Raw genomic sequence first — 1153433 nt, forward strand, 5'->3', positions numbered from 1 at the left:
TAGGGAAAATGCCCATAGTTTGGGGAAATATTTGAAAAATGACAGTTAAAAAAGGTATGTGCTGGACATGGTTGGACCTGTAAGGTAATGGCTTCTATGAATATTGAGAAAAGCAGTGCCCCGCTACATTCCCCTGACTTTTCCAGTTAGGAATTTGCATGTACCATAAGCCAAAAACGGAGCCATAGTACACAGGAATTTTATGCTGACGGCCTAAACAGACATACTTAGCATGTGTAAATAAGGAAAATAAATGTGAGGAATGGCAAGCATACCATTTTTGAAAGAGCACAGGCAGCCCTTTTGAAGGGTAGGTGACATGAGCAGGTTACAAAAGCATACAGTGCTTAAATCGGCAACTACATGTAGTTCACATTTGGGTAATTAAAGGGTTGTGTAACAAAGTGCAATAGTAAATGTATGAAAATGTTAAACCAAGAGAAAACAACAAATGTCCTACCATCCTACATACACACACATGTCCTGACGAAAACTGTACCTCATGTGTCAGTGCAACTACCTGGGTGCAAATGGAAAAGGCTAAACCACTGGTAACCCAAGTGTTTCAGGAGAGCAGACTCCCGTAGGAACCCACAGAGGTCTGACTTGTGCCAATTGCCCTAGAACTTATTACCCAAAAGCCCGGCAAAGTCTGAACTTTAGGGAAAATAAACACAATTTTCAGACATTTCCAACCTGGAAACTACTGAAACATACCGCCAACACATGGCCTACCTTCCCAAAGGTGTCTGGATGAAAACAGTACCTCGTGTGGGTGTACCTACCTGGGTGAAAAAGTGTTCACCATCCCCCAAGTCCAACGGCAGTCCCAAGGAGCACCAGCAGGGTCTCCATCCGTTCCCTGAGGGGAAATTCAGTAATGCTGCCTAGCCAGAGCTCCAGGATGGTCTGGGGTGATGTCCCCGACCTTGGATGACTACCATGTGGGTCCACCATCCCCAAGTGCAGCAGGACTCCCAGGGAACCCGGCAGGTTCCCCGACCTTTCCCAGAGGGAGAAGCTGTAAATCAGGCCAGCCAGAACTCCAGGATAGTTTGTTCCTGGCCTTGGGCAGCTGTCTCCCATATGGAGTGACCATGTCCAAGTGCAGCGGCTGTCCCAGGGAGCCCTGAAAGGGTCCCCTACCCTGAGGGAGTGGCACCCTTCTGGGGCTTCCTGGAACCGCTGCTGGGCTGCGGGATGGTCAACCCACATGGGAGACAGCCGCCCAAGGCCGGGCACTTTACCTGCAACCATCTTGGAGCTCTGGCTGGCCTATGTTAGAGCTTTCCCCCACCAGGGAGCCCCGGCAGTGTGCCTAAACCTCCACGAAGGGAAAAGCTGTAATGTAGCCCAGCCAAAACTCAAGGACGGCTGGAGATGATGTCCCTGGCCTTCGGCATCTGTCTCCCATGTGAGTCCACCATCCCCAAGTGCAGTGGCAGCGACCTACCCCAAAATCTGACATTTAAAAAAATTGGTACAAAACATTTGGAAAAAATGCAACTACTTCAGGTTCAATTTCAACACATAGATCTATAATTATGCCAACGGCTAAGATATTTCACACTTTGGTCCAATTAAATGGTTATAATAAATCTTGAACATGATAAATATGTAAGAACCATGAACTGATAACTCAAGTAATAAAATAAATGAAAATAAGGCCTACTTTAACAATATAAATACTTTCATGGAATATAAATGACTTAAAATATGAAACTGTCAATGAAAAGAGTTACATATTGAGTACAACAATGAACTGAGTGACAGCATAAAAAAGGAGAGAACTGTGACCATGTTTCTAGGTGGACATATGGGAATGGAGCTACGAGACCCTGGAGGGGCCTGTACTTTCAGAAAGATAATAGCCAGTATATAAGGTATTCCCAAGGTGTCTACCCTATCCACTTTATCCTTTGCCAGGTATCAGTCTGTAATTCAAGACCTGGTAGAGTTTTGAAGAATGAACAACTCTGCATTAGAAGGTCAAAAGATTTGTGGGTATCATCTTTGATCCCACTAAAAGTACATTTGAATACACAGTCTGCAGGATGGACTGTGGAAAAGACCTACTTGAGCTTGGGTATGCAATGAAGTTGGCATATGAGGAGGTTCAAGGTTGGCAGAGTTATTGTGCAGCTGCCTGCAGGAGATACCATGATGGGGTCAGGCAGCTACCATGACAGCGCTGCTTGACTTCAAGTTGGCAGCTGACAATTTATAACTGATACGAATCCCTAGATCTGAAGATGGCGAGTTACTCAGAAGAGCCAATCACTTTGTCACATACACACAAGGAGTTGGGCACATTAATTAACACCTTTCCTTTTCCAGTATAAAAAGGGGCAGGACTATACAGGGAGGCTTTGGTAGAAGGCCTGGTATGGGAGTTTGGAAACAAGCGTTGCAGTAAAGAGCGGAGTAAAAGAGGAAGAAGGAAGACGAAGGGAGTTGAAGGAGAGTAAGACTTGAGGTGGATGGGAGAGGAAGGTGAAGATGCGTCAAAGGAAGGGAAAGGGGAGAGCAGCGTGAAAAGGGGAAAACTAGCAAGGGGGAAAAGCAGAGATGGAAGGTGAGACACAAGAGAAAGGAAGAAATTACTTGGAGAACAGTTTAAAAGGTACAGACAAAATCGGTGTAGGAAGAGGGCCACCGATGGAGGAACATTTTTGGAAAGGTACTGAGAAAGAAAAGGAAGGTGGAGGAAGGAAGAAGTGCAGAAGGTGGACCCTGAAAATAAGGTAAATGGTGTGGACGAAAGCCTGTGTCCATTAAGTATTATGCTAGCTTGTGCCTTGTTGTACATCTTAACCTAATACCTAGCCCATCAAAAGTAGAGAGGGGTATTGGAAAGATGAGGAGGGGTGCAGTACCCTGGGTAAACACACTTGACCGTGGTTTACTCTCAACACCAAGCTGAGTGGGCCTCTCTTCGGTTTCTGGCCCTGCCGATGCATCACATCATCAGTTTCTGGCCCCTGGAAGGGCCTATCTTTGTCTTCAAGCCCAGGAGTGCCAGCGCATCTTCAAGCCCGGGACAGACAAATGGTCTTTCTGGCCAGGAGAGCAAACAAATATTCATGCCCAATAGGGCCAATGCGTCGTCAATCCGAGGAGGATCAACCTATGCTCATATAGAGCACTAGAGGGGGACTAACTGAACCATTCCCACTTGGCAATACAACTCTAGTTGAGTAATATTAGAATACGGAAAGTGGCCATGGGATTAAAGTCCTCTAGAAGAAAGGGGGACTCCTTACAGTGTTAGGAATGTCAGCAGAGGGAATCTTATGGGTGTGGAATGTGAACAGAGAACACTAGAAGAGAATGCAAGGCAAGTCGTATGGTGGTTGGTGTAAGGGTGAGGACAGAGAGAGTTGTTACAGCATAAAGATGAACTTAAAAGAAATGAAGTCACACATACTGGCTGTGTTCTGGTTCAATTCCTTAACTGGTGATGAGTTGCGGCAATGACAAAGAGCCTGCACTTGCCATTGAGTGTGGTTGCACTGGCTGAACAGGTACAGGGTTAGTTGCACAGTCAAAAAGGTGGCTCAGTGGGACTCTCCAGGCATGTATTGGGGATTATCTGGGCTGTGCGTGAGCCTATGAGGACACACGAAGCACCCTAGCAGCATAGCCGTGCATGCAGACGACAGAACACGTGATCCAAGGACGCATCGTCCGGTGTTGCAAGTTGTTACCTGCCAATTTTAGACATGATAAGGAGTTGACATGTCTGTTGCTTAGCTATGTAACAAGCTGAAGGCCTTCACTGCGGGCACTGCGCTCCGTGCTGTGCCTGTCCCACGTGCACTGTAGCGACCGAAAGAAACACTTGCACACATAAAGAAGGGAGCATGCCGTAGCACAATTGGCTGGTACTCTGAGAGGTGTTTTTTCATTGCACCTTAAAAGGGAGATTACAGACATTTGTCCCTGTGAACAAGGTGACAAATACCAAGAGCACAACAATAGGGAAGCAACAGAAACGAATTCAAAGATTATGGGAAATAAACCAGGCACTGGGTTATTCCTAGGTTATTAAATAGAAAGAAAGATTCCAGAAGTATATGTTAGCAGTATATGGTCCTAATTATTTGAGTAAAAAGAAAGAGGCGCTGTTTCTTTGTCGAGGTCGGGCTGGACAACAATTTTTTAAAACAAGCTGAATGCATCAAGATGGGCAACCAGCTTGATGTATGCATAGCCAAGATGGACAAGCATTACGAGGGAAGGGGAATAACATTTTGGCTTGTTATCAATTTTCCATCAGACAACAGAAATGTTGTGAGACCATTGAGGAGTTTGTTACAGCACTGTGAGGGTTGGCTATAAAGTGTTGTTTTGAACATTATCAGAAAGAGGACATTCGGGACAAGTTGATGATCAACAGGAGATCAATTGGTCCCCTTGTCTAATGGGAACTAGCCCACTCACACTGAAGCAGCTATTTCCCATTAGAGAAACGGCCCTCTGGCCTGGAGAGGCAGAAAAGTCGGAGGGCCGTTTCTCTAATGGGAAATAGCTGCTTCAGTGTGAGTGGGCTAGTTCCCATTAGACAAGAGGACCTTTCTGCCTTTCCAGGTCGGAGGGCCGTTTCTGTAATGGGAAATAGCTGCTTCAGTGTGAGTGGGCTAGTTCCCATTAGCCGAGAGGACCTTTCTGCCTTTCCAGGTCGGAGCGCCGTTTCTCTAATGGGAAATAGCTGCTTCAGTGTGAGTGGGCTAGTTCCCATTAGCCGAGAGGACCTTTCTGCCTTTCCAGGTCGGAGGGCCCTTTCTCTAATGGGAAATAGCTGCTTCAGTGTGAGTGGGCTAGTTCCCATTAGCCGAGAGGACCTTTCTGCCTTTCCAGGTCGGAGGGTCGTTTCTCTAATGGGAAATAGCTGCTTCAGTGTGAGTGGGCTAGTTCCCATTAGCCGAGAGGACCTTTCTGCCTTTCCAGGTCGGAGGGCCGTTTCTCTAATGGGAAATAGCTGCTTCAGTGTGAGTGGGCTAGTTCCCATTAGCCGAGAGGACCTTTCTGCCTTTCCAGGTCGGAGGGCCCTTTCTCTAATGGGAAATAGCTGCTTCAGTGTGAGTGGGCTAGTTCCCATTAGCCGAGAGGACCTTTCTGCCTTTCCAGGTCGGAGGGCCCTTTCTCTAATGGGAAATAGCTGCTTCAGTGTGAATGGGCTAGTTCCCATTAGCCGAGAGGACCTTTCTGCCTTTCCAGGTCGGAGGGCCCTTTCTCTAATGGCAAATAGCTGCTTCAGTGTGAGTGGGCTAGTTCCCATTAGCCTAGAGCAGAGGTCGCCAAACAGTCGATCGCGGGCGACTAGTAGCTCGCCTGAGCCTTTTCAGTCGCCTGCGCTGAAGATACCGAAAAATAAACATTTATCCTAAATTATATTATTTAATGGTGATTTTTGGAGCCATGTTCCGTGTTCAGGATCAGAACCCTAGTTGGCCCAATTGCAGGCAGAGAGCTTGGCTACTGTGCCACTTGGAACTGCTTGTAAATCACTGACAAATGTCAGTATCACGTTATGCTTCTGCCGGCCGCCTGTAGTACCACAGTTGGCCTGTCCACGACAGTCTTTCTTAAGCAAGCTGCTCTTGTTTGCCAGAGATGTTGGAGGGGCTGGGGCAGGATCAGGATCATTGTGACCACGCAATGAAAATATCACAGTAGCACTGCTGCTCGCCTGGAAATGTTCAAAATAATATTTTAAAAAATGGTGCAATTTCTTTCCAAATTCCACACCGTACATTTCCACTTTAAATCACTTCCATGACACAAGTACACCCACTTTTAGTACATTAAGCAATCCATAGACACGCTGTACAGTAGAAGCCTACCAGGGTAGTTCAGCAGGTTGACAGACCGATGCTGAGATGTTATATATTCAAAACTACAGGTTGTTAATCGTATGACTTTTTGCAATGCATTATAAACAAAGTGCTATACAATGTGTTTGGCCAGGGTATGGGTGGGCTGGTTGCTTGCTTATATTCAGGGCTGAGGTGAGGGATATTTCTGCCCCTGTGAAAATCAAAAGTTGGCACCCATGAACCCACAGTTTAATTTCCTAAAAACTGCTGTCAGCATAACAGAAGCATTTGTGATTAACCAGTTTGACAAGCATATAACATCTTTAATATAACTTGTGCTAAAACACAGAGGGGCACACAAATAATAATGATGTGTTATTTATATAGCGCCTTAATCCAAAGCGCTTTACAGAGCACATATTTACATGCAAAATCACCCAACTGAAATTGGTACGTGTATCGACCTCAGAAGGATGAAAGGCTGAGTTGGCCTTGCTGGGATTTTAACCTACGACCTGCAGATCACGTTCAGATAGCAGCAGCGAGCGCTCAACCCGCTAAGCTATCTTACCGGCAAATAACAGAGTATGTGTGGTGTCTGACAAAAAAAAACATTTCAAAGAAAACTTTTGAACGCAAGCAACATTTTTCAATTTGGAAATTACTTTTTTTTTATTTGGAAAATAATAGTGTGCCTAGCATGTAGAAAGCCTGCATAAAACGCAAAGGAAGGGGCACAAAAATTACAGGATATTTGTATGGTAGTCCAACAAATATCTGTCTTTTTGAGACAGCTACTAATAAATAATAATGCAACAAAGAGGTTTTTGAAGTTCTTAATATATTCGTGAAGGCATAGGTTATTCCATCTGTTTATAGAGGGGAAATAATCAAGCCCAAAAAATATTGGTAAAAATTCAGAGGCTTATAAATATCCCCACCCCGATATCGTCCGCTAGTAGCTCTCCACTGTTGGCATCCACTACAAGTAGCTCTAGCTAACGTAAAGGTTGGAGACCCCTGGCCTAGAGGACCTTTCTGCCTTTCCCGGTCGGAAGACCCTTTCTCTAATGGGAAATAGCTGCTTCAGTGTGAGTGGGTAAGTTCCCATTAGCCTAGAGGACCTTTCTGCCTTTCCAGGTCGGAGGGCCCTTTCTCTAATGGGAAATAGCTGCTTCAGTGTGAGTGGGCTAGTTCCCATTAGCCGAGAGGACCTTTCTGCCTTTCCTTTCTGCCTTTCCAGGTCGGAGGGCCCTTTCTCTAATGGGAAATAGCTGCTTCAGTGTGAGTGGGCTAGTTCCCATTAGCCGAGAGGACCTTTCTGCCTTTCCAGGTCGGAGGGCCCTTTCTCTAATGGGAAATACCTGCTTCAGTGTGAGCGGGCTAGTTCCCATTAGACGAGAGGACCTTTCTGCCTTTCCAGGTCAGAGGGCACTTTCTCTAATGGCAAATAGCTGCTTCAGTGTGAGTGGGCTAGTTTCCACTATTATGCAGGACTTGGCCACTAGGGGCAAAAAGGGCCATTTTTCTAATGGGAACTAGCCTTCTCAGTGTGAGTAGGCTAGTTCCCATTATTATGCAGGACTTGGCCACTAGGGCCACTTCTCTAATGGGAAATAGCAGGACTTGGCCACTAGGGGCAAAAAGGGCCATTTCTCTAATGGGAACTAGCCTTCTCTGTGTGAGTGGGCTAGTTCCCATTATTTTGCAGGACTTGGCCACTAGGGGAGCAAAAAGGGCCATTTTGTCTAATGGGAACTAGCTTTCTCAGTGTGAGTAGGCTAGTTCGCATTATTATGCAGGACTTGGCCACTAGGGGAGCAAAAAGGGCCATTTCTCTAATGGGAACTAGCCTTCTCAGTTTGAGTAGGCTAGTTCCCATTATTATGCAGGACTTGGCCACTAGGGGCAAAAGGGCCATTTCTCTAATGGGAACTAGCCTTCTCTGTGTGAGTGGGCTAGTTCCCATTATTATGCAGGACTTGGCCACTAGGGGCAAAAGGGCCATTTCTCTAATGGGAACTAGCTCACTCACACTGAAGCAGCTATTTCCCATCTGAGAAATGGCCCTAACAACCGATGGTCCGTTTCTCGGATGGGAACTAGTATCAACCCTTTGCAAAGGAGGAATCGCTCCCACAACGCCCTGCCTTTCAGCTCGTCGTGCAAAAATGATGATGACGTGAACGTTGAAACCCACGTGAGTCGGACAGCACACGTGATGAAGCGGACGTTGAAACCCACGGTGCTACAGAGCGGCCCACGTGATGAAGTGGGGACGGGGCCGTGTATGGTCCGTTTCTCGAATGGGAACTAGACATTACCCTTCAGGAAAGGCGCATGTCTAGTTTCGAGGCAGCATCAGGTGAGTGTATGCGATCCAGCCCTTGTATTGAATTTTATATGCATTTCTTTTAGCATCCATCAACTTAGAGGTTCTCACCCCTTTGTTATTATTAAGAGGAGCCCTTTTGCAACCTCTAGGAATGCACGTTGAAGCTGTAATTACTTGTATTGTACTCATCACATTTTGAAATTAAATATTGTAAGTACGTGATTTTATAAACATCTGGTTTTGAAATTACATGGGGCACCCTGTTGTTGGCATAAACACAGTAGCTGCTCCGAAGCTCATTTACGGTACGGTTCAGGCTCTGCAATGCCTGCAGAGGCAGTAACTGCTTTGCAGCTACTACACAGACCACGCTCTGGTGTAAGTGACTACATATCTAATAATACCTGCACAGGCCAATGCTCGCAGACACAGTAACTGATGTGCAGCCGCTGCACAGACCCTGCTCTCGTGTAAGTGACTGCATATCTAATAACCTGGGCATTTGTCCATTAGCTATGCCATTTGTATCAACCATTTCTCATTTTGCAAGCCCCTTTCCTTTCCCCTCCAGTAAGGTGCTTCATGAGACATTTCTCTTGTTTTGGCATAACAAGGCCGCAGATTTATTTTTACATATACATAACCACTGCAAACAGGTATTAAAAATTAGTTCCAAAAGGTGTGGCGACTGCTCCTCGTCCTGCTTCCCCCTTTACCTCCATATTGCTTGCAGGCACAACTCCCCCAAGGCCTTCGAGTCTGAGAAACCGCCTGCCCCTGCAGGTCTTTGCGGACTGGGGGAGCGCCGTTTGTTGGGGGGAAGTTTGAGCCCCAATTGCTACCGCCAGACACCCCCGCCGTTTAGGCTCCCAGGAGGCGCTGTCTAGAATGGGCGAAGCCCCTTCCGGTTTAGCAATGGCTCATTCGGAGTCTTTGTCTTATCATAGGTTGCCACAACCCGCCTGGTCATCCTGCGACAACGACGTCCAGGTTTCCTCATAACTGTAGGGTGGGAGGGTGGGAAAACGAAATCCTCCGATTTTGGCGGGCGCCCGGCTGCTGGACGAGCTGCAAGTGTTCCTGTGCCGGGCGCCCGCCGCTTATGTAGCCCCAGCTCCTCCTTCTTCCTTTGTTGCCCTTCGCGGGCTTTTGTGGGCTTTTGGCGCCCTCTCCTCTGCTCACCTTGCCGCCCTCTCCCCTGCCCCTGTGGGGGGAGGGGCGAGAGAGCGGAAGGAGGAAGGCCCCTGCCCCGGTTATCGGGGTGCCTCCTCCATTCTCTTTGTTCACCCGTTCGTCACCTTCATAACCTGGGCATTTGTCCATTAGCTATGCCATTTGTATCAACCATTTCTCATTTTGCAAGCCCCTTTCCTTTCCCCTCCAGTAAGGTGCTTCATGAGACATTTCTCTTGTTTTGGCATAACAAGGCCGCAGATTTATTTTTACATATACATAACCACTGCAAACAGGTATTAAAAATTAGTTCCAAAAGGTGTGGCGACTGCTCCTCGTCCTGCTTCCCCCTTTACCTCCATATTGCTTGCAGGCACAACTCCCCCAAGGCCTTCGAGTCTGAGAAACCGCCTGCCCCTGCAGGTCTTTGCGGACTGGGGGAGCGCCGTTTGTTGGGGGGAAGTTTGAGCCCCAATTGCTACCGCCAGACACCCCCGCCGTTTAGGCTCCCAGGAGGCGCTGTCTAGAATGGGCGAAGCCCCTTCCGGTTTAGCAATGGCTCATTCGGAGTCTTTGTCTTATCATAGGTTGCCACAACCCGCCACGCCAAAGGTGGGTTACCGCCCACCGTGGCTCCCCCTTTTCCTAGTTTGTAGCTCTAGAAGTTCCGTGTACACCTTGCTGCCCGGTGCCCGTCCTTCTATCCTTCTTTGACCAGGGATGTCACCTTAGCCAGTTGTGCCTGATCCTGGGGTACCTCAGTCCCACCCCACATTTCCATCCTCCTTGACCTGCTCTCGCACCACCGGCTCCTGGTTCTACCACTGCTTTGAAGCCAACTGCCTCCTTCTCTTCCAACCATCTCCTTACTAGGCCCAACTCTCCCAACCTCCGTGCCTGGTAACACCCTGCCCCTGCAGGTGTTTTAGGGGTGTGAGAGCGCCATTTGTTCGAGGAGGCTGAGCCCTCGTTGCCGACACCAGACGCCCCTGCCGTTTTTAGGCTCCCAAGAGGCGCTGGTCCGCTTCCGTTCCTTGCATTATCCAACCATCCCCTTCGTGGACACAACTCTCTCCACCCTCCGTGCCTGATACCTCCCTGCCCTTACAGCTGTTTTCGGGCTGAGAGAAAGCCATTTGTTCGAGGAAGCGGAGCCCTCGTTGCCACCACCAGACGCCCCTGCCGTGTTAGGCTCCCAAGAGGCGCTGGTCCAACTCCCGAGTAGTGGAGTCTATACACAAAGCTACTGTACGTACTGACTTGTCTTTTGGCTCAAAACTTATCCCCCTTTTGCTACATACTAGTAATGTTATATTGATTCCATTGAACTGACCCCTGTGCGTCAGCCCAATAAATTGCGATGTGTATTAGTAACTTTCCTGGCCACTTTCTGCAGCCCAATGGATAGCCTGAGCCCTCTCCCCCGCATCGCTGCCCTTGCAACTACCAGGCCCTGCAGTGATGAGGTACCCCACCATGACCCAACCTGGACAACCTGTTTTGTAGGGTATGCCCTCTTGTGCATCAGCCACTGACCTGCGTGCCCCAGCAACCTTCACCCCTGGCCAATTCATACTGGTGTTATCTTTGTTCCAACCTAACTGACCCGTGCACACAATCCCCAATAAATTGCGATGTGTCTCCATCGTGGCCACCTCAGCAGCCCAATGGATAGCCTGAGCCATCTCCCACGCTTTGGTGCCCTTGCAACTACCAGGTCATGCCGTGATAAGGTACCCCACCCTGCCCCCAACCTGGACCTCCTGCCTTGCAGGGTATGCCATCTTGTGCATCCACCTCGGTGTCCCCCTGGTCAACTAAAATATACCCTATACCGAGACCACCAGTTTCTGCCCAAGTATGACCGCCTACAAAGGTATCCATCTACCTCCGTGCCCTTATCGTGCTATCCCGCGGGAGGGACCAGTGACTCACTACGCGCAGCAGTGCCCCCCCCACGCAACAGTACCCGGGGCTGTCCCCCCAATCGCCTGGCCATATGCCCCCCTGCCGTAAAGCCAAGGCGATCAACCCAGGAGATATCCCCGCACCCATCTCTCAAACCCAACAGTTGTGGGCTGTGTATACGCCTAAGGGGTACGCCAGGCACCCTCCCCTGGCCATGCACCCTTCTTGCACCTGCTACCATCGATGGCTAGTAAATACCCCAATATTCCATGGCCTTGTGCATACACCTGTTACCATCAATGTACAGTAATACCACGGGAAACCATATCCCATGGCCATGCACTTACACCATGTTTGCACCTACTAACCTCAATGGTCAGAAAATCCCTATTCGTAGCAAGTATTCCCCATTATTCGTGTGGACATTACTGGAAAACAACTGATTACTTTTGTTTTTTGAAAAACCAATCCCATGCCTGTGTAATGAAAGAAAATGTCTTCACTGTAAAGCCGCCATTTTTCCATTTCCAAACAATAGAGAGCACCTTGACCAATGCGTAGCAGCTGCATGGAATCCGCCTTACTTAGAAATGCGCATGGCAAATGCCTAAACGCATTCTGGGACTTAGTCTAGTAGGTATACAAGGCACTAAACCCCGGCCAGGGGCATGACTGCGTCTGGCATACATTACTTTACCGAATAAAAGCCAATCTGATACCAATCCTGTGCCCAACTACCATTCCCATAATGCACCCAAATGGGCTCAAAACATTAGACGCAAACTCCTAAACACGGCCACTGGCCCCATTTCATTTCAGCCCGCACGCATTGCAGCAGTTCTTTAAAGCTGTGCCCATACCTGGACCTCACTTGTAAAGGCACCGCATTGCCACACCAACCTTAGGGGTTATCCGTTCCTTATGCAATCATGGCCTCCAACCATACCAGCGAACACTGCGCCTATACCATACTGTGCCTTGCCCCTTGACCCTAGGCGAACCCTCTTAAGTGAAAAGCTGGCCCTGTTTCGTCCCAAATGCACATCACACCTGCTTATACAGCTGTAAGTAGTGAACTGACCAGTTATATTACAACCACAATATCTTCGTTCCTCCCCTGAGCTACGCCGTTGCATGCGTCAGATCTTTCCTTTCCGTACCGACAGTTTAAATAGTTCCCAAGGAGGCGTTTGACAGTAACATGTGTCGTAAGTTGTGCAATTTAACGACTACCGTACAGTAACTGGTCAACACTCCACGGCGCACAGTGAAGTAACACACCATAGTAGCTTCTACGCCTTGTCACTTTCTTGACGCCCTCCCGTGCCTGCAATACTAAACCAGTTGACCTCAACTACTACTGCCCGCACAACCGTAATGGAAGAAGTCATGCCCGCCTTTCTAGAGCCTCTTAATAATTGTGTATGAACTATGTTAGGTTACTCCTACCGTGCTCAATACCCAGAGGCTTCTATGCGCGGACGAACCTGGAGTGCTTTGTACCGTCCTGCTCCCAAGGTGAGCACGTTACCCCTTGAGCTATCCTCCTCCTTATAAAGTAAGAATGCTGCCTTAAAAACCCGATTGCCCCGAACCACCGCCGGATTAGGCGAACAGTTTCTTATCCATTAGGCCACCGGGACCACTCGTGTGTGCCAACCCACCCAGTGCTGTGCTAACAGAAACCACCTGCCTGATCTGCATGTTGCGGACAACCTCAGCTCCCAACTTCAACTTTCCCCAAAATGTGCCACCTGGGTGGGCATTAGACCGGTACCCACGTCCGACCCCTAAGGTGCCATATGTAATTTACTCCGCAAGTTCTGCTGCAGCGCTTATTAATGTGCGAATCGGACCACTACTCCCACAATTCTTCCTTAGTTGTATACTCCTACTTAGTTCCACAACGATTGCCCTAACGCAGCTTAGCCCGACTGAGCTGTTGGACTGGACACCCTGCATCAAAAGCACCTAAAACCTTAACCCCTGCCGCAATTCCCATAAGATCGACCGCCGACCAGCTCCCTTATTGTCGTTTAATACGAGCGCGTACCCCGGAGGGACATACCCCGGGAGTGACGTAGACCCAGCGCGGAGATGTCGTGACCCAAAACCAAGCCCGAGTGCAAGAATGACACCCCCCTCCCTTCCCTCCGGACACAATTCCAAACACAATACATGAAACTGGTGACCACTAGCACCATGACAGGCTATTCACAATGCGCCCAATACCCAGATGTCTCCAAGGGCGACCCAGGGACCGAACCCGTGTTGCTCCGTGTCTTCTTGTCTCCAAGTCGAGCACGCCGCCGCTGAGCCATCCTCCCGGCAAAAATTTGTAACCCCTTCTCAGAACGCTCTCAGAATTTTGAAGCCGGAGCAGTGGCGCGAACCCCCAACCCATCAGGTACAAGGCACGACACTCACTGACTGTGCCACAGAGACCGATCTAACATTTAGGTTTGCCTGTGTTGCAGCACAAAAAATCAATCGGGCTCGCCGCCACACGACCCCACCAGGACCCACACCATGAAGAGGCCATCCAAACCGCCGACGCTGCACCTGGAAACACAACAACGGGTAACTCGAGTAATGAGGACAGCCCGCTTCTGCTCCATGTGCCCGCGCAGAAAACACACTTTGGCACCCATCCCGCGCTACGAACCCCCCGGTATCCGAGCGCCTCCCATCACTATCCACGGTGTGTGGCGCTCATTTATCGACCTCGGGAGGATGAACGGCCGAGTTTGGCCCCGCCGGGATTCGAACCTGCGCTAGCAGACTCTGCACCGGTGTCAAAGCGAGCGTTCTACTCGCTGCGCCACTTTAAACAGATACTTTAAACCGCGTTTCTTCCCGAGTGGAAGTTCACATTGCCAAACTCATCAGCCCAGGGGCTATGTACCGAGGAGACCGCCCGTCACGGAGCCAACCCCATATGCGCCCGCCGCCGCACCAAAAGCGCTAAAACTTAAACCCCATTCTCCCATTAATCCGGAAGCGCACCCAGCTACCTCCGAAGCGACAACGGCGCGCATATGGCGCTATATCCACCCCGATCCTTACCCGAAGCACACTCCCCGCCGAAACACCATCCACTCCTTCGCTGGAAATCTCCCCGCTGGAACACCTCACTGGCCATCGCCCCAACATCGTCACTCCTCGTCCCTCTGTGTCGAAAAAAGCACTCTTGCAGCCACAGCATCGCGGGATCACAGACTCCCAAACAGCAACAACGAAGTCCTCCACTGGAAAACGAAATCCTCCGATTTTGGCGGGCGCCCGGCTGCTGGACGAGCTGCAAGTGTTCCTGTGCCGGGCGCCCGCCGCTTATGTAGCCCCAGCTCCTCCTTCTTCCTTTGTTGCCCTTCGCGGGCTTTTGTGGGCTTTTGGCGCCCTCTCCTCTGCTCACCTTGCCGCCCTCTCCCCTGCCCCTGTGGGGGAGAGCGCAAGGAGGAAGGCCCCTGCCCCGGTTATCGGGGTGCCTCCTCCATTCTCTTTGTTCACCCGTTCGTCACCTTCATAATACCTGCACAGGCCAATGCTTGCAGACGCAGTAACTGCTGTGCAGCTGCTACAAAGACCCTGTACATATATACTAGTACCTGCACAGGCCAATGCTCGCAGACGCAGTAACTGCTGTGCAGCTGCTACACAGACCCTGCTCTGGTGTAAGTGACTATATATATAATACCTGCGCCAGCTACTGCTTGCAGACGCAGTAACTGCTGTGCAGCTACTACACAGACCCTGCTCGGGTGCAAATGACTACATATATAATTATAGCTGCGCAGGATAATGCCCACAGAGGCAGTAACTGCTGTGCAGCTACTACACACATCCTGCTCTGTTGTAAATGACTACATATATAATACTTGCACAGGCTAATGCTCGCAGAGGCAGTAACTGCTGTGCGGCTACTGCACAGACCCTGTACATATATTATAGTACCAGTGCAGGCTAATGCTCACAGACGCAGTAACTGCTCTGCAGCTACTACACAGACCGTGCTCTGGTGTAAGTGAAGACATATATAATACCTGCACAGGCTAATGCTCGCAGAGGCAGTAACTGCTGTGCGGCTACTGCACAGACTCTGTACATATATTATAGTACCAGCGCAGGCTAATGCTCACAGACGCAGTAACTGCTGTGCTGCTTCTACACAGACCGTGCTCTGGTGTAACTGACTACATATATAATAATACCTGCGCAGGCTAATGCCTGATAAAAGGCAGTAACTGCTGTGCAGCTACTACACAGACCCTGCTCTGGTGTAAGTGATTTTCACAAAGTGTTTGTGTAGGGGTGATGGAGTTCTTTCTATGAATTGTTTGCCGATTCTTGTGGCGTAGTAGTTCTTTTGTTGTTGCTTTGAGGACTGCTGCTTTGTACAATTTGAGTTGTCTTTGGTATTTTATTTAGTCTTGTCTGGTGTATTGTTCTCTCCATTTTGTTTCCATTTTGCGTTTTTTTTTTTGTTTTTTTTTTCACTTCTGTGAACCATTTTGCTGCCAGTTTTTTTTTGGTTGTGTTGCTTTGAATGTTTTAGCTGGTGCTAATTGGTCAATGGCTTTGGTGATCCAATTATTGAGTGTGTCTTCTGTTGTATCTATGTTTGTATCGGTGGGATCTCTTTCACCTAGGTTTACGTGGTGGGTTGATAGCATGGCGGCCTCGTCCGCTAGTTTTGTTGCAAAGTTGGGGTTGGAAGAAGATGGTCTGTAGATCAGTAGGAATACTATGTTGGATTGGTCGTTGCGTTCTATCTTGATTAGGAGGGATTCATAGTCTTCTGCGTTTGGTTGTGATGATTCGAGATGCCCGGGTGTGTTTTTTGTGTATAATTCCGATTCCACCTCCTCTTCGGTTTTCTCTGTTGGCGTGTGTTAATTTAGAATTGTCGGGTATTGCTTCGTTCGCGATGGTGTTATATTTGTCTGATAGCCAGGTTTCTGTAAGGAAGAGCACGTCTGTGCCTCCTTCGCTTAGGAGGTCATTGGTTTCTGTTGAGTGTTTTGCCATGGATCTAATGTTGAGGAGGCTGCCGTGTAGTTTGCTGGATTTCCCTTTTGGGTTATTGTTAGTATTGCTTGTTCTGACCAGTCTGTTGTTGGTTGGGTTTCCGTTCCAGGTGGGTTTTTCCCGGTTGAGTCTTTTGGGTGGGGTGGTTCTTTGTTGGTCAGTCTCTTTGTTGAGTAGACCGATAAGGTTTATGGCGGGGTTGGTTCGTTTCCAGGTGGTAAATAGGGTTGCTACCCCTCTGTTGTTCCAGTCTTGGTGATATAGGGGGTGCAGAGTGAGTGTGATTGTTTCCAATGTGTTCCTTGTTCTGGTTGGGGTATTGTCCATGGTGGAGACCGGGTTGGGATGGTTTATTAGTTGTCATCCGTTTGGTGTCCTGGTTGGGTCTGTATTTGTGAAGCTTGTTGGCTGTTGGTTCATTGTTGCTGTGCTGTTTTTGTTTACCACCTTGTCGTATGTGGACAGGTAGCGAGCATTGTAGTCTGTCTTTGCTCTGTTATTTGTATGTCTCCTTGGGCCATCTCAGATGTTTGTCGAGTTTTTTGGGGTTGTGGGATCATGCTGGTCCGTGCCTTCCCGAGTGGTTTGGGATTTCTTATTATTTCTGTTGTCTTTTCTGGCTTCTTTGTCTTTCTTGTGGTGAGGCTTGATGCGTGGGTTGTGTTCCTTAGTGGGCGTCCTCTTTCGATTGGTGTTTTTCATGGTCTTTTGGGTTTAGTATTTGCTGTTTGTGTTTTGTTGTTGCTTGTATATGGTGGGTAGTTGATGGGATTTTGTGGTTCCGTTTGTTTATTGCTTCTTTCTTTTGTGGATCCTTTTCTTTTGATTTCTTTTATCCTGGAGGTACTTTTCGTTATGGTTGTTGAATATTTGATTTTGCGCAAAGCAAACATGAATATTGTGTGAAGGAGTGCATGTGAATACTGGCATATATTCGTGCAGTCATGTTAAGGAGAATTCTCATTTCTGTGATAATTCCCTTCAACCTTAGAGACCCCCAGCTCTTTTGCTGGACTGTAGGACTTTTTCATTTTAACCCTGGGGTGAGTGAGACCCTTTTCCCACTGCATCATGTGTTTTGACCTTTGGATTATGTCTTTTCACTGTTTTGGGAGTCTGACAAACTCCATATGCATCTACTTTTTGTATGGTGACACACATCAACTTCAGTGCAGTGTCACTGAGAAATCCTTTAGATTTCTCATAAGGTTTAAAATGCCTTTTCTTATGTGAACTACTGTTCCCAAGCATAGTAAAGTGAAAAGGACTTTACTTACCTTTTCTCTTTGTGGGTCCAGCACACACCATCTTATGTGGAGTGCTGGGGAGTTACCTAGTAGCCCCTTAGCCTACATTCTGTTGTAACATTTGTATGTTGCCCTCCCTACTTTTAAATGACTAGTGGTAGTGGTTTAATTTTTCCTACCATTGTGTTTTTCTACCGCAGGCTGAACCCTCAGCTGCAGTATAGTACCCAGGGGTAACCATTTTATCAAAACGCCCCCTGTCTTCTTTTTTTGCTATTTTCTGTTTGTGAGGTCTTTCTTGGGTTTTACTCTGTGCGTCAAACAGATTGAAGTCCTTTGTTTGTCTTGCCGTTGGCACACTTCAGCCTTGAGTCACGCCTCTGGCTCCAGTTTGTCTGGATGTGAGGGAGGGTCCTGAAACTCCCCTGTCCTTTGTCTCTAGGAATGCCTGAATGCAACCAGTCCTGAATGGCTGGCTGGCTGTCCTTTTAAGACAGCGACCCTGATGTGTGATTGACAGCCTAGGCTGTGCATGATTGGGAGAAACCTGCTTAAAAGTCGAGGATTTTGGGACTAGAGGCAGAGTCGACCACTGGGAGAAACACCCGACGAAGAAACCGTGAACGAAGCTTGCTGCATCCTTCTGGACCTTTGAATTTCCCGGTGAAGCCCTGCTGCTGTGCTGAAACTCCCTTTTCAGACAGAGAAGCTCCGGAATGGACTTCTCCCATTGGGTTAATGGGACCAACTAACCCATAGACAAACTCCACTGGACCATCTTCCCTGTCTGGCTGTACTTCTTCATTGCTGCAAGAACCAAGTGCTAGGGGTCGAGTTATCCGTAGTCGAGTGAAACGTCTGAAATCCCGCTAGAAGCTCCAGGAGTCTCCTATGGATCCTCCAGAAGCAGGACGACCAGAGCTAGAGTCCCCTCATCAGACCCAAGGAGTGAAGGAAGCCCAACCGGTACCAGAGATCCGCAACAAAGCTGTTTACTAAGCGCTGAAACCCGTGAAGTGCCGCAGAACCGAAAAGAGCCCGTAGCCGCCAACGACCTCCGAAGTACCACCGCCGGAGCCCTATAGATGTCCTCCCTCTTGTCCTCACAAGGCTCAGGAATACGGGGTCTGCAACGCTGTAGTTGGACAGAAGCCAGCTGGACCACTCTTCTTCAAAGCAGAGATACTGTTTAGACTTAGGGTACTTACCTCACTGTCTTGTAGCCTTGCTTTTCTCAGTTGGGAATTGCAGTGGCTTACTTTTAGAGTTGATTCCAACTGTGTTTTCACAGCTTGCGACCCTACAAGTGATTTTCTAACAAACGCTCTAACATTGTGCAAGACATTTGATTCTAAGAAGTGCCTCAGCTCCATAGACTGTTTCAAATTGACCTTGGCTGTCCTGGGTCTCCCTGCAGACTCTTCTAGCCCACTGACTTTGATATGGTTTGTCCCTCATAGGTGGTAACTTGTTTTAGACTGTTACTGCTGGGAAAGGCATGTCTAGATTTCATTGGAAGATTTATTTGTCCTCACATATACTTAGAACCTGTTTAACCTTTTTCATTCCTTAAACCTTTCCTTTCTGCAACCTCAGAATCTGCAAAGTATAACTAGTGTGATCTATAAATGCCATTATTGTCCTTGTGATTGAAGTCAACCCACGGTGTAGCAATTGTGTATGAAGCATATCCAAAGATTATCCACTAACTTGCTTTAATTCTGAAAAGTAATTTTAAAGTATATTTATATTGTTACATGAATTGCCTTTCTAAAGAACACTTGTTTAAAAAATGATGTTAATTAAATAAATAACTATTTATTACTGAAACCGTGAGTGTAAGTGTTACTTGGCTACTTGTATTTACAGATTTCATTTGTACAGCTCTACAGCTCACAGTAATCCCTCTTCAGATAGGCCTGGCTGCTCAGTCACACTGCCATCATGTGTAGTTCAGACCTATACCAAAAGTTGGGCTTACCTAATACCAAGCAGATTAGTGTTGTGTAGTCTCACACAGTGGGACAACACCAATTCTTACCTAACAAGTCAGCATGGAAATGTATTGATTGTGAGGGTGCTGGGTTCCGGCTTTTGACTGGGATGGAAAAGGATTCTCACCCAGGGGGTGCATGCTATGTTTAGGCCTCTTTCTTCCACTTTGGCCCAACATAGTCTCTCAGGCTTTATCCATGCCACATTGGGGATTGTGAGGGTGATGGGTGCCTGCTTTTGACTGGGATGGCAAAGGATTCTCATGGGTGCATGCTATGTTTAGGCCTCTGGCTTCTACCTTGGCCCAACATAGTCTCAAGCTTTACACTTGCCACAGTCGGGGATCATTCAGCATAAGTGCAACTAAGCAAAAGCAGAATGACAATCTGTATTGGTCCGTATATCATCCTACAAACTCTGATGTTCTGAAGTAATCAGTATGTCATCCTCAAATCATCAAGAACAAACATGTTTCATGGCAATGCTCTTGAAGTAATCATCACGTTATCCCAGAATCATCCCCAAATCATCAGGGACAAACGTGCAATCTCTTGAAGTGATCAGTAGGTCATCCTAAAAGCATCAGGAACAAAGAGTTTTCTAAAATGGGGATAATGTTAGCATATTCATTAAGTCATCCTAAGCTCATCCCCAAATCATCATCCACCATTCAGAGATATTTGCTGATGACTTTAACTGCGTGATGACGTCTGATGATGTGGGAATGACTTCTAGTGTAGTTCGATGATCATCAGATGACCCCAGGATGGTCTCTAAAGTCATCCTTTCAGACCAGGGCTGATAGGTGAAAATGCTCTGCTTTCGTGGGACGCAGAGAGCCCTGTTCTAGTAGTGGGATTGGGAGGCAGAGATGGCCTTGTCTCTTCTGAAAGTGGAAGAGCACTCAAAATGTAGACCTCTTTTATAGGCTGGTATGGCCGAGGGAGAATCGGCAGAGCGGAATTTGGCTGACTTTGAACCCCTAATGGCAATGTAGGGAAAGCCACTGATTGCGAAATCTACAACTTCTCTGTGGACCCGTTTGACACATGGGAAAGTGGGTGGGGCAAAATGATCAGCTCCTTGGGTTGTCGCCTTTGGAATATGTTACCAATCCTTAGTCACAACTCTCCCACTGTGAACAGGCACAGCGTCAAGACAAAAAGACATCTGCTCTTCTTCTTTAAAAAAAAAAAATATTTCTTGAATCTCTAAGACCGATAAAACACTGCTGTATCCTGCGGAGGCCTGAACTGTTTAATATGTTTTATGTTGAATATGTTTTAAATCTAATGTACGTGATTGTATTTCTCTAGTGCCTTGAAACTGGTTTTGCTGGTAAAAAGTTTGCACTTATTTATTTCTATCGCTGAGCTTCATTAGACATGAACTCTGTGAGCTGATACCACTTTTCCCAGATACTGAGTTCAGTTAATTCGCTGTAGCTTCTTTGCTTCTACCATTTGTTATTTGCAATTCTCTCAAAGGTGCATTTTAGAGGTTGTCTCCCCTAACATTCCAACACTTTGCCCTCTACCCCTCCCATGCATTGATACTGCTCTGAATGTAACAAGATCTGTGAATTACCTTTTTACTGCAGCCATCTTTTCCATCCCATACCCCTCTCCTCTTCGGGTGCCACACTGTAATCTTGATGTATATAAAAAACAATTTGAATACTTGTCAGTATTTAGAATTTGGCGTTCTGTAGACCCCTACTAAAAACCCATATGCCAGCCACTAGATCAGTAAGAACCGACTAAATGTCACTCTCCTCTAGTTCTGCAAACAAAACAAATGGGGCGCTGATTTATATGAGTCAGCAGTGCCTATGCTAATGGTATGTGAATTTACTCCTTGTGTACCCCAGGCATGTGCCATGAAAGCACCTATGGATGCTACAAGGACTCTTGAATGCCGCCTGGATGTTGGCTGAGGGGTGGCAGCGTTTTTCCAGTTGCGGGTGATTGGCTCCTTTCTGGTTTTCTTTCTTTGAGCATTCTGGTGAGGCATTTCAAGCGGCCTGCAGTGCACACGTTGTTATTGGGAGAGTCCTATGTGTAACTTGCCTGTTGCATGGGTAATGTCAACCGTTTTTATTTTAGCGCTTGCATACTACTGCACAATTTCGGGTAATGGATAAAATGTTTCCGTTCTTTTTCACGCGCAAACATATACGCTTGTTTTCTTTTTAGCAACTGTTTTACCAATGGCGTGATTAAATCAGTCTAGTATAGAGTGGAGTGGTCCCTAAAGTCTTTAATTGTGGCAAAACCAGTTGATTGTTGTGGTCGTAGACCAATGAAAATTGATTTCAACAGCTTTGAGTTGTTGCCGGTAGCGTGCCCTTCATTTAAAGTGACATTTAAATAATTTCCACATATATAAATCCGTTAAAAACTTCTTTGCGGGGGGGGGGGGGGGGGGAAGTGTTTGGATTTTTTTCCCTGAATCGTTAATTATTTTATGATGAGAGATGATTGATATTTTTGTTGATCGGGCATGATGGATACTAGCCTTCAGTAACCAAGTTGGCCACAGAGCCCGGCTTGACGTGGAAAGTTGGCGCCATTCCCCGACTGATGAATGGACAAATTGTCTCTCTGCTAAGTATATGACCGGCACCGCCTCGAATTTGTAGGAAAAAAAACACCTTTAATAGAAATTAGAGGTGTGTCGGCAGGCCATGCTTTCACCTGGGAAGATTACATACTTCCACTGGCCGTGCAGGGATATAATCTATCGAGCTGGATAAACAGGTTTTGCAGTCTAATATGCGATCTGCTGTGGGAGCCATAGGGATGATGATGCTACATATTCAAATCCCAGGGCACCTTCAAATCGATTGCCGTCCGCTCTGGCTACGAAAGACATGAGGAATGTTAATCAGTATTGACCAAAAGGAAGGGTGCGAGCTGTTGTCACATTATTTATTTTTCTCTTTATTTATTACATGCAGAACACAATGTAAAAAAAGAGAGGAAAAGATATACCATATAAATGAAACGTAGCCCTTTCTCAAATTACCTACATTGTACAATTAAGAAAAAAGAATTGCAAAGCAAAAATCGAGTGGAATAAAATATAAATCAACACATATATTTTAACTTTGTAGAGGTATATAGCGTCAGTGTATTTATGTTCCTAAAACTACTACAAAATGTATATATAGAACAAACCTAGGATTACCATTGCTAGATTAAGGTGGAGGTTCCGGTGGAATAGATATGATGGCTAATAGGTGCCACACTACATCTGTTGACAAAGTATTGCTATGAGCGGCCGTGCGCGTTATAAATAACATTAACATAACAGAGTGTAGCTGAGGGAGGAGGGACACACAGCATGCAGGTGCTCCCCCACTCCACCGACATGCCATGAGTTATCTGCTGAGACAAAGTGCCTCCCAACCACACCGAAAAACTTCATATAACCCCTTAAATACGCATGGAGGGATATGTATGCTTATCCTAACAGGACTCAAAATTGCTGGGAGTTATTTAGCTCCTGTGTGAGTAGTATACGAGAGCCTGGTTGACTTGACACAAACAGCTACCAGAAGTTAACTTTGGCTCCCCAAGCCAACTGGTGCTATGAAGATTCCCCAAATATGTAAGTTTGGGAATGTGTGTACATGAGTATTAGGACACATCCAGGAAACATTTAAAGCATAATTGGTCATGTATAATTGACGAAGTTATAGTTTGCACCTTTTTGTGGTGGTTCCATTAGTGGAGCACTATATAACAACTCGTGGTTCCTGCTTACTGAGTGATGCCAAATACTCGGGTGCTGCTTTTAGCTCCCGCTAGTCAAATCCTTATTTGGATCCCTGATACTAGTTTTGGTGGGCACTGAAAAAAGAGCCAGTTGACCTGGATAAGCCAGGGCAACCGACTCACCTGTGAAGTGGCATCTCCAGAACAATGATTCCATATGGTGGCCACCCTAATTGGATCATTTGATCAGAAGTCCACGACTAAGGATGCCAGGGTTTGTGCATTCACTGAAAAGACACTATTAAACCAATGGGACCATTGAGAAAAGGTCCTGGGAATCCCCACCAATGAGATGAAAACTTGAGAGGAATGAGACGGGGAAGTGACGCAAGTGAAAAGCAAAACTTGTTGTGACTTGAAAGAGTCTGTTTCTGCCCAGATAATGTTGTGAGGTGAAGGCTCTCATCTTGCTTAGGCATGACCAGGGTGGAGGAAGGCCCAAGCTATCCCATGCTGATTGTGGGGGTCTGAGGCCTAAAACCAGCAGATGGGAAGCTTTAGTACAGAAGAGCCTCACTAGGAATATACCCTTACTATTGTAAACCCCAATTCATCAGTTCTCCTCTACTCCCACAAAATTCACAGAAGAGGAAAAGCACCTCTAAGGGTGAGACATGGTATTCCCCCGTCTCTGACACTAAATTACCCTCCCTTACCTCAGCCTTCATGGGCTACTTGCATTCAGGCCCGACTTTTCACTGCAAGTCCCCACCAAGTACTGAGAAGAGTGTTCATGAGGGGCGGAATTCACTGACGGGCCCATAGGTCAGCGCTCACCCTCTAGAACTTGCAAGACAAGATAGCTGCACCATGTGAGGAATGGGGGTGCAGGATTCACTTACTCCAACACGACTCAATAAGGAGGACTCAGTAAGTTGGCAAAGGGAAGTCCGTTTAATGGTAAGTACATCAAACAGAGAAACAAATGGAAATCAGCAGCATTGCGATCACCTATCTCGCTCCGACTTCCTCGAACTTCAGTTGAACAGCAATTTTTATAAGCAATATTCGTCATCATTGACATCTAACGCTACAAAAACTCGACATGCAATATAATTGGTTAGGAAAGGTAACTTAAGTATAGGTGCACTATCTCTATATGATAATAGGGCATGCAGATTGGATAACTCTTATCGAGTGGGCGTCTACGCCCATCCCACTACATCACACGTGATTGACGTCATCTCAAGTACGACGTTTCATTGGTTCTACTATCTATAGGACTCCAGATAACTTGGTCCATTGTGATTGAGCAGGTTACACCCCTAGATATAAATTCCCATTTTAATTAGCAGAATGGACACCTAAGGGCCTGGTGTACCAAGTTTCACCCTGCCTACCTTCCATCAATCAGTATCTTAGGGCTATGTGTCAATTTGTTGGCTGGGTTTGGCCTCGGGACTGTAGCCTCTTATCGGGCAAAGTTATGGCATCCTGGGTTCTGGGTGACATCAGGTGATGGTACCTCTTCACGCCTGGCTGGTCACGTGTCTGTTCACCCTGAATTTGCTTCAGTTTCCAGCTTTTATTGTATTTAATTCTGCTTCGGCCCTGCCACCTGCCTGGGCCTCTCTTATCTTGACCTTCACGGGCGAGCTGGTATGCTCTGAAGTTTGGTTCTTGCGAGCTGACGCTCTCCTCCCTTTCCCTGGGTGACCTTGATTTCCCCGGCATGAGCAGCTTTCTGTTGAGTTTCGATTCCGCTCTTCCTCTCGGTTCTGGCTGGGTTGTGAAACTTGGCCTGTCAGGCCTCTGACAGACTGGGTACATTTCTGCTTTTACAAAATGGAGTTGCACTTGTATAATGTGCCTTCTTGTAGATATATGGTTGGCGCATGCCGCTCTATCTTCTACTAAGCATTGCAAGCAGTATCGTTTTCTTAGCATCTTGCGTTCCAAGCCTATTTACACACGTTTAGCAGGTCAGTTGCTTCCATCTTGTCTCGTGGCACCGTTTTCTTGCGTTTTAACATTCTCTTCTCTGTGGCATTACATTTAATTTCGCAATTACTTGTACTGCTGTGTTATCTTCGATAGTGGCTTTTGTTCATTCACGAGTCTGTTCAGGCCCTTGTCATTTCCACTGGCCTTCCATTAGGGCTCTTGGGGTCTCTTTGTGGACCGTATGTAGGCACTCCTCATTTCGTGTTGGCGGCAGGTATGGCTGTCTGATAGGGTACTGTGCTGCCCAGGGTTGTCTGGTTATAGGCGCTTCAACAGATACGGATCTTCTAACGTACACTGGGCAGAGTCCCAGTGCAACTCTCTGTTGGTTAATTTGCTTTTCATACGTCACGTGCCTTGGCGAGTACCATCGTGGTAGCTCTAAATGAGGGGCAGGGGTGCAGGTCATGTCTGGGACCTCCTTTACAAGAGGAAGAAGCAACTAGGAGTAATGCACACTTCTTATCGCAAACACCACTCTACTACTGAGATGAAAAAGAGTTGCATGAAAGCATCCCGTACTGAAGGTCAGGCATGTCCCATTGATTGGGTTCAATATGGTGAGGCAAGACAAATCAACAGCTTACACCTGAAGCCCCGTAATAGGACTCTGGTGTGCAAAGGCAGGAATCACCAGCCACTGAGAAGAGGCAAACTGCAGTGTTGGGAAGAGACTCGGAAGTCTGAATACTGGCATCGATCCGGGAGGACCTCCAGCTGGTGGGTGCAGGATCGGGAGCCTTCGAACTGGAAGGTGGGACGCTGGAGCGGCCAAACTGATGAGAGAGACGCCGTCTGTGACAAGACCTAGAGGAAGCTGGAGTTGCAAAGCCAGTTGGGAACTGTATAGGCGGTACGCTTTTATTGTGAAGCAAGAAGCCACGAAGAGAGATCGGGACGTGCCCGGTGAACGTGGCGGTCTGACTTCCCGCTACGGAGAGGTGACCCGGAGCAGCAGGAACCGCTACCGTGGAGACGTGAGTAGCGGATGAGTGTCGGAGAACACAGGACGACCAGAGCGCTCCCAGGGGACTGCAGGCAAGTAATGGTCCAAGTGAATGTGAATTCTGTTGAATACCGAACTGAATGGAAATTATTATTTGAGCAAGACCACATTATATTGAATATCGAACGGACTCGAAACTGCTATTTGAGTATATTGAACACTGAACTGCTGAATGGAAAGTGCTATTTGTAATAAGATTGTGAAATATTGAATACCGAACAAACATTTGACGTTAAACAGACATATTGAATGTCAAGCTTTATGTGAGTAGCACTGTGAGCAAAAGGAAAGCATATGGAAAATTGAACAGTCACTTGAGTATTCTAACTACCAATGTGAGAAATACTCATAAATCTGTGGGAAGATAAAAACTGATGCAGCAAAGTGTTACATTAACTAAAGAGAATACAAGGGTGAGAAGTCAAATGCCTGAGACGGAAGAGCCTGTGAAGGGACCAAACAAGGCTAAGGGAACTTATGGTTGTCCGACTTGTAGTGGGTGGACCATGTGTTGTCCGACAACTATGCAGAGGCCAAAGAGTTCCCTAATGTGATGATCGCAAACATTATGATTCAAGCCAAGGCGAAGCCTAGGGTTCCTGGTTGCGTGACCTGTATTGGGCGTACTGTGTGGCCTGACAACTGCACTTAGACCAGAGAGCCCCAAATGATGACAAACAAAGGATATTGAAAATGAGCCACAAAGAACTGTGAATCAGTTGGTAAAGCAAGCCAAGAGGTGGGTCAAGTTGGCCTGTTGTATCTCGTATGGAACATTGAACAGATGTAATCAGTGTAAGTGCTGCAGTGAAGTCTTGGAGAAGGGGAACCCTGAGAGTGAAAAAACTGTGGAAGGGGAACCTCAGGATCTCCTTTTTGTGTGATCGGTACTGCATTGAACTTGGGGAAGGGAACCTCAAGATCTGGTGGCACATTGTTGTGGCAATCAGCTATTGTAAAGGTGTTGATCTTGAGATAGGGTACCCAAGAAGAACCTTTAAGCTAAGATCAGCTGATACTTTTCTTTTGAACACTATTTTGTTGGTTAAGAAAAACCCCAATACTGTTATTTCTAGATTTGAGGGCAAGCATAGGTTTTTGACACATACAGACTTTTGATTTGAACTTACAGACACATACTTCCCTTCATTTTCTTTAGGCAGGAGAAATCCCTACCTTAGCTATATGGCAAGGTAGGCCTTACACCATCCTTACTTTAAAATAAAAACATTCTTTGAAACTTGAAATCTGCTGTCTGTGTCATCTCTTGATACCATGCTTGTCTCACAAGGCTGAGGGCGGCCATCAAAAAGGTGTCTGTTTGAGAATGGACAGTTGTTTCTGCTTGACCTCAGAGACATAGATATATATATATGAGAGATTTGGAAACATTGTGTGCATTTTTAAGAGACAAGGTTGAAAATTGTTAGGACCTGCAACGTATTTAGCTAAGGGTGGCCTGGTTGGCTTTAAGCCAAGCACTACCAGGAGCTACTTGTGACTCCCCAGGCAAATGGTGATATACAAACATAGCTATTTAATGTTAACTGGGTAGGTTTGGGATGGGAATGTGTATAAAAGTGAATAAAGGACACACCTAAGAGACATTTTAAAGCATATTGGATAAAATATAATGGAGAAAGAGTTTGCATCTTACGCATACGTTGGATTTGCTGTGCGCTGTGTACTAGCTCCTGGTTCCCCAGACCTAGCTCCTTCCTAACTGGTGATGCTGATAGCCAAGAGCTACTTTTTGGCCCTGGTCAACAAAGCCTAATTTCGACCACTGTCTGTGAGTGACCGAGTTTGTGTGTGTGTTTGTATATATGTGTGTGCGCGCGCACACGCAAAAAATAGCTTGAATTTGATTGAGTGACTTTTGGCTGCTGAATGTGAATACAAAAGGCCATGTGGGGTGTTTGCCAGTTTATATACATATTTGTGTGCATGAAAGTGACGACTAAGAAATATATTGAGCACATGTCCTAGAACTAATTTTCAATTTAATTGTCTAATTTTATATAAGCTTATTTGAAGTTTTAAACGTTTTAATGACAAGGACTGTATATTTGTATATATGTTTTTTTAAGTTTGAAAATATGCACTTTAATACAATTTTAAAACAAGTAATTTTGTAGTGACAAGGAAGACAGTTATTTGGGTACCAGTGTCGGAGAAGTGAATTAAAGCGAAAAAAATGACATATGTTTGGGGGCGACAGCATCATGAAAGTAGGGTTACACATTCTAAGCTACTAGCCAGTCATAAAAAGTAACTTGCCAACCCAATTTTACTGCTAGACACAGTACACCATGCTTACACGCTAAGAGTCAATTGCCACTAGCCAATGGCGAGTGCCAATTTTGCACCTTGATTAAAGGGTCAAGGATAACCTATTTTAGGGATATCACCATCAGAAAAACCTTTTTAAAGGAGAAATTGTGACAGATACCTGGGCACTAGCATCATGAATGATATTGTTGGTGGCAATTGTAAGGAAGGCATGGTATCAAAGAGTAAGAGATACACAAGTGATCACAGTTCAAGGGTGTTTATTGAACTTCAGTTGGGTTTGAAAAACGCCTATCTAATCCTAAATCTAAAGATGGGAACAAGCTACGACCATTGAATAATTATAACAACAGTCCTAGTCGAGTCTGTCAAAATAAAAGGGCCTATACTAATAAACATATTGCCAGTCCTTACTTCTAAATACAAATAGTGTAGGGAAACGAGGTTGTGCAAAAGAAAAGTGTTCAAGAGATATGTCGGGATAGTCCCACGTTTTCAGCACGGGACAAGGCGGCACACTCGAGCTTATCAGACTCTCTGGCTTCTCTAGCACAAGGATGCAGTTCAAAACCTCAACATCAGGGCCTTTTGTGCCAGCGTCTCTTTGCCATTCAGTCTCTTATTTCAGAGGGCCTAATGCAACACGACAAACATCAAAGTTCCTTTCTTCTTAGGATTTCACATATACAACTTCTCGGGTGATTTACTGTTCATCCTGGGTCCCCTTCCGCCTGGCTCAGACCCACTTTAACACAAAACCTTCAATTGCCTCTCTCAGCTGGGCTCTGATCAAATTTATCTACTTTTCCAAACTTTCTCTACTTCATCAAAATCGAAGACCTCCAAATGTGCGCATGATTTTGCTTGATCCGGCGAGGACCACTTTGATTCACAATTACTCATTCTCTTCTTGATATAACCTTTTTCTCACTTTCACTTTTGCCACTTCTCAGCTGGATACCTTACAGAGACCCTTCGATTGGGTACCCATGCGGTGCCAGACCACTATGTCGAGGGCATTGTATCTTGCTTTTAACTCTTAATCACTCATCAGCAGTTCAACTTTACTTGCGTCTCTTATCACACGTGTTTTAACCATGTTCGTTCCAGTGCTCGCCATACAGTGTTGCTGCTTGCAACCTTGGCTTCAACACAGACTGGTCTTGTATCGGTCTCTTCAACTCACCGGCTGTGTTGATTTCACGGATGCTGCTTTGTTCTTGGAGCTAAGGACGGTACCACGGCGGCTGGTGCTGTTTCCCGCTTTGATTATTGATGCGGGAGGGCCCCGGATATCTCCCACACACAATGCAGCCTTGCTTTCGATTCTCAGCGTTTCTGAAAAGTAACGATTCCTTGTCTCAAAGGTGAAGGGAACTTCCCTCTTTGCAATCCCCTTCTGTTTTGCCATCTTTCTTCTCTCGTTCGGCTGCCGTCTCAAAACTGCTGTTTCCTCTTGTGCTTTGCCTCGCTCAGTGTGTGCTCTCGTGCACGCCTTTATCCTTGTGGATAAGCTTAATGGAAGTCAGGTGTGTGTGATGGTCAGTAATTGCCTAACCTCGCCTGACCATTGTATTGGGATTTGTCAGGTATACTGCTCGGGTGTTGTCTGTTTTCTCTCATAGTGGGCCATCCGTGTGAAAGTGTTCATGTTGTAAAAGGGAGGGGGGGTTAGAGTTCCTAAATATCCTACCTGGTAGGATGGGGTAAAGTTGTTGTAGGGAAGGGGATACTGCGTCTCATCATCCGGTGTCCCACTCCCCGAAGACCCCCACACTCAGGTGATCCTCCCGCACTGGTCCTCCCCGAGGAACTGGAACCAAAAGTGATGGCCGCGTCCTGGCCAACTGGATGATAGATCCCCAGGGACTAGTGGGTGAGACACCTTCTGGTTTCTCCCACAATGCAGACTTCTATTGTAGACGGAGGCATCATGTACTGTATGGTGGTATGCTGGCATATGTTTGAGACTGGGGCAACGTGAGCATATATTTGGCCATAGCCACTATGAGCAAGTGTTTTTGAAAGCCCTGCAAACGTATATTTGGGCAGAACCAGAATGAGGAAATGCTTTACAGGACCATATTGGCATGCATTTGGCCAAAGCTAGTGTTAGGAAAAAAAGCATTACAGCACCATGATTGCATATATTGTGGGCAGAAGTATCATGAAGCAAGCCAACATGACTCTGGAAAAGAGAAGTGGTGGGTGCAGGGTAGGAAAATGTCCTGAAACTATACTATTAGTTTTATTCATTATTTATTTTCATGTAATCTGGAGGGGAATAAGCATGAGGTGGCTGCAGATGTCTGCACACACTTCAAGTTCATCATGCAGGCAAGTAGGGTTGAATATAAAGAAATCAACTCACCTTATAGGTGTTGAATATATGGATAACTCCAAGCTCTGCCACTAAATGGTGGCTTTCTGGAAGTCTCATGGTATACTTTCTAGAAATCCATTTAGTTCCTAAGCCTATGTTGAAAAATTAAGAGGGTATGACATGTTTTGCCTGAACCAAATTAACAAGGGGGGTCCTGGGAGTCCCTCTGCCAGACATTAGTCCTGGTTACGAGAGACTTACCCAGAGTCTTTAGCTCACTATCTTTCACAGAGAAGAAATATCCCAAACATATCAGTCTTTGTCCTGCCCTGGGGCAGTCCAGCACCGAAATGCTAGGCAACTCTCCTCTGAACAAGAGTACCAACAGAAACCCCAGACACGTGTTTCGGTCTGGTTGGACCTCATCAGTAGGGTGGATCTGTGCCTCTCTAAGAATAGTGAGCAAGGGGTCCACGTCTGGATTCCCCTAGTAACTTAGGGTGAGACCCAAAGCTACTTAAATATGCAAATTAACAAGGGGGGTCCTGGGAGTCCCTCTGCCAGACATTAGTCCTGGTTACGAGAGACTTACCCAGAGTCTTTAGCTCACTATCTTTCACAGAGAAGAAATATCCCAAACATATCAGTCTTTGTCCTGCCCTGGGGCAGTCCAGCACCGAAATGCTAGGCAACTCTCCTCTGAACAAGAGTACCAACAGAAACCCCAGACACGTGTTTCGGTCTGGTTGGACCTCATCAGTAGGGTGGATCTGTGCCTCTCTAAGAATAGTGAGCAAGGGGTCCACGTCTGGATTCCCCTAGTAACTTAGGGTGAGACCCAAAGCTACTTAAATATGCAAATTAACAAGGGGGGTCCTGGGAGTCCCTCTGCCAGACATTAGTCCTGGTTACGAGAGACTTACCCAGAGTCTTTAGCTCACTATCTTTCACAGAGAAGAAATATCCCAAACATATCAGTCTTTGTCCTGCCCTGGGGCAGTCCAGCACCGAAATGCTAGGCAACTCTCCTCTGAACAAGAGTACCAACAGAAACCCCAGACACGTGTTTCGGTCTGGTTGGACCTCATCAGTAGGGTGGATCTGTGCCTCTCTAAGAATAGTGAGCAAGGGGTCCACGTCTGGATTCCCCTAGTAACTTAGGGTGAGACCCAAAGCTACTTAAATATGCAAATTAACAAGGGGGGTCCTGGGAGTCCCTCTGCCAGACATTAGTCCTGGTTACGAGAGACTTACCCAGAGTCTTTAGCTCACTATCTTTCACAGAGAAGAAATATCCCAAACATATCAGTCTTTGTCCTGCCCTGGGGCAGTCCAGCACCGAAATGCTAGGCAACTCTCCTCTGAACAAGAGTACCAACAGAAACCCCAGACACGTGTTTCGGTCTGGTTGGACCTCATCAGTAGGGTGGATCTGTGCCTCTCTAAGAATAGTGAGCAAGGGGTCCACGTCTGGATTCCCCTAGTAACTTAGGGTGAGACCCAAAGCTACTTAAATATGCAAATTAACAAGGGGGGTCCTGGGAGTCCCTCTGCCAGACATTAGTCCTGGTTACGAGAGACTTACCCAGAGTCTTTAGCTCACTATCTTTCACAGAGAAGAAATATCCCAAACATATCAGTCTTTGTCCTGCCCTGGGGCAGTCCAGCACCGAAATGCTAGGCAACTCTCCTCTGAACAAGAGTACCAACAGAAACCCCAGACACGTGTTTCGGTCTGGTTGGACCTCATCAGTAGGGTGGATCTGTGCCTCTCTAAGAATAGTGAGCAAGGGGTCCACGTCTGGATTCCCCTAGTAACTTAGGGTGAGACCCAAAGCTACTTAAATATGCAAATTAACAAGGGGGGTCCTGGGAGTCCCTCTGCCAGACATTAGTCCTGGTTACGAGAGACTTACCCAGAGTCTTTAGCTCACTATCTTTCACAGAGAAGAAATATCCCAAACATATCAGTCTTTGTCCTGCCCTGGGGCAGTCCAGCACCGAAATGCTAGGCAACTCTCCTCTGAACAAGAGTACCAACAGAAACCCCAGACACGTGTTTCGGTCTGGTTGGACCTCATCAGTAGGGTGGATCTGTGCCTCTCTAAGAATAGTGAGCAAGGGGTCCACGTCTGGATTCCCCTAGTAACTTAGGGTGAGACCCAAAGCTACTTAAATATGCAAATTAACAAGGGGGGTCCTGGGAGTCCCTCTGCCAGACATTAGTCCTGGTTACGAGAGACTTACCCAGAGTCTTTAGCTCACTATCTTTCACAGTGAAGAAATATCCCAAACATATCAGTCTTTGTCCTGCCCTGGGGCAGTCCAGCACCGAAATGCTAGGCAACTCTCCTCTGAACAAGAGTACCAACAGAAACCCCAGACACGTGTTTCGGTCTGGTTGGACCTCATCAGTAGGGTGGATCTGTGCCTCTCTAAGAATAGTGAGCAAGGGGTCCACGTCTGGATTCCCCTAGTAACTTAGGGTGAGACCCAAAGCTACTTAAATATGCAAATTAACAAGGGGGGTCCTGGGAGTCCCTCTGCCAGACATTAGTCCTGGTTACGAGAGACTTACCCAGAGTCTTTAGCTCACTATCTTTCACAGAGAAGAAATATCCCAAACATATCAGTCTTTGTCCTGCCCTGGGGCAGTCCAGCACCGAAATGCTAGGCAACCAAACCGAACCAAACCCACTCATCGGAGTACTTGGCGGTGTCAATAGTTCTGCTTGCACCCCCTCTGTGGCTGGACTATGGTACACTCACTGTACATATTTCTTTTGCAGGTGGATGGAATTGATCTTGTCCATTAAAAAATGTGTTAGCCCTGGGACTACTACTCTACGACTGTGCAGTTTGTCTCTACCCAATCTGCCCATGCGAGAGCATAGCGGTAGCAAAAGCTCCTCGCAGCACTCAATTGTGTGGCTGGTTTATGGCAAACCCTTCATAGTTATTTATCTCTGAGGTTGATCTGGATGTCCAGAAAACCTCAGAAATGTGGTCCTTCAGGTAAGATAAATGCGTAAAATTCGAAAGATCCTGTTTAGTAGTTTGAGTACAGTGATGCTCTGGTAAAAGTACTAACTGATTAAATCGAATAACTACAACTGCAGAAGTAGCAATGATGGGAGATCCAGTAAAGCAAAGGCCTTGAAAGTTAGTGAAAAAACTTATTTAAGTGACAGTTAAATTGACTCTGCTAAACCCAGCAAAAACTGTTAAATTCTGGTGCAAACAGTAACTTTAGTTGAAGTGCTCTTGGTTTGCAGGATTATCACAACGCAACCCCAGATATTATACACTTGGAAGCTATGTACCTTAATTCGGAGTCTACCGTTGTGCAGTACATGAGCACACTGATGACATTGCTTACAACCAACTGGAGCCCACTGATGTCATAGATGGCATCACTGGTAGTGCAGATTACATCTGGAAAAAGAGATGCAACGTTTAAATAAACCACTGTTGCATTCAATAAATAAATGAATGAATGTCATAAGAATGTGTCATAGGAGCACGTGTTGTGGAGTGTGGCAAGATGTTATTTTTAGGAGTGCGTGTTGTAGGAGCACATGTCGCAGAAGCACTTGCCTTAGGTGCCCATTTCCTAGGTGCATTTGTCAAAGAAGGATGTCATGTAGGAGCGTATGGTAAGAGGGTATGTTGTAGCATTGCGTGGTGTACATGTTCTGAGCACATTTCGTATGAAAAATGCACATTTACTGTGGGCATGCATCAAATATATAGCCTGTGTCGTTGGAGTGCATGTTGTAGTAGCGCCCGTTGAGGAAGCATGTGCCAGTTCCATAGCAGCGCATGCCCTAGAAGCTCATGTGGTAGGAATGTGGTAAGAAGGTGTGGTAGGAGCACGATGTAGCATATGTCCTAGGAGCTTGGGTTGTAGAATCTTGTGCAATAAGAGCTTGTCCACATGAGCAGTTGTCGTAGGAGTGTGTCTCGAAAGAGTGTGTGTCATAGGATCGCTTGTTGTGGGACCACGTGTCATACGAGCGGGTGTAGCAGGGCGTGTCGTAGGAGCACATGTGGCAGGAGCATGTCTTGTGAGTGTCGTAGGCACGTGCATTGTAACAGTGTTGTAGGACCATGTGTCGTAGGCACGCAAGTCATAGGAGTATGGTAAGGTGTCATAGGAGCATATGTTGTAGGAGCAAGTGTTGTAGGCGTGCTTGTCATAGGACCATGTCTCGTGAGATTGTACCAAAGGAGTGCGTGCTGTTGGAGCACGTCATGTAAGAGTACGTCATGTGAGAGAGAGTCATAGGAGCATGTGTCTTTGGTGCATGCGTAGCAAGAGTGTGTGATGTAGGCTCATGTGTTGTAGAAGCGCATGTTGTAGCATATGTTGCAGGGTAGTGGGTCATAGGAGCTTGTCGTAAGCATGTGTGTGGTAAGAGGGCGTGTCATAGGAGCGCATGTCGGAGGAGCATGTCTCGGAAGATTGTGTCATAGGAGTGCTTGTAGGACCATGTGTCGTAGGAGTCCATGTTGTAGCATGCGTGGCAGGAGTGTGTATGTCATAGTAATGTGTTTCGTAGGCGCTTGTGGCATTTCAGGTTGAATTCCCTCTGAACTGGAAGGTGCCTGTAGAAAAAGGTGACTGCAAGAAGACAACCCCCCGCACCACCAAGCAATCTCACCGTTATGGTGAAAACCAAGGGGAGTAGTTGCCCCACATGAACGCTTGGCCCTTCCATTTGCCAGCATTTTCAGGAACAGCAGAGACCATGCTAGTATCAAAGAACACAGGTAGGTACTTGGGAATCTGCTTCAGACTGGGCAGGCAAACAGGAAGCAGACAGACCAGGGAAGGTAGGCATGAGCAAGACAAAGAGAAGTACAGAACCAGCATGCAGCTCCAGGCTGGCGAGACACAAGATGAACAAGGGAAAAACTAGGAGACAAGCAGGTCAGGACTGGTGAGGCACAAGATGTACTAGGAAAGAACAGGAGATGGTATGGGCACAGGAACAAGCCCGCGGAAAGCAAACGCATCCCTAAAAGCTACAAGATGCTCTGAGCTTTTGTGCTGTGGGTTTAAATACCCTGCCAGCCCCGGAACGAGACAGGAGCTTCTCTGTGTCAGTTGCTAAGGCTACAGAGAACACTCTTCCTTCTGCGCATGCACGGATCCAGTCCTCTGTGCATGCGCAGTGCTGACGTGATTGCTGCACCCACTGCAGCCCCCAAGTGCCTATAGACCACCGCTACTCCCATTGTGGACTGCCCGGTCTGGCCTTCCGGAACATCCCTGCCTGTGAACCGCTGGGCTCCGCTGCCAGGAGCCACCAACCCAGTTCTCTGCATCATACATCCTCCATGCTGTTAAGTATTGTGCGGGCCGGCACATGGCATGTAGGAGTGTGTCATAGGAGCGTGCATAGTAAAAGTGTGTTATTTGTGTGTATATATACAGCATTTTTATCTCACACATGTACGTAGAACCTTTCATGTGACAGTTCATACATATAGGAGGCATACAATTCATGAGCAGAATAAAGTAACATTTTATATTTAAGTAAAATCTAACTTGGATGTACGTCTTCAATGCATACAAGAGGCATATATGTCTTTCACAGTACTACTTGATTTAATGTGTATGAACTGTAAACAGAGGCGTATGAGTTTTACAGTTCATACATTCCACAATTGAAATCTCCTCAAAACTGACATCTAGGTTATCCCTGACGTTTGAGTTTTCAGACGATGCAATGTTATGAACTGTGACACTCATGCGTTCTTAGCACAGATTGTATGAAAGATTCAGTTTGTACTTAAATGTGCATGAAATGTAGATAGAGGCCTATGAGTTTTACACTTCATTCATTATGCAATAACATCTTAACTGGCATGAAAGTCCGCTCTGGCTTTCATAATGTGCTTTGACTCCCTGTTCAATCCCAAAAAATAAAAACCCTTCTTCTGTTTTCCCTGAGTTGGTGGAATTATTCGAGCCATCAGTGGCCTTTTACCTCCTGATCAGAGGAAGACGCAGTTCTCACACAACAGCTGGCTGCAGGCACAACCGCAGACACTGCAAGAACGACATCCTGAATATCCAGAGGGTGCCAATGCTATCCGACTCCTTTCAAGCCTCACCATGCAACATGTTATGAGGCTAAAGACAAATTGGCAAATATCAGATACCAGAGAGAGAATATTAATGGCATAGTGAGTGCATTAATAAGTTCTTTAGAAATTGTCCAGCCGAAGGCATGAGACAAATTGGAGAAGAGACCATTCCCATAATAGTTCCCTCAGCCTCATGGTTATCAAAGGGGCTGGTAAAAAATCAAACGGATGGGACTTGCCCAGAGGAAGCAGAGGTGCTGAACTCTGCTTGCTGGTTGGAAAGGGAACCAGTTGCCTTTAAGGGGGCAGGTGGAGAGGCAGAAGCATTGCCAAATTTCCGGTAGGCACAGTGCAACAGGGAAGTGTCTCCCATTGAAAACAGAAACAACCGTTTGTTTATATTGGAGAGTCTCAAGTCTGGGCTTTTCACTAGCAACCTGGAGGAAACAGAGTGAGAGGGAAAGAGATCTCTAGCAGCAGGGTGACATTTACCACCTACAGAGAACCCCATTGCTTCTGGGGAGGAAAGACTTGTCTGGGTTAAGAGTATCTACCTTACCTTGCCAACAGGGGAGGAGTAGGACCCTGATTGAAGGGCACCAGACCAGTTGAGGTGTGAACAGGAATATATCCTTTAATGAATCTCAAATGAGACCGACAAGAGGAGATCAAGTTCATATGGACTCTGTGAAAGCAAGATTCTGAATTTTGGAGAAACTTTGGTACAGCAAGTACTCATTTAATCCATTACTGCAGAGAAGCCTCTTTTAGAATGGGGCTATCCATTCTTAGAGTAGGACTTTGAGATGCTTTTGTTGGCCTGGATTACTGACATTTTTGTTGTAGAATCGGGTTAGACAGGAGTCTTAAAGCACTCATTGAGACTAAGTTTTACTCTTCTTTTGGTCACATTTCTCAGACTCCTCCTTTGGATTGACTAAAGTGTTCCTGGAGGGACAAGGACTTATTGAGAGTAGGTTTGGGATTTTCGTTGGGTGGAAATGCATTCCCAGATGGAGAGCACCTAGTGTATCCCACATTTTGTGATGTCTCTTTCACCACCCCTTTTTTATTTATTTATTTTTTGTGGAAAAAGCCCTTTTGGATTGTAGATTATCCCCTAACTCCAGCAGGTGTAGGCCTTCCCCATTCTAATACTGAATTCTACACAAAATTGCTGTTGGAAGAGATATTTTGTGCTGCACTGTATCATTACTCTGGGTGTGTACGAATATTAAGACATTGTTTTAGAGATTTAGTTTGGAGAGCTATGGTAGGAAAGATGGGCAACAGCTGATCATTCTCAAAAGTTCTAAGAATTTCGTCCTCTAGCTCTCACTCCAACTGCGTCTGGTTCAGGAAAAACCCATTAAACGTATGGGACTGTGTGAGACTTACACCCCAGTGGAACTTGCATCCGAATTCGTTTCTGCATATGGCCGTGTGATTGTTGAAAGACCTATAATCGCACAGATGGGTGCAAATTTGAGCGACGCATGCCATCTCAAACAGTGCCGGTCCGCTGCTGTCAGTGTGGCCAGCATCACTTGTCCATCAGAATCCTACGGTGCGTTTTCTTACACTCTGGTGTGCAAACGGGAACATTTGTTATGCTTTGGTCTCTGCTTACAGCAACAGTGAGATTAGTAGCTCATGTAGCCCATCACATGCCCACACAATGAATGAGTACCAGATCCCAGCAGACAGTGACAAAACGTCACTGAGTGCACAAGGACTGCAAAGTAACCTCAGATCTTGGTTTCAGAGAATTACCTGCTTTCTGTTGGAAGTCAATTCTTTTTTCTGCTTGCTTATGCAATGTTTGCTAACAATAAGTACAGTTTTCATTGAATATGGACTCTAATCGAGGGAGGAGGTACTCTATGCCCCCACTCTAAAGTCGGAGCTTGGTACCTTCACTGGTTTGAGTTGTAGACAAGCACCATTACCACATCTCAACGAGGCATACTGCATGCGCTCTTGCCATAGGATTGTCATAGGCACAACAGCCATTTTTCTGTCACCAAAGATTGTCTTTTTTGATGTGTAACGCTATCGATGTGCTTGTGTAACACGGTCAATGTGCCAGCTTTCTTAGACCATAATACTGGGATCGTCCTCCCCTGGTTTGTGTTGGCGGATGGGCAGAGTAAAGGTGTTCGTGTCTGTCACTGAACGTTGCAGGTGCTGCAGAAGAGGCTAGTAGATGCACGACATTCCAGTCTGCTCTTCCTGATGGATCCGCATTTCCTTCTTAAAGCTTTTGCTGCTGGAAGCCTCCATTAGACATGTTGAAATGAGCCAATGCCCACGAGGATGATGCATTGGAGTACTTAAAAATCATTTGCCTCTCTGTTCGAGCAAGGCAAGTGTACTAGAGGGTCCAGCATACACAGTTCATGTCAGATAGTTATCCCCTCTTCACCGACATATGGCAGGGTCTGCATTGGGTCATAGTGCCCTTTGCTAATGTAGTGTACACCCAAGCCCGATGGGAATGGTGAAGCCTTTCATGAAGTGTGATGCCTGTGCGTGGCAGAGTCATGTTAGTAGACTGATGGGTGGAACTGGCTGGAAGCTGCACCTCTGAGGGAGAGTTACACCGTTGGAAGGATGGGACAACTGCTTTTTCTGGAGAGCCATACCTTTACCTAGCTTTGCCCAATGGGGAAGGGGCTTCTGAGTTGAAATGAGTTAAGTTTCTTAGTTAACTGCCAACCTAACTAAGGAGATGGCAACCTGAAGGGGATTGAAACAGGGGTGTCCTCTGGTACCTATTCTATATAACTTTTTCATTAATGACATGAAAGAGGTGTTCCCCATGGATTAATGGCTGCTCTGTGGGCCACCTCCTATATGCAGACGATCTGGAGCTGTTGGACAGGACTCCACCGGGCCTCCAAAGAAAGCTGGACGGCCTACAGGCTTGCGTGGACAGGACTTGGCAAAAAATGTACATCGGGAAATCTGAGATTCTGGAGATCAAAAATCCACAAGCAAAGACAGCAAAAACCTTTGCATGGTCCCTGGGGAAACAACAGAATAAGACCAATAAAATCAACAAAGTACCTAGGTTAAGAATTCGCTCGGATGTCGTGAGAAGCCCTGGATCGCTAGTCTGCATACAAAAACGAATGAATTAACAGCCCAAGGATTGGTAATTGGGAGAAAGTTCGGCAAATTTTCGCTTCAACCCATAATTAACTTTTATAATGAGAAGGTGGTCCCTACCTTGACGTACGCTGGCGAAGCTGGCCTGAGACTTCCCCGGGATGGGAAACATAGGAAAAACTTGAAAGTATATTTTGGAAGTGGGTATAAAGCCATCCCGATGGCCGCAATCTGACACAAACTGGGCCTGCACTCACTACATGCGCGAATTACATGGAGATCCTTGGCCACCTTCCATAAACTAATGGCTACTTGTCCCCCGCAGTACCAAATCATCAAAATCAAAGATGAGGGGATGACTTTCTGGCCATTGATCCAATGGAGGGATAAATGCGTGGAAATCTTGGAAAATCTAAATACCTCTGTAGAAACTCTATGTACCAACCCGAAGAGGGTAAAGATAGTCCTTATGTCGGCCGACTGGTCAGAAACTGAAGCTAAACACTGTGTCTGTCAGATTCCAAGGTAGAACTCAACTTGTACCCGTAGTGTAGCCGTTGAGTTCTTTTTACCAATGTAACCCTCTGAACGCACAAGGTAGATTACAGAGGGATCAATTAGTCAAAAGATGGGGAACACCACACGAAGACCAAGCACTGCAGGGGGAAAAAAGGAATGATTACTTGATGAAGCCAGGCAATAAGTCAAGACAATAACAATGGAACAAGAACGTAACACTAACCAGGGATATGTCTCTTTATACCAGATAGATCTTCTCTAACTTGATAACTGGACCGAGATGTGATCTATAATACATAGGAAACCAAATGAGCCAAGAATAAATTGAGAAGCCAAAAGAATGGAATAACTAGGAACAATACTTAACACTTCTTGGGTTGGGGGTATCTTTAGCTTCACAAGACACCCAGTGTATCCTAACCCGATGGCACAAGGACACCTGGACGGAGGATGGCAGTCAGTAATCCAAAACTATCCCGCCGGCATGAGTACGCCTAACGACCTTAGAGCTGTTTGTGGACAGTCTCAAGTTCAGCGCTCTTAGATAATACACTGGGTGTAACAAACTCCCCAACAGACAATTCAGTAGTGTTCCCAATCCAATCGCCGAAGAATAACGGCAAGATGGCACAATGTTCCAGGAGGAAATCTGGTTCAGTACACTGGTAAGCAATCCGAGTTGAATCGGCAGGCAAGAGGAGTCCGGAGAGCAAGCTGGTTCGGTGCACGGGTAGGCAAGCGGAGTTGAAATGGCAGGCAAGAGGAGTCAGGAGAGCAAGCTGGTTCGGTAAACGGGTAAGTAAGCAGATTGGAATCAGCAGACAAAAGAATAACCAAAGGACAGTCCGAGTCAACAGGCAATTAGAAGGTGAGGGTACAAGATCAAAAGGTTTCAAAGAAAGTAGGACGAGACAACGGAGAGCTGTGATTCATTCAAAATCAGAAGCGGCGAGATGAAGAACCCGGAAGTCTATATAGGTTGCCATGGAACCCACATCCCCTCTCTCAAGATTACGCTATGTATGGAGAGCGTAATGGCCGCCACATTCACCACGGCAACTGATGTCCGCTGTTCCTAAGGAAACGCTTATGGCGGGGACTTAAAGGTACAGCAGGCAAATGCCGATTTAATGTATCTTTGTTCTTTATACCGTGTCTACCTGGTTTCACTAATGATGGACCAGTTAACACAGAAGGGATTCTGACCGTGTCAAGGTTGCATACCCTATCCAAAACACTTTCCGGGCTCCCGAACATCACCCCAGAGTATTTGAAGCAATCGCCTAACCCAAGAACTAGAGACCTTGTTCTGAGATTTCGTCTGAATGTGTTGAGTACGAAGGATGTTCTGTTTTATGTATGGCTTAGTAAAGGATAACAAGTGCCTGGTTTTGCAGTCTACAAGAAGAGTCTCTGCAACATTTGACATTCTTTTACCAGGAACTGAGGTCGGAAAGAACAATCCTCTGTGACAAATTGAAGAAGAGCCAGGGCCTCAATGCTGAATTTGTGGTGGGAAACTCTTTATGGGGGTCTAGCACATGGGCATCGAGGGCTCTGGGGGTGTTTTTGGTGGTGAAGTTCCTTTTTTTTAGGTTATAAATGTGAGGTTATAACATTAGATTAATTTTATTTTGAGAAGGGCATTGAGGAAACTGTGGAAAAGCCAGGAGATGTTTTCCATACGGGACAATGGTTCAAAGGAGGGCCGAAAAGAAGTGGAAAGATGTTAGGCCCTCTTGGGGTTGTGTGACCTGAACGGGTGAACGGGGAGTTTTAAACTATGGTTAATAATGGACAAGATGTGTTGTGTCTCATCTCTTGGCTAAGGTAATGGTAATGAAATGGAAAGCAAACATTTTTATTTTATGCTTAATAAAAAATAAAATATAGTTGCATTTTAAATTTAGACAATTTTTTGAATCATCACTGAGCAAATAGTTAATTAAGCAAAGATGAACATCTCTTGTCTTTTTTCAATGTTTTATTTTGTTTGACGTTCATAGTGCAATTTTTTATAAAAGCTCCATACCTAAAGAAAATGAACTATTGATGGGTACTCATAGCACTACAGCAACACTTATTTCACAATTATTCTGTTAATTTTATTGTTTTTAATTTCCAAATTACACAGAAGGTAGCATTACAATTCCAACGTGTAATGTTCCTTATGCTCTACTGGCAGTCACTGTGTAGTAGCTAGAAATCCCATCTGAGTGGGTAACATTTGGTCAAATCCTCTGGGTAGAAATGACACAGTGTTGCGGCACAAACGGTTAGATCAATGGTCCCCATTCTTATTGCACACAGATGGGCTGATGTAGATCTTGGGAAGCTCATCTCACTGAGTCGCACTTCTATGTCCCCAACCTTCTTGACAGTCACAGCAGTTTGCATACCGTCCCCTCCTACCAGGGGGACTCCTGATCTCACTCATTTGCCTTCCCACTCATGTGGAGTAGTGAACATTCGGGGGTGTTGTGTAGTGACCAGCAGAAGGAGGGTCATGGCAAGCTGAGAGTAAGCAGTGCCTTTATGGCTTCAACAGGCAGGATCAGCTCTTCCCCAGACTGTTAGCCCCCTTCCCCTTTCAGGGTTCCTGAGAGCATGAATGATGAAAGTACAGTCTGAGGTGGCTACCTAACTCCTGGGGGCTGGCACCACCACCACCACCACCACCACCACCATGGGAGACAGCAGGAGCACTGGGGCACTAAAGGGATGACTTGGTGTTGGCCTTTAGCCCACAGTCCAAACTTGGTGGCCACCAAGAAGCAGTAGCGGAGGCAGCTTTTGGTGCCAGTGGGAGGATGGGGGGGGGGGCTCACTGGGCACCGGGAGGGAGGACGAGGGGGTGGCTGCTTCTCCCGCTCCACCACTGCCGAGAAGTTGGAGAACTCGGCCCAACCCTTTAGTGATCATCCACTGCACCCCAGAAAGTCCTTATGGGGTTAGTGCATATGGGAGGGTGTGTGCCACACACTAGTGAAGCAGCTGCAGGGAAAGACAGCAACCCCAACAAACAGACACCAAAGGCAGGGGCATCACCCACTTGCGTCCCCCTCCATCTCAAGCTTGCAGCCTGTCTGCTTACAATTAGTTGTTGGATGTGCACCAATAACCTTTTAAAATGAGACCCTCCAAAACAGAGGTCCTGCTAATGGGGGACACTCGTGAACATGTGGCTTTTAGACGTCTTGCCCTCCCATGTTACATTGTTATCTTGCATTTGTATGGCGCCTCTTGCCGTAGGTTTTGGCATTGAAGCGCTTTGACTTAATGAGAGGTAAAGGAGGAGTCTGATGGAACATTCACTTGTGTTCGGGAAGAGCAAAGTCGGGTAGATGGTTGGGATGAGAGTGAGGGATAGATAAGATGCTTAGAAAGTCATGAGAAAGAAAAGGTGGAGGGAATTTGTGCACAATTGGACCGAATTTACGGTGGAGGTATGTCTGGAATGTACTCACTGCTTGGTGAACCTGGGCATGCGTTGTGCGTAAAGGAGCTAAAAGAACATGGCGCCTGTGCGCGGCCATTTTGGACATTTACTTCAATTACCGCTATGAAAGGCTACGATTTCATGGGCTCAGTAAGCAAACGTGAATTTTGCAACGGTTGCAAGGTCACATAATGTCCGATGAGCTAACTGTTGAGGATAGCTGTGTATTGTCCACTGGGGAGTCGGAGGTCTGCAGATGCAGTGATAAGAGTTGTTGGGAATGAAGGCGAGGGAGAGAAGCTGGAATTTACCACTCTTTGCTCCCCATGCTTGCCGTCTGCCCTTTGGCCGAGGGCAGTCTGATAACCATGAAGAGGCGGGGAACACCCCATAAAGAGGACAGGTATGCCTCATGGAAAACTGGGAGTTGGACCCTGGGTGGTGCAGTCTCGCTGAGAGGGTGGACCTCCGCTGCAGACCCCTTTAGCACGAGTTAGCTCTCTGCCTACATGCTCTTGGACTAAGCAGTGTTGTGGTGGCCGAGGTGAAGGTATCTTTTGCAATCATACTAATGGTGATGCTTTTTTTATGTTTATGTATAATCGACTATATGTTATGTTTTAGTTGTGTGTGCACGTATATTGTGTGTGAACGGGCCTTTAAATGAGCCATTTTTCTTATTATTGGTCTGTGTGATTCATTGCCTCCCTGAGTCCAAGAACGTTTTTGGGTCTCTTTACGTGGCCGAAAAATCAAAACATTTGGCACTGTGAGCAGGGTATTTGTGTTGACATTGATGCCAAAGAACCCTGTCAATTTAATACATTTGAAGTGTTGGACTCAGAGAGGCAATATTTTGTGGATATTTGAAGAGGAAAGTTGGTGTGTTTTGAGGTATTGACGATGGGGATGTGAAACATTCATTGATACCATGAGTTCCCTATTTAGGAAAAAATTAAGCTCTGCAGGTGGAGACTTTCCTGAAGTGACCATCCCAGGGTGGACCAAAGGTCTATATGTCAGTCAGTCAGTCAAACAAGTTCATTCGGTTGTATAAAGCAACCATTAAACGACAGGTAAACACAATTATTACACTGATTCAAATTACAAAATCTTAAAATTACACTTCCATAAAAATAGAATCATAGAACATTGCTAAAAGCAGCATACAAATACAGTTAGCGATTGGACGGTTGCCTCGTCATGAACTACATTAAAAGATATTTTAGTGATGATTCATACAAAAAAAACAGTACAGAATACTTTAACCCATTACGAGTGCTATAAAAATGTTTTCCTTACAGACCCTCACCACCTTGCAGTTTCAGAATACGATTTCTAAAATACATCGCTCTTTTCAGGAACGTCAAAAGAGCCCATGCGGTGTAAACTGTTTCGGCGCTCAAGAGGAACACAAGAGCAGCCCTGTGTGTGCGGATCATCGATTTCTTAAGGGCAGGAATAAGGGACACTTTACGTATACCTGCATACCCTATACAGAAGAATAACAAATGAGAGAGATCCTCTCTACCGTGTCCACAAACCGGGCAACCCGCTGAGTCGGGAAAACCCTTCCATTTATGAGTGTTGCCTTGCAGCCGAAGGCAATCAAACCGTGCCCTCGTAATCAATCACCTGTCATTTTTAAACGTGCTCCAAAGCAAGTAAGGTTGGATTCCAGTTAGGCAGCTAATGCTTGAGTGAAATTCACCATTACTATGGCCACGTTCTAGCAAAATTCTTTTACTTACTATGAGTTCACCCAGCATGGTTTTGTAGACAAACCCCTCACTTTTGGACAAAATAGTATCAGGCGGAAAAAGGGCGCCTAAATTGGCTTCACCCAGAGTTGAAAAGACATATGCTAGCCAGGGAATTTTTTTCCAGCCACATTTACCTAGCACAGTACGAATAATAGTATGGCACAAGGAAGCATGCTCATTAGCCCACAGCCTGACCCAAAATAAAAGAGGGGCCAACGCCCACTTGTCTTCCCAAAGCTCCACACCCAACTCCCTATGGACGGCTATTCCAGATACACTGGACGGGAGCCCAAGCAGGTTTTTAAAGAATTTGCTCTCCTTACTCTGGATTTCCGCTGCATTCTGGAAACCCCAGATAGCTGCACCGTACAAAGTGGAAGCCGCAGTTTGGGTACCATAGATCTTAAGGATCACATCCAAAGACCGGCCCCTACACTTCAACATAAATCTAAAGATTCCGCCAATCTGTTGACTCATCTTAACAGATTGTTTGGCCACGTGGTCTTTACCATTTAAGGCCTCCGAAAAACATATTCCAAGGTAATCAAAAGTCCTAACTCGGGGGATGATTTCATCTACACATAGCATGGGTTTCATGGGCACAGGACGTTTTCTACCAACGCACGCCATTACTGCAGCTTTCTTAGAGTTAATTTTTAAGCCCAAATTATCCATGAACCTTGAGTAAGCATTAATCAATATCTGTAGGGCCCTAGGTGTTCTTGCGAGAAGGACAGTATCATCAGCATAGGCCAATACTGGGAACCTCCTTCCTCCCAAAACTAGAAAATCAGCCAATACTCCAATCAGGTCCTGTGAAAGGCCATTAATGTAGAGGCAGAAGCAAATGGGGGCCGGTACACAACCCTGCCTCACACCACACCCCACCTGAAAGCAAGCCGTGCAGTGCCCCCAAGAGCCACTGCGAACACAGGCCTCATTATTCGTATGGAGGTCAACCAAAGCCTGTAAGATTTCCCCTGGGCACCCTAAGGACCCAAGCACTTCCCAGAGCTTAGCTCTATCCACTTTATCAAAGGCGGTGCTTAGGCCCATAAAAGCTAGATAGACAGCCTCGCCCCGACAAAACACAGAATTAGCCACCAGCAAATACAAATTGAGACTCTGTTCTGTGGTGCCCACTCCAGGGCGAAACCCATATTGGATGTCAGAAAGAACTGACTGTTCCCCAAGCCAGGATTCTATTCGGGCCAGCAGAATTCTCCCAAAAATTTTAAACGATGAGTCTAGTAGGGAAATTGGCCTGTATGCACCGGGGCTAAACATGTCTCCCTTTTTAAAAATAGGGAATATTATTGCCCTCTTCCACGGGGAAGGATATTTCCTCGATTGTAGACAAGCATTAAATGCCACAGTCAGAAGCGGGGCCCACAAATCAACTGGGTCCTGGAACAGATCTGAGGGTATCATACCCGGGCCAGGGGCGCGGTTATGTGCTTGAAGCCTGATTGCCTTAGCAATCTCCTCCACCTCAAACGTCAGGCAGGGGCCACTAAAGTCTGACTCGACCTCTGAATGTTCAGATCCAAATAGGCTACCAAAATGCGCCATCCATGCCCCTTCTTCCACATGGGTGCCACTCCCCACGTTGGACCAACATCCCTCCGGGCCACTTTTTATAAATGCTCAAAAAGCCTTCTGGTCCCTCTTCATGGCGGCATTCAAAAAACCTTCCCAGGCTGCCTGTTCTATCTCCATTTTCCTTCTCTTTAACTCCTGTTGGTAGATTTTCCTGTCTTGTGCAATCTTCAATCTACAACTAGTTGGGTCCTTAAGAGTTCTCAACAGCGATTTCTTTGCATTTTTGCAGGCCTCATCAAACCATCCTCTCTTAGATACATTACCATTGGACTTAATAGTTTTAGAGAATTTTGATGTTAGTGCAGCCAATAGTTCTACAAATTTCTCTACAATTACATGTGCAGATTGATGATTGCCCAATATGTCCAGCACAAGCAAATTATTCTCCTTTAAGGAAAAATAGTGTAGCCCCTCCTCTAAGATGGTACCCCATTTTAATTCTTCTGGAACCCGAGGGTACTCCCTGCCGAGGGCTAGGGGCTATGGCCAGAGATTCCCGTTCCCCCAACAAACCCTTAAGAGTAAGACAGATGGGCAAATGGTCGCTATGGGTATCCGCCTGCAACTCAAAGCTCACCCCACGTTCCCAGAGGTTTACTGAGATGCAAAAGTAATCAATAGTTGAACAGCCTTGGTGATTCTTAAACGTTCCCTCCCCTGGGATGTCTGGAGCCTTTCGGCCATTAACAATACGGAACCCCCATTCCAGCAACCAGGAGTTAAACTGAAGACCCTTCGGGCAAACTCTCGCATCTCTTATACATCTAGGCGGGATGTTCTCTGCCTGATCCTCAAGGGGGTCAAGAGCGCCCAGGTCCCCCCCCCCCCCCCATTTTTAGATTGAAATCCCCACCCCAGATACAGGAGGTGAACCTCCTACCTTCCTTGGACAACAGGTTCTCAATGAACCTTTTGACCTTGGACAGTCTCTCCAAATCAGAAAAGTGAGGGCTATTATAGAAGTTGATGATGCAGATTACCTTCCCCATCCTAGTTGTTAGAGACGCAACCTGCAAAAAGTCCAGCCCTGTTGGGATCAGCTCAATCCCACATTCCAGAGCACCCTTAATCAAAATACACAAACCACCAAAGAGTCTTCCTCTCGGTTTTTTGTTGGCAGGAATATCAAACGAAATAAAACCATCTAAGTGTGGGGGTTCTAGAGCCCAAGTTTCTTGAAGTAGGACTATAGAGTTAGCTTGAAGAAGTTCCCTCACTGGACCCAGCTTTAATTTCCTCGTTGCGCCTGCTATATTCCAAGAAAGCAGGCGCAATTGCAGATTGTCTATGGCCAAACTCCTGTGGAATACTAGAGGGGTCGACACCATTGCCCCGGCCTCGGTTACAGCCTCTTGTCAGTCCACATCCTCACAGGACGTCAAAATCTCGAAATGGTTTTCCAGAGGCAAGGGTACTGGAACGTTGTTTACCGGGGCATTACGCTGACCCTTACTGGAAACGGTTGTACTCCAACCGGCCAGGGGGCTATTGATCGGTAACATTCTAACCAGATTAATATTAGGATTTCCAAAACCTCCATCTTGCCTACTTCCTGACATTAGGGTCGGCAACTTCCTTCCCCCGCCAGGGATATAGAAATAATCCAGAGGGAGTAATTTACTGGGCAATTTGGTACCATTGGGCTTAAGGCCCCGGGCTAGGTTGGCATTCAGAAGATAATCCGTGATCTGAGCATCAGAAAAGGTGATTACCACACAGTCTCCCCTCAGATTCTTAGGTCTGTTTCCCACCCATCCCACACGCCTAGCCATACGAATCATTTTGGGATCGATCTTAGGTCCCATCAGATTCGAGTTGGCCCAGTGCGAGGCCTTGTTAATCAGGGAAGGAGTGGATTCAAAACTTCCCGTTGGCAACCCGGGCAGACCAGTAATGATCCCCACAAAGGGGACCGCTTCCGGGGGTAGGTTCAGGATTGTATTAGTTCCTAACCCACTCCCCAGCCCCTTTTTCACTTAATGTTTTTTCATGTTCGTCACTCTCCCTGTCCCTCACAGGCCCATTTGGCCTCTTTTTGGCCCCTGGTATATCGTCCTGATCTTCAATGATCACCACCTCCTGATAGCACCCTTGAGGAGGTATGTCCTTCTTACCCTTAAAAGCGGTTTCCCTATATAAGGTGGTGGTTGGTGGACACTTACACCGCCAGTCCTCTAAGCCCCTTTCCTCAACAATAACGGCCAGGTCAGACAGTTTAAGAGATATAGCCCTAATGGAGTCATCCATAATAGCCAAGGTGGTTAAAACCCCCTTTAAAGAGTTTAACATCAACTGTAATGGCTTAAGCTTCTCCTCCAATAAGGCCTCCAACCATTCTTTATCGCTCTCACTGGCGGCGGAACAGTCTAGTAACCCAGATTCCCTTTCTGCCAAAATCCTGCCATTAATACTGGGTGCCCCCTCCACGGGGTGCGTAGGTTGCGACAGTAAATGAGGAAGCGTCACCATACCAGGGACAGTCGCATCTCCCCTAGACATATCACCCCTATCAACAACCCCCTGTCCCTGCATATCCGCCAAACCCAGTCCCTCACCCCGGGGGACAACCTCTCTGGAGGCAGGTTCAACCGCATTCATACAGTTAACTATTTTGTTTGCCATGGCATCCATATAAAAATCCAACGATCTTTGGGATGGGGTTACACCAATTTTCGGTAGGGTTTTAGCTTTAATTGCTGCTTTAGGGGGTTTAGTGATTTAGGTAGAAGTGACATTTTTAGGTTTTTTCGCCCTTTTACTAACAACTCCAACCCCAACCCCAACCCCTCCCTCTCCAGCTTTTCTCTTCCCCATAAAATTAAATACTTGAATGGGTAAAATTAAGCGGGAAACAAAAAACCGGACAAGCCAGTATAAGCCAAAAGTAAGGCAACGGTTGGAGATGAGGGGGAGAGAAAAAAGGAAACTTGCAGCCCCCTCATACTCTCTTCAGAATTAAGCACTAAATACTATACAATATAAAATAATATTACACTCTTATAAAAAAACCCATATAAGATATGTAAATATAAGAATGGATTAAATACAGCAAATATTATACAATAATAAAACCATGAGATAAAAAATGAGATCGTACTAGCTAGAGCACGGGGCTTCACAATCCCCTAACCATAAATAAATAATTAATAAGTATGAGGGAGGTGGGTGGTAAGAGAACCATAAACGGGTAGGGGCATGTAAGGACCACCCTTACGAGAGTCAATGGCAGTCAATGGCAGGCGGTTATAACCCAACTTTTACTTCCTCCTCCGAGTCAAAGTCAGAGATAAAAGAGGTTTCCAGAACTATAAGTAAACCGATCCAAGGCCCAGGGGCTCAAAGGTGCACTGAACAAAAGTCACAGGGGCTGGAGGGCGGGGAACGCCCGACAGCTCGAGGAGCTGCAGTAGTCCGTCTCTCCCCCCGCCCCTCCAGCAAACCTTAAATAAAGGACGAGTAGAGTCACAGAATTGGCGGCAGATACCAATAGCAAACACCATACTTTGCGTGCGTGCAGGTTTGATGAAGTAAAACCGTGGGCAGAGGGCTGAAGTCAGCAAGACAGTCCAGGGCAGCGCAGGCAGCAAAAGTAGACTGCTCCCCCATAAAATTCCACAAAGGACACCAAGGACTCTGCGGACTCCGCGCTTCCGGGGGTTTTTGTGCCTGTAAGCCCGCCTCCTCCTCGCCGGGCAGAAAAGTTAACCCCTTGCAGGGACGCTCACAGGGGAACTCGCAAGCAGAGCTTCCCAAACACCAAGGACTCTGCGGACTCCGCGCGCTCCGCGCTTCCGGGGGTTTTTGTGCCTGTAAGCCCGCCTCCTCCTCGCCGGGCAGAAAAGTTAACCCCTTGCAGGGACGCTCACAGGGGAACTCGCAAGCAGAGCTTCCCAAACACCAAGGACTCTGCGGACTCTATATGACAAAGTGGCACAAACCTGGGCATGTGGTGCAGGTCTGAGTGAGACCTGGGGACACAAGTATAGGAGAGGCGAGTCCGGCCGAATTGATGGGCTGCCTACAACAGGTGCCTGTGGAAAAAGTGAAAGAATGTTTGGCTTTAGGTAGAAGAGGTTGGATTCTGTTAGATTCATTCCGAAAGGTGCATCAACAGAACGTGGAATTGCAGGCGAGTTTTTTGAGATTGGGAGCGGAGAAACAGATTGCATTAATGCAGCAGCTCCAAATTAAGTTGTATCATAAGGTGGATAAATATCAAGCGGTAGCCGAGCGAGCTGCTGTAAGGGTTGCGGGATAGAAATATCGAAAGAGAAGTGGGAGGGTGAATTCCTTCAAAGTAGCAACCATGGTTGCTTCTGCAGGGGTTGATTGGGACCCCGACCAATGGGATGGAGATGTATTTGACAGTACTAGTACAGAGAGTGGTTCAGAGCAGGAGCTATCGTCCAGAGTCTGGTCGAAAGGCGGTAACAGCTAAACCAGTGAGGAGGGCTGGTGGACTTGCAACGCTAGAGGATTATTCCCAGCAAGAGGTTGGGGCAATCATTAGCCGATTGAAACAAAGGGCTGGTGAGTCAACCCCTCAATCCTCCCTCCCTTTGGGGGGAAGGTTGAGGGGGGAGGAGGAGGTATGCGAGGGGAGCAGAAGGGAGCAAAAAATGAAGGGGAATATGTTCTGATCTGTTTGCCTCTCAGCCATCAGATGTGGGATTTAGGTTAATTGTATCATTGCTGCTCCTCTGTACTGGTGGCAGTCTGGTTTAATTTGTGTGATTAAACTAGGTCACAGAAATAGGTTACCTCACCAGCACGCATATTGCCATGTGCCAGGTAGTTCTGGGTAGGAGGAGGAAGAAAGTGAAGTCCAGTGGTGCTGGCTGTTCTGATTCCTAGACATCAAGCAGCTGTGGGTTTCCAGCTGCTTTTGATTCTTTAGTATAAGCCCTGAAAACTCAAGCAAAGTGTGTGAAGACGAGAAAGAGTTGTTGGTACCCTTTATCAGGAGACGTTCTAATTATAGGTCGCGGCTTCCAGAAATGTTGATTGTGGGCTGAGAATCCCGGCCAAATGATACTGCTAACTGACGTTTAATTGTCTCCCTCTCAGAGCTGTTCTGGCAATGGGATCCAGCCAATCCGTCTTGCCCATTAAGTAATGCCCCTCTGGAGGATTTGACACACTTTTTGTTGTTTTGTAGAGCTAAGGTCTACGATTCTGAAGCCAGTATTGTGGGAATGGGCTTCACACAGTTTAGACCTGCTTTATTTTTTGTGCTGTTGCCTGACTCTACTCAAGTGGGTTGGGCCCTTTTTATTTTTTGTTAGGGGGGGGTGCGTTATACAAAATGACACTTTCAATAACCTGAAAGCGTGTTTTTCTCTTGAGACAGGCATTTTATGAATGCCATGAATTGTGTTTTTATGTGCTGGTGTTTTTATGGAATTTCTTTTGTATTTCCGAAATAAACCTATAATGGAATGATTCTTCGCCATTGACTTCACTGGTTGGGGCTGATGGGAGCCCAAAACGTCTAAAGAGCCAAAGTTTGCAGACTTCTGACATAGTTATCTGTGGGTAGGTAGTGGTCAGACGCCTGTGGAGACGTGGAAGAAAAAAATAATGGGGCTCACTTTATTTCATCTATCCTATGGAGAAAACATCAAATCAATTTTTTGATGGCCGTCACTATTCATTACAAAATCATTATTATTTTGGTATGCCTACATACACCATGTTGTATATGGTTGCTGGCATGATATTTTCTAACTATTTTCTAACTATGAACCTCTGAATATACATCATTCCCTTAAGGAAAAAGAGCATCAGACAAAAAAAACACTTGATACACAATTCAAGGTTTGATGATTTATTGCCCGTGCTGAGCGAAATAGTGAGCGGTTTCCTATTATTACAGGGCCAGACTCTCCTTGCCTTATTAATTACCCTTTCCCTCCTCCCAGATATAAGTGCACCGATACCCGAGGGAAAAACGGTGGAATTTTTGCATACAGTATTTTTACCCTTGCAGTAAATTAGTGATACCGAGGATCCCAACGGCAACGGGATGTCCTTTCTCTTGCCCCCTTTAAACATCTATAGGAGCTTCTGGGTGTGCCCTGCAGCTTAAATATAGCAACTGTACTCCTCAACCCCATAACATTGCACGCTCGCCTCGGAAGTAAGTCCATGCTGAGCAACAAAGGTTCAATCCGCGGATCTGCGATTAGAAACCTCTGGGTATTGAGCGCTTTATAAATAACCAATTACAATTCATTCCAACCCAGAGTCCCACCAAAAACCCCAGCAGCCGCATCTTTTGCAGCCAAAGGTCAATTCTGTGCATTTCACATCCAATCCAACAGGTTGAATAAACCAGTCTCCCCATTCGGATTGTAAGTAGGAGGCAAAAATGTGCACATTCACATCTACGAAGATCACTGCACTTGCTGGTGGACACCACCAATTACTCCCGCTGCCATGTCATTTCTCAAGCCAAAGGACGAACACAAAACCAAACTGCACAAATGAAGGAAAGAAAACTGGTTCAAATGAAAGCTGACCCTGGAAATAAACATAACCATTAATAAAAATAAGATTAAAACTTAGTGGTGCGAAAAAATAAATCCCCAACCAGGAAAAAAAACTGTTTTCTCAAATCAAGCCCATTAAGTAAAAAACAAAACAACCGAGTAGGTTTTCCCGTACATCTATTAGCAATAGTATAAAAGGAAGGTTTCCTCAACATAAAAACTAGCCTAACTAAAATAAACACTAGAAAGATTTCCCTAGACGGAAATGAAAGAAATCAAAAATAAATGTAACGTTGCTCAGGCCCACTCTGCCTCCCTACTGCCCAACTAATCGCACAAAGGAAACTGAAGTTAGTTGGCTGTTTTTATAAATGGTGGAATTGTTCACACCTAAAACTCGAATCAGTCTAAATGCTCAAAACGTTCTGCCACCCAATTTAGCAGTGGGCCATGTAAATTCAGCCGAATTAACCATTCCATCTCACAGATCTGGTAGCCCCATTCCAGACACACCCTTATGTTTTGTCAGTTACCTTTTCAATCAATAATGCAGCTGTCTTGGCACACATTCTAATCACTTTGTGTTTGCACAGAATCTCCATATGAGCACATATAATAGATGTGAAAATCCATTTGAGCCAAGTAACGCATTTCAGAATGCCACCGAGTAGCCATCACTGTAAGTTCACCTCCAGTTCTGAGCCACAACAGCAAGGCATTGTGGGTATGCAAATTAGCTCAAATGCAAACCCTTTTCTCTAGGAAAAGACTGCAGTGTTACTTTATACATAGCTTAATCAATAAACCCACCATAATGATCTTGGTGTTGTGAAAACATGGCCAAATGCTCCAACCACAAGGCTGCCAGGACTATACTGCACCGATAATCCCTAATAAGGGTGAAACCAGTTATGTAGTAATACTGGCAGCCTTGCAAATGTCTGTCTTGGGTTGATAAAGATATGTATAAAGTAGCACTGACCTACAGGATCATTAATTTTCAACAATTGATGTGTGTTATCATGTCTGTCTACAGAACCCCTGCCGCCTGCGGGTACATGTATCTCCAAATATTTAAGCATGCAGTGCTCCAGCACCACACAAAAACCCCCACCGCCGATTTCTCTCTCCCCCTTCCAATGTAGAAAAAATACTGCAAATCTCTTAGTTGGTACACAAGGTACTTTATTATATTCCCTGATGACAGAGTGAAAAGAAAAGCAGCAAAGGTAATATGCTTTTCGCTACCCAAACGTAGCTTATTCACATAAACATTTCACAGCAAGTTGTCAGCCTCTTTATCTCTTTGGTTGCCTCAGTCCTTTGTGTTGGTACCAAAGTATGTTGAGCACCCTACATGGGGAAAACATGTCGTCCATTTTAATCAATGTTAATTTCCCCAGTGCTCTGTATTATTAAACAGAAACGGTATCATTTGGATATACTTCAAATTGTATAAAGGATAAATCCTGGATCTTATTTCACCACTCCGAACAACCTATTCATTAGAGAACAGATATTTAGATGTTCCTGTCACCAGTATAGACCCAAAACATCACAATGCAGCAATGCACATTTGCAACAATAGATGTCAAAACCATGATACGTTCTTAATATCGAGATAAAAGAAATTCATGATTGTCTATAAAAAAACATGTCTTTAAAGTGCACAGCGCTGTAAACCTGAAATGGACAATAAAATAATCGTCCATGTGCAAAACTTGCAAAGTTGATTTAAAAAATGCACGTGACTCTGGTTACTGCAACTTAAGAAATAAAGCGCAAGATGCTGAACAATAAAAGATCTCTTCATGAACAGTACATGCCATTTAAATAATTCTTACTTTCCATAAAGACAAGCGCACTGGTAATCCCAACATTTAGCACACAGGTTAAACAAATCCTTTTACACTTGTATATACACCATTGTTCGATTAAAAGTCATTTCCATAACAGACCTCATACACAGCATCCTCTAAATTGTGTCCCAATTGCTTCAGGTGAATGTCGAAATATTTAAGTGGAATCTCCATACATCTCTTTCTCCCTTTAATTGTCTGGACATGAAAGTACAGCAAGTTCACACCCACAAGGGCGTGTGTTGAGGCAGAACACTGAAGTCGTAGAAATACATGATGTAATACCACAAATAATTCCAGAATTGGAGAAAAACATTTCCTTTGTTCCAGCCCATTTAACATGTTATGTTAAGAGGCATTTATTCTGAGCCCATCAACATCTTAGTGGTTTTACAGAGCTGATGCTTAGTCTTTCAAAAGTAATAATGGAGAAAATACATTTCATTTTCTACAAATGGCCAAAAATGACAAATCTGTTGTGGGTCACTGCTCAAACAAAAAAGGCAGGAGGCATTCCCTTGCTCCTAGTAGATCTATTCATTTATGTGTATATAAATTGTAACAGTAGAAATTGGTCTTTTACTTTGAAACATTACCCTTCGTTTAATGATAGTCGCACCCATTTAGACCATGATCAAGATGCCTTTCTATCTTCCAAATAAGCTTCATTCATTCTACAGGACGCATTATGCTTGGTATGGCCCTCAGACTGAGTTAAAGGCTCGATTGCAGCAACAGTGTTTAGAGGTTTACAGGCTCATAACGCTTGATAAGAGTATGCTGCCTATAAACCAGTTTTAATTTCCCAAGCTCTTTTTTGAGAGAGCAAATCAAATCTAAATTAATAAATGGTAGATGAAAATCATGTCTTTTTGTGATTTTATTATAGGCAGGGTAGCATGCTCTAATTCCTGGGGTTAATTCCCACTCCACATTTTGGTATTTGCATTAACATGAGTATGCACAGGCCTGTTATTACATTAACCTGACTGGGCAGTCCGGGGGATTTGCCTGCAAGTATGTTCTGGCTTGCCATTAACCTTGTAATTTGGCATTCTGAACAATGTGCAGGCTAAACTGCTTTGTACAGTCCACGGATTGTCCATTAAGAAGATTTTGTTAACATTCCAATGGTTAGGATTAAGCTTCAAAGTTGCATCTATAATCACAAATTATAGTCCCTGTAGACCGAGTTAAAAGCCTGAGCACAGCAAGTAGATTTAATATGGTTTATGGGCCCTTAACCCGTTGTGTGGCCTGATGCTGGGGTCTATAATGCTATTTTAATCCGTGTCAAAAGGCATAATATAGTGGTTTGGAATCTGCTTGGGCAGTTGCGTAGAACTGGCTGTGCATTATCCTTCCTTTTACATGACTTTGTGGGTGGTTGCATTGAATTGGCTACAGCTTGCTCTTATGTTACCAATGTCAGACGTTTGTATTCTCGTAAGCGACCACACATGGGACCTTGATGACGAGGTGAGCGTTGTGGGCTCTGGCACTGAAGGGTTAGCAGGCCTGGAGCATAGTGTTTGTAATTAACAGGGAGCGCAAGGTGGGTGACATTCATTGTGGACACCAGACATTTTGGGCAATACCAACTCGCATAGCCTGCAGATTGTCCAATGGGCGAACTTCCTCCAACCTTCCAAAGGTTGCCATAAAAAAGTAAATACTCCCAGGGAAATCAGCCCTATCTTTAAAAGATTTTTACTAAGCTGGGGTCCCATTGCAGTTCGAAGAATGTAAATCGAAATGTTCGATAACGGAGCAAGAGTGATTTCGTTACGTCCAGATTAGACACTGGCTCACGAACGGATCGGTCAGGGAGGCAGCTGGCAGGGGGTCCACATGCCTAGAAATCTTGATGCGGGAGGGGTTACCGAGACACAGGGTGGCAAGGTTGAATCTGTTGTTGGATGGGGCCAAACTCAGGGACAACTTGCCATATGTCCAGATAGGAACAAGATCTGGGGATGGCCATCACGGAGGAAGATTGGGGTCAAATCTGGCGCCCAGCGCTTAAGAGTTTTAAGTGCAGAGCCATTAATGAATCGGCATATAAGATATGTTTCAGGTGGTATATGACTCCACACAGGTTACATTCAATGAAACCCGAGATTTCTCCCTTGTGCTGGTACGATTGTGGACAGGTGGGGAGCCTGGGTCACATATGGTGGACCTGCCCAAAGGCGCAAACTTACTGGAAGGAAATGCTGAGCCATATCAAAGATATCCTGGGGATTCAGCTACCACTCAACCCGGCTGTGGTCCTTTTGGGAGCTGTGGCGAAGGACTTATGCACTGCAAGCGGGGCTCAAGCCACCCTCATCACACATATGCTAGCTGCAGTTAGGATCACTTTTGGCCCATGGCTGTAAACAGAGCAGGGCCCAATTGGATCCATGTTGTGGGTAAGAATGTGGGGTATTATGGCAGTGGAAAAGGTTTGTGCTTTGGCGCATGGCACTTATCAAATGTTTGTGGCAGTGTGGCTTCCATTTCATGAAAACGTATCATCCAGAGAGTAGAACTACTTCAGACCTGTATTGTTGAGGAATGTCTCGGTTCTTTGACGGGGGGGGGGGTGGGGGATATGGAGTTGCAGGGTCTTGGATCAGAATGAAAGCCCATGATGGATAATTCATGTTAGACGGGACTCTAGGTTGGACCACCAACAATATTTTTGGTTAGTTGATTGTTACGGGGGAGGAAGGGAGAGGGGGAGAGGGGAGGTTGGGAAGTTTATTTTATGGAAAAGGTGTGATCTAAGACAACTGTTATGTCAGTCATGATCCGATGAATCTTGACTGTAAGCCATATTGCTTGTCTGGTGAACGCCTAAAAAAATAAATATTCCCGGAAAGAGACATTCCTTAACTTCATGTCTTCAGTTAGTGGCCCACTGTTAAGCTTTCACTTGTGAATGATGGCACGCTACACAAATAGACCCACAGTATCCATAGTTGCTATTCTTTGTTTCCTTCAGAATAAATCTATATAACCTCACAAGGAGAGCCTTTACAACTCATTCTAGTGTTTACCTTAAATTCAAATCTTTACATGAAGGATGTCGGCCTGCAGACATTCTTTTCTTGACTTGACCTCGTTTCACTTCAATGTTTCCCAAACAGTTTTCAATAAACTGCAAGAATCCGCTCCTCTCTGTGAAAAACCTGAAGGTGTCTCACCCGCTAGTCCCCGGGGATCTGTCATCCAGGTAGTCTGGACACAGCCATCGCTTTTGGATCCAATTGCTGAGGGTGGACCAGTGCGGGTGGATCGCCTGAGGGAGGGGTATTAGGGGAGTGGAATTGGGGCACCGGATGGCGAGAGGTCATATCCCCTTCCCTGGAACACCTTTGCCCCACCCTACCAGGTATGATACTTAGGAACTCAACCCATGCCCCCTTTCCCAACACAAACACTTTCTGACAGACTGCTCACTGTGAAAGAAAACGGACTAACACCCGAGCCGTATACCTGACATGTCCCAACACAATGGTCAGGCAGGGTCAGGCAATCACTGACCATTACACACACCTGACTTCATCACACTTCCCCACACGGATAAAACGCAGAGCATGAAAGCACACTCTGAACAAAACAAAGTACATGAGGAAGCAACGGTTCCTAGATGGCAGTTTAATACAATGCGAAAGACGGCAAAACCGAAGAGGGTTGCAAGGAGGGAAGTGCCCTTGACCTTTTCACCGAAAGATAGTTACTGTCAGGAACCTTGGAAGATAGGAAACGTGAGACCAGGAATCAAAGCTGAAGAACGCTGCATTGTGTGTCAGAGGTACCCACAGCTCTCCGGCGTCGATAGTCAAGGCGGGTAGAATAACTTTCCTGCTGTGGTACTGGCCTTGGCTCTTACAACAGAGCAACATTGTATAATAAAAACTGAAGAGAACAGTGTAAGAAGGGTATGTGGCAAGCGATGCAAATGCAATTAATACGCGGATGAGTGATTGAACTTTAAAGCCGAGAGACAATGCGGTAGACAGTGGTCCAGCACCACATGGGTGCTCATTGGAAACTCTCGGTTAGGTATCTGAAGTGATAAAGATTTGTGAAAACGAAGTTGTCCTGCAACGAGTCAAGCAAAACCTTGTGCACATTTGAAAGTCTTCGATAGTTGATGAAATCTTATAGGAAGTTGATCCGAGCCCAGCAGAGGGAGGTCAGCTAAAGCTTTTGGTTCAAGCAAGTTTGTGTGAAGTTATGAACTCAGTGTTTTAACAGAATCTGAGCCCGACCGAGGTGGATCCAAGATCTCAGCCCGACTGAGGGGGATGCGGGGTGAACCGTGAGTCACCTGAAAATGAATACCCTACACAGAAGTAGATGCATGAACAATGAACGAACATTGTGGTGAAAGGATCTAAGTCCGGCCGAGGGGGATCCAAGGTGAATAGCAAATCACCTAAGAACTTAAATATTTGTGATAATTCTGAAAGAGGAAAAGAACTTCTTGTTTGTCGCATCAGGCCCTCTGAATGAAAATACTTTGAAAGGTAAAGAGATTGGGGCACGGAATGCCCTGATGCTAATGATTGAACTGTATCCTCGTGCTAGAGAAGCCAAAGACTGTGCTAGGATTCAGTGTACCACCATGTCCCGTGCTGAAAACATGGGACAGGGAGGCCAACGGCCTGAGTATCCTGACATATAATTTTGTGAACACTTCTTTTTCCCCCCGTAACATTTTTTCCCCCACTATTTGTATTTAGAGGTAAGGATTTTCAATAGGTTTATTAGTATAGGCCCTTTTATTTTGACAAGACACTACAAGGACTATGTTGTTATTATTTGATGGTCGTAGCTTGCTCCCATCTGTAGATTTAGGATTAGATGGGCGTTTTTCAAACCCTTTTTTGAAGTTCAATAAAAACCTTGAACTGTGGTCACTTGTGTCTGTCTTAATGTTGATAACATGCCTCCCTTACATCTCACAAAGCATATTGTTGTTTAAACCACATTCGAACTTTATCATCAAACAAGGTGCAAAAGAAAACGCTATCGGGTTTTTCCAGGCCACGTAGTACTCTCCCAACAGCATCCATAGGGTACATATCGGTAAACATGTAAGAAAAAGTGATCCATTTTACAGGGGCATGTTTTCATTGACCTAATAGCCTTGTCCATTTCGTCATGTTCTCGTGGACTCTAGCGAGTAATTTGATTCAGCCTGACGTCGGCTGTCTTCACAGCCCAAAAGCTTTATGGCACATGTGGTTAATGTGTAACAAAGTTCACAGCCCCGGGTTAAACACTACTTCATGCTTTCAAATGATTGCAGTTTTTGTTTCCGATCTTGAAACCTCTCCTAATAGCATTGGTCAACTTTATCCAATATTTCTCCCTTGTTATTAACTTTGCCATAGTTTCACCCTTCCTTCTCGATACATTGACCCTTTTAATTGCTGTCCATTTAAAGCCATTTCCTTTGTGCATGTATTTCCCAAAATGTCTTGTCAGTCACTTTAAGGGACGTTATCCATACGTATTCTAGATTTATGCCCACTCCTTCTGCTAGCAACGTGCCTGGTTGTGCAACCCAGATAAATTGGGTTGCCTGGGCATATATTATGCAATAAATCAAATTGGTTGTCTGGCAGTTCAACATGGACCGTCGTTTTCATTCAATCCTTTTATACTAAAAGTCCTTTTCTTCTTCTGTAGCAGCACTTGCCAGACAATGTCTGCATAGGCAATGGCACCATTTTGGAGGAAACGCCCAAGAATGAGTGAGTGTTTCAGAACCGGAAATTCGGTTTTAAGAAGGGCCCCAGTTTCCAAAAGAAAGATGGTAAATGCTGAAATTACTATTGAGTTTTTCTGTGTTCTAGAGAATTGTGGTATACATTGAGGCTGCAAAAAATAGTAATTTTGATTTGTCTGTTGCATTGTCACAGCTACAGAGTTAGCCTTCATGAAGATGATGGTATTATCTGCAGATAAGCATGTGCGTCTTGAACGCCTGTGATTCAGGCGTGACCATGAGTGCCTTATCTCCACCCCTTGCAAGGCTTTGACAATTGACCACTGGTCATCAGTCATTCATGTCTGAAACACCCTAAGCCGACTCCCACCGCTAGGAAAATTCAGGCCTAGACAATGGTGCGGTCAGCATGATTAAACACATAGTCAGCGAATGAAGACTCTTGACACACTCGGATAACACTCTTGACTCGTTGCACTAAACATACACTGACAAAGAGTTATCATTTTATGGTGTTTAATATCCCTTATTATTGGAGCGTTTTTATCTTTATTAAACAAGCAAGTGCAAAAGCAGCTATAACATCATCAAGCCTATGAACAAGATTATCATGTAAGCGAAGAGCATGTTGAGTATTCAAATAATACAACAAGTGATGTTTAGTTAAAAAAAACACATGAAACACATTTCTCTACACATCTATATTCTCTATGCAACAGGGAATCTAAATGGCTCCTTCTGAGGTTGACAGACATCTGCTTCTGTGGATCTGGCTGGGTCTCTCTCTCTCTCTCTTCCCCCTCCCCCCTCCAGCGCCTCTGGCTTCTAAGTGCATGGAAGTCTGCTGGACTCTCGCGTGTAACTAATTGTCTTCATGCTGGGGCCACATATGTTTTTGTATCGGTACAAATGGCTGACCTGCACATGTGGATTTGTAATATCTGCTTCTTCAACAGTAAATGGTAGCGTGTCCCTTTTCTTTATCAGAAGTACATTATTTTCAACATTATAGAATCACGTTCTTCTACAAGCTATATCAAAAAGCGTTCTGTGTCCGAGGTGAAATCATCTTAACTTATACCAAGCGCATCTCACTGTAAACGGTGACACAGGTTTGTACATGTGAAAAGTGACCATTGCAAATGTTTCGTTAAATGGCTACTTCCTGTGTTCTGTGTATCCACTAACAATCAGCCATGTAAAGCAAAAAACGTACTGAACCCCTCTGGTTTGAGAGCCGACTGGTTGAGATAGGAAACACACCATTTCCCTGTTCTTAGCTAAGCTGGCGAACGTACAAATGGTTGCTTACTGAGACCCTGTCCCTCACATGTTTGGTTACAGAGCTGAGGTAATGCAATTTAACAGTGCACACGTTGTATGTGATGTGAAAGTTTTTCATAACGTGTTTGCCCCATTTTAACAGTGTAAAGGTTGTATGGGCTATTAAAGCTGTCCTAAATAATAGTTTCTGATGCATGTTATGTGCTTGACCGCCTTTTACGTTCACGTCCCTCTTCCCCATCCCATTACTTACTTGTGAGGTGTATCCCACCTCGATTCTCAGAAACCCCTGTTCAATTTCTACTTCCTTTCCACATGCTCTGCCCCTCCCACAGGGAGTTCAATACCCCCATTGTCCCAGCATGCTGCAGTTTGAAATCTTGCTTCTGCAGGGATTGACCCTGGAAGGCGGCAAGGCCGCTTTCTGCTCTATATTCTTCTCCCCAGTGTTTGGAGGGGTGCCAAAAGTTATTCCCCCAGTGAGTACCTCCTAGCGGTACCCTGCCATACAGCGGAAATCTCCTGGTGGCGCTGTAGGGCGAGTAGCCAGTGGTTGAGCATGAGACACATGAGTTCGGGTGCATGTCTTAGCCTGGGGGGGTGCTATGCAAATTCAACCTCCTCTATGGATGAGGATCATTAGGGGAAATATTTGGATGAAGAGGCATTGGCTTCTGTCCCGATAAAGTATTAAGCTACATGGGATTCTGGCCCCCCCCATACCCCCCTCTCATCTTGTAGACCAACAGGAGTATAACCAAGCATACCCTTGAACTGGGGTTAGCCCGGAATTTTTTTTCTTTTTTTTTTTAACCTTTCATTTATGAAACACTTGGTGAACTGACAGCAGGACAGCAACAATCGGAACAATAGAAGAGCATACTGTTACAGCAAAGGAGCATTGCAGCAGCACACCGCACTCAGTAATACATGTCATTACATACAACATATCTTCCCAGGACTCCTAGACATTATTTCGGATGCAGAATTCCTCATAAGAAAATATCAAAAGTCCTGCCATACATTCTTTGGACGACACTTAGCTGGCAACAAAGACAAATACATTTCTTCCGTATCATTCTCCCACATGTCATCATGTAGTCAGTCTACATGAGTAGGTGGCCAACTTCAGGATCAACATAGCTAAATGGTTCTTAGCGAGCAGCAGCCCCAAATTCAGAAACCAACGCTTAATTACATCTTACCCATACCCCTGCTTCCCGAAGTGAAAGATGAGATTTTAAAGGAGTGGCTGTTACCAGAGAAGGTGGTTGTGCTAAGATTTTTAACCAAATTATATCCCTTGAAAAAGAAAAGAAATGGATACTATTCTTCCCAGCCTGATGGTCAGGTCTTCTATGACCCTTGAGGAAGCCATCGGAGACGCCACAGGAAAAGAAAGTGTATGGTGTTTTAAAGGGAGTCTTATGGGGGTGCACTTTTGGTGCTGAGGGCGGCTTCTCATTCTTTCAGATCTGGGTCGTCTGCCCACAAACGGTTTGTTCGTGGGTGGTGTTAGAATATAATAATATTTATCTTTCTTAGCCCTAAACTAAACCCTTTTTCATGATCAAAATCCCATTCTTTTAGTAATATTTAAAATGGGGTCGCATTTGCCAGTCATTGAGTAGAAACAAAATAGAAATGTGTTCATGGCTTCCTCTGTCAGTCATTGCAAGAAAAGGCTGGGTCCGTGAAGAGGTTAACTGGCCTTCACCAATACGCCTAGGTTAAATAACATTTAAGGACAGGTCCTCCTATTATGCGATGTAGGTTAGGCTGTTCAACTATGTCCCTATTCTCTTCTCTAAATACTATGTAAAAACTGACTGCACCAAGCAGAGGTTAGTTACACGTTTCCGCCCTTCCACTTTGTTAAACGCACAAAAGTTATCTTTTTAAGGTTGTGCAAATAGGGTGGCCATTGTTGGAATGGAGGGCAAGCGGATTCTGTATTTAAGGCCTCAAACATAAGTCACCATCCGTGAACTGGCAGAAAGAGTTTGTCATTAAAGTCCTAAGTAAAGTGGAAACTCGCAATATAACAACATCTGTTGAATATGCAATTTGTTCTGTCTTCTGGGGATTAGGTACATTATTATGTATGTAGTCTGAACATATTTGTGTTATCGCTTGCAAATGAATAACAAAAGACCTATGCTGATGCAGTCTCCGTTTTCTTTCCGTGTACTATTCAGGCACTTCACTTCTCCACTCTCCATGAAATACTGGTCGTGGATGAACCTGAAGTCCGCTCAGTTGTATGATATGCGCAAAATAAATCTTACCTGCAATTTTGAAACTCTGTCTCGGATACTCTACTTTGTTTCAATTATAGCGCTTAGAAGTCTCAGCGGACTGCCTGCCGTCTAACTGCTCAGGGTACCCGTTTTGACCGTTCATTAAAAACGGGGGCCCAAGCAATTTGTCCCCCACCGCCAATGTCAAGGATGCGGGGGACACCCCCACAACTCCCGCTCTTCATGTTTGGTATTTTCAGATTCAAATTGATTGCACAAATTCGAAATAATGGTAGTGACCGAATTCGGTCAAATCTACCATTCGTTCACGTTTCTTCGATCAATTTGGGCATTACCATTCTTTGTAGACGGCCAAGACTACCCTAGGAGGTCTATAAGGTTCTTTCTCTAGCCATTCATGACAGTACCAGACCATAGCCGGTTGTAACAGGATGTCGGGCATGCTATATGGTGTTACCCTGGAGGAAAAGGTGCACAGGATCTTCAAGGCGGATAAGCACAACTATTAATTAAGGAAGAAGTCACATCCAGGACATTCTTTTCATATAGAAGGAATGGAAAGCAGCTTTCACCGTCGTCCTCACAGCGAAGTCCTGGTGTAGAGAAGTAGAAATTGTCTCAAAAAAAGAACAGGAAAGCTATTTTATCTCAAAGAACTTTGAAGTCCTGAGGCCAGGAAAGTCAGGCCGGCTGCTCGGTTTTTCAAGAACTGCGCAAGATATCTACGGATATCTGGGTCAACAGGTTGGTCCTATGGCAATTTCGGATCGAGTTCAGTTCCATGCCAACCCACTTGGGTCTCATCAGTCTTCCACTTCGCAGTGGTGTAAACAAGAAGAGGGCCATGTTAAAGGCAGTTCAGGAACTATTCAAGAAGAAATCCACCAGTAAAATCTCCAAGCATGGAAAAGTACCAGAGTTCTATGCAATTGTGTTCTTGCTGCCAATGCCTATGGGGAAGTTGAGATTTATTCTGACTTGAAAGATCTGAAACACTTTGTATTGAATAAAGGTTTCAAGACTGCGTGCCTACAGAGGGTGTTTCCTTTGATCCAGAACAGTGAGTGTAGTGTCCTTGCATGTCATGTGTGGGACACTTATTTTCACATCTTGAATTGGAAGGACCATCAGCAGGCCTATGGTTTGTTGTGGCAAGAATAATTTTCAGTTTAGGGCACTTCTGTTTGGAATCAATTTGGGACGCAGATTTTTAGTAAGGTGCTGGGGCTGGTGGGCTCCACTAAAAAGGGATCCAAGTTTTGCCCTTTTTGGACGACTAGCTGCTCAAAGCAACATCTCAGGAGCAGTTATTGTAATATGTATAGGTGATTTGAAGGATTCTAGAATAATCTGTTTGCTTTCTGATAAACAGAAGTCACATCTTCTGTCCTCTCAAGATCTCCAGTTAATCGGATCAAGGGTTTGGACAGCAATACAGAACATTTTCATACCAGAAAAGCTGCCAACCAGCAGGCAGTCCTCTGGGCTCTGCTATCCAAGCAACAACCATGAATTCCTTCAGGCATAGGGGCACATGGCAACATGCGTCTACCTTGTCCCATTGGTATGTCTGCACTGCACTTGAGACCATTTTTGTCCCATCTCCAAAGTAAAAGGAGGGAAGATTCACAAGATTTCTAGAAACTCATTCCAGAATCATCTGGGCTGACATCCAGTCTACACTGGTGGCACTAGAAGGACAATCTGTTAAGGGGAATTCTTCTGAGACCGCTATATCATTCTTGCTACCAACGCCAGTAAAATGGGGATGGGGAGTGGTGGTGGAAGGTCCGAGGCATCAGGAAAGATTGGTGGATTGCGAAGCAGCCCATCCTAACAACTGGAGTGATTTTGGCAGCAGCTCTAAGGGCCCTGAAATTATTCTCTCCTGTGTTGCAAGATGAATACAGTGACTCTTTAGACGGACAGTGTTGGCAAATATGAACTGACAAGGAGGAACATGCACTGTACTCTTGGAACAGTTGGCCCTCGAATTAAGGGACTGAGCAAAGTCGTATCTGTTATCCATCACGGCGGTGCATATAAAAGGCAAGAACAATCGGTAATTGGACAAACTAAAAAAAGTGTTTTCCCATCTGCAGTGTGGGAGTTACATCAGGAGAACTTCCTCACCATATCCAGAAAGTTTGGGACACCAGCATTGCATCTCTGCCTCCCAGCTGAATGCGAAAAACTCCCAGATCCTGCTCGAGATTCCCATGCCAGGAGCTTGGGCAGTGGATGCCATTTATTTTATTAAAAATTGTCTTGGAGTGCCCTACAAGGTTGAAAAGTTAAAAAGGTATGAGGTGAAACAAAAGTTACAAGTTTTCAGGATAGGCTAGGAAGATTAGGAAAGACCAGTGCGGCAGGGGAGTTGAGGCGGTTGGATTACGCGTGGGGAAAATAGTATGTTTGGAGGCTGTTTTGGAAAGTGGTGATGAAGGGTGCAGTACAGATATGAAGTTGTAGGTTGTTCAATGCTCTGGCTGTCCACTGGATGAGTGTTTGTTGTTGCTTGCGAGTTAGTTTGCGGAGTGAAGAATGCTGGGTAGCGTGCCTGGTGTTTGTATGGGTGATAGGTTTCAGTTTGTCGTGAAGGTAAGATGGGGTTTTGAGGTGAGCACTTTGAATACAATGCAAAGTCCTTTGAAGACCATTCTCTAGAGTATGGAGAGCCAGTGGAGCTGGGGCTGAGATGACACTGTTTGGTTGGGTTGGTGGAAGATGAGTACCACCACTGCATTTTGTATGGCTTGAAGGGGGCAAGGGTGCTGTTGGGGAGTCCATTGAAGAGAGCATTACCATACTCAAGCTTTGGCTAAATCATTGCCTGGACTGCGGTTCAAAGTCGTCGGGTGGAAGAATGTGTCTTATTTTGCGCAAGAGATGTAGTTGTAGATTACATGTTTTGGTGACAACAGCTATGTGGTGTGGGAAGGAAAGATGGGGGCTGATAATGAAGCCAAGGGATTTGACAGGTGTGGAGAGGCATGTGTGTGGGTTGTCTTTGGCAAGTTCTTTGATCCAAAGGGTTAAGTAGGGTTTGTGTAAATGGAATGGGGGGGGGTATTCTGTTTTGAAAGGGTTGAAATTGAGTAAGTGGGTGCCAATTTAGGGGCGATGGTGGAGAGACTGCTTTTGGGAGTGTGGAGTTGTGAAGGGGGTGATATTTGAAAGTCGCGTATTATCTGTGTACTGGTGGAAATTGATTTTGTGTTTGTGAAGGGTCTGTCTGAGGGGTTCTACCTATATATTAGAAAGGAGTGGAAACTAGGAGGAACCCTGCTTGACTGGGGTGGGATTGTATCGATAAGGGTGCGTGGAATTAAAGTGCGTTCTGTTAGTAAGGAAGGAGGTGAACCATTTGAGGATGGTGCCTTAGAGATTCATTCGGTGGGATAGGATATTGAGGAAAATGGTGTGGTCGAAGGCTGCAAAGGGGATGAAGTATGAGTAGGGGTGTGTCCTTTGTCTGTGATGATGTGGCGGTCTTCGAAGATGTGAAATATAGTGGTCTTGGTGCTGTGTCCTGCTCGAAAGCCAGATCTGAAGGAGTTGAGGAGGTGGTTTGTGGTGATGTGTTGTTGCAGTTGGGTTGTGATGAAGTGTTCAATTGTTCTGGCAAGGTTTGGCAGGATAGTGTTGGCCTGTTGGATTTCGGTGAGCATGGGGGGGATGGATGGTTTTTTGAAGACTGGATATTTGTCCAGTTTTGTGTGCGCAAAGAATATTACCATGTGCGAGACGACTGATGTTGAGCCAGTGCGGAGCAACATTGGTGATGCAATTGGATGCGGCTTGAGGTGGGTATGGGTCATCCAGTTAGTGGGAAGGTTTTGTTTCGGCAGTGAGGATGTCTGTCAATAGGGTGGAAGGTATGCCAGGTGTATGGAGTGTTTGTGAGAGGGGGCGGGAGTGGGACAGCAGACAGACTGGCTAGTCTGAGGTTGCATATTTTAGAGTTGAAGTAGTCCATGAAGGGGGTTGCATGCTGAAGTGGACGGTGGTTTGAAACGTGTCTGTGTAAAATTGGTGATGGATTGGAGTTCCTGGAGGCACTGGGTGGCTTTGGCCTTGTGTATGCCTGTTTAATATTTTTTGCAGCAGTGTTTGAGGGATTCCATGGTGGCGGGCACTGATTCTTTAGCCAGGCTCTTACTAGGTGTCTAGCTTTCCGCTTGATGGAGAGGAGGAAACTGTTGAACCATGGTGTATGGTGGTGGTTTCAGACTTTTGGATTTATGGGCAGTATTATGTTGAGTGTCTGTGTGATGATTGTTTTGTAATTGTTATGGAGAATGTAGGGATGTGTGTTGGGGGGAGGATGCTGGTATGAGTGGTGCTAAGGCTGTCTGTGTGATTTGTTTGGTTTGTCTGGCTGGGAGTGAGGGGTGATAGTTGGGGGATTTAGAGGGATTCAAATGAAGTTATGATGAGCAGGTGCCAAAACCAGTTCCTGTGTGTCGGGCATCGCCCAGTAGGCATGAGCTTCTGCTGAGGAACCAGGAGTGAGTACACAGCACACCGCATAGATATCTTGCCCAGGAGAGGCAAAAATTGTGCCCGTTATGTATGATCCATCATATGTAAAAGTATCCTAGATGTGCCCTAATTCTTCATGTCAAATGTGCATGTTTGTAAGGTACCAGTTTGCCTGGGGAGTCAAAAGTAGGCCCTGGTACCTGTTGTTTTTAAGCTAACCAGGCTCTCTCAGGGTACAAGCAGGAGCTAAATAACTCCCAGCAATTTCTAAACCTGGCATCTCGTGTGGTAGTGTCAGCGGGAAGGGGGATTGCAAAGTGGTCAGACCACAACACCCAGATACTCTTTTTCTACAGAGACATGATTTTTGCTTGAAATCAAAAGGTCCAGTGTTTTGCCAGCTATACGATGAGTTGTGTGAGGTCACAGGGGTGAGTGGAGTGAGGAAACTGGTTACCATATGATTGCTGTCTGAATGGGAACAGCCAAGTTTGAAATCTCCAAGCAAAGCTTTGGTTGTTAATTTTGAATCAGTCCAGTCAGTGTGGAAGTAATGTTTGTGTTCTGAGGGGCGGTAAATTGGGTGGATGCATGTGAGGGGCGGGGGGTGTGATGGAGGGTAGCAAGTTAGATGGAGAGCTTCAAAGAAAGTGTATGGGGGTGTAAGGTAGCCAAGTGTGAGTGTCTGTAAATGGTTCCAATGTTTGTCTGGGCGGTCTCTGTGGTGGATGCAATAGTGTGTGGGAAGCATGCCACTGATAGTTGGTGTGTGGTGCGGTTTGAACCATGTTGCTGTTAGAAAGAGAATGTGTGCTAATTAGCTCATTGATTTAATGTTCGTGCAGGTGCAAAGTGGTATTTGAGCAGAATTCAGGTGTATGTGATTACTTTTCTCATTGGAATGCTGTGTTGAAGTTCAATTTGAGTGTTTGTGAGCTTTTGTATGTTTGCGGCATTCCATGGCAAACTGGGACAAAGAATGAAACTGAGAAAAAAATTGGCATCAATTCTTAGCTCTGAACACCCGGGTGAATGGCTACACTTGGGAAGCGTGTATATTTTCAAAGTAACCCGGAGATAATTCAACAGAAGACAGAGATGAACATGAAATGAAGAGGCAGTGCTCTTTTCAGTCTCCGAAGCAGCAGCAGAATCACAGCATATAGGTTGGTAAGGAGCGGTTGATAAGTTGTGGAGGGAGCTTCAAAACTGCAAAATTGTGATGGCTTTTAAGGAGGGGGTAGGGGGTTAAATCGAACACTACCTGTAAATGAGAGAATGCTTACCATCCAGTGACTGAAGCGTCTATTTTATGCCTTTCCTCTGCTTTCGCTGCTTTTGGAAGTTGTGATTGATATTTGGGACTCCGCAGTGGAAGTCATCCTGATAGCCACGTTTAGAGCTGCAGTACTTGGTGTGCTCTGATTCTAGAGATGGCTACCTCCGTGGGGTATCTCCTCCAGAACCATCAGTATCCTGTCAAAAGGTACCAAGAAGGGAATGGTGGGGGATTTTCGAAAGCCAGTTTTGGGGGCCTGGAAATGTAGAGGCAGGGGCTTCAGCTCCAGGGATTGCCTGTAGAATTACCACAAGCATTCAAGAATTATGAAAGTCATTCCACACTCGGAAATCATGATGCAGGGTTTGAAATTGAGGTGAGCTGGGATACATTTAGCTCCTGCTTGTAGCCTAGGAGAGCCTGGTTAGCTTGAAAACAACTATTAGGCACTACATGTGGCTCTCCAGGCCAATTGGTTCCTTTACAAACATGCATATGTAACATTAACAGTGAATATTTTAGAATGCTTATAAACAATAATTAGGACACATCTACTACACATTTAAACATAATGAATCATGCATAAGAGACAAAAAGTGAAAGCATGCCTCTTATGTGGAAGTTAGATTTGCGGTGCGCTGGGTACTCGCTCCTGGTTCCATAGCGATAGCTCCTCCCTACTGGGTGATGCCTGCCACCCAGGAGAAGGTTTTAGCTCTGTTCATTTAATCTTATTTTGGAACCCTGTGATTGGAATTTGAGTTATTTTCAGACACACATTTCGAGGGGATTTGTTCCTCCGACGTATTCCACATCTATGACAGGTAATCGGCACAGCAGTGCTGCTTCGGAATATTTTTCTGCGTCCTGCGTCAATGACATCGATATGCTGTCCTCGAGGGCCTCCGTCGAGCCGACGTCACCGGATGTTATAAGTAGGACGCACGACACCAGTAGCCTCAGTTCTGTTTTTTCCACGAACGTGTTTGCTTCGGAGATCTCGGCGCGTCTTGGTTCTTCTGATAATTCTATCGGTTCTTCAAACTTGGTTATTTGTGAAGATATCATGTCTTCATCGTCTTCTACTGCGCGGTCGGGATTCAAGAAGTGTCAGGACTGCGGTTCCAAGATGTCACTTACAGACCCGCACAACGTCTGCCTCTGGTGCCTCGGCGAGGACCACGCCACCGATGACTGTGACGATTGCCAGTCTTTGACGTCGAAGGCCTTGCGGGAGCGGAAGAAGCTATCTGTAGGTAGGGTTTCCAAACCACGAAAGTCGAAATCAGATGGACTTTCGACCGACGATTCGAGAGGCGACTCTGCGTGTCAGCGTAAATCCAGGGGGTCTCAGTCCTGGAGTGGTTCCCGCCATTCCTCTGCCTCCTCCAGGCACTCGCAGAAGCGCCGTCACCGGTCGCCTTCCTCGTCCGAGGACTCCGCCAGACGGCGGGTTGCTTGTCCCAACAAGCATTCCTCTCCTGCGGAATGGGACGCGTTTCGTAAGGAGATGATGGCGATTTTCGAATCGCAGGGCTCTGTTCCGTCCGCGCCTTCGCGAGAAGCCGGCAGGGCACGCGCTAGCATCACCGCTCGCACGCCTTCAGGCTCGGGCGGTCGGCGCGATCATCCAGAGCCGTCGAGGTCCCGATCGGACAAGGTGGATCGCTCTAGCCATGCCCACTCCAGGTCCCGGTCCTCGATGCCCTCGAGACTGTCGATGCCATCGGCGCCATGTCCGTCGAGGGACTCTCTCGAGGCTCCGCCACCGAGGAAGTCATCAGCGCCGAGGCCGTCGAAGGACGCGCTTGGGGCACCGCCCTCGAGGCCTGTGTCGAAGCCATTGGTGCCACACTCAACGCCGATTCCCTCAATGCTTTTTGTGGAGGCTTTACCGGAGGTACCCAGTGCATCGGTGGAAACTGAGGAGGCCCTGAAGAAGTCAGTGAGGCCTGTATTTGATCCTTTTTCTGTGCCCTCATCCAGGGATTTATTCCAGCCTCTGGATCACATCTCTGAGGTGGATGAAGGGTCTGATGAAGGGTCTGATTAAGGTTTGGTTCCTGATGAGGTTACTGACGAACTCTTGTCTGGTCATAGCCAGTTGGAAGACCTGTGTCAGTCTTTGCACAACGCCAGTGGTCTGGACACCTTTCCGGAAGTTGAGTTCGGTAGGCCTGAGCCTGGCACGCACGCCGAGTCTTCATACCGGCGTCTCATGTCGAGCGTGGCGGGGTACCTGGGGTGGTCTGCGCCACCAGTGGATTTTCTGCAGGATGACCTGATGGATATCCTTGACCAGGGTCCACCCACCGACGCGGTGCTGCCATTTCATATGGCTTTACAGAGAAGGGTGGCAGCGGCTTGGACTGCTCCGGAGAGTCTCCCTGCAGTGAGCAAGTCGTTGCCGAAAAAATACCGTCCAGCCAGTAGCGACCCCTGCTACTTGACTACGGAACCCACTCCGGAGAGTTTGGTGGTGCAGGCGGCCACGGCCCCCGCAAAGCAGGCGTCGTACCCTACCATCCCTCCGGATAGGGATGACAAACGTTTTGATGGCTGGGCGAAGAAAGTGTTTTCTTCAGAGGGTACGGCTTTACAGGCAGCCAACTCCGTGTGTGCCTTAGCACGTTTCACTCACACTCTGTGGAATTGTGTGTCCTTGGCGGCTGAACATATTCCCGAAGGGGAGGAACGGGATGGTTTTCTTGCCCTCGTTCAGGATGGCAAGGATGCCATATGTGAATCCGTTCAGTCGGGTCTGGACATGGCAGACTGTGTCAGCCGGTCCATGGCGGCGAGCACCGTGATGCGCAGATTTGCGTGGTTGCGGAAGTCGGGGTTTGCTCCTGACGTACAAGCCCGGCTTCTCAACATGCCCTTTGATGGTGTACATCTTTTTGGCAGCAAGGCTGACGAGAGCCTTGAGAGGTTGCAGACCTCCAAAGCTGCAGCAAAGTCACTGAGCGCTACAGTCCATCAACCTCCGCCTTTTCGTCCTAGGGGACAGCAATGGAGGGGAGGTTCCTTTTGATACTACTCTTAATTTGGTAGATCGAGGGGAGCTGCAAGTCAAAGGGGCCACGTAGGAGTACCAGAGTTGGAAAACAAGGTACTCGAGTTGCCAAGGCTGCTCGGGCAGTTGCCTCTTTGCCCTCAGGCACTGCCGCAGCCGCTTCAGCTCAGTCATGAGGCCATGTCCCATGGTTTGCCGGTTGGGGGAAGGCTGGCGCAGCATCTTGTAGAATGGCGTGCCATTACTTCAGATGTGTGGGTTCTGGAGATCATAGCCCATGGCTACTGTCTTCCTTTCCGGCAGAGGCCTCACGACAATGCACCAGGTAATCTCTCTTTGAAGAGTCCGGATCCGCTCCTTGCGCACCTGCTGGAGAAAGGCGCCATAGAACTGGTGCCTGTAGCGGAGAGGAACAAGGGTTGCTATTTCCCCATATTTTTTGATTCCGAAAAAAGACTGGGGATTGAGACCCATCATGGACTCGCGTGGTTTGAACAAGCTCCTCAGGAAGGACAAGTTCAAGATGGTTACTCTTTCTGAAGTCCTCCAGGCCCTTCAACTTCAGGACTGGTTGGTGTCTCTCGACCTCAAGGACGCTTACTTTCATGTGCCAATTCATCCCAAGCACAAGAAGTACCTGAGGTTCCCGGTTTTTCGACTCGCATTTTCAGTTTCGGGTCCTGCCGTTCGGATTGACCTCCGCCCCGAGGATCTTCACCAAGCTCATGGTGGTGGCAGCGTATCTCAGGAAAGGGGGATTCACGTCTACCCCTACCTGGACAATTGGTTGATCAGGGCACATTCTCCCGAGCAAGTCCTGGATCATCTGTCAGTCACCTGCCACTCCCTTCACAAGCCGGGCTTCTCCCTAAACTTAAAGAAGTCCCACTTGACACCTACCCAGCGGCTCCAGTACATCGGAGCAATGCTCGACACATCCCGGGGGCAGTGTTCGCCTCCCCAGGTGAGGGCTCATCACATTCTGCAGATGGTGCACAAGTTTCAACATGCCCAGAGTCTCCCGGCGTTCGAGTTCTTGAGGTTGCTCGGCCTCATGGCATCCTGCATTCTTCTGGTGCCAGAGGCCAGGTTGTGGATGAGATCTCTGCAATGGGCTCTCAAGCTGCAGTGGTCGCAGTCCTCCGGCAGGATGTCGGACCCTGTTCAGGTGCCGCCCTCAGTCGCCCAGGATCTTCTGTGGTGGGCCGTCGAAGGCAATCTGATGAAGGGGGCTCCATTTTGGCTACCCTGGCCGGAGGTAATGATTGTGACCGACGCGTCCCTCACGGGATGGGGAGCTCATGCCAATGAGTTGACAGTCAGTGGTCGTTGGTCTCCGTTGGAGTCCAGACCCCATATCAATCTGTTGGAGCTGAGGGCCATCAGGCTAGCCCTGAAGGCTTTTCCGACGTCTATGCGGGGGAAGAGTGTCCTGATTCTGACGGACAATACAGTGGCCATGCACTACCTCAACAAAAAGGGGGGGCAGGGTCTCCCCCTCTGTGCAGAGAGGTGATGCAGCTCTGATTCTGGGCCATCCAGCAGGAAATTTCGATCTCGGCAGTTAATCTGGCCGGAGACGGAAACGTGGCGGCGGACGCTCTGAGCAGGCAGAGCATGGCCTCTCACGAGTGGGAGCTGGCTCAGGAGATTCTCCTGGAGATCTTCGCCTTTTGGGGACCCCACAAGTGGATCTCTTCGCCACCAGTGTCAACCGGAAGTGCAAAAGATTCTGCTTGCGGGTATTTCCTCCAAGAGGAGCCTTAGGGGATGCGTTCATAGTGGAGTGGTCCTTCCCACTGCTGTACGGGTTTCCTCCAGTCCCCGTCATTCCGCAAGTGTTGCAGAGGTTACGGAGGTTCGGTTCCTGAATGATCCTCATTGCTCCGGCATGGGCCAGGAGAACGTGGTACCCGGACCTTCTCTACATGTCCATCTGCCCTCCATGCCGTCTTCCCTACCGAGACAATCTGCTCATCACGGGAGGGGGGTCAGGTTCTCCATCCAGAGGTCAAGTCCCTTAACCTTCATGCTTGGCTTCTGAAAGGTTGAGGTATAAGGATTGGGACCTCCCTGAAGACGTGATGGAGGTGTTGCTTTCATCCAGAAGGCCCGCAACAAAGTCCCTGTGCCGTTGGAGAAAGTTCTGCGACTGTTGCAGGGTTAAGAATGTGGATCCTTTGTCATATGCCATTCCTGTGGTTCTGTCTTTTTTGCTTTCGTTCGCCCACAAGGGCCTGCAAGCGGGTACCATTAAAGGTTAACTGGTGGCGCTGTCCATATTTAAGCACTCGTCTGAGGAGTGTTCTTATTTTAAGATTCCTTTGATTTCTCAGTTTCTGAAAGGGCTCACTAATGTGTTCCCACCGTCGCCTTTCCAGGTGCCCGGTTGGGATTTGAACCTGGTCCTAAAATTCCTAATGGGAGCTCCGTTTGAGCCTTTACATTCTTGTCCTTTGAGACTGTTGCCCTTTAAAACTGTTTTTTTAGTTGTGGTTACTTCCACTCGCAGAGTGAGTGAGTTGCAGGCACTATCCACCAAGCCACCCTTCACGGTGTTCCACAAGGACAGGGTTGTCATTAGGGTTCGTCCTTCTTTTCTTCCGAAGGTTGTGTCGGAATTTCATTTAAGCCAGAAGGTTATTCTTCCGGCGTTCTATTTTCCTCCGCATCCTGGTAAGGAAGAGGAGAGGCTCCATAGGTTGGATCCTAGGAGAGCGTTAAGCTTCTACATCTTACGCATGTCCCGGGTCAGAGTGGACGATCAGCTCTTTGTTGGGTACGCTGGAAGGCGTTTGGGTCAAGCTGTTACTAAGCAGACCTTGTCCAAATGTATTATCTTTACCATCTCGGAATTCTACCGTCTGGCGGGTAAGGACCCTCCAGTAGGCTTGAGGGCCCATTCTACTAGGGGTGTGGCTGCCTCCACTGCTCTGCAGAGGGGTGTTCCCATTCGTAACATTTGTGAAGCAGCCACATGGGCCTCTATCCATACTTTTGTAAAACATTACTCCCTGGACTCTAACCCTGGGCAAGACTTAGCCTTTGGTAAGGCGGTCCTCTATTCTGCAATTTGATTGGGCATTCTAAATTTTTAATTCTTTTCCCACCTCCATACGTTGGTACTGCTTTGGGAGTCTGTCATAGATGTGGAATACCTTGCAGGAACAAATCCCCTCAAAGAACAAGTTACTTTCTTACCTGGTAACGTTCTTTTGATGGGATGTTCAGACGGCGTATTCCACATCGTACCCTCCCAGCCTGCCCCTCTACAGAATTTCTTATGCGATTTTCCGCAAGGCTTTCTGTAGTCATTCTGGCAAAAGATTGGTGCCACACGTTCTGGGAAAAAACTACAAATGAGGCTACGGGTGTCGTGCGTCCTACTTACAACATCCGATGACATCGGCTTGACGGACGCCCTCGAGGACAGCGTATCGACGCAGGACACAGACGCCAAAACATTTTCCGAAACAGCACAGCTGTGGTGCTTACCTGTCATAGATGTGGAATACGTTGTTGAAATCATCCCATCGAAAGAACGTTACCATGTAAGAAAGTAACTTGTTCTTCTAGCCCTAGTAGGTGGGATTCCAAAATGTAATACACTTCCTTCAACATGGGTTGACATGGGGCTAGCTGTGTTTACCTTATTGGCTCAATGGGCAGCTCTTAGTGCATTAAGGGAATGCTGGGAAAAGTCTCTGAATGTTAACTTTGTGATCTGAGTTTTTTCTTTAGGCCCATCCAGCTCTGGATTTAGTATATCTCACAAGTGAGTACTGAGACAAGGACGAGGGACTGGTGCTACTGCCTGGATGATGTACAAGTAATCTTCGTTCCTAGTCTTGCTCTTCCCTGTCACAATATTTAAATTCCACCTCTTCTGCCCTGCCTGGGTGGAGTGAGCCCAAGGATTGGCCATTAACTGCAACATGCTGGGCCACTGGGGGTCGCCCATCCCTCCCACCTGGAGTAGAGCAAGGCAAAAGGAAGTAGAAATTGAAGTATTCCTTAGGATCGAGGTAGGTTACCTCTCAAGTAAGTAATGGGATGTGGAAAAGGGACTGGGTGTAATAAAGATTATGGTCCAGTCATACAGGCAGGTTCGAGTCCTCGCGTATCAGTTGTGGAGCAGTTAGCAGAATATTTATTGTTGTGGAAGGTCACACCAGGTGCACCTCCTGCACATGCTGTAATTGGCCAGCGGATTGGATGATATGATCCAATAAGGGGAGAGGGATGGCCTATGTCTGAAAGGCACAAGGAGGGAGGACCTTGCCCAGGCAGATGATATTGCAAAGAAGAGGATTATCCCCAGGCCAGCTGTTTCTCTTTTGCTAGACTGGAAGTTAACACGTGGAGACAACGGTATCTGGTCATTGCATCCAATCCAAAGCATTGACAGACCATACCATTGAAAAAAATGCATAAAAAAAAACATCGAATGCATTTTTTTAAATGGTAAAGGGTTTATTTTAGTAAAAATGTGTTTCAAAAAGGGGGTTGGGGGGGAACACCCCATTTAAAAAAAAAAAAATGCATTCAATGTTTTTTTTTTTTTCCCCCATGCCTTTTTTGTCAATGGTATGGTTGTCGATGGTTTGGCTGTTGATGGAATCACTAGGAACCGGAGACAACAGCAGATCACTCCCAATCAGCAATGTATTTGTTTACATGAAGTTCAAGTTACTATTCTACACAGGATATATATATTTTCCCTTTGTTTTCTGAAGGTGTTGTGCTGAAGCAGGACAATTGCCTTGAAAATTATTACCGATTCTTTGAAAAAGGAACACAACAGGAAAACTATCTCTAGGTAAATAGAAACACCTTTTCCATTAATTGCTTTGCGTGGACCTGCATAACCACATCTACTTGTTTTCCCCTGAGCAGACTTGGAAATACTTCAACTATGCAGCTTTTTGTGTAAAGCGCGAGATCTCCCAGCAAACGTTTAGTGCCTTGGATACACATTCAGGCCATCTTTGAACACAAGGAAGTAACTGCAGCACACACAGGAGTTTGGGAAGGGATGGTGTTTGCAGCTGATTTCCAAAAGAAGCTTAGCACTGGCTTAGGAAGGGGCCCGTTTTTACAACGCTAGTGGAATTCCCAAAGGGTTGCTGGCATTGTGAGGAGGGCAGGGGAGTTAGTAGAGAAATTGCGAAATTTGAATCCCAACCACATTTCAAAGTGTTATCAGAGCCATGCAGGCTCCCACATGTAGACTAGGGCATTTCGTTCAATAAGCTTTCTCTCAGTTAATTAGGGAGGTGGCTGATTAAACTCATTCCCACTGTAGAGCTGGAATTGTAGGAACATTGAAGTAAAGTGGAATATTAACAGCATGATATGATGGTGCTCGGGACTGATCATTCTTGCCGGTTGCATGCACATGGCAATTATGAGGGCAAAAACTGCTGAAACATGAAGGGCACTACAGTCTTATAACTAGCGACTAGGGTTGACATTGCGTTCTGGAACAAACTCCTTTTGGTATGCGTGACAGCCAGCAGTCTTCTTCATGCCAGTGAAATGCCATAGTCGGTAGCATCAGATGGTGACGTTTAAGGACCTAGTCGAATGTAGCCATTTTATATAGCCTGTTGGTATATGAAAACCTGTGGATGTTAATTTCTGCCTGACGGTAAAAAAGAAATATTCTTAATAAAACACAAACAATAAACCTCTTGCGATATAGTTTAATAGTCAGTACTGCTACTATAAGCGCTACTCCCAAATTTCAACGATTCACTCACAAGTTAATCAGAAATCTGTGAATGCAAACCAGTACCTAATCCCAACATTAAGTTTAGAAGAATAGATAAGATGCAGAATGAGAGAAAGAAAAAGAAAGGGGGGTGATATAAGGACCCTTTTAAATATCTCACCAAACCGAACTAATCCTGTTTAAAGTTTGTTAAGCTCACAACAAATATTCTCAGAATCATCAAGTTTTCCTTGCCGAGAGAAGAACCATATCTTGCAGCCAATCCTCAGAATATCAGCCTCCTATTGCTCTTCCAATATTTTAATATTTGTTTCTTGGCCACTAGGAGTGTCCTACACAACTGCTTCACTTTAGCCGCACAAATATGCATTTGCAAAGGCAACAGACTTAATTATTTTGTGAAGAACCCGATTTCCAATAACCCACTTTTTCCAGTGCACAGTACGTTTTGAAGCTGCGTTCCTCCTTGATGAAGCCTCCCCAGATAAGAGGTATTTCTCACCCATTTCAATATTCCCCTTTTTCCACTCCCGGAACATTTGCTTAACAGTTAGTGGAGTGGTTGTAATAGGCACGTTTTGTTTCATAGCAGGCGTTCTAGTGGGATGGGGTTACGCCTTTCAGTTTTTAAAAAGTTCTTTCTCTTTTATTTTACCGCTCTTCATTGTTATGTTTAGCTGCACTTGGATTCTTTGTAATTTATATAGGGGTACATGAACATGCAGTCTTGTTTAAGTGGTTTCTTTGTATTAGACACTAATACAACTTGGCTTGATGTGTAATTTTCATGATATCCTTTAGGGATCCTATTTCACTCGTGCTGCCTAAAAAGCCCTGTGTTGAATTGGTTTTGGTAAAGTGCATGCTTGCAGTGATTTTATTTGGCGATTGTCCACCAACCTAAATTGTTATGTTTGAAGCTGCATTTGTTGATATTTTGGCACAACTGCAAATTGCATTGAACATCTGCCCCAAATATAAATATCACTGGGCATGTGAAATTGTGGTTTGACATGCTGTGAAATGTCATGACCCTGAAGGTACTGGCCAATATGACTTTTCTTGCCCTCTTATCTTTTTCTGACTACCTATTCCCTTGATTTTCTTCTCTGCTCTCCACACCTGCCCCATATATATATATATATAAATATATATATATATATTTGTTTGCCTCGTCCTCGCAGATGATTAAATAATTGAAAGCTTTTATTATTTCTCGGTAAGGTTTTAAAGCACAATCCTGAGAATCAGCATCTCTGGAATTATTCGCTCTAACTTCCATGCGTTAATAACACCCCCGCAACCTCTGTATTATTCTAAAAGGAGCGGGGGCACCCCTGCAACCCCCGGACCCATAAAACTCTAATATTATCCCCACTAAAAATATCACCTACGGCTGTTCCCGACGACCATATATATATATATATATATACGGCAATATTTTTGATGGGGATAATATTACCTGATACCCTCTGGTGGCAGTCACTTGACCTGGAATAGCAACTTTTCTTTAGATATGGCTAAGTATTGGACTATGCTGCAAAACTTTTGGAAAAGTTCTTTTGGTAGCGATGGGTAATTAGGAACGGAGTCATTCACCTTAGTAGCCACTTGTGTGTTTGTTATCTTCTGAAAATGAGACTCTGGATTCATCCCTTTAGCAGATGAGCTGGTTTCTCGACTCGTATCATTAAACAGTGCTTTCCAGTAGGCAACCGTACTTATCCGTCATTATGATAATGTGCTTTGGTGGCGGTTTTGTAACTAGTGTTTTGTAGTAGCGGATGGTAGTTTGTGAACACTCATTTTATTAGTTTGTATCTTCAGCTTTTGACATTGTCAATCGTCAGCTGTTATTCAACTGCCTTCCCCAGATGGATGTCCATGGGCTGGCTTTAAAGAGTATGGCTTTGTTTCTTAAAGATCGTTCTTAAAATATCCCTTCTGCCATAGCAATCACTTATGCACACATTCACTTTTGGAACACCAGAAGAATGGGTTATTTTGCCGTTATTGTTTAGTGTACATGTTAATGCTCTTACCCAGTTTAGTCTTTGGATCTCAGATTATTTACACATTCTTATGGTATGAAAATCATCCTTTAATTACATCATGGTCTGAATTTATTTCATGATTGCAAACCTCCGATCTTGTCTTTCTGCTCTTAACAGCAGGATGTTTCAAAGCTGACTCGAGATCCACCGCAGCAATACAGAGATTCAGGCCCCTCATCCCAGGTCTGATGAGGGATGTCCTGACTTCTGGCCATATGGTGTAGGCCTTTGCTCAAGTCTGATCACACAGCAACAGAACACTGTTGACTGCAAACTAATCTTGTGATGCACATCTGCATCGCCTCATAACTGCAAATGCAATGTGGGAAACCCTTGAAGCCATGGCTCAGAGTGCTTATGACGTGCTGACTTTATCGAAGACTTATGTGGCCATTTCTAATGAGCCGTCAGATTCTCCTGATTGTCGTTGTCAATCTACAGGGAAGCTGCATTTTACTCCCTAAAGGCCGGCAAATGCTCAACAAAAGTAAGGAATACAAATCCCCCCAACAGAAAATCAGAAACAATGGACACATGAGGGTGCCCATGCTTCACCCATACATCTCCATGTATATGTTCGAATCACTAGCCAGCAGAACAAAGGCACAGGAAGGTAATTCAAACAGAAATGGGGTTCTTCTATTGCGCTACATGCAGGAAGCCAAGCCTCTAAGCATGGGACCGGGATTCAAACCTGTGCTGCTCAGCATTGTCATTCTTCCAAGACCAGCAAGTTGCCTCTGAGCTATCATCCTGGTACTTTATTATTATTACTGTTAGTTCGAAGAGGATCTTTTAGATAAAACTGCATCTTTTAATATGACTGAATAACAAGGTTCAAAGAAGTACGTTTGAGAAAACAATATCAAAAGTAGAGATAAAATCTACTTTTGACTTTCCTAAAAAAGATACCATGTGGGAATAGGAATCATGATGTTTTTTTTTTTTAACTCCCTAAAATCATTTTACTGAATTGCACTAAACATAGAGTAACATTCTCAGACTTCCAAATCTGAAGGCTTGGCCCCACTAGTGGACCGAGAGAGTGAGGATGGCAAGAAAATGTACTAATTTCTTTACAAAACATCTAGCAGTTTATTTTCATAGATCACAATTATTTTGTGGTCCAACACAAAAATAGGCTTTTTGTTAAAAAACGTTGTTTGTGTATATATACATAACAATTCATATTCCCCTAACTCGACTCCATCAGACATACTCACTAATACTACTCCACAGTACATTCACAAACGGTCTTGTGAACATATATGACCATACAGCAACAAAATTGTTTAAAAAATGATCTACACCCCTTGATGAAAGTTGGTGCCTCACTTCTATATGTATGGAGTTCACAAACATCATCTAAGAAGTACACATTTAAAACCTAATTACCACCCATGGTCTTGCCATCCTCATTTCTTTCAAATCAAAGCACAAACACTTGTTTATGTAACACATCAGTTGTTACATGCATTTTACTCACCTCCAACTCAATTCTTGGAGGAGGTTCAAGACTATGGACCAAATCCGAAATGCTTGCGCAACCTGATCACTTTTCGCCGGAGCCTATCAAGCAGAGGCAGAAGGAAAGGAGAATTGCAATCCTAACCTACCTCTACACATCTTGCATCAATTCCCACAGTATTCAGTAACCAGTTGCCACAAGAAGGAAGTAACAATACTCACTCTCTTTTGGCGTGCACTCCACCAAGGAAACAAGGGGGAAGGGGGGCTCTTTTCCTGTAATTGAACGCCCTAGAAACAACTATCCACAGTTATACATTTCCCACACAGCTAAACATTTCATATGGGTCACATTTTTTGTGCTCACTCTCCCATGCCTTACCCACTGGTATTGTCACTCCTCAGTGGCGGGGGGGTTCAGAGTAATTATAGGATCCTATGTCGTGATCCTCTCACTCATATTTCACAAGAAATGTTCAATCTCTGTGGTGCAGTCTCTCACCTGCAAGAACACATAGGGGAGGTCTGGTGAATGTTTAGCCATTCTAAATCTTTTGAAGTTATACAAATTTTGTGCCCCAATACTTAGCGGCACCCCCCATGTATTGTCTGATTTGCATGAGTCACCTTAGTCGTGGACCCTACGGTTCTGTGTGGGCTAGAATTCAATTACTCGTCCATTACTACATGCCAGTAAACACGGGGGCCGTAACTACATTGCATTCTGCAGTTCCCCTCTCTGGTATACACGCTGTAACCACCATTCAGAACCAAAATATTAGTTATGGGCGCCCCTTTATGAGAACGAACATGGCAAGAATGTCCTGTTGTATGGGATGGTACCCACTCTAGAGTCCGCAGCCACATTTTAGCTCTCTGTACATTTCACAGATGGAAAATACCCATTTGCATATCAGCCTTTGTCCCGCCCACATGATATGCAAATGGATATTTCCCATCTGTGAAAGGAATTGCCATAGCATTTTGGTGCTGGACTGCCCATGTGGGTGGGACAAAGACTTATATGCAAATGGATATTTCCCATCTGTGAAAGGTACTGGGAGCTAAAGTGCGGCTGCAGACTCCCAAGTGGGTGCCTTTCCATAGAACAGGTCAATGGGCCAGGTTCGTTCTTGAAGAGGGGCGCCTATGGACTATTTTTTTTTTTTTACCATTCAGCTCCGTATTTAATGAATGGGATGCCCTCGTTTAGGAGCTGTAATCCAATTCAATCTTCACCCTTCACCTATCCCTTTTTGGTGTATACAAAGACTGTAACCGCAGTGTATCCTGTGCGTCCCGTATTTACTATGTATACCGGGGTCATAACATCCTGAGTTTTAGCCGCATAACTTTACAATGTTTTGTTAGTCCCTGACTTGTCTTGTGCTCTCTGCTCGGCGTGCGTTCTCACTTTGGGCGATTCCATTGCCGCCCGGGAGGAAACAGTGTTTCATCCATCCTTCATAGACACAGAAACAGAACCGCCGAACGCAGCGCAGCATAGCTTTGGTGTCACCGTTTTTATAATTCACAGTCTACTAATCATATTCTCAGAAGTTTATAGTACCTGGATGAGAGCTTTCAAATAAAATTGTGGATTACATCCCTTTGACTGCTCCGCACACAAGGCAGGAATTTTTCATTGTTTAAGGGATTTAGGTTTAGTCATCCTAAGTTTCCTAGGGTCATCCAGATGTGGACCCCTTGCTCACTGTGCTCAGAGAGGCACAGCTCCACCTCACTGATGAGGCCCAACAAGGCTGAAACGCGTGTATGGGGTTGCTGTTGGTACTCTTGTTCAGAAGGGAATTGCCATAGCATTTTGGTGCTGGACTGCCCATGTGGGTGGGACAAAGACTTATATGCAAATGGATATTTCCCATCTGTGAAAGGTACTGGGAGCTAAAGTGCGGCTGCAGACTCCCAAGTGGGTGCCTTTCCATAGAACAGGTCAATGGGCCAGGTTCGTTCTTGAAGAGGGGCGCCTATGGACTATTTTTTTTTTTTTACCATTCAGCTCCGTATTTAATGAATGGGATGCCCTCGTTTAGGAGCTGTAATCCAATTCAATCTTCACCCTTCACCTATCCCTTTTTGGTGTATACAAAGACTGTAACCGCAGTGTATCCTGTGCGTCCCGTATTTTTTCTATGTATACCGGGGTCATAACATCCTGAGTTTTAGCCGCATAACTTTACAATGTTTTGTTAGTCCCTGACTTGTCTTGTGCTCTCTGCTCGGCGTGCGTTCTCACTTTGGGCGATTCCATTGCCGCCCGGGAGGAAACAGTGTTTCATCCATCCTTCATAGACACAGAAACAGAACCGCCGAACGCAGCGCAGCATAGCTTTGGTGTCACCGTTTTTATAATTCACAGTCTACTAATCATATTCTCAGAAGTTTATAGTACCTGGATGAGAGCTTTCAAATAAAATTGTGGATTACATCCCTTTGACTGCTCCGCACACAAGGCAGGAATTTCTGGAAATTGTGCTCCCAACGTATCAACCCATCATATAGAAGTGAATCCCTTGCGGAATAGTCGTGGGGACAGACCGCCTGTTATGGTAATCTGTTCTCTTGGAACAGTTGGGGACCTCTTGTCTGCTATGCGAAAATAGAATATTCTAGCAAATGGTACACAAGCTTATGGGACATGTAGTCCCACGCCCACAAGTTTCAAATCATGCCTATTATGGTAGTGGCATATTAAGGGACATGGTCCTATTGTTGACCATAGTCTCACATATGTAATGGGGGTCCCAGAAAGGGTTGCCCCTCCATGTACTTCGAGATATCCATGATAAATGAGGGATTCTGCATCTAATCGTCCCATGATGGTGGAGGATCTTATCACCGAGAAGTTCTGCACAATATTTCACGCAAAGGGATTTATTGACCTATATCTGTTTTCACCCTGCGTATATCAAATTGTTCCACTCTATGGTGATGTTTAACCCATGTTTCACCGTATCAAGAGTAAATCCACTTTTGCTCCATTTTGTGGAGCAATGCAGCCGAATTGCTTCTGCGCGCTTATGAATACAGCAGAATATTCATTGCTGGGGGGGGATTTTGGAGACTGGATCTTTCCCAGCATCGTTGAGGGAAGCAGTGATCACCTTTCTTTTGAAGACTGGCAGACTCCCTTTGGATCATGCTGTATTTGTAGTGTAACGCGCCCTTTTCTCTCGCATACCTCAGAAGCATGTCACAATCTCTATAATTTAAGATCTTGGCTATGATTGTTCTGGGTGGAGCTATGGGTCTTGGTCTAGGCGCGAGTTAGCTATGCACCCGTTATGCAGTGAGAGATCGGGGGAGCCCAGCACGGTCTTAAAAAGATCCTCCACAAACGCTCCATATTTCCTTGTCACTCTGTCTCAGGGACCCCCACTATGTGCATGTTCTTTTGCCTGGAGCACGATTCCAAGTCATCACATTTTGCTTGAACTGCCACAAGGTCTTTACCCAGTGCAAGGATTGTCATCTTCATTTTCAAGACATCATCTTCAGCATGCCCTATTCTCACCTGTGCCTCAGTGACACGGGTGCTTTCTTCCTCCAGATTGGTTTTAGGGGAATGTACACTAGCATTAATCAGCCAACCTGGTATGATAGACGCAATGGGCTCTTTCATGCTGTGGCATATTAGCTGTAGGTTAGGAGTGGGGCCGCAGCAGCCTACAAGCCCTCATTCACATCCACGTGTGACAGCTGACCCAGAGGGTGGTGCCCAGCAGAGGTGTCCATACTGCCATGTTTCTTGCATCCACTCCTCGCCATGCTGTAATGCTGCTCCAATATCCAGGCTTGGCACTACTGCCCCTCCCCAGTCAAATGATGAGGGCTACCTCCTAGTGCCATGCACACCCCCTCTAAATGGGCAAGATGCTTCTTTACCCCATAGGGCAAAGGCTGACCATTCATTGTGATTAGCTTTATATCCTTTAGAGTCCTGTAGGACCCGGACAGAATTTAGTACCCCCTGATCAAAAGATACTGATTGTGGAAATTATTTCATCCCTTTTGCCAGTGGTATTTTCCTGCCACTTAACAAATGTAACTGAATCTGGGCCGTAGGCGTGTTTCATCTTAGCTGCAGACGTGTCAGCTGAGTACTGTACACAGCGTTCATGTAATTGGGAATTACCCATTCTTCTCTTCAAGGGAAGAAACCAGTGAACACCACTCCAGAGACAACAAAGGAAAGGGTTTCTAGAGTGACCCAGAGACGACAAAGGGAGTTGTGAGAAACCTGAGGGTATTCTCCCAGGTCGACCTCAAGAATCCCTTTTTCAGGTGGCCAGGGAAGGGCTGGCGCTCTCGTATAGCAACCCTGGGGGTGGACGAGTGAGGGAGAATCACCTGGGTAGGGGAGCCCAGGGTTGTGCTCTGGGAAATGCCTAGGTGAGACACGATACTATACTGGAGAAAGGGTCGAGAAAGGCGAGGTCCCTGAGGCTTTTATGGGCTGTAGTAAATCGACCTCCCTTCCCCCCGATAAACTTCCCTTTTGAGAATCCACCATCCCCTCCGCCTCTGCTGAATCCATTACACATGTTGTTGTAGTCAGAAACCATCTTTCTCAGAATCCTTGTTTTCCTGCTCCCTATCAAATACTCCCAATCATTCTTCTTCCCCTCCCTCTGATTATTATTTCCTACACTCCCAACCTTCTCAAATAAAATACTACAGTTCCCACAATCCCCCTTGTTTATTTCAAGATAGTAATCCTGGTCATTCCCATCTGTTTCATAAATACTATCAATCTCACCCTTCTAAGTTTATCAACCCCCCCTGGTATAAAAGCTATCATTCCTAACACCTTTTCCCATCCTACCACGCAGTACATTTAGAAACTCTACCTCTCCCCTTTTCCGACACCAACACTTTCTCCTGATGTAGAAAACCACAGACTAGACTAACCCTAAACCGGTTTACCTGACATGCCCCAACCCAAGGGTCAAGCAAAGTCAGGCAATTGACCTGAATCACACACACACACACCAGACGGCTCTTTCCTTTCCCCACAGGGATAAAAGGTGGAGCAAGAGAGCACAGTTTGAGCAAGGCACACCGTACAACGAGACAGCTATCCAGGCCCAGCAGGTCAGGAGGAGGAGAAAGGCGGCGAATATCGAGAGGCTGACCAGGAGGGGTACGACCTTGCCCTTTTCGACGCAGACCAGCAAAATCTCCACAGAGGGAATCGGAAGACCGAGGACAATAGCTCAAGTGTGCTGCAACAGATGTCAATGGTACATTGAAGCCATAGTGAACCTCTATAGTGGAGCGAGGCTGAAAATAAAGAGGGGGCAGCGCCTGGAACAGGGGGACCCAAGGGTGAAGAATCCTCACCACAACTAAAACCAGAAACGAACTTTCAGTTGAATCTGAAAGGAACTTTTATATGTAGTTTTGTTTGTGGAACTATCAGCCCTCGGAAGTAGGAAACTCAACCATTGAAGGCCCTGATATCGGTAAGGACTGTATTGGGTGCTTGCCAGGAAGAATGGGATCCAGGGATGAGCCATTATTCACCTAATAGAGAGTCCTATTGAACCCGGTAGAGGGAGGCTGAGATTCGAGAAGGTTCTGCGCCCAGAAGAGGGGGACCCAGGGTTTGAGACAGACTCCCAACGAACTTTCATGTGGTTAAACAAACTTGTTTTACTATCTGAAATACGTTAGGCCCTCGAAGGCAAGTGACTTTCAAGAGAAAAGAGACTTGGCCGTTGGCGGTCCCGAGAGCTGAAAGTGGAACTGTAGTCTCATGCTGGGGAAGCTCAAGCGTGTGCTGTGCTCCAAGATCTCACTTAACCCTGTGCTCAAAATGTGGGGAAGGGAGACCCAAGCCACCGCATCCTTGCATATTATTTGAGAACACTTCTTTCTTTTCTTGAAAACCATCCCACACTCCTTTGTGGTGCTAGTGTAAGGTTTGGCAATAGGTTTCTCTTTCAGGCCCCTTTTATTTGACACAACCCTACTAGGACTGCCTTATTTTCATTTGATGGTCGACGCTTGCTCCTATCTTAGATCTAGGTTTAGATTAGGCATTTTTCCAACCTGCATACAGTTTAATAAACACCCTTGAACTGTGATCACTTGTGTCTGTCTTTACTGTTGCCACCATGGGTTCCTTACAGAGGATTTGTGTTGATGACCCAGAGAGAAATAAACAACAAACCTATTAAACCTTTAAACCAAAAAGAAAAAAACACTTTGCAAAACTTCTCCTATTAAACCTGGGTATCCTGTTTGAAAGCGAGACTCTGTATTGTGTGCTTTTTAGAGCAAATGGCAGGGTGATATAACGCTTGCGGTGGAAGCAGCCACGGATACTTACCCCGTTGTCGAAGCGGGTTCCTGCTCCTCCTCAGCAGCTTGAAAATATCCAAGGTCAATAAGGCACCAGCTGTCGGGTGAATTACAAACATCATGGTTTTTTGCTTTCGAAGGGGTTGGTGGAAGAAGGGTGCCACTGAAGTAAATGAACACGAACACCCGTCTGATCCTCAGAAATATGCACGCAGATTTTCATCTGTCTTATATTCCTCAAAACTGAATGTCATTTATGGCAAACATCCAGTAACGAGCAAATAATCTGTACATATTCTTCTGTTATCTTTGCTTTTGGTCCTTAGCACCGTCTAGATGCAGCCTCAAGGTTTGCAGTAAATCAGTTGCTGCATGCGTTTTACTACATAGTTGTAGGTTTACGTAGGATTGCTCTCAGTAAACAAATGACCTCAACTTGTTGATGGAGACAATCCTTTCTGCGTTCTCTTCCTTGTCAAACACAGCCGGCCATTTGTCAAACAATGCTGGCCTTTCATGCTTACTTCACCCCAAGGTTTGTTATCTGTGAAACTCCAGTCAGTCGCAGCGCAAATATTTCCTAACTTGAGTGTATTTCACCAGTTGTAACAGTGAGCTAAAAATGGCTCACTTCTGCTCTAAGGGTGAAGGCATAAAGGCTCCTGACAACTGTATTGAGTTTCCCTACAGGAATTAATTTCTTCTCAGTGCTGTAGAATTTTACTCCAATTCAATTAATTTCCTTTAATAATCCATAATGGTCTCCAAACTTTCCACGATAAATTGGGCAAATATTTTGCTCATAATATTCAAAAGGGCAATGTGCCTATATTTGCAGGATAGGGGTTCTATTACCCTTTTTAAAAATAGGTATAATATAAGGAGACTTCCAGGATGTGGGCATCTTTCTCTGACTCACCACTTGTAGGAATAGTCGATGTATAACATCCATCTTCATAGATGTTATGGTTAGATTCAACAAACCATCCAGACCAGCGGCTCTGACCATATTTAGCTTCACGATAAGTTCTGTGATGGTACTGTGAAGGCATCATGAAGCACGACACAGACAAGAGACTTATATTTCAAACTAAAGAACTTAATTCAATCAAATGTCAGGATGGTTGACAGCCTATCTTGCCCTCTGCTCAGGAGGATAGCTCAGGGGCAATGTGCTCGCCTTGGAAGCAAGACGATACGGAGCAACACAGGTTCGATCGCCGGGTACGCTTAGAAACCTCTGGGTATTAAGCGCCTTATAAATAACCTATCATATCATATCATATATCACGCTAAGGTGGGATTTCCCTTTTGTTAAATAGTTCCATTGGTAAGTCTGTCTGTGTCCACAACCTATACTTTCCCTTACCATTTAGACTAACAATGTGTAGGAATGTTAATAACCAAAGAAGCAAAGTTCAATACAGCGCTCAGTTTTATTTCCCCAAGTTTAATATAGTCCCGCAAACATCTCAAGATCACATCTCTCTCTCGAGCTCCAAGCAACATAGTAACAGATAATCCTCGGCGTTCCCTGACACATACTCCTGTGGACCAAGGTGGTTCTTGGCACTTGCTCTTGTGCACCAAGGTATTTCTACTTAATGTCTTTAGGTGGGCCTCCTGTCCTCGTATAGAACGTCTCACTCTTTTTGGCTTCCTCTTTGTCACCCTCTGGGGTTGTACTTCAATATTCTTATTGGGTTTCACATGTAAATTGCTTAAAGGTTTTAAAGTGTTTTGCAGATGAATTGCTCTCAATTCAAATGTTCCTTGTGTTACACAAGGTTTAGTTTCATTCTGAAAAGGCCACCCTTGTGTATTCGAAAATTCATTCTTGTTTTTGAAGTACAAATATAAGTTTGGAATGCACTCTTGTAAATTAAATATGTTTGCTTCAGTTCGGTATTCAAAAATGCACTTTTGTTGTTAAATGTAGGCTTACTTTCAGTTCAGTATTTAAAATGCACTTTGGTGTTCAACTGTAAGTTGACTTGCAGTTATAATTCAAAATACATGGACCAGCAATTGCCTGTGGTCCGTTTCGGAGCTCCCTGGTGTCTGCGTGTCCCTCCGACACTCACCAGCAGTCTGATTCATCTCCCAGCGGTTCCTGCTGTCTCCGCTCTGCTTCTGGAGCCGGGAACTCTGCCGTTGTGAGCTCTGCTCTCCTGCTGGATACTTCTTGCTCCCGTTCTCCTTGTGCTTTCCAGTGGACGTGGACATCGTCCTCTCTAATCCTGGTCGGCTGGCGACCTGGTTTGGCGTCCAGTCCCACCACGGCCGCTCCCTCTAAGAGCGGGTCCCTGATGGTCTCTACTACGCCGGCCTCCCTCCTTCTCCCGCTTCTGGAGATTCTGGACCTTCTCCCGGTTCTCCCGCTCCTCTGTTGGGTGTTCCCTGTCCCTCAATTTATGTACCTGCAGCCTTCTAATAGGCTGCAGATGTGCATGGTCAATTAGATTTGCCTGACCCTACTTAGGAAGAGATGCCTGACTTTCTCAATGCTCTGGATGCAGCTTCCTCGTTCTAGTACCAAGTGGTGAAAATGTGCGGTGTTCATACCTTTTTTAGTTTCCTCTTCCTTGTCCCAGTACTGTCATATGTTACACTAGCTGTCCCCGGCCACGCGTTGCTGTGGCTCAGTCTGGTTAAATGGAAAAGAAAGAAAAGAGAATGTGCACGTTTCTAAGATGTTTGTTTGTTTGTTTGTTTGTTTATTATTTATAGCGCGCGCCAGACACGAGGGTAACCGGGCGCGTTGTTCAAGGATACTTTAAACTTTACAGGTTACGCATGTTTACAAGTAGTGGTTATACGTCGTAGAAGTTACATAATGCAGGACAGTAAGGAGAATATACATTGTGCATAATATATACATATAACATAATATATACAGGAAATATGCAGTAGGAAGATAGAGAGTATATAACTATGTACATAGTACGTTTGTAGAACAGTGGTTATATTGGTGTAGGGCAGGACTATTGGTCATTTTCTTTGATCCAATTGATACAGTTAGATCTGAAGAGAGCGTAGGATTGGGTAGATCTCAGGCCAGGCGGGAGGGAGTTCCAAAGCTGGGCAGCTTTGACCGGGAAGCTGTTTCCTCCGGCCGTACTTAGTTTAAATGGGGGTATCACTAACTGGTTAGAGTATGCTTCTCTGGTGGGTCTAGTGGAGATTTTTCTGTTGAATCTAGCAACTAGGTATTTGGGTGCTAGATGGTTGATACTTTTGAAAGTTAGAGAAGCTGTCTTGAGTTTGATTTTGTCCGCTGTGGAGAGCCAGTTGGATTGTCTTCTAGCCTCTGAAATATGCTCCCTTCTTGGAATTCCTAAGGCAGCTCTAAGAGCATTGTTCTGTAGTGTTTGAATCTTATGCAGCGTATGTTTATTGGCCCCTATATATAGTGCGTTGCAATAGTCCAATTTCGACAGCACTAATGCTCGAGCAAGGGTTAGGCAGTTGGCAGTGGATAGGTATGGTTTTGCGGCTCTAATCAACTTGCAGGTATATGCGGTGCTGGATGCCATTGCGCTCACCTGTTTGGTTAGGGAGGGGTGGGAATCAAGGTAAAACCCTAATGTTTTTACCTCTTTTGCCACCTTGATAGTGTTACCGTCTATGACGAAGGAGGAGTATTCTTCTTTTAATCTATTGATGTTTTGTGTGTTCCCCAGTATGATGAGTTCCGTTTTGTCATCATTCAGGCATAGTCCGTGTGTGGCCATCCATGCCTGAATGATGAGATAAATCTTGTTCACCAAGGCCAAATCTTGTTCATAATCCCCTGAAAGTGGTAAGAGAATCTGAGTGTCATCCGCATAGTTAGTGTAGGTGACACCCAGATTATCCAGATCATCAAACAAGGGCTTTGTGAAGATGTTGTACATAGTGGGGGAGACACAAGAACCTTGTGGGACTCCACATGTGATGGATACAGGGTCAGCAGCAGCAGAAGTAGAGAAGACTCTCATAGTTCTACCGGTTAGGAATGATTTGATCCATGCGATGGCATGTGTGGAGAAATGGGCAGCTGTTTCTAGGTGGGTGCAGAGCACATCATGATCCACCAGGTCGAAGGCTGCAGAGAGGTCCAGTAAGAGGAGTAGGGCCATCTTTCCGGAGTCTCTCAGCTCATCGACCTGAATTTTAAGATCGATGAGCGCGGTTTCAGTTCCGTGCTGAGGTCTGAAGCCTGATTGTCTTGTGCCTAAAAGGTGGTGCAGCTCCAGGTGTTTTTGGATCTGCAGGTAGGCTACCCTGTCTAGGATTTTTAACAAGAAGGGTACCGTTGTGATGGGCCTGTAGTTAGTCGGGATGGATGGGTCCAATGTTTGTTTTTTTAGGAGGGGGAGGACCCAAGATTGCTTGAGGTTATCTGGTACAGTGCCTGATGCAAAGGAGGCATTAATAAGTTTAGAAATGAATGGGGAGAGGTCTCTGGCCGCGTCTTTTATTAGTTGGGCTGGGCATAGGTCGCCTCGGCAATTGGATGGCTTGAGTGAAAGTATTATCTTTTCGGTTTCAAGTGTAGTTACTTTCGAGAAGTTAAATTTATGGTCTAGTTTAGTGCTGATTGGTGGTTTGCCTCTTAGGTTAGTTGAGGGTGGAATATTCTGTTTCTTTATCTCAATTTTTGTTTGGAGTGTGGCAATTTTGTCGTTTAGTGCTTTTTGGATGTTCGAGCACCATATTTTGTTTTTGTCACAGTTATCATGGACAGGAATAGGGTTTTCTAGTTCCTTTAGTATAAGGAATAGTTCTTTCGTTCCAGATTTGGCCTGCAGTATTCTGTTGTTGAAATTCTCTCTTTTTGCTTTCTTTATTTCATTTTTGTAAATCTTGGAGGCATTGATGAGTGTAATTTTATTTGTCTCTGTTTGGGTTAGTCGCCAAGCAGATTCGCATTTACGTTTTTCAAGTCTTAGAAATTTGAGGTGAGGAGTGAACCAGGTATTTAGGTGGGCTCTGGGCTTACTCTTTCTCAGTTTCAGTGGGGCAATAGTATCTAAAGCTGTAGCCATGGAAGAGTTGAATTCGTTTACTAGTGAAGAGGTGTCCAATAAGTCAGGTAGAGAGTTTAGTCTGGGGAGGATGAGTGGTAGCAGTTTTTCTGTAGTTATAAGTTTTTTGTTTCTGGTTGGCAAGGGGGGAGCCAGAGCAGTTTCAATGGGTAGGGCCAAGTTAACATTTAGGAGGAAAGTTATCAGTGCATGATCAGTCCAGATTTGTGGAGTGATATCGACAATCGTTGTATTGCAGTTATAGTCAGCAACCCAGTCAAGTATACGGCCTTTTTCGTGTGTTGGTTGTAGGATTTTTTGGGAGAAGCCTAGTTCTGAGATGACATTAGTGACATTAGTTGTTTGCAGGTCTTTAGGGTCATTGTAGCCTAGGTTTAGGTCTCCCAGAAGGATGGCTTGGGATGAAGTTTTTAGGTTGTTTGAGAGGATCGTGGAAATGTCCTCCTCGAACGTGCCAATAGGGCCTGGTGGTCTATAGATAAGGTGAATAGTAATAGTTTGAGAGGGAGATGCGAGGAGTTTAGCCGTTAATGATTCGCAGGAATTAGTCGTTGAACTTGATTCAGTTTTTAGGGTGAGATTATTTTTAGCAATGATAGTTTATTTTCACAATGCTTGTGGGTATACAATGTTTTGTTGTTGTTGCATTGTCTGTGCAGATATAGAGATTGTCTGGTTTGCTGACTGTAGAACACGCAACATATAATTGTCCGTGTGAGAAGCAATCCGTATCTAGATCTAAACCGCACAATTCTAACGATTGGCCTTGAGGTTTGTTGATGGTGATAGCAAACACAAGTTGGCATGAATTGAGCTGTTACGATTTCTGCGCCGAACAACGTCATTTGGAAGCATGAGTTGTATTTCCTGATGTTAGGTAGGAAATGCTTTGATTCAGCGGTATATCCGGCAAGCAAAGTTTTTAATGGCTCTGGTGTTTCTCCAAGTTGAGGCAGTTTAATTTTCCCGTCGGCACAACACATCCCTTTTGTTTCTCCATAAAATTTCAGAGCCTTGCAATAAGGACACACTTCAGTCATGGTGCCGATGAGAACATGCCGGCTCAAACTATAATTATCAGCTGGGTTGTACCGGAATGCAAGGCGATTGTAATCGCGTGATTGCTGAGCACAGACTCGTGTTTGACGCTGAGCTGCTGTTTCTCGTTGATGTCTTTCAGCCACTCTTTTATTTATATAGATTAGGGAAAATGAGGAAAACGGGCTTACAGAAGCCCATAAAGGTCGGGTTAGGGTCAGGTGGTCTGTTGGTAGGAAAGAGGGGAGATACCTTGTCTCTCCCAAGGACATCCCACTTTTTCTTACTCTCTTTCTAGGCTTTTGATATTTGTCTTTTCTCCTAATTTTATTTTGATCAATGGTAATAGGATAACAGTAAGTCACAACAGTCTCTGGGACTATGGTTTCCTCATGGAGTGGAAAGGGAAAATACTGTGTCTTAACTGAGGACATTTCCTTCCCTTTTCCCAAGATCCCTCCACCCTGGTGATCCTCCCTTACTTGTCCACCCCCAGGGTCAGGATCCAAAAGCAATCGCCTTTCCCGGGCCACCTGTGCAGAGGATCCAAGGGGGTAAGATGTGAGGACTCGCTCATGTTTCCCTCAGTACCTATGGATATATTCAACAACCAATCTTCTGAATATGTTCTCTCAGGTTTTTTAACCTGGATATTGGCTGTGATTGTACATGTTAGCAAAAAAAGATTCATGTTTCCTCTGGCATACCAGTTAACTGTAGTAAGGCTTGACTATGACCAACGGTCCCGAGAAGACTTCCTTTAAGCCAATATTTTTAACATCACCTCACTATTGCTTCCTGTTTGTAACTCTCTGGGTTTTTAACCCGTACCAATATTGCTGAAGTATTCTTTTTCATACCCATAAAGTCAATAGAATTACCCCTGGGAATGAATGGAGTGATCACCTTAGCGCCCCTTTTTTGGTCTGCACCTGTCTGTCCAAAACATGAAGTATGTTCTGTTGTTTTCGAGAAAGCAAGTTTTGCAATACATTTATATCGCCGCCCAGTATGACAGAACCGTGACCTGTCTCACAATACTACTTTTGAAGTATATAATTTAGCATATCCAAAAAGCTATCTGAGTTGCAAGCTACTAGCCAGCCATAAGAAGTCACTTGCCACCTCAATTCTATACATGCAAACACCACACTATTTCTTACTATCCATGAGCCAATTGTCACTAGCCAATGGCTAGTGTGAGTGCTAATTTTGTGCCTTGAATTATAACCATCACATAAAGCGTTTTTTCGAAGCCTCATTTACGCAATTATCCAGCACTAACATTCCATATGTGCTCCTTAAGAAATCAAGAATCCTCTAGTGTTCCATGAAACAATTGTTATTCCACTGTTTTTAAATGGGCCCCTTAATGTTTTTTAGAGTCTGATAATTGACTCTCTCGACCCCTTGCACGCTCCTCAAAGTTGCAGATAGCAACAACCAGTCCTCTACCTGCTTTTCTTTTTAGACAGGACCTTGATGAGTTTGCCTGCAACCTGTTTTCGTGATAACAATAATGATCCATCCCTTTGTTTTCAATCTCTTAATAGGCTAAGAGGCACTTCCCAATATATGTTCCCTTATCTCATGTTCCCTATAGTATACATACATCGTCACTATGTGGAGTCCGTTGATATCTCATAGTACAGAAAAAGAAATGCATCTGCCTCCAACAATATGAGGTTATATGTGTTAGGGAGAATTCTCATAAATGTGCTAATTCCCTACACCTTAGAGACCCCCAGCAATTTTTGAGGACTTGATTTTTTACCTGAAAAGAGTGTGAGCCTTTTTTCCCACTCTTTCATGCATTTTGATGTGTGTTTTACACTTGTGTTCTTTGATTATGGAGTTTTAAATAACTCCTTAGGCATCATCTTTTCATGTGTGTTACACAGCACCCTCAGTGCAGTGACATAGGGATGTCTTTTAGACTTCCCCAAGGTTTAAATTCCTTCTCTGAGATAAACTACTGTTTCCCAGAGAATGTGAAGTGATTGACTTTACTAGTCTTTCCAAATTCCTAGACCCAGCACACACCATCTTACAATGGAGTGCTAGAGGGGTTACATAGTATCCCCTGTGTCCAAATACTCATGTAGCACTCAAATGCTACCCTTTCCTATTGAAAAGGCTGGTGGCAGTGGTTTTACAACAAACTACCATGATTTTTCCCGACCGCGTACACCAGTAGCCATGTTTTTCAAGATGACGCCTTAAGCCCCTTTGTTTAAACGGGTCATGGTCTTCTTTTTTCGCTGTTTCATTTTGGGAAGGTCCTTCTAGAGTTTGTCTCTGCGACAAACCAGGTTTGGTCCCTTTTTTCGAGTTCCTTTTGCTGGCTTCAGGACTGAAGACCGCCTCTGGTGCCGGAGTGTCTGGGTTGGGCAGGAAGTGAGGGAGGTGCCTGAAACTCCCTATGCTTAGGAGACCCAAATGCGCTCTGGTGTGATTGGCTAGGTGAGTGACAGCTAGGCTGGAATGAAAGGGAGAGAACTGTTTAAAAGGCGAGTCTCTTGGACTGGAAAGCAGAGTCGACCACTGGAACGAAAGAACCGAAGAAGAGCTGGAAGAGGACGGCTGCTGCAACTCCTGGACCGTTGGTTTGCCCGGTGAAGCCCTGCTGCATGTCCGAATTGCCAAGTTCATCTCGACAGAGAAGCCCCTTCAAGGACGACTTCTCTCTGTGAGTTGGTGGGACCAATCGACTCCTAAGCCACCTGGATACCATTCGCAAAGCTGGTTAGGATTAACCAGGGAGAGGGACACTAGATTGTGTGCTTGAATCTACAGCTACTGGAACTGAAGTGACTGTGAACCACTGTGATTGAAAGTTCTCTGTGTAATGGTTTGTACTGCTCACATACACTCTTGAGATCAGCCTGGCTGCTCAGACTTATACCAAAGGTTGGTTTGGCTTACACCTGTAGTCCTTATTGTGTGTGGTGGTCCCAGAGGGTACTGCATGCAATTCTGCCTGATCAATATGTGATCGTTGAGTGGAGATGTAAGAGGGCCAAGCCATTTCTCTGCTCATCCAGGAGTTTGACTAAGTCAATCAGCCTCATCACGAGTTGGGTGTTAATCGAATTAGTGTTACCGCCTTGAGCCATGGCGCAAATAGCACCGCAACACAAGTATGCGGGCACGCGCACATGGCCCGGCAGTAACGCTAATTGCGCTCGACGCAAACAGCGCCGGGATGTGGCCTACCGCCCAAAAAAAAAGCAGAAATTGCGCTACTGCGATCAGTGCATGGTATTCGCGTGCACTATTAGCGGGCGGTAATATCGCTGGGCAGGAAACGCATCACCGCCGGAACACGTAAGACTGCGGCAGCCATCTTGGAAATCACAATCCCTTTAAAACACGAGCTCCTGGCAGCCATCCACACTTCCTGAACATCAAAAATGTCACAGGAGAGGACAAGGGGCTAGGCAGCCCAAATTCGGCTCAGGAAACCTAAGTTTACAGAGGCTGAATTTAATGCACTGGTGGATGATGTTGTGGCCCACCATGCAGCGCTGTACGGGGCAAGGCAAAAAATGACCTCTTCCCAGCGGTGTGCCCAGATCTGGCTGGCTGTGAGCCAGAAGGTGTTGCCAGTTGGGCGCGCCCCCCCGGGACGTGGGAGATTGTCATAAAAGATGGAGTGACGCGTGTGTCTGGGGAATGCTAGCGCAGCATTGCCCGGACAGCAGGCCACAGGGGGAGGCTCACCACCACAGCTTGACCCGACGCCCTGGGTGGAACGCTGCAGCACCGTAATCGACTTATAGAGGGAGTTGGAGGAGCCAAGTCTGGCACTGGTACCCCGGAGGGAGGTGAGCTTAACGACCCGCCCACCTTCAAAATGCAATGACAAAAGCCCACCACAGCATCCCCCAGTGGGAAATACCCATGAGCCAGGCATTGACTGGGGGCAGTGCGTGGGAGCCACCACAGGCACCTACAGCAGCACCCATGTGCCAGTTCACCTAGGCCACCCCTGTGAGGCAGAGCAGTGGGGAGGGCAGCCAAGGGACACATCCAAGCGCCATGCACCACACACCCATGGCGGGTATACAGCAATGCCCCATTGGCTGGCAGTGACAAGTAAACCCCCCCCAACCCCCAAACTGATCACCATGTGCAACATTCCAGCTGGTCATGGGGATCAGGAGGATGTGAGACAAGCAACGGCTATGTCAGCAATGTACCTCTGCCATGCCACCAAAGCAAATTCACATCCCCCAAATCACCCCTCCCCCAGCATGTGTCCCTATCTCTGCAATCCACTACCAGATGCAAGCAGCCTAGGCCTGTGCATGAGTCCAACAGCCCCATGCCACACCCCTCAACCTCTAATGACTGCCATGCATGCCAAAATATATGACAGAATGTGTCCTAACGCCATTCCCTACAGGCACACAGGCATCACCTGAGGCATTGGGAGAGGAGGATGCAGCGGGGCTGTCTACACGTGGGCCCTCCCGTGCCACCACCCTGCAAAGGGGCCGTCAGGCAATGCCCAGGCACAAGATGCACCCCACCAGTCACTGCCGCAGCAGGAGCACACCCACTGCCCAAGGCCAGCCCACCAGGGGCACACCAGTGGCTAGCGTGGAAAGCACCTTGCCTGACAGTGAGGACAAGAACCCCAATAACTGGCACCCAGGAAGGAGGGGCGAGCAGCCCCCACAGAGATAGCCAGCATTTGGTCGCAGCCCTGACACAAGGCCGCAGACCGTGCCAGCCATCACACACCCCACCCGAGAGCCCAGTTTGGTAGACTGATTGCAGCCTAAGCCCACAGAGCTAGACACAGCACTGATGCACACACACCCCCCAGAGCCAGATACCAACACTAGTTCTGTGGGTCCCCAGCCAGAAGGCCCACCATGCAACGTTCCAGCTGCCCACCTCAGCCGACTGCCACCTTGGGTGCTGTAATGGAGCGCCTCAATTCCACACGGAGGGCCTTTCCACTGCCCACAACGATCATGTGCAGGCCATCAGAGCGGCCACGAAGAGGATGACATGGGACAATGGGTGACCAGGGCTGTAGTGGAAGCGTGCACAGCCTCCATGACTGGGTTTGGCCAGAGTGGGCAGGAGCTTTTTGAGGGGCTCTCTGCCTTCGCGGAGTAGATGAGGCAAAGTAATGCCCTTCACCACCAGCAGCTGCATATGGCAACCTCAGTTGCCTCATCCTCCACCACCCCAATGGAGGAATCCCAACAGGGAACACCTAGTCGGAGGTCCCAGCGCCAGCTAGGCTAACGCTCCCTGTAGGCTAGGGCTCAGGGGGAAAGAGGGCATGGCCTTCATGATCGCCATGCACTCTGTTGGCCTGAGTGTGCTCCATATGGACATGCCGTTTGGTGGGGGGAGCAAGGTAGTGTGTTGGGGTGTTGGTGATGGGTGGGGTTAGGGGCATGGGGTTAGAAAAAGACACATTACAGCCTGTTGAGCTCAAATAAATGCAAGGACAATCATGATTGTGTACCTGTGCTCTTTATGCAATATGTGCTGGTTGTGTTCTGGGTCAGGTCCCCGTGCTAAAAGTGATTATCTATCGGTGCCTGTCGGGTCAGGCCGCCTTACCTCACTTCATCCCTGTGTGTGCCTGCTCTGGTTCCGGCCACATGGTCGTCATCTTCATCTTCCCCTGGGTTTTGCTTGTGTAAGGAAGGCAAGGTAAGACGGACGCAAGTGACCACAGGGTGTTTATTAAACTTTATTAAGGGTGTGATAAACGCCTATCTAAACCTAAATCTACAGATGGGAGCAAGCTACAACCATCAAATAATAATAATGCAGTCCTAGTTGAATCTCGTCAAAATAAAAAGGGCCTATACAAAAAAACCTATTGCCAATCCTTACCGCTAAATACAAATAGCGTGGGATAGTGTTCATGAAAAATAAAGAAGTGTTCACTCGAGCATAACACACTCTGACTTCTTCGCAGGAGGGCACAGTTCCATTACCAACATCAGGGCCTTCTGTGCCCAAGTCTCTTACGTTATCAAAGTCTCTTGATTCAGAGGGCCTGATGTACCAAAACAAACACAAAGTTCCTTTACAAATACTCTAGTGGGGTGAGTCACTCTTCACCCTGAATCCCCCTTAGCCGGGCTCAGATCTTCTTTTTTTTTTTTTTTTTTTTAACTTTGTTTATTTTAAATCAAGGCAGAATGATAAATACAGACATTATATGCAAGGGTTATCTCAGCAAGGTGACCCCCAGTCTCTAGACCCCCCCTGTGTCTTCTCTCTCTATCCTCCTCCCTGGGTTATCAGTCCCACAGGCTCTGCGAGCGGGCTCCTCCCGCCCGGGCGGTCCGGCTGGAGGCTCAGCGGTCAGGAGTCTTCCTCCGGGCTCGCCTGGTTCGTCAAGATCCAGAGGGCTCTGGCGGGCCTATAGGTCAGGGCGGGGAAGCGCTGGTCGAATTCCAGGACTGGGGCCCAGATGTTCTGAAAGCGGTGTAGCATCCCCGCTCGTGCTGCCGTTACCTTCTCCGCTATCGGAATGTCCCATACTTTGGTCCACCATTGGGCAATGTGGGGGCCTTCCGGGGATTTCCAGGTTCGGGCCACCACCGTTTTCCCTGCCAGTAGGCAGTGAGTCAATAGTTTCGCTCTGGGTCCGGAGCACGGGTAGATCCCGGGAATTGGAGCTCCTAACAGGATCGGTTCCGGTTTCGAGGGAATCATTGTTCCGGTAATCAGCGAAATAGACTCTAGACAAGCTTTCCAGAATGGTCGGATCTTCGGGCAGTCCCACCACATATGGAAGAAAGAGCCTGGGAGGCCGCATCCTCTCCAGCAAGCGTGGTCTATCTGGGGGTTCATATGGTGGAGTCTGAGGGGCGAATAGTACCATCGCAGCATGATTTTGTATGCGCATTCTCTGTTGGTGATGCAGGTGGATGCGGTATGTGTTCGGGTCCATATGTCCACCCAGGTTTGATCCTCTATCGGGTGTCCCAGGTCCGCTTCCCATTGGCCCATACATCGGGTTCTTGTGGTTAGGAAGTCGCTTAAGAAGCGTCTGTAGAGGGTGGATACGCTGCCGCGAGTCGGAAGGTCTCCTAGGGTGAGTTCCAGGGCAGTGGGAGGACGGGTCGCTGCTTGCAAGGTTTGGGGGTGTGAGCACCAGTGGCGTAGTTGGATGTAAGTAAATCTGTCACATTCCCGAAGTTGGAACTTCTCCTTACATTGGGCAAAAGTGAGCGGTTTCTCCCCTGTATACAGCTGGTCTATGGTTTCTAGCCCACCTTTGGTCCAATTTTGGAAATTGCGGGGATGCATGCCCGGTGCGAACATTGGGTTGAGAAAGACCGGGGAGTATGGGCTCAGTCCTCTTGGCACTCCCTTTCGTTTCAGCGCCCAGTCCCAAGTGCTAAGGGTGTGTTTGGTCGACAGCAGGAGCTCTCCCCCATGGGACATGAGGGGGGGCGGGATGTGTGGCAGAAATCGCAGAGGCAGGGGGGTCCGCGACTGTTCCAGCTCCACCCATCTCGGGCGGTCTGTCGTATTTTGCCAGGCCTGGACCCGGGCCAGTTGGGCTGCCACTCTGTAGGCCTGAAGGTCTGGAACCCCCAGTACCCCCAGTTTGGGACTCCCCAACATAGTTCTGAGAGGGATTCTCGCTTTCTTACCTCTCCAGATAAAGTTCAGCATTTTCCTCTGGATCCCTCGGAGAATCGGAGTGGGGATTGCCACTGGCAGTGAGGCGCATATGTACAAAAATCTCGGGAGAAGGTTCATCTTGCATGCCGTGATGCGTCCAAGCAGCGAAATCTCCTGGGTCCCCCATCGCTTCAAGTCGCCCTCCAGTTCCTTGAGAAATCGGGGAAAATTGGATTTGTACGTCTCTTTTGGATCAGCCGGAATGTAAACCCCCAAATAGGGGATGGCGTTCCTTTCCCATACTATCGGGCACATCCTAGTCAGCGGTTCTCGCTCTGCTGGGGTGAGGCCAATGCCCAAGGCGGAAGATTTATCGAAGTTTATGGTGAGGCCCGAGACTTCGCCATAGCTGGTGATTTCGCGAATCGCATGTTCAAGCGATGAGGGGGCCTCCGAGATCGTAAGTAAAATGTCATCCGCATATAGGGCAAGTTTATGATGTGAAGGGCCGCTTGTTATGCCCTTGATTTGGTCATTCCGCCTAATTTTTTGTGCGAAGGGCTCCATGGTGAGTGCAAAAAGTAAGGGCGACAGCGGACAGCCCTGTCGAGTCCCGCATGACAAGGGGATTGGAGCCGAGAAGTGGCCGTTGATCCTCAGGCTTGTTGTAGGTCGATCATAGTTGGCCAGCACCATCGTTCGGAACGCCGGTCCGAAGCCGAAGGCCCCTAAAGTGTGTCCCATAAACGTCCAATCCACCCTATCAAACGCCTTAGCTGCATCGAGGGCCACCAGGATTAGTTTTTGGGAGTTCCGGGAGGCGAGGTCCACCAGGTTCAGGGTTCTCCGGATATTATCGCCTGCGGTCCGGTGCCGGATAAACCCAGCCTGGTCTGGATGAATGATGTTCGGCAGGATGCGATTCAAGCGGGTCGCAAAAATTTTCGAGTAAATGTTCGCATCTATGTTCAAGAGTGCGATGGGTCTATAAGAAGTTATGCTTCTTGGGTCTTTTCCAGGTTTGGGCAGAAGGATGGTGGTCGATTCCTGCATCGATGGGGTCACCGTCCCCGTTTCCCTGAAGGAGTTGAATAGGGTGGTGAGATGGGGGGTCAGTTGCGACCTGAATAGCTTGTAGAACCTGGTTGAGAAGCCATCCGGGCCAGGGGCCCGTGTTTTGAGAGATTTGATGGCGTCCTCAATTTCCTCCCCCGTGATGGGCTCCTCCAGTTCATCTCTCATTGCGTCGGAGAGCTGGGGCACCTCTGCCTGCCGAAGGTATTCCTTCTGTTGTGCTGGGTTTCGTGGGGTTGCCTTCACGGTTTGGGCCAAGTGCTCAATCGCGAGGCGTTGCTTCTCGGGTTCTGAGTATAGTATGACCCCGTTGGTGTCTCGCAGGCCCATGATCGCGATGCTGCGTCTCTGCTTGGCTAATTTGGCCACCAGGAACCTGTTCGCTTTGTTGCCCTTCGCATAATACGACTGTTTGACCTTCGCCATTAGTTGGGCGGTTTGTTCCGCGTAATGGGCTTCCAGTCTTTTCCGTGCCGTGCGAATGGCCCGTTGTGTTCTGGGGGACCAGCCTTTCTCCTTGTGGAGTGCCTCGACCTCTCTCAATTCAAGCTCCAGGGCCGTCCGGGTTCGTCGTCTATCTCGATGGTAGGCCGCACCCTGGGCTATCAGGGAGCCCCTGATTACTGCCTTCATGGCGTCCCAGTTGTTTGCTAATGAGGTGTCTGAGGCCGGGTTTTCCATAAAGAAGTTCTTTATTTCCGTTGCGATCTTGTCTCTGGTGGCCATGTCGTTGAGGATTGGGTCGTATAGCATCCATTTGCGCGGGGTGGTGGGGTCAGGGTTCTGAACCCGAAGCTCCAGGAGCACTGGGGCGTGGTCGGAGATCGCTCTTGTGCCGATAGTGACCTTCTTAACTGAAGGGAACGTGTGAGGAGAAATCAGGAATAGGTCAATCCTTGAGAAGGTGCGGTGGACATACGAGTAAAAGGAGAAGTCCTTATCATCAGGGTGAAACACCCGCCATGAGTCTATTATCTCCAGGGTCCTAAAGAGACGAAGGAGGCTGAGTGCTTGGGCGAAGTCGCCTGGGGTCGGGGGGTGTGATCGGTCTTTAGTGGGGTCAGGGACCCCGTTGAAGTCCCCACCGACGATCGTTTGGCCCTCCACGAAGTTGGCGAGCGATGTGCCCAAGGCGTCATAAAAATGTGATTGTCCAGAGTTGGGGGCGTATACTGAAACGGGGGTGTACAAGTCTCCCAACAGGAGACATTTGATCGCTATAAATCGGCCTTCTGGGCATGTCTTTGTTTCCAGAATCTGTGGGTTCAAGTCTTTCCTGAAGAGAATCGCCGTGCCTCCTTTTTTGCTTGTGCCGGAGGCAAAGAATTGAAGCGGAAATAGCCGAGACCGAAGGCGGGATACATCAGCGGGCAACAGATGGGTCTCTTGAAGCATGGCAATCGCGGCCTCCTCGTCGCGGAGTTTTAATAGAATTGCCTTTCGCTTGTTGGGAGAATTCAAGCCATTAACATTCAGGGAGAGGATCCGAAGCGACTGAAAGTCCTCCGAAGGCTCACTCTCCGTTCCCTGCGTTAGGGGGGGGGTGGGGTGGAGGTTCAACTGCCATGACTGATGGAAGCACTCACAAAATCATTCTGCACTTGAGGTTTTAACGCGAAATCCCAACGGGGGATCGCAACTTTAACAGGGCGGTAGACCGACTTTGTCAGTACGGTCGTACCTAAGGCCAACAGGGCCAATTGTCCCATACTGTGGGTTCCCAAGGAACAGAAGATGGAAAGTATCCTTGGGGTGGGTATGAGCCATGGGAATGCCCCGCCGTCGTCGTGTACTTAAAAGAGGTTGGCAAGTAGGTAGCGGGTTCTAATTCAGACGAGCATATCTGTGTCCCGGCTAGCTCGTTGACGGAGCCTGGGACCGTGGAGGCGTCCACGTTCATCACTTCTTGTTGTTTCGTTGTATCGACGACCAAGGCGTGCGTTTAGGGGAGCGGTCCAGGGTTCTCAGTCCCCTCTAAGAGTGGCGTGGGAGGGTCCCGGGGAGCGGTCGAATTTCTCCGCGTCTTCCAGGTGGCTGATTCGGCGTAGGGTGCCATTATATGTGAATTGAAGAGCTGTCGGGAACAGCCATCTGTAACGGATCTGTTGCTCCTGGAGGAATAATGTCAGAGGCCGAAGTGCTCTTCTTTTCTGGAGCGTGAGTGCCGAAAGGTCCTGGTAAATTTGAAGAGGGGTGCCCTGGAAAGTGATCTCTTCATCTTGGCGGCCGATCGCTGATATCGCTTCTTTCGTTGTAAAGAAGTGGACCCTAGTGATCACGTCTGGAAGGGGGTCCGAATCTGTCCCGCGGCGCTGGCGAAGCCTGTGGGTGCGGTCCAATATGAGCCGAGATTTGTCCAGATCTGGAAGTAGAGCCTCGAAGAAATTTGCCACGTAGTCCGCTAGCTTGTTATCGGGGACGGAGGATGGATGCCCCGGATGCGGAGATTATTGCGCCGGGTCCTATTTTCGAGATCTTCCTGTTTAAATTCCATGATCTCGCATTTGTGATGCATTTGTGATGCATTTGTGATGCAGGGAATCGATCGATTTTTGCATTTCCCCCAGAGCGGTGGTGTGCTCCTGGGCATGATCTTCGATCTCTCCAAACCTCTGCTCGAGTTCTGTGACTCTCTGATCTGTTTGGTCAACTTTGGTGGCGAGTTCCGAGAGGCAAGCGCGGAACTCAGATTTGATGTCCGCCATGAAGGCTATTAGGTCTCCTTTAGTGGCAAGCTCGGCCCTGTCCTCTTGCTGCTTCTGTGGGGTCAGTTTGGGAGGTTCCTGTTTCTTGGGTTTCTCTGTAGCCGTAAACATAGCGGAGATATCCGTGCCTTTGCTCACTTTTGTTTGTCTCGACATGTTGCTCACGCCAAACAGTTCCAGTCGGGAGACTAGCGGCAAGGCCCAGGACGGTGGGAGATGGCAGCTGGAGAACTCCGTCACCCTGGCCTCCGCTCCGGGTCAGGTGTAGGTGGGTGGGCAGGGGCGCCCCAGGAAGGGTGGAACGGGGAGAAGGACTTTGGTAGGGCTGATCCAAGATGGCCGCAGTGGTCCCGACTTGATCTGCAAAGTAGGGAGAGGAGTGGGGACCTGCTCTCGGTAGCAACCCAGGAGGAATCAAGGCTGCCCAACCGAAATCAGGGGATTCTATATTAGGTACCGCTCCCCCTCTCCGGTTCTTCTGCCTCCCAAGGTCCCGCTACCGACAGATGCGGAGTGTGCTGCTGAGCCCCGGTATGGCGGCCATCTTAGTTTCGTCCGTCGGGTACGGGAGAGAAGTTCAGCTTCAAATTTCTAGTAGAACGCCGCCACGGTCGAAGACGGTGTTTAGCCAGGTTATGCCATGTCGGTTCCGGTTGCTGTAGATGGCATTAGCGACACGAAACCCCGCCTAGAACCGCCAGATTTCGGCGGCGGCGGTGGCGGACATCCCACGGGCAGCCTCAGAGGAGCGACCACATCGATGGCGCTCCAAGCCACGCCCCGCTCAGATCTTTTTTTATACCACAATCTTTAGCTTGGATCCCCCTCTTCTGTGCTCGGATTCTCTTCTCCACTGGTTATAGAATATCTTTTCTCTGGTGTCTCATCTCGGATCCCCATCAGCTGGGCTCAGATCCCTTTTTCACAATTAGTCTCCCTCAGCTGGGCTCGGATCAATTGCAGTTCGTATGAGCTATCAAAGACTTTCGAATGTGCACAGGATTTAGCTTGACCCATTGCAGGACCACTTTGATTTCACAGTTCACAATTTTACACTCTCATTTGGATATCTAACAGAGACCTTTGAATGAGCACCCACGTGGTGCCGGACCATTCTGTGTATGGTATCGATCAGTCACTCCTTGGATATTCTAATATATTCGCGTTGCTCTTCACATACGCCTCACACTGAGTTCTTTGCAGATTTCTTCATACAGTGTTGCTCCTTGCAACCTTGGTTCTAGCACAGACCCGTCTGCTATCCTCCTTGACTCACTGGCTGTGCTGACTTTACTGCTGCAGCTTTAGTGTAGTAGCCACGTATAGCACCACAGCAGCAATCGCTCCTCACCGCCTCGGCTATCGATGCGGCTGAGCCCTGCGTTTCTTCGACACACATGCACCTGTAACGCTCACCTGGTTCCCACGGGGGCGCTGGTCTAATCTGGATTGCTGTGGCCTCTTCTAGCGTGATGCGCAGGACCCGGAACACCGATTGGACAGGACCTCCAAATCGTGCTTGCCTGGCCCGTAGGAATATCCTTCTGCAGATGAGAAAGGGGATTAACAGTCTGCAGAATGGTGTGCTAGCTCTCCCCTTTCCCCCTTCCCCCTGTGTTCCTCTCTAACTTCCTCCAAACCCCGGTTTAAGCTCACCTTATGGTTTGGAAGGATGAACTCTCCATCCTGCTTCTGGTGCAGGGGCGCGTGTTCGTCCAGTTACTTCACTGGTTTTCAGAATGGCGTTGGCAAAATCCACTTGACTTTCCTGAGCGATGCGCCGTAAGTATGAAAGTTCAAAGTTCAAGTGAGGCCCCCTTTATGTTGTCTTTCTAACCTGTGATCTGTCCTTTATTTCAGGTGCAGAATGAAGGCGATGCGTCGAGGGGTTAAACTGCCGAGGTGAGTAGTGATGAGGGCGATCCCTCTAAATGTCCTTATCATTCCCCAGAAATGTCTCTTGTCCTTTCCCCATAGGGGCCGGGGTACCGTACCTGCCAACGGGGCGGTGCCGACCCGAAATGTGGAAGAAAAGCCGGTAAGCATTATGGCTGTTAATCAGGCTTTCCTTCTGTGTTCCTTCTGCTCACCTTTTGTTTCTTCCTCTCTCCCCTAGGTGCAGAGATGTGGCGTCTGATGCTGACAGCCGCGATGGAGCCGGGAGATGTCTCGAGGACAGGTGAGTGAAGCGTGGCGCTGCAGCGAGCAACGCAATTCTTTTAAATGGAAGTCTTTCTTCAGGGATGCTGGCGAGAAGATTCCGGATGCAGGTAAGAAGTTTGAAATAGTCCTTGGTTTTCACCTTTCTCTTCTCTTCCTTCCTTGCAGGTCTTCCAGGTTTGAGGCGGGTGTGGCTGGAGTCCAGGAGCAGACACGGTGAGCGTTAAGCTGCAGGAAGCAGAACAACGCGAAGCATGAGCTGCTGCCTGGGCGTGGCTTAAATAGCCCCAAAGAAGTCCCAGGTATGTATCCTTCCCCAACTAGGTATGTATCCTTCCCTGGCCACGCCCGAGTGAAAAAATAGTCCCTATGAAAAAATAGTCCCTTTCAGGTCTCAGGGAGGCCTGAAGCGTGCAGCATGGTCTGCATTAGCTAAGTGCACAAAACACCTCCCTTTATGAGCCTGGTGCCTATGGCGCCAGGACTGATGTCCAACATGAGCCTGGCGCCAAAGGCGCCAGGACTGAGTCCAAAGAGCCCCTATAAGGGGCCGTTGGGCTTTTACCCGAGGGCATGATGCCTGCTTCCGGGGGTGCTGGGCCTGGCCTGGTGCTCCGGGGGTAGGCATCATGACAGCACCTTTCTTCAGCTTCAATTCCCGGTCTTTTGTTTCCAATTCTCGTGGACTTGTGAAAGTAGTGGTTTTCCACCGAAAAGGCCAAGGGCAATTCCCTCCCTGCCACCCTTTCTGGTCTTGCCGTATTTCTCCTCGTATTAAAATGCAGTACACATTCCTCCTGAGTAAAATGTTGTGGAGCATTGCACACACCAGTACGATTTTCCCTACTTTGTCTGGTGCATAAATCAGTGTCCCTTCAGTGCGATCTAGACACCAGAGTCGTGCCTTTAGTAGTCCGAAGGTGTGTTCTATGCATATGATTGTCCGGCTGTGGGCATGGTTGTAGGAGTGGTCATTGGGTGTTCGTGGGTCATGCGCAGGGGTCATCAGCCACGGTTATCTGGAGTCACCTGCATGGGGTGGAATACCGACATCAGTCATTTGTCTCATGCATGGCTCTGCAGTCTCAATGCATTTGGCCATTGTAAGCCGTAGGCATTCTTGTGTGCATCCGGACCATGCAGTGTGTATGTGTGATGGGTTTGCATCCTTTGCATATCATGTCATGCATTACATGTCCTGTACAAGCAGCCTGTGTTGTTGTGGGGGCTGTTGTGTGACGATTGACTGCACATGGGAAGACTGCTGTGGCACGGGTGGACATGCTGTTGGGTGCTGCTGTGTGGATCTGCGCTGCAGCACATTCAAGGTGTATTGTGGTTGATGTGGTCTGATGTGCCATTGTGTTGGCAGTGGTGTGTGTGTCTAGGTGTGGTAGACCTGTGTATTCACCCTTGGATGCACCCAGTTGATGGTGCAGGTGCTGCACGGGTGCTGCCAGTGCCTCCTCTTGACATGCAATGCTTCCTGTGCCCCCTCCCTTTTTTTTACTTGTGCTTCGACATGCATTTGCCGCTGGGTTTGTACTCACCCCCACTTTCACGTCACTATCGGGTCTGTTGTCCTCTGTAACTCTCCATGGATCCCTGCAATGTGCTGTTGCGTAGTACCATGGAGTCGTGGGTGGGTCCAGAGTAACGAGCACAGCACTCTGTAATGATAAGGTCGGGGCCACAGGTCACCTGCACATTCATGGAGTGTTTGCAGTTTCTGTATACTGCCTCATGGGCCTTGGGTGCCACCAATGCAACATGGGCGCAGTCGATGGCTGCTATCACTTTGGGCAGTTGTGCTGTGGCATAACAGTGGGCCTGGGTGGTGGGCAGTGCGATGTGATGGTTAACATGGCGTAGAAGGGCATCCAGCACCTGGCCAAGGACTGCGCTGAATATTGACTCTGCCATGCAATGCATCATGGCCACGGAGTGCTGGAAAGTGCCCGCCCCAAAGAACTGCGGGATTGCCACCAGCTTCACCAGTGGGGGCACGGCTGTGCAGATGTTAATCCGGCTCCCAATTTCGTCATGTGTTGTGGCCAGCAGCTCGGTGATGGCCTCCCTGTCCAGGCGGTACTCCGTTACCAACTGGGTGTCACTGAGGGCCCAGGGTGATGGCCTGACCCTGGGGATGCGTGCTCGCCTTGGTGGGGCTGCTTTCCTCCTCCTCACTCCACCTCCGCCTCGCCCCGTTCTCCCTGTGCCTTGGCCTGGTTGTCCTGCATCAGAAAGGCCAGGTGAGTCTGAGCAGCTGCCTGTCCCAGCCTGAATCAAATAATGGCAGCATGGTGTTGCAAACAGTGTTTGGGGTATGGGTGGGGCTTATGTAGCCCTCTGGTGTGCATTGTGTTCACCTGTGGCTTGATTCCTGGCACCTGGGTTAATTTACATCAAGGTGAAGGCTGGAGGTAATTCTCTGCTGTATTAGCGCCGGCTTTCTCTGCTAATAGCACAGAGAATGCACTTGTGATACTGTTTGTAACTGCGCTTTGTGTTGGCACTATTAGCGCCGGCTATAATAGCGCCCGCTGTAATAGCACCGGTACGTTTTGGGTCCGGCGGTATTTGCGCCTACTCTTGATCCAGTGGAGTGGTGTTGGCAACGCTAATACAGTTACCGCCGGATTTAAGGGCTACCGCCCAGCTTGTGATGAGTCCCAATATCTTTTGATTGCACAAATCGTAGGGCAGGTATATTATAGAAAAGATTTAGTAATCTGGCACGATTTAAAATAACTTTAAAGCCAAATTTGCCAAAAAAGAAACTCCAGAACTAAACATTTTGAAGGATTTGTGTTCAAACTTGGTGCATTTTCTGACCTGGCACAAACTCCACCATTTGCAACATTTTGCTGATTCCCGATACCATGTCAGCCAACAGGGAACTTTCCTCTCAAGATTCGACTATCAATTTTTGGTCTTCATAATTCAACTCTTCAAGAAAGGTTGAGTCCTCCTTGGACCGCTCTTCTGTCTGTGGCGCTTCGACAATTGTCATTTCCTCATTACGGTTTTGCACCCACCTCGAGGATTTTTTGATTTGGATAACGTTTCCTGTGACAATTTAGTGTCCCCCTCACCCCCCAAAACATTTTGCAGTTTTTCCATTTTTAGGTTTGTTAAGATGGATACATCAAAACAATATTGCTCTTTCAGACCCACATTTTGTAGTTCTTTTAAAAGTACAAAGCAAAAACGGTTACTGGTTGCATCTAAAGAGAAATTGTTTTCAGCAACTTTTAAAAAAATTAAATAGGTGTGTGATAGTCGACTGGTAATCTGAGACTTCTATAAACATCAAGACAAAATGTCTGTGCAAGTATGTTGAGTTATGGTTTTAAATATCAATGGGAAAGGACCCATCCATGTCGGTATGCAAGTCATTATCTAGTTGATGTGTGGAAATGCCTTTACTGACAACATTGGTAGCTGCATAAGCAAAAACCATCCTCCTGTGTCTTTGCGTTTTTTCTCGCCCAGTTTTTTATCAATATACAAATGGCTGAACTACGTTATCCAGATTTGTTCAGAGATCACATTAGTTTGTAACTTTCTCTGGGTCGCTCAGATTTTGTCATGACACATATTTGAAAGCAGACCTCTGAATTTTGTTACTTAAAAAAAAAAAAAAAGCCAGTTTTTATATTTCTGTAAAAGCTTACACTTGGAATAGTTATAAAAAGGCCCAATAAAGACAACTGGATATCACTAATGCTCGAGGCAGAGCCATTTCCTATTAGGCCAGGGAGGTGAGGCCGCTACACGATAGTCTCCCTGGGGGTGGTATAATGGGGGAGGCACTCCCGCTCCAGGGATAAGGACAACCATCTAGTGTACCGCCCTTATGAGAACATCACAACATCTCATACTTTAGCCTCCCCTCCCTTTACTCGCCTCTTTGTAGACAGTAGGCCTATGCCTTAGGGTTCTGGAAAAAACTGAGACGAAGAACAATAAGAATGTCGGTGTAATCAAAGTACTGGGACGAGTTGGCCCCGCGGAGCAATGAAGATGAAACACCTGAATGAGATGAAGGACTTATGCAATGGGCCCAGACACTGCTGTCAACATTGTATAAAAATCATCAATGGACTACACACTGTGACTCTGGCCGCTGCGGAAGACTGAAGGTGCGCTGTGCATCGAACGTGGGACATACAAACCTGCGTCACCGATCCAGAGGGAGAGTGCTCCAAGTCAGCTGCGTCTGATGATCGGAGGGTCTGCAGGATTAGACCGGTGCCCAGCAGTATCAAGAGGAGGTCGGAGCACCAATGGCAGTCTGGAATGCCGTCACATAGCCGCAGGGAAATGCCTGCTGTCCCAGGAAGCTCTGGTGATGAGCCGAACACCCCACAAAGGTAAACGGTGGCACGGGAGACTCGCAGGGACTCGCACCGGCTTACCAAGAGGGCGCATTTAGTTGTCCATAGGACCCTTTGCAACCATAACGCTGGGTGGCACGGCAGGGGCAGGAAGCCTACGCACCCTCTCTTCCTCATTGTGGTGTTGTGGACTGAAGTTCGTTGGCTATCAGGGAAGGGTCGAGGTTCCTACATAAAGAGCACTTGAGAGGGAGAGTCGATTACAATAGTGGTGGTGGGGATAAACCCACTGACTGAGAAAGCAAGTTCAGGGACCCAAAGCGAGACAGTAGTATAAGTCATCTACCTTGTGGCAGTACTAGGCAGGGAAATGAACCAAGTGGACAATTGCAAAGCAGAGGAGAAGCCAGGTGTGAGCAGCCAGATGTAAGGTAACCAAGACCGTTCCTCATCAGTTATACGACATTTGGTTTGTGTACTGCTCACCACGTAGAGACCGTCAAGAAAATTCATTAGATTTTATTTTGCATTCAATAACCAAGGGAGGAAACTCCTTTGTTAAAACTCGAGTTTACCCCTGCTGACTGAAAAACATATGCCACTTTGTTTCCAGGGGATACATCTTTTAAAGTCCCATTTCTGTCATGAAATAGGTCAAAACCCATTACTCCCAAACTAACTACCTGTGAAAGCAGAAGGTGTACAATTGAGTTTGAGTTAAACTGCATTAGAACAGATTAAATATTTACCACGTTATAAAAATGTTCTAAATCATAAGTATTAACCAGCCTTAATGATGGCATCTGATAAGCAATAGACGCAACCTGTTGACCTCAATGCTGGCATGTATTGTTGATGAGGCCCACATTGCTTTTTTCCGGACACAACCAGCATGTAAAAAATTACCTTTGGTACTGTTGATTACTCTTCGTCCAAATAGTGTTCCCAAAGTGGTGAATTGTCTTCATCGTTCTAAGCAATTCTATACAGCACACACATTATTCAGTGGCAAGAATCATCAATGTTAAATGAAGGTCCTTTTATAAAAACGATCATTTCTTTTTAGTGAATAAAAAGTGATCAAGATGTCGGGGGGGAGGGGTGGGAGCTAGGGGAGGGAGGTGAGTGGGGACGGAAGGGGGGGACGGTTTTTGCTCTTCTGTTTTACTTGTTGCAAAACTCAATAAATAAAGTTTTCAAAAAAAAGTGATCAAGATATATTTTCAGAGACAATCCAATCCGTATCGTAATTGCATAACATCATATATGTACACATTAGTGCACAAAATACACATTGAAATGCTTTTTCGATGAAGTAAATAAGTTATTTCACTCAATGTCATACAAATGTCATATGATTTGATTTGAGTTTTCTTTCAATTCATCTAAAACCGAAATTGGAATGTGTGTGTGATCATTGTGGCTTTATGCAGAAACACCTTTATTTTGACAAAAATGCCAACCGAATGAGGCTTTTCGGTAATAATGTTTAGGCAGTCATCTTCAAGGCATAATAATTTTGGCATGTCTGGATTGGTTTGGAGCACACGTATTCTGACATATATTGAGTATCCATTCCATATTCGAAACTGACAGTTTGGATGTAACTCTGCAACCACATTTTCTCACTTGATATTAAACTGTGCTGTAAACGGAAACACTCCAGTGAAATTGTTTCCTGCACCTGTTGGTGACCTGGCATCTATTCGAGTTCTTCATGGGCTCCTCTATAGAACCAATTGTAAGTTGTACGGCTTTTTACCCATTTTTATTTAAATATGTTAAATTGTGTCCTCTAGAATATGCCTTTGCAATCCATTATTTAAATGTTCTTGGGGTGGCGGGCACTGGCCGTTCCTTTGCACAGCCTTCCAAAGTGTTAGTCTGCCTCTGGTGCCATCATAGAAGGGGAGTATCCTATGCAAGTCCAATTTGGGCCCACCTTTTTGAGTTATAGGGCCTAAACTTTTCCAATGAAGCAATCCCCTTAACCTTTTGCTTTTCCTTGACTGGTTCACCAAACATTTCCCATAGTGAATCCTAATCCAAATCCTCACTATGGTCGCATCTGTTTGTGCTCCTGTGGGAATTTAAGCTTCTAATGCTCCAGTTAGTAGCGTGGGCTCTGGACAGTGGTGTCGGTGATAATTGGCTGCCATTTGCCTTTTACTTATGGAGGGAGCAGTAGCTTGTTCCCTGGCACAGACCCGTAGATGGTGCTCTTGCATTGGGGTTATCCTGCTCACAACGTAGACCATTATCATAGGGGCATTATGCAGAACCACTTACGTAGAAGGAGTTCCCCAGCTAAACTTGATTTCCGTGAATGAAATAAATGGCACGGACACGTTGTCAATCACAGGGACTAGTCCAGGAAAAAGAGAAGCCAATCCAAAACGGATGATGACCATGAAGAGAAACTCTCATACAGTAGTCTGCCCAAGATCACACTCTTACAGTGAAGCACTGATATGATCTGTAGATTGCAGCCTTCTCAAGACTAGAGGGGAACCATGTCCAGCAGGCACAGATGGGCTAGAAGCTTCTTCGACCCCCTATGTTAACAGACTATGCCTTGCTGCTTGCCTTGCATAGTTTGACACCGACATCACAGGCCCAGCATCACATGCAGTGGCACCAAAGTCGACCTTCATGCATGGGAGTTGTCTTTGTAGCCACGACAATTGTTACTGCCAGACCAGAAATGGTTTCTGCCTCATGGGACCTTTTTACACTATTCAGAAAGTTTTTAGAACTTCTGGTTGCTTTTCCGTAACCGCAAGAGCAGACATTATTAGCTTTTAGCCATTATTATTGAAAATCTTTATTCGCCTTAGAATAAACTTTGCTTGGGAACGTTCTAACCCAAACATATCATCCTTGCTGCTTGGAGGCATTAGTGGGCTTTGAACTCACCCAGTGACTGTAATTTGTAGGACCGTAATTGACTAAAGACATTGAACTAAACATTTTCAGTTATTTAGCTGTAAACGTCGTCAGCATTTTTGCTGTACAGTAAGATAAATATATATGGACCAATATATTGTGTGGCCATTACCGGATTGATAAGAAGTGGCATGCTGTAGTTTTAACCACTCTCCTTCCCTTCTGTCCTGAGGGATTAGCCTTGTCTGCTCTACCACCTTTACCACTAGGAGAGTCAGCTGTATTTGAGAGCAACACTGAAGCCAAGCTGTAATTTGGTCTTTTCCACACCCTGATCCAAGGGCTGATGCAAACTCTCCACACCCCAAACGTGTACATCTAGTTCGACTGTAATAAGATCACAAACAACCTCCGCCTTGCTTTGGCCCCATTGTGTAGCATCAGTTGGGTGTTGGCATACAACAAACTCGTGACTCACCCACATCGGGTATGAAAGGTTGCCAAGATGCAATGGTTAAGGTTCTGTTTAAAACCTTTCATTCCGCACGTCTGATTTTGGAAAATGTGAAACATTGTCGACGGAAAACATTGTAATTAGCTAAAAACTTTTTTTGTCAAAACTACAAATATGGGAACATTGGTTTATGCTCCATTAATTCCAGTTTTTTTTATTGTTTTCCCAAATGGTGGCTTTTAAAATACAAGCGTTTATCAAATTCAGTAGGAAAAGTTTGTCAGTGCGTCATCTGTTAAATTACGGTGTGCATAAGTGGTTGTTTGAGGATTTACAGCATAAAAGCAAAAATCTTAATTCACCTGATGACATTTTTGCAAGATTAAATACACCGCCACTGGGCCTGTTAATTTGGTAATGGTGGTGAGTCAGAGCTATGGGTGTGTGTGTGTGTGTGTGTGTGTAGAGGAAAGGAAGGGAGTAGGGCTTCAGCCCATACTTTGGTGACCCTGATTCTAAAGTGCCAGCATATTGCATCAAAAGTCAGATTCTTCTAGATAGATGTGAATATTGTGAATTGGCTTTATTTACATTGAATTGCCTTGTTCCTTATTGTTCTGTAGTGCCTTTTTTCATATCGAGCTTTTCCTAGCAGGCATCTGAGATCTGGCTGCTTCTAGTTTCAGACGTTTGCTAATAATGTAAGACCAGTACATAAAGGCACAGGATGAAAAAATGACATCAGTGACTTCTCTCAAATCAAATGGAGTATAGGACATGTGCACAGCAGAATGTTCATTATGCTCTTGAGAACAGTTATACATATATAAGGAGAAACTGTAAAGGCTGAAAAGGAACCCAAGGTGACCTAAACAACTGTAACGCACAACCATAAAAGTCAGGAGAAATATAATTCCATTACCTTTTTTTACATTTTATAATTTATTTATTCACTTGAACAATGCTACGTACATTTCGTGTTGGAGTAAGAAAGAACATAAACACGTGGAACAAGACCAGGAAGCGCACATGGATGTATGCACTGGTGTACTGGTCAGCTCTACACATAGACATATGCCACAGTCACCCATCCCCCCCAGAAAGCATGTAGCTCGGGACACACCCAGGCCAGATGTGAATGCAATCTGTGTGTAGTCCTTTGAATTGTAATATGCAGAATCTGCAGTTGATGGCTACACTAACCGTTTGTTTACACATATCTTGCCAGTCATTGTCAGAAACCATCAATCCCAATTCATCCTTCTATTTTCGAATGGATTGTGTCCTCCAACGTATTCCTCATCTATGACATGTAATTTCCACAGCTGTGCTGCTTCGGAAATTTATTCGGCAGAGGGCACCCTGCGTCGCTGGCGTCGGGTCGATGTCCCTCGAAGTCTGTCGGGTGACGTCATCAGATGTTATAAGTAGCACGCACGGCGCCGTAGCTTCAGTTCCGTTTTTTCCACAAACGTGTTAGCTTGTAAAATTTGGCGCGACTCGTGGTTACTGTATCATGTCTTCTTTTTCTACGCTGACGACCCTGCGGTCTGGCTCCAAGAAATGTCAGCACTGCAGCTCCAAGAGGTCGATTACAGATCCGCATAGAATTTGTCTGTGGAGCCTGGGCAAGGACCACGCGACGTATGACTGCTTGATGTGCCAGTTGTTGACTGCCAAGGCCTTGCGGGAACATAAGGGGATATTGAAGGTAGGAAGGGTGTCCCAGCCCCGTAAATCTAAGTCGGCTGGTATTTCGACCGACTTGTCGAGAGGAGACTCTCCTCGTTGGAAGAAGTCCAAGCGCTCCAGGTCCTGCAGTGGTTTGCGCCACTTGTCCTCTTTGTTGAGACAGTCCAGGAAGCAACGTCAGTGTTCGCCTTCCTCGTCCTCTTCGGCCAACGCCTCTTCGAAAAAGGTGACTTGCCCCACCAAATCCTCGACCCTGGAGGAGTCAGATGCTTTCCGGGGGCAGATGTTAAAGATATTTTCAATCCCAAGGCACAGTTCCGTCCATGCCTTCGGACAAAGCCGGCAGGGAATGGTCTCGGCCGGATGCTCACATGCCTTCGGGCCCGGGTGCTTGGCGTGATAAACACCGGGAGCCTTCGAGGCCCGCTCGGACAAGGTATCTGGTGTTCACCAGAGACGTGCCAGGTGCAGGTTGCGGTCTTGGTCTCCGGCAAAACCGTCGAAACCTGTGAAGTCCTTGATGCCCTTGAAGGTGTCAACGCCATCGGCACCATGCCCATTGGGTGCGCATGTCGGGTCTTTGCCCCCGCTCAGGTCCTTGAAGCCGTCGGCGCCATTGTCAACGCTGATGCCATCGACGCCATGTGGGCTGAATTTACCGGTGGAGGTACCTGTGACTGTGGACCCACCAAGGAAGGCTACTTCTAAGTCTGTGAAGACTGTTACTGATAAGTGGTGTACTCCTCTCCCAAGGAAGGACTTCTTTAAGTCTCTCCAGGACATTTATGAGGACGAAGAAAGGTCCGAGGAGGATGTTGTGCCTTTTGATCTTCCATATGGGACTCCTGGTGTTCTGGAGTGCCTCATTTCTGAAGAGTTGGATGGAGTATCTGTGTCAGTTCTTGCATGATGCCAGTGGCCTTGACACTTCTCCTTCGATTGAATTTGGAAGCCCGGATCCGGAGGATCATGCCGACTATCTTACAGATATTCTGGATCAGGGTCCGTCCACTGACCCGGTGTTGCCATTTCATATGGCATTGCAAAAGAGGGTGGCTGCTACTTGGAACACCCCGGAGAGTTTTCCGGCAGTGAACAAGTTGTTGACAAAGAAATGCCACCCATCCTGTAGAGACCCCAGCTACCTGTCCACACACCCCACTCCGGAGAGTTTGGTGGTTCAGGCGGCTATGGCCACCTCGAAGCAGGCAGCGTACCTTACCATCCCTCCTGATGGGGATGATAAGAGCATGGATTGATGGGCACAAAAGGTATTTTCTGCTGGGAGTATGGCGTTGAAGTCGGCCAACTGCACCTGTGCCTTAGCGAAGTATTTGTGCACCCTGTGGAATTGCATCTCTTTAGCAGCTGAGCATATTCCCGAAGGGGAAGAAAAGGATGGCTTTCTAGCTATTGAGAAGGATGGCAAGGATGCTATGTGTGAATCCCTTCTGTCTGGGTTGGACACTGCGGATAGTGTCAGCAGGTCCAAGGCCACGAGCACCGTCGTGATACGCAGATTTGCGTGGTTGCGGTAGTCTGGGTTTGCACCCGACGTGCAGGCTCGTCTTCTCAACATGCCCTTTGACGGGCCGCATCTGTTTGGCAGCAAGGCGGACGAGAGCCTTGAGAGGTTGCAGACCTCCAAAGCAGCTGCCAAATCTTGGAAGGGCGAGAGGGATGGCCAGTCAGAGGGGCCAACGTAAGTTTCCTCGTGGTGGACGAGGTAGAGGTTCCAAGGCCGCTCAAGCAGCAGCCTCTTTACCATCAGGCGCAGCCGCTTCAAAAACCGCTCTGAGGCCTTTTCTCATTGTGCACCGGTAGGGGGCAGGCTGTCTCAACATAGAGTGGCGAGTCATCACTTCAAATGCGTGGGCCCTGGAAACAATAGCCCACGGCTACTGCCTTCCTTTTCTTAGACAGCCTCACAACAATCCACCGGGGAAGCATTCTTTGAGGGTTCCGGATTCGCTCCTTGTGCAGGAGATTTTGACCCTGCTAGAGAAAGGTCCTATAGAACCAGTGCCTCTGGCGGAGAGGAACAAGGGTTGATATTCCCTGTATTTTTTGATTCCCAAGAAGGACGGAGGACTGAGACCCATCTTGGACTTGAGATACTTGAACAAGTTCCTCAGGAAGGACAAGTTCAAGATGGTCACTCTTTCTCAGATCCTTGAAGCCCTCCAACTTCAGGATTGGTTGGTGTCATTGGACCTGCAGGATGCTTATTTTCATGTGCCGATCCATCTCAAGCACAGAAAATACCTGAGGTTCACAGTTGGCGGCTCGCAGTATCAGTTTCGAGTCCTGCCATTCCTGTTGCCCTCTGCCCTGAGGGTCCTCACCAAGCTCATGGTGGGGGTGGCAGCGTATCTCAGGAGAGGGGGGATTCACGTCTACCCCTACCTGGACGATAGGCTGATCAGGGCGCGTTCTCCCGAACAAGCCTTGGATCATCTCAGCGTCACCTGCCACTCCCTTAACAAACTGGGCTTCTCCCTCAATTTCAAGAAGTCGCATATGACACCTTCCCAACAGCTCCAGTACATCAGGGCTGTGTTAGACACGTCCTTGGGGATGTGCTCGCCACCCAAGGTGAGGGCTCAACACATTCTCCAGATGGTCTCCAAGTTTCAACAAGCCCAGACTCTTCCGCATTCTTAAGGTTGCTCTGCCTCATGGCATCCTGCATTTTTCTGGTGCCAGAGTCCCGGCTGAGAATGCGATCCCTTCAATGGGCTCTCCGGACTCCATTGTCCCAGTTCTCAGGCAAGATGTTGGATCTCCTTCATGTTCCTGTTAGGGTCTCCCAGGATCTTCTGTGATGGGCTAGCGAGAGAAATCTCATGAAGGGGGAGCCTTTTTGGCAACCGTGGCCGGAGGTAACGGTAGTTACAGACACTTCCCTCATGGTGTGGAGGGGGGGGGGGCTCATGCCAACGATCTGACCATCAGCGGTCGTTGGTCTCCATCGGTGTCCAAACTACACATCAATCTTTTGGAGCTGAGAGTAATCGGGCTAGCACTGAAGGCTTTCCTGCCGTCTGTACAGGGAAAGAATGTCCTGATAATGATGGACAACGCTGTGGCCATGCATTACCTCAACAAGAGAGGTAGTGTATTCCTCTGCGCAGGGAGGCAATGCAGGTCTGGTTCTGGGCAATTCAAGAAGGAAACTCCCTAACGCGGGTACATCTGGCCGGAGAGGAGAACATGGCGGCGGAAGCTCTGAGCAGGCAGAGTGCAGTCTCCGAGTGGGAACTAGCTCAGGAAGTCCTTCAAGAGATCTTTGCCCTTTGGGGAACCCTGCAGGTAGACCTGTTCGCGACCGGTGCCAACCGGAAGTGCAAAAGGCACTGCTTAAGGGAATTTTCTCAGAGAGGAGCTCTAGGAGACGCGTTTGTTGTGGATTGTTTGTTCCCGCTTCTGTATGCGTTTCCTCCGATCCCCGTCATTCCTCAAGTTCTCAGGAGGTATGACGGTTCGGGACCCACATGATCGACATTGCTCTGGTTTGGGCCAGGAGAGCATGGTAGCCGGATCTTCTAGACCTGTTCATCTGTCCTCCAATAATTCTTCCCCAAAGAGAGGATCTTCTCTTGCGAGAGGAAGGTCGGGTTCTCCATCCAGAGGTCAAGACTCTCAACCTTCCTGCATGGTTTCTGAACGGTTCAGATATAAGAATTGGGACCTCTCTGATAACCTGCTGGAGGTGTTGCTTTCGGCCAGACGGCCAGGAACAAAGTCCCTGTACCGTTGCCGTTGGTGTACATTTTACGACTGGTGCAGAGGAAAGCGTGTTGATCCTTTTCAGTGCTCAGTTCCGGAGGTTCTCTCCTTCTTACTTTCTTTGGCCCACAGGAGTCTTCAGGTGGGAACCATTAAAGATTACCGGGCAGCGCTTTCTGTCTTTTAGCGCTCGTCCGTGGAATGGTCCTATTTTAAGATTCCACTGATCACTCAGTTCCTAAAAGGGCTCACATATGTGTTCCCACCGTCCCCTTTTCAGGTGCCGGTATAGGACCTTAATTTGGTCTTAAAATTTCTGATGGGCACTCCGTTTGAACCTTTACATTCTTGTCCGTTGAGATTGGTGACATTTAAAACTGTTTTCTTGGTTGCAGTTACCTCTTCTCGTAGAGTGAGCAAGTTGCAGGTACTTTCTTCTAAGACACCCTTTACTTTGTTCCACAAAGACGGTGTAGAGGAGGTCCCAAATACAGCCCGCACTCCAACAGTCCATTTTGAAGTACCGGGAATGTTCACACCAAAATATGTGACTTATGATGAGCAAATAAACCAGCAGAGAGCCGCAGTAGGGCTCTGTCCAGTACCCATCAGAAGAATGATGCCGATTGAAGTACCAATACCAGGGAAACCATGGACAGGAAGGTATTTATTGATCCAACCTATGGAGTCTCTCCTCATCCGGGGAGCACCACCTTCTGACTTAAATTAAATTCTGACAAGACCTTAGATAGGAAGGACGGTCTGGCTTGTTGAAAAGGTTCCCCTGTTTCACTAAACTAGGGTGGCCTCCTAAACCTCTTCCCACCAGGTCAGAGTTTAGAAATCCATCTTAACAATGGCAGAGAGCGTCTCCTAGCCAGCATTGGAAGGTTCTAGTTTGCTAGGTTGCCCCTAGGCTTAGATTGCTTAACCTATACCAATGCTTCCAACATTCTTGCTGTAGGCGGGTCACCTCCTGTGCTTCTAGGGACCTTCCTCCTGTCTGTGTTATGGCTTCCAACCTGCCCTCCACTTCCTGTATGTCCCGTAAAATCACATTTTGAATGCCCTTTGATTTCGATATGGCTACTCCTCTTACCACCACCTTAAAGGCCTCCCACAGCGTACCTGCTGATTTCACACTGCCTCTGTAATACTGAAAAAATTCTTTCACCTCCTCCCTTAGATGTTCCCGGAACCCTGTAATCTGAGTGCTTCCACCCTAAGTCTCCAAGTTGGAATCCTAGCTTGGGGTGGGAGGGCCTGCCACGTGACCACCAGAGGCGTGTGTTCTGAGAGGACTCTCGCTTTGTATTCAGGACGTTATTAACTCCCCTGATAGTTCTTCCCCCGCAACCATATAATCTAACCTTGTGTAGAGATTTGTGGAAGCAGTATAATGAGAATATACTCGATCTTGCTGGTGCATTGTCCTCCATGCGTCATCCAACTTGAATGCATGCAGCAATGTGTTTAGGGCTTTCGCTGCAGGGGCCAGATGAGCAAACTTACTCTCCGACCTGTCTATTGCTGGGTCTAGCGTACAATTAAAATCTATTCCCCATATTAGCGCTCCATCCTTATACGGACCTATTTTAGCATACAAGGATCGGGAATATGCAGCTGTGTTGTGGTTTGGAGCATAAGTGTTCATGGCATATATTACTCTATTTTCCACCTTTCCCCGTAGTATAATCATCCTTCCATCTGCATCCAAGTAGGTCTGGTGGACCTTGAACGGAACTGTCGGTGCTACCCATATCAGCACCCCTCCCGGCATATGCTGAGTATGTAGACCCTAAGGTCACCCCTCTCCATTTCTGTGCCAAAGTCTCCTGTCTGTCTTTGGTCAGGTGTGTTTCTTGCAGGAGAGCTATATTCATTCAATTTTTTGGCGTCTCATATATGCCATTATTCTGTTTAGCTTAATGTAACTATTCAAACCACTAACATTCCAGGTTGCTATCTTCAGTTCACCCATCTACTTCAAGCCATTCCGCCTCCACCCTCCCTTTGTCACTTCTTCCCCCTGTCTGCTGTGTGTCTCTTGCTCCTATTCCGGCCCTAGTGCCGGTATTCGGAGTGCAGCAGCAGGATACTGAACTACTAGTATCCTACTTAATCTAATCAGGGTGATAGTGTAATCCCTGGCGCCGTCTAAAGCAAAGCAGCGCTGGTGCTTCCTGCATTTAGCTAATTGTGAATTAGTGTTCAATATTCTGGCTCGGATGTTTATGTCTGATCATTACTCAATGGCCACAGAACGGTTCAAATGTACATTATGTAAGCAATGCCGGTTCACTTATCACTTCCGTTTCTCGACTGGTCGTCTTTCTCCGATGGAAAGTTCAGCGTGTCCATCCATTTGTGCACATCATCCGCAGTCTCGAGAAAAGCTTGGTTTTTATGTACGACCGTCATATTTGCCGGGTATTTCAACATGTATTTCAGATCAGCTGCACGTAACCTCCTCTTGACTGCCCCATAGTTCATCCTCTGCTTTTGCACCAAGAAAGTATAATACGGGTATGCGTAATGGTTGCTGACGCTCTGCTTATCGTTCCACCTTTCTGAAACTTTCCCTGTCCTTATAGTTCAATATCTTGGCAATGATCGGTCGAGACGGGGCACCAGCTGGCGCTTTTCTTGTTAGGGCCCTGTGCGCCCTTTCAACAGTGAACCCCTGGGTGAGTGACTCAGCTCTTATCTCTTGCAACAACATGTTTTCGATGAAATTTGTCGGGTTTGAGCCTTCTTCTCCTTCCGGCAGTCTGACAATACGCACATTATTTCTACGTGCCCGACCTTCCGCTTCTTCAGCTTTATTCTCCAGATTCTGCACCTGTTGTTGCAGTATGGCGACCTACTTAGAGTTTTCGTTGCAGCTGCTTGTGTTAGCCTTCACCTCCTTCTCCAGTATCCCTGTGCTTACTGTCAATGCTCTGACTTCCTGTCTCAAGAGATTCACATCATTACTGATAGCATCAATTTTAAAGTCCAGTGATGACTTCAACTCTGCTATGGCCTCTAGGATCTGCTGGTCACTGCGCCTGTGGGCCTCCTCTCTGCGTGCTTCCTGCCCTGTTGTTTTTTCGTCGTCCGTTGTTTGCGCTGATTTGGCAAATGCACCCATTGATGACTGTTTCACTTTGGTTTTGCTTGGCTTAGATGCCATTGTAGTGTCCACTTGCTTCACGCCCCCCCTCTCACGCTACCACTGGTGCCTTACACTGTCTGTTCTGCTTTGGTGGAGTGTTGGGCAGCGTATCTGTTTGCCGTATTTGGTCAGCTCCCTGTGTTTGTGAGATCCTCCTGTATCTAATGCGAGCATACCGGTCTGTTTAGTCCTCCGCTGTGCACTCTTACTGGCACCGCTCTTGGAACTGCCCCAATTCTTATCTCAGTGCTGTTTGTGAGTTACCGGCTGCCCCGCAGTCACCACCATGTCCTACTTTGCGTTTTATCCTTTGAGTACCCCTTACCTTGGCTCCAATCAATGTGTGCTCCTTCTGAGTCTAGGATATTTTATATTGGGGGAGAGCCCGTATTCTGCAGTCTGTACTTGGTCTCTTTTCTTTCTCCCAGGGGCAGTCAATCACTCTATGGGTCCCTTGCAGTCGGGCACCGCCAGCGGGCGGTGTCTTTCCCATGTTCCAGCTCTTCTGAATGACCTATTGCAATAGTTCCTTGTGAAGGGCCAGGAGCGCTCTGAGTACTGATATATCTCTTGCTGCTTCGTTGTCCAAGGACTGTGTACCATTCATAGCCTGTTGCAGGGTCCTGTAGCTATGATTGATCTAGCCTCCGCCCCTAGCCGCTCTAAGCACCCCGTCTCACTCTTTTGCTGTTCCGAACCCTCTGAAATCACCTGCGCTTATCCTTTGCCGGCTCACTCTTATGTTTTTTTAATTTCCCAGTCTTAATGTTTTTACACCAGGCCGTGTAAACCTGGCTCAGAGCACTCTGCTCTTCTGTTTGTGTTGTCTTGGCTTTGTTTGCTGTTTGGGACGGGCTGCTCTCCTTTCGCTAGATCCCTGCTGTGGCATCCATCCATGTAATTGGCCCTCCCTCTGTGTGTGAGGATTACCGTGGTCACAAGGCTGATACTCAGAGTGTACACCTAGTGTATTTCACCCTTGCATGGCCTTATCCTTCTTGAGGCTGTCTGACGCAGTGTTACATTTTCCTTTTGCCACACAGCGCGTGCAAATCCAACACACTCACTGCAGTAGTCCATTTCATAGGCTTGTCGCGCTCAGCTTGTGCCTTTATTTCATTTGCTACTGTAGCTCCACACGAACCTTATGTAACTATTGTGGCCTTCCTCAGTGGGTTTCCCACTGCAGCTGTATCCCGTCTCCGCTTACGGGTGCCTTTCGGAGAAATGCCTTTCAGCTGTATAGTTCCTCATTGCCGTCACCATTCACAACCTGCTGCAGTGGGGCGACTGCTTTGTGTATATTTCTTCAGTTGTGCCCTTTATTCGGGTAGTCTGCCCTGGCTTCCGGGCCACTTTCAGTGTACTTGTTTAATGTCCTTTGTATATCCCTCTGTGCAGGCTCTCCGGTATACGTGTCGTGTCTCCTTGGTCTCCCTGCTTGCCCCTGATAATTCTGCTCCGATGCCCAGCTTCTTTTTTGTCTCTTGCTGGGCCTCGTGTACACCAGCGCTGTGTTGAACCATAAGTCTGCCTTCTACTCCTTTTCGGTACTACAGTACTAGCCATCTGGAGTCTCCTCCTGTTTCATCAGTGTTGCAGCCGCTCATCATTCTCTACTGTGGACTGTGTTCCGGCGGTCAATTCCTTTGTTCTCCCACATCACCATTTTGTTTCGCTCGCTGGCGGGATGCCTTGCCACTGCTCCAACTCGCAATACACAGATCCTGCAGTGATTCACTTTGAAATACTGATCACGTTGTTCCTTGCATGTTCATGCATCCGCAGTTACAAATCCTTGTTTTACAGCCCTTTCAGTCCATAACCTTTTCTCAGAATCAGTAAGGATCAGCAGGAGCTCCACAGGATTGTAACCTATCTCATGGCTGTAGCCACGCCACCCTGCCCCCATGTGTTTAATTTACAGAATACATTCCATTCAAGGGAAGCTGATGCTGAGTGCCTTGGCGGTTTGGGAGTGAATACGAGGAAGTAGACTGGTTCCTGGCTGCAAGTTGCTGAACAACAGGCACTTGCTTGGGGGATGGTCCGGGCAGTTTGCTGTCAGGTGGTTGGCTTTGCGGTGCCAGCGACAGTGGACTGGGTACGCCGTTGTACATTTTATCATCACATGATAGAAATTGATTCTCCTCTGCTGCTTTCTCATCCTGCTTATGTTTTGCCAATTGAGAATAAAGTGGAGTTTAAAAAAAAAGAAATAAGAAAACGTTATTCTCAGAATCTTATTTGGGTTTTTTAGTTTCTTGTTTGAATCCTGACATTCCCCTTATTTTAGAGGCATTGTGCCTGCTCAATTCCTCTTTGCACCAATCAAAATAAGTACCCCATTGTTTTGGACAGATTTGACCCTTTTTAGTTTCAAGCTTGCACTTCATATTTAATATTCTGTCAACATTAAAAGTACCCTCCAGCGGGAATTAGTTATGGCGATTCTCCCGCGTTAAGACCTGCCATTCCTGTGGATACCTTGGATGTTCTGTAGTGTACATGTATGCTCGGTGTCCTGTGGCAGTATTAAGAACTCTTTGGACTGACCTATCCCTTTTGGTCTGACTATTCTTGCTAGCTGTGCCTCTGCTCACCTTAATATTAAGCTGTTTAGATCGTTTTTGTCTTCCGCCACTCTATCCACATAAATACACACAAAAGGATAACACCACTTTCACGCTGCCCAGAGTGTGAAAAATGTGAGATAAGAAAATGGAAAACCTTTTCTAAGTGGGCAGAGGAAAGTTCCTCATATGTATTTGAAGTCTCTACAGCATTCTTTTCATCCCTTCTGCATCTGCAAAGTCATGGTGTTTCTTTTGGGTCAGCCCTGCTTCCTATTCACTCTGCCATGGTGTGTCCTCTGTGGAGCTGGAAGTCAAGGTAGTTGCAGACCATGATCACTTTATACGCACTGATTCACACAACCATGTTGTCTGGCCCTGGTCGGCTCATCCTTACTGCCTGCTGGGAGCCAACCCATTTTGACTTAATGTCTGACATAAATCACACTATTCGGCTATCTGCATTTAACTCACTGTGAACCTTCCTAGAAGTCATGTAATATGTTCCAATACTGAGCACATGTGCGTTTCTTCTTAAAAATAGGACCAGACAGGACCCTTACAAGTTAGGTTATAGATTTAGAAGAAAACTGACCAAATGCCGCCTTCAGTGTCTGTTCTTTCCAATTCATTAAATTGGTCTGCGATGTGACCCAAAAGAAAATACCACTTAGGGTATATCTACCCCGACAACCCCCATTGGAGTTTTGAGGCCAAGTCCTTACCTGTCAGATATGGAGCTCTAGGGTTTCGGAGGGAGACTGTCAACAAGCTAGTCATGTTCAAGGCAGCAATGGTCTGGGTTGTGGCACAAACTGTGGAAGAATAAACGGGCTCACAAGATATATTTTTTTAATAGTAGCAAGGAACAAAGTCAGTTTATTGCAGTGCAATAAGAAAACCAGTAGCATGTCCCTCCCTAAACGTTCAGCAGCACCCTAACCTTCACCACCCAAATCACGTTATTTTATTTTAAAAAATATGCTGACAAGAGGGTAACCTTCTAAAAATAGGACTTTGTGTGGCTTTGAATGGTCCTGGGAATGCACCAGTCTCGCTTAAGGAGTAGCTCTAACTAGTCCTTTGTTTCTTTATTAGTTTGTCATGTTTCCATGCACCTTCTACACCCAATCACAAACCTTTTTGAAGTGTTTAGACTCGGCGGTAGACTTTGGGTATACCTGCCGCCGTTCTCCTATCCTGGGCAGTCAGTAACTGTCCATTGTTCCATGTGCTGGAGAGATCTATGACACATATCTGGGGAACCCTCGGTCAACACGGTCACGGTGATTGTAGTTAAGCGTTGGAACCATCATCATTTCTGAATATTTTGGGGTTACACAATTGTTTTTAGAACACTGTGCCTCATCCTGTGAATGTGGCTAAAAATAAAACACTTGAGTGGGACAGTGTCCGTATTTGAGGTGAACGGGCTGAGTCCTACCGTAAGTTACTGAGAATTGGGGACAAATGGTGACTTACACCTTTCCCCCTCACCCAGAGCTGTGAGTGCTCATTTAACCTCACTCCCTCATTCACTCACTCCAAACTGCTTCGATTTATGCAGTAGTATTGAGGCCATCCATCAAGGGTAATTTGCGTTGCTCCTGCATGTCGTGCTTTGCTTGTTTACAATGGACTGTGCAGTCAAGACTGACATTTTCACCTGCTAAGAAATATTTTGCACCTTTTAACGGAAGCAGTCTTTTCTTCTGTCTCTACACACAGATTAATTTGTAGTGTGAACACCCCCCCCCCCCATTTCACCCCCGCCTTCCTCCTCCATCTTTTGCTCCCCTTCCGTTAAGAGGTCTACTATTTGGTTTCCCTAATAGCATTCATACATCTAATATGCATTTACTGGCCGTAAGACGAGGCATTATAAAGAATTAATTGGCACAAATGTATGATTTGTGGGCTATAACGCCAAGACAAGTCTTCAACCCCATTCGCAGAGAAGATGGTAATGGGGGAGAGGGGTTTGAAGGTAACTTGTACAGAATATTTGCGGGTCACAGGGATCGAAATTAAGCTTGGATTAGCCAGGAGCTAAAAGCAGTTCCTTTGTATCCAGCATTAACCAGGGACCAGGGTCTACCACTGGGGAACCAGGAGCTAGCACATGGAATTCTGCAAATCTAACTTCTACATAAAATGCAAAGCTGTCGTGTCCATTATTTATGACCTCTTGTGCTTTAAATGGTTGCATAGTTTTGTATAGACTATGAATTTCACACTGTGCATTTGGGCTAGAGATGTACTTGTTAGGCATCAGTTGTCTTGGGGTGCCAAAACTAGCTCATGGTGTCAAGCTAACCAGGCCCTTCTTGGCTACAAGCTCCTGCTTGTAGCTCCTGCTAAATAGCTCCTAGCTCCCCTCAATTTCCTACCCTGGGGTTAGTATATTTACAATAAAGCAAAAGGTAGAACTCTGTATTTTTCTACAGCACTTACCTTTCTTTCTGCTTGCCCTAGATTACTGACAGCCTGAAAGTTAAAGTGGCTTACCACACAAGGGGGTATTTAACTCTCAAGGAATTGAATTTACAGAAAAATAGCCATGTGGCTACATTCTTACTTGCTGTCAACACATGCAACACTCAGCATGTTAAATCACAGAAAAGTGACATTCCAAAATGTAGGATTTTAAGTCGCCTGAGTGCAAAAAGTATAGATTTTACAAATAAAAGTTACCATTTTAGGAGTTACTCATCTAATATAGTGACGGCTCCTGGCCTTTGGCCTGTGCTCAGGGAATTACAGGGACCCCTTGGGGAAGAATGCATTTCCACCTACCAGTTTACCATACAAATCCGAAATGCACTTGCTGGGTATTAGACCCAATACTCAGAAGGGTCAATTGGCATCAATAGGATTTGGGGGCTGCAATGCCAATGACCAGGATTCAGTTTCAGAGAAAATGGTGGAGGGTAATTTGGAGGAAACAGTGTTAGCATTTCCCGTCTTTTATCCAATATGGGCCCTGCATGAGTTTGATATGGGGGTACATTTCTGTTTTAAAATATCCCAAGATTAATAACCTGGACTGAAAAATTAAGCCGTGGAGATAAAGATAACTCATTTTAAATTGAAAGTAGCAAAGTAGCGTAAGCAGTAAAAAAAAATGCAATTTCCAGTAAAATGGCGAAATGTCCTATTTTACCTTTTCTTTTCTCTAAAGGAATAATTGGTGCAAACATACATATTTGCCCCAATTATTTCAGTAGTAGGAGGAGGAGCCCCACCATTCCACCGCTAGCTAACTTCATCACCTCCTTATACTCCTACATATGTCCCCTTTCCTCCATCCTGAATTGCATCCCTCGCTAGGGACGTTAACAGGCCCTTTTTCACCAGAAAGATAACACTTTCCCTTTAAATTTGTAGATGTCGGGGTGCGGCCCTGCAAGCATGTGCTCCCCTAGCCACGTCCACCGGCGCCACACCTCAGTCCTCTTTTTCCCTCGACGGGAGCGGGCCACTTTCACCAGCACTCCTGGCTGAGGCCTCAAGCCTCTTAATTCCATGCACTTTCCCTAATTTTTTGCTTCTTCTCATTTTCGGGTTTTGGGAACACCGTCCACCTGTGCCTGGCTGTGGCTGGCTTCAGCAGGTGCCCGTCGTGCAATGTTTACTTTCCCATCTCGGATACGCATGCGCTCTACTTCTGGTGCCTTGGGGAAGACCATGGATGGGAAAGCTGCTCAGCATGCAATGCTCTCACGCCCCGGTCCCTCAGAAACCGGCTTGCGCAGTGGAATTAGTTGTTCTCTAGGACTCTGCTGGAGAGCAATTAATGAATACGTACGCAGGAAGACCAAGAAGGTAAGCATACTCTCCTTAAAAGCACCCAGCACGGGCGACTCCTTCCTGGGGAAGCCTGCTGACGGGAGGGGTCAGTCTGTCCCTTGCACCGGCAGCAAGGACACTGAGGCTCTTGTAGCTACCTGCTTTAATGGGCGAGAGTTCTAAGAGCCCTACCGGTCCTGCCATCGAGGAACCTACTAGCTCTGGTACCGGGACATATCCCGAGGGACTCGGCTCTGTTACCGGGCACAATGCCAGAGGGGGCGCCTACACGCATCGCAGACAGCACTACTGTCTCGATGGCTGGGGGCCAACGGACTACCAGCCCCACGTCTGAGGTGCAGGGTGAGGCAGAGCTGATGCGTTCAGGCATGCAGGCCGAGCCCAGGCCTGTGTTGTCCACGGTTCCACATGCAGAAGGCATGGACAAAATGCACTCTTGTTCAGAAGAGAATTGCCAGGCATTTCGGTGCTGGACTGCCCTTAAGCAGGACAAAGACTGATATGAGGTGGAAATTTCTCTTCTGTGAAAGGATGGTGAGCTAAAGACTCTGGTTGAGACTCTAACCCGGGATATAGGCTGGTAGTGGAGAAACTCCCAGAAAACCCCTGTTTTTGCATATTAAGTAGCTTTGGGTTTTCACCCTTAGTTATTAGGGTAATCCAGACGTGGAACCCTCATAAACTGTTCTTAGAGAGGCAAAGCTCCACCTTACTGACGAGGCTCAACAAAGCCGAAACACTTGTTCTCCAGCATGGGGTCTGGCATGGATTCACATGCTCATGAATATTCCCCGTCGTCAGGCTGGGAATCCTCGGTAAAGAAAAAACCAGTATCAGTTTCGTTTCTGATCTGTCTTTCGTAGTAATAACCAATCACTGATCTCTGCGTCATACTGACCACAGCCAATGACTGCCCTCTACCTAAGCCCCGCCTCTGGCAGCCATCTTCAGATTTTTACCGCACGTTCATGTGTTGGGATCCTCGTGCTATTGCTCTCGAGCGTTAGTGCTATTTTTTTTCACGTTTTTTCTCAAAAACTTTGTTTTTTCGGTCAAAAGAGCCTCAAGCTCCACCGACTCTCCATCCGATCAACGGGGACCCGTGTCGGATTCGTCTGCGCCCCTCAAGGGTGAAGATTTCGTTGAGCTACGCTTTTGGAGGACTCCAGAAGTTTCTCAGGCCCGGTCATGGCCCAGGAGAAGGGAAGCTCGACGCCCGGAAAGCTGTTCAGGGTCTGCCCTGGATGCCAGCTGCAGAACGTCTTCAAGGAGGACGAACACTCTTTTTGTCTTTACTGCCTACATGAGGACAAGACGCACGTGGAGAAGGACTGTGCGTTTTGCGGCAACATGTCGGAGCGGACCATGAAGGACCGCCATCAACGTCTCGCCAACTGGCTAGAAGGGAAGAGCCCGTCCGGCGAGAAGAAGAGGAAGAAATCGGAGCGGTCTACTAAGACCTTTGAGGACGCCCTGGCGACGGGGGTCCAACATAAGGCCAAGCACCGCGAGTCCGCTGGCACCGGGAGCGCCGAACGGTCGGGCTCTACGGGCGCCAGGCAGGGCGCACCCTCCCCGGCACCATCAACCACGAGCCAACGCTCTGGGTCGGGTAAGAGGAAGGCCGAGCACCCGGCGAAGCTCCTGGAGAGGCCCCGGTCGAGCTCGGAGGGGGAGCGAGGCAGTGTCCCCCCCCTCAAGGATAAGGCGGTGAGCGCACCTAAGGTGGTGAAGGCCTTAATCCATCCGGCCAAGCCCTCTATCGATACTATCGCGGCGGCCCTGGCTCAGCCTGTGGAGGCTACACCAGTGGTGGCGACCTCGGGGCTCAGAGTCTCCCTGCCACCTCGGAGGGAGTCCTCTTTTGTGCCCATCGATAGGACCCCCGTGAAATCCCCCGTGGGGAAGAAAAAGGGGGGGCAGGGCGTCGTCGTAGATTCGGCCTCAACCTCGGAGGAGGAGCTGGTCGAGGTCTTAAGCCACGGCCTCGGCGTGGAAGAAGACCGGCCCGTCGGGATGGATCCCGACGCAGGTGACGACATCGTCGAGGGTACCGACGGGGCCCCTGATCGCCCGTCGGATTCCCCTCTGCCAGCGCCGCGAGACAACTCGGCGGCCATTTTGTTGGTTATACAGTCCTTATGCTCAGAGATAAGGACGAGACTACCGTTGCCGACGGAACCTCTCCCGTCGGGGGACCCAGAACCGGGACCTTCTGGTGTTCCCCCTACCAAGAAAAGAAGGATCCACCCTCCACCTCCTTTTCAGCCGTCGCGCCCCTTCCAGCCCTCCTCCCCGTCCACCCGAGGGGATGATACGGGGACTGACACGGCAGCGACGGGTACGGACGACGAGGTATACGACGAGGATGTACCGTCGTCACCTCCTACCAGGGCTTCTCCGCCCGACGAGATTGGATCGTTCCACTCCATGATCACCAGGGCATCCGAGCTTTTCCAACTCTGCCCTGAGGAGAAGAAGGAAGGTTTCCTTTATCAGCGGCGCGAGGCCAAGAGGAAGACGGTCCTCTTAGTGCCTCTATTGGACGACATTTGGGATGAGGGCCACACCCTCCTCAAGAACCCTTCCACGACGCCAGCTAGAAGAGACCGGTACGAGAAGAAGTACCGGGTCCCGGACACGGCCCCCCTGTGCCTCCGGGCGCAGCCTACCCCGGACTCCGTCGTCTCCGCGGCGGCCAGGAAGAAAGCGGGGGGGGTGCGGCCTCCACATCGACTTCCCCACCGGACGGCGAGGGAAAGAAATTGGACGCTATGGGACGCAGAGTCATCTCGTCTGGAGCGACGACGATTAAAGCGGCCAACGCCTTGGCTATCGTGGCCCGCTACGACAGGGAGCTCTGGTACAAACTGGCTCCCCTGCTGGACTTCTTGCCGGACGACAAGAGGGCAGAGGCCCTGGAGATCCTGCAGGAAGGTGAGGTGGCTTCGGACCACGCCATTACCGTTGCGACGGACATCGCCGACACTGGGTTCCGCCAGTTGGGCAACGGCGTTTGCCTTAGGCGGCGTGGATGGCTCAAGGCTACGGACTTCCGTCAAGACGTTCAGACCAGAGTCCTGGACATGCCCTTCGATGGGAACAACCTGTTTGGGAAAACAGTGGACGATTCCCTTCAGGCCATTAAAGTGGACACCGAGACGGCCCGGGCCCTTGGAGTTCTGCAACAACGACGGACGCCCTTTCGGAGCAGCGGAGGCAAGGGCGCCTCCAAAGGTTCCGGCGGCGGTTTCTCCACCTACCGTCAAGCGACCCGCTCGTCGTCTCAGGAGGCCTACAGAGGACGAGGCAAGTCTGGCGGACCCCGCCGTCGTCGCCAAGGAGGTCAAGGCGGCAAAGCCTCGTCGAAGCAGGATTGAACCGGCCGTGGGGTCGGGGCCCCCACCGAGGCACCCCGGTGGGAGGCTGGCTGGCGAGCTTCGTCAGCGTGTGGGAGTCCATCTCCACTGACCGTTGGGTGCTGGACGCCTTGGCCCGGGGCCACGCGCTCGAGTTTCAAAGAAGGTGTCCGCGCGCCCCCCCCGTGGCCAGGAAAGAACTTCACGTCCCTCACCTTCTCCTGGAGGTAAAGGCGATGCTCAGGAAGGGCGCCATCGAACTCGTCCCAAAGAGGCTTCGGGGCTCCGGAGTTTACTCGAGATACTTCCTCGTGAAGAAGAAGACGGGGGGATGGCGCCCCATCCGGGACCTGCGACGTCTGAACAAGTTCATCAAGGCGCAGAAGTTCCGGATGGTCACCCTCCTGATCGTCCTGGGTCAGCTGGAGGAAGGAGACTTCCTGTCGTCGTTGGATTTGGAGGATGCCTACTTCCATATTCCCATCCTAAAGGGGCTCCGAAATTTCCTCAGGTTTGTGGTCCAAGGGCGTCATTACCAGTTCAAAGCCCTCCCCTTCGGACTACGGTCGGCACCCAGGGTGTTAACCAAGTGCCTCGCACCGGTGGCGGCGCAGCTGCGCCGCGAGGGGATCCACGTCTACCCCTACCTGGACGACTGGCTCATCCGAGCCAAGACGAGGGAGCTCGCCGTGGTTCACACGGCAAGGACCGTCCAACTTCTCACGGACCTGGGATTCTCCGTGAACTACGCCAAATCCCACCTGGTACCCGCGCAAGACGCTCTGTTTCTGGGAGCGAGGCTCAACACAGTGTCCCTTCTGGCCTCCCCGTCGGAGGAGAGGACCAGGACCATCCTGGGCAAGGTGCAGCGGATGTTGGTGGCCGACGCGGCCAAGGTGAGGTCCATCAAGTCCCTCCTCGGAATGATGTCTTCCTGCATCTACCTCATTCCCATGTGCAGGCTCCGGATGCGCCCGTTGCAGGAGTTCCTGGACGCGCGCTGGATCCAAACGACGGGCAGCTTCGAGGAAAGGATCACACTCGACGAGAGTTTCCGACGAGCGATCCGGTGGTGGGGCACCCGCGCGCATCTGACGGCGGGCATGGACTTCCAGACCCCAGCCCACCAGGAGACAGTGACCACGGATGCCTCCCTGGAAGGGTGGGGAGCGCACACCGAAAATCTGCACGCAAGAGGCCTTTGGCTCCCGACGGAGAAATCCCTACATATCAACGTCCTGGAGCACCGTGCAGTGTTTTGGGCCCTCAGGTCCTTCCTTCCGTCCCTCAAGGGCAAGGTGGTGAGGATCTTCACCGACAACACCACCACCATGTTTTACATCAGGAAACAGGGCGGAACCAGGTCCCCAGCACTGTCCAAGGAGGCGCAGGACCTGTGGCATTGGGCCATCGCCCAAAGGATGTTTCTGGTGCCGTTTCATCTGGCAGGGATAAAAAACACCATTGCCGACTCACTCAGCAGGGAGCTGCGCTCGTGCCACGAGTGGGAGCTATGGCAGGATCTAGTGGATCGCCTCTTCCGACGGTGGGGCACACCCCAGATCGACCTGTTCGCGACGGCGACGAACTCCAAGTGCCTGAGGTTCGCCAGCAGGTTTCCCCAGGCGAGGAGCATGGGCGATGCTTTCTCGTTCCCCTGGGAGGGCCTGTTCCTCTACGCGTTCCCTCCTTTGCCACTGCTAATCCGGCTCATCAACCAGCTCAAGAGGTCACGGTGCAGGATGATCCTCGTCGCACCTGCGTGGCCGAGGCAGATATGGTTCCCGGACCTTCTGGACTTGTCAGCGTCCCCGCCAATCAAGCTGCCGGTGGACGCGGATCTACTCTCCAGGGAAGGAGGCACCATCCTCCACCACGACCCGAAATTGCTGAACTTGCAGGCCTGGCTCCTGCAGCGGTAGAGTTTGGAGGATATGACATACCGGCCGACTGCAGAGAGGTTCTTGCAAAGGCCAGGGCGTCCTCGACTCTTAAATGCTACGGACACAAATGGAAGAGGTTCTCTGTCTGGTGCCACGCACAGAAGATAAACCCTCTACGGATTACGGCTCCCCAAGTACTGCCGTACCTGCTGACGCTGGCCAAAGCTGGACTGGCACACGCGTCCATCAAGATTCATCTTGCTGCGATCTCCCGATACACCAGAACCACGGGGCGGACGTCCTTGTGGTCTCATCGTCTGGTGAAAGAGTTCATGAAGGGACTGTTCAGATCGTTCCCGCCGGTGAAGGCTCCGGCCCCGGCGTGGGAACTCAACGTGGTGCTGACCAAGCTCATGGGACCTCCGTTCGAGCCTCTGCACTCGGCTCCGTTGAAATTTCTGTCGTGGAAAACAGCATTTCTTGTGGCCATCACCTCCGCACGACGAGTGGGAGAGATCCAGGCCCTTTCCTGCAAGGCCCCGTACTTGACTTTTCACGACACAAGGGTAGTGCTCAGGACGCACCCCTCCTTCATGCCCAAGGTACCGTCGGACTTCCATCTCAACGAACCCTTGGTGTTGCCTGTGTTCTTCCCGTCGCCTTCGTCGCCGGCTGAGAGGACTTTGCACTCGCTGGATGTGGCTAGAGCGCTGAAGTTCTACGTAGACCGCACGAAGTGTTTTCGGAAGACGTCACAACTCTTTGTGAACTTTGGACCTGTCAATCAGGGGAAGGCTCTCTCGAAGGCTTCCATTTCCAGATGGCTCTCCGGCTGTATCATGTACGGTCACCGTTTGGCAAACCGACCGCTGCCTGGCCGTCCGAGAGCCCATTCCACCAGAGCGATCGCAGCTACCACGGCGTTCCTATCTGGTGTGCCCCTGCTGGACATATGCAGGGCTGCTACGTGGAGGTCGACGCACACCTTCACGAAATTCTACTGCGTCGATCGGGATTCCAGGGAGGAGTCCAGGGTCGGCCAAGCAGTGCTGCGCAACCTGTTCGCCTGAGGTGAGCCTGGTGAGGAGGTAAGATGCTTAATGTTGAGTTTGATGTAATGCTTAATGTTGAGCCTTTGCCACCTCCCGTGGTTGTGCATGTGTGTACTGCTATGTATTCTTTATTCATGAGCATGTGAATCCATGCCAGACCCCATGCTGGAGAAGGAACAAGTTACTTACCTGTAACTGTTGTTCTCCAGCATGGGTCTGGCATGGATTCACATGCAAACCCTCCCGCCTACCCCTCTGCGGCTCTTCACTTGGTCATACTGCCACTTCACGTGCTTCCAAATCTGAAGATGGCTGCCAGAGGCGGGGCTTAGGTAGAGGGCAGTCATTGGCTGTGGTCAGTATGACGCAGAGATCAGTGATTGGTTATTACTACGAAAGACAGATCAGAAACGAAACTGATACTGTTTTTTTCTTTACCGAGGATTCCCAGCCTGACGACGGGGAATATTCATGAGCATGTGAATCCATGCCAGACCCATGCTGGAGAACAACAGTTACAGGTAAGTAACTTGTTCCTTTCATGTTGCTGTTCATACTCTTGTTCAGAAGAGAATTGCCAGGCATTTCGGTGCTGGACTGCCCTTGGGCAGGACAAAGACTGATAGGTGGTGGAAATTTCTCTTCTGTGAAAAGATGGTGAGCTAAAGACTCTGGTTGAGACTCTAACCCAGTATATAGGCCGGTAGTGGAGAATGCCCTTGTTTTTGCGCGTGCAGACAAGATGGCACCCAGGACAGAAGCCTGCCAACAGGGTGAACTGCATAGGCGCAAGCCTATGGCCAGGGCGGATTGGGGTCCTAGGACTCGGTCACGTAGATGACTTCATACCCGACATTCACGGGTCAAGCACAGTACCATGAGGGCATGTACTTGCAAGGTGGGGGGCAGACAACATGCCTTTACTCCACTGGCACCGGTGCAGGATCGCACCCAGCCCGCTTGCGAGGATCGTTTGTTCGACAAGTTTTTGACCCTTATGCGTTCTCCAGAGATGGGGAACATCCATAACGGCATGATTCAGGAGATGCTGCCGCCCACACTGCCACCTCAACCTGTGCCTGCGCAGTGTATACCTCCACCACCACTGTTACCTATGCCTCTGGTAGTCCCAGTTGCAGCACCTACACCTCCAGTACCAGCGCCTGGACCTTCTCCAGCACCAGAACTAATGCCTGCAGACTCACGGACCCCTTCTAACACAGGTGACCAACAAGACACCGACGACGAGGAGCAGGACATGGCTTCTTTGGCTAGGGCATTCCATGATAGGATCGCTGGCCTAGCTGATTACCTGGGCATACCTCAGCCCCAGAAGGAGCTGCTGGAGTCGGGGGTACTCGCCATCAAAGCGGAATCCAGATCTGGCATCCCTTTGCAGAAGGACGTGGGGGCTCTGGCGAAGAAGGGATGGCTCAAGCCCCACTCAGCTAACAAATAAGAGGCTGGATGCAAAATTCAGGCAGGTGGAGGTCGACACTCTGCTGTTGTTAGTTCACCCCCAGCCACTGTCGTCAGTCATTGCAGCGGCGTCTATGAATGCCAAGCTTCAGCCCTCTACCACAAGCTCCTCAACTTCAGCACTACTGGGCGAGGAAGAACCAATGCTCGAGGCCTACGGGAATAAGGTGTACTCAAACGCAGGCTTCACCTCAGGCAGGTCAAAGCTAAAGCTAATGCCATCCTGGCAGCGACTAACCAACGGCTGTGGAGGGAAATTGCAGACTTCCTCCTGGATATTCCAGCTGACAAACAAGCCTCTTTCAAGGCAGGACTTGCAGAAGCGAAACCTCCGGCACAAGTCATCATGGAAGCGACCATGGCGTAAATAGATACATCTAGCAGGGCAATCTGTGTGGTGACTGACGTGAGAAGGACGGCATAGCTCAAGGCGATCAGATTCAACCCTGAGGTTTTGGATGGAATCCTAGACCTACCTTTCGAGGGCGGCGACTTGTTTCACTCTACCACTGATGAGGAACTCGATAAAAAGAAGAGCAGCTTGCAGACTGCCAAATCCCTTGCCATTCTCACCAAGCCAGCAGCAAAAACCTTCACAAAGGGCCACTCTTGATCAGACAGAGGGCGATCCTTTGGCGGTATCTGGTGTTTCCCAGACCGCCGGGCCAGGCAACCGGATATGTCGCCCAGCCAACATAGGCCAAACACCAGAAGTCTTTGCACAAGGGCTTTTTTCAGTCCTCCTCCCGGTCATCGGCCTCCGACCCAAAAAAGCAATGACGGTTCTTCTCAGATCCACAGCACCCCAGTCAGGGGCAGGCTGGCCAAGCAAAGTGAAGCTTGACGCCTGCGTTTTACAGACTTATGGGTGATTTCGGTAGGCTACTGGCTTCCCCTACACCCCCCCAACCCGCATAGTTCGGGACTCCTTCGCTCTTAGCGGAGATATGTTCCCTCGTGGGGAGCGAGGCGGTGGAGGAGGTTCCTCTCCCTCAGACAGGCAGGGATTTTACTCCAGCATCTTTGCTATTCCAAAGAAGAACCAGGCGGATCTGCGTGTGGTCCTAGATCTTTCCTTCCTGAATCTATACCTACCTCTGCAGTAGTTGAAAATGGTGATGCTATGGGTGGGGAGCGGACTAGATGTGCTCCCTGGATCTGAAAGACACACATTTACACGTCCCCATAGTGCAGCCTCATTGGTCCTTCCTCAGGTTCCGGGTGATGGGTTTGCATTTTCTCAATACAAGGTGTTTCCATTCAGCCTGAACTCAAGACTGAAGACTGATGAACGCGGTGGCGACCCTGCTCAGGTTGGAGGGCCTCCATGTATATCCCTATCTCGGCGACTGGTTAGTCCGGGGCGGGGGGGGGTCCCCGGAGCAGGACAAGTACTCAGCGGGCAGACTCATAACTACACTACAAAAACTGGGGTTCTCTAACTTTCAGAAGTCTCAGCTCTACCCTACACAAACACTGGTGTTGGAGCTGCTATGGCATACTCAGAAGCCGAAGGTGTTCCCATGAAGGAGAAAATGGCAGCAATCTAATCCTCTGTGGCTCACTTCCTCAACAGAACAGTAACTATGGCCTGGTGGTATCTGCACCTGCTGGTAGTACTGGCGTCATGCCTCCTAGCCACCCGGTACACCAGGCTGTGAATGAGTAGGCTGCGGCATCCTGCGAACAAGAGTCGGGTCATCAAGGAGCCCCGGTCACCATGCCCGCTCACCTACAGCAGGACCTCACTTTGTGGGGGCAGGATGTGAACCTCATGTTGGGCAGACCATTCAGGCCCCCTCCAGTGGATCATATCATATCATAACTATGGATTCTTCACTCCACACGTCGGGTGCTACCCTGGGGACACATTTTGTGCACGGCCTGTGGTCTCAGACCTACCCACAAAATCACATGAACTGACTGGAAATTATGTCCATTTGGCTCGCGCTCAAGGCATTCCTCCCACTCATCAGGAGCAGTGCGGTTTGCATTCGGACGGACAACTCTACCTGCATGTACTACCTCAACAATCGGGGTGGGGGGCACCAGATCCCTGCTTCTATGCCGGCTGGCCCTCAGCATCTTGGAGTGGGCGATTGCGCAGGATATCTTGATCTCAGCGGTGCACCTGCTGGGGGAGTTGAACCAGGAGGCGGACAGACTCAGTCGGTTGGGCACCGACGACTGAGTGGCAACTGAACGAGAGTCATCGAGACATTTTCAGCAGGTGGGGGGTAACCCGGTCACAGACCTGTTTGCGACAGTGAGCAACCAGACTTGTCACCAGTTTGCGTCCAGGGGGAGAGGGTGCTGCTCCCTCAAGGATGTGCTTCAGATCCCCTGTGAGGGGATGCGAGCGTATGCATTTCCTTCTACCCTGCTCATCCGCAAGGCTGTTTGCAAGATCAGGCAGTCCCAGCAGCTGCGTCTCAACCTCATAGCACCTCCGTGGCTGGCCAGACCATGGTTCTCAGACCTTTTGACAGCTGTCAGTACAGCCAGAGGTCCCTTTCCCGTTCGGGATGGGCCCGCAGAGTTAGCGAGATTCAGGCTTTAGTGGCTTCCGAGCCGTACACTGTTTCATCGGGACACGGTCGTGCTCTGCACTCATCCCAGGTTCCTACCAAAGGTGGTATCCTCCTTCCAGGATAACGAATAAATTGTGCTCCCCACTTTCTGTCCAAACCCCAAGGAAGACTTTAGACGACAGAAGAACATTACAATTCTATCTTGGCAGGACCAAGGACTTTCGCAAGACGGACGCCTTATTTGTCACGTTTGGCAGCTCAAGGTCTGAACAGCAAGCTTCCAAAGCTTCAATAGCCAGATGGATGACTGCAGCTATCCAGGAGGCATGCAAGGCTCATGTGAGAAATCTGAAGGTGTCTTGCACGCTAGTCCCCAGAGATCTGTTGTCCAGGTGTCCAGCACTCGGCCATTGCTATTGGATCCAGTTCTTGGGGGTGGACCAGTGGGGGGAGGGTCACCTGGGCGAGGGGTCTTCGGGGAGTGCCAGTGGGACACTGAGGGCTGAAACATGGTATCCCCTTCCCTGTAACACCTCTTCCCCATCCTACCCTGTAGGATATTTAGAAGCTCTGCCAACCCCCCCCCACCTCTTTCCTGCACCAACACTTCCTTACATCATAACAGACAACCGACTAAGACCAGAGCCGTTTACCTGACATGTCTCAACACACGGGTCAGGCAGAGTCAGGCAATTGACAGTAATCACGCACACCGGACTGCCCTTTACCTTCCCCGCATGGATAAAAGTCAGAGCACGAAAGCACACTTCGAGCAAGGCGAACAAACGAGGAGACAGCTACACCAAGCTGGCAGTACAAAGGAAGGAGAAAAGGGGTGACACTAGGAAGGACGGCGAAGGGGGACTGCACTTTTCAATTCAGATCGCAAAGCTTCCAGAGGGGAAAACGGAAGACCGGGAGTTACAGTTGGCGTGCGGAGCAACCGAGGTCAATGGTACACAGGGACCCGCCTGCTTTGATAACGCAGGCAGAGAGGCAAGCTGGCTGCCGTGGTAATATCCTTGACTCCAGATAACAAAACTGGTTCAGCTCAGCCGTTGAGTCAGAGGAAACTGATACCGAACTGTGTTAAGCCCAGGGTTGCGAGTAGCAACTTTTTGAACACAAGAAGAAAGGACTTGTGTGTAGGCTTGAACTTTAAAGAAAGCCCAGTCGAGGTCCAGGTGCAGAGAGGTCAGGCGCCATGTGGGCACTCATTTCAAAGGCTCGGACCGGTTTGTGTAACTACAACAACCAGAACGCCCTAGGAAAGGTTGGCATGAGTCATCGGAGTGGTCCTAGAAGGGGCACATCAAATCCCTTATACAATCAAAAGTTTCTGACCCGTTTCCAGAGCCAAGCTAGGGGAATGAAACTCTGCTTTCTGAGAAAACTGTGCAATACATGAACTGTGTTAAACAACTATGTTAAAGAAAGGCCATAGTGAACGAGATGGAGGGAGGCCCATTTTTGCAAGAAAAGAGGGCAGATGAAGATCCCAAGGGCGAAGAACAATCACCCAAAGAACTTTCGCATGTTTGTCGTTTCTGCAAGGAGGATCCAAGCCCGGCCGAGGGAGATTCCAGAGGCGAAGAGCAATTGGCCAGAGAACTTTTGTTTGTTACGTTGAATCAGCAAATCTTCTAAGGCAAGAGTTGTTTGCAGGAGAGAGACTTAGCCTCTGAAAGGGAATTGATGTTGTAGAACTGAACTGTGAACCTCATGCTGTCGAGGCCCAGGAATGAGCTGTGCTTGAGTTGTGCCTTGTCCCGTGCCTCAAACGAGGGGAAGGGAGAGCCAGCCATACCCTCCTGACTTATCATTTAATGATCACTTCTTTCTTTTCTGGTGAACATTATACCACACTATTTTGTAATTTGGTAGTAACGATTTCGCAGTATTTGAAAGCATTTTTTGGCATAGGCCCTTTTTATTTGACACAACGCCACTAGGGCAGCCTTATATTTGATGGTCGTAGCTTGCTCCCATCTTAGATTTAGGTTTAGATGAGGCGTTTATCTCACCCATTATAAAGTTCAATTAACACCCTCTTGTCTGTCTTACTGTTGCCACCATGCGTTCCTTACATTCAGTACAAAAAATGAACAAGGTGGCATGCACGCTCACACCATCAGGGCCAAGGCAGCGGCTTTTGCCTTCCAACGTCCCGTGGCAAGTGATTAGCAGGGCAGCGACATGGGCCACTCCATCGGCCTTCTGCAAGCACTACTGTCTGGGTACCAGTGCCAGGGCTGAAACAGCATTTGGCCAAGCTGTCCTCTGTAATCTGTTTGCCCAGAGTGGCAAGCTATCCTCGCCAGGGCGGTTGTATCCGTTGTAGTCGCCCATACAGGATGGAGGAAAGGGAACGGGACGTAGGAGTAATTAAAGGCATGTTCTAGTAAAAAATGTTATTGTCCCTACGGGTCGGCCATGTTTTTTTAAGCCTAAGTGGCTCGATTTTAGAAAACTTTCCTGTGGACCTTACCCGAGTTTTCGTCCATTAAACGTACGCGAAAACAAGCACCAGGGAGCCGCCATATTCTGATAATCCTAGCCTGACATTATCAAAACATTCATATTCCCTGCCTCTCTCCGTGACGTTACTGTGCTGCGTAGGCAAACGCGCCCAGTCGTCTTCTGCGCGACTCCACACAGAACCCGGAAACCAACACAGATCAACTCGCAACACAGCGCGCCACAATTCGGAATATGAAACTGTACTTTAAAATGAAACAGCAACACGGTACATTTATTTGACATTCAATGTTTAGAGAATATTCAGCAATTGCCATATGAACTCCGAAAGCCATTTATTTTCTTTTATCTGTATCTGCAATAACTGTTCCGTTTCATCTTGAGTCACGCGCTGTTCCTTTATGGTACACAGGGTGTTCATTTTCGTAAAAAGAATCACTTTGGAAGCACGGTGAACCACAAGGCTGTTCCATCAACTAGGCACTAGTCCAGCCTAAAGGTTGATATGTTGCTTCTAGCCACTAGTACAGCGTAAGGGCATGTGGGCCCTTGGCGATCGTCCCATAATATGGTGATCGTGCTCCAGTTGTTGACACGAAGCTGCAGGTGTCTGCTGAAGAATCCATCCGCCGGTGCTCAAACAGATGGCAGTGGCAGAATGGGATCAAATACCTGTTATGAAAACAAAAAAATTATAATTAGTCTCGCTAGCCGAACTTCATTAATATTACTCATTTTATTTATTACGGCCGATCAGAAACTATTTGCTTGCAAGGATAGTTCAATGGAGTATGTTCGTCTCTAAAATCAATGCGAAAAGTAACGGGATAAATCGAGGCAAACACACAATGATAAACGACAGTTAGCCTACATGCGTGAGGAATGATATATATAATATGGCATTTGTAACGCGCCTGTACTCGAGTGTTTCTAGCCGTGACGAGGCAGGTGGGGAACAAGGGCAGACAGACAACGATCCTACTAGGCCCGGTGTCTTTCTGATCGCGCATGGGGAAGGGCTGTACATGGTTAGTTGAATACAAATTAAATTAGGCCAGCTGGTGGCAAGTGCAAGGTAAATGCCGGGAGAAGGGGCTGAAGGATACAGAGACAGTCCCGTAGTGCAGGTAGGCAGTGCAGGGAAAAGTGGCTGGGTCAAGGACCGAGATCGGGAGACCAGTGGACCTGCATGCCCATGTGCCCACTACGAACACGTTTTACTTGCTTTTCCTAGCTCTTCATTCATTCATTTATTCATGCATCCATTCATTAAATCTTCATTCCACTATAAAAGCGTGTAAAGATTTACTTACATTATATTTCAAATTTCTATTGTGCCTCTTCGTAATGCAGTCTGTAAAACGGACCGTGCTCTTGACAACGATTTTTCGTATACTGAACTAAAATGAAACTAGTTTCTGAATTTTCTGCCTTATCGTCTCTTACGTTATTGCGCACTCCCTTCAAATGTAGTTCTTTCGGCATGGTCCCTGTCTCAAGGTCAAAAAACAATAGACCCTTATACTTCCAGTGCGACTTGTGGGCCTCATCTTGGCGCTGTCCTTAGCATTCTTTATTTGCAACATCACGTAGTATAGGCATCTGTGAGAACTTGAAGTTTAGAATCCGTCTATGTAGTGCGCCTCAATGTGCAAATGCGAACTGGCTTCTCTCCCAAATGCCACGGCCCGCTTGGCTGGCGCGTTCTAAGTGCCCCAATTTTGTCTGCGAGCTTTGCAGCCCAAATTGAGACATTTAATTTTTTGCGGAAGGTCAGGGAAAGTATAAAGCACCACAGGCGTTGAGTTAAAAGTGAGATTTATTGTTTGTTTGTTTATTTGCAATACGCAAGCCTCCCCTCCGTTAACAGTGCGCGGCATTTACATTTACATGAGATGAGATGAGACATGAGAAAAATATATACATACACATATGTGAGGTGAATAGAGAGAATTCAAAGATGACACCCAGCTTGTTTGCCACCCATGATGGTGAAGGTAGGGGTTAGGTTTACAGGTACACTGTACAGTAACATTTATTTACAAAAAGACAATCGTATTGCAATTATTTAAACCGGGATTTGTACTTCACAACCAGCTGTGCTTCGGGTGGGCATGGCACAGTCGCAATGTTCGGTGGCAATGAATCACTGCTCTGCACAGAAACGTCCAAAATTCCATATCTGTGCTTCTCTAACACAGCAACAATAAGGCCTTTCACAAAGTCAAACTGAATTTCATCATAGACTGGTTTGATCACCCATTGCTTACTTCGTTTTGAAAACACCTTAGTGTAGCGAGGCATCCTTACTTTACCCCTAGTCCTAGATTGTTCACGTCCGACATTGCTGTTATGGGCCAAGACCGCTAGTAGAGTGCGATGTTTCATGCCCAGAAAGCTAAAATGCAAGCGCTTTGGCCTGTACTTTAGGCACATATTGTGGAACACCTCCAAATCTCCTGTGTGACAGAATTCTGTCAGTCCTCTCAAATCTCTTGATAGAGTTTTGTCGAAAACAATCTTCTCAATGGCTTTGTGTGTCGGTGAAGATGGAATCAACCACTTCTTCTTCCGTGCCTCCTCTGGGGACAAAGGGCCATGTTCACATTGGTGGAAATGTTCATTTGCTGTCCAGCGGTGAACGTTGGTACAGTGGTGCATCAGTGACCGCCATTTTTCAAGTAGTATTTCCACTGACCCCTCACAAGTTTTTGAGCTCCACCAAAGATGGTTGGTGATAGAATGTGACCACTGCAAAATACTTTCAAAACCTTTTTTTTTCCCTGCAGCCGAGATTTTCTTATTGATTGATTTAGCAAGATGCCATACGTCAAATTGATGATTAATATGTGGGAACTGCTCTCTCATTGTCTTGGCAATTGAAACGTGTCTATACGTGGCTATGAGGTCAATGTGCATTCCCCTTGATTGTAGATATTACACTGATTTTATAAATCCTAGTTAATCCATGGCCACTGACGATGTACATTGTGTTACCTGCACGATCACCAAACTCACAATTTTCTTACTATCCATGTCCTGAAAGTGGTAGGTGCAGTACTTGGCAGAAAATCAAGGGCTGTCGCACTGTCCATCGCCGGCTAGCCTGAATCGTTTGACTTCGAATGTACTTGCTAGAGACAATTGTTCAATTTTCCAAGCATCACTAATGGCCGGAAACAGATAATCACGTTGGTATATGTAGTACAGCGCTTTAGAAATGAAATGGAGTCCCACAAACTAAAAGAAAGCCTCTAACTTTCTAAAACTGAAGCCACTAAAAAGTGATGCAGCTGCACACAGTAGATTGCCTGCTGGCAGTTTCCCCAGCATCGGTTGTGCAGACCATGAGAACCTATGATTTAATCTAGAGGCGGCATTTATTTTGACGTTACTGCCTTTTATTTGACGAGTCACATTAATCAATGGCTTCCCACATACTTTCCCTCTAATGGAATGCACATATTTCAGCATACTTATAATTTCCATCAAACAACTGTCGAATACAATGTATTTGCTCTTTTTCATTAGACTGTCATCCTGCGTCAACGTTGTTTCGGCCTGTGACATTGTGGAGATTTCAACACATTGGAAAGTAATATCGCTGATATCAAGTTCTGATGCGTCTATGGATGCTGCGGCTCGTTCATTCTCGACATCTATTACTTCAACATTGATGGGAGAACACAACAATGTCGACAGGTTTTTTGGTGGCAAAGTTTTGGCGGGTGTAGATTGTGTAAATTGATCTGCAACTACTTCAGAGCTATCTTCAATACATTCAATAACATCTTCTTGTGGTGGTGCAGTCGCACTGTAGCTATGGTCCAATGCAACTTTGCTGTAGTCTCCAAACACAGTTAATTCATGTTCTGGCCATTGGACATGAGCATCTCGAGCCTGAACACGCCTCGCTTCAATTAATAGTTCCTCCATAGTGTACACGGTCTGGCAAGCCACATCTCTCATTCGCTTCACTGTCTGTGTGTGTATAGTTCTGACACCCACGGGTAACTGGAGGAGAGATTGGAAAAGGGATGTTCAGTTTAAACACAAGATGGAGTGTAGTAGAATTGACTGGAAAATAACATAAAATAGTCCCCAGCACAAACATTTTTTTAAAGTTATGAACTGTTTGCAACTAACATTTTTTTGTTTTCTTTTCTTTGAAACTTTTTTGACTAGACCTTCAACATCTGCACGCTGTAGCTCCGATTTGTTTCTGCATGTCCTCCTTTCCTCTTGCGCTGCAACGACTATATTTTCTGTATCCGCATAGACAGCACGGAATGAGGCTCCATCGTCTCCCTGAAACATAGTACTTTCATTACTATGTATCAAAATATTGTTAGCATAAAACACATGCGAGGACGAACACACAGGTACATCTCAATAGCCAAACACGATTTAAACATTGTGTGCAACAATCAAACGACAAGTATTCGACCAGTGATGATCTATTTCGATGGAACTGTCAGTATCCATACCTCTGGCTCTGCATGGACTGCCATGAATGGTTGTATTGGAGTGGAGGCATCCGCATCTCCCTGAAACACAGTACTTGCATTAGTATGCTTTTCAATATTGGAAACATAACACACACTTGGGGTCGAACGCACAGGTACATATAAAGAGATAACCGGAAATGATGCATTGTCCAAAAGAATCAAGGAAAATCTAAATATGATCACATTTCATCGACTTATTTCTCCGATTTATTTACATCTGCATCATCTAAATTGGATGTTGTGATTGTAGTGGAAGCTTCGTCGTCTCCCTGAAACACAGCACTTGCGTTAATAGGGAAGAAAGTATAGCAAATGGAATCACGTTATATGATCACGCATGACGGAGCTGTCATTATCCATACCTCGTGCTGCTGAAGAATATCTATGGATGTTGCAAATGTAGTGCGCACTTCCGAAAGCTGTTGCGCTAATTCGTATACGCATGGTCCTGCTTCCACTTCCCCTGGAATTAATAGAATGTCAGGCTCTGCATCAAGTGCAGGGGTTGACGCTCCATCAACTGCCTGAAACATAGTACTTGCATTAGTGAGGATTACAATAGTGAAAACATAACACACACCTGGGGTCGACAGCACAGGTACATATCAACGGCTAACCACGAATGAAACATTGTGTAGAACAATCAAACGACAAGAATTCCAGCTCTGATGATGACGCTCGATGGAGCGGTCAGTATCCATACCTCCTGCTGTTGAAGATCATCTAGAAATGTTGTAGATGTGGCAGACGCTTCAGCATCTCCCTGAAAGACAGTACTTGCATTAGTATGGATAACACTAATTATAACTGAAAACAAACACCAGTGGACGATAACTAAGGTGTATATCAATTGGAAAGCACTAACCAAACATTCGGTAAAATGATTACACGATAAAATAAAAATATTACTTGACATGCATAAAACAGGTCTGTAGCGGATTAGCCTAGTAAGATTACCTGATACGCGCTAGAAGTGGTTGATAACTGCGACCACGTCAAGGATGTAGAATGTTCTTGCTTCAGATTCAAGGGATAGTCAAGGATAGAACACCTTCAATATCAATTAATCAGTTCGGATACCTACACACTACCGCAAGGCCTAAAGCTAAATCCGGACACTTGACTCACCGGTGGCGGAATATGGACGAATAGAGTGGGAATAGCGTTTTTGAGCAATTTCTGTGTCGTTTACCGTTTATTCTTCTTTGTTACCTAAGATGTTGTGTACATGTCCAAGGAAAAGTGCCGGCTGCAGATGCGGTATCGATCACCCCTCTTGTCCTGTGAGATTTGTTGGACTCTACTTTCCAGCTCATCCAGTGGATATCCGCAATGTCTGACCCATTCTCTTATTCGATCAACAGTTTTCGGGAATACATGCATTGTAGTGCCTTCAGATTTCGCATGGGTCTTCGAAGGGCAACCGCTAATCGAACAGGCAGGCATTGTTGATAAATCTGAAAAGTAAATATCGACATTATTATACAATCTTCAAGAATAAAGATTTGATACAAAAGTAAATGTGAATTATACAATGATCAATGCAAGGTTTGTTTTGGTCGCAGGAACTATACCAGTTCATTATGTGCGGCTTAGTATTTGCATAAGTTGCAGAAATGTATAAATGATGTGTCTAAAATCTGAACATGTGACTCGCCCCTTGGATGTTCTGTCATTCACGAGAAGGAAACATGCTTACAATATAGACTGGGCCCCCGAAGGATGCAATTCGATGACAATAGACACAGATGAAAATAAATAGATCTATTGATAGCATAGCAATGGAAACTCAAGTCAATAGCAATGAGACCAATGAACATAGCACTATTGTGTACTCTACTCGCAAACAGATAGAAATTTAAAAATCTGTGAAATATGACTAGGATACATGGCCTTACCTTGACCAACAAACAGTTGGATTCAGCAAGCAGAGCAGTATGTTGCAGGAGAATAGGTGGGTGGCCACAGGTAGCACACTGATGGGTTTGCTCTAAGCGGTCACAGAAGTTCACGGATAGCACGACGACAAGCAGATTAGCGTAGATCTCAGTGGTTGCCAGGTAACACGTTCAGGAGTTGACTTGCAAAGCACAAAGATGTTCTCATGAGACATATCAAGTGGTTTATAAAGTATTAGAAACAGGGGTGTGTTTGTGAATGAATGACATATGTATGGCGTGGTTTTAGGGGGGCGGCCTGCTTCAAAGGGAGGCCTGGCTGGAGACACGGGGTCTGAGGAGGCCATGTGACCGATGGCCCCTTGGAGTGGGACACCTTTTGAAGTGTACATGGAGTTTGGCACCTTGGCCTTTCGCGCCCCTGACAGCCCCCCATGCCAGCGCGCATCCACCAGCGCGAACCGCCTTTATATCAATATATAGTATATCGTCTTTAAATCAATGATAGTATATCGTTGCTTATCAATAACAAATGCCACATACCGGAGATTCTTGTGAGCACAGACCCACACTTCAACCGGTGCATTATAGTGGTCAAGACCCAAGGCCTGTATAATCCAATGGTAATTGTTAGTTTAGATATATGTGTGACTTTTATAGAGACATAACCCACTGAAAGACTTTGAACAAGTGTTATTTAGTTCATGCATTATCGAGAATGTTATGTTAGCTTAGATAGATAGTGACCACCCTGCTTCACAGCGACCAGACCTTCTCCCATTCAGAGCACAGATGTCTGACGTCCATCCTTGAATGGAGACACACTTGATTCATTTAAAAAATCGAAACAACCGTTGTTAAAATATATGTGGTGTTTTATTTTGTATCTTATTTTGATGACACAAAAATACAAGACTTTAAACATTGTACAGTTCAGGTTGCAGCACAGCGAGAGAAAATCCCCTGTAATGACTGCTGTCACTCGGGAACATTTCTCTAATGGCACGAACAGCACAGGCGGGTATCGCTCTTCGAACGCGGTGCCCAAGCCCCCCGTGGAGCCACCATGTAAAGGAACGATAGGCCACCAGCCTGTACCACCTGTGAAAAGGAATGAAACAAACTGTTTTTAAATGACCAAGATAAGTTTAATAAACGTTTGTTGTCAATGACAATTCTTGTAACTAATGGCATTCTGCACGGACAAATGCTATCTAGACAATGCACACTATTGAACGACTTACATGCATTACAATGATATGTAGATGTCATTTTGGATATAGTAGAAGAACATGAAATAGTAGTGGCATGACAAGCAGAGTATACTTACTTGTTACTCGGATTACGAGGACGAACAGTTGCGCGAAGTTCATGCATAAGCACCATCATTATTCTCAACACGGCCCGTGTGAGGCAGGCTGCCCTGAAGTCTGGCAGCTCGGTGATGCATTGCGGTCGTGGCTCGCCTTCCGAAATGTAGGCCAGGCATCCCGAGTTTTCTCGGCAGCAGCAGTTCTCCTCCTCGGTCGGCATTAGCTCGCACCAATTGCATGTGCACCAGGTGGAGACGCCGTCCATTCGACTAGGCCCAGGCTCTTCATCTTTTGATTCGTCCTGCCAACTGCCGTCCGAATCCCCATCGTTTTCGCGTGCTTCCCTTTCCAGTAGTTCTTCCTCAGTATACTCGGGCTCATACATGTAGGGCATTATTGTAGCCATTGTGTGTTAAACAAACTAAAATAATTTATAGCGGTGGTACTGGTATCTGTTCACACGGGCTACAAGCGGCGAAGGTAGCTGACCAGAGCACTGAAACGAGTCACAGAATACTCAAGTAACACAGAGAAAGGAATGGAATCGAAAATCTGCTGCTGTGTGTTGTGAAACGGTCTGTTTATACTTATTGAGGAAAGAGGCGTCCTGCCATTTCCATGGCGACACGTCATTAGCTGAAGCGCAGCGAATGTTGACACGAGACGTGCTTTGGCGTTGGGAAATGGGCGGTACGAGTCTGCTGATGACAGGCTCAGGGCGGGGGAATTGATTTAGTGCCGCAAAAGCAGGTCAGCAGGGCGATGGGGGGAAAAGATAGGATTATCAGGAAATGGCGGCTCCCTGGTGCTTGTTTTCGCGTGCGTTTAATGGACGAAAACTCGGGTAAGGTCCATAGGAAAGTTTTCCAAAATCGAGCCACTTAGGCTTAAAAAACATGGCCGACCCGTAGGGACAATACAAATTTTTACTAGACCATGCCTTTAAGTGTTACTCACCAAAGTGACCAACCTACTCCTAGTCCATAGTCCACTTTCCTCCATACGTCCCACCATCCTTCCCCCTCTGCACCCTAAAAAAGAGTAGCAAGGTTGAACAGTTCAATACAGCCGACTCATCAAGGGGTGTGAGGTGTGGCACAGGTTGGAGCGGTTTGGGGAGGGCATGATCTCAGGGCCGCCCCCCCTGCCCCCTCTGTGCATCAGGGTACCACACTGTGTTTTGTGTTCTTGTGACTTCGCATTTGTATGGGTCCATGACATTAACCTGCTGTATGTTTGTTTGCTCAATTGTGAAGTCCTCAGCCACAAGGACGTGTTGGTGACCGCTTAAGAGGCTGTCATTAGCAGGCTGCCCCCACTCCCTATGCGCCAGGTTAATTTCCAGTGGGCTATGCAACCCTAAGCATCATCTGAAGAAACGGTGCACACCTTTTAACTGGGATAATCTGCTTTTCCACAAACTGAACTCCTACAACTTTTGTGGCTATTCATGATGGTTGAGGAAGACTTTCCATGTGCAAAGGCGCCACCTTGCCCCTGTACCATCTCCATGCACCATCCCCTTCACCCCAAAATCAATCAAACGTAAACATGACATACAGTATGCTGATAGGGGGTGAGGTTTATTTAATTTCATCAACAATAACTCTGCCAGCCCAAACAAATAATCTAATTTGTACAACATGCATTCAAATACATGCAAAATACACACATGACCTATTTATCGCTCCTTTGTTCGTTGAGACGACCACTGATAGGACCTTATTTACACAGGCAATTGTCCTGCAGCAAATGTCTTGTGAAAGTACTTCAAACCAAAACTTCTTGACGCAATACAACAACTCAACGCTATTCATGAGTTTTTAAACCCACTTCAAATAACCCTTAAGGTATGCCTACGCCAATTTATCAGATTTAGGCTTGGAGACTCAGGTGGAGTCCAGACACATGAAATGAAGGTCCTGCCTCTCAAAAAATCCTGCTGCTGAGGAATGTTTTGGATTGTTTTGTATTTTATTTGTTTTTAAAAACCCCTTGTACTTGCCCTTGCACAGATCCTACCATTTCTCATTTGCCAACAGTTGATTATCACTCTCTCCAGTGGTTCATGGCGGGTGAATATTTTGAGGTATTTCAGGTAAAGATTCTTCAGAGACTCTTGTTCTAAGTCTGACCCGTGAGACACGAAACACATTAGGGTTCTGGTACAACTGAATAATGTTATTGACTAACCTTTCAGGAAAAGGGCTCAACCAAATGTCTATAGGATCTAGTTCAGGGGCCTGCTACATTTGGCTCTCCAGATGTTTTGGAATAATGTAATCAGCCCTAGCCAGCATATTCAATGATGAAGGATCCTGGGAGAAAAAGTTCAACACATCTGAAGAGCAACTGGTTGCAGACCCCCGAGATAGGAAATAAACTACAAATGATAAGTATCTAGCATAAAGCGTATCCGGATATTGCAGTTAAACATGGAGCTTTCTTCAGGTGTCCACTTTTGGAGATGAATGTTTACATCATAAAGTTCCTAAACCTGCTCTTATATATGTTCTTGATCCTCCTTGGGACACACTTCTCTTCAAAGTAATATTCAAACTGTGTAGCCAACAGAAAGTTCCAAAACCTAGTCGTTACAAGTCTTTTAGGCCTGGCTACCCCAACTTCAAACACAAAATGTCCATGGTTCAGCCAACCAAATTGTTAGCCCATCCTAATCTTAAAATGTCCAGCAAAGCAACTTCTTCTGGGGAAGGCTATTCCAGGGTGTGCTCATTCTTGACTTGTCCAGTCATCCTGCTTTCACTAACAATCTGAAAACTTCTCTCAGCGGCCAGGTTCTGTGCTTTTTTTGGATTAAGCTCCTTCCCTTGAAATCTCCTAACTCCTCTGGTTTCCTGAGTGAGAGCACACTTCAACATTCCATGTGGCCTTCAGGTCTTTCCCTGAATTTTGATTTCATTAGCATTCATAATGGGTCATTCCCAGAATCCTGGGTTTCAGCATTTGCAAAAGGTCTTTCCCAGAAACCTTGAGTTTCAACATTCACTTCAGTGGGTATTTCATCTCGCCTCATCCAGGGTCCTTTTTCAGGCAGCCGATTATTCTGTCACCCACATACCATGGGCGGTTCTTAATGCTCCCTTCGTCTTGGCCCAGGACCATTCACTAGGTCCACCTTTCTTAATGCATTGCGTCCTCTTGTGGGTAGATGCCTGAGTTGGCCATCTCCAGCATAGCTGTTGCAGATTGGCAAAGGCTTAGGCTACCTCTGACCACCTAGCCTGGTTCCTGAGTGTTCCGGTGACTGTTTGGAAGTGCATCTGCTTACTTCCAAAATCCTCCTTTTTCTAATCCCCCTCCCTCCTTTCATAGTGCTTCGGTGAATTGACACTTGTTTAGGCTCTTCGGATTGGCTACGGCCATTTTGGTTTTGTGGCAGAGTTTTAGATTTGTTTACTACTGGTACTTCCCTTAACAGATATCTAAATCTCCTTGATGGATTCACTTTACGTTAATGAATCCAGAGTGTCTTGGGGAGTTTCAGCCATATTAGAATTTCTCTGATTTTTGTACGTTTTTGTTTTGCGTGCAATGGATGGGGAGGCGTGGCTCTCAGTAGGTGTCATACCGCACCTTGGTGGGGGTGGTGAGCCTGTGGGAACCCAATCCTTCCACCCTCTAGAATGTACATTAGGTAGCACAGTTCCTAATTGAGAGTCCTCCTCACATAACCAGATGAGCATTCTTCTGATTTCATAACCACTCTCAACTTGCCTCTTGGTTTTGGTAGGCAAGCAGGTTCAAAGAGATATCCTAAGTGATATTTGAGGATTTCCAGAGACGGCAATGGTTGGATTCCTTTCCTTCAGTCGGAGGTCCCAGTGCTGCTTCTCTGCCTCATGCGAGTTGTTCATTGCCTCTGAGGCATGGGCAATGGTGGACGGCTGTCACTGTCAAGTTGCAGCCTGGCCTCTTTAGAAACTCTAGGGCGTTCTCCCCCTCGCATGGATGTAGCACCAATGGTCATATCACGGCCAGCAGTAATCTTGATTTCCAAATGGCAGTCAAAGCAGTGAGCAGCATGCATTGTGCTCTGAAAGAAATTACTAGCTTTGTCTCCCATTTGTTAAAGTGATACCTCACAGTGAACGCCCCCTCAACTTGGCCGACCTGGTTATCACTGAATATCCAAAATGCTTTGTGTACCAGTTTGTAATTGTCCAACATTGCTGTCCCCACTCCTTACCAGAGCGCATTGCTTGTGTCTTGCTAATGTTCGAGGAAATACATTTCTTAATTGCATAGCATTTAAACACATTTTAGTTTGAAAAAAATGTAACTGCTTCAGCTTTGTTGTACTTTCATTGAGCCAGCCATAGAATCAATTATCAGTTTTTTGAGCACCCGCCAAACGTGCTAATAATAACTTTGATATTGTAGATAAAATCTCCTGGGCTTTGTGTAAACCGTTTTTAGTTTCAGATATGAGCAGCAGAAGAGAAGTCTTGAGCATGACACTTGTTACTGTCTGATCTGTATCCGTGCCAGAATAGGATTCTTATACAAGTCTTTACAGCCCTCAGTGGTTAAGACATTATTTCGAGGGGATTGGGTCCTCCCACGTATTCCATATCTCTGACAGGTAACCGCCATAGCTATGCTGCTTCGAAAAATTTTCGGCGTCTGCATCCTGCGTCGATGACGTTGATACGCTGTCCTTGAGGGCCTCCGTCGAGCCGATGTCACCGGATATTATAAGTAGGACGCACAACGCCCGTAGCCTCAGTTCCGTTTTTTCCACGAATGTGTTTGCTTCGGAGATCTCGGCGCGCCTCGGTTCTTCTGAGTTCTGTTCTTTCGGTTCCTCAAACCTGTTCGTTGGTGAAGATCCATGATGTCTTCGTCTTCTTCTACCCCGCGACCGGGTTTTAAGAAGTGTCGGGACTGCGGGTCCAAGATGTCGATGACTGACTCGCACAACGCCTGCATCTGGTGCCTCGGTGAGGACCACGACACAGATGACTGTGTAGACTGCCAGTGGTTTACGTCGAAGGCCTTGCGGGAGCGTAAGAAGAAGCTTTCTGTTGGTAAGGTGGCCAAGCCCCGGAACTCGAGATTCCCTGGGCTTTCGACTGACGATTTGAGGGGCGACTCTCTGCATCGTCTGCATAAGTCCGGGGGGGTCTCGGTCCAGGAGTAGGTCCCGCCATTCCTCTGCCTCTTCGAGGCACTCGTGGAAGCGCCGTCACCGGTCGCCTTCCCCGTCCTCGTCCGAGGACTCCGCCCGTCGGCGGGTTGGTTGTCCCAACAAGCATTCCACTCCTGCGGAATGGGATTCATTTCGGCAGGAGATGGCGATTTTTCAGTCGCAGGGCTCCGTTCCGTCCGCATCGTCGAAAGACGCCGGCCGGGACCGTGCTAGAGACACCGCTCAGACGGTCGTCGCGATCATCGGGAACCTTCGAGGTCCTGGTCGGACACGAATGGTTGCTCTAGCCATGCCCGCTCCAGGTCCTGTTCCTCGACTGCCTCGAGACTGTCGGAGCCTGTGAGGTCTTCGAAGAAGACATCGGCGCTGAGAATGTCAAAGGACTCTCTCGAGGCTCCGCTTTCGAGGAAGCCATCGACGCCTAGGTTGTCGAAGGACACTCTCGGGGCACCGCCCTCGAGGCCTGTGTTGAAGCCATCGGCGCCACGCTCGACGTCGATGCCGATTCCGTCGACGCCTTTCAAGGCGGCTTTATCGGAGGTGCCCCGGAGGCCGGTGGACACCCCGAGGAAGGCCCTGTAGAAGTCGGCCAGGCCTGTTTTTGAGCCTTTTTCTGTGCCCTCATCTAGGGAGTTATTCCAGCCTCTGGATTATATTTCTGAGGTGGATGAAGGGTCTGAGGAAGGTGAGGTTCCTGCAGAGGTTCCTGATGACCTCCTTTCTGGTCATAGCCAGCTTGAAGACTTGCGTCAGTCTTTACACGACAGCAGTGGTCTGGACACCTCTCCGGAGGTGGAGTTCGGTAGGCCTGAGCCTGGTATCTATGCCGAGTCCTCGTACCGGCGCTTTATGTCGAGGGTGACGGACTACTTGGGATGTCCGTCAGCGCCACCTGGGGATTTTCTGCAGGATGACGGATATCCTCGACCAAAGTCCACCAACTGATCCGGTACTGCTATTCCATACGGCCTTGCAGAGAAGGGTGGCAGCGGCTTGCACTGCTCCGGAGAGTCTCCCGGCAGTGAGCAAGTATTTGCCGAAGAAATACCGCCCAGCCAGTGGTGACCCCTGCTACTTGACCACGCACCCCACTCCGGAGAGTTTGGTAGTGCAGGCGGCTACGGCCCCAGCAAAGCAGGCGTCGTACCCTACCATCCCTCCTGATAGGGACGACAAGCATTTTTATGGCTGGGCGAAGAAAGTGTTTTCTTCAGGGGGTATGGCTCTATAGGCGGCCAACTCCGTGAGTTCCTTGTCACCTTTCACGCACACTCTGTGGAACTGTATTTCATTAGCGGCTGAACATATTCCCGAAGGGGAGGAACGGGATGGTTTTCTTGCTATCATGAAGGATGGCAAGGATGCAATGTGTGAGTCCATTCAGTCGGGTCTGGACATGGTAGATTGTGTCAGCCGGTCCATGGCGGCGAGCATCGTAATCCGCAGGTTTACGTGGTTGAGGAAGTCGGGGTTTGCTCCTGATGTGCAGGCCCGGCTTCTCAACATGCCCTTTGATGGTGAACATCTTTTTGGCAGCAAGGCTGACGAGAGCCTTGCGAGGTTGCAGACCTCCAAAGCTGCAGCGAAGTCGTTGAGCACTGCAGTTCGTCAACCTCTGCCTTTTCGTCCTAGGGGACAGCAATGGAGGGGAGGTTCCTTTCGATACTACTCTTCGTTTGGTAGATCGAGGGGAGCTGGAAGTTAAAGGGGGCGCCGTAGGAGTACCAGAGGTGGAAAACAAGGTACTCGAGGTGCCAAGGCCGCTCGGGCAGTTGCCTCTTTGCCCTCAGGCACTGCCGCAGCCGCTTCAGCTCAGTCATGAAGCCATGTCCCATGGTTCGCCGGTTGGGGGAAGGCTGGCGCAGCATCTTGTAGAGTGGCGTGCCATTACTTCAGATGTGTGGGTTCTGGAGATCATAGCCCATGGCTACTGTCTTCCTTTCCGGCAGCTGCCTCACGACAATCCACCGGGGAATCTCTCTTTGAAGAGTCCGGATCCGCTCCTTGCACAGGAAATTCAATCCCTGCTGGAGAAAGGCGCCATAGAACTGGTACCTGTAGCGGAGAGGAACAAGGGATGGTATTCCCCTTATTTTTTGATTTCAAAGAAGGACGGAGGATTGAGACCCATCATGGACTTCACGGTTTGAACACGCTCCTCAAGAAGGACAAGTTCAAGATGGTTACTCTTTCTCAAGTCCTCCAGGCCCGTCAACTTCAGGACTGGTTGGTGTCTCTCGACCTCAAGGACGCTTATTTTCATGTGCTGATCCATCCAAAGCACAAGAAGTACTTGAGGTTTGCGGTTGGCGACTCGCATTTTCAGTTTCGGGTCCTGCCATTCGGATTGACCTCCGCCCGAGGGTTTTCACCAAGCTCATGGTGGTGGTGGCAGCGTATCTCAGGAAAGGGGGGATTCACGTCTACCCCTACCTGGACGATTGGTTGATCAGGGCGTGCTCTCCCGAGCAAGTCCTGGATAATCTGTCCGTCACCTGCCACTCCCTTCACAAGCTGGGCTTCTCTTAAAGAAGTCCCACTTGACACCAACTCAGCGGCTCCAGTATTTCGGAGCAGTGCTCGATACGTCCCTGGGGCAGTGTTTTCCTCCCCAGGTGAGGGCTCATCACATTCTGCATATGGTGCACAAGTTTCAACATGCCCAGACTCTCTCGGCGTTCAAGTTCTTGAGGTTGCTCGGCTTCATGGCATCCTGCATTCTTCTGGTGCCAGAGGCCAGGTTGCGGATGAGATCTCTGCAATGGGCCCTCAAGATACAGTGGTCGGTGTCCTCCGGCAGGATGTCGGACCCGGTTCAGGTGCCGCCCTCGGTCGCCCAGGACCTTCAGTGGTGGGCCATCGAAGGCAATCTGATGAAGGGGGCTCTGTTTTAGCTACCCTGGCCGGAGGTGACGATCGTGACGGACGCATCCCTCACAGGATGGAGAGCTCATGCCAACAATTTGACAGTCAGCGGTCGTTGGTCTCCGTCGGAGTCCAGACTCCATATCAATCTGTTGGAGCGAAGGGCCGTCAGGCTTGCCCTGAAGGCTTTTCTACTGACTGTGTGAGGGAAGAATGTCCTGATTCTGACAGATAACACAGTGGCCATTCATTACCTCAACAAAAAGGGGGGAGGGCAGCGTCACTTCCTCAGTGCAGGGAGGCGATGCAGCTCTGGTTCTGGGCCATCCAGCAGGAAATTTGTAACGCTCACCTGATTCCCGTAGAGGCACCGGTCTTGACTGGGCGTATACCGTATCTTCAAAGGTGATGTGTAACACACGGCTGGCTCTTTGGGCTGGACCTCTGTGCACTGTATGTCTGACTCGAAGGGTAAGATGTCTGCAGATAGAAAATATGGGATTAAGGAACTGGGTTATTGAATGTCTCTCTCTTCTTCCCTTTCTCTTCTCCTGTAGAACCCCAAAGGTTAACGCTCTCACCTTAGGTAAGTGAACGCCGTGCTCTCCATCTGCCTCGGGGCAGGGTGCTGTAACCAGTTTCTTCACTGGATAAGGGGAGCAGGCCTCTTGACTTCAGAGGACTGCTGTCTGTCGTTTACTGCACGAACGGTAAGTTTCGAGTAATTCTAATGTCTTTAAAGTCTTTAGTAATGATGTTTCTTGTTTTGCAGGGTTCCGGCGATGGCGGATGACGGGCTGAAGTGAGTTGAAGATGGAGCCCGTGTGATGAATAGAAGCGCCTGGAAGCACGTAAGTAAGCGCTTGTTGCCTGCTTCACGATGCGCTCTAACTGTCTTTTTATTTTGCAGGTACAAGTTCGGAGCGGCTGCAGGGTGCTGGAATACCCACTGGGTTAGATGTGGAAAGGAGTAATGGCACGTGAGTATTAAAGTTCCCCAATGTCTTTAAACGCACCTTGTTTTGTCTTTCAGATGCGGGATGCAGCGCCGAAGGCCTCCGGAGCGTGCGAAGAGTTGGTAAGCTTTTGTCTTTCAGATGCCGGAATGCAGCACGAGGCGTTGGTGACAGCCGATGGACCAGGTAAGTGAAGAGCTGTCACTGAAGACCGTAATGCTAACCTGTTCTTTCTTGTCTTTATAGGTGTTGCTGAAGACTGGATTCAGGATGGTAAGCCTTTTTCCTTAGGCCCAGGATCAGATGCAGAAGACACGATGAGCGTTCTGCTGCAGAGGATGCAGAATAACGCAAAGCAAGATTCATCCATCGGGTGTGGTTTAAATAGCCTCCTGTAGTGCTTAGGTGTCTCCTTCCACAGCCACGCCTAGGTAAGAAAAGAGTTCCTGCTTTCCAGAAGAGTTCCAGTGTTCTGAATCTAGGGAGTGGCTCCTGCCCCACCCAACAGGAAAAGTAGTTCCAAACAGAAGAGGATCAGAGGCTCAACTGGCAGGCAAGTAAGCAGCATGGTCTGCTGCAGGTAAGTCCACCCAAGCATTATGAGCCCGGCGCTTCCAGCGCTGGGACTGGGCATATTTATGAGCCTGGTGCCACTGGCGCCAGGACTGGGTCCAAAAGGTCCCAATTGGGACTGGTTGGCACTTGGAACCGAAGTTATGGATCTGCTTCCAAGGGAGTTGGGAAAACCCTGACCTTTTGGAAGCGGAGATCATGACAAAATTTTGATCTCGGCAGTTCATCTGGCCGGAGATGAAAACAAGGCGGGGGATGCTCTGAGCAGGCAGAGCGTGATCTCTCACGAGTGGAGCTGGCTTAGGAGATTCTCCTGGAGATCTTCGCCCTTTGGGGGACCCCACAGGTGGATTTCTTTGCCTCCAGTGTCAACCGGAAGTGCAAAACATTCTGCTCGCTGGAATTTCTTCCAAGAGGAGCCTTATGGGACGTGTTCGTAGTGGAGTGGTCCTTCCCACTGCTGTACGTGTTTCCTCCAGTCCCCGTCTTCCTGCAAGTGCTGTGGAGGTTATGGAGGTTCGGTTCCCGAATGATCCTCATTGCTCCGTCTTCGGCCCGGAGGACGTGGTACCCGGACCTTCTCGACATGTCCATCTGCCCTCCACGTCGTCTTCCCTACCGAGACGATCTGCTCTCATGGGAGGGGGGGGTCAGGTTCTCCATCCAGAGGTCAGATCCCTCAACCTTCACGCTTGGCTTCTGAAAGGTTGAGGTATAAGGATTGGGACCTCCCTGAAGACGTGATGGAGGTATTGCTTTCAGCCAGACCGCCTGCAACGAAGTCCTTGTACCGTTGCCGTTGGAGAAAGCTCTGCGACTGGTGTAGGGTTAAGAATGTGGATCCTTTTTCATGTGACATTCCTGTGGTTCTGCCTTTTTTGTTTTCTTTAACCCATAAGGACCTGCAAGCGGGTACCATTAAAGGTTACCTGGCGGCGCTGTCCATATTTAAGCGCTCGTCTGAGGAGTGTTCTTATTTCAAAATTCCTTTAATTTCACAGTTTCTGAAAGGGCTCACTAATGTGTTTCCACCGTCACCTTTCCAGGTGCCTGGTTGGGATTTGAACCTTGTTCTTAAATTCCTCATGGGTGCTCCATTTGAGCCTTTGCACTCTTGTCCTTTGAGACTGTTAACTCTTAAAACTGTTTTTTTAGTTGCACTTTGTGTTAAGCCACCCTTCACGGTGTTTCATAAGGACAGGTTTGTCCTTAGAGTTCGTCCTTCCTTTCTTCCGAAAGTGGTGTCGGAATTTCATTTGAGCCAGAACATCATTCTTACGGCATTTTATCCTCCTCCGCATCCTGGTAAGGAAGAGGAGAAGCTCCATAGGTTGGATCCTAGGAGAGCTTTAAGTTTCTACATTTCCCGCATGTCCCGGGTCAGAGTGGACGATCAGCTCTTTATTGGTTACGCTGGAAAGCGCTTGGGACACGTTACTAAGCCGACTTTGTCTAGATGGATTATCTTGGCAATTTTTGAATGTTACCGGTTGGTGGGTAAGGACCCTCCGGTAGGCTTACAGGCCCATTCTACTAGGGCTATGGCTGCCTCTACTGCCCTGCAAAGGGGTGTTCCTATTCATAACATCTGTGAAGTAGCCACATGGGCTTCGGTCCATACTGTTGTACGACACTACTCCCTTGTTTCTATCCATTTGCAGGATTTTGCTTTTGGCAAGGCAGTCCTTTACTCTGCAATTTAATTGTGCATTCTAAATTTCTAGATTCTAAATTCTTTTCCCTCCTCCATACCTTGGTACTGCTTTGGGAGTCTGTCATAGATATGGAATACGTCACAGGACCCAATGCCCTCGAAGAACAAGTTACTTTCTTACCTGGTAACTTTGTTTCGATGGGATGATCCGACGACGTATTCCATATCGCTCCCTCCCTTCCTGCCCTGCTACAGAATTTCTTATGCAATTGCAGCTTACGTTTCCGCAAGGCTTTCTGCGGTCATACTGGCAGAAGATTAGTGCCACACGTTCTGGGAAATCACTAAAACTGAGGCTACGGGCGTCGTGCGTCCTACTTATATCATCCGGTGACATCGGCTCGACGGAGGCCCTCGAGGACAGTGTATCGACGTCATCGATGCAGGACGCAGATGCTGATAATATTCCAAAGCAGCACAGCTGTGGTGATTACCTGTCATAGATATGGAATACGTCGTTGGACCAACCCATCGAAAGAACGTTACCAGGTAAGAAAGTAACTTGTTCTTCTTGATAGGGTGGGCCCATACCATATTCACGTTAGCATAAGGCAGGCACCACTGCCAACTGCCAGTACCTTAGGTTCCGGATGATCTTCTATGGCAGAGGCAGCTCAGCTTTGGAACTCCCTGCCACCCCAGCTTAGAGCTGACCAAACATTCACCAACGTCAGACAGAATCTCATTAATTGGTTCAAAGATAACAATTAATACACTAGCCCCCATTTCTCACGCCTAGTAAATAGTACTAATCTGCCTTGTAAATTTGTTCCTGCTTGTACTGTGCGAATCACTATTATATGCTTTCTATGTATCTACCGTAACCTGTATACTGTGCCTGTATATCATGATTTGTATATTGTCGCCTTGTAACTAAGCTGAAAGCCATCTGCACCCTGATACCCTCGGGTCTGGCGCGCATTATAAATAATAAACACGAGTGCAATTGCAACAGACCTGACCAGAGACAGGAGTCCGAGACTCTTTAGGAGTACGTTTCCGAAGCACCATCACCCATCCACCCCACCACTGATGGGACCATCGATGTTTATGGTCTATGGACTTGGTTGGCAGCTGTTTGTCAGGACCTAAGAAAGACAAATCTAGAATAAGTAGGGTTTAAGCAAGTGTTCCCTCCTCCCTCTGTGTGTTTCCCCCAGGTATGGTACTTGCATGAAGTGAGGTGAGCCTAGCAAGAAAAATGATATTGCAGAAATTCGGGAAGTCTAGTGCAGGAATACTCTAGAGACCTTACGTCAGGCCTACCTAAACTGTCCCTAACTCTATGATTCTGGTTCCTTAGATCAGTCGATCCAACTCTTTGAAACAGCCCCGAGTTCCTATTATACAACACCCGGATGCGTTGTGGCTTGCTTCCGGGTGTGCATGGATGCCAGTTTGAGTACACGTGATCCCGGGCCTGACTCTGTCCCCCAACCGCCATCTTGGGTACAGGCACCAGGCTCTCGGTACCTCCTGCGTTGCTGAAGTGGGGAAATCTTTGAATATGTCTTAATACAGGGATGAGTGTGGCAGGGCTTTCCCTGTAAGCGACTTAAAGATACTGCAGCAGGCCTTGCTGAAATATGTTTGAGCCCAGCGCCTGGTAAGAGTCTAACACCAACTAAAGGAGGAACACTTATTTTATTACAGCTTTTTCTTTAGCTTCTTCTCAAAGACCAAGCCAAAGTGTGACAATATTCAACAAAATGACCACTTACCATGTACTCAAATTCAAAGCAATGCGACACGCCAAAAAAAGTCCTGTGTGTTGAAGACACACAACAAAAAATCCAAACTATGAGGGTACTTGCTTGTAGTTATTGACTGAGGCATGCATCCTGTTGTGTTGTTATGAAAAAAGAAAGTGCTGCAAATAATGTAAACTATTCTTAAATGTCTAGCAGACATTATGCAAATAAAGTAGTTTAAAAAGAAATTGAACCTACTTTTTTTTTTAAACTTTCTTTATTGATTTTCAACAGATTGATAGACCACGAACATATCAGGTACTGCATATACATTACACGTCCATAACTTCCCCCATACCACCCTCCACCCCCACCCCACCCCCCAAGACTCCGATCAACTCCACTGTTCAATATCGAGCCAGTTCAGAGGTCAGGGCTGGCTGATCAACTGAGGGGTCATCCACCGCTCCAAGGTGGAGTAATGGCACGGTCAGCGACACCCAGCGATGTAATTCCTCACTGGAGTCCAGCCTCTGTTCGTGGATAGCGGTTTCCCACGCTCCGGTCTCGGCTGCCAACCACTTAGTGAGGTCGTTCCACCATTGTGCTTCAATCGGGCCTTTGGGGCTCTTCCAACACATGGCTATGCGTCTTTTAGCCGTGATATAAATTAAGTCTTTGAGTCTATTTAGGGGTTTGTTTTTGCGATCACGGCTGCACCTGCCCAGGATGCAGGCCACAGGGCTATGTACGTCCAGTTCAATGTCTGCTTTTGCCACCCTTCCCCGCACCTGCATCCAAAAGGAGCGTATCGCTGGGCAACCCCAGAACATGTGAGTCATTCCCGCCTTCGGCTCATTGCATTTAGGGCATAGCTGGATGGCTGCGCCCTTGAAAGACGATATAGTTTCCGGAGTTAGGTAAGCCCTGTTGGTAATGTATAGTTGGATAAGTTGCAGACGGGCGTTTCTGGAGATTTTCTTGTGATAAAGGGTTACTCCTTCCCATTCCTTGTCGTCAAATTCCCGGCCCAGTTCGTGCTCCCACTTCCCTCTGCTCCTGAGCTCATTCCTGGTCGTGCCTAACATTAAGGCTTCGTAGAGCCGTGAGGTCTCGTGGCCCCCCTCGGCGGTGTTCAACATAGTCTCAATAATCTCGTCCTCCGCTGCAAGAATGGTCGCCACCGGCCATCTGTCTTTCATGGCCTGGATCACTGCTCTGTGGAGCAGAAATTGTCCTGTAGGTAGCTCCGAGGACTCGCTCAGGTCGGAGAATGTTAGGATTACCCGATCCTGAACCAGGTCTCCGAGGGTGGCCACCCCGCAGGGCTCCCACTGTGCTCGCGTTTCCAGTTGCCCCCACGGGCGATGGGTCATGACTGCTGCTATGGGGATCTGTGGGGAGTACGGATCAGGGGACCCCAACGTTCTGCAAGCCCTTCTCCAGAGCCGAGTTCCGAGCTGTACCAGATAAGGGTGCTGCCTTAGGGCGTCCTCCTTGACCCAGAGTAGGTCCCTGAGTAGGAAGCCTGTCAGAGCTGGTTGGAGAAGTCTGGTATCTGTGGTGATCTCATCGGCCATCCATCGCATCACATGTCTTAGCTGGCTTGCAAGGTAGTATAGTTCGAAATTGGGGACTTTCAGACCCCCTCTTTCGTAGGGTCTTTGAAGTGTTTCCAGTGCTACCCTGTGCCTGCCCCCCTGCCAGAGGAACTGCCTGCATAGTTTATTGATGTCTCTAAAGAAGGAAGGGGGGATGTTGAAGGGCACGTTGGTGAAGTTGTGTAATAGGCGTGGAAGTGCTACCATTTTGAGGAGACCTGCTCTCCCGGCCACGGAAAGCGGAAGCTTCCCCCAAAAGTCCATGGAGTTTGCTAGGGCATCTTTAGCTCTGACTGTGTTGAGGATGTGTTCTGTGTGGGGGTTACGGTGTATAGTGATTCCAAGGTATTTGAAGGAGGTCGACTGCCATTGCAGATCTAAGGAGGGCAGGGATCTGAAGTTTTCTCTGTATAGTGCAGCAAGCGGGTAGAGGCAGGACTTGCTTTTGTTAATACGGATTCCTGTGTGAATTTGGAAGCATTCTAGGGTTTCAAGAATGTAGGGCAAGAGGTGTTCGGGGTTGTGTAAGTATAGCAGGGTATCGTCAGCATACATGGAGACCAGATGAGTTATCCCGTCGATCTCAATGCCCCCATCGCCATACTCCTGTCTGAGGTATGCGGCCACGGGTTCACTGGCGATGATATAAAGCATCGGGGAGAGAGGACATCCCTGGCGAGTGCCCCTGTGGAGAGACCACGAGTCAGAGTATGTCTTGTTGGTCCGCACCCTGGCAGATGGGTTGGTGTAAATCAATTTAGTCCAATTTAAGAAAACAGGTCCTATTCCCATTTTTATCATGGTGGCATATAGCCACTCCCAGCGCACAGAATCGAAAGCTTTGGTGGCGTCTAATGACGCGACCGCGTATTTCTGGGGCCTCAGTTCCGTGCTGTATATAACGTGGTGCAATCTCCGCAGGTTCTCGGTTATGGAGCGCCCGGGCACATAGCCCGTTTGGTCCTGGTGGATTAAGTGTGGTATTACCCTACGCAATCTGTTCGCTAGGAGAGAGGTGAGGATTTTACCGTCAACGTTTAACATGGAGAGGGGCCTATAGGAGCCGCAGTCCGTACCTTCCTTGCCAGGCTTGAGAAGGGGGATGATAACGGCTTCCCTCATGGTGTCGGGGAGGGTGCCGCGCTCATAAGCCTCGTTATACACTTGGGTCAGCAGAGGAGCCAGAGTTTCCTCGTAAGTGAAATTGAACCTACTTATTATTCAGTTTGTTGTCTTAGAGCAGATTTTGAGCTGGCTTTGTGTGGGATTTGATTCCAGATGCGATCCCAAAAGAAGGGTGTGCAGTTTGAATCATTTAAACATTCATACTTACTTGTGCAATTGTCACACCAGCAGTCACTTCTCCAATCATTCTATCTTCTCGGGATGCTGTGGCTCCCATAAATGCATGCTGTCACAGGGGAGCATTTAGAATTGCAGGTGTGGGGGGGTTGAACCCTGTAAAATGGCCTTCTTTTAATGGGAATCTAGACCACCCACTGTCTAACCAGCCATCTGCTTCGATTCTTAAGCTCTTTTCCTGAAGAAAAAAAACAGTTCAGTCAAAAGGCAACCTGGCACAAGCAGTACCACAATTAGTACCAGTAGTTTCACACCATTTTAAAATAACAAATGTTAACATTTTCCATCTAAGCAGTATTCATGTTATTGACTGCCTAAAGATCTATGAAAGAGGTGGTGGGCCTGCCAGAATTCTAATCTGTATACACACAGGATGCATAAAGCTCTTCACATAGCTACATGTATTTGAATCTATTCAATTGGCAGAAGTAAATGTTTTCTCTTCTGCCACACAACAGTAACCTGCATGAAAGGTAATAGTTAAACAGTCTAAAGCCTGCTAAAACTACTGTGAAAAAATCACGGTGTACTTTTTACAGTTAATATCACTACTTCATGTGCGCTCTTGTTTCCAAAACTATGCTGAAACTGAGCCCTTAAATGAAGGTCAATATGTCCTGGTGTTTGTAGCGAGTGACATTTTGCATTTCTGTACACATTATAAATGCAAGACTAGATGTATCAGAATGCAATAGGAAAAGAGTCTAAGCCAAGACTGCTTTATTGTTTATTATTTATTTTAACTTGAGATCTCTGCAAACTCCCCATAGGTATACTACTTTGACTTGAATCCCCCTCAATTGGTGATAGTCATCTGCTTGTAGGCATTGTTTGGCACATGCAAGTTCCTTGGTATTATGTTTGATGTGCATAACATTTGCAAATATTCAAATAAGTGTTCAGTCCTTGGAACAGATTCTCAGTTACAGCTTCCTGCATGGGTCTGAGTTGGCAATATTCAGCTCTCCCAGGGCTTTTTTGTTTGCTTTTAGTAGCAGGATCTTTCAGCAGTTACCCATTGTTTTTCTTTATAACCAAATGCTTTCATTGTAAAAGAACATGCAACATGGATGTGCTGCTCCACTCTGCACTTCTATGTTGTAGAATAACAATCTAACATCCTGAAGTCCTAAAATGGTGCAACTGCCAAAAAGGATGTGTTTAATCCTGTGACCGGACTCCATTTATATCCACAGAAGGTGCAGGAATATGCAAGACCATTTTTATTGGAGGAAACCAAGCTACGCTACGGACAGAGCTTTCGGTCTGTTCGGGTTTCGCGGGTTCGGAGGAGGGGGTTATTTCAAGCATGTACTTTGTGCTCTTCTCAGTGACATTGTTTCTGTTCCTTTGCAGTGAGCTTTATTAGCACACTGTGCTCAATAAAACTCATGAACAGCAGCAACTCCTTCCTCTGCACCCATTCCCTCCCCTGGATGTTGGTGAAGATTGGTAATTGGGGGGGGAGCAGTCAGCTTTACCATAGTCTGTCTACGTCACTGATGGCCGGGGAGGAGCAATATACCTTTTTTTATTCATCCCACAATAAAATGTCAGTCTCAAAGGCTCAAGGGAAAGAGACCACAAAGCTGGAGAGAAAATAGCAGCCCAGAAGCACAGAGTCTCCTTCAGAGAAGAGTGGATAGGCAGTAGGTACAGACAAGACATTATTTAGCAGTCCTTGCTTGTTCCATGCTTCATGAAACTAACTACCATACAGAAAGGAAGTTGATTACCTTATTTATACTTTTGATTTAATCCGTTTTAAATATGCAGTTTAGCCTTATACACCTTTAGGGCCCTGATACAGGTATAGTGCAATGGTAAACATTTTCATTGTTTTTTACTTCTTCCTATTTTTAAAATTAACTTAATTTTGAGTTGGGATCACAAGGGATATGTATGGTCTGGGTGGACATAGAAAGTACTGTTTAGGCTAAATATGGGTTATCTACTACCTACAATACTTCCTCTACCCTATGGTTAAATATCCTATACAATCTTAACTCGTAATGGGGCTCTCGTTTTCAAATTAGGGGGTATTTAAATAGCACATGCTTTTACAGATACCAGCATGCTTATAACAAAGTGCTTTATGGTGTAGCCAGATGCAAGGGCGTGAGGTGAATGTGAAGGGTGTCTAATCTGATCAAGTTACAATTGATGGTGATTTGCTTTTGTTCCTGATGGGATCATGAGATACACTGTAAATATACAGTTTTGTCAATAAGATGGAAAGCCTGAACCTGTTCAGGGGATGTAGGTATTTTCGAGGCACTCAAATGCTGTCCAAATGTAGTCCTATGCATTAAGCATCTTCAGGTTCGAAAATGTTACCATAGAAAACTGAATTTGTGGGGCCATGTCAATCTTCTAGGCTCTACTGAACGAGGATGAACTGCACTTCCTTTAGTTTACCTTGATTGATGATTCTTTTTTGTCCAGAAGCAGGAACTGAAGAAAGAAGATTCAAACTCTGTAATGGCAGGTCTTAACTGGCAACCATTTTTGTATGGCGGTCTGGCTTCCATCGTTGCCGAATTTGGTAAGACTGTGCCACCCATAGCAAGTGCCTTGTTTTTATGAATTGTGTTTAAAAATGCTACTCAAGTTTTGGCATGCAAAACTGAAATATTGGCCAATGTTCTTCCTTCCAGTTGTCTGTCCTTTTGGTAACGAGCATGAATTTCTTTTCAGGAAATGAAAGGATATATTTGCCTTTATTTTAGTTTACCGAAATATAGTTTAAGGGTTAGAAGATAAGGAGCATTTTTATTTTTTAAACTGTCTTTATTGAAGCACTTCGCAGCACACAACACAGTTGGGTAACTGTCAGGGTGACGGGGTGTAGGAGTAAGTGTTACAAGGTACAGAAGGATGAAACATCAATACACAGGGTATTGGGTTCACATGATTTTTGTACAAAAGGTTAGTTATCAGGGGGCTAGTTCAAGCCGATTGTGGAGACTGTGTCTTGTCTGCTAGTGTTGTTGTGTGCAGAAGGTACATTGAGTGAGTTCCAAATATCTCTTGGGCATTATTCAGGTGGTTGCATGTGTGCCCATTGTTCTTCCATATTGCTAGCCCACGTTACATCCCTCAGCCAATGGTCTTTATTGGGAGCATTAGCACTAGTCCAGCACAGAATAATGCAGCTTTTAGCCAGGAGACGACCTAGGCGTACAAATTTGCACACATTGCCCAATGCAAGTCAGAAATATGAAACAGCAATGGTAGGGAGGAGGGGGGGGGGAAACATATTAGTTATTTTGGACAGCGTCGCACACACATCCCCCCCCCAGAAGCACACAAATTGTGGGCAGTCCCACAACATATGAAAGTATTTGGCATGGGTGAAGTTGCAAAGTGTGCATGCTGCAGTACCTTCACTAGAGAACATGGAGTGTAGTGGTACGGGTGTAGCACTTTGAGTTGTATCAGCTGAAAATGGGAATTATATGATACTTTGTGAGTTTGTGCGCACATGTCGGACCAGAGATCATCGGTTGCATCGAGTTGAGAATCCTCTGCCCATTTAGCTCGTACTTTGTGATGTACTACGCCTGAGTGAGTTTGAATTAAGTGTTATAGGGACGACACTCGGCTATGACTGTCGCATGCTGTCAGTATGAACCCCAGCGGCGCGTCGTTCCCAGGCTTGACCGGGGAAACAATTAAATAGTTTCTTGCATGCCCTACGCAGGCTCGCGTTTTGCAGCTACTGCAAGGATGTACTGCAAATAAGTCCTGGAATATCTGAGGTTTGGATAAAGTTATCTTCTTGGTATAGTGACCCCAATGTGTGGCACCCATGTTGCGCGTGAGCTGGAATCGGCCCGAGGCAGGGATGAAACACAATTCAATAGGGGAAGTCTTCATGGAATGGGGCATGTGCAACTATCTCCTTCTATATTTTGCACCAGGCCAGGGCCGTGACGCTTGTGGGGTCGAAGCTGCAATCGTCAACAAATACGTTGCGGAAAACCAATGATCGCAGGTCCTTGTCCCCCGCTGAGTGTCTTTCTAGTAGTATGTGAGGGGGGATGAGTTATCACCGAAACAGAGGGCCACAAATTGTGCTTGTGTGGCCATCCAGTACAGCTTGAAGTTGGGGGCTTCAAAACCTCCCGTTATATGGTTGTGTTAGCGTGTCCCATTTCAATCCTACTGCTCTGGAGTGCCATACAAATTTACAAATGTCACCTTCTAGCTCCTGGAAGAAAGATCGTCCAGGCCCCCTCGGAGATTATGAAGAAGAGTAATTTTAAGGAGCGCAATCGTACTGGTTATTGTGATGGGGAGATGGGCTCAGCTCATAAGTTTAACCTGCAATTGAACCATATATGCATTCTAGTTGCAGTCATGCAGCATAGGGCAATGCCTAGCTACTGTCACACCCAGGTAGCTTATAGTTACTGGAGCCCACTTGAACGTCTGTAGGCCTTAAGAGGAAAGAGCTTGGATTTGCTGCAATTCACTCAGAGAACTGATATCTCTCCAAAGTTTAGGACGTCTTTCATAATAGGCCTTAAGTGCTCCTTGGGGCTCCGAATATACACCAATGCATCGTCTGCATAAAGGGAGATCTGTGGTTTGCCCACCATCCTGACCCCATGATGTCTGTTTGTGTCTTATTAAATCCGCCAGAGGTTCAATTATAATAACAAATATCGGGGGTGATGGGACAGCCCCGACATGTCACAAATTGTGAGGAGAGTAACCCGGTCTTGTTGATCCTAGCTACTGGCATTGTCTAAAGGAGGCGTAGGGCTTCAAGGAACCTCTGGACAAACCCACATTTTGCCAATATAGCGTACATGAACCGCCATGATACGGGGTCAAATGCCTTTTGCATATCTAGTGTGGCTGCTACCACCTGGGTCTTAGGATCTATCTGCGCTATTATATTAAAGAGGTGGCGCAGGTACAGTGCTGTGGACCTACCCGGGATGACTACAGACTGGTCCTGGTGAATAATGTACAGTATGACCGGCATCAGTTGAGTGGCCAGTATCTTCGCGAATACTTTTACATCTGTGTTGTTTAAGGATCAGCGGCGATATGAGCCTCATTGATCCACAGGTTTACCCTGTTTCAGCAATACCGTGTTAACCTCCTCACGCATGGTGCCAGGAAGCGACTGGGACACGAGGGACTCGAGCCAGACCTGAAGAGGTTTCGGGCGAGGGTTTCCTTGTAGCAATTTATGAAATTCGGCAGTTAGGCCATCCATCCCGGGGGCCTTTCCAGTTGGCAGGTGGTCGATTGCCAGAATGTCGGCTACCGAGATTGGGAGATCTAGAAGGGCCTTGGTGTCTTGTGATATCTGGCTGAGTGGGAGGTTGTCAAGAAACTCATCATTCGAAGGGATTGTGTCCTCCGATGTATTCCTTATCTTAGATATCTCTTTCCAGCTTTGCTGGCCTCGGAAATTTGTTCTCTCTAGAGGGCGCTGCGCGTCGACGTCCGCCGAGTCGATGTCCCTCGACAGCGGCCGTATCGACGTCGACGCCATCCTGCCAATAAAGGCTGCGCGCAGCGTCCGTTGCTCAGTTCTGTTTTTCCGCGCTTACTCAGTGCCTCGGAATATCGTTGCTCAGTTTCGTAGATATATTATTCCATTTTCCTCGAGATATTCGATCCATACTCGATGGCTTCCTCGTCTGAACCGACGACCCCTCGGTCCGGTTTTAAAAAATGCCAAGACTGTGGAAAAAAGATGTCGATAACGGACCCTCACAGGGTCTGTCTGTGGTGTTTGGGAGCTGACCACCATTGTTCGGAGTGTGAGGACTGTATGTCCATGACAGCTAAAGCCCTGAAGGAGCGTAGGGGGAAGCTGGAAAAAGGTAAGACTTCTAAAGCTTCTTCTTCCTCGACGAAGTCGAGACATTCGTCTCCTCGTCACCATTCGCGCTCCAGGTCTCGAAGCGGGTCCCATCGCTCTTCGAGATCGGTCCCATCGCTCTTCGAGATCCCCTTCTTCGTCCTCCTCTTCCTCTGTTTCACCTAAGAGAATCCCTTGCCCCAAGAAGCATAGTTCCCGGGCTGAATGGGAGGAATTCCGAAAAAATATGATGAGCGTCTTCGAGAAAGAGGCCTCGACCCCCTCGAAGACTGCCGAGAGCGATGCTCTGGTTGAAAGACCCGAAGGTCCAAAACGCCACGAGTCGCAGCAGCCGGGGAAGGAAGCTTTTAGAGCGCGTCACAAACCCTCGAGTAATGCAAAGACCTCGAATCCTTCTTCGAAGGTTCCGTCGATGCCGAGGTCGGTGTCTTCGACGCCGTTGTCGAAGGGACCTTCGACACACGGGTCTGTCGACTCGACACCGGTGTCGACGCCAAGAAAAGTCACGGTTGCGGCGCACCCAGTGGCTAGTCCCAGGTCTTCGATGTCGATGAGATTGTCGATATCCTCAAGCAGAATTCCGATTCTATCAAAGACCTCGAGGCATCCACCTTTGTTTTCGACGCCACTTTCGAAGCCTTCGGCGACATCGACGTTTTTGAGGCCGATTACGACAAGTTTGGCACCCTCTGCCTTGGAGATGGGTTTCGCACCCTTTGTGAGCTCAGACCAATTGAGAACAATGTCTTCAATTATGGAAGAGGGAGAACTGTCTGATCAAGAAGAGACATTTGAGTTGCAGGGATCTGCAACCCCAGTTCAAGAGGAGTTATCCTCAGAGGAACGCAGATTAAAGGAACTCCATGATTCCTTACATGAGGCAAGTGGTTTAGACACTTCCCCAGAGGTGGAGTTCGCTAGGCCAGACCCGGGGGAGCATGCTGAATCCCCTTATAGAGCCTTAATGGCCAGGATTACAGAATTTATGGGGTGGTCAACACCTTCACCGGCTTTCCAACAGGATGACCTCACGGATATTCTTGATAAAGGTCCACAGGAGGATCCTGTAGTACCTTTTCATAAAGCTCTTCAAAGAAAAATAATGACGAACTGGGAAACCCCAGATGTCGTCCCGGCAGTAAATAAAAAACTGTCTGCTAAATACAGGGTATCTTCTGCAGACCCGGAGTTTTTGTCCAAACACCCATCCCCAGAAGGTCTGGTGGTACAGGCAGCATCTTCTACTGACATCAAGACTGCTTACCCTACCGTCCCACAGGACAGGGGCGATAAGAAATACGATGCTATGGCTAAAAGTCTTTTCGGCATGTAGCATGGCGTTAAAATCTATCAATGCTACTTGCACCCTTGCTAGATTTAGCCATACACTTTGGAAGTGTGCTTCTACAGCGGCTGACTGCATCCCGGAGTGAGAAGAAAGGGAGGCGTTCCTAAATATCATAAGGGACGGTAAAGACGCTATGTGCGAAGCTCTCCAGACGGGCATTGACTCGGCTGACAGTATCAGCAGAGCAATGGCGGCAAGTACAACAACCAGGAGATTTGCTTGGTTGAGCAAGTCTGGTTTTGCCCCAGATGTGCAAGCCAGGCTCTTGAATATGCCATTTGATGGCTCTTCTTTGTTTGGGAAAAAGGCGGATGACAGTTTAGAAAAACTGCAAACATCAAAGGCAGCAGCAAAATCCCTAGGTGCTGCAATCCGTCAGACACCTTTTCGTCCCACAGGAACCTCTGCGAGAGGCAAGTCTTTTCGCTTCTACTCCGCATTCGGAAGAGGTAGAGGACGACCGGCTCAAAGGGGACAAAGAAGAACTACCCGAGGTGGACGGGGTAGTTATTCAAAAGCCACAGCAACAGCAGGTGCCTCTTTACCATCGGCATCTGCATCAGCCACCCCTAAACCACTCTGAGGACTTCCCTCACAAGACACCTGTAGGAGGCAGGTTAACTCAACATCTGGCGGAATGGCAGGCTATCACGTCAGATGCTTGGGCATTGGAGACAGTTGCACAAGGTTACTGCCTGCCTCTCCTACGCATACCTCAGAGTCATCCACCGGGGATCAGCTCTCAAAAAGCTCCAGATCCGCTCCTCTTGCAGGAAATTTTAGACCTGCTAGAGAAAGGTGCCATAGAACCGGTACCTGTAGCGGAGAGGAACAAGGGCGGGTACTCCCCTTACTTTCTCATACCAAAGAAAGACGGAGGACTGAGACCCATCTTGGACTTGCGGGAATTGAACAAATTCCTCAGGAAAGACAAATTCAAGATGGTAACTCTCTCTCAGATCCTTCAGGCCCTTCAGTTCAAGGACTGGTTGGTATCTCTGGACCTTCAGGACGCTTATTTCCATGTGCCAATCCATCTCAAACACAGGAAATACCTGAGGTTCGCAATTGGCAACTCTCATTATCAATTTCGAGTTCTGCCATTTGGGCTGACCTCCGCCCCGAGGGTCTTCACCAAGTTAATGTCGGTAGTGGCTGCAAGTCTAAGGAGGGAAGGGATTCACGTCTACCCCTACCTGGACGATAGGTTGATCAGAGCTGTATCTTCGGAACAAGCTCAGATCCAGCTAGACTATGTTTGCCACTCCCTTCACAGACTGGGCTTCTCCCTCAATTTAAAGAAGTCACAAATGATACCATCGCAGAAACTCCAGTTCATCGGAGCGATCCTAGACACTTCCCTGGGAAAAGCCTTGCCACCAGAGGCGAGGGCTCAAGATATTCTACAGATGCTCACCAAGTTTCAAAATGCCCAACGTCTCCCAGCCTTCGACTTTTTGAGGTTGCTAGGCCTCATGGCATCCTGCATTTTCCTTGTGCCGGAGGCTCGCCTGAGAATGAGATCTCTCCAGTGGGCACTGAGAACTCAGTGGTCACAATTCTCAGGGAGAATGACAGATCTTCTTCAGGTTCCCGACAGGGTGGCTCGAGACCTTCAGTGGTGGGCCTGTCAGGAGAACATTCTGAAAGGAGAGCAGTTTTGGCAACCTTGGCCGGAGATAACAGTAGTCACGGATGCCTCACTTACGGGGTGGGGAGCCCACGCCAACGACTTGATGATCAGCGGTCATTGGTCTCCATCGGAGTCCAGACTACATATCAACCTGTTAGAGCTGAGGGCCATCAGACTTGCGCTGAAGGCTTTTCTGCCATCTGTACAAGGAAAGAATGTCCTGATAATGACGGACAAGACAGTGGCCATGCATTACCTCAACAAAAGAGGAGGCGTAGGATCACTACCACTGTGCAGAGAGGCGATGAAGCTCTGGTTTTGGGCAATCCAAGAAGGAATCTCTCTATCGGCAGTTCACCTAGCCGGAGAGAACAACTTGATAGCGGACGCTCTGAGCAGGCAGAGCACAGTCTCCCACGAGCGGGAACTAGCTCAGGAAGTCCTTCAAGAGATCTTCGCCCTTTGGGGAACCCCTCAGGTGGATCTGTTCGCCACCAGTGTCAACAGGAAGTGCGATCTGTTCTGTTCAAGGGAATTTCCCCCGAGAGGAGCTCTGGGAGACACGTTCATAGTGGACTGGGAGTTTCCACTCCTGTACGCGGTTCCACCAGTCCCTGTCATTCCTCAAATGATCAGGAGGTTGAGAAGATTCTGGAAAACCATGATCCTAATTGCCCCGGATTGGGCCAGGAGAACGTCGTACCCGGACCTTCTAGACTTGTCCATCTGCCCTCCAATTCGACTTCCACTCAGAGAGAATCTGCTCTCACAGAAGAGAGGTCAGGTTCTCCATCCAGGCATCAAAACCCTCAACCTTCACGCTTGGCTTCTGAAAGGCTGAGGTACAAGGATTGGGACCTCCCTGATGACGTTATGGAGGTGTTGCTTTCGGCAAGAAGGCCAGCAACAAAATCTTTATACCGGTGCCGTTGGAACAGATTTTGCAGCTGGTGTAGAGAAAAGAATATCGACCCCTTTTCATGTGGTACACCAACGGTGTTATCCTTTCTACTCTACTTGGCAAATTCAGGCCTTCAAGTTGGCACTATCAAGGGCTATCTCTCAGCGCTGTCCATCTTAAAGCGCACTGCGGAAGAACCATCCTATATCAAGTTACCCTTGGTAATAAAGTTTCTAAAGGGGTTAACTAACGTTTATCCCCCAAGACCATTCCAGGTTCCCTATGGGATTTAAATTTAGTCCTAACTTTCCTGATGGGCACACCTTTCGAACCACTCCACTCTTGTTCGTTAAGGTTTCTTACCCTTAAGACTGTTTTATTAGTAGCACTTACATCTGCTAGAAGGGTGAGCGAGTTACAAGCTCTTTCTTGTAAACCCTCTCATACAATCTTTCACAAAAAAAAAGTTGTTCTGCAAGTGAAGCCTAATTTCCTCCCAAAGGTGGTTTCTGAATTTCATATCACACAGAAGATTACCCTTCCATCTTTCTATCCTCCTCCCGATCCGGGGAAAGAGGAAGAGAGGTTACACAGGCTGGACCCAAGAAGGGCTTTAAGTTTTTACATTAGTAGACTGGCTAGGATAAGACAAGCAGACCAGCTGTTTGTAGGCTACGCAGGTCACAAGCTGGGGCTACCGATAACTAAGCAGACCATTTCCAGATGGATTATTTTAGCCATTTTAGAATGTTATAAACATGGAAAAGAGCCCCCTCAAAATTTTAGGGCTCATTCGACCAGAGGTATCGCAGCTTCATCAGCCCTCAAAAGAGGAGTGCCGGTTCGAGACATATGTGCGGCTGCCACATGGTCGTCCGTCCATACCTTTACACGGTTTTACAACTTGGATTCCTCCTCCAGTCAGGAAACTAGGTTTGGAAGGGCAGTATTAAACTCTATTCATCAATAAGAGGAAGCAAGAAGTCAGTACTCCCACCTCCAATAATAGAATACTGCTATGGGAGCCTATCTAAGATAAGGAATACGTCAGAGGACACAATCCCTTCGAAAAACAAGTTACTTCTTACCTTGTAACGTTCTTTCGATGGGATGTTCCTCCGACGTATTCCTTATCGACCCTCCCATCCATCCCCGCAGTACTACTTCCCTTGTTGCAGCTTACGCTCCTTCAGGGTGATTAGTCTAGTCCAGAAAGAATTATTGTGGGCTACAAAACGGAACTGAGCAACGGACGCTGCGCGCGGCCTTTATAGGCAGGATGACGTCGATACGGCAGCTGTCGAGGGACATCGACTCGGCGGACGCCTACGCGCAGCGCCCTCTAGAGAGAAAAAATTTCCGAGGCCAGCAAAGCTGGAAAGAGATATCTAAGATAAGGAATACGTCGGAGGAACATCCCATCGAAAGAACGTTACAAGTTAAGAAGTAACTTGTTCATCTCTTCTCGCATGCATGTGTTGTTACTGGTGTGGCGGTCCCTGTAAAACCCTGCAAATACCCCATTGATGGCCGTGTGATTGTGGACCAGGCCACCCAATATATCTCGTATGAGCGGGATGCGCCTATTGCCCTTCTCCCGATGTATAATACAACATGGACCAGTGTTCAGAAGGATTTCTGAACTCTGACCAGGAGGGGCAGAGGTTCAGAAACCCAACCTAGTTTATTGGAACAGGGTAACCTCTGGACAAGCCAGACCAATCAGGGTAGCTATGGCAGGCGTCAAGACTAGGTCTCAAGAGGGGGGTGAGGGTGACTGAAAGACCTCAATGAGCACACAAAGCAAGGACACTTACAAATTACTCCCGACAGGTGTTATATTAAAAATATAGACACATTTATTACAAGGCCTTTGTAACATAGACCATAGCAAAGAATCACAGTAATACTAAAGTAAACCAATACATCACAATCAACACAATATATATACAAGACCAAGTCTAAGGGATTCTAAGCACGAAATAGATGGGGTGGAAAACAGGCAGTGCAAGTAATCTTTAGACCCAGTTCGACATCAGAAATACACCTAACTAAGAGGCAGTCCAAGCCTTATGAAGGGAGGATCCTTATGCTCAATAGTACATGCACGCGCTTGTGCCAATGGACAAAATAGGGTCTCTTCAAGGGTCTGTAGCAGCTCAGGAAGGTGGATGAGGCAATGAACAAATTCCCACTATTCAAATAGGGCCTCCATTTGAGGGCAGAGGCAGCTTTATAGTGCGGGATGGAGTCGCTATTTCACAATAGCCATGGAAAGGGAAGGGGCCCTCGGGGGCCACTTTGTGTGTAAAAATGAGCTCCTGCGCTAGGGGCCACCGGTTAGGGTAAGGATTACTCACTGGTCCCCGACGCAGGCAGACCCAAACTTCGCCAGTACAGTCCACTTCGCTGACAGGTTCGAATGCGACAATCAGGACGTCTCGACACCGTGTAGGCTCAGATACAGCGATGATTCCCAAACGGGACAGTGGGCATTTCTCCGCTCCGGGAGGAGGAATCGGCCCAGTTTCACTGCAGCAGGCTTCAGGGGCAAGCGGGTCACAGATGCAGCAAACTTGCACAGGTTGTTGCCACAGCAGGGCAACACGGTAACCGCGTTTACTCCGGTCCGGGCGCACTCGTCTCACTTCAGACCTGGGAATGCCAAGTGTACGAAATTCGGTGTGAGGGTGCCGTGGACACAGAGCAAGCAGTATGCCAAGTTTCGAGGGCCACCTCCAAACGGCGGCAATATTAGAGCAAATGTCCTGTGTAAGCTGGACAGCCCACTGGTTGGCCCAGGGACACTTCCGAAGAGGCTTACTGACAGGGTTTGGTGAAGGTGCCGGGAATAGTTGATCCCACTATTCCAATGGGTCGAAGCATCTTTGCAGACTTTCTAGGATGATCAGTTGCAGAGGGGTCCCACGGGACGACAGCGGGCTCAGGGTTCCAAACCTTCCAGCGGGTCACCAGCGGTTCCTCGACTCACCTTCTTGTTGCAGGATACTTGGCGTGTGAACTCAGGAGATCGACATGGTAGTGGTGTTTCCAGCCTCCTCTTATCCAAAGTTCCCTTTGTGCCAAAACTGAGGGGACCCAATGTGAGATCTGCTCACAAACACGCACACCATACGTGGACCAATCACGGACCACGGTGGTCCCATGCATTCAGGACACTCCAGACTTTCTGGCACCCAGGATGTGTATTGGGACCAGACATCCCAGCCCACATCCTGGAGGCACACACACCAGGCATGCAGAAGCCCGTGAAAGCATTGGGTTTTGCGGTAAACTACATGACCAAATAAGGACTTAGCCGGGTCGGCTGGTCCTGGGGAAGGTGAAGGGGCAAGATGGCCAAAGGACAGGACAAAGAACCTCGTGGCATGGCCATTTTGGAGTCAGGCCACCTATTTGTGCCGATCGCGGTAAGCGCGGTTAAGATGGCATGAAAAGGGTTAAAAATACATGAAAAAGATAGCTGCCACCAGTCCTGCCCATGACACATCTGCTCAGTTCGTAAAAAGTCCAGCAAGAATTTCTAGGGCCTTTGAAAAGACTAGAGACCCAAGGGTGCTGTAAAGTAAGTTACATTGCACTCTTGTTACATGTTGCACAAAAGTTGCAACATGAGGAAAGGACTAAGGGAAACAAAGTCTCCCAGTATTGACTGTCTTAAGGGCATGTCAGTTACCCCATAGAAAGTGAGCGAAAGCCCAGAGGAGTGCAGCTGAAGGCTGTGCTTCTCTGGCAAAGTCTAGATCAGGGTGTAAAACAGCAGCAAAAAGTTTGGGGGTTGACACATGGAGGGAAAATTTTATAGAATATGAAATCTTTCCTAACGACCAGTGGATTTCAGGATGCCAAAATTAGCTTATTCTCTTATTTGTTCTAAAAAAACAATTTTTATTACAAAAATATGAAACTACACTGTTTACTCTAAATGCATACATACACTGATTATACAAAGAATTTCCTGGCTCACAACCATTTTTCCCATCACACATTCATACTCACCCTCTCATGTACGAAACCTATCTTAGCTTTTTCTCAAGGTGACACCTCGTAGTCAATTGGCAAATTATTTCAACCCTTTCTTCAATACAGGTGTAATTGTCTGTCTATTAAAATCACAAACGGTGTTCTAGGTCGACATGTATGTCGGTTGTCTACAATGGGCACTAACAATCTTGCCTCTTTGTTGCTTCAACCTTCATCAAGACGCAAATCGAAGTTCTCATTGTGTCTTCCTTCAAATATACTGGGGTGAGCCACACCATCTAAAAAACACATAATAAAATCTCTTGTCATTTCTCTTCTTGTCATCCTCATTCTTTTATTCACTGTTATTGGCCCTCATTAGGACTCCGGCGGAAAACCATGGTGCTATTAGCACCATGGTCAATGCCGGAGTTCGCCATGGCGGTATGGGGAATTACCACCCCATTCCAAGGTTGGCGGGGCGGTAATTCCCCATGCCACCATGGCCCTTCCCCATTCCCATTTTTGCCCCATAGGGCATAATGGGAATGGGGAAGGCGGTAAGTACGGTACCGCCAATTGCGGTACCGTACTTACCTCGAGAGTCCCTTTGCGGGCCCCTACTTTAACGGCTGGTCTAGACCAGCCGTTAAGGTCGGGTCCCGCAAAGGGACCTCGTAGTAAGGCGTTAAGGGTTTAACGGCGCCGACACCTTTTACAGCGCCGTTAAACCCTTAACGCCAGGGTCCTAATGCGGGCCCTTGTGTCAAAATAACTCTCCTAGTAGTTACACTCATCACACTCACCTCTACATTTAGTTGTTGGAGGGCGTGCAGATGTTGTGGAATAGATCCTTCACAGGCTCTCCTATTTAGATATAGTCTTGTATACTGGCCTGCAAAATCAGAGAAACCCGGGTATCATATGCCAGTTGGTTCCAACTTCAACCTCAACAAAATATTATGATTGATTATAGGTGCATAGGTTATATACTTACTCTCAGTTCGACCATGGGTAGCAAGGTCCCAGATCCTGCTGTGTTTCTTCTATGGGCAGGTAGAGTTGTTGTCACACTAGGGCGTATCCGTTCAGTTCACATCCCCTACAAAAAGACCGTTTTCTAAATTTATGTAAACCTATTCTGATGTCTTTTTCTTACATCCATCTAGGTGTATGCAGTAAGTATATTCATGAACTTACCACTTTCATGAGAGACATCTCCTCATTGGTCTTGGGTTTCGTTATTTTATTTTAATTGGACATCGTCCTTCCTGCAGCTCCTCTTTATCTCTGATTGATTCTCAGTGTTTCACACATCAATTGTGTTTGTAGGCTGCAAATCAAAGCAGCTATCATCAGTGTTAAATTTCCCAGTGCTCCAACTTTCACTATTTTCTCTCTCATTTGTCTTTTGCCTACTCTGTAATTTCATTGTGTACTTGGTACCCTGGAGCCTGAACAGTATGTTGTATATCAGGGCATCCCCAACTTGTTTCACTTTCCATTACTTTCGCCGCGTCTGGATATTCACATCTCAGTTACTTTATCTATATTGCGCATTCACTTTTCAAACCTTGGATACGGTCATATATAATAAACAATGTTTTAGCATTTATTGTTTCCGGCTCGTGTTATGCTGCAATGTTCGCGGTTCAAAGGATTTTCTCGTTTCCAGCCCTTGTCTAGACCCCATTGTCGTCTGTACTGCCCTGCTATTTATAAACACATCATCTTAATCTTAGCACAGGAATACTTTTTTCTTCTTTACCTACACTCGTTTTCTCGCTATTTAAGGCGTTCTAAAACAAAACACAGGCACATCCGTCTTCGCCCTTCTCGTTAGCCACCTCCCTATCGAAGTTCAATGAACATAGAAAGGGGACAGGAGAGACAGCTATGAACAAATTATTTCAATTCGTATTTTGTTGTTTATTTATCCCCTATAGCTAGTCTCCTGACGTGCCATTGCGAGCAAACAATCTGCCAGGTCTATCTCCCTCGCCGTATTTCCTAGCAGACATCGGAGTATCAAAGAATGTAAATTCATGTTCGGCATGGGCCCTAAATCTGTAATCTGTTCCAATGTGGCCATGGGGTGGGTCACTGGCTAGCTCCTTCTCTAGTTTATGCAACCTGTAACATTGTATTATACTATATCGGATTGCTTTGAGGACACTGAACTCTGCCGACATCGCAATTCCCCCAAATGTAAACCTTGATGGCTTCCCAGAGTATACCAGCCGGACACACAGCCTACATTCTTTACAAAAAGAACAAATGCATGTGGTTATCGATAGTAGATGCAAATGCAACATCCTGCAAAGCCAGTGGTTTAAAGCACCAGTTGTTGCAGGGACTGGAAACTGTTGGCAGTGTCAGGGAGATACGAACTGGGGAATGGTCAGAGTAGGTGTGAGGGTGCATGGTGACGTCCCTAACCCTTCCGAGTAATGTGTCAGAAATGATCCACATGTCTATACAGGAGAGGGAATCCTGGACAGTTGAATGAAAAGTGTAGGAGCGATAGTCAGTATGTAATGTCCTCCAAGCATCCATGAGTCCGAGGGAACGCATACCCTCAATGATAGTAGAGGCAGCCCGAGTGGGGGCTCTCTGGGTGTTGGTGGATTTATCCAATTCCAGATCCAGGATAGGATGGTGTTAAAATCTCCCTCCCACAATATAGGGACAAGCGCATATCGGGCAACCTCATACAAGATGTCTGGATAAAATGGAGAGTCATCAATATTAGGACCTTAAACAGTCAGCAACAGTATTTCTCTGCCCGCAAGAGTCCCATACAAGACATATCTACCAAGTGGGCCAGTTCTTGCATGGTTACACTGGAATGGGAGAGACGTATGCACCAGTATCATGACTCCCCTAGAATGCGAGGAGTAGGATGTGTAAAAGCGGTTTCCGCCCCAGTTCTTGGCAAATCCCTTGCAGACTACTGTCTACAATAGGATGTGGACCTCGTGCCTTTCAACATATAGGTGTATTGCCCATTGTTTATTTGGGCTACTTAGGCCACAGACATTCTAACTAAGGCAGGCTATGTCTCCCATTTGAATGCAGGGTGACTAACATTTACCTTCGTAGTGTTTAGGCCCGACCATCCCCTCACCTTCAATCCCCCTCTCGGACCCGTTTCTCCATTATCTGTAAGCGCTGTGCGTAAGTGCAGTTTTAACCCCAACAGTCCCTCGCCACCCTCCGCACACCTCCCGCTTGAAACCTGGGAGATGATACCCCACAAATACAACCCCAGCCGATTAACGCAACATTGCTTGGCGAAGCTGGTGCTCGGACCCACCCGGGCCAACTCGGGACTTGGACACAGATATGAGGATATGTGTTCACATACTTCTTATGGATATGTCACCCCTAGCGGGGTCAGTTTCATGTTTGCTTTCAGCATCCCCAGGGATAGCAAAGTAATGGTATAAGTATGTAGACCTTTGTCACATAGAGCGATCTGCAGGGCATGCAAGCATGAAGGAAAGCAGGTTGCTCCCACATGGATTACTGCTGGGCTTTACGCCCAGTGTTCAGGGTGCCAGTAGGGCTTCATCCAGGAACTTCATGGCCACACCGAGTAATGTGAAGACGAAAGTTTTGTTGTTCCACTCTATACACAGTTTTGCCGGGTATAATATTGCATATTTCAAATTGCCGTTTCTTGACCGCTAAGAAGGATTTCCTATCCTGCTGGACGGCCACCGAGCAGTCGGGGTAGATGTGTATTCTGTTCGAGCCCAACATCAAGTCACCACGCTCGCAAGCCTCACGAGGAGCGTGTTACACTCCCGGAAGTTGAGTATGCGAGCAGTGATGAGTCGCGGAGGTGCTCCAGGTCTGGGTTTAGGTGCCAGGGATCTGTGGGCTCGCTCAATTGCAAATTGTGGTGATAATGTTGGACTCCCCAGAAGTGGGAGCAGGGTGGTCTCCATCCACTGCTCCACAGATGTTTCCATATTACACTCAGGAACGCCTATATTGCGAATATTATTGCGGCGGGAGCGCGATTCCAGGTCATCATTCTTCTTCTCCGCCTTCTTTAATTAGTACTATGCCTGGATAGTGTAGTAAGTTTGTTTCTTATGGCGGACATCATGTCTTCCACAGTGTCCACTCTTGTTTCCGCCTCTGTTCGCCACTGGGCGCTCTTGTCGATGCATGTTTTTATGGAGTCTATGGTGCTGGTCATGTCATTAAGTTTGCTGTTCCATCGGTATTGCTGCTACCTCCATATCTGTAGACATCCCACCGGTGGTTGATGGTTTGGTGAGTAGATTTGGTGTACTGGTTCATAGAGCGTTGATTTTTTTGTGCTCCCTTTAGTCATATTGTAGAAGATCTAGGATTAGTCTGCGGATTGGAAGCCTTCCAGAGGTGTTTGGTATACCAATCCGGTGCCCGCCACAGATCAATGATGTCAGGCTGGTGGTTTTTCACCTGTTTCGTGTGCTGCATCTATGAGGCCCTGCACATCACTTTAAATGGTGATTCAGGGAGGCGGGAGCACCTTAGGGCTAGGTTAAGCTCCCACGCAGGGCAGTATGGGCTGGGTGTGATGAAATGTACCAAAAAACATGTGCGGTTTCGTCAAGCAGTTGATGAGGTGGTGACCCTCACCACTGAACTGATAGCCAGAAGTAAGTGTGACCCAGAGTCAGGATTACACCCCCATCACAGGCTCAAACGGTATAGTGGGTTGCCGATCCGGTGACTTTGTGGTGGCTGCTAAATCGTCAGATCACCAAGTTGTTAGTTGGTGTATTGCGTGGCATTGGATCTGCGGTTTTGGCCCAGAAGGATCTGGGATTTTCTGGGATTACATTAGGAGCGTTTTAGGGGTGTCGATTATCCCAGTCCGGCACACACTGTTTTCCAATTAAGTCAGGCCGGTGGTTTGGAGGACATGCACAGCATTTCGGTTAGTGGTTTGGGGTGGCGCAACTGTCTTGATGCCTACCCCTGGGGAACCAGACCAGGTCCGGCAGCCCCGGGAGCAGGCATCACGTTCCCGGGAGAAGGCCCAGCAACCCCTGTTAGGGGCCATCTGGACACAGTCCTGGCACCTTTGGCGCCAGGCTCATATAAAACATCAGTCCTGGCGCCATAGGCGCCAGGCTCATAAGGGGATTACCTGAACTTACCTGAGGCAGATCATGCTGCAAGGTATCCAAGCCCTCATGAGGCCTAGAAGGGACTACTTTACCTTAGGGACTATTTGCCCCTCGGATGTGGCGGTGGAGGAATACTTACCTGGAACTACTTTGGAAGCTATTTAAACCTCCAACCTCTAAGCATCCAGCAGCATAACGCTCACTGTGCCTGCAGCAGCATCCAGTCTTCAGCCACGGCCACCTCGAACCCGAAGCACCTAGAAAGAAGAGAAAGAAGGAAAAAGGTTACAATAAGAACATTACCAGCTTCTTACCTGATTCCGGAGCCACCGCATCGTCGAACCAAAGGAAAGACTTTATTTTTAAACGCGTCACTTCGCCAGCAGCAGCGCCGCGCTACACTCACCGTTCCTCGCAGCATCTTCACGCTTCACTGCAGCCTCCTGCATGTTCCCGCCGCACTCCGGCACCTGGGGGGAAGATAAAGACAACAAGGTGAGCCAAGGGAACATATAGAGGAATACTGGTTACCACCCAAAGACTTACCTGATTTACCACCGGGGGAACCATTCCTCTTCTCGGGTCGGTGCAGCTCCCGGCTCCTAAGGGGAAACAAAAGCACAACAGGGTGAATCAAAAGGACAATCCAGGGGAGCCACCTCCAGCCATAGACTTACCTGATTTTACCGCCGGAGGTATAACTCCTCGACTCTTGCCATCTCTTAGCACCTGAATAAGGGAGAAGACCGCAGATTACGGAATCGGATAGGAGTGAAGGTCAGGAATTTAAACTCTTACGAACTGCTTACTTGCGACGTCTTGCCGGGAGAGTCAAAATAGCCCTGGAACTCACCAAATCTGTCAACCAGTGAAGCAACTGGTCCTTCACGCGCCCCTGCGCTCGAAGCAGGATGGAGAGCTCATCTTTTCAAACCATAAGGTGAGACTTTAGAGGGGACATCGGAGGTGGTCAGTGGAGAGAACAACGGGGGGTGAGGGGATTAACGCTATACTCCACGGGTGGTTAATTCCCCTTTCTCCATTTGCAGAAGAATACTCCTATGGGCGAGACAAACGAAACTAGGAGGGCCAGTCCAGTCTGTCATCTCAGTCCTACGCATTACACTGGAGGAGGCCGCAGCAGTCCAGACCAGTTCGGCGCCTCTGTGGGAGTCAGGTGAGCGTAACAGCAACTGCCTTAGGACTCAGTTCGCAGGGTAATTCAGTCTGCGTGTTAAATGGTGGCAAAAATGAATATGGTTTTGTCAATCAATAAGATGGTGACTCCCGCATCTGGACAGATAGATCGAGTAATGCCACACCTACCTCCACAGGTTCCAACGGTCCGGCTGCTGACTTTGAAATGGCTTCTGAATTTGCATATCCCTGTTTGAGTTGCTTGTCGAAACAGTATGTAGTGTTGAGTTGCAGAGATCGGACAGGTGTGGGAGAGCTCCAGGCTCAATCCCCAGCAGTGGCAGTAAGAAGCGGCCCACAGAGGGTCTCGAGCTGCAGGTCTGCAAAGGGCACATTCCACGACCTGGTGGGATCCCCACCGCAGTGATTTTGCTTCAGCAACCCAGTGTCAGGAATCCCGCGTCGTCCACAAGAATTTGTCCCGAGTGTCTGGACACAATAGTCAGTGTCCCCTGGTGGTGGGGGCAGGATCCGGTGGTCGAAAAAGGATTTTCCCGGCTGTGATGGGCAAGACGGCTGGCCCCCGTGGTGTAATGGGAGCCACTGGGTGCGTTGTACCTGCCGTCCGTCACCACCGCCGGAACGCAAATAGTTTGCTCTCCACGCCTCGGTCTGTGATAGAGACTGAAGTAGGGTTGGTGTTTTGCCGGGGCTGCCAGTAGTTTGTCGCTCGCTCTTGAGTGTTATATTTTTAATTAAAGAAGGCAGGTTTTAGTCCGAGTTGGCCTCCGGGGCTCTAAGTAAGAGCCGCCATCTTGGTCGCCGTGCAACAGAGCCCCCGCCAGGAGCCTTTTTCAGAACCTAATCTGGTAAGGGGTTCTCAGAGCCCAATGTCTACCCACATTTTCATTGGTAGATTGGCAGAGCAGTGCGTTGTAATCTCTGTGGGAGGTAGGTCTCATGTACAGTTAACTAGAGAGACTGCCAATTAACAGATGTCCACACAGGTAAGTACAAACGTATTCTATTAACACTATATCTCTCTGAGGTGTGTGACTGTTTATACTGGCATACTTTGCATTGGCCTTATAGTGGTTGTTCTGGAGCATTACAAGTTGTTTATTTTCAAAGTAAAATGATGTCTACAGGGGTGTGTTTGTCCACTATCCTGTGAGAAACCTGACTGTCTCACTCGCTAGTCCCCGTGGATTTGTCATCCAGGGGGCCAGGATATGGCCATTGCTTTTGGATACAGTTCCTGGGAGTGGACCTGTGCGGGAGGATCATCTGGATGGGGGCGGTAGGGGGTTTTCGGGGAGTGGAAGTGGGACACTGGATGGCGAGATGCGGTTGCCCCTTCTGGAACACCTTTACCCCATCCTACCAGGTAGGATACGTAGGGAATCAACCCTCGGCCCGCTCTGCCCTTTTTTCGACAAACACTTTCTCACAGAGAATTCGCTGTGAGGGAAACGGACTAACAACCGAGCCGCATACCTGACGTGTCCCACTACATTGGTCAGGCAGGGTCAGGCAATTGCTGATCATTACACACACAGGACTTCCATCACACATCCCCATACGGATAGACAGTTTGTTACACATGCACATAGACCTCCCCTCCCCCCAGACAAGTGCAAGCCCTCTAAGCATGGCACTGAGCTGCTGACCCACAAATTCCGGGCTGAAGCCTTAATATTGAAACATGGTGCAGACTGGTTGAAAACTGCATTGGAACATGGTGCTGATACTCGAAAAACACTGTAGGATGCTTAGTGTACATTTCGCTTCTGAAGAGGGCACTAGTAGAAAAAAGCCACCTACTAAATGTTAGGCCTCAAACTTTATTTTCACTAAAGCACAGTAGTCCTTTAATAGTACTTATCGGGTGGAAAAAATGTACTTTTCGAAGGAGAAGCCACATAAGGCGGAGACTGAAGAGGAGATGCAGAAAATAGGGGAAGTTACTGGGTCCCCTTCTAATCTGCATGAATCCGCTTGGAAAACCTGTGGGTTTTGTGAACACTGTCCAAGATTGCAACCTTTCTGCAGGAGAAGCAATAACAGGTACCTCATCAGGTACCTCAAATAGACTATACACTCACAGAGGGTGAGATTGTGATTGGATGAGTCTGAGCTAAAAGCAGCTCCTGCATATGAAGCATCACCCGTTAGGCAGAAGCTACCTCTGAGAAACCAAGAGCTAGGAATACGGTGTGCAGCAAACCTAACATGTGGACAAAAGGCAAACTGTCATGCACTCACCTGCTGTGTGGCGGTCGCGACGGATCTCTTTTAGGTTGCCGGAGGACCTGCGCCGGCTGCAACCGTGCCCGCCCTCCTTCCTTCCCCGGTGGCGCTGTTGGAGGATGCCATGGCGCCTCAGGGACACACGGCATTGTGAGCATCAACGACGGCACAGAAATGAAGCAGTCACGTGGCAACATCATGTCACGTGATTATTCAGTGTCACTCTGGCTCTATTTAAATGCTTGGCTTCTGGACTGCTGTTTTTTCCCTGCTGGATTTGGTGAACTTGTTTATCTTCTGGATCTTGGATTAATTAGATTGTGACCCTGAATTTGTTGCTTTGGAACTCTTGTGGAATTTCCTTGGCTTTGGTACTTTGGATATTGGACCTTATGGAATTTCTACCTGAAACTCTGGTGAGACCTTTTAATTGTATTGCGTCATCCTCCTAGCTTGCACCCTCATGCCATTCGGGTTATGCTTGCCTTAGTTGGACAACATCCAGCGGAATCTCATCTCATCAAAGTTTGCCATTTCCTGGACCAGGTATGTTATGTATACTGGGGGTTTACATGAGTCTGTAACCCCCTTGTGACTGTCTTTTTTTAATATAATGGTTTTGTAGCTTGTTGTGTAACTAACTCCCTGTTTTCTTCCAGCTGCCGCATGCTTGGCAGTACCGTATCCCGTCTCACTTTTTGTCAAAATTTCTGGGCAGGGATTCTCTTCCTTTTTTCCCTGGCTGGTAGTTGGGGAAGAAGGTATAGTTCATCTGGGACCTCAGTTCACGACACAAACTCTTTGTACCTTTTATATATTATCTATTATGCTTTAAATATCCCCTAGGTTTGTCCTTTATTCTCCTTAGTACACATTCCTACACCTATCCAGTTAATAATAACACATTGCTATGTTTGTTTGACACCACTTGCCATGGGGAGTTCAAATTAGCTCCTTGTTGCTATTGGTTACAAGCTAACCACACCCTTCTAGGCTACATGCAGGAGCTAAATAGCTCCTGCAATTTTTAACCCTGCACTCAGATGACCTCTGTGAGGAAGAGGAGGTCTTTGAAAGTGAAAAACAACCCACAAAAGGCTTGGACTACTCGCGCGTGTTAGAAAAAATTCTTTTTGCAGCTTTCCCTCCATAGTTTCCTATGGAACTCCATTTGTTTTCCTGTTTTTGGACCTGACCTGACTTTTTGAAAGGAAGTGAAGCCTTTCACCTCACTTGCCTTTTGTTAATTTATTATGGGGAAACTGATCAGTCCTTCTATCAGCATTGGGAAACTTTGCTTCTCTTTTGCGTTCTTATATTTTTATTGCACACAGCACCTTACAGTATCACCCCAGTTTTTTATGCATACGATTTTTGGTTACTTTTATATGCGCCTAAAGACAAGTTGGTGGCAGTAGTTACATTTTTTTAGAATGTTTGCATTATTTTGGATGTGCATAGTCGCTACTAAATGTGGCTAGTGCCCTAAAATGGCCATGCCACAAGATTTTCTATTGTTCTTTGGCCATATAGTAGTTTAACATTTTACACAGTTCATACTGCAGAAAGCAACTGTGTTGTCAATGTCTGCATGGACTGTTGACGTGTCGGTCGGTGCAGACAAAACACTGGCTCCCCCAATCTCCTGCAGCGGGCAAGATATTGAATAGTCAAACTAATAGACTCCGTTATTCCATGGGGAAACAGAATGATACATTGCACTAGACCTAAACACCAAACAGATGCTACAAATACTAGTGAATGTTTGCTCCTATTTTTAAAACAAGACCATATTCACTCTGTTTGACAATACAGCCACATCTGCCATACCTGCATGAAATGGGCAAATAGTAAAAGGCACAGTTCTCCAGCATTGGATCTTTCATAGATCCACATGCTGTTTGAATAGTCCCGGTCATCAGGCTGGGAATCCTCAGTAACATTAAAGCAGTTTTCATTTGAATTTGAAAAAGAACAGCAGTCACTGGTTGTTTTGGGTCATCTTACCGATCAGCGGATAAGCCTTGTCTCTCTTAGATCCAACCCTGGAGGACATCTTCAGATTTTATTTACACCGCGCATTCAAGTTTTGGGAGTCCTCTTATAGTTCTCTACTTCATTGAAAGGTTTTCCTCAACAAAATCGACTATTTTCAAATTCTTTGACATTACTGGAAGCATGTACTTTGAGATTTGTTTACTGGTGTTTGGGAGATCCTTTGTCTTTGGTGCTTTCCTGCAGGTCTGATCTGCCCTCTCCCTTCCAGCGTTAAAGCCTGTGAAGGATGATTCCCTACCCCACCATGGCTGATTCAAAGGCTAAGAAAAGCCTTTTCAAGGCATGTTCAACCTGCCATTTGAAGAAACGTTTTGTGGAAGACAAGCATGAAGGATGCCTGTATCAAGACCACAATGTTAATTTGTGTTCCTTCTGCCACTCGTTTTCAAACAAAGCGCTCAAAGACTGACAAAGAAGGTTAGTAGCTTGACTGGATGAGGGAATGGTGGCCTCGGATCTGGCTTCTGTTACAAATCATGCTTCACTCTACCAATATAGACCCCAAGAGCGTGCGCCCTCTACTAAGAGGTCAGGATTCCACGAGGAGGCTTCCTGTGGTAAAAGGGTGAAGAAGGGACATGCCAGCCATGCTCAGCCTTGCCTGGAAAAGGCAGCCTTGCCACACAAATCTTCACATAAGTTGCCTTGTTCAATGAGGGCTGCGGCGACTGTTAGGGAGAATTCTCTGTTTAGGCTGAATTTCCCTACCTAGTGAGTCCCCCAGCAGCTTTGCTGGATTTCTGGGGTTTCTTTTTTTCTCCTGCCAAGAGTGAGACTCTTTTACCCTCACTCTTGGACATGTTGAAGTGTGTTTTCTTGGTTAAACCTTGTGTTGAATGGGCTATGGGGTCTTTTACTCCATAGGGCCTCATGTATTTTTGTGATGTGGGTTACACAGCACCCTCTGTGCCGTGACCCAGGGGTGTCCTAGGGACTCCCCAACATAGACTCCATACCCTGGGACTGACTACTGTCTCCCAGGGCATGTAAAGTCACCAAAGACTTTGCTAGTCTTGAATCCTGAACAGAACCAGTACAAACCATCATATTGTGGACGTACTGGCTGGGGCAATTCGATTGCCCCAGGGTCTGTTAGTCGAGGGGGCACGTCTCCGTCCCCCCTGATCGAGTTTTGGCTGGTGGCAGTGGAAACTACGTTTTATATTCAACCGCGAATATTTTCCTATGGGATTTCCCATTGTTTTAGGCTAACACATTTAATTATTTATTTACGGTAGCCTTAAACATACCGCCGGTTTTATATATTTATTTTTACAACTCCGGTTGGGACTTTTTGCCAAAACTTGATTCTAAAATGGCGTTGGTGTTCGCCTCTGTAACTCTGACCCAAAGTGGAGCCCTTTGTTCCACTTTTGGCGGGCTTCTCCACAGAAGCCCTCCAAAGTGGTGCCACTCTGTCTGGGGTACTTAGGAGGGGTGGAGGGGGATTTAGGCACCCTGGACTGAGTTACCTTGGTAACTCAAGTCGCACTCCGTCCTGATTGGCCCAAGTGGTGAGCCGGCCGGCTCACCACTTAGCATGTTTGAGTGACAGCTAGGCTGGGTGAATGGGGGTTTGCTGCATAAAAGCAGGGCTTTGGGGACTGGAACTTCAGAAGTCGCCACAGGACCAAGAATCCGACGAGGGAAGAGCTGAGCCGACCTGCTTCGACGACACCACCCGGTGGAGCCCTGCTGAACCGTCTCACCACTTTTCCCGACGACCGAGGAGAACTCTTAGCGGAGTGGCTCCTTCCCTTGACTGGTGGGGACAACCAGTTTTCGCCTTCTTTTCGCTTCTCGAGGTATCTCGTGGCCGCCTTGCCAGTGCCAAGCACCCCGGCAACCGGAACCCCACCACTTTTACCCCAACCACGAAAGTCGGTACAACCCTTTAACCGGAGGACTCCGCGGCTGGTTTCTTCCCGGGCAGTGCAACGACCCTCTTCTTCTGCTCTACAGCGAGAACTTCTTCTCCCCTGACCGACGTCGAGCCCTGCTGCCACTGCCTGGAACAACTGCCACCGCTGGAGGATCCTGTCCGCTTAAGGTACCGTGTTCCGCCTGGCTTCCCTTGCTACCGACTGTACGGGGTAGATTTAGCCCCCGGCTTTCGAACCTGGGAGTGCCTGGAGCACCTTGGCTAAACTTTCTAAGCCACACTAAACTCTTTCTAACTCTGTGCAAGACTTTGAATCCCTAATAACAGTGTGATCTTGGGCACATTTTTGCTCCGGCTACTCTAAGAGTGGACCCTGCCTAGTGACTTTTGCTCACCTGTGACTTTGTGCTTCTTTGAGCCTATTGCAAGTGTTCTGGATCTTAGAGTGGTGTGTTTAACCCATTTCTGTTTCTCTTTACCCCTTTCCCTAACCTACTAGAGTGTCATCTAACGTTAAGCGCTCACCTCTGTTTTAATTATGTGGTATTAACTTAGAGTTGTCTAGATAGGAGTAAGGGTTGAAACTGCTTTCATCATAACTGTGTTTGAAGTGTTTTTACTATATTTTGCTAGAGCGATTTCCACTTATGTGTATTTAATAAATCAATAACTATATACTTTTGAAACCAAGCTCTGGTCAGTGTTTGCTTGTGCTATTGTGTCCGGGTACATATTGTGTATACTTTGCATACTGCCTAACTCTTCTTGAGGGAAGTCTGACTGCTCAGCCACAGCTACCAGGTAAATCTGGGTGGTACAGACTGCTACCAAGTGGGTTTACTGCTATACCTGTAGTCTTAAATCTTTTGCAGTGTTCCCCAAGGGGACTGCACAGGTTTCTGCCTAACAGCGACTGTTTAGTTGACTGCTTCTTGATGTCCACGAGTCACTTTCTTCCACAAAGCATTGGACCCCAAAGATCCAGCCACAAGCTCAGTCAACGCCTTCTTTGTCGATGGCCCATAAGCAAGGCAGGTTTTTGTCCACCACTTTGTCGACAGCCTCGTCCACCACTCAGTTCTCATCTGCCATTCTGTCAATGACAGCCCCGTCATGAACAAGACCACGTCGCTAGAGACGATGACCTTGTTGACAACCAAAACTCCCATCGAAGACAGACGGTCTCATAAGCGATCATATCTTCGGCTGGTTCCATGCCGTGTACAGGTACTGTAGCTCATCCAAAAGCTGTCTACTGTTCCTAGCTGTCGAACACTACGAAAACAATCAGTATTCACATTGATGCCTTACGTCCCAACTGCTGTTCTTGGTTCTTCTCAGTGCAGAGAAGGAGTTTTTCCAGACGATGCAGAGAAACTCCTCACATCGCTGCCTCCTGCTCAGCCACTTCCTACAATGCAGCCACCTCGTGTCCCTGCTATGCCTTAACTGATGCCTGCTCCAAGCCACCCTCTGCCTGTTATCTCTCGATGGATATTTTGTCCACATTGCAGATGTTGGTTTCGGAATTGCCGTCCAGGGTGCTAGTCAGCCCGGCCATTCCTACTCCACAGGACCTATCCCCTGATCTGCCTCTGTTCTGCCTTCACGCCGCAACTGTGATTCTCCAATGGCTGTCCTCATCCAACAGATCTCTGAGATAAAATCTGAGGACGACGCTTCTCAGAATGGGGGCATTCACTTGCACCGCCACAATAGAGGAGTTTGACGACCTGCTTCCCACGGATGGTATATTGGCCGACCCTTCTATTGGCGATTCCCCTCATGATCAGATTGTGGCATTTCATACCATCATGCCCAGAACCACCAAGATGTTTTTCTACTGAACAAAGGGAAGATTTCCTATGTCAGCGCAGGGAACAGGCTTGGAAATACATTCTATCCATTCCAATACTGGATGACATCTGGGAAGATGGTCTCTTGACCTTGAAGGACTTGTTTTACAGCTCCTCCTAAGAATCGGTTAAAACAAAAAAAAAATGAATGCAGGGCACCTGGCAATGACACTAAATGCCTGCATAGCCAACCAAGCCCAGATTCCTGTGTGCTGTACCGCCGGACAATGAAGGGAGCCAACTAGACTCTTTCGGGAAGTGTCTACAGCAATTGCCCCCATCAAGGCCACTAACTAACTGGCTATCCTGTCCTGGTTTGACCCAGAGTTGTGCGATAAGATGGTTCTCATCCTAGACTTCTTGTCAGGCGAAAAGAAAGATGAAGTCTTAAAGCTCATTCATGAGGGACAGGCTTCATCAGATCACGTCGTATCCTTGGTGGTTGACATTTCTTGCAACGGTTTCCGCCAATGGGAATGGTATAGGTTCTGTGCCCCCAGGGATGGCTTAAGGTAACTAAATTTCATCCTGATGTTCAAGCAAAGATATTTGACATACCTTTCGTCAGAGGGGAAAAGTGATGATACCCCCCAGGCCATCAAGACTGACGCAGCACTGCTCGGTCTTTGGATACCTTGCAGCAATGACAACAGTCATTTCGTTCTAAAAAAATCCTGTTTTTGCAGTACACCTCGTGATTGCAGGCCAACCAATCGATCACAATAGTTTTGTTCCAGCACCTATGCCTCTGGAGATAATTGCTCCTCCTCTCCTCCCCTGCCTGTGTACATGTACTGGATCCTATCATCCCAAAATACAAATACCGAAAATCAACCTAAACGAAAATTACAAACAATTGGAATTGTGAACTGTTGCATAATGTTCTACAACAATGCCCAACATGTTTCAATCCCCAGGTGGCTAGTGGGATTTTCTTTAGGAGCTCTGATGAGTTGCTATTGCAAGGTGCCTGTACAAGAATAAACAAGGTGGGGTCCTGGGAGTGTGTCTCTACCGGCCTATTTCCTGGGTTAGAGACTCAGAGTCTTTAACTCGCCATCCTTTCACAGAAGAGAAATGTCCACAACATATCAGTCTTTGTCCTGCCCAAGGGCAGTCCAGTACCGGAATGCCAGGCAATTCTCTTCTGAACAAGTGTACCAAAAGCAACCCCAGACACGTGTTTCGGCCTGGTTGGGCCTCATCAGTGAGGTGGAGCTGTGCCTGTCTAAGAACAGTGAGCAAGGGTTCCACGTCTTACGTACGTACATTTTGCCCCTCCTGTGTTAGGCAAAGTTTGTATGCAGTACCCTCTGGGACCACTACACACAGCTATGGCTACAGGTGTAAGCAAACCAACCTTTGGTATAAGTCTGTACTACACAGTTTTGGTAGCGTGTTGAGCAGCCAGGCTTAACTCAAGAGGGGAATGTGAGCCGTAATCATGTTACACAGAGGTCTACAATCACAGGTGTTCAAATAAACTCTTCTACTCAAGGTTTCTTTGATAATATTTTTCATAAGGAGGCAATTATATAACACACAAATATACTTCAATACTTTTTCAGAATACGTTTCAAGAGGAGTAAAAGGCAAAGGTTATTAGAACATGAAAGGTTCCAATTATTCTTAGACAGTGTAAATACTTTGAGTTCACCAGAAGAGTCAATTCAATAGGCTAGGCCAAAGTCAATGGGCTGAAGTCTTGGATAGGATAAAGCAGTTCTGGTAGTTAAATGGAAAAGTCTTTACACAAGTTCTTGGAAGTAGTTTCTAAAAAGAAAAATCATACGTTGGGTCACAAGCTGATTAGGCCTGCGAGTTGCAAAAGTTTCAAGCACTTTAACCGCGAGAGGTAAGTGCTCTGTCTTGTTTTACAGTACGTTACAATGAAGAAAAAGATGCAGCTGATGTCTTCTGTTCCTGGCAGTTCCTGCAGATCTCCCTGTTCCTAGGCCTCAGTTGTTTGTTTGTTTGTTTATTTATTTATTGTGCGCACCGGACCCTGGGGTAGCAGGGCGCAAGAGAACAAGGAAGTTTACAGCTTGGTTACATACATTACAAGTTACAGGTTACAGAGCATGTAGAGTGGCCATTACTTGACTTTGCAAGGTAAAACAAGTGCAGACAATCAATCAAATCCATGGCGAGCGAGCAATATAGCAGGTCGGTGGTGAACGAGCAATATAGCAGGTCATTGCGTGTCAGGTGAAGTACATGTGGAAGTGCAAGGGTAGAGAGTCATTTAAATCTCATTCTCAGTAAGCCATTTTATGGAGTTCTTTCTGAAGTTGTTGAACGATTGGTTAGCTCTGAGTGCATGAGGTAGGGCGTTCCATAATTGCGCTGCCTTGACTGGGAAGCTGGATCCTCCAATAGTGGCTAGTTTAAATCTGGGCACTAGTAGGCAGTTAGGGCTGACTGTCCTTGTAAGTCTAGTGGGATTTTTTCTGTTGAAGCGTTCTGAGAGGTAGCGGGGGGCTTTGTTGTTTAAGCATTTGTGGATAAGGGAGGCAGATTTGAGGTTGATTTTTTCTTGGGTGGATAACCATTTGTGTTTACGTCTTATTTCTGAGATATGTACTCTTCTAGGGATACTTAGTGCCGCTCTAAGTGCATTGTTTTGGAGCACTTGGATTCTATTGATGATTTGTTTGGTTGTCCCTATGTAAAGGGCGTTGCAATAGTCTAATTTTGATAAGATGAGGGCTCTAGCTAGGATAAGACAGCTGTCATCTGATAGGAATTGTTTCCCGGCTCGTATTAGTTTGCATGTATAAGCTGTGGATGAGGCCAATGCGTTCACCTGTTTGGTAAAAGATAGTGTCGCATCAAGGTAAAAACCTAGGGTTTTTACTTCTCTAGCGACTTTGATGGTGTTACCATCGATGATGAAGGCTGAGTAATTTTGGTTGAGTTTGGAAATGCGGGCTGCCGTACCCAGGATGATGAGCTCTGTTTTGTCATCGTTCAAGTTGTGGGGACAAGAGGGAGGACGTCCTGCACTGGGACTGGTCAAAGCTCGCAACTGGCAAACATCCATTTCAGTGGCTGTTTCGCGTTTCAGCTACTGCACTGGTAACGCCGCTGGTTCTGGCTGTCAAGGTGGACTGTCCTTGCTTCTGATGTCCCAAACTCAGCTGAGGTGGGGTGGGTCATGCTCGGTCTGACGTCGTGGCAGTCCGGAGGATCTTCCAAACGCTTTTGGCCTGCTTACAAGTAACGCACATAATCTGGTGTCCCTCTCCCTGGCTCTACGGTTTCCGCAGCACTTTGAGGAAATGCAACCAGCTCCGAGAGAGGTGTCCAGGTGGCTTACTTGGGAGTTGATTGGTCCTACCAACTCAAAGGGAGAAGTCCTTGCCGGGCTTCTCTGTCGGTGTGAACTTGGCGATTCAGACCTGCAGCAGGCCTTCAATGGGCAAACCAACGGTCCAGGAGTTGCAGCAGACGTCCTCTTCAAGCTCTTCTTCGGTTCCTTCGTTCCAGTGGTCGACTCTGCCTTCCAAGCCAAGAGACTCTCCTTTTATTCAGTTCTCTCCCATTAATTCCAGCCTAACTGCCACTCACCCAGCAGGGTGGCAGTCCTTGCCGGACAGTCAGCTAGCCAATTATCACAGAGGGCATTCGGGTCTCCTAGGAGACTAAGCACAGGGAGCCCCGGGCACCTCCCTCACTTCCTGCCAACCCAGACACTCTAGAGCCAGAGGCGGTCTTCACTCCTGAAGCCCGCCAAAGGCGAATGAACAAAGAGACCAAACCTGGTTTGGCGTGCAGAGAAAAACTCTAGAAGGACCTTTCCACAAAGAAATGGCAAAAAAAGAAGACTGGGACCTGTTTTTAACAAAGGGGGCTCAGACGCCATCTTGAAAAACATGGCTCCCGTGATTTGTTACCGGAGCTACGAATAATTTGCGGTCGGAAAAAATCATGGTAGTTTGTTGTAAAGCCACTGCCACCAGCCATTCTGAGAGGAAAGGGTAACCTTTGACTGCTACATGAGTATCTAGACACAGGGGATACTAAGTAACCCCTACAGCACTCCATTGTAAGATAGGGTGTGCTGGGTCTAGGAATTTAAAAGACTAGTAAAGTCAGTTTCACTTTACTTTCTCTAAAAAACAGTAGTTTATCCCAGAGAAGGTAGGTAAACCTTGGGAAAGCCTGGAAGGCTTCCCTGTGTCACTGCACTAAGGGTGCTGTGTGACACCATTAAAAATATGATGCCTATGGAGTTGGTTAGACTCCATAACCAAAGAAAACACTGAGGTAAAACACATATCAAAATACATGAGGGAGTGGGAAAAAGGGTCACAATCTCTCCAGGAAAAAAAACCAAGTCCTCAAAATCCAGCAAAGTTGCTGGGCGTCTCTAAGGTGAAGGGAATTGGCACATTTTTGAGAATTATCCCTAACATCCTGTAATAGAAAATTCCCCTGGAAAGACTGTGCAATTTCTGTCTCCTCATGGGTCACGCCCAAGGACAGTGCAAGTCATGCAAACTGTTCAGGCTCAAAACACTCAAGGACTGAGAAACAAAACGCTGGACCCTCCACGCCATGGTGGCCGAGGCCACCATGGACGTCGAGGGAGCCTCAAGCATCAAGGGCGATCGGGATCCGTTGGGGATCTGTGTGCAAGTCCCCGACCCCAACAGCAGGCAGGCGCTTCTGCAACGGCGACGGCACTAGTAGGACCAATTTGCACCACACAAAACACACCTCTCATGGGCGAAAAGTCGACCACGACTGAAAAGCCAAACACAGCGTCATGGGGGAGGTCTGAAATGTCCCTGTCCTCTGTGCCATCACGTTTGCCACACGACAGGCCCCAGAAACAGACCAGTCCGTTTCTGACACTGTGTCTAAAGCCTCAAAATCCTCACATGCCCAAGACCGGGGGTGGAAAGATGTGCTGACGGCCCCCTGGCATGCAGACCGTCGAAAGACGCATCAAAGGCCACTCGAAAATTAGCAAGCTGATTAATAAACGTGTCCCAGATACTGTTAAAAAGCCGACGTCAAGATACCTTAAGTCTTCTAAGACCCAGGGAGAGGGCACAATTTGAGGGACTATGACCTAATGAGAAGGCACTATTTCAGGGGATATGCACCATATAAGAGCCCCGGCACCAGAACCAACACCCACCCCGCCTCTGTTCCCCCGGTAGTCACAAGTTCATTACAGTGGACAGCAGAACAAATTGATAGTCATGAGGCGTATGTCCTCTCTAGCTAATTTCTTTGATGACCACCCCATGGTCTTGCAAAACTTCCAGGGTGCACCACACATCAGGCCAGTAACTACTCAAAGCTCAAAGTGGGGCAGCAGTTACACAGTCCTCCGCAAAAAGAGCCTGCACAGCTTTCACACAAGCTTCCACCTCGCAGCAGGATTTTGGGCAATATGCTTATTTTTACACCATGCAAAACTCCCAGGACTCTGGAACTTACCCAGACGATCAAGGGAACTTGGGTGATGTCGACCAATATTATGATGACAACGGGGATGTCTATGTTGTCCAGTCACCAGATCATTCAGACCCACCGGTGGCAGACTCACCAGTGCATAACCAAATACAGTATAATGACCTGCTCCTAAAGGCGGCAGAGCATTTCAAAATTGACACACAAGAGACACAAGTTGATAAGGACTTTGTTGAAGACATAGTAGCGGAATAAGAAGTCAGCAACCCAATTTATTCCCCTACTATATCTGTACAGAGATGCATCCAACCCTCTCTGCTTACTCCTAATTTAACATGGGCTGTCAACCCGCACATTGACAAAGTATTCAGACCTGTCCCCTCAAACCTCATATACATCAGGGGACTGTTAAAACCATACTCTTCGGTCCTAACAACTACTACAGAGGGAGCAGGAACTCCTCTGCCCTCTTCCCAAGCCCCTCCTGATAAGGAGAGTAAAAAGATGTACACTTGTTAGGTAGAATTCTCTGTAAAGGCTAATTTCCCAAACCTAGTGAGTCCCCCAATAGCTTTGCTGGATTTTTGGGGTTTATTTTTTTCTCCTGCTAAGAGGGAGACTCTTCTCCTCCCACTCTTAGACATGATTTGAGGTGTTCTTTTGACTTTGTATGTGTTCTCTGGACTATGGGGTGTTTTACTCCATAGGGCCTCATGTGTTTTTTGGATATGTGTTACACAGCACCCTCAGTGCAGTAACACAGGGGTGTCATAGTGACCCCAAAAATAGACTCTATACCCTGGGACTGACTACGGTCTCCCGGGCATGTAAAGTCACCGTTGGCTTTACTAGTCCTAAATTGTGAACAGAACCAGTACAAACCATCATATTGTGGACATACTGGTAGGGGAAATTTGATTGCCCCTGGATCTGTTGTTCGAGGGGGCACTGTCCAGTCCCCCCTGATCGAGTTTTGGCTGGTGGCAGTGGATACTACTTTTTATATTCAACCACAAATATATTCCTATGGGATTTTCCCATTGTTCGAGGTTACCACTTTTTAACATAGCCTCAAACATACCGCCGGTTTATTAAATTAATATTAATTCACCGGTTGGGATTTTTTGCCAGAACTTGTGCCAAAATGGCGTCTGTGTTCGCTTCTGTAACTCCAAACCAGGTTGAGCCCTTTGTTCCACTTTTTTGGCGGGCTTCTCCACAGAAGCCCTCCAAGTGGTGCCACTCTGTCTCGGTTTCTTAGGAGGGATGGAGGGGGGTTTAGGCACCCTGGACTGCGTTGCCTCGGCAACCCAAGTCGCACTCCACTCTGATTGGCCCAGTGGTGAGCCGCCCGGCTCACCACTTAGCATGTGTGATTGACAGCTAGGCTGGTGAATGGGGGTTTTTCTGCATAAAAGCAGGGCCTTTGGGACTGGAACTTCAGAAGTCGCCACAGGACCTAAAGAATCCGAAGTGGGAGAAGCTGAGCCATTCTGCAACGACGACACCACCGGTGGAGCCCTGCTAAATCGACTCACCACTTCCCCACGACAGAGAAGATCTTCCTCCAGGAGCGTCTTCTTCCTTTGAGCCGGTGGGGTTAACCAGTTCGCCCTCTTTTCGCCTCCTGGATCGTCTCGTGGTCGAATCGCCTGTGCCAAGCACCCCGGTGGCCGGATAACCACGCTTCACCACTACCGCGAATAAAAGGGTAGTACCTTTTAACCGGAGAACTCCACGGCTGGTTTCTTCCCTGGCAGTGCAACGACCTTCAGCTTTCCTCCTCGTCGAGATCATCTCTTCCTCTGGACAAAGCCGTGACTTGCACCCGCTGCCAGGAACAACTGCCCCCGCTGGAACGTCCTCTCCATTTAAGGTACTGTGTCCGCTTGGCCGCCCTTTCAATGGTCTGTGTAAGGTGTCCCTTAAATCCATGCCTTTCCAACTGGGTTGACCCTGGGCTGGCTAACCTAACTTTTCTGAACTGATCTAACTCCTTTTTGAACTATCTGCAAAGACTTTTAAAGTGTACTTCAACTGTGTGATCTTGGGCACACTCCGCCTTGCTGTCTCCCAGAGTGGGCCTGGCATATGAACATTTTGCTCTACAGTAGACCCTGCCTTTCCTGACTTGTTGTGGTTCTTTTAAAAAGTGTTGGTATTGTGTGCTTTCCTAATTCTTCCTTTTCCCTCCCTTTTGAACTAACTTATTTGAGTGCCATCTTAGGTTAAGCGCTCACCTCTGTCTGCAAATAAGTGGTGTTTTCAATCTAAGACTTGTCTAATGAGTAACTAGGGAGGTGTATACATTGATAGTGTCTGTGTTTTGAACTTGCTTGCCATATTATTGCTAGTGTATTTTTTACAAGTGTGTTTTTAAATAAATAATTATATCCTTTTATACCAAAGCTCTGGTCAGTGTTTGCTCGTGCTACTGTATCTTTGTACCTAATGTGTATGCTCTATATACTGCCTAACTCATCTTGAGAGAAGTCTGACTGCTCAGCCACAGCTACCAAGTAAATCTGTGTGGTACAGACTGCTACCAATTGGGTTTACTGTCAACACCTGTAGTCTTAATCTTTTTGCAGTGTTCCCTAAGGGAACTGCACAGGATTCTGCCTAACAACACTTTTGGAAGAAAGGTAGCCTCTCTGGCAGCCTACCAGACCAGAATTGCTAATAACCCAACTCTATTAGCTAGTTAGTTACAACTGTCACAAGTGAGATGACATTACAGAATAAATAGCATCGGTTCCAGAGCCCCTTAAAACACAGCTGCCGCTCTCCATTGCAAAGGGTAAGCAAATAACAAACTGCATCCTCAAGAACAACCTGGAAGCAGCAGACAATGCAGAAAGAATCTTAGCAGAGGGCACGCTAATCAAACTCCACGGGTGGTTCAATCAGGCTTCAAGCTTTAAACCCAGGCAACCCTCCTTAATGTGCCCATCAAACCCAAAGTTTTGTTTGGCAAAGCGGTGGAAGATGTTCTAAAGAAAGCGAAAGATGAATATGACACGCTTAAATCATTCAGGCAGCTTACCAACAAACGCTCCGGACAAAGAGGGGGCTATCATTTCCACCGTTTTAGAGGACAAAACTCTCAACGAGCATCAAGTTACAATCAAGGTCAAAGCTCGTCCTGGGGTTCTTCACAGGGACACTCCTTTCAACAGGGTTTTCAAAGGGGCTAAAGAAGGTCTCGAAGTAGGGGTAGATCCTCTTCTTCCAGAGGCGGCTCAATACCCCCCAAGCAATGACCACCCGCTACAGGTTCCCACCCATGCCACTCCAGTAGGAGGCTGCATTTCATACTTTATCCACATATGGGAGGGAATCACCTCGGACAAGTGGGTACTTTCAAACATGGTAGACAGTTATTGCAAAGAAATGATACAAAAAACCAGCCAGCCACCCACGCGACAAAGGAACACCTCCCAGGGAGAACAACGTATCCTGTTAGAAGAGGTGAAGGCGCTGCTCTTAAAGGATGCCTTAGAAATCGTCCAAGCGAATCAGGTAAACAAGGGTATTTAATCAATGTACTTCCATGTGCCAAGAACAGACATTACGATGCGCCCTGTCTTAGACCTGCGCCCTGCAAACACCTATGTCAAGCCACAGAAATTCCACATGACAACGCTACAGAAAGTAATCCCACTGCTAAAGCTTGGGGACTACATTGTAACCTTGGATATGAAAGATGCATGCGTTTATATTTCAATGCTCCCAGCGCACAGAAGATTCTTGCGTTTCAACATAGCAATCCAGCCCTACCAATTCAAGGTGCTACCCTTCGGCATAGCCGCCACTCCAAGGGTATTCACCAAGGGACTGAATGTAGTGGCAGCGCATCTACGCAGGGAGTCGATCCCAGTGTACCCTTACCTGGATGACTCGCTGATCACAGGGGAGAACCCCCACATTTCCACGCAATATACCCAAAGAACAATCAATCTACTTGTTCAATTGGGTTTCTCAATCAACGAGAAAAAGTCAAGCCTTGTACCAAACAAGACCAAACAGTTCCTAGGTGCTGTCATAAAAATAGAAGACGGTCTAGTATTTCCTACAAATGAAAGAGTACAAAACATACTGCCGCAAATACCTCAGTACCTAACCGGTCGTCAGATAACCGTACGCAAAGCAATCTGCTTGCTCAGGATGATGGCATCATGCATTTACCTGGTCCCACACGCACGATTGCGCATGCGCCCAATGCAAGAGTGGGTGGTGAAACAGTGGTCTCATGCAAGTAGTGGTCAGTGGGACGATCTGGTGGTCATTTCGTCAACCCTAGTACAAGCTCTACACTGGTGGACAAAGGAGAACCTGTAAAAGGGGAAACCTTTTCACAACCCCACAATCAAGCAGTTGTTGCAACAGACTCATCACTCATCGGGTGGGGAGCCGATTACATACATCACACAGCACATGGTCTGTGGACTCTCGCAGCCCAGAATCACATCAACCTTCGGGAACTTCTAGCAGTGCTCAAGGCACTATAAGCCTTCCAAGTACACCTGTCTCATCAGACAGTACAAATACTCAGACACACCACTGCAATGTTTTACATAAACAAGCAGGGGGCAAACAGTCTGTCCAGGCTAGCACAAAAAAATCTGGAAGTGGGCACTCGAGCGGGGCATGTTCCTAACATTGCAACATGTTCCAGGGGAACTCAATTCTCTAGCAGACTGAATAAGCAGAGATCCTTTACCAGAAGAGAAAAAGTGGCAACTCTACAATGATATTGTAGACTGGATCTTCACACAATGGGGTTACCCCCCTCTAGAATTGTTTGCAATAAGACAAAACAAACATTGCCCAGACATTTAAATTTCCCGAACACATCTTGAAATTTGACTATGCTCCCCCCACCCTACTCCTCTGATGAGCAAAGTGTTGAACAAGATGCACAGTGACATTAATCCTAGTTGCTCCTTTGTGGGCGAGACAACCTTGGTATCCACATTTACGCACACTGGCGATGTGCGACCCAATCAAGCTCCCGTGCCCCTTCAACATGCTTTCACAGCACAGGGGACAACATTACTCCCTCAACCTCAGTCTATGAACTTGGCATCTTGGCTCCTGAAGTCATAGTTTGGCCATTTAAATCTTCCTCAAAGGTGTATGGAAATCCTCAGGGAGGCACTTAAACCAAACACTAGACACTGTTACTTTAACAAGTGGAAGAGATTTGTATTGTGGTGCCAGTCAAAACAAACTCAATAGAATGTACTCCATCACACATTGTTCATGACCTGCTTCACTTACTAGACTCAGGGCTAGTATTGAACTCAATCAAAGTTCACCTAGCAGCTCTATCCGTGTACACCACTTCTCAAAGTAAGGTGTCCTGGTGGAAAATCCCAGTCATTAAGGCGTTCATCGAGGGAGTAAAAATACTCCACCCTCCTATTTCAAACCCGCCGCCAGGGTGGGACCTAAATGTTGTACTTGCAAAGCTCATAGGACCCCCCCTTTGAGCCTATGCAGAAATCCAGCTTTAAACACCTCACATATAAGACAGCCTTTCTGGTGGCAATCGCCTCCATAAGGAGAGTCGGTACACTGCAAGCTTTGTCAGTGCAAAACCCTTTCTTTGTTAGCCACAAAGACAAATTGGTATTAAGAACGCACCCTAGGTTTTCACATAAGTTCATTTCAAAGTTCCATGTCAATCAGGCCATCTAACTACCAGCTTTTTTCAAAAATCTATCAAGCTCGCCTGAGAAAAAAGCTCCATACACTAGATGTAAGCAAGGTGGTCCTTTACTATGTAAACAAGACCAGACAGCTAAGGAAAACAGACTGACTATTTGTCTCTATAGAACCAGGCAGGGAAGGATTACCGCATTTCCAAAAACGCCATCTCCAGATGGATAGTCAGATGCATATAGCTGTATTATTCTCTATCAAATAAAACACTGCCTTTCATATCAAGAGCTCACTCCACCAGGGATAGAGGAGCTAACTTGGCCTTTGTTGCAAACGTCCCGCTGGACACCGTTCGCAAAGCAGCTACGTGGAGCTCTATCCACACTTTCACTCAGCACTGCTGCATTAGCAGATTCAACCCACCACCTTCTCCAAACACTGCTTGCTAATCTATGCATAGCGTGTGATCTAAGCAGATTCCACAAGCCTCAGAAGCCTCAGAAGGGATACATTAGTCACTGTAATCGTATTTTTGATGCTTGTATCTGCTTAGATTCACATGCGCTCCTTCCTCCCTTTGAGTAGAAGGTGCCCAGGTGTTTTCTGGGCTTTAGCTGATACATAATCTGCTTTACTACAGCTGCTCTCGCGCTACACTTCATGCAATCTCATGTCAGAAACAAAACAATCCTGAGGGACCTCGACGCCTGGAGCACCATGGGTACAGTTGACGTCACACTAGGGATAGTATTACTGGCATGCCCTGTCAACGCCCCTTTTCGAGTTTCAAAAACAACTGTAATACTCTGCAGCTTGCACTAGATGTCGGCCTATGCATAGCATGTGAATCGAAGCAGATACAAGCATCAGAAATACGATTACGGTCAGTAATGTATCCCATATAGTACAGGATGGAAGGCGCACACTCTGGTTCCCTGCACAATTCACCTACTCCACCAGACACTGGTGTTCTCCTCCTAGCGGTTTAAGTGCTCATCACATCATCAGAGAGGCAGTCTTTACTTGCAGCTCACAGCCAGTGCATGTTTTGTCAATCGGTGTTGATTCTTTTGCAAGGACGTCTGGCATCTGTAGCCTTCAGAGTCCAATAGGGTGCTGCACCAGGGTGATGCATGCACTGCTTTCGAGTGCCACCCTGTGGGCTACTTCGACCGCCCCTACCCTTCCCCACTGTGGGTCTGGGTGTGAGCGGGTTCTATGTAAACCTGATGACTACAGCTACCAGAAGTCCTTGCAGCAGAATAAACATTGATTGACAACACCTGCACTGGCTGTGAGCTGCAAGTGAAGACTACCTCCCTGTTGATGTGATGAGCACTGAAACAGGTAGGAGGAGAAAAAGAGAAGTATAGAGATTCTCCTAGAATTTTTGAAATGTTTTACTCTCCTCTCCCCACTCCCTTCCCTGGGTATCTATTGTCTTGTGGATAAACGACTGACTCTCCTGTTGCTTCAGTAAGTGTGCCCTGCTCATAATTTAATTTAAGCCTAATTAGGGTACGTTCTAACCTTCTGGGTCCTCAACAGCCGCAACTGGCGCTTTTTGTCGTGTTAAGCTGCCTTGCACATTATTAGCACCATATTATGATCCAAAGAGGTGATTTGTTCTATGTCCGATGTTGGCACTTGATGCATAAACCCTGATGGAACAAAAATGTAGTCGATCCGCGAGGCAGAACTGTGTGCATGTGAGGTGTAGATGTGGGGTGCTCAGCATGCCAAAAATCAACTAGGTTAAGATCAGACAAGTTCTTCAGGTTGCATGCAGCGGATCCTGTTACTGAATGTGTCCTGTGCTGATCTATTTCTCTCCCCCGTCCATCACTAAATTCCTGTCCCTCAGAATAAAAATATCCCCATCTACAACTGAACAAAGAACGCCCAGCATGTATAGCATGAATATTTCCTGTGCGGTATTAGGTATGTAAAATTTGACTTTTATTTTTTTAATTATTTTATTGTTTTCCAAATAACACAAAATAAACCTTGGCACCACATATACAAATGCCATATCAACAAAAATCAACTTAAAACGTATGCCAAACACAAAGCCAGCCAACCCTCCCAATTCTCCACCCGCCCCCCCCCCCCCCCCGTATCCTGCTTCTCATTCACCTCATAAGCACCTCACATTCCGAACAGTCCCGTCTTGGCAAACAAGGTGTGTAATAAACCCTCCCAATCTTTAATTCCTCCCGTGACATCCGACTGGTCTTGTTGCAATGTCTTTTTCCAGACGGCCCTCTCTGCTACACCCCACCTAAACCGATCCCTCCACCATTCTTCTATCCCCGGTCCACTAAACAATTTCCATGCCATGGCTATCCTGCGTTTAGCCAAAATGCACAGCAAATCCTTCAGTTTAGTAACGTTGTCCTAACCTGGCGGCGCGTGAAGCAGCCCAGCAGGCCTGCACTGGGATAGAGCACATCCAATTCCACACTTGCCTTCTGTAGTCTGCATGCTACCCCCTGCCAGAACAATCCCGCCACTGGGCATGCCCAGAACATGTGAAACATTCCCGCATCCATTGCATTACACCTGGGGCAATCCTTTGCCGCTGTCCCCCGGGAAATTTAGAGATCCGCAGAGGTGTCAAATAAGCTCCATGCGTCACCAGCAACTGTATGTGCTGTAGTCTCGCATTACGTGACACCTTCCTGTGGTATCCCAGTATCCTCACCCATTGTGCCTCAGCAAAAGTCACCTCTAAATCCTCTTCCCATTTCCTTTTGATCTCCAGAGGGGAGTCAAACCCATTGGTTAGTAGAAGGTCAGATATTCGCGATATGGTATGCACACCTTCAGCAATATCATATAAAATGTCTACTATAGAATGCTTCTGGGGAGAATAGCTCAGGGTAAACGTGCTCGCCTTGGAAGCAAGACGACACAGAGCACCACAGGTTCGATCCCCGGGTCCGCGCTTAGAAACCTCTGGGTATTAAGTGTGTTATAAATAACCTATCATATGATATATCATATCTCCATCAACTCACCATATGTAGGCCACCTACTTGTAATCTCCCTTCAAAGAGTGCTATGTAACATATGTTGTCCACCGTGCACGCCTGTCTGTTATGCCAATTCTGTGAAGGGTATGAAAGCAGTATCCTGCAGCAAATCCCCTATGGTGGCCACCCGCTGGCCTCCCAGTACTTACGGATTTTCATTCTCACCTGGGGCGAGGGTACCAGTACCGATACCAGAGGAATCTGTTCTGACACCAGGTCTGTAAACCCCGTCACGGCTCTATCCCACCTTTTCAACCCTAAGGACACCAATTGCGACCCTCGGCCAACCCGAGGTTTCCTGAACCACAATTACTCATTCAAATAATAGCGCCCATCAATGGCTTGTAACATTGTGTCCGGAGTAGGATCTTCAGCGAGCCAATCTACCACAAATTGCAGCTGTCCTGCAACATAGTACAATTTCAAAGTTTGGGACCTCTGCATGATTTCTGTACAGCGTTGATAGTGCAATCCTAATCCTTCTATTGTGCCACAGGAAACTACTGCAGATGCTTTATAAGATCTTAAAGTTCCTTGTGACGTAGAACCGGACATTCACAAAAAAGTGTAATAGTCTGGGCATCCCCACCATCTTCAGCAAAGCCGCCCTCCCCATCATAAAGTGGGCTAATTTTAGTCCAGAACCCCTAATGCCCTCTAGGGCCTGCAATGTGTTGCGTCGCTGTTCGACCAATGAGTCGTGATACACATTGAGTCCCAAATATCTAAACTCCCGCTCCTTCCACTGCAGGGGTAGCACAGGCAGTGCTCCTCGCTCTGCCCTGCACAGGCCTGCTATTGGGAATAATGCTGATGTATCGGTGCTAATGGTGATCCCTGACAGCCTTGCAAAAAGCGCTAAGGCCTCCAGTAGCAACTCCAAATTATCCTCCGGCGTCTGGATGTATAACAGTGGGTCATCCACATATAAGGATATCAAGTGTCTGGCCCCATCTATTTCGATACCCGCCTCCCGATATTCAGCCCTGAGGTATTGGGCAATAAGTTCCATGGCCAGCACATACAGTAACGGTGACAATGGACAGCCCTGCCTCGTGCCTTTTTCTAGTTCCCATGCTTCTGATATGCATCTGCCCGTCTTAACCCGAGCCATCGGCCTAGTTTACACCAGTTGCACCCACTTAATAAATGCCAGCCCAAAGCCAAACCTGCGCAGCGTAGCATACAGCCAGTCCCACTTCACTGAGTAGTCAAATGCTTTTACTGCATCCAATGTAGCTATTGTCGCACAGCGCGTCCCAGGATGATGTCCTATCTATCATATGATGCAGCCTCCTCAAGTTCCAGGACATGCTGCGGCCTGGGATTTACCCAGTCTGATCTGGCTGCACTAACTTGCAAATCACTTTTTTCATCCTTGCTGCTAATATGGACGTCAACTTTTTATTATCCTGATTCAGCATTGAAAGAGGCCTATAGGAGCTACACTCCGTCAGAGTTTATGGGGCTTGAGAAGGGGTGTGATTATGGACTCTCTCAGGCTGAGGGGAGAACCCCCGCTGCATAGGAGTCGTAAGTGCTAAGGAAGTGGGGAGTCAATGTCTGTGCATATTCCTTATAGAATTCACTAGGCAGCCTGTCTGAACCTGGTGTCTTCCCCGTCGCCAAGCCCACAATTTTGTACGTCCTCCACCGTAATGGGTGCCTCTAGACAATCTTTTGTTTTTTAAGATAACTTGATTAATATTTAAACAAACAATACAAACCAAACTTGCAGTGTATACAATAACATTCCAATTATACATTCTTCAATTGCGTCCACTGCTCCTTTGATCCCACCCCCCATTACGAGCCTATTTCTGTTGGTTCCCAATCCTTGTAGCTTGTGGTAGAGTATCACTTTCCGAGGGTTCTGATGGGTCTTGCATTGTCCCAAATAGTTCTGCTATTAGCAGTTTCCAAGACATCAAGGTCTCAGCCTCCTCCCCCCCAGCACTGCTAGCTTCTTGCCATACCACGGTCTCAGCCTCCGCCCATTTCTGTAGGTCTTTCCACCATACCTTCAATCGAGGTTTGTGGCATGTCTTCCATCCCATAGCTATTCGCTTTTTCGCAAGCGCATATGCCAGATCTTTCAGTTTGCTTACGTGCCCAAGTTTGTGCGGTCTAGGGAACCCCCCTAACAGGCAGGCCCACACTGTGTCCACCACAATTTCAATACCCTTCTCAGCAAGTTTATGTGCGACCTCCCCCCAGAAGCATTGAACAATCGGGCATGACCAAAACATATGCACCATACCCGCGTTCTCCTCATCACATTTAGGGCATGCCTGCCGTCCTGCATTTTTGAACTTGGCTATCCTCTGGGGCGTCCGATACGCCCTATGCGTAATATACAGTTGCATCTGTTTAAGTCTTGCATTACTCAACACCTTTTTGTGATATCCCTGGGCACGTTCCCACATCCCGTCCTCCATCGGGGCTCCTACTTCCCTTTCCCATTCTAATCTCAGCTGCACAACCTCCTTCCCCACTTTGGCCATCAGCATCTTGTATATTCTAGACGTCTTGTGCCCTCCCACCGCTATATCGTATATTATGTCTATAGTGGCGTCTGGTTTTTCTACCAGTACCGTTTCTGGCCACGTTTGCTTAATCTTCCGCACCTGGCCAGGGTGTAACCCAGTTTCCGCCCTTAGTCCCACAAAGTCTGCTATGGTCCCGTCCTGCCAAATATCCCCCATTGTCACTATCCCAACCGGCTCCCAGTGGTTCCTGATCTAGCTTCCTCAACTGTTCCTCTCCACCCGCCAGTGCGACCAGTGGCACCTGTGGGGAGCACGGGTATGGGTTCTCCATCAATTGACAGGCTCTACGCCACATCTTCCATCCAAGTACCATCATCTTCGGGCACCTGTCCATTGCTAATGTGGGCAACCGCATAACCTCCTTCAGATAAAACGGGGCACAATCCTGCATGAATAACCTGGTCTCAGATGTTACCTCCTCCAAGAGCCATTTAGCCACATATTGCAGCTGACTTGCAACATAATAAACTTCATAATTAGGCAATTTTATACCCCCCTTCTCGTGAAAATTCTGCAGCTTCCAGGGGGCTACTCTGCTTCGCGTACCGTGCCACAGGAAGTCCCCACACATGCTGTCCAGTCTACTGAAAAACTTCCTTGGTATCAAATGCGGGATATTCCCAAAATAATGTAGGAGCCTGGGCAAAACCACCATCTTTAACATCGCACTACATCCCATCATTGCTAAGGGCAGCCTTTCCCAGAATCGCATGCAGTTCTCAGTTTTCTTAAGGGCTTCTTCTGTGTTGCACTCGTGCTCTTCTTCGACCGTGTGGTATACATCTATCCCAAGATCGCGAAATGTACTAGCTGCCCATGGTACCTGCAACACCGGTAGTTGTATCGGGAGGATCCCTTTATATACACCTAGTGGGAACATGCTAGACTTCTGAGGGTCCACTGCTATACCAGACATTTCCGCATACCTCCTCATCACCTCCAGAATATATTGGAGGTTTTCCTCTGGGTGTCGCAAATACAATAGTATGTCATCTGCGTATAGGGATATCAAGTGTCGTTCACCTCCCCCCGGGATCCCTATTGTGTCATATTGCGGTCTTAAATAGATCGCTAGGGGTTCCAGGGCCAATATATAAAGCATGGGGGACCATAGACAACCTTGTCTGGTTCCCCTTCAGAGTTTCCACCTTTCCGATATCACCGACCCTGTTTTAACTCTGGCCAACCGTTCACTGTATAACATGTTAGCCCATTGTAGGTATCCTGGACCCATCCCATAGCCAGCACGGCACGCCAACAACCATGGCCATTTGACTGAGTTGAAGGCCTTTATTGCATCCAGCGTCACAATTGACAGTTCGTCCTCGCTTGCATTCCCATATTCAATGACTCTATGGAGCCTTCTAAGATTATTGGATATGTTCCTATTGGGGACGTAGCCCGTCTGGTCTGGGTGTATCAGTTTGCCTATGACTCTTCTTAGCCTCTTTGCCAAAACGGCAGTCAGAATTTTGCTATCTTGATTTAACATTGACAGGGGTCTATAAGAACTGCAACTATTCTCTGGCTTATTAGGCTTGGGAAGTGGTATTATAATCGCTTCTCTGAGTAACTCTGGCAATCTGCCTAACTCATACGCCTCGTTGAGCATATCTAGCAGCGGGGGTAGCACCTCATCCCGGTGTCTTACTAGTTGCCAGCTGTCTCACCACCTCTGCTAGCTCCTCTAGGGTAATCGGTGCGTCCAGCTCCTCTCTTTCCTCAAGACTAATCTGTGGCACTCCTATGTCCTCCAGTGTTTCTGGTATCATTGCACGCTTGTCCTCTCCATCGTCCCCAAATAGCAGCCCATAATAGTTTGCAAATTCCTGGTTAACTCCCTCTTGGGTATCCACCACCCTTCCGTGTTCCCTGGTTATTGATCTGATCGGGGGTCTAGGGGTTTCGTTCTTATATAGCCATTCCAAGATCCTTCCTGGTTTGTCTCCTCCCGCGTGTTGCCTCTCTATGTTCTTTCTATAGTTAAGGTTGCACAACCTCTCCCAGTGCCCTGCGCACTTTTGTTGCAGTCTTAGTATCAGATCAGCGTCCCGGTTGGTACCGTCTTCTCCCTCAAGTGCCCTTTCCAGTTCCTTTTTAGTATCCTGTATGTCCGCCAGAATCCCACCCTGAAGCCCCTAGATTTTGCTATAGCCACTCCTCTCATCACAACCTTGAAAGCCTCCCACAATGTGCCCGCCGAGTCCACACGGCCCGTATTTGTCTCAAAGTAGCTGACAATCTCTTCCCTAAAAAGGGGGTCTCTGAGCGCCTCTTCCCTGAGGCGCCACATCGGATTCTTGCTCTCGGGGGACAACATTGCCACCTAAGGATCAGGGGCGAGTGATCCGAAAGGACCCTGGCTTTATATTCAACCTGTGTGATCTCTGTCAGTATCTCTGGAGTGACAAAGACATATCCAGCCTCGTGTGCAGTTGCTGCGGGGCGGAATAATGAGTATTGCCTCTCGTGTGGATTGCGTGCCCTCCATACATCCTCCAACCCAAAGTCTTGCAGCAGCGTCTGTAGCGCCTTAGCCGACGGGGCAGGCCTATCCATTTTTCCATCCGATCTGTCTAATTTGGGGTCTAATACATAGTTAAAGTCCCCTCCCCAGATCACCGCACTCCCTACTCACATGCTCAGATTGTTACACAGGGTTCTAAAATATGCCGCTGTATTCTGGTTCGGGGCATACGTATTTACAACACTTATTTCCCTATTTTCCACCAATCCCCTCACCACCCACCATCCTCCCGTCTGTCTCCACTAACGACTGTAGCAGCTGAAACGGTACGTGCGGTGCCACCCAGACGATCACACCCCTGGTGTATGCCGAATATGGTGACCCCCACCACAAGTCCCTTCCATTTCCTCCCAATCATCTCCATCTTATCTCACGTTAGATGCGTTTCTTGTAACAAGGCAATATCTATCTTCTGTCTCCGTAGGTATAGCATAACCTTGTTTCTCTTCAGGTAACTATTAAGTCCCCTGACATTCCAAGTGATTATTTTAAGATCTCCCATGCCCCATCAGAGTCCCCCTTCCCCCTCCGGCTATGCAATCCAACCCCAGACGCTTAACTCGTCTATGTAGGCTCGTACCCAAACTTCTCCTAACTACAACCACAACAAACCCTCCCCGCACCCTCCCCCCACCCTACCTTCCCCCAACAACACCCTCCCCAACTGTTGGCCAGCTCCATCCCTGGATCTCAGGCACCCCCGCATCTAGCCCTTTCTGGCAAAGCCTGTACTTGCGGCCCAGCAGGCTAAAGTCGCCCTAATGGCCGACTTACTACTAATACTTAGGGGTAGGTTGCCTTCGTCCTGTCGCTCCTGTTTATTCGAAGTTCACTACGCCTAGTGCTACCCAATTCACCTGCGCATTATATTCACTATATTCCAGTCCAACAGGGTTATAGAGTCCATAATCTACACAGTACAGTTCAAATGTTCCGAAGCCTCATATCTTGACTTTCCTCCCGCTTATCACCTCACTGTTCCCAATACCTTCTCCTCACTTATCGTGTTTCTGGCCATCCTGTTCCTCGTCTTGCTCTGGGCAGCCCTGCAAGTCCAGCCACTTCACCACTTCCTCTGGGTTGTCAAAAAAGAGCGCTCTACCTTTGTGCAAAACTTTCAGCTTCGCAGGGTACAAGAGCATGTACCTGATTCCAGCCGTGCGCAGTCTCCTCTTGACCGCCACGTAGCTATACCTCTGTCTCTGCGCCAGCATGGTGTAGTCCGGATATGCTGTGATGTTTGTAGATGCTCTCTCTATCGTTCCCCCTTTACGAAAGTACTCCAGGATCTTCTCCCTATCTTTATAGTTCAGGATTTTTGCAATTATTGCTCGCGGTGGGGCCCCAGGCCGTGGCTTCCTCATTAGCACCCGATGTCCGCATTCAACCGCGAACCCTTGTGAGAGCTTGTCTGCTTCTATCTCTTGCAGAATCATATTGTCCACATATTCCGTGGGGTCTTGTCCTTCTTCTCCCTCCGGTAGGCCGACCACTCGGAGGTTATTCTGTCTGGCCCTTCCTTCTGCCTCTTCCACTCTGTTTTCGAGGTTTGCAACCTGTTGCTTCAATATGTGGACCTCCTCTGCATTGTTTGTACTGACTTCTGTGTTGATCTTGACTGCGCTGTCCAGGCCACTTGTCCTTTCTGCCAGTGCCCTGACATCCTGTCGCAGCAGGATGACTTCGACTAGAACCGTGTCTATTTTGTTCTCCAAGGCCGGCCGCATATCTGCCATGGCCGTCCCCCACTTAGCACTCCGTTCTGTTATGGCGGCCAGGACCTGATGATTTTATCCTGCTGGGGTGCCCTCCTCAACGGCCGCCTCTATACTTTGCGCCGGGGTCGAGGGGGTCTGCTGTGCTTTTGCAAAGGTCTCCATAGTAGATTGTTTGCTCTTGGCCTTCACTCCTTTCCCTGCCATTGTGCAGCCTTCCCTGCATGTTTGGTTTCGGCTCCGCAGTGTTATTGTGCCTTCGACTGTATTATCAGGCGCTAGGGCGTCTACTTCACAGGGTTGCGATATGTGGTGCCCCCAGAGGTTGAGTTTCGAGTGGGTTGTGTCCTCCCACGTCCTCCCCTGGTTTCTACAGGCAAAATCCCCGTAGCCTACTCCTGCCGGCCAGTGGGACCACCTTCCCTGCCACCTCCACTGTGCCTCGGACCTCCGCAGAGTTCGGTGCTGTATGCCCACCTCAAGGGGAACCACTGCAAAGCTCCCATCCAGCAGGGCACATATCTGTATTTCCGGTCGGCGCTACCTGATGTTTTTGTCAGCTCCACTCTGCCCACCACTCCTGTGGAGCTGTCCACCACAACGTTCCAGCCACTGCCCCTACACCTGCTGGTGTATCCGGGGTGGGGCCACTGTAGCAATGGCTTCAGTCCTTAGAAAGCGCCTTTTACACGCTCTGCTGTGTCGCGGGCGTGCCGTGGCCCTACTCCGAAATCCTCCGCATGTCACATCAGGCGCCACTCTGCAGTACCATTTCACACTGCATCCATTCTTCTGTTTACTTACCCCAACTGGGTGTGTGCCTCGTGTTACAGCTCGTTGCGCTGCCTTATTGTCTGTTTTGCGTGCCGCTTACCAAACTGCAGAGCCTGCCCCAGGCGCACCACTGGATCACTGCCGCTATTCACAGGACTGCCACTTCCCTTTTGCAGGCTTATCGTGTCAAGGGAGCCATTCCAACAACATCCGTCTCTGTATTTACGGCCTCGTGGTCTCAGAATGTTTGTGTGGCTTATGTTGCGCACGGTCCGCCCGCTCGGCGTCGTAGCGCTGCGCGCGTGCATTCACCTCGTAGTGTGCAGCTCCTCTGCCAAGTCCGTGCAACCTCGCCTCCTCAGTATGCCTGACTAATTCGCCTTACCGGGGGGCGGGCGCACAGTGTCCAAGTTTCGTAGCAGGCTTTCAACCGCTTCCCGATCCGTCATGGGAGACCGTTGGGCTTCCCCGCCAGCTTCGCCTGGTCTGCCGTCCTCCGCGTCTCCGCCACACTTTGTTGCATGCGGAGGGCTCTGCGTCCCTCCTCACGGCGCCGTGGGGCTACTCCCTGATCCAACAGTCTTGCAACGCCCAATGCAGGCAAATTTGTCCCGCTGCTCGTGGGTGTCCCGCCGGGTGTGATTCCTTCTGTCCGGCAGTGCCAGCTGAACTCTACAAGCGAGCCTCTAGTTAGGGGTTGGTCCTCCCGATCAGTGGCTTCTTTGTCTTGAAGTCACAGGCATTTTGTTTCCGACCCCGCAGCGCTTGTCAAAGTCGTTCAAGGCCTCCTATCTTCTTACGTGGCCATTCGTTCAGGCTGCAGCTGCATTCGTTCGGGTCCCTGTGCGTTCCGTTTGCCTTAGACTTGTTTTGTTTTGCTGAAATGAAGGTCAAACCGCTTGCGTTCGTCCGGATCAATAGTCTGATCCAGGAGCTCGTCAGAAGAGCAGCCTAGTCCATGGCTGCCAAGCCACGCCCCCCTCCTCTAGACAATCTTTCTTTCTTCCTGGGACAATCCCGGGCGATCAAACTCATCTAACACTTCCGTCAATGAGGTATCTGGTGCTGGGGGTCTCTCCTTATATAGTTGTTCGTAAAATTCGCAAAACACCTCATTGACCCCTTTTTGAGTGTGACCTATTTCCCCCTGTCCATTATTAATATATAACCAGCGGCTGGGCTTGTCCCCTTTTATGTGCTGTCTCTCTGTATATTTGGCAAAGCTATGCTTGCCTAACCTCTCATCTGTATCCTGTGATTGCTCTTGCGACTGCTGCAAGATCCGCAATCGCTCCTCTGCTGAGGTCAGTTCCCTATTGATATTTATTTATGGACCCCGCTATGGCAGCCCCTCTGACAAGCACCTTCAGTGCTTCCCAGAATGTTCCAGCGCTAGGTAGACTACCCAGATTGTGCAATACATATTCAGAGATGCATTCCTCAATGCAGTCACGGAACAGAGGGTTTCTAAGCGCTTCGCCTCTAAGTCTCCACGTGGGTATCTGGGCCCTGGAAGGCACATATTGCCACTGCAGGTTAATCAGGGCATGAACTGACAAGACCCTTCTGACATATTGAGCATGTGTAACATTGTGCACCAGCTCCTTACCCACAAAAAAGTAGTCTAACCTCGTATGTACTGCATGTGGTGCCGAAAGATTCAAGTAGTGTCTGTCCAGATGAAGCATTCTCCAGACATCTTCTAGTGCAAAGCATTCTAGGCGCATCTGTAACGTCCTGGCGGGTGGGGCTGGTTTAGTATATTTAGCATCTGACCTGCCTAGACTTGGGTTCAACATACAATTGAAATCACCCCCCCACCCAGATAACATATTTATATCCCTATAAGGGGCCAACCGTGGATATGAAGTTTGGAAAACTTAGCAGCACCATGATTGGGGCATACGTATTTACCAGACATGTGCCCACTTGCTCAAGGAGGACCTGGACTAGCATCATTCTGCCCTAATTATCTGGTTTCACATGAGTAACCATAAAGGGAACAGAGGGTGCAATGCATATATAGACCCACCGAGCATAAGCAGAATACGGAGAACCAAAGAGCATCCATTCTACTACTCTTTAGGTATGAAAATACATGTTAAGTTTTACAAACGTGTTCAACCCTCTCACATTCCAGATAAGTACTGTTAAAGTTCCCACCATTTTTGTGTGTCTACCCGCACCCGACCATCCGCCCCCAATCTCACCCCCGCTTCCTCCACTCCCTTGTAATATTACAATCCAGAATGCAGTACCGCTTATCCCATTTGACATGCTTGCAGGCAATCCCTCCCCTTTCTGAACCCCCCCAACTTTCCCCAACTAGAAACAACTGCCCTGCATTGTTACCCTTGCTCAGACCTGCCCCCTTCCCGCATTCGCCCCATGCAGTCCTGCATAAGGCTGGTGCACAGTGGGTGGGCACAAAAACAAGTGCCCCCCAAAAAACAAAACAAAACAAAAGGGAAGTGGTGGATGCAGCCATGGGCCTGGTCTGCTCCTCCTCACCATGAACCATTAGCCAATAATGACCAATAAGGTTTCCTGCCATTTATACAGTAAGACAGTTGCGTCAACTAGAGCCTGTTCCAAAATCAGAAGCCCATTGGCTCCGGGCTATTTGTATGCTTGCTTTTCCTTTGGCGCATGCAGCCAAACGTTACTTGCGGCCCAAATTGTTGCAATCGCGCAAGGCCTCTGACTGAATAGGACTTCCTTTGTGGGTCCTTCGACTATCTTCTCCTTCTCCTTCTCGCTCGAGCCAATCTTTTCCCTGTCCATCCATGCCTGTGCATTCTCCGGGAGATCAAAGAACCAGGTCTTGTTTTTGCATATAATCTTGAGACGTGCATGGGAGAGATCAACATATATTTCAGGCTAAACCACACGGAGCCTCGCATTTGCTGCTGAGAATTGTTCTATGCTCTTCTGCATCTGAAATGTATAATCTGGAAAGACCGCCAGATTCGCCGAGGCCCTCTTCAGATCTCCCCCTTGCCTTAAATATGCCAGGATCTTTTCCCAATCCTTATAGTACAGGACTTTAGCGATGATTGGTCTTGGGGGTGCCCCTGCAGGGGGCCGCCTAGCCAGTGCCCTGTGTGCTCTTTCAATTGTGAAACCCTGTGTGAGGTTCCCCGGGCCAATTTCTTGTAGCAGCATTTCTGATGCTTGTGAATCGGCTTAGAATCACATGCTGTGCATATAGTCCAACATCTAGTGGTAATCATATTGCATCTTGTCTTTTGAGGATCGAAAAGGGGGATGTCTCGCGCGTCAAGGTCCCTCGGATTGTTTCTTTTCCGCCCAGCTAGCTGGTCGCCCTATGCGGAGCTCGTACATTGCTAAATAATAACTTCTTTGTCCACCACCGTTGGTCGTTTAGTCTTCAACACTTCATCATCGACTACTTCTGCAACCCTACGCCGAATACGCCTGTGGATTTCGGCAGCTGGTGCTTCGGTCAACGCTGTCAACCGCGTGGCCTCTGCCTTCTGGCCAGGCCAATACAGTCGGGAGAGTGGGGCCCCGGGGTTTTGATTCATTGTAGAATACATTTCCTTCTCCCCCATCCCCCTCTAACCCCTCTTTTCACTTCTGGTCTTGCTGTCGCATTTCCCCTCAGCTATGGAGAGGACTCATTTTAGGTTTTGCCAGTCCTGCAACGGCAAATAATCATGGAAGTACACGCAACGGCAAATACCTGTGGAAGGACACTCACCAAAGGTGTAACAAGTGTCTGCCTCGTGATCATGACGAGCAATCCTGCAAGTCTTGCCAACTTTTACATCCAAAGACGATAAAAGATTGGCAGACGAAGCGGTGCCTCAAGTGATGAGGATACAAACGACAGCCATGGCTCCGATATGGAGACCATTGACCCTCCCTGCGGAACCATCAGGTTCCGAAGTGCCTGTCCCCGGCAGGCAGGCCACCTGGTGCTGCTATGGGGAGACAACATCCCGGTGACAGGGGCACACCCGCACCACAAAAACAAAAGCACAGAACCCCACAAGCTTCCTCGACGGAAACGTCACCAATAGGCCGGTCGAAAGTTTTCGACAAAGCCCTCCGACCCTCATGATCGACTGCCCGCCATGCAACCGTTGTCACGAAATGCGTCCAGGCATATCCATAAGAGCGTCTCATCCAAAAAAACAAGAGCGCCAACGCCCCTCCTAAAAGTGGGTCAGCCCCATAGGTTTTGGCAGCACCGTAAACCTTCGACAAAGCCTACAGTCACGTCAAACACTCCCTGATACGCCAGAGCTGCGCAAGAGTCTCACGGCCATAGTTTTAAACCTAGAGACACGTCCAAATATCGAGACGAGTATTCAGAAGGGTCACTGTCTCTTTCTAAGGCTGACTGAAAAATCTCGACCCTCTAAGGACTCCTGTCCTCCAGAAGTGCCCCCCCCTCCATACCCCTCTGGTTCATCTCTATGGACCAGCGTTGGTTTTGAAGGTTATATGGTCAAACTTTCAAAGTTTGTGGATTATTCTGAGAAATGTATCACCCCAAAAAGACGTAGGGAGGAGGATGCCTGCCCTACTCAACCAAAGTACCTAAACGTTTTAGTACATTCCCCCAGGCAGAGGGTTTAGCATTCTCAGAACCCAAAGAACTCTGAGGACCTCTATAGTCAGGAAGAAAATCCTTTTGAGGAGACTCCTGACCAGTGCCCAGACTGGGGTCAGGAACAGCCTGCAGGAAAACCATGGATTTCTCCCACTACAACTCCAGACACCCTGTCTCTAGACTCACCTTCCTCGCCTACTCGGAGGCAAGCCTCACCCATTGATGACCAGATGGTCTTCAACGCAATCCTCAAGAGGGCTGTGGACCATTTTCAAATTGTCACTCAAGAGGCAGTACAGGACACAGACTTTGTGGAAGACATCTTAAAGGAGAACCCCCCCACAAGTCGGGCAATACCATTGTTTAACTGTATTAAGAAGCGCCTCGCACCCTCATTGATGTGGTAGAAAAGCTTTTTCGCCCTTGACCTTCAGACCCGCTGTACATATGGGTCCATGCCAATCCAGATTCCATGGTAGTCACTACAACTAGAAAAAGGGCCGGAGCCCACTGCAGAGGCACCACCAGACAAGAACTGTAAAAAGTTTTACGTCCCCGGAATGTGCACTACTACATCAGCTGCATTATCCACTAGAATTGCCAATAACACTACACTGTTGGCAAGTTATAGTAACATACAATGGAATTTACTTCAGGAGGGCTTACAAGAAGTCCCAGACCCGGTATGATCACGCCTGCTGGTGGTTGTTTCGGAAGGGAGACAGGCCAACCAAAATATCCTGAAGAACGCCGTAGATGCATCAGAAACAGCGGGACGAGCCCTAGCCCAGGGTACCCTTCTTAAAAGGCACGCGTGGCTGAAAAATGTGGGCTTTAAGCCTGAAACACAGGCATCTCTTATAAACAAATCAGTGGAGGAGATAAATTTGCTTGGGAAGGCAGTATACGATGCCTTGGAAACAGTCTCTAAATCAAATTTCAGCAGGACCCTATGAGCAGCAAGGAGGCCACTCTCACTGTTCCTTTCTAGGGCAATCTGTCGTAATGGCACGCTCGCGCCATCTATGTGATGTCATCGTAGGCTCTGGTGGAATGTTAGTGCCGGGTTGAAGTTTGGCAGTTGGTGATTGAGGTGACTGGAAGGGGTGTGGGGAGCGCGGTGTCCGTCGTCCCTGCCGTGTCATATTGTCTTCCCCTGAAGTGCTGAACTAGTGACAATAAAGTCACTTACATGATTACGGCGTCCCATCGGTAACTATAACACTGGGAACGAGGACTTGAAACGGACGGTACAGTTACCATCGCTGCTGTTGGGGGGTGCAGCTTGCCGGACACCGTCCCCCCTGGTGTTGTCCCCACACTCCGGAGTCGAAGAGTTTACAGTTCGGCTCTGCTCACCCGCACTGCCAGGAAGTCCTGCGCTTAATTTTCAAGACAGTGTACGGCTCTGCCTGGTGCCGAAGAGGAGCTGCGGTTCACCAAACAGGGCAGTGTACCGCCCATGTTGTTAAGGGGCGGGGAGGAAATTGTGGATACCAGTTGGTCCTGATTGGCGGAGGAAAAAAAAAAGGCTGTTACGGGGCGTCACCCTTCAGGAGTGTCGAGGTCCGTAGGGGGGGCCGTGTTTTCGGGAGCGGCTTCACTTGTTTCCGGAAGTGGTTTGCTCCGGTGACTTCTGGGCCTTGCAGTGCCAAGGACAGTCCCAGTCAGGGGTGCGCTCGACTGCTGGTACTGTAAAGGTGTCTACAGTGCGCAGTGCATGATGATGATCTTGCCGGCCATGGAGGGCACTGTCACTCGGAATGGAGCCCGCCATGGAGGGCACTGTCACTCGGAATGGAGCCCTTAGTCGGTGTGGTGCGTATGGGAACTGGGCAGTGCACTTTGAGGACACCAAAACGGCGAAGGGGTGTTGCAGCAAAGGAAGTGCTATGCAATGGTCTGTGCACAGTTCGGTGAACAAGTCTGTGAGAAGGCGCTGCTGCTTTGGAGGCGTTGTCCATGGTTGTTTGGATTGTGAGTTGTCGGTCCAATGGTGCCCAGAAGGTGGTGAAGATCCTCGTTTCTGGAACAGTTTTGGGGACATACAAGGGAGGCGTGAGGATCCTGGTGGAGGCATCATCGGATTATGATTGCTCAAGTGACTTCGGGGAGGTAGGTGTTGTTCGGGCCTTAGTTATGTTGGTATGCTTGGGCTGTATTACTGTGTGCGCGTTTATGTCCGTGTGTGGCCCGTTGTTTAGGGGTTAGGCATTTCGGTCCCGAGGTTCGGGAGTGTTAGCTGTGGCGGCTGTTCTGTGTCGTGTGTGCATGTTGTATATATGTAGTAGCCACGGGTGTTAGGTCCTTTATAACAAAAAATATAAAAAACAAATAAAATGGCATACTTTATTTTATGTGCTAATTTCTTTTCAGGTGCGGGGTCGAGTAAGGTCTATCCCTGAACATTCATTGGGACAAATTTAGTTTTACTATGTTTTAGGGTGTTGCCGAGGGTCCAGCCGGTGCTTGTTGTCAAATAGGGGTAAGGTCGTTGGGACTTTGAAGATGGGACTTGGTTTCTGCAACAAACTTTCGTGAGATGTGTGCCATTGTGCGGGGCAACACTGGAAAGGAGATGAATATATCTCTTATATGATAATATATATCTGTTCTATTGAGGCTGCATGCTGCATGCAGGTCTGGGTGGTGTGGAGCAGAGTGTGTGGCAATGTAAGATGTATGTATTTTACTTAACATTGCGGGATTGCTGAATTGGCGGTTTGACTGGCGTGGTGGTGTGATATGATTTTGCATTGTGGAGAGGTGGCTCAGGTGTTGCTCATCCAAGTTATTTTTGTTGGCTGGTGCAGGGATGTGCCGTGTCACAATAGGGGGGTGGCTCAGGTGGTGGCTACCCAAGGGCGTTTTTGGTACTTTGGCATCTGTTGCCAGTTTAGTAATGGTTCCAATTGTGTTGCCACTAAGGTTGTTTTTTTTGTTTTTTTTTTTGTATTTCTGCAACTACTATTATGGGAGTCTTGCCATATGTTTAGTGGAGTTGCAGTGGCTGAGAGATTGCCACAACGGTTTTTATGGATTGGGGTGATTTGTGGCATCATTTTTGATTGTTGCTTAAAGGTGTTTATTGTAGCTCGTCATCAGCCTTAAGTGGTAAGGGAGGTTTATCATCGATATTATTCGTTTTTGGATTGATTTGGGCATATTGAGGATTAATGGGGTTTTATGGTAGAGTGTGATGGGTTCTGGAGTGTGTGCTTATGGTTATTAGGTTGCTATTTTGAATTGGCTGTGGTGGTGATGGTGTGCAGCAGGGTTCCCGGTTTTTACATGGTTGGAAGTGCTTGGTGTGCTCGTGGCGAGCTGGTTAGTGCTTAGGCGTGGCAGGCCTAAGGCCCTGAGGGGCAGACCAGGGCGGAAGGAGTAAGTGCTTGCCGGTTTAGGTTGGTTAGTTAAGTGCCCTCTTATTGGGTTGTGGAGTGTCCAGGTGTGGCAGGCCTGGGGTCTTAAGGTGGAGCTTAGGACTGGTGGTTGTGCTTTGTTTTTTCTTTTTGGTTCTTGAAGGTCCATGTAGACCAGATTGGACAGATTGGGGGATACTTGGGTCCTTTCGCCATTTCGGTGGATCTTATCCTTATTTATTTTGTGGTTGGATTGGGCTAGGGGTTGTGAGAGGTATTAGTTGAGATAGGCATGGTGTGCTCGGTTAGCTGTTTGGTGTTAGGTAGTTTTTGGTGATTCTTATCGTGGTTCAGTGGTGTTGGGAACGGTGTTGCAGTTATTATATTGTGATGCCGTTGCTCTGGTCGGTTGGGTGAGGTCTGTGGTTAGTTCAGTGAAGGTTGTCTGTTCTTCCTCTGTGCTTCAGGTCTATTGCTTAGTTGGCCACTTAGTGATAGTGCTGGAGTGTTAATGTTTTTATGGTGTGTGGTTCATTGCAGGTCAATGTTTCATGAATTTGTTGTGTTGCTGTGTGTAAGGGAGGAGGATGTGTCATAATGGCGCGCTCGCGCCATCTATGTGATGTCATCGTAGGCTCTGGTGGAATGTTAGTGCCGGGTTGAAGTTTGGAAGTTGGTGATTGAGGTGACTGGAAGGGGTGTGGGGAGCGCGGTGTCAGTCGTCCTATCGTGTCATATTGTCTTCCCCTGTAAGTGCTGAACTAAGGGATTACGGCGTCCCATCGGTAACAAAACACAATCCTTCTCACGGTCCCCCTACAACCAGGATGGGAAAGGGAGTGCACCAGGGTCCACCGGACAGGGTGCAACTGCCACAACTCAATTCCAACAAAGGGGTCTTTTTAGAGGCAAAGGCAGGTATAGGAACTCCACCCCAAGAGGCTCCCTGACGTCCGCTCAAAAATGACTTGCCAGTCTGGGTCCCCTCCCATGCCTCCACGGTCGGGGGACGACTAACATCTTTCCTTCATGCATAGGAGGGCGGTCACTTCAGACCAGTGGCTTCTGAAGCCCGTCGCCCACGATTATTGGATCGAGTTCAGCAGTCCACCTCGATAGCGTCCACCAACGAACAGGCGCCTATCGCCAGAACACCTGAAAATTTGACTGAGAGGTAGAGATCCATCAAGAAAAGGGTGCCATAGAAGTCGTCCCCTTTCTACAGGTAAACAAGGGTATTTATTCAGTGTACTTCCTTGTACCCAAAAAGGATCTCAACATGCACCCTGTGTTAGACTTGCATCCAGCGAACAAGTTTGTCAAGCCACAAATGTTCAGAATGACAAGATTACAGGAAGTAATCCCACTGCTAGTACAGGGGGATTACATGGCAAGATTGGACATGAAAGATGCATACTTTCATATTTCTATGTTGCCAGCGCACAGAAAGTACCGAAGGTTCATGATGGAGGACAAGCACTAGGTTCAAGGTCCTTCCCTTCGGCATTGCCTCAGCCCAAGAGTATTTACCAAGGTACTGGCGGTAGTAGCGGCTCAAATGCACAGGCACTCCATTTCAGTCTATCCTTACCTCGACGACTGGCTAATAACAGTGGAATTCGTACGGAACATGCCCATCAAACACCCAGAAAACGGTAGATCTCCTATTCAGTCTGGGATTCTCGATCAACGAGTAAAAGTCCAGCCTAGACCCCAACCAAGTCGAGCAATTTCTGGGGGCTCTAATCCGGACCAAAGACAGCCTCGTTTTTCTTTCCAGCGAGAGGGTTTAAAACATTCTGTTCCAGATCCCTCATTATGTAGCCAATCACGAGTTGACCGTACGCAAAGCCATGCGACCGTTAGGGAGGATGGCCTCCTGCTTTTATCTAGTCCCACACGCACGTTTGCACATGCACCCCATGCAAGAGTGGCTCTCAAGCCAATGGTGTCAGGCCAGCGGACAATGGGACAATCTAGTGGTTGTCTTGGCAGCCCTCCTTCTCTCCCTGCAGTGGTGGTCAAGGGAAAACCTCTTGCAAGGGAAGACCTTCACCCCTGCAGTAGAAGCCACTCTCACCACAGACGCATCTCTGAAGGGTGGGAGGCTCACCTCCTTCATCAGACAGCACGCAGCGTTTGGTCCCCAGCGGTAGCATCCAACCACATAAACCTGTTTTGAAAGGCTTTCAAGTTTTTGAATACTGCTAGCAAATCCAACACACCTCCAGGGAAAGACAGTCCTAGTCCTCACGGATAGCACCAGAACCATGCATTACCTGAACAAGCAAGGGGGCACTCACTCTCCACCGGTATCCAAACTGTCCCAGAACATATGGAAATGGGCTCTCAAACACAAGATGTTCCTCCTGTCGCAACACCTTCCACAGGAACTCAATCTTCTGGCGGACGTGCTCAGCAGAGACTTCCCACTACCCGTAGAGTACGAGTGGCGATTACACAAATGCATTGTTGTCAATGTCTTCACAGACTGGGGCTTCCCAGAGATCGACTTGTTCACAACTCTGTAGAACACACAGTGCCCAGATTATGCCTCCAGGTACCCTCAGAAATGGTGGCCTCTATGTGGGCCCGCCAGCCCCGGTTGTCTCATCTAATGGCAATGTCAGTCTCCCCCCTCCAACCCCCCGGGAAAGCTTCCATGCCCATACAACATTCTGTCACAGGGGGGAAACACACCATCCATGCCTGCAAACTCTCAACTTAACGGCCTGGCTCCCGAAGTCATAGAGTTTTGACACCTCCAGCTTCCTCAAAGATGCATGGAAATACTTAGAGAAGCAAGAAAGCCTAACACCAGACATTGCTACGCCAACAAATGGAAGCGCTTTGTCATCTGGTGCAATTCCAAGCGCATCAATCCCATAGATTGCTCACCGACACATATTGTCCTGTACCTGGCTCACCTACTAGATTCAGGTCTGGTCTTTAATTTCCTTAAGGTCCACTTAGCTGCACTCTCAGCTTACACTACATCCCAGAAAAAGGTTTTGTGGTGGAAAATCCCAGTAATCAAGGCCTTTATGGAAGGGGTTAAAAGACTTCATCCCCCAATTTCCACCCAGCTCCCGGATGGGACCTGAATGTGGTACTAACAAGACTAATGGGACCTCCTTTTGAACCGATGCATAAGGCCAGCCTTAAAGGACTCACTTACAAAAACTGCCTTCCTGGTGGCAGTCACATCAATAAGGAGAGTTGGTGAACTACAGGCTGTCAGTTCAAGACCCATTTGTCACAATTCACAAGGATAAGGTGGTTCTGCGCACTCACCCACGGTTTGCGCCTAAATTAATTTCAAAGTTCCATGTAAACCAATCAATGGAACTACCCACCTTGTTCCAGAACCCACTTACGTGGGAGAAACAACCCTCCACACACTCGATGTGAGGAGAGCAGTCCAATATTATCTGGAAAAATAACTAAACCACTAAGGGAAAACAAGCCAGTTTTTCATTTCAGTGGCAGCTGGTAGAGAAGGCGATCCCTGTCTCTAAATCAGCCATCTCAAAGTGGATTGAAAACTGCATCACACTATGCTACACTCTTGCCAAGCAAGAGCTGCCCTTCAAGCCTACAGCACACTCTACTCAGGGCACTGGGGCTTCCATAGCATTCAGTGCAAATGTTCCTCTTGAGTCCATTTGTAAAGCAGCAACCTGGAGTTCTGTACACACCTTTACAAAACACTACTGCCTGGACACTCAATCTAGGTCTGATTCTCAGGTGGGACAAGCGATACTAAGACATCTCTTTGCTACTGTTCCTTCACACATCCCACCACCATCTCTGGGTACTGCTTGCTAGTCTATGCACAGCATGTGATTCTAAGCAGATTCACAAGTATCAGAAGACATGCATTACTTAACGTAATAGCATTTCTGATGATTGTATCTACTTAGATTCACATGCGCCCACCCTTCCTCCCCTCTTGGAGTAGAAGGAACATAGACATCATACTCCTTTCTTTCTCTGTACTCACTCACAATAGTCATAGGCTCTGTCACGGCAGAAAAAACACAACCAGATGGGCCTTGATGCGTGATGGATTTTGGGTACCTTACACGTCATGTTGGGGATAGTGTTACAAGCACGCCCATGTCGACGACCCCCTTTCAATCCTCGAAATAAGAGATGCAATACTCTGCGATTACCACTAGATGTCAGACTATATGCCCAGCATGTGAATCTAAGCGGATACAATCGTCAGAAATGCTATTACGGTAAGTAATGCATGTCATTCTCTAGATATGTTGTCGGGTCTGCCCCTTCCTCCCCTTCTGGCAGGCCAACAATGCGTATATTATTTCTCTGGGCCCGTCCTTCTGCTTCTTAGGCTGACCTTCTGCTGCAGGACGTGGACATCAACTTGCGTTTCCCGGAGTGCACCTGAGTTCTCTTTCACTTGTGTCTCTAGAGTTGTGGTTTGTTCTGCCAAGCTCCTCACATCATGAAGTAGGAGTCCCACGTCTACTTTCACTGCTTTGATTTGTGTTCCCAATGATGGCTTCAAGTCTGCTATTGCTAGCGTCATCTGGTTGTGCAGTTCAATGGCCCCATCCCCCTTCTCCAGCTCTGGCTCCATATCCTTCTCAAGTGCTTGCTTCTTTGATTTAGCGAAGCCGTCCAACGTTGGTTGTTTAGCTTTAGGTTTGGCAGACTTGAGAGGCATTCAGCCAGCTGCGTTTCACACCCGTGGTCCACAAGTTCTCTGCAGCCTGCCACTCACCCCTACAGGAGATATGAACTTGATTGTTGCAGTATGTGACGCACTGGTGAGCCCAAGCAATGTATAGCGGGACCCAACCTCCACTGCCCTTCTGAGTGGGCGCTGCACTGGATGATGTCTTGGAGTGTTGGTCCTCCTTTATATACTTCTAGCCCCTGTGGCGGCTTTCTATACTGTGCTTTGCGCTCCTGGGCTGTAACCTCCTCGCACCAGAATCACTGCGCGGCCCTGGGTTCTATATGCACTTAGCCAATCGCCTCACTCTTTCAAGCCTCTTGGTCCTCTTGTTCCTCCACTTCAGCCCCTGCTTTCCCTGGGCCGTCTGACTATTTTCACTCCTGAACCCAAGTTATTTTTCGTACCTTTCATGCCTCTTTCCCTCTTACCTACAGTCCAAGTCCTTACACCAAGGGGCAGCACTTCTCCAAGCGCTCGTAGCTGTTTGTCAAGGCTCCTTCCTCATTATGCTGCATCCGGCAAGTCTGGGCTATAGCTCTCCACACTGCTATCTGCTCCAGCTGCTGGCCAAACCTATGAGCCGGGGGGTTCAGCACAGACCCATCATCTGGCGCGCAGGTCCCTTTATCCGCCGTCACCACAGACCGCATCAGAGCCTGGAAATACGCTTGTCCCCAGGCTGCCAGTCGCGTCAGCCCCTTTATGTTCACACATGGCGATTTTGTACATCGCCTCTCGCAGGAGCCACGGATCGTTGAGATCCCACGAGTATAAAAAGGGTGAACACAGTCGTTGCGGCAGCAGCTTCAGTTCTTGCGGTGCTTGTTGATGATAGGTCGAAACGTCCTGCAAGCTGAGGTGTGCAGTGCACCTCGACGACGAGTGTTCGTTGCCGCAAAGAGTTAATGAAGAACTTTGGCCCTGCAAGGGCGTCAAGTCGTCCGGTGTCTCTGCGGTCTTCAGGTGGCAGGAAACCCACCAGCAGATTATCCTCGGTCGTCGACGGCCTTGACTTTCTCTGGCAGGACGAATGATGAACGAGGGAGTCCTTGGATCAAATGTTCTTAGGAAAAGGGAGCACGACGACGGCGGTCGTCTATGGTGGATGGCTGTCCGGTGCTTCTCTTCTCCGGTCGGCCCTTCGTAGGTCTGCCTACCAGGCAGCAATTCACCTTCTTCTTCCGGCTTGGCTTTGAGAGTAAGCATCAAGTATCGACTTCAGCTTCTGAATGATTTCTAGCAATGAGATGCCCCCAGATATACTCTTGATCGCCCATTCACTCTGCTGGGTCACACTCAGGCAACCAATCACTCAGAAGGGCAGTCAGGCAGCCAATCAGGCGCACGGTGCATTCAGGCCATTCTTCTCCGTCCAGACACTCCCAACACAGAATGTGGATTCGGACAAGCACTCTGCCATTCAGCACTACACACTGCATTCATACCAGTTTCTTGTAGGGCTGTCTCAGTCATTGTGTCAAACACCAGATACTAGACACCCTTAACACAGACTGCGTATTCGTCACACACGCCATTCACCCAGGTCCCACTCCACAGACATACCCACAACATACAGTCATTGGGAAGTCTCCAGCCAGTCTGGCCTGGACTTCCCCCAAAACACCATATATGGAACTTCCACCCAACAGCCAGTCAGGGGAAATGGACAGAGTCAGGGCTTCCCGGGACTTCGGGAAAAGTAAGGTAACAGGCGATAGAAAGCAAGGGGCCATCTTGTTTCCTATCATGAATCCACTGATTCCAATGACCGGGCCTGGGCATCCCAAAATGGAGGATGCTCAGGGCACCTGTCAATTCAGCACAGAGCTGCCACCAGCCCGTACCCTGCTCTGTGGGCCACACACAGGTGCCCAAAAACATACACTAGGAGTCCAGGGTCGCATTTCCGGCATCACAATTAGCTTGTGTCACTTCTAGATAGAATTATGAATATTAGCCAGTGCCACAGTTAGATATAATTGTGAATATTAGCTTGTGCCACATCTAGACAGGACTGTGAGTGTTGGCTTGTGCCATGTCTGGACAGGATTGTGAATGTTGGCCAGTGCCACATTTGGATATATTTGTGAATATTAGCTTGCGTCACATCTAGATAGAATTGTGAATATTAGCTTGCGCCACATTTAGACAGGATTGTGAATATTAGCCAGTGCTACATCGCTATAGAAATGTAGAGATATTCACGCGCCACATCTAGAAAGAATTTGTAACTTAGCATGTATCCCACATAGATAGCGAGGCCACTAACCGACCCACTAACAATCTCACCCTTCTTCATAAACCTCTCAAACTCTATCCAAACACACCACACCCTTAGAGCGCAGCAAACCGCATCAAACTTCACTGCACCAACAAAACAACTGACACGTGGCTTCACACAACAGAACACGATGGCTACCAACCGAAAATTACACCTAAGCTCAGTGAATGTTGCTTACCGAACTGAAGCTACCAACAGCAAATCACTGCTCTCTTACACTTTTCCCGCTCGGTCCCACTAACTCACCCCACCCCCTTCACTTTTCAGATCCGCCAGAGCGACAGGGGACCACTCCAGTGGTGATAGTGTGCGGTACAAATATCCTTTAACATTAACATAGGTCCCTTGTGCCCACGGGCAATATCTTAACTTCCCCGTCTTTTACCTTTCACCATTGTGTCTAGAAGCAGGTCCAAACAAGTCGTTCAGTTTCCCGCTCTGTTGTTCCTGTAAAGCTTGCCCTTTGTGCTTGGTATCTAACCGTTTTGTGAATCCTGTGTTATGCTGATTGTAACTTCCATCTGGTATTGTACCTACTCCTGGAAGATTTCCCCGCTCCTCTCATCTGGCCTTATATGTAATTTATAACACCCAATAAAAATTGCAATTGCCACAACAACAGCCCAACTACTGACAAGCATATTTAAACAGTCAACCCTCTTGGAGAGCTATCCAGTTCTGCAACGTGTCCCTGATGATCTTGGTGCCAGGAATCATCTCCTGTTAGTTTTCAGCTTTGACCATCTTTTTTCCCCCTCATTGATTAGCCTGCTTTCTTCCCGGAGGGCACTTTGTGCCATGAATCGCTGCGTGGCTCCCCCGGCTGGGCGATGCTCCTCGGGGTGACTCAGGGCTGTGAACTGTGATGCCCAGTAGTTTGGCCCCCCGTTTTAAGGGTGAAGAGGGTGTGCAACTTCCCCTCCTGCCTGAACTGGTGGCCAAAGGGGTATGTCATTTATATTTAACATCTCTTCTCATTAACTCCTTGTGTCACCAGTTTCATCATTCGCCTCTTCATTAGTGTAGACTGGGAGATGTCCTGGTACACGTACACCTGAACCATAGAGTTGGGAAGGGTTATGAGATTGACTTTCCTAACCTCACCCAGTACCAGCTCTTTGATTTTGTAATCGTGAAATGTCATTACTATGTCCAAGGTAAGTGGACCTTACACACACAAGACCAGCGCTTCATCTGCCCAGCTGTATCCCCACTATCCAGGTTGACTTCCATTGCTGGTTGTTTAGAGGTGGGCACCAGATATGCTTAAGTGATTGGATCTTTGGCCTTGTGAGTGGGTTTGGGCATGTCGCTCACTCTCTGATGTCCTGAAGAAGGCCCAAGGGCCCTGCTACCTCACAGCCGGCCCACTGTCTTCTCCAGCACTTTCAGTGACCAGGTTTCACTGTTGGGCTGGGTTGTGTGCGCTTTGTCTCTTCAGGGTTGACAGGATCACCTGTTGGCCCTTCTTTGATCACCTTTCACAGCCCCACAGCCCGTCTGCTCTCTTCTTTCAGGATTCTACGGATCCCTATCTACTTCCTGTTATATTGTTATAGTTCTCCTTGCCACCATGAGACAACGATCTTTGCTACTTCCCAACAGTCCTGATTGTGTTCCTGGATAGTTGTCTTCAGCCTGCCGCCTGCTGCTGTGCTCGAGAGGTATCCCACGCCTACCTCCTCTCCCAAGCCCCACAGCGCAGGAAGGCAGGCACTGTCTGGCGGCTGGTCATCCACTGCTCTAGCGGGGAAGGTGGACCCCTCTCTCCTTCACCCTTCCTCCCCAACACCGGTTTTCTAACGTAGGGGACCCTCACTCATTGAGCTCTGCGGTGGTGGCAGGATAGGAGAGCCCAGGGGAGGAGCTGGGTAACGCTGATCTCCGTCATTGCCGAGAGCAGGTATGATCCCTCACCCCCCACTACTCCCCGTCGACTCGTCTGCTGATGTTGCTACTTTCCTAGTGGGCCTCCGTGGCTGATGCTGGCCCCTGATGGAACCTCTCTGCCTACCGCCTAGCTGCCGCCTCCGCTCTCTTTGTGGTCACCATCTTGGCAAGCCACACCGCTCCTCTGTCACCGCTCCAACCCAGCACACGGAGAGGGCCTCACCAGGCCACCGGCACCTCACCCTCCATTTCAAGGGCTCAGGCAAGGCATGTATATGGGTGAAAATCTGCGGGTGCTGCTTTCTGCTGCTATTTTAGGGCAGGCGGTCAGAGCTGGTGCAGGACGAACGTCCATCTACTCCACCATCTTGGCCTTGCCCCCAAATGTTAATCTTTTAATGGGAATTGGGATAGTGCCATGCAGTTGCTCAATGGGATTCAGCTTGTTTTCACTCATGCCCCCTTTCACATCCTCTTTTCTACTCTGCCAATTTTTCTCCTCTGTACTCCTCCCACCAATCTTCCATTCTTCTGACATTTCACTCCTCCTGTCTCTTGTCTCCACCCTTTGATGTTCACTCAACTCCTACTTCTATTCCTCCATGCACCACTCCTTCTACCCCTCCTCTGCTGCTGTTCCACCTCCTACCCACTACTACTCCAACTCCTACTCACTACTATAACTCCTCCTCACCCTACTACTCTTCCTCCCACACTGCCTTACTCCCACACTATTACTTCTCCTCCCACACTACAACTCCTGCTCCCACAACACTACTACTCTTCCTCCCACACACTGCTAATCTTTTTCACACACTACTGCTACTCTTCTTCCTTCCAAACTACTACTCAAACACCCATCTTTCACACTAAACCAATCAATTCATACCCACTCCTTACTCTAACTTCTCTACAGACTCACCACACAGACATGCACACTGAAACTGCAGCATTTACATATTGATTATGTTGACATGCTGCAAGTATGTAATGGATAGAGGTATCTGATAATGGTGCTGTGTCCCTTCTCTAGGTGGATCGAGGCAGGTCTGTGTACACACCCTGACGCCACTTGCACCACCACGTTTTTAGTACGTGAACATGGGTTGTGTGTGAAATGCTGAGATCCGATAATGGGCCACATTTTGTAACTTAAGTGTTCGGACAGGTAATACTCTTATTGAGTATTAAACACAAGTTTTCTTCTGCTTATCACCCGCAAGCAAACGGGATATATGAGGGACTCGGCAGTCTCCTTAAAGAAAGGATTGCCAAAATCAAGCTAACTTTGAAGAAGGTATGGCTATATTGCCTGCCATTCGCTTTATATGCCCTAAGGAATCAGCCTGATTTGGATCACCACCTCCCCACCCATGAACTAGTGCCTGGGAGGTGAATGAGCATGCCTCTTACCCCTCCATCGAGAAGTGGAAGTGATGCCCAGAGTTCAGCGATACTGTTGGGTGATGAACTGCACAATTATTTGGCATGTATGACCTCTTGCATCTCTCTCATTTTAGATGAACTCGAGCATCAGAGAGTCAGTCTCAGAACACAGATGAATAAAAATCCAGCAACCGAATCTCCTGAACTTTTATCTGCACCTAAATTGTTTGTTGGTGACACCGGTCTGATTTAAAGTTTTTACCAAAAAGTGGCATGAGCCACGTTTCAATGGCCCCTTTATCGTTGAAAATATAACCCCCCTCATCAATAAAAGTGTAAGGCAGGCGAGCTTGGCTTCATTTGAATGACATGAAATTGTACAATGGCGAGACCGCCACTCCTCCGCCTCCTACTGTTGCCGATCCAGAAGCGAGACAAGAAAAGAATTTCATCCTGTGCAGACTCGATCGATGACGAAGGAGGAATATAAACCAACCAGCTGTTAATGCAGATTTTGCATTTGGACTGTGACACATTCGGATACTCCTTATAGATATTATAGCGGGATTGCAAACCATTGCTCAGAATCACAGGAAACTTGAAAAAATGACCTTTAGAAATGACATGCCAATGTCATAATAATGCCTAAACAACAGTTCCTAGTTGAGAACTGGAAGCATGAGCAATACCCTGATTCCTTTCTCACTGACTATTTGATTAGCCCCATGGTCCTGACTGATGGGGATGTACACAGGCTTATATTTGCTGTTTTTCCATTTATCCTTCAAGCTATCCTGCTCTTATCAGAAGAAACGTTGATGTTCGCAACTTTTTACATGATCCTAAAAATGGGCCAGTGATTAGGAGGTTGTTAATTCTAATCATTGAGCATATACTGCAACACCAGGAGATATTGCAATTGCAGGGGGACAAAAGTGTTTCTTTTCCCTTAAATGATCACAGTAGAAATGAGGAATGATGAGGCAAACACGATTTTAGGGAATGAACAAGCACAACCAGTACCAGGATGGCGAGAGAGGTGGATGTCAATAGGCTTATGCATGTACAATTTCTATTTCTGTCTTTCTGTTTCTCCTGGTTCACCCAAATAAGACAGATATCCCTTTTGGTCCTCCCCACTACGGGAACTACTTCTGATTTGGTTATTTCCACGGAGCCAGAGGCCCCTATGACCTCCTCCACTAGGCAAACTGTGTTTGACTATCTTCATGAGTATTACACAACCTTTACATTTGGGAGACACAAGAGAAAAGCAGTGGAAGATAATGAAGGGATAAATACTTATCTAGATAATACAGCACACCTGGGTAATAACATGTGGTATCAACACATGAAAAAGGTGGGAGAGGGAACATCGAAGGAGGGTTGCTATGTATGTTCCCTAATACCTTATGCTTCGGGAACTTCCAAAATATTCATAGCCACAAAAGTATCAGTGAAAAAAGCCAATTGCCTGACACATCTCGCACTTTGCCTGACAAGAGGACAGCTCCAAGGCAGAACAGCATCCATGGTGTGGATGAATAAAGCGACATCTCAAAGAGAAGACAATTATTTGCAAGATTTAAAGACAAGAGAGAAGCCAGAAACAAAGCATCAAATAATAAATTATGAACAGCCTGGAATGAATGGTGCTGGAATCAAGATTGAAGAAAACAAGATTCTGCAATGCAAAGATAAGAATGGGAAGTAAATACGAGAATGTTGGGAAAGAGGTCAACTCAAATCAAAGGAACAGTGCTTACTCATGAAGGATGAGCAGATGGGCTGGTTGTGGGTAAAGCAGCAGAATTAACCGGACAGTGGGAAGCAGTTGTGGCAAATGCAGAAAAAGAATGCAAAGATCAATGGCTGAAGATTGCAAGATTGTTGACATGGGTCGATAATGAAAGGACGAGTACATATACTACCCCTGAAGGATGCATCTTATGTTTCAGAAATAATGGTACAAGGAAAGTTGGAGAGAATCGCCAGTGTGGCCGAATTTTTGATGTACCATGCATGAAGGAAGGAACAGCCGTCCTGATGGATCATTATTGGGCTTGTGGGTCCAGAGTCTACATGAAACTGCCCAGACTGGGGAGGGACATGTTCCTTAGTGCTCATCCATGTTCCAGCATTAGTGATTCCTTAGAGTGATCTGAACATTGGTGAATTTCCGAAAGTAGATGCCCATTTAAGAAGGAGAAGATCACTTGAGTTCTCAATGGAACAAGGAGGGAGAATTATTTGTCAACAAAATCAATAGAAGCCTTTGATGCAATCCCATATGAGCATAGGTTGTTAAGCAAGACTGCTTCAATATTCACGGTTATCTCAGAACAGATGTCTTTGACATGATCACATCGATGGATGGAGGAGTTTGCGCCAAAGTTGGTCATCATGGTGCACGTTAATACCTTCTCACGATTCCGAGAATGGGACTTTGACAGAGGCCGTAACATTGCGGACAAACCTGCACAACAAGATTGAAGACGAGACAGAAGACATCACAGATGAATGGCTCGCATCCATTTTCTCATGGGTTCCACAGTGGATGGCGAACATCTTCAAGTTTCTTGGCGCAGTATTGGTGATGTTTGGATTCTGTGTGATCAAGATAATAATTATAGTGTAACAAGACAGCGAAGAAGGCAGTAGGAATGAAGATCATGATCGATGTTGAATCAGAGTTTAAACCAAAGGAGTTGACAGATAAAGATATCAGAAAATACATAGAGGCCAGCATCGTAGCACCTGAGGCAATGAAGTTCCTCTATCCGGAGAATCACAAGAAGTATGTGGGACAATGGGTCTATAGTAATCCAAATGGACAGTGCAGCTACATGACTGGGATTGTTGAGGAACATGTAAAATCAGCAGGATCCCTGAAAGGAGTTATGAAGATTTTTACCCCGAAGAAGCACTTCTTAAAGAGAAGAAATCAAAATGTGGAGATTAATGAAGGTGTGGTCGATGAATCAATCAGCGGCGGAGTGTAGAGGAGCAGCTAACTGCCCCTGCAGGAAGTCCCACCCCCCTACCACCTGTATGCTGGCAGCCTGAAATTGTTCCATTCTTGACACCAGCAGTTGTGACTATTCCACATCGAATCTTCCAGAAAAGGTATCCACTAAGAAAACCCTATCAGATGTATTCCTGAAGAGATTACAATCTCTTGGAGGAGATCCCTGAAGGAATTTGAAAATGAGAGGTGACGTTGCAAGAAACGAGTGTGATGCACAGGGAAGACTGGCTGAAGAAGAGAATGTGTGGACCATGTAGAACCTGATGACGAAGTAAAGAATCGAGCAAACTTTCATGTACGAAATGAAGATTGCACGCATGAAAAGCACTTTAGAAAATCCAAATTGTTTGAGAACTGTCCATATGAAGCAACGCAAGTAGATAAAGTTATCTTAGAAACTGGCTATACATAGTGAATAGACTGCAGGCGAAGCCGCCATTATATAGAAGCTGGATATCGGTGTCACGATTTTAGTACGTTGAAACCCATGAAGAGAAGGGCTGAAAGCTGTGTCGCAGCAGGGAATTTGCTGGCTGCATGGAAGAAATGAGAAGGGCTGTCTGGCATGGTGTCAAGGTTGAAGGCAGCCAAGACTGGTTATCTATTCTTGAAGGCAGAGAACGTGAGAAGCTTATTCATCCTTTGTTAAGGCATCTAATAAAGACAGTCTTTGGCTGATTCCGGCGCTCCTCAATATGTCCATATGAAATAGATGCAGGTCAGCGAAACTAAAGTCTATTACCCCTAGACTGTAAGGGGAAGTGAATAAACGTATTTGAATGTTTAGAACTTAAAGAGTTTTTCACGCTCTGCAGAAAACAAGACTATGTTTCGTTAACAAGAAAAAATGTATTTATTTCAAATGATAGTTTCAAAATCTTTTGCAGAAATAAAGATAAGCCAAATGTTAGTTCTGTAGTCTTAGCCTTCATTTTATTCCAAACACGAAATGGTTTAAATTATAAATTGCAAGCAAAGCAAACACTGTTGCATCACAGGATTTAACTATGCAAAAAAAGTGCAAATTCATTTACTATATAGGTACCGTTGCTTCACAGATTTGGTTTTAGTTCCATCCATTAGTTCAATCCAAGTTCAATATAGTTGTTAAACCCTGTTGTATCACAGAATTCAGTTGGTCTCAAAAAATGCAAATTAAAATACCCAACACATGTTTCACCGTCTGGTGTATGGCGGATCTTCAGGGTATTTTTTTTTTTTTTTTACATATTGAATTGAAAATGGTTCAAGGAAAGAAAATCAGTTGAACTGATGGTATTTGTTTTTGTTCTACAAGGGTGCCTAGTGAAGATCAAAGAAAAAAGAAAAGAAAAATTGCTCTAATTAAAAAGGTGGATTCCCAATTTTACATATATCCTGTTTGTGACACTTTTTATTCAAAAATATTTAAACAAATGGGTGGCTGTGTAGGGGTTATTTATTTTTAAAAAACTGATCTCTAGTATATACAAAAAAGCACTTACTTGAGCAGCCCGTTTCACTTGACTAGTGTAAGTAGATCTGGTTATCAAATATTGAAGTTAAGAGTAGCTGATGCTCGGCAATTGAACCGGAGATCATATTCGAACTGCTACCATTGGAAACTCTCATGCTTTATACCAAGGTAAGAAGCCTCACCCCATAGTTTTTGCTAAGCGGCACTAACTGTACCGTGTACCTCACAGTGCTCGCATTTCAGAGCTTAATTATGTCTGTTATACACGTTATCACTACTGACACCTCAATCGTATATTGTTTCTATTTAGGGTCTTTCTTACAAACAGCTACTCTTAACTTCAATATTTGATAACCAGATCTACTTACACTAGTCAAGTGAAACGGGCTGCTCAAGTAAGTGCTTTTTTGTATATATCTAGAGATCGGTTTTAAAAAAAAAATAATAACCCCTACACAGCCACCCATTTGTTTAAATATTTTTAAATAAAAAGTGTCACAAACAGGATATATGTAAAATTGGGAATCCACTTCTTCTTTTTAATTAGAGTAATTTTTCTTTGATCTTCGCTAGGCACCCTTGTAGAACAAAAAAATCAGTTCAACTGATTTTCTTTCCTTGAACCATTTTCAATTCAATATATTAAAAAAAAAAAAAAACCCTGAAGATCCGCCATACACCAGACGGTGAAACACGTATTGGGTATTTGAATTTGCATTTTTTGAGACCAACTGAATTCTGTGATACAACAGTGTTTAACAACTATATTGAACTTGGATGGAACTAATGGATGGAACTAAAACCAAATCTGTGAAGCAACAGTACCTATATAGTAAACGAATTTGTACTTTTTTTGCATAGTTAAATCCTGTGATGCAGCAGTGTTTGCTTTGCTTGCAATTAATAATTTAAACCATTTCCTGTTTGGAATAAAATCAAGGCTAAGACTACAGAACTAACATTTGGCTTATCTTTATTTCTACAAAAGATTTTGAAACTATCATTTGAAATGCATACATTTTTTCTTGTTAACTGGAAACATAGTCTTGTTTTCTGCAGAGCGCGAAAAACTCTTTAAGGTGTAAACATTCAAATACGTTTATCCTTTAAGGCGCAGCGAAAGAACACCACCAGTGTCAAGTTTTATTGATTCAAGCCAATTACATGCTATAAAATGGCCCGAATTGCGGTCTCATATCACGTGAGCCCAGGATGGAAATAGAGTTGACCACGCGGTCCTAGAACTATGATAAGCGTGTGCTTATATTCCCAGAGACAAGAATACATTGCAAGGCCAAGTTCAAAGACAATCTTCATGACAGAAGGCATTGGTGATGAGAGATGATGGACTAATTGGGTGGGGTGGTACAGTCTAGTCTATCCCCTGGCACCTGGGTCTGAACTTGCATGCTGCTAAGTGAACCGAATTTTCCGGAAGGACACAAGCTTGCCAACCAATTGTAGAGGGCCATGTAACGAAGGGCCTTATAGTTTGAGAGCCAATAAGAGTACTGTGTTTCTAATAACTGATGAAGATGACTTGCAATAGGGGTGGACATGAGTGTTCCACCTGACTGTAGAGACCCAATCGCAACCCGACCCCTTATAGAAAGTATACTTAGATATTCCTTGAGCCAACCACAATCCCCTCTGTTTTTATTATTTTGCCTCTTTGTATGGTGTCACGTATGACAAGTTTTTGGTATAAAAGTGTTGTTTTTTATGAAATGCTTTGAGAGAACGCTGTGCGACGTCTGTTGATGTCCATCGTAACTCCCTGTTTTAGATAATTGATAACAAAACAGTAAACAAACTTTGCCATCTTCCTGAGTTTCTGATTATTGAGTTATTCTATTGCCCATCCACCTGCATGACACGCTACCTAACAAGGGCCCTAAACTCAACATGTTGTCCAACTTCTATCTCTTCCACATCTCCTTCTTTCTCCACACCTCCCACCCCAGCCCCCCCGTTATGTCACTTCTCTGTAATATTTGCTGGTATAATTAGTAGTATGACCAGGATGATAACAGTAAGTAGATTTATTAATAGAAGACATTGCACCCTTGCCACTGCAACTAGAGCTTCCTTTCTTGCAGCCTCTCTCAACCGTCGTCTTGTGGAATTTTCTAGACCAGCATCGTTCCACCATTCCATAATTACACCCTTACTATTCTGCTCCCTTCATTGACTATCCATCCCTGTTCCCTTTGGTTTCATCACCCTGCTGACTAGGTGTCCTCCTTTATCACCGACCACTCCTTTTCTGTCTCACAGAACTGTAACTTCTCCTCCCAAAAAACCCTCCAAGTGGGCATTCCACAAAAATGAGTTTGTGTTCTTCCGACCCACCACAGTACTCACTGTCCTTGCCTTGAACAAGGGGACTGTGTGTAATCCCACCCCCTAGCAGAGGGGTAGGTAAAGAACCAATCAGAACTGAGTATGCAGTAAAGGTAAACGCGTGCAGATGGAGAATTCTGGAGACCTTCTGGGAGGTGTGGCAGGGAAAAGGAAGCGTATGGCAGGTGTGACCAACCCAACCCAGCTGAGCTTGCGGAATGCTCACAGTTCCGGCTGGGCAAACAGGTAAAGACCGGGAAAAAGAGTATCGAGGAGCGAAGCCTGCCTTAGAAGCGGACAATTGGCATGCCGAGAAGTCAGCACCGAAGTCCCACCGAGCGGGAAGAGAGCGCAAGCTCCGCCCAATGCAGAACACTGTGGGGAAGCCGAAGATGTGGTGCTGCATGGGTCAAACTCGGACACTCTCCAGAGGCGCAGCGACTTGGGGACCAGATGTACGTGGTGGCCCCGGGTTCCTAAGTAGCATGGCCTGATGAGACCCCCAGGCGAGGTGGGAGAAACCTAACCCCCCCCCCCCGGGCGAGATGGGAGAAACCAGACCTCCCAGGTGAGTTGGGAGAAACCAGACCCCCAACCAGACCTCCAGTTGGGGGTGAGGGAAACTGGACACCCAGGGCGGGGGTGAGGGGAAACTGGACACCCAGGGTGGGGGTGAGGGGAAACTGGACACCCAGGGCGGGGGTGAGGGGAAACTGGACACCCCGGGCGGGGGTGAGGGGAAACTGGACACCCCGGGCGGGGGTGAGGGGAAACTGGACACCCCGGGCGGAGGTGAGGGGAAACTGGACACCCCGGGCGGGGGTGAGGAAAACCGGACCCAGCAGCGGGGGTGAGCTAAACCGAATCCCAAGGTGGGTTAAGAGGAGCAAGATCCCAAGTTGGGGTGAGAGGAACAAAACCCCAAGATGGGGTAAAAGCCAGGAACTTCACAGGTGGAGAGGGGTTGCCCGTACTTCAACATAGCACTCTGGTGTAAACTATATTATTCATAAACTGGATTTGTCCTAGTTGGATTTTCCTATTTCTTAATATGTGATTTATATTTATTTACTAACCAGTAAGTGTCTTAGTTCAGCAACAATCAGAAAAATGTGGCCTGTTCAAGCAATTTATTTGAAGACTTGATTAAGAAATATATCATCTTTTAGTTTCATTGTTAAATTTTGAAGAACTGAAAAAATTACATTTTCAGACATTTGAATCAAGACAAGGTACAAATCAATTAATTATTTTAAATTCAATGGTAAGATAAACAATATTTTAATATATTGTAACTTATTTAACATATAGTTCCTACCCGCTCCCTTCGTTCACCAGATCACTTCCTTCTCACCGTCCCTCGTCCCCCATGTGCCTCCTCCCGCTTCCGCTCCTTTCAGCTCCTAGCCTCCCTCCACTGGAACTCCTTACCTCTCTCAATCCGCTCTATACTTACCTTTTCCTCCTTCCGCACTTTCCTGAAATCTCTCCTTCTCCATTCCCCACCATGAATCCTACCCCACCTCTTTCTCTCCCCTTCCCTTGAATCTTTTCCGATGATCCTCACTGCCCTCCCCCTTTCCCTTATCCTCCCTTATTTTCGCCCGTATACCCCTTCCCCTTCCCTTCCCCTTCCCTCCTCCTTCTCTTCCTCACCCCTTCCCTATTCCCCCACAGATTAATTGCTCTACCTACTGTTTTTATTGTTTCGATTCATGATTGTTTATTGCTTCTACTGTTATAATGCAAAGCGCTTTGGAGGAAAGTGCTATATAAACAAACAAATACAAAAAAATACAATATTGGTCAAAGAACAGAGCAGATATATGCCAGTAAGATAGCTCAGTGGGTTGAGCACTCGCTGCTGTGATCTGAGCGTGATCTGCAGGCTGCGGGTTCGAATCCCGGCAAGGCCAACTAAGCCTTTCATCCTTCCGAGGTCAATAAATGAGTACCAATTTTGGTTGGGTGTTATTGTATGTAAATTTGTGCTCTGTAAAGCGCTTTGCATTAAGGCGCTATATAAATAACACATCATTATCACATCATATATCAGATCAAATCTCTAGATCAAGGGACTGAGCCTATACAAAGAGATTCAAATCAATACTGTTTTTGGAACTCATTAACAAAAACTCAATCTCACAAAATAATTGCACATATGAATTATGGGTATTCATACAAAATGCATGGACTATGTATAACTGTTTCTTTCCCTCTAACACATTAGAGATAATACACGCTCACTGAGCCCTGTGTGCGCTTATTTTTGTAGTCCATGTTTTTTGTTTACTAATCAAATGTGTATTTCTCCAAATATGTTTAATTAAATATTTTCCTTGTTTTAAAATCATTCTTTGATTTGCACCTTGTCGTTTTGATTTGAAGGTCTGTGAAAATCACACTTTTTTCCAGTTCTTCAATGTTTAAAAATGTAATTAAAAGATTACCCTAGCTTGGCTGCATCTTTATTACTTTAACCTTTGAGGCACATAGTAGCGTATGTTGTACTAAAGAACTGCCCTGCTAATATCTGCTAGCAAAGAAGATCCAATAAGGAATCTAGATTAACGTTTGAGCTTGAATATGTGTGCTACCATAATAGTACAAGTCTGCTCTGGGTTATCTGAAGATACACAACCTAAAATATGCTCAGGATCCTCTTAAATTTCCACATACTGAAATGAAAGGTCATCTTCCTTGTTAAGACGGATTTCTAAACTCTGTCCTGGTGGCGCAGAAGTTCAGAAGGCCAACCTAATTACTTGGAACAGGGTAACCTCTGGACGAGCCAGACCAATCAAGATAGCGATCGCGGCGGTCAAGACTAGGTCTCAAGAGGGGTGAGGGTGACTGAAAGCCCGCAATGAGCACACAAAGCAAGATCACTTTCAAACTACTCCAAACAGTTGTTATACTAAAAATATATACACATTTATTTCAAGGCCTTTAAAACAATGACCGTAGCGAGAAAATCACAATATAACGATAGTAAACCAACACATACCATATCAACACAATATATATACAAATACGACAGTCGCAAGCGTTATATGCACGAAATGTGTAGTCCACCTAAAAGGGAGGGAAAACAGGCAGTGCGAAATAATGCTTAGACCCAGTTCACCTTCAGAGGCACCTAACTAGATGGAAGTCCGAGCCCTGCGAAGAGTGGAGCGTTGTGCTCAAAAGTACCTGCACGCGCTGGTGCCAACGGGCAAAAGGAGAAGCTCTTCGAGGGAAATCAGGCAGTTCAGTTTAGTGCACAAAAGAAGAAGAACAAGTTCCGCGACTCAAGCGCAGCCTCCACAGTGGGCAGAAGCAGAGCGCGAGTACGGAAAAGGGTGCTGTTTTACACAGCGGGGAAAAGCAATGGGCTCCTGCAGGAGGGCGACCAGATCCTAGCTATGCTACTCACCGGTCCCCGATGCAAGCAGACCCAGGCTTCTCCGCGTCAGTTTCAGCAGCTGGCAGGTTCAGAAGAGCAGGGAACGCCTCGTCGTCGTGTTGAGTAAAAAGACGTCCCAATCGAAGAAACCCGCACAGTTTGTTACCACAGCAGGGCAACGGAGCGGCCGTATGTATCTGAGCCAAATGTACACTACTCACTTCAGACTTGGGAACGCCAAGTGTACGAAGCGTGTGAGAGTGACAAGGACTCGAAATACTACACAACCTGGTGGCGGTTACAGAGCAAGACTCCCGTGTAAGCTGGTCAGTCTATTGGATGGCCCAGAGACGCTTCCGAAGGCTTACTGGCAGGAGATGGTGAAGAGGCCGAGAATAGCTGTTCCCGCTATTCCAAGGGTCGAAGTACCAGTACAGGCCTTCTGGTTCGATCAAAGGTGAAAAGGGTTTCACAAGGCGACAGCAGTGCAGAGGAGAAGTCCTTCAGCGGGTCACCAGCGATTCCTCGGTCCAGCCTCGTGGTTGCAGGATACTTGGCTCCTGTATTCCTTCGTTCGTGAGAACTCAGGAGATCGACATGGTAGTGGTGTTTCTAGCCCCCTCTTATCCACGGTTCCCTTCGCGCCAAAACGGAGGGGACCCAATGGGAGATCCGCTCATCAACACTCACCATTCGTGGACCAATCACGGACCACGGTGGTCCCAGGCATTCACACCACCCTAGACTCTCTGGCACCCAGGATGTGTATTGGGACCAGACATCCCAGCCTACATCCTGGAGGCACACACAAGGCATGTAGAAGCCCGCGAAAGCATCTGTGTTTCGCGGGAAAGTACATGCCCAAATAAGGAAGGCCCCGGGTCGGCTCGACCTGGGGAAGGTGAAGGGAGCAAGACGGTCAGCGGACAGGACAAAGGAGCCTCGTGGTCTGGCCATTTTGGGAGCCAGGCCACCATTTTGGGTTAAGCGCGAGAAACGCGCTTAGAACGCCAAAAGGAGCTCAAAACACAAGAAACGATCGCTGCCACCATTCCCGTCCCTGAATCACTTGCACCGATGAGATACAATCCTAAACGAGTATCTAGGGCCTGTAGAAGGCTAGAGACCCAAGAGAGCTGTAACTTAGCTTACAGTGCCCTCTTGTGTCATGTTGCACAAAAGCCGCAACATGATAAAAGAAACTACAGGAAACAGCGTTCCCCGGTACTGACTGTCTTAAGGGCATGTCAGTTTCCCCGTAAGAAAGGAGCGAAAGCCCAGAGGAGTGCGGCAGAAGGCTGCACTTCTCTGGTAAAGTCAAGAACAAGGTGAAAAACAACAGCAAAAAGTTTAGGGGTTGCCACATGGAAGGAAAATTACCTACAATTACGAAATCTTTCCTAACACTCGCCCCTCCCAGACTATGGACAGGGGGAACTAATCCACCCCTGGATGAGTCTCTTGTTCAGGTCGGTTAAACATTCTGGACAACCCATCAGCATTGCTATGTTGGACACCTGGCCTATGCTCAATAGTGAAGTCGAAGCCTTGTAGACTTATGGACCACCTAAGCAACTTTGGATTCTCCCCCTTCATGTTCATTAGCCACTTTAAGGGCTTATGGTCAGTTTGCACAGTGAAGTGGGTCCCATAGAGGTAGGGCCTCAGCTTCCTTAGGGCCCACACAACAGAGAAACATTCTTTCTCTACCATGGACCATCTGAGCTCTCTGTCCTTAAGCTGGCGGCTAATAAAACCAATAGGGTGTTCCTTACCCTTCTCATCTACTTGTGATAGTACAGCTCCTATCCCAGTGTCAGAGGCTTCCGTCTGCACGATAAAAGGTCTTTGATAATCAGGGGGCCTGGCACAAGGAGTCTTTTAAGCCATTGAAGGCCTTCTCACACTCGTCGGTCCAAGTTACCTTCTTGGGTTTCTTCGGAGTTGTGAGGGCAGTCAGAGGGGCAGCTATGGTGCCATAGTCTGCCACAAAATTGCGGTAATACCCCGTGAGTCCTAAGAAGGCTCTCACTTGGGTTTGCGTAGTGGGGGTAGGCCAGTCTTGTACTGCTTGTACTTTACTGGGAAGAGGCTGTATCCTCCCTCCACCTACTTCATGTCCAAGGTAAACCACTGAGCCTTGTCCATTTTGGTGAGGGGCCCCTCGGACACCCTCAAAAGAGCTATCTGAAGGACTGCCTTGGAACAGGTCGGGGAGAGGTTCAGACTCCTCTTCCTCAACATCTGAAGCCAGAAGCAGTGCTGCGATTTCGACGCTTGGGACGAAAGCCTTCAGCCTATTCACGTGAAACACTTGTGGAGCCTGTCCAGGCCTTCCAAGGTCCACTAAATAGTTAACCTCACCCAGGGGCTCCACCACTGGGTAAGGGCCTGACCATTTGTCCTGTAAAGCTCGAGGCCCTATGGGATTCATGATCAGGACTTGCTGACCAGGTGTAAAGTTGATGAGGGAACCTTTCTGGTTGTACCAATGTTTCACCAGCGCTTGTCCTGCCTTCAATTTACCACTAGCCAAGCCCATCAGAAGTACCATCCGTTTTCTGCGCCCTAGCACATAATCAACTATGTTGGTAGTAACAGGGGGAGTGGGCATCTCCCATCCCTCCTTGACGATGGCTAAGGGTCCCCGTACGGGATGACCGAACAGAAGTTCGAAGGGGCTGAAGCCAACACCCTCCTGTGGTACCTCTCGGTAGGCAAACAGTAAGCATGAAACAAGAAGATCCCATTTTCTTCTCTGAGGCTCCTCCAGAGCCCCAATCACGCTCTTTAACGTCCTGTTAAAACGTTCCACCAGACCATTGGTCTGGGGGTGGTATGCAGAAGAGAACTTGTAGGTGACCCCACATTCTTTCCACATAGCCTGCATATACTTCGACATAAAGTTGCTGCCACGATCCGACACAACTTCTTTAGGGAAGCCAACTCTAGTAAATATGCCAAGTAAAGCTTTTGCAACTGACTTGGCAGTTAGTTTTCAATGGGATGGCCTCAGGATATATGGTTGCATGGTCGACCAGCACCAGGATAAACCTATTGCCTGAGGATGTTTGCGGGTCAAGGGGACCAACGATGTCGATCCCTACCCTTTCAAATGGTACCCCCACAACTGGGAGCGGTACCAACGGAGCTTGGATTGTCGCGCCAACCTTACCAGACAACTGGCAGGAGGCACAACTCCTGCAGTGACTTTCTACTTGCTCCCCCATCTTGGGCCAGTAGAAGTGCATGGATAACCTTTGCTTGGTCCTCTTCATACCAAGGTGACCAGCAAGGGGAACTTCATGCGCCAACTGCAGGAGGAAGGGCCTAACAGCAAGGGGAACCACCAACCTCCTATGGTCTCCTTCTGTAGACTCTGTGGGCTCACTATACAGGAGTCCACCTTCCCAATAAATCCTATGCGTCCCAGGAGGTTCACCCTCAAGCTGGGAGCAGGCCTGTCTCCTTAGGCCTTCCAGAGATGGGCACTCACGTTGGCCTTTACTGAATTCGTCCCTATCAGGACCTCCTTCAACTAACAAGTCTTTCAGTTCAGGATGATCGTTGGGGTCAAATACTTCAGGCATCGCCACCTCCTCGTCAGGCCCGGGCGATTGACCAACTTCCTCCACCGCAGTGGTAGGCGAGCTCGGGGGAATATTCTCTTTCCCTCGTCTTGACTTGTCGACTCCTTTCGCCTTGGGTTTCCCTTTCGGCTGGGGCGGCGTATTGATCTTGGCCAATGCTGCCCGTGCTTGAGACCGTGTGTAGGGTCTTTCGGCAGTGTCTCCTACGAGCCCTAAAGCTCTGAGATCATTACCTAACAAGACCTTTCCCGGGACGTTTCTCTGAATGCTCACTGGAATCCTGACTGCTGTACCATTTAAAGTAAGATTTACAGGTATTACTGGGAACATACGGAGTGGGCCGTCAGCCAACTTAGTGGGCATCAGAGTAGCTCTGGCAACTTCCTCTGAGTCTACCAAGGTAGAATCCACTACAGTGCGACTGCACCCACTATCCCAAAGAGCTGGAGTATCTACTCCATTGATCAGCACACTGTCTTTAAAGTAGTGCTTGGTATTATCCGGAATCCTAGCATAAGCCTCTGCGACTTTAGGCTCCCAGGAACCCAGGGAAACTAAAACTACCTCAGCCTCTATCCCGCTGGGAAATGAGTCTGAGGAGAAGGATGCTCCTGTAATCTCTTCTTCCTCGTAGGAGGAGAAGGCCAGATTAGCGGAGTGGACCCCCAAAGGTCTAACCTTACACCGGGGATCCCCCTTTACGTGGTCAGTTGCTCCACAAGCAAAACAAGATCCATTGGGTCTGTTTACATAGGGAGGCTTATTGTAACCAAAGTTCTGTTTCGGAGGCGGACCTCCACTACCCTGTGAGTTCTCTTGTGTCTTACCCTTATTTCTCTTTTTGTGGCCCTTATGAGAAGAAGATTTATCAGATTCTCCACCCTACTTATCTTTGGACTTTTTGCCTTCCTCCTGCTTACCAGGATGAGTTTTGTCCTTATGGGACACTCAATGTGACACCCATAAGTCTGCTGCAATGGCCAGCTTCTTAGGATCTATCTCCTTTGAATCGGCCAAATGCTGCTTAAGCTCCGGGGAAGAAGATGCAAAAATGTGTTCCAGCATGACAAGATTTATCATGTCTTCGAAGGTAGAAACCTTATAACCTTCGACCCAGCCAGTTAAGTTTTTCAAGGATTCAGTGACATAAGATACCCAAGTTCCACCTTCCTTTTTCTTATACTCTCTGAAACGTTTCAAATATTGGGCCGGAGTCTTCCCAAACTTTAAAATGAGAGTTTGCTTTAACATTGCGAAATCAGCTCGCTCAGCCTTCGACATTTCCATAATGGCACTACAGCCAGAATGGGGCAGTCTGCTGAGTAACCAGGCAATCTTATCAGCATTGTCAACTTGTTGAACTTCGCATGCATACTCAAACGCATTCAGCCAGTCCATAATGTCATTCCTTTCTTCATACACACTGAGCAGATCTTTCGGAAACCGTGGATGAGAGGAAGCCCCAGACCCATGTCCAGGACCCTTGGACCCATTTGCAAACTGAAGCTTGGCCAGTTCCAACTGGTGATCCCTTTCTTTTTGTTTTTCTGCCTGTTTGATTTTTAGTTTGGCTATGCTGAATTCAAGCTCCTGCTGCCTAAACCGTAGCTCTTGCTTCTTGAATTCAAGCATAGCCTCCCCATCAGCACTGGCAGAGGAAACATTAGACATCTCATCCTCCCTGTCCTCGTGGTCGCGATGGATCAGTGCAGCGGCAGAACTGTCGGTTCTACCAGTGAGAGCAGCCCCACCACCTTCCGCACTGTCCTCAGAAGTTATAGCGTCAAGCTGCGCTTCTTGCCACGCCACGATTCTTTGGATCATTTCCAATTTCGTGCCTTGAGAGGAAACACCTCTCTCCGCACACATCTTTTTCAATGTTTCTGATTTGGAAGCATTTAAAGTTAACAAGGTATTTGTTTCCATACTGTTAGATAGGACTATGGCCTTTTTAAAGTTATACTACAACAATTCACTACGTGTCCTGGTTGGAATTACCTGAAATGCCTTAGTTCGTGCGCAACACTGGATACCTTCAGTCGTATCCCACCGCTGTACACCAATTTGTTAAGACAGATTTCTGAACTCTGTCCTGGTGGCGCAGAAGTTCAGAAGGCCAACCTAATTACTTGGAACAGGGTAACCTCTGGACGAGCCAGACCAATCAAGGTAGCGATCGCGGCGGTCAAGACTAGGTCTCAAGAGGGGTGAGGGTGACTGAAAGCCCGCAATGAGCACACAAAGCAAGATCACTTACAAACTACTCCAAACAGTTGTTATACTAAAAATATATACACATTTATTTCAAGGCCTTTAAAACAATGACCGTAGCGAGAAAATCACAATATAACGATAGTAAACCAACACATACCATATCAACACAATATATATACAAATACGACAGTCGCAAGCGTTATATGCACGAAATGTGTAGTCCACCTAAAAGGGAGGGAAAACAGGCAGTGCGAAATAATGCTTAGACCCAGTTCACCTTCAGAGGCACCTAACTAGATGGAAGTCCGAGCCCTGCGAAGAGTGGAGCGTTGTGCTCAAAAGTACCTGCACGCGCTGGTGCCAACGGGCAAAAGGAGAAGCTCTTCGAGGGAAATCAGGCAGTTCAGTTTAGTGCACAAAAGAAGAAGAACAAGTTCCGCGACTCAAGCGCAGCCTCCACAGTGGGCAGAAGCAGAGCGCGAGTACGGAAAAGGGTGCTGTTTTACACAGCGGGGAAAAGCAATGGGCTCCTGCAGGAGGGCGACCAGATCCTAGCTATGCTACTCACCGGTCCCCGATGCAAACAGACCCAGGCTTCTCCGCGTCAGTTTCAGCAGCTGGCAGGTTCAGAAGAGCAGGGAACGCCTCGTCGTCGTGTTGAGTAAAAAGACGTCCCAATCGAAGAAACCCGCACAGTTTGTTACCACAGCAGGGCAACGGAGCGGCCGTGTGTATCTGAGCCAAATGTACACTACTCACTTCAGACTTGGGAACGCCAAGTGTACGAAGCGTGTGAGAGTGACAAGGACTCGAAATACTACACAACCTGGCGGCGGTTACAGAGCAAGACTCCTGTGTAAGCTGGTCAGTCTACTGGATGGCCCAGAGACGCTTCCGAAGGCTTACTGGCAGGAGATGGTGAAGATGCCGAGAATAGCTGTTCCCGCTATTCCAAGGGTCGAAGTACCAGTACAGGCCTTCTGGTTCGATCAAAGGTGAAAAGGGTTTCACAAGGCGACAGCAGTGCAGAGGAGAAGTCCTTCAGCGGGTCACCAGCGATTCCTCGGTCCAGCCTCGTGGTTGCAGGATACTTGGCTCCTGTATTCCTTCGTTCGTTAGAACTCAGGAGATCGACATGGTAGTGGTGTTTCCAGCCCCCTCTTATCCACGGTTCCCTTCGCGCCAAAACGGAGGGGACCCAATGGGAGATCCGCTCATCAACACTCACACCATTCGTGGACCAATCACGGACCACGGTGGTCCCAGGCATTCACACCACCCTAGACTCTCTGGCACCCAGGATGTGTATTGGGACCAGACATCCCAGCCCACATCCTGGAGGGGCACACAAGGTATGTAGAAGCCCGCGAAAGCATCCGTGTTTCGCGGGAAAGTACATGCCCAAATAAGGAAGGCCCCGGGTCGGCTCGACCTGGGGAAGGTGAAGGGAGCAAGACGGTCAGCGGACAGGACATAGGAGCCTCGTGGTCTGGCCATTTTGGGAGCCAGGCCACCATTTTGGGTACGCCAAAAGGAGCTCAAAACACAAGAAACGATCGCTGCCACCATTCCCGTCCCTGAATCACTTGCACCGATCAGATACAATCCTAAACGAGTATCTAGGGCCTGTAGAAGGCTAGAGACCCAAGAGAGCTGTAACTTAGCTTACAGTGCCCTCTTGTGTCATGTTGCACAAAAGCTGCAACATGATAAAAGAAACTACAGGAAACAGCGTTCCCCGGTACTGACTGTCTTAAGGGCATGTCAGTTTCCCCGTAAGAAAGGAGCGAAAGCCCAGAGGAGTGCGGCAGAAGGCTGCACTTCTCTGGCAAAGTAAAGAACAAGGTGAAAAACAACAGCAAAAAGTTTAGGGGTTGCCACATGGAAGGAAAATTACCTACAATTACGAAATCTTTCCTAACATTCCTTCCCCTCCAAGGCCTGTCTGCCATCTTCATGTGGCAAGATGGTGTTTGTTGCACCATTTTATATTTTATGTTTTGTTAGAATTATTTAAATCAACTGATTACTAGCCTTTGTTTAATATGTTTTAACAAAATGTAATTTTAAATTTCACGATTACAGTTGTGGGGGAAAAAAGCAGTCCACTTAATTCTTTAATCAAGTTCGACACTTACAATAATTGATTGAGAGCGTAACTGTTCTATATATTGACTGTCTGTATCACAACAGATTGTATTTGATGGTGTAAAAAGACTATTTCTACAGACCTAAATGTATAACATGTATGGCTTACAGCGTTCACTCCCCCCTGTCAACCTCGCTGTCATACTCTTCACTCTCTCAGGACATCTGTGTGGTTGACATGGAAGACCAGTGTTGTATATCTCTCTTGGCTCTACTCAGGTGTTCTGCAGCACATGGATTGACCTTGCTGCCACTACTAGGATCTAGTATTCCTTTCTTGCTCTTTGTTGCCTCTGTTGGGTTAGAGTACAGTAAAGCCACAAATCCCAGTGTTCCTTTTCCTCCTTGCCCCTGTGCAGTTTCCCAGCACCACTGTACTTGGGTACAGAAGTATTAAAACTAAAATTACTATTTGTCGTTTATTTTTGATCGCTCTCACTTTGTTAGCGGTACTATGCTACTGCTATAGTGCTACCACTACAGTTACCAGCATTCAATTAATCTGGTTCTCTTTCAGTCTGTCAGCACTTGGTCTCGGGAGGATAGCTCAAGGGCAACATGCTCGTCTTGGAAGCAAGACGACACGAAGCAACACAGGTTCGATCCGCGCTTAGAAACCTCTGGGTATTAAGCATGTTATAAATAACCCATCATATCACTTCTGCACCATTGATTCAGAGTATTGCAACCATAATTCTCACCATTCAGCTATTGGTTCTCTTTCAATTTAGTAACGCTTCTCTGCTATTCTCAGATGGTCAGAACCACAACACCAAGTATTCGTCTCACTTGGTTTCGCTTCTAGGATGACTGCTCTTCTTTGCTTTTCTAGATGTGTCAGAACCACAACTCTTTAACATTCAGTTCTCCTGGTACTCTTATTGTCATTGCTATCTAAATTATGGCTGCAGAGTGTTAAAACCACAACACTCCGCTTACAGTTCTCCTAGTTCTCTATATATGTCTGTGCTCTAGTACTGAGCTGAAGGAATATTACCACAAAACCAGAAGTGCAATTCTTTTGATTCTCTTGAGGCCTATCGGTGCTCTTGTGACATGGCCATTGTGTGCGAGAACAACAAAACCCAACATGCAATTTCCTTGTCAGCACTTCAGCACCATTTCAGCGGAATATTAAAACTAAAAAGCCCAGCATTTAGTTCTCTCAGATCCATGTCAGTGTCTTCCTGGTTTCTGCCTTTGGGTGCTTTCTACCTCAGTCTTCATCCACCACGTTGCATCCAACTCAGTACCCGCCAGCTCCCCAGCCTTAGGTTGTCAGTTTCTGTATGCATTTCTCCTGGCATTCTCCTCCCCAGATTACTCTTACGTTTTTAAGGTACTGTGTCACAGCTTCTGCCCCTTATCCCCTGTGGTCAGTTGCACCTTTCCTCACCCTGGTCTTGGTCAGTAGCTCTCATCCTCTTATGCTGGGTTCCACCTCTTAGCAGTTTCTCTGTACGTATTGCCACACAGTATTAGTTTATGAGAGGAAGGGCCTGCAAGCCTAGCAACAGCCTGCATTCTTTTCATCAGTGTCTGTCATGTAGCAGTCTGTGCGCGGAACTTCAAGCTTCTCTTTCTTTCAGGGTCCCCGCTCATTCTGGCCTTGTTTTCATGACCCCCATGGTTGTGCTCTGAAGCTCACATGGTGATATCCATGGAGGAAATACTTACTTTTTCCTGATCTTTTGTGAAGTAGATGGTGACACCGCTAAACACTGCAGGAATATATTTATGTATCTTGAGATGTGATCTGTGAAATCAGTTTCACGCTTTCTTATTTTCTCTGGTTTGGAAAACCGAGCATGATTGGTAAGCTTTGATCTGATTGCTAAACCGTGTTCACCATGGTCTAAGTGTCAGCTGTGACGAAGTGACCTCCGAGCTGCGACACAGAGATTAGGAAGTGATTTCACCAAGTACTTGAAGTCAGCAGTACCAGAAAGGATTCTTAAGACTATGTCCCAAAGATGAATAATCCAGGATAAAATAATCTTTGCACCCAAAGGAATGAAGGCTACGGGGCAACCCATATAACCTCCAAGGAGCATCTTCTGTACCCTGAAGAAAGCCCCTCACCTCTGTGCAGCACCTAGGGTCTCGGGGACAACCAGACACAAAGAGGACTCTGATTCAGGTAGAGATGAGGAAAGGGAAACTAATCTGTAATGGATGTGACCCTGTTAGAAAGAGTCTCCTGTAGCCAACACTCCCCATTGCAATTAATGGCAGAACCAGCCACACACAACAAAATACAGGTGAAGCCTTTTTTTTACCAAAAACCAAGTGCAATAAACGGTCTCCATAGGAATCAAACCTGCTCAGTACAGGGCTCACCCAGACTGCACTCCAGGAATGGGAAGTCTTGCAGCAATAAAGGGAGATTCACTACCACAGCACCATCCCAACACCTTGCAGGTCGACATGGAAAAGTAATCCAAAATGGCAGCTCCCCCTATTTCAAGACATCTATTCCAGACTCAGGACTACAAAGAATCCCTGCCACTGAGCATGCTCAGGTAAAGCACCTGACCTTCTCAACCACTTAAAAAATAAGTTATTCAGTCCAATCTCTATTAGGCCTGACCTCAGGGCAGCTTTGAAAGGGAATTTTCTGTGCAGCATTGGAAAGTTGTGATATGAAAAAGGTGCACCAGTAGTCGGACATGAATGGGAGAGTTCTCCATTAGAGGAGTGAGGCCGACTCTAAAACCTGGAGTGTAGAGGAAAGGGCAGAGAAAACACAGAGTGAGGGAAGGCAGAGAGAAAGGGAAAACCCAGAGTGGAGAAAGGTGGAGTGAAAGAGAAAACCTGGAAAGTGGTGGAAAAAGAACACCAAAAAGGAGGGGAAGAGGGGGCGAGCAGGGCATGCCATCCTCAGAGAAGAAAGACAGAGGCTGTGGCTCATGAAGTTGATGAATGTGAGTCTGGCCCCTATCCTCAGAGAAGGAAGAATGGCAGTGGCTTGTAAAAAGTAATGGCAGACAATGTTGCCAAAGATAATGGGGAGAGGAAAGTCTGAAGCTCTGACCAAGGAAAAGGTGGAGAAAGAAAAATAAAAAACAGAAACCCTGCCCAGGGAAAATGAGGGAGTGATCTGGTCGCTAATAGTCCAAGACAAGCCAGAAGGTTGACTTGGGAGTTAATAAAGGCAGAATACAAGCTAGAAGAGTGACTGAGGTACTAACCCCAGAAAGACTATTTCATAATGTAGGTGACACTCTAAATCCCAGCGAAATTAAAATGCATCATAACAAAAAAAAATACATCTTGTTAAAATAGAATCCTTTGCATGTGCCATTTTTAGTGGCTTGTCAGTCACACCGCTCAATCCTAACCTCACTCTTGAAACGGGTAAGAAATCTGCTCAGCCTATACTACAGATCCAAGGAGGGGAATGGGTTAGGTAGGACCCCAATATGATTAGACTGTGTCAATCAGTCAAAATTAGCCTCATTTGCACAATATCTCTCTGCCATGTTCCCTCCTGACGCTTCGTTTGTGGAGATGGAAAACGTATTCCTGATTACTCTTCGTATCTAGCCAACCTTCCAGTTTTTCTTAAATTCCTCTAAAACAACAATGATGTTAGAATCACAGGGATTTGACAATTAAAATATGTATCCAGTCATATTCACAAACATTTACTAGTTGGATTGACTTTTTTTATTTGATAGTTTGCGTTTTCAAATTGGGAAATCAAATGAAAGTCTTTTCTGTAAGCAAGTGCTAGACCTTTTAGTCTGTTTTCCTAATGATTTGTTCAGAAAGTTCCCCTTGTGGACCTGTCCTTTTTAATTTGTGAAGCGCTCAGTAATTCTCTTGCAAAAAACGCATGTTATGATTGCACTCTGATGCAAGTATCATGTTGGAGCCAGGCTACACAGATGTATGAAACTGTAGGTGTTTACGTCTCTGGCACTCCCTAGATTGATAGTTCAGTGTTCAAAGGGAACCCCGTGGTGATGTAATTGTTACAGACAACTGATGTTCTTTTACATTAATCCAAGCAAACTCTTTTTTTACTGTACAGACTTAAAGAAGGGACACCAGACTTTCCAGATAGCAGGTATCAGTGTGAATTGGTGTCTGTGGCTCTACTCAAGCCACACACCTTCTTTCAACTCAGGACTGATTAGCTCAAGCTGCTTAAATAAACCACATCCCATGCTGTCCACCATAAACGTACCCAGGCAGTCATCAGGAATTCAGTTACTTTGAAATTCTAGCAAAGTAATAGTCAAATAGTTAATTCCAAGAGTGATTACCCAGAGTGGAAAGCTTCCTGCATGCTTTAAAAATAATTATTTGTCCTTTTATAATGTTGCAGACCTGCAGAAAGGGTTTACTTCAGGGATCCAATAAAATGTTGCAGTTTCTCCTTTTGGCACAGTAAAATGAACTGTGTTCTAAGTATTTCCACAAATCACATTGTTCACAAAATTCAAAAAGGAATTACTGCCCCTTGTCCTAAAGGTTTCCTCACACCACTGATAGGAGCTTCCAGAAATTGAGGGGAGCTGTGTGTTTGGATACAAGACACTATTCTTAGGCAATATTGATTCCATTTAGTTGTGATGTTTTTGGCTTATAAGGCTTTTGAGAGTCAACCACTTGTTTTCTTTGACTGGCTGGTGAATTGGTCCTCTCTTCTCTACAGCGTACATCAAAGATAATGTGGTGCTTCTGACTTAATCTGTTTTGTGTGAGGTACTATCTGATTTCAACATTAATCAGAAGATTTGTCTTACATGCTTTTTGTTGGCAGGTAATTCTGAAGTTCTCCAATGAAGGGTTCAGAAAGAGCAGTCTTAAAAAGGTAGACTGGTTTTCCATTAAATTTGTCCAAACTCTCACAATGATAAACATGATGGAGCAGTATGACTTTAGCTGCCCCTTGCCCCGTAAGAGTAATCATGCACAAGAACTTACAGGGGAAATCCACATAGTATATTTACTGACAGATCTACTTGCTGTCTTGGGTCATCTGTTTTACAAATATCCACAGTATTTAAAATGAGTAAACAGTATGTATTAAAAAAAGTAAAGGGTGTAAAAGAAACCCAACACCTTTAAAACCCATAGCACATGTTTACAGTAGTGAAAAACGCATTGCCTGTTTTAAGTAGTTGGAAAGCTGGTCTTAAAGGTGATCAATGCTTTTGCAAATTAACAGTCTTAAATATCCAATGCCTTAAACATCTCAAAACTTTAAATAAACATATATCAAGTACAAGGTACCAAGTATGTAATTTTGATACGTAAAAAGAGTTTAGACCTTATTATAGTTTGCCCATTCACGTCAAAGAGAGAGTCTGTAGATCCTCCTCGGTTATGGTGAAAATGTAGCCAAGTATTAATTGAAGGTCATAGGAGCTGAAGAGGTGTGAACCTTCAGTCCGTTGAGACTTGGTTGGCCCTAGCAGAAGAGACCCAGGATCAGGTTTGACAAAATGTCCATAGACTGATGGTTGTAGAGCAAGACCACAACCTCAATGAAGAAATGGTTGTGATTGGGGGAGAGTGGAGTGGAGGGGAGAATCTTGAAGGACATCCCACAGAGTATAGATCCTGAAGAAGAGGTCCAGTCATGTGTTGGGGCCAGAAGGCCCCGGGATGGTGAAGAAGGCTGATGGGTGCTGTTGAGACATCTCAGATGTCACAAGTGCAGAGGTCACTTTTGATACTGGGATTAAGTTGTGGTCCTAGTTCTGGTTCCAAATAGAGGCTCTGCAAGCAGAGCCGTGGGAGATCGCAGGATGTAGGAAATGTTATCAGTGACATTAGAGGACACCTTTAGACAACCAAAGAAGAGGAAAACATGCTAGCATTTGACCCATTAAGGCAGGAAAAATTCTGCTTTGGTGAGGATGAATGACTCTAGTTAGGCAGCAGAACAGTGCCCAAGAGAATGAGCAGCTTCAGTGGTTCGAGTCGGGATGTTCACGATGGAGCATGCACTTTGATTCCAGTCAGAAAGCATGAACTCCCATGATGAGTATTGCAGGTCCAGGTAGCTTCAGGGGAGCAGAGCACTAGAGGATTGCAATCAGATGTCCAAGTAAGGGACGATTAAATGAAGCCAAGGAAGAGAGTGAGCCAAGAATTTGCAGCATGAATGGAGAGGAAGGAATTGGCTTTGCCCACCAATCCACAGCCATGCACCATTCAAACTTTTTATGGCCACCCAAACTCACCCTTTGGGGCCACAGACATGCACAGTTGTGGATTGACTTGTCTAGGAGACCATCATCTAGTTTAAAACCCAATTCATTCAAGGGGCCTTAATGCGCTCTGCAAAGAAACTACCTAGGCAAAACTGACATTTTCAACATTATTTGTGGTCCAAAATAATGAAAGGCCATAAACAAAATGGTCGGGGTGTTTTTATATTTCATTGATAGTCATTTTTGCTCTATATAGGGGCAAGTGGCTACCAATGCGGTAAAAAGGTTTGTTTTGCGCCCAAAGTAAATTATATAATTGCTGCTATACTACTCTCAACACGTTTTCATGGTTTCCTGCTTTGGAATACCCTTGCTCTGGTAACCACATGGGCTATTAAGCGTGGCACATCCCAAATGAATTGAAGCTGCAGGGAAACTTCAGTATATGTCTCTCTGACTGCAAAAAGAAAGGCTATAAACCAAAAAGCCATCAAATGTTTCCATGGCTACCAAAGTAGCAAAATGAACCCCAGCCAAGGGAACTCTGGCCTATCACCTTATTACTAAACCTACCTCTAATAACGGGGTGTTATCTTCACTGTTGTTGATGTTCGAAGGTTCTTTCAAATGTATCTCAACAGTGTAAGGGTTGTTTGTTCTGCAAATAGGTTATTCTTTTTCCCACCTTTGGGCTCTGTTCTCCAGGTCAACCAGTGGCTTAGGCTTTTTGATCACTCCTATTCTATATTTCAACAGGGGGCTTGAGCTCTCTTCCCTAGAAGAAATTCATGCCCATGCAGTAAGTTCCAAAGTTGGTTAACTTTCTGTTAGACTCCTTTCCCATTCCATCTGCTAAACTGCCACGCAGGCTATTCCTCATGCATGCTTTCTGCAAAGACTATGCTATGGAGTGGCAGCGCTGTTGTTCATTTTAACGAGGCTCTTTTGAGAATTGCTTTTGGGTAGGTTTCTTATTGACCAGAATGGGTTTTTGTCCAATCTTTGGGATGTGGGGGCACACACATTACCCCTTACCCCCCCAAGTTATGACGTATACATCTACATCCGAAGGACTGTTTTAAAGGTTGCGTGTCTGCCTTCCCATTATCATAATTCCTGCTTTTCAATCTTCTACTCTGGAGGAAGGGTACAGAATTTACCATACGTACAGGTTTACTAATCATAGCAACTCCTGTGCTGGTATTTGTTCAGCCTTCTTCCAGATGGAAAACGGCCTCCGCCCCTGCTTATATCTTCTAGTTTTGGAGAGGGAGAAGAAAAGCTGAAGTGCTAAGAGACAGTAGGCACATAAAATGCACATTCGCACGAGGCCCACAGGCATCTTTGCTGTGCAAGAAGTTTTCCATACCCTTAGCCTCCACTCAGGACATCACATAAGTATGCAAGTATTGAGATTAAGAACTGCCAGTATAAATCGGTACAATGAGAAAAGATTTTTATTTTTTTACAAAGAGGTTATTTTCTAATTGTATACTTGAAAACAATTAATAGGACCAAGTCTAACTGTAATACTAACACATCGGTTAAGAGTAAACACATTAGAATGAGATGTTTGGACTAATGTGTCCATTTCATACTTGTGTGGAAAACATTTTGACATTGCAATATGTACAGAATTAAGGCTTGTGTCGATTGAGAATGATTGCAATGTACAGAGCTGTGGTGAGTATATTCTGTTTTTGACAATCACTTTCTACACTATTATTACATGGGGTTGAAAAAGGACTAATTTTCTGAAATCTTATAGTTTTAAAAAATAACATGTATTTGTATATTTGGAGCCAATGCATGTTGATTAATGTTCACGAGGCAATGAATATACTTGCTGGCCTGTATGTCTGCTGTATGTTTGTGCTAGAATTCCCACCATTATAGATGATTAGGCTGTATGAACACCCACTTCATCTTGTTTTCTCTTCCAACCTCTATTATCTTTGCTCTTTCCATGTGTTCAAAGGCACTCATATTTCCATAATCTGAATTTGTTTTTCTATTTTTTTAGGGACCTTTCCAATCGATCTAACGAAAACACGTCTTCAGGTGCAAGGCCAGAGTACCGATGTTCGTTACAAAGAGATACGATATAGAGGCATGTTTCATGCTTTGTTCAGGATATCAAGTGAAGAAGGGCTTCGCTCTCTTTACTCTGGGTATGTATTTCCAACTTAGGATACGATATGCGGTGAATGAAATGGGCATTTTCTCACATGGCTAGTTTACTAACTTTTAATTAAAATATATATTTTTTTAAATTGTTCCAATCCAGTGGAGTGTTTTTTAGTTTTTTTTAAATGTAATTTTACTGTCATTTTTATAACACATAAAGTCACCATTAGCCCATTACACTTCCCACAAGGAAAATATTTGGTTCATCTGAGTGTTCAAGATGTCCCCTTCCCACTCCCTCCCCCCCTCCCCTAAGCATAGTCCATGATCTAAGCAAAAGAAGGAAAAAAGAAGCATAGCCACCCTCACAATCACATCCGCCTTACACCTCTGTTAATACCCATTGGTTTTCCAACAGCTCACTGTCCTTACCTAGTGAAAAAAGGGAGTCATTCGCCTTCTATGTCCTTGTGGGTTTCCTCCAGCTGGTGTCTGAGGTCAGCGTTGGCCAGGGTTCCATCACTAGTTCGTGTAACGGTGGCAAGAGGGGACAGCCCTGTCTAGTGCCCCAGCTAAGGTGAATTGCCCTTGATATCCCTCCAGTGACCAACACTCTTGCCCGCGGAGCAGAGTATAGGGCTGCGACCCACCCCATCCACTTGGTCCCCATACTGATCTTCCCAAGCACCCCCATCATAAATGACCGATTCACCCAGTCAAAGGCCTTTTTGGCATCTAGGGAGAGGATCACAGCCCCCTCTCTCCTCATCTTTGGGGCGTGTGTTACGCAGGTTGTCCGAGCCCTGCCTGTTCCGGATAAACCCTGACTGGTCGGCGTGCACCAGCTGAGGCATGAGCACCTCCAGCTGCGAGGCCGATATCCTAGCGAGTATCAATAAGGAGATGAGGCGGTACGAACTACAGTACGTAGGGTCCTTACCCTGTTTAGGTATGACTTCAATGAGTGCTTCTAGAAAGGAGGGGGGATATCGACTGCAGCCTGAATAGTGTTAAAGAGGTTAACCATGGGACCCGCTAGCAGTTCCTGGAACTGTTTGTAAAAGTCTCAGGGGTAGCCATCCTCCCCGGTGCCTTCCCCGGCTTAAGGTGGGCTATGGCTCCCAGTACTTCTTTCCTTGTGGCCCTTTCCCCATCTGTCAATCTCAGTATTTGAAGCCCCCCAGGTTTTCCTGTATAGCCTGCCCCCTGTCTCCCAGTGGCTGCTCATACAAGCCCTCATAAAATTGAACAAAGCATTCAGGAATGTCGCCCTGGCCTCCCGAAAGATCCCCCTCTGCTTCACATATGTGTGTCACTCTATTCTCCACCCTTCCTTCCTTTATTCTGTTGGCTAACGGGGTACTCCCTTGGTCTCCCTTTTCATAATATCGCTGTTTGGCATGCAGCCATTTTTTTTACACCTCCCCTATCAGGAGTAGGTGTAACTGTTGGCAGTTGTCTCACGTCTCAGCCAGCAACCCCCTCCCCTCTCCACCCCAGCTTGCCTGAGCTGCGCCCTCATCTCTCTAAGAATCCTGCCTCGGCTTTCCCTCAAGCAGCCCTCTCTCCCTCTTCTTCAAGGCACCTTTTTGTATAATGAAGCCCCTAAACGTGGCCTTGGCCGCCTCGCATAACACTTTCCACTGCACTTCCTCCTTGAACAGACCGTCATTACACCTCCATCTTGGGGTTCACCTCCACCACCCCCCAGTCCTCCACTACCATCTTGTGATCTGACCATGTCACTGATTCCACTCTCTGGGATTCTACCATTGCCCCCTGCTCCTTGGGGACCAGCAGGAAGTCAATTCTCGTGTATGTTTGGTGTGGGGGCGAGAAGAAAGTGTAACCACCCGCATGGAGGTTCCTAGATCTCCACACATCTTCCCAAAAAAGGTCCTCGAGGAGCTGCGCCAAAGTCCTGTGTTCCCTCCCCTGTGGCTTGACCCAGTCCACCCGTGCCGACCACCAGTCTACAGCGGGGTCCACTGTTGCGTGCATTGAAATCGCCTCCCACCATCGGCGGTCCTTCCCCACTCCCCCAAGACTAACAAGATCTTCCCAAGAAAAGCTAGTTGGTGTACATTGGGGGCATACAGAGACACCAGGGTGATTGTCCCCTTCAGGCGACCCTTTACCTCAACAGATCTTCCTCCAAAACCCCTCAGTACCTGTATCTCCATCAAGTGCATAGAGCGCGGTAAGACTATACCCACTCCCTCCTTCTTGCTGGCTCTGTGAGGGGCCCAGTACATCTGTCCAATGTCTGCCCCCTTCAGTGTCTGCTCTGCCCCTTGTTTGTAGTGGGTTTCCTGCGAGAAATGTACCTGCAGCTTTGTCTTAGAACAGACTGGCTCTTAATGAGTGCTTGTTTGGGGAGTTCAGTCCGTTTACATTAAGCGTGGCCACCCTCCAGTTAACCATTGTCAGGATGTGGTGAGGCCCTCCTGTTCACCCGTAGGGTAGCACCTCCTCTCTCCGACCACCTCAACTGTGCTATACATATATCCGTTCCCTCATATACCCACCCCTTGAACCTGTAAACGCCCACTAACATGTTTGGGTAACAGTGCCCAGCCGGGTCTTCATCCCTTAGTTTCCAAAACAACTGGGAATCCCCAGGTCACCAGGGTGACAACGAACCCGCCACCCCCCCCCAGCTTCAACGTTGTGAACCACACTTACACCACCCTGCCCCCCAACCTCCTTACCTCCATTCACTAATTTCGTTGCAGGACCCCCTCCTCAAATAGGTGCTTTGGGCTGGTTCGCCTAAGCTTTCTTGGATTTCCTGGAAGCCGATTATTTTCTATGGCTTTTGGTTGTGCAAAGGCACTGTTGGACCGCTCTCGCAACCTGCGTTGGCGATCCTTCTCCTGAAAAGTCCCCTCCTTCCGTAGCTCTGGCAGCAGCCTGGCGGCCTCCTCTCTTGCTTGAGCTCATATTGATCCCCCACATGTTCAGAGCAGAGGGTGAAGGGGAAACACCAGCGACCCCCCCTTTATGTAGCCATTGTGTCAGGGGCCTGCATTTCCTTCTCTGCTCCAGCGTGTAGTTTGACAGGTCCTGGTAGATCCTTACTATGGCCCCCTCCCATTAGAGATCGCCCGGCCCTAAAGATGTCCTCCTTGTCTCTGTAGTTATGGGACTTTGCCATGACTGAGCGGGGCCCCTTCACTCCTCCAACCCCACGTGAACCCGATCAAATCGTACCTCCTTGCTGAAGGCCTCACCCATGAGTTTTCTCAATACCCCAGACAGTTTGGCTTCCAGGTACCCAGTAGACTCACCCTTCCCCTCCCTTGCCCTCCCGGGAGGCCCCAAATCTGCATATTGTTCCTATTCTCCCTGTTTTCCACATCGTCCAATTTACTTTGCATCTCACTTTCCTTGCTCTCCATCTCCTTGATCCTCCAAACCCACATCTGCTATATCTGTGGCCCTTTGGGTGTGTTCCAGGGCCTCCACTCTCTTGGTGACCCTCTCTGTAATGGCACCCATAGAGGTCCTCACCTCCGCTCTGAACGCCTGTAGCTCAGTCAGGATCGCCAGCACATCGTGCTGCCTGTTTCCTAACCCCCATGCTGCCCTGGTGCCCCCACCTCAACGCCCTCCGTCTGGGTCCCACTGTCCTCTCCCTTCACTGTTCCGGCTCACCACAGCGCAGTTCCGTTGCTGTATGCTCCTTCAGCCCCCTCAAGGTGCAGCTCCCGCACTGGTGGTGTGGCCTCCTCCCTCACTCCCTGCTGTGGTCGGTTGGGGGAGAGGGGCTAGATGGCCTGCCTGGGGTCTCAACCTATGCCACCGGGGCTGTCCGAGTCTGTGTTTCCTAGTCTCGGGTCTCCGCTGCACTCGCCACGGGCAGTATCAATATTGCTGGTGTGGTGCGGAGCTTCGGTCCTATGCGGCCATCTTGCTCCGCTCCCTCCTAGCGGTCTCTCAGTGGAGTGTATTTTGAGCTAGTCAATAAACTATGCAAACAGTTTTTAGCATAATGCTCTAATAGTCAATAGCACATTCAACATTAGTTTATCTAGACCATACTTCATGCTCTATTTAAATATTTCAGTTTGTGCAAAGGCTATTGTTCTAATGCAAAATTAAACTTGACCCAACATAACTTCCATTAGTGGGCAAAATGGATTAACCCTCAATGTTGTAATTTCCTAAGAATAAATGTAACTTCCCATAAAATTCCAATACTGCTGTTTTTGGGACCACGTTCCCCTTTTCCACTTTTTCACTCTTGCTCGTCTGTTTTCCTTGCCTGTACCTCCCTGAAAGCTGTATTGTCTTGCCTTTAGGCCTCATCCCCTTATATTCCCTGGAATGTTTGCCAATCTTCCACCTACTTCCCCAAAACTCACAGAATTACTAATACAGTTCCTTCCCCAATATTTCCCCAGATCATCCCAGTATTCTTGCTTCTCCAACTTCCTCAAAGGTGTCTGGTGTTATCACTCCGATCAGAGATCCTGAATATTTTCATGCCTCTACCCTTCCCCTCAAATCTCTGTATCAGTACTCTATTTCCATCCTTCCCTGATATTCCACACTATTGTCGCATTGCACGGTCTCATTCCTGATGGTAACTGGTATTACAGCTTCTTCCTCCCTGACGGTTCTCGTTATTGCTACTCCCCTTCACAGCACTTTTCATAGTTGTCACTTCTGGCTTCTTCAAAGTAAATTGTTGCTAGATGGTTACAAGGAAGCAGCACTGTCTTCTAAAGTGCAAAGTGCAGAGGCATGCTACTGTGGACTTAAACAGGCGTTCCCTTACAGCTTACATGCCCATTCGTCATTCTGGGGGTTCAGTGAGATTTTTGGATGAATAAGGAATTTGCTCCCTCTCTTTATGTAGTGTCTGGTCTCTAGTGTGGTTGATTGTGCATGATTCTTATATCTGATTGATTTTTCACCCAAATCCATGAAAACCTGTCATCCAGCATACATGCATCGATACAAACGGTAGAATTCGATCTAAATCACAAGGCTGGATAATCAGTGATGCCCAACAATCCTTCACCTAGAATAACATTCTGAACATAGAAAAGCATAGAAGAGATAAACATTTGTAAAGCAAGTGCTCTTGTGCGGACCCCTGACTTTCTTCACAGTGGTAAGTGGTATGCACTTCAGACAGACACAAAATCAACATTTTGGGCACAAGCATCAAGTGCCCCGAAATGGAAGCCAGGAAATTGCAAGAGATGTTCTCTGCAGCCAAATAAGGTTCTGTACTATATGAACTTTTTAAGGCTTCTATATCCCTCCTCGGCCTGAAGGTCACTACTTTCATAAACTAACTGAAAGATTTGCCCCACAGCCGCATTTCCTTTATTCGCCAAAGTTGGTATTATGTTCCCACATTTTCAGGCAGAGGAATATTCTGCCATACATGTTTTAATAAACTCCAGGACTAGACGATTAAGTGATTCTGCCTCAGAGGTTAACTGACTTGTGGTTGCTAGGACCAGGAATTATCTCCAAGCCCAACCCTCAGATTTGACCAACTACTGGTAGGATTTCCAAACAAAACAACCATATAGCCGAATTAGTGCTACTTTGTTCTTGTAGGCTCCGGGCAGTGGTTCAATAGAGAGAAAGCCAAATTGTTTAAAACGAAGGAGGCATAGACTACAGCTCTGGCTCTCCACTATGTTTGCCCGACAGAGCAAGTAAATCTAATGCACAGGCGCTTGAATTTGCAGACCACTTCAATTGCCGTGTTTCTGTACTGACAAAATATATAATTTTTTTCCCCCAAATAAGAGTATTTTGGTTTGCACGTATTCACTAAAAGATGGATTTTGGCATACAAACCTCCCAGGGCTTTAAGCTTGTGTTGGCGGCCTAACTGTGTTAAGTGTAAGAAAATAAGATCTTTAACATGTAGTAGAACTGCAGAACATTAATGTATAGCCCTCGGAAGAAAGTAGTTGGTATCTTTTAAAGAGGAGAGATATGACAATGTACCCTTGGTGCCTCCTATCTATGGTGAAGTAGCTGTAGTACAGAAACCTGTCCTACCAAGGCAAATGTAAGAGTTTTCAGTCATACACCACAGAGCTGCTTCGCAGTGCTTCATTGATTTCTTAGATTTATTGAAGAAAGGTAGTTTGCATAAGTGCCTTACTGTTATGTAGTTTGGTTTATACTTTGAGTGTGCTCACTTGAAATAAAACACATTTGTATCCCTTAACCGAAGCTCCATGCAGTACAGAACTGTCATGATCTCTGCTTCCAAAAGATCAGGACTTGCCCGACTCCCTTGGAAGCAGACCCATAACCCCGGTTCCGAGTGCCAGCCAGTCCCAATTGGGACCTTTTGGACCCTGTCCTAGCGCCAGTGGCACCAGGCTCATAAAGATGCCCAGTCCCAGCGCTGGAAGCGCCGGGCTCATAATGCTTGGGTGGATTTACCTGCAGCAGACCATGCTGCTTACTTACCTGCCAGTTGAACCCCTGATCCTCTTCTGTTTGGGACTACTTTTCCTGTTGGGTGGGGCAGGGGCCACTCCCTAGGTTCAGAACACTGGAACTCTTCTGGAAAGCAGGAACTCTTTTCTTACCTAGGCGTGGCTGTGGAAGGAGACATCTAAGCACTACAGGAGGCTATTTAAACCACACCCGATGGATGAATCTTGCTTTGTGTTATTCTGCATTCTCTGCAGCAGAACGCTCATCGTGTCTTCTGCTTCTGATCCTGGGCCTAAGGGAACAAAGGCTTACCATCCTGGAATCCAGTCTTCAGCAGCACCTGTAAAGACAAAGAAAGAACAGGTTAGCACTACGGTCTTCAGTGGCAGCGCATCTCTTACCTGGTCCATCGGCTGTCACCAACGCCTCGCGCTGCATTCCGGCATCTGAAAGACAAAGGCTTACCTACTCTTCGCACGCTCCGGAGGCCTTCGGCGCTGCATCCCGCATCTGAAAGACAAAAGAAGGTGCGTTTAAAGACATTGGGCAACTTTATTACTCACGTGCCATTACTCCCTCCCACGCCGAATCCAGTGGGTATTCCAGCACCCTTCAGCTTCTCTAAAGCTCCGAACTTGTACCTGCAAGATAAAAGGGACAGTTAGTGCGCATCGTGAAGCAGGCTACAAGCGCTTACTTACGTGCTTCCAGGCGCTTCTATTCCTCACGCGGGTTTGATCCTCAACTCTCATCAGCCCGCCATCCGCCATCGCCGGAACCCTGCAAAACAAGAGATATCATTACAAAAGACTTAAGACATTTGAAGTGCCCATAACTTACCGTTCGTGCAGTTAACGACGGACAGCAGTCCTCTGAGGTCAAGAGGCATGCACCCTTATCCAGTGAAGAAACTGGTTACGGCACCCTGCCCCGAGGCAGATGGTGAGCTCGGCGTTTACTTACCTAAGACATCTTACTCTTCAAGTCAGACATACAGTGCACAGAGGTCCAGCCCAAAGAGCCAACCGTGTGTTACACATCACCTTTGAAGATACGGCATTCACCCAGTCAAGACCGGCGCCTCTGCACAAATCAGGTGAGCGTTACAGAACACAAAGCCTACCGCAAAACTCCCACCCAGGCGCTATGCAAACCTCGGATACCGACCAGCTAGCCCAGTTACTTGGGGAACTAAGAGCAGAAGTGCATGCAGCCCGTCAGGAAACGAATGCTCTACGAAGGGAACTGATTATTTCCAAGGAGCGAACAGACGATCTCGCTAGACAATTGCTACAGTCACAAGCCGGACAAACTCCGTTACCCGCATCAGGGGCAAATCTTCCTTCAACATCCTCTACGAACCCAGTGCAGATCAACCTACCTGGGAATGTATCTCTGGCTCCGCCCGAACGATTTTCTGGTGACCCAAAGAGGTTTGCAGTATTTATTAATCAGTGCCGGTTGCACTTCTTATGCCGGCCAGCAGCCTTTCCAACTGATCAAGCTAAGGTAGCTTTCGTGCTTTCGTACCTTAGTGGCAATGCGGCAGACTGGTCGATCCCTCTAGTTAATCAAGATGATCCGGTTCTCCATGATTTTCAAGCTTTTCAGCTCAGTATGGAAAAACTGTTTGCAAGACATTCACAGGGGCAGGCCTTGGACAATGAGCTCCTTTCATTGCGACAGGGTAATCAAGACCTTTTGGCTTATATTGCGTCTTTCAACAGACTGATAGTGGAAACTCGATGGCCTGAGGACAAAAGGATTACGCTGTTTTATAGAGGTCTACGTGGAGAGCACAAAGATGTGTTAGCCCAAGTAGTGAATCCCCTGCAAGACTGTTCGGACTATATTGACTTAGTCGTTCAAATTGACCACAGACTGCAGAACAGGAAGGCCAATCGTTCCAAGTTTGATGCTCGAGTATTTTCCAAACCACCAACTCCTACCAAAGGAGTAGACTCCGGGGAACCCATGCAAATAGGGGGCCTGAAAGGACCACTAACACAAAAGGAGCGGGAAAGGAGAGAACAGCTGCAATTATGCCTCTATTGCGGGAACTCGGGGCTTTTTCTTCGAGACTGTCCGGTGAAACCAGCCAAGAAGGCAGTAGGAGCTGCAGTTACCAGGGTCACAAACTCTGAGCAGGGAAACGACCTCGCCCGACAAGAATAGAGGTCCTCTTGCCGAGCGTTAAAACCAGTTCAGTGACCTCGCATTTCGTGATACCTATGGTCCTCATTAGCCCTGAACATCCGGATCGATTACATGCGATTGAAGCTTACGTCGACAGCGGTGCCATCGGCAATTATGTGGATCATGAAATGGTTTTGAGGATGAATCTGACTCTTTGTCCAAAGGCTGTAAAGGACGTCATTACTACGGTGGATGGTAAGGAGATAGCCTCCGGACCAGTAACGCATACCACCCAAGAAGTGACGCTAGTAAGTCAAGATGGACACCATGAGAAGATCGTGTTCGATGTGATCAAGGCCCCTCAGTTCCAGATTATTCTAGAAATTCCTTGGTTAGAGAAGCACAATCCTCAGATCGATTGGCGAGCAAGAACGGTTCAGTTTCCAGAATGTGTCTCTACTTGTCACCCTCGACCTGGTGTTGCACTGGCAGCAATTTCCTCGAGGCTCCCCAGTTACCTCCTGAATACCTAGAATTCCAAGATGTTTTCCGGAAGGATCAGGCTAACTCTCTACCTCCTCATAGGTCTTATGACTGCCAGATAGACCTGATACCTGGATCTACTCCTCCTTGTAGTAGAATTTATGCCCTCACCGAGCCTGAGAATCTTCACCTCCGACAATACCTGGATCAATACCTAGCGAATGGGTTTATTCGTCCTTCCAAGTCCCCTGCTTCCTCAGCTTTGTTATTCGTTCCAAAAAAAGAAGGGGACCTTAGAACTTGTATAGATTATCGCTCCCTGAACCAGATCACCGTTAAGAATAGATATCCGTTACCTTTGATCCCTGAACTCCTGGACCAAGTCAGAAAAGCATGCATATATACAAAGCTGGATCTTAGAGGAGCCTACCACTTGGTACGAGTAAAAGAGGGCGATGAATGGAAGACGGCCTTCCGCACCAAGCATGGGCTATTTGAATATCAGGTCATGCCCTTCGGACTTTGCAATGCCCCGGCCGCCTTTCAATATTTTATGAACGATGTCCTCAGAGAGCTCATAGATGTGTGTGTTGTTGTTTACATTGACGACATCCTCGTTTATTCTTCATTGGAAACTGAACATCGGAAACACGTGAAAATCGTCCTCGAGAGATTGCGTCAACACAAACTTTTCGCTAAATTGGAAAAATGTGTTTTCAACGTGACTGAAGTTGAATTCTTGGGATTCATATTATCACCTAGCGGAGTGCATATGGATTCAAAGAAGGTCGATGCAATTCTCAAATGGCCATCGCCATCCTCCGTAAAAGGTGTTCAAAGCATGTTAGGCTTTGCTAACTTTTACCGCAGGTTTATCCCCGAATTCTCTCGAATAGTCCAGCCCATCACCGCCTTGTTAAAGAAAAACAAACGTTTTGAATGGTCTACCGAGGCGGAACAAGCTTTCCGGAATTTGAAGACTAGATTTATCTCTGCACCGATCTTAAAACATCCTCGCCCAGAACTCCCCTACATCGTTGAAACTGATGCTTCGAGCCTTGCCATGGGGGTAGTTCTATCACAAAAGGACCCAGTAACCAATCAGTTGCATCCCGTGGCATTTTGGTCCCGCAAATTCTCGCCTCCTGAAATCAATTACACTATTACTGATAAGGAACTTCTAGCTATCAAGTCTGCCTTTAAGGCTTGGCGGCATTATCTTCTGGGGGCCCGACACACCGTTACTGTGATTACAGATCACCGAAACCTGCAATATTTGAAAACCGCAAAAGCTCAATCCTCTAGGCAACTCTGTTGGGCACTATTCTTTGCCGAGTTTGACTTCATAATTACCTATCGACCTGGTACAAAAAACGGTAAAGCTGATGCCCTTTCTCGGATGGGAGTGGAAGAAAATTTGATCAAGCCTAAACCTGTACCTATCATTCCCGAACAAAGAATTCTAGGTGTAATCGCCACACAATCCATAGAGGAAGTTAAGGATAAAGCCAGGCTACTGGTAACTCCAGCAGACATACAGAATTGGCATCTGCAGGGAAAGGACTTTACGGTGAAGGACAACCTATTACATTTCCAAGAACGGTTATACCTGCCCAGCACAGATATACAGAAAAAGGTAATCTCTTGTTATCACGATTCTTTAATGGAAGGACATCCCGGTATGACCAAGACCTCGGAAAAGATCAAGCGCTACTTCTGGTGGCCGTCTTGGAAAAAAGATATCAGAGACTTTATAATGTCCTGTGGAGTATGCGCCCAAAACAAGAGTCAAAAGGAAAAACCAGCCGGCCTCTTACGCCCTATTGACATCCCGCCTAGCCCTTGGCATACGCTTTCTATGGACTTCATCACCGATCTACCTCCATGCTCCGGATACAATACGATCCTAGTAATCGTGGACCTATTCTCCAAGATGGCGCATTTCATTCCACTCAAAGGCTTACCAACAGCAGCAACTCTGGCCCTAGAATTTCTCGAAAACATCGTCCGACTGCACGGTTTTCCTTCAGTTCTAATTTCGGATCGAGGTAGTCAATTTATTTCTCATTTTTGGCGAAGTTGCTGTCGGTCGGCTCAAATTGATGTGAGACTTTCGACCAGCCACCACCCTCAAACCGACGGACAAACCGAGAGGACCAATCAAACTCTGGAACAGTATTTGCGCTGCATGCTACAACAAACTGAAAAAATTTGGAAAGATATCCTTTGGATAGCCGAATATGCCTACAATAACTCTGTCCACTCGGGAACTGGGAAGACCCCGTTTTTTCTTTTATACGGTAGTCACCCTCGAACCTCGGAGTTGGATCCACTCCAAGATCTTGGAACACCAGCAGTAGACCACCTGCATTCTACAATCACCCAAGCCTTTAAGGAAGCCGTTTCTCACCTTCAAAGGGCTAAAGAACAATACAAGAAAGGAGCAGACCAACATCGGAAGGAAGCCGCCCAATATCAAGTAGATCATCAAGTCTGGTTATCCACCAAATATCTACCTCTAAAAGGACCACGCACATTCAACCCAAGATACCTTGGTCCCTATTCCATCACTACCATAGTAAATCCAGTAGCGGTGAAGTTGGACTTGCCCCCTCACATGAAGATACATCCGGTCTTCCACGTCTCTCTATTAAAAACCGTGCAACCTCAAACCGGACTAACTACATCTCCAAAACCTATTCTAGTTGATGGAGAACTCGAGTTTGAAGTCAAAAGCATCCTTGATTCCAAGATCTCCAAATCTAAACTATTTTACCTGATTGACTGGAAAGGCTACGGTCCCCAAGAAAGATCCTGGGAACCTGCAGAATATGTCCACGCGCCTCGTCTAATCAAAAGATTTCATCGAACATTTCCTAACAAGCCCAAACCCCCGGAGAAGCCCGGTTTGGGAGGGGCCTTGAGGGGGGGTGCTGTCATGATCTCTGCTTCCAAAAGATCAGGACTTGCCCGACTCCCTTGGAAGCAGACCCATAACCCCGGTTCCGAGTGCCAGCCAGTCCCAATTGGGACCTTTTTGGACCCTGTCCTGGCGCCAGTGGCACCAGGCTCATAAAGATGCCCAGTCCCAGCGCTGGAAGCGCCGGGCTCATAATGCTTGGGTGGACTTACCTGCAGCAGACCATGCTGTTTACTTACCTGCCAGTTGAACCCCTGATCCTCTTCTGTTTGGGACTACTTTTCCTGTTGGGTGGGGCAGGAGCCACTCCCTAGGTTCAGAACACTGGAACTCTTCTGGAAAGCAGGAACTCTTTTCTTACCTAGGCGTGGCTGTGGAAGGAGACACCTAAGCACTACAGGAGGCTATTTAAACCACACCCGATGGATGAATCTTGCTTTGTGTTATTCTGCATTCTCTGCAACAGAACGCTCATCGTGTCTTCTGCTTCTGATCCTGGGCCTAAGGGAACAAAGGCTTACCATCCTGGAATCCAGTCTTCAGCAGCACCTGTAAAGACAAAGAAAGAACAGGTTAGCACTACGGTCTTGAGTGGCAGCGCATCTCTTACCTGGTCCATCGGCTGTCACCAACGCCTCGCGCTGCATTCCGGCATCTGAAAGACAAAGGCTTACCTACTCTTCGCATGCTCCAGAGGCCTTCGGCGCTGCATCCCGCATCTGAAAGACAAAACAAGGTGCGTTTAAAGACATTGGGCAACTTTATTACTCACGTGCCATTACTCCCTCCCACGCCGAATCCAGTGGGTATTCCAGCACCCTTCAGCTTCTCTAAAGCTCCGAACTTGTACCTGCAAGATAAAAGGGACAGTTAGTGCGCATCGTGAAGCAGGCTACAAGCGCTTACTTACGTGCTTCCAGGCGCTTCTATTCCTCACGCGGGTTCGATCCTCAACTCTCATCAGCCCGCCATCCGCCATCGCCGGAACCCTGCAAAACAAGAGATATCATTACAAAAGACTTTTAAGACATTTGAAGTGCCCATAACTTACCGTTCGTGCAGTTAACGACGGACAGCAGTCCTCTGAGGTCAAGAGGCCTGCACCCTTATCCAGTGAAGAAACTGGTTACGGCACCCTGCCCCGAGGCAGATGGAGCGCTCGGTGTTCACTTACCTAAGACATCTTACTCTTCAAGTCAGACATACAGTGCACAGAGGTCCAGCCCAAAGAGCCAACCGTGTGTTACACATCACCTTTGAAGATACGGCATTCACCCAGTCAAGACCGGCGCCTCTGCGGGAATCAGTTGAGCGTTACAAGAACAGGCTTCAAGAATTGAGTCCGCTTTAACAGACCTTACTCTGTTGCAGCCTGAAACCAAGCATGCATGATATGCCACAGGAACTTCCGGCCAGTGAGTTCTTGCGTCTTCTGTGATTGGCACAGAGGCTGCTGATGGTACACCTTCAATTGATGGAGAACTGGTGACCAGTTCCGTAGACTACAGCCAACTTCTTATAATGTTGCCAACTGACAGACATAGGTAAAGGCAGAGTGTTACCAGGTTATGTACCACAACCTGCAGTGTTTGTGTGAAGGTTGCCATCCTTGTTCTGTGCCTCCAGCTGCCAAATTTATCAGAACAGCATCATGGAGGTCCAGCGAAGCCAGTACCTACTGGTGGATGTGCTCCCTGCCCATGAATGAAAGCCCTGAGATACCAATGGACCTATTCAAACTTGACAAGGTCATGGAACGACTGAAGAGGGACACCCAAACATCACTCCAGTGCTGTTCAGGTAATAAGGCTTCTTATGTGTTGAAAAGAAAAGGGTTTTCTGAGTTTCTAGTCCTTTTACCAAGTACGCTTCTTAGTAAAAACAGGTGGCGTTTTAGTGATTCACCCCCACAACTCCCCTTCTGCACTTATCTCCTTGGGCTCTCCATCTTTTCAAGATAGGTCCGAATAAGGCCCTAATATTCCACCTTAACTTCCTATTCCAACATGTTCACAATATTCAGGTTACGAGGCCAGTTGTGTATAATGTGTGCCGTACTCAAAAGCGAACCCATCATTAAAACAGCCTTGATTGGTGGATAATGCATTCTGTTCTAGGCAATGATTGAATGAACCTCCTGTGAGCGTGCGTTTGTTCAATATTCCTAAGTTGATGGTGATGAATACAGCTTTGCAGAGCATGCCATGAGTCTCAACACTTTTGTGGCCTAGGTTAAAGACTTTTTAAATCCTGTGAATCTGCAGGTGCAGACTCCAAATCTTTTATCTATCCAAGCACCCATTTGTGCCATGGTACTGGTACCTTCTGTAGGTAGGCTCTATTAAAACTACAGACTGGTCTTGTGCACAGACATCTCTTTACTTTAACAGTGTTTGCTCTTGAGGGATGGGCCTCTGATCACCTTAACCCAAAGCAGGCCCACCACTTAGGAAGCGAGTGCACGTTTGTACGTAAAGCAAGTTTATTGTACAGTTGTCCCGGGAGGGGCTAGATAACGCTGTCAAACTAACCTATGCTTCTCTGAACCACACAAGTTGACACATTATATACATTTTTGCAACAGGTAAAATATTCCCATATATTTTTTATCACAAACCACCCCCACATGTGATTGGACAACACCCATACAAAAGAAATCCAATCTTTCTCCAATTTTCCCATTCTAATTGATTGCAGTTATCTTTACCATCCTCAGCTCATGTTTCCAACACACGCCTTTTTAGGATATGTCCATTGGCAGGTTATGACTTTATCATACAGTTGCACATCCACATACAATCATAATTCAGTGCAAGTCCCAGCTGGTCTGAGACCACCTAACCCTGGAAGTAATTGCACATGGATTGCATGAATACGTCAAACAACATGAGGAGGGTCAGAATAAACAGGTTCCCTTGAACTGTCAATATCCATCTCACACACCCCAACTTGCTGGCGCGATTGGAACATTCTAATCTATGTGACTACCAATTCAATGCTCATGGCCCCTGGCCACATCCTGAAAAAAACAATCAAAACACAGAGTATCGGTCAACTCTGGCTTTGGACGTCCTTCACTCCACGTTTATTGTTGGTCAAAAACAAATGGCGGGATCCATCAGCAAGCTACCATGCACTTTAAAAAGATTACATCTGCCTTTGCGATACTGGCAAGCCATAAAAACCATGGGCCGACCTGTTGGCTTACCATCTGCTAAGGTCAGAGTTTATCGCTCCTTTGGCCTCTGAAACACTGCAAATCCAGTTGTTCCCAGATGCTCAGATTTCACCTCGCGAACCCCTGACTGAAGAGTAACACATTTATAAAGAGAGCACACTACATGTAGATTTATACATTCCCTTTGTGTCTATATATTGGTGTGCATGCAGGTTTAGTAACTATCATCTCTTCTTTACAGTGGGTTCTTCATGACCAGTCCCCTTCCTCGCATGCGCATTATGAAACTCATCGCCCAGCTTCTAGGAACTTTATGGCACACCATATCTGGATCATGTTTATATTTCATTTGGCGATTTTGGCATTTACCTTACTACGCGCGTGCAAATCTATTAGGTATCAACTTGAACGCAAAGTAACACTAGAAGTAGCACTTCACATTTAACAACACTGGATGGATATAAAATTGCAACATCTCGGCAACGTTGCCATACCCCAGTTACAAATATGGTGCGCACAACGTGAACCCTTCTTCATCATTGGGACCTTTCCTGACCGTCGCAACAGCTCCAAGGCAAAAACACGTTCTCGGGCACTCGTTTGAAAGTTGTTGGACCCTACTTCTGAGGTTTCCAACCATTCATTATAAAGGAACATCTTTTGTCATACTCTGGAGTGGTGACAACAAAAAAGGCCCATAGCTCAGCCTTACACAAACCTTGGTAAAGAGACAGTCATATGAAAACCAAGGAAAGACATGACAGAAAAGTCACTTTTAATTTAAGTCAATGCAATAAGGATAACCTTGATGAAATTAACAGCTAGTTGCATATGACATTTGCTTTCTGGGTGCATGAGGGGGAGGGAAGCAGCCTTGCAACACTACAAATTAATAATTACTTATAGTCCACTTCAAGAAGCATTCATTTGGCAGTGGAAATTAGAATGCTTGTGTGGACACACATTTTAGTACGCTCAAAACAAAAAGCTTGTTCAACCTTCCCATAGGAAGAAGCTTTTTGGCCAAACTACGGACAAGGTCTTTGAGAAATGCACGGCAGTGGTAGACACTGGTAATTCCCTCGATTCATATTTGCTGAATCTGCGAAGGCCCCTGATCAGTCTTTTTAGGTCGTTAAAGCATAATGCTTGGCAAAATCACAACCGCTGTGATGAAAAACAGAACCTTTTCCATGGGAAAATAAAACCTGCAAGCCCTGCTGTTTATTCCAGAACCAAGAAGATAGTTTGACTTTCAGATATGCAGTGCTACAGATTTTTTTGATATTGTTACATAGTAATCCCCATTTTAAACTTTGAGTAGTAAAAATGTTTTTTCTCCTTCGCAAGAGTAAAACTTATGCGACATCCAGCTGATGTGTACAAAAATGTAGAACTGTATGGAAATCCTATCATGCGGTAGCTGTCCACCGTGACTGAAAATCAGGTTTCTCTCAATTAATAGATGAAGCACAGGGTACAGTAGCACGAACGCCTTTCACAAATGGAACAGAGATTACTCACACTCTGAGCTTCTCTTTCGTGTACAGAAAAGGTACAATAGCAGTATAAGCTTTTTAACACTTTGCTCACACAGAACATGTCAGCTTGAGTAGGAGCCAAAGCCATTCAGGATTCCCCCATTCACACCAACGGCGAATCAGGGAAACGACAATGCAAGCATTCATCATGTAGAACAGTCTGAGTGATCAGTGCAAGCTAAAGCAAGGGTAAAAGATTCCCAAATGGAGAGCAGATTAGGAATGCATCTCCACAGTAGAAGTTCCCCTCACATGAAACGGGTCTAGCATAAGTTTCAGGAGTGCACACTTCACTCCTAATGTAGAAGAGGTATGCCTTGGACATCGGATCAAGCTTTCTTCACATAGAACAGAAGCATTGTTGGTCTCAACAATGCAAGATTAGCACACATAATTTGTGGATCACAGCAGTAGAAGTTTCATTTGCAAAGAGAAGGAATTGCATGAGATGGAGCAGTTAAAGCACACCCACGCTGGAAGCTGTAAATTAAGAGCCTCTGCAATTAAAGCTACACTCACCATAAAACTCGAACATCATAGGCCATTGTAGTCCAAATTTCTGGAGCACCACCCACATAGAACAGGAATAGTTAATAACATCAACAGGGAAAGCTCCTCACATATAGAACTAATGTAACATTGATAGAGACTAGTCCACGAATGCAGGCTAACTGGAAACAGAAAAGCTCTGTGTAGTAGAAATTCAGTTAACTATAATTAGAAGGAATCCAACCTTGGAAACACAAATGATTTCTGTGCCAATTCCCAGCCACCCTACAGCTGGTTCACAACCTAAAGCATGTTGCAGAAGGGGATGTTCATATGGTACAGGCGGATAAATTACTCCATACGCCTTTCATTATTCCTTTAGAGGTCTGGGCATTTGCTCTCTTCTTTATATTTTTACGTATTTAAGATACAAAAACTGTCCCAATTACACATGTGATGAATCCCTAGGTGTCGTCACTTCTACCCGAGGAAGAGCCCCTTCCCATTAGGCCAGAGATGAGAGCCTTTTACCCGATAGTGTCCTTGGGGGTGGTGTAATGCGGGAGGATCTCAGGGGGAGGTACTCCCCCTTGAGCGATGAGTACGACCATCCAGGGTGCAGCCCTTGTAACAGCAACATACCCCCACATTCTGTAACTTTTCCTTCCTTGAACAACCTCTTTGTAGCGAGTAAACCTAGGTACTGATATCAGGTAGAGAACCATAGGGAACCTGAAAGTACTGTGACGAAGATGAGGCATTCAGAACTAACGTTCACTCTCCGGAACAGAGGGCAACAGTCTAATCTCTTGTCAGAAAATTAACGTTTGAACATTTGAACTCTTTAAAACCGAAAGAGAGCCCGGCTGGTAAGCCATACATAGCAGAGACGCTGCAAGATGCAGGAATTTGAATTCCTGAGACTGGAGGACGCTAGTGGAAAAGGAAGAAAAGTCACGTCCGATCCTGGAGGAGAAAGACCGCGCACAGCTCTGGCTGCTGAGAGGAACGGCAACATTGCCCCGAGATGTTTGACCGGCGAGTCCTTGGCAAGTGTAACAACGTAGTTGGTGGGAAGATGCTGACCCGCCAGAAGCATGGGAGAGAATGGGAAAGAGCAGTGAAGCCACGAGACACTGCTTCCTCCCAGCGAGGTTGAGACGTGCCGCAAATCCCTACAAGGTAATGGGAGGCACAGGTCTGCCAGCGGGGACACAAAGGAAATGAGAGGGTCTCTGTGTGGTTCCTGCTGTAATTCCTACGACATGAACATCGGGGAAAAGGGTCACTTACCCCAAGAGTCAAGAGGACTATTTTTGCATCAGAGGAAATCTTCCTTGTGTCAGTGGAAGGACAGTCAGAGAAACTCGGATCAGAATCCAAGCCCAAACAGAGACATGAGTCCTCTTCCTAATGGCAGTACTTGGCAGGTTAGTGAACCACATCTGCCAACTCAAAGAACAACAACTTTGGGTCTGGGACCCAAGCACAATTGGATCTCTGTGATATTAAACATCGGAGACACTCTGATAAGTTCTCTTATTTATGTCCAGTCACGTGCCCTTTGCACTGCCCTCTGCTCTCACTGTACGCACCAATGATACCTTTACAATCTTACTCTGTTTCTAAATTTAGAAACATTCCATGTTATAACATTGACTAGATTTTGTAGACATTGCAATTTGACATGCCGAGTGTATCTTCAAGAATTGGAATATGGAAATACAAATCTTGAAGAGCACAAACGTGTATCTATGCTTTGCAGTAGATGTTCATTTCTAATTCAGCTGGCTACTTTTCAGACCTAATGCGACTCTGAGGGTCTGTACAGATGGCTTCACTTGGCCTGCCCCCCTGCTAGGAGCCTGCTTATCTTTACCCCCATTTATGTAACTAGCTATTTTGTGCCTTGCCATTTAATCAGGCCTTCCCCATACCATTATTTCAGGGTTCTATTTTGCTGCTCTTAATTTCTCCAGAGAAAACATGCATGTGTGTGCACACATGAGCTTACACCTACATGTGCATGTACAGCCATATACTATATATATATTTCTGAGGCTTGTGGAATCTGCTTAGATCACATGCTGTGCATAGGCCGACATCTAGTGGAAGCTGCGGAGTATTACAGTTTATTTTTCGAAATTCGAAAAGGGGCATCGAACTAGGGCGTGCCAGTAATACTATCCCTAGAGTGACGTCCACTGTACCCATGATCCCTCATGCATGTAAGACCCTTAGATTGTTTTTTTCCGCCATACTTGTCGGAAGCATAGTTGCAGAGTTCCCTGGCTTTTAGCCATTAATCATAAATTTAACAAAAAATCCCTGTTCCTCAAATCCCATGTCGAGATTCCGAAGATCGACGCCGGTACTGGAGAACGAACAGCCGTCGAGACTGCAGAACAGACTTTGGGCCTCGGAAGGCCTCTGGCCTCGGCCCGGGTCTCGGAAGGGCCTCTGGCCTCTGCCCTGCAAGTAGGGAGAGTGGTGGGTGGACATACTCACACTCGTTTCTTTTCCTACATACACTTGCCCGCTGCCAGATATTAACATATGGAGAGTACTCCATTTAAATTTTGCCCCAAGTGCAACCGTAAGTTCCCTTGGGTAGATAAGCATAACACCTGTAATCTGTGTCTTCCTAGGGACCACCCTGAAGCTAATTGCAGAGCTTGTAAACTCTTCAAAGCAAAGACACTTAAGGACTGCTCCACCAAACGTTGGGCCCACTACGCCAGGCAGCTCAAGGCCATGGCCGCTGTGGGTTCCTTCAGTGATGGCAGCAACACCGCCGTATTGGGCGGCGAGGGCACAAGGTTGTCGTTAGGCACCCAAGCGCAAAGCCCCCAACCTCAGAGGACTGTCCAGCGGGGCAGTTATGGGGACAACACCCAGCGGCAAGAGCGCTACTCACACACCTTCATCTAAAAACACTAACCCCGCCCGAGATTCGACACGTATGTCGAGTGATCGGCAGACAAAGGCACAGAGAGAGCGGTCCGCAGAATCGGTGTCCTCTGAGTGTTCCAGGTCACGGTCATCTCATGACACACAGCAACTGTCTACGATTGCTAAGAGTGCCACATTACCTAAACTCACAGTGGTATGGTCGTCGGAAGACGAATCTGTCCTCTACCCCCAAGCAGCACGTTCAAAGTAGACTCCGACAGTTCGTTCGACATCTGCCTCCGAGTCTCGACGGCCCTCCTCTAAGACTCTAGAACCTCGTGACCCCAGCTCCGAATCTCAACGCCAGGCGTTGAAAGATACGGGGAAAGCCAAAGAGTCAAGGAAACATGCCTTTACACATGGAAAAGGGGAGAAACAACAGAAAAAAGCCTCTGAACACCAGGTTCAGAAGGAGAAACACCCAAAATCTTTAGAGAAGTCCAATACCCCTGACCCTGTCACTAGGCCTAAAGTTGTCCCTCCCACTCTCCAGGATATGGGGATAGAAGAGGAACCACAGCCGGAAAGGGTCATTCCCAGTTCCAGAGAATGAAGCTCGGAAGACATCGACAGAGTGATGAGAAGAATGTCTTTTATGGCACATTTTTACAAAAATAAAACCTGATTACTTCCACAGCTATCAGAATACCCCTGCTACCTCTGCCCCTTCGGGATCCAAAGACCCTCAACCTCCTACTAAGGGACTCCGTACTGAGACTCCAGTTCAGGGGCTGATTTTAGACCCATTCACTATTGAACCTTACCAGAAGTATGGTGAGGGTCCAGAGATACAAACACTGGACGACCAGGCAGGGGTCGACTATTATGGAGACGATGAGGACCAGGATGAGGAGGAGGAAGACGAGGCAGAGGCCTATAGTCTCGACTCTCCTATTCCCAAGGACCCACCGGTGAATGGCTCACCTGTGGATAATCAGCCATTGCTGAACGAGGTCTTAGCTAGGGTTGCAGCCCACTTCCAGATAGACCCTCGGGGGGCTCAAGAAGAGAGGGACTTTACAGAGCAAATTATGGGGGATAAAAAAATCCATTGCCCAAGCCATACCAATTCTGAAGTCTATTCAACGCAGAATTGACCCTTCTCTGCTCACTCCTAATCTTACCCGGGCAGTTAACCCAAGAATAGAGCAATTATTCAGGGCCGCCCCCTCCGACCCACTTTACATAAGGGGTCAGCTTAAACCCGACTCATTAGTGGTTACCACCACTAGGAAGAGGGCGGGACACCTCTAGCATCTTCTGAAACTCCCCCAGACAAAGAGAGCAAAAAGATATATGGGCTAGGAAGAAAAGTGGCTTCCACTTCCGCTTACCAGGCAAGGATTGCTAATACCACCACTCTGCTGGCAAGTTACAACTGTCACCAATGGGAACAGGTAGCTGCCCTCATTGCCTCTGCACCTGAACCTCTAAAGAGCCAGTTGGCCCAGATTAAGTCGGAGGGAAGATCGGTGTCCGGATGCATTCTCAAGGTTACCTTTGACGCAGCAGACAAAGCAGGCCGGCTTATCGCGGAGAACACAGTCATCAAGAGACACGCTTGGCTGAGGCAGTCAGGGTTTAAACCCGAGACCCAAGCCACCCTCATTGACCTGCCGGTGGAACCAAATGTCTTGTTTGGTAAGGCGGTGGAGGAGGCGCTCAAAACAGCCAAGGACGAATATGACACCCTAAAGTCCCTTGGACAACTAACTAATAAACCCCCAAACCAATGAGGGAATAATAATTTCTGATGTTTGTTAATCTGCTTAGAATCACATGCTGTGCATAGGTCCGACATCCAGTGGTCACTGCGGAGTATTGCATTTTGTTTTTCGTAGTCGAAAAGGGGACGTCGACAAGGCGTGTCTGTAACACTATCCCTATAGTGACGTGTTTTGTACCCACAATCCCTCACGCGTCGAGGTCCCTCAGATTGTTTTTTTCCGCCCAGCTACTGGTCGCCTTTACGCGGAGCTCCTCGAGAGACATTGCAGATTTCATCTCCTCGACCTTTGGTCGTTTTCCTATATTAATATACAACATATCGATCCCCCCCTCGACGCTGTTGTGAAGCTGTCTCCGCCGAGCAAGATCTTCGACAGAGGTGACGAGAGGAGGAGATTCTTCGGCGTTGCCGAACACGTGGCCTGGCCTCGCAGGCCAAATACAGTAGGGAGAGTGGGGGTCGTGGGACATCTCTAGTTCTTTTCTGAGAATGCCTTTCCTTTTCCCCTTCCTTTCCCTTGGGGTGGTTATCATGTTTTATTGCCTCGGCTATGGAGAGGACACCCTTTAGGTTTTGCCCGCTTTGCAAGGGAAAGTTTACTTGGAAGGACAAGCATTCACGGTGTAACCGCTGCTTGCCCCTCGATCACAAAGAGGAAGGTTGCACGGCTTGTCGGCTTCTTAAGCCGAAGACTCTAAAAGACCGTAGGGTCAAGAGGTGGGCGGCCTACGCTATGTCGAAGGCCGACGCTCCACCCACCGTCGCTACCTCCGACAGTGACGAGGAACGTGATACCACGACCTCCGCTACGGAAGTCGAAAACCCCCCTAGAGAGCGCACACGCGCTTTGTCGTCTGTCCCCGGCCCCGACGGGCTCGGCTCACGCCCTGCTTATGGGGATGAACACCCCGGCGACATTGACGCACACAAGACCACACATAAGCACACAACCCATGGCTCTTCTTTGCCGAAGGCGAAGAGAGCATCGGCGCCCAAGGAGACGCAGGTTTTACCGGCGGCCTCCTCGGACCGTTCGGGTTCGAAGCCCCTCTCGCAACCGCAGCCGCGACCAGCGACTGGGCTTTCGGCAAATAAGGGCACCACCCCCAAATCATCGGCCGGCGCGCATCAGCAGAAAGCGCATGCCGCCGTAGAGCGATCGACACCCATAACGTCGAAACCACAGCCCTCCGCTGATGGAGATGTCTCTATCTCCCCCAGTGAAACTCCCCTGCCCGTACAACATGCTGTCACAAGACAAGGGCAGTACTCTGCATCCATGCCCCCAGAACATGAATTTAGCAGCCTGGCTCCTGAGATCATAGAATTTGGACATCTACAGCTCCCACAGAGATGCATGGACATCCTCAGGGAAGCCAGAAAACCTAACACTCGCCACTGCTATTCTAGCAAATCGAAGAGATTTGTCATTTGGTGCAGAGGAAAGAGCATCAACCCAATTGACTGCTCTCCCACACATATTATTCTATACCTGACCCATTTATTGGATTCAGGTCTAGTGTTCAATTCCATTAAAGTCCACCTAGCGGCACTTTCTGCATACACCACTTCTCAACTCAAAGTGTCGTGGTGGAAGATCCCTGTTATAAAGGCCTTCATGGAGGGAGTAAAGAGAATACACCCCCCGATAGCTGACCCAGCTCCCGGATGGGACCTTAACGTGGTACTTACCAAACTCATGGGCTCACCATTTGAACCCATGCACAAAGCATCTCTTAAAGACCTCACTCTTAAGACTGCTTTTCTAATAGCTATCACCTCCATCAGGAGAGTAAGTGAACTACAGGCTCTTTCTGTTCTAGACCCCTTCGTTACAGTTCACAAAGATAAAGTGGTTCTACGCACTCACCCAAGGTTTGCTCCAAAATTCATCTCAAAATTCCACGTAAACCAGTCTATAGAACTACCAGCGTTCTTTCAAAATCCTTCCAACTTGGGAGAAAGGACTCTGCACACACTAGATGTCCGCAGAGCCGTCATGTTCTAGATGGAAAGAACCAGACCACTGAGGAAGACTAATCAGTTCTTCGTCTCGGTGGCAGCAGGAAGAGAAGGGGATGCAGTTTCAAAGTCCACTATTTCTAGATGGATTGTTCAATGCATCACTCTCTGCTATACTCTTGCTAAGAGAGAACTGCCCTTTAAGCCTAGAGCACATTCTACTCGAGGCACGGGGGCGTCCATAACATTCATTGCAAATGTTCCCCTTGAGTCCATCTGCAAAGCGGCTACCTGGATTTCTGTGCACACCTTTACAAAACACTACTGTCTAGATACACACTCTAGATCTGACTCCCAGGTGGGACAGGCAGTATTAAGACATCTTTTCTCTACTGTTCCTTCTCATAACCCACCGCCAACTCCGGGTACTGCTCGCTAGTCTATGCACAGCATGTGATTCTAAGCAGATTAACAAACATCAGAAGACAATGCATTACTTACCGTGAAAGCATTTCTGATGGTTGTATCTGCTTAGATTCACATGCGCCCACCCTTCCTCCCCGCTAGGATGGAAGGAACATAGACATCCTTTTCTATATTTCTCTCTTTTCTGTACTCACTCACGTCTAGAAGGCTCCCTCAGGGCAGAAAAATACAAACGGAGGGACCTCGACGCGTGATGGATTGTGGGTACAACACACGTCACTATAGGGATAGTGTTACAGACACGCCTTGTCGACGTCCCCTTTTCGACTACGAAAAACAAAATGCAATACTCCGCAGTGACCACTGGATGTCGGACCTATGCACAGCATGTGAATCTAAGCAGATACAACCATCAGAAATGCTTTTACGGTAAGTAATGCATTGTCTTTCGTCGCTCTTGCGGCCAAAATTCCCAGAGAGGGTCAAATTACTTTCAAAGCCAAGGAACATCGTGGGGAGGCAACCAACTGGCTGCCCAAGGTTTTGCCAGAGGTCAAAAGAGGGGCCGTGGTAGGGGGAGAGGCAGCCCACGTAGAGGCGCTACGCCTCCCAACAAACAGAGACATTCCGCTCCGGGTTCCTTCCTATGCATCCCCAGTAGGGGGGCGCATTTCCACCTTCAACCACGCATGGTAATGGATCCCTTCGGACAGATGGGTGCTGTCCACAGAGTCCACGGGATACTGTATCGAACTGTTGGAACGCCCCCGTGACCATCCTCCAAGACAAAGGATACACTCCTTGGAGCACCAAAGAATCCTCCTCGAGGAGATCGTCATTCTTCTTGCAAAGGACGCGATAGAACTCGTCCCGGGCAACCAGGTAAACAAGGATATTTATTCAACTTACTTCCTTGTGCCAAAAAAAGATCTAACAATGCGATAAGTATTAGACTAACGCCCTGCAAACAAGTATGTCAAGCCTCAGAAATTTCGCATGACTAAACTCCAATAGGTAATCCCCCTACTAAAGAGAGATTACAAGGTAACATTGGACATGAAAGATGCCTATTTTCATATTTCCATGTTCCCAGCGCACAGAAGTTTCTTGCGTTTCAAGGTAGACAGCCAGCACTACCAGTTCAAGGTGCTGCCCTTCGGGATAGCCTCGGCTCCAAGGGTTTTCACCAAGGTACTGACGGTGGCGGCCGCACACCTACGCAGAGAGGCTATCCCAGTGTACGCTTACCTGGACGACTGGCTCATCACAGTGGAAACCCCCGTAATTTGCAGATCCAACATTCAAAGAACAATCAACCTCCTCTTTCAATTGGGCTTCTCGATAAACGAGAAAAAATCAAGCCTGGTGCCAAGCACCTCCAAACAGTTCCTAGGAGCTGTCCTAGACACCAAAGAGGGGTTGGCCTTTCCATCAGAGGAAAGAATTATTCGGAATCTGTCACTGCAAATTCCTCAATATCAGCCCGGTCACCAGATAAGAGTGCGCTAAGCAATGTGTTTGCTAGGCATGATGGCTTCATGCATTTACCTGGTTCCCCACGCGCGCCTGTGCACGCGTCCCATGCAGGAATGCTTGGCGAAAGAGTGGTCTCGGGCAAGTGGTCAGTGGGACGATCTAGGGGTCGTTTCGCCAACACTAGTACAGAGTCTTCGCTGGTGGACAAGAGAGAATCTTTCAAAGGGGAAACTGTATTATGATCCGGAAATACAGGCCGTAGTCAGAATAGACGCGTCCCTGTCAGGGTGGGGAGCACACCTCCTTCACCACACAGCGCAGGGTCTCTGGTCTCACAAAGTGGCTCAGAATCACATCAATCTGCTAGAACTTCTGGCAGTCTTCAGAGCGCTTCAGGCGTTCGAACCCCACCTATCCAACCTGTCAGTGCAAATCCTAACAGACAGCACGACGGCTATGTTTTACATAAACAAACAGGGGGGGGCGCTCGTTCGCCAAATCTGTCCAGGCTTGCCCAGAAAATTTGGATATGGGCACTCAGACGGAACTTTTACCTGTCGTCTCGACATGTTCCAGTGGATCTCAATTCACTAGCGGACGCTTTGAGCAGAGATCCCCTCCCAGAAGAACACGAATGGTGTCTACACGAAGAAGTCGTAGGAGACCTCTTCTCACAGTGGGGTTTCCCCACCATAGACCTATTCGCCACAAGCGGAAACAGTCAATGCCCAGGAATCGCATCCAGGTTCCCCCAGCCAGGCTCCAAGGGGTACGCTCTATGGATGAACTGGTCAGGGATGTTTGCCTACGCTTTTCCACCAACCCCTCTGATGAGGAAGGTGGTCAACAAGATACACAGGGAATCGATGATGCTCGTCCTAGTTGCTCCTATGTGGGCGAGACAACCGTGGTTCCCACACCTGCGCAAACTGGCGGTGTGCGAACCCATCAGACTCCCGTGCTGGTACAACCTACTCTCCCAGCACGGAGGACAAACCGTGCATCCTCAACCCAACTCGATGAACTTGGCAGCATGGCTCCTGAAGTCATAGAGTTTGGCCATCTCAATTTACCACAGAGATGTATGGATATCTTAAAAGAATCAAGGAAACTTAACACAAGGCACTGTTACTTTGATAAGTGGAAAGGATTTGTTATTTGGTGCCAGAATAAACAAATCAACCCAGTTGATTGCACTCCTTCCATTATTGTCACATACATGCTCCACTTACTGGACGCAGGGTTGGTATTTAATTCACTCAAAGTACACCTGGCGGCGCTGTCAGCCTACACCACCTCCCATAACAAGGTGTCATGGTGAAAGGTGCCAGTTGTCAAAGCCTTTATGGAAGGGGTGAAGACACTCCACCCTCCAATTTCGAACCCACCACCAGGGTGGGACCTTAATGTGGTGCTTGCTAAACTCATGGGACCTCCCCTTTGACCCATGCATAAAGCTAGTCTCAAACACCTGACTTATAAAACTGCCTTCTTAGTAGCCATTGCATCCATAAGAAGGGTCAGTGAAATCCAGACTCTGTCAGTGCAGGACCCTTTTTTTACTATACATAAGGATAAACTGGTTTTACGAACTCACCCTAGGTTCTCTCCTAAGTTTATTTCCAAATTCCATGTTAACCAGTGCATTGAGCTACCAGCCTTTTTCTAAGAACCCAAAAGCTCTGCTGAGGTGAAATTACACACACTTGATGTGAGAAGAACAGTCCTCTAGTATGTAGACAAGACCAGTCCGCTAAGGAAAACAGATCAACTGTTCGCCTCCGTAGCTACAGGCGGAGAAGGAGATCGCGTCTCTAAAGGTTTCATCTCTAAATGGATAGTTAAATGTATCCAGCTGTGCTACTCCCTTTCAGGAAAAACTCTGCCTTTTACGACAAGGGCCTACTCCACTAGAGGTACTGGGGCCACTTTGGCTTTCATTGCAAATGTACCTCTTGACACCATTTGCAAAGCAGCTACATGGAGCTCTATTCACACTTTTACTCAGCACTTCTGCATTGACACTCACTCCAAGACAGATACCCAAGTGGGACAAGCGTTTCTAAGACATTTGTTTGCTCATGACCCTTCTCACATCCCACCTACTTCTTTTAACACTGCTCGCTAATCTATGCACAGCATGTGATCTAAGCAGATTCCACAAGCCTCAGAAGGGATACATTACTCACCGTAATGGTATTTCTGATGCTTGTATCTGCTTAGATTCACATGCGCCCGCCCTTCCTCCCCTCTGAGAGAAGGCGCATGGATGCTTGCAGTCTTATCTATCTATCTGCTTGGATACTCTGTACTCAAGCTACTCCTCATGCTACCTCATGTCAGAAAAAATACAATCTGAGGGTTCTACACGCGTAAGGGATCATGAGTACAGTGGACATCACACTAGGGATAGTATTACTGGTACGCCCTAGTTCGACACCCCTTTTTGAGTTTCGAGAAACAAACTGTAATACTCTGCAGCTTCCACTAGATGTCAGCCTATGCATAGCATGTGAATCTAAGCAGATACAAGCATCAGAAATACGATTACGGTGAGCCATGGGGGCTGGAGACCTGTTTTGTCCGGATCCGAAAACACATGGAGATTCATTTTATATTATGACTCCTGAGACGAATCCTTGGATGTCGTCACTTCTCCCCGGGGGAAGCCCCTTTCCATGAGGTCAGGAAGGTGATGCCACTACCCGATAGTCCCCCTGGGGGTGGTATAATGTGGGAGGATCTATTGACGAGGTACTCCCACTTCAGGGATGAGTACGACCATCCAGGGTTCAGCCCTTGTAACATCAACATACTCAGCTGGAGGATCTCCTGGGGCTTGACCCTCCCTTGCCCTCCCCTCCATGGGACTAGGGACGACAATCCAAGGAGAACATGGTATACTTCACCTCAATCCCCCTCACCTAACCCTCCCTTATCTTGCCCTCCCATGTACATGTATCATGTCCATTGTTGCAACAGTACTGGGACGATGAAGAACATAGTTGAGCCAAGAGAAATCTATGGTAAAAGTACTGGGACTAAGACGAGTCAGGTCTACCTTAGAGAGAGCTCTCAGGGAAGTCCAAAATAAATCGAAGACTGACAACCAATTTTGTCAATCAGGCCCTGGAGGAGCCAGGAGCAGGGGAGCGAAGCAGTGCGAGACAGACGCTGCAGCCCGGGATCCACAAGAAGTGGGCACGACATCCCGCACAGGTCATTCAGAAGACCTACCTAAAGGCTGGCGAAGTACAAGTCTGAGTACTCAAAGCAGGCGTACCGTGTCGTCTTGGAGAGACCCGATGAAAGCGAGGAACCAGAGGCAGCTGAGCCGTCGCAGTGTCCCAGAGAGCCACAGAAACCCAGGAAGCCTGGAGTGAATAGGTGATGCTGAGCCAGAGCAGAACTTTCACGTGCCAGATCGAAAGGTACACGGGTTCCTGGGAGGACGTTAAGAATCCCAGAGGGTTGTGGCCAACACGAATTTGAGACGGGAGTCGAAGCTTCCATGTGGGGGCTGGCAAGAGAACCTGTGGGACTGTGAGAACTGTGGGGATAACCGTGAGAAGGGAATTCTTGAGGAGGGCTCAGCAGGGGGACCCCAACCTGAAACCGTAAATTAAGGAGGAAGGCAGAGGGCATCTTTCTCATTCAAGTTGGCAGGAGGACACCTGAAAGCAACAACGAAGGGGCAGAGACCCATACAAACAAGAATACATAAAACACCTGTGAAGCGATCATAATTAGCAGGTAAGTGAAGCAAGTTGGTCCAAGCCAGAGGAAGGGGAGATACCCCCTGGTACTGTGAGCTGTATGATCAAGCCTGAGAAGGGCCTAGGGAAGAGTCATTCCCCTAGCCTTCATGAACAGTGTTAAAAAGCCAGGGAAGGGCCTGGGGAAGGAAGACATTCCCCCTAATGCGGTGAAACTACAAGCCAACAGAGATCAGGGGAAGGAAGCCATATCCCTGATGTTGTGTACCGTGAAGCAAATCCATAGAACTTTGTTTTCCGAATGGAACTAAGACCTTCGGGAAGGGAGTCATTCTCTCCGGCGAAGTTTCCACCTGCCAATTGAAACAATTATCCGTTGTCCAGAGGAAGGGAGCCATTCTTCTGGACCAAGAAGAACCACTTTAGTTTAGTTACAAGTATAAGGAATAGAATTAGATATTTTGACGACGGTGAGCTCTTTTAATTTTTTTTGGCATTCTGACTTAATCCTCAGTTGGGGCAGGGACACCCCTTTTAAAATAAGGGAGAGATAGGTTTACTCTTTATTTTATCAATAACGGTATATGCCAAGCAGCATGCAACCGGTGTGTCAATCTCCTTTTCCTGCACCCTTACACCCCATAATTCGCCGGCAGGGACTCGTTCTGTGTAGGCAATATTGGTCGTTTGCAGGGCGGAGTGCAAAAGTGCAGGGCAAATGGCGGCGTACAAGCGTGTTTGCTTCTTTGCCCTTAGGGATCCACAGCATTTGCGCTGGCATGAACATCCATTCCAGCATAAATGCTTTGAGTATTTATATGGCAGAGGTGAAGGTAGCAGCAGAAATGCAAGTTGTTTTATGTCCCTCCTTTCCACCATATAAATACAATAAAATGGGCCACGACATAAGAAAAATGCAGAAAAACCATACACAAGGCTTTTACGCATGATTCTTGCGTCACGCCTCATCGAAAATTAGCCTTGTGGTCTTTGGGAGTCCCAGGATAAGCTCAAACACATACTCCTGCTAATGTTAAGGTATTACACTCCATCCTTTACCAGCTACAAGTAAAGGTTGTCACAGTTTTTTAAAGGAAACACAACTACAATGTTCGATCTGAACACGAAAGGTGGGTACTTTGCAGCATTCTCTGAACATCTTAGTAATTGAGATTTGGCACCGGGTTTCCCGGCATCACTTGATGCTTTTGGCAGTGCATTTGGAAAGGATGAGCAATATCACTGCAGATGCATTAAACGGACTCCGTCATGCTGCAAATTAGTGAACCCTCACTCAAGGCTACTGTGACCCAGATCTTCAAACGCTGTTGAGATGGGGGAAGATTTTAGGAAGCCAACCTAGTTATGGTGAATAGGGAGTCTTAGTTTAGCCAAAACCCATTTGAGGTACATTGTTGAACAGTCTAGGCTTAGTCTCAGTAATGAGTGAGTGAAGGTGGTCTACAGCCTCAGAGTGCTTAAGACATTCAATGTTTAAAATTATACTTATTCATTAGGCCTTAAGAGCACACTAGGAAATTAAACTAGAAGGTAGTATTATCACACAAAACCATATACCACAAAAAGGTATATATTCACCAGTAGGTTCACTTACAATGTACCAATCAATAATTAACCAAGTAAGCAATTGGCTACAGATAAAATCAATAGAACCAATACAATCCCAGTTCCCTTTTACTCAACAGGTCCACCCCTAAGATGTATGGGAACTTGTAGCCAAAAGCCACTAGTTCCAGTACAGGTTTCTCTAGGGAAGGTATTCTCAAAAAGAATGCAATGGGCTTGTGGTGGTGATTTAAAACTGTTCCAAACAACTTCAAAGTTAAATAAGTATTTGTCCAAAGACTGGTAAGTATTTCTCTCATTCCCAGTCCCAGGGCTGGTCGAGTGGTAGAATACTGAACCCAGATTCGATGACCAAAGTTAAGCACAGAGTGATTTAGATGACAATGGGGTTTTGCACCTAATGGTGCCATATAGACAGCAGGAGGGGGCAGAAAGCGGTAAGTTTACTTACCCACTTGACTCCCAGGTCACACTGTGGATCATCCAGGAATCGCTGGTGCCACTATTTTCCATCCTCTGTTCAGGTGAGGGGCCCTTGGGTGTTGCAGGTTCGAGTGCGTCTTCCGGTCAGGTCCAACTGAAAGATACAATACCAGAATGTTGAAGAATGCAGACTGTCGCAGTGCAGACCCCTTTATAATACAGGATGGATGAAGATGAGTTCCAGTGATGTTCACCACTAGCAGGTGGTGACAGGTGATATTACGGGTGCGGGCACAGAAGCAGCTCCAGCTGAGCCTCCTTTGATGCTAGGACACCGACATTTCGGGAGAAGTTGATTTATGGCAAGAGCTGGCAAGCACCAATGTTCCGAGACTTAACGCGGAACAGTGACATCTGCAGCGAGGTAGCCCACAAGGGAGCTGGTCAGTCCACCGGGCGGTCCAGGGACATGTCCGAAGTCTCTTGGGGCATGCAACCTGGAGAAGGTGTTGAGACTAGTTGGTCCCACTTGTCCAAGGGATGAAGCAATGGTAAGGGTATTCAGAGATCAGGCAGAGGAGCAGATCTTCACCAGGACAATGACTGCAGAGGATGCTGGTCCACTGCAGAAGTTGTCCTCTGGTCATCAGCAGGCTGCTGCTCTTCGCCTGAAATCTTGGCTCCAGTGTAGGTCTGAAGACTGGATGAAGAAGTGCTTTACTGACGAGAATTGCAGTATGGAAGCAAGTCCAAGGCACCAAGGGAAAGGATATGCCACATTCAAACAGCCAGTAGTTGTTCAATCAGGTACAACTACTGGTTTCACATCCGCCCAGCAGCAGACTCTATGGCACCAAGGCAATGTGAACCGGGAACACATACACTCTTACACACACTTTCCTGGGCAAGTACATGCCCTTATGTGGGATTTCCTGACCAGAGAAGGCAGGAAGAAAACCAAACTCCAATAAGGCTAAAGAAAAAGTGAAAAACCTTGTGGTATGGCCTTCTTTGGGTGCTAACTTCATTCAGTAGCCATTCCTGGTAAACACATAGTGCCGGAGTAAAATAAAAATGGTAAAAAAAGGTTACTGCTGCCACCAGATTGTCTTGGGCACATATAAAAAGTAACCAAAAACCCATAATAACAGAATTTAAGGTGATACAAAGTATCCCCATTGTACTGCACTGTGAGGTGCTGTTTGCAAATATACAACAACATACAGGAATTCAAAAGAGAAACATAGTTTCTCAGTACTGACCGTTTTAGGGACTAGTCCGTTACCCCAAAACAATGAGCAAGTGGGAAGTAAAGCTGAAGGCTTTACTTGCTTTCAGAAAGTCGTGGGCAGGTTAAAAAATAAGCAAAGAGAAGGGTGTCCCATTGAAATCAAAGGAGGGAAAGGTGCAAAAGAGAACTTCTTTCCTAACACTTGCAGCAACTGCAAGTAAATCTACAGTTTTTGCCACACCAGTATACTGCATGTCCTCCGTTCCCCATATATCTCGGTCTCTGCCTCAGTTCTCTAGAAGACATTTTTCTCCTGAGATGGTCTATCAAGACTATGTCTATGCAGAGGTTCGTCTGATTTTGAAGGTTCTCCGGAAGTTCAAGTCATTGGTGAACTTCTTGTTAGGGGAGTTTTCCATACGTCCTCTGTAAGATAGGACTTCACGAAACTATCCAAATGGTTTGTAGATCCCCAACTCTTCGTATCAGTCTGTACTACTTATGGAATCTTGCTATAGTGGCAGAGCAGTCAGGCTTATCATAAGAAGAAGATGTGAGCTGTATGTAAGTACAATAAACCTAGTTAGTAATGCACATCAAAGAAACACTCAAATGTATATTAAAATATATTTATTATATTTACACAAGAATCACCTTTAAATACATACCACATAGAACCAAAACACTTACTTCTAAATACTTTTCAAAGACCACTGCTTTTGTTACAGCTTTTGACAGTAATGACCGTTCTATTGTATTATCGGTAATAACACACACATGCAAATCTTGGCAGAAATACAGTAAAGACATTTACCCGTGACTTTTGGGAAGGAAAATAGTTGGTTAGTGTTATAGTAGCAAGGCATAAGCTTCTAGAGGCAGTTTCTTCGCGCAGCAAGTCTTTTAAGTTCCAAAATGCAACTGTAGCTAAAGGCAGTTCAGAGAGGCTTAAAGTCTTGACAAGCAGCAAAATGTGAAACGTTCCTGTGGATGATATGATATGGAATTTATAACGCGCCTATACAGAAGTGTTTCAAGGCGCGGCGAGGCAAGGGAGGGTGTACAGGGAGGACAGCCAACGATCCTACTAGGCCGAGTGACATTGAGATCGCGCAAGTGCATGGGAGGGAGTAAGGGGAAAAGTGCAAGGGGAAAGGGGAGGGGCAGTGCAGAACATAATATAACCGTGAAATAAATAAAGACCATAAATAAACGTGCAGCGAGCTGGTGGCGAGTGCAAGGTTAAGTTCAGACATCAGGGGTCAAGTACTAGTAGGGGCTGTATGGATACAGAAACAGTCCCTGATTGCAATGGTTGCCAGGGGGCAGTGCAGGTGTGCAACTGGCGGGGAGGGGACCTGGGCCTGAGATCTGAGGGTAGCCAGGTAATAGTGCAGTTTCAGATTCCGCCAGGGGCTCAGCAGTGGAGAGGAGGAGAAAAAGCAGAAGCAAAGAGGAAGGTCTTGAGGTGCTTCCGGAACCGGAGATGGTTCTCCTCAAGTTTCAGAGAGGCAGGGAGGCTGTTCCAGAGGGAGGCCCCAGCAGAAGAAAGGGATCTACCACCAACTCGCTGCTTGGAGAAGCGACTGACCCTGAGGGAGTTGGAGGCGGAAAAGCGAAGAGCTCAAGAAGGAAGATATTTAGGAAGAGAGAGTTGAAGGTATTGAGGTCTCAGGCCCCAGAAGGCCTTGTGGACAATGCAGAGGGTTTTGAACTTAATCCTCGCCGCCACTGGAAGCCAGTGCAGAGATTTCAGTCTTGGAGGGATACGATCTCTGGGCTTGAGGCCAAGGACAAGTCTTTCAGTCCTGTTTTAAATGAGTTGCAGAGGGCAGACAGTAGAGGAAGTCAGATTTAGAAAGAGGGTGTTTCAGTAGTCCAGCCTAGAGAGAACCAGAGCTCTGGAGATAGTGAGCTTCTGGAGGAAGGTGAGGAAAGGAAGAATGACTCTGAAGAGGTGCAGCTGGTAGTGTGACTTTTTAGAGATGTCAGAGATGTGAGGAGAGAAGGAAAGTGTGGAGTTGAAGATGACCCTGAGGTTTTGAGCCTCACGGGGGGGAGCAGGAAGAGGGCCAAGAGAGGCAGCCAAGTGAGTGACGGGGAAGGAGGGAGCAGGTGTGCCGATGAGGAGAATCTATGTCTTACTGGCATTAAGGCAGAGGTCATTGGCGGCACACCACTCCTGGATGGCGGACAGACAGTCCAAGATTAGAGAAGGAGATGAGGTGGCAGAAGGGAGCCAGAAAATTAGTTGTCATCCACATAGCACTGAAAGTTGGGGCAGAGAGCGGCAATGTGGTGGGCAAGAAGTGCCAGGTATTGGTTGAACAGCCAGGGAGAGAGGTTAGACCTCTGGGGAACACCACAGGTGGAGATAGAGATAGAGGAGAGGAAGGACCCAAGTTGTACCTTGGAGGGTCGATCAGAGAGGAAGGAGGTCAGCCAAGCCAGGGCCTGACCGGTGATACCAAGGTTATCACGGAGATGGTTGAGCAGGATGGCATGGTTGATCGTGTCAAAGGCAGAATAGAGATCAAGTAAGATGAGGACACAGGGGTTGTTGGAATCAAGATTGGAGAGCAGGTCTTCACAGATGTTCAGGAGAGCAGTTTCCGTGCTTCTTGCAGCTCTGAAGCCAAACCGATGGTCCTGGAGACAACCAACAGACTCAGTGTGAAGATTAAGCTGGGAGATGGCCAGCTTTTCCAGGAGTTTGCCAAGGCAAGGAGTGATGGAGATTGGACGATAGTTAGCCGGGCAGGAGGGGATCAGCAGTGGGTTTCTTAAAGAGGGTGCATAAGGGAGTGCTTCAGGGGGGGATGGGAAGAATCCAGTGGCGAAGGAGTGGTTGCAGAAGTCAGACAAAGCAGGAGCCAGGGTGTCAATGTGGTCCTTGATTGTTTTGGAGGAACAGGGGTGAACCGGTTTTGACGAGACTGTCATAGATCGGACTTGTCTAGAAACCTTGTCAGAGGAGAACAGGGGAAAGGCACAGAGGAGGGAGGAGAGGTGGCCGAAGAAGGGCCAGAGGAGGAGCAGGGACTAGAGGGAGGAGGGGGAGAGGAAGATGGAGAATACAGGATGTCCTGAGTTTTAGAGATGAAATGAGAAGCCAGGGCCGTGCAAAGGGCCTTGGATGGGACAGGAGAGGTAGATAACTGCAGCACGATTGGCCAGCTCCATGCAGATTTTAAAGAGGACGGCCGAGTTGTTAGATGACACGGGCTTGGATGTGGGCTCTCTTCTTGTACTGATACTTTAGAGTCTCTGGTCTTTAAGATGTAGCAAGATTAAATCAATGTTGGATACCATGTTAAGGACTCACTAAAGGGACACAAGTTGCAGCTTGAGTCAGAGGTAAGAGCGGGTAGCCCAGGACACCTCTGTGTGCACTTTTCAGATCCAGGTAAGCAATACCTTTTTCCTCACAGTACCTTAGGTTAGAAGAAAAAGATTGTGGCTAGATTCTCCTCAATTGTGGCAGCGATGGACCCGACCTCCGGATTCCTTGGTCTGATGACGAAAGGTAGGACAATGGACAAGAGTTCTCAGCAGCAGTTTGAGGGAGGACCTCTGGCACGACTTTCAGCAACTTCTCTGGTCACTCTGTGGTTTTGGCACCTTTCTGCAGCACAAACATAAAATGTGGTTGTTACGGACAATCTTCATCAGTTTCCAAGTGCTGCACTCTGTTGGGGGGGGGACTTAGATGGGTTGGATTGTGTCTCTGGAGGTTCACCTGGAGCTCAACTAAGACTTGGAGGAATTCGGCCTTTCCACGATGATGTACTTCAACTGTGCCGGAGGTCGCCTGTTATTGGGGTTCTGCATCTCTGGAGAGGCACAGCACCTTGGGAAATGGCTCTGATTTAAAGTTTGTCTTGGGACTGGTTGTTCCCACCAATCAAAGGGAAGGAGACGTCCCCTTCAGAGTTCTTCTGTCGCACAGAACACAGGGTCAGGACAGCAGTCGCTGCTTCAGTGTTGCAAAGGGTCTGCAGGTGTCTCTTGTAGTCTTCTTTGGTTACTTCAATTTCCAGTTTTCGACTTTCCTTTCACTGCAGGAACCTCACCTTTTTATAATGTTTCAGCACACACTCCTCTCCAATCTCTCTCAGCAATTTACAGAAAGGGCCGAGTGGCTGTCCAATCGGGACAGCCAGAACCCCCCACCGGGAGCTGGTTCCATTCAGGCAGACAAGGGGCAGGGGAGTGAAAAACTCCTCCCCCACTTCCTGGCTACACAGACACACTGGAGCCTAGGCGGGGACACCAAAGGGTTCCTGCCAAAGGCAACACACTCACAGAGGCCTCCCCCTCCCAGGATGGTAGACGAAGGACTGAAAAAGAACAACCATGCTCGTAATGGTGAAGAAAGGAAGGAGCCACCAAGTTAAGTCTTGGGTGACCCTATTGTGTATACCAGGGCAATGGACATAGCCTGCAGTCAAAAATGCACACAATAGTGGTAGGACACGCCTACTCCCACCAGCCATAATTAGAAGGTCATCTAAGTGATTAAAAAGCCACAATAGCAGAGAGAAGGGGGATACGAAGTATCCTCTTGGTACTCTACGTAAGGTGGGATGTGCCAATCTCTCAGACTATAAAGATTTAGGTGAGATACTAAGTATCTCTTTCTTTAAGAACTGTAGTTACTCTAGGATATAGAAAGGAATCTCAAAGGAGAACCCAAAGGGATCCCAGCCACACTGCCCATAAGGTGCTGCAAAAGACAGCACCCAAAAGAATGGATCAGTGGAAAAAAGCTCCACTCAGTCAGGATTAAAGAAAAAGGTCCAGAGTTCAAGCAAAAAGTGCAGGCGGTCCCACTAGGAGAGAGGATGAAGCATGAGAATGATACATCTCCCTAACACTCATGTATGGTAAAAGTTATTCGAGGGGATTTGTTCCTCCGACGTATTCCACATCTATAACAGGTAATCACCACAGCTGTGCTGCTTCGGAAGATTTTTCTGCGTCCTGTGTCGATGACGTCGATACGCTGTCCTCGAGGGCCTCCGTCAAGCCGACGTCACCGGATGTTATAAGTAGGACGTACGACGCCTGTAGCCTCAGTTCTGTTTTTTCTGCGAACGTGTTCGCTTCAGAGATCTCGGCGTGCCTCGGTTCTTCTGATTTCTATCGGTTCTTCGAACCTGATTGTTTGTGAAGATATCATGTCTTCGTCTTCTTCTACCTTGTGGTCGGGTTTCAAGAAGTGTCGGGACTGCAGTTCCATGATGTCGCTTACGGACCGGCACAATGTCTGCCTCTGGTGCCTCGGCGAGGACCACGCCACTGATTACTGTGACGATTGCCAGTCTTTGACGTCTAAGGCCTTGCGGGAGCAGAAGAAGAAGCTATCTGTTGGTAGAGTTTCCAGACCCCGAAAGTCGAAATCCGCTGGGCTTTCGACCAATGATTTGAGGGGTGACTCTCCGTGTCGGCATAAGTCCAGGGGGTCTCGGTCCCAGAGTGGTTCCCGCCATTCCTCTGCCTCTTCTAGGCACTCACAGAAGCGCCGGCACCAGTCGCCTTCCTAGTCCGAGGACTCCACCAGACGGCGGGTAGCTTGTCCTACCAAGCATTCCTCTCCTGCGGAATGCTACGCATTTCGTAAGGAAATGATGGCGATTTTTGAATCGCAAGCCTCCGTTCCGTCCGCGCCTTTGAGAGGAGCCGGCAAGGAACGCGCTAGGGCCACCACTTCGGGCTCGGGCAGTCAGCGCGATCATCGGGAGCCATCGAGGTCCCGATCGGACAAGGTAGATCGCTCTAGCCATGCCCGCTCCAGCTCCCAGTCCTCGATGCCCTCAAGACCGTCGGAGCTTGTGAGGTCTTCTAAGAAGAAGTCGATGCCATCGGCGCCATGTCAATCGAGGGACTCTCTCGAGGCTCCACCTCCGAGAAAGTCATCGATGCCATCAGCACCAAGGCTGTCAGACACACTCGGGGCTCCGGCCTAGAGGCCTGTGTCAAAGCTGTCGGCGCCTTGTTCGCCGCCGATTCCGTCGACACCTTTTGCGGAGGCTTTACCAGAGGTACCCCGTGCATCAGTGGAAACTCCGAGGAAAGCCCTGAGGAAGCCAGTGAGGCCTGTATTTGATCCTCTTTCTGTGCCATCATCCAGGGATTTATTCCAGCCTCTGGATTACATCTCTGAGGTGGATGAAGGGTCTGATGAAGGGTTGGTTCCTGATGAGGTTCCTGACAAACTCTTGTCTGGTCATAGCCAGTTGGAAGACCTGCGTCAGTCTTTGCACGATGCCAGTGGTCTGGACACCTCTCCAGAGGTTGAGTTCGGTAGGCCTGAGCCTGGCACGCATGCCGAGTCTTCATATCGGCGTCTCATGTCGAGGGTGACGGAGTACTTGGGTGGTCTGCGCCACCAGTGGATTTTCTGCAGGATGACCTGACAGATATCCTTGACCAAGGTCCACACACTGACCCGGTGCTGCCATTTCATATGGCTTTACATAGAAGGGTGGCGGCGGCTTGGACTGCTCCGGAAAGTCTCCAGCCAGTGAGCAAGTCGTTGCCAAAAAAATACCGTCCAGCCAGTAGCGACCCCTGCTACTTGACTACGCACATCACTCCGGAGAGTTTGGTGGTGCAGGCGGCTACGGCCCCAGCAAAGCAGGTGTTGTACCCTACCATCCCTCCTGATAGGGACGACAAACTTTTTGATGGCTGGGTGAAGAAAGTGTTTTCTTCAGGGGGTATGGCTTTACAGGCAGCCAACTCTTAGTGTGGCTTAGCACGTTTCACTCATACTCTATGGAGTTGTGTCTCTTTGGCGGCTGACCATATTCCCGAAGGGGAGGAACGGGATGGTTTTCTTGCCCTTGTTCAGGATGGCAAGGATGCCATGTGTGAATCCGTTCAGTCGGGTCTGGACATGGCAGACTGTGTCAGCCGTTCCATGGTGGCGAGCACCGTGATGGGCAGATTTGCGCGGTTGCGGAAGTCGGGGTTTGCTCCTGACGTACAAGCCCGGCTTTTCAACATGCCCTTTGATGTGTACATCTTTTTGGTAGCAAGGCTGACGAGAGCCTTGAGAACTTGCAGACCTCCAAAGCTGCAGCAAAGTAGTTGAGCGCTGCAGTTCGCCAACCTCCGCCTTTTTGTCCTGGGGACAGCAATGGAGGGGAGGTTCCTTTCGATACTACTCTTCCCTGGGTAGATCGAGGGGAGCTGCAAGCCAAAGGGGCCACCGTAGGAGTACCGGATGTCGAAAACAAGGTACTCGAGGTGCCAAGGCTGCTGGGGCAGTTCCCTCTTTGCCCTAAGGCACTGCCGCAGCCCCTTCAGCTCAGTCATGAGGCCATGTCCCATGGTTCACCGGTTGGGGGAAGGCTGTCGCAGCATCTTGTAGAATGGCGTGCCATTACTTCAGATGTGTGGGTTCTGGAGATCATATCCCACGGCTACTGTCTTCCTTTCCGGGAGGAGCCTCATGACAATCCACCAGGGAATCTCTCTTTGAAGAGTCCGGATCCGCTCCTTGCGCAGGAAATCAAATCCCTGCTGGAGAAAGGCGCCATAGAACTGGTGCCTGTAGTGGAGAGGAACAAGGGTTGGTATTCCCTATATTTTTTGATTCCGAAAAAGACTGGGGATTGAGACCCATCATGGACTTGCGTGGTTTGAACAAGCTCCTCAGGAAGGACAAGTTCAAGATGGTTACTCTTTCTCAAGTCCTCCAGGCCCTTCCACTTCAGGACTTCAGGACTGGTTGGTATCTCTCGACCTCAAGGACGCTTACTTTCATGTGCCGATTCAAGAAGTACCTGAGGTTCGCGGTTGGCGACTCGCATTTTCAGTTTCAGGTCCTGCCGTTTGGATTGACCTCCGCCCCGAGGGTCTTCTCCAAGATCATGATGGTGGTGGCAGCATATCTCAGGAAAGGGGGATTCACGTCTAACCCTACCTGGACGATTGGTTGATCAGGGCGCGCTCTCCCGAGCAAGTTCTGGATCATCTGTCAGTCACCTGCCACTCCCTTCACAAGCTGGGCTTCTTCCTCAACTTAAAGAAGTCCCACTTGACACCTACCCAGCAGCTCCAGTACATCGGAGCAGTGCTCGACACATCTCTGGGGCAGTGTTCGCCTCCCCAGGTGAGGGCTCATCACGTTCTGCAGATGGTGGACAAAATGTGCCCAGAGTCTCCCGGCGTTCGAGTTCTTGAGGTTGCTCGGCCTCATGGCATCCTGCATTCTTCTGGTGCCAGAGGCCACGCTGCGGATGAGATCTTTGCAGTGGGCTCTAAAGATGCAGTGGTCTCAGGCCTCCGGCAGGATGTCGGATCCAGTTCAGGTGCCGCCCTCGGTCACCCAGGATCTTCTGTGGTGGGCCGTCGAAGGCAATCTGATGAAGGGGACTCCATTTTGGCTACCCTGGCCGGAGGTGACGATCGTGATGGACGCATCCCTCACGGGATGGGGAGCTCATGCCAACGAGTTGACAGTCAGCGGTCGTTGTTCCCCGTCAGAGTCCAGACTCCATATCAATCTGTTGGAGCTGAGGGCCGCCAGGCTAGCCCTGACGGCTTTCCTGCCGACTGTGTGGCGAAAGAATGTCCTGATTCTGACGGACAATACAGTGGCCATGCACAACCTCAACAAAAGGGGGGGGGCAGGGTCTCTCCCTCCTGCAGAGAGCCGATGCAGCTTTGGTTCTGGGCCATCCAGCAGGAAATTTCGATCTCAGCAGTTCATCTGGCCGGAGATGAAAATGTGGTGGCGGACGCTCTGAGTAGGCAGAGCACGGTCTCTCACGAGTGGGAGCTGGCTCAGGAGATTCTCCTGGAGATCTTCGCCCTTTGGGGGACCCCACAAGTGGATCTCTTCGCCACCAGTGTCAACCGGAAGTGCGAAAGATTCTGCTCGCGGGAATTTTCTCCAAGAGGAGCCTTAGGGGACGCGTTTGGAGTGGTCCTTTCCACTGCTGTACGCGTTTCCTCCAGTCTCCGTCATTCCGCAAGTGCTGCAGAGGTTAGAGCTTCGGTTCCCGAATGATCCTCATTGCTCCGGCATGGGCCAGGAGAACGTGGTACCCGGACCTTCTCGACATGTCCATCTGCCCTCTACGCCGTCTTCCCTACCGAGATGATCTGCTCTCATGGGAGGGGGGTCAGGTTCTCCATCCAGTGGTCAGGTCCCTCAACCTTCATACTTGGCTTCCGAAAGGTTGAGGTATAAGGATTGGGACATTCCTGAAGACGTGATGGAGGTGTTGCTTTCGGCCAGAAGGCCCGCAACAAAGTCTCTGTACCGTTGCCGTTGGAGAAAACTCTCCGACTAGTGCAGGGTTAAGAATGTGGATCCTTTTTCATGTGCCATTCCTGTGGTTCTGTCTTTTTTGCTTTCGTTAGCCCACAAGGGCCTGCAAGTGGGTACCATTAAAGGTTACCTGGCGGTGCTGGCCATATTTAAGCGCTCGTCTGAGGAGTGTTCTTATTTTAAGATTCCTTTGATTTCTCAGTTTCTGAAAGGGCTCACTAATGTGTTCCCACCGTCACCTTTCCAGGTGCCTGGTTGGGATTTGAACCTGGTTCTAAAATTCCTAATGGGAGCTCCGTTTGAGCCTTTACATTCTTGCCCTTTGAGACTGTTGACCTTTAAAACTGTATTTTTAGTTGCGGTTACTTCCGCTCGGAGAGTGAGTGAGTGAGTTGCAGGCACTATCCGCAAAGCCACCCTTCACGGTGATCCATAAGGACAGGGTTGTCCTTAGGGTTCGTCCTTCTTTTCTTCCGAAGATTGTGTCGGAATTTCATTTAAGCCAGAAGGTTATTCTTCCGGCGTTCTATCCTCCTCTGCATCCTGGTAAGGAATAGGAGAGGCTCCATAGGTTGGATCCTAGGAGAGCATTAAGCTTCTACATCTCACGCATGTCCCGGGTCAGAGTGGACGATCAGCTCTTTGTTGGATACGCTGGAAGGCGTTTGGTCAAGCTGTTACTAAGCAGACGTTGTCCAGATGGATTATCTTGACCATCTCGGAATGCTACCGTCTGGCGGGTAAGGACCCTCCGGTCGGCTTGAAGGCCCATTCTACTAGGGGTGTGGCTGCCTCCACTGCTCTGCAGAGGGGTGTTCCCATTCGTAACATTTGTGAAGCAGCCACATGGGCCTCTGTCCATACTTTTGTAAAACATTACTCCCTGGACTCTATCCATGGGCAAGACATAGCCTTTGGTAAGGCGGTCCTCTATTCTGCAGTTTGATTGGGCATTCTAAAATTTAAATTCTTTTCCCACCTTCATACGTTGGTACTGCTTTGGGAGTCTGTCATAGATGTGGAATACGTCGGAGGAACAAATCCTCTCGAAGAACAAGTTACTTTCTTACCTGGTAACGTTATTTTGATGGGCTGTTCCGACGACATATTCCCCTCTACAGAATTTCTTATGCGATTGCAGTTTACGTTTCCACAAGGCTTTCTGTAGTCATTCTGACAGAAGATTGGTGCCGCACGTTCTGGGAAAAAAAACTACAACTGAGGCTATGGGTGTCGTGCGTCCTACTTATAACATCCAGTGATGTCAGCTTGATGGAGGACCTCGAGGACAGCGTATCGACGCCGACGCCGTAAATGTTTCCGAAGCAGCACAGCTGTGGTGATTACCTGTCATAGATGTGGAATACGTCGTCGGAACATCCCATCAAAAGAACGTTACCAGGTAGGAAAGTAACTTGTTCATCTAGCCTGCTTGGCAGGTGTGGTTTTCAGACCTGCTCCCGTTATTCACTTAGGGGCCAGATGTCATTACTCAGCAGAAGGACATTTTCCATTCAATACCTTTGCTGAATGTCAGAGCTTAGTTTGTGAAACTTAGCTTATGGTCTCTTATGGATTACAACGAGAATCTGCTTATGATGGGTGCAGCAAGAAAGGACATCCCTTGTAAACTGTACAAGACAAAATAGCTCTGATTCTATTACTCGTCTCTGGACACGTGCATTAAACCTCCCTTTGAATCACTAGGCAATGCTATGCCCTTCATGGCACACGTGTCCAGTACAGGGATCCTTCTTAATTCTTGCAAACCTGATCTTTCGACCGCTACTGCATACCTCTGCTCTTCAGAGGACATTTGTTAATAAAATGATTGAGCATTTTGATGGTCTTCATCTACCTTACCCTCCTAATAGAGAGCCTGCTCTTCAATGGGAACCCAGTTTGGTACTTGTTAATGCAGAAACCTTTCAAGTCCGTAGCTTGCTGTGATCTGGCCTTAATTTCCAGGGAGGCTGTAATTCCTTTAGCTATAATATCAGCCAGAAGTGAATTAAATGCTTTATCTGTCCATATAACCCTATGTTATTTGTAATGGATACAATGTTCAACTTACAACAGTGTCATGCTTCATTTCAAAGGCCCTTTTAGATTTTTCCTATCAATCAGCAAATAACTGTCTTCCAGCTAGATCTTCTGATTGCTTGGCTCACCTTGATGGACATTTTTTTTTTTTTTTTCTTTCATTAATCTTGGTCCTCTGGGCTCTCTATTGATATCACAGTTACAATCAGTAGTGCTATGTGACGCTCCATGCCAATATTTAGGAAAGAGGGTGAGGTTTGCAGGGTATGTTGGGTAAAAACACCAGAAATATGTGCAGGGTTTGGGTGGGATGCTGCTTTGTTCTATCCCTGATGAAACACACCATATTGCTTTACATTTCGGATTTGTGGGAGATCTTACCAACATGGCTGCTTTTTCTCCTGCTTTCCAATGATCTCTGCTATTGCTGCTCTGTTCCATAACCATTCTGTACTCAAAGTTCCAGAATATCCCCATCTCTGTGTTTTCCTCTTTTGTGCTAGAAAGTGCCAAGTATTGGAACTCCTCCCCTCTGCCAGAAGCACGAGATATAGTCCCATTCTTTCTGAAAAGAATTGGGAGTACAAGGTGCACCATGAAAATTTATTCCAGGGCGGTGACATGGCGGTGCCTGGGAAGTGCTGCTACACTTTAGCTCCCCTAATCCCATGTTAATGGTGCATCTGCTACTGCAACTCCCTTTCCCTCAGTCTCTTCCCGGTAGCTTCTGGTGTCTTTGAAAGGATTTAAGGTGAAATACTTTGTGCACTGAAGTTTTCTAATTTGCCCTTTCCTCTGTGGATTTATGCCGAGCTAAAGGGATAATTTTAAGTTTATCCTTAAATATCAGCTGTCCTTACCATCAAAAGTGACCTCATCGACTGAGGTGTGTTACACAGATGCTCAGGTACACTCAGTAGGTTTATTTAATCTCTAAAGCACTTTTATCCTAAGTGCTCTCTGAAATTACATACACTCTACAAAAATGGTCAGGATATATAAGCAATTAACACATTACTTATTGGAAAATGCAAGAATTACCTCAAGTAAAATGGTCCTTGAGGCATGCTTCAAAAGAAGATCGGCAGACATAAACGGGGATCGATATTCCAAAGCTTGTCTGCATAAAGAGAAAAATAAAGAAAGCGAGATGGAGCGCATAGTTGATAGGAGGGATGCAAGTGAGCCAGAACCAAGAGTGAAAAGTGTGGTAAGAAGCAATATGTTTACAGGGGCATATGGGGGCATGAGCATGAAAGCAATGCATATAAAATATAATTAAATTGAGAACAAGATTATATGGGAAATGTGACGATTTGCAAGGTGTTGTTACTTCTCCTTGAGGGTGAGCCCCTTCTCATGATGCTAGGGAGGTGCGGCTGCTACCCAATATTCCCCCTATAAGTGGTTTAATGCAGGAGGACCTCATGGGGAGGGACTCCCCTACTGGGGATGAGGATGACCACCTTGGTGATAGGTGGCACAACACCTGAACACAAACCTGCCCGAACCTCTATTACCCTTTCACACTTTCATTTATAACGCACCTGTACAAAAGTGTTTCTAAGCGGAATGATACAGCCATGTGCTATTGAAATGTTATGTCGGTTTCACCAACTGAGTCTAAGATAACCCGCGACATAAAGATTACTCCCAATGCAAGTACTGGGAAGAGGTGGCCCTTAGGAGTCATGAAGGGTGGCCCAGGGAATTGGAAGAACTTTTATAATGCTCAGCAGGGGAGCGTTCACTTGACTAACATAAAAACAGAAGGGGAAAAGCAAAGGAGACATGGAGAATGCTCTGGAGAAGCTGAAAGCTGTCATCTTATGGAGACTGGAAGCAAGCGGCAGGAATACTTCACGCGGCGGTGTGTAACTGGTCGAGTACGTGGATGGAGGCAGGGAAGCGGTGACGCAACCTCTAAAAGGTGGACATGCGGTTCTGCAATAGTGCCTACACCACCAGCCCATAGAACGGGAACGGAACAAGCAGAGCAAAAGTGGCAGCGACAGAGAATGCCCCCGCAATACTCCCAAACAAAGCACGACCACAGGAAGAACCAGCAGAGCATCCCAGAACCAGTGAAGGTAACTGGTGTAATGGAGGAACTGTTAGGGGTATAAAACTGGTGAACAAATGCAAGCTAACTGAACGATATGAGTTATCTCCTTCGTGGCAGTACTTGGCAGGAGAGTGAACCAAGTGGGCCTAGCACAAGAGGGAGAGACAAGGGTTTGGAACCCAAGCAAGATAAGGGTCCGGTACCCGAACAAGCACCAAGCAAATACCGTAGGGAGTCACCCTCCAGACAGTGGCAGCAATAAGCCCAATGGCCACCAGGGAGGTGTCTGGGACCCTGTCAACCATACCGTGGAAAAGAGGAGACCACTGGCCATACAAGAAGGGTCTGGGACCGCAACAGAAGTAAACCAAAGCATAGAGGAAGTCTTCCTCACATAGTGTTGGAGGTAAGTCCATTACTTACAAGAGAAGGGTCTGGGACCCCAATGTGAATGAGTGAAACTCACAGTCCTTCCTTGTTAGTGGTCAAAGGTAGACCACTAGAATCTAGACAAGGGTCTTGGATCCTAACAAGAATTGGGACATTAAGGAACAGTATTGGACCAAACCAGGAGAAGGGAGTCATTCTCTTGGTACCAAACCAGAGGTTTGGATAGAGACAGCAGGGGAAGGAAGTCATTCCCCCTGGCTTTGGGCTAAACTGTGCCAAAGCAGACCAAGAGAAGGTAAGCATTCCTCGGTCCGGAACCAAGTTGGGCTGGAGATGCCAGGGGAAGGAAGTCATTCTCCAGGAGAGAACATTATGTAAAGACTGTCTGAAACCTGCATGCCTGGGGAAGGGAGTCATTCCCCCCAGGTATATTTGTTTTGAAGGAACATTTTGTTGAACCCCATCCAAGAAGTAGGAGAAGGGAGCCATTCTCCTTAAAGAGGGAACTTTATGTTCGTTATCTTATTAGTTGTAGTTTGAGGGACAGAAGTAGGGTTTTGACACAGGACAGTAGAATTTACTTGGACAGACTTTCTGACAGACCCTTTTAGAATTAGTTTTGAGGCAGGGATACCTCTCTTAGAAGTTAGGGATAGTAAGGATCCTTTCCATTTCAAGATAAAAATATATAACAAAATCCATTCCACCTTTGTGTCAGCATCCTTCTTCTACACCCTTACAGAAACCAGAAAAGGCAAGTCAGCCAAATTGAACGTGAAGTAGAGGTCCATAGAGAATACATACAGATGCATGGAGGATGGATTGAATAGATTGAGTAAGATGGGTAGGAAGAGCAATATATAACTAATAGTAATGATTTGAGTGAGACGCGCCGAGGCTAGCATGGGACCCCCCCTGCTGTAATCGGATTAGGAATCGGCAGTGGAGCGCTCTGCCTGGCCACCTGGAGCCGAGCTTGTGTCCATTTCCTTAAAACCAGAATCCAGAAATAAATTCAGTTTAGAGGCAACACCCAGCAATTGTTTCAGGATCTATCCCAACTGACTATTCAGAAACTGCGAGCGATGCAACCTCTCACCTTATGGCTCTCGGACAAGAAGATTCAATATCGCTGGGGTTACCCGTTCCTCATTCTATTCGACGGACATCAATATACGTTGCTTTGTGCTGCAGTGGAGAATATGTAGATCCAGCCAGAAGAAATACAGATTCTCGAAGGAAGGAGAAACTGGGACACCCCTGGAGGGATGGACTAAAACGCGCTCTCGGAAGAATAGACGGAAACACTGCAGGTGTCCCTCTATGGAGAGAAGAGAGACTATTGGAGTTCCAGATGACCAGACCTGAACGCCCTCCTGAAACGTCCAAGGAGATGGGGCATTCCAACCGAGCCCAGAGATTTTTTCTGTTGGGAGCTCCTGGCCATTGCACATACTTTTATAGCCATATCTTGAGTTATAGAAGTTGTTCATAGGGGCATTGGGAGCACAATCCCTCCCCTCGTTCGGGTATTTCGAGCCCGTGGATCACCCCAAAGAGGGCGATCTGGAACTTTTTTGTTTTATTGTTACAATTGGTTTTGTACATTTTTGTATTTTTGTGGTAACATGGGTGGCAGAATGGTGGAATCAGAAGGGTAATGTGAAGGGTGGTCCTCAAATTATACTACTACATTTAAGAGTATTAAGTCTAGGAATGGTCCCATGGACTGTTGGGGTCACATAGCTTGGTTAAGATTTTAGGAATGGCAGGTATGAAGGTTGTGTCCTTGAATGCTCAAGGGCATAACACACCAAGGAAAATGAAGAGTGTGCAGGCCAGATTGGTTGAAGTGAAGGCCGATATCGTACTATTGAAAGAGACTCAACTGTTGAGGGTGGACTGGCCAATTTTGAGATCTAAATGGTTCCCACACCAATTTCCTTGCCTCGGCCACGCAGAAGAGGGCAGGGGTGGCAATCCTGATGTCTAACACTATATGTTTTGAGAAAATGATTGTCCTATGAGATCCCCAAGTTCATTATGCGGGGTTGCATGTAAGGGTTGGAGGAAAAGACCTGACCCTGGTCTCGATTTATGATGCAAATCAGCAACAGAATGCCTTCTATAGTTGGGTGTTTCCATAAATAGCACAGCATCAGAGAGGAGATCTGATGGTTGGAAGGGACTTCAATGCGGTTTTACACCTGGCGCTGGACAGATCAGGCCTAGCGTCAGGGCTAGATGACACAAAGGTGGTTTCACTCAAGTAAGCAATGATTGATTTGCAACTGCAAGACATATGGTGCTGTTTACACCCACATTCCCGAGATTACACCTATTTTTCACATGTACACCAGAGCCATTCTAGAATTGATTACCTGCTAGTCTCCCGACCCCTGCTGGCTAGCTCGGCCAGCATAGAGTTAGCGCTGGTCTCGGATCATTCCTCAACTACTCTACAATTAGATTCTCTGACCAGGTGGTTAGCAAAACTACCCTATGGAAACTTAACAACTCATTGTTAACAGACCAGGTGGTTTGCGAGACCATTTCCGAAAAGGATCACACAATATTTTCTTGAAAATCTGAATGCGGGTGTGCCTATAGCGACTGTATGGGATGCATTTAAACCTACGTTGCGGGGGGGAAATTATTAGTTTTGCTTCTGCGCATAAATGCACTATGATGGCCCAGAGGCTGAGAGGAAAGTACAGGAATGGGAAATCAATTATAAAATGGAGGGTACTCGAAAGGTGTACAATTACAAGTAGCAAGAGCAGAGGTATAGGCTTTATGGGCGGCCAACATCTCTCAGAAGATGCTTAAGACAAAACACTTTTACTTTAATACCTCAGACAAGGCCTCCCGCGTTTTGGCATACAAGTTTAAAGCTCAGGAGAACAGAAATATGATGTAACCGGCAAATTAATGTAGGAGGGACCTGTGAAATTGAGTATATCAAAATGTGATGAAACATTGTTCAGTGTTGAAACAATAGATTGGGCCTCCCAAGATAATTTTATCAGGAATGCTCGCCTCCCAAAGATTGCAGAGGTAGAGGTGGAAGGGCTGAAGAATCCCATTACAACTGAGGCAATCACCCAGGCAATCTGCGGCCTCCCCACTAATAGAGCCCCAGGACACGATGGCTTAACTGCTCCCTTCTATAAAAGGTTTGTTGATATACTCGCTCCTCAATTGGCCCCCCCGATCAACTCCTCTGTGGACACGGGAACCATCACTTCAACCATGGGAGAATCGGTCCTAACATGAATTGACAAACCAGACAACGACCCTACACAATGCTCCTCTTATCGACCAATTGCTGTCCTTAATTACGATGTGCGCATTTATTCCAAGATCTTGGACACCTGTGTGGCTTGTGTGCTCCCTGTAGTGGTTGGAGCGGAGCAAATCAAACAGGGGTTGTCCCGATCGGCATACACATGATAACATCCGGAGAACAATAGATGTAATAACTTTAGCTAGATGGAATAGGAAAGTGTTGGCGGTATTATAGATCAACGTGGAGAAGGTGTTTGATCGGGTGGACTGGGGCTATCTGTCCAGGGAGTTAACAGGGTTTGGTTTTGGGCCTAGGTTTCTCACGAGGGTGCTCGCAAATTTCCCACTTCCAACTACCTGCATTAAATTAAATGGCGTATTATCTTACCCAATAAAGCTGGGAAGAGGCAAGTGGCAGGGTTGCCTGTTGTCCTCCTTCCACTTTGCCTTATCCATGGAACGTCTAGCAAGGGTGGTTCACTCCACAGAGAATATACAGGGGCTAGAGGTGGCTGGGTATCAACGCAAAATTGCATTATGACCTTAGTTTTTATATGGTGGATGCAGCAAAAACCCTTCCCCATTTAGTCCTCTTACTGGCGAAATTTCAGGAGGTATCCAGATTTAAGATTAATTATAAAAAATCAACCATACTTAACATCTCGTAAACACATACTACTATTCAGTAGTTAAAGGGTACATTTGATTTTTTCATGGGCAACAAACTCCCCGAAGTATTTAAGTGTCTCGCTGACTGCCCAATATGGCCAATTGTATGTGGCTAATATCCTGACACTCTTAGCGTCAGCCTAACAAGACTTGGCAAGATGGGGAAGATGGAAATTTCTTGGTTGGGTAGAATGGCTGCGGTCAAGATGACGTTATTGCCAAGGCTATTTTATATTTTCCAAGCATTACCCATCTGGATCCCCAGAGTGGTTCTTAAGGAGCTTCAGTCATATGTTTAACTTTGTCTGGGGACATAGGCCTCCAAGGGTGGCTAGAAGAACGCTGATGGCAGCAAAGGAAAGGGGAGGATTTGCAGTCCCAGATGCAGAGTTGTCTGTATGCAGAACAAATTGCCCCAGTACTGGAAAGCCAAAATTCACAACATAACACCAATGACTGGGCATCCATGGAACAATCTACCGTAGGAGGTCCCATACACGAATGGTGCTAGCGTTCCCCGAGAACTAGGAAAAACCATGGGAATGGGCACCCAACCACCATGTCAACCTGGGATAAGGCAGCTCGCAGATATGGAACGACCACCTTTCCATCCCCCTCATGGGAATCTGGAACAACTGGGAATTCCCTCCCGGACAGAGTATAGAGAGATTTACTTGATGTATAGAGTGGGGACTGTCCAGAAAAGGCCAACTATTTGATAAGGAGCAATCCCTATCGTTTGAGCAATGCAAACAAGCCTTCTTAGTATTAGACACAGACAGATATGGGTATATTCAACTCCGTCATTGGCTCACTAATGCAAAGCTGGCGACTCGCGTTAAATGGGGTATTACCCAGTTTGAGGACCTATTTATTGGGGACCCCCTGAAAGGCCTAGTAGCATCCATCTACAACATCCTTAACTCCAAAAGGTTCGACTCGCCCCACGCATAGAGGGCTAAATGGGAGGAAGACATTGGGAGACGCATAGATGAATTGGCCTGGTACAATATATGGACTAGGACATGGAAATACTGTCAGTTCAACTCAAGGAAAATGGGGTTAAGCTACTACTAAGATGGTATTTGATCCCAGAACAGTTAAATAAAATTAACCCTGCATACCCCCACCAACCCCCACATACTGGAGATATTCCATTGCTACAGGCACCTTTTTTCAATTGTAGTGGACATGCTCAGTCACACAGGTGTTCTGGCAGGAAGTATTAGCTCAGATCAAAACAATAATCTGAGTAGAACTGGTAGCGAACACAGTAGCGATATTAGGTGATGAGGATCCGCAAGGGTGTTACAAGTTGGAGTCAAAGCAGTCCAAATTAATAACATTTCGTATTGGCAGCACAGATGGACATAGCGAAGAATTGGAAGTCCCCTGTGCCACCAGACATTAAAGAATGGTGGTCTATGATCTGGTATGTAGCGGCAATGCACAGAATAGATGCTGCAGTTAAGGGGGATTTTGGCGAGATATCTCCAGGAATGGGCCGCTCTTATTACTTATGTGAGCCAGCATAGGTCTATTTACCCAGCAAGGGAGATTCCATAGCCCCAACCATTTCATGGCTATGTTCCTTTTCAGCACTATCATAGTGTTCGATATCAAACTTTTCTTATTGCGTGAGGAGGATGTTTTGCCCCAAATCCCCAGCAATGGTAATTTCGTATCCTACGGGATAGGTTGCAATATCAGTGCAGATGCACACCTCAAGCTAAATGGACTGGATCTTCGGGCATTGTCACAAAGTGTGGTGGAGTGTACCTGGTGCCGTATGGCAGCTTAAGTAGATGGGATGTACAGCGCAACTACATTTCTGTAGCAACTCTTTGGTACAGTACGATCTGCAGGAATTTCAGTTGGATCAGTCAGAAACTGCTTCCCATTTCTGCTGGAACTTTGTAAGGGTTTGTGCAGTAAAGTTGCTGATGAGATAGCCCTTCTAGTGAGTAGCTTTGCAATTATATTGGCTTGCACTGGGGTCCGTTCTAGCATTTGTACTCTCAACGGAACTGTGCCCACATGGCATGTTTAAACTGGATGTACTGGTAACAATTTAAGGGTCATAGCTGCAAACGTTGTTGCAGCTCTTGAAAGGAGTACAGATGACCCCCTGAAACCAAGACCTCTACCGGTCTGATATCTTAAAACTGCCAGAGCCTTGCAAAACCCATCTTCTGGAGTTAGGATATGTTTCAATTGTTCTATAGTGGGGCTTTTAGAGTTGCAACCCCTTCCCGGCCAATCTCCCCGGTAGTCACCTGATTAATACGTACTATTCGTCACAAGGTTTCTGGTAGCCCTGCCGTGCCTATATCGCTTTGTAGTGTCTGGAGCAGATAATCGAGCACCAAATAGGCCTGCTCAGGTCTAATATAAGGTCGGGCCTGATTGCCCTGCAGCCATTTTTTGAGATCGGGGAGTCTGATCCCACCCTCTGGGACAAGCTGTACAGGGTCTTCAGTGCTATCCTGGGCTGGGGGTCTTACCATAGAAGCTCACCAGGGACTTCTCTATCGTTTGAAACTCCTGTTTATATATATCCCATCTGGAATGCAGGCGAGAGACCTTTTCTTGTGTCCCCTGTCCCCCAACTCCTCCCATTCTTCCTTCTTGGGCTTTTCTTTCCTACTTTTTCTGCACCCCTGTGCTTGATCTCCTCGTCCCCTGCACGCTTCCTTGTGGGTCCGTTTTCCTCTCCATAGACCGCCCGTCCCCCATTGGCCGCCCGCCTCGCTACTGCAAGAGTACTCTATCCTGCAGGCCTGCCCTGCCCTCCATTTCCATCTAGAATGCAGGTGTGCGAGAGCCTGTTCTTTGTGTCCCCTGTCCCCCCTTTTCCTCCAATTTTGCCTTCTTGGGCTTTTCTTTACTGCTTTATCTGCGTCACTGCACTCGATCTCTCCCTCCCCTGCCCATTTCCTTGTGGGTCCGTTGTCCTCCCTATAGCCCTAGCCTCACAATGGCTGCCCACCTCGCTACTGTGTGAGTACTCCATCCTGCAGGCCCTCCCTGCCCGCCCTTTCCTTGTGTCCCCTGTCCCCCTCTTTCATCCCATTTTGCCTTCTTGGGCTTTTCTTTCCTACTTTTTCTGCGCTCCTGCTCTCAATCTCCCCCTCTCCTGCCCGCTTCCTTGTGGGTCCGTTTTCCTCCCCATAGCACCGCCCTCCTCCTCATTAGTGCAGCCCCTCCAGCGAAGGGCCCCAAGGCAAAGGGCAGTTCCTACAGTTGCACCTCCAGAGTGTGTCTGCCGATGTCCGCCTGGGAACCAGGAAGCCTGGTGCCGTCAACCAGCAGCGACTGACAAGCTTAGTGTAGTACAGACAGGGGGTGTAGCCATCACCACACCCCCTAAATGGCCTCCCCTCTCTAATATGTATAGTGTGATGCATGTACCCACTGTGATATGGCAACAGTACCTCTCATGTACACCACTATGTCAGCTTCCTATGCGCCAAAGTCAGCATTTACCTCATTTATACAAGGTAGCCATCTTGAAATCAGCCTCATTGTATAAGGTGACCACATTGTGCATTGTGACAATTGTGTTGTCAGCCACAGTTTCCATTTGCGCGAGAAGTAATGGGCTAGAATTGTGGAGACAAACATGCATCACATCTAGACAAAATTGCGAAGATTAGCATGCGTCGCATTTAGACAAAATTGTGAAGATTAGCTTGCATCATATCTAGATAGAATTGTGAAGTTTAGCATGCGTCACGTCTAGATAGAATTGTGAAGTTAAGCATGTAACACATCTAGATAGTGCTGCCATCAAACAACCTTACAAAACAATCTCATCCTCTGCATACACATCTCAAACTCTAACAACTAAACACAACCATACCTCTAATGCACAACAAACCTCACACACTTCACTACACTGCAACAACAAAACATACCACACATAGCCTCGCACAACAGCACATGTCGGCTCCCATCTGAAAAGCACATCTAAGCTCAGCGAACGGTGTAAACCGAAATGAGGCTGCCAACAGAACATCACAGCTTTCTTGCCTTTCCCCCTGCTCAGTCCTACTAACCTTCCTACCCTCTTCCCTATTCCGGTGGTGATAGTGCGTGGTATAAATACTCTTTAACATTAACTTTGTCTACCTTTTTGTGAAACGTTGGCCTTTTCTCCCACTATCTAGGAATCCCAAATCTATGTGTGTTTCTATCATTGTCTACGATTTTGTGAAACCTATGCCTTTTCTACCACTATCTAGGAATCTTGAATCTAGGTGCATTTTTCTCATTGCCTAACGTTTTGACAACCAGAAGAAAATGACTAGGAGCATAGACCTAGCGGTAAACAAGAATCCCAGGGAGGAACCCATGACCCCTAACTTAATCTTACCTAACAAGAGGGCGGGGGGAGGGAAGGGGATGCCCGGACCACCCATGTCCACATACCCCTAGCCCACAGAGGAAACTTAAGTAGGCAAGGACCCCACACAGAATGGGCAGGGAGGGACAAGAATTCTCTAGCCTAAACATTGCCAATCCCAGGGCAGGGGAACACGCCTCCATCAACCAGGTACACATACCACTAAACTGACACAGGGGAAAATTGCCACGCCTCAACATGCCTGCAAAACTAGGCAACCAAACAACAATTCCAGTCACACAGAATAATTATAGATGTTGAGCGCAGGAACACAAAGACAAAAAGGTAAGGAAAACCTGCTAACCCAATTCTAAAACCTCAACTTTCTGCATACACTTCTCATACAGAAACTCACACAACCACTTCTCTGCACAGCAATCTGCACATACTTTACCACATTGCAACAACAGACTAACAACACATAACGGCACATGGGAATTCTCACTGACCCGAAAACGGCACTTAAGCTCAGCGAACAGTGCAAACCGAACTGAAGCTGCCAACAGGACATGGCAACTCTCACTTTCCTAGTTCCACTACACCCTACTAACCCCTCCCTCCACTGCCACCTTTTTTCACCCACTCTTAAGATCCGCCAGAGCGCCTGGGGACCACTCCAGTGGTGACGGTGCACTGTACAAATACCTTTAACATACTTGCCAACCCTACCGATTTAGGCGGTAGGATACCGCTTTTTAAGCAGTCCTACCGCCTACCGATTTTTTGACATGAAATACCGATTTTTTTTTGTAAAAAAAAAAAAAAAAAAAAAAAAATTTTTTTTTTACATTTTTTTTTTTTTGACCACGCCAGCTCGGGGAGTCTTTCAAGGGCTCCCCCGAGCTGGCGCACCGGGAGAATGCCCGGCATGCAGGCTTTTAATGTCAAAGGCACCCACGGCGGTGGGCTAAAAGCGCCCTTCCGCCGCGGGTGCCTTTGACAAAAGGCGCCATTAGCCCCCCACCACGCCAACTCGGGGAGTCTTTCAAGGACTTCCCCGAGCTGGCGTAGCGGGAGAAGGCGCAGCATGCAGGCTTTTAATGTCAAAGGCACCCACGGCGGTGGGCTAAAAGCGCCCTTCCGCCGCGGGTGCCTTTGGCAAAAGGCGCCATTAGCCCCCCACCACGCCAACTCGGGGAGTCTTTCAAGGACTTCCCCGAGCTGGTGTAGCGGGAGAAGGCGCGGCATGCAGGCTGTTAACGTCAAAGGCACCCACGGCGGTGGGCTAAAAGCACCCTTCCGCCGCGGGTGCCTTTGGCAAAAGGCGCCATTAGCCCCCCACCACGCCAACTCGGGGAGTTTTTCAAGGACTTCCCCGAGCTGGCGTAGCGGGAGAAGGCGCAGCATGCAGGCTTTTAATGTCAAAGGCACCCACGGCGGTGGGCTAAAAGCGCCCCTCCACCGCGGGTGCCTTTTGGTCAAAGGCGCCATTAGCCCCCCACCACGCCAGCTCGGGGGAGTCTTTCAAGGACTTCCCCGAGCTGGCGTAGCGGGAGAAGGCGCAGCATGCAGGCCTTTGATGTAAAAGGCGTCCACGGCGGTGGGCTAAAGGCGCCCCTCCGCCGCGAGTGCCTTTCACAAAAGGCGCCATTAGCCCCCCCACCACGTCAACTCTGGTGAGTCTTTCAAGGGCTCCCCCGAGCTGGCGTGATGGCAGAAGGCGTGGCAGGCGCCTCATTGTCATTGAATGCACCCGCGGCGGCGGGCTCATTCAATGACAATGGGCTGCTGACGCGCCCTATTCCTATCATTACCTCCTCGACTGACTATTTTTGAAACTTTAAGATTCCTACAGATTTTTGGTCACAGAATGTTGGCATGTATGCTTTAATATTAACATGTCTACCGGAGTGTTCTGAAGGATATAGAGTTATGTGGGGAGCATAATCATCTTGAGAACTGCTGGTCTACCCGGCAAGGAAATGGGCAAAGCCAACCAGCATTTAGCTTCTGCAATGAACCTTGTGGTAACCTTGGTCAAATTACGGTCAAGGAAGGGTCTGCGGATCGCTGTATATATGAATTCGGAGATATTTAAATGAGCCAATGGTCACGCTTAAGTTTGCAATCAGCTGGGATTGCTTTGGGTCCTCTGTGGTTTGGGAACAGCATTGACTTGTTCCAGTTAACCCAGAGCCTTCTCTATTGCCCATATGTTCTCAGGATTTCCATGATCCTAGGGTTAGATCTCTGGGCTCCCCACATACAGTAGTAGGTTGTCTGCATACAAAGACACCTGTTCTTCCTGTCCCTTCGGCCAAACAAACCCCTTCCTCTAAGGGTCTCCTTTGAGATAGATCAGCAGGGGTTCGATGGCGAGTATCAAAAGCAAAGGGGAAAAGGGGACAGCCCTAACACATACCCTGATTTCTCAAAATTAATCTCCACGACAGCCAGCGGGTCCCGGGTACAATTGGCTTTGTCCATAGCAACATCGAGTCTCATTATTCATTTGCGCCGCCCTGTGGCAGGAATCTGTAATGATCCTGTTGGATCAGAAAGGATAGGACCTTCTACAACCTCGTGGCCAGGATCCTATCTAGAACTTTGGATTCTATATTGAGAAGTGAAATTGGCCGATAGGAGGCAAAGTCTTCTTCTGGTGGCTTGGCTTTTTTATGTATGACTACAGTGTTTGCTTTACACAGGTCGGGGGACTGCTTTCTTTCGCTCATGCTGTCCGGAAACATCGAAAGCGTGGTTTCAGATACGCTATCGCTCAATCTTTTCCACAGTTCAGCGGGAAACCCATTGGGTCCTGGGGACTTGCCCATTTGGAGCGACATTAGTGCCACCTAAGCTTTCTTTTTTGTAATTTCAGATTCATGGTCATCTCTCTGTTGGTCTGTAATGACTGCTATGGAGGGTTTCTTCCAATATACCAAGAAATACGTGCACACCAGTTCCTTTCGATCCTAGGGGACCTTGTACAGTAGCACATAATAATCTGCCAGGGGCTCACAGATTTTACTGTCCTTAGTGACCATGTCCCCCTTTCTAGTAGTGATTGCTTGCTCGTATCTAGGAGAGGAGTCCTGTTTCTCAAGCCAGAATAACAGTCTCCCAGCTTCTTTTTCCCGCTTCATATAGTCTGGCATGGGATGCTAGCGAAGACTGTCTTGCAGTGTCTGTTGCATCAGTGCAGTACAAGTCTTGCGTCCCCAGCAGAAGATGTTGTCTTTGGGGAGCGGTCCGCTATAAATGTCCCTTCCAGCCTTTCTAGTTCTGTCTCTATTTCAGCTAATTTTGCAAGCCTGTCTCGATTCCCTAGCCAGGAGCGAGAGAGTTTCCCCTTGCAGCACTGTTTTAAAGACACCCCAGAGTCCCACAGAGCTATCCACTAATGAGGTGTTATTTTTCCAAGTATTACTCCTTTTTGTTGGCAATTTTGTTAGTCTCTGGGATCCCCAAAAAATGAGTTCACCCACTAAAAGGGTTGGCTGGATTTCAGTGTCCTGCCCAACTAAATCAATAGTGGGGAGTGGTCGGATATGCCTCTTGGGAGGTATTGCGCATCCGAGATCCAAGATGGTTAGGTGTTCGGCATGAAAAAATAATCAATCCAGGATAGGGAGAGGTTTGTACCAGAGTGGAAAGAGTACCCCTCTTTTTGCAAGTGCAATGTTTGCCATACATCCCCCAGATCATTCTCGCTTGCAAAGGAACTAAGCCTTGCATGGATCTGGGCCCTCCCGTGCGCCCCGAGGAACCTGTCCAGACCCCTCAAGTTAATATGTTCCTCTGCCCTTAGAATTCACAACTCTACGGCACATTTCATAAGCAATTCCTGCAGCTCTACATACTCTATGGTGGGGGGCATGCCCATTCAGGAGCTCTGTCAGGTCCCACTTAAACAGGCCCATTAACAGGATCACGCATTACCATTTTTGTTACTAATGTCATGCGTCTTCGAATCATAGTCGATGCGTCCCTCGAGCCTCTTGCAAAACCGGCATGCACCATTACCTCATAGTTGGTTTTCTTAAAAAAACATTCATTGCTCCACAATCAAGTGCGTCTCTTGAAGAAACACAAATGTTACCACTCCCTGTTAGTTTTATCACATAGTCTGTTAACATTCTAGGATAAATAACTTTCTTCACAACGTCAGTAGTCATATGACCAACTTGTGTGATTTAGCAGGAGACTGAACATACTTATCCAACCGCAGTACGCAATCTTGTCTGTAGCTGTGAGTGTACCAACCATAAAAGATATTTTCTTTTCCTAATCTTCATACAACTACCGGCGAATGCACATATCCCTGAAACTAGGCGTATCTGCGACCCAACCTTGAACTGCTAACTTTATATGTCTGTATCTGGCGGTATAGATCGTAGAAGCCCCTCCACGCATTTGGTATACAGTGTCAAACTCTTGCATTCTTGGCGTTCTCGTATCTGATGCCCACTCGCTGCTGCCCACTCATTTTATCTGAGTGTGCATAGACCCCGCCATCATCTCACATTGTTAGAGGCCCCATGGATGGACCTTCTCACGGCCAATTCGTATTTTTTTAAGCAAATAAAAAATATTTAACTCTAAAACAGAAATGTTTTTGTTATAACTATTTATTTGCACCTAGTTAATTAAGAACATGTGAGCTCAGCATGTTTTCACTATTAGTCTATATATTGGGTTATGGAATTACTTTTTATTTGGTGACATGCAAAACAGTTAGGCTTCATATTTATCTCAAACACATATATTCCCTCTAGGAAGAACTATGGCATTTCTTCCGGAAAACACTTGATTTTATCATTCAGACGCCTAACAAAAACCGATAACAATGGTGGTATTTCACCAGCGGCTTGAGGGCTTCCCGCTTAACGTACACCTCTCCTTAACTTTTCAGGTCAGGCAGTAGTAATAGTACAGCTTTTTTTCTGTAGCACTACGTGGACTACTGATGCCACCTTATCTGATCTGTGGAGCTGTGTGCATGCAGGCTGAGGGACAAGCTCCTACGAGTGTTTCCTATTTTTTTGTTGGGAGAATTTGTACTTCTTATTTTTCCTTCTTTGATCATTTGCCTATTTTTAGTGTATAAAAGTGGATGGATTGAGTTTGAGAAAGAATAGAGTGCAAATAAATGTCATTGTAGCGGGGGGAGGTCAGGGAGATATTTCACACACGTGAAACTATGAGTAAAAGGGGAATAATGTAAAGTGAATGACCCTGTGGTTGGCCTCAGGAAAGTCCAGAAGGCCCCAAACACTCTTCTTCCAAGATACGGGGTGGAGTAACAGTTGGTTATTTAGGATGCTGCATGTTAAGATTGTTTTTCTCTTCACAGAATCGCTCCAGCTTTGCTTAGGCAGGCCTCGTATGGTACTATAAAGATTGGCATTTATCAGAGTTTGAAGCGGCTGTTTGTGGACCGGTTAGAAGGTAGGCATGTTTGTGCAGCAGCTTTTGTCATGATTAGTAATGTTGCAGTGTTTGTTCTGCATGGATTTCCATGTAAAATATTATTCTATGTAAACCTTATGTTGTTGGCTTGGTTCATCGTACTACTCCTCTTGTTCTTCTGACCTCCACCCTGGATTTTTATGACAGAAGATTAATTTCCATCAAAGGAGTATTGTGTTCTAAATATAATAATTGGATGATTTGTAAAGGGAATTTTGCAACATTGCCTAAGTAGGTGTCAATCGGGCTAGAGGCAGTGTATGGACATCTATCAATGGCAAAACCTGTTCAGAGGCTACTGTGTGCCGTTGCCCTTCATCTTCAGACAGTGTTATTAACAGATCTCTTAGTTTCACCTATAAATGCAAAGAGGCTGCCTTTACTTAAAGCCTAACTGACAAGGATCCCTGCTTCAAGCTAATATGATGAACAAAACCAAATATTTGTTAACTTCACTTGTACAAGGGGGCCATGCCTTCTACCCGAAAACATGTCTCTTCCCAGTTTATTTTCAAAGCCTCTAGCGTGCACTCCTGACAGTGCCATTTGGTCATTGTAAGTAATCGGTGCAGAAAAGGCTTCTAAAATGCGAATTGTCTCCCCAGGAATAATATCTGTTTCTTTTCAGTGTTCCATTAAAATGTTTATTTTATAAGATACAGAAGGATCCTGAGTTCTCAAGATCCTCTTTTAACACCCCAGCTTTTAAAACTATGCACACAGGTTTTGCTTTTACTTTCTGCAGTTAGCATTGTGAGAAACCTGACGGTGTCTCCCTGGCTAGTCCCCGGGGGATCTGTCATCCAGGTGGCCAGGACACGGCCATCACTATTGGATTCAGTTCCTGGGGGTTGACCAGTGAGGGAGGATCACCTGGATGGGGGGGGGGTCCTTGGAGCCTGGAAGTGGGACACTGACGGGTGAGACGTGGTATCCCCCTTCTTTCAACATCTTTTCCCCATCCTACCACGTAGGATATTCCAAAACACTGCTGTGCCCCATTTTCCTACACAAACTCTTTCACACAACAGGAAAGACAAGGGACTAACACCAGAGCCATTTACCTGATATGTCTCGATACAATGGTCAGGCAAAGTCCGGCAATAGACCAGAATCATACACACCCGACGGCCCATTCCCTTACTCACACGGATAAAAGGTGGAGCACAAGAGCACAGGACGATATATGATATTTTATCTATAGTGCGCCCATACACAAGTGTTTCAAGGCGCGATGAGGCAGGGGAGGGGTTACGGGGTAGGACAAGACAACGATATTACTAGGCTCAGTGACATTGAGTTTGCGCAAGTGCAAGGGAGAGGGAAAAGGGGAAGTCCAAGTGGCAGGGGAGGAGTGGAAAGTGATGGACACAGGATCAAAACAACAAGTAGTGCAGCCAGCTGGTGGCAAGTGCAAGAGCCAAGCGCAGACAAAGGGTGCCTAATAAGTGCAGGTAAGGGGACTGTAGGGTAACTGGTACTGCACCAAGTGCACGGGTCGCCAGGAAACAGTGCGGGTATGCAGCTGGGTGGGCAGTGACCAGGGCCCGACTTCAAAGGGTAGCCAGGTGCCCAGTGCAGTCAAACAGATTAGCAGGGGAGCGGAAGCGAGAAGGCAGAAGCAAAGAGGAAGGTCTTAAGGTGCTTCCGGAACCGAAGATGGTTCTCCTCAAGTTTCATAGAGGCAGGGAAGGCTGTTCCAGAGGGAAGCCCCAGTTGAAGAAAGGGATATACACCAACTCCCCAACTCATTGCTTGGAGAAGTGACTGACACTGAGGGAGTTGGTGGTGGAGGAGCGAAGAGCTCTAGTAGAGAGGTATTTCCGAAGGGAGAGTTAAAGGTATTTTGGACCTAGGCCCCAGAAGGCCTTGTGGACAATGCAGAGGGTCTTGAACTTAATCCTTGCAGCCACTGGGAGCCAATGAAGAGATTTCAGGGCTAGAGAGATATGATCCCTGGGCTTGAGGCCAAGGACAACTCTCGCAGTCCTGTTCTGAGTGAGTTGGAGAGGGCGGAGAGTAGAAGCAGGCAGATTTATAAAGAGGCTGTTGCAATAGTCCAGCCTACAGAGAACCAGAGCTCTGGAGACAGTGAGCTTCTGGGGGAAGGTGAGGAAAGAAGAATATTTTTAAGGAGGTGCAGCTGGTAGTTTGACTTCTTAGAGACGTCAGAGATGTGAGGGAAGAAGGAAAGTGTGGAGTTGAAGATAACCCCAAGGTTCTTAGCCTCACATGTGGGCGCAGGAAGAGGGCCAAGGGAGGCCGGCCAGAGGGTGAGGGGAAAGAAAGGAGCAGGTGTGCCGATGAGGATCTCTGTCTTACTGGCATTAAGGCAGAGGTTGTTGGCGGCACACCATTCCTAGGTAGCAGACAGTCGGAGATGAGAGAGGGAGAAGAGGTGGCAGAGGGGAGCCTGTAAACAAGCTGAGTTTTATCCGCATAGCACTGAAAGTTGGAGCAGAGAGCAGCAATGCAGTGAGCGAGAAGTGCCAGGTGTTGGTTGAACAGCCAGGGAGAGAGGTTAGACCCCAGGGGAACACCACAGGTGGAGAATGAGATAGTGGAAAGGAAGGACGCTGGACCTGGGAGGGTCGGTTGGAGAGGAAAATGGTCAGCCAGGAAAAGGCCTGATCGTTGATACCCAGGTTATCACGGAGGCGATTGAGCAGGATGGCATGGTTGACTGTGTCAAAGGCAGTAGGATGAGGACATAGGGGAGATTAGAACCAAGGTTGGAGAGCAGGTCTTTACGGATGTTCATGAGAGCAGTTTCCGTGCTTCTGGCTGCTCTGAAGCCAGATTGATGGTCATTGAGACAACCAGCAGAATCCGTGTGGAGGGTAAGCTGGGAGATGGGCAGCTTTTCCAGGAGTTTGCCCGGGAAAGGAGTGATGGAGATCGGGCGATAGTTAGCCGGACGACAGGGGTCCTTGATCACTGGCGTCTGTCTTTACTGTTGCCACCATGAGTTCCTTACAGCATATATCTTTAACTCCGCAATTTTAGTCACACCCTATTCTTTTTCCACTGCCGACAGTTTTTGCATGCTAATTTTGATAAGCTGGTGCAGTAGGCATCCTTGCCCTCCCATTTTGGGGAATTGCATCTATATTCACCCAATAGATAAAAAATGTTATGTGACAATTGGAAGCAATAAGCCGATTGTGAAAAAGCTATTACATTTTACATTATCAAACCTCAAGGTCAGTGACATAAATCAAGAAATTCTGAATACAAATATTTGTCTAGCTTGTCTATTAACTAGCTAAATTAATTATTGGTCACAAGTATTCTTGAAGAGTGAAGTGAACAACAAGTGTTTGTGAGCATCAATTTTTGGCTATATACTTAAATTATATTAATCATACATAGTATTTGCAATTATTGAATCTAGTATGCGAGTTGTGAATAATAAGCTATCAAAATGATGGAGAAGGTACATTTGAGAGGCCCATGCCCCCGGGTCCATTTATGGAACCCTAGTGACTAAGAAACCCATTGAAACCTTTTCCAAAGACATACCCTTTTTAAAGTGACATTGTTGCACTTTCTTGCCTTTCGCCCCTGATACAGTACCTTTACTGCTTTCTATATCTACATTCTGCAATTTCTATGTGCTTTCCATAGGGGTGGGTTTGTGCTTGTGTTTTCATAGTCCGTTATCTTGCATATTGGTGTGTTCATTACAGTATGTTTATTTTTATAGAACCTTGATTGGACTGTCCTTTAATTTGGAGTCCTGTACTATTGATGTTTGGATTGCTACTGTCAACACATAAACACTCCTCTTAACAATATAGCTGTTAGGCAGAAACCTGTGCAGTTCCCTTGGGGAACACTGCAAAAGATTTAAGACTACAGGTATAGCAGTAAACCCACTTGGTAGCAGTCTGCACCACCCAGATTTACCTGGTAGCTGTGGCTGAGCAGTCAGACTTCCCTCAAGAAGAGTTAGGCAGTATGCAAAGTATACACAATATGTACTCAGACACAATAGCACAAGCAAACACTGACCAGAGCTTGGTTTCAAAAGTATATAGTTATTTATTTATAAAACACACATAAGTTGAAATCACTCTAGCAAAAATATAGTAAAAACACTTCAAACACAGTTATAATGAAAGCAGTTCCAACCCTTACTCCTATCTAGACAATTCTAAGTTAACACCACATAATTAAAACAGAGGTGAGCGCTTAACGTTAGATGACACTCTAGTAGGTTCAAGAAAGGGGTAAAAAGAAACAGGAATGGGTTAAACACACCACTCTAAGGCCCAGAACACTTGCAATAGACTCAAAGAAGCACAAAGTCTCAGGTGAGAAAAAGTCACTAGGCAGGGCCCACTCTTAGAGTAGCCGGAGCGAAAATGTGCCCAAGATCACACTGTTGTTAAGGATTCAAAGTCTTGCAAAGAGTTAGAAAGAGTTTAGAGTGGCTTAAAAAGTTTAGCCAGGGTGTCCCAGGCACTCCCAGGTTCGAAAGCCGGGGGCTAAATCTACCCCGTACAGTCGGTAGCAAGGGAAGCCAGGCGGAACACGGTACCTTAAGCGGAAAGGATCCTCCAGCGGTGGCAGTTGTTCCAGGCAGTGGCAGCAAGGCTCGACGTCGGTCAGGGGAGAAGGAGTTCTCGCTGAAGAGCAGAAGAAGAAGGTCGTTGCACTGCCCGGGAAGAAACCAGCCGCGGAGTCCTCCGGATAAAGGGTTGTGCCGACTTTCGTGGTTGGGGTAAAAAGTGGTGGGGTTCCGGTTGCCGGGGTGCTTGGCACTGGCAAGGCGGCCACGAGATACCTCGAGAAGCGAAAAGAAGGTGAAAACTGGTTGTCCCCACCAGTCAAGGGAAGGAGCCACTCCGTTAAGAGTTCTCCTCGGTCGTCGGGAAAAGTGGTGAGACGGTTCAGCAGGGCTCCACCGGGTGGTGTCGTCGAAGCAGGTCGGCTCAGCTCTTCCCTCGTCGGATTCTTGGTCCTGTGGCGACTTCTGAAGTTCCAGTCCCCAAAGCCCTGCTTTTATGCAGCAAACCCCCATTCACCCAGCCTAGCTGTCACTCAAACATGCTAAGTGGTGAGCCGGCCGGCTCACCACTTGGGCCAATCAGGACGGAGTGCGACTTGAGTTACCAAGGTAACTCAGTCCAGGGTGCCTAAATCCCCCTCCACCCCTCCTAAGTACCCCAGACAGAGTGGCACCACTTTGGAGGGCTTCTGTGGAGAAGCCCGCCAAAAGTGGAACAAAGGGCTCCACTTTGGGTCAGAGTTACAGAGGCGAACACCAACGCCATTTTAGAATCAAGTTTTGGCAAAAAATCCCAACCGGAGTTATAAAAATAAATATATAAACCGGCGGTATGTTTAAGGCTACCGTAAATAAATAATTAAATGTGTTAGCCTAAAACAATGGGAAATCCCATAGGGAAATATTCGCGGTCGAATATAAAAAGTAGTTTCCACTGCCACCAGCCAAAACTCGATCAGGGGGGACGGAGACGTGCCCCCTCGACTAACAGACCCTGGGGCAATCGAATTGCCCCAGCCAGTACGTCCACAATATGATGGTTTGTACTGGTTCTGTTCAGGATTCAAGACTAGCAAAGTCTTTGGTGACTTTACATGCCCTGGGAGACAGTAGTCAGTCCCAGGGTATGGAGTCTATGTTGGGGGGTCCCTAGGACACCCCTGGGTCACGGCACAGAGGGTGCTGTGTAACCCACATCACAAAAATACATGAGGCCCTATGGAGTAAAAGACCCCATAGCCCATTCAACACAAGGTTTAACCAAGAAAACACACTTCAACATGTCCAAGAGTGAGGGTGAAAGAGTCCCACTCTTGGCAGGAGAAAAAAAAGAAACCCCAGAAATCCAGCAAAGCTGCTGGGGGACTCACTAGGTAGGGAAATTCAGCCTAATCAGAGAATTCTCCCTAACAATAGCCTGCCCTTGTCCCACATTACCACAAAAGGCAAAGCAGGTATCTCTTGACTGTGCCAGTTTCACCGTTCGGATTGGGCTTAGTATTTGTTTGTCGTAGTCTGAGGGCTGTGTATGCGGTTTAGCCACTACTCATCCATGTACTCCTGCATCGCAGGAGTCATTTTGACACAGGTGGACACCCCAATTGTCATTTGGCGAATCTATCTTATATAGCATTTCTGAAGCACCATATGCTGGGCTGGCATTGCAGCAGTGGACAACATGCAATGTGTGGTCCTCAAACATAGTGGCGAAAGACAGGGGAAGACATCATGACCAGCTAGCAGTGGGTACCAAGTCACAGTGAAGTGAGTTAGTAGTGGGTAATATCTCAACGTAGCCAGCAGTGGAAACAGTTGCTCTGGAAGCAGATCACAGACTGAGGGATTAATTGAAGATTTGAGACAGACAGGTTGCATGCAAGCTATTTATTGGTATCAAACACATAGTTGGTAGAAAAGTCTAGATGGTCTAACCGGGAGCTATTCGAACAAAACTATGACAGTACTCAAGATAACATGTAGAGACACAATAAAACACAATATAGTAAGTGAGCTTTTCAAAAACGAGTCTACGGTAGGGCTGCAGTCCTGAGTCCAAGTTCCTTAGTCTAAGGCAGTTTGTAATTAAGGTTGTGTAGCCCTAAATGCTTCATATGCACGTGTTATCATTTATGCTGTAGAACAAGGATGACAAGAGGCATCTTCCTTTAGATATCTGACTTTATTACCAACTACATCAGTAGGACATCCTGAAAGCCGAAGCATGGGACGAGCAGAGAGAGAGCCGATACACAGGACATACTGCACCCAAAGATGGCAGCTGGAGCTGTTCCAACTGACACAGGAGAACATGTGCAGCTTCCCATGAATGTTCTGTCCCTATGTTCTCTCACTCTGGGAACCATGCAAGACAAGCAAGAGGACCGGATAGAAAGTATCTTTCTAACTTAAAATCGAAAAGAAAGGAAGATGGCTCAGAACGGCAAATGGAGAACAGAGTGGTGTGCTGACATGCAAATGATGCATACACAACATGTGGCATGCCACGAGTGCAGGCAAGTCGGACAATACCTTCCTCTCTTGTGTAGCAAAGGGGTAGGGGGAGAAAAAGCAAAACAAGGAAGGTGCTCTCAAGAGTTGCAAAGAAAAGTGAGTCACTTCATTACCTCGCCAGGGGAAGAAAGGCAACCCATAGGAGAGTGTCACACATGGATGTGGGGAGTGGAGCACAAAAGTAAAATGTGGCATGACCGAGAAAGTGGATCAAGGAGAAACCCTGGTCCCCTTTATGAAGAAAAATAAAGAATCAAATTATGGTGTCGATAAATACAATTATGGAGCACACCTAAGTGCATACATGAGTTTTTCATATAGTTGATTAGTGAGTCCGCTAACACTGTCCCTAGTCAGAAGCACACCCTATTAATGTAGGGGACAATGGCATGAATTAGCAGTGATGAAATGCCACTGCCCTGGCACCTGCTCCATAGCCAGGGATCAGACAACTTGGGATGTACACCATCCTAGGTGAGCCCCGCACTACTAGACACAGACAACATCACACCCTGTGAAGTGACATATAGTATGTTCTATTGACATGGAGTATCACGTGCCTGACCATCATTGCGTGGATGGCTGGCTGTGGAGGTCACCCTACCTCTAGCAGCAACCTGTTAACGACACAGCAGACAAAATTAATGATGCATTCATTGAACATCTAAGAACGGCCAGTATGTCTGGGAGCTTTGCGGACCCTTATTTACCTCTTTACCCATCCTACAAGTGACTAAGTAACATCCACAAAAAAAAGTTGTTTTTTCCGTTATGCCCTTACGATTTAGTGCATAAAAGATCAGCATGAAGAATTACGCTTTTTGATTCAGGACCACATGCCCGCTTGGTGAATAATTACATGCTCATTCAAAGCTTGACACTTTGACATATGGCTTTGACGGAACACTGCAGCATGGAGCGCTGCAGTGTTTCATTCAGTTTAGAAATGGCCATTTACTAATGGCCGCCAAACAAAAAAATGAGTGTACGAACATGGCCCAGGACACGCCCCATCCAGTACATGTTATTACAATCTTGTGTACGCCGTTGCATAGCAACCTTCCTGTCCCACAGGCCGCGCTAAACAAACACTACAGGTGAGAGAGCGTCAGGAGTGAGGAAGCCATCCTCTGGAGGAAAGGACCCACCGTGGACATGTGCCGACGCCCCCAGTGTGCACTTGTGCTGCATGTACTTGCACCACAGCGACCCCATTCACTGGATCCACCATTGGGTGACATGCGGTGCACTCTCCTGCGCTCCAAAGGCACAGAGTCCCACATATGGGGGAGTGGCAGACCGATGGGTTTACCTTGCACAAAAGAAGTGAGCAGCGCGCACGCACCGAGATGGCTCACATCCTCACATGAATGCAGGTGATACACGGCAAAAATAGAGGGCTGTGGCTTTCTTCCTTTCCAAACCCCCCTTCCTTTCCCTTCTTCCCCCTCCCCCTGTTTCGTAGTAAACGTCCACGATTTGACAAAGACAAGATCAACAGCATGAAGATATTGGCACAGGCACATTCAAGGTCTCCCGATCGGGGCTGAACTCTGGTTGGGAACTCACGCGTTGATAGCTGCGATAGCTTGATAATCATTAAACACATGCGTAATGTGGGGAGTGAGACGGCAATTACGCCACTCATATCTAAAACCCCTCCTTTTATTCATGTCCATTGTATGTGTTCCTTGTCCAGAAACAGGGAGACGGACCACTAAGAAAAGGATTGCTCATATCCTGAACTATCCATCTCTACCTGTGCCCTTCGGCCCTGGAGCTGGGCTTCAAGGTAATTTATACACGTCTTCCTGTGGACAGCAAAAATGGGTCACAAGATCTAAAAAAATGATTGATACACAGGACTGACTCCCACAAGTCTACTAGGAGGTAATCATGTGGGGCTAGGCCCCGAGGGGTAGATCTTCTCCGGCACACTGGTCTATGTCACCAATCATGACGTGTTTGTGAACACCCGCTCATGGCATTCATTGCCATATAAAAAAGTAATGTCCGCTTCACATCACCTATGTGAACAACTGTCCATCTTTCTTCTAGGTCTGGGCTGGATGCTCGAGTCTACCTGATGGACAACAGTGACTGATCGCACTACTCAAACTACTGTTCCTGAAGATGATGACCCCAGTAATGGTGTCATTGAAACCGGTCGACCTTTTTCTTTTGTTGATATGCTTATAAGATTTGGGATACTACTTGTTTGAATTGACAACCCATAGCGGCTTAATGGACGACGCATTATTGATGATACTAGTTTTTTTAGATTTAAAAAACTTTACACAAGTGTCACATTCTAGTTGAAACTGTGAACAGCTACTTCTCATTTTATTTGAGCTTTTGCCATTAGTTCCGTACTATGTACACACTTCTTTGTGGGTGAATAAGGAACGGCTTGTTGCTAAGCAACGAATTCCCCTCTGAAATTTCCACCAGAATGTTAGAAGTTTGAGCAATGACTGAATTGATTTTAGACGTTTTGTCATATGCACACTTAGTAGACAGAGATAGTTCTATTAGATAGGCGGCACACCACCGTTGACTGAGGGACAGCACTTCCCTACAGGGATAGGGTGTGCTTATGACTAGGGACAGTGTTGGCAGACTCACTAATCGACTATATGAAAAACTCATGTATGCATTTAGGTGTGCTCCATACTTGTTCTTGTATGATATAATATATCGATAATCTAACGATGGAGCCTCTACCCGTTGAGGGTTTTATATATTGTTTTAGTCCCTGACTGTTTTTGTGTTGATGCATACAAAACAGGTGCTCAATGAGAGTAGTACTCGGAATACAACACATTTTATGACTAAGCAATGTGCATCTTTCACGCCTCTTAAAGAAACCAAGGGCTATATCATACGAAATGCATTCAGGTTAGCAATCGGAACCCTTTAGACCACCATGGAGCAAGTGGTTAAAGATAGTAGGATTTGAGTTGGAGTGTACTGGGTACCCAGATGCAGGATAGAACTCTTGTTGGCAAAGGTCGCCCAGGGTGTGTGAAAGCCACTGAGCTGGACCAACCCAAAGTGAGGTATGTGTTGAATGTCTACAATAAGATACCAAGGATCCAGCACGCCATGGGAGCATAGAATGCCAGCAGCATAGTAAACGTACATAGCATCTCTCTCCACCACCTACATCTACGCCTCCTTTTGCCTCTCTCGCTCCATCCCTCCTACTCTCCTCCTTCTCTCCCATAGCACCGTATGAGGTCACCAAGACGTTTTGCACCATGAAAGTCTCCTCCACAGATGACGCCCTGCTCCTCTAGAACTATCGAGGACAATATTGCCACCCTTGCTCCCCCTGTGGCTGAGTTCTGTAATTACTCATTTGCCACCGGCTCCTTCCCACCATCTCTTAGGCACTCCCTTGTGTATCCCCTCCTAAAGAAAACATCTGCAGACCCTTCCTGCACAGGGAACTACCACCCTATCTCCACTACCCCATTCTTGGGCAAACCTCTGGAGAAGTTGGTGATCTCACAACTAATCTGTCACACTGAATCGGTTGGCTGTCTTCACGACCACCAGTCTGGCTTCAGAGCAGCCAGAGGCACAGAAACTGCTCTTCTCATTGGTACACCCCTGACCCCCTCCTTCCCCACTACTCTCCAGCCCCCCCTCCTTGCGCCCCCTCCCCCTCTTGTGAGGCAAAACTCTTCTCGACTCCTCTCTCTCTCCTTCGCACCTCATATTGCTGTACTTGCCAAGAATGCTCCCTTTCAGCTTTACCTCCTCATCAGCATTCTCCCTTTCCTCACCTTCCCCCAGAAACTCTGTCTCTAGAGCTCTGGTTCTCTCCAGGCTGGACTAATGTAAAAGTCTCTTCCTTAATCTGACTCTTTCCTCCCTTCGCTCTCTTCAACTTATCCAGAATAGGACAGCAAGACTTATCCTCGGCCTCAAGACCAGGGACCACATCTATCCAGTCCAAAAAACTCTCCACTGGCTCCCATTGATCACAAGGATCAAAGTCAAGGCCCTCTGCCTCATCCACTAGACTTTCTGGGGCCTGGGACCACGCTACATTCAACTTTCTCTCACTAAATACCGCCCTGCTAGAGTCCTTTGGTCCTCCAGCTCTAACTCTCTGCAGGTCAGATGTTTCTCCAAGCAGAGAGTGGGGGGTTGATCTTTCTTCGGCAGGACCCTCCCTCTGGAATGGCTTCCCTTCCCCTCTGAGTCCTGAGCCGGATCTTGTTAAGTTCCGGAAGCTTCTGAAGACCTTCCTCTTCTCCTCCTTCCCTCTCCCCCCCCCCTGCTGATATGACTAGCTGCTTGGACCCTTATGAGTCATACAGGGGCCATGCCCCCCCACCCTCTTTGACCAGTCTGCCTCAGCACCCTGCCCTTGCCTTTGGGCACCCTTCCCTGATCAGACTATCTGTAGTCCCTCTCCTTGCACTATCTGACCCTCACCCCATTCCCCATAAAACGTGTCCTACAGACCTCACCTAACACTTGCCCCCTCACACTCCTCTTAGGATTTACCCAGCCCCTGCCTCCTTCCCTCCTGCAACCCTGTGCCCCTCCCTTACCTTCCCCTCACACAGCATCTCAACCACTCCCTGCTCTTCCTGTTGCTGCACTTGCACGATCCGAATGTCACAAGGCCTAGTAGGACTGTTTATTGTTGTTTTTATCCTTTCTTTTTCCCTTCCCCCTTAGTCTTGTGGTGCCAGGAGACACTTTCTGATGTATAGGCGCCATACAAATGCTCAATAAATAAAATAAACTCTGATGGACTGCCTGGGAAAGTCCATTTAACACATGTGAAATGGAGCACGAGAGAAAGATCTATACAAGTAAACAACATAGTATGATCTACCCAAGCAGCGAGGAATGTGTGCATGCCATTATGTGAGAACTGCATAAACAATTGAATGAAGGTCATTTCTGTGCGTGTCAGCATTGTGTCCAAAGAAGTGAATAGTGAGAAGTACATATGCAGAAATTGTGTGTGTCACAGTGAAGCTGCAATGAAGTAGTGATGTTGGTGTCAACAGTTATTTCGAGGAACACATCATATAATGGCAATGACATGCGATATGAACCGCAAAAATGCAAGATGTTGGCTATAATAATAAAGGGCAAGTGTTGTGGGTCGATAGGCAGTGTGTAATCAATTGCACTTTAATGTTATAAGCTTAAGAGTTTGCAAGGGGCAAAGACAAAAAGCATGTCTGGACAAAAAGCTGAAAATTGTAGGCCAGGAGGGCAAAGCTAATCCCAGAAATGAAGAAAACACTGTTGAATAGCATCCAAGTTAATTACACCGTATGCAGAACCATGTTGATAACCAATAGCCAGCAATAAAGAGCCTGAGACAAAACATAGACAAGCAGTGATGCAGAATATGCCAATACAAGGTTAAAGGAAGCAGTTTATAACAGCAATGGTAGCAGTGTCTTCTGTCTGATTGCACAAGCCGACCACATGAAACATGTGTTAAAAGTGCTTCCATTAACCAAGTAGCTATGAGGCAGTAAGGATGTGTACGGAGACAGACAGTATGCAAGGAGGCCGGCAGCACTTGATTCGATGACTTGGGAGAAATGCTGTGAGGAAACTAAGATTGATCATATTTCACAATCCCGAAGGTGAGGGATTTGGCTAAGGGTCATTGTTGGAGAAAGCATAAGCCCCAGAGGTCCTTCTGTGTGTAGTAGAAAGGAACTGGCTTGTCTTCAAGACAGTGCGTGTGTTGTGATTTATAACTGTAAATTAGTGTAAGATTGAATTCAGCAAGCGAATGTATTAGCCCTTCGACGTCCAGCAATGGTATAATAAAACAAAGAATATTTCATATTTAGGTTTGTGTGTCATTAGTAAAGCATGTGGAACATCTCTGCATAGCATTCTTTTAGCGTGCTGCCCAGGCTTTGAATGCCCATGCACGAGTGCCAGTGCTCCTTTTGATCCTGCATCAGTAGGGTCTTGGTGTTTGGGCGTATGTGAACTAGACTGCTGCGCATCGACTTTCCAAAAAGGTTAAAACATTCCAAAGTAGTCCTACTTTAAGGAGGGCATAAGGTGGGTAGTTATTTTCGGTATCTGGTTATTGCATCGAATGCAATACCATCGAATGCCATAACATAGAAAGAAATGCATCGAAAAAAAAGCATTAAATGCATTTTATTTCAAAGGTAAAAGTTTTAGTTTAATTACAATGGATCTTAATTAAAAAAGGGGGCTAGGAGGGGAGCCCCCATTTTAAAAGGAAGTGAAAAATAAAATGCATTCAATGCTTTTTTCGATGCGTTTTTTTCTATGGTATGGCATTTGATGGTATTGCATTCGATGCAATGACTATCCACCTTATTTTCTCTTGAGTCACCCTTACCGGAGCATCGTACTTGGAGTTGGTTTCCTTATCCTTCTGAATAAGATTTATCATCACCATGTCACCTACCTTAATTATGTTTAATTGTTTGGTGTTGTCGTACATCATTTTCATCTTGTGTTGCACTTTCTTAGCTTTGTATAGAATGTCCTATACACTGACACAATCATCATCTTGAATTTGGGACAGCTGTTGGGGAGTTTGACTAAAGTCCACCTTTGGTAGGACTGTAGAAGACTCCCTCTTAGGTGTACAGGGCTCCCAATTCTTACCCACAAGGTTTGGTAGCTATTGTCGAACAGCCAGGCTTAGTCTAGAAGGGAGAAGGGCTATAGTTGAGTACAAAGGCCTTTGAGCACACTTATAGTCAAGAAAACACACACTGTTGTTCTATAAAAAATATGGTTATTTATTATATATACTATGGCACTGTTAATATCACTACAGTTCAGATACGTAAACATTTTTCTCACAGATATATACATTGATGATTCCTGTAGCAGTACTCGGTTCAATGGTAGATATTTAGATGATAAACGGGTAAGTATAGAATAGCTTCAGGTTAGCAACTCGTGCATCAAACAACGTTTACTGAAATAGCAATACTAGTACATGGGCAACTTTTAGGAAAGCCTTAATTTAGAAGTCCAACCCTATCTGTGGAATGAGTGTTTCAAAAAGTCAGACAGGGACACTGGGGAACGAGTGACCCTTTGGCAACAGAACAAAGGAAGGCAGATGATGTCAAAGTTGACAAACATCAGAAGAAGCAATTTTGTAACCAGTCATGGAATTGGATTCAATGGGGGCTAGATAGGCCATCTGAAGTATTTCAGCCTCTAGGACAGATGTCCTTAGGCCCGGGAGAATACAGTTGGGTCATCCACCTCAAATTGACTCGGGAAGCTCAGGAGGAGCGAACAGCAACACAGCAAAACCAAATCAACACCTAAAAATCTTAACTAGCCTCTGCTGCCCATATCCAGGACATCCAACCGACGCTGCCCATTCTCATGCCGAGATTCGAATTCCCCCTGTAACCATTACAGAAACCTCAAAAAATCATCAATGTTCCTGAAACCGCCCAGTTGTCCAGGAGACATCTGCCCAGCCTCTCATCAAAGATAGCGCTGAAGAGCTTGTTCCCTTCATCACAGCCTTAATCAACAATTAATTCTTCTCTAGCGATGTACTAGAAAATCTCAAAGAAGCATGGGTACTTCCACTTCTCAAAAAACTTACACTTGACCCTAACACCCCGACCAACTATTGCCCTATTACCACAGTACCCTTCCTTCTGAAAATCCTGCATAGTGTAGCATATGTACAAATACAAAAATACTTGCAAACCCACAACCTCCTTGGCCTCCGCTAGTCAGGCTTTTGACCTGGTCACGGAACGGAAATTGCCCTCTAGGATCTTCAAATTCAAATGGGTGAGATTAAAGGCAATGGCAATATGGCCATACTACTCTTACCTGACCTCTCAGCAGCCTTTGACCTGGTAAACCATAATATAATCTGCCAACACCTAGCTACAGCTGCCCACTTCTCGGCCACCGCCATCAAGTGGTCGAATCCTTCTTATCCAACCGCACCATGAGAGTATTGTCAACCACTGTGGTGTGTCCCCCACCCCCACCCCCAGTTAGCTGTGGAGTCCCCCAAGGCACCTGTGTCTTGCCAACACTGTACAACGTCTTCACCAAGCCACTGTTCGACCTCTTAGACAAACTGGGAGTCACTTACACTAACTATGCGGATCATATCCAATTACTCCTTCCCATCACCGGCAAACACAACACAGACTTCAACGTCCTGAACAAAACCTACCTAACCATCCAAGCCTCGATGGCGCAAAATGAGGTTTGCCTTAATGACGAGAAAACTGAACTACTCCTCATTGGCAGTCAATCCTGTCTAAATAACCTCTCTGACTCCTATAAAACATTCACCATTGACGGCAATATTATCACCACAGCGAAAGAGGTAAAAACTGTAGGAGTTTATCTCGACTCGTCACTGTCCCTGACAAAGCAAGTCCATGCTATTGCGTCGGCAGCGACCTAAGCTGCCAAACTGATCACTGCCAGCAGACCCTTCCTGACCACAGTACCACCTTGGGTAGAGCACTTATACTGTCAAGGATTGACTATTGTAACTCCCTCTTTACAGGATCCAACTCCCGGAGCATTAACAAACTACAAATCATCCAGTACACGCTGTAAGAGCAACTCTCCATACCAAAAAAACATATCTCTACAGCTAGATGCAGGATCCACTGGCTCCTGGTCCGGTAATGTATGACATTCAAAACGCTATCTCTAACACACAAATGTCTGTCAAACAGTGCCCCTATCTATCTAGCTAATCAAATCTCCAAAGTACAGTCCAATAGACCTACCTGATCTGCGTATTTGTTCCGCCTTTGACGTTCCTCGCTACAGATGCCAAAAAGAGGGAGGCTGCAGCTTCTCAGTGATTACAGCCAAACAATGGAATGCCATGCCCTTAGAACAGAGATCAGATCCCTCCCTCTGGTCCCTTCTGCAAAGGCCTCAAAGCTTGGCTCTTCTGCCAAAGTAACTAAGAAGCACAAGTACTAAATACATTCTCTCTTCTGCCACTACATCCCAATGCTCATGCTATCCCGTATCCAAGCTACTACACAGCCCTGTCTTTTTATATAGCTCATTGTAACCTGCGAAGACTGTAACCCTTACCCGTCATATGATGTAACCTAATGTAACACGTAACGACTGCAACCGTAGGCAATACGGAACTACTATCATCGCCAATCTTATGTAACTATCACCTAGATGCCTCCGGGTTGGGTGCGCTTAACAAATGTCAAAATAAATAAACTGCCTAGGTAAGTACCTTTTAATAATGAAGAACGTCAATGTCACCAGCAGGTCCCCACGGTAAGATGACAGCAGCTAGATTCAGGTCTCTGGCCTTGGCAGCTGGAGGAGTAACTTTCGGCAGGAGCATATGATCGGACTCGGTCACAGGGATGCCCAGCACATGATCTACATGGCACTTGGTTGTGGAGGCTCGACACCAACTTTGTAGCAGCAACGGTTGTCACCCGGCAGACTTTCTTCCTTCTCTCGGTCCTCGACTCTTCTGAGGGGACTGCTACGATCGGGATGGAGTTTCTGTAGGCCCACAAGTTTGCAGCCAGCACTGCGCTTGACGAGACGATCCACCGCAGCAGTGCTAGAAGTCCCACAGTATTCAGGTTTTGCAGGCCTGGAAGGTCACAGCACTTTGTGGGATGGATCAAACTGTAGATCGTTTCAAGACTGGTTAGGCCCACCAATCCGAGGGAGGAAGTGGTCCAGTCTGGATCTTCCCTGTCGCACAGATGTTAGGGCTGGCGCAGCAGCGGTCACTCAAACGGCTTTGGCTGCAGATGTCCTCTTCTTTCTTATTCGAAATGGATCGTCCAGTGGTTGGCTGTGGCTCCAGCATCAAGACCCTCGTCTTTTATGCAGGAACCCAGCCAATCGGCATGCATGCAACATTCAAACTTTGGCTGTGGCGGCTGTCTCAAATGTATGCAACATTCAAACGTTGGGCATTGTGGCTGTCTCAAAGAGGCAGCCAAGCACCCAGTCATAACTGATTGAAAGCAGACATACTGTAGGACAAAGACCTGAGGAGTTTCAGTGTCCTCCCGGCTTCCTGTCCTCCCAGACAACTTGGCTCCTCTGGGAAGGCTTCCCAGTGGGAGCCCGTCGAATACAAGGAAATGAGCAGGACTCTACCCCTCTCCCCCTCACCCATGTTAGCAGAGGAAGGCTCAAGCAAGGGCAAGCCAACGTGAGTTGGCAAAACAAGAAGACTGGCAATTGGTGACCCATGTGTACTTTAACGCAGCTGTGACAGCAGCCTGCATGTAAAAATTACAAAAGTCAGTAAAAAATAACTACCACCACCAGCCACTCATAATGACTTTACACTGTAACTACAAAGATATTAGAAGTGAGAAAAGGTATACAAAGTATCCCCTCAGCACTCCACATAAGGTGGGGTATGCTGATCTCACAAAAGAAAAGCATGGGTAGGATAAATAATATCCCCCTGTCCTGGTAACAGTGTGTTATCACAGGAATATAAACGAAAACCAAAGAGGGAAGCTCAAGGAGCTCCCATCAGCACTGCACAGGAGATTGTGTGCTGCAATTGTAAAATACATATGCCTCAAAAAGATGGAGGAAAGCAGCCTCCATCAAAGGTAACCAAAAAGGGTTCCCAAAGTCACAGAAAAAGAATAAGATGAGGAAAAAGGTTCCCACCCACTCAGGAGAGTCAGATAAAAACCTAAGTGGGGAGAATGACACACAAGATGGAAATTCTACCTAACCATGGCCAAGAAGGATTCAGTGACAAGTGAACTTTGCAATTTTTTTTATAAGTCTAAAAGGCTGTATACCGGTCACTGAATTATGGGTTAGGACAGTGTGCTGTAACAGGCGATCACACTACTTTACGTCCATCATCTCTGGAAACTGCTGCAAACTGGAGTAGTGCCCTTTTTTTAAAAGAATTGACATTTTTAGTTTGAAACAGTAACATCAACTGTCCCCTTCCCAACCGCCCCCTCCTCCCTCCCGGGTCTCCGCATCCCCAACCCTGGATAGCTCTATTGTATATCTTCTGAGGGTATTGTTTTGGGTAACGTGCTACGCAGCTTAAAATATGTCCAACAACCTTAATCTCTGTGGGCACCATTGTTCGCGATAGTCTTAGTGTAGGTAATTTAGGATCCAAGTCCCAGTCTGCTTTAAATTTTGCATAGTCTTGAATGGAACATGTAACCCATTCCAATGCAGTATAGTGCCAAATTTTTGCTAACCATTCCTGTTCGGTGGGGATTGTGGGCTGCTTCCATTTTTGCGCTATTGGAGAGAGAGCTGCCACGCTCAGAACCATAAACGCATTCTTTTGTGGCTTTGTCAGTAATGTGTCCAGTAATTCGCTCAGGCCCAATATAGCTTCTCCATAGTCTCTCTGTATTTGGGGACCAAAGATGACTTTCATCTCTTTATTGTTTACTTCCCAGAATGGCTTCAGAACTGGACATGACAACCAAATGTGGGACCATGTGCCCATGTCTTTGCATCCCCGCCACCAGGTTCGATCTACTGAGAGGTACATTGTGTGTAGCTTCTCGGGGGTTAAGTGCTACTGTACGAGGATCCTGGTCCACATTTCCCTGGTCTGCATCCCTCTCATTAATTTGTGGGGTTTTTACCACACTTCCCACCATTGTTCCTCTGTAATCCGGAGTGATAATGTCTGCCCATTGCCTCATATACGGCCATTGGGGTTGGGTCGCTGGAGTGGTGCATAACCTGTAGAGTTTGCTAATGACTTGCCTGTCCCCGGTGTTCACTAGTAGGTACTTTTCTACCGGGGTAAAGTCTCTGGCACTTGATTCCCTCATATGATGGGAGGAGGGCCAATGCCTCAGCGGGGAGTAATGGTACCTTTCTTCCTCCCTCAGCCCCATGGTTTGCTTACATAGTTGGAATGGTTTGACCTCTTGCCCCTCCATCAAGTCCCTTGCGCGGGTACACCCTGCTTCTTCTCATCTAACAAATGCTCCTTTCTCCAACCCCAGGGTGAACTGTGGCTTCCGGAATAAGGGGGTGAATGGTGACGGATAGGACGTGATCTCTGCTTCTTTAACCATAGCTTCCCATGATATGATATGGCATTTATAAAGCGCCTATACACAAGTCTTTCAAGGCGTGACGAGGCACGGGAGGGGGAACAGAGGGAAGACAGACAGCGATCCTACTAGGCCAAGTGACATTCAAATCGCGCAAGTGCATGGGAGGGGGGCAAAGTGTAGGGGAGAGGAGGAGGGAAAAGTGCAGCGCCGGGATAATAGAATAACAATAACGAGGTACGGCCTGCTGGTGGCAATTGTTTGGGCAAGTGCAGACAGCCGATGTCAAGTGCTGGTAGCAGGACTGTTGGGATACAGAGACAGTCCCAAGTGCGGGGGTTGCCAGGAAGGCAGTGCAGGTGTGCGGCTGGCAGTGGAGGGGACCTGGACCCGAGATCAGAGGGTGGCCAGGTAACCAGTGCAGTTAAGCCAGGTATTCAGCAGGGGAGAGGCGGAGAAAAAGCAGAAGCAAAGAGAAAGGTTTTGTGGTGCTTCAGGAACTGGAGATGGTTCTCCTCAAGTTTCAGTGAGGCAGGGAGGCTGTTCCAGAGGGAGGCCCAAGCCGAAGCGATAGATCTGCCACCAACGTGTTGCTTGGAGAAGCGACTGACCCTGAGGGAGTTGGAGGCGGAAGAGCAAAGAGCTCGAGAAGGAAGATATTTAGGAAGAGAGAGTTGAAGGCATTGAGGTCTCAGGGCCCAGAAGGCATTGTGGACAATGCAGAGGGTTTTGAACTCAATCCTTGCAGCCACTGGGAGCTAGTGCAGAGATTTCAGTCCTGGAGAGATACGCTCCCTGGGCTTGAGTACCAGAGCTCTGGAGACAGTGAGCTTCTGGGCGGGAAGGAGAGGAAAGGAAAATTACCTCTGAGGTGGTGCATCTGATAGTGAGACTTCTTAGAAACACGTCAGAGATGTTAGGAGAGAAGGAGAGTGTGGAGTCGAAGATGACCCCAAGGTTTTTAGCCTCACAGGTGGGCGCAGGAAGAGGGCCAAGAGAGGCCGGCCAGAGAGTGGCGAGAAAGGAGGGAGCGGGAGTGGCGATGAGAAGAATCTGTCTTACTGGCATTAAGGCAGAGATCATTGGCAGCACACCACTCCTGGATGGCGGACAGACAATCATAAATGAGAGAGGGAGAAGGGGTGGCTGAGGGTAGCCTGAAAATGAGCTGGGTGTCATCCGCATAGCACTGGCAGTTGGGGCAGAGCGCAGCAATGCGGTGGGCAAGAAGTGCCAGGTATTGCTTAAACAGCCAGGGAGAGAGGTGAGATTCCTGGTGAACACCACAGGTAGAGGTAGAGATGGAGGAGAGGAAGGACCGAAGTTGAACCTGGGAGGGTCGATCAGAGAGGAAAGAAGTCAGCCATGCCAGGACCTGACCAGTGATACCCAGGTTATCACGGAGACGATTGAGCAGGATGGCATAGTTGACAGTATCAAAGGCAGAAGAGAGATCAAGTAAGATGAGGACACAGGGTTTTGGAGTCAGTGTTGGAGAGCAGGTCTTCACAGATGTTCAGGAGAGCAGTTCCCCTGCTTCTGGCAGCTCTGAAGCCAGACTGATGGTCATGGAGGCAGCTAACAGATTCAGTGTGAAGATTAAGCTGGGAGATGGCCAGCTTTTCCAGGAGTTTGCCCAGGAAAGGAGTGATGGCGATTGGGCGATAAGCCGAGCAAGACTGGTTGGCCCAGGGTTTCTTCAGAAAGGGGTGCACAAGTCAGTGCTTCAGAAGGGAAGGGAAGACTCCAGAGGCGAAGGAGTGGTTGCAGAAGTCGGCAAGGGCAGGAGCCAGGGAGTCGATGTGGTCCTTGATGGTTTTGGAGGAGCAGGGGTGAACCTGTTTTGATGAGACTTTCATAGATCGGACTTGTTTAGGAGCCTTATATGGGGAGAACAGGGGAAAGGCAGAGAAGGAGGGGAGTAGAGGTGGCCAAAGACGGGCCAGAGGAGGAGCAGGGAGTGGAGGGAGGAAGGGGAGAGGAGGAGAGAGAGGACAGGATGTCCTGAGTTTTAGAGATGAATTGGTAACCCAGAGCCGTGCAGAGGGCCTGGGAAGGGACCGAAGAGGTAGACACTGCGGCAGGATTGGCCAGTTCATTGCAGATTTTAAAGAGTTCAGCCGAGTTGTTGGATTACGCAGAGACGTGGGCTTGGATGTGAGCTCTCTTCTTGGTGCGGACAGAGAGCCGGTATTGCCTTTGGAGCAGGCGGCAGGCCAGTTTGTCAGAGGATGTACCAGATGCACACCATTTCCTCTTGGCCGCCCTGCACTTGCGTTTAAGGGTGACAAGGTCTGAGTCGTACCAAGAGTTGCCCTTGGATTTGGGCTTCAGGCGGATCCTCATGACAGGGGCATGACCATCGAGAGTATCAGATATAGCAGAGTGTAGCATGGAAAGGGCTGTATCAGGGTGTGAGTCAGCCAAAAGGAGGGATGGGGCGAGAAAGTGGCGGCAAATGGCTCAACTGACACATGCTTCATGGGTCGGATGACCGAGAAGGTGGGTAGCAGTGCTGGAGTTGGCTTAGCCTGGGGGTTAGAGAGGGTGAGATGGGAGGAAAGGAGAAAGTGATCACTCCAGGAGAGGGGAGTGGTGAGAGGGATAGAAAGGGGAAGGCCTGAGGAGATCAGAACATCCAGAGTGTGCCCTGCAGAGTGAGTCGGGGAAGAGGGGAGAATGGTGAGTGAGAGAGAGTCGCAAAGGTCGCAAAAGAGTTGAAGTCTCCAAGAAGGAGGAGTTGAGTGGTCGAGGCCAGGAGGGAAGAGGAGAGGTCCGCCCACTCGGAAAGGAAGGAGGAGATGTGACCAGATGGCGGATAGATAGTAGCCACAGTAAGGGAGTGGCTGGGAGAGAGAGATGGAGAGCCTGCAGACGAGGCATTCGAAAGAGGAGTAGGCCTGCGTAGGAATGACAGAGGCAGGAATCCACTTGGTCTTAGACTCTCAATAATAAAGATAAAGATGGTACTCACAGAACTGGTGTTCTTTTTCCTTTGGCTTCTTGGTTCGTTCCTGTGGTACTGAACTTGGGGTATGCCTCCCAGAAGGCGCTGAAGAGACCAGAGAATGGGCTCCAAGCGCCTCGTGGGCGACACCCTCGGGAAACCCTCCAGGGAATAAAACCCGATGATGTATCTGGATTCCTCCAATGAAGAAGTGCAGGTAAGGGAAGGATTCTTGTTAACAGTCCTTTGATCTTGTGCCGTGAGCAGAAGAGTCCAGCTGCCAGTAGTCGTGACACAAAGAGGCTTGTAGCCGAGTCTCGGGAAAGTAGAAGAACGGTACAGGAATTATCTTCAGAAAAGGAATCCCGGAGATGGTAAGTAATCAGGACGATCAACGAGGCAGAACGGCACCCGGAGCGAAGTTGTAATACGTGCTCGGACAAGTTACACAGTGGGGCTGCACGAAGCCCAGTGCGGAGGCAGTGTAACAGAAAGTTCAACGGGGCTGAGTAGCCCAGAGCGGGTGAGCAACGGAAGCACAGCGAGGCCGAAGCGCCCGCAGAGGAAGGAGGGAGGAGGAGGGTGCGGCTGTGGAAGGAAACAGCCACGGGAAGGAATAAAGGAAAGGAGGATGTAACGGAGAGAAAGTAAAAGGTAGACCGAAGTCTGGAGGCTGGAGATGGAAGTTTGCAATGACGCAGGGGCGAATGCTGTTAAGATGCTAAACAGGGTGTGGAGCGAGTAGCGACGTGCCTACCTGTATCATTACAATACAGATGTAGCGTTTGCCGTGAGGAGGTCGCCATCTTGGGATAAACTAGACCCGCTCTTAGAAGTGGGATAAACGGAACCAAATAGGCACCATCTTGGTTTCTGTTGCAGGTAGTAAGGATGGTGTAGTTTACATGTTTTCCAGTATGAACGCTGGGATTTCCTAACAGTATGCCCTCCCCCCGCGGGGCCGTTGGTCCAGGTTTCCAGGGGTGAGTGCGATGGAATCTTTGGACAAACGCAGGAGCATGTACCTGAGAGGCGGGTTCCCAAGAGCGATCAGCAGGTCCATAGTCCTTCCAATCGATAAGGTACTGTAGTGTTCCTCGATGATATCTGGAATCACAGATGGCCGCAACTTCAAATTCAGGTCCTGCAGGAGTGAGCATAGGCGGAGGAAGGGCATTTTGTTTTCTGTTGAACTTGTCAGGAACATGACTCTTAAGTTGTGAAACATGAAAAACATTATGAATTCTGTTCCAGGTTTGGGGTAATATGATGCGATAAGCTACCTTTCCAATGTTCTTGAGACATGCAAATGGACTAAAATAGCGAGGGGAAAGTTTTGAAGGTATTAAATGTTTAGGAAGATATTTTGAGGCTAGCCAAACCAGATCTCATGCTTGATAACTGGATTCCTGCGACAGTTTCTTGTCTGCTTGTTGTTTGGCTTTAGCTCTGGCCTCCGTAAGAAACGAAAGGGCTGTTGAGTGTGCAGTTTGTATGTCAGCAACCAGAGCATCCACTGAAGGGATCTTGGTAGAAGACAGCACTGTGGTTGGAAAGACAGAGCGATGGAATCCAAAGGAGCAGTAGAAAGGGGACATTTGTATGGCAGAATGATGGGCGTTGTTATACGCAAATTCCGCATAAGGTAGTAGTGAACTCCAGTTATCTTGTGAGGCTGATATGAAACATCGGAGGTATTGTTCTAATGACTGATTAAGCCTTTCAGTCTGGCCGTTTGATTGGGGATGGGAACCGGAAGTTAGGCTGCGTTGTATTCCCAATGACTGGCACAAGTTCTTCCAGAAAGCGGATATATATTGTGGTCCTCTGTCAGACAAAATACTTTTTGGTAGTCCGTGTAGACGGAAAATGGTATGTAAAAAGTATCAAGCCATTTGAGCAGCAGAAGGTAATTTAGCCATAGGTATGAAATGGGCTAACTTGGTCAAAGAATCAACGGTTACCATGATGGTGGTGTGATGGGAGGATGGAGGGAGTTCAACTATAAAATCCGTTGAAATCCTTTCCCATGGTTGAGTAGGTAGCATTGGTTGGACAAGTTTTCCCATGGGTAGTCTTCTGGGGTTCTTAGATTGAAGACAAGTGATGCAGGAGGCAACATATTCTTTAACATCCTTCCGTACTTCAGGCCACCAGAAATGACGAGTAATTAGTTCTTGTGTGGTAGAAATGCCTCTGTGTCCTGCCGTTTTGTGATCATGGCACAGGTGTAGGACTTTCATCCTGAGGTTATGATTTGGAACAAACTGCTCGTGGAAGTAGTATAAGCCTTCTTCCTGTGTTGAGTTATAATGTCTCATATCTTGTGGAGAAACATCTTTGCTTTGTTTTCGTACTACTTGTAATAAGGATGACACAAAGTAAATAAAAGGCATTTGGGGAAACATCCTTTCTGTTTTGGTTGGAATGTCCACTTCACCGGAACTGCGAGACAGGGCATCAGCTATATGGTTGCTTGTTCCTGGAATGTATGTAACAATCGTATAGTAAGAGGAAAAGAAATATGCCCAACGGGCTTGCCGACTATTCTGGCACTCGGAATTCTGTAAAGCTCTCAGATTGCGGTGGTCTGTCCTGATAAGAATAGGATGTTTTCCCCTAGAAGATGGTGTCTCCATTCTTGGCATGACATCTTTACCGCCAGTAGTTCCTTTTCCAACACCGTATAATTACACTCAGAGGGTGTAAGTGTTTTGGACATGTATGCAATAGGATGTTCTAGGCCTCTGGGAAATTTCTGTTGAGTACCCCACCAATGGCTGTAGACGAGGCGTCTGTTTCCAATATAAAAGGTTGTGATTGATCTGGAAGTCTCAAAATGGGAGCAGAAGAAAAGGCGTTTTTTAAGAAGTCAAAGGCTTGTTGAGCTTCATCGGTCCAATGGAACCGAATTCCCTTTTTGAGAAGGGTGGTCAAAGGTTTGATAACCAGGGAAAACCTTGGAATAAACTTCCTATAAAAATTGGAAAACCCTAGAAATCTCTGGATATCCTTTCTGCTCTGGGGTCTTTTCCATAGTAGTATGGCTTCGACTTTTCTCGGGTCCATTGCTGCTCCGTCAACAGAAAGGATAAATCCTAGATAAGGCATGGTGGACTGGTGAAATGAACATTTCTCGAGTTTGGCATACAAGTGATTAGTTTGTAATCTCCTGAGGACTTCCGACACGTGTTGAACATGTTCTGTCTGGGTTCTTGAATAAATAAGAATGTCATCTAAATAGACTATAAGGGAGTGCAGGAGCAAATCAGAGACTAGATGATCAACAAATCTTTGAAAAACCGAAGGGGCATTGGCTAACCCGAAAGGCATCACCCTATACTCGTAATGTCCAAAGGGTGAGCGGAATGCAGTCTTCCACTCATCCCCTTGTTTTATTCTAATAAGGTGATATGCTCCTCGCAAGTCCAATTTAGTGAATATGGATGCTCCTGTGACTGCTTCCAAAATGTCTTGGGTAAGGGGTATTTATCCTTGCGAGTCACTTGATTTAGTCCCCTATAATCTATACACGGTCGTAACTCCTTACAATCTTTTTTAGGAATAAAAAATAAAGAAGCCCCAGCAGGACTTTTGGACTCAGTAATCAAGCCATGATGAAAATTGGTTTGTAGATACTCCTTCAAGGCCTCTTTCTCCGGTCCTGAGAGCGTATTAATTCTACCAAAAGGTACTTGTGTGTCGGGTAAGAGTTCAATTGCACAGTCGTCACTGCAATGTGGTGGGAGTTCTTTGAATTCTTCATTAGAGAAGACTTTATGAAATTCTTGATAACATTCCGGCAATAGATTGAGATTGGAGACAGATTGTGGTTGGTATTCACATTTTTCTTGAGGAGTGGTGAATAAGCCGATGGCACGCTTGGATAAGCAGTTTGACAGGCATCCTTCAGAGCCCAGAAACAATGTGCCTGCCGCCCAGTTAATGTAAGGGTTGTGTTTTACTAACCAGGGTAATCCTAGAATCACAGGATAATGAGCCGTCTTTATCAAATTGAACACAATCCGTTCTTGGTGTGATGAGATTCTCATAGTTAGTTCCATAGTGTTTTCTAATATGAGTCCCGAGCTTAGGCGGGTCCCATTGACTCCTTCAACTGGGATCGCAACAGATTTGGTCACCCTTTTGATTTGATTTTGTTTGGCCCATTCAGAATCCATGAACAGTCCTGCAGCTCCGCAATCAATCAGGGCTGGGACTTTGTTTAATGTGGTATCCTGAAACTGTAAAGTGATTGGTAACACCACCATTCTCTGGGGGGTAGGAAGGCAGTTCAGGGAACTTTTGCAATACCCGTTCATAGTTCCCTTCATGGATGGGTGGAGGCATTTCCTGAACGTCGGGAGGTACCAAGGTGCAATCGGTTAGTATGTGCTTATCAGATCCGCAATACATACATGGTCCCAATGTCTTCCTTCTGAGTCTCTCTTCAGGAGTTAAAGGTCCACGGGTAGTTCCTAGTTGCATAGGTTCGCCTTGTTCGCGTCTGGTGGGGGTTTTTGTGGAATCATTACGCGGAAGGAAGGCTGGAGGTTTATTCCGATTCTTGCGGCGTTTGGCGTTTCTTTCTTGTATACGATAATCCATTTGGAGTACTAGGGAAATCATTTCTGCCAGATTCTGGGGTCGAGCTACCCGAGATATCTCATCCTTCTTTTCTTCGCACACATTTCTTCTAAAGACTGTGATGAGAGCATCGTCTGTCCAGGCTGTTTCTGAGGCGAGCTGTTTAAATTGAGTAATGAATGAGAGTAAGACAGTGTTGCCTTGTTTTAAATCTAGGATTTGTTCTTGAGCCGTAACCACCAGTTCTTTCCGGCCAAACATGGCCTGAACGCTATTAACGAATCCTGCCGCTGAATCCATCAATTGATTATTGGTGGTAACAAGGGGAGTTGCCCAAGCCAATGCGTTGCCGGACATGTTTGAAACCATGTAGCTAACTTTGGCTCTATCAGTGGGAAAGTAGGTGGGTTTCAGGGTAAATTGTACCGTACCTGAGTCCAAGTTTTCTTTTACTCTCTTCGGATTACCATCAAACTTTCCCATCGGTAAGGGCCCAGGGGGAAGTTCATTCCGTGAGGCAACCATTTGGCGTAACACATTATTTTCATTTCTCAGCGTCTGTACTTCGGTATTGAGAGACTGGACCGCGGTTATCAGTTGCTGGACTTGTTTATCCATGGCGTCGCTATCTCTTAGAATCTCAATAATAGAGATAAAGATGGTACTCACAGAACTGGGGTTCTTTTTCCTTTGGCTTCTTGGTTCGTTCCTGTGGTACTGAAGTTGTGGTATGCCTCCCAGAAGGCGCTGAAGAGACCAGAGAATGGGCTCCAAGCGCCTCGTGGGCGACACCCTCGGGAAACCCTCCGGGGAATAAAACCCGATGATGTATCTGGATTCCTCCAATGAAGATGCGCAGGTAAGGGAAGGATTCGTGTTAACAGTCCTTTGATCTTGTGCTGTGAGCAGAAGAGTCCAGCTGCCAGTAGTCGTGACACAAAGAGACTCGTAGCCGAGTCTCGGGAAAGTAGAAGTACGGTACAGGAATTATCTTCAGGAAAGGAATCCGGGAGATGGTAAGTAATCGGGACGCTCAACGGGGCAGAACGGCACCCGGAGAAAAGTTGTAATATGTGCTCGGACAAGTTACACAGTGGGGCTGCACGAAGCCCAGTGCAAAGGCAGTGTAACAGAAAGTTCAACGGGGCTGAGGAGCCCAGAGCGGGTGAGCAACGGAAGCAAAGCGGGGCTGAAGCGCCCGCAGGGGAAGGAGGAAGGAGGGAGGACGAGGGCGCGGCTGTGGAAGGAAACAGCCGCGGGAAGAAGGAAAGGAGGATGTAACAGAGGGAAAGTAAAAGGTAGACCGAAGTCTGGAGGCGGAAGTTTGCAATGACGCAGGAGCGAATGCTGCTAAAATGCTACACAGGATGTGTAGCGAGTAGTGACGCGCCTACCTGTATCATTACAATACAGATATAACGTTTGGCGTGAGGAGGTCGCCATCTTTGGATAAACTAGACCCGCTCTTAGAAGTGGGATAAACGGAACCAAATAAGCACCATCTTGGTTTCTGTTGCAGGTAGTAAGGATGGTGTAGTTTCCATGTTTTCCAGTATGAACTCTGGGATTTCCTAAGACTCGAGCAAGATCAGGGTTACACCCCCTCCAGGATGGTTGGACTTGGGCGCAGAGGATCTTGTAGCCATCAGGGAGGAGTGTCAAAGCTTGTGACCGAGCTGGCCGTGAACCATGTCTCGGTGAGACAGAGGACATCGAGGTCAAGTTCCTCCAGAAGGCGGCAGATGTCAGAGGAGTGTTTAACAGCAGAGTGAGAGTTTAGAGTGGCAATATGGAGAAGGTTTCCGTCCCTGAAAGACTTCCGGGGAGGGGTACAAATCAGAGTTACGCCCTGCGGACGTGTAGAAGAAGCCCGAGAGGGGGCAGAAAAGTAAGTAGGAGCGGGCAAGGGAGCCAAGGAGGAGAGAGCAGGCGAGGAAGCCATGTAGGGGGGAGCGGGGACAGCAGGAGAAGAAAGGAAATTGATGAGATGCGGTAAGCGTCCATCGAAGAGGAGAAGGTTGGCCTGAGGGCCTTGGACCAAGACGGTGCCATTCACATAAACATTAATGATGACCTTAGAGAAGTGGAAGGAGGCCAGGAGGGCCTCCCACCAGGTGCCACCATTAATGGGGGAAGAAGAGAAAGGAGATAGCACAGAGACCATATGAAGAGTCCATACGTCTGGTGAGGGAACAACAAAGAGGATATTAAGTTTGCCTGGAGGAGGCACTGGCATAGGTGTCAGCGTGTGGGATATATTGACCCACTCAACAGTATTTCCCCACATCACCAAGGTGTATGTGCGCAGAAACAGCAAAAGGGCTGCAATGGCTCCTGTGAGCGCTATGCCCTCAGAACTGCGTTTTTGCAGCAACAAAAAGAAGGCTGCACCTTCTTGCCAAGCACACAGGGGCAGGATGGAACAAGGGGACACACTAAGAGAGTGTGCCAGTGTGGTGTTACCTGTACAAAAGAAATGGAGTGAAAAGGCAACACTGCTTTGCTGAAAGCCCAAGATTTCCATGATAAAGGAAACTTTTCACCTTTAAAATAATGATGCTGACGCTATTTCCACCTGTTCTTCCTTAAATCACTGTGATTAATAAGGCTCTGCCATGCCCAGTATCTCATTGTGCCTCAGCAAAACCAGGCATGATTTCTGAATGGCAGGCCCTGCCAAACCAACTTTGAGAGAAATCAACAAAAAACTTCACTTTTACTTGCATTGGAAAACGCGTTAATTTCTTTACAAATTTATCAAAGCTCAGTAGTTCAAAAGAGACTTCAGCTATCTGAGCCATGCCATGTCAGTTTCAATGCATCTGTGCTTCAAATAAACTACTGCCTAGATGAAAATAACTATGGCTGTGATGCAATATTGGGAAGTCAGATGGCAAAAACGAATTTGAAAGGAAATTCTAGCAGTTTTCAACACGTGTAAAAATGGGCTTTTGCAAAACTAAAGGAGAAAAATGCCTGGTTAAAAAGTAAACTGTTTAAGGAAAGCCTGCCATTACCTAGCTATGTGAAAGGTTTTGTGGCTGGTGAAAATATATACATGGGCTATTTTATTCCACAGGTTTGTTTTAATTCAGGACCAAATATCAGAAAATAAAGGTTTTAAACCGCCTTGGCTGGATTTGCAAGCTGTCAAAAACCAGTTATTCTGATTGGCAGAGTTAAAGCTCCTCCCCCCTAGCAAGGGAGCCACGCCATAAACTTCCAGGACACAAAAGTGATAATTGCTAGCTTGAAAAAACTTTGAATGGACCAAGACAAAGAAAGTTCACACGCTCGTCAGACATTCGTCTGTGCTCCAGGCTGGGACACTAATCTTTGAAGTGAAGGGGGCCATAAAACCTTCAATCAAACTGTGAACCCCAACCCCACACAGGGCTGAAGTGACAGTTGGTGGCAGCTGAAGAAAGGAAAAAATGGGCCAGTGACAGAAAAAGGACTGCCATTTGCTTCCAAAGACTATTTTATAAATAAACATTAAAGTCTTTTTATCTCTGCAGCAAGAATTAGTAAACATGTGAAAATGTTATAGCTTGAGTATAATTTGATTGGCTTTCGTTGAAGACATGGTAGAATTCACTGACACTGTCATGATGCCTGCCCCCGGGCAGCTGGACCAAGCCCATTCGCCCCGGAAGCAGGCATCCGGACATCTGTTTAAACCTCAGAAGCCCCGGCGCTAGTGGCTATCTTAGGCGCCAGGCTCATAGTAGAAATCAGTCCTGGTGCCTAAGGCGCCAGGCTCATTGTCATCACTTACTTCAGGCAGACCATGCTGCACATGCATCCAGGCCAACGTGAGACCTGGAGGGACTATTTTTCCACAAGGACTAGAACACGGAGCCCCTAGAAGAAAAAGGAAAATAGGAAAAGAGGTTAGATTACAGACTACAATCTGATTCCTCACCTGATTTCGGATCCTGCATCACTCCGAGCCTGAAGGGACATTCTTCCGGCACGCGTTGCATCACAGCTACAGCGCTGCTCCATTTTCACCAGCCCACAGCATCTCTGACTCGGCGCGGCCTCCGTCACTTTTTCGGTGATTTTCAACACCTGGTGGAAAAGACAAGAAAAAGCAAGGTGAGCCTAAAGAGTCTAAAAAGGACAATTCTTCAATAGGCCTCATCTAGGAAAAAGGAAAAGACAGTGAGCAATCCTCACGCACCTTTACAGGACAGTGTGGGTAATACAGACTCTTACGTGAATGCCGCCTGCAACCTCCAGACAGAATTTGTCACCGCAAATCAACAGGGGAGTGCCAGAGTGAACTTTGGACATTTTGAACTCTTTAAAAGACTTGGCAAACTCAGGACTCAATAATCGTCCAGAATCCCAACACCTAAAACCAGTGAAGTAACTGGTATTTACGCGCCCCTGCATGCCACACAGGATGGAGAGCTCACCAATCAAAAATATAAGGTGAGAACACTGACTAGGAATATCGGAGGTGGCAAGTGGGGAGAACGGGAGCAGGGAGGGGGGTCTGCGTTCACACCCACGGGGCTAAATACCTCTCTCCATCTACAGGAGAATATTTCTACGAGTCAAGCTTACAAGACAGAGGGGGTCCGTCCAGACGGTCATCTTAGCCCTACGCTTCACGCTGGTGGAGGCGCAGCTGTCCGGGTTCGATCTACGCCCCTGTGGGAGCCAGGTGAGCGTAACAGACACTTTACGGACATAAATGGCTAAGTATTGCGGATTACAAGAAAAGCTTCCATGTTGCAAATGCTAATTTTTGTACATACATCCCTTAAGATCATCCACACCCATGTATAAAGTTATGGAATTTTAGGCCAAATATTTCACACTGAAAATGACCAAAAAGTATAAAAGGACAAAACAATGTCTCACAGATTGCAGGATTGGACGGCTGTGCTCTACATAAAATATGTAACCTGATTGTCATTTATTAAGGTGCCACAACTGTACAAATGTGTACATTCTGGTATGACAGATTTTTTGGAAGAAGGTCTGTGGGAAATCTTTTTACATCATAAACTGCAACCTCCTGAACTGAGTAACATCCCAGGAGACACAACCTACTTTGATTATCCAATCCAGTTGCTTAGCTAAGCCGGCCCATCCATATACTCTATAATGTCACCATGCTCTATATAAAGAGTCCCTGACAAGACTCCAGACACACACTCTTCCTGACGTTCCTGTGCTGCGTTCCTGTTCCATCCATCCAGATTCCAGACCCAAACTATAAGGCCAAAGCATTGCTGACCCTACTCCAGGGCCCACTGCAAAACCTAAGCAGTGCTGATCCTATTCCCAGCAAGGCCTCAATTCTGAAAACCCCTTAATCTCCCATTAAAAAGGGAAAAGCTGTGGTATTCTTTTGGGAAGCATCCTGAACCAGCCTGGCTTGCATGCCCCCTGCAAACCTGCCATCCAACTGATCTTTAGTATCCAGTGACCAGAATTACCAGTCCAGAAGTGCCATCCGGTGACCAGAACTGCCCAGCTGTTTGCCAGGCGCACTGCAGTGTAGTGACCAGAACCATTGACTGGCCAAAAATCCCAAAACTAAAAAGTGGACTGTAAGTATAATCGCCACCCATAGCCTGTCTTGCATTTGTCCTTATCCTACTCTCTAAGCCATCCTATCCTTACCCTGATAGCTTGTTAAAACTGTTAGAATTATTAATGCAACCCTGCCCTTGATTTTTTGTGCTAGCGCTATCTCTTTAGTAATTTTGTCTTGTGTAAATCCTAAGCCATTAGTCATATTTCGAGTGATCAGATTGGTTTCCGCCAGGGTTGGGCGCTGGGGTGGCGGGGTTGAAGTCGCAAATCAACCCTGGCACTTACTGTGTCCATCTTTGGTGGCCTAGCCTGAATACTGTAGTGTAAAGTAAAACTGTTCTTGTCACAACTGATTTTCTTTCCTATTTCACAGCTCTATTTTACTCAAAGCACACCTTTTTATATTTTGCATAACTCACCCAGTGTACCAGCTAGAGACCTAGTTTCACTTCTAGAATACCCCTGGGATAAACCTCTACACTCCAACCAAAGAACCGCACTCCAAATCAGTCTATTTCACCCATTTCTTTATTAACAACCGTTTGGGTAATTTCAGGCGGTAATTGAAAAATGCAAGTTTCTAACGTGTCATTTTGCTGCAATCTGTTTTAAACTTTCTACTCATTTTCGAACTGTATGCTTTTGGTAATCCATTGTTTGTGATTGTTAGTGTCTTTGTATTGTTGCTTTAGTGAGGAATTATATTTGCTTCAAGGTTTTTAACACACATTCATTATTTATTTGTCCATTTCCAAGTGTCATTTCATAACATTGCAAGGGGTTTAAAATCTGTTTTTATTTGGAGAAGGAAGGTCAGATTTGGATTAAGTTTCCTGTTTCTTATTCCTGATTACCTGCTGCTTCGGTTTATCCACTCAGAATGATTATTGGTGAGTTGAGGAAACATTGCAGGGGGAAATTCTAACTTGGGTGCTATCTTTCCTAAATCAAAAAGTGCTCCTATTCCGCTGTGCTGTGTATATGTTCCACTAGAAAGTTAAACCCAGTGCATTGCTCACAATCTCATTGTAATTATCACCCCATTGGTGATTGCTGCCCCATATTAAAAAGTGTATGATTTCTTTTGACTTTTAAAATAAGTATTGTATTTTACCAACCAGCCTGGTTCATGGTCCACTGTGACCCGAGGTATTTGAAAAGGGTGTGTGATATGAGTGGTGTACCATCTCAAATTGAATCTATATAACATAAAAAAGCTGAGCATTTCAGTCGTGCGCTGCATACTAGGCCAAGACCAAGGTGTGTCGCCTGATTGAAATCCTTAGCAAGCGATAGGGAGGCCTGGGTTGGGGACCAAGATGTCCTTTTTAAACTTCTTCCTACCCCATTTAATGAGGAGAGCAGGATAGTCGATAGAGAAGCAGTTGGAAAAGATGGGAGAGACAGAGAGCACCATAGAGTAGGTAGGAGGAGAGAGGAGAGAGGAGGGGGAGGGGGCAGTGGGATGGGGAGAAAGGACACGGGGCAGAGAGCAAGCAGATGAGACACCCAGAGCAGAAGAGAAAAGTTGACAATGGGCAAGATAACGGGCACCAAGATTGTAGTATTTACACTATGCAATTAAACAGGAGAATATCACACCTAAGTTTGAGATTACTGAATAGAGGGGGAAAGGCCTAGGTTGCACAATGCAATTTTAAATATGAACACAATGCAATTTTAGATATTAACACAATGCAATTTCCAAGCAGGAGAAAACACACCTAAGTTTGTTCCCCACCAGGGTTGTTGTTCTGCTTTTGTACATATTGGGGGAACGATCTGCCTTAGGACACCACAAAACCTCGTCTAGGGGCTTTCCCACAACCGTCCTCTCCATCCTTCACCAGATGCTGTCTGGGTTCCCAGTAAACCAATCTCAAATTACCCTCAGTTGTGCTGTCCAGTAGTACATCTTGAAGTTCGGGACACCCATTCCCCCCACCCCAGTGGGGGCCGTCATGGCTTTCCACGCCACCCTCTGTCTTTTCCCCTGCCAAATGTAGATCTGCACCAGTTTATCCAGAGCTTTGAAGAAGTTAGGAACTGCTAAGGGGAGAGCCTGGAAATAATAGAGTGCTCTAGGGAGGATTATCATTTTGACAACGCTAATGCAGCCCATCCAGGATATGCCAAGGAGCCTCCTTTCACCCAGCCAAGCTTTGAATGTTTCCAGTAGCTGAGGGTAATTGGCTTGGTACATATCCTCTAGGGAAGGGGTCAGTTTCACTCCCAGGTAGCGGAGGTATCCCTCTGCACGTGCAAACTGCCCTGAATCTAGGGGTTCTGAGGATTTGTCCCCCTGCAATTTCATTAATTCCGATTTTTGGGTGTTGCTCTTCAGGCCCGCTAGTCTGCCGAACTCCGTTAGGAGTGCCGCTAGGATCAGGAGGAAGGCGCCCATGTCCGTGAGCACAACCAGCAGGTCATCGGCACACGCCATAACCTTGTGATCCTCCCCTCCGAAGGTGATCCCCTCTATTCCCTTCTCCCGTCTACTTTTAGCGAGGAAAGGCTCTAAGAAGATTGTGTACAGGACTGGTGACATGGGCAGCCATGTTTAGTTCCCCTTGAGATCCCTATCCGTTGTAAGAGGTACCCATTGATGGCCAACCTGATTTGTGGTGATCTGTAGTTGGCTTCGACCAGGCGTAGGAAGGCCGCACCAAACCCCATTGCTTCCATAGCAGCAAACAAGAATGAACATTCTACCCGGTCGAAGGCCTTCTCAGCGTCTAGTGCCAGGACCTTTGCCCTCAGGCCCGCCCTGTTTGATTTCTCTATTAGATGGGATATACGCCTAATGTTGTTGAACGTCTGTCTCCCTTGACAAAGCCCGCCTGGTCAGGTTGTATCAGGTCCGGGATTACTTTGTCTAATCTAGTTAAGATTTTTGTAAAGATTTTGGCATTGAGGTTTATTAGTGCGATCGAGCTGCAGAGGGAGACCACCTTATTAGGCTTGGGGAAGAGGACTACCTTGGCTTTTTCCATGGACTGAGAGATGCGGCCCGTGTCTGTGAAGGTGTTGAATATGGATGTCAGTAGCGGGACTAGTGTTGTCTGGAATGTCTTGTAGAACACAGCGGGGTACGCGCCCGGGCCTGGGTCTTTTATTTGGCAGCAGCGATTTGATCGCTGCGCATACCTCATCTTCCGTAATCGCCTGCTCCAGAGCTTCTCGCTGGTTCTGGGTTTGTCTTTTTAGGTGGCAGAATCCTAGAAAGGCCTTTTGGTGGTCACTGTCGGGTCCTTCGGAGGTGTACCGAGTGGTGCAGAACTGTGTCAATGCCTGCAGAATCTCCTCTGTGTGGTTTTCTGTACCCCCCGCCGTTGGGATGTGACGTATTACTCCTGCCGCTTCCCTTTTTTTTATTTGCCTGGCCAGGAGCCTGCCCGTTTTGTTTGCTTGTGTCAGGTCCAGTCTTGAATCTTCCTGCAGGAGTGATGCTGGCCCACCAGACCCCCCCAAGTCTGCCTGCCCAACAGTCTCAACAGATAAAACTACCAAGCTGGCAAACCCAAGGGGAATGGAGAAAGTAACAAGACAGATCTTCACTGGCTTGCACTGATGATCTCTGGAACTGGATTATACGCCTCAGTGTCTGTGAAATCTAGGAAACAAAGATATACATTTCTGATGTTTGTTAATCTGCTTAGAATCACATGCTGTGCATAGGTCCGACATCCAGTGGTCACTGCGGAGTATTGCATTTTGTATTTCGTAGTCGAAAAGGGGACGTCGACAAGGCATGTCTGTAACACTATCCCTATAGTGACGTGCGTTGTACCCACAATCCGTCACGCGTTGAGGTCCCTCAGATTGTTTTTTTCCGCCCAGCTACTGGTCGCCTTTATGCGGAGCTCCCCGAGAGACATTGCCAAATAGTTTCTTCGACCTTTGGTCGTTTATTATTAATATCAATAACGTAGATCCCTCCCTCGACGCAGAGCTGTTTCTCCGCCGAGCAAGATCTTCGACGGAAGGACGAGCGGAGGGGATCCTTTGGCGCTGCCGAACACGTGGCCTGGCCTCGCCGGCCATACACAGTAGGGAGAGTGGGTTTGTGTGGCCTTTCTTTCTTTCTCTTTAAGAATGCCTTTCTCTTTCCCCTCCCTCTCTTTTGAGGTCGTAGTCACACTTCTTGCCCTCAGCTATGGAGAGGACGCCATTTAGGTTTTGCCCACTTTGCAAGGGTAAATATACCTGGAAGGATAAGCACAAACGGTGCAACCGTTGCTTACCCCTCGATCACCAGGAGGACGGCTATGCAGCCTGTAAATTACTAAAGCCCAAAACTCTAAGACCGCAGGGTCAAAAGGTGGGCGGCCTACGCCATGTCTAGGCCTGACTCCTTGCCCGCTGCCGCCGCCGAATGTGACGAGGACAGTGACTACACGGCCCCCGTAAAAGGAGGTCGTAGACCTCTCAAAGGAGCGTTTCCGCTCGTCGTCGTCGTCGTCCGTCCCCGGCCCCGACAAGCCCGGCTCACGCCCAGTTTATGGGGATGAACACCCCGGCGACAAGGACGCACACGGAAAAACACCAAAGCACATACCCCCCGGCACGCATTCGTCAAAGACGAAGGCAGCCATAGCGCCAATGGGGGCGCCGAGCCCACCGGCGTCTTCCGCCGACCGTAAGGGTCGTCAGCCCTCCCCGCCACCGCGACAGGCGACTGGGCATTCCAAAGATAAGGGCGCTAACACCAAAACCTCCGGCGACGCGCATCGTAAGAGCGCTCACGTTGCCAGCAAGGACTCGACGTTACATAGCGTGACGGCGACCGATCCCTCGGAAGAGAGAATGATCGCCGAAAGCCTCGCGCGCATATCATCTAAGGACGGCCATAGACGTACGGCGAGTGAGACGCCGAAAACCGCGCACAAGGCCAAAGATACACCCAAAGCGCCGGAAAACAGATCAGGCCAGTTCCCGACGCCGACGGAAGGCCCTAGCCAGCGAGAAGGCTACTCAGAAGGCGAAGGCTCACTTTCTTCGACGTTATGGGACAGAACCAGACAACTACAGGAGGAAGAAACTCCTTTTTCATTCCCAGACCGTCCTCGCCGACCTCAGTGAAACTTTGAAAGGTTCCAGACCTGTATGGATAAACTAGACAGGTTCATGTCCATCCCAGAAGACAGGGCACCCAAGAGACCAAGGTAGGCACCCCTGCAGAGTCCAAGGGCTAAATACCAGAAGTTTTATAACCCCATACAGGAGGACATATACTCTTACGACCTCACTGAGGAAGACACCCTCTTCCAGGAGGAAGATGAGTTCACCTATGTTGAAGACCAACAAGAAGAGGAAGGTTTTCACGAGGCGAGGGCGACCCAAATCCCTGGCAGTCACCAGCTAGGTCTACAGACACAGGCAGTAGCAGTATAGTCATCAGGTCTACTGAAACTACACCAGTCAGGAAACCTTCGCCTGTTGATGATCAACCCACCTTCAATGCACTGCTGAAGAAGGCAGCAGCACATTTTGAACTTGAAACTGGGGAGGTCACCCCAGACACCGATTTTGTGGAGAGGATTATCAAAGAAAAACCCTCCACTAGCCAAACTATCCCTATCCTCGCCTGAATTAAGAGACGTATTACCCCTTCTCTGTCCACTCCTGCACTGGTGAGAGGGGTCAATACGAGGATTGAGAAACTGTTCTCTCCCTCTCAATCAGACCCATTATATATTAAGGGTCACTCAATCCCGGACTCCCTGGTCGTGACCAACACCAGGAAAAGGGCCGGAGTCCCACTATCTACCAGCGAGGCACCCCCAGATAAAGAAGGGAAGAAGCTTTATGCCCTAGCCAAGAGAATCACCACATCTGCAGCATTCTCTACCAGAATTGCCAATAATAACACACTATTGACAAGCTACGCTGATGCTCAATGGGAAAAGCTTAAACAGGACATTGAAGAAGCTCCTGAACCCCTAAGAACTCGTTTGCTGGCTACAGTTAACGAGGGCTCTCTGGTCAACCAAAGCATCGTCAAGAATACCCTCGATGCAGCAGAGACGGCTTGCCGCACTTTGGTACAAGAAATTTTGCTGAAGCGTCACGTCTGGCTTCGCAATTCCGGGTTTAAGGCAGAAACACAAGCGTCCCTTATTAATAAACCCATAGAGGAGTCCAACCTCTTTGGGAAAGCAGTTGATGACGCGCTGGAGAACGTGAAGAAAGAATTTGACACAATAAAGACCTTAGACCAAATTTCAAAACCCCCTAACAGGCGGGGATTTGGTAATAAGCGCTTTTTTTCGTGGCCAATGCCAGCAACAAAACAAACAACAGTATTCTGCCAGCAACTACCAAGGAAATAGTGGCCAGTACAGTCAGAGGGGTCAAAGCCGTGGCAAAGGGAGAGGCCGGGGTTCCACCCCCAGAGGCTCCCAAGCCACCAACACCACCAAGTGACGCGAAGATTTGCGTCCCCTCCCATGCAACGCTGGTCGGGGGCCGGTTAACATCCTTTCTTCCAGCATGGGAGGGAATAACATCAGACCGCTGGGTGCTCTCCACCGTAGCCCGCGGCTGCTGTTCAACAGTTCCCCAACATACAGACCCCCGAGGGGATGCCGCATGACACCAGAACACCTTGCCATCCTTCTCCAAGAAGTGGACCAACTGCTGGAAAAAGGAGCCATAGAGGTCATGCCTCACTCAGGTAACGGAAGGTATTTATTCAGTGTACTTCCTTGTACTCAAAAAAAATACACCCATGCGCCCTGTATTAGATCTGCGCCCAGCGAACAAGTTTGTCAAACCCCAAAAGTTTCGTATGGTGACCTTACAGGAGGTGATCCCACTGCTATCACAAGAAGATTACATGGCGACACTGGACATGAAAGATGCATACTTTCATATTTTAATGTTGCCAGCGCACAGAAAATACCTCAGGTTCATGATAGAGGGCAAACACTACCAGTTCAGAGTGCTACCCTTCGGCATAGCATCTGCTCCAAGGGTATTCACGAAGGTACTGGCAGTGGCAGCGGCCCACCTGCGCAGGTTATCCATCCCAGTATACCCTTACCTCGACGACTGGCTCATAACAGGGGACTCTTACGAGACATGTTTCTCAAACACCCAAAAGACTGTAGACCTTTTGTTCTAGCTGGGCTTCTCCATCAACGAGAAGAAGTCCAGCTTGGACCCCACCCAAGTCAAACAATTCCCAGGGGCTCTAATTCGAACAAAGGATGGCCTCGTCTTCCCCTCCAACGAGAGGGTCCAAAACATGCTGTTTCAGATCCCCCAATATGTGGCAGGTCGAGAGGTGACGGTGCGCAAAGCAATGCGCTTGCTAGGAATGATGGCGTTGTGTATTTATTTGGTACCTCACGCGCGCCTGCGCATGCGCCCAATGCAAGAGTGGCTCAACAGCCAGTGGTGTCAGGCCAGCGGACAATGGGACGATCTAGTGGTGGTCTCGCAGGCCTTGGTTCTCTCGCTACGGTGGTGGACAAAGGAAAACCTGATAATAGGGAAACCTTTTGCCACACCCGCGGTGGTGGCCACTCTAACCATGGACGCATCCCTCACAGGATGGGGGGGGCTCACCTATCCCATCAGACTGCTCACGGAGTGTGGACTCCGAGCGTAGCATCCAAGCATATAAACCACTGGAGCTCCTGGCGGTGTTCAAAGCACTAAAAGCCTTCCAAGAACACCGACAAGGGAAGACAGTGATGGTCCTTACAGACAGCACCACAGCCATGTACATCAACAAGCAGGGGGGCACCCACTCTCCAGGACTGTCCAAGCTGTCCCAGAATATATGGAAGTGGGCTCTCAGACACATCATGTTCCTACTGTCATGATGCCTACCTCCAAGGAGCCAGGTCCTACCCAGCAACCCCAGAGGCAGGCATCATTTCGCCCAGGGGAGTGCCAGCGGGCCCAAGCTGGGGCCCTTTGGACGCAGTCCTGGCGCCTTAGGCGCCAGGCTCATGTTGGACCTCTGTCCTGGCGCCCTAGGCGCCAGGCTCATAAAGCTAGACATGTGTTCAAGTGTTTTAATGTGCACTTACCTGATGCAGACCATGCTGCCACATCCAGGCCCTCTTGAGGCCTGAATGGAACTACTTTACCTGTGGGACTACTTTCCACGTGGGTGTGGTCGGGGAAGGATACATACCTGATCGGAGGAAGGATACACACTTGGGACTTCTTCCAAAGCTAGTTAAACCACACCCGATCAGCAACTCACGCTTCGCGTTGTTCTACTCCTCGCAGCTGGACGCTCACCGTGTCAGCTCCTGCATCTGGACTTCAGCCATGCCTGTCAGCATCCTGGGTCACCTCCAAAGGGAGACAAGAGACCTTACAAGCTAAATCTGCACCACAGAGACATCACCGACGATCTTGAAAGGGAAGACATTATTTTTAAAAGCATTTCGTTACGATCGCTGCAGCGCTGCATTTCACTCACCTTTCCTGGGTTCCTCCATCTTCAGCAGCGATCATCCGGATACACAGCCACTTCCCAGAGCCTAGAGACAAAGACAAGAATAAGAGGTGAGAGAAGGAAGGGAATAAGACTTACCTGTTGGGTCATTCCCATCTCATTTCGGGTCTTGCCGCTTCCAGGCATTTTCCGGACCCCGGCCCCTATGGGGAAAAAAGACAAAGACATTGAATGAGTGTATGCAAAGACAGTTCCCGAGCGCTCATCCAGAACTAACCTGCCATTTACTGGAACTGGAACTGCACGTTTCACTTCGGGTCGGCGCCATATCTCCGGCAATCCGAACCCCGGCCCCTAAGGGGAAAAAAGACATAAGAATTAGCGCTTGCTGCAAAAAGAAAATGAACATATTATTAAGCTTGGACTTTTGAACTTGCAACAGAACTTTAACAGAGCCTTACCTGAATAGTCGAGCTTACCTGAACTCCCATCAATCCTCAATCCAGTGAAGTAACTGGGTTTCAACGCGCCCCTGCATCAGAAGCAGGATGGAGAGCTCATCCTTCCTGACCCTAAGGTGAGACTTCACGGGGAATCGTGGAAGGGTATCGTGGAGGGTTGGAAGAGAGTGGGAGGCTTGAGCATAACTCAGTCAGAAGGTAATACTCCCTTTTCACGCACAGGGGAATATTCCTGCGAGCCGGAGAAGCCAGAGTAGAGGGCCCTTCCTGTCCATCTTCAGAGTCCTGCGCTTCACCATTGAAGAAGCATCAGCACTCGAAGCCAGACCTGCGCCTCCGTGGAAATCAGGTTAGCGTTAAACCTACTGTCACAACACGTACCAGGGGAACTCAATCTGCTAGCAGACGAACTCAGCAGAGACTTCCCCCTGCCCGAAGAGTACGAATGGCGATTGCACGAAGACATCGTCTTAGACGTCTTCACGCAATGGGGATTCCCCGAAATAGACCTGTTCGCAACTCTGGAGTACTCACAATGCCAAAGTTACGCCTCCAGGTACCCCCAGAACCAGTCCAAGGGGAACGGTCTGTCGATTCAATGGTCAGGGAAATTTGTTTACGCTTTTCCCCCGACTCCCCTTCTCTACAGAGTTGTGCACAAGATGCACCAGGAACAAGTTACCATGATACTAGTGGCCCCGATGTGGGCCCGGCAGCCATGGTTCGCTCACTTGATGGAGATGTCTCAATCTCCCCCAGTGAAAGTTCCTTGCCCGTACAACATGCTGTCACAGGACAAGGGCAGGACACTGCATCCATGCCCTCAGACCATGAACTTAGCAGCCTGGCTCCTGAGATCATAGAATTTGGACATCTACAACTCCCGCAGAGATGTATGGACATCCTCAGGGAAGCCAGAAAACCTAATGCTCGCCACTGCTATTCTAGCAAGTGAAGAAGATTTGTCATCTGGCGTAGAGGAAAGAGCATCAACCCGGTTGACTGCTCTCCCACACATATTGTTCTGTACTTGACCCATTTATTGGATTCAGGTCTAGTGTTCAATTCCATTAAAGTCCACCTGGCGGCACTTTCTGCATACACCACTTCCCAGCTTAAAGTGTCGTGGTGGAAGATCCCAGTTATCAAGGCCTTCATGGAGGGGGTAAAGAGAATACACCCTCCGATAGCTAACCCAGCTCCCGGATGGGACTTAAATGTGGTACTTACCAGACTCATGGGCTCGCCATTTGAACCCATGCACAAGGCAACTCTTAAGGATCTCACTCTTAAGACTGCTTTTCTAATAGCTATCACCTCCATTAGGAGAGTAAGTGAACTACAGGCTCTTTCTGTTCTAGACCCCTTCGTAACAGTTCACAAAGATAAGGTGGTTCTACGCACACACCCAAGGTTTGCGCCGAAATTCATCTCGAAATTCCATGTAAACCAGTCAATAGAACTACCAACGTTCTTTCAAAACCCTTCCAACTTGGGAGAAAAAAGTCTGCATACACTGGATGTATGCAGAGCTGTCATGTTCTACAAGGAAAGAACCAGGCCACTGAGAAAGACTAATCAGTTCTTTGTCTCAGTGGCAGCAGGAAGAGAAGGAGATGCAGTCTCAAAGTCCACTATATCTAGATGGATTGTTCAATGCATCACTCTCTGTTTCTCTCTTGCTAAGAGAGAACTACCCTTCAAGCCAAGAGCACATTCTACTCGAGGCACTGGGGCATCCATAGCATTCATTGCAAATGTTCCCCTTGAGTCCATCTGCAAAGCGGCTACCTGGAGTTCTGTGCGCACCTTTACAAAACACTACTGTCTAGATGCACACTCTAGATCTGACTCCCAGGTGGGACAGGCAGTATTAAGACATCTTTTCTCTACTGTTCCTTCTCATAACCCACCGCCAACTCTGGGTACTGCTCGCTAGTCTATGCACAGCATGTGATTCTAAGCAGATTAACAAACATCAGAAGACAATGCATTACTTACCGTAAAAGCATTTCTGATGGTTGTATCTGCTTAGATTCACATGTGCCCACCCTTTCTCCCCGCTCGGATGGAAGGAACATAGACATCTTTCTACATCTCTCTCTTTTCTGTACTCACTCACGTATAGAAGGCTCCCTCAGGGCAGAAAAAATACAAACAGAGGGACCTCAACGCGTGAGGGATTGTGGCTACAACGCACGTCACTATAGGGATAGTGTTACAGACACGCCTTGTAGACGTCCCCTTTTCGACTACGAAAAACAAAATGCAATACTGCGCAGTGACCACGGGATGTCGGACCTATGCACAGCATGTGAATCTAAGCAGATACAACCATCAGAAATGCTTTTACGGTAAGTAATGCATTGTCATATATATTACTACTCATTCTTCTCTTATTCAATTTAATAAATTGCTACCACACACCTTATTGTACCTGTAGCCTATGCTCTGGTGCTGATAGGCTTATTAAGTTTGTAGTTGAAAAAATAGAATTCTGTAACTATTGTTTTTTCTTCAAATTCTGTTCTGTAATATATTTATGCTGACTTTTCTTTCTTCTTCTTTTACTGTAGTAAATATCCCCATTTAGGAATAAAAACATTTCTCTGTTTACTTATTGCTGATTTAATTAGATTGTTGCAAATCTTATTCAGTATAGTCTTTAAAGTATTTTAAGAATTACCTCTTTCTTCAAAAACTGAAACTTTTTACAGTAACATTTTTTCTTCTTCTTTAAAAAAAATATTCTTCCGTGTTAAAACTGTATTTCTGGAAGAAAATCTGTTTCTTTAAATCAAGTCCGTACCACACACGCAACCATCCGATGCTTGTAGATGTAGATTCACTCTGAAGACCGACTCCGCTGCGAGATCCGCAATTCGACTCTTCTTGGAAAAACGTCAAAAACGACACGACGCTAACGTGCGCAACAAGTCCTGCGTAACTATCACTTCCTGAATAAACGTTGCGACGCTCGCACACGCGTACACCGTTCTTGGGTTCTTTTCTTTAACTACTTAAACGTGCGTAGCGTAAAACACGAAACGAAAAGAAATGCTTGCGCATGCAACTACAAGCGTTTTTATATATATTAAAAGTGAAAACTAACACGCAATACTCAAACAATGTTAACGCGCGCCTTGTTAGTATTACACGCGTAATAAATAATTTGGATCCAAAAATTACGCGCTTCGAAGCATCTTTTAAAAAATATACACAGAACCTATTTCTTTAGAAAAACAGAATGTCATATACTCAAAAATAGTAACAATAGATTTCACTCAGTTTCTTAGATAACACGGACTAATAAATCCTTGACTTTAAACACTCTGAAGGTTGAAAAACTTAGCTTGCTTCATCTGTCTTTATCTTTACTGCTTCAAGGATTGTCTTCACTTCAACTTCAAATCAGTAGAGAAATGGAGATTCTTAAATCTTCTTTGGTAGCTAAGAAGTATGAATATTTTGAAATTAATTTACTGAACTAAAGAAACTGCAACCTGCCCCTAAGGCAACTAAAATGAAAGGAAGTTTAGAACTCTGATGAACATTCCAAACTACCTCATAATCTATTCCCTCCAATCACTGCTGCAGAAAAGACACTCCATCTTGCTTTGGGGAAATAAGTGATTCCTGTAAGTCTCATTAAGGAAAATTTCAGTTAGAATTCTCAAATCTAACCAAACATAACCCAAACATCACTCTGCTTATATTAATCTACATTTACTGTGTTTATTTGTAAATGATGAATTCTGGAAAGTATTTACAATAAGAATTCTTAATTTAGTGTTCATTAAAAGTGTGTGCTAAGGAAGCCCTAGAAGTGTACCTAGGAATCCTAACAGTGAGCCTTTTAAAGTTATGTACCTTTGAAACCCTTGAAATGTACCATGGAATCCTGACAGCTTGGAGGTAGTATTTCTGCCTCAGAAATAGTAATTACTTTTCTACCTGCTTCGTCTGCAAGACACTGATTTGTCCTTTAAGGTGCCTGTACTATTGCCTGATCTCTGCCCCTTTGTCTGTTCCCATTACGCCCTTTAAGCGCCCTTCTAAGTCTGTCTGGAGTGCCCTTTCCTGTTTGGCCCAAGCTGCCTGATTTGCTATGAGTACCCCTGCATGCTTTCCTTAAAGGCGTCCCACACTACAGCATCCTGCACCTCTGGGGGTTGATTTTCCTCGAAGAAGTCGCGGTTGGCTTCGCGTAGCTCATGACAGATTACTGTCTCTCTTAGCAAGTGGCAGGGGAACTGCCATTTCCAAACCCCCCCCTTTCCCATTGAATTTCTAGTTGCAGTGGGGCGTGGTCTGACAGGGCGATAGGACCCATGCTGATATTTCGCACTTGTCCTAGCAGTGATACTGAGACCCAGATGTAGTCTATTCCGTTCTGTGAACGTGGGAGTTGTAAGTGTAACCCTTAGAGCCTCCTTTTAGTTCAAACCATGTATCTGCTATGGCCATTCTGTCCATGCAGGCCTGTAACCGTTTAGATGGGCTGTTAGATGGGGGTTGTCCTATCCGCGCTTGTCATTGGTCAGGTGCCACGGTAGATTAAAGTCCCCTGTGAGAATCAACTGACCTCTTGTGAATTGCTCTAATTTCTCCATCGCCCCCCCCTCAAATATCTGTCCTGCCGGGTGTTAGGGACGTAGACTGTAGCTATTGTGAGGAGTGATCCTCCCCACTGTACTTGGACAAAGAAGAACCTGCCCTCCTTATCGACTTTTGTATCAATTATTTGGACATTTGGAAAGTGTCTGAAGGCAATCGGGACCCCTCTGACCTTATTCTTGTCATTGGCCTGTAAGAGCTGGGGGTACCCTCTCAACCTCAGTTTATGCTTATCTTGCGAGTGGATGTGGGTCTCTTGGAGCGTCACAATTTCCGGTTTATTGTTCTGGAGTAGGTTCTCCAATTTCCGCCTCTTCGACTGAGTGTTTAGCCCTCTAACGTTGAGTGTGAGTATTTGGATTCCTTTGCTGTTACCCATACCTCACAATACCCTTGGTGCTGTCATGATGCTACGATCCCCCTCCTACCCGCCCTCCCCTGCCCCTTTTCCCCCTCTGGCTAAGCTCTGCGTAACTTCCCCAGGGTGCAACATCGTTCTGGGTTGCTGGGTCTTATTCCATTCCCGGAGATTAACCTTGTTGGGAGAGCCTTCCCCTCCCCCGCTTCCAAAAATAATCTCCATCCCTCTCGTCTCCCGGGGCAGGCCCCTGGGCTGGTACCCCTTGAGCCTCCTCTGAGACAGGTCCAATGCCTGATGGTCTCAACTGGACCTTTTACTGGGCGTGGCCGTTAGGCTGGGAACTTGGATCTGAGTACCCTGGGCCCGGAGGCGTTTGCACCTTGACTTTGGTTCCCCAACTTTCCTCCACTCCCATGGTGTCACAAACACACTTGGCGTGAAGGAAGAGAGATCGACACTCTCCCCCGAACCACGGAAGCCGAATGAACTCGATCCTCCCACCATGGTTGGCACAGGCGCCTGATATAGAAAACAGGTTGCCACGTGGCAGCCAATGGGGGGAAGAGGGGTTAGGGAGAGGTTGTGGATAGGAAGGGGAATTTAGGAACACCGGAGAGAGGGTAAGGAACTCCTAAATTGGATGGGAAGGGGGAAACACCAGGAAAGAGCCCTACCCTATCTAACATGTAACGACCAGAGATACAATTTGCGCTACTGGTTTTGCCACAAATCCTAAATAGCACACCTTAATACGTGTACCACACCCTGCAGGTTCACCAGAAAACATATAAGAAAGCAATATGATGAAGACACACATAATGATTAGACAGTGCACATGGCCCTTCGGGCAGCAGAAGCCTCATACAAACATAAATGATACTCTCCCACTAGTTCACTGCACTAGTGAAGATTAACAACATTTCCATGTGGCATACAGTGTTTCATTTTGTCCGTGGATATTCCTTTGCACAGCAGTATGCGAGGATGCCCCAAATTACGAGGTAAACAGTATTCAGAATGTAAGGGTAACTTTACACACACACACAGGATTTTCCCCGCAGTACATGAAATGAATGTGCTACACTTACCTTAGGTCTGGGAGCCCCTCGGGACCTTCCAGACAGTAAATGACCAGCAGTAACTCACTCCCGACACCACTCCATGTAGGCATGTAATCACAATGCGTTTCCCAAATACTTATCTTTGGTCTGGGGAGCCCCGCTATAACGCTCACCTGATTCCCGTAGAGGCGCCGGTCTTGACTGGGCGTACACCGTATCTTCAAAGGTGATGTGTAACACACGGCTGGCTCTTTGGGCTGGACCTCTGTGCACTGTATGTCTGACTCGAAGGGTAAGATGTCTGCAGATAGAAAATATGGGATTAAGGAACTGGGTTATTGAATGGCTCTCTCTTCTTCCCTTTCTCTTCTCCTGTAGAACCCCAAAGGTTAACGCTCTCACCTTAGGTAAGTGAACGCCGTGCTCTCCATCTGCCTCGGGGCAGGGTGCTGTAACCAGTTTCGTCACTGGATAAGGGGAGCAGGCCTCTTGACCTCAGAGGACTGCTGTCCGTCGTTTACTGCACGAACGGTAAGTTTCGAGTAATTCTAATGTCTTTAAAGTCTTTAGTAATGATGTTTCTTGTTTTGCAGGGTTCCGGCGATGGCGGATGACGGGCTGAAGTGAGTTGAAGATGGAGCCCGTGTGATGAATAGAAGCGCCTGCAAGCACGTAAGTAAGCGCTTGTTGCCTGCTTCACGATGCGCTCTAACTGTCTTTTTATTTTGCAGGTACAAGTTCGGAGCGGCTGCAGGGTGCCGGAATACCCACTGGGTTAGATGTGGAAAGGAGTAATGGCACGTGAGTATTAAAGTTCCCCATGTCTTTAAACGCACCTTGTTTTGTCTTTCAGATGCGGGATGCAGCGCCGAAGGCCTCCGGAGCGTGCGAAGAGTTGGTAAGCTTTTGTCTTTCAGATGCCGGAATGCAGTGTGAAGACCTCCGGAGCGCACAAAGAGTAGGTAAGCCTTTGTCTTTCAGATGCCGGAATGCAGCGCGAGGCGTTGGTGACAGCCGATGGACCAGGTAAGTGAAGAGCTGTCACTGAAGACCGTAATGCTAACCTGTTCTTTCTTGTCTTTATAGGTGTTGCTGAAGACTGGATTCAGGATGGTAAGCCTTTTTCCTTGGGCCCAGGATCAGATGCAGAAGACACGATGAGCGTTCTGCTGCAGAGAATGCAGAATAACGCAAAGCAAGATTCATCCATCGGGTGTGGTTTAAATAGCCTCCTGTAGTGCTTAGGTGTCTCCTTCCACAGCCACGCCTAGGTAAGAAAAGAGTTCCTGCTTTCCAGAAGAGTTAGTGTTCTGAATCTAGGGAGTGGCTCCTGCCCCACCCAACAGGAAAAGTAGTTCCAAACAGAAGAGGATCAGAGGCTCAACTGGCAGGCAAGTAAGCAGCATGGTCTGCTGCAGGTAAGTCCACCCAAGCATTATGAGCCCGGCGCTTCCAGCGCTGGGACTGGGCATATTTATGAGCCTGGTGCCACTGGCGCCAGGACTGGGTCCAAAAGGTCCCAATTGGGACTGGTTGGCACTCAGAACCTGGGTTATGGATCTGCTTCCAAGGGAGTTGGGAAAACCCTGACCTTTTGGAAGCAGAGATCATGACACCCGCGAGACTTCCCAGACAATGAGCGTAATGCGATGAGTCTATTGGCAACCTCGAGCTAACATTGCTCCGCTCGCGACCCTCCTGCCTCCAACTGCAATCCAAAATAAGCCACACCTGCACGCTGCCATTGCCTGCTTAAAAGCTGTTCTTAATTCAAGACAGCTGGCGGGATGCACGCGTGAAGAACTGCAAGAAAGCACAAAGAATGCTGGGAACTAGTTTCCAAGTCCGTATATCTTAAGAGGCATATTTTAACACACTGCACCTTTTCCAGCCCTGATTCCTGACATTTGGCTTCTCTCTGCATCCTTCGTGATCAGTTTTCCTGTCTTGTCCTTTCGCCACATTCCCCTCTTCTTCGATGTTCAAGATCTTAAGGCCCTCCTCCAATGTGGTGATGCGCTGCTGGCGCCCTTTCCACCTGAAGACCAGCCCGAATGGCCACCTGTACCTCGTCTGAGCTTCCATAAGTGCTTCGGTCACAGTTCCCATGCGCCTCCTCTTTGTGAGTGTAATTTTCCCCCAGTCTCGATGTCCAGCAGTTCTTTAAACACGTGCTGTATTGTTTTCCTGCTGTCGGCATCGCTCACGCTCTCAGGTAGCCTCTTCAGCCTGATGTTAAACCATCTGGAGCGGTTCTCCAAATCCTCTGCTTGGATTTCTGTTTATTTTAAAATGTTTTTATTGGCATTTTTCATAAGTACAGCCATGCATTTCAAATGTTAAATGTCCGAAAATAATCGTTATGCATTTATCTGTGCATAAATACCAACAGTTAACAGTGAACAACAAACAAATATACAACCTCTTCACTCGTCGGACATTGTATTTACTAGACTTTAAGTGCAGGCGCTTTGGGGTTCGGGGACCTGCTTGCGCCTCCCATTTCTGAATCCCAGAGTAATAGTTAGTTCGGGTGGGCTTGCTCCAGTTGTGGTAAGATCAGGGGTAGGCTTTATATAGGAAAGGAAGAGCGCTTCAAGGGGGTTTGTCATCCGATGGGTGGAATATGTCCCATAACCAATGCCTTCCAGGCCTCGCATTTATTGCTTCCATCTGGGTCTGCTCTGTTTGCCCCATCCGTCCACGCCTTGGTCTCTACTTCCGCCCATTGCTCAAATTCCTTGTGCCACCTAGCATATTGTGGGCCCCCGGCAGATTTCCAGCCCATAGAAATAGTTATTTTGGCCAATATACATGCCATGTCCATAAACTTAATCACATGCTTATATTTGCTAATCCTAGGGAATGTTCCAAGCAGTCATTCTTTCGGTGACCATTCGTATCTTACTATCCCAGCCTCCCTACAAGCTTGCTCAATTCGTAACCAGAACCTTTGTACACGCCCACACATCCAAAACATATGCATCAGGTCTGCTTCTCCTGTCCCGCACCATGGGCATAGTGAGCTCACATTCTTATTAAACTTTGCTATTTTGTGTGGGGTCATGTACGTACGATGCAGTACGTTTAGTTGTATGAGCTTGAAGGTGGGATTCCTTGATACTTCTTTAGGGTACCCCGGTGCCCTTTCCCATTCTTTCTCGGTTATGCCTGGGCCTTTTCCCATATCTCTTTCAGTGCTTTTCTCTTGAGGTTGGGTCTGTCTATCAGTGAATTATTATACGGCCTAGATATTGGCCGCCATCCATCGCTCATGTTATATGCTAGGGTCAGCAGGGGGCATTTTGATGGTTCTTCTGGCCAGCACTCCCATTTTCTTTAGCTATTTTCCCAACTCTTTGGTACCATAGAAACTGCCCACCTGGGACTCCCTCCTTCTCACACAGCAAAACAAAATCTCTGAAGACCCCTTCCTCATGCATATCCCCCAGGTATATATACCCCATCTTTCCCATCGTCTTGCTGTTGCCAAATCTGCACTGTCCCTGCAGATGTCAGCCACAATCGGCACCTCGGATGTCATGATGCCTACCCCTGGGGACCCAGACCAGGTCCAGCAACCCCAGAAGCAGGCATCAAGTTATTTTGAGCAAGCCCAAAAACCCCTGCTAGGGGCTGTTTGGGTGCGGTCCTGGCGCCTGTGGCGCCAGGCTCATGGAGAGTCAGTCCTGACGCCATAGGCGCCAGGCTCATAGAGTAGAACTTAACTGATGCAGACCATGCTGCAAATTTACCTGATGCAGACCATGCTGCAAGAGCTCGAAGCCAAATGAGGCTTGGAAGGGACTATTTTACCTTGGGACTATTTTTTACTCGGGTGGGGCTGGGGAGGAATACTTACCTGGGACTACTTTGGAGGCTATTTAAACCACGTCCGAAGAGCAGCACATGCTTCGCGTTATTCTGCATCCAGCAGCGTAATGCTCACCGTGTCTGCAAGCCTGCATCCAGTCTTCTGCCACGCCCGCCTCGAGTCTGCAGCTCCTAGAAAAAGGGGGAAAACAGAAGGAGAAAAGGTTTGAACAAGAGCAATTCCTTCGATCCTTACCTAAATTCCAGATCCACCGCGCCTTCGAGCTGGAAGAAAGAAGTATTTCACGTGCGCCGCCTCACCTGCTGCAGCGCCGCACTGAATTTACCGGCCTTCGCAACATTGTCACGATCCACCGCATCCTTCTGCACGTTCCCACCGCACTCCGGCACCTAAGGGAAACACAAGAACAGCAAAGGTGAGCCAAGGGAATAAACAGAGGCAATAGAAACTACCCCATAGACTTACCTGATTTACCGCCGGGGGTACTATTCCTCTTCGCGGGTCAGCGCAGTCTCCATAGCATCCTAAAGGGAACAAAAGGACAGCAAGGTGAGACAAAGGGACAAGCAAGGGGAATCCTTCTCACCACAATAGACTTACCTAATTTTACCGCCGGAGGCATTATTCCCGAACTTCATAATTTCTCTCCGCACCTGAATAAGAGAGAAAGCAACAGGTTACATTCTGGCCTTATTTTATGAAACTGTGTTGGATAAGACAAATCCTTACCTGAACTTCGTCAGCTACCACGAGGAACTTTTCGCTGGGGGTCAAGCTGCAAACAGCAAGGAATCGGACAAGAGTGAAAGTCAGACATTCAAACTCTTACGAACTACAATGTTCTGAAACTCACCAATTCCTTCAACCAGTGAAGCAACTGGTTATCTACGTGCCCCTGCGCTCGATGCAGGATGGAGAGCTCATCCTTCCAAGCCATCAGGTGAGACTTTAAGAAGAGACATTAGAGGCGATCAGTGGGGAGAACAGCAGGGGGAGGTGGGTGTTAACCCTCAACTCCACGGGTGGTTAATTCCCTTTCTTCATTTACAGAAGAATACTCCTACGGGCCAAGCAAACCAAGCTGGGTGGGCCTGTCCAGCCTGTCATCTCGGCACTACACGTCACATTGGTGGAGACCGCAGCTGTCCAGTTGGGATCGACGCCCCTGTGGGAGCCAGGTGAGCGTAACATCAGAGGAGTATGGGTTTTCGAGTTTCAGCAGTGACACCGCCCGCCTCCATATTTTCCTACCCAATGTCCCCACCATGGGGGTGCATTCCAGGTAGTCCAATGATACCCACAGTATTTCCTTTAATTTCACGGGGGCCACCGTTCGTTGTAACAGCATTGTTTCAGATGTAGTTTCGTCTGACAGCCATTTAATTACATGACTGAGCTGGAATGCCAAATAGTATTTTTCCAGATCCGGCAACTTCACCCCCCCCCCAACCCTCCGCTCCATAAGGCAAGCATAATGTAACTAGTGATCATTTGTGGCGGGATGCGCCCCACAGAAATTCGCGGTTTATTGTTAATAGAAGGCAGAAAAAAGATGCCTTGACGTAGCAGTGTATGTTGTTAAAGTAGTACAGGTACCTTGGTAGGATAATAATTTTAGTGTTGGCCACCCTGCCCATTAGTGACAGCGGCAGTCTGGACCAAAACTTTGTAGACCGCTTTATACCCTTCATTACTGCTGCTGTGTTACTTTCATGCATTTGTTCCAATGTATGCCGTATGTTAACCCCCATGTACTTAAATGATTCTAGCTCCCATCTGAGTCCCACTCCGGTAATTCACTTGCGTGTTTTCCCTTCAAGTTGGCAGTCGGGAATATACAGGATTTGGTTTTGCTGAAGCTAATCCCGTACACCTTCGCATAATTGTCCAGTATATTTAAAATCACTGGAACATTTAACTGTGGATCCCTCAAGTACAAAAGCACATTGTCTGCGTATAGTGATACCAGATGTCCTGCTCCCCATACCCAGATACCCGCGTCTAGATACTGCTTTTGGAGATATATCGCTACCGGATCAAGCCCCAGCACGTACAACATTGGCGACAGTGGGCAACCCTGTCTGGTACCTCGTTGTATGTCCCACGCTAATGACACCTCCCTTCTGGTTTTCCCTCTTGCCACTGGGGCTGTGTACAGTATCTGTGCCCATTTAATACATTGTTCCCCTAATCCAAATTCCCTAAGCGTTGCCACTAACCATTCCCAGTGTATGGAGTCAGACGCTTTTATTGCATCTAAGGAGAGTATGGCATACTTTGCCTGGGTGCCAGCTGTTTCCGCAAGGACATGCTGCAGCCTGCGGAGGTTTAGTGCAGTGCTGCACCCCAGTATAAAGCCGTTTTGATCACTATAGACTAAGTCTCCTATTACCCTGCTCAGCCGTGTTGCCAGTATCGTGGTTAGGTCCTTTTTTTTTTAACCAACTTTATTTTCTTCTCATGGATTCAAGTTACAAACATAAATGTGAGAAACAATATACATTATTCTTGTCATTGTTCTTGTTTTCAGTTCTCATTTCAGTCCTGTAGGAGGTCCATGAGTTTTAACATTTGTCACTCCCCCCACCCCCGTGTCTACCATAAAACGAGTAACAATTGTCCGCTTTCATCCCTCCCTCCCCCCAACTGGACTGGTTCCGTTTTCTACACCATTTAACCAATGCAAATGCAGTTCGGGTGTTGTCGGCCTGTGTTTGCGATTGCTATGGGCCCGTTCGAGCTTCCGTCCTTCCAGGCAGTTTTAGTTCAAAATTGTCCTCATCAAGTTTGGTCTATGGAAATAGGCTTCCCTATCTGCAACAAAGTCTATGAATGGGTCCCACGCTTGCCTGAATTTCAAATATCTGTTGTCTTTTATGGCCCCCACCTTTTCCATTGCCAGTATGTGCCATATTTTAACCCACCAGCATGCGACCACTGGGCTCCCAGGGTTCTTCCATCCCTGGGCTAGTGTTATTTTTGCTGCATTTAGTAGTTGCGTGATCAGGGTTGCATTATTGCCTGTCTCTGCGTACACTCCAACTGCAGTTCCCAACAGTATTACCTTTGGGTCGTGTGGGAGTTGTCACCCTGTGATGTCTTTTATATGTCCCAATATTTCCTTCCAATATATTTCAGCTTTAGGGCAGGTCCACCACATGTGGTATAGGTCCCCTCTGTTACCACATTGTCTCCAGCAGTTGGGGGGGGGGGGGATATGCCGGGTTCATTTTGTTTAATCTGTGTGGGGTTAGGCACCATCTTGTGTATAGCTTATATGAGGTCTCTCGAATTGTAGTGCATTTGGATGCTTTCTGGGCTCTTCCAGATTTGTCCCCATTCCTCCTCCGTGATTTGGGCTCCCAGGTCTTTCTCCTAATTGTCTCTATATGAGATTTGATCCTCAATTTGTGCATTGTCTAACAGCTTATATATTCTTGTTATTGGTTTGTGGGTCTGGCCTTCCTGTAGGGTGAGCTCCAATCCTGTGGGGGTCCTGGTGGCTGCTTTCTTAACCCCTTCCTGGGAAATCCAGTGCCTAATTTGTATATACGTGTACCTATCCTTTTCCCCTATCCTGAATTTCTGCTTGCATTCCTCGAATTGTAGTGGGGGTCCTTCCTGGTAAAATTATTTCAGATGAATCGGGTGTGGTCGTCCCCAGTTTGCCCAAAACCGGTCTCATTTACCCAGGGTGAAATCCTGATTGTGTTCCATTGGTGTGAAGGGGCCCAGTCCAGGTGCTGTGTGCTGTTTTCTGAGTGCTGTGTCCCATGCTTAGTGAGGTGCGGGTGGATTCTAGTAGATGTCCCTGCACCCCTCTAGCTCCTGCCCGTAGGGCGTGCAGCGTCCCTAATGGAATTCTGGTTTCTCCCAGTTCTATTCCCACCCATCCCTTGCATACGTTTTCTCCCATCGATTTCAGCATAGGGGATATCTGGGCTGCTAGTGCATGTCTTTCCACGTCGGGGAATCCCAGTCCCCCAATAGGACTGGCCAGGTTAGGATCCCTTTTTGGATTCTAGGTTTCTTCCCGTTCCATACAAAGGTCCTTTTGTAGTTTTCTACTCATTTTAGGGGGGATGTCTATCGGGAGGGAGCTAATTACATATACGAGGCGGGGTGAAAGGGCCATCTTGAGTGCGGTTATACGTGCGAACCATGAGAGTTCCTGGTTATCCCATCTTGAGAGGTCCTCCTTCAATTGTTTCCATAGTGGTACTATGTTCTCCCAGTATAGTCTATATTCCCGTGTTAGTTGGACGCCCAGGTAATCCATGGCTTGGTGTTCCCAGATTAGTGGGTATTGTGTCGCCATTTCTTTGGGTACTTCCTCCTCCTCAGTTATGTTTAGAGCTTTTGATTTTTCATAGTTAATCGTAAACCCTGATACCTTGGCAAACTCTTGTAATCTTTCTAGGGTTTTGGGTAGTGATATGGCGGTGTCTCTCAAGAATAATAGGATGTCGTCCGCGTATAGCACTATTCTGTGCTCTGTCTCTCCTGCTAGCACCCCCTTCTGGGTCCTGTTTTATGGTTTGTGCCACTGGTTCCATTGCCATTGCGAATAAAAGGGGAGATAGCGGGCAGCCCTGTCGCATGCCTCTCCGAATTTGTATTGTTGTAGTGGGTCTGCCATTGATTATAAATGTTGTTAAGGGGAGTTTGTAGTTTGCCAAGACCATCCTTATGAAGGTAGGGTCGCAGCCGTATTTTTCCAGGGTTAGCTTCAGGTACGTCCAGTCTAAGCTGTCGAATGCCCTACGTGCGTCCAGGCCGCTATGGAAAATGTCGGTTTTGTTCTGTTCCCTACTTCTATAATGTCTACCGCCCGCCTGATGTTGTCCTGTGTGTGCCTTCCTACAATGAATCCAGCCTGATCTTCATGGATTATTTGGGGTAAGACCTTGGCCAACCTGGTTGCCAGGATCTTTGCATATAATTTGGCATCACTGTTAAGTAATGATATTGGCCTGTAAGTTGCGCAATCTGTAGGGTCTTTCCCTGGTTGAAGGATCAAGACTGTGGTTGATTTCCCCATGTCTGGCGTGACTGTCCCAGTTTCTCTGATGTGGTTGAAAAGATTAGTTAGTGAACCCAGTAGCTGATTCCTGAAGGTTTTGTAGTACCCGTTGCTGAATCCATCCGGCCCAGGTGTCTTATTATATGGCAAGTGTGTTATGGCTTAGCTTATTTCTTGGGCCGTTATGGGGGCTTGAAGTTTCAGGTTGTCTTCTTCCGTTATCTGGGGGAGTGCTATTTTGGACATGTAATCTAGTTGGAGTTGTGGGGGTAGTTCCTCTCTTTCAAGGAGGCCTAGGTGGAACTTTTCCATAATGTCCAACTTTTCGTCCTCTAATGTGCTTATCCCCCTTATGGGTTTTTAAGGCTCACTATGTAGTTACGGGTCTTTTCTTTGTAAGTTTAGCTGCTAAGAACTTGTTAGCCATACCTCCGTGTGCATAATAGGACTGTTTAGTACGCAGTAGGGATTGTGCGGTGTGGTCTGCCATGTGGGTTTCTAGTTGGGCTCTCACTTTTCAGAGGTTTCTTACTGTTTTGGGTGTATGTTTGGCCTTGTATAGTGTTTCTGCTTCCTTCAATTCCAGCTCAAGTTTCTGATTGAGCAGCGTTTTCTCCCGTGTGTATGCTGTAGTTTGTGATATAAATTCCCCCGTATTACTGCTTTCCCTGCGTCCCATATTACCCCCCAGTTTGTGTCGCCGTTGGCGTTGTCCTGAAAATAGTTGTTCAGTGCTGTTTCCATGTGGGCTCTAAGGGCGATGTCTCTGAGCAGGATCTTGTTCAGTTTCCAGGTCCTGTAAGTGCGGGGCGTCTCTTTTATGGGGATCATTTTGAGTATGACTGGGGCGTGGTCGGTGAGGTATTGTACTCCTATTTGTACGTCTTCGATTTGTGAGATGAGTGTGGATGATGTTAATATCATATCTATCCTCGAGTAACCTCTGTGTACTGGTGAGTAATGAGTGAATTCCTTTTCTGTACCATGAAAAAATCTCCATGTTACTATTACCCCAAGGTCCCTGAAAAGTTTGCTAGTGCTTGTCTGTTCCTGCCATTTGCCGCAGTAGGGGGGAGGGTCTTATCTAGAGCAGGGTCCATTACGCAGTTAAAATCTGCCCCTATTATAATTTGTCCCTAGCACCAGCTACCTAGGTTCCGCAGCATTTCGCCCAGGAAGATGTCTGGTCTATCATTCGGGGCATATAGTGCTATTGGAGTGTACGTTTGTTCATGCAGGGTCCCATTAAGGAACAGGAACCTACACTCTGTGTCTCTATACAGCTTTTTTCTTGAAAGGTAAGTTAGCGTTTAATAGGATTGCGACTCCTCTAGTCTCCCCCCCCCCTCCTCTCTGGAAGCAAAGTATTGTTTGGGGAAAGTTTTATGGGTCATCCGTTTCTCGTCTATCGTGAGCAGGTGTGTTTCCTGTAGGAAAACTATTGCGGCTTGGAGTTCCGTCAGGCTTGTCAGTATACTGGGACGTTTCACAGGTGAGTTTAGGCCCTGTACATTCAGGGTCATGACAGTTAACTCAGGCATACGTCTTGTGTGGTGGATTCTTCATTGTCAGAGTGCCCGCCTGTCAGCAATAAATGATGTACCCTGTGTAGTTGCGGACCATGCCTCAAACAAATCCCAACATAACATAACCGAACAAAAACAGTTATAAACTTCCAAACTTGTTTCACCCTCACGGTGGTGGGACCAAGGAGTCTTTGCACCTCCTCCGGGCTCCCCTCGGAGCTTTGGGTCCCTTGACTCCCCCAAAGTCCCGTTCGCCAGGGCATATCTGGGCTTGGTCGTGGGTTCCAAGATTTCCCCTCCCCCTCCGCCCAGGCTCATTTCAATCTCTTTTCTGATTTACCATCTGCTGTGTCTTGTATGCGGTCATCGGTTTCTCTTCCGATCCGTTTCCAGGTCTTTAGGTGTTCTGTTCGTTGTTATTTGAGAAGTCTGTTCCCTCAAGATTTATTGCGGCTTGGAGCCGTTTGGTGTAGATTCTCTTTCTTGGCGTTGCCTGGAGTCGGGGCACCGTTCCCATCGTCTGGGTCCCCCCAGCTTTCCCATTTGGCACGTTTCCGTGTTTTTCTGGGGTTCCTCCTCATCTTCTAACTGTAGTAGGGTTATTCCTTCTTCGCATGTGGAGATCCGGTGTGGTTTGCCCTCCCACGTAAATTGTAGTCCAAATGGATATGTCCATCTGTATATGATTTTCTTGGCTTTCAGTGCTCTTGTGACTGGTTGCATCAGTCTTCTTTTGTGCAACGTGGAGAGGGCTAAATCTTGAAAGAGTTGGATCTGGCTGCCATTGATGATGACTGTATGTCGCGTGCGGGTTGCTCGTAATATATCCTCCTTCATTACATATGAGGTAATTGCCATGAGCATGTCTCTTGGTCTGGCTCCCGGGTCATTTCGTTTAGCCCCCACTCTATGTATTCTGTCGATGGATATTTCTTCTGGTAGGATATCATTGAGCATGTTGCTAAAGCACTGTTGGATTGTGTCTTTTAGGTCTTTGTCCCCATTCGCCTCGTCCAGGCCTTTGACTCGTATGTTGGATCTTCGTGAGCGGTTTTCGAGGTCCTTCCCTTGCAATTCTAAGTTGTGTGTAGCTCTGGAGATCTTTTCTAGGAGGATGCTATTTTGTTTGACGTCTTCTGTTGTCTGAGAGGCCCCTCTCCATTGTGTCCACTCTATCCCCCAGTTCCACAATGTCTTTCTTCACTTCCTGCAGGCAGGATTTTAGTTCAAGTATCGTGCCCAGTTGGTTGTGAAGGGATTCTATCATTCTATTTTCCTTGCTTCTCAGACAGTCCTGTAGATCCTCCTTGCTTAACGCCATCGTGTTGGTGTCCGCTATGTCCGTTTCTGTTTCAGTGTTTGGGTCTTCTGTGTTGGTTCCCCTCCTGGGGTTGCCCCCAGTATAGTTCCAGCTGTCTGCTTCGCGCTTTCGCCGTAGATCTGGTTCTCGCGGGGGTGTTATTTTGTTTTGTGCCTGGCATCTGTCGTGCTTCCGGTGTGTGGGTTGCAATATCACCCGTTGTTATCTCCAACTGGACCCCTCCGAGTCGCCCGTCCGTTTTGTTCGCTTCTGCTGTGGCTAGTGTCGTGTTGATGCCACCTGTCTCCTTTCTTCTGTTTCTTCGTTCATGTGTTTGGCGGTCTCCCGGCGGCTCTCTACAGGTGGGGGGGGGGGGGGGGCAAATAGCGTTCGGTCTTGTGTCGGGGTTTGTATGAGTGGCTAGGGTATTAAAGTCCTAAGAGCTCTGATTTTTGTTTCTTGGAGGCTGCTTCAGCTCAAGCTTGGGTGCGTCAGGAGGAGCCCGGGGTCCAGCACCCGCTTTTGTATTTGGCTCCTATGAGACCGGCCCATATGAGCAGTCAATTGTTCTGAGGTGGAAACCTCCGTGCTCGGGGAGCTCCTCGGGCCTAGCGATCTGCTTGTGGGTCTTCCTGGGCTCGGGCCCCAAGGGGTTTTCCTACCTGCGGTGCTATCCGCTGTTTGTTGTCCTGCAGCGCTTGTTTTTGAAAACACTGAGTACCCAACACGTTCCTGTGCACTTTGTGCTGTAGTCGGGCGCGTCCGCGGGGTGAGTGGTGCTTCATTGGTCAGCGCAGCTGCCTTGTATCTGCACGCAGTGTCTTGCGGGGAGCCGGGTCTGCTGCTGAGGTGTTCCACTGCGTTGGAGCGGCATTGCTGCGTAGTATGTGCTCTGCTCCCTATGCGGTTATTTACTCGGGTGTGGGTTATGCTGATTTTGCCCTTACCAGCTCTTTTTCCCCCGTGGTGCTATTCCAGATGATCTGCTGGCGTCTCGCCCACCATAGGGGTGGGCCTCTTAGGTTGTAGCTTCCAGGTGGAGGTTGCATTGTTCTCAGGCTCTTACTGGACTCATTGACGCCATTTTACAGTGCCGCCATTTACTCCTTTTATGTGACAGCTCTGTTTTGTTTTTAGCTTTGCACTATCCTTGTGCCTGTGGGTCGCATTTCTCAATGCAGGGGGATCACGTGAGAGCCACTCCCCTTGGTTTCCAGATAGACCCGTTATGCTGGTGTTCCGGCGGGACTCTCACGGGCACTGGTTAATATGCAGCTCGAGCAGCCCAGCGTCGTCCCCCCCCCCCAGCAGGGCTCCGCAACGGGTGGGGAAGGTCCTCCCCTGGTCGTATGGTGCCCGGGATGGATCAGAGCCGGCCACGATTGCTGCGCATTGCCTCTGATCCGCGTCCCACGAACCCCGCTGTTCTCTCCGTGCTTGTTGTTTTTTAGTGGCCGTCCGTCCGCTCCGGCTGCTGCGGCGCGGGTCCACTGCAGTTGCCGGAGCTTCCGGGCCACCACCGATCCGCAGATGTTGTGGAGTCCGGGAGTGGGGGAGGTGCTTCAGGGCCTCTGGAGCACTGGTACTCACGGCTCCAGCCTTCAAGCTGCCGTGTTATGCCCAGAATGGGTCATCTCTACGGAAGCGCCTCCTCCTCTCTGCTCGTACAATGAGCAGGCTGCTCTTCAGAAATGTGATGCGTAGGGGTTCCGACATGTTTTACGGGATCAGCTGATTGTTTTATTTAGGTATTCTACTGCTATTTTCTCCTTTAGTTTGTCGCCCGGGCTAAGCTCAGGGGTTGTGCAGCCTCAGGAACTGGCGGCAATCTCTCGTGGTTAGGATCTTAACATCGTAATTTAACATTGCTAGTGGGCGGTATGAATCGCACTCCTCCATTGGTTTTCCTGGTTTGGGTATCGGTACTACCAAGGTTTCCTTCATAGATTTATCCCCTTCGAGTATGCCTCCTTGAATACCTCAAGCAGCACTGGGGCCAAGACTGTCTCGTATGTCTTATAGTACTCCTGTGGGAGTCCATCGCTAACGGGTGTTTTATTTGTTGCAAGTGTTCTCATCGCCTCGGATACGTCCTCAACCATTATGTCCGACTCCATCACTTCCCGTTGTGCTGCCCCTATCTTGGGAAGACCAATTTCTTCTAGTGTGCCCTGTATTTCCGCTTGGGGCACTTGTTTATGGCTATATAGACGGGTATAGAATTCTCTAAAGGTGTTGTTTATCGCTTATTGCGATTTGTGCACAGTGCCAGTTTCGTCTTTAAGTCCTGTGGTCGGGTGCTTTCGGTGTTCGCTCCTGCACAGCCACGCTAGTAGCCTACCTAGCCTATCGCCGTTCGCATGTGCTCTGGTGGTCTTAACTGCATAGTCAAATTTCGCCAGCCTATCCCACGCCTCTCGACGGTTACCCCTCATTTGCGCCAGTTTAAGCTCTTCCTTGCAGGTCCCTTGTATGTGGGCTTCCCTTTGTTTTATATCCTCCTCCCGTTTTTCCATTTCTAATCTTAGTGTCTTTCTGATGTCCCCCCCCCCACTGGCTATGACCTCCCCGCCCACTACCACTTTCATTGCTTTCCCGACTGTGCCCCATTGTGCTACGCTGCCTACGTTCCTCTCAATGTAGTCCACTAGTTTGTCCTGTAGCTCTTATCTAAAGGCCAAATCTGTTAGTGCATCTGTGGGCATGCGCCACATCGGTATGGGGGGTCTAGGGCCTCACATTCTCCAGGTCAGTAGCAGTGGCGAATGATCCAATATTGACCTGCCCAAGTATTGGGCCGTTTCACCTGCACCATGTGGGCCTTGGCTACCAATAAATAATCTATCCTAGTGTGTAGGTTATGTGGCGACAAGTAGTAAGAGTAAACCATGTCAGATTGGTGTAGTTCCCTCCACACATCCACCAAGTCCAGAGCCCCCATTAGTTAATTCAGTGCTCCCGTAGCTGGCTCTTTCCGGACAGCCAGTGGCTGGATCTATCCAATTCCCAGTCCCGTACACAATTAAAGTCCCCTCCCCAGATGAAGAAACCATTTCGGTGTGGGGTTAACCTTACCCCCCAGCATGTTGAGGTACATCGGTATCCCATGATTGGGGAAGTAAGAGTTGACTATGCATATTTCTGTTTGCTCAATGTGGCCCCTTAGTATCAAGTACCTCTCTTCCGGGTCAACCTCCCTCTCAAGCAATTTAAAGGGAATCACAGGGCTTATCCAAGTGAGCACCCCACGGGCTTATTTAGAAAAGGCTGCACCGTAGCACTGTCCACCCGATTGATCCCCCAACCGTAGCCTTGGATTTCTGCATTAGATGAGTCTCCTGCAATAGTGCAATAGACACTTTCTTCCAATTAAGGAAGGACTTCCCCCGGTTCCTGCGCATGTACGTGCCCAGTCCCCGGACATTCCATGTCAACACTCTAATGTCCGCAGCCATGTTAACTTTGAGTCCCCTCTCCTCACCCCCTTATTACCTTGCATCCAGCGTCTTGTTTCCATCACTTCTAGCTGTATCTCATCTTGGATGAGCTCCATCCCCGTCAGCACACACAACCATTCACACGCACAACTCCTGACGCGCGCCTCCCTTTGTGAAGAGTTCCAAACCTTTAGAACCATAAACCAGACCAAAACCAAAGAACTGCGCTCAGCAGCTGTTTCCCATTCGCAGCACTCGAGCGCCCCCGCACCTTCTGGGCCCATCCAAGCCTTAGTGTGCAGGTTATGTTGTGTCGGCAACTGGCTGATGCCTAACGATTCGTGAGGTGAGTCTTCCAACTCTGGTTGAGGGCCTTGGACTGTCCCCCCCGCCGTATAGATGAACAAATCTTCATTATGGCAGCATGTTCATTCCTTCGCTGCATTCCGTGCGCAGCCTTATCCTTTACTGTGTTCCCCCTCGCCCTCTCGGGCTAGCCACCTCTCCTGCGGCTGACTCTTCTCCGCTGTCTAAGTTGTTGTGTTCCATCCACATAGTGGCCGCTGCTGGTGTTTCGAGGAAGATCGGTCGTCCCTTGTATATTACTTTGAGTCGAGATGGGTACATCAACATGTATTTGAGATTTAGTTGCCTGAGCCTGGCTTTGATTGGCACAAAGTAGTTTCTGGCTCTTTGAAACGTTGGTGTGTAGTCCGGGTATATGGCTATGTTGGAGTTGTCGTGTCTGCTTTCCCCACCTTCTCTCGAAAATTTCAGGATAGCCTCTCTGTCCCGGAAGTTCAATATGTTAGCAATCATGGGTCGCGGGTGCAATCCTGGTGGCGGTCTCTTTTGCAGGGACCTGTGGGCCCTTTCTACCAAAAAGCCTTGTGTGAGCTTCCTTGCCCCAAGTTCCTCCAGTATGAGGTTCTCCACAAAATCCGTGGGGTTTGCACCTGCCATTCCCTCTGGAATTCCGAGCAGGCTTACATTATTGCGCCTTGCGCGCCCATCTGCCTCTTCCGCTCGGGCTTTCTGTGCCACCTTTCTCCTCTGTAGCTCTGTTAGTCTCTTCTCATGATCCTTGGTGGTCTCCATCGTTTCTTGCAATCCTGACTCTGCCGTTGTGACCGTTTCCGTGAGATTGCAAACGTCTTGTCTCATCAGTTGCATGTCTGCCTTTACCTCTTCGATTTTTTTGTCTATGGAGGTTCTCAATACGGCTATTGCTTCTAGCACTTGGTTTTCTTTAGTACCGGCTTCCGTATCTTGTTGACCTTTGTGTTTCTGCATCTCTTTGCGGTTGCCGTTCGGATTTAGATGCATTGAAGGAGTCCATGATTGTCGGTTCCTTCTTTCCTTTAGTGGAGGGCATATTTATCGTGTCCGAGCTGGGGTTATTTAGTGTTCACTGACTACTTATCGGGCGCCCTCTGTTCCGTGGTTCCCGGTGGTCTGCAGTCAGTCAATCAGTTCAATGGGCTATTGGCCAGGTGTTCTAGCTGCGCGCTTGTCGGTTTATGTTTTGCTTCTCAGGTAGTACTCTGCAGTCGTTTTGCGTCTCAGCGTGGAGCCCAGGGGTTCATCAGCCGCAGGCCAAGCGTTGAGGCTGGTTTAAGCACTGTCCACTTGACGGTCATATATCTGTTCTGTGCTTGTTTCTGAGTGTGGTTCGTGGTGCTGTGTGGTTTGGGTGAGCGCAGTAATGGGTCTATATTTGGGGTTTGGGTCCCTGCTGAATTGTGCCGCGTCTTGCTCGTCCCCCACTCTGCCTGTGCTTCTAGGGCAGTGCCACTATTGAGTTATTGCAGTAGGATAATTGCTGCTTTCTGCCACTGTCACCCGCACCACACGTGGCGGATATATTATGTGCGTGTTGTCACCGATTCCACCTCTGGCCTCCGCACTCAGTTCTTGTTTGCTTTGTGCCGCTTCTATTGCACCGCCGGGGGCCACTCAGTTGCTGTTCTGTGCCTCTCCCTTTGTGTCAGCGTTCCGGTAATTGCGACTCCCTTTATTGTGCCTGTATTCTCTAGGGTGCACTCCTCTTTCTGCTTGGTGTGTATGCTCGCTGCGTTGTCAGCAAGGCCTCTCTGATATGTCCCTTCAGCGGCCTTCTCCCGGCTGTGCTGAGGCGGTCGCTGTACTACTTGGCGCCCGCTTTTCCTTCTGGCCTCCGCTATATGCCTCTTCCCCTGGGCCCTGCGCTTCCTCTGTCACAGATGTGCTAGTCACGTTACCTCTGCGGGACTGTGTGCCAACTCAAGTCCGGGGTAAGTCTTCCCTTCTGCTCCCCAACCGACAGTGGCCGTAGCATTAGCTTCTTACTTGGTTTCCTCCTGTCTTCCTTTTCCAGCGGCCCACGCTCCTGTGCGCGCCGGCTCTGTACGTTGCTGTCCTCTGTCACCCAGTATGCGCCGCATTAAGTCTTTTCTCTGTGGGGGCCTCCGCACAGTGAGCTGGCACTCGCTTGGTGGTTCCTCTGTGTGCTTTGGTTCTGCTTCACTGGGCCGCCGCGTTGTGTTCGTGCGAGGCTGCCTTGCTTCACACACAGTCCCAGCTGTACGCAGCCTCCAGGTAGCAGCCACACCACTTGGTGTGTGCATTCCGGTTAGGCAATCTGTTGCGCTTGCGATATCCACACATAGTTTCGAGAGGAGCCTCCGATACAGCACAGCACAATGCAGCAGTTTCCTTTTGCCGACTTGCTCACTGTTTGGTCGCGGCTACGTCCGCCATCTTGTTGGCACCAGGCCCCAGTTTCGCCGGCGTCTTACACTCAAGCCGCCTTCAGATTTTCACCAAAACTGCTCACCGGGGTTGGGGAATCTGCTGCTATGCCTGCAGGTATGTGTGTTTGCACACAGAATGCCAGTTAATTCAAGTTATAAGGATAAGCTAGAGGATCTCGGTGGGAGCCCCGAACAAGCGCAGCCTCAGTCCATGAGCCCAAGCCACGCCACCTTGAATTTTTAGATTATGTTGCTACAGCTAGTTGCTCTGCCAGTGCATCGATCTTTTGGGTGTCCTCTGAGCTCCTCGATGGTGTTGCTTTTTGTGTCAACCCTATCGCCCAGTTTCGCGATATCACTTTTGAGTACTTTGTAGGGATTGGGCTATTTCTGTGCGTATTAGGCTTAATTGTGTCTGAAGGGTAGTAGTCATCTGGTCGCTGAATGATTTGAAGCACTGCTGCAGCACCTTCCTTGTGACTGACTACCTGTCCTTGTGGTAGAGTTGGGTGTTCCTCGGTACCTGTTTCTCTGACCCTGCCATATCTTCCTCTTCAGGGGTTTCCCCCCTCTTTCCTCCAGAGCTTTTGGAGGGTCCCTTCCTATTTTTTGTAGTGTCTTGCAGGGGGTGGAGGGGGTACTCCCCCGTACTCTGTGTTGCTCCTGCTCTCTTGGACTGCCGAATGGGGGGTTGTGTCAGACTATCCCTTCTGGAGGGCGAGAATGTCTAGTTCCTCTTTGCATGGTGGGTTCGCTGCTCCCTAGGGGGTGTTGCGTGGTGGGTGCTGGCCCGATTCCTACCAACCGGGGGTCCCTTGGCCTCTAGGTGTGATGTAGTTCATGCTTCCCCTCTCCTGGGTACACCTGTCGCTCCGACTCCCCTGGTCGTGCTTGGTCTTTTCCCTCTTGGCCCGGTGATCCTTTGGCACCTTAGTTCGTGCCCGGTTAGGGCTTTCTTCCCATAGGGGCGGGTGGAGGGGGGGGGGAGAACAGGCATCTCGTTGGGGAAGGCGATGGTAGGGCAGCAGGCCTCACCCCCCCTCCCTCGCTCCTCTTGAGCTGGGGCCCTGTGGGGGCGGTACCCACATTGTACAGGCCTGGCACTTTCTTGACTACTGTGTGTCTCAGCGAGTTTGCTGGAGCTGCTTTCCACCGCTCAGGGGTAGCTCGGTTGGCTGTGTCCTATTCTGCAGCCCCTTGCTGGGTCAGAGACTGCTTGGGCTGGATTTCATATGCTTGTCCCCCACTCCAGGAGGAGCTTGCTCATATGCGTGTTGCTGCTCCCTGGGGACCCTCGTGTCATGTTGGGCAGGGGTTAGCTGTGCTGCTATCCGACCTCCAATCTTTGTTGGACAGCTACCTTCCTTCGGTGGGGCGTCCTGATGGTGGGAGCCCTGTCCCTTTGCGGGCTGGAGGTTGCTGTGGGGATCCTGATGGGACTGGAGCGTGAGTGTTGGGAACGTGGGGTGTTCGCGGCCCCCACCGCCCCCTCCTTACTTGCTGAGAGGGGGCGCTTGCCCATTCCACAGCTCTGCTTCGCTGGAGGAACACCCTGTGGGGTGCGCCCCTGCCGGTCCCAGCAGTGCTCGGGCACGTGTGCCCTGTCTCCTTCTCAGTGGGACTGCCGGGGGTCTGATTCGATATTCTGTCTCCCCCCCCCCCCACCTTGGGGTCTTTGGGGGGGTGTCAGGCGGGCGTCTGGCTGCCCGGGTAGCCCGAGCAAAGGAGGGGAGGGGCTCCGGCTTCCTCCACTTCTCTTCCCGCCCTTAGTCCGCTGTCAGCCTCCGTACCAGGCTACACTCCGTTTCGACTTCTTTTAGCTACGGGTGTTCCCAAGCTGTTTGTGCAGCAATTCCTGCTTCATGGTCCTTGGTTGATGTGCTTATTGCTCCTTAGTGGGGCCACCGGGGAGAAGCGCTCCCCTCTTGGTGCGACGGTGTTGGCAGCCATCTTGGAAGTCTGGGGTGTTGCCTTTTATACATTGATTTGCCCTCTCCAGTTCATCGTTTGCCTGAGGGGATATAAGGCTGCTTGGGTATTTTTAATGTTGGCATACTTTAGGAAATCAACCATTTGAGACTAATTTTACACCATCATCAGTAACAAGTGCAGCTTGATATCCCTCATTTCTAAAAATGTTTTGTGAAGTTTCAATAGTAGTTTCAGTTGTGATGTTATGAACAAAATTGAATTCAATCCACTTAGACAAGTAGTTTTGACAAAGACGATTCCAAAGCATGCTTCTGGGGGCTTACTGTTGAGAGGTCCAATGAATTCTAAACCTTCTATTTCCCACTGCGATTCTGGGCATTCCACTCCAACTCTAAAGCTTCCCCTCTCCTTAAGGACGAGCCGGTTGGCTCCACGGAACGTCTTCTAGTCCCTCGGTCGCTTCCGAGAGATGCAGTCTTTTCCAGTCAGCAGCTCTCCTTGGTCAGCTGCTTTAGCTGTTTAAAGTTCCCTTCTGTAGGTAAGCGCTCAAAACAACTAGAGCGCGGATTGTGATTTAGGCTTGGGTGATCTGTATTACCTGATCCCTCTTCCTCATCCCAGTAGTCTTGTGCCGCTAGGAATGGAAGTCCATTCTTGAAGATTTGCATATGAGGTTTGGGCAAGCGTTTTTAGTGGTTTCAAAAGGAAAGTCAGTTTTTGATGGATTGTGTACATATCTGGTGAAAGGGTTTTCAACTCACTTCCTAGGTGGAAGAGGGGAAATATAACAATACACCATAAAGGCATTTGGTATGGTTGGGAAATCCTCAGAAGATAAAGGGGGATGCCATGTCTCTCACCCTATGTCAAGCACTTCACTAGTAGATATGCCTCTGTGCCTAGTATGGTAGTTATTGTTGTTCGATCATTTGGAATCCTCAAGGCCTACGAGTGACGACTGTATTCCCTTGTTCCCTTTCCACTTTGAAGCACTTCACTTGTGTATAAGCGCTATACTAATAAACAATTACAATCCGATGATGCTGTGACACATCCCCGGAGGCTGTCTCCACCCATGTGATCCTCTGTCATATATCCGCTCCAGGGGTCAGGATCAGGTAGCAGCTGCTGTCCCCTGGCCACATGAGGAGAGGTCACCACTGGGAAAGGAGTGATTGGATTCATCACATACCCTTCCTCTAAAGCTAATTGTTTTCTCTGCACACATTGGGGAACAGGAAAGGAAGTCTACATTTCCCTGTTCTCTTCCTTTTCGGTGTTCTACTGTGAAACAGTAAGCCTGCCTATCTAAGAACCAACACATGACCCGTGCATTCGTGTCCATGCGTAGGCTCATCCATGTTAATGATCTGTGACCAATCTAAACTTCCTGCCGCAGAGGTAGTGCTTAAGGTACGACACTGCCCATTCTATAGCGAAGGCCTCTAATTCCACAGTGGCATAATTATTTTCTCGGGGGTGTCGTTTTCTACTTATGTAAAGAATATGGTGTTAAATGCCATTGTGATCTTGTGAAAGAACAGCCCTCAACCCAACATGTGAAGCGCCGTCTTAAAATGAACTCTGTTAACATCTGCCACCTTCAACAAAGGTTTACTACACAGAAAAGTCTTGAATTTGTCAAAACACAGTTGGTCTTCGTCTTTCCATTTTAACTTTTGGGGTTCTACTTTCTTATGTTTATCAGTGAGGCAAGACCTGATGTAAGGATAACTGGGGATGAATCATCTATAATGCCTCACTAAACCCAAAAGGCTCTTAGATCTTTCTTGGTTCTGGGCACTGGAGGTTTGTGGACAGCCTTTACCTTCTCACTTTGGGGTTGAACCAGCCCGTTGCTAGAGAAAAATCCAACGTACTTGACTGTTGGTTGTGCCAAGTGACATTTTTTGGGATTCGTTGTGAGCCCGGCTTGTCCCAAGGCTCCAGTAACTAGGTATAGGTGATGTACATGTTCCTCCTATGTTGTACTATGAATGATTATATCATGGATATAAGCCCCACAGAAATAAGAGTAAGGCTGGAGGACTGGGTCCATTAACCTTTAAAAGCTAGCCGGGGCTCCATTTAGTCCAAAAGGTAATACTTGGAACTCAAATAGTCCACTGGGGGTGGAGAAAGCTGTTTTATCCCTGTCCTATGGATTAACTGGGACTTGCCAGTATCCCTACGTCTGATCATTCGTGGCGAGGAAAACAGCGGCTCCCCAATTTCATCGTCTATCCTTGGCATAGGGTATCTGTCGCATTGGGAAACCACTTCACCTTTCTGAAATCAATGGAGAATGTACACGATTTATCAGACTTGCCGACAAGTACTATTAGAGAGGACCAGGGACTCTGTGAAGGTTTAATGATATCCTATCTTAGCATATTCTCCACCTCCTCTGACTATTTCTTTTCTAATTCTGGTATCAAGTAGGGTTTTAAATGGACCACTTTCCCTGCGGGTGTACAGATGTAGTGAAACACCCCATTAGCCCTTTCTGGCTCAAAGTTAAAGACATCAGGAAATTGTTTGAGTAAGTCTAACAGGTCATCGCTCTGATTTTGAGATGGCTGGAAGGAATTAGGCTGTTTTTGTCTGTTTCTTCAGACAATAAACTAGTTAAGACTACTGTAGTGTTGCCAGCAGTATCCTCCCTCCACTCCTTGAGGAGATTTCTGTGATATATATGGATCTTAATTCTTCTATCGGGTTAGGAGACTCGATAGTTACATGGCCCTGTTTGTTCTATCACCTCATAAGGATTGTGCCTTTTGGGCAACATCTTATTCTCAGATAACCAAAGGAGAATGAGAACCTTTTGTCCAATGAAAAAGGACCTGAGCAAAGTTTTTTTTTTTTTTCATGGTAGATCTTTTGATTTTCTTGGGCCTTAATCATGCAAGATTGAACTACAGTTCTTACAGTAGCCATATGTTCCTTTAACCGGTGGGCAGTATGGCAAAGGGGCATGGTGGCTTTCTCCTGCTCTTCCCAAGTCTCCTGTAACATGTCGAGGACATCTCTTGGCTCTCGGACATATAACAACTCGAATGGAGAAAATACATTTGAGGATTGGGGTGTATTCCGGATGGCAAAAAGGACCCAAAATGTCATGATATCCCAGTTTTTGCTGCCTGCCCCTCCTAACTTCTTTAGGACATGTTTCAGGTTTTTATTGAATTGCTCTACCAACCAATCAGTATGTGGATGGTAAGTGGAAGTCCTAAGAGTTTTTATATGCAGGATTTCCTTCACCTCTGCCCAGTGGTGCCTGGTGAATGTTTTATCTGGTGGGGTGTAAATATGTCTCCCCGATATGCCTTAGCGACCTACAGCTGCGATGGAGCCTGAACCAATCTAGGGGGGTGGGGTTTCGGGTGGTTCTTCCCCAAGAACATTTTAACAAAAAAAGGGTTAAAAGTATGCATTGTACAGTACCGTTTCAAACAGACTAAACATGTGTTGGGTTTTACAGGCAGTTCTCAAGAAGAAGAATAATGAAGTATTCCAGTACTCTTCCTTTGTAAAATGTCACAAGCAATCCCAAACATGCCTTTATGTCACACGAAGAACCACAACCAAATTATTTTTCTTCCCTCTAAAGTTAGTCTCTCTCTTTTCTGTGTCAACTGATGCAAATAAATCCTGAGGTCATTGTATGTCTGAAAAAATACTGAACATGCATGTTCTGGAAGCTACCATTGAATGTCAGCACTGGCACAATTATCTCATGAAAATACGCCTTAGTATTTAGTCAAAAATATTTAGCTATTGAAAACAATTCAACCTTTTTATTGTGATATACAGATGCATCATGTATGTATAAACATAACACACACCCACACTAAAAAGAGAGAACAATACAAAAGTGCCCTAGTCCCTAACTAACATATACCTATGGCCCTCTTAAGTGGTACCCTCAGAGGTCCTGTACATTTAAACTCAAAAATCAGTGAAACATATTTTACCTATAACTTTTACTCCCTGTGGTTCGGTATTTTGACTACCCAACTAAAGACAAGTTCTGTTCAGGGCAGTGTTGGCAGCTGCAGTTATGCCTTACCTTCGCTTGATTGAATTCCCTTGATCGCAGCAAAGACCCCGATGAGGCAGCTTCAGTGCAGAACTCTAGGTTGTTGAAGAGAGGAAAATGTCAAATTGCATTTCCTATCGTATTCTGGCACTAGATGACTAGAGGCAAATGACAGTTTTTTTCTTGCCCGATTACAATAATCTACTTCTACCAGTGCGATCACTATCTGAGCAGTCAAGTGTTCTACCAAAGAAAAGTTCTCTCACATTTGCAAACAGATGAGGGCACCTTAATACTGCTTCTTAGGGTTACTCTTATTTTAACTAAACTGTTAACAAAGCAATGCCTATAAGACATATCAGACGACTTTTGCGTCCTCTGCAAAGGTCTCTTTCCATGGAATCTACTCTGCACATCTTAAACAGTCTTTTTGAGTGTAGTCTGCACTCAAAAAGACTTGAGCTTTTGTTAGCAAGTGTGACACCCCCAAGAAACAGAGAAAAACGGGTCACACAACTTGCCAATTTACAGAGATGGAATAAATCATTGGCACACCGTACTACTAGTCCGATTGCTTTTTACAGAGCATACATTTAATTCAAAGGCTCAAGAAACCCGTCTTTGACGCTTGTTCTTTCTCCCGTCCCGACCCAAATATAGAATCAGTTCAAGCGGCTCACTGTGGCTCTGCAGGTCGTTAAGGTGCTCAGGTTGCAAACACATTTCTTTTATGAGTGGCAGAGCATTTCATATGCATAATGAAACATTTTCAACTCAAAGAGCTTGCAAAGCACCAGTTACCTGGCAAATGTGTGATAATTAAAGTAAGCAACACAAAGCGCCCATTTAAAGATGTGTTTGTATCTGTGATGTCTACTATCCTGACATGCAAAAAAATTAAGTTGCTAATCAAATGTTTTCAACATCATGAATAACAACTAGCTGAAAGTTTGGGACAAAGAATCTGCATATCTATCTTTGTTTATTACAAAACTTCTTTTAATACATGTCTTAAATCTGGTACACAAAACTTTGACCTACTTAAGAGACACCACCCACTTCTTGAACATACTAAAGGAAATTACCAACATCGAAGAAGACTGGACACTATTCACCTGTGAAGTTCTAGAGGCTGTAGAGTGATTGTTACTAGAGGAAGATCACTTTCAGTCGAACAACATTTTCGCAATAGAGCTCACAAAGATGATTCTCTATAACAACTTCTTCAAATACGAGTAGTTTTACCTTCAGATCTGCTGAACCTCAATGGGCTCGGCAATGGCGCTAGCCTATGCTAACATCTTCATGTTCGCCTTTGAGTCAGAACAAATACTTAAACATCCCATATGGTCCAAGAAGCAGGCAACATGGAAAATGTGCATTGACGAGATCGATCATTGGGATATGGCAAAGACACAAAGAAGAACTACCCACTTTCCTTAAATACCTAAATGGATGCAATCCCAGGACCGATTTACGTTGAAAATTGGAACTCCAACTGTACACTTCTTAGATGTTAACATACCAACTACTAATGTCCTAAATACTACAATATTTTGTAAACCGACAGATGTCAACAATAGTCCACACCGTAAGAATAACCTCCCATTGAGTCAACTGCTTAGATTAAGAATCGTCTCTGATGACACTCAATACATTGAAGCTGCAATTGATCTATCACAAAGATTTAAACATAGAGACTTTCCAGATAACGTCTTAAGCACTGCAATGACCAAGAGCAAAGCCCAAGATAGAGCTAGCCTATTGACGAAAAAAAATGAAAAGAATTTAGATCTCCTGCTTATTTACCTCACCAAATTCTGAAAACAGAGTATGCAGATTAATTACATACTCAAAAAGAACTGGAAGATTACGAGACTTGACCCCAAACTCTGTAAATTATTCCCAAAACCACCTCTCACTACATACACTAGAGGACGCAACATCAAAGACTGTCTAGTGAAAGGAGAAAGGACTGACAACCGTAAACCACTCTTTTTTATTTTTTTTTTTTAATAAGCCTAAATATGGCACTTTCCCTTGCTTCCACTGCTGCCAACAATGTAGAAAAGGTTGATCAAATCAGACCCTCACGCACAGGCCAAAAGATTAAACTTGGACAATATGCCACATGTGATACCAAGTTTGTCACATACAGACTGATCTGCCCCTGTAGCAAATATTATGTTGGCCAGGCTACTAGGAAAATGAGAGAGATTGTCGGAACATAATTCAAACATCAGGACCAAGAACCCCAAGTCACTGGTGTCTAGACATTTTGAACTCGCACACCATAGCTCACCTTACATTTGTAATCCTAGAAACAATCACCAAACCCCCACGAGGAGGCAATATACCTGAACTAATTACACACAGTGAAATGTTCTTGGTTCAAAAACTTGATTCACTAGTACCATCAGGTATAAACGAAGAATTCTCCCTGACAGCATTTTTATGAACATTATCATTTATTTAGTACCACCCTCACTAATTGATTACTTTTGTATTATTATAATAATGTGTATTATAATTGCCTATCAAGATTGTACACTTATGTCATGATGCCTACCTCCAAGGAGCCAGGCCCAGCCCAGCAACCCCAGAGGGCAGACATCATTTTCCCCAAGGACGTCTCAGCAGGCCCAAGTTGGGGTCTTTTGGACGCAGTCCTGGCGCCTTTGGCGCCAGGCTCATTCTGGACCCCAGTCCTGGCGCCTTAGGCGCCAGGCTCATAAAGCAAGACATGTGTGTAAGTGTTTTAATGTGCACTTACCTGAAGCAGACCGTGCTGCTACATCCAGGCCCTCTTGAGGACTGAATGGGACTACTTTATCTTTTGGACTACTTTATCACTCGGGTGTGGTCTGAGGAAGAATACATATCTGAGTGGAAGGATACATACCTGGAACTACTTTACAGGCTATTTAAACCACATCCGAAGAGCAGCACATGCTTCGCGTTGTTCTGCATCTAGCAGCTGAACGCTCACCGTGTTTGCTCCTGCATTCGGACTTCTGCCACGCCTGCCAGCATCCTGATCACCTAAAAAGGAAGAGAAAGAGAGAATAGGAGAAGGAAAAGACTTTACCTGCAAGATCCGAGACAGCTCGCCGATGATCCTGCAAAGGAAGACACTTAATTTAAAAGCACATCGCATCGACCGCTGCAGCGCCGCATTCCACTCACCTTCACAGGGCGCCTCCATGTTCAGCAGCGATCACCCGGATTCGCAGCCACGCTTCCACGCCTAGGGAGAAAAAGACAAGAGCAAAGGTGAGAGAGAGAAGGGAATGAGGAAACCTAAACCTCCATGTTAAGACTTACCTGTTGGGTCATTCCCTTTTCATTTCGGGTCCGCGCCGCATCCAGGCGTTTCCGGACCCCGGCCCCTATGGGGAAAAAGACATTAGCGTCAATGAGCGAATGAAAAGACATTACCCAAAAACGCTCATCAAGACTTACCTGATTTCTACAGGGATTGCACCTCGCATCTCGGGTCGGTGCCTTTTCCCCGGCATTCCGTACCCCGGCCCCTATGGGGAAAAAGACATTGACATTAGCATATTGATGCAAGGACAAAAGGGGAACCTTTCAAGGAACGTACCTGGAAGCCAAGCAAGTTTGGTTCTCATAAAACCAAGAATCCAGTGAAGTAACTGGATACCAACGCGCCCCTGCATCAGAAGCAGGAAGGAGAGCTCGCCCTTCAAGACCTTAAGAAGGATACTTTTGCAAGCCGGACAAGCAGGAGTTGGGAGTCCGGTCCATCTTCTGAGCCCCGCGCAACACCTTAGAAGAGGTCACAGCAGCACGATCCTTGCCAGTGCCTCCGTGGGAGTCAGGTGAGCGTAACAACTTAAACTGTTGAGGACCAATCTGGAATGTATATTTCTGTAATAGTTACCACTATACATCACTACTGTTGTGGACAAATTGATGGACTTGACATCTATGTAAATATATCTGATGTACCATTTTAAAGAAATTATCTAAATAATGTTCTTGATGTATAAACAGTGACAGAATATAATAGTTTTCTCTTGAAGTACGATGAATTTGTGTGTATACATGTGTATACTAAATGTAAGCATTTCCTTTGATCTAACTGGTCTCAATTACGAGTGAACTAAGGTGAGAATAATGTCAATAGTTGAGAGATCATCCCATAGAAGAGATCATGGATCACCCCAAATTGATGTGTGCTGAGATTTAATCTAATAGAACATCCTGACATCCACCACTTCCATATATCAACATTAAGCCACCATGGAAATCTGGAACTACACGTTCCAACGTTCACATTCATTAAATCCATGACGATATTACGTTCATACCGATATATATCTTCACGTGAACCCTGACATTTTCCTTCAAACTAGCACTCTAATCTTGTCGCACACATCTCTGGTGAAACTGCAAAAGAGCCATATTTAGTCATTAATCTTACTCGGAACTACATGTTCCATTGAACCTGCATGGCATGTCTGTGATGACAGCACATTCAACAGAACACGTAGCGTTGCTTAGCAACCTACTAATACATAATTTGATTTACGAGCGGAAATCATACTCTAACAAGGTAATCCAGAAGTTCTATCCTTCGACTTCCAGACCGCCACAACCGAATCGTAGGTTTAACTTAACCATGGTAGACCAGATGCCCTTTCTGCATCCACACGAACATACTAGGTAATGGGCTCACCCTTACCGTATGCATAGTCCCGAACAGGACCCACCCTCGCCATGTAAGGTTGATGCAGCAGCCATTTACACAACGGCACTCATATCCAAAAGTGCACTTACTGGCGCCTGACGAGCCCTGCGTAAGTAGCAACCTAATTATGATGAATATCGGTGAATAATTCCTAGATAACCTGATGTGACTACTTACCTACAACCATCTATAGGCACAGCTAAACAGAGGAAGCCCCCGCAATTAAGACCAATAGATGAACACTCAGTTCTGATATCGGAAGCTACAGACAGCGCACATTAAGTTGCCCAACAAGGTAGGACTTTCTATCTTTTTTGAGATTAAACAGATAACTAGTAATACAAGCATTATTTAAATAATTCTGACGAGAATGCTATCTACAGGTCATCCTCCAAAATACTGCATATCTTTCACATTGATGGATTGCACATCTAGAACAATATCCACGTTATGACCTACGACTAGGTGAAGTATCAGAATTATACAAATTGATTATAGACAATCTGAAGCAGTTTTAACACTATAGAATTTTGTGAAGCTATTGTTTCTGACACCATTTAATATTTGTTCATAGAACCCGAGACACAAAGAATTGAACTGTAGAGAATCAAATAAAATGTTGCCTTTAGCTCCTGATGGAGAGATGGATATCTCGAAACGCCTAGAGCTCATTTTTTAAATTTTCTTCTTGGTTTTTCATTGTTATTTCTAATCTATACTACCATTTGTTTATGAATGTACGTTGTTATTAATGTACTTAATATTGTTACCAAATAAAATACTGACAGAGCTCAGTATAACTATGAAATGTTCTTTGCAATTAATATTAACATTACAATCTGTAATTATAATTAACAAACTTGAAAAAATCTGTTGACTGAAGTTGTCCTCCGTATAATAGGTGTGCATGGGACAGGAGTGTCCTCATGTTTTGGACACTAATTGTTTCTACTTTCAAATGAGACTTTTTATGCCACAGTCACTTATTTCTCCCGTGCACCCTTAATCAACACTACTCCCCCTTTTTTGGACTAACGTTGAAAGTTTTGTAACAAAAACCCTATCTTTTAAATAAGGTGTGCTTGCCATATTCCAGTCTAGTAAGGATAGAGGGCTGGACATGACTCCCAAGACCTCACCCTAACGTCTTCATTGCATTGGGTGTCCCAATGCAATGAACACAGTGAGGCGAGGAAAGGCCTCTCTCCGCTATGGTTGGGGAGAATTATCTTCTAAGGCTAATTTCCCTTCCCTATAGAGTCCCCCAGCAGCTTTGCTGGATTTGAAGGGTTTATTTTATTCTCCTGCTAAGAGTGAGACCCTTTTTCCCCACTCTTAGACAGATTGCTAGTGTATGTTTATTGCTTTCTTGTGTGCTTATGGTCTATGGGGTTTTTCTCACCCTCATAGGAATCATCTTTTTAACATGTGTGGTACACAGCACCCTCCGTGCCATACCACAGGGGTGTCGTAGCGACCCCCAAACATAGACTCCATACCCTGGGACTGACAACTGTCTCCCAGGGCATGTAAAGTCCCCATTGACTTTACTAGTCAATAATTATGAACTAAATCAGTACAACCCATCTTAAAATGGAAGTACTGGAAAGGGTTAATAGTTTTTCCCTAGTGTTCATTTACGAGGGGGTACCGTATAGTCCCTCTCTCAAAATTTTCTGGCTGGTGGCAGTGGTTACTACCATAAATATTCGACCGTGAATATTTTCCTATGGGATTTTCCCATTGTTCGAGGCTATGACTTTTACTGACAGCCTCTAACATACCGCCGGTTTATATTAATATTAACTTTAATCCGGTGTTTTTTTTTGTGCCAGAACTTTAATAATATTTCTTTCTCATGTCTTTCTCTGAAATCCTAACCCGGGTCGGGGATCCTTTGTTTGTCCTTTTGGCGGGCTTCTGCACAGAAGCCCTCCTCTCGGCGCCACTGAGTCTGGGGTAGACGGGATGTGTGGGAGGGGGAATAGGCACCCTGGACTGCGTTACCTACGCAACCCAAGTCGCACTCTGCCCTGATAGGCTGGGGGGTTCTCCCACTAGGAGAGCCACCCACTGTATGACCGACAGCTAGGCTGTATGAATGGGGGTCTTGCTGCATAAAAGCAGGGTCCTGAGGACTGGAGGACAAGACGTCACCACTGGAACTAAGAAACCGAAGAGGAGAGAAGCTGAAGACATCTGCAACGACTGAACCACCGGTGAAGCCCTGCTGCAGATCCTCACCAATTTTCTCCAACGACTTGAGAAGATCTTGCTCCTCTGCAAGAGTCTTCTTCCCTTGAGCTGGTGGGGCCAACCAGTTCAACTATCGCCTTCCAGGACCTGCCTTGGTCGAATCGCCAGTGCCCTGCACTCGGAGACCGGATAGCCAGGCACCCGCCCACCACGACCGCGATTTAAAGGAGCGTACCTTTTATTTGCGTCGGCAGAACCGCGGCTGGTTTCATCCCTGGGCAGTGCAGGAACTCGAGCCTTCCTCCACGACGAGAGCCTCTCTTCCTCTGCTGGATCTCCCAAACTGCAGGAACTGCCAGCAAATACCGCCACCGCAGGAGCCTCTTCCACCTTTAAGGTACATTGTTCCGCCAGGCCTCTCGTTTCGTTGGTTATCGTTAAAGGTGTTTTAAATCCTTTACTTACCTACTTATCATCTAACATGGTCTTTCACCTTCTGCAACTGCCTTTTCAAATCGTTAAACAAAGACTTGACTGCAGCTACTAGAACAGTTTGATCCTGGGCACATTGCCTTGTACCACTGACTCTGGCACAGGCCTATTGACTCTGGCTAAATCTGTTACAACTGCCTTCTCTAGATTGCTTCTCACCTAGAAATGTGTTGGTGCACCTAACTCTTATAACCACCTTTTCCTTCCCTCTTTTTAAACTTGTGAAGTGCCATTTTGCTTGGTTTTCACCTCAGTAGTGCCATACTAAAGTACTGCCTTGCCTAACTTGTTCACAATCTCCTTAGGAAGTATTGCTGTATAACTTGTCCTTTCCCTCCCTTTTGAGAAATTGATAAAGTGCCATTTCTGCTTGACTTTCACTGTGCCGTTTTGCTCAGTTTTCACTCATGCTCAAACTTGTCTACAATTTAAATAGGGAGTTGTGTATACTTTTCGTGACTGATTTAACTTGCTTAAATAATAGTGATTTGTGTGTGAACATCAGAGTGTGTAAAATAAATATATTTCTGATGTTTGTTAATCTGCTTAGAATCGCATGCTGTGCATAGTCCGACATCCAGTGGTCACTGCAGAGTATTTAATTTTGTTTTTCGTAGTCGAAAAGGGGACGTCGACAAGGGCGTGTCTGTAATACTATCCCTATAGTGACGTGCACTGCACCTGAAATCCCTCACGCGTCGAGGTCCCTCAGATTGGTTTTTTTCGCCCAGAAATTGGTCGCCTTAATGCAGAGCTTGTTAGAGAAAAATTGATAAACATGTATTCGACATTCGGTCGTTTTTTTCCCTTTATATATTACGATAAACCGATCTCTCCTTCGACGGCGAAGCTGTTTCACCACCAATTAAGAACTTCGACAGCGGTGATCTAGACGGAGGCGATCCTTCGGCGCTGCCGAACACGTGACCTGGCCTCGCCGGCATACAACAGTATGGAGAGTGGGGGTCGTGGGACATTTCTGTTGCTTCCTAAGAATGCCTTTCTCTTTCACCCCCCTTTCCTTCGGGTTCGTTATCACTTTTAACTGTATCCTCAGCTACGGAGAGGACTCCTTTTTGATTTTGCCCGCGCTGCAAGGGCAAATTCACGTGAAAGGATAAGCATAAGCGGTGTAACCATTGCTTACCCCTCGACCACATCGAGGACGGCTGTGCGGCCTGTAAACCTCTTCGGCCAAAAACCTTAAAGGACCGCAGGGTCAAGAGATGGGCAGCCTACACTATGTCTAGAGCTGATTCCTCACCCGCCGCTGCCGAGTGTGACGAGGACAGTGATAACCCTACCTCCGTATCGGAGTTTGAAGACCTCTCGAGGGAGCTCTCCCACTCCTCAGCGTCTGTCCCCGGCAAGTCCGGCTTACACCCTACTTATGGGGATGAACACCCTGGCGACACTGACGCACACAAGAAACATAAGCACACAACCCAATGCACTTCTTCGTCGAAGACGAAAAAAGCCCTAGCGCCAACGGAGACGCCATCCCCACCGACGAGCTCCACTGACCGTAAGGGTCGCAAACCCTCACCGCAACCGCTTACGCGACCTGCGACTGGGCCACCCTCAGATAAGGGCGCTACCACCAAAACAACTGACAACGCGCCTCCTAGGAGAGCGCCCGTCGGCGACAAGGCCTCGGCACCTCCTAACACGATGCCAATTGAAACCTCGACGGACAGGTTAGTCGTCGAAAGCTTAGCACGTATAGTCTCCACTGATGCTCATAGACAGGCGGCGAAGGATTCGCCGATCCCCGCTCTCAAGGCCAGGGATACGCCGAGACAATCGGAAGGCAGGCAGGACCCTCCTCCTACGTCGAAGGAGATACCTAGCCCATGAGAAGGTTTCTCAGAGGGCGAAGGGGGTTTATCCTTGACGCTGTTTGAAAGAGCTAGACGGCTACAGGCGGAAGAGCTTCCCTTTACGCTTCCAGACCGTTCTGGGTTACCCCAATGGACTTTAGAAATATTCCAATCATGTATGGACAAGCTGGATAGATTCATGTCCACCCCCTCTCCTGTAACACCCAAATGATCAAGAGAGGTACTTCTTGAAGATCCTAGGGCTAAATACCCTAGACTATTTAACCCACTGCAAGAGGGGGTCAATACCTATGACCTCACTGAAGAAGACACTCACTTCCAAGAGGATGAGGAATTCATAAATGTTGAAGATCAACAAAACCTAGAAGAAGAAGGTTTTGAAGAAGACCCAGACTTTGGTGGTGGGGGCTTTGAAGAAGGCCCAGATGGAGGTGGCTCCCAGCCCTCGCAGTCCCCAGGGGCGTTGACAGAACCTGACGTTCTAAACCTGTCCTCTCCTCAAACCACACTAGTCAGAAATCCGTCACCTATAGATGACCAGCCTACCTTCAATGCGCCACTACGGAAAGCAGCAGCACATTTTGGGATTGATACAGGGGAAGTTGCTCCTGAGATAGATTTTGTAGAAAAGATCATCAAGGAGAAACCACCCATGAGCCAGGCCATTCCCCTTCTCGCCTCAGTGAAAAGGCGACTTATTCCATCGTTGTCAACGCCTGCGTTGGTTAGAGGGGTCAACCCTAGAATTGGAAAACTGTTTAGTCCCTCACCATCTGACCCATTATACATTAAGGGTCATTCAAAACCAGATTCATTGGTAGTAACAACCACAAGGAAAAGGGCAGGGGTGCCGCTATCTACCAGAAAGAAGCTGTACGCCCTGGGAAAGAGGATTACAGCCTCGGCAGCGTTTTCAACCAGAATTGCCAATAACACCTTATTGGCAAGCTATGCTGATGCCCAATGGGGAAAGTTACGCCAAGACCTCGAAGAAGTCCCTGAGCCCCTGCGAACTCGCTTGTTGGCCACTGTAACAGAAGGTACCTTGGTTAACCAGAGCATCATCAAAAACACACTAGATGCTGCGGAGACAGCGGGCCGGTCTTTAGTTCAAGGTATACTTCTCAAGTGTCACGTCTGGCTCCGGAACTCCGGTTTTAAACCAGAGACCCAGTCGTCCCTCATTAATAAACCAATCGAGGATTCCAACCTGTTTGGTAAAGCGGTGGATGATGCGCTAGAGACTGCTAAAAAGGATTTCGACACCCTTAAGACTCTAGACCAGATATCAAGGCCGCCTAATAAGAGAGGTTATGGAAACCAACACTTTTTTCGAGGCCAACGACAGCAACAACATAAACAAGAACAATACTCCTGCAAGCAACTGGTCCTCTACTCAAGGATCCAGCGGCCAATACACTCAGAGAGGACAATGTCGTGGCAAGGGAAGAGGTCGGGGCCCTACTCCTAGAGGCTCCCCGGCTACCGACACCAAATGACCCGAAAGTTCGGGTCCCCTCCCATGCGTTGCCAGTCGGGGGCCGGTTAACATCTTTTCTACCAGCATGGGAGGGTATAACAACAGACCGATGGGTATTGTCAACTAAAGCCCACGGGTACTGTATAGAATTCAGTCGGTTCCCTTCTTACAGACCCCCAAGGGGAAGACACCCATCACCAGAGCACCTCGACATCCTTCTTCAAGAAGTCCAGCTGCTACTAGATAAAGGAGCAATAGAGGTTGTGCCTCTATCATAGGTAACAGAAGGTAGTTATTCAGTGTGCTTCCTTGAACCCAAAAAGGACTTAACCATGCGCCCTGTACTAGATCTGCGCCCAGCAAACAAATTTGTCAAACCTCAAACATTTCGCATGGTGACCCTAGAGGAGGTAATCCCCCTGCTTTCACAGGGAGATTACATGACAACACTGGACATGAAAGATGCATACTTTCATATTTTAGTGTTGCCAGCGCACAGGAAATACCTCAGGTTCATGATAGAGGGTAAACACTACCAGTTCAAAGTGCTACCCTTCGGCATAGTGTCAGCGCCGAGGGTATTCACGAAAGTACTGGCAGTGGCAGCGGCCCACCTGCGCAGGTTGTCCATCCCAGTATACCCTTACCTCGATGATTGGCTGTTAACCGGGGATTCTTACGAGACATGCTTCTCAAATACACAAAAGACTGTAGACCTTTTATTCCAACTGGGCTTCTCCATCAACGAGAAGAAGTCCAGCCCAGACCCCATCCAGGTCAAACAATTCCTAGGGGCTCTAATTTGAACAAAGGACGGCCTTGTCTTCCCCTCCAACGAGAAGGTCCAAAATATGCTGTTTCAGATCCCTCAATATGTAGCCGGTCGAGAGGTGACGGTACGCAAAGCAACGCGTTTGCTAGGAATGATGGCGTCATGTATATATTTGGTACCTCACGCGCGACTGCGCATGCGCCCAATGCAAGAGTGGCTCAACAGCCAGTGGTGTCGGGCCAGCGGACAATGGGACGATCTAGTGGTGGTCTCGCAGGCCTTGGTTCTCTCGCTGCGGTGGTGGTCAAAGGATAACCTTGTAATAGGGAAACCATTCGCCACCCCCGCAGTGGAGGCCACTCTAACCACAGACGCATCCCTCACAGGATGGGGGGCTCACCTATCCCATCAGACTGCACACAGAGTTTGGACTCCGAGTGTAGCGTCCAGACACATAAACTTGCTGAAACTACTAGCGGTCTTCAAAGCACTGAAGGCTTTCCAGACACACCTGCAAGGGAAGACAGTGCTGGTCCTCACAGACAGCACCACAGCCATGTACTACCTGAACAAGCAAGGGGGCACTCACTCTCCAGGGCTGTCCAAGCTGTCCCAAAACATCTGGAAGTGGGCTCTCAAACACAACATGTTCTGTTGTCACAACATGTACCAGGGGAACTCAATCTGCTAGCAGACTAACTCAGCAGAGACTTCCCTCTGCCCGCAGAGTACGAATGGCGATTACAAGAAGACATCGTCTTCGACGTTTTCACACAATGGGGCTTCCCAGAAATAGATTTGTTCGCAACTCTGGAGAATACCCAATGCCAAAATTATGCCTCCAGTTATCCCCAGAACCGCTCCAAGGGGAACGGTCTCTAGATAACGTGGTCAGGGAAATTTGTTTACACTTTTCCCCCCGACTCCCCTTCTCAACAAAATAGTGCACTGGTTCCTGGTGCACAAGATGCACCAGGATCCAGTTACCCTGATACTAGTAGCCCCTATGTGGGCCTGACAACCCTGGTTCGCTCACCTGATGGAGATTTCTCTGTCACCACCGGTGAAACTACCCTGCTGACAACATGCTGTCACAGGACAGGGGAACAATGCTGCACCCATGCCCGCAGACCCTGAATTTAGCAGCCTGGCTCCTGAAGTCATAGAATTTGGCCACTTGCAACTCCCTCAGAGATGCATGGACATCCTTAGAAAAGCAAGGAAACCAAACACTCGTTACTGCTACTCCAGCAAGTGGAAACGGTTCGTCATATGGTGTAGGGCTAGGAGCATCAACCCCGTTGACTGCTCTCCCACACAAATTGTTCTCTACCTAACTCACTTGTTAGATTCAGGTTTAGTCTTTAATTCCATTAAAGTTCACCTAGCGGCACTTTCCGCATACACTATGTCTCAACATAAAGTGTCTTGGTGGAAGGTTCCATTTATTAAAGCCTTCATGGAAGAGTAAAAAGAATCCACCCTCCTATTTCCAACCCAGCTCCCGGATGGGACCTGAATGTGGTACTAACAAGGCTGATGGGCTCACCCTTCTAACCTATCCACAATGCAACTCTTAAGAACATCACTCTTAAAACTGCTTTCTTAATAGCTATCACCTCCATTAGGAGGGTAAGTGAACTACAAGCTCTCTATACTAGACCCCTTTGTAACAGTTCAGAAAGATAAAGTAGTTCTACGCACACATCCTAGGTTTGCACCGATTAATTTCTAAATTCCATGTCAACCAGTCTATAGAACTACCAACGTTCTTTCAAAACCCATCAAGCTTGGGAGAAAAGAGCCTGCACACACTGGATGTACGCAGAGCGATCATGGTTTATATGGAAAGATCTAGACCACTAAGAAAGACTAATAAGTTATTTTTCTCGGTGGCAGCAGGAAGAGATGGAGATGCTGTTTCAAAAGCCACTATTTCTAGATGGATTGTCCAATGCATCACTCTCTGTTACACTCTTGCTAAGAGAGAACTACCCTTCAAGCCAAGAGCACATTCTACTCAAGGCACAGGGGCTTCCATAGCTTTCATTGCAAATGTCCTGCTGGAGTCCATTTGCAAAGCGGCAACCTGGAGTTCTGTACACACCTTTACAAAACACTACTGCCTAGATGCCCATTCTAGAGCTGATTCCCAGGTGGGACAAGCAGTATTAAGACATCTTTTCTCTACTGTTCCTTCTCACAACCCACCTCCGGGTACTGCTCACTAGTCTATGCACAGCATGTGATTCTAAGCAGATTAACAAACATCAGAAGACAATGCATTACTTACCGTAAAAGCATTTCTGATGGTCGTATCTGCTTAGATTCACATGCGCCCACCCTTCCTCCCCGCTCGGATGGAAGGAACATAGACATCTTATTACTTCTCTCTCTCTTTTCTGTACTCACTCATGTCTAATAAGGCTCCCTCAGGGCAGAAAAAATACAACCAGAGGGACCTCGACGCGTGAGGGATTTTGGGTACAATGCACGTCACTATAGGGATAGTATTACAGACACGCCCTTCTCAACATCCCCTTTTCGACTATGAAAAACAAAATGCACTACTCCGCAGTGACCACTGGATGCCAGACTATGCACAGCATGTGAATTTAAGCAAATACAACCATCAGAAATGCTTTTACGGTAAGTAATGCATTGTCATATTCTTTTTGATACAAAGCTTTGGTCAGTGTTTCCCTGTTCCATAGTGCTATAGCCCTAATGTGTAAACCCTGAATACTGCTCATCTCCCTCTTGAGATAAGTCTGACTGCTTAGCCACAGCTACCAACTAAGTCTTTGTAGTACGGACTGATACCAAAGGGGATTTATTTCATATACCTGTAGTCTTAATCTTCTGTACTGCTCCTTAAGGGAACTGCAAAGGATTCTGCCTAACGGCTATGATGTGATTTTACACATCTGTCCGGGCCACTGATTTGTGCATGATGGGCTGGGGGATGGGGCTGCTCCGAAAAGCGCCCTTCCAACCCCACATGCACAGGCAGAAACTAATTGGAGGGCATTTCTTCTCATGCTGGCTGCTGGCATGTACTGCAGGCAGCCAACAAATACACTGGTGGCTCGTTATTGAAGGGAGAGGATGAAAGAAGGGGCTCTGCCCCACACACACTTAATAATTAGGTTCTCCTTCGCGAACCCGACTCATGAGAAAAATAGAATAAAATGCTTGAGGATTTGTTGGGTCGTATTACTGCATAATACAAATGCTTCAGGATATAGAGTTGCGTAATCCACAATTACCAACATATATCTATTCCCCAGTTTTTATGGTTCAAGGTGCCCAACTCTCTCCATGCCTATGCAGGGAAAAGGGCACGTGAATTATTGGTAACGGCTGTAATCGAGCTGGAGGGGGCATCTGAATGCTGGTCTTTTGGGCACAGGGCACAAGTAAACACGAAGATTTTCACATCGGCATACATTCCTGGCCAATACAAATGGCCTAATATCTGTGCCTGTCTGAGATCTGGGAGTACCAATCAGGACTAAGGTCACCCCTATAGAGTAGTTCAGCCATTCGGAAATAAAATGGCCCCCCTTTCTCTCTGCCCTCCTCTTCAAGTAACGCATAAAGGAAAACTTCTGCAAGCAAGGGATCATTCCTTTGGGTGAATGCAAGGTCTGGAATAACCTCGGCTACCCTCTTCCCCCAAACCCCAAGGGCTTTAGTTGGTACTCCCTCCCTAGTTAGGCCTGACTTAGAGACAAGTCTGATGTAGGTGCCTGATGGGGGTATTAAGACCAGGTCAGTTGGTATTAAGACCTGATGTCCAGACTGAATTAACTCCCCCATACTACTACACAAATCAGATCATGTGGATTGCTCTGTAGCTACTGATGAATCTGAAGCTCTGTTGCTAGGTTTTTCAAACCTGAGGATTCCCCCAGTGTGCCAACTGGCCCAATCCCATTCCTGGCACCATATGTGAGGAGTCAGGAATTACACTTTGACACAGAGGGTTCATAGTTTTGGTCAGACTTTTCTTTCCCTTCCTGAAACCAAAACTAAGGATCTGCCAACGGTCAGAATGGCCAAAACAAAACGTCCTGTGTCCAAAGTTCTATTCTGATCCCCCTCTAAAGTGGAAAGGAAAATTTCTTTGGCCTTGAGTAATGTATAAATGTTTAAAAAGAAAATGTGAAACTCCAACACAACACGTTCCCAAGGATAGAGTTCCTTGACCCAGAGAGTGATTCCCCTTCCCCTGGATTTCTCTTCACTCTGGTTTCCGTTAAGAATGATCAGTCTCTTGATTATCAATACGGCTGGCGCACACAACAACGTGACCATTGGACATTGCAGTGTTAGAATACCTGGTGTACTCTCTGACCAGGTTTCTTTTCTCCTTTAATATATTTCCTCTGCCTTTTTCTGATGTGATCAGATAATGATTTCTTGAGTTCATTTCGGTTTACACTTTGTTCATCTTCATCTTCATGCTTGATGTTTTTCCTATCGGGGCTTTCTCATAAAGACACATGTTCAGAATTGACATCCACCTGCTATATTCTCCTGCCAGTGCTTTCTTACATAGGGATTTCTTTTTACTTTTAAACTGCCTGGTATACTCTACTGCCAGGGCTTTCTTATGTGGACTCATTTCCCATACTGATAGCGTCTCATTACGGGCTCTGCAGTAACCCTGCTGGTGCTACCGGCAGGTTGCCGCTGGACCTGTAATATTTTACCAGTACCTGGCTTCCCGGTGCCACTGGGATATTACAAATCCGGGTGCCTGGGAAGTCAGGCGCTGGCTTAAAAAATAGGACTCTATGGCAATGGGGACATGGAAGCAATGGTGCACTCGCACCAATTGTGCCAGCGCCTCTGTGAATTGTTTGCATGTCGTGGCCGCTGGGCAGGGTCAGACCTGTCGGGCAGAGCAGCCATGGAACGGCAAATTTATAATGAGTCTCTTATATTAGCCTTTTTTGGTATCATATCTTCCTGGTACTATTCTGTCAGGACATCTTTCACATGCGTATTGCATTCACTCACACAAGTCTCTTGTTCGGATTACTTTTTCCCCTTTTATAACAATGTTCACTTGCATGTATTCTTTCAGGGGCAGTTTTGTTCATTAACGGTGTTTGGCATGTCTGCCAATACGTCCTGGTGTCTCTGCTTCCCTTTCGTGGACTCGCCAGTTCTTCCTGGCGTATTTCGTCTCTCCCGTTGTAAGCTGGCAGCAAGCTTCCCTTCTTCTCAATGAGATGGTTGGCTCCACAGAACGCCTTCCAGTCCCTCGATCTCTATCGCTTACGAGAGATGCAGTCTTTTCCTGCCAGATGCTCTCCCTGGTCCGCTGCTTCAGATGTTTTTAAATTTCCTTGCTGTGGGTAAGTGCTCAAAACAACTAGAACGCCACTTGTGCTCTTGGATTTGGGCGATCTGTTTTACTCGATTCCTCGTCCCAATATCCTTGTGCTTCTGAATGGAAGTCCATTCTTGACGACTTGCATATGAGGTTTGGGCAAACGTTCTTAGTGGTTATTAAAGGCAAGTCGGTTTTTGATGGTTTGTATATAGATCTGGTAGAAGGGTTTTCAACACTCTTCCTAGGTGGATGAGGGGAGGGATATCCTCAGAAGAAAAGGGGATACCATGTCTCATACGATGATGCCATGACACTCCTCTGGAGGCTGTCCGCCCCCACCATGTGATCCTCCCTCATATAGCCACCCCCGGGGTCAGGATCAGGTAGTGACTGCCTTCCCCTGGCACCATGAGGGGAGGTCACCATCAGGGAAGGAGTGATCACGCCATCGGATTCATCACACTACGGTTTCCTTCCCCTTGCCCGCCCTCTTTCTTACCCACATTTTGTTATATGTGTTTACTCATCATTGGTCCTAACAGTTTCAGCTTTTTCAAACTTCTCGGGACAGCCTCTGTTCTTGTACATGAGCTGATCCCATTTTTTAAATGTAATACATACTGTTCAGCCATTTTGCCAACGTCGGTGGCTCCGGACTCATCCAGTTTCCCGCTATTTCCCACTTGACTACGATAAAGGTTATTCAAGAGCGTCTTTGTTCTTTGGGCAGTCAGTTGTTACGACATCCCGAACAATATTGCCTTGGGATCAGCTTGGTGGCAAACTAAGCTGACCATTACCTTTATAATTCTCTACCAGTACCTTTGTGGCTTGTGGCAATTCCACACCATGTGTCGTCACCTTTTGGACATATCTTGATTCCCCCTCTCAACATTTTACTCAGCCTTTCCCTCCAGTAATAATTCCTGTGCAAGTATTGAATTGGATTAGTCTGAGCCTCGCCAATATGGCTTCTTCTTTCGGGTATTCTAGCGCATCACTCCAATCATCCTTATTAATTATCCCCTGTTTTTTCCCACCTTTGTTTCAGGCCTCCCATTGACATGATTAAGTAAAAAGATAACACTTTCTATAGGGGCAAGACTTGCTTGGCTTTTATTTCACAGACAAACACATTACTTTCTAGAGGGATGCCTGCAGAAGGGGATTCCATCCTTCCAAAGAGTCCATCAGAGTGTGCCGTAGCTGCAAGTATTTGTAGAAATCTGTATGTCCTAGGGGTCTGCAACCTGTGGCTCTCCAGATGTTTCGGACTACAACTCCCATGATCTCCTGACATTGACTATGCTGTACAGGCTGGATGGGAATGGTAGTCCAAACACATCTGGGAGCCAAAGGTTGCAGACCCCTGACCCCAAATTCCCTCTCAAGTTCTTGAAATGGCTTGAGATTAGAATTTTGTACTATATCTTCAACACGCTAAATTTCTTTGTTGCTACCATTCTAAATTAGGTTCTGGGTCCCTCTGACCCTCTCCTCCCCCGCTCACCCACAAGGATGCCATCAGCGCTAATCTCCCTTCCCAGCCCAGACGTCGCTGGCTTTCGTCAATGAAATCCCTACTGCTTTCGTTACTGCTGGAACCTTATGATGAATGTGTTTATTGTATAAAAAACTCCCCTGTTCCTTCTATCCCAACTGGTTTAGTGTCTACTATTCCCATCCAACCTTTCAGGTATTTCCTACCATTTACTACAGCAAGTTGAGCAGCCCAGTAGTTTAATCTTTGGTTTGGTAACCCTAAACCCCTTTCCCAGTGGGAATTTTTTAACGTTTACATTCAGACTCTTGGTGTCTTATTCTGCCATAATACAATGCAGAGAGTGTAAGAAACCAAAGGGTGTCTCAACCACTAGTGGCAGGAGACCTCCCTCCCTCCCTCTCTCTCTCTCTCTCTCTCTCTCTCTCTCTTTCTCTTTCTCTTTCTCTTTCTCTTTCTCTTTCTCTTTCTCTTTCTCTTTCTCTTTCTCTTTCTCTTTCTCTTTCTCTTTCTCTTTCTCTTTCTCTTTCTCTTTCTCTTTCTCTTTCTCTTTCTCTTTCTCTTTCTCTTTCTCTTTCTCTTTCTCTTTCTCTTTCTCTTTCTCTTTCTCTTTCTCTTTCTCTTTCTCTTTCTCTTTCTCTTTCTCTTTCTCTTTCTCTTTCTCTTTCTCTCTCTCTCTCTCTCTCTCTCTCTCTCTCTCTCTCTCTCTCTCTCTCTCAGGTGGCCACGGCATGGCCATTGCCTTTGGATCTAGACCCTGGGGGTGGAACACTGCGGGAGGATAACCTGGGTGAGAAGACTTCAGGGAGTGGGGGTGAGGCAACTGAGGGTATTCCCCCTTTTTTGTACATCCTACCATCCTATTTATTAGGACTCTGATGTCCCAGCCCCCAACCCCTTTTTACACACACTGGGCCGAGGAAGAGGGTGACTGAGAATAAAGACTAGCTCTTATAGATCGTACTGGACATGTCCCACTAATGGGGTCAGGCACCTGATACCAATTAGCTCTCCTCACACGGATAAAAGGCGGAACCTAGAGGCACACACTGAGCAAGGTGGAACATGAGTATTCTATCTTAAGTAAACTTGTAGAGCGCAGCATAAGCCCAGGGGCATCTTGACGCTAGGCTGAGAGGGGACCGTCCGAACCACAAGAGAGCTAAAACAGGAAGGTCTTAAGTGTCGGTGAAACAATTAATGGGATTCAATATTGCGCAGGAAGAAAGGGAGCTGGTTCCAGGCCTTTGCAGCCACCACCGAGAATGCACGTTCCCCCCCCCCATATGCGGGCAAGCCTGAACCTCGGAGGCTTTATTATCTTCAGATCTTGGGAACGAAGAGGCCTCAATGATATGTACAAACCAAATTTATTCTGAAGGAGTTTGGCCACTAGTCCATAAAAGGACTTGTGCACTATGCATATAGCTTTGAACCTAACACTTTGCTCCACAGGTAGCCAGTGAAGATGCCGCAGTAGCAGGGTCATATGAGCACCCCGTGGGGGGCGAAGAATGGCTCTAGCAGCTGCATTTTGCAGCAGCTGGAGACACCGCAGAAGATGTTTAGGGAGGGCCAACTAGAGGGCATTACAATAGTCGATATTACTAATGACTAAGGAGGAGACAACAGGAGCATGGAACTTAGCAGGAAGGCAAGGAGGGACTTTTTCAGAGAGTCCGTAGCTCAAAGTGGGTCCTTTGCCAGACAGAGATCTGGTCAGCCATAGAAAGAGAGGCCGTCATTTTAACGCCTAGATCTTTTACTGAGGGGACCGGCTGAGGAAAAGGGCCAAAACTCTCCGGCCAAAACTCTGGGGTGGAGAACAGAGAAGGGATACCCACCACCAACACCTCTGTTTTTTCAACATTAAGCTTAAGCTAATTTCTCACCATCCACTCACCAATGGCTACCAAACACTTTTTCAATTGACCTGCCGATCAAATTTAGCCAAATGCAACCGCACAATGATTTGGGTGTCATAAAAAGGGACCACTGAATGGTCAGACCAGATAATAGGCATCGCTTGAGCAACTGTCAGAGTTGCGGGTGGAGCAAACATAAAGTATTACAAGCTGATGTGTAGAACAGTTTTTCTGCTGAGGAAGACCCAAGTCAAACATCGAAAGCAAAAATTGTTTTCCCAATGCGCTAGCAGTTTCATTTATTGGAAGGTTAAAATCACCCATGATAATCAAGTTGGAATGTTTCTGGAGGTGTGTAGCGACCATCCCAGGAACCCCTTAACAGAACCTTTTGTCATAGCCAGAAGGGCAATAAATCAGTAGTACATATAGGGTATTGGAAGCAGACATAGAGATGCTAACCAGAATTGCATCCATGTTAAAACCATGATCAAATTGCATAGTGCAAAGTTTCAATCTCGAGTTAAAAAAAATGACAACACCTCTGCCAATGTGTGGGGGGGGGGCGATCACATCTCAACATAGAATAATTGGGAGGAAGCAGTTGAATAATACTAGGGTCCCAGTGAGGGCCAAGCCAGGTTTCAGATATGAATGCAAGATCAGGTTGATGGTCTTCTAGCCAGGTCCCGGCAACTTTGGGCATGCACTGCCAGCGACCGAGCATTCAGTAAAAGACTGTACACCAGTGGTGTAGCCTCAGATGTCGGGCAAAGACAGAAGTTATTAGGCCAGTTAGTATCGGCTGGAGCCAGAGCCAAAAGCTCCGCCCCAAATAGCAGGGGTTTTGTAAGGTGGACTTAGAGCCGTGGTACATCTAGGGCCGAGCCTGGGCATGGATGGACACATACAGGCTTGCCTTAAGCGCGCCTCTGAGGCGCTGACGGCGTACCCGCTGCACCCGTCCGCTGCAAAGGCGTAGGAACTGGCATATAAATGCTGTGAGCAGTACCAGAACGAGGCGCAGGAACGCCTACAAGTATAAAAGGGGTCTGGCCGCAACCGTGGAACTCCAGCACTCTGTAAAAGTATAAAATCACCAGTCGTACAATCGCTAGCAATAGAATGCAACAACAGAATATAAAAGCACTGTAGTGGAATGCACACAGTTAAATTAGTATACGCAATAAAATAGTATTTGTCAGCAACTCAGAGGGGCTTTATAATGGAGGTCCTGAAACAGGACAACCTCAGCTCTCAAGTATGAGCAGAACTTCGGGTACTGAGACAAACCTACTGTAGCAGAGCGACGGACCAAGGGACGAGAGCAGCGGGTCAGAAACCCCAAGAGTTACGTACAGAAGGTTGTTGCCTATAAAAGGCCACAAAACACACGTGGAGAAGGCCAGATCCCAAAGTAGAAGGCTGCATTGTGTTTCAAGGACGCCAGTGACCCTCCTGGGCGAACGGCAGAGTTGGGGAGGAGAGGCCAAGTCTGTGAGACTAACCTTGACTCGTGAATTGGAAATCGTAAAACCAAGAAAGAAACGCACACAGCCGGTGAGTTGGCAAGCGACCTGATATACTGGTGTGTGTTAAAGATTGAAGTGGCAACATTATATCACATGTGAAGGCTGCACGCGTGTGGATGAGACGCGAAGAAAGGCAGACCTTTGAATGAACTTTGAAGTAAGGACAGCTGTGTAATCAGTGATACTGAGTAACAGAGTGATCTGGCGAAAGGAAGTAGCCCATTCAAGTCTCCCCTGAAAGGTGCATTGTTTGTAGCGATAAAGTGAATTAACTGTAAAAGCAAAAGTGAACAAAGTTAACCCAGAGATATTGGGAGAGTGAAAAGCTGAACATTGAACTTTCAGTCAAAGTGGTCCTGCTGAGGTCTGTAAACAAAGCCACGCACATTCGAAAGTCTTTGACATACGAAAATAGTCGGAGCCCGACTGAGGGAGACCCGAAGTGTTAATAGGTTAGGGCAAGGGAGCCCCCTCCAAGCATTGTTGAACTTTTGTTGTGACTGGCCTGAGCCCGACGAAGGGGGACCAACGTGAACTTTTGTTGTGAAAGGTCTGAGCCCGACGAAGGGGGACCAACGTGAACTTTTGTTGTGAAAGGTCTGAGCCCAAAAGAGGGGGACCGGCATGAACTTTTTGTTGAAACGTTATTTGGAAGTCTAGAAAGAGACTTTAACTGGAGGGCTAGGCGGGCTTCGATCCACGTCTTGAACTGTTTTGTGTTGAAAACCCACGCCAGAGTGTCTCATCTTGCCTACGGGGACCACCTTACTCTGTGCTGTCTAATGTGGCGAGGTAGAACTGATTCAGCCACATTTATTCTTTACATTTGAAACACTGATTTTGCTTTATATACATATCTCCTTTATACACTTCTTGTACGAGAGATAGGGCAGGCATTAGATTTTGTTAGCATAGGCCATTTTGATTTGACTGACTTCACTAGGATTGTTTTATTTCTTATTTGATGGTCGAGACTACTCCCATCCTAGTGATAGGGCAGAATAGGAGTTTTTCCAAACCCAGAAACTTTAATAAAGGTTTTACAAATTGTACCTTTTGTGTCAGTGTCATACTTGTGAAACCTTGCCTCCCCTATAAGAGTCCTCGCCACTCTTTAAAAGTCCTCTGTTTTAATGTCATTTGCTGTTTGGCTTATTTACAACATTCTGGGGAACTTGATCATTTTATATGATATGATATGATATGACATTCATAACGCGCCTGTACACAAGTGTTTCAAGGCGCGAGTGCAGCACATCTGAAGAGAGAAGAGGGGGTAGTCCGTTCCAGTGATTCACTTCAGCTTCTAAACATTTGAGGGCCGGTACCACATTTAATTCGTAGAATTGATTTTTCCTCCTTTTGAACACATGATCCTAAATATTTGAATTAATTCACCGTGATTTTCGGTGGACAGTTTTTACACCATACCTCTGCTTTCCCTGTACAGTGTATTCGATTACTATCTCGAAGAGGTGTGGCGATTGGAGGCAACACAGTTTTGTGCCGCTTTCCCGTTCAAAAGTGTTAGACTAATCCATTGACCTTAACTAGCCTTCGGTTTATTGTACAATAACCTCACTCGATTAAGGAAGCCCGCTATGAATCCCATTTTACTGAGCACCCCGAACATGTAGCTCAACTCGCTTTAAGCGTGTCTAGGGAAAGGATACATGCTAGGATCGTCTGTGTTTTCACTTTTCCCAAAACTACACGGTCTCCTTATATTGATCCTTGTTGACCACCTCTTACTGATGCCACATTGGGATTCATGTATTATTTCCTCTATAGTTTTCAGTAGCTTATTTGCAAATGCCCTGACTAATATCTTTGTTTCGCTGTTAATGAGGGAGATCGGTCGTGAAGACTCGCACAGATCTATAGTGGTTTCCCTCGCTCAGGAGAACTACAAGCCTCCCTAAAATCAGATTCCCTTGTCCCTATCTTGCCTTGACATTCCCCTCATTGTCTTTTTGGGTGCCCCTTTAAGTAGTTTCCACAGTTCTATAGATAAACCATTAGGTCCTTTTTTTGCCCTTCTCCAGTTGTTCAACCGCAGCTTATTCTTCATCCATGAGCTCACCTTCTAAGGCCTTGCTTTACCCCTCTGTTACTTTTCTGACTGGGAGATCTGCTAGGAATTTAGTGAGTTTCTCTTCTGGGCTCTGTTTCCGTGCCTTGTATAATTCTGTATAGAATGAGGCAAAGACCCACACTACCTCTCTGGTATCGAGGACGTTTCCGTCTTTTTTTGATTATCTCACTGATTACCCTGCTCTGTTTGCGTCTCTGCGATAGCCATGCTAGTCGAGTCCCTGCCTTATGCCTCCATTTGTAAATTCTCACCACCATGCCACAGTCCACTGACTGTGTTTTAACATCTTCCCTAGCTCCCTTAAGAACTCCACTGAAGGGGTATGCCATTCATTGCTCCTCTAGTTTCCTGCTCTTTGCTTCACAGTCTATTTTCCCCTCTGTCTTTCTCCCTTCCAGTTATGTCCTCCTCTCTCAACACAGTTTTGTAAGTCTCTCAGAGTGGTTGTTTGGAGTCTACAGCGTTCATGATGTTATGGTAATACTCTTCGGATTCTGTAATTATTTCACCACCTTTTCATCTAGCAGGTAAAAAGCATTTAGTCTCCAGATTCTATTGTTTGCTCTGGGTGAAATATGTAGTCCATTCTTGACATAAGGGGCATGGGATACAGAGAATAATGAAAATTCACAGTGATCCAGGGAGGATGCCCTCCATGCATCTATCTCTCTGCTCCATAACGTTCAGGAAAAACACTAGCTTTAACTTCTTTTGGTCCACTTGACCTCCAGCTTTCCATAAAACCAGCTGTGGGCCTCAAACTTTATTGAACTCACCTGCTTCCACTTATACTGCCCCGGGCCTCCAGCATTAGCATTTTAACCTCTTCAAGCTTCTGTGAGGAATGTGTGCAGGGCGTATTCATTTATAAAGGTATAGAATGCTCTGCCCACCATCCTTGTCAAACCAACAAATCTGCCTCTCGGTTCCTGCACCCCTCCAATCTCCCATGAACCCCTCGTAAAAGCTGCATTTCCCACGCATTTCTATGGTGCTCTGCCTAGAAAGACACAGGGCCCTCCCATTTTGCATTGCAGACAACATTGAGTAGGCTACTAGTCACGTGACCAGGCCCTGCCACTCATTTGTTCCGCCATCACCTATTTTATCAGTCCTCCTTAGACAGCTTCATCACTGGCGTCTTCAGCAAAGGACATGCCAAGACAAGGATCTCACCTGTTTGCACCGGTTTGGGCCTGGTAGGGCCAACGGCCTGACCCACTATCCTGCATTTCACCTACAAACTTATCGCTACTGCTGCTGCTCACCAAAAGACATCACCATGTCTCCTCCCTCCAGAGCCCATGCCCACTCACTAGGGTTCAAATGGCCAAGGGCCCTGGGAAGCCTTGGCAAAGGACCCTAGCAAACCTTGTCAATATTGCATTGCCCCCATCCAACACTGACAGACCACATGCACACGCCCTCTCATGTTCAGTGTTTGCTCAGCAGTCGGTCACGCGATTTGGCCATGCTTCATCCCCTCTCCCAGAACAAGCTCATTTGAATAACTCGCCTGCCGGTTCCCTCTATCGCACAAGGAATAATCACTTTCCACCTCATCTACAGACCACCTCGCAGGAGGGATATTCATTGCAGAGATGGGCAACGTACTCTCCTCTACCAAATTAGCACATTCAAATAATGTCTTTCTAAGTGATTTTAACATCGCCAAGTCACAGGCTGACAACAACACTCAAAGCACGCTTTTCGCACTGACCGCTTTCATGGACCTTAAGCGAATTGTGCTCTTCTCCCCCTCCCCCCGCACATCAAAGGAAACACCCTAGACTTAGTATTCACATCATTCCCCTTCATCACCTGTCCAGACTCTATCCCACTTGGCTAGTCTGACCATACCGCCATCCCATTATCAGTTACCCACTGAACCATGGCTCACAAATGTCTGGCTAAACGCACTCTCACTCAACACAGCTCATTCAAATCCTTGCTGGTCAATGAGCCAGAAGCAAACTTTGCAGACTTCCCCACCACAGGGAATGCCTCAGGCTTCCTGGAATTATTCAGCAACTCTGCTATGAAACTGGTGGAACTCATGCCCCCCTCTAAAATTTAGCCAGGCTAAGAAGAAACCATATACCCCATGGTACACCCCTGAGCTGCCACTTGAAGCCAGGATACTGTTCAAGACTAACTGCATTGTCTACAAAGAAGTCACGAGTAGCACACCAGCATACCTGGCAGCTAAGTTCCACATATCTGGTGGCACACGCTCCTCGCGCATCAAATCGACCAACCAGCTTGAATCACAACTCGTCCGCAAAGAGAGGACCCGCAAACAATTCTTCTCTTGTCATGCACCCACCTTCTGGAACTCAATCCTGGTGTCGGCTCAGAATGCCCTCACAATTCTCCATTTTCGCAAATCGCTCAAAACATGGCTCTTTCAGCAACACCCAACCAAGAACTCATTTCAATTGATGCACATACTGACACACAGACCTCAAAGTACTGCAATACTGTTAAGTGAGCCCAAATGCTGCCTACTCACACTCTGTACAGCACTCTGCTGCTTGCGAGCTAGGGCCGCACTTTAAACAAAAGAAATTCATTAAAAAACAAGAAATGGTAACACCATTCCCTTCCTCATACTTTCAAAGCCGACCTTTACCTTTTTCCTTCCCATTGTATCTCATTAAGGAGTGAAAGGCCTGTCCCTTGTCCTCTGGTTCCTTCTTAAGACTTTCTCAGGAAATGTGGAAAAGGATAACCATTTTTGGTGCCGTTCCTGCTTTCTTAGATGGTGCTCTTTCCCCTCCTGCGTGCAGGGTGTGGGGAAACTGTTCTAACTTTCCTGTAGGCCCCAGTTATACCTTAATCAAGTCTCTTTCTTCTATCAGGTGTACCGGTAGGCTTTCAGAGCCCCACTTGCTTATCTGGTTCTCCCCTCAGGTCTTTCATCTCCCAATTGTCCTTATTCAACTGGCTGCAGTCCACCAGCTTCCGTTGACCAGTGTCTCATCCAGTCTCTTAATCGTTCCATCTTTCATTATGTTCATCCTGTAATTTTTGGTTGGATCCATGCTAGTTTCTTGCTAATGTGATCCGCATTTGCTCTTGCCATTGTTTAGGAGTAGACTCGTCCCTTTCTTTGTTGTCTTTGTATTCTCACCTGGCGAGCTGATTATGCCCCTTTCTTCAAGTCAGTCCCTGGCTTCCTGTGGATCCCTAAATATCAACGAGCAAGCAGCCCATGTGGATTGTTCTCAATTTAGTTGGAAAAATGAACATACATTTGTTGCTCTTTCATATATGCTGTTAAACCTCTTCAAATGATGACCATTGCTCGCTGCACCTGGAGAATGTAGTCTGGGAGGATCGTGATGGAGGCTCTTCCATATTGAAGTATTCCTGCTGCCTTGGCCTCCTCTAGTATTTCTTCCCGGTCTCTGTAATTGAATCATTTGGCCACCATCGCTCTGAGTGGCAATTCCGGTGGAGGCGGCCTACCAGAGACTCTGTGCTGTGGCGAATCTGAAGAGTTTTACACATCTCCTCAAGGGGGAGTGACCCCCTTGGGGACTAGGGAGGTGAGGCCACTGTGCTTAACACTGCTTAAGGGACAGGGAAACCTCCAAGAGTTCCTGAGTCGCTATCCCTTGTTCCCCAGGGACTTAACACCTTTATGGGGTATGTGGAAATAATGATGTATGAGAACGCTTTGACTATGTCTGGCTCAGCTTTTGACCCAAACTTAATTTCATCCTCTACAGGCAAAAACAACCGAACAATGAAAAAAAACATCCTCCTGAACTCCCGAGGAACCATCAGGAAAGCGTATCTGTGCATAGCTCAGACTTAAATTACCCTGCAGCGTGCATTGGGACAGCAGAGTAGCCCCCAGAGCTGCAGAGGGGGAGATACCTACTCCTGGGAGGTGTGGCAGGAAGAAGGAAGCCTTTGCCTGGCATGGCAGATTCACCCATCAGCCAAGTCTTTGGAGAGCTCGGCAAACCTGCTGAGACACAGACCAGAGAAGTCCGGTCCAGGAGATTCTCAAGCAGTGGAGAAAAATTGAGTGGTGGACAAACGGTGCAACAAGGAATCAGTGCCATAACACTGCAGAAATATAACGGGTAGGGAGAAGCCGCGTCGGCCTACTTGAATGACTCCCTGGAGGAGCACTGCACAGAGACTGTGAAGATACATAGTCACTGCAGGGAACCGGGAGGATGGTGGAAAGGCTACCCAGACCCCTACGCGGGGTGAGGGAGGCCACACTCCACGGCGGGATAAGGGAGGCCCTGAACTCCAAGCAGGGGTGTGAGACCCAAGACCCCAGGGAGGGATAAAAGCCAGGAGATGACTAACTGGAGAAAGTGCCACGAATACAAAAACCTGATTAATCCCAGGAAGAATAGCTAACCAAACACTGTGGCTAAGAAGAAGTTCACTCTGAAAATCACCCAGAATGGGTGGCGTAATGGGAGAAATTCCAGCCTGGAGTAGGGGAAACATAGACATTTGGTGTCAAGATTTGAACGGTGCAGTGGAACCAAGCAGCTCTGTTTCCTGATAAATAGATACTAGCCACCATTCTTTCGTTTGGGCAAAGGCCCTTGTTAAAGTCAGGTTGTTTTGCCTATAGTGGTAGGGACAGCAATTAGACTGGAATAGATTTATGGATGCCGGACTCTGCTTATAAAGTAGGACATCCTGACAAGCGTTCGTTTAGACTGCTTTCTTTTCTAGGGCCAAGAAACTTGGGGATGGATTAGTTTTTTTGGGTGTTCAATAAAGAAATATTCAAACCCAAATATCACCAGGTCCATCTCCTAATTCTAACTTCCACACCACATTGCCAAGGGTATACTAGGGCTATAGTCCATATACTGACCAGGCCTAGAGAACTTTGTGGATAAGGCCACAGGCTTGTTGAAGGGTGCAAACCCAGATCTTGGCAAGTGCCAGGGAGCCTCAAAAGCGAAATGAGCAGATTATGAGACTGCTGGAGCTATAGCCCAGAGTCCCAATGGGAGCCAGTGAAACATAAGGAAATTAATGCAAACCTGTAATGGGATCAGCATTGCAAGGCGGCCCTTCGCTAGTGGCTAAGAAGAAGTTCACTCTGAAAATCACCCAGATGGTGGGTGGCGTAATGGGAGAAATTCCAGCCTGGCAGTTGTGTGGCTATCCCTTAAGGCAAAGCAAAGGAGTTCTTGCCTGGTAGAGGTGTGGAGTCTACTTTCCCAGAGTATGCGATCACCTTGGCACCAAGGAGTAATTGGTGAAACGGCCACAAAACCATGCAGAGATTCTATAAGCACCCTTTTGAGGGTGGGTAACCAGGTGATCATCAGAAGGTTGCTTAATCGCTACTACTGTGTTTTGTAGAATAGGCAATAAAACCTGGACTGCTAGGCCCCCCTAGAGTAGATCTTTAGGATTTTTTTGATTGGATATTCATCTTAACACTGTTACTAAAGAAGTAGAGTAACTCGGTTTTAAGTGAAAACCTTTAAGTCACTGTAAGAGTTCATCTACCCTGGTCAACCCCAAACGGGTGAGACAAACTCATAGAAGTATTTTTACCCTGCATAGGATGATCCAGACTTGGCCCAGGGACCTTTGGACATTACTTGCCCACATCACCATTTTGTTTGCACCTACTGCAAGGGCATGATTTATCTAGTTTGGCCATTGTGGATACCAGGTTCTGTTATTTGTTCCCCGTGAAGAACCTTTGTTCAGCCACCTTCCTGAGATGACAATAAAAAATATGTTGAGCTGTATTCTCGGTTGAGTATTCTGCTATTCGCCATCATAGCACTATTTTTGTTCTTTAATTATGCAATAGAACTGAAATGCATGCAGTTAAGGTGGATTAGTTATATGGATTTTTAGAATGCATTCACGAGTGTTATGGGCATAGAGGTTTTGAATAAAATGAAGGCATGTGTCCACTACAGCTAAATGGCCACAGATTGACTACTTAACTGGCATCTTATTACAGGAAATAGATGTAGCATCTATGTGTGGCGTTCGGTTCGTGTGTTTCACTAACTTCACTGCGAATGTTGAATAATCCATTTCATCTTAGTCGCGCATGCCACAGCACCACCCTGTAACAATAACTAGAGATTCACCTCCACTTCAGAGCCAAATGAGCTATGCATTGTGGTTATAGAAATTATCTCAAATGCGAGCCTTTTGTGCCAGAAAATTGTCTGTCTTATAGGGCAGTACTATTTTATACATCACTGTTTCAACCCATCACAGACCGCTCTCAAGAATGCCGACAGCCACATGCATGTTTCACCCTTATTAGGGATTATCAGTAAACTATAGTCTGACATTCATTGGTGTATGTTTAGCAAACACCAGTTAAGTTACGATTGGTTTATGGAAGCTTTAAAGAAACCATTAAATCTGAAATGTGAAAGTAGAATAAGCTATTTCATCTATGTCGGACATGCCACAGCACCACCCTGTAGCCATCACTAGACGTTCACCTCTCTGCTCCCGAAAATATCTTTTGTCTTGAGGGCAGTGACATTTTATGCATTGTTTTTCAACCCAAGATAGATGACTCTCAAGGATGCATATATGTTTTTACCTTTATTAAGTATCATCATCAGTGCATTATAGTCTATATCCTTTTTATTCTAATTTCACATTTCCGGTGGTGGAAGTTTTATTTTTCAATCTCTTACAAACTCACAGCAACTTTGCTGGTGTTTGCAAAAACATACCCTGAGTTCTGTCGCTACTGCCAGCCTTTTAGGATCTCTTGAACGTCTAGTTTCAGTTCCTAAGCAGGTCAATGGGACTAGTATGGCTGACTGTCTCCTGCGTTTTGCTATTCAGGGCTCTAAGTTGGAGTCTATAGAGGAACCTCCCTCTCCTCCCACCCCCAGCTTGTCCCAACCTTGACGGCCTTGGGGTTCCCGATTACCTTGTTGGAGGTTCTACACACTTTAATGGGACCTGCTCTACTAATGGCCACTTCTAGTTTCTATCCCTGTGTTCCCTGGACCTTAGGTTACCAGTTCTATAGTTTGCCCTAACCAAGGTGGCCCGTCCTTCTCTTGGAGGAGGCTTGGTCAGGTAAATGAGAACAGCAAGACATCTAGCTTCTTGTAAACGCTAGCTTTCCAGAATCTAGGTACTCTTTGAACATCCTGTAAAACGTTTAAATAAAAAATGTGCCCTTGTGCAAAAAAAAGCCCTATTCTTTCAATAAATGTTTGCACCAGGACATTGTTTGAGCTAATGGTAACAGAGCGTTCTGTGGCCTAGTGTGTGTGGTACAGTTACCAAAGGCTAATACGAAGACAAAATCTGTTTTTTAAAAAAAATGCATTAATAAGTGTGTACATACCATAAAAAGATTTAAAACAAAGTAAAAATGCAAATAAAGTAAACGTATGTGGGAAGAAAGGAAAGTGAAAAGTTGGCCAAGGCAACCAAATTATCATCGGAACGGTGCAAGAGGAAAAACAGTTATTGCAATTGTTTTCATATGTGTGTGGTTATTCTTTTAACTGGCTTTATGCCTGCTTCACCAGAGGCAAGGGGAGGCCTATGCTTAACTCCAAAATCTCCAGCGAATCAATGTAGGCTACTCCTCTTGCTTTAAGCGTGATTTCCAGTATACCTTTTTTCCATGCTAGTGTTTTATTTTTGCTATACATTGTCTTATTGTTTCCTAAGCCTTAATTTGTGAAACTAGTTACTACTAGTGGCAGAAGTCTGCAAACAGGGAAAATGCTCTTCCGGTAGTCTTATTGCTAACCTTCCTTTATAATGCTAGGCTTTGCCAGACTACGCACCCACACCAATGTTGCTTTTTACCTGCCTGTATATGTATTCCTGAAGTAGACCCCTGCACCATAAGGCGTGGCTTTTACAGACTGTGCACATACCCTTACTTTGTCCCTATGCTTATATGTACACCTGAAGGAGCCCCCTATACCATGAGGCGTGGCTCTGCCAGATTATGCTTTTCAAAATCCACTTGTATGTTGTACCCTTATGCGTGGTCTTGCACTTTGCAGAATGTCTCTTCTCACTTACTGGAACTAGCGCCTAGATGACTGAGGGTTTTGTGCGCTGCTATAAATGCAGAAATAAATAAATAATACATACCCAGCCCTACTCCTTCAAACACCACACCAATTCCCTGTCCAGTTGCAATAGGGCCTTGCCCACGTATTTCGGCTACTGTGCAAAATCTAAGGGTCACAATGGGCAGTGACCTCACGCTAGAACCACAGTTCAAAGCCATCAAAAGGCACAGCTCCACCCAACTCCACCCCTTAAGGTGCATCATGCCGTTCCTGACCTTCACACACAGGACAGTGGCAGTGCAGTTATCTCCTTGGCACTATTAACTGCCTCTATCTTTAAAATACCTGACTGTCTACATAACAGTCTCCAAAGAGACTAAAATGTGGCAGCAAGATTACTATTTGGACTGAAAATACACAAACACATTTCCCCAGCACTTCATGCATAGTACAGACTCACAATCAAAAGAGGGATCCACTTCAAAGTCCTGTATATATTGCTCACTGCTCATACTATGGGAAAGGACCAAATTCCAATTGTATACCCTCCAGAACACTATGATCTAGTAAAAGTGGACTTGTAACAATACCTAATGTCAACTGGAAATGACAGAGGCTCCAGTTTTCAGCTCTTCCAAAGTCACCCACGTTCAGTTTTTGAGATATCCTTTAGGGATAACATACCCCACCCACCAAGTGAACTACGTAGAAAGTACACTGGCATGCAGGAGCCTGGTACTTCCAACCTGCGCCCGTCAATACCACAAGTTGCATATCCGCCTCGCACTAATCACCCTATCCTCTATTCTTGCTAAGCCATGCACAGCGAGGCCAAAAGAATGGTATAAGTTTGCTTCACGAGACCACGTTTCGTGAGGATAGCTCGGGGGCAACGTGCTCGTCATGAATGCAAGACGAGGCGGAGCAGCACAGGTTTGTTCCTCTGGTCCGCACTTGGAAACCTCTGGGTATTAAACATGTTATAAATAACCCATTACAATTACACTTTCATATTATTATTTATATTATTATTGCTAGCATATGCCATGCACCAATGGTATATAAGAGCAGGTAAAGTGTATGTGTGCGCCGCCTGCCTCAACCTCAACAGCTAGGATCAAGATTACTACCATTGATTTCTTTCAACTTGGGATCTACTAAACAATGCACTCTTCTGCATTAATTCCTTTATTCATTTCTTCCTCCTTGTAGATGAGACGCTGTTATTAAATGTTTTATGTGGTGTGATTTCTGGAGTAATCTCGTCATCGATCGCTAACCCCACAGATGTTTTAAAGGTAATTTATTGTTTGATCCCTGATGTCAGAAAGAAAGCTTAATTTGTTTAGTACTGGAACAGCTTGCTACTTTGTCTTATTGTTCATAGTTGATGGTACTGATATATAGATTTGCAAGCAAAATTATGAAGCCCAGAATATTGTCACAGAATGACGGACAACCGGTGAAGGTTAGCAGAGGGCACACAGGGAGGAGTATTGTTATGGAGATTGAATATCTATGGGCAAGATGATTCATAGGAGGAAAAAGCTAAGCAACCTGTTAATATGAAGGAACAAAGATTATATGCAGAAAGATTTAAAAAAGCAATAGCCAATTAAAGGGCACATTGTGAAATCTACCACAATATTAGCTGGTGATGTGTTTGGTGGGTAGAATTGGCAAATGTATGGTTGTGGGGAAAAGGGAAAGATGACTATTTTTCCAGTGTTATTTTAAAACAGGCCACATATGCAACCGTGCAAGAGGGAATGGTCCATTAAAATGTGTGAGCAGACGTAAAGAGGGAAGGGGGCTAAGTAGAATAGAAACATGTTTTGGGACAGAACAAGAGCGTCTTTAGATGTGAGGGCGAAATATATTAAGCATGCATGTAATAACTATTGATATACATTTCTGGACATTTTTGAAGTCATGGGGGGAAAAGGATTACAACTTTTTGGTTAGAAAAAAGGAACACTTAAAATGTATACAGTTTTCTAACGACCTTTTACAGATGGGAATTCCCTTTTCTATTTTAAGAACATAACATTTATTTTGTATACATTGCCTTGTTCTTAAAAGTTCAGTATTTTTTTTAACAATTTCTTTAGTATGTTTGGTTTATTATGTTTGGTTTATTACAAACCTTTCAAATTTTCAAATTATTACAATTCAGCTTTTGCACTGAAATCCCAACATCAAAGTAATTTCATCAACAATAAAAAGACCATGTGTTAGGCCAGGTTTGTGTGCAGTACCCTCTGGGAACAGTACAAACAACTCTGACTACAGGTATAGGAAACCCAACCTTTGGTATAAGCTTGTACTACACATTTCTGGTAGCTTGTTGAGCAGCCAGGCTTATCACAAGAGGGGTCAATGTGAGTTGTACTGGAGTTAGACAGAGATTTACAGTTACAAGTATTCAAATAAACTCTTACACTCAAGGTTTCTTGAATAAACAATTATTAATTTATTTATCAGTCAGTTAGAGTAAGCCTTCTTCAGAAGGGAGCAATACAACAGTAACACTCAAATACACTTAATGAAATACACAATCTTAAGATCTCTAAATCAGATAACCTTTTGGGATGGCCCTCAGACACTACCTACACCCTCAGGTTACTTGAATTGCTAGGATGCTGGGGACATTAATATCACTGTTGCATTTAGAATCATATAGTAATAAGTCAAAGGAAAAGGTTATTTGGAACATACAAGAGACCACAAATATTCTTAAGCAGGCAAATACTTTTAGATCCCCCAATAAGAGTCATTCAGTGAAAAGAGGTTAAGCTAAAGTCAATAGGCAAAAGTCTATATGAGCTGAAACACTTCCTTGTAGGTACGTTTAAAGTCTTTGCACAGGGCTTTAGAAGTCTTTGAAGACAGCTATCTGCTGTTACCATGATGTCACAAGATATACATATATGTTAAAGATATAGGTAAATTTGCTGCTACTGTGCTTGCTCCTGTTTGTTCTTGTAATTTTTAATCCTCTTAACCCTTTGTAATACTCTAAATATGTAATTACGTAAATTTATAATTGTGTATCTATTTATACTATGTGTTGATTCTATGTGTTGATGTTTTTTGTAAAGGTTTAATAAAACCATATACAAATAAAAAAAAAAAAAAAAAAAGAGGTACGTTCTCTCAGACTTTACAGTACCTTTAGAATGAAGAAAAGTGCAGCAGATGACTTCTGTTCCTTTGCAGCTCTGCAGATCTCCCTGTTCCTGGCCCTCAGTCATGGGGACAAGAGGTAGGACTTCTCGGGACCCATGCACTGCAATGGGACAGTCACCGCTTGCAACCGCGTATCTTCAATTCAGTGGCTGTTCAGTGTTTCAGCTCCTCGCATCTACCACAAATAGCAACACTGTGGTTCCTGGCTGTCGTATGGACTTTCCATGCTTCTGGGATCCTGCACTCTGTTGAGGGGGCTCAGGCTCGGTCAGTGCTGCTTCCTGGGAGTCTGGAGGATCTTCCTGGAGCTCTTGGCCAGTTTAAAAGCAACGCACACAATCTGGTGTTCCTTTCCCTGGCTATACGGTTTCCAGCAGCAACTCTATGGAAATTCAACCAGCTCCAAGATATATGTCCAGGTGGCTTACTTTGGAGTTGTTTGCTCCCAACAACTCAAAGGGAGAAGTCGTCCTTGCAGGGGCTTCTCTGTCAATATAAATTTGGAGTTTCAGCACAGCAGTAGGGCTTCACCGGGCAAACCAACGGTTCAGGAGTTGCAGCAGGCGTCCTCTTAAAGTTCTTCTTCGGTTCCTTCATCCAGTGGTCGACTCTGCCTTCCAAGCCAAAAGCTTCACCTTTTATTCAGTTCTCTCCCATTCATTCCAGCCTAGCTGTCAGTCACCCAGCAGGGTGGCTATCCTTGCCGGACAGTCAGCCGGCCAATCGCCACCGAGTGCATTTGGGTTTCCTTGGAGACTAAGCACAGGGAGTTTCGGGCACCTTCCTCACTTCCTGCCTACCCCAGACACCCTGGAGCCAGAGGCGGGCTTCACTCATGAATCCTGCCAAAGGCAAAGCGAACAATGGGACCAAACCTGGTTTGGCGCGCAGAGTAAATCTCAAGAAGGACATTTCCACAAAGAGATGGCGAAAAAGAAGTCGGGCCATTTTGACAAAAATGGCACCCTTGGGTGCTTTACTGCAGCTGCGAACGCAGCCTGCAGTAAAGGCACACCATGGTAGTTAACACAACACCGCTGCCATCAGCCATTCAGTGAGAAAAGGGCAATATAAAAATGTTACATGAGAAGCTAGACAAAGGGAATACTAGGTAATCCCTCCAGCACCCTATTGTAAGACAGTGTGTGCTGGGTCTAGAAAGTTACAATGGTAAGTAAAGTCAATTTCACTTTACTGCTCTGGGAAACAGTAGTTTATCCCAGAGAAGGTATTTAAACCTTTGGGAAATCTGAAAGACTTCCCTGTGCCACTGCACTGAAGGTGCTGTGTGACACAATGTAAACGATGATGCCTATGGAGTTTGTCAGACTCCACAACCAAAAGAAACAGTGTACAAAACCACATTAAAATACATGAGAGAGTGGGGAAAAAGGGTCTCACTCTCTCCAGGTTAAATAAAATCAAGTCCTCAAAATCCAGAAAAGTTGCTATTGGTTTCTAAGGTGGAGGGAATTAGCACATTTCTGAGAATTCTCCCTAACACCATGGTTAAAACATTTTCATCTTAAACTGCCAGTTTTTCGAATTATTACAATTCATCTATTGCACTATAATCTCAACATCTAAACAATTTCATTAATAATAATGAAACGATTGTTAAAAGCCTGTACACCTATCTGCAGCTTAAAGGCGTGCTGTCGAGGGAAGACTGGCGAATGAAAACCCAAGGTACCTCACACCATTCGAGAAACTTCTTGACACGGCACTGAAACTTAAGGTCTGATTTTGCAAATGTATCGGGCATTGTTTTCAAGCCCGCCTCAGGATCAGTTTCAAGGCTCAAACAGAGATGGGAGCTAGACTTGGGTAGAGAATTGGACCAACGCACCTGGGCAAAGATGTGTAAGACACCCTCACAAGTATCGATTGCCGTGCAGTATAAATTACATGCTATCAAATTATTGCATAGGTGGCAATACGATCCCCATAGACTATCGAAAATGTTTCAGACTACTAGTCCTATGTGCTGGCGGGAATGTGGGCAAAGAGCCAACTATTGGCATAAGTGGTGGGGATGTCCTCGAGTGCAGGTGTACTGGAGTGAAGTCTTAGGCTGGATTAGACACACCGATGGAATCCTTCGGGAAGCAACACCGCTTCTTGTATTATTTGGCTTGGATGAAGATGGTGTAATGGAAGTGGGTGGGATTGTGGGCCCCTTGTTACTTGCAGCTCGAGCTTGCCTGGTGATAAAGTGGAAGGCAAAACATCCCCCGTCTAAAAAAGAGTGGATTGGAGTAGCCACAAATATATGCACGATGGAGAGAATCACTGCTGCTCTACACGAAAGATTGGCCCAACATGAAATACTATGAGATGATTTTGTAGAAATGTACACCCCGAGCCCTGCAAGCATTCCCTCATGATGGCGACAAAGGCTGTGGACACGGCCAATGAAACCCTCTAGTAAAATTGTATCAGGCCAGTGCACTAATCCAAGGAATGTGCTACTACAGACACTGAGACTCTCTGAACTATCAAAGATGTCTACCACACACTCATGGTGGCCTCACATGGGATAAATATACATGCTTGATAACATGGTATAATATGTGCTGATTACCTGTTTTGGGGGTTGGGGGGAGGGAATGGGAGACCAACGGTTGTTGTTTGGCTGGTACGGTATCTCTGGAGAGTGAGAAGAACCAGATGTCGGTAAGTAACTGTAATTTGATACTAATACCAATCGTTTGTAACTTTGTTTTTTTTCCATGTATAAAACAAATAAAATCAAATTTGAAAAAAAAAAAGCCTGCACACCTTAAGAAGGCACACAAAGTAAAATTTCATCCAGGAATTTCCTCACAGCAAAATTCATGGAGGGGTTCTCCCCAATTAGGAGCATACTCCACCAATCATCCACCGTCGAAGTTTTACATTTTTTGCAAATGTCAGCTAGGTATTTAGTTCTTATAGATATTAGGCCATTGCATTCCACAACTAAATGTTTCAACGATTCAATCACTTTTTCATTTTTACAGAATCTACAATATGACTTAGACTTATCTATCTGCCTCCGTACACTTAGCAACTCTCACCTCTCTGGCTGGCATCAGGTTTAAACGTAGTCGCATAAATAGATCCCGCAAGCGTGGACATGGGAACTTAGGTAGACATACCAGCAGTTGGTTGATGGCTCTCCTTTCATGTGCCAAATTCAACGATAATCTATATGTACTCAGTTTGCCTTGTGTGTTAATCCTATCTTGTGTCAGTATCCTGAGAAGGTCTTTTGACCTTCTCAGGATTTGTCAATACCTCCACCGACAAATCTAAGCTATTTACCCAACTTTTACACTTATCTTTCCAAGTGTCAAGGAGCCATTTGCTTCTATGATCATGCCCGTTTCGTAAGATCTCAAAAGGAGGAAAATTATCTAGCATGACACTTGCGAAACAGTGCAAAGGATTTCCATAAGATGATAGAATGGAGTGATTGCAAGTCTAATTCGTACCTCACTAATGTCATGGGCATATTATTGGTTGGAATACCCTTTTCCAAAAATCACCCTCAAGAAGCTCCCACAATTACCACGGGACGGTCAAAGACACTTCAGCTCCGTAAGTTAAAAAAGGGGTCACCTTCTGTATTTAGAAGGTCATAATCGGGCACTTTGTAAACATACCATACTTTCTATGCAGAACCAAGGCTTGGGTTGACAGATTTGTGCATTTGGATCTCAATAGCAAAATCCAGCCTTTCTCATTCATACTGCAATAAATAGGAACGCCAAGATAAATAAAAGAATCAACCCAATCAAGTTTTTTGATTACCCATGTACCATGTACATCTTGGTTTTTGTTTACTCTGTACAGTAGTTAAAAAATTTTTTTACATTGATTCAAAGGTCATTCTCTCACAGATATGTCTCAGGATGGTTTAAACTCTGCTGTAATCCCGTTGATGTCTGATCAATCATGACTAGATCATCAGCATAAATGGTTCACTGAATGGGCGTGTCCTATATTCTTGAAGAAAAGGCTTTTACCACCTTCTGGCTTTCCCCCATGTCCGACAGATATAGGTTGAACATTGATGGTGCCAAGAGGCAACCCTGCTTCAAACCCCGAAAAGTCTGATTTTCTTTTAGAGAACACTCTTCTCCTGGCAATCTCACTTGGATTGATGTCAATGTATATAATTACTTTATTGCTGCCACCAAGTCCGTAGGACACTTCCAAGCGTGCAGTTTCTCCCACAACCTCTCCCTGCTGACACAGGCTTGCTCCAAGTCAATGAACGCCAAGTAGATTTTAGTTTTTGTCCTGATGGCTCTTAGTTGGAACAGGTTCAGCAGGAAGAGTTTGAGGTTCGTACCAATCCCCTTGACCAATCCAGATTGTCTAGGATCTAGACGTCCCGATTTGTTATTTTATTTACAGATTAAACATTTCATGCAGTTAGTGGCTTTGAAGCTAAATGGGGCGGGGAGGGGTGTCTAGCCCCAGATTCGACATTACCATCACATTTTTACCAAGATTAGGGGAATTTTTAAGCCTATTTTGCTAATAGATTTTTGTCTATTTACATATTGTCTTGAATATTTTTTTGCTTAAAATTGGTCTGTGATTACTTTCAGACCCTATATATCATTATACCCCTGAAGAAGAGAATCTCTTCTCGAAACACATTGGGTTGAGTTTCATCTGCTGCTGTTGAAAATGAAAATTATTTTGTTTGATGGTTTTGAATTTAATTGATTGTCATAATTACACAGTGTGACATTTTTCATTATATTACTTGAATGCTTATTTTACTGTACTTCTGATTTACATTACTTACATCCTGAAACATTTGGCTCCTTTGGGCCACGGAGAGAGTGAATGGGACGGGAGTTCCCATACATTGGGAGCTTTTTCTTCTTCGGTGTTTTAATACAGTTCATGTGCCAGGACTGTCTTTTCTCCTGTGCACCTGGACATGGTAGTGACACTTTCCAATCATTGTTGGTTAATTACACGTAAGATTATCATTTAGAATCACAAGAGGGAGTTGTGCGTTGTGATTCATATTTTTCAAATAATGTCCATCCAACATCATATGAATCAACCTACAATAAATAATAGAGCCAGTCGACATTGAGTTGAACCGCAGCTCTCAGATTAGCAGTAGATTGTTTTCCTAATCTTACGATAGGCAAAGCAAAATAAAATAAAATGCATTATAACCTCAGAAGGAGCTTTAAATAATAAACCACTCTTACCTACATTTTAATTATTCCATGTCGCTGTTACTGCTCTTACAGGTATCAAATCAATAAGTATTCCTGTATATTTTGTAATGCCAAGATCTCATGGGGCCGATTTGCCGGTTTCCTGTGTTCTCTATTACATTCCTTTTTTAATCATTTGAATAATCCTATAGTTAATATGCTCGGGATTATCAAAATAGTAAGAACTGTTCATTTTATGTTACTTTTTTTAACCAACCATTGCATTAGTAAGTCAGTAGCAACAGATCATATTCTTCATAGTATGCTAAGTTAAACTTGCCTTCTTGTTTTCCCTAAATTCTTAAGCACAGTAATAATTCATCCTCCAGGTTATGGCATCACAATTTTAGGATATATCGCAAAGATCGGTTCTGATCTGGGTAAACCAGAGCGTTTTTATAACCAGATTTTCTAGGGTTTGTACCTTAATGATATTGGAAGATGCCCAAATTCCAGCACCAGAACTGGCTATTACATTTGACTTTGCCATATAAACCCATAGCAACATTTCCAGTGGCTATGCTTTGTGCATCTTTCCAACTGAAGATATCCCGCCAAGCCCTGGGACATTCCTAATTATTGTTTTTTGATATGTGAAAGACTGTTACGTTTTTAGGAAAAAGAAGTACCAGAATAATCAAATTTGGAAACAATGGGATTTATTTTCTGATTCATGGTTAACGTGGGTAGCCTAATTCTTGTAATTCCTAATTGACAAAACATTACCACTCATTTAAGTGCATTCACTTTAACATCCAATTTTTCAATAAATTAAGTATAAATACAAATCAAATATTGACATGATCTAGGTGTTTTTGTAAACGGCATAGATAAGAACTGGAATTGGGAATCCTCCAAAATCTGATAACGTCAGCTCCACTATTAAGCATTCATATAAACCATGAATATATAGTGAAAATAGTAGAGGGGCAAGAACACAACCCTGTCTAACCCGCTTTTATCAAGGGAAAGTTGAGTCCATCTCTCATTACTGTTTTATCTTGCACACCCAGAGGTGCTTTCATATATTTTTATCAGTCTAACATCTGAGCAATTCAGATCTTTGAAGCATAGCCACAGCTTTGCCCTATATATTTTGTCAAATGCCATCCTTAAATCCATGAAGGCCCGATAGTTTCCTTTTTCATATACGAAGCATTCCATTTTATTTTAAAATTTTGTTTAAAGTGCAATTTGGTTAATTAAAACCTTATACACTACAAACAAATCACCAAAAACAAGTACATTTCTATCCTTGAACCATTATTATAAAAAGAGAAATACAAACATAATACAATCAATTTCATCCAATTTAAAATCAAATCATGATAGAAAGCGAAGACACATTATAAATAATTTCAAAGAATTCACTAACAGATAGCTCTTTTCCAAATATAAAAAGCTGCCCCAATAAAAACCTTTATCTCCCCCTCATAAATAACTGACCAGAATTGATCTGATTCAATCATTTGTAAATCACCAACTATATTTACATACCCTTTGTAGTACCATTCCTTTAATTTAGTACACATAGTTAAAATATGTCTTGTAGTCTCCACCTCTATTTTACAGCGCCTACATAATCTTTCTGCTCGAGGAATGTTAGTCCAAGCACCAATTAATTTATTACAAGATAGGGTATTCAAGCGTAGTTGTAGGATAAATCTTTTCAATGCCCTATTTCTTGTATTTAGTAAATATTCTCTTGGAGTAGGAGGTTTAAGACCTTGAAGAGCATAGGCAGCGTACCGTGTCTTAGTATAGAGGTATGTTTGATTTTCACACAAAACCCAAATATTTGCTTTTTCCTTCAGACTTTTCAGCATAGAGAGAACATCTTCTTTCACCTTAGGAACCTTCAAACCTAAAACTTCAAGGAAGGACAATACTGTATTTTGTAAACTCAATGTATAAGTATTCTTAAACCTGTCTTCACTTCTATGTTTACCTATTAGGTTACGCAGATTTCCTTCCTCCCCCAATATTATTCTAAAATACAGTTTACAACATCCTATTTTCCACAATGTCAAGAGGGAAATAAGCCCTAGCTCACATTTTATAGCTTCTATAGACACAGCATTAGGCAATCCTAAAACTGGTCTCCACCGTTTCCTTTCAAGTTGACCTAATTTACTCAAAAATGTACTCTCCGAGACCACCAGGGGGCGCACAGGCTATGGCAGCCTGAGACTGGAGCTCCTGCCGTAGCTGGGCTAAGTTGTGGGATTGAGCCCCCCCGGAGGCTCCCTACCGGGATAATTAATGTCCGGCGAGGCAGTGAGACCCCTGAGGCCCCCCGGCAGAAGAAGCGAAGTCTGCAGTCCGCCGGGCCGCGGAGATCGGGATCCGTTGCTCTGTGAGGGAGCCCGCGTGGGGCCAGAGCGGCCTCGGGAGGAGGAGAGGAGTCGAGACACACTGAGGCCGTGGGGGCCAGCCCGCTCGGCTTTCGCACCCCCCCAGCCCCTTCAGGCGGATGTCGGAGGTCTGGTGGGGTGTCCACTTGGGGAGGCCCATATTGCAGTCAAACAGCGCTGTGGAGCGTTGGGAGGCCTCCCCCCATCGGAGGTAGTTCGCGCCTGGGGCCCGGGCCTGTTGACGGTGTGGACGCAGGCTGAGGACAGAGCAGTGGAAGCGACTGGGCCTTGCCCTGTGGATCCGTGGAGGCACTGCGAGCCAGGGCCCACAAGCCCATCGGGGCATTCCCTGTTCCGGAGGGGGCCCATCTGTCATCCCCCACCCTGGTACGGATCTCTGGGATGTGTGGTGGGCTGACCCAGTCCAGGGGGGTCCACGGCTCAGCCCACCCACCCATCTGGGTCGCGGCTCAACCCCCCTTAGGGGCTCTTGGTGTACAGTGTATCCCGTGGTCGTAGGTGGAAAACAAAGTGGAGAGGCCCGGACTCTGAGTAGGTGATGGCCCCTGGCTTTGCGCCCAGGGCGTGTGCCCGCCTTCCGACAATCAAGGGAAGGCCTAATCGACCAGAAAAGCCTGGGGGGCGAGACGGTTGGGCTCCCTGGAGTGGACACCCCGGGGCTCTGCTCATGTGGCCCCAGCAACCGTACCACTCCCCCCTACCCGGGAGTGCAAGGAGGACCAGGGTGGACATGGGGAGAGCGGCCAGGGTGTGAGGCCCCCGCTTGAGGAGGTGGCTTTGCCATCCCTTGTCGGGTTTTGCACAGACAGTGTGATTTGGGGGTGGGGGGGCCCTGATCCCCCCTGATGAGTTGGCGTAAAACCCTGCAAGATTATCGATACCAGGAGGCAAGCAGCAAAAATTGTGGCCTGGCCCGATGAAGTGGAATGGCCGAGACGGAGTCCACGTCCTCCACAGCGATGGAAAAAGGCTTTGCCACCGTCCTGCAGGAAATTAGGGATATGCGGACGACGCGCAGAAGTTGGAAAAAATGGACCAACGTGTGGACAAGGTCGAGGACAGACTATTGCAACTAGAGACCAACCAGTCATCCTCCGCGACCCAAGGGATACAAACGGACTTGAGGCTGTCGGCCCTGGAGAAAAGGGATGAGGAAAGGGCCAGGCAAATGGACGATTTTGAAAATAGGGAACGGAGGAACAACCTCAGATTTGTTGGGGTCCCGGAGATGGAGGGGGAAATGGAGAGAGATCTGGTCAAAGTGGTGAGAGATATTATCGCCCTCCTTTTCCCGGACGAGATGACAACTGAACCAACGTTTGATCGGGTGCATAGGGCGGGAGGTAGAGCGGGGGGGGGGTCCCTGGTCTGTCCTGGTACGATTTCACTATTTTACGGAAAAGGCGAAGTTGCTGGAAGAGGCCAGGAAGGCTCGGGAGATCACGTACAACAACGCCCAGGTTTACATCTTTCAGGATCTCTCTTCGTACACTCTGGCCAAACGTAGAATGTGTCGCCCCCTAACGCAGATGCTCAAGGGGTTGGGAGTGCGCTATAGATGGGGCTACCTCTTCTCTCTCGCGTTTGAGTACATGGGCCAGCGGTTGACCCTAGTCACGGAAGAGGACATTCGGGGAGCCATCCGGGACTATGTGACTGATACGACAACCCGTGGGGGCCCTGCGGGGATGGCCATGGTCGGTACTGGGGGCCATGCATCTCAGGGAGACAGGAGAAGGAAGACTGGCTCTAGGAAATTCAAAAAATTGAACACGCCGTCGCCGACGAAGGACAGAGAGCGCCATGACCCTGTATGAGGAGGTTCGGGTCCCTTGGGCCCACAGGGGTGTGGGAGTTGGAAATTTGGGGTCCAGTTGTGGGTACGGCCCCTTGTTTAGCAAGTATAAGGTGTATTTTCTAGGGGGGACGATCTGTTGGGAGAGGGGCTCAAAGTGGAGTGCATCTCGATAATGGCCCTGCGAGGGCGGCTAGCTGGTGGTCCGGCCAATTGCCAGTAATGGTGGAACTACTTGGCTGGACGCCGGGGCAGGGGGAGGAGAGGAAGGGGAAAGTTGGGGTTGTTCAACTTTTGGTTGGGACCGGGGGGCAGTTGGGGGAAAAGCTTATGGCCCGCCCGAGGGGGACGGAAGGGGGGTAAAAGGGTATTCAGCATGTCTCAAACAGGGTGGGAGGGATGTGGTGCCGTGAGGAAGCTGACAAAGAAAAAAGGAAACTTAGACAGTGGCTGAAATTCTGCTTGCCCTGGGAGTGGGTTCCCTCAATGTGCGGGGTCTGAATACACCCACCAAGAGGTCCTTGGTCTGTAGGGAATTTAGAAGAGCTAAACTTGACTTACTCTTCCTACAAGAGACTCACTGGACGCGGGGGAGGGAGCCCATAATGCGGGGGGGGGGGAATCGGAGAGGTATTCAGTGCATCACATAGGATGAAAAAAAGGGGGGTGGCTATATTGCTGTCAAGGGATGTTGGTTTTGAGAAGGAGGCCATCCTGAAGGATCCGGAGGGCCAATATTTGCTAGTAAAGGGCTCCTTGCAGGGCTCTCCTCTTACTCTTGCGGTGGTGTATAGCCCGAACGAGGGCCAAGCTCAATTCTGGGAGGAAATAAGGGACAGGCTGAAACTTTTTGCCCATGGTGCAATGGTGGTGGATGGCGATTTCAATATGCTCACTAGGGCGGCGGACGAAGCCTTAGCACGTAACTTTCAGAAGGTCATCGTGGAACTGGGCCTGGTAGACACTATCCCTAGCCCCAGAACGGGAGAGCCCTCATTTAAATTCTACTCTGCTATCCGTGCTTCCTATTCTCGAATAGATTATATCTTAGTAGATGAGCTCCTGCGCCCATATGTTTCACGCTACAGGGTCGACCCAGTCCCCTGGTCTGACCATGATTTGATCTGTGCTACCATAGCGGGGGGATGGCGGGAGGATCGCAAAGGGTGGTGGAAATGTAACGATTCTCTGCTGAAAGATGAGGCCATTGCACAGGAGGTGTTGGGCGCCATAACGGAGTATTTCGACCTGAATGACAATGGTGAGGTTGGCACACACATTCTGTGGGACATTTTAAAGGCGATCATACGAGGTATTCTTATTAAATGGGAGCCCAGGACATGTTTAGGGCGGAGAGAATTCTCTCATTTGAGGAGTGTAAGGAGGAGTACAGGATTAAAGAGGAGGAAAGACCCCAATATGCGCAGATTCGCCATTGGGTCCTGAGCCCTGCAAATAAGAAGGCAGCAATAAGGGAAATGACGCGGTTTGAGAGATTCTTGTCAACTAACGACGGATCTAAGGGCCTAATATCTAACCTATATAAAATCTTGGCCGAGGCATGTACCAGGGGACATTGGCCGTATATGCGGAGGTGGGAACAGGTCCTGGGAAGGGCAATTGAGGGGGAAGAGTGGGAGAGGTTGTGGAGGAAAACCCCTAGATTGGTCAAAGCGCCCGCACTACTTGAAATGTGGTATAAGGTCCTGTTTGGGTGGCATTACACGCCTATCCGCCTCTGGGAGATGTACCCTACCACCTCTGGTAGTTGTTGGCAGGAATGCGGGATGGAGGGTACGGCGAGCACATCTGGAGGCATACGGAAAGGGAAATAACAGATCCCCCGAGGAGGTTATTCTGGGAATTAGACGGGATACCTTGGGAAAAGGCAAGAGCGATTCTCATACTTGCGGCTATGACTGTTGTAGCGCAGAGGTGGAAGAGTAAGGAGGTTCCCTTGTTGCAGGACCTTAGGAAATTGTGGCACTTGAGTGGGCAACATACGCTATGAATAACGATATCCAGTCTTTCGCAAGGGACTGGGAGGAGACCCTGGACTGACTTAAGGACGACTTCCGAATTGGGTGGCGCCCGCAACGTTTGTGTTTATTGGACCTGCAATGACCGGTCCATGGAGGTAATGGACCAGGGACAACGTCAGACTGCTCTCAGGGGAGGGGGGGAGTTGGGGAGTGTAATTGTTTTATATGTACGGGCAAGCGATCCATGGAAGTAATGGACCAAGGACATAATGCAGCTGCTCTCAGGGGGGGGGACGGGTTGTTGTGGGAGTTGGGAAATGTATTTCTTTGTTGGAAAAATAATAAAACAGAAGTTTAAAAAAAAATGGGAGCCCAGAAATAAAAGGGAGAGGGAAGCCCAAGGGAGGGCCCTGCGGGAGAAAATAGCCCAATTCCAACCAGGAGGTCACCCAGAGGAGCCCCTAGAGCGAGAGCGGATGTCCACCTTGGAGGGCTACAGGCTTCAATTGAAGAACCTTCTGCTGCATAAGACCGAGAGGAGTCTGCAGCTGGTGAAACAAAAATACTACGAGAAGGGGGATAGAACGGACAGAATTTTAGCCTGAAGATTGAGGGAGGTTCAGAGAAGTAGGATGGTGAAGGCTTTGAGGTTGAACGGGGGCGGGTGGGATATGATACTCCATCTATAGGAGCAGCCTTCCGTCGATACTATGAGCAGTTGTGCTCGTCAGAGTACGACGCGGACGACGCCCAGATTGAGGGCTTTTTGCATTCCATACAGGTTCCGGCCCTGACTAGAAAAATGGCGGAAGGTATGGAGGGTCCGGTGACGGAAGACGAGGTGGAGCAGGCGATTAGTGGAATGAAAGTGGGGACGTCCCCCGGTGAGGACGGCTTGTCTGTATATTTTTACAAAAGGTTTCGCTCCGCCCTCGCTCCTCGCCTGGTGAGGGTGTTCAATGCGGTGTTGGAGGGAGGGACCCTTCCAGAATCTATGATGGTGGCTATAATAGTAGGGTTGCCCAAGGAGGGTAAAGACCTGATGGAATGCTCCTCCTCCTCCTGCCCGATATCTCTTCTCAACATAGATGTTAAGATTCTGGCCAAGGTAGTGGGAAGGCGATTGGAAGGGATAATGGCAAGCCTGGTACACGGGGATCAGGTGGGTTTCATAAGAGGAAGGCAAGGCACGGATAATATCCGCAAGACGATAGACCTGGTGCATTATGCTCAGGAGTCACATCTTGAGGCTTCCCTGCTTTCTCTGGACTCCGAGAAAGCTTTTGACAGGGTCAAGTGGAGATACATGGAACTCCTCCTTCAAATGGCTTTCGGTGTCCACATTAGGAATTGGGTGTCCGCGTTATACAGAGCCCCAACAGCTAGGGTGCAGGTGAATGGAGAGTTGTCAGAATCCTTTTCCCTCTCTCGGGGGACAAAGCATGGCTGCCCCCTCTCCCCATTGTTATACGTTCTTACGATGGAACCCCTAGCCATCGCGGTAAGAGCCCACCCTGAGATCAAAGGGATCATAAGAGGCGAGGTGGAGTTCAAGCTTTCCCTGTTTGCTGACAACATCTTGGCATACTTGGTGGAACCCAGTTCCTCGCTCCCCCCTCTCCTTTCCTCTTTGACAACCTTTGGGCGTTTTTCGGGGTTGAAAATAAACACACAGAAGTCTGTGCTTCTCCCCATGAGGGCTCGGGACCCGAGGCTGGATCCTTTGGACAGGTACAAGGGGATTGTTGTGGGGAAAGAATCCATTCGATACCTGGGTGTCCTCACCAGGGACCTTTCGAGGCTCGCCCCAACTAATTATGGCCCTGTATTGGCAGGGATTACATCGGATTTTAGGAGATGGGGTTGGATAATCCTGTCCTGGTATGGCTGCATGACAGCGGTAAAAATGACTATCCTGCCGAGATTGCTGTACCTTTTTACAGCACTTCCATCATGCGTTCCCGACCAAACCTTTCGGGAGTTACAGAAGGCAGTGCAAGAGTTTGTATGGCAGGGGAAGACCCCGAGTATAGGGAGGGCTACGCTAACTCTACCCAGGGAGGAGGGGGGCTTTGGGTTGCCGGATTTTCTTCTTTATTTCCGGGCGGCCCAATTGTGCGTTCTATTAGAGCATATGAAAGAGGGGTTGAGAACCTACTGTCCTACTTGGAGGATATGGACGCCCATCCGCTGAAGGTACGTGATCTCTTGTGGACGCCACGTAAGGTTAAGAAGATTGAAGGCCCATCCTACCTTGGGGGTTCTCTGGCCGATTTGGAAAGAGGGGCCCTCGACCGCACACCACACTTCATGGCCATCTCCGATGTCCTCGCTCTGCGGTCACCCTCTTGTTCTTGGTGGTAGGGGGTTCAGGAAGTCGGACAGGGGAATGGAATGGGCGGGACAAATGTTTAAAGAGGGCGAGTTCCTTTCGTATGAGGAAATGAGGGAGGCTCTTGGGCGGGGTTCCCTTTCTGTCTTCGACTATCTTCGCCTAAAGGGCATTCTCTGTGACCAGACATGGAGTCAGAACCTGAAGAGACAGCTGACCCCTTTTGAAAAATTCCTGGACACAGCGACAACAAGGAAGGTGTCAGTGTCCAAGATGTATAGAATATTGAACACCGATAATTTAGGGGGGAGGAGGGGATTCTGCAGGTTCTGGAATGAGCTGGCAGGGGAGGTTCTCTTAGAGGAGGCATGGTTTAGGATATTTAAGATAGCATTTCACGGGAACTTATGTAAGATAATGAACACAATTTCAAGATCTTGCAGGGGTGGCATAGGTACCCATTGAAACTGTCAAACATGTTCACAGGGGTGTCACCTAGATGTCCAAGGGGTTGCGGCCAGGTGGGTATGAGGGGTCATATGTGGTGGCACTGTCCTAAGGCTCAGGAGTTTTGGGAGAGCGTGAGGGGATGGATCGCGGAAATTACTGAAGAATTACTCCCGCAAAATCCATTGATGTTGTTGGGCTTCCCCCCGAAGGAGACAGAAATATACAGGTACCCAAGAATGTGGGAAACCATGTTGAGGGCGGGTAGGGTGGCTCAGGCGCAGAAATGGAAGAGCGCTGTGATTCCTTCCAAGGAGGATTGGTTGAAAAAGCTAAAGAACATGTTCCTTATGGACAAACTGACTGCTTTGGTAAATAATGACTCCGGCTCTTTCTTAGCGAATTGGTATGGTGTGCAACAGGCATCGGGTTGGGACGCCCATTGACTCCAGTGCGACCATTCTGGCTCGGGAGGGAGTGGAAGGGAATGGGTGGGTCCTATGGTGGGTTGGGGGGGCATACAGCCCAGGAGACAGCAGATGTAATTTAGCCATCACTGAAGTCAGCGACCAGTTCAGCTTCCAGGCACTGAGATGAGGGGGTTTCTTGGAAGTTTTTCCTGGTTGTATCCCTGTTTGGTCATGCTATTGGGGGGGGGAGGGTTGGGGTGGGGGGTTGGGGAGAGGCAGGGGTTGGGTTCTAGGATTTTGACGGAGGTGTTTATTCTGATTTACAAGTGAACCCGTTTGTTCTATTAAGAAAATGCAAATAAAACCAAAGTTAAAAAAAAATAAAAATAATGTACTCTCCATTGTTTCCAAGGCGTACAAAATACTAGGTATAGTACAACTCTTGTATACCTCAAGGAAGCCTTCAATAGAGTGGCCTCCTTTACTGGACATGTATTTCCGTATGACATTCCACTTCTTTAGTATTTTTGTATCTACCGCCTCTTGTAAAAAATGTATACTGGGATTACTCAAAATGGGCATCCCCAAATATAGATACGCATTAACCACCTCCAAGGTAACGGAATTAATTTCCCACCTAGAGGTCAATTTTCTCTTCTCTTTCTTTGGTACTCCAAATACCATAATCTGGGTTTTTATTAATGTTGATATTTAGATTGTTTACCTCGGAGTAGGAGTGCAGGCCATTCAGCAGTCTTTGCAGTCCTACCGGAGTTTTATCCATTAGAATGGTATTGTCTGCGTACATAAGACCACATATTGCTTCCCCCCCCCACCATGGGGGGGGTTATTTATAGCAATAAAACTATCCCACATATCTGATACGTACAAATTGTACAGAATAGGTGATGTAACACATCCCTGCTTAAGGCCGGTATTTGTGCTTACCTCAGGCGATAGCATCCCTCCTTTACCCAGACAACTAGACACAGTGGTATCCCTGTACATTTCTTTCAAGAAATTAAGAATTATTGGGCAGATCTTTTTACCCCTCCATTTTTCCCACAAAAAGTCTCTGTTGACACAATCATAAGCTTTCGAGTAATCTATAAAGCACACGTATAGTTTTTCCCCTTTGTCCTTTGTGTCAGCAATAATATGTTTCAACATAGTCAAGTTGTCCAGGGTACTGTGACCTTTTCTAAAACCAGATGTTGAGCAGAAAGGGAGACCCTTCTCCTTTATCCAGTTGTTCTTGGTACCCACTAACAGGAAACAGAAAATCTTGCAACTGCTACCTATAATTAATGTCAATCTGGAAAAGTGAATACCCTTCATTTGAATGATAGACGTATCTTGATGGCCGAAGGCCAACCGTCTTATGCACAGAATTATAGAAATACAGACTGCTATGCTTGACCAACAAGTGGCCATTTTAAACGTAGCAAGAATCGCCATTTTGCTTGTTAACCATTGCTCATTGCTTTCTGTCTAAACTGCTTTGCCGCTTGCAATTCTTGCGAATTCTGCTTACTCTGCTCAACTGTTAACATTGTTGTCTGAATATGAAAGGGTAAGGTCGCGGGACTGAGGAGTTTGTTGAAACTCCTCATGAGTAGCCCAGAAAGGAATGCCCACGCTCCCTCTCTGTAGCCTTGAGGGAGAGCTGCAGGGCATTTAATCATTTCACAACTGCCAGCCAGTCTCGTACTGTGGTAGAATATGTTAGAATAAAGCAGCTAAAGGCTTGAATTATGCTCTTCTTACGGCCCCCCTTCACAAAACCCTTTAGAGCGTGTCAGCTCCCAGGACACGAATAGCACCTCATAGATAGCAAAGCTTGGAATGTGGCTCTTACCCCGTGTGCAGCTTGCTTTCAAGAACAGAAGCACTGTGTTCTGTTCAACAACTAGAAGATGCCTCCGCACTTTCTAAATTGCACATTGTTACTAGAATAGACATCAAAAGTGTCATCATTTTCATACTCGTCGGAAATGTCCATCATCATCCAGAGTTCAAAGAAACTTAATAAAAGGGGGGTGTTAAACATGTCATAGCTGATTGTATGATATGCATTTTGTATATATGTAACTGATGTACCTAATTCTCGCTCTTGCGTCCCTCGAGGTCTAGAAAATACACGTCGCGGGGCGTGAGACCACAGTTGGCCAATTGGGACTATCTTTGCTTGCAATAAACCCTAGCATTGGGAATTTGAACCCCGTGTCTGGCGCATCCTTTCGTGTATGGTTATTGCCTTGTTTCCATATCGCGAGGGACCCCTAGGGGCCCCTTTCAAGATGGTGCCCGAATAGGTACCCTCCTCCACTTGCCCCATCGTATACGTTGTAACGGAGTAAAGGCGGAGAACGGCGAGGACGGGACGATCGAGCTGGGATCAAGAGGTGTACGGGGGGCCCTGTAGAAGTGAGGAGAGAATACTTCCGCAGATCTGCACACATCTGATCCCTGATCGATGTACCGGGCCAGAGGGCAAAGGAGGCGAGGGTCCCGAAACGAGGCAGAAGCCAGAGAAGCGCAGACACGACGTTGGGAGAGGTTGTGTCAGGACAGGCGACTTGTTGTATCAGGTGAGTCATTCCCCGATTCAAAGAGAAACCTGATTTTTGGTAGAGTGTTGATTTTGCAAATTCAAACATCCAAGTTAAGGATAGTTAAGGGGAAGGTTAAAAACATGCCTGGAGTACTGTCCACTTTAGCGGGGCTTTTCCGCTGCAGTAGACAGTCCTTGGAAAATGGCCAAAGTGCATCGCCTGGGGGAACGCCGGCTTATGACATGTATGCAAAATATGGTGAGGGTGCGATAATATTTTGTGAAATTTGGCATAAGCAAACTAGAAAGCAACAGGACCATCAGTGGCCAATTAATGGTAGCTTTGAGATTGCGAGGATAGATAACCTAGAAAGGGTGCTGATTAGGAAAAAAAGCGCGACCCGCAGCTTTTGAGACTGTCAAATATTGGAGGTGGGAAGCAATGCTCCGACTTAGGAGTAGAGAGAAGGATGCGCGTAGGCACAAATCGAAGCTTGAGTTAGCAGAAGAAGAGGAGGAGGAGTGGACGGCAAGTTTAAGACGGGAAGGGAGACGTGAGCAAATGAACATAGAAGGAATATACCCGCAGCGGGAACTACACATAGCAGACAAATTAATGGAACATTTGCTAACCCATACGGGTCGAGGCCCAAAACCAGGATCGAAACCAAACATGCCAGTAGTAACTGCGCAGGCCCAACCAGTAGCTCTCATACTGGGAGAGTGGGAGAGTGGAAAAAGATACTTGGGAATTTACTGCCACAACGATTGTTAGATTTGAATAAGTTAGCACGCAGTGAGCAAAGAGATGAGGATGTAAGAAAACATGTGTACAAACTCATTGAACTGAAAAATGAAAAAGAAGATAGATATGCTGAAATGTTTGCTACACCTGAATATAGTCAGGAGTGTATTAAGGAAGGTAGGAAGGAGGCGTTGAGGTTGTATATGCAAAAATCGTGGCCGACAGTTTTTCCAGGTGGTGCAAAGCATTCGCCGGCACTGGGACAAATAGGTGATAAACAAAGATTGCAGGCATGGGTGGGGGAAACAATGCGATGGATGTCAGTGAAGGAAGTAAGTGAGATATGTAATGGGTACCCATTGGAGATGAGAAAAAAAGCGATGCGAACGATAGTAGGAGTGTTACTGCAGCAGGTATTTGGATACAATAGAGGTAGAGGAAATGCACAAGGCAGGGGAAATTTGAATAATATGCACGGGGTGTCATTGGGATTAAATCAATGTGCGTACTGTAAAGAGGAAGGACAATGGCGAGCGCAATGCCCGCACCTACAGAATAGAGGTGGGTTTGGCCAGAGAAGGCCTCAGAGGACATCAGGGGTCAAATGGCCCAAGCAGAAATAGCATGCAGCAGCAACAGGGATATACCAATGGAGGTAATCAAAACCAATCCTATGGTCAAAACCAAGCTCAACAGAACTAGGCATTGAACCAAAGTGTTCCGAACCAAAATCAGGGCGGGCAGGGCCAACGGAGAAATGATCAGAGTGGAGGACACCGAGGGGGAAATGGGAATATTTTTGATACACAGCCAAACACGTATTATAGCAGCAGCAGTGACTACACGTCGGACGATGTGTTATTTTCGCAATATGACAGCCCACGGCAGGGGTCGGAACCAGTGTCTATTCCCGTGAATCAGAAAGGACCCTACGTAGAAATGAGAGTCGGGAATAAGGAGCACCGTTTCCTTGTAGATACAGGGGCACAGAAGTGTTCGATAGACCACCACTTGGTTCCGGAGATCCCACTTCCGGGGCAAAAGAATGTTTCTGTAGGGTTCGCAGGTACACCAGTAATTAAACCTATGTCCGAAGCTGTCCCAATTACAATAGGACCATTTACGGAACAGTGTCCATTTCTTCTGACAGAAAATTGTGGGGAGAACTTGCTAGGATTAAACTTGTTGAGAAAATTGGGGGCAGTTATACATTGTACGGCAGATGGGGTGTTCCTCACGATTTGGCCTCACGATGCACCGGTGACGGAATTTATGTCAAAAGCGTTACCAGAAGAGCTAAGTAGAGTACCAACCTGTCTGTGGGCAATGCATGATAACGATGTAGGATGCTTGAAAATAGAGCCAGCAAAAATAACTTTGAAAGAAGGTGTTACATTACCACAAATTCCCCAGTATAACATTTCTGTTGAAGGTGAGAAGGGATTAAAGAGTATTGTTACTGACCTGGTGAGATTGGGGGTGGTTGAAGAAATTGCAGGTAGCACGTGAAACAGCCCAATTCTTCCAGTTTACAAGAAAGGAGGGAATGAAGTGCCATATCGTTTCATAATTGATCTGCGTGCATTGAACAAAGTGGTAGACCCGCAATTCCCTTTGGTCCCAGATGTCACAACAATACTGACAATGATACCGGCCACTGCAGAATACTTTAGTGTAGTTGATTTGAAGAACGCGTTCTTTAGCATTCCAGTGGATAAAAGCAGTAGATATCTGTTCGCGTTCACTCTAGTGGGTCGATCATTCACATTCACATGCATTCCACAAGGATACGCAGAAAGCCCGAGTATTTACAGCAGAGCGCTAAAAGAGCAGCTAGACATGCTAGAATTACCCGAAGGTTGCGTACTCTTGCAGTACATAGATAACTTGTTACTAGCTGCTGACACAAAAGAGATCTGCAAAGAAAGTACTATATTACTATTGACACACCTAGCGACCCATGGTCACAAGGCAAGTTTGAAGAAATTCCAGTATAATCAAAAGGAGGTGTCTTATTTGGGTTACCTACTTTCGAAAGAAGGGAGAAGATTAACACCAGAACGCATAGAAAGTATTTCTAGTATGCCTTTTCCAAAAACTCAAAAAGGAGTGAGAGCTGTAATAGGCATGGCCTCTTATTGTCGGCAGTGGATCAGTAATTTTGCGTTGATTGTGAAGCCGATGATAAAAATTAACTAAAAAGGATGCAGTGATGCCTTTACAGAGGGATGAGGAATGTCAGAAAGCGTTTGAGCAATTGAAAGCTGCATTGTGTGCTGCGCCAGTTTTAGGCACTCCTAACTATAAAAAGATCTTCAAACTATTTGTGAGTGAGAGTGAAGGATGTGCATTGGCGGTTTTGACACAGGAACAAGGTGGAAGAAATAGGCCGTGCGGCTATTATTCTTCCGCGCTGGACCCTGTAGCGTGCGCACTACCACAATGTTTGCGATCTGTTGCAGTGGCTGCTGCGTCAGTGAAACAAACAGAAGGAATGGTATTGGGGCATACTTTAATTCTGATGGTGCCACATGCCATAGACGTTCTATTAAACAGAACACAGACGCAACACCTCACCTCTGCTAGACTAACAAGATATGAGCTCATCTTGTTTGCGCACCCCACATCCAAATTATGAGGTGTAGCGCATTGAGTCCTGCAGAAGTAATGCCACTGCCCATAGCAGAAATTGGTGACAACGAATCACCACCCCATGATTGTTTAATGGTCACTGAAGAAGAACCAAAGGGAAGAGTTGACTTGAGCGACATCCCACAGAAAGAGCCAGATGGGGAGTTGTTTTGTGACGGCTCTTGTTTTAAATTACCTGATGGCACATCAACGGCCGCATATGCAATTACTACCCTAGAGAGTGTTGTAGAAAGCAGAAGAATCCCCTACAATTCGGCACAAGCCGCAGAAATAATAGCACTGACCCAAGCCTGTGAACTCTCTGAGAATTTGAACGTGAATATTTATACTGACAGCCAGTACGCCTTTGGCGTGGTTCATAACTTTGGCCGACTCTGGGCTGAGAGGGGCTTCTTGACATCACATGGGGCCAGGATTCAGAATGGCCCTTTAATTGTACGATTGTTGTCTGCACTCACGTTTCCAAAGCGCCTAGCTATAGTAAAATGCGAGGCGCATAAAAAAGTAACATGTAAAGTGGGAGAGGGAAACGCATTTGCAGACAGGATTGCGAAACAAACAGCCACTGATTTGAGTACTAGAATGATGACAGTACAAACGGAGGAAATACCTTGTATGATGGAGAATGGAGTTGCCACAGTCAAAGAAATGCAGGCTGAGGCCACGACCGAAGAGAATCAGGGGTGGGCTGAGGGCTCTGCTGAGTTAGATTTGGAAGGATGTTGGGTGGACAAAGAGACCAAGAACTGGATGTTGCCAAATTGTTACGTAACCGCAATGGTTACAATGGCGCATAGCCCTACCCACATTTGCGCGAAGAAAATGGTACAGCATTTATCCACAGTATGGAAAAATGAGCACATAAAAAAGAATGCAGAAAGGCTAGTGCAGAATTGTTTTAAGTGCCTGCAACACAATATAGGGAAGGGAACCGTGACTCCAGTAGGTAGTTTTGGCCCACCCTCTATGCCATTCGAGGTGATCCATTTTGATTGCATAGAAATGGAAAGGTGCCAGAACTACAAATATGTGTTAGTGGTGATTTGTGCATTCAGCAAGTGGGTGGAGGCATATCCTTTAAAAGACTGTACTGCCATGTCAACGGCAAAAGTAATGTTGAAAGAGTATTTCTCCCGGTTCGGGCTACCCCGTGTCCTGTGGTCAGATAACGGCCCACACTTTGTGGGCGCAGTGGTACTACAGATCTGTGCAGGTCTACAGATAAAAAATTCCACAGTTCCAGGCATCCGAGTTCCGCCAGACCTGTTGAGAGACATAACGGTATCTTAAAGTCAAAGATAGCTACAATCTGTGCTGGGAGCAAGTTGAGTTGGGTGGATGCATTACCCCTAGCGCTATTGTGCATGCACACGTCTGTGCAGGCTAAAACTGGGCTCTCCCCCTATGAAATTATAATGGGGAGACTGGCAAATGTATGGTGCGCACCGCAGCCCAAAAGATTGTGAGGTCGAGCATCCTGTGTTAAGCACGTACTGTGGCCTTTTAATGCAGAAGTTGCGTTTGATTCATCAGCAGGTGCAGGAGGCGTTACCAGTGCGATACACCGGACCGGGGCACGCGCTGGGGCGTGCAAGCTGGGTCCTGATTAAGAACTTTGAGCGGAAGACAGCATTAGCACCCAGGTGGCGCGGCCCCTACCAAGTACTTTTGGCGACGCAGACGGTCATTCGAGTGGACGGTCGCAAGGCATGGATCCATGCGACACATGCCAAAAGATTCCCAGGACTGCTGACAACTTCCGACGACCAGAGAAAGGAAATGGTCTCGGAAACAAAAGAAACTGTTGCCAGTCCACTGCCACAGCATCAGCCTGAGCGAGAAGTGAAAGTTGAAACAAAGCCTAAGCGAGAAGTGAAACTCGAAACAGAGCCTGAGGAGGCTGCCAGGAAGGGGAAAGGGCGAAAAGTGCCCCAACGTTGCTCAGCAGAAACAACATCACTGCCGAGCGACACAAACTCTGCATTGCAAACACCAGCAGAAACAACGCGTGTACCCCTTTGGCGCCCGCCAGTCTCTGCAAACGCACCAGAGCCAAAGAAAGAAACTACATCATTGCCAAGGCGCTCATCGCTACCCATCATTGTGCCGCAGGCTGACACTGAGCCTGATACTGGAAGTGCAACGGCACTATTCACGGATCATACAATACCAGGAGTGAAACGGTATAATTTGCGGCCTCGACAGGCAAAGTGATCCACAGATCTTTTGGTGTTTTTCTTTTGCCTTTGGTTCCACTCACGGACGGAGTAGGAGCCAGGGGCGTAGAGGAGAGAAGTGTGAGAGTTGTGCAAGTCGGACAATTCAAGACTCACGGCTCCTCGGTGCGCTTATAATAGAGTACATGTGTCCTAAGACAGAGCGGGACAAGAACTGTTCAGAAATCGTCTGAGCAGTGGGAGAAAGAACAACTAATCTTGCTCGGAGGGGATAAGTGATCTAGGCTGTGAAAGGGTTGGCAGAATTGAACTGTGACATTTTTTATTGAACTTTTGGCATCAAGAACGAGAGACATTGGCGACGAACTTTGCCAGCAAGAAGAAGGACGATGAAGAACAAATCAAGACCGGTTTCAGCCTCCTCCTGCACCCCTGCTGAAAAAATGATAGTTTTAGAGACTGTAAATTTAGGGGAAAAGCATGATAAAAGGAATAAGGTACTGATTTGGACATTGGTCCTGTGTTCTCTAAGTATGGTAGTACCAAAAATAATAGCTATTACACTATGGTTCCTGGAGTCCGCGCACCCATTAGAAACACTTTTGCCTAAAGCAGCTACTGAAAGCCCGGTTCATGTAATCACTGGTACTTTGTCCCCAATGGAAGAAAGACATAGAGAAGGATATGGCAACAATACATTGTTGCTCATCATGAACATGACCCATGCGGTTTAAAAAAAAAAAGATTGCTGGGTGTGTGCCCATTTACCACAGCACGGTGGGAAAGGGATAGGCTGGTATGTACAACCGTTACCATTGGTTTATTCATGTGAAGTATCGTTGAGTGCAATGTTCTTTGGGAAATGGAATAAGAGTAATACGGGTCAGCTAGATGAGACCAATATGAATGAATTTGAGGAAGTGATCATGAGACCTGTGGGTTGTTCCATATTCCACAAAGCTCGCATGTTTACACCAGATCCCATGAGGAAGAATACACGAAAGACAACAAGACTAGATAGATTAGATAGGCAGAATAGACCGACCCCGCCAGCAGAAGAAACATCAGTAATGACATTTCGAATGAGGGATGAATGGAATAAAGATGCTGTGCCCCCCTGCCTATACAGTGGATCACAGCCCCAAAACTGCTCCCCTATGTTTAAAGAAAAAAGGTTCCTATAAAGTAAGAACGTTTAGCAGCTGCCTGAACACAGTGGTTTTAAAGCACAAAATAGAACCCGTGTACATAGGGGACCCTGTTTACTTTATATTTGGGGAAAAAGCATATCCATGGATACCTAGCAACTGGGGAGGTACATGCTACCTAGGTCTACTGTTTCCAGGAGTGTTCCTCTTGGAAACAGCAGAAGTAGCCAGACGAACAAAAGGTAGAACTCAAAGGAGTAGTGAAGATGGAATGATAGCAATGGATGTAGCCAAATCGTTTATACCATTCTTGGCCCAAATAGAAAATTCCTATAATATAAGAAAACAGTCTAGAATATTAAAAAATACAATAGATTCAACAACGGATATTTTATTCAATATGATGTTAGAAGAGAAAGGAATAAGACTAATGGCACTACAAAACAGGATGGCTCTCGATATAATATTAGTTGATCGTGGGGGAGTTTGCAAACTCGTAAAAACTGCATGCTGTTTGTTTATAGATGATTACTCCCCTACGATATTTAAAGCAATCCGAAAATTACATGTCCTAAGTTCCACACTCTCCACTGAAGAAAGGGGTTGGGGATAGGATCCTGGTTTTGGGGACCATTGCGGTCCTAGGGATGGAAGTTAATTTCGATACTAATGGTGGTACTTGGTATAATCATAACATGTTGCTGTTGCATACAATGCCTACCAATAGTTTGCACTGAGATAACTGAGGGATGTACTAAGGGATGTATGCACATGATGTCGAGAGGAAAACAAACGCATGGCCGAAATAATAGAGACACTGATGAAACGAAAACAATAAAACAATTCATGGCTATAGACATTAATGATGAAGATGATGCTTGTGATAGCATGAAAGGTTCAGACATAGATACACCAGACTTATCATCATCAGAGGAGGATACAATGAATGAATAAGACGTTTGGCATACGGCCAAAAGGAGGGTTTGTCAATCTGGAAAAGTGAATACCCTTCATTTGAATGATAGACTTATCTTGATGGCCGAAGGCCAACTGTTTTATGCACAGAATTATAGAAATACAGACTGCTATGCTTGACCAACAAGCGGCCATTTTAAACGTAGAAAGAATCGGCATTTTGCTTGTTAACCATTGCTCATTGCTTTCTATCTAAACTACTTTGCAGCTTGCAATTCTTGCGAATTCTGCTTACTCTGCTCAACTGTTAACATTGTTGTCTGAATATGAAAGGGCAAGGCCGCGGGACTGAGGAGTTTGTTGAAACTCCTCGTGAGTAGCCCAGAAAGGAATGCCCACGCTCCCTCTCTGTAGCCTTGAGGGAGAGCTGCAGGGCATTTAATTATTTCACAGCTGCCAGCCAGTCTCGTACTGTGGTAGAATGTTAGAATAAAGCAGCTAAAGGCTTGAATTATGCTCCTCTTACGGCCCCCCTTCACAAAACCCTTTAGAGCGTGTCAGCTCCCAGGACACGAATAGCACCTCATTGATAGCAAAGCTTGGAATGTGGCTCTTCCCCCGTGTGCAGCTTGCTTTCAAGAACAGAAGCACTGTGTTCTGTTCAACAACTAGAAGATGCCTTCGCACTTTCTAAATTGCACATTGTTACTAGAATAGACATCGAAAGTGTCATAATTGTCATACTCGTCGGAAATGTCCATCATCATCCCGAGTTCAAAGAAACTTAATAAAAGGGGGGTGTTAAACATGTCATAGCTGATTGTATGATATGCATTTTGTATATATGTAACTGATGTATGTAATTCTCTCTCTTGCGTCCCTCGAGGTCTAGAAAATACACGTTGCGGGGTGTGAGACCACAGTTGGCCAATTGGGACTATTTTTGCTTGCAATAAACCCTAGCATTGGGAATTTGAACCTAGTGTCTGGCGCATCCTTTCGTGTATGGTTATTGCCTTGTTTCCATATCGCGAGGGACCCCTAGGGGCCCCTTTCATTAACAGGCAATTTTCTGTCCCCTTTTTTAAAAATAGGGATAACAATGGCTTTCCGCCAACTATCTGGAATAATACCCGTTTCCCATATACCAGTAAAAAGTTGGAGAAAAAGGGCTGCCCATTTTTTAGGGGTTTGTTTGATAACCATATTAGCCAACCCATCCCGTCCCGAGGCTCGCAAGGATTTCATTTTTTAGATGACTTTAAGGATATCAATAATATCAAAGGGAAGATTATATGTTCCATATGGATTTCTACAGGTAGGAATGGCAGAGATGTGACTTATCTTGAAGAAGAGATTGGAGATATAGTGCATCCAAAAGTCATGTCCCACGTCATTATTTTCTTTGTTGTCATCCTCCATCAAAAATTGGCGATATAAGTACCAACATTTTTTTGAGTCGTGAGTTTTACATATTTTATACATGTACCTCAATATGCATTATTGGTATTATATTTGTAATCCTTTAACCAATTTTTGTAATGTGTCTTAATATTACTAGATCTCTTACTTCTCTCTTCATCATCCAAGTCACATAACTCCTTAAATTCCCGAATATCCTGCTTCATTTCTTTTTTCCTCTCCTGTATTAATTGATCAAATTTGTGAGTATGTTTTTTGACCATTTTTGTTTTTCAAAATAATTTTACCATTTGTTCTTTGTATCAAACCCAACAAATTAGTGATCATATTGAGGCCATTGATGGCAATATCCTGACCATCCAGGATAAGACAGTCAAACAGGCTGTGAAATGAAGTTTTTATCAGACCAAATAATCCTGTTTCCACCCGCCGTAAATTGTAGATCCATCATTTTAACTACTTCCCAACTCTGTATTCTTTGGCCATTAGTAAATTTTCCTCTTAGGGCTGTGTGATCACTCAGAGGAGTAGCTACATGTTCGAACGAAATACTGGAGTTACTTAGACTTTTGTTTACAAACATGTAGTCAAGACGGTACCCAACCTTCCCATTTGTCCAGGTTTTCCCAATACATGACCCTTGTTAGGTTCCAAATAGTTTAACCCCCAGTTAGCAATTTAAACCATCGGACACCTTGTAAGATTTGGAGATTTTTCCTCCCTGCCAAACAATCCTGTAGTCCCACTGATAAAATAATCAGCGTTTCAATATTCAATAGCATTCAATATTATTGGGTACTAAATGTAAAGCGTGTTCGTTCATACCTAGATCTCCCTGAAGGCCCAACTGTATTTTAGAAAAAATATTGTCTCTTTTAACCCAAAGTTGCAGTCTTGCCAGGATAGCTTTGCCTAAAATCTTAAATTCTCAGTCGATAAGAGAAATGGGACTTTGTACCTGGATTTTCTCTCGAGTCTTTCTTGAATATAGAAAATATAACTTCATGTTTCCAAGACTCCAGGAACCTTTACTTCTCCAGCATAATATTAATATGTTTCATTAGCAATGGGGCCCAGAGGGTACCAAGGCTTCTGAAAAGATGAGCAGGAATTCCTTCAGGCTCGGTACTTCGATTTAAAGCTGGTTTGCATATAGCTATTAATATTTCGTTCACATGAAATCATAGTATTGAGCCAGGAATGTCTCTGTGTAATGTTCACCTGTCATAAGCTTGTTCTGATTTGTGTTTTCTACACAAAATATAGTTAAGGAAAATGAGAAACCCACACACAATTTTGGACATTGGTTTAAATTTTATTTTATTTATGCATGAAATTAATGCAATAATTCACTAATTCCCAAAATCTTTAATTGATTTGTGAAGCTGCATCCTTCAGTTGTTTTTTACTTTCCGTGTGGAAATGACCTCTTTGTAGGTCACACGTGCTTTTCAATATTTGATCTTTTTGTATTGGGGTCTTGCAGCAATAATAATATCGATAATTGCCAATCTACATTTGCCATCACACCACCCCTTTTTGGCCCAGACTTGGTGGAGCATTGTTTAAAAAAAGAAGAAATCTGCTTCATCATGCTGTCCTAGACAACCAAGGCTGCCCCCTGATTAGCATCCACTTCCATATAGATTAGAGTTTGTATTTAATTATCCATTCCTCGACAGCCAGTTCCCAAATGGAGCCAGTCTAATCTGTTGTCTTGTTGATGATAGCGGGACTCTTTCAATATGATTCCAGTTCCTACCACCTGGACATTTTCAATTACTTTTCTTAGGACAATTAGATGGTGGTCGCTATACAATTCTGACATTATTCTAAGTCAATAACTGACATTTATTCATGGATATGCAAAAATAATCAACTGTGGAGACGCCTTGTTGAACCTTAAAGCCATAGTTTCCTGGCATGTCTGTAGAAAGCCTGCCATTTACACTACAAAGGCCCCATTACTTTAGCCACGACTTGACTTTCTAGCCTTTTCCACATATTCTATATTTCCACATTTTATAGGTTGAAAAATATCTGTGCACTCTTCAATCTCGTCAGAGATGGCATTCCGCTCATTCCCTATCTTGATGACCACCAATTGCTCACCAAGGGATGTTTTCATTATTACTACAAATAGTGTGTCAGTGTTTAGTTTCAAATCAATTATTGTACTAGTTCTACTGTTTTCGGAGCTAATGTGCAAAAGCAAAGACAAATATCCTCGATTTCAAATGTTGCATTTTGAATGAATTTTGAAGGAAGCAAACTTTCACTTTCATTTGCAGATTCGAATGCAAGCGCAAGGCAGTTTAGTGCAAGGCGGCATGATCTGCAACTTCATAAATATCTACCAGCAGGAAGGAACGCGTGGACTGTGGAGGGTAAGAAATCATGGTTGTGTATGTATCAATTACATATTTGTTTCCTGAGCGAAGCCCTTTTACAGTTGCAGATGTGCCGGTATAGTTGGACAGTAGCAGAGGTCGAGGTGAGCAGGAACTGAGTTGTACAACTTACATTTTTTAAAGTTTATACTTCCACTACTTTTTATTAGCTTATTCATAGTTCCAGAACTTTTATTTTTGCCGTTAAAGCATACCCTTTCCTTTTATTTAATATACATCTTTAAGCCAAATGCTTCCATTAAGGTCCATTTGAGCAGGAAAGTAATGCACAAGACCTTGTTCTGTTTTCTCGCTCCTGTGTGATGTGGTCTTAAGGGAACGCCTGCTCTATCCTGGGAAGTATGCTATACAAGTGAAGAAGCACATATTCACCACATTTTGTATAATTTCTGTTCTTAAAAGCCAGAAGATCCTTGATGGCCGAAATAAATAGCTTTTTTCTTGTTCTCTATATTTTCTTTGTATTAATGTTGGCCACCATGCCATATTTTGTTGACACAACATGTAAAACACTTACTGCTGGACCCCTTACAGGTTATTGTCAACATCACTGAAAGCATACCTCTGAGCCGGTACACAGCAAAAGGTTGCATTTTTGTGCTGAATTAAAAAGTTTCAACCATTTCTACCTTCCTTGAATGCTGTTATTGTACCAGTAGCAAAGACTGAAAGAGAAGATTTCTGTCAATAAATGGAGAAATAGGCATCCATTAAGAAGATCTCTTCTAACCTGCTTTAAGAATAATTCCCAGAGGATGCAGAACACTTCCTGGTTTGGGAAAACAAGTGACAAGTGTTTACTCAGCAACATCTCTGATTCGTAGAGTATGAGCCAAAAACGCACCATCACTTGGAGAAAACAAATATGAAGCAATGCAAAAGTACGATGGACCCTAGCAGGTGATGATATGATATGATATGATATGGTATTTGTAACGCGCCTATACACAAGTGTTTCAAGGCGCGACGAGGCAGGGAGGGAGGGAAACAAGGGGAAGACAGACAAACGATCCTACTAGGCCAGGTGTCATTCAGATCGCGCAAGTGCAGAGGTAAGGGGAAAAGGAGAAAGTGCAGGGGGAGGAGGTGGGGGGGAAAGTGCAGTACAAGGTAAGTAGCGTAAAAAACAAAATAATAATAAATAAAAAGGGCCAGCTGGTGGCAAGTGCGAGGTAAGTGCAGAGCAAGTGCTGGGAAGGGGGCTGTAGGGATACAGTGACAGTCCCACAGTGCAGGGGGAGCCAGGGAGGCAGTGCAGGTGGAGAGTGGCTGGGCCCTGGACCGAGGTCGCTGAGAGTGGCCCAGATGCAGGTTTAGTGCAGAATTCAGTGGGGAGTTAAGCAGGTTTAGCAGGGGAGAGGGAGAGAGAAGGCAGAAGCAAAGAGGAAGGTTTTGAGGTGCTTCCGGAACCGGAGATGGTTCTCCTCAAGTTTCAGGGAGGCAGGAAGGCTGTTCCAGAGGGAGGCCCCTGCTGCGGAGAGAGATCAGCTGCCCCCATAAATATCAGTTTAGTGGTGAGACAAGGCTGTCGATTGGCCCCTACCCTTTTCTCCATTTGTATCAATAAGCTTATCGATAGACTTGTGAAAATACATTGTGCGCCAAGGTTGGCACAGGATAAGAGCCCCCTCCTGGCCTTTGCCAACTACTCTATATTTGATCTCCATGACTCCCCTGGGCCTGGAAAAACAAGTGGCAGCATTTCATAAAGGTGTAAATTGAGTGGCTTAACAATCAATATCGATAAAACTAAAGTGATGGTATTGCACCCGTCTCATAAAAAACTACCAAGACTGTGCATTACTATTTAGGGCCATCTAAATTGACTTGACTATTTAGGTACTAGATTCTCAAGCACTGGTAGCTGGTCGGCCCAACAGAAAAATCCTCAGTTTGGAGAGAGCCAGTAACGCTGTCCTCAAATTTCCTCAGACTCATGGGAATGGCGCCCTTTTAGGAGCATTGCAGCTTTACAACATGCAGGTAAGGTCCACTGCAGTGTATAATTCTGAAATCTGGGGATTTGTCAAATCGGCCTGATTCCAAGTAGTTGAAAGCAGCCAGTTCTGTTATTCAGACAGGTTTTGGTAAACCCTTGGCATTTTTGAAAACTAAGTATAAATATCTTTCCCACTCATTCTCAATTCTTTCTCTGAGGGAGCCATTAAAGTCGTATTTCTAATTTGTGAGCTGAAAGACTTTACAGTGCTTGAACCAACATTGCTTCGTTGGAGTTTCGACAAGTGTTCCTTCATGAAAAGCTTTGTTGAAGTGTTGCAGTCGCTGATTTGTGCCAATTTAGTCTGTTTAATTTGTATGTATAGTCTAAAGCTCTTACGGTTTCATTACCGATTCAACTACCGTTGTCCATAACACAAGAGAATACATGTGCTGCAAACGAAGGCATATTGTTTTTCTAGACAGCATTTCTGTCCATGTTATTGGCCACATTCCTTTCCATTAGCCCTTATTCTCACTCCGAACCCTTGAGAATGGTTAAGGAGCTGGGCGTGGCCACCACCCTTTTTAATGCCCCAATTGGGCCAATTTCTGTTTCTCTTTGAAAATCATAACTTTTTTCAGTTCTGCCTGACCCAGAGTACACTGGTGGGACACAGTGAATCTATTGGAGGTCCAGGATATTCCCTGTTTGTCTACCTGATGAAAATGTGATCCTGTTGCGAATATGGAGGAATTCTGGGCTTGAAAGGCATCGTTGGAAAGAGCATTGTTGTACTGTACATAGACTGTAACCCAGGCAGAACAGGTGGGGGCAACTACCAAGGATTGGCTTAGAAGGCAGTGCCTGTACTGATGGCCATCACAAGACAGTGTAGGTTTTAGGCAAGATTTTTCTCTTTACATCTTTCCCTTATTGGCTTCAATTGGACCATGACCAAATTTTATTATTAGATGAGACCCCACCCATCTGGGATTCCCATTTCATTTGGGTTGCACTGGGTAGTCCTTCAAGCCTCTCTTTATTTTTCAAATTATTTACATTGCAACACAATCCACATGAAGTGGAGTGCTACAGGGACACCTTGGGCCTCATTACGAGTCCTGCGGTAGCCGTGCCGGAGAAACAGGCAGGCTACCGCCGGACCCAAAATACCATTCCGCCTCCGTGATTGCCGGAATCACTGGGCCATTACTACCCCGGTGACCTGATAATTCCGGAGGCGGAATTCTGTAAATCCCCATTCCCATGGAGTCCTACAGGACTCCATGGGGATGGGGACAATGGAAACACTGGTTCCGTCTATGACGGAGCCAGTGTTTCCATTTCCGTTTGTAGGCGGGGGGCGTTACTCCCGCCAGGTGTGACCTCCCGCCTGCAGAACTTGGAATCAGCCACTTCGGAAACAACGGTGGCAGCGGTTTTACCGCCACCGTTGGTTCCGGACCGGCAGGGTCGTAATGAGGATGTGTGTGTCCTATTTTCTTAACAACATTCTGGTTGCTTTTGTGGTGCATACAGAACTAGCTGCTGGCAAGGACGTGTCCCCCTCACTTCTTTTCCCAGATACATTATCATGCACACTTTTATTTTTATTACCACAATTATACCTTGTAAAGTACGATATACATGGAATGACTGTTTATTTATTTTATTCATTTTAATTTTTGTAATGCGCCAACATGCCCGCGGGCCTCAGGGCGCACACAGAACAAAACAGGACGAACATAACGGACAAGAATGCAGAAGGATAGAGGAGTCAGAGGAATTATTCCAAGTTGAAGTGAGTCTTTATAGCACGTTTGAACAGGGTATAGCTTTGGATCTGCCATATCCTTGCTGGAAGTGTGTTCCAAAGAAGGGGACCCTGAGCATCAAGGGTAGTACCCCCAATTTTGGCTGTCCTGAATTTAGGATGTTTGAGAATGATCGCAGAGGAAGAGCGAAGGTTCCTCACATTAGGTTTGGTGCTAATGTGGGATGACAGATAGATGGGGCAGCTTAGACTGAGGCATTTGTGGGTCATGGTAAGCATCTTATGTGTTATGCGGTGTTTGACAGGAAGCCAGTGGAGTTTTTTCCTGAAGGTGGAAATGTGTGTGCGACGAGACTGATTGAAAATGTTACGCACAGCATTATTCTGCGCCACTTGTAGAGATTGGATATTAGAGACTGAGGTGCCTGCCAAGAGACTGTTACAATAGTCCAATCTTGAATTAACCAGGGCAGTGGACAAAAGAGCACAGTTCTCTTCTGAGATGAATGGTAGAATATATCTTATTCTCTTGTTTATGAGACCACAGCTAGATTTAATGCTGGAAACATGGGATTTCATGGAGAGTTCTTCATCAAGAACTACTCCTAATGTCTTAACTTTCTTTTGAACGATAATGGTATTGTTGGCTATGTGGAAACTGTTGTAGTTAGAATCAAGTTTCGCTCGAGTGTTTTTAGATGCCACGATAAGGAGTTCGGTTTTTTTATCGTTCAGGGCAAGAGAATTGCAGGCCATCCAATCTTGTATGGCTTTGTATATTTTGTTGATGGTTTCCGTGTCACTGCTATATGAGCCACTCAACTGTGTAACAACCTGCGTACCATCGGCGTAATTTGTATATTGCACTCCTAATTTGTTCAAGAGGTCAAGAAGGGGCCGTATGTAAAGATTGAAGAGCAGCGGCGACAGACAGGAGCCCTGTGGAACTCCACAAGTCTGAGAGATTGGAGAAGATTGATGATCACCAAAGCAAACCCTTACCATTCTGGGACCCAGAAAGGAAGCAATCCATTTGGATGCAATCGCAGAGCAGTTGGCGACCTCTCCTTTAACAAGCACTGTACTTGTGCTAAGTTGGTTTTTGGCCATCTTCCTGTCATTTCAGGTCAGGGATTTCAAAATATGGGCATGCGCTTTCACAGGAGTCATGCACAGAGCTCCCCGTCAGTGTTTTGTCTGCCTGGACTGGTTCGAACTGGGAATTGGGACTGTCTGCTCCCAATCCGCATACCATCCAGGATGTGCTGCTTTGTTGCTGGGCAGATTGTGGAGTAGTTGACTCCACACAATTTGGCAGCCTCTACCTGTTTGAATGTTTCAAGTGTTGCTGATGGCTTGAATAATTCCACAAACCAAGGGAACACATTTAAAGAATTTTTATTTTGAAGACTGCAATTGGTCCAACTAAGGGGTGTGTCTGACTTGTTCCTCGACCGTTGGACTCCCACTACCCTAGCCCAGGCGTCCCTGTTCCCTGAGTTGCAACTAGAGATCTGTAACTGCTACTGTCTAAGCTATCCTATCTTGTGGTAAGGTACTAAAGGCCGAAGCCTTATTTACCTCCCTACAGGAGTTTCTAAAGATTCCCTGCTCCCTTGTTGCTCCACAATGTGATAAATTGTGTCCAAGATGGTGGCGGTCCCCTCAAGCACTCTTTATTCCACTCCTCCTCTCACACTTAAGATATTGTCCCTCATTTCTCTATCCCTGTTTTCCTTCTACTCTCTTCTTCTCCTCACCTCTCTCCCCCATTCTGCCTTCTCCTACTGCTCTCTCCTGTTCCCCTCCCCCTCACCCGTTCTCCTCCGGTCTTTTCATGCTCCCCCTTCTATGCACTCCTTCCTTTCTTCAACCTCCCCCTGTGCACCAGTCTGCTCTCCCTTTCACTATCACTTCTGCTGTCTTTCACTCAGTCGCTCTGTCCAATCTCTATATCTCTTCTCTCACTCACTCCTATCTCTCACAACCATCCTTTCTACCACACACTCTCGCAAACAGTTTCAACCTTTCACATTTGGTACCACTCTCTTGTACATTCGATACATCGCATTCACTTGTGTCCAAAATGCCGCTCTACCGTCCTCCTTCAGCCTGGTCTCTCGGGCCCACCACCACCACACCTATGGTCTCCCTGAACACCTTTCACTCTAGGTTATGCAGGCTTATGTGCCTTGTGCACATACATCCTGTAAATTCTGCCTTTCCTTGACTTCACCTTTGTTGTCTTATGTGACCCTTCTACATCTCCTTTCCCTTGTTGAAATTCTAATTTGAATGTTTATGAACAAAGTGAAGATGTGAGTTTTCAGCTGTAATCGCAAACATCTCTTAAGTGCTGCAAACTTTCTACCATACCTAACATTTGTGTTCTGTCAGTCACCTGTGTGCTGTTGTTTACTTCTTTCACAGGGTGTTGTTCCGACAGCACAGAGGGCAGCAATAGTTGTTGGAGTGGAACTTCCTGTGTATGACATCACAAAGAAGCATTTAATCATGTCTGGACTGATGGGAGATACAGTCCTCACACATTTCATGTATGTAATTGTAATATCATGAATGGCATCTCCAGTTTCTATTTGCATGCAAAGAAACATTGGATTTGAAGAGCTGCTGGAACAGGGGAGGGTCCTCCAGACTTGCATTTAGAGAGGAATTGTCCACGTCCAATGCCAGTTTAGCATCTCCTTTGTACAACCCATTCAGTTGCTTCCATCTCCACAGTGATGGCCTAGCAGTGCTGCATTCATTACAACGATTTTCCTGCTTTCTCTCTACACTTGTTTCCAATGTCTCGTTTAGCAGTGTTTTAAGTGCAGGAACCATTACACGTTTTACAAATTGAATAGTTCATAGAATGATTAAAAGGTTTATTTCAAAATATTTTGAAAGATGGCGGCCATGCAAGTGATTTATGATTTAAAGGATGGAGGTTTTTTTCTATTGAGCCTTTGCGCTCAAGTTTTGCAGCGTCCCCACAGTTTTCAAATTAATGCAAACAATTGTGAGGTACACATTTGTTCGTGTCTAAACTTAGGTTGCACACTTTATTTCATATATTTTTTCTTTCAGGTATTCCAAACAAATTAAATCACTTTGTGCTTATTTGATTTTTGTTTCACAAGTATCACTATTACATAAGTTCATTCATTTCGTGTAATTATTTGTGACCTAAATTGTGACTTTTCTGGTGATTGGTGCGAAAATCCTTGGTTAATATACAAATAACATTTGTACCAACATTTCTCTGCACATGCTGCTGTTTCGCCCCTACTTGGGCTTTCTCAAGGCACGTTCTTTACTAATGTTGTGTGTCAATCTTGTGTTTAAATTTGACATTTCTGTGCATACATTTCGAATTTGGTGACACACATCAAAAATACATAGGTTGGTAGACACATATATTTGGTTGTTTCCATTTTTTCCTTGTTCCTTTTCTTTTCAAGTATGAAAACTTCAGTGGTTCTTAGTTCAAGGTGATCCACTGATGTATAAGGGGTCCGTATTCATAAGGTCTGTGTTCTCTGGTTTCTCGTGGAGTGTTCTCACATCAGGCAAAATTGCCGGCCCTGATGGGTGCTGCGGTCCTTCTCTGATCCCATGTTCGGATCTGCCCTTCCTTTCACTTCCTTGATATTACTCACCCAAAGCACAAAATGATTTATGATTTAGCATTAAGAATGAGATGCTGTTGATGTGTACCGATAGGGAGTGTTGGTGCCTTTCATGTAAGAGCATACTTGTTCTTCTCGTCCTTGAATTAATTGTGTATTTATCACAGAATGCTTCTAACATTGATTCTCCTAAATTATTATATAGTATGCAAATATATGCATTTATAAAAAATAATTCTAAGTAACATTTTTCCCCTCAATGGCTCTGTTACCAGCATTATTTAGCACGTTAAATGGCCAGTTTTCTCCCCGCCTCTCACACACTTTGTCCACAACAGTAATCTGTGCATGGAACCCCAGACAAGGCCTTACTAGTTGTGTACTGTGGTAACCCAGCATCCGTTTGTCTATTGGTTGCAATTTCTCCCAAGCATCCCCCTTAACATTTGAATATTCCTTACTCACTTTGAAGTAATCTATTTGATACCTGCAAGTTTCTTCCTTTATTTGGTGGCCATTAAGAACGCCTACCAGTCTTGTACTGCAAGCATTTCTTTTTGCTACATTAAATCGTGGCTGTCACACTTTTCTAGCTTTTTTTATCAGGATTCAGGCCGATTTTTGTCTCTTGCTCTGTTATACAGCTTCTGTCAGACCTTCATGTCATCTACATTGATGGATTCCATACCTACTAAAATCTCATTAGTTACATCTATGAATTAATTGAATGGTGCATTAGCAAAAACTGATTCAGACCCATTTTTCAGAAGTCTTGGATGTTTACCACTTGCAAATTAATAAACCGGTCAGGTGATCCCAATCCTTCACTGCTTGCCTAGTCCCCACCTTTGTCCAGTCGCCTTGAAACGTTCCTGAGGTCTAAGAAGATCGTATCAATTGTTCTGATGGAGCTGATTCCATGGTCACCCATTCAAGCAGCTTTGTGCGTTTTATTTGGCCTTGCTTTTCCCTTCGGAGGCCATGCTGCTGTCAAGACCATCAGTCTCTGGCTATTTTAAATGTTGTTTAAACTGAGCCCTCCATTTTAAAAATCTTTTTTATGCTCTCCTAAACTGATAATGATCCAAAGTCTTTTGTAGGAACAACTTTTAAGATATTGTATATTGTTTTAAAAGCACGTATGATAAACATAAAGTATAAAGAGACTGATAAGCCATATATTTTCCACCCAAATATGTAGCTTCTTAACTGAGGTTGCATTGTGAAAAACGTTTCTACCAATGTGTCGTTTGCAGTTCTAGTTTTTCCTGTGGCCTCGCTGGAGCAATTGCGTCAAATCCTATTGATGTTGTGCGGACTCGGATAATGAACCAGAGGATAATAGTGGGCACGAGGGATCTATACAAGGGTACATTGGATGGTCTTCTCAAGGTAAGCAATAATTAAATAAGGCTCTTATTCCACAGGGTGGCATCTATTTTTCTTGGTGAAAACATGTGATCTCTGAATTTCCTCACCTCCTCCCATCCCCGTAAAAGTTTCCTTTCGGAATTGTATTGCATGCCACTTTTCTCTGCTATTCCTACATTTACAAGAGATGTACTGAATTTGGTTACTTTGCATATTATCTCATCAAATGGCATGTGTTCCTCATTCCTCACACGTGGTATGATTTTGGAAACCTGTACATGTTTGACATTGATTTGTTCTGGTAGTCCTCCGGTAATGTAGTCAACAGTGTTTATTTCCTCTTTGACATTTGGTTTGAACAATCGTAATGATTAGTTTGCCTGTCAAAATGGCCTCATAGCATGCAATACCACTTCTCCAAATGTCAGGACAGGATGCCTACCTTTCAGAAATGTTTCACAGGTTGGACTTCCCAGACAAGGAAGTCATTGCCTCAACTTGTATCAAAAATGGTAACTGAAATCGATGATGGCAAGGTGCTATTTCTGCCGTTTTGGTGTGTCTTAAAAAAAGTGACCCTACCTATGAGGAGTATTGTTATTCGTGGAAAGGGGGCTGGGCTAGCTGGAGCCAAAGATGCCTTTCTCTGATCTTTTCCTTTCGCTCCCTTCTCTGTCTGCTTGAGTGTCATCAGGCATTTGACAGTCCTCCAGGCAAGTAGAGCAAGAGTGGAGATTACCATTGATGCCAGTTTCCTTGAAAGTAACCTACACATTGGTTTTCCAGCAGTGTCTCCATCTTTCCCCCTCCAACCTGCAGATAAATGAAATTTTGCACAGCGAGGCACGCAGTGGCAAGCCTTAAGTCATAATCGTCGAGCAGCAAGGTTGCAAAGTAACACACTAGTGTGCAGTGATAGAGATTCCGAAGACTTTGGAGTGGAGCCCACCATGGAACGGACCCTTCATGGGACTGACCTAGGTTGTGGGGGCCTATCGTGTGCGGCGATGGAGTCAGAGAGGACTTTTTACACCTCTAGAATCTGTGGATGGGCTCTTCATGTTGGCATTGTATGATGCACACATTCCAGGCTTACAACACAGATTCATGCAGCTTCTGTAGCAACTGAAGGCTGGTGCAGCATTTTTATGGTGGTAAGTGAGCTTCCACACTCAGAGCTATTTTCGGGAAGCGACTACCTTGGCCTTTGCGGTCCTGAGACAGCACTGCAAAGTGAAGATGAAGGGACAATCGTAAGATGCAAGACCACCTACGAGGTATCCTGGAGAGGGATTAACGGAGTGAGGGAGGTGGGTATTAATGGAATCCATGGCGCTCCTACATTCCAATTTTGAATTTGAAGACCAGCAATGTTAGATGCCCATCAGCGCTGTTCGAGACGAAGCAGGTAGTCATTGCTGGTAGAGTGATTTGAAACAAGGTGGAGGGCAACTTGGAGCGACAAGGAGGCATCAAAGGTGCACACTATAATAAGCATTCCTTTTCTTGAAGCTAAGGTGGAGGTGCTAGATAACTTGGGTCACCACTTGAGAGTCGAGGGTACCTTCTTCTGTTTCCTCTGTTTATCTATGTTCTGCGATAAAATCTGTTTTGATGGTTTTGGACAGAGACACCATTGGATTAAAACACCTCTAATCTCCGCCCTAGCTAACCTCCCATCCCTTCGCCTCCCCATAAAATGGGTCTATGCACATCGGCCCAAGGACTGAAAAGGCAGCATGTTTGGGGCAGTACAGCTTTGGGTGTACTCTGTTCCACCAAGTTCATAGACCAGAGCCTACATCTGGAAATTAAGCACAGGGAGGTTCACTACATAAAGTGATAGATTTGATCGTTTCCTGACGTGAGTCAAGAGACATTGGCCCTCATTAGAAGTTTGTTGGTAGCCTTGCCGTTAAAACCGGCAGGCTGTCGCCAAGCGTCTGAAAAGTTTCTGGCGCCTGCGAATGGGCAATTACAGGGTCATTAAGGCCCTGCCAGACCCGGTAATTGCCCTTTCGCGGGCGCCGGAACGGAATGCTCCCCATTCCCATTGAGCCCTCTAGGGCTCAATCGGAATGGGCAGGTGGGATGCACCGGCACCATTATAAATGGTGCCGGTGCATCCGACATGCACTGCTTGCGGGAGCCGTTATGGCCGCCCTGGCGGCCGCAACGGCACCCGCCAGCAGAACTCGTAGTTTGCCGGTCCGGGAACTACAGTACCGGCATGCTTACTGGTACCATAGTTCCCAGACCTGCAAACCTACGAGGCCCACTGTCTACAAAGAGGGCACTCCTGGAAGTCGATAAAGATATTAACCTTATCTGAGTGGGAGCCATACTCTGTTTTCCTGTTAAACCTAAGGTGGAGCAGTAAAGGCAGCCAAAGCTTATTTCGGATGGCCTTCAGCCCGAGAAAACATGTGCTTTGGGCTTGGCAATATGGACCGGCCTGAATGGCGATATACAATATGTAGCTCAATATTGTTTGTGGGTTAAATGCTCAGTTGTAAGCCACCAACTACATGTGATGTGCCACAAACACCTTTTATTTATTTATAAGACATTGATCAGAATAAAGTGCAAATACAGGATTCCTCTTCCTGTTTGAGAATACACACGATGTAAATATCAAAATGTAAATAAATTGTAGCCTATGTAATAATACATTTATTTGTATATATCTCGATGTTAACGATCGTGTCTCATCCTATATCGATTTTGATGATATATATCGATATAGCTCCTAAACTCGACATATTGCCGTGCCCTACTTGTTGCGGTTGAGTCTGTATTTGTAGTTTCATTGACTTTTGTTGCATGTTCAGAATCCAGTTGGTGGGGGAGGGCTTCACATCTACAGCTGAACATTTTAGGGGAAAGTCTTCCCTGTGGGCAGGGAGGCAGAAAGCTTGGGAAGTTGATTTTTGCAGAGGCGGCTACTGAGGTCTGTGCAGCCACTAACCTTAACGCGGGGCAACGCAAGGCTTAACACCAGATAGGGGGAGATATGCTGACACAAAGGTGCTCTTAGTCCACACACCTATCCATAGAAAATATACACATTAGGTTACACATATATAAAAACCTCTTTTATATAAGCAAGTTCTTTAGCAACAGAAATCGCAGTATAAAAATGGCTAGTCTATTTTAAAAACAGTGAGTGTTAATTAAGACACTCCACATCGCTATTCGAAAATGTAAGTCCACTATCTAAGTATATGCATGCTACATATCGTGACCAGGGACGGGCTTGATGGGGCGGAGGGGGGGGGGGCTTGAACAAAGGGAATAGGTATAAAAACTGTTAAAATATCTAATGCCTATGCAAGAACAGTACAATGTCATTAACGACTCAACACACTTTTTACTATATTTTAGGTCCACTGTCTGGTTGTGGGCACACAAGATAGAGACCATGAGGTGGTGGGGAGGAAGGGAATCTGACATAACTCATTTAAAATAGTAATTCAGGGATGCCTGGTGCTAACACCAACATTCTCACAGTATTTGTAGTTCTTTCGGACCTAATATTGGAAAAATACAAATGTGCCCAACACAGTTAATGAATTGGGTGGGAGGCAATTCATAAAAACAGCCAGAGGCCACTAAAGGATGAGATACATTTTCGCAAGAATTACACTTCATCGTAAAGTAGTGTCACCAAATTTAAAAAGGCATTCAAAGTCCCAGGTAAATGCTAAAATTCCAGCCTTAGGCCTAAAACTCCATAAAACCAAACTGAATGCAGAAAACAGAGGCTGGAAACTACCCCCAACGTCACTTTAAAAGAGTTCTTGGTGAGTAGAAAGTTCTCATAGAAATCAATGGGACAAAGCCGGTATTCAATCCATCTGTATGGAGAAAAGGCAGGTAAATTCCAGTTCTAACCCACGGGTGCTGATTTAGTGGCAAACAGCCCCTGTGGGCCAGATGAAATGCAAAGGAAGAGATCCAGTGTTCGATTTGAAAACCGGGAGTCCCAGAAGAAGATGCAGCATGGTAGGAAAAGCCCCAGAGGAAATTAATGGGAAAATGTGGTTAAGAATGGCCTGCAAATAGTCTTGCCCCTGACCCACAGGGACCCTCGGGGGTAAGTATCTCAAATAACACACCACGCCAGGACCCAGGGTGTAAGTACGTGCATTGTTTTCTTCCGGAAAGTCGATTCCAGGAAAGTTAAACTACCTCATAAGTACAGGGCTTTTTTTCTAGGTGCAGTTTACAGGATCAGTCTCCCAAGCACTTGCACCCTGGCCCAACGATGACCCTAACAATAAAAAAAATAAGAAGTGGCATTCCCAAGAGGGACCCCTTCAAGTCGGAAGCAAAAGCAGCGGCAAGGAAGACTGTAGGATGGTGAAGGAATCCATCAAAGTAGGATCCAGCTGCCTGAAGGAAGGCTGCCCAGCAACAGAAGATAGTCCCAAGAAGATTATTATGGTGGTGCCCACCGAGGCCAGCCCATAAGAGCAGATGTGGTGGGATGTGCTGGAGCATTATCACCCTTCCAGGTTACGGCAGTGACCAGCGTTAGGCAAAGTTTGAATGCAGTACCCTCTGGGAACACTACAAACAACTATGACTACAGGTATAGGCAACCCAACCTTTGGTATAATCCTGTACTACACAGTGTTGAGCAGCCAGGCTTATCTCAAGGGGGGGAATGTGAGGTGTAGTGGAGTTACATAAAGATTCACAGTTACAGGTATTCAAATAAACTCTTACACTCAAGGTTTCTTGCATAAACAATTAATAATGTATCAGTCAGTTACAAAGCTTTCTTTAGAAGGGAGCAATATACTAGTATACTAGTACTAGTAACATACAAATACACTTCAATACTGTACACTTTGAGTTTCTGAATCAGACAAGACACTTTTCGGGATGGCCCCCAGACACAACCTACACCCACAGGCGACTTCAATGACAAGGGTGCAGAGGACATTAATCTCTTACTGTTGGCATTCAGAACACTCTTAAAATTTTGGTAAAAGGCAAGGGTTATTAGAACACAAGAAATAACAAATATTCATAAGCAGGGCAAATACTTTCAGATAGCACTTAGAACAGCCATTATTCAAATAGGCTAAGCCAGAGTCAATGGGCAAACGTCTTTGTGTAGGATGCAGCACTTCAGGTAAGTAAATGGAAAAGTATTTGCACAAGTTCATAGGAGTCTTTGATAAAAAAGAATCAAATGTAGGGCCACACGCCGATTAGACTTGTGAGTTGTGGAAGTTACAAGCACTTCTACAGTAAGAGGTAAGTTCTATTAGACTTGTGTGACAGTACCTTGGTAAAGAAGAAAAGATGCAGCTGATGAATTCTGATCCTGTGCAGCTCTGCAGATCTCACTGTTCCTGGGCCTCAGTCATGGGGACAAGAGGGAGAACAGTCAGCCAGCCAATCACCACAGAGTGCATTTGGGTCTCCTAGGAGACTAAGCACAGGGAGTTTTGGGCACCTCCCTCACTTCCTGCCTACCCCAGACACTCAGGCGCCAGAGGCGGGTTTCTCTCAGAAGCCCTGCCAAAGGCGAAATGAACAAAGAGGCCAAACGAGGCCAAACCTGGTTTGGTGCGTAGAGAAACTCTCTAGAAGGACCTTCCCGCAAAGACCTGGCAAAAAAAGAGCAGGCACCATTTTAGCAAAGATGGCTGTACGCCATTTTGAAAAAGATGGCTTCCGCGTATACTTTACCGGAGCCGCGACCTGTCACGGTAAATGCAAACCAAGGTAGTTCAAAACTAATCCACTGCCACCAGCCAGTCAATTGAGGAAAGGGTAACATAAAAAATGTTACATGAGCATTTAGACACAGGGGATACTAAGTAACCCCTCCAGCACTCTATTGAGAGATAGGGTGTGCTGGGTCTCGCAAGTACAATGCTCAATTTCGCTTTACTGCTCTGGGAAACAGTAGTTGATCCCAGAGAAGGTATTTCAACCTTGGGAAGTCTGGAAGACTTCTCTGTGCCACTGCACTAAAGGTTTTTTGGGACACAATTGGAAAAGATGATGCCTATGGAGTTGGTTCGACTCCATAACCAAAAGAAACACAGTGTATAAAATCACATTAAAATACATGAGAGAGTGGGAAAAAAGGGTCTCACTCTCTACAGGTAAAACAATCAAGTCCTCAAAATCTAGCAAAGTTTCCGGGGGTCTCTACGGTGGAGGGAATTAACAAATTTTTGAGAATTCTCCCTAACAACCAGCACCAAGGTGGGACCGCCACGGTGCGAAACTTGCAGAAAAAGGTCATGAAGACAGTGCCAGGACAAGAGCGCCTGGCCCAGCACACAAGGGGAGCCATCAGGAGGACTCAGAAAGCTCAGCAGCAGAAAACCCAAACCAGAGCAATTCCCAGTAGTCTAGATGCACCCAATATTGCCAAATCTGGTACTTAGCAATAACAGCAATGGTGAGAAATCCCCCAGCACTTAAACCTGATTTTCAGAAAATTCCAGTAACCGAGTGGGCCTAGGAATAGGGTTTCTCTTAAATACTGCCACTCAAAGGGGCTGGCCAAAACCAGCCCACCAATCTTATCAAGGGGCAAATGACCAGGAGTCAAGACCATTCTTGTCAGCCCCTAAATGTGCCACTTAACACAAACCACTTGTACATGATGTGATATGGACAGCCCAGGGACAGAGACTGGTCTAAACCAGTAGACACCAATATGGATGCTGCCTTGCTGTGCTTAGAAAGAGTCCATGTACGCAGAGTGGTCACTTTAGTTCTGCCTCGTGGTAGCCCAGAGAAACGAAGGTCCTAAAACAAAATAGACCAAAATACAACTTTAAAAGTTATATTGGTATCCCAGTGTCTACCAAAATGGTACATTGGGCTACCAATGCTGTGGATCGGCTTGCACCCTTGTTGACAAAATAACATCTGCCACCAGCCTTCTCCTAAAACCAATGTAGAATGATATAATCACACTAGGTAATAAATGGGGTGTCAAGAATCATCCCTGGGACTGGGAGCCTGATTGGCGACCCAAGGTCATACTCAAAATGATCCAAAAAGGATTGCAGTGGCCGGGGTCCTCCGTTGAAGTCTTCCTGACCCCCAAAAATAGCAAAAATGTAGGGTTCCCTAAATGTCACCCTAGAATTCTCAAAACTGAATTTCTCTCTTAACAGATGGTATGGGAATTGATCCAGTGGAGGGGTAAGTAATTGACTTTTGTTGTGCCACCTTGCTTTTCTTCGTGCCTCTCCTTTCCTTCCTCTTTTGGGTCAAGAGTTGGACAGTTAGATGATATTGGTTAGCAACTTTTGGATGGTGTTTTTATAATGCACTAGCAGGTGTACCCATGCTTCGCATGGTTATTCCTACTTCAGTGCTAGTTTGAAGTTTATTTAATGAACCAATGCTTCTTTGTAAACAATATTGCTAGTCTTTCCTGTAGCGTTTCCAACTCTGAGCACGCCACATTAAGCTGACCATGAGAAAAGCATGAATCCTGTGTAAATCGGTTCCAGCTACTTTGAGTTGGAGCGTTGAGATGTAGCAACATTATCGGTGTCCCAATCTGCAGCAGCGATCTCAACCTTAGTGCCATATGTGTAGGGCTGAAACATGTAAGCTTTGTACTGTTGAGATGGCATACATTCATCAACATCCGTGGGAAATGAAGGTTCTGTAATCATCATGAGAGATTTGCCACAATGTGAAGTACAATGTCATTGCGTACACTGTTGAAGAGACTTGCACTGTTTCTGGTCACCCACATTACTACAAAAGCACTCTATTGTCTACCGCATGACTTCAAAAGTGAGTGCGGCTATTGTCGGTTAGAATGCTGATGTGTGGACATTTTAGGAACAATAAACTGCTGATGTTTTCATAAACTGCTGAACTTTAGGAACAATGAACGTAAAAGTATGGCGCCAAGACCCATATGGCAGGGGTTAACATTGCATACGGCTTAAAAAAAAAGCCAAAAAGGTATATTTTATATTTGTTGCATTGTCTATACCATGCAACCTACCCACATGCCAAATGTCAGGTTTGTAGCATGTTAGTAAGTATGCTGAACATTTGGAACAAATGCACACATATCCACAAATGTCCCTTTTATACATAGAGCGATAACGTGGCTGACAATGGTGTGTGCCAAGAATATTTTTGTGCTATGATTTTTTGCTGGATGCCACTAAAGTGGCCTCTCTATTGTATAATCTTAGGGTTTCGCCTTAGAAACGGAAATGGATAAAGATTGTGGCTACCAAGGGTGGTATGATATTTTCTGTTAAATCTGGATTTCAGTAGGTTTTACATTATGTACATGATGAAAGTGGATCTATGTTAAAAAAAAAAAAAAAAAATTCCGAAAACCGCTTGTGTTTCAAAATTGCAAAGCCGACTTGGTTGCATTTTGAAACTCAAGCTTTTGGGAATCTGTTCATTTGTCCCCCACTTTCCCTTTAGTGTATGCAGGGGACACCCCTGCAACCCAAAGCCCATAATGCCTAAATAGGGGTGCGGGGGGGGACACCCCTGAAACCCCAGCTCACCTAGTTCGGTATTTTGGGATTCGTTCCGAAAACTCGCTTTCTGCATTTTCTTTAGCTTTTTTATGGCAATAAGGGTGTTTATTTTTGCTATGTTTTACCTGCAGGAAATGTTCTTGCTATCTGAATGCCTGGCAGATGGAGACACAGGCTGTAACTTGAGGTTACTCCTGCCCTAAACCCTGGGCCCAGACCCCATGTGGTTTCGAATGTGTTTTCTTTGCAGAGATATGTGCTCTCCCATGACTCACTCCCTTGAAAAAAATAGTCATGGAATGGGCAGTAAACAATTACTCTGGCAAAGACAATTCAGTATCTGTATCTGAACATGACTCCCTGAGAGCTAGTCTGTGTCCATATGTTAGACATTAATTCCCCAAAAAACACTGAAAAAATATTAGTAGGCATCAGACTGAGTACCAGGGAGCATGTGTCTCTGAAAGGTTCTGGCATTGGGCAACTTCTGTGGCACCCGAACCGTGGGTGCCCATATGTTTGGTGCCCTTGATGCAGGTTTGCTCCAGGATAAGTCCAGGTGAGGGCCATGGAAGGAGCTTGGTGCCTAAAAGCAACATTGATATTTCTTCCCCCAAAAGAAAGCAGTGGTGTAGCAGATAATCTGCTGCATGCTTGGCCTTCTGAAACGTAGCTCCTGATCATAGAGGAGTCAACCCAGCACAAAATTGAGGTGGAATTGATCAATTAGTTACCCTAGGCGGTCTAAAGTCAATTGGACTCTTCCGTAGGGACTGTGGAGTTGGCAATGTGGCAATGACGTGTTCAGAGATTGCAGCGGAGGGAAAAGCAGTCTGCAAGTGTGTTTGAGGGCCGCCTGGTGACCACAATGTTATTTCATTTTATGCTGACTTAAAGATGGCAAGTCTAGTTTTAAGCATGTTATATTGTCACTGTAGCAAATTTGGCACAACATAAGTCAAAAAGACAAGTTGGGGGAGACCGCCAGGTGGCACAGGCAGCATGGTCGCTTTAAGTGCTGTCTACTTCGTCCCCGAACGTGAAAAGGCCCCCATTGGTTTAATGTCACACATCTCCCCGTAAGATTAATGGTGCGGACACCCGAGACCCCTGCCTGAGTTTCAGGTGGAGCAGTACACGGCTGATAAAGGTACCTTGCAAGGAATGTTGCGGCCCGGCAGGGGGAGAAGTCACGTTTGCCATCTTGGTGGCAGCATCGCTGCAACAGGGCCTGGCACTTCTCTGCCCTCCAGATAGTCCAGCCCAGGCGACCCAGAGGTGCTGAGCCCTCATTACCCTCCCCCGAAGAGCAGAGGGGCTGTGGGGCAACTGGAGGTAACGGCGAGCAGGCAGTGATGTCGGTTCCTGCCTCTTGTGTCAGCAGTGAGAGGGCGCGAGGAGGGGGAGCCTGCGTTATGCCAGTCTGCTCAGCATGCTAGGAAGGGAGCGAGCCGGAAGGGCTTGGTAGCCCAGCCCCATCCTGCATTGGAGAGGAGACCGCATCAGAGAGCAGTGCAGCAGGAAGAGAGGGGAACAGAGAGAGCCCGGCCTGGGCCGGGTGACACAGGGCCTGCAAGGATTTTATCAGCCTGTGAACAGTGAAGGGCGAGAGAGAAAGACCAGATCATGTTTGAGGGTTCTCTGCTGCGTATTGTCCAGGACCGCTCAGCTCTGACCCAGAATAAGCAATGGGAATGTCATGTCACCTGTTGACCCCCCAGTGGCTTTGGCAAAAGAATATGCGCTACAGGTGGGGCTTCCCTTTTGCCCTCTCCTTCAAATAAAGTGCAGAGGAATACAGGGTCACTTCGCTGGTAGAGGCAAAGGGGGTCCTGCACCAAGTGAAGTCAGATGACCAAGGACTGGAAGCAAGCGATGCAGTGACGACGGCCTCTCACATGGAGAACCTGCCGCACTACTAGATCAGAGCTGCGGGCACCAGAAAGTTCTGGAGATTTAACACCCCATGATACTGATCACGGCCCTGCTGGCTATTCCCTTGTTATGTTTGCCGGTTGCAACAGAGCTTGGCCAGAACAAGTTTTATTCCCCCCCCCCCTCCCAGAAACGTTCCTTGGTGTTGAGGGAGTTTAATCAATTGAAGTTGTATGTGCTCTTCCTGCAGAAGACCAAGTTTAGTGTGGGAGAGGAGTGTGCCTTCAGGAGGAAAGGGCTGGGTAATTCCTTGTGGTCATAGAGCCCAGCCAAAAAGGCAAGGGTGGGGATACTGGCCCGCAAAGGCCTCAGATTTGAGATTTCCCACGTTAAGAGACACATGGAGTGGCGGCTGTTGCTGGTGAAAGGTTCGCTCAGTCACAGGCCTGTCTCCTTGTGCTCACTTTATGCCCCTAACCAGGGCTAGCTGGCATTCTATCCTGAAGCGCTGGCCTTGTTGAACAAGTGAGGGAAGGGGATATGGATCTGTGGGGGTGACCTGAACCTTATTAGAGACCCCACTATGGATTGGTCGCCAGTGAGAAGCGGAGCAGTGCCTCCCTCCCCACAAGAAGGGGCAGCTCTGTCGTTGCTACTGCAAGAATACTTCCTTGTGGATACGTGTAGGGTAGCACAGCTCTGCTAAACGGGCTATACTTTTTACTCTTTCCCCCTCATAAAACTCTCCCTGATTGCAGCGACACAGGCGCCTTTGATGACGGGAGCAGACATCCAGATAGTGGGATGGTCAGATCACGATATGTGCTTGGCGACACTGGACGTGAGACCGGGTGCCCCGATAGATGTTGGCTCTCCAACGATACTCTCTTCCAAGATAAGTCTTTAGAAGTTCTTTCAGGGTAGAGTTGGAAGGTTTCTTATAGCGCAAGGAAACAGGGGACTTACCAATTCAAACAGACTGGGGAGCAGCTAAGGCCACCTTCCGTGCCTTATCTCTGAGCGGCAGCCAAAAAGAGGGAAAGGATGCTGGGTAAGTCTGAGCTTAAGCGGCAGATTGGGGGAAAGGAGGTGGAACTGAGCTTGTGGGAGGGCGCTTAGATCACTTGTCGCGGGAGATCATGGCCCTGAGAAGAGAGCTGGGAGACACATGGCAGGGAAAGGCGATAGCACACCTCTGCTTTATAAAGCAAACATTCTTTGAGAAGGGAGATAAAGCCCATTCTTTGTTGTCATCCTGTCCGAGACATCACAGGGCGGAAAGGACTGTCTTCAAAATCAGGGGGGCAGAGGGAGAGGCTTTGGTTGGCCCTGTGGAGATAGCTGCCAGATTTTGAGATTTCTACTCTCAGCTGCATGACTTAGAGGACCGCTGGGAGAAGGAGAAATCCGTGATAACCTGGGCACTCCTCCCTTGCAGTCGTTGAGCCTTGAGGAGTGGGAGGCCCTGGATGCCCCCATATCGGGAGAAACGGTACGCATCGCTATAGGCAAGTTGAGGCGCGGTCAGCCTTGGGGCAGGACGGCTATACACCAGCATTTTACCAGAGACACGCGCCCCCCCCATTTGTTACAATTTTTGACTATGCTCCTTAATGACATATTAGATGGGCGTGCTGCCCCAACATCCTTCACAAAGGCCTGGATAATAGTTAATCCCAGGGCAAGGACGCGTCAGAATGTCGGTCATACAGGCCCATTTAACTGATCAATAGGGACAAAAAGCTCTCTGCCACTGTGCTAGTGAGCAGGCTAAACCTAGTCCTCTCTACACTGATCATAGTGATCTGGTTTGGTTTATCATAGACCGAAGTGATGGATAATATCTGCAAGACCCTGAACTTGATTGCAAGTGCAGAAGCTGGAGCAGAGGATGCTGTGTTGTCTGTGGATGCCGAAAAGGCGTTCAACAGGGTAGAGTGGAGATTCATGCAGGCAACCCAAGTCAAGATGGGGATAGGCCCTGGGTGGATGGCAGGGGCAGTGGGCCTTTACTGCCATGCAAGGGCTCGGTGGTGGTGAATGAGATCGCCACCTGTGAATTCCAGTTGAGTCGTGGGGCGCGACAGGGTTGTGCCCCCGATCGTCGCTCATCTTTGCACTGGCTCTGTGGCTGCTATCGGTGGCTGTGCGCACAAACGCGTTGATTTGAGGTATGGTGGGAGGAGCAACGGAGTATAAATTGGTGTTGTACGCTGACGACATTTTGGCATATCTGAGCTCGTAAACGTCTCGGTCGCTGCCTTCTTGAAGACCATGGCAGAAAATGGACGGCTGTCGGGCTTTAAAGTAAATATTACAAAAACCATTGTGTTGCCACTGCAGAGCACATCACCCCACTCAGTCATTGACATACTGTCCCTAGGCATACAGATTGAGGGAGGGCAGATCAAATATCTAGGGATTCATATCACTGCAGACTTGGGCAAACTGTACAAGGCCAACTTTGGGCCCTATGGGGATGCGATTACAAAGGATCTCCTAAGGTGGTCAGGACTGAAGCTCTCCTGGGTGGCACAGCTAACCGCAATAAAAATGAACGTCCTCCTGTGTCTCCTGTTCCTATTTCAGGCTCATCCAGTCATAGTCCCAGCCTCCTTCCACACAGAGGTGAAAAGAGCCCTTCTCAGGTTCCTGTGGGCGGGTCAGAAACCACGGATCACATACTTCACCCTTATTCTATCCAAGGGCGTGTTTGGTTTCCCAGACCTTAATGAATATTATTTTGCCTCCCAGGTTAGGGTTTTGGTTGATGAAACTAGAGAAAACAAGGACAGATGGTGGGTTGCCCTGGAGAACCTGTTATTCGCCCCAGTCACTCCGAGGGAGTGGCTGTGGGTCACCCAGCGACACCTTCCATGATCACCCAGTACTGGCAGTGGTGTGGCACATCTGGAGAGGGTCCCAAGAGATGATTGGGGTCTCTTTGTTGCCCTCCCATCTCAGCTGCATCTGGCCACCCCCTATAAGGAATAAGCTAGTGCACCGAGCTAGGTTATGAGCTAGACTTGGTCAGGGCTGGTCAGTTGTAGAGGGAGGTGAGATTCTTGACCAAGATAGATTTGGAGGTGGCGTTGGGGTCGCTGTTAGGCAAGATTGTATGCAGTACCCTTTGGGTGCACTACAATATCCTTGACCTTCCTGCAATAGGGACCCAACCTTTGATGTAAGTCTGAACTACACAGGTTGGTAGTGGGGTCGAGCAGCCAGGCTTTTCTCAAGACGGGTCAATGTGAGCAGTAATGTTGTGACAGTTTCACAGTATAGTTACCCAACACTTATACTCAATGTTTCTTCATAAAACAATTAATTTATTTCACAGTCAGTTATATCAGCCTTCTTCAGAAAGGGAACAAAACATGTAACACTTAAAACACACTCTTAGTTTCTCTAAATCAGATGACACCCATTGGGGATGGCACAAAGACACTTCCTACACCCTGAGGTGACTTAAATAGCTAGGACACTGTGGACATTGATTTATCACTGGTACATTTAGAGTAATACTGAGTTTGGTGAGAAAGATAGAATAGAGGAATAAAACAGAGGTTAACAAATAATTCATAAACAGGTAAGTACTTTTCGAAAACCTTCCAAAACAGAGTCAAATTAACCCTTTACTGGGGAAAAGATAAAGCACAGAGTCGGAGATAAGAAGAGTCTCTCAGGGAGCCAGGACATCCAATGTTAATTGCACAATGTCAAGGGGAGCTGAAGATCTTCTTTGCAGGTATGTAAAAGGTCCTGCACAATGTTTGTAGAAATGTGTGTAGAAAATAGAACACTTGAAGTGCCAGGAGCTGGGAGGCTTGTGAGGGGCAAAGCTTTAGCACTCTGCAAGGTAACCAAGACAGGTCTCAACTGAGAGCAAGCAAGGCTACACAACAAGAGGTAAGTTCTCTTAGACTTTACAGTGCCTCTGGTTAGACAAAATGGTTCCAGCTGGCTTCTGTTCCTGTACAGCTCTGCATATCCTGTTGTTCCTGAGCTTCAGTCGTGGGGACAAGAGGGAGGATGTCTGGGGACTCTTGCTCTGCAATGGGACGGTCAGCGGCAGCAATGGGCAAACTTCAATTCAGCGTTCCTTCTGTGTTTCAGCTCCTCGCGTCTGACATCAAATAGCAACGCAGTGGTTTTCTGTACCACTTCAGACTTTCCTTGCTTCTGGGGTCCAGCACTCTGTTGAGGTGGCTCAGGCTTGGTCAGTCCTGCCTCAGGGAAGTCCAGAGGATCTTCCTAGTGCTCGGGTCCGACTTAACAGCAACGCACACATCTGGTGTTCCTCTCCCTGGCTCTTCGGTTCCAGCAGAAGTGGAAATGCAACCAGCTTTGAGAGGATGTCCAGACGGGCTTACTTTGGAGTTCATTGGTCCCACCAAGTCAAAGGGAGAAGTCATCCTTGCAGGGTTTATCTAGTCGAGGCGAATTCGGAGCTTCAGCACAGCAGCAGAGCTTCACCGGGCAAACCAACAGTCCAGGAGTTGTAGCAGGCGTCTCTTCCAAGTTCTTCTTCGGATTCCTTCGTCCAGTGGTCAAATCTGCCTTCCAAACCAAAAAACCTTGCCTTTTATGCAGGTTTCGCCCATTCATTCCAGCCTAGCTGTCAATCACACAGCAGGGTGGCGTCCTTGGCAGACAGCCAGCCGGCCAATCACCTTTGGGTGCATTTCTGTAACCGAGGGGATTAAGCACATGGAGTTTCAGGCACCTCCCTCACTTCCTGCCCCTGCCAGACCTACTGGAGCCAGAGGCGGGCTTCACTCGTGAATCCCGCCAAAGACGAAATGAACAAAGAGACCAAAACCTGAGTAAATGTCAAGAACGACCTTTCCAACAACAAATGACGAAAAAAGACAACCAGAGTCATTTTCATGAAATGGGCACCTATTGGTGCCTTACCATGGCTGTGAACGCAGCCCGCAGTAAAAACACATAATGGTAGTAAAAAGTAAACCACTGCCACCAGCCATTAATTGAAGAAAGGGTAACATATAAATGTTACATGAGAAACTAGACAAAGGGGATACGAAGTAACCCCTCCAGCATCTTGTTGTAAGATAGTGTGTGCTGGGTCTAGAAAGTTACAAACTGTAAGTAAAGTCAACTTTACTTTACTGCTCTTGGAAACAGTAGTTTCACCAAGGGAAGGTATTTAAACCTTTGGGAAATCTAAGAGACTTCCCTGTGCCCCTGCACTGAAGGTGCTGTGTGACACCATGTTAAGATGATGCCTATGGAGTTTGTCAGACTCCAAAGTAAAAAATACAGAGGATAAATCACATTAAAATTACATGAGAGAAAAAGTCCTAAAATCCAGCAAAAGAACTGCAGGTCTCTAAAGTAGAAGGGAATTAGCACATTTGAGAATTCTCCCTAAGAGTCGCTTACCGTTACTTTTATCCTATGCTTACAATTAAAGGAGGTTCTGACTGACTCATGTTGGGGTGAAAACTTGAACCGCCCCCAAACCCGGTTCGAGCATATCCTCAACACATGCACAGGTTCTAAAGGGCTTATTTCACAAATATGCATGGTGCTGCTGCTGTGGGGACTTTTGGGCACACCTAGAACCCAGGGGCAGTGGTCCACAGACCTACAGCTGTCGGAGGATATGGATGCCTGGAGAGTCATACATAGAGCGGTCTGGTCGTCCTCCATAGCCACTCAGTGTAAAATGCATACTTGTAGTGTACCGTTCCGATGGCACCTGACCCCCGCTAGGCTTTCAAAGATGTATCCAAAGATGAACCACCTATGTTGGACGAACTGTGAACAGCATTGTAAATATTGGCACATGTGGTGCGAGTATGCCTCTGCGAGGATTTACAGGAAGGAAGTGCTTGGGTGGATCGGTTATGGATGGAGTTGATAGGGAGATGGACCCGCTGTTGGTTTTGGTTGGGGTAGAGAAGAGTGGTGATCATGCAGATGTATTTTCTCCTTGTGGCGCGGGTCTGCATGACCCTCCCCTGGATGTTGTGCACACTGCCCACACAAAGGGAATGGCTGGACAAGGCCCATGAAATGTATGGTATGGAGATTCTGATGGAAATCTTGCTGAAGACAGATGCTCATGTCAACATGATGTGGCTTCCCTTTCTTGAGTATTACTCCGCCCACACAGCCCAGACAGGGAAGTAAGGTATTGTTTCCCCATGCATGGGGTATTGGTCCCAGAGTACTTGACATTTGGGGAGCGGCAAGTCCCTATGTGTAGCAGTCGGGAACGGCATGGTGGTAAATCCCCATTCCTTAACCCCCCTTGCCCTTTTGTCCCGTTACATCAACACTGCAGTTCGAATGTGGAGATTGGCCCTTCACTTTTCAGGGTCAGTCATAATACTATATAGTATGTCGTACCAGATAGACCGTATGGGCTATAAGGGTACCAGTATGCTAGTGCATACATGAAATCACAAATATTTAATGAAGCTGCAACTAAATAATTGGGCAAGTTGGTTACATATATTTTTTGGGTGATTTAGTTTTAGCCACAGATAATTCATTTTGTTTTAGATTGCATTTTTTGTAGATATAGTAGAATTGGCTTAGCCTCGAAAAAGCTCCCTAGCCCTCACTGAAGTAAAGGTGTGGACTATGTGAAACATATGTCGGTTGTAATAACTGGAGAAAACAGAAGAGAAAAACCCTACTCAAGAATCACATGATTGTTGTTAACTTTTGTGTCTGTCTCTTTGATAACTGGTACATTTGTGTAATGTGATGACTCTTACCAAAGTTGCTCATTTAGTGAGTGTGTGCTTTTTGTGTTGAAGATAATATAGGTGCAATAGAGGTGGAAGTGATATGAATATTTAGCTTGGTCAAATTAGTCCGAACAGGTCAGGGCTTCACTTCCCGCGTGCTCCTCTTCACATTTAAATAAGCAGTTGTTATCATAATTGGATAAGTATTTTGACAATAGCGCAGAGAGGTCAACTTTAAAGAAACTATTCAGTTTCCCTTAACCCCACACGCTGCTTCTTCAGTTAAGTGGATGTTATGCAGAAACTTTCTAGAGCTTTGCTTCTTTGTTTACGATTTCCAATCGTTTTTAGACTTCTTAGTAGGCTTTTTCGAGACTTGGTTGTTTTTTGCGGGAATGCCAGTTGAGTCAGTGTCATTTACAAGACCTGCCCTGTTACAGGTTGTAGCGGAAGGTGGTGAGGATGTAGGTTGTATATTTTTAAATGATTGGATTATTCCTTATAAGTCTACTCTTTGGATTTCGCAGAAGACCCGCAATTCGAATTTTATCTTTAATTCACTTAGTTGCAAAGTGTGTGCCGTGGGAGGAACCTGAGGGCATCCTCCCATCTACTCCCCTTGGATCTTTGTCTCAGGTGACCAGGGAAAGGCCATGGCTTTTGGATCCTGAACCTGGGGGTGGATATGCAATAGAGGATCACTTGGGTGGAGGAACATGGGGGTGTGGGTAGAGGATGTCTTCAGGTGAGAGATGGTATCCCCTTTCCCATATGAGAATGTCATACACTTCCCCAGCCTTCGTAGGGTAGTGTAAGTCTCTTTCCCTTTCTCACACACACACCCACTATCCCACAATCATATGCCTTTGACTGGGACGAGGGAGAGACAACTAGGAGTAATGCACACGTCTAGTCCATTTCAGCACTGTGGTACTGAGACGAATAAGATGCTTATGGAAGGTTAGGCATGTCCAGTTAATTAACAAAGTGAAAACCTCTAATGAATACTTATGAACCAAGTGAAAAGCAAGTAAGAAAGTCAAGTTGCTGAACTTGAATGAGCCAGATGAAAGCAAGGTGGTGGAAGAGGATATACACCACAGAAGCAAGTGAATTCAAGTTGTGGCAAAGCCGAAAGACTGCCAAGGAAGAAAGCACAACACATGTTAAGTACTGACACTTGTACAAGGTGGAAACCCTGTGTTGGTGAAGTAAAACTGTGAGCATCACAACATGGCAAGGGTCATTGGTTGTGTGACCTGTAATGGGTGGACCGTATGGTCCGACAACTGCACCTAGATCGAGTAACACGACTTTGGAAAGAGCCAAGAGAAGCCAACAAACAAAGGCTGTGTGGTATAGGTGCTGAAGTGAAGGAAAGCATATGTGCTAACAGTTGCAGAGTCTAAAGGATTATAAAGTGAAGCTAGAAGTATTTTTGAAGCAAGCCAGAGCTGGAAGAAGCTCAAAACTTTATTTTTGAACACGGTTTCTTTTGGTGCGGACATCCCTACACATTGTATATCTTTAGTTGTGAGGGCAAGTATAGGTTTTGGACACAGACTTTTAAGTTGAACTCATTGACACAGACAGTGCTTAGTTTATTTAGGTAGGGAACATCCCGCCTTAGTATAGGGCAACTTAGGCCTTACTCCATCCTGACATAAAATAAAGTCCTTTTTGTTTAGAAAAGTGAATCTGTTGTCTGTGTCTTGCTTCATGATGCCTTCACAGCCATCAGTTCTGTTTTAATAGTAATCTATTAAGCGCTGAAAGTAGAGGGTGCTGTCAATTTCACATTATTCTTTAGATCTTGTAGAGTGTGGTGTAAGCTTTGGATGGAAATTGGACTCCCTGATGATAAGTCACTGTCGAGAGTGATTTTCAGTCACGAAGGATCGTATATCATCAAGGTTGTTGGGTAAGATTTTCGCAGAACTGGTAAATCTTCCTGACCTGAGTCAACCCCAGAACTTTTTGCTTTATTAGTGGGATATTTTTCCTTTATACCTCAGTGAGTGGGAACCTTTTTACACACTCACAGCATGTTTGACTCTTTTTATGGGTGTCATTTTTTTGATTCTCCATACTGTCTTCAAAGTGTCTTTTTAAAGTTCTCGTCTTTAACAACATTTTGGCAATAAGTGCCTGTTGTTGCTGGGTTGCCCTAGGGGCTCCCCCTTTAACTTTCTTTTGCTAACCTTGAGTGAACTACAGTTCCCAAGGGTAGAAAGGATCTTTGGATCCCTTTTACATTTTATTCTGTGAAGCCAGCACACCCCACCTTATGTGGAGTGTTGGGGAGATGCAATGTATCCCCTTTCACATTAAAACTGTAACAATTCTGTTACAGTGACAAACTTACCTTCAGTGACTGGTGGCAGCAATACCTTGTATTAAATTGCTGCACCTTTACCGTGGGCTGTGTGCACAGCTGCAGTAAAGACACCTAAGGGTGCTCATTTTACCAAAATGGCCCCTGTCTTCTTTTTTTCACCATTTTAGTGTTTGTTGTCGTTTCTTGTTCCTTCCCAAGACATCCAGGGCAGTAAATTCCTTTGTGTGATTTTAATCTTCGGTGGGAGTCCCCCTGGACTCCCCGCCCAGGCTCCAGTCTGTCTGTGAGAGCAGGAAGCGAGGGTGGAGTCCAAAACTCCCCAACCCTTTTTGTTACGCCTTGCCTGAATGAGGACAAATCCCAGTGGGGGGGGGGGGGATGGCTGTCCTGATTGGACAACCAGACCGCCCCTTCTTGTAAAATGTGGGGAGAGAATGCAGAGGTTGTGCTGTAGTCCCTGATAAATACTGCAAACCTGGAAGCTGAAGAAATGTTGACCACTTCCAGCGACCAGAGAGCCGGCTGAGTAACCGGAGCCTGCTGTAGCCCTTCCTTCCAATCGACCTGGGGACTCCGAAAACGACGACCCCGATTCGGAGCCTGGTGAGACCAATTAGACTCAAGAAGACCTGCATTTTGAGCCATCCCACGCTCTGCTGCGACCTTGCGTTGCTGCAATACCCCAATACCCTGGGACTTCGAGCCACTGTGCTGTGCACAGTCTTTGGAGTTCCGAATCTCGCTGAAACCTCGTGGATCTCCAGAGACACAAATCGAGTCGGAAAAGACCCCTCAACATAGTGCTGGACCTTTGTAACGACGAGAATTTAACCACGATTTTCTCTCTTCTTCTGTGCGCCCAGAAACGCATTTAGCCATGAGGAAAACCTTGCCTAGAGCCTTCTTTATTGATCCCTTCTGCAAAGTTCCTTCCAAGGTCTTGTTTTCAGTCACCGCGGCAAGGAATCCACTGACCGGTTATTTGGTTGCTGACCCTGTATTCGCCCTGCTGCAAAATCTTCTTCAATGATGAGGTACTGTGCTGGCTTGGGTATGTACCTACCTTAAGCCTGTTAGGATTTCTGTGTAGCTGTGGGTTGTTTTCTGTGTTGGGGATGCCTCTCATCCAGTGCACACAGTCCCATTGCTAGAATCCTGCTAGGGTGTCTTCTGCAAAGCCCCTGGACCCTCTTCTAACCCTAGAAGTAAAGTACTCACCTGTTTGCCCAGTTTTCCTAAGGAACTCTGACTTTTGCTACTAAAGAACCTATTCTGACACTGCCTGTTGCTCACTAGTCCTAGTGACTCCTGCCACTGAGAACACTCATGCTCCAAGAATAAGGGAAAGACTTTGAAGGAATTGGGACTTTTACCTAGAAAAGAAAATAAGTGTTTAAAAGTTACTTACTTGTAAAGAGTTGGTTGGTAACTGTAATTCTAAGAGTGAACAGTTACAAAAGTTCTTACTTATCTTGAATGTGTGATGCACTATTCCTAGTGAGACCACGAGCACTTTTTGTTGGACTTCTGTATCTTTTTCCTTTCATCCTGAATGAGGGGAGCCTTTTTCCCCCTCATTCATTCCTGTTTGCCCTGACTTTAGGAACTCTTTTCTGCGTGTTACTTTTTCTATGGAGTCTGCTTTCCTCCATATCTCTTTAAAGGAATCTGTGTTCAACTTAGCACACAGCACTTAATGTGCAGTGTTGCTGCGAACAACTTTTGAGATTCTTTGACTTAAAAGCAACTGTTCTTAAGAATAGAGGGATACTTTGTATCCTTTCTTAAACTTTAACCTATGGGAGATTAGCACAAACCATATTATGTGGAGTGCTAAGGGAATAATATTCCCTTATCTCTACTCTGTGACTTTCCAGTCACAGTGACAACCCTACAGTTATGGCTGGGGCAATGGCTGTGTTCTGCCAACTATTGTGCTATTTTTTACCGCATACTGTATTCACAGCCCCGGTTGTGCACAATAGCATCACCTATGTCCTAACATGGTGGCTCCTTTCTTTTTTTTCACCATTTCTTGTGTGGTTGTCCTTTGTTTGTTAGCCCATCTACCATGGGGGGGGTGGTGTTTTGCCTTTGGTGGGAACTCGGGGGTGAGAGGGCTGGCTGTCCTGCCCCTTTCTGTAAAATGTTGAGCGTTTTCAGAGGAGTAAGTGGCAAATCCGAATATAAGGTGAGTTTAATGAGACAGAAGGCAAGTCGACCACTGGAACAGAAGATCCAAGCTGATGACGACCAGAGACGCCTGCAGTTCCTTCCAGTAACCGTCAAGTGACCACTGCTGTCCTGACCCCCGGTTTCTTATTAACAGAGGGGCTCCGAAGAGGACAACTTTTTCCCTTTGGCTGGTGCGACCAAGTAGCCTCAAGACGAACTACAGATCAAGCCATCTCCCAAGGTGCTGTGACTCTCCAGGGCTGCAGTCTGTGTTTACCCTGGAGACCTCCAACCCTTTTGCAGTGCAACGTCTTGCCGTGGACTAATCTGCCCAGAACGTTGGTGAGCTCCAGTTGGACCTCCAGAGGTGCAATTCCACTCATCCGAGTCCCCTCACCAGAGTGCATGAGGACAGAAGCGAGAAAGATCGACCAGACGATAATCATCATTTGTTGGAGCTGATAAAAAAGGCGCCAAAACAGCAGAACTGCATAAAAGACTGAGGAAATCCAAGCTGAAGGTCCTTCCTCACGACTGCTGCTGTGACATCCCATTCAGAGTCCTTCCTTTCGTCACCAGAACGACTAATCCGTAGACCAGGTCCATCACTGCTGGACGAGAGAGAATCCAGCTATGTTTACTTCTTCTAACCTAAGGTACTGTGGGGTTAAAGGTAGTACTTGCCTTAAGCCAAAGAGTCGCTCCAGCGCGACTATACCTCTGGCCCAGGCTCAACACTTTGTGTCCTATTAGGGAGTCCTTTGCAGGGTCCCCCTATGTTTGGTTATCTTGGTAAGCATTTCTATTTGTGTGACTTGAGGAACTTTACCTGTTCGGCTACTACATAAGACTTTGGTTCCACACCTACAATGACTTTTTGATATATTATCCATTTGCAGCTCACTGGCAAAAAGAACATCAAATGGTGCACAAAAGTGAAATCAGATTTGTAGGACTGCAACACATTAAACCACATGCCAGAGGTGGTGATCAACAACTGCATCTAAGACCAGCGGAGGCCCGTATGATTTGCAGACTCAGATGTGTACAACTTGGACTCAATCAAGAGCATGAACTGAATGTTTTCATTTAACTAACAAATATGCTTAATTTTGAAATAATGTGTAATTTACAGGGGAACCTCTCAGCAAGCACTTGCACCATGGAGTGACAGACAGTCCGCATGTGGCAGCCACTATAATGCTATATCCACAAGTTATTCATCCTCCTTAACCCACCCATCTCTCTCAGCCTAGCACTTTTAAAAACGCCCATATCTTACTTATTAGTATGCTTTCAACTCAGACACAACTCGGTTAAACATGAACATTTGCGAAACACAATTTTCCAAATGCTACCTGAGCTATTACTTCGACAGCATTCATTTTGTCTCATTTTTTCATATCGGGACAATTAGCATTAGGTAATTATTCTTTTTTGGGTATACACCCAGCTAACGCACGCTATCAGGCACCTCCTGGGTTCAAAAACCAATCATTCCAACCGATTTCCATACATCAATCACTTACAATTTTTACTGAGTGCTCACTAATAATACCAATGGCCAGCTAATCAGTAAAGCTGCTAAAGTTTTTCTATTCTAGTTAGCCTCATAATTTGATAAACAATATTTTACCAAATGCTGCCAACAAGCGCATGAACAAACTTGTTATTACCAAGGAACATAGCCTATTAATTCATTTATTTAGAAATGTTAACTATCTACAGGTATGTATGTTTTAAGTAGAAACTGCATTAATCACGTTTTAACTTAATCGTTCTACGTGTCATTTTCACTCAATCACAATACCAACAGTAGCCCAGTTGCTAGGCAACGCTAACTGGTATGGTCACATGACCGGAACTTCTAAACCCCCAGCCTGAACAGCCATAGGCGAGCTCAGACACACCTACATTCCTTTGAGGGAGAAGCAGGCAGACGGCTGAAATTGCCGTGCAGCCACGCATTCAGGCGTTTGAAGGTAAGCGCACTGCATGCATTCGTACTAGACCATCCTTGTTACACAAACAACTGCTAGGAGGCAGATTTCACAGCATTTATTAATTCTATTCATTTTCTTTGGTGAAATAGATGCCGCTCGCATATTGTAGATGCTAGACTGACCAGCTTACTACTTTTCCCGGAATCGCTATCACGTACTGAAACTTGGGTAAGAATAGCTAACGCCTATTCATTCCATTGCGAACCTTGCAGATGCTAATATCAATCAATACCCAACAGGTTACAACGCTTATTCATATATTTTTTCAGAGACCGGACAATAATTGTTAATGAGTCTCACGGACGCCATTCTATTGCTGACCACCAATTATCAGGTATACTACACATGCGGACTGCACGCCTCTCTTTTTGGTGCAAAGACCTTGTTTTTTGTCAATAGGTAACTTATTAGCTTCATATGTATTTTGCTAATATCATGTACCTCGTATGTAATAATCAGGAATTGTAAATACTTAATAACATTGGATTCTAACTTACATGTCCTTCTCTCCTCCCCTCCCCTTCTCTCTCCTTTTTTGTCTTTTATTTCTCTCCTCCCTGATATGTTATGTTTTATCTGGTCCATGTATTCTTTTCAATTATTATCATCTATTTGTTAGATTATTATATTTTTTCTACAAAACATAAGTAACCTATCATACCAATGTTAATACGCCCTGAGGACTGCCCAGAGAGGGCTGAAACACGTGTTGGTGTGTAGTTTTGTTTTTGGCGAATAAAGACTCTCACATTATTACCAGGACTTACTTCTCATGCAATTCAAAGCTCAGACTTCAAACCTTTCATTGGGGGAGCGCAGATTGGCAGGCTTGTGTCACTTGGTCTGTCCTCCTAAAATAAGCCTGGCTGCCCTGCCATTCTACTAAGTTCCTTTGGGTAATACAGATTTATACTAAGAGTTGGAGACCTGTATGCCAAGGGATAGTTTTCTAGAGTCTTAACTCAAGTGGACTTTGGGAAAACTCCCCTAACACTCCCTAACGGGCAGGCCTTGACATTCCTGTAACTTTTGCTTTGTTTATGGTGCTGTTCAGATGAAATGATGGGCCACACATGGAAGTGATATTTTTCGCACCTCTTGTCTGATGCAAGAGCCTCTAAAATAGGTTAAGGACCTCTTAAATCTTGAGATGTTTACACCCTTTGTCCCTTAGTTTTCCTTGCAGCCTCTATGTCCTCTGCACAAGTAATCCAAAAAGCACTGTGACATTAATTGATATTTTCTGTGGTACCAAGAGGCCCCCATTTCCAACAGCAGCTGAAGGCTGCATGGTGGGACTTAGTTCCACCTCATTTTCTTAGTTACAACATGCTTACTAGCACCATGCTACCTGCACCAGTTTAAGGGAATCCTGTTGAACCGAGCATGGCCTGCCTAACTGATGTGACGGCCTTCCAAGCATTTGCGAAAATAACTAGAAAATGAGGGGGAAAACCAAATGAGTAACAGAAACTACAGACATGTGTTTTGGCGTAACTTCCAAACATAATAAACCTTATATTATTGCAAATAAGCAGTGTGCTTGTTAGTTGGTACTGTATTTTCCAGATTTGTTTTAAAAAATAGTTTTTCTATTTCCCATCTATAGATTTTAATCTGATCAGCTCCCCAGTTTCAATTCAAACTCCTAATATGCAAAAGTAAACCTCTATCCCCCTGGAGCTCCTAACCAAAAAAACACTTTAGCTAACAAACAAGAAATCACCAACCAACCAAAAATTGGACACTGCTCTTTGAACTTATTGTATATTATCAAATGAGCTTCCAACAATCTCAGTTTCTCCCCTGTCGAGGGCTAACGTTCCGGCAACACTGTGCACACCCTTTCCAGCTTCATCTTCATCTCTCTAGGAAACTACATTTCCAGCATTAGCAAATAGTAACGCTCAAAGCCGAGCAGGACATGTCAGTTACTTGTCAATACTCTTTACATAGTTCAGTCTGGACTCCAGATCATCTAAAATGAATCATAGTCTGAGTTCAGGGGGAATGTTTTTCATTCTAAAGCCTTTTTGAACCCTAGCCTATAAAGACACTCTTACAAAATCTGGTGGGCGTGGTTTCCTCCACAAGCCAGCAATTGTGAGTTTTGCTGTCAGGAAAAGCTGGTTCAACAGAAATCGGCTTTGTTTGGATGCTAATCTCCGAGATGAGTCTCTTAAACACAGCATCATGTATCTGGGATCACTAGTGGCTGGGTAGCATAAAATATCTCTGGCTGAGCCCAGGATTTTTTTCAAAAGACAGTAACCTTTGGACAATCTCACCAGATGTGAAGGTCATCAACAACCTCTCCACCCCGCCAGCACAGATTAGATGACTACGTAGTAATATGATGCAGTTTTTCTGGAGATCTGTGCCAGTTATACATAGTCTTATAATTAACCTGTCAGTTGTAAACCAAGCTTGTGGATTTATGTATATCCCCAACTACTCACTCCCTGCCACAAGACCAGGCTTTCCCACTCTTTCTGATCAATTGCATTTCCATGTTTCCAAAAATAAGTATTCTGATTTTTAATAAGAATCCTACAAATCTGTGAAAAAAGACCTCTCCAGTGGGGGTCTGATAAAAGAAGCTGTAGGTTTATTATGTGGGTATAGAAGCTGCTGCCTCAGTTGAAGTATGCCAACCTATCACGTTCAGACACTTAGAAGACTTTTTCATAATCTTGAAAGGATATCACTTTGTCCCTCTTAAACGTGTCCCTCATAGATCTACACTCACCCTTTGTGCAGACTTCAAGTAACCCTTTACATAAAGCAGGAGAATATTGTGGGTAATGATGTATCGTTATTAGTGGTGGAAGGTGTTGACGCTATGGAGGCTCAAGTGGGAGCCCATCCCAAATCAGTAATAGTGTTGAAATGGGCGTCAGATTAGATGGCTTGTAGACAATTTTATATGCTGAGTCAAGAGATATCCCAGAATACCTTTTCATCCAATGACTGATCCATATACACTCAGTGTCAGTCCGATGCCTGTCGTGTCGGTTCTATCAAAACCATTAGTTGGCATGCTTCCCAGTATTTCTTGAAGTGCGGTAGCCAAACCCTCCCCTAGCTATTGGTTTTCTCAAAATATCTGCCTTTTCTCTAGTGGGTTTCCTTTCCCAGACAAAGTCGAGGACCATCCTGTTCAGCTTACCAAAGAAATCAGAAGAGAAGGGTTGCAGAAGTGACTGCAGAAGATACCGTATGCTAGCTGATGGTTGAAATTCTACCTAACTGTTAAATGCGTAAAGGGGCCCATCCTTGAAGATGAGACAAAGGGTCTTATATTTTATTCAACCATAGAGACAAGTGATCGCTTTAGCTTTATGCCAAAATGCATTATGGCTTTCTGTGCCCACCGTAAAGGCATGGTATCTCGAAGTATCTTTGTAGTCTTGTTGCCTAAACCCAGGGATACCATTTCTGATTCATGTTGATTTTAACGCCTGCAACTTTGCACTAGTCTTGTAGTTGCGACATCATGTTCGAAATGGCCAGAATCCGCTTTAATCCGCACTGCCAGTGGCTCCGGTTAGGGTGCGAAAACAATCGGCGACAGGAAGCATCCATGTCTTGTTCCTCCTTCTCATTTGCACTCTGGATGATTTCTGCCCATTTACATACATAGAGACTGCTGCAGCAGAAAAGAGGGAGTAGAGACAAAGAGAAAAAAGGAGGTGGGAGTGGAGACAGTACAATGGAAGGTCGATATGAAAACGAGACGAGAGATCGGAGGAAGCTGAAGTGCGTAGTGGAGCAGCAAGGAGGAGATGTGAGGACAATAAAAGTAGGTGATAGAGCCGAGGATAAAAGAGATGTCAGTGGGCGTAGAGGTGTTGAAGGAGGAAAGACAGTGGGCTGAAAGAAAGTCTCTAGAAACCCCGTCCTAAATTAAATTAGAGAATGTTGGAGATACCTAAGGGGAGCAGTCTAACATTGACAGCCCGCCCTAGAATCTGTCCATTGTCACTGGGAGGTAAACCTAAAACCATTTGCATTTTCTTTTTTTTTCAATATATTTCTTTATTGTGCATATAGTTTTAAAACTTGTTAAAACCTTACACAAGTACATCCCAAATTTCATAAAATACAGCACATCAATTCAATACATAGAACAGACAATAAATATAAAAATAACACAATTTAGTCTAAAAACCATATGGAACAAACACATTATTTAGTCTTTCTCAATCTTTAAAAATGTATTCCAATAGATGGAAATAAATATAGAGATAGCGGCACTATTAGAACAGGTGAACTAAATCAATTTTGTAAACATTTCATTCCCAGGCCTATTCTGGTTCTATTATTCTTCCAATGTAATCCGACTTAGAAATTGAAACACAGGTTTGCTCAAATAATATGCCAGTTATGACCAGCACAATTTCCATAATACCCTCCACGTATGGTTTCCGTAGATACTCATGATTTTTTTTTTAAAACGCTTAGTTGGTGCAACTTTAAGGCTTCGCAATGTAAAAATAGATGTTTGTAAGTCTCTCTACTTTCGGCACAAAATCTACATACATCAAACTGATTTGCTAGCCTTTTCCATTTAGTGCTGTTTTCCCTTGCTGGTCGAAAATCAAGCCTAAATCTAAATAAGTTGCATCCTACTTTCCATGATGGATATTTACAAAGATATTGGTAAACGACCCCTAACTTTTTATAGGTCAGGCTATTTTAAAAATGTTCATAACAACCCACCATGTTACACATGCAGCACCAGTCAGTTTGCCATATTTTTGGTTTATAGCTTCTAATAGGGGTATTCCATAAGTCTCCAGCAATCCCCAACTCTCTCAATTTATTCACTGTACTAGTTTAAAAACAATTTGTTGATAATGCGTCATTCTCTCTGAACTCTGCAAATATCGTATTGGGAGAACGGGTTTTAAATGTATTACATTGCAGTATTCTTCTTTTCCGTATCATGTAGGCCTCTAAAGTCCTAGCTCAAACTAATAACACTAATCTGAGTACATTTAGGGAGCCTAAGGACCTTTTTCCAGAGGAAACCTTCCAGATGGAGAACATGTTCCTGAAATAGACAAAAATGAATTTCTGCCCCATAGATCAGCATGGGGATTATTTTAGATTTATAGAATTTTAAAAGAGGAATAATGGAGAATTTGCCAAACTTAAAATTAGAATTTCTCATTTGGGCCGCTGCCAGTAATGCCTTTGTATAAAAACTCTCCATTATTCATCTCTTACTTGGGGTACTCAGTGTGTCATAACCCAGATACCTCATGCTGTTCTTCTGTGACTTCATCTTCCCCTAACCATAATGATTTTCTTTTTGTGCGCTTACCTGCTGTTAGGGTGATTAAATGGTTTTCCGTTTGTTTATAATTGGGTCATTTTCTTTACAGTATGCTTCAAGACTGTTCAGCTTTCTCTGAATACCCACCTTTTTACAGTCTAGGAGCAAAATATCATCTGCGTGCATAACCCAATGTATTTTAGTGACCAACGCCTTCAGGGCAAGAAAAGAGGAGGAATTAAGGTGCTCCCTCAAGTCTGCCATTACGCATTAAACAAAAATGTTGTCAATATGCAACTTTGGCGTAAACCATTATTTGTCTCAATCTTTGAGGACAATGCCCCTTCTCAATTCAGCCTAATTCTAAGGGTTGAATGGTCATGCAAATGGATAAGAGGTGGCAACGTTCCAGGAGGTACCCCCCCAATCTGAGAACTTCTTCCACAATTTGTTTCGATTTACCCCTATCAAAAGCTAAAGATAAATCAACAAACTATGTAGACCGCCTTCAAACTCCCTTCCCGGACCAGATGTTGTACATGATTTCTAAGCCAACCTGCTACAATGGTGCCCACATTAGATCGAAAGCCCAGTTGGTTGGGTTTAAGAATGTTATTTCCGTTTGTCCTCTCTTCAAGATAGGAGAGGAGTACCATTCCAAAAATCTTTCAATCCTTATCAAGTAGCACGATTGGTCTATAGTTTTCTGCCTTTTCTCGTGCACCCTTCTTTAAGATGGGAACAATATAAGCCTCATTCCAAGAAGCTGGGATATGTTTTTGTTTGATAATACACAAAGTTTCTGCCCAAGTTTTTTGACCACACTTCTGGATGAGCTTTGATAAGTTTGTTACAAAGGCCATTTGGCCTGGGGGCTCTGGAATTGCTTCTTTCTCGAATTATTTTTTCAATTTGGTCTACTGTAGGGGACAATGACCAGTTTGCAAACCTCACCTTTTCCCAATTTATTAGAGGATCAACTGGATGATTATATAATTCTGAGAAGTGCATAATCCAATCATGTGCCGATATTGGGTTAGATTGTAATTCTTTTTGTGTTAGTTTTTTTGCTTAGTTTTCAATAACTTATATCTTCCTTCCCCATTATACAGGCTAACATTTTTTCACAATTTCTTTGCTAAACTAGTAACTTATTGATGTTTATTTTTCAAACTCTGTTTCAATCTTTGAGGTCACTCATTGCCTTGGGAGAATCAGTTCCATTTCAGATTCTTCTTCTGTCTACTCTCATATAGTTTCTTTTTATCTGTTGAATAATAGGATCCATATTCGGCCTACTCGAGATATGGTTCAATTTTCTTGGCCTCAAGTAGCTCTCTTTGAACGGAGGGGATAAAGGACAAAAAAAATCTGAATAATCATTAATTTCTCCCTGTTCATTGAGAAATTCAATTTCTTGTTTTTCATTAAAATCACAAATGTTTCTCTCAGCCCAAATGATCCTATTTTTTTTCCTGAAGAAACTACACCCGCACATTCTTTTCTCAATCAACCTGGATTGCTTTTGACTAAAAAAAGAAAAGACACCGATAGTTGTTCATGGTCGCTAGGGACTCCACTACTAATCTCAAAGCTATATTCCACGTTACATAAATCCTCTGAAGCAAATATAAAGTCTATCATTGAGGATTTAGACTTACTACCCAAGGTATTGCGATAGCTCTGGCCATGACTTTGTTTATTAGCCAGAACATCTAAATCCCAGCTCTCAAAAAAGGACCACCACCTCTGTACATTAGGCATGTTTGTGGCAATCTGGAGCTTGGAGAACCTTGACGGATCTAGGCAGTTTGCATTAAAATTTCTGTCTACTGACATGCCCACTGCCGGCCGTAGAGTCCTCCATTCAGTCAGTATGCCATCAATATGCTCAATCAATGTCATTTGGGGATTTTCCCCATAACTGCAGTATACATTTATTACTAGCATGGGGGCCTTCTCACCCTTCATTGTAAATAGTGCTGCCAATTCACCATATATTGGATCATCAAACATTTTTATTTCCGAAGAAATTTCAGATCTGGCCCTGATCAGGAGTCCTCCTTTAGGGTGCCCACCACTCGCTTAACTGCTCATTATTGGCCTACTAAGTAACCATCCATTATGACATTCTCCAACAAAAAAGTTTCTTGCAAAATTATCAAGTCACACTTAATCAAAAATGTACAGGATTCCCCCAAATTAAGGAGATAACAGAAGCCCTGAATGCTCCAGGAACAGATGCTAAAGACCCTTTGAGGTCTTTGACTCCCTACTCAGTCGGGTAACTTGCGGTTGAAGGAGCCATAGCCAATCATCATTATGTTCCTGTCCTCCCCTAACCTATCATAAGCATTTATTCTGGAGCGGCAACTAGCTCCCATCTCATTTAATCTGCCCAGACTATGACACAAACCAAAGGGGGCAATGAATCCCTTTGCATGTTGTATACATCAAAGCCCCTCTGTCTGATTCCATCAATAGAAGCACAAATATGCTCTCTTATTAATCGAGTGCTAAACGTGATCTGTGCTACATCCCATCTTGCCCAGTCACAAAACTGGATTCAAACAATGTCGTTAGATTCAATCTTTTTTATACAACGAAAGTCAAAACCTTAGACCTATTATGGTATTTTAAGTCTGGATCAAAGAAGATTGCTTCCATAATAAAGTTCTCTGCAAGTTCTTTCTGAGCCACTGTTGCTCCAGAATGGGGCCGATCACCGGTCTCAAAGTAACTTTTTTTCATCTGATTTTTATTGCATTCGATTTGAGGCTTCGGGTCCCAAAGGGTGCTTTGGTGCAATAGAAAATAGTTCCTTGGCCGGTCCAACCTCTGGGTTTGAGCCCGCTATCAAATCTGCCAGGCTCACCCCTTAAAAATACCTTTTCCGGCCAATCCCGGCCTGTTGGTTTTACATTTTCAGCATGTTCAGGAATTACTCTCTTTCAAGTGATATTATTAATGCAACCCTGGGGGACATGGTCCATGTTTTCATTAGTACCACCCTCTACTTCTTGGTTTGGTCGAGGGGGTGAATTCAATCAGTGATTGATCTAGACCCAAATCTATAGCTCCCATACACACACTCCTAGATTTCCTCCTGGCCCAAGGGAGTATCAAGGAACAGGGAAGTGATATTCCCTGCTTCCTCCAAGGGCAATTCTTCAGTTGTCCACTAGACCAGAAGATGGACAGTCATTTCCTTCGACATTATTTAATTTTGATTCTGACAAAGGCAAAACCTGAAGCCCAGGAAAGTTAGAATTTCCCTTATTGGATGGCAAAGATATTCATTGGTTTTGTATTTTTTCAATATTGACCGCTGTCTCAAACATTTTCCCATGAAAAAGTAGGTCTACACATTCCTTCTGAATATCAACCAACTTTGTAACAATGCCATGAACCTCACTTTTAAAAAAGAACTTCACCTCCTCCCTTTTGGGGAGCGATTCCACAATTGTTAAAATAGACTGTAGTTGTTCCGTATTTTTTCTAGCATCTTCTTTTAAAATATGAAATACTTTTACTAAAGATAACAGTACAAAATTCAGTGCAGTAATCGTGGAGACCCCATTTCAGGTCTCAGGGGTGGAGGGGTGATTCAAATAGTCCGTAGCGATCGTAAGTTGGGACAAGTCGTGGGCTCCACTCGCCGGAATTTCAAATGGGGTATCAAAATGTTCCGGCTCGTTAGTCAAAGAATCCCTATGACCACTTATTACTGCCACATGGGAATCTTCATTATATATCCCTTCACTAGGTAAATCCAAAGCAATCGGAATGCTCTGTATGGGCTCCTCTGATTCTGAATCGAAAGTAAACAAGTCGGCTTTATCTTCTGTGATTTTGAAATTACATGTGAAAAATTCCCCAATTTTACATTCAATGTCTGACACATTTAATGTAAAATCCATGTTTTGCAATTCCCCACATACATTTTCAAGGACTAGAGCAATTCCCATTGGTTCCTGAAAGGGAACCAAACTCACTTTATGGTGCAAGACAAAATAATGTTCTTTACAAAGTTCTTTCATTTTAGCTGGAGGCATAGAATTCGAGGAAGTTTCAGATGAACTAGCCCCTGCTCTTCCTTGGCTGCTGTAAGGAACTCATGGTGGCAACAGTAAAGACAGACACCAAGTGATCACGGTTGAAGGGTGTTTATTAAACTGTATAGGTAGGTTGGAAAAACACCTAATCTAAACCCAAGTCTAAGATGGGAGTAAGCTTTGACCATCAAACAATAATAAGGCAGTCCGAGTGGCGTCTTGTCAAAATAAAAGGGCCTATACTAAAAAATGTGTTGCCAATCCTTACGCCTAATACATAAAGAAGTGTGGTATTATGCTCTTAAGAAAGAAGGAAGTGTTAACAAATAATAAGTCGTGGCCCCTCTTCCCCTTGTTTTCAGCATAAGACAAGGTTGAATTCTGGAGCACAGCACACGCTTGAGCTTTCTCAGCCAACAGGTCCACTCTCAGCAATCAGGGCCTTCGGTGGTTAAGTCTCTTTTCTACAAAAAGTCTCTTTCCTCTGTGGACCTGATGGGTTTCAAAATAAACAAAGGTTCCTTTTTGTACGCTCATTGGGTGATGCCTTTGGGTGATGCCTCTTTACTCCTGAATTTCCCTCTTCCGGGCTCAGATCCACAAAAAGTTCTTAATGATATCAGGACCGTCTGTAGTTACGTTGTTTTGCTTCCCAGAGCCTAACAGGTTCAAAGTACCAAAACAAAAGTAAAGAAAAAAGTTATAGAGTTATCTCTGATTGTACTTGGGTAATAGCTCTTCGCCACTCTCTTCCCCTCTTGCGGGTTTAGATCCCTCTCCAATATCAGCTTCTCTCTTGTCGGGTTCACGCCGGCATGGCATGCATTCAAAGACTTTCCCTGTTGTACTTTTCTTTGTTGCATTCACAGGTCGGTGGGTGTTGGCTTCTCACCCTTGCATCGCCCTCTTCCGGGCTCAGACCCTACTCGACTATTTCCCTCCATCCGTCGGGTTCACTATGGCTTTCAATGCAATTTTCATCTGCGATAGTCACAAATCTTAATATCCTTTTAAACAGTTCACTGTTGACATCCCTCTGCCAGTTTCACTCCTGTCAACACACTGTATATCGGGACTTTAGCCATCTCCTCCTGTTTATAGGCATCCCTCCCTCGGGTTCACTTTTGTCAACTTTGTCAATCAATTCTCATGATTCGGGATTTGGTTCCCTTAGCTTCACAATCTTCTATCGGTCAAAGACTTTCGACTGTACAGAGGATTTTATTGTACCCCTGTATGACCACTTTGACACTCTTTGCGCCTCTCCCAAGGCCTTGTGGTAACAGTAATTTCAACAATCTGGTAATCGCTCTGAGTTTCTTGTGTGCACCCACGTGGTGCCGGACTCCTCTCTTGCTGGATTTCCCCCTTCTAGTATCAACAGTTCTTTGTATTCTTTCACAATTCAATTAGCTGTTTGCTACATTCATTCAACACAGTTTGGTTCCTTATCAGCTCTCCCCTCGACTCACCAGCTGTGGTGAACCGCTTGGCTTTTCTTCTCTCTGGATTCAAGGTTGCTACCACGGAGAAAAGCGTCACTCCCCGGCTTGGTTATCAGCGGAGGAGGGTCCCATGTACCGTTGACATCTGCTGCAACACATGCTGGCTATTGTTCACTGTCTTGCGATTCCTTCTGCTGAGGTTTCCCAGACGTTAGTCGGAAAGGGAAAGTTTGCTTCTTCTCTTGTTACCCTATCGGTTTGCACCGTCTTTCTCCTCTTCTTCAACTTCCGTGCTGAGTTAGCTCTCTGGACGTGCAGTCTGCCTTGCTCTTATTGTGTTCTGGTGCTCCTACATTTTATCCCTGTGGGGAAGGGAACGGGCAGTCGGGTGTGTGCGCTTTTTGGTAAATTGCCTGACTTTGCCTGACCCTTTGGTTGGGACATATCAGGAAAACAGCATTTGTTTGTTGTCTGTCACAATGTAAGGAAGTGTTTGGGTTGGAAAAGGAGGACGGTCGAGTTCCTGAGTATCCTACGGCGTAGGATGACGAAAAGGTGTTATACAGGATTATAGCCCTCGTACTAGGGGGTTGGGTACATTTGGAAGAGTGAGATTGGTAGGGGTTATGGAATGAACGAAAATTATCAGTTTTTTTCGTGACCTGAACAGGGGGGATTGTGGTATTGTGGGAATGGTAGTGTGTTGTCAATGCATTATACTGGGGTTTCGGGAAAGAATAATCAAAGGGACGTGAAGAAGAATGGCTGGGAGTATTGGAGTGAAACAGGGATTTTGGGGAATGTGGTTTCTACGTGCAACAGGGTGTCTTATGGTTTCTCCAGATGCGGATGGGATGGTGGATTCTCGAAAAGGAGGTTCTTTGGGTGGAAGGGAGGTAGAGTTGATACAGCCCATAAAAGCCTCGAGGACTTAAGTCTTCCTAGTCCCTTTCTATGGTATAGTACTGTGTCTCACCTGGGGCATTCCCCTGAGCATAAACCCAGGCTCCCCTCGCCAGGTGATCCTTCCTCGCTCATCCATGCCCAGGGTTGAGATCTGAGAGCGCTAGCCCTTCACTGGCTACCTGAATAAGGGATTCTCGAGGTCTGCTGCGGAGAATACCCTCAGGTTTCTCACACTATGCAAGTTCATTTTTCTGAAGACAAAGAAATAATCTGATCTCCACAGGAGCAGTCATCGGAGCTATGATTTGATGGGAGTGTAAGCCAATTTTCCAATTAAGACTCCAGAATGGGATCCCTGCACCCCCGCAGTCACGGAACACACTACAAGCACAATGCGCGCGCTCTGTGCTGCAAAGGGGTATTTGTGTCGTGTGCTGCCTTTGCCTCAGTTCAACAGCCAGAAAGGAAAGACTTCCAAAGTAATGCCGGCAAGCAGAAATCCCTCACAGTGCTCACTGAACGCACTACGAGCACACTACGCTGCAAAGGGGTATTTGAGTCTTGTGCTGACTCTGCCTCAGTTCAGCAGCCGGAAAGAAAGGACTTCCAAAGTAACGCCGGCAAGCTAAAAACTATTTAAAAAAGCAAAGTCATTCAGTCCAGAAGCACCTCAAGACCTTCCTCTTCGCCCATCTTCTCCTCTGCTGACCTGTTTTTCTCTATTGCCACTGGACACCCTCTGTCCTTCGGCCCCAGGTACCTGCTCACCCTGCGTACCTCCAGCACGGCCTCAGGGCCTCCCCTTGCACTGGGATTCTGTGTCTGTACCCATACAGACCCCCATTCTTCTTCTGCACTTATCAGATATACACTATCTGACTAATCTTGCACTTGCCACTTGCTGGCTGCACTACCACTTTTCACTGCCTTTATTAACTGCACTCATCATTTATTCTGTTCTCTCCTTTGTTCTGCACTTTCCACTTCTCCCCCTTCCACACACTGTGCCGCTTTTTCCCTTTTCCATGCTCTTGCGTGTTCTTAATGTCACTGGGCCTAGTAAGATCATTGTTTATTTTGTTCTCCCTTGTTCCCCTCCCTTTGCTTGGTCGCGCTCTGAAACACTTGTGTATGAGCGCAATATAAATAAAATGTCATATCATATATCATATCAGTCCTTGGTGCATTCCAGATCAGTCCAGTGCTTCTAGGAGGGCAGAGGGAGAAGATCCAAAGAGTACATTAAAAAAAAAAAGCGGGGCCCCATTATGCGATTGGGGTAGTGGTGAAAACAGTTGGTGATAACATTGCCCGTTTTCCCACTGTGCCTGATTATGGGATTTGGAAAACCACAGACATACATTGATTTAGCTTGTTAGTGAGCAGGGGTTTTACCTCCACCGAATATTGTGATAATGAGGATGGCAGTGTCCTGCTTACCATAATTACCATCATTATCCAATCAAGTTGTTAAGTTGGGTTCCTGGCCAAAGATGACACTGAGACTGGTGGAGGAAAAGGAAACATCTTTACTATGTGCCAGCTACAGGTACAGTGTACATCAGGTAAGTACATAGGGACAGAAACATCCACCGGCATCTTCTGTCAACCCATCTTCTCAACTTAAATCCACAGAACCATTCAGAACATAACATTCTCACTCAGAGCATTCCATGTTAGTCACTCACAGCATTGCATGCATACAGAGCAAGGTGCAGGGAAAGACAAGATACAACACATCTTCCCCCTTCAACAACACAGGACAACACCCACGAAGCACAAGACCTACATACATCACATTTCCAATGGTATTCACAGTTCACCAAATACATGAAAACAACTTCCACTGTTTAACTACAGCTTTGAAACTATTCATTGAAAACTCGACTTTTAATTAAATATCTTCCAGTAAGCAACACAAAGTCCAACCTTCAAAAGAAATGTTCTGGCATAGCTATATTCAGTGCACAGTAAAACCTAGGAAGTCCATCTCCTATCTAACATTTAAACCATAAAGTCAAATCTGAAAGAAAAAGGGTTAAAACACTGCCAGACAAATTCGATGAACTTAGCACAACTCCATAACACAGAGGCCAGAGCATGCAAACTGCACTCAATGAAAAACATATTTGTCACTACAGGCCTCACATCACACCTACTAACATAATGTGGCTAAAAAACAAATTTCGAAGCACTAAAATAGAAGATCAAGAACCAAGCCTTAAACCTCCCTCTGCACAACTGAGATTTTCCTGAAAAAATCAGGATCCACATCCTGGAGTACCAACAAATTACTGTTTTCCCGACTTCCCAGGACAGCACCACATGAGGAACAACAACTTGGAACAAAGGTTTCCTTCTCCTACATTAATGACTCCTGGTACTGTCCAACACAGCACTCGCATGTTACCCCCACAGTACCTTAGAGAGTCAGGTCGGACACCCACTCCGTCCCCTTTGCTGCTGTAAGGACTGATTGCCTCCTTCTGCGTGTCAGCAAAATTAGCCTGTTTAACTGGAATTGTGTTCCTCTTTTTATGGCACAGAGCCGTTTCCCCAATGCAACCCCACGCTCTGCGACCAAGCGTTTATACGTGCACGTCACCTGCTCCATGATAGCTGCTGCGACCCACGCAAACCCTCCTGGAACGAAGTTCTTAGAAAAAAGAACTTGGCAACGTGGCCAGGTTCCTCTCTCTGAACTCCGCTTGGTTCCAACGCCAACGTTCTAATGGCGCCAGAACTTCACTGAAAACTTCACAAAGAGCAGATCTCTTGGGACGCCTCACTGACACCCTCCCAGCACTGGCATCCAACCAGCTGAGAACCGCAGGATCGGCCAGCCAAAAGCAGCACTCTGAGCCGACCGCTGGCACTGCTCTTCCCCTGTTGCCGGTAAACCAACACAGAAACCGGCAAACTCCACACATCTGCACACAGGATCCTCCAGAGCCTCTGTGGGCACGGCAACGAGAGGCATTGCAACCCGACTTGCTCCTCCTCGATCAGGCAGTATTACTGACTATTGCCCAGACTGCAAGTCCCACAATGCAGTCGGATGCAATAGTGTTTTTCAAAAACAAATGCTGCCAAAGTTCCCTTTTGAAATGTAACTACTGCAGTACTCCACTGTCCCCTTAATACAGGGACACCTCCAGCAACGGCTGGCAGCTGTAGGAACACCTATACCCAGTGCCTGCACCTTGCAGCAATGCACCCACCAGCTTTTCTGGAGGGATGATTGGCTCCTAGCCCTGGCACACGCCTGGCAGCCCCTGACCACAAACTCAAAATGGTTAGACAAGCTCTCTGCAGCTATGCCACATCGTCTCTTACAGTAATGGCACTGTCTCTGCAATGTCCCTTGCAGAAATATCCTTCTATCAGCCCCTCGCAGTATCTCTGTCTCGGCGCCTCAGAGATCGGTAGGCTCTTGGCCCTGGCACTGTCTCAATACATCAATGGCTGGGCCTCAATGGCCCACACTGTAGCCTGCAGCGCTCCTACCAGAGAGGATCTTCTCATGGTCTGGGGGGCAGTGGATGTCCCTTTCATGGTGCTGTTCCCCCAGCACAGCCAGCATCCTTGTTGCCAATGTTAAGTTTGGTTCCTGGCCAAAGATGACACTGAGACTGGTATAGGAACAGGAAACCTCTTTACTGTGCTCCAGGTACAGGGTACATAAGGTAAGTGCATAGGGACAGCAACATCCACTGGCACCCTCTCCGTCAACACATCTTCTCAACCGACATCCCCAGAACCATTCAGAATATAACATTCTCACACAAAGCATTCCATGTCAGTCACTCACAGCATTCCATGCATACAGGCCAAGGTAAAGGGAATTTTTAAATGTATTTATTTTTCATTTTTATAGACCGCTACACGCCCGTAGGACTCGGAGCACACACAAAAGACAGACGGCTACAGTCAAGCAGGGTGAGGCACATGTCAGGAAGAAGATCTAATGTACAGAATAAAAGAGAAACATTTTAATAGCTTTCTTGAAAACAGTCGGATAAGGAGATGATTTGATAGGGGGGGTAAGGAGTTCCAGTCTAGCAGAGCCCTAACTTCGAAGCAAGTGCCCCCAAACTTCTCCAGACAATAGCGAGGTTGGATTAAGAGATGTGAATTGCGCGAGCACATTGTTCTCAAAGGCATTGCGTGAGAGATTCTTCTTTCCAGATAGAGCGGTGCAACTGAGTGAAGACTTTTAAAGGTCAGTGTTAGGCAAAGTTTGTATGCAGTACCCTTTGGGAACACTACAAACAACTCTGACTACAGGTATAGGAAACCCATTCTTTGGTATAAGCTTGTACTACACAGTTCTGGTAGCGTGTTCAGCAGCCAGGCTTCTCTCAAGAGGGGTCAATGTGAGCTGTAGGGGAGTTACACAGAGATTCACAGTGACAAGTATTCAAATAAACTCTTACACACAAGGTTTCTTGAATAAACAATTATTAATTTATCAGTCAGAATAAGCCGCCTTCAGAAGGGAACAATATAAAAGTAACACTCAAATACACTTCATGAAATACACACTCTTATTATCTCTAAACCAGTAGATACCCTTTTGGGATGGCCCACAGACACTACCTAAACCCTCAGGTGACTTCAATAGCTAGGGTGCTGGGGACATTAATATATCACTGTTGCATTTAGAATCATATAGTAAGAAGTCAAAGGAAAAGGTTATTTAGAACATACAAGAGACCACAAATATTCTTAAGCAGGCAAATACTTTCAGATCCCCTAATAAGAGTTATTTAGTGAAAGAGGCTAAGCCAAGGTCAATAGGCAAAGGTCTATTTGAGCTGCACTTCTTTGCAGGTAAGTAGAAAGTCTTTGCACAGTGTTTTAGAAGTCTTTGAAGAAAAGAAATATCAAATGTATGGGCCACAATCCGTTAGACTTATGAGTAGTAAAAGATGCAAGCAACTCTACAGTAAGAGATAAGTTCTCAGACTTTTTACAGTACCTTTGTATTGAAGAAAAAGTGCAGCAGATGACTTCTGTTCCTGTGCAGCTCTCACTGTTCCTGGGCCTCAGTCGTGGGGACAAGAGGGAGGACTTCTGGGGACTCCTACACTGCAATGGGACAGTCACTGCTCGCAACCGGTATTCTTCAAATCAGTGGCTGTTTAGTGTTTCAGCTTCTCGCATCTACCGCAAATAGCAACACTGCGGTTCCTGGCTGTCGATATGGACCTTTCTTGCTTCTGGGGTCCCACACTCTGTTGAGGGGGCTCAGGCTCGGTCAGTCCTGCTTCCTCGGAGTCCAGAGGATCTGCCTGGAGCTCTAAGCCAGCATAAAAGCAACGCACACAATCTGGTGTTCCTCTCCCTGGCTATACGGTTTCCAGCAGCAAGTCTGTGGAAATTCAACCAGCTGAGATGGATGTCCAGGTGGCTTACTTTGGAGTTGATTGGTCCCACCAACTCAAAGGGAGAAGTCGTCCTTGCAGAGGCTTCTCTGTCGATACGAATTTGGAGTTTCAGCACAGCAGCAGGGCTTCACCAGGAAAACCAACGGTCCAGGAGTTGCAGCAGGCATCCTCTTAAAGTTCTTCTTCGGTTTCTTCATCCAGTGGTCGACTCTGCCTTCCAAGCCAAAAGCCTCACCGTTTATTCAGTTTTCTCCCATTCATTCCAGCCTAGCTGTCAGTCACCCACCAGGGTGGCTGTCCTTGCCGGACAGTCAGCCGGCCAATCACCACAGAGTGCATTCGGGTGTCCTAGGAGACAAGGCACAGGGAGTTTCGGGCACCTCCCTCACTTCCTGCCTACCCCAGACATCCTGGAGCAAGAGGCGGGCTTCACTTGTGAATCCCACCAAAGGCAAAGCGAACAATGGGACCAAACCTGGTTTGGCGTGCAGAGTAAATCTCAAGGAGGACTTTTTCACAAAGAAATGGCGAAAAAAGAAGACGAGGGCCTTTTTGACAAAAATGGCACCCTTGGGTGCTTTACTCAAGCTGCGAACGCAGCCCGCGATATAGACACACCACAGTAGTTAAAACAAAACCGCTGCCACCAGCCATTCGGTGAGAAAAGGGCAACATAAAAATGTTACATGAGAAGCTAGACAAAGGGGATACTAGGTAACCCCTCCAGCAACCTATTGTGGAAGATAGTGTGTGCTGGGTCTAGAAAGTTACAAATGAAAGTAAAGTCAATTTCACTTTACTGCTCTGGGAAACAGTAGTTTATCCCAGAGAAGGTAGTTAAACCTTTGGAAATCTGAAATACTTCTTGTGCCACTGCACTGAAGGTGCTGTGTGACGTAATGTAAAATATGATGCCTACGGAGTTTGTCAGACTCCAAAACCAAAAGAAACTGTGTACAAAATCACATTAAAATACATTAGAGAGTGGGAAAAGGGGTCTCACTCTCGCCAGGTAAAATAAATCAAGTCCTCAAAATCCAGCAAAGTTGCTGGGGGTCTCTAGAGTGGAGGGAATTAGCACATTTCTGAGAATTCTCCTTAAAGGATAGTTCCGGGACTTTTTTTTTATTGTTCCTATGGTTCGGCCATGTGTTTTTAAGCATAAATCGGTAGATCGTAGAAAACTTTCCTATGGACCTTACCTGACTTTTCGTCCATTAACGCACTCGAAAACATCCGCCATTTTATGATAATCCTATCATTTCCCCCCATTGCCCTGGCTCACCTGCTTTTGCGGCACTAAATCAAATCCCCTGCCCCTGAGCCTGACATCAGCAGACGCGTACCGCCCATTTCCCGTTTCGTGTCAACAATCGCTGCGCCTCAGCTAATGAAGTGTCGCCATGGAAATGGCAGGACGCCTCTTTCCTCAATAAGTATAAACACACCGTTTCACAACACACAGCAGCAGATTTTCGAATCCATTCCTCTCTCTGTGTTTCTTTGAGTATTCTGTGACTCGTTTCTGTGCTCTGGTCAGCTACCTTCGCCGCTTCTAGGCCTTGTGAACACCTGTACCAACTCTGTAAATTATTTTACTTTCTTTACCACACAATGGCTACAATAATGCCGTATATGTACGAGCCCGAGTACACCGAGGAAGAACTACTGGAAAGGCAAGCACGCGAAAACGATGGGGATTCGGACGGCAGTTGGGAGGACCAGTCAACGGATGAAGGGCCTGGACCATGTCGCATGGACGGCGTCTCCACCTGGTGCACGTGCAATCGGTGCGAGCTAATGCCAACTGAGGAGGAGAACTGCTGCTGCCGTGAAAATTCCGGGTGCTTGGCCTACATTTCGGAAGGCGAGCCAAGTCCGCAATGCATCACCGAGCTGCCAGAGTTCAGGGAAGCCTGCCTCTCACGGACCGTGTTGAGGATGATGATGGTGCTTATGCACGAACTTTGCGGCACTGTTCGTCCGCGTAATCCGAGTAACGAGTAAGTATACTCTGGTTGTGATGTCAGTGATGCCACTACTATGTCATGGTCGTCTCCCACATATAAAATTACATCTACATATCATTCGAATGCATGTAAATTGGTTCCATATTGTGCATTTTCTAGATAGAATTTTTTTCAAAGCAGAATGACATTTTTTACCTGAATCGACAGTGATAAGAAAGTTTTGTCATTTTAATACAGTTTGCATCTTTCATTTTCACAGGTGGTACAGGCTGGTGGCCTATCGTTGCTTCACTTGGTGGCTTCACGGGAGGCTCGGACACCGCGTTCGGAGAGTAATACCTGCCTGTGCGGTACTTGCCATTAGACAACATTTCCCCAGCGACAGTGGACAATACTGCGGATTTTCCCTGGGTGTGCTGCAACCGGAACTTTACAATGTGTAATGTTTATTATTTATGTTCAATTGAAATTAAGATCTAAAATAAAACCCAACATATATTTTAACAATGGTTGTTTTGATTTTTTAAATGAATCTAGTGTGTCTCCATTGAATAGTCTTCCTGTGCCTTGTCTTGTCACACCACATCTCTCCGGCCAGCATCCTCCCTCACGCAGGCCGCCCAATAAATCATCCTTTTGGGCACCGGGTACAGAGATGACCCCCTCTGGCCCGTGCCGCCCCGTGTCTCCTGCCAAGCATCCCCCCTCACGCTGGACACCCCCCTGCAATCCACATAAGTGTGTCTCCATTCACGAGTCTTCCTGTGTCTTGTCTGCACGACCACCGCCCCAATACACCCCCCGCCCTATCAAAGGCAGTTCGCACCGGGGTACTTGCGCTGGCAAGTGGAGCTGTCAGGGAGCGATAAAGGCCAAGAGGTGCCAAAGACCATGAACACTTCAAAGTGGTCTATAGAGCATGGGTTGTTGTTCCCATGTCTACCTCCAGACCCCGTGTCTCCTGCCAAGCATCCCCCCTCACGCTGGACGCCCCCCTGCAATCCACATAAGTGTGTCTCCATTCACGAGTCTTCCTGTGTCTTGTCTGCACGACCACCGCCCCAATACACCCCCCGCCCTATCAAAGGCAGTTCGCACCGGGGTACTTGCGCTGGCAAGTGGAGCTGTCAGGGAGCGATAAAGGCCAAGAGGTGCCAAAGACCATGAACACTTCAAAGTGGTCTATAGAGCATGGGTTGTTGTTCCCATGTCTACCTCCAGACCCCGTGTCTCCTGCCAAGCATCCCCCCTCACGCTGGACGGCCCCCTGCAAACCGCATAATGCCACGACATATACACGTCATTCATTCACAAACGCACCCCAGTTTCGAATCCTTTATAACCCACTTCATATTTCTAATGAGCACTTCTTTGCGCTTTGCTAGTCAACCCGTGAAGGTGCTGGTTATCTGCTCTTCGTCTCTGTGAACTTCCGTGACCACTTCAAGGAAACTCCTCAGTTTGCAACCTGTGAACTGCTCCCTGTTCTACGACAAGAAACTACTCTGATCCCTGCATCTAACTGTTTGTTCGTCAAGGTAAGGCCATGTACCATAATCATTTTGCGTCCAATTTCTTTTCGTTCAAGACAGTACATGCAAGGAACTAGTCACATGTTCTGAGTTTACATTGGTATTCATAGAGAATTGTTGATCTTTACTTTTCAGAACTTTCCACAATGCCTGCCTGTTCGATTGGCGGTTGCCCTTCGAAGACCCATAATAATTCTGAAGGTACTATAATGCATGTTTTCCCTAAGACAATAGATCAGATAAGAGAATGGGTCCGATATTGCGGATATCCACCGTCTGAGCTTGAAAGTAGAGTCCTAGAAGTCTTTGCGGACAAGAGGGGTGATCGATACCGCATCTACAGCAGGCACTTTACCTCTGACATGTACTCCACATCATTGCTAATAAAGAAGAACACACCGCGAGCGAGGCGAAAATTGCTCTCAACCGCTATTCCCACTCTATTCGTCCACATCCCTCCACTGGTGAGTCAAGTTTACGTATTTATCTCTGGGCCTTGCGGTAGTGTGTAGCATTAGCTAACAATAATTTCCCCATTTATGTATCCACTCAATATGAAGGCGGAAGATTCTCCATCCGTGTCGTTATTGCAGTCATCAGCCACTTCAAGCGCCTATCGGGTAATCTTACTTGGCTATTCTGCCACTGACTTGTTTTAGGCATGTAAATCAATAGTTTTAATTTATCGTGTAATTATTTTACCTAATGGTACACCCTTGTACTCGTCCTCTAGTCTTTGTTTTCAGTTATAATTATTGTTATCCAAAATAATGCAAGTACTGTCTTTCAGGGAGATGCTGAGGAGTCCAACGTATTGACGACTACCGTTGATGTCACTCAGATGCTCGAGGTTTGTTTCAGGACAGTTCCATCGATGGAGATCATCAGATCTTGCATTCTTGTAGCGTGATTGTTACACACAATGTTTCTTTCGTTTTTAGCCATTGATATGTCCTTCTGTCGTCGCCCTCCTATGTGTCTTCTTTTTTCAATATTGTGTTCATTACTAATGAAAGTCCTATGTTTCAGGGAGTCGATGGAGCATTAGTCCAAGAAGAAGGGGGAGCATGCAGTTACGGGTCGGCGCAACAGCTTGCAGAAGTGTGCACCGCAGTTACATCGTCCCTTGATGTTCTTATGCATTTCGAGGTATGGATACTGACAGTTCGATCAAGCGAAATCATATGACGTGATTACATCCGCTATACTACCTTCTTTATTAACGCAAGTACTATGTTTCAGGGAGATGACGGAGCTTCTTCTACAAGAACATCACCCCTAGTAGTTGATGCAGATCTCTGGGTGGTGACACTTCCAACGATCGAGCAAATCGAATCATATTTACATATCCATTATTTATTTTAGACAACTGATCATTTGTGCAGGTCTATTTAGATGAGCCGTTCACGCCTGCACAAAGTTTCTGTTCTTTTTATCAAAATAGAAAACCATACTAATGCAATTACTGTGTTTCAGGGAGTCACTGAAGCATCATCTTCAATAATATCATCAATGGAAGTCTATGAGGAGCCCGAGGTATGGATCTTGACAGTTCCATCTAACTAGATCAACAATGCGTGAATAATTGTCGTTTGAATGTTCTACACAAAGCGTTCATTCGTGTTTTGCTATTGAGATGTACGTGGGTATTGGTCCCCAAGTACATTTTGTGTTTTCGATATTATTATACATACTAATGAAAGTTCTATGTTTCAGGGAGTCGATGGAGCGTCAGTGCGTGATGGATGTGCTTATCATGAAAATATAGTCGTTGCAGCGCAAGAGGAAGTGGAGACATGCACACACGAGTCGGAGCAATAGCGTCCTGATGTTGAAGTTCGAGGCAAGAAAGTTTCAAAGAAAAGAAAGCAAAAGAAGGTTAGTGTCCTGGTCACTATATTATGTTGTTTTTCACTGTTAATAGTTCAATACTGTAAGTTGTGTTTAAACTGAACATCCCTTTTCCAATCTGTCCTCTAGTTGCGAGTGGGTGTACGAACTAGATCTACACAGACAGTGAAGCGAACGAGAGATGTTGCTTGTCAAACCTTTTGGCAGGGACTTGAGACTGGAGATGCATCGTGCCAATGGGAAGAATATGAAGTGATTGACAACGGAGCTATACCACATCCAGCCATTGATAGTGAATGTCCTCCTGGTAGTTCGGATGCAGTCGGAGATAAATTCACAGAATCCACACCCGCAAAAACTATGACCGCGAGAAAGTTGAAGAAATTGTCCTATTCACCCATTGCCGGAGAAGGAACAGATGTTGCAATGGAAGAGAATGAAGTGGACTACAATGAAACACCTTCAATATCACTGAACATAGCGGAAGACGATATCAGAGATTCTACCTTTCATGTGAGTGACATGTCCACAACGTTACAGGCCGAACCAGCTGGGATGCAGAGTGACAGTATAAGGAAAGAGGCCAAATTCATTGTATTCGATAGTTGTTTCATTGATATTATTATTCGGTTGAAATGTGGGCATTCGGTAGGTGGGGAAGTATGTGGGGAGCCATTGATTAATGTGACTCGTGCAATTCGAGGCACTAACCTTAAAATACATGCCACCTGTACAAAATATCCTTTCTCATGGTCTGCACAACCCATGCTGGGACAACTGCCAGCAGGCAATCTACTTTGTGCAGCGGCTGCACTTTTTAGTGGTTCAAGTTTTAAAAAATTAGAGTCTTTCTTTCAGTTTGTGGGAATCCATTTCATTGCGAAAACTCAGTTCTACAAATACCAAACCGATTATCTATTTCCAGCCATTAGCGAAGCTTGGAGAATGGAAAAAATGTCTATTGATAGTACATTCACGGGCAAACGGTTCAGGCTAGCCGGTGATGGACAGTGCGACAGCCCAGGATTTTCAGCCAAGTACTGCACCTACCACTTTCAGGACATGGAAAGTAAGAAAATTGTGAGTTCGGTGGTCGTGCAGGTGTCACAAAGTACATCCTCAGTGGCCATGGAGAAAGTTGGCTTTGTAGCATCATTGCAAGAACTACAATCGCGGGGAATGGTGATCGACCTGATAGCCACGGACAGACACGTTTCAATTGCCAAGACAATGAGAGAAGAGTACAAAAATATAAATCACCAATTTGACGTTTGGCATCTTGCAAAAACAATCAATAAAAAATTGTCGGCTGCAGGTAAAAAAAAAGATATGCAAGGTATTTCACAGTGGTCCAAGTCAATCAGCAACCATCTTTGGTGGAGCTCAAAAACATGTGGAGGGTCGTTGGAAATTCTACTGGAAAAATGGCGGTCAGTAATGCTACACTGTACAAACGTTCACCGCTGGAACACGAACCAACATTTCCACAATTGTGAACATGGCCATTTGTCCACAGAGGAGGCACGGAAGAAAAAGTGGTTGATTCCTTCATCACCCACTCACAAAGCCATTGACAAGATTGTATTTGATAAAACTATAACAAAAGCTTTGAGGGGACTCACGGAATTCTGCCACACAGGAGATTTGGAGGTGTTCCACAATATGTGCCTAAAGTACAGGCCAAAACGATTGCATTTTGGCATGGAGGGCATGATAAATCGGACTCTTTTAGCGGTCTTGGCACATAACCATAATGTTGGCCGCCAACAAAGTAGGACGACCGGAACTTTAGGGACGCTTCGCTACAATAAGGCCTTCACTAAAAGAAGTAAACAATGGGTGATCAAACCAGTGTTTGAGGATATGCAATATGAGTTTATTGAGAGACTTATTGTTGACGTCCTAGATAGGCACATAAATGGAGTTGTGAACGAACCTGTGCAGGGGACAACTGCATTGCCACCCAACATTGCCTCTGTTCCATGTCCACCTAAAGAAGAGCTCATTGAGAAATCCACATCACGGTTTAAATGATTGTAATTTGATTGTCTGTTCTCTCGAGTCTCCTCATGTCGCAGGCCCATTGAATATGTGTATCTATCCAACCTTGTTCATGTGCGCATTAAATTAAACAGTAATATAAATCATTTTTCAAAAAATATAGAATGTCTCCGTATTTATGGTTCTGTGGGGCTGCAAAGCACGCAGACAAAATGCAAAGATGGAGTGTAAATTTCAAGTCCTGTGAGATGGCCTTACACTGAATGTAGCTAACTAGGAATGTGTGCTCGTTCAAAGTGAAGGTCAGCTGCTTTGATTTTTTCTCGGGTGCCAGAATGGCCCACGACTCAGTATAAGGTTCTATTGTTATTTGACCTTGACAGGCCGGGACCACGTAAGAAACGATAATGAATATAATTTCAGAAACGAAAGCCATTTCATGTTCGTTCATTAGAAGAAATAACATCGGCATAGAAGGAGTGGTATTTCGGGGCTGCCCTACGCACAGACACAATGGAAAATGCAAATATAATGTAAGTAACTCTTTAGATGAGTTTATACCGCAATTTAATTACTATACAGTAGCTTTAAAGACGGGTTAAGTTGTACTTGTTCGTTCTATGTGGCATATTGTTTTGTACCGCGCACTATCTTGGGGAGAACCGTCTCCTTTTACGGAAGCACCTCAAAACCTTCCTCTTTGCTTCTGCCTTCTCTCTCCCTCTCCCCTGCTACAACTGGTCCACTGTCTGCGACCTCGGTCCTGGGCCCTTCCACTCTCCACCTGCACTCCCTGTCAACCCCTGCACTGGGGGACTGTCTCAGTATCCTACAGCCCCCCCTTGACGTATAAAACCCAGTTGCACTGTCCTAGCTATGAAATAATTTCCCGACCTAATATATAAAATGAATAATTTTAATAAAGATCTGATGGTGAGACTAATTTCATTTTTTATGTTTTTCAAACAGGTACATCATCCATTATTGTCTGTGTCACGAGTACCAGACACCGGCGGATGGCTTCTATAATCGCCAATTGCTTCTCCGCGTGAACAACGTTAGCACCCTGACCATTTTGTGGGACGATCGCCAAGTACAAGTATGCCCTTACGCGGTACTAACGGCTAGATGCAACATACAGACCGTTGTGGTGGCCTAGTGCCTCGTTGTTGGAACAGCCATGCGATCAGTGCGACCGAAGAGCTTATTTTATCGTAAACCAACACCCTGTGTACTGCACACGAACATCGCTTGCCTCAAGACGAAATATTTTGGATCGAGAGCAAATAAAAATTCATTGATCTAAGACCCTGTGTACAGCAAAGGAACATTGTGTGCCTCGAAACGAACTTTTTGGAACGTGAGCAAATAAAAATGCAAATCGCTGAATATTCTCAAAACATTTGATGTCCAATAAATGTACTTTGCCAAATGTACAATCTTGCCGTTTGCTTTTAAACCACAGTTTCATATTCCGAATTGTGGCGCTGTATTGTGAGATGATCTAAGACCCTGTGTACAGCAAAGGAACATCGTGTGCCTCGAAACAAACTTTTTGGAACGTGAGCAAATAAAAATGCAAATCGCTGAATATTCTCAAAACATTTGATGTCAAATAAATGTACTTTACCAAATTTACAATCTTGCGGTTTAATTTAAAAGTACAGTTTCATATTCCCAATTGTGGCGCGCTGTGTTGTGTGAGCTCATCTGTGTTGATTTCCTGGTTCTGTGTGGAGTCGGGTAGAAGACGCCTGGGCGCGTTTGCCTACGCAGCACAGTCACGTCACGGATAGAGGCGGGGAATATGAATGTTTTGATCAAGTCTGTTTCAGGGGCGGGGGATTTGATTTAGTGCCGCAAAAGCAGGTGAGCCAGGGCGATGGGGGGAAATGATAGGATTATCATAAAATGGCGGATGTTTTCGAGTGCGTTAATGGACGAAAAGTCGGGTAAGGTCCATAGGAAAGTTTTCTACGATCTACCGATTTATGCTTAAAAACACATGGCCGACCCATAGGAACAATAAAAAAAAAGTCCCGGAACTATCCTTTAACAGTCAGGGACTGGGTCTTGTATCTCACTCTTTCCTTAATCGGCAACCAATGGAGTTCTCTCCTTCGGTCTAAAACATGGTCACATTTAGCGAGGCCAAAAACAGCCCTAACTGCGCAGTTCTACATAGTCTGTAGGCGTTTGACGTTAGCTTTTGAGCTACCACTCATTAGGCTTTTACAATAGTCTAGGCGAGAATTAATTACCGTAGTGGCTAAAAGGGAATGATTAATAAATATTAAGATATGGACTCATCTGATAGAGGAGTTTGATAACCAGTCCGCAAGACAAGCGAACATTAGAGACATGCTTTTTCATGGATAATTCAGAGTCAAGGGTGACACCCAAGGTTTTCACACTTTTGGAGACAGGAATGATATTATCCATGTTAACAAACTGAGAAAACTTTGCATCCATTTTCTTAAAACGCAGACCTGAGTCAAATATGATGAGCTCAGTTTTGCTGTTATTCAGGGCCAAGGAATTATAGGCCATCCAGTTTTGGATCTCTTGAAAGAGATTATTCACAGTTTTGGTGTCTGTGTCTTAGACACCAGTCAATTCGAAAAGGACCTGGGTGTCATCAGCATAATTGGTATAGTGGACACCCAGGCTGTCTAAAAGATCCAAGAATGGTCTAATATAAATGTTAAATAGAATGGGAGACAAACATGACCCCTTCGGCACACCACAGGAGAAGAGGAATTGGGGGGGGGGGGCCTTCAAACTTAGCGGCTGACACCCTGGATATTCTGGGACCTAGAAATGAAGTAATCCAATTAGCTGTCCTCTCTGCAGAGTTGACGATGTTAAAAAGTCTCTCACGTAACAGATCATGATCGATCAAGTCAAAAGCTGTAGAGAGGTCCAGTAACATGAGTAATGCCAGTTGACCTCTCTAACTATTGCAGTGATGTTAGACTTAAGGTTCAGCAGGGAAGTCTCAGTGCCATACCGAGTCCTAAAGCCAGAATGGTGAGTGCCCAAAAGCCCATTAGCGTCTACAAATTCTTGCAGCTGTAAATATGCGGCTAAATCAAGAATTTTGATCAAGAAAGCAACACTTGTAAGGGGCTGGTCGTGTTTGACATTAGCAGGATTCAAGGAGGACTTTTTCAATAAAGGAGTGATCTAAGCGTTCTTCGTAGAGGTTGGCACCACACCATCTGAGAAGGACGTATTAATCACCCTGGTGATCCATGGAGTAATAGTGTCCAGGGTGTCACGCAAGATGTTAGTGGGGCATGGGTCCCGTGCAAAGGTGGTTGGTTTTAGGTCCCTGATAGTGTCCCGGACCTCTGGTTTTGAACAATCTTGAAAGTCAAATATCGAGATAGAGGGCAGTGCCGAAGATTTAACGCAGGCACTAGATGTAGGTATATTGCCATTGTTGAATAGAACACAGCTTTGATTAGTAATATTAACCTGATGACTAAATGTTTTTGTCAAAGATTCCTCTTGAATATTTTGACACCAGGTGGAGTATTAATAATCTGTGGAAAAGGTGAAGTGTTATTTTCGAATTCCTTGAGTATTTTGAACAATTCATTTGGAGAAGATTTGGCTTTATAAATTCACAAATTATAGTCGCTTCCCTTGGCTTTAATAATAGTTTTTTATAGGTATGAGCAGCAGTGTTATATATCCAAGGTGAGTGTGTTGGAGTTCTTACTCCATTTGCGTTCTGAGGCCCTTTTAATTTTTTTAGCTTGAAGGATGTGGTCAGTAAACCAAGATTTCCTTATGGTTTCTGTTTTCACAATTTTTACTTTTTCTGGGGCCGATATCAATAGAGGCTATAACTTTTAATATGATCTACTGAGGTGTTGTCAAAGGATCCCTTGATGTCGAGTTTATCAGACACCAGGGCAGAGAAGTCATTTGGCAAACTATTTTTCAGATCTCTGCACATTATTTTGCTCCGAAGATTATTATCCTTCTTGAGAGGAACGGAGGGCAGTGTGAAATCTGAATTCAAAGAGAAGTGATCTAACGACGGGCAAGGATGAGAATCTGTACTAACATTGTGAATATTATAGGTCCGGATCCAGTCTAGGGTCTGTCCACTCAACTGCATGGGAGTTTTAACAAGCTGGGAGAACCCAAGGACTTGCAACAGGGAGCCCGCCATAGCATCTGTGGAGTCCCCAACCCAATAAAATGACAGTGGAGTTGAATTTTGTAAACATGTTAATCATAGCCAGAAATCGTTCTTCATAAATAGGGAGGCTCTGTGGGAGTCTATAGACTAAAACATGGTGACAGACGCATTACAGTTAACTGTTAGTTTAAGGATAAGATTCTCACACCATCCCTGTAGGGAGCCTGAACCACATGACAATTAAGAGAATCTTTAACCCAAATGACTACTCCATCTCCTCTTTTCTCAATGTGGTCTGCCTGGAACAGTTTGTAACCTGCAGGGGTGGAATTGTCAGAAGAAATCTGTGCTGCCTCATGCAGCCAGGTTTGAGTGACAGCAAAAGTGTCGACTTTGCCTTCATCTTTATGGTCAGCTATTTCAAGACTGTGTAAACAGACGGACTAAGTGTAGAGGGTGGAGATGGACAGCAGCCCTTTAGGATGGTTATGACCATTAGTGGTCTTTGCTATAGAAGTGTGTTCAATAGAAATAGTCCTAATAAAAACCGACGAGGACATCTTCCTTTGGCTATCCTCCTTTTTAGTAGATGCAGGGCATGACATAGTTTGATTAGCTGTTTGTATGAGTCCGGTATGTGGATGCGGTGTTACGAGAAAGGGCTCCAGCTCAGGGGCGGACTGATCAAGTCCCAACGCCATATGCTTAAGTATTGCAGCATGCTTAGCCTGATAATGCGTAATCATTGCAGGAATGAGCACGGGACCGGTGACAACCAATTAAGTAAAAATACTTAACTTACCTAAGCCTAATGGCGACCGAGCTCCAAGCACACCATCACACTCTTAGCACAAACCTGCACTAACCGGCAGCCCAAACCCTCCTAATGCGCCTGTTAACTAATTAAGTACTCGCTCGAACTACAATCCTGCAGGGGACTATAGTTTGCAGTGCAACAACAGCCAGACCAGTAGGCGGCCCTCTAGACTGCCTGAGAACAGGCAGAAAAAGGAGTTGGTAGGTAGGCTAATACGATCAACACAGCAGGCCAAATCTATATTCAAATGCACATGTACAAAGTTATTAAAATGAAGCGGTCACAAGTACAATTTAAAAGACTAGAGCACAATATATAAAACGTAGCAAAATGCACAATAAAAGTGCCTAGTGCATGTATAGAAAAACTAAAATGAATGAAGAGCCTACTATATATACCGGCACTAAACGGCAGCCAAAACGGAAAGACAAGATACAACCCCCATGTGGTAATCTGCTTTTACCAGAGGCAATAATTGAGTTTGGTGGCATTGGCACCTCTAATACTTTCAGTCGAAATTAAGACCTTGAGGCACCAAAGTCTACTACAGCATTGAGATACAATGCACCCAATGGTTGTTGTAGCTTTTACTACAGAGGACTCTTGGTGCGAGTAGGAGTGCAGTTCTTTACTGCGCTGCCAGTGCTTTTGCTGAGTAGTGGTTTCCAGTAAGGTGGTTGGCCAGACAACTTGCTTGTCTGGTGTTAGGGAGAATTCTCTGTTTAGGCTGAATGTCCTAACCTAGTGAGTCCCCCAGCAGCTTTGCTGGATTTTTGGGGTTTATTTTATTCTCCTGCCAAGAGTGAAACTCTTTTACCCTCACTCTTGGACATGATTTGAGTGTGTTTCTTTGGATCTAGATGTGTTTAATGGGCTATGGGGTCTTTTACCCCATAGGGCTTCATGTGTTTTTGTGATGTGTGTTACACAGCACACTCAGTGCAGTGACACAGGGGTGTCATAGTGACCCCCCAGTATAGACTCCATACCCTGGGACTGACTACTGTCTCCCAGAGCATGTAAAGTCACCATTGACTTTACTAGTCTTAAATTCTGAAAAGAACCAGTACATACTGAAGTGGGAGAATGGAAGAACAGGCTCCCGCCCTTCCCCTCTCGCGCTTGGCCTAGAGGATCACGGCCTAGACACCCGCCACGAGAGGAGTTTGCCTATCTACCAGACGACCAAATACCCTGGTACAGGAACATACGGATGTGCCCACCTACCTGCCCAGCAGCCCGCCCTGCCCATGCCGACACCTGCGGCATGGATCAACTCGACTAAACCTACACGTCGTTAGAGATGCCATGACGACCTAGCCAACGGTCAGCACACCTGTGCAAACATGCACACCGGACACTCCCACACCAATCCACACGAAGAACATACTCAGTGCTATGACGAAGGCAACAGACATACCCACGGACGTGCATCTTTATTATTTTCCACATAGGCTCTCAAAATGCAGAAACGCAAGACGCATAATGAACTTATCTAAAAAGGCTTGCTCACGCTTCTTCTAAGAACCATGTACCATAATGAAGAATATAACGGAGAAACGATATTGAGGATAGAGCAATATGATACCGTAACCTAAAGCGCTCTGCATCAAACGGTTCCACCTATGCACCAGACCCAAGTAGGCCGCAAGCAAAAGCTTCCATGAACATTGAATGAGCAAGAGCTCGGTTGCTGACCCTGCAGAATGAGCCCGGGCGAAAGCACACAGCCAGGGGCACGATGTTGCAATCTCGCACGCCGCAAGCCGACGCCAAGGTCGCACCTGCAAGATAAACCAGGCACACAATGGGAAAAACAATATTAATTGTGCTGAATTTTGCCTCAAACACGGTCCCACCTCACGTGACAAAGCCAAACCTGACAGGATGCGAAGCCCAGGAGGAAGGAGACGCCTGAATCCCACGTTTCAAGACACAGGCAGATACAATTAAAAGACTCATTGGACATCTGCAGCAGTGGGAGTAGTCGACCTCCCAACATATGAATAAATCCTCACATTGTTTACACCTACCCATAGTAAAACATTGTTGCAAATGACAGGTGCACCGCGAGCTGGGAACAGCGATAGTCCCAGACTGGGAGGCTCGCGATCGGACCAATCAGAACATGGGGCTCTTATCACTGACGCCATTAACATTGACCAATCCTCAGAGGTCTTCATGTAACAATTTTCATGTATCAAATTGAAGGGACAGCCCAAGTATATCACCTGACTAACCCTCAACCACTAACACCGTTCTCTATATGTATGCTATACTAACCCTACCACTCGAGTAACCAATCCAGAGTGGAAATAGGTTTTTTGCTAAACTTTCTAAGGTGACGCAAGTAGCGCGTCATACTAAGGTAAAAAGGGCCTGCGAGCCCCGCGATTGTGTGTGTGTCAGGACGGACGCGTACGATCCTTGACCCATCCCTGCCGTTTTGTCTAATAAACAGCAGAGTCACCTTGCTTCTTGCGTGTGTCTCATACTCTATCTCTTTTGGGATATACGGGAGGGGTTGGGGCCTCCCTGCCCGGAGGTCTACGGACGGCCCGGCCGACCCCGGCAGAATTTCCCCCCGACAAAACCATCATATTGTGGACGTACTGGCTGGGGCAATTCGATTGCTCCAGGATCTGTTAGTCGAGGGGGCACGTCTCCATCCCCCCTGATCGAGTTTTGGCTGGTGGCAGTGGATACTACTTTTTATATTCAACCGCGAATATTTTCCTATGGGATTTCCCATTGTTTTAGGTTACTATCTTTATTTAATTATTTACGGTAGCCTCAAACATACCGCCGGTTTATTTAATTAATAATAATTCTCCGGTTGGTATTTTTTGCCAACACTTGATTCTAAAATGGCGTTTGTGTTCTCTTCTGTGACTCCAACCCAAGTCGAGCCCTTTGTTCCACTTTTTGGCGAGCTTCTCCACAGAAGCCCTCCAAAGTGGTGCCACTCTGTCTGGGGTACTTAGGAGGGGTGGAGGGGAATTTAGGCACCCTGGACTGAGTTACCTAGGCAACTCAAGTCGCACTCCATCCTGATTGGCCCAAGTGCCACTTAGCATGTTTGAGTGACAGCTAGGCTGAGTGAATGGGGGTTTGCTGCATAAAAGCAGGGCTTTGGGGACTGGAACTTCAGAAGTTGCCACAGGACCTAAGAATCCGACGAGGGAGAAGCTGAGCCGACCTGCCACGACACCACCACTGGTGGAGCCCTGCTGGACTGCCTCAACACTTTTCCCAACGATAGAGAAGATCTCCCGCCGGAGAGTCTTCTTCCTTTGACTGGTGGGGATAACCAGTTTCACCGTCTTTTTGCCTTCCCGACGTACCTCGTGGCCGCCTTGCCTGTGCCAAGCACCCCGGCAACCGGGATACCACGTTTTACCAGGACCGCGAAACAAAGGTACCACCTTTAACCGGAAAACTCCACGGCTGGTTTCTTCCCTGGTAGTGCAACGACCTTCATCTTTCCTCCAAGTCGAGATCTTCTCTTCCCCTGGACAACGACGCAACTTGCACCCACTACCAGGAACAACTGCCACCGCTGGAGGATCCTTCCCACTTAAGGTACCGTGTCCCACCTGGCTTCCCTTGCTACCGACTGTACGGGGTAGGTTTAGCCCCCGGCTTTCAAACCTGGGTTAGCCTGGGACACCCTGGCTAAACTTTCCTAAGCCTCTCTAAACTCTTTTTGAACCCTCTGCAAGACTTTCTAAGCCTAGTGTAACTGTGTGATCTTGGGCGCATTTGTGCTCTGCTCTCTCTAAGAGGGGGCCCAGCCTTTGGACTTTGGCTCACCAGTGACTTTTTGCTCTTCTGCCTTGCTAATAGTGTTCCTGAATCTTAGAGTGGTATACCTTTCCATATTCTGTCTTTTTCCCTCCCTTTCTCACAAGCTTTTTGGAGTGCCGTCTAGTTAAGCGCTCACCTCTGTATGAAAATAAGTGGTGTTTTACAGAGACTCATCTGATAAGGAAAAAGGGGTGTATATATTATAATAGTAACTGTGTTTAGAATATTTTACAATAAGAGTGCTGGAGTGTTTTCAACCGTGTGTTTTTAAATAAATAATTATATACTTTGATACCAAAGCTCTGGTCAGTGTTTGCTTGTATTATTGTATCTGAGTGCCTATTGTGTATACTTTGCATACTGCCTAACTCTTCTTGAGGGAAGTCTGACTGCTCAGCCACAGCTACCAGGTAAATCTGGGTGGTACAGACTGCTACCAAGTGGGTTTACTGCCAACACCTGTAGTCTTAAATCTTTTGCAGTGGTCCCTAAGGAAACTGCACAGGTTTCTGCCTAACATCCGGGGATCCTCATTCTCTGGTTCTAGAAGTGTGGTAAGCCAGTTACATAGCTAAGTGAGTAAAGTGCTTGCCTACAGTATCTGTTTTTTTCAGACAGCTGGGCACATAGTTGCAAACCGGCACAGTAAAATCAGCCCTTCATTGTCAGAAATCGATTGAGTTGGTGCCATTGCAACTGTTAATTACACTTTTTTTTGTATTGGAGCACATTGAAACAGGAGGAATCCTGTGAAAATTGCATTATGAAAATGTGATATATTATAAATATGGTAGACTGAGGCCTAGTAATCTCAATTCATTTTAGCTGCTCAAAGGACCACTGTAACTCACTTGAGGTGATGTGGATCTCCATGATTGGGCGAGGAATAACCATGTGCCACATCTAGCCTCAATTGGCATTAAGAACTGCATAAGGAATAAAGAACCCCTGACAGGGTCCCCACCTCCCCTTCATTGCTTCAAGCTTTCGAGCAAACAGAGGCCATTGATTAACAGTGTCCTTATCTCAATAGACAAAAGTAAATAAAGTTCCATAAGATGCCATTATTTGATTCTTTAATTGCAATCCAACGGTATTGTGCCAACGCTTGTTTTGACCCTGCTACTGGGTCATCCAAGGGGCCTTGCTAAATCCATATATATATATATTTCGGAGGACCGCGAAACGTCGTTGTGCTCTTCAGGTCCTCCTCCCTGATGCACTTTTGATTAAATAAAGGACATTTGGTGCTAACTGTCTTTGCCATCTGAGCCCTTCATTTTGCTGATGACTGGATTTTCTGGATTCAGCTGCTTTGTGGAGTGCAATCCATTGGTTTTGCCCTGCTACGGGCTGAGCTTTTCGTTTGGATATATATATATATATATATATATATATAGCACTCGTGCTGCCACGTTAGCATCTTATTCTTCCTGCAACCACTAGTTGCGTAGTATCATTCGACATATATGCCAAGTTGGGAATCTTTAACCTCTTCAAACGCACTCCCTATTCTATACTTGTGTGTGGTCACGATCACGAGACCCCTTTGGCCACTGTTGCAGTGATCCGCAAAACAAAACAAATTCACTTGGCCAAGGGTGCATTTGAAGAGATTAAAGATTCCCAACTTGGCATATATGTTGAATGATACTACGCAACTAGTGGTTGCAGGAAGAATGAGATGCTAACGTGTCAGCACGAATACTATACATATATTCATTTAGCAACACCCTGAGGAGGACCCAGTAGGAAGGTCGAAACACACCGGCCCACTACCGTTGGATTGCAATTAAAGAATCAAATAATTACAAACTGACATCTTCTGGACCTTTATTTACTTGTTTGTCTATTGAGATATAAGGACGCTGTTAATCTATGGACCTCTGTTTGCTATTAGGATATTTTTGAACATATAGTGTGGGGCTTATGCGCATGCGTCCAAGGACACCAATGTGCTTTTTTGTTCTTTAGTTCCTGGGGGCTCCAGTCACATTCTTTTTGACCGTTGCAGCTGCTTGTTGGCCTAGGGTGTCAGCTCGGTGGAGTTGAGCCCAATCCATTCACAAAACTAATCGTTTGAAGGACAGTTGTTGTGTGGTAGGCTTTGCTCTGGTTCCCAAGCCTCATCTCAGCTGAGAGGACTTTTGGGAGCGGGATCCAGCCTATGGAGTTCTAGGAGGATGCCTGCAAAGATTCGGAAGATGTTGCTCCACAAAATGGCACAGGACCCCGGGCATTGGTAAATTGCGGGCCGTGGAGGCCGCAGCTCTTCCAGGGAGGGTGCAAAATGCCAGGACCCTTGTCTTTATGCAGGTAAACTGGCTGAGCTCACCAATCACCAGACATGCATTCATTCAAACTTTGTGGATGACTGTCCAATGTGGACAGCCAGCCTCTCAGCACAAACTGGTTCCAGACAGGCACACTGCAGGAAAAAGACTTGGGGAGTTTCGGTATCCTCCCCCACTTCCTGTCCTTTCAGGCACTAATAGAGCCTTGGTGGGATTTCCAAGGGACTCCTGCCAAAGACAAAAGACCCATCAAGACCTCCTCCACCCAGGCAGGTAGAAGAAGGCTGAAGAAAGACGAAGTCATCTAGAACAGGGCTTAGACAAGTACAGCCATCATTTCAGGAAAATGGTGTCCCTTGTGTCCATCCTTACCACAGCTGCTAAGGTAACCTGTGACAACAGTACACAATAAGTCATGCAAATAGGTACACTGCGACCAGCCTGTCAGGTGAACTTGTTACAATAACTAAATGTTACTGGAAAAGCGAGTAACGGGAGACAATGTTTCCCCTCAGCACTTCACTTAAGGTGGGATGTGCTGATCTCGCAAAATAAAATGCAGGTGGGACATAAAGGGTCCCACTGCCCTGGTGGTAGCATGTGTCGACACAGGTAAAATAAAAAGGGAAGCTCAAAGAGCCTGCAGCAACACTGCACAGAAAGTGCTGTGTGCTGCAATAATATATAATATATTGTAGATGCCAGAAAAGATGGAGGAAAGCATAACTCCATTTAAAAGTATAAAAAAGAGATAAGAGGGTTCCCAATGTCAGAGTAAAATAATGAGCGAGTGGTTCCGGTTTAGGAGAATCAGTCCAAATTTCCAGTAGTTCAGCAAAAGTGCTGGGGGACTCGCAAAGTGGGTAGAATTTCACTTGAGAAGGAAAATCTACTCAACAAGCAATACAGCCAGCTTGACCGAACTCCTTGAGCTGGAGGATGAAAATACGCTGCACAGGCTTATATACTTGGGTGTGCAAGTCTGGCTATTAGTAGTCTTGTGATATCTAGGCCAGCCAGAGCCCACTGACCGCTGCTTAACTGCTTCATCAAACTTACTTCACTGATTTGAAGCACAGTGGTCTAATTCTCTCGTCCCACTCCTAAGGGCTGTGCTTTAAACGTTTGATCACCACTACTTTAGTTGACCAGTGAAGTTAGGAGTCACTGCTTTGTTTCTGTTCAGATCAACTGTTTTTTTTGGTTGACCTTGCAGTCTCCAGGCTTGAGGACCTGCCTTTCCATAAAATCAGATCAGTAGTGGTAACCAAAGATGATGCGGTCAAAGTGCGATAAAGATGCTGCTCATGGAATTTATGTTAACGTACAGTGCACATTTGAGAGGCATCTAGATGGTGTAAGGGTGCAGAAGTAGGAGATGGACACAGGAGGGGGTTGGTTTGCTTGGTACACCTTTATTAAAAGTAAAAGAAAAATGCTAATTGTAGGAATTAAACTTTTGCAGGTTTTGCAGGGCTAGTGTTTCACCAGCAACATTGAACAGGGTCTTTTAAGATGAACATAAAGCTCATGTCAGAGGTAACATGAGTGATGTGAGCAATTTATTTTTTACCAGGTCATATGTCACCATGTTTAGGACATGGGCAATGAGTGTCTCGGAATATAGGGAGGAATCAAAAGGTTGTGTTGAGAAGGCATGATGAGTGTAGGTTGTTTGCATTGGAGTGTTCATTGGTATGTGTTTTAGGGATGCACTTACTAGTTTAGGAAATTAATTTTAAAGAAGAGAAACCAGGATTATTAAAATAATTACAATTTAATCTCAGGTATTCAAGATGACATGTTCAGGGTGGAAGTTAGGGATGGCAGCAACTGTAATTTACATATGGCAATTTAGGATGTAATAGTGACATGATGTGCTTGCTGTGTATGCCATGTATGGAGTTGATTGGATATGCTTAGTGAAATGTGTGCCAAGTGTTATGGAGTGAGAACTGTCTTAACCAACACATGAAGCAAGTAATGTAATGCAGTAAAGATGCAACCAACTGAATTTTCCCCAACTTCAACAGTCCACTCACAGTCTCTCTTTCTCTCTCTTTCTCTTTCTCTCTCTCTCTTTTCAAGGCAGGAAAAAGTCCAGACTACAATATGGCCAAAGAACAAGCAAACCTCTCATGGCAGTCATTTTAGGGGGCTAGCCACATTAAGTAGCCAGACATGGTGAATGTGCACACTAGAAATAACATTAAAATATATTTTCTGCCACCAGCTTCTTTTTAGGCACTTCTAAACGCGACCAATCCCAAGAGTAAAATGCTACGGTGATAGAAACATGTCCCCATTGTACTGCATGTTAAGATGATGTGTGCAATGTTAAAAAGTTACAAACATGTAAAAGTTAAAATGGAGATAGTTTCCCAGCACCAGTAGTCTGAAGGGCTGATCAGTTTTTCCCATAACAGATGAGAAGAAGGGAAGTGAAGCTGAAGACTTTACTTCCCTTCAAAAAGCTATAAAAGGTAAAAAAAACAAAGCAAAAAGATTGGGGGTCCATGGAAACTATGGAGAGTAAGTTGCCAAAAGAGAAATCTTTCCTAACACTGTGCATAAGGTGTTACAATTCTGCATGTGCCAGACCTTGATGAGCAGAATGCTCTTAGTTTATGTGGGCCACGTGTGTGGAATAGGTATGTTCAAGGACCCTATGTGGGCTAAAAGCTATGGAGCATACGGACCCTCGGATGTCATGACTACACGTGGAAGTGAATCAGGCATGTGTGTGGAATGTATAATGTTAAGGAGGCACCACGGATGGGGCAGTTGTTACGGTGCCTAAGGTTTATAGTCATTGTGATTGCACCTGAAGGTAGGTCACGCATCTTGGTCTTTGTAGTGTTAGGGGAGCTATCCCTGTTAGCGCGATGTGTGTGTGGATGGGGGCTGTTTGTTTGTTTTCGGTAAGGAAGGGCAATATGTTATGTACTTTGCTGTACGGATAGATGTAGGTTTAGAGTGTGAGGTCAGTGTGAATTTTGGAATGTTAGTGCATGTGTGAGAATGCGCTGTCCCTGGCTTTTTACCACTGACAGTTGGAAGGATGTAGCCTGTGTGGTGGGAGCCCGTGGGTTTCTGTCCTGTGTCGTAATGCACATATCCAATTCCATAATAAAGGAACTAAGTATGGACTTAACGGCAGTGTCTTGGGGTCACCCTTTATAACAAGAATGAAAGGTAAATTTGGGGTGTGCTGATGGGGGATTCTGCCCCATCTCAAAATTGTTGGGAAGGAGGGTGCAGAGGATGATGGGGATCTGCCCCTGAAAATACGGGGAATCATGAAAAAGGAGGGCGTCTGGAGACCGCGTTCGCAAAAGAATTTGGCAAGGAAGGAGGAGAAAAGCCGCGCCATCCCAGAATGCATGAAAGTGATGGGGAAGCAGGTCTGTGAACTAGCAGGTAATGCAGACAGGATTCCATCAAAACAGGGATTCAGTGAACTGGTCAACAGCCTGACTGGAAAGCCAATGTTTTCGAAACATGTAATGGGAAGAAACACCATAGATCTGTGCAATAAAATATATTTTCTTTAAAGCAGGTATAAAATTAGCGGGATGGAGTCTCTAAGTAAATTCACTGGGCGAGTCAGGTCCCTCAGTTTATATAATGTAAAATCCAATCATGTTCAGTCACGTCCGTCCGTGTCGTCATCCTGAGATTCTGACAGTACAGCTTGTCATGGTGGATGTACGCCACAATCTACCTTGATAAATATAGAGAAAATCAAGATTGTATGGACATTTGCACAGCATTATAAACATAAATATGAACATAACATTGACAACAAAGCTCGGGCAACCCTGTAACCTAAGGGGAGGACCTCCCACCACCTTGCTTAATGTGTAAAATGTGGGGTTCCACCCTAAGTAACCCAGGCTATTCCAGACGTGGACCCCTTGCTCACTGTGCCTTAGAGAGGCACTGCTTCACCTCACTGAGGAGGTCCAGCAATGCAAAACACGTTTCTGGGGTTACTGATGGTACTCTTGTTCAGAGGAGAATTACCTAGCATTTCGGTGCTGACTGCCCTTGTGGGTGCGGCCAGACTGATCTGCAAATGGTTATTTCTCCTTTGTGAAGGGTACAGTGAGGAAAAACGTGGTTGTAGACCCTCCTTATTGGAAGAATTCCATAGAACAGGGTATTTGACCAATGTCAGTTCTCTGTAGATAGGCTCCCACACTGTTAGGCAGAAACCTGTGCAGTTCCCTTAGGGACCACTGCAAAAGGCTTAAGACTACAGGTGTTAGCAGTAAACCCAATTAGTAGCAGTCTGCACCACCCAGATTTACCTGGTAACTGTGGCTGAGCAGTCAGACCTCCCTCAAGAATAGTTAGGCAGTATATAGAGTATACACAATAGGGCTAAAAATACAGTAGCACAAGCAAACACTGACCAGAGCTTTGGTATGAAAGTATATAATTATTTATTTAAAAACACACTTGTAAAATACACTGGCACTAATATGTCAAGCAAGTTCAAACAGTCACTATAAGTATATACACGTCCCTAGTTAAATTATTCGACAAGTCTAAGTTAAGACACCACTTATTTGCAAAACAGAGGTGAGCGCGTAACGTTAGATGGCACTCCAATAATTCAGTTAAAAAGGGAGAGAAGGCAGAGTAAGGAAATAACACAATACCAATACTTTAAAAAAACCACAGCAAGTCAAGAAAGGCAGGGTCTACTGTAGAGAAAAAAGTTCATAGGCTAGGCCCACTCTTGGAGAGAGCAAGGCGGAATGTGCCCAAGATCACACAGTGGATATGCACTAAAAGTCTTTGCAGGAAATTCAAAAATGAGTTGGAATAGTTCAGAAAGGCAAGGTTAACAGGTCTGGGGCCAACCCAGTATAGAGGACAAGGATTTAGGGGACACCTTGAACACTCTGTAGAAAAGGAGGCCAGGCAGGACACAGTACCTTGAATGGGAAGGAAGCTCCAGCCGTGGCAGTTGTTCCTGGCAGTGGTTGCAGCTCGGTGTTCTAGTCAGAGGAAGAAAGGATCTCGTCGTAGAGGAAGTTTGGAGTTGTTGCACTGCCCAGGGATGAAACCAGCCGCAGAGTTCCAGATTAAAAGGTGCGGTCCTTTTATTCGCGGTCAAAAGTGGTGAGCCTGGCTATCCGGCCGCCGGGTTGCTTGGCACGGGCGATTCGACCAAGTAACGCTTCTGGGAGCGAAAGAAGGCAAACTGGTTGTTCCTACCAGCTCAAAGGGGGAGAGACTCTTCAGCTGAAGATCTTCCCTGTCGGAAAGTGGTGAGTTCGTTGCAGCAGGGCTTCACCGGTGGTGTCGTCGGGTTGCAGGTGGGTCAGCTTCTTCCTCATCGGATTCTTAGGTCCTGTGGCGACTTCTGAAGTTCCAGTCCCCAAAGCCCTGCTTTTATGCAGCAAAACCCCCATTCATCAACCTAGCTGTCAATCAAACATGCTAAGTGGTGAGCCGGGCGGCTCACCACTGGGCCAATCATACAAGTGTGCGACTTGAGTTACCAAGGCAACTCAGTCCAGGGTGCCTAATCCCCCCCTCCCACACATCCTGTAGACCCAGACAGTGGCACCACTTTTGGAGGCTTCTGTGCAGAAGCCCGCCAAAAGTGGAACAAAGGGCTCCACTTGGGTTGGAGTTACAGAGGCGAACACGAACACCATTTTAAAACAGAGTCCTGGCAAAAAGACCCAACCGGGGAATAAATATTAAATAAATAACCCGGCGGTATCTTTAACATTGCACCAAAAAAGTGGTGCGTTTAAAATGAATGGGAAAATCCCATAGGAAATATTCCGGTGGAATATTTCGCGTGGTAACCACTGCCACCAGCCAGAAACTCGACAAGGGGGACTGGACAGTGCCCCCTTGAAAAACAGACCCAGGGGCAATCGAATTACCCCTACCAGTACTTCCACAATATTATGGTTTGCACTGGTTCTGTTCACAATTTAGGACTAGTAAAGTCAATGGTGACTTTACATGCCCTGGGAGACAGTAGTCAGTCCCAGGGTATGGAGTCTATGTTTGGGGGCTCACCATGACACCCCTGTGTTACTGCACTGAGGGTGCTGTGTAACACACTTACCAAAAACACATGAAGCCCTATGGAGTACAAGACCCCATAGCCCATAAAACACATTACAAAGTCAAAGGACATTCTCAAATCATGCCTAAGAGTGGGAGAAAGAGTCTCACTCTTAGCAGGAGAATAAAATAAACCCCAAAAATCCAGCAAAGCTGCTGGGGGACTCACTAGGTTTGGGAAATTAGCGTTAACAGAGAATTCTCCCTAACACTCACTCTTGCTTAATCTGTTACCAAAGTGGTCCCACTTTTCCAACTCAAGTTACAGATGGCTCACTTTGGCCTAGGTGGTCTTGGGTAAGCTTGTCTCTGAACTAGTTGCATGCATAAAGTGTATTCCTGGAGGAGGTGGAAAACTAGGAAAAAGCCACACGTTGATAGTTGGATAGGCGACCTCCCATATATTGGCATATTATGAGAAAGTAATGTACACAAGACAAGATAGAAAATACGAAGGAATGTGGGCATCATTCACTGACCTGTATGGATAAGATGAACCATGGAAGTAACTCTTGGAGGGTATTTATTAATTTACATTACTTGAATTGAGAAGTTAAATAAAAATGCACTGGGAAACTACCATTAGAACGGAGAAGTGTTGTGGATCTGTGGATGCTTTTATTTTCTCTTTTCTTTTTCGTCTTTTTGTTGTTATTTATGTTAGATAATTGCATAGATATATCGCCCATGTGGTGACAGTACTTTAATTGTTCTGCAGCTAGCTAGTTTATTGTTGCATTCAATGGACCCTAGTTGGTTTATTAGGATGTATTAAGTATTATAATAGGAACAATCCAAGCTGTGCAACAGAAGGCAGTCACTTTGTATATGAAAATTATAAACAAAGAAAAAATAAAGTGTATTCCCAAAAGACTAGAAGGCTGTAATGCTGCATTTCCTTTGTTACATACCATTCGGCTGTGTTTTGGCAAAATGGCCATTTGCAATCTGGCCTAGGGCCTGTTCTGCTAGATGGGGTTGTTTGGCCAAAGTTTCTTTGACCGGGCTGCAAAAATATCAGCCTTATTGCTTGATGCTAATGTTCATTATACAGAGTCCTAGTCTTCTACATTACAGCCCCTACAAGGATACATTTGTACCTCCTCAAAGGCTCTCTAAACTACCCATCCCAACCTGCACTTGGAGAAATGGGCCTATTTTCATCCGTCCTTGCTCCGTGTTTGATGTTTTTTTTAAAGGCTCCTCCCTCCCTTCCGACAGGCTTCTTTACCAAACCGACCTCCGACGAGGGAAGGGGGCAGTTACGGAGGGAAGCGAGGACTGTGACGAGGAAGAGTGTAGGACTAGTAGTTGTATTGAAGATTACCAGTATGCAATCGGGCCATTACCCCATCTGTCTTCCTTGCCACAGTCGTTGCACGCATGAGTGATGTATTGCACACCTCTTCCTTGAACCAGGAAAGACAACACTGCTGGACCAATGTTCCCTGAATGTCCATCTTTCACCAACAGTTTAGAGTGCTTCATGAATGTTGTAGGGGCTGCCCACTTGGCTTCTTGACAGATCTCCCGTATGGAAGCCCCAGAGTTCTTCGCATGATTCCACCACTCTCTGGACCTGCCCTGTATTGGGGAGGGAATTGAAGACTCTTCCAAGGCAGATGAGGTGGAAATTGCTAGGTTGATCCACTTTAGGTTGCGGGAGATGTGCGAGCACCCTGTTTGTCTGAACCGAATTATATAAAGAATGGAGGGTGTTATGGTCAAGATATATCGCCAGTGGCCTTGCCACATCCAGCGAGTGTGGGTCTGAACCCATTGATCCTTCGGGCGACACTGGGAGAACAATGTTCTGAGCATCATGAAAGGCTGAAACCAGCGTGGTTCTGAAAGACTGGTAGTCGGAAGACCAGCTGGTCTGAAAGGAAGATTGGTGAAACGTAATGTTACAAACCGTAAATAACTGTTATTTGTTTATTATTAAGTAAACCATGAATAAACCTAAATCATACTTCGTCTGCACTGGCAGTGGTTGCATTGGTGGCAGTGTTTCTTTGCCCAGATGGGCGATGCTAAGCCCTATTAGGTGTCCAACATGAGACACTGCCTCTGTCATTCAAAGCCGTTCTTTCAAATGAATTCAACGTGTTTGCCCTGTTCTTGCTGTAGCTTAAGTGCTTTTGTTATTTATTAAATATATTCTGCGTGTTACGCCTCCATCAAGTAGCAAATTATGACCATCAATAATGCAATTGTTTGTTTTTCATCTTTCCACAGACCTGGAAGAGTGAGGGGTTCTTTGCACTGTATAAAGGATTTTGGCCAAATTGGTTGCGGCTAGGTCCATGGAATATCATTGTATCCTTACAGTGCTATGATTGGTGCAAATGTATTAAATGGGCGTTATCAATTTTGTGAAAGCACTGCAAGTGAGTGTAGTGTCAGAATGGTAAATGGAAGTGCCAAGGAATTAGGAAGTGACTGTTCTAAGAAGTCACCTTGTGGCTATATGTCCCTGAGGGAATTCAGGTGGTGAATGTATCGTGGGTATATCCAGATGCTTAGATGTTCATGATGGCCATCATGTAATGTCAGTTTGGATACATATGCTCCTAACGTGTTTCTGGAGATTTAGTGCATACGAGCACTGCGGCCCACATGAAGCTTTGAATGGGCAAATAAAATACTTGTATGACTGCTGCCAGTCAAGGCTGTGTTCTCCTTTTAGAAAACCGAGGAAAGATTTTGCACTGTATTTTTCGCCTTGTATGATGCACTTTATTGCAGTAATCTAGATGAGTCATCTCTCTGGGCAGCCACCACCTCTTCAATGCATACATTCTTTTAGCAGTAGCGTGTTTCTTCCCACTCTGCCAAAATGTGGCCCATTTAGGAATTGTTGAGCTACTCCCCGATACCCCCCATTATGTAGAGTAGATCTATTTCTGGGCTTCAATGCTCTGTTGCCAAGCATAACTGGTCTGTCTAGAGAGCTGGTGTTGAGTGAGTATCCTTAGTGGGGGAGTAACCATGGCACAGTCATCCATACCAAGGTTAGACCAATGCACCATTTGTAACCCTCTTAACGTGATTGGTCCGAATTAAAAGCAGTAGAGGCTCTGTCCTACCTATCACATGAGAAGGTTCGGGGCTTCCAATCACTTGCTCCACTTTATCAGCCTTCAGTGTCTAGAAAAGTAAGAAGAATGTTGAAAATTTGGGGCATGTTGACATCCTGCGTTTACCTTCTGCCCCATGCAAGACTTCCCGTGTGGGCATTTCAGCAATGGCGCAGTTCAGAATGGCCCACAATGGACTTGGAAAATGCATTGTTAGTAACACAACAGGTTCTGCAATGATGTGATATCGTATTTTATTTGTATTGCTCTCGTACAAAAAACAACGATCTTACTAGGCCCAGTGACATTGAGAATGCGCAAGTGCATGGGAGAAGGAAAGGGGAAAGGTGCATGGAATGGGGGAGAAGTGGAAAGGAAAAACAGATAAATCATTTAAAAAAAATAATAATAAAGACAACAAAACAGTGGTAATGCAGCCAGCAAGTGATGGGATGAGGCAAAAGGCAGGGTATGTCTGATAAGTGCTGGAAAAAAGGGTAGGGGGTACTGTATGATTACAGATACAGACCCCAGTGCAGGGATTGCCCGGAAGCAGTGCAGGTGGGTGGCAGGGTTAGCAGATTCCTTGGCCCGGAAGACCAAGGGTAGGCCAGGTGCACCGTGCTGAGAGAGAAAAGATCAGCAGGGGAGAGGAGGAGCAAAGGCAGAAGAAAAGATGAAGGTCTTGAGGTGCTTCCCGAACCATAGATGCTTCTCCTCAGGTTTGAGTGGCAGGGAGGCTGTTCCAGAGGGAGGCCCCAGCCGAAGACCGAGATCTACCCCCAGCTTGTTTCTTTGAAAAACAAAAGACCCTGAGGGAGTTAGAGGAGCGAAGAGCTCGAGTGGGGAGGTATTTACAGAGGGATAGCTGAAGGTATTTTGGACCCAGGCCCCAGAAAGCCTTGTGGGCAATACAGAGGGTTTTGAATGTAATCCTTGCGTCCACTGGGAGCCAGTGAAGAGATTTCAGGGCTGGAGAGATACGATCCCCAGGGCTTGAGGCCAAGGACAAGTCTAGCTGCCCTGTCCTGTTCTGGATGAGTTGTAAAGGGCGGAGAGTAGAGGCAGGTAGATTTAGAAAGCGGCTGTTGCAATAGTTCAATTTGGGAAGAACCAGGGCTCAGGAGACAGCTTCTGGGGGAAGAAGAGGAAAGGCAGAGTACCTACCTCTGAGGAGGTGCAGTAGGAAGTTTGATTTTTTAGAGACATCAGAGATGTGGGCAGGGAAGGAAAGTGGGGAATCAAAGATGACACCGATGTTATTTGCCACGCAGGTAGGGAGTAGGAGGAGGGCCAAGGGGGCCGGCCAGAGAGTGAGGGGAAAGGAGGGTGAAGGTGTGCCGATGAGGAGGAACTCTGTCTTGCTGGCATTCAGGCAGAGATGTATACTTGTGTAACGCCACAAACATGTTAAAGGGGCAATGATTCATAAGTTGATCTGTGGATTTGGCCATATCAACATTTGCCTCACTCTAAGCACACCTTCACCACGTCACATCTCATAGGAGGTGGACAACAGGGGAAACACACCAATGTGTTAAAACTCAAAGCAGTGCAAAAAGCGTTAAAAAGCCTCCAAACACAAATTCAAAACAAGTGTCTTCATAAAGACAACTAACACTACAGCAATTTTTCATCAAAGCAAACAGGATGGCACGCTCACTGACACAATCCGGGATTTGGCACTGCGGATCCACGGGAACATATGGCTGCAAGCACCACATCTTCCAAGGGTGGATTATTGTCTGGCAGACCTCTTCATCAGAAGTGTAGAGTATGATTGGTAGCTAGACACAAAAGCCCTCACACTTATTTTAGCCAAATGGGGCACTTTCATTTATTTGCAACAAGTATACATATCACAGCTTTACCTCCAGGTACGTAGAGGAGGGGTCCCTAGGCAATTCTCTATGGATGCCATTGTCGGGGATATTCGGGGATATTTTCCACCGCGCTCCCACCTCCCTCCCCCGAACCTCGAATCCACAAAGTACAACACTAGAGCATGACACTAATCCTGAGAGTATCAGCATGGGCATGACAGGCCTGGTTCCTCCACCTACTGTGCAAGGTGCTTCAGCCTTTCATCAAGATACCCCCAGTGGATATGCTAGCACAATAGCATCAATGAATAACCCATCCCAATCCTTGCTAACTAACCTTTTCAGCCTGGTGCCTGAGGTCATAGTTGGCAACTTAAATCTCCCAACAAAGTGCATGGAAATCCTCAAGGAGGCTCAGAAACCCAACACTCATGTTACTTAAAGAGGTAGAAAATGCTTATCTGGTGTGGAAAATGTAAGGTCAATTCTTTGGATAGCACATCTAAAGACATTGTGCCAGACCTGCTGTTCTTTTTAGACCCTTTCACAGAAACACTCACAGCCACTCCAATGGCTCATTCCACCAGAAAAACAGGAGCTGTACTCGCTTTCCCGGTGAACATTCGGCTAGACATTATTTACAAGGAGGCAATGTGGAGTTCAGTGAACACCTTTACACAAGTGTTGGATAGATAGACACCCTAGAGCGAATTCCCAGGAGGATAGAGAAATTGGTTTTCTGCTGTGTATCAGCTTTCCTACTCCTAAACACAAACACTGCTTGTTCGTGTATGCTAAGCATGCAAGTCTAAACTGACTCGCAAACCCCAGAAGGCAAACATTACTTACGAAGTAGTAGTCTTTTATTTTTTTATTTTTTTTGCTTGTATAGGATTAGTTACATGCGCCACCCATTTTCCCCTTTGTAAGCATGACTTAAAACGCTTTGCTCCATTAAAACCTGCTATCCATCCAAAACATTGATAGCAAATAAACAATCTGTGGTTGAAAAGCACCAAGCATTGTTAAAGCCTACAGAGGTAAGAGAGTGACGGGAAACTCTCCCTGTTGACTCTTACTTTTACTTGTGAATTAACTTGTAATACTCTGGACCATCCACTAAATGGCGGACTATGAAAAGCATACTACTCTAAACGGATACAGGCGAGTGACTATTACTGGGTAAGTAATGGATGTTATGGTTGCAGCCCAAACACCCAAAACGTATCCAGTTATGGTTTCTAAAGGAACCATACCTGATCATCAGCAATGTAAAACGGCCATAACTGAACCGTGGCTATGCACTGCTAGTGACTTATGACTTCTCTCCATATGGCGATCCTGATAGGAAAAAATGTCCCTGCAAAAATGTCTCCTGACAAAAAAGTAGCTGTTTTTTGCAGAGACATTATTACATTGAACATGCAGGGCACACCCTTTCAACCCCCAAATTGTGTTTTTAAAAAAAGGTTTGAGTGCAGGGGACATCCCCGCAACCCATCCCCATACATAGTGTCGCCATATAAAATGTCGCCAATGACTTTTCCCGGCAACATTATGTATGGGGACATTATTACCTGATAAGCAAATATGATTACTGTACAGTTGTTACATTGTATAGTTTCTTTTTTCCCTCACATTAAATTTAAACTGACCCTAAACAGTTTAGAGTAGTACTCATTGTTTTCCCCTTTACCTCCATGTGGTTGAGGAGGCCCTGGTGGAAGTGGGTTTAAGAGCATGTGAATGTTTGTGTAAATCGGTGCCATCGTGAGCAATGACTGGCGGTGGATGTTTTTTCGATGATTGTGGCACACTTATCGTTCCCCCAAACAACCCTAGATTTTGTCTACATCGGATACTGGTGGAATGCAAATGTTGGGACCAGCCCTGTAACTTTGCCACCACTTTACAAAGCCAACAAATACTTTACAAATTGTGTTTTTTTTTATTTTTGGAAAGTTTCATGACCATTGCTGAAAGGACACGAAAGCTAAAAGTTGCCCAAAAAAGCCTCATCATAACAGAGTCTCTATCACTGACTAATGTGATATCGCTATACAATCTTTATTACTTTTTCATTTGGCAAAACCAATATTCTTATAGTCAAAACATATCCAAAATTGATATTATTATTACTAGTTTTCTATTCTGCATCAGCGTGTAATATCAAGATGCGTACACCAATAATCTATCTGCATACAGGCATTTTTTAATACCCACAAGAGTTTCTGTCCAGGACCCAGTACCCTCCCGAGCTGCTCAGTGTCTTGGTTGCCATAGACAACACAAACAGACCACTTCTATCTGTGGGTCTGCTGGAGCAATTGATGTAAGAACAATTCCAGCATTGCTTGTGATTCAACTGAATTTCATATAAGTCCTGGCAAGGGCTCACTTGGTAAGTTGAGGTCATGCCCTGCTCGCGTCACCCTTTCATTCATATCACAGAGGTCAGAAGAGGGCGTCAAGCCCTGATAGTCAATATCTTTTTCAGAGATGAATCGCGGAGTACTGTGGTATAGTCAGTGGGAAATGGGTTATTTGAAGGTATGCAAACCATGAATGGAATTATTACTTTTAGGGGTTTTGAATGTATTGCCTATACTCAGAAGAAGTCCATGTTATGGCCAGAGTGTGGCTGCAAGGTAGGAGTATAGTGTCTTTGAGCGTTGAAAGTGTTGCTCATTTGAATGGTCGGTGTTTCTTACCCCTTTGTCATTGAAGAGATCTTAAAAAGGTTGGTTGTTCGAGCAAGATGGACGGGGTAATGGTCTAGGACGTGGGGTTGGCGGTGTATGTATGCATTATCTGATGAGTGTAATTGTGCAGTATATTATGATGCTTAACTTGTGTAATTTGTAGTGCACAGTTCATTTTCCTTGACTCTGCACTCAGTTTTTTATCACGTATGAACAACTAAAAAGGATTCCTGTATAACAATTTCTGTTCTCATATTTAACTTGTATTCTCTGGCTTTACATCATGGCAACATTGTACAAAAACTTAAATTTGACATGGACCCCCTCGGCTACAGTTGAACACGTCTTGTTGGGGAGTCCTAAAAGCGAGCCACCATTGGGGGAGATGCATAGAGCCTGTCTGGTTGTGTGTACTGTGGACCAGTGCAGTCCTTGGGGAGACCTGAGACTGCCAGAAATCCTGCTCTGGCTCTCCGGCATATTGAATCTTTCCAAACGGGAAAGTGCTGGCATTACTCTTGCTGCGTGAGCTAGTATCTTCTATGAAGGTGCATCTTTTAATATGGCCTTAAATTATGACAATACTGAATAATTGTAATGTGCATCTTATTGCGTGCGTGTGTGTGTGAGATAAATATACATATTTTCTTCCAAGGCGATTACTGTTGCCGATAAATTGATACTAGAAGCAGTTGATGTGCATCCCATGAAAGGCTATGCCAAAATGCAGCTAATTATCAACTCCTCCTACTCTGAAGGCATAATGTTGAGGGAGGTCCCCCAATCTCGGAGATGGACCTTCTTGCTGAATTCCTTAAACAAGCGTGTTGGAGCCCGTATACTCCTATCGATTTCCCCCCACGTGATTTTTAGTGTGTCTGGTGGTTGTGCTCTGCTCTTATTCATACGTTTTGTTTGTTTTGACTTTGCTGCTAACTGACGACAATCTTTTTGGTACAAGAAATTATTTTAATGACATGCAAACGTTCTGTCTTTTGGGGTAGCATTTTTGCAAGGACTGTAGATGGACTGAGGAAGAAAAGAGCACATTCTTAGTAGCCAAGTTATGTCTACTCGAGATGCTAGCCTGAAATCAGTAATGGGAAAAGTTTCGAGCTGCTCTTCCTCCCCCTCACCAAACGGAAGTTCTCATCACAGAATTGTCATGATTTCGAAATACTAAACGGGAAGAAACTCTGGTTATGGTTGGCACTCTAAATATGATACTTTAACATATACAACATTGTTTTAGACATTTGTTTAAGTGGGTTACCATTAGCAGTCCATGTACTGGTAAAATCAAATTAATGTTTGTTCTGTCGTTTTTAAAATGTTTTTTGTGTAAGAAAACAAACGGGAAACAAATCTATAGGTGTATACATGCTCTATAAGGGAGTCAAACCCTAGCAGCCCTTTTTTCTTAGGCCACTATTCTGAATGCCCACCCCCAGAGAACAAGTGCTACATTGTGAAGTTATAACTGTTGTGAAGAAAAGCGTTGTTGGAGAAACAATCAGTAATTCATATTTAGCACTCCTTCATTGCCCTTTGCCATCTGTAGGGGTTGGGGCGTTAAGTTATTAATATGGGTTGCAATGTATTTTCTTTACAGGGGCATGCAGTTACTTGACCTGCAGTGCCACACCCCCAATTCTCATGCCGTAATCCTAGCGTTACAATCTTAGGATGGCCTCAATGGGCAACCACATACCTCTGGATGAATGGATAGGGGAGGCGTTTGTGGTATTAATGATGAAAAGGAATGTAACAGCAATTCCTCAAATGCTCACCTCACTGTCTTTTTCTTTGGGGAGTCATTGAGCAGTATCAAAGCATAGGACCAGACTGGTTCCTGTACCAATTCAACTTTTTGTGCTCTTAAGCTATTGTGGGGGCTTTGCGGGCATCTTGAACAGCCTTCAAAGAACTCCCTCACACCATAGAGTTAGAATTGACATCTGCAACGTGGAGCAATGTTACCATTTTAAAAAGTTATTATTTTGATATACAGAGAAATCACGCACAAAAGGTCACAGGTAAGACCTTTTTTTATAGCACTTGGAGTATATATTAAGGGATGTGGATTTCTTTTCCAGGTTTTTTTTGCTTGCCGCCTCACTTCAGGGCATAGGAAATGTTTTTTTTTTTTTTAATGGAGTTAGATGACCAGAGGAAAGGTTTCTTTTGTATGTAAAATGTGAAGCAGAAAGGAAGACTACCATTGATCATCTAACCACGCCACCACAGCTGTTTATCAAGGGTTTCCACCCCACATTCGAAGAGCAGATGAGGTTATGGAAATGCTGTCTGCTGGCTTAAGAAAGTGGCTTTATTCAATGAGAATTCACAAGCCCACACCTTCTGCTTTATACCTGTGTATGACACCACTGGCCCAGAGCTGCAGGAAGGGTGTTTTGTTGCATTAATTATTGTGGTGGTTTTCTTTTCTACTATACAGGAGAGCAAATATGTACTCCTTTTTTCTTACCAGCTGAACATTGAACATCTTTTTCGTTCTGTGGCAATGACACTGTATATTTTGATAAAGAGGCTGGTGACCTCTGACTGGACCTGTCTCTGGTAATACAGGAATGTTCAGGGGTAGGCCTTTGCATTATATTCACCAACTGTTGCATCCGCCGTGGTGGCTGCCTCTGTTGGGCTTGCTGTAATGTGAATCAATTGTCTTGAAAACATGCAGAATGTTATTGTGTAAATATGGGGCTCCGCATCTGAGCGTGAAACTGCGGGCATGCATGAAAACCCCAAATTGCATCATGAAAAAAAGCATGGCACGTGCCTGTAAAAGACAAAATGGAGCTAATGAGTTAAAGAAGTGAGATATTGTTGAATAGAAGAACAAACCATGACAATGGCATGTACCGTTCCATATCTACATTCTGTACACAATAACATTGCTACTGGCACCATTACAGCTCAAGGCTATCAGGCTACTCATGGGAAATGATAGCATTTGAAAATGATCACACTTCCAAGAGATTCATGCACACCTGCAACCCAGATGAAAAGATCCAAACTGAATTCTGCCAAAGTACATGTATATGTTTATAAGAGCCCAACAGTGATGAATAGATTTGTAAAGGCTTTGTTGTACTGCTACTTTAAGTAGAAATCTGGTATATTTCCAGAAAAGAGCTAGGTCACTTTAATCAATCAAAAATATTATTTTACATGAATGTTTGAAAATTAAATTGAATAGAGGTCAATAATACAAGAATTTGAGAAGAAATTGTTAAATATTCTTATTTCTCAAGGGCCCATATCTTCTTAGCCATCACTGGTTGTAAATCAAATAGTGGAAGAAAATGTTACAGTAGTTCACAGCAGGTTTGTAAATTTATTTATATATTCAAGAGTTGTAATTGTTTGTACTTTGCGTGTATAAAAGCTGTCCCACTGCTGAATAGGAGCATACAACGAGTTCTGCATACATGTACAAATAAACAAGTACAACATGACAAGCATGGCTGTGGTTGATTGTTTCAAATTTGGGAATTTCAGTTGAGTGATACCACTTACTGGGCAAGTGTGGGTAAACGACTGCTAATCATGTGACACCGTTTTGTAGATTTTAATATATAGTTCATATTTTATTGTTAAATAGTTTGGACAAGAACTTGGTATTTGACATCCTGGAACTAACTCAGCTAAAGATGGTTGTAATAAGCTCAGAGATTCTCTCTAGTTAATGGCAGTTAGACTTTATTTTACAACAGAAATTCACCTTTGAGGTTGACTAGTGCAATTTTGCCTGTGTGTAGCTGTGTTGGACATTAAAAAGGTTTAACACCAGTAGCCTGGTGCCTTTCTGGTGATGTCTCACCATGCGCTGGCTGATGCTTACGGTAAAGCTAGTGTTAAGGTGACAATCCTTTTTTAATTATTTTGTTAGAAATGCTGTACTAGACAAAAAAAATATACACAAGGATATACAAGCAAGTTTATAATCTGAAAGTAAAATGAATCAGTTAGGGGGAAATAGTTAATCCTGAAATAGGGGGAATGCAAACTTCTTAACTGGAGTAGCCTTTGGGAAACCTGGAAATCCACCTAGAGGGAATCCTCCTTTCTGATCTGCATCATCTTCCAATAGTAGTTTGATGGGGAGAATAGCTTGGACTCACTAATGCATTTACAAATGAGCATGTATTCCTTCATTGAGTGGAGCTGTCACTGCACGTGATGGTATTATCACAATTTATTGATAATTCAGACAGACTGTTGTAGCATTTCAATGCCAATAGGAATATTACTGTACTGCAGTATACAGACACATCTGAATTTATATTTGTACACCTAACACTGCTTTTTCAAGTACTTGTTTTTATTAAGCCGGTCAAGTGGCACAGCGAGTAGAGCGCTCGCTTTGACATCTGTGCAGAGCCTGTTAACGCAGGTTCGAATTCCGGCGGGGCCAAACTCAGCCTTTCATCCTTCCGAGGTCGATAAATGAGCACCACACACCGTGGGTAATAATAAGCAGCGCTCAGATACCTGAGGGTTTGTAGCGCTATATAAAAGCCTAATTATTATTATTATTATTATTATTATTATCATGTATGTGTATCTGTTCAGTGAATAACCGTTAGAAGTTTGTTAATTGCAAGATGTGCAGTGGATTTGAAATGGTGAAGCTACTTAAAATTATTTTATGTAATGTCCACTTAAGAGGAAAGCTATTTTGACACACCTAAAACACCCAAGTGCTTTTGCCGGCACAGGAAACTCCAAGTCAAACATATATTTGAAGTTGCCTCAATGCTATTAGACAAACTAACTCATTGGGTGCAGTCGATTGGCCTATTGAGCGATTTCCAAATGTGATTTAAAGCAGGTTCAGGAACATCCCACTGTCTTTGGCTCCTTGACTATCTGATCAGAAGGGCTAAAACAAAGGGACAGCCCGGATTATATGTTGTTAAATGATTTCCGGGCAGCCTTCTATACTGTAAATAGAGGAAAGCTGTGGGACAAAATGTATAAACTAGGCTGCCCGAGAGATTTATTGCTGGCCACTATAGGCTTTCATATAGATACAACTGTCCAGGTAAGGTCAGATTGCAAGGGTACGGTAACTGCTCCATTAAATTGAATCTTGGAGTGAAACAGGGCTGTGCCTTGTCCCCTCTACTTTTTAATAAATATTTTAATAGAATTGTGGCGCATGCTTGAGAAGCTGTAGAATTGTCCACCTACGATACTGGGAACAAGGTTAACTGCCTCTCGTATGCAGATGACCTGATCGTGTTTGACCACACCTTTTCTGGACTGAAAAGATCTATGCAGGCATTATTCAACTTTTTTAATGAATATGGCCTGGTTTTGAAAGACTAATGTCATGTTCATTTCTCATAAACGGGTCAAGGTACCCGTCTTGGTCATTAATGGGAATGGTATTGAACAAGTGGACAGTTTTAAATACCTTGGAGTTGAATTCACAACAAACATAACTATGTAGGTGTTTTTGAAGCCAGGAAAAGGAAGGCAACGATCGAAATGAACATGCTCCATAGATGTGTGAAGGCGTCATCTGGTTTCAGTTTTCAAGGGATACTGACATTATACAAAAAATGTTTTTGCACATCTGTGTTGTTTGGGCTGAATGTTATGGGTATGAAGGACTTTTCCTGGCTGAACGTTCTGGAGGGAAGATTCTGGAGGAAAATGTTGGGGTACTGGTCGAAATCATCTGATTAGAACTAGACCTTATGTCCCTGGCATCTATGGCACAGAAAAGAGGAAACTTGCTATTCCTCAAGGCTCGTAAGTCTCCTATCTGTCCCCTTTTATATCTGTTGGATCAACTACCTTCTGGTAGTACATTTTCGACTATGACAACCTTGAGTCTAGCTAGCTTCAATACTATTGGCTGGAGCCCACACTGAGATGACAATTTATATGCTCTGACAACAAAAAATCATCTGTTTAAACTGGCTCAATGGGATTGGTGTGCCAACTATATTCACCTCTCTGCACTCAATAGTTACCTGCCCAAGGATACCTCCAACTGTCTCCTTCCCGTGAGCTGTGCAGGTTTGTTCTCCTGTTAAGTATTGGCAAATTGCCCGTACTAAACTGCATTGGACCTGAACTTGGCATCCCTAAAGAAAAAAATATGTCGATCGTGGATTGCCACAGGTATACTTGAGACTGCACAGCACATCTTGATGGAATGCAGGGAGCATGGACCTTTATGTATAAAGATGCTTCGTCCGTTTGTGTTCGACTCTTTTTGGCTGTATTGCTTGAATTCCGGACACAAAACCATGCATGTTGCCCTATTCAACATTTGGAAGGCCATTCTTAGGTTGGGCAAAGTTGGGTAAAATGCCATAGGTCCCCAGTAATTGAAAAGGCGGTGGTCTGGTTTAAAACTCAACTTTATACCGCAAACTCTGTCTAATCATTACCATTCACTTTAAATGTATTATGTGCACTATCTAGCAGCTACTGAATTGCTTCGATCATTAAGGTGACTATTTTTCTTTTGTCTTTGGTGATTAGTGTTAGACTAATATTGGTGTTTGAATATGCAAAGATAATTAACTGCATATGTGTATCAATTGATAGGGCTGAATAATTGTATAACTGTATTGTATTTTATTACTGTTTTACCTAATTAGTTGTAACTAAATTTGTCTTAAATTGTAATTATAAGTGTTATGATAAAGCTCTTTTGAGCTATAAATATAACAATACATACATTATAAATTATATATTTGAAGTTGAAACAAACAGTGAGGTGGACCACAAGCTGATTTTAAGGGTTCCATGTATTTATTTTGAAATGTAGATCTTCCAAGGCAAGCTTTAACCTCAACATCTCAATAGATATTGAAAAAACCTCATGGAGGTGGACTTTGTTGATGTAGTCCTAAAAGGGGACTTTAATAAGGTTGTGGGTCATGTACTTGGCATAAGCTCAAATACATAGGTTATGTAGCAACGTCCCCAGCCTGGTTCTAGGACATCTACTGATGTGACCAAAAGAACCAGGTACCTTGGCAAGACAGAAGGTGAGGATCCCAGAGTAGATATATGGCAGATCTCCTGGTCACCATCACATGAGTCACAAGAGCAACCTTACCCTGGATGCTGTCCCTTTAAGGGAGTCAAACAGCAGTCCTGCAGAACAGCCAACACTTGCACGCTCAGCTCCCTGCTCGTGGGTACAGTAATCCCATGTAAGTCTATAGAGGGACCTGAATTGGGCTGAAAAGTCAAGAGTCAGTCAGCTATCACGTAAAATCTCTGCTGTCAAACCCTTAGGAACAGATGGGTGAGTCCACCCTGGAGGCAGGGTATGACAACCAGAGAGGGGAGAGAGGAATGCCCAAGAGGGAGGGACTAGCCGTCATAAAGTCCCACATCAGACCTGGAAGCCATTGTCTAGGATAGGGTCCCCAGACGATTCCCAGTACCAGCTGCTTAAAGGCTACTTGGTTGTGTTACTTTAAGCAAGGAGGCTGGAAGGCAGAGCCAAGGGAGAAACGTTGAGGAGGGATTCTACAGCAGGAGCAGAGAGGTGATTGAAAGGGGAGAGAACAAGATCCTACAAGAAAGAAGGTCTAGGGACCTCTTAACTGCACCAGTAACCAAGGAAGGGATTGAATTAAGCTCCTCTCCCTCCAGTTCCTGAAAGAGACTAAAGCTATATTGAGAGTGCTACTAAAGACTATTCGGAAGACTGGCTTGTGAGCCCCTTTATGCCCCAACCAGAGGAAGTGACACTGAGACGCCACCAATAAGGGGGAGGATGTTGTAATGATGGCCTGGGAAAACCCCAAATTATACAGAGGTCAGGAGTAAAGGCTGTTCAGGTTCAATAATGGAAGTAGACAAAGTGAAAGGCAGAACCCAGCTTTATTAACATCCAATTAAAGCTAGGACAGCAAAAAGCATAAAAGTTGTCGCTCTTAGAGCTCCCATTGAAAACAGGTTATAAGGTGGACAATCGTCATAACTGACGTCACACTACAATCTTAGTTACCAAAACCTATGAGGTGAGAGGATTGGTTGTTGAGGATAACTGTATATGTATTCCATAGAGGTTAAACTTCTAATTGGGTGACAATAATCTGATGGCTCCTCCTGAGACCACCTCTAAATTGCTAAGAGTAAATACACATCTCTGCAATACCTTATTGGCTGGCACAACACAATAGCCGGCATAGCATGGGGGGGGTTGAGTGGGTGGCTTTCTACTGACCATCCTTGGACAACTGACGGGTCGTCAAGACATGAGCCAGAAAGGAGTAGGGGGAGAGAGGTACGCGGACTGGCTTTCTTTCAATTAAAAAAAAGATTCAATCCCTTATTCCAGGGCCATGGGCTAGAGCAGGGGTGAACAACTGATTTTGGCCGAGGGCCGAATGTACCTTACATGCTGCCTATATGGGGCAGAAAAGTCAATGGGGGAGGGATAGGGGTGGGGGTGTGGTGCGGGAGGCCTTTTCAACTCCCATTTATTATTAGACACATAGAAAAAGAACACCGTTTTGGAAGTGTACCGTCTTTATTTGTATTTAAAACATACATTTTGTAGTACACCTTTTCCATCCATTTTTTATAATTTCTTTCTTTGCAAAGGACATATTGGCACTAGAATAAATATGCAAATCATACAGGATGAAAAGACAGCGCTCAAACATTTCACTAGTTATGTTGGTTTAGATTTGAAAGGCACAAGATCTGCCATTTTGCACAGCAACTGGCACGGCTGTAAGTGAGCAATGAACCATTAGTATTTGGGAGATGAACAGTGAACCAGACATACTTGATCAGTGAGAAACATTGCAGCATTTCTCAGCTCCCAGTTTGTGGATCCCGGGCTCCAGTGATGTTGTTCCTACTCTCAGGATAGCATGGAGTTGTTAGGCAGTCTTGTAATTTAATTTGTGAAAAAACTTGCTCACAAATGGAAGTACTGCCAAACATAGATACCATCTTTAATGCTTCCCGTGACAGATTTGGGAATTGAGCAGTGTTTAGAGACTGATAAAAGGCTGATAGAGGCATCTCTCTGTGCTTTTTTTTTTTTTAGGGCACTTCTGCACTGATGTTCAATCACTTCCAGTTGAAGTTCAGGGTGCACACTGTCAACATCAGCAGAGAAAGAGTCTGCAAAAAGTTTAAAAGAGGCTTGCTGTGTTTTGAATTGTGTGAAACGATTCTCAAAAACATTTTGCAGTTCATTCAGGACCTTAAGATGCCGATCGCATTCTACATACTTGTCATGGGGGAAATCCTCTGCACATGCTGGGAAGTGTACCAACATCCCTTTCTCCAGTTGAGCTGTCGGAAGTCTTAACTTTATTTCAAAGGCACAAACTGACTCAAACGGATCAGATATTAGATTTTGGCATCCTTGCAACTTCAAATTCAAATCATTCAAATGGGCTGTCGGGACCGTCAGAAAAGCAAAGTCAGCTACCCAGTCAGTATCTTACATGACAGGCGTGTCCATTCCCTTTTCATCAAGGAATGCTTTTATTTCCTGCCATAAAGCAAATAATCGCTTCAGAACATTTCCACAACTACGCCATAGAACATTAGTGTGATATGGGGCATCACCATAAACCGCCTTTGCCTCTTCTAAAAACGCCTGAAACAATATGTGATTTAAAGAGCGTGCAGGGATTAAATTAACAGTTTTCACAATGAAGTCCATAACTTCTTTAAATTTCAAATGTTTTGCACATAATGCCTCCCGGTATATGATGCAGTAATAATTCTTTTAATGGACAGCCTTTTCGCCCAAATGTCTTTTCAAGCAGCCAATAAAACCATTTTGCTCCCCAACCATGGCTGGCGTTACATCAGTGACCACGCCTACCAGAGTATCCCATGGCAAATTCAAATCGTCAATTACTTTTTGAAAGGCATTAAAAATGTCATCGCCAGTAGTCCTGCAAGGCAAGGATACCAGGGAAGCCAGTTCCTGAAATACTTTGCATTTGTTATGTGGAATATTTTTATCCACGCCAATGCGCCACACTGCACCCCTTTGCCAATGGGGAAAGGAAACTGCCAAAAATGGAGGCGATGACCCCCGTGCGTACTAAATCTGCAGAATTGCGCATGGTTCATAAACCACAAAAGAGCTGCACACCCTGCCCCACACACAGGCCAAGTTGGTGTAAAAACAGAAATCCCTGCTGTCATCTGTCACCTGAAACAAGGCCACAGAAGGGTAAAATCCGAAAATGCCCTTAAAAATTCAGTCATTTTCCCAGAGAATTATGCAAAGGAAAATGTGCTGAAATCATGGATTCTCCAGGCAGTCAGAGGAATCCGTCATCACTGCCTGACAGCCGCCTAAGGAAATTGGCTGTCAAACCCAGTTTAAATATGTTTTCTTTTTCCTGAGGAAGTGAAAAATCCACCCGTTTAAAGCATTTTTCTGTGAAGGGCTTAATTCCTTTAAAATGTCAAAATCCATTATAAACTCTGTTCATTTTATATCTTTTAAATAAAAGATTGTAGGTGAATTTTACAGGTACCCAGTCTGGAGCTAATCAACTATTTAATTCTGATCTGACAGTGCCTGGCCTGTGAAAGTTGACATTTCAGCTTGACACTTTCTTGCTACAGGCAGGCTTAAGTGATGCTAATGATTCCCACATAATGACAACAAGCAGTACAATGGGACCTCACTAGACTTTGGTCTGGGGCTGAGCCAAAGAACAAAGGACAGGCTGAGCATTGACCTCTGTTGGGAGGGGCAGGCACTTCCCTCTCCAGGAAGGAAACACACCCCCCCGATCAAAAGACTCGACAGCTGCTACCTGAAAAGGGGAGGTTACAAAGGAGGACTTTGATGTTCAATCATTATGTTTGATTAAAGTTTAGAACTCTTTAACTGATCAACCTAAAGAGGAACAAATCTGAAAATTGGCAGACATTAAACTAATTTCAGCCTTGTGATTTGAAGACATTGATGAAACTTGTACCATTTATGGAACCAAAGTTATGAAAAATGTCTTATTGTAGCAGAACGTTCAATGTTGCAAACCTAAAATTGTATGTACATGATCCACTGACAGGGATTGAATGGGAATGTAGACAATCGAATGTAAAATGTGTCCAATTTTTTAGGGTACATAATTGAAGAAATGTACATTTGTGCAAAAGTTATGTTTTGTTAAAAATCAAATAAATCCTGTCATAAAATGACAGCTCTGTTCAGACCGCCAACCAGGACAAAGTAGCCATTCACAGACATGGGGGGTGTTTTTGAAGTTCTGCCCACGCCATCAACTTTGTAATGGATAAATATAGGAGTTTCACTACACATAGACACACACTGCTTCCAGAACCCATCCAGATGTCCGTGCAGCACCTTATTTCAGAACTCTTAATCTTGTAGCTGACTCCAGAATTCTTTGCAGAATCCAGACTTAGCATTGCTGAACTATTGCTAGCTTGACCCAATTGCAAAACTCCAGAACTTAAAATAATTATTCTGATTCAGCTTGGCTTGCTACCATTAAGGCTTGCCTGCTGAAACTTGCATCCTGTCCTCTACCGTGTACAATAACCAGAAGGGCCCATCCTAATCCAGCCTGAGGTGCAGTCCAAAATTGACCAGAACCGTGCCGCTGATACAAATCCCTCTAGAGGTGCCCTGCTGCCGGTAGACCTGATCCACCCAATGACCACAGCTGACGGTCCAATTTAATTATAAAGGACTGTAAGTATAACAGGAAGAACAGTAACCCATAGCCGATCTGTATTGTATTAACCCAATCTCAACCCAACCCATCTTTAATTCAGAACCATAGTATTGTTAGAATCCTTCTTGCGCTGATTTTTCTCTCATCTGTGTACAAAACCATAACTCCTTAGTGATTTGAATAACTAAAATAAATCCCAGAAATCGAGTATCCACCACGGACTGGTTGCGCTGGCCACATAGCTTTGAAATTTCATGTGTGGCATCTTCTTTTTTATAGTCCTTAATATAGTATAAGAAAACCCCTTTGTCATTTTTAAAACCGAATTCCTGTTTTTATTTTCGCACCCATTTTGCAAAAACGCCTCTCACTAAATCCTCAATAACTTCTTCAGTTTTAAAGATAGAAGCGAAATTTCAACTCACCGATACCCAAGACCCTTAGCTACATCCAGACGCTTTGCAGAACTGTGTATTTGACCTGTTTTTCTCCAATATCGCGTAGTAAATGTTTGCCGCGAATTTGCAAAGTTCAAAAGTTTACACGTGTCTTTGTCCCATTTCAAAAGTGCTTCTTCCATCCCATTCTGATCTAAAGTGTGTACTGTTGTTTATATTATAGCTCATGTGTGTTCGGACCTGTTTTGTGTAGCCTTCCTTAGAACTTTTCTCCGTTTAAGCATTTTTGCATCCTTTTGCATTATTTTACAAAGCCATTCTCACCTGTCAGTCTAAAAGTGTCCTTTGCCAAAACGGTTTTCCTCTCTTGTTTGGGGAGGGAAGATTGCCTATAAAATCTAGAACTTGTCTTTCATTCCTGAATACCTGCTGGTTACTCACATTGGTGTAGGATTGGTCATTTGTATTTAAACAAAACTTTGCAAGGGGAATATTAACCTAAACGCCATCTGTGCACAAAGCAAAACAGTTATTTTTCCTGTGTTTCTATTCTGCATTAGTATAAGTGAATTGAGTTGCTTTGCTTGTTTTTGAATTGTATTGTCACCCTTTGGGTGCTTGCTGCCATATATATATATATATGTTAAACTTGTGTTATTTAAATATTAAATAAATAAATCTTTACCCTTACAAACTAGCCTGATTCCTGGTTCAGTGTGACCTGGGGGGTATTTTGAGACTGGTGTGATATGAGTTGTATATCATTCAGAATATTGAACTTATAGACAAAAATAAATAAGCGTTTCATCGCGCACTACATGCTGGGCGAGACCTGGGCGAGTGCCTGATTGAAATCCCTTACAGCTATTGACCCCCAGAATGAAATTAAGAGTTGGGCTGTGTCACTTGCATCTGTGCTCTCATCAAGGGCAGCTGAAAAGAACTTGATATCCCTACATTGCATTTTCAGTTGGCTGTAACAATTGTCAGCCATGTCTACAATACGCCGCTGGATACTCATCCGTGAAAGGGGAACATTTTGTAAAAGCACCTTTTTTTCTCTTTACACACTGCCTCGCAAATCTCCATCAGGCAGTCTTTTACAAAATCCCCATCTGTGAAAGGCCGGGCTGACTTTGCAATAAGCTGTGCAACCTAAGAACTCGCAAAGGTGGCACATTCAGATTCTTATTTTTATTTTTATTTGGGCAAAAACACCCTGTTGCTTAGTCAGCTGTGTTTTAGCTGCCCAGCTTTCTTAATTCTCGCTTCCCCTGCAAATCCTTATATTGTGAATGTTTTGTTTCATAATGGCAGCGGCTATTATATTCCTTGGGGACTGCTATGCGCTAGAGACAAATAAGACACCAGTACAAATTAGGTTTGGACTCGATTAAAAAAATACTTCAGTCCACTCATTCTTAAATTGATGGTGCTCCTGGTCAATCTTTCTTTTTTTAACTGCACTGGTCATTGGCAGGGACATCTTTGGAGCACAAACAGTGATGCAATGCACCCTGGGGCCTGTGTACTGAGATGGAGTACCAACGGTAAAGGGCAGGTTCAATGGTACTTCAGGGAAGATACGAACTCCACTGTTATGCTCCCACTACAACGGTCCAAGTCTAGAGTATATACAAATTATAATCAAATTATATACTTTTTAGATAAGCCTAGAAGTGACAAGATCAGATAAAGAACATAGCCTTGTCAGCATACCTTTTCGTGCACTTATTGATGGATACTTCCTTCAGGAATAGCAGGCTGCATAGCATATCAAACTGCTATGTTTGAGATTAAGGTGGTGTATGAAGGGATTGGCTGGCCCTATTACAATAGGCATTTGAAATTGTGGCAGAGAGGCGTCGTACAAATCCCACCTTCTAAACAAACATTGAGCCAGAGCACAAAATGTAGAAACTGGCACAAATGCACTGTCGGAAGCCTCAACTTTCTAAAACTGCCATAAGAGGTCAATGCCCTGGAAAGTTGGTGTTCAATATAGGAGGGCAGTGGCGGGGACAGTATTTTGGACTGCTATATGTTGCGGTTTGGGTCGGCCATACTCTTGGGAGTATAGACTTCGTTGAGTCACGTTTCAACAAAAGGTGAAGCGGGTACATCTCTTAACTTTGCCTGTTTTAGTCTTATGTTGTTCAAAGAGCCATGCAGGTACCCAAGCCACTGTAGTGTCCTAAACAGTTTTTACCTGGGGAGGAGTCTAAAGTCTAAGTTTGTTCCCAGTTTCTAGGCTGTCTGCATGAAGGTGGATCCGGGCCCTTTCTTGATCGTTTTCCTGTCTGCTGCCTGGTCTATCTGGAATTGGGAGAGGAGATCGCAACATTACAAAACATCACCCAATACCACATGACGGCTACCAACTGAAAACGCACCTACGCTAAGTGATCGGTTTCTCTGAACTGATGCGGCCAACAGCAATTCTGTTCTCCTTGCTCTTCTCCCGCTCAATCTTATTAACAAACCCTGCCACCCTTTTTGTATTACAGATCTGCCAGAGTGCCAAGAGACCACACAGATGGCAACAGTGTGCGGTACAAGAACCTTTAACATCGCATAGTATAACATAACAATGCAATCTCACCATCTCTTCCCAGTGCAGTGCCAGCACTCCTTGGAAGAGATGCAATACGTTTAATGAGGCAGTATGAGCCCTTCTCAACAATGCTGCAAAACCTCATTGTTAAGGTACACACACTTCTAAGGGTTAGCCTGCTTTCATTGGGATAGTAATTGAGCATATTTCTATATTATTTCTATATTAACGCCAAATGCATTATATATTTATGGCTAGCCTGGGTGTAATTTTGCACTGTTGTACTATTGCTGTTTGAGTTGCAACAGTTGTCACCTCACAGCCCTCCTCGGATCATAGCCTGCCCTCGGCCTTGTGCTGTATGTTATAGGCATGAAACTTATTTCCACAGCATTAGCTAATACACTGGTGAATGTCAGTTTTGGGTGACATCCGAGTTTTGCAAACAGACCACCTATGAACTCATGGGGTTATAAGGTGTTAATTGGTAAACTAGTTTGTGTCATGAGTGAAGCTCAGCCATAGTTATGGGACCTCGAATGCAGGCATGCGATTCCCCCACTGGTGTAGATCTGAACATGCTACTTGCATGCAAATTGATATTGGTCACTATGGTCCCCTTCATGGCTTAAAAAGGGGGACACACACAGCTTTCAACTGGACCACCACATAAAGCTTGCCTGTACCCTGTCCCCTTCCACCAAAAATCGCCTTTGCAATGCCCTCTGAATCATCATCCTCGCACATTCTGTGCGGCGCATATGGCCCCTCTGACCTACGACCATCAATTTGCAGTTTAAAACCTGTTTGCTGATGATCCTCAGAGGTATGATGATAGGTTATTTATAACGCGCTTAATACCCAGAGGTCTCTAAGCGTGGACCTGCGGATCGAACCTGTGTTGCTCCACGTCGTCTTGCTTCCAAGGCAAGCATGTTGCCCCTGAGCTATCCTCCTGGGCACCTACACCCATACAGACCCGAACACGCCCACCACCCATCTCAGCATACAGACTAACAAGCGTACACCATGCATACATACACCCATACAGAACCAAACCCCCACCAACCATCTCAGCATACAGACTAACAAGCATACACCATGCACACATACAGACCCGAACCTCCCCACCACCCATCTCAGCATACAGACTAACAAGCGTACACCATGCATACATACACCCATACAGAACCAAACCCCACCAACCATCTCAGCATACATACTAACAAGCATACACCATGCATACATACACCCATACAGACCCGAACCCCCAACACCCATCTCAGCATACAGACTAACAAGCATACACCATGCATACATACACCCATACAGACCCGAACCCCCCCAACACCCATCTCAGTATACAGAGTAGCATACACCATGCATACATGCACACCCAAACCCCCACCCCCATCTCGGCATACAAACTCACAAGCCTACACCATGCATAAATACACTCGTACAAACCCAAACCCCCACCTCAGCATACAAACTAACAAGCATACAGCATGCATACATGCACCCATACAGACACAAACCCCCCCACCTTAGCATACAGACTAAGAAGCATACATATATGATATGATTAGTTATTTATAATGCGCTTAATACCCAGAGGTTTCTAAGCGCTGACGCGGGGTCGAATTTGTGTTGCTCTGTGTCGTCTTGCTTCCAAGGCGAGCACGTTGCCCCGGAGTTATCCTCCTGGGCACCTACACCCATACAGACCCGAACACTCCCACCACCCATCTCAACATACAGACTAACAAGCATACACCATGCATACATACACCCATACAGACCCAAACCCCCACCTCAGCATACAGACTAACCAGCATACTCCATGCATGCATACAGACCAAACGACCCAAACCCCCCCAGCCCCATTTCCACATACACTGCACACACACACACACACACACACCCGCCCCCGCCCCCCCCCCAACCCCCCCCCCCAAACAATATGTAGTTACCGAACGTGCTGGAAGGCAGGCTAGCTGGAACTCTGGCAAGGTTTATGGTACTACCGCTGGCGTGGCAAGGCTAAAATGCCTTCCGGCATCGAGGCTTACTGACCACGCCGGCCGTCGTGCTGGCCCTACAATGTTGCAGCACACACGCACTACGTGACTCTTAGGAGCTACGTGGTGTGTGTGCACTGAGCCAATGAGGGTCAGTGTTTTCTCAGGCAAAGACTTTTCCTAATGGAGGGCGGCCGATGCTGCTGCGGGCAGCACTCCATTAGGAAAGTCTTTGTTCCTGGTGGGCCGGACAAAACAGCTTGGCGGGCCGTAAGTTGTGCACCCGTGGGCTACAGTGATTCCTTTGTAGTTGGCGTTGTCCAGCGTCTTGTATCTGAGAATATGTGTAGGGAGTGAGGCAGGTGTCCTATCTGCGTTTGTTGCTAATGAATAGACTGTGTTCTTCAATTATGGGTCACGTGTGATGAGGCCACATTTATTTCAACCTGCATTTAGGGGGATTTTTGCTAATACCAGCGTAAGTGTTATGATTTTCTCTACCATTGGGGACGCTCTTGATCCATTCCCTATGGAGGTTTTGTACTTATAATTATCCTGCACCTGCCTTACAAAGGCTGGTTGTTCTTCTAATTAATCTAAGAATGTATGGCTTTTACCTTGGGAATTGTTATCTCTTGTTCTTTCTGAGACATCTGGACCCTCCTTAATGTCTCAACCTTGGCTCTTGGCTTTGTCTGCATAGCTACCATCTGAGCTCTGCACGGATCTGTATTTTGTTGTTTCAGCATTTTGAATTCTTGTGAAGACTTTCTTTTGCTTGAAAGCATACTGCGGCTGCCATTTTAGAAAAGTTGGCTGCCCATTACTGTTGCGTTTCTCTGTTAGTGAGCTATATACTCATGTCGTTCATATTGCATTCTGCTTATACATTGCCTATGTTAGTATTCTTCATGTCTAAATGGACGCAGTTAATATTCTTAACGTTTAAATGCATATTTGACCTAGTGTTTGTGTTCTTCATGTTGAGTGCATATTTGCTTTGCTATGTGTCTAATACATGGATATGTAATGTCGCAACCTTGGTTTCACTCGTGCCACCTTCAGCTTACATTGTGCTGATTTTCTGCTGTACATGCCCGGGATAGGGCCGCTACGGTCGCTTTAGTGAGTAACGTTTCTCACCTGCTCTGTATTGTGCAGGGGGAGGGGCAATAGCTTTGAATGACATATTCATCTGCCTCTCAACAATGTGCAGCCTGAAAAACAGACTGTATATTTGTCATGACCCTTGCCCCTGGCCCTCACTGGCAAGTCAGCCTTCCAGTTAGGGCCAGGTCAAAGGCCTTAAAACCTCATCCAAGACTCTCTTGGAGTCAATCCTGGCGCCTTTGGCGCCAGGCTCATAACCATCATGAAGACCAACATTAGAATGGGACTATTTACTTGGGACTATTTAACTTGTGGGGGGGGTGTGGGGGAGGGGGGTCAGCCAACATGGAGGCACACACATAGCTCAGTTACAAGGAAATGAGCTCTATGCGGTCTAGTCTTTTGGGTGTCGCAGGCCGGGGACTACTTTACCAGGACTACTTTGGGTGTCGCAGGCCTGGGACTATTTTACCTGGACTACTTTACCTGAGACTATTTAAACCACACCCAAACAGCAGAACATGCTTTGTGTTATTCTTCTGTGGGCAGCGTAGCGCTCACTGTGTCCAGTTCTTTGATGCCAGCTTACCTGAAACCAAGGACCTGCAGAGAGAGAAAGAACACTACGAAACTCACCTGGAACAGTATCCTGTCTTCAATCCATCGCCGACTTCAGTTCCACTCACCTGAAGGTACAAACTCGATCATCCGGCACTGCATGCATCCTGGAATACCATAAAGAAAGACAGCATTAGTAAGCGTTTACTCACGTTTCCTCCCGAATGAAGAAAGCCACACAATTCTTACCTGGGTAGTCATCTCCTGGTCAGTATAACTGCTGGAACATTACAGCGCTCGGCGAGGAACATCGCAACCTGCAAGGAGAGAAAAGACACAGGTTAGCAATATAAAAGGCGAAACAGCGGAGCGCACCGCGCATTACTCACGGGACAGCATCGCGCACATCACGCTTTCGCCTTCAAACTGCATGACAACCCCAAAATACCTTTCCATACCTAAAAGGAAAGAAGCAAGACATTATTATTTGAACTAAGAGGAACATAAGAACTGCATATAAAGACTGTAAAGCAGCAAACCTACGGAGTAGCAGCAGGCCTGGATTCCCACAGGGCGGGGCTTGCACCAGTGAAGTAACTTGGTCGCAGTTTGCTCCCCACATCTACGCGCCCCTGCCACGAGGAGCAGGACGGAGAATCCACCTTTTACAATATTAAGGTGAGGAGAGGGCCCAAGGGGGAGGAAGGAGTTGAGGCCAAGGGAGGTGGGAAAAGATAAAGACAATCTGGTATTGAACCCAGCTCTCCTATATTGCAGACCCATCTTTAACCAGAGGCCTTACCAAGGGACCAGGAGAGGGTTCTAGAGTGCAAATCATCCAACCAGGGCTGGGTGGCGTCCCCGTGGATACCTTATTTGGCCATCATGTACATTCGATCCCTATTATAAACACTTGTTAACCACTAACTTTGATACGACTGATCTGTTGACCCTTGATATCTATGTGAAAGTGATCAGGAATTGAGGCTGAACCTACTGTCCCTCATGGATTTACTTTGACGTATGGAAGCCCAAAAACCATCAGTGCTCCTTTTACTCTTGGAGCTCAAGTTCATACTCTAATAGTTCCATAATATTTGGTACGGTAGGCAGGGTGCTTAGTGGGCACGGCTAAAGTGGGTTTTGGGCTGTCCCTTTTATAGGTTAGCAGGTGAAACATGAGCCTGGTATTGAGAAGTTCAGTGGATTGCTTTTATGGTGGAGTGTTTCAATGATTGAGCAGAAGGTCCGTAAGGAGTGGAAGCAGGAAGGGGGCGATTTAGGTTAATAGTTGAGCGGTTTAGAGTCTGAAAGGTTATATACAGACATGCAGCGTGGGGGGTAGGCCATGGATAGATTTGAAGACAAAGAGAAGGAACATGAAGGGGATATTTTTGTATGAGTTAGACCCCTGTCCAGTGTTGCTGCGTCAAGGTGGGAAAGGATCGGGGTAGATCAGAGATGGTGCAAGTGACATGTAGTACTATGTTGAGGGGAGCAAAAGAGTAAAGGGGAAGGCTCAGGAGCAGTCTAGAGCAGTAATCTAGTTTGCTGAGATTGAGTGCAGAGGTTTTTCTGAGTGGTGGTAGAGGTGAGGGCAGATTTTCCAGATGCTTAGAAAGTTAATCCTTGCCACAGTGGCAGTGATTAATTCAGTTTTGAGATTAACATCAAAGAGGCCACAAAGCCTTGGGTAATGGAGTGTGAAGGTAAAGTGGCAAGTGATGGGAGAGTGGGGTTAGGACAGGAGGCCAGAAGAAAGACCACTTAAGCTCCCCGGAGTTTAGTATCGCAAAGCGTAAAGCCATCAAGTGGTAGTTGTTAGCGTGGCAGTTGTTGATCCTTTCAGATATGTCATGAGGGAAAGGAGATGACCTTGGTGTCGCCAGCAAAGAGGTGGGAATGGAAGCTTAAGGATTAGATAAGTTTCCCGAGGCAGGGTGTGTTAATGGTATATAGGAGGAGGTCCGGTACTTAGCCTTGATCGGTGCCCTTTGAGAGAGGAGATATTAGAGTTCAGGATATGGAGAGAGAAAAGTCAGAGAGAAGCCCATTTGTGTGGTGTCCTTTGAGCCAAGCTATGTAATAGTTTGGAGGAGAGATGGATGATCCCGGTCTTCCTCCATCATCTGAGGACACTGAAATATCAAGTACATTGAGGATGGAGGAGAAAAGGGTGTGGTAAGCAGTGCAAAGTAAACCTCCAGACAACCATGCCATGAAAATAAATCCTCTAAGGAAAAAAGCTTGGTGCACCTCTTTGCAAGGAAAGCAAGATTTATTCCGTACTCTGAAAGGAAAAAGGTGACGGAAGATGCTGTAGAACCCACGAAGCTCACTGGGTTAGTTCAATTAATGCAGACAGTTAAATAGCAAATAATCGTCACTCATGACGCAACCAGTATGCAGTGTTATCCCGCCAACCTCATTGGCTACCACCTATATACATACTACCAGTCTCGTATAGTCCATTGACCGATTGGCGAAATCTAGAGCTACCCCAGCCGTCCAGCACATGGTTTCCTACTGTGTCATCTTAGTTCCCTGCTACTTCAATGGAGGGTTACATGATACGGTACCCTCCTTGCCGGTATAGTCACATGGCCTGCACCTGGCCATTAACATGAGCTCAGCGGATACTCTCAAGCTCAAATTGGCCCTTCAGAATAAATAAGAGCATTTCTTGATCACAGATACATGGGCGCCCCTATTATGCCTCCCCGTCGCAGGACTGAATTTGATGGCCTCACCTTGTGGTCCTTGTAATACAAATCACAGGATGTTTCACTCCTGGCTCCCCCCTTATCGGCTGCCCCTCCTGGGAGCTCTACTTGGGCCTCTTGGAGACCCCCACTAATCATCACACTTTGAAGGATTTAGTGATCTTGTTTCTGGCAGTTCAAAGGGATGGTCATCATAATGGGGGGCGCTCTGGTCCTGAATCCAGACCGGACCTTTGGCAGCTCAAAAGCTCTGCCCCGGCTGCCATAGGCGAATCCTTGGGGGACGGGTGCAGCACTGTCCGTGTGTGGCCATTCACATTCCTTTTGTGGTTTGCAGGACTATAACACGACACAATTGCATTTTATATGCCGGCCTATTGGTCTCTACGTGCGTTTTCCCTGCTGGCTTTTGGGATGGTAAATTGATTTGAAAGTCATTGTCATGTTATGCTGCTACTTTAGCCATGGCCTGCGGCATAACCTAAGCCTTGCTTTAAATATGGCTGTACCTTAGTATATCTTGCGGTGAGGACTAGAACCTATATTTACATGGTTATACACTGCATAACATTACTCGTGCCCTATGCTGGGGCCTAGCTATGCTTCCATGACTATTTAGAAACACTGTATTTGTTATTCCTGTGTTGCGTGCCCCATCCCCCTGCAGTTGCACACATGCATTTCCTTGCACATTATTATATTTTCCTCAACGTAAATCATTTGTGAGGACCTGGGACCTGAAAGTGCATCCCAACATTCCCCCTTTAGCTAATCCTTTAGCTAAGAAATGGAGAAAGGACTAATGCTCCCTTCAGCAACGCTACGCACGTTCTAGCCTTCTCTGCCTTTATTAACCCGGAAGTGGCTAACGTGCTTGCGTTGCAACTTCCAGTGTTTCGGGAAGCGACTTTCAACGCTCTGGTTTGTATGTTTTCCTTTCCTGCTCACAGGCGGTTTGTCCTCTTTTCCCGCTTTCAGCTTTGCCTGCTCCTATACTCCTGTTGCCTGCCCGCTTGCCTCCTGTCCCTCTCAGTGCTCCTCCGGCTCTACGCTCTCTCTCCTCTGTCACTCCCCTTTCTCAACTCCGTGCGCTGAGTCCTGCAGCCTCAGTAAGACTACCCATTCCCGAACGAGGTATCCTTCTATACAGCTATTGTTACCTTCCATCGTACGTACCTAATTTGCTTTGCTGCTGCTTGGACCAGTACTTGGACACCCTCTTTGGAAGGAAGAGCATCTCCACTCTCACAGCATTGTATGCTGGGATCAGAAGTCTATGTCAGGAACATCTCTATAACAACCTGCCAGGGTTTTTCAGCAAGGCGTTTCCCTGGTCCCGCTGCCAGGCAAATAGCCTTATTGGCAAAGTGGCCTCCGGTGGAGCACAGCTCATCCTTATCTCTCCAAACAGAGGGGAAAGACAAAGAAGAAGAAACCTAGCAATTCCTGGAGACAGAGAAGAAAGGAGATTTTGTCAGACGACTCATCAGACTTCCACACAGACGATCCATCCGACCTCCATACAGATTCAGGTGAGGAGTGGGTGTGTGAACTAGACACTACTGAGCAAACAGAATCTGAGAGATTGCAACGCCAAAAGGAAATGGCCACCTTGGAACAATACCAAGAAATGGTAAACTCCATTCAGGCTTTAACAGCAGAGGGCGAACCATGACAATAATAGTCATCCTTGGGTACCCACATCTTGTACATGTTACGTAAACTCGCCCCATTTTTGGGCATACTTCTTTGAGGCACTTGTGAAATAAAGGGAGTCGCTATCGCCAGCTAGGTCCACCCAGTGCTCTACATAATTTTCTGGTTCAAGTGGGGTTGAAGTTAAGGGTCAAGGGGGATCTATAAACCATTCTACTCTCATCATGCGCTTTTTTGTGAATCATCTATTTGAGCATGTCAATTCTTTGTACTAGGAGGGGCTGTGCCTGCTCCTATAGAGACCATCATCATGGCACTGCTCGGGAGTGTCTTTACACATCATTGGAGTAACATTTGGCACGTGCAGAATAGCTGGCGCAAGAGCACCATGATGGGAACCAATATATTCACCACTGCTCTGAGCCATTTTGGCACCCACGAGAGGTGTATCGAACCAGTCTTCAGATTCCAAACCTGCTTAATTTTCCGTGCCAGTCTTCAACTTGTGGAAGGGCCCTATGATGTATGACCGGGACCCATTTTCTGCAGCGTTTGGGGGGGAACGTATGTGCAACATGATAGTCTAATTTATTTGCACATGCCGCCTTCCATGATCGTCAAGAGGTCCACGGCATACCGGTTATGGAGAGTCAAGTGGATTGCACGCAACTCACTCTTGATCATGTTCAGCCCCTGCTCCATATCGTTCACCAACTGGATCATCTCCCATCTCACAATCTGTAGCCATGTGGCGTTGGCTGCAGCCTGGACCCCTATTAGCAGATTAGAGGAGAAGAACACCTCTGTTTTGGTATACAGGGGGCATTTATCTGGAATTTCTTTACACAGTTTTGCGGAATCTTTGCACAAATAATTGGATCTCTTTTGCCGTTTTCTCAATGAGCGCTTCTTTCTTGTCTCTTGAGGGGGTTGGGATTGGGCCCGTTTGAACGATGCTGGGACAGACCTGGGTGCTATGGTCAGGGGGTCTCAGGAACCATGAGGATGGCTGAATGCAAAGTTGTTAAAGAACATATGCCTCTCCATGATGGTGGGAGGTGCATGTATGCCCGCAGACTACACACCCAGAAGACGCCAAAGAGTGCCTGGGTTCCCTTGCTGAAATCAGGGATATACAATGTCTTGTTACATGTGCTTTTGGTTCTCACTGGAACAGTTCCATGCCCTCAAACAGAATGTGTTTGAGGGCCATCCACCACTTTCATTGGAACTTCTTTGGCTTCAATGCATGTTAATTCCGAGAAATAACCAGGACTATGTAGGAAAACAGTTCTTGTTAATGGTCCATATCACTTCTTCTTTGAACCCCGCCAAACACCCTGCTGTACAGCTCACTACTGACTGCTCCGATATGTTCGACGCATATCGGTCCGTTAATTCTTAGCAGTAGGTGCACTTTGCACCCAGGTCTTTTCCGTATTTGCACATTTCTGTTTATCTTTATCCATCAGTGCAACTTGTATGTCGTGCCCCTGGAACTAACTCTGAACCCAACACAGTGCCAAATGAACCAAACAATGGGATTCCTGAGGTGGCATTTCCTTGGTTGTTAACATTTTGGGTGCTCCTGATGCATGGGGGATCAGAGAGCAGACATAGCCGCTCCCATTGACCTCTGCTTCCCCACTGAGCGCATTTGACTATACCATAGATTAGTACATTTTAGATGGTGCACATCAGCCATTGTATCAAGCACGACCCCTTTATACTGGTCATGTTCTATTTCCATCTCAACCCCTCTGATCATTCGAGACCTCCCCTGCCAAGTGGCTGTATTGACTAGTGCTTCTTTGACTGTTGAGGCACATGCAGTGTCGAAGAGAAGGTCCTCAAAGTCGTCCCAGTACTCTGGGCCATCGTGCTCACGTTCACAACATGACAGGCTCCCAAAACAGACGTCAAAGTCTGTTCCCAACACCGCAAATTAATCTGACAAACTTTTGAGTGCTGGAGAACGTGGGTCGAAAGACGCTTCGATTGCCCTTTCCACTAGCTCCAACATGAAAGTGCTTGTCCTGGACACACTCCTAAAGTCCAAGGCATCACAAAATTCTAAATCTTCGACGTCCCTGTGCTCTGAATCCTCTACTTCAAATTCTAAAGTTTGACAAAATAATGCGTTGAATCTTATGCTTTGTAGACTTCTTTGACTGCCACCCTCATCAACTTTCCAGCCTTCAAGGGCCCTCACAAGGGGAGGCAGCTAAAGATCCACTTCTGCCAAAAGACCACGATTAGACACCGTCCAGCCCAGCACCTCTCAGGACACTTCCCAGGATCTTTACTGTATTGACATATCAGGCTCTCAAGATCCTGGTTCAGAAGGGGATGAAGGGGACCAATATGACAAGTATTATGATGATGCTACGATGATGTCTACATCATACAATCTCCGGACCATCATGACCAACCAGTGGCTGACTCCCCTGTGGATAATCAGCTACAGTACAATGAGCTCATCCTAAAGGCTACCAAACATTACAAAATTGAGACACTAGAGGCACAGGTGGATAAAGATTTTATAAAAGATATCCTTGGGGATACAAAGTCTGCAGCACAGTTCATACCACTCCTGCTGTCCATTCAGAGGCACATTCAGCCTCTGTACTCACCCCCAACCTTACGAGGGCAGTTTACCCCCATATTGAGAAAATGTTCAGGCCAGCCCCCTCAAACCCTTTATACATCGGGGGTCAATTAAAGCCGGACTCTCGTTACCACCACAAGAAAGAGGGCGGGCATGCCTTTGGCCTCTGCTGAGGCCCCTCCTGATAAGAAAAGTAAAAAGGTGTATACAATGGTCAGGAAAGTAGCTTCCTCGATTGCATACCAAACAAGAATTGCAAATAACACCACTATTTTAGCTAGTTACAACTGCCATATGTGGGAGGAAATGCTACAACAGATTGAAACTGTCATAACAGTTCTTGAACAGAGTGGCTGACGGTAAGCAGGTGCCCAACTGCATCCTGAAAAATAAACTGGACGCAGCAGTTAATTCAGGCCGTATAATAGCAGAGGGCACTCTTATTAAATACCAAAACACCATGCATGGTTAAGACAATCTGGCTTTAAACTAGAAACTCGAGCCACCCTACTCAATATGTCAATTGAGCCAAATTCCTTGTTTGGGAAAGCGGTCGAGGGCGCACTTGAAAGTGCTAAAGAAGAGTATGACACTCTTAAGTCACTTGAACAACTAACAAGCCCTATGTTCAAAGATGTGCATTCAACACACGCCGATTTTGAGGACAACGTTCTCAACTCTCCTCTAGCTATAGTCTGGGTGGACAAATGTCATCTTGGGGTTCCTCGCAGGGGCAGTCACCCCCTCAAAATGTTCAAAGGGGCCACAGAAGGTCTAGAAGTAGAGGCAGAGCCTCCTAAACCACAGGGTCCACCCCCCCCAAACAATGACGACCCGCTCCAGGTTCCCTCCCATGCCTCTCCAGTACGAGGTTGCATTTCTCAATTTACCCACGCATGGGAGGGCATCACCTCAGACAAGTGGGTACTATCCACTGTGGTAGGGGGCTATTGTATAGAACTCATACAGAGACCATTCAACCACCCGCCAAGACAGAGAAAAATAACTCAAGAAGAACAAAGCATTCTGCTAGAAGAGGTCAAAGCACTGCTGGACGCAACAGAATTGTCCCTGCAAACCAGGTAAACAAGGGAATCTATTCAATGTACTTCCTTGTGGCAAAGAAAGACCTCACAGTCGCCCTGTCCTAGACCTGCGTCCTGCAAACACTTATGACAAGCCACAAAAGTTCTGCATGGCAATGCTATTAGAAGTAATCCCCCTGATAAAACCAGGGGACTACATGGTGCCATTGGATATGAAAGAAGCATACTTTCATATTTGAATATACCCAGCACACAGAAAATTCCTGCGCTTCAAAATAGCAAATTAACAATACTAGTTCAATGTGCTCCCCTTCGGCATAGCCTCAGCTCGAAGAGTATTCCCCAAGGTATTGGTTGTAGTGGCAGCACACTTACTTAATCAGAGAATCAATCCCAGTGTACCCTTATCTGGAATTCTGGTTTATACCAGGGGAATCATCTCAAATTTGCAAGCAGAATACCCAATTAACAATAAACCTTCTGTTCCAATTGAGGTTTTCAATCAACGAGAAAAAATCGGGCCTCGTTCCAAGCAGTTCCTGGGAGCTATCATAAAGACAAGAGAGGGGCTTGTCTTTCCCTTAAACGAAAGAGTTCAAAGCATGCTACTGCAAATACCTCATTATCCTCCCGGTCGCTTGATAACTGTATGCGAAGCCATGCACCTGCTTTGGATGATGGCTTCATGCATTTATCTAGCTCCACACACACGGCTACTCATGCGCCCAATGCAGGAGTGGTTAGCGAAACAATGGTCTCAGGCAAGCAGTCAGTGGGACAATCTAGTGGTTGTTTCGCTAATCCTAGTACAAGCACTTCGCTGGTGGTCAAAGGAAAATCTGTTAAAGGAAAAACCCTTTCACAATCCACCAGTTCAAGCGATACTTAGAACAGACGCCTCACTCTCCGGATGGGGAGCCCATTACTTTCACCACACAGCGCATGCCCAGTGGACACAGATCACAGCCAAAAACCACATCAACCTTTTGGAGCTACTAGCGGTACTCAAAGCCCTACAAGCTTTTCAGCTGCATCTAGCAGGTCAGAGAGTGCAAGTCCTCACAGACGGCGCCACTGCCATGTTTTACATAAACAAGCAAGGAGGCACTCACTCCATGTCTATGCAAGCTGTCCCAAAAAATGTGGAAGTGGGCACTCAAGTAGAACATGTTCATAGTCTATCAACACGTTCCAGGGGAATTCCATGCTCTAGCAGACACTCTAAGAAATCCTCTACCAGAGGAGCAGGAGTGGCAACTCAGCAGAGAAATTCTAGATGAATGCTTCTCCCATGGGGTTATCCTCCTTTAGACTTGTTCGCCACAAACCTAAACACACAATGCCTAGACTTCACATCCGCTTTCCTAAACCACAGTCCAAGGGGAGCGCCCTATGGATGAGCTGGTCAGGGAAATGTGCTTATGCTTTTCCCCCAACACCACTCCTCAGCAGGATAGTGCTCAGGATTCACCAGGAACAAGCCACACTAATCCTGATAGCCCCTATGTTGGCCAGACAACCATGGTTTCCATATCTGCTCAAACTGGCGATGTGCAAACCGATCAAACTCCTGTGCCCCTGCAATATGCTACACCAGCACAGGGGGACAACACTCCACCCACATCCTCCGTCTATGAACTTGGCAGCCTGGCTCCTGAAGCCATAGAGTTTGGACACTTTAAATTACCTCAAAGGTATATGGATATCCTGAAGGAGGTGCACAAATCAAACACCAGGGACTGCTACTTCAACAAGTGGAAAAGATTTGTGATCTGGTGCTGATCAAAAGATTTTAATCCAATTGACTGTACCCCATCAAACGTTCTTCACTACATGCTCTACTTACTAGATTCTGGCCTAGTCTATAACTCCATCAAGGTTCACCTAGTGGCTCTGTCCGCATACACCACTTCACGAAACAAGGTGTCCTGGTGGAAAGTTCCTGTTGCTAAGGCTTTCAATTTCCAACCCGCCTCCAGGTTTGGATCTTAATATTGTACTCTCGAAGCTCATGGTTCCACCCTTTGAGCCTATGCACAAATCCGGCCTCAAACACCTAACATACAAGACAGCTTTCCTAGTAGCCATCACCTCAATAAGACTGGTTAGTGAGCTACAAGCTCTTTCAGTGCAAGATCTTTGCTTTATTATCCACAAGGACAAAGTGGTACTTGGAACACACCTTAAGTTTTCACCTAAATTCATATCCAAGTTCCATGTTAACCAGTCCATTGAACTACCCACTTTTCTTCAAAATCCATCCAACTCGGCTGAGAGAAACCTCCATATACCGGATGTAAGGAGGGCAGTTATGTACTATGTAAACAAACCAAAACTGCTAAGAAAAACAGATCAACTGCTTGTCTCCATAGCACCTGGCAGGGAGGGTGATCACATCTCGAAGAACGCCATCTCCAAATGGATAGTTAAGTGCATAAAGCTCTGCTATTCTCTTTCAAAGAAAATCCTGCCTTTCGCACCAAGAGCTCACTCTACCAGAGGTACATGAGCTACTTTGGCATATATTGCAAACATCCCTCTAGATGCCGTTTGCAAAGCAGCTACTTGGAGTTCCATACATACCTTTACTCCCCATTACTGCATTGATACACATTCTAAAGCAGAGACACAGGTGGGACAGGCGGTGCTTAAATATCTATTTGCTGCTGTGCCTTCCCACAACCCACCTCCTTCTCCAGATACTGTTCACTAGTCTATGCATAGCATGTGATCTAAGCAGATCCACAATCCTCAAAAGGGATACATTACACACTGGGATCGTATTTCTGATGCTTGTATTTGTTTAGATTCACATGCGCCCACCCTTCCTCCCCTCTTGCACTAGAAGGTGCATAGATGTCTGCCTGGCTTTATCGCTTATCTGCTTTATCACATCTGCACTCAAGCTACCTCATGTCAGAAACAAAACAATCTGAGGGATCTTGATGCGTTAAGGATCATGGGTACAGTGGACATCACTCTAGGGATAGTGTTACGGACGCACCCAGTCGATGTCCCTTTTCGAGTTATGGAAACAAATAATGTAATACTTTGTGACTACCACTAGATGTCGGCCTGTGCATAGCATGTGAATCCAAGCATCAGAAAAGCGTTTACGGTGAGTAATGTATCCCATATATAAAGCCTGAGCTCAGGAATAGAAGAGGTATGTAAATAGTCGAATCAGTGTGAAAAGCAAAATACAATTACTTCATGTCACATATAGAGAACCAGGCGAAGGAGCTGCTGCATGGGGAGCCTTCCAGACATCGAGAAGTGTACCCAATACTGCAATTCCTTCACTTTGACCGCAGATGGGACTATTTCATGAGGGGTTAGGTGATGGTCCTTGCAGGGATGTATCTGCAAACTGAATATGGCCAAGGGCAAACGGTGGACCCAGTTATTTTTCAGGTTAATGCACAATTTGCAAAACTTGGCTTGTAGGAAGCCATTTATCTGCTTAACAATACCATTGGTGTGAGGATGGTAAATTGAGCACATCTTATGCTTAATTGCTAAATGAGCTGTCGTTTCTTTAAATAGCTTGTTAAGGAAGTGGGTGCCATTGTCAGATTTAAGGACTTTGCACACTCCACGGTGGGAAAACACTTATCACACTAGAAATGTGGCCACTAAGTTAGCATCTGGATGTACACAAGGTCCACCCTCAACCGAATGGGAGAAGGGGAACATGACAACAATGAAGTATCGATACATGTTGCACTGTTCTTCCATGTCAGCGTAGTCTATATGAAATTCACAGAATGAACCGCCTGGGCATGGTAGTATGCCTCGCATCGTCCGTAATGTTTGCCTAGTATTGGAAGTTTGACCAGCAGTATAGTTGGAAATGAACACAATTACCCTTTCCTGAATGTTAGGAACGTACCAGTTCTCCTGTATCTCCACAGAGATATTCTGCTTCCATGCATGCGAGGGGTAGTGCAGCTGCTCGAAGGCCACCATCACAAATTCCTGAGGCATTAACACCTTCCCTGTGATGACCTGCCTCCATAGTAGATTGATCAGTGGGGGATTGTTCATATCCCCTTTTCTACCATGGCAACCTTTCATCCTGAGGTGCTTGACCCTGCAACTTGACAATGTGGGTGACTGGTACTGTAGTATAGGGAATCTGTAATTGTAGCTACATGCTATTTGTGGCTACTCTGCGATATCCAATACTGAAAGAGGCAGCTACCTTGGCTGCTTGGTCTGCTGCTTCATTACCAAGAGAGATGGGGTATGTGTTGTTAGTATGAGTGGCTCACTTGAAGACTGCAACAAGTGTAGGCTGCCAAAGAGCATATATTGGTCTCTCTAACTGAGCGGCATGTTGCACTGGGGATCCATTTGCTCTCTGGAACCCCCTCCTCTGCTGTTGGGACAACCCTGAGTGAATGGTAGTGGTAACATATGCTGAATCAGAATAAATGATATCTCTGCACTCTTGGGATGCTTCTAACATTTCAATCAGAGCAATAAGCTCTGCAGAATGTGCTGAATAGTGCATTGGTAACCTTTACTTCACTAGTACTTCGTATTCTCTGCCTACTAAATGCACTACTGCAGCACCTGTGTCTCTCTTACCTGTATCCTGGTCAATGGTTGCTGACCCATCAAAAATGAATACCTCTCCATCCTCAAGGGCTCAGTCCCTGGCTTTTGTTATGTCATTATCCAGGCCTTCATATGTGAAACAGTTGTGCACGTCATCGGCGTTGGTGATCTGTTCAGTTATGAATGTGGCTGGGTCCACTGTCTTAAACCGTACAATATGAATGGATGGGCTGGACAGTATTACTTTGTATGCAACGCTCGCTGTGTCGTCAGTGTGGATTTGGAAAATTCTAGTATAGCGAACACTGCATGCTCTACGTACGGTGTCACTCGGCATCCCATCGTAATGGAAGCAGACTTCTCGATGACATAAGTCATTGCAGCCAGATACTGTTTACAGGTAAACTGTCTTTGCATCGCTGCTTCCAACATGCTGTTGTAATATGCTATGGCTTTGTGGCCCTTATTACTCTTCTGTGTAAGGACAGCTGTCATCATTTTCCCTTCTGAGTGTGAATACAGATAAAACTCGTGTGCATAGCCAGGTGTTGCTAACACTGGGGCATTCACAATTACGTCCTTCAGTTCTTGGAAACTATTGATCATCTCTTTAGTCCATGTAAGGATACTCTTAGTCTTTTGGGCCTCCTTGAGTGCTTGTAATAATGGTTGTATGTCGTGTAGTCTAATATCCAGGGCCTACAGTAATTACATAACCCCAGAAATGTTTGCATGTATTTAACCATCACTGGTCGGGGGGGGTGCTACACACTGCTGCGCCACACTTTGGTGTAGCCTTGTGCCATTAAACGAAATAAGCTGTCCTAAATACAGTACTACTTGCTTGGCTCTGTACACTTTGTAGCCTTTGTCGGCCAGTAATCCTACCAATGGAATCGAGTCCTCCCTACACTGCTGCTCATTGGCGCTACATACTAGCAAATCATCAGTGTACTGAATGATGGTACTTGGCACATATGTTACCAAGATCCAAATACAAAACCCTGTTAAAAATACAAGGAGACTCACAGTACCCTTGTGGTAAACGAGTGTGCTGGAATCTCTTCCAGCCATAGGTAAATGCTGTGAGGTACTTAGTGAGTCAGGGTGCAATGGGACAGAGAGAAGAAAATATTTTTCAAATCGATAAGCATGAAATAGGTTGCTGTGGTGGGTATGTGTCACAATATTGTTGCAGGGTTGGGCACAACAGGAAACTCATCCTGTACTGTACTGTTTAGAGGACGCAGATCCTGGATCATCCTCCAACTAGATCCCTTCGATTTCATTACAGGGTATATGGCCATATTTCAGGGGGGAATTGGATGGCACGATAATGCCTTGGTGTAAGAGGGCTGTGATGGGTGTTGTATATCCCTTCCACAGCTTCCTTGGACAATGGGTTCTGTTTAACTGTGGGCAATACCGGACTGCACTTGAGGGTGATGTGAATTGGTGCAACTCTACGTAAGGGTCCCACATAACCTTCTAAAAGCATTGGCCATGGAACGTGTCGGTATTGCACCACTATCTCGCAGAGAACTCACATTTCCAGTTTTATTTCCCCATCATTGTCCATATTTTCAAACGGAGCTCTGTCTGTAACTCCTCTTGAAGGCTGATTTTTGTCAATGTACAAAACTGTGCACCATTCCCCCCTCTCCCCTCCCTCTGTATCTGTCCCTATCAGGACAATCTTCTCTTTTCACCCTACCACCCCTTCTAGATCAAACATAAGGATGGTTCTTGCAACATGTTCCTGGGGCTGGGCTGGTTGGAACAAGAACTCAAATGGCGCTCTCCAAGACTGGTTGTCTACATTTGGTACTGCATTCATCAGTACTCTCGCCCGTACATTAACAAGTCTGGGTGAACTGGTATTCCCGTAGTGGCTGCTTCAGTCCCCATTGCATGTATGATCATCATCGCCCTTACATAACATATGCCTGGGGTGGAACACACCACCCATCTCCTCTTGGTGAACAAGATGGTCATGTTAAATCTGCTGAGTATGTCCCTCCCCAACAGATTGATAGGAGATAACTTAGAAAACAACAATGGTGCTCGTACCACCCTGTCACCTACTTTATTAGGTAGGTGAGGGCTTTTATTATACTTATTCTTCTGTGAACAGGAACTGATTTTATTGCCCCAGAGAACACCTGCATGTCCATTACCTCACCTGACAAAGGGAAATTCCCCTCCCTGATAGATGCTTTGGTGGCACCGTGGCACCTGTGTCTACCATAAATATAAATGGTTTGTTACGTATCTCCATGCCCACAAATGGTTCCTCTTCTGGGTTGACAGTGACTGATCGTACTGGGCATGCTAAAGTTCTCTGTGGGCTGTCCTAATCTGGTTATGTGTTTGCTCCTGGAAAAAAGAAATTATTTCCCCCGATTACACTGACCGCTTGATAGTGTGTCACCATGCATGAGGCACTGCATTACTGTTGGGTACTTGAGGGGCCTGTTGCTGCAGGATATGCCGTATAGGCCAGTGTGCCACCAGTTGCTGCCGCCTGCATCTGCGGAATCTGGTGAGTGAGCAGGCGGGCCAAGGATGGTGCTGTGCTGTACAGACCGCTTGGGTGTGCTTGGGCATATGGCTGGGGGTACTGGGCAGGAGTGCCTTGCACATACGGATTGTATGCCATGCTCCTACACTCCTGTGAGAAATGACCCATTCCCCCACAAGTCGAACACTGCACCATGTTTACCTCACTTGGGCCCATTCCTCCAAAACCCATCTTCCTCCCTGGGGCCCTGCATACCCCCCCCCCACCTCTCCCTCTGGGATACCCACCCGAGAGACATCCCTTTTACTGTGGCTGATATCCACTGTTCCAACCATTCCCACCTCCCCAAGCAGGGGCTGCCTGCATCTCAACCACGAGTACCCTCTCTTCTGCCTGTCCTTCCTGTTGCATGGCTTCTAATGACAACTTTGCTAACTTATTTTCTACTATCCTCGCTTCCTCAATCTGTACCCTTTGTGCAGTCTTTTCTTTCCCCTTCAACCGCTTGCAATGGTGCACAATTATCAATCCCAACTATCTTATTCAGTGCATTCTGCACCTCTTTGGGGAGTCCTGTGTTGACCACAAAATATAAAAATGCGCTTGACCTATCCCAGGGTTCACCTGTTTCTGCCATCCACATTGCTTGTATTTGTTAATTGTACTGAGCTGGGTCTTCATTTTCCTGCATTGTACGTTGTGAATGAAGTTCTGGTGTATCGGGTTAGACATGCCACAGTGCCACCCACACCTGGGTCCTGATATTGAATTAGGCACCATCATGAAGGTCATTCCCTAATCTCACCCCTGGATACCTTGATTTTGCCCAAATGGGGTCCGCCTGATCATCGAAGATCGCGACGAACACACTTTTCACATCGCCCACAGCCAGGGTAACACCTGCTGTGTGATAATCAAGTGCATAGATCCACTTTGCTGCCCCAGCTGTGAGGGATGGTAGTGTTTTTATTACATTATTCCTATCTATGTGTGGCCATGGTACATACTGTGCTTTCCATGGTCATTTGTGCAACCGCAGAAACTGTGCCCATCCCTTATTCATCACCTGTTTTTTTCCCTCCTGCTTCCCCTTTACAACCGCTACGCACCTGATTCAGTTCCTCAACCTAGGTGCCCACAAACTCTCTACCCTTGGTGATCTTGTGCGCAGGGCCACTCCCCCCGCTTCACCCACCACCCTGCACGAGACTGCTCCACTCCTTCCTTCTCAATGAGCACATCCTTAATCGCTGTACTGTGAAACCTAAACAAATTGTCTCCTGCTTTCCACTCCTCTGTTCCCATGATTGCTCGCTGCCCAGCCTCCTGTACTGCTCTCAATCTTGCTAACTCTTTTTCTGCTACTATTAAAGCTTCTTCTTCCTTCCTCTCTGTATTCTTCTGTTCTTGAACAGAGGCTATAGGGTTTGGGAGATTGTGGTACTGGGCAAACATTGATGCTTGGGGGTAGTGGGATGTAAACTGGATTTGTGTACCCTAATGCTGTACGTGTGGGATAGCACCCTAATGGGGAGGCTGTGTCGCTTGTGTTGTATCTGATGGGGTGAGAGATTCCTGAACCATTGGAGCCGTAGGCATACCTTGGGTCAGAGCGCATGGCAAAGGTGGTCCACCTTCCGTCTTCTTGGGGCTGGGAGGGGCATCTTGTGCATTCTCTACCTTCCTCCATAACTCCAGCAGTTCCATTCTATTCTTTAATTTCTTTCCCTTATATTTTACTGCCAGGAATGTATGCATACGACCCAGGATGCCTTTATTATTTGTTCCCTGTTCTGGCCATGGCTTGAACATGCCTCATTTCGTCTCGCCCCCCATTCCCTATGGTACTTTCTAATCATCTTCCCATATAGTGGGAGATCTGTACACATGTATTCCATTGGGAACGCCTGCTCCATTTTAGCCCCCCTATTCAAATGTTATGCAATACCTTACTTTTCCTTATCGCCTAATTACACCACCCTTTTCCCATTACCCCGCTGTTCCCCTTTGTCAAACTCCCAATGCACGTTTCTCACTCTAATCACAAACCACTACTTCCCATACTCTCTCGCATACACATCAAGAACACCTCAAATCTACTTCAATAATACACACACAACAAAACTGGATCCCTCTGTGGTCCACGCCACCCCAACAGAAATAACAATAAAAACACAAAATACCACTTTGCCTTCCCATGCCTCCTTTTTACATCAGGCGGGGAGATCCCAGGCCCACACATAGCCTCTATTCAGACTACCTTTTCTTTCTCAGGCCCCTTTACATCCCAGACCCACTCAATACATGGAGCCTCTACCATTATTCCTCTTAAATGACACTGCGCTGTCTACTTACCGCACTCGGGAAGGATCACGTTCCTCTTTACTCCATATAATTTTTAAAGAATTAAAAAAAACACAAGGCCACGTGGTCTTTCCACTCCAAACTTGCACCACTTTCACCATGCCAACACTCGACACTACACACTCTTCCCTCTCCCAGGTTGTTTTCTCCCGCAAAGGTGCACTTATATCTTTGTGCTCGCCCGAGTTCCTCTATCACGGGGGTCCCATCAACGGCCTGCACAATCTGGGACCAGCACCCCACTCCAAAAAGCAGACAAGAATTCAGGCAGCGCTGCTCCTGTAAACCTCTGATTTGTGCACAAGAGACTAGTTGCTGAAGGTGGGCGCATCCCCTCTGGGTGCACGGCCAGGAATCCTTAGTTTCTGCTGAGAGGCTGGGATCACATTGGGGTCACCAATTTTGTAAGATAAACCTCCAGACAACCATGCCACAAAAAACGATCCTCTAAGGAGAAAAGCTCAGTGCACCTCTTTGCAAGGAAAACAAGAATTATTCTGTATGCAGAAAGGAAAAAGGTGACTGTGGGTGCTGTAGAACCCAAATGCCACAGAGCTCAATGGGTTAGTTCAATGAATGCAGACAGTTAAAAAGCAAATAATTGTCACTCGTGATGCAACCAGTATACAGTGTTATCCCACCACTCTCATTGGCCACCACCTATGTACATGCTACCGGTCTCCTATAGTCCCTTGACCAAATGGCCACATCTAGAACTACCCCATCCCTTTAATATGTGGTTTCCTACTCCATCATCTTAGTTCACCACTACTTGATTGGATGGTTACGTGATATGGTACCATCCCTGCGGGCATAGTCACGTGACGTGCACCTGGTCATTAACATGTACTCAGCGGATACTCTTGAGGTCAACTTGGGCCTTTAGAATAAATAAGAGCATCTCTTGATCTCAGACACACATGCGCCCCCATCATGCCTCTCTGTTGCAGGACTGAATTTGGTGGCCTCACCTCGTGCTCCTTGTACAAATCTTGGGATGTTTAACTCCTGGCTCCCCCCTGGTTGGCTGCTCCTCCTGGGAGCTCTTCCTGCGCCTCTTGGAGACCCCACTAATCAGCCACACACTGAAGAATTTAGGGCTCTTGTTTGTGGCCATCTGACAGTTCAAAGGGATGGTCCTCATTCTGAGGGTTGCTAGGGTCCTAAATCCAGGCTGGACCTTTGGCAACACAAAACATCTGTCCCGGGGATTCCAAGATGGCAGCTGGTTGGTGAGGACGTGAGTGCAGCTAGCTCTTTCCCCGACAAGGCCTAGACAACAAAGTAAGGCACCGGTAGCTGCAATCAGGCACTACCAAATTAAACAAATCTAGGCTAATAGCAACTTTGAACCTACAGTGATATCGGTGCGAAGTGGGGTTGCTAACCTAGTAGAGGAAGAGAGACATTGTGATGACCCACAAGGCGCTTGCTTGACCCTGGAGTAAGAACAGAGCAGTCACAGCAGGGCAAGACACTCTTGCTGGACAACAAGCACTGGGACAAGCCGGAGGAACTCGCAACACATTTGTCGACCCTGGAGTCGACTAAGTGTAAGACTCCACGGAACAGTAAAGGGCTGAACGGCTGAGTAGAGCATGGGAAGGGACCTCTGCCACCGGTCACAAATCACTGCCTAGACTACAAGGTGCGGATACGTCGGTTCAGCTGTGACTGCATTACCTCCCGTGGCAACATCAGCCAGGGAAGCGGGCTTGGTGTACCCACATAGACACACTCCTACAGCCTCAGTCCCAGTGGGCACAGCTGTATCAGAGACCCTCTGCCAAAACCTGGGAACTCTCTGGCACGTTAACACCTCCCTGGGAAGGTGGGGGTGGGGGTGCCAGTGCATACCTTTGTGGACTTGGAAGGGAGGCCGGCTAACACAGGGAAACAATGCAGTACCAAGAGTCGGTGAATGGAGGTCACTGGCTCTGGTTTCTTCTAGTTGAAGTAATAAAAGGGGACGGTGAAAGGAAGGGATGTCCCCTACCACAACAACAAAAATCTACAGCTTGTCCCTGGGAGGCAGGGGGAAGGGCACCCCCAGCAAGCTGCACTGCATATGTGACAGTACTCTCCAGCGCTGCTGGGCCTAGGACACTGACCTCCAGCCTCAGCAGACTCCAACACAAGAACCCCAAATATGCCTGGCAAGTGGTGCCACACCCACTATGGCAGTATCCAAAGAAGACCTGGATACTTGCTTTAGGGACTTCCAGAATAAACTTACAGCGTCCTTCCAAACACTATTTGCGATGTTCACCACAGAGGTAATACAAGCAATTGCTGATCTTAAGAAAGATGTCGCTGCACTTGGGGAACGGACGTATACTAACAAAAAGACGCTTCAGGATATTCTGGAGGACAATCGGAAAACAGAAAAAGCCCTGGAAGACATGGCCAGGATATCATGTAATGTAGAGCTGCAATGTGAAGACTTGGAAAACAGATTGCCAAGATCTAATATCCGTATATGGAACCTAACCGAGGAGGTGGGGGACTCAGAACGAAAAGAAACTGTGCTATGAATCTTTGCAGACCCCGGCGATGGCAAGACGGAAGCCATCCCTATTGACCGAGTACACAGGACGGGCCCCAAGAGGCAAGAACTGGGCATGCAGCCAAGAGACATACTTGTGGCACTAACATGCTATCCTCAAAAAGAGCTCATCCTACGTGCAGCCCGACGAGCAGAGCCCATAACTTATAATGGGGCAGAAATCCAATCATATCAAGACCTAGCTCTATCCACTCTGCAGAAGTGAAGGGAAATGGGTGCAGGGGTGCGAGCCTTGTAAGCCAGGCGGACCAAATATAAGTTGATCTTCCCCTTTGTCGTCCTCATCTCTTGGGAGGGCCGACAACACAACGTGTGAAGAAGAAATTCAGATTCTGTACCTCAATGAAGAAGCACAACCAAAAACGATGATCGGAGTCGGGCTCCCTCCGAGAACAAAATCATGGGAATGGTCACAATCAATGCAAGGGCGTAGAAGGAAAAGACACTGTGAAGCCGGTGATCAAGGCAGACAGCCTGGCAGCATACAGTGCACCGCTATAAACTGGCAGTACAGACTTAAGAATGAGCAATGGTTACTGTGCCTTTAAAAGAACATTAAACAAAGCCCATCAGGGGCAGAGGCCTGCCTCTTCAAGACCCACTTGGAATCACGTAAGGGTCTCTAGGATGCTCTGCAGGATGGCCCTGGAGGTTTTGGCGAGCTAAAGCCGAGGGTATTTTAGCAGAGGGTTTGTTAAAAATGTAGTTTGCTCCAGTGGAGGCGAGGGGTCGTAGGGGGAAAGGGTGTTTGTGTTGGGGCAAAAGGCGGTGGATGTGGGAGGGTGGGGGGCAGTTCAGGGGAAAAAGGGGCAGGAGTTGTGCCTGCACTCTGCTCAGGACGTGGAATCGCCAAGAAACCACGAGGGTGTGGATGGGGCAAAGCTCTTGCAAAATATAGCAACCTGCTTTCAAGTGCCTGATGCTTAATGTACGGGGGCTAAACACCCCTGTCAAAAGGAAGAAACTTGAACGTTTTCTCTTGCATCAACAGCCACATTTGCTAGCATTACAAGAAACCCATATAAAGACACTAGACAGGCATACATTTAAATTGAAGCAGTACCCTCAAATATTTCAAGTGAACGCCCAGGGAAAGGTAGCAGTGGTTCTTATTGCACTTCGGGCGGGCGTGTGGGCCCGAGTCTTAGACTCGCGAGCAGACCAGGAAGGGAGGTATTTGTTCCTCACATTCCAAATTGGGGCGGTCAAGCTAACAGTGGCCTCCATCTATGCCCCAAACTCTAGCCAGGACGGCTTCTTGAGGACAACCCTTGCTGATCTAGATATATTCAGAAAGTGGGGGGGGATGTTCTTGTGATAGGGGACTACAACCTAGCCTGGGATGCCCAGACAGACAGAAGCACCATCGCTCACTACGGCCCATCTCCCAGTCTCAAAACAAAAATCGAGCATTTAGCCCTAAAGGACATTTGGACCTCACTTCGGGGGATGGGGAAGGGCTACACCTATTACTCGCATGTACATAACTTCTTCTCCCGAATTAACTATATCTGGTCGTCGATCACACTTCTGAGTAAAATCACTAGGGTAGATCTGCACGCAATAACTTTATCAGATCATGCTCCTATCACAATAATGGTTAATCAACAGCATCAGAAGAGGGTACTTTGGAGCTGGGGGTTTCCACAGAAACTGCTTGCAGACGCAGTACTGCGCACAGAGATGGAAAGTAAAATTGAGGACTACTTCGTAGCTAATACTTCCCCTGAAGTGGCAGAGGGCACCCTCTGGGACGCTTTCAAAGCAACGTACAGAGGTGACCTGATTGTGATGAGGGCACTTCGGCAAAAGCAAATGAGAGCCCTCGAGGTAGACCTAGAGCACAAATTGAAGGAAACGATGCTAAAAATGGAGATTAACCCCAGTGTTAAATTGCGCAAGGCCTACAGGAATATTAAAGGTAAATTGGACTTACTTCAGATGAGGAGGGCAGTGAAAAATCTGCTGCACAGGAGAGAGAAATACTACCTGAAGGCCAACAAAGCACATCGGCTGCTGGCACGCCAGCTCAAATAAAAAACGACCTCACAGACAATCCAGGGGATAAAGATGTTCAGGAAACCATAGTGACAACGGCTCCTAAAATTACTGAACAGTTTAGGACTTATTACTACTCCTTATACACCTTAGATGACCCTGACCAGTCTTCGCAAAAGTCATACCTGCACTCAATTCCTTTCCCCCAGATGACCGCAGTAGAGTGAGAAATGCTAGAGGCAGACTTCCTCAATGAATAAGAGATCTTCCACAAAATAAATCCCCGAGACCAGATGGCTTCCCAGCCAAATTTTATAAGACATATCAATCGCTCCTAGTCCCTAAACTGACTCGCCTATAGAACTCCTTCGGGAGGAGTGCCCATATTACACCAGCAATGGTGGAAGCAAAACTAGTCTTCTTTCATAAAATGTGTGACTTCTACCGGCCGATAGACCTCATAAAAACAGACGCTAAAATCTATACAAAGGCTCTGGCTAACAGATTAGATGACATTTTACCGAAGCTTATCCACCCAGACCAGGCAGGGTTCATACAAAAACGGAAAATGCATTACAATTTACGGAGGGCCTGCCATTTCATAACAAAAGTATCTCTGAAAAAGATCCTAGTGGTCCTCCTCTCCTTAGGTGCTGAAAAAGCGTTTGACAGGGTCGAATTGCCCTTCCTATTTGACTTTGAAATAATGGGATTTGGGTCAAATTTTTGTAACGAGATCCAAGCTAATTATATCAACCCAGTAGTCCAACTATTAATAGATGGGCAGCTATCCCAGGCAATCCTGCAATGGAGAGGCACCAAACAGGGAAGCCTCCTATCCCCCCCCCTATATGTGCTCCATCTCGAACCCTTTCTCGTTAAGATCTGTATGACGGGGTCCATCAGGGCTATCTCTTTTGGTGGCTGGGGGAGCATAAAGTAATGGCATACACTGATGATATTATTCTCACTCTGACAAACCCAGAGGAGTCGCTACTGCAGGTCATTCGAGAAGTCGAAGCATTTGGAGCCGTAGCAGGGCTGAAAATCAACATCTCCAAATCTGAAATTCTGAACCTATCAGTAGAAGGGGGAGACCTGTTGCAGGCCAGGGAGGCTACTCAGTTTACATGGATCCCCGCGGGCATAAAACTATTACGGGTCACCTTAACGCAGACATTATGGGGACTATGCACAGAAAATTACCAACCTCTGATGGACAAATTCAAACAGCAATTGCGGAAATGAGGCTTGCTATCGGTCTCGTGGCTAGGACAAACAAACACAGTAAAGATGGTCATCCTGCCCAAGATTCTCTATCACTTCCAATCGTGGTGCTGCAGCAATTCTTCCGGTCACTTAATAAAATGATCTCCGCCTTCGTATGGAACAACAAAACTCCACTGACAGTGCTGAAAACACTTATGGCACCTACACAAAAATGAGGACTAGGCCTTCCAAATTTCAAAAAATATTATCTAGCTGCTCAACTGCGGGTCATTAAAGATTGGTTTATGGGGAAATCTGAGAAGCAATGGATACAAATGGACAAGGCAGTGGTGGTGGGAGCCTCATTAGAGGAAATGCCCTGGCTTAGCAGATCAGACGGACCACAAAATATGCATAAAGGTACAATCTCAAAATTAGTGGAAGATACGTGGGATATAGTTGCTGCACAATACGGATCCACTTCCTTCCCCTCCCACTTCAGCAGGGATGTCAGTTCGCCAAAATGCCTGGGGTAGTGAAAGTGACATCACACAACCCTTGACCTCTGATGACATCACAGGAAGTGCTGTCATTTGACCCCACCCCGAAGTGACATCACAGGAAGCGATGGAACACGACTGTTCACACCTTGACAAAACAGTGGCATCACATAGAATTTTTCCTACGTACACTACAAACAATATGGTTTTGATATCAGTAGAATGAGATTAACATTTCATACAAGAATGGATCATCCTATGTATCGTTAATATCAGTCTGTATGGGCCCATATTACCAAATTACTTTGAATGCAAGCAGACGTGCAAGGCCAAATGATAATGATGTGGTCTGATATAGCACTTATGCTTAAGCACTTCATATAGAACAAATATAAAACAATCACATACGCTTGTATTCTCTCAACTGCTATTCTACACCCGTGCACCCACAATTGAGTTAATTAGAACACAACCACCAGACATATTCTTTCTAACAGACATGGCTAAACCCCCGCCACACACCTATTATCCCTGACATTTCACCACCTCCCCTCCACTAGCTCATAAACGGCCAACAAAAACAGGTTGATGGCATTGTCCTCATTTAAAGAGTCACACTGCAAACCCACACACCTCCAATGCACTTTCTTTTAAGCTCTCAGACTTGCTCCATTCCATCACACCCACACCCCATATTTATCTACCTCCATTTACCACCTACAACAAGCACAATCCTAATTGCCACAATGACTGGACTCACTTCATTACTCATAGCCACAGCTCCTCCTGCACCAATATCTACCTTGGCGATTTCAACCCTGGTAGTTTGCATTTAGACAACAAGCCCATACTCAACACTACCCTAACTTTGATCACCTGCTATGACCTCAACCAACGCATCACCTATCCCACTAATATACCTGTTAACACCCTTGACCTTCTGATTTCAAGCAAAAATCATATCTCTGTGGATAATCAAATCTGTATGTCATGGTCAGGCCACTTGGCAATCCCCTTCCTGCTCACTGCCACACATCCTCCCGGTCAATCGGATCAATGTGCAGCCTGACTGTCCTTCCCTTCAGGCATCCGATGTCCTGGAATAACTTGCCATGTCTCTCAAGCAGTCTGTCAATTTCGGGCAGGTTGATGCTGAATGCGAAATGTATCAGTTTAAGTTTTTCAGCTGCCCTAGAGCTCATGAGTGTCTCCATTCCCACGTCAACCACGTATATGTGAGTTCTGCGTGTGGTTCCGTTATGGGTCAGCTTTGATCGGAATGACCCAACTACGGGCAGGGGCTTCTTACACCCATATGCAAATAGCTGCACTTTCTTGTTCTGTAGCTAAGGCAAATGTGACAGTTCTTTGAATTTCACCAGGGGGCATTACATTTACTGTTGCTCCCGTGTCTATCACCACCTTCGTGGGGATCCCGTCAGCTAGACTCAGACAGGTAGTTTTGTGGTTTTCTTCCTGTTTAGGGTTTTCTTGCCAGGTCCAATGTAGAGATATTGTGCACTCGCTCATTACGTCCCTTGGGCTGTCTTCCAGACCTTTTGGGAGATGATTCCTCCCCCGATGTTTCATCATCCTCACTGTCGCTGAATTGTCTCTGATCTGCTGCTACTCCTCTCGTTTCCCTTTTTCTCATCTTTTGGACCTGTCTGTCCTTGGCCTTCCTGACTCTTACCGAGGGGGAGGGTTGAGGTAGACCGCTGCAAAGTCATCTGTATTTTCGACAGGTTGCCCCTAGTGCAGAACAGGGTTCCCCTCTGTGCCATGCACCTCCACACCATTTACAGGATTCCTTCTGTTTGTCTTGTTGGTGGGCTGGGGTGTTGGTGGCCCTTCTTCCTTTGGACCTGGACTTGATGGCGGCAATGTTCTCATCTTCCTTGAAGTTGTCGATTGGCAGTCTACTTATGGCCACCTCTATTGCTGCAACTTGCACGTCATTGTGTTCTCTTTGTCGACCCATTGCCAGGATCTGGTCTAGCAGCAGGTTCCTTTCTTTTCTGATAGGATGGCTCTTCGTAACATCTCTGATGACATCCCATGAATGATTTGCTGCCACCATGCAAAGTCCTCGTCTGGGAACTCACACCCCAGGGCCATCTCTCTGATGCAGGCATGAAAATCATTGATTCTCTCCCCAGGTCATTGCCGGGCCATGCTCAGCTGGAAGCGTTCATAGTCTGGGTTCAATTCTGGTTTCAATTTCCCATTGAGGGCTGCCTTTGCTGCTCCATAGTCGTCAGCGTGCCCTCTGTTAGGTAAGGTGTTAGTCTTAGTGCCAATGTGCCCAGGTTCAGCTTTAATAATGTCTGTCACTCTTCTGCGTCAGTGATGTTCTTGGCTTTGACATGGAGCCATAGTTGCCATCGTAGAACAGCTCCTGTTGCATAGGGATGAAATGGTCTCATGAAGGTGCCATGGGTTGCCTTCAGCCATGGAATGGATCATTCTTGTTCTGCGGCCTCTCCTCTCGCAGCCTGCATAGGCCATTCTAAGGTGGTCATTGCTTGGGTTTTGTGACCTGCTCTGGCGTTCTGAATCTGGGCAGACTGCTTCAGCAGCACAGGTTTGTGTCTCTTCGCTGCACGTGCATGTGCATTGATTCATTCACGTGAATCAATACTGGCCTACTGGCAGTGAATGTGTGTGCTGCTCACTCCAGCCTGTTCGTGGCCATGTCTGCCTGTGTACAGGGCTCTCCCTCACTTCAGTATCTTTGCAATTGATTATGCCACCCACCTCCTCTTAGCAGTAGTTCCCTGGCGTCTGGGTGGAGAGCTCCAGCCCTACCCCCAGTTATTGGGTCGGCGCTCATCTCGCCTCTGTGTCGGGTGAAGTGCACTCCGGTAGCAGGGCTTCTGGATCCTTGCCTTTAGCTGCCTGATGTTCACGTCTCCCCGGAGCATTTTACATGGGCACTGCATGCAGCGTAGCGCTCTGAGGGACTTGCTGGCGCCTGTCAGTGCACGGATTGGTGGAGTTGACTGTGCGGGGTCATTCACTACACCTCGTCGCCAATGTGATACTGTTGGCTAAGGCACTCGGGAGGAAAGCGGGGCTCAGGGGCCGTTATGTGGGCCATGCACAAATCACACACCATCTCTCTGCAAGATTAGTCTACTCGCACTGCCCTGTTTCCGCCATGCATGCTCACTTTATTCTTATCTCGCCTCCTCTTCCTCACAACACGTGGGGCGGTCTCCCCCCTCCCATCACATGGGAGGTGGGGAGTGTACATAAGTGTACAACACTACAGACTGGTTCACCTCCTTCCTCAATGGCAGAGCACACATTGTTTCTATGCCCCTTTTCAATTCATCCCCATCCCAGTCATATATGGGGTCCTTCAAGGATCCTACCTGTCTTCATTACTCTTCATTCTATATGTAGAATCTCTCTGACCTACCGCTGGCAAACACAATGTCCACTTTCACCAATGCGTAATCTCATTCCATCTCACAGCTCCACACCCTCAAAAGTTGTCTTTCCACTATCACTACCTGTATGGCCACATAGTTCCTCAAAACCAACCCTTCCAAAACGTAATACCTCCTCAACCGCCCCCTCGGCAAAAACTCAATCTCACCCGTTGGATCAAAGAACACACCGTGATCAACCCCCACATATCCCTCTCCACACCTGTCAAATCCATAGGCTTTACAATCAACCCCCACCTTTCCTTCATTCAGTAGGACTCCATGGGAATGAGGTCTCGACAGCACCAGCACCGTTGCTGGTGGTGCTGGTGCTTCCATGGCAACTATGCTTGCCGGGGCCGCTGCACCCGGCAGGGTCAGCCTTGTCAGGTGCAGGGGCCCCGGCAGGCAGACTTGTAGTGTGGTGGTCCGGAAACAAGGGTGCCAGTAAGCTTACCAGTACCCTTGTTTCCAGACCGCCACACTTGTAATGAGGACTTAAGTCTCAGGAGGGGTTAGAGTGATCAGAAGCCCACAATGAGCACACACAGTAAAACTCCACAGATTACTCTCAGACAGAGGTATATCAAAAATACATTTATTATAGGCCTTTATAATCAAAACACAATTAAACCACAGTTATGAAGAAGCAATACCCCACATGATCATTCATTAGTTAACATATATCCAATTCTGCAAATAGCCTAGTACTGCTGATGGGGGGGGGGGATAACTACAACCTGTAACAGAAAGGGGTTAGTTTGGCACATATATCAGTGTAGGCAGTCCTTCATCAACAATCCTTAACTTATGTAGTCCAGCCCTATGAAGTGAGGAGCCTAACGTTCAAAGTACTGTTGTGCATTAACAACGTGTGGTCGTGCGTAAAGCAGAAACCAGTTCTCTTCAGGGGGCTGTAGCTGCTCAGGAAGGGGCTTGATGTGATGAATAAGTTCCAATTCCTGTAATTTACCCTTGCAGATAAAGTGACTTTCGGAGTTCGGGAATAGCTGGGGAGCGCAGGCTAAGTGAGTATCTTTTGAGGGACACTCGTGCGTAAAAATGAATGGATGTGCCAGGGTGCCACTGGTAAATTAGGAAAGTACTCATAAGCCTCAACACAGTCCACACCAAACTTTGGAAGTCTAGCCCACTTCGCCTGTAGGTGTTAACCCTGCAGATTCAGGACACTCCGGCTCTCAGCGGCTGCGGTATGGGATGATCGTCCGTGGTGGGACATTTGCTTTATCTAAGCCGTCGACGGAAGAGGGATAGTTCCAGTACAGCGCGTCTCGGGACACGGTAGGTAAGAACTGCAGGCACTGTCAGCGATGGTCACCACAGCGGGGTGACAAAGGGACCGCAAATGCACATGGCGTGGTGCACTCTCGTTAATTGTGAACCAGAGGAGCAATGACATTTTGGCGGGAGAGGGCCCAGGACCACAAGCTAGCGATTCCCCAAGTCTCGAGTCTCAACTTGGGACGGCGACGTTCCTGTGCGATACCCTAGGTTCGAGCTGGACAGTTTACTGGCTGGCCCAGGAACACTTCCGAAGAGGATCCTTGTGAGGGTAACGTGGAGAAGCCGAGAGTAGTTTTTCCCCACTACTCCAAAGGGGCAAAGCGCCCTTGCATGCCTTCTTGAGTCAATGAAGAAACAGGGATCTGACGGGGCAACAGCAGGGTCAGGGTGCCAAACCTTCCTAGCACATCACTGGCGGTTCCTTGAGTCTGCTTTCTTATTAAGGATACTTGGCTGCTTATGAAGTTCGGTGTAATGGATGCAGAGCCCCTTCTCTTATCCAAGATTGGGTTCACACTCAAATCTCAGATAGCCAATGGAAGATCTGTTCTCTTGCATGCATGCCAGACGTGGGCCATTCGTGGCCCACAGTGGTTTGTCATTCATGGTTACCAGACATACTGGCACCAGTAGAGTGTATTGGGACCAGACAGTCCCAACCCTGTTCCTGGGCACTAGCATACGTGACATGCAGGAGACCGCGGAAGATGCGGTTTTCGCGGGAGGCTGCATGCCCAAATAAGGAAAACCTAGGTCTCTCGACTTGGGGGAAGGCAAAGGGACAAAATGGCCAAAGGACAGAACAAAAGACTTTGTGGAACAGCCATTTTAGGCACTGGCCACAGTCTTGGGCGAAACGCGGTAAACACGGTATGGTACATAAAAACAAAGTAAAAATATTTTAAAAGTAAACAGCTGCCACCAGTTTGTCCTAGGCGCACTTGTACAAACGCCAAAAAATCCTTAGAGGGTGGCTAGGGCCATAAACCAAAAAGACCCCTATGCGCGGTACAGTAAGGTACTTGGCACATAGATAAAAAGTAAACAAGAAATGGCAACATAGTCGAAGACTAAGGGAAACATTGTTTCCCAGAACTGACACCCTAACAGACGTGTTAGTTTCCGCATAACAAATGAGCGAAAGCCCAGAGGAGTGCAGCTGAAGACTAAGGGAAACATTGTTTCCCAGTACTGACAGCCTAACAGACGTGTTAGTTCCCCCATAACAAATAAGCGAAAGCCCAGAGGAGTGCAGCGGAAGGCTGTGGATGTGCAGAAAACTCAAGTGACCAGCACACTTAGATGGAAGTGGTCATGCATAGTAAAGAGGGGGGTGGATGAAAGAAGGGGATATGACGACTATAAAGGAGTTGGATTAGATACAATGGCATATGTGCACCATCCAGAATTTAACAATGTGTTGTATAGCACCATGCGCTCGGTGGGGAAACAAAGGGCAATCAGAAGCTGCTATGTCTGCTCCTAGATGCCCCACTCGTTTGGAGAACTCAAAATCTTCCCCAGGAGACGTTATCTTTAGAAGCTCAGTGCTTGGTCCATCTAGCGCTATGTCTGTTTCACCGCATGTTCCAGGGACACAGAGTACGACTTGTGGTAATGGACAGAGATGAAGCAAAACGTGCCAAGAATGCTAAAGAACTACAGTGCAAACCATGCCAACTCTTGAAGATGGAAGGTCTACTATTTGTATCAGATGGCAAGAGCTGCTCGGCCAGGGGACTGGTGGGGTTTGATAAAGTAATATGAGACGTGAACAATAAGTGTACACATGTCCCGTAGCTGACCTGGATTGAGACTAGAGAGACCCATGTGAAATTGCAAGCACCAGAAGAATATCGACTGTGTTTTCAAAGGCTTGCTAGTGTTCCAGTGGGAACCAACAATAGATGTAACAAGACTTTGTACATTTCCCGACATAAATAAAGGCAAAAGTGATTGCAGCGTTAATGGACATGAACTGTGTTTGTGGCCAGCAGGAATATTTGAACCTCCCACCATCATGGAGGGGTACAGGCTCATTGGCAACGCTACATTCAGCCATACTTGTAGTTCCTGAAGAACACCTTGCGATAGCACCGCCTTCTGTCATAGCCCAGTCAAGGCAACCCCAATCCCAGTCCCTACAGACAACAACTAAGAAGCAGGCACTACAAAACCAGAAGGGGCAATCAAATGATCTATCTGAAGATTGTTCAAAGCTATTGAAAGGGATACCTGACAAATATCGTCTGTACACCAAGACACAGGTCTTCTTTGCATCTATACTGCTATCGGGGGTCCAGGCCACAGCAAACTTGAAGTGGCTTCAGATAGTGAGGTGGGAGATGATCCCGTTTGCAAATGACACTGAGCAAGGATTGAACACGATCAAGAGTGAGATGCGGGCTGTCAGGTTGATGACTCTCCAGAACTACTACATATTGTACTTATTGATGACTATGGACGGGGGTTATGCACAAAAATTGGTTTATCATGTTGCACTTAAATACCCCCAAATGACGCAAGAATGGGTCCCTGTCACACATCACAGGGGATCTGCACAGGCTGAAAACTGGCATGGAGAGTGAAGGAGATGCTGAAGCGGATGTTCTCGTGGGGACCATCGTGGCTCTGAGTGCTGGTGAAGATATTGGTCCCTAGCCTGTTACTCATGTTGGTGAGTTCTGCACGTGGCAGAGCATCCTTTGGTGCTGCGTAAAGACCCTCCCAAATAGCACAATGATGATGGTTTCAATTGGGGCAAGTAGTGCACCTCTTGGGACAAAAGGTGGGCAGGCCAAAACAGATGACCAATTGAGAGATCCATAGGCCCCCCGGGGACAGTAATAATGCCCCCACCAAACCCAGAAAATATAGCTGTTCATAGTATGACTAGAGTATGGGAGATCCCGCCCTGTTTGGCAGAAGAAAGTGCTGAACCACCACCATTTTAAGATTGAGGCCTAGGAAGGTCAGGCCCCAGAACCAGCAATAGCGGATCCTGACTTTCAGCATCCATGCACTTTCCCATCCCTGTTCCCTGCTCAGGCAGCCGAATAGAAGGCCTTCACACCGAATAGATACAACCATCCCATTGTCTCATGGTGCATGCCGATGCAATCAGAAAGGAATGCGAATAGCCAAGCGCGGGCAGGCCTGCACCTCTCTCTGAAGGACGATCTCCTGGGAGACAGGGCAGAGGTCCTGAGCTGCCAAAACAGCCCAGTTCAGATTTAGGGCCCTGGTACCCCCACTCTACTTGAACTACCAGATGCACACCATTAGAACTCCTAAATCCCTCACCGTTTGACTGATTAGTGTAGTCCTGCCAGAGCCCAGGTGAAGGTCCAGGGAGGGGGCAGATGCCAAGGGGGGAGCTCAAAGCAGGATGTTCTGTGATTTGTACTTTGAGGTGCATGGGTGAGGCTAACAAATCTAGGTTGGTGCAGGGGAGGCATGGTGGTGGCGCCCACGCGTCAGGGATCTGAAGAAGTGCCTCGAATTACAGAGAGCCAATTTGAACTTGGTAGTATCCACCAAGCTCATGTCTAACTTCCAGGTGCACATCATTTGAGTTGGTTGTGGGGAGAGAAGCATTCTCAATTAGGGAACCAATCATGTTTGTAGAACCTAAAGTGGCAAGACCAAAGATCATGTGGAAGGGGATTGGCACAAAGAAACTATATCTAATCACTCGGCAGCACTCTTTAAAATGTGCTGTCCTGCTTTGAATCAACCAGTGTGTGCTCTTCATGGCAGTCGGGAGTGAATGCCCCTACTGACATGTTATTTTCTTTATAAGAGAAATAAAACCCTGTTATCCTTGCAGAGGTGCACCTAGCCTTTTTCCTCAGAGGATTGTCTTTTCACTTGTCTGGTTGCTGGTGGTCTGCCATACATAAGCATTCTTCCGAGGGCATGGAGTGCACTTTTCCAGTCTAGGGATGAAGATTTACTTGATGGATGTTTTAGATGCAGGTGTTCTAGAAGGCCTGGAGTGGGACAGCGGGATACCATCTGGGGAGGGTCCCGTGGAGTGCTTGATTTCCAATTCCAAGAGTACAGTATAAATAACCGGTCATGTAAATGTGTGAGGCAAAAGAAGGAATGATTTAAGTTCAAATAGAGGGAAAATGAAAGGAAATAATGGGGACCTGGTCCTAGCATGGGTAGGTGTGTCGCAGAAGGAGAGAATTAAGGAGAGAATTAAAAGTAGAGAGGCTATGAAGAACCAAAAGGGAACAGAAAACAAGGCTGGAGATGCCAGCAGGGACGGCAGCAGAAAACGCCAATGCATCGAGGCTGGGGCTAGTAGTGGAGAAGATAAAGTTGATTTGAACTAAAAGAATTGGACATTTTGAGGTGAGATGGTAGAGGGTTATTATTGTAAACGGAACTCAGCATCTCACACACTCTCCAAGCACCATTTTACAGAAACCTCATTTCCATACAGACCCATAGAGCGCACCCTCCCCAGGCTAACTTTCAAACTCCAAAAGTATCCGACTACAGGAAAATAGGATGTGAGAACTAAGGATATATGAACGTAAATGTGAGGAGAAGCTTGCAGAAGCTGACGGCTGCACACAAATGTTCACATGCCGTTGCCAGCTCGCCAATAAAGGTTGGGGGCAGGGGAGTATCCAGCATTGCAAGACTGGGGGGGGGGGGAGATGAGTCACAAAAAAGCCCTGCTACTTTCCCTCCCAAACGCAGTGCCGCAGTGCGCACAATTCCATAAGGTCTCATTCGCACCCACAAACAGCACACCTCTGCCCCAATCTACTGTTTTGGTAACATTAGTGGTAGATGGCCTTTTAACACATAACAAAAAAAAGAAAACTGCAAAATCATTACAGATGCAGGAAACTTATCTATTAGAGTTCTGTCCAGGCGCTCTGGGACAAAATACATACAAACCTCCCAATTTGCATATGGATTGCACCAACAGAAATTACTTCACAGAACAGGACATTGCAAGGAGCATCATTAGTCTTTGATACTTGGAGGCACCATGGAAGTGACTTTAGAATAAGTTGCCATAAGTAAGCCAAGTGGCAAATAACTTTGTGGTGCAAAATACCTAAATTGCACCATTGTTATAAATATGGAGCAACTATATAGTCAGGCTTTTTGTTGTTGATAAAAGCATGATATATATTTTTGTATTATTTGTTTACTTGTCTTAGTTGTAAATTACAACTTTTTCAAATGGAGGCATTGAAAAAAGAAAAATCTCAAAATACATAACAACCAGTATAAAAAATTTGAAATCACATCATAAAATATATCACAAACATTGAATAATAAACATTAGCTGCCATGGATGTTAATTCAAAAGTGAGGTAGTGATTCAGAAGATCAGTGTAACAGAAGAAGAAATGTATACAAGATTAGTCTAAAATTAATCTAAAAAAATTATGTTAAAAAATAATTGGATAAAAATGCATCATCATGAATGTCTAATCCAAGTAAGAATTTGACTATAGCAATGTTGAGCGAAACTGATTCAGCATTAAAAATCTTGGACCATAAAATGTCTTCTGATAAAATCCTATATTCACCAAAATGCTTACAGAAGCGGCAGCTAACACCAGTTCTTGGAAATTTAGAGCGTCTGGCTAGCTGTACTTTAGATGGCCAGATATTTAAGCGAAGTCTTAATATCACTGCAGCATATCTTTTATCTGGAAACTTAGCTAAATATGGTGTTATTGTATGTAGGGATGTTTCAACAGGCTGTCCAGCACAAAAGATTGCATAGGTTGTACATGTGCTACAAGTTATACACCAATCCCATGCCCACAGTTTGTTTTTGGCTTTATCTGGGTTGTTAATCAAAGTCTACGGAGATGTTGGCTTGAATTAAAAGTTGTTTACAATATAGTTTTCACTCAGATAGGGGGTTGGAGGTCTGGGTATTAAGATTTTTTCCTAATAATGGTAATAGAGTCTTTGTTTTAATAAATGTGTCTATGCGTTTCTGAGTTAAAAACGCAGAATTGTGATTGGTGCACATTTTGGAACAAACAATATTTTCTTCCATTATAACCCTTCAATATACTTCCAATTAGGTTGATTCTTAGGTTGTTTGCATTGGACTCTGTATATAACTGTTGGTACTACTTTCTGCTTATAAAACATAATAACAGGAGTGTGTGAAAACTTTCTAAACTTCTTTTGGATCAATCTTGCTTGGGACGACAGAGAATGCATTTCCTGTTTTAATTCCTCTTTATAGGGCAGATCTGTAATGCTATTGTTTATATTTAGACCCAGATATTTATATGGATTCACAATACTAAGGTTGGTCTGACTGAATGCCCAGTGAAATTTACATTTCAATTTTTTCCCATAATATTAAGATTTTAGATTTGTGTGTATTAATTGTTAATCATTTCTCAAAGGCATAAACACTCAGGGCACTTAGTTTTCTCTGAAGGCCCACTGGTGTTTAGTCTATTAAAACCTAATTGTCGGCTCCCCCAACACTCTAACTAAACTTGACCCTAGCTATAACAACATCACCATCGATGGCCATGCCATCCCCATAGCCAAAAGCGTAAAAACCCTTGGTTTCTATCTAGATGCCAACACCAACCTTAGCAAACACACCAATATGACCGCCTCAGCCGCTGCCTATACCGGAAAGCTCATTAGGGCCAGCAGACCTTTCCTATCACCCAACAGCTGCCTCACCCTTGCCAGGGCCCTAATACAATCCAAACTGGATTACTGTAACAGCCTGTACCTAGGTGCTAATCAATCCGTACTCAACAAGCTGCAGGTAATACAAAATAACACCTTGCGCGTAGCCCTCAACATTCCCAGACAAGAGCATATCTCTGCTACTAGGAAAGCCTGCAAATCGCTATCCATACGCCAAAAAATGGATCTAAAAACCATCTGCCTCACGTACAAATCCCTCAATAACCTAGCACCACCATATCTAGCTAATAGATTCACCCTGAAACCTGCCACCAGATCCACCAGATCCTCCAACACTCTTTGCTTATTAGTGCCCAGGTTCCACCTAAAAAGAGCTGGAGGGGTAAGCTTCACAGTGCTTGCCCCCCAACTCTGGAACTCCCTACTGCTTAACATCAAAACCTGTCGAATCCTTCCAGATCTTTAGGAAGCAGGTCATCAGCTGGCTGCTAAACAAAGAATAACGCCATTAACACCAGACCCTGCGGTAACTGGCTTAGACACTGTATACTGAAAATTGTATATTGTACGTACTGCATATGCTCTGTTTATTGATCACTGTATATATATGTGCATATTATAAACTTGTACGAAGTATGCAACACAAAGATACTTCTCAAAGCTGTAACCAAATTCTTAAGCGCCCTTCTACCTCTGGGTTTGGAGCGCCATACAAATAAAACAAACAAACAAATCACCATATAAAATCCTGGATAAGTGCTCATTCGCAATTTTTGGTGGAAAAGAGCGGATCTGTTCGAAAGCACGGTTAATGTCATTAATGTAAAAGTTAAAAAGAATAGAAGCTAAAATGCATCCTTGCTTAAGACCAGAAGTAGTTTAAATGGCTGTTGCTAAAAGGCCATCTCTTGTAAGCTTCCCTTTGACAGAGGTATCCGAATATAATTGCTACATTTAATTTACAATGTAGGGTGGGCAACCTACTTGGAATACCTTTGTCCACAATGATTCACAGGGCACTGAGTTGAAGGCCTGTTTAAAATCAACTAAGGCTAAATAGGTTGGCTGCTTAGTGCTCAGAGTTTGTTTTTTAATGATGGATAAAAGTAGCAAATTCAAAGATGTCCCTATGCCTTTAACAAACCCAGATTGATGAGGATCAAAAAGATCAGCATGTTGCATCCATTCTTGTAGATCACGCATAATTAACCAGGCAAATATTTTCCCCGGGATATCGAAGAGGGCAATGGGATGATAGTTATTTGGGTCATCTCGATTTGCCCTTAAAAACAGGTATAATTATGGATTCTTTCCAAGACAAAGGAATAATCCCAGTTATACAAACATTATCAAAGATAATTTGTAGTATTAGGGCCCATTCGTGCGGATGTTTTTTGAGAACCATGCTTGATAGGCCATCCGAACTTGGTGCTTGTGAATTACTTAACTTGCTTATGAGTGATAAGATGTCTGCATGACTGCATTTTAAAGTTGTAAGATCAGTTTGCAAGTCAGGTATTGCTACATTTTTTTGCATGGGTTTGGAGAATAAAGAGAGAAAGTGGGTCACCCACGCTTATTCACTAACCGAGTTTTTTAGGATAGTAGGTTCAGTAGACCTTGGATCTTGTTTGAGGAGTTTCCATACTTGGGCACCACTAACATGTTTTCCCTATCAGTCTGCATCTGAGTCCTATGCAATTGACAAATGGCATTCTTGTACTGCGCTCTGAGAAGTACCTTGTGTTTTGGTCCTGCATTCTCGGGGCAGCTTCTAAGAGCTGTCGAAAAAGCGACCTTAAGAGCATGAACAGTTGGATTGAATGGGTGGCGATGAGTATACACTGGACAATTTGTAGTTTTGTAATTTTCTAGAATTAACATGAATGTATCAGCATATTCCATAGTTGTTGTGTGAGTTAACTTATTAACACGAGCTGCTAAGGTAGATTTCAATTGGTCTTAATTTGCTGGAGACCATTTTATTCTATTCTTACCTCAATTGAGAGAAAATGCGCCACTTAGAGGTGCGCTAGAAACTGCCATGTGTGAGAACCATTTTACCTCTAGAATGTGGTGATCACTAGCAAGGGAAGGAATAATTGGGAAAGTCTGGATCTTATAAACTGCATTGGTGGAGACAAACACATAGTCTATCCTAGCTGAAAATAGGCCTCGATACCAGGTGGGAGCAGAGGACACATCACCACAGATAGTACCATTCAAAATAGTGAAATTTTGTATTCTCATTAAAGTATTCAATCTAGTAGCTCGTGGTGTTAATGGTTTTACGGAATTTGGCATACATTATTATTTAGGTCACCTGCTATGAGACTTAATACTGAGTGTTCGTCCAACACGATTTGATCAGGTAGTTCTTCTATGTGCTCGAAAAATGTATTATGCTCAATGGCAAGTGAGTTCCAATCTATGCTTAGTAATGCCGCTTGTGGAAAAAGTGGATGAGAAGGCTTTTTAGTAGTTACTTTAGATAACTGCAATCCAGGGTCTAGTATCGCCCATGGTTCGAGACAAATGCCAGATCCTATTTGTCTAGCCGTTAGGAGACCGACTGAAGGGCGGCCTTTACTTTTCTTGATTTCTGGGACCCAGGCAATTTGATGCTCTGGCCATAATGGCTCGGTCGTTATCCACGTTTCTTGCAGGAGTAATCTGTCAAAGGAAGCAAGCACATTTTTCTTCAACTGGATTAAATGGGAAAATCCATGTGTATTCCATATTCCCATGGATAGCGCATCAAGATGAGACTGTTGGCATTATTGAGGGCAATGAGTGTTAACGTCCGAGCTGGCATGAGTATGCCATGACCATTTGGATTGGAGCTGTGGCTTTTGGGTGAAATTAAATTGCACATGTCGATTTGGTGGTTTTTGAACATTATTATAACTACTTTTTAAGGGCTGGTGTTTCTCATCCCCTTCCCGTGTATGAGTGGCAGGGTGAGATGAAGCTTACTTAAAATGAGAACACCTACTCGACTTGGAATCAGTTTCTTGGATTCGAGCCGGTTGTGCATGATATGTTAACATAAACTCTGAAGTGAATCACAGAGCTGCAGATAAGACACAGCGGGCCTCATTACGGGTCTGGCGGTAACCGTGCCAGTAAAACCGGCAGGTTGCTGTCGAACCCGTAATGAATTACTGTCGCCTGACTTCCCGGTAACACTGGGATATTCCGACCCCGGCGGCCCGGGAAGTCAGGGGCCGGTAATTTTGTAAGTCCTATAGGAATACATGGGAATAGGGACCACAGAAGCACCGGCACCGTTAAGAACGGTGCCGGTGCTTCTGTGAAAATCTGCAGGCGGGTGCCGTTCCGCCCTCCAGGTCTGACCCTTGCGGGTGGGACGGCATTTCGTGTGCTTAAATAATGCTTTATTCATAGCAATGCCTTGGAAGCAAAGCACATTACATAAGAAACTACCGTTTCATAATTAACCTGACACTACATATATCTTAGAAATATGTTGAGTAATAAGAAGATGGCTTTAGTTTTGTTCTCCCCATCCTGCATGCAAAGTCACAATAGCATCATGCTGATTAATGTTAGCCTAACAAATCCCCCTTGGGTAAAGCCATAGTCATTACTTCATAAAGCCTGCAGCATTATGCACCCTTCTCACTGCTGATCACTCCCTCCCATGCACATTTCTAAAGGGAAAACAGTCCCTGCTTATAGCCCCTCCTCCCATCAGTGCCTAATGGCTTACTCTGAAATGCTCGATTGATACAGAGCAAAGTGAGAGCCCCTCTGCTGCTGACTGGAGTCAAGCTCCTAGGGACATTGTTCTTGCAGCAGGACACCTCGCCCTCATTGAGCAATGGAAGAGGTGTCCCACATGTTGTGTGTTGCCCCACACTCTCGCGGGTGACCGTGAGCCCCACCCCTGTCACAGACTGCACATGTACACGTCCTTCTAGTTGGGGCTCCCCGGTCACACTGCGTGGCCGGGAACGCTCCCTTTATTTATACTGCACGTGGCGGATGCAATGTCATTCCGCCGCGTGTGTGCAGCCCTTAAAGGGGCAGCATCACACCACAGACAAAAGTCCCAGTCCGGTTCTCACAAGAGCTTGTGCGGGGGCAGTTTGACCCCTCCACCCCCGACTCGGTACGTCACTGGTTTGAGGGATTACAGATCGATCAAAGAAATTCCCACCTTTAGCCCGATAAACTGTAGTATTGGTGTAAACATGACGGTGATACTAGGTTACCACGGTGCAGCGACTTGCAAACCTCGAAAGAAAATGAAACTGCTTTATGTTGTAGGTGGCAGACGTGTGTGATGATATATACATGTTTAAAAGATAATGCACCCATATATTTTTTTAATAAAATAGCTCCCCAGTCGTTATTGGCATTTCAAGATGCGGGGAGACCGACCGGGATTATAGCCAATTGTCATTGCATGTTTCTTTTGTGAGTGAGGGGTCACAAGAAACGCCTGTTAACTCCACTCGCCTTCACAAACCAAAGGCATTTGGGAACAAGGAACAGCGCCGCCTAGCCTTAGCTTGAGGCAATGTGAAGTAAACACGTGAACAATGAACGGGTCATTTTCTATGGGCTCAAAACGTAGAAGAAATTCTCCTTTAAAAGATCACCTCCGAGCTGGCGTGATGAACAGGACGGCGCACTGATGACATTACATTCACGAGCACGCCGCCTGCGTTATTCATTAAACCTTTCAAATGACCTGAGCAGATAAGGCTTGGCTGCGCTGAAGCGTGAAGGCCAAACAGAGGAGGGCTGCACGAATTTGAATTGCATCCTAGCTGCCGCTTTGTTTTGTTCGTATCCTAGGACCTGAACACACGGAGGGTTTACAGGCTGTGGAAGATTTAAGACAAAGGGCTCCGTAGGCAAGATTGACAGAGAGTGCTTGGCAGGCAGAGCCTGGGGGGGGGGGGGGGGAATTCATGGTATCGCAAGTGGGACATTAATGAACTTTAGCGATGATAAATGATTCATATAACCTGTTGACATCACTAATCAACTCCTATTGTAAATGACATGCCTGGTAGAAGGATAAGATCTCAGTGGGGCGCCCTGTGCAGCTAGGGCTGTTTGATTTTGAGGTGAGAAAGTCAAAGCAGGGGCCCTCCATGGGCATGTGTCCCTTGTATGAGTGTTAACTCTTCCTCTGTTTACAGGTAACCTACCCTACCCACTGCTCTACCTCAGTGAGGGGGCAGCTCAACTGCCCCCTTTCAGAGTTGAACAACGTTACGCATCTGTCTTGGGGGAATTTCTCAACTTTGAAAACTTTAAAAATAACGTGACATTGTGTGATGTATGGCGTTGTCCTGGTTTCAACTGTTTGTCTGAAGTAACCTCGCCACTGCCTGTCTCCTGCTGCTCAAGTCCACCTCCTACCAAAGTTCTCTATACTGGAAGCTCACCTCGGCTGCTCCACCCATGCAGACTGTTTGCCGCTGATGGCACAGTGTGAACACGATAGCAAAGCAATGCTAAACAAGCATTGACAATGCCAACCATTTGGGCTTTTGTGTGGGCATGGGAAAGGCACTCTCGAGGTGCTGCCATAGTGGTATTAACTGGCCATTGCTGGTAGCAGCTACAAAATGGTGCAAGTACTTGGGCATCTAATAGCAGTGCCTGGGAAATAATGTCTAATAGTTCTACACAAGACAACATTGTTGGCTTTGTCAGTGCTTGTTTTTAACGGGACTTCAGTGAAGGACAAGCATAGTGCTTATAAATCGAGTGGATGAAGACAGACCTCGTTAAGATATTTATATTACACCAGTAGTGGGTTTACAGCTCCAATTAAGTCTAACTCTCAGAAGACCGCTTTGAAAAAACACTGGCAGGCACTTCGAGTGCAATGTTGGATGGTAAGGCTTGAATAAAGTGAGGTCAAAGAGTTCCCATGAGGGGGGGGTTTTTGGGCGGGGATGGCCAGGAACTGGGTGGGAGTAGCCACAGGGATTAGCATGGCCATGGGAAGTAAATGAGTGGTGTGAGGGGTCAGAAATGTGAGGCGGACAACTTTGTAAAGGTTTTTCATAAGATATTATTGTATTACCTTAAAAGTGTTTGATGAATCCCTACCCAGAAGAGAATGTCCCTGCCTATCAAAATAAAATAAAGAAATCACTCTAACAAAAGGAATCCCTCCCTCACACTTAAACATACAGCAAACCTATACAGGGAATATATGGCAATTCACATACAATAAAAACCACAGTTATATCCAACATAAACCTAATAGCAGTTTCTCCTTGAAATCTGGGTAATGTTCCCTTCTGCAGACTTAAAGCAATAATTTGCATCAACAGTTCAAAATTAAAAAAGTTCCCTGTTACAACAAAGTCCTGGTGATAAGGTTCCTCTTGCTCCAAAAGTCTCTCACTTAGACTTTTCAACAGTTCAAAAGAAATGGCAACCTCTGTCTCTCCAGTTGTAGCAAAGTGTTCAACACAACTTCTTCTTAGAAGGCAAAAACACTTCCACAGTTCATCTTTTGCAACAGCAATGTTTTGTCAGGATGATTGCACAATAATACGTAAGATATTGTAGTGGCCTTGCCACTTTTTATTCTTCAGTCTTGAAGTACTGTGTTGTGGTTAAACACTTCTACCTGGTCCAATAACCTGCCAGGTCTACTACTACAAAGCCCCTTGCTCCGTTATACTAGCCTGCCAGGACTGAAAGCTACTAATACTACTGCAAGTACTTCTGTGGCAAAGCACATTTTAAACAACTTAGTAAAGTCTTCTGACTTTCAACATCTGCAATGAGTACCTCTTCTGGAAGGACATGAAACAAATTGGTGCTGTTTCTGCCATGTTCAATGCAGGTTATGCTCATCTCCCCCTCAATGTTTTTGTTATGAAGGCACTCGTGGAGGCAGGTAAGTCTTTGTGATAAGGATTTATTCAGTAAACAGGTAACAGACCCCCAGCACATTAGAAACATCCAATGTAGGCAAGGGACAACTCCAACTGACAACTATAGAACGCTGGGGACAGAGCATACAGCTAGTGCCCTGTGACATCATTTAGAACCTGGCAGCAGTGACAACTCCACACTTCCATGGCTTCTAGTATTGCATGAATGTCTCCCCTTCCATATTAATAACCACATAATGTAATAACTTCACAACACATCTCCCTCTTTTTCATAAAAGTACTTCACCCAATACCTCCGCTTTACACGCGACATCTTTTTACCATAGCGATGCGGTCTTTATTCCAAACCTGACCGCCAGCAACACGCACTGCACCCTTCAACACCGCAACAACTCTAACCGGGTCAGAATACAACAAGTCACCCTTCTTTCTCACCACTCCCTTCTTAATCCTCACCCAGTCACCACACTCCACACGCAATTCCTTCCCTCCTCTCCTTTTATTCTCAGGCATAACCCATTCACTCTTCTTCTTCTTGAGAGACTTCCTCACCTCATCAATGACTACATCAGATTCCCTGCTCCTGCCTAACCATGGCGGACACGCCATGGAGTAAGGTTTTCGACCTCTCATAAGTTCGAACGGGCATAGACCGGTGGTAGCGTGGGGCGCCATGCGCAATGCCCGCATCCTATTTTGAATAGTCGCCAATTTATCAAATCCACACTCTTCCCCCATGCGAATGCTCTCCATCACACATCTATTCAACCTCACAACTGCTCCATTTGTTTCTGGATGATAAAGAGCTGCCCTCTTATGGCTCACACCACATTTTTCCAAATACTTGGGAAAACATCCACCGGTAAATTGTGTGCCATTGTCTGTGAGGACACTTCCTGGGAGACCCTCACTTGCAAAGATCTCTTGCAAAACCTTAACCATACTTTCCCCCGATATTTCTCTCACCACTTTGAAATCTACCCACCTAGAGAACAAATCGACAACCAGAACCACAAATCTTTCCCGACCATATCCCAAATCGACAGGTCCTAATATGTCCATAGCTATATCACTCCAAATTTTAGCCGGAACACCAACATCGATTAAAGGTTGTCTCTTGGCCTCTACGCCCTTACCACTTTTTATGCAAAATTGGCACTCACTCAAACGAGCTTCAACTTCTTTATCAAAACCTGGCCACCAGTACTCCGTCCTCAGTACCCCTTTCGTCTTTGCGATGCCAATATGTCCACTGTGCGCCAGATCGATAATTTTTCTAGGAATCCCCACTGGTGCTACTGCCCTCTCCCACCTGAACAATATCTCATCCGCAACTGACAATTCATCCTTCACCTCCCAGAAAGGTCTTTCTTCCTCCAACAAGGAGGATTTATTTGGCCACACGGCAGAAACTACATAGGATATCACCCTGCTCAAAATCACACCCTTCCTTAACTCATCCAACCACTCCTGCTTGGATACAATGCCTTCTGTACTCACAAACACCATCTCCATGTTATCATCTTCAATCCTATCTTGGGAATTAACCTTGACTCTAGACACATTGTCCGCCAACGTGTTCTCTCTTCCAGGAATCAACTCCATCGCAAATTTGTAGGCTTGCAACCTGGTGACCCACCCAGCCACCCTTCGAGAAATTTTGTCCAGACCTTTCTTCTCAAAGATTACTTTCAAGGGTTTGTGATCCATCCGGATCACAAATTCCACACCCCAGACAAAATTTTTAAATCTCTCTACGGCCCAATGACACGCGAGAGCTTCCTTTTCAAGAACTGAATACCGTACTTCCGCACCCTTTAGGCCACGTGAAGCATGGGCTATTATAACTTCCGACCCATCATCCTGTTTCTGTGCCAAAACAGCTCCCAGGCCACCCTCACTAGCATCTACCGTAATAATAGACAATTTTCTTGTATCAAAACATCCCAAAGGCTTTGCCATGTCTATTTCCTCTTTGATTCTGGTAAATTCTGCATCACACTCGCAACTCCATATGAAATCAGCACCTTTCTTTAATATTTTCCTCATCTCACGAACTTTATTTGCATAGTCTTTCACAAATTTTTGATAAAACTCTGTCATACCTAAAAATGAACGAAGTTCACTTTTTGTTGTGGGCTTCTCGATTTCCTTTATCGAGTTAATGATGCTTTCATTGGGTTTCACCCCCTCAGCTGACACTTCGTGGCCCAAATAGTCCACCTTGGATACCGCAAACTGACATTTTTCTTCCCTTAAAGTAATGCCTCTCTCCTCGAAAATTTTCAGCACATCATTAAGACTCCTGTCATGTTCTTCTAACGTCTCAGCACATCGTCTTGGAAGCAAAATACTCCCTTTACCGACCCAATCAACTGATCCCTAATCTTTTGGAATACCGAGGAGGCTGACGCCAACCCAAACGGCATTCTTCTAAATTGAAATACACCCTCGTGCGTTATAAAAGCCGTAACCTTTCTACATTATTCCGTCAGCTCAACCTGGTGGTATGCGGACGCCATATCAAGTTTTGAAAATATCTTGCCCTGGCCCACAATGGTCAACATCTCACCCATGTTTGGCAAGGGGTGCCTGTCGACCATCACACACTTGTTGAGCTCACGCATGTCAATGCACAATCTCAGATCACCAGAACTTTTTTTAACCACTACCACCGGTGACACCCATTCGACACCTCCCGCTCTCTGAATCACACCAATCTATAGTAGTTTTTTGAGTTCATTCTTCACACCCTCTCTCAAAGAGAAAGGTACCGGCCTGAGTTTAGCAACAACGGGCACACTACCTCTTTTTAGAATAATTTGGTGTTGAAATCCCTTCACCTTTCCCAAACTTTCCTCAAAAACTCCCCCATGGTCTGTTACATACTTGTCTACTTTATCGCAAGGCACAGACACCTGAAGCACCTGCTCGGGGTGATTGGGATCTAATCGAATGGCCAAGCTCTTCTGTTCTCTCCACCCCAGTAATGATTGCCCTTTCTTGGTGACATAAACCTTTCCTCTACACCTCCTTCCTTTGAACTCGAATTCACACCATACAAATCCCAGTAACACAATCTTGTCCTGATTATACCCTCCAGGATTGATGTCCGGTTCACTTAATAGCGCTACGACCCCGCACATCTCCTTCTCATATACACTTCTGGACACTAATGTAATCTTCGAGCCAGAATCAGCCATCATAGAGACTTCATGACCGTTCACACTCACAACCGCATACGGTCGCTCACAATCGTCTCCATTCTCACCATCCAACACCACACTCACGGTATTAACAATGACATTCTGCATTGGAATTATCACTTCCTCCTCGGACGATCTTCCATCTTCTTCCTCATTGACGTACAAAACCTTCTTTTGGCCGGATTGTCCAAATTGGTAGTTCTTACAGCAGTTGGCATAGTGACCCTTCCTCTTACACTTTGCACACGTCACTTTACGGCCAGGGCACACAACAGATGAAGCAAAATGCGTACTGCTCGCACATCGAAAACATAGTCTGTCCTCTTTTCTTTCAGACCTCTGCCCTGGCTCTTGGTTTCTCTTCTCTTCCCCGACAACTCTGCTCGACTGCTTGGTTTTCCCCCTTCTTTTGCCTTTGTTATCTGCTACATTTAGCACTTCACTCTTTACTTCCTTGAGGTCGCTTGCTTCATTCTTCGACAACTTAGCGACACATGCCAATGAGTGTTCAACCCGTTTAGCAAGATCTAGAACCTCATCAAGATTGGGGTCGTCCTTCAGCCACAATTCTTCGCGTATCTTATTGGACCTACAATGAGTCATAAACTGGTCACGGATGTGTTCATCAAAGGATCCTTGAAACTTGCATGTCAAAGCTAAATGCTGCAAAGCTGTCACATACTCTTCAACTGATTCACCTTGTGCTTGCACCCTCATGCGGAACTTATATCGTTCCAATACCGTGCTGGTCTTGGGATTGAAATGTTTGTCCAGCTTGAGTAGAGCCATATCAAATTCATTGACAGCGTCATCTCCACCACTGCCATCTCCCGTTGGCTGAGGCAGCGTTTCATAAATTTTCTGACCTTCGTATCCCAAGAAATGCAGCAACAAAGCCAACTTCCTCTCACCAGAGTACGACGTTCCTCCAGCTGCCTTCATATAATGCAAAAATCCTTTACGCCATTGAGCCCACCGTATTTTTGCTGGACCTGGCACTGGCATAAATATCGGGGGCCCTGCTATTCCAGGTAAACCTGCCATGCTTCTGGTTCTGGAATCCTCTGTAGACTTGCTTCTTATGGCAGCTTACTTGACTTTTGTCCCCTTTGCGCCTAGCACAATTTAAAATACTCATATATCTTCCAAAGTCCTGCTTAATGAGGCTTTGCAATGTCTCTTCTCCCCTTTTTAATGTGTACCCCTATGCTCTGACAAAGTCTCACAGAATTTACCACTGTGGACTCATCCTTGCAATATAGTAAGGAGACCATCAGCTCTACAATTTCACTACGCATTCATTACCAAATGGATAATGGGCTTCTTCTTGCTGCGCTTCTATTACCGCGGGTACAGTAATTCTTTTTCACTGCACATTCGTTACCAAATGGATGATGGCCTTCTTCTTGCTGCGCTTCTACTTCCGTGGGTACGGTAATCCTCCCTCTTTCTTCGCGTGCTGCTCCCTCCCTCTTCCGGGACACAGCGTTGGCCTGCGCCGCAGAGTACGATAAAACAGCAGGCGTCCAGAACAATAAATCGGCCTTCGCTTATCCTACAGTGTCGCCCCGAAGCGCGTGTGATATGGCTGGCAGTCTTGGGGAAAGTAACACGGCGAGCGTTAGCAAAAGCCGTGGGATGGGAAGCAGCGCAGCGCAGCGCCACTTACTTGGCTGACAGGACAGTCGGTGCTGCTGATCGGGGTGGCCACTACAACGCCGGGATGGCAGAGCGGCCACAATCTCACGGGCACAAAGGGGAGGAAACCATTCGATTGCGGGCCGCCGCTACTACGCCAGGGGAAAGCGGAGCGGGGCTGGCCCTTGGATAGCTCTGCTGGGGTCTTCAGGTCTGCTATCCAGATCCCATCCTCGTTGCCAATGTTATGAAGGCACTCGTGGAGGCAGGTAAGTCTTTGTGATAAGGATTTATTCAGTAAACAGGTAAAAGACCCCCAGCACATTAGAAACATCCAATGTAGGCAAGGGACAACTCCAACTGACAACTATAGAACGCTGGGGACAGAGCATACAACTAGTGCCCTGTGACATCATTTAGAACCTGGCAGCAGTGACAACTCCACGCTTCTATGGCTTCTAGTATTGCATGCATGTCTCCCCTTCCATATTAATAACCATTAATAACCACATAATGGAGTGTAGCTCTCCCGCCACAACAAAGTCTTTTGGGTTTCAGCAATATCAGTATCAAAACTTCATATAGGCTACTTCTTCTGGAAAAACATCGAACACATTGGTGCTGTTTATTCCACCCTTGTGGATCAGTGCAGATCATGCTCCTCTCCTCCCAAATGCTTTCTATCAGGAGGGCAGCTCCTCTGCAACTCTTGTTTTCCCACACTTACATCAACCAAACGCTGATAATTGCTTATTATCACACTTGCTCTTCTTTGGTTTAGACAATGCTTGTTTTGGTCTTTATCAACTATTGCCTCCTCCTCTCTTTTGCAATAGAGGTTACAATTGCCTGGCTTCTTAATTGCCTTCTCTTTGTATTGGAAATTTTGGTTGCTTTTATCTGTTCCTAATATTACCCTCTCTGGGCTTTGTAGTGGTTACTGTTACCGTCTTTTAATATTGCTCTCTTTTGGCTTTGGCAATTACTTCCAAAATCCTAACCTTCTGGTATGTTCCCAATGTTCTGATTCTGCCACTCTAATTGCTTTGTATCAGCTTGGTAAGCAAAGTTATTCTTAGTCTGCCACTTTAACTTCTTTATGTTACTTCAGTATTCAATATCATCAATAATGTCCAGCAGGCAATTACGAAGCGTTCCGGTGTCGCACAATAGTAGTGAACTCACCAGGTGCTGCAGACGCGTCCACTCACTCCGCTGCCACAGTTGGTTGTCTCTGCTTCTTCCACTTCCTGCTGCATGGTAAGCTGCTTCTGTTTCTTTCCTGCGGCCCGCGCCCACCGAGAGAGGAGCGTTCCTTGCTCCACGGGTACTCCGTTGCTCCCCTGCTACCAGAACACAAGTTACTTTGGGGAAAAGTTTTCAGATTATCGCTGCCTGCTGCGCAACCTCTGCATTCAAGACCAACACGGGGAAATCTTTCTGGAACAATGCTTCCCGCCGCAGAGCCTCTGCACACAGGCTCATTAAGGGTAGAGACACACACAAAACTGGCATCTGCTTCACAAATAACTCTGAATCCAGTGTCTCTGCTTCCCTTCAACTGCCACTGTGACGTGGAGACTCAATAATTACTCCACCTTCTGCTTCTTCTCCTGCTGCTCCTTCAGGCGTGCATCTGAGGGGTTCCTTTATACTCACCAGTCCCTCTCAGGTGTGCGTCATTAAAATCACTAGACTGCACCTTTCAGTCTAGTGCCTCCAAATCCCTCTTCATCATTCCAGTTCTTTGGCCATTGTGGGACTTGAAGTCCCCAATGGTCAAATTAACTTTTTCTTTTTGAACATTGTTTGTAAATGTACTTACTTCACTTACATTATTAATTACCTTTTTAAGAGGAATTTTAAAAAGTCAATGATTGGGTTGCAATCAAAGGAGGATTAATTTGATCAGAACTTAAGATGGTAATGTTCTGATGTCCACATTTAACTTTCATTTGTGACTACAAGAGTTCTTATCAGTATAGATATGGGTACATTTATGAGGGGGAGCTTTACTCCTGCTAAACGATTGATTAGGAGTTTTCACAACTCACATGATGAGTAACTTTTGAACAGGATACCTCACTCTGACAACAAGCCATTGCATATTCTGGCATCACTGACATTTCTTCCTCTGAGGAAGACAAATACTGCATCTCACCCAATGGAGTCCTGCTACTCCCTTGGGGTCCTTCTCCTCCCAGGTGATCCTCTCGGCTAATATCACCTCCATGGTTAGGATCAGGTAGTGGCTGCCTTCCCCTGGCCACCCGGGGGAAGACTGTAGGTAGGGTTTTTGTAAGGACTCTGTCGAATTCATCACAGTGGGCAAATAACCAAAAAACACTTACAAGCCTTCCTCATATGCCATTTCTTCCTATCTTTACTCTAATGCAATAGTGTGGGCTTATAGGTGGCGCAAGTGCCACTTACTAGCCCCAACTAAAAATAAAACACAAATTGTTCCATCCTTTGTACCCATAGTGTAAGAAGATGAGGTCCAGATGATCCAGACATGCAGGCAGACATCTTGTGCACTTGAGTCACTTGATTGTAGCTCACTTTGGACAGAGGGGTGACTAGTGGGAGCCAAGACTATGCAAGATAGTTCCCAACATGTTCAATGCCCGTATCAATTGCATAACACTATTGGGAGCTTAGCCCATCTTCTTTGCAAGTAAGCGCTGCAATAGAGATAGTACCACAGTGAGCGAATGGAATAAATAAAGAGGGATTTAAGAAAATAAAGTATATTTAAAGTTGGGGTTCGGCAGGGTCCCTGTGATTCAATGAAGCTTAAATATATACTCTTTTAACATGTTGTTAATCTAAAAGGTAGTCCTTTACCTGAAAGGTGCCCTTTGGCCCTCATGCTGAGGAAGCCAATTCGAGTGTTGTGAACTTAGTCCCCTCCACTAACTGGGGTGCTCTCAAAATCCACTTGTGACTTTCTGGCTTCTTTGTCTCAGCTGTGTGCCATGTCCGAGTCTGAGCTCTCGGGATACGTGGACTGGTCCTTCATGCTGTTCTCCTCAACCTCGCTGCTGATACATGGTGACTCACCTATCATTATGTTCTGTGTACTCCAAAGCTTGTGGAGCCAGCTGCACTGCAAGGTTACTGATGTGTCTGTACTTTCTGCTGTAATCATAGACCCTTTTTGGAATGTCACGGTCCACAGAGTACTTTCATATGGGAGACAGAGCTTGTGCTACGTATGTCGTGTGCAAGTGAGTACCTGATCATCTACTTCAATGGATATATCTCGGAGCACTCTTCTCTCACTCACCTTGTGGTTGGTTTGTGCATGATATTGACAAGTGAGGTTTGTATCAATTACCTCTAGTTGTCTGAACCTTTGCTCAGCGATGAGAGAACAAACCTTTCGGTTCACGAACGCCTGCACAGGTGCAATCCCAGTGGTCATGTGGGGCATTAGGTGGTTTGTCATCGGCGCAATGTCAATGCTGTCTTCAAAGGGTTTGCTGTGGCAAACGCTATCCTCTAAAGGTTTTTAAAAGATTTTTAGATCCTGTAAACTCAGCTTCTGCCCAAAGAGAATACAGAAGTTGATTCCAGATTAGGGCTCGTGGTGGAACCATGCTTTACCACCTGCTGACAAGCAGACCTGCCAACCAAGCCTCTTGCAACTCGTGGGAGTCTACAACAAAATGAGGCTGCCTCCTACACTGCTGCAATTTAAAATAATTCTACAGCAAAAATAGTCTGGTGGGAATCTTCCTGTTGTCCAAGCAAATCTCAGACTTTCTTGGGATACGTTCAAAGACATCCCCAATAAACACTTATATGTGCGGGAAAAAAGTTTCTTGATGATTTTCCCATACAAATTGATGGAGGTGACTGCTACTTTAATCTCGGAAAGGGGCAAGGAGGAACTCTGACGCAGTCAGAAGGCATAGAATACAGAAATTGCAAGGGGCATGTCTCACTGCTTGTGCCAATGTGTCTTCATGCCCAGTGGTATTGCCTACATCAGTTCATCCATGAAAATATGCTCTATTCCATTTGGAATATAGTAGCATAGCCTGGTTTCTTTCTTTGCACTGCATTCTGGGAATTGTAGACCTGTGTCTACAATAGAGAAATCCAAGACTATCAGTAAAATAATGCAGATAAAAAACACACAACTGGACTAACATCTACAGATTGGGATGTAGCAGGCATGCCGACCATTCTGTGAGGTGTCATTAGCAAGAAGGTGATGGCATGCTCTAATGCATAGTGCACATAGTGCACTGAGGAGCACATGTTGCACAATGCCTGTGAGCTTGAAGCAGCAGATCGCAGATACTCCTTTTTCCAACTAAGGCTAAAATGAGTGCCAGATGCAGCAAATAAGGCTGGCCTTTCATGTCAGAGGGAAGCTATTTAAAGAGGAGTGCCTTTCATAAAGAAATGTGTGGGAAACATACCCTGCTACTAGTCACTGTGCACTTTTAGTTGCACCAGCCCTTTTAGCTACGCACTTCAGAAACTGAGATAAATGTTAAGGCAATAATGGAGGTTTTTCAGGAAATCGCGACCCAAAAAGTATTTGTCCAAGATCACATAATTGGTTCAAGTGAGTCAGCCAGGATTAAAATTAAGGTCTGTTTTTTCCACTGCCAGTTTAGCGATTCGACTGAAATGTGCATGGGGGATATAATGCCTTGAGCTGAGCACCTCCGTGCTGAACAAAATAAAAAGCTAAAAATACAGTTTCAGAGGCCATTTTGTGAGGTGTCGGCTGGCAGGGGTCTTTGGTGTCACTATGAGAGAAATAATCAACCTCCAGCAAAATCAGTTCTTGACCTTGGAATCACTGTGCTGACTGCAGATAAAACATCAGTGGAATAGTAAGCATCATCATTGACGGACACAGATGTAGTATGTAGATGGTTTATGCTGCATTATGCAGGCCAACTAATTGGGGGGGGGAGAAGGGGGCATACCTTGTACATATTTGAAGACAGACAACAGTGGCAACCTTAAATTTAATTCTAGCCAGTGAAAGTGGCACAAGATTTGGGTAGCATGAGTCCTGAAAAGTGCATTGGTAACAAACTTAGGCATTTTGTTCCGAAGCACCCGCAGTGGATTCTTTTAAAATGTTTATTTTTATTTTTTTTATTTGTGATACAGTTTTCAACTTTTTACAGCACCGTATCCTATCTTGAACCGATTCATTCCCTCAGGAAATGAAATCCACATTAAAATCAACATTGAAGTCATTCCCCCTCACACTCCACTCACGATATGTCCTCCAACAGGTTTATGATTTTCCTCCAACACAAACTAAAAAATACAATAAGCCCATGATTGTTTCCCTTCATAAGTACTTACCACACCACACCACATCCCCACATGGATTCCCCCCTCATCCTAGCTGTGTACATACCACAGCCCTGAGCTCCCCCAAGGTCGCACACTGCCACAGGAAATGCCTTACAGATTCTAGTACTCCCTCCCCTCACAAACAACACTCCCTGTTTACTCTAGGAATCTCCCTTGTTCTTACCGTATTAAATTTCAATTCAATTTTAAATAATCCCAGGAAGTGTTGGATGCACACTGGTCCTTCCCTGACTATAGAACACAAATTCTGCGGCATTATTTTTGGAACTGAGGTTTACTAGTGCTTGCTCTGTCCATGACCAGCTACTATGGGCTTCAAAGTTTGTTTGAAGCTCCATAGGGTCAAGCCCATGGTGGTCTCAGGAACAAAGGTTAACCATTTATTTTCCCTTTGACATATTTTTGCAAGACTACTGCCCGACATCATGGCTGCTCTAGGTCTATATGCTTCCAAGATTAAGTTTTGAAATGAGCCTTCTGGAGCGTTGGTCAATTTCCAAAAGAGGCTTAAGCAGCCAAGATCAATTTTGGCTTGGATGGATGTAATATTAAACTCCAGAAAGACCATCTCAATTGCTGTATGGGGAGCGGGTGGGGCAGCCACAGAAGGCTCTTCAATAGGGCTCTTTCAAGTCTGCCCGTTTCTTCCGCTCTCAATAGTGCCCATGATTCCGCACTGTAGAATATCAACGGCACCACTTTTGCTTGGTATAGTTGGACCAATGAACTGGGTTAAAACACTCCCCACTTCTGTGCAAAAGAGCGGGTACCCCCCAACGTTGCATTGGACTTCAATCTGAAGTAGTCCAAGTGGCTTCAAAATGAATGCTCAAGTATTTGTAGGATGTTACTACCTCCAATCTAGTACCCACCATCTCCCAGTTTAGGCTATTTGCCCTCTTTCCCAGAGGGTTAAAGACCATTATTTTAGATTTTACTTTACTGATGGCAAGGGATTTTCATCCATATATTGTTTTAAATTGTTCAACAAGGATTATAACCCTCCGGGAGTCAGGTCCATTATTGCCAGGGCATCCGCATAGCCTAGCCACTGGAGTGACTTAGAGCCCAGTTTTGGAGGAATTGCGGCTGGATTTTTAATGACTGCCTTCAGATCAGCCAGATAAAGGTTGAACAGAATGGGGGCTAGAGTACAGCCTTGTTTTAAGCCCTTTGAGCTAGAAATCTACTCAGTCGAGCCCCCACGTTGATCTAGTCTGATCTTAACCCTGATCTGGGAGTACAATAAAACAATCATCCTGAGCAAGCCAGGCGGGATTTCCAGCCTCTGCAATGTTACCCACATCCTATTACTGTCTACGGTGTTAGACGCGGAACTTAGATCTATATAGGCCACATACACAGGGAGTTTCCTCACCATCCAAGCTTGTTGGATGTTGGTAATTAAAGCTAAAATGTTAATCCCGGTGCTAGATTTTTTGCGAAACCCCGCATGGCACTGCGGTATGATGTTAACAGATTCCTCCCACAACTCCACTTCCTTCAATAGGGTTCTGGCAAAGATTTTGGCAGGTACGTCCAACATGGCAAGCAGACGCTAGTTCTTCGGGTCGTCATGTCTGCCCTTCTTTAGTACTGCAACGATGATACTGTCCTGCCATGAGGCAGGAATAATCTGCAGCGTTGCTATGCTGCAAAAGAGGTGGTGCAGCTCATGGGTCCAAAGTGATGGGTCAGCCTTGATGATGGTGCTGCAAATTCCATCAGGGCCAGGGGCCCTAGATGTTTTGCTGGTCCTAATGATGTCCTCAATATCATCTGGACCCAGATCATGAACCCATGTATTCTCTGGGAGCTTCCAACCCTTGGCATTCTCCAAGCTACCGCCCAGGGTCTGCTGTATGTAATTTACCCAACCTACCTCAGGTAGCCCATTAATATATCTGGACATTGACTCCCTACCATTAACAATCTTCCAGAAGTCAGTAACGTTCTTGTTCACTGCTGCCCATACCAGCTCCTGCCATCTCCAGCACTCAGTGACATAACTGTATTTTTTGTAATTCAGTTTGGCCTGTTTGACCTTCTCACTGTGTTATGCCTGTAGGGGCTCAGTCCATGCTATTGCACATAACTCGGCCCTTAAACACCTTTTCCAGTCCCTGATTTCCTTGTCTTAATGGTGGCGATGGTAGTATTTAAGCCCCAGGGCCACCCTGCTCATAGAGCGAGGGCATCTCATTGTACATTTTTGGATCGTGACCAACTTAAATTCAAACTGAGCTATCACCTGCTTGGCTTGCGCCAATGGTGGCAGCTCAGCGTCTATTACAAAGGGCCGCAGGATAGTTCTCACAACCATTGCTGCCTTATCTAAATTTTGGTCGTTCTATGAAATGCGGTTCAAGCCGCCATTAATACTGAAAGCACCGGATGGTCTCGGCCCAAGATTAAAGGACTGCGGCCTCAAGTTCAGAAGGATGGGGAAGTGATCACTCTCTGGGCACTGATATATGCACATGTCTTCCACTAAAGTGGGACATTTGGCATTGAACATATAATCTAGTGTGCTACTGCCGCCTGTACCCACTCTTGTGAAGTCGTGTCAGATGGAAGAGCACGATTGATAACAGAGAAACCAAATGAGGCCAGTAAACAAGCCCAACACATCCACCATTGTTGCACTTTATGCGAGCCTCCTCTGCACCAGAGGCTCCCGCCTGCTTCCTTCATTTACTCCCCACCCCAATGGTAACAGAATCCTTACATAACAATCTCTGCAGAGCAGAGTTGGCCCTACGAAATTCATTTTCCCAAGTAGAAGCTCCATCTCCCTTAATGTAGTTATAACATCCCCTGCATAGGGTGGTAGATACTCATTTATGTACAATAATTCTTGGGGCCAAAGTCACCTCTCTGGGTAACGATACCTCTGCAAAAGGATGTTCATAGAGAGAGAGGGTATTTCCACCAAACACATTGGAAGCTGCACACATATTGCGAGACCCCCTTAAGGCCAGCCTCTGGGCCGCTGACTGGCCAGTCGAGTGATGAAATTCCATCCATCCACCACCAGCGGCTCAGTTAGCCAGGTTTCCTGGAGCAGAATGACATTGAGCCATCTATATAGTTGAAGAGCCCATCCCCCTAAAATAAATGAGTATGCCCCGCGTGTTCCAACTCAACATCAGATAGAGTGGATTACTGCTGTGGTTAGGAGTGAGGAGCACCCCTCCTCTCCACCAAAGTCACCAACCTGGCCCAGTGAGAATCCTCTTACTGGGCTCTTGACCCCACATCAGTAGAACATCTTTGTGTCAATTAGGCCAACGAGATGAAGTAGGGACCACTGGTGCCTGTGTCCCCTCAACAACCTTACTGAGTAGCCCCTGTGCATTCTGGTTCCCATCCCCAATATTTGGCTATTTCTGACCTGTGAAGCCCCTTAAGTAAACAGCCTCTTTCTAAATATGCCTGCCTCTATTCTCCGTCCTCTGCAACTCATCCAAAACAGGACTGCGAGACTTGTCCTTTGCCTCAAGCCCAGGGATCGCATCTCTCCAGGACTGAAATCTCTGCACTGGCTCCCAGTGGCGGCGAGGATTAAGTTCAAAAACATCTGCATTGTCCACAAGGCTTTCTGGGGCCTCCATACCTTCAACTCTTTCTTCCTAAATATCTTCCTTCTCGAGCTCTTTGCCTCTCTGTAACTTGAGGAGAACCATCTCTGCTTCCAGAAGCACCTCAATACCTTCCTCTTTGCTTCTGCTTTCTCTCCTCCTCTCCTTTGCTGATCTCCGGCTGGAACTGAAACTGCACTGATCACCTGGCTACCCTCTGATCTCGGGCCCAGGTTCCCGCCAGTTGCACACCTGTATCCCTACAGCCCCTCAGCACTTGACACCTGATGTCTGCACTTAGCCAGGCACTTGCCACCAGCTGGCCGCACTTTTTATTTATTGTTTTAATTTATTTTACTGATATCCTATGTACTGCACTGCCCCTCCCTCTTCCCCCCTGCACATTTACCCCTCCCCTGCACTTGCGCGATGTCATTGTCACCTAGCCTAGTAAGATCATTGTCTTTGTCTTCCCTCTGTTCCCCCTCCCTTGCCTCGTTGCGCCTTGAAACACTTGTGTATAAGCGCTTTATAAATGCCATATCATAACGATGGAACAATCGTAGCCAAGGTTATATATGGTCCCCCTATGCTCCACAATGTACAAATAAAGTGCTGTCTGCATGAAAGTACACAAGGGAAGTAGCTAGATTCTCTTCCTCATTCATGTCCACGATCTTGACGTCACAACTACTGATGTACCTCAAAGGCATCACGACATGAAGAAGGGCCAAGAATGGTGAATGATTATTAAAAAGCTGCTGCCCTTGCAAAACAAACTTTAACTCTGCAAGGCCGTTACAGGGTTTAACCCAGGTAGTAAGTTGAGGACAGGTTTCCGCTTCCTGGCTCATAATGTCCCCGCTGCCCACATTAGCTTGAGTCATAACACTGGTCATTGTAGTAATTTTGTGCTTCAAGCTTCCACCGTCTTCCGCATCAATGGCCGAAAATAGGTCTTCCTAATTATATACCAAGCCCTCATTTGACAACCAGCAATACAGGGAGCCTGTGGATCCCGGGCTCCTGGTTGACCACGTCCTGACTGCTTGTTGCCCCTATTGGGACACCTGTAACACTCACCTTGTTGGTCCACAGGGAAGCGTCTCGGATAGCTGGGATGTTCTTGGGAACCCTTCGCCTGTCCTGGAATCTGGATAATCGAGGGGAAATTCTAAAAGACAGAGGGGAAGATAAGCTTCGGTTCTTTCCTTGCAACCCACCTCCCGAGTTCCCCTTGCAGTTCCCCAGAGAATGTCTCTCACCTTTTTTTCTATTAAGGTGCGCTCTCCGTCCTGCCACACTGGGCAGGGGCGCGTCGAAAGGTGGCACCGTTCCACCGAGTTACTTCACTGGAGAGGGCCGGAGTTCAGACCGGCTGCAACTCCTACTTTCAGGTAAGTCTTTCAGGCGAAAGCAATGTCTTTTAGATGCAAGCAAAGTCTTTAGTTGAATTAGCAATAATGTCTTTCTCGCCTCTTGTTGCAGGTGGCGAGTGCTGCGGTAGAATCCGGAGCCCGGTTCGAATAGGTAAGAAGAACGCCAAGCGGCGCTGGGAGCGTCTTAGCAAGAGGCTAACCTGTGGTTTTGTTTTGTTCTGTAGGTCGTGACAACCAGGAGAAAGATGTTCCCCGGAATCCAACGGGATGAAAGATGTCTTGAAGATGTTGGCCTTCCGGGCGACCAGTGGAGCTGGTAAGGATGGCGATGATTCTTGTCTTGGATGACTTCGAAGCCGATGGATGCTGCAGAGCAGGAAAGATAGCAATGGTTCTTGCCTTGGATGAGTTCGAAGCTGATGGTTGCTGCAGAGCAGGTAAGATAGCGATGGTTCTTGCCTTGGATGACTTCGAAGCCGATGGATGCCGCAGAACAGGTAAGGATGGCAAGGCAGGATCTGATGAGCGTCACGCTGCAAGGCAGAATAACGCAAAGCGCTTGCCCTTAGTCGGGTGTGGTTTAAATAGCAAGGCGGTATCCCAGGTGTCTTTGGGGCGGGCCCCACCCTGAAGGTTAGACCGCAGAATGCAGTTCCCCAGTATTCCGCATGGGGGCGGCCATGCTTGTCCTCTGCCCATAGAAACCCCGTCCCAGCAAGCGTCTCCTATACCAACAGCACCAGGACTGGCTCCAAGGCATCCGAGGAGACTCAAAGTCCTTAGAGCCTCGTGAGCCCTTGGTGGGGATAAAGTTGCGACAGCACTCCCCCCTAAGGCTCCTCAAGGTGATTCTCTGGTCGGGTCCTGGCTTGGATGGAAACGTCCGATGGAAACGTCCGATGGAAACGCTGGAGCAAGCGAGGGGCATGAACATACTCACTCGGTTCTCACGTCCTATCCTGTGGTCCATATCCTTTCCAATCTACTAGGTAGTAGAGTCTCGATCTCACCAACTTGGAGTCCAGAATGTCTTTTACCTCGTACTCAGGTTCCCCTTGAATGACAATTGGCTTAGGGGGAGCAGTTACACGGGTCCCCGGCCTAAACGGTTTCAGGAGAGATACATGGAACACTGGGTGTATCCTCATATGGTCTGGTAGTGTCAGTTTTATAGCTGCTGGATTAATGACGGCCTCACCGGGTACGGTCCCAAGAACCGGGGACGAAATGTTTGTGTTCCTTTAATTGGTACATGCTTGGAAGCAAGCCACACTAGATCTCCCACCTGATAAGTCGGGGCTTTGGAGCGACACTGGTCCGTGCATCTTTTCTGGCATGCCTTAGCATGTCGTAGGTGCTCCTGAGCTTTCGCGAAGGCTTGAGTGATGGTGGTGTGTAGAGTCTCGACTGCAGGCATTTCCAGGGTCGTAGGGATGTCGAGTTCAGAAGTGCGTGGTGTCGTTCATAGATCGTAAATAATGGCGTTTGTCCTGTGCTGCTATGTAGCAAATTATTATACGCGTACTCGGCAATCCATAGAAGATCCTTCCAGTCCCCTTCACCCTGGTGGAGCATGCAGCGTAAGTACTATTTGAGAGTTTGATTTGTTCTCTCCGTTTGGCCGTCAGTCTGTGGGTGGTGGCTAGTGAACAGCCGAATATCTATCTGGGCCAAAGAGCAGCATTCCTTCCAGAAGCTAGACATGAACTGGGACCCACGATCTGATATTAGGACTGACGGGAATCCGTGTAGGCGTACTATATGTTACAGGAAGACTTTGGCGAGGCCGGAAGCAGTCGGAAGACCCTTGAAGGGGAAGAAATGGGCCATTTTAGAAAATAAGTCCACAATCACCAGGATGGTATTAAAACCTTGACATGGAGGGAGGTCGGTGATAAAATCGAGTGACAACGTGTCATGGGGCTGGGGGAATGTCCAACGGCTGAAGGAGCCCAGCAGGGCTCTGCTTGCTAGACTTGTTTTGGGCATAGACACCACATGAAGACACAAACTTGGTTACATCCTTGCGCCAAGTTGGCCACCAGTAGTTCCGTTGTATTTTAGCTAAGGTTTTGGTGATTCCTGGATGGCCCTCCATGAGAGAATCATGGTGCTTGGAGATGACCTGCCCTTGTAATTCCTTCACTGGAATGAATAGCCGATTTCGGTAGTACGGCAGTTGATTCTTGACACTATAGTGCTCTCCCCTAGAGGCCCACTCTTGTAGCTGCTCCTGGGTGAAGACCTGTTGAATTTCATATAATAGTTCACTCTGGGTCATGGTGGTAGTAATACCTAGTACTCTATTCTCCGGTATGATGGCCACTGGGTCTGGCGGCGTGTGTGCCATATCATCTGTACCAATGCGGGAGAGAGCGCCAGCTTTGCCGTTTTTGACCCCGGGTCGGTACGTGATCACAAAGTCATTTTCTGTGAAGAAAAGGGCCCAGCGTAGCTGCCGTGATGATTGAGCCTTCACCCCTTTCAGGTACTGGAGATTCCTGTGGTCAGTTATTACAGTGACGGTGTGCCTGGCCCCCTGCAGGTTTCCACAATGTAGGGAAGGTCTGGACACGGATGTCGCAAAATGGGAGCGGAGGTGAACCTGGTCTTGAGTTCTTGAAAGGCCTTTTTCACTTCTTCGGTCCAGTTAAAGGTCTTGTTGCATTTTCTGAGCAAAGAAGTAATTGGGTGCACAACTTGGGAGAAACACGGGATGAAGCGGCGATAGAAATGCGCAAACCCCAACATGCTTTGGACTCCCTTAATTGACTTGTAAAGTACCACATGATGAACCAACATGAACATATACTTAAAACATCCTTATAGAAACATGTTACACAAAAGGAGACCAATTGTAGCTTGCATATAGCTAAGTCTACTAATTAATGTGTGCGAGGGGAAAAACAAATCTCTGGGTTTTACTACTGGGATTTAAATACATCTAACACAAGAGACTGGGCCTCATTATAAGTGTGCCGGTCTGGAAACAATGGTGCCGGTAAGCTTACTGGCACCGTTGCTTCCGGACCAGCACACTACAACTCTGCTGGGCGGGTGCCATCCCGCCCGACAGGTCAGACCTGCCGGCGGGACGGCACCTGCCCGCAGAGTTTTCACAGAAGCACCAGGAGTGTTAACAACGGTGCTGGTGCTTCTTTGGTCCCCATTCCCATAGAGTCCTTTAGGACTCTATGGGAATGGGGACTTACAATTTGCCGGCGCCTGACTTTACAGTCCACCAGCGTTGTAATCCCCTGGTATTACCGGGAAGTCAGGTACCGCTAAATATTTACGAGTCTGGCGGCAACCCGCCGTTATCATCGCCACGGTTACTGGCGGAACTGTACTGAGGCCCACTGTGTTAGGTTTACCTGCTTAGAGGCATTATTTGACAGATATTTGCAAATTGTTAATCATGTTGGGAAGAATATTTGAAATTGTAGAAATAAACAGAACTTGTTTTTTGTTTTACATCAGGAGAACTGAAAATAAGCTTGCAAGAGGCCCGCAACATTTGGTCTGCTCTTTCCTGTGTGTGGCCCTTTCCACTGAAATGGCTTACCTGGGGAAAAAAGAGCAGGCATTTGGATAAAGACTCCCATTAGAATTAGAGAAATCAAACCTTTTTGTACAAAAGACAGAGTGCTATACAGTGAGATGATCGGATCTGTCCAGGCTCACAGTATCGTCTGGTGGCAAAGCGGGAATATGAGTCCTGATGCTTTAGGAAGCCACATTTGAGACAGTAGAACCAAACACTTCTCTACACTAACTGATTAGTAACTTCATTTGGGGTGGTTGCCCATTTATAGTCCTTGTCTGGAGGGATTGGGACCTAGCACTTTCTGGAGGCGATACGTTTTATAGGACACTAGGCGTTTATGTAATTTAGTTTCTTAACCTAGAAGGGAGTAAAGGCTGAGCAAACCTTGCTGGGATTTGCAACTGACCTGGCATATAAACCAATGCCCTTTCTGAGTGCTTAAACACAGAGCTAAATTCTGAACCTTTGTATCACTCTAATGTGCTTCGACTTTGGTTGTTACAAGTGATCAATGTAGTCCTCCAAGGAAAGGCAAAAACACTACACAAGTTGTGCTGTAGTCAGTGCACAAATGATGTTCTATACAGTGAACCCAGAATGCATAACTGGATCAATTGATCAGATCGGAATGTAGTTGTCAACAAGTCGAGCAACTGGTCTAGATCCTCAGCAGTGCACTGCACGATCAAGACCTGTTATGGTTTATATGAAATGTGCTCTGACTTATTTGCATTAGGCATTCAGGTGGGGCCCCCTGAAAGGATGGTGTTGGGGGCACTTGCCTCATTTGCCCTCTCTTTAAGACTTTAAGAGGTTTCTGTTCAGCAGTGTTCTAAAGTAGCGCAGGAACGGTCTACATACCTTGGTATGTGGTCTGCTCTAGCTGTTCACCCCAAATGGCTGTTTACCTGTGGGTTTCCATGTAGTCTTCATGTGGAATGCATGTTTGCAATGAACTGCAGTTTGTTTCATTGAAAAAGCCCACCACTACACAACCACATGATGGTTGTGCGATTGCTGATGTACAGGACTAGTGTACAGATTTACAGCGATGGGGTAGGTGAAGTGAACCTTCTTTTGGCAGGATGGCCTGGTACAGGAAGACGTTACCCTCCTTTGCCCCACTTCTCATCTGATTGGGATTGTTGTGGTCATGCGTGTCTCCGATACCTTTTGGGTATTGTTGGGCATGAGGGTGGAGGACTCAAAATCCCTCTCTACCTCTTGCAAGAGGGTTACATTTGTGGAGGGCTGTGTTAGGCCGTCTCAAGGGGTTCAGCAGCCCCTCCTTAACACCCTGTTGTCCAGATAGTGGATTTGATATGAGCATTTGTGTGAGGTGGTTGTTGTTTGCTGCTGCCCGGCGTTAATTTTGTAACCTGCAGACCCCTCCCACCTGTCCCTCAAGTCCTACTGTAGGAGTCAGATGGGTTTCTAAGGTAATGGCTGCCTCTGGGATAGCAGGCCTTGGGAGGAGGTTGGTGGGACCTAAGATACCCACTGCACCATCCCTATACCTTTTTGAGATTATTTAGGTGATGTATTTGCATCGGTGTGACTTATGTTTAGTTCTGTCCATCAGAAGGTGGTGCATGCACAGGCTCTCTCCCTCTTTCCCTTGTAGCAATGCCGTGGTGTTGATCTGTGTTACTTTTATATGGCCGCTTACTGGTGCCGGGCGGTGTCACTTGGGATCCGTTTTGAGTGGTCTCTTGTTCAGCCATCCCTGTTAACTGTAGTAGAAGAGAATGTTGATGCTGAAAGGAAAGTTTTCGCTCACCACTCCCTTGTATTGATCCCCTGCGATCTGCTTTCCTCACTGTGTACCCCTTTCCGACACCCCCCACCCCGCCTCCATGGCTTGTAAAGCGCTCAGTTGCTTCCTGGAGGTAGGCCTGCGCTATCCTAATACCCAAATACATTCCTTCATGCCAGAGAGGCAAGTTGTCAGGTATTCATTGTCTGTGTAGCCAGGCAACAAGAAGGGAGCCAGTGGCCAATGTTTGCGGCAGTGTCTTCTGCATAGAGACATTATGTCCTTTGGCATAAGGTTGAAGTGCCTGTTATGTGCAGAGTGGTGGATGTGGGTGCATGCTGTGATGTACGAAGTAGCTGGATTGGGATGTGCTGTATGAAGCCAACAGTCTTAACAGGCTTCTCTTGTGCAAGGCATATATATATATTTTATAACACATTTTATTATTTTGAAAATAAGCTCAAAATGTTACAAAGTTCAAATTTGGCCCAATCTGGCCATTACATAACTACCTCTCAATAATGGAAACATTGGGTTTTAGGGAGTCATCTGTCGCCCACACAATACATTTTCTAAACTTTCACCTAAACACATCACATTATGATTTGCACTGTGTTTATTGAACATGTTACTGCGCATCTTCCCACCGTTGCCATATCTTATGAGCTTTTCTCGTGCATCCTCTAGCAGTGTACACCCTGCGTTCCATTACAATGCATATATTCACGTCTGTAATCCACTGCTCATACTGTGCGATCACTTCAGAGCCCCACAGCTTCGCTACGTTCCTTTTGATTAATGCTGCAGCTGTTGACAAGAACAGTTTTTCATATCTAGACATTTCTCCTTCCTCCTCCACTCTGAGTAACAACCGTTTTGGATCTCTGGGGACCACCCTCCCCAACACTCGTGAGAGTTCATCACAGCAGTGCTGCCAGTATTGTTGGATGCAAGTGCACTCCCATAGTATGCGGAAGAGTGTTCCCTCTTCTTTTTTACAGCGCAGACAGTTTGGGTCAGCAGCTTTCCCCCATCGTTAGAGCGCCACTCTCGGGTAGTATACCCTATGTAGTATTTTGAACTGTATAAGCCGGAGTCTGGCTGAGACACCTCTCGAGGGTACATGAGGATAGTCACCCAGTCCTCTGATTGTATGGCACCTACGTCCCTCTCCAATTTGGATTTCAAACTTGCTAATTCGGTAGTGGCAAAGGAGGTTATAACATTATACATGGTAGAAGTAGTCTTGGTGTCGACTTTTGCCAGGACTATGTTCCTCTCCAGTGGGGTACATTCCGGCATATTTTCTAGCCCCGGGAGGTGGGTCTGTAATGCGTTTTGTAGTTGTGTATAATGATAGTGTTCAGTGAGTGGAAAGTGAAAGCGAGACATTAGGGCTTCGAAAGGCACCAGTTTGCCTTCTACGATGACATCACCAACTTTTGTTATGCTGGGCTTCACCCAGCCAGGCCATCTCAGAAGTTTGTTCACTTCAGGGAGGTTCCCATTGTGCCATAATGGTTGTATTGGGGTGATTTATTTATCCCATCCCATGTGTCTATGTGCCTCCGTCCAGATTAGTGATATATGTGAAAGCATAGTTCGGGGGGGGATGTATGGCGTGTAGCCCGGTAGAGAGATTCCAGCTGGGATCTGCTTATCCCCTCAGTGTTTCCTGTTCCAATGTGCGGCAGTGACTTATCTCTGTGCAACATATCGCTGACCACTGTCATTTGACTGGGCCAATAATAGGACTGCAGGCGTGAGAGTCCAATCCCACCTTCCCATATGGATCGCTGGAGGGTACACAGTGCAATGCTTGGGTGTCCTCCACACCACAGTAGCTTTCTAAGTATACATTCGATTTTATGGAATTCATTCTGCGGAATGTGTAGCGGTGCGTTTTGTAGTATATATAGGAAGCGGGGAAGGGCCATCATCTTAAAAAGCACTGCTCTGCCCAGCAAAGTCAGTGGCAGAGAGACCCAGTGCCAAACATCTCCTGTGAATCTTGCTACAATCGGGTGAAGGTTTTTACCCACATAATCGTTCAGATTGTTTGTGATTTGTATGCCGAGATATCTAAACTGACCTGTCACAACATGATACGGGCAATTTTCCGGCATCGCAGAACTCGTGTTGCTAACCGGGAACAGTATTGATTTAGACCAATTTCCTCGTAGGCTGCTGAAGGTGCCATATCTATCTAACAGGCTTGTTACCACGGAGCAGGAATTGTACAGATCTTTGACATACGTTAACAGGTCGTCTGCATATAGGGAGACTTTGTCCTCCCATTCGTCCGCCCAGCGGAAACCGCTCCATGATTGTGTTGTTCTTAACAGTTTGGCAAGGGGTTCTATTGCCAGTGCAAAGATCATTGCAGACAGGTGGCAGCCCTGTCTGGTTCCCTTTCCTAGTCTAAAGGGTTTTGAGGGCCACCCATTTACTCTCGTTTCTGCTTCAGGGGACTCATAGAGGAGTTGTAACCAACCCATGTACTGTGGACCGAATCCCATGCAACACATTATTTCCAATATTGCCTCCCAATACACTGAATCAAAGGCCTTTTCAAAGTCTATTGCGAGTAGTGCTAGGGGACCTTGGATGGTAGTCGTCTTTTCTACTGCTGAATGCAATCTATGTATATTAATGCGGGTAGAACTTTGCAGCATGAATCCGCATTGATCTGGGTGGTTTAGTGATGTTATAACCTGTTGTAATCGGTTAGCTAGCACCTTCGCTAATATTTTGGTCTCACTGTTTATAAGGGAGATTGGCCTGTATGAACTGCAGCTGTCTGGGGGTTTGTCTGCTTTGGGGATCACTATTATCGTGGCCTTCCGAAGGTCCGTGGGTAGGCAGCCCCGTTCCTTAGAATGTAAAAACATTTGCAGCAGGTGTGGGGCAATCTCGTTCGTTCCTAGTTTCTGCCACATCTCTATCAGGAAACCGTTCGGCCCCATTGTCTTTCCTGATTGGAGTTCTGACATGGCCGTTGCTAGTTCTTCTTCAGTGATGTCCTTTTGCAACAGATTTCTCTGATCTACATTTAGGGAGGGGAGGATGACCTCATTCAGTATTGAGGTATCAATGGGCGACGTTGGCGCCTTGTATAGTTCTGCATAATAGGAGGAAAAGCCCTCTGCTATATCTCGTTCAGTCAGTAGCAGATATGTTCCCTCTGATCTAATCATTCTAACCCGACTACATCCCTTTTCCCGACTTTCCAACCATGCCCGCATTTTGCCCGCCTTGTCGCCGGTCTCATTTACCCTGGCTCTCATCGTTATATGGGCCTGTTTGACGCTATCTAAGGTGATATTTTGTAGACGTTTTTGTGCCAGCATCAGCGAGCGATGCGTTTCAGGTAGGTCAAGGTTTAAATGGATTGCTTCTGCTTGTGTAACCTGTTGTTCGGCTCCGATCAATTCTCGTTGGTGTTTCTTTTTGTGTGCTGCGGTCCAAGAGATAATCTCACCCATTAGCACAGGTTTATACGCTTCCCACAGTACTCCCGGGTTGTCTACCGATCCCATATTCAGCTCGAAGTACGTTGTAGCTAAATGTGCCTGTTCTATTAGATCCGGAAAGCCCAGGTAGTAATTGTTTAGGCGCCACGTGGGGGGAGGGAGCGGTATAGTCGTATGTAGCTCGATTAGCAATGGGGAGTGATCTGATATGCCAGGGGGAAGCAGTGTGGCCATAGAAGCTTTGTGTATATCTGGCGATGGGAGAAAGAAGTAGTCCAATCTCGATAATGAGGCATGTACCCCGGATTGATATGAGTATTCTCTTGTGTCGGGATGTAAATCTCGCCACACGTCTCGTAAGCCGAGTGCAGTGGCAAAGGTGGTAAGCTAAGTGCGAGTGCTGGAGTTCCTCCCTCTCAAATGTGTGCGATCCATCCCCACCTCCATAACTTCATGGAAGTCACCTCCAATTACCATGATGTCCGATGTGTCTCTGGAGATTATGGGCGTGATGTCGTTTACTAGCGTAGATATCGGTGCTGGAGGCGAATATACCACCAGCATTGCAATGGTTTGATTCCAGTGTGTCCCTGTAATAGATGCAAATCTGCCTCCCGTATCTTGTGTCACGCTTGCAAGAGTGAAGGGAAGTTTTTTGTCTATTAGTATGAGCACACCGCCGGAGCCCATGGTAAAACCAGCGTGTATTGCCAATCTGTATTTGGTGCATTTGAATATGTTGCATGTGGTACCTGCCAAATGTGTCTCGGTTAGGAATACTGCATCTGGTGTATGCCTATTTAAGAACTGTGAGACAAGACGTCTTTTGATCCCACCTTCCAGCCAGTTGACATTCCAAGTCAGAAACCGCAGGGCCCTGACGTCAGTGTTAGTAGAGCCATTCGAAGTAGGGTATGGGACAGTGAGCGTCATATCGCGCAGTGCATGTGGGTGGGAGACTGACTGCTTTGTGATGTGTAGCGTTCTTGAAGGAGATGTGTGAGTTGACTTCCAGACCCTTTACCAACAAAACCAATAACAACAAAACTTTCCTTTCCCCACCCTATACTCCACCCAACTTGAAGCATCTATCGCCCGAACAACAAATAACCGCTGATACCAACCTGATCAGCTGTTAATCAAACAAATGATTACGTAATACAGTGTACCCCAACAAATTTGGGTGGCCCTGATCTTCAGTGACAAACATTCTGTGGGGGGCAACCTTCATGACGGCCACTTAAATGTTATTTATCCTTGTTTAACTTATGGTGTTGCATCTTGCAAATGTCTTACTTCTCCTCCTCTTTGCGCCCAGGCGGGACACGCTGCGTGACAGTCAGTCGTCCCTGGCATTCACCCCACCTCATCATCTGGGGGGTTTATTGCTGGCGGTTGTGGTGGCAGCGGTCTTCTTTCCGGTCGGGCTCACCGAATGATTGTCTGGCTTTCTGTACCTCCATGGTGTAATCGGGGAAGAAAGCAATTCTCAAGCCATTGTAAGTCAGTGTGCCTTTGGCATGTGCCCTCTGGAGTAACGCATCCCGGTCCCTGTAGTTAAGGAGTTTTGCGATCACAGTACGTGGTGGAGCTCCGGGCACTCGTTTTCCGGTCGGCATGCGATGGGCCCTTTCGATCGAAAAGTACTTGGAGAAGGAGTCCGGTTCGAGCATGTCTGTGAGCCATTGCTACAGGAAAAGTTCCATGCTCGGGCCCTCCGTGTTTTCGGGCAGGCCCAGGATCCTGACATGGTTGCGCCTCGATCTGCCCTCACCTTCATCCACCCTTTCTGCCATTGTTTTCAGTTCTGATTTCACGCCATCCAGTTGTTGTTGCAATTCCCGTATTCCGTCTTCTGCATCCAAAATACGCAGCTCCGCTTCCCCTGTTCGAGCTGTTAACTTCTGCAGGACGTGGCAGACTTACGCCGTCCATTTTTTGTTCCATGGAGGTGCGTGAATCTGCAATGGCGGCCATAACGTCCTTTAGGGATAGTGTGTTCTCTGAGCCGGCAGTAACAGTTATTGGGTCTTGTCAAACTTAGTTTTGCATAGATGATGTTGTGTATTGGTCCATGTTATTCTGTATGGAATGTTTCTTAGCCTTATTCTTGCCCATGATGGATGTGGGCATCGTCTGTGTTAGATGCAGGTAGTTCCCAGGTGGAACAGCGATGAGTATTATCGTACCACTGGAGTAGCTGCTCAAGGTCGTGGCAGACAGACACGGCTTGTTCAATCCGATCTTTAGATGAAGGTAGTTGCCACCATACTCTGCAATGCAGACGAACCGCTCGTGCCCCCTTTTTGAATTCTAGTTCTGGACGACTCTAGAGCCCGTGGAATGTAATGGGCAGCACTCCCCCGCCTCACTCTACATTCCTTTCTTCTGCATGTAGAGTAGATGTCACTGCTCTCTGTAATGTACTCGGGCGACTGTGGGAGTTATTTCTATGTGGCAGTTGGGTCTTCGGGCCTCGCCCTATGTCACCGGCGTCTCTCCCCACCCCAGCACACACAGTCACACTCTGATCCCACTGGCATCAGGGGTTCCCCTAGAAGTTCTCAGGGACTCCAATCCCGACCAGCCAAGGGCCCCTCTGGATCCCAAGTATATGCCGTGCACTTTGTTGTATAAACTCACTGCGATTAAGGTAGCGTCTCTCTCAGGTGTTGCTTATTCGGTTCACTCCAGGCTAAGCTCTGCACACAGCGAAGCAAGGTCGGGTTTCAGGCTTCCATGACCCGATTCTTTGGGACTGCGTGTTAACTGTGGGTAATTATTGCCACCCATTTGGTCTGCCATTCATATTGTGGTGATGCAAAGCTGCAATCATCAAGACTTTTGCACGTTGGCAGTCATATAATGCCCCGGGGGGTACGAGAGTGGGCAGCTCTCATCCACTTATCTGAGGTTGCTCCTTTCCCTTTGTCTGGGTAGCCCAGGCCAGCACGGTGCGTATCGCTGTCCGTTCTCCCCAGTGTAAACAGTTTGCTCCCCCTGGCTCACGGACGACCGCCTCACACACCGCTCCTGGAGATGGGGCTGTGTTGCTCCATACCTTCGTGCAGGCTGATGTGTTTTCTCGTAGCTCGAGGCATCATTTGTCCGGTTGAGCAGGGCACTGTGCGACTCTTGGTGGGGGGTGTATGGTTAGGGCCCGTAGCGTGTGTCTCTGTTCCACACTTTCACTTCTTGAAATGGGGCTGAGGTGGCGTGGGTTCAGCCGTGAGCGGTCCGCTCCACGCGCCCAGCTCTCTTGTGTCTTATTCCAGTTGGTTACGCCTGGGTCTGTCTCACGACCTCCTCGGGCTCTGACCCCTTTATTAGTTGGAGGGGCACCAGTGGGTCAGTCTCCGGCGTCGCGCTGTGTCCCCTTCTATGCTAATCTGAGTTGCTCTGTGTGTCTCCTACAGGGCCGTTAGCAAAAAAGGCGGGTCCCTTTCTCTGTAGGTTTGCAAAGCGGTGGTTAAACGCGTTGCAGCTTTCCCTCAGCTCAGCGTCTGCTTCAGTTTGCCCGGTCTCAGTGACAGTGTTGTAGCATGAAAATACCTCCCACTGCTGCCTGTACGTAGCGGCCTGTGATGTGTCTGCACTCTGCCCCGCAAGCAAGTCCGGCAGCAGAGCCCCCCCAAGCGCTTCAGGCCACCCAAAACACATACAAGAAGATCTGTCTTAATGGCTGCCATGACACACCGGGGGCATCCGTCGTTCTCGTAGCCCTCAGCACATCTTGTCTCCACGGCAGCCGCATCAGCAGTTCCGCTCCTCCGTGTTCTTCGATCCCGGGGTCCCGGGCGCAAAAGTCCTCGCGTGGCCATCTTGTTTCTCGGGTGCACTCTCTGCTCGGTTTTCCAGGCAGTCAGGAGTCAGCTCTGCAGGCGCCCTCGGGTCTCAAACCCTGCACGATCGTGCTGCAGGTGTTCTGCAATCAGCAGCATTAATTTCGGCATGAACATCAAGCGGATAACAGGCTATATACACAGGATATTTGCGGCGGCCACGGGAGCAGAAGGGACTCAAGTTTGCATCGCTTCACAGTTGGCCACGCCCACCAGGCCCGTATATTTTTGACTGTTTCCCTTCCTGGTGCAATGACTTATCCCGGTTGAAACCTTGTTCTCACTAGGATGCAACTCCGATTTCCTTGTGATTTCCTAAACCTGCCAGGGGTTCCCCTCTGTGGGCTTCTAAGGTTGGTGGCAGCCATTTGCATATGATTCTGTGGTGTGGGGGCTTGCAAGGGTCATAAATCCATTACCCATTCCAATAGCCATACATTGTGGGAGTGAGTGGAGATGGGGAGGCTGATGTTGCCATATATGGACATGACCTATGCCAGTTTGGGAGATTAAGGGATGCTGTTGCCTTAACCAGGTATGGCAGGATACTTGAATTGTATGTGGAATAGACTTTGAATCCACACCTTGGCGAAAGACTGGGAAGATACCAAGTAAAATTTGAATGTGGCACTACCCACTGATTAGGTGGCAAAACATATTTGAATGGATGTATTCCTGCAACAAGCAGCTGAGAATCCTCTCTGCTCCCGTTTTCTGTTATAACCCTTGAGTCTACACCCACACTTTCTCAGTCTTGCAACAAAGACCCGAAGAATTAAGAAACTACCTAAAAAGAAAATGGACCTGTGCTGAACTGCACCCTACCAAGAGTGCTGGCAATGGCAAGGCTCAGCTTTTGCAAACCCCACATTTCTTTATTTAACTAGCAGGGATGCCCAAAATGGTGCTCGCCTCTTGACCCTTCGGCCACTGCTGGGGTTGTAGCTCCAAGAGCCTCTCTTTCTCGATAGCTTTGCTCAGTCCCTGTGCTGCTCTTGCACAAAGAGATGGAGGAAGGGCAACTATGAGCGCCAGGAACCAGCAAAGACTGTGGCCTCTGGTTACTAAGAGCTGTATTAAAGTGGTGCGTCTCAGACCTGGAGCCCTCCGGAAGGTTTACTTTTAGCAGTCACTGCGCTAATCGTGTAATGTAGGGTGAGTGTGCCCTAACAAGAGCTAGCTGCCAACTGGCAAGGTCACCATGCGTGTTCTCAATGCTCTAGGAGGACATATTTTGCATGTGGACAAAGGGCCAGAGGGCTGCACGCACCCAATTAAAACATTTTTTTTTTATTTGGCCACATCAGTCAAGTCTCTCTTCCCCCCCCCCCTCCCTCTCCCTCTCTCTCTCCCTCCCTCCCTCACTCACTTCCTTTCTCCCTCTCTCTGCCTCCATCTCTGTCTCTCTCTCTGCCTCTCTCCCCCGTCCCCCGTGTGGCTTGGGAGTCCAGCACAGCACATTGTGAATTGCGGGCTGAGCTCTAAATCAAAACATGGGACAGACAACCGAATCAAATGTTTCACAGGGCGTGAAATCATGGTCCAGTTAAAGCCACGCTATCAGAGAGTGGGACGCCATTTCCCCATGAACATGGCAGACGCAGCACTGACTCAAACAGGAAACCTCTATGCCAATCCTGCCTCAAAGTAACATGGTGGACCTAGGCAGGAGACAGAATAAATCATTAGAAATGGACTGTTGGGTGTTGGGGGGGGCTCCTGAGTTGGATCCTAGCTACTTTGGATAGATCTACTGCTGCATTAGTTTAGCAGTAAGGGACTCACCACTCAGAGAGCCTAGTTGTTAGTACTAGTGCCGTTTAGTGTGGGAAAACCCCAAACCTCATAGATTAGCGACACTTTATTTTTTGATATGAGATCATTATCCATTCATGCTGTTTAAGAGTTATAACACAATATGTTCTACACCTGCTTGGTATTATATTGCCCTCTTTCAAGCTTCTGTTCAGGGCAAGATTCTCATATTACCTGAGCAATGTTTGTAAAGTGTGACACTTGGTATTGCCATCTTCCAGATTGTGATACCACATCTGTTAGTTACATTGTAATCATACACAGGTGAGTCCATTAGCATTCTTTCCAGTTTGGTCTCTTATGCTTGTTTAGTATGTAACAGTATTAGAGAAAAGCATAGCCTGAAAGTCCCATAAAAAGTCCCGGGTTAATAATATGTGAATCACCTACACAGTGAGTCAAAATCGTTAACTGCATAATGGTATTAAGAGGAATTAAAAAGAGATAACAATGTGCAATATTTGGCCATAAGTGGGGAGAGACAAAACGAAAACAAAGCATTTTTATCACTACCAATGAATATTACAATGGTCTTTCTGATGCTGTGCATATTTGCCATTTTCTTGCGAAAATATGTTACCTTGGTTGCCGCCATCATAGTTTTCATAAAGATGTCTCTCAGCTGTGGTACTCAAGTTGGAATAGTTACTGGTTTGCCCTTTATTTGTAACTTCTAATTTGCAGCAAAAACAAACTGTTGTTTATCTATGAAATATGAGGTACATGCAAGTTCTTTACAGGAACCCATCTAGTAAATAATTTGAAAACTCCCCTCACCTAGAGTTAAGGAGGCTGGCGACTTACACAAGGGGAGAAGGTAGGTACATAAAGCCAGTGCCAGACCGGGGCAGGGAACTCCAGGAAGCCAATCTGAGAACATATTCCCAAATTTATCTTATCACCCACAACATAAAAGGGTCCTTCTCTTGGGCTGTGGGGGAGAGGACGGTATATCTGTGATCTGGCTAGAGAGAGAGAAAGAATTGGAGAGAGATTGGAGGAAAAGAGACGGGTGTAATGAGCAAGGAGTTAAGAGAGGAGAGGTTATAGGAAAAGAAGGCAGGTCAGAAGGAAGAGGGGGAGCAACAATGCCAGCAGGAGGAAGTGGAGGAGCAGGATTGAGAGCTGGTGCAAGTTAAGGAGAAGGATCAAGTGCAGGCTGAGGAAAAGAGCAAGGCTTGGAGTGTAAACTCCTGGCAAGCCACCGGAGAGCAGAACCATGGACCAATAGGGGATCAGTTCCAGGGGACCATAGTGATCCAGTAGGTTCAAGATGTGGGGACAGCAGCTGTCAGAACCAGTCAAAGAATACTAGAAAGGTTGCCAGAGCAGGTCAGGAGCGTTAGATCCCCTTCAGGTTCTTGCACGAGACAGGGGTTCTATGTCCCCCTAAGGTTGATGAACAAGTCAGGGGTGCTACATTCCCTAAAATTGAAAGAGGGAGTGGGTGCTATATGCCCACGGCTAGCAGTAAAAGTAATGATGGCGGGTGCTGGGAGGGGTCATAATAGGGTGGTAGTGAGCAGGCCCTCAGCACCATCCCAAGACAAGACCCTAGAGATATACAGCTACATATCTCCACACAAATCTGTTGGTGACAACATAATGAAAGGCATCAGGAGTGTTTCAGAGGCCCTAAGGCATGACAGTGTATTCCAAATGGATACATTTTGTCTTTAAAGCGGCCTTCTGTTCATCTCCTTCCCTGTTCCGTACCAGACTGTATGCTCCATGTAAATCCAGCTTGGTAAGCCATAAAGAGTCTTCAACCTGCTCGATGTTATCAGGAATATGCAGCAGTGGATAGTGTGAGAAACTCAAAGGTGTCTCATCCGCTAGTCTCAGGAGATCTGTCGTTCAGGTGGCCAGGACACGGCCATCGCTATTGGATCCAGTTCCTGGGAGTGGACCAGTGGGGGAGGATCGCCTGGGTGAGGGGTCTTTGGTGAGTGGAGATGGGACATTGAGGGTTGAGATGCAGTGTCCCCTTCCTTGTAGCACTTTTTCCCCATCCTATCCTGTGGGATATTTGGAAGCTTTACCCACCCTTATCCCACACAAACACTTGCTTACATTATAACAGACAACAGACTAACACCAGAGCCGTTTATCTGACATGTCCCAACACACAGGCTAGGCAGAGTTAGCCAAATGACAAGAATCACGCACACCTGACGGCCCTTCACCTCCCCCACAGGAATAAAAGGCAGATCACGAAAGCGCATTTCAAGCAAGGATGAACGCACGAGGAGACAGCTACACCAAACCAGCAGTTCAAACGGAGAAGAAAGGCAGTGAGACCTGGAAGGATGACAAAGGGGGAGTTGCCCTTTTCTCCTCAGACCCAAACAGCCTCAGAAAGGAAAATCATAAGACCGGGAGCTATAGCTGCCGTGCAAAGCAGCAGGCCTCAATGGTACACGGGGGCCTCCCGCTTTGATAACACAGGCGGAGAGGCAAGCTGGCTACCATGGTACTATCCTTGACTCCAGAGAACAAAGAAGACAACGGGTTCAGCACAGCTGGTCAGTCGGAGGAGACTGATAGTAAACCAAACTGTGTTGAGCCCAAGGTTGCAAGTGGCAACATTTTGAACGCAAGGAATTCTCAGAGAAAGAATTTATGCATGTGTTTGAACTTTAAAGAAAGCCCAGTTGAGGTCCAGGTGCAGAGGGGTCCGATGCCACGTGGGCGCTCATTCGAAAGACTCTGACCGGGACCTGTTTAAGAAACTACAAGGACCAGAAGGCTCTAGGAAAGGGTGGCATGAGGCGTTAGAATGGCCCTATGAGGGTTACGTCAAATCATTTATACAATTGATAGTCTATGACCCGTTGCCAGAGGAAAGCTAGAGGAAGGGAACTCCACTTTCCGATAAGGTTGTGAACTGTGGAATAAGGCAAGTGTGAACCCGACAGAGGGATGCCGAGAGAAAGCTTTGAGGAGGAAAACCCTGCTTTCTGATGAAAATAAGAAATACGTGAACTGTGTTAGAAATACATTAACTGTGATAAAGGCGGCCGTAGTGAACCTGACAGAGGGAGGCCCGAGATGCAAGGAGGATCTGAGCCCGGCGGAGGGAGATCCAAGGGGCAGAGAGCAATTACCCAGGTAGAGGAGTATAGAAGGAACATTTGTTTGTTTATTTGTTAGTTTGAACCAGCAGGCCTTCTAAGGCAAGAGACTTCCAGGAAAGAGACTTAGCCTGAAGGTGCTGGCATCATTGAACTTGAACTGTGAACCTCGTGCTGACAAGACCCAGGAGTGTGCTGTGCTCGAGAGTCCCGCCTTGTACCGTGCTTCAAATGTGGGGAAGGGAGGCCCAGCCATACCATCCTGAATTTTCATTTTGTGAACACTTCTTTCTTTTCTGGTGAACATTATTTCACACTCTGTTTGTAATTTAGTAGTAAGGATTGGCAATATTTTTTTGTATAGGCCCTTTTTTATTTGACAAGACGCCGCTAAAACAACCTTATTATTTGATGGCTGTAGCTAGACCTAGATTTAGGTTTTGATTAGGCGTTTATCACACCCATTATAAAGTTCAATAAACACCCTTGAACTGTGATCACTTGTGTATGTCTTTAGTGTTGCCACCATGAGTTCCTTACAATAGCGATTTATAGTCATGATCCGGTTCAGCTCTGTTTGCAGTAGTTGATGCATGGCCAGAGCTCTCAGGATTTCCTTTTTTCGAAAATAATTGGGGCTTCAGCAGACAGGACCACAAGTTAAGTTCGAATGAATCCATTCTGCAGAGATTCTTCTACATAAGTCTTTAGCACACTTTCTTCATTGTAGACAAAGTAAATATGTTCACCCTGAGACTTCTAATTTGGTATGAGATTGATTGGACACTCATAGAGGGCTATCTGGGGGTAGTTTGTCTGTTTTTGTTGGCAAGAATCTGTGAACACTTGATATTCAGGTGAGATATCTCGCACACCGAGAAAGAGCTGTGGCAATCACAGGAAATTTGTTGACAAACGCAGAAGTCCAAAGATGAAAAATTCACTTGTTATATAGGCCTGTCAATGCTGGGGTTGTTCTGAGACAACCAAGCAATTCCCAGAATAACTTGTATGGTGGGTGCATATATCAGTTCAGAGTGAATGTACTACTGATGATTCTGAATGTGCACTCACAAAGCCTTGGTCATGTGGGTGATATCCTCAAAGGTCAGTCGGAACCCTTCTATGGAACGGACATGGGCAGCATGAAGCTTTAAGAAGATTGATATCAAGGAGGGTGTTGTTCACAGCTGGTCCATGCAGACGTGAGCTCCTGAGGCTCTCTGCTGGCCCTGCTGTATCTTGCCAAATATCGTGTTAACTGGAGGAAAACATACAAAACATCCATTGGGACATGTTGCGGAGGAAGGAGAGGCATGATATAACTAGTCTCCCTCAAGGAGGAAATCCTCCCGCAGGGTGAAGCGGATCACAGCCCCCTTCGACCGTTGGAAGGTGATGCCATCTTGGTCAGCTCAGCAGCACGCACAGAGGTGCAAACGAGTTACTGCCTGAAGCAGACGAAGAGTCCCTGGAGACATTGTTGGTGGGGTGGCTGCTCCCCCTTCCTTACTGCTGAGCGTCTGCACTGGGAGCCGACACCCAGTGACCTTGCCGAGCAGACACATGGGACTCCTTTGAAGGACTGCGGCTGGCGAACAATGACAAACTGGAGGTGAGGCGTTCCAGGGAGCCGGTCAAGTGGGCTGGGCCTGGATGGCGGCACCACCAGCCTTGGATGGACCGGGTGTGCTGCAGGCCTGTGGTCATCGCTCCGGTTCCCAACACCCCTGATTGCGCCATTTAGGCCTGTGACCAATGCCATACGTCTCAGATCATCGTGTGGATGGAAGTGTGTCCACGAATTATAACTGCAAAGTCAAGTGGAAAGGTGTGTATGCCCTGAGAAGATAAAGGGAGGGGAAATCCCGTTGCAAACTACAAATCGGTGCTAATTTGGTGTTTTCATCTGTGACTCCTGCAAGGGTCCTGGCTATCTTTAAAACACAACAGCATACACTGACTGCTACCTACCAAGCTCTTTGATCATGGCTAAGGACAAGGTTAAAAAACAGGGCACACAGTACAAAATGCACCAATACACAGTGTCACACTTTTCCCCCGCACAAGCCTCTGCGTCCGTGGCCAGCACAGACGGCGACTAGCCCTTCCTTATCACTCTTTATGTTACGGATGTTATAAGGGCCATTAATGACTGCAGAATGTCCATGGAGGGAAAAATGCATGCTATCAGTTCAGATGATACGGCATGACCTTCAGAAAATATCATCTAGGATGGGGAAAGCCGAGAAACGTATTTCGGTATCCGAGCATACACTCAACATACTTCAACGCCAGATGTATGACATGTTAAAAAAGATGAAACAATGGACAACAGGATTGAAAAAGCCACATGTACAGCCCGTAGAAGTCACATTCGACTATTGGGACTCGTGGAGAAATCTGAAGGGCCCAGCATGGAGCTGCTCCTAAAGCAATGGCTTGCAGAGCTAATGAAACCGAGAGGACTTTCGAATTTCTTCTGCATAGAATGGGCTCACTGAAGACTGAATGGCCCAACAACTCCTGGAGCCCCATCGAGAACAGTTGTGGTGAAACTACTGAACTACCATGACCTAGATGCGCACAACAAGGGACCCATTACATATAACGGTGCTAGGATTGCCTTTTTTCTGGATTACACCAGAGCTGTCCAGAAGACACGCCAATCGTTTGACTCTGTTAAAAAGAAATTGCAATCTCTCGAGTTTAAATATGCCGTCTTTTTTCCGACTCAGTTTAAGATTTATTTGAATGGGAAGACACATTTATTCACAGACCCTCAAGAGACGTGGACATAGATGGAGACATATCTGGATGAAGTGGAACAATCTAAACGGAGATCAAGCAGGAATCCACCCAAAGCTGACACAAGACATCCATACTCCCCATCTTTACAATCTACAGACACACTGGATGGACAGGCCGGTGCTTCCTGGAATACTGGATGATGGTCCTCCCTGTAGGGACAGGATGTCTGCAGATATTATGTAACCGGGCAATGCTTTGTTTCGGTCATGGACCCTTGCTCTGGAGCTGGATGGTCTTGACGGCGGCATAGCTCCCCTCACAGTTGACACTTGTTAATGGTTACACTAGTCTAGCTGGCAGGTTATATGTTTGGGTGTAAGATACTTTGAGTTGGGATAAAGTATGGAGTGGGGGGGAAACAGGTTGCATTGTTCTTGTTATGGGCTAAGGAGTCTACCAAGCTTGCTTTAACAGATCACAGTCAAAATGATCACTACACCTTGATTCAACATACCCATCTTGCACATTGGCCGTGGCATAACAGATGTTTGATGGTGGAAAAAGAAGCTGTCATTCCTTACATGGTACAAGCCAGATGTCCTCCTACCTCAGGAGATATACTTGACAGGGATGGAATGTACCTTTTTTAGAAGGACTAACTACAGGAATGCTGAACATGCAAATTGTTTGAGTGGCTCCAGGGGAGTGATGACCATGATACACCAATGTTTACTATTTAAACACACAGAGGTTATACAAGATAATAGGGGCAGATATGTCCTGCTGACATGAGATGTTTGGGGGAGAGGCTTGGCATTTTGACCATGGGACTCCTACAGGAAATCCAAAATATGTAAGTGCAAACCGATATGTGGATCATGGGAAGTGACTTTAATGACGTAATGAATAACTCACTGGACCACACTGCCTTCCGTGGTAGGAACCTGGTTGCTCACACTAAACTGTATACCTTTGCCTCAGTAATGGGCATGGCTAACGTGTGGAGGTCACTCCACAACCAGACTAGAGGGTTCTCTTTTCACTCTGGGGTGCAGAATCCATGTCAAGGCTCGACTACTTTTTATTCCACACAATGATGGTCACAGATTAACATCAGCTTGATTTCTACCCTGGGACATCTCGGACCATTCTCCACTACTGATTGGGATAAGGGGGGGGGGGGAGGGGTCATGCCTAGATGTAGAAAAACTGGCACCTGAAAGCTATTACCTGGGATTCCCCAATTTGGTCACAGGCATAACAGCTCAAACAGATGAATATTTTACAATCAATACGCCACCTGCTGATAATCTGGCAATACTTTGGGAGGGCTACAAAGCAGTACTGCAGTGCGTGGCAATCTCACTACTCACGGTGTGACACAAAAACCGGATATGAATTATGGAATTAGAGACTGACGTGATGCGTTTGGAGGGTGAATTTCTTTCCACGAACTCCAGTGACACACATAGACTGCTTCTCAAGATGAGAGAGAAGTACCACAATCATTCACTTGACACAGTGCGCCAAGCACACTCAGACAAAATAAGCTATCTGAGGTTGGGGGCAAAATTGGGAAGATTATGGTATGGCTGGAGAAACGAGACGATGAAGCTAGATATGTTAGAAAATTGGAGGATGGAAAGGGAGGTAGAATAACAGATGATAGGGAGATAGCTGACACGTTTGTGGAATATTATGAGTCACTATACCGGATACCCCACACAACAAATACCGAGGGCAGATTCAACATTCTGAATGATCTCATGCTTCCTCAAATTATGGAACAGCAAAAACCGAGCTGGATCATGATATTATGGAAGAAGAGATCGCTCGAGCGATCTCGGATCTTCAGCCAAGGAAATCACTGGGGCCGAACGGATTCCCAGTAGATGTGTGGAAGAAGCTTGGTAATAAAATCTCAAAACCTTTGCTTGACCTTTTTCGAAAGAGCAAGGAAATGGGCGAATTACCGCCAGACCTTCGACTAGCTACCTTCATGGTAATCGCCAAGATTGACAAACCCCCTACTAAATGCTCTTCATATAGATCCATTGTGTTCATTAACGGACAAGCTAAGATCTTGGTCAACGTCCTGGTAACTGATTATTACAGGTCATCCACTTGGTATCCATCCCGATCAATTCAGGTTTCTACCAGACAGGTCTACCTGTATGAATATTAGGCAACTCCATGTGGCAATGGACCTAGCCCTCTCATTCAGAGCCCACTCTCAATCCCCTTTGAGAAAGTGTTTTATTCAGTGCTGTGGGCATTCCTATGGGAATTGATGGAACGCATAAGATTTGGCAATGAAATCCTACAATGGATCAAAATGCTGTATGAGAAACCGGTGGCAGAGGTGGACATTAACAGGACATCTCCTAAATTGTTTCCTTTGAAGGGAGGGACTAGACAGAGTTGCCCCTCTCTCTGCTACTGTTCACACTGGCCATTGGATCTTTGGCAATCTGGTTGAGATTCAGCCCAATGTGAAAGGGCTTTGTATGGCCCAATGGACATGAGAACAGAGTAGTGCTGTATGATGATGACCTCCTCATCTTCTTCGAAGACCCTGCTCCCTCATGACATAACATTGCCAGGGAGGGCTACATTATACAAGATGCTGATGCTTTCCAGATACCTATACATCCTACGAAATACCCCCATCATTGTTCCAAAATCAGAATTTGATAGAGTGGATGCTATTTTGAGCGACCTTCTCTGGCAAGGCGCCCAACCCTGAATTGCCCTATTAACAGTACTGAACTCGGTATGGAATGGTGGGATAGCTTTGCCTAATCTCACAACATACTACTGCATGGGCCAATTGGCGACAGCCAATGAATGGCTGCATGACAATCATCATTTACCCCACATAAGGGCAGAATGTGTCTGGATGAGCGGTGCCTGGCCATTACAAATCCTATATGGTAGGAAAGGTGAAGTATCGACGTCGGACACCAACGTGATAGCCAAGGTAAGTTTATTCTTATATATGTATACATGGACCCGGCGCCCCGCTCTCCTCTCCTTTCACCGCTCTCGCATCATTCCTCAACCACCTCGCTCGCTCCACTCATTCCAACAACAACATTCTTTCATATCACACGCGCAGGCCAGGGCGCTGTCATCATTAGGATTACATGATACAACAACACCCCCCACCCACTTTTGCAGAATGAAAACAACTTATAATAACTACTAACATGACAACCTAAATTCAATACTCTTAAACATGTGAAATAAACTAAAAAGAAATGTGAAAACAATAAGTCTATGTACAATACAATTGTCAGCAAGACAACGAATTATTGTCCTGTATATCCATGTTAATATGACACTACTTCGCCATAACATAGTCTCTGGACCAAAATGGTAATTTCTTCTCTCTTGAGTCACGTATTATCCTATCAGCAGAATTAGATCCAGTAATCTTTCTCTGTTGCATGTTGTCCACCTCTCTAATCTCAACATTCATGCCAACATTTCTTCTCTGTTGTAAATCAATAATGTCACTCCGCACCCTATTATCCACATTATCAACTCTTACATCATAACGGACATGAATATCATCTCCGAACAAATCAATTGCTCTTCTGTTAAATTTACTCAGTCTATCTTTGGTACACTCTCCTTTCCACCACCACTTACTCACCCTGTCCAAATTCCATACAGATCCACCCTTAAATCTCACTGCCCTTTTGAATACTTGTAACACCTCAACAGGGCTGCTATATTTAGATTCTCCCTTCCTCACTCTGCGCCCCAACTTCACTCTCACAAAATCACTTGGCAAAATCCTCAAATTGGGATTAGAATTTCTTAGACACACCTCAGATCTCTTCTCCTGGTGTTCATAACATCTCTCAACATTTGTTTCTAATCTCCCCCTTTGATTAACCCATTCCGGAATAAGTAACGTGTTGGGAGCTCTCCCTCTCATCAATTCAAACGGAGACACCTCCAACCCTCTTCTAACTGACATCCTCACACTCCAAAGTTTCACTGAAAGAGCCTCATCCACTGGAATGTTGTTCCTTAAGGCCAATTCCACGGTCTCTACTACCCTCCTGTTACATCTCTCAACCAAACCATTAGTTTGAGGATGATATAATGAAGAAAACTTCCATTCAATTCCCGACTTCCTGGCAAACTCTCTGACCTCTCTACTTTTAAACTGTACACCATTATCACTTATGATAATTTTAGGAAAACCCTCTCTCTTAAAAATTTGCTTGAGAAATGTGATTATCTCAAGAGTCTGGGCCTCATTACGAGTTATGCCGGTAAGGGAAAAATGATGCCGGTATGTAAATACCGGCATCATTTAACGTTCCGTAGCATTCTGACCCACAAACCCGGTATTAACGGCACCGTTATTTACGGTGCCGCTAATAGCGGCATAGGCGCGTACACGCGCCTCCTCAGGTAGTAAATACAGGCATGCCGGTAATAGGGGGCAATCACAACCCACGCAAACATGCAAATACCGGCATCACGAACACGGTAATAACGGGCTGCATGATGCCGGAAAAACAGGCATCGGGGACCACCCGCAACAGCAACCAAGATACAAGGCAGTTGCCACAGGTGCACACAATCCCCACAGGTGGAGTCAAAGGAGGCTGTGCCAGTATGAACTGAGCACACCCACACACCACAACAACCCCCCCCACAGGTGTAGGCAATGCAGAGTGGCCCAGTACAAAAGGAGCACACCTACACACCACACCCCTTCCTACACCAAAATGCTACCACTAGCATTTGCAATCATGGCGCAGGAGGACATGCCTATACTGCTACAACTACAGCAACAACAACAACAACTACAGCAGCAAGAACAGGCAGCACAGAGGAGACGCAGGAGGAGAAGGAGGGTGAGACAGGCCCAGCAATTACCACCAGCGCAGCCACCAGCACCTCGTAGGCAGCCACCAATCCCTTGCACCAGACCCAGCCCATTCCTGTACCGGTTGGACCGTGACACCATCACCACCATAGTGGACATGATACACAACGACATTGCCAGCCACATACAAATACGCACTGCCATCCCCCCACTACTGAAGGTGGTGTCTGTGCTACACTTCCTGGCCACAGGCACCTACCAACACACAGTGGGCCAGCTGCATGACATTTCACAACCACGCATGCTGAACCAAGTGCTGGATGCCCTCCTGAAGCACACAAGCACTCACATATCCCTACGACGGACTGGCCAGGAGATAGCCAAAACCAAAGTAGGCTTCCATGCACTGGCCGGCATGCCCAATTGTGTTGGTGCCATCGACTGCACCCATGTGGAATTGGTAGTCCCCCATGCCATAGAGGCGGTGTACCGCAATCACAAGCAATACCACTCCATCAATGTGCAAATGGAATGTGACTCCAGCAAAATCATCACCCATTGCTGCGCCAGATTTCCTGGATCCACACATGATGCCATGGTACTGCGCAACTCCACGCTACCCCGTCACATGGAGCGACATGCTGGACCACGTGGCTGGCTGCTCGGTGAGTTGCACAACAGGCCCATGGCCATGCTGTGGGGTACTCATGTGTGCGGATGCAGAAGGGGGGATAGTTTACCAGGGTGGGAAAGGGGGGAGGTAGTTTACCAGGGTGGGAAAGGGGGGGTTAAAAGTACACCTGGGTGGCAATAGCCAGTGAGTGGAGAATGAATGCAGAGCTAAACACTCCTCACCTGACACAGCCAAACGGAAAATGACACATCACTGGGCCACATATCACAAATAATGCAAATGGATGACAACAAGTAAGAGGCACAACCGGGGCACCATGGTGATGGCAAGCAATGCATGACTGAATAGGATGGCAACTGTGCCAATGCGGCCAGTGTGCCCATGCAAAGTAAAGAGTACACAGCATGAATTGGAGGCTAAACATTGTTGCACTGCCACAGCACATCTGCCTCAGCATGCATGATTACACCCTGCATCATCTATTCAACCCCATCCAGTGTTCCATACCTCTTTCCAGTATACATCCCATATAGGTGACTATTTGTAACAAGTACAGGGACATGTGCATGCTCACACCTAATAGCTGCTGCCATGACCATGCTCCCTGAAGGTGTCAGTTCAGAGTGACACACCTATTTGTATCTGCTTGCAGGTGATGGAGGATATCCCTTGAGGCCGTGGCTACTTACCCCTGTGCGGAACCCGCAGAACAGCCATGAAGAGGAGTACAATAGTGTGCACACTCGTACCCGTGTCGTGATTGAGCAGACCTTTGGCCTGTTGAAGGCGCGGTTCCGCTGCCTAAGCAGGTCTGGTGGGGCACTCCTATATAGGCCTGAGAAGGTGGCAAAGATCACCATGGCCTGTGTCATGCTGCACAACATGTGCGTCCTAAGGAATGTACCACTGCCACCTGACATTGACATGCATGGCCCGGGTGAGGATGAAGGGGATGGAGACGGAGGCGACGGAGCCCCCCTGCCAGTACGTGATGCACGGGACGGCCATGCTGTACGCCAAGCACTAATTGACGAATACATTTAAGACACAGGGACCATGAATGACTTTTGTCAGTCAGACACTGGGCCAATGTGAAAATGCACAAATGGAATGTTGTAATTTTGAGACTGAACACCGTAACACATTACATGGATGCACACCAAAAATGACAATGTCCAGCCATGGATTGCTCTCCAGAAAACTTGTGTATTATATGAAAGTGCAAAACTGTGCCCACTCCCCCCTCCCACGATCCCCCAACAAACTCCCTCACCCACCACACAGACCCCAGTGAACAGCCCAACAAACTCCCTCACCCACCCCACAGACCCCAGTGAACAGCCCAACAAACTCCCTCACCCACCCCACAGACCCCAGATGTCCCCATGTGTGCAACAAACAGTATTGCCTTCAACAATCCTACTCCTCACATTTCTTCCATTTTTCAAAAAGTCACTTTTTGGTGACTTTCAGGTCTGGGGGTGCCATGGCCATGCACCGTGCACTCCTGCGCGTTAAGCGCACGGGGCTTGATTGGACAGAGGTGGAAGGTGTTGACGTGGTCGAGGTGTCAATTGTCAATCCTCTGTCAGACTCATGGTGTGGCTGCTGCACTTGCCTGATGTTGGCTAGTAGGGCCTCGGTCAGTGACCCCATGCACTGCCTGAATGCAGACGTGGACGCCTCCACGGCTGCTGTATTTGCGGCAATGGCCGTTGCTATGGCCTTCATGGCCTCATTACTGGCAACGACCTGTTGCCGCATTATCTGCAGCGTCTCGTCTTGACGGGCCTCCACCCTTGCCAGACGGACCTCAAAGGGGGTTTCTGTCGCAGGTGTACCGGTGGAGGGCTGGGTGGCGGAGGGCTGGGTGCCGGAGGGCTGGGTGCCGGAGGGCTGGGTGCCGGAGGGCTGGGTGCCAGAGGGCTGGGTGGTGGCAGGCACCTGCTTGGGGCCCTCGTCCTGGGCACTGTCGTCCTCAAATATGCCGATGTCCGAGTCCCCTAGGTCGGAGTCATGGAGACATGGGTCATCCAGGCTCTCTGTCTCCGCAGGGGGTGAGGGGGGGCCAATGGGTGTTGGGCTGGGTGATCCCGAAAATTCTTCGGCCTCTTCAACCACCTCTGTGGACAGGACGTCCGTGGTGGCCGGCGGTACAGCTGGCACTGTCGCAGCAGGTGCCCCCTGCAGAGATGATGCCTTGCGTGGCACACTGGGAGTGGTCACAGGAAATTTTTTGGAGGAGGGGGTTGCGGTGTCCCTGGTCCCCTTGCTTGCACTGGATGTGCCTGACCCCCTGTCCTGGGTTCCACCTTCCTCATCGGTGCCTGGGGGATAGAAGAGATGCAGGTCATCAGTGAGATTGCCAAATGGCAGCTGTGATTTGTGGCAGTGTTATATCTTGATACATTCAGGCATGATTTAATTTCTGTTGTGTGGCATTTGGTGTACTGAGGGGACATGTTGGCAATGATTGCATGGCTGGTGGCAATGGATTGTCTAGGTGTGGGGGGGGACATGGGCATGGATGGGTTTACAGATTTCACCCAGCATGCGTTTGGTGCAGGGGGTGGCAATCAATATTCTGTTGGTGAGTTGATTTTGCCTTGGGTATGGGAATTGCCTTGCCTATTCTGACTCCCACCTCACTTGTGTCACATCATGTTTTGTTATAGGTGGATGTGATGGTTCACTCACCGTCCTCTGTTGTAGTAGCTGCCCCGTACTCCTGCTCTCCAATCCCCTCGATGGATTCTGGATCGATGAATCCACTTGCAATCTCCTCCCATGTGGTGAGCTTAACAGGGGAGTGTGTGCCACCGCCTGTCGCCATTGCGGCCCTCCGGTTCTCCGCAAGGATCTTCCGCACACGTGAGGCGGAGGTCGTCCCAGCGCTTTCTGCAATCCCGGACACTCCTTGGGGTAACCCCCACTGCTGTTACCCTCTGCGCAACCTACTGCCACACCTGTTTTTTATGCGTTTGGGCCGCATGCTTCAGGTCCGTGCCTCGGATAATGTCAGCATGCTGTTGTAGGGTGTCCGCTAGCATTGTCAATTCTGCATCTGAGAAGCGCTGCTTCCTCTTCCTTTGTTTGCTTTGTTTGCTTTTTCCGGTGGCCTTTGACATCCTGGTTCTGTTTTGGCACTCAACAACACGGGTGTAGTGGTAGTAATGGAGGATGGCAATGGATTGTGTTTTTAAAGATGGCCGCCGGCCCATTTCCCATTCCTGCGCGATGACGTAATTTCCGGGTCTGTTTTTTGCAAACACGGTAATACCATGGTGGTATTACCGTGCCGGTATTTACGGGTTAGTGTGAGGCGGTAGCGCAATGGGCGGGCCTTTACCTTCACCCTTTACCGGCATGGCGGTGTTGCCACTACCGGCATGGGGGAACGCGCGTGCTCGCGCACTCGTAATGACCCGCTATTAGCGGGTTCATATGTGCACGGACCCGCTCATTCCGGCATGCCGGTAATGAACACGGTTTTACCGGCATACTCGTAATGAGGCCCTCTTATTATCTTAACAGCTTTTACCTCTAGCCAGCCTGAATAATAGTCAACCATAACTATCAGAAATCTCTTTTCACCTATCAATTTAACATACGGTCCAACAATATCAATGCCCAACTTCTCCCATGGTGCTTTCCCTTTTTCTACTATGATTGGTTCTGATTTAAAGATTTTACAGCTCTTGTCGCTGTTCTGACACGGCCAACAATTTCTAATGAATCTTTCAATCGCCAAATCCATTCCAGGCCACCAATACTTTGACCTCGCATTGTTTTTGGTACCAGTAATCCCAGGATGTCCGATATGTGCCTTTTCCATAATCTCAACACATAATGCTAAAGGAGGAATTAACTTGTCACCTCTAAGTAGAAATCCATCTTCCATAGACAATTCATCCTTCACCTCCCAAAACTTCAAACATCCCTCACTAACCAATCTCTTCTCTGCCCATTCCGACTCTGTGTATTTTTTGATCTCTTGTAGAACATCATCTTTGCTGAATTCCTTCAACAAAGTTTCTTTCGAGGTAACCTCAAAGACAACTGCCACCATCTCTTCATTACCTTCTACCTCTGCCTCATTACTCTTCAACTGCAAACTTGACAAAAAATCTGCAATGACATTTCTTTTCCCTGGCACATATCTCACCTTAAAATGGTAGTCTTGCAGTTTGACGCTTAACCTGGCTAACCTAGATGAAGCCTTGCACATCTCTTTCACCGTAAGAACTTCTATCAAAGACTTGTGATCGGTTTGCACTACAAACCTGCTCCCCCGCAAATATTTCCTGAAGTCATTTACAGCCCAAGTGCAGGCTAATAGCTCCTTATCAATTACCGAGTATCTGCTCTCTGTGTCAGAAATAGCTCTGGAGGCATAACTGATTGTTTTTTCATTACCGTCCCCATCAATTTGGGACAATACTGCACCTACTCCATTACCACTAGCATCCACAGCCACCTTAGTCAAATTTCCAAATACAAACCTCCCTAACTCCACAGAGTTACAAATCTCCTCTTTTATGCACTTCACTGCTGCATCACACTCCTCACTCCATTGGCATCTTTTTTTAACAACCGCCTCAGAGGTTCTGTCACACAAGCGAAATTTTTAACAAATCTGTTATAATATTCACATAATCCTAAGAATGACCTAAGCTCATCTTTATTACTAGGATTAGGTGAGTCTCTTATCGCCCTCAAAGCATCCTCTTTAGGCTTGTACCCTCTACCATTCACTGTGTGCCCTAAATACACCACCTCTTCTACACCAATTTTACATTTACTATGTTCAATCTTCAGTCCCACATTCCCCAACCTCCTCAACACTTCCTTAAGTCTTTCATCATGCTCAATTGAACCTTTGCCATATACAATGTCATCCTGATATAGCATTGTTCCTCGCAAACCTTTAAGGACATGCATCATAATCCTCTGAAATACTGCTGCCGCAGACGCCAACCCAAAAGGCATGCGTTTGTATCTGTATAACCCATGTGGGGTAATGAATGCTGTGATGTCTCTACAGTCTTCCGTGAGAGATATCTGATGATAAGCACTAGACAGATCAATCGTTGAAAATAAGTCTGCACTTCCAATTCGATTCAACATTTCAGAAATTATCGGAAGTGGGAAAGTGTCAACTATAACATTCTTATTGACATCTTTGAGATCCACACAAATCCTTGGTTTTCTGTTCTTCTTAAGCGTAACTACAATCGGGCTCATCCACTCCGAGGATTCAATTTTCTCTATAATGTCTTCTGACTCCAATCTTACCAACTCCTGTTCAACTTTGTCAGCTATAGCGAAAGGTATGGGCCTAGATTTCAAGTGTTTGATCGGGATGGCATCTTTTTGTAGACAAATCCTATGTGCGAAATCTTTTAGCAGTCCCAATTTTACTTTGCCTTCAGCTTTGCTCGGTTGGCTTTGATAACTATTCACGACCAAAATCTGCTCTTCTTCACAAGGATCTAACCTAATTCTCAAACCAGCTTGATCTCTCCATCCGATAACGTTTACTCCTTTCTTAGCCACATAGACCTTCACTTGTGCCCTTCTGTCCTTGAATTGGATGATACATGAAAACCATCCAAGCATTTTGATCTTAGACCCTTCAAAACCTCCTGGATCTTTAATGTCAGAACCCTTCAATTCACTTTTAAGACCACATGTTACCAGGTTTCTCCAAGTCTTCTCAGTAATAATTGTCCATGGCGAGCAACTATCTACCTTTACTTTGAGCTTCCAATTGTCGAGGGTTACTACACAACTTGGGCATTTGAATTCTCCTTCCGGTGGCACACGAATTAGGAATACTCTTTCTTCATCTGATTCCTCTTCTTCATCTTGTATGGTAGAAACTTTTTTTTTCGTCTGCAGGTGACAGACGATCTTACTTGGGGACTTTAATCTTGGTTTTAACGACCCTAAGAACACTAACGCCCATGACCTAGCTAACACCTTATCGGATTTGGGTCACACGCACATTATTCACGAGCCCACTCATATCAAAGGCAGAACACTGGACTGGATCACTCACCTCAATTGCTCTATTGACCTTCTATCCAATGACCCATGCATTTGGTCGGATCATCACATAATAACCTTCTCTATCAAAGCCAATACACCTCACCTGGCACCTATCATCGCCCCAGGTACCAGCACGAGAAATAAGAAAGATATTACACCTGACAAACTCTTACCCATACTACTCCCCATCCTGAACAATATCGACTCAGAGGCTGACCCCACAGTCTCAGTAGATAATTACAACCAGGCTATACTTAAAGCACTGAACACCATTGCCCCCCTAAAATTGTGGAAACCCAAACCACAGCGTCACCTTAACACTTGGTTCACGCCGCAGCTAAGAGAATTACGCAAAGCTAAGAGAACCGCAGAGTCACATTGGAAAAAACATCCCACAGCATCCAATAAGACTGAGCTAACCCTAGCCTCCTCTAGTTACAAAGAAGCCATCTTTATTGCTAAAAAGGACACATATAACAAAAGGATTACACAAGCGGAATCCAACACAAAGGAACTCTTTAAGATTTTGAAAGAACTAGAATCCCCCATTGCCCCCATAGACAAATGTATTACAGATGCACTATGGTGTAGTAATATTCAGAAGGCCTTATTAGATAAAATAGCTCGCCTACAATCTAAAATCAACGCAAAAAAATCCCTGCTACCTGCTGACCCGGACTACAAACAATTACCTAACAAATCACCTACCTTTAAGTCAACTTGTAAACCTTTCAGCTTCTCACCCCTCTCAATCTGGGAAGTAGAAAACATCATCAGGAAACTTAAACCTTCAAATTGCCAAGGTGATGCCTGCCCTGCCCCGGTCATCAAAGCTGCTGCGCACAACCTGGCACCATTCATAACCAACCTCATCAATGCCTCCTTCAAAACTGGAGTAGTGCCTGATAACCTAAAAGATGCGTGGGTCATCCCACTCCTTAAAAAACCTACTCTTGATCCAGCCAACCCGTCTAACTATAGACCGATAACAACTGTACCTTTCTTATTAAAAATACTGGATAGAGCAGCCTATTTACAAATACAGGCCTACTTAGAATCAAACAATCTCCTAGGACTTAGGCAGTCAGGTTTCCGACCGAGACACGGTACGGAAACTGCATTAATAGATCTCACTACCCAGATCCAAATCCTGAAAGACAATGGTAAACTTGCACTCCTCTTATTGCTTGATCTGTCAGCCGCTTTTGACCTGGTCAACCATCAAACACTCTGTCACCACTTGAAAACTGCAGCACACTTCTCAGACGCAGCCACAGCCTGGATCAGTTCCTTCTTGGCGAACAGAACCATGAGGGTCTTCTCTCCCACTGATTCTGCTGAACCTTCACCAGTACCCTGTGGAGTACCGCAAGGCTCCTGCGTGTCCCCGACACTCTATAATATATTCACAAAGCCCCTCTTTGATATCCTTGACTATCTGGGTGTCACGTATACCAATTACGCGGACGACACCCAGATACTCATTCCTATCTCGGGGAACTATGAAACAGACAGCAAAATCCTTAATGAAATCTACTCAGTAATTCAAGCATGGATGGCACATCATGGACTCTGTCTCAATGACGAAAAAACCGAGTTGATCATCCTTGGCACTCACGCCAAACTCAAAAATCTCAATCCCGCATTTAAATCCTTCACCATAGATGGCAATCTCATCCCCGTGTCAAATAACACCAAAACCCTTGGGGTTTACATCGATGCCACCTTATCCTTCTCCAAACAAACTAATGCAGTAGCATCATCAGCCGCTTACACCTGCAAGCTGATCACTGCATGTAGGCCGTTCATCTCCTCACCCAATTGCATTACTCTTGCTAGAGCATTAGTCCTATCCAAGATAGACTATTGTAATGCCCTTTACTTAGGCACTAGCTACAAAAATATCAACAAACTGCAAGTAATTCAAAATAATGCCATCAGAGCTGCCCTCAACATCCCCAAAAAGATGCACATCTCGGAGACCAGACGCAAACTACGTTGGCTTCCAGTCAAGCACAGAATATCCTTTAAAACTCTGGCCCTTACACATAAAGCCAGGGCCAACCTTGCACCAGCCTACCTCACCAACCAACTTACACCTCACACTTCTTCTAGACCACTTAGAGCAGCACAAGCTAACACTATGTCCATACCGAGATTTAAACTTCATAACTCGGGTGGTGCTAGCTTCCCTGTACAAGCCTCTAAATTATGGAACACAATACCTGCGCTTTTGCGAGCAGAACCTTCATTTAACCTATTTAAACATAATACGAAGTGTTGGCTTCACAACATGGACTCTATGACACCCTAACCGCCTGATCCCAGCATGATCGACTGTCACTGGCACACTGTTGTAATTAATGTACTTATACTAGACTATGTATATATGCATTTGCATGACTAAGTTTGTACCCACCTGTAACTGCAATGTAACGTAACCCTTATTGACTGCTTTCAATTGCAACTGTAACCAGATCTAACTTATGCGCCCGTATGCCCCTGGGCCTGGCTGCGCTTTATAAATAAAATAAATACAAATACAAATACAGCGAAATGCCCTCTGATTCCACAATTTCCACATTTCTGCCCTACAGCCGGGCACTGTTTAGCGTAAGCATAGTGGCCATACCTGCCATAATTGTAGCACCTGTCTCCTTCTTTAGGCTGTGAACTAAACGATCTGGGTTCATTTTTTACCCAACCTCTTCCTCTATACGAGTTTCCTCTACTCTCGAAGTTTCTAGGTTTGTTACTCCTGACAGAGGGGTTGTCCATCCGTTCCTTGATTCTTAACGCATTGATCATGTTCTGTTCTTCCACCTCTGGTGCAACCTTGACGCCTTGTTGTTGCATGTTATGCGCAGCTTCTTGTTTCTTGATTTTCATTTCTTTAGAGCATAGTTGACTGTGTTCAATTCGTTTGGCTATCGCAATAGTCTCAGGGAGGGACGGTTTGCCCACCATCCATAATCAATGTAACCTATATCATGTAATGCAACTAATGTAATGTTTGAATGTGACTAATTTCTAAGCTGTCTTATAACCTCGGCGTGACACCCGAGGGTCTGGGCGTGTAACAAATAAAAAAATAAAAAATAAATAAAAAAAAATCTATCTTGGACCAGACTGTCCTTCGAATGGATAATGATTTGATCTCTGATCAATTCGTCCAGAGTGATACCATTTCCAAAATGACAGGTACGGGAGAGAGTTCTCAATGCTGACACATATTCTTCTATAGACTCATGCTCTTTTTGAGTCCTAGTGTAGAAATTATATCGGTTTATGGCCACATTAGTCTCCGGAGCGTAATATTTGTCCAATTGTTTTATTGCCTTTTCATGTTCATCAGCATCTCCTGGTAACTCTGGTAGCTCCCTATATTTCCTCTGGCCTTCTAATCCCAGCGCATGAAGCAGCAACAACTTCTTTCGGGAGGTAAGTCCTTCGTGTTCCACTGTTTGTATATAATTCAACCAAAATTCCTTCCATTCTGGCCATACTACAGCAGGTTGACCTGGTGTTGGAAGGAAACTAGCCGGTGGCTGGATGCTGATACCCTGCATAACTGAATGTATTGCTTTAAAAATGTTGTCCAATTAACTTTTGAGAGAGAGAAAGTGTGGACTGTCACTTTGTTTCCTTCAGCTCAAACTCAGTAATGAAGCAATAACACATTTAAAAGTACTTCTTTCCTCTACTGGGATGAAAATGAAGAAGATTCAGGCTGTCCCATGCAGATCTGCCTGACTTCCTGATAGTTCCACGTCATCAATATTTAGGAGCGGGTGCTTTACTCTAACGCCCTTCAACGGGCCTCCAATCAACTCCAGGAAGGGGAACAGGAGCTCAATATGCTTCAGCTTCAATATATCGTGCCCAACTTACAATTGAAACAGGCGATCAGCACGAACAACGCCAGAACAAGCGTCAGTTCGGAGCAGCTGCTCTTGATCTTTTCCCTCTTCGTTCCGTGGGTTCATGTGGTGCCGGGATCCTCGTCGCCAAGTGAAGTATCGACGTCGGACACCAACTTGATAGTCAAGGTACGTTTATTCTTATATATGTATACATGGACCTGGCGCCCCGCTCTCCTCTCCTTTCACCGCTCTTGCATCATTCCTCAACTGCCCCGCTCGCTCCACTCATTCCAACAACAACATTCTTTCATATCACACGCGTAGGCCGGGGCACCGTCATCATTAGGATTACACGATACAACAAAAGGGATGTATACACTTCCAGTAAATTATCTTGACACAACAAGTTGTCAAGTTTAGGAGAGATGTTACGAAACGCATGGGGTGGGCGGGTAGAATCCCACCCTGACAACCGCTTTGGCATGATGCAGAACTCTTAGAAATAATAAGATAGGCCTGCCCACATCTTTGGATACCAAAGAAAATTCTTGTGTTGGAAGATATTGTAGAAGAGGGGAACCTGCTTTCCTTTCAACTCACTCATCCCTTGCAATTCTAGATAAGGGACTTTCATGATACCCGTCCCTACTCACCTCTGGAGATTAATCTCCTACCTGATAAAACAGAGACCAAAGCTACCTTTGGTCTTGGCGCTTTGAAACACTGTCTTGCTGTATGAGTGCCTTATAAATATTCAATAAAATAAATAAAATACCTCTACTTTGTATCAAGCCATACACGTCTCAAATGTTACTGCTTATCAAGACTAAATGCGAGGCCCATATAGGACCCCTCAATGTGGAGAAATGAGCCGAGACGCTCATGTTTACACACGAGGTGGCAATCTCCTTCAAACTACGCTTGGTGCAATTGAAGAGTCTACATAGAGCCTAATGTGCACGGACAATGCTTTTTGGATGTGGCTGAGTGAGCACGCAATTGATACTGTTTACGATGCAAATCTTCCACCTTTTTCCACACTATCTAGCAATGTCCTAGGATAAAGCAATATTGGTATAAGATTCTTGGTAAATTGGCAACAGTAATGGGCAACAAAATACCAGACGATCCAAAACTGTTGTCATTGCGTGTGTGGTGTGACTCCTCCTTTAATCGACATGATAAGGTTTTACTAGCCACTGATATGATGATTGCAAAATGAGCATTGCTATGTTGTGGCGGAGTGACGAACTACCAAGACATGCCAAATGGGTGTCCAATATTGATGTATGTATACTGATGGAGGAATTTACTGCTATGTTGCTTCCCATGCTTAAACCCACATCTAAATGCATTGTTTGTGGGGATTTCAATCTTTGGTTGGCTGACAATTCAGATCACATTGCTGTGTCAGTGGAGACCTCTCTAAAGTAGTTGGGATTCACTCTCCATGTATGTGAAAGAATACAAATAAAAGTTAATAGTTTAGACTGGCTTGCGAGTATGAAAACACAGATTAGTAAGGTACAAGTCCTCCTAACACCCTGCGGATCTCAGCTTCATTGTTTTCAATCTCTTGCTACCCATGCAACTGAAGAAAACAAAACCAGTAAGAACCATCTTGGTATCTAGACATGTTTGAAAATGTACCCAAGAAGCAATGGATCCATTACTTGCACCACTATCACAGAACATTAATAACTTTGAGTCAGCTGATGATTTGGTGCAGGCCTTTCAGAATACCCTATCAGATGCAGTAAACCTTACTGCTCCTCTAAAAACTAGTTATTTACCTTGTAAAAAATCAAATTCTTGGTAATCCCCTGAAATACATGGATTAAAGCTGGCTAAGTGAAAGACCTATAAAATATGGTCTAAAACTAGAACCACGGAAGACAGAGAAACATACTCCAGGGCAGCAAAAAGTTATACATTTGCAATCATTGATGCAAAAAGGCTGAGTTTAATTCTAGAATTATGAATGCAGTTTCAGATACACAGGAACTTTTTAAGATTCTTAAAGAATCAAAAAAATACATGTCTTAGGGAAATTAAAATGACTAAGGATAATGCTTGGTGTACCTCCGTTCAAGATGCAATGGTAGGTAAGCTTGAAGATAAGAGAAAATATCACCAATAAATGTAAACTGGCTAATAATGATAGCTTGCAGAAAGTGTATTGTGCATCTGAAATTTCACCAAATTCTCTGTTGGATGAAGGACAGATGCTTTTTGAGTTCAGGCCGGTGTCCAAAGAAGAAATGACTGATATTGTCTCACTACTTAAGCCTACCAACGGTAAAGGGAACAATTGTCCTGCAGTGGTAGTGAAGGCCTGTCTGCCTTCTTTGATTTCAACTATCACGAAATGTATTTATAAGACATTCTCTGGGGCTTACGTCCCAGAGTGTATTAAACGAGGCTAGATTTAGCTGCTCTTGAAGAAGCCTACTCTGGATCCCTATATACCAACTAATTACAGGTCAATCACAAATGTTCAGTTTCTTCTTAAGATTGTAGACTGTTGTGCCTATCTACAGGTACAGGAGCATTTGACTGCCAATAATATCTTGGGCAAGTGACAATTCCGGCTTTAGAGTTGCTCACAGAACTGCGACAGCACTATTGGACCTAAAAACGAACATCTTGCAAGTCATGGAGAGTGGACCATGTGTGCCCCTGATGCTGTTATCTATCTGCTGCATTTGACTTAGTAGATCATTACATCTTGATCGAAAGACTTTTACACTCAGCACATTTTTCATCATCTCCAGATAGGTAAGTTAAATCCTTATTGGTGAATCGTTCGGCCAAAGCATGCAGCAGTGAGGCGTCAGCAGAGATGGTTAAATACCCTTTAGGTGTTCCGCAAGAGGCCTGCTTTTCACCCACATTGTATAATATCTTTACTAAATCGCTGTTTCAACTGCTGGGTGATAGAGGGATAAGTTATACCAACTATGCGGACGACACATAGTGCTTAAACCCTCTGTCAGCGGATTACAGAAAAGACTTGGATGATATAAATAGGGGGTACTCCCTCATCCAACAGAGGATGCTTGATAATGGAATGGAATTAAACAGTGCAAAAACGGAATTAATAATTGCTGTCACAGCATGCAGGTTGAGAAAACCTGGAATGGATTATAAGAATTCTGTTATAGCAGGCTGCAAGATAGCTACATTACCAAAGGTGAAAACCCTCAGTGTTTATTTTGATCAAGAAATACATGAAGGTGCAAGTAAACAACCTTGTGTCTACATCGGCCTACTACGACAAACTGCTTGGTCAACTGCGTCTGAAGAACTGTACCACTATTGCTAGGGCTATCGTTGGCACCAAGCTATATTATTGTGGCAGTCTTCTTCAGGGCATAGTTAAGGGAGATATCTCCAAATTACAAGTCATCCAAAACAGCACAGTTTGTGCTGTGGAAGGGTTGGGGAGACGAGAACATGTCTCACAAGCCAGAACGGAATTGCATTGGTTCCTAATTGAAGCAAGAATTTCATTCTGGCTCTTGACTCTGACCCACAAATGTTTATTTGGCATTAGCCCTGCTTATCTGTCAGCAAGGTTCTCATGTCTACATGGAGAATCCTGAGATCAAATAATACTAATCTATTATTGGTGCTTAGGACAAAACTATCTTCCATTAGCCAGGGTGCGTTCCATTAGCCAGTACGCCGCTCCTAAGCTTTGAAATACATTGCCCCTGGATCTCCGGGGCTGTGCGTCCCTGGATATTTTCAAGTGGACTCTGAAAACACATTTATTGGCCTGAGCTTGATTGTCATTTTGATCTACTTAATATCCCTGGGTTTGCTGTTCTATGTTACTGTTCGGGATGGTTGCTTTCAGTTTTGTATTGTTTGTTTATGTTTGTATGAGCGCTGTGATGCCCCCTCGGGCTTGCTCGTCTTCTTGGTGCTACATAAATATTAAATAAGAGTGTTTATAATTCTCGTGGTTGGCCCTATACATTTCAGAAGATTTGGGATAGGTGGAGGAATGCATGAACAGATTTTTAATGGTGAAATGATGGGGGTGATAATGACAAATGATGGATTGATACCCCAATTGTTAGTTGTAATGAATAGGTCATGGAGGTGATGCACCGTTTAATGAACTTTTGTGAAGTGAATACCAATAGAAAATGTTTTACAAAAAAAAAAAAAAAGATCACTGGATCCATGTAATTACCGGTGGCACCAGAGTCAATGAAAGTAGCAACTTTTACTGGTGCTGGAGCTCCCAGGAGCTCAATGGTTACATAGATATACTGGGATCCCACATCAGATGAGAAAGCACATGGGGAACACAAGAGTGGATTACATACACTCGAAGAAAGGTTGCCCTTTGTTTCCCAGCTTTGGCATTTCCCAAACTTGATAAAGGTCAGTCCTGTACGAAGTGACCACTGTTTCCACAATACATGCATAAAACTTCTGGGAGTAACTTAGTCCTTTATTCGAGAAACAGTGGACAACAGGGTCCTTCAGTCAACATGGATGTGGGTTCCTCTGTCACTGTAGTGATGGAAACCAGCAAGCTGGTAGTGAAAACATGAGAGGGTCAAATACTGTTGGCGTTCTTGCTCTCTGACCAGCGGCCCTTGGTTCTCTGATCATTTTGAAGTACCATGTGGATAAAACCAATTGTGGACGGTTCACGGTGCGTATGTACTAAGGTGTCCCGTTTTTCATCCTAAAATCCATGATGAAAATCCGTCATCTGAGCATCTTGGTAACAGTGGTTCATTGCAACCAGTTTTTGTAGGTGACACTAATTGGTAGAGTTCATACTGATTCAGGTAACTGCAGAAGTGTTCCAGTATGTGTAATGTAGAAGCAGCAGTCTGGTTAACGGGTTGGGTCTTGGCCTGGGGAAGGGTGAAGAACTGTCCTGCCCCCCCAACCCCATTTCTTTTCTACCTTTTCTTGCAAGGTCTTGACTGAGTCGTGCATGGTAGCAGTTTCTGCTCATCCGACTGCTATCTCATCTTGGACTTGGCCCAGCTGGGTTGTTATGTATTGTGATGCACAGAACATCTTCCAATTCAGGCACAGAAAGGAGGGCACACCATGCATGCTCTTAAACTTTGACTCACCTATACTGCAGAAGAACTGATGTGAGCCACAGAGCGCGTTGCTAGTGGAGGCTCAGGGGGCTATAGCCCCGGGTCTTTTGGTTGTAGCCCTGGATAGAAGCTCTGAGTCTACAACCAAAAGACTAGCTAGCCCTGACAGTCCTGACATTAGCATAGCCCTGGATCTTTTCCAGACCTAGCAACACCCCTGTGAGCCAGAACTGACTCTCTCAGCTCCTAAATAATCCCCCAAGAGATAACGAGTTGTGTCGGAAAGCCAAGCGGGACTGTAACTATCTGGGTGGGGCAAGGTAGGAATGGGCGTCTTCCTTTGAGCAAGAGGCGGAGTGGCTGTAAGTGGTAGGAGGACTGCAGTGGAACGAGTAGTCGCGAGAAGAGATAAGGACGTGCCTCACATCCTCGCACTTCCCTACGTGTGCAGATACTTCACTGATTCTTGAATCACCGAACTGGACTGTCTGGTATTAAATTACACTTGTTAAAGAAACACTGGGCTGACGGCCGGGACATGGCGTGGGAAATAATGAACTCTGCTGAAGGCAGCAGCACGGACACAACAGGTGAGGCGTGTGCAGCAGGAAAGGACTTCCACTGAAGCCACAGCAAGCCCTCGAGATACGATAAGGGCGAGGACAGAGAGCCAGAGTTGTTGAAGGCTGCCATTGCACACACAGGTTCTTCCCGTTGGAAGCTGGGCTCAAACAAACAAATCACTGTTGTGCCTTCAGAGGGCACCAAGGCCTTTGTAGCCAGTTATCTACAAGACGATCTGTACTGATTTCTGACACTTCCCTCCAATATGTCTTGTGATATGGCACTTAAATTGACCCACCAGCACAGGAATTGGTTACAGACAGTAGTCACCATTGTCAGCTGCCAGAACAAATGAGGTTTAGCAATTTTCTCAATTTTTTAAAAATATATTTATTTATACATTTTTATTAAGAGTTAGTTTGCTACAAACTTGTTCATTATTCCATGTCCTTTTCCAGGTTAGGACTTTACGTCTGGCGAAATCCGATTTAAACTTTAAAAAAAGAAATGGACAGCTGTGGAAAAACATAACATCCTAGACATTTAAGAGGGAAAGTTGGTAGTAAGTCAAGAGCTCACTCCCATACTTTTGAAGTGTTCATTTCAATCCAGAATGGTAGCACTGCAAAAAGTACAGTCTTTTCTTCTCTGAGGATAAGTGTGAACCATCTTTCTTCCGGGGTTAGCAGGATGGCGGTGCGAGGTAGGAACTCTCGGTATTTGTTTCTTGTGTCTGTCAGAGCGTCACACACCATTATAACATGGCATAAGAATTCGAGCTGAGGACACTTTTTACAAAAGCGGCATGTATTTGGCACATCTCATTAGTTTAGTATGCCCCAAACCCTCCAATCGCAGAATCGGGTCACGTAGTTTAGGGCAGGGTAACAACGGAAGGTAGGCCGGAAGTTGGTTTACCTACGGGCCTCAAAGGGGCAGTTTATGGCCAGTTTATATTGTGCTTTTGCATCCTGAGTCTCGGTCCAATCTCGTCTTTGTATTTTCTTCTTAATTGCAAGAGGATTGCATTTCAAGGGTTCGATCAAGGCATTCAGGGTCCCAATCCAATCGGTGCAATTTTGTTCAGTAGGATGTGTTTTGTCCACTTATTTAGTAGGAGGGTGTACCATTCATTCGATTTTGTTCTCAAGATGTCGATAAGGGGGTACGATGTCATCAACTAATGTTTTGCGGAACAGGTCCACCGATTTCCATAAGACGATAGAATGGATAGATTGTAGAGCCATTTAAAATCGTATTTTTATTATAGGAAACATATTTGTATTTTTGTATTTGTTTCTTATGTGTATCGCGCGCCAAACCCTGAGGTAACTGGGCGCTCGAGAAACTTAGAGGTTACAAACATAGTCAGGCCAATTTAGAGGTTACAGACATAGGCCCTCATTCCGAGATTGGAGGTAGCCATGGCGCTATTTGCGACATGGCTACCTCCAATACCGGGTCCGGCACCGGTCTGGTTGAATGGGGACTTACCGGGACATTCCGACATGTGCGCACACGGTAAGTCCCCATTCAACCACCATTCCCCATTCCCATGGAGCCCCAATAGGGCTCCGTGGGAATGGGGAAGGCGCTAATAACGGGCCCGCGAATAGCAGGCCCGTTATTAGAGCCCTGGTCCCTTAGCGGGACCCGTAAAGGACGTGTGGTCAGACCACACGTCCTTTACGCTTCCCGCTAAGGAACCTCGGAATTGGGTGGTAAGGGATTACCAGCACCAGTCTTCTTACCGGTGCCCGGTATCCCTTACCGCCCAACTCATAATGACCCCCATAATCAGGCATACAGATTAGCGTCAGTAATAAGGACCCTGGTTACAGGTGGGTCGGATAGTGGTAAACAGGAGATGGTGCACAAAAGTAAACTACCCAAGACTGAGCTATGACATAGGTAGTGATCGGCTAGCCTGGTGAGTACGTCTTATTGAGGAGGCTTGTTACTCAGCCAATTTTTTATACTGACTTTAAAGGTGAGGAACAAGGGTTCCTGTCTGAGAGGGATAGGGATAACGTGTGTGGTAATGAGAGTACTCTCCTCCAGAAACGGCCTATAATCTCTATTTATCTTAGTATATGGTTTGTCACGGGCCATATCCAAGCCGTACATTATGAGCATCTGGACCTCAAACATGTTGAGTGGGTGAATATGTGTTCTGAATAGTCTTGGTGGAGGACTCCTTTACCTCCACCCCCAAAAGGCCTTTCTACAACCCCCTATCTCCTGCCCTCTGGCATGTAGCAAAAGGAGCATAAGGAGCATAAGGGCCCAGGAAGCATCAATTATTGAATCCTTCACTGAACCTATGTGTATTCATAGCAATCAATGCCTTTCTTTTATACACAGTGTTATTGTGTTTGTGTTGTTCCTTGCCATTCAAGCTGGTGTCAATACATGGTGATTTTTGCACTCCTTCAACTGGAGCGCAAGCAAAGTAGGAAGTGTGTGCAACAGACCAAACATTCTTGCATCATCCTTGGAAATGTGTTCACTGCCAATATGGGAGGGGGCGTCACCTCCTCTGCCTGAGTGGCAGGTCGCCACCTCGCTTGAGTGGCAGGCAGCACATTCCACCCATGTGCTTTATTTGCATTGGGGACTTGGGCTTCACAACAAGTATTCCGCAGAACAATGAAAGTCGATTTGGCAGCGGAAGCCTGGCTCTGCTGACTCTCATTATTGAGCTAGCAGCATAGACATGCTATCTGATTCAGCGTGTTCATGTTGTGGAGACCGCACCATGAACACAGTGATGGACAGGAGAGTCCTCCTCCCCTGTCAGGGAGCGTGTCTACGCTCCGGAGAGGGGAGAGCCATCCGGTCCTCTTCGTGGCTGTGTGGGCATGTGTGGAGGGTGCATGCAGGTAAGTGTGGTTTTTTTTCTAATCTAATGTGTGTGTATGTATGTATGTATGTATTTATGTATGTATGTATGTGTGTTTGTATGTCGGTGTGCTTGTTTATGTGAATGTGTGCATGGAAGGAGTTGTGTGAATGCATGTGTAACCCCTGGCCACAATGGGCCCTTTCAAGTAGGTGGTTATAGGCATGTGCATGTAGGGGTAAGGTAAAGGAAGAGTTAAAAGAAATAACTAAGCACAGACACTGGGGAATTCAAAGGTCTTTATTTGAACATGTATGTGCTTAACTGGACTAACATGACTAAACCATCTTTCCCCATCATGGGAGACATATAGAACTCTGGGACAATGGACATTGGGCAGGTCTCCTCTGACAGCAGGAATAGATTTACCTGAGAAGGATTCCAAAAGGGAATTCACTGAAGGAAAGACAGTTCGACGTGTCATTTAGAAGGAGGGAAAAACAAAGCAACACAGACAAAGATATACAGAGAAGGAGAAAAGAGGAAAAAATAAGGAAGATTAGCACTCCAAGGGGGGGCGCTCCCCAGGATATCAGAGAGGTGGCTGTGTATGCCAGCCGGAGCCTGGCAAAAGATCAAAAGAACTGGGCCTATGGGTGCTGCACAGATGAAGAAGCGCCCCTATTCGGGCCACAGGACTGAAGGTCTGCCTGTTAGGACTGCAGCGGTGTCTTGGTCCATTTGGCAGCGCTGGGGTCGTACGGGTGTGTCTTACTGCAATTCCTCTAAGATGGTGCCCGGGTTTGCCATCAACATGCTAGCTTCTAGCTACCTTCCGTGTGTGACTTTACTCACGGCTGGGGATTTCAGCTATCAGACCCTCGAGCCCTGCTGTCCCCACGTCATTGCTCCTCCATACGGACGCTCTGTGAGTACGAGAACTAGGCTATTTCTACTCTATCCTCTGATCTAGTTCTAAAACCTGTGTACTTACATTGATTTATTCTTTACACACAGACAGCCCACTGTTCTATTCTCACAGGCAAGAGCAATCCAGACGTGGACCCCTTGTTCACTGTGCTTAGAGAGGCACAGCTCCACCTCACTGATGAGGCCCGACTAGGTCGAAACACATGTCTGGGGTTGCTGTTGGTATTCTTGTTCAGAGGATAGTTGCCTACCATTTCGGTGCTGGACTACCTATGGGTGGGACAAAGACTGATATGTGTATGGACATATCTCTTCTGTGGAAAGCACAGTGAGCTAAAGCGTGTTTGAGACCCTCCCGGGGCCCATGCACCCAAGAACAAATCAATGGGCCGTGTTTGTTCCGGTGGAGGGTTTCCCAGACCTCTTTATGCAAATTTTGGGTACTTTGGGTTCCCACTCTAATTTACTAGGGCAATGCAGACGTGGACCCCTTGCTCACTGTGCTTAGAGAGGCACAGCTCCACCTCACTGATGAAGCCTGACTAGGCCGAAACACGTGTCTGGGGTTGCTGTTGGTACTCTTGTTCGCAGGAGAATTGCCTACCATTTCAGTGCTGGACTACCTATGGGTGTGACAAAGACTGATATGTGTATGGAAATTTCTCTTCTGTGGAAAGCATAGTGAGCTAAAGCGTGGTTGAGACCCTCCCGGGGGCCATCCACTCAAGAACAGGTCAATGGGCCGTGTTTGTACCGGTAGAGGGTTTCCCAGACCTCTTTATGGCGATATATGATAGCGCAGCCTTGCTCAGGCGGAGTAAGTCAAGTAGCCGTTGCAGCCACCTGTGGCAGAGCGAGGGTGTCCATTCTGGGGAAGAACAAATTAAGGTACTGTACTGGGACATGTATTATGACTACACTATGAGGAATGTTGACTGACACAGGCAGACTACAGCTGCCCAGATTATTGAAAGGGATACAGAAATGTTGAGAAAACAGGAAATGAACAACACGTATAGGGAATGTGATGAATCAGCCATGTTCCCTCCCATCAACCTGGCCTGGGACACTTCTCATGTGGCCAGGTGAGTGCAGACGCTTTCTGATCCCAACACTGGGGGTGGTGTTCTCCAGGAGGATCACATGGGGGGGACAGGTCAGGAAGACTTGCAGACCACCTTGTATAACCTTTTCTCCCAAAATCCCACACTTCAAATGGCTTATTGACAAGCAGAGGAAATGAGAAATACTAATTTTGTTGATTGGAACTACAAGTCCCATAATCCCCTAAGTACTGGGACGAGGAAGAGGGCTAAAGAGCAAGGCTGCAGGAGTAGTCAGCTTGTTAAGCATAATGAACCACACCTGAGGGAAGCAGAGAGGCCTAAAAGGCCCCCTCAGGTGCAGGCCATTAGATGGAGTTGGAATAGTCACAGCAGCAGCAGAACAAAAGCACATTGTTGGCAATTCAAGCAGAAGTTGGTGGAAAGAAGGAACGCCAGGACGTCAACCAAGCAGATTCCAGCTGCCTGTCCTGAGAGGGTCCTGTTCCCCCTAAATCTGAAGTGCAGAGGTTACGCAGCGGATGGCGTGAAGGAAGACTGCTTTTCCCCATGTGAGCCTAATTGAAGAGATTGCGCAGCAAGAAGCGTGTCAGGGACCGTGCCCAAGTGTTGGCGTGCATCTGAGGGTCCCAGGAGCGAGAGAAGCTCTGTGACTGCATGGCGGGGATGAGGATACCTTCACAGAGGAAGGGTGTGTGCCCAAACGAAGCACGGAGCAGTTCTGGGAGATGCGAAGGGAGCAAGACAAAAGTCAAGTGAGTGTTACTGAGCGTTCTGATCCCTTGCACGAACAAAGGCAGGCAACTGTAGCCAAGCAAAATCACACTCTTAGGAGTGAAAGCAGTAATAAACCGACCAGTGATTGTCAGACAATGCGAAGTTACAAAAATAGCACTCGTGTATGAGTGAACTCTTTCCATAGCACTCACATAAGAGTAAAACACTCTGAAACCATTGTGATTGAATCTGAAATGTCTGAAAACAGATGAAAGACTGGTCGTGTTTGCCTAAAAAGGGATTCTGAGGTAAAAGTTAACTGAAGAGTCATTTGTAAGCTGTTGAAGATGATGTAGCATTGAAGATAAGCAGCTGAACATTGAATTGTGCGTTTGAGGGAAGAAGCTTTGCCTAAGCTAATAGTGAAACACGCATTGCTCAATCCAAGAGTGAAGCAAGCACTTTCCCAAAGCCAAGAATGGTGCAAGCATCGCCTTAGGCCAAGGGGAATACAAGCATTGCTTAAGCCAAGAGGTGTGCAAGTGTTGTCTTCAGCCAAAAGAGACTAACATCAGGCATACAAGTAAGCTGCTTTGGTGGGCAGAAAGCAACGAGGCGAATGCAAGGTTGTAAAAACATGAAGCCTGCTGATTATGAATGTTCCCTAAAAATTGGTATAGCTCACATTCCCAAAGTCATAAGGAAGAAAGATAGAATTACATCCTGAAGGGCAATTTTGGTTGTAGTAAATATTCATGTTGCAGAAAGCCACGTGGCAAAGAGGCTGCCCTTCTGAAAGGTGAATGGTCAGAGGAAGAGTGCCGTGCCTACACAAGGGTGTTGAGGACCACTGATGTGAATAATGTATTTTCTGGAAAGTTACTAAAAACTAAAGTTACTAAAAATCAAAAAGTTGCAGACTGTTGAAGCTTTGATAAATCTTTTAGTTGTCAGTAGATTTGAAACTTCAGAAGTCTAGTTGCATGAGGAACACTCTGGGGCAGGTGAGTAGACCGGCATGGTGAATCTTTACAGAAGTTAACTTGGCATGAGAATTAGCCAGGCAGAAGCAGTGCGACTGTGAATTCATCCTAGCAAAGATATAAACTGTGATTCGTAAAGCTATAAAGAGACGTGAGAAGTTCTACCAAGAAGCTGTGTTTTTTTTTTTTTTACCTTGCCCGAAGTTGGGTTTACTTGAATCTGACAAGACACTAACAGGGTAATTCATAGAATTTCGCAGAAAAGTGTCGCAAGCGGCTGGCACAGAGTGTCCGCGTGCGATTGTCTGCGCCAGGCGCGTGCGCCAAAACCGATTTCCGCGCACAGCGTATTCATGGATTTTAGGCTCCCAAACCAGCCGTGGCGCAGAGTATCGCAGCGACCCTGCAGCAGCGCCAGTAACGCCCCCAAGAACGCCCTTGCGCAAGGAAAAGCCATCAAAATCGCTAAATCATCGCAAAGGGCTGCGCTAACCCTGGACCAGTTTACAGGACTGCCAAACAAGGAACGCAAAGCGGGTAACGTTCATATAAGGGGTACGCGGGAAGTTTTACATGCGATTAGCCAGGGTAAGTGTATTACAGGGGTACGCGGGAAGTTTTACACGCGATTAGCCAGGGTACGGGTATGACAGGGGTACGCGTGAAGTTTTACACGCGATTAGCCAGGGTACGTGTATTACAGGGGTACGCGGGAATTATCACACGCGATTTGGCTGGGTACGTGTCTGACAGGGGTACGGGTGAAGTTTCACACGCGATTAGCCAGGGTACGTGTATTACAGGGGTACGCGGGAATTATCACACGCGATTTGGCTGGGTACGTGTATTACAGGGGTGCGCGGGAATAATCACACGCGATTTGGCTGGGTACGTGTATTACAGGGGTGCGCGGGAATTATCACAAGCGATTTCGCTGGGTACGTGTATTACAGGGGGCGCGGGAAGTTACACATGCGATTAGGCTGGGTGGGTCTTCACAGGTGTTCCCTGTACACCCTCCACGGCCCCTGCAGGCAGCCCACAAAACAGGGGACTACCCTGCACACCTGCTCATGTCTCCCACCCCCTACACCCCCCAGCAGTGTGGGGCACCCTCCACCAGGCCCCCACTTATGTCCCCTATCACCCCCACCCCCCAGCCACCATGGGCAGCCCCCACCAGGCTCCCACCCATGTCTACCACCACCCCCACCCCCCAGCACTGTGGGGCAGCCTCCACCAGGCCCCCACTCATGTCTCCCACCACCCCCACCCCCCAGCCACCATGGGCACCCTCCACCAGGCCCCCACCCATGTCTCCCACCACCCCCACCCCCCCTAGCCACCATGGGCAGCCTCCACCAGGCCCCCACTCATGTCTCCCACCCACCCCACCCCCCAGCACTGTGCGGCACCCCCCACCAGGCTCCCACCCATGTCTCCCACCACCCCCAACCCCCAGCCACCATGGGCAGCCCCCACCAGGCCCCCACTCATGTCTCCCACCCACCCCCACCCCCCAGCAGTGCAGGGGCAGCCTCCACCAGGCCCCCACTCATGTCCCCTATCACCCCCACCCCCAGCAGTGCAGGGGCAGCCTCTACCAGGCACCCACCCATGTCTCCCACCCACCCCACCCCCCAGCCACCATGGGCAGCCCCCACCAGGCTCCCACCCATGTCTACCACCACCCCCACCCCCCAGCAGTGCAGGGTCACCCTTCACCAGGCCCCCACTCATGTCCCCTATCACCCCCACCCCCAGCAGTGCAGGGGCAGCCTCCACCAGGCACCCACTCATGTCCCCTATCACCCCCACCCCCAGCAGTGCAGGGGCAGCCTCCACCAGGCCCCCACTCATGTCTACCACCCACCCCCACCCCCCAGCCACCATGGCCAGCCCCCATCAGGCTCCCACTCATGTCTCCCACCACCCCCACCCCCCAGCCACCATGGGCAGCCTCCACCAGGCCCCCACTCATGTCTACCACCCACCCCACAGCACTGTGGGGCACCCTCCACCAGGCTCCCACCCATGTCTACCACCACCCCCACCCCCCAGACACCATGGGCAGCCCCCACCAGGCCCCCACTCATGTCTCCCAACCACCCCCACCCCCCAGCCACCATGGACAGCCCCCTCCAGGCTCCCACCCATGTCTCCCACCACCCCCACCCCCCAGCCACCATGGGCAGCCTCCACCAGGCCCCCACTCATGTCTCCTACCCCCCACCCGCCCCCAGCAGTGTGGGGCACCCTCCACCAGGCCCCCACCCATGCCTCCCACCACCCACACCCCCCAGCCACCATGGGCAGCCTCCACCAGGCCCCCACTTATGTCTCCCAGCCACCACACCCCCCAGCACTGTGGGGCACCCTCCACCAGGCTCCCACCCATGTCTACCACCACCCCCACCCCCCAGCCACCATGGGCAGCCCCCACCAGGCCCCCACTCATGTCTACCCCCACCCCCCAGCAGTGCAGGGGCACCCTCCACCAGGCCCCCACCCATGTCCCCTATCACCCCCACCCCCAGCAGTGCAGGGGCAGCCTCCACCAGGCCCCCACTCATGTCCCCTCTCACCCCCACCCCCAGCAGTGCAGGGGCAGCCTCCACCAGGCCCCCACTCATGTCTACGACCCACCCCCACCCCCCAGCCACCATGGGCAGCCCCCACCAGGCTCCCACTCATGTCTCCCACCCCCCAGCCACCATGGGCAGCCTCCACCAGGCCCCCACTCATGTCTACCACCCACCCCACCCCCCAGCACTGTGGGGCACCCTCCACCAGGCTCCCACCCATGTCTACCACCACCCCCACCCACCTTGGCCAGCCCCCACCAGGCCCCCACTCATGTCTCACACCCACCCCCACCCCCCGCCAGTGCAGGGGCAGCCTCCACCAGGCCCCCACTCATGTCTCCCACCCACCCCCCCGCCAGTGCAGGGGCAGCCTCCACCAGGCCCCCACTCATGTCGTCCCACCCACCCCACCCCCCAGCCACCATGGGCAGCCCCCACCAGGCCCCCACTCATGTCTCCCACCCCCCTGCCAGTGCAGGGGCAGCCTCCACCAGGTCCCCACTCATGTCTCCCACCCACCCCCCCGCCAGTGCAGGGGCAGCCTCCACCAGGCCCCCACTCATGTCGTCCCACCCACCCCACCCCCCAGCCACCATGGGCAGCCTCCACCAGGCCCCCACTCATGTCCCCTATCACCCCCACCCCCAGCAGTGCAGGGGCAGCCTCCACCAGGCCCCCACCCATGTCTCCCACCACCCCCACCCCACAGCCACCATGGGCAGCCTCCACCAGGCCCCCACTCATGTCTCCCACAAACCCCCCCCCCCCAGCAGTGTGGGGCACCCTCCACCAGGCCCCCACTCATGTCTCCCACCCACCCCACCCCCCAGCACTGTGGGGCACCCTCCACCAGGCTCCCACCCATGTCTACCACCACCCCCACCCCCCAGCCACCATGGGCAGCCCCCACCAGGCTCCCACTCATGTCTCCCACCACCCCCACCCCCCAGCCACCATGGGCAGCCTCCACCAGGCCCCCACTCATGTCTACCACCCCCCACCCCCCTAGCACTGTGGGGCAGCCTCCACCAGGCCCCCACTCATGTCCCCTATCACCCCCACCCCCAGCAGTGCAGGGGCACCCTCCACCAGGCCCCCACCCATGTCTCCCACCACCCCCACCCCCCAGCCACCATGGGCAGCCTCCACCAGGCCCCCACTCATGTCTACCACCCACCCCACCCCCCAGCACTGTGGGGCACCCTCCACCAGGCTCCCACCCATGTCTACCACCCCCCCACCCCCCAGCCACCATGGGCAGGCCCCACCAGGCCCCCACTCATGTCTCCCACCCACCCCCACCCCCCAGCAGTGCAGGGGCAGCCTCCACCAGGCCCCCACTCATGTCTCCCACCCACCCCACCCCCCAGCCACAATGGGCAGCCCCCACCAGGCTCCCACCCATGTCTGCCACCACCCCCACCCCCCAGCAGTGCAGGGGCACCCTTCACCAGGCCCCCACTCATGTCCCCTATCACCCCCACCCCCAGCAGTGCAGGGGCAGCCTCCACCAGGCCCCAACTCATGTCCCCTATCACCCCCACCCCCAGCAGTGCAGGGGCAGCCTCCACCAGGCCCCCACTCATGTCTACCACCCACCCCACCCCCCAGCACTGTGGGGCACCCTCCACCAGGCTCCCACCCAAGTCTACCACCACCCCCACCCCCCAGCCACCATGGGCAGCCCCCATCAGGCCCCCACTCATGTCTCCCACCCACCCCCACCCCCCCGGCCACCATGGGCAGCCCCCACCAGGCTCCCACCCATGTCTCCCACCACCCCCACCCCCCAGCCACCATGGGCAGCCTCCACCAGGCCCCCACTCATGTCTCCCACCCCCACCCCCCCAGCAGTGTGGGGCACCCTCCACCAGGCCCCCACCCATGTCTACCACCACCCCCACCCCCAGCCACCATGGGCAGCCCCCACCAGGCCCCCACTCATGTCTCCCACCCACCCCCACCCCCCAGCAGTGCAGGGGCAGCCTCCACCAGGCCCCCACTCATGTCTCCCACCCACCCCACCCCCCAGCCACCATGGGCAGCCCCCGCCAGGCTCCCACCCATGTCTACCACCACCCCCACCCCCCAGCAGTGCAGGGGCACCCTCCACCAGGCCCCCACTCATGTCCCCTATCACCCCCACCCCCAGCAGTGCAGGGGCAGCCTTCACCAGGCCCCCACTCATGTCCCCTATCACCCCCACCCCCAGCAGTGCAGGGGCAGCCTCCACCAGGCCCCCACTCATGTCCCCTATCACCCCCACCCCCCAGCCACCATGGGCAGCCCCCACCAGGCTCCCACTCATGTCTCCCACCACCCCCACCTCCCAGCCACCATGGGCACCCTCTACCATGTCCCCACTCCTGTCTACCACCCACCCCACCCCCCAGCACTGTGGGGCACCCTCCACCAGGCTCCCACCCATGTCTACCACCACCCCCACCCCCCAGCCACCATGGGCAGCCCCCACCAGGCTCCCACTCATGTCTCCCACCCACCCCCACCCCCCAGCAGTGCAGGGGCAGCCTCCACCAGGCCCCCACTCATGTCCCCTATCAACCCCACCCCCAGCAGTGCAGGGGCAGCCTCCACCAGGCACCCACTCATGTCTACCACCCACCCCACCCCCCAGCACTGTGGGGCACCCTCCACCAGGCTCCCACCCATGTCTACCACCACCCCCACCTCCCAGCCACCATGGGCAGCCCCCACCAGGCTCCCACCCATGTCTACCACCACCCCCACCCCCCAGCAGTGCAGGGGCACCCTCCACCAGGCCCCCACTCATGTCCCCTATCACCCCCACCCCCAGCAGTGCAGGGGCAGCCTCCACCAGGCCCCCACTCATGTCCCCTATCACCCCCACCCCCAGCAGGCAGGGCAGCCTCCGCCAGGCCCCCACTCATGTCTACCACCCACCCCCACCCCCCAGCCACCATGGGCAGCCCCCACCAGGCTCCCACTCATGTCTCCCACCACCCCCACCCCCCAGCCACCATGGGCAGCCTCCACCAGGCCCCCACTCATGTCTACCACCCACCCCACCCCCCAGCACTGTGGGGCACCCTCCACCAGGCTCCCACCCATGTCTACCACCACCCCCACCCCCCAGCCACCATGGGCAGCCCCCACCAGGCCCTCACTCATGTCTCCCACCCACCCCCACCCCCCAGCCACCATGGGCAGCCCCCACCAGACTCCCACCCATGTCTCCCACCCCCCACGCCCCCCAGCAGTGTGGGGCACCCTCCACCAGGCCCCCACCCATGTCTCCCACCACCCCCACCCCCCGGCCACCATGGGCAGCCTCCACCAGGCCCCCACTCATGTCTCCCACCCACCCCACCCCCCAGCACTGTTATGGCAATCAAAATTAAACAAAATACACAAGTAAAAAAATAACAAAATTAAGCTGGCTGTCCCTTTTCAAATTAAAATCAATAAATGATAATCCAAAAAAATGTCTTCCAAAGTTCAAGTCCATAAAAAGGAAATGAAGGGAAAAAAGAAATAGAAAACCATTGCTCCATGGAAAAAAATATTCATAGTAAAAAAAATATCCAAATGCAAAGTCCAACTATGTACAAAGTATTCAGGGTCCATCATCCCAACAGAAGAAATGAAACCTACCAAAAAACCTATCTAAAATGGAACTATATACAAAAGGTGGAGCAGTGTCCGTCGACTCCCAATAAAAATAAACTATAAAGGAAACCTATCACTAAATAACTATATACAATGGCGGCGGGCCAGTCCAGCGGCTCACTCAGTGGTGTTCCGGGCCAGGGCATCATCGAACTCCTCGTCTATGTCCCGGAGGCGGTCCTGTTCCATGGCCCCGAGGGTCCGCAGGGACGCCGACATGTTCACCTCCAACTCCCTGCGGATTGCCTCGAGGTACTCGGCCCGCCTCAGGGCCCTCCGCATGGAGTTCTCCGGCCTGACCATCGTGAGCCGCGCCTCTTCCGCCCGCCGCCGCTCCGCATCTATGGCGTGGCCCAACCGCTGTGTTAGGCGGAAACCTGTGCAGTTCCCTCTGGGACCACTGCAAAAGATTTAGGACTACAGGCGTTTGGCGGTGAACCCACTTGGTAGCAGTCTGTACCACACAGATTCACTTGGTAGCTGTGGCTGAGCAGTCAGACCTCTCTCAAGAAAAGTTGAGCAGTATGTGGAGTATACAAAATAGGGCAATTCTTCACAGCAAGACAAGCAAACACGCAACGAGGCTTAGTGTAAAGATATTAAGGCATTTATTTATGACAGAACATCTATGAAAAACACTAAGGCAAATCACGGCAAACAAATCAAACACAGTTACTCTACGAAGTAGAAAACGATCAATCCCCCTAGCAATATTTCGACAACTCTAGGTTCTACCGGTATCACTTATTTTCAGACAGAGGTGTATACCTCAACCTAGATGACACTCGAACATTAGTTAGGTCGGGAGAGAAAAAGATAGGCAGGTCATGAAATCAACACAGTTCAATCCCTTGCGGATAAAATGCAAGGCAGGAAGGCAAGAATCACAATAGATCATAAAGTTCAGAGGCCAGGCCCACTCGGAGAGAGGCAAGGCGCGATGTCCCAAAAAGTCTCTAGATGAGATGCATTCAAGTCTTTGTAGCAAATTGTTATCGGCAGGTTGAACCAGTTCAAAACTATAAATGAGAAAAGCTTGGAGGCGACCAACGGAAAGGAGAGGATTAAGACACCTCGCTCAATCCGATCGAAAGGGAAGCCAGGCGGACACGGTACCTTATTGTGGAGAGCAGCTCCGGCGGGGGCAGATGTTCCTGGTGGTGGATGCACGTCGGGTCTTTGCCAAGAGTAGAGAGGTTCTCGTCGTCGAAGAAAAAGGAAGTCCAGTGCACCACCAGGGAAGAGACCAGCCGCGGAGTGCTCCGTCACAAGGCACCACCTTTTGGTCGCGGTACAGGGGTAGTGGCTATCCGGTTGCCGGGGTGCTCTGCACGGGCAATTCGACCACTGCGTCCTGAGGCGAATAAAAAGCAAAGGGGGCTGGTTGTTCCCACCAGCCAGGGGCAGAGACTCTCCGGCAGGGAGATCTCCTCTGTCGTCGGGAAGTGGTGAGTCGGTTCCGCAGAGCTCCACCGGAGGTGTCGTCGTGCAGGTCGGCTCAGCGTTACCCTCGTCGGATTCTTAGGTCCTGTGGCAACTTCTGAAGATCCAGTCCCAAAAGCCCTGCTTTTATGCAGAAAACCCCCATTCATTCAGCCTAGCTGTCAATCAACACATGCTAAGTGGTGAGCGGGAAGGCTCACCACTTGGGCCAATCACTCCAGAGTGCGACCGGAGTTGGCAAGGCAACTCGGTCCAGGGTGCCTAAACCCCCTCCCAGACCCCTGAAGTAACCCAGACAGAATGGCACCACTTTGGAGGGTCTCTGTACAGAGCCCGCCAAAAGTGGAACAAAGGGCTCGACCTTTGGTTTAGGAGTCACAGAGACGAACACAGACGCCATTTTACAAACCGAGTTCTGGCAGAAAATACCATCCGATAAACTTATTTAAGATAAGTAGATTGGTGGTACGTTAGAGATTAACGAGAAAAAGTATCAATCTCCAACCATGGGACGAATCCCATAGGGTTATGTTCGGGGTCGAACATAACAAGTAGTTTCCACTGCCACCAGCCAAAACTTGACGAGGGGGGACGGGACCGTGCCCCCTCGAGTAACCGGTCTAGGAGTAATCGAATTACCCCTACTAGTACGTCCACAATAAGATGGTTTGTACTAGTCCTGTTAGTAAATTTAGGTCTAGTAAAGCCAATGGTGACTTTACATGCCCGGGGAGACAGTAGTCAGTCCCCGGGTATGGAGTCTATGGTGGGGGTCCGCTAGGACGCCCCAGTGTTACGGCATGTAGGGTGCGGTGTAACACACATAGAAAAACATATGAGACCCTATGGAGTAAAAGACCCCATAGCCCATCGAACACATTGACATCACAAAGGAATTACACACACATACATGTCCAAGAGTGGGAGAAAAGAGTCTCCCTCTTGGCAGGATGGAAAAAAACATACTCCAGAAATCCAGCAAAGCTGCTGGGGGACTCACTAGGTTAGGAAATTCAGCTTAAACAGAGAATTCTCCCTAACACGCTGCCACACGGAAGACACTTCCCGTCCAGGGTCCTCCTGCCGTCCGGCCGATGCCTGCCCCTCCGATGTTGAAGGCCCCGAGCTATCGTGGCTCCCACCTACAGCCTCCTGCTGCTGCAGCTGCTGCTGTCCATGTGCCCTGTCCGATGGTGCCTGCACATCCTCCTCCAGCTGGGGTGCAGTCGTTGATGTGGCCACCCCTGCTGGACGTCCGACTCCTGACTGTGGCAGGGATCTGTTGTCCACCAGCCTGGCCGCACGGTCGGAGGCAGCTCCACAGGGCACCGAGGTGACACATGGGTGGGAAGATGGCATGGAGGACGACTGGGGCATAGGGGGTTCCGTGGAGGAGGGGGTCGGAACAAGGTCCAGGAAACGGAGCAATCCAGCCCTGGTGAGCTGTCCCAGTGGGTCAACGCGGTCAACGAGCCATGCGAGAAGACGTGCAGACTCATCATGAAAAGACTGCAGGTCAGCTCGCATGGCCCGTTGATGCAACCCCACCCCAGGACAGGCTAAACCTGGTGCAGGATAGCCACATCCGCAGGGAGAGGAAGGCCAGGTGTTGTAAGCCAATCCCCTCCCTGAGAACGGGTCTGGAGGTAGGCATCCCCGCTGGTGCAAGATGATGTAGTGACAGGAGCAGGGACAGGATTGCACACAGGCACCTCTGCGGCGGCCTGTGCTGCCTCCTGTCCCTGATCCTGCACTGCACCACTAGCACCAGTGGAATCCCCACCTCCAGACCCCGCCTCTGTCGCTTGCACGGCCTCCTCCTCCTCCAAACCCCCCACCAACCTGGATGACTCCGTGCCATCTTCCTCCGTTTGGCCCTGTGGGGTCCCAGATGCCCCTTCTGCTGCCGAGGAGTCCAACTCCAACCTCCGCCTCTTGGACCTCCCCTCGGCAGCTGCGGCCTGGGACACGGCATCGGAGTCCTCACTCCCCGACGAGATCAGAACCTGGGAGGGGATCCGGGCCTTGCGTCTCCGGCTGGTGGTGCGACCCCAGCCGCTGTGCTCCACAGCACCTTCTCCGCCCTCTTCATCAGTTGACGCTGCAGACAGGGAGAAAGAAAACACAGGCATCAGGGCACTGTACAATGGACTCATACACACATGACAGTTATACATGTGTGGCATTGGTAAACCTCAGACATGGCATCACAATCCCCAACACACATGTCATTTCAACTTGCACACATGAGCCATACCACAGCCATATTGCAACAGCCAGCACCATCCATTCACATACAACAGCATGAGCAGCCAAAGGTCATCCACACATCACATGCAACATAGGGAGTACACTACACATGCACACATACCACCAAACTTGCATGCATGTGTACACCTCCGCCAACTGTCGCAGTGTTCCGATCGACATCCATGTCACACCTGACAATCATTCCTCCACATCCTGTGCCATGCAAGCCCACACACACAAGCACCATCCATGTGTCACACATGAGACCCCTCGCATGTGTCACCCTCACGGCCCTGTACACCCCCCCCTACTTGCCCACATAAAAATACATGTTCAACCTGCACACTCCTGGCACACCACACGCACAGCTTACAATCAGTATGCATGTACACTTACCGCTCGACTCCAGACGGGTCTGCCTCTCAAGGACCTGGATGTGGAGCGCTGGGGATATGCGTTCCAGGACCCTCATCTGATCTTCCGACAAGTGGCCCCGGCGCCCCTTAGCATCCGCTGCCTTCAGGAGGCGCCGGGCCTTGTTGAGGGACCTGGACCTGAAGTCCTCCCAGCGCTTCCTGACACGTTCGTAGTCGCTGACTGCCACCTCCTCCGCGTTGATGGCAGTCCCGATGTCCATCCAGATCCGAGTCCGTCCTTCCTTGTCGGCACGCAACCTTCCGAAGAGGGCATCATACTGCCCCAGGACATGCTCCACCAGGACACCAACTTCGGTGGCAGTGAAGCTGGTGCCCCTCTGCCTCCTTGGCCGGGGGTTGCCACTGGTGCCAGATGTTGCAGTGCCCGACATGGCAACCCCAGAGGCAGGAGTGGGTGGGCAACTGGGTCCTGGGGCTGGGCTGTGGGGCGATGGAAAAGCAGTCGGGAGTCTTCAGTTCCAGCAGGGGTGGTCACAGCAACAGCACCCCTGGCTGATGTGCAGGCAGCAAATGTCAGGGCACGTGGGCAGCAGGCAGTCAGGCAGCAGCAGATGGCAGGTGGGAGCGTGCTCAGGGCTCTGGGGGGCAGTAATTCGGCCTTCTGGACAGGAGCGTGGTCTTCCGTGTGTGAACGCGTGGCCAGCTTGATACGGAGTGATTTTGCACGTGAAAATCCAGCACGTCTGCGTGTAAATCGAGGAAAGGCCCTTAGCGCGTAAGCGCGTCAGCACACGTCTGTACATTCATTGGCCCAAAGGCCACCAGCGTATGCGCGTCTATGAAGTCACGTGCACGTTGAATATGGCACACGTTTGAAATGTTGCGTGTTAAAAAAATGAAAGACACGTCCGAGTGTCAAAGTGTGTAATTGGTAGAAATGGCCTTAGCACGTACACGCGGAAGTGACAAAGCGTGTAATTGGTGGAAATGGCCATAGCGCGTACACGCGGAAGTGACAAAGCGTGTAATTGGTGGAAATGGCCCTAGCGCGTACACGCGGAAGTGACAAAGCGTGTAATTGGTGGAAATGGCCCTAGCGCGTACACGCGGAAGTGACGCTGGACGTGTGGGCCTGCATAAAAGGTACGTGTAGAACACCATATCCTTGTACGTGCTTTTCGTGGAGAGCGAGTGGGTGAAATCTGTACTTCTTGTCGTTTCACACGCGATTTACTTCACGGCGTTTCAAGTTCGTACTCCCTGTTACCTCTGGCAGCTTTTTCTCTTTTTTCTCTTTTTCTGGTTTTCCTGGGCCTGTTCCCTCAAACAGCATTCCCTTCTACTGTTGTCCTGTCTCCTCAGACAGCGTACAATTCTTCTTTTGGCGGGGGTGTTGCCAACGCGCACACACGCTTCTTTTTCACGCTCTTTTTCCTGGCAGACGGTGAGTCATGCACGTATCTAACATCTGTGCTTGCCCCGTGTGTAGCCTACCCCTTCAGAGGTCATTCTAGGCTGCGTGTGACACGCATACGTTCATTCTTGTGTTACTGGGTGCCACAGCGTAGTGCAGGTTTTTTTTTCCGCACACGTGGTCTAGGAGGGGTTGTGTGCACGTTATCTCCCTTTTTTGGGCTTCCTGTGCGTTGCGTGACCAGTCATCTTTCCCCAGGGGTCACATTCAGCCTTGCTAGAGCACTAGGGTACGATTACCATCTGGTACCCAACCCCTTTGACCCCCAATTGCCCAGGACAATAGTTTACAGCCACTCCCATACGCACATTAACATCAGTGCCATGGTTGGGAGGCGAGGAATCCGTAAGAGTGGCAAAGGTGGATGAGCCACAAGTGGTGGCCGTGGTGGATCCGGTAGGGGACGTGGTCGTTACTTGCAGGGTGACCCTGTCCCCCCATGTGTGGAGGACCAGTCAAGGGCACCCATAATCCCCCCCTCACCCCTCCTGGTTGAGGGTGATGTGGCTGACACCATCCATGCTGAGCCCTTGTTGGACCAGCCCATTGTGGCACCAGACCTGGCTGACTCCATGGCTGACTTCCAGGTCAGCAGGCCTATGACACGTGCGCTGGTGCACGTTGATGTCATCAGGCCACGTGGATCAGGGGCAGCAAGGTCATCTGCTGCCCCAAGTAGGCAGGGTGGAGAGGCTGCAGGGGCAGCTGCGGCTCCATCCACCCCAGCTCTCACACACCCAGCCAGGACAGTGTCGGTCCTAGTCCATCCTGCTGACATTCCCCCTGACACCATTACACTTGAGCCAATGCCTGCACCAACTCCCATGCTGAGTGTGCAATCCCACACTCCTGATACAGAGTCCACCAGGGCTCCTGCCCCTAGTGTCCAGAACGGCGTAGGACACTCAGGATCACCACCACCTTCCAAGCGGAAGAGGAAGAGTGCTCGTCCGGCACAGGCTGATGCCCCAGACACGGCTACACAGTCCGGCCCGTCGAGGAAGCCCAGCTTCACGGATGCCGAACTGAATGCACTTGTCGAGTATATGTCCGCACATGATAACGAAATGGTCATTGTTGCAGGATCCAAGACCACACCTGCACAATGCCAGGCACACTGGCAGACCGTTGCGGACATCGTAAGTGCCCTTGGAATCGTGAGGCGCACAGCCAATGATTGCTATAAGCGCTGGAATGACCTAAAGCGCAGGGCAAAGAATAAGCTGGCCTCAAGTCATGCCGCAACTCTAGTGACTGGAGGTGGGTCTCCAGTAGAAGACATGGAACTCACTCCACATGAGTCAGTCGCTGGGACCTACGTCACGGAGGAACAGATCCAAGGCGTGGGAGATCTGCCTGATTATGAGGCATTGTCCGGTGAGTGCACATGCATGTGTGTGTCATCCATGTGCATGGTGTGTGTGTGAGGGCTTCTGTTTGTGTGCCAGGTGAGGGTGTGTGCGCCTGAGTTGTTTGGGTCACCCATGTGCTTCATGCAATACATTCTGCGCAGCAGCATTTGGCCATAGCAGTATCCCTTCTGCCAACAGTAGACATCTAGCCCAACAGCACGCCAGTTGCCCTTGAAGTGTCACCTTGCCACAACATTGTTGCTTATTTTTCTCTGTTCATTCAGGCAAATTGTTTGCATTCCACCACTTTTACCAGGCATTTCTCAGTCCTCTAGTCACATGTCTGACATGGCTATGGTAAAGTGGAGTGACTTTGTTACCTGGATATCATTTGTTTAGACATGTCCCTGTGCAATCGGACCATTTTGGACTGGCAGCTCCAGGTGAAAAATCAGACCTGTTTGAATTAGAAAAGCTATTACATGAGGGAACTGGACTGAATGAATAAGTGCTGCCCTCCTCTCCATCTTCACTCAATAGCAATGGTACATGCCATCTGTGTGATGGCATGTGTATTTCACCTGGCAATCACAGGCCAATGTGTGATGCCACTGCTAGGCAGCATGCAGCAAATGTGTTCATCTTCCATCTTGGTGTCATCAATGTGTGCCATTTGCCTCCCCTTCCTACGCAGTGAGGGTGCATGCATGGGAGGGTTTTAGTCATGTGGGACATGTGTCAATCAAGTACTGGTTCTGTTGCTTCTCAGCCCTCATTGTGTGCCATGGTGCTAATGCCTGTTTCCATTTGTTTTCTTCTTTTATGTCTTTGCAGGGGAAGACGCACCTGATACTGCTGGGGTTGTGGAGATGGTGCAGACCCAGGAGGGGTCTGAGGGCCGACCGACCACCAGTGAGGGACGTGGTGTGGTGGTGGGTGAGAACCCACAACTGCTGCAAGTCGTGCTCTCAAGGGGTGTCTCTGGCTGCACCTCCCCCGAGCTGTACTCAGGTGTTGATTCGGGTGATGAGACCTACGTGCCGTCGCAGGTGAGTGTTCCTGGGAGGGATTCTGTTCTGTCCGACCCACCTGCACCATGGTCAGAACCCTCAATGGGGATGTCAGTGTTGGCAGCTACGCCTTTGGTGGTTACGGATGCAGGGTCACACTCTGCAACATCTGATCCTGTTCCTGGGCCAGCAGATCAGAGGGGGAATGCAGTCCTGCAGCCTCAGGCAGTGCCGGCACAGCAAGGCGCAGTTCGCCTTGCCCCAGACAGGTGTGGTGCCCGCCGACGTGGTGGCCGTACGCCACCTGGCAATACCGCATGGGAGCAATCCATTTACGGTATGGCAACCCAACAGGCAGCATCATCAGAGATGATGGCTCAGGCCATGGATAGGGTGGCCACTTCCATTGTCCCCCCCGAAAGGCTGATGGAGCGACTACAGCAGGCAACCGACTCCATCTGCCAGTCACACAGGGAGGACATGTTGGCGTCCAACAGGGACAGGCGGGCGGTACTGGCGACTCTGCAGGAAGCCATCTCAATAGAGTCCCCGGGCCACAGGGAAGCCCTGAGGCTGGAACTCCTTCACCTCAGGACGACTCTTGTTGAGCTTGAGGCTGCAACAAACCGAAGGACAGAACAGCAGCTGGAGTGTCTCACCCGTACGCTCTCAGCTGAGATGCAGGCAACTAGGGCGGAGGTCCAGGCATCCCGTGAGTTGTTGCATGGGGACCTCCGCACACTCATCCTCCAGAACGAGACCTACCACACCCGCATGCTTGCAGCCATGGAGGAACAGACTAGGGCCTTGCGTGGGCTGCCTCCCATAGTGCCACCACCTCCGGATGCAGCTGCACAGGGTGAGAATAGCGACAGCAGTGATACTCCCACAATAGGGTAGCCGTGTGGGCCATGAGCCCATGGAGGTGTTTTTTTTTCGCAAGATCCACACAGGTGGGTTTTGGTGTGCACCCTGTCCTCGGACCTCCTGGGTGGCCTCCCCATTAATGGCCATTTTTTATTTATTTTTTTTTATTATTTATTTTTTATTTTTTGGGACAGCGTGTTGCCTTGTGTGGCTCCCGTCGGCATACGCTGCATTGTGGCTGGGCACATGCAGGCTTGTCATGTATTTGGTTCAGATGCTTGGGTTTTTGTCACACACACCCCTCCTGCTTCCCGTTTCTATGGGCTTGCAAAGGGTGTGCCCAAGTGACATTGACGTACATGGTGACATTGGACTCCCACTACATGTTTGGGTAGTCTAGTCAATACTGTGTATACATTCCTAGTGCATATTGCTGTTGTGTTGTACACTGCATGTTGCATTGATGTGTAACTCATCATCCATGTCTACCTCCTAATTTGCAGGTCCTTTCCTCACGTCTACACAAGGCCCTCTATTTTGGAGATGGAGTCCACGTTGGCAGCAGTGCACCTACAACTCTACATGGCGGCAACACTGTACAGTTGGAAGTGGTGGGAGTGCAGGCATTTCCAGGTGGTGAGACTACCAATTTCTTACATTTGTAATGTCATGTTAATGGTAGTTTTGAGGGTCAGTAGCTGATAAGTGTTATTGCTAAATACCTGCTCAAGTGTGTTGTTGGTCCTGCATTACTGTGAGCATTTCAGGTGTCGCAAGTTTCAATTAGGGACACTGTACTTTGTGACACTTGTGTCATGTTGTGGGGATTACTTTGTTTACCCGCACATAGCATGACATGGCATGGTGTGTCGTGTGTCGGTGCTGGGGATGGGTTGGGTGACATGGCACTGTCCTCATGTTGCATTTTGCAAGTGGGTATTCATTTTAGCTGCATGAATGTGTTTTTTCACGAAACTGCATTGGTGCTGTTGTGTAGGTAGGGATGCACACATTGTAACACTTCCAGGTGAACAATCTCAGGCAGATATGGTTTTGACGGTTGATTCTCCAGACATTCAGGATCATTGTCAGGTTGAGTCATCATTGATTGTCAGATGGTATGTGCCAGGGCAGTGTGCACTCCACAGGGGTGTGATTTCTATGTGAGGTAATTAGCCACTAGCTGTGTACGAGCTGCCTCCCCCCGTGCCCTTTCCCCTCCCATGCGCAGCGGGCGTGCATGTGGTTGAGGATGTGGGGTCACCACCATGTCCACGGCCAGGCCCCGGCGTGTTGCAACATTGTGCAGGACACATGCTGCCACTATGATCCTGCACACTACTGGGGGAGCGTATAACAGCTGCCCGCCAGAACGGTCAAGGGAGCGAAAGCGTGACTTAAGCACTCCGAATGTGCGCTCCACTATGCCCCGGGTTGCAATGTGGGCTGTGTTATATCTTACCTCGGGTGGCGTGGTGGGGTTCCGAATTGGCGTCATCATGTGGGGGCTGAGAGGGTAGGCACTGTCCCCTGTGGAGGTGGTGATGGGTATCATTGGTGGGGTTGTGACCTTGCTCAGTATCTGACATGCATGCATGTGCAGTGGCATTCATACTCACCAAGCAGCCATGTATCGCCATGCCGCCCAGCTTCTAGGTCCCGGTTTAGGGTGGACATTCGGTAAATGAAGCTGTCGTGGGTGGACCCGGGATAGTTGGCATATACTGAGGTGATGATTCCCCTGGCATTACATACTACCTGCACGTTGATGGAATGCCAGTGCTTGCGGTTCCTATAGATGTGCTCAGATGCCCTGGGGGGACGTAGAGCCACATGGGTGCAGTCGATGGCACCTAGCACTTTGGGGAATCGTGCCACACCGTAAAAATCCAGGGCGGCAGCATGCCTTTCTGCAGGTGTTCTGGGCAGGTATATGTGCCTGCGGACTGATGGGCGTGCAGTGATGATGTTCAAGACCTGGTGTAGGCAGCGTGACTGCGTGGCCTGTGACACCCCACCCACTATGGCACTTGTCCGCTGAAATGATCCAGTGGCTAATAAGTGCAATACATTGAGGACCTTCTCCAGGGGGCTGAGTGCTTGGGAGCACAGGGTGGGTGATGTGAGGTCATCCTCCCACTCACTCACCAGGTCCAGTATTATGTGTGGTGGAAACCTGTACCTCCCATACACCTGGTCATCAGGCATCCCAAAAAGGCTGGTTCTGGGTGTGAAAATTCTGGCCCTGACTATCCTCCTCCTCCTCCTTTGGTAGCCCACGGCCACTGCTGCTAGGAACGGTATATTCATCCTGGCGTCTGAGCTTGTTAGTTTTTTGCGCGCTAATTTATGCGTCGCATGCCTGCTTCCTACTGGCGTACGTGTTTCTTTGCGCGTGTTGTAGGCGAGCGTGTGAAACTTCCCGCGCACCCCTGAAATCCACGTACCCAGGCCAATAGCGTGTGGAAATTCCCGCGCACCCCGGAATACACGTGCGCTGATGTACTCGCGTGTGTAAGTGCCCGCGCACCCCTGAAATCCACGTACATAGGCCAATAGCGTGTGGAAATTCCCGGGCACTTCGACATCTGGTACCAGTGGCAACCCCAGGCCAGAGGGGCAGAGGGGCACCAGCTTCACTGCCACCGAAGTTGGTGTCCTGGTGGAGCATGTCCTGGGGCAGTATGATGCCCTCTTCGGATCGTCCCGCGCCAGCAAGGAAGGACGGGAGAGGATCTGGGCCGATTGTGTGGTTGCCATCAACGCGGAGGGGGTGGCAACCCGCAACGTCCAGAAGATCAAGAAGCGCTGGGAGGACTTGAGGTCCAGGATCCTCGTGAAGGCCCGGCGCCTCGTGGAGGGGGGCCGGGGCCGCATGAGTTCCATCCAGATGAGGGTCCTGGAACGCGTACGCCCAGCGCTCCATGCCCAGATCCTTGAGAGGGAGACCCGTCTGGAGTTGAGCGGTAAGTGGCCAAGCATTGCTGTGTGAGACAGGGCATGTTGCGGTGTGCTGGTTGTCTGATACTTGCCTGTATGTGTGACATAGGCCATGTGCGCATGTATGTGTGCAGGGACATCATGGTAATGCATGTGCGACCAGTGATGTGTGAACCACATGGTCGTTGCATGTGTTTAAATGCGACATGGGGAGCCCTATGCAGATTTTACACATGAGAGCATGCCAGTCTCTGTTCCTGGACATGGGTGGGGGTGAGGGATGGGTGCTGATGCCAGGTACATATATGGTAGCCATGTCTGTGTGCCTGACCTGCGTGTCTGTGACTTGTGAATGCCATGGATGCATGACACATGTCTGTGACAATGCACAGATTCACTGATGCAGCCTAGGTATCCTTGTATCCACTGTGTTTGGGGTGTATGAGGCCAGATGGATGTGACTGAGGTGAAGTGTGTGCATGTGATAGGCATGACCCATGATGCATGTGAGTTCCATATCATTGTATGTTTCAAGAGTCCATTGGACATGTATGGAAATGTCCATGGCTTGCTCCATGCCTGTTACTGTGTGTGTTTTGCCTGGACTGACCCATGTGTTGTGGATGGACATGATGGAAGTGTACTTTGACAGTGGTACTCATCTGCTATTGCTTCCTGTCTAGGGGACCATTGTACAGTACCCTGATGCTTGTGTTCTATGTCTCCCTCTACGCAGCGGCTAGTGAAGAAGAGGGCGGAGACGGCGCTGTGGAGCAAGGCGGCGGGGATGCCCCCACGTCTGCAGCGGAAGGGGTGGGTGAGCCCCCACAGGGGCCTGCTACGGCGGAAGACGGTGAGGAGCCATCCAGGTTGGTGGTTTCCACAGAGGAGGAGGAGGCCGCCACTGATGCACAAATGGGGCCTGGTGGGGGCATCCCTGCTGGTGCAAGTGGTGCAGTCCAGGGGCAGGGGCAGGAGGCAGCACAGGTCATCGTGGAGGGGCCGTGCATGTCGCTGTCCCTGACCCTGTGAGTGCACCACCATGCACCAGCAGTGATGCCCCGTCCCAGGCCCATCCGCAGGTAGAGGGGATGTCCATGTCACCTGACTCCCCTCCACCTGTGGACGAGGGGACCCGTGGCCGTATGGAGAAGGTCCTGATTGGGGTCGTGATGCGCGCGGGTGCAATTCGTGATGACGTGCGTGCTTCCCGGGAGGAGCACGCACGTCATCACGAAGAGCACCGTGCCGACGTGGCCCAATTGGGATCTTCCATGTTCGGGGGTTTCCTGCATGTGTCGGCCAATCTGGCGGCCCTCTCCTCCTCTGTGGAGGCTACACGCCGGTCGTTCTCCTTGCCGTCCCTGTGGACCTGCCCTGACCAATGCAGCCAGCTCGGTGGGGATCCCATCCCTGCCACAGTCGGGAGTCGGAGGTCCAGCAGGGGTGGACACCACAGCAACTGTACCCCAGCAGATGGAGGATGTGCCGGCATCATCAGGCAGGGAACGTGCACGACGGCGTCGGTGGATTCCATCAGCCTGGATGCCGTCGTGCTGGCAGAGGCGGTTGAGTCGGAGGCAGCAGCAGAGTCAACGTGGGAGGCATCATGGCTCGGGGCCATCAACATCGGAGGGGCAGGCATCGGCCGGAGGGCAGGAGGACCCAGGACAGGAAGTGTCTTCCGTGTGGCTGCGGTTGGGCCAGCAGATAGGTGTGGAGCGGCGGCGGGCGGAAAAGGCGTGGCTCACGATGGTCAGGGCGGAGAACTCCATGCGGAGGGCCCTGAGGCGGGCCGAGTGCCTCGAGGCAATCCGCAGGGGTTTGGAGGAGCAGATGGCGTCGTCCCTGCGGACCCTCGGGGCCATGGAACAGGACCGCCTCCGGGACATCGAAGAGGAGTTTGATGATGCCCTGGCCCGGAACACCACGGAGTGAACCGCTGGACTTGCCCGCCGCCTTTGTATATAGTTCTTTAGTTTTAGGTTTCCTTTGTTTCTTCTTATGATTTGGAGTCGACAGACACTGCTCCACTTTTTGTACATAGTTGCATTTTAGTTAGGGTTTTTTGTAGGTTTCCTTTGTTCAGTTGGGCTCATGGACCCTTGGATGTTTTGTACATAGTTCTTCATTGCATTGTTTTATTTTTTTGTTTTTATTTATTCACCATGGAGCAATGGTCTTTGCATTTATTTTTCTCTCTCGGATTGATTTTATTTTTAATGTGACTTTGGACAACATTTTTTTGAATTTGGATTTGTAGTTTTGATTTTTTTTGACGGACATGCAGCTTATCTTTTTTTTATTGCCATTGTAGTTTGTTTCATTTAATTTGCATTCAATTTTTTTTAATACAATTTTGTTTTCATACTTCACTGTGTGGTATCATCTCATTGGTTTCATGCATGTCATGTTGGGTGTTTTCCCATTCAATTCCAACCATTGTGTGTGACGGACATGGGTTAATTTGCTTTATGAACATTGGGGGTGTAACATGTAATTTCCATTTCCATGTGGGTGAATGGGTTACTTGGTAGGGCCTTTTGGCTGTGGAGGATGACCATAACGCACATGATTGGGGATTATGAGGACCTGGGTGCAGGGGGACATGAGTGGGGGCCTGGTGGAGGGTGCCCCTGGTGGCTGGGGGGTGGGGGTGATAGGGGACATGAGTGGGGGCCTGGTGGTGCTGCCCCTGCACTGCTGGGGGGTGGGGGTGGTGGGAGACATGAGTGGGGGCCAGGTGGAGGTTGCCCCTGCACTGCTGGGGGGTGGGGGTGATAGGGGACATGAGTGGGGGCCTGGTGGAGGCTGCCCCTGCACTGCTGGGGGGTGGGGGTGATAGGGGACATGAGTGGGGGCCTGGTGGAGGCTGCCCCTGCACTGCTGGGGGGTGGGGGTGGTGGGAGACATGAGTGGGGGCCTGGTGGAGGCTGCCCCTGCACTGCTGGGGGGTGGGAGTGATAGGGGACATGAGTGGGGGCCTGGTGGAGGCTGCCCATGGTGGCTGGGGGGTGGGGGTGGTGGGAGACATGAGTGGGGGCCTGGTAGAGGCTGTCCCTGCACTGCTGGGGGGTGGGGGTGGTGGTAGACATGGGTGGGAGCCTGGTGGGGGCTGCCCATGGTGGCTGGGGGGTGGGGTGGGTGGGAGACATGAGTGGGGGCCTGGTGGAGGCTGCCCCTGCACTGCTGGGGGGTGGGGGTGGTGGTAGACATGGGTGGGGGCTTGGTGGAGGCTGCCCCTGCACTGCTGGGGGGTGGGGGTGATAGGGGACATGAGTGGAGGCCTGGTGGAGGCTGCCCATGGTGGCTGGGGGGTGGGGGTGGTGGGAGACATGAGTGGGGGCCTGGTGGAGGCTGCCCCTGCACTGCTGGGGGGTGGGGGTGGTGGTAGACATGGGTGGGAGCCTGGTGGGGGCTGCCCATGGTGGCTGGGGGGTGGGGTGGGTGGGAGACATGAGTGGGGGCCTGGTGGAGGCTGCCCCTGCACTGCTGGGGGTGGGGGTGGTGGTAGATATGGGTGGGGGCCTGGTGGAGGCTGCCCCTGCACTGCTGGGGGGTGGGGGTGATAGGGGACATGAGTGGGGGCCTGGTGGAGGCTGCCCCTGCACTGCTGGGGGGTGGGGGTGGTGGGAGACATCAGTGGGTGCCTGGTGGAGGCTGCCCCACAGCGCTGGGGGGTGGGGGTGGTGGTAGACATGGGTGGGAGCCTGGTGGGGGCTGCCCCTGCACTGCTGGGGGGTGGGGGTGATAGGGGACATGAGTGGGGGCCTGGTGGAGGCTGCCCATGGTGGCTGGGGGGTGGGGGTGGTGGGAGACATGAGTGGGGGCCTGGTGGAGGCTGCCCCTGCACTGCTGGGGGGTGGGGGTGATAGGGGACATGAGTGGGGGCCTGGTGGAGGCTGCCCATGGTGGCTGGGGGGTGGGGGTGGTGGGAGACATGAGTGGGGGCCTGGTGGAGGCTGCCCCTGCACTGCTGGGGGGTGGGGGTGGTGGTAGACATGGGTGGGAGCCTGGTGGGGGCTGCCCATGGTGGCTGGGGGGTGGGGTGGGTGGGAGACATGAGTGGGGGCCTGGTGGAGGCTGCCCCTGCACTGCTGGGGGGTGGGGGTGATAGGGGACATGAGTGGGGGCCTGGTGGAGGCTGCCCATGGTGGCTGGGGGGTGGGGGTGGTGGGAGACATGAGTGGGGGCCTGGTGGAGGCTGCCCCTGCACTGCTGGGGGTGGGGGTGGTGGTAGACATGGGTGGGAGCCTGGTGGGGGCTGCCCATGGTGGCTGGGGGGTGGGGTGGGTGGGAGACATGAGTGGGGGCCTGGTGGAGGCTGCCCCTGCACTGCTGGGGGGTGGGGGTGGTGGTAGACATGGGTGGGGGCATGGTGGAGGCTGCCCCTGCACTGCTGGGGGGTGGGGGTGATAGGGGACATGAGTGGGGGCTTGGTGGAGGCTGCCCCTGCACTGCTGGGGGGTGGGGGTGATAGGGGACATGAGTGGAGGCCTGGTGGAGGCTGCCCATGGTGGCTGGGGGGTGGGGGTGGTGGGAGACATGAGTGGGGGCCTGGTGGAGGCTGCCCCTGCACTGCTGGGGGGTGGGGGTGGTGGTAGACATGGGTGGGAGCCTGGTGGGGGCTGCCCATGGTGGCTGGGGGGTGGGGTGGGTGGGAGACATGAGTGGGGGCCTGGTGGAGGCTGCCCCTGCACTGCTGGGGGTGGGGGTGGTGGTAGATATGGGTGGGGGCCTGGTGGAGGCTGCCCCTGCACTGCTGGGGGGTGGGGGTGATAGGGGACATGAGTGGGGGCCTGGTGGAGGCTGCCCCTGCACTGCTGGGTGGTGGGGGTGGTGGTAGACATGGGTGGGAGCCTGGTGGAGGCTGCCCCACAGCGCTGGGGGGTGGGGGTGGTGGTAGACATGGGTGGGAGCCTGGTGGGGGCTGCCCCTGCACTGCTGGGGGGTGGGGGTGATAGGGGACATGAGTGGGGGCCTGGTGGAGGCTGCCCATGGTGGCTGGGGGGTGGGGGTGGTGGGAGACATGAGTGGGGGCCTGGTGGAGGCTGCCCCTGCACTGCTGGGGGGTGGGGGTGACAGGGGACATGAGTGGGGGCCTGGTGGAGGCTGCCCATGGTGGCTGGGGGGTGGGGGTGGTGGGAGACATGAGTGGGGGCCTGGTGGAGGCTGCCCCTGCACTGCTGGGGGGTGGGGGTGGTGGTAGACATGGGTGGGAGCCTGGTGGGGGCTGCCCATGGTGGCTGGGGGGTGGGGTGGGTGGGAGACATGAGTGGGGGCCTAATGGAGGCTGCCCCTGCACTGCTGGGGGGTGGGGGTGATAGGGGACATGAGTGGGGGCCTGGTGGAGGCTGCCCATGGTGGCTGGGGGGTGGGGGTGGTGGGAGACATGAGTGGGGGCCTGGTGGAGGCTGCCCCTGGTGGCTGGGGGGTGGGGGTGGTGGGAGACATGAGTGGGGGCATGGTGGAGGCTGCCCCTGCACTGCTGGGGGGTGGGGGTGGTGGTAGACATGGGTGGGAGCCTGGTGGGGGCTGCCCATGGTGGCTGGGGGGTGAGGTGGGTGGGAGACATGAGTGGGGGCCTGGTGGAGGCTGCCCCTGCACTGCTGGGGGTGGTGGTAGACATGGGTGGGAGCCTGGTGGGGGCAGCCCATGGTGGCTGGGGGGTGTGGGTGGTGGGAGACATGAGTGGGGGCCTGGTGGAGGCTGCCCCACAGTGCTGGGGGGTGGGGGTGGTGGTAGACATGGGTGGGAGCCTGGTGGGGGCTGCCCATGGTGGCTGGGGGGTGGGGGTGGTGGGAGACATGAGTGGGGGCCAGGTGGAGGCTGCCCCTGCACTGCTGGGGGGTGGGGGTGATAGGGGACATGAGTGGGGGCCTGGTGGTGCTGCCCCTGCACTGCTAGGGGGTGGGGTGGTGGTAGACATGAGTGGGGGCCTGGTGGAGGCTGCCCCTGCACTGCTGGGGGGTGGGGGTGATAGGGGACATGAGTGGGGGCCTGGTGGAGGGTGCCCCACAGTGCTGGGGGGTGGGGGTGCTGGGTGACATGAGCAGGTGTGCAGGGTAGTCCCCTGTGGTGTCGGCTGCCTGCAGGGGCCGTGGAGGGTGTACAGGGAATACCTGGGGGCACCCAGCCAAATCGCGTGTAGAATTTCCCGCGTACCCCTGAAATACACATACCCAGCCAAATCGCGTGTGGAAATTCCTGCGCACGTACCCGGCCAAATCACGTGTGAAACTTCCCGCGCACCCCTGAGATCCACATACCCAGCCAAATCGCGTGTGGAAATTCCCGTGCACGTACCCGGCCAAATCGCGTGGGGAACTTCCCGCGCACCCCTGAAATCCACGTCCCCTGCCAAATTGCATGTGAAACTTCCCGCGAACCCCTGAGATCCACGTACCCAGCCAAATCGCGTGTGGAAATTCCCGTGCACGTACCCGGCCAAATCGCGTGTGGAACTTCCTGCGCACCCCTGAAATCCACGTACCCTGCCAAATCGCGTGTGAAACTTCCCGCGCACCCCGGAATACACGCACACGTTATTTTTCAGTCAGCGGGTGTCCGTGTTTGTGGGTACCCCTTTGCACGTCATTTGTCCAGGAGGGCCACAGTATAGGACATTCATCATAGCTGTATATAGGTGCTATTTGTTGGCGCACCTTTTGGCGCACATTTATTACAGGCGCAGAGACGCTACCGCCTGCTTTCTTGTGGCGGTCATGTTTGTGCCTGTGCGCTGGTTTGACCGTGCACTTTTTTGCCCTATTCGATTCCATGAATATGTGTTGTAGGCGAGCGTGTGGGCGTTCCGCGCACTTGCACCCTGTACTTCCCCCGTGACGCCCACATTTTGGCAAGTTGTTCCCCATTCTGAGTGTTACGCCCCGTGTTCCGCCTACTTTTGTTGTGTGCGCCACGCTATGTGTGATTTTTTCGCTGTGGCCTGTGCGATTTTCGCTGTGACCTGGCGCACGCCGTTAGATGGCCTGTGCGCCAACGTGCACCGCGCACTTTTTTAGCGCACATCCGATGGTTTTCTCGCGCATGGCCTTCCATGAATCGATGTGCGCTGCTTTTCGTGCGATTTTCGCATTTGCACTTCGATTTTCGCTATTCCACTGCGAATCGCACGTTTTTGGCCACTTGCGCCGCGCTAATTATTCCATGAATCGGCCTGTGTATTTCTTCTTTGACATTTTGAAGTTGTGGCAAAGCATTGTGACTTAGAACATCATTGATGCTATTTGAGGAAGTGGAAATTATTACTCAAGGAAGAAGAAATCTTTCTGTTGGTTGAACATTGTTTAACCGAACTTTCTTTTGACAAAATGAAGGAGTCAAGAATTGAATTAGAACTTTGTTGCAAATCCTGATGTCCTTGTTTCTTTATGTTGAATGTAGGAACTGAATCTAACCTGAAACAGGGGGAAGGAGGTTTCACCCTGGTTACAAAGAGAGACTGTGAATACTTTGGAAATATCCTTATTGTTTATTGCTGGGAATTGCCATATATTTTCTTGTGCATTTTAGGTGTATGTGTGAGGGCCAGATATCCTTTGTTACAGTGTTTCCTTTAGTTTTGATAGGCAGGGAAATCCTCATCAGGGTAGGGATAGTGGGGCGGTTGGTTGAAACTTATTATTTAATAAAATGGCATATTATGAGAAATCATCGAAATGTTGTCCACCTTGCATTTCTGACCCCTCATATATGGTGTTAAAAGTGGGATGTGCATCAACTGAAATATATTGGGGAGCCCTCAAGTTTGAGAAACTTAGAAATAGAGCCTCTACCCCTCTATAGCTACTGAACAATCAATTGGTTTTGATATCTATAGCAGTAGGGGAGAATTGTTTCAACCAGGAGTTAGCTTTGAATCCCACAGATTTGATCCGTATTCTCCCTAAGGGTGCTTATGTCTGCCTTGCCTCTAAGTCATGTCTAGTCTTGCATTATTTTTTTAATGTTTTATTTTTATTTTTTATTTATTGGTTTATTGCAAACCTTTAATCAAGCCATTAGAAATCCATCATAAACAAACCAGAGAAAGCCAATCCCCCATCTGGGATCCACCAGCATCATAAAATCCCTATTAATCCTGGACATTAATATGGCCCCATTGAATCAGATTCCTTTCCCTTCCTTATCAAAGACCTCCTTCAAGAACTTCACTTGAGCGAATGTCGCTGGGTAAAACTCCCTCGTGGGAGAAAGGACCAAAATGTTTCTTAGTTTTGAAGATGCCTTTCTTCAACAATCTTATCCAGGTATTTGGTTTGCATATCTATCACAAAGGTCAGCAATGTCCTCTTCTTCAACTGAAGTTTCAGTCTCAAATTCCTCCCCCTCCTCCTCACCTCTGTCTTTTTTCCTGATTTTCTTTCCTTCCTTGTTTCCTGGTTTCTCCTTTTTTTTATGAAGATATGGACGGCCACGAAAGGACGCCACCGCGACACCGTATAGGTAAGGCGGTGAAAGATCCTCCGTGACCGTCGGATAAGGGGAAAAAGCCAAAGGCACAAAAAAAACCCTAGTGGAAGATTTCAGGTTGTGATCTGTAAGCAGGTTGGGTAAGCTTCACATGAAGGACCAATGTCCACAGAAACGGAAGGCGAAGAGAGTCCAAAATAGCAGGCAAGGTCGGTACACAGGAAGAGGAACAGTTCACAAAATGGGAGGCTGAGGCAGTCCAAATAGCAGGCAGGGTCGGTACACAGGAAGTGGAACAGTTCACAAAACGGGAGGCTGAGGTAGTCCAAAATAGCAGGCAAGGTCGGTACACGGGATGATAATATGCTCCACAACAACAGAAGGCTGAGGCAGAACCAAGTAGCAGGTGAGAGAAGGAAGGTAGAGCAGAATGGGAGTAGAGTAGCGAAGTAGACAGAAAAAGGAGGAGGGAAGACGGAACGAAGGAAAGAGAGAGGGAGAGAGAGAGAGACGGGAAGAAAAGGGGAAAAGGAAACGAAAGTAAGGGGAGGAAGAAAACTGCAGGAACGGGCGGAGGTAACACAGAAGGCTTCCTAGAGAGGCAAAGCAAGCGGACAACCCGGGAGCGTTGCAACGCGTACGCGACCCGGAAGTGGAAGGCTAAAAGCTCCCGGTCGCGTACGCGAGCGGAGAAAGACTAGACCTGCAAACACGCAGGGGAAAAGGAACGTGACGGCAGGATCTATGGCGGACAGTGTCGATACCGATCCCAGACTCGCCATCTACCCCACGATGTGACAGTATGCCCCCTCCGAAAGCACACTCCCCCCGGTTTCCCTGGATGAAAACGGTGGAATTGACGTAACAATCGAGGGGCAGTGATGTGGGATTTTGGCTCCCAAGTATTTTCTGAACATGGATATCCCTTCCATCTTACCAGATATTCTAATCTACCCCTATGATATCGTGAATCGCATATCTGAGCAACTTCATACTCTTCTTGTGTAGGGTCAGTAGGCAGATGATTGGGTTTAGACTTCCGGGACCAGATGTCTTCTACAAAGGGTTTTAACTGAGACGCATGAAATACGGGATGAACCCTTCGGAGACTAACAGGAAGTCGAAGGCGGAATGCAACAGGATTTATTTTGTGTGTAATCTTGTAAGGACCTAAGAACTTGGGAGAGAATTTAGAGGGGTGTACCCACCGGTGTAAATATTTCGTAGACAGCATGACTCGGGATCCTACTTCCCACCCTGGGACTTGTCTGCGATGTTTGTTAGCCTGGGTTTTATAACGATCTTGTGCCTCCTGGAGGCTCAACTTGGCCTCAACATGAACCTTTTGAATGTGAGTAAGGGAAGAATCCACCGAGGGTATGTGCGAGGAGGTTAACGAGATGGGTGGAATGGAATGTGGATGATAGCCATAGGTGCAAAAGAAAGGACTTATACCAAGTGCAGAATGGACGGAATTGTTATATGAGAACTCGGCCAAGGGTAAAAGGGGAACCCAATTGTCCTGTTGTAGGTTGATGAAACATCTTAGATATTGTTCGAGGGTTCCATTAAGTCGCTCCGTCTGACCATTGGTCTGAGGGTGGAAACCCGAAGATAAGGCTCTTTCTATGCCCAATTTCTCACAAAAGGTCTTCCAAAAGCGTGAGGTGTATTGGCTTCCCCGATCGGAAATGATCTTAGTGGGTATTCCATGTAGGCGAAATACATCTTTCAGAAAAACCTCTGCCATTTCAGCAGCGGAGGGAATGCCAGATAGGGGGGAAAAGTGAGCCAGTTTGGAAAAGGAGTCTACCACCACCATGATACAAGTGCAACCCTGAGACCTGGGTAACTCGACGATGAAATCTGTAGATATGGTGTACCAAGGACCTGCAGGAACGTCATCGGACTCCAATAATCCTATGGGTCTTTGGTGTGACACTTTGTTGCGGAGACAAATAAGACAGGATCGTACATACTCCTTGGCGTCCTCCTTCAGGTTAGGCCAATAAAAATGCCATAGGAGGTATTCCTGGGTTCCTTTGATGCCTCTATGTCCTGCAATCCTAGAATCGTGACACCATAACAGCGCCGTCTTCCTCTGGTCCGATGTGGGTAGATAAAATCTATCCTTTACCAGATAGAACCCATCCTTGATGTCGTACTTGGTATCGACAGGGTGAAGATCCCTTTCGAAATTTCCTTTAGAAGTATCTCTGACTTGCTTAAGGAACGTAGATAGTTCTCCGATCTGTTTGGTCTTGGGAAACATCAATTATCTGGGGTCTTCTGTCTCTGCAAGGTAATCACTGCGACGAGACAGTGCGTCCGCCACCAAGTTCTGTTCTCCGGGAATGTATGTGACGTTGAAGTCGAACTGTGCAAAAAAGTGTGCCCATCTTGCTTGTCGGGTGTTGTAACACTCAAACTGCTTCAACACTTGCAGATTCTTGTGGTCAGTTCTGATGGTAAACGGAAAAATGCCTCCTTGCAACAGATGTCTCCACTCGACACACGCCAGTTTCATGGCAAGTAGTTCTCGTTCTCAATGTCCTCTTCTTCAACTGAAGTTTCAGTCTCAAATTCCTCCCCCTCCTCCTCACCTCTGTCTTTTTTCCTGATTTTCTTTCCTTCCTTGTTTCCTGGTTTCTCCTTTTTTTATGAAGATATGGACGGCCACGAAAGGACGCCACCGCGACACCGTATAGGTAAGGCGGTGAAAGATCCTCCGTGACCGTCGGATAAGGGGAAAAAGCCAAAGGCACAAAAAAAACCCTAGTGGAAGATTTCAGGTTGTGATCTGTAAGCAGGTTGGGTAAGCTTCACATGAAGGACCAATGTCCACAGAAACGGAAGGCGAAGAGAGTCCAAAATAGCAGGCAAGGTCGGTACACAGGAAGAGGAACAGTTCACAAAATGGGAGGCTGAGGCAGTCCAAATAGCAGGCAGGGTCGGTACACAGGAAGAGGAACAGTTCACAAAACGGGAGGCTGAGGTAGTCCAAAATAGCAGGCAAGGTCGGTACACGGGATGATAATATGCTCCACAACAACAGAAGGCTGAGGCAGAACCAAGTAGCAGGTGAGAGAAGGAAGGTAGAGCAGAATGGGAGTAGAGTAGCGAAGTAGACAGAAAAAGGAGGAGGGAAGACGGAACGAAGGAAAGAGAGAGGGAGAGAGAGAGAGACGGGAAGAAAAGGGGAAAAGGAAACGAAAGTAAGGGGAGGAAGAAAACTGCAGGAACGGGCGGAGGTAACACAGAAGGCTTCCTAGAGAGGCAAAGCAAGCGGACAACCCGGGAGCGTTGCAACGCGTACGCGACCCGGAAGTGGAAGGCTAAAAGCTCCCGGTCGCGTACGCGAGCGGAGAAAGACTAGACCTGCAAACACGCAGGGGAAAAGGAACGTGACGGCAGGATCTATGGCGGACAGTGTCGATACCGATCCCAGACTCGCCATCTACCCCACGATGTGACAGTATGCCCCCTCCGAAAGCACACTCCCCCCGGTTTCCCTGGATGAAAACGGTGGAATTGACGTAACAATCGAGGGGCAGTGATGTGGGATTTTGGCTCCCAAGTATTTTCTGAACATGGATATCCCTTCCATCTTACCAGATATTCTAATCTACCCCTATGATATCGTGAATCGCATATCTGAGCAACTTCATACTCTTCTTGTGTAGGGTCAGTAGGCAGATGATTGGGTTTAGACTTCCGGGACCAGATGTCTTCTACAAAGGGTTTTAACTGAGACGCATGAAATACGGGATGAACCCTTCGGAGACTAACAGGAAGTCGAAGGCGGAATGCAACAGGATTTATTTTGTGTGTAATCTTGTAAGGACCTAAGAACTTGGGAGAGAATTTAGAGGGGTGTACCCACCGGTGTAAATATTTCGTAGACAGCATGACTCGGGATCCTACTTCCCACCCTGGGACTTGTCTGCGATGTTTGTTAGCCTGGGTTTTATAACGATCTTGTGCCTCCTGGAGGCTCAACTTGGCCTCAACATGAACCTTTTGAATGTGAGTAAGGGAAGAATCCACCGAGGGTATGTGCGAGGAGGTTAACGAGATGGGTGGAATGGAATGTGGATGATAGCCATAGGTGCAAAAGAAAGGACTTATACCAAGTGCAGAATGGACGGAATTGTTATATGAGAACTCGGCCAAGGGTAAAAGGGGAACCCAATTGTCCTGTTGTAGGTTGATGAAACATCTTAGATATTGTTCGAGGGTTCCATTAAGTCGCTCCGTCTGACCATTGGTCTGAGGGTGGAAACCCGAAGATAAGGCTCTTTCTATGCCCAATTTCTCACAAAAGGTCTTCCAAAAGCGTGAGGTGTATTGGCTTCCCCGATCGGAAATGATCTTAGTGGGTATTCCATGTAGGCGAAATACATCTTTCAGAAAAACCTCTGCCATTTCAGCAGCGGAGGGAATGCCAGATAGGGGGGAAAAGTGAGCCAGTTTGGAAAAGGAGTCTACCACCACCATGATACAAGTGCAACCCTGAGACCTGGGTAACTCGACGATGAAATCTGTAGATATGGTGTACCAAGGACCTGCAGGAACGTCATCGGACTCCAATAATCCTATGGGTCTTTGGTGTGACACTTTGTTGCGGAGACAAATAAGACAGGATCGTACATACTCCTTGGCGTCCTCCTTCAGGTTAGGCCAATAAAAATGCCATAGGAGGTATTCCTGGGTTCCTTTGATGCCTCTATGTCCTGCAATCCTAGAATCGTGACACCATAACAGCGCCGTCTTCCTCTGGTCCGATGTGGGTAGATAAAATCTATCCTTTACCAGATAGAACCCATCCTTGATGTCGTACTTGGTATCGACAGGGTGAAGATCCCTTTCGAAATTTCCTTTAGAAGTATCTCTGACTTGCTTAAGGAACGTAGATAGTTCTCCGATCTGTTTGGTCTTGGGAAACATCAATTATCTGGGGTCTTCTGTCTCTGCAAGGTAATCACTGCGACGAGACAGTGCGTCCGCCACCAAGTTCTGTTCTCCGGGAATGTATGTGACGTTGAAGTCGAACTGTGCAAAAAAGTGTGCCCATCTTGCTTGTCGGGTGTTGTAACACTCAAACTGCTTCAACACTTGCAGATTCTTGTGGTCAGTTCTGATGGTAAACGGAAAAATGCCTCCTTGCAACAGATGTCTCCACTCGACACACGCCAGTTTCATGGCAAGTAGTTCTCGTTCTCAATGTCCTCTTCTTCAACTGAAGTTTCAGTCTCAAATTCCTCCCCCTCCTCCTCACCTCTGTCTTTTTTCCTGATTTTCTTTCCTTCCTTGTTTCCTGGTTTCTCCTTTTTTTATGAAGATATGGACGGCCACGAAAGGACGCCACCGCGACACCGTATAGGTAAGGCGGTGAAAGATCCTCCGTGACCGTCGGATAAGGGGAAAAAGCCAAAGGCACAAAAAAAACCCTAGTGGAAGATTTCAGGTTGTGATCTGTAAGCAGGTTGGGTAAGCTTCACATGAAGGACCAATGTCCACAGAAACGGAAGGCGAAGACAGTCCAAAATAGCAGGCAAGGTCAGTACACAGGAAGAGGAACAGTTCACAAAACGGGAGGCTGAGGCAGTCCAAATAGCAGGCAGGGTCGGTACACAGGAAGAGGAACAGTTCACAAAACGGGAGGCTGAGGCAGTCCAAAATAGCAGGCAAGGTCGGTACACGGGATGATAATATGCTCCACAACAGCAGAAGGCTGAGGCAGAACCAAGTAGCAGGTGAGAGAAGGAAGGTAGAGCAGAATGGGAGTAGAGTAGCGAAGTAGACAGAAAAAGGAGGAGGGAAGACGGAACGAAGGAAAGAGAGAGGGAGAGAGAGAGAGAGACGGGAAGAAAAGGGGAAAAGGAAACGAAAGTAAGGGGAGGAAGAAAACTGCAGGAACAGGCAGAGGTAACACAGAAGGCTTCCTAGAGAGGCAAAGCAAGCGGACAACCCGGGAGCTTTGTAACGCGTACGCGACCCGGAAGTGGAAGGCTAAAAGCTCCCGGTCGCGTACGCGAGCGTAGAAAGACTAGACCTGCAAACACGCAGGGGAAAAGGAACGTGACGGCAGGATCTATGGCGGACAGTGTCGATACCGATCCCAGACTCGCCATCTACCCCACGATGTGACAATATCAGTTAACCCCTGGCAAAATAGGGTTATGTGCTTCAATGATTCTTCCTCCCCTAGTCAGCGAAGAGACCCAACCGGTTATGTGCTTTAATGATTCTTCCTCCACTTCCTTGAGGGAAAACGTACAAGTCAGCGAAGAGACCCAACCACAGATTTTCAAGATCTGTTTATTTGGAAACAAGTTCATCGTAAAACGCATGAACTGATTTCTGTACAATCTGTCAGGAAATGTAATCATGTACTTTGGGAGTGAGCCTTAAACCTTATGTTCCTCTCTCCTTGCTGTTTGGAGTTTAAATCGGTTATTTTCTACAATCATGTTAGTCCAATCATCCTGCCAAAGTTTCTATTTCACTTTATCCGGATTAGTAAGTAATTCTTCCGGGTCCACATTAAGTTGGTTAAGGAGTTGATCACAGCTGTTTCTCCACTCTGTTAATAAAGGCTCTCTACAGGTCTTTAGCGCTGACTCCAACATTTGCAGTGGTTTGGGCGGATAGGGCATCAGACATTTACGGTACAGCGCTAGAGTTTTCCATATTGATCTTGCTTGCAAAGAGATAAGACCCGCTCAAACCTGATAATTGAGGTTGGTATAAGGTTGGGGAGCTCAAGTCGTTTTCTCCAGAACAGTCCTTTTAGTGATGGCCATAATTCCCATGGAGTCAGAGGAAAACCTTCTGCCCCATATGTTAGTATGGGGGTAGCCTTTGCCAGAAAGAAGGATATCAGTGGCAAGCCTGAGAACTTTCATTATTTCCTCTAAATCAATCTGCCCATAGCTATCAAAGTTTGTTTTTTTCAAATTGAATTTTATTGGTTTTATGTTCACAGTCAAACATTCAATAACATAAACCAATCAGAGGGTCGACCACTCAGTGCAAATATTCAGGTACTGTAACTTACCCCTGTAACCTCTACTCCCTCTCTTTTCCCTCCCTCTCCACCCCCCCATAGGGTATTTCAAGTATTACGTTCAACACACATTAAATCAACTCTCGGGTGGCTTCGAGGGCACGCGTCCCAACTTATCGTCCTTCAGCTAGTATGTCCTTTGTCTTTTATTTACCTGGGCTGGGCCAGGCTCCGTGGCCTGAGTCTTCTGCCCTCTCCCACCTCACCCAAAGGTGCTACACAACTGTTGCCACTCAATTTCTATGGTTGCACCCCCTCCATGGATTGCTGCTGTGATATTTTCAATCAGGTATATGTCCCTTGCTCTGCTAGTCCACTCTTTCAGTGTGGGAAGGGACACCCTTTTCCAATGTCTAGCGCGATTTGCTATGGCTGCCAACATCGTTGGCGCAGTCCCCGGACTGCTCCACCCCTTCCATTCTAACCGAGCTCCATAGAGATGTGAGATGAGAACCTTCATCTCCTTGTGCACATCCAGGACCCTTTCAACCGGCATGAGGTCCCGCTGGATCAGCTCCCTCCACTTCTCCACTGTAAAGATGCCCTTTAATCTAAGGTAGAGGAGCACTGAAAGTTTATCTACGGCCAAGGCCTCTTCCAATTCCTGGATGCTCACGAATTTTCACCCCTTCCACAATTGTCCCACCCTCGAGAGCCCAGCCTCAAACCATGCCTGGTACCTGGAAACCTCTGGTATTGCATCCCACACCGGGGGTGCCCATATGTGGCTCATCGGAGAGGGCCATGTAGTGATCCCGCCCCTTCTTCATCCCATGCTCAACACCTCCCAATGTGCCCCCAGAAATGGGTGTTCTCGAATTCTCCTCGGGAATCTCCCCTTGGGGACCCAGAGCCATTCCCCCTCGGTTGCCAGGCTCATATTTTGGTTTTCAAGATAAACCCACTGTCTCTCTGGATCCTCCCTCAAATGCGGGACCATCACCCTAAGCTGTGCTGCCCTATAATACCACGTCAAATCTGGGAGCCCTATACCCCCCTCGATCCTTTAGCAATATTAACGTCTCGTATCCCACCCTCGGTTTCTGATTCTGCCAAAGGAACCGCAAGATCCGTTACTTGGCTTCTCTTAGGTATGCCTCCAGGGCGCACACCGGCAGCATCTGAAAGAGATATAATACTCTAGGGAGACGGTTCATTTTTATTGCATTAAGTATCCCCTTCCACGACAGCTGTCCCTTACCCCAGGTTGCCATCTCAACAAATAGTTTATAGAAGAGGGGGGTAGTTAGCTCCACCCAGGTCTTCCCTTGGTCTAACTATATTGATTCCCAAGTATCTAATACTGTTGAGCTGTATCTGCAGTCCCAGGGGCCCAAGCACCTGCCTAGAATCCCCTGCAGCGATCGGGAAGATCACTGACTTATCTTTGTTCACTTTAAAACCTCAGAACTGCCCATATTCCTAAATTATAGCCAGTGCCGCGGGAACAGAGGTGGCAGGGTTCACCAGAGTACCAATTTGAACTCCCTTGAACCCACTTTAATTCCCTCCACCTGTGGGGCCCTACGTAAGAGATATAATACGGTGCATGGGGGACTTGGGCTTCACAACAAGTGTTCCGCAGAACAATGAAAGTCGATTTGGCAGCAGAAGCCTGGCTCTGCTGACTCTCATTATTGAGCTAGCAGCATAGACATGCTATCTGATTCAGCGTGTTCATGTTGTGGAGACCGCAAAATGAACACAGTGACTGACGGGAGAGTCCTCCTCCTCTGTCAGGGAGAGTGTCTACGTTCCGGAGAGGGGAGAGCCATCCGGTCCTCCCCGTGGCTCTGTGGGCATGTGTGGAGGGTGCATGCAGGTAAGTGTGTCTTTTTCTAATCTAATGTGTGTGTATGTATGTATGTATGTGTGTTTGTATGTCGGTGTGCTTGTTTATGTGAATGTGTGCATGGCAGGAGTTGTATGAATGATGTGTGAATGCATGTGTAACCCCTGGCCACAATGGGCCCTTTCAAGTAGGGGGTTATAGGCATGTGCATGTAGGGGTAAGGTAAAGGAAGAGTTAAAAGAAATAACTAAGCACAGACTCTGGGGTATTCAAAGGTTTTTATTTTAACATGTATGTGCTTGACTGGACTAGCATGACTAAACCATCTATCTCCATCATGGGAGACACATAGAACTCTGGGACAATGGACATTGGGCAGGTCTCCTCTGACAGCAGGAATAGATTTACTTGAGAAGGATTCCAAAAGGGAATTCACTGAAGGAAAGACAGTTTGACATGTCATTTGGAAGGAGGGAAAAACAAAGCAACACAGACAAAGATATACAGCGAAGGAGAAAAGAGGAAAAAAGAAGCAAGATTAGCACTCCAAGGGGGGGCGCTCCCCAGGGCATCAGAGAGGTGGCTGTGTATGCCAGCCGGAGCCTGGCAAAAGATCAAAAGACCTGGGCCTATGCAGGGTGCTGCACAGATGAAGAAGCGCCCCCATTCGGGCCACAGGACTGAAGGTTTGCCTGTTAGGACTACAGCAGTGTCTTGGTCCATTTGGCAGCGCTGGGGTCGTACGGGTGTGTCTTACAGCAATTCCTCTAAGATGGTGCCCGGGTTTGCCATCAACATGCTAGCTTCTAGCTACCTTCCGTGTGTGACTCCACCCATGGCTGGGGATGGTTTCAGCTATCAGACCCTCGAGCCCTACTGTCCCCGCGTCACTTCTCCTCCATACGGACGCTCCGTGAGTACGAGAACTAGGCTATTTCTCCTCTATCCTCTGATCTAGTTCTAAAACCTGTGTACTTACATTGCCTTGTTCTTTACACAGAGACAGCCCACAAGGGTTGCCGATCTTCTCCTCGCAAGACAGCATGCAAAGCTCAGTCTTCCGGGAACACCACACCGTTACCCGGCAACGGTACGAAACTCCTTTCACATAAAAATTCATTACTGCGCTTTAGATTAAAACAGAAGTTCGTGTACAATCTTATTTTAGATTGGAGTCTTATTCCCCACATGCATGAGTTCAAAATAAGGAAGAATATCTTTTCTGTTCCAATTCAAAGACTTCGACTTGGAGGAGGTAAGAGGTTGCGAAAATAACACCCGCCAAACTTTCGAATTCACTTGCCGCTTCTGATATCATTCGAATACACTTGCTGATTCTGATATAATCTCACATTTCTATTCTCACAGAACACACGTCCTTTTCTTGGTAAACCACGGATCCGAGAAGGGATTGCCTGCCTCAAAACCACATACTTAACCGACGAAGGTAGGAAGCCTCTTGCTTTCAGTACACAATACCCCGTAGAGTTCTTATTCTTACGCTTTGTTTCCTTTTGATCAGATCGGAATACTCCTATTTGTACAGACGGATTGAACTGCACACACATATAAAGGCTACATGGGTACTTCTTCTCTCTCCCTTGTATACATTATTCTTCTTTAACCATTTCACATACTAAGACTATATTCCTGTCCTCCAGGTAGCCGTCAGAAATCCGAATTTCCGCAGAGACACTGAAACCGACCTACAACAAGACTAACCGAAGACCACGAAAGACCAGGGTTTTTTCCCCCCAGAGGGTTTCCCTGCAGGACCAGGGTTTTCCTATGCTGTGTGTCAGCAGGGAGGGCTCAGTTTGCTTAGGGGGGGTTCTTGCAGCATGTCATTTGATTCAGAGTTATCCAGGTTAGTCACTTTTGGTGGTTATGTTTTTGATGACCTATTTGCATAGTTAGTATAACACCGCAGAGACAAATGGTGGCGTGGCCTGTGAGGTAACCAGTCCGTATGGGCCGGGAACTAGGGAAAGCCTGGGCCGCATAGTGAATGCGGCCTGGTGAAGAATAATGGCCCAGCGTGGGACTGCATGAGCGGACGACCCCGAACCAAGTGCGGCCTGTGAGGCTACGGTCTGCCCAGGAGCCAAACTAGACAGAATGGAGGAGTGAGAGCCCCGGGCTGCGTGGCTCGTGCTGGCCAGGGTGAGGATAGCGGTGTGGACTGGGAGAACATTCACCTGCCTGCTGCCAGAAGGAGTGTGTTTTGAAGATAAAGAACCCTGATGGCACCAGCGTCATGTGCGGGACTGCCAGCACCGCCTGTGGGTGCTTTAAGGTCTGCAATGGGAGGGTGACATGGAGCAGGAGTGCAGCAATTCAGCATAGGCTCTGCCCAAGTGGGCAGGATGTGGGTACAGCCCGACGACATCAACACCTGTTCACTGCCAGAGGAAATTGACCTAAAGCACCGGCACTGAGGAAATGATATGTTATGTACACACTTCTAACGTGCTGAAAGCCCACAGGCATGAGGGCGCTGAAGGCCCAGGAATAAAGAGAAAAGTCAACCCCGGGAGATATATGATAGGCAAATCAAGGGGGGCTCTAAGAGTCTCTCTACCAGCACAAACACAGCCTTTTGACATGTTCTTGGGTGGCTGGCCCCTGGGAGAGACTTTACCAAGTCTTTAGCTCACTGTCCCTTTGACAGAGGAGAGATTTCCCTGCATATCAGTCTTTATCCTGCCCAGGGTCAGTCCAGCATCGAAATGCTAGGCAATTCTCCTCTGAACAAGAGTACCAACAGCAACCCCAGACATGTGTTTCGGCCTAGTCGGGCCTTATCAGTGAGGTGGAGCTGTGCCTCTCTAAGAACAATGAGCAAGGGGTCCACATCTGGATTCCCCTGGTAACTTAGGGTGAGACCCAAAGGTACTTAACATGCAAATCAAGGGGGGTTCTGGGAGTCCCTCTACCAGCACGAACACAGCCCATTGACCTGTTCTTGGGTGGATGGCCCCTGGGAGAGACTCAACCAAGTCTTTAGCTCACTGTCCCGTTCACAAAGGAGAAATTTCCCAGCATATCAGTCTTTGTCCTGCAAAGGGGCAGTCCAGCACCGAAATGAGAGGCACAGCTCCACCTCACTGATGAGGCCCGACTAGGCCAAAACACATGTCTGGGGTTGCTGTTGGTACTCTTGTTCAGAGGAGAATTGCCTACCATTTCGGTGCTGGACTACCTATGGGTGGGACAAAGACTGATATGTGTATGGAAATTACTCTTCTGTGGAAAGCATAGTGAGCTAAAGCATGGTTGAGACCCTCCACCCAAGAACAGGTCAATGGGCCGTGTTCGCACCAGTAGAGGGTTTCCCAGACCTCTTTATACAAATTCTGGGTATTTTGGGTTCTCACCCTAAGTTACCAGGGCAATCCAGACGTGGACCCCTTGCTCACTGTGCTTAGAGAGGCACAGCTCTACCTCACTGATGAGGCCCAACTAGGATGAAACACATGTCTGGGGTTGCTGTTGGTACTCTTGTTCAGAGGATAATTGCCTACCATTTCGGTGCTGGACTACCTATGGGTGGGACAAAGACTGATGGGGGAACGCACCGGGGGTGCCCATATGTGGCTCATCGGAGAGGGCCACGTAGTGATTCCCGCACCTTCATCCTGCCATGCTCAACACCTCCCAATGTGCCCCCAGAAATGGGTGTTCTCGAATTCTCCTCAGGAGTCTCCCCTTGGGGACCCAGAGCCATTCCCCCTTGGTTGCCGGGCTCATATGTTGGTTTTCAAGATAAACCCATTGTCTCTCTGGATCCTCCCTCAAATGCGGGACCATCGCACTAAGCTGTGCTGCCACGTCAAATCTGGGAGCCCTATGCCCCCTCTATCCTTTAGCAATATTAACGTCTCGTATCCCACCCTGGGTTTCTGATTCTGCCAAAGGAACCGCGAGATCCGTGACTTGGCTTCTCTTAGGTATGCCTCCAGGGCGCAGACCGGCAGCATCTGAAAGAGATATAATACTCTAGGGAGACGGTTCATTTTTATTGCATTAAGTATCCCCTTCCACGACAGCTGTCCCTTACCCCAGGTTGCCATCTCAACAAATAGTTTATAGAAGAGGGGGGGTAGTTAGCTCCACCCAGGTCTTCCCTTGGTCTAACTATATTGATTCCCAAGTATCTAATACTGTTGAGCTGTATCTGCAATCCCAGGGGCCCAAGCACCTGCCTAGAATCCCCTGCAGCGATCGGGAAGATCACTGACTTATCTTTGTTCACTTTAAAACCTCAGAACTGCCCATATTCCTAAATTATAGCCAGTGCTGCGGGAACAGAGGTGGCAGGGTTCACCAGAGTACCAATTTGAACTCCCTTGAACCCACTTTAATTCCCTCCACCTGTGGGGCCCTACGTAACCGTTCCGCTAGCACTTCCATCGTTAATGCAAATAGGAGTGTTGAGAGGGGGAAATCCTGTCTGGTCCCTCTCTGTAATTCGAAACCCCTCGACAACTGCCCATTCACGATCACCCTTGCCACTGGGGCTACATAGAGCGCCCGTATCCCTCTCATAATTCGATCCCCTAGGCCGAATTTAAGTAGGACCCCATTCAAAAACCGCTAGTCCACCCGAGCGAAAGCCTTCTAGGCAATGAGGGCTACCAGCACAGGATTCCCTTCCCTCCTTGCTGCGGAAACCATCAAATGCAATGTCTTATGCATGGTATCCCCCCCTGCCTACCCTGAATGAACCCCACCTGATCCGAGTGGACCAATCTGGGCATGAGGTTCTCCATACGAGTGGCTAGTTTTCTGGTGAAAATCTTTGTGTCAACATTGAGTAGAGAGGTGGTACGGTAGGATTTGCAACACTCCGGGGTCCTACATTCTTTTGGTATAACAATAATTAGCACTCTCCCAAAAGATGGGGGGGCCTTTCCCATATCCAGGGTGTGATTGAATAGTTTCGCCAGGTGTTGCGCAAGGGGTTCCACGAAGCTCTTATAAAGCCCAGCCGTATACCCATCTTCTCTGGGATCCTTCCCCAGCTTCAACCCCGCTATCGCCCTCATCACTTCCCCCTGGGTGATCAGCCTTTCCATTCCTGCCCTCTCACTGCCCTGGAGCTTCGGGAGGGGCACCTCCCCCAAGTATCTATGCAATTCCTCATTGGTTGTCTCCCCCTCCTTTCCATAAAGCTGCTCATAGAATGTGGCGAATTCCTGGGCCACGTCCCCCGCGAGAGAGTGCCGCCGCCCATCCAAGCCCCGAACCCTGGTTACCCACCTCTCTGCCCTCTTGCCCCTCAATCTATCTGCCAGCAGGGCGTCGTCCTTGTTCCCCTTCTCATAGTACCGTTGCTTAAAATATGGTAAGCCGGCAATCACCTTTCCCACCTCCAGGTCCCGCAGATCCTGCCGCTTATCCCTCGCTAGTACCCGGCCGACCTCTAACTCACCCTCCCCTTTACCTTCTGGTGACTCTAACTTTTGGATCTGCCCCCTAAGTTTCTCTGCCTGTAGTGTTCTAATTCTTTTTTTGGCTCCGCCTTCGCGGATAATGATGCCCCTCCTTGTTGCTTTAGCTGTGTCCCAGGTCATGCAAGTGATAGGCCCCCCTGGAGATCCAGCTTAGTGAATATCTGTGCCTGCTTAACCTGATCCAAAAGCACCGGAATGAGGGGCAGTGGATAACGATTCTTTATTGTGACCTGGTTTAGGGCGTGGTAGTCTATACATGTCCTCAAATCCCCCTCCTCTTAGGTACGAAGAAGAGGGGGGAAGCTGCTGGTGATTTCGAGGGAAGTATAAAACCATTTGCCAGGTATTGGTCTAGGTAGGTTCTCAGATGAGAGTTCTCTTTCTCCGTCAAGGCATAGATTCTACTGCATGGTATTTGTGCCCCAGGGAACAAGTCTATCTGGCAATCATAGGAACGATGTGGGGGCAGAATGTTTGCCTGTGCTTTGGCGAACACATCTTGATATTCGATATATTCAGATGGTAAAATGCCCACCATCCCAAGCATGGAAGCATCTGTACACTGCCATGATGTGGAATCCACCCTAGGGTGCCCCTTCTGGTAACAACGCATGCAATCTTTGGGGAATAGTAGGGTTCTTGCGCGCCAATCTATTTGACGGTTGTGGGTTTCCAACCAAGGTATGCCCAGGATTAATTGAAACTGGGGTGCGGTGATTAGGTCAAAAGAGATTTGCTCCCTATGACCGTCCTGACAGAGCAAAGTTATCTCAGCCGTGTTATCTCAGCTGATACTGACTGTATACCATCCACCGCCATGACATTGTCCGCCACCTCTTTGGTGCAAAGGGGTAACCCGATCTTCTTGGCTAAGCTCAGGTCCATGTAATTTACTATATCACCGCTGTCCACAAAGGCTTCTAATGCGTGTATCTTGGCGGGTTGTTGCGGGTCTATCAGTGTTACCGGGAGCATGAAATGGGAGGCCCGATGACCTTCTTTTGCGCTCGACAAACCGGCCTCTAGGTTTGCCAGGCGTTGGAGTTTTCCAAGTCCTCCTTTTCACAGTCAACGACTCCTACAGCTTTCCGGGGAGGTTTAGCGGGCAATTCCTGAGAAAGTGACCTGACTGGCCACAATTCAGGCATAATTGTTCCTGGCGTCTACGATCTCTTTCAGCTTTTGTAAGGGGGGCCCGAAGGACCCCTAACTGCATCAGCTCTGGACGATCAGCGGCCGCATCACGGGCCAAGGAATCTTTAGGTCGGACGTACAAGGCCCGGTTCTCAGAACGGGATCGGTCGGTCTTTCGATCCTGCAGTCTATGATCTAACTGGATAGCCAAATCAATGTATTCTGCGCATGCTACGGGAGGATTCACCACCTGAGCAAGGACATCTTTAAGTTCCCCTCTTAGACCCCTATAACATAAGGTGACTCGCTTTTCTTCGGGCCAATTGGTTTCCACTACCAGGCAGTTAAAGGTTGACACATAAGCGAACAAATCTTGGTTACCCTGACGTAAAGACAACAGCTCGTTATCCAACGCCTGTCCCTGAACATGGTGAGCGAAAAGTTTCTCTAACTCGCGCTGGAAACCAGGGAAATTGCGTAATATGGGGTTGTCTCTATTTACCAGCGGTCCCGACCAGTCCGCGGCGTGGCCCCCCAGGTATGACAGTACAAACGCCACCTTTGACTGGTCATTCGGAAAAACCCCTGGTCGGCAGTGGAAGTGTAAGCGACATTGATTCAAAAACACACTAAACTTTCGGGGGTCACCCATAAACCTTTCGGGGTGGGCTAAAGGGATGTTTCCCAGAATCACTACCTGTATGGGTCCTGCTACCGGAGCCGCAGGTGGTATGGGACCCCCTCCGCCTGGAAGAGGAATCTGTCCTGCCTGTGCTTGAAGTACTTGACGAGACAGCTCCTCATTTCTATCCCTGTTGACCACTAGTTCCCGTTTTAGGGCATTGGTTTCGGCTCTTGGGGCATGCACTTCTGCACGCAGTTTGCCTAAGAGTTGTGCTAATTGGTCCACGTCTGTGGTCTCCATCGCTCAGGCAGAGTGTTTAAGGAAGGCTTCATGTCCTGTCACGCTCACCTGGTACTCTGCGGGAGCAATGAATCCCTCCAGGGGTGGCACCAGAAAGCTCTTCCCACTCCGACCAGGTGATGCAGATCTTTCGGATGTAAATGGGGAGCTCTCTGTCCTGCTTCAGCAGGGGCGCTGAGTCTTGAGAGTAGCCTGAAACTACTCAGTTCTGGGTATTGCAAGGCGTTTAAGTTCAAAGAGTTCTTAATGCCAGTCTATAAATGCCAGTCTCTGAGTCCAGTTACCTCACTGGATCTTGGTTTGCTGTGGTTATGCCAGTCTCTGTGTCCAGTTACTTCACTGGGTCTTGATATGCAGGTACAGGTGCCCGTATCCCCAGTTACCTCACTGGGTCCTGGTAAGCTGTACTGGTACTCTCCGCAGGTAAGAGTCTCTATATTCTCACGGGGAGATGAGAAAGCAGGTAAGTGTCCTTACTGACTGTGGTGCTGATGCCGAATCGCCAAAGGTCCTAATCTCTATCTTTTTCTCTTCTTACAGGTGCCGCTGACGAGTGCGATGTGAGCTGCGGTCGCATCGAATACAGGATCCAGGGCACGGGTCCGGAGCTGAAACTGAAGAAGTTCAGGAGTTCGCGACATGAGCCGGGAGAGCGCTCGCACAGGTGAGTGGGCTCCGATGAGCGCAGAGCTCGGAGCAGAAGCTGGAAGATTCAGGAGTTTGAGACACGAGCCAGGAGCACGCTCGTAGAGGTGAGTTGGTTCTAATGTCCTTCCTTCCACACGCAGGGAATTTCGGATCGCAGGAAGCAGAGGAAGGCCTTGTAACGCCACAAAAATCGGAGAGCTTCAAGGGACGAGGTGAGCGTGTGCACAGTTCTACTCACGAAGCACGGACCTGTCCTTGGGCTTGGCTTAAATAGCCTACCACGCCCAAAGACTAGAATGCACTGTATACAGTGCCTTGTACTAAAGGAGCGCCATGTTGGGGGGAAACTTAAGAACTAATATGTAATGAAGGGGTATGTATTGTCCTACCAGGCTCCATCCTGACCCTTTTGTGCTGGATCTTAACCCTTTGGGCCCCCATGTACCTACACTGAGTTCCCCTGAGTGCCCAGCATGGGGCAGAAGCAGCAGCAGGCCTGGGCTCCATGACAATGCCCCCCACCCAACCAATCATGGTGTGGTGTATTCATACGTTGCTTTCACCATGTCCCTCTTCCTGATGCCCTCTTCCCGCTTCCTCCTCTCTACCCCAAAACAACAACTAAACTCCCCTCTAAGACGCCCACCATGTGATGGGCCACCAGGGGTCGGTGCTTGCCCAGTCCTTCATTTCGAATACCACCTCACCTCCCCCCATTCACACATCACTTGCATAACATAGTCTTCTAGCCCGTTATGATTACGCTGTCCCTTACTCCTCTTCAAGAGTCCCCAGTTTTCTTCTGTGAGTGTGGGGGGGGGGGGTTTGAGCTTTTTGAATTTTCTACCACCATGCATTTTCTTCTTTATGCTCGGTGGACCCTCTGGTCCAAGCTGCTCCACCGGTGCCATCGCCGACCCCTCCTGACCTTCATTGGAATCTTCTACCTTGAGGACTTGGAGAACCTGATGCGTCTCCTGTCCGCTAGTCACTCGATAGTCTGCATCACCTTTCTCAGATGACAGCGCAAATGGGAAGGACCAACAATATCTAATGCCCCTTTCGGTCAACCATTGTGTTAGGGGGTGGCAGTCTCTATGGCGAGTCAGCTTGAGTCCCGACAAGTCCTGGAAGACCCTGATCGTATCTCCTTCATATTGGAAGCTCCCAAACCGTTTCGCCTTCTCGAGGACCTCCATTTGCTCCCGATATCTCAGGAAGCGGACCACTATTGATCTTGGGCCCTTCCCTCCTCCACCGCCGTCTCTATGTGCTCTTTCCAGCTGTACCTCCTTCCCTCCCTCCAGTGCGAAAAGCTGGTTTATCAGTCCCTGCACCTTCCTCCCAACATCCACAGCGGATTCTCCCTTCTGCTCTCTGACCCCCAGAATGCGTAACTTGTTCCGTCGCTTTCTGTTTTCAAGGTCGTCCAGCTTCAGGAGGGTTTCTTCCTCATGCATTTCCAGGACCGCCAAGCGTGCCTCATATTTTATGTCCAGGAGGTCTACCTGCAGGTGATTATTCTCAATCCCCTCCATTTTATCTTCCAGCTTGTCCACACAGCCCTTAAGGTCACAGATGGAGGCCTGGATGTCTGTCCGTGTTGCCTTAATTTGTTGAAATATGTCCTTAAGGTCATCCCTGGTCAGGGCTGGTGCCGAAGCACCTCCTCCTGCTGCCATCTTGACCTAGATTGGGCGGCTTCCCCTCCCCCCGCCGTAAGCAAGGCCTCTCCAAAAGCATTGAAGCAACTGGACTCATGCCTGTGCCACACCTCTATCTACTGGTGGTCCCAGATCCTCCTCCAGCGTGGCGTGGCTTTAAGTGATATTCCTCAATATACTCCCTTCCTGCACTGCTCGGCAAATCTGTCTCTTCTCTGGGGCCCTGCGGCACCCCCAAGAGCGGGCTTTACTGTGCCCAATGCCTCAATGACCTGGGTGTCGCCCAGGTGGTCTGGGCTCCTGCTTACCACGCTGTTCTAGGCGGTTTGCCCCAGGCCCTTGGGCCGCCAACCTCCCAGGCTCAGCTCTCCTACACCTCCAATCAATTGTATGCTGTCCCTTCGGGTCCGTGCTCTGCTGTCTGATTGGGCCCAGGCATCCCAAGGCACCCCTTTCACTACTGGGGGGGAGCTCCTCCCCTCCTGGTGTGTTCAGAGTTTGTGCTTGGCTTGGATCGGGGTCCAGTACCCCCACTGTGCTCAAGTTCCTTTTATCTTTTCTTCCGCCCCCCTTTTCTCCCCCCGTTTCCTTTAAGGCCCACTTTGTCTTCCTTTTCACACTGTCCTCTCTCTTTATAACGTGTAAGAGTTTCTGAATTTGCACCGCCCTGGGCCCAGGGCCATAAGAACAGGGGCCCACGAGGCACCGCTATTACGGGGTCTGTGTGCTCCACAAGGCCTCAGTTTGTCGTGCTGCGAGGGGGGAGGGCGGATGGCAACACTGAGCCTTCCCTTTCACCCTGCGCGGAGCGCGTGGGCGAATTCTTCCCGGCACCTTCTCCGCCCTTCCTCTCACCTGATATTTACTCTCCGGTCTGCTGCTCCAGGGGTTGCTACCTCTCATGCCACGGGGGGTAGCCAAATCTGCGCCGCAGGATCCGGTCCCGAAAAGCACTGCCGCAGGTCCTCTTCGCCCCTCGCCGCCTCCACGCCTGGTTCTTGGCTGGCCTGATGACCCGGCACTATGCGGGGGTCGGTCTCCCACCAGCAAGGGGTTCCGTCCTTCCGCAGCTCTCCCTTGTACTCCTCTCCCTCTGGGGGAGGCGCTGCACTACCGCTCGGCCCGCTCACCAGATTCGGCCCTCTCCTCACACTGGACCCGCAGCTGTTTCCAAGATGATTTTCTGTCCAAGGTTCAGCTGAAACCGGGTGCACCGATTCCCCTTATCCTCCACAGCCCCGGGGGGTGCACAAAAGGGGCTAGTTATGCCGTGGGGAGAGTCCTACAAGCTCCGGTGTGACAGTGCTTGAGCGGAGCAGCAGCTTCACGTGGCCATCACGGTCCGCGTCCCCTGGTGGACTACCGCTATCAAAGTTTTAAATTTTGCTTTTAGGGCCACCTGACGAGGCAGATTGGCTTTGCTGTTGTTAATCAAGCCCCCCAGATAAGTATCTGTTGGGTCTACCTCAGTGTTTGTTTGTTGACGTACCATTTAAACTCAGGTCTTGATCTGAAACCCGGGAGCCCAATACCAGGGTTGTGGTCTTATCTGGGTTCATCGCCAATCCGCTTAGGGTCATGTATTCTTGGAGGGCATCTAGACTCCACTGCAATCCAATGGGGCTAAGGTCAACCAGGACCATGTCATCAGCAAAGAGGAGTCTTGTAATTGATTGACCACCGAGCTTCGGGTGGGGAAGATTCTCGTCTTTTCCCACGTTTCTCTCAGATCTGAGATAAATAACCCAAATAAAGTTGGGGCCAAAGGACAACCCTGTTTTAGGCCACCAGCAGTCGGTTTTGGTCTAGTCAGGAGGCTCTGGGCATTAAGACAGATCTGGACACTCGTACACTCATGCAGCAACCTAATCGCTTCCAGTAGGTCGGGCGGCAATTCCACCTCTTCATTTTTTCCCAAAAACATTGCAGATCAACACTATCGAATGTGGGGGCGCTAGAGAGCCTGGTCAAAGATGTCTGCGGATCTGTGAGCTCCACGGCAGCCCATATATATCCGGACCAGATCCTGTAGTCCACATGCAGCCAGGACCCCAGGTTATGGAGTAAACTGTCATAATAACCCCACAGAAAGCACTTAGAAACTCTGGCAGCTGGCGGCGCGGTAATCCCAGAGATATCGGGACCTGTGGACTCGGTGGTCGGAGCTGAGACAAGTTGTACTGGCGGGCCAACTAGGGCAACAAGAAGCAGCCGGACACCAGTGGATGCGGCCTCAGACCGGACGGGGAAACAGTGTGAGCACACCACGAGTACCACAGAGTGCCGAACCTGAGGGAGAGCAGCCAATGGAGACCCAAGATTTCCAGAGACTGGCGGAGCTAACCGTCGCACCCACAGAGGAAGACATAAGGAGGCAGCAAACACCCGGCGTGAGAGAGGAGAACCCTGTACTCCACCCAATGTGGGAAAAGGTGGGTGCAACACCTAACACCCCTCCCCTCCCTAACATCTAAACAGCCGGTGGGGGGTGGAACCCACCCCCAAAAGCCCCCGGTAACATCGCAGAGTGGCAGAGGGACCCAGGCACCAGAAGCAGCGCTGGGACACAGGACACAGAGCCCTGAAAGAGATTGCAGTGGGGGTGAGAGGAGCCACACAGCCGAACACAGGTGAACAGGGGGAGAGTGGAGAGCAACAAACTGGACGTCCAAGTGCTAACATAGCACTGACAATCAGGGGTGGTCGCCCCAACCCAGGCACTTAACAGCAAGGGTCAGCTTGGTCTAAACTGCAAAAAGCCCCGATCACAAATAAGATTGCAGGCCCCCGTGGCCGCGTATGCAACGGGGGCAGTGCCCGATCTGGCAAACTTCGCCAGACAACTGCGCAGACTTGGGGGGAGGCCACACGTAGCCCAGGTCCACCAAAACCTCCAGACACTGTGTACTCCAGTGCCAGGGACACTCATCAATAATATGTCTAAATCACAGAAAGCGGGTAAACAACAGTCGAAACTCCATTTTGAAACCTCAAACCTAGCCAAGACAGTGGCTGCAGGAGAGAACTCTATGGAAGAGGCCTCACAATCCGGGGTGATGGATCCAGGGGGTGTATTGAGCGACATTAAAAGAATGCTGAGACAAGTACAGCAAGCAATCAGTCCTTATACAGCAAAATGCACCCCCTCACATGTAAAGTGGACCACATGCAAGTCCGCCTGGACAAACATGGAGAGCGCCTGGATGAGGTGGCGGGTCGAGTGTCCACGGAGGATGACACCAACACAGCCACAAGAGGCTGCAATCAAAAGTGCAGTTAAAGAGCTTGTGGAGAAACAAGATGACCTAGAAGCTAGATCAAGGAGAAACAACCTAGGAGTTGTGGCGGTGCCGGAGTCGGCGGACATGAAAGACATAGAAAAGATGGCGGAAGGCCTCCTGAAAGAGGTCTTGGGGGGAGAAGAATTCTCAACATTGTTCATCGTGGAGAGGGCCCACCAAGTGGCAGGAAGCCTGTCCCTGATGCCCAGGCACGTCCATTGATCGCCTGCCTGCTAAACTACCGGGACAGAGAGCTGGGCCCCTTGTCAAAATAAAACTCCCCTATCTGCCTGTTTCCAGACTTGTTGGATAAAGTTCAGCCATCTAGGACGACATTCATTTATGTCAAGAGGAGACTCTGAGAAAGAAACTTGAAGTATGCTATGCTGTTTCCAGCTAAACTACGAGTGGAACATGACAGTCGGGTTCTTTCTTTCCAAATCCCAGAAGAGGCGAACTCCTTCCTGGAGACTTTACTCAGAGGGCCGTGGCGTTGAAAGTAAGTGAAATATGAGCAGATGGGGCCCCTTACAAGACATACCTATGGCCTAATATGTTGGGGAGTATAGGGTGATTATATGTTATAGCAGACTGGGGTTGGGCACAGTTGTAGGCTGCCTGGATGGCCAGGCCCTAGCGAGCCCCAGTGCAAGAGCAAAGAGATGGTTCTTATGGGTAAAGGGGAGGGGGATAACTGGCAGATTGGGATTGCTGGTGGGGGAGGGGGGCGTTCGAAGGGGGTTCTGTTTGGGGTGTGTGGTGGACTTGGGAGCAACCTTGAAGAGTGAATTTCAGAATCAGGCCACAGCCAAGCTTATGAGTACATTAACACGGATGGGCATCATGAATCGCTAGTTGCATAATGGCCCAGTCACTTAGGTATGTGACGTGGAACGTCAGGGGTCTGAACTGCCCATTCAAATGCTGCAGAGTGCTGATGTACATGCAGCGCCATAGTATAGGTGTGGCGCTACATCAGAAGGGGAATCGAGATTTGGGAAAAACTGTGGATGACACAGATATTTCTCCTCCAACTCCTCATATTTCAGGGGGATGTGCATTCAGATACGCGGTTTTGCCTGAAATCTATGATCAAAGACCGAGAAGGGAGAGGCCTTTTGCTGCATGGCACAATACAGGATCGCCTAACCACATTGATAAACTATTACGGCCCTGAACAAGATACAGTCGAGCCTCTGGGGTGGATTGACGGTCAGCTGGAGGGACTTCCCCCTTAGGAGATCATCTCTGGTGGGGATTTTAATGCAGTCTTAGACCCAGCGAGAGACAGGACATTGGGCGCCTGTAATTCATCACCTAAAGCACCCTATAAACTAGTCTTTCCCATTACATGTTCCTTGACTTTCCAATTATAACTGCATGCCTTGATGTAGCCGCCTTGCAATATGAGGTCTGGCTTTCTCCAATGAGGGCATCTGATCATTAATGCACTATATATTTTTCGCAACCACTTTTTTAAGCTTAAGCGCCCAGATACCTCAGGGTTCGGTGCGCTATATAAATGTCAAAATAAAATAAATAAACAGCATGTGCTGGACGAGGAAGACGCCTGGAGGGTTAGACACCCTGGAAACGCAGAATATACGGTTCACTCATCGGTACACAACACAGCCTCACGGCAGGGTTACTTCCTGATCTCGAACTCAACAGAGGGAAGAGTGTCGAAAATATCTATTCTAGTACGTACACTTTCAGATCACATCCCGGTGCTGCTGGCTCTAGAGGTCCAGGGTCAGAAGGGCGGGAGGCATCCATGGGTGTTCAAGAGTGAAGTGCTATCAGATGGGGTATTTCGGGAGGAATTGACTAAAGCTATAGACACCTTTTTAGAATTAAACTTGGGATCAGGGGAGTCCTATGTGACACTATGGGAGAGCTTCAAACGAGCCATAAGGGGACAGTGTATTGCGAAAGAACCCGGGGTGCTAAAACAAATACGTAGACAACTAGCGGAAGTGGAGGCACACATACAACAAAGGGAGCTACTAAAACCAACACCTACACCAAGGGAAAACGCAGAGATTAAGGAGAAAGTATAGGAGTTTAGCAAGATAGCAATGAGAGGGGTAAAATTCATGAAGGGGAAAGCAGTGGTGAGACAGTATGGCGAGGGACAACTACCAGGGAGGCTGTTAGTTAGAGCCGCAAGACTGGAAGGGACGAAGGGCTGGGTACTTCAGTCAAGGAGGAGCAAGGGGCTGAGAAATGTGGGGATGTGCACATAATCCATGCATTCTGTGCATTCTATGGTCGGCTATATGCCGGCAAGATACAGGTGTGCCAGCAAGAAGTGAATTAATATCTAAATCAGGTGACGCTGTATTGGTGCAGGGACGAGGAGTGGAAGTCCCTAGGCACGCCCCTTAACGCTGAAGAGGTCCTGCCAGCAATCAAATCCTTGCCATCCGAGAAAGCTCACGGCCCAGATGGCTCCACAGCAGAATTCTATAAACAATATGCTGTGAGGTTGGCCCCCCACCTGCTAGAGGTGTACAACCAGGGATTAAAAAATGGCAGACTACCAGACTCGATGAGAGAGGCTACTGTAGTAGTCCTCCTGAAGCCGGACAAGGACGCAAATTAATGCTCATCCTACCGACCATTGCTAAGATATTGGTGTCCAGGCTAGCACCACTAATGCACAAATAGTGGGGCCGGACCAGATGGGTTTCATCCCGGGGTGGTCCACCTCGCATGGGAAACGTCAGATACTGGGGCTGATGTCTGTGATAAAACGGGATGACTCCGTGGTGCTGGCACTCTTGGATGCTACGAAGGCTTTTGACTCAGTTGAGTGGCCCTTTATGTTTGCAACCCTACGTAGAATGGGGTTTATCTCCCTAGTGTCGCTATTATACACCCTACGCAGAGCCAAGATTAGGGTGAATGGCATGTTTATGCCAGTGATCCCACTGGAAAGGGGGATGCGGCATGGATGCTCTCTTTCTCTGCTACTGTTCGCACTGGGGATCAAACCCCTGGCCAAACTGATAAGGAGCCATCATCTGGAAAGAGGAGTGCACCTTTATACCCATTGACTAATCGTCTCACTTTTTATGTGGACGACATGGTGCTCTACATCAGGGATCCACAGCAGAACCTGGAACCGATCATTGGGGATATAGACCAATTCAGAAAATTCTCCAGTTTGAGAATCAACACCACAAAGTCGGTCCTCGTTCCACTAACGGAGGGAACTACGTTCTTCAGAGACAGGTTTGGGTTCCAACGGCATGAGACACACACACAATATTTGGGCATAACCATAGCTAGGACCCCTGGGGAACATTATGACCAGAATTACTGGCAGGTGCTGCGACAGGCCAGCTCAACAATAAACAGGTGGATGAAGTTACCACTCAATCTAGACGGGAGAATCTCCTTGGTCAAATGGCGCTACTACCTCACTTCCTATATGTTTTTCTTAACGTCCCCCTGGCAGTCCTGGCAGCTACTTCTGAGTCTTGAGATCCACGATGGAGCGATTCATATGGCCCGGGATAACAAGTTAGGATCTCCTGGGAGAGACTGGTGGCGCTGTCAGAGGAGGGGGACTAGCGCTCCCCGATTTTGAGACGTTCTATGAGGTGGCCCAGACTGGATACCTCCTATACTGGTATGGGGACCAAATGGATAGAAGGCATGTAGAGGTGGAGAGGGTGCTGGCGTCCTCATTCGTTCTTCAGTCTGTTATACTGACAGCCCGGATAGGTCTTCCAGGGTAACTAACATGGTTGAAGTAACTTGAAATCTCTCCATTGGCTCCCATTGGATGCAAGGATTAAATTCAAAACCCTCTGCATTATCCACAAGGCCTTCTGGGGCCTGAGTCCAAAATACCTTCAGCTATCCCTCCGCAAATACCTCCCCTCTCGAGCTCTTCGCTCCTCTACCTCCAACTCCCTCAGGGTCAGTTGTTTTTCAAAGAAACGAGCTGGGGGTAGATCTCTGTCTTCGGCTGGGGCCTCCCTTTGGAACAGCCTCCCTGCCACTCTAAAACTTGAGGAGAACCATCTCCGGTTCCGGAAGCACCTCAAGACCTTCCTCTTTTCTTCTGCCTTCGCTCCCCCTCCCCCCTGCTGATCTGCTCTTTCTTGGCACCGTGTACCTAGTCACCCTCTGTCCTTCGGGCCCAGGTACTTGCTCACCCTGCCACCCTCCCGCACTGCCTCCGGGCCACCCCTTGCACTGGGGTCTGTATCTGTACCCATACAGCCCCCCCTTTTTCTTCCTGCTCCTATCAGACCTACCCTGTCTGCTGCCTTAAACCTACCACTTGCAAATTGATGGCTGCACTACCACTGTTTGTTGCCTCTATTATTTATTTATTGTTATTTATCTGTTTCTCCTCTGCTTCGCACTTTCCACTCCTCCCCCCTTCCATGCACCTTTACCCTCCACCTCTCCCATGCACTTGGGCGTTCTCAATGTCACTGGGCTTAGTAAGATCGCTGTTTTGTTCTCCCGTTTCCCCTCCCTTGCCTTGTCGCGCTCTGAAACACTTGTGTACGAGCACAATAGAAATAAAATATCATATCATATCATATCATATCATATCATAACTTGCAGAGCATGGGTCATATAGACAATATAAAGGGGGGGGAGGTTATTTATTCCCCGGATATGCCAGTGACTTACATACCAGGGATCCCGTTAACCAGTGAGAGGAACTACGTGACATGCATGTGGCGGGCGGGTATGACCGGCTTGCGGCATGTGTTCCCTGAGGGACAGTTCCTAATGATGGAGGCAATGAGGGGGAGTGTGACTCTTACCCCTTTGGACGTATTCCTATATTATCGACTGAGAAACTCCCTGAAACAGCTAGTCCCGAGTTTCCCTCGGGAACAAGAGGTGGCCCTATTTCTGGCTAAGATGCTTGCAAGGGCAAACGAGGGACCAGGAACATCTACATTGTATGGCATCTGCATGGTCGCTAAGGTAGAAGGGGACTGCCCCTCCCAGAGTAAATGGGAGAGGACACTCGGGCAAGAAATATCGGAGGAGACTTGGAGATACTGCTGCGGGGAAACGAGAAGGGTTGCCATTAACACCAAATTTAAACTGATACACTTTAAAAATCTGCATCAATTCTAACACACTCAGATTTCACTACATAGGTTCTACCCAGAAACCCAGCAGGGTTGTGCAAGATGATGCACTATCCTGGCTGATTTTCTCCACCTGGCTTGGAGCTGTCCAGGGGGGAGAGGGTCTTTGTTGTTCTAAGTGCGGTAGTGGGAAATGATGTGGCCCGCACCAGCTGACCGCACTACTAGGTCACAGAGCTCAAATCCATAGAGTTGTAAGAAGACTGGCCAGTTTACTGCTGGTTCTGACTAAACCAAGGGTGGCGATGGTGTGGGGTAGGTCCCAATCCCTGAGGGTGGGACAGTGGCGGGCAGACATTTTATACTGTAACGAAATGGAATCAGAACTCGGCAGGCTATCTCTCAATCAGATCACGGCCAGGGACATATGGGGCCCATATATACAATATCTGATCTCCTCACCTTAGAGATGCATACTGCAGCTGCCAATATTCACTTAGTGACTCTGCATGACCGACATGCGGAAGAATGTCTCAAGATGAAGGGAGGGGTACAGAGACGCGAGAACTTGGGAAATCTATACCCCTGATATTTAGTAAGCGTATAATAAAAATGGGAAGATGCATTAAAATCAGGAGGCAATGGGCTAAAGAATTGCTGGTATGTGTTGTAACCATTAACTAGCACAGTTTTTGGGAGATGTTGCTCCCCCCAATGTTTATGTTGTTGTTGCAAAGCGCTAATTCAGCGGCAAAAAAGCTAATAAAAAGATTGTTTTTTAAACGCTATCGAACACATTTTTTAAGTCTACAAATGCCACATAGATCTAGTTCTTTCTTTGTGTTGAAAGCTTTTCCTTTAAGAATGTTGATCAAAAACAGGTTCAGGTCCGTTCCAACACCCTTGACGAATCCCATCTGACTTGGGTCTTCTTTGTCAGCCCTCTTAATCCATTTAGTTGTTTCAAGAGAAAACCTGCAAATAGTTTGCCAAGTGAATCTATCAAAGTTAACAGCCAGTAGTTCGACGGGTCTGCTCGGTTTCCATGCTTATAGATGGGGATGATTATCACGGTCTTCCACGACTCTGGTATCACACCCACTCTCATGACCTGTTTGAAAACTTCAAATACTAAAGGAATCTGCAGTCCCGTAGCTTCCTTAATCAAAGAATTTGTGATCCCGTCTGGCTTGGAGCTCTAGAGTGACTGGTCTTCTTGATTAATAGTTCGACGTCTAAGGGGTCTAGCCGGAAGGACCACCTCCTGCTTATGTTTCTAGGTAGGATTGGGGCTGAACCTTCCTTTTGTTCGAATAATTGATGGTAGAAGGACATCCATTCTCCCTCCATGATGACATTCAGCTGGGGGGAGGACTGTCTCCCGTGTATTCAGCATTTTCCAGATGGATCTAGCGTCTTTTTCCACCACTGCCGCCAGCATCTGTTCTGTTTCCTTTTGCACCATCTCTGCTTTGTACAGCAGCAGCCAGTTCTTATATGATTGTTTCCTTTTTTCATCAATATTAGTTGGTTGCCGGTTTGCCCTCGACTTATGAGCTTTATATCATTTGTCAGCAGTTTTTTCTCTCGCTTTATCCTTTCATCAAATGAGTGCTTGTGAATAAGCCCCACCAGAATTGATTTGTTTGACAGGGATTTGAATGCCAAAAGGAGTGGGACATAGTTCACTTCGTCTCCCTGCACCAATTATTTGAGAATGTTATAATGTTGTGTTACCTTATCCTCAGTCTGTTTGGTATAATGGGACTTGTTTTGCCACGTCCAATTGTCTAAAGCAGTTGCCACTTCACTTAAGAAGCTTGTCGAGGCAATGGCAGCTGGATTCCAGTAGATGTTAATCACCAGACTGCGTCTGACCTCCATGTTTAAGGTTTCCTTAAGGCCAATAAATTTCATGAAAGGATTAGGACTGTCGAAGAAATCCGCCATCAGTCCAGTCCCGTTCTTAACAAAGGGGACCAGATCGGCTGCCGGACACCCTCTGTCACCACCGTAGGCTGGTGTAAATAAAGTGGTGTAGCCATCTAAATCGGGGTCAGTCTGAAGCCAGGTTTCTTGTAACCCAATTATGTCCAAGAGCCCCGTCTGTATGTCTGGATTGGTAGGAAGATACATGTGACCTCTTGTGTTCCAGAAGGCAATCCGTTGGCGTGGTTTTCGTGGCTAATCCGAATTCAAGTTAAGTCTACGCCCTAGGCTCTCTCCAGCTTTGGGGGCCTTTTCTCTTGTTACCAAATGTGATCTTAAGGGGCCCTTTGGGTCTTCTTAGATGTTCTTCTATGTCCAACTCAGCTCCACCTGTTGACAATTGATCAATGTTGTCAAACGATTTCTCCATGTCGGGGGGTTGTTCCAAGTCTTGAATCCGGACATCCCTAAATTTGGTTGTGATACCTCTGATCTTCTGGAAGGTGGGGAGGGACACACAAGCATTGGTTTTATAGAAAAGTCCATCAGAAGTAATAAATGAGCCATTTCCAAGAGGGAGGTCTTGGCACCCTTTGAGCGTAGGTGGAGGATCACCCTATCGGTTGTTTGCTCTATCAGAAATTCCACAATCGAGATTTCCTCTGAGGACCTCTATTTATCATTCATAGACTGATGGATTGGTTGCAAGGTTTAACAAATCCTTGAAGCATATTCTGAAGAAATTGTTTGAGGCAGATTGCAAGAATTGAGATGTTATGATACCAAGGGTCCTGTTTGCCATTTGGAAAATTCCCCAGTCATCTACTGGAGTATCTCCCTTTGAGTTGTTGTATGTAAGAGAACCTCGGGATATATTGTATATGTTACGTGAAACCTGGGAAGAAAGGGAAAGGGACACTATTCAATTGTCCCAAACAGCTCAAAGATTGAAATAACATATGACAGTAGTAAAAAATATAGTCCACCTTCATATGGTTAAAGCTCAGGAACATCAGAAAGAATGTTATGATAAGAAGGCGGTGGTGAGATCCTTTTCCATAGGTCAGAGGGTATTGGTACTTCTTCCCTCATCTGACAATACAATGCTATCTAGGTGGCATGGGCCGTATGAAGTACTTGAGGAGATGGGACCCTATAATTATAAGATATCACAACCTGATCGGAAAATAAAAACCCATATTTATCATATCAATCTTCTCAAAGAGCGGAAGGAACATTCAGAAAAAGAGACTTATATTATGCTAACTAGCTCTTACCAGAAGGGAGTGAGGCTAATCGGTTAATCTCCTCTGAGTTATCACAAAATCAGAAACAAGATCTGTTAGACCTGTTACAACAATTCCATGATGTGTTTAGACCTGAGCCAGGAATAGTGAAAGGAGTATACCATTATATACCTCCTTCCTGCAGGGAAAGTAATCCACCAAAAGCCCTATAAGATCCCTGAAAGCAGAAATCAAATCATAGTAGAGACTATGTTGAAGGCAGATATTATTGAACCATGCCAAAGCCCTTGGTCTTCTCCAGTTGTTTTAGTTGCTAAACCAGACATCTCTTGGAGATTCTGTATAGATTTTAGAAAAGTTAACGATGTGTCCCAGTTTGATAGCTACCCCATGCCCAGAATTGATGTCTTAATTGATAAATTGGGAGATGCCAAGTACCTTTCCATCATCGACCCAACTAAAGGTTATTGGCAAGTACCTGTTAATCCAACTGACAAACCCAAGACTGATTTTTCACTCATCTTGGGTTTTTCCACTTTAAAGTACTGCCTTTTGGGTTACTTGGGGCCCCTGCTACTTTTCAGAGATTAATGGATCAAGTGTTGAGACCTTTGTCATCTTTTTGTAGGGCTTACATTGATGATATCATCATATATAGTAAAACTTGTCCCGAACATATGTCTCATCTATATCAGGTTACTAGAGCATTGAGAAAAGCAGGCCTAACACCCCAAAAAATGCTGTTTGGCTAGATTTGCGGTAAAATATTTGGGGTTCTTAATAGGAAATGGGTTAGTGCAACCCCCAACCTGACAAAGTTGATGCTGTAATGAAAACATCACCCCAAAAAACAAAAAAGAATGACAGGCTTTTTTGGGCCTTGTTGGTTATTATCAAAGATTTAGTCCGAATGTTTCCTCCATCTATACCGCTCTTAAGAATGTAGCTCCACAAAAACTTAAATGGCAGCCAGGAGATCAGAAATGTTTTGATACGTTAAAACATATATTGTGTAATGGGCCTGTTCTAAAAGTGGCAGATTTCAACAGACCCTTTATTTTGCAAACAAATGCTTCACATATAAGTCTTGGGGCAGTATTGTCTCAACTTTATGATGGTATTGCACATCCCTTCCTCTATATTAGTAGAACACTGTTTGATCTGGAAAATACCTATGCCAATCTAGAGTTGGAAGCCCTTGCCCTTAAATGAGCTATAACATACTTAAAGTACTATTTAACAGGCAGAAAGTTCAGGATGATTACAGATCATGCTACTCTTAAATGATTACGTTTGAGAAAGATGCCAACGCTAGAGTGGTGTGCTGGTTTTTAGACTTACAGCCTTATTGTTTCTCGGTGGAACATCAAAAAGGAAAGGAACAAGGTAAGGCGAAGAGTATGTGATGAATCGGCCATGATCCCTCCCAAACACCTGGTCTGGGACCCTTCTCATGTGGCCAGGGAAGGGCAGACGCTTCCTGGTCCCGACCCTGGGGGTGGTGTTCCGTGGGAGGATGACATAGACGGGGGGACCAGGTCAGGACACCTGGGAAACCCTCTTGTCTAACTTTTCCTGCAATCCCACACTTCTAATGGCTTATTGCCAAGAAGAGGAAATGAGAAAACGTAATTGTGTTAGTTGGAATTAGAAGTCCCATAATCCCCTAAGTACTGGTATGAGGAAGAGGGCTAAAGAGCAATGTTGCAGGAGTAGTCAGCTTGTTAAGCATAATGAACCACACCTGAGGGAAGCAGAGAGGCCTAAAAAGGCCCCATCAGGTACATTAGATGGAGTTCGAATAGTCACAGCAGCAGCAGAACAAAAGCACATTGTTGGCAATTCAAGCAGAAGTTGGTGGAAAGAAGGAATGCCAGGACGTCAACCAAGCAGATTCCATCTGCCTGTCCTGAGAGGGTCCTGTTACCCCTAAATCTGAAGTGCAGAGGTTGCGCAGCAGAAGGCGTGAAGTCATGATTCCTGCCCCTCATGTCCACAGCCCTCCAAGATGTCAGGCTGGAGCCACGCCACGACAACCTACATGGCCCTCAAGGGCCTCTCCATCCCTCCAAAGACCCACTTGGAGTCAGACTCGGCGCTTGTGGCACCAGACTCACTCACTCCCATAGGATAACATTGGGGATTGGACTTGTAGTGCATTGATGGGGACAAGATGGATGCCCCCACATATTTCGGTTCCCAGAACTGCATGTGCGGTCTAGTCTTTTGGGTGTGGTTCAGCCCAGAGGCACCTGGGATACCCAGAGACTATTTAAGCCACACCCAGGCTGAGAAACATGCTTTGCATTTTCTGCATCTGCAGCGTGACACTCACCGTGTTCGGATCGGTCTCCAGTAGGCCTGCATCTTTCTTCTGCGCTCAGCTCCTGCACGAACAAGAACACGGTTGGGAACAGCCTTACCTTGCGGTGCTTCTGCCCATCAGTCATCGCTCCTTTTGTTCTGCGGGCATCTTCGGCGGTGTCATTCCAATCCCGGCACGCCGCTTCCTAAGGAAAAGGGAAAAGAACAGAAAAAATACATTAGTAAGCATTCTACAAATCTTTGCTTATTTTTAAATACTGTACGAGCTTCAAATGCTTACCTGAATCCCAGCTGCTCTGGGGGAACTCTCCGGAACTTTGTCTCCGGAACTTCTCATTCATCTGCAAGAGGGAAAAGACACTCCAGGTTAGCGTGGAAACATCTAGAGGCGCCACATACCGCGCTTACCCACCACATTAGTTCTTCATAACCGGCATCCACGCTGAAAACATCACGGCACCTAAAAGACACAGAAAAAGGGGTGCATCGCGCATTGCGCTCTCACTCAACTTCAGTGCTACACATCTCAGCAGCACGCTGCCATCCCCGGACGCCGGCCATCATCTAAGGAAGGAAAGGAACGAAGTTAGAGAACTGTTCAAAAGACTCATTATACTTACCTGCCGGACTCTTGCCAGTGAAGTAACTAGGCAGCAACAAGCCTGCATCAATCAACGCGCCCCTGCGCTGAAGGCAGGACGGAGAGCACACTATCCAAGAAAACAAGGTGAGCTGTGGATCAAAGGGAAGGGTTGGACCCCGGGGAAGAAGGGGTTCAAGCACACAGAGACAATAGGGAGTTAAACTCTACCAATCCTGTGTTTCAGGCCCAGTCTCCAGTCAAATAGCCTCCAGGGAAGGGTTCGAGGTCATAAGAGGTCAGAACAGGCTGAGTGACGTCATCGTGGATACCAGGTGAGCATTACAGAATGCAAAGCCTCACATCAAAATCCACCTGGGCATCATGGAAACATCAGAAACCGACCAGTTAGCCCACATGTTGGGGCAGCTACGTTCCGAAGTACATGCAGCCAGGCAGGAGACCAACACCCTGAGGAGAGAGCTGATAGTAGCCAAAGAACGCACTGATGATTTAAGCCGGCAACTTCTCCAGTCACAAGCAGGGCATGCACCATTGCCGGGAAGCGTGCCCTCGATACCAGCGCCATCAGCCAATCCGGCTCAAATAACCCTTCCTGGGGCAGTTCCCTTGGTCCCGCCCGAATGATTTACGGGGGATCCCAAGAGGTTTGCCACGTTCATGAACCAGTGCTGCCTGCACTTCCTTTGTAGGCCAGGGGCCTTTCCGAATGACCAATCACGGGTCGCTTTTGTGCTATCCTACCTGAGTGGTAGTGCCGCGGACTGGTCTGTACCCTTTGTGGCCCAAGACGATCCTTTGCTGCATGACTTCAGGGGCTTTCAGCAGGAGATGGAAAAGCTGTTTGCCCGTCGTAATCATGGGCAGGCATTCGACAACGAACTTCTGTCCCTACGCCAAGAGAATCAAGACCTATTAACATGTGGAAACAGAGAAATTGATATGAGGCCGGGAAGCCCAAAGGAAACACACCAACGCAGGTTACAAAGAACATACAAAGCGCTTTATTCAAAAGCTACAACAATTACCAAAAGTCAATTGACAAACGGATAGCTATTCGGCTCTCAGAATAACAGAACGAACTTTCAACGGTAGTTCGCTGCATTAGTGTGAGAGACCGTACATTGGGATACTCAGGTTTTTATACTTTTTATCCAGCTCTGGCCAACCCCCTCGCGGGTTAACCATTCTTAGAACCAGGCCTAGAGTTTGTTGCCAGGTCGATCCCATAATGTCTGCATTTTGATTAGTTCCGCTGATACAGTTGTTCATTTACACATAGGTCAGGGATAGGACAAGGTCTCAGTTCGCGACCCCAACAAGTGGCCTGCAGGCATATTACTTATTCATGTGTGCGGAGGTCACAACGGCCAGAATCCCACTCGAAATGTCATTCGGCCTCCATTTTGATGTTCCGGGTGACTTCCACACTACAAGAGAACCTAAAATGGCGGCTAAATCCAAGATGGCGATTTACACAGTACATTAAGGTCAAGACCTTGCCGCGGAATCTATTTACACACTGCTTTAGACAACTTGGCGTAGGCCAACACACATTCAAACAATGCGATAGGAGGTATAATATTATTTCGATTCCGACAAACATACATAGCCACGTTCAATAGACTTGTAGTTGAAGCAGAATGGCCAGTGGAGAAGAGAACCATGTTATTTCATCAGGGGTTGCGGGGGGAGCTCAAGGATGTTCTCGCACAAGTAATGAACCCCCTGAAAGACTGCTCAGAATTCATTGACCTTGTTCAACTGGATCATAGGTTGCAGGACCGAAGAGCAGATCGAACCAGACCGGACCCTCGCCCTATTTATGTGCGTTCAAAGGACAATACTGCCCGAACAACGGAAGGTTCAGGAGAACCAATGCAAATCGGGGGGGTCAGATCCCCCTTGACTAAAGCGGAAAGGGATAAAAGGAGACAGCAGCAGTTATGTCTGTACTGCGGAAGGTCAGGTCATTTCCTTAAAGAGTGCCCTGTGAAGCCACTGAGGAGGACGGTAGGGGCCATGGACAAGGAAGATACCATCAAGGAATCGGAAAACTCCCCAGCCCGGCAAGTGTAGGGGTCCACTTGCTGAGCGAAGAAAGTGAACTACAGACCTCCCATTTTGCACTATCTGTGGTCTTGATCAATCAGCAACAACCATCTCAGATGCACGCAGTAAGAGCGTACATAGACAGTGGAGCCGTTAGGAATTACATCGACCAGGATCTTGCGGCAAAGATGGGGCTTCCGTTACGCCCTAAATCAACCACCGACACTGTTACCACAGTCGACGGCACAGAAATAGCTTCTGGTCCAGTATCCCAATGCACTGCAGCTTTAACCCTTCTGTGGCAGGATGGACACCAAGAATCTATCGTTTTTGACCTCATTAAGGCACCACAGTTCCGGTTGATTTTGGGAATGCCGTGGTTGGTAGCTCACAATCCTCGAATCGATTGGCGAGCAAAAGAATTGGCCTTTCCCGAGACTTGCGCCCACACATGCTATCGCCAAGAGAAACAACCAATAGACACCAGCACCTCCATGCTTGCAACTGTGGCAATTGGCACCCTACCAACTGAATACCAGGACTTTCAAGATGTCTTTCAGAAAGAACAGGCTAATACCCTGCCACTGCATAGACCATACGATTGCCAAATCGACCTGATACCTGGCGCACAAATCCCTTGTGGGCAAATTTACGCACTCACAGAACCAGAAAACCAGCACCTGAAGGCCTATCTTGACCAATACCTGGCCAACGGGTTCATCTGTCCCTCGAAGTCTCCAGCAGCCAGTCCTCTATACTTCGTACCGAAAAAGGAGGGGGACTTGAGAACGTGCATCGACGATCGCGCACTGAACCAGATTACCGTAAAAATGTGCTACCCCCTGCCACTGATCCCTGAATTGCTTGATCAAGCCAAAGATGCCCAAATCTACACAAAACTAGACCTGAGGGGGGCATATCACCTTGTTCGCGTAAAACAGGGGGACGAATGGAAAACAGCTTTTTGCATCAAATACGGCTTGTACGATGGAATCACCTGCCAAGTCCCTCATACGCCCATTCACTTCTATGGGCCTCTCACCCGCCAAAAAGAAAATCGGGTGTTTTCACCCGCTTTGCTGACAAAAAAGGTTGAGAGCTATGTCATATGGCTCCATGGGTTTTCTTCAGTTTTGGTCTCAGACCGAGGTACTCAATTTGTATCTAACTTCTGGAGAAAATGCTGCTCTATGGCCCAGATTGACATCCGGCTATCCACCAGTCACCATCTGCAAACGGATGGTCAAACTGAGAGAACAAATCAGACGCTCGGTCAGTATCTGCGTTGCATGTTACACCAAGCTGAAGGAAGCTGGTTCGACCTATTATGGATAGCTGAATATGCTTATAATAATTCCCTACACACCAGCACTGGGAGAACACCCTTTTATACCATGTATGGCAGGCACCCACGTACTTCTGAGTTGGACGTTCCTACACCCCTGGAAATGCCAGCAGTCAAAACCTTGCACACGACCATTTCTCAAACCTTTAAAAGGGCATCTGAACACCTACTTCAAGCTAAGAATCGCCAAAAGAAGTTTGCTGATCAACACCAAGCAAAGGCCCCCAACTACCAAGTGGGAGACAAAGTCTGGCTGGCGTCTAAACACGTGTCCATTAAAGCAGCCCGAACTTTCCGTCCAAGATACCTGGGTTCATTCACCGTCACCTCCGTGATAAATCCTGTGGCAGTCAGACTAGCTTTGCCGTCACACATGCAAATTCACCCTGTGTTCCACGTGTCTCTCCTTAAACCTGTTCAACCTGGGACCCGGGTAGCAACGCCACCGCAGCCAGTAGTAGTCGCTGGGGAGCCAGAATTCCAAGTCAAGGACATCCTAGATTCAAAGTACGTCAGATCCAAATTATACTACTTAGTAGACTGGAAGGGGTATGGTCCACAAGACAGGACATGGGAGCCTTGTGAGTACATCCATGCACCTTGCTTGCTTAGACGATTTCATCAAAACCATCCAACCAAACCAGGACCAGACAGAAGAGTCACCTTGAGAGGGGCCTTGGGGGGGAGGGCTGTCATGATTCCTGCCCCTCATGTCCCCAGCCCTCCAAGATGTCAGGCTGGAGCCACGCCACGATCACCTACATGGCCCTCAAGGGCCTCTCCATCCCTCCAAAGACCCACTTGGAGTCAGACTTGGCGCTTGTGGCACCAGACTCACTCACTCCCATAGGATAACATTGGGGATTGGACTTGTAGTGCATTGATGGGGACAAGATGGATGCCCCCACATATTTCGATTCCCAGAACTGCATGTGCGGTCTAGTCTTTTGGGTGTAGTTCAGCCCAGAGGCACCTGGGATACTCAGAGACTATTTAAGCCACACCCAGGCTGAGAAACATGCTTTGCGTTTTCCGCACCTGCAGCGTGACACTCACTGTGTTCAGATCGGTCTCCAGTAGGCCTGCATCTTTCTTCTGCGCTCAGCTCCTGCAAGAACAAGAACACCGTTAGGAACAGCCTTACCTTGCGGCGCTGCTGCCCATCAGTCATCGCTCCTTTTGTTCTGCGGGCATCTTCGGCGGTGTCATTCCCATCCCGGCACGCCGCTTCGTAAGGAAAAGGGAAAAGAACAGAAAAAAGGCATTAGTAAGCATTCTGCAAATCTTCGCTTATTTTTAAATACTGTACAAGCTTCAAACGCTTACCTGAATCCCAGCTGCTCTGGGGGAACTCTGTCTCCGGAACTTCTCATCCATCTGCAAGAGGGAAAAGACACTCCAGGTTAGCATGGAAACATCTAGAGGCGCCGCATACCGCGCTTTCCCACTGCATTTGTTCTTCATAACCGGCATCCACGCTGAAAACGTTGCAGCACCTAAAAGACACACAAAAAGAACTCAGTTCAATGCATATACGAAAGAGGTGCATCACGCTCTCACTCACCTTCAGCGCTACTCATCTCAGCAGCACGCCGCCATCCCCGGACGCTGGCCATCATGTAAGGAAGGAAAGGAACGAAGTTAGAGAACTGTTCAAAAGACTCATTATACTTACCTGTCGGACTCTTGCCAGTGAAGTAACTAGGCAGCAACGAGCCCGCATCAATCAACGCTCCCCTGCGCTGAAGGCAGAATGGAGAGCACACTATCCAAGAAAACAAGGTGAGCTGTGGATCAAAGGGAAGGGTTGGACCCCGGGGAAGAAGGGGTTCAAGCACACAGAGACAATAGAGAGTTAAACTCTACCAATCCTGTGTTTCAGGCCCAGTCTCCAGTCGAATAGCCTCCAGTGAAGAGTTTGAGGTCGTAAGAGGTCAGAACAGGCTGAGTGATGTCCCCATGGATACTAGGTGAGCGTTACACGTGAAGGAAGACTGCTTTTCCCCATGTGAACCTAATTGCAGATATTGTGCAGCAAGAAGCATGCCGGGGACGGTGGGTGACCGCTGGCGTACAGTTGAGTGTCCCAGGTGTGAAAGGAGCTCTGTGACAGCATGGGGGTTGAGGACACCTTCACAGAGGAAGGGTGTGTGCCCAAATGGAGCCCAAAGCTGTTCAAGTCCTGCGAGATGCTAAGGGAGCAAGACAGAAGCCTGTGAGTGTTACTGAGCGTTCTGATCCCTTGCGCAAACAAAGTCAGGCAACTGTAGCCAACCAGAATCACTCGTGTACGAGTGAAAGCAGTAATGAACCGACCGGTGACTGAAACGTCTGAAAACAGATGAAGGATTGGTCTTGTGTGCCTAAAAAGTGATTCTGAGGTAAAAGTTAACCGGAGAGTCAATTGTAAGCTGTTGGAGATGATGTACCACTGAGGTTAAGTGCCTGCACATTGAATCGTGAGTTTGAGGGAACAAGCATTGCCCAAGCCAAGAGTGAAACAAGCACTATCCCAAAGCCAAGAATGGTGCAAGCATTGCCTTAGGCCAAGGGGATACAAGCCTTGTCTAAGCCTAGAGGTGTGCAAGTCTTGTCTTCAGCCAAAAGTGACTAACATCAGGCATACAAGTAAGCAGCTTTCATGGGCAGAAAGCAAAGAGGCAAATTAAAGGTTGTAAAAAGGTGAAGCTTGCTGATTGTGAATGTTCCCTAAAAATTGGTACAAGGCACATTGCCAAAGTCATGAGGAGGAAGGATAGAATTGCTTCCTTAAGGGCAATTTTCCTTGTGGTAAATAGTAATGTTGCAGAAAGACAAATAGCAAAGAGGCTGCCCTTCTGAAAGGTAAATGGTCAGAGGAAGAGTGCCTTGCCTACATGAGGGTTTTGTGGACCACAGATGTGAATAATGTCTTTTCTGGAAAGTTACTAAAAATCACAAAGTTGCAGACTGTTGAAGCTCTGGTGAAACCTTTGGTTGTCAGTAGATTTGAAACTTCAGAAGCCCAGTTGAATGTGGAACACTATGGGGCAGGTGAGTAGACCCACATGATGAATCTTTACAGAGGTTAACCTGCCATGAGAGTTACCCAGGTAGAACCAGTGGGACGGTGAAGTCCTCCTGACAAAGATATAAACTGTGATTCATAAAACTATAAAGAGACTTGAGAAGTGCTACCAAGAAGCTGTTTTTCTGTTACCTTTCCAGAAGTTGGGTATCTTTAAAACTGACAACGAACTGTATTTCTTCTTTGACATTTCTAAGTTGTGGCAAAGTATCGTGACTCAGAACATCATTAATGATATTTGATGAAGTGGAAATTATTACTCAAGGAAGAAGAAGACATCTTTCTGTCAGTTGCAGGTTACAAAGAGAGAATGTGAATGCATGGGAAATATCCTTATTGCTAATTGTTGGGAATTGCCCTATATGTTCCTGTTTATTTTATATTTAAGTATGAATGCCAGAAATCCTTTGTTAGAGTGTTTCCTTTAGTTTTGATAGGCAGGGAAATCCTTGTCAGGGCAGGGCAAGTGAAGCATTTGTTTCAAACCTATAACTGAATAAATGGCATATTTTGAGAAATCATCAAAAAGTTGTCCGCCTGACATTTCTGACCCCTCACAGGAAGCTCTGGATGTTGTGGATGGGGAACCTGCTCAAGGCTCACATGGATATGGGTTTGTTGTAGATGGGTATCTTAACCTTCTATGAAGATTGAAAAACAAGGAAGGGAAATTGAAGGTCACCCCCATGAGAGAAACCTGTTTAAGTAGGTTTATGTGTTTTTATATAAAATGCCCCTAAAGGTAAAAAAAAACTCCCATTCGGTGTACTGTGCCCTATTTAATATCAGGAACCTAGGACTGTGGCAGGGTCGGACTGGGGCAGAAAATGGTCTTGGGCACCAATGAAAAAGTGCCCACAGTTGCAAATGGCAATTCATTCCTTTTGTGGCCGACTGTTTCAGTAGTAACTAAGTGGGAGCTTTTTTGATAAAATGCGATGCAGATTGTGCATTTTAAAGAATATTTATTCAGTAACACTGGTCAAAACTACTAGCCACTTGGTGAAGTAACTTATCAAACTGGACCACATGGGCCAAGAAAGTGGCCCCCTCTGACCAAAAAAGCTGGCACACTAACATTTTCTGTTTTTGGTTCGGGCATTGCCCTATCGGCCAGTCAGAGACTGGAGAGTGGCCCATCTCCTCATTAACACCTTTAAATCGCAGGTTGCTCAGCACCTCACCTCACCTTGCCAGCTGTACTAGGATGATGGGGTGGTTCCAGTATGGCTGAGTACAGGTCTGGGGTACGTTTAAAGTGTGCGCACCCGGGCCAGGGCCATAAAATTAGGGGCTATACATGGATAGAAGTGTCTGTGTGCATGTATGTATGTGTGTTTCAGCTCCCACCCCTAAAACCTGGGGCCCCACTCAGCAAGGCCCCTACATTTTGGGGTGTGGGCTGCTCAGGGCATGGCATTGTTTTCTGCTCTACCCTTGATGCACAGTTATTGTGCATCAAGGGTAAAGCAAACATAAGTGTTGTCACTGGCCCACGTTCAATTTAGGCCAGTCTAGTCAGGTAGTAACACTTATCATCTTTGCTTTACACTTGATGCACAGTAATTGTGCATCAAAGGTAAAGCAAACGTGATGAGTGTTATTACATGGCTGGACTGGCTTACATTGGTGGCTCCAGTATAGCCACATATTCTTTGTGTGTATGGGCATTTTTGTACTTTGTACTTTGCATCAAAGATAAATCGAATATAAGTGTGATTGTGTAGTAAACCGGTCTATCTTCGTATTGTTAGTCTGGATATACTTTAATTCTGTTGCATGGCATTTTTTACTGTTTGGGAGGCCTTATATTGCAATACTGGCATATACTGGCATATATAAGCCGGTCTGATAGCACAGCGAGTAGAGCGCTTGCTTTGTCATCTGTGCAGAGCCTGCTGACTCAGGTTTGAATCCCGGCAGGGCCAAAATCAGCCTTTCATTCTTCCGAGATCAATACATGAGCACCACACACCGTGGGTAATAACAAGCAGCGCTCAGATGCCCGAGGGTTTGTAGCGCTATATAAATGCTAAATTATTATTATTATATTGATGCAGCATGTATTTTCATGTATGGGTACAGCCAGCATTATCATGTTTTATATACTGGCATATGTTGCAGGCAAAGGCATCATTTATTTATTTATTTTTCATTTATAAAGTGCACTAAACCCAAAGGTATCAAGGCGCTGTTACATCAACCAGTTACCCAACATGATATGTTTAAACAAGACAGTACTACCAACAGAGACACAAGAGGAGAGTCTACTTAGGCAAACAGCCAGGTTTTCAGTGACCTACAGAAGGTCCAGTATTATTGTTCAGCTCGCAGGGACGGTGGGAGACACTTCCACTGTTTAGCTGCAATAGACGGGAAGCTTGAGCCACCAGCTTTCACCCGTTTGAATTTAGGTTGATTGAGGCGGTGAGAATCCATTGCTGTAGTGGGTCTAGCAGACCTTGGTTTAGTAATTTTCTGTTGAGGTAGATAGGGGCCACCTTGGCAAGACATCTGTGTGTGTTGGAAAAAGTTCCTGTGCACTGTTGGTGACTTGCATCTATTGGGATTTTCCATGTGCTACCATCCAAAACTGATTACAAACTGTGTAGCTTTTTACCCAATTGTTTTAAGCAATTATTTAAAAATGTTCTCAGGGGGAGAATTCCCTGAACAACCCTTGTTTGGTTTGAGCTCCCTCGCTGCGTTTGGTTGCTCCTGCATATTAGGGATATACATTTTTTTTAAAACCTTTATTTAAGGTATTTCAACACACCATACAAATACACACCCACATTAGGGTGGATTTTAACTTTACGCCGTCAACTAGAACCCCAAACCATCCCCCCCTTCCGAGTCCCTCCCCTAACCCTTGCCACTCCTCTGTATCGTCCCTATTGTGCATCATTTCAGCCGCCCTGCGACCCTGTAGCAAGTATTGTCGGCCTGAGTTAAGACTGCATCAGGGTGTGTTCCCAGCGTCCATTGGTCCCTCTGAGGAGGTGTCGGCTTCACTGATCAGGAAGGATATCAGCGGGCCCCATATGTCGGGCGGGCGCGCGTGGAGAGGGAGGAGTTTTATGAAATCTGCTTCTATGTCCTGATAGTAGAGTAGGTCTTTCCGCCAAGCGGTGTAGGAAGGTGGGGGGCCGCGGCCCCATGCCATGGCAACTCTCCTGCGAGCTAGAGTCAGTAGAACTCCGGTCAGTCTCCTCGACGGCGAGGATAGCAATCTTGTCATTCCCAACAAAGCTGCCGTGCATCTCGGTTGTATTGCTTCTCCCACGATTGCCATTGTCGTGTCTAGCACTTGGTTCCAGAATGGGGCTACTTCAGGGCATTCCCATGCCAAGTGTATGAAGCTCGCTGATAGAGTTGCACATCTCTTGCATTCGGCCTGGGTGTCGGGATGGTGTTTATTAGCTTTTTCAGGTGTATAATAGGTTTGGTGGAGGAAATTAAAATGGATAACTTTGAGCCGGGAGTTAAGTGCAATTTTCTGGGTCTCATTCAGAATGTAGCCCCAATCAACCTCTGATATACTTGCATTTAGCGCTCGTTCCCATCTAGTTTTCGCTCCTGTGTTGACTGGGGGTGTTCCGGTGGTCAGTGCTTTGTAAATTTGCAACACTAGCCTGCCTTCCCCCTGTGCTTGAATGACATCGTGCAGTAACTGCCAGGTCGGTGGCTGGCTCGGGAAATCAGGCAGGTGGGTCTGCATAGTGTATCGAGTTTGGAAGTAGAGGAACACGTCCAGTGCTGTGTTGCCCCCTTTCTGTTTGGCTTGGTCAGGGGTCAGGAAGCCCTCCTCTGTGAATAGGTCTCCTAGGGATTGTATGTGTAGCTTGTCGACCCACTGGTGAAACACTTTCTCTGATGTTAGGGGGATTCCAGGAATAAACTTGACCGGCAAGAGGGGTGAGTATCTTATCTGCACCCCCAGTTTATTTGCTAGCGACTTCCAGACCTTGTATGTTGTGAGCATCACGTTCATTGTGCGGTTGGGAACGGGGAGTTGGCTGAAGACCACCGCAGTCAGGAAGTTGGGAGTTGCCAAGGCCCTCTCCACCTGTACATGAGGGCGAATTGTTTGCATTGCATACCAGGGGCTGAGGTACTGTGCCTGAGCTGCCCAGAAATATTTTTCCATGTCGGGGAGGGCTAGCCCACCGTTGGCCACGGGAAGCGTCAGTATTGTGTACGCCACTCTGGCTGGTCTGCCAGCCCACAGTAGATCCAGAACCAAGCTTTTCAGCCTTTTCAAGAAGGTTTGCGGTAGTAGCAGCGGGATATTGTTGAAGAGGTATAGTAATTTTGGCAACATTACCATTTTGACTAAGGAGGTTCTGCCCCAGAGTGTCAGTGGGAGCGTCTTCCAGCGCGTGACCTTGTCCTGTAGGGACTTAAAAACCTCCTCATAGTTGTCCCGGAATACCTCTTGTGGGTCCAGTGACAGCTGGATTCCAAGATAGCGGACCCCAGAGGTTCTCCACTTGAGTCCGAAGTCGTCGGCGAATTGTTTCGTGTCTCGGGTCAATGGGAAGACGGCTGATTTTGAGTGATTGGTTTTCAATCCGGAGGCCGCCCCGAATCTGATGACTTCCCGCATGACCAGGTTCAGATTGACTTCTGGGTCCTTTATGAATAGTGCCACGTCGTCGGCGTATAAGGATACGATGAGTTTGTGTGGGCCGATGGTGAGTCCCATTTGTTGGCGTAGTTCCCGCAGGTTGGAGGCTAGTGGTTCCATTACCAGAGCGAATATTAGTGCTGACGGGGCATCCTTGTCTCGTACCACGCTGCAGGTTTATTGATGCTGATTTTGCCTTGCCCACTATGATATTAGCTTGTGGATTGGTGTACAGGAGAGAGACAAGTTTGATAAAGCGGTCCCCCAGCCCCATTCTGGTGAGAACCATGAACATGAATGGCCACTCCACTGAGTGAAATGCTTTTTCTGCATCAAGCAGGACCGCGATTGCCTGGCTCGTAGGGTCTAAAGCCTCGATGATTCCAAACATTCTCCGGATGCCGAAGGTCGTATTGCGGCCAGGTATGAAACCTGCCTGGTCTGCTGTAAATGATCTGGCCTACTCAGTGCTGCTGTGCTGGGTCTTGTGTCCAGCCATGTCAAACCGTTTAAGGAGGGTTCCTGGGGATTCTGTCTCTTTGCGTTCTGGGGCGAGCCTGATTCTGATCTGGGAGACCTAGACGGTCCAAGAACAAATTTGCTTCATCTGTGGTTTGGAAAAATTGGACCTTTCCCTCGTGTTGGACTCTTAAGCGTGCTGGATAAAGCATGGAATACGGCAGTTGGCTGTTGCGGAGTCTCTGTTTGACTCTAGCAAAAGTTTTCCTTTGTGACTGTACTGCTGGGGAGAAATCAGGGTAAAAATGGATTTTGTCCCCGTCGTGACTCAGTTCGCCTTTTTCTCTGGCGAGGCGGAGCAAGGAGTCGCGATCCCTGTAATTCAGCAGTCTCGCTATTATTGGTCTAGGGGGAGCTCCGGGAGCAGGTCTTGTCGCGGGAATCCTGTGGGCTCTCTCGATTATGAATAGGTGGGATAGGGCTTCGCGGCCGAATAGAGTGGTGCATAGGGCTTCTACGAAGTCTTCCATTTTCTCCTGCGTTTGATGTTCTCTCACGCTGACTATCCGTAGATTATTCCTCCTCGACCTACCTTCGAGGTCCTCGCACTTGGCAGCGGTTAGTTTCATTTGCGATTCCAGCTGTGAGACTCTATTAGTTAGAGTTGCCGAACTGTCATCGAGATTTGACACCCTCTGCTCCATCTCGTTTAGGCGTTCGGCCTGGGAGTCCATACGGTGTTGCATGAGATCAACTTTGGACGCGAGACCGTCCATTTTGTTACTCAGGCTGCCAATGCCTGCTTTTAAGTCAAGAAGGATTTCTTTGATTTCAAAGGGGTTCTCAGCCACTTCATCCTGGTGGGAGCATTCGGACGATGAAGCTTGGTCTTCTGGGTGGTGAGGGGCTCTAGGGGTCGGGCCACTCTCAAAGTTTAGCTTCCTCTGAGATTTATCGTTTTTCCCCATCGTGATTGTGAGGATGGAAGCGTCGAAAATGGGTTGCAGGTGGTCTAGTTGTGCCTCGGACCGGGGAGGCTGCAGCTGGCTGTATGCGGTGCTTGATCAGAAATCCGGGGGGGGGCGGTTTTCGTTGTGCGCCGAGCTCTCCACTGTTAGCGCAGCCCTCTTGGGTTTCAGCGGAAGACCGGCATAGGAAGGATGTTACCCGCTATGTGGGCTTCTTAGCAGCAGGGGTTGACTGTTGAGGAGCTTCGTTGGTACGTGTCAAAGTTGTTTACAGAGGATTTCTGCCAGCTATCAAGAGGCAAAGTGTTCCTTGAGCTCATGTTTTGTAGTACAGGGCCGGGTGTTGGTCTGCGGCAAGGAGGATGCTCTTCCCAATGTGGCGGGGTTCAGGTCATCCAAGTGGACGGGGCCCCCAGGTACTCCGTGTGTGCGGATGCCGCACCAGTCCTGGCTCAGCGGATTGCAGGAGTGAATGGTTTGCCGGGGGGTGCTGTGCTGCTCGCTTGCTCCCGCCACTGCAGGTGGGGCCGCCGCCGAGTCCCGAAGGCGGAAGGGGGGGAGGACCAACCTCAACTGGGGAACAGCACCGTCTCCCCACCACTCCTTACCTCCTGGTACCCCCGGAACGACCCCTCCGGGCGTCCGCCGGCCCCGTGAATGTGGACGCCTTCAGGGGAGCCTCCCGCTCACCCGCCATGTCGCTGCAGCTCCGCGATCGCTCGCCGCCTTTGAGTGGGTGTGGGGATTCTTGCTGGGCCGCTGGCCGTCGTCCGGGGTCTGTCGCTCCACGGCCCTCGGCTGGGAAGCCGGATGCCGGAGCCGCAGGAGCAGATTCAGGGAGTGGGGGTGGCCCTGGTGTCTTACGGCCGTCTCCTCCACTCTTGCGATGGCTCCAGGTGGGGGGAGGAGGGGGTCAGGATCTCCCGCCGACCCTCCGCTGTTCGGCGAGTGCTCCCCGGGCCGCTGCCATCTCCTTGCCAGGATACTGGGCCCCCGTCTCGTGAGTGGCACCGGTGGCGCGTCGGGCTCTGTAGTGAAGGAGCTCAGCTCTGGATGTGCGGAGTCGAGTGGCCGACCCCGCGAGTCTCGGCAGCCGGGCCTCCCGGGCCGAATTCCGGGCCAGGAGCTCTGATTTTACACAAAACTTCGGGATGGCATAGCTGGGGACATCAGCAGTTCATGCGCAGGCAGACTGGGGCACGGTAACCCCAAGCTCCGCAGGATTATCCAGGATTGATGCGGGGCTACGAGGGAGCTCTGACCTAAGCGGCCATCTTGGATGGCCCTCTAGCGCCCTCTTAGGGATATACATTTAAGCCCCTCCAGTGCACAAATTCACAAGCCACCACTCACCGTCGTTATTGTGAGCAGTGCATAGCTGTCTGTGCATAGCTGCCATTAAATGCTGCTATATGCTCGCTTTGAATACTTTACCCACGACTGCTGCTAGCACAGAGTGATCTTGGTGTCAAATGAGGTATTTTACTCCACCACGGCAAATACTGATAGCACCGCTGAGGGCCTGATGGATTATTAAATGTGGAATCTGAATCTGACATGCTCCCCGCCATTATTGACCAACCTCCCATTCTAAGGAGGGTGCACACATTGGTTGGACTTGGCAGCACTCTTGAAGCCTACTCCACCAGCGTGATGTTATGCTGTCACAGAGTACCAGCTACTATGGCAGAGCTGGAATTACACTTTCGTATACATTCCACCCTTCGCGATTTAGGTGGGAGACTCCCCATGTTGCCATTTAAAATAGTGTTATTTTTTACTGTCTCCAGCCTAAAATAATTATAACCCCAATGCAATCCTATGGGAAAATTACATTCTACCCATTTCTGTGGTGAAATCTCCCACTTAGTGGCTTCAGAATGTTGGTATGTCTGCTTTCAAGAGAAATTCTCTACTCTACTCATTTACCAAAATTATTGCCAAGACAGCTGGCGATAGGCAGCATTTTCAGTAATTTGCCTGCGTATTACAGTGACAGGACCTCTGCTTGGTACGCCGTATTTCGGCACAACCGTTTTGACGCTGGCTGTTTTGACCCTGCACCATCGGCGCAGCACCCATTCAGGCCCACCCTGTTGGCCAAGCTAAACGCGCCGGTATGGCACTACAAACAGTGATATCCCGGTGAAGAGACCAATCTGCGGCAGGATGTTACTGTTTGCTTAAATGTATTGTCATCCTAAGCACTAATCAATATAGTGATTTGGGTGACAGTATATTTAAGCCAAACACCACAACCTGAATACATGTAACTGTAAAAGGTTCCATGTACTGAGCGCATAGTGTTTGACTTAAATGTACTGTCATCCAAAGCTTAGGATGACAATAAATGTAAGCAAACAGTACTATCCTGGCACAGATAGGTCTATACACAGGTATATTACTGTTTGCAGTGGTATCCCAAGGTGGGTAGCTCCCTGCATCCTGTTAGCTGCGGCTAACAGGGCACGCCTGGATGGGAGCCACGCTAAAATGGCCAGCACCAAAACGGCTGTGCCAAAATGCCTGGCTTCGCCCCTGCTCCCCCACCCACTTGTATCTCCCCCAAGGATATAAATAATATTTGTCTTTGTAGAAACCGAACCAAAAGTCCAACGCCCATACTGGTCAAAATGATAATAATGACTAAAAGTCATAAAAGTAGTTTCACTGCCACCAGCCATTCAATTTAACTTGTAATTCTAACACTTTAGTTACCAGCTAAGTGTGAAAGGGGATGCAATGTATCCCTCCAGCACCCCACATAAAATGGGGTGTGCTGGCTCACTACATAAAATGTCAAGGGGATGGACATCCCACTTTACTTCTTGGGAAAAGTAGTTCACCCAAGCAGTAATAAGAGAAATTAAATAGGGAAACCCGAAGGGTCAACCCAGCCTAAGCCCGAAAGGGAACGATAAGTCCAAGCACACATTATGGAGAGACATATATAGGTCACTCATAAAAAGAGTAAAAGACTAGGTGAGAGGGGAAACAGATTCCCACTCACTGAGGGACAAGGACAAAGAATCAAGTCCAAGCAAAAGGTTCAGGGGTTGACACAGGTCGGGAAGATTCATCATAATTATGAAAATGGAAAATGTTACCCAACACCAACTCCAAAGCACCTTTGCCGTTAGCAATGCTTGTTCCGACTACAGACTCGTCCACACGTGCGCATAATGACGGTGGGTTACAGGGGACCTGTGTCCAGCAGTAAGAACTAGCCTGGACCAGATGGGACAATAGGGTGTTCACCGAGAACCGGAGCTTGTGACAGGGGTGGAGGTCCAATGTCCCTCGATTGAGGAGGTGAGGCTGGAAGACCCTAATGAAGGATGGGGAATTACACCCCTCCTAGGGGATACGCCTGACTGCAAGGCATCACTGTGCACCATATCCGATCATGAATAAATTGCCTCTTCTTACCATCACCATACACTGATGCACGAGCTAGGTTTCTACCACACTTCCTTTTAATGTGTGTGTCACGTTTCTACTTTCCTGAAAGGGGGTCTGAGGGCGACTCTTTTGGTCATGTAGAAGTTTGTCTTTGATGTGTTGATTTGACTGTGTATTTGCGCTCTCAGTGCTCCTGTGAGCACTTTACATCACGTTAATGCAGCCGTGAGGACTGGGGCGGGCGGATTAATATGGCACATTCGCTGGCCGTCAGGACTGAGCCCACCTTCTGTGGTTCTTTTCTGTCTCTGAAAATCAGAGCAAACCAAGTGCCCTTGCTGCCAGGGCGCTGCACAAAAGCCATAGCTACGGACTTTAACACCCATCGGTGGCGCCCGGCATGGGCTTGGGAGGGCGTTGATGCAGCAGTCATCAATATGCTGTGAGGCCCATCATTTGGCACCTCTGAGAGCGGTGTATTTACTTACTTTTAAACGTACTGTTAAACTTTGAAAATAATTACACAGCTCTCCAAAGTGAGAAAATAATCTTTTAGCGTGACTGCGACCTCAACAAACGTGCTGAGGACAAAGCCTGCCCAGGGTGTCCAGTCATTAATTCGAAAACAAAAGGATCGAATGCAATACATTCGAGTCAAAAGGACCGGAAAAAAAAAGACTGAATGCCTTTTTTTTGGGGGGTTTTGTTATAGGCAAAATTAATGGTTTTTGGCCAAAAAACAGGGATTTGAGGGGCAGCCCCCATCCATCCCCCCCCCCAAAAAAAGGCATTCAGTCTTTTTTTTCCGGTCCTTTTGACTCGAATGTATTGCATTCCGACCCTTTGTATTCGATCCTTTCACCCATAACCCCTGCCCAGAGGATATCAATAGCCCCCCCTATGTGGAAGCTAAAGGTTTACCTGCTGCGTTAAACGTTTAGTTGGCCCATGCCCCCAATGATTAGCTTTCCTTTGTTTAACTAAATAGCCTGTGAGATGCAGAGGTGCAGAGAGGGGAAGGGCTTGAGAGGGTCCAGAGGGAACCGGGTAAGGGAAAAAAAAGCCTTTTTGTTTGTGTGTATGTGTGGATTGTATGTATTTATGCGTGCTTGAAGGTGTGTGTAAGTGCATGTTTGTATGTGAAAGGGTGTCTAAATTCATGCGTATGAATAAATGCTGTGTGAATAGTCTACATGGGGGCGAGTGCGCGTGTGAATGAGAATGCTGTGTGAATGTTCTGGGTGGTCATATGAATGACAGAAGCTGTATGTATGTATGTGTGTGTGTGTGTGTGTGTGTGTGTGTTTGTGTGCGTGCGCCAGGCTCGGACTGTGGTATAAAATTGTTTCGGGCACCAATGAAAAAGTGGCCCACCGTTGCAAATGGCAATTCATTCCTTTTGTGACAGACTTTTTGAATGGTACCCAAGGAGGAGTTTTTTGATAAAATGTGATGCAAATTTTGAATTTTTAAGAAAATGTATCCAGCAACACTGGTCAAAACTACTAGCCACATAGTGGAGTAACTCATCAAACCCACCTACATTTACCAAAAAAACTTGCCCACTTTGACCAAAAAAACTGGCCCACCCTAGCATTTTGCATTTTTGGTTAGGGCATTACCCTATTGCCCTATAGGCCAGTCCGAGCCGGGCACACGCATTGGAGCATGAACATTTTTTGCCAGGAGCATGTCATTTTTACTGCCATATTTGGGCAATGCAAAGCCAACTTGAGTGTTATTATGTGAAGGAGGGGTTTCAGTAGGGGAAGGTACTGCATATGGGGCTGACTGGGTTCTACTGTGGCATTGTATTTTGTACTCACATTAAGGATAAATCCAGCTTTGTGAGTGTTCTTACATTGGGGAGGGCATGTTTCATTACTGTGGCATGGCATTGTTTTACTGGTGTTAAGGTCAAAGTCAACATGATAAGTGTTTTTACATATGCAGGGGAGAGGTGAGTAGCCTTTGGGAAGCCTGTAAAGCAATGCTTTCTTACTGCTTTCTTACTGTTGCATGACATTTTCTACTGGCATCAGGGGGCAAATACAAATATGGGGGATTTGTGTAATGATTTGTTATTTGTATAGCACTTTCACCAAAGCACTGTACAGAGAACATAGTTATATAAATATGATCACCCAACCGAAGTTGGTACTCATTTATTGACCTCAGAAGGATGAAAGGCTGAGTGGATCCTGCACCTGTGGCCTGCAGATCACACACAGATTGCAGCAGCAAGGGCTGAACCCGATGAGCTATTGTACCAGCTAACCAGCACAGGCATGTTTTGTTACTGTGACATGGCTTTTTTTTAATCTGGCATTAAAGCAAAGCCAACAATAGCATGCTCTTACGTGGCAATACGGCATATATTGGCAGAGCCAGCATGAACATGTTTTGTTGTAGTATCACTACTGGCATCATGGGCAAAGCAACCATGAGTAGTTGCTGGTGTGGGAAGACTGGCACATACAGGAGCACAAGAACGGTCGTGTTTGGGCACAATCAGTATGAAAATGAATTTTTACACTTGCAGGGTACTGGCATACATTGTGCCAAATGCATTATCAAAATGTGTTTGAAAATGATCCTTCGGATTGCTGATGACTTGGCATCTAATGGACCTTTTTCACGTCTTACCCTAAAAAACCTATTGTAAACTGTGTGACTTTTTACCCAATGTATCACATCAAGTGCACTGTAAAATGCAACATTTAAACCTCTTATTTAAACATTTTCCTCTGGGAAAGAACCCCTCTGAACCCACCTGGGTTGGTCCACTCTCCCTCGTGACCCGCGGTAGCTCCTACAGATTCGGTCGGGGGAAGTTCAAGTCCACCTTACGGTGAGCCCTATTACGTTAAGTCCAGGCCTCACTTGTTACACAAACTCCTAGATAGGGTTGGGCGATATCATTGCTGGTGAAATGAAAGTGGCGAAATTTGCCTCCAGTTCTTTTTCACCAGAGGGTTGAATTTGCTCCCCTTTTTGTCATCTTTATGGGAGTTTTGCTATTTTCCAGAAATGTCATGGGCTTTTTCCCTCAAACTGAAGCCCCCTAAAAACAAAATGCCTGGAATTTCTTGCCTAAAATATTTCACAATTCCCCCAAAAAATGAAAGTTCTTTAAAAAAGAGAGATTTTAGGCAGGAAAACATCAGAAACCGCCAATTTCGCTCTGCGGCCAAAATTGCCCAAGCTGGCCAATTTTGCATCAAAATCACCAATTTTTTGGGCATAGTGAATTGCAGCCATGTTCCCTACCACTGCTCCTAAACGCTAATTGAACATAGTTAGAAAGGGTGTAGTAGGTTGAGAAGGATTGAGATGCAGTACTATAGTATGCAATATATGTAGGGATCTTGCCGGAGAATTCAGAATATACTACTGGGAAAAAACAATGTTGGCCATGTAGATATCTGTGTACTAACAATGGGTGTCAACCAGTAGATATATTGTCGCAACTCCCCTGCTTGCACACAAATATTACTTGCACCAGTGACAGCATGTGCATTAGAAAAATTACTCTGGGGAACATTGTGGAGCCTGGCCAAGATGGAAGCACTCTGTGGAAGCTCAGTACAATGGGGACATGATGTCCTGCATTCAAATGCGGAATGGAGCAGAAAGAATTCTTGATCAGAGATGGGACATGCAGCCCATGACTTCAGGATCAGTGCGGGCACAGCTGTGTCCAGCAGGGACTCTGCTACCGAGAACCTGGTGGCAGAGGCTTGGTCTGACCGGGTGTAATGGTTACGTTCAAAAGGGCTCTCTAGGCCCTGGACTACAAGCGATTGCACATTGGATGATTCCACTTTACTACTGCTATTTCTACTATTCCCTGGGGAATGGATTGATCGGTAGCCGAGGCAAATGATTGTGGCCACACCTTGCGGATCGGTAACCCCTGGTGGATGTTTAGTATCCTCTAGCTTGCTCTGCTAACCTTTTACATTTGGGGGTTATGAATTGTGGGTTTGAGATCAGATCCATGCACGTACCCCATACTTGGTTCTCCCCAAGTGGATTCAGCTTCAAACAACTTTGTCCCCTGGCTGCCTTTTTTTACATGACCTCACTGCCCCAGTTATAGAGCAACAGAATGTTTCCTAAGCAATGTTTATGCATGCATTACCCAAGAGATGAGGGGTTCTGGGACTGGGTACTGGCAGGACAGTTCACAAACAAGGTTCTTTGATTTGACAGTTTGATCGCTGGCTCGCTAGAGGGACTTGGAGCCACAATGCCCATCTTGGGTGCAGGTTCAAATGTAGACTTGCCTGTGGAATGCCAAGATCTTTAGAAGGGAGGAGTCAAGTGTTAATTGGTTGGTAGCAGGGCATGCAGTTTTTGAGGTGGAAATTTAAGATGGGTAAGATCCGTTTCAGAGGTGTGAGAAGAATGTGGAAGTCCAGAAATGGTTGAACGTCTGCTGCAATGCGAAGAGCATAAAGAACAGAGAGACTTAGTAAAGGCTAGAATGAGTGGTGTTGGGATCAGGGTGGCAAGTGTTGCAGATATGTTAGTAGGGAACAGGATGTCCACTTGTAGTCAGCGGAAGATTATTCTGAAGTACGTTAGGAAGATGGGAAGATGGGGTGAGTTTTAGTGGATCAGACTACATCGTCATTTGAGAGATGTAGTTGGAAGACATCTTTAAAGATGGAAATTACCGGCTTCTGGCTACAAGGAGACGCCCGATAAGAAGCAGAAGACGCCTCACATGAAAATATCACAGGGACGCCATGTCGCCACTTTTCACTTTACATGCATGTCTGAATATACACTTGCAATGTGCAAGGTCAAGGGATGGGCAACCCAGTGAAGATGTGCAGAATAGCCCGGCGCCTACGAGGTTTCCGGGTGTACTGTACATCAGCGGTGTTGCTAGGTCTGGAAAAGATCAGGGGCTATGCTAATGTTGGGACTGGCGGGACTCGGGGCTAGGTAGCATTTTGGATGTAGCACCTGAGCTTCCACCCGGGGCTACAACCAAAATACCCGGGGCTATATCCCCCTCAGCCCACTCCGCCCCTAGCAACGCCTCTGCTGTACATTTGTCCAAGGAACTCATAAGGCCCTTATCGAGTGCCAGAAAGGCCCAAGAGGCTGGGTGGAGCGTACACCATATTTGTCATCAAAACCAGGGGTAGCTATCTCATCAGCAACAGCCATGCCTTTGAAGAGGTGGAAACACAGATTTAAATAGTAAATAAATGTTATTACATAGAACTTTACATACACATATGTATACGTCCCTTTACATAATTTATATGCTCATTAGGCGGTAGACATTCTTTATTTGCAAAATGCATACAGTACTTATCGTACATGATGTTCAGGTAGAAATGTACCAAAAGAAGTAGTGGAACTGTGACCCCGGCGGAGGACAGAGTAGGCAGGAAGGGAGCAACATGCAACACATTTTTCATTGGTTGCAACTTGCAACCATGCTGGCTGACAGCCAATCGGGTTGAAACAGATTTCAGTTTCGCTGTAAATGGTATTGGGTGGTGAAGTAGAGAAGTGTGATTTAACTTCCCAAAGAACAGTTCCTGAATGCTGATAATGGCTACAAAAAGTAGTGGAACAGTTAACAGTAAAAAATAAAAGTAGTGGAGCGGCTCTCTCTACCGTTCCCGCTCACTTCGACCACTGGCCAGGTGACTTCATTCTGCCTCTCAACCCATCAACATGCAGACGGAATCTGTCATGCCCTTAAACTCGAGAAACCAATGCGCCGTTAGAACTGGCAAGGTAACTGGTTCTGGTAGCGAGCGGTAAGGTGGGACATACAGCCTTTTGGCTTACTGCACAAAAACCCAGACTCATTCAAAAGTGGAAAAGGTCGCTTTAATGTGACAGGCCAAAGCTTACAATTAAACGATTACCTGGCTCCATGGCCTCACAAACTAAAGACATATTTCAAACAACCAATTAAATAATTAAACATTCTCATTTTTTACCCAACAATTAAATAAAGCCATTTCCTCCCTAACTATCCCTTGGACCCTACCGTCTCCTTACCCCTTTTCCAGGCGTCCCGCTTTCTCCCCTGGGCCATGCCCCTCCAGGATCAATACCTGTTCCCCCGAGGTGGCCCTATTGTGCAAACAGCGCCACCCCATCCTTTCCCGTGTCATTCCCCCATTGTGCTTCCCTACCCCCACATCAAAAGGGGCCATGCCCCCGACACCAGAAAAACCCTCCCCCGAGGTGTTCTTTCTGCCCCACCCCCCCCCACCAATTTTCCTACCTCCAACTCCTCAACCAATCTCCCAGCCAAGAGCTCAAGTCTGCCAGATGATTGTTCCCCAAAAACCGGAAAGTTTACCCATCCTCTCTAAATCTCATCAATCCTTCCTAAACCATCTCCTTATGGTCCAAACCTGTACTGCCACCGATGTACAAATCTGTACCATCTCTCTGTTTATCCCCTTCCTTGCCCGCTCTATCGGACCCTCATTTCTCGCTCCCCTCCCACTGTCTGTGGCAAACACCGTTGCTTGAGGCCACACTTGTCGGACCCATAACAAAAAACCCTTTTTTTTTTCTCTCCTAAGAAGAGCCACACCCGAATCACTTACGCCCATAACTTTCCCTCAACCCAGCCAACATAGGAAGCAACTGATCCCAGCCCAGCCCCCCAAACCCGGACCATTTTACCACAACATCTTTATAGTTTCACCCCAGTTGCCTGCCAACAACCCTTTTCTCAGCTTCTTTCCCCGCCCACTAACCCTAGAATGCAAAAACCCAATTTTTGACATCTGACCGGACCTCCTAGCAGCATCTGAAAAAGAAATTACAAAATCACTTCCAAATCAACAACATCCATATAAATACAACACTCCTGCTACCTACTGAAAAATTCTATAAAGACATCCCGTTTGCCCCGGTCCCTGACATACCCTTTGTATCTCCCTTACTTTCAGCGTCCCAAACTTTGCACCTACTCCTCTGAATAGCCCAGCTTGCTACAGATGCTGCACCCCTCCTAAATGAATGAGTTCCAACCTCCTAACCTTTCCCACACCACTAGTAATACCTCCGCATTACCCTATCCTTCCTGGTCATCTCCTTATCCCTCTCCGGAAACACCCCCGGTCCTCTCCTGCCTGTCCCCCTATATTTCGCACCTTTCACCTAACCTTTAAACAAGACAACTAAACCCACTTTGCCCCCCTTTTTCCTCTAAACTATTACCCTCCTGCTCACCCTTGCCCCCCCACCTTCCATCACCTTATTAATTTGGCCCTACATTGCCCCCCCTGCACCGGGGGCCCACGTGCACCCCCGACCATGCAGGCCCTTTACTTTATTACTCCTCTCGCCACTGCACCAGGGGCCAAACCTGCACCCCCGTCCATGCAGTCCCTTCCATATAACTAATCCTCAAGCTCCTTGCGTCCATTACCACCTGTTTCCCACCTGCACCAGGGGCCCTAGTGCACCCCCGTCCATGCAGGCTCTTTTTCTGCCTTACTTCTCTCCACCGCTGCACCAGGGGCCAAACCTGCGCCCCGTCCATGCAGTCCATTCCACATAAATTCCTCTTCCAGCACCTTGCTTCCACTTTTTTCCCCCAGCTGCACCAGGGGCCCTAATGCAGCCCCGTCCAGGGGAGTTGCTAGGTCTGGAAAAGACCCGGGGCTAAGCTGATGTCGGAACTGTTGGGACTGGGGGCTAGCTAGTCTTTTGGCTGTAGCTCCTGAGATTCTATCCGGGGCTATAACCAAAAGATCAGGGGCTATAGCCCCCTTAGCCCCCCCTAGCAATGCCCCTGCCCCGTCCATGCAGACCCAACTCATCACTTCCCCTTGCTGCACCAGAGGCGCTCCCGCACCTCCGTCCATGCAGCCTGAAGCTTACTCACCTTGTCGTGCGGCAAGCGTGAGGGCTTCGCCACCGTCGTCTATGCCCTCCAAACGACTGCCACCACCCCTTAACAATTTCCACAGTTACATCCACCTGCGGCCCTCCCCTACCTACGCGTCTTCCTCCTCACCCTTCTCCTACCCCTTTCAAGTCGCCCCCACAAACCTTTCATTAAATCTTGTGCCCCCCCCTCCTTTTACGATAAACAGAGCCCGGCCTATCAGCACACCCCTATTTACCTGTCATGCGGTCCTTCCCCCCCACCTCCTTGCCCCGCTCCTCGCCCTGAGCCACTGTCCCCTGCCTGAAAACAATCTGTAACCGGATGCCGACCCGCACACCTGCTGCACTCGTGTTTAAATTTGCACATCCACCTCGTGCAACCTTCTTTATTGAACGCCCAAATGCTGTCGAGGGCTATCCTCTGCCTCCTACCCCCGCCCCCTCATGGGCGGGGCGACCAAGAAAGGGCCGATAAGGCACAGGCAGCCCACTTGCTGTGTGCAATGTCGGGGCAGGCCTCGTTGGAGCCATCCATTGCAGCCAAAGATCCATGTCTATCTCCCCCCAGACCGCCTGACTGTCCTCTGCCATTCTCGCTCTGAATTCCTCGTCATAGCGTACCCAGGCAAAACCCCCAAAACTCGTGAAAGCCTTTCTAATTACATCCATATATTTAAGCAGGGCCACGCAACGCTCTGGGAATTTTTCACAATATACACTGGCATAAATGATAAATGCCGACGTCCAATTCTCAATAGTCACCGGGACCCTTGGGCGCGAAGCCAGTTCCCTCTCTTCTTCTTTTGACCCCTCCTTTGCTCTCACTTCCCTATGGAGCAACTTAAAAACATCTACAAATTCCCCTGCCTGAATCTTCTCCCTGGTCGCTGCCATCAAGTGCGCTCCCAACGGTTTTGTTATACCCATGTACGGCAGTTTTTTCTCCTTGCCTTTCCCTTCAACCTCCTTTTCCTTTTTAACTTGCACCTCGAGCACCAATGGCTCCACCACCTTGTCCGTTTGAATTTCCACTGAGCAAATGCCCTTCTCATCCCCCAAGGCTCCAATGGCCTGTACACCAACTTCTTTCCTCACTCCTTGCAGTCCAGACCCTTCATTTCCCGTCCCCTTTCTCATGACCCCTCTCTGCCATGCAGATGACCCTTCCCTATCCCGCTCACCTCTTTCCACACAGGCCATCTGCGGTCTGGCGTCCACACCAATGCTCATCCTCTCCTTTCTTAGAGGGCTCCTGCTGCGGGGATAAAACATGTCAGCAGACTCACCCAGCCAATAGTTCCCCCGACCTCTTGCCCCCTGACCACCCTGCACCTGCCTTTCGCGATCCCCCTCAAAGCTCTACTCTCCTCCCCCCTTTCCCTTACAGCCCTATAACCCTCTACCTCCCACTGCCCCACATAATCCTCCAATCCAACTTCATCACCCGTTAAATACCATTGTAGATGCGGGCTCATGCCCGAGTTGAGTTGATCTTCTTCGTGCGAGCCCGGGGCGTCTGCCCCGCCACTCCTTTGACGTCTTCTTGGCGGGGCCGCAGAAACCCCTGCCTGGTCCTCTTCTCTCGGGCGAGGCGTGCCGTCCTCCACCCTAGAATCCTCATCGCAAGGGGCCGTGCTGCACCCTCTAGGCTTTCCTTGCGTTGACCGAGGAGGGGCCGTTCTAAAACCCTCTACCTCCACCTGAACAGCGGGGGCTGCGCAGTGCCCTCCGCCCACACTCCTCCTACCCGGTGGGGCCGTTCCGCACCCCACTCTAACCTCCTCAAATGATGGGGACCTCTCCCTCCTTCTCCCACCTGCATTCCTCTGCAGGTATTTATCCCCTTTTCCCTTCTGCCCTGTCACCCCCTTCTGTGCCCCATCACGGCCCCCACCGTGGTTCCCTTGATCCACCTCTTTTTGAGCACTCCTAGCTTCCATAGGGCTATCATTCACTCCCTCCCTCACTGGCTCCCCACCCGAAATCCTTTCTCCCCCGGACGCCCTCCTGTCTATCTTCCTCCTCATCTTCCTGCCCCTGGATTCCCAAACCTCTCCTCCCCCCGCCGCGGGGGTGCAAGCCACCACTGCCGTGAGAGCCCCATCAGCCGCAGCTCTACGCTGCGGCCTGCCCCCACCTACCTCCCCTTCTCCCGTTACTTCCCCTACCGCCCCTTCCAATTGGGCCTTAGATGCCCTGCTAATAATTTCCAGTGCCTCCCTCAGAGCCCTAGCATCAACCAAACACTTCTTGCTAGCTCCTTGGGCCCACCATTGTGCACCAATAATCTGGTTGTGCACTAACAATATGCCCCTGAAAATTAAGCTAGCTAAACTACGCCCCCGAGCCAAAACCTACCCGTGGACCTATACCCAAAATGCCAAAACTGCTATCTTTGAACAGCGCAAAATTAACACCTCATAAAAACCCACTGGTAATATGTAACCATAATAGTATTTATTTGTTTATTTATTATTATTATTTTTTTATTTTCCTATTTTAACTCCCTAAATACTGCCCCCTCTTAATGCCCTTGCCCTAGAGACCCCCCAATCCTGCTCTACAGTGCCCAGCAAAAACCCTAGTCCCACCAGACCCAAGATCCACTTTAAACAAAAAATCCACCCAGAAAGAAAATGGGGATATAAAATGTACTATCCCAGTAAAGAGTAAATTGTTAATTAACTCTATAATCCCAGATGAAGTGTTTTAAAATATTGTCTTTTTTTTAATTTATTTTTTTAATTTATTTTCCCTCTAAAATTACCCTAACCTTGCTGGGCCCCTTCCATAAACCGGAAATTGCCCCCCAGCCCCACAAGACCCCGAAAACTGAGCTCACAGGCTCAAAATTGGTAGCAGGAAAGCCATGGACACTGCCCCCTATCGGCTTCTATGGAGAACGACACTGTAACTGCTGTCTCTCATAAACGGGCCCTTTAAGAAAGTCAACCAGAGCACCTTATGCCAAATAAAACTGCTGGCTAATAATAACTGCAAGCTGCAAGCAAGCCACACAGCAGAGTGAAAAAGAAAAACGGAGCGTTCCCTTTAAGAGGACCACACTGCCTCACCATGTCTGACAAAAGCTACTGTGCTGTGCACTGCGTAGCTCAAAAGAATGCTAATGGCCCTTGTGCAAACAAGAGAGGGAGCTCTGCTAATGAGGAACCCCCAGCCCACACCTAACTAATGAGGTGTGCCACCAGTGGAGAACGAGAAAGCCGCTAACCCCAGGGCTCCGTGACAGAGCAGACACCCTGGAACAATACTGCTGTGAATTCCACAGCACTGCCAGGCACGGGCTGGAGATCTCGCCGACAGCCCCCGCCAACAACGCACTAATCTAAAGGACCACAAAAAGGGGGCACCTACATAGCTAAGGTAAGAACTGGAAGTACCTTATGTACGGTACCTCCGGAAAAATAATTTTATATATAATTTCTTTTTTTTTTTTTATAATTAAACGCTGACTGCCTAACCCCTCTTTTAAACTACCTACTCCTCCTCACCTCCACAAAAAGCCCCTACACGTGCCAAATCAGGGAAGGCTTCCCTGGCCCTTAAATACCCTAGTGAGGCGCTCTGCCCCCCACGGCCACTCGCTGGCCGTGTGCAGCGCCAAAAACCTCCCCGGGGGGAAACGCTTCGCGTTCCCCCGGGGCCCCCTCTTCTTAATAAGATTTGACTCCCCTCCACGTTCCACGAACTGAATAGACATAGTGGGCCTGATTCATGGAACTTTTTCCTATGGGATTGCACCATTATAAAACACTTCCATGAATCAGGCCCATTGTTTTTGCATGCTGAATGTGCTCAGGGACACCATTCTTCTAATGGTCATTATTTCTTTATTTGTTTTATTTATTTATTGTTGTTTGGTGCTGGCCCTACCCAGAGGGTCTCAGAGTGCCTTAGATGGTTCAAAGTTTGAAAAGCTGTGAGTTGAATACAAGATGTTATAACATATTTTCAGGAAATAATGGGAAGATTAGGATAGACATGTGATTGCAGTGGAGGAGTGCAGGGTTATGTGTGGGGAAACAGGGTGGTATGTTTTGAGGCTCTTTCTGAAAGTGGTGATGACAGGTGCAGTGCAGGCTGAAGAGGTAGGGTGTTCCTGCCCGGGGTGCCCAGTGGGTCAATGCTTGTTTTTGTGTGCATGTGAGTTTGCAGAGGGGAATGTGTTTCAGATCATTCTCCACATCATTGTGGTTGTTACATTCCAATCTACATGAAGAACACCACTGAGTTCGCGCCAGAACATGGCTAAGTGGAAACATAATGAAATAACCTAGGGTATTTTTGAATGCTATGAAGGGATTGTGGTTCGGGGACATCGCTCCTGGCATGTCTGCTTCTATGTGTTGAAAAGCACTAAATGCCAACCTCTGGGACCAATGTATATCTCTATGGTCCTCAAAATTGAGGACCATAGAGCCAGGGCTCAGACAAAAATCAGGTACAATCAAATACATGAAGAGTGTAAGAGCAATCAATGAGGTGTTTATGCCAAAACATTGCACAAAAGCTGCTAAAAATTAGGTACAACCAAATAGATGAATAGTATAAGAGCAATCAATCAAGGGGTGACAGTATTAGTGTTCCAAAGACGAAAGAAGATTTTACAAGAAGAGCAAAAAGAAGCTAGAGTATGCACAGAATGAGAATGAGAAGCGAGTTTAGGAGCAAAAAGCGAAAAAGAGTAGAAATGGGACTGGGCACGGGAGGACGAGGTATAGCTAAAAGGAGAAGAGAACATGAATGAAGAGACATAGAGGACAGAATATGGCTTTCATGTCCTGCCAGGAGGGTGGACATATCCTTTAACGGCCCACCAGTCCCAGCTAACGCAGGCCCAAGCAAAGTGATGGCCTCAGCTCGGGCTGTGGGGGCGTTAAAGGCCATGCCTGCCCGAAAGCCATTCACACCACAGGGTTCGTCTGGGGTATGAATGGCTTTCAGAATTTTTCATAGGAAGATCTGCACTACCTGCGCAGCCGATCTCCCGATGAAAAATGGAAAATGAAAAAAAAAGAAAAAAAAAACCCAGCCGCCATATGGAAAAGAGACAACGTCCCTTTTCCATGTCCATGGCGGCCAGACGATAGGAGCGCCAGGACCAGAGCGCAATGCTCTGGTCCCGCAGGTAAGTGGAGGGGGTTCAGATGGGGATCGGGTTATTTTGGGGGGCAACAGGGAGAGACCCCCTGTTGCCTCCCTGCATTTAAAGAAAGAAAGGGCCTTGGGTGGCTGGGTCAATGGGTGGGGATTGTGTATTCTCGCCCGCTGTTCCAGCCTCCTGATTGGCTGAGCGCCCTTCCCCGTGTGCGACTGGACATAGATTAGATAAAAAAGATATGGAGGAGCTAAAACATGAATACATAAACACTACAAAGATAGCGTAGACAGGTAGGAAATTAACGCCAACCAAGGGATGCCAAAAATGGCAACAGAAGATCACTGGTAGCTCAAAAAGGAGAAAAACAGCAGAATTTAAATTATAATTCAAAGGAAAAAGAGCATAGGCTGGCCAGTAGGGTGCGAAGATATGAAGGCCAGTAGTCAAGCCACAAAGAGAGTAGGGTAAAAATAAGAGTCATGGTAGCTGAAAAGTAAAAAAATGATAAATGTTGTTGTGAAATCCCCACCTTTTGCTGAAATATGATCTCTAGAGCAGAAACATACTCACGCAGGCTCTCCCAAGATACTGAGGTAGATTAATATGGCTAGGACACAATTATTAATTTGACGAACAATGTCCACCAACTACTCAATGGGCCTCATCAGGAGTCCGGTAGCATTGTGGTGCAATTTCTGCCAAGTGGAAATAGCGTTACTGAAGGGTTGTGCAGCGTTATTAGCACTGCATCACAAACTGGCGTGAACACGTTCCTCACTCCGGCAGTAACACTATTACTGCCTGGTGGACACTGTATCAAAATAAGGGTTACTGCTGAAATATTGACGCTAATAGTGCTACCACCAGCCATCCCGGTGCTATTAGCGCTGGCAGAAATTGCATCACTGCTGGAACAGGAAGCACGGCAGTGGCCATTTTGAAAAGCTCAATCCATCCTGCATCTCCACTTCCTGTAGACATCCAGACCTGTAAACAAGGCAAAATGTAGAGGACCAGAAGCAAGGTGCCCAAAAATCACTTGAGAAAACCTATGTTCAGTGAGGGGGAACTGGTGGTCCTCACCGATGAAGTTGTTGCCCACTGTGAGGAGCTGTATGGCAGTAAGCAGTGAAAAACCTCTGGCCAGCGCAGGACAGCTATCTGCCATGCCATCGGCCAGAAGGTGACTGCTGTGGTCAGTGTACCCCGTGACTGGGAGGACTGCAGAAAAAGAAGGAATGACTTGACGGTCAGGGTGCGTGGACTACTGCCCCAACACCGCCAGGAGTCCCTGGTGACTGGAGGTGCAACCTTGGAACTACTTGTCCTCACTGCCTAGGAGGAAAAGTGCAGCACAGTCCTGGAGATGGAGGACATAGCGGGAGTTTGAGGTGCAGAGGCGGGTGCCAGCAGCCAGGAGACAGGAGGTGATTCAACCCCCCCAAACCCCCAGCACAAGTGCATGCATACATGTCAGCCTAGCAGAAGATGCCCCGGTGGACAGGGACACATGTCAGCAGTCTCAGAAGCTGGGAATGCCAACAGGTTGAAGTGACGGGGTGGTACATCAGCCACCCTCCACAACAGCCATGGGGAAGGGCACCAAGGACACCCCTAAGCGTTACAGAAGCAGGAAGTGGTGGCAAGTGACCTATCCAAGTGCTATGCACACCACAACCCTGCTGGCCCTGCCTGTGTCAGAAGGATTGTGGTACATGAGTAACCATGACACCGTGCAGCAGTCACACCAACATGTTGCGGTCCCAGTTGCTGGCTGCACAGCAGTGCCCCATAGAGCCATGCCAGTGCCATAGAGTAAGGCACCACACCCACTCCCACAAGGGGTATGTCACCCAGGGAGGGGATGAGAGGGCATGAAGGACCACAAGCATGCAATCTAAACATCAGCTGCCCCAGAATGGACACTGTGCCCTCCCCAAAAACAGGCCAAGGACCAACTGGCCATGTGTCACACACTCATTGCTGCAACCATCTTAACAATGCTGTGCCCACATGCAGCCTCCCTTGACCAACAATGCCCATCTGCCCAAATGTGTGGGATCCCACTCTGTAAAATAGCAAATGTGTCTTGCATGCCAACACACGTGGAAGAACCATACCTGACATTTCCAATGTCCCCTACAGGCACTTACGCATCACCACCACCACCCCACAAAGGAGCAGACAGGCTATGCCTAGGCAGATGGCCCGCCGTGAGACACTGCAACACAGCACGGCCAAGCCTACGGCAACACCACAGCCCACCAGAAGCACCTCAAGGCCCACTAAATCCACTCCCGCAGCTGCATAGACTGACACTGAGGCCACACCTCCAGGCAGGGCAACGGCAGAAGCACAGGGGGACATCAGCCCAGTGTCAGTGCCTGCAGAAGGGCCGCAAACCCCCGAGAGCCCTCACCGTCGCCAGCGTGCCTAGACACCCGAGCCAAACATCGACACGCCATCCTATGGCATCCCTACCCACAGCCCAGATACACTGCACAGCCCCCCTCCCATTCTGCACACACCATCAATCACGCCGTGTTTCAGAGGCTGAAGGAGATGGAGAGTCGACAGGGGGAGATGGAGGCAATTGGGCATAACCATTCTGAACACCTGCAGGCGATCCGTGACTGCCTGCAAGTGGCCACCCACAGGATTGTGCAGGCCATGACAAGCAACAGGGTGGAGGCAGCTGTCATGGCTGCCACCCTGACAGTGTATTGGCAGAGGGTCAGGGAGATGATGGTAGTGGTCTCGGCACTTGCAGAGGCCATCCACTAGAGCACAGAGGTAACACTCCAGCATATCAGGGGGTCAGGCTAGATAGCTTCCAGTTCAACAACACCCACTGAGGAGTCGCAGCAGGGTACACCCAGGTGCCAGTCCTAGCGCCATTTGGGCTCAAGATCACTGGGGCTGGCATGGGGGGGGGGGGAAGCCACAGATATAATTGACATTGAGACACTTTTTGCTATGAGTGGTCGTGCCGGGGAATTGGTGGTGGGAGGGGGGAGGGGACATGCGGAAGGGGGGATAGTGTGCTGGGGAGCTGGTGGTGGGAGGGGGGAGGGGGTAGTGTGCTGGGGAGTTGGTGGTGAGAGGGGTAGGAGTGATGTCAGGGCACATAGTTCCATTCCAACTGTTAAACTGCATCAATGCGAGGACATTCCTGATTGTGTCATTGTCGTTTTATTTTTTTTATTTTAATAAAACATTTTTATTGATTAAGATACAAATAATAATACATATGTTAGCAAGTTACAGACTTTGAGCGGAATTTATAACCATAAAAGATGATCAGAGATTGAAAATATTAACAGGCAAGAACTTGATCAATACCAAAAACATTAATTAAACAAATTGGATAATTATACACATTTGAGAAAGAATGGTGGATGGAAGTAGTACCAGTTGAACATGTATTATAGTAACAGGTCTGTAATGAATAGCTTAATGGGGAAAAGAATGGAAATTTGGGGAGACATACTGGGAGACATATAGAAGACGTACAAGAAACAGATGGGATATGGGTAAGGGCGGGGAAGATGGGTATAATAAGTTATTTGATCAAACTGTTATTAACGTTACAATCATAATATAGAACAGGCATTTGAATATAAGTATAATCATCCAGCTAATAAATAACATAAGAGAATATAGGTTTAGGAACCATGAGCCTTTGCATTGAAACAGTTGAGATAACGGATGAAAAAATACCATTTTGCAATGTATTTAGGAATTGTATTGTGATTATTAGCCATGCACATTTCTATTTTATGAGTATGACATATATTTTTCCACCATCCTCTGGTTGAAAGAGATCGAAAGTCTTTCCAGTTAGCTGTGATACATTTTAAGGCTATACAGATGAATAAAATCATATAGTTTGGTTGAGTCAGTAGAAATATATATTGTAATGGCCAGACTTCTTAAAAATACATTCACAGAGGATAACGGAACATCCATAGAAAAAATAAGCTTAATGAACTTCCAGATGTCTTGCCAAAATCTGAAAACATATGAGCATTCAATGAACATATGTATATATGTGGCGTGAGACAAGCCACATGACCAACATTTAGCATCATGATTTGGGTTAGCCTTAGCTAGTTTAGCCGGAGTAATACATGCTCTATGGATGAAGAAGAAATAGTATTGTGTTATATTTGCTGAAACAGATATGTGTTTCATTTTGGAGAACAAACGGAGCCATATATGATCCTCAAAAGTACATCCTAAGTCAAATTCCCATTTCAGAAGAATTGAACAAACATTAAATGTTGAGGTGAGCATATTATATATTTTTGGGGCTCTCACATCACAAGTCATGGTTAGCTGTAATAGTCTCAGGGTGTGGCCTCAGTAATAGTCTCAGGGCGTCTGGAGAAAGAATCTCACTGGAAAAATGATTAAGAGCATCAAGACAGGAGTTGATTAATTTATTGTAGTACTGAAAGTCAGCTTTGGGGATGCTAAATTTGGATGAGAATTGCTGGAAGGAGAGAATGGAAGGACCATCTATAATGTGTTGGATGAATCTAATTCCTTTTTTGATCCATGTTTTATGATTGAGGACCTTATTATTGATTACTATATTTTTATTGTGCCGTAGTAAAGGGGAAAGGCACTTATTGGGAGTTTTGGTATAGGGGAAGAGAAAGGTTTGTAGGGCTGTAACAGATGCTTTAACAGAGTCCCAGGTGTTCTTGGAGGTATGTTTAAATATGTATACATAATCAGTAATGTTATGTGGATGAACTGAGTGTTTTTCTAATGTGCACCAAGTAGGGGTATCCGCAAATTCAGGATCTGTGAACCATTGGCGAGACTGCTTAATGAGAAATGCAGAGTGATATAGCTTAAAGTCTGGAAATCTAACTCCTCCCATTTCATAAGGTGCTTTAAGTTTGGTTAGCACAATTCTTTTGCTTTTTCCAACTCCCCAAAGAAAGTTTAGTAGTATGGAATAAATAGATTTGAAAAAGCAAAGAGATAGTGGATCGGAAAGAAGCTGAAGGTAGTATAGTACAGTAGGTGACAGCATCATTTTAATTGTTTCCAAACGTCCCCCCAAGAGAGGTAAAGGGGGGATCATTTGGATGTAAGGTCCTTAAGAGTGTCTAATAACGTATTGGTGTTCAGCTTGACGGTGTCTTGGATTGTAGGGGCAAAACGAAGTCCTAAATATTTGATGGAGCTACTACACCATTTAAGACCAAAACTATCAATGTCATGTTTGAGGCAGTAGGGATTTAAGGGCATCATTTCTGATTTCTGTCTGTTTAGTTTATATCCTGATACATTACCAAACTGAGATAAGGCATTAAGGAGATTAGGTAGATGAAGTTTGGGATTTTTGATTAGAATAAGAATATCGTCAGCATACGCTGCTATTTTGGTAATTGAGGCACCTGCTTGAATCCCCAGGATATTTTTGTTAGATCTTATTGATTCCAGTAACGGTTCGAGAGAAAGAATATATAATAACGGTGAGAAGGGGCAGCCCTGCCGCATACCTCTAAGCAAGGGAAAAAAGGATGATGTTTGGCCATTTAAATAGAGGATTTAGGGGCCGAATAAAGGAGTTTAACAAGTGAGATACATTTTTCACCACATCCGTGCAAGCGTAGGGTTTGGAACATAAAGTTCCAATCACCCGATCAAAAGCTTTCTCTGAGTCCAAAGCAATGGCAGCATAGCCTTGTCAATCTGTTTTGTCTTTAGCTGCTAGATTGATGGCATTGAGTAGAAGTCTAGCATTAGAGGGTATGTTGCGTCCTTTAACATAGCCAGTTTGATCTGCTTTTACCAGGATTGGGAGTGAGGATTCAATTCTATTAGCTAGTATTTTAGCAACAATTTTACTTTCTTTGTTGATGAGGGAAATGGGTCGATAGTTACTAGGGAGGGAAGGTTCTTTGTCGGGTTTAGGGAAAATGATAAGTAAAGCTTCAGAGAATGAACCAGATGATGATTTTTGTGATATAAAGTATGAAAATAGTGTTTTAAGTTTTGGGGTTAATACTTGAGATAAATTGATGTAGAATTTGGTGGATAGTCCATCTGGGCCGGGTGCTTTTCCTTTACCCAGGATGTGAATGGCTTTGGTTATCTCTGAGGAAGTAATATCATTATCCAGGTGAGAAAGGTCTACTTGAGGGTATGAGGTACAATTGATACCTTAAAGAAAGGATTCGATATTATCATTTGGAATAGACCTTTCTGGAGTATAAAAATCAGTCTAAAATTTCCTAAAGCAGTCGAGTATTTCGTCAGAGCGGTGATGAGAAATGCCCTGAGTATCCTTAATATGGGAAATATGAAATTTTTCCTTTTTGGCTTTTAAATAAAAGGCAAGCATTTTGCCCACTTTATTTGATGTTTGATATATCTTTGTTTTATATTTAATTATTGTACCTGCCGCAAGTTCTGTAATTTCTTTATTAATTTCAAAACATAGCTTTATTACTAGTAGTAAGTTTGTCGAGCTAGTATCTGAATGGTAACATTGCTCTGCTTGGGTGAGTTTGGAATAAAGATCATCTAGGTGTTTTTTCCTAAGTTTCTTGTTCCAACAGGAGAGGGCCATAATGTGACCTCTTAAAGCAGCTTTGGATGCATCCCAGTTGTTAACAACAGATGTATTACTGTCCTGATTGTCACTAAAATATTGTTGGATAAATAAATGAATTGATTGATTAAACTGTGGATCATGTAGAAGGAAGTTATTAAGTTTCCATCTAGTCGCAGTTTTGTTAACTTCTGTGAGGCAGAAGGATGTGATAACAGGTGCGTGATCTGATATAATAATATTAGAGATTTAAGAATCTATGATGGATCCAGAGAGGGTTTTGACTGCAAAGATATAGTCCAGGCGTGATAGTGTATTGTGCGGGAGTGAATGGAAGGTAGAATCTAATTGAGTGGGATGGGATCGTCTCCATGTGTCAATTAGTCCCGTCTCCACTAGGCAATTAACAAAGGACTTATGGGTTTTATTTGATTTAAACATGCAGCTGGATTTTCGAAATGACCTCCTTAACCCAGAGAGACTTAAGCTTCATTGATTCTTTGTTGGATAAATGAGTTTCTTGTAGACAAGCAACTGTTGGCTTATATTTGTTCAAATGAGATATAACTTTGCATCTTTTAATGGGATTCTTACATCCTTTGATGTTCCATGTCATATACCTGAAGATCATTTAATCAGATACGAAATGATAGGCATGCAACTTATGGCTATAATGCAACAATATATTCAGATTCTTAGTAATGCGGTTTAAAACATATATCATTGTCGTTTGTATTTACATGTGTGATTGTCACACAGTGGTACATGGCTTGTGCCATGGACATTGGTCTAACAGGCCCTGGCGGGCTAGTCTGCCATCCCTCACGTCCTCTCTGATGATGCATGCTGTAGACCCTGCCTCATGCTCTGCATCCTCATCCTCTGGGGACAAGATCACTTCTCTGATTCATCTCTGAACTTCAGCCTTGAAGAAGAATTAGTTTGAAAACGTTGGGAGAGCAGTCCTTTCCGAAGTCCTCAAGTTATGAGGTGAAGACAGGTAGTCCAAGGCAGAGGTAAGCTCTGCTCCCTAAACAGCCCTAGGGCACACTGGGGGTGACCTGCTGCTGGAGCAAGGCCTGCCTATCTGTCAGCCACACTAGTACCCAGTGGGATTAGTGAGTAGGCACACAGTTTACTCTTTATGGCCTCCAGGAGAGATTAGCAAGAGCGTAGCTTTTCATCCATTCGTGATCCTGATCTTTTTTTACAGAAATTATAAAGCCCAGATAACAGATCTATTCAACTCTCTGGATTGAAGTATTGTTTAATTTCCATTCGAAATTGCTGATTTTCCTGCGCATTGTGCTAACCATTACAAATGATTTCCTGGCGTTAATCTGCAAGTGGTTAGCATTAAGATATTTCTCTATGCCTTCAAGCTGCTGCTGCAATCCTGCCGGTGTATACTCCATTAATGTCAGATCATCAGCTTAGGCAATGCAACTCATTTTCAGACCTGGCCAAATTGGAGCTTAGCATCCCAGTCCCTACTTTTCGCCCAGAGATCAGGCAGCTATAAGTTCATAAAAATGGGAGCTAACATGTACCCTTGGCATACACCCCTGTTTAAATCGATGACTTGATAATTCACCCAATGTGTTTAATCTACCCTTGGTTGAATTATTAGAATAAAGCAATTGGATCAAGCGCAATAAGCCTGGGTCTATCCCACAACTAGATAGCTTGAACCATAATTTAGAGATGTCCACATTGTCAAAGGTTGAGGATAGGTCTTTTGTTGTGACAAACAATGATCGGCCCATAGGAGGCCCAATGTCAGACAGACAGGCAGTCCGGGCTAGCCAACTCACTACTGTGAGTCTAGAAAATTACCCTACCAAAGCTTAGACGTATATTATGTTGGCCGAAAACCAATTGCCTCATATGCCCCAAATCGCCAATACAGAATCGTCAGCATAACCATAGAGCGTCCATTTTGTGCTCGCAAGATCCGCCATTTGCTTTCCTTGCCTTTCTGTTCAAAACGCTTTGCAAAATGTATTTCATTTAATTCCGCTCTTAGACGAAGCAAGGCCACAAGTTACATGTTGAGAGACAGGCCCAGACAGAAATGCCAAGCAGTACAGAAATACATTGTTTTCCTCCCTCACTAGTCCTTGAACGTGAGCAGAGAGGCATTTAATCACCAAGCCAGGTGCCAGCTGGTCTCGCTGAAACTGTAGAAACAGGCCGTTAAAGGCATGAAATATACTTTCCTAGCGGCTTCCCTTTCGGAGCCCTCTTTAAATCAGGCTGACCCCTAGTTCACGAATAGAAACCAGAAGATAGCATGCTTTGGAATGTGTCTCTCCTATGAACACAGTTTGCTCGCTAAACAAGTTCTTTGTGTTCTCAATAACAAAGAACCATGTCTGCTTAACGCAAATTGCAACTGTTGCTAAACACAGTAATATAGATTAAGAGAGAAACGTGTCATAATGTGTCATTTGTGTCATAATTGCCAATTAGCTAACCCTAGCCCAAGAAGATACATTATGGGTGGGTTTGTTGTGTCACAAATAGATTGTATGATTGTCTATTTCATATATATGATACTGCTGTAGAATGCTTGCTCTCTTGCGTCTCACAAGGTCTGGGTGATCACACGTTGCAATATGTTAGACCCAGTCAGCTGACTGAGAATATTTGCTTTGCAATAAACCCTAGTACTTGGCAATTGAACCTCGTGTCTGTTGTACCACTTAGTGTATGGTGATTGTGCCTTGTTTCCATACGCGAGGGTCTTCAGGGCCTAGCAAAATGGTGCCCGAATAGGCACCCTCCCGCTTTTGCTCCATCGTGTACGTTGAATTTGAAGAAGGTGAAAACAAATCGAGGACGAGGCTGTCGAACCGGGATCCTTGGTTGCGTCTGTATATGGACGAATTGCATCTTGAGAGATGAACTGATTGATCAGGTGAGTCGTGCCCCGATTCTTAACAGCTCTGATATTGTTTGAGAGTTGCTCTTGCAAGATCAAATGCCCAGGGTAAGGTACGAATAAGATCAACATGCCTGGGAAATTGTCTTCCTGTCTAGTGGGATTTTTCCACTGCGGTAGACAATCTTTGGAAACTGGCCAGGCTGCGCCGCCCATAGGGTCACCAGCGTTTAAGATGTATGTGAAATATGGAATAGAAGCAGTAATATTTAATGAAATTTGGCATAGGCAGACCAGACATGTAGTAGATTTGCAATGGCCGAAAGATGGTACTTTTGAGGCGGCCCGAATAGAGCACTTAGAATCAGTATTGCTGCACAAGAAAGCACGCCCGCGACATTTGACGTCATAAGAGATTGGAGGAAAGAAGCTAATCCCTGTTTAAAAAGTAGGGAGAAACATGCGCGAAGGCATAAATCAAACACAGAGAAAGCAATAGAACTAGAAGAGCTAAAATGGGAGGAGGATATCAGGAGAGGGGACAGGAGTATCCAATTAGACATACAAAAAATATATCCACAACAAGAGTTACATGCATCAGATGAACTAATAAATAAGATTTTGATTGAGAAAAGACAAGAACGCCCTCAAAGCAAGATTGACACAATTGCACCAGTACCCATTGCTCCACATCAGTTGCCACCCCATCCCTGTTGTTCCAACTGCACCAGCTCCCCCTGCGCACGTGATACCATTTCCCCCACCGCCGACAGAGCAGGAATTAGCAGCTGCCGGGAAAGGCAGCTCTACAGAGGCGGGGCCTGCACATAGAGGAAGCACCAGAGTAACACGTAGTATGGTTAGCAGGGCAAGGAGAGAGGAATTTAAAGAATGGGCAGAAACGTACATTGAAGGAAATGATGAGGGATCCACGCTGAGTGCAATGTATGACTATAAGAAGCTCGGTGAAAGACAGGTATTGTTAGAATGCATGGGGGAGTATCTTATGTATAGATGTAGGAAATTAACTGGTATGGTAGCACCGCAGAAGTTGCGGGATCTGAATGCTTTTTCGCATATGAGGGAAAGCGCGGCTGAAATAAAAGAGCACGTAGACAGGCTATTTGAGTTTAAAGATTAACTTGATGAATTGCATGCAGAGATGAACAGGTCAAAACCTGTTAGTGAAGAAATTAAAATATGTACACGAGAGGCGATTAGATGCATTATGGATGCTAGCATTCCTACAATGGAGGTGCATGATACGTTCGATCAGTATACGATAGGAATGCAAAGGAAGGTATTGCAGGTAATGGTTAAGTATTTGCAAGATAAATGTGTTCAGAAAAATTGTTGTTGCCCCCCTGAATTTATGACAATATACAAGAGAGCGTTTTCACCTGAAACTGGAAAGACTGCCCTTTCCCTTGATCTAGCTATAGTGCTTAATAAAAGAGAGAACGAAGAGAGGGCCAGTTCGATATTCCCCATGAGAGAAGTCCCTCCCACTTTTGTGCCAAAAGTAGAAATTCCTGGTGTTGATGGAGCTCCAGCACAGGTAACAGAAGCTCATTATACAGCCCAGAACATGCATCTCCCTTTTTCTAGACAAGAGGTGAACAATATAAAACAAACAATCCCTGATTTGAGAAAGAATCCGGCAGGATTCTATAAAGAGATTGAGTCCTATTTGAAATCGTCCATTTTTACAATGAGTGATATTGACCTATTATTTCCTGTGATTCTCCCAGTAGATATATGGAAGCAAATCAGGAATGTAGATGACACTGAGATTTTGGGTAATACATGGGAACATTGTATAAAAGAGGATACAGACAGAAAAGCTGGAGAGAAGCCATCGCCAGCTCTGTCAGCATTGCCAGCGCGAACAGTACAGAAATGAAAGATTTTGTTATCTGAGAGGAGAATTATTTGGGACAAATTAACGGCATGCGTGAAAGGTAAAGATGAATTGGCTACCGACTATTTTAACAGATTTGAAGAAGTATTTGCAGACTTTAGTGGTCAAGATTTAAGCACTGAACCTGGGAAGAGATTATTTGTTGACAAATATGTGAGAGGGTTGCTACCGAAAATTCAATATGTATTAATGACGTCTGTAAGTGCGTGGCAAGCAAAATCACAGAGTGAAGTATTACACATGGCACAATACTATGAGAACAGAGTAAATACAAACAAAGCGAAAGAGGTGAGGGAAAGGTGGATCTAAAAACGAGAGTGTTACTGCAACAGGTAGCGATAATAATAGGGGCGGAGGAAATGCACAAACGAGAGGGAATTTCTCCAACATGCACAGAGGTCCAATTGGACTGAATCAATGTGCATATTGTAAGGAAGAAGGCCATTGGTGAGCACAGTGCCCACATTTACAGAATAGGAATGGAAATGCCCCAAGAAGGCTAAATAGAGGTTGCCTGGGAACGCAAGGACAAAATAGAAACACAAGAATGCCACAAAATCAGAATAGCCAAGGAAATAATAACACAAGTCAGAACCAAAACCAACAGCAGCAGAATAGTGCAGGAGAAGGGAATGTCGTTGATACTCAGTCCAATACATACTATTCTGGTGACTTTACATTGGTTGATGTATTGTTCAACTAGGACAGCCCAAGACAGGGGTCGGAACCAGTATCTATTCAGAAAGGAATAAAGAGCACACTATTCTAGTGGACACAGGTGCGCAGAAGTGCTCGATAAACCATCACTTGGTTCCAGAGATACCACTGTCACGGCAAAAGAATGTTTCAGTAGGGTTCGCAGGCACCCCAGTAATCAGTCCAGTGTCACAACCAGTACCTATAACACTAGGTCCATTAAATGAGTCTTGCCCGTTCTTTTTGACACAAAATTGTGGCGAAAATGTATTGGGTTTAAATTTGTTGAAAAAATTAAGTGTGGTTATTCATTGTTCTCCTGATGGAGTGTTTTTGACAATTTCGCCGCAAAAAATGCCAGTATCACAATTTTTGTCTAAACCATTACCAACTGAATTAAGTAACATTCCAGCGGGTATATGGGCGATGAATGACAATGATGTTGGTTGTTTGAAAATAGAGCCAGTGAAAATTGTTTTGAAGGAGGGAGTCACATTGCCACGTATCCCACAGTATAACATTTCGGTGGAAGGTGAAAAAGCATTGAAATGCATTGTTTCCGATTTGATTAAACGAAGCGTGATAGAAGAGATTACTGGTAGCACTTGTAACAGTCCCATTCTTCCAGTTTATAAGAAAGGAGGTAATGAAATACCATATCGCTTTATAATTGATTTGCATGGATTAAATAAAGTAGTTGATCCCCAATTTCCATTGGTTCCAGATGTCACTACCATTTTGGCTATGATTCCAGCCTCTGCCTCACATTGTAGTGTCATAGATGTTAAAAATGCATTTTTTAGCATCATCCCAGTACATCCAGATAGCAGATATTTATTTGCTTTCACACTAGGAGGATGTTCTTTCACATTTACACAAATTCCACAAGGTTACACTGAGAGCCCGAGTATTTATAGCAGAGCACTAAAAGAACAGCTAGACATGTTAGAATTGCCAACGGGTTGTGTACTATTGCAGTACATTGATGACCTATTGATTGCTGCCGACACAGAAGACATTTGCAAAGAGAGTACTGTTAAGTTATTGACACATTTGGCAGCACATGGACATAAAGCTTCATTAAAAAAATTCCAGTATTGTCGAAAGGAAGTGGCCTATTTGGGCTACCTCCTTTTTGAAAAAGGTAAGTAGACTGACACCAGAAAGGCTAGAAAGCATCTCTGGTATGCCTATTCCAAGGACACAGAAGGGAGTCAGGGCCATGATAGGCATGGCTTCATATTGCAGGAAGTGGATTGCCAATTTTTCTAAGATTGTGAAACCTATGGTGGCATTGACAAAGAAGGATGTTGCTTGGGGATTATATCCCAGATCTGCCTAAATGTTCAAGGTTAAGTGCTACACCAACCCAATGAACCACCTGGATTGGCATGCAACAGAAACATCAATAGTGGCTTTGCTTACCCTGAATCAGGTATTATTGCTCTCATTCGGGGCTTACAAAGGTCAGCCTGGCTACATTGCTAAAGAGTAGTGACATTGCTAAAGAGTAGTGATTAGTTTAAAGAAAACAATTAATCCCCTTGCTCCAAATCGCAAGCTAACACTCTGGGAGGAGTCAGTGGCTAATAATCAGTATCCAAGTATAAACCCAACATATACTCTTTTGATGCCAGGCTTTTTTGATTTAAAGCAATTAATACAATGATGCAGGTAATTCCATTTCAGAAAGGGTGTTCTGCTGACTAGATCTCACTCTTCATAATCTCCATGCCAAAAGCATAGTGTACACCTCTGCCCTGCTGGATCAGTTTCCCGATATGCAGCACCTGCTCTCCAGTGGCACAGAGCAGGTTCGGGGACACAGGTGCCCTCTTGACAGTTGCAGTGACAGCCAAGGCTCTGCAGCGCAAAGGCTGCATTTAAGAAATACACTCCTGTTCCGAAAACCACATAACTATGAGAGTTACTATCATGTTGCAGCTGTACACTTTAAATATAAGCCATAGCTGAGCTTAAAGTAGGGTGGCTAGTATCTCTTATAATTATCCAAGCCACATCAATTTGATATTGTACATGTGTCAGTACTGGGAGCCAAGCGTAGTTGTGGAAGGGTTATGTGTTTTCTGGTCAGACAGCCTGGCCCGGCCAAGTGACAGGGCAAGAGACTGGATGGCTATGCCTCTTCTTTTGATCCTTTGTGAGGGTGGGTAACACCACTGTCCAATGAGCCAGCCTCCCAGCAGGTGCTGTCCTAGGAAACGTGAATCAAAGAACACACCCGTCCCAAAAGGACTAGCCTCACACCAGGGTGCTACATACCAAAAGGGCCTTCAATTCTATTGCCAATAGAAGGGGTGGAGTTACTGTAGATGGAGGGGGCTCAGACTATCTGGAGGAAGATTCCACCATCTTGTTTTCTCTCTATACCTCTCTTCCTTCCTGTCCCCTCCACTTCCTTTAACACAAAGCACTTTACATATTATCTTAGAAGGCAAAGTACACTTGTTCCAAGGACAGGGGCTGGAACGTTAAAAGCAGTCTTGCTTTTGGCCAATCATCTGTTGGCTTTTGCCTTTAAAAGAAGAGGGTCTCCACTTCATCTCTGATTCATCCCTGAACTTCAGCCTTGAAGAAGAATTTGTTTGAAACCATTGGGAGAGCAGTCCTTTCCGAAGTCCTCAAGTTATGAGGTGAAAACAGGTAGTCCAAGGCAGAGGCAAGCTCTGCTCCCTAACTATACCCAGGTTACATTGGGGGTCACTGCTGCTGGAACAAGGCCTTCCTATCTGTCAACCAGACTAGTAGCCTGGACCTCACCATGCTGAAGGACTCCTGCAGGTGTGTGCCAGGCTCCCCAGTGTTTGGGAGCTAAAAACAATGATTACTCTTGCCCCTGTGATCCTGGAGTGTGTATCACAGCACCTGAGAGCCAAGACAGCCAGGATCCCTGCAAGTTTGTCATCAAACCACTGCGAACCATGATTCAAGCCTGTTCGACCCCAATCCAACCAACAGGACCCTCCGGAGCTGCCTTTGGCAATCTCTGACCTTCGAACCGCTGTCCCTCATGTTTGAATCAGTTTGCTGCTGCACCGCTTCAGCTAAAGTGCACCTTTGCCTCGGCTAGATCAAAGAGGCATCTCTACACTTGCAACTCTCAAACCACCATTTCGAACCTCCAGCCTCTTCACTGATGATACAGTTAACAGTCGAACCAACCCCAGTGTTGTTCCCGAACTGCGACCTTCGAACACAGCATCAAACAGACTTGCATTACACAGGATAAGGTAACGCAGGGTAATATGGATAGTAGAAGCGCTTAGGTATTGAGCTATGGTTGTAATAGTCAATATGTTGGGTAGCTGCACACCTGTGAAAGTAGAGATTAACCCTCTAAATCCCTATTACTTAAGATTACGTACAAATGCACTTTCACGGTTGCACGCTTGTCCCTACAAAGAGTCTTACAGACAAAATGATCTGTATTTGCAATGTATTCATTGCTTGACTGTTTCACTGTTGCTGACACGTGTTTCAACTTTCTGGTCATTTTCAAAGCTTTGATATATACAGTCAATTCACATGATCAAATATTAAAGATTATTTCAGCAATAATGTCATGTACAGTAATAAAGAAATAATAGAATACAACAGATATAAATTCATCCACATTAGCATTCCGTATCCAAATATCATCATTTCACAGAGGTTGAGAAGAGTTTGGGAAATGGAAGCAGATCAAAATAAAAAATAATAAAGAAAAAAGGGTATAGAGCTCAATTAGTCATTATATCGTTCTTACTCTGCTATTCAGTTTGTTATTAAAGTTACAGTTGATTAATTTAATTCAATTTGTCTTAATACATGTTCTAGATTCATAAGATTAATAGGAATTAATGCAAGATTCCTATTCACCGAATGATTGATATTATGAGAGCAATGAGTTATAATAAATGTTCAAAATTCATGAAAGTTAATAGAAGACTCCTATTCATCAAATGGTTAGATTAATGAAGAGCGGCTCACCCACACATTTGTAACACAACTGCCACAATGTGCGCTTCTTAATAATGACCAATTGTTCCATTTGTGAAAACTGTTTTTAAGATGATAAAGTAAGATTAGCTATAATGTGACCCACACTGTGTTAATGCTAGTGATACACTGGTGTATACTGTCAATATAATGTGTCTCATTGTAACTCACTAATTATGTCTATCTCATCTCTTGTCCTAAAAAAGAATATATATCCTTGTGTATCTGATAAATGGAGATCTAAATTGATTTCATTATGATATAAAACATTTGAGTTATTCTCACCCATTGTTCTAGTCACGTAAAGTCATAAGCATGAATCTTGATACATCAAGTTGGTTGTGTTAAATATCCCAATGATTTCTTTCAGCAACTGGGTGTAAACAGAAAAACCCAAATAAATATGGTGTTTCTAACGACACATTCCCATTAGACAAGAGTCTATTATCTTAAGGTCCAGATACCTGTGGATAGATACATGTCTTACCTAAGCAATCTTACAATCCTCCTGAAACGGACTGTTATCCTGTCCGGGCAGCAACGTTTCACACAGCAATCTCTCACGGTGTCCATTTTGTACGCTAATTTATTCGCACATCCTCATGATGCTACATGATGTCAGTGACTCTAAGCCTGTCTTCACTTCCTATCGGAGGTTTTGACAGAAAAGATATGATTTATCCCTGGACATTAATCCTACGGTTTCTCATGAATTGTATTTGATTTGTTGTAACTCTCCATAATTTGAGGAACAGTTAAAACTCATAAAAATGTTACATAGATCACATCTGTAACCCTAAATCGGGCCTTACTTCCAAATCAAGATTGTGTCAATGGAAGCATTCATTGCTTCTCACAATTTATATGGACATGTTGTAACTCCCCATCAATTAAGGATTAATTTAAATACACAAACACTTGTCACAGCATAACGTTTGTGATTTTGAAGTCTGTCTTCACCTACAGTTGGAAAATAGTCAAACAAAACATTTTAGTTTGAAAATTTGCACTAAACCTTCTCATAATTTACATTTGTCTTAGTGCATCTAACAGTAAAGTTTTGAAATCAATTTAAATTCTCATCATCATGAGGCGGCGTGGAGTCTGTGAGTTCAAGTCTGTTTTCACTTGACTTGTATATTAGTTTCTTTAAAATGTTTTGTTCGAATGATTTTGATGTTTAACATTGAGCATACCATCTTTAAATAAAAGTTTTTTTTTAAATCAATTTGGTTGAATAACATCATAAAATAGCATAACGTCTGTAACTTCAAGTCTTTCTTTAATTTTAGTAGAAACTTGCAGCAAAAAGTGAATGATGTCCCCAATATTTAATTTCAGTAGAAATATGCATCAAAATTTAAATAAGTTCTGTAATGTTGGTTGTAATGTTCTACATATGTTATACTTAGCTTATGATATTTAACATGGCGTCTGTGGCTTCAAGTCTCTATTCATATTCAGTAGAAACTATCAGGGAGAAGTGAATGATGTCTCTGATATTTGATTTAAGTAAAAACTTGCAGCAAAAAGTGAATGATGTCTCTTATATTGGTTCCAATGTTCTAAATATTTTATACTTCGCTTGTGGTATCTAACAGTTGTTCATGTAATTAACATAATCACTTAGTCTGTGTTTTAGTTCTAAATATTCTAGTATTTAAATCATATAATAAAAAACCACATTTAATGAAACCACACTATGGGCGAGCAACTGATCTTAATCTGTATCTTGTACAACACAATTTTCAAAGATAGTAACATTTTTCCTTTTGAGCTTGGTATAAACCGAGTGCACTGATACTGCTAAACAAAATTCAAGTACATTTTTTTCATAAGAAAACATTAATTTCATGTTCACAGTATAAACCATTTGTGACACATCGTAATTTACAAATCATTTTGCCTGTCTCAACATCAGTTTTTGATCTCCCCCATGGATACCAATTTGTACTTTGCTTAATCCAATAATGCGGATATCATCTTTGTTACTCATTTGAAGATGTTCTTGCCAATGATTTGGCAAAGGTAATCAACAATCTTGTGAGTTCAAACTTGTCATATGTTCACGTATACAAATCTGTAATTGTCGGAGGTGGTCAGTCAAAAGGGCGAAAAAAAAATATCGAATGATAAAAATCTCGAAAAAAAAATCTCGAAAACAATAAATCGAATTTTTTATTTATTTATATGTATTTTTGGGGTCAGGTAAGTAAAAAAAAGGGGTAAAATAAAAAAAATGAAAAAAGGGGGGTTGGGGGAGAACCCCCCCATTTCGAAAAAAAAAACGTATTGAAAGAAAAATTCCATTTTTTTTTTTCGAGATTTTGTGGTTCGACCTTTTTTTTCAATATTTTTTTTCGGTCTTTTCACTATAAACCATTGTCGGATTGTACTGCTCATTTAGATCTTGCCACATACGCAGATAATCACATATACCACATATACCACATATTTGGTACTGCAATTAATAAGATCTAAAATTTGAATTTCCATGTCATCGTAATGTGTGTATTATGGAGAATTACGGATTTGTATATGTGTTGCAATCCACTTCTAGGAAGAAAGTATTGGAATTTATTTAGCGCCTATGGCAAGGTCATCTAAGCGCTGTGGTTCAAAACAATCAGTGTTCCCATAGAAGTGACTACATAAACAGAAGAGTTATGAGTCTCTTTTTGAAATCGAGAACCTTATTAGACTCTCTGAGGTCATGGGGGAGTTAATTTCAAAGTTTGATAGCATCCATTTTCCTCCTCCAAATCTTGGAATTCTTTATTCAACAAAACAACTTGAAAGCAAAACAACTTGGACCCAGTCTCCACCCTCGCAAGACCCTTGGTATACTCCCCTGTCAGGGTCGTTCTACACTTAATGCTATTTCATTCACAAATGTATCTTTTCCTCCTATACTTTTCCTGCCAGGCATTTTCCATGTGGTTCCCTTTTTACATTTGAAAACTTGACTACACTCTTCTGCCAGGGCTTTCTCATGAGAGTCACTTTTACACCCTGGCAAACTTGACTTTGACTGGTATACTCTCCTGCCAGGGCTTTCTCACACAGTTCACTGTATACAGTTGCAAACTTGACTTTGCCTGGATACTCGCCTACCAGAACGTTCTCATGTGATTCACACTGCACACTTGCAAACTTTACTTTACCTGGTATACTCTCCTGCCTGGGCTTTCTGGCACAGTTCACATCATACAGTTGCTATCTTGACAGTTCTTATTTCTTACATTCAATTCTGGATATCAAATATATTTAATTCACTTTGCTTGCTCTTTTCTTTCCTTCATAGCATTGCCGAAGTGCTCTGGTGTCCCAGCTTCCCTTCGTAGGACTCACTGGCTTTTCATGGCTCTCTTCTGTCCACTTGCAGTAAATGAGAAGCAGCTCTCCGGCATCCCATCTCCACTCCACAGGCACACAGGTTTTAGCTAGCAGATATGACGTCCTTCGCAGCTCCTGTTTTGCTGCTGAGGCCCTCTCCGTGGTCGGGCGGCATTGGAACTGCTTTCCGGTTCCCATGGCCATCGGGAAGGATTCTCGTCACTTCCTGCTACAGTTCTAGCCCAGCGAATCTGCTTCTGCAGTCCTTCTTTCTCTGCCGACTTTCTGAGCCTTCCGGCTCCATTGTCTCCTCTGTGGATCAGCGTCCCTCTGTTGGCACTGAGAGGATGAGGCTCCTTCCGACAGTCTCTTTCTACTTCATGCTGGTTTGGAGTTTTAAATGTCCCGGCAACTATCATGCCCTTGCAGCCACTAGAAGGCATCTTGAGCTTCTCAGCTTCCCTGATCTTCATTGCTTCGTTCAGCCTTCTCGTCCCAGTGTTTCCATACAGATGGGAATAATAAGCAGTTTTGGGTATTTAATTCCCTGAATATTGAAAGATATTATTAGCAGGTTTTATTGTTGTTTGAAGGGGTCTACCACAGTATACCATAAAGGCATGAGGAATTGAGGGGATGTTAAATTACTGTTTGTTACATAATATTGTGAAATTACTGGGGCGTTATGAATTTCATAAAGACATCCTGGTATGGGGAATATCATGTCTCATCTGGCAAATCACCCTTGCTTCCATGAGGGTCACCTCCCTCAACGGAAGTAGTGACAATATTGCCAGATTATTCACAGTTCACTCTTGTTTGGCAGATGTCTGAGGGTAGAGTAGGCACTTTAGAATCTGCTCATCCTTGTACTTCTGCAGGGGAGAAGTCAATTCCTCACACCACCTGTGAGCCGAAACTATTGCATTGTAGTACAGCTAGAAGGGAGATGACTTGTGGAGGGACACACAGCTGATCGGTGATGTTTGGTTATTTACACACCCATTGACTGCCCATTGACATCCTACTCATTATGGCCATTCCCACCCACTAACTTCCTCTCCCTGCCCAAAACACATCCTCCCGGCATCTCTTTAAGCTATCTCTGTCAACCAGTAACATCACACTTTATCCTGCAAGTGTTATTTATAAGCAGTTTTCTGCACGGTAATAGCTTAATTGCAGCGCTTTATAATTGATTTGCATGGATTAAATAAAGAAGTTGATCCCCAATTTCCATTGGTTCCAGATGTCACTACCATTTTGGCTGTGATTCCAGCCTCTGCCTCACATTGTAGTGTCATAGACATTAAAAATGCATTTTTTAGCATCATCCCAGTACATCCAGATAGCAGATATTTATTTGCTTTCACACTAGGAGGATGTTCTTTCACATTTACACAAATTCCACAAGGTTACACTGACAGCCCGAGTATTTATAGCAGAGCACTAAAAGAACAGCTAGACATGTTAGAATTGCCAACGGGTTGTGTACTATTGCAGTACATTAATGACCTATTGATTGCTGCCGACACAGAAGACATTTGCAAAGAGAGTACTGTTAAGTTATTGACACATTTGGCAGCACATGGACATAAAGCTTCATTAAAAAAATTCCAGTATTGTCGAAAGGAAGTGGCCTATTTGGGCTACCTCCTTTTTGAAAAAGGGAAGTAGACTGACACCAGAAAGGCTAGAAAGCATCTCTGGTATGCCTATTCCAAGGACACAGAAGGGAGTCAGGGCCATGATAGGCATGGCTTCATATTGCAGGAAGTGGATTGCCAATTTTGCTAAGATGGTGAAACCTATGGTGGCATTGACAAAGAAGTATGTTGCTTGGGGATTATATCACAGATCTGCCTAAATGTTCAAGGTTAAGTGCTACACCAACCCAATGAACCACCTGGATTGGCATGCAACAGAAACATCAATAGTTGCTTTGCTTACCCTGAATCAGGTATTATTGCTCTCATTCGGGGCTTACAAAGGTCAGCCTGGCTACATTGCTAAAGAGTAGTGACATTGCTAAAGAGTAGTGATTAGTTTAAAGAAAACAATTAATCCCCTTGCTCCAAATCGCAAGCTAACTCTCTGGGAGGAGTCAGTGGCTAATAATCAGTATCCAAGTATAAACCCAACATATACTCTTTTGATGCCAGGCTTTTTTGATTTAAAGCAATTAATACAATGATGCAGGTAATTCCATTTCAGAAAGGGTGTTCTGCTGACTAGATCTCACTCTTCATAATCTCCATGCCAAAAGCATAGTGTACACCTCTGCCCTGCTGGATCAGTTTCCCGATATGCAGCACCTGCTCTCCAGTGGCACAGAGCAGGTTCGGGGACACAGGTGCCCTCTTGACAGTTGCAGTGACAGCCAAGGCTCTGCAGCGCAAAGGCTGCATTTAAGAAATACACTCCTGTTCCGAAAACCACATAACTATGAGAGTTACTATCATGTTGCAGCTGTACACTTTAAATATAAGCCATAGCTGAGCTTAAAGTAGGGTGGCTAGTATCTCTTATAATTATCCAAGCCACATCAATTTGATATTGTACATGTGTCAGCACTGGGAGCCAAGCGTAGTTGTGGAAGGGTTATGTGTTTTCTGGTCAGACAGCCTGGCCCGGCCAAGTGACAGGGCAAGAGACTGGATGGCTATGCCTCTTCTTTTGATCCTTTGTGAGGGTGGGTAACACCCCTGTCAAATGAGCCAGCCTCCCAGCAGGTGCTGTCCTAGGAAACGTGAATCAAAGAACACACCCGTCCCAAAAGGACTAGCCTCACACCAGGGTGCTACCTACCAAAAGGGCCTTCAATACCATTGCCAATAGAAGGGGTGGAGTTACTGTAGATAGAGGGGGCTCAGACTATCTGGAGGAAGATTCCACCATCTTGTTTTCTCTCTATACCTCTCTTCCTTCCTGTCCCCTCCACTTCCTTTAACACAAAGCACTTTACATATTATCTTAGAAGGCAAAGTACACTTGTTCCAAGGACAGGGGCTGGAACGTTAAAAGCAGTCTTGCTTTTGGCCAATCATCTGTTGGCTTTTGCCTTTAAAAGAAGAGGGTCTCCACTTCATCTCTGATTCATCCCTGAACTTCAGCCTTGAAGAAGAATTTGTTTGAAACCATTGGGAGAGCAGTCCTTTCCGAAGTCCTCACGTTATGAGGTGAAAACAGGTTGTCCAAGGCAGAGGCAAGCTCTGCTCCCTAACTATACCCAGGTTACATTGGGGGTGACCTGCTGCTGGAACAAGGCCTTCCTATCTGTCAACCAGACTAGTAGCCTGGACCTCACCATGCTGAAGGACTCCTGCAGGTGTGTGCCAGGCTCCCCAGTGTTTGGGAGCTAAAAACAATGATTACTCTTGCCCCTGTGATCCTGGAGTGTGTATCACAGCACCTGAGAGCCAAGACAGCCAGGATCCCTGCAGGTTTGTCATCAAACCACTGCGAACCATGATTCAAGCCTGTTCGACCCCAATCCAACCAACAGGACCCTCCGGAGCTGCCTTTGGCGATCTCTGACCTTCGAACCGCTGTCCCTCATGTTTGAATCAGTTTGCTGCTGCACCGCTTCAGCTAAAGTGCACCTTTGCCTCGGCTAGATCAAAGAAGCATCTCTACACTTGCAACTCTCAAACCACCATTTCGAACCTCCAGCCTCTTCACTGATGATATAGTTAACAGTCGAACCAACCCCAGTGTTGCTCCCGAACTGCGACCTTCGAACACAGCATCAAACAGACTTGCATTACACAGGATAAGGTAACGCAGGGTAATATGGATAGTAGAAGCGCTTAGGTATTGAGCTATGGTTGTAATAGTCAATATGTTGGGTAGCTGCACACCTGTGAAAGTAGAGATTAACCCTCTAAATCCCTATTACTTAAGATTACGTACAAATGCACTTTCACGGTTGCACGCTTGTCCCTACAAAGAGTCTAACAGACAAAATGATCTGTATTTGCAATGTATTCATTGCTTGACTGTTTCACTGTTGCTGACACGTGTTTCAACTTTCTGGTCATTTTCAAAGCTTTGATATATACAGTCAATTCACATGATCAAATATTAAAGATTATTTCAGCAATAATGTCATGTACAGTAATAAAGAAATAATAGAATACAACAGATATAAATTCATCCACATTAGCATTCCGTATCCAAATATCATCATTTCACAGAGGTTGAGAAGAGTTTGGGAAATGGAAGCAGATCAAAATAAAAAATAATAAAGAAAAAAGGGTATAGAGCTCAATTAGTCATTATATCGATCTTACTCTGCTATTCAGTTTGTTATTAAAGTTACAGTTGATTAATTTAATTCAATTTGTCTTAATACATGTTCTAGATTCATAAGATTAATAGGAATTAATGCAAGATTCCTATTCACCGAATGATTGATATTATGAGAGCAATGAGTTATAATAAATGTTCAAAATTCATGAAAGTTAATAGAAGATTCCTATTCATCAAATGGTTAGATTAATGAAGAGCTGCTCACCCACACATTTGTAACACAACTGCCACAATGTGCGCTTCTTAATAATGACCAATTGTTCAATTTGTGAAAACTGTTTTTAAGATGATAAAGTAAGATTAGCTATAATGTGACCCACACTGTATTAATGCTAGTGATACACTGGTGTATACTGTCAATATAATGTGTCTCATTGTAACTCACTAATTATGTCTATCTCATCTCTAGTCCTAAAAAAGAATATATATCCTTGTGTATCTGATAAATGGAGATCTAAATTGATTTCATTATGATATAAAACATTTGAGTTATTCTCACCCATTGTTCTAGTCACGTAAAGTCATAAGCATGAATCTTGATACATCAAGTTGGTTGTGTTAAATATCCCAATGATTTCGTTCAGCAACTGGGTGTAAACAGAAAAACCCAAATAAATATGGTGTTTCTAACGACACATTCCCATTAGACAAGAGTCTATTATCTTAAGGTCCAGATACCTGTGGATAGATACATGTCTTACCTAAGCAATCTTACAATCCTCCTGAAACGGACTGTTATCCTGTCCGGGCAGCAACGTTTCACACAGCAATCTCTCACGGTGTCCATTTTGTATGCTAATTTATTCACACATCCTCATGATGCTACATGATGTCAGTGACTCTAAGCCTGTCTTCACTTCCTATTGGAGGTTTTGACAGAAAAGATATGATTTATCCCTGGACATTAATCCTACGGTTTCTCATGAATTGTATTTGATTTGTTGTAACTCTCCATAATTTGAGGAACAGTTAAAACTCATAAAAATGTTACATAGATCACATCTGTAACCCTAAATCGGGCCTTACTTCCCAATCAAGATTGTGTCAATGGAAGCATTCATTGCTTCTCACAATTTATATGGACATGTTGTAACTCCCCATCAATTAAGGATTAATTTAAATGCACAAACACTTGTCACAGCATAACGTTTGTGATTTTGAAGTCTGTCTTCACCTACAGTTGGAAAATAGTCAAACAAAACATTTTAGTTTGAAAATTTGCACTAAACCTTCTCATAATTTACATTTGTCTTAGTGCATCTAACAGTAAAGTTTTGAAATCAATTTAAATTCTCATCATCATGAGGCGGCGTGGAGTCTGTGAGTTCAAGTCTGTTTTCACTTGACTTGTATATTAGTTTCTTTAAAATGTTTTGTTCGAATGATTTTGATGTTTAACATTGAGCATACCATCTTTAAATAAAAGTTTTTTTTTAAATCAATTTGGTTGAATAACATCATAAAATAGCATAACGTCTGTAACTTCAAGTCTTTCTTTAATTTTAGTAGAAACTTGCAGCAAAAAGTGAATGATGTCCCCAATATTTAATTTCAGTAGAAATATGCATCAAAATTTAAATAAGTTCTGTAATGTTGGTTGTAATGTTCTACATATGTTATACTTAGTTTATGATATTTAACATGGCGTCTGTGGCTTCAAGTCTCTATTCATATTCAGTAGAAACTATCAGGGAGAAGTGAATGATGTCTCTGATATTTGATTTAAGTAAAAACTTGCAGCAAAAAGTGAATGATGTCTCTTATATTGGTTCCAATGTTCTAAATATTTTATACTTCGCTTGTGGTATCTAACAGTTGTTCATGTAATTAACATAATCACTTAGTCTGTGTTTTAGTTCTAAATATTCTAGTATTTAAATCATATAATAAAAAACCACATTTAATGAAACCACACTATGGGCGAGCAACTGATCTTAATCTGTATCTTGTACAACACAATTTTCAAAGATAGTAACATTTTTCCTTTTGAGCTTGGTATAAACCGAGTGCACTGATACTGCTAAACAAAATTCAAGTACATTTTTTTCATAAGAAAACATTAATTTCATGTTCACAGTATAAACCATTTGTGACACATCGTAATTTACAAATCATTTTGCCTGTCTCAACATCAGTTTTTGATCTCCCCCATGGATACCAATTTGTACTTTGCTTAATCCAATAATGCGGATATCATCTTTGTTACTCATTTGAAGATGTTCTTGCCAATGATTTGGCAAAGGTAATCAACAATCTTGTGAGTTCAAACTTGTCATATGTTCACGTATACAAATCTGTAATTGTCGGAGGTGGTCAGTCAAAAGGGCGAAAAAAAAATATCGAATGATAAAAATCTCGAAAAAAAAATCTCGAAAACAATAAATCGAATTTTTTATTTATTTATTTATTTATATGTATTTTTGGGGTCAGGTAAGTAAAAAAAAAGGGGTAAAATAAAAAAAATGAAAAAGGGGGGTTGGGGGAGAACCCCCCCATTTAAAAAAAAAAACGTATTGAAAGAAAAATTCCATTTTTTTTTTTCGAGATTTTGTGGTTCGACCTTTTTTTTCAATATTTTTTTTCGGTCTTTTCACTATAAACCATTGTCGGATTGTACTGCTCATTTAGATCTTGCCACATATGCAGATAATCACATATACCACATATACCACATATTTGGTACTGCAATTAATAAGATCTAAAATTTGAATTTCCATGTCATCGTAATGTGTGTATTATGGAGAATTACGGATTTGTATATGTGTTGCAGTCCACTTCTAGGAAGAAAGTATTGGAATTTATTTAGCGCCTATGGCAAGGTCATCTAAGCGCTGTGGTTCAAAACAATCAGTGTTCCCATAGAAGTGACTACATAAACAGAAGAGTTATGAGTCTCTTTTTGAAATCGAGAACCTTATTAGACTCTCTGAGGTCATGGGGGAGTTAATTTCAAAGTTTGATAGCATCCATTTTCCTCCTCCAAATCTTGGAATTCTTTATTCAACAAAACAACTTGAAAGCAAAACAACTTGGACCCAGTCTCCACCCTCGCAAGACCCTTGGTATACTCCCCTGTCAGGGTCGTTCTACACTTAATGCTATTTCATTCACAAATGTATCTTTTCCTCCTATACTTTTCCTGCCAGGCATTTTCCATGTGGTTCCCTTTTTACATTTGAAAACTTGACTACACTCTTCTGCCAGGGCTTTCTCATGAGAGTCACTTTTACACCCTGGCAAACTTGACTTTGACTGGTATACTCTCCTGCCAGGGCTTTCTCACACAGTTCACTGTATACAGTTGCAAACTTGACTTTGCCTGGATACTCGCCTACCAGAACGTTCTCATGTGATTCACACTGCACACTTGCAAACTTTACTTTACCTGGTATACTCTCCTGCCTGGGCTTTCTGGCACAGTTCACATCATACAGTTGCTATCTTGACAGTTCTTATTTCTTACATTCAATTCTGGATATCAAATATATTTAATTCACTTTGCTTGCTCTTTTCTTTCCTTCATAGCATTGCCGAAGTGCTCTGGTGTCCCAGCTTCCCTTCGTAGGACTCACTCGCTTTTCATGGCTCTCTTCTGTCCACTTGCAGTAAATGAGAAGCAGCTCTCCGGCATCCCATCTCCACTCCACAGGCACACAGGTTTTAGCTAGCAGATATGACGTCCTTCGCAGCTCCTGTTTTGCTGCTGAGGCCCTCTCCGTGGTCGGGCGGCATTGGAACTGCTTTCCGGTTCCCATGGCCATCGGGAAGGATTCTCGTCACTTCCTGCTACAGTTCTAGCCCAGCGAATCTGCTTCTGCAGTCCTTCTTTCTCTGCCGACTTTCTGAGCCTTCCGGCTCCATTGTCTCCTCTGTGGATCAGCGTCCCTCTGTTGGCACTGAGAGGATGAGGCTCCTTCCGACAGTCTCTTTCTACTTCATGCTGGTTTGGAGTTTTAAATGTCCCGGCAACTATCATGCCCTTGCAGCCACTAGAAGGCATCTTGAGCTTCTCAGCTTCCCTGATCTTCATTGCTTCGTTCAGCCTTCTCGTCCCAGTGTTTCCATACAGATGGGAATAATAAGCAGTTTTGGGTATTTAATTCCCTGAATATTGAAAGATATTATTAGCAGGTTTTATTGTTGTTTGAAGGGGTCTACCACAGTATACCATAAAGGCATGAGGAATTGAGGGGATGTTAAATTACTGTTTGTTACATAATATTGTGAAATTACTGGGGCGTTATGAATTTCATAAAGACATCCTGGTATGGGGAATATCATGTCTCATCTGGCAAATCACCCTTGCTTCCATGAGGGTCACCTCCCTCAACGGAAGTAGTGACAATATTGCCAGATTATTCACAGTTCACTCTTGTTTGGCAGATGTCTGAGGGTAGAGTAGGCACTTTAGAATCTGCTCATCCTTGTACTTCTGCAGGGGAGAAGTCAATTCCTCACACCACCTGTGAGCCGAAACTATTGCATTGTAGTACAGCTAGAAGGGAGATGACTTGTGGAGGGACACACAGCTGATCGGTGATGTTTGGTTATTTACACACCCATTGACTGCCCATTGACATCCTACTCATTATGGCCATTCCCACCCACTAACTTCCTCTCCCTGCCCAAAACACATCCTCCCGGCATCTCTTTAAGCTATCTCTGTCAACCAGTAACATCACACTTTGTCCTGCAAGTGTTATTTATAAGCAGTTTTCTGCACGGTAATAGCTTAATTGCAGCGCTTTATAATTGATTTGCATGGATTAAATAAAGTAGTTGATCCCCAATTTCCATTGGTTCCAGATGTCACTACCATTTTGGCTGTGATTCCAGCCTTTGCCTCACATTGTAGTGTCATAGACATTAAAAATGCATTTTTTAGCATCATCCCAGTACATCCAGATAGCAGATATTTATTTGCTTTCACACTAGGAGGATGTTCTTTCACATTTACACAAATTCCACAAGGTTACACTGACAGCCCGAGTATTTATAGCAGAGCACTAAAAGAACAGCTAGACATGTTAGAATTGCCAACGGGTTGTGTACTATTGCAGTACATTAATGACCTATTGATTGCTGCCGACACAGAAGACATTTGCAAAGAGAGTACTGTTAAGTTATTGACACATTTGGCAGCACATGGACATAAAGCTTCATTAAAAAAATTCCAGTATTGTCGAAAGGAAGTGGCCTATTTGGGCTACCTCCTTTTTGAAAAAGGGAAGTAGACTGACACCAGAAAGGCTAGAAAGCATCTCTGGTATGCCTATTCCAAGGACACAGAAGGGAGTCAGGGCCATGATAGGCATGGCTTCATATTGCAGGAAGTGGATTGCCAATTTTGCTAAGATGGTGAAACCTATGGTGGCATTGACAAAGAAGTATGTTGCTTGGGGATTATATCACAGATCTGCCTAAATGTTCAAGGTTAAGTGCTACACCAACCCAATGAACCACCTGGATTGGCATGCAACAGAAACATCAATAGTGGCTTTGCTTACCCTGAATCAGGTATTATTGCTCTCATTCGGGGCTTACAAAGGTCAGCCTGGCTACATTGCTAAAGAGTAGTGACATTGCTAAAGAGTAGTGATTAGTTTAAAGAAAACAATTAATCCCCTTGCTCCAAATCGCAAGCTAACTCTCTGGGAGGAGTCAGTGGCTAATAATCAGTATCCAAGTATAAACCCAACATATACTCTTTTGATGCCAGGCTTTTTTGATTTAAAGCAATTAATACAATGATGCAGGTAATTCCATTTCAGAAAGGGTGTTCTGCTGACTAGATCTCACTCTTCATAATCTCCATGCCAAAAGCATAGTGTACACCTCTGCCCTGCTGGATCAGTTTCCCGATATGCAGCACCTGCTCTCCAGTGGCACAGAGCAGGTTCGGGGACACAGGTGCCCTCTTGACAGTTGCAGTGACAGCCAAGGCTCTGCAGCGCAAAGGCTGCATTTAAGAAATACACTCCTGTTCCGAAAACCACATAACTATGAGAGTTACTATCATGTTGCAGCTGTACACTTTAAATATAAGCCATAGCTGAGCTTAAAGTAGGGTGGCTAGTATCTCTTATAATTATCCAAGCCACATCAATTTGATATTGTACATGTGTCAGCACTGGGAGCCAAGCGTAGTTGTGGAAGGGTTATGTGTTTTCTGGTCAGACAGCCTGGCCCGGCCAAGTGACAGGGCAAGAGACTGGATGGCTATGCCTCTTCTTTTGATCCTTTGTGAGGGTGGGTAACACCCCTGTCAAATGAGCCAGCCTCCCAGCAGGTGCTGTCCTAGGAAACGTGAATTAAAGAACACACCCGTCCCAAAAGGACTAGCCTCACACCAGGGTGCTACCTACCAAAAGGGCCTTCAATACCATTGCCAATAGAAGGGGTGGAGTTACTGTAGATAGAGGGGGCTCAGACTATCTGGAGGAAGATTCCACCATCTTGTTTTCTCTCTATACCTCTCTTCCTTCCTGTCCCCTCCACTTCCTTTAACACAAAGCACTTTACATATTATCTTAGAAGGCAAAGTACACTTGTTCCAAGGACAGGGGCTGGAACGTTAAAAGCAGTCTTGCTTTTGGCCAATCATCTGTTGGCTTTTGCCTTTAAAAGAAGAGGGTCTCCACTTCATCTCTGATTCATCCCTGAACTTCAGCCTTGAAGAAGAATTTGTTTGAAACCATTGGGAGAGCAGTCCTTTCCGAAGTCCTCACGTTATGAGGTGAAAACAGGTAGTCCAAGGCAGAGGCAAGCTCTGCTCCCTAACTATACCCAGGTTACATTGGGGGTGACCTGCTGCTGGAACAAGGCCTTCCTATCTGTCAACCAGACTAGTAGCCTGGACCTCACCATGCTGAAGGACTCCTGCAGGGGTGTGCCAGGCTCCCCAGTGTTTGGGAGCTAAAAACAATGATTACTCTTGCCCCTGTGATCCTGGAGTGTGTATCACAGCACCTGAGAGCCAAGACAGCCAGGATCCCTGCAGGTTTGTCATCAAACCACTGCGAACCATGATTCAAGCCTGTTCGACCCCATTCCAACCAACAGGACCCTCCGGAGCTGCCTTTGGCGATCTCTGACCTTCGAACCGCTGTCTCTCATGTTTGAATCAGTTTGCTGCTGCACCGCTTCAGCTAAAGTGCACCTTTGCCTCGGCTAGATCAAAGAAGCATCTCTACACTTGCAACTCTCAAACCACCATTTCGAACCTCCAGCCTCTTCACTGATGATACAGTTAACAGTCGAACCAACCCCAGTGTTGTTCCCGAACTGCGACCTTTGAACACAGCATCAAACAGACTTGCATTACACAGGATAAGGTAACGCAGGGTAATATGGATAGTAGAAGCGCTTAGGTATTGAGCTATGGTTGTAATAGTCAATATGTTGGGTAGCTGCACACCTGTGAAAGTAGAGATTAACCCTCTAAATCCCTATTACTTAAGATTACGTACAAATGCACTTTCACGGTTGCACGCTTGTCCCTACAAAGATTCTAACAGACAAAATGATCTGTATTTGCAATGTATTCATTGGTTGACTGTTTCACTGTTGCTGACACGTGTTTCAACTTTCTGGTCATTTTCAAAGCTTTGATATATACAGTCAATTCACATGATCAAATATTAAAGATTTCAACAATAATGTCATGTACAGTAATAAAGAAATAATAGAATACAACAGATATAAATTCATCCACATTAGCATTCCGTATCCAAATATCATCATTTCACAGAGGTTGAGAAGAGTTTGGGAAATGGAAGCAGATCAAAATAAAAAATAATAAAGAAAAAAGGGTATAGAGCTCAATTATATCGTTCTTACTCTGCTATTCAGTTTGTTATTAAAGTTACAGTTGATTAATTTAATTCAATTTGTCTTAATACATGTTCTAGATTCATAAGATTAATAGGAATTAATGCAAGATCCCTATTCACCGAATGATTGATATTATGAGAGCAATGAGTTATAATAAATGTTCAAAATTCATGAAAGTTAATAGAAGACTCCTATTCATCAAATGGTTAGATTAATGAAGAGCTGCTCACCCACACATTTGTAACACAACTGCCACAATGTGCGCTTCTTAATAATGACCAATTGTTCCATTTGTGAAAACTGTTTTTAAGATGATAAAGTAAGATTAGCTATAATGTGACCCACACTGTGTTAATGCTAGTGATACACTGGTGTATACTGTCAATATAATGTGTCTCATTGTAACTCACTAATTATGTCTATCTCATCTCTTGTCCTAAAAAAGAATATATATCCTTGCGTATCTGATAAATGGAGATCTAAATTGATTTCATTATGATATAAAACATTTGAGTTATTCTCACCCATTGTTCTAGTCACGTAAAGTCATAAGCATGAATCTTGATACATCAAGTTGGTTGTGTTAAATATCCCAATGATTTCGTTCAGCAACTGGGTGTAAACAGAAAAACCCAAATAAATATGGTGTTTCTAACGACACATTCCCATTAGACAAGAGTCTATTATCTTAAGGTCCAGATACCTGTGGATAGATACATGTCTTACCTAAGCAATCTTACAATCCTCCTGAAACGGACTGTTATCCTGTCCGGGCAGCAACGTTTCACACAGCAATCTCTCACGGTGTCCATTTTGTATGCTAATTTATTCGCACATCCTCATGATGCTACATGATGTCAGTGACTCTAAGCCTGTCTTCACTTCCTATTGGAGGTTTTGACAGAAAAGATATGATTTATCCCTGGACATTAATCCTACGGTTTCTCATGAATTGTATTTGATTTGTTGTAACTCTCCATAATTTGAGGAACAGTTAAAACTCATAAAAATGTTACATAGATCACATCTGTAACCCTAAATCGGGCCTTACTTCCCAATCAAGATTGTGTCAATGGAAGCATTCATTGCTTCTCACAATTTATATGGACATGTTGTAACTCCCCATCAATTAAGGATTAATTTAAATGCACAAACACTTGTCACAGCATAACGTTTGTGATTTTGAAGTCTGTCTTCACCTACAGTTGGAAAATAGTCAAACAAAACATTTTAGTTTGAAAATTTGCACTAAACCTTCTCATAATTTACATTTGTCTTAGTGCATCTAACAGTAAAGTTTTGAAATCAATTTAAATTCTCATCATCATGAGGCGGCGTGGAGTCTGTGAGTTCAAGTCTGTTTTCACTTGACTTGTATATTAGTTTCTTTAAAATGTTTTGTTCGAATGATTTTGATGTTTAACATTGAGCATACCATCTTTAAATAAAAGTTTTTTTTTAAATCAATTTGGTTGAATAACATCATAAAATAGCATAACGTCTGTAACTTCAAGTCTTTCTTTAATTTTAGTAGAAACTTGCAGCAAAAAGTGAATGATGTCCCCAATATTTAATTTCAGTAGAAATATGCATCAAAATTTAAATAAGTTCTGTAATGTTGGTTGTAATGTTCTACATATGTTATACTTAGCTTATGATATTTAACATGGCGTCTGTGGCTTCAAGTCTCTATTCATATTCAGTAGAAACTATCAGGGAGAAGTGAATGATGTCTCTGATATTTGATTTAAGTAAAAACTTGCAGCAAAAAGTGAATGATGTCTCTTATATTGGTTCCAATGTTCTAAATATTTTATACTTCGCTTGTGGTATCTAACAGTTGTTCATGTAATTAACATAATCACTTAGTCTGTGTTTTAGTTCTAAATATTCTAGTATTTAAATCATATAATAAAAAACCACATTTAATGAAACCACACTATGGGCGAGCAACTGATCTTAATCTGTATCTTGTACAACACAATTTTCAAAGATAGTAACATTTTTCCTTTTGAGCTTGGTATAAACCGAGTGCACTGATACTGCTAAACAAAATTCAAGTACATTTTTTTCATAAGAAAACATTAATTTCATGTTCACAGTATAAACCATTTGTGACACATCGTAATTTACAAATCATTTTGCCTGTCTCAACATCAGTTTTTGATCTCCCCCATGGATACCAATTTGTACTTTGCTTAATCCAATAATGCGGATATCATCTTTGTTACTCATTTGAAGATGTTCTTGCCAATGATTTGGCAAAGGTAATCAACAATCTTGTGAGTTCAAACTTGTCATATGTTCACGTATACAAATCTGTAATTGTCGGAGGTGGTCAGTCAAAAGGGCGAAAAAAAAATATCGAATGATAAAAATCTCGAAAAAAAAATATCGAAAACAATAAATCGAATTTTTTATTTATTTATTTATTTATATGTATTTTTGGGGTCAGGTAAGTAAAAAAAAAGGGGTAAAATAAAAAAAATGAAAAAAGGGGGGTTGGGGGAGAACCCCCCCATTTCGAAAAAAAAACGTATTGAAAGAAAAATTCCATTTTTTTTTTCGAGATTTTGTGGTTCGACCTTTTTTTTCAATATTTTTTTTCGGTCTTTTCACTATAAACCATTGTCGGATTGTACTGCTCATTTAGATCTTGCCACATACGCAGATAATCACATATACCACATATACCACATATTTGGTACTGCAATTAATAAGATCTAAAATTTGAATTTCCATGTCATCGTAATGTGTGTATTATGGAGAATTACGGATTTGTATATGTGTTGCAATCCACTTCTAGGAAGAAAGTATTGGAATTTATTTAGCGCCTATGGCAAGGTCATCTAAGCGCTATGGTTCAAAACAATCAGTGTTCCCATAGAAGTGACTACATAAACAGAAGAGTTATGAGTCTCTTTTTGAAATCGAGAACCTTATTAGACTCTCTGAGGTCATGGGGGAGTTAATTTCAAAGTTTGATAGCATCCATTTTCCTCCTCCAAATCTTGGAATTCTTTATTCAACAAAACAACTTGAAAGCAAAACAACTTGGACCCAGTCTCCACCCTCGCAAGACCCTTGGTATACTCCCCTGTCAGGGTCGTTCTACACTTAATGCTATTTCATTCACAAATGTATCTTTTCCTCCTATACTTTTCCTGCCAGGCATTTTCCATGTGGTTCCCTTTTTACATTTGAAAACTTGACTACACTCTTCTGCCAGGGCTTTCTCATGAGAGTCACTTTTACACCCTGGCAAACTTGACTTTGACTGGTATACTCTCCTGCCAGGGCTTTCTCACACAGTTCACTGTATACAGTTGCAAACTTGACTTTGCCTGGATACTCGCCTACCAGAACGTTCTCATGTGATTCACACTGCACACTTGCAAACTTTACTTTACCTGGTATACTCTCCTGCCTGGGCTTTCTGGCACAGTTCACATCATACAGTTGCTATCTTGACAGATCTTATTTCTTACATTCAATTCTGGATATCAAATATATTTAATTCACTTTGCTTGCTCTTTTCTTTCCTTCATAGCATTGCCGAAGTGCTCTGGTGTCCCAGCTTCCCTTCGTAGGACTCACTGGCTTTTCATGGCTCTCTTCTGTCCACTTGTAGTAAATGAGAAGCAGCTCTCCGGCATCCCATCTCCACTCCACAGGCACACAGGTTTTAGCTAGCAGATATGACGTCCTTCGCAGCTCCTGTTTTGCTGCTGAGGCCCTCTCCGTGGTCGGGCGGCATTGGAACTGCTTTCCGGTTCCCATGGCCATCGGGAAGGATTCTCGTCACTTCCTGCTACAGTTCTAGCCCAGCAAATCTGCTTCTGCAGTCCTTCTTTCTCTGCCGACTTTCTGAGCCTTCCGGCTCCATTGTCTCCTCTGTGGATCAGCGTCCCTCTGTTGGCACTGAGAGGATGAGGCTCCTTCCGACAGTCTCTTTCTACTTCATGCTGGTTTGGAGTTTTAAATGTCCCGGCAACTATCATGCCCTTGCAGCCACTAGAAGGCATCTTGAGCTTCTCAGCTTCCCTGATCTTCATTGCTTCGTTCAGCCTTCTCGTCCCAGTGTTTCCATACAGATGGGAATAATAAGCAGTTTTGGGTATTTAATTCCCTGAATATTGAAAGATATTATTAGCAGGTTTTATTGTTGTTTGAAGGGGTCTACCACAGTATACCATAAAGGCATGAGGAATTGAGGGGATGTTAAATTACTGTTTGTTACATAATATTGTGAAATTACTGGGGCGTTATGAATTTCATAAAGACATCCTGGTATGGGGAATATCATGTCTCATCTGGCAAATCACCCTTGCTTCCATGAGGGTCACCTCCCTCAACGGAAGTAGTGACAATATTGCCAGATTATTCACAGTTCACTCTTGTTTGGCAGATGTCTGAGGGTAGAGTAGGCACTTTAGAATCTGCTCATCCTTGTACTTCTGCAGGGGAGAAGTCAATTCCTCACACCACCTGTGAGCCGAAACTATTGCATTGTAGTACAGCTAGAAGGGAGATGACTTGTGGAGGGACACACAGCTGATCGGTGATGTTTGGTTATTTACACACCCATTGACTGCCCATTGACATCCTACTCATTATGGCCATTCCCACCCACTAACTTCCTCTCCCTGCCCAAAACACATCCTCCCGGCATCTCTTTAAGCTATCTCTGTCAACCAGTAACATCACACTTTATCCTGCAAGTGTTATTTATAAGCAGTTTTCTGCACGGTAATAGCTTAATTGCAGCGCTTTATAATTGATTTGCATGGATTAAATAAAGAAGTTGATCCCCAATTTCCATTGGTTCCAGATGTCACTACCATTTTGGCTGTGATTCCAGCCTCTGCCTCACATTGTAGTGTCATAGACATTAAAAATGCATTTTTTAGCATCATCCCAGTACATCCAGATAGCAGATATTTATTTGCTTTCACACTAGGAGGATGTTCTTTCACATTTACACAAATTCCACAAGGTTACACTGACAGCCCGAGTATTTATAGCAGAGCACTAAAAGAACAGCTAGACATGTTAGAATTGCCAACGGGTTGTGTACTATTGCAGTACATTAATGACCTATTGATTGCTGCCGACACAGAAGACATTTGCAAAGAGAGTACTGTTAAGTTATTGACACATTTGGCAGCACATGGACATAAAGCTTCATTAAAAAAATTCCAGTATTGTCGAAAGGAAGTGGCCTATTTGGGCTACCTCCTTTTTGAAAAAGGGAAGTAGACTGACACCAGAAAGGCTAGAAAGCATCTCTGGTATGCCTATTCCAAGGACACAGAAGGGAGTCAGGGCCATGATAGGCATGGCTTCATATTGCAGGAAGTGGATTGCCAATTTTGCTAAGATGGTGAAACCTATGGTGGCATTGACAAAGAAGTATGTTGCTTGGGGATTATATCACAGATCTGCCTAAATGTTCAAGGTTAAGTGCTACACCAACCCAATGAACCACCTGGATTGGCATGCAACAGAAACATCAATAGTTGCTTTGCTTACCCTGAATCAGGTATTATTGCTCTCATTCGGGGCTTACAAAGGTCAGCCTGGCTACATTGCTAAAGAGTAGTGACATTGCTAAAGAGTAGTGATTAGTTTAAAGAAAACAATTAATCCCCTTGCTCCAAATCGCAAGCTAACTCTCTGGGAGGAGTCAGTGGCTAATAATCAGTATCCAAGTATAAACCCAACATATACTCTTTTGATGCCAGGCTTTTTTGATTTAAAGCAATTAATACAATGATGCAGGTAATTCCATTTCAGAAAGGGTGTTCTGCTGACTAGATCTCACTCTTCATAATCTCCATGCCAAAAGCATAGTGTACACCTCTGCCCTGCTGGATCAGTTTCCCGATATGCAGCACCTGCTCTCCAGTGGCACAGAGCAGGTTCGGGGACACAGGTGCCCTCTTGACAGTTGCAGTGACAGCCAAGGCTCTGCAGCGCAAAGGCTGCATTTAAGAAATACACTCCTGTTCCGAAAACCACATAACTATGAGAGTTACTATCATGTTGCAGCTGTACACTTTAAATATAAGCCATAGCTGAGCTTAAAGTAGGGTGGCTAGTATCTCTTATAATTATCCAAGCCACATCAATTTGATATTGTACATGTGTCAGCACTGGGAGCCAAGCGTAGTTGTGGAAGGGTTATGTGTTTTCTGGTCAGACAGCCTGGCCCGGCCAAGTGACAGGGCAAGAGACTGGATGGCTATGCCTCTTCTTTTGATCCTTTGTGAGGGTGGGTAACACCCCTGTCAAATGAGCCAGCCTCCCAGCAGGTGCTGTCCTTGGAAACGTGAATCAAAGAACACACCCGTCCCAAAAGGACTAGCCTCACACCAGGGTGCTACCTACCAAAAGGGCCTTCAATACCATTGCCAATAGAAGGGGTGGAGTTACTGTAGATAGAGGGGGCTCAGACTATCTGGAGGAAGATTCCACCATCTTGATTTCTCTCTATACCTCTCTTCCTTCCTGTCCCCTCCACTTCCTTTAACACAAAGCACTTTACATATTATCTTAGAAGGCAAAGTACACTTGTTCCAAGGACAGGGGCTGGAACGTTAAAAGCAGTCTTGCTTTTGGCCAATCATCTGTTGGCTTTTGCCTTTAAAAGAAGAGGGTCTCCACTTCATCTCTGATTCATCCCTGAACTTCAGCCTTGAAGAAGAATTTGTTTGAAACCATTGGGAGAGCAGTCCTTTCCGAAGTCCTCACGTTATGAGGTGAAAACAGGTAGTCCAAGGCAGAGGCAAGCTCTGCTCCCTAACTATACCCAGGTTACATTGGGGGTGACCTGCTGCTGGAACAAGGCCTTCCTATCTGTCAACCAGACTAGTAGCCTGGACCTCACCATGCTGAAGGACTCCTGCAGGTGTGTGCCAGGCTCCCCAGTGTTTGGGAGCTAAAAACAATGATTACTCTTGCCCCTGTGATCCTGGAGTGTGTATCACAGCACCTGAGAGCCAAGACAGCCAGGATCCCTGCAGGTTTGTCATCAAACCACTGCGAACCATGATTCAAGCCTGTTCGACCCCAATCCAACCAACAGGACCCTCCGGAGCTGCCTTTGGCGATCTCTGACCTTCGAACCGCTGTCCCTCATGTTTGAATCAGTTTGCTGCTGCACCGCTACAGCTAAAGTGCACCTTTGCCTCGGCTAGATCAAAGAAGCATCTCTACACTTGCAACTCTCAAACCACCATTTCGAACCTCCAGCCTCTTCACTGATGATATAGTTAACAGTCGAACCAACCCCAGTGTTGTTCCCGAACTGCGACCTTCGAACACAGCATCAAACAGACTTGCATTACACAGGATAAGGTAACGCAGGGTAATATGGATAGTAGAAGCGCTTAGGTATTGAGCTATGGTTGTAATAGTCAATATGTTGGGTAGCTGCACACCTGTGAAAGTAGAGATTAACCCTCTAAATCCCTATTACTTAAGATTACGTACAAATGCACTTTCACGGTTGCACGCTTGTCCCTACAAAGATTCTAACAGACAAAATGATCTGTATTTGCAATGTATTCATTGGTTGACTGTTTCACTGTTGCTGACACGTGTTTCAACTTTCTGGTCATTTTCAAAGCTTTGATATATACAGTCAATTCACATGATCAAATATTAAAGATTTCAACAATAATGTCATGTACAGTAATAAAGAAATAATAGAATACAACAGATATAAATTCATCCACATTAGCATTCCGTATCCAAATATCATCATTTCACAGAGGTTGAGAAGAGTTTGGGAAATGGAAGCAGATCAAAATAAAAAATAATAAAGAAAAAAGGGTATAGAGCTCAATTATATCGTTCTTACTCTGCTATTCAGTTTGTTATTAAAGTTACAGTTGATTAATTTAATTCAATTTGTCTTAATACATGTTCTAGATTCATAAGATTAATAGGAATTAATGCAAGATTCCTATTCACCGAATGATTGATATTATGAGAGCAATGAGTTATAATAAATGTTCAAAATTCATGAAAGTTAATAGAAGACTCCTATTCATCAAATGGTTAGATTAATGAAGAGCGGCTCACCCACACATTTGTAACACAACTGCCACAATGTGCGCTTCTTAATAATGACCAATTGTTCAATTTGTGAAAACTGTTTTTAAGATGATAAAGTAAGATTAGCTATAATGTGACTCACACTGTATTAATGCTAGTGATACACTGGTGTATACTGTCAATATAATGTGTCTCATTGTAACTCACTAATTATGTCTATCTCATCTCTTGTCCTAAAAAAGAATATATATCCTTGCGTATCTGATAAATGGAGATCTAAATTGATTTCATTATGATATAAAACATTTGAGTTATTCTCACCCATTGTTCTAGTCACGTAAAGTCATAAGCATGAATCTTGATACATCAAGTTGGTTGTGTTAAATATCCCAATGATTTCTTTCAGCAACTGGGTGTAAACAGAAAAACCCAAATAAATATGGTGTTTCTAACGACACATTCCCATTAGACAAGAGTCTATTATCTTAAGGTCCAGATACCTGTGGATAGATACATGTCTTACCTAAGCAATCTTACAATCCTCCTGAAACGGACTGTTATCCTGTCCGGGCAGCAACGTTTCACACAGCAATCTCTCACGGTGTCCATTTTGTATGCTAATTTATTCGCACATCCTCATGATGCTACATGATGTCAGTGACTCTAAGCCTGTCTTCACTTCCTATCGGAGGTTTTGACAGAAAAGATATGATTTATCCCTGGACATTAATCCTACGGTTTCTCATGAATTGTATTTGATTTGTTGTAACTCTCCATAATTTGAGGAACAGTTAAAACTCATAAAAATGTTACATAGATCACATCTGTAACCCTAAATCGGGCCTTACTTCCCAATCAAGATTGTGTCAATGGAAGCATTCATTGCTTCTCACAATTTATATGGACATGTTGTAACTCCCCATCAATTAAGGATTAATTTAAATGCACAAACACTTGTCACAGCATAACGTTTGTGATTTTGAAGTCTGTCTTCACCTACAGTTGGAAAATAGTCAAACAAAACATTTTAGTTTGAAAATTTGCACTAAACCTTCTCATAATTTACATTTGTCTTAGTGCATCTAACAGTAAAGTTTTGAAATCAATTTAAATTCTCATCATCATGAGGCGGCGTGGAGTCTGTGAGTTCAAGTCTGTTTTCACTTGACTTGTATATTAGTTTCTTTAAAATGTTTTGTTCGAATGATTTTGATGTTTAACATTGAGCATACCATCTTTAAATAAAAGTTTTTTTTTAAATCAATTTGGTTGAATAACATCATAAAATAGCATAACGTCTGTAACTTCAAGTCTTTCTTTAATATTAGTAGAAACTTGCAGCAAAAAGTGAATGATGTCCCCAATATTTAATTGCAGTAGAAATATGCATCAAAATTTAAATAAGTTCTGTAATGTTGGTTGTAATGTTCTACATATGTTATACTTAGCTTATGATATTTAACATGGCGTCTGTGGCTTCAAGTCTCTATTCATATTCAGTAGAAACTATCAGGGAGAAGTGAATGATGTCTCTGATATTTGATTTAAGTAAAAACTTGCAGCAAAAAGTGAATGATGTCTCTTATATTGGTTCCAATGTTCTAAATATTTTATACTTCGCTTGTGGTATCTAACAGTTGTTCATGTAATTAACATAATCACTTAGTCTGTGTTTTAGTTCTAAATATTCTAGTATTTAAATCATATAATAAAAAACCACATTTAATGAAACCACACTATGGGCGAGCAACTGATCTTAATCTGTATCTTGTACAACACAATTTTCAAAGATAGTAACATTTTTCCTTTTGAGCTTGGTATAAACCGAGTGCACTGATACTGCTAAACAAAATTCAAGTACATTTTTTTCATAAGAAAACATTAATTTCATGTTCACAGTATAAACCATTTGTGACACATCGTAATTTACAAATCATTTTGCCTGTCTCAACATCAGTTTTTGATCTCCCCCATGGATACCAATTTGTACTTTGCTTAATCCAATAATGCGGATATCATCTTTGTTACTCATTTGAAGATGTTCTTGCCAATGATTTGGCAAAGGTAATCAACAATCTTGTGAGTTCAAACTTGTCATATGTTCACGTATACAAATCTGTAATTGTCGGAGGTGGTCAGTCAAAAGGGCGAAAAAAAAATATCGAATGATAAAAATCTCGAAAACAATAAATCGAATTTTTTATTTATTTATTTATTTATATGTATTTTTGGGGTCAGGTAAGTAAAAAAAAAGGGGTAAAATAAAAAAAATGAAAAAAGGGGGGTTGGGGGAGAACCCCCCCATTTCGAAAAAAAAACGTATTGAAAGAAAAATTCCATTTTTTTTTTTCGAGATTTTGTGGTTCGACCTTTTTTTTCAATATTTTTTTTCGGTCTTTTCAATATAAACCATTGTCGGATTGTACTGCCCATTTAGATCTTGCCACATACGCAGATAATCACATATACCACATAACCACATATTTGGTACTGCAATTAATAAGATCTAAAATTTGAATTTCCATGTCATCGTAATGTGTGTATTATGGAGAATTACGGATTTGTATATGTGTTGCAATCCACTTCTAGGAAGAAAGTATTGGAATTTATTTAGCGCCTATGGCAAGGTCATCTAAGCGCTGTGGTTCAAAACAATCAGTGTTCCCATAGAAGTGACTACATAAACAGAAGAGTTATGAGTCTCTTTTTGAAATCGAGAACCTTATTAGACTCTCTGAGGTCATGGGGGAGTTAATTTCAAAGTTTGATAGCATCCATTTTCCTCCTCCAAATCTTGGAATTCTTTATTCAACAAAACAACTTGAAAGCAAAACAACTTGGACCCAGTCTCCACCCTCGCAAGACCCTTGGTATACTCCCCTGTCAGGGTCGTTCTACACTTAATGCTATTTCATTCACAAATGTATCTTTTCCTCCTATACTTTTCCTGCCAGGCATTTTCCATGTGGTTCCCTTTTTACATTTGAAAACTTGACTACACTCTTCTGCCAGGGCTTTCTCATGAGAGTCACTTTTACACCCTGGCAAACTTGACTTTGACTGGTATACTCTCCTGCCAGGGCTTTCTCACACAGTTCACTGTATACAGTTGCAAACTTGACTTTGCCTGGATACTCGCCTACCAGAACGTTCTCATGTGATTCACACTGCACACTTGCAAACTTTACTTTACCTGGTATACTCTCCTGCCTGGGCTTTCTGGCACAGTTCACATCATGCAGTTGCTATCTTGACAGTTCTTATTTCTTACATTCAATTCTGGATATCAAATATATTTAATTCACTTTGCTTGCTCTTTTCTTTCCTTCATAGCATTGCCGAAGTGCTCTGGTGTCCCAGCTTCCCTTCGTAGGACTCACTGGCTTTTCATGGCTCTCTTCTGTCCACTTGCAGTAAATGAGAAGCAGCTCTCCGGCATCCCATCTCCACTCCACAGGCACACAGGTTTTAGCTAGCAGATATGATGTCCTTCGCAGCTCCTGTTTTGCTGCTGAGGCCCTCTCCGTGGTCGGGCGGCATTGGAACTGCTTTCCGGTTCCCATGGCCATCGGGAAGGATTCTCGTCACTTCCTGCTACAGTTCTAGCCCAGCGAATCTGCTTCTGCAGTCCTTCTTTCTCTGCCTATTTCTGAGCCTTCCGGCTCCATTGTCTCCTCTGTGGATCAGCGTCCCTCTGTTGGCACTGAGAGGATGAGGCTCCTTCCGACAGTCTCTTTCTACTTCATGCTGGTTTGGAGTTTTAAATGTCCCGGCAACTATCATGCCCTCGCAGCCACTAGAAGGCATCTTGAGCTTCTCAGCTTCCCTGATCTTCATTGCTTCGTTCAGCCTTCTCGTCCCAGTGTTTCCATACAGATGGGAATAATAAGCAGTTTTGGGTATTTAATTCCCTGAATATTGAAAGATATTATTAGCAGGTTTTATTGTTGTTTGAAGGGGTCTACCACAGTATACCATAAAGGCATGAGGAATTGAGGGGATGTTAAATTACTGTTTGTTACATAATATTGTGAAATTACTGGGGCGTTATGAATTTCATAAAGACATCCTGGTATGGGGAATATCATGTCTCATCTGGCAAATCACCCTTGCTTCCATGAGGGTCACCTCCCTCAACGGAAGTAGTGACAATATTGCCAGATTATTCACAGTTCACTCTCGTTTGGCAGATGTCTGAGGGTAGAGTAGGCACTTTAGAATCTGCTCATCCTTGTACTTCTGCAGGGGAGAAGTCAATTCCTCACACCACCTGTGAGCCGAAACTATTGCATTGTAGTACAGCTAGAAGGGAGATGACTTGTGGAGGGACACACAGCTGATCGGTGATGTTTGGTTATTTATACACCCATTGACTGCCCATTGACATCCTACTCATTATGGCCATTCCCACCCACTAACTTCCTCTCCCTGCCCAAAACACATCCTCCCGGCATCTCTTTAAGCTATCTCTGTCAACCAGTAACATCACACTTTATCCTGCAAGTGTTATTTATAAGCAGTTTCCTGCACGGTAATAGCTTAATTGCAGCGCTCAATGGCTACTGGTGTAATAAAAATGTCCCAACCAAGTGTGTCTTCAGCTACTTAATTTATATTGGCCCCTTTCACTAAAGTCCTGTTAAAAGCATTGATAAATCCAATAGTTTTGCTTGTGTGTAGGTATTAAATAGACATTTGCCAGGAACTGCTATCACATGGCAAGTAATCACATTGTGTCATTTGTTGCCATTTTACGGCCATGAAGTACCATTATCAAGGCCTGGCAACTGCCTACACAAAAGTCAGAACTGTTGGCTTGCCAATGCTGCTTCGTTGTGCCATGAGCCTCAGGGTCTCTCTACCTGACGATTGAGTAAACCCTATCCAGTGATGCCATCCAGTTTATGGATGTATTCACCTTGCTTACACAGGTGCTTTGAATTGTTACCTCTCTTGCATGCAATGGCACCAACTACAATAATAGAATACAGTAACCGAAAATTCGTAGTTAAATTAAAAGAGGTGGAATTGAACAGTGGCGGATTGGTGGTGACCCTGCCAGCTTCCTGATAAAATGAATAGCAGGAGTCGGTGCTTAGGCTAACGCCCGTTCCTGGCTGCTGGGCTGGCAACGTTGCCAGTCAGGAAGGGAGGGACCAGCATCTGTTCACAAGACCTGGCGGTTCGTAGACATTTCCATCCTCAGTTCGGAGGGAGAGGGCGCCAGTTCAAGGACTCTTCACCTGCGCACGCCTACAGCTCTGCTACAGAGCGGACTGTCAACCTGGCCGCGTTTAGACTGTGTTGGCGTGGGTAGGCACTCTCCTGGGTACTCACTGACAACCACTTAAAAACGGCAGACTGGGCACGCCGACCGAAAACGAGCAGCAAAGATGGCCCTGATAAGCTCTAGTAGAGGAGGCCTCCTTTCTTCGGATAAACCTTTGCGAATGGCCTGCGCACGCCTTCTGCGGTTGGACATTTTACCACCGACTGCCACCCGCTATGCACACATGTGATGTGCAGGCTTCAGCTCTCTGCATTGCACTGCTTGGACACTGGCTTCTGGGTGCGGACTCCCGGCTGCGCATGAAGCGCTATGCGGCCATGGATTCTTTCACCTTCGGCGTCGTCCTGAGTTGCCTGTCTTGCCTCATCCTCGCCAGCAACGGCATGATGGCTCTCGCCTTGATCCTGCTCATTCAGAAAAGCGAGTCCCGGGGCCTGTGCTTCGTGCTGAACCTGGCCGTGGCCGACTGCTTCATTGGCATCGCCGTCACTGGCATCGCCACCCAAGAGTTGTCAAACACCAACGTGACGGCGGAGCGCCTCTGCGCGCTGCGCATGTCCTCCATCACCTGCCCCTCCGCCGCCTCCATCCTGACCATGGTGCTGGTGGCCCTGGACCGCTACCTGGCCATCAAGCAGCCCCTGCGCTACCTGCAGGTCATGACGGCCCCAGTGGTGGGCGCCTGCCTGGCGGCCCTGTGGGTCATCTCGGGCTTCTTCGGGTTCCTCCCAGTCATGATTGAGAACTTCCAGCACGAGAACTACGACGGCAAGTGCACCTTCTTCAACGTCTTCCAGCCGGCGTACATGCTGACCGTGTTCAGCGTGGGCTTCTTCCCCGGCATGCTGGTCTTCGTCTACTTCTACTGCGACATCCTGAAAATCGCACGGCTGCACGCCCACCAGATCTGGGACATCGAGCAAATTGGCCCAGTCTTGCCCTGCGCCAACCTGCACAACGCCCATGACATCAAGGCCATCCGGACGGTGGCCATCTTGATTGGCTGTTTTGTACTGTTCTGGTCGCCCTTCTTTGTGGTGAGCATAGTGCAGGCCGCCTGCACCGAGTGTGCCCTCTATGAGGTGATTGAGAAGTACCTATGGCTGCTGGGCCTTGGCAACTCTCTGCTCAACCCGCTCATCTATGCCTACTGGCAGAGGGAGGTCAGGCGGCAGCTGTACCACATGTGTCTGGCAGTCAAGCGGAGGGCCCTTTCGCTGCTGCACGTGGAGAGGCCGCCCCGCATACCCAGAGGAACTGAATGTCACCTGAACAACATCTCGCAGCCCCAGCTTGAAGGATAAACCGAGGTAAGGGGCTGCTGCCTTCCTGTCCCACTGTATCCCAACTCTGTGTTCTCTTGTGAGCTTCCAGTCCATCTTCCTTCCTGTCCCACTGTATCCCAACTCTGTGTTCTCTTGTGAGCTTCCAGTCCATCTTCCTCTTCACTCTTTTTGTATGACAATTTCTATTTCTCAATTTTTAGTTTTGACTTGATACAGAACTCATCTATGATATCGATATTGATATTGGTATTTTATTTCTATCACGCTCGTACACACGTGTCTCAGAGCGCAACAAGGCAAGGGAGGGGAAGAGGGGAGAACAAAACAGCAATCTTACTAGGCCCAGTGACATTGAAAACGCGCAAGTGTATGGGAGAGGGGAAAAGTGCATGGAAGGGGGAGAAGTGGAAAGTGCGAAGCAGAGGAGAAACAGTTCAATAACAATAAATAAATAATAAAGGCAACACACAGTTTTAGTGCAGCCAGCAATTTGCAAGTGCTAGGTGTAAGGCAGCAGACAGGGTAGGTCTGATAAGTGCAGGAAGAAAAGGGGGGGCTGTATGGGTACAGATACAGACCCCAGTGCAAGAGGTGGCCCGGAGGCAGTGCGGGAGGGTGGCAAGGTGAGCAGGTACCTGGGCCCGGAGGACAGAGGGTGGCCAGGTGCACGGTGCCAAGAGAGAACAGATCAGCAGGGGAGAGGGGTAGAGGGGGAGCGAAGGCAGAAGAAAAGTGGAAGGTCTTGAGGTGCTTCCGGAACCGGAGATGGTTCTCCTATGGAGTACTCTCTGGTAGGGACGCACCTTGTTTTACATTTGAGTGGATGCCATGCTTAAACCATGACCGTGCTTATCCAGGCTCTGTTATTTCAATCACTTGCTCCATTATATTGATTTGTTGTAACTGGGTGTTAGAGTCGATTTCCCTTTTTGTCTGATATTCTCTCCTCCTGCGATTCCCCAAGCACTATTTGCTGGATTCCTGGATTTTTTGACTGTGTGAGTTGGAAACTTTTTCCACCCTCCTTCTTTTACTCTGATCATGGGATCCCTTTTTGACCTCTTTTTGGTATTTCTTTTTGGAGTCATGCTTTCCTCCAATTTTTCTGGCATGTCCATTTTACTGCAGCACTTCCTGGCTGTGTCGCTGGGAGCTCCTAGTGCTTCCACTTTAATGTTTCTTTATTTTCCCTTGGTTAACACAGTTACCAAGGCAGGGGGATACTTTTTACCCTAACTGTATTTTATTTTGCGAGATCAGCACACCCAACCTTATGTGGAGTGCTGACGGGATCCAATGTATCCCTTTTCGCGACTCTTCAGTAACTTTTTGACTGGTGTGACAAGCCCTTTGTTCAGGCTGGTGGCAGTGTACCCTTTTGCATGACTTTTTGTAGACTTTTGTCGCAGGCTGTCTTCGCGGCTCCGGTAGGGGACACAAGGGACACCATTTACCCAAAATGGTGGCTGTGTTTTTTTAAGCCCTGAACAAGATGACTTGTTGTTTCTGATATCTTCTACCTTTCTGGGTGACAGAGGATTCTCTGGCCCCTTTGTCTTTGCTGGGCTTCCCAAGGAAAGCCAGCTAAGCTTCTCTGAGTGACTGGCAGGACAGGAAGTGGGGGGGGGCGACCAGAACTCCCCTGTCCTTTGCCCTGCACTGTGCCTGACTGAAACCAGTTGAGGCTGGGCTGTCCCTATTGGACAGACACCCCCAAGTTTGAATGGTGCATGGGTCATGATTGGTGGACTCAACAAGTGTTTCTGGATATATTCCGAGATCCTTGAACTGAAACTGAGAGTCGACAGGTGGAACAGAAGATTTGGAAGAAGAAGAATGAAGAAGTACGTCGCTATCAACTTCCAGCTACCGCCAGAGCCTGCTGAGTAACCGCTGCTGTCCTAAATGTTATAATAGTTTGGAAAAGTTTGCATATATGTTTCAGATGGTTTGACTATGTGATTTGTTACTGAAAAACCTATTTTAATGTGACTACAACTGTGTTTTACTATCCTAAAATGATTGCAAGTGTTCTTCTATTGTTTTACTGTGTTATAGTATTTACTTGACTTGAATGTTACAACAGTGTGTCTTAGGTGTATATAATAAATAACTTTTTTACATATAACTTCTGAGTGAATCAGTGTTTTCTTGGATCTAAGTGCATGCTCTGAGTTCTTTGTACCTCACTACAGGGCTCCTCCCTCTTTAGACTAAGCCTGGCTGCTCGCCATTCTACCAAACCCTTGTGTGGTGCAGGCTAAACCTAAGTAGTGTAACCCTGTTCACCCAAGGTGGGCTTTCTTAAGGGCTGCCTCAGACAGTACTTTGGTAAAACCCCCTAACACGGAGCATTTCCAAGAAGGCTCTGTTATCGCCATGCCTTGTGTATTAACATTAATTTATGGTGATTGTGCGAGTGAATAAAGAGGAAGGCTTATTGATTTCTGTTTTCCTTTCTTTCAACCTCTTGGGAAAAGGCATCGCCATCCTTTATCCGGATCTAAAGGGAAAACAAATACTCATAGTGCCTATTCATTTTCTAATTAGCAAGCAGATTTTTTTTGTCAATGTCATAGCAAGTATTACTTGTGATGCTGCTCAGAAAATACATCTGACCAAATTACCATTTTTGTCCATGCTATGCCTTTCTGTTTGTGTGTTTAATAGCCAAGCTTATTTGGAGTAAAATGTGGCCCTGCATTTCATTGCAGTTTGTTTAATTGAAAGGGACATTTAAGAAATGTACCATTTATATTTACATTTTGTTGTGCATGTTTGATACATCACATGTACACATAAGTCAAAAGTTATGTCTTTGATGAAATGGATCCAGTGCCACGGGTGCACTATAGAAATCCCAAGTATTATAACGACACATTTTTTCAGAGCCTGGACACTTATTTATATGATGGATAGGAAGCAAAGATGTTTTGTGATCAACATATTTTTTGTGGGGAAGCACATGTAGGGATAAGAGCATGGCCATTCTAGGCTCTGTGTTTAATAAAAAAAAACATGATGTAGCACATTGCAAAACATTAATTCACAATGCCGCAAAGAAAGAGTTTCAATGTATGTGTTGGTATTTGTATGGGCTGCCTACTAGTAAAATAAAAACTACTCATATGTCGGTAACGTGATCCGGTGCACATCATTTTGAAATGGCTGCTGGTACATGGGCGTTTGTAGATCTCCCGAATTTCTATGGGAGAAATGTACCCATTCATTACTTCATTGTTTATTAACATGATCCAAGTTGTCAAAAGCCTGACACTGGGCCACTTGAGATATCACACGTGTGTTGTAATCGGCCACTAATTTCCCATTTGCCCTCTCATACATTCTAGATGACAATTTACACATGTTTACTACGGGGTTCAGTTGCTAACATGTGAGGTTTTGCACATCTACATTTGTAATGGCCCCAAGCATATGCTTTTGTTTTGAACATGCAGTCAAAGATATAACGGGACTCTAAACGCAAATCTATGTACACATAGAAGGCATGGGTGTGGTTGTAATATGTGCTGCATCACACACTTTTCACGTGAGGTCCTCTAAATTCACATTTAACTAGCCTGCCAGCAGGATGGCAACTGATGCCACCAGCTCCAATGCTGCCATTCCATCCTTAAACCCTGTACCCCCCCTCCCCCCGGTTCAAAGTGAATTTGCACTACTGAAAAGTGAATTTGCACTTCCGACACAAACCCTGATTCATGGAACCGTGTAAAGCTTATTTTTGCAGTGCAAAGTCTGGGCAAAGTCAGCGCATAGCCATTTTTGCAGTACTAAATGGCTTTGCCCAGACTTTGCACGGTAAAAATACACTTTGCACGGTTCTATGAATCAGGGTTAGTGTCGGAAGTGCAAAGTCAAATATTAATCGGGCCCTGTCACTCATCCAATGTGATGCTGTGAGTGTGTATGTGACTGGGTCGTGTGTTTTCTGACTACACAGCGTTTTCTTTATTTATCTTCAGCCCAACAGCAAAGGAATAACGGGTACTGGGCAAAGATCTCCGTGCACCACTGTATGTCACTGCAGAATGTGTATAACCACGCCTCTATGACAATGCTGTTGAGTGTATTGGCTTACATTTTACACACATACTTCCAACCGGTACCCAACTCCTGATCTATGATATTGGGAATGGAACCTGTAACCCACAGCTTATGCACAGAATTCTTCAGCAGAGGTATATTAACTCCAAACATACCTCTTGCCCTCCCCTTCCCTCCTTCCTTATTCCTCACGGTCATACGGTTCTTTCAGACCATCATTTCAGGGCTAATACAAAGGTCAAATGATTGGCTTTGTTAATGCTTGCTTGCTTTCGCCCATGTGTTCCCTAATGCTGTTTCTTACTATCATAATGGAAGCACGTTGAATGCATACTGTTTCAGATATGGTGTTTATATTACATAGTTACAAGGTAGTCATGGTCGGTGTGCGTCCTGTACCATGAAGTGGTCTGCAACCCTTCACTGTGCAGATGTTTTGGACTACCGTTCCCATCAGCCATATGAAGGCGAGCGTCCCCCAGATAGCACGATCCTCCCCGTCTATGAGAGACAATAATGGACTCTTCCAAGATGGGAATAAGGCTAAGACAAAGTGCGGGTGAGCTTAATGGGAGTTTATATAAGTCAGAATAGGGCATGCAAAGGACTCTGCAAACTCCGAGAGCGCTCTGCCTGACAATAGCAAAGACAGGCGTATATATTTACAAAAAGCATCATAAGAACCTACATGCTATAGGGGGCACAAGTTTGTGGGGATTGGGTGGCGACAACTGACTATAGGTGCTGCTGCGATGTGGTTTGCCGTGGTCGGTGGACGTCACTGGTTACCCTCGTGGGCTGGGCTGGGCCGGGCAGGTCAGCTGGGCTCATCCGGACGCTGTTGTTGTGCCAGCCATGACCAGTGTCAGTGATGAACGTCTTTCCTGGCTTTCTGCCCTAAGGCCACGCACACCGCAGTCGTTCAATATTGCAATATTATCTTCCCTGGTAAATCTTCCAATAGGTTATTCTACAGGTTAATGCAACACAGGAGGAATGCACCTAGAGTGGGGTCTTTTGGTGATTCATCAATACATGGTTTCCATCGTCCTGTTGACCGGGTATCATAGGTCGCGAGGTTGGGTCTCAGGGCACGGGACGGGCTGTCCGAGTTATCATGTCTCGTTAGAAGTCATTATGAATGTGTTCTTGTAGTGTTGCTATAATATTGGGTGTCCTAATTTTACAGGGGCCATTAACCTAAGGTGAGCCGGTGGGTCGTGGAGCCTAAGAAAGGGCGCCTTTGGATCTGTGTTTTTAAGCCGGGGTTTACTGCTGGGTTGTAAATAATTCAGGTGGCAGGCCGTGGCCTTGGGTGCTGCGGGGGAATGTGAAAGTTTGAAGCAGCTCCAGCCGAATTGTGGGATGTGGAGCAGAGCAGCACAGGCCCCTGCTTTTTCGTCTGACAGGCTTCAATGGGAGGAAGGGGGAATGGCCTTGCATATGCTCACAAAGGTATTTTCCTCGTGTGTTGCAGATTTAAGTGGAAGAGACATAAACATTCACATAATATACAATACTCATTGAGTCTTTTCAAAGCTTATGTTTTTGACATTGTTAGTGCCTTTCACATGGCCATTTCAAACGCGTTACCTATACGCTAAGTATTTAACAACCACAACATTTTTTTACATTTCTATACATGTGCGGTAAGCGAGGTAGTAGTAGGGTTGGTGGAGCACGCAGGAACAACCCGCTAATAAGATTGACGGCAGTGACACATAGTGAGCTTGGACATACATATGGTGCATTTCCATGCACCACTTACATGAGCTCCCAATAGGGTTGTCTTTGTCTTCCTTTGCACTCTAGCAGCATTAGTTCAGTTATGGCATGGGACCTTGGGGTGCATTCTTCTCGGCGAAACATATAACATGAAAACCCCCGGGAACTTTTACTATTTGCGCATAGCTACGGGGATGTGGCTACTTCATCCCGAATGTCATATAAGCACACATTCTGCCATCTTCATGGAGGTTACAGGTTTTTAGTCAGAAAGGTCATGGAGAGAAACGTTTCATCACAGGTGGTTTGCTCATTAGTATTTGGGGACTCTGCTTTTGTCAGGGGACCATTTTACAGTTCTTTTCCACCCCGGCCCTGCTGGCCGGGTCATACTGGGAACAGCGATACACTGTGGAAGGTGAAATGGTACAGTGTTGGTATCTAACACTAGCTCATGTCCGTCTGTTCGTGGGAACGGGTTCTCAGCGGAACTGCCAGAGAGCTGCGGCCACCGGGATAAGTGAAACTCTCCAAGGGTGGGGGCCGCGCTGTGGTGCACAGGGCTCAAACCATCTTTATTTCACAAAATGGTTTCCAGGGCCTAGCTAAATACAGCATGTTTGGTCAATGTCTTCAGCCAGTGGCCGACCCACCACCTGGGCCCTGGTGGCAGGGGGAACCCCTGATGAGCCATGGACTTTCCAGGGGGGAGAGGATGCAGGGGAGGGGGGTCTCTTGGACCAATCCTCCCATACATTTCCCCCCTTTCGTTACTTAAGTAACAAATAATTTAAATCCTCCAACCTCTTGCATTCTTCCTCTTCAACTACAGCGTCATCCCATGCAGGGGTGCCTTTTATGGGCATCCATGCCCTACACACTCCTCGCAGGCTTTCTCCTCTCCTAGCATATTCGTCCGGGGTGCAGGTGAGATATATACAACCACTGTCCCCTTCTAAGTCCACCCACACCTCCTCATACCATTCAAGTTCACGGGGCTCTTTAATTGTAGTGTGCCATAGTCTACTATATCCCCGCTGTGGTATATGGGCACCATCTGGAATCTTGGCGTGTTATCTGTTCCTGTTTGTACCTGTACTTCCTGCATGTTTTGTATCGTACCCCCGGCGTTGCCCATTGTCACCATCATCATTGCACCATTTGGTACAGCGTTAGCACAACATCGAAGACCCACCTGGCACATACAAAAAATAAAAGGAGGAACACTACTGCCGGCATCAAAAATTTAACAGTCATTCCCAGCCATGATGGGACCCAGGAGAAGATGTTGTCGAACCATGTGCTTTCTTCTGCTCCACCTTCCATTTTCATTCTTTCTCCTAGGTTATGTACTGCTTCGATCACATGGGACAAGGAACCATTATCCGCGTCTTCGGAAGGTACGAAAGTGCACCAGGCACTTCCAATTTTTCGGCAAACACCTCCGTCCATTGCTGTCAACAGGTCCAAGACATACCTATTTTGCATGGTCATTAGCCGCAGTGCTCGCAGTTCCACCTTTATTACGTTAAACCCTTCTTCAGTGTCATTCGCCAGCTGGATCAGCTCCCAGCGTGTGATTTGGAGCCACTTTGCATTTGCTCGTGCCTGGATGCTAGGGATGAGTGAGGCAAAGAAAGTTTCTGCAGAGCTGAATAATCGAGATCTATCCGGGATCTATGCCAGCAGCTCTGATGATGCTTTTGATATGTAGTTCGATGATCGTTTGTTTCATGACCGCACCTCCTCCTTGTTACCGGAAGACAGGACATATACTTGTGACTCTGCAGTTGGCTGGGCTTCATTCTGCTGAGGTCTTTCTCGTATTTTCTTGCTCCCATCAATGTGGCTTTCCGGTATCACCATTAGTGCGGAGTGTAGGGTGGCCAATGAGCAGCTGCCACCCCAGGATTGTGGGAGGTGCAGGTGTGCCTGGTTGCCACATACCCAATAAGTGTCCAAGAGGGCCGCTGTCCCCTTTCTCATATCTGGGATGGTGAGGGTCTTGTTGGAATTTTTGTTTACCCCCATGATGATTTTCCCGTCTCCCTTGAAGCACAGTTCATAGTTTATTTCTTTCTGTAGCTTGAAGGGCTTTTCAATGGCCGTTACCCAAGTCAATTTTGAGATGTGCTCCTTCCAGACTGGTGTGCAAGTTTCTTCTATCCATTGCAGTTTCTGTGGTGCCACAACTCGCAGCGCTTCGGCTTTGCACATTATCTCTTCATCTTTCCACTTATTTTCTGAAAACAGTGTCCCTTGTATTATAAAAAATGGTTCCTCCAAACATATCACTCCTACCGCCTTTGGATAACATGTCTTCTCGTTCTGCAGCATTTTAAAAGTTACCTCATGTGCCACAAAGGTGTTCTTAATCCTGCACAACGTGAGATGAAGGAGACACTGGGCATCGACAATAGGCAACTCTTTGGGCAGCAGTACTTTGGGTGTACCTGAAGCATGGGGAATGAGGGAGCAGACATAACAGCTTTCATTTGTTGTTTGCTTAGCTGTTGCACTCATGTCCGCATACCATTTATTTGTCCGGTGGGGGTGTCGTGGATCTTCCATTTTGTCCAGCCCCAACCCGTAATACTCGTCATATTTTCTCTTTCCCGCCTCCCTTTTCCTTCTGTTATTCCTAAGATATTTCCCCGCTTCATGGGCGAGGAACAGTGTGGGCCCCCCTTTCTCCTCTTCACCCCCCTTTCCCCAGTCATTGTATAATGCTTCATATCTCACTGTTATTTTTTCATTCTCTTTCTTCATACTATCTAGCAGTGTGTTTTCTGTTGCGGGAGTGGGCACGCTGGTGGGGGTGTTGTACAACCATGATATAACAGAGGGGTTAAGATCATTTAAACTATGGGCATTGTAATTAGACGCTTTTGGCGGGGAAGTTGTGCTGTTTTGCGTTTTTTCCTGCAATCTTTCATTTGGCGAGATAGCAACATTGGGTGGTGTCGTGTAATAACCCCATACCAGTTTAGATCCGTCCCATACCAAAAAATCACCTTCTTTAATGTTTACAGTTGTTGTTTCATTTGTCACATTAATCCCGTTATTCCCTCCCCCCTCGTTCATCTCGATAGAGATGAACGCTATAAACCAATACGTAACCAGGCCAAACAGTATTGTAAAAAATAATGTAATGCATACAGACAATCCACACTCATACGAATATCTACATCTTTCAGCTAAAACTTCTCTATATCTAACAAATCTATCCTTTGCAGGCTGCCCGTTTGTTGCCATGGTAGTTCCTGTTTGAGATATAAAAGTGCATTAAGTTCGTGCATGTAAACATTTTTGTTGGCACTATTTGTGCCAGGAGGTCGTGGAAGGGAGATGGGTTGGGTAGGGGAGGGGGGAAGGTGGGAGATGTACAGAGAAGGGAGCAGACAATATACATATTTTTCACATCGTTATTTATACTTGAAAGTTTTTTTTTTTCATTTATCTCCATCGATAACCTGTAATATAATGTTTTTCGTTAACGTTTTTATCTGTCAGTTACACTCCTCCATTCACTTGTTCACGTTCACTCATCATTTTCATTATTTTTGTTTGCTGTTGTCTGTGCATCCTCATCCACCTCTTCCTGTACACTATTATATGCCTTTCGCACATCCGTCAAATGTATCCAGCATTTGAGCCCCTTTACTTTTACAGCTGTAGGGGTACAAAATACCACTTCGTACGGCCCATGGAACCGTGGGGCATTCCACTGGCGCACAAAGCTCCGGACATAAATGAACTCTCCTGGCATTAATTGTCCCTGTACTTCATGTTCTAGATGGGACACTGTCGTGTTTCCTTCTTCCCTTGTGAATGGTGGTGAGAGCTGCTTTGAGATTGCACGCGCTGCCCTAGTTAGCTTCTTCAGGTATTCTGTGAACTCATCTCCCAATATCGTGGCGCTTCTGTGTGCATCTGAGTGTTGGCGTAGTGGGGAATGTGCAGTGTGCATCCGTCTCCCTGTCACAATTTCGTGCGGGGACAGACGGTGGTCCTTGCTCAGCTGATTCCTTAGCTCAAACAGCGCAAGGGGTAAACAGTAGATCCAGTTTTTCTTTAACGAAAAACACAATTTAGACAGTCTCCCTTTTAACAGTCCGTTCATCTTTTCGACAACGCCATTACTTTGAGGATGATAAATCGAGCACAATTTCTGTTTTATCCCCAATAATGTGGTCACTTCTTTAAAGAGCTTGTTCACAAAGTTAGTGCCGTTGTCTGAGCGAATTACGTCGCAAATTCCCCAATGCGGGAACACTTCCCTTACTAGGAACTTTGCAGCACTTTTAGCATCAGGTCGCGCACATGAGCCTGCTTCCACCCACCTCGAAAATGGGCATACAACCACTATCATGTAGCGTGTCCCATTACACCTTTCCCCCATATCCGCGTAATCAATGTGCAGTTCTCTGAAGGGCCCTATGGGTTTTGGAATTGTCCCCCTGAGGGTTCATAGCGTCATTCCAGAGTTATATATCTGGCACGTTGTGCACTCCATTGTCAATCTAGATATGTGCTCCTGGAGACATGGCACGAACCAGTCTTCTTGTATTTCTGCTGCAATGTGTTGTTTGGTGTTGTGTGCTGGAAAGTGTAATTGCTGAAATGCTATCTCTAACAGTTTGATGGGCATTAATACTTTTCCTGAGTTATTTTGGCGCCATAATAGGTCTGTTGCCGATTGGCTGCACCCTCTGTTTTCCCACACCATCTTTTCATCACCACTGGCACCTCCTGCAGCTCTAGTATTTGTGATATGGGCATGGCATTGTATCCTTCTGGGAGTTCTTCGTACGTCTTGTGCTGTAATATGTACTCACCTGTTCCACGTTTTTCAAAATACGAGGCTTCCTTGGCAGCAGCGTCCGCTGCCGCGTTCCCCAAAGACACAACGTCTGTGTTGGACGTATGTGCTTGGCACTTCACTATTGCTACCACTGTTGGATCTTTTAGGGCCTCAATCAATTCTTTCAGTAGTTCAGCATGTTGCACTGGGGTCCCATCTGCCCTTCGAAACCCTCTCCGCCCCCACCTGGCTAGACCTCCATGTACTGTCGTCATGGAGGCTGAATCTGTATATATTGTTACTGCACAAACTTTAGCTGCATGTAATGCTTCTATTAGGGCAATAAGTTCTGCTGCTTGTGCTGAGAAATGTGATGGAAGGCGGTACTGTACTAGTACTTCATACTCACCTTCTTCTAGCCTCACTACTGCCAATCCCACATGTTTCTCTCCTGTGTCCATGTCAATCGATGCTGACCCATCCACAAAGTACACCTCCCCCTCTCTTAGGGCATTTTCGCACACCACCGTGTCCTCCCCTGTTTCCCCTGTGTAAGTTGCACAATTGTGTTCTTGCATGTCCTCTAGTGTGCACGGTTCTGTGATGAATGTTGCCGGGTTTACTGTCCTGCACCGCACCACGTGAATATTGGCGCTGGACAATATTATTTCATAGGCAGTTGCTCGCTGTGTGGTCAGTGTACTTTTTGATCTTTCAAGTATTGCAAATAATGAGTGTTCCACGAGCAACGTGACAGGGCACCCCATTACTATTGTGGCACTTTTCTCAATGGCGAACGCAGCTGCGGCGAGAGATTGCTCGCATGCGAAGTGGCCTTGCATCACCGCATCCAATGTGCCACTATAGTAAGCCAATGGTTTGTGTCCTAGGGAAGTCTTTTGTGTCAGTACAGCTGTCATAAGTGTTCCCTTACAATGTGAGAACAGGTAAAATTTGCGCTCATAATCAGGATTGGCGAGTACTGGAGCACTCAAAATCAGCTCTTTTAGGGACTTAAACGAGTCACTCATCTCTTCTGACCACTCTATTTTCCTGTTCTCTTGTTGGGCCTCCTTGAGTGCTTGCAGTAATGGCCTGGTGTAGGCTGCATAATCTAATATCCATGCTCTACAATAGTTACACATTCCCAAGAATTTCTGCATCTCCTTCACTGTTGTGGGTTCTCTCACTGACCTTATTGCTTCCACTCTGTCAGGGATTATTCTTTTCCCGTCTCTTGATATCAGATGCCCCAGGTACAGCACCTCTTTCTGACAGTATTGTAGCTTTCCCTTGTCAACCTTGTACCCTTTATTCGCCAGCAGCGTCAGAAGTGTTACTGAGTCTTTTCTGCACGCCTCTTCACTCTGTGCGCAGATGAGCAAATCGTCTACGTACTGAATGATCGTGCTTTCAACTGATAAATTACCCAGGTCTTCGTGTAGTATGCGGTTGAATATGCTTGGACTTTCACAGTATCCCTGAGGTAATCTGCAATGCTCGTATCTCTTTCCCCCTAATGTGAATGCTGTCAGGTATCTGCTTTCTTCTGCCAAGGGGATGGAGAAGAATGCATTTTTCAAATCAACCACTGTGAAATGTGATGCCGTTTTCGGGATGCTGCATAATATTGAAGCAGGGTTCGGAACTAAAGGGATCTCTTTCTGTATGACGTCATTTAGGGGGCGTAAATCCTGGATCATCCTCCAAGCCCCTCCCTTTGCTTTTTTGATCGGGTAGATACAGGTGTTACATGGGGAGTTTGAAGGCACTATTATCCCCTGTGCTAACAATGCATTTATTGTCTCTTTTATTCCTTCCTCAGCTTCACGGGACAATGGATATTGTTTCACTCGGGGCAAAATTGCCCCTTGTTTAAGCTTTATTACCACTGGTGTCACTCCATGCAACAACCCTACATCATGGGGGCCTGTTGTCCACAAATTGTTTGGCACCAGCCGCATGTCATCGTCAAAAAGGACAGTGGCATTCCCAGCACTGCCATCAACTGGACAGGGATTTGTCTCGTCTGAATCAAAATGTCACAGGGCATTGCTATTTCCATTATTATTTCGCCATCATTTTCCGCATCAGAAAAGAGATCCTCATCAGATAAGTCCCGTAGGGCGACATTAGCGTTGATGCACAGTACAGTGCGCCATTCACACCCATCTATGTCCATCCCAATCACTGCAATCCTCTTTGCTGATACCTGGACGGCATGCAGGTCTAAGGATACCACTGACCCTGGTGCTATGTCTGGGCGCACTATTGGGCGGAAGATGAATTCTGTGGGTATTTTCCACTCCAACTTTTTTAGCTCGGGGACTATTTGGGCCAGCTTTTTTAAGCCTTCGATGAACATTCTCTCCTCCACTGGCATGCCACGTATTTCCGGTGCCGTTGTCTGAGCCTGCACTACCAGCATTACACGTAATGGGCATATTCCTGGTGTCGAGCACACTATCCCTCTTTCTGTAAATGATATTGCCATGTTAAGCTTGCTAAGAAGGTCCCTTCCGAGCAGGTTTATTGGCGATTGTTCATAATACAGTAAGGATGTCTTTACCGTTTTACCCCCCACTGTCACATCCAAATCTTCTGTGTAAGGAACTTCAATTACAGCCCCAGAGAACCCCTGCGTCTCTAACTTCCGGTTAGATAACGGAAACCGGCCCTCCCGAATACATGATTTCTCCGCTCCCGAATCCACCATGAATATGAACTGCTTTTCTCCTATCTGCGCCCCTACCAATGGTTCCTCCGCTGCATCGTAGGTTGTAGATAGAACAGGACACGCAAGTGTTCTCTTTGGGCTGTCCTATGCTGATTGTCTCATTGTCCGCCCCTGGTTGAACACACTTCCTGAAACTACTGACAAACCACTATAGGGGACTGATGCTGGGGCTCCATTTGCATTAGTTGCGAAAGGGTTGCCTGGGGTGTAGTGCATAGTGTCGTCGTTTTGTGGGTGATTCTGTGTTCTGTAGTGCTGCCCTTGCCTTTGCTCTGGGTACCCCTGCTCTTGTTCCCTTTGTTGTTGCCCCATTGGGAGACCATACGGCTTCCCGGGTGAGGGTGGCCATAGTGTTCCATCTCTGGAAATCCATTGTTTGTTCTACTCCTGCACTCTCTGGAAAAGTGCCCCCACCTCCCACAGTTCCAACAGCTTCCCTGCGCACCTCTGGGACCTTGCCATCCACTTCCTCACATTCCCCCGTACCCTTGTCCACCCCCTCTACGACCCCTGTACCCACCTCGTCCCCCTCGAGGGGCCCACTCTTGCCACTGCGGACCTCCTCTCTGCTCCTGCTCGTTCCACTGCCGTTGCCCTGCTCCTGCCCAATTCGTTGCCATCCTCCCCTGTATTGCTACCAGCCCCTCCTCCTCCTCTTCTCCCTCCCTGCTGTGTGGGAGCGCGGCTACGGCTGCAGCGACCTTCACCAGCTTCGTTTGTACTAATTTTGCCTCGTCTGCCAATCTTTTCTGCGCTATCTCCTTTTCCCTCTCTTTTATTCGTTTACAGTGGTGAACTATTATGCTCTGTATTTCGAGCCATCCTTTTGCTTCAATACCTGCGATTTTGTCAAGTGCTTTTTGTACCTCTTTAGGGAGCCCCCTCTTTATTATGAAGTAGAATAATGATGTTGATTGATACCAAGGCGTGCCCGTTTCTGCTCTCCACATCTCTTGGACCCGAAAAATGTAATCTGCTCTCCACATGTCTTGGACCCGAAAAATGTAATCCATAGCATCTTCCCCATCGCTAATTGTACATTGCATTACTGACTGCAAATCTGGGGTGTCTGGGAACGTCTCTCTTAAGGCGTCCTACACCGTGGCACATACTGTGTTAAAAGAGGCGCCATCATGGTGATCGCAGTCTAAAGTTACTCCCGGGAAGCCAGCCTTTACCCATACTCTGTCAGCTTGATCCCCGACTGCTGATACTAGCAGACTCTTCACATCACCTATTGCTAGAGGTACCCCGGCTGTGTTTTTCTCGAATGCATATATCCACTTACTGGCCCCTCCTGATAGCGGGGGCAATGACTTTAACAAATTGGCCTTATCCATCTGAGTAAACTGAACCAAAATTTCAGGGTGGGAGGTCAGGCAACAGTTCCAATCTAAAATTAGACAAGCAACCAATAGTTGAGCTGCAGTCCTTTTTTCACAAAATGTTTAATTTTTTTATCAAAATGAATAGTATTAGTAGAGATAGAACACTCAAGGTATATTCAAGACACAACAATACAAAGTGAGTATGATCCAGTATAGACAACTGGATCTTAATGTGATGGTACAAAAAAAGTGTGCTGTATCGGGTAGAACACAAACAACTATGCAGTCACAGAAATACAACATAAACCCACATTAGTGGACATGTATATAAAAGACACAAAAAAATCAATGTTTCCAAAATGCATTGTCTTAATGGTCATATCGTCGACACAATGGTGTTTCGGCCTAGAAAGTGCTGTGTAGTATAGCTATGTAAGCAGGCCTTCATCAGGACTTGTGGGAACCTGAAAGGTGATCCTGGAGTGTCTATCTGGGGAAAAAACAGATGGGGAATTGTCAGTGGAACTATGACCTCTAATAAAATGAATAATTCAAAAAAGCTCTCATAAGATGCTAAAGGGGTCTCCTAAAGCTAGGAGCCTGAAATCTTACCAGAGATTTGTCCAATGCTATGGTACAAAAGAATATCCATCATCAGTCAAGATATCTGGGGTGTACTGAGTACGTCATGGAGGAACAGGAATTGAACCTGTAACGACATGTGCATAGTGCTGTAAAAATACAGTACAAAATAATAGGCCTTATAAATGCCCAATATACCAAGCCAAATATGGAGAATCTTACCTCAAACAGGTAAGTAATGCTCAGCCCGAAAAAGTGGAGGCGGTAACTGCAAAACGTGATTCCTCCGCCAAATATATCAGAATGTGACTCAACTGTGTGGGGAAAATAAGAATAATGGAAAAAACTATATATAAAGATGGTGTCCTATATAGTATAAACATATAAAGATTATGTAGCACTAAACAGTGAAAGAAAAGGGGCCAAAACATCACGTTATAGGCTAAACAGCATACTTGATTACTTACAATTGTATGCGCAATTTTACGGCCGAGCCCAGGCAGGGGGTCTCAAAACGCGAGCGTCGTCACAGTGAAAGAGTATCCCTGGGAATCGCGAGCAGAAAAAACAACAAAGCGTCTCAGTACGCGAGCGTAGTTGGAATGACAGCCTGTCCCAAAACATCGCGAGTAATAATACTTGTGAGACAATCCGATTGGTTGGACATGGCGCTGAAGTGAAGTGTCAATCACAAGAGGACCAATGAGAGACAAAGTAGGACCGTGACTAAACGTTGAAAGGAACCTCCAAGGGTGAGGTAACACCCACGTGATGAAGCGCAAGCCATCACGTCGGAAAAGAGCACGTGCAGATGTAAAGTAACGGGAGTAAATTCAACGTTCAAAACGCATGCTAATGCTGTGTTAATGAGTACCACGAATGGTTATGGGTGGAAGCCAGCACTCAAGACGTTGCGGGAACAAATTCAACGTTCAGAGCGCATACTAATGCTGTGTTGATGAGTGCCACTAATGGTTATGTGTGGAAGCCGGCACTCAAACATGATGATACATAAAAATGAAACATAGAGTAAAACAATGAAACATATGGCAACAAAATTGCGAAGTAACAGTGTGATGTGAGATTGAGCACACAGAGAGCACTATTTACATTTGTTTGTAGACAAGGTGCTTATTTCAGAAGGTACATTATTAATGTAGCACTGAGTTTCAGTGGCAGAAGTATACATACAAGTAATATTGCACATCTAAACTAATGCTGAACAATAAGACAGTATAGTTAATATAGATTTGATGATGCTGTCACTGAATCTGATCAGAATGCCCTACATGACACCATAATTGCAGCACAAAGGTCATACGTATACTGCATGCATAATTGAAAAGAAGTTGGGATATGAGAAAACATCCTGTGATGGCCCAAATTTACATATAGCATTATAATGGTACATCCAGAATAGTCAAGGTACACAAAATTATAAGTTACCTGGGCAAAAAATCTAAATGCTTAAAAATGAGCAAGTGACTAAAGAACAGGAGTTCTCATAAATCGAACAGATCAAAAAGATCAAAAAGATCAAAAAGGGCTAGGATGGTCAACAGGGAGTGGACAAACAGGCCAGGGGTTCATTGACTGTAGAAATGTTTCCATTCCACCGAAATATTCAACCCTGATCTGACAGTGTCAAGTTGATGGACCAGTAGTTGTTCCAGTCTAGTCAAAGCTCCATCTCTATCACCCCCTCTTTTTTGTGGAGTAAGTTGAACCATATGTCTTTCTCCCAAGGACAAAACTGAAATGAATAGATTGGTTTGTGTCACCACCTATAGTCCTCTAAGTAACCTCATTAAACAAACCATCAATAAACATTGGCATTTGATTAAGAACAAGGGCATCCTGGATAAAAAGCCCATTTTCGCTTTCAAGAAGAACAGGAACCTAAGGGATTCCCTGGTCCACACCTATATCGAGGAAACAAAGACATCTAATACATTGTGGGACCTTCCGAACGTTGTGGGTCACTTTCGGTGTGGCACCTGTATAGCATGCCGCTACACGAGCCCCACCAAAACCTTTGACTACAAGGGCTATCATCATTCCCTACAAACACATACCAACTGCAACAGCAAGTTCGTGATCTATGCAATATTATGCCCATGCCACTTGTTATACATAGGCAAAACCACCAGACCAGTGAAACAACGGATCTCAGAGCACAGATCATGTATCAAGAATAAGATTCAGGACAAACCTCTTGTTGATCACTTCAGCCGACTAGGACACACCAATGATGATTTATCCTGGACCATCGTTCAACAACTTACTCCACAAAAAAGAGGGGGTGATAGAGATGGAGCTTTGACTAGACTGGAACAACTACTGGTCCATCAACTTGACACTGTCAGATCAGGGTTGAATATTTCGGTGGAATGGAAACATTTCTACAGTCAATGAACCCCTGGCCTGTTTGTCCACTCCCTGTTGACCATCCTAGCCCTTTTTGATCTTTTTGATCTTTTTGATCTGTTCGATTTATGAGAACCCCTGTTCTTTAGTCACTTGCTCATTTTTAAGCATTTAGATTTTTTGCCCAGGTAACTTATAATTTTGTGTACCTTGACTATTCTGGATGTACCATTATAATGCTATATGTAAATTTGGGCCATCACAGGATGTTTTCTCATATCCCAACTTCTTTTCAATTATGCATGCAGTATACGTATGACCTTTGTGCTGCAATTATGGTGTCATGTAGGGCATTCTGATCAGATTCAGTGACAGCATCATCAAATCTATATTAACTATACTGTCTTATTGTTCAGCATTAGTTTAGATGTGCAATATTACTTGTATGTATACTTCTGCCACTGAAACTCAGTGCTACATTAATAATGTACCTTCTGAAATAAGCACCTTGTCTACAAACAAATGTAAATAGTGCTCTCTGTGTGCTCAATCTCACATCACACTGTTACTTCGCAATTTTGTTGCCATATGTTTCATTGTTTTACTCTATGTTTCATTTTTATGTATCATCATGTTTGAGTGCCGGCTTCCACACATAACCATTAGTGGCACTCATCAACACAGCATTAGTATGCGCTCTGAACGTTGAATTTGTTCCCGCAACGTCTTGAGTGCTGGCTTCCACCCATAACCATTCGTGGTACTCATTAACACAGCATTAGCATGCGTTTTGAACGTTGAATTTACTCCCGTTACTTTACATCTGCACGTGCTCTTTTCCGACGTGATGGCTTGCGCTTCATCACGTGGGTGTTACCTCACCCTTGGAGGTTCCTTTCAACGTTTAGTCACGGTCCTACTTTGTCTCTCATTGGTCCTCTTGTGATTGACACTTCACTTCAGCGCCATGTCCAACCAATCGGATTGTCTCGCAAGTATTATTACTCGCGATGTTTTGGGACAGGCTGTCATTCCAACTACGCTCGCGTACTGAGACGCTTTGTTGTTTTTTCTGCTCGCGATTCCCAGGGATACTCTTTCACTGTGACGACGCTCGCGTTTTGAGACCCCCTGCCTGGGCTCGGCTGTAAAATTGCGCATACAATTGTAAGTAATCAAGTATGCTGTTTAGCCTATAACGTGATGTTTTGGCCCCTTTTCTTTCACTGTTTAGTGCTACATAATCTTTATATGTTTATACTATATAGGACACCATCTTTATATATAGTTTTTTCCATTATTCTTATTTTCCCCACACAGTTGAGTCACATTCTGATATATTTGGCGGAGGAATCACGTTTTGCAGTTACCGCCTCCACTTTTTCGGGCTGAGCATTACTTACCTGTTTGAGGTAAGATTCTCCATATTTGGCTTGGTATATTGGGCATTTATAAGGCCTATTATTTTGTACTGTATTTTTACAGCACTATGCACATGTCGTTACAGGTTCAATTCCTGTTCCTCCATGACGTACTCAGTACACCCCAGATATCTTGACTGATGATGGATATTCTTTTGTACCATAGCATTGGACAAATCTCTGGTAAGATTTCAGGCTCCTAGCTTTAGGAGACCCCTTTAGCATCTTATGAGAGCTTTTTTGAATTATTCATTTTATTAGAGGTCATAGTTCCACTGACAATTCCCCATCTGTTTTTTCCCCAGATAGACACTCCAGGATCACCTTTCAGGTTTCCACAAGTCCTGATGAAGGCCTGCTTACATAGCTATACTACACAGCACTTTCTAGGCCGAAACACCATTGTGTCGACGATATGACCATTAAGACAATGCATTTTGGAAACATTGATTTTTTTGTGTCTTTTATATACATGTCCACTAATGTGGGTTTATGTTGTATTTCTGTGACTGCATAGTTGTTTGTGTTCTACCCGATACAGCACACTTTTTTTGTACCATCACATTAAGATCCAGTTGTCTATACTGGATCATACTCACTTTGTATTGTTGTGTCTTGAATATACCTTGAGTGTTCTATCTCTACTAATACTATTCATTTTGATAAAAAAATTAAACATTTTGTGAAAAAAGGACTGCAGCTCAACTATTGGTTGCTTGTCTAATTTTAGATTGGAACTGTTGCCTGACCTCCCACCCTGAAATTTTGGTTCAGTTTATTTAATTATTCCCACCTGGGTTTTTCAGGGCTCTGCCAGGCGCCCTTTATATAACTTATCCATCTGAGCCCAAGGTATGTAATTTGGCCTCCCTCCTCCCCTGTGTATTAGTGGGAGTTGTAACCTCCCCTTTGTTGTCGTATCTGCACTCACCTTCATTCCGTTTTTTCCTAGTAGTGCCATTTTCCCCAACCTATTCCTTAGTCGTCCTGCCCACTTTTCTTCCATGGTTCTCCCTGAACATGTGCCATCCAACCCCTCACTTCCTCCTCCCATTGCCATGCTTAGCCTTTCACTTTCCTCTAAGTCTTTTCCTATATCACACAATAGCTCCTCTCTAACTTCTGTAGTCCTTGTCTCATTGTCAGGGCGCTCCTCCCTCCCCTCTAGTTCAATTATTCGGGCTGGTTCTTCTTGTATCCTAAACAATATCTCCCCCTTCTTCCACCCTTCTTCAATGGTTTTATTCTCACTCAGCGCTCTTGATGTGGGCTCTGACCTAGCAGCATTAATCGCAGTCTGTTCACATATACTTTTTATTCTCGAGTGCTCATCTTTTGCTATAGAGAGCCTGGACTCTAGGTCTTCTGTTAGTTTCTCTATGTTCACTATCGGTGTACTTAACTGGTCTCGCTCTCTATGACTCTCATACGGTGGGGGTGCTGTTGGCCCTTGAGTGGTAGTGGTTGTTGTTGGGGGTACATATGTTGGGTCACTGTATCCTTCTGCGGGCACTGGCTTATTTAGTATTGGGTACAACCTAGTTATCTCTACCGGTGGCTCCCCTTCTGGCAACACCTTGTCATCTTTTGGTATCAGTAATGGATTGTCAGTGGTAGATGGTAGATCAGTACCTAATTCCGTTTTCTTAGGCGGGGGTACTTCTTCAAACAATCTCCATAGGTCTAATATTTCTCTCCTATTATGTAGCTGCTTCCCCTTGTATTTCAAACAAATGCATGTAGCTACCATATCTAGGACACTCTTGTCAAATGATCCCCCTTCGGGCCATATCTGGGGTAATCCTTCCCCCTTCAGCTCTGTGATCCACTGATCGTGATATTTCTTAATGCGTTCTGCGTACCCAGGTAAATTCTTACAAATATGTGCTAAGGGTGTTTCTGCCCCCATATTTCGTGGTTGCTCGATACTGATGTATATTTATATATATCTTTATATAGATTTATCACCAGATGTATCTAAGTATTTGTGTATTACTGCGCGTGGGGACCTGCGTGTGTTTCCGCCACTAGTACAATATAAGAATGGCCGCGCACAGCCTCTATTCTATATACTTTAGGGGGCACATACAAAAGCAAACCACCCTTCGTACACCATCAATATCTTCAGCAATTTTACCCAAAGAATCAAAAATAAACAATCACTTTACCGCATTGCGCTCTTCTTTGTAAAATTTCTTCTGGTCACACTTACCATAACCACACCATAATTATGCACTTATGACCACCTTTACACATTCATCGTAACAAATATGTTCTGGCACATACGATTCTTACACACCCATAGGCAACACTCTACTCATAGCCCAATTTGTAATCCCTTTCCTCCCTTGCCAGCTGTCCCTTTCCGTCTTAATCTGATATGAATTCGTCTTGTAGTTTTGATATAAACTCGTCTTTCTACTTAGATTATCTCTTTTTTTTTTTGTACTGACCCTGTTTTTTCCCTGTAAACCCAGAGAGAGAAGAATAGAAAGAATAGCAGTCACTAATGTATTCACCGTGTCTTCCTTTACCAAACACCTTTATCTCATTTTCCACTTCTTCATATATTCCCAGTACTAGTCAAGATAGCACTATGCGGCGCCGCCTTGTAACCCCTCGGGGAGCTAGGTTCCCGTCTCTTTATCTCTTTTCACCTCTTAATCCTAATGGCCATATGCAAAGAAAAAGTAAAGAAAGTCTAGAGTGGTCCTTAGTAGTCCCAAAGTGTCCCCTTTCAACCAACCTCGTTCCCTGTCCTATATTTTCTCCCCTACTCCTTTTATGGTCGCTCGCACTTAATACTCACGTGCCCGTCTTGAACCGAGAGTCTCCGAAACTGGGTCCGTCCAGGAAGTGTTGCCGTACGCTCAACGGTCAGCCCCGGCTCCGGCGAGCGGTACTCAAAGGGGATTTTTCAACCGGGATCCCGTACCCTCTCTCTGTTGAGTGCGCACTTCTGAGCGTACCGGTCGTTGTTGGCAGGCAGCCTTCCGGAGCCGGCGCACCGTGCGTATCCCTTTTCGACCGGAGATTTTCATGCCAAAGGGGACCGTAGGGGTATATATATGTTAGCAGAAAATAATAATCACGTCGGGGTCACCACTGAAGGCGAGCGTCCCCCAGATAGCACGATCCTCCCCGTCTATGAGAGACAATAATGGACTCTCCCAAGATGGGAATAAGGCTAAGACAAAGTGCGGTGAGCTTAAATGGGAGTTTATCAATCAGAATAGGGCATGCAAAGGACTCTGCAAACTCCGAGAGCGCTCTGCCTGACAATAGCAAAGCGGGCGTATATATTTAAAAAAAGCGTCATAAGAACCTACATGCTATAGGGGGCACAAGTTTGTGGGGTTTGGGTGGCGACGATTGACTATAGGTGCTGCTGCGATGTGGTTTGCCGTGGTCGGTGGACGTCACTGGTTACCCTTGTGGGCTGGGCTGGGCCGGGCAGGTCAGCTGGGCTCATCCGGACGCTGTTGTTGTGCCAGCCGTGACCAGTGTCAGTGATGAACGTCTTTCCTGGCTTTCTGCCCTAAGGCCACGCACACCGCAGTCATTCAACATTGCAATATTATCTTCTCCGATAAATCTTCCAATAGGTTATTCTACAGGTTAATGCAACACAGGAGGAATGCCCTAGAGTAGGGTCTTTTGGTGATTCATCAATACATGGTTTCCATCGTCCCGTTGACCGGGTATCATAGGTCGCGAGGTTGGGTCTCAGGGCACGGGACGGGCTGTCCGACTTATCATGTCTCGTTAGAAGTCATTATGAATGTGTTCTTGTAGTGTTGCTATAATATTGGGTGTCCTAATTTTACAGGGGCCATTAACCTAAGGTGAGCCGGTGGGTCGCGGAGCCTAAGAAAGGGCGCCTTTGGATCTGTGTTTTTAAGCCGGGGTTTACTGCTGGGTTGTAAATAATTCAGGTGGCAGGCCGTGGCCTTGGGTGCTGCGGGGGAATGTGAAAGTTTGAAGCGGCTCCAGCCGAATTGTGGGAGGTGGAGCAGAGCAGCACAGGCCTCTGCTTTTTCGTCTGGCAGGCTTCAATGGGAGGAAGGGGGAATGGCCTTGCATATGCTCACAAAGGTATTTTCCTCGTGTGTTGCAGATTTAAGTGGAAGAGACATAAACATTCACATAATATACAATACTCATTGAGTCTTTTCAAAGCTTATGTTTTGACATTGTTAGTGCCTTTCACATGGCCATTTCAAACATGTTACCTATACGCTAAGTATTTAACAACCACAACATTTTGTTACATTTCTATACATGTGCGGTAAGCTAGGTAGTAGTAGGGTTGGTGGAGCACGCAGGAACAACCCGCTAATAAGATTGACGGCAGTGACACATAGTGAGCTTGGACATACATATGGTGCATTTCCGTCTCTAATGTTTTAAGCGCTGTTTGCAACATGACCAATCCTGGCCACTGTTAAGGAGGCTGGAAATTAGAGCCAACCCTGGACCGGAATTTTCTTCTTTATTCTTACCCAATTCTCTCAAGCTCTCAATGTATTTCTCATAAAAATATCCTTTTATACAAAAAATAGTCAGACTTGACGTAATACTATATGGCAAATAAGAAAAACCTATGAGGGGTTGTGATAGGTTCAAGGGGAACATCTAAGTATACTTTCTATAAGGGGTGGGATTGTGATTGGTTATCTACTGTCCGGTGGACCACTTATGCCTACCCCTAAAACATGTCATCTTCAACATTATTATGTACACGATATATCTTTGGCTCTCAAACTATAAGGGCCTTCGTTATACGGCCCTCTATAATTGGATGGCACACTTGTCCCATTTCTTGAACATTCGGTTCACTAGCTCAGACCCAGGTGCCAGGACGTGGACTTGACATTACCTCCCCGTTCAATTAGCCCATCATCTCTCATCACCCATGCCTTCTGCCATGAAGATTGTCTTTGAATTTGGCCTTGAAAAGTATTCTTGTCTCTGAGAATATATGGGAGTGCGAGCACGCACTATCGTTGTTCTAGTAATCCATGCTCAACTGTATTTCCATCCTTGGCTCACGTGACAGGAGACCATGATTTGGTCCATTTTTCAGCATTCAAATGTCTTAAAAGAATAAAACTTTGCACGCTTGGTGTTCTTTCTTAGCACCTTAACAAGGGATGATTCAGCTTTGCATGTTCACCGCCTTCAAGAATCGACAACCCGTCTTGGCTGCTTCAGCTTTGACACCAGGCCAAACAGCTTCGCCATTCGTGTCCACGATCTCAGCTTATTTTTGCTGCAACACAGCTCTCTGCATTTTCTCTCCATGGGTCCTAGCTTACTTAATTAATGACACCAATGTCCAGCTTCTATACAATGGTGGCTTCGCCTGCAGTCTATTCACTACTTACAGCCAGCTTCTAAGATTACTTAATCTACTTGCATTAAAACATCTGTACAGTTATTGAACGACTTGCATTTCTGCAGTGCTTCGTACACGTGCAATCTTCTTTTCGCATATGAAAGTTTACTCGAATCTTAACTTCGTCATCAGTGTCTGTATGGTCCATGCATTCTCTTCAGCCAGTCTTCTCAGGGTGTCACGCTCATCTTTCTCTCTTTTTCATATTCCTCCTAGGCGCTCCTCCCTCAGATTATCATCTCTTTGCGGATACATTTGATATGGTTTTCTCAGAGGGTAGCTTCTTTTGAATATTCGCTGTGGTATGGTCACAACTGCTGGTGTCAAGCATGGCACAATCTCAGGCTTCCAAAATACAGGCAGTACGGGGGCGAGATTTGCTGCAGAGACAGGTAACTGCTGCTCCACAAAAGGATTTTGACTCAGGCCCCATTTAGAGCCAAGGTAAAAACACCTCTAACCTTAAGCACTGAGGTATATTCAGAGTAATCTCTTTGCACTTTATTGATGAATGTATTATATTGCAGTTGAGCAAACATGTATGTCCAAATACATTAACTTATTATTCGTTTAATAATGACAGAGAAAGCAAATAAAACAAAGGAGCAGAAAACTAGCGCCAGAAATAAGGAACCCTATCATAAGGCCTGGTATTTGCACCATTCCAGGAGGCCCTCATTACATAAGAAATACTGCTAGCGGTAAATTAACACCGGAGGTATTGCAATTATGTCCCGGTGGTAATCACTGCTGCTGGTAAAAAATACTGGTGGTGGAAGATGCATTTTCCTCCATTTCCAGCAGGTAAACAAATACCACTGGGGTCCAATCAAAAATATTGCCATCATAACATACTTAAATTCCAGGGGAAGGACAGGGTGTGGTGCTCGGTTATCATTAAGTGATTATTTCATGACCACATACTGTACCTTTCACAATCCAACTGCTGGCTATAAGGCTAGCTCCGAGCGGATCTTATTTTGGGTGGTAGTTTCCATCATCCCCTTAGATTGGGTGGTAATTAATGTATTTCTGACATTCATTTTACCACCAGCGGATAATTATTAAAGGAGTGCATTTTACAGCTTGGTGGTAAATTTCCCTTCCTCAGTAGGCTGTATTTGTCAAAAACGACAATAGTGTAACGCTCACCTGATTCCCACGGAGGCGCGGGTCTTGGCAGGAAGGTGTCTGTAACACGAAACGTGATGTGCAGGATTCGGTTGGCTTCTGGGGTCGACCCTCTCCGCACTGTGTGTCGAACTCGAAGGGTGAGGTTTCTGCAGGTGAAATAATATGGGGATTAAAGGTCTAGGTTGTTGAATGTCCCTATCTCTCTCTCCTCCCAGCTTGTCTGTTGAACCCCCCTCCCAGGTCAACGTGCTCACCTTAGATAGGTGAATGCTGGGCTCTCCATCTGCGTCTAGTGCAGGGTGCCGTTGCCAGTTCCTTCACTGGTGAAACATGGGCCTCTTGCCTTCAGAGGATAGGTACCGTCGTTGACTGCACGACCGGTAAGTTTCTGGACACCTTTAGTCTTTATAGTCTTTTATGCGTGGCACTGAAGCGCCTGGAGTTGCGTAAGTATGGCCAGCGCTCTTACTGTCTCTTTCTTTGTCTTTGCAGGAGACGATGCAGAATGAAGAAGTCCGGAATTTGCCGCGTGCCGGTAAGTGTGACACTGCTGTTGTCTTTGCAGGTGAAGATGCGGCGTGAAGAATCCGGAATGCACAGCGTGCCAGTAAGTAGAATAATGCTGTTTATCTTTGCAGGTGCAGATGCAGCGTGAAGAATCTGGAGTGCACAGCGTGCCGGTAAGTATAATTATGCTGTTTATCTTTGCCGGCGAAGGTGCAGCGCGAGACACGGCCGCTGCCAATGGATCAGGTAAGCAAGCACTGTGTGTGAAAGTTCGTTCTGCTAACCTGTTGTTTCTGGTCTTTTGCAGGTGCTGATGTTGCTCGGGTACAGGAATGGTAAGTATAATTCTTGCAGGTTCAGGATCCAAAGAAGAAATGCTGGAACAGACTCGGTGAGCGTTCTGCTGCAGATGCAGAATAACGCGAAGCACGTTTCATCAATCGGGTGTGGTTTAAATAGCCCTGGAGTGATGAGGCGTCTCCTTCCACGGCCCCGCCTAGGTAAGAAAAGAGTTCCTGCTTCCAGAAGAGTTCCAGTGCTGTATCCAGGGAGTGGAGCTGCCCCACCCAGGTAAGAAAGTAGTCCCAGTCACCGAGGACTTCTAAGAGTCTGGCAAGTAAGCAGCATGGTCTGCCGCAGGTAAGTCCACCCAAGCACCTTCACACCAATGATGAGCCCGGCGCTTCCAGTGCCGGGACCGATGCTTCTGATGAGCCTGGTGCCACCGGCGCCAGGACAAGGTCCAAAAGGTCCCTGTGGGGACCGGCTGGTGCCTAGGATCAGGGTTAGGGGCCTGCTTCCAAGGACGTTGGGCTGATCCTGGCTCCTTGGAAGCAGTGATCATGACAAATAGTATTTATACCACCCCTCCTTTAAAGTGGGCAGTGACACAGCCTCCGTAAATGGTGGTGCCTTTACCTTAATGGTACTCAGGCTATGGAACTCACAGTTGTGAAATGTTGAGACAGCTGTCTGAACTTTGAACTCAGAGATACAACTAGAGCAGGCACATTACCTTACTAGCTAACCAAAATATATATAGTTGACAGAAGACAACTCTTTGGGGGTAATTTCATAGTACGGGCTAATTGCATGGAGTGGATTATCAACGTTAGCATGTGCCCGCTGCTGGGCCCCTTTCATACACTTTTAATCATTTCCAAACACAGTGCAAAACCAAAGAGTAAAAAATTGTGAAATCGGTATTCCCCCCCAAAAAAGGATTTTTCGATTTTTTTGCATCTTTTAATCAATAAATAGATGGGTTGGGTTAAGGTATAAAAAAGGTGGTGGGATTTTGAGGGAGGTGGGGCAGGGGGACGCCCCCCAAATTAAAAAAGCAAACAAGGTGCAAAAAACCCGAAAAACTATTCCTTTGGTCCTCGGTTTTCTTCGGCATTTCAACAAAGAATCGTCAAAATCACCTCTACCCAGGCTTGGACTGGCCTATAGGGCAATAGGCCCATGGGCAAACTAAAAACACAAAATGCTAGCGTGGGCCAGGTTTTTGGGTCAAAGTGGGCCACTTTTTTGGCCAATGTGGGGCAGTTTGATGAGTTACTTCATTATGTGGCTAGTAGTTCTGACCATTGCTGCTGAATAAATATTCTTTAAATTTCAGAATTGGCATAATATTTGATCATAAAACTCCCCGTGGGTACTATTCGAACAGTCTGTCATAAGAGAAATGAATTGCCATTTGCAACTGTGGGCCACTTTTTCATTGGTGCCCGAGACAATTTTATGCCCCAGTCCGACCCTGCCTTTACCCCATGTCTATCGACTTCATTTTGCAAAAAGTGTAAGAAGCTCCTATTCTATGGGGACATAACATTAATGGAAGGCATAAAAGCCTTGCGTAAGACTTTTACGCCTTCCATCAACGTTACCCCCCATTTTCATTCATTTGTGTGGCCGAGAGGATGTGTGGAACACAACTTGTGTTTCCATCGCCTTCCTTCCTCTCTGGCATACATGTGCCCCAGCATTTGCACCGGCGTGGATATTGCTAGTCACACGAGTGGCCTTCTCTCTGGAAGTCAACCTTTGAAAGGGACCGAAGTCCAAATTTGGGAAAATTGGGAGGTGCTTTTATGCGGGTGTACATTTCAGCCGTTAAAGTTATGTGAGGGTGGCCAGTATCTGAATGGTGATTGGATGGGTGCAGCAGAGGCATACTATGAAATAAACAGGGGTGGATTTTGTTTAAGGAGACAGAGAATTATGTGGGAAGCTACAATTCGAATGTTGGATACCGGATGCAGAAGGCTTCTTCTAGCAGGTCTTGCAGGGCCTTGCAGATGAACAATACATCTTTCCATTTTATGCAATGTACTCGTACATGGGATATTGTTCCAGGATACTACCATCCCTTGCCCCTCCAGGGCTGAAACATCATTATGCCGGCCCAAACACGAGACTTATCACTCTTGCTAGTTCTTACTGCGCCTCGCCCCAGGATTCTGCAAAACCTTGCGTTCCTTATTAGCAATTTCACTGGTCAATGAGACACAAGAATAGAATTATTGCCTTGATAAAGACCCAGGAGGGTTGAAACACGTACCAGCTAGAAATTGAATGAAATAACTTTGACCTTGACATAACTACTTATGGTTGACTTCCTTGATCTAAAATTAACCAATCATGTGAAACTAATTTATCCTGTGCCATTGTGACAAGGGTTCTCCCCCTTTTTCGTTTCCAACAAAATACCCTACCCGCAACTAATTATCCTGACACAGCAGAGGGTATCTCAATGGTTTCATGTCAACTGGGGGAAGACGATGCTAGTGGGTCTTCTAGTTGATCTCAAAGGGTATAACCATATAGATATATTATGCAAAAGTGTTGGCGGCCCTCTATTGAGAACAAATAAGGCATCAATCTCCGTGTCTCGCCTGCACTGAGTACCTGATATTTTATCCGATCTTCTCTTAGTGGAGTCCAGATTGTCGATACCAAGGCTCACTGGTAATGTGTAATGCTTGGAGCCAAAATCTTTCCGTCCCTGGAATTCATTCCACCCAGGGATTGACTGGGACCGACTCCCCACAATGCAAGGCAGCCTCCCAGAATTAACGTGGTGTAGAGACAGTGCAATCACTGATTTGGAAGGCGGAAGAGAGAACTGGTAACAGACTGCACCACGTTTCCAGATGGCTGGTAGAGACTTGAAGGCAGAGTGTTCTAAGAGCAGCAGAGACAACCAGAGTTCAGTATACAGGGACAAGAAGGAGCACATAAGAAAGGAGGAAGAAGCAAGCCCCTCTACAGATTGTCTCCATGAGTTTACAGGAGAAGGATCCCCCAGAACAGCAAAAGGAGGCAGCTGGACAGGGGAGAAGAAAGACCAAAAGACTGCACCAGAGATAGCAGAGTGGTTGGCAGGAGAAAGTGAGAAGATCTGCAGAGGAAGGTAGGGAAAAGGGTCTGACGGCCAAAATGTCGGACAATAACTAGTGGAAACATTAAGATGCAAGAACTTCCCGGACCACACTGGAGAAATAGAAGTGCTGCAGTCAAAATGAGGATTGGGGGCCACAGTGTAGCCTTAGCAACAGCGAAGCGCTCCCCTTTGCGTATACGCAAAGGAAGAGACACGCAAAGGAAGAGACACAGTTTTTCCATGCTTGCATGCTGAACGCATAATGGCGGTGTAGGAACTGCGTTAGGCGTAGCCTCTTTCCAATTCTTTCAGGTGCCTTCCCTTGCAGCCATCCAAAGCCATGCCCTCTGCAGCCACCCAAGATCCAATTTCTTACGAGGCTACAGGCGCCATCCTCTCCACCGCTGTTGTAGGGAAGCACCCTATGGGAGCATGCACTGCATGTCTGACACCAGGTGAAACAACTGTTCTATGTGATGCTAAAATAAATAAAAGCAATACAGTAAATAGGATAAAATGAATGGTGCCACCTCACTGGCATCGACAACTGTCACGTTTGTGCTTTCTTTACCATACCACAGGATACATATCCATTTAATCTATGGAACACAATGCCAAAGGAAATTAGGACATTAGAAGACCACCTCACCTTCAGAAGATGACAGAAAACGTATCTTTTCAACTCCAGTGACCAGCACTAAATGGACAATGCCTGCAACACCAATGTGTATAGTAAGAGATTCCCCAACTACTAACCTCTAACTTCCAATTCCTCTCCAGCATACCCCACACTTACCTCACAAGATCCTTGGATCAGTCTAATTCCAACTGAAACACACAGCCCTCATGCACCATGAAACTAACTACCGCAAACAAACACCCAATCACTAGACGCTGCCCATCCGGACACAATAGCCCCAGTATGCACAATCCAAACACTCCTAGAAACCTGATCCGCACTAGACGCCAGTTCCTCCTGGTTCTACAACACTAACAGAAAAGCACAATCTTTATCCTATTCCCTCTTCCCCCTACTAAACTACCCAACCCACTCTCTTACAGAAGCAAGTGTGTGCCTGGAGACCATGACAATTTGGTAACGGCGCATGGTACAAAACAATTTAACATAACATTTCCATATTAGCTTGGTCCACTCGCAAAAAAAGTGAAACAAGGAAAATGTAGGTAATTCCCCTCTAAACAAGAGTACCGACAAAAACCCGAGACTTGTTTCTGCTTTAGTGGGCGTCACCAGCATGGTGCGGCTGACGTGCAGTATCTCTTTAGACAGAGAACCAGGTGTGCACATCAAGATTACAGTTACGGTTACTACCTATAAAATGAAATGGTGAAGTCTGCAAACTTTGGGAATGGCAATGTTAAGGTAAAAACACTATGCAAATAAAATATTTCCTTAATACAACCAAGCTCCATCACTCTCAAAATTAGATCTTAACTCACACCACTGACCACACATTGACAAGACTCGTTTTAAGTATAGCATATCTATAAATATGCTATACTTAAAAGAGTACTAACTTAACTACCTTAACATTCAGAGTGTTGTAGACTTCCTATTTTAATAGGTAGTAATCCTAACTATTTTTGTGGCAAGCTCTTATTTGGTTTGGATATTTATTTAGCCTTTCTGGCAATATTTTGGAAAGATGTTTGAGTCTTCCTGCAAAAGCCTTGAGAGAGCTACATTAGGGAACAATGAAGTTGATACACCCATAGCTTTGAACATTTGGTTCTGGAGAACAAGTGGGTAGAAAGAACACAGCATAATCTGTTTTAATAGGTTTTAAGGAAGAGGTGATGGAGAAACCTCGGATCTTTCATGGATCTTTCATGGACTGGTTTAATTGGTTTTACTGACTGATAATCCCTGAGTGAAGAAGGGAAATGTGGAGTGGCAGCATTGGGATATATCTGTGTCCCCATAGCAAACTGCTGAGAAGAGTTCAGACCTGATGAGGTTGTCTATATCATCTGATGGTGACAACCTCATGCAGATTTGGGTTGTACATGGTCCTCGTTCTGAAGTTGAGAAGTAACATTAGAAATGGCTATTGGGCGACTAAGAGACGCCTAGTTTAGGTGTGTTCAGTGGGTTCCACTTAGCCCTGGGGTGTCATATATCTTCCTCAGGCCAAAAGTAATTACTAACTTGTTGGCATGTAGGAAAGATAAGAGTCCAATCTAGAGACCCTCCTGTCCCCTGCACACCCAGATGCTGACCACAGTCAACACTTTCAAATCCTATGCTATACATGCAATTCAAGAGATCATGAATGATATCATTTCCATATTAAAATCTTCAAAAGATATTTTATTATACAAAAATAGTTCCACAAGGAGGCCAGCATTCAAATTTTGTGCTCGACGTGTTTCAGGGATACTGTGCCCCTTCTTCAAGAGCAATTGACACTATCACAAAGAAAAATCTCCAATGATTTGCTAAGCAAGACAACTGATAGGATTAAAAGGATAAACTACAAAAAAAATAATTTTTAAGCAGATAAATGGATAAATAAATGATATCCTCTCCAAACAAACCCCATATATTTCAAGAGATATTCCCTTTAACACCAAGTGCTGAAATGAAAAAATACATGAAAATAAATGATGTGGCCCGCGAGCCTATAGCAGGATTCCCCTACCTGGCCATGTATTTGTCGGTAGTACCCTATGAACTGGACCGGTGGACAGGGTCTGCCTGTACAGTGATGTAAAAATACATAATGAATACTCTGCTGGAAGTGAAGGGATATGGTCTCGTAATCAGTCTCAAACTGGTGTGTCTCTTACCTAACACTTCTAAATGCGTAAGCTGTCAGATCAGCAGTTTCCCAAAGATTAAGAAAGATTTGGCTTTAACTAGTCCACAGGGTTATACTCATGCAACAGACCGAATACTCACCACAACTACTTTCACAATCGTACGTAAACACTTAGGTAAGGCTATTCTTTAGAATCTATCCAGATTCTTACAGCACGCGCGTGTCCTCACTGTATATCGGCGCTTAGTAGTGCAGGGACATTGAGTAGACTGGTATCTTCATCCGTAGCCACGCAGACATTGTGATTGTATACCACTGTAAACTTAAGAAAACTTAAGTTACAATCGGTAAACTTATGTGTTTCTCTATTAGATTATCAGTTTTCTTACTAAGCAAATCCTTCGAGATTTTTCTTTTTTATAGTGTCAATTGCTCTTGAAGAAGGGGAACAGTATCCCTGAAATGCATCGAGCAGGAACTTTGAATGCTGACCTCCTCGAGGAACTATTTTGTATAATAGAATATTTTTTGAAGATTTTAATGTGGAAATGATATAATTCATGATCTCTTAAATTGTATGTATAGCATAAGATTTGAAAGTGTTGACTGTGGTCAGTATCTGGGTGTGCAGGAGACAGGAGGGTCTATAGATTGTACTCTTATCTTTCCAGTATGTTATTACGACCTCGTGTCAGGGTCGGTATTCCTCCCATGCACCCAAAAGTTCATTTAAACTGTTATAGACTACATTGTAAATACATGGTTCGAGGATAGTTGGGTGTGCACATACAATTTACTTGACTTTGTTGGCATGTAGGACCTGGGAGATGTAAATGGATCAGACCTAGGTTAAACAAGGGCTAGGTAGATATTGTATATAGTGTGGATGAGACCACTGTGGGTTCTTCTGGGCGTGTAGATTTGTGAACATTGCATGTGACATACATCTTGGAAATAATAAGGAGGTTTTTATCTTTTGGTTTAATAGCATGTCCACATTTTCCAATGATATATGGGATCCCATATTTGAGAGGCAGAACACCTGTAAAGATTGGACCTCTCCATCTGTGACAAATGACTAATCTTTTTCATAAGCAAATTGCATGGCAGAGGCTGATTCTCTGTTTCCTGAACAGGAAGCTGAGAGGTCCATGGTTACAGAGTCACACCCTGTAGGACCACTCGTAATTGATAATGCCTAAATAATTTGCTGCTATTATCATACATTCCTGTATGTGTTTAGAAACCTACTTATCATGCACTGACTCCTCATTGAGAGTATGACTATGAAATTGATCCAGATTCTTGTTTTCCATTCAAAAAGATGTACTCTTTCTCTGAGAAGAAGACTCTCAAGCCAATTGTGTACAGTCTCGTGTAAACACTCCTTCTCATCGCATCTAAATCCCTGAATGGAGCTCTGTTATTTTTCATTCCTAGAAAGATATTAGAATTGTGACTTTCTCTGGAATTTGAGGTTGTCCAATAACTACCATTAGAATAAGTAATAGTTATAATTTACCTTTAATCTGTTAAAGATGTTGTGGCTTTTACAAAGGTGAACCTTTGGGGGAATTATCACCTCTGCAGGAGAAGTCTGGGGATGAGTGGGAAGCCTCCATTCATGAGGCCATTTAATATTTTCCAGTATTCTGCAATGTTTGTTTGGTTATGCAATGATCCAGCACATTTTCAGAAGTTTCTGCAGTCCCTTGTTTCCAATATCTTTAGTCAATGTATGATTCCGGTCTCAGAATCACTTAGAATGTACTTAGAGAATATTCTGATCTGTTCATAGTTGTTGCTGGAGCATCAGAATCACATTTGAGAGGGCATAATGCATTTGCATTAGGCTCCTTGCTCTCCTGCTTCCCCCGCCCATGCCTGCTCTTATGCTACCCATGCATCTTTGAACCCCTGGGTTTGCTCCCTTTATACAGCACTCCATTGCTTCCCAACTAAGTTTGCACTTAATAAATCCTATAGATGCATACAATCAATTTCCCCAAAAACCTGAAAAGTGGAAGTTTGAGATGGAGACCCTACAATAATTGTTTTTCTTTCTTTAGTCTGGATGTCAATGCACAGTGTGCATCGTTGTGACTGGTCCATTTCCATTTAAAGCCATGCTCAGGGGGGAGCACACCATGGCAAAGGCAACAAGGGACAGGCACCTGCGGACACTAGAGACACAGCTGGAAGTCGAGGTAGACGCAATTAAGAAGCGCATGCCAGGAGTCCCATCTAGATGGGCCATGAGGGAATACCTCAGGTGGTGGGTCAGCTCAATGTCCTGCACACTAAAAGGCTGAGAGATCCCTGTTATTTGTCCGTTGACAATTCTATTCCAAAGCCAACAAAGCGGATAGTCTACTGGCGATGTTGTTGAGGGGGGCGGCAGCCGGCAACACTGTGCCATCAATAGTGGACGAGCAGGGCCTTCATCACTCTCTTATGGAGGCGATCCAAGAAGAATTTGACCAATACTACGAGAGCCTATACTGCTCCCAGAGCCTGCTTGGGCCGAAGCAGAAGAACTATTTGAACATGGTCCAATTACCTAAAGTGGGAGCCGAGGTTAAGTAGGCCTTCGGGCGGCAGACAACAGAGGAGGAGGTAAGGAAGGTTATTTCAGTGCTCCCCCCAATAAATCACCCGCTCTGGACGGATATGCTGCCACTTTTTACAAAACCTTTGGGCGTCTCCTGATTCCCCATCTAGCAAGACTCTATAATCACTTTTTCGGGTGTCAGGTCGTATCTCAGCATCAATGGAGGAGGCGAAAAATTATCCTTATTTCTTAACCCAACAAGTACCAAACCAGGTATAGCTCTTATAGGCTGATAGTATTCATTAATATTGATGCCAAATTTATGCTAAAATCTTAGCCAACAGATTAGAGGGGCACCTCCCACACCTGATTCACCAGGATCACTCAGGGTTTGTGGCGCGAAGGCAAACATTCAACAATATCAGACATATAGCACACCTGGTGGAGAAGGCCCCTAAGACAGCACTTGTGCCAGTCCTCCTTTCCCTAGACGCCGAGAAGGTCTACGACCACGTCGAGTGTTTTTTTATGTTCGAGGTGATAGAGAGGATGGGGCTGGGTGGGGACTTTATTCGTATGGTCCAGGCGAACTACGTTTCCCCGTCGGTGCGTATTTCCGTCAATGGGTCCTTATGTAGGTGCCTCAATCTAAGCATAGAGACCACCAAACAGGGCTGCCCACTTTCCCCTCTCTTTTACGCTATATACATAGAGCCTCTCCTCCAATTCCTGCAGGAATCTAACGAGGTGCATGGGATACCGTTTGTGGGGGTCCCACACAAGGTCGCTGCCTTTGCCGACGACATGCTGCTCACGCTCACAAAGCTTTGGAATCGGTGGGAGCTTGTAGAAAGACACTAGAGGGGTTTGGGGCGGTCTCTGGTCTGAAGATAAATGTAGCCAAGTCAGAACTGCTTAACATTACAATGATGGGGACAGAGGTGGATGATTTGAAGGCAGCCTCACCATTTATCTGGAGCCCAGGGGCGATCCGATCCCTGGGTATTAACATTACATCCCAGCTCCCCTTGTGATATCCGGCCAACTATCCATCCATACTGGCCTCCATAAAAGTGGAGCTTACCAAATGAAGGAACCTGAGAATTTCTTTGCTGTGGGGATGGCCGCAGTGAAGATGGTCACGCTTCCCTGACTGCTGTATCTTTTCCAGGCGTTGCCGGTGGTGGTACCCAACAGCTTCTTTCAGAACCTGGGAAAATCACTGTCCAGTTTATCTGGGAAAGTAAGTGCCCACGACTTAGCTTCAGGCTTTTGATGTCCCATTTGCGGGAGGGAGGATGGTGCTCCCCAACATTTGGCACTACTATAAGGCATCCCAGATGTACATCATAAGGGAATGGCTGTCAGGCAGTGGGGGGAAATTATGGGTAACAATGGATCGGGCAGTGGCGAGAAGGGACTTGTGTGAAGTCCTGTGGCTCTCGTGCCCATATAGGCCCTGGCATCTGTACCTAAGTTCTGTAACAAAACTGGTAGCTGACACATGGGAAAACATAGCCAAAAAGTCTGGGATTATGATGTTTCTGTCTCCGTTTACTCCACTGTACAATAACCATGAGCTCTCTCGGGGGTCAGAGCCAGGGGCTTTCATGCAGTGGCAAAAGGAGCGGTCATATACTTAGGGATACGTTTCAGGTCCCCTCCATTAGTTCTTTCCCCGAGTGTAAGCAATGCTTTGGGGTGGGGGAAAATGAAAGGCTGTGTTATTTCCAGCGAAGGCATTGGCTACTAGATCCCAGTATAAAGGAGGCAGCAACATGCCCACTTACTCAGTTCGAAAAATACCTGACGACACATGATGGGCAAATGGGCCTGATAACGGGGCTCTACAAAGTGTTGGTAGCAGCCACCTCCCAGGTAGCGTGGCTGTATGTGGGGAATTCGGAGAGGATGATCGGGAGGGAGCTGGAGAGGAGCTATTGGGAAAAACTGTGGTTACTGGTGCCCAGGGTAATCAGGTCCTCTCAGTTACAGAAGTGCTGGTACAAGCTAATGTTTAGGTGGCTCTACACGCCGGTCCGTCTCCACAGGACTCCCCAGGACTTTGCAGACGTGTTGGAGGGGTTGTGGGGCGGGGTGGGTCCTGGTTCCATATATGGTGGAGATGCACCAAAATGGAACCATTATGGAGAGAGGTGAAGAAGGACCAGGAGGGACTATTTGGTGACGCTACAAAGGCACCCCCCAAGGAGGTTATACTAGGGGTAGACAGTGAGAGGGCCAGGAAGAAACCCAGGGGCCAGAGTAAGGCCACAACAGTGTTTACTTTGGCGGCAATGCTCATGTTAGTGCAGCATTGGAAGGGGGCAGAAACCCCCACAGTGCAAGACTGGCTAAGGAAAATCTGGGAGTTTGTGGCACTCGAATTGGCAATGTATGCAATGAACAATAAGCTAGTGTGATTCGCTACAGACTGAGGGCAAATGCTTGCCTTAAGGAAGACGTTAGAGCCCAGAGGTGTCCCCAGCACCTAAAATTACTAGACCTATCTCACAGTCCCGGGAGGGGCTTTCTTACTGCTTTTAATGGCTTTATGTTTGCTACTGCCAGTGGGGCGTGAGGGAAAGTGGGGTGTGTGGAGGAGGGCGTACTGGTAAAAATGTATAATTTTAAAAGGAGGAACTTCGGAAAGAGTTTAAAAAAAATAATAATAAAAGAAATGATGCTCAACTCAAAGTTCTCAGCTTCTTCCAGCTTTCAGCTTTCTTCCAACTCCCCTTCCCCAAATTCAAGAAAGTTTCACAAAAGTCTATAAATTACCTTTCTCAATTTCAGGGCAATACAGTTGCACATATCCTCTGGATTCCCTTCCCAAAGTTCCAAGCAACCCAATTCAAAAGAAAAGAGGTCTTGAAGCTTCTTTCTCAAGACAACCCAGGCCGTTCCTCAAGTCTCGGGGTTCCCTTCCCCAACACTTTGGGCCCCATTACAATTTTGCTGGTACAGTAACAACAGCACCTGTAAGCTTGCCGGTACCGTTGTTACCGTACCGGCAAACTATGGGTTCTGCTCGTGGCTGCCTTTTCGCCCGCCAGCATTTTTTACCAGCACCCAGGAATGGGCAATTACCGGGTCCGGCTGGGCCGTAATGACCCGGTAATTACCCATTCCCGGGCGCTGGTACCCAGGAATGGTACCGCCGAACTTGTAATGAGGCCCTTCAAATCTGCCACTTATACTTGTTTCAGTCTTATCAAAAGTTCAACATAACTCGAGGTCAACCTGACCCTCCTTCTGGCTTGCCTCACCAGTTCACTTAAAATGCTTCTTCTTGGTTAAATGCACAATATCTTTGGTTTTCCTCATTCAGGGCACCTTCACTTAGTTTCTCTTTGTCGGCCTCTTGGCTCTATGTGCAGTTTTACACTTTTCCGACTTTTCCTTGTTAGCCTCTTGGTTCTGCCACCATGTGTCACACACCTCTTGCCAGTCTTTAGTCTTTGCCGCACTGCATTCACTCATAAATGTTCACTCAGTGGAGGTTTTGTTCCTATCTCACCTTTCTATGGCATTCTTTCACACTTGCACCTTTTTCCATTGTTTGCTTTCACATAGACACTTTGGTTGTCCTATGATATTTTCTTTGCCCATAAAGTTGTATTCCTTTCAATATTTAATATGTCTAACTTCAAGGTTTCATTCAATTCGGCGTTCAATATGCATTCAACATGTTTAATGTCAGGTTTCCATTCAGTACGGTATTCAATGTACATCTGTTATGCTTTATTTCACATTTCCCTTCAGTTTGGTATTTAAGATGTATTCATTATGCTTGATTTGAAGTTTCCATTCGGTTCGGTATTTAAGATGCATTTATTATGCTTAATTTCAAGTTTCTGTTCAGTTCGATATTCAATATGCATTAGTTGTATTTACTTCCAGGGACCGTTACTTATCTATGGTCTGCTATGAGTGCCCTGATGCCCAAGTGCACTCCCTGACACTCACTGGCTCTCTGCGTCTCCTTCTGATGGCTCCCATTGCTTCCTCACTGCTTGCGAGGCCAGCGGGCCAACCTTTGAGATCCCTGCTTGCATGCCAGGTATTCTCCTCTGCACATCAGCAACTTGAAAGGATTCTCTCTGGATGCGGATGGTCTCCTCTCTTTTCTTGGTCCTCTCACAGCTCCTGCTGCTCGCTCTCTGTCGTGGAGGCTCCCCCACCTATGGCAATGAGATGGGCCACTTGTCTTGGGCCCCACAAGTCCTCTGGGGTATTTCTAGGCATCCTGGCTCCTTCTCTGGTCCAACCATGGCTACCTCCACATACAAAGGGTCCCTTACTGGTCTCCCCCGCACAGGCCTCCCTGTTCCTCTCTTGCCCTCTTCTCTGTCTCTCATTTTATACACCTGCAACCCCTTAACAGGTGTGGTTTGCCTAACTATGATTAAGGGGACATGCCTGACTCTCATCATACTCTCTGCATCTTCCTTATCCCAGTACTAGAGTGGTAAAATGAAGGTGTAGTGTTCATTACTCTCAGTCGCCTCTTCCTCGTCCCAGTACTTTCAAATGTTGAATGTCGGGAAATGAGAGAAGAGGTTTTGCACTAGCCTATAAAGGTCGGGGAGGGTTCAATGGGTCATCAATATGGAAAGGGGGATACTATGTCTCACCTGCGGGCACCCCACTCCCAATCCCCTAGTACCCACATCCAGGTGATCCTCCCTTGTTTCTCGACCCCCAGGGTCGGGATCCAAGAGCGATGGCCTTTCCCTGGCCACCTGAGAAGAGGGCCCAGGGGGTTTAGGAGTGAGAATACCCTCATGTTTCTCACAATAGGCAGTTCATTAAGAAATTCTCATACTGCACAACTAAGTTTATCAGTTTAATGAAGAAGGAGAATTGGTTAAGGTTTTCTTTGAGATTAGTAAGCTGAAAAGTTTGTTATCTTCTTGGCAGGCCCTTACATTTTGGAAAGCCTTGTGTTATCCTGATACATCTCCTCAGCCTTTTAATTATCCGACTGATTCTTGGAGCAGTGTTAGGTTTAATGAGATGACAAGACAGACAATTTTATATTTCATTAGTCCCACACTCTCACTTCTTGGAAGCTTAATTATTCTGTGAAAGAACAAGAACTGTTGGCACTGAAAGTGGCTATTTCTTAATGGAGGCATTTTTATTAGGTGCTGGATTTCCTTCTGAAAGTGTGGGGGTGGACCTTTAATCACCTAAACCCAAAACATGCCCACCCCTTAAGAAGCGAGTACATGGTTGTTCATAAAGTAAGTGTATTGTACAAAGCTCTGGAGAGTGGTTACATGGGGTTGCAGGACCAAACTAACCCAAGTCTCAACAATATAACATCAGTTGGCAGTTCATGTACTTTTTGCAACAAGTTAAAACACCCCCAGATACCTTTATTACTCTCCACCCACCAAATATGATTTGACAAAACATTTTCAAAGAAATCCCATCTTTCCCCAATTCTTCCATTTTCATTGGTCAGGCTTATCTTCATTATTATCTTCAGATCATATTCAAAACACACCTCTTCTTGGGATTGGTTGTAGTAGGTGCTGACTTTGGTGCATGGTTTAAACATTAGTATTGAAAACAAAATTCATTTCTAGCAATAACTGGTCTAAAACCTTTAACTTTAAGTATGATATGACATGGTTTTGCTGACTTTTTTTTAACAAATAGAGGAAGGTCTGATCAACCATTATTTCCCTTGAACTATAGATAGCCATCTCTATTCCACAGACTTCTGGTGCCTCAATCTAATCTACGTGGCCACATATGACCTGTCAGACCCTGTTTACTACCACCAAACAAATTATTAATCCCCTCTAAAGATTTTAATACAAAGAACCAGATAACATCTGTTCTCTTGCAAGCACTGTGAACCTTGCCCTGTTCGTACAACCATATTACTAGGTAACCAATTCTCTTTCCCGTCAAGAATGTTCCTACTACTTTTAGAATGCCTGTGCAACAACTAAATATTTGAAAGACAAACACCACCCTTTATGAGTTTGTGTTTGGGTTTTTAATATTGCATCTTCTTATGTGATTCATATGGATTTGTGACACTATCCCTGTTTTGCTGTCATCATCAATATGTTGTGCGCAACATAAATTCTTTGCAATAAAAGGGACCCTCCTTGACCACCCCGACATTCCCCCCTTTAATGAATACTTTAATCCTCTTAGGGAAAATCTCTAAAAGCATCTCTCACCCCGGTCTTAATATGGGCATACTTCACCTCTGAATCAACCCAACTCGTCCCCACTCCATTTCTGTAATCTACCTGCTGCTCCACACAAGCATACTACTTTGGTGGAGGAAACAAAGCAGCTTCAGTTTGAGTACTCGTATGGGATGAAGTAGTGGTGGCCCTAGTCTTGGACAGAGTTACGATCATCATCGCCGCACCTGTTGGTACCTCTGCAGAGCAACAACGCAAACCGATTTGGCAGGGGGGAAAAAGAACAAGTAAAAAGACAACACTAGGCATCAAAATCTTCACACCAAGACTTAGCCAGAGAGTTACCCATGAAAACTAGTGTATCCATGAGTCTTTGGTGATCTCAGCTCCAGTTTCCATGACCTCTTTCAGTTTATGCAGAGCAGTGATACATCTGGTGAGTGTGCCATTCCCAGTGTCATTTGGGGGGCACAAAGGTACAGCAGGTACTCCCTATTTTCCCACATACTCCACCCTCCATTGCTGTCAAGAGGTCTAGTATGTACCGGTTTTGCTAATTTATGAGCCTCAGTGCCCGCAATTCTTCCTTAATGGCACTAAACGCAGACTCAGAAGTGTCCACAAAGAATAAGAGTTCATACCTGGTCACCTGTAGCCATTTGGCATTTGCTTCTGCTTGAATGCCAGGTGCCAGGAGGGAGGTCAAAAAGGTTTCTGTGTAGCTAAACAGCCGATATCAATCAAGAATGTCTGCTAAGGCCTGTGAGGATGCTGTTGAGAGGTAGTTGGACCTTTTCCTTCATAATAATTGTCTGGGATTCCCTCCATCAAGAATCGTCTCTGATTTGCCCTTATGTGGTGATGAAGGGGACGCAAGGGGCACAGGAGACAAAGGGAGCACAGATGTAATTTCAGGCATTGGATGAGCCAGAATCAAATGCTCTTCGGGATTACAAGGACGTGCAAATGAAGGGTAGAGAGATTGCACACACCTCGCCAGGCTGGAGGCAACTGCCTGCATGCACGCTGTCCGCAGATCCAGAAGTTGTCGAGAGGGGCAGCCGTACCTCCAGCCAAATCCACAATGCGTAGAGTATTACTGCAGTTCCCATTTGTGCCAACAGGCATCATGCAATTGCCCTTAAAACATAGAGAAAAATGGTTAAGTGTCTGTATCTCAACAAGTTTTTCTGGTTCTTTGAGCCACGTCAGATACTGCAAATGATGATTCCATACTGTCCCACACTCTTTGTTTATTTGTGCCACCCTTTCTTCTGAGAATCCCCTCATTCTTCCAGCTCTGGAACTCTTCACCCCTTGCTCTCAATGATTTTTAGAAAAAATAGCTCCTTCCAAAATCAATTAAAACTCATTGAGGACACCTAATATTTTTATGCTCTGCCCGCTCGGCCAATGAAGAGTCCTCATCATTTGGTATAACTGATGCTGTAATTGACTGCCCTTTAAACTGCCATCAAACCTTGCACAGGGCTACGTGCACTAGACCTAGCGCAAATGTTATCTCCATCTCATTTGGAATAAACACCCTAGGAAAGTCAGAAGCACAGGCAATGAGAGAACAGATGTAGCAATTTCCTATGGATCTCTCTCTCCCTACCTTCCTCGTATGGCTGTACCATATGTTGTCAGCTGCGAAACCTTGACATTCATTATGGGATTTAACCTATCATCATTATCGAAAAAATTGTTTCTTTTTTTTTAGCTCTTAACATTTCCACATCATACTTCATAAGATTAGACAATTCTAATTGGTTTCCATTTGTCATATTCAGATATGATGACCCAAGGACCAAAAATAAAACACAAACAAATTAGTTGTCACACAATTTACAATCATAAACATTCCTTTTCTTATACAAAAATTATTTAAACTCCAGATCTCCATCTGCACCCCCCCCTCGTACTGAAATGAATGGTGAATCCTTAGGATGTACTTCTATGCCTGCTGCTGCCAGTATCCCTTCAAGTGTTTTTTAGGTGGATCCAACTCTTATTGCCCTCCACCTTCACGGCAGTCAGAGTTGCATAGAGTACTGTGTGTGGGCCATGGAAACGCTGCTCGTTCCAGTGATGCACACACAGTAGACCCTGTCCCCGGGAGAAGCTGTAACATCCGCACCTTTGCGTTGATCATCGGTGGACTCGCCACTTTCTCCTGTTGTCTGTTGGTGAGAAGACCCAACTTGTGATTATATAATCTTAACGCTTTTTGTTAATGCTGTAAGGTACTCCTTGAACGCCTCCCCTAAAACAGCTGAGATCTTGTGTGCATCTGATGTCATATGTGTAGGTGAGAGAGGTGTATGTAGCCTCCACCCAGTCACGATTTCGTGAGGGATTAAATGCTGGTCCTTCCCTGGCTGATTTTGTATGTTAAACAAAGCTAGTGGAAGGCAGGTGAGCCAGGATTGATCTGACTCTGCACACAATTTGGCTAACCAGGCCTTAAGGACTACATTGAGTCTCTCCATGATCTTGTTGGCCTGTGGGTGGTACACCGATCACGATCAATGCTTTAGTCCTAGAAGCGAAGTGATTTCTGTGAACAAGACATTAAAGAAGTGGGCTCTGTTGTCGTATTTTAGAACTTCACAAATTCCCCACCTCAGAAATACCTCTCTCACCAGAACTTTTGCTGCCGATTTAGCCTCCGGGTGTACACAGGGAACAACCTCAAGCCACTGGGAAATTGGACAAACCACCACAAAAAGATATCTGTAATTACTGCACTTCTTTGTCATGTCCACGAAATCGATAGAATCGATAGAAGGTCCTTGAATGGATCTGAGGGCCTTGGCAAGACCCCCCTCACTGACCTCATATTATTTCTGGGATTGAACACCTTGCACACTACACAATTCCCTAGGAATCTACTTACGTGTTCTTCTAAGTTAGGGATAAACCAATCCTCCTGGAGCAATGCTACGATTTGTCATTGAGAAGTATGTGATGTGTAATGTTGTTGCTCTAGGGCCAAAAGAAGCAGCTCTACAGGCATTACAACTTTCCCTGCCACCTCCTAGGGGCTTTCCCTTGTATTTCCATTATTTGGAGCCCTGGGACTGCGGTGTACAGGGCTGGTAACTGTACTTGTTGGAACATGGTTTCCTTTCTCTGGGAATCTATGAAAGGAAAATACGCTGCTTCCTTTGCCGCCTTGTCTGCAGCATTATTTCCAAAAGCTATTCAATTAGTGTGGTTAGTGTAGGTACCGCACTTCACTAGACCATCTCTGCTGGCAAGGTTAACGATTCAATTAGCTGGGATAGCAGCGCAGCCTGCTGGAAAGGGGACCCGTAAGACCTCCTAAATCCTCTTCTCTGCCATCTTGATAAACAGAATGGATGGTGGAGGTGACGTATGTGGAGTCAGAATAAACAGTGACTGTCTTCCCTTTAAATATTTCTAGCACCTCATATAAGTGCCGCCAGTTCTGCCGCTTGTGCAGAGTAATGAGGAGAAAACCGTTTCTTCAATCTGACCCAGTACTCCGCCATCTGCAAGGCCTACAACCACTGCGCCCATATGCTTCTCTCCCGCCTCTTGGTTGATGATTGAAGACCCATCAACAAAAATCCCATCACCCCCTGCCAGGGCATCCTCTTTCACATTTACCCAGGGACGTCATTTGGGGGATACCAGGGGTCTCCCTTGCTACCCCTGTGGTCTCCCTTGCTACCCCTGTGGTCTCCCTTGCTACCCCTAGAAACAAATATATATTTTTTTTTACTTTTTTTTAAATGTAAGCTCCTGGGCTGTGGCCAGTGCCATGTGGCTCTTTATTTTTGGAGTGGCTGATTTTCTTGTGCAGGCCTCTTAAAAAAAACAGGGTTCCACAGGTGTATCACTGTGAGCAGTGATGCTAAACTAGAAAGAATAGGAATAACACATAATTTGTCTTTCTGGAATTCTATCAAATAATTGCTAGACTCATAAAGGTTTATTTCCGAGCACTTCAGGTGGTGACTCTCTGATTTAGCCTGTTCTTAAACACCTCAACTCAGCCTTTCACCCTTCTGAGGTCGATAAATGAGTACCAACACAGGTTGGCTGATATTGTATGTACATTTTATCTATGGAAAGCGCTTATGTGTAAGTGCTGTATAATAACATATCATTATCATTTGGCCTTGGACGTCTGCTTGCATTCTCAGTAATTTGGTAATATGGTCCTATACACACTGATATTAATGATACATATGGTGATCCATTCTTGTAGGAAATGTATTTAACATTATAGTGATATCCAACCATATTTTTGTAGTGTACTTAGGAACAATATGTGATGTCCCTTCCTGTTTTGTCACGGGGTGAAAGTTTGTGTTCCATCGCTTCCCATGATGTCACTTTGAGGTGGGGGGTCAAATGACATCACGTCCTGTGATGTCATCAGAGGGCAAAGGTCATGTGATGTCACTTCCGCTACCCCTGGCATTTTGGTGAAATGACGTCCCTGCATTTACCCTCTCTTCCTCTTCTCCTTCGTATGTGGTGCAATCGTGAATAATATGCTTAGGCTGCGCCGGCTCTGCTGCAAATGTCACAGGATTTACTAGGTGACACTCTCGGATTCGTCAATGTGGATTTAGATTTTTCTAGAATCGCAAAGACTGCATGCTCTACCTAAAAAGTTACCGGGCAATCCATCGTAATGGTTGGAGTCTTTTGAATTGCAAAAGCCGCTGTCACCAGAGCTTGTTTGCAAGGAAACTGTCCCTGCATCACGGGGTCTAGGAGACCTCTACAATAAGCTAAAGGTAAAGGTTTGTGGCCTAGCGATGTCTGATGGGTCAGAACCGCAGTCATCACCTCCCTGTTTGAATGGGAAAATAGAAAGAAGGGCTGTCGCCAGGACCCATATGAGGCGGGTGCAGAAGAAATTACTGCACCCTCCTTTTTCGGCCCTTGCACCACATACACAGAAGACATCATATTATCAAAAACCCTTGCCGGCCAATATTTCTGAGATATCCCCACCACTCGAGCATAGGAGGGGCGCATTGCTTTCCACTACATCACTGCTGTTCTCGCTTTTTCTTCTATTACTAGAACAGCCTTCTCTACTACAAGACCGTCTTTTCCTGACTACAGGAAGTTTCCCTTCACTACTTGGACTAACCAAGAAAATCGAGGTCAGGGGCTATGCCCACACAGCAAATGCAAAAGAACGTCAAGGCCTTCTTCAGAAAGGTATCTACAGTTGGACTTACCCTAAAATACTACCCCAACTTCAGGTGAGGGCTCCAGCCAACTAGAAATGCAAACTAAAGGGTATCCGGACAAGCTTCACACTGGGTGTATGGGGTAAGATATCCCCTCACACCTCTGAAATAAAAATAACAAACAATATAATAACCAGCTAGGTAAACATGTATACAAAGGAGTTACGAAACAGAACATTGGGGCCACTGCGCTCAGCTGCTGCCGGGTTTCGCTGTTCCCCGTGTAGTAGCTCGCGGGGGTTGGGGAGTGGCTGGGCTCCCCTCCCCGGGGGCCTCCAATCTGTGAGACAGTTAAATGGCAGGCTGACTGCACGTACCTCTGTGTATGCCGTCCTGTCAGGCCTCCAGGGCTGTGCTCCCTCCTCTCTGCGCTTACTCCTGGGATTCCTGGCAAGGTCCATGCCTACCGGCAGAGGGTGTCTGGGAGTCCTCTGGAACTATTTGCATTATGTTGACCGCCTCCGGCTCCACAGATCCCCGCACCACACAGAGTGTTCCATTTTCTGCCGGGGTACCCACACTAAAGACAGGTCGGGCAGGACTCTGCCCCAGCTGCAGTCTCGGTTGTGGCCTCTTGGCTGTTGGTATATTAGGCTGCTTGGGGTCAGGCAGACCCCCAACATGCTGCGCAGTCCATCTCAGGGTCCCCCGCTCTGTTACTCGATGTCAGTCTGGTGTTTTAGAGGGTCACTCAGCATCCCCATTTCACATCTCGCCAAGATATAATCCTTTCTGCAGCGGGCATCAACATGCAGGGAGCCTCCTCTCACCCAGAACCGCTTCTTTGCCGCCCCACACGGCCATTCACCGTGTGGGCACTGACTCAGAGGGTGGACCTCAGCCTCGCCACGTGGCTCTCCAGTCTTCTGGGTCCTGCATTCTCTGCCATTCGTCCAGATATGCCAGGGACCTTCTCCTATCTTGCCACTGTGCTTGAATGTGCTGATCAGTGTTACGCTCACCTGGACCCCACAGGGGTGTCGATCGGACCCGGACAGCTGCGGTCTCCGTCAACGTGATGTGTAGTGCAGAGATGACTGTCTGGACTGGCCCGCCTAGTCTTGTCTGCTGGACCCGAAGAAGTATTTTCCTGCAAGTGGAGACAGGGATTAGCCACCTGTGGGTTTTAGTGATGGCCTCCCAACTGTTCTCGCTCTCCCCCACTAATCACCTCCGATATCCCCTTAATAACCGCACATTATGTTTGTAAAAGATGAGCTCTCTATCCTGCGTGTCTTGCAGGGGCGCGTAGATACCAGTTACTTCACTGGTTTGAAGGCGTTGGGAGAGTTCCGGTAAGCATTGACTCTGAAGTCTCAGGCGGGATTGGTAAGTATCAAGTTCAAAGAGTTCAATGTGCCCGATGTTCACTCTTGTCCCCTTCCTTCCTTAAGTTGCAACTGAGTTTGTGAGAAGAAGGTCTCGTAGCTGCTGCTGGCGTTCAGGTAAGAGTCTGTGTTACCCAACGCTGTCCGGTAACTATTACATGCGTTAACGTGTTGTTTTTCTCCCTCTTTACAGATGCGGCATATGAAGATATGGAGAATAATACCACCGGTGGTAAATCAGGTAAGTCTGTGGTGGTAAGAGGTATTTGTTGATTCCCTTGGCTCACCTTGTTATTCTTGTGCCCCTAGGTGCCGGAATACAGTGAAGAAATGATGGAGACAGTGCCGGATCGAGGATGCTGTGAGAACTGGTGAGTATGGCGCCGTGCTGGAGCTGGCGAAGCGACGCGTGCAGAACTGATGTACTTCCAGGTCAGGAGATGAAATGGATCCGGAATCAGGTGAGGAATTTGAAATACGTTTGTTTTCTAACCTTGTCCTTTTCTTCCTCTTTTTACTAGGAGCTCCGGATTCGAGGCGGGCGTGGCAGAAGGCTGCATGCTGGCTGCAGGCACGGTGAGAGTCACGCTGCTGGATGCGGAATAACACGAAGCATGTGCTGCTGTTCGGGCGTGGTTTAAATAGCCTCCAAAGTAGTCCCAGGAAAGAAGTTCCCCAGGACCACACCCGAGTAAACAATAGTCCCTGTAGTAAAATAGTCCCATCCAGGCCTCACGTTGGCTTGGATTTATTTGCAGCATGGTCTGCATGAGGTAAGTAATGTCTTTGAACCTGGCGCCTATGGCGCCAGGACTGATTTTTATTATGAGCCTGGTGCCTACGGCGCCTGGACTGAACCCAGACAGCCCCTAGCTGGGGCTGCTGGGGTTTTTGTAAATGTCTGGATGCCTGCTCCCGGGGCTGATGGGCTTGATCCGGATGCTCGGGGGTAGGCATCATGACAATCGGTCATGGGAATGGCAGGATCTTCTCCGCATGTTAACTTGGTGCTGGGAGCTCACGCCCATCTTGGTCGGGCTCTCTAGCGCCACCTCAAAAACATTATTAACATGGTTGGGATTGGTCGAGATAAATTCCTATGAGGATAAGGGGTCTTTTCATAACAAAACTAGATATTCTTATCAGATAATATACTAAATGGGTAGTGTTAGGGTGGGATAAGCAGTCTCCACTGGTTATCGCCCAGACTCGTGGTTGTATCATGAGTCTTCTCCACCACTATGTTACTCTGCTTTGGGTTGAATTTGAGCACTCCTTCTCATGGCTCTGGCACACCCCCTCACCTCGTTCATTCTCTTAGCCTCTCCTCTTTCTATTTCACCTCTCCTTCCTACTTCCTTCTCTTATCTGCTTCTTCTTGCCTCTCTCTCTCCCTCCCCCTCCTGGCCTCCTTGCTGCTCCTCCATTCACTCGCTCTCCCCTCCTTACCATTCCACAGCACTTCATTTTCTTTCCCCGCTTCTGTTCCTTTCTTTCCCTTCCACTTCCTATTTGCCTGTATTCTCTGTTCTGCATCGTCTATTCTTCTCTTTATCCCGGCGCCCCCTCCACTCCTTTCTCTCAAGTGACCTCCTCTCTCTCAGCTTCTCAGTTTTATCTTTTTCTCTTTCCCCTCAGCCCTTATATCTCCTTTCCATTCCTTCTCTCTTCTTTCTTTCTCCAATTTCTCTTTCAGTCCTCCTTTCTGTCCATTATCTCCTCCGAGACCTTCTGTCCTCTCTCCACCTCCTCCAGACTTCTCTCAATTCTGTTCAGATCCTCCACTCTTCTTTCTCTCCCTTCTAGCTCCTCTACACTTCTCACTCCCCCTCCTCCATTGTATTACCCCCTTCACCACCTCTGCTCCTCTTCTGTTCCTTCTCTTTGTCTTTGTTCCCCATCTCTCTTTTCCACCTCCATCTCTCTTTTTCTCTCTCTTCTTCGCCTCCTCCATCCTCTTATGTCCCCTTTCCATCTCATTTGCTCTTTTGTCTCTCCTATCCACCTCCCCCATACACTTATTTCTCCTTTCCACATCCCTGCCACAACCCCATGCTCTATTCTGAAACTCCACACTACTTCTACCACCAACACTCCCCCCTCACAGCATCCATCTTTAATTGTTTCACAGGATTGAAGCCTGGTTATATAATTTTCTGAGTGGCAACAGTTATGTGTCAGCTGTTGGATTGCCACGCAGCTCCGCCAACCAAGGCATCAGTCTGTAGCTGCCAACTTGGATTCATTAGGTCCCTTGCCCACGCCAGCAACTCGTTACACAGGTTGCCTTCTCTGTTAACCTGAGTTTTTGTGGGTTGTTATTCCTGACTTTGTCGGCATTCAGTTAAGGCACTCTGGTCTCATGGACCAACCATCTCGCCCAGATTTCACGTGAAACCTCTGGTTTTTGGTTGACTGTTTTCCCTAGTTGGTCAGCGGATACTTGCGAGAGAGAGCGCTTGAGCAACATAACTTTGGAGCTTTTTTTCAGTAAATCTATATTTCCCAGAAAGCAATAATGTTTGACCATTGGTAAGGGTGGTCCTAAATATGAGGTTGTGGATGGAATTGGGAGCCTGAGGGATCCTCTGTTTACTGCCCCTGGGGACCTAGCGTACCCAGCCCCCAGGGTCACCCCACTCCCATCCCGCTCTCATACTCCAGGTCCAGTCATCACAGAGGGTATTGGTATCATGTGATGTTATGGGGTACTGCTCTTCCTCAGGATCTCGATGGAATGTCTTGACCTCACAGTCTCAGGGATATATGTCCCAGCTCTCTTCTCGTCTCTTTACCGTAACTAAACAGCAGGTACTTCTCCAGCCCTGCTTTCTAGCACAGGTCTAGCTCGGCTATTATCTTCCTCTAGCCAAGGTTTTCCCTCCTAGGTCTTAGGCTGATGAGGATAACCGTTTCCGCATTTCTATCTGCACGTATTTCTTCCCCACTTGTTTAGGGGGCTGATTTAGCATAGATTTGTTCAACCTCTAGTCCCCTGCAGCAATACCTTTGATGCTATTATCAGCAAGTATTTCTTCCCCTTGCTTAGGTCCCTTGTCAGGCTGTGTTATTTTAATCGAGCAGCTCGAGGTTTCCCTTCACTGTATTCTCTATTCTATCTCAGCGCCTGGTCTCTCCCTCTGGGCCTGGCTCTTTCCAAGTGCCTGATTTCCCCACAGGATCTGGCTCTCTCCCAGGGTCCGGTTCTCCCTCTAGGTCTGCCTCGCTCACGGTTCGTACACGCTGGTCTTCACCATGGTCTGAGATATAGTTCCCAACAGGCTGATATATCTATCTTAGTTCTCTCTTAGTTCGCTGCAAGGGATAGGGCACCCTTATCACCATATAGGGGTTTTGGTGCCGGACCTCTGCAGCCTCTCTCTATGGGGCTGGTGCCTCTGAATCCTCTCAGCATTCATGGTCGTTTAACTGGCTGTAGTCTAACAGCTCCGCATATCATGTCTGCGCTCCCGCTTCCCTTCCCTCATTCTGAAGAATGAAAGGCTCCAATTTACTGCCAGTAAATAGGATTAGTATTTCAGAACCCAGACAGGGCAGGGGGATCTTTAAAGGGGCTGTTGCCATTTTGAATTCACGACATACATCACATGTGTGGTGTCTGTTAGCTGAGCAGCCTGTTTTGATCTCACCCTGGCTTGATTTCTTCTTTGCAGCTAAAGGGGTTTAAGCCTGGGGAAGTAAACATTTCTGAAGTCTGCTTGCTACACTTTTCTTTGGGAATTTTAAGTCTGCATTTCCAGTGTGATTTTAAGGGCATGGACGCGTTTTGTTTGTGCAAGCCCTGCTTCTCAATGGGCGTAGGCTCACTGTGCTGTTCAGACTGAGAGTGTGGGATTTTCTGTTAGAGCAGAAGGAAAGTGTCGATTGTGTTTTCCTTCCCAGATCTGTGTAGTGCTTTGCATAGCTCATCTCTTATAGGAGGGGGCTGTGGTTCCATTTAAAGCAATGGAGTGTTTTAAATGGGACATACATTGGGTTTTAGAGTTGTGGGGATTGTTTTTTTTTCCTGCAACTTGACTGGATCTTGGGAATATTTGTCTGGGGATGCCTTGAGTCCAGACTCCATATGACAAAGAGCATGACACCAGGGCAGTGTTCTGCAACCTTTGGATCTTCAAATGTTTTAGACTGCAACTCCCATGATCCCTCTCTATGGACTATGATGGTGACAGCTGCTGGTAGTTGTAGTCCAAAATCTCTGGAGAGTCGAATGTTGCAGACCCCTGTACCAGTGGGACAGGGACAGGAGATGGCGCTTTGGGAAATTCCCCATTTACTTCCGCTAAGTTGCTCTCCACTTAGCGGGCAGCCATCCCTAATTCCCAGGAGCCCAACTGACTAATGTGACTTCATCACACTACCGAAATCAGCACCAGAAAGACCGATACCAGAGGCGTTGCTGAGTTGCTGGGTGTGGGGGCTTAAGAGGCTATAGCCCCGGGTCTTTTGGTTGTAGCCCCGGATAAAATCTCAGAGTCTACAACCAAAAGGCTAGACAATTCTGACATTAGTGTAGCCCCGGATCTTTTCCAGACCTAGAAACACCCCTGACCAATACGACTACTGACAGGAGCAAGTCTGAAATGAAAGAAGATAGTCATTTCAACCTCAAAACGAAATTTCCATTGACACCACTTTACATACCATGTGGACTAAATAGGCTGACAATTGACTAATGTTCACTCCAGTAACGGATGCATTGAGCACTTCATGCACATGTTGTCATGTTGAGCGGACATATGTTCTGATCCCAAATGCAGCCGGACATCCATCACCTCAACAGTGCATATGTTACCGTTGATGCTGGGCTCCCAGCACTGTATGCATTTTTCCTTCTTGCTCTCCTTTCATCCTCTTGATTGCATATCAGATGCCCTACTTCCGATAAGGAACAGAATGTGATCCAAATAATGAAGTGTGTGCTCGATGATGTGTGAAGCCATGTACTCCCCATATGTACTCATGCACTGACGCAGTCCCTTTGTTTCCTTACAGAAACTCAAGCATTTTTGGACAACAGTCAGTGTTTGCATCAGATTCTGAGAAGCAGGAGGATCATGCTGTTGACTCCCATGAAAGAGAAATAGACTTTACTGAAGCCTTGGATTAAACCACCTCTGCATGCATGGGAGCGAGATGAGGACGATGGTCGGATGCCTGTGGGCGGAGGGTGATACGAGAGCCAAGGCAACATCTGGTGTGGCAGGGCTTAGCGAGTGCCAAGGCAACATCTGGTGTGGCAGGGTTTAGCGAGTGCCAAGGCAACATCTGGTGTGGCAGGGTTTAGCGAGTGCTAAGGCAACATCTGGTGTGGCAGGGTTTAGCGAGTGCCAAGGCAACATCTGGTGTGGCAGGGCTTAGCGAGTGCCAAGGCAACATCTGGTGTGGCAGGGTTTAGCGCGTGCCAAGGCAACATCTGGTGTGGCAGGGTTTAGCGAGTGCCAAGGCAACATCTGGTGTGGCAGGGCTTAGCGAGTGCCAAGGCAAACATCTGGTGTGGCAGGGTTTAGCGAGTGCCAAGGCAACATCCGGTTTGGCAGGGTTTAGCGAGTGCTAAGGCAACATCCGGTGTGGCAGGGTTTAGCGAGTGCTAAGGCAACATCTGGTGTGGCAGGGCTTAGCGAGTGCTAAGGCAACATCCGGTGTGGCAGGGTTTAGCGAGTGCTAAGGCAACATCTGGTGTGGCAGGGCTTAGCGAGTGCTAAGGCAACATCTGGTGTGGCAGGGTTTAGCGAGTGCTAAGGCAACATCCGGTGTGGCAGGGTTCATCGTGGAGCAAGAAGATAAGCCAATTGACCGACCCGCTGGATTAGAAAAGATGTGCTTGTACTTCCAGAAATAGTATCAACACTTACGTGAGCATGTGAAGCATATATGACAGGGACCCATGAGAGGACACACCATTGGGTGGGGCTAGAAGTACAATCCCAATAATGGGTACATTGCTGAGACTGATGGCTCTTATCCACTGCAGGCAAGACCTGATGAGCGTATCACTGGCACTTCCCTTTATGGGGAAGGCGGCCGGGACCTGCTTTCGTTAAAGTGTAAACATTACAATTACATTTTTGAGCATAATGAGCTCCAGGGAGGTAATTGACACTGAGGGTCGGTGCTTACGCCGGATACTATTTAGAATGAAATACTTTGAGCTGAAGTACTTTTGCCATTTGTATCGATTTTAATAATGTCATTTCACTCAGGGAATACCCGATGGACCATGATTGCCACCAGAGCTTATGAGCACCACATGGCACTGACACGAAGAGAACTTTGCACGGGTACGTTTTGAGCTTGTGGGGGCGCGGGTTTGGGGCAGCTCACTTTGGCATCCAGAGAGGGTAGGCAGGGTTTAGTGCCCACATTGTTGTCTATGGTTTTAAACTCAGTCCCAGATACCCTGAGTATATTGCAAAGGCACCAAGTCCCGGTACTGCCTCTTTCACATGCACTCTTTCCTTCGTCGAAATGACACACCAACCTTCATTAAATAGAAATGAAATGCACAAAAGATTTTACCAAAATGGTTGTGTCACCTGAATGGGAAGACACCTGCAAGTATTTTGCTATGCCCGGATGTCATCGTGCTCCTGGCCGGCAGGCTTTTGATGCCATTCAAGCAATATTGGACAAGAACACATCTAGGAGCTCATTTTAAAGAAATGAGTATTATGGTGGTGGAGAGCTGTTACATGTTGACATACACATAAGCGGCACACCACCACCAACTTTTCATCATTTGCATGGCAGAGTGCAAAAGATGCAGGGTAAAAGGTGGCGTGCATGTACGCTGCCTTTTGTCCTGCACTTTTGTACTCCGCCGTGCAAAGTGAGTAAACATTTCCTGGCATGCTTGCATGCCAGGCAGAGTTTACTTTTAATTGTGAACACTGCTTGCCATGTTTGCGTGGTAAGCAGTGGTCACAATTACAATTAAATCCTGCCCGACATGGTGCATAAAGCATGAGGACCCTATAGGGATCTCCAGCATTTGCACCGGCATAAAAATCCATGCCGGTGCAAATGCTGGAGCATTTGTATGGCGGAGAGGAAGGAAGGTGTCGGAAATGCAAGTTGCGTTCAGCCTCTCCTCTCTGCCATACAAATGATTGAATATGCGGCATGGCGTCAATGGAAGCGTTAAAGCCTTACTCAAGGCTTTTACGCCTTCCATTCATCTTACGCCACAATCTCAAATTCCCAAGACTACGCCTTTAGTGTCATGGAGGAGGCGCCTGCTAGGTTTAAGCTTTAGTGTTGGCAATGAGGTAATCAATAGAGAAAAAACATTTGATTGAGTTTGAAGTTCACCAAGTAAGAGCGGTTGGCAGAAAAAGTGCAGAAGAGCCCACTGACTTTGACTCAGGTGCTAGGAAGAATTCTGCTATTTAACTCACAGTTCATTGACAAAACCTTTGAAGTACCATAGTAAAGTATTCCCTTTTGCACTTTATACTGCGGAGATGTGGGGCTTCCACCCACGTCTGGACATGGTGATGGCTGAGAAATGTTTCCTCGGATCCTTATTGCAATTGGAGCGCACTACACTTATGGTATCTCTCATGCTTGAGCTGGGGTTGTCTTCTGTGGAGGAGATGGCTCATTTAAAGCCTTTGCTCTGCCTACATGGTACATATGTGGCGAAACTGACATGCAACCATTTATTCATTCCAGGAAGAATTGCCCTCTGGATGACGCATGCTCACAACCCCTGGTTCAGACACCTGCACGCCTGCTTCTTCTGATTAGACTTGTCCCACCTGTACTGCTGTCCTGACAAGACGATTAAGAGAGATATTCTTAAAGAGGGATAATTGCAGCAATGTATGTAATTCCGCGTGGAGGACGCTTCTCTGGCACCCACAGTAGGTGCTTATATTTCTATGAAGTTTATTATAGAGAGGTATGAGTTCGATGGTTGTTACTGCAACTTATGCGGGGGTGCTTGAAAATGTCTGTCAGTTATCACTTATACGTGGTGGCGGGCAGGGCAAGGCAGCCATTTCTGCGACATCTCACATGGACCTATCTCCAGCTTTATTCGTGTTTGCCTCCTTAATAATGCTTTGCACAAACAGCACCTCAAGCCGTTACTCGTCCCAGCAGGAGCAAGGCTGTTGAGGAAGCACTGCTGGAAGTAGCCCCAAATGCAGCGCTCATCTATTTACTAGTAAAAAGTACCTGTACACCTCACAGGTTCTGGAGGCAGACATAGAAACACTCTCTTCAATTTTTGGAAATGAATTATTCCACAAAATTAAAATGTGTATGATGCAAGGCGTTGTGGTGCCAATATCTCGGAAACGGTGCATCCTAGGGCCTTGAAATGTGGTTTTCAAGAGTTTTATTCCTCGCATCGAGACACTTAAAATGAGCTTTATCCGGTCCTTCTATGACCACATTGATGTTTCGCCAATTTCAGGCAACCGTCTTATGTGTGAGGGGACTGAAATCTGGGAGAAGGGTGGGTATCCAAACAGGCAACTATGCCAAATTTGGTGCCGATTGGTCGAACGGTGTGGAATTGTATAAGGAACAAACTAACAGATGTTCTGCTTTATATATATATGTAAGCAGAGATTGTAATTACATTTTAATGGTATTCATTGGGAATGAGAAGATGCCAATGAGAAAATGTTTTTGGCTTGCTTATTACTATTTGCTATAAACAAATGTGTTTTAAGAATGTTGTTTCTTTGCCTGCTTTTGAACAATGGCTGGTTTAAGTTATTTAAACCTTCCCTTTTGAACAGTTTTATTATATTGTAACTCGTGGAGCAAGTCATATATTACACATGTGGTAGTATAAAACAAAGGGCCTCATTATGAGTCCAGTGGTAGCCGTGCCGGAAAAACCGGCAGGCTGCCTCCGGACCCGTATTACCATTCCACTTCTGTGATTGCCGGAATCACCAGGGTATTACAACCCCGGTGACCTGGTAATTCCAGAGGCGGAATTCTGTAAATCCCCATTCCCATGGAGTCACATAGGACTCAATGGGGATAGGGACCATGAAAACACTGGTTCCGTCTTTGACACTGCTGGTGTGTCCATGTCTGCCTGCAGGCGTGTGGTGTTAAACCTGCCCAGACCTGGCGGGAGTGACACTTCCCGCCTGCAGGACTCTGAATCAGCCGGTCTGGAAACAACGGTGGCAGCGGTTTTACCGCCACCGTTCTTCCCGGACCGGCAGGGTTGTAATGAGGCCCATAGAATGCAAACACTGAGGCCAGGTTGGCATACTCTGCTAAATGAATCAAGTCTATGGGCCTCATTCCGAGGCTGGCGGTAACCCCATAACACCGAATCCGGTGCCAGACTTCCCAGTGCCACCTGGACATTGTTAAGAAGGATCAGAAGGTCAGAGGGTCAGAAGGCCAACCTAGTTTCTTGGAACAGGGTAACCTCTAGACACGCCAGACCAATAAGGGTAGCTATGGCAGGCGGTCCAGACTAAGTCTCAGGAGGAGTGAGGGTGACTGAAGGACCACAATGATCAGACAGAGCAAGGACACTTACAAATTACTCCAGACAGGTGTTATATTAAAAATATAGGCACATTTATTACAAGGCCTTTGTAACACAGACTATAGCAAAGAATCACAGTAACACTAAGTGAACCAATACATCACACACAATATAATTTATATACAAGACCGGGGGGCTGCGTGGGGGGGTCAAAAGGGATGACTGCATGAAATATGTTGACAACCTAGAGGGGATGAAAACAGGCAGTGCAGTTAATCTTTAGAGCCAATTCAACATCAGTTATTCACCTAAGAGGCAGTCCAAGCCCTAAAAAGAGTGGAGCCTTGTGCTCAATAGTACATGTATGCCAATGCACACGGTTGTTCCAATGGGCAACACAGGGTCTCTTCAGGGGCCTCTAGCAGCTTGGGAAGGTGGATAAGGCGATGAAGAATAAGTTCCCACTATTCAAGAAGGACTTCCACTTGAATACAGAGGCAGTTGAAGAGTTCGGGATGGAGTCGTTATTTTGCAATAGCAGTGGACAGGAGAGGGGCCCCCAGGGGCCACTCACGCGTAAAGTTGGGCTCTGGCGCTAGGGGCCACCAGTTGGGGTAAAGATTACTCACCAATCTCTGAGGCAAGGAGAACCAAACTTCGGCAGGTTAGTCCAATTCGGTTGCAGGTTTGAAGGCAGCAAAAAGGACGTCTCGGCACCTTTTAGTTCCAGTGAGGATTCCCAAACGGGACAGTGGCGATTTCTCCACTCCGGGTGGATGAATCGCCCCAGTTTGACTGCAGCAGGCTTCAGGGGCAAGAGGGTTACAAATGCAGCAGACTTGCAAGGGCAACACGGTAACCTTGTTTACTCCGGTCCGGACGCACTCGTCTCACTTCAGACCTGGGAGTGGCAAGTGTATGAAATTCGGATTGAGGGGGCCATGGACACATAGCTAGCAGTATACCAAGTTTCGAGGGCCTCCTCGAAACGACGGCAGAGACAGAGCAAAGGTCCTGCGTAGGCTGGTCAGCCCAATGGTTGGGCCAGGGACACTTCTGAGAAACCTTACTTGCAGGTTTTGGTGAAGGTGCCGAGAATAGTTGGTCCCACCATTCCAATGGGTCGAAGCGTCTTCACAGACCTAGGACGACCAGATGCAGAGGGGTCTCACGGGACGACATCAGGCTCAGGGTGCCAAACCTTCCAGCGGGTCACCAGCGGTTCCTCGACTCAGCTTCGTAGTTGCAGGATAATGGATCCTATCCCTTGTCCAGTGAGAACTCGGGAGATCGACCTGGTAGTGGTGTTTCCAGCCTCCTCTTATCCAAAGTGGCCATTATGCCAAAACGGAGAGGACCCAATGGGAGATCTGCTCACAAACACTCACTCCATATGTGGACCAATCACAGCCCACAGTGGTCTCAGAAATTCAGGACACTCCAGACTCCCTGGCACCCAGGATGTGTATTGGGACCAGACATCCCAGCCCACATCCTGGAGGCACACACACAAGGCATGCAGAAGCCCGCGAAAACATTTGAATTCGCGGGAAAATGTATGACCAAATAAGGACTGGCCCGGGTCAACTTGACCTGGGGAAGGTGAAGGGGCAAGATGGCCAAAGGACAGGACAAAGAACCTTGTGGCATGGCCATTTTGGAGCCAGGCCACCTAATCTTGTCAAACCCGGTTAACGCGGTTAACATGGCAGGAAAGGGTTAAAAATAATGCGAAATGATAGCTGCCACCAGTCCTGTCCATCACACATCTGTACAGTTCATAAAAAGTCAACAAGTCCAGCGAGAGTATCTAGGGCCTTTGGAAATGACTATAGACCCAAGTGTGCTGTATGGTAAGATACATTGCACACTTGGTACATGTTGCACAAAAGTTGCAACATGAGAAAAGGGCTAAGGGAAACAAAGTCTTCCAGTACTGACTGTCTTAAGGGCATGTCAGTTTTCCCATAAAAAGTGAGCGAAAGCCCAAAGGAGTACAGCTGACGGCTGTGCTTCTCTGGCAAAGTCAGTCAGTGGTGTCTAAACAGCAGCATAAGGTTTGGGGGTTGACACATGGAGGGAAAATTACATACACATATGAAATCTTTCCCAATAGACATTACAAGTGCCGGCGGCGCTGGAAGTCACACGCCGAATTTTGTAAGTCCCCATTTCCATGGACCCAAAGGACTCCATAGGAGTGGGGAGACGGTAGCACCCGTACCGTTGGTAACGGTGCTGGTGCTTCCGTGGTGACTCTGCCTACTGGGGCCGATGCACCTGGAAGGGTCAGACCTGTCAAGCGCAGCAGCCCCTGCAGGCAGACTCGTAGTGTGGTGGTGCAGAATCAAGGGTGCCGGTAAGCTTACTGGCACCCCTGTTTACGGACCGTCACACTTGTAATGAGGCCCCATGAGTAATGAAATGATGAAGACCTAAGAGGTCAAAATAAATGCGATGGCCTGGAACATAAGAGCACTGAATAGTCCAATAAAGTCGAGAAAGGTACGGTCCTATGCTGAGAGACGTGGAGTGCATTTACTCATGCTGCAGGAAATTAATCTAGGAAAAGGATCCATTAATGCGTCTGGCCAACAATGCGGTAAAAACAGGCAGTACACACATTTTCCACAGAAGCAAGTGGGGTGGCTACACTTATACATCAGAGCTTAGAATTTAAAAGTGACAGGTTTTATCAGATCCAGCGGGCAGTTGCCTCATAGTGCTGGGGTAGTTGCATAAGAAATCAGTGCTGATACATTTGTATGGCACTAATATGGAGAAGGCGGAGTTATTCAGCTCTCTGATAGCTAAATTGAGCCCTTACATGGACTGGTCAATTATTATGGGGTGGGGGGGGGCTTTAATATGATCAGAAATCTATGGTTAGGCAGAAAAAAAACACACACACACCTCACTCTCATACACCACCCCCCCCCCCCTCTGACCATCCCCACTGGGCTCAGAAGCTAAGGTTCTGTTGCAGTCTGCAAAGCTTGTGATCTAATAGATGCATGGTGGCATCTGCATAAAGTAGAAAAGGAGTAATCTTTGTACTCCTCAGTCCATGACTCCTTCTCTAGAATTGACAGTTGGCTGCTATCCAGAAAGTTGATGGCCATGACCATGACCATACAATATAACCTTTTCCATAGAACAACCTCAGACCACTCATCAGTGGCTTTGGAATTAAATTGGAGGAAATGCCAAAAATGTAGTTTAAATGGAGATTCAAATATGATATGATGTCCTCCTTGACGTGGCCTTCAAAATTGATCTACATGAATCCTTACAGGAATTTTTTTATAACAACTATGGGTCGGTTCACAATGTAGGGACAGCATGGGAATCACACAAGGTATATGCACAGGGAATATGCTAAGCAACAGAGTCGGGTGTGCTGAAATCAATCAAGATGACTTAACTAATTTAGAAAAGACCTTAAGCAGCTGGAAACACAGTGCTATTGTTGGGAAGCAAAGGGGGTCTCACTCCTGCAGGTGATTCAAAATATAAACCGCACTTCGAGAGAGCAGGGGGGACTGGGCGTGCATGCAAGAGAGTGCACAATTGCGTAATGCATGCACTAGGAGTTACATAGTAGAGGCCAGGGTAAATGCCACCTTAGTTACTGTCATTCATTTTGAAACATAGGCACAAGCGCTGCAAAAGCACCCAATGTGTTAGCATTAGACTTGTATTATTGGCACAGACATGATTCACAGCACAAATGAGCTTCAGGGAGTTACCAGCCTTTCGTTGTCTTAGAGGCTGCAGACCTTCTCACCCCAGGAAGAATGTGCTTTGCAAGGCCACGACAAGGGGGTGCCTCTTGGCAGTTACCGTCCCACAATAAGGAAAGCGTGGCCCCTTAATCCCAACAACCCCTTTTGCAGCAGAAACACAGCCCTTCTATGCTTTGATCCCCAGACCCCCACATACCACCTTGCCAGCCGGGGCCCAGACAACCGGCCATAAAACTGTAAGACTCCAGATCAATCAAAGAGATAAGAAAGCAAAGCTATCTTGCCTTCACATTTGGGTCAAGTGATTTGTGCTGCGCGGTGCCTGGGAGGGATGAAATTATAGCTTAAAACGAGGGTGGAAGACCTTGAGAGGTTGCTGGTGCATCTGGGAATGAGTGAAGTATGACGTTGGCTGTCCCCCTGGGCCCATATCTGTGTCTACCAGTCTGCCAGGTGCACCGTTATAATGATAGAGTAGCATTGTTTTTAGAAGTAACTAATTGCTTATTAGGTTCTGTTTTTTTGTGGATGAGGAGCCCAGCAGCACTCAAGTGGACGGAGATGGACAAGAAGGCTGGGACCAATGGCCTAGCTTCCCCTATGGAGCGGACCGCCTAGGTATAGGGTCTCGCCAGCCTCAAGGGTTTTCAATGATGACGTCTTGCAGTCTCATGAGGTTCTGTCCGTGCAGATTCTTGGCCGAATGTTCTGCGACAGCAGAGTTCTTTGCTGATACCCTTCTTTTGTGTAGGAATATAACTTGTTATCCTTACAAGCGGGTGACTTGGCCTTTTTCCTTAGCGGGTCATATATTTTCTGGTGTGAGCCTTCAGGTGCGTGCCTTCACTAGAAGACATGAAAAGGAAAGGGGACCAATTTAGTGAAATGGCAGATAGGGAGGTGAAGTACGTAGGGGGCAAGGCATGGCTAAACAATAAAGGGAAGCGGATCGCCCAGGAAGAATGCTATCCTTCCCAAGAAATAAAACATGAAGCTCGCAACAGCTGGGTAGATGCAATAACTATAGATGAGCAAACACTTAGAGATCCAGTGGAAATCCCAGAGGCATTTGAAAGCATCTACGCAGAACTATATTCCACTCTCATAAGTGGAGCACATGAGTGAACATTAGCATATATCAATGAGGTCACCCTGGCATGGATAGTAAACCAACACAAGACACTGTTAAGTGCCCCCATTAAAATAGAAGAGATTAAAGATGCCATATCCAAAATGCCCAATGGTAAGGACCCTGACGGTCTAACTATAGAATACTATAAGGAGTTCAGTGATTTGTTAGCTCCCATTCCCCTCCAAGTATATGAAGAGGCGCTTGCAATAGGAATATTATCCAAAACCGTAAGAAAACCTGAGATAACAGTTCTGCCCAAACCCAGAAAGGATAGGAACAAAATGCGCCTCCTACCTTTATTGAATGTGGACAACAAAATCCTAGCTAAAGTCATTGCGTGCAGGCTAGAACCACTGGTGAATAAGATCGTACTCCCAGACATATCTGCTTTCATACCAGGCAGATCAACAACATTCTACTTAGACTGTTTGCAATCTGCCAGCTATAAATCCCAATAGCAAGGCGGTTGCCATGTTCCTCGACATGGAAAAGATTGAATGGCCCTTCCTTTTTGCAGGACTCGGGCGACTAGGAATGGGGGAATATCTAATATTTATGATAAAGCTCCTGTATACATCATCCATAGCAAGAGTGCACCTACACCGGATGACCTCAAAAATGTTGGAGTTGGAGAGGGGAACAAGACAAGGCTTCCCACTCTCGCCATTACTATTTGCCATAGCCATTGGGCTGTTGTTGCCATGCTCTTTGAGGGAAAAGCATAGCGATAAAGCAGTACATCTCTTTACCCAGAAGATGATCTTCTCACTCTTTACTGATGACCCACTGCTATATATACCTGACCCTGGAAGAAATATAGTACCTATTATTAATAGTGTTAAAGCTTTCGGGGTCATATAGGGCCTAAAAATAAACTGGGTTCAGTCCGAACTGCCACCACTGACCGGAAGCAGTGAGCTGGTGGGTGCCGAATGGGGGATTGAAATGGTGCCCGGTAGAAAAACTTTCCTGGGGATAACGGTAGTGAGAGATTATGAAGTATTGATGCACAGCAATTATGAAAAAAACTCTCTGCCTGGTTTTAAGCAAAATTAAGAAATGGGTTTAACTAATTTAAGGTTTAATTTACCGATTAAGTAGACAAAAAGAGGTGGGAAACATACTTTCTTGAACTTGTAGCGGGTAAAACTTGAAGAAATATGTGCCAGCTGAAACGCAAGATATCCATGAACCATAAGCATAGACTCATTAACCATACTACACACCAGCGAAGATTAAAAAGTTTGACGCCAAAGCAAAAAAAGCCAGCTGCCCGAGATGTAACAACCTTTCTACAGTTAGCATGGGGCAGCCCTCAAGTCTTTATAAATTCTGGGAGAAGGTTGTTCGGAAATGATCCACAATAACCGAAGTAGAATTAGCAATGAATGCCTACTGGGTAATGTTTTCTGTTTTACCAAGACGTTACAGCGATTTCTGAGTGTTGCTCTGATGGAAGCCATTGGTGCCAAATTGCTGCAGAATGGATGTTTCCAAATTCCCACAGCATGCAAAGCTGGTACAAGGACCTCATTTGGTGCAACGCCCAAGAAGTCACCTATTGAGAAATCCAGCCCCTGGAATCTAGGCCTAAAGACATATGGTCTACAGCAGAACGCAAACGACGAGGAAATTATGTTAGCAAAACGTGATAAACTCAACTACTCAACATGTGGAAACTTTCAGTCTACTGCGTTGGGTTGCATGTAGCGATAAACACAACAACCAATAAACATGGTGTAATTAAAGTTAGACAATCGACCGGTTCTAGTCAAGGGCTATGTTTGGAGTAACTGTACTAAACTTAGATGCTGTTGTAATGTCAGCAAAGAGCCACGCTGATTCGTGCTGGGTTGCATGTGTAGGGTCACGTGACCAATCCTAATAAAGCTGCCAAGCGGGCTTCCGCTCGGCAGTTGTAGCTGAGACTTGTGTCCACACGCATCGTTCCAATAATGGGCCTACCAGCCCATCCTGCCAGATGGGGCATCCTCACATGGTGGGGCCGGAGACCCTGGCCCCGCAGAATCTGGCGACAAGGGTCTCTAGCCCCATGAGCTGCTGCTGCAGGTTCTGAACAAAAAAGAATAGGAAGGAAACAAAACTCATCGAGGTACCCTGCAGGTGGAAGCAGGCTGTGCCCAGCACGGCCTGAGGACCGCAGTTGGAGCATGGCACTCAGCTCCTGGGGGTCCCGACAAAGTTCCGGCCTTCATGGCCACCATCTTCTGCCCAGTATAAAGGGAGCATGCTCAATGCCCTGCTCATGCCGCATCCAGGGAAAGAAGAGGCGGGCCGCCGCAATCACAGTTCAAGACTCCCACTTGAGGTAGAGAAAGTAGTCCGTCAGGACTGCCTTCACGATAAAAAGGATTAATCTCCCATCTGGGGGAGAGCAGACAACGGACCCTGCCAGCTCGGTAGCGGGTACACAAGAAAAGAATGATTGTAATACTCCTCCCGACTCGGGGAGGGAAAGTGGCTGCACGGCCTCCAATGCGTGAAAGGAACCTGATGATCATTCCAATCTCCCGACTGGGGGAGAGAGAACAGTGTGGCCTCTGGCGGTGCTACAAATGAAGCTGAAGGGAATTACAATTGAAATCTCCCGACTGGGGGAGTCTGGAGCTGATGCTGCAGTGGTTTCACAGAAGCCACAACTGTGACCCTGCCTATCCTTGTGGCCGGCATGGCAGCAACCGCCACCGGGGGAAGGCAACAAGGATGCAACAGCCTTGGGCCGGACGCAGCTCTCCCCTGAGAGAGGGTTTGTGCGGCCAGGCAAGAGGCGAGCCAGGAAGGCTGGCGCAGCCCAAGGGCACTGCCATCAACTCCTACATGCGGGAGTCTGGCCACAACGCAGCCGTTGCCGCTGTTGTATCAGCATAATTTGCGTCTGCCAAAGAAAGAGAAGACGTTGTGGGCCCTGACCACCACCAGCATGCTTGGGAAGGATCCCCGGCCTGAGGGGAACCTAGGCACTGGACGGCCCTGATCGCTGCATGTGCCACCTTCTGCAGCAGGGAGCCTCAACACGGTGGGGCTGTCGCCACTGCGGTATCAGGAAAGTACTCCCACTTGCGGGGGGGAAGCTGGGTGCAGCCCTGCCCGCTTCTGTCAGCTGTTCCTCACCTGGTGGGGGACTCAAGGAGAGTGTCCTCCCCTTGCACCTACATACATGGAGGCGAGGGGGCCCAAAAGACTCCAGACTACAGCCCGCTGCCAGGAATAAGGACCACCCACGCCCCACTGGAAAGGAGAATCCTGCAGAATCTGGAGCATGCAGAGGCTATGAAGACTTTCCACCGGCTCAGTAGTGGCGGCCTGCATGCTCAGTCCAGAAGGGGCAGAGACTTGCTGGCGAGACGACAGCCGATGTGGCCCCCGGTATCCCCAGCCGTGACTTTGTCAACTAGTGGAGTGCACTCCTTCTTGGGTTAGCGGACAAAGAGGGACTGCCCTGTGACCATTTGACGATGTTGCCCCGGGTTCCCCGGTGCAGCTTTTCTAGCCAGTGGGGCGATCCCCACTCTATTGTGGACTGAAAATGAGGGGATGCCCATAACCATCCTGCCGGTGTGGCCCCGGTGTACCTCGTTTGCTGGACTAATAACATTTGCAGTGGTAAAATTTGAAAGTGTATGTTGCACACCCATGTATATATGTGTGAAAATGTGTACCAGGACTACGAGGTGTGTTCATTATGCAGTGATACCTCAAAGCTGATATGCTAAAACTAGGTCCAGATTAACAGCGCGTCATCAGTGTTGGCCAGAACTGCAAGTAGTCAAGTAGTTACCATCCTAACTCACAAGATAATAAACTGAACCGCCAACCTCTGGTAGTGTACCCTTGTAGATAGTGTGTACAGTACTTTGCCTAAATAAGAATGTGTACAGTAGTGTTCCAAAATGACCCACGATTGTAACACATACCATCTGAAGTTGTTGTGGTGTGATTTGTTTGTTTTTACCCTTGGCATCGGATGTTGCAAGGCTTGTGCTGAGTCCAATGTGTGGGGCCACATGCATGATAAAGGTGCCGAGCGGTCTTCTGCTCTACACTTGAAGCTGAGACCTGTGTCAGCATGGTCTGTTCCACCACGTGCAGCGCTCCAACAATGGGCCTGAGAGTCCGCCCTTCTAGATGGGGGGGCACAGACCCCGGCCCCCCTAACAGAAATGCAAAGGCATTGAGCTAACCCTGCCACCATCCCCCGCCATGTGAGTTTAGGGGCGGGGCTTCCTTGGACATCACATGAGCCTTTCCTGAAACTGACAGGGTTAAAGTTTTACTGTGGTGGTGCAGATAAATGTACAGAAATGTATTTGCTGAAAAACGCAGTGAAACATTAAAATTGCTACTTTCAAGAAAGGCTTCCATCGCCTCTCCACCTCAAGAAAAATCAAATGCACACATCATTTGATTATGAATGTGTTCAAACTGCAGAAAACATGACTTGTCAGCCCGTTGCTGACATTCTGAGTGGTGCAGTCTCCAGTCTACACATAAATATGTCTACCACAATAAACCCCTCGCACGGATACATGCCAATATACAACGAAGTTATGTGTTCTTTCACATCCGAGGGGTGGGGGCTGAAGTAGGCACTTGCATTTTTTTAGGCAGAGAGAGCTAAGGGAAGCCTTTCCTGAAACTGGTGACGTTAAAGTTTTACTGTGTTTGTGCAGAAAAATGTACTTGCAGAAATGCAGTAAAACGTTAAAGCTGCTACTTTCGAGGAAGGCTTCTATCGCCTCTCTGCATATTGCGCTTTAAAATTTACTGTTTGATAGTTGGTCCCCACGCCAGATCTTGGGGGTAGAAAAGTGGGGGTGGAGCCTTCAAGTTTGCCCCACACAGTTTCTGAAGTGACTCCTCCCTTAGCCCCCCCCCAAAATGTAGGTTTTGCTGCGCCCCTGTGAGTCCTGTTTGGCATTTTGTGATGTTTTACAGTGTTCTAGCTTACATTACCTGATTAAGGAGTTAAACCTTTGTACCTGTGAAAATAACACATCTAAACAAAGCCAGCATTTTACAATATGACTTGCTTACCTGAAGAGTCAGGGCCACTTCACAAAATGGTTGCTATTGGCTGTGACCCAGCAGGAGGACCCAAGCCCTTACCTGAGATAATGTGTGCTCAGGCAACGTGTTCTGCCAGATGACCGTGCCGTCCTAGGGACGGGAGTCAGCAGGTGCCATCATTTGCAGTAGCATCCACCGTGGCCGTGCCTTCGGGAGGGAGAAGAGGGAGGGGTTAAGACGACTGGGTTGAATGGGAAGCGGGCAAGGGGAAATTACTCACGATGGAGCACCGGAAGTAGGGAGCCTTTCCTGAGGAGTGGTATTTAAGGCCTGACAGGGAATGACGTTGCCCTCTTTGGACTGGCTCCTTTCTCTGGAAGGCTCCCACCCACCCACACCTCAATGTTGCAGGATCAAACGTTTGTAATTATCTGTTTTATTTCTCATAGCTTTGTCCAGCGGATGTTACATGGTATGATATGATATGATTGTTTATTTATTTATATAGCGCCTGTACACAATGTGTTTAAAAGCGTTTCAAGGCAAGGAAGGGAACAAGGGAAAATACAATGACATTCTTACAGACCATGAACAGTAAGGATGTGAAATTAACTATTGTACTCGGCCTGACAACATTTCAGATAGAGCAAGAGCTAAAACATAGATAAGGAAGGGATGAGGGGGAGACTGGGAAGGAAATGGAAACACACAGGCGACTACAGTACTAGGCCTGACGACATTGCTGGTAGAGCCAGAGAAAAACAAAAGGTGAGGGGTGCAGAAAGGGAGGGGAGGAACAAAACAAGCGACTATCGTACTAGGCCTGACGACATTTCAGATAGTGCTGGAGGGGTAGGGGTGGGCATGTAAGGGGAGGGGGGAGGAGACAGATGAGGTAGAGTAAGTGCATAGAAGAAAGTAAGCGGAGGAGGGGAGGAGATAGGAAAGGGAGAGGAGGAGAGAACAGGCAGTAAGCAGTCAAAAAGTGTGGAGAAGCAAGAGGGGAGAGCAAATACAATTGCAGATGTCAATAGTCACACATAATGTTGCTAGCCAGGATACAAGATGAAGATGGGAACAGCATGATTCAGGGCCACCATGAGTACAGGATACAAATGAATTCCAGCATGAGAGTTGAGAAAGGGTGACGCGCAGTGAATCAATGAAGTCCATAAAAGTCAAATCCAGCATTGGCCACAAGACAGTGATGGTGAAACCAGAATGTATCAGTACAGACTCCTGCAAAAGTAGGATGGAGTGGGGGAGGGGGAGCAGGGTGGAAGAATAAAGCAAAACAGGCAACACCTGTGTGAGAAAAGGGAGGGAGGTCCAAGGGAACATCACAGGGGGACCAGAGGCGGTGAGGATGGCCTTTGGGGACAGAGGTAGTAAACACATTTTGGTGCATGCTTGCCTGCTGTCTGAGCAGGGGGTCGGGCCCCGAGTCCTCCTGGTCCTTCTGGTCCAAACAGGAATTGCCCTTTTCTTCGTCAGCCCTTCGCTTTGGATGCCCGGGCAAGAGACACCCTTGATCTAAGAGTTAAGAGCAGGAAGGAAGAGACAGGGCTAAGAAGGTGGGCAGGGCTTAGGCCAGGTGACCTAGATCCACTTGCACCTGTTCCCCATCTGCAAAGGAAAAGAGGCTTGAGGGCTCCTTAACTAGGGAAAAAGAGCGGCAACCAGGAAGGCAAAAGGTGGGTGGGGTTTTCTATGTGGGGAAAAGAGTGGCAACCTGGAAGGCGCCAGGTGGGCGGGGCTTAGGCCAGGTGACCTAGATCCACTTGCACCTGCTCCCCATCTGCAAAGGAAAAGAGGGTGGAGGGTAGCCCTCCAGCCTCTTTTCCTACAGAAAAAGAAAAAGAATAAGAGCGGCAACCAGGAAGACACCATGTGGGCAGGGCTTGCTAAGTGGGGAAAAGAGCAGGAACCCATGTATCCCTTTAGGAAAGCAATGGCAGAAACCACAAGGGTACGCACACAATAAAAAGGAGAAGACTTGACCAATAGCTTTCCAAACAACATACTATATAAAATATTATACAAAAACATTAAACACATTAGAAACATTGAGTACAATCTAGAAGGAATAGAACAACTTTTTCATATTTTAAGAACGTTGGTTATGGGTCCCATTGCATAGAGCCAGACATTTCCACTGTTCTGTTTGTCAGGAGACACAGACAAGCATCATATCTAGGACGCACCAGGAAGCATCATAAAGCATCTATGGGCATCGCACGCTTGAGATGTATTGTGATCTCTGTCTCCATGTCCCGAGGAAGAGGTTACCCATAGTATGCGAGTCCTGAGAGTCCATGGCATCAAGACACAATATCATAGCCTCTGTGGTAGTTCTGACAGCACGAAAATTAAATAAATGTTTTAAAAAACGTTTTCTCAAGTCACTGTAACAAGGACAGAACAAAACAAAGTGGAGCAGGTCTGCAGAGTGTTCAATACACAAAGGACAAGATGGCAAACATTGTGGTTCCATTTGTTTTTGGTAGCTGATAAGGGGAGAAAACCCATCCTCGCCTTCAGGAACAGGGCTCTCATCTGCTTGGGCGGCATGCTATATAAATAGCCCTCAAATCCCAGCGCCTGTCTAAGCAGCCAATAGCTCGGAAATTGGCTAAAGAGAGTCAGCCTCATGTTGATTTCATCTTCTTTCATTGCATTCATGGCCTGAACGATGCTTGCCTTGTTTCTACTGCCAATTCACCTTCGGTCATTCCAAATATCTATAAGCCCCAGAGTTTGTAATTCTATCTTCAAGTGTTGGAACCAAGGCAATTTCAGATCACCACTCTGGGATAACACACCCTTTACGGCTTGCCTGAATCTAAAAAGATTATCATTAGACCACAACCTGGCCCAATAATACATTGGTTTAACTTTACAAACATTAGTAATGAGCTGCAAATCAAGTTCAAGGCAAATAGAAATTTTAGATGCCCTAGTAGGTAGACCGAATACGTTTCTTAAGATTCAATCATCTAGAACTTAGAGGGTCGAAATATTGGGCTGCCCCCAGAGTTCGGCAGCGTAAAGAGCTGCCTGTCTGGCCTGGGATCTATAGGCCTCAATGGCAAACCTCACGAAGACTCCCATGCTCTTTTGTAAACTTGGTAAGAGCACTACTGTACCTAGTCCACACAATCCTTGACTTGTCTATCTGCTCACCTAAGTACCATCATCTTTGACTCTAACACCCAAATAATCATAGCTTGAAATCTGCTCAATTGGTCCATCAGGGAGACTAAGTTTTATTCTAGGCAGCTTTTTCCCCGGCCCCCCTAAAGACAATATAGTTCGTTTTTTTGTGCGTTTATAGAAAAACCGTTCCCGTGACAAAAGTTGGAAAATCTCTCCAGCTGACCGTGCAGCCCTGTAGGCGTAAGGGTGAGTGAGATTGTATCATCTGCAACCATTAAAATTGGCACTTTGTCACCAGCTAAGGTGCAACATTTGTTGAAGCTTCCAGGAGTGTGCTTATCACTCCATTAACAAATACACAGAAGAGGGAGGGGACAGGACTCAGCCCTGGTGCTCCCCCATCTCTATTCTCACTGGAGGAGATGTAACTCCGACAAGCCTCCATAGGATCACGGTGCCATTATCTGTGTACAGAGACTTTATGGTGCTGAGTAACTCCAAAGGGATATCCAGCTCCTCCAAGATCACTACAATCGTGTCCTCAAAACTGTGTTGAAGGCCATTCTAAGATCTACAAAGATCGCATAGACCGACATTTTCCTCATTACAACATGTGTATATGGACTGGATGAAATCTTGAATAGTGATCTACTGTGCTGATTCCCCTTGAAAAGGCCAGTCTGTAAGGGGTTCAAAACTCTGCTCTCATCCATCCATTTCTCGAAGTTCATCAGAATGGCCTTCACAAAGATCTTTCCCCCAGCATCAAGAAGGGAGATGAGCCTATAATTAGTCGGAAGGTCCCTATCCCCCTACTTGAAGATGGGTACAATAATAGCCTGTGTCCAGGAAACCAGGGCCCTGCTTGAACACAAAAAAGCATTATACAGCCTTGTCAAATACCGGACCCATATTGCCGATTCATCCACATAAAATTCAACATGTACAGCATCAGGACCAGGGGCTTTTCCCTTCTTCTGACTCAAGAGTGGCAATCTAACGTCCCCCTGAGTTAAGGTCAGGGGAGAAGACAATGCCACCAATGGGGCCCTATTAGTGTCCCCAAGGCCAATTAATCTTGTTTCTTGACACAGATTCTCAAAGTGGTTGACCCATGCCACCCCTGGTATGGCCCCTTGCAAGTGACTCCTCTGTGTAGGCCATGCCTTCCCAAGGATTTCCCAAAACCGTGCCCTATTCTTATCGTTAATTGCTTGAAGAAGGGGCGTCCACAAGTCCTCTAGGTACTCTGATTTTCTGGCCTTAATGATAGCACTGTAGCTGCTCCTCGCTGCTCGTAAAGCCATAATTCCATCAGTCACTACCTGCTTGGCTTGCCTTATTAAAAGGCCCTTTGCACGATGGCAATCCCTGTCATGCCACAGGGTTTCACGGATAGATTGAACCTTAAGAATCTTCCTTGGCTTGATAAAGAAGCCTCCCAGATTGCTCATTATATCCGCATGAGCAATTAAAATATCATAATTCAGGGCCTCAGTCAGGCCAAAGAAACTCTCAAGAGTAGGCAGAATGGAATTGTACATTTCCGGGATAGCAATACCATGGTCCAGATGATCCCATTTGAGTACACGTCTGGAATGGCCACTAATGGATATAGCAGTTATAGGTCTATCAGACTGCGCCACCAGGGCTGTTACTAGCATGGATTTGGCGTCACAATTAATGGGTGGTGGTCACTCTTGGACAGAGCTTGCACTTCAAAATATATAATAAAATACCAAGGGCCTCATTACAAGTGTGGTGGTCCGGAAATAAGTGCTGGTCGCACCGTACCGGCACCCTTTCCGGACCACCACACTACAACTCTGTGGGCGGGGGTTGTTGCGCCCGGCAGGTCTGACCTGCCAAGCGCAACGGCACCCATCTGCAGAGTTTTCACGGAAGCACTGGCACAGTTAGCGACAGTACAAGTGCTTCTGTCTCCCCACTCCCATAGAGTCCTGTGGGACTCCAGGGGAGTGGGGACTAACATTTTCCGGCGCCTGACTTCCCGCTCCGCTGGGACTTGTAATGTCCCGGTAGCAGCAGGAGCCGGAAAAGTGTCACAAGCCCGGCTGCAACCCGCCGGTAGCACCGGCGGGGTTACTGCTGGACTCGTAATGTGGCCCCAAATCTCTAAATGACCTAAAATATAGTCAATCAGAATAGAGCGATTAGCTACATGGAAGATTTTATCAGCTGGGGAGTCACCCTTTAAGCAGCCATTGCTGGCTCTCAGACTAGCTGACATTAGTAGGCAGACCCAACGGGGGTTTCCTGAAGGAGTCAATACTTTTAAATGTTATGGACTCCAATGCATGAGCACAACACAAGAAACCAATACAGTTGTAGGAACTACAAAACTGATGGATTAGTTGCATTATTCGCAAACATGTCTTTAGCACTATATTTGTGAAAACTAAGCTGACCTGAAATTTGAAACGCAGGGTTAATGTGTTTACCACTGGATGTGAAGTATACACAGAGCAGTCTCTGGTGTATGAATTTAATACCCAGAGTTGTTAATGTAATCGTTCTTTCAAAAGTTTCTTCTTTTGTTGTAACAAAACCCAGTTTATATTTCATTTTGAAACTAAGCCCTTCATTTCTAATTAGTAATTCTTTTCATTTTTAAAATTCCTTCTCTATCTGATTAGGACTTAATTCAGAACAAGTCTGCTTGTTGATATCTCTTCACTCCACTCTATCTTTCCTCCAGCACTGGGTTTCTGATCACTTGCTTCACTATCTTTTCCAAATCAGTTCTTCGTCAATACTTTCAAATAACAGGATTGTGTAACAAGCTTTTATTACCCTTTTTTATTACATTTACATTTTGTGTGTGGTATATGAAAAAAAAATTTCATTTATGTATATATTTCCTTTTCCATGTAACTTGAAGTGTGCAAACATCACATTAATAACTATTTTACCAAAAATGGTTAAGACTGATGTGGCATTTATTTACTTAAATCATGCATGAATATGATGTGGCACGGGGCATGATTTGATACATTAAGCCCCGACCAAAGAGGTATCTCACCAATTTAACAAATGTTCGAGGTGATGAATACCATGGTATTTGCAGCAACTGTTGTTCTTTTGTGTTATTTAGCTGACATCAGTAGGCTTGCCACTTACCCTGCATTTTTATACTTTCTCCTGGAAGGGGAAGCCAATAGATTTCCTATACCCCAGGATCTGTCCCCGTCGTCTAAGACGTTGTTCATGATTTCTAGAGACTCGAAGAGACATTCGAAATCTCCCAAAACTATGATCTGTAACAAATCTGGATGATTAAGTCTCCAAAGATAAATGATCACAAAGATGGACCAAGAGTCTGGCCACGCCCCCCAAACTCCCTCCCGTATGTGGCTTCACGATTATAGATACTAATTAGAAGCAACATTGAGCCATCCGAACAAACCATGTGGAGTTCCAGGAGGTCCCTCCAGCAGGTCTCAACTAGTTGGATTTCCCTATAAGTTAGTGTGGAGCCCCAAAAGAGTAAACCCCCACTGCGTTTTCCACCATTATTCCGAACTGCTGGGCTTGCAAAAGATGCATAACCCTGCAAGTGTATGGTAGACACGGCCAAGGTCTCCTGGAATCCAATGATAGTATGTTTACGAACAAAGTGTCATCTAGGTGCCTATTTAGACAGGCTCTATTCCAAGAAACTACCCGAACCTCCTTCCTCAGCAAATCTCCCTCCCTACAGGTACTCAAGCTATCCAGAGCTGCACCATAATTTATAGCATAATTAAAGCAGATAACATCTGCTGCCAGTTACGCAGCAGCCCAAATTCAGCGAGTGTCACTCACAGGTGCGTTGTATTCACAGTGTCCCAGGCACCCGGTTGGATTAAGAAGAGTCTCTAAGAAGAGTCTCTAACTCCCTGTATGCCGACAGTGTAATTTGGGCTTGGATGCTAAGAAAGAAAGAAACTTAATTTTGATCAGCAGCTATGCAGTGCCCCGCCCTTCTCTCGTATCAGGTATTATCTGGCCATTGATGCTAGCTGGTGCGAGTACCTGGGCATATAATAGCAGTGCCTAGCAAATGCCAAATACTTATACACAAGTCAAAACTGTTGGCTTTGCCAATGCTTCTTTTTTAACAGGAATTCATTGTGCTTATAAATCGAGTGGCTGAAGGCAGACCTGGTTAAGCCATTTTGTTTTACACCAGTGGTGCTTTTGCATCTCCAATTAAGCCATCAACTCTCAGAAGACTATTTTGAAAAACACTGGCAGCCACTTCAAGGGCAAAGTTGGATGGTAAGGCTTGATTAAAGCGAGCTCAAAGTATAACCATGAGGATATGTTTGGGCAGGGCCAGGAACTGGGTGGGAATGGCCATAGGGATTAGCATGGTCACGGGCAGTCAATGGGTGGGCAAATATCCAAACAACACCAACAAGCTTTGTGTCCCTTGCTAACAAATTGCACTTAGAGGCATTGTGAAGATAGCCAATGAACTGCAGTTACAAGATTTTTTAGGGTAACTCATATTTTGCACTAAGAAGATTTGGAGGGCAGCCAATGTATTGCACTTAGATGTTTTTGAGGATAGCCAATGTACTACAGTAAGAAGATTTTGGAGTGTAGCCAATATTTTGCACTAAGAAGATTTGGAGGGTAGCCAATGTTTGGCACTAAGAAGTTTTTGAGGGTAGTCAATGTATTGCACTGAGACTAATTATTCAGATAGCCGATGTTTTGCACTTAGAGGTTTTGAGGGTAGCCAATGTGTTGCACCTAGGAGAAATGTGAAGACAGCTCACACGTGGTATCTAGAAGATTCTGTGAGGGTAGCAAATACACTTCACTCAGATGAACTGTGAAGATAGCCAATGTACTGCACTTAGAAGATTTCTGAGGGTAGCCAATGTACTGCACTTAGGCGGATTGCGAAGATAGTCAATGTATTTCACTCAGAAGTCTGTCAAGGATAGCAATTACACCGCACCCTGTGAAGACACCCAACATACTGCAGTTAAAGATCTTTGAGGATAGCCAATGTATTGAACTTCAATGAACTGTGAAGATAGCCAATACATTGTACCTAGAATATTTATGACCCTCATTCCGAGTTAGGACTACACCATGGAGTAAATAGCTCCATGGTTGGCAACCATGGAGCTATTTACACCATGGAATACCGGCATGGTGAATGGAGTAATTTCCGGTCCATTCCAAGGTTGGATGGACCGGTAATTCCCCATTCACCATAGCCCTTCCCCATCCCCATTTTTGCCCCCATAGGGCTGAATGGGAACGGGGAAAGAGGTAATTACGGCACCGTAAATTACGGTGCCGTAATTTACTCCAAGGTCACTTTGCGGGTCCCGTAATTTACTCCTGCTAAAAGCAGGAGGTAAAGAGGGACCCGCAAAGGGAACTCGGAATACGGAGGTAAGGGATTACCGCCATCGGTGCCCTTACAGGCGCCGGTAATCCCTTACCTCCAACCTCGGAATGACCCCCATTAACACTTACCCAGGCAAGAGCCCTATGTAAATCAGAACTGATTTCCAATGGGGAAATGTGTCATACCTGGATCTACGTAGAAGATGCAGGCATTGAAACACTCCTCAGATGCAAAACAGCTGAGCACCTAAAACTGATTCAGTTTGCATTCAGCATACACACACGAAATAGTACGCCTGATGGAGAAACACTCCAAACTATTCCAAGGCATTGGATGTCTCAAGAATAGCACCATCAAATTACACATTGACCCCACAGTGGAACCTCGAGCAGTGAGGCACAGGAGAGTTCTGTTCCACGTGAGGGCAGCTGTGGCAGCTGAACTGAAGAAATTGGAGGATCTCTCCATTATCGAACAAACAACTGACCCCGCCCCATGGGTATCCCCCATGGTAGTGAAAGCTAAACCCAAACAACCACAAGCAGTTCAAATATGCATCAACATGCGCCTACCCAACGTGGCGATTGGCAGGGAAACACACATCACCTCCACAATTGACAAGTTAATTATCAACCTGAATGGGGCTAAGATCTATAGCAAACTGGATATGCGTTCTGGTTACCGTCAGATGAAGCTTGCAAAAGACTCAAGATACATCACAACGTTCTCCTCGCACCTAGGCCTGTGGACACCAAACATTTAAATGAAAATAAGTACAAAGTCGCTGGTCGCTGAACAACAAAAAATAATCCAGTTCTCCAAGGTAGGAGAATGCTATTCCGTGAAGAATACAGAAACCCCAGAAACAACCCACAAGTCCAACCCACCCACGAGTCCAGGCCACCAGACCATTTAGCCCCCAGCTGAAAAGGAAATCATATTAGAACAAACAGTACGCATTTTAAATTTCCAATAGTACAATCATGAACATAGACCCGCAACCCACGAATCCAACCACCCACTGATCAGGTAACACTTCCAGGAAACATTGTAGTCCCTCCTGAAAGAAAATCATGTTACAGCATAAGAGCAACTTTAATTCCAATAACACCTGGGGCCACAACGCAACATACACATTCACACTGCCCCCCAACATACAAACTACAGTCCCATTCAACACCAAGACAAGACACCACACTCACAGGCCTTACACAACAGCACACTAATACGCCGCAAGGATACAAACAGTTCTCCTCCCGTGGCGCCACTGACAGCAAACAAATTTCAACCCCACCACGGCTCCAAGCCTTATTCCGTAGCACCAAAGGGCGTCCAAGCAAGTCTGCCAATCCAATTGACTGCACCGTCCTTGATGCGTCCCTTGTTGTGCACCCCCGACGAAAATCCACACTTATGCTCAGTGACATTTCTGGCCAGGATCTGCTCATGACGTCCTGCAAACCGCAGTCCTCCACCTGGCACCTTAATAGCTCTTCCACTCCTGCACCATACACCCCCAGCAAACCACGTATGTTTTCAGCCCAGCTAGCTGAGCCAGCAACGAAGTTCCCGCTTGCAGGGCAGCCCAATGTTGTGCTGCCTCCCACGGGAACAGGGAATCAACCAAGTCCATTACGGTCCACGCACGGGGCACGCTCCATGACACGCAGGTGCTCCAGCTTCCTTCCACGTTCCAGCAGACCACGCTGGAACGCCTTGTGATGACCACCCCACATCATCATTTTGACAGAGGCGCCGCAGAGTACGCACCTCCGGTGCCCTCCATTTAGGCGAGCTGCTCGGGGTCCAAAACGCCCCATAACCTTCACACAGGCGCCCTCCTTCGTACGATAGTCTTCACCAACGATGCCAACGGCCACCAGGCCGCTCCAGAACACGGCAGTACCACTACCGCTGTCTGCGACGTGCCTCCCGCTGACAGGACCGCCCGGCCTCCAGTCACACTAGCGGGCACGCTCAACTGTTCTTCTCCTCTACAACTCCAGGGGAGAAAACCATTGAGCACCTCCGGACTACGTCTACATGCAGAGACTCAATGCACCACAGATGGCCATGATAGCATAACACAGTGTGCTTCTTCCTCCGCCGGACACTTTCCAGCCATGGGTTTGCTCTGACCTGCCAAACTCCTTGTTCTCCTACTGCGCTGCCACAACGGAAACCGGTCCTCAACCAATTCAGCACTTGGCTCAACGCGAACTCCAGACTCTGCCTCAGAGCCCCTGTCACCCTGGACTCACAGCTGTGCAGCTCCCAACACAGCACTGAGGTGAAGTTTAGTCCTTTCAGCTCCACCCGGCCTGCTGAAATGTAGCACCCAGATCCCCGTTACTGGGGCCGAGACTGCTGGCTGAAACCAATCGGACGTGAAGACCTGGAGGGTGATGTTCCTGGCTCAGCTGCTGTCCCCTCCACGACAGAATCCCATCCTCATCGCCAGTGAAATAACTTGGTACCAGAAGTCAACACCCGGACCAGCTGGTAAGTTACTTGTAGGTTTATCGGGAGATATATGCCAGGAAGACACCGGCACGTCCCTCCATGCCAGCTTACACTTTCCAACTGTAACTGTTGGAACCCATGTTCAGAACATAACACCATAGCACTCCACACTCACTGACATCACAACATTCCAGGGTCAGTGATGTCACCAGCACTCAGAGATACATTACAAAACTGACCATCTCAGCATCACATCACTGTCTTCGCTAGCGGTCCTGGTCTACCTCTGCCGTTTTTCTTGGACAGGAAGTTCTGCTTCCCTGGATGGGGTTGTCTCACTCGCATTTGGTGCTCATTCCACGCCTGGGCATCCTTACTGGTTTTGGGGGACACATCCTGGGTCTCCTTCCTCATTAGCGCCTGCACTTTCTTGAAGTGAGACGAGTTCTGGGTCACTCTCTCATTTCCTCTAGATGCAGTCACCATGCCATGCTCTTTCCCCACAATTGTCCATGGCTGAGACTCATATGACGGGGCCATTTTCTTCAGGGGTGACCTGTTCTTGACCAAAGCCGGGTGGTCCACTTTGAGCCTACTGGGGGTGGCGTCTCACGTCTGATTTTCTTGTTCATTGTGAGCTTGTCATGCTTGTTCTATCCCCCATTGTTCACTCTTGGCGGAGTCCAGGTTTGATGAAGGGGAAGCCCAACTAGTATGGGCGCCTCAAATATCAGGGTCGCCGGGTTTACTTGTGTTGACGAGTGGGGGGCCTGCCGGTATGACCGAAGGAAACAGTACACTTCGGGTAATCATGGTCTTTGTTGATCCCTGGCAATCCTGACAACCTTATTGATTCATGCCATAAACCTCTCTGCGTCTCTATTGGCCTGCGGCCAGTACGGGGTGATTCGATGATGACTGATGTTCAAGTTGTCGAGGAACCCTTGTAACTTGCTTCCTTTGAACGGGAGTCAATTGTCACTTTTAATCTTGCTCGGTATCTCATGCACTGAAAAAACAAATTCTAAGGCTATGATCACCGAGATAGCGTCCGTAGATCACACCGTTTCCACCTCTGGGTACCTGGTGAACTCATCATAGCTAGTAGCAGATACGCCTCATTGGCTATCATACAAAACTCAATGCTAATGGCGTCCCACAATTGCGTATTATGGGGTGGGCTAGCAATGGGTTCAGGCGGACCTTGGCGCTGTGACGACTGGCATGCAATGCAAGCGCCCATTAGGGCTAGCACTTTCCTTTGGATGTGAGGCATCCATGTTCAGGATTCTAGGAATGCATGTGTCTTGACGATCCGTTGATGTTCTTCATGTGCCAGTTGGCGAGCTCTTTCCTCAAGGCTTGTCGGTAGAATTAATCTGTGTCCTTTCAGCACTAAAACTTTTGGGGAGAAGGATAACTCATGGCGGATGTCAAACAAACTCTGTAGCATTTCTTGTGTGGGCATTGTGCGATGTTAGAAAAGTTCTCCATTCGCCAGTTCAGATGGCTTCTTTGGCGATCTGCAGACATGTGTCCTTCTCAGTTTCCTCCATGATGTCTTGCAATTTCATTGTTCTCTGTCGGGCACATGCAACAATATGGCAAACGTGTTTGTTTGTTTCTTGCACTGCTTTACATTCTCTGGGTGTTTCTGGTCTGGAGTGTCGGGACAGGAAGTCAGCCGGGTTGTCGGCCCCAGCTCTGTAGGTGACTTCTACATCAAATGGTTGCAATTGCAGCATCCACTGCTCAATCCACGCAGGGGAGTATGGTGCTGACCCTTTGAAATTTACTATGAGTGGCTTGCCATTAGTGAAAATTCTGATGGGGTGTCCTATAATGTAATGTAATGTAATGCATGCTCATGGTGTCATCTGTCTCGTGCGTGGCATGAATTGTGTACAGGTTGGTTTTGACCACCAGTCCGGTGTTGTGAGGTGGTACTGTGGTTGGTGCAGTCTGGCAGGGACTTGAGGCCCTGAGGTGGTGGTGTGTAGCGTTTTGGTTACAGTCTTAGGGTACAGCAGTGAAATTTGGTGGTGGTTGTTAGTGCTGGTTATGAAAGCTTGGGTGGTGCCAAGGGTTCCATTTCCATATTTATTAGTTGCTCCTCTGTGGGCAGTTGTTTTGGGGCGAGGTGGTCCCGTGGTTGTATGTTGATCTTGACGTTTTGGCAAGGACTAGGGGTTCTGGGTTGTAATGATGGTGTGCTGCGGTGGTGCAGTTGGCTTGGACTAGGGGTCCTAGATGTGCGTTTGGTGTACTGTCGTGGGCAGTTGGCAGGGACCTGGGGTCTCGTGGTGTTGTGGTTTAAGGCGTATGATTGGCGCCATTGAGATTGACTGTGGTTTTGATGGTGTTTGCATATTAGTGTGCTCTGTATGAGCGTTGTTGTGGACTGATGTTAGTGGTGATGTGCTTGTTGTTGCTCTCTGTTGAGCTGCGATTGTGCCCCGGGGTGGCAGCAATGGTTCCCTAGGGTGCAGACTAGTGTGGAAGGTTGTTGGTGCACGGAAGGTTTAGAGTGTTAGTGTAGTGTACTTTTGGGAACACTGGGGCGTGGCATCCTCTAGGTTTCAAGGGGAAGGTTTCAAGAACCAGGTGGTAGTGCGTAGTTTGTTATTTTTGGTCCTCAAGTGTTTTTCCAGTTCAGGTTTTAGGGGAGGTGTTAGCCCTTATTCTACTTCAGTGGGTTCCACATTTGTTGTGGCCTTGTGGGGACGGAGTGGGGTTTGAGTGTATTCTTCGGCACGATTAAAGTGCAGGTTTATTTGTACCATTTCTATTTGTTGGCACAGTTTATGGTGCAGATTCTTAGGGTGCCACGTAGGGTTATGGTTGCACCATGGTTTTGGTGCTAAGTGAGGCGCAGGGTCTTGAGTACTGTTTAGGTTAGTCTTGAATGTTGTTTAGGTTAGTTGGCATCCGGTCTTTTAATGGCATGGTATATTTGTTCTTGGGGTCGTGAGCGTCACACTTAAGGACAGACTGCTGTGAGAATGAGATGTCTCATGTCACCACTTCCCTTCTTCTCATGGCCATGCTAATCCCTATGGCAATTCTCACCCAGTTCCTGCCCTCCCCACCCAAAACACCTCCTCACTGGAACTCTTTGAGCTAGCTTTAAACACACCTTGCCATCAAACGTTGCCCTCAATGTGCCTGCAAGTGTTTCCTCAAAGGAGTCTTCTGAGAGTTCATGACTTCATTGGAGTTGTAAACGCCGTACTGGTGTAATAAAAATGTCTTAATCAGGTCTGCCTTTGGCCACTCGATTTAAAAATACCCTGCATGTCTTTCGCTGAAGTTCTGTTAAAAACAAGCATTGACAAAGCCAACAGTTGTGGCTGGTGTATAAGTATTAGGCATTTGCCAGACACTGCTATTAGCTGCTCAGGTACTCAAACCATTTTGCACCGGCACTATCAATGGCCAGGCAATACCAATAAAGAAGTGACTTTCCCATGTCTACACGAATGTCCAAATTGTTAGCATTGCCAGTGCTCTTTTTGGTTTACCCTTGATGCACAGGACTATGCATCAAGGTTAAAGCAAACATACTACCTGGCTAAATTGGCCCACATTGAATGTAGGCCAATCTAGCCAGTAATAACACTTATGGTACACAGTCAGCCTGGATATACTTTCTGTGGCATGGCATTTTTGTTAGCTGGGAGTCTGTAAATGGTAATAATGGCATATATTGATGCAGCCTACATGGACATAATTAGAACAACCAGCATGAATATATTTTTATACTAGGATATCTCGTGTGGAAAGGCGGCATGAAATGTATTTGAAAATGGTCCTATGCACGGTTTGTGATTTGCAACTATTGGGATTTTCCATGTGCTTCCATACAAAACCAACTGCAAACTGTATGGATTTCTACTCAATTTTGCAAAGAAAGTGCTGTAAAATGCATAATTTTAACCCAATGTTTCAAAAGACTTCTTGGGAGTGAGAACCCCCCTCAAGCAACCCTTGTTTGATTTGGGCTCCCTCGCTGTGCTCTGTTGATCCTGCTTAATTGGCACACACATTTAAGCCTCTTCAGTTCAGAAATGTACCAGCCTCCATTGTACATCATTTGTCACTGTGTATGATGTGTGTTTTAATGCGCACACAGGGGCAGGGTGCTTCTTGATGATATGATATGGCATTTATAACGTGCCTGTACACAAGTGTTTCTAGGTGCGACAAGGCAAGGAGGGGGAAACAAAAGAGTAGTACAAAACACATATCTTACTAGGCCTTGTGTCATTCAGATCGTGCAAGAGCAGGGAAGGGGCAAGGGGAGTAGTGCTGAGTTTATGGTAGGATGCAGAAGTGCAGGAACAAAGGAGAAACGAGTGCAGCCAACAGGTGGCAAGTGTGGGTACTCATAAGTGCAGCCAATGGGTGGAGAGGGGACTGTAGGGTTACAGATACAGACCACAAGTGCAGGGGAGCCAAGAGGCAGTGCAGGATTGCAAGAGGACAGGCAGGTACCTGGGCCCGAATTCAGAGCTTGACCAGGTGACCAGTGCATGGATCAGGCACGTGATCAGCAAGGGAGAGGAAGAGAGAAGGCAGAAGCAAAGAGACAGGTCTTGAGTTGCTTCCAGAACCGGTGATGGTTCTGCTCAAGTTTCAGAGAGGCAGGGAGGCTGTTTCCAGAGGGAGGCCCCAGCCGAAGAAAGAGATCTGCCCTCAACTCTTTGCTTGGAAAAGTGACTGACCCTCAGAGAGTTGGAGGTGGCACAGTGGAGAGCTCATGCCATCCTATATATATATTTTTGCATATGATACAAAAGGTAGTGTGGCATAACCCTTTCTCGGGTAGAGAAATCTAACTTTGCTGTAGTTGATTTGGAGTTGTAGTAATAAACCATAATTGGGATCCTGCACACAAACTTAAGAGGAGATTACTCGAGTCACCTGTTTGCACAGCTGCCGCCACTGGCCGAATGCAAAAAACTGTAAGGGGGCCTCACCAAATTTTTGGCCCCGGGTCTCACTACATCTTCTGACAGCCCTGGCTATGCCCTCCGAAGCAAAGCCACAGCCATCCATCAGACTTTGAGGGTTTGTCATGCATGGAATCTATCACTGTTTGGTGAGGAAGAGTAACTTTTGAACTCTGCCAAAATATTTTCTCTTATCTAACTTGGGGAGTAATGTGATGTTGTCATGTGAAAACACAGAGGTGTGAGGATAAGAAGCGTTATCATGCATGTGTAATGAAAGGGAATAAATAGAGGTGAAAAGCCTGGGGAGCAGGAGAGTGGCTTCCAGAAAGCTAACTGTGTGCGTGTCTCCTTTCTTTCTGGTCAACACGCTCAGCGGGGCCCCGCTGAGGGATCATCACAGTGGTGATTGATGGTGGCATCACGCTTGGGTCACGGGGATCCTTAGAAGGAGGTTTGGAGAGGGCTCTGACGGTGATTGCAGCACCCCATTGATGATGGGAGTCCCAGACTGTGGTTGTGATGGCTGCACCCCTCTGGCAACAGCACACCATACTTGCATGTAGCAGGATCACCCTGGTATTATGTTGAGAAAAGATAAGGCTATGGTGCGGGGTGCCAGCCAAACCTGCTTTTGTGAGGGTCAAGCTCAACTGACACTAATAGCACTGTGCTCCACTCATAAATTCCCTTTTTGTTCATGTTTGAAGCGTTTCTTGCACATTACACATGCTGGGTGGAGCCTTGAGCCTGGAGTAATCCCTGGCTGTGCAACTGTGATGATATAACCTGAGGCAGTGAACGCCCACTGCCCAAGTTAAGGCCTGAGTTCAGTAAGGGTGCTAAAGTCTAAAATAAATTACAAAAAAATTAAAAACGTCATTACATCTAGTCCTGTGACGCTGCATCTGGAAGCGGGAGACCCTTTTCAGTGTTGATTATGATGCCATAATTTCACCACTCATCGGGGGTTGTACAGATATAAAAAGGCTGAGTTTTGGGGTCTCATCGGCTGCGGAGGTGTTCCAGAACATCATCCGAGGGGCATTGGCAGACCTGGATGGAGTCCTTAACATCAGCGACGACATCCTGGTGTACGCCAACTCTGAGGCGGAACATCTGGCGCGCCTCGCCAAACATTTGGACGCCTTCGCTCACTGGGACTCACGCTGCATAGAGACAAATGCGAGTTTCTCAAAACGACCATTGAGTTTTTCGGATTTGTTTTCAAGGCGGATGGGGTGTCCCCTGACCCCCGCAAGGTGAGGGACTTAAAGGAGGCCAGACCACCGGAGAATGTAGCTGATGTGAGGAGTTTTCTGGGCATGGTCACGTATTGTGGCCGTTTCATCCGGAACTTGGCATCCCGCTCGGAGCCATTGAGGGCACTAACGAAGAAGGACACCGTCTGGCAGTGGGGGCCGCTTGAGCAGGCGGCCTTCGATGACATCAAAAGCGATCTGGCTGCCGAGGACACCATGGCGTTTTTTGATCCGAGCCTACAGGCGGAGATCGTCGTGGATGCCAGCCCCTATGGGCTGGTGGCAGTCCTCACCCAAGTACCCAAGTCGGGAGTGATCAGGAAATCTGCCCGATAGCATACGCCAGTAAGGCGCTCTCCGATACCGAGCAACGGTATTCACAAATCGAGCGAGAGGCCCTGGCGGTGCTGTGGGGCTGCAGACATTTTCACCTGTACATCTTGGGGCGCCCAGTGACTGTGGTTACAGACCACAAGCCTTTACTGCCCATCATGGCTGGGTCCTCAACGAAGCCACCAGTGAGGATAGAGCGCTGGATGCTCGCGCTACTCGAGTATGGAGTTTCGCTGATCTATCGTCCGGGAAGTAACAACGCTGCTGACTACCTCTCCAGACATCCGAGAGGGGGCTCCCAGGCGTCCACGTCGGCGGAGGAAGCAGATGAACATGTTCGGCTTGTCATTGAAACAGCAACGCCGAACTCGATGCAGGTGGAGGAGTTAGAGCAGGCGTCTAAAAATTATGAGTGTTTTGAAATACTGAAGACGGCCATGGGGCATGGTGCCTGGAAGACTGTGTTGGAAGCCTTGGGCCGAAGAACTAATGAGGCCAAAACAGCGCTGGAGCAACTCTGGCGTTGCGCGAAGAATTGACATTCTCTGAGTCTGAGCTCCTGCTGAGAGGAGACAGGATTGAGGTCCCCCAAGCCAAGGTTCAGCAAATCATCGCCCTGGCGCACCAGAGTCATCAAGGCGCCCCCAAAACAAAGGCTCGTCTCCGCCAAAAGGTGTGGTTCCCGGAGCTGGAAAGGAGGGTGGAGGAGTTTGTGTCGTCTTGTGTGTGGTGCCAGGCTGCTTCACCGGCCCAGCGCGAACCATCCATCGAAACGATGCCCCGAGGGACCAGGCCATGGGAAGCCGTTCATGCTGACTGTGGGTCCACAACCAGGGACACTCACTTCCTTGTAGTGGTGGACGAGTGGTCTCGGTACCCCGAGGTCGAGTTTGTGGAGTCGGTGGCGTTCGACAAGGTGGTGATAGCACTGGATAAGATTTTTGCCACCCACGGTCTACCCACTGTCCCGTGCTCGACAATGGGGCGCCCTTCCAAGGAGAGAGCTTCGCAGACCTCATGAAGGACTACAGCATCCATCATAGAAAGGTCACTCAACTCTGGCCTCGGGCCAACAGTGAGGCAGAGCGCATGATGCGCACACTAAACAAAGTGTTTATGATCGCTCAAGGGAAAGGCGAGTGCCTACAAAGGGCGCTGTATGTGTTCCTGCGAGGATACCGGACGACACCCCACTCCTCTACGGGTGTGGCACCAGCAGAGGCACTGTTCCAGCATTGCCCGAGAGACATTATACCTGAAGTGGGGGAGCGAGAGCCGGCTTTCATTGACAATGATCAGGTGGAAGAGGAGAGAAGGGCAAGGACTGAAATGGAAAACAACAGAAGAGGTCTGAGACCCCCAAGGATTGCCCCGGGAGACGAAGTGCTGGTGCGGAATCGTCACCCACAGGGCAAATTGTCTCTCACGTATGAACCGGCCCCTTTGGACGTGGTGGCGGTCAAGGGGTCCATGGTGACCGCATCCGATGGAACAACATCAGTGACTAGGAATGCCAGCTTCTTTAAGAGACTGGGTGAGCCAAGGGCGTAGCCCATGGAGGACACTGACCTCGAAGAAGCACCGGACGAAGGAGGGGGTCAAACCCCCACAATGGACTCTCCGGCCTGTGGGCGGCCAAGCGAAGGGACACCGACCAGAGAGGCTGGCAGGAGGTACCCCCTGAGAACCCGGCGTGGTAAACCTGCCCGCCTTACAGACTATGCGACAGACTGAGATGGGAAGGCTGGCCGGTAATTCCGTCCAGGCCGTTGGGCAAAGTGCCATCGGGGGATCCAGGGTGGCTGCCAATAAACGGGGGACGTGTGGGTGCTCTAATGTGTGCTGTTTAATGTGTGGTAGTTTAGACCATCCTTTTTCAAGTTTGTTGTTATGGAAAGGAGTAGTGTGGCATTGGCCCTTTAAGGGCATGCACGCGACGGGGTGACGTTCACTCCGTCGTGTGCGCTGTATAAATAAACGGGCGTTCCCGGCGGCCACAGAGTCATCGGAGAGCCCACACGAGCAACATCACGTCTCCGTGTTAGTGTGTGTATGCGACTGGGGGGCTCACGGACATGCAGTCCAAGTAACTGCTAACAATAATCAACACTGAACACGGACTCCCTGTCACAGAAGCGGTGTGCTGGAGAACAAAATAAAGTCAGTTCTTATTTTTTTTTAAATGTATTTTAGCCTTTATCATCCACGTGTGCTTCTTCGGCTGCTAAATGTGTTGTTGGGTGGGGGGAGCTGGGCAGGCACAGGGCCTGGGAAACTCAGCAGTCTTATCCAAGCGATTATAGCCCCCAAGTTCTCTGGTTAGCTAGTGCCCCAACCCATGGTGCTAATGCAATTTCAAAAAACAAAGACGTGCCTCACAAGGAAGAGCCCATTGGCGGTTGGGGGCTTCATGTAGTCGCATCAATATTTATGCTCATTCTTCTTAGAGGGACACTTGCAAACTCTGTATGTTGACGTTTTACTCAGAGGCTCGGTGCTATGTAGTCTAGGAGTCCACAAGGGGCACATGGGTGAAACTGTTTACTAGCTCCTTTTGTAAAAGTCAGACAGAGTACAAGAGGAAGTGATCTCAGCCTGCAATTGGTGAATGTATGCTGCAAATGGATGGGGGCAGAGTGCAAAGGCCAGAGGCTGAGAGGATAAGGAATATACTTATGAAGGGAAAGGACTCCTGTCCTTTGACCTTCTTTATGCGCTCAATTGTGACTTCAGGTGATTGAACTGCAGCACACAGGATCAAGGACTTATCCATCAGTTGTTGGGACTGCCACCGGCTACTCCAGCGGTTTGATGAGGACATTTAAAAGAGGAGAACTGAGAATTTGCTGATGTCTTTGTTTCATTTTTTTTCTTCTAATCCTTAGGCCGTCTATCCTATTTTTTTGACTTCTCGGTTGCTGGAGAATGATGGTGAGGTGAGCAGATGGCACGATGTTTGTTCCAGCAGATCCCTTTCTTTGCCTGACGCTCAGCTCGCTCTACTTCCTGGGCATTATTCACGCGGGTGGCATTAACAATACAGTGCCTCATGCTCTCGCCCACTTATAGAAACTATGCAAACACATTACCCTGAAGCGATAACACGATTGCTTCCTCGTCTGAGAGGCCATTTTAGCTTGTTGTTCAGTGCCAAACTGTGCACGCTAAGTACATTTATCCAGCTTCAGATATTGGCAGCCTCAGATTTTGTTTTAATAGCTTATTCACAGATAAAGATATTAAAAGGTTTAGGGAAGCTGACGCAGGCTAATAAAATAAACTGTGTGGCACCATGAGTTATAACGAATCTAGATTAACAAAAATGGATCTGTAAAGTATTCTAATTTGTTATGAACACAGCAAATGATTGATGCAGGCATTTTTCCAAACATGTCATTTTCTTGGCACAGGCCAGTGCTGACATCAATACCACCCCCAAAAACAAGTGATGATGTCAAACCAGGCACAATATCCTGCTATCAGCAGAATGTGCACCCTACGTGCAGTCATGGAAGCTGCCCTGTTCATGGTTGAATCAAAAAGTAATAGCAATGGTGGATGCTCTGTCTCATTTGAATGTTGCGCGTTCTGCAGAGTGCGTCTTCGTACTAGGCTGAGAGGGTTGGAGAGGTCTGAAGAAAGGGTGGGCCTATGGGATACTTTGAAACTGCTGGACTGAAGGATTCAAGGTTGCATAGTTTGACACATGAGAGGTCAAATCAGACTGACGTGGCTGATCTCCTCGACTGGGAGCAACATTTCAATAAAAGGAAAGGGATGGTAGGGGTGGTTCTAATGAACATGAACAAAGCAAACTCAGAAGATCAAACAAAGCAACTCCTCACATATGTACCTGGTGACAGACATGGCTATTAATTTAGGAGGAAGTGATGGGAAATAAAAGGGGCCAGGAGGGAGCCAGCCCTGAGGAGATGGGGTTAACCACTGAGCTGCAAGATCATGTATAGGGCCCAATCTTTTCAATAACTTATCTCTGACCAGTCAGAGGGCTGTATGGCAGGGTTTGCCTCTTTGCAAATTTTCAATTGGATTCATATACCCGATCAAGTGGAGCACTCCCCGAGTGTAAGAAGAACTTGAAGGGTGATCCCAGGGTGGCCACTAGGATCCAATGAAGTCAGTGCTAATAGTTGAGGAATATTTGCTAGAAACTTTGAAATTGCCTACTGAATAACACAACAGTACAATAAGGCAGTTGGGAAAGCCAGCAAAGGCTAGAGGTGAAGAAATATTAATAAACAGCAGAAAAGGAAGTCGTGTCGGCACTGTTTGAATGAATGATAAGAGTTTATGGAAAGTAATTTAACCAGATTAATAATAATACCAGGTTTTACACCCGACATCATGCCAAATACCATTTGTTTCTTCACACAGTATTAGTAGCCACTATTATTAACTGTAGTGCCTACCAACCCCCAGCAAATACGTGTTCTCAACCTTTTTTTAATAGTTTTCCCTAATGTACCTGTGTTCCTTCACTTTGTTTCTCTGCCCCTTCAGATCCCTCGTAACCCTGCGTATGTCGATTGCTGTCGGTCACTCCTAATAACTTCCCTCCAACATAACGATGTGGGCAGGGCAAGACATGCTCACAGAACATAAACAATAGCAAACAATCAGGCCGTTTGATTGTTGAGGGCTTGTATCAGAACCTCTTGCAATGACATCAGTGACAGGGGTTATTGTGTTATTCGACCCTAATACGAGACAGAACCATTGAACTTCTTGAAGTGCTATTCAGTTCTTAATTAATATATTATGCCTTTCATCTGTGATCATGGATCTTTTCACTTTCAGCGGTCAATGGTTGAGGATCTAAGGGCCTTGTGTATCATGATCTGCTGCACAAGAATACTGGGCATCATTATAAGTTTGCCGTTCTGGAACTAACGTGCTGGCAATAGCTTTAACCCACACTTTTCCCAAATAAACGGCAAACTACAAGTTTGCCAGTGGGGGTTACATGACTTACCTCCAGCCAAGAACTGGAGGTAACTCAGGCCCCCACTGGCATTAACCAGGTGGTATTTCTGGCACCGGTATTACCGGTGCTGGAAGTATTCCTATTGGGCACCAGGGAATGGGGAATTACTGGTATTTCTGCCACTTGTAATATCCCAGGTAATACCTGAATATCAGGTGGGGGAAACGGTAATACTGTTTGGTGGTATCCTGCTGGAATGACTGGTGTGATACCATATAACTTGGAATGACACACAGTGTCTACTATATCCACACATTCTCCTTATCTTCAGCCTTTGAAGATGACCCTCAAACCCCCCCTTTGTAGACCCATGTAGGGCCGCGTATACCCCCCCCAGGAATCCCCATCCAATTTGAAGCCCTCCTAAACTGTCTCCATCTCCCGTGAATTCCTTATTCCTAATAGTCTAGAATCAGACGCCATGACTATTCCCCACCTGAGACCCTCTCTTCTGCACTCCCCATCATCCCACCTTGCAATCCTGGTACGTCTGTGAACCCCACCAATCTTCACCACTGAATCTCACACTCCTAAGCCTCTACAATTCTTCCCCCACCACTTCATGATCTCACTGACAACCCTATTTTGATGTTCACATTTGCAATTCCTTACATCACTCTCTCGCCCTTCAGTCACTATCTTCTCCTATATGACATGAACCAGCATTGAAACCCCGACCTCATGCTAAACTCTACTTGCCCATTCCACTCTTCTCAGGGAGCCCCGGAGGCCACGAGTTGTACCTTACCCTTCCTCTTCCCCAACCAAGGACCAATCTTGAAAGGACAGAACCCCTCTCTTGGGTACTAACAGTGGCTGCTCAGGGTCCTCCTTGGGTGGGTCTTTCTCATCGGCTGGGCCACTCTGGGCTTCTCAGGGCACTGCTTGGCCGGTGTTGCCATACTACTCTCTGTGTTCCTGGAATGCACCGCCTTCTAGGGCCTGACTCCCAATCTGGTGCTCTTCTTGGCCTTGCCTTCCAACTCCTGGGAAGGGGCCTACCAGCTAGGTTTTTCTGCTTTTCATCTCACCTATTTGGTAGCTGAGTCCAGGGGCTTGATTGCCGATGCCCTCTTAGTTGCTTTTGTAAAATTCTGTTCAGTATGGTACTCTGCCTGGTTGCTGTGCTAGTTTTCCCACTTCTTACTAACTCGCAAACCTGCCTGATGTTCTGTGGACAGGTGCTCTACCCTTAATGGTTCTTTCAAGCCTGTGGATTGCCATTGTGTGGATGATGGCTACTGCGCTACAACATCCAGGATTGGACTTGCCATTGTGGGACTTATAGTGGCCATCGCCAAGGCCAATATTTCAACCTTTGCAGCTGTCAAGGTAAGAACTAAGCCTCCTGTTATTTATGCCATCCAACAACAAGTCAACTGCCACAAGGCTCTCCAAGCTGTCACTCAGATAATAGGTGCATCAGGCATCTTTTTTCTTTTCTTTTTTTCTTTTCAGTCAAACTTGTTTTAAATTCTAAGCCTCACTCCAGTTGAGTTTCTTGCACAGATATCACAAGCCTAAGAGACCCTGGGCCAGGAGGACATCCATGAGAGAGATACAGTAGTCTTTTTAGAATCTGATAACTCTTCACAAAACAGATGAGATAAAGCATTGGGCACAAAACCCAGACCTCCTATTCATCACTGAAACCGGGGCCATCCTCCACAAACAACACCTGGGAGTAATTTCCACGGAGAGTCTTCCTGGTGACACCAAATGAGAATCCTTTCTCGCTAAGTTCTGCCTCAGCCCTTCGGTGACCCACAGCTTCCTTCTCCTGTATAGGCCACCCGGCTACGACCAACACTTTGCTGATTCTCTCTATGACTCCCTCTCACCCAGGCTGATCCAGCACCTGTGAGAAACCAGAAGGTGTCTCACCTGCTACTCCCCGGGAATCTCTCTCTCAGGTGACCAGGGCACGGCCATCGTATTTGGATCCAGACCGTGGGGGTGGACCTGTGCAGGAGGATCACTTGGCTGAGAGGTCTTCGGGGGGGTATACTGTCATTTCATCGACAGTTGTTTTTACAACAGTTTTTTTTTACGAGTCCACTTTGCTGAAATAATTCATCAACATTTTTGGGGGGTGGAGGGAGATAAGGGGTTGGGGGTGTCAGGAATAGTTAAAAATAGGGGGGGAGGGAGGCGTTTGGGGGGGCCCCCAAATATAAAATAAAAAAATGTTGAAGACTTATTTATGCAAAATGTATTCGTAAAAATACCAGTCGTAAAAATGACTGGCGATGAAATGACATAGAAACCTTCGGGAAGCGTGGGCGAGTGATGGTGGGAAGCGATATTCCCCCTATTATTTTACATGCAACCCCGCCTATTTTGTCCCAACTCCCCCCACCCCTTTCTGCACAAACACTATGCAGAGGAAGAGGGCGGCTGAGAGTAACAAGACTAACTCTTATACACTGTACTGGACATGTCCCGTTAATGCAGTCAGGCAAAGTCAGGCACTTGACTTCAAGTGCATACACCTAATTCCAATTAGCTCTCCTCATACGGATAAAAGGCGGAACCTAGTGACACACTCTGAGCAAGGAGAAGAACTTCCAGGGCAAAGGCAGACCTACTGGAGCAGAGCGACGGACCAAGGGATGAGAGCAGTGGGCCGAAAACCCATAGAGTCCCCTACAGGAGGTCGTTGCCTCCATAAGGCCGCAAAGGACACATGGAGAAGGCCGGATCCCAATATTGAATGTTTCAAGGATGCCTGCGACCCTCCCGGGTGAACGACCGAGTTGGGGAGGCGTGGCCAAGTTTGTGGTACTGTCAGGTTTCCTGGGTTTTGGAATGTATAGTATGGATGTTTGTGATCATTTCTCTGTTGTTGGTTAGGCCTTAACAGTATCTATGCAGTGTGGACAAACTCCCAAACCAAGATGGTGGTTCTCTCCTGGCACCCTGATTGGCTGGTGAGAGATAAATGGCAGACAGTGAACATTCTTAACTGCCTTTCCTTGTCATCAGCCCAGCTGAGAGGATATGAACCCTGGAAAACTAGGCCTTATCCTTTGAGGCTATCTTGTGGAGAAGTGAAGAAGTTGGAAATTAATTACAGGAAGATAGGAGTTTGTCAGGTTGAGGATCGCGCCTGCAGGCTCCAGAAAAAACAGTAAGCTAAGTGAATTTTGTCTAACATTCTTGATTGAGTTCAGTGACAAGTTTATCTGGACAATATACTGTTGTTAATTTCTTCTTTTAATCAGACCAAGTGGATAGGTAAAACCAATACTGTTAATTTGGCTTGCACAAATTGTGTTAAGAAGTCTAGCCTTTGTGTAGCTATCGTTCGTTTACATTAACAAATGTTTCAAAGGGAAGGACCGCTTCGTGTGACGTTCGGTTGCTAAGGAAGTTCACACAAGAGTTGGTCTTCCCTTCCTGAAAGCTTTCAGGAAGTGGTGTGCTATGCTTCTGCAGGCTCTTATTGTTTGTTAATGCACATTACGCACCAACGTTCTCTGCACCGATTCCCCATTGGGAGAGTTGTTAGGCATTGATAATGTGGCGCTGGGATTCAATTGTAAATATATTTGACTCATGAATGGGAAATCCAAAAAGCAAGAGAGAACCGCACACAGCCAGTGAGGTGGCAAGCGACCTGAGAGACCAGTGTGTGCTAAGAAAGATTGAAGTTTGCAACAATATATCACAAGTGAAGGCTGCAGGCGTATGGATGAGATGTGAGGAAAGGCAGACCTGTGAATGAACTTTAAAGCCAGCACAGCTGTGGAATCAGCGATATTGAGTAACGAAGTGGTCCAGCGAAAGGGAGTAGCCCACTAAAAAGTCTCTGTGAAAGGTGCATTGTTTGAGGCGATAAAGGTAAATGAACTGTAAAAGTGAGAGTGAACGAAGTTAACTGCGAGAGAAGGGGAAAGGACAAGCTGATCATTACATTCTGAGTCAAAGTGGTCCTGCGGTGGTCTGAATAGGAAGCCCTGCACATTCGAAAGTCTTCAACATCCGAAAAGCGGTCTGAGCCCAACTGAGTGAGACCCGAATTGTGGAAAGCTGGGGGAATGGAGCCCTGGCAAGTGTTGTTGAACTGTCAATGGTCTGAGCCCGGCAGAGGGGGACCAATATTGAACTGTGCTAGGTCTGAGCCGGGCAGGGGGGGATCAGTGTGAACTTTTTGTTTCATTATTTGGGGAAGACTAGAAAAAAAGCCTTTAATCTGGAAGTCCAGGCGTGCCTCAATCCACGTTCCAAACAGTTTCAGTGTTAAATCCTGAGCCAGAGTGTCATTCTGCCTATAGAAACCGCCGTATTCCGTGCGGTCTAAACTTGGGGAGGAGAGCTGATTTGGCCACATTTATTCTTTGTCGAACACAGATTTTCCTTTGTTATACATACCTCCTTTACACATTTTTCTGTACAAGAGATAGGTCAGGCATTAGGTTTTGTTATCATAGGCCATTCTGATTTGACAGACACGACTAAGACTGTTTTCTTTATGATGTAATGGTCAAGATGACTCCCATCCTAGTAATAGGGCAAGGCAGGAGATTTTTCCAAACCCCACAAAGTTAATAAAGGTTCTACAAATTGTATCTTTTTTGTCAGTATCATACTTGTGATACCATGCCACCCCTACACACCCTGCATTCACTATGTTAGGAGATTTCAACATCTGGCTTGATGTCCCTGCCAACCCCATTACCCGCTCCCTCACCGACGATCCCGAAGCTCTCGGCCTGTCACAATTGATCTCACACCAACCCACATTGCAGGACACACCCTAGATGCACTTTTCCGCACATCTGGCCAAGTCTTCCTGCTCACGCCTTGCCCTCTCATCTGGACTCATCACCACACTATCCCTTTCTCACTTCAATACCTTCCCCACTCCCCACCTCTTCCACCAATCAATCCCTCAACTACCCCAGCCACCGCCCTGATTTGGAATAAAATCATTATCATTACAGACCTGGCCAATTCCCTACTTCATATACTTCCAGATCCCCCTCACAAGGAAGGACACTCATCCATCAATCTCTTTGACCTATAGGTCTGTGAAGCTATGACCTCACTTACACCAACCCATCGCCCCTCCGGATTATCGACCCCACACCAAAAGTGGTGCCACCCCTCCATCAAAGCACTCAAACCCCTCAAGCATCGCCTAGAGTGAACCTGGAGGACCACCCCCACTCCTCTTAACAAAACGGCCCTGGCCATACTGGACAGTCAAGAAGGCAAAAACAAAAACCATTATGGGAACAGAAACTCCAACTCCAACTCCAACTCCAAAAATCCCTGCAGGGAACTCCACAAAATCCTAGGGGAATTCAATTCCCCCAGCTACCTGGCCCCCCTAACCCTGAATTCACAAGCTCTCTGCGATGAACTTTCCAAACATTTTCATAACGTTGCGCTTGAAAGACACCATACCATAATCACAAAACTAGCTCTAATCCCACCATCAACATCCGGCCCCTCCACAAACCCAAACCCTTACTCGCCCTCCTGACCCACTTTCAATTTTTTAACCCCTGTTTCCCAGGCCGAATTCAGCAACTTACTAGCACTTAGCTGACCCTCTGGCTTGCTTGGAGACAGTTGCCCACCGCCCCTTCTAAAAAAGATCCTTAGATCCTTACCTCCATCTGTGCTGGCAGCGTAGTCCGCTTCATTGTAAATAAATCGCTTGCATCAGACACTTTCCTTCAAAACCTCATGTAAAACCACCCATCCTCGACCCACTCTCTTCATCAAGCTACTGCCCAATCGCCAATACCTGCTTCACTGCCAAACGAATTGACTGCGCTGTATATAAGCAACTTGGCCTTTTTACAGAAGCCAATAGTCTCCTGACCCAACACAGTCAGGGTTCCAACAGGTCTCTGACCTACATCTGGGACAACATAAAAAGAACTGCTGACTCAGAAGGGTGTGCCACACTCATCCTGCTGGTTCTTTCTGCAGACTTTGATACAATCAACTACACAATACTGAGTAACAGACACCGCACTCTAGGCATCATTGGACCCTTCATTGGATCACCTCCTTTATTTCCAATCACTCACAAATCATTCTCCTCTGCCCCCCACCCAGTCACAAAAGGGGTGCCTCAAGGAGCCTCCCTTCCACCACTCCTTTTCAACCTCTACCTAAGCCCATTGCCAGCTCTCAAGTGCTCACACAAACTTACCTGCTACAACTATGCAGAGGATGTGCAGATCATTTTCAAAATCCCCAAGATCCAAGCCTCCCCACCTCCCGACATCGCCTCTTGTCTCTCGGACATCGACCATTGGATGACTAACAACCACCTAATCCTCAACCCAGACAAATCAAAGCTGCTCTGATCCACCAACATTTACTGTGGCCGGCTGCTCTTGGAGTCCCACCTGCCGCTCCACCTCCATCAAAAATCTTGAATGCACCATGGATGCAGATCTATTCCTCTCCAAGCACATCTACTTTGTATCCAGAACCTGCCACTTCCAACTATGCATCATTAAAGAAATGTTTCTTTACCTCCCTTACACTCAAAGAGTCTCCACAATACCTGCCCACATCATCTCCCACTTGGACTACGCCAACTCCCTATATCTCGGCGTCCCTGAACGCCATCTCAGGAAACTTCAACATATCCACAATGCAGCAGCCAGAAGCCAAACTACTCCTTGCCCTCTCACCCAGAGAACACATCACCCCTGCAGTCAGGATTAGCCTAAGAGGAACATTCAAAGCCATGTTCATCACACATCAAGCCCTCCATAATATGGGACCTGAGTTCCTTCAAAACAAAATCATCCATTTCCAGCCCCCCAGAAACCTCTGATCGGGCTCAGCTCTCCTGCTGGCTATTCCACTGCACCACTCCACAAGAGTTGGTGGCTCGGCCTTCTCTATGCTAGCACCCACCGTCGGGAACACTCTTCCTCTGAATATCTGCTGCACTGAAAACTACCTTTCCTTCAAAGAAAGCCTTAAAAACCTGGCTATTTACCATATTATCCTGAAAGCCCATTAAAACCTCAAATCCCGATTATTCGAACAGTCTCCCCAGGCGGTTCCGGCTGCGTTTGTGGCATCATCGACCTCCAAACACCTGACTGTGCCGACTGTGTTTGCGGTGGCCCCAACCACGCACACTTTCATACAACGATCATGACCCTGCTTCCCCTCAAGCGCCACTAGCTGAATCACAGCACTCATATATGTAATGTCACAGGATTGATGAATGACTGAACCAGGCATGAACAGAAAACAGGCAAATCACAATAGTGGTAGAAGCACAGTGATGTGATAGAACCACTGCCACCACCATTGCAATCGTACAGATTGGGATGCACTGCAGGGAATTCATGGGAAGTCTGGCCGCCATGGCCATATCCTGAATCAGCAGGCCAGGTGGGGGTCCCTTCTGCAACACCACAGGGAGGCAATCAAGAACCAGTCCATCATTGCTCTGGAAGGAATGGGGGCAATGGGCCGGTATTGCGCAAATATGAACCATATGATGGGCAGCCCTTAGTTAAGGTACTGCCTTAAAAATTATCAGTTCACGTTCCATATCTGGGTAGATGCGCCACCTGACCCGCCTAGAGGAATCCTGTAGAAAATAGTTGGAGCATAGACTGTCGTTGCTGCTAACCATGTTTATCACAGTCGCAAGAACCGACAGAAGAAGCCAAGTGCCTGAGCATGCTCTCTAACAACAAAGCACCATCAATGGCGGCAAGGTACGTATAATACACCATTGCTTTGGCCGCAGGCATGGCTATCCACACACATCAGTATACAACAAGGACTATATCAAAATGTGGTCGTTCTGGTCACATAATTCTCCATCTACTTACACCAGACTACGCCTCACCACCTCTGACAGCAGAATGCTGCGCAGACCTATGACAAATTCAGGCACGCTGAACACATATCGGGTCTCTAGCACTGACGACACCCCTAGACCTCTCAGCACCCTTCCATTGGCTGCTTCTCAAAAAGAGCCTGGCCAGCCCTGGTAAGCCTTTTTTCTGGCCAAATGCACACACATATCCTAATCGTACTCCATGATCTCCAACACTCTGGACTTCGGTCTTCTGAGGGCGTTCCGACTAAAAACAAATTCAACCATTTATAATGGTAAAAGGTGATATACAAATGACTAATACAATACAATACAAAAGGTTAGAGTGGTATTACTCCTAGTGCATTTCCAGTGGAGCAGCCATCAATCCAGTGTGGTTTGCTATCCCAAAATCTGTCATGCATTGAAGCACATCTGCTGTAAAATATTGGTGTCAATATTTCATAAAGGGATGAGGGTATCGATCCCCTCACCTGAACCACAGAAGCCGAATAGATTGACCCTCCCACCGTGGTTGGCACGGGTACCTGGATGTTTAACCAATACAGGAGACCATGTGGCAGCCAATGGGGGGATGACGGAGTTAGGAAAAGGGGATGGAATGACAAAGGAAAGGTAGGGGAGGAAAACATGCACCTTTACACAGTAAACTCATAATACCCCACACCTGAAAACCTCCTGTCTGACCTATCATATCGCCTATGCTCAGCACTGTAAACCCTGCGATCCTAATACCTGCTGCACTTATCATGCCCCAAAATATTGTATATTCAGCACACTTACTAAATACGAAACATACACAGGTTGGCACTGGGCTCTAAAGGATCCTTGTATAAATCAGTTTGTTTCTAGCCCAGAATATCAGATTGTACCACCCTGTGGGTGACACACACAATATGCATTGAATATCACAGTATGAGTGGCGTCTCAGGACTTCATATTTCACACACCCAAGATAACTAGCAATACAGCGTATTTTATCTAAAATGTTTTGCTTTGATCCGCAACACTTAACTCACTGCTCGAACGTCTCCTAAAGACGTCCGAGCCTGAAGATATGCAGCGAGTTGTGTCTTGCTGTCTCCGATCACTGCCACGACCCAGGCTGTAGCAGCTTAACATATATGACACAGTTTTGTAGAAACAATACTTAACTGAGGGCTCGGATGCCTCGCGGGGCCATCCGAGCCTGAAGAAATGCTGCAATGAGCCTGGCCGCCTTCCTTCTCACCCCTGTGACCCAGGAATTCTCTAGCACGGCTTCGCAAAGATCTCTGGAGCCCACCCACAACGCTACGAACATCACATCATTCGCCTGCCGATCCGCCGCCAGTGCCGCCCGTGCTCCATAATCATCAATCAACTGCACCCGAGCGTTGGCGGTTGGCGATTATAAGCCTGCCCCAAGATTGCTTGCAGCTGGTAAACAGCACGCAGGCGGAACACATAATATCCCAATGCCTACTGGGAAATGTAGTTTTCAACACCTTACACGCCTTTTCTGCCCCCATCCCTTAATTCTGACAGTACATCCTTTCCCAGGGCTCTTCCCAGGACCTGCTTTTTCCGGATTTCGTAAATCAAACAGTCTTACCAGCTGCGGAGCATTCACTGAACTTGCAGGTTCCCAGGAACAGTCTTCCATGCCATACCCCGCCCATTGAATCAAATACCACAGCTCCTTGAGTCCAAAATTTTCTTCACCTCATATTCCACATGACCTTACTTGTGGATAGCTGGGGGCCTCTGTACATGTGTTCTGGGCACTGCAGGTTTAAGCAAACACACATGAAACACTGGATGTATCTCTAAAGTTTGAGGTAATCGTAATTTCATAGCTACTTCTAACACACATTTCACTATTTCATAGGGTCCAATAAATTTAGGTGCAAATTTACAAGGACCAATTAAAGCTAAATTTCGTGTGGACAGCCATACTTTATCCCCCACTTTATATTGAGGAGCTTGCTGTCTTTTTTTATCCGCATACATTTTGTAGTGTGCTTTTGCCTGTTCTAAATTGGCTCGAGCCTTCTGTCTAATAGTCAGAAGTAATTGTTTCCTTTCCTGAAGCACTGGAAGATTTGTCACCTCAGGTAACTGTTCTGGCAACATTTCTTGCACTTGTCCATATAAACACTAATTTGGCGCCATACCCAAGGATGCATGCTCTGTGTTGTTGTACGTGAATTCAGCTAACCATAGAGCCCGTACCCATGACTCAATGCCCTCATGTAAATAACAGCGCAAATATTGTTCAAGCATCTGATTGACTCTTTCGGTCTGTCCATCTGTCTGAGGATGATAACTTGTGGCCAAGGCACAATTGATTCCTAACATCTGACAGAAGGCGTGCCAGAATTTGGATGTAAATTGAGGGCCTCTATCTGATACAATACCATGAGGTAATCCATGTAGCCTGACCACGTGTTGCAAAAATAGTTTTGCCAACTTTCATGAACCTGGAATTCCTTTGCAAGGTACAAAGTGAGCTTGTTTAGACAAGTAGTCCACCACCACTCATATCGTATCATATTGGTCATCGGGAGGTAAATCCGTAATAAAGTCCATGGATTTGTGGGTCCACACTTTCTCAGGCGTGGGCAAAGGTTTTAGCAAACCTGCTTTTTTCGTATGATCTGTTTTACTTCGTACACAGGTTTCACATGTCTGCACATACTTATTGACATCCTGTCTTAACTCTGGCCACCAAAAATATCTTTCTAACATATTCTGTGTCTTTTTACTGCCCGAATGACCTGCCAAGGGCGAATTATGACACCAATGCATTGCTTTTGTCTGCAGTTCACATGTGGGCAAATATAATCGTCCATCATAATAAGGAAGTTTATCCCTAAAGGTTTCTAAAGGGTCCTTTACACCCAGTCCAGATTCTTTTGTTTTCTCATTTCTTGTTTCACTTGATTCAACAATTTAGTCACCACTGCTCCTACCATTTTCTCTGCTGCAATTATGTCTTTTACCTCCGTCACGACATTCTCTAAATTTTGCTGACAGGATAGGGCATCTGCTTTACCATTTCTTTTTCCCGGCCTGAACATCACCAAAAAATTGAATTAATTGAAGTATTGTGACCACCGCAATGGCCTGGGACTCAAGGTATGGGCTGTTTTGAAATACTGTAAGTTCTTATGATCAGTAACCACCAATACCTGATGCTTGGCTCCCAATAAATAATGCCTCCATTCCAGAAAGGCTGCCCGAATGGCAAGCAGCTCCTTATCTTTAATTGAATAATTTTGCTCACAATTAGTAAGCTTCCGCGAATAGTAAGCTACTGGGTGCCAAACCCCCTCTTGATCTTTTTGGGATAACACAGCTCCCACTACCACATTTGATGCATCAGTCTCTACTTGAAACACCTTTTCGAGATTCGGGTGTCTCAATACAGATGCTGAAGTAAAAGCCTTCTTCAATTCTTGAAACGCCCTGTCTGCCTCTTGATTCCCACTAAAACTCATAGCTTTCCTTAATAGTTTAGTTATAGGTGTAACCGTATGTGGGAAATTAGAAATAAACCTTCTATAAAAGTTAGCAAAACCCAAAAAAGACTGTATATCCTTAACACATTAAGGTGTGGGCCAATGCAGCACTGCTTGTACCTTACTTTTGTCCATTATTATTCCTTCAGGAGTCAGGATAAACCCCAAAAAATCCACTTTTGTGGTATGAAAAGCACATTTTTCTAATTTTACATATAACTGATAGTCTTGCAGTTTCTTCAACACCGCTCTAACATGGCCTACATGTTGGTCCTCTGAAGCGGAATAAATCAAAATGTCATCAATATAAACAATAACAAAAATGTCCAAAAATTCACTCAATACCTCCTGCATAAAATACTGAAATGCCGCAGGAGCATTACACAAACCAAAAGGCATAACCAAATACTCAAACAATCCAAACTTGGTCTGGAATGCAGTCTTCCATTGATCCCCTTCTTTTACACAAATCAAATTATATGCTCCTCGTAAATCAAGTTTGGTATTCACAGTTTTACCTGGTATAACAATCCTGAAATTAACAGCAAGGGGTATCGATTTTTCACTGTCACCTAATTCAAAGCACAATAGTCAATGTAAGTTCTGAGTGTACCTTCCTTTTTTGGAACAAAAATAAGGGTGATGATACTGGTGATGTGGAATGTCTAATAAAACCTTTTTTCAACATGTCATCCAAATACTCTCGCAAATGTTGGTTTTCTGTTTCTGTCAATGCATATATCCTACTGCAAGGCAATTTGGCCCATGGTTTGAGCTCAATCACACAATCATATGGTCCGGGAGGTGGCAACCTTTCTGCTCCGCCTTTATCAAAAACACTAACAAAATCATGATACTGGTCAGGAACCTGTAATCCCACCGCACCCACTACTTGGGATGCAACTGTCTGATCCGCCAAAAACAAAGCAGGGCCCAACTTTTCCTCCATATGACCCATACATTCCTGCCCTTCAAAAAACACTTCTCTAGACACCCAATCAATTCTCGGGTTATGTTGCGTTAACCAAGGAATACCTAAAATGAGCTCAAACTGAGGTGCAGCTATTAAATCCAGTACAATCTCTTCTACATGTCCGGGCCCACACATCATTCTTATCAGTTAAGTTTGCTGACAAATGGGCCCTGAAATCAAAGTTGAGCCATCCACTGACTGGCCACCTTCCACGTGTGTGTCCTCTCTCAATGGTAAACCCAGACCTTTGGCCAAACTAACATCAATAAAATTTCCTATTGCCCCTGAGTCCACCATAGCTGACACCATTTGTTTCGTACATGCAAAACATAAGGTCACCAAAATGTACAAATGGGAATTACCCTTACGTGTAGTATTTGCTACCCAAGCGGGGAACCTTCCTTCCACTGGGTCCGACACCTGAGTTCCCTCTAAGGCCGACTCAATCCTTTTCCCGACTCTCCCTTGTTCCTCTCTCCACCTGTAGCTTTCCTTGGAGTGTTCGGACAAGTCATAATATAATGTCCTGGCTGCCCACAATATAAACACAAATAGTTAGCCTTTTGTTGCTCCTTCTCTGATGCTGATAACGGACCTCTAAACCCTCCAATCTGCATAGGTTCTCCTTCAGAATGAGGGAGGGTTATCCATTTGGCCTGGGTGGTTCAATAATCTTGAAATCCGGGGGCAGTTGATTCTGTCAATATTTCATAAAGGGATGAGGGTATCAATCCCCTCTCCCGAACCACAGAAGCCGAATAGATCGACCCTCCCACCGTGATTGGCACGGGTACTTGCATATTTAACCAATACAGGAGACCACGTGGCAGCCAATGGGGGGAAGACGGAGTTAGGGAAAGGGGATGGAATGACAAAGGAAAGGTAGGGGAGGAAAACATACACCTTAACACAGTAAACTCATAATACCTCACACCTGAAAACCTCCTGCCTGACCTATCATATCGCCTATGCTCAGCACCGTAAACCCTGCGATCCTAATACCTGCTGCACTTATCATGCCCCAAAATATTGCATATTCAGCACACTCACTAAACACGAAACATACACAGGTTGGCACTGGGTCCTAAAGGATCCTTGTATAAATCAGTTTATTTCTAGCCCAGAATATCAGATTGTACCACCCTGTGGGTGACACACACAATATGCATTAAATATCCCAGTATGAGTGGCGTCTCAGGACTTCATATCTCACACACCCAAGATAACTAGCAATACAGCGTATTTTATATATGATGTTTTGCTTTGATCCGCAACACTTAACTCACTGCTTGAACGTCTCCTAAAGACGTCCGAGCCCGAAGATATGCAGCGAGTTGTGTCTTGTTGCCTCCGATCACCGCCGCGACCCAGGCTGTAGCAGCTTAACATAAATGGACACAGTTTTGTAGAAACAATACTTAACTGAGGGCTCGGATGTCTCGCGAGGCCATCCGAGCCTGAAGAAATGCTGCAATGAGCCTGGCCGCCTTCCTTCTCACCCCCGTGACCCAGGCATTCTCTAGCACGGCTCCGCAAAGATCGCTGGAGCCCACCCGCAAAGCTACGATCATCACATAGTTCGCCTGCCGAACCGCCGCCGCCGCCGCCCGTGCTCCATAATCATCAAATCAACTGCACCGGAGCGCTGGCGGTTGGCGATTATAAGCCTGCCCCGAGATAGCTTGCAGCTGGTAAACGGCACGCAGGCGGAACTACATAATATCCCAATGCCTACTGGGAAATGTAGTTTTCAGCACCTTACATGCCTTTTCTGCCCCTATTCCTTAATTCTGACAGTTGGCCTCTGAAAAATGGGTGTGATCAGTGCAGCTCCTAATTTTGGGTGGACACTGCCCCCTCGCTTGAGTGGCAGGCATTGCAGGTGCTTATTTGCACAGGGAACTGTGCTACATGCCCCTGAGCATGTTCATCTGATATGTATTATTATTTCTTTTTGCACTTGTAATAATGAGAGGCCGTGGGGTGTAGGAAGTCTGGTCATGCTGCACAGATGAGGGGCAGGCTATCCAGTCCTGTGTGGCGGTGGTGTGCTGAGGGTGCAAGCAGGTAAGTGTAGTAATTTATGTATATGAAGTGTGTGTGTGTGTGTGTGTGTGTGTTTTGTATTGCCATGCAAGGAGTTGTTTGAATGCTGTATGAATGCATGCGAATGAGAGTGTGTATGTCTGCAGGTGCAAAGGGGGAACAGAATGCTAAATTTAGGAGTGGGGCTGCTAGGGGCATGGCATTCTTGTTTGCTTTACCATGAATGTAGAATAGTGGTCCTTTACTGTGACTCAAAGGTAAAGAAAACGTGATGAGTTTTACTACGTGGGTAGACTGGCCTTCTTTTGTGGCACCTATCTGTATATACTTTCTTATTGTGGCATGGCATTTTTAACTGTGCATCAAGGGCAACACAAACCTCATATGTGTTATTACGTGGTTGGACTGGCCTACTTTGGTTGCATCAGTCTGGCAATATATTCATACTGTGGTGGCATTTTCTTTTTTACTGTGCGTCAAGGGTAAAAGTAAACATAAGTGTTACTAAGTGGCTAGACTGGCTTACATTAGTACAGCCAGTCTGGATATACTTTATTTCTGTGGCATGATATATTTTACTGGCTGGAGTTCTTATATGGTAATACTGGCATATATTGTTGCAGCCTGCATGGACATGTATGGGAACAACCAGCATGAAAATGTTTTTATAATAGCATATATTGTGGGTGTGGAAGAAACAATTGAATAAAGCATGAGCCTATAGGTACTGCCCATGTACTCTGCCATTGTATAGCAATATATTCTGTTTGCCTCACGCCATGTGGAACCAATTCTATTAGCCACACAATGCAATTTGCTGGAGTCTCATTGCGCATGTCACTGCTCAAGAAGCGCCTCACTCATTATTAAAGAATGCTCGCCTTCACTGTTCACTCTTCTAACGTATTTTCGTTTTGACATAACAAAGCATGTTTTATGCTATCGTCTCTTCGTCTGAGGCAGCTTTAGCAGGCGGATGTCGTTATATTACAAGGCTTTTCGCAAGCCACGGGGCGATATGCAAGGCCGAAGGGATTGTAGATGCCTTGAAGAAATGCATTATAGTGTGCTGCCTACTGATAACAGTAACAAGTGCTGACTAATGCAGCTGGCATCACAACCCTCTACAAGAAGGGCTTTGTCTCAGTCAGCAATAAAGTAAAAAGCTATGACCTTCCCAAAGACTAAGACCACCCTCTTCCATTGGAACCCATGTAATGCTGGGAGCATAAGATACCTGGACCCAGTAGGGATGGGAGTTCACTTGGGCCAAAATATCATGTTGACATTGGTTGTTTGCCTGCTCACTGCTTTGACTAATAAAGTTTTCACCAATCCACCAAAATCAAGTGATGTTCATTTTCCACTACATGGGAAAAGGCATTATGAAAATGTGTTGGAAAATGCTCCCGTGCACCTTTGGTGGCTTGCATCTACTGTATGTTTTTATGTTCTACCGTACAAAAACCTATTTCAAACTGTGTGGATTTTTACCCAAGTTTGAACAGAAAAAGAATCTATAAAATGCACAAGTTTAACCCATTATTTTAAAAATGTTCTAAAGGGAGAACCCCCAGAATCCTCCTTGGTTGGTTCAGGTTCCCTTGCTATGCCTTGTCTCCCCCAGATGTTTGGGGCAAACGTTTATGCCCCTTCAATTAACAACTTCACTAGCCACCACTGGGTGTGACATGCTGTTACGCTCACCTGGTATCCACTGGGACGCCACCCAGCCGTATGGACAATGGTATCCTTCTCTGCAGTTCCCAGATGTGGCCAGTGGGGGAGGTTCTGCCTGTAATACAGGAGGATTATGTTCAAGACTGGCCAACTGGGGTAATTAGCCTCCCACCACCCCGTATGCCTTCAGCCCCTGTGGGGCCTCTCCTCACCTTATTGTTGATTCAGGTGTGCTCTCCATCCTGCCTTCTTGGCAGGGGCGCGTTGTCCTTTGTGGGCGGATGCGATCTTGTTACTTCACTGATGCCGGCCCGTTTGAAGTCTTTCAGGTAGGTCTTATTGCTGTTGTATATTGTTGTTATTCCTGCATGCCTTTCTTGGTTTAATAATGTCTCTTTCTCTTCCTTAGATGTGCGGAAGTCCAGTGTGGTGCATTGGCTGAATTGGGTCTTACCGGCAAATGATGGCGTGTAATGAGCGCTATGATGCGGTAAGTAGGCGATGTGCGCAGCACAGTGATGCCTTGCCTTTGCTAACCTATTTTCTTTTCCCATAGATCACGGTGTTCACCCAGGATGTGGAATTCCGAAGTGATGCTGGTCGAGGGACGACCTGCTAGGTAAGCTTTTCGGCACAGTTCGTTATGTTGTAATGTCTCTAATACCTTGTTTCTTTCCTTTTTGCAGATCCGTTGATCTGGGAGACGTGCTGATCCTAGGAAGCTGTTCGCAGGAGCTGTGGGCAGCTAAAGATGAAAATTGCAGGTAAGATGCTGCTGCTAACAACGTTCCTTTTGTCTCCTTACAGGTGCTGTTTCTTCGAGGTTCGCGGGTATAGCTGGACACGGTGAACGTCACGTTGCAGGATTGCAAAGTAACACGAAGCGTGTTATCCAAGTCTGGTGTGGTTTAAATAGCTTCAAGAAAGTAGTCTAGGTAAAGTAGTTCCTAGGCTACCACACCCAAAACACTATACCGCATAGCTTGGTTCCTAGGAGCCAGGCTATGTGGATGCCTCCATGTTGGCTGGCAGCTTCAAAATAAAGTAGTTCCCCAAACACATGTCTTCACTGTGTATGAGCCCGGCGCCATAGGCGCCAGGACTTGCTCCAAGAGGGCCTAGGCAGTGGATGCCTAGGTTTATTGGAGACCCGAGCCAAGACCTCTCCTGGCCCATGGGCTTGTCAGAGGGGTTTTTGGATGTGGGTCGTGACACATGCACACATGCTCCTGGTTCTATATCAGGGAATAGGTTCTGTATCACGAAATAGAAGTGTTATTCAATGGCTAATTTAAAGTAGCGTCTATTCGCAAGGATAAAAGTTAAATAGTGCAGAATCTCTACTGTTTTCAAGAGCAAAGGGTAAATAGTGTAGAATCTCTACTGTTTTCAAGAGCAAAGGGTAAATAGTGCAGAATCTCTACTATTTACAAGAATGATGGGTAAATAGTGCAGAATCTCTGCTGTTAACTGGGACGAAGGGCAAGGACAAAGGGTAATAGTGGAGAATCTCTGCTGTTTCCAAGGACAAAGGGTAAATAGTGCAGAATCTCTACTATTTACAAGGACGAAGGGCAAATAGTGCCGATTCTCTGCTGTTACATGGACGAAGGGTAAATAGTGCAGAATCCCTGCTGTTTACAATGACAAGGGTACATTGTAGAGAATCTCTGCTATTGACCAGGGCAAAGGGTAAATGGTGCAGAATCTTTATTATTTGTAGAATTTCTGCTGTTTACAAGCACAAAGTGTAAATAGTGCAGAATCTCAACTATTGACCAGGATGAAGGGTAAATAATGCAGCAACTCTACTACTTACCAGAACGGTTAAACAGTGCATATTCTCCACTATTTACAAGAACACCAGGGAAGCTCTGAGGGGGGCCTATAAAAGATCTAGTCAGCCGTAAATAGTGTCCCAGTAAATAGTGAAGTTTTGCTATGTTTACCAGGGAAAAGGGTAAATAGTGCAGAATCTTTACTATTTACCAGGATGAAAGCTGTGTAGTGCATATTCCTGCTATTTACAAGAACAACATGGAATCAGCTTTGAAAGTGTTGTAGAGGGGAGATTTCCAGTGGTACCAATTGCCCTGGCAAATAGTAAAACGTTGAAACATTAACCAGTTGAAAGGGTAATGGTTCAAAGGTTCAGGACCTGTAAAATGGATTTCTTCCCTGCCTCAAGACCTCTCAGGTAAATAGGCTCTATTGCAATATAAGGCACTAGGCGCGGCCTGCCCTGTCTGTCCCAGGGCCCATCCCAGCCTAGAAATGACATCCTTGGAACCTGCTTGGAGTTTATTTATTTTTTACAGCCAAAATAAACCTTATCAGTGGTTTATGAAATAAAAGTGTATTGCTAGTTTGGACAATATAGCCCAATATATATAATATTTGAATAAAATAATTTGGCGAAAAGTCTGCAATTTGTTTACTTTGCTTCTATAATGCTACTCGACTAAGCCCTTTACAATAATTAATTAATTAATTAATGAGATGGTACATAAATGATCTGATGACAAAAATGTTTGCAAAGCCTTTCACAGTCAGGTGGTGTTTTTAAACCAAAATTAAAAAAATACCTTTTGCAAACAATATTTCTACCAATTACATCTGGGAAGAGATGTGCTTAAGTTCCTGAATGGCAGACTGGTCTCAAATCCCGGCTTCTACACTTAACCGAAGTGTATGCTCCTGGCCCAATCCTATGTCTTATCTGCCAAAATTAAAAGTCTATATAAAGCATTCAGCTCACACTTTCTTCTAATTCAAAAAAAGCCTCACTCCTGATATTTCCACATATGTAAATATTGTGAGAAACCTGAGGGCGTCTCACTGTCTGAACCCTGGGAATCCCTTTCTCAAGTGGCTAGGACATGGCCATCGCCCTTGGATCAGACCCTGGGGGTGTATGCGTGCGGGAGGATTACCTGAGTAAGAGGTCCGCAGGGAGTAGGGTAGGGACACCCGATGGCGAGAGGCGGTACACCCTTCCTTATGACACCCTTTCCCCATCCTACACAGTACGGTTTCTGGGAACTCAATTCCTCCCCCCACTTTTCCAACACGGACACTTTCTCACAGACAACTCACGTGAGCGACAATGGATTAACACCTCCCTACCCGACATTCCCTCTGTTACCGTACACCATTGCAGAACCCATACTGTTACCTCCCAATTCCAACAGATACCAAACCGGAAGCAAAACATTGGAGAACCAGGAGTAGGAAAGTATATATGCCACCCCGTGCCCTACAACAACCCATTTGTACTGAACACTACAGGCACTCCTTCGCCCTGAGGAAAAGCCACATGGGTTTTCCAGTATTCTTTGGAAAAACTACAAGTCCCATTTTCCATCCACACTGGTTTTCCCTAAAACCACAGGGACAAGGAGAGAGATTGGGAGAATAAGGATTACCCATAGGAATCCCTGATCATTAACTCCTATGGACAACCGCCATGTTGTCCCGCTAATGAGGACAGGCAGGGTCAGGCATTCCCTTCCAACCACTCCACCTGGATCCAATCACTACTCCCTGGAAGTATAAAAGGCGGGGCAGAAAAACACACTTTGAGTGAGTTGGGGATGCTGGAAGGAGCAGAAAGCCTGAGGAAGACCAGAAGAGCTGCAGTGACCCTAGGAGAACTGGAGGAGGAGGAGGAAGAGAAGGAGGAGGAGGAGGAAGAGAAGGAGGAGGAGGAGAAGAAAACCGCCCTGACACTGGCTCTGTGAGTCCAGAGGAGACTGCACTGTGGAGAGGGAGCTGTACCTCCAGAAGGCAAGGCCAGGGGCAGCTGGGGTTGCCTTGAAGCACCCACAGCAATACTCCTCCCCTGGGCCAGTCAGATGGACCCAGGTCTCCTAGGGTCAGCAGAGGAGACCCTGATCTTAGAACATTATCCTGCAGCTCCCAATGCCAAATGCTGTTTTGGGGAGTTGAGAAGTGGGAGCAAAATCCTGACAGTGCATCCTGGGACTGGAAATCCCAAAACCCTTTTTTTGGAAAACTGTGAATTGTAAGAAGAGACTTGAGCCTGGCAGAGGGATGTCTTCTTTGTGAACTTTGGAGTCTTAAGAGGGGTCTGAGCATGGCAGAGGGAGATCCCTTGTGAACATTTGGAGAAGGGTCCGAGCCCGGAAGAGGGAGGCCCTTTTGAATCCTAAGAGGGGTCCGAGCCTGGCAGAGGGAGACCCTTGTCAAGCCGAACCCCTTGTATAGTCAAACGTCTTTGACAGGTTGTGGGGCAAATGTGAACCCGACTGAGGGATGCCTGCAAATTCATTGTGATGATAGAACTGTGTGAAGCCTGACTGGGGGCTTTGGAGAAAGCCTGACTGGGGGCTGAGATCGGGACTTAGGTAAAGGCAAGAACCTAAAGGGTCTAGAATAACTTTTTGTTGAAATGTGAACTGTCGCAAATGTGAACCTGGCGGAGGGATGCCAGAGCAAGCTAGGGGAAGGGTACCCTGCTTTCTGATATTTAGAAATTGTGAACTGTGGAAAGCGTGAACCTGACTGAGGGATGTCCACAGTGAATTGTTGGTCTGAGCCCTACTGAGGGAGGCTGACGGTGAGAGAGGATCGGAGGCCGGTTGAGGGAGATCCTAAGGTGAAGAGTAATCACCTGATGTGAAGGTTACCAGAAGGAACCTTTTGTTTTGTTGTTTTTGATATATCAGGCCCTCTAAAGCAAGACACTTTGCATGAAAGTGACTTGGACACAGAAGGTCTTGATATAGAGAAAAGGAACTGTAGACACTTTCTGGAAAAGCCCAGGAGTGTGCTGTGCTCAAGAGTCTTGCCTTGTCCTGTGCTTAAAACGTGGGGAAGGGAGACCCCGGCCATAACATCCTGACTTATTATTTTGTGAACACTTCTTTCTTTTCTTGTGAACACCATCCCACACTCTTTTGTAGCGGTAAGGATTGGCAATAGGTTTTCTTAGTAAAGGCCCTTTTATTTGACTAGACTCCACTAGGTCTGTATTATTATGATCTGGTGGTAGTAGCTTGCTCCCATCTTAGATTGAGGTTTAGATCAGGTGTTTATCTCACCCATTTTACTGTGTAATAAACACCCCTTGAACTGTGATCACTTGTGTCTGTCTTCCTTTGATACCATGCCTTCCTTACAATATTAACAGTGACAATTCAAATACTAGATGTCACAGTTTGTCTCCTGCCTAACGAATGACATGTTATTAAATTCACTTACTATATTACCTTTGCGCAAATCCTGAGGCCGGCCCTGTGTGTTGAATAGAAAGAACCCTCATTGAGAAAGGGGAGGGAGCACAAATATCACAAATGAGCGTTCCTGTTTTTTTACATAGCAAAAAATAGCATTCTTAGAAAACAAAAATGACCACAATATGTAACAAATGTCGCTGTGATGAAAGGATTGTATGATTGAATTATGAAGTACCGAATGCAGTCATAGCTTGGTGCTCACATATGGTTTTGCAAAACTCCCTTTAACCTCTAAGAATAAAACATTTATAGACACGAACAACCATATAAATTAAATTGGACAGCTGCAGGGTTCGCCGGTGCAAGACAAATTACTGTTCCAAGTGGCTTATATTACGTTGCGCCTGCCAACTTCTATTACTATCCGACTGTTCCAAATGGCTTACATTCTTTTTGTTTATTATAATACAGCCTAAATATAGACTTTTTATAATCAGAAAAACACAAAATAACAAAAGGTGCCCCTCCCCTCCCGCACATTACCTCTTTAGATCTCTTGTCACCCATCTTGTCACAATCACTAGTTTGTATTTTCATTTGGTACACTTCAAATTCCAGGCACTATGGCACTTATTATGTTCCCAAGAACTAGCTCTCCTTTTTATAGCTCTTCAAAGAACAGTCAGGTGGTATATGCGAGGGATGTCATTCCCCTCCAGTAAATGGTGCCAGAGTTGTTCTTATCGACTATACGACTAGATTGAACTTCAGTCTTACATATTCCCCACGTTTGTACGATTGGGGAATTCTCCAAAATGGCTTACCTTATGTTGATCCTGTCACCTTCCAGTGGTATCCAGATGAGCCAGGTCTGTTTGATCCTCCCTTCTCCAGATGTAAAAGAGTGGAATGCAGCCCTGGCTAAAGCAAAAGCTTAAGTTCTGCAGGGGCAAATAGTGTGCCCACCTAGTTGCTGCTTCTAGTAATTTCCCCCGTGTACTGCCTACGCACGGACGCTGAGTGCGCTGAGAGGAGGGGAGTACTTCACTGAGAGGGCACTGTGACATGAACCCTCAATTTAGGGATCGACGTCCTCTGGACTCTGTAAGGGGAAACAGTAACTGTCTTTCAGGGCATGTGGTGACCAAAGCATGTCACCAGTGTGGTGCATGCAGGGTCACGTGGGAGCAAGATAATAAAATGAGCAAACAACATTATGCTCGCCAGTTGCCCATGAAGTATCTGTGTCCGAGTACTCCGCACTGCACCACTACCCCATACTAAGATGAGCATAGGCACTGACCCTCTCCCCCCACCACCCCAACATGCCTCTACACTACTTCACACTAAGACCATTACTACCACACACCACAACAAGTACACTTCACCCCATACTAGTACAAACAAAAACATCAAAGGCATACAACACCCACCTCTTAAATGTGCACTACTGAACGTACGCTCCCTACCTGCACATTCCCTTGAGATAAATGATCTACTATCCACACTTAATCTGGACTTACTTTCCATCACTGAATCCTGGCTCAATGATGCCTCCTGCCCAGCCATCACACTAGCCCTACCGACAGGCTACACCATCCCTAGGCAAGATAGATGTGATAAGATTGGAGGGGGAGTCGCCCTTATCCACAAAGACTCACTATCCATCAGATTAGCAGACCATAGTACATGGGGTGGTAATGCTGATATCCTATCAGCCAAGCTTACGCTCTCCCCCAATAATCTAATCAACATCCACATCCTATACAGACCTCCCGGACTCCAAGCTGACTTCCAAGAGCACCTCTCCCATCGACTCAGCAACAACATTAAAAAGTCCTCCAAACTCCTTCTATTAGGAGACTTAAATTTAGGATACAATGATCCTAAGGATAAATCTGCCACAACCCTAGCTAAAGAACTCGCAGACTTAGGTTTCTCCCAGAGTCCTCACCCCTACTCACTCCAAAGGCCGCACCCTTGACTGGGTCATGGATCACAACTGTGCATCCAACATTACCTCAAACACTGTCCTTCCTTGGACGGACCACACATGCATCGAATTCCTCATCCCCACCAACCCTAAACCTAAGACTCTCACCCACGCACCACCTGCCACAATAAGAAGTTCTAAAAAACTAAACGCAGACAACTTGCATCCCCACCTTAAAAGCCCCTGCCTAGCACCACCTTTCTCTCAGGACCCAAATATACTATCAGCTATCTTCAATGATTCTCTCACCAATGCCATAAACTCTATAGCCCCACTTGAAAGCAAGATGGAAAAAAATCATTTCCCTCCAACTCTTGGTTCTCGGAAGAACTCCAAACCCTTCGAGCTCAAAAGCGCCAGTCGCTAAAAAACTGGCAAACGGATCCGAGTGATCTAAATAAGAGCCTCTTCAAACAAATACCCATCCAATATAAAAAAGCCATTTTAGCAGCAAAATGCAACTCCTTCAATGATAGGATCTCAAAGGCCAACTCCCAAGCTAAAGAACTTTTCGGAATCTTTAATGATTTAGTCACTCCTCCGGCTACCGCTGACGAGATAACTAAAGACAAAGCCTGGTGTGCCAGCATTCAGTCCGCCATGCTCAACAAAATAAAACTCCTCCAGAACAAAATCCAAAACCACTGCAAAGCCCTCCCAAACCAAAAAACCAACCGCCCTACACAGGACAAGCGTAGTAATCTCAATCACACTCAATTCTCCTTCAGAAACGTCACTGAACCTGTGGTCCTTAATCTCATCAAAAACCTCAAACCACCAAGCAGACATTTGCCCTCCCAAAATCATCAAGGAGTGCGCCAATGACCTAGTACCCCTGATTACTGCCTTCATTAACGCATCTTTCCAAGCAGGAACTGTCCCAAACAATCTCAAGGAAGCCTGGGCGCGGCCACTTCTAAAAAAGGCCACACTTGACCCAGCGCAACCCAACAACTACAGACCGATAAGGACAGTCCCGTTCCTCCTATAAATCCTGGACAAAGCAGCTCACATCCAGATCCAATCATACATAGAAGCTAACTCCATACTAGGCAAAAGACAATCTGGCTTCCGTGTCGGGCATGGAACAGAATCCGCCTTATTAAACCTAAAAAATCAAATCTCACAGATCATGGACAAAGGCAAACCTGCCTTGCTCCTCCTCCTCGATCTATCAGCAGCTTTTGACCTGTAGATCACCAACCACTCACCACCCACCTCACCCATGCAGCCCATTTCTCTAATCAAGCAGCATCCTGGATCACTTCCTTCCTTGAAGGAAGAGCCATGAAGGTCTACTCCGACACAGCTAACGCAGATCCTACCACTATAAACTGCGGTGTCCCCCAAGGATCTTGTACAGCCCCCACCCTCTATAACCTCTTCACAAAACCTCTCTTGGATACCTACTTGACTGCATGGGTGTTGCATATACAAACTATGCAGACGACACTCAAGTACTTTTACCCCTATTTGGACTCTATCACCAAGACGCCACGGCCCTTCACAACATCTATGCCACTATCCAAGCTTGGATGGCAATGAATGGCCTCTGTCTTAACGGGGAGAAGAAAATTCTCATCCTGGGCCAGTCAAACACATTATCTAAACTAAGCCCCCAATACAACAACTTCAACATAGACAACTCAACCATCTCCGTATCATCCTCTGTCAAGACTCTAGGTGTTCACATTGATGCAAATCTATCGATGACCAAACAAGTCAGCGCCATAGCCTCTGCATCAGCATTCAGCACCAAACTCATCAATGCCATTAACCCTACTTATCCACCCCCAACCGCTTGGCCATAGCTAGAGCAACTATAGGAGCCAAACTTGATTATTGCAACGCCCTTCTAGCTGGCACCTCCTCCAAAAACATTCACAGAATGCAAACCACACAAAGCAATGCCCTCAGAGCCACCATGAGCATCCCCCAGAAGAGACCATATATCCCTCGCCAGACGTGAAGCCCGGTGGCTCCAGGTCAAAGACCGTATTACTCTGAAAATCCTCACCATCACTCATAGGTGCATCAACAAAACCGCTCCAGCATACCTATCTGAAGCAATACTCGCCCCACCAGTGCTCAGTACACCAACCAGCTACACATACCACGCATAAAGAGAGCCACAGCGGGAGGTCTAGGCTTCTCCTATATTGCACCAAAACTCTGGAACTCACTCCCTGCCACTCTTAGAGCTGAAACTTCCATCTCTGTCTTCTGCAACAACCTCAAGGCCACTCTCCTCAACTAGCAAGTGGAGGACTGCCTCCTCCACTTCTGCCATGTATATTGTAATATAACACAAATGTAATATAACTATATTGTAACCTGTATATATACTGCTAATGACTATGTAACTATATTGCAACCTGTATATATATTGCTAATGACCATGTAACTAAGTAACTAAGCTTTGTACTGTAACAAGTGCCACAATGTCCTCGGGTTGTTGTGCGCTATATAAATACAAATAAAACAAAACAAAACAAACAAACAAATAAGTGTCCGCAAGCGCCTGCAACCGGAAGTCAGGCATTGGGGGATGCCGTTTCTGCCTCAAAGGGGCGGAAGAGTACAGTGAGACTACCCCCGGAACGGGGCGGCCAGAGGGAACAGCCCGCTGTGTAGGCTGTTCCTCTAAAACCCCCTACAGGGGCTAGTCAGCCTCTCATCCTACATCGATTGCAGCAAGGAGAGGAGGAGAAACCTGCCTCCCCAGGCATCACACAGGTGCGAACCATGCCAGGACTCTCCACAAGGAGAGTGCTCGTTCGGCCAGGCCCCTGCAACCATGCCAGTAGGCCTTTCTCAAGCCGACTCCTTGTTGCTCAGTCACGCCACAGGGCCACCTGCTGGAATGGCGAACATCTGCACCCCACAGAACTGATCCTGTCACTAGGCAGAGGTGCAGAGGCTGCTGGTGCCCATAAGGGTGTACCCATTGGACATTCGTGCCCCACAAAATAAATCCTGTCATCAGTCAGACGGCAGGAGGTTGCACATGCCAGAAGGGAAGACAGCTATTTGCAACAGTGCTAATATACCACATGTCTGCCCTACACTTTGCAGAACATGTACAGAGATCAAAGGTTCAACATCAATGGGGGAGAGGAAGCTGACAGTGTATCGACGTGAGCCACTCCAGGCCAGAATATAACACAACCACGCAGTCGCCCACAAGAGGGAGAACACCACCACCATGGCCCACAGTTCCACAGCAATCCGGCCCCAAAGTTCAGCATACAAGGTACCTCAGCATCACTGGTCCTCAAGTGGACATTGTGGCTCGAACGTCTAGAAAAGTCATTTGACGCAGCAAAAGTGGTTGATGACGCTCGCAAGAAGGCACTAATTCTATTCTATGCAGAAAGCGACGTACACAAGTGATTCAAATACAACCCCAGGGAGTCAGCTGGCAGAGCACTGATTAACTACTTCACGCTGATGGTAAATAATGGCAAGGGCGCAACAAATCTATCGATGGATTCTTCACATGGCTGCATCAGTTGGCAGCGAATAGAGCGTTTCCTGATGAGGAAAGCGAGCTGAGTGGACAAAGTATCCAGAAGTACAGCTCCAGTCAGCTGCACAAGCACATTCTCACAGACCCTGGTATATCACTTGTGAGGATACTGGAGTTAGGGAGGCCGCAAGAACTGGCCACGACAAGGTCAGCCCATATGGAAGAGGCGATCAAGGGCCTCAAGATAGAAGAGGCACAGGCGATCTCCTTGAAAGCCCAAAGGCCCTCAAAGTTCGAGAGTACGAAGCCTTGCTCAACACCAGGCCCAGGAAAGAAGGAAGAATCCAGGCATCCATGCGAATTCTGCGGGCGTTCATTACCACACGCCGAGGGATGCCCAGCATCTGGCCACCGGTATGGGAGGTGCAGCAAGAAGGAGTACTTTGCAAATATCTGCAGGGCACCATGGCCGATAACACGAGGCCCCACCAGTGTTACCACTGCAAAGGGGAAGGACTGCCAGACTATCAGCCCTTTCAGAAGACCCCACTGACCCAGAATCAGAGGAAGGGACAGAATACTACCAGGATGCTGAGATTGCAACTGTACAGGATAGTGACACATAAGTGTTCTTCCTATCCGCACTGTCCCTGGCCATTCACCAGAAGAGGCAGCAACTACGCTGGAAGGTGCCGATTTTATCTACATGAGTTCCAGTGCCAATAGATACCAGTGCCTCTGTCAGCTCCAACTCCCACTGACGCTAGCACACCAAGGATAGGTATATGCACGTATGGGGGTGAGACACTGATCCCATGGAAGGTGCATTCCAAGCGGTGGACATGCACTGCGAGCTGTCGACCAAGGCAATGTTCTACATCACAGGGAAAGCCCAAGACACACTCCTGAGCTGCACAATGGCAGATACCCTTGGGTGTACCTGACTGACCTTGCACTACTGTGTGAGGAATTACGACAATTTCTTCCAAGAGATAGGCTGCCTGAAGTATTAGGACGTGAGGTTGCATGTGGTTGATACAATCCAACCCGCAATGACACCAGAGGAAAAAGGTAGAAGACAATATAATCTGCATGCAGAAAAAAGGCATTATGAAACGCATATGGAGACCCACTCCATGGATATCACCGATTGTGATCGCACCCAAACGCAAGCAACCGGGCGAAGTCCGAATTTGCATGGACATGCCCCTGCCCTGCTTTTTAAAGGAAACAACACCCAACGCCTACTCTCAACGACATACTGGCAGACCTACAGGGAGCGATGACCCCTCGCAGGCCTGCTAGTACCTCTATGACAGTATGTTGGAACACCTCTGTGGCAGACAAAACCCCAAAGCGTAGCCTCTTTTACTGGAAGAGACTGATGTGGGAAGAGATTGTTGTAATGGGTCTCGATTCCTTGTGCAGGAAGATCAGTTCCATAATGCCGAATCATAGCTCCTGGATCACCCCAGTGGTGGACACGGAGAAGGTGCGGGAGACGCAGATTGCAACGCCAAGAAAACCGAGCAGAGGAGGCTAGAGGCATCGGTCCTCAAGTAAGACACATGGAACTGGTGAAGAACCGGCACGTCACGTACAAGTTGAGTCTCCTGTATGAGCCGTCACTGTGGAGGGTGATGGAAAAAATGTGCCCATGATAATGGCCAAAAGGGATGTGGAAACAGTCACACAGAACTGTAGCTGGCTCAGGAGAGTTGGCCAGCCGGGCTATCTGGACTTTCCATCAAAAATGAATTAATCAAATTAATTTCCATCAAATTTTATTCATTGAAAATACTTTCCATCTAAATGCATTTTCATTGAGTAAAAATCGATGGATTTCGATGGATTTTAGGGTTAGGGTTAAGGTTATGGCAAGGGTTAGAAATAGGGTTAGGGTTAGGGCAAGGGTTAGAATTACGGTTGTGGTAGGGCTAGGTTTGGGCTTAGAGTTAGGGTTACAGTTAGGGTTAGAGTTAGGGTTAGGGTTGGGTCAGGGTTAAAAGAGGACGGGCGTGGCGGTTGGGGGGATCCCCCAATATACAATAAACATTAAAACATTACAAGGAGATGGCCAGTGCCGAAATTCCAGCACTGGACAGCTCCATTTAACGTTTTGCCATGGAAAATAAAAGCATCGACATGCTATCTTTTACATTTAAAAGCACATATCCATTGAAGCTTGTCCATTCCTATATTCAATGGACAAGTTTCGATGGATATGTACTTTTACATGTAAAAGATAGCATTTCGATGCATTTCCATTCAATGGATTTTCATCAATCCATTTGTGTTTCGATGCATTTCATTCGATGTAAAGACCATAAACCGCCAGCCGGAGGTGACTACGCCCATCAATAAAGAAGGACGTGAGGACCGGATTGTGCAGTGGCCAGCCCTGCAAGCTCTGAAGATCCATCACTGGAGGGTCAAGAGAGGCTGGCAGTAAAAGAGAATGATGTAGAGGAAAGACGATACCCAGAAAGGGTGGAGAGAAGAATGCCAACGTGCCTGCAAGACTATGTGGTTGAGTAGCTGTGGACGGATGTGGACTCGAGGTTTAGAGACACTGGCATGTTGTTGTTAATATGTTGATCTGTTGAGAAGCAATGTGGTGACCAAAGCACATCACCAGTGAGGTGCGTGCAGGTTCATGTGGTGGCAAGATAATAAAATGGGCGAGCAACGTTACGCTCGCAGTTACCCATGAAGTATCTTTGTCAGTGAATTTGTTCCGTAGATGTACACATCAAATGCACCCTCTATTAGGCCGAGGCTTAGTTGACCTAATTGGAAATAACCACTCATTCTATGTATTCATCCACTAGAAATTCCATCTGTTTAAGAGGTAAATTGTTTTATGCAGTGTCTCTTAAACTAAAGTCAACAAACAGCCTCAGACTTGCCTAAAGGGCAACAGGGCAATGCCCGAAGAGTAGGCTCAACATGCTCGTTTGGGATAGTTTTTTGGGTTAAAGCAGGCCTGTTTTTGAGAGAAAGTAGTTTGATGAGCTTCTTCTCTGTGCAGCTAGTAGTTTTAACCTTTTTAATTGAACAGGTAGTCTTTAAAATGCACAATTTCCAACACATTTTATCTTTGGGTATATTCACAAAACAGTCTGTCACAAAAGGACTCAATTGTCATTTGCGACTGTGGGACACTTTTCTATTGGTGCCTGAGCCGAATGTATGCCCCAACTGACCATGTCAACAAAGGAAATTAACGTAGTCAGACAACACGTGTTTCAGGCTATGGTAAAGACCGATGTTCAGCGCTCTCATTAATTAATGTCGACACAGAGAGATCGGAAACTAGCCCTGTGATGACCACATGGCTTTTCACTCCTAGTTTCGCCAGGACGAAGATTTAGGTTCATAAGCCTGAAGTAGGTGCAAACGGCAACATCCCCTATAGCGTAACCACAGTAAGCATGAATTATTCTATTATTCAAACAAAAGTTTGTTTTTAATAATCATATATCAAACTCCCAGGAGCACTTTATTTTTCAATAATTTGGTTTGATGCTTTGTAATCCAGAATTACTTAGCCTTACTCCTGCAAAACATAATCCATTAAGACGTAGGCCAGTTACCTTAAATCACCCACAGAAAATACAGTGCTGAGTAATAAGGAAAATCCATTGATCAAACAGAATGAACTCTATCAAGTAGAGGTGAACAACTTATAATGGTGTTTATTTGACATTAAAAACACAACCTTACATGCTACAACTATGCAGATGACACACAAATCATCTATAAAATTGAAGATTCACAAGAAGAAAACATGACGCTGGGAGAATGTCTCAAAGAACTCTACGACTGGATGAAAACAAACAGCCTTAAACTCAAACCAGGCAAAACAGAAATCGTGTTTGTATCCAAAAACCTGGAAAATAACACCTATGTCCCATGGCCCACAGAACTAGGAGCAGCACCCACACCATCAGAAATAGTCAACAACGTGGGAATCCTAATAGACAATGCGTTAACATTAGAACCACAAGTAAATGCAATAATCAAGAAATGTTTTTTCCTCCTACATTCAGTAAAAATAATGCTACCATTCCTGTCCTTCACCCATAAGACACTGACAATCATCACCCTCATCATGTCAAGAATTGACTACGCCAACAGCCTCTACCTCGGAATGCCAGAACACCTACTGAAGAAATGGAAAACGTATCCACAACGCAGCAGCCAGACTCCTCCTCAAACTATCACAAACAGACCACATCACCCCAGCACTAAAAGTGTTACACTGGCTTCCAGTCAAACAATGAACCACATTCAAAACAATGTGCATAACGCACAGAGAATCCACAGCAAAGGAGCAGAATTCACACAAAAGAAAATAACAATTTACCAACCGACCAGAACACTCAGATCATGCAACGATATCCATCTTGAACCAAAACCTTACACTAAGAAAAAGCTAGGGGGATCCTCCTTTTCTCCCACCTAGCAGCAAAAACATGAAACACCCTCCTGAAAGACATCCGAAATACAAAGGACCCCCTGAAATGCAGGAAACAACTCAAAAACTGGCTCCTCGCTACAGAACCAAAATGATCTGGTACCTCCAAAGCCCCTGGCCAGGTTAAATCCAAGAAACGGGACCACTGCTAGAGACAAAGAAGGATTAAATACTAATTAACACCAGACCGGAAAGGGAGCATCCCCTAGGAACATAGGGAGACGATGAAGACAGAGCACTCTCACAACCAAAAAACAATTGATAACCGAAGCAATCTAAAACCTGGGTGGGGTAGGCCCTCACCTCCCACACAGCACTAGACAGCCTCAGATAAAGGACACCGCCTCACGCAGAACCGGGTGAATGAACCGCAAGGGAATGCGCCAACAGACAGCAAGAACATAGAAAGAAACACAAGACAGATGCCCGAAAGCATGAGATAACCCCACTAACCCAACCGCTAAAACCTCAACTCTTGGCACACACCTCTCAAATGCTAAACAAACACAACCACTCTCCTGCACCCCAAACTGCAAGCACTTCACTGCCCTGCAACAACAAAACAAACCACACATAGTATCGCACAACAGCACATGGGAGCCCACAGATCCAAAAACCACACCCATGCTCAACGAACAGCGCTAACCGAACTGAAGCTGTCAACAGAACACCATTAATTTTGCTCTACCTTTATCCCGCTACACCCACCAACCGATCCTACCCTCTTTATTTTCAGGTCCGCCTGAGCACCACAGGACCACTCTGGCATTGATAGTCCTCTGTATAAATATCCTTTAACACAACATAACATAAAATTGAGCCTGATTGTGCAAGATAGCACCGTTTCACATTTAGCCAGATTGTGCCAGGTAGCCTGATTGTGCCAGATAGCAGCATTTCACATTTAGCCTGATTGTGCCAGATAGCAGATTTTACATCTAGCAGGATTGTGCCGGGTGGCAGCATAACACATTTAGACTGATTGCGCCAGATAACAGCATTTCACATTTAGCATGATTGTGCCAGATAGCCTGACTGTGCCAACAGCAGCATTTTGCATTGACCCTGTTTGTGCCAGATAGACTGATTATGCCAGATCTCTCACATCAAGATAACTATTAGCAAGCAATATCTCACAACTAGCTAGACTATACTCTGTGCTAGCTAGTCCACATAAAATTGCAGCTATGAGCCAGCATCACAATTAGATAGAATTGTGAAGATTAGCATGACATTGTATCTCGACAGAACTGTAATACTAGCTTGCGTCATGTCTAGACCACATTGTGAAGATTAGCTTGCGTCATAGCTGGAAAGAACCGTAATTCCATCAGACGCATTTCTAAATAGAATAATGAATGTCAGCTTGCATCACATCAAGACAGAATTGTGAATGTCATCTTGCAGCACACGTTGATAGGATTGTAAAGATTAGCTGGCGTTGCATCTAGACAGACTTGGGAATGTCAGCTTGGACCACATCTAGAACAAATTGCAAAGATGAACATTGTGTCATATCTAGACAGAACTGTAATAGTAGCCTGCTTCATACCCAGACATAATTGTGAAGATTAGCTTCTGTCATATCTAAAGAGAATTGTAATAATAGCTCACATCACATCTAAACAGAATTGTGAAGACTAGCATTGTGTCACGTCTACACAGAATTGTGAAGATCAGCATTTCGTCACACCTAGACAGAATTGTGAAGATTAGCATCGTGTCACATCTAGACATAACTGTGAAGATTAGCATTGCATCACATCTAGACAGAATTGTAATACTAGCTTGCATCATATCGAGACAGAATTGTGAAGATTAGCACAAATCACATCTAGACAGAATTTGTGAAGAATGGCATTGCTTCAGATCTAGACAGAATTGCAATACTAACGTGTGTCAAATCCAGACAGAATTGTGAAGATTAGCATTGCGTCACACCTAAATAGAATTGTAGATATTAGCTCATATCACATCTAGACAGAATTGTAAAGATTAGCATTGCATCACATCTAGACAGAATTGTAATACTAGCTCACGTCACATCTAGAAAGAATTTCAAAGATTAGCATTGTATCACATCTAGACATACTTGTACTACTAGCTTATGTCACATCCAAATAGAATTGTAAAGATTAGCTTGTGTCACATCTAGACAGAATTGTGAATGTCAGCTTGCATCACATCTAGATAGAATTATAAAGATTAGCATTGCGCCACAACTAGACAGGATTCTGAAGACTAGCATGCGTCACCTCTAATTAGTGATGCCACTAACCAACTCCACTAAACAATCTCTCCCCTCTGTATACAACTCTCACACTCTACACAAACACAACCACACCCCCAAAGCACTACAAACTGCACACACTTCACTACATTGCAACAACAAAACATAACACACATAGCCTCGCTCAACAACACATGACGGCTACCAACCCAAAAGCACACCTAAGCTCAGCGAACATTGTTAACCGAACTAAGGCTGCCAACAGCACATCACAGTTCACTTGCTTTTTTTCACGCTCAACCTAACTAACCCATGCCACCCTCTTCCCTTCTCTGATCCGGCAGAGCGCCAAGGGACCACTACAGTGGTGACAGTGCGCTGTATAAATATCCTTTAACATAACATAAGATTAAAAATGTGTGTTTCTAACACAGCAATAGGGGTGTTGGGGGCGAGGAAACAGTGTTTAGGGAGTATGCTGTTTCGCCATAAGTGCAAGACACATGACTTTGAAAGTAGCTACTGCACCATTGAGAGAAGTTGCACTATAAAGGCATTGTATAGGATTGTCCTCCCCGCAAATTGTGTTTGGCACTACCAGTGTTGGATATGTTGCACGTGTTCTATGTAGGCGACTGACAGCATTTCTGTTTCCCGCAAAAGGGTTAGGAAGCAGAGCCAGCTATAGAATTTTGGTGCCGTAGACAAACATTCCAAAGTGACAGCTTTCTTAAAACACTGCTGCTTTGTGCCTCCACCTCTGCACTCTTTCCACTTTCTCTAATTACCACAGCACAGGGAAATAAAAATAACATTAACTGCACTTGGCATAGGTATTTTGGGCAGGCCAGGATGAACACCTCTGAGGGCTCTGATGTGACCCTTAACACCCTAATTCAGCATTGGACTCAACCACCTAGGTGTCAGTTGCAGAATTTAGTGGCCTCGCCCTCTGATTTGTCTAGGCACATTGGAGCGAACCATGCCCATTGCCTCCTGGCATGTGGCACCAGAGGATCATACTTTGGCTGCTAGACTTTGAGTCAGTTTACATCACATACTCTTGGTCCACACATGCTGCATGACATGTTCAACTTTGCCTCTTTTTGGCATAGACAGGCAGAGTCAGTCAATGGGCTCACCTCTGAGTGGTACAGACCTGGAGGTGTCTTGCATTCCCTATAGAGTCCATGCACAGATGAGCCAGGACTTGGCCTTTGGCTTGCATTTCACACTAACCAACAGAAGAAGATGACTGGGCTTTCTTGTACCCTGCATATTTTAGGAAACATTGGTGACTGGTCCCGCCCACGCATTCAATCTTCTTATAGACCTAACTGGAGAAGGAAATCTCAGAACTCTACCTACAGTCATCTTACGGCAGTGGCTGGAGTGCCGGACTAGGGGCAGCAACCTAAATATGTCTGTGAACCACATGGAACTCTAACTCGAACCACTCAGAGCTTGGCTCCATGGAGGACACTGGGACTCCTCCCAGGGCTTGCAGAATTCTACCCTTGGTAGGGGCAGCCACCTTAATGTCAGTCAATGGGGCCACAGAGGAGATGTTGGGTAGTCAGGAAGGGTCCCTATGATTATGAGGGGTTTATGTTGTACGTGCTGTATTGAGAGCTGGGGGGCGGAGGCGAACTGGGAGCTATTTTGCTATGTCGTATGTATCAAGTGTAGTTTATTATGAATGAGATAAGTTACTTCTAGTGTTACTGTTTGTCTAGAATTAATACATATTAGAGTTGCACGCACGCAGAAAAATACAATGTTAAAATCACAAATGCAACATGAACACGATCTATACACAAGGTGTTTTTCAACACATGGAAACTGGGAGATAGAGAGGGTTTCAATGTACATGCGGAGGGCAGCCTGTCCTGAAATCCGACAGTAAAGAAGGAACAATATTAATAAAACATACGCACAGAGAAATGTGTATAAAAGGAGTTTTAATCTCATAGCAGTAAATATGGAAGATGTTTAATAAGGAGTTTATATAAATCTGCATGTAGTGGGGTTTTGTGAGTTTATTCAGACTTTGCAGTTGGTAGTTACACAATGCATTTTAGGTAGTTGTGGCATTCTGGTTTCAGACTGGGTGGGGTTGACGGAGGAAGAATGAGTCATCCAGTAGAAGGTCATCTTGCGAACAGAACAAAGGGTTATGGTTTAACAGTTCCGCATTGAAGTACCATAGAGAGGATTGATCATTTGCTTTGGCCTGCAATAAAGATGGGTGCCGAGGCCAGGGTGTCCAGTGGTCAATTGTTGTCACAGGTTGAAACTAATGGCTGTACCAGTTGGAGTAGTGGTTGTATAAATTAGAATGTCTTAAGAGGAGTCTGGGGCAGATGAGATTGCAATCGGTAGTTCAAAGTGAAACCTGTTTGTTCTGCCCTTCCTCGTATTGTTAACATATCCGCCCGGACCATGTGCAATCACACTTAAGGTTAAAGGCTCTAGGCCATTTGTTACTAAGTAATGGATTATGTTACATGTGAATGTTTCATTGTGTCATCTTGTCACATCCTACCAAGGACCAGTCACCAGCAAAGGCAGACTTCAAATATGATCTGAAGATGGGCGTAAAGATTGTCGATGACCAATGAGAAAGAATTAATTTGGAAAGGATGGAAGTTCTTTGTAAATGTTTTGTCCAATCATGTTTATGGGGTGGGTGGTAATCAAATATCTGTTTCATGAGTGCTTTAACTGTTGGTAAAATGTATTAAAATGTATCAATTGATGTAGTTTGTTGAGACTTGAGTTGGTTTGATTCCAAGGGACTATCCAACTGCTCCCTGGATTTTTGTACAATAAAACTTGCTTTACATACAAAACATGCACTTGTTCCTCAGGTGGTGGACCCGGTTCGGGCTCAGATAATTAGGAGTCTGCCCCCACAAATTTGGCAACTACAAAGGGACCCCAACAATTGAGGGAGTTGGCAGATCTTGCCTGGCGACGACTGCTGCTGCCTTTTTTATTAATGATCTGGGAGGCCAGCCATGGCAAGCCATGGCGATCCCCCAGAAACAATTGCAGTAGTCGACAGTTGTTGACCGGGCAGCCCCAACTGGTGCATTGTTTTAACCTGAGGGCACTAAGGCAAAGCCTCATGACCCCCCTGCAATGATAGCGGGGGTTGCCAGGTCTTGCCCTGGCGACCCTCTCGGCTGCATTCTTCCTTAAATTACCTGGGGGCTGCCAGGGCAAGGCCAGGCGACCACCTGAGCTAAATTTGCTATGGTCTCTGGGTCTTGCCCTGGCGGCCCCCGAGCGTGCACATTTTGTTTATTTTAAAAGACTTGGGAGGCCACCAGGTCAAGGAGCTGTGACCCACAAGCAATTATTTGTGGGTGTCGCCGATCCTTGACCAACGGCCCCAGCAGATTAATGTTTTTTAAAATTACCTGGGGAGCCACCAGGGAAGGCCTGGCTACACCCTGACCAACAATAACGAGGATCACCAGGTTTTGCCCTGGTGGCCCTCGCTGCTGCATTCTTTTTTTCATTAGCTGGGGGCTGCCAGGGCAAGACCTAGCGACCCCTATCCCCCATCAGCATTTGCTAGGGTCACTGGGTCTTGCCGTGGCGGCCCCCGAGGCTGTACATTTTATTTATTTTAAATGGTCTGAGGGGCCAATAGGACAAGGCACTGTGACCCCTCAAGCAACAATTGAAGGGGTCACTGGGTCTTGTACTGGCAGCCCCCGCTGCATTATTTGGGTGGAATTACAGGGGAGAGGTGCGCCAGAGCAAGGCCTGGAGACCCTGTATCAACATCTGACTTCGGGGGCTTTCCTTGTGGCTCTGGGGGTCCTCTCTTCCCTGGTAATCTGTTGGCCAGGCTGCAGCAGCCAATAAGGAAATACCTTATTTGGATTCTGCAGCCTGTCCCCGCTTTCTATGATTGGCTATCTCTCTAAAACACAGAGAGATAGCTAATCAGAGAAAGTGGACTGGACTTTCAGCTTCAACTGAATATTCTCTGAGGAATCCGGCCCAAGCCGAATAGCTGGGTTTTGGCAGAATTTCGTCTGAATACTTGCTCAAAGCTGAAATTCGGTACACCCCTTGTCACTTATAGTAAAACCAAGTGATCTGCTTTTGTGGCTAGTTGAGGAGTGAATCCATCAAGGTGCATTTTAATAAGCCACCCTTGAATTGACTCATGTTCAGCTGAACAGCCTACCTGAAAGTCTGTTTTGATGGGATTCAGCTTCAGTTAGGTAATTGTTATCCATGCTTGGATGAAGCACAGCACTGCATGAGGTGGCGAGATGTCTTGAGTATAGCTCACTTTAAACCTTACATGTGTATACTCCCCAATATATTTGAGAAGTGAGATATTTGGGTTGGTGAGATGTCACCCTGTGTACTCTATGTAGAGATTGAAGATCAGTGGGGATATGATTGAGCTTTGTGTTACCTGGCAGGTGAATGGATGATGGTCCGGCCTAAAGTTTCTCATCTGCACTTTCAAGGTAGCAAGGAGTGGACTGGCAAGGGGGGCAAGCGGGTAGGCTGTTGCCCCGTGGGCCAAAGCTCCAAAATGTAAAAACAATAATTGAAAAAGATGAAATCCTTCAGAATCTACCCTACCACAAAAGAAACAAGTGCTGCAAAGCCTTCTCAGGTTCTGTGTAAATGGGACGAGGCTTTTGTTTTGATTTCAGCAAATGTTGTAGATGTGCCTGGGTGGCCCCCCCACACATGTGCTTCCACAGTGAGTGAGAGGGAGAAGAGTCCAGGCTGCAGGGGCATGTTCATACTGGGCAGGGGCAATGCATGCATTTACCAGATTCTGTGACCATGGACGGTAACGTTGGCACCACTGCTCCCCATCCTCCATTGGTCTATTACAATCCACAGCCAAGGAAGTAAATGTCCATATATTATTAGAGTTTGCCCTTGGTTTGATTCTGTACAAATGCTTCTTCAATGTTCTGGTGAATTTCTTGCTCACCACAGTGTTCATACAAAAGGAGTTCAATAGTACCCTGAATAGAACCCATGGATGTTACTTATATAGTCGTTATAGAAACGGCTGTTGGACTGTTTGTGCTACTTACTTTTGGACACAGTTGAAAAACACATATAGAAAGATGTAGTATTCAGGTATTAATTATTAGAACACTACCAACTAAGGGGGTCATTCAGAATTGGGCAATTTTTTTAATACTGCTGAAGGAAATGACCAGCCCCGACAGTGGTTTTTCTGAAAATCCACCCTACTCAAAGTTTACAACCAGCAGAGGTGGTATTTCTGAGATACCTCCAGTGTTATTTCAGAAATACCAACCCCGAAGGCAGTTATCTAAAGATGTTTACTTAACATTTGTTGCGGCCATTTTCATCATCAATGTGAAGGGCGAAATGAATTATGTACAAGTGGCTCATATCACTATTGCTGATTTTCTTTATGCACAAAATGGTCAATTGTAGCCCTTATATGCATTATATGGGTAAGGTGGTAAGTGGAGGCAAACGTAGATGGCCACCTTTTTACCCAGTCAATATGGCCCTATTGAAGTGAAGCTCCTATGCTTCTGTCTGTACAGAAAAAATAAAGATTAAAACATGTGGGGCCATTTAGATTTTTGCTATAATAGGTAGAAATAGGTGACTTGTCTGCAGAAAGTCCACCTAAAAAACCACAGAGGGTAGTTTCATAGAATACAACCGACGGTATTTGATCAAACCCTGAATTGGGTGGATGGTAGAATCAATGGTATTAGCCAAATACTGACGATTATACTGTTACTGCCCAACTCTGAATGACCCCTAAACTCTGTGATCACTTTTCATTGTCTTCTCTTATGTGACCAACAAAAGACACACATGCAAATCAACACCGGATTCAGATATAATAGATACAAGGTCACATGAACACAGATAAATCATTCCACCTATACATTACACTGTCACAAATATGCTCAAACACATTAACCCAGTCACAGAAACTGAAACACACACTCTCTCTCCACCTTATTTGAAAACACACAGAAATATAATAGGCCACTTTTGCTCACTTCCCATCGACGGGTCCAAGGCGTATTCCCTTTGCAGTTCTATCTGCCTCTGCGAGTTGGAAAAATGCAGCTGCCTTTCCAAGAAATTGCAACTAGGGAGCACAAAAAAAGCCGGAGCCCCTGCCGTTTTACGCTCTTCATTGCTCAAGTGCAGACCCCCATAGCCACAGTTACCAGCAACACTCCAACCATGGCTTCTTGTTCTGTTTGGACAAGGCTGACTAGCAAATCAATGTGTCTAACTGTAAACCAGGGCAATGGAAGGTGGTGAGGGGCAAGGAATGGGCTTGTTATGATTGGGAATTAAAGGGCGTGAGTGGCAAGAAATTGGTGACTGAGCAATGTAGGCAAGGTAAGGAGGTGTGTGTAAGGTAAGGGAAGGGGATTGAGTTACCAGTTAAAGGATGCAGCAAAAGGGGTCTGAAAGTTAATTTTAAGAAATGGGGGGCATTGAGAATGTGGTTCAAGGGAAGGGCACAGAGGAGAATGGGTAAGGAAAATAGGGTAAATGAGACGGAGGTACACATGTGGAACTTCAGGTCAGAAGGTTGACTGTTGCTGAGATCTATGTCTGACCTCCATGCCAAAGCATCCGATTGTGGGACAGGCTTGACCCGCTTTCTTTTTTCTGACTATGATGCATAATTGCTTTATGAACAAATGTTTCAATGACTACATCTCATATTTTTTCAGGTTGATTTATCATGTGACTTGGTGCTTTGAACGTACACACAAGTGTACAGGGTAAGATTATAATTATAGTAGGTTTTCATTATAATTGTAAGCATAGTCTGTTTCTCAGATGTATTTGCCTCAGGATACAGACGATTGATAGGCTTCCCCCTTGTAGATACACTGGTGCTTTGAAAACCAGATTTATTGAACAGTATACTAGGTTATCCCTTGAATAACAACTTTGCAGAAATGTTTTTTATTTCTAATATTGAAGATGGAATAGAAGAAAATGAAGCCTCCCCTGCTTTCTGAATTAGAAACTGTGGAACTAGGAAGGCAGGGCTCAAATCCCCACCTTCCACACTTCATACATTATGTGATCCTGAGCAAATGGCTTTTCATCACTGCGACTTATTATTCTTAACTGTCTGTAGAGGAAGCCTCACTCATAAAGGTTTATACTCTATAGTGTTACTCTATAAATAATTATAATTTGAACAACTTATGTTAAGCATGCTGGTGAAGGGGCAGGATGACAAGTGAGGGTCTTATGTTTTGGTGGGTGGGTACACAGGGTGCCGGTATGGGCTTTGTGTTGTGGGCTGGAGAGACAGGAAGCCATGTATGGGTCTTTTGCCATGACAGCTCATGTTTAGCTCTGAGAGCAAACTCAGACTCCCTGGTTCAGCAATGGCTATGCTCTACCAATGAAGTATCTATCTTTTCCACCTCTGAGGATGGGCTGGGAGGAGATGTAGCCTGCTGTCAAATTGCAAGCTTTCCCATTTCACCAATTATATTATCCTGGTGAAATAAATGTACTATATTTGGTAAGTGGGAGAATTTCCAGGGGTCCGGGGTTCTAAGAAACCACAAACATAACTGAAAAATATGTTGCATAAAAGGAAAGTAATGTAAATAATTCCTACTACATATATTTGAGTATGTGTAGGAGGGGGAGTGATTGGTATTGGGTTTACTTGTTCTGGATGTTGGGGCTGCAGCACTGTCGGCTTGGGACATTGCACTATGGGCCATAAAAGCAAACATGCCCCCCAGACCAAATGTTGCCAGCTCTCCCCTGCAGGTAAATATCCAAAGGGTAGGAGGGGAGCCAGTTGAAGACTGTGCCATTGAACCCCATTCTGTTAGAGAGAGGGCTGATACATGTGGCATGGCCGACCGTGTTGGACGCTGCAGAAAGGTGAAGAAAGAACAGGAGGAAGATGTCTCCTTTGTCCATGATTTGGAGAGCATCGTCAATGACCTTGATGGTAGTGGTTTCCATGCTGAATCCCAATTCGTATTCAGAGAGTTGACCGTATTGGTTGATGCAATCATAGGATTAGTTGGCCTATGTTTTCTCAATGATTTTGCCAATGAATGAAAAGCTAGTGATCGGCTGGTGGTTTAAGAGGTCGTCCAGGTCTAGAGTGGATTTTTAAAAATGTTTTCAGATTAGCCCTCTTATTGGGCTGCGTAGGAAGGTGCCTTGGTTGAGCGAGACATGCACTATTTGGAGAAGGTGTGTTTCACATTGGGATATTAGTGGCAAAGCTGCATTTTTATAGACAGAGATGTGTTTTCTGATTTTTACTATTTTGCGATGAAGAAGTTATTCACTGTGTTACATTTTTCTGGAGACCCTGGGATTAACAGGAGAAAGGTGACTAAGCTTTCTTTTATCGGTCTATTCTAAGAGACAGAGTGGGGGGTCTTAGTTAATGTATAAGGCCTTCATATAAATCCAACTGGAGATACATTTGAAATGAGCCATCTGGACATCCAGAACAGCCCCGGCATATGGTTGTAGCATTCCTTTCTATGGCACACAATGTTTTCCAGTGGTAAGATAGGATAAGGGCCTGAATCTGCCATTACAAAGCTCTAACTTTCACGAGTTGGGGCGTGGTGCCCCAGATCAGAACAGCCACTTAAGGGCAGTGATTGGAGCTCTGCTCTGTAGTCATCACCGTAGGGAAAGCATCGGATTGGCAGGAGCTGAATTTCATTTATCCGCCAAAGGGAGGACAAGACTGACCAAGTTGACAGAAGACATCAAGGCTGCCCCAGGGCAGGTAGGAAGGTCGAGTTATGGCTCCATGGTTCCGGCAGCTGAATTTGGCTAAATGTACTGCAGTGCAATGTCGTCAAAAGGTCATGTGACAATATATGTCCTCAGCACTTAAGGGAATTAAGAGAAGAAAGATAAAACATTTTCTATTGCAGGTTTACTCTATGTAGATATCATTCTCAAGAGATCGTTATGACACTTCTATCTCTCTCTGTCTCTCTCCTGTTCTCTCTCTTGGATCTCTCTCCTTCATATTCTTTTACCCAGTCTGACTCTTTTGCTCACTTCTGCCATGTCTCTTATTTCTCTCCCTCATGCAGTCTCTATTTTCCTCTTTCTTGTCCCCTACTGTCTCTTTTTCTCTTTCTCTCCTAGCAGGTGAGCGCATGCTTGTCCAGTCGGCAGGCCTAGGATTTGTTGTCACCTAGCAAAAACGGATGCTACACACCGGCTCTGTTGGGAAGGTAGAATAATTAATTAAAGGACTTTAGATGATATAGTGGCTTTGATCTGCATGGAAGAGATGCACTGTTCTTCGAGGGGGTGTGGAAAAAGAAGGATGCTCCTAATGGTATCATTATACAAAATTTGGATATTTAAACAGAGGGGCACCAAATGTTATGATGTAACCTTGTTCTTGATTCGAGGTGGAATGTATGTAACCCTGGATACAGTGCACTTCCTGAATGAGTGGTTCCTGCCAGTGGTGACTGTTCGGCTGGAGTTGCTGCATCACTTTGCTGTGAAAACCATGATAAAACTGCCATTGGAGGAATGTTGGTATGATACAAGCAAGATCTCTTGTTAAAACAGCTCTTCTATCTACAGTGCGAGACTCCACCTACTTTTCCCAGAAACCCAGTTAAACAGAAGCTGCACGCTTCCTGTACGCACGCTTCCTGAGTGAGTGCTTCCTGCGAGTGGTGACTGTTTGGCTGTTCAGCGGGTCAGATGAGCAGCCCCTCGCTACCTTGCTTTGCATGGGATATTTGATTTAGTAATCTTCCCGTAGAGAGTGGATTTGTTAATCCACACTCGCAACTTGAGAGTTGAGGGGCGTGCGCAAGTCACACAGATCTGTGCGACCTACTGGGCGACGTATACACTCAGATCTAACATTCCCATGCTAGTCAAAGACGTGAAGAAACTCATGCCCGTGTCAACTATGCTACCCACCCTCTTGAAGCCGATATCCACACCTTCTCATCTGAAAAAGCCTATAGGCAAACGACAAAATTGAAAGGACCAGTACGCAGGGGAGTTGCTAGGTCTGGAAAAGACCCGGGGCTAAGCTGATGTCACAACTGTTGGGACTGGGGGCTAGCTAGTCTTTTGGCTGTAGCTCCTGAGATTCTATCCGGGGCTACAACCAAAAGATCAGGGGCTATAGCCCCCTTACCCCCCCCCTAGAAACGCCCCTGCCAGTATGCTCTAAGTCGGTTGGTGCAGACTTAAGACACTTGTGGTCTTCAACTGATGGTGCTGCCCCGGCGTTGTTGATCGGCGCCATTACGCCGTTCACTGACGCGACAAAGACTGAAGATGAGCCCCTAACATCGCCTCTGCATGTTGCACATCAAGAAATTATGGCATAGAACACACAAATATGATATGTATTTGTTGCTGCCAAGGTTATCTTGTACGCAGAAATACTGGCATTTTTAAACCCAAAAGATGGTCTGGGTGTGGGCCCGACATACGATTCTTCTGAGGAAACAGTTGAATTCATAACTTGTGCAGCTGCTCTTGGAGTAAACATAGGAGATACCGACACATTTGTGTCATTTGCCATTGCAGCTGCTGCATCGTTCATATTCTCGTTATTCATTTGAGTTTCACGTACGAGAACTACGTTTATTCTTGCTTCATTATCAGCCGTGCTCATGGAGAAGGCCCCCTCAAAGAACAGTATGACCCCACGTGGCAGGGACGCATCGCTCGCGGTCGAGTCTACAGCGTGAGGCCTATTCAGATTTCTGGCTTCACTTTCCATATGCACTCCAGCGCAAATTATGGCCAAATTAGTCACCACTGGCAGGACCATTAAATTACTCTGAGCTGACACAAACTCCACATACTGATCAGAGTTTTGCCCGCAGTAGGAGTGTAATTGACTTCAATACTTATTTCAGAGGTCGCCTGTAGCAAAACACTTGCTTCCTCGGGTGTATTAGACGTCGAACAAGCAGAGAAACCAGTGCCAGTTACCGCCTGTGAATAAAGTCTAGGAACACCCAGGGTTTCATTCCCATGCACGTCAGGTTGTATGGCAGCAGGTTGCCCTAGCGGCAGAACTAAACGGTCAGAAGCGGTATCTCTTTCGCTTTCGACCGTCTGGCACATTTGTTTGGTATATGCCATAATGAAGGCCAGTGTGTCAGTGACATCCAAATTAATGAACAATTGATTATAAGAATGCTTGACCGAAGATACAGAGGCCCTTTTCCTAATAGACCGTTTCTGTTGGAAGTTTTCTATACTTTTAAATCTCTATGTGCGATTTTTATTTTTGTATTTTATTTATTTGTATAGCGCACAAGGCCCGAGGGCAACCGGGCGCATTATTTAGTTACAGGCAGGTTACAGTCAGAAGTATTTACATTAAAATATACAAAATATACATGTTACATAATCAAGGGTATGCAGGTTGCACAGGCTGAGCAAAATACAAGGCAAGATATAATGCAAGAGGCCAATGATGCCATGATTAATGTTACAGTCAAGGTCATGCATGGTCATGGGTGGACAGCCAAGCTTTGGCATTACGCTTGAAGGCAGGAAAAGAGGATTCAGCTCTGAGTGGGTTACATAATGTGTTCCACAACTTAGCTGCGAGAACAGGAAAGCTGCGACCTCCAGATTTTTGGTGGTTGAAGCGTGAGATGACAAGGCAGTTACATTGTGCACTTCAGAGAGGTCTTGCAGCTGAATGAGATGCAAATCTGTTGGATAAGTAGCTGGGGGCTTGGTTGGCAATACTTTTGTGTGTGAGTGGCATAGCTTAAAGAGAGACTCTTTGGGTAACTGAAAGCCAGCGGAGGCTCTGTCTGTATTCGGAGATGTGTGAGGTCCTAGGGATGTTAACGGCCGCTCTGATAGCATTGTTTTGGATAATTTTAAGTTTCCTGATATTGCATTGGTTGGTACCCAGATAAAGGGCATTGCAGTAATCAATTTTGGAGAGGACCAGAGTCCTGGCTAGAGTAGTATAGTTGGCTGGTGACAGAAAGGGGCGGTAGGATGTGATAAGCTTGCATGTGTAAGATGCAGCTGAGGAGACTGCATTGGTTTGTCTAGATAAGGAGAGGGTGGAATCAAGGTAAATACCTAGTGTCTTGGTGTCCTTGGCCACTTTGATGGAATTACCATCAATAGTGAAGGACTTGAAAGAAGAGTCGAGTTTACTGAGTTTTTTAGGTGAACCTAAGATGAGGAGCTCAGTCTTCTCGTCGTTTAAGCACAGTTCATGCTGCGCCATCCAGGTCTGGATGACTTGATAAATGGCATTGATAGCTAGGGAATCAGTTTTGTGATCACCTGTAATAGGAATAAGTATTTGGGTGTCATCAGCGTAATTAGTGTACGTAACGCCCATGCAGTCCAAGATGTCAAATAGAGGTTTTGTGAAGACATTGTAGAGTGTCGGGGACACACATGATCCTTGGGGGACTCCACATGTGATAGGGGAAGGTTCCGCCGTGGCGGAGGAGGAAAAGACCCTCATGGATCTATTGTCCAAGAAGGAAGTAATCCACGCTGTAGCTTTCTCCGAGAAGTTGGCAGCAGTTTTGAGGTGGTGGCATAGGATTTGATGATTACCTAAGTCAAATGCTGCATAAAGGTCTAATAAGAGTAAGAGAGCCAATTTTCCCTTGTCTTTTAAGTCTTCAATTTGTGTTTTTAGATCTAATAGTGCAGTTTCTGTGCCATGGCGAGGGCGGAAGCCTGATTGCCTTAGACCCAGGAGGTTGTTGGTTTCGAGATAATCTTGGATCTGCAGGTATGCTGCTCGATCAAGAATTTTTAAGAGAAATGGCACCGTGGTCATTGGTCTGTAGTTGGTGGGAGTATTAGCGTTCAAGGTTGGTTTTTTCAGAAGAGGAATAACCCAGGCATCCTTAAGGTTGTCAGGGACGATCCCCGAACTGAAGGAGGAGTTTATGAGTGCGGTAATGAAAGGCGCCAGGTTATGTGAGGCCTCCTTGATAATGGTGGCAGGGCAAGAGTCTCCTTGACAATTCGAAGGCTTAAGGCTGTTCAGAGGTAGAGAGAGGTGAGAAGCAGAATGGTTGCAAGGATACAGTGTTGGGTTTGTAGTTAGCCTGGGGGCAAGCTGTGATATAAATGAGTGCAGGCTGTTTGTTTTCTCATTAATTTTAGTTTGGAGCATGGTGATTTTACCCAAGAGGGCCTTTTGGATGTTTGTACACCAAGTGCTGTCTTTGGAGCAGGTGTCTGGAGGAGTGGCAGGGGATTCCAGTTCCTTTAAGATTTTGAATAGCTCCTTGGTGTTGGATTGGGCATGTTCAATATGTTTATTATATGTCTCTTTTTTAGCAGACAGTATGGCTTCTTTGTAGTTTAGAGTAGCTAGTGCCATACTTGCTTTATTTGATTCCGTAGGGTGGCTTCTCCAGCGAGTTTCAAGGGTCCTTTTTTTCCTTACGTAAGGTTCTCAGCTGAGGCTCGAACCAGGAGTTAAGGTAAGCGCAGGGTTTAGGTTTACGTAATTTGGAGGGAGCGATAAGATTAAGTGCTTTTAGCATAGTCTGATTGTAAGTGTCTACCAAGACAGTAGGATCCGAGCATGCGGAAGCAAGATCATTGAGTGCAGGGAGGATGAGTGGGATAAGTTTGGCACAAGTTATGTTTTGCTTGTTCCTGGTGGATGTAGCAGGTGCTATGTTAGGGATGGAATGGATGGTTTTAGTGGGGATGCTGAAGGTGATAAGGTAGGTTGGCGTTGACAATAGAGTCACAGTTAAGGTCCGCTATCCAATCTAGGATTCTGCCCTTAGAGTGAGTAGGTGCGGTAACACTTTGTATGAAGCCTAGGTTAAGTAGTAAGCTATTGACATCATGGGCAGATGCATCGTTGGGACGGAGATTTAACGTGGTTTTGTAAATAATAGCTATACCTCCTCCTTTAGTTTGAGCAGTGTTACGGTCACTTCTGATGATAGTTTAGCTTTCAGGGATTGCAAGGGATAGCAGGGGTCCTGAGGCCGCATGGAGCCAGTTTTCCGTGACGGCTATAAGGTCCAGGTCATGAGTAGTGATAAGATCAGCCATATCAAGGGCATGGGCAGTGAGAGACCTGGAATTGATCAATGCTGCTTTAATACTTGTTGAAGGTTGCGTAGTGGACGGTAAGGTACTTGAGTCAGGAGTGGGGTCCAACAAGGGTGTGTCCATAGAGGGGGTGGGAGCATAATATTGGGTGGCTGCTATAAGCTTAATGTCAGATGGTTTGGCTAACTGGGCACTAATAGAACGGTGGTAGGAGATGTGAGGTAGTCTGGACCCTAGTCTAGAGTTTCTCAATGAGACAGTGTAGGGTTGGTTAGGTGTGGGTTTCCTGGCAAAGTGTTGTAACCAGATAGCTGGATAGTTGAGGTAAGGGTTAGCCAGAGGGACGTCCATGGTTGAATGAGCAGGGAGTTGCTGGTGTATGATGTCAGAGGTACCGCTGAGGCGTTGTAACTGCACGGTAGGGTGCGTGTCAAATGTGTGTTGTGAGGCACAGAAGGATGGCAGGAAGACGTGTGTGTAGTTCTGTGGTAATGCTACGATGGGGGTGTTAAGGCAAGGTAATGCTGAGTCTAGATGTGCTATAAAATTGATTAAGAGGCAAAAGGCAAGTTGACGGTAGATGAATGCTGCACTCTGGAGATGCATATTAGTGGGAGAGTAGGCAGCGGGTTATCAGTCACTCAGTATAGGTGCATCTGGCAGATAAGAGTGTGATGCTGTGTCAAATTTGAAAAGGCAATGCAAATGGTCAACATAGCAGTTCTGGGGGATAAGATCACGTGACATAGAAAGTTACTTTACTCAGAGATACACGATTAGATACTGCCATCATACATATACCATCTTTGCTGGTCAGACAGCTCATTTGGCCTGAAAAAGACAACATAAGTAAAAAAGGTTTTGAGATCCAAATTAAAAATCAAATAGCGAGGAAAAAAGGAAATACTTCAACCAGATATATGGGAATTGATAAACGAGAACCTACCCCGCATACCTGAAACATTGCTGATAAAATGCCAAGGCACCAAAGGTAACTTACAAAGAGAGCTTTTCTATAAAGAAGACAGTTCCGGGGTGGTTGTTGAACAACCATAAAGATGGGCATGGCTGTCAAAATCTAGAGACGAAACCAAACACAAACAGCAGGATTAGCATGTAGAAAATAGTTTACCCTTAAGCTTCAAAATTGCTATATGGAATACAAGGGGTCATTCACATTTTTTTCAAAAACTTTGGTTTTATTAACATTTTCATGGTATAACAAATAGGGACAAAGCATGATCCAAGAATAGACAATCGGTACGCCCTGCAACCCCAGCCCCTCCCTCCCCCCCCATAATGAAAAATAAAAAGAAAAAAGAAACAAAGAGGGAAAAAACAAAAGCACATTTCACCTAGTGCAAAATAACTGGGAGACACTTTGAGTGCACATATGTAACCAGAGCTTGGAAGTGACTGTGGACGCTGAGGTATTCCATGACTGTTGTTCGATCACCGTTCCCCGTGCCGTGGGCATCCGCTCTCCTCCGAGCTCCTGGCTGTTCCACTCACCCTCCCACCCCCCACCGGGCTTCAATGAACATTCCATCCCCAGGACTCCTGCACCCCATACCAGTTCGCTTGGAATGAGCCAGAGTCATTGTTTACCATTGCTGTCAATTTGTCCATAAAGAACATCTGCTTCACCTTCTTTAGCCAGTCCTCCTTTGAGGGGGTCTCCGGACTCTTCCATTTCTGGGCCAAGGCCACCCTCCCCGCCCTTAGAATTGTTTCCCACATTCTGGGGTATCTATATGTGTCCTTGTCTTCCGGGGGGAGACCCAGCAGCATTGTCAGGTGGTTCTGGGGGAGCAGTTCCTCTGAGACTTCCGCGATCCAACCCCTTACCCTCTCCCAGTACGCCTGTACCTTCGGGCAATGCCACCACATATGGCCCCTCGGTCCAGCCTGACCGCAACCCCTTGGGCATTCGGGGGACACTCCTGAAAACATTTTTGATAGCCTCACCGGGTCTCTGTGCCACCCCTGTAAAATTTTGAAGTTATGTTCCATATCTGCCGTGAACAAGTTCCCGTGAAATGCAATTTTAAATATCCTCGACCAGGCGTCCTCTGAGATCACCTCCCCAGCCAGATCGTTCCAGAATGTACGGAACTCCCTCCTCTCTGCCAAATTAATGGTGTTAAGAATCTTGTATATCCCAGACACCGCCCCCTTCCTTGAGGTCACTGAATCAAGAAATTTCTCAAAAGGAGTCAGCTGCCTTTTTAAGTTTTGACCACATGACTGATCACAGAGGATACCTTTCAGGCGGAGATATTCAACTATGGAGAGAGACCCCTTCCCAAGAGCGTCTCTTAACTCCTCATATGGTAGGAATTCCCCTTCCTTGAATAGTTGGCCCGCCCATTCCATTCCCAAGTCGGACCAGGTCTGAGCTTTTTGGAACCCCCTGCTCCCCAGTTTGAGGGGGTGGCCCCAGAGTGAGGACATCGGGGACGGCCATGATGTCAGATGTGCCGTCTGGGGGCCTTATTTCCAGATTGCCCAGAGGACTGCCAGTGTAGGGTGGGATTTAAGTCTACACAGGATCGACCTATGTGGGGCCCACAGGAGGTCTCGAACTTTCATGGGGTGAGCATCCATGTCCTCCAGGTAAGACCAGTAAGTTCCGGTCCCCTCCTTCATGTGCTCCAGGAGGACGCGCAATTGGGCTGCACGAAAGTGCAATTGGAAGTCTGGAAACCCGAACCCTCCCTCCTCTCTCGGTAAGGTCAGGACCGCCTTCGCGGTCCTCGGGGTCTTGCCCTGCCATACAAACTCTCTCACCGCATTCTGTAACGTCCTAAAGGTGTGGTCTGGGATGGTAGTAGGGAGAGCAGTAAAGAGATAAAGTAAGCGCGGTAGTATGTTCATTTTTACCACTGTCATGCGGCCGTACCAGGACAGAACCATCGAGCCCCATCTCCTGAGGTCAGCAGAGATTCCCGCCAGAACAGGATCATAATTGGCGGGGGCGAGGTTGGAGAGGTCCCTGGTAAGGAGGACGCCCAGGTATCGGATAAAGGCCTTCCCCACTGTTATTCCATTGAGTCTGTCCAAGGGGTCCAAACCCGGGTCACGTACCCTCATGGGGAGTAGAACTGATTTGGAAGTATTGATCTTTAATCCTGAGAAGCGCCCGAAAGCGGACATCAGAGACAGGAGAGGGGGGAGCGAAGAGCTTGGGTCCACCAGGTAGGCCAGAATATCGTCCGCAAACAGGGACAGTTTGAATTCTACTTCTCCTCTCTTAATCCCCCGGATGTCCGGGTGTGCTCTTACTCTATGGCCAGGGGCTCCATTGTTAGGACGCATATCAGGGGAGAAAGCGGGCATCCCTGTCTCGTTCCCCGGGAGAGGGAGAATGATTCCAACAGCCTGCCATTCACTTGGACTCTTGCCCGCGGGGCTCTGTACAATGCTGCCACCCATTCCCTAATGTGTACCCCAAAGCCCATTTTCTGGAGGAGGAGTTGCATGTATCTCCACTCGACCCTGTCAAATTCCTTTTCCGAGTCCAGAGAGAGGACACTCGCGTCGAGATCCGATCCCTGGGCATAGTGGAATAGATCTATGGTTTTGCGGATATTAACCGAGCCCTGCCTGCCTCTTATGAATCCAACCTGGTCTCCATGGACCAGTTTCGGTAGTATCTCCTCCATCTGCCTCCCAATTACCTTGGCTAGGATCTTGACATCGATGTTTAGAAGGGATATTGGGCGGTAGGAGGAGCCCTCCATGGGGTCCTTGCCTTCCTTGGGTAATACTACAATTATGGCTTCCATCATAGATTCCGGAAGGGTTCCCCCCTCCTGGACTGCATTGAAAACCTTTACTAAATGTGGGGCCAGGGTCGAGCGAAACCTTTTGTAGAAGTATACTGAGAAGCCGTCCTCACCCGGGGAAGTGACGCCCTCATCCCACTTATCACCTGTTCGACCTAGTCTTCCTGCACTGGACCCTCCAACCTGTCGGCCATTTCCCTGGTCAGGGCCGGGACTTGTATGGAATTCAAAAACCTTTCTATCTCGGTCTCGTCCCCAGTATATTCTGATGAGTATAATTATTCATAGTATCGGCGGAAGGCCTCTCCTATATGGGACGCTTCATGTTCTATTGACCCCACATCGTTCTTCACGGCTTTCACCATTCTACTTCTTTGCACCCCCTCAATTTCCAGGCTAGGATCCTATCTGACCTGTCCCCCTTTTCATAGTATTTCTGCTTAACCAGCTGGAAACTCCTTTCTGTTTTGTGGAGGAGGAGGTCCTTCAACTGGAGCATGTAGTCGTCCAGGGCGATTACCTGTTCGCGGTCTAAGGGCACCGTTGGGGAGCCCTCCGGCTGGAGATGGGCTATTTTTTCCCTCAGGATCCTTTCTTGGGCATCCCTCACTCTTTTATTCTGGGCTCCCTTCTTAATGAGAACGCCCCTTAGGGTTGCCTTGAAAGCATCCCATAGGGTGTGCGGGCCAACCTCCCCATTGTCATAGATCTCGAAGAAGTCCGTTATGGCATCTAACACCTCCTGCGCGTGGACCTTGTCCTTCAGCAAGGGGTCATTGCATTTCCATCTACCCCTGCGGTCTTTGGCCCATCCCCTTGCTACGGTGACTCGTACCAGATCGTGGTCCGACCAGGGGACAGGGTCCACCCTGTGGCCAGTGACAAATGGATGTAGGGTCTCATCCACTAGGATGTAGTCTATTCTGGAAAAGGAAGTATGGATGGCTGAGTAGTACGTGAAGAAGGGGGCGCCCGACCCGGGGGTAAGGGGGGATCGTGTCCACCAGGCCTAGTTCTGTGTTGACTCTCTGGAAGTTTCTTGCCATGGTCTCGTCTGCCCCCCTGGGAATCTGGGGGCCCACACGTTTCCTATCTCTGGACGGGTCTAGAACCATATTGAAATCCCCCCCTACCACCATCGGGCCCTGGACAAAGAGCTTAAGTTTATCCCTCACCTCTTCCCAGAATTGAGTTTGACCTTCATTCGGCCCGTATACTACGGATAAGGTTAGAGGGGCACCCTGCAGGGATTCCTGGCCAACAAGTAACGTCCTTCTGGATCTTTCAACATGGCCTCTTTCTCGAAACCCACATTCCTTGATATTAATATGGCCACTCCTCTTTTCTTGCCCTTATGAGATGCACAGAAGACCTCCCCGATTCCTCCACCCTGCATTTTGGGCTCCTTCCCCCGGGCCCAGTGAGTCTCTTGCACGAAAAGAAGGTCAAGGTTAGCCCTTCTAAATTCCCTGCAAACCAGGGACCTCTTAGTAGGAGTGTTCAGACCCCGGACGTTTAGGGAGCCCACTCCCAGGGACGGTAGACTGTCAGCCATTATCTAAGTATTCTTTTTTCGCCGACCACCTCGTCACCTCACCGCTCCTCGCGCGCTCCCTTAGTGTCATATTGTGCTCACCCTATCCCCCCGCCCTCTCCCTCCCCCCCTGGAGGGCCTAAAACATTTCTCCAACTGGCCCCCCAGTCCCAACCCCTAACTGAACAACCCCAACTGTCTCGTGTCCCCCCTCCCCCCACCCCGGCGTCCAGCCAAGAAGTTCTTTCATCGCTGGCTTTTGGCCGAACCACCAGCCTGCCCGCTTCGACCAGGCGCTCCATGTAATGCTCATCCTTATGAGCCCCCCCTCCCTCCCTGCAGCGTCATCCCCCACATGACTCCCCCATACTTGCTGTTCGTAGGGATGCTGATAATGGCAAATCCACTGACTTTTCGTTGCACATTGCGAGATTCGGCAGGTTTCCCCAGTCCTCAGTCCTCGGAGTCGTTCCGCTCTCCCTCCTTAACTGGCGACGGAGTATTCATTTTCCTATATTTCCTCGCACCCGCTTTCCTTCTCCTATCTTTTGACGGGCCTGGGCCCCCCGGACTATCCCTCTCCGGCCCCGATGGGCCCCTCCGGGGATTCGAGACCACTACATAGTCTTGGTTGGCTCCTCGTATGTCGTCTTCCGTGATCAGAGTTGACCGCTGGCCCATATACTCGAAAGTCAGGGAGAATGGGTAGCCCCACCGTAGCGGACCCCCTTTTCGTTAAGCAGCAGTGTTAGGGGGCGACACATCCTGCGTTTGGCCAGAGTGTAGGCGGAGAGATCTTGGTAGATTGCGATCTGGGCATTGTTGTAAGTGATCTCCCGAGCCTTCCTGGCTTCCTCCAACACCTTTGTTTTTTCCGAATAGTAGTGAAACCGGACCAGAATAGATCGGGGGCCCCCCGTCCTACCCCCGGCCCTATGCACCCTATCAAATGTGGGTTCCGTAGTCATTTCTTCAGCAAATAGGAGGGTGATGATGTCTCTCACCGTTCGGATAATGTCTCTCTCCGTTTCCCCTTCCACTTCGGGTACCCCAAAAATCCTGAGGTTATTCCTCCTTTCCCTGTTTTCGAAGTCGTCCATCTGCCTGGACCTTTCCTCATCCCTTTTCTCCAGGGCCGCTAGCCTCAGACCTACATCCAACTCTAGGGACGCTGATGATGTTTGATTGGTCTCCAACTGCAACAGTCTATCCTCGACCTTGTCCACCCTTTGATCAATTTTCTCAAATTTCTGGGCAATGTCAGACCGCATGTCCCTGATTTCCTGTAATATTGAGGCAAAACCTCTTTCCATGGCCGTCGTGGAGGGCACCGGGGCCTCCGACTGGGCCATTCCTTTAGTGGGGCTTGGGCTTCTCTTGCGGCCCGGCGTCTCCTGAAAGTGAAATTCCTGTAAGGTTTTCCGCCAGTTCATCTGGCCGCCCCCTTCTGGATCAGTCAGTGGTTTCCTTCCTGGGGCTCTCAGTGGGGGGCCGTGGGGAAAAATAAAAATTGGGGGGGGGGGGGCGGGACTGGGCACACCCTCACCTAGCTGAGATACTCCGTTGCAGGGGGGTCTTTATTGGGCGGGCACACGCCCCACCGTCTCCAAGTGGGGGCCTCTCACCCGGACCAGAGTCGCCGCAGCCAGGCTAAGTTGTCGCTGGTCTGTCCAGTTCTATCTATGTGGGCAACTGGGACCGTGGTCCCTGCTCCCCAATCCTCCGCTCTCTGATCTCCAAGGCCATCCCCGGGCGGGCACACGCCCCACCAACACCCGGCGGGGGCCTCGCACCCGTGGTCCGCACAGGATTGCTGTTGCTTTCCTCGTGGGGGGGGAGAGTGGCACGGGCCCGGCTTGTTTTCACCACCCGGAACCCTCCGCCTCCGTGACGGACAAAGTCTGGCTCCCTGCCTGGCCTGGGCCCCCCCTCGCCGTGATGCGGGTCCTACTGCCTTGTTGGGGGCCTCCTGCCTGGCGATCCTCAAAGTGTCTCGGGGCTAGCTCCGAGGTGCGCTGGGTTTCGGCTCCTCTACGTACGTTCTCCGCCGGGCTAGGCCCGCGGCCTGCTGCTCTGCGGAGGCTGGGGGGAGGGGTGAGGATCCGCTCCACAACTCGGGGGGGAGCCCCCTCATCCCGCCATGGCCCCCGCTCTCGGGGCCGACTGTGCAGCAGGATCGGGGATCAATCGGGTGAGGCGGGGGGAGGGGGACGGGGACTCCACACCATGTCTGCGCGGCGTCCGCGGGGCTCCTCTCCACTCTCCCGCACCGCGGCTGCTGAAGCCCTGCGCGGGTCCGTCCTGGGCAGACGTCACAGGTCCCGTTCTCGTGCTTCCCGGGGACCCCGAGCGTCACTTTTTCGCTCACTAGGTGCCTGGGGGTGTCACCACACAACGCCGTCATGCTTGGTCCGCCTGGGGGATTCGGGGGGGCTCAATTCCCTTGTTCAGCCCGGCTTTGGCAGGAGCAGTACGATCAGGCAGCCATTGCCTGCGCGCCCCCTGGTGGCCTCGTCATTCACATTTAATGTAACTGGATAACTTAAATATGCTGAGTACGTATGACCTAATATTGCTCCAGGAGACATGGATCACTAAGGAACCGGTGTGGCTAAATCGCCAAACTTGCTGGGTACCTGCTACTAAACCACCTAAAGGTAGACCCATGATGAGTCTCCTAGGTGGATTAAAAGTGAATTCGATAGGCAACCTGTCACAATGGAAGACATCTTATCCTGGCCTACAATTCCTTAGATTTGATATTCAGAATTCATCTTATTCAATTGCTACCATAAGTATATACTGCAATCCAGTAGACATCACAGATGACAAATTTATGAAAATAGTCAGTAGTTTGCTGGACGACATTGATGCAGATCTGTATATCAATATGACATTTATAGTAGGGGACCTGAATACACATTGTATAAGTAATGGTAAAAAATTGTTGACAAAACAAGCAGAAAAATGGCTAGTATTCATGAAAGAGTGCAACATGGTCCTGCTAAATGGTTGTATCCAAGGGGGTGTCCCCCCCCAACCCATGTGGAAGAGAAATATTTCGAGTGCTATCATTGATTATGCTTTTGTATCCAGGCAAGCTTTGGAAACAGTATTAGAATTTACTATTGTTCCCACAAACTTAAGTGACCACAACATTTTAGTCAGGACATGTAGTATGCCAAAAACAACTCTGCGTAACTATTACAATTACAAATTAAATGCGAATCAGGTACTTAATCGTATAAAATGGACAGAAGCCAAACTGGATTGACTGTTAAACAACATGGCACATTACCCTCCAAGGCAATATGTAATCCTGGTCTTCAAGACCAGCCAATAAAACCAAAAATACCTGTGATAAAGGAAAGAATAAACAGAAAAAAAGAAAGCCATAAGAAAGATCATAGCTAAAAACACCTATGACTATAATAAACAAGTTACTAGAATAAATACAAATTATAGAAACTTTATCAGGCAACATCGAATAAGTAAAACTCAATTTGAAAGTGAATGTATGTTGTGGTCGCTTGCAAATAAATCAAGCGCTCAGATTTGGACCTTATTAAAAGATGGAGCCAAGACTGACACCATATCCCATGTTATAAACGCTATTGGTGAAGATGGTTGAGTTCAAAAGTTCACTAAATTGTTTTATGCAAAACCTAATATAGAAGAACATCCAGTTGTATAAAAACTAGATGAAAACTCCTTAACAATTGGGATAAAAGATATAGACGATGTTATCAAATAATTGAGTAACTCCAGGGTACCGGGTCCTGATGGCATTTCAAATGTCACTCTTAAGATGCACCCAGAAAAACGTAATACTTGATAAGATATACCAAGATATATAGCACACAGGAATAATACCTGATTCGTGGAGACAATCCATCATCTTTCCAGTATTCAAAAAGTGAGAATCGCATGAACCCCGAAAATTATAGACCACTAGCATTGATGGATTCAGCTGGCAAAATATATGCCAAGTTTATATTGACAAAATGTAACTAATAGCTGAAAGAAAATAACTTGCAAGATACCAAACAAGCGGACTTTGTCTCAGGTTTGGGAACTGCTCCTATTATACATATTGTACAAGCTTTGAAACATCAAGCTATAGAGAGAAAAAAACTTGTATATGGTGTTTGATGACTATAAACAAGCATTTGACACAGTTTCTAGACCTAAGCTGTGGAAGAAACTAACTAAAACTTGCAAGGTGTCCAGCTTTTCTCCTCAACGTTATCCAACAATAATACATGGGAACATCAATCAAAGTAAAATTAAACAGAAAAGGATTGTTAACTGAAGCAATAAACACCAATGTTGGTTTCAAACAGGGATGCTTGTTAGCTTCCACTCTTTTCAATTTTTATATTCAAGATATACCTGAATTTTCAAACAAAGTCAGATCCTTTCCTCTGAAGCTTAATAAGAACGTGGTGAATTATTTGTTATATGCAGATGATTTACTGATCGTTGATCAAACTCCAATCGGGCTAACTAGAATGCTACAGGCTTTGGAAAAATAGACATGCAATAGCTAATAATCTGTCAATGAATTGAATGTATGATTGGATTAGAACAAGAAGTGAATGTGAGAAGTACACATGCTTTAAAAAGGGATATTTCCCGCCAAAAAAACATAATGATTTCCCGAAATATATGCTAAAACATCCAAACATTGCATACCGGATAGAAATGATGAGAATTAGATTTAACTTAGTACAAACAAGAGCAGTACAGGGTAAATGGAATTCAGATAAGAATGCAAATATTTTATGTAGATTTTGAAAAAACTAGACAGAAGTAGAAACGGTGAAACATGTTATGGTGGAATGCAAAGAGCTTAGCGACTTAAGCCGTGATACTTTCCAGAGGTGTTTTAAGGAGTACAGGCTACTAAATGCAGAAACAATGTGGGCAATCATGTGCAATGCCCAACAGATAACATTGAACATAGCAATGATTGGATACCTAGTAAAAGTAGGTTTCATTGAGACCTTGGCAATCTATCGAGTTTAGACAGATGCACTAGTATTTTTGCAAGGTAACCAAACATGTTAAAAATGGTATATATGACAAAAAAAACAAGTGAAACAAATAACATATCCTTGCATTGTTATGTCCGAATGATGTAAAAGGTATATATATGTAAAAATGTGAATTTCCTTTTCTTTTTTATTATTTCCTCTGCTGTTTTAAGAAATTGAATTGTAAGAAAATACTAACTTGTTTTTCCATTGTTGGACCTGATGTAATAGAGGTATATTGAGTGTGTTTTTGTAAAGATTTTAAAGTGATTTTAAGCGAAATGATGAATATATATTTTTAAAGTTGTTTTTCAACTAAATCAAACAAACTAAATTACAATATTTAAATAAAGGATTCATTGTCAGTTGGGTCAGTGGTGGCAAAGCAAGTGGAGATGGTCCTACACTCCTCAGGCTTAAATGAAGAACTCACCTGTCCTACCAGCTCTGTAAACATCCTTTCACTGGCGATGAGCTGGCTGCTGGGGAGGGGGCAGGTGGAGTCTGTGGAGCCCCTGCCACCACTGTGGGCCTTGATCTGGGACCGGGCACCATTGGTTATGCTTGGTGTGATGGTTGCTGTGTCGCTCGCTACGAGTTGAGCAAGGGAAGGTTTCCTGATTGTGAAGGGGGCCTTCCATCCCAGCTGGGCCCCACAGTGAGGTGAGATTCGAGTCCTTCCCTGACCAGGCTCGGAGCTCTGCAGTAGGCCTCGGAAGAGAGGCCATAAAGACGTGCAAGCGTGTGTTCTCCGGTGCCAGGCAACCATGGCCTACTGCCTGGCATCCATAGCAATGGAGTTTTAAGTGAGGATTAGCAGGCCAAGTGTAACTAAGCCAAATGCTGATGTCTCTGCTGACAGAGAAGCATTTATTTGGATGTTAAGCCGTACTGCTGAAGCTACCCGCAGAGGGTAGGTGGGTGGGGTTCTGTTTTCTTGATTGGTTTTGGTCTCTGCTGCTGAACCTTTGCAGTTACTTTGAACTTCAAGTGGCCTCAGTGAATTCAAGAAGTGACCATGGCGGCAGCTAGCATTCCTCTGCTGTCCCTCTTTCTGGCTTAGCCACGGTGCCTCCCATTCCCTGGGAAAGTGGAAGGTTATGTTTGACACCTACTTGGTGGCAATTGGGTGGGGCCAAGTTTACTCCTGCATGGAAACATTCAGCATTACTGCACAATATTGTCCCAGAAGGGTACAGTGTTTATGATGGCCTGTCTGAACCTGTGGAAGAGGGTCAGGGTGAGTGGGATGATTTAGCCACTGCAATCAAAACATTCCAGGATTATTTTGACCCAAAGAAGAACAAGATGTTTGAGAGGCACATGTTTTTTCAGCAGGCCGAGGAGCCGCAAGAGCCTCTGGCAAGAGCCTATGGAGAATTATGTGGCCGTGCTCAGAACACTGAGCCCCACGTACGATTTTGGACCCTTGGCCAGCTCTCTTATCAGGGATCAATTAGTTTGCTGCACCAACAATCCCAGCGAACGAGAGAAACTTTTCATCAAGGACATGATGCTGGAAGAGGCAGATGAGGTGGCCAAAGGTATGGAGAAAACGTCACATTACATGCGGCACATGACGGTGGCCAAACAGGTCCACGGGGTATGTGCCATCAAGACCACGAAGAAGAGTAAAGATGCCAGTAGGGTGGTGAAATGCTTAAAGTGTGGAAGCAGTAAACATTTTTCCACTAGCTTGTTTTGTCCAGAAAAAAACACCATCTGTCTTAAATGCAAGAAGGGCCACTCTGCACGCATGCACGGTTAGTGCACTAGAACCAGTGGAGTCAGGCTACAGGGTGGAGCAGGCGGTTGTACATTCTGCCTAGTCACCACCACCTCTGGCACAGGTTAGACATGTCATTGAAATCACAGCTATAATGGGTACGAAAAGGGGACCGATAGATGATTTTCTGGCCAATAGGAAGCTCTTGCCCATGAAGCTGGACAGCAGATCACTGTGGACTATCATTTCAGTAAGGACGTATATGGAGGAGCTTGGAGGGAGAAAGGGGGATCTGGTGGCGCATGACATTAAGCCGTATGCGTATGGTGAGGTAGAAGCTTCAAGGAACATGCGACTGTAGCTGAAATGGAGGACAAGTGGGCAGAAGAGTTCCCTGAACGGTTCTCAGAATAGTTAGGTAGATTAAGAGATTTTAAGCATTACATTAAGGTCATGGACCAAGCAATCCCAGTCACGCACAAGCAAGGCCTGTGCCTCACTTCCTGAGGGAAAAGCTGAAGGTGGAACTGGATTCCATGCATCAAAATAGAACAATACAGGGATTGTGAGTACAGACTGGTTGTCGCTCATCGTGTTGGGGACCAAGAGCAATGGAAATTTGAGGGTCTGTGTAGACCTGGGGGACCTGAACAGGATTATTAGGATCGATAAGGATCGCTTGCCCATCATTTCAGAAGTAGTAGACACCTTGGATGAGGCAAAGATTTTTACAGTCAAAGACTTATCTGCGGCATATCAGCAAATGCCGTTGTTGCATGACTGTCAACATGCACATCCTTTATAACACTGGAGGGGGCGTTTACATTTGTCAGGATGCCCTTTGGGCTAGCCTCTGCGGTGGAAGTGTTCCAGCGAGTAATGGAGAAGGCTATGTAAGGGGTTCCCAATACTGTTGTGTTTCATGGTGATGTGCTAGTGTATGCAGCCACGAGAGAAGAGCATGATGTGGTGTTGAGAGTGGTGTTGAGGAGACTTAAGGATGCTGGTTTGACGGTGCAGTGTACTAAGTGCAAAATAGGTGTTGAGAGCATGCAATACTTGCAGCATAGTGTGTCCATTAAGGGTATAAGCCCTGAGTTGAGTCTGCTAGATGCAATAAGCAAGGCCCATGTTCCCAATGACAAAGAACAACTTAGGTTATTCCTGTGCCTTGCTGAATATTACCACAAGTGTTTTCAAAACTTTGCAGTTATTTCCATGCCACTCAGGTCTGTTAAAAAAGGTTACAAAGTTTGAGTGGTCTGAGGATTGTGATAGTGCCTTCTTGCAGATTAAGTCTGACATAGTAGCTGCACCTTCATTGGGGACATTATGTGCAAGTGATAGCACTGTACGCACATTGGATGCCAGTGCCTTAGGTTTGGGGGCGGCTTTGACTCAATGTGTTAGGGGCAAGGAGGAACGGGTGGTGGTGTTCACTTCAAGGCCATTGAAGGGGTCGGAGAAGATTCTAGTTTGGAAGAGGTACTAATGGCAAGTGGCAATCAAGAAGCCGTTGGACTGCAGGAATGCGAGTTGACTGAAAGCAATGATGAGATTCTTTTTTTTAATTTAATCTTTTTCTTGAGTAAAATACAACAAGAACAAAAATATAGGCACAAAGACCACAAACAAAAGATTCACATGTAGTTGGCTTCCAACAGCAATGATGAGATTCTTAAATGTGTCAAGGAGTGGACTGTGTCTGGTTGGCCAGGGAGAATCTTGGTTTGAAGTAAAGGATGCGCTATCCTTCATTGGGGGTAGACTCAGAGAGGGGGTCAAGATAATGCCGCCTGAGGTGTCCCAGGGATAAGCTGGTTTCTTTGGACCATCAAAGTTACTTGAGTGCTAGTGGCACCAAGTGGAGGTTAAAGCAAAGTTTCTGGTGGCCGGCTATGAATCGTTTTGTGGAAAGGAGAATAAGGGACTGTGTGTCATGTGCTACCAGTGACAAGACCAAGGTGGTTCGTGAAATACCCCTTATCCTGGTTAGTGTTCCACTTCAGCCAAGTGGCTATGGATGCAATGGGGCCAATACAAGGTTTAGGGTGTGGTTTCAGATTTGTGTTCGTATTAGTTGATCATCATTCCAAGTGGGCTGAGTGGATGCCTGTAAAAGAGGGGACTACTGTGGAGATAACATTTTTGGAAGATGTTTTCTACAAGGAGGGCTTCCCGCAGAAGATTTTGATGGACAATGGAGTCCAGTTCTATTGTGAGGCTATGAGGATGTTTTTTCTGTAGGGGTTTTCCAGAAGGCCTATTCGCACAGCCCTGTATGACTCCAGGGCGAATCGGTTGGTGGAGCAAATTAATAGATTTATTAAGGGTGGTATTCAACTGGCCATGTGCTCTGGGTTGCCCTGGCATGGATGTGATGCAGCACATGATGTGGGGGTATAGCACCAGACCGCATTCAGTGACAACGGTTTCCCCGTTTGTGTCACTTAAGGGACAGGAGCTGGGGACAGGGTTGTGTCCCAGTTAGTTAGGTATGGCTACCTCTCAACTAGTTGATAGGAAGGAAACTGCTAGAGTACTCAAGGAGGAGCAGGAGCATTACAAGAGGGCCTTCAAATGGGAGAAGAAGGCCAAGACAGATCTGGAAACAAGTGTCAGGAGATAAAATTCCTGGGACCCAAGAGGAATGTGGCTGTGAGAAATGGAGTGGTAATTATAGAGGGAGGAGAGGTATGGTCATTGAAGAGGTTGGTGCCTTACAAGAGGACACACAGAAGGTGGAAGGGAGTTTGGGGCAGGAGAGAGGGAATTACCTATGGACGAGTGAGCAAGCGAGAGAGAGTGAGGGAAGGAAGAGTGAGAGTGAGGCAGCGTCTGTTTTGGCAACAGGGTTATGTGTGCGTTGTGGAGAGCTGAACATTTACAGTGGTTTCTTCTGGATAATGAATAAGAATATGTTCAGGCTACGAACCTGCAGGGTAATTCATAGAATTTCGCAGAAAAGTGTCGCAAGCGGCTGGCGCAGAGTGTCTGCGTGCGATTGTCTGCGCCAGGCGCGTGCGCTAAAACCGATTTCCGCGCACAGCGTATTCATGGATTTTAGGCTCCCAAACCAGCCGTGGCGCAGAGTATCGCAGCGACCCTGCTGCAGCGCCAGTAACGCCCCCAAGAACGCCCTTGAGCAAGGAAAAGCCATCAAAATCGCTAAATCATCGCAAAGGGCTGCGCTAACCCTGGACCAGTTGACAGGGCTGCCAAACAAGGAACGCAAAGCGGGTAACGTTTATATCAGGGGTACGCGGGACGTTTTACACGCGATTAGCCAGGGTACGTGTATTACAGGGGTACGCGGGAAGTTTTACACGCGATTAGCCAGGGTACGCGTATTACAGGGGTACGCGTGAAGTTTTACACGCGATTAGCCAGGGTACGTGTATTACAGGGGTACGCGGGAATTATCACACGCGATTTGGCTGGGTACATGTATTACAGGGGTACGCGGGAAGTGTTACACGCGATTAGCCAGGGTACGTGTATTACAGGGGTACGCGGGAATTATCACACGCGATTTGGCTGGGTATGTGTATTACAGGGGTGCGTGGGAATTATCACACGCGATTTGGCCGGGTACGTGTATTACAGGGGTGCGCGGGAATTATCACACGCGATTTGGCTGGGTACGTGTATTACAGGGGTGCGCAGGAAGTTACACACGCGATTAGGCTGGGTGGGTCCTCACAGGTGTTCCCTGTACACCCTCCACGGCCCCTGCAGGCAGCCCACAAAACAGGGGACTACCCTGCACACCTGCTCATGTCCCCCAGCACCCCCACCCCCCAGCACTGTGGGCCACCCTCCACCAGGCCCCCACTCATGTCCCCTTGCACCCCCAGCCCCCTGCACTGTGGGCCACCCTGAACCAGGCCCCCACTCATGTCCCCTTGCACCCCCACCCCCCAGCAGTCATGGGGCACCATCCAACAGGCCCCCACTCATGTTTCCCACCACCCCCACCTCCCAGCCACCATGGGCAGCCTCCACCAGGCTCCCACCCATGACTATCACCACCCCCAGCAGTGCAGGGGCAGCCTCCACCAGGCCCCCACTCATGTCTCCCACCCCCCACCCCCCCAGCACTGAGGGGCACCGTCCACCAGGCCCCCACTCATGTCTCCCACCACCCCCACCGCCCAGCAGTGCAGGGGCAGCCTCCACCAGGCCCCCACTCATGTCCCCTATTACCCCCACCCCCCAGCCACCAGAGGCAGCCTCCACTAGGCACCCACTCATGTTCCCTATCACCCCCACCCCCCAGCAGTGCAAGGGCAGCCTCCACCAGGCCCCCACTCATGTCTCCCACCACCCCCACCCCCCAGCCACCATGGGCAGCCTCCACCAGGCCCCCACCCATGTCTACCACCACCCCCACTCCCCAGCAGTGCAGGGGCAGCCTCCACCAGGCCCCCACTCATGTCCCCTATCACCCCCACCCCCCAGCCACCAGGGGCAGCCTCCACCAGGCCCCCACTCATGTCCCCTATCACCCCCACCCCCCAGCCACCATGGGCAGCCTCCACCAGGCACCCACCCGTGTCTACCACCACCCCCACCCCCCAGCAGTGCAGGGGCAGCCTCCACCAGGCCCCCACTCATGTCATGTCTCCCACCCCCCACCCCCCCAGCACTGAGGGGCACCCTCCACCAGGCCCCCACTCATGTCGACCACCCACCCCACCACCCAGCACTGTGGGGCACTCTCCACCAGGCCCCCACCCATGTCTACCACCACCCCCACCCCCCAGCAGTGCAGGGGCAGCCTCCACCAGGCCCCCACCCATGTCCCCTATCACCCCCACCCCCCAGCCACCATGGGCAGCCTCCACCATGCCCCCACACATGTCTCCCACCACCCCCACCCCCCAGCAGTGCAGGGGCAGCCTCCACCAGGCCCCCACTCATGTCCCCTATCACCCCCACCCCCAGCCACCAGGGGCAGCCTCCACCAGGCACCCACTCATGTCCCCTATCACCCCCACCCCCCAGCAGTGCAGGGGCAGCCTCCACCAGGCCCCCACTCATGTCTCCCACCACCCCCACCCCCCAGCCACATTGGGCAGCCTCCACCAGGGCCCCACCCATGTCTACCACCCCCCACCCCCCCAGCCACCAGGTGCAGCCTCCACCAGGCACCCACTCATGTCCCCTATCACCCCCACCCCCCAGCAGTGCAGGGGCAGCCTCCACCAGGCCCCCACTCATGTCCCCTATTACCCCCACCCCCCAGCCACCAGGGGCAGCCTCCACCAGGCACCCACTCATGTCCCCTATCACCCCCACCCCCCAGCAGTGCAGGGGCAGCCTCCACCAGGCCCCAACACATGTCTCCCACCACCCCCACCCCCCAGCCACCATGGGCAGCCTCCACCAGGCTCCCACCCATGTCTACCACCACCCCCACCCCCAGCAGTGCAGGGGCAGCCTCCACCAGGCCCCCACTCATGTCTCCCACCCCCACCCCCCCAGCACTGAGGGGCACCCTCCACCAGGCCCCCACTCATGTCTCCCACCACCCCCAACGCCCAGCAGTGCAGGGGCAGCCACCACCAGGCCCCCACTCATGTCCCCTATCACCCCCACCCCCCAGCCACCAGGGGCAGCCTCCACCAGGCACCCACTCATGTCCCCTATCACCCCCACCCCCCAGCAGTGCAGGGGCAATCTCCACCAGGCCCCCACTCATGTCTCCCACCACCCCCACCCCCCAGCCACCATGGGCAGCCTCCACCAGGCCCCCACCCATGTCTACCACCACCCCCACCCCCCAGCAGTGCAGGGGCAGCCTCCACCAGGCCCCCACTCATGTCCCCTATCACCCCCACCCCCCAGCCACCATGGGCAGCCTCCACCAGGTCCCACCCATGTCTACCACCACCCCCACCCCCCAGCAGTGCAGGGGCAGCCTCCACCAGGTCCCCACTCATGTCTCCCACCCCCCACCCCCCCAGCACTGAGGGGCAGCCTCCACCAGGCCCCCACTCATGTCCCCTATCACCCCCACCCCCCAGCCACCAGGAGCAGCCTCCACCAGGCACCCACCCATGTCCCCTATCACCCCACCCCCCAGCAGTGCAGGGGCAGCCTCCACCAGGCCCCCACTCATGTCTCCCACCACCCCCACCCCCCAGCCACCATGGGCAGCCTCCACCAGGGCCCCACCAATGTCTACTACCACCCCCACCCCCAGCAGTGCAAAGGGCAGCCTCCAACAGGCCCCCACTCATGTCCCCTATCACCCCCACCCCCCAGCCACCATGGGCAGCCTCCACCAGGCTCCCACCCATGTCTACCACCACCCCCACCCCCCAGCAGTGCAGGGGCAGCCTCCACCAGGCCCCCACTCATGTCTCCCACCCCCCACTCCCCCCAGCACTGAGGGGCACCCTCCACCGGGCCCCCACTCATGTCTCCCAACCCCCACCCCCCCCAGCACTGAGGGGCACCCTCCACCAGGCCCCCACTCATGTCTCCCACCCACCTCACCCCCCAGCACTGTGGGGCACCCTCCACCAGGCCCCCACCCATGTCTACCACCACCCCCACCCCCCAGCAGTGCAGGGGCAGCCTCCACCAGGCCCCCACTCATGTCCCCTATCACCCCACCCCCCAGCCACCATGAGCAGCCTCCACCAGGCCCCCACTCATGTCTCCCACCACCCCCACCCCCCAGCAGTGCAGGGGCAGCCTCCACCAGGCCCCCACTCATGTCCCCTATCACCCCCACCCCCCAGCCACCAGGGGCAGCCTCCACCAGGCACCCACTCATGTCCCCTATCACCCCCACCGCCCAGCAGTGCAGGGGCAGCCTCCACCAGGCACCCACTCATGTCTCCCACCACCCTCACCCCCGAGCCACCATGGGCAGCCTCCACCAGGGCCCCACCCATGTCTACCACCACCCCCACCCCCCAGCAGTGCAGGGGCAGCCTCCACCAGGCCCCCACTCATGTCCCCTATCACCCCCACCCCCCAGCCACCATGGGCAGCCTCCACCAGGCCTCCACTCATGTCTCCCACCCCCCACATACCCCCCCAGCACTGAGAGGCACACTCCACCAGGCCCCCACCCATGTCTCCCACCACCCCCACCGCCCAGCAGTGCAGGGGCAGCCTCCACCAGGCCCCCACTCATGTCCCCTATCACGCCCACCCCCAGCCACCAGGGGCAGCCTCCACCAGGCACCCACTCATGTCCCCTATCACCCCCACCCCCCAGCAGTGCAGGGGCAGCCTCCACCAGGCCCCCACTCATATCCCCTATCACCCCCACCCCCCAGCCACCAGGGGCAGCCTCCACCAGGCACCCACTCATGTCCCCTATCACCCCCACCCCCCAGCAGTGCAGGGGCAGCCTCCACCAGGCCCCCACTCATGTCTCCCACCACCCCCACCCCCCAGCCACCATGGGCAGCCTCCACCAGGCTCCCACCCATGTCCCCTATCACCCCCACCCCCCAGCCACCATGGGCAGCCTCCACCAGGCTCCCACCCATGTCTACCACCACCCCCACCCCCCAGCAGTGCAGGGGCAGCCTCCACCAGGCCCCCACTCATGTCTCCCACCCCCCACCCCCCCCAGCACTGAGGGGCAGCCTCCACCAGGCCCCCACTCATGTCCCCTATCACCCCACCCCCTAGCCACCAGGGGCAGCCTCCACCAGGCCCCCACTCATGTCCCCTATCACCCCCACCCCCCAGCCACCAGGGGCAGCCCCCACCAGGCACCCACTCATGTCCCCTATCACCCCACCCCCCAGCAGTGCAGGGGCAGCCTCCACCAGGCCCCCACACATGTCCCCCTGCCCACAGACCCTGACAATCCTCAAGCATGGGCCTCATGGCCAGCCAGCACAGCCCAAAGACACAACCAAGTATTACATGCGCCCATGATACTACTCCAATGGAAAACAATTTAAATGAACACATGTGTCTCACACACACACACAATGGTTGCAAGTGAACCTGAATACCCATATCATGACATGCATGAAAACAATGAGATGAAACCACACATTGAAGAATGAAAAAATCAAAATAATGTATTAAAAACAACAGTAATGGCAATCAAAATGAAACAAAATACACAAGTAAAAAAAAAAGAAAATTAAGCTGGCTGTCCCTTTTCAAATTAAAATCAATAAATGATAATCCAAAAAAATGTCTTCCAAAGTTCCAGTCCATAAAAAGTAAATGAAGAGAAAAAAGAAATAGAAAACCATTGCTCCATGGAAAAAAATATTCATAGTAATAAAAATATCCAAATGCAAAGTCCAACTATGTACAAAGTATTCAGGGTCCATCATCCCAACAGACGAAATGGAACTACATACAAAAGGTGGAGCAGTGTCCGTCGACTCCAAATAAAAATAAACAATAAAGGAAACCTATCACTAAATAACTATATACAATGGCGGCGGGCCAGTCCAGCGGCTCACTCAGTGGTGTTCCGGGCCAGGGCATCATCGAACTCCTCGTCTATGTCCCGGAGGCGGTCCTGCTCCATGGCCCCAAGGGTCCGCAGGGACGCTGACATGTTCACCTCCAACTCCCTGCGGATTGCCTCGAGGCACTCGGCCAGCCTCAGGGCCCTCTGCATGGAGTTCTCTGCCCTGACCATCGTGAGCCGCGCCTCTTCCGCCCGCCGCCGCTCCGCATCTATGGCGTGGCCCAACCGCTGCCACACGGAAGACACTTCCCGTCCAGGGTCCACCTGCCCTCCGGCCGATGCCTGCCCCTCCGATGTTGAAGGCCCCGAGCTATCGTGGCTCCCACCTACAGCCTCCTGCTGCTGCTGCAGCTGCTGCTGTCCATGTGCCCTGTCTGATGGTGCCTGCACATCCTCCTCCAGCTGGGGTGCAGTCGTTGATGTGGCCACCCCTGCTGGACGTCCGACTCCCGACTGTGGCAGGGATCTGTTGTCCACCAGCCTGGCCGCACGGTCAGAGGCAGCTCCACAGGGCACCTAGGTGACACATGGGTGGGAAGATGGCATGGAGGACGACTGGGGCATAGGGGGTTCTGTGGAGGAGGGGGTCGGAACAAGGTCCAGGAAACGGAGGAATCCAGCCCTGGTGAACTGTCCCAGTGGGTCAACGCGGTCAATGAGCCATGCGAGAAGACGTGCAGACTCATCATGAAAAGACTGCAGGTCAGCTCGCATGGCCCGTTGACGCGACGCCACCCCACCCTGGACAGGCTCAACCTGGTGCAGGATAGCCACATCCGCAGGGAGAGGAAGGCCAGGTGTTGTAAGCCAATCCCCTCCCTGAGAACGGGTCTGGAGGTAGGCATCCCCGCTGGTGCAAGATGATGCAGTGACAGGAGCAGGGACAGGATTGCACACAGGCACCTCCGCGGCGGCCTGTGCTGCCTCCTGTCCCTGATCCTGCACTGCACCACTAGCACCAGTGGAATCCCCACCTCCAGACCCCGCCTCTGTCGCTTGCACGGCCTCCTCCTCCTCCAAACCCCCCACCAACCTGGATGACTCCGTGCCATCTTCCTCCGTTGGGCCCTGTGGGGTCCCAGCTGTCCCTTCTGCTGCCGAGGAGTCCAACTCCAACCTCCGCCTTTTGTACCTCCCCTCGGCAGCTGCGGCCTGGGACATGGCACCGGACTCCTCACTCCCCGACGAGATCAGAACCTGGGAGGGGATCCGGGCCTTGCGTCTCCGGCTGGTGGTGCGACCCCAGCCGCTGTGCTCCACAGCACCTTCTCCGCCCTCTTCATCAGTTGACGCTGCAGACAGGGAGAAAGAAAACACAGGCATCAGGGCACTGTACAATGGACTCATACACACATGACAGTTATAAATGAGTGGCATTGGTAAACCTCAGACATGGCATCACAATCCCCAACACACATGTCATTTCAACTTGCACACATGAGCCATACCACAGCCATATTGCAACAGCCAGCACCATCCTTTCACATACAACAGCATGAGCAGCCAAAGGTCATCCACACATCACATGCAACATAGGGAGTACACTACACATGCACACACACCACCAAACTTGCATGCATGTGTACACCTCCGCCAACTGTCGCAGTGTTCCGATCGACATCCATATCACACCTGACAATCATTCCTCCACATCCTGTGCCATGCAAGCCCACACATACAAGCACCATCCATGTGTCACACATGAGACCCCTCGCATGTGTCACCCTCACGGCCCTGTACACCCCCTTACTTGCCCACATAAAAATACATGTTCAACCTGCACACTCCTGGCACACCACCACACGCACAGCTTACAATCAGTATGCATGTACACTTACCGCTCGGCTCCAGACGGGTCTGTCTCTAAAGGACCTGGACGTGGAGCGCTGGGGATATGCGTTCCAGGACCCTCATCTGATCTTCCGACAAGTGGCCCCAGCGCCCCTTAGCATCCTCTGCCTTTAGGAGGCGCCGGGCCTTGTTGAGGGTCCTGGACCTGAAGACCTCCCAGCGCTTCCTGACACGTTCGTAGTTGCGGACTGCCATCTCCTCCGCATTGATGGCAGTCACGATGTCCATCCAGATCCGAGTCCGTCCTTCCTTGTCGGCGCGCAACCTTCCGAAGAGGGCATCATACTGACCCAGGACATGCTCCACCAGGACACCAACTTCGGTGGCAGTGAAGCTGGTGCCCCTCTGCCTCCTTGGCCGGGGGTTGCCACTGGTGCCAGATGTTGCAGTGCCCAACATGGCAACCCCAGAGGCAGGAGTGGGTGGGCAACTGGGTCCTGGGGCTGGGCTGTGGGGCGATGGAAAAGCAGTCAGGAGTCTTCGGTTCCAGCAGGGGTGGTCACAGCAACAGCACCCCTGGCTGATGTGCAGGCAGCAAATGGCAGGGCACGTGGGCAGCAGGCAGTCAGGCAGCAGCAGATGGCAGGTGGGAGCGTGCTCAGGGCTCTGGGAGGCAGTAATTCGGCCTTCTGGGCAGGAGCGTGGTCTTCTGTGTGTGAACGCGTGGCCAGCTTGATACGGCCATGATTTTGCATGTGAAAATCCAGCACGTCTGCGTGTAATTCGAGGAAAGGCCCTTAGCGCGTAAGCGCGTCAGCACACGTCTGTACATTCATTGGCCCAAAGGCCACCAGCGTATGCGCGTCTATGAAGTCACGTGCACGTTGAATATGGCACACGTTTGAAATGTTGCGTGTTAAAAAAATGAAAGAAACGTCCGAGTGTCAAAGCGTGTAATTGGTGGAAATGGCCTTAGCGCGTACACGCGGAAGTGACAAAGCGTGTAATTGGTGGAAATGGCCCTAGCGCGTACACGCGGAAGTGATGCTGGACGTGTGGGCCTGCATAAAAGGTACGTGTAGAACACCATTTCCTTGTACGTGCTTTTCGTGGAGAGCGAGTGGGTGAAATCTGTACTTCTTGTCGTTTCACACGCGATTTGCTTCACGGCGTTTCAAGTTCGTACTCCCTGTTACCTCTGACAGCTTTTTCTCTTTTTTCTCTTTTTCTGGTTTTCCTGGGCCTGTTCCCTCAAACAGCGTTCCCTTCTACTGTTGTCCTGTCTCCTCAGACAGTGTACAATTCTTCTTTTGGCGGGGGTGTTGCCAACGCGCACACGCGCTTCTTTTTCACGCTCTTTTTCCTGGCAGACGGTGAGTCACGCACGGATCTAACATCTGTGCTTGCCCCGTGTGTAGCCTACCCCTTCAGAGGTCATTCTAGGCTGTGTGTGACACGCATACGTTCATTCTTGTGTTACTGGGTGCCACAGCGTAGTGCAGGTTTATTTTTCCGCACACGTGGTCTAGGAGGGTTTGCGTGCACATTATCTCCCGTTTTTGGGCTTCCTGTGCGTTGCGTGACCCATCATCTTTCCCCAGGGGTCACATTCAGCCTTGCTAGAGCACTAGGGTACGATTACCATCTGGTACCCAACCCCTTTGACCCCCAATTGCCCAGGACAATAGTTTACAGCCACTCCCATACACACATTAACATCAGTGCCATGGTTGGGAGGCGAGGAATCCGCAAGGGTGGCAAAGGTGGACGAGCCACAAGTGGTGGCCGTGGTGGATCCGGTAGGGGACGTGGTCGTTACTTGCAGGGTGACCCTGTCCCCCATGTGTGGAGGACCAGTCAAGGGCACCCATAATCCCCCCCCCCTGGTTGAGGGTGATGTGGCTGACACCATCCATGCTCAGCCCTTGTTGGACCGGCCCATTGTGGCACCAGACCTGGCTGACTCCATGGCTGACTTCCAGGTCACCAGGCCTATGACACGTGCGCTGGTGCATGTTGATGTCATCAGGCCATGTGGATCAGGGGCAGCAAGGTCATCTGCTGCCCCAAGTAGGCAGGGTGGAGAGGCTGCAGGGGCAGCTGCGGCTCCATCCACCCCAGCTCTCACACACCCAGCCAGGACAGTGTCGGTCCTAGTCCATCCTGCTGACATTCCCCCTGACACCATTACACTTGAGCCAATGCCTGCACCAACTCCCATGCTGAGTGTGCAATCCCACACTCCTGATACAGATTCCACCAGGGCTCCTGCCCCTAGTGTCCAGAGCGGCGTAGGACACTCAGGATCCCCACCACCTTCCAAGCGGAAGAGGAAGAGTGCTCGTCCGGCACAGGCTGATGCCCCAGACACGGCTACACAGTCCGGCCCGTCGAGGAAGCCCAGCTTCACGGATGCCGAACTGAATGCACTTGTCGAGTATGTGTCCGCACATGATAACGAAATGGTCATTGTTGCAGGATCCAAGACCACACTTGCACAACGCCAGGCACACTGGCAGACCGTTGCGGACATCGTAAGTGCCCTTGGAATCGTGAGGCGCACAGCCAATGATTGCTATAAGCGCTAGAATGACCTAAAGCGCAGGGCAAAGAATAAGCTGGCCTCAAGTCATGCCGCAACTCTAGTGACTGGAGGTGGGTCTCCAGTAGAAGATATGGAACTCACTCCACATGAGTCAGTCGCTGGGACCTACGTCACGGAGGAACAGATCCAAGGCGTGGGAGATCTGCCAGATTATGAGGCATTGTCCGGTGAGTGCACATGCATGTGTGTGTCATCCATGTGCATGGTGCGTGTGTGAGGGCATCTGTTTGTGTGCCAGGTGAGGGTGTGTGCGCCTGAGTTGTTTGGGTCACCCATGTGCTTCATCCAATACATTCTGCGCAGCAGCATTTGGCCATAGCAGTATCCCTTCTGCCAACAGTAGACATCTAGCCCAACAGCACGCCAGTTGCCCTTGAAGTGTCACCTTGCCACAACATTGTTGCTTATTTTTCTCTGTTCATTCAGGTAGATTGTTTGCATTCCACCACTTTTACTAGGCATTTCTCAGTCCTCTAGTCACATGTCTGACATGGCTATGGTAAAGTGGAGTGACTTTGTTACCTGGATATCATTTGTTTAGACATGTCCCTGTGCAATCGGACCATTTTGGACTGGCAGTTCCAGGTGAAAAATCAGACCTGTTTGAATTAGAAAAGCTATTACATGAGGGAACTGGACTGAATGAATAAGTGCTGCCCTCCTCTCCATCTTCACTCAATAGCAATGGTACATGCCATCTGTGTGATGGCATGTGTATTTCACCTGGCAATCACAGGCCAATGTGTGATGCCACTGCTAGGCAGCATGCAGCAAATGTGTTCATCTTCCATCTTGGTGTCATCAATGTGTGCCATTTGCCTCCCCTTCATACGCAGTGAGGGTGCATGCATGGGAGGGTTTTAGTCATGTGGGACATGTGTCAATCAAGAACTGGTTCCGTTGCTTCTCAGCCCTAATTGTGTGCCATAGTGCTAATGCCTGTTTCCATTTCTTTTCTTTCATGTCTTTGCAGGGGATGACGCACTTGATACAGCTGGGGTTGTGGAGATGGTGCAGACCCAGGAGGGGTCTCAGGCCCGACCGACCACCAGTGAGGGACGTGGTGTGGTGGTGGGTGAAAACCCACAACTGCTGCAGGTCGTGCTCTCAAGGGGTGTCTCTGGGTGCACCTCCCCCGAGCTGTATTCAGGTGTCGATTCGGATGATGAGACCTATGTGGCATCGCAGGTGAGTGTTCCTGGGAGGGATTCTCTTCTGTCCGACCCACCTGCACCAGGGGTAGTACCCTCAATGGGGATGACAGTGTTGGCAGGTTCGCCTTTGGTGGTTACGGATGCAGGGTCACACTCTGCAACATCTGATCCTGTTCCTGGGCCAGCAGATCAGAGGGGGAATGCAGTCCTGCAGCCTCAGGCAGTGCCGGCACAGCAAGGCGCAGTTCGCCTTACCCCAGACAGGTGTGGTGCCCGCTGACGTGGTGGCCGTACGCCACCTGGCAATACCGCATAGGAGCAATCCATATACGGTATGGCTACCCAACATGCAGCATCATCAGAGATGATGGCTCAGGCCATGGATAGGGTGGCCACTTCCATTGTCCCCCCAGAAAGGCTGATGGAGCGACTGCAGCAGGCAACAGTCTCCATCTGCCAGTCACACAGGGAGGATATGTTGGCGTCCAACAGGGACAGGCGGGCGGCACTGGTGACTCTGCAGGATGCCCTTTCCATAGAGTCCCAGGGCCACAGGGAAGCCCTGAGGGTGGAACTCAGTCAGATCAGGACGGCCCTTGTTGAGCTTGAGGCTTCAACACACAGAAGGACAGAAGAGCAGCTGGAGCGTCTCACACGTACGCTCTCAGCTGAGATGCAGGCAACTCGGGCGAAGGTCCGGTCATCCCGTGAGTTGTTGCATGGGGACCTCCGCACGATTATCCTCCAGAACCAGACCTTCCACACTCGCATGCTTGCTGCCATGGAGGAGCAGACTAGGGCTTTGCGTGGGCTGCCTCCCATAGTGCCACCACCTCCTGATGCAGCTGCAGAGTCTGAGGAGAGCGACCACAGTGATTCTCTCACAATAGGGTAGCCGTGTCGGTCACAAGCCCATGGAGGTGTTTTTTTTTCTTCCAGAATCCACACAGGTGGGTTCTGGTGTGCATCCTGACCTCGGACCTCCTGGGTGGCCTCCCCCACACCCCTTGCCCATTCATGGCCATTTTTTATTTTATTTTTTTTCATATTTTTTTTTACAGTGTGTTGCCTTGTGTGGCTCCCGTGGGCATCCGCTGTATTGTGGCTGGGCATGTGCAGGCTTGTCCTGATTTTGGGTTAGAAGCTTGGGTTTGTGAGACACACACCCCTCCTGCTTCCCGTTTCCATGGGCTTGCAAAGGGTGTCCCCAAGTGACATTGACTACACGGTGACGTTGGACTCCCACTACATGTGTGGGTAGTCTAGTCAATACTGTGTATACATTCCTAGTGCATATTGCTGTTGTGTTGTACACTGCATGTTGCATAGATGTGTAACTCATCATGCATGTCTACCTCCTAATTTGCAGGTCCTTTCCTCATGTCTACACAAGGCCCTCTACTTTGGAGATGGAGTCCATGTTGGCAGCAGTGCACCTAGAACTCTACATGGCGGCAACACTGTACAGTTGGAAGTGGTGGGAGTGCAGGCATTTCCAGGTGGTGAGACTACTAATTTCTTACATTCGTAATGTCATGTTGATGGTAGTTTTGAGGGTCAGTAGCTGATAAGTGGTATTGCTAAATACCTGCTCAAGTGTGTTGTTGGTCCTGCATTACTGTGAGCATTTCAGGTGTTGCGAGTTTCAATTAGGGACACTGTACTTTGTGACACTTGTGTAATGTTGTGGGGATTACTTTGTTTGCCCTCACATAGCATGACATGGCATGGTGTGTCGTGTGGCGGTGCTGGGGATGGGTTGGGTGACATGGCACTGTCCTCATGTTGCATTTTGCAAGTGGGTATTCATTTTAGCTGCATGAATGTGTTTTTTCACGAAACTGCATTGGTGGTGTCTGTGTAGGTAGGGATGCACACATTGTAACACTTCCAGGTGAACAATCTCAGGCTGATATGGTTTTGACGGTTGATTCTCCAGACATTCAGGACCATTGTCAGGTTGGGTCATCATTGATTGTCAGATGGTATGTGCCAGGGCAGTGTGCACTCCACAGGGGTGTGATTTCTATGTGAAGTAATTAGCCACTAGCTGTCTACGGGCTGCCTCCCCCCGTGCCCTTTCCCCTCCCATGCGCAGCGGGCGTGCATGTGGTTGGAGATGTGGGGGCACCACCATGTCCACGGCCAGGCCCCGGCGTGTTGCAACGTTGTGCAGGACACATGCTGCCACTATGATCCTGCACACTACTGGGGGAGCGTATAACAGCTGCCCGCCAGAACGGTCAAGGGAGCGAAAGCGTGACTTAAGCACTCCGAATGTGCGCTCCACTATGCCCCGGGTTGCAATGTGGGCTGTGTTATATCTTACCTCGGGTGGCGTGGTGGGGTTCCGAATTGGCGTCATCATGTGGGGGCTGAGAGGGTAGGCACTGTCCCCTGTGGAGGTGGTGATGGGTATCATTGGTGGGGTTGTGACCTTGCTCAGTATCTGACATGCATGCATGTGCAGTGGCATTCATACTCACCAAACAGCCATGTATCGCCATGCCGCCCAGCTTCTAGGTCCCGGCTTAGGGTGGACATTCGGTAAATGAAGCTGTCGTGGGTGGACCCGGGATAGTTGGCATATACTGAGGTGATGATTCCCTTGGCATTACATACTACCTGCACGTTGATGGAATGCCAGTGCTTGCGGTTCCTATAGATGTGCTCAGATGCCCTGGGGGGACGGAGAGCCACATGGGTGCAGTCGATGGCACCTAGCACTTTGGGGAATCGTGCCACACCGTAAAAATCCAGGGCGGCAGCATGCCTTTCTGCAGGTGTTCTGGGCAGGTATATGTGCCTGCGGACTGATGGGCGTGCAGTGATGATGTTCAAGACCTGGTGTAGGCAGCGTGACTGCGTGGCCTGTGACACCCCACCCACTATGGCACTTGTCCGCTGAAATGATCCAGTGGCTAAGAAGTGCAGTACATTGAGGACCTTCTCCAGGGGGCTGAGTGCTTGGGAGCACAGGGTGGGTGATGTGAGGTCATCCTCCCACTCACTCACCAGGTCCAGTATTATGTGTGGTGGAAACCTGTACCTCCCATACACCTGGTCATCAGGCATCCCAAAAAGGCTGGTTCTGGGTGTGAAAATTCTGGCCCTGGCTATCCTCCTCCTCCTCCTTTGGTAGCCCACGGCCACTGCTGCTAGGAACGGTATATTCATCCTGGCGTCTGAGCTTGTTAGTTTTTTGCGTGCAATTTTATGCGTCGCGGGTCGACGTATGCCTGCTTCCTGCTGGCGTACGTGTTTCTTTGCACGTGTTGTAGGCGAGCGTGTGAAACTTCCCGCGCACCCCTGAAATCCACGTACCCAGGCCAATAGCGTGTGTAAATTCCCGCGCACCCCGGAATACACGTGCGCTGATGTACTCGCGTGTGTAAGTGCCCACGCACCCCTGAAATACACGTACATAGGCCAATCGTGTGTACGCGCACTTTTGTCCAATTACACGCGATGACACTCTGACGTGCAGTCTTTCCACGTGTGCTCCGTCATCACGTGCTATGAGGGAAACACCCGTGTGGGTCACGTCACAGACGCGCTTACGCGCTGAGGGCCTTTGGTCCAATAGAATCGCGTATGCGTGCTGACGCGCTTACGCGCTAAGGGCCTTTCCTCGAATTTCACACTGACGTGCAGGATTTTCACGTGCCAAATCACTCCGTATCAAGCTGGCCACGCGAAAACACACGGAAGACCACGCTCCTGCCCAGAAGGCCGAATTACTGCCCCCAGTGCCCCGAGCAGCCTCCCACGTGCCATCTGCTGCTGCCTGCCTGCCTGCCTGCCTGCCTGCTGCCACCGTGCCCTGCCAATTGGTGCCTGCACATAAGCCATCTGCAGGGGTCCAGTTGCTGTGTCCACCCCTGCTGGAACAGAAGACTCCCGACTGGGATTACATCCGCTCCACAGCCCAGCCCCAGGACCCAGTTGCCCACCCACTCCTGCCTCTGGGGTTGCCATGTCGGGCACTTCGACATCTGGCACCAGTGGCAACCCCAGGCCAGAGGGGCAGAGGGGCACCAGCTTCACTGCCACCGAAGTTGGTGTCCTGGTGGAGCATGTCCTGGGGCAGTATGATGCCCTCTTCGGATCGTCCCGCGCCAGCAAGGAAGGACGGGAGAGGATCTGGGCCGACTGTGTGGTTGCCATCAACGCGGAGGGGGTGGCAACCCGCAACGTCCAGAAGATCAAGAAGCGCTGGGAGGACTTGAGGTCCAGGACCCTCGTGAAGGCCCAGCGCCTCGTGGAGGGGGGCCTGGGCCGCATGAGTTCCATCCAGATGAGGGTTCTGGAACGCGTACGCCCATCGCTCCACGCCCAGATCCTTGAGAGGGAGACCCGTCTGGAGTTGAGCGGTAAGTGGCCAAGCATTGCTGTGTGAGACAGGGCATGTTGCGGTGTGCTGGTTGTCTGATACTTGCCTGTATGTGTGACATAGGCCATGTACGCATGTATGTGTGCAGGGACATCATGGTAATGCATGTGCGACCAGTGATGTGTGAACCACATGGTCGTTGCATGTATTTAAATGCGACATGGGGAGCCCTATGCAGATTTTACACATGAGAGCATGCCAGTCTCTGTTCCTGGACATGGGTGGGGGTGAGGGATGGGTGCTGATGCCAGGTACATATATGGTAGCCATGTCTGTGTGCCTGACCTGCGTGTCTGTGACTTGTGAATGCCATGGATCCATGACACATGTCTGTGACAATGTACAGATTCACTGATGCAGCCTAGTTATCCTTGTATCCGCTGTGTTTGGGGTGTATGAGGCCAGATGGATGTGACTGAGGTGAAGTGTGTGCATGTGATAGGCATGACCCATGATGCATGTGAGTTCCATATCATTGTATGTTTCAAGAGTCCATTGGACATGTATGGAAATGTCCATGGCATGCACCATGCCTGTTACTGTGTGTGTTTTGCCTGGACTGACCCATGTGTTGTGGAGGGACATGATGGAAGTGTACTTTGACAGTGGTACTCATCTGCTGTTGCTTCCTGTCTAGGGGACCATTGTACAGTACCCTGATGCTTGTGTTCTATGTCTCCCTCTACGCAGCGGATAGTGAAGAAGAGGGCGGAGACGGCTCTGTGGAGCAAGGCAGCGGGGATGCCCCCACGGCTGCAGCGGAAGGGGTGGGTGAGCCCCAACAGGGGCCTGCTACGGCGGAAGACGGTGAGGAGCCATCCAGGTTGGTGGTTTCCACAGAGGAGGAGGAGGCCGCCACTGAGGCGCACATGGGGCCTGGTGGGGGCATCCCTGCTGGTGCAAGTGGTGCAGTCCAGGGGCAGGGGCAGGAGGCAGCACAGGTCACCGTGGAGGGGCCTGTGCATGTCGCTGTCCCTGACCCTGTGAGTGCACCACCATGCACCAGCAGGGATGCCCCGTCCCAGGCCCCTCCGCAGGTAGAGGGGATGTCCATGTCACCTGACTCCCCTCCACCTGCGGATGAGGGGACCCGTGGCCGTATGGAGAAGGTCCTGATTGGGGTCGCGATGCGCGCGGGTGCAATTCGTGATGACGTGCGTGCTTCCTGAAAGGAGCACGCACGTCATCACGAAGAGCACCGTGCCGACGTGGCCCAATTGGGATCTTCCATGTTCGGGGGTTTCCTGCATGTGTCGGCCAATCTGGCGGCCCTCTCCTCCTCTGTGGAGGCTATATGCCGGTCGTTCTCTTTGCCGTCTTCCAGCCCAGATGCCACCAGGGCCCGCTGTGGAACTGCCCTGACCAATGCAGCCAGCTCGGTGGGGATCCCATCCCTGCCACAGTCGGGAGTCGGAGGTCCAGCAGGGGTGGACACCACAGCATCTGTACCCCAGCAGATGGAGGATGTGCCGACATCATCAGGCAGGGCACGTGCACGACGGCGTCGGTGGATTCCATCAGCCTGGATGCCGTCGTGCTGGCAGAGGCGGTTGCGCCAGAGGCAGCAGCAGAGTCAACGTGGGAGGCATCATGGCTCGGGGCCATCAACATCGGAGGGGCAGGCATCGGCCGGAGGGCAGGAGGACCCAGGGCGGGAAGTGTCTTCCGTGTGGCTGCAGTTGGGCCAGCAGATAGGTACGGAGCGGCGGCGGGCGGAAGAGGCGTGGCTCACGATGGTCAGGGCGGAGAACTCCATGCGGAGGGCCCTGAGGCGGGCCGAGTGCCTCGAGGCAATCCGCAGGGGGTTGGAGGAGGAGATGGCGTTGTCCCTGCGGACCCTCGGGGCCATGGAACAGGACCGCCTCCGGGACATCGAAGAGGAGTTTGATGATGCCCTGGCCCGGAACACCACGGAGTGAGCCGCTGGACTGGCCCGCCGCCTTTGTATATAGTTCTTTAGTTTTAGGTTTCCTTTGTTTCTTCTAATGATTTGGAGTCGACGGACACTGCTCCACTTTTTGTATATAGTTGCATTTTAGTTAGGGTTTTTTGTAGGTTTCCTTTGTTCAGTTGGGCTCATGGACCCTTGGATGTTTTGTACATAGTTCTTCATTGGATTGTTTTATTTTTTTAGTTTTTATTTATTCACCATGGAGCAATGGTCTTTGCATTTATTTTTCTCTCTTGGATTGATTTTATTTTTAATGTGACTTTGGACAACATTTTTTTGAATTGCGATTTGTAGTTTTAATTTTTTTTAAGGACATGCAGCTTATCTTTTTTTTATTGCCATTGTAGTTTGTTTCATTTCATTTACATTCAATTTTTTTTAATACAATTTTGTTTTCATACTTCACTGTGTGGTATCATCTCATTGGTTTCATGCATGTCATGTTGGGTGTTTTCCCATTCAATTGCAACCATTGTGTGTGACGGACATGGGTTCATTTGCTTTATGAACATTGGGGGTGTAACATGTAATTTTCTTTTCCATGTGGGTGAATGGGTTACTTGGTAGGGCCTTTTGGCTGTGGAGGCTGACCATAACGCACATGATTGGGGATTGTGAGGACCTGGGTGCAGGGGACAAGAGTGGGGGCCTGGTGGAGGCTGCCCCTGCACTGCTGGGGGGTGGGGGTGATAGGGGACATGAGTGGGGGCCTGGTGGAGGCTGCCCTGGTGGCTGGGGGGTGGGGGTGATAGGGAACATGAGTGGGGGCCTGGTGGAGGCTGCCCCTGCACTGCTGGGGGGTGGGGTGGGTGGGAGACATGAGTGGGGGCCTGGTGGAGAGTGCCCCTCAGTGCTGGAGGGGGGGTGGGGGGTGGGAGACATGAGTGGGGGCCTGGTGGAGGGTGTCCCACAGTGCTGGGGGGCGGGGGTGGGAGACATGAGTGGGGGCCTGGTGGAGGGTGCCCCACAGTGCTGAGAGGGTGGGGGGTGGGAGACATGAGTGGGGGCCTGGTGGAGGCTGCCCATGGTGGCTGGGGGGTGGGGGTGATAGGGGACATGAGTGGGGGCCTGGTGGAGGCTGCCCCTGCACTGCTGGGGGGTGGGGGCGGTGGGAGACATGAGTGGGGGCCTGGTGGAAGCTGCCCATGGTGGCTGGGGAGTGGGGGTGATAGGGGACATGAGTGGGGGCCTGGTGGAGGGTGCCCCTCAGTGCTGGGGGGGTGGGGGGTGGGAGACATGAGTGGGGGCCTGGTGGAGGGTGCCCCACAGTGTTGGGGGGTGGGGGGGTGGGAGACATGAGTGGGGGCCTGGTGGAGGGTGCCCCACAGTGCTGGGGGGTGGGGGTGGGAGACATGAGTGGGGGCCTGGTGGAGGCTGCCCATGGTGGCTGGGGGTGGTGGTAGACATGGGTGGGGGCCTGGTGGAGGCTGCCCCTGCACTGCTGGGGGGTGGGGGTGATAGGGGACATGAGTGGGGGCCTGGTGGAGGCTGCCCCTGCACTGCTGGGGGGTGGGGGTGGTGGGAGACATGAGTGGGGGCTTGGTGGAAGCTGCCCATGGTGGCTGGGGGGTGGGGGTGATAGGGGACATGAGTGGGGGCCTGGTGGAGGGTGCCCCTCAGTGCTGGGGGGGTGGGGGGTGGAACACATGAGTGGGGGCCTGGTGGAGGGTGCCCCTCAGTGCTGGGGGGGTGGGGGTGGGAGACATGAGTGGGGGCCTGCTGGCAGGCGCCCCACAGTGCTGGGGGGTGGGGGTGCAGGGAGACATGAGTGGGGGCCTGGTGGAGGGTGCCCCTCAGTGCTGGGGGGTGGGGGTGCAGGGAGACATGAGTGGGGGCCTGGTGGAGGCTGCCCCTGGTGGCTGGGGGGTGGGGGTGATAGGGAACATGAGTGGGGGCCTGGTGGAGGCTGCCCCTGCACTGCTGGGGGGTGCGGTGGGTGGGAGACATGAGTGGGGGCCTGGTGGAGGGTGCCCCTCAGTGCTGGGGGGTGGGGGGTGGGAGACATGAGTGGGGGCCTGGTGGAGGCTGCCCCTGCACTGCTGGGGGGGTGGGGGTGGTGGGAGACATGAGTGGGGGCCTGGTGGAGGGTGCCCATGGTGGCTGGGGGGTGGGGGTGATAGGGGACATGAGTGGGGGCCTGGTGGAGGGTGCCCCTCAGTGCTGGGGGGTGGGGGTGCAGGGAGACATGAGTGGGGGCCCGGTGGAGGGTGCCCCTCAGTGCTGGGGGGCGGGGGTGCTGGGGGACATGAGTTGGGGCCTGGTGGCAGGTGCCCCACAGTGCTGGGGGGTGGGGGTGCTGGGGGACATGAGTGGGGGCCTGGTGGCAGGTGCCCCACAGTTCTGGGGGGTGGGGGTGCAGGGAGACATGAGTGGGGGCCTGGTGGAGGGTGCCCCTCAGTGCTGGGGGGTGGGGGTGCAGAGAGACATGAGTGGGGGCCTGGTGGAGGGTGCCCCTCAGTGCTGGGGGGGGTGGGGGGTGGGAGACATGAGTGGGGGCCTGGTGGAGGCTGCCCCTGCACTGCTGGGGGGTGGGGGTGGTGGGAGACATAAGTGGGGGCCTGGTGGAGGCTGCCCATGGTGGCTGGGGGGTGGGGGTGATAGGGGACATGAGTGGGGGCCTGGTGGAGGGTGCCCCACAGTGCTGGGGGGGTGGGGGGTGGGAGACATGAGTGGGGGCCTGGTGGAGGCTGCCCATGGTGGCTGGGGGGTGGGGGTGGTGGTAGACATGGGTGGGGGCCTGGTGGAGGCTGCCCCTGCACTGCTGGGGGGTGGGGGTGATAGGGGACATGAGTGGGGGCCTGGTGGAGGCTGCCCCTGCACTGCTGGGGGGTGGGGGCGGTGGGAGACATGAGTGGGGGCCTGGTGGAAGCTGCCCATGGTGGCTGGGGAGTGGGGGTGATAGGGGACATGAGTGGGGGCCTGGTGGAGGGTGTCCCTCAGTGCTGGGGGGGTGGGGGGTGGGAGACATGAGTGGGGGCCTGGTGGAGGGTGCCCCACAGTGTTGGGGGGTGGCGGGGTGGGAGACATGAGTGGGGGCCTGGTGGAGGGTGCCCCACAGTGCTGGGGGGTGGGGGGTGGGAGACATGAGTGGGGGCCTGGTGGAGGCTGCCCATGGTGGCTGGGGGCTGGGGGTGGTGGTAGACATGGGTGGGGGCCTTGTGGAGGCTGCCCCTGCACTGCTGGGGGGTGGGGGTGATAGGGGACATGAGTGGGGGCCTGGTGGAGGCTGCCCCTGCACTGCTGGGGGGTGGGGGTGGTGGGAGACATGAGTGGGGGCCTGGTGGAAGCTGCCCATGGTGGCTGGGGGGTGGGGGTGATAGGGGACATGAGTGGAGGCCTGGTGGAGGGTACCCCTCAGTGCTGGGGGGCGTGGGGGGTGGAAGACATGAGTGGGGGCCTGGTGGAGGGTGCCCCTCAGTGCTGGGGGGGTGGGGGTGGGAGACATGAGTGGGGGCCTGCTGGCAGGCGCCCCACAGTGCTGGGGGGTGGGGGTGCAGGGAGACATGAGTGGGGGCCTGGTGGAGGGTGCCCCTCAGTGCTGGGGGGTGGGGGTGCAGGGAGACATGAGTGGGGGCCTGGTGGAGGCTGACCCTGCACTGCTGGGGGGTGGGGGTGATAGGGGACATGAGTGGGGGCCTGGTGGAGGCTGCCCCTGGTGGCTGGGGGGTGGGGGTGATAGGGAACATGAGTGGGGGCCTGGTGGAGGCTGCCCCTGCACTGCTGGGGGGTGGGGTGGGTGGGAGACATGAGTGGGGGCCTGGTGGAGGGTGCCCCTCAGTGCTGGGGGGGTGGGGGGTGGGAGACATGAGTGGGGGCCTGGTGGAGGCTGCCCCTGCACTGCTGGGGGGTGGGGGTGGTGGGAGACATGAGTGGGGGCCTGGTGGAGGGTGCCCATGGTGGCAGGGGGGGGTGATAGGGGACATGAGTGGGGGCCTGGTGGAGGGTGCCCCTCAGTGCTGGGGGGTGGGGGTGCAGGGAGACATGAGTGGGGGCCCGGTTGAGGGTGCCCCTCAGTGCCGGGGGGTGGGGGTGCTGGGGGACATGAGTTGGGGCCTGGTGGCAGGTGCCCCACAGTGCTGGGGGGTGGGGGTGCTGGGGGACATGAGTGGGGGCCTGGTGGCAGGTGCCCCACAGTGCTGGGGGGTGGGGGTGCAGGGAGACATGAGTGGGGGCCTGGTGGAGGGTGCCCCTCAGTGCTGGGGGGTGGGGGTGCAGGGAGACATGAGTGGGGGCCTGGTGGAGGGTGCCCCTCAGTGCTGGGGAGGGTGGGGGGTGGGAGACATGAGTGGGGGCCTGGTGGAGGCTGCCCCTGCACTGCTGGGGGGTGGGGGTGGTGGGAGACATAAGTGGGGGCCTGGTGGAGGCTGCCCATGGTGGCTGGGGGGTGGGGGTGATAGGGGACATGAGTGGGGGCCTGGTGGAGGGTGCCCCTCAGTGCTGGGGGGTGGGGGTGCAGGGAGACATGAGTGGGGGCCTGGTGGAGGGTGCCCCTCAGTGCTGGGGGGTGGGGGTGCTGGGGGACATGAGTGGGGGCCTGGTGGCAGGTGCCCCACAGTGCTGGGGCGTGGGGGTGCTGGGGGACATGAGTGGGGGCCTGGTGGAGGGTGCCCCACAGTGCTGGGGGGTGGGGGTGGTGGGAGACATGGGTGGGGCCCTGGTGGAGGCTGCCCATGGTGGCTGGGGGGTGGGGGTGGTGGTAGACATGGGTGGGGGCCTGGTGGAGGCTGCCCCTGCACTGCTGGGGGGTGGGGGTGATAGGGGACATGAGTGGGGGCCTGGTGGAGGGTGCCCCACAGTGCTGGGAGGGGTGGGGGGTGGGAGACATGAGTGGGGGCCTGGTGGAGGGTGCCCCTCAGTGCTGGGGGGTGGGGGTGCTGGGGGACATGAGTGGGGGCCTGGTGGAGGCTGCCCCTGCACTGCTGGGGGGTGGGGGTGATAGGGGACATGAGTGGGGGCCTGGTGGGGGCTGCCCCTGGTGGCTGGGGGGTGGGGGTGATAGGGAACATGAGTGGGAGCCTGGTGGAGGCTGCCCCTGCACTGCTGGGGGGTGGGGTGGGTGGGAGACATGAGTCGGGGCCTGGTGGAGGGTGCCCCTCAGTGCTGGGGGTTGGGGGGTGGGAGACATGAGTGGGGGCCTCGGGCCTGGTGGAGGCTGCCCCTGCACTGCTGGGGGATGGGGGTGGTGGGAGACATGGGTGGGGGCCTGGTGGAGGCTGCCCATGGTGGCTGGGGGGTGGGGGTGATAGGGGACATGAGTGGGGGCCTGGTGGAGGCTGCCGCTGCACTGCTGGGGGGTGGGGGTGGTGGGAGACATGAGTGGGGGCCTGGTGGAGGCTGCCCATGGTGGCTGGGGGGTGGGGGTGATAGGGGACATGAGTGGGGGCCTGGTGGAGGGTGCCCCTCAGTGCTGGGGGGTGGGGTGCAGGGAGACATGAGTGGGGGCCTGCCGGCAGTTGCCCCACAGTGCTGGGGGGTGGGGTGGGTGGGAGACATGAATGGGGGCCTGGTGGAGGGTGCCCCTCAGTGCTGGGGGGTGGGAGACATGAGTGGGGGCCTGGTGGAGGGTGCCCCTCAGTGCTGGGGGGTGGGGGTGGTGGGGGACATGAGTGGGGGCCTGGTGGCATGTGCCCCACAGTGCTGGGGGGTGGGGGTGCTGGGGGGTGGGGGTGCTGGGGGACATGAGTGGGGGCCTGGTGGAGGGTGCCCCACAGTGCTGGGGGTGGGGTGGTGGGAGACATGAGTGGGGGCCTGGTGGAGGCTGCCCCTGCACTGCTGGGGGTGGGGGTGGTGGTAGACATGGGTTGGGCCCTGGTGGAGGCTGCCCATGGTGGCTGGGGGGTGGGGGTGGTGGTAGGGGACATGAGTGGGGGCCTGGTGGAGGGTGCCCCACAGTGCTGGGGGTTGGGGGGTGGGAGACATGAGTGGGGGCCTGGTGGAGGGTGCCCCACAGTGCTGGGGGGGTGCAGGGAGACATGAGTGGGGGCCTGCTGGCAGGTGCCCCACAGTGCTGGGGGGTGGGGTGGGTGGGAGACATGAGTGGGGGCCTGGTGGAGGGTGCCCCTATGTGCTGGGGGGTGGGGGTGGGTGGGAGACATGAGTGGGGGCCTGGTGGAGGGTGCCCCACAGTGCTGGGGGGTGGTGGTGCAGGGAGACATGAGTGGGGGCCTGCTGGCAGGTGCCCCACAGTGCTGGGGGTGGGGGTGCTGGGTGACATGAGCAGGTGTGCAGGGTAGTCCCCTGTGGTGTCGGCTGCCTTCAGGGGCCGTGGAGGGTGTACAGGGAATACCTGGGAGCACCCAGCCAAATCGTGTGTAGAATTTCCTGCGTACCCCTGAAATCCACGTACCCAGCCAAATCGCCTGTGGAAATTCCCGCGCACATACCTGGCCAAATCACGTGTGGAAATTCCCGTGCACCCCTGAAATCCATGTACCCTGCCAAATCGCGTGTGAAACTTCCCGCGCACCCCTGTAATCCACGTACCCAGCCAAATCGCGTGTGAAACTTCCTGCGCCCCCTGAAATCCACGTACCCGGCCAAATCGCGTGTGGAACTTCCCGCGCACCCCTGAAATCCACATACCCAGCGAAATCGCGTGTGAAACTTCCCGCACACCCCTGGAATCCACGTACCCAGCCAAATCGCGTGTGAAACTTCCCGCGCACCCCGAAATACACGCAAACGTTATTTTTCAGTCAGCGGGTGTCCGTGTTTGTGGGTACCCCTTTGCACGTCATTTGTCCTGGAGGGCCACAGTATAGGACATTCATCATAGCTGTATATAGGTGCTATTTGTTGGCGCACCTTTTGGCGCACATTTATTACAGGCGCAGAGACGCTACCGCCTGCTTTCTTGTGGCGGTCGTGTTTGTGCCTGTGCGCTGGTTTAACCGTGCGCTGTTTTGCCCTATTCGATTCCATGAATACGTGTTGTAGGCGAGCGTGTGGGCGTTCCGCGCACTTGCACCCTGTACTTCCTCCGTGACGCCCACATTTTGGCAAGTTGTTCCCCATTCTGAGTGTTACGCCCCGTGTTCCGCCTACTTTTGTTGTGTGCGCCGCGCTATGTGCGATTTTCGCTGTGGCCTGTGCGATTTTCGCTGTGACCTGGCGCACGCCGTTAGATGGCCTGTGCGCCAACGTGCGCCGCGCACTTTTTTAGCGCACATCCGATGGTTTTCTCGCGCACGGCCTTCCATGAATCGATGTGCGCTGCTTTTCGTGCGAATTTCGCACTTGCACTGCGATTTTCGCTATTCCACTGCGAATCGCACGTTTTTGGCCACTTGCGCCGCGCTAATTATTCCATGAATCTGCGTGATAATGTCTTCATCTGACAGGTCATTTTGTAGCTGTTTGTTAAGATGGATTTCTGAACTCCGACCTGGTGGGCAGAAGTTCAGAAAGCCAACCTAATTTCTTGGAACAGGGTAACCTTCTGGACTAGCCAGACCAATCAAAGCAGCTATGGCGGCGGTCAAGACTAGGTCTCAGTAGGGGTGCGGGTGACTGAAAGACCTCAATGAGCACGCAGAGTAAAGGAAACCTATAAATCACTCCCAGTCCGGTGCAAATATATCAAAAATACAAATACATTTATTCCAAGGCCTTTGCAATTCAGCACACAGCAAAAAAATCACAGAAATATTATTAAACCAACAAAATCCTATCTTTACACATATATACAAGACCAATGGGGTCTAAAGGGTGAATGCACCAAATGGGTCCACAACCTAAACAGGGAAGGAAGCAGGCAGTGCAAATAGTATTTAGGCCCTTCTGCATCAAACACACTCCTAACTGAAAGGCAGTCCAATCCCTAAGATGAGGGGAGCCTAATGTTCAAATGTACTTGCAAAGCTGGCACACACGGTAGTTCAAATGGGCAAAGCAGGGTCTTTTGTAGGGGCTGTAGCAGCTCATGAAGGTAGGTGAGGTGATGCAGAATAAGTTCCCACTATTCGAGGAGGGCCTCCACTTGAAGGCAAAGTTGATTCCAAGAGTTGGGAATAGTTTGTTAGTTCGCACTAGCAGTGGAAACGAGAGGGGCCCTTGGGGGCCACTTGTGCATAAAAATGGATGGATGCACTAGGGCCACCGGTTAGGGTTGCAATTACTCACGGACCCCCAGCACACTCTGGACCAAACTTCGGCAGTCTAGTCTACTTCGGTTGCAGGTTCAAATGCGGCAATCTCGTGGCTCTGTGGCTTTCAGTGACGAAGATACAGCGTTGATTCCCCTACGGGACAGTGGCGATCTCTCCGCTCCTGGTGGATGGATCAGGCCAGATCCACTGTAGCAGGCTTCAGGGCACAGAGGATCACAGCTGCAATGAACTTGCAAAGTTCGTCACCACGGCTGGGCGACATGGTAACTGCATATACTCTGGTTCGGGCACACTCACTTTACTCCAGACCTGGGAATGCCAAGTGTACAAAATTTGGTGCGAGAGTACCATGAACACAGAGATTACGATCTACCAAGTTTCAAGGGCCTCCTTGAATAGTTCACTAGTTTGCACTAGCAGTGGAAAGGAGAGGAGCCCTTGGGGGCCACTTGTGCATAAAAATGGATGGATGCACTAGGGGCCACCAGTTAGGGTTGCAACTACTCAGTGACCCCCGGCACACTCTCGACCAAACTTCGGCAGTCGAGTCCACTTCGGTTGCAGGTTCAAATGCAGCAATCTCATGGCTCTGCGGCTTTCAGCGGCGAAGATACAGTGTTGATTCCCCTACGGACAGTGGCGATCTCTCCGCTCCTGGTGGATGGATCAGGCCAGTTCCACTGTAGCAGGCTTCAAAGCACAGAGGATCACAGCTGCAATGAACCGCATATACTCTGGTTCGGGCGCACTCACTTTACTTCAGACCTGGGAATGCCAAGTGTACAAAATTTGGTGTGAGAGTGCCGTGAACAGAGAAATTACAGTCTACCAAGTTTCAAGGGCCTCCTTGAAACGACTGCGGTATCAGGGCAAAACGTCTGCGCAAGCTGGTCAGTCCACTGGTTGGCCCAAGGACACTTTCGAAAAAAAGGCTTACTTGCAGGTTAAGATGAAGGTGCCGGGAATAGTTGGTCCCACTATTCTAATTGGTCTAAGCGTCTTTGCAGACCTTCTAGGATGACCAAATGCAGAGGTGTCCATCGGAACGACAGTGGGCTCAGGGTGCCAAACCTTCCAGTGGGTTACCAGCGGTTCCTCAACTCAGCTTCTTAGTTTCAGGATACTTGGATCCTATCCTTCATTCAGTGAGAACTCCAGAGATCGACATGGTATGGGTGTTCGGGGCCTTCTCTTATCCAGAATCTCCTTTGCACCAAAACCAAGAGGACCCAATGGGAGATCTGTTCACATACAGGCATACCATAAATGGACCAATCATGGACCACGGTGGTCCCAGGCATTCACAGCACTCCAGACTCTTTGGCACCCAGGATGTTTATTGGAACCAGACGTTCCAGCCTACATCCTGGGGGTGCGCACCAAGACATGCAGAAGCCCATGAAAGCTAGGCGCTTTGCGTGAAAATGCACGCCCAAATAAGGACTGACCCAGGTCGGCTCGACCTGGGGAAGGTGAAGGAGCAAGATGGCCAATGGACAGGATAAAGAACCTCGTGGCGTGGCCATTTTGGAGCCAGGTCACCTAACCGTGCGAAAAGCGGTAATTGCGGTTTACCTGGCAAGAAAGTGTTAAAAATATGCAAAATGATAAACTGACATTAGCCCTGTCCAAGGCACACCTGCACTTCTCCTAAATAATCCTTCGAGACTATCTGGGACTTTGGAAATGTCTAGACCCAAGTGCACTGTACTGTAAGGTACATTGTACACTTGTTACATGTTGCAGAAAAAATGCAAAGACTAAGGGAAACAAAGTCTCCCAGTACTGAATGTCTTTAAGGGCATGTCAGTTTCCCCATAAGGAGTGAGCGTAAAGACCAAAGGAGTGCAGCAGAAGTATGGGCTCCTCTGGTAAAGTCAGACTATGGGGTTTAAACAAAGCAAAAGGTTGGGGTGTACACAAATGGAGGGAAAATTACACATGAAATGGAAATCTTTCCCAACTTGTTATTTTATCTTGCTTTTAATTATCCTTATTTTTTGGCGAGATTGAACTATGTTAGGAATGTCTCTATGATTGTTTCTTTTCTTTTTTGTGGGCGGCTAACTGTGTGCATTCTGTGAAGGGAGCGAGATATGATATGATGTGAACTCGCTCTTGATTCCAGGTGGAATGTTTGTAACCCTGGATTCGGTGTCAGTTGGGTAAGTGGTGGAGAAGCAAGTGAAGGTGGTCCTGCACTCCCCATGGTTTAATGGCACCCATCTCCTGTGGGGAGGATGTTTAAACAAAGGGGCAGCAAATGCCCATGAAGTTGGCCATTTGCAGTGTCAAAAGCAACCAACTCCAATATGGCGGTGCCCATGCATTGATTGGAGAGAATTGTTTTTTTTAAAAGGTCCCTTCAGGACATGGGCTCACTTGCCCCTGTGTTCCTCCAATGGGCCATCGAGGGAACCCATTTTACCATCCTCCTATCCGGCCTGTTTTGCCACCCTCACGCACTGCATGCTCTGAAGTCATTTTATGTTGTGTTGTCACTGTTCAATTGAAGTTATGTTTTACTGATGGCGTCACCATGTATGTATAATGAACGCACAAAGTCGCAGGGAATAAAGTAGTTAAGCCGAGCAACCAGGTTCGTCAGTAGGAAAGACATCGAATTTTGGGGATAGGTAAGCATCCTCTCTATGCGGGATGTCTGGGGTGCCTTAGAAGGGGCCACTGATGGAAAAGGTTTCGAGGTTGTCGCCTTGGAATATTTGTGGTGAAGTCATTTGCAAGCGAAGGAAAGGACGTCCACAGGGCGAATACTGGTAATCTGGGGCCATTTTACAGAAACTTTGCATCTGTGAAGTCCAGTTGTGCATGGTATTGGCTCTAAGACAACGTTTGCCCTAGCGCAAACACATTGGGGCCATATAAGAAAACCTTTGCACCACTTAGCATGGTAAACTATTAGCACTAGGGTAAAAATGGCCGTAGTGCAAAGAAAATGCATACTTTCAATGCGTTTTTGCACCAGGGAAAGGTTTGTCCTAGTGCTAACGCCATTCTGTATAAGCACTAGGGCAGACTTTGCCCTGTTGCAAAAATGCTTCGAAAGAATCGTTTTCCGCTCCAGGGCAAACTTTGCCCTAGTGCTAATACCATGCAAAATTGCACCTGTTATGGTACACACATTTTCTAATATGTCCCCAATGTGTTGGCACCGTGGCAAACTTTGCCCTACTGCTAATACCGTGCACGTTTGTACTTGCACCGGTGCACATTTTCTGCAAGCTGGCCCCAGGTCGCTAAGAAATGTTGGAAAGCTTCTATCGATTGACTGTTCATGAACCTGGAGCCTTTTTTCGCCACACAAAAAAATGCCTGGGCTCCCTTCATTATGTCTGAGGCATGCCTGCATAACCTGTGATTCTAGATCTGTACTACTGGTAAAGCTCTACTTCACGTACCCTGGGGATACCTCATGGAAGGGGCTATTTGCATCGTTCCTACTGCCATCTCCAGTGTGCCAGCAGGCCCTGGCTAATCAGCTAATATATTTCTCTCAGCTACCCATAAAGGATAACAGCATAATCATCTTTGAGTTATGGCGCCGGGACACAGTGGCAGCATAATTAGAGGGATATGATGCACAGTATCCAAATGTACCCGAGGACATTTCCTGAAGTTAAACAATAGTCTTGGTTGAGAACCCTGGTGGTAGATGATAGCGTTGTCCATTAATCGGTTGCTGAACAACCATTCCTTTCTATGCCTGCATCCGACAGCCACTGTTATTGCTTCCTTGCTTTATTATAGTAAGGCCTGTCTACTTTGTTTATTATCAGTGAGTGGGTCGTTGCCTGTCGTTGCTTGTAGAGCAGGGTAGTGTTTAGCGTCTCTTACCTGCTGACTGTTCCTTTTGACCTGTACCGGCCGAGAGGTGCACCTGATGCCAACCCTGGGCGGCGGTGACATGACCTTTCGGAGTAAAGTGCCTACATGTGGCTTCTTTGCGCTCTTTTGGGCCTAGAGCCACTGCAGCTCTTCTACACTCCCTGTTTGCAGTTAGCTACAATTTACCAAGGGCTGCACTGGGAACCAAAAGTGGCACGGGAAATGTTTTTCAAAGTGGCCCTATAATGTGATGTGTTAGCCTCCCATGGGTATTACCCTTTTAAGGGGATGTGTCCCTCCCACGTGTGTTGCCAAGCTAATAAAAGGAGCCCTTCCAGACACGTGCAGAAGAATGGCTGCAGACTCCAACTATGGAACTCCTGTTATCTCCCTCTCTCATTGTGGGCCTGCAGGCCTACACTGTGGGATAACGGTCCTGCGGCCCTGGCCTGCAGGCCCCACGCCATGTGACCGTGGGCCTGCTGATTTGGCCCCCCCAGACCAGCTTGGTGCCCTGGGCCCAGCCCAGGCACACACCATCCAGGATATTAATGGAATCCACAGTGCTCCACAGCCTCACAGGATCCTGCCCTGCAACTACCTATAAGTCAGGCCCAGCACACCAGCATAACTGCTGAACCCATATGCATTAGTATTGGCCGACCCCTTACCCTCACGCGGAATAATTTGACTCACAAATTTTTGTCAAGTGTTGGCAATAAAAGGCCGTAGGATTTTATTGTACAGATATAGTTATGGAGATAACAATAATCACATATCATAATAGTATCATACTTTAGGGCACCGGGTCCTGAGGTTATCTCCTCTGGCCCGTGCCGCCTTTTCATGTCCCACGACTTGTTGTGGGCACCGTACAGTGCCTTGTACCTCTTTTCCTTTGTTCTTCTCCCTTATTTTGTAGGGTGGGAGGGTTCTGTGGTAAAGAAGCAAAGGTTGGAAGACACTGAGTAAACAGTGAACCTCCTGTTTGTCTGGGTCCCGTTCAGGGTCCACAAACAGAATGTGTTTTCTCAGAGCATGCTGCTCTTATTTATAAGACCCAGGGGAGCCCGGGGTCTTTGATGTGTATAGTAGTAGGGGCTGTGTGCCAGCCCCCGGCTGGATAGCCGACTGTCTGGCCCCCTGGGGGGGCAGGTTTTGAACCTGGGCCCTGCCTGACTGTTGGTTTCCTTAGGTGCTTAGCACCTTGCTGCTTGGAGGAAGGGTGAGGTGATTGTTCACACCTCACCCTTCCTCAGCTTTGTGTGGCAGAGACTGCGTGTCTCTGAAGCTAAGGAGGGGAGAGGAGCAGCCAATGGGGGGTTGGGCTGCCCCTCTCCTGGCCTGCTGATGGTAACACCAGTTACCCTGCCTCGCCTTGGGCGTCCCTGCGGCATTGCCCATAACTGCTGAACCCATATGCATGCATTAGTATTGGCCGACCCCTTACCCTCACCCGGAATAATTTGGCTCACAAATGTTTGTCAAGTGTTGGCAATAAAAGGCCGTAGGATTTTATTGTACAGATATAGTTATGGAGATAACAATAATCACATATCATAATAGTATCATACTTTTGGGCACCGTGTCCTGAAGGTTCCCCCTCTGGCCCGTGTCGCCACACGCGGGCAGGTTGACGGCTGACCGTGTTCTCCCGAAAGTATCTCCTAGTGACAACCCCTGGAGGCTAGAGTTGCTGAAATTTCTCGAAAGAAATGTTCCATGCCCTGGTTTGATAAATGCGTGCCGTCTTTGAGAAAAAGGTCCGGGTCTCCCAGTGTAATGGCTGGGTGCTTTATGAAGCCCAGTCCTCTTGCTGTACAGCATTTCTCTAGCCCCCTGTTGAGTTTTCTTCTAGAAACGTCTACCGATTTGTAGCAGTTGGCCCCTTGCCATTTCCTTCTGGGTAGGATGGCCGAGAAGTATATTCTGTTCCCCTCCAGTTGTGGGAAATGCCTGCTAGGGAGGAGCAAATGTCCTCTAATACATTTCTCCTTCCAATGGACACCAGATCATTGCTCCCTAGGTGTATAATCAGAAATTCTGGCGGGTCTCTGTATGTGACCAGCTCCGCTAGTGTTTCGGGGATATCGGCCCATCTTAGGCCTCTGTATCCCCACCATGAAGCAATGGTGTTTCTGAAGGGTGGCCCTTCTTTGGTCTCTTCAGCCCATCGGCCCATCCTGAAGCTAAATGAGTGGCCGACTATCCATGCTGATCGGAGTGGGGTCCTCCCTTCGCCAGTTTTTTCTGCAGGGGAGGGGGAGCAAGGTGAGGAAAGATGACTATATTAGCAGTGGACTGAAGTATCTTTTGTAGCAATCTGACTTCCATCCCCCTATGTTTTTCAGCTGTTGAGGTGCTAGGCCTCCTTGCCATGCTGCGGTGGCGGCGCCTATTCTGAAATAGTGGGTGCCAAAACCGTTGGGATCCCACCCTGCTTTGCTGAATGCTTTCATCAGTACCCCTTTAAATTGATGGCGGCTTAGTGTCAAGGCGTCCTTGTGGATTAGGAACCTCCCCCCCACCTTGGGTCTCATCAATACAACAAATGTTGATGGTGCTTTTGGCCCCAGTTTTTGACTGCGGGATTTCTATGCTGACACTCTCCTGTATAACCCTGACCTCCATGACACCCAAGCCGTTTGTGGCTTTGGTGCTGGAGGCGATAAGTTCTCCAACATGGAACGCCCCGAGGTATGCCAGAAAAAAGGCTTTTTTGAATAATATGATCCCTTGCTAGAGGTATGCCCCACTGTGAGGCCATTCCTTCTAGAGTCGCCAGGGCCCTGCTGCATTCCTCAGAATCTGCTGGTCCCATTACCATGAAATCATCGATGTAATGCACTATTTTCCTCCCTGGTCTCTGTTTTTGGAAAGCCCATTGAAAGAAAGAGCTGAATTGCTCAAATAGGGCGCAGGATACGGCGCACCCCATGGGAAGGCATCTGTCTACATAGAATTTGTTATTAAAAGTAAACCCTAGATATTGCTGGGAATCTGGATGGACTGGTAATAGTCTGAAAGCGGATTCGATGTCCAGTTTGGCCATCAGGGAATTCCTGCCACATTCCTGTATGAGTCTTACCGCCTCTTGGAAGTGTGTGTAGGATACCACAGATTCCGTGTGTGGAATGCCGTTGTTTAGAGATTGGCCTTTAGGATAGGATAGATGGTGAATTAACCTCATTTTTCCTGGTTCCTTTTTGGGGACCAAACCTAGTGGAGATATTATGTAGTCTTTGAGGGGCATGTGGTCCCAGGGTCCTGCAATCCTGCCTAGTAGTAGTTCCTTCTTGATTTTGCTCTCCACCATCTGGGGGTTGTCCCTGGCTGGTTGCAGGTTCATCGGGACATTCTGCGACCCTGTGCCCTTGAAAAGGATGATGAAACCCTTGGTGAAACCCTGCCATATCGCCTCGCTGGTTTCCCTGTCTGGATAATTTCTGAGTGCTTCTCTAAAATTGTTTGGGTTGGTGGGAGTTTTGCCTGGTGCTAAACCTGTGGTTGGTGGGGGTGGGGGAGTTGATGCTAATCTTTTGCATTTTTGGCTGGCAGCCTGGTGCAGTTGTTTGCTGCATGGTCACTGTTGCAGTTTGTGCAAGTGTGTTTGTACCAGCATTCCTTTCCCCATGTGCACATGGTTTTTCCAAATTCCTGCATGGAATGTTGGCTTTTGGGGAGTGGTTTTTGTTCTGCCTGTGGGCATTAGACTTAGCCGCCCATGGCTGATTCTTCCAAAAGGGCTGTTCCCCCTTTTTGTGTTTTTCGTTGTCATTAATTTTGGGGCCCTGTGCATTTTTACTATTTTTGGAGGTTGTTTGTGGGGCCTCTTCCTCTGATGGAGGCTCGGCGTTTAGCATGTATAAGTCATTCTGGACCTCGTCCCATTCTATGGCTGGCCTCTCTGACATGCTTCTCCTTAATCTAATATCATATGCTAGCCAGGTCTTCACTTTTTGAGCGATTTTTACTTCTCTTATTTTATCCATGTATGCCCATAGTTTTCTGCCATCATTGGGGAATTTTTCAGCTTTGTGTGGCAGAGACTGCGTGTCTCTGCAGCTAAGGAGGGGAGAGGAGCAGCCAAGGGGGGTTGGGCTGCCCCTCTCCTGGCCTGCTGATGGTAACACCAGTTACCCTGCCTCGCCTTGGGCGGCCCTGAGGCATTGCCTATGGTGCTGGGCCCCCCAGCACCAGTGAGACCGGCCGCGTGTCCGACGCCGGACCCACAATAATGGCAATGAGGGAGTGAAACCCCCGCAATGTCCCCCACTCCGTTCTTGTCCCTAATTTGTTTTCTTCTTCATGCGAAGAATGAGGAGGGAAAAAGGAGGAGGAGCGGCAGTCATTGCCGTGCAGAAGGGAGGTAATGCCCCTGCTTGCTTCACCCTGGCCGCGGCTCTCATTCAAGAGGGTGCTCATGTGGCTGGAATCGGAGTGAGCCTGCACTCCCCCGCGGCATCCGCCACAAGAAGAGGAAGAGTTGTGCTGCCCCCCCTCAGGAGAAAGAGAAGAGATGGGGCAGCCTATACTGCATTATGGAGGAGTAGCCCTGCCGGTGGATCCTCCATGGCCGCAGCCCTTTGCGAGGAGGGTGCCCTTGCAGCCAGGGAGGGAGCCAGCCTGCAATCCCCTGTGGTGTCTGCTGCCAGAAGAAAGATGAGGTGAGTGGTTGGCCGACCCCCACCCAGCAAGCGGCAGCATGTTTGCCTGCGTTCGCTGCCCGAGCCCCCACTGAGATCCTGGGCCACTGGGCGTTAATTGATGTATGCTCCAGTCCGGGGCTAAGGACAGGAGGTGAGTGCCCCTGCAAGCAGCAGCACCATCCTGTGGTGTGCCGTGCCGCTGTCGGAGCCCACAGAGAGTTCCCAGGCCCTGCAGCAGTGAAATGAAGCTCCGGGATCGGAGCTGTCCGAAACAAAATGATGAACAGATCATCCACGTCAGTGCCCCTTTGTATTCCAGGGCCCGGAGGTGGAAATTATGCAGTGCTCACTGGTCCCAGTGAGATCCCGGGCCGACCAGGTGGTGAAAACTAAAGAGCTCCGTGTCGGAGCAATGGGTACATGCAAAGTGCCTTCACAGATCCTGGGCTGTCAAGGCGGTGAACTGTGAAGGCTCTGTGTCGGACCAATGAAAATTACTAATGTGGCAGCGCAGAGTTCCGTAACCTCGCCATGCAATCGGCCCCAACAGTGATCCTGGGCCCGAATGGCAGTGAATAGTGATGTGCTCCATGTCTGAGTGAATGTAAGTCCTAACACTCCATGCCGACTCTACCTGGGCCTGGAGGCAGTGATTGTGTTGTTGTGCTCCACATCAGAGTGCATATCACAAAGTGAATATGGCCCTCTGAAAATCCCGGGCTGCACAGTGGTGCCATGTAAAGAGCTCTGTGTGAGAGCCATGTGAAAATAAGACTAAAGAGCTGGCAACAGAGGCCCCCTGCACAAAGGAGATTCCGTGTGATTCACCACAGCATGCTGCAAGTTCAGGCAGCTAGTGGCCCTGACTGCCTGCCACTAAAGTCACCCTACCTGCCCTACAAGTGGCCTCGCCACCGTGCCACCCCTACATCCCAGGCCATGGAGTGTGATTCCTAATACCCTGCCACTAGCGTCACTCCGCCTCCAGCATCACTCTACCACTGATGTTCATGCTCCTGCCTGGGGAAGAGAACTTTGTGGCAAGTGGCATCATTGCCCTGAGTTGTGTCACTCTCCCGGCCCTTCAAGTGGCCCCAACACCCTGTCACTAAAGTCACCCTGCCTGCCCTACACGTGGCCTCGACACCATGCCACCAATGTCCCCTTCCTGCCATACACTCTGTGTGCTACCCGTGCATCCCGGGCCAGGGATCACAAATGCCAGCCCCTGGAAAAAGGGGGGGAAAGTGTGTGGCTGGTGCTGCTCTAGGAAGAGAAAGTAGCCCACCCGACACCCAGCCAGCAGCGCCACCCTGAGGACCAGGACAATGTGGGCCCGGGAGTGATACCTGCCATCCCCCGAGCTGGGCCAACAATTTGTGTCTGGCCAACCAACACATGAGGCCCTGACAGCCGCCACCAAAAAGCGGTGCAACGGGTGGGCAAGGTAAGGGTTGCAGCTCCTCACGACTGCTTGTGCGCTCTCTTGTGCCCCTGTAGAAAAGTGACACTCCTGACTGGGGGAGCATGGCCAAAAAGTGGGGGAGTGGTATCCTGTCACCCCATGACCTTTCAACATCACATGGCGCAGCCTAGATGCCATGCTACCCGCCTCTTGCTGCCCTGTCCCGAGATCAAAGGGACCGACTGTGAACCTGACCGTGGCGCAACCTGGACGGCCTGCTACCTGCATCTCGCTGCCTGCCCCTCCATCAAGGACTAAGTCAATGTGGCCGCTGGTACCCGCCAGGTGTGGCTTTGCCGGCCTTGAACTGTACCATCAGTGCACATTGACCCGGGGAAGTGATTCCTAAACGGACACTGATGGAAAGTGAACTGGTCTCCTGCAGTCCTGCAATTGCTTAAAGAGGACTCAGTAAACATGTGTTTTGATGCTGTGAACGTGCATATTAGCCACATGCTTAAAGTGGTCTCAGTAAAGAACAGTGATGTGAAGCTGTGATCCTGTAGTTTGTAGGTGTGCTCTATATGGTGCCAGCAGCTAACAATGGCGTCATTCTGTGGGTGCAGTTCCATACCCCAGATTAATAAAGGGTCTTGTAAAATGTGGCAGAACTGCCACCATTCCACCGGCAGTTCACCAACCACAACTGTCACCCGCTGAGTATGTTTAGAATGTGTTAGTATGTGATATGTCTGTAACTATCTGAGTAGCTATGTATGCGTCAGTGGCATACCCTACTATCTGTCTACCCCACAATTCTCAAGTGATAAGTGTTGTCGTTCTGTAACAGGGGGGGGGGATCATGTATGTCTCTGCAACGTTTGTTTTGTTCGTTTTGAAAAAGGAGGAGTGTGATGTGTGACCCTCCCCTGTGTATTACCCTTTTAAGGGGATGTGTCCCTTCCACGAGTATTGCCCTTTTAAGATGGGCCATGACTATGTCATGGCCCAAGCTAATAAAAGAGCTCCTGCAGGCACGTACAGGAGAACGGTTGCAGGCCTACAACTCTGTGTGATCACGGTCCTGCGGTCCTGGCCTGCAGGCCCTATGCCGTGTGACCATGGCTCTGCAGGTCCCTTCTGGTCTGGGCCCCCCAGACCAGCCAGGTGCCCTGGGTCCCGTCCAGGCACCCACCATCCAGGATGTGACCGGCTTCCACGGTGCTGCGGCAATACAGCCTCACAGGGCCCTGTCCTGCAATTACCTATATGTCCGGGTGACCCTGGCACACTAGCATGGTGCTGGGCCCACCAGCACCAGTGAGGCCGGCTGCATGACCGCCGCCGGCCCCACAACATATATCATACCATGCGAACAGGCCCAACCCTTATCAGTAAGTGTTAGCGGTTATTTTCTGGCCAAGAAAATTAGGAAAATAGGTATTTTAAAGTACACATGTCCATATATAAGGATTACAAAGTTGTTGAACATAACAATAAAACTGACATAAAACATTTGTTGAGACAGAGGGAAAACATGCTGGAAGCTTTTTAACAAATTCCTTTCTTGAAATTGATGTGGGGATTAGATATGGAAGGGGAATGGGTGACTGGGAGAGAGGAGAGGACAGGAAGAAAACTAAGGTACCCACACAAAAGAGGCCCACGTTGGAGAGCACTCCACCCTCCCACACCCCTCCTCTTGCCCCACCCCTGGAAATCCCTAGCGTTGGTTGGCCAGCCCAACACTGATCAGAATCCTTCTACATCTTTGTCGAGCTAAAGAGCCTCTGGTGTAGGATTCATTCATCGCACCTGTGTTACATTGTTTTATCCAGAGATGGGCCCAGTCTAGATGAATGCAAAGCATCATTAAAGTCAGGTCATTCCCCTCCATCCAAAAAAAACGCCCACAGTCTCTGAAATCCTTGGTGAAGCTGGTGACCAGGAGTATAACAACAATGGCACCTTGGAAAGCCTTATGTATGTATGTACGTATGGCATTTATGAAGTGCAGGCCCACCTGGTAAGCAACAGAGCTCTGCACATAGGAGATTCACCCGGGGGACGCCCTTGTGAAGTTCCCCTCTGCCGGTGCAACCGGCGGAGAGAGGAACGAGTAAGGCCTGCATCAGTGGCCCAGTTGGGGGAATGCAATGTGGGTGCTAATAAAGGACACGACACGCCTGTGGTCTCTCATGCCCAGAACTGCCTGCCTTCCGGCAGGGTGGGCCCTTTATTTACAGTGCGCCTAACACCAACGCGCATGCGGGACGTGAGGCAGATCTAACATTCCTCCTTTTTTCCAACAAACCACAACTAAACACAAACATATAACCACATCAAACAACATCACTAACTCTCCTGTGCAAATCTAGTCTGGCATAGATACACGCTCTCCTCCTTGTCATTTCACCACTCATAGGGCCTCATCACGACTTGGGCGGTAACGGTAACGCTATTAGCGCGGGCGGTTTTAGCCCTACCGCCGAACTCCCCGGCGCTAACAGCGCCGGATCACGAGTTCGGCGGTAATGTCAATCCCCATTCACCATTGAGCCCATTCAGGAATGCCCCATTCCCCATTGGGCTCAATGGGGAAATTTCGCGCTAATACCGCCGGCGGATTTCCCGCCGGCGGTAATAGCGCAAATTTTCAGCGCATTTCCCCCCAGTTCAGAGCTGGGGAGAAATCCGCCGAAGTCCTGCTTTGGCGGACCCTTAAATCCGGCGGTAATAGCGCTACCGCCGGATTTAAGGGTTACCGCCAAAGTCGTGATGAGGCCCATAGTCTATTAGCCTCTCTGGAGCCTTCAGGGCTGCCCTTAGGTTATACTTGCTGGGCCTCTGCCAGGATGCTGTCTCAGGGCTCTGTCCCCCCTCTGGCGCACCTCCATCTTCTGGATATGCCCCCTCATATCCTTCTGGTTGCTCCTCGGGCTCTCCACTGGGTGCTGCCTCTCCCTCACCTCAGTGACTCGAATCGTGTGGTGGCAGCTCTACATCCGCCTGGGACTGTCCGTCTCCGTCAGTCCACATTCGTTGGGGCAACCTCTTGAACCAAGAAGCATTCCTGGTGATCGTCTGTTGTCCTTGTGCCGCTGTCACCATCGTTCCTTCCGTTCGGGTCACTGTCCAGGGTGCACAGTCATAACGTGTTTCCAGCTTGGACTTGTAGGGTTTCACAGCACCAATACGTGATCGCTGACTGTGTGTGTCAATCTTCTTGCGTGTCTCCTGTCGCTCACGTGTTCGTTTGCTGCGACTCTCCTTCGTTGCGTGCAGTCCCTGTCAAAAGTGTCTACTCCCCTGCTCAGTTGGTGTGGTATGTGCGAGTTTACCAAAGTACCGTACATGAGGTCTGCCGGAGGTATGTTGGTGGAGCTGTAGGGTGTCACCCGGTAATTCCGCATGAATCTGTATAGATCCACTCTCCAGGGGCTGTTTTGAGTCCTGGATATGCGTAAAACTTTGTTGATTGTTCGCATGAATCTTTCCACAACGCCATTCGCCTGTGGCCACCGGGGCGTGATGTGGTGATGTTTGATGTGCAAATCAATGCCCCCTTCCCTTCCCCTCCCTCCTTCCCCCTCCTCCTGAGGACCTCATATTGGATGCTGGAACCACCTAAGGGCGTTAAGGTCACCTGGAAGCTCCCCCCCACCACTTGCCCCTCCCTCCCTCTCTTCCTCCCTCCCACACCCCCTTCCTTTTGAGAAAATTGTTCTACTTACTGTACCACTGGTTTGTTTCAACTTTGTAAATATGCTTCTTTCATTATGTACCTGTTGTTATTCTGTAAAGTGCTTTGGAGTAAAGTGCTATATAAACTCAATAAACATTAAATCGTCCAGGCATTTCCTGAGCTCCGTCCACTGGAATGGTGGTCCATTGTCGCTCCCGATGCGTCTTCGAAGGCCATGTGTTGTGAACATCTTCTTGAGTGCAGGTATAACAGTCTCCGCTGCTGTCGAGGATATGATCTCCACTTCTGGGTATCGTGAATGGCCATCAATAGCCACGAGTAAAAGTTGTTCCTTCCTGCACTATGCAGAAATCAACGCTGATGGCGTCCCACCTTGATGACCCATGCTCTGCCGACTGTATTGGCTCAGGGTTTGGAGGTGCTCCCGTGATTTGGCAAGGATGGCAGAATGTAATAACCTGCTCTACCTTGGTGTCAATGTGAGGAAACCACACCCAGTGTAGTATTCTGCCATTTGTCCTGACCATTCCCTGGTGGCCTTCATGTGCCAGTGCCACGATTCTGTCCTGCAGCCTGCTGGGGATTACTATGCGGGTTCCCCTCAGAATCATCCCTTAGCTGGTGACGGACAATTCCTGTTATACTGGGAATATGCTGGTAAGGAAGTCTCTGGCCGCTGGCGTGCGCTTATGTACGTGGCGGAGGAATGATTTCCAATCACCGGATATGATAGTGTTCTTCACTATGTCGCAGTAAGGGTCATTGTGCATGGCCTCCATGATATCTTCGATGCCGACCGCCTTGGGCTTCATGGTGTGTATAATTTGACATATGTGCTGCTCTGTTTCCTCTACTTAACTCACTTCCCCCAGGGTCGCGGCCCTCGGGTGCCTGGATAGGACATCTGCCGGATTGTCAGTGCCTGCCTGGTAAGCCAACTCGAACTCATACTGCTGAATGTGTAGCAGCCCAATTCTGGCCGGAGGGTGTGCTGATGACCCTGTGAAGATCGGGATGAGTGGCTTGTGATCTGTGTAGGCCCTGAATTCCATCCAAAGAGGTAGATGTGGAAATGGCGGCATCCCTTGAGCACTGCTATGGCTTCCTTTTCGATGTGCGAGTATCGCTGTTCAGTGGGCATAAGGGCTCGCGAGGCATATGCAATGGGCTTTGTTTCGCCTGTCTCGACATGGTGAGCTCCCTGAGTGGCACAGACATGGTTGCCAGGTTGGGAATTAACCTACCGCAATAAGTTGCCATCCCCAAGAAACTGCATACTTCTGTGGGTGTTGTCGGGGGGAGGCCTTCTCTATGTCTGCCACCTTTTGTGGGTCGGCTGATAGCCCCTCACTGTTGAAGATGTACACAAAGAATATTATTTCTTCTTTCAGGAACTCGCGTTTGTCCCGGTGGATGGTTAGGCCTGCGGTCTCCAGCCTGCTAATCACCATCTCGAGACGATGCATGTGCTCCTGCCTGTAGCTGGCTTGAAAGAGTATGTCACTTGCATTCAGCACTCCTGGGATCCCTTGGATCACTTTGTGAATGGCTTGCTGGAACACCTCTGCTGCTGAGGAGATGCCAAAACCCAGTTTCTTGTACCGCCGCAGGCCCAGATCGGTGGAGAAGGTTGTGATATACCTTGAGTCACGGTGTAGTTTCAACTGGTGGTATCCAGCATTGAGGTCAATTTTTGAGAAGACTTTCGAGGTCCGTAATTATCTAATCTAATGTGGGGGTGATGTGTCACTCCCTTTTGATTGCTGCATTTGGTAGGAGCATGTCAATGCAAATCCTTACTTTTCCCGGTTGCTTTGGTTTCTTCGTCACCAACATAGGCGAAACCCAGGGCGTTGGTCCTGTGACTTGTTCAATAATGCCAGCCTTTTCAAGTTCGTGTAACTCCTTTGCGACCAGGTCTCATATGAAATGGAGGTGTTCTATGGCGTACCACCCGGGGTTGTACCAATTAGTCGATGTGAAGTTTTATGAGCTTGCCTTTCAAACATCCAATGCTGTTGAGAATACCCGGATGCAGCTCTAGGAGGTTGGTGACGTCCGTTGAGTCTGACATTGCATATTAACCGGATCAGTCATAGGTCTTCTGCTGCATCCCCACCAAGCAGGCATTCAATTCCAGCATTGATGACCTATATATTTGATTTGATGACTGTTTCGCTTCTGCTTGGTTCCGTTCTGAAGCATCCTTCCACTGGTAGTGGCGTCCTGCTTCCGTAGGCGAACAGGAGTGTTTCAGTTGACTTGAGGTCAGGTCAAGGACGCAGTGTCCAGAACATTGTTGATGGCCTGACATTTACTGATGCTTCGGTGTCTATCCTCATGAGTGTCTCTTGGCTCTGTATGGACACAAGGCATTTGTGTCTTCTCTGTTTCTTTCAAGGCTCTGTGCTTCTGTGATCAAGTGCTGGGATCAGATGGACCTTGCTCCTCCTCGTTCTCCCTGTCCCCACATCCGTCACTGTGTCGCCAATGTCATCTCCAGACTCGTCTGTCGACGAGTTGTTGTCGGCCGTTATGCAATGCGTATCCGCTTGCTTCTTTTTCTTGGAGAAGGATTTAGCTTGTTGCGGTTGTGGGCATTGAGGCTGCCCTGAGGATCTGCAGACATATGCGTAGTGGTCCTTACAGCCACATGCTCCACACGTGGTTCCCTGCACTGGGCAGTTTCTACTTCCGTGGCGTGCTCCACCTCAGCATCTGCACTCGGTGGGCCCCGGGATTCTCGGTTGTCACTGCAGTGAATTGTTCCCCTCTTTGTAGTCTTCCATTGGTGCTTGGCGGTTGGAGATCTGTGCTATCATCGCTGTCGTTGGTGCCAGTTGGTTGGAGCTTCTGTAGCGTGGTGCCCATGTGTGCCTCCCTCGCATGCGACAGCTCTCTTTGGCGTCCATATTCAAGGATCCTGGTTAGGGTGATGCCTTTTTCGCCCAACACCATTTTGTGCAGTTTCACAGAGTGCATGCCGTTGAAGATTTGGCGCCTTATTTCCTTATTGACGTTGTCGAATTCCCATGACAGTGCAAGTTTCCTAAGTCTTGTGTGGCAAGCATCCAGTGTTTCATCCTCCATCTGTACTGTGGCGCAGAAATTGCAGGTTTCGTAGTCCGAATTCAACTGTGGCATGAAATGCGCTGTAAGGGCGTCTTTGGCCAGTTCGTATATGTCCGCACCATGGTCAATGACCAGAGTGTTGAAACTGCACAGGACATCAACACCCACGTTGAGCAAAAGGTGTGACCTCATCTTCCTGGGTGTTGTAATGTCCTTGCAGTCCTTCGCCATCTCGAACTTTTGGATCCACAGCATCCAGCGGGACCCCACTGATGAAGGATCGGTGTAGTGGTCAAAATGCCCTAACGCTGCCGTGGCACCTCCATGACGTCGAGGGGATGGCGTCGGTGGCGTCAGTGATGCGGCTATCCTTGCCGGTTTGCTAGGTCTGGGCATGGAAAGGCCAGTTGCCATGTTGCCCTAGTGCCGTGTTCACCCCCGTGTATATGTGGGCAGCGATGGATTCCTCCTCACCTTTGTTTGCTGGTCTGTTGGTGTGGCACCATGGACTTGCCAGCACCTAGGTGTTTCCTTGGATGGTGCAGTGTCTTCCTCAGTGCAGCTTGATTATTAGAGGATTTTATTTGTGTTGCTGTGTTTGGTTTTGTATATCTTTGAATTTGAGGAAAAAAGAAATATATATTTTTTCTGATGTATGGCCTGGAATCAGCTGTGTGCATGTTCTGCTCCGTTATCTCGTCGCCAGTGTGAAGTTCCCCCCTGCCGGTGCAGCCGGCGGATAGAGGAACGAGTAAGGCCTGCATCGATGGCCCAGCTGTGGGAATGCAATGTGGGAGCTGATAAAGGACACGACACGCCTGTGGTCTCTCGTGCCCGGAACTGCCTGCCTTCAGGCAGGGCAGGCCCTTTATTTACAGTGTGCCTCACGCCACCGCGCATGCAGGATGTGAGGTGGATCTAACAGCCCTCAGCAAATGCTCACTGGCTTTAAGCAACTTCATACCTTCTTAGTAACCCATAGGCGTTCATATTAAGCACTAGTAGGTGAAACGTTAAAGCAAGACAAAGACATTCAGCTTGTGTAATGTCTGATTCAGTGATACTTGCTAAAACGCTTGTATAGTAGCATTGCTACCATGAAATCAATGGAACACTGCACTGTACATCTTGGATGGCTACATAAAAGCCCAGTGTATTTACACATGGTTATGTATTTATATTTATTCATTTTTTTTATTAGTGCATTTGGTTTACAAAAATTAAAACCGTGCACACACATTCAATTCGCTTTGCAAACACATAAAAATATCGAAACACCTTAGAAACATATTTAAAACACATTAAATCAATCCACTAAAGTATTCAAGTTAAAATCTTCGTTGGAGCATGACATTCTGTGTTACTCCTGATCGCCTCTACAGAACCCATTTCAGAACTGCCTTTCACCATGCAGTCAAATTCAGTCTCGCTAAAAACTGAAAAGATAACTTTTGTAAAGTCCAAGATGTTAAATCATGTGAATGATCCCACAGAATGTTCCATGATGCAAATCCTAGATCAGAAACATATTTACCAAAACATTCTGAACGTAACTCTTGAGTTCCTGAGCACCTTATTAAAATATGTCTCAAAGATTCTGCGTCCTTTTGAAAATACCGGCACACCTCATCACTACACTTATCCTTTTTCCCATACTATGCAATTATCTGAAGTTGGTATCAGATTAAGTCTGAACCACAAAAGGGCACGTCCAAAATTTCCAGATGGATATCCAGGGGAGTTGCTAGGTCTGGAAAAGACCTGGGGCTAAGCTGATGTCAGAACTGTTGGGACTGGGGGCTAGCTAGTCTTTTGGCTGTAGCTCCTGAGATTCTATCGGGGCTACAACCAAAAGACCAGGGACTATAGCCCCCTTAGCCCCCCCTCCCTAGCAACGCCTCTGTGGATATCGCTCCAAATAAGGTGTACACAATCCAAGTGTTTTGTGAACACTCAAAGGGTCTGGCATTCTCTTATATTTTTCAAGCGCACGTCTAGTGGAACACCAGTCAGACCTCCAAGGGTCAGACTTACATCTAAGCGGATTCTGCATAAGCGTGCTATAAATATAAGCCCTTGATTTAAACACTTTCTCACAATGGGCTGCATGACAATCATAACACACTGTTCATATATTTTGAATTTCTCAAAAGGGAACCACTCGTGGATCATCTAACCTTTTACATAATAAAACCCTTTTCCAAAATATACTCATGTTTAAAGAGATCAAACCAAGTTCTAATCGAATTGCAGCCATAGGGGTGGATGACGGCAGAGATAGAATGTCCTTCCAGAAAATTCCTTCTACCTCCGTGAACTCATAGGTCAAAAAGAGAGTAGTGAATTTCTACACCATAAATTAAAGCCGGCAACATTTTGGCTTGATATAATTTGAGCACTGGTAGCAGTGAAAACCGCACAAATCTATTATTAAAGTGTTTCAGCACATGGATCTAGGTTTCTTTTTAAAGTGCTGAAAAAGTACAGTTTTACCCAGGCTGGGCAAATATACAAAAACCCAGATTTTTAAATTAATTTACCAGTGTCAAGTTGTTACCAGAGGCATGTTAGCCTTGTTATGTGGGAGGGACTTGACAGGGGTGAGGGTGGAAGGGAAGTGACGAGCAAGGACAGGAAGTCGTCAGTTATGGAGAATAAAGAAGTGTGAACAGACATATGTCTCGTGCCTGTTTCTGGCCTGAACTGTGGTGTGGCAGCAGGCGTAGGTGTGAACCCTTCTGGGATAACGGCTTTGCCATTATAACATTGGCGATGAGCGGCGACGCACCTGTGCATGCGAGGACAAGCCCACACAGCCTCAAGCCCTTGCCGAGGGTTTTGCACAATGCGAGGATAGCGCGCCTGGGGGGAGGCAGTGATCGCAAGCTAGACCGGCCTGAAACCGGTGAAAATCATTAGCATTTCCACCCTCAGGAGCGTAGGACAGATACGGGCGGCCCTGGTGTTTTCCATCAGACCGAAGCAATCAGCACCTCCCACAAGGAAGAACATGCAAATCTGGGTTGCAGCGGTGAGAGAGGCATATCATTAAACCCAGGGCACATGAGGGAAGCACGCAAGATACAAAAGACAACCCTACAGATAAAGGGTGTGTATTTGCTGATACACTCCCATTACATGGAGTGATCCACCCCACCAAAGGAGGCCCAGGGTGCCTTGTGCCGCCTGATACAACAGCCCAGAAACAGGGGAACGCAGCGGAGCCACTCTTCCCCATCATAGGGTGAGATGCACCCTCAAGGACACACAGTCACCCACTGTCAACACAGGAAAGACAACTGGCAATCTTGAATAGTGATGCACAAACGGTGCTACTGGAATATTGCAACCATGTCGGAGGAAGACATCCCAGGCACCATATCAATGCGATCTTCATGGGCATTCCAAATGGCACAAGGTGAGACCATCCCTTGGCCGGTCCCTATGGCATTTGATCTAATGGACACAAGCAACCTGGGCCCGAGGTGGATCCAACGGGTCAAAGACTTATGATATAATATGATGGGTTATTTATAACATGCTTAATACCCAGAGGTTTCTAAGCGTGGACCTGGGGATCGAACCTGTGGTGCTCCATGACGTCTTGCTTCCAAGGCGAGCACGTTGCCCCTGAGCTATCCCCCCGATACTTCAAGGTATACGTAGGGGCCATGGGATTCATGGATGGCGAGGGGAAAAGAACATGCTGACCCTGGCCATGGGTGCAGCAGTACGTGATATTTTGAATGAGTTGGTAAATGAGGAGTAGGCGACCTTCAAACAAATGCAAGATACACTGGCTACCTACTTCGCCCTGCACACTAATGTAGACTACGAGCATCATGTGTTCCATACAATGACTAAAGAGGTGGGTGAAACCCTCGATAATTGCGTCATGAGACTACAGAGCCACATGAAACACTGCACGTTTCAAAGCTTCTCCAATGAGGAGACACTCCGTTCCTAAGTTTTATCCGGGTGTGAATCATCGGACTTCCGAAAGAAACTGCTACAAAAACAAAGATCCTTAAATAAAATACTGGCTTTGGTCAGGTCGGACTCTGCCATCTCCCTACAAGCCACATGGGAAAATGAAAGGGGTTCCGGACAGCCAAGGAACACGGATTTATCCAAAAACGATCGCCTAAACAGGGCGAGGAAACCAGAAGAGCAGGTATGATGTGTTTTCGGTGCAAGTACGAATTTCCACATGAAGACACGTGCCCAGCCTTGGGACAGAACTGTGCTGCATGTGGGGATGAGGACCACTTCTGGGCAGATTGCAGGAACGCACCAACACCTCCACCACATAGCTCCTCACCAACCAGTGGGAGACAGCACACGAGATACATGGTGGAGGAGTGCAGATCCACCCACAACACCAGAACACAAGCCATCAGAAGGAGAAAGTGATAAGTATCAAGGGAAGAAATCACACAAGTTCCCAGTGCGGAGGAGCTCATACCGCCCACGGAGAAACATCTGATACGTAGCGACAGGTTCTCAATCAGAAAGTGAGTCATCAGGCTCCCCCACAGACCAGAGGAAATGAGGATATGTGAACAAGAGGCACTGAACAATGAAACAGCCAAAGAACACAGCCCTATGTTCACTCTACAAGTTCACAACACATCCACCAAATTCTTAATCGGAACGGGGCAACAGTGAGCATTATGAGTGATGAGATATAGAACAAGCTCGTACACCCCCAAAACGAAGACCATCGACTGTGGGCACATACCCCTATGGATCCAACACACCGCTCCCCAGCAGGGGCATGTTCACAACTGTCTACGTGCATTAATCGCAGAGGCATGTATCCAGTTGCACATACTATAAACAGAAGCAAACAGCGTATGCATTCTTAGTTTTAAGATGCCCATGGACATGGGACTTGTACATGTCCTACACTGCATCATGGCGCATACGTACATGGCCCCAGATGGAGAGGTGGTGAACATTTTCCCAGACCCCTTCAAGGGCTTAGGAAAACTGAGAAACTGCAAAGTACATCTACATATTGACCACACAGTCAAGCCGGTTGCCCAGCAATACAGAGGCATTCCAATCAATATACAGATACAAGTGGAACAGGAGATTCACTGTCTGTTGGACCTCAATATTAATGAACAGGTGAGTGAGCCCACACCATGGGTCTCCCCCATCGTACCAGTGCCCAAGAAATCGGCATAGGGATCCATCCGACTGTGTGTTGACATGCGCAGACCTACTGAAGCCACTCAAAAAGAAAGACACCAGGCTCCCAGGATCACCGACATGATCCACCTCCTCAATAGTGCAAATATATTTTCTAAACTGGACCTTAATAAAGGATACCGCCAACTGGAACTGGCCTCTGAGCCTCTCTATATCACCACCACTGTCACCCACATGGGCTTATTCCGATATAAAAGACTCAATTTTGGAATATCGTCAGCAGCAGAAATACTACAGGAGGAGATACACTAGGTTATTAAACATCTACCAAATTGCCTGAACTATCGCGATGAACTATAGCAATGACATTTTAATCTTTTGGCAAATCAATGAGCGAGCATGGCGACACCTTACATCGCATTTACTTGGCATTAGAACAGCAAGGGTGACGTTAAACAAAGCAAATGCGAATTTCTGAAACGTTGAAATGTTTGGTCACATATTCTCGGAACAAGGCATGAGACCTGATCCTGATAAGGTGGTAGCCCTGACAGAGATCTCCAGACCAACCATGATCTCCGATCTAAGGTCGTTTCTAAGTCTGGCCAGTTATTGCTCTAGATACTTAGAAAACTACGCCGCTGTCAGCACACCAAGAATTCCTTTGGTCTCCAGAGTGCCAAGCCAGTTTCGAGACTATACGATCAAACATTGCATCTGCAGCAGACATGGTCTACTTTAGATCATCAAAGGACACAGAAGTGACATTGGGCATCAGCTCATTCGGGCTTAGCACCAAATGATCCCAGTTTGACCCACAAACGCCCCACTCCAAACAGATTTTTTATTTTTTATTTTTGTTATTTATTTGCATTTATAAAGCGCACAGCAGCCCTCAGACATCGCAGCGCTGTTACAGAAGGCTTATTTAGTTACATAAGTGCTTGCAAGAACAAACATACATACATGTTGCCTAACCCCATGTTGCATGGGGGTGGCTTACTTAGTTACATAAGTGCTAGCAAGGACATACAGTTTGCCTAACCCCATATTGCAGGGAGGCAGCAGCATACAAATGCATAGAGTTAGTATAGGTGGCCCAAGCATGTTGCCCAACCCCAAGTAGCAGGGTGGCAGCAGTATGCAAATGCATAAAGTCAGTATAGGTGGCACAAACATGTTGACCAGCCACATGTTGCAGGGCGGCAGCAGCATACAAATGCATAAAGACAGTTTAGGCGGGTGTGGCTTGGAAGAGATGGAAAGGGAGGGGGAGGAACAGCGGGAAGGGGGTGGGGATCTGACACAGCAACACAGGTGATCATGTGGGTAGTTGAGGGGCACACGCAGCCCATAGGTGACCATGGGGGTGGGTGGGGGCACACACAGCACACCTGCGACCATGGGTGTAGGTGGGGGGCACACGCAGCACACAGGCCACCATGGGGGTGGATTCCAGGGCGTAAACTCCCCGAACTCGCCTTGATTGGATCGGGCTCTCTCGCTAAGCTCGATCACTATGCATATCTGGGGGGAATATTTATGCCCCTCCACAAAGAAAAACAAAAAAAACAACCTTCATTGCCCGTGGGCTGTGCTGGGAGCAGGGTGGGGGAGCAAGATGGGCTGGAGCCATGGGATAATGGTGGAAGAGCCCAGGATCTGTGGTGGGGAGAGTAAGAGTGGGATAAAGGAGCCCAGAGAATGATGGGAGCAGGTGGGGGAGCCCAGCGACTATACTGGGAGTAGGGTGCGGTGAAGGCATGCAATAGTTCATAGCCATTTGGACTTATTGACATGTGGCATCTTTGGGGGGCCCGACCTGCCCACATTTTGCTCAAGGGGTGTGGGAGGGGGGCAAGTCCTAAAATGTTTGAAGACCACTGCCTTAGCGCAATCTTTGATAAGAGGGGCCGGGCAGATGTCACATTTGCAGTGAGAGGGCTTGAGGCCTTTGATGACCGTCAATTTCGGGGAAGCTGAAAGGAGGAAAGGAAGGGGGGTGTGTTGTGAAGGGAAAAAGTAGTGGTTTTTTGCAGATGATGGATTGTTTAGCATGGACTTTATCTGATAGTGTGGTCAATTTCACTAATGAAGGAGTTTGTACCTTGTGGCACCAGGAGTCATCTTTGATTAAGTTGGCAGGAGGAAGAGCAGAGGTTTCTAGTTCACATAAAATAGTGAAGAGCTCTCACGAGTCATAGCCTTTGTAGATAGAAACTTCAGAGTTGGGAATGGCTTGCTTATATTCTTTAGAGACGGTAACAAAGCACGCTTTGTTAGAGGCAGAGGGGTTTTTGTGCCATTCAGCTTCAATGGTTCGTGTCTTAGAATGCATTGATTGAAGGACTGGGGTGAACCATGAATTTTTATGCGAAGATGGTTTTGCTGTGTTTAAGAGGGGCTAGGGCAACTATGTTGCAATGGTCGATAAGCATGGTGGGGCTGGCAGTGGGGTGAGAGATCAGCAGCTAGTAAGGGAAGGAGGCGTTCTTTGGTAAGGTTACGAGTGCAGCGAGTTAACGCAAGGGGAAGAGCAGGGGCGTTGGGGATGGTGAAAGATGATTTGGTAGTATGACCACGGGCAGGGAGAGTTAATAAAATAGGTGCTGCATTTGAGGTCAGCAAGCCAGCCAAATGTCCAACCAAGAGTATGTGAGGGCTTGAGTATTCGCTGAGTACAGCCAAGGGCGTTGTCTGTAAAGCCTAAGTTGAGATCTCCTAGGAGTTTGGCTTGAGATCACCGAAAAGAATCTACATGCTTTTGAAAGAGAGGGTAGTCCCTGGGGGACGGTATACGAGATGGAGGGAGATGGTGGGGGATAGTCATGTTTCGAGGAAAGAAGGGTGCAGTTTGGTGGGGGCTGGTAGGTGGACGCTCTAATGCACATGGATTCTTTGTATATCAGTGCTACACTGCCTCCTCCATTTGATACATGGTCACTTCGGAGGATGGAATATCCAGGGGGAAAGGCGATAGATGGGGCTGGACCAGCTGCAGCATCGAGCCAGGTTTTTGTGATGGCTAGGATGTCACCGTAATTTGGGTAATGAGGTCATGTACGTCCAGGGCGTAAGCCGGGACAGATCGAGCATTGATCATGGCACAATTCAATGAGTTGGGGCAGTGGAGTGGTTAGAAGAATGGACGGTGTGGAGTGTTGGAGATCTAGCTGGGGTGGTCTGGTGGGTGGAGCCTGAGGTGCGTGAACAGAGGTGTGCGACCAGTGAATATTCTTGCTCAGAAAATTCAAAACATCCATCTGGCACATCACTCTGAAACATAGCTGAACATCATTGTTATATATTAGGTTTATTTATTTACTAGCACAACCAGCATAGGAATCATTTTCAATATCCTCAATTCTCACTCATGTTGACAGACTCCTCAAAAATGTGCTGCTCGAGGAATCTTCATTCACTTCTTTAGCATCTGGTGTCTTACAATAATGAAAGGAAAGACAAATCCACTGCAGAAGAACGCCATCATAATTGCTAGAAGTCTCCATTTGTTTTCCATGGAAAATGGAAGGTTTTATCCTGGCCCCTCTCCATAGTGGGACCTGCGAAGGACGGAAGTGGCGAATCTGCGAACACTCTGCCCAAACCTGATGGGGCGAAAGAAACACTGCAATCTTTCGTCTCCAGTAAACTCATCAGATAGTGGCCTATGCGAGCTACAGCCTGTCAGACACAGAGTAGTGATATTTGCAGGCTGAGAAAGAGAGCCTAGCGCTAGTCTGGACTTGTGAATACTTCCAACTTTTCCTCTATGGCAAGACATTTACCATCATTACAGACCACCAGGCCCTCCTCACAATCTATGGGAACCCAAAAGCGAGGATGCCACCATGGATTGCAAGATGGGGCTTTGTTTGAAGGACTACAAATTTACAAAATGAACATTTTAATTATCCTCAGGTGATCAAATCATGTGTGGTTCACATTTATTCAAGAGTAAATCACGTGTCCTCTCATTTCCACAATAATTCAGCAATAGTTCACATATGTCCTCTGGTTTTTCACATTAATTCAGAAATAGTTCAAACATGTCCTCTGGTTAACAGGTGTTTTGGCCCCTAGCCTTTATCAAAGCCAGACATTAAATATCACATTACCATTGGTTTCCTAACATATTTCATCATGTTCGAGATCTCTTCTAAACATTTTACAGTAACTGTTTAATCCCTGGTTGTTCAGTTTCATGGAGATAATCTCCCTTGTGTGGGACAGCAAGACGACTCAGAGCAATACAGGTTCGATCCGTGCTTAGAAACCTCTGGGTATTAGGCACGTTATAAATAACCAAGTACAATTACAAAATATAGAGGCTAGAAGTACAGATACCCCCCTCCAGGCTTTACAGTAGCATCCTTGAGACTCACGCATCGTTTATGTGCAGCCCAACACATACTTTTAGTGTGAGCGCGGAGCGCTCTGAAAATCATGGTACCGGCATCAGCTCCCTCCTACAAGCAAGACTGACACATGGGACTATAAAAGCAGCGCACGTGCAGCCCTGCTAGCACCATCATACGCAGTGTTTTGCACGGAAGAGGAGTTTGAGGCTTGAATATGGCTGCTAACACGTCCTGCTCGGCCTGCTGAGATGAGCTAACAAGTGGTCTGGAATCACTGAGGATGGCTGCCCCCACCAGGGGTGGCAAACAAAAACAATAACCTGGACAACAGCTATTTGACAGCCCAGGACCATGGCTAGGTGGCCTCCAAAGGCTTTTGGTGCTACGTGTGTCACACCACCACAGCAAGGGGGTGTGGGGCATTCCTGGATGGTGCAGAATACTTTGGCCCATCTGCCCACGAGGGATTGACACACACATCAAGCTGCCATCATGGAGGATCAGGGAGCTAGCACCAAACTTCTGTTCCTGCGGAAGCCAAGCCCATTTGCATCGCAGTCACAACAGGACAAAGGGCCACGATGGATTGAGTGGTTTGAGGAGTTCAATGACTTCATAAGAGCGGCAAAGAGAGGAGAAGTCGCAGATCATGAAGGACATCTTCACCAAATTGGCAGGGAAAGAAATGAAAGGTATAATTAAGATGATTCCGAAAGAAGAGAAAGCCACCTCTGAAGAACTTGTGAATGCCTTGAACAAAAAATGTGTGATCCAGCCGAACAGAGACTATGAAAGATACGCTTTCAACACTTTCAACCAATGTTACCCTCCTCAGACAGAAGATGGTACGCTGCTGGCTTTTTCGCAGTTCTTGGATGACAAGGCAATTCGACTGCAGGTCATTGAGGGATGCGTATCATCAGCATTTCGGAAGCAGCTACTGAAGAAACCACTGGCGATTAATAAGGTGATCAAGCTGGTGAGAGTTCATGAACGCGTGGAAATTTAAGCGAATGCCTTGGAGGTGCTGAAAAAAAAATGGAGAGAAATATGAAATGGTAGCAGCCCTCACGGGGGCTGGGGAACCATTCATGGGACCAGTTCCCACCCCTGGCACAATGAGAGGACCGCCAAGGGAAGGTTACCCACAGCTCACAGGTGAGGCCAGGACCCCAGGCCCAGGGGTCATGCTTCAGGTGTGGCCAGGTTTTCCCACATGCAGGTACATGCCCTGCCATCAGCCAAAGTGTGCCAAGTGTGGCAGCCACGGCCACTTCCACACCATGTACAGGGAAGGGAGGCCATTCCCAATGGGGAGACAACCAATAGCAACAAACAGGGGGCCACTAATGAGACAGAATACCAGGCACCATGGTGGTCTCCTCCAATATATTCCCAGATGCCGAGGAGAATGATAAGAAACATGGGCCAAGGGCTAGACAATGGGGGGCCACAAAGTGATGACCAACAGACACAAGACATGTACTACCCAGACCAGTATGATTGCCCAGTGGACAGGTACCAGTACTAGGAGGAATATGCACCGGATTTGTACCCAGAATGCACAGATGAATTTGTCAAACTCATGCATGATGAGCAAGAGGGGGTGGAAACCCCAAAGGTGATGGTCCAGGTGGGAGAGGTGACACACGGTTTCCTAATTGACACAGGCACCAACATCAACATTATGGGAGAGCAAGAGTTGCTACCGACAGGGATCAGACGCAAACTGAGCCAATCGAAGGTTTGCATCTTTCAGTAGGGAGTCAATACACACCTATCGTCCATTGGCCAGTTCCAGTGGACATTTGGCACATCATTGTCACTCTAATAAGAAAGGAGAACCGATGGAGATTGGGTATATGATGGGGGATAAGGAAGAAAGGGAAATGGAGGAAGAACAGGAAGAATACCATCTGTAAGGAAGGCATGGTATCAACAGTAATACAGACACAAGTGACCACAATTCACAGGTGTTTATTGAACTTCAAAAAGGATGTGATAAACACCTAACTAATCCTAAATCTACAGATGGGAGCAAGCTACGACCATCAAATAATAATAATGCAGTCCTAGTGGTGTCTCGTCAAAATAAAAGGCGGTTCACTCGAGCATAGCACAATCTCTGGCTTCTTTGGCACGAGGATACAGTTCCATTACCAGCATCAGGACCTTCTGTGCTCAAGTGTCTTTACTTATCAAAGTCTCTTGATTCAGAGGGCCTGATGTACCAAAACAAACAAAAAGTTCCTTTCCTCTTACAAATACTCAATTCAGGTGATTCACTCTTCACCCTGGATCCCCCTCAGCCGGGCTCAGATCCCGCCTCTTACACAATTAGTCTCTCTCAACCAGGCTCTGACCAATTTCAGTTCATATGAACTATCGAAGACTTTCAAATGTTCACAGGGTTTAGCTTGACCCGTTGCAGGACCCCTTCGATTTCACCATTTCTTTTTTGCATTTGCCACCTCTCAGTTGGATACCTAACAGAGTCCTTCGAATGAGCACCCACATGGTGGCGAACCACTCTGAATACAATATCTATCTTGGCTTCAAATGTTCAGTCACTCCTTGGATGTTCAATTATATTTGCGTCGCTCGTCACATACGCTTCACACACTGTTCTCTTCAGATTCATCCATAGAATGTTGCCGCTTGCAACCTTGGTTCTAAATGAGACCAATATATATATATTTTTTTAACCAAACAGTTGAATGTGCAAATACATCAAATTTGAACAAGCCAACATATACAGAAACAGGTGAGGAAAAGAAAAATTGTTGAAATCATCTGCACGTACATGTACAATTTACAAATAAAAAGCAGATGAGGGGATAGAGAGAGAAAAACAAAAAAGGCAAACAATTTCAAAGTCAAATTCAGATAGAATCCAGAAAGAAAAAGAAGTAACCTATGTGGCAACTTCACAAAACTATAACCTTAAAATACATCTAGGTTATAACCATTAGTCCTTCTAATGTTATGAAAACAGTTTTTTGCTCAAAAACCAGAATGCTTCTATTTTTATAACATTGGTTTGCAAGAATCAAATCCTTGCATATGCCGCAAAATGAAGACTATCTTCTGAGGTAGGGTCTGCCAACGCGTTATAGGGAGCAGAAAACAAAGAAGGAAGTTGTTTGTACTGCTGAAAAGGCTGTGTTCCAAGATCCAGGATATGCAACCTTATCTGTGGAAACCATCAGTCCCCTCATATATATTGCATTTCGGCAGGAAAACAAATAAAAAAATATTGTGGTCCGCCATCATCAGGGCATCAAATAGAGGACCCCATGGTTCTAAAAAAAGAAAGGAAAAAATTGTAGGTAATACATCAAATTACTTTGGCAGGTGTTCTAACATATCAAAATGTGAACAACTTAATTAATAAAAAGCAAGCCAATTGGAAGAATTAATTAACAGCAACTCAACACATGTTCCTTTCACTGTGGTCGTCTAAAGAAAAGTAGAGGCTAACCACGGGAGGGAAACAGTAATGTTAAAATTTCCTTGACACCCTCACAGGCAGGCACACCAAACAATCTGTACTCCAGACCCACCCTGCCCACTGGTCATGTGCCGGGTAATTAGAAGTAGGAAGTTATTATCTATGCAGTTTGAAAAAGTTCATAATAATTCAACCCTTCAAATTACGGGAATCATTTTGTTGCAGAGAAACATTATGAACTATATATTAAGGGAATGAATTACCTAGTCGTGGTCAGAAGAAAATAAACGCGAAGAAACACATCCTCATCTAGGGTGGGACTATTGTGTTCCTAGGAGGGGCCGGCCCGATGCAGCCGCAAATGCTTAAGCGTAACAGCAGAAAGGATTGTTGTGTAGCCAGCTGCAAAAGTCGGCGCGCTCGAAAGCCTGGGGATAAAGGAATAATGCAAAGGTTTTGACTGCAGAGATCAATGCACTTACTTAAAACATATCTGTATCACATGTTTGATACGCGAAATAGCAAAAAAGGTGTACTGCAACAATTTACCTGTACAAGGGTTGCTCACTATCACGTCTGTGTAACCGTCAGTTGTGATTCTGATTCTTCCTGATTCAAGGTTCACAGGCTGGCGAAACCCGAATGGATGCCATGAACGTATCAAATGGCACCGTGTTGTGGCTAGCGACACATCAGCGGTTGTTTAAACACAATGGGAAATGAAGTTTGAATGAAGCCCGCTTCAAGTGCAGCAAGTCCGAAAGCCTAGGGGTAAAGGAATAGAAAATATTTTTCTCCTCCTACGGAGGTCATATTGCCTTTACTTGAGCATTTCCTTTTCATGTCATTTTTTGAGTAGAGTAGTAAAAGATATTCTACAGCAATTTACCTGTGCATGAGGGCTATGATACTTATCTCTGCAGCCGTCTGTAGTGGTGTTCGGTCTTCGCAATCCAGTGTTCAAATGAATGTGGAAGAGGAACAACCGGTAGCCATGGTAATATGAAGAAGAGGTAAAGGGGAGGCACAGTGCAACGATTGGTCAACGTCACCAGTGGGGAAGCTGATCTCAAAATTGCTTGCCGTGCGTCACAAGGGGGTGTGTGCGTCGGCACCAATGGGCTATTTGTTCATCCTCCATTGCACTTTGTTCGAACAACTCACATAAGGGTGCTGAAAAGTCCTGGGTGCAACATTGTTTATCAGGGCACCACAGTCTTAAGGCAAAGAAACTATTCTTGTCAAACGAAGTCGGATATCCGTACACAGTCAGATTCACTGGGGAACTCCAAAGGTCCGAACCGTGTGGGGAAGGAGAGATGTATCTTGACCAAATGCCCAAAAATATATATATTGCAAATCAAATCTCCAAGATTCCGGCTGTGTGGAGAGGGAGGCCATTAAAAAGAAGTTTAGGTGGGGGACTGGAGTGAATAGGGCCCAGTTCCAAAGTATTGCTGTACTCAGAAACTGGGTTGGCTTGTGTGGTCCCAGGTTCAAACCGCTCTCCTCATGGTTCATACAGGGAAAATTGTTGGTATGTATTGACCGTCAGGATCACGTCTGAAGAATGAATTACTCATTTGATCAATTTTCTTGTGTGCCCATTCTGTGGATACATCTATTTTCAAGGTCCAGCAGTCTAGTCTGTATATTTGGGCCCAGCTGGACTTTTTCCAGGACCCACCAGAACAAGTCATCAGGTGTATGATGGTTGGTCAAATAGTATGTCACCAAAGGAGCTGTGATGTTCTTACACCGGCTCCTAGAATGATGTTCCGAAATCCGGGTCCCAACGTTCCGCATGGTTTGGCCCACATAGCGGAGGCCACATGGGCATTCAATACAGTATACCACTTGGCTACTTTTGCAATTCAACTGGTGTTTCAAAATTCAGTGTCTTTCTGCAATTGCAAAGGTTTGAATTTTCTTTGTGAATCTGCATACTGAGCATGAGCCACAAGGATAATGGCCTGTGACTTTCCATAGGTTCCAAAGCCCCGACTGAGGAGTATCTTGGACAAATGATGAATGAATTAAATGTTCTTTTATGTTCTGTGCTCTCTTAAAGGTGAACCTTGGTATGGGTTCCTCTGGAAGTTGTAGCCTAACTATGGGCCAATGCTTCCGAATCACTTATTTAATGTCAAAAGAATTAGGACCATGTGTAATCACACAGGTAACTCTATCTGGTTCATCCCGATCTTGGTGGGTCTGAGGAGTGAATCCCGATTTGTGAACCTTGCTCTTTTTCTTGAGGATGAAACTAATTTCCTCAGGTAACCTCGTAACAAAAGTCTATCTCCCAGCGAGATTGCATTCGTATAGTAGTCCTCAAGGGAGGAGCAGTTCCTCCAGACCTGCACAAATTGGCCATATGGGAGGTTTTGTTTAATGTGCCTGGGGTGGTTACTGATATAGTGCAACAGGATATGACGGTCAGTTGGCTTCCTGAACAGATTGCACATGAGTTGCCTTCTTGGCACATGATTTGAAGATCCAATGTACCGAGATCTTATTGCACTCAAACGTGAATTGGATATTGTTATCACACGTATTAATTCATGCCCAAAAGGACTTGAGGGACAATTCATCACCTGTCCACAGAAAGATGACGTTGTCAATATATCGACGCCATTGTTGGATGTTAGATCACCATGGGTTGAGCTGGCTGTAAATATATTTCTCTGTAAAGGATGCCATGAAAAGAATAGCCAAGCTCGGGGCAAATATGGCACCCATTGCAGTCCCTTTAGTTTGCAAATAAAACTGATTATTAAAGATGAAAAAAATTAGCAAAGAGCTAAAGTCGTAAGTTCTATGATGAACTCCGGTGGGACTAGAGATTGAATATTGTCAATAATCAGATGTTCATATATACAGTCTATTGCCGCCCCTTGTGGGATAGACGTACATAGAGATTTTATATACATAGTTACCAAAAATTGGTGATGAGGGTCAAATGGAAGCTCCTCAAAAATTTGAATGGTGTCTCTGAGATACGATTTGGTCTTGACACTCATTGGTTTTAAGAAAAAATCAACAAACCGACATATTGGTTCCAATATAGACCCACAGCCCGAAACTATGGGCCTCCCCGATGGATCTTGGCCATCTTTATGGATTTTGGGAAGGGCATATAGGCATGGAGTACGCCGTTGTGATGTCATCAGGAAAATAGCTTCCTTCTCCGTGATCCAGTTTCTCTCTGCCGCAATGATCGGTAATTGCCTGACTCTGCCTGACCATGGTGTTGGGACATGTCAGGTACACGGCTCGAGTGTCAATCCATTTTCTCTCATAGTGAGCTGTCCGTGATGAAGTGTTTGTGTCGGCAAAGGAGTGGTGTTAAGTTCCTAAGTATTATACCTGGTAAGATGGGGAAAAGTTGTTACAGGGAAGGGGATACCGCATCTCACCATCCGGTGTCCCACTCCCCTAAAACCTCTCATCCAGGTGGTCCTCATGCACTGGTCCACCCTCAGCAACAAGATCCAAAAGTGATGGCCATGTCCTAACCACCTGGATGACAGATACGTGGGGACTAGTAGGTGAGACACCGTCAGGTTTCTCACATCCCCTTCCTCTATGCGATGTAACTGCATCTGTTTCAAAAGTGAACCAAGAGAGGAAATCCACTTTTCCTTGGTCTTTGCCCTTTTGGTGCTCCACAGTAAAACAGTAGGGTTACAGGTCTAAGAACCATCGCATGACTTGAGGGTTGGAATCTTTTCGCTGGCTAATCCAAACTAGTGGAGAATGATTCTTAACAAGTGTGAACTTTCTTCCAAGGAGGTAGTATCTAAGATGGATAATGGCCCACTTGATGGCAAGGGCCTCTAATTCCAGCACAGAGTAATTATTTTCACGTAAAAAGTTTGCGATGCTAAATAAGATGGGATGTTCCAATCCATCGCAAATTTGTGACAGGACTGCTCCTAGCCCAGTAAGGGAGGTGTCTGTCTGTAATACAAATTCCTTTGAGAAATCTACTACTTTTAGGATTGGGTTCTGGCACAGGGTTTGTTTTAGGTTGTTGTAACATATATCATCCTCGTCAGTCCAATGAATTTTCTGGGGTTCTGCGTTCTTTAATTTATCTGTTAGCCTAGCTGTTCTGTCCGAGAAGTTTGGGATAAACCTACGGTAATAACTAATTAACCCTACGAATGGTAAGAGATCTCTTTTAGTTTTAGGTGTAGGGGTATCTAGGAGAGCCTTTACTTTCTTGCATTGAGGTTGGGCACTACCATTCCCTACAAAGAAGCCAAGGTATTTCATGACTGATTGGGCCAGTCTTCATTTGGGTGGATTGGCAGTTAGGCCAGCATCTCTGAGGGCTCTCATAATAGTAAAGAGATGGAAAAGATGGCCTTCCCAGGCTTTACTATAAATGACGATATTGTTTATATAAACTCCATAGAAATCAGAGTAGGGCTGTAATATTGTGACCATAAGTCATTGCAAAGTTTCTGGTACCCTGTGTAAGCCAAAACAGTGGACCTTGAACTGGAACAGTCCCAGGGGCGTTGAGTAAGCTCTTTTCCTGATCAGGTACATACACTGGGACCTGCCAGTATCCTTTTGTTAAGTCTAGGATTGATAGAAAAGTGGTGTGTCCGAGTTTATCAATCAGGTCATCAATGCGTGGCATGGGATAGGCATTGAAATCAGAAATGGCATTGACTTGGCCGGAAGTCTATGCAAACCCTCCAGGAATGGTCAGGTTTGGTGACCAATACGATAGGGGAGGGCCATGGGCGTGCAGGTTGTTTGATCATATTTGCTCTTAACACTTTATTCACTTCCTCAACCACTGTCTATTTACAGGCGTCTGGGAGTCTATAAGGTTTCAGATGGACCACTTTTCAAGTAGTGATAAGTGCCCTTCACTCTTCCTGGTTTCTCCGAGAATACATTGGGAAATGATATAACTAAATCCTTTAAATCTTCTTGTTGTTGATTAGAGAGCTGTTGAGGATTTAATTCAAAGTTATCTATTTCTTATAGTACCAAACAGGATAGTATTGTGGCATTGATGGCAGACGGGTTTTCCTGCCACTCATTTTAGAGATGTACATAATATAGATGGATCTTTTGTTTCCTGTCAGGTTGTGCTACCTTATAGGTACAGGTTCCTGTTTGTTCCAGTATTTCATATGGCCCATGCCACTTAGGGGCAAGTTTGTTTTCCGAGGTAGGCAAGAGGACCAATACTTTTTGTCCTACGGAAAACAATCTTAAGTTTACCTTTTTGTCATAGGTGGACTTTTGTTGGATCTGAGCCATTTCCATATGAGTATAGACTGGATCTCGAACAAGTCTCATATGCTCTTGCAATCTGGTAGCAGTTTGCAAAAGGGGCCGGGTTTGCAGGAACATTTCCAGGACATCTCTAGGCTCCTTACCATAAAGTAGTTCAAAATGAGAGAATCCAGTGGATGCCCGAGGAGTTTTCCTTACTGCAAATAGTGCCATGGGGATCATACCATCCCAGTCCTTCCCATCCTTATCTACCAACTTTCTTAGGATCACTTTGAGTGTTTTGTTGAATCTTTCTACCAATTCGTCTGTTTCGGGATGGTAAACTGAAGTTCGTATGGTGGTAATATGGAGCAGCTCCTTGAGTTCACCCATGAGCTTGCTCATGAAATTGGATCCTTGATCCATCAGGATTTCCTCAGGAAAGCTAACCATGGAAAAATATTGTAGGAGGTGCTTTATAATCTGCTGGGTGGTGTTGTTCCGCATAGGGAATGCCCCGGGGTATCTCGTTGCGTAGTCAACAATCACAAGGACATATTTGTTACCAAGTCTAGATGTTTCGAAAGGTCCAATGATGTCCATCCCAATTCTTGAGAAAGGGACTTCTATTATTGGTAAAGGATTCAGAGGGGCGGGCTGTGGGATATGAGTACTGGTTTTCTGACATATTTCACATGTCTGAATAAAGGTTTTTATATCAGCATGGATACCTGGTGTGAGAAACCTGAAGGGGTCTCACCCGCTAGTTCCCAGAGATCTGTCATCCAGGTGGCCATGACACGGCCATCGCTATTGGATCTAGTTCCTGGGGTGGACCAGTGGGGGAGGATCACCTGGATGGGGGGTCTTCAGGGAGTGAAAGTGGGACACTGATGGGCGAGACGTGGTACCCCCTTCCTTGTAACACCTTTTCCCCTTCCTACCCTGTAGGACATTTAGAAGCTCTACCCACCCCTCTTTTCTGACACGAACACTTTCTTACACCATTACGGACAACAGAACAACATCAGAGCCATTTACCTGACATGTCCCAACACACGGGTCAGGCACAGTCAGGCTATTGACAATAACCACACACCCCTGATGGCCCTTTACCTTCCCCACAGGGATAAAAGACAGAGCAAGAAAACACACTACGAGCAAAGCTGAATGCACGAGGAGACAGCTATACCGAACTGGCAGTTTAGATGGGGGAGAAAGGCGGCGAGACCTAGAGGGACGACAAAGGGGAACTGCCCTTGCCCTTTTCAACTCGGACCCGCAAAGCTTCCAAAAGGGAAATCATAAGACCGGGAGTCACCGGTGGCATGTGGAGGAACTGCTGTCAATGGTGCACAGAGGCCTCCTCCATTGATAACACAGGCGGGGTGGCATGCTGGCTACCATGGTACCGTCCTTGACTCCAGAAGCAAGACAAGCCAACAGGTTCAACACAGCCGGTGAGTTGGAGGAAGCTGATAGCAAACCGAACTGTTCTGAGCCGAAGGTTACAAGTGGCAACATTACAAGAATGCAAGGAACTTGAGAAGAAAGAACTTGTGTGTATGTTTGAACTTTTGGGATAAGCCCAGACAAGGGCCAGCTGCTGAGTGGTCAGGCACTGCAGGAGTGCTCATGTGAAGGACTCTCACTGTCCCCTTTGAGTGTTGAAAACTGCAAGTACCAGAAGGCCCTAAAAAAGGGCAGCGTGAGATGTCTAGAGTGGTCCTACAAGGGTCATGTCAAATCCCTTGTACAATCGAAAGTCTCTGACCCATTGCCAAGAGAAATCTAGGGGAAGGGAACCCCACTTTCTGATAAGATTGTGAACTGTGGAATAAGGCAAGTGTGAACCCAACAGAGGGATGCCGAAAGAAAGCTAGGGGAAGGAAACCCATGCTTTCTGATGAAACTGAGAAATTCATTAACTATGTTAAAGAAAGGCCGTAGTGAACCCGAAGGAGGAAGTGCCATTTTTCAAAGAGGATCCGAGCCCGGCAGAGGGAGGTCCTAGGGGCGAAGAGCAATCGCCCAAAGGTGCAAGACCACCTAAGGAACTTTTGTTTGTTTGTTCGTTGTTTGATCAAGCAAGTCTTCTAAGGCCAGAGACTTCGAGGAAAGAGACTTGACCCTTGAAGGTTCTGGTATCGTTTAATAGACTTGTGAATCTTGTGCTGCAATGGCTCGGGAGTGTGCTGTGCTCAGGAGTCCCGCCTTATGCCGAGATAAAAATGTGGGGAAGGGAGATCCGGCCATACCATCCTGGCTTATTTTGTGAACACTTCTTTCTTTTCTGGTTAACATTATCCCACACTCTTTATTTGTATTTTAGTGGTAAGGATTGGCAATAGGTTTTTTAGTATAGGCCCTTTTTATTTGACAAGACACTACTAGGACTGCCTTATTATTATTTGATGGTCGTAGCTTGCTCCCATCTTAGCTTTAGGTTTCGATTAGGCGTTTTTCTCACCCATGCATACAGTTTAAACACCCTTGAACTGTGATCACTGTGTCTGTCTTTACTGTTGCCACCATGAGTTCCTTGCACTGGCCAATAAAACTTCCCACTGATGTGTGTATGGGTCTTGGATTGTCCTAAGTGTCCCCCTGTCAGATGGGAATGCGCAATCTCTAGTACGATCTTCTGGTGGGTTTTAGGGATTACTAACTGAGTTTTACTTAGGCTTTCTGTGGATGTTTCTTTTCTATATAGCAATCCTTGCTTCAAGAAGAAAAAGGACTTCCCTTCTCTACTCCCTCTCCTTCAGGATTTGCTTGTAAGAAATCCTCAGTGAGGGCTGGGTCATTTAGCTGGGCGAAGGCCAGGTTGGGAAAGAGGGTAAGTTGTTCTTCCTTTTTCTCTTCAGTGGTAGATGGTTCATAAGCTTCCCCAAAACCCAAGATATCTCTTTCCAGTTCTTCTGGTTTACTCTCTTTAAAATGAGGAAATAGAGCCTTTTCAATAATTCCCTGTGCAATTTTGTCCCCACGATGTACTTCAAATGGGATTTCACCATGGTTGTGAATAAAGAACCTTTGTGTCTCCCCGGAAGTCGATATCAATGATGCCTTCTAGAAAGTCTATACCAAACTTCCAGGCCAGGCCAGATTTTGGAGCCAATATTATATAACACCCAGGAGGGGGTATCAAAACTAGGTCTGTGGGAATCATTCCTCTTTTCCCAGGAGGGATAGTAGCCTCTCTGCTGCTACAGATATTAAAGTTGATTGATTCTTTTGTGGCAACAGAGGGGTCAGAGGCTCTATGACTAAGCTTCTGGAATTGTAAGGTTCCCCAATTTGTTTCAACTGAGTCACATCCCACTCCTGACACCATATGTAAGGAAGGCTGGTATCAACAGAAAGACAGACACAAGGGACCACAGTTCAAGGATGTTTATTGAACCTCCACAAGGGTGTGATAAATGCCTATCTAATTCGAAATCTACAGATGGGAGCAAGCTACGACCATCAAATAATAATAATGCACTCCTAGGTGAGTCGCGTCAAAATAAATGAATTTTTCAACCTCATGCATGGTGAGCAAGAGGGGGTGGATACCCCATAGGTGATGGTCCAGATGGGAGAGGCAACACACAGTTTCCTAATTGGCACAGGCGCCAACGTCAACATTATGGGAAAGCAAGAGTTTCTACAGACAGGGAACAGAAGCAAACTGAGCCAATCGAAGGTTTGCATCTTTCAGTAGGGAGTCAATACACAACTACTGTCCATTGGCCAGTTCCAGTGGGCATTTGGCACATCATTGTCCCTCTAATAAGAAAGAAGAACCAATGTAGATTGGGTATATGATGGGGGATAAGGAAGAAAGGGAAATGGAGGAAGAACAAGAAGAATAGCATCTGTAAGGAAGGCATGGGGTCAACAGTAAGACAGACACAAGTGACCACAGTTCATTGTGTTTATTGAACTTCAACAAGGATGTGATAAACACTTATCTAATCCTAAATCTACAGATGGCTGCAAGCTACGACCATCAAATAATAATAATGCAGTCCTAGTGCGGTCTCGTCAAAATAAAAGGGCCTATACTAAAAAAACACATTGCCAATCCTTACCTCGAAATACAAATAGTGTGAGGTAGTGTTTATGAAAAAGAAAGAAGTGCTCACATGAATGATATGTCAGGATATTCAGGCCGTTGGCCTCCCTTCCCCACATTTTCAGCACAGGACGAGGCGGTTCACTCGAGCATAGCACACTCTCTGGCTTCTTCAGCACAAGGATACAGTTCCATTACCAGCATCAGGGCCTTCTGTGCCTAAGTCTCTTTACTTATCAAAGTCTCTTGATTCAGAGGGCCTGATGTACCAAAACAAACAAAAAGTTCCTTTCCTCTTACAAGTACTCAATTTGGGTGATTCACTCTTCACCCTGGATCCCCCTCAGCTGGGCATAGATCCCTTTTTATGCCACGATTGTTACTTTGGATCCCCCTCTTCCAGGCTCAGATCCCCTACTCCAATGTTCAGAGAATATTCTCTCTCTGATGACTCACAGTTCATCCCGGATCTCCCTCAGCCAGGCTCGGATCCCTCCTCTTACACAATTAGTCTTCCTCCTCAGACCAATTTCAGTTTGTATTAACTATCGAAGACTTTCAAACGTGCACAGGGTTTAGCTTGACCCATTGCAGGACCACTTCAATTTCAAAATTCCTTTTTACATTTGCCACCTCTCAGTTGGATACCTAACAGAGACCTTCAAATGAGCACCTAAGTGGTGCCGGACCACTCTGCAAGCGGTATCTATCTTGGATTCAAAAGTTCAGTCACTCCTTTGATGTTCAATTATATTTGCGTCGCTCGTCACATACGCTTCACACACTGTTCACTTCAGATTTCGCCAAATAATGTTGCCGCTTGCAACCATGGTTCTAACACAGACCGGTCTGCTATCAGTCTCCCTGATTCACCGGCTGTGCTGAGTTAACTGTCGCTGCTTTGTTGTAGGTGCCAAAGAAAGTACCACAGCGGCAAACGCAGCTCCCTACCTTGGTTATCAACGCAGGAGAGCCCCGGGTACCTCCGACACATAATGCAGGGTTCTTCAGCTTTAATTCCAGGTCTTATGTTTCTTATTCTCAAAAGCTTGTGAAAGTAAAGTTTTTTTCTCTGAAAAGGTCAAGGGCGCTTCCCTCCTTGCAACCCTCTCTGGTGTTGCCGTATTTCTCCTCGTATTAAACTGCCATCTAGGAACTGCTGCTGCCTCTTTTACTTTGCCTTGCTCAGAGTGTGCTTTCATGCTCCGCCTTTTATCAGTGTGGGGAAGTGTGATGGAAGTCAGGTGTGTGTAATGAATTAGTCATTGCCTGACTCTGCCTGACCATGGTTTTGGGACATGTCAGGTATACGGCTCGGGGGTTAGTCTGTTTTCTCTCAGAGGTGAGCTGTCCGTGAAAAAGTGTTTGTGTTGTGAAAAGGGTGTGGGGTTGAGTTCCTAAGTATCCTACCTGGTTGGATGGGGAAAAGGTGTTACAGGGAAGGGGATATTGCGTCTCACCATCCAGTGTCCCACTCCCACTCCCCAAAGACTCCTCATCCAGGTGATCCTCCCGAACTGGTCCACCCCCAGCAACTGGATCCAAAAGCGATGGCCGTGTCCTGGCGACCTGGATGACAGATTTCCGGGGGACTAGCTGGTGAGACACCTTCAGGTTTCTCACACATCGAATAGAAACTATAAATAATTTGTTTTTGGGAGGATAAAAGTTCAAAACCCATGATAATGCTTTGGTAAATGGTATTCCAGTCCAAGCCCTGAATGATTCCGGTAGCGGACAAACTGCTCCAAGCCCTAATTTAATCTTATCCCGAACTCTCAAGAAAAATCGACCTATTAAAGTTATTTGTGTTCATGGTGATGTTGAAATTTATTATCGAAAACATGTTACCATTGGAATCCAAGGAAACGTCACTGGAATGAATGTTGCCGTTATTCCAGGTTTACCAGAAGAAATTATTATTGGTACTGATTTCCCAAATTATGAAAAACAACATCATAATGTAAAGTGTCCTAGAAATCCTTCATATTGTCCATACCATTGTTGGTCTCATGAATAATTATTTCCTGGTGACCCAGTCTGGGACTGGGATACTGGTGAACATAGTAGGAATTCGGGGAAGACAGAAGTAGGAGAGGCACAGGAAACTGGCCCGGGAGGTCAAGTCTTTAGGGGAAGGTTATGTGAAGAATTTTACGGATCCCTCAATGAAACCCTGCCTAAAGTCTCCTCCCACGTGGCCAGAGGAAGGCACACACTTCCTGATCCCAACCCGGGGGTGGTGTACTGCGGGAGGATCACCTGGGAGGAGACAGGGCCCAGAGTGGTGGGGAGATTCCGTGGGGTGAGTGTCACGATCCATGCCCCTGACCCCCTCAGGTATAACAGCCCCCTGGCAGCAGTGGAGCTAAAGCCCTTTACACTGGCCCCAAGGGCCTTAAAACTCCATCAAAAACATACATGGAGTCAGTCCTGGTGCCTTTGGCGCCAGGCTCATTATCAGGAATAAAGCAATACCAGTTTTGGACCTTAATCCAACATGGAGGCCTATTACACAGCTCAGTTCTTTAGAACCAAGCCATGCGGTCTAGTGTTTTGGGTGTGGCTGGGCCTGGAACTACTTGGCCTGGAACTACTTTACCTGGGATATTTTAACCTCACCCAAACAGCAGAACATGCTTTGCGTTATTCTGGACTCCTGCAGCGTAACACTCACCATGTCCAGCTCCTGCTCATCTGCTTCTCCGGCGCCCCGATCCTGAAGCTCCTAGATCTGGATACCATTAATAACCTGGAAGAACAAGAACAGCATTACCGAGCAAGAACACTTACCTGTGAAGTAACCGGTCTTGAATCCATCCTGCGCTTCGCTTACCTCGCCCATCTCCGGATTTCGCCGCAACCTGCAAAAGTAAAGAAACAAGGACAGCATTAATAACAATTCTTACCTGGGCAAGCAGCGACTCCTGGTGCTGCACCCTGTGCGTCTCTTACCTCACCCATCTCCGGGGTTCACCGAAACCTGCATGGGAGAAGGAACAAGGTCAGCATTAACAAAGCACTTACCTGGGCAAGCAGCGTTTCGATCGCTCATCACTCTGGAACATCACCGCAACCTGCACAAAGAAGGGAAGAGAACACAGGTTAGCAATTAACATCAATAAACAGTGCAGCGCTCCGTGCATCAATAACTCACTGTGGTCTTCGCCATTGGCACGGCAACTCCGAGATTGCAACCATCCCTGTGAAAACAAAAAGAGACATTGTTAGGGAACAGCGTAGTGGAGCAAGATGCAGAGAAGACAGAGAAAACGGACGGAAAGAAAGAGGATAAAGACGGAAAAGAAATTATAACTCACCTGGAAGACAGCAAGCAGAGTCGAGTCATAGCCGGTCTGGACCCGACATAAGGGCACACGGACCAGTGAAGCATCTAGGTCCACGGAACGCCTGCACCAACCACGCACCCCTGCACAGAGACGCAGGACGGAGAGTTCAACGCACAAAAACCTAAGGTGAGTAATAATTCCAAGGAAGGGGATTTGGACCAGAGGGAGGTGGGAGTCACAGAACCAGTATCTTAACCCTCCATTCTCCTGTTATAGACGCTACCCAACATCTGGCACATAACCAAGCAGAGAGGGGTCCGGGATAACATTTAGACCTCCATCCAGTATAGTGTGGCGCCCCCGTGGATACGAGGTGAGCATAACAGTGAGACGCAGTATTTTTCTTCTAATAGGAAGATTCTTCCCAATGTGCCTAAAAAGCTCATGGATTATTCCAATTGCAAGGTCTGTAAACCTTATGTTATATTTGGGGTTGTAAACCCTAAGGTTTTAAAATCATAGCACTTTATACCAAAAGAAAGATCCTTTACGGTATTCCAAACTAAACACCTTCCTCAAACCCAAGGGTACAATGTAAAGGAATATGGAAATGTTGTCTTGACTAAACCATATTCCTATGAAATAGCTAATTCTCATAGCCCTTCTGTTAAAATCCTTAAGAGAATATAAGCTACCCTTACCCATAAGGTAGAAGTTGAAAACCCCTACTTTGTTGGGAGAAACTACCAGTCCCAGAATCCTAGATGTACTGGGACAAGTAAGAAGACTGAAGAGGCATGTAGATGTAGTAGTCAGGCAATTAAGCCTGATAGCCATTGTAGTAGTCAGGCAATTAAGGTTAATTGCCCATGACTGAAGAGAATCAATGAGCCTGTGAGGCATAAATGGCCCCAGCAAGAAAGGAGGTGTAGAAGGAGCTGGAACAGGAGCTGGAAGGCTGGCTGTAGTAGCCGTGGTAGAGGAGAAGCATGAGGTTGTAAAAGCACAAGAAAGTGGAAGAATAGAAGGAACACTGAAGCGTGGAGACAGCAGATTTCACCTGCAAGCACTGAGAGAGTCCTGTTCTCCCAAACTCTTAAGTGCAGAGGCTGGAAATGGAAGACATGCTGGAGGCTGAGTTTTCACCATGTGAGCCTTGTTGCCGTGATTGCAAAGCTATAGAAGGGCAGGAGACTGAGGCCTGAAGCAGAAGGCAAGTCGGGGATCTCGGGAGAAAAGGAAACTCCCAAATCAAGTGGCTGGACCGGAGACACTTGTGCTAGAGAAGGGTGTGGGTCCCCAGCGAGCCAGAGGTAGTAGAAGAAGCAGACGAAGTTGGGAGAGCAGTGTGGCCCACAAAACCAGTGTCATTGAAGCCAGTGAGTGAAGCACGATGTTTAGATACACTGCGCAAGCCTTGCCGGTAATTGTAACCAGCTCCTAACAGACTTGCGTGTTGTTAAATGCGAGTAAAAGCCGCTCGCTATAGCAGTAGTCTTACTGACAATGGAATTGTAGCACTCATGTATAACGTTGAAGATCACTATTTGCGTGAGAAGCTAAAGTACTTGAAAACCATTGTTGATTGTCTGAAGACTGTTGCCATATATGGTCGTGTGTCTCTGATTATATAAGGGAATATCTCCTAAAACTTTGTCGAATAACAAGCATTGTCCATCTATGAGTTGCAAGTTGCAGAGAGTGAAAACTACTTAAACGAGAGGTTGCATGTGCCTAATTATAATTCCCAAAGGAAGTCAGAATCTCATCCTTTACCGTTACATGGGAACATAATTCATTACTCGACTTTAAACCTTAAAATCTACTTGAAGGAGAGGTTGTGTGTGTCTAATTGTGTTTTCACTTGAGAGACTGAACTGTATACTGTATCTAGAATAGACATGTGTTCTATTTCGAAGACGTAAAGAGTCTAAAGCCATAGAGAGAACAGCAATCATTCCCCGAAGCCAAGAGGCATTCCCTTTATATAGTAAAACTGTCTTGCCAAAGCCATCTAACTGCAAAGTGACATTGTTAACAATCACGTGGCATAAGAAACAAGTCCCCCATTGTTACCTGCAGCTGAGAGAGCGGTGCATAAGCTACTGGGTAATTGTGTAGGCTGATGACTGGCAGAAAGGTAGGAGCAAAGCTGGGGAAGGGAAATCAAATGCTTATGAAGAATACTCCAATGTATAATACAACCTATGGTGCGAAACACTACTAAATCTACAAAAGAGAGTCTATTATGGGCAGAAGCAGGTTGTTCTAGTAGTGGTAAGACAGACGGAAGAGGCAAAGAGGCTGCCCCCTTTTTAAGAGATCCATTAAAAGGAAGAATGCCTTGCCTACCTGAAGAGGGTGAAGTGTCTGGTCGAAACCTACTTAATTCAACAATACTGAGCAATAGTAGTAATACTTGAACTGTGGAGGTATATTATGTTGTCAGCAGATGTTACATTTAAGTGGTTGAAGCAGTAACGTACTGTGGGACAAAGGTGACTGTTCTCATAGTACCAACAGTAGAAGTGTGGTTGTTGAAAATAGAAGTAACAGCCCAGAGAAAGCATCCTGACAAATATTCCAAATGTACAGTTGTAACTGGAGTAGTTTTAAGGAATGATATATTATTGACATTTGGAGAATATCACACCTTCCTTTTGTACTGTGGCAGATCATCCTGAAGAAGAGACAATTTATCTTCATAACCAGGTTTACCATTGGTGCCATTTCTTTTCTGGAAGGTGGAAGGGGATCTTTCACCCAGTAACAAAAGATTGGTTACGAGTGGTTTTTGTTTGTTGACCATTTGCTTTGACTTTGAACTTTCAAGAACTAGTTCAAAACCTTTCTTTTCTTTGGTTGAACATTTTGAGTTGACTTTGAATCCTGGGGAACCATGTTACCCAGGACAGGAGAAGGCCATTCAAATATTGCGTCGTCATTGTTTATTATATTGCATTGCTATATCATTTTCTTTGTATGTTTGTTGTTTAGTGTGAGGGCCAGTTTACCCATTTTACCCATGCTAGAGAATGTTCCCTTAGCCTCTAGACTAGGTAGGGAATTCCTCTGTAGAGTAGGGCAAGCAAGGTATTTGCTTTATATAATTTCTTTAATAAAATGGCATATTTTGAGAAATCTACAAGCAGTTTTCCGCCTCGCAATACTGACCCCTCACAGAGGGCTCAGTGGATGCTGGTTATCCCAGAGGCATCTTTCTGGACAAGGATGCTCTGGGGAAAGGATGGTACAGATTGAGGAATGCACTGGGTTCCCTTCTCAAGTGGTCCGGGGTGATCCCAGTGTCTGTTGATTTAAGAATTCTCCCATGGTGGGGTTACTGCTGATTCCGGATATCAAGGACAAGATTTTATCACAATGGCATGACTCAAAGCGGATTTCTATGCCACAATGTATCTCCATTCCCTTTGAATGGAGAGGAAGTCTCTTTGACTGAGGCTGTAGGGATTGATCCCATTTTTACCAGCTTGGTGGGATGTTCCCTTATGGTGGCATAGGAGGCAGCTATGCAGGATCCCGTGGATGCTGCCTTAAAAAATTCCTATGCAGGGCGCATCTTGCTGTTTGAACTAAGACCTATGTTTTGAATGCTGCCAAGACAATTTGGGGGTCTCCCAGTGGCTGGATTCTTCAGTTAAGGATGGGGCTGAGAATGTTCCCCTTTTGGAAGATATGTGGCTCCAGGTGCAGCTCTTGTTAGACATTGATTTTGATGGGGTGCGGGCAGCGGCTATGACCATGGGGGCTATGGCTTTGGGAAAGATATACTTATATTTACGTATCTGGCACTCTGAAGTTTCCCAGAAGGCAACAGCATTAAAACTGCCTTCTGAAGGGGGCCAAGTTGTTTGGGGACAATTACGCTGCTAAACTAAGACACAAGACCAGGTATCAGTCGATTTCTCATTGGCCTGGATTCTGCAAATCTGGCAAGCCAGGATAACCTTTGCAGTCTCAGCAGTGGCAGCCGCGGAAGGATGAGGTGCCATGATAGATCTCCAAGTTCCATCCCGAGCGAGAAGGGAAGAAGTCCTGATAGTCCACAGCAGCCTGTTGGGGTCAGCTGATGTCTGGGCCGCTTGTGTGATGAGACTAGGGTACAAGATAGACTTTCTGGAGCATCCCCTGCACCCTGGAGCTGTGCTGACTCCATGGCCTCAGCATGCACCCAAGATGCTGGATCCAGAAGTTGTTGGCCACGTGGGCCATGTGGAATGTCACCAGGTCTTGCAGAGAGGCAAGGATTCTAGTCCCTCATTTCTCTGATTCCAAAGGGTCCCCCAGAAGTTCCACTTGGTAATGAATTTGAGGCAGATCAACAGGTTTGTGTCCACGCTCTCGTTCAATTTGGAGACTCTGTAAATAAATATTGCTCTGGTGAGAAGGAGGGGGGCTTCTTGGCATCTATCTGTCTGCAGGATGCCTACTTCAACATACCAATCCAAACAGCACATCAGCAGTACTAGCAGTTTGCAGTGGGGAAGCATAATTATTCAGTTCAGAGGTCTCCCATTTGGCCTACGGTCTGCCCCAAAGGTGTTTACCAAGGTGATCTGAATCGGGTCCTGCTACCATTGGATCGTGCAACACCTCTTCAAGGGCACCCGTCTTCACAGGAATTCAAAGCACTGCTGCCTCTGTCTTATGCCCAAAAGGGCAGTTTCCTCTTGTGGTTGGTGGTGGACATGCGCATGGGAGGGTTTTCTCTAGTGCAGACAGGACAGAGCGTGCTTACCATAGACGCAGCTGGAACAGGGTGGGGAGTTATTTGTGTGAATCTCGCTCACCAGGAATTGTGAACTCAGACAGAGAAATCGCATCCCTACAGCTGCAAACGCTGGAGGTGATTGCCAGAGCCACAGTGATGTTTTCCAACAAACTACAGGGCCAGTCTCTGCTGGTGCAGATGGACAGTATACATACATGCCAACCCTCCCGATTTAAGTGTGAGATTCCAGAGTTGTAATAATTATAACCCCAATGCAATCCTGTAGGAAAATACATTCTCCCGATTGCTGTGGTGAAATCTCCCTCTCAGGGGCTCCCAAATGTTGGCATGTCTGAGTATATCAGCGGTTGCCCGCATGGATCTATTTACTTGTCTAGAGAATGAACAGTTCCCATTGTTTTGCTCTACGTTTCCAATCAAGGGGTGTTGGGGAGTGGGTGCGATGGCCTTGTAGTGGCCAGAAGGGCTGCAGTATGGATTTCCTCCCATACCGTTGATTCCAGTGCGTTGTGCAGGCTTACGGACTGATCCTGTTGGCACCCTATTGGCTGCAATTATCATGGTTTCCTGTGCTGATGGATCTGGTGATGGTTTGCTGCCACAGCACCTATCCCTGTTGAGGTTATCAAGGAGTGGCTCTGTCGAGATAGTCAGTATGGAAATTGAGACGAGGGGCTGGCAGCAACTAGGTTTTACTTTGCACGTGGCCCAATCTCAGCAGACCTGTAGACGGCCTGTGATGCTGAAGTGCTACAAAAGGCATTGAGTAATGAAACCATTATGTCTCCTGGTGTGTGAGGAACATTATGTCTCCTGGTGTGTAAGGAATGAGGTTTAGGACATGCCCTTTGACAGATATACTACATATTGTGTCTGCAGGGTTTGAGAAGTGCCTTGCTGGGTCTACCCTGAGTGCACAATGAACAGCAGTGAAGGTGTTTTGTAAACCTTGGCGGGGAGAGTTCAGAACGGGATGCCTTAGTAGTGGGTGGGGGGTATTTGTTAGAGCTTTGCCCTTAACAGGCCTGTGTATTAATCAGGAACTGCCCCCCCCCCACCCTGGGAACTTCCGCTGGTGCTGAGGATTCTTCAGGATTCCTGTTTTAAGTCACTGGAGGACATTGACTTGGGAAGTGTCTATTCGCAAGGACAAAGGATAAATAGCACACATTCTGCGCAATGTACAAGGACGAAGGGGGGCTGTTTAAATAATGCACCATTTATGCTATTTGCCCTTTGTCCTTGCAAATGGCACACATTCTGCACAATTCACACGCAAAGAGGTCCGTGTAAATTATGCAGAAAGTATGTTATTCTTCTTCAAGTCACGTGATGAGAAGGAAGCAGAGCGTTGTTACGGTCCTTTTAATGGCAAGTAGAAACAAGTTCCTGTGGGCCATAGTAAAGCACTCCGCCTCCTCCATGCATTTTCACGGTGCCACACGCCAGGTCCTCATCTCGAACAGGAAGGGACTGGCAGGAGAGGAATCGTGCATTCTGTAAGCTACTGATGGGTGGTGGTGGGGGCCAGAAAGAAAATGGATGGGCCACAAGGGTAATTTAGAGGGAAATCTAAATTTGATTCACAAAGAGGTGGTGGGATGGGTATGTAATGAAGAGGAACCTGGGTGTGAATCTGGAGCGAAGGATGGGAGCACCTGGGTGTGGATCTGGAGGTAGGTATGGGCATCTGGATGTGCATCTGGTGGAGGGATGTGGCATCTGGAGGGAGGGATATGGCATCTGGGTGGGGATCTTTTGGGAGGATGAGACATCTGGGTGTGGATCTTTTGGGAGGATAGGTCATCTGGAGGGAGCATTTGGGGCTCCAGAGTGTGGATCTGGAGGGAGGGATGAAACATCTGGGTGTGACTCTGGAGTGGGGGATGGGGCATGTGGGTGTGACTCTGGAGTGAGGGATGGGGCATGTGGGTGTACATCTGGAGGGAGGGATGGTGGCACCTGGGTGCAGATCTGGAGGAAGGGATCAAGCATTTGGGTGTTGATCTGGTGGGACAGATCAGGCACTAGGGTGTGGATCTGGAAGGTGGGATTAGACATCTGGGTGTGGCTCTGGAGCGAGGGATGGGGCATCTGGTTGCGGCACTGGAGCGAGGGTTGAGATGTCTGGGATTCGGCTCTGCAGCGAGGGTTGAGATATCTGAGATTCGGCTCTGCAGCGAGGGATGGGGCACCTGGTTGCAGATCTGGAGGGAGGGATGGGGACACCTGGCTGCGGCTTTGGTGGGAGGGATGGGGCATCTGGGTATGGATCTGGATGGAGGGATGGGGAATTGGTGTATGGATATGGAGGGAGGGATCAGCCATTTGGGTGTGTATCCCAAAGGGAGGGGTGGGGGCATCTGGGTGTGGATCTGGTGGGGGGGGTCATCTGGCTGTGGATCTGGTGGAAGGGATGAGGGCGCCTGGGTGTGAATCTGGAGTGAGGTATTCGGGATCTGGGTTGAGGCATGGGTGTGGATTTAAAGGGAGGGATGGGGCATCTCAGCGTGACTCTGGAGGGAGGGATGGGGCACCATAGTATGGATCTGGTGGGAGGATGGGGATCCTTGGTGTAGCTCTGGAGGCAAGGATGGGGCATTTGGGTGCAGATCTGGAGGGAGACATGGGGAATCTGGGTGTGGATCTGATGGGAGGAATGGAGCATCTGGGTGTGCATTTAAACGGAGGGATGGGGCGTCTGGGTGTGGATCTGGTGGGAGTAATGGGGGCACCAGGGTCTGGATCTGGAAGGCGGGATGTAACATCTGGGTGCAGCTCTGCAGCGAGGGATGGGGCACGTGGGCATGCATCTTGAGGGATAGATGTGGCCGCCTGGCTGCGGCTTTGGTGGGAGCGATGGGGCATCTGGAGGGAGGGATGGGGCATTCGGGTATTGGTCAAGAGAGATGAATGGGGTCATTGGGTGTGGATCTAGTGGGAGGATAGGGCATCTGGGTGTGGATCCGAGAGGGAGGGATGGGGCACCAGGGTGTGGATCTGGAGGGAGAGATGGGGCATCAGGGTATGGATATGGAGGGAGGGATGGATGGGGCATTTGGGTGTGAATCTGCAGGGAGGGATGGGACATTTGGGCGTGGATCTGGAGGGAGAGATGGGTCACCTGGGTGTGGATCGGGCTGGTGAGATGGGGCACATGGGTGTGGATCCCAAAAAGAGGGATGGGGCATCTAGGTGTTGATCTGGTGGGAGGGTTGGGGCATTTGAGTGTGGATCTGATGGGAGGGATGAGGCATCTGGCTGTGGGGGTGGGATGGGGCATCTGGGTCTGGGTCTGGGTGTAAAGGGAGGAATGGGGTATCTGGGTGTGGGTCTGCAGGGAGGGATGGGGGTACCAGAGTGTGCATCTGGTGGGAGGAAGGGGCATCTGGGTGTGGCTCTGTTGGCAAGGTTGGAGCATTTGGATGCAGATCTGGAGTGAGACATGGGGCATCTGGGTGTGGATCTGGTGGGAAGAATGGGGCATTTGGGTGGGAGTCTAGAAGGAGGGATGGGGGCACCTTGCTGTGGATTTTGAGGGAGGGATGGAGCATCCGGGTTTGGATCTGGAGGGCGGGATGAAACATCTAGGTGTGGATCTGGAGGTAGGTATGAGCATCTGGGAGTTGGTCATGAGAGAGGAATGGGGCATCGGCTGTGGATCTGGTGGGTGGATGGGGCATAAGGGCATGGATCTGGAGGGAGGGTTGGAGGCACCAGGGTGTGGATTTGGATGGAGGAATTAAACATCTAGTTATGGTTCTGGAGCGAGGGATGGGGCATCTGGGTACGGATCTGGAGGGAGGTGTGGGGCACCTAGATGTAGATCTGGAGGGAGGGATTATGCATCTGGGTGAGGATCTGGAGTTAGGTATGGGCATCTGGGAATTGGTCAGGAGAGAGGAATGGGGTCATTGGATGTGGATTTGGTGGGTGGATGGTGTATCTGGGTGTGGATCTAGAGGAAGAGAGGAAACATATGGGTGTGGCTCTGGGGCGAGGTATGCAACATCTTGGTGTCAATCTGGAGGGAGGGATGGGGCATTTGGGTATGGATCCGGAGGGAGAGATGGGGCACCTAGGTATGAATCTGGAGTGAGGGATGAGGCATCTGGCTGTGGCTCTGGATTGAGGGCTGGGGCATCTAGCTGTGGATTTAACGGCAGGGATGGGGCATCTGGGTGTGGCTCTGGAGGCAAGGTTGAGGCATTTGGATGCAGAGCTGGGGGGAGGGGTGGGGCATTTGGGTGTGGATCTGGAGGGAGAGATTGGGCACCTAGGTATGAATCTGGAGTGAGGGATGACGCATCTGGCTGTTGCTCTGGGTTAAGGGATGGGGCATCTGGGTGTGGATTTAAAGGCAAGGATGGGGCATTTGGGTGCAGATCTGGAGGCAAGGTTGGGGCATTTGGGTGTGGATCTGGTGGGACTAATGGGGGCACCAGGGTCTGGATCAGGAAGGTGGGATGAGCCACCTGGGTGTGGCTCTGGAGCGAGGGATGGGGCACATGGGCATGGATCTGGAGGGATGGATGGGGCCACTTGGCTTTGGGTTTAGTGGGAGGTATGGGACATCTGGGTGTGGATATGGAGGGAGGGATTGGGCATTTGGGTGCTGGTCAAGAGAGGAATGGGGCTGTGAAGGCATCATGCAGCAAGACACAGACAACAGATTCAAAGTTCAAAATAAAACGGTTTATTAACTCTAATGTCAGGATGGTTGAAGGCCTAACTTTCCCTATGCTAAGGTGGGATTCCCCTACCTGAGCAAAACTAAGGAAAGTCTGAGTCAGAAAGGTCAACTTAAAGTCTGTCTGTGTCCAAAACCTATCCTTGCCCTCACAACTAAAGCTTAGCAATATGTAGGGATGTCAATAATTAAAGAAATGGTGATCAAAACAAAGCTCCAAGCTTTCATTTCAGCTACCCTTCCCCAAGTTCAAGAAAGTTCCACAAAGGTCTTGAGATTAGCTTTCTCAAGTTAAAACCGGTTCCACAAATCCTTGGGGTTCCCATCCCCAAGTTCAAAGCAATACAGTTCCACACAATCCTCAGGGTTCCATTCCCTAAGTTTCAAGGCAACACAGTTCAGAAGAAAAGGGGTCTTGAGGTATTCGACCTCAAGACAACCTTATAATTCATCAAATCTCAGGGTTCTCTAACCCAAGACTTCAATTTACCAGCTTATACTTAATCTTGGCCTTTCAGTATTCAACACAATTTCTGATCAGCCTGACCCTCCTTCTGGATCGGGTTAACAGTTCACTTACATTACTCCTTCTTGGTTGACTTAAACAATATCTTTGGGCCTCATGACAAGTTTGCCGGTCAGGAAATAAGGGTGCTGGTAAGCTCACCAGCACCCTTGTGTCCAGACCGGAAAACTACGGGTTTGCCTACCGGAACCGCTGTGCCGGACAGGTCTGACCCTGCCAGGCGCAACAGTCATGGTAAGCAAAGCAGTCACTGAAGCACTGGCACCATTAACAACGGTGCTGGTGCTTCTGTATCCCCATTCCCAGGACTCTATGGGAATGGGGATTACAAATGTACTGGTGCTTGACTTCCCGGCCGCCAGGCTCGCAATGAGCCAGTGGCGCCGGGAAGTCAGGCACCGGTAAATTTGTACAGGTCCGGCGGCAACCCGCCGGTAACACTGGCAGGGTTACTGCCGGGCGCGTATTGAGGCCCTTTGACTTTCACAATGGAGGGTTCCCTAGTCTAACCGCAGTTGTCAGACCACACAGTCCACCCATCACAGGTCAAAAAAACAGGAACCCTAGGCTCTTCTGCCCAACAGGTTCTTCTATATCTATCACTGTGTAAAGGTTCACACTTACTTAGCTTTTTCTTGTTGGCATATTGGCTTTATATGAAGGTTCACACTTACTTGGCTTCTCCTGGTTAGTCTCTTGGCCTTGCCACAATGTGTCACATCTCCTTTTGTCAGTCTTTGGCCTTGCCGTACTGCATTCATGTACAAGATTCACTTCTTGGTGGTTTAGTTCTCCCCACCAAGGCATAAATTAGTTTTCAAAAATTGATTAGCAGATTTTGCCAATTAACATTTCTTTGAATAGCAAATTAACTTATTTGATTAGCAAATTTGTACTAATATTAATGTCACCAGAATTAGTTGTACCCCAAGATATAGAATTAGCAAGAATGCAGAAATGATTTATATGTACCTCTGAAGTATAACATCAGTGCAATGTCTGTAAAATGTAAAGGTTCGCTGCAGGAATGGCCAAACAAATAAAGCGCTAAAACATTTTTCAGTTGAAGAATGTGTGGCTGGGTCATGCAGTCAGTGTTGCAGCACAGTGTGTGTCCTTCATATTGTTAACAAGACATCAATTAATTAGTACACCCAAAGCAAGCTCCTTGGAGTATTTGCACCATCCTGAACCGAAGACTACACATCTCAGAATGCAAAACCATGGTTGATCTCATGGATGAACTCAGCTTTAAAAAGAAATAGGTTTGAGTCACTTTCTGTGCAAATGTGGTGTTTAAGGTATCAAACTTATTTACACATTGTGGGACACTTGACAGTTAGCTTTAATGCTAAATGGTCTACCGTTTCCTCTTGCTTCCAAGTACTATTCTGATTCAAGTGCTAACATGATGATAGCAAATCTATTATTGCAAGTCGTAGTTGCTGCTGTCAGGAAAGAACAAATGATTTAGCCTTCTGCAGGCTTTGTCAGTGCATAGCTGCGTGCTAGCAAAGGGCACTGGGACGAATATTTTGCCCAGTAAATGCACAGAGCCCTGCAATTTTAACACAGACTGCTCAGAAAGCATTCTAATATTCTTTAAATTGTGATTGAAAGAATATTTAGAAGGCTTTCTGCCAGCACCGACAGTGCTTTTAGTGTGGGGCTGAGCACAAGCAAGTGGCTGGTATTGATATTTCTCCCACCCAAACGGGCAGGAGAAAATTAATTTACAGCGCAGCCACCTGCACCAATAACAATCCTGCTTGCAGAAGGCCTTTGAATAGTCTACAATAAAAAGATATTTTTAGAATAAAAAGTTGGGATAGGCTGCTTTGCTTACCTCTCAGGCCTGTTGTTATCAAATCACAGTGGGAAGGTCTTCTCTGCCTAATCTTCCTCTACACTGCAGACCAATTCCCACAAAATAGGCAAAAAGCAACTCATTACCTACCCACAACAATGCACACTCACTCTGGGGGGGGGCCTCGAGAATCGACAACGCCCCACAGCACCCGTATGGAGTGAAAATAATATTTCTCCCACCCGAACAAATGCCAGCGCAGCCACTTGCTAACACCTAGCCCAGCAATCGGGGACAGCGTTTGGGCCTTTCACCTTTACAAACAAGAGGCCTCAAGCCTCTGGGGCGAGGGGGTCCAACAACTGCCCCCATGTTTCCAGTCCGCAAAGCACAGCAAAAAAAGTCACCATTTTTCCTCTGGGGCTTTTAATATGCACTTTGGAGTGCTCACATTAAAGTTATGGTCAGTGTAAAGATTCCTACTGGCGCTGGCTGCCTGCCTCATGATAAATTTGGCAGCTAACCTCCATGCACCATTGCAGGCTGCTCGGACTGGCCTATAGGGCAATAGGCCCATGGCTTAACCAAAAACACAAAATGCTTGTATAGGCCCATTTTTTGGGTCAAAATGGGCCATCGTTTTTGCCAATCTGGGCCAGTTTGAATAGTTGCTGGACTAAATTATGTGGCTAATAGTTTTGACCAGTGTTGCTGAATTTTGTACAATTTGCATCACATTTTATCAGAAACGTCCCCCTTGGGTTATTCAAACAGCGTCACATGAATTAATTCCCATTGATTTGTAACTTTGGAGCACTTTTTGTTGGTGCCCGAAACAATTGCATGCCCCAGTCCGACCCTGCCCCACTGTTTCCACTATCAGCAGTGGGGGGCCTGGGGGGCACACATCTTCACCCGGGACTGATGCTGCTTACTGAGGGTGCTGGGTGTAGAGTGGGATACTTGCCAACCCTACAGATTTAGGCAGTGAGCTACTGCTTTTTAAGCAGTTATACCCAACTACAGATTTCAGTGACAGATCCTACTGCTTTTTACAGTGGCAAGTAATTAATGTGACTCTAAGGCAAGCTCCAGGACAAAGCATGCAACACATTAGTCTGTCTGTACAGTGGACTGGTAGGTGATTACTTTGATTGGGCTCAGACCAATCCACTGACCTCAGCTGACAGCTACTTGACTAGTCGCTCCTGCACTCTTGCCGGGACAAACCTTCGGTGAACCACCAGTGAAGGCAAGTGGCAGAGTGTAAAACCATCACACAGCATCTGCCTGTCAGACCAACAGGGGTATCAGTCACCATGTCATTCAGTGTTCAACTTGCAATAAATAGTACTGCCTGGGCTGCTTCTACAGGGCAGTGGTGGCTCTGTGTAATTTATACCTTCTGTGAAGTTAGGTAATTGAATTTGGTGCTAAGTTACCATTCAGAATTATACATTTTTAACATTTGAACATCTTTCCATATTGTGCTGTTTGAATGGTTGTGTATTTTAGAATGCTTCAGTGGTGCTGTATGTTTTGTATTTTCCTGTGATGTCATTGTTATGGGAATTATTATTTTTGAAACTTCAAAAATGATAATCCTACATATTTTTGGTCACAGAATGTTGGCAAGTATGGAGTAGCGGAGAATAATATTTTTCCCGCCCGAATGGCCGGGAGAAATATTATTGCCAGCCACTGTCTAACACCCAGCACACGCTGTAATAACTTAGCCTGCTGCTCGTAGAAGGGCTCTTCTACGAGCAGTTGACTGCGTTATTAGGTGCTGGGTGTTAGACAGTGGCCGGCAATAATATTTCTCCCGCCCATTTGGGCGGGAGAAATATTATTCTCAGCCCCTTGCTAACACCAGCACCCGCAGTAATAATGCAGCCTGCTGCTCGTAGAAGGCCTCTTCTATAAGCAGCAGGCTGCGTTATTACAGTGGGTGCTGGGTGTTAGCAAGTGGCTGCGAATAATATTTCTCCCACCGAACTGGCGGGAGAAATATTGTCAGCCTCTTACACCCTGGCCCAGCAGGACCAAAAAGATTTCCATGAAAAGGACCTGGCTCCCCCACCCAAACCTCCCTTAGCATCGTGACTCTCCACCTTACCTCTTTGTCGCAAGCCAGAGTGTGAGCGGAGGGCTGAGATCCTCCTCTCTCAACGTCATGACGTCGAATCCGGGCTGGGCCAATAACATTGATACAATGTTTTTAGCCCAGCCTGGGTGCTTCTGCCTCGCCTGCAGTGCACGCTGTGCGAGGCAGCCTAAAGGCACAATCTTTCAATCTTTTTTTTTATTAGCTGTAGCTGTGGAAATCATATCGCAGTTAGTGCGACATGATTGTTTAAATACACAGCAAAACAGCAGTATTGTATCGCAAATTGCGATGCGATACTGCTAATTTTAAGCCTTGCCCCACCTTTCTGTTCTACTCTTTTGCAAACTTTCACAATTGCTTGCTTATTTCTTACATTGTTTTCAAATGGGCAATTTCCCATTCATCTGTTATCGGCTCGTAGCTTCGCCCATAACATTTCTGTTCAGTTCAGCATTCAATATTCATCATTATTTACTTTGCCGCTTAGTTTCCATGCCACCAATAACTTTGTGTTTGTTTCACTCTGTGCATGCTTTCCGGCCAATTCGGCAGTCTTCCGCCTACACACAGCCCCCTCGGAGCGCTCTGGTCTCCAGTGACATTCCCTCTCACTCACCGGTCTCCGGTGGTCCTGTCAGGCGGCTGCGATGGACAACTTCTCCTTCGCCTGCGGGTTTCCCTTTGACTGTGAGCCCCGCTCGCACCTTTGATGCTTCTCTGTGTTCACAGGCTGCTCTGATTCTCTTATGCCGGTGCCGGCAGTTGTTTGCTTCCTTTTCCTTTGTCTGCAGCTCCAACTGCATTTCCGCGACCACGAGGCTCCCACACCTGTGGAATTCCAACTGCCAACTTCTCCTGGGCTCCACAGGTTCTGGAGTCTTCTGCCAGCGGCCTGGCTTCCCTGCAGGGCCAACTACAGCTGCCTCCTCTCGAGCAGGATCCCCTGCTCGTCTCTCCCACAGAGGCCTTCCTGCTGCTGGTCTCTCTGCTGCTCTTTACTGGTATACAGACTATTAACCAAATGAATTTACATCGAGAGCTTTTTCACCTAAAAATATTTATTGAAAGATTTTTCATCGAAAAAATAATTTACTGATTTTTTTTATATCGAATGTTAACTGTTTTTAACATTAAATATAACATTGTAACTTTCAAAATGTTTAAGGTATAGTGTATGTTTTGGTGGGGTAAGGGAATGTTTGGGTTGTTTTTCAGTGCCAGGCTATTATGCAAGTCTATGCAAAAAGGACAAGCATACTCGTCCTTGGCACTTAAGGAGTTTATGGCAGAAAACAGGTGTTTGGTGGGGGCCACCACTCCAACAAAAAAAAATTAAATAAAAAAATTGAATTCAGTATACAGGTTTACAGGGGTCTCTCCGACCTTGAAGTAGCTATTCATTTGGTGTTGGATTGTAGCACTAGCCACAGAAAAGCCACTTCAGATCGCCATATTAACCAACGAAGAACGCTGTTGCTTTCCCTGAGCAAAGCAGAGGGAGCTGTCCATCTTCAGTTCTATTGATGACTATACACAAGTCATCGGGCGCTGTCCCGTTCTGAAATTAATCGCTGACACTACACAAGTCAGAGGGACCTGTCCAGTGCTGAACTAGATTGTTGACTGCATGCAAGTCATCGGATCGAGTGCATGTTTTACCGTTTTATTTTTACATCAAGTTCATTTACCGATTTTACATTCAAAAATTGAAAAGTGTTTATATACCGAAACTCTTTATGGTAAAAGTGTCCATGATTTAAAGACATGTAACCCTCTTTACCTCTCTTTCTATACACCTGCAACCACTTGGCAGGGTACAGGTGTGAGCTCTCAATTGGACATGCCTGACTGTAGTTAGAAGGACATGCCTGACCTTCACAGTACTCAGCAGGCATCTTCCTCGTCCCAGTACTAGAGTGGTGAAATGGGTTAGTGTTCACTACTCCTATTCGTCTCTTCCTCGTCCCAGTACCATCATAGGTAACATGTGGGAAAATGAGGGGAGATGTTTTACAGTAGCCTATAAAGGTTGGGAGGAGGGTTAGGTTGGTGTTCAATAGGAAAAGGGGGATACCATGTCTCACCTGTGGGTACCCCACACCCAATCCCCAAGGACCCTCCACCCAGGTGATCCTCCCTCACTTCTCCACCCCCAGGGTCAGGATCCAAAAGCAATGGCCTTTCCTTGGCCACCTGAGAAGAGGATCCAGGGGGAGTAGGAGTCAGGATACCCTCAGGTTTCTCACAGGGCTCCGTATGTGGATCTAGTGGGAGGATGGGGCATCTGGATGTGGATCTAGAAGGAGGGCTGGGACATCTGGGCGTGGGTCTGGAGGGAAGGATAGGGCATCTGGGTGTGGATCTGGAGGGAGGAATGGGGCATTTGGGTGTTGGTCAGGAGAGAGGAAAGGGGCATCGGATGCGGATCTAGTGGAAGGATGGGGCATCTGGATGTGGGATTCGGAGGAAGGGATGAACCATCAGGGTGTGGCTAAGGGGCGAAGATGAGGCATCTGGGTGTGGCTCTGGGGACAAGGATGGGTCATTTGGGTGCAGATCTGGAGGGAGGGATGCAGCACCTTGGTGCAGATCTGGAAGAAGAGATGGGGCCTTGGTTGTGGATCTGGAGGAAGAGATGGGACACCTGGGTGTGGATCTGGAAGGAGAGATTGGGCCCCTGGGTGTGTATGTGAAAGGGAGGGATGCTGGCATCTGGGTGAGGATCTGGAGGTAGGGATGGGGCATCTGGGGGAGTGATGGGGCATCTGGGTGTGGATCTGGTGGGAGGGATGGGGCATCTGGGTGAAGGGGTGGGGCATCTAGATATGCATCAGGAGTGAGGGATGAGGCATATGGGTATGGATCTGCATGGAAGGATTGGGCATCTGGGCGTGCATCTGGAGGGAGGGATGGGATATCTGGGTGTGTGTCTAGAGAGGGAAGTGGCATCTGGGTGTGAACCTGGATAAGGGATGGAGCATATGGATGTATGTCTCGAGGTAGTGGTGGGGACATCTGTGTATGTGTCTGGAGACAGGGAAGGGGAATTTCGATGTGAATCTGGATGGAGGGATGGGGTGTGTGGGATGGGGTGTGTCACCCCACACCTACGTGAACTTAGGAAAGACAAGCGTAAAGCCGAGACCCTCTGGAGAAATTCACCCACACCAGCAAATAAAATCAACCTTCTAACCATCACCCTCTCGTATAAAGAAGCCATACTAGCAGCAAAAAAAGAAGTTTACAATAATAGAATCATGCAGGCTCATTCCAATACCAAGGAACTCTTTAAAATTCTTAAGGAATTAGAGTCCCCAGCTGCTCCCCTTGACACTTGCACCCCGGACACCGAATGGTGCGCCAACATTCAAAAAGCTCTACTCAACAAAATCACCACTCTCCAAACCAAAATCAACACAAAGAAAAACTATCTCCTTGATTCAGTAGGTAATTCCCTTCCCGCCAATCTCTCCTCCCACAATCACCACCTCAAACCTTTCAGTTTCTCTCCCCTAACCATTAAGGAAGTGGAAATTATCATCAAGAAGTTAAAGCCATCTAATTGTCAAGGCGATGCCTGCCCAGCTCCGATCGTACAAGAAGCAGCGCTTGAGCTTGCCCCCTTTATCACCACCCTTATCAACTCCTCCTTTAAATCTGGCATAGTACCAGATAACCTCAAGGATGCTTGGGTAATCCCCCTAATCAAAAAACCTAACCTAGACCCTAACATTCCTACCAACTATAGGCCCATCACCACGGTACCATACCTTCTAAAAATTTTGGACCGGGCGGCATACATCCAAATTCAAAGCTATCTTGACAAGAACAACCTACTAGGACTTAGGCAATCCGGTTTTCGGCCGAGACACGGCACAGAGACCGCTCTTATAGACCTAAAAACACAAATTGAGGATCTGAAAGACAAGGGCAAACAAGCGATCCTACTCCTCCTAGATTTATCAGCCGCTTTTGATCTGGTAGATCACCAAATCCTTTGCCAGCACCTTATAACGGCTGCCCATTTCTCTGAAGCAGCTACCTCCTGGATCAGTTCATTCCTTGCAAACAGATCCATGAGAGTCTTCTCATCTCATGCCGCCGCTGACCCAGCACATGTTCCTTGCGGTGTCCCACAAGGCTCATGCGTATCACCCACGCTTTATAATATCTTTACGAAACCACTCTTTGATATTCTTGACCATCTGGGTGTCACCTATACAAATTATGCGGATGACACCCAGATACTCATTCCTATAACGGGTGACTACGTAACTGACGTTAAAGCTCTCAATGCAGTTTACACCGTCATCCAGGCGTGGATGGCCCACCACGGTCTCTGCCTCAACGACGAGAAGACTGAGCTACTCATCTTAGGCTCCCAATCTAAACTTGCAAAACTTGGCAGCAAATATGAGGCTTTCAACATTGATGGCAACATTATTAAGGTCTCCAACGTTACTAAAACACTGGGAATCTACCTAGACTCCACCCTCTCGCTCACCAGACAAACTAACTCAGTAGCCTCAGCATCGGCTTACACGTGCAAACTAATCACTGCCTGCCGTCCTTTCCTAACTCTGGACAACTGCCTGATCCTTGCCAGAACCCTTATTTTATCCAAAATTGATTACTGTAATGCCCTGTACCTCGGAACTAATCAAAGAAACATCGACAAACTTCAGGTAACCCAGAATAACGCCATTAGGGCTGCTCTCAACATTCCTAGGCGCACCCACATCTCCTCCACGAGACGGAACTTGCGATGGCTTTCTATCCCACAGCGTATTGCCTTCAAAACTCTTATCTTAAGTTACAAAGCACAGAACAACGCAGCACCAGCGTACTTGTCAGAGCGCTTTACACAACACACAGCCCACAGACCACTAAGAGCTGCGCAAGCACATACACTAATTATTCCCTGCTTTAAACTACAGACTGCCAGAGGCTCAAGCTTCCCGGTACTGGCCGCTAAGCTCTGGAATTCACTACCCAATGACCTCAGGAACGTCCCTTCCCTCCAATCCTTCAAACACAGAACAAAACAATGGCTCTATGAGCAAGACGAAGAGCTGACCACCATGTGGTAATCATCCATTGCATGCTCTACAACCCCGTCCACTGTTGTATTTATTGTGACTACTCTCTATGTATGCTTATTTACTATGCAATTTGTAATCTATCTTTCTGTAAAACTTTGTAATCCCTTCTAAACATGCGCCCTGATGCCTTTGGGCAGGTTGCGCAATATAAATAAAATAAATACAAATACAAATACAAATGCATCAGTGTGGATCAGGTGGAAGTGCAGATATGGCTATCTGGGTATAGGTCTGGAGGCAGGGGGGTGGGACCTTGTGGGTGTTGGTCTGGAGTTAGAGGTGAAGCATCTGAGTGTCTGGGGGGATGCATGGTGCCTTTATGGTGTGGATCCGAAGGCAGGGCGGATAGCGCCCTGCGGATGTGGTCTGGCGGTAGAGGTGAAGAATATGGGTGTGGCACTAGAGCAAGGGATGGAGCATTTGGGTATGGAGGGATGGATGGGGGCATCAGTGTGTGTGTCCGGAAGGGAGGGATGCTGGCATTTGAATCTTGTGCGTGGGTCTGGAGGAAAGGAGGGATGGGGCATCTGATGATGAATGAAGGGATGAGAGAATCTGTGTGTAGCTCTGGTGGAGGGATAGAGCCTCTAGTTGTGGGTTTGGAGGGACTGATGGTGGCATCTTTGTGTGGGTATGGAGTGAGGGATGGGGGCATGTGGGTCCAGAGGGATGGATGGTGGGATGTAGGTCTGGAGGCAGGGATAGGGATATATGGGTCTGGATGGAGGGATAGTGCAGGGTGCAAAAATTTCACTCATCCCTAGCCATTGCCTAGTGATATTTCACTTCTGGCGAGTAACAACTTGTGGGCTGTGTGTATCTATAGAATTAAAGTAGCAAGTGACTTATGTCTGACTAGTAGCTTGCAACTTGAAATATTGACCCTTGGATGGGGGAATGTGGGTATGTAGAGGAGGGATGGGGGCATGTGGGTCTGGAGGGAAATGGGGTAGCATGCTGGAATCGAGGGAGGGATGAGGCATGCCTGTCAATGGAGGGATGGGGAATGTGGGTCTAGAGGGGAGGGTTGGGAGCATGCAGGTCTACAGTACGGTTAGGGGCATGTGGGTCTACAGGAGTGGGGAACATGGGTGCCAGAGGGAGGGGTGGGGGAATCTGGGTGTAGGTCTGGAGGAAGAGACTAGGCATCTCAGTGTAGGCCTGGCAGCAGGGCAGATGGGGACCCTGAGGCAGGGCAGATGTCGCCATCTGGGTGTGTGTCTGGAGGGAGGGATGCAGCATCCCGGTATGGGGTACTGTATGTGGGTCTGGAGGGAGGGGTATAATGACTGGGTGTGGGTTTGGAGGGAGGGTGAATGGACCCATCTGGGTGTGGTTCTTGGGAGAGGGCTGGATGGGGCCATCTATGTTTGGGTCTTGCTGGGCGTTGGTCTGGTGGGAGAGAGCTATGGACGAACTGAGTGTGGGTCCTGAGGGAGGGATGGACGACTCGTTGTGTGCATCTGGAGGGCCTCCAGCCTTCCACCAGAGGTCAAATAAACTGTAGAAGAGCCCCTTAAAGTAAGGCTGCAAGGACAACCCAGGTGAAAGCAATTCCAATCAGGCAAAACTCCATGCCGATGCCTCCTCCCACAGCCCACCCTGTGACCATCTGACCCAGTCAAGCAGCCCGGAGTGGGCATGTGTCCGGCAGAAAGAGGCACGCGGTGTCGTGCTAGCCCCCCAAGCATCCAAAACACCTGCTGTGTGTTATATTATGCATATTTGTTTTTAAGAAGGTCCATACATGTATCCCTGCAAAGTCCAGGAATCATGCGACCACCCCTTGAGGCAGGCTCACACATTGGATCCCGTCCCCATCTACACACAATGAAATGGCATCGGAGATGGGGACCGGAGTGGGTCTGGCATCACAAGAAGGAGCAGGAAGCCCCTCCCACCACCTAGTATGACAGCCAAGTGCCCTGCCTTCAACCCCCACTCACCGACACACGGGCCCGGAGTGCCTCTTTGGCCCAAGCAGATACAAAAGGACATCCACATCGGCCCACCCAGCAGGGCCCACAGGATAGGTGCCATCTCAACCAGGTTCCCTTCTCAGCAAGGGGGCCTGATAGATCAACAGCCCCAACCCCAAGCACCCAAAGCCCTGCAGGGGGCAGGGAACACAGAGGTGACCCTCCAAGCCCAGCAAGGAGAGAAAACAGTGGAGCAACACCCTCCGAAGATCCTGACAGGTAGGCAAGAAATGTAAATACTAAAATGTGGGGGTGGGGGAGTATTGTACTCTCCGGAGGGGTGGGGCAGGTATGGGTGTTAGTGAAAAGATGGAATGGATTCCTGGTATGATATGATAAGTCATTTATAACGTGCCTGTCCACAGGTGTTTCTAGGCGCGACTGAACCTCACAAGTAAGTACTGGGACGAGGAAGACGTGGAGATAATAAAGAGGCCCAATATTCTGTACTTTACAAGAGCAAATAGTGAGGCAGCCATTTTCCATTCATTTAGCAGCCTTCGACGACATGCCGGGGGGAAAAAAACTACCATAGGAAACAATGAAAAGTGACATGTTTTTTCCACCAGAATGGTGTGCATGGCCAGGTGCGCAACAAACCCTACATTTCGGGGTTGGGAAAAAGAGAATAACCTTTCAAATGTTGGGAGAGCCGCTAACTTCAGACTGTGGGGGAGGGGCAAACTTATTTGTGCGAGGGCATCTAACATCTTTATGCATACTAATGAGACTATTCTAGTGCAGCTTCAATGTTATTAGCAGTTAACTATCTCCTTTAGTCTGAAAGCACCCACTTAAGGACTGCCGTGAGAATGAGCGGTCTCCTGTCCCCTCTCTACCCTTCCAATCACTCTACTGGCATGCAAGTACTAACCCCACGTCATGATTTCAATTGCCTAAAAATGTCTGCATATGAATGCAGGTGCTAATAATTAAATGCTTCACGTTACTAATTGCATGGTCTTAGTTAACAGCAAAGCCCAGGTGCCATTTAACATCTGAGTCCTATTCTGTCTGGCCACGGTTCTGTAGGGCAGTCAGGTTGAGTCAACATAGGTCAAAATTTCATCTCAATGGTGTTGCGCCACTGACCAGGGTTGACACAGCTTCTGGTGGAATGTTGACCCTCTAGTTCTTTATTAGAACTCTGAGGCGCTGCTACAGTGTAACAACAACCCCATGTGTATCACTGATAAGGGTCCGGGCTGCTTCCGTTCCGAGGCACGTGATGTGCCACACGTTTCTTTTCTCATGTGGAACATCCTGTTTTATTTGCAGCCGGGGAGGGGGAGCCGCCAATCACATTCCTTGGATCGTCGGCTGAAACCGCTAACCTCAGCCCAAATTCCATGGAACCCGCAGGCTGCTTCTGCCACCCTGCACTGCCATCTTCTCTCCACCCTCCCTTCCCTTAATTTTTTAGTATTTCCAACCCCCCTCCCTGGCCCCATTTATTGGATTGTGGCAGTTGTGACACCTGCCGCACCTTCTCTCTGTCTCCCTTTGCCGGCCGCCACAGAAATGGAAGAGGGGCTCCGTAAGGAGCCCTCCTTCCATCTCTGTGGTGGCCATCTTGGAACAGTATTTTCTATGAATGAGTGATTCATAGAAAAGACCCTGCTATAAGCACCCTGGATTACTGGATTAGCAACTCAGGGTGCTAATAGCATTAAGTACCCGCTTCACAGGCCATACTGTGGGGTAACATTCTGCGGCCCTCGTTAAATGCCCTCCTTTGCTCAGGCCGTTAACTCAGGCACCAGGCCGCTACCCCCTCCAGCCCCCCTGATATAGCCTGTGGAGCAGGTACCTAACGCTATAATAGAACTGTGTGTCAGCTCTGGAGACTGGCAGGCTTGTGGAAAAAATACATCACTTTCTATTGTTTCCTATTGCAGTGTTTCCACCAGCATGGTGTTCCTGCTGCTAGATGAATTGAAAACGGCTGCCTAATGTGTTGCTCTCGTAAAGTATGGAATATTAAACCTCTAGTTCTTTATTAGAACTCTGTGAAGCCTATAGAGCTCTGTGTAAAAGCCTCAGAAGTAAGCCACAGGCAACAAAAAGTAACAAGTGGCTGTACACAAATCTACATACTATGAAGTATGTTCCACTAATTCATTAAAACACCAAGTAAATGAACTCAAGCAATGTAAGGAACCATCGACTCACAATAATGTATACTATATCTAAATACTCACAATCCTTTGCAGTATATTTGGATACCCACAATCCTTTCTAAGAAATCTGCACATGCCCAATCTCTTGCAGTTTGAATTTTTATGAGAACAGCATCATTTGAAATGTTAAACTGATTGGGTTTCAAATATCCATGTATCACTAACCTGATGGTATAATGTGTGCTGATTACTCGGGAACAGTGAACTGCAGGGTGGCTGACTTTAAAAAGGTAGCCAGTATATCCATCTTGGAAGTCCTTTTAAAGCATCACAAAACTTGTAAGTCATGAAGGTATATTTGTATTAGCCTACTAAGCCAAATCAAACCATATTTTCTTTTCACAACTGAATAAGGGTTAGTTCCCTAGAATTTCTGTTTAATATAAAAATGTTTACTACTCAGTGCGGGAGTATCATGCTACCTTTTGTTAGGGTGAAAGAACGATGGAAGGTATGACCCTACTAGATGGAGACGCAATTCTCATTATGGTGGACATAGAGCCCTTATACATGAACATTCCACACAAAAGGTATTGTTAAGAATATTAGCTGAAGTACTGCATAAAGGACCTCTGGCATATGAATCGAAGCAGTTTATCTTTTGGTGTACAGAGATGGCCCTCCGAGAGAATTATTTCCGCTTCCACAAACAACTTCATCATCAGACCGGTGTGACACAGCGATTGTTTCTCCTGTGTCTCCCTGGATCGCCACCATCATACATGCTGTGGGATGTATTGACCCACTTCGCTATGCTATGCGGCATCACCCTGCCAATATGGTGAAAGAAACAGCAACAATGGCGGCAAAACATGTGTGCCCGCCAAAAACCGCCAAAAAACTGTGTGCTTCAGCACACAAAAAGAGGGATGCACAACCTACCACCCATTAAGCATGTGCGGGGAAATAGAGTACGCCCTGCAGAAAAGGTGCCAGTGGGCTCCATGACCAGCAAACAGAGTGCAGAGAGAGAAGCAGCATTTTGCAAGTGAAACCCCAAAATGTGCTTATACATGACATTTGATTTGTTGCTAAAAACTCCTAAATGCCGATAGGCAACCCTTCTCCACATTCAAAATCTTGCCTGGTGCTAAAATTCATGTATCAAATGAAGCATTGTGAAACATACAAAGTCTGAAAACTGACAGCATCTATGCCAAAATCTGGGTGCAGTAACCGGGGCTACCTGAATGACAGCTGTCAGAGGAGTACTGAGGAAACTTTAAAATGACCTAAAACTAAAATGTCTGCTGGATTAGCAAACATAAAAAGGATTTTTGCCAAAAAGGAATATAGATTTTAGTTGTGTTTTGCCACAGATTGTAAGGCCAATAAAGAAATGTATTTATGGTTGATGTAACAACTTTGGTTTTTGCTGGGTTTAAAAGGTTAATTAGCCTGGCTGAAGCTGCAAGAACTGGAAAAGCAGGTTTTTCTCCCTGAAGGAGGGCCTTCCTCTCAGCAGAAACTCACTGGGAAGTGATAATTGCTGGTTAGCCCAGGTCTGAACAATGGACATCCTCCAACCCAGGATATTGAAGGTGCGAAAGGTCATAAAACTGCTGCAGCACAGGAAACTCCTGGCTGACAGAAGAAAATTCCAAAGGCGGGGGCTACCACATGCTTCAAAGAGTGACAAATACTGACCATTTGGTGTTACTAGGATATGTAATGGACATTTTTAGAAGGTGTATAACTTATTATCAGAAGGGGTGAAAAATCTGAAAATGTCAGATTAATTAACCCAATTTTTAGCACTATCTTTGAAAACTTAGTACAACCGTGTAGCTTATTCTGAACAGGAACGGCATTAAATGTGGGTTTATGGGGACTGAATTTCTGCTAGAATTTGGTGAAACTTTATACACACATTCCCAGGGTAAACATGCATATTTGTGGAAATTTACAGAAATATTGGAACATGTTCTCATTACAAAATGGACAAAGTTCTGCAGACAGTTGAAACAAAGTCTCAGAGCTGTGGAATTTTGAAGAGCAGATACTCCATAAAATAAGCAATCTGTGTATGTGATTTTTATAGAGGTTGCACATGTGTAAATATGTATTTTGCCAAAATCAGACTTTGTGTTCCAGTGGCTAGGGGTGGATTCTCAGCATCATAAAATTATACCATAAGGATGACACTCTGTTTCTCTCCTCCTATCAAGGCAGAGAGTAGACTCTGGCCCAATCACCTTTCAGAGGGGCAAGTGTAGCTAAACTGGCCCACACACACCCTTTGTGATATCATTTTAGAGGATAAACAGAGACAGCTGACAACACATAGGAACTCACTGATCCAGCTACTTTCCTGATTCCGGCGAAGCACACTGATCCAACATTCCACATCCAGCTTTAATATTCTTCCAGATCCAGATGCCAAAAACTCTTGCCAGCAATAGAGACTATTGATTTCAGCAAGGCCCAAATCCTCAAATGTATTCTCTCTACCCAGTAAAGCGCTGGGTGGTGTGAGAAGGCCTTTTGAACCAGTATCCTGAAATTCTCTGGCTTGCCACCATTAGGCTTGCCTGAGGAACTCGCCAACAGCTGATTCAAATACCCACAGACTAGGAGGGCAGATCCTGTGAAAATCCGGCGACCGGCATAGCTGATCCAGTACCGTGCCTGAGGTGCTGTCTTTCCTAGACCAGACCAATCCTATGACCAGAGCTGACGGTCCATTTAAAAAACTTATCCTGTGAGTATTAATAGGAAGAACTGTGGACTATAGTATATTTGCATTGTCTTATCCCTATTTCAAACCTGTCCTATCTTTCATTCAGAACCAGTATTGTTAGGTGTATCTTTGCATATGTCTAATCCCTCTCTCAAACCCATCCCATCTTTCCTTCAGAACCAGTATTGTTAGAACCATCTTTGTGCTGACCCTTTTCTCATTTGAAGAAGTCGAGTTTCCTTAGCAGGCGGGTCACCCTGATCAAGTGACTGTAAGATCCCTGTATGGTATTTGCTTTTTCATAGTCATCCTCTAATGTAAGCAAACCCATTTGTCATTTTCAAAAGTGCATTTCTGTTTTCCATTCTCGCGCCTATCTCGCAAAAACGACCTTTACTAAAACCTCTATAACTGCCTCCGTTTTTGTGATAGAAACAAAATTTCAACTCCTACTTGTACCTAGCATCCATAGCATAGAATCCAAAATAGTGCAACTCTCCCGGTATTGCGAACATCGCGCAATGAAAGGTTTGCCGCGATTTAAAAAATCTGAAAGGTTTACATGTGTGAAATAGCTCTAAACTGCTTCCGACTTGGATTTTAAGATTTCAAATGTTTCCTTTGGACTAAATCATTGCTTGTGATTGTGTGCAACTCTTCAAAGCAGCTCCCATAAGAATTTATAACAATTTAAGTATTTTTTTTACCACATTTGGTGTTTTTTCCCAGTCAATTCTAAGGATAATTTAAAAGCCATGCTGACAGCTGAAAAGTTAATTCTGTTTTTCTCTTGTGTTTGCTGGGGGAAAGTGGGACTGGTATTCTGTTGATTTGTGCTATTCCTGAATACCTGCTCTCTCCTCCCATCTCTTTACATTCTCTGTTGGGCGTTGAGGGGTGTTGCAGAGGGAACCTCTAACCATAGTGCTATCTGATCTTAACCAACACAAAAGTATTATTTTCTGAGCTGCATTTGTTTTTGTGCTCATTCCTTACTTAGTCCTAGTGTATTACAGATATTCTTCAGTGTTCTGTCACCCCATTGGTGATTGTTGTGTACCTATTAATATATACTGTGATTACATTTTCCATACATAAATAAATATTTACCTTTGCAAACTAGCCTGATTCCTGGTTCAGTGTGACCAGGGGGGGGGCTCCAGGAGAAGGGTGTGATATGAGTGGTAGATCGTTCAGAATATTGAACTTATAGACAAAAATAAGGGTTTTCAGTTGTGCACTACTTGCTGGGCTTTGACTTGGGTGTGTGCTGGATTGAAATCACTTACAATACCAACCCTCCTAATTTAGGCAGGATACTCATTTTTTGTTAACATAAATGTTGCTTTTTTTTACTTTCTCCCTCCTAAAATAATTCTAACCCCAATGCAATCGAATGGGGAAATTCAATTCTACCGTTTTCTCTGAGAGAATTTCCCTCAGTTGCTGGAAAATGTTGGCATGTATGCAACATATACATTGAAGCATTCAAAATATCACACATTTATGGCAACAACAACCCACACACACACACTATCATTACATAGGGATTTCAAGTTACATTGACAACATCTTCATTGTGTGGGAAGGTAGTACAGAGGTAGCCCAAACATTCATTGCATTTGAAAAATGCAGTAACCATCTAATACAAGATCTTCACTTGCCCATGCCTCTTGTAAAAGGATGATATAAAATATTTTCAAATACATAACAACATCAGGAATCATACATTTGTCAATTGCCCCTGCCATGTTCCAAGTCAGTATTGACAGAGAACCTAAAGCAGACTCTACATCAGGGCTATAGTAGCAAATGTGCATTATTTAAACATCATCCTTGCAAATAGTACACATTTTGCACTGTTTACCTTTTATCCTTGAGAATAGTAGATATGCTGCCCTATTTACACTGTCCCTGCAAGTAGTAGAACCTCTGCAACATGTACTCTTTGTCTTGGCAAATAGAACACATTTTGTCCTGTTTAACCTTCATCTTTGAAAATAGTAGAAATTCTGCACTATTTAGCGTTTGCCACCTCGTCCTTGCAAATAGTATTCATTCTGCACTATTTACCCTTCATCCTGGCAAATAGTACACAGTTTGTGCTATTTATCCTTCATCCTTGAAAATAGTAGAACTTCTGCACTATTTACCCTTCGTCCTTGCGACTAGATGCTGGTAGAAATTCTAAACTATTAAGCCTTCGGCCCTTCGTCCTTGCGAATAGTATACATTCTGCAATATTTACCCTTTGTCCTGGCAAATAGTACACATTTTGTGCCATTTACCCTTCGTGCTTGAAAATAGTCAAACTTCTGCACCATTTACCCTTGCGAATAGACACTATCCATTGACGTGAGACTATTCACTCTCAAAATGGAGTTTCTATTGGCAATTACATCTGCCCGCAGATTGGGAGAAATTGGAGCTCTGCTTTGTAAGGACTCGTTTTAAGAGTTCTCCATGAGGAGAGAGACCAATCTGGCATAGCAGACTCCCCGTGAGCTCTGGCGTCGGCTCACCAAAATCCTTTAAATATTTTGCACCGAGGCGGCCCGCTGAGCTTTGATGACACCTGTCGGGGGGGTGCCATCTGCTGGCAGGGCAACGCGGATTGCCTGGAAGGAGACGTGCAGGGGAACGTGTCTGCGCTGACAGCTGCACAGCGACCAGTTCGGTCAGTGTGGTCAGTGTGGTCTCCGTGGAGCGGCCAGCAGCTGGTGGAGGCTCATGATGGTACCGGAGTGGCCAGGCCTGTGGGCCAGCTGTATTGGGTCGGAGAGCCTCATGTGCAGTCGCCTGAGAGCGGCTACCAGGGGCCTGCACGGCGCTCTGTGGGCACAGGCGAGAGAGGCCCCCCGACGTGGATGGTGCTGCTAAGGGGTGGGTGGACATCTGATAGGGGGACCCTCCACCCACTTTGTGGGCGGTGGACCGGCCGTCAAGAGGTGAGAACCGGACCGGCAAGATGGATATAGCTGCTGAGGCCAGGGCAGAGGCAGTTTGGAGCCTGGTTACGCCAGTCAGGGACTCCCATGTGGGTGCATGGCCCAGCGTCTCCTGTGCATCATCGTGTGCGACCTCTCAGGGTCTGTGTGCACTGGCACTCCGAGCTGGTTTGTGTGCACAGATGTTTACGGTAGCGACAGAGCAACTTCCACCATTTACATGCGAGCTGCTGGATTTCCCAAGTACTGCTGTAGGGCTTTATTTGAAGCCAGAGGCTGAGGACATGCTGATGGTGCATGGTACAAACACTCCTTGCTGCAAGAGTTGAGCCACTGGTGAGCTGCAGCTAAAGACAGGCTAAGATTCCTCTGGTGTGGCGGTGAACTCCAGGATGGCCTAGTGACTTGCCAGTGGCTGGGCTGCATGGTTCTGGTCCCGGCGGCGCTGTGAGGCGGTGACCTGATATCTGACGGTGGCCAGGATTTGTGGTGGTGAGGAGCCTGGACCTATTGGACTTTCAGGCCCGCTTCCCAGGTAGCGTTGTTGGCTGCCCCTGTATGGCCTTTAGCTGTTGATGACTGCCAACGGGGACCCTGAAGGTGTGGGGCTGGCGGTTACCAGGTGGGGAGCTGCTGCAGAGGTTCTGACGATGAGGAGCCAGCCCTGGTTGTGCGACGGCCTCCTGGGCCTGCGGTCCACCATAAGTGGCTGAGTGGAGGGGTGGACCGAGTCAGCTGGTGTCTCTCTTTTCCCCCGCTTCTGCTCACTGGACCTTGCGGGCTTGGTGTCCTCCTCCCTCCTTTGTCTGTTTAGTGGGTGCTGGTGTAGGAGTCTTCTGGTCCCAATGATGGTGAAGATATACAATCTGCAAAAGAAGCTTATCTTTGAAGCAGGCCCTCTTCTAGGGCGGCCCGTGTTCAGTCACAGTTGGGGGAACTGGAGGCCATGGCATTGTCCACTGGAGCGGTGGCCCGGTAGTCGGAGATGGACAACTCTTGTGCCTTAAGGCGTGCATTGGCTGTCTGGATTCACAATTGGACTTGCTGTCCTCAGAGGTAGATATGCTGCAACATCGGCTGGACAAGCACGGGTTTCACCTGAATGAGGTGGAACACAGTGTCCGGCCTCGAGGATGGCTCTGTGTCGCTCACGGCTAGAGTGTCCGCTCTGGAGTTGCAGCTCAAAGCAGTGTCTTCCAAGAATGAGGACTTGGAGGGTCGGGCCCACAGAAATAACATTAGGCTGGTTGGGATCCAGGAGCGGCAGGGGCAGACCATGATGGAGGAGTTTGTTGAATCCCTATGCAAAGCAGTGGTTGGCGAGGCTGATCTCTATGTCCTGTTTGTAGTTGAGAGGGTGCATTGCATACCGGCGGCGTGGCCTGTGCCCGGGGCCCCTGCATGCCCCATCATAGCATGCCTATTGAACTACAGGGATCGGGACACTATTCTTCATCTCACCAGGTAGAAGGGAAGGCTCCAATATGATGGCAACTAATTCCAGGTCTTCCAGAATTTCTCGGCAGCTGTGCAGGCTTCAAGGAGATCCTTTGTGGGCGTCAAGCGCCGGCTCCGGGACAATTACATTCAGTACTCTATGTTGTTCCCTGCGAAGCTGTGGATCCAACACCAGGGTAAGACTCAATTCTTAATGTCCTCAGAATCAGCAGTTGGTTACAGGTGGCGGGTGCAAGTAATCCAGTGGCCAGGGCCTCAGGAGACCTTCTTTTCCCTATCCTGGGGTGCGTGGGTCGACATGTGCTGTGCTGGGTACTATCACCCTGAACGCAGCATTGTTCATGTTTGGTTTGATGGGTGGGGGTGGGTACTTTTCAGGTGGATTGGGGTTGCTCGTGGGGTAGGTGGCTGGTGGGTGCAGTTGGGGAGGATGTGTCATTGTCTCTGTTTGGAGTCCGAGTCCTTACGAGGTGGTCCACTGGCCTACAATGGTAAGCAAAAGCGGCACAGTCTGGATGGGCGGGTAGCGCATGGCCCAGGGCTAGTACTGGTGTGTCAGGATCGCCCTTAGGGTAGCTACCTGAAAGATCAGGAGGGAAAAATCGCACCTCTAAGGTCAGGAGGGTTGCTCAGTATCTCCGCAGGCACCGGGTGGAGGCGGTCTTTATTCAGGAGACTCATCTTACCCCCTCCTCGGAAACCCACTGGGGCTCTCATTACGGGTGCCCTAGGTATTTTTCTGCGTATTTGTCTCATTTTAGGGGGGTGGCTATATTGATTATCAAAAGGAATACATTTCGCCTGGTTTCGGTGGTGAGGAATGATGAAGGGAGGGCCCTGTTGGTCTCTGGTGTCCTGGAAGGGGTGAAAGTAGCATTGGTTAATACATATGGGCCGGATGGGAAGAGCGCTAACTCCTTTGATTTGGTGATGGTCCAGCTGGCTGGGTGTCGTGATGCCACTATAGTGTGGTTGGGGACCTGAACTTGATGATGGACCCCATGATAGATAGATCTGGGGCTGGCTGGGGCTCTCCAACCAAGGCGAGTCAACAGGTGCAAGAGATATGCATGATGAATAACTTGGTGGATGTTTGGAGGAGGCAGCACAGGGACACGCGCCATTACACCTTCCGCTCCTGGATGGGGGGCTCACTAGGGGTGATTGCCAGATTCTTCCTCGGACCCTGTCGGACATGCACTGGTGGTTCTGGAGTGCTTGCTGGGAGGGGGAGACAAGGGGCCCACTTTTGGCGCTTTAAACCCACAGTGTTGTACAATGCTGTGTTTTGTCGGTAATTACATGATGAAATTGTGGCTTATTTCATGCACAATGATGGTTCTGTCTCCTCGCAAGAGGTGCTCTAGGAGTGCTTCAAGTGCTTTATTAAGGGGGTCTGTATGGCTTAAGAAACCGGTATTCTCCAACAGATCAGGGGGATCTGGAAGCTGGCGAGGTGCAGTTGAAACGCCTGGAGTTCGAATGCGCATCCACAGCAGACCCCAAGGTGTTGGCTGAGCTGCGGCGGGTGTTAGATGAGTTTAGGATGAACGCAGACCAGGAGATTACGTTTCTTGCCCGGGAACACCTAGTTTGCCAGTATGGTGAGGGACAGAAGCCCAGGGCCTTGCTGGCCTGCCTGCTATTGGCAGACAGGAAGCCCCTGCATGTGCTGTGCATTAGGAATCCCCAGAGGAGTCCCCTGTGTGCAGAGGAGGACATTGGAGTGGAATTTCAAGCATTTTACCAGCGCCTCTATGGGTCCAGGTACTTGTAGGATGCAGAGGGCTTGCATCGTTATCTAGAGGGTGTGGAGTTGTATTGGGTGGATCCCTCGCACTGTAAGGCTGTAAGCTGCTCACTTGGGAGCTCTACCTGGAGATCTTGGTAGTAATTAAGGAGCTTCCTGGGTTAAAGTCTCCTGGCCCTGACCCCCTGACCCCCTGTCCCCGTTCCTCTTTGCTCTAGAGTTGGAGCCATTGGCAGCCATCCTGACCCATCCTGAGGAGGCACATCCAGCAGGAGCTATAGTGTGGGCCGCATAGCCTGATTATCTCACGATACATGGATGATGTGGCCTTTTTCCACAGCAACCCGGTGCACAATCTGGCCCTGGTGATGCGGGAGGTGATAAAGTTTGGGAAATTCTCTGGCCTGAGGATCAACCACAGCAAATCAGTGGTTTTCCCCCTTACGGATGGGACAGGGGAGTTTGAAGACGAGTTTGGCCTCCAGTGGGAGTCTTCTGGGGTCCAATACCTAGGGGTGGAGGTGTCACGCAACCGCAAGGAGTTGTTTTGGGATAACTATGGCTGGACGATTGGGTCTCTCCAGGACATGGTGGCGAGGAAGCAGACTCTCCATCTCATGCTGCTAGGCCAAATTTCGATTGTGAAAATGATTGTGCTTCCCAAATTCCTTTTCCTTTTTCACAACGTCCCACTGTTCCGCTCTGTTTTTTTTCTTCAGCTGCAGGGGCTTATTCTTGATTTACTCTGGGCGGAGAAGCCTGCGAGGGTGGTGTATGCCATAATGACGCAGCACTACAAGAAGGGGGGCCTGACCCTGCCGGATCTGAAACGTTATTACTGGGCTTATTACTGGGCTGTGCAGGCACACTAACTGGTACATTGGTATTCCACCCAATTCATACGGATTCATGTGCAGGTGGAGAGGGCACTGACCTCCCCTAATTGGTGCGCTCATTTGTCCTTGGGGCTTTGAGAGTAGCATCTGCATTCTTGAACATAGTGAGGGTCACCTGTGCGATCAGGTGGAAGCTGGTGGGCAAGATGGGCATCGACATTCTGTACTCACCTCTCCTTCACGTTAGGTATGTAGCTGGTATGGCCATTACCGGGGAGAGGGCCTACTTGAAGTGGGTGGAAAAGCTGGTGTCATCACCTTTGGGGATTTATTTTGTTGGAGATGTGCTTCTTTCACTGCAACAGGTGAAGGAAAGGGGTGGCACCACCTCCACCTTGGATATTGTTTTATACTTCCTGGTGCGGAATGTCTTCAGGGCGATGTTCCTCCATTTCCACGACAGCCTCCTACATGGGCATTGCTGCATGGGGTGATTCAATCGCAGGGTGAGGGCAGTTTGGTTTCACGGCTACAGTAGGCTAATGGCGGATATTCCGTGGGAGGTGGATGCGACGATGCTGCAATTGGGAGAGGGATCTTGGCAGGGGAAACTCGGATTATGATGATTGGCAGCACGTGCTGTGTCAAACCCAATAGGTGTCCCTGAACTCCAAATTTAAGCTGTTCCAGGTGCCACAGGCATTTTCCATCTACTTAGGATTCATGTGGCAGGTGTGGTGATGGTCCTGCGAGGTTTCTTCACCTGGCCTGGGAGTGCGCACAGATATCCCGGTACTGGGTGGACATCCTGGCTAAGGGATCTCTGATTATTGGGGAACGACTAAATCCCGATGCCTTGGTGGTGCTCCTGGGATGCACAAGGCCCTTGCTGTGGGGGTTTGATGCTTGGTTGGCCTGCTCTTGGTGGTGGCCTGCAGGAGGGTGGCTATGATCTTAGGGAGGGGGCACCTATCCAGCGACCAAGTGCGGCTGCAGGATTTTGCGTACTGCCATGACATGGAGACAGCATTTATTCAGACTCTACCTTTGCATGCCCGCCATCACAGGTGTGGGTGCTGTATGTTCAGTATTTGATTACAGCAGCTGAGTAAACATGTTGTATGGAACGGTAGACAGTTTCTTTGTAATCTGCATTGCTGATTTATGTTGTGTCATGCTCAGGGTGGGTCACTGTTCGGATTGGACTCCATATTTATGTTGGTTCATTTTGTGCAAAAAGTTTAAAATAAAGTACGAAAGAAAAATTGCAAACAATTAAAAGTGTGCTCCATGAGGCTTTGGTGATCCACTCGGATCCTGGCTTTCTACAGACATTGTACAATGGGCAACACCAGGGCTGGTGATACCGATTTTTAATCTCACTATGTGCTATCAAGATGTGAGATTAAAGTCCTCAGCAAAGGGCTTTGTTTTCTTCCAACCACAAGGGCCCACCATTTCCAGACCGAATTAGAACTACAAAAATTCTTCAGACTGGTACGCTTTAATTCTATAACCAAAGACATGGCACAAGTATGGGTGCAACATTCACACCGGATATTGCCAATTTACATATGGACCATTTTGAGCAGATGTCCATTTACCATGGCAATAACCCACACAGTCAGATTATAGAATGTTGGTACCGGTACATCGATGATGTTTTCATGTTGTGGAAGGGCCCCGTTAATAAACTGGAAGAATTTCTAATCTGGCTTAACAGTCAAGACCATTTTATAAACTTTACGATAGCATATGACATTGAAAACATTTATTTTCTTGATCTCATGATCCAGAAGTCAGGAAATGGCACTTTAGAGACCACATTCTTTGGAATACCGACAGATAAAAACACCCTGCTCCAATATGGCAGTTTTCACCTGACCAGCCTAAGAAATAGTCTACCCATCGGTCAGTTCCTGAGAGTACGTAGGAACTGTACACAATCCACCGAATTTGAGAAACACAGCAAGGAATTGAAAACCTGTCTAAAAAACCGGGGTTATCCTCCTAAATTAGTACAGATTGCCCATAAGAGGGCCAGGCATGTCACACGGGGATCTCCAACTCAGAAGATAACCCTGGAAAAAATGACCTTTGTCACCACATACAGTCCTATTAGCAACAATCTCAGGAGATTGATACTTAAGAACTGGCCCATAATACAAACCCCAGATTTTACACCAGTAAAACCAAGATTTGCCTTTAAAAGACAAAATAAAAACTAAAAGATACCCTGGTACATACATAGCCGGAAAGAGTCAACCAGTAGAGAATACACATACATTATGGGGCCTTCCACCAGTAGTTGGTCATTTCAGGTGTGGCAGATGTTCTGTCTGCCCCCTGATAAAGGATATAAAAACTGTAGAGTTAAAGGGACACCCATGGCTTCTCAAAACATTTACAAATTGCCTCACACAATGGGCCAGCTATGGCATTAAAATTTCCGTGTAATTTGATCTACATTGGGAAAAGCAAACGTCAAGTTAGACGAAGAAATTGTGAATATCGTTCTTGTGTAAGAAACAAGGTAGACAATAAACCTTTGGTCGCACATTTTTCCAAGAAAAAACATAAACCCTCAGACATATTCTGGTTCATGATCCAAACTATTGTGGCTCCAACCAGAGGGGGAGACTGTGACTTATTGCTGAGAAAAGCGGAACAGCAATGGACTTATAAATTGGACACGTCCAGAATGGCATGAATACAAATGTACAGTGGGGATTATTTATGCAATAAAGAACCTATTGTTCTCACCAATAAGCTTCCTTTTAAAACCAGGCAGAAAACATATATTTGATCGTCTAGTCTTCTAACAAAATTTTTTTTCCCAACCCCTCTTTTTCAAACACTTTTTGAGAACCGGACAGGTCAATGTCTCAGTCACCCCCTCTTGGATTACTAGGTATAGTTAATAAACCCATGAATCTTAGATCCTCTTTGCTGTCCAGCTGGTGTTGCCGGACCCAGTGTGCCGATAGTGGTAACCTCAGATCTTCCTTATTTAAAGCAAAAAGATTCTCGGTAATCCGGAATAGCAATTGATGGAATTCACAGTGATGTGAGGACGTCAGGACGTTCACGGCAAGCATTGCCATGGACACACGGGTATGAAACAAAGTTCCAGAGAGGCGGGCGCTTTGCTCGCTGTCATATTGGGATATTTGAGTGAGCGGATCACTGCAGATTATGCCACTGGACTTCCCTGAGAGCGATCATTCATGTGGATCAGTAAGTGTAGGGACTGTGGTGTGCTGAGAATGTTTAAGGGGTTAAGTCGACTCCAGCACCTAAAGAAGCAGAGAGAGACTTGCAGATCACACAAGAATTTTGTATGCTGCCAGAAAAAGAACAATTTCAACAGCTGTAAAGAAAGAAGAGATTAAACTATATCTCAAAATACTCTTCTGCACTGCTCAGAGGAATACCTGACGAGTATTGACTTTTTAGTGAAGCAGAGACTTTCTTTTTATCTTTTTTGGCTCCTGGGGTACAAGCAGCTGTTAACACCAAGTGGGTTCAGATCATCTGATGGGAGCTAGTCCTGCTCGCCAATGATACAGAGAATGGGTTCACCGCCATCAAAGTAGAGCTCTGTGCATTCAGACTCATGACGATGCAGAACCGCTATATGCTGGATCTGTTAACAGCCATAGAAGGAGGAGTGTATAAAAAGTTGGAAAAAAGCTGCTGCACTTTTGTACCCCCACAGGATGCCAAGAATGGGTCACTATCCCACATCATCGAGGTGGTACGCAATCTAGGTTTTCAAATGAAGAAAGAAGGTGGAGTTCAGAACACGGATTGGCTATTGCTTGCCTTTGATTGGGTACTGTCATGGTTGGGGGCAACAGTAAAAATACTGGTGCCTGTTATCGTGTTCTTCTTGGTTCTATTCTGTGCATGCCAATTGGGTCTCCGATGTTGTGTCAATGTAGTACCTAGTAGTGCAAAGATGATGAGTATCAATTGGGGGTTCTAATGCACCTTGCCATACAATACACAGCAAAACTCAAACGGATACTTTTGGGGTTGTAGATAGGTCGGGTGGGGATGAGTTTGTTACTGTAGAAGTAACAAAAGGGGGGAATGTTGGGAAGGACCTAGTGTCCTCCCGAACCCCCAAGCGCTTTAGAGTTAGGCAAGACTTCTTTAAGGTGCTATAATGGACTAGGGGAGAGATGGGGCACTGGGAAGGCTCTCTCATGCAAACATAAACACATACACAGACAAAGACAAGCACTGAAGAAGGTAGTTATGGTCTAAATATAAGACACAATGAACTATTTGATGGATAGATTTGTAATGCCTGATCAAAGACATTTTAAAAGCTTAACTAGTGCTGTAGATGAGTAAAACTCCCTCTCCTTCCCAGAAGGAATAGGGCTTGTGGGATTCAAAATAAATAGCAGGCTTAGTGTGCGGTGTCGGTCAGAAAGGCCAGCGCGAACAGACTCACTAGGTGTCCACTGTCCATCAAGAGTCCATGCGTGTTAAAAATAGGACTCACATGTTTTTGTATGACAAAATGCAGAATGGGATAAATTATAAGTATGAAGCGTGGAGGAAACTACAGGACCCAGATAATGTTAGCAGGAACAGTGAAATATGGACAGAATTAATGAACATTGTTGGTACATAAAAGTGTTTAGTTCTTCCTTGGGATAGGCCTCAAGGTTTGTAAAACTCTGCAGAGCTGCAGTGTGTTTTTGCACAGTTAGCAAAATGGAGGAAAGCATGATCTACAGGGGGCCTGATTCACATAGCGCTTTCCAATGGGACTGCACCATTACAAAATGCTTCCATGAATCAGGCCCAGTGTGTTTTTGCATAGCTAGCAAAAATGTAAAACAGCATGCACTGACAAAACCGCTGACAACGAAGAAAGAAGGCTTTGGAGCATCCCTATTATGGAAAAAGGATGGATTGGGGTGAAGACATGATCAAGCTCCAGTGACACCACCACAGCAAGTTAGACCTATATAAACCCCTGCCTGAAGCCACTTTGGAAGGAATGAACTGGGAGAGGGGCAGGAGAAGACCGTTCAGGCAGCAGAGTCCTTCGCTACCATCCTCATTTTGTAAGATTAAACTCGTTATCCTTTTTTGCCTTATTTCCCTAGAGGAGTGTATTGATTCTAGTGTGAGCGTAATTAGGGACACCCTTACAATGGACAGAGGTACGAGAGTTCAGCTCAGATGGTGTCTTTACACCGAACTGAGTAAATAGCTGCAGTTGTTAAAAAATAAACTCTCGCTTGCTGAGCATAAACACACCAATACTCTAGGTGCTTCAATATTTGCTAAACTCAACAAAATATAGTTATTAATTATTATTTGTTGACATTTTACAATTGTCACCCCAGATAGGACCTTGGTGCAGAAAGATCCAGTTGGATTAAGCTGCCACGGTCAGATAACAGGCGAAGGCGGGAGTCGGCTGGAGTGCACTGCTGTTATTAGGACAAGAAGCTTTCCTAGCATCCACACTTTCTTACACCAGCCAACCGGTTTGACACGCAATCTCTGCAACTGAGGATCCCCTGTCTGTGTGAAAATATGATTTACATTCCTAGTGAAGCACTGGAACAGAAGACTGCAGAAAAGGGGGTGAGACCATTCCACAATAGAATTGTATGATCTGATATTTTAAGATTTAAATGTATTGCCTATAGGAAGCATACTGTTAAATGATCTATAAAGAAATACACTTGGATATGCAGTGGTGTGTTCCCTGTGAAAGCATACTGTTAATGAACTATAGGGAAGCACACTTGGATATATCGTGATGTGCACCCTGTGAAAGCATACTGTTAAAGAATCATAGGGAAGTACACTTGGACATATAGTGCTGTGTTCCATGCAAGAGTATATTGTTAATGAGCCATAGGGAAACACAGTTCAATATGTAATGTAATGTTTCTATAGGAAGCATATTGTAATGAATATACACTTGGTGTATATGAAAGTAGAAACCATGGCATGGATGAATCATGACATGAGCTTGTAGATTGCATTGATTGTGGACACACTGCATTTAAGTGCGACAATATCAACGCAACCTTGTGATCTCAAAGTAAGTAGACAAAGTAAGTAGACAAAGTAAGTAAGTGGAAAAGAAAATGGGATTCAAATGTTGTAAGAGGCAACAGGAGTTAGAAAAACATTTGTCTACCCCACTGGAAGGAACGCCAGGCTGGGAATTAATGATTAAAAAGGCTTGGGCGTAGTGATGTTTCTGAAAGAATTGCATGAATACACTGCCAACAACCCTGATAGGATATTTAAGGGAAGGTCTAGTACTAGTACAAGTGTGATCAGGTGATTAGACCCCTGCAATGGGAAATAAACAAGCAACAGGAAGATGTTTCAAGAGAAAAAGCCATGAGAGAAGCACAGATTAAGAAACGTAAGCCACAAACTGAAAAAGAGAAAACACGTGCATATGATCAGAAAGAGATGAAAAAAGATTCGGATGAGGGAGATTGTGACAATACAATGAGTATGAAGGGTGTGTATGTAGCCAAGGCTTACCCCTTAGCCCTGGCACCCAAATCAAAAATGACTTTAGAGGATGAGACAGATGCAGTGTTAGAATATTTAATGGTTAAGAGACCTCCCCCACACCCTATCAAGTACATAGTGACAAGAAGGTCTCTTCGCCACCTCGTGCTCGCAGAATTACACCCACGACATGGAAACTGCGGAAAAGGTAGTAGGAGCATGGCTTAAAAATGGGGTAGAAGGAGTAGAGCAAGCTAAAGTATAGGTGCTCCAGGAACTAGATACGCTTGCATTTGCAATAGTACAGAGGCTGTGCAAACAAATGTGGGACTTTCATAAAAAGATGACAGCTAGGGATGAAGTATATCCCCTGCCAGATGATTATGAGGAAATAGACCGAACAGACAAGGAGTATAAACTTGATGCAAAGATCTGTCCAGCAATAGTGCCAAAATGTTTATTGTGGATTATAAATGCCCCATCAAAGTCTATGGTAACATAAGTGCTCCCAATGAGAGAAGTGCCTGGGTTTGACAGTGATAATCTGACACACCAGATTCATGTCCCTTGAAACCCTATGGAATTACTGTCCTTTACTAAAGATTATCCAGATATTAGACAAAATCCGGAACAGTGGTGCCTAAAACAGGTCCGCTCACATTGGGAGATATAGATCAGTTGTTTTCATGCATTCTACCAGCAGATATATGGTACCAATGCAGAATGCAGGACAGTTTAGATCCTGTCTTAAAGTGGGAAGAGGTGCTGGAGGGAGTAGGAAAAGGGGGGAAGACTGGGGAACTAGCAAAAAAATAATAGCTCTCCCAGCAGCATTGATAACACATATCCAGCAAGTGGTTCCCCGTAAGCAAATGAATTGGGATAAACGGACTGCTTGCAGGCAGGAAGAAGGGGAGTCAGTTGAAAAATATTTTGCATGAAAAGATGAAGCTTTTACTTCATTTAGTGGAATGGACATGGCTATGCCTAAAGGGACAGAAAGCCTTTTCTTCCCATTTTGTAGAAGGATTGTTGCCTTATTTAAAACATGATTTACAAACCTATGAGTCTACATGGCCAACTCAAACTGTTGCCCAGATTTTGACTATGGCTAGATATTATGCAAATTGCCATGCTAAAGATAAAAGAGAGAAAGACAAGAAAATGAAGGAATTAAAAGCAAGGGTGCTAATGCAACATGATTTTCCAGAAAGAAGCAGAGGTAATATGCGCCTACCAAGTGGATAAATAATGCATACAGTAGGAAAAGTCGGTTTGCCCTGCCAAATATAGGAGCAGGTATGATAGACACTGGGTGTCATTTTTATAATGCAGCAGATCACTGGATAAGGGAGTGTCCTTTGCCCCGAAGAGGGTGCGGACGTTCTTATGGACGAGGAATGACAAGGGGAACAGCATAGTAGGAACGACTTGGACATTAGACGAGAATAATGAGCAGCATCATAATTATTTTGACCCTAGGCAAGGTCAGCAATATTCAGCTAGGTATTATTATGAGGATGAATACAGTACCATGAGCTACACAGCATAGAGCTGCCCTGGAGAGGGAAGAGGGTGCATAAGTATTCCTGTAGATTCAAAAGGGTCATTTGTAACAGCTACAGTGCATGGCAAACAGGCAACATTCCTCCTTGATACAGGTGTGGCTAATACATCAATTTCCCACAAATTAGTGCACCATATTCCCCTCTCTGGGAAAGTAAACACATCAGTGTGATTCTCTAATAATCCGGTCCAAAGTCCAATACCTGACCCTGTACAGTTTAGCATAGGTCCAATATCTTGCACGGCACAGCTTGTTGTAACTGATAAATGTGCTTTAAATCTGTTGGGAATGGATTTGTTAAAACATTTGCATGCTAACATTTATTGTTCACCTGATGGGGTATACCTAACATGTAATGCTGAGTCTTTCAAAATGCTTTGTCACCGTTACTAATGAACTGCCACCTGAACTTAAGGGAATTGACCCTGTGATATGGCTACTGGTTCTAATGAAGAAGTAGGATGTATGGTAGTTGATCCAGTGAAAATAAGAGTCAAGCCCGGTGCCATATTACCGCAAATTCCGCAGTGTAAAATACCCAAGGAGGGACTGTAAGGATTAAGGGGTCGATTCATGGAAATAATGTGCGCCGAAAATTCCCGCGCAGAGGTGCCAAAACGTGCGAATCGCAGGAAAAGTGCGAAAATCGCAGTGCAAGTGCGAAAATCGCAGGGAAACCAGCGCACAGCGATTCATGGAAGTCCGTGCGCGAGAAAAACATTGGATGTGCGCTAAAAATGTGCGCCGCACACGCCGGCGCACAGGTCATCCTACAGCGTGCGCCACGGCCACTACGAAAACGCACATAGCGCGGCGCACATCACAAAAGTAGGCGGAACACGGGGCGTAACACTCGGAATGGGGAACAACGCGTGAAAATATGGGCATCACGGGGGAAGTACAGGAGGCAAGTGCGCAGAACGCCCACACGCTCGCCTACAACCCGTATTCATGGAATCGAATAGGACAAACCAGCGCCCGGTCAAAGACGCGCACAGGGCCAAACAAGTACGCCACAAGAAAGTAGGCGGTAGCGTCCCACACGCGATTGGCCTGGGTACATGTACTTCGGGGTGCGCGGGAAGTTCCGCATGCGATTGGCCTGGGTACGTGTACTTCGGGGTGCGCGGGAAGTTCCACACGCGATTGGCCTGGGTACGTGTACTTTGGGATGCGCGGGAAGTTCACACGCGATTGGCCTGGGTACGTGCACTTCGGGGTGCGCGGGAAGTTCCACACGCGATTGGCCTGGGTACGTGTACTTCGGGGTGCGCGGGAAGTTCCACACGCGATTGGCCTGGGTACGTGTGTTTCGGGATGCGCAGGAAGTTCCACACGCGATTGGCCTGGGTACGTGTACTTCGGGATGCGCGGGAAGTCCCACATGCGATTAGCCTGGGTACGTGTACTACGGGGTGCGCGGGAAGTTCCACACGCGATTAGCCTGGGTACGTGTGTTTCGGGGTGCGTGGGAAGTTCCACACGCGATTGGCCCGGGTACGTGTGTTTCGGGGTGCGCGGGAAGTTCCACACGCGATTGGCCTGGGTACGTGTGTTTCGGGGTGCGCGGGAAGTTCCACACGCGATTGGCCCGGGTACGTGTGTTTCGGGGTGCGCGGGAAGTTCCACACGCGATTGGCCTGGGTACGTGTACTTTGGGGTGCGCGGGAAGTTCCACACGCGATTGGCCTGGGTACGTGTACTTCGGGATGCGCGGGAAGGTCCACATGTGATTGCCCTGAGTACGTGTATTCCGATGTGCGCAGGAAGATTCACACGCGATTTCAGCAGGGTACGTGTATTTAGGTGGTGCCGGGGAATGCTACATGTGATTTGGCCGTGTGGGTCCTCCCAGGTGTTCCCTCTACACCCTCCACTGCCCCTGCAGGCAGCCCACACCAAAGGGGACTACCCTGCACCCCTGCTCATGTCCCACAGGCAACCCATCCACCATGGCCATGCCCCCCAGCCAACCCACATGTCACCTTGCACTACTGATCACCAACACATGTCTCCCAGCACCCCCACCCCCCAGCATCCAGGGGCAGCCTCCACCAGGCCATCACTCATGTCCCCCTGCATCCCCACCCCCCAGCAGTGCAGGGGCAGCCTCCACCAGGCCCCCACTCATGTCTCCCACCACCCCCACCCCCCAGCAGTGCAGGGGCAGCCTCCACCAGGCCCTCACTCATGTCTCCCTGCACCCCCACCCCCGGCCACCAGGGGCAGCCTCCACCAGGCCCCCACTCATGTCTACCACCACACCACCCCCCAGCAGTGCAGGGGCAGCCACCACCAGGCCCCCACTCATGTCTCCCTGCACCCCAACCCCCCAGCCACCATGGGGCAGCCTCCAGCAGGCCCCCACTCATGTCTCCCACCAACCCCACCCTCCAGCCATCAGGGGCAGCCTCCACCAGGCCCCCACTCATGTCTCCCACCACCCCCACCCCCCAGCAGTGCAGGGGCAGCCTCCACCAGGCCCCCACTCATGTCCCCTATTACCCCCACCCCCCAGCAGTGCAGGGGCAGCCTCCACCAGGCCCCCACCCATGTCGACCACCACCCCCACCCCCCAGCAGTGCAGGGGCAGCCTCCACCAGGCCCCCACTCATGTCTCCCACCACCCCCACTCCCCAGCAGTTCAGGGGCAGCCTCCACCTGGCCCCCACCCATGTCTACCACCACCCCCACCCCCCAGCCACCAGGGGCAGCCTCCACCAGGCCCCCACTCATGTCTCCCACCACCCCCACCCCCCAGCAGTGCAGGGGCAGCCTCCACCAGGCCCCCAGTCATGTCTACCACCACCCCCACACCCCAGCCACCAGGGGCAGCCTCCACCAGGCCCCCACCCATGTCTACCACCACCCCCATCCCCCAGCCACCAGGGGCAGCCTCCACCAGGCCCCCACTCATGTCTCCCACCACCCCCACCCCCAGCAGTTCAGGGGCAGCCTCCACCAGGCCCCCACTCATGTCTCCCACCACCCCCACCCCCCAGCAGTGCAGGGGCAGCCTCCACCAGGCCCCCACTCATGTCTCCCTGGACCCCCACCCCCCAGCCACCAGGGGCAGCCTCCACCAGGCCCCCACTCATGTCTACCACCACACCACCCCCCAGCAGTGCAGGGGCAGCCTCCACCAGGCCCCCACTCATGTCTCCCTGCACCCCAACCCCCCAGCCACCAGGGGCAGCCTCCACCAGGCCCCCACTCATGTCTACCACCACCCCCACCCCCCAGCCACCAGGGGCAGCCTCCACCAGGCCCCCACTCATGTCTCCCACCACCCCCACCCCCCAGCCGTGCGATTTGCCTGGGTATGTGTACTTCGGGGTGCGCGTGAACTTCCACACGCGATTTGCCTGGGTACGTGTACTACGGGGTGCGCGTGAACTTCCACACGTGATTTGCCTGGGTACGTGTACTACGGGGTGCGCGGGAAGTTCCACACGCAATTGGGCCTGTGAGAGTGGGTTACATGTATTCCAGGGGTGGGTGGGAATATTTACCCGCGACTGTGCCTGTGAGAGCGTGCTACGTGTATTCCTGGGGTGGGCGGGAAGATTCACATGTTCGCCTACGACGTGCCAAAAAATGGTCCAATCCTGAGACACGTACGCCAGCATGAAGCAGGCGTACGTCGACCCGCGCAGCATAAAAGTGCGCGCAAACAACAAACAAGCACATACGCCAGGATGAATATACCATTCCTAGCAGCAGTGGCCGTGGGTTACCAAAGGAGGAGGAGGATAGTGAGGGCCCGAATTTTCACTCCCAGAAACAGCCTTTTTGGGATGCTTGATGACCAGGTGTATGGGAGGTACAGGTTTCCCCCACACATAATACTGGACCTGGTCAGTGAGTGGGAGGATGACCTCACATCACCCACCCTGTGCTCCCAAGCACTCAGCCCCCTGGAGAAGGTCCTCAATGACTTGCACTTCTTGGCCACAGGATCATTTCAGCGGACAAGTGCCATAGTGGGTGGGGTGTCAAAGGCCACGCAGTCACGCTGCCTACACCAGGTCTTGAACATCATCACTGCACGCCCATCAGTCCGTAGGCACATATACCTGCCCAGGACACCTGCAAAAAGGCAGGCTGCCACCCTCGATTTCTACGGTGTGGCACAATTCCCAAAAGTGCTAGGTGCCATTGACTGCACCCATGTGGCACTACATCCCCCCAGGGCATCTGAGCACATCTATAGGAACCGCAAGCACTGGCATTCCATCAACGTGCAGGTAGTATGTAATGCTAAGGGAATCATCACCTCAGTATATGCCAACTATCCAGGGTCCACCCACGACAGCTTCATTTACTAAATGTCTACCCTAAGCCGGGACCTAGAAGCTGGGCGGCATGGCGATACATGGCTGCTTGGTGAGTATGAATGCCACTGCACATGCATGCATGTCAGATGCAGAGTTATGTCACTACCCCACTAATGATACCCATCACCTCCTCACCAGGGGACAGTGCCTACCCTCTGAGCACCCACATGATGACGCCAATTCGGAACCCCATCACGCCTCCAGAGGTAAGATACAACACAGCCCATATTGCAACCCGGGGCATAGTGGAGCGCACATTCGGAGTGCTCAAGTCACGCTTTCGCTCCCTTGACCGTTCTGGCGGGCAGCTGTTATATGCGCCCCCAGTAGTGTGCAGGATCATAGTGGCAGCATGTGCCCTGCACAATGTTGCAACACGCCGGGGCCTGGCCGTGGACATGGTGGTGCCCCCACATCCCCAACCACATGCACGCCCGCTGCGCATGGGAGGTGAGAGGGCACGGGGTGAGGCAGCCCGTACGCAGCTGGTGGCTAATTACTTCACATAGAAATCACACCCCAGTGGAGTGCACACAGGCCTGGCACATACCATCTGATAAGCAATGATGACTCAACCTGACAATTAAGACGAACAAAGGGACTGTCAACTGTCAGAACCATAGCAGCCTGAGATTGTTCATGTGGAAGTGTCACAATGTGTGCATCCCTACCTACACAAACACCACCAATGCAGTGTCATGAAAAGACACTTCCATGCTGCAGAAATGAATACCCACTTGCAAAATACTACATGAAAACAGTGCCATGTCACCCACCCCCTCCCCGGCACGGCCACACAACACACCATGGCATGTCATGCAATGTGAGAGGAAAGAAATTAATCCCCACAACATGCCCCAAGTGTCAGCAGCTACAGTGTCCCTAATGGAAACATGTCCACACATGAAATGCTCACAGTAATGCAGGACCTACAACCCACATTACCGAATACTTATCAAGAATACCAATCACCTACACAACCTCAAACCTACCTTAAACATGACATCACAGACTTAAAAATTCGCTAGCCACACCACCTGATGATGACAGCCCTCCGAACACTTGCAAGTATACAGTGTTAGCGCCACGCAAGAGTGTAGGTGCACTGCTTACAACATGGACTCCAGTTCCAACGTGGACCGCATTGTGAAGACATGAGGAATGGACCTGCAAATATGGAGGATGAGATGGATGCAGAGGCACATATCAATACACCATGCAGTGTACAATACAACAACAATATGCACTATGAATGTATACACAGTATTGACTACATACTGCCCACACAGCTCATGGGAGTCCAATGTCACCATGTACGTCAATGTCACTTGGGCACACCCTTTGCAAGCCCATGGAAACGGGAAGCAGGAGGGGTGTGTGTGACAAAAACCCAAGCATCGGAACCAAATCCATGACAAGCCTGCATGCGCCCAGCCACAATGCAGCGTATGCCCACGGGAGCCACACAAGGCAACACACTGTCCCAAAAAAAAAGAAAATAAAAAAAAATAATAATAATAAAAATCAAAAATGGCCATTAATGGGCCCGGGGGGGTTGGGGAGGCCACCCAGGAGGTCCGAGGACAGGGTGCACACCAAAACCCACCTGTGTGGAACTTGCAAAAAAAAAACACCTCCATGGGCTCATGGCCTACACGGCTACCCTATTGTGGGAGTATCACTGCTGTCGCTATCCTCACCCTCTGCAGCTGCATCCGGAGGTGGTGTCACTATGGGAGGCAGCCCACGCAAAGCCCTAGTCTGTTCCTCCATGGCTGCAAGCAAGCGGGTGTGGTAGGTCTCGTTCTGGAGGATGAGTGTGCGGAGGTCCCCATTCAACAACTCATGGGATGCCCGGACCTCCGCCCTAGTTGCCTGCATCTCAGCTGAGAGCGTACGGGTGAGACGCTCCAGCTGCTGTTCTGTCCTTCGGTGTGTTGAAGCCTCAAGCTCAACAAGAGTCGTCCTGAGGTGAAGGAGTTCCAGCCTCAGGGCTTCCCTGTGGCCCTGGGACTCTATGGAGATGGCTTCCTGCAGAGTCGCCAGTGCCGCCCGCCTGTCCCTGTCGGACGCCAACATGTCCTCCCTGTGTGACTGGCAGATGGAGTCGGTTGCCTGCTGTAGTCGCTCCATCAGCCTTTCGGGGGGGACAATGGAAGTGGCCACCCTATCCATGGCATGAGCCATCATCTCTGATGATGCTGCCTGTTGGGTTGCCATACCGTAAATGGATTGCTCCCATGCGGTATTGCCAGGTGGCGTACGGCCACCACGTCAGCGGGCACCACACCTGTCTGGGGCAAGGCGAACTGCGCCTTGCTGTGCCGGCACTGCCAGAGGCTGCAGGACTGCATTCCCCCTCTGATATGCTGGCCCAGGAACAGGATCAGATGTCGCGGAGTGTGACCCTGCATCCGTAACCACCAAAGGCGTACCTGCCAACACTGACATCCCCATTGAGGGTTCTAACCCTGGTGCAGGTGGGTCGGACAGAACAGAATCCCTCCCAGGAACACTCACCTGCGACGGCACGTAGGTCTCATCATCCGAATCAACACCCGAGTACAGCTCGGGGGAGGTGCAGCCAGAGACACCCCTTGAGAGCACGACCTGCAGCAGTTGTGGGTTCTCACCCACCACCACACCACGTCCCTCACTGGTGGTCGGTCGGCCCTCATACTCCTCCTGGGTCTGCACCATCTCCACAACCCCAGCAGTATCAGGTGTGTCTTCCCCTGCAAGGACATAAAAGAAAACAAATGGAAACAGGCATTAGCACTATGGCACACAATGAGGGCTGAGAGGCTACAGAAACAGTACTTGATTGACACATGTCCCATACGACTAAAACACTCCCATGCATGCACCGTCACTGCGTGTGATGGGGAGGCAGATGGCACACATTGATGACACCAAGATGGAAGATGAACACATTTGCTGCATGCTGCCTAGCAGTGGCATCACACATTGGCCAGTGATTGGCAGGTCAAATACACATGCCATCACACAGATGGCATGTACCCTAGCCATGAAGTGAAGAGGGAGAGGAGGTCACCAATTGTTCATTCAGTCCAGTTTGTTCATATGATTGATTATTTTCATTGTAATGGTTCAAATGTTTAACATGCAGCTGCCAGTCAAAAATGGTCCTATAGCACAGGGACATGTCCAAACTAATCATGTCCACGAAACTGAGCCAGTCCACTGTACCATAGCCATGTCAGACATGTGACAATAGGACTGAGAAATCCCGAGTAAAAGTGGTGGTATGCAAACAATCTGCCTGAATAAACAGAGGTAAATAAGCAACAGTGTAGTGGCAAGATGACACTCCAAGGGCAACTGGCGTGGTGTTGGGCTGGATGTCTAATGTTGGCCGAAGGGATGCTGCTATACCCAAATGCTGTTGCCAAGAATGTTTAGGAAGAGGCACATGGGTGAGCCGAACCACTCAGGCACACACACCCTCCCCTGGCACCCAAACAGAAGCCCTCCCACACACACCATGCACATGGATGACACATACATGCATGTGCACTCCCTGGACAATGCCTCGTAATCTGCCACTTCTCCCACGCCTTGGATCTGTTCCTCCGTGACGTAGGTCCCAGCAACCTGCTCATGTGGAGTGAGTTCTATGTCGTCTGCTGGAGACCCACCTCCAGTCACCAGAGTTGCGGCATGACTTGAGGCCAGCTTATTCTTTGCCCTGCGCTTCAGGTCATTCCAGCGCTTGTAGCATTCATTAGCTGTGCGCCTCACGATTCCAAGAGCACTTATGATGTCCGCAATGGTCTGCCAGTGTGCCTGACGTTGTGCAGGTGTGGTCTTGGATCCTGCAACAATCACCATTTCGCGGTCATGTGCGGACACATACTCTACAAGTGCATTCAGTTCGGCCTCATTGAAGCTGGGCTTCCTTGATGGGCCGGACTGTGTAGCCGTGTCTGGGGCATCAGCCTCTACTGGACGAGCACTCTTCCTCTTCCGCTTGGAAGGTGGTGGGGATCCGGAGTGTCCTGGGCCGCTCTGGACTCTAGGGGCAGGAGCGTGGGATTGCACACTCAGCATGGGAGTTGGTGCAGGCATTATCTCAAGTGTGATGGTGTCAGGGGGAATGTCAGCATGATGGACTTGGACCGACACTGTCCTGGATGGGTGTGTGAGAGGTGGGGTGGATGGAGCCGCAGCTGCCCCTGCAGCCTCCCCAGCCTGCCTACGCGGGCCAGCAGATGACCTAGCTGCCCCTGATCCACGTGGCCTGATGACACCAATGTTCACCGGCGCACGTGGCCTAGACCTGCTGACCTGGAAGTCAGCCATGGAGTCACCCTGTGCAAGGTCTGGTTCCACAGTGGGCTGGTCCAACAAGGGCTGAGCATGGATGGTGTCAGCCACGGTAACCTCAACCAGGGGGGGGGCATGGGTGTCCCTGACTGCTCCTCCACACATGGGGGGCTAGGGGCACCCTGCAAGTCACGGCCACGTCCCCTACCGGAACCACCACGGCCACCACTTGGGGCTCGGCCACCTTTGCCACCCTTACGGCTTGTTCGCCTCCCAGCCATGGCACTGATGTTATTGTGCGTATGGGAGTCAATGTGAACTATTGTCCTGGGCAATTGGGGGTCAAAGGGGTTGGGTACCAGATGGTAATCGTACCCTAGTGCTCTAGCAAGGCTGTATGTCACTCGTGGGGAAAGATGACGGGTCACGCAACGCACAGGCACCCCAAAAAAGCGAAGTAAGGTGCACGCAACCCCTCCTAGACCACGTGCGTGGAAAAATAAACCTGCACTACGCTGTGGCACCCAGGAACACAAGAATGAACGTATGCGTGTCACACGCAGCCTAGAATGACCTCTGAAGGGGTACGCGACACACGGGGCAAGCACAGATGTTAGATACGTGCGCGACTCACCGTCCGCCAGGAACAAAAGCGTGAAAAATATGCGCGTGTGCGCGTTGGCAACACCCCCGCCAAAAGAAGAATTGTACGCTGTCTGAGGAGACAGGACAAGAGTAGTAGGGAAGCTGTTTGAGGAAACAGGCCCAGGAAAAATAGGTAAAGAGAAAAAGCTGTCAGAGGTAACAGGGAGTACGAACTGGAAACGCCGTGAAGTAAATCGCGTGTGAACCGACAAGAAGTACAGATTTCACCCACTCGCTCTCCACGAAAAGCACGTACAAGGAAATGGCGTTCTACACGTACCTTTTATACACACGCCACAGACGCGCATACGCAATGAGGCCATTTCCACCAATTACGCGCTTTGACACTCGGACGTGTATCTCTTCAGTTTTACACGCGCCATTCTCTACGGCCATGCGCGTGATGTCACAGCTGCGCATGGTGGCCTTTGGGCCAATGAAATCGCATATGCGAGCACACGTGGTAAAACTGCACGTCCGAGTGTCATCGCGTGTAATCGGAGGGAAGTGAGCGTACACGCGATTGGCCTGGGTATGTGTATTTCTGGGGTGCGCAGGAAGTTCCACACACGATTGGTGGAAATCCACGTGTGCTCTGTCATCACGTGTAATGAGGGAAACACCTGCGCGCCTCACGTCACAGACGCGCTCACGCGCTAAGGGCCTTGGGTCCAATGAAATCGCATATGCGTGCTGACGTGCATACGCGCTAAGGGCCTTTCCTCGATTTACACGCAGACGTGCAGGATTTTCACGTGCCAAATCACTCCGTATCAAGTTGGCCACGCGTAAGCACACGGAAGACACGCTCCTGCCCAGAAGGCCGAACTACTGCCCCCCAGAGCCCCGAGCACGCTCCCACCTGCCATCTGCTGCTGCCTGACTGCCTGCTGCCCACGTGCCCTGCCATTTGCTGCCTGCACATCAGACAGGGGTGCTGTTGCTGCGACCACCCCTGCTGGAACCGAAGACTCCCGACTGGGATTCCATCGCTCCACAGCCCAGCCCCAGGACCCAGTTGCCCACCCACTCCTGCCTCTGGGGTTGTCATGTCGGGGCAAACACCATCTGAGACCACTGACAACCCCGGCCAGAGAGGCAGAGGGGCACCAGCTTCAGTGCCACCGAAGTTGGTGTCCTGGTGGAGCAAGTCCTGGGGCAGTATGATGCCCTCTTCGGAAGTTCCCGCGCCGACAAGGAAGGACGGACTCGGATCTGGACTGACATTGTGACTGCCATCAACGCGGAGGGGGTGGCAGTCCGCGACTACCAACATGTCAAGAAGCGCTGGGAGGACTTCAGGTCCAGGACCTTGAACAAGGCCTGGCACCTCTTGAAGGCAGCGGATGCCAAGGGGCGCCGGGGCCACTTGTCGGAAGAATAGATGAGGGTCCTGGAACGCTTATCCCCAGCGCTCCACGTCCAGGTCCTTGAGAGGCAGAACCGTCTGGAGTCGAGCGGGAAGTGTACATGCATCCTGATTGTGAGCTGTGCGTGTGGTGATTTTTCAGTAGTGTGCAGGTTGCACATCTGTTTGTATGGGGTCGAGTATGGGTGGGGGTGTACAGGGCCGTGTGGCTAACACATGCGAGGGCTGGAATGTGTGAGACATGGATGGTGCTTGTGTGTGTAGGCTTGCATGCCAAATGCAGTTGTGTGGGCACACATATTTGGATGGATGTGTATGTAAGTAGACATGTCCGTGATGTCACGCATGTATGTTGTTTTCAGCTGCATGTATCAGCACTGTGTACATGTGCATGTGTGTGTATTTGACAAGGGTGCAACAGTGATGCAACATGGATGCATGTGACAGCGGTATGTGGAAGCCTGATGGGCAGATGTGAATGGATGCCCATCTGAACACTGCGACACTTGGCAGAGGTGTACACATGCATGCAAGTGTGGTGGTGTGTGTACATGTGTGGTGCACTTCCTGTGTTGCATGTGATGTCTGGCTCACCTTTGCCTGCTCATGCTGTTGTATGTGTATGGATGGTGCTGGCAGTTGTGATATGGCTGTGGTATGGCTCATGTGTGCGAGTTGAAATGACATGTGTGTTGGGGATTGTGATGACATGTCTGAGGTTTGCCAATGCCACTCATGTACAACTGTCATGTGTGTATGTGTCCATTGTACAGTGCCCTGATGCCTGTGTTTTATTTCTCCATGTCTGCAGCGTCAACTGATGAAGAGGGCGGAGAAGGTGCTGTGGAGCACAGCGGTGGGGATCCCACCGCCAGCCGGAGACGCAAGGCCCGGCTCCCCTCCCATGTTGTCATCTCGTCGGGGTGTGAGGAGTCCGGTGCCGCGTCCCAGGCCGCAGCTGCCGGGGGGAGGTCCAAGAGGCGGAGGTTGGAGTTGGACTCCTCGGCAGCAGAAGGGGCAGCTGGGACCCCACAGGGCCCAACGGGGGAAGATGGCACAGAGTCATCCAGGTTGGTGGGGGGTTTGGTGGAGGAGGAGGCCGTGCAACAGAGACGGGGTCTGGAGGTGGGGATCCCACTGGTGCTAGTGGTGCAGTGCAGGACCAGGGACAGGAGGCAGCACAGGCCGCCGCGGAGGTGCCTATGTGCAATCCTGTCCCTGATCCTGTCCCTGCATCATCTTGCACCAGCAGGGATGCCTACGTCCAGACCCGTTTTCAGGCAGGGGATGAGCTCACGACAACTGGCCTTCCTCTGCCTGCGGACGTGGCTATCCGGGTCCGGGTTGAGCCTGTTCTGACTGGTGTGGCGTTGCGTCAACGGGCCATGCGAGGTGACCTGCAGTCTTTTCATGAGGAGACTGCACGTCATCTCGAATGGCTCGTTGACCACGTCAGCCTGCTGGGACAGGTCACCCAGGCCGGATTCCTCCGTATGATGGGGCTTGCTCCGACCCCCTCCTCAACTGAATCCCCTACGCGCCAGTCGTCCTCCGTGCCATCTTCCCACCCATCAGTCACCTGGGTGCCCTGTGGAGCTGCCTCTGACGGTGCGGCCAGGCTGGTGGAGGAGGCATCCCTGCCACAGTCGGGAGTCGGACGTCCAGCAGGGGTGGCCACATCAACGACTGCACCCCAGCCGGCGGAGGATGTGCAGGCAGCAGGAGGCAGTGCACGGGCAGAGGCACTGCAGCAGCAGCAACGTGGTGGGAGCCATGAAGGCTCGGGGCCTTCAACATCGGAGGGGCAGGCATCGGCCAGAGGGCAGGAGGAGCCAGGACAGAGAGTGTCTTCCGTGTGGCAGCGGTTGGGCCACGCCATAGATGCAGAGCGGCAGCGGGCGGAAGAGGCACGGCTCACAATGGTCAGGGCGGAGAACTCCATGCCGAGGGCCCTGAGGCGGGCCGAGTGCCTTGAGGCAATCCTCAGGGGTTTGGAGGTGGACACGTCGACGGCCCTGTGGACCCTCGGGGCCATGGAGGAGGACCGCCTCCGGGACATTGAGCAGGAGTTCGATGATGCCCTGGCCCGGGACATCCACAAGTGAGCCGTCAAACTAGCCCGCTGCCCTTGTACATAGTTATGTAGGTAGTGTAGGTTTAATTTTTTTGGGGATTTATTTTGGACCTTTTGGACATTTACCACATTTTTGTATATAGTTTATTTTATTAGTTAGTGTAGTTAGATAGGTTTCCTTTCTTTTGTTGGGATAATGGACCCTGGTTTGTTCGTATGTACATAGTTCACTGTTGTATTGTATTTTTCTTTCACATTTTAACCATGGAGCAATGGCTTTCTATTTTATTTCCTATTGGATTTTGTTTTCTGGACAGTTACTTTGGACACCATTACTTTGGATTTTGATTTTTGGTTTTGCTTTTTTTCACGGACATGCTTGTTTTCATTTTTGTACATTCCCATTTCTGTTTCTTTATTTTTGATTCTATTTGTGTTTCCTTCAATACATATTTTTTTATCAAACTTCAATGTGTAGTATCATCTCATTGGTTTAATGCATATCATGATATGGCTTTTGAGATTCACTGACACCCATTGGGTGTATGTGAGGGAAATGTGTTTGTTTCGGAACTTGCAATTGGTGTTCTGTCATGTAATTGCCAATTATGAGCGGGTGGATGCAATACTCGGGTGGGTGTTTTGCATTTGGAGGCTGACCATAAGGACCAGGGGTCTAGATTGTGAGGACATGTTGGCTGGGGAACATGAGTTGGACATGGGTGGGGGCCTGCTGGCAGGTGCCCCACAGTGCTGGGGGGTGGGGGTAATAGGGGACATGAGTGGGGGCCTGGTGGAGGCTGCCCATGGTGGCTGGGGGGTGGGGGTGGTGGGAGAAATGAGTGGGGGCCTGGTGGAGGCTGCCCCTGCACTGCTGGGTGGTGGGGTGCAGGGGGACATGAGTGGGGGCCTGGTGGAGGCTGCCCCTGCACTGCTGGGGGGTGGGGGTGGTGGTAGACATGAGTGGGGGCCTGGTGGAGGGTGCCCCTGACTGCTGGGGGGTAGGGGGTGGTAGTAGACATGAGTGGGGGCTGGGTGGAGGGGGCCCCTGACTGCTGGGGGGTAGGGGGTGGTGGGAGCCTGGTGGAGGCTGCCCCTGCACTGCTGGGGGGTGGGGGTGGTGGGAGACATGAGTGGGGGGCTGGTGGAGGCTGCCCCTGCACTGCTGGGGGGTGGAGGTGCAGGGGGACATGAGTGGGGGCCTGGTGGAGGCTTCCCCTGCACTGCTGGGTGGTGGAGGTGCAGGGGGACATGAGTGGGGGCATGGTGGAGGCTGCCCCTGCACTTCTGGGGGGTGGGGGTGGTGGTAGACATGAGTGGGGGCCTGGTGGAGGCTGCCCCTGCACTGCTGGGTAGTGGGGGTGCAGGGGGACATGAGTGGGGGCCTGGTGGAGGCTGCCCCTGGTGGCTGGGGGGTGGTGGTAGACATGAGTGGGGGCCTGGTGGAGGCTGCCCCTGCACTGCTGGGGGGTGGGGGTGCAGGGGGACATGAGTGGGGGCCTGGTGGAGGCTGCCCCTGCACTGCTGGGTGGTGGGGGTGCAGGGGGACATGAGTGGGGGCCTGGTGGAGGCTGCCCCTGCACTGCTGAGGGGTGGGGGTGGTGGTAGACATGAGTGGGGGTCTGGTGGAGGCTGCCCCTGCACTGCTGGGTGGTGGGGGTGCAGGGGGGCATGAGTGGGGGCCTGGTGGAGGCTTCCCCTGCACTGCTGGGGGGTGCGGGTAATAGGGGACATGAGTGGGGGCCTGGTGGAGGCTGCCCCTGGTGGCTGGGCGGTGGGGGTGGTGGTAGACATGAGTGGGGGCCTGGTGGAGGCTGCCCCTGCACTGCTGGGTGGTGGGGGTAATAGGGGACATGAGTGGGGGCCTGGTGGAGGCTGCCCTTGGTGCCTGGGGGGTGGGGGTGGTGGTAGACATGAGTGGGGGCCTGGTGGAGGCTGCCCCTGCACTGCTGGGGGGTGGGGGTGCAGGGGAACATGAGTGGGGGCCTGGTGGAGGCTGCCCCTGCACTGCTGGGTGGTGGGGGTACAGGGGGACATGAGTGGGGGCCTGGTGGAGGCTGCCCCTGCACTGCTGGGGGCTGGGGGTAATAGGGGACATGAGTGGGGCCCTGGTGGAGGCTGCCCCTGGTGGCTGGGGGGTGGGGGTGGTGGTAGACATGAGTGGGGGCCTGGTGGAGGCTGCCCCTGCACTGCTGGGTGGTGGGGGTGCAGGGGGACATGAGTGGGGGCCTGGTGGAGGCTGCCCCTGCACTGCTGGGTGGTGGGGCTGCAGGGGGACATGAGTGGGGGCCTGGTGGTGGCTGCCCCTGCACTGCTGGGGGGTGGGGGTGGTGGTAGACATGAGTGGGGGCCTGGTGGAGGCTGCCCCTGCACTGCTGGGGGGTGGGGGTAATAGGGGACATGAGTGGGGGCCTGGTGGAGGCTGCCCCTGGTGGCTGGGGGGTGGGGGTGGTGGTAGACATGAGTGGGGGCCTGGTGGAGGGTGCCCATGACTGCTGGGGGGTAGGGGGTGGTGGGAGACATGGGCGGGGGCCTGGTGGAGGCTGCCCCTGCACTGCTGGGGGGTGGGGGTGCAGGGGGACATGAGTGGGGGCCTGGTGGAATCTGCCCCTGGTGGCTGGGGGATGGGGGTGGTGGTAGACATGAGTGGGGGCCTGGTGGAGGGTGCCCCTGACTGCTGGGGGGTAGGGGGTGGTGGGAGACATGGGTGGGGACCTGGTGGAGGGTGACCCTGCACTGCTGGGGGGTGGGGGTGGTGGGAGACATGGGTGGGGGCCTGCTGGCAGGTGCCCCACAGTGCTGGGGGGTGGGGGGTGGGAGAGATGGGTGGGGGCCTGGTGGAGGCTGCCCCTGCACTGCTGGGGGGTGGGGGTGCAGGGGGACATGAGTGGGGGCCTGGTGGAATCTGCCCCTGGTGGCTGGGGGATGGGGGTGGTGGTAGACATGTGTGGGGGCCTGGTGGAGGGTGCCCCTGACTGCTGGGGGTGGGGGTGGTGGTAGACATGAGTGGGGGCCTGGTGGAGGCTGCCCCTGCACTGCTGGGTGGTGGGGGTGCAGTGGGGCATGAGTGGGGGCCTGGTGGAGGCTTCCCCTGCACTGCTGGGGGGTGCGGGTAATAGGGGACATGAGTGGGGGCCTGGTGGAGGCTGCCCCTGGTGCCTGGGGGGTGGGGGTGGTGGTAGACATGAGTGGGGGCCTGGTGGAGGCTGCCCCTGCACTGCTGGGGGGTGGGGGTGCAGGGGGACATGAGTGAGGGCCTGGTGGAGGCTGCCCCTGCACTGCTGGGTGGTGGGGGTGCAGGGGGACATGAGTGGGGGCCTGGTGGAGGCTGCCCCTGCACTGCTGGGGGCTGGGGGTAATAGGGGACATGAGTGGGGCCCTGGTGGAGGCTGCCCCTGGTGGCTGGGGGGTGGGGGTGGTGGTAGACATGAGTGGGGGCCTGGTGGAGGCTGCCCCTGCACTGCTGGGTGGTGGGGGTGCAGGGGGACATGAGTGGGGGCCTGGTGGAGGCTGCCCCTGCACTGCTGGGGGGTGGGGGTGGTGGGAGACATGAGTGGGGGCCTGGTGGAGGCTGCCCCTGCACTGCTGGGGGGTGGGGGTAATAGGGGACATGAGTGGGGGCCTGGTGGAGGCTGCCCCTGGTGGCTGGGGGGTGGGGGTGGTGGTAGACATGAGTGGGGGCCTGGTGGAGGCTGCCCCTGCACTGCTGGGGGGTGGGGGTGCAGGGGGACACGAGTGGGGGCCTGGTGGAGGCTGCCCCTGTACTGCTGGGTGGTGGGGGTGCAGGGGGACATGAGTGGGGGCCTGGTGGAGGCTGCCCCTGCACTGCTGGGGGGTGGGGTGGTGGTAGACATGAGTGGGGGCCTGGTGGAGGCTGCCCCTGCACTGCTGGGGGGTGGGGGTAATAGAGGACATGAGTGGGGGCCTGGTGGAGGCTGCCCCTGGTGGCTGGGGGGTGGGGGTGCAGGGGGACATGAGTGGGGGCCTGGTGGAGGGTGCCCATGACTGCTGGGGGGTAGGGGGCGGTGGGAGACATGGGCGGGGGCCTGGTGGAGGCTGCCCCTGCACTGCTGGGGGTGGGGGTGCAGGGGGACATGAGTGGGGGCCTGGTGGAATCTGCCCCTGGTGGCTGGGGGATGGGGGTGGTGGTAGACATGAGTGGGGGCCTGGGGTGGAGGGTGCCCCTGACTGCTGGGGGGTAGGGGGTGGTGGGAGACATGGGTGGGGGCCTGGTGGAGGGTGACCCTGCACTGCTGGGGGGTGGGGGTGGTGGGAGACATGGGTGGGGGCCTGCTGGCAGGTGCCCCACAGTGCTGGGGGGTGGGGGGGTGGGAGAGATGGGTGGGGGCCTGGTGGAGGCTGCCCCTGCACTGCTGGGGGGTGGGGGTGCAGGGGGACATGAGTGGGGGCCTGGTGGAATCTGCCCCTGGTGGCTGGGGGATGGGGGTGGTGGTAGACATGTGTGGGGGCCTGGTGGAGGGTGCCCCTGACTGCTGGGGGGTAGGGGGTGGTGGGAGACATGGGTGGGGGCCTAGTGGAGGCTGCCCCTGCACTGCTGGGGGGTGGGGGTGGTGGGAGACATGAGTGGGGGCCTGGTGGAGGGTGGGGGTGGTGGTAGACATGGGTGGGGGCCTGGTGGAGGCTGCCCCTGCACTGCTGGGGGGTGTGGGTGGTGGGAGACATGCATTGTTGATCAGCAGTGCAAGGTGATATGTGGGTTGGCTGGGGGGCATGCCCATGGTGGATGGGCTGCCTGCTGGACATGGGCGGGGGTGCAGGGTAGTCCCCCGTGGTGTGGGCTGCCTGCAGGGCCGTAGAGGTTGTAGAGGGAACACCTGGGAGGACCCACACGGCCAATTCACGTGTAGTACTCCCCAGAACCCCTGAAATACACGTACCCTGCTGAAATCGCATGTGGAAATTCCCACGCACCCCTGCAATACACATACCCTGCTGAAATCGCGTGTGGAACTTCCCGCGCACCCCTGGAATACACGTACCCTGCTCACACGGGGACAATCGCGTGTGGAACTTCCCGCGCAGGCCTGAAATACACGTACCCTGATGGAATCGCGTGTGGAACTTCCCGCGCACCCCTGAAATACACGTACCCTGCTGAAATCGCGTGTGGAACTTCCCACGCACCCCTGAAATACACGTACCCTGCTGATTTTGCGTGTGATACTTCCTGCGCACCCCTGATGCACACGTACACAGGACAATCGCGTGTGGAACTTCCCGCGAACCACTGAAATACACGTTCTTCGCTTGGCGTTTGCTGTTTGCCAGCCCTGTGAACTGGTCCAGGGTTAGCGCAGCCCTTTGCGATTATTTGGGGATTTTGAAGGCTTTTCCTTGCGCGAGGGCGTTCTTGGGGGCGTAACTGGCGCTGCTGCAGGGTCGCTGCGCCACGGCTGGTTTTGGATGGGAAAATCCATGAATACGCTGTGCGCGGTAATCGATTTTAGCGCACGCGGCTGGTGCAGACATTTGCACGGGCATGCTGTGCGCCAGTCGCGTGCGCCACTTTTGTGCAAATTTCTATGAATTAACATGTAAGTCTATAATACAGGATTTTCTAGTTAAGGGGATTTTAAAAGAAATTGTGGGTAGTGCATGTAACAGCCCAATTCTTCCTGTACAAAAACAAATTGATCGGAAGCCCTGTGTCCCAGCACAATGGAGACTAATAATTGATCTCGGAGCATTAAATACAATTGTAGAACCAAAGTATCTAGTGGTACCCGACATGACTTCTTTGTTTACCATGATACCACCATTAGCTCAGTATTTCACAGTAATAGACCTTAAAAATGCTTTCTTCAGCATTCGAATCCATGAAGACAGTCAGTATTTATTTGTTTTCAATGTGGAAGGGCGGTTCTACACCTTCCGTAGGGCCCCCGAAGGTTACACTGAAAGCCCAATTATGAACAGTCAAGCACTGATAACACAGCTAGACATGTTCATACCAACTACAAATACTACACTGCTTCAATATGTTGATGATTTGTTGATAGCTGCAGATACCCTAGAGCAATGCATGGATTGCACTGTACAGTTGTTACAGTTTGTTTTTAGTGCCACTGGGACACAAAGTGTCTTAAAAGAAATTGCAGTTTTGCAAAACTCAGGTCACCTATTTAGGACATTTGTTGTCAAAAGGAGAGCACAAATTACACCCACAGCTTATAGAGGCTATAATGAAAATACCTGTTCCTATCACACAGAAAGATGTCAGAGGTTATTTGGGTACGATTTCATTTTGTAGGCAATGGATTTCCAATTTTTCACTTTTAGCAAAGCCACTGTTACAACGGACACCGAGCAGCACCCCAGTTCCCTTGCCATGGACTGCTGGTCAGCAAGAGAGTTTTTATCACCTGCGTTGGGCACCCCTGATTATACTAAACTCTTTACATTGTTTGTGCATGAAAAGCAAGGTTGTGCGTTATCTGTACTAACTCAACAACAAGGGGGAAAAACACACTGTGTGCATATTTTTCTTCCACATTGGACCCAGTGGCAAAAGCACTTCCAAATTGTGTAAGGGGTGTGGCGGCTGCAGCCATTTCTATGAAATAAGCCGATGACATAATATTGGGACAAGTCATATTGCCTGTGCCACATGCAATTCATATTTTATTGAATAGAACTAAAACACAGCACCTGACAAATGCAATGTTAACTAGATATGAGCTGACCTTATTGACCCCAAATATTTTCATGCAACGATGTACCACTTTAAATCCTGCCACATTGCTACCTCTCCCATCAAATTAATCAAAAATAATGCATGACTGTATATTAATAACAGATAAGGAAACAAAGGGACGGGTAGACTTGATGGATACTCCAAATGATAACCCTGGTGGTACATTGTTTGTAGATGGGTAGTGTTATAAATTACCAATTGGTACTACCACAACAGAATATGCTATTACATTAAAAAACATTGTTGAGGCTCTAATACCTCAGAATTCTGCCCAGGCAGCAGAAATGATTGCCCTTACTGGGTCTTGTAGTTAACATATTTACTGACAGCCATTATGCATTTGGAGTGGCTCTCAAACTTTGGCGGCTTATGGGCAGAGAGAGGATTTTTTACTTCATATGGGACACAAAGATACAGCATGGTACCTTAATTTCAAATTTATTGTATGCACTGACCCTGCCAAAGAAATTGTCTGTCATTAAATGAAACACCCATAAGGGCATTGTAAATGATATCGGGAGAGGTAATGCTTTTGCTGACCAAATTGCAAAGGCAACTGCACAGTCCTCTGTATCACCTGTGTATATTACACACATGATGCTGACAAAGAATATTTTATTTGATAATACCCTTGAGACAGTGTGAAACATTCAGACTGAGGCCACTGAGCAAGGGTTACAGGATTGAAAACTGCATGGGACATGTATTGATGGGTGTTGGGTGGATTCACGCAATGAACATAGATAGAAGTTACCGAATAAATATATACCCCTAATGTTGTCTCATGCCCATGGTCCATCTCATGTAGGGGCAGATGGTATGTTTAGTCTACTAACCACACTATGGAGTAACACTAAATTAAGGCAAGCAGCAATTGCGTATTGTAGAAACTGTCACTTTTGTGCTGTTCACAATATTAGTAAGGGGGAAGGTGCACCAAAGGGACATTTCAGACCTCCAGAGTTCCCCTGTGAAGCTCTGCAAATGGAAGTTATTGAATTGCTCCATGTTAAGGAAAGAAATATATGCATTAGTAGTAGTATGTGTGTTCAGCAAATGGGTAGAAACATTCACATTAAAAGATAATACTGCTTTGAACACTGCAGGGGTGTTAGATAAGGAATATTTACCCCGATTTGGGTTGCCACGCACAATTTGGAGTGATGACAGTGTTCATTTTGTTTAATACCACTATGGATTTGGTATGTAAGGCAGTAGGCATCAGGCAAAAACCTGCGCCAATAGCCCTCTAGGATGGGTAGATGTACTTCCGCTAGCATTGTTCTCAATGAGAAATATTTTGCATTCAGATGTTGGATTAATTCCTTATGAAGTAGTCATGGGCCGGCCAGCTAATGTGCGGTGTGTGCCAAATCCAAGGCGTTTAAGTACTGTACCTTACCCTTTGTTAATAGATTAATGTAAGGAGTTGACTAAAACATTTTCTGTTCTTCACAAACTGTACACTGACAAATTTCCAGAACCACTGGAGGGGCCAGGCCACAGTATTCAACCAGGTGGCTAGGTTTTCAGGACGAATTTCCAGTGAACATCTGGGCTGCAACCCAGATAGAAGGGCCCGGCGCAGGTGCTACTGACCACTCAGACTGCTGTGAAGTGCAGTGGCCATAAAAGCTGGATCCACGCCAGTCACGCGATGCATGCACCATCCGCTTTATTGCCTGCCCTTGTGGATATTATATTGCCCAGTAAGGAAACCCAAAAGCCCCCTCTCGGTGGTGAGACTAGTGACCATTATTATGAAAACAGTGTATCTGAGGACATTAATGGACCAACAGAAGAATGAAGATACAACTTGAGAGCCAGGAAGCTGCAAGCGGAACTACAAACTGTGAAAAAACAAATTTTGTTCCTGAAAATAGTGGTCAGGTGACGAGCCCACCAACTTTTGGACTATCTAAGGGGTGAGATAGAAAAGAAAGGGCAAGGGTGCTAGGGGCACCGCTGTTCTACAATTTATCTATAGCAGACATTGTGCAAAGTAGAGCAGGACATTATACTGAAAATAAAATCTTTATCCGCACAAATGAAGAAAATACTTATGAAATATGGCAGATTTTCAATCATTCCGTTTCTAAAATGTTACCAAGCAAAAGTAATCCCAGTTTTGCTGTATGGATTGGAAGCTAAATTTATGGAACACCACTTGGCAAAAATGGGAGGGCCTCCTATGGAAACATGCACTGGGCCTACCAATGAGCCTGCCAACAGGTTTAGGTACGAATTGGGTTTAAAATCTTTGGAATCTCAGGTAGGTTGAAAATGAATATCATTGTTCCAAAGGATAAGTACAGTACAGGATGACTCTCTATATGCAGATATACAAGTGAACATGGAGATGAAAAAAATCGGCCATTCTTTCGAATTTAAACCTTCAGGTGGAAAAACGTTTGCTCACTGCGGATATAGAGAGAAAAAACTCTACTGGAGAATCCTGTGAAGGCAAAAAGGAGATGGAATGAAATGGATTGGATCTGAACAATAGAAGGAGTACGTACGGGGTCCAATCCTAATCACCTGCAGGCAAGTGAAAGGAAACTAGGTTTTTTGTGTAAATATCTAATAAAGTTTCCTGATTGGAGAATCCGGAATAAACTCCTAAGACCCAGGCTGAATGTTATCCACCCAGGCGAAGTACTGGCGAAGAGAGTGTTGGGGGAAACCGCCAGAAAACTATGTCAGGGCTGTACAAATCTGGAAGCTCAGTCCATTAAACATCTCCTAATGAGCTGTGAAGGCACAAGGAATGCTAGACTGCTTTTCTTTAGTAAATTTGTATCTGAAACAACCCATTATATGCAACAATCATTTTTGGAAAGACTGATTGATGGTTACTCGCAGCGTATGACAATAGCCGTGATCCAAATGTTAGAAAAATGTGAGATTGTGTTGTAATTGTGAGGAGGGGGGGTAGTAACCGCAAATATCTGGAGATTGCACATTTGTTTTGTCTCTCAGTAGAGAGTCTCTGTATAAGGGGTAGAGGAAATAATTATGACAATCGAAGACTTTGGATCAGGTATTAAATGTAAATAGGAAGTATGGTTTAGAAGTGTAAGGGAAAGGACTGATGAAATGTGACTTATTTTTCCTTTAACTGAAACATAGGTTTTAAAAAAAAAAAAATTCCGATTAGGCTTTGATTATAATAACTATTTCTTTCTTTTGACTTAATGTTTATCTTTTTTATGGTAATATATAGAAATGTTGATTGTTTGTATGGTTGTAAAAGGTTAAACTAACCAAACAACAATAATAATACAAATAATATATATATGTTAAAAAAAAGAGACACTCCATAATATTGCAGTATTACTGCAGTCTGTTCCTTTGCCTTACCTAACACGTGGTTGGCAATATGCTACGTCAAGAGAATGCCGTTATATCACTCCATAACAGTTCATCCAATGAGGAAACATTGAAGTGATGGTCCTTAATAACTACATTTGGGTGGAATCTATTTTCTGTTATTTTTATATTAGCAGTTTTTCTTTTATATGTTCATGTATTAATTGTGTGCCTGCCTTGTGCCATGCATTAGCCTCATGTCTCAGATCACAAGTAACTCAAAGACCAACCTCAAATGATGTGCTTTGGGAGATGTTAGCTATTGATATGGAAGATTAGGTTAAGTGATTAAAATGGGTACATAGAGAATTATGTTTAAAAAAAGGATAGATTGTTAGCAATAAGCATTATATTTGTAGTGTTTGCAAGTATTTAACATAAATTCTCTTCTGCTAATATGTTTTAAATAGCTTCAGCCTGCAAACACACAGAATGTCCTTGCCAGGTCGCAGTTGTTGGGCTTGGGGTTTTAGAGCATGTACAGGATAGTGTTAAAATTGCTAGGAGCAGCTGTAGAGGGGAATGTGAGACCCAGGCTGCAGTTTAATTATAGCAAAGTGTATAGCTGTTGAAATGTAATCTGTGTTCCAACTTGTATACATATATATATATATATATATATATATATATATATATATATATATATATATATATATACACACTACAAAAAAAACGTTGAGGGGACGTTATGGTTTAGTTGCCCTAACAAAAACAAGTTCACTTCACTAAAAAAAAAACTTTCCACCTCCCCTTTATGCTTCAAATTAAAACCGAAAAACCCCTGAAATTCACCAGTTATGGTCCACTAAGCCCCCAACCCTGCCACCACCCCTGTGCACTGCTAACACACTGACACCCAGACCATGAAAGATGTCATCTCACATGTCAATGATGCCATCAATGACAACATCACTTGTTTAGCCCCTTTCTTTCCTCTCCCTGCCATACATATATATGTACATTTAGTAAAAACACTTCACTACAGGAATGTTACACTTCACAGTGCAACCGAACTCCACTGCACATTCCCCCTTTATAGTAAGCTAAGCAACCATAACTCACACCATCTACGTGCATTGCTAAGACTAACACCCAGGACATCAAAGATGACATCACAAATAACATTGATGACATCACTGATGACATCACATGTGAAAATAATATTCCTAAAAAGTCCCTACCTACAAGGTAGACCCCTGCACCCCTGCAAAAGGCCACACCCCCGAGCACATCTTCATAGATAGAGGTGCGTTGCCTTTACTGCTGTAGTTACGAAAAGGAAATTTATCTGTATGGCTTCCATGACTGCTGTTGGGTTATTAGCCTCTGCACAACCCCCAAACCCGCCACCATCACCACCTCACCAAGGGCCTGCAGAGAGATATATGGGGGAGGATGTAGAGATTGAGGAAGAAGAGGAGAAAGAGAATGAATTGGAGGAACTCCGCACTAGGAGCACTTGGCGGGAGTCGTGGGTGTGGCGGTTGTTTTCCGTTTATGGGAACGTACCAAAAGCACGTGCGAACCTGGTGAAGTGTAACCAGTGCGATGTGGTGTTGAGTCGCGGGAGATTTGGAGCGTACAGTTTTGGTACGACAACCATGAAGCGACACCTCACTTCGTTCCACACTGCGGACATTCGCAAGGTGGTGCCATGTGAAGAGCGTAGTCGTTTGAGCTCCTCCACAGCATCCTCGAAATCTGCTCCTCCCACCACAAGAGACACACCTATGGGGGAGCGCCTCCCTCAAGCTGCGTCACCAGCCATTCGCAATGCAGTGGACCCTTACCTTTCAAAGGTGACAGAAGTGTGCACGTATTGTGATGCAGTACTCTGCTGGGGAGAGTATTCGTAGTGCTTTTGAGGCTGCAGTCACCGAGCACCAGAAGATTTGTTCCTTACCTAAATAAAGATCACCAGTAATATTTGTCTGTTTAGTTGCCCTTTCTTATCCCCGTGGCTGGTGTCCCTTCCTTACCCTCCTTTTGCCTCTTCTCCTAGTGTGTCGAGTGCTGTTAATTAATGAACGTAAAAACAACAAAAATGACAGAAAAGGCTCTTTTCAGAGCCGCCTTTCTCAGTGTAACAATAGAAATATGAAGTGAAGGCCGTAGACCCCTGCGGAGTTCAGAAAAAGTTTGCGGACAGTCGTAGAGGGGAAAAAGGGAGGGTGCAAGCGGCGCAAACGCAATAAAGTGTACATTGGGAGTAAGTGGTGGATCTGAAAAGAGCATTTTGGTGGTGTGTTGTGTGGGTGAAAAACAGTGGATTGGGGAAAACGGATTGTCAGATAGGTTAGTGTGGTTGCAAAAGAGGGCCCAATGTATTTTGTAAATTGTGAAGAAACATCTGATTACCAGCATATGTGAGGTGGACTCCATCTCTGCGGAAAATGAAACTGCTATGAAACAAAATGTTTTCATTGTGGAAAGAGGACATTCCAACATCTCTTAAAAAGGCACACACAGCCTTATTCACATTGCATCTCGTTTCTCCATGTGTGGACCAAATGCTGAAGAACGCAACCATTTTTGTCTTTGGGCAATACGGGAAAAAAGTATTTGACAATTTGGAAACATGTCCATGAGCTTCGCGAGTCCTTCCTTCATGGCAAATTGTAAAGAAATGCCAGATACATGGCCTAAACTGTTGCCTCCCCAATGAATGATGAGTATATCTGGAGGACGCTCGGTCTGTAAAGTAACACAAAGAGGTACCAAGTCCACCCATCTCATGTCACGCACGCCATGCCAGTGCACTTCCGCATGTGGTAATCTGAGATTTGTAGATAAACTGCAGCTTTCTGCATGCACCTTCAACCAATGTATCCATGAGTCTCCCACAATCCAGATAATCTGTTTTCGAGCATGGAAAGGCATGGCTGTGTGGTGTCCTGTGAGGGAGAAGACGGTCTTACTAAAGTACGTCGGACAGAACACACCTACTGAACTTTATGGACCAATCCCTAGCTCCGCTTATTCTCATTTATATGCGGCTCCACCCTTCAATCCCCAGTGGTGATATGTGCTGGCTGCTAACTACCGCCATGTTCGCGGACATATACAGGATCAGAGCGTGACGACGGTACATTAAAGTACTATTCCCCTTTTTCCCCTTTAAGGCAGGCTCTGATAAGAGCCGTTTTTTTTTTGGCCACATATCGTACAGACATGTGGTATTTTATGTATTTTTTTGTATTTTTTGTCCTTGCTTTACTCGTGCAAACATTACAGAACCTTCTCTAAAGCAAGTCTTATGTTCCAAAAAAACATCGCATTTCCCAAAGAGGATAGCGCAACACCATCTCCTTCAAAGTAATGTGCATTGCTTGGAGCAATGTTATCGTGGCTACAAAAAAACATACCAACTCGTAGCATGAATGCACGCATGCCGCGATTGATGATGCACCTCCCGATGCTTTGATCTGGACAGAAAACAGAAGTGTTGTTCCATTGCACTCTCGGGGGTAAAGCATAAAAAATAAATTTCAATGTTGGGAAGATGGTCATGAGTGCTTCAACCAACTGTGCCAAATCTGCCAACAAAGTACGTGAAGTCAGGTATCCCAAGTGGCAAGCACCGTAGTGCAAAATTACCACATGAGGAGTGGTAATTCGACGCATGTCTCTGCAAACTTGCAGAATTGCCGCAGCATTGGCATCAGTGTCAGCGCTCCACACCACCTCCACTCCTCGCACATCGAAATGGTGTGCCACATGCCTACTCTCGGCATAGTGTTGTAAGCCTTGCACAAAAATGTCTCCAAGCAGCAAAACCATGACCCTCTGCTCCTCTGCCATTTTCAGTGTGCGCACCGTCTTTTGACACAAAAGACTAATGTGAACATCTGATTGGCTGATGCCTACAGTCGTCTTGCCATGCAGGATTTGCTGTAGAAACCCATATGTGACACGCCCTACCAGCAGACAGGCATTGCCTACGTGCAGCACGTAACTCTTACCCAGTCCTTCCACCCTTTCTACAGCGGTACCAAAGCGAGTCCCTCATTGGACACAACTAAGCGGGCGCACAATCATCCACCAATCACATAGAACTTTGCTAATTTTAACTCCGTCATCAGCATTGCGCACTTCAAAATTACTGTCGATGATTCTTAATGAAAATCACATGCCATTGCAAAGCACCTCTTCATAAGCGACTGTGCAAGGATTGCGAATTTCTACGTACAGCTCCATGCATGTGCACATGCATCAGTATAGAGTACAGGTATGTACATTTTAATCACAGTACATGTGGAACCCTTATGATGTAAAATAGACAAAATAATAGCGGTAAATTTCCATAGGGAACACATAACAACGCTCCCCCTTTTAAAGTGCAACAATGCCGATTTGTCATTAACAAATCACACGACCGCTTACTGTCCTCTGCATAACCTGTACGTACATTGCAAGCATGCCTATTTAGGCATAGCTCTCAACCATTTTTATCTTAAAGGCGGGTGAAATCAGCCGATTTTGTTTTTGGCGGGTGAGACGTCCATTGGATTGAATGGCCGTGCAGGAGGCTTGGCGGGTGAGTCTGCCCTTTACAAGGCGGGTAACACCCACCAAAAACGTGTGAGTTGAGAAGTACTCAGTACTGCCTACAGTAATGCTACTTGCAATGTGATCGTATGAGAATAGTAATCGCTTCTGATTGTGGTGCTCACATGTCCTTCGGAGGGTCTCCCGATTTCTGGACATCGTGCTTTTCATTACAAGTACAAAATGTTTGCCCATCTAGTACTTTGCCCTATCGCTTACAAACCTCTCTCTCCTATGCATACTGCATTTTGTAAAGAACAAGGCATTTCCAAACCCTTAAAAAATGTAGTTATTTTGAAGGACTTTCAAGTACCATATTGAAAGTAATATGGAAAGACTGCATAGAGAGAAGTGAAATGTGCAGAGGACTGGGTTGAAATATGAAAGTTAAATCCTCTGACGAAAGAAGTACAAGTAAAGTCTGCAGTATCATGACCGCTGCAAACACACAAAGTAATTGATATCGTTTTTTAATTCGCAGTGAAGACTACTGTCCTGAGAATCAACAGCATCAACACTGCAGATGACATATCTGAAGAAACCTGGTCATCTTGTACAAAAAAGTAAGTACAGTACCACCTTCATACTGTAACTACTCCTTAAAGAGGCTGTGTGGGTTATTTGTTTATTTTGGGCACCAAAGCAAGCATTCATTTGTAAACCATTCTACTTACAAATATCCATTTATTGAACAAAGAATAACAGGTGGAATGGCTGACAAATCCCTGTGTGTTTGGTACTGAAATAACATAGGGAATCCTTAGAAGGTTAGATTGTGAAAGTAAGTTGTGGTAGAAAGTTTTTGGCATTTCGGTTATTAATAATGGTTCTCGTCACAAGTAGGGAACTTTGTAGTCTCATCTAAAGCACATTGTACTAGTATACAAACAGTAAAGTAGCCTTACCAAATGATAGAGGTCACTGTGCGTTGACACACCATGCCAAAGAGCTTCCCCATCACACTTATGCACACATGCACCCAGCACACATATATTGGACAACAGACCAAAGTATACTTTTTTTCTCAACAGACACCAAAGAATGCCTACCAAAAAGCAGCTCCGTAGAAAGGAACGCAGAATTAGAGCAAATAAAAATAAAGGTGCCCAATGTAAGCATCCACCTGTTGTAGAGTTAGTGGAGAATCTTGGTACAAACCACCTAATGCAGTTGGGTAACATAATAAAAGAAGTTTCAACTACCGAAACTGTACCTCATCCATCAAAAAGTGTCACAAAACACAGAAATTTTGTCAAAAAAACGGCTGCCAGTACAGCTAACAATGTTCCTAATAATCCTGATAGTGTAAGAATAACCCATAGTAAAAAAAGTATTTTAGCAAAAATGTTGAGTCACAGAGTCCATCATGATTTACTAAGAAGAGGACCAAAATCATCCTGTCCCTTAAAACGTACCGTAGAAAGTTAATTCTACACGCACTCGTAGACAGTGCCATCCTTCTCAAAAGGAAGTTGTTCATATTAGTGGTGAAAAGGATGAAAGCATTAACACAACTAAGTACCAAACTACCAATGAAACTCAGCAGTAAACGGAATGTGAACAAAAATCATTTTTTACATGTGTGTGGTGGTGAATGGAGTCACACAACAAGCACAGAGCCATAATTTAATGAAGAAGCATACAAACAAAATCAAACAAACACAATTGCCATCTATAGCAGTGGACGAGGGTATGAGAACATCAATACTACCATCATGGAACAAGAAACACTGCTTACAAAACAGTCTTCTGAAAACTCAGAATTACCTCTTGATTCAGCAGAACCACACCGTCCAGTGTACAAATGGCCGTGCACATCAATGTGTGCCATTCCAAACAAAGCTTTCAAATGTTTACGTCAGTTCCTCAATCAATATGTAAAAGGTAAAGACAAAAGTAAAATGAAAGTGCTACCAAATATGGATATTTGTGTAGTGCAGAAAGTCACAGGACTAAAAGGACATTCATTAGCCTGCATTTCTGGCCCTATTTGCAAAAGTACCTTCCATGATATCAAAATAATAGCAGTACATCATTCCAAAGTAAGAAATCTGGTGTACAAAATATACTGTGCAAAAAGTCCAGCTTCAGAATTAGGCAATTTAAATACCACTCTTCTGCATGGTACACCCAAATAGTTACAAGAATAAATGGACCGTATTCAGAAAAAGTATTTTGGAAGTGAAAGCCACGTAGAAAATGCAACAGTTTTAGAGCATAGTAGCAACAATTCGGCACATAGCAACCTTCTATTACACACATATAGAAAAGAAATACTAAAATTTAAAAGGTCATCGGCTGAAGTACCAAACCATGTGTGTGTATGTTGCCGCAGAACGTTTTGCAAAAGGAACACAAAAAGTGTGGACATAGCATTCAAAATAGAAAACAATGAAGACTCTAAATGGTTTGAATTAGCTTTGTATCTTTTAGCTGAAAGCAAATATGAAATAACTGAATGCCTAATATGTTGCAGTTACTGTACTGCAAAATTAGACAACAACCACACTCCTTCACGTGCAATTACAAATAATTTGGAATTGTTTCCATTACCAAAAATCCTGCAACAGCTCAATTTGTATGAGAGCATAATAATTCAAACAGTTCACCCATTTCAAGCAATTATACGCCTTCATCCAAAAACAGCTAATTTACCTTCCTCTGAATTGGTGAAAGGAATTCGTGGCAAAGTAGTTTACTTGCCGTTAGATCTAACGGAAAATGTACACACTCTAGGAGTGGAACGTTCAATAGACCATTCTTTAATAGTCTTGGTAAATGGAGTACCAACAAAGGATAAAAAAAATTGGCAACAATTAGTAGACTTACACAAAGTTACACAAGCATTGCAATATCTAAAAGATAACAATGAGTACTACAAGGAAATAAATATTGATGAAAGCTAAAGGCAAACAACTGAAATAATTCAAGAGCCATCAGAAACTGGGCAATTCAAACGTCTGGATCCAGCTACAGTATCCACTCTGTTGGACCATTACACAATTCATCCATTGCATTCCAATGAAAGCATAGATGATACACTAGAAACTTACCAAATGCGACAAACCAAAGGGTCACCAATGAGTATTTGGGAAAAAAGTATAGAAGCACGTGCTTTTCCACTGCTATTTCCAACTGGCAAAGGTGGGAGATACGATGATAGACCCACTCAGATTGGGGCATCAGAATACCTTTCATTACAAATGTATTCGCAGGATCCCAGATTTAGGCAAAATGTGGAATACATATTCCACCTACTCTATGAAAGTGAATTAGCAACACTATGTTATGGAGTTGCACACATTCGTAAATCTGGAACGCACTTTCAAAACATGTCAGCTATGCAGTTAATACAAAAAGTACAAGAAAAAAAAGGAGGTTTTACAATCAGGTATAACAGATCTGTTTGCAAAAATGCGTGGTACAAAGGAATACTGGTTCAGACGGCACAGAGACGTGCGTTGCATCATCAGAAACCTTGGACCACCAACTTGGTTTGTTACGCTAAGTTGTGCAGAATATGCATGGGAAGGTTTGCATGAGTTCCTACGCATAGCAAACAGCAACAAAAACAACATAGATATATTAACACTGTCATGATCTCTGCTTCCAAAAGGTCAGGGTTTTCCCAACTCCCTTGGAAGCAGATCCATAACCCAGGTTCCGAGTGCCAACCAGTCCCAATTGGGACCTTTTGGACCCAGTCCTGGCGCCAGTGGCACCAGGCTCATAAATATGCCCAGTCCCAGCGCTGGAAGCGCCGGGCTCATAATGCTTGGGTGGACTTACCTTCAGCAGACCATGCTGCTTACTTGCCTGCCAGTTGAGCCTCTGATCCTCTTCTGTTTGGAACTACTTTTCCTGTTGGGTGGGGCTGGAGCCACTCCCTAGATTCAGAACACTGGAACTCTTCTGGAAGGCAGGAACTCTTTTCTTACCAGGAACTCTTTTCTTACTTAGGCGTGGCTGTGGAAGGAGACACCTAAGCACTACAGGAGGCTATTTAAACCACACCCGGTGGATGAATCTTGCTTTGTGTTATCCTGCAACCTCTGCAGCAGAACGCTCATCGTGTCTTCTGCATCCGGTCCTGGGCCTAAGGAAAAAGGCTTACCATCCTGAATCCAGTCTTCAGCAACACCTATAAAGACAAGAAAGAACAGGTTAGCATTCCGGCATCTGAAAGGCAAAGGCTTACCATCCTGAATCCAGTCTTCAGCAACACCTATAAAGACAAGAAAGAACAGGTTAGCATTCCGGCATTTGAAAGGCAAAGGCTTACCTACTCTTCGGCGCTGCATCCCGCATCTGAAAGACAAAACAAGGTGCGTTTAAAGACATTGGGGAACTTTAATACTCACGTGCCATGACTCCTTTCCACATCTAATCCAGTGGGTATTCCGGCACCCTGCAGCCGCTCCGAACTCGTACCTGCAAAATAAAAAGACAGTTAGAGCGCATAGTGAAGCAGGCAACAAGCGCTTACTTACGTGCTTCCAGGCGCTTCTATTCATCACACGGGCTCCATCTTCAACTCACTTCAGCCCGTCATCCGCCATCGCCGGAACCCTGCAAAACAAGAGACATCATTACTAAAGACTTTAAAGACATTTGAATGGCTCGAAACTTACCGTTCGTGCAGTAAACGACGGACAGCAGTCCTCTGAAGTCAAGAGGCCTGCGCTACCTATCCAGTGAAGAAACTGGTTACAGCACCCTGCCCCGAGGCAGATGGAGAGCTCGGCATTCACTTACCTAAGACATCTTACTCTACACGTCAGGCATACAGTGCACAGAGGTCCAGCCCAAAGAGCCAACCGGGTGCTACACATCACCTTTGAAGATACGGTAGTCGCCCAGTCAAGACCGGCGCCTCTGCGAGAATCAGGTGAGCGTTACAGAACACAAAGCCTACCGCAAAACTCTCGCCCAGGCGCTATGGAAACCTCGGATACTGACCCCCTAGCCCGGTTACTTGGGGAACTAAGGGCAGAAGTGCATGCAGCTCGTCAGGAAACGAATGCTCTAAGAAGGGAACTAATTATTTCCAAGGAGAGAACAGACAATCTTGCTAGACAAGTGCTACAGTCACAAGCCGGACAGACCCCGTTACCCGCATCAGGGGCAAATCTTCCTTCAACATCCTCTATGAATCCAGTGCAGATCAACCTACCTGGGAATGTACCTCTGGCTCCGCCCGAACGATTTTCTGGTGACCCAAAGAGGTTTGCAGTATTTATCAATCAGTGCCGGTTGCACTTCTTATGCCGGCCAGCAGCCTTTCCAACTGATCAAGCAAAAGTAGCTTTTGTACTTTCGTACCTTAGTGGCAATGCGGCAGACTGGTCGATCCCTCTAGTTAATCAAGATGATCCGGTTCTCCATGATTTTCAAGTCTTTCAGCTTAGTATGGAAAAACTGTTCGCAAGACATTCACAGGGGCAGGCCTTGGACAATGAGCTTCTTTCATTGCGACAGGGTAATCAAGACCTTTTGGCTTATATTGCATCTTTCAATAGGCTAATAGTGGAAACTCAATGGCCTGAGGACAAAAGGATTACGCTGTTTTATAGAGGTCTACGTGGAGAGCTCAAAGACGTTTTAGCCCAAGTAGTGAATCCCCCACAAGACTTTTCGGATTATATAGACTTGGTCGTTCAAATAGATCACAGGCTGCAGAACAGGAAGGCCGATCGTTCCAAGTTTGATGCTCGAGTATTTTCCAAACCGCCAACTCCTTCCAAAGGAGTAGACTCCGGGGAACCCATGCAAATAGGGGGTCTGAAAGGTCCTCTAACACAAAGGGAGCGGGAAAGGAGGAAACAGTTGCGATTATGCCTATATTGCGGAAACTCAGGGCACTTTCTTCGAGACTGTCCGGTGAAACCTGCCAAGAAGGCAGTAGGAGCTGCAGTTACCAAAGTTACAAACTCTGAGCAGGGAAACGACCTCGCCCGACAAGAATAGAGGTCCTCTTGCCGAGCGTGAAAACCAGTTCCGTGACCTCGCATTTCGTGATACCTATGGTCCTCATTAGCCCTGATAATCTGGATCGATTACATGCAATTGAAGCTTACGTCGACAGCGGTGCCATCGGCAATTATGTGGATCATGAAATGGTTTTGAGGATGAATCTAACTCTTTGTCCCAAGGCTGTAAAGGACGTCATTACTACGGTGGATGGTACGGAGATAGCCTCCGGGCCAGTAACGCATACCACTCAAGAGGTGACGCTAGTAAGTCAAGATGGACACCATGAGAAGATCGTGTTCGATGTGATCAAGGCCCCTCAGTTTCAGATTATTCTAGGAATACCTTGGTTAGAGAAACACAATCCTCTGATCGATTGGCGAGCAAGAACGGTCGAGTTTCCAGAATGTGTCTCTACTTGTCACCCTCCACCTGGTGTTGCACTGGCCGCAATTTCTTCAGAGACTCCCCAGTTACCTCCCGAATACCTAGAATACTAAGATGTTTTCCGAAAGGATCAGGCTAACTCTCTACCTCCTCATAGGTCTTATGACTGCCAGATAGACCTGATACCTGGATCTACTCCTCCTTGTAGTAGAATTTATGCCCTCACCGAGCCTGAGAACCTTCACCTTCGACAATACCTGGATCAATACCTGGCAAATGGGTTTATTCGTCCTTCCAAGTCCCCTGCTTCTTCAGCTTTGTTCTTCGTTCCAAAAAAGGAAGGAGACCTTAGAACTTGTATCGATTATCGCTCCCTGAACCAGATCACCGTTAAGAATAGATATCCGTTACCTTTGATCCCTGAACTCCTGGACCAAGTCAGAAAAGCATGCATATATACAAAGCTGGATCTTAGAGGAGCTTACCACTTGGTACGAGTAAAAGAGGGCGATGAATGGAAGACGGCCTTCCGCACCAAGTATGGGCTATTTGAATATCAGGTCATGCCCTTCGGACTTTGCAATGCCCCGGCCGCCTTTCAATATTTTATGAACGATGTCCTCAGAGAGCTCATAGATGTATGTGTTGTTGTTTACATTGACAACATCCTCGTTTATTCTTCATCGGAATCTGAACATCGGAAACACGTGAAAATGGTCCTCGAAAGATTGCGTCAACACAAACTTTTCGCTAAGTTGGAAAAATGTGTTTTCAACGTGACTGAAGTTGAATTCTTGGGATTCATATTATCACCTGGCGGAGTGCGTATGGATTCAAAGAAGGTCGATGCAGTTCTCAAATGGCCATCACCATCCTCCGTAAAAGGTGTGCAAAGCATGTTAGGCTTCGCTAACTTTTACCGCAGGTTTATCCCCGAATTCTCTCGAATAGTCCAGCCCATCACTGCCTTGTTAAAGAAAAACAAACGTTTTGAATGGTCTACCGAGGCGGAACAAGCTTTCCAGGATTTGAAGACTAAATTTATCTCTGCACCAATCTTAAAACACCCTCGCCCCGAACTCCCCTACATCGTGGAAACTGATGCTTCAAGCCTTGCCATGGGGGCAGTTCTATCACAAAAGGACCCGGTAACCAATCAGTTGCATCCCGTGGCATTTTGGTCCCGCAAATTCTCGCCTCCTGAAATCAATTACACGATTACTGACAAGGATCTTCTGGCTATCAAGTCTGCCTTTAAGGCTTGGCGGCATTATCTGCTGGGGGCCCGACACACCGTTACTGTGATTACGGATCACTGAAACCTGCAATATTTGAAGACCGCAAAAGCCCAATCCTCTAGACAACTCGTTGGGCATTATTCTTTGCCGAGTTTGACTTCATAATTACCGATCGACCTGGTACAAAGAACGGTAAAGCCGATGCCCTTTCTCGGATGGGAGTGGAAGAACACTTGGTCAACCCTAAACCTGTACCAATCATTCCCGAACAAAGAATTCTGGGTGTAATCGCCACAGAATCCATAGAGGAAGTTAAGGATAAAGCCAGGCAACTTGTAACTCCAGCAGACATACAGAATTGGCATCTGCAGGGAAAGGACTTTGCAGTAAAGGACAACTTATTGTATTTCCAAGAACGATTATACCTACCCAGCACAGATTTACAGAAAAAAGTAATCTCTTGTTATCACGACTCTTTAATGGAAGGTCATCCCGGTATAGCCAAGACCTCAGAAAAGATCAAGCGCTACTTCTGGTGGCCGTCTTGGAAAAAAGATATCAGAGACTTTATAATGTCCTGTGGAGTATGCGCCCAAAACAAGAGTCAAAAGGAAAGACCAGCAGGCCTCTTACGCCCTATTGACATCCCACCTCGCCCTTGGCATACGCTTTCTATGGACTTCATCACCGATCTACCTCCATGCTCCGGATACAATACGATTCTAGTAATCGTGGACTTATTCTCCAAGATGGCGCATTTCATTCCGCTCAAAGGCTTGCCAACAGCAGCAACTCTGGCCCGGGAATTTCTCGAAAACATCGTCCGACTGCACGGTTTTCCTTCGGTTCTAATTTCGGATCGAGGTAGTCAATTTATTTCTCATTTTTGGCGAAGTTGCTGTCGGTCGGCTCAAATTGATGTGAGACTATCGACCAGTCACCACCCTCAGACCGACGGACAAACCGAGAGGACCAATCAAACTCTGGAACAGTATTTACGCTGCATGCTGCAACAAACTGAAAAAACTTGGAAAGATATCCTTTGGATAGCCGAGTATGCCTACAATAACTCTGTCCATTCGGGAACTGGGAAAACCCCGTTTTTTCTTTTGTACGGCAGTCACCCTCGAACCTCGGAGTTGGATCCCCTCCAAGATCTTGAAACACCAGCAGTAGACTACCTGCATTCTACAATCACCCAAGCCTTTAAGGAAGCTGTTTCTCACCTTCAAAGGGCTAAAGAACAATACAAGAAAGGAGCAGATCAACATCGGAAGGAAGCCCCTCACTATCAAGTAGGGGATCAAGTCTGGTTATCCACCAAATATCTATCTCTAAAAGGGCCACGCACATTCAACCCAAGATACCTTGGTCCCTATTCCATCACTACCATAGTAAACCCAGTAGCGGTCAAGTTGGACTTGCCCCCGCACATGAAGATACATCCGGTCTTCCACGTCTCTCTATTAAAACCCGTGCAACCTCAAACCCGACTAACCAAATCTCCAAAACCTATCCTAGTGGATGGAGAACTCGAGTTTGAAGTCAAAAGCATTCTGGACTCCAAGATCTCCAAATCTAAACTATTCTACCTAATTGACTGGAAAGGCTACGGCCCCCAAGAGAGATCCTGGGAACCTGCTGAATATGTCCACGCTCCTCGCCTAATCAAAAGATTTCACCGAACATTTCCTGACAAGCCAAAACCCCCGGAGAAGCCCGGTTTGGGAGGGGCCTTGAGGGGGGGTACTGTCATGATCTCTGCTTCCAAAAGGTCAGGGTTTTCCCAACTCCCTTGGAAGCAGATCCATAACCCAGGTTCCGAGTGCCAACCAGTCCCAATTGGGACCTTTTGGACCCAGTCCTGGCGCCAGTGGCACCAGGCTCATAAATATGCCCAGTCCCAGCGCTGGAAGCGCCGGGCTCATAATGCTTGGGTGGACTTACCTTCAGCAGACCATGCTGCTTACTTGCCTGCCAGTTGAGCCTCTGATCCTCTTCTGTTTGGAACTACTTTTCCTGTTGGGTGGGGCTGGAGCCACTCCCTAGATTCAGAACACTGGAACTCTTCTGGAAGGCAGGAACTCTTTTCTTACCAGGAACTCTTTTCTTACTTAGGCGTGGCTGTGGAAGGAGACACCTAAGCACTACAGGAGGCTATTTAAACCACACCCGGTGGATGAATCTTGCTTTGTGTTATTCTGCAACCTCTGCAGCAGAACGCTCATCGTGTCTTCTGCATCCGGTCCTGGGCCTAAGGAAAAAGGCTTACCATCCTGAATCCAGTCTTCAGCAACACCTATAAAGACAAGAAAGAACAGGTTAGCATTCCGGCATCTGAAAGGCAAAGGCTTACCATCCTGAATCCAGTCTTCAGCAACACCTATAAAGACAAGAAAGAACAGGTTAGCATTCCGGCATTTGAAAGGCAAAGGCTTGCCTACTCTTCGGCGCTGCATCCCGCATCTGAAAGACAAAACAAGGTGCGTTTAAAGACATTGGGGAACTTTAATACTCACGTGCCATGACTCCTTTCCACATCTAATCCAGTGGGTATTCCGGCACCCTGCAGCCGCTCCGAACTCGTACCTGCAAAATAAAAAGACAGTTAGAGCGCATAGTGAAGCAGGCAACAAGCGCTTACTTACGTGCTTCCAGGCGCTTCTATTCATCACACGGGCTCCATCTTCAACTCACTTCAGCCCGTCATCCGCCATCGCCGGAACCCTGCAAAACAAGAGACATCATTACTAAAGACTTTAAAGACATTTGAATGGCTCAAAACTTACCGTTCGTGCAGTAAACGACAGACAGCAGTCCTCTGAAGTCAAGAGGCCTGCGCTACCTATCCAGTGAAGAAACTGGTTACAGCACCCTGCCCCGAGGCAGATGGAGAGCTCGGCATTCACTTACCTAAGACATCTTACTCTACACGTCAGGCATACAGTGCACAGAGGTCCAGCCCAAAGAGCCAACCGGGTGCTACACATCACCTTTGAAGATACGGTAGTCGCCCAGTCAAGACCGGCGCCTCTGCGAGAATCAGGTGAGCGTTACAAACACCTGGAGAACTTTGCTCTCTAGATCCAGTTAATCTCTCAAGATATTTCCATCATCGTTTCATTGCAATGCTAAACTTTATTTGTAATAAAACTGTTCCTCCTCTTGGAGAAGTGCAACACTTCTTTTGGAGAAAAGAATATCAAGCGAGAGGAGCACCACATATTCACATGCTGTTATGGATCAAAGGTGCTCCGAAATTTGGGCATGACAGTGATAGCACTGTTTTGCAGTTCATCCAAAAACATGTCACATGTGAAATTCCTTCACAACACATAGTGAGCTGCATGGGCAGATTTTACAATTTCAAAGACACAAATGTGGCAAATATTGTTGCCGTAAATACAAAAATAAAGATAAATACTACACCAAATGCCGCTTTGGTTTCCCTAGACCAGTTACAGAAACAGGTGAAGTAAACAACTTCATGTCTTCAGTTTGACATAGTGTTAAAGGTAAATCACCTAAAAACACGTATTACATAAAAAGAAGGAAAGAATCAAAATATACCAATGATTACAATGCAATCATTGCCCTATTATGGAATGCAAACATAAATGTACAGTACATTGCAGACAATTCAACTGCTGTTGCACGATATGTTACAGCCTACTTACCAAAAGCAGAAAAAAACAGAGCTTCAAGATTCCTGGGATGACCTAGCATCAGACAAAACATTATCCCAGAAATTGTACAGCCTAGGAATAAAAATGCTCTCTCATAGAGAATGTGGGGCCTATGAAGCAGCAGATCATTTAACCGGCACTGCTTTGTATGGAAAATCAGACAACATAGTATGGCTCAGTCTTTGTCCTGCATAATCTAGAAAAAGAGTGCTAAAATCATATGAGGACATAGAAACAATGGCCAGAAATGATCCCAACAGCCAAGACATTCTAAAAAACATTTTACTGGACACATACTATCCGAAAAGGAGTACCACTCTGGAAAGCATGTGTCTATACCACATAGCTGAAAACTTTTCGTACAAAAATAATGTAAAACCTGATGAAAGCAAACATCGATGTAGAGTGACCGATTGTGAAGGGAGCTTAGTGAAACTTAACAAACAAAGCTTAATTAATCATGTGAAATTGTCATTAAAAACTCCTCAACAGAAATAACTATATTACATGTCTCTGTTACAACTTTTCAAACCATGGAGAAAAGAGGAAGACATACTAGATAATTATGTGTGCTATGAAGATGCTTTCAAAGCAAATGAAAGCACTATCACCGATGTTAACTTTACGCAGTACAAAACAATGTTACAGTATGAGCAGCAACAGGAAGAAGAAATTCAGGCCCAACTAGATAAAGACTCTTCCGACAGTAGTCAACCTTCTGTAACAGGAAGTCAAGAACCATTAGGACAACCACTAATAGCAAATGAGGCTGAAGCTGCTATGGCAGAAGTAGAAAACACCATGTATCAGAATCAAGAAGATACAGAGGACTTCACTGTACAACAAGGAAAACTTAACAACGATCAGCCACCATTTTTGAAGAGGTAACAAAACAAATTGTGCATGGCGTACAACACGAAAATAAAGAATGTACCAAAATTACAAACCTATACTGCTGTGCGTCAGTGGTGAAGCTGGATCAGGGAAAACATTCTTAATCAGAATTATCAGCAAGTTCCTTCAACAATTGACAAACAACAAACTGTCAGCTGTTGTAACAGCCCCCACAGGTTTAGCTGCCTACAACATAGGCGGTGCTCCTTTACACTGATTACTACTGCTTCCAGTAGAGCATTAAAAAAAAGTAGACTACTACAAACTTTCTGCAGAAGCTGCAATGGAATTACGTAGAGTATTGAAATAAATGAAAATGCTACTAATAGATGAAGTGAGCATGGTCTACAATCTAATCTTGGCTTTGATTCATCTCAGATTGCAAGAAATACTTAAAAGTAATAACAAACAACTCTTTGCCGGGAAACACATTATCGTTTTTGGAGATCTTCTACAATTGACACCAGTAAAAGGTGAACCGATTTTTAAAACCTTAGGCCACAAACTCTTGCTGGAAAACTGTTGGTAGCATAGGTAATGTTAACCTTTGGCAACATTTCCAATACAGAGAATTAACTGAGAACATGTGGCATCTGCAGATCTCACTTATGCCAACATCTTGAAAAGTATTAGAGTTGGTGTATTATCGCAAGAAGCACAAGCTGTATTGAAAAAGTGGCATATCCATGCACTTTATGGCGATAATGCATGTGCAACTGATGTTATGGAACAAATAGCGCACAAAAATGTTAATTGTGTAATGCCAACTCTTGCAAGCTGTTTCAAATTCAATGAAACAATGTTAAAGAAAGAAATGCAAGCAATAATAGAAATTAGCGCCACAGAAAAACTAGACGTACATGGTTTGACAGTACCCATGTGTGAGCAAGCCACAACAAGACTAAACAGTTTAGAAAATTCAATCTCCAACACAGCTGGGTTGGAAAAAGTATTGAAATTGTCACGCTTACCGGGAGACCGGGGTTCGCTGCTCGTGCTCTTCCTCCCTGGTGCCTCTATTCGCGCTTTCGCGCTTGGGGAGGCGCCGGGAGGAGAGCTCCGGGGACATGGGCTGTAGCTCCTCGGCACGTGCGCCGGAGACCGCGGTCACGGTCCCGCGCATGCGCCGTGGAGCGGTTGCCCAGGATTGGAGCAGCTTGCTGCTCAAGCCTCGTTCTGGGTCCGCCGGCGCCTGGCAACGATCAGGCTTGCGCTCCGGGCCTCGCGGGCGCCGGCGGCCCATAAAGGGGGAGACACGGTCGGGAGCAGATCGCGTCTCAACGCGTTCTGTTCCGGATCGTGTACTCGCTCTCCTTTGCTACGCTCAGCGCGGCCCCAGCCCAAGTCTTCTGCTTCTGCTCTCCTTCTCCTCCTGCCTGCTGCCTATTTGGTTTTCCCTAGGACTAGTTTTGGTCCCCTTCCAGGTCTTCTCCCCAGGTCCCAGCCAGTTTTCCCTTCCATTCCTGGTTCCTCTCCCTTGCCAGCCCTAGTTCCCCTGCCTGCCTTCTCCTTCCTCTTCTCTCTGGCCAGGCCCCTTCTCAGTGGTTCCCGCCAGTGTCTCTCTTGGGACTGTCTCCACACCTTTGGACTCTCATCCTCACGGCCTCTAGTACCAGCTATAGAAGTACAGATTCCACACCCTTGGTCTCTCATCACCACAGCCTCCAGTGTCAGCCACGGGAGTGCGGCTCCCACACCTTTGGACTCTCATCTTCACGGCCTCTGGTACCAGCTAGAGAAGTACGGATTCCACGCCTTTGGTCTCTAATCACCACAGCCTCCAGTGTCAGCTACGGGAGTACAGCTCCCACACCTTTGGACTCTAATCACCACCGCATCAGTGTGAGTTACGGGAGTAGGCTCCCACATCTTCGGACTCTTGTCACCACAGTATCCATTGCCAGCTACGGGAGTATGGCTCCCACTCTTTGGGACTCTCAACTTCTCTAACATCCAGTGCTAGCTTCTGAAGTCCTGCTCTCTCATCTTTGAACTCCGGAGCCTCGCCTCTTCAAGGATTATCTCCTTCAACTTCTCCGGTCTGTGCTTGCACAGCTCAGACGTCACTGAAACCAGCTTGTGGCGTTGGAAATCGGCCCATCTTCTACCCAGTATCCATTCTGGGTGGTGGAGAGGCTGGTTGCTTGTGTCACATGATCTTCTCGTCAGTCTGGCTGCCCCGTCGACATCAACCAGGAATTCAGGTACGCAACTCTCCCGTGATTCTCACCTTAACAGAAATTATCCTTAAATTGTAGAGTAATGCTTAAAGGTAACCTTGACATAGAGCAAGGGCTAGTTAATGGAGCACTGGGCACAGTTGTTGGTTTTCAATCATACCCACGTGATAGCAGCATTCAGTTTGTCAATATTCGCTTTGATAAAGTTTCAGAGGTAAAAAGGATAGGGCTCGATTCCTTCTCTTCAAAGACATGTATGTATCTAGAGAGCAATTTTCTCTAACTCTTGCATATGCAGTTACCATTCATAAATCCCAAGGTCTTACCCTAGACAAAGCAATGATAGATATAGGAAAGACAGTGTTTGAGGAAGGCATGAGCTACGTAGCATTATCACGCTTACGTACACCCGACGGTCTAATGCAAATTAACTTTGATTCAAGTAAAGTCAAAGCTGATATTCCTTGCATTCTAGAATACAATAGATTGCGTTCACTGTACACCCCTCATCTGAAACAATACCCTGTTCCAGATAAAGTGAAACGTGGTGAAAGAAAAGTAAATGAAACAGAAATGCAACAAAATGCAACAGGAAATTCCGCAAAAAAAAGAAAAGAAGCTAAAGTTTCATCAATTGCCGCAAACATAGAAGAACCTATTAGGGAATGCAAATCAGGCACATCGGCAAAGAAGCAACAGAAAAAATGAAAAATGCACTCAGATACAGAACTTGCTGGCCCATTCAAATTTACAAATGAAAGTGGGGTAAATTGCTATGCAAATGTATCAATGAATATTCTATTTCAATTGCCACCAATTGTTAACAATATTTACCTGCACAGCACAGACCAACTGTGTTTGCAAATGTTAGTGCTGCATAGAAACGCAACAAGCAATCCTGACAACACATACAGTGTTGATGGAGTAAGGCAACAATTGGACGACTGTGCTGGAATAGTGAGATTCACTATGAACTCACAAGAAGATCCACAAGAATTTCTAATGTACATACTATTAGTATTGGAAAACAAAAGCATACCTGTAAATGAAATCTTCCAAATTTAGTACATGTGGAAACATGCATGCACACTCTGTAACAAAGTGATAGAGGAAGAAATTCCAAATGAGCGATTTGTGTATATTACCATACCAAATTGTGAGAGCATTCCATTTCAGCAACTTGTACAAAATGCAAACCATGGCAGATTATGTAGTATTTGCAATTCAGACAATCGCTCTACCTTACTGATACAATCACATAGTGCCTACATAATAGTTATGCTTCTACGTTATAATGCAGATGGCACAAAAACAACTGCAAACTAACTGGATTTACACACGGTCAAGTGTCACTTGGAAAGAAAACCTTTACAACAGTAGGAATAATCTACCATGCAGGAGCTACAACCAATGCAGGTCACTACATTGCATACATTAAAAAGAGTTCTGGATGGTTTGAATGTAATGAAAGCACCATTACTCTAAAGCAGAGGTTGCCAGCTAACCTAACAAATGCGTATTTAATGTTCTTGAAGCCAAAATGTACGTAATAAGGTGTACTTATACGCCCACAGGTGTCTAACTACGCAACATGATGGAATAATGACACAAATAAATGATAATCACAGATCGTTGGAAACAAATGCACAGGTAGAATATGCCTATAGGTATCTAAGTGTTGGTCAAAATCGGCAGGAAGGCAACAAAGAAAACATTAATGGGAAAGATGAAGGAAACAGGATGTAAAAACGACACAAATGAATGAGTATCAAAAATCTGTAAGAGCACATGCTCAGTTAGAATACGCCTACAGGTATCTAACATTGATTAGAAAAATGAAGAAAACACTGAAAGGAAAAAATGAAATACTTAGTTGCATAAGAAATGAAGGTTTTTTTTTAATCTGACAAGGATTTTTTTCCCCAGACCCAAGGATTAGAAAAGCAAACACAGAAACTGAGCGCAATGCACAGTACACTGGTTTGTAAACTAAATATGAGGGTCTAAAAAAAAAGGTTAACTGGCTTTTATGCAATGTGTCAAATGTGGAAAAACTGCAAACATTAACACACCTTTTTCTTTCAACACAGAAATGGAAAAAGTGATTCTTCTGCCAAGTACGATAACCAATTTCAAAAAATGTTATGGGTTCTGAACAAAGTAAGGAGTAAGTATATTGGCAGGCATTTTCTACACATGGGAATCAACTCGTCTAATGGTCTTTCGTCTGCGGTAAGTAACCTACCACCTACGCCCTACAACCACGTTTCAAGTAGTACAGTTCCTATCCGCAACCATCGCTGCATATGTAAAACATGGTCCTGGTAAATTAGCTGCTTATAAATGTACTTTGCGGACCATCATCTGCAGCCATGAAGTGAAGAAACTAGGGCATGAACACAACGACCACAATCCACCACACCCATATTAACTTGTAACTCCACTGCTTATGACTTCAGTCTTGTGTTGATGGGCTTTATCCATGCACCCAAGACTGCAGGGTCTCCCCACAACTACCTCAGTGATGTGTGGTAGTGGGTGTTATTGTATATGTGTGTTATCGTTAAGTACCTCTGCCCAGAGGCTTCCTTCCTGTGTCTGTAGATCTTACATGGGATGGGTGTGCAGTGTCTTCCAACTCTAGTACTTACCACTTTGTTCTTGGTTGCATGGCCTGTGGCCATGCACCCAAGACTGCACGCACTCCCCATAACTTGCCAATCAAAACGCAACACTATGGGTGTGTGCATTGGTGGCGCATGTGGCGGTGGTTGTGGCCAGGGCCTACAGTCTTGTAAGTAAGGCCTTCGGCCTTTGGCAGACGGCCATGCATCCGAGACTCTAGGCCCTGGCCACAACCACCGTAGCATGTGCCACCCATGGCGGCGTACTAATGATTATAATGATAACCATTACAAAAAACCATGCATTCAGGGCATGTTGTAAATTTCAATGTTCCCTAACACCACACGTGTCCTTACAAATCTAACAACTCCCCCGTGCACTGCACGGGCTGAAATACTGGCCTTATTGGACCCCTCATTTTCTGTGCGTACAAGGAGGCCACAGAACATACGTCATAAAGTAGGTATAAGTGTATTATTGGCTGCATGGCCTTCGGCCCTGCACCCAAGAGTGCAGGATCTCCACACAACTACCTCTTTGTTCTTGCGTGCATGGCCTTTGGCCATGCACCCAACACTGCAAGCACTCCCCACAACTTACCAATGAAAATGCAACACAAGGGGTGTTTGCCTGGGTGCCACATGCAGCGGTGGTTGTGGCCAGGGCCTAAAATCTTGGAAGTAAGGCCTTCGGCCATGCATCGAAGACTCTAGGCCCTGGCCACAACCACCGTAGCATGTGCCAACCACGGGAGCGTACCAATGAATATAATAATAGCCATTGGAAACAGTAATGTATTCACAGCATGTAGGCAATTTCAATGTTCCCTAACACCACACGTACCCTTACAAATGTAACAACTCTCCCATGCAGTGCACGGGCTCAAATAGTGCCCTTATTCGACCCCTCCTTTTCTGTTCATACAAGGAGGCCATAGAACATACATCATTAAGTAGGTATAAGAGCACTGTGGGTACAAGATGTCCATAAACATTAAATCATGACAACCGACCCCCAGAACAAGTGCATTAATTACCCATATGTTAAGACTGTAGCCCCTGGCCACTACCACCGTAGCATGTGCCACCCATGGCGGCGTGCTAATGAATATAAAAATAGCCATTGGGAGAAATAATACGTTCACGGCATGTTGTCAATTTCAATGTTGCCTACCTATACCTGTGTGCTTTCACGAGTTACAAATTTCCTGTCCGCTACATGGACTCAAGTCTTACAAACTTCCTACCCACTACATGGACTGAAGTGCTATCGTTATTACCCCCCACATTTACTGTACGTACAAGGTGTCCATAGGAATTACATCATGACAGCCGAAGAACAAATGCATAGATCACCCATTTCGGGGGCGTGGCCAGCGCGCATGCCGTAAAGACAGACCTCCACGGAGCTCCGTCCGCGATCCTGAAACTATCGCACAACTTACGCTGAAACCGGGTCTACGAGACTTACTAAGGCCAGAATAGTGTGGGGGAACCGATCGCCAGCACCCGACAACAACTTTGGGTGGAATCGGAGACCGAACGGCGGAGAACGGGAAGCCCGAACTCGAGTCCCCCCGGGATTCCAAGATGGCGGCGCCCGCCGCAGAGTAGGAAAAGGCCAGCCTCGGCCCCCTGGGTCCCACCACGAACTGTTGCAGAAGGGGGCGGCTGCTGCGGAGGAGCCTGTCGCCGGCGGACATCTGAGAGCGGGAGGCCGGCGCCAGCGATTGCCAGTGTCGGCTGCGGAGGTGGATGAAATCGCGGCGCGGGCACGGCCGGGAGGAGGTCGCATTTGCCGCGGACGCTGGAGCGGGGAACACGGAGCAGTTCCGGCGGTGAGAAAACGCTTGAAGTGAGATTGGGTCCCCTTTACAACACTCCCCAGCGGGACCACCCGCAGTTTACCTCACGCAGTCCCAGCAGCCTGGGGGAGCGAGGCCTGGGGCCCAATACTGACTCCTGCGAAGAGGACTGGCCCGTTTGCTCTAGAGGCTGCCTGATACGCGGGTAAACCCGCGAGACGAAGACCCCAGCGGGCAGAACCCACTCACACCACGGGTGGCCAATAGCCTGACACCTACAGGCCGGTATCCCGTTGGAGAAACCGGCAGGAAGCCGAAAATACCGGACGCAACCTGTGGCCCTGGGCCTAACCACTCCCTGAGCAGGGCCCTCCATACTCTCTGAACCAAACGGCGGGAAACACCGGCAACCAGAAGCAACCGAGTACCCGAGGTAGGATCCTTTGGACCAAGTTCCCTAGTATCCCAACACAGGGATCGCCGACGGATCTTCACCCTGCCGGGGGCAGCACTTACAGATCATTAATCAGAGGATGTCTCCCCCCAGGTCCAAGCCGAAACTAGTCACGATGGATTCCTTCACGACAGTCAGGCCCCAACGACAGTCAACACAACAAGACCAAGAAACCCCTGAGGACCCGCCTCAACAAGAGGAAGACCTTAAACACACGCAAGTCCTCCAGGCGATAGCGGCCCTCCGCTCATCACTCGAGGGACGGCTTGAAGAAGTGAAATCTGACATGCAACTGATGCGGCAGGACGCCCGCAATCTAACGGAAAGAGTCACGGTGACTGAGACAGCCCTGCAGGAAAATGTTGAGAACACCCGAGATTTGGAGATGACGGTTAGAGACTTGGAACAGAAGGTAGCAAGGCTAGAAGCCCGCTCTGAGGACGCTGAAGGTCGGGCGCGCCGTAATAACATTCGTATACTGGGGGTCCCTGAAGATTTGGAAGGCCCGGACCCGACAACCTTCATCGAAACGCTCCTACAGCAGGAAATAGGGGCGGCAAAACTCTCCCAGGGGTTCTCCGTTGAAAGGGCTCACAGGTCTCTCCAGAGACGTCCCCCACCTGGATCACATCCACGCCCAATCATAGCTAAGATCCTAAACTTCAGAGACCGCGAAATCATACTCCGGTTCTCCAGAGAAGGCGGGGAGATTAAAAGAAATGGCTCCACAATAGTCATATACCCAGATTACACCCCTGCAGTACAGCGAGCCAGGAACTCTTACATTCCGATAAAAGCCCGGCTGAGAAAGCTCAACTTAAAATATATGCTCTTATACCCGTCACGACTCAAGGTTCTATATAAAGGAAAAGCAACGTTCCTGGAGACCCCAGCCGCAGCCAATATGTGGCTTGAGCATAACAACCTGGCGGACGACAAGGAAGACCCACCGAACTCAGATCGGGGATGACCACCCACCCCCGGATGAATGTGAGCGACGGCAATCCCTGCAGCAATTGAAAGGGAAGCAACACGAATCGTAGTTAAACGAACCATCAGGAAAGTTCTATCATTAAACCCGCTACATCGGACGCGAGACCCAAGGAGCACACAAGCGGCGGACAAACAACCCACCCCACCAACAAAGGTGTAAGCAGTTTGCTCACACACAACCTGATCCGGAAGGCCAGGAGTGGCCTGGAAGGCTCAGGAGCCCCTGAGCGCTGCAAGTTAAAAGCGGCTGCTAGGGTCAGTTTGGAAAGTTTAGTTTAGTTTTCCTCCCGTTCACCAAAATGGGATGTACACAAGTTAAAAAATCTCCAACCAGCGAAAGACCTGGGGCCGGAGCGAGAGGGCGGGCGAGGAGAAGACCGGGACGGTGTGGCAGGACATATGAAGGTAACAGGGGTCTGACAACTGTGAGTGTGACTCAATTACTCTGTAATGGCGGCTAAGATGAATATAAAGATATTGACCTGGAATGTGAGAGGTTTGGGATCATACCTACGCCGGAATAGGGTCAAGTCCTATTTAAATAGAAAGAAAGTACAGATAGCGTTACTCCAAGAGACACATTGCACGGCTGAATCCTTAGCGAAACTAAGTGAACACTGGGGAGGCCAGGGGGCCGGATCTTCGTACTCCAAGTATGCAAGAGGGGTATATACTTGGATTCACCCACAACTCCCTTTCCGGATAACTAAGACCGAGTCCGACCCAGAGGGAAGATTTGTAATAATCTGGGGCAGGCTAGAACAATCGGATATTTGCATAGTGAACTCTTATCTCCCCAATACTAACATCCCATCACACTTAAACTCCATGTACACTAAGATTGCACTAAACAGGCATGAAATCCTGTTTTGGGGGGGAGATTTTAACTGTGTCCATGATCCGATACTAGATAGGTCCCTCCCACACCCGAAAGGGCCCTCAGCAGCTACCACAGCCCTCTCCCTACTAGTCAATAGGTTACACTTGGCAGATACCTGGAGGGAGTGCCATCCCGACGCTCGGGAGTATTCATATTTCTCCACTCCACATGGCCTCCACACCAGACTGGACTATGTTTTTATAAGCGATGAGCACCTTCCACAGATAGAAGAAGCCCAATATCTGGGCAGAACCATTTCGGACCACTCACCCCTCCTGGTGGGCTGGAATCACACTGGCCCCAGACCTCCTATCCCAATGTGGAGAATGCCGATAGATGCCCTGGGAGACCCGGCATTTAGGGAGGACCTACACGAATTCATAGAAAACTTCATAGAAAGAAACACTGGGAGCGTAGACCGCCTAAGCACAATGTGGGACGCCCTGAAAGTAGTGACGAGAGGAGAAATAATAGCAAAAGCAGGGGGCATCAGGAGACAACTTAGGGGTGAACTGGCCCACTGGGAGCGGGAAATAGAACAACTGGAAGCAGCCCCGGTCGACACGGAACACAGGGAAGACAACCTCAGAGCACTTAGAACTAATTCCACCTCGGCATGGAATAGGCTCGCCAAATTTGATTATGCCACCAAAACCAATCGTATACACACGGAGGCTGACAAACCAGGCAGAATGCTTGCCTGGCTCTGCAAAAAAGAACACCCCAGGCACACTATTACAGGATTACACACCGAAGAGGGGGAGGTGGTACAAACACAACAAGCTATTAACGAAACGTTTAAGGGCTTCTATGAACACCTTTACTCACATGATGACCAGGTCCCCCTAGAAAAAATCACGGACACCCTTGAAGAGATAGGACTCCCCAGGATGCCCCCAGAGCAGTCAGAGGCCCTAGACACAGAAATCACAACTGAGGAAATCACGGACGCTATTAGATCACTAGCCACTTGCAAGACCCCTGGGAGCGATGGCCTACCCACAGAGTTTTACAAGACGTATGAGCCCACACTAACGCCCCTGCTACATGAGGTCTTTCTCGAAGCATATGAGACAGGGATACTACCCGATAGCATGAGAGAGACCCTCCTGATCCCGATTATCAAGCCTAATAAACCCCCCGATAGATGCGACTCTTATCGCCCGATAGCAATGCTTAATTACGACGCGAAAATTCTGACAACAGTATTAGCAAATAGACTGGCCAGAATTATAGGGGAATTAGTACATGAGGACCAATGCGGATTCATACCTGCCCGAAACACAACCATGAATTTGCGCCGAGTGCAACATGTCATCGCCCAAACTGGGGATGGCACAGAAGCGTTCGCATTGTTATCCCTAGACGCCATCAAGGCGTTCGATTCGATCTTTTGGGAATGGCTATTGGCGGTTCTGGAGGGGTTTGGTTTTGGCCCTAGGTTCATAAGGTGGATCAAGATACTCTACACGAAGCCTAGAGCCAGAGTAAAAACTGGGAAGCATGTATCGGAGGTCTGGAACATATGCAGAGGGACCAGACAGGGCTGCCCCCTTTCCCCCATGCTCTACGTACTGGGCCTGGAACCCATTGCAATCTATTTTCGAAAGCAATTTTTTGATGCTGGGATCCGACTGGGAGACACTGACCACATCATTTCTCTCTATGCGGATGATGTCCTATTATTTGTCAAGGACCCATATTATAATGTGCCCACGATGCTGGAGGTCCTAGATAATTTTGCGAAGGTCTCTGGAATAAAATTCAGCAGAGCCAAATCCTGCCTCTTCCCCCTGGCAAGTCTTAAGGGAAAAGAACCATCGGAGCTTCCTTTGGTGGGAATAAGGTGGGAACACACCTCGTTCAAATACTTGGGCATACACATAATGCATTCCCCGGAACAAATGCATGAGCGCAACACTAAAGCTGCTCTCCCGGCCCTGAGGAAATCCATGGCCTTCTGGGCGAAACTCCCCCTATCCATGATGGGCAGGGCCTCCATAACTAAAATGATTGTCCTTCCCAGATTCCTGTACGGATTTCAAAACGTACACTTCTACATCAAAGCGCCCTTCTTTCGCCTATTGGAAACTATCCTGAGAGACTTCCTGTGGGGGAAGGGAAGACGAAAGATAGCGCTTGCCACGTTGTCACTACCGTACACTCAAGGGGGAATCCAACTTCCAAACTTCGAAAAGTACTTCCTAGCAGCGCAGCTTGGCTTTGTCACCAAGTGGCTAGCAGACGATGCCACATCGGAGACGCCACTCCTGCAGCCGCTGGTCTCCCCGTTATACTTGAAAGAACTTCCCTGGGCCCCCACCCATTTGATAAGAAATTCCCCCCTATTGGTCTCGCTTGGACGCAAAATCTGGCATAGGGCAGAATCCCTCGCACACGTCAGACACCAGTACTCCCCAAACATACCGCTTATCTCAGACCTATGCAATTCTCCTGCAGATCTGCAACACCTCAGGCACTGGGAACAGAAGGGGATTTACTCATGGGGGGACTTGTACATGGAGGGGGAATTCATGGAATTCGAAACACTTCAAGAACAAAATGATGTCCACACTGGCCAGTTTCTATGGTACCAGAAACTTAGATCCACGGCACGCGCCAGATGGTCGACATGGCCGGAGGAACCGGACACGAACCCCCTGATCACATTGCTATACGAACTAGGAGAGGGAGGGAGACCAGTGTCACAGATCTACAGCCACTTAAACGACACCCCCAATCCACGCAGTGCTGGGCTAAAATCCAAATGGGAAGCAGACATAGGTCGAGAGTTAACAGACTGTGAATGGGAAAGGGCCCTCATATTTCCTAAAACAGTATCCAGAAACCATAGATTTAGGCAAATACAATTGAACCTTCTACATCGTACATACCTAACCCCATTCAGGCTTGCCAAGCTCCATAATACTCAGAGCTCCAGATGCCCCTGGTGCGAAATGGACAATGCGGACCTGTTCCACATGTTCTGGCGGTGTGCCAAGACACACTCACTGTGGTCCTTCATACAGCAGACAAGCGAAACTCTGGGGCTGACCAGATATGAATGGACTCCTAAGGAGTGCCTACTCGGCACATACCCCAGACCAGCAAAACTAAAACACCTCATTAGATTAATGGACATTATGAGCATTCTGGCTAAGAGGACAATTGCAATGTCCTGGAAGAAACCATCGGGACCACAACCAAAAATCTGGCACAGAGAACTGAAACGATGGGTGCGAGCTGAAACGAAAGCTTGGGAAGAAAGTGTAGCCAGATCCACGGATGCATCGAGTATGACCCTAGATGCCTGGAGAGGGCTTACAGACCCCCTGTTTTACCCCTCTGATGATAAGCCCCCATGAATCACCACAAGCATGCAGTAGAAGGCCCCGAGGACAGGAGCAGAGTCCTCGAGAAAGTCCAGCCATACCTTCATGTGAACCCTCCTAAAGGAAGTCCCCTCACCTCCTGTAAATCCTGACCCTCCCTGAGCCCCACTTGGTACCGACCCCTCAAGAAGCAGACACCTGGAGATAGTTAAAGTTTCTATGTTAAGTTGTTAAGTTATAAATGTTAATAACCTGAGCCGCAATCTGATTTACTGCTTGATAACAGATTTGACAATTTTTCTGTGCTTGTAACAAATAACAAATGCCAATAAACAGATTTAAAAATAAATAGATCACCCATTTCTTACTGTCTGAACCTTTCCAAATGCTCTGTGACACAGAAAAATAGGTTAATGAAAAAACCATGTGTACGCTGGTTGTTGCTCTGCTTTCCGTGGATCCAAGATGTCGGGCGCATCCAAACCATCTAACGCAGAACACATCTTGCAGCAGCCAATGGGCAGAGATGTTGCGTGTACGCGGTCATGACGGCCGCCCCTTAGCCAATCGGTTTCTTGTTCGTCGACCGAACAGGGAAGTGTGACCGCGGAGCGAACATAGATATCACTAATTATTTTAGACCTACTTTTTCATAATTATAAATAAATGTACTGCACGTATGGTGATAGAATTTACAAAAGCACGCTTTCTGGACCAAGCCCCTGTACCTGCCGCAGATTTCGTCAAAATCCGTCCAGCAGTTTCACCTGTAGCCGTGCGCAAAGTTTTTCCCCCATTCAGTCCATGGGGAAAAAAAGACGTATTGGGACCCCCTATAACTCCTCTCCCCCTGGACGAATTCTCACCAAACTTTATGAAAAAAATTACAGTGGCCCATATACTTCTTTTGCAAAGTTTGGTGAGGATTCATCCAGGGGGAGCGGAGTTATAAGCCGCCCAAAAAGTGCTCTTCCTATGGAAACAGCAACTTAAAGGATAGTTCCGGGACTTTTTTTTTATTGTCCCTACGGTTCGGCCATGTGTTTTTAAGCATAAATCGGTAGATCGTAGAAAACTTTCCTATGGACCATACCCGACTTTTCGTCCATTAACGCACTCGAAATCAGCCGCCATTTTCTGATAATCCTATCACTTGCCGCATCGCCCTGGCTGACCTGCTTTTGCGGCACTAAATCAAATCCCCCGCCCCTGAAACAGACTTGATCAAAACATTCATATTCCCCGCCTCTATCCGTGATGTGACTGAGCTGCGTAGGCAAACGCGCCCAGGCGTCTTCTACGCGACTCCACACAGAACCAGGAAATCAACACAGATGAGCTCACACAACACAGCGCGCCACAATTGGGAATATGAAACTGTACTTTTAAATTAAACCGCAAGATTGTAAATTTGGTAAAGTACATTTATTTGACATCAAATGTTTTGAGAATATTCAGCGATTTGCATTTTTATTTGCTCACGTTCCAAAAAGTTGGTTTTGAGGCACACGATGTTCCTTTGCTGTACACAGGGTCTTAGATCATCTCACAATACAGCGTCACAATTCGGAATATGAAACTGTGGTTTAAAAGCAAACGGCAAGATTGTACATTTGGCAAAGTACATTTATTGGACATCAAATGTTTTGAGAATATTCAGCGATTTGCATTTTTATTTGCTCTCGATCCAAAATAGTTCGTCTTGAGGCAAGCGATGTTCGTGTGCAGTACACAGGGTGTTGGTTTACGATAAAATAAGCTCTTCGGTCGCACTGATAATCGCATGGCTGTTCCAACAACGAGGCACTAGGCCACCACAATGGTCTGTATGTTGCATCTAGCCGTTAGTACCGCGTAAGGGCATACTTGTACTTGGCGATCGTCCCATAAAATGGTCAGGGTGGTAACGTTGTTCACGCGGAGAAGCAACTGGCGGTTGTAAAACCCATCCGCCGGTGTCTGGTACTCGTGACACAGACAATAATGGATGATGTACCTGTTTGAAAAACATAAAAAATGAAATTAGTCTCACCATCAGATCTTTATTAAAATTATTCATTTTATATATTAGGTCGGGAAATTATTTCATAGCTAGGACAGTGCAACTGGGTATTATATGTCAAGGGGGGGCTGTAGGATACTGAGACAGTCCCCCAGTGCAGGGGTTGACAGGGAGGCAGTGCAGGTGGAGAGTGGAAGGGCCCAGGACCGAGGTCGCAGACAGTGGACCAGTTGTAGCAGGGGAGAGGGAGAGAGAAAGCAGAAGCAAAGAGGAAGGTTTTGAGGTGCTTCCGTAAAAGGAGATGGTTCTCCTCAAGATAGTGCGCGGTACAAAACAATATGCCACATAGAACGAACAAGTACAACTTAACCCGTCTTTAAAGCTACTGTATAGTAATTAAATTGCGGTATAAACTCATCTAAAGAGTTACTTACATTATATTTGCATTTTCCATTGTGTCTGTGCGTAGGGCAGCCCCGAAATACCACTCCTTCTATGCCGGCGTTATTTCTTCTAATGAACGAACATGAAATGGCTTTCGTTTCTGAAATTATATTCATTATCGTTTCTTACGTTATTGCCCACACCCCCAAAAAGAAGTCTTTTGGGATGGTCCCGGCCTGTCAAGGTCAAATAACAATAGAACCTTATACTGAGTCGTGGGCCATTCCGGCACCCGAGCAAAAAATCATAGCAGCTGACCTTCACTTTGAACGAGCACACATTCCTAGTTAGCTACATTCAGTGTAAGGCCATCTCACAGGACTTGAAATTTACACTCCATCTTTGCATTTTGTCTGCGTGCTTTGCAGCCCCAGAGAACCATAAATACGGAGACATTCTATATTTTTTTTAAAAAATGATTTATAATACTGTTTGGTTTAATTTAATGCGCAAATGAACAAGGTTGGATAGACACATTGCATGTACACTGAGCAATCACTTTTATTTACACATTACATAGATACACATATTCAATGGGCCTGCGACATGAGGAGACTCGAGAGAACAGACAATCAAATTACAATCATTTAAACCGTGATGTGTATTTCTCAATGAGCTCTTCTTTAGGTGGACATGGAACAGAGGCAATGTTGGGTGGCAATGCAGTTGTCCCCTGCACAGGTTCATTCACAACTCCATTTATGTGCCTATCTAGGACGTCAACAATAAGTCTCTCAATAAACTCATATTGCATATCCTCAAACACTGGTTTGATCACCCTTTGATTACTTCTTTTAGTGAAGGCCTTATTGTAGCGAAGCGTCCCTAAAGTTCCGGTCGTCCTACTTTGTTGACGGCCAACATTATGGTTATGTGCCAAGACCGCTAGAAGAGTCCGATTTATCATGCCCTCCATGCCAAAATGCAATCGTTTTGGCCTGTACTTTAGGCACATATTGTGGAACATCTCCAAATCTCCTGTGTGGCAGAATTCCGTGAGTCCCCTCAAAGCTTTTGTTATAGTTTTATCATATACAATCTTTTCAATGGCTTTGTGAGTGGGTGATGAAGGAATCAACCACTTCTTCTTCCGTGCCTCCTCTGTGGACAAATGGCCATGTTCACAATTGTGGAAATGTTGGTTTGTGTTCCACCGGTGAACGTTTGTACAGTGTAGCGTTACTGACCGCCATTTTTCCAGTAGAATTTCCAACGACCCTCCACATGTTTTTGAGCTCCACCAAAGATGGTTGCTGATTGACTTGGACCACTGTGAAATACCTTGCATATCTTTTTTTTTACCTGCAGCCGACAATTTTTTATTGATTGTTTTTGCAAGATGCCAAACATCAAATTGGTGATTTATATTTTTATACTCTTCTCTCATTGTCTTGGCAATTGAAACGTGTCTGTCCGTGGCTATCAGGTCGATCACCATTCCCCGCGATTGTAGCTCTTGCAATGATGCTACAAAGCCAACTTTCTCCATGGCCACTGAGGATGTACTTTGTGACACCTGCACGACCACTGAACTCACAATTTTCTTACTTTCCATGTCCTGAAAGTGGTAGGTGCAGTACTTGGCTGAAAATCCAGGGCTGTCGCACTGTCCATCACCGGCTAGCCTGAACCGTTTGCCCGCGAATGTACTATCAATAGACATTTTTTCCATTCTCCAAGCTTCGCTAATGGCTGGAAATAGATAATCGGTTTGGTATTTGTAGAACTGAGTTTTCGCAATGAAATGGATTCCCACAAACTGAAAGAAAGACTCTAACTTTTTAAAACTTGAACCACTAAAAAGTGCAGCCGCTGCACAAAGTAGATTGCCTGCTGGCAGTTGCCCCAGCATGGGTTGTGCAGACCATGAGAAAGGATGATATTTTGTACAGGTGGCATGTATTTTAAGGTTAGTGCCTCGAATTGCACGAGTCACATTAATCAATGGCTCCCCACATACTTCCCCACCAACCGAATGCCCACATTTCATCCGAATAATAAGATCAATCAAACAACTATCGAATACAATGAATTTGGCCTCTTTTCTTATACTGTCACTCTGCATCCCAGCTGGTTCGGCCTGTAACGTTGAGGACATGTCACTCACATGAAAGGTAGAATCTCTGATATCGTCTTCCGCTATGTTCAGTGATATTGATGGTGTTTCATTGTCGTCCACTTCATTCTCTTCCATTGCAACATCTGTTCCTTCTCCGGCGATGGGTGAATAAAACAATTTCTTCAACTTTCTCGAGGTCTTAGTTTTTGCGGGTGTGGATTCTGTGAATTGATCTCTGACTGCATCCGAACTACCAGGAGGACATTCACTATCAATGGCTGGATGTGGTACAGCTCCGTTGTCAATCACTTCATATTCTTCCCATTGGCACGATGCATCTCCAGTCTCAAGTCCCTGCCAAAAGGTTTGACAAGCAACATCTCTCGTTCGCTTCACTGTCTGTGTAGATCTAGTTCGTACACCCACTCGCAACTAGAGGACAGATTGGAAAAGGGATGTTCAGTTTAAACACAACTTACTGTATTGAACTATTAACAGTGAAAAACAACATAATATAGTGACCAGGACACTAACCTTCTTTTGCTTTCTTTTCTTTGAAACTTTCTTGCCTCGAACTTCAACATCAGGACGCTGTTGCTCCGACTCGTGTGTGCATGTCTCCACTTCCTCTTGCGCTGCAACGACTATATTTTCATGATAAGCACATCCATCACGCACTGACGCTCCATCGACTCCCTGAAACATAGAACTTTCATTAGTATGTATAATAATATTGAAAACACAAAATGTACTTGGGGACCAATACCCACGTACATCTCAATAGCAAAACACGAATAAACGCTTTGCGTAGAACATTCAAACGACAATTATTCACGCATTGTTGATCTAGTTAGATGGAACTGTCAAGATCCATACCTCGGGCTCCTCATAGACTTCCATTGATGATATTATTGAAGATGATGCTTCAGTAACTCCCTGAAACACAGTAATTGCATTAGTATGGTTTTCTATTTTGTTAAAAAGAACATAAACTTTGTGCAGGCGTCAACGGCTCATCTAAATAGACCTGCACAAATGATCAGTTGTCTAAAACAAATAATGGATATCTAAATATGATTCAATTTGCTCGATCGTTGGAAGTGTCACCACCCAGAGATCTGCATCAACTACTAGGTGTGATGTTCTTGTAGAAGAAGCTCCATTCATCTCCCTGAAACATAGTACTTGCGTTAATAAAGAAGGAAGTATAGCAGATGTAATGACGTCATATGATTTCGCTTGATCGAACTGTCAGTATCCATACCTCGAAATGCATAAAAACATCAAGGGACGATGTAACTGCGGTGCACACTTCTGCAAGCTGTTGCGCCGACCCGTAACTGCATGCTCCCCCTTCTTCTTGGACTAATGCTCCATCGACTCCCTGAAACATAGGACTTTCATTAGTAATGAACACAATATTGAAAAAAGAAGACACATAGGAGGGCGATGACAGAAGGACATATCAATGGCTAAAAACGAAAGAAACATTGTGTGTAATAATCACGCTACAAGAATGCAAGATCTGATGATCTCCATCGATGGAACTGTCCGAAAACGTACCTCGAGCATCTGAGTGACATCAAGGGTTGTCGTCAATACGTTGGACTCCTCAGCATCTCCCTGAAAGACAGTACTTGCATTATTTTGGATAACAATAATTATAACTGAAAACAAAGACTAGAGGACGAGTACAAGGGTGTACCATTAGGTAAAATAATTACACAATAAATTAAAACTATTGATTTACATGCCTAAAACAAGTCAGTGGCAGAATAGATAAGTAAGATTACCCGATAGGCGCTTGAAGTGGCTGATGACTGCAATAACAACACGGATGGAGAATCTTCCGCCTTTATATTGAGTGGATACATAAATGGGGAAATTATTGTTAGCTAATGCTACACACTACCGCAAGGCCGAGAGATAAATACGTAAACTTGACTCACCAGTGGAGGGATGTGGACGAATAGAGTGGGAATAGCGGTTGAGAGCAATTTTCGCCTCGCTCGAGGTGTGTTCTTCTTTATTAGCAATGATGTGGAGTACATGTCTGAGCTAAAGTGCCTGCTGCAGATGCGGTATCGATCACCCCTCTTGTCCGCAAAGACTTCTAGGACTCTACTTTCAAGCTCAGACGGTGGATATCCGCAATATCGGACCCATTCTCTTATCTGATCTATTGTCTTAGGGAAAACATGCATTATAGTACCTTCAGATTTACTAGGAGTCTTCGAAGGGCAACCGCCAATGGAACAGGCAGGCATTGTGGAAAGTTCTGAAAAGTAAAGATCAACAATTCTCTATGAATACCAATGTAAACTCAGAACATGTGACTAGTTCCTTGCATGTACTGTCTTGAACGAAAAGAAATTGGACGCAAAATGATTATGGTACATGGCCTTACCTTGACGAACAAACAGTTAGATGCAGGGATCAGAGTAGTTTCTTGTCGTAGAACAGGGAGCAGTTCACAGGTTGCAAACTGAGGTGTTTCCTCGAAGTGGTCACGGATGTTCACAGAGACGAAGAGCAGATAACCAGCACCTTCACGGGTTGACTAGCAAAGCGCAAAGAAGTGCTTATTAGAAATATGAAGTGGGTTATAAAGAATTCGAAACAGGGGTGTGTTTGTGAATGAATGACGTCTATATGTCGTGGCATTGCCAGCACAAGTACCCCGGTGCGAACTGCCTTTGATAGGGCGGGGGGTGGATTGGGGCGGTGGTCGTGCAGACAAGACACAGGAAGACTCGTGAATGGAGACACACTTATGTGGATTGCAGGGGGCCGTCCAGCGTGAGGGGGGATGCTTGGCAGGAGACACGGGGTCTGGAGGTAGACATGGGAACAACAACCCATGCTCTATAGACCACTTTGAAGTGTACATGGTCTTTGGCACCTCTTGGCCTTTATCGCTCCCCGACAGCTCCACTTGCCAGCACAAGTACCCCGGTGCGAACTGCCTTTGATAGGGCGGGGGGTGGATTGGGGCGGTGGTCGTGCAGACAAGACACAGGAAGACTCGTGAATGGAGACACACTTATGTGGATTGCAGGGGGCCGTCCAGCGTGAAGGGGAATGCTTGGCAGGAGACACGGGGTCTGGAGGTAGACATGGGAACAACAACCCATGCTCTATAGACCACTTTGAAGTGTACATGGTCTTTGGCACCTCTTGGCCTTTATCGCTCCCCGACAGCTCCACTTGCCAGCACAAGTACCCCGTTGCGAACTGCCTTTGATAGGGCGGGGGGGGGGTGGATTGGGGCGGTGGTCGTGCAGACAAGACACAGGAAGACTCGTGAATGGAGACTCACTTATGTGGATTGCAAGGGGCCGTCCAGCGTGAAGGGGGATGCTTGGCAGGAGACACGGGGTCTGGAGGTAGACATGGGAACAACAACCCATGCTCTATAGACCACTTTGAAGTGTACATGGTCTTTGGCACCTCTTGGCCTTTATCGCTCCCCGACAGCTCCACTTGGCAGCACAAGTACCCCGGTGCGAACTGCCTTTGATAGGGCAGGGGGGGGTGGATTGGGGCGGTGGTCGTGCAGACAAGACTCGTTTGCCGCAGGGCCTCACCAAGGAGAGGCCATCTAACTGCATGTAAGAGGCAGGCTGCAGGATCTAGTACATGGAAGGCAGGGGGGTGAGTTTATAAATACCTCACCCTCCCAGGAGAATATATGGGTGCAGTTCACCCTGGAGACCCTGGATGCCTAGGCAGTTAGTCAGCAGCAGGCTGGCCTGTGGTGGCAAGGCGGCACGGGCCAGAGGGGGTCATCTCTGTACCCGGTGCCCAAAAGGATGATTTATTATGATCAACCATATTGATTGTTTACCTATAACCATGTTTTGTACCAATAAAATCCAACGGCCTTCCTTTTATTGCCAACGCTTGAACAAAGTGGTGTGGTAGTATTTTTGGGGGAGGAGGCAAGGCCGGGAGGCTTGATGCCAACCCACAAAATAACATATGTATGTCTGCTGCATATGGGTTCAACGGTTATGTGGATTGAAGGTGGGCGGCCAGCGTGAGGGAGGATGCTGGCCGGAGACATGTGGTGTGACAAGACAAGGCACAGGAAGACTATTCAATGGAGACACACTAGATTCATTTAAAAAATCAAAACAACCATTGTTAAAATATATGTTGGGTTTTATTTTAGATCTTAATTTCAATTGAACATAAATAATAAACATTACACATTGTAAATTTCCGGTTGCAGCACATCCAGGGAAAATCTGCGGTATTGTCCACTGTCGCTGGGGAAATGTTGTCTAACGGAAAGTACCGCACAGGCAGGTATTACTCTCCGAACGCGGTGTCCAAGCCTCCCGTGAAGCCACCAAGTGAAGCAACGATAGGCCACCAGCCTGTACCACCTGTGAAAAAAAAAGATGCAAACTGTATTAAAATGACAAAACTTTCTTATCAATGTCGATTCAGGTAAAAAATGACATTCTGCTTTGAAAAAAATTCTATCTAGAAAATGCACAATATGGAACCAATTTACATGCGTTCGAATTATATGTAGATGTATTTTTATATGTGTGTGGGAGACGACCATGAAATAGAAGTGACATCACTGACATCACAACCAGAGTATACTTACTCGTTACTCGGATTACGCGGCCGAACAGTGCCGCGAAGTTCGTGCATAAGCACCATCATCATCCTCAACACGGTCCGTGAGAGGCAGGCTTCCCTGAACTCTGGCAGCTTGGTGATGCATTGCGGACTTGGCTCGCCTTCCGAAATGTAGGCCAAGCACCCGGAATTTTCACGGCAGCAGCAGTTCTCCTCCTCAGTTGGCATTAGCTCGCACCGATTGCACGTGCACCAGGTGGAGACGCCGTCCATGCGACATGGTCCAGGCTCTTCATCCGTTGACTGGTCCTCCCAACTGCCGTCCGAATCCCCATCGTTTTCGCGTGCTTGCCTTTCCAGTAGTTCCTCCTCGGTGTACTCGGGCTCGTACATATACGGCATTATTGTAGCCATTGTGTGGTAAAGAAAGTAAAATAATTTACAGAGATGGTACAGGTGTTCACAAGGCCTAGAAGCGGCGAAGGTAGCTGACCAGAGCACAGAAACGAGTCACAGAATACTCAAAGTAACACAGAGAGAGGAATGGAATCGAAAATCTGCTGCTGTGTGTTGTGAAACGGTGTGTTTATACTTATTGAGGAAAGAGGCGTCCTGCCATTTCCATGGCGACACGTCATTAGCTGAGGCGCAGCGATTGTTGACACGAAACGTGCTTTGGCGTTGGGAAATGGGCGGTACGCGTCTGCTGATGTCAGGCTCAGGGGCGGGGGATTTGATTTAGTGCCGCAAAAGCAGGTGAGCCAGGGCGATGCGGCAAGTGATAGGATTATCAGAAAATGGCGGCTGATTTCGAGTGCGTTAATGGACGAAAAGTCGGGTATGGTCCATAGGAAAGTTTTCTACGATCTACCGATTTATGCTTAAAAACACATGGCCGAACCGTAGGGACAATAAAACAAAAGTCCCGGAACTATCCTTTAACCATAACTACATGGCCACTACTGTGGCCATGTAATATATATATATATATATATATGTATATATATATATATATACACACATGCTTTGTGAATGGACACAGAGGTATGACAGTTCAGCCCAGAGGGTGTCTTTACACCGAACTGAGTAAATAGCTGCAACTGTTAAATATTAAACTCTTGCTTGCTGAGCATAAACAAGCTAATACTCTGTTCGGGTGCTTCATTATTTGCTAGACTCAACAAAATAGAGTTATAAAATACTATTATTTGTTGACATTTTGCAGAGGTTTCTCTAATAGGAAATAGCTCCTTCACCCTCAATAGGCTAGCTCCCATTAGACAAGAGGACCTCTGCGTCTCCTTGGGTTAGGGGTCTGTTTCTATAATGGGAAATAGCTGTTTCATTGTGAATCGGCTAGTTCACATTAGAGGACAGGACCTTTCTGCTTACCCAGGAGGTTTGTTTCTCGAATGGGAAATAGCTGCTTCATTGTAAATAGTTCCCATTAGACGAGAGGACCTCTTGTTCTCTTGTTTATCATCAGCATGTCGCGAATGTACTCTTTCTGACAATATTCAAAACAACACTCTCAGTGCTGTAATAAACTGCTCAATGGTCTCACAATGTTTCTCGTGCCTGATGGCAAAGTGATAGCAAGCCAAAATGTTATTCCCCTTCACCTCATAATGCTTGTCTATCCTGGCTGTGCATCCATCAAGCTTAGTTGTGTTGCCCATCTCGATGGATTCAGGTAGTCTTAATTACAACACTGGTAGTTGGTTATCTCCATTAAAATGCGCTATCAAGCACTGGCGTTGGAGCCATGTCAACAAGGAGGGAGAACCAGCATGGTTACCGGCTTGTGTATCATTCCAACATGGCCACCATGTTGCACAGTACTATAACACACACAACAAATCTGTTGTAAAGACAACAGACGCCAAAGGCTTTTATGCTTATAGCACAGACACAGCGGGTTCCAAACTAACACAGACTTCGATGGAGAGCAGTTCCATGCTGGCTACACAATTGACTCATAGCTAATCCCGATCGCGGTAAGCAATTTTAGATTCCCCGACTCAACATAGTCAAGCACGCATTAGTTCTGCGCAAATCGTAAGCGGATCTCTAAGCATGCATCCACCGCAATAGGGACACATCAGGCTAGTCGTCCACCAGTCTATTTGTGACACTACACGCTGTTGTGCAACACATATACCATGTTCATGCACCGGCTCCCACTTTTCTCGCGCATGCTTCACGCTTCACTTTCTATCGGTATGTAATCTTCAATCGGGACTCCACGCAGTGAGAATGCATGAGCATCAGAAACGCACTACTTAGGATGCCATTACTTTGTCCCCACGACCTTCCACACCAACTATCACGGGACACTCTGCACAGGCAGGGTGCCACACGTACCAGTTCATCTGGGGTATGCAAATGTGACTTATCCACAGTGTTGCGTTCCTTGTAGCATTTACGCACCATGACTAGAATTTATCCACCCACTGTGATGCGCTTTTATAGCATTGACTTACCACGACTTCAATTAGATTGATTGTAATCGCACCTCGAGGTGATTCCTTCTATATTAAGGTAACTTTCTTTTATTTCAACAAACTGTCATCCATAAGGCTGGTTTATGAGCTTATCACCAGCCTGTCTGGACCCGCTATGATAACCACTAGTGGAGTCCTTTTCCATACCGTGTCCAACAAGTTTTACAGAGTAAGCCCCTCTGGGGTCTCTTCATTAACTAGAGCAATATGTAAGGAAAAAGGGCCTGTACAAGTTGTAAAGCAGCTCAGGAGAATTTTCCAGTGCAAAGCGGGTAAAATACTACATTCCCTATGAGCCTTTGCTTTCAGATGGAGAAGAGCAGGTGTGCTGGTTCATTAACAATAGTTTAGACACTCCCCCGTCCGTGCTGCATGTTGGTGATTGTTGGCGTGGCAGGCACGGGCCGGAGGAGGGAAGCTGTACATACGAATGGTCAGAGACTTATGAAGGACCGGGCTAAGTGGTGAGGTCGGGAGTCCTAGCAGCGCTCTGTCCCTCATGAGGGCGCAGAGCAGAACACGTTTGGAGGCTTATGAAGGATCCGGGCCAGGCGGTGAGGTTGCTGTTTCCAGCAGCACTCTGTCCCTCCTAGGGCACGGAGCAAATCACGGCGGTGTCCATGCAACGTGGGAGAAAACATTGCTTGGGGAGGTGCCAGCAAGTCCCCAAAGCCTCAGTTAAGCGTTTCCTATGAATATGAATGTGATCGAGGGGTGCATATTGTCATTTCTTGGGTGCGGCTTGCACAGTGTTTTATTTACGAAACATTTTCACGGGCACACTGACAAGGGATGAATACGTGCCACGGAGGACTGCCCGTGTATTTTCCTCAGCAGAAGGCTCACAAAAACATGCTGGGCACGCCGCGAAATGCGGAATCATAGCGCTCTTAACAGTAGAATGTTGGGGAAACACTATTCATGAAAAACTGAGAAATGCCATGTTTGTTTGTGGCTGCTTGCTTTTCTTCGTTACATTTCATGTCAGTCACAAGTAATTTATGTTCAAGGCAGAATTATGAGTTACCCTTCCCCGGCTGACACTGTAGGAGGGGTTTGAGTCACTCCCATGAGGATACCACACTGTGGCAAGATCCATGTTGTTGCTTGTGCTATTTGTCCATTATGTTGTACGCTGCTGCAGTTATCCATGGGCATTAATAACTCTTAATGTGCCTATGTTTGTTGCTGAATATAGGTTAAATAGGCATACAGGAGTAGGGGCTATATCCTAATCAAAAAGGGTACTGGCCAGGCAGAGGAGATTCATAGTGGTGTTGCACTGGTTGTACAAGTGTATGTTGAATATGTTATGTTTTTCCCTATGTTCCCTATCCCTACCCAAATTTAAAATTCCTAAACCTCTTTCCGGTGACCAGAACACCCCCTACCTATCCACAACCTCTCCCTAACCCTCTTCTGCCCATTGGCTGCCGTGTGGTGCCTGTATATACTAAAATCAGGAGCCCATGCCAACCAAGGTGGGCAGGGTCAACTGCATTTGGCTTTCGTGGCTTGGAAGGAGTTGTGTGATACTCCAGGGATGTGACACAATAATAGCTTATTCAATAACGAATGATACACCTGAATGGCAGCCCAGTGACTCAAACACCATCCATTGTTTAATATTCCACAGATACACTCAGGACCCATCATTCATTGTCCTCTCATCCATTCCTAATTCGTCTCGATGAAGGCCGCCCAACCTAAAGCACATTAGATCTGATAAAAGTGGGCGAACACCTGTGTCGACATTTCTTTCTACAGTGTCAAACGTCAACACTGTCATCCCAAAGCTGTTTGAATCAGCCAATGTTATAAGAATTTTGGCTCCCAATAGATGAAATGGGGCCCACCTGTTTTGTACAACATGTTTTGTGAAGAAAATGCCTGTTGTTTTCTCATGTGTGCATTGATCTCTTTGCCAATTTTATCAAATCATATATATACACAATATCTTGTTTTGTCCTGTGTAACTATGATGTTTCTGTTCTAAGCAATTAATTCTGTTATAACTTAATTCCTCTGAAAACTCTTCATGAGTAAAGCATTGTATTAAACGTCTCTGAGTCATAAGTTTTTCGTCCATTCGGGACGCCCTGATCAATTGTATTGTTAAAGTAGAATTATTTTCTTTTATTATGGTACTTGCATTATCAGTTCATGGATCTTACATATTCATCATATTCACGATTTATTATAACCATTTAAATGGACCAAAGTGTAAGATTATATCTTGTATCCATTGGCATAATTATGGATAATTATGGATCTATGTGTTCTAATTGAACCTGAACTAGTTGCATTTTTTTCCAAATGTGTTGTACCTTTTTGTCAGAATGTGGGGTAGGCCGCTCCTCCCCACCCCTTATCAAAACCAATATTGCCCCACCGTCTACCTTTTGCTGGTAAAAAATAAAACAAATTGAGGGGAAAAATAAAATTCGACCAGTACGGGGGTTGACCAAAATACATAAATGCATAATTATACTGTTAACTGGTGTTATGTTCACTAATATTCTTAATAAATACACAACTTTAAAAAAGAATAACAAACAGTAACTTAAAGAAATAGACAATTGGGTAATGGAAGTGTTTTTATTATGACAAGTGCTTACACTGTAAAGAAACAAAGAGTACATATACATGTATAGACTGAATACATAATTCACATTACACAGTACATTGGCAAATGCCTTTTTAAAACCAAAGATCGAATTAGCGGAACCATATGGAGTGCATCGGTTTTACAGGAGGTGCGGGTGGGGGGGGATTGGAAGAAAAAGAGGAGTGAAACATTATCAGAATAACTGTCCTCATAACTGCAAGAATTTGATAACGGAAAAAGTAAACTTTATTGTTGCAAATGTTCAATCTTGTGTCACAATATTTCCTTTAAGGGATCAATAGAAATCACGACTCGATATCACCTTCAGCAGGGGCATGCTGACACATAGTGCCTGAAGTTTGTGACGCAATTAGCAATCTATAAATGATTTGCTTTGAATAATGGTGCTGTACTGTGAACAAGTACGGGCAAACTATACACAACTAAAGATCTCAGAAAGGACATTTCCAAGTTAAATATTTCACCCGAAATATGGATTTATATGACAGTGAGGTAAAATAACATGAAAAGCAACTTGCGCTGCCTACAATTAAAAATGTGATTAGAGTGCAAGGTACTCAGAAACAAAGCCTAACTCTTTGACCACGACAGATGTTTAGGACTACAACTCCCATCAGACCTAACCAGTGTAGTAAATGGTGAGGCATATGGTTTTTCACCGTAGTGACACCCTTTCTCTTAGTCCAAAGTACCCTTTCCTCCATAATCTTGGGATGTTCAAAAGATCAGGACCGGAGCCTGTTGCCATGTTGATCAGTCTCATATACCACTTAATAGAGAGCATTGGTAATTGACAATAAGCTAATATTTTCCAAAACATATCTTTTAGATTGAATTTTCTGTCCCGAGGAAGACGAGGCTCTGTGCTCTTCGTTGAATCTAGCCAGGCCCTTGGCTATATGACTAGAAAGGGAATGTAGTCAGCGTGAACGCTACAAGATTTAATATGGTTTTAGCTAGTTGGCACTCAGCATTTTTGAATGGCACTTGTCACTTGCCACTTTTTGACTCGGCTACACTCTTTGCACTTTAGTCCGGCATTTCCAATATTTATGATTTGCCTTGGTGAAATAATATGGTTCTGCATTGATTTTTATAAGACAAATTTTGTACTCAGCACTTTTATATGGATGTATTATGTATTTGTATGTACAAGGTAGTTTTGTTAGTGTGCATTTATGTATTTTTGATAGGTGTTGTTTTTATGATGAGCTCTATGTGTTAATATGTGGTTAGTGTTTTGAAATAAGTCACTGTGAGCAGAGCAAAATGAGCGGTATGCATATCTACATTACCTTGCAGCTGCATATATTCTGTTGCCATTACATGTATTATATGCATTGGGCATTTATTTTTGTATGCAAAAAATTCACTTATTTACACTCCACAGTGTCTGAGGTATTGAGGAAAATGGCTTTTAAAGTATATCAATTTATTGTTTAGCAACATTTATTGCTGATTTCAATAAAGCTAGTAATGTTTATTTAGTCAATTAGTGAGATGATACACACAAAGCTCTTTATGTATTGAGCTTTGTTACTACGCAGCAAACACTCAGAATGTGTAGAAATTGGTAGTGCTATTTCTTTATTGATTGGAAGGCAGAAATCTCCTTTGGTCGTAAATTGGGGTGTGTTCTGAGAACCACCTTTTCCCTGTAGAGGATAATAGAAGGTGTTCTGCATGGAACGCTTGTAGCTCACTTATCCGTCAAGCCTGGGTGACAGCAACCAAAAAAGACCACCTTTAACGACAATCAACAACCAGCAGTTCAAACAGTTTTCACATGAGTGCCGGCAGGACCACTTTGAGGTCCCACTGGTTGTGCAGTATTCTCCTTGGCAGGTAGTCTCGGTAGACCATTAAAATGTCTACAAATTATTTGATTTGCTAATGACAGCGTCCACAGTTAGCTGTTCTAATATGCCGCTATTACTGCCAAATAGGTCAAGAACACAGACACACCACTTTCCACTAATGGTGTGAAGGAGAGATCATCCAGGCTTGCCTGCAGTGGGTTTTTGCTACTCCCTAAACACCAGTGGAAACAACACCTCCATTTACTCACATACTGGGACCTGTTGGAATCCTTCCTTATGGCCCAAAAGCTCCCCATGTTCTTTTGAAAGGGTTCCAGAAGACCTTAACCTAGGTCCTGAAACGATTCTTCAGATGGCACCACTTCTCCCCAGGGGGAAGACCCTTTCCAGGAGGCTAGGGAGGTGAGGCCCCCCTAGGGGTAGTAACACAAAGGAGGACCGCATAGGGAGGATGAAAGTTTGGGATACGATGTATTTAACTCCCAATCACAAGGGGTAATAACACCCAACCCTTCCTTAGACGTGATAAAATCAGAGACAATGAGCCTCATTACGTGGTAGGCGGTAAGGGATTACCGGCACCGGTAAGGGCATCGGTGCCGGTAATTCCTTACCACCCTATTCTGAGGTCCCTTAGCGGGTCCCTTCCTTAACGCCTGGTCTTATCAGGCGTTATGGAAGGGACCTGTTAAGGGACTTCAGAGCTAATAATGGTACCGCAAATTGCGGTACCGTTATTAGCTCCATCCCCATTCCCATTGAGCTCTATGGGGTAAGTCCCTATTTCGGGAACCCGGACCGGGAATGCAGTAAGGGGGTAGCCATGGCGCTAATAGCGCCATGGCTACCGCCTATCGCGTAATGAGGCCCAATGTGTTACTGTAAAGTGTCGGACAGTCTCCATGTGAAAAGAACTGGGACGAAGAAGAAACCAAGAATGCTTTATTCAAGCATGAAGAGTATTCAACCAGTTGCTCTCAATCGGACTGACATTACCCCAGGGCAGTCCCAGCTACTTTAGACAAGCAGTAAAGGAGTAGGAGAACCACCCCCAGAGAGTAAGCTACCTTTGGGAGGAGAGTCCAGAAAGCGATGATGCTGCCAAAAAGCATGCGAGCTGGAAGTAGGGTGTTCTAAGGCTGTAACCAGACAACCGTCTGAAGTGCTGGAGTTGAGCCAAGGAATGAAAGGGAAGCGTCTCGTCCATTGGCAGAGAGCCAGCAAACCTGAAGTCGAAAGTCAGTGCAGTGGGGCCTGACATGTAGTGGGTTGATCGTGCAATCCAATTTTCCAGGTAAACATGGATCCCATGGCATAGCAGTTGGTATAACACAGCATCCATCACCCATGTAAACATCATCAGCAGACTTTAGGCTGAATTACAGGACCTTGTGCTGATAGTGTGTGTATTGAGAATATTGGAAACGTAGAAATGTTCTGTGGGCCTCCAAACAAGTATGTGCATGTATGCATCCTTCAAGTCCAGTGAGCAAAACTAAACTCACTAGATGAGGGATGTCAAAATGTGGCCAAGGGTAACCATCTTGAACCTTTCAGCTGGAAAGCATTGGTTGAAGTTTGAGAGATTGAGGATGGTCCTCCAACCAGACTTGTCCTTCTTGGGCTGGTTGTTACAAATGTGGGACATGCACAGCCTGTGCATTAACAAAAGATCTGAAAGAAATCAACCTGAATAGTCTAATATGGACATACAAGTGTTTTTCCAACTGTAAAACAAAATGGTCAGTGTACGGTATAAAATGTCCTTGCAACCTACTTTACATAGGCAAATGCAAACGAGAAATCCGTCAAAGGATTTATGAACACAAATCGTGCATCAAAAATGGAATAGATGATAAACCGATGGTTGCGCATTTCAAAGCAAAGAAACACCATCACTCTAATATCTTTTGGTTCATTATAGAAACTGTAAAAAATCCTTATAGAGGAGGAGAACGTGACATGATGCTTCGTCGCCTTGAACAGAAATGGATTTACCATCTAGGTACGGTCAAAAAAGACCTCAACATCGCAATAGAGTGGAATCTCTTTTTCTAACACAATCATTTTTGTCATCAGTCCTGCTGATAAGTGTTTTTTTGTAGTGAACAATCCTGTCTCTATACAAACTAGCATTGATGTCTCCTCTTCTCTTGATAGTTCTAATGACCATATGAAAAATTACAACCTCTGGTTGTTTTGATGGCTTTTTGCTACACTTCACTGCACACCTTTTTAAGATATGCTGTTTTTTGGTCTCTATATAAGTCTTTTTGAAAACGAGCAACAATAATTGATTGTCTAGGTATGTCCTTTGGGTGTACTATACATAAAATAATCAGAGAAATGTACATCAACGGGTTCTTTATCATATCTGTATTCTAAAGTCTTTTTTGAGTGTGTCAATCATTGATGTCATGTAAAATCAAACTACTATGTCCAAAGCATATTGATTGTATCCCTGTTTGTGCAAATACCATATAAATGCTGGCACTAAAAAAAGTATTCATATTGTGGTGACACCCACATCACTAAAAGTCTTTTTCCATTCGTGTCTATTAAGGACCATCATGTACCTATTGCCATGCGGCTGTGCTCCAGCATTTCTTTTTCATATTTTTCCACATCACTACCACGCAGGTGTCTCCCAATATCGCGTGGTGCATTGATAGAACCAGACTTACTCCCTAATGCGCATAAAATGTGACAGTGTAATTCTGTCCCATCCAAACAGCTCTGCAGACCAAGGCGACTTTAGAGACACGGCAATTCCCTTCGAATACCGTGGGGTTTGTCTGCACGCGAGCCACCCAGTTTTTCTTTTTTGAACATTATGAGAAATAGATGATGCTGTGATTTAACACAAAAAAAACATTTGTATAATATATAAAAAATAAAAAGATTTTTGGGGAAAACGGCATTGGTATGCCCAAACCTTCCATTAATATACAGCCTGCTTACAAAGGTTTATCAATAGCAGGCTCACAGGCTAACAGTGAGTTCACTACTACTTAGTTCGTGCATTTGCGAATACGTGCTTTATTCCTAAATAAAGTTTTAGTGGATTGACAAACCCATTTCAATCTCCAGTGGGCACACGCGGCAACCGAGACACCATTATTTCGCCTAATGGAGACAGCTCCTGACATCAAGGTGAGCAGCTCCGCTCGTGGGAGCCATCCTTCACTATATTCACACCCTTTAGACACGGTATTCGCTTGCAAGTCCGCGTGCCCCTTTCTTAAATGCAAGCGCTGCACACATGTTGGCCAGCACATTTATATAATAACCGCACATCTTTTTGCCGACGATGTTTTCAAAGTACAAATGATGTTTTTAAAGTACAAATGATGCCGTGACAAAATGAAGTCCGTTTTTTTTCAGAGAAGTCAAGAACTGATGCCTTTATTGTGCATCCCGTTACAGCCTGTTTGTCCATACTCCATAGGCCATCCACATTACCTAACACAGGCATCCGCATGCAAAAGTGAGCCTTTTTCTGCCAATTTTAAAACAGTGATCGGCATATGTGATTGGTCTATTTGGCAGCTTTTCTTTTAAGTACAACAACATGTAATTACGACATGCGTGTTTAAACATTACAATAATGTGTAAGCCTAGTTTTGTGCACAAAATAGATATGGGGCCTCATTACGACCCTGGCGCTAAGTGTTTAACGGCGGCGTAAAAGGCTGCAGCGCCGTTAAACACTTAGCGCCTTACTACGAGGTCCCTTTGCGGGACCCGACCTTAACGGCTGGTCTACACCAGCCGTTAAAGTAGGGACCCGCAAAGGGACATTGGTGCTAAGTATGGTACCGCAATTTGCGGTACCGTACTTAGTGCCTTCCCCATTCCCATAGAGCCCTATGGGGCGAAAATGGGAATGGGGAAGGGCCATGGTTCAATGGAGAATCACCGCCCCGCCAACCTTGGAATGGGGTGGTAATTCCCCATTGAACCATGGCGGACCCGTTACAACACCGGCACCAACCATGGTGCTAATAGCGCCATGGTTTAGCGCTGGTGTTGTAATGAGGGCCATGGACTCTCTTTCTGGTCAGTACAGTTACAGTCCTCCCTTTCCCTAACTTTATTAGGATCCAATAAGGCGCATTTTTGTTGCGCAACAACTGGCAATCATAGCCTATATCTAGCCATTTCGCCTGGTCCATTGATGTACGGCTTTCCCGGCATTCCATGACAGATCTGCATTTCTACACACACCCTTGGTGTGCTTCTCAAAAACAACTTAACCAGGTAATTATACCGTGCTCTATCTGTTTAATAACTTTCAATAGTGGTCCCCTTTAGCTATATGACTAATAACGTTTTCCATCACTATAGGTATCTTTAATTGCACCTAAAAACCTGAATACAAGTCAGTTCCGGTTTCCACCTCTGTCTCCCTAGACGCTATTCTTTACAGGTGAAGGTTTAGACCTGTTCTTTGTCCACATTTAATTAAAAAATGAACACAATCACACTCTTTTAATTTCATTCTTTTCAGATTAATATTCGCATTCATAAGTACACCATTCTGTTGTCCTGAAGAAAGCTTGAAGCCTTCGAAAATCATGTTTTTGAACAACATGACATTAGTGTTCAAACTAAATGTAATTGACTGATAAACATCACAACCAGTCCTTCAAGCCAGAAACACCAAACCTGTGTCGACAGTGTAAATGTGCTGCATATTGAATACTGCACATCAACCAATTCTTTTGATGCAATAATTTTTCTGTTACTGTTAAGACTTACGTCTAATTGTTTTTCATGTTTTTAACATGTTGTTTCTATAAAATTTCATTTTAGCTGTTTGACTCCGAGTGTGATTCTGTATAACTAGTCTGATTTAACGATTAGTTTTCCAGAATAGGTTTCCCCACCTTCACCGCGCCTAAGGGAGGGGTAGCCTGGTTGCTTCCTTTTTGCTTCTTCTTGGGCTGGGCAATACATTTTGCGACGAGTCTGAGGCGAGTCCATTTTCCAGTCCTTTTTGTACTGGAGATACCGTGGAATTGTGTTGGATTCGTGCACGGGTTACAAGAATCAACCATAGTGGCTTGAATTGCATTGGGACGGTGGAAATACAATATTGGTGCTTTAAATCAGAGGTCAACCCATAAAATGTGACTCCCAGTGCGTAGCGCCAGCTTGCGAGTCAGAGGCGAGTCCAGTCCTTGCCTATGCATTGCATGGTGAAATGGCAGCCCCAAACTCTTCTGTCGTAGCTGCCCGCCCAAACACCAGAGCAAAGTCACGACTGCCTCTACACTCACATCGCGAGTCAATGCTGCTGTCTTTGCCCACAAGGACAAGGTAAGGCGCGCGAGTGGTCCACTGCGAGTGATTGTGAGAATGTGTCCTTATTATCCGGTGACGGTGGTGTCTGTGAGACACACACAGGTCACGGTGTTAGTGGCTTGACGAAAGAGTCCCGAACAAAACACAAAATGGTCGGGAAAAAAATACCCATGCACCAACACTTACACAACTAACGGCTTCAAACGAAGTTATGACACAACAAATAGGAAGCCTCCGTCCCCAGGGGCATGGGAATCAAGCAGAGATTGACGGAGCTAACTTGCCGGTCCCGTTGCGGGGGATGGCACGGGAGAGCCAGCTCCGTGACTCGCGGGGGTTGAACGACAAACATGAGAATGCAGTGGCAAGTGGAATAAATGTAACAGATGCCAAGCTCACAGAGGTGGGGCTTTATATTAACTGCGCACATAACCTGTCCCGGCATGGCGAGGACAACCAGGAAAGAGTTCATGTTGTGAGCTTTCAACATGCAAAAGTGCCCACGAGAACTTTGTTTTAAGATAACAACAGCTTAAGTCCTGGAGCAGCGAGAGATTAAAAAAAAAGGATAACTTTCAAGAAAGACATGAAATTTCCCAAAGTGACGCAATTAGTAAAGTGTTTGAGGAAGAAAAAGATATCTTATACCCAACTACAGTAATGAATTTGGATGAATCAATCTACTCGGATGCATCGGAAATAATGACAACTACCGATAAACACAAGGGGTCGAAGGCGTTGGAGATACGAACAAGGCCACACAAATAAATACACACAATCATAGATTAAATAGTGGCAACAAGGATCAAAGTAAGGAACTGACGAGGGATAACTGTCCAGAATCCATCGAAGTCCACAAGGAGAACAAAAGCAGTGACAATAGTCAGCAAGAGGGTTCTGTAAAAGAGTCTGCACAGGGATGTAATGGCAGAACAGGAAAAGGCATAGGACGGAAAAGCCTGTTAGATCAATTCGAACATAACGAGAAAGAGAAAGGGCAACTCATGGAAGAGTCAAATGAACTAACGGAAATTGACCATGAAAATAGAACAAGTAATTTAGAGGGCTCATACGTGAATGAAGAAGTCTTTACCACAGGAGACTGTCAGTCTGGAAAAACCAAATCCCTAACCATCGCGTTGCCCCCACCCCCCATGGCAAACAAGCTTCGGTCTTGGACAATCTTTGACAACCTCCTAGGGGGTTATGGATCACTATACCCCCACTTGGCTGCATTCGTATCAGGCCCTATGTGCACTGTGTTTACTCCTAGATTACTACTGACAACAGAATAACAAATAACATAAGACACAAGACACAAGAAAACACATGAATCAATTCAATTATAACAATGGGATACATTTATTTATGTACACACAGCTAAGCATAATGCATAACAATGCAGGAAGTTCTAATGCTATGTCTAATTTGCACCTTTTATACTTCTGATGCAAAGCTACCATGTAATGACTATAAGCCTTTTAGGTTTCTAATGCAAGCCTGTGCTGCAAGTGTGTGGTTCTAATGCAATCTAATGCAAGCGCTAGCATCCATCACCTCCATGGGCAAATCAATTCACACCAATCCACACCATCTTCACACTCTCACTTTACACAATCCCCTGTCTGGTTTTCCCCTTCACCCAAAGCTCTTTGTGTGTGTGTGTGTGTGTGTGTCCTAATCCATCAGTTTAGCCTAGGCCAAAACCATACTTCCCATTCTGCATGTGTTTCCAGCTCTGTCTTTGCCAGATCGATCTCATCAAGGCACGACTCTGCAATCAGTCAGTCAGTGGCACCAAGACACCTCTCTCTCTCTCATCTCGTCTTGCACCATCTCCAGCCAACTCTCTGCAACTCTCCCGAACTCCCCTTCAGCAACCAACAACTCTGCAACTCTCTGGCTCTCTCGATTTCCCTCGAACTAGCTCCAGCAAACAACTTCTAACAGGCTCTCCTCTCCTCCTTGGTTATAGTCCCCAATGACGCACATATCTCTCTGTGGTTACTCTACTAAGAATGTCTCTCTCTGTGTCAGCATATAGCAATGCCTGCCTGTCTGTGTTTGCGTGTTCCTTGCACGGCATGTCCTGTCACTTTGTGTGCTGTCAGCGTGACATCTGAACATCATATCTTTCTTTCATGGCCATTCTGTGTCTGGTGCGAAAAACACCATCTATTTCTATCTTTCTGCATTCACTCCACTGTAGGCATCACTCTTCATTATAAAATGCTCTTTTAGGCCCCGTCTCTCTCATGCAAAAGCACCTTCTCCATCTCTCTATGTCACTCCCTTGGCACAGCCCCCACCTTTGCAGTCTCTGCAAAGCACACCAGCCAAGCTGATAAGCTTCCTTCTCGGACAAGGGTGACCTCTCATCTACCAAGCTGTTTACAAATTCCTTCGTTCAGTGTTAACCATAACATTTCTTCGCGCTGAGCCCAGTGCTCTCTCTCTCTGTGTCTCTCAATCAGCAAATGGCTGAGGCCTCGTGTTAAATGCTTCCTAGCGTTTACCGCAAATCCAAGCACTATATGCAAACTCATTCTAGGTGACTTAACATACATACATACATACATGACAGTCTCTTTGTGTGTCTCTACAAAGCATACATGTGTAGTAAATGGTTCTTCATGTATTTCAAATATGACACTGTGTGTGTTATTCCAGGCCTAATTCGTTTCTATCAGCCTAAGCGCTATTTCTAATGCAAACATAAATGCATAGCAAATCATGGTGCAAATATACTGTGTCTCTAAAGCTCAATCATGGCACTTCAAATACGTGTAAGTGTCATTCTATTGTAAATGGCAAAATGTGTCTAGCATGTTTCTCTATCATTCTAAAGGCAAATTGCAAATTGCAAATGCATACAAAGGTGACAGTCTAATATGTGGATAGTGTCTACTTCAGCAATGTACTAATCAGAACTAAACAGAATGCAATAATGGAATGATTCCATTACAAAGAATAATGATTGGGTAATGTTGATTCTAATGATTCTCTAATAATGGGTCTTATAATGGGTAATGGTTCTCTACAGAGAGTCTTATAATTCTCCTAATGATAACAATCCCAGGCTCCTCACTTTATCCAATTCCACAAGACAATTGTAAGGAGGTAAATAATCAGCAGCAGAGACTGATCGGTGGGGTCTTGGGACTCGAGTGGGTTACACACTACACAAGTGTTTGAAGCAAATGACGAAGACTCAGACCCGAGTAAAGAGCATTTGACAATCCATGGAAGGAAATGATGGACGAAAAAGAAATAGAAGCCATTTGAAAACTGTAAGATTCTACTGCCACCGGGCCAGATGGTTTATCCAGCATTCACCTAAAAAATGATCCAACAACTTGGGCGATGATTAACAACTTATTTAAACAGATTGTGAGTCAAAAGAAAATCCCAGGAGTTTGGAACAAAAGTATTACAGTTCCAATATATAAGAAAGGAAAGCGGGACGACCTGAAGAATTATCATCCCATATCCCTATTAGCAAAAATTGGAAAGTTATTTGCAGCAGACCTCCAAAGGAACCTATCCAGCTGGGCAGATAAAAATAACATCATTGACCCCCGACAATTGGGTTTCACTAAGAGAATCAGCATGGACCTGATCCTTTTCATCCTAAAAATGCTTAAAACAAATGTCTTGAAGTTTAAGAGGGAAGTGCATTTGGCATTTGTAGACCTTAGTCAAGCATTTGACATGGTAAATAGGAGGAAGCTATGTGACAAACTGAAAAAGTGGAAGTGCCCTGAAGAGATCTTGAACCCAATAAGAGCACTACACCAAAACACCTCAACTCAAATTCGACTAAATAACAAAGGAGCCTTGACATCAGATGTTGCAATCAAAAAAGGTGTGAAATAGGGTTGTCTGCTAGCAGCCACTTTATTTAAACTATACATCGCAGATCTTCCAATAATAACTACGAATACAAGACACTTCCCTCCAAAGATGAATGATCAGGAAGTCGCAATAATCTGTTACGCAGACGACATTGTCCTAATGGATGAAACGAGAATAGGATTACAGAATCTATTAAACAATCTACAGACATATATGCTATCAAATGATCTGGTGATAAACAACGATAAATCAAAAGGTTGTCACAATCAGAGGCAGCAAAAAACCATCAATTAAAAACTTGAAAGGGCAAATTGGGGGAGAACATCTGGAACCAGTCTCTGAGATTTGATATCTAGGAGTAAGGTTCAATACCTCAAGTACCGAAACAAATTGGGAAGATGAGTTGTTCTCAAAAGCCAAGATGTTAAACTCACAAGGCAGTATAATAAATAGAAGATTTGGGAAATTTTCCATAGTGTAGTAAGAATGTTTTACTCCCAGAAAGTTGTACCATCACTAATGTACGGGAGCGAAGCCGGAGTGAACCTATCATGTGACATTTGGTTGAAACTAGAAAGTATCTTTTGGAAGACCATACTAAAACTGCCCAGAAATACACCCATTGTAGCAATAAGATCAGAGCTAGGGTTGGAGTCCCTAGAAGTAAAGATGACATTGAAATCATTGGGATTGCTATGAATAATTAGTGAAGAAAAGCCAGCAGAAGGATATAAAATAATGGCAGTCAACGGTAGAGGGAAAAGTGCCTCCTATGTATACAAATGGAAAAAAGAATGGACCCAGATACTATCAGATTTGGGATCATCATTGGACAAGCTAATAACAAATCCAAATAGTGTTAAAGAGAAACTTTTTAGAACCGACTGGATCTTGACAAGATAGAAAGAAATGCATCTAAAGAACATCGGGAACGTGGTAAAAGAACATTGGAAAAGAAATGTCCTTCCAGAGTACTTATCCAAATTTCCCTCAAGCTTCCACAGAGAAAGATTAATGAAAATTCGGTTGGGAGTTTACCCAACAAACAAGTATAAGAACCGGACAGGCAAAAGAGTGAATGTGTAGATTTTGTCAACTTGAAAAGCAAATGGAAACAGCATTTCATCTACTGGAATGTGGTGCAGTATTTAAATTGAGACACCAAATGTTGACTACCCACAGACATCATTTGCAGCACAAAGCAACGAAGAATGGTTGGACTACTTAGTACAAGGAAATAACCATAGATTTACATGTGTTGGAATAAACTTTTTAGAGAAGATTCTTAAAGACAAAGATGTTGATAAGGACATTTTAGACCAAGACTAACTTTATTCAGCATGTGAACTGGAGAAATTGTGAAGACTGCTGAAGCACAATAGCCATGTGGAAGATTTTTAAAAGGAAATAGTAACGTGATAAAAGTTTACAAATGTAAAACTAAATGTTCACGATAAAAAAAATAAAAAATCTAAAATCTCAAGAAATAGCCGTTTGGTGAGATTAGACATATTGCATTCAACTTCAAGAGTTTCTGAAGTCCTTCTTCCAGATTTGATGAACATTCTTGAAGGAAGCGGGGTGGCAAAGGTGACATCAATTGTCCAATGGTCTGATGTTATTTCCCTCCATGCTGAAAAGCAGAGGGATACCTGGCTGCTCACTGGCGTTGTATGCTCCTAGGATTAAAGGGGGAGGTGGGAAAGGAGGGGCTGTCAATCTTAGGCTTTTCAGCCTTGCTCGACATGGTGCTCAAGAACATTTTTCCTGTTTGAGGTATGTTTATTTTTTGCTTGAGGTTTCGTGCTCCGGCTTTGTCTCCCCCTACATTGAAACTGAGCCAGGAACCCACCAAAACATGATGAGGTGCTGGGCCGCTCAGTTGTTCCAGTGCTGCAGGGTGAGAGTAGGCCCAAAGGCTTCCTGTTGTGGGAGAGTGGGTCTTCTTTTTAGTAAACTCTTCAGTCCTAAGGTAAAAAAAAGAGTTTGGACAACTAAGGGAAAGGCATTGACCTTTTCCTGTGCTTGTAGTAAGAGCTCTATGAAAATCTAGGCCCATTCATATTCCTCCAGCTGGGTGTCTCTGCGTGCCCGGCGGTTGACTCCAGAATATAAGGAGTAACCATACTAGCCTTCCGAATGCCTGAAAATAATTGTTTCTGCCTGTCTCAATTTTGGTCAGATACAAACTCTTCCATCTCTCTACATAGATTATTGCACACCGCTAGTATGGTGTCCGAGTTTGCCGGTTTCTAATATAGTGCACTGTTCAAGAAGATCTTTTTTCCCCCAATCTGTGTCGGGGGTATTCTCCTCCTATCCTGAAAGGGTAAGAGAGGGGGTGCCGGACCATGAACCACAGGTGGTAGATGCACTGACCTGCAACTTTGTGTTGCCATATACAGCTTCCTGATGAGTGCTGACCAGTGTACCCATGATTCAAAGCCATGAGGTGCCAAATGTATGAGTCATGCTGGGAGGCCGGCATGGTTTCCCCATCCTCTTTACATGCATGTGCAATGCTATCTCACCAGAATTAGGGGATTACTCTGGCTCCACTCCAGCCACTCCACCAACAGGAGACAGGTGTCAGTCTTGCCCGTTTGGTTTGGGTCTCCGAACACCCCTGATCCACCCAAGGCTCCCAGTGACCCCCCCCCCACTGAGCGCACAGGGCAGACAAATGTTTTTACCCCCGTTTCTTGTGCCTTACTGTGGCATCTATGCAGGTAGCTGAATTAGCACGATGACCAACCTTGAAACTGCAAAGGGCATGTCCCAGCAATCCTCTCCTGGCATCCAGCTAGTGGCAGCAAGCAGAGTGGCTGGCATGCTGATGACAACTAGTAGTGTCTTCCCTCCCGTACTTGTGCTCCTTAGTTCGGGATCTGAACGTTGGGCCCATGTGGGGAGGAGCGCGATCCCTCCCATATACATACTCCTCAGCAAGGGCCTGGTGTGGGCATCTGCATGCGCAGTCAGGAGTTTTCTTCCTACCATCTTGGTGAGGCACAGGTGCACCGAGCTAAGATATGCTGCACGCCTCATCCTGGACTATTTATTTTCAAATTTGTTTATTGCCATTTGTTATGTAGTACATTTACAGGACACCAGGCGTGTCTGCATTTCTAGGATAATGAGCATTTCAGAATAAAACATTTAACAAATTAACATTACAACATTCAACTATCTCCCAGTGTTTGATTTTAAGGTGAAGTTGCTTGGTGGAGCAGGGGGGGGATCCTAATGGTCTGGAGGGGGGGAAAAAAGTAGGGGGCCCATGCCTGTGAAAGCCCAGTGGGGTGACAGCGTGGTGGTCACAGGTCTTGTCAATTCAGTTCATGGTTCTGTTTCAGTGGGTTCATACCAATTCATGGGGGCTTGTCATCTGAGGGGTAGAACAGGGAGTCTGTGAGTTCTTTCCAGGCCTCAAGGGTCATACTAGAGTCATCTGTGGATCTGGCCACACTGTCCTCCCAGGCCGTTGTTTCTGCTCGTACCCAGCGTTTCAGTTCAGAGTGCCAGCTTTTCTGTTGGGGCCCAGTCGTTTTCTTCCAAGACATTGCCATGGTCCTCTTTGCCAGTATACACATAATATCCATTAATCCGGTGAGGTGCTTGAGTTTGGCCGGTCTGGTGTATGTGCCGAGCAGGCATTCCTCCGGGGTCCATTTGTATCTAGTCACCCCCAGATTGTCACTTGTCTGCTGTATGGCGGACCACAGGGATTGTGTCTTAATGCAATTCCAGAACACGTGGATCAAGTCCGCATTGCTCTGTCCACACCATGTGCAGTTAGAGGGCAACATGTTTTTGATTTGTGCCAGCCTGGATGGAGTTAGGTATGTTCGGTGTAGCAGGTTGAGTTGTATTTGTCTGAATCTGTGGCTCCTGGAGACAGACTTGGGGAATGTCAAGGCCCTTTCCCATTCTCCATCTGACAGTTCCCGGCCCATGTCTGCTTCCCATTTGCCTCTCAAAGCAGGACCCTGTGGGTTGGGGACGTCGCTCAGGTGGGCATAGATCTGGGACACCGGCTTCCAGCCCTCGCCTAGAGCATAAAGTAGTGTGATCAGGGGGTTTGGTTCCGGTTCTTCCGGCCATGACGACCATTTGGTTCTTGCTGTGGTTCTCATCTTCTGATACCACAGGAACTGGCCCGTATGGACTCCATCTACTTCCTGAAGTGTTTCAAAGTCTTTAAAGGCCCCATCCGCAAACAGGTCCCCCCATGAGTATATCCCGTTCCTTTCCCAGCGCCTGAGGTGGTGCAAATCTGCTACGGAGCCACATAGGTCCGGGAGTAATGGTATGTCCGGGGAGTAGTGGGGCTTAGAGCAGGCGAGGGTTAATGTCCTGCGCCATACTTTTTGCCCCAGGATAGCCATGGAAGGGGCTTTTCGCATTAGGTGGGAGGGGGCCCAGATGAGTTCTTTCATATGCAATGGGGATACTAGGGTCTGCAGGAGGGGGGTCTCGGATGTGGCTTCATCTGCTAGCCATTTAGTGACAAAACTAAGCTGTGCTACAAGGTAGTACTTTTCGAAGTTCGGGAGTTGGATTCCCCCTTGGGTGTACGGTAGCATCAGGGTGGAAAATGCTATTTTGTGTCTCCCTGACCCCCACAAGAAGTCCCGGGTTATCCTTTCTAGCAGGCGGAAAAAAGGTGCATTAATGTAAAAATTGATGTTCTGGAACCCGTACAAGAATCTGGGAAGGACAATCATTTTAATTATAGCAGCTCTTCCCATCATGGATAGGGGGAGTTTCGCCCAAAATTGCATGGATTTTCTCAAAGCTGGGATTGCAGTCTTCGTGTTGTGTTCATGCATTAATGTAGGGGTATGCATTATGTGTATACCTAAATACTTAAATGAGGTCAGCTCCCAATGTATTCCTACCGCAGGAAGTTCTGCTATGTCTTTCCCCTTGAGGCCTGCCAGAGGGAAGAGGCAGGACTTTGCCCTGCTAAATTGTATACCAGAGAACCTTGCAAAGTTGTCTAGGACGTCTAACATCGTGGGCACGTTATTTTGTGGGTCTCTGACGTATAATAGTATGTCGTCTGCGTAAAGAGAAATAATATGGTCAATACCCCCCAGCCGTATCCCAGCATCAAAGAATTGTCTTCGGAAGTATATGGCAATGGGTTCCAGTCCCAGTACGTAAAGCATGGGGGAGAGCGGGCATCCCTGCCTAGTGCCCCTGCGTATGTCCCAGGCTTCTGATATGTGTTTCCCTGTTTTTACTCTGGCCGTAGGTCTGTTATAGAGTATCTTGATCCATCTAATGAACCTTGGGCCAAAGCCGAAACTCAGAAGAACCTCCACGGGCCACTCCCAAAATATAGAATCAAATGCCTTAATGGCATCCAGGGACAGCAACGCATATGTCTCCGTATTGGCCTCTGTCTGGGCAATAACCTGTTGCACTCTACGTAGGTTCATGGTCGTGTTCCGGCTTGGTATGAAGCCACACTGATCCTCGTGTACCACGTCCCCTATAATTTTCGCCAGTCTGTCTGCTAATACCGTGGTCAATATTTTCACATCGCAGTTAAATATGGCTATTGGGCGGTAGGAGTCGCATTTATCGTCGGGCTTATTTGGCTTGATGATTGGAATTAACAAGGTTTCCCTCATGCTGTCAGGACGTATCCCTCTCTCATGTGCCTCCTGGAAGACCTCATGTAACAAGGGTGTTAGGGAGGTCTCATATGCCTTATAAAACTCAGTGGGCAGTCCGTCACTCCCGGGAGTCTTAGCATTGGTCAGTGACTTCATTGCCTCTGCTATATCCTCCGCTGTGATATCTGCGTCAAGGGCTTCAGCCTGTTCAGGGGTCAATTTGGGGAGCCCTATTTCCTCCAGGGTGTCTATGATTTGGTCTCGTGGAACCTGATCCTTGTGAGAGTAAAGGTGTTCGTAGAAGCCCTTAAAGGTTTCGTTTATATCTTGCTGTGCCTGTACTACCTTACCTTCTTCAGTCTGTATCATGGTAATCGTGTGCTTGGGATGTTCTTTCCTACACAACCAGGCCAGCATTCTGCTAGGTCTATCGGCTTCTCTGTGCGTTCTATTTGTTTTGGTGGCATAATCAAACTTGGCTAGTCTTTCCCAAGCCTGGGCACATTTAACCCTAAGTTCCTTAAGGTTATCTTCCCTTTTGGTGAGTATTCACCGGGGTAGATTCGAGCTGCTCAATCTGTCGTTCCGACTGATCTAATACACCCCTCAATTGTTTCCTGATGCCCCCTGCTTTCGCGATGATTTCTCCCCTCGCCACTACTTTGAGAGCGTCCCACATCGTGCTCAGGCGGGCAACGCTTCCCGTATTCCTCTCAACAAAACTATCTATAAATTCATGCAGTTCTTCTCTGAACACCGGATCACTTAAGGTGTCTATCGGCATTCTCCACATAGGGATAGGGGGTCTGGGGCCCGTTTGATTCCAATCTATTAAGAGCGGTGAGTGGTCTGAAATGGTCCTTCCCAAATATTGCGCTTCTTCTATTCTTTACAGGTGTTCTTCGCCTACGAAGATGTAGTCTAACCTCGTGTGAAGATCATGAGGGGAGGAGAAGTATGAGTACCCCCGAGAATCAGGATGGCGCTCTCTCCAGACGTCAGCCAGGTTCAACCTATCTGACAGTAAGGACAAGGCTGCGGTTGCCGCTGAGGGCCCTTTCGGGTGGGGCTGGGACCTGTCAAGGCTCGCATCATGGACACAATTAAAGTCCCCCCCCCATAAGAAAATACCATGTCTGTAAGGTGCGATTTTAGCATACATGGAGTTCAAGTGTGCTGGAATGTTAGTATTGGGGAGGTAAGAGTTCACTATGCATATTTCATCCTGTTCCAAGCGGCCCCAGAGAATTACAAACCTGCCCTCAGGGTCTGTCTCAGACCTGGTTAGGTGGAAAGGGAGTTAGGGATGGATCCGAGTGTACACACCTCTTGCATATTTGGAGTAGGTAGTGCCCACGCCCTGTCCCCCCCAATGTTCTCCCAGTCTAGCCAGGGAGTCCGCCGTGCAGTGCGTCTCCTGCAGTAGCGCTATCTGCACTCTTTTCCTGTTCAAGTAAGACTTGATTCTATTCCGGCGTAAGTAGGTTCCCAGGCCCCTCACATTCCAAGTCATTATCTTTATTTTAGTATTAGATGCCATTTCGAATCAATCGAGTTGTCAGTGAATCAGTCCGGCACCTACCAGTGACTTCCGCAGCGTCCCCTTGTCCATGCCGTCTCCCCTCCCATCCACCTTCTCCAGTATCGCTCATTTCACTCGTAGGAGATTCCGTAACTTGAGTAACTCCCATTGCCTTGAATGGGTAAAAACAAACAAAACAAGATGAACAGTCCCTAGCAGTTGCTCCCAACTTGCAATGCTCAGGGGGTCCCGAGCCTTCCAGGCCACTCCTGGCCTTCCGGATCAGGTTGTGTGTGGGCAGGCTGCTCACACAGTTTTCAGTGGGGTGTGTTTCCTAACTTCACTCGTTTGGTCCTTTGAGCTCTTGTGCGATATAGCTTACTTGTATAGCTTACTTTACTGAAGGCTTGCATTGGATGGTGCTTGGTTGGGGTCGGTCGTTATGCAGGGAGTACCCGTTTCCTTCTCTTTCTGGCAGGTTCCCAATCAGCCCCGGTCCGACTTTGAAGGTCCTGTTCCATCATCTGCCAGGTTGTTATGTTCTAGCCACATGTTGGCCGCGGCCGGAGTCTCTAGAAATATCGCTTTTCCATTATAGAGAACCTTGAGGCGTGATGGGTAGAGCAGCATGTACTTTAAATTAAGATTCCTTAGGCTGGCTTTTATCGGGATAAGGGAGTTCTTTGCTCGTTGCACTGCAGGGGTATAGTCGGGGTATATAACTATTGTTGCATCTTTCCTCTTTATCTCCCCTCCTTCTCTGGAGTATCTCAATATGGTTTCTCGATCTCGGAAATTTAAGATCTTAGCTATAATTGGGCGTGGATGGGATCCGGGTGGAGGACGTTTCTGGAGGGATCTGTGGGCCCTTTCCACAGAGAACCCTTGGGAGAGGTTACCCGGTCCAATTTCCTGTAGCAACAGTGTTTCGATGAAGTCTGTCGGGTCTGGGCCCTCCGACTCCTCAGGGACCCCTAGTATGTGGATATTGTTTCGGCTGGCCCGTCCTTCGGCCTCCTCGGAGCGGGCCTCCAGCCTGATCACTTTCTGTTGCAGATCCTGGACCGTCCTCTTCAGGACTCGGGTGTCCTCTAATTTTTCCTGGAGGGTGGTCTCTGCTACTGTGACCCTTTCCGTTAGGTTGCGGGCGTCTTGACGCATAAGCTGAATGTCTGATTTCACCTCTTCCAGTCTTCCTTCGAGTGATGTGCGGAGGGCCGCTATTGCTTGGAGGACTTGCGCATGTTTGAGATCCTCTCCTTGTTGGGGCAGTTCCTCGACAGGTTCTGGGTCTTGTTGCGACTGTCTCTGGGGTCTAAATTCGTGAAAGAATCCATGGTGACCAGTTTCAGCTTGCTCTTGGGGGGAGTCATTTTTGGGGGGGGGCTGTGGGTTCGTTTCCGCGCACTGTATAGAACGTCCTAGTAGCCCCCTCTTTTCGGCAGATGTGTTAAAGATATCGAGTTGCCCTTGGCAGCTCCGTATCTGGCGACCCAGTTGCGGTTTCGCGAACACCCCTCTCTCGGTTCCAGGGCAGTTGGGTGGGGTGCTGTCGCTGTTCGGACCGTCGATACGGCCGGGCGTAGGCCCCGGCTGCCCACCGGTTTCAGGGTCTCGGCCCGCCTTTGCCACTGTGTCTAGCAAGGAGCTTCCCTAGGGCCGGTCTGCAGACTCTCGGCTCGTGAGTTTCGAATCCAAGATGGCGTTCTCTCAGAAGCTTATTTGGGATTTGGAGGGGCGAGAGGGGTCCACCATCTATGTCGTCGCTGGATTGACTGCGGGGTTCGGTGTTTCCTGGCCCTCCGTTGCCAGGGGCTTATTGTCCGCTCCTTTTCTAGGAGCTTCGATTGAGGAACCCCGGGTCTATCAGGCAGGGTCCGCTCCCTCCTCCTCACCTGCTGCGCTCTTCCCGGCTCGGGGCGAATTTCTCCGCTTCCACCTCGATCGCTCCGTAGGCCCGGAGGGTAGAATCCCAGACTTCTCCGCTCTTCCACGCAGTCACCAGTGCAGAGCCGAGCCGGAGCGCGATCAGTTAGCCCCAGTGGCCTCGGTACCAGCGTACGTCTCGCCCTGCAGTATGTCGCACTTGGTCACAGCTCTAGTCTTGGCGTGCAATGGGCGCCGCCATCTTGCGGGCCCCAGGGGCTCGAGTTTGGGCTTCCCGTTTTCTGGCTTTGCTTCTCCGATTCGGGCTGGGAGTCAGGGAGAGTGTCGGGAAGTGGTTCCCCTTCCGTTCTGTCCGATCCGGTCCTGGGTTACCGACCCGTTACCACGATATTCTTATCATATGGAAGGATCACGGATGGAGCTCTGCAGGAGCCTGTCTTCACAGCATGCGCGCAGGCCACGCCCCCCGGTGTATCCTCATCCTGGACTATAGTCCGGTATGGTGGTACCAGGAGCAAAGGCTCTACACAACCCCTCCCATGCAGGTAAAACCATAGCAGGGTGTCTCCACATGAGGTAGCCTTGAAAAGAAGTTTCCTTCCTCGACAACTTTCCTTGGCTTTTGACGTGAAAGTCTTCTACTTCTCTCAGAGGTGGCTCGCCAACTCCTCCCACCAGGAAAACCTCTGAATGAGAGTGCATCCCGAGAGTAAACCACACAAGTCACAAGAGTGCCAGGTGTGTGACCACCCTAAATGTGCATGTCAGCAAAAGAAAAGCTCCATGGATAACCCACAGTGCTTACACTCCATGAGGACATGACATGGGGAAGAAAGAATGTATGTATGCGCAACTTGGCACCGCTGTAGCGGTTGGTACTGTCCCGTACGACATTGAGAAAGGGACTGGTGGATGTGTGCAGTGGAGGTGTGCGTAGGGGCATAGCCAGGCTATGCTGTGATGGCAATAGAAGACATTTCTTGCTATGGGCTGTGCAAACAGGCTCTGGCCCCATCCCAGTTACTTTGGACATCCCAAGAGAGTGAAGGAAAGGAGGCAGGACTAAGAGTATGGGAGTAGAGTCAAAAACAGAAGACTTGTATGTTGCAAATTCCTGCCCTAGGCAAATCCCTTTAGTCAAGAGCTAACAAAATAAATAATTTAAATGAAGAATGATCTGAGAAGTATAATATGTCAATGCCTGGGCCGCCTCTATACTTATGGAGTAAAAAAACTGCATAAGGATGCCAGCAAATGCAGAACAGAAACAGCAAAACAAATATGTAATCTTAAATATCAAAATAATTACCACAGACCATGTCCCTTTAAATTTGTATTTATTTGAAGAACAGGGATGTCAACTTCGATCAGAAATGACTTACAATAACACTGTGACAGGTTGAAGTCTGAGGAGGGGGCCGTGAGTGCTGAGGGGGCCAGGGAAAGCATGGAACCCACGTGGTGGGGTGCCGACTTTAGCACGGACAAAGCCCTTTTTATGCTGAGCCCTGATAAGAGCAACTTTCACTCTCCACGGCACGAAATGGTGGCGGCAGCGAGCCCTTGCTCATGCGGCGAGGAGCGGGTCACTCGAGCTGCCAGTATCAGTAACGCAGCTGCGACCCGGACACAGGCAAGCAATGAAGGAGGCAGCCAGCACCTGCCCTGTGCTCGCCGGCGTGGGGAATTTCCGGGTGCTATTCGGACGGCACGCAGCAGCAACAATGAAGGACGCGGCCAACACCTGCTCTGTGCGCGGCGGGGAAAGGAACGTCTGGCTGCTGTTTGGACGGCACGCCGAAACACAGCCACGGCTCGGGAAAGGGCGAAGAAACCATATGAAATGCTGCAAGAATGGCAATTGTCAATAAAGGCTGATACTTCCCAAATCAAAGGAAACATGGACATACATATCAAAAAGAACTATGGAAACACAAACCCCAATCTTACCAAAGTCCTCACCTCACGGCATACGGGTGGATTGCATCATGGCGACTGGCATCAAAGAAGGAAGGGGGCGGGGCTTGAGGGGGTTTATCAAGGCTTAGCTGGGTAGAGAGCACTGATTGGCCCAGAAGTGACCAGGCCCTATATAAGCCAGATAGAGAAGAAGGAGTGACGGTGATTTCTCCCCTTCTTTGCAGAACCGCGTTGGAAGTGAAGAGACGGGAGCCTCTTACCATTGGGCTTATGAGGATTAAACCCAGGTTTATACCATATCCTCCAAGGAAGCCTCCAAGGACTCCAACACAGGCACTAACAAAGGAGAAGTTGGAAGCCTGACTGGCAAGACTAATTTCTTTATTTTATGCCCCTTACTTGCTTTATTTTGTTTATTCTTACAAAAGTCAATAAAGACTAAACTTTTGGTTACATCAAGCTACCTTGCCGGAGTGGTCCATCACAAGTTTGGTGGCAGCGGTGGGATCGGAGAACGCCATGGAGGTAATCATAAAATCACTCACAGATGGACAGCAACAGCTCCAGCAATTAATGCAAGTTCAGTCACATCAAGCTCAGACTGACAGACAGGCTTTACAGCAGACGTTGCAACTGCAGGCAGCAACATAGGATGCCATCAAACAGATCAGAGACGATGACCGTTAACAGGGGTACTTCCATAGCCCCTACCAATGTGTTACAGAAATTCCAGCAAGGAGAAGATCCGGGGTATTTCTTTACGAACTTCGAAAGGGTAGCCCGGAATTCACAATGGCCAGTGGACAAATGGGGCCATTTCCTCGCTCCCCTCTTGACAGGGCCCATGCAAGGGGCATATCAGGCTGCTAACCCTGCAGGTGATGCCATATATACAGACATCAAGAAAACAATTCTAGAAAGGATGGGGGTGGACGAAGAAGCTTACAGGGCCAGGTTGCGGGAAACCCGACTACGCAATGGCGAAACACCAAGACAATTATATTACAGAATCCATGATCTAAGAGACAAATGGTTAAAGCCAGCTTCCATTTCAGTGCAAGAAATCATGGACAAAATCAAACTTGAACAGTTTGTAGAGGCCCTTCCCACGCCAATGCAACGCTGGGTAAGACAACACCACCAACCAACATTGGCTGAAGCCATTGACATTGCTTCCGCTTTCCAAAAAGCCGGCCCAACCCGCTTGACATCTGTGGATCTCCATAAACTGGTACCCAGAGGGTCTGTGACCACAGAGACCAAGAGCAGTCGCCCAGAAGCAAGAAGCGCAACATGGCCCACCACTAACAGGCAGCGTCAATGCTTTGACTGCAGAGAATGGGGCCACATAGCCCGGTTCTGTATGAGGAAGCCAAAACCAGAACCAATGGAAATCGGATGTGCCCAGTCCAGAGAGTTCAAATGAAGAAGGGATCCATACCTCGTGGATGTACGAGTAGACGGAACACCAAGACATGGTCTTCTTGATTCCCGAAGTGAACAGACCGCCATAAGAACGTAAGTAAGTGCGCTTGAAGGGGCAGGAAAACAACCTATACACATTAAGTGTGTCCATGGGGACACAAAAATGTATCCGTCAAAGGAAGTAGATCTAGAGGTCAATGGGGTTAACACAAGAATGAGGGTCGCCATAATGCCACACTTGGCGGCCCAGGTGTTGTTGGGACTGATCTACCTTCGTTTGGGGAATGTGTTAATGAAGCGGAGTGGTTAAAAACTGCACCATATGCCCAGAGTGAGCTTGAACCCGGTACAAGTAACCACCTAAAGAAAACAAGCAGGGATGTGGGAGAAACAAAAAACAATGGGATGAAAGGAGCCAGTATAAAGGGGTAATAGACTGGTTACCGGAAGACGGCTTGAAGACGTTTCGGAATGAACTATTAACCGGTCCATCCTTGAAGAATGCCAGAGAGCAGGCCAGGCCTGATAGCGATACCGGAACCGAATACCCCTGGTTCAAAACCAAGAAGGGACTCATATACCGAATAACAACGGAACCTAATAGAGTGGAAACAGAACAATTACTAGTGCCAATGAGTTATAGGCCAACAGTATTAAGACTGGCGCACGAATATGTAGTGGGAGTCCACCTGGGTAAGGAAAAAACTCAAGAGAAGTTGTTAAAAAGGTTCTTTTGGCCAGGGGTGTACAAAGAAGTGACAAAATACTGTGAGGAGTGCCCGGTCTGTCAGAAATCCAGTTCCCATAAACCACAAAAGGCACCGTTATGTCCGATGCCTCTCATAAAAGAACCCTTCTCCAGAATGGATCTGGTTGGTCCCTTGGAACCAAACAGTCACGGACACAGACGCCCAGAAAAAACGTGAATGCTAACATGTGCCACACCTAGAATTGTGAACACCGGCCTGCGTGGGGCCCAGATGGAGTTGTAAATGTTAGCATGCCCACACCTGGACGGGTCTCTAGACACTAGCCTGCGCCGCATCTGGATGCGGGTGTGAGGGTTGGCATGACCACACCTGGATGGAGTCCTAATCATCGGCCTGCGCCGCATCTAGATGGGAATATGAGGGCCAACAGGTGGCACACTCAGACAGAACTATGAATGTTAGCATGGTAAAGGTCAGGTAACCCACTAACCAATATAAGCTCAAACTCTGCATACTTATCTCACTCAAAAAACTCACACAACCATCTCTCGCACAACAAGCCGCACGCACTTCACAACACTGCAACAACACATAAGCCGGAACAACAGCACACGCGGACTGACTCCGATCCGATACCCGCACCAAAGCTCAGCACCCGGTGTATACTGAATTGAAGCTGCCAACAGAACACCACTCCTCTCACTATCCTACTCCCTTCTTCACCTTACTAACACATCCCACCTTTATCGTTTACAGATCTGCCTGAGCGCCTGGGGACCAATTCCGTTGGTGACGGTGCGCGGTACAAATACCTTTAACATTTAACATAACAAATATATTCTGGTTGTGGTTGACTATGCAACTAGATATCTGGAGGCATTTCCTATGAGAGGTATAAGTGCCCAACAAGTGTGTGAACAGTTGGTTCCATTTTTTTCCAGGGCTGGATTGCCTAACGAAATAGTGACAGACCAAGGCCGTAATTTTGTGTCCGGGATAATGCAGAAAGTATGCCAACAGTTATGTATTAAACAATTACGTACTTCCGTTTACCACCGCCAAACTGATGGATTAGTGGAGAGATACAATAAAACAATCAAAGGCATGCTCAAAAAAATAACAGCCCCATCCGGAAATGATTGGGACCACGTACTACTGTGGGTCTTAATGGTCCTTAGGGACACTCCACAGTCGTCTACTGGGTTCTCCCCATTTGAACTGTTGTTCGGACATAAGCCCAAAAAAATACTCGATATTGCCAAGAGGGAGTGGGAAGAACAAGGGGAAGAAACCCATCTAACAGATTATGTAATTGAAATGAAAGAACACCTCACGAGGTTGAGAGAGTTGGCCATAGAGAACTTCAGGAGAGCACAGTTGTTGCAAGCAAAGTATTACAACCAGAATACAAGGGTGAGGACGTTCAAAGTTGGTGAAAAGGTCTTGGTTTTGTTTCCCAACTCCTCAAACAAAATGCTGGTTCAGTGGATGGGGCCATACCCAATCACAGCTGTAGTCGGTCCAGTGAGTTAAATGGTGGAACAGCCAGATAGGAGGGAAAAACAACAGATCTATCATATTAACCTCTTAGAAAAATGGAGGGAAGCCGATCCTGACAGCCGGGAGATGACTGACTTACAGGTGATAAGCACGGATACAGCCTTCCAGGCTGTTAACTGGGGATCTCAACTCAGTCAGGAGGAAAGAAAAGAGTTGGAAAGAGTTTGAAATCCCTAGAACATGTATTCTCCTGCTATCCAGGGAAGATGACCCTCGTGGAGCATAAGATCAACATGGAACCTAACCAATCAGTGAGAGTGAGACCTTACCGACTACCAGAATCAAAAAGAGCAGTCATACAAGCAGAGGTGGAAGAGATGCTGCACTTAGGGGTAATCGAGTCATTCACCAGCCACTGATCCTCACCAATTGCGTTAGTCCCCAAATCTGATGGGTCCACCAGGTTCTGAATGGATTACAGAAAACTCAACACCATCTCAACCTTTCAAGCGTACCCAATGCCGAGGATTGACGAGCTAATAGAACAACTAAGTACCGCACAATATATCAGTACAATTTATCTAGCGAAAGGTTACTGGCAGATCCCGTTGCACGAAGAAGATAAATTGAAGACAGCATTTTCCACGCCAACAGGTTTGTACCAGTTCACAGTGTTACCCTTTGGTCCACACGGCGCACCAGCAACTTTTCAGGCATTGAAGAATAAAATATTGGCTCCGCATACACAGTACAGTTCCGCGTATCTGGACGACATTATTGTATTCAGCAAGACATGGGAGGAACACTTGGAACATTTGGTGAATGTAATTTCCTCCTTAGGAACAGCAGGGTTACACATTAACCCAAAGAACACTATCCTCGAGAAGAGAAACAAAATACCTGGGATACCTGGTTGGAGATGGGGTCATCAAACCACAGTAAGACAAAGTGGAGGCCATTATGCGGTTAACTATGCCCAGCAACTGTAAACAAATAAGAGCGTTCTTGGGATTCGTAGGATACTACAGAAGATGTATACCTATGTTTTCCACCATTGCCGGACCATTAACAGAAGCCCTTAAATCCACTTATAAGGGTAACGTGATACAGGACAATCTTGCCATAGAGGCCTTCCAAACCCTAAAAAACCTTATATCCACTCTGCCAGTGTTAAGGTGTCCAGACTTCAAGAAACCATTTCTTGTACAGACAGATGCGTCTGGAACGGGATTAGGCGCTGTGCTATCTCAAGGAACTGAAGATGACATGGTGCCAGTATCTTTTATTAGTAGAAAACTTCTACCGCACGAGATGGCATATTCCACATTGGAAAGAGTGTCTGGCCATCAAATGGGCCATTGAAACCCTAAAATACTATCTATTAGGAAGGTCTTTCACGGTCTTCGCTGACCACTCTCCACTACAATGGATGGCCACTCATAAAGATTCCAATCAGAGAGTTCTCAGATGGTTCCTTACACTACAGGCTTTCTCTTTCAAGACTGTGCTTAAACATTCCTCATTTCAGATTGTTCCTGACTATCTGTCTCGGAGCATGGATCGGCCCGAGCGGCTCGATTCCTCAGGGGGTGTGTGTGACAGGTTGAAGTCTGAGGAGGGGGCCGTGAGTGCTGAGGGGACCAGGGAAAGCATGGAACCCACGTGGTGGGGTGCCGAATTAAGCACGGACAAAGCCCTTTTTATGCTGAGCCCTGACGAGAGCAACTTGCAGGCTCCACGGCATGAAATGGTGCCGGCAGCGAGCCCTTGCTCACGCGGCGTGGAATGGGTCACTCGAGCTGCCAGTATCAGGAACACGGCTGTGACCCGGACACGGGCAAGCAATGAAGGAAGCGGCCAGCACCTGCCCTGTGCTCGCCGGCGTGGGGAACGTCCGGGTGCTAATCGGACAGCACGCCGCAGCAACAATGAAGGACGTGGCCAACACCTGCTCTGTGCGCGGCGGGGAAAAGGAACGTCCGGGTGCTGTTTGGACGGCATGCCGAAACACAGCCACGACTCGAGGAAGGGCGGAGAAACCATATGAATTGCCGCAAGAACGGCAATTGTTAATAAAGGCTGATACTTCCCAAATCAAAGGGAACATGGATATACATACCAGAAAGAACTATGGAAACACAAACCCCAATACTTACCACAGTCCTCACCTCACGGCATATGGCTGGAGTGCATCATGGCGAATGGCATCAAAGAAGGAAGGGGCGGGGCTTAGGGGGGTTTATCAAGGCTTAGCTGGGTAGAGAGCACTGATTGGCCCAGAAGTGACCAGGCCCTATATAAGCCATATAGAGAAGAAGGGCTGACGGTGATTTCTCCCCTTCTTTGCAGAACCGTGTAGGAAGTGAAGAGACAGGAGCCTCTTACCATTGGGCTTACAAGGATTAAACCCAGGTTTATACCATATCCTCCAAGGAAGCCTCCAAGGACTCCAACACGGGCACTAACAAAGGAGAAGTTGGAAGCCAGACTGGGAAGACTAATTTCTTTATTTTCTGCTCCTTACTTGCTTTATTTTGTTTGTTCTTTCAAAAGTCAATAAAGTCTAAACTTTTGGTTACATCAAGCTACATTGCCGGAGTGGTCCATCACAAACACATTAAGAGACAGCCGAGGCATTTCCACAAAGGGTGCCTGTACAATAGAATAAAGATGACAACAAGTGGTTAGCCAGTTTAGGAGGGTGTAGCAATAGTGGGACATATACCAGGGGAAACACAAAACAAATAGAAAAAATATTTATATACAATAAAGGTGATTTACAAAAAAGGTGTACTGACCAAAGGTGGCAAGTGCTATTTAATTACACACAATGCAGTACAGAAAAGTAAAATGTGTCCTCTCGTAAGCAACAAACCCAACCGAACGAAGGAACCAAGAAAGCGTCACAAATAAAAGGAGTACAAGATTCTAATCGCTAGGAAAAAAGCTATGTTTAACAAGGCTCTCTGGGGTTTCCCTTTCAGATACAGCTAATACACATAAGGGCAAAGAATTCTGGGATGTTTTAACGTCTGGAGTGAGACCAGAGAGTGATTGTAGAGCCAACAATAAATCCCCACACCACCCCACTACTTTTGGCACAACTACTTCCAGTCTTTGGATTATACGGAGGAATTCCCTTGCATATCTCAACAAGAAGCCTTCGAGAGACATAGCCAGGAGACACAGAGGTATTTAACTGGCACATACGATAGCCTGTTTTTCTCTACTTCTGAAGTTGAGGGGGGGATCTGCTCACAACATTCTGGCAAAGCCCCCAGACCTGACTTCGTCCCATCAGACCTTTTTAAGAGCAATGTTGAAATTTGGGTCTCCCGTTTAACCAGGTTTTTTTAATGTGGCTATTAGTCCGTACCATCCCCTCCACATAGCACAACTACAATACTGATATGCAAAAAGGGTGACCGCAAACTACCTTCGAACTATAGACAGATTTCTCCAATTGACTATCTGGCTAAAATATATTGTCAAATTCTGTTGCATAGACTTGAAGAATGGACAGACTTTTAATATACTCGCAATAGCCTAGGCAGGGTTTTGCAAAGAGGCCTCTAATATAGAACAGGCCTTTCTGATTATATCTAATTCTGCAGAAGTTTGTGCAATTGAAGTCACAGGCACACTTTTATAGACTTACAGACAGCTTTTCATGCGTCCCATGCAAGTTACTGTGGTATTCCCAGTAAATCACCTTATTTGCCTGCCCCCTCCCCTTTTTAGTACTGAGACGAGGAAGAGGGAGGGAGCAATGAGGATGACCAGAAGTGGTAAGACAATGCTGCAGTCTACTCTATAGAAATTGTTGAGCAATGCTAGGAAGTTTAAAACTGTCACAGCTGACAGACAATTCAGAGAGTGAGAGAGAGAGTGAGAGAGAGAGAGAGAGGGAGAGAGAGAGGGAGAGAGAGGGAGAGAGAGAGAGAGAGGGAGAGAGAGAGAGAGAGAGAGAGAGAGAGAGAATGAGTTGTTTGGTAACTTGTTCTGATGGTGGTCAGAACGCCGGAAAAGAGCAAACCGTAAGAAGCAGCATTGAGGCTACCCTGAACGGCGTGAAGAGGCGTCGGAACGAAGGGAGATAGCTGCTTGAGAGACTGAAGACGTTTGAGCTGTGCACAGCAGAGGAGGGTCAAGCAAGGGCTAACAAGGGCTAACAGGGCGCATGCCGAGTCAGCAAACAAAAGAGGACAGAGACGGTTACCGGGGCACCTGAAAGCGTATGCTCTGTCACAGAAACAGCACGAGAGACAAAGTGAAGCCTTTGAAGAAATTGATACATTTGTGAACGATGCCAAAAA

General features: G+C 47.1%; 2 protein-coding genes across 8 annotated transcripts; both read left to right on the plus strand.

Annotated features, from left to right (window-relative positions):
- Positions 1-8050: 8050 nt before the first annotated feature.
- On the plus strand, positions 8051-542290 carry SLC25A14 (solute carrier family 25 member 14). Of its 7 annotated transcripts, none has more exons than XM_069613102.1 (11): positions 8053-8184; positions 78516-78598; positions 170508-170607; positions 262355-262502; positions 322573-322667; positions 426682-426767; positions 457138-457233; positions 463404-463528; positions 465862-465997; positions 533442-533522; positions 539005-542290. In XM_069613102.1, exons 3-11 carry the CDS (start codon positions 170544-170546, stop codon positions 539044-539046), a joined length of 873 nt encoding a protein of 290 aa, XP_069469203.1. In that variant the 5' UTR covers positions 8053-8184; positions 78516-78598; positions 170508-170543; the 3' UTR covers positions 539047-542290. The 7 variants fall into 7 exon arrangements, with proteins under 7 accessions (XP_069469201.1, XP_069469203.1, XP_069469204.1 ...); XM_069613103.1 differs by having other exon boundaries at positions 170511-170607; XM_069613100.1 differs by lacking the exon at positions 78516-78598 and having other exon boundaries at positions 8051-8184.
- Positions 542291-795886: 253596 nt separating this feature from the next.
- On the plus strand, positions 795887-796873 carry GPR119 (G protein-coupled receptor 119). The gene has a single exon (XM_069613797.1). The coding sequence runs from the start codon at positions 795887-795889 to the stop codon at positions 796871-796873; it is 987 nt and encodes a 328-aa protein (XP_069469898.1).
- Positions 796874-1153433: the final 356560 nt, after the last annotated feature.

The sequence above is a fragment of the Ambystoma mexicanum genome, chromosome 5p (genome assembly GCF_040938575.1).
Source record: "Ambystoma mexicanum isolate Mex_15411 chromosome 5p, UKY_AmexF1_1, whole genome shotgun sequence".
Taxonomy (NCBI): Eukaryota; Metazoa; Chordata; class Amphibia; order Caudata; family Ambystomatidae; genus Ambystoma; species Ambystoma mexicanum.

What these genes read in the sequence shown, in the direction of transcription:
- SLC25A14 (XM_069613099.1), top strand. An exon ending in GAACGCGTGGACTGTGGAGG is followed by an intron (nt 457,234 to 463,403) that starts GTAAGAAATCAT and finishes CTTCTTTCACAG; the next exon opens with GGTGTTGTTCCGACAGCACA. An exon ending in ACAGTCCTCACACATTTCAT is followed by an intron (nt 463,529 to 465,861) that starts GTATGTAATTGT and finishes TGTCGTTTGCAG; the next exon opens with TTCTAGTTTTTCCTGTGGCC.
- GPR119 (XM_069613797.1), top strand. Translation starts at nt 795,887, where the DNA reads ATGGATTCTTTCACCTTCGGCGTCGTCCTGAGTTGCCTGTCTTGCCTC.